The 1,153,433-nt window shown below is 34.0% G+C and overlaps 8 protein-coding genes, 2 long non-coding RNA genes and 1 other non-coding gene across 19 annotated transcripts; 4 read left to right on the top strand and 7 right to left on the bottom strand.

Moving 5' to 3' along the window:
- Positions 1-178,638: 178,638 nt before the first annotated feature.
- On the bottom strand, positions 178,639-179,202 carry LOC149421562 (uncharacterized). Its single transcript, XM_089635006.1, has one exon. It carries the CDS (start codon positions 179,200-179,202, stop codon positions 178,639-178,641), a length of 564 nt encoding a protein of 187 aa, XP_089491132.1.
- Positions 179,203-232,810: 53,608 nt separating this feature from the next.
- Positions 232,811-250,012, bottom strand: LOC149421561 (pre-rRNA 2'-O-ribose RNA methyltransferase FTSJ3). Its single transcript, XM_089634438.1, has 11 exons — positions 249,851-250,012; positions 248,997-249,754; positions 248,378-248,524; positions 247,305-247,427; positions 246,721-246,882; positions 246,411-246,618; positions 242,897-243,187; positions 241,578-241,865; positions 239,424-239,623; positions 237,640-237,827; positions 232,811-233,130 (listed from the first exon to the last, which is right to left on the bottom strand). The coding sequence occupies exons 1-11, from the start codon at positions 249,915-249,917 to the stop codon at positions 232,872-232,874; spliced, it is 2,691 nt and encodes an 896-aa protein (XP_089490564.1). The 5' UTR covers positions 249,918-250,012; the 3' UTR covers positions 232,811-232,871.
- A 195-nt stretch (positions 250,013-250,207) lies between these two features.
- On the top strand, positions 250,208-259,957 carry BI-1 (Bax Inhibitor-1). Its single transcript, XM_089634873.1, has 5 exons — positions 250,208-250,459; positions 250,557-250,783; positions 257,268-257,494; positions 258,533-258,703; positions 259,621-259,957. Exons 1-5 carry the CDS (start codon positions 250,413-250,415, stop codon positions 259,651-259,653), a joined length of 705 nt encoding a protein of 234 aa, XP_089490999.1. The 5' UTR covers positions 250,208-250,412; the 3' UTR covers positions 259,654-259,957.
- A 5,691-nt stretch (positions 259,958-265,648) lies between these two features.
- caz (FUS RNA binding protein cabeza) lies at positions 265,649-274,767 on the bottom strand. 4 transcript variants are annotated; one of them, XM_089634869.1, is made up of 7 exons: positions 274,640-274,767; positions 273,719-273,874; positions 271,027-271,510; positions 269,269-269,300; positions 267,250-267,395; positions 266,575-266,996; positions 265,649-266,315 (listed from the first exon to the last, which is right to left on the bottom strand). In XM_089634869.1, the coding sequence occupies exons 1-7, from the start codon at positions 274,647-274,649 to the stop codon at positions 266,030-266,032; spliced, it is 1,536 nt and encodes a 511-aa protein (XP_089490995.1). In that variant the 5' UTR covers positions 274,650-274,767; the 3' UTR covers positions 265,649-266,029. The 4 variants fall into 4 exon arrangements, with proteins under 4 accessions (XP_089490995.1, XP_089490996.1, XP_089490997.1 ...); XM_089634870.1 differs by lacking the exon at positions 269,269-269,300; XM_089634871.1 differs by lacking the exon at positions 273,719-273,874 and having other exon boundaries at positions 274,640-274,748.
- Positions 274,768-281,034: 6,267 nt separating this feature from the next.
- LOC149421558 (uncharacterized) lies at positions 281,035-284,482 on the top strand. Its single transcript, XM_089634993.1, has 7 exons — positions 281,035-281,084; positions 281,656-281,772; positions 281,855-282,016; positions 282,235-282,503; positions 283,064-283,132; positions 283,974-284,131; positions 284,477-284,482. Exons 1-7 carry the CDS (start codon positions 281,080-281,082, stop codon positions 284,480-284,482), a joined length of 786 nt encoding a protein of 261 aa, XP_089491119.1. The 5' UTR covers positions 281,035-281,079.
- A 2,085-nt stretch (positions 284,483-286,567) lies between these two features.
- Positions 286,568-492,624, bottom strand: MICAL-like (protein). Of its 4 annotated transcripts, none has more exons than XM_089634860.1 (12): positions 492,385-492,624; positions 433,212-433,372; positions 399,337-399,521; positions 312,307-312,398; positions 298,006-300,195; positions 297,640-297,890; positions 297,179-297,295; positions 294,551-294,800; positions 293,167-293,488; positions 292,049-292,376; positions 289,974-290,212; positions 286,568-289,533 (listed from the first exon to the last, which is right to left on the bottom strand). In XM_089634860.1, exons 2-12 carry the CDS (start codon positions 433,361-433,363, stop codon positions 289,337-289,339), a joined length of 4,323 nt encoding a protein of 1,440 aa, XP_089490986.1. In that variant the 5' UTR covers positions 433,364-433,372; positions 492,385-492,624; the 3' UTR covers positions 286,568-289,336. The 4 variants fall into 4 exon arrangements, with proteins under 4 accessions (XP_089490986.1, XP_089490985.1, XP_089490987.1 ...); XM_089634859.1 differs by lacking the exon at positions 492,385-492,624 and adding an exon at positions 436,051-436,213; XM_089634861.1 differs by lacking the exons at positions 297,179-297,295; positions 492,385-492,624 and adding an exon at positions 436,051-436,213.
- Positions 492,625-556,781: 64,157 nt separating this feature from the next.
- Positions 556,782-556,944, top strand: LOC149421556 (U1 spliceosomal RNA). Its single transcript, XR_016302568.1, has one exon. It is a non-coding gene; the product is annotated as a U1 spliceosomal RNA (small nuclear RNA).
- Positions 556,945-577,752: 20,808 nt separating this feature from the next.
- LOC149421555 (protein-lysine N-methyltransferase EEF2KMT) lies at positions 577,753-585,889 on the bottom strand. Its single transcript, XM_089634864.1, has 5 exons — positions 585,618-585,889; positions 583,551-583,868; positions 583,202-583,475; positions 581,860-582,084; positions 577,753-580,470 (listed from the first exon to the last, which is right to left on the bottom strand). The coding sequence occupies exons 1-5, from the start codon at positions 585,690-585,692 to the stop codon at positions 580,367-580,369; spliced, it is 996 nt and encodes a 331-aa protein (XP_089490990.1). The 5' UTR covers positions 585,693-585,889; the 3' UTR covers positions 577,753-580,366.
- A 12,986-nt stretch (positions 585,890-598,875) lies between these two features.
- On the bottom strand, positions 598,876-1,118,386 carry LOC149421553 (uncharacterized). Its single transcript, XM_089634868.1, has 14 exons — positions 1,118,085-1,118,386; positions 993,028-993,195; positions 711,912-712,008; positions 706,878-706,928; positions 706,108-706,214; positions 705,160-705,423; positions 655,494-655,679; positions 622,696-622,871; positions 621,974-622,177; positions 618,657-618,878; positions 614,902-615,150; positions 610,384-610,437; positions 605,994-607,013; positions 598,876-603,394 (listed from the first exon to the last, which is right to left on the bottom strand). The coding sequence occupies exons 2-14, from the start codon at positions 993,073-993,075 to the stop codon at positions 603,334-603,336; spliced, it is 2,739 nt and encodes a 912-aa protein (XP_089490994.1). The 5' UTR covers positions 993,076-993,195; positions 1,118,085-1,118,386; the 3' UTR covers positions 598,876-603,333.
- On the bottom strand, positions 970,917-971,557 carry LOC149421554 (uncharacterized). Its single transcript, XR_016302505.1, has 3 exons — positions 971,526-971,557; positions 971,106-971,196; positions 970,917-971,002 (listed from the first exon to the last, which is right to left on the bottom strand). It is a non-coding gene; the product is annotated as an uncharacterized LOC149421554 (long non-coding RNA).
- A 414-nt stretch (positions 1,118,387-1,118,800) lies between the features above and the next one.
- LOC149421552 (uncharacterized) lies at positions 1,118,801-1,119,967 on the top strand. 3 transcript variants are annotated; one of them, XR_016302502.1, is made up of 4 exons: positions 1,118,801-1,119,203; positions 1,119,342-1,119,422; positions 1,119,683-1,119,790; positions 1,119,871-1,119,967. It is a non-coding gene; the product is annotated as an uncharacterized LOC149421552 (long non-coding RNA). The 3 variants fall into 3 exon arrangements; XR_016302503.1 differs by having other exon boundaries at positions 1,119,515-1,119,790; XR_016302504.1 differs by lacking the exon at positions 1,119,871-1,119,967 and having other exon boundaries at positions 1,119,515-1,119,862.
- The last annotated feature ends 33,466 nt before the right edge of the window (positions 1,119,968-1,153,433 follow it).

Here is a 1,153,433-nt window from a genome sequence, read left to right as displayed (position 1 = left end):
CCAAAGTTTCTCCAAATATTTTAGATTAAATAAACAAAACTATTTTAATTTCCATTTCAATTTGTTTAATTTATGTTATTTTATTAACGGTGCTTATTGATATCTCATTACATTCAGTTGATTTTGAAGTTTTTTAAGGACGGGTTGTTTCACCGAATTTGAACAATTCATCAATTTTCAAAGTTAAAATTCAAGTTTTGTGAAAGTTCTACTCAAGTTTTGTTATTATTTCATCATCGTTCGATTGTTTCATAGAGCTTGCATACTAACAGAACTTGAATATTAACTTCTGATTAATAATTAATATTCTAATTAATAATTCTGTGTAACAATACGTCATGTAAGGGTGATTTCGATTAAAATGACGTCAAAAGCTTCCATGGGGAATTTTTTCTTCGTTAATACAAAATGGATTTTCGGAAAGTAGTGAAAAAACAATCATCAAAGGAAGATGAAAATTAACCAAAAATCAACTCTGTGAAGAATAAATATGAATTTAAGAGTGGTCGGTGATATAATAGAAACTTTGCTTGAAATGACTTTAGCAATGTTTGACGGCCATGTCTGAATAGCCAGATTTAAACCTTCCTCCTCCGATCTCTTTCCCTTCCCTACTCCCTCCATTCTCACCACATACCCCATTTGGAGAAACCACCGCATGGCTCCGGTGTATCAAAACCAAAACCTACGTATCATAAGTCAGGTTATGGATACCACCACCCTATAAAAAAAGTATTGGATGACCAACACTTAGCCATAGGTAACGACAAATGGTCCGCTACATTTAGCAACTTAGCAGGGGTGCTCGAATTGTTGGGGTAATGTTCGTCCGGGTCTTGGTGGCGGATGCGTTCGTCCACCTTCTGCGTGGCGGGCCGGATTGGGTTATGCTTGTTGAGGAAGACCCTTTACAACCAGTTTCATCTCTCCGCGCCGCTCGATGTTGTAATATTATTGAAATATTTTCGTATTATTACTTTATATGTTTTATGGGATGTGTGGGATTGCACAAACCCCACACATTCCGGAATAAACTGTTTATTATTATTAATATTTTAAATGTCCCTAACGTCTGGCTCTTTATCCTCTGGTTGGAAAAAAGATGGTCATCATACCATAGCGATCACATCTATTCTAAACAAGGTGATAGAACGTGTGATCAACGATAAACTGCTCATATACCTCAAGAAGAACAAAATTATAAACGACCGTCAAGACAGATTCCGGCGTAACCGCTCGTGCGGTGATATTCTCGCGTATATGACGCATGTTTCGAGAGAGTGTCTGGAACGTTACGGTGAGACCCAAATAGTTGCACTGGATATTTCCATGGCCTTTGACCGGGTTTGATATTTAGGACTTGTCAACAAACTGCCTTTTTACGGACTTCCCGCATCCTTGCATACGTGCAATACGTGCATTGCCAACTTTTTGACGGAAAGGTCGATTCAGAAGGTTTCTGACGGTTTCACCTTTTTCTCACATTCAATAAATGCTGCCATCCCACAGGGATCGGTTGTGTCTCCGACTTTGTTTTTGTTGCACATCAATGACCTTTTGTCGTGTGCACCATTTCGTTGCTACGCGGATGATAATAGAGTCAATGAAAGATCCAAAATGATACACAAACTCCAACAGCTCGGATAGCTTTGTTGACATTTGTCACGTAAGAACGGGTCGCTTGCCGACCTTTGTGTTTACTCTCTCCTTCAACATTGGTCTCTTTAAGACACATGTTCTCTCCCTCCTTTCCTCCACACAGCATCCCCAAAGATGAAATAGGATCTCAAGGAAATTATTTTCCTCAGGGCCTTCTGTGTGGAGTTAATATAAAATATACAATAAATCAAGGTTTACCAAACGTAGGCAGGTATTCCACTCTACATAAATCTATTCATTGGAAAACCAATTTGCTTAAATTATTTAAAAATTAATTTACAGAAGATTCTAATGGGACGATATTCATTTTGCGATATTAACTGTAAACTTTCAAAGGTTTTAGCGAATAATAACTCTCTAGGCTGGTGGATTGGAAATTTTCAAATTAACTTTGCCAGGTAAGCGCCCCGGGTTATTGAGGAACTTTTTAAAATAATTATCGGCAGTCGGTTTGGTTTACTTGGTTTTAAATACATTTTTCTCATATTTAAAATTTTGGTGACAGGCGACATGTTTGTTTAGGAAGAAACATTTAACTATTAAATAGCTGACGTTTACACGGCGTTGCTGGTATTTCTCCAATTTTGATACATATAATATATGCATGTGTTTTATGTACAAACTTGCCGGAAGAAATTTTATAAATAATATGATACAATTAAATTATGATACAATTAAAAATACATTTGATATAATGAGAGAGCAAAGGAGATATAACAATAAAATATGTACCAAATATAGAAATATTAACTTAAAGGAACAAACAAAGTAAACTATAGGATGCACATTCTATTAATTTGGATACATTGAAAATTTATAAACATTACAAAGCTATCAAGACAGACATCCAGATTTAATAACAATGTTTTTATAGGCTGATAGACATTCAGTACCGTTGGTGTTCATGTGATATTTATTCCCTGCACTGTGCAGTCGGTTCATTACTGAATTTATTTCTGCTTTGGTACCTGCAATGTTATAATGGTAATGTACCTTCTGACGAACCGTTCTACTAGGCACATGAAAGTCAATCAACCTAAGGAGTTCAGGGGAGTCAAACATGTTATTAACAAATTTATAAAGAAAAAATAGATCAGAATATATTCTTCTATCTTTTAATGTGGCAAGGCCCATGACTTTCAACAGTGAGGTGTAGTTAATGTTTTCTATAGGAATTCTTAATCTATAATTTATGTTTCGTAAAAATTTATGTTGGATTCGCTCGATAGATTTTTCATGAATATTGTAAAATGGATTCCAAATGGTTGAGTTGAATTCTTAATGGCTTCTGACAATGGATGAATACAATATAAGTTTTTAAATTTTTGAAATCTTTTGAAGTTCTTTATATGAAACCCAACATTTGCATCGCTTTGGTGGTTATATTGTTAATGTGGGAGACAAATGTTAATTTGGTGTCAAATATTATCCCCAGGTCTTTTATTTCGGGTACAGATACTAAAACTTGATTGTTCATACAGTATGTGAAAATCAATGGGTTCTTCTTCCTATAAAATCTCATTACTTGATACTTTTTTGATTAAGCGTTAATCTATTTAGGATTAATTCTATTACTAGCTGACGTGTACACGGGGCACACGTCAGCTAGTTGCTGGGAGTTATTCTCAAGAGATAAACATACATTGCTGATTTTTTTGTAGGCCTTTTAAAGATGTACAATTCCGTAGTACATTATTTTTAGGTGTCTCAAAAGTTTAGGCAGTGTTAGCAATGAGAGCGTAAATATTTTTTTACGACTTGATTACAAAACATCAAATTTTCTCTACTTTCTATAAATATAATATAGCTTTATTATATATTATTAACCACCCGGAAGAAATTCTCTAAATGATAGTTTAAACCCTATCAAAATTTGTTGCGTAGTTTATAACTAGTTTAGAAGTAGTTTTTTAGTTGCGTAGTTAACATACGGACGCGGATAGCGACTTTATTTTATACTATTTAGAGATAGAGAACAGATTATTGTGGTTTAAACAGAATTCTACTCGTAAAGAGGTATTGAAAATTAATTATTTCTTATTTTTCAATTTTCTTTTTGGGGAAAATCTGGCAATTTTAATATTATTTCCACTTCCGGACCCTTCCACAACCGATTCCTCAACAATTATTTTAGAATTTGTTTTCATTGTAATTATTTTATTTTATTTGGTTTTACGCACAGTTGGGCTTTTACATGGATTATTAGAACAGAATATACCTAGTGAGCTATAGAAAATTAAACACAAAGTTTTTAAAGCATGAAAAAGCGTTGAATTGATAAACTAAATATGAAACAATATTAGTAAAACATGTAACAGTAACATAAAATAAAATAGAAACCTAAACAGTTCTTCATATAAGACAAATCACTAAATAATAATAATAATAACAAGAATTTATTCAAGAATGTATGCAGGGGTAGTGCAATGCAATACATTCCATATTTGAAATAATATACATAATAAGTAATAAAAATAATAATAAGGTTGGTAATAACATAGGTGATTCCGATAGGCACAAAAAAGCGGAATTTAAGTGAAAAAAGATATTATGTAAACACAAAAATGATCGTGAACAGCCATTGATGTATTATACTAGATTAGCCCTGTCTAGTTAAATTCATTTTAAAAATAACGCCACGTAGCGTACGTCACAAATATGGAGAAAAACTTAACAACCCAACACTGTTTAAACTCCTTGTACAAGCGTTCAAACTCGTAAGCAAAACCACGGAGAATTTGTTGTCAGAGGTGTTGTAATATGGACATAATTCAAATTTAAATATTTGGAACTCGGTTATTTTTGTGATTGAAAAAATGAACTTGCCCAGCATAGCTGAGAAGCAAAATAAACCAACAAAAGGTAAAACGCAATGCACAGTACCCATTTCGCATTGCGTCATAATGCGTGGGCCTTTTCATAAATGTGCATGTGAACCAAACCAAAATTGTGTTGGGGTTATTTTTAAATGAATATGCCGTGTCTAGTCTAATTTAGTCTATGTGAACAGCCGTTTATGGGGGATATTTGCACATCTCCCGTCTCCAGAGGGCCATCAGAGGGGACTCCATCCAGACAACCATGGCAGCGATGATTTTGTTACTAGATTGGCGTAGTCTGCGCCATAAGCTTCCCATGTGATGGCGGAGAAGCGCTCTGAAAGAGTGTACTCGTCCCTCCAGGAACATTTCCGTGGCGCTGCAGTATCTCGGTAGGCAGAATAGTTGGCGATATGCATTATTGTAAGCAACTTTTATCTTATGCCATTGGGATGAAGTGTAATCCACCCACAGCTCTGCTGACGTATACAGCGAAGTGCAAAAGGCATTGAAAAGTATCTTTTTCACATTTGTACTGCAGAGATAAAAACGCTAAAATTAAAAATACATTAACAATGCTATTATAATTTATGGAAATATACAAAGTGCTGGTAAAGATTATTAAGAGGAAGCTACAAGCCAAAAATGTGTATATTTTTCGTATACTTTATATTGTAGGTAATAGGAATTAAAATCGCTTGACAAACGGAGTCTTGAAACGTTCGATTTTAAGCACAAAACTGGTTTTTATTTATTTTATAAATAATTTTATAAGAAAGCAAAAAAGTTTATCAAGTGAAACTGTCACAGATAATCTTAGCTATAATACTGTATTTTTTAAAGTTATTTCCTTTACGCGTTCATTCATTTATATGGAAAAAATATTTTTTAGTAGTTTACATTTATATTTTTTACTGAGTAATTTTTTTTTATTTGTATTCTACTCAAGCAAAACGATGGGAAAACCTTCAATTTACGTAAAGCATATTTTTTGGTATCCATAATGTACACCAATTCGTTATAAAGATTAATCAAAATAGAGATTTAGCATTAAGCTTCGCGGTAATTCTATAAATGGAATCAGTAAATATTTCAATATTACCCCGAAACTTGTTGCCCAGAGTGTGTAACAAGTAGTGAGTGTGTCTGGAAGATGATCGTGTATGTATTTCAGAAGAATGTTACATTTTGTCTTGTGTTCCTAGTCGGTACATGAAATTTAATAGTGGTGAAGATGGCAGGGCTGTCAATTAAATTTTTAATGACTATGTGTGATACAATCAGGTCTAACATAATTCTCCTGTCAGACAGTGGTATTAGATTCAATTGATTCATCAAATGAAAATTTCATAAAATTTTGAACTTAAAATTTGTGTACGTAAGGGTGCGTATAAACAGGAAAAAAATTGTCCTCTTAATACGTAGCATAAGAAATGTGTGCTGAACTCGTTCTATGTTGTTGAGTGAACTTAATGCAAATGGAACCAAATAGATGAATTATATGAGTTTAACTAATGAAGAATAGAGCGTCCTCATAGAATCTAAGGATATAAAATCAATTGAAGTTCTGCAAATGAAACAAAGCATTTTTAAAGCCTTATTAGTAATGTTAGTGAGTACAATGAATTTCAAGTGTTCATCGAATATTACACCGAATTTGATATTACTTTTTTGTTCATGTAAGATACCGTAATGAATTTTAGAAAATCGTATTTTTTTATTTATTCTTAAATATATTTGTATTACAAAGGTATAGTATATTGTCCTCCACGCTGGGAGTTCACCTGTGTTGTGGAGGACCTTTTCAATTGTAAAGTTATATAATACTAAAACAATACATTGGAGTTAGTTACGCAGAGTAACAATAAATATTAAAATATAAAATCGATTTTTCCATAATTATAACAAAAAAAAGTGTGAAATATAAAAAAATAAATATTAAAAGGATTGTAGCCAGTTCCATATGTGTTTTTTTGTATTCTGTAAGATTAGATGTTTTATATTGTGTTGGAAGTGAATTTTATAGTTTTATAGCCTGGAATCTGTAGTGTTTTTGTCCAAAGGATGTGTTGGTTTTTGGTATTAGTAGTTGGTGTGAATGTCTTGTTCTAGTATTTCGGGAAATTTGTGAAGTTTTAAATGTGTTTAGGTTGTTGTAAAGGAAAGTAAGTATTTGTTTTGAATATAATTTTTGAATCTTCAACACTGGAAATTTTTTGAATATGGTTGAAGTGGGTGTTAGTATTGGTACTTTAAGTATTACTTTTATTAAGGTTTTCTGAGCTTTATACAGTGTGTCTATGTATTTTTTACTGGCATAGCCCCAGGCAATAATGCCGTATTCCATTATGGATTGTACTATTGCGAGGTATATATTCTCTATATCAAATATGTTTAATATATTTCTCACGTTTTTGAAAAAGTAGATCAACTTGTTTAGCTTTTATTTCATTCATTTTTTGACATTATTATTATACTCGCATATGCCCATGGCGAGTGCAACAGTTAACTTTTACGGTAAAAATTTCGTACGAACCGAAGGGGGTTTCTAGGGTCCCCCATAAAGTTGAAATTTCCTTTCCGATAACATTCAGATATTGGTTTTAACCGGATTGACTGATGGGCGTTGTTCAGTTAAAACGATAGGTTCAGATTAATGTTTTAACCGGACATCATCCGTCAGTCAATCATTAAGTAATGAAAACGGTAAAAGATATGATTCCAAATGAAGTGTAACTCAAAAATATCATATTATTGTAGCCCAATCCAGTAAAATCACACCCTTTACGACCGCACTCATGGCTAGGACATTTTTAAAATAAATAATATAGATCACGAGCGGAGGGTGGGGGGGGGGAGTAATTGGAATTATAATTAATAAATAACTAATAATTCACAATTCACAAGTAACGGCCTCAATCCGAAGGTCGCGGGTTCAAATCCCGGCGTTGCTAAGTAAATTTTATTTAACGAATTTATGATATTTCACGATTTACTCATTTTAATTAATATATGGTTTACTTTCGGTGTGTTTCGGAGTGGAAAATAATCTCAGTATCACCATGGTGTAATACCATCATTCAGAATTGAAACGTTGCTTGATATGGCTTTACCGTGTTTGGTGTCCAGATCTGAATAGCCGGGTACTCACCCACATTCCTCTTCCCCCATCTCCTTTCCCTCCAACATACCCCAATTGCGTATGCCATAGTACCACTATCTCCAGATGGTTAGGAGCAGTTGGGACATGCAGTATTCAATTTTTTATAAATATATTTTTAAATGCATGCGGTCTGATTAGAGCTGGAAAGAAAGATTTAGTTAATTTAATGAGTTTTTTCTCATATGTTGTATAATAAAAAAACTAATGTTTACACAATGTAGAAACACCGTAGGCTGTAAAACAATTCAGATTGATGCGAATTGTATGTAAATGATTCTACACATCGAGATTAGAAAAAATGAAGTGAATTTAGAAATGATAAATAAGAAAATACGAAATTAAATATTATATCGGACAACACAACACTCAACATGCTGAACAAAATTATAAAAGTGACAGCGAAGATAAATTTTTTTTCTAAAAAGACATTTTTTTCAGATTAATTAGGCTAGCTAATATTATGTTGTATTATTTTCTAGAACATTATATTTTATTTCATATTTTCTAGCCCTTCTCTCCTCCGTAATCCATGGCAATCGAAATGTTAATGGAAACACATTAAAAAAGTAATTAAAATAAACTATTTCACTAATGCCCCATAGCAGAGTGCAGTATGAAAGTAGACCAGCTATAAACAGTATCAATATCAGAGTTTCCCGCTTTTATCAATCTAGTGCCATCTAACGGCGCTTTGCCCCCATCTGTCCGCCGAACCGTAAACCCGCAGCGCGATACAACAAAGAGTTATCGCCTATCTCCGCAGAGAAAGGAAAATGACCCTACATCCATCGTGACCTCGATAACAGCTGGTCACTTCCACGCCGGAGACAAATCGACGCTTCGGTGTGAACAAACCACCACGTCAGTATGCCCGACGAATTGTTGCTGGTATAGCTCTCGCATGACAAATAATGGAGCATTTTTAAACATAACGTGATATTTTTCACTCCACTGAGTACCATGTGAAAGTAATTTCACTTTCTGACTTTTGGCGACAGATGATTGGAGATGTTTTTAATAATTATTATTATTTCGAGTTTATATGGTGAGTTCAACACGTTGCGCCCGCCATGGTCATTAAGGTTCCATGTTTCATCATAAAATATTTGGAAAAATAAACAATTGCTTTTGTTAATATCGCGTAGTCTGTTCATCTGTTGTAAGTTGTAATAAGTCTTGGTCACATAGTTAACTGTCTTTGAAAGGAAACGAAGGCAGAATAAGCAACTTGATTGAAAAATATTCTTAAAGATCAACAAACGCTCATTTGGTTAGCGGGTTCTGACAGCACTTAAACCGCTACCTCACCTGTTGGTTACAAATAATTGTTTCAAAAGAATTCATGTTTTTTTTTAAACCTAGCTAAATTTTTTTTTTTTCATACCGATCCGAGTGGGATTTAGCTTATAGTTAAACGACAAAACCGAAGCAAGTATGACGTCACGCGTATCCCATTGATCGTTTTGGTGGGGTTTGGAAATTGTGAACTTTCAATTAATTATTGTAATGATGAAATCGATATGTTATGTAAAATAAAATTTAAAATACTGGTAGTAGTAGTTAAGTTAGAGGGTCAAAACATTCATAGTAAAAAATATAAAAATTGACTGGAATTCCTTATTGGAACGGAAGCGAGTGTTTACTTGGGCTGCCTTTAAAAGGTTGGTTATATTTTCCTTAACCATCTAATGTTCAACGATCCTAATTGGAAATTTTTTGGTGGTATCTTCTTGTCTGCGCTTGCTTGTGATTTTAACGCCACTGCATTAAGAGCAATAAAAATAAGGCTACGAAATAAGCATATTATTTAATAGATTTGTGTGATGACGAGATGTAAAGATGACAAAACTGAAGAACACCATGGCTTGCAGTTGATCTAGAACAGGTTAAAACACGGATTAAAACTGCCAAGAAAAGTTTTTAAAGAATCCGAACTGTCCTCAAAGAAGTGTAAGACCCAGAACATTAGGGAATATACATATATGTACCAAAGTGACCGGATAAATCATCACAATGATAATTCATCACATCTTTAAAAAGTTATATAAAGTCATGGAAAGTGATGAAACAAAAACTTTATTAACTGGGTTAAGTAGGTTAGGTTAGGTTAGGTTACGTTAGGTTAATTTAAAATTTATCATCGTTTCTAATGACATTATATTAGTTTTTAAAAATGTGTTGAGTTATCATGGAACCATGTACCTAGATGCAACACGACAGCTGCACAGCACCATTAGGAATACCAAGTCCAATGCTATTTAACGATTTACCTGATGTGCAAAAGTGAAAAAGCTATTCCAATTTTTTTTAAACGTACAATATATTTTTATCCAAAACCAACAGACTTGTAGCAAATAATTATAAGCAATAATTAGTCTCCTGAAATATTAATACAAATTGAAAAAATCACCCGAGAAAAAATAAATGCCGCCAACGGGAATTGAACCCGTGCCTTCTGATGTCCGGTCAGGTGCTCTGTAACCACTGAGCTATATAGGCTTATTTGCAACCCGCCAAATGATTCAATAAGTACTAGTACTTCAATATGCTTATTATATTTGTTCACCTGTAAACAACCAATTTTATTATTTTTTACTCGGGAGATACAACATTAATTTTTACTCGGGAGATATTTTTAATTTGTATTAATATTTCAGCAGACTAATTATTTCTTATAATTATTTGTTATCCTTTATGCCATGCATAAAACCTTGTCTAATAAACATTATTTTATCATTAAAAAATAAGACTTGCAGCAATTATATTATATTGTAATATTTATTTATTTAAATATTGTGTAAGTATATAGACTAGTTCCCATGTTAGACCAGAGAATATTTTTCTGCTGACTGGGAATTAAATTAGTTAATTAAGAATGCAAAGTCACATATTTCTACCTTTTCTTTATAATTTCATTAAAAAAACTGCAAATAATTGGAAGGACTGGCGAGTTGACATTGACTACCGAGAATGTGTGAATTAATTGCTTAGCATTTTTTTACTTAAATATTTCTTTTTTAACATTATATTTATTTATTAGATATTAAAAAATACAATTACAGTATAATGAAACTTTGTCTGTCCAACTGGGAAGGTTTCCCGTCGAGGAAAATCAAATTGATGGGTTTAGTTCATATGAAGGTAATTTAACACAAATACATAACAATAAATTCATATCATTGGAGAAATTATTTTTTACATAACATTAAAATACACAATACAATATAATACAGGTATCATTTTCCTAAGAAACCTTCCACTCTAAAGGCACAAAGAAATTTTCTTACGCTTGAAACATGTGAAAGACACCCACATGTATTACTATCAGGACTACATAATATTATAATGTTAGAAAGTCGTGTAAAAGTCAGAACAAATCGTATTAATTCTACCATAACTGTTACCTTACTGTCATCCGCTCTGATACCATCAATTATTGGCAACAATACCCGGGGAAAGCTGTTGTGACATGATCAAATCACTTCCGCTATTTTGACTTCAACCATGTGCATTACATCCATTGTGTTGACCTACCGTTATTATTCACCACAATCGAGAAGCGTTTTCCGTTTTAAATTGACTAATACACAAAAGGGCAAAACATAAAGCAAACTTTTAAAATTGTGACCTAATTTGATACAGTGCCTTTTTCATGAAGAGCCTAATTACTTGCAAACAAAATAGGTTAGTTCTGTTTAGGACCTGTGGGTACAAATGATAGCGCTGATTATGGACGGTCTAATTGGCTTCAATGAAAGTAGAACGGAGAAAATAACAATAGAGTTAGATAAATAATTGGAGAAATGGACCAATTGAGCGGCTGGCCAGTTTTTAAAGCATTAATGAGAATGTATTTCCTACATAACTGTGGAATAGGATGTCCGTGGTTTATAATGGTCAACTAATAAACGTTTAACTTGTGCTTCCATGCATCTGTACTTGATGTTGAGCATGCGATATCACGAGTATATTTAAGAGTGGAATATAACCCTCCCAAAAATATTTTCAGAACAACAGGCATCAATTTTAATCATATTTCATAGGAAGTTGCTTCAGCCAAATGTCGGACATTCAAATGAAACATTTCCTAGCCAACGGTTTTTCTTTAAAGTTTTGTTCTAAAAAAATAATTTTGTTTTTTTTTCTTTACTTGTAGAAGTTTTTTTTTATTCTTTCCCAGTTTTAGAAACAGAAGACATCTCCAAACATTCAACAATAGTCCTGATGAACTTTAAAGGTCCTGGCTTACTGTAAAAGGTATTAGGGAAATCATGTGAGATAAAACAATAGGCCTATGGTATGAGTGCTTGTGGGAGCGATGTACACTATCTCCGAATAAATAATCGTATCCAATGAATTAATTAATGAATTTATGAATCCAATTCACACATATAGGAAATGTTAACTTTTTTTCTAACAAAGTAGGTATTACAGGCATGAATATTTCTAAGTTCCACGCAGATCATGATAAAAATTATGTTTAGGTATTAGTTTCACTTTATTTTATGTGAGTCCCAACTGCTCCCGACCGTCTGGAGCCAGTAAGACTTCGGCAACCTTAATAGGGTTGGTATGTTATGTTGGGTATGTTGAAGGTGACAGAAGAAGGAAGGTGGATGAAGGTCACCAAATACGGCCAAAGTCGTTTCAAGCAATGTTGATGGCAAACTAAATAAATTTAAAAAAACTAAATGTTAATAAGACAAAATACAAATTTTTATTTTTTCACCAGGGCTCTAATGAAAGTATCTAAGAATTTGTAACGTGCCACAAATATACTATGCATTACTTTAAAAAATATATATTATTATGTAAAATAATTTAATGCGCTACTAATATATGGTTTATATTAAACCCAACAGGTGTAAATAACTAAATAAATTGTGAAATAACACAAATTTATAAAATAAAATTTTCTTCCACAAGCCGGGATTTGAACCCGAGGCCTCCGCATTTGTAGCCAACGATCATAACCACTCAACCATAGAAGCCTTCAAATTTCCTACTAATAAAGGATTATGGATATCTGAAATTTTCTTGAATAATAACCTAACATTTTTATTATTTTACTTCAAGTGCGATTCTTTGTATTATTGCCTATCATTAAACATTATATATGGGTATCCAATAGAATAAGCTTTTACTGGCAATCATCTCTCTTTACGTTGATCTTGTGACCTCTAAAAATAATTAAATAAACCTTTTACAAGATCTGATTTCGATTAATCCTGCTTACTCAGACGTTCGAGTTTGAAGATATAATAGATATTATTTTGTTGGATATATCTGCTTATACTTCTGTGAATATAAATTTCGATACAATAAACGTTATTTATCTATATTTCAATTGCGACGCAGAGGCGCCATGTTATTCTCAGGAGAATTTATAAAATAATATAAGGCTTTAAAAAATTATTTTACGATTTAACCAAGCAGTAATTCTGCTCCGTAAGCTTCACAAAAACATGTAATATCTACATTTAATATTTATTCTCAAAAGTTCCTTTGAATTCTTAGAAATCTTCACATTATTAATAATTCTTAGCTAACGTAAGCTGTATGAATATTCCAAAGTTCTCCAGTATTTGAGTTGATTTAATTTTGAGCTTACGAAACCACTGAGGCATCTGAAAGTTCGTTTTATAAGGACGGGATCTCTGGGATGACTCTTGGTATGAGTGAAGTACCAAGGGTGACAAAATTAACTTGAGGATGGACGTATTTTTTTACAAACGCTGTAGGACAGACCACGCCTTACTGTAACCCCTTAACCCTTTGGGGTGATAAATATTCTACACGTTTTGTTAGTTTGGTAGTAATACACGTTTACGCATTTTGCATTTGCTGTAATATATTTTTGTTCACTGTGTAGGTCACTTAGCTTTTGGGGTGACCTCTTTTTATTTTTTGAAAATTATTGGTCAAATTGAAATTAAATAAGTTCATTTGCAAGAACAACACTAGTAAAAAAACGATCAGTATGCATATGGTAACCTTCTGGTATGGTTTCCACCAAGTCATATCGATAGTACAATCTTGAAAGTAAATAGCGATTTTAGTCGTGACCAAACACCGAAAATTAATTTTCCGTAATACGTAATAAATTAATTTATATCAACAGTCAGAATCAGCCAAAACTAATCAACAGTCAGCCAAAATTTGTATCAAGATTTATCCAAGACGGTCACCGATACTTGTGTACTAATCCCTCGAGTAGGTAGATAAACGTACCGGGTTGACAGCTAAGTACATACTGCTTAATCACTCTATTACGACTGAGTAATAGACAAACTTAGAGATTTAAATAATAAAAACAGTTATTTTTTAATGCATTCTTTATTAAAATTGGGTAATTTGTATTTCCGAGGATATTACACACCTGGAATAGTGATAGCTAAGGATGTTTTAACTCCCGATTTCTCGGAAAATTTATTTGAACAGGCAGGACACTGTCCCGCGCAGTGTGCGGGGTTACGGCCATTCTGACTACATATATTTTCCGCGTAATGCGCGGCATTTGTCTGGAAAGGGTTAACCTAATACTGTGCGTGGGCGGATAAATCTTTGCGATTTTCTATTTTAGATTATTAACAATTATTATTTGAACAAGCAGTGATTGGGTATTTCATGCTTATAGAATGCTTAAAGAGACCGATATTTCAACGTTGCAAAGCTCATATCTTAAAGTAAACGTTGAGTTAAAGCTTGAAAATTTCAGAACAAATAAATTTCAGGATTTTTTATTGTAATTACGAGAGTTAAAAAAAATATTGGATCGTATTTCATATTTTTCACTGGCAACTATCTTGCAAACACCACCATTCCTCGTTTTCATCCGTTTATGTTAGTTCAATCTACGGAGTTCTTGCACTTGTTGAGTTTCTTCTCGTGACCTCATGTGGATGATGTCTCATCATTGATGTTGCAATTACCATCAGTGCGCTGCAATAGCGTAGAATCCCAAATAATCCCAACACAAAAAAATATATAAAACACGCAACACGCACAAACACATAAATCATTATAAATGCCGATTTCCATTCTCTTTTAATATTTTTCTTTTAGTGTGATAATTATATTTTAATTTTTAATCTTTATTTTTAGTTTAAATTTATCTTTATTTTAATGTTGTTTTTTTTTTTTAAATGTATAAATTCTTATATTATAAAATGGGGGCCTCAGCACGGGTAAACAACCCAGTCAACATTACTGAATTAGAATATGAAATATTTTAAAATAATGTAACAACAATAAAAAAAGCTCTGTGGTTATTTTATTGTAGTAGGCTCCATGCGGACTTTGATACGAATTCACCATTACAATACTTTTCCTATTTCCTACTAGCTATGATTTTTTTTTTAATTTCAGGGAACTTTCTTAAAACATTCAACACTTACAAATAATAATACGTGGTTAACCTGTATAAAAACCAACTTTATCGGAGAGATTTAAAGTGTATCGTATAAAAAGCACATTTATATGCATAATATTTATAAGCTTTTTGTTTTCGGCCTATCTCATTTTCTTTGTGCTTAGCGGTTTGAACAAAAGTTTTTATAAGCTTTACTGAAAATAGCCCAATAGATCAAATGAAGTGGTGATTCTCGCGGAAAATGGTAGAAAACATTTATTTAAACAACGAACACGGCAACTAAACCTGAAAGCTTTTTAACAAAAATTGTTGGCCATTAATCTTCCTGAAATATTTTTTTAAAGTAAAATAGCTTATATACATATTTTAAATGTTTTTTAGCAATAATACTAGTTTTTTCAGTTTATAAACTCAATTCTTTCAAGAAAGGCATATAAATACAATATTTGATTGAATCATCTATACATTATGTAATTGTATGCCTTTCTTCAAGGAATTGAGCTTTTATACGGACTATCTATTTATACCTAATCATCAAACTTATGTACGGGCGCAAACAAATAATTCTTCTTAATTATTCTAAAGCATAACTCGCAAAAAGTGATTTTTAATATAATAATTGAAATAACACCATCTATGAATGTGTAGATTATAACGTGCGTTATGTTGACTATTAAGATTAATAAATAAATAAAAGTGTACTATTTTAAATCCATACCCTTGACCATATAATTAAATTATCGTTTTTCTTCGAAACACTTAATAAATCTTCTTCTAGTTCCCTTTCTTATCTAAAGAGCTATTTCCACCCTGAAGGCTACATCAGCCTGAAACTACCTCGCCCCGGAAATTTTTCCTAGATTATTATTTACTTTTTATCTAAGAGATCCTCCGTTCGTTAGTCGAGTGATTTAGCGTTACTCTGTCGCTTTAATATAAGTTTTGTTGCAACTACGCATTACTTTGACGACTTTGTAAGCCATAATTGTAAACAACCGTACAAACACGATTCAACGTAAGATAGTTTAAGAAAGGGTGTTTTAACACGAGTAATCAATAATTCATCTCAATCCTTGCGTAACGAAAAGCAATTCAATGTTGTACATAGCTGTGTAGATGTTTGTTGAACCACGCCATAGTCCCGGTGAACTTGAACTCGCCTGGCCTCCTCTAGCGGGTGGCCGCCCTCCCCTTCCCGCCCGCCACGCCACCCTGCCGCCCCCCGCCCACACGCCACCCTGTCCGCCCACAGCCTCCCGCCCTAGCCGGTACCGCTGCTGCCCACCCCTCGGTACATATTGCATCTCTCTCGGTTCCCTAGTAAAGCTTTTATTTGTACTGTTACCCCACTAGCTCCGTTGCCTCTTCACAGTGAGCCAATGCGACTAAAACAAAATTTTATTTTCCCTCGTACCAAACTACACATTTATGAGATTTATTTCAAACAGATATAATATATTGTTTAAATAACAATAAGTGAAACTGCATTCGATGTATAATATTGTCAGCAATTAGAACATGCTCACTGGACAATGTTTTAAAACCTGGCATATGTGAATAAGACGTTTAAGTCTAACACTATAGCTCAGAAGGTTTAATTGGAACCCCTTAGTTTGACTACTAGTCGCGGCATAAACTTTTTTGTTCAAATTTTTTTCAAGAACATAGGTTTTGTGATTTAATTTTAAGAAAATCAGCAATTGAAGTCTTACAATTAAACAAAATGATTGATGTTTTTTATTTAAATTCCCTTAGGCTGGCCGCATACATACGTTTTCCGTATTCGATTTCCGAATTCGTTTTCCGTATTCGGAATTCCGTGAGACTAGCGCAAACGTTCGTTTTTCTTCATTCGGAATGTATAAACGTCAGAACCAGTGTTGCCAACAAGGGCGATATATCGCCATTTAGGCTACTCAGAGCGAGAATCGGCGCCGAAAAAATCTAAAAGGCGACTGGTCGCCAATTAAGCTACTTCAAAAACATCAATTTCAAACATGTCCCGAAATTCTCTAGCCACCCCCCCCCCCATGAAATTTATTTTTCTGGGGACAAATTTTATATTTTCTTGAAATTCTCTAGCAACGGCGATATTAGGTCAAGATCCGTTGGCAACACTGAATTACTGAACGTAAATTTCCGAACGTTTTCGTCGGCACAAACAAAGTGTATGCAAGAGCTGCGTTCCACATGACGTCATTAGGTTTTTTCCATTCGGTTTCTCCGAACGCGCCGGCTCGCATTCGGAACGTGCGTAAGGCGAACGTGTGCGGCAGTTAATGTATTTTCTACTGATTCCGTGCATTCGGATGTCCGAATACGGAAAACGAATTCGGAAATCGAATACGGAAAACGTATGTATGCGGCCAGTCTTATTCAAACGACTATATTATCATTTTCAACAATTTGAGTAATGAAAACTTAATATTTTTTGTACGTAGGAACTTACATATTATTTTTCTTACTGATTGTGTAGAATGATATTACATTTAAATTTTCTTTGAAGCATACAACAAGCCTATGTTTAATATTAGTAACATTACTTAGGAATCGTTTTCTCCGTATCGGCTTTAAAAAGATTGTTTAAGGTAAAAATTAATCAAAGTGTTTTCATTAAAAAAAAATTGTGTGAGAATTCCAACAAAATACAAAAAAAAAACAAATATTGAAAATACCCTTGAATGCTGACTTTGGGTATTAATTTGAAAGATTAAACAGACATTACTGAATAAAACTAGACGCCAAACGTCAAAACTTAAAATTGGTGTTTTAATTTTAGCATTTTGATAATCTTTTAATTAATCTTAGATTCATACCAAATGAGAAAGCTTATATAAATGCGTATCGAAACATTTGACTACTCTATGATTATAAAATATGAGTGGCTCATAAAATAGGCGGTTATTGATTAGTAACAACAAATTGTTGCGCAGTTGTGTGAACTATCGGGTGGCGGGTGTGGGTGGGTGTGGGTGGGCGTGGGAGTCTCCCTTTATGTTATAATCGAGTACAGCAAGCGACTGGGTGGGGTGGGGGGCATAATGCAACACGGGTTAAACTATATACAGAGTTCGATTGCACTGGAAAGGTCACGGTCTGGCGGGGGTCGCAGTGGGTGTAGGAGATGGGGAGAGGTAATGCACTTCTTAATCAAAATGGCTGACGGTAGTTTCCATGGCGACGCGCGCCAGCCTTCCGCTAGTGGAAAATTTCAGGATCCATGGTGCAGCGGGAGGCTGTGTCGGGTTTCCAGCGAGTGGGTGGGCTGTGGGTGGCGCAAGGTGGATTGTTCCATCTATGCACGAGGGATGCTGCCACTTAAAATACAATAGTCAAGAACTATCTCGGTTTAATTCGAAATGACATTGTTGCCTTTGTTCAGTGCCACTATCAAATACATATTATCTTTTCTTCAATAATTGAAAAATCACTTATTATCCACTGATATACATAACACAAGTATTTTATCCTCCCTATCCATTTGAGAGGCTAAAAAAGTATGATACAAAATTTCAAACAATGTTATATAAGAAAAAAAATCATGATTTTTCGTGTGGGTGGAAACCAGATTTTTCAACCCTCGAAAGAAAGGGTTAATTCGTCAAAAAACGACTGTCGACGACCGCATAAAAAACTAATACTTTTTATTAAAGTTCATGTTCGGCACTGATAAAAATGAAGTATTTAAAAACAATGACATGACTAAACAAGTTATTTTTTGTGGGTTAGATAAGTCTGGTTTTCACCAACATATTTCAGTAACAACTATCATCGTGGGACACCTTACATTTTAAAAATTGTGCATAAAAATCTTTTTTCTTAAGATCTTAATTATAATTTTGCTAATTTAATCATAAATTATGAATTTAACTACATTCAAACATCATAATAATATTTCTTCACTATACCAATTGCATATTGATTAATAAATCACGATACAAACACTTTATCATATTTCCGCATAATTTATCAAAAAAAACTTGTGTTATCTAGTTTCCAGCATATATTTCCATATCAAATTTCTCATTAATAATGTGACACTATGTGTGATCAAAAAAGGTTTACATCTTTGAATGACCTTAAGATTTGCTCAGATTCGAAGAAACCGAAAAACCAAGGACAAGAATTCGTTTTCTCAGAATGAATTATTTATAATTTCTGTCACTCCTTCGGATAATCTTTGACAAACAAATTAGCTTGGTATTCTATATCTTCCATTCTTTTTTTACATAAGCAAAACATGTGTAAATAAAACACGTTGTAAAATATTCATGACTAAAATCTCAATCATAAATCAGGTACTCATATTTACTACTCATTTTTCTGTATATTTTGTCAAGATTATCTAAGTAGAAATTGTTTGCGTTTGAGCTGCCAAAATAATTGTCTTATAGTAAGTTTGGCGTTTTGAAATTTGCACAAGTCTTTAAGTCGAAAATTTATAGGTCAACACAATTATTATCAGTTTTTTTAGCTGGTAATGTCATATCTGGCGGGTAGGGGGGGTAAAAATAAGAAGATCCAAAATTGATTGATGCATAATTTTCAATGCTTCCAAAATAATAGTTACAATAAATGTATATTGGATCTCGGCAAAATCGGGTAGTACAACAAGTTTAATAATTAAAAGTTTTGATTAAATGATATTATAATGTTTCTTTCGACAGTTGACCATTTTTATAAGATTAACTATATGTATATAAATGAAAATTAAAGAGATATTATTTTAAAAACACAGCCTAATAAATATTGTAAAAAGTCACCAATCGCCAATCAAATTAATCGTAATTTATATTTATTTATAAATTACGATTAATTTGATTAATTTGAGATCCTTGATAACTAAAATCCAATATTAGACTTAAATTTTATAGCCATATCAGATGTAGCATAACGTATATACTAAATCGTGATACTTACGTTCGATATGTAAAGTTATGAATGGTTAAGCCTTCAATTCGTAATAAAAGGCTGGGCCTATGGCATTGACGTCATAATAATCGATAACATAACGTTAATCGGAAAGATTGGAAGGAAACGAAGAAAGTAGATGTTGACTTTTTATAAACAAAAAAATAAATATACAAGTACTCGTTTCTTGAATAAACTTAAATAAATATATATTTATACATAAATTAATATAACATTTAATATTGGATATGAAATAAACAAGTTATGTTTCGTTTACATTATGATTTTATTATGGTTAAAGATTAGGAAGCAAGTAGATGTTAAAATTTATTATAGTAAACAGTATGAGCCAAAAATTAATAAACAGTAAAGAAATAATGGTTTGCAATTATGTATATTGTAAGGTAAATTTGATTTTAAACTTTTTTTAAGGGAATAGCGGAAAATATTTCTTAGCCACTCGAGAAATTGATTTCATAAAGTACACCCTTGTATTTACCATATTATTTAATTAATACCGTTCATCAAAATTATAGAAATATATGAAACTGCTTAACGCAGATTACAGCCAATAAAACCACTTAAAATCACCGTTTTTCCCATATTTTTATGTTATATAAATTTGGCACATTATGGCGAGCGATCGTTCAAACGTGTTTGCAAACTTGGCATAATATGCCAAAAATCAGATATTGTAAGATTTGATTTGATTGTAAGATTTGTAGATCCGAGCAAAAAAATGTTGTATTTAAATTATGATATTCGGTCTGGTGTTGCGTTCAGGGCAACGAAATGAAAAAACCTTTCTTCTAGAGCTGGTGAGTCAATATGACTCACCAGCTGAGTCTTATTGACTCACCAGCTGAGTCTTATGGACTCACCAGCTCAGTTCACAATCTTACAGAAACACTACGTAAAATTTTGTTATATATTTTTCTTTAAATGCCATATATAGTAGTTCAAAAGGTTTATTGTATGGTTTTGTGATGCGTAGAATGAAGTCGTTGAATTATTGTGTCATGTTATTTATTCCCTAAAACAATATATATTATTATTCATAGTGTATCCAGCGGCGTAGCTACCTAGGGGCTACGCGGGGCAGTGCCCCGGGGCCCTCAAGCTCAGGGGGCCCTCGAATCCTTACCAGAAATCTCGACCAAACTGAACTTTTGGAAATTTCTCCCATTTTCAAAATAAGTATGACAGGTTGCAACTTGCAACCCCACTTTAATCATGACAACTCAGTTGAGAGAAATTCAAAAGTTATAGGAATTCCCCTAAATTTTTCTGTAGGTTGGCAGTGTTGTCAATTTGACGGATAGGGATATGTGGAGTATTATATTTATGGATATGTGCGTCATTCCCCAACGACACTTGTAGCGTATTAAAATATGGATAAAAAGACGAAACCCAGTGGTGCATTTAAACGCAAACAACGCCAAGAAAGAGAAGATAGTAAACAAAAATTGCCCAAAATTGCCAAGTTTTTTAGTCAGCCTTCTGCAAATACATCTGGCCAAAATATTTTTATTGATAGTGACTCAAATAATGTGGTAACTGCAGTGTTGGTTGAGAAGCCTACTGAAGAAGATTCGACAATTATTGCAGTTGGAGATATCTCCGCCGCCGATCATGTGAACGTGGATGATGTTTGCATGACACACATAAGAGCGGAGGGTTTGGAGGAACCACAGACCTCAAATCTTCTTATGACTTGGGAAAATTCACGAACAAAATATTAAGTGATAACGAAAAACGTCAAATTCTTGATATGGGGCCTTTACAGCCTTCAGGACCTTTTCCAACAGACATCAACCAGAACAAAAGGTGTTTTTCAAAATCGTACTACTTTTCGTGTTCTAAATATGGGCCAGTTAATCGTTTTTGGTTGTGTTATTCCAAAATACTAGATGCTGCCTAAAGTAGAGTACGTACATTGTGCCACTCATTATTTAAATTTGGTGATAAATTATGCCGTTAGCAGTTGTGTGGAAATACAGATTTTTTTCGCAACGTTGCAAGATTTGTATAACTTTTTCGGAAACAGCATCTTGACAGCAGCATTTTGACGGCCGGCATAGTCCAGTGGTAACGCATTGGACTGCCATTCCGAAGGTCGCGGGTTCGAACCCGGCGTGCGCAAATAAATTTTATTTGATTATTTGTGTTATTTCACAATTAATTAATTAAAATAATATATAGTATATTTGCGGCACGTTCCAGAGTGGAAGATACTACCAGTATCGCCCTGGTGTAAGACCACCATTCAGAATTGAAACGTTGCTCCAAATGGCTTTAGCCGTGTTTAGTTACTAGATCTGAATAGCCAGGTACTTCCCCACCTTCCTCTTTCCCTTCCCCACTTACCTTCAGCCTCACAACATCCCCCAATTGGGGATGCCATAGTCTCACTGGCTCCAGACGGGAGCAGTTGGGACTCTTGTGAGGTATTCAATATAAAATAAAAAAAAATCAAACGTTGGGATCTCCTGTCAAAATTCACTGGCGAATCGGACACCACTCTAAAAAAACTAAATCCGACTAGATGGTCCAGTAGGGTCAATACGATATCTGCTATAAAACTTCGTTATTTTGATATTATCAAAGCATTATCAGAAATAGTTCTAAAGAGTCCTAATAAAGATGAGCGTAGTGAAGCAGAGAGAAAAATGAAAAAAAAAATTAAAACAAAAATGCTAAATTTCGAGTTCGTGTTGCTTTGCGAATTCATGCACAGTGTATTGAACGACATCAATTTACAAAACGAAACGAAAACTTTACAAAAATGCGACATTAATTTGGGCGAGGCGAGTAAAGTTTTAGCAGAGACCAAAGCAAAGTTGCAAATTTATAGAAATGATTTCGAATTATTCAAGTGCAAAGCCAGCGAAACTGCAAGAAAATATGGTATTGATACCCATTTTCAAGAAAAAAGGCATTTTCAAAGAAAAAACATTTTGATGAATCAGCTTCTGATCACCGATTTCCAAACCGAGAAAAAAATTGAGATTTTCAATAATGTACTAAACACAGTAATATCTCAATTAGATACACGTTTTATTGGTATGAGTGCAGTCTGTCATTTATTCGATTTTCTAACACCAACATTTTTATTACATGATGATGAAGCAACTTTATAACCAAAGTGTGACGAATTCCAAAGAAGATATTCAGATATAATAGGCCCTAGTTTTTCACTTCAATTTATTAATATTTACCATCTAGTTTTATCTCAACTAACTCAAGTATGGACTGTTCACCAATTATGTAAGGAAATAATGAGCAAATATGGAGTGCTAGAATGCGACCTAACGGAAGTATTTACAGCAATGTTATTATTCTTTACAATTCCTGTCACTTCTGCAGCAGCTGAAAGGTCATTAAGCAAATTAAAAATAATAAAAAAATATTTAAGAGCAATAATTATTAGCCTGAAACACTCATCCACATTGAAAAATCTCCTGATAAAAGATATATGACGCCAACGGGACTTCCCGTCAAGTCCCGTTGGCGTCATGTATCTTTTCTCAGGAGATTTTTCAATGTGGATGAGTGTTTCAAGCTAATAAAAAATCTTGTCTTAAACATTAGTTTACCAAAAAAATAATAATTAATTATTTAAGAAATAAGATGAGCCAAACTCGACTCCGACATTTATCGCTAATAGCAATTGAAAACAAAACCGCATCAAGCCTGGATTTAAACGAAGTCATTGATACTTTTGCGAAAACTAAAGCTAGGAAAAAATTGTAAATATAATTGTTATATAGTCAGTTGGTAGGCCCGACCTTTATATAATAAACCTTTGAATCTTCTCTATTTCGTTTTACTAGCCAAACCTACACCAAGTATTAATTGTTATTTATGTTGTTACTGTTTAATATTTTTATTACCTGCCCTGCAGTCTGCAGTGCACAAAAAAGAGCTTAAGTAGCTTAGCATTTTTAAAGTGTTTGTATATTTCATATTTTTATTTGATAAACCCTAATCAGTTTACATAGCAGTGGGGCCCCATTTTTTAATTTGCCCCAGGGCCCTTGGTTACCTAGCTACGCCACTGGATTGACATAGTAAATTTAATTCAAACCCTTACATACAATGTGAGCATAACATAACAAAACTAAATTCGTAAAAAAGTAAAATTCTTCTAGTTTTCAGTTATTTTGTTCAAAAATTTATTTTTGAATTCAGTGGCGGCTCGTGACTCTTAGTAGTAATATAGTGCTAATATTAAAATTATATTGCATTTTTTTATTTTTTATATAATTATTCAATAATATTGTTATTGGGTTTATAGAAACAGTTTGTTTTTAAACAAGTTCTGCTGTGTAATTATTATTACGCGTGACAGCTGTTTCGCCCTCTGAAGGCATTATCAAACTGTTTGATAATGTATGTAATAATTCAAGGTATTTAATGTATTTAATGTATTTAATAATTCAAGGTATTACCTTCAGAGAGCGAAACAGCTGTCACGCGTAATAGTAATTACACAGCAGAACTTGTTGAAAAATAAACTGTTTTTATAAACCCTGTTCGAATTTGCTCCGAGTTTCACACCAATTATAATTTATATAGAGTAACTGATTTAGAATACTTCCACAAAGTGTTTTATTTAAAGAGGAATCTACCCTTTTGTTCTTAAGCCTAATTTAAACATTTGGTCCTTCGAGCCGGATGGCAAAATACAATCGGAGCAAATTCGAACAAACCCAATAACAATATTATTGTGCATATAAAAAAAAAATTAAAATGGAGTTCTACAAATTAAACTTAATAACAGTAAATAAAAATTGCATTATTGATGTTGTTGTAACCGAAAACGTTATTTTTTAATTCGATTTTTTGTATGAAGATTTTCAGGAAATAGGTCAAGTGCACTGCCAAACTGAAAATCTTCATAAAAAAATCGAATTTTCCTAAAAACTAAAAAATATTTGAGGCTACAACATCAATAATACTATTGTATTTAATATTATTGTTCATTATTAATATTAATATTAGTGTTCAATTTCCTTGCCATCTTTTCTCATTAGCCATTAGTTATTAGTTGTTGCTATAAGTCTGTGGTGGCAGTTTGTCGTATGCGCGAGGCACTCTATACATGTGGTGAATTTGAGCAATGATAAATACATAAATGCGTAAGTTCGTTTACTGATATTCTGGTAAGGTCTTCTCAATGTTAATCAGACCAATCACGACAGTGCCAATCAACAAACTCATGAAACGTGATGAAAAAACTATGTTAAATAGGTTACGTTAGGGTATGTTTAAAGGCATTTTTTCTTTTTATGACTATATTAACTTTGAAAAGTGCGTTGAAAAACCATGGCCTTATTGGCGGTTTTAAGATGATATTTGGAGGTTTAAAATGGCCCCATATATGAAAACGCATGCTATAATTTTTTGGAATAGATTTGGCGATTGACTATAATTATTAGATCCTTGGATTTGTTCATGTTATTCTTATGTGGCGACTAAACAGGATCAGTACAAAGGATCAAAAATCAGTGCTGTACCGGTAATACTTAAAGTCACCTTACCCATAGTCCCATACTTCGGGTCAATGAGGCATCAGCCAATTAAGAACATTGTGTGTATCACAATGGAAACAGATATGAACAGAAATATACACATAAATACCTAAAGAACAGATAGTGGAAAAACCAGCACTGAAAACATGTGCATACAAGTGCTTTCCGTCCTTACTATGCCCTACGCTTGACATTTGTGTCTCACCCACTGAAGAAATAACCATTAGAAATGTGTTTTGGGGGTGTCCGTGTGCCAGATGTTTAATTTTTGAGAACGAATTTTCCATATTTCTATTAAAATTGTTAAAAAATTATCAAGTAGCGAAGTTTTTTTCTGATCAGCCTATCTAAGGCATAGGAGTGGAAAGGTCTCATGTAAATTGGCGATATCAGTTATTCCTTCCAATCTGTATAGAACACTTCTAGCCTTTTTTTATCTTTTATTTCTAGAAAGATGTTTCATCAGTAGATATATTAATTATTAATCCCTCATTAAAACTGAGTATTCTTTAATGTCATTATATATATTTTATGTTAATACCGCACAGGAGTCTGAACTGCTAATCTATCGAACTATCTGGAGCCAGTGAGGCTATGGCATCTCCAATTTGGGTATGTTGTGACAGAATGTGGCGGGGAGGGGAAAGAAGGAAAAGAAGGTGAGGAAGTACCTGGCCATTCAGATCTGATCACCAAACACGGCTAAAATCATTTCAAGTAAGTGCCAATTCTGCATGATTGTCTTACTCCACGGCGATGCTGGAAGTAGCTTCCATTCTGGAACGTGCCGCAAATACATTATGTATTTTTTTTAATTAATAAATTGTAACACAAATAATCAAATAAAATTTATTTGCGCATTCCGGGATTTGAACCAGTGACTTTCAGATTGCCAGTACAGAGCCGTATCCCTCGACCACGAAGACCGTCACAATGTTAATTATTTTCCTTCAAATCTATACGATTACACTTCTTCACTGAACAGCGAATCCATCTGTTTAGTATCCTGACCGTATTCGACATTGGGTTGACTAATTTATTGATAAGGGTTTATCTAAATTCCGTTGTAGACAGGTCTAAAAACGTGTGTGGTGACGTCATAGTGATGTGGGCGGGGGCAGGGGGGGTAATCTGAGAGAGAGGGGAAATGAGAGGGAGGGGAGTTGGGTGAAGCAAGGGGAGGGGGGATCGGAGTTGGGGGCGGCTGGAGGGCGATTGGGGTGACATTGTGTCAAATCAAATAACAGACAATGTGACGTCACCCCAATGTTTAAGGTCACACGAGAGACCGATTCTTTTAGACGGGGACAGGCGTGATCACAAAGTGGACAAGAATTTAAAGGTCTAGAGGAGAAAGGCATATTTGCAAAAGTGCATTTTTTAAATGCATTCTACCAGTACATACACATTTTGATTAGATGTTCATATTCTTAGCGTGTGATAAAGAAAAATTCTGTCTTGTTGAGGTAGGCAGGTTACTACGCAAGTAGCATGCTATTTCTTCATGTTTAATCTGCAGTGTTATTGTTATGTGTAATTTTTCTGTATTGCGATGTTTATACAATATTTAAGAAATGATTGAGCGTGGATTGTATGTGCCGTATAATTTCATTATATAAAAAGTATTTTAAATTGAGCCTAACTAACGATGTAATTTACACGGATTCCCAGTCATGGTAAAAGTGTGGCTAAAGGAATAAAATGTAGAAGATAACGAGATACCTAGCTGTCCATATCTAGTTACATAACACTGCTAAAGCTATCTCAAACAAAGTGTTGATTCTGTCTCAGAAAGAGATTGGTTTTTTAGCTACTTAGTTTTGAAGCAAACAAACTTGTATAGACATACAATTGCTTGGGACATACTGAATCTCCAGTAAGGATATGTTTTGAGGATGAAGAGAGTGTGGAGGAGAAGGATATGAGTAAGGAGATGGTTGGTTTAGTACCTGGCTATTCAGATCTAGTCACTCAACAGCCATTTTAAGCAACTTTTCGATTCTCAACGGAGTATCTAATAATAATATTTGGCTAATTTATGTAGCACCGTTTTCGTGAGAAATCACCTCAAAGGCGCTGTACTGAACCGCCAATCTACCACATACTAAATAGATAGCACACACTAAAAATGTCCTCCATGTAGATTTGAATGGAAACCAAAGCCGCTACTTTAATTTAGGTTCTAGCACATTTGCCTGACATTGTATGCATCACCATCCACTAAATAGACAGGCAGTATAGAAATGCATCGAAACCTGAAAAATGAATGTCGCCACTTACTTCATACTTTTTGGTTCTAGTTCATTTAGCACGATAGCTGTCTCTCTTATACTTGCCTGACACCATCCAACAACTATATCTTGTTTTCTTCTGTATTTTATTCCCTTTGATCCAGTCAAATATAATGTAAATAAATGCAGACATTCTCTCATTATTCAAATAAATGTACAAATTGGGAACATAATTATATTTTCCTTATAAAGCAATATTTCTTATACCCAGCTATCTGACAACATAAACTTCCGTTTTTTTTGCACCGAGAAAGATCGTTATGATTTTTTGTACGTTTGGATGACATCCAAGATTCTAGATGTCATCCAAAACAAGATGAAATTCCCATTCCAAAAGACGATTTTAAGGTGACATTTGAATTTTTTAACTTTATTTATTAAATAGAATTTCCAACTCAAAGCAAAAATTAATTCTAGCAAGAATAAATTTTCCGCTGTAATTTTTTTGGTTGTCTCTCGTTAACATAATAAACTAGCAAAACTTTCTCTAATTGGGGACTTTAATTAAAAACTAAGATTTATTTTTTAAATTCAAGGTAAACTAGAATTAATAATAATAAAAATAAATTTTGCTTCAGTAAATTTTAATTATGCCAACGACAAAAAATCCATTAATAAGTTGTCATCTTGCTTTGGACGGACATTATTTCATTTTGTATAACAAATCCGGAAGTCGCGAATTTAAATCACGACATGCGCACATACATTTTATTACATTAATTTGTATTAATTCAAAATAAAATAAATATGGTAAATGATATACAGATAAATGCTTTTAGTAACGCCCTGGTGAAGGATCACCGTTCAGAATTTAACAAATGGCTTGGAGACCAGATCTGAATAGCCAGATTTTCCCACCTTCCTCTTACCATCTACTAATTGACCCCTAGCGTTACCCATTAATTTATCTTATGAAATAAATTTGGCGTTTTTTAAATTCGTTTATTAAAAATTCGTTTTCTATTTCCATGACTGCGCAGAACTCTCCAAAAGGCGCACCGGCAGACCAACTTATTTAAGGCTTACTAAACGTCCATTTTCAAAACGATGTAGTTTCATCTGTGTATGACGTAAGGTTAGTTGTAGGGGGATCTCAGTCTAAAAAGCTTATGGCCATTTTACACGATGCTTTTTTTCGTCCAGTTTTCATATGGGTCTACTTTTCATACTACGAATTCGGGGAAAAAATGACGTGTTTTGTTGTGGTACATTTTAAGATCGCGGACATTATTTGACTGTCGTCTGTCATGTTTTGTATCAATAACTATGATATGTGGAAATGTTGCTTTCATTTTACATTCATTTGAAATATTGATGAAAATAGTAAAATTATGTGTTATTTATTTATTTTATCTACGTTACGAATATATTATGATAAATAATTACATGTAGCAGTATACAAGCTTAAGCAAAAAAAATATTTTTTTATTATTTTAATATAGATCATAGTTACATTAATACATACATATTTTACAAAATATAATATTTAGGTTCATAATTGGTCATGTATACCTTATCAGAAAAGAGGAGCTCTTGTGCCTGATAAGGGAGCCGTATATAAATGTATATATATATATATATATATATATATATATATATATATATATATATATATATATATATATATATATATATATATACTATATATATATTATAAATATATATATTTTTTTTTTTTAAGTTTTTTGGGAAAAAGTTTGATTTTATTTATTTGTTCTTGTTGGTTCGTAATACAGCGCAAATCGGAAGGGAGAAATAATATTTTTAATAACAGTTAACTGTGATATTCGATCGTAAAATGCCGACCGAAAACACAAAACGAATACAAATTCAAGATGAATGTAAAAGTAGGAGGTATAAGTACATGCAAAATATGATATATTAGTAGACTTTATTAGGTAGTAGGTTAAATTAATATTGATTGAAATGTACTATAGTGTAGCCGTCTTGTACTTACCTTCCATGCAGTTAAATAGATCGCCATATCTGCGTATCGATTACTAACTTTATGTATCCTATGTACAAGTGAGTGTTTGAAATGTTCAGTCTTGGTATTAATATATTACACAGTCTTTTTGAACGAGTAGCTCTCGTAGATATATGAAATTCATTGAGGTTAATTAAATCAAGGCGTCTATACTACCATTTACCATTTTGAACATAAACATTAAGTCGGATATATTTCTTCGATTTAAGAGTTTTAATAAATTTAATTCATCAAGTACCTAATTAAAGTTTATGATTTCAATGGGAATATTGAGTTTAAAATTAAGGTGTCTTGGGAATTTATGTTGATATTTTTTTAATTGAATCGGAATGGATTTTAAAATGGGGGGACCAGATCGAGCTTAATATATATACATACTTTTCAAGGTTTTAATATTCATAAAGCTTCTGGAATTTAAAAAATTATGCCAAGCATTTTCGTTCCCTTATTATTAGTTGAGTATAAATGGGATTTAGAGTTTAATTGTGATTACTTATTTACTGATTATGTACGTGTAGTTAGTTTTATTATATATTTTAAATTTAACATTTATGACAGATGCAATCATTTGATTTATGATTCTGTTTAAGGTGTTGCCATTTTTTGACTTTTTATTACCATCCCAAACTATTATTTCTTGTCTAGTAGACCTAGTGGCATATCTCTATGAAATTTTTAGTATGAAAATAATGATCGTGTAGAGACTGTAGAGCAAAGATTTTCCATATAGTCCCGATATAGTTTCCTTATCGGGTATCGTTAAAAAAAGTGTAGTGTAAAACGCCCTTTAGGTTGGGGTGTTTCAAATGCCATTGCATGTGTCATCTAAAGCGATGACTCCCACATGAATGGATTCTCAACTTACTGTGGTGATTTATTTCTTGGAACGAACTGTATTGATCCTTGAGCCGGGGTTATGACTTTTGACATCAGTAATTTGTCTTCAATTGCAGTTGCACGCATTTGACTCCCTCGATACATTAGTCATTCATCCTTGGTTAGAATTAATGTGGGCATTTATTGTTATCAAGTCTAATTTGTAGAAATTAATTTTAATTTTTAATTTTTCTTTTATATATTCAATAATAGTATTATTTCATTTATAGCGAATTTTGACATATTATGGCAAGTTTGCATAATTTAACATTTATACATGGAATTTTAAACACTAACATCAACTGTACCGAACTTTTGTGCCTTATTTATTTTAACATAGCTTTGAGACGTACACGACATACAGTACTATTCCACACACTTAATTATAAAACAAATGCAGTATCTAATTCGCCAATTAACAGAGCTCTAAATAATATTTTTCTAAACTCAAAAATTGACATTTATTCGGATTCACTGCCCAAATTCAAACGTGGCATTATGTCAATAATATATAGATACTGTTCAATGCGCATACATATACACACACAAACATACACACCCTTATACATACACACACCTATATACCAGTAGCGGCTCGCTACTTTTGGGTGTTCTAGAGTTCTTGTGTTACAAAAATGGTATTGTTGATGTTGTTGTAGCTGAAAACTATTTTTTATTTTTATTCAAAAATGCGATATTTCATTTTGGCCGTGCATACGTCACATTGTAATTAAGGAATATACATGCCACAAACCAAATATTACAAGGAAACATATCATAGGTACCCAACATTGAATATCTAATTCTTGTAAATTGTTTCATCACTGTAACTCATGTACTGTTTTTTTTTCTATAATATAAAATTAATAAGTAAATAAACTATTTGAGCGATCGCTTGCCATAATGTGCCAAATTTATAGATCCTGAGAATATGTGCATTTATTGGCTTTAAACCGCAGTTCATATGTTACCATATTAATTCTTAAAAGAATGATATTAATAAATAATATTTAAACAATAAAAAAACTTCTGTTGTCACTGTATTATAATAATAATAATATTTGGATGATTTGTTTACCGCCGTTTTTGTGCAAAATCACCTCAAGAGCGCTGTAAATCATGTAAAAGCCCATCAGGGCATTCATAATTTAAAAATAAATAAATGTTCACATATACAACCAATCGCTCGAGTGCTTATTTATTTATTTAAATACAAACGACACGACATGTGCCATTAACATAAATATAGTTAAAAAGTTGTATGCATTTCTATAGTCCATCAATGAGGATACTTTTTTTAACTTTTTGACACCAACAGTACATAAATCAAATGAGTGATTATAATAATTCATAAAGTCTTATAAGACAATTTTTTTTGTGATATATCTGTAAAGTGATTCTTCATATGTTGTGTCTGTATGTAGCCTCTGTGAAATGTTTTGTAAATGTTTTCTTCATACATTGTGTCTGTACATTGGGTTGGGTTGGGTCTAATTTTTCTGTACAAAACTCTTTTTTTATTTTTTTACTCTTCTATTTCAAAACTACCAATTGGCGATCTCATGGGAGTGCAACATCGTTTGTTGTATGTTCAAAAAAAAAAAAGGACATGGTATGAAGTATGCAGCATAAAGTTTAAAGTATAATATGCGGTATAAAGTGTAAAAGTTAAATATTAAGTTAAGTATAAAGTATAAAGTTGTAGAGCAATTGGTAGAGCACTGTCCCGGAAAGACAAGGGTCCTGGCTTCGAGTCCCAGATGTGACCGTTTCCTTTTCTGATTTTTCTGTTTCAGATTTTCGTTTGGAAATCAATAATATTGTCTTCAATATTATAAAATATAATTTACAGTGTAAAGTGAGGTTAAATATAAAGTGAGGTTAATAAAAAGTTAAGTTAATTATAAAAAAAACAGTACAATTGGTAAGAAAAAAAAAATTGTTAATAATGACTTAGAAGTACAATACAATACCAAACATAAATGATAATCAATTATCAAAGTAACGATAATGTAAACAATAATACATGCTTAATTACTTATCTTTTGATTCTTGAGTACCTAAATAATATGTTTTAAACATCTTTTATATGATAACAGACTTCCTTCATATATGTAAATATAAAATAAGTTTATTTATAAACAAGAACTGCTGCGTAATTGGTTAATAAGATAGTTTGATAATGCTATCCGAAGGCAAAACAGCTATCGTAATAATAATAATTACACGACAGATCTTGTCTATAAATGATGTGTTTTTTATAAATTAAAAAATACTTTTATTCAATATATATAAGAAAAACACATAATAAATGAATGTGGGTTTTTTTTCTGCAACGTCTAAATTGTAAATAACTTCCCATAAAAATCTGTCTAATTTTTGCATACATTTTTTAAAAAATGTACATAGTTTACGGACTTACTTACCATACATACAGTGTGGACCACACTTGGGACCAAAATCTATTTTAAGGCGATGCCATACGTAGTAATGCAAAATCATGTGTTTTTGGTTTGAAAATTTGGTCGCCTAGAAATAATTCAGATGCTTTAATTAAATACTGCGAGTAGAATATATCTTGGCCTTTGAAATAATCGAGTATTTTTTAGACAAGTCTTTTTATAAGCCCAGAAAAAATAATGTATAAGGCCTATGAAAACTGCTTTAAAGTAAAAAAGTAAATATTTATGCCTGAACATCCACAAAATAAAATAAAAGGCACTTTTTGGCCATGTTTTTTTCTTGCATAAATCAAAACAGGCGGATGGTGTTAAGCGGGAATTTAAACCTTATCGCCATCTACATAAGGTTTGTTGTTGATAGCGGTTCAATTTAAAATATTACACGACGTAGTGCATCGCCTTAAAAGTAGTCATAATTTTAAATGGAGTTTCTTTCAACCAATGAACAAATAATTATAAATTACATATTTGATCTATTCCTATTTGATAGAAAGAGTTATCGAAAAAACTCAATAAATAATTCATACACGTATTTGAAGACGTTTTAATTGTCATTTGAAATCAGAAATCAAGGAAAAAATTCATGTACACGCCCAAACTATATATCTATTAATCTATTTGGTGCTTATGAAAAACAAATTTATTTTTTGATCACATTTTCTTTAACATAAAAATTTACATATGCCAAAAATATGAGCAAGTCTAGCGACATGTCCAGAGTGCAGAACCAGTTAGTCGGGGGTGTCGTCCCGCGCGACCCGACCGACACCTGCCCGCGAGCCGAGCGCACAGCACGCAAGCCGGCAGACGGGCGGGCGTGGCGGGCGGGCCTAGGTCGCGCGACCCGCCGTGGGGCAGGTCAGGTCGGGCCGCCTCTGAGCTATGTTAGCCCAGTCCCCAATGCCCGGTACCCGATACCGCAGAGCGCAGACACGACCAACGACCATTCAACTCGGCGACGAATGTTGAATCTACACATGGCGTGACTTCGCTCTGCATATTGCTCTTTCTATGAAGTGTGCAGCATTTTACTGTTTGTGTCTATAATCTCTGGTTTTTTTAATCTGTCTTGTATCGTGTTTTGCCGATTAAGTTAGTATTTTTTTTTTATAGTTGATTGTTTGTGTCTGATAAATAAAATCTGGTAAATTTATGTAAAACTTCATTCATCATTTGAATTCTGTGCTTGGTGCAATTTGAAAACCAATTAAATCATTTTTAAACGTTTTATTAAAAATCTAGTTAGTAACTATTTCATGATGTATATAGATAGAGTCAACATTGGCGTTCGAAGTATCGGTTCATTGTCCGCTGTGAGATACCACAGGCTTCAGTCGGTTTCAAGTGCTCGCCGGGGAAAGGTCTCCTGTGATAACTTCAAAATGCCGATAAGCTCACTTATATATTGTACAAGTCGTACTGGTAAAGATAAACTTTCATCGGTAAATAGGGTCTTACCGAAATCAGAACTCGTGTATATTGGCTTTTAATGTTAAAACAAACTCAAGGAGCGCTTGAAGTTGGCGGTGCTATGGGCGGCCACCGACGACTCCGTTCGTTGAGTTCGTTCGCGGTCGGAAGGATTCGGGCGACATCGACAGCCGCCACACCACCCCTTCCTACCTCCCGCACAGGAACAACATTTTACACTTTTTTAAGGAATATAGACTATCTATATACCTAGATGATTTCATGTAGAATTTAAAAGATAACAGTTGAAAATTTTGTTCATTGGAAACCTAAGATATATTCCAAAGTACCGTAACTGACTAAAAAAACATTATTTTTTAACAGATTCCAATCAGTGATGAGTAATTAACTAAAAAACAACGTTTTTCGAAATAGGTTTATAAGAATATCAGTTTACGGCTGTGGGTTTCGCTACCTAACTTTATACGTAAACCTACCTTACTTTATTTAGATGTTTTTGTTTTATCTAAAACCTTCTAACGGTGTGCTCTCAAATAAACTAAGCTCAGAAAGTAATAACACATTCAGGCAAAATGTCATTAATCAACTTCGTCATTAAATATATTCTCTTATTTTATAACAACGCAATAAAATGTCCAAGAATTTATTACGAAACGCGAAATGTCAAATTAATTAAAAAAATTAAAGCACTTGAAAGTGATAAATATTTTTTTTAATTGTTAGATAGGTCCTTTTGTATTTCAGAGTATTTTGCATTCAGCAAGTTATTTATTCACATGTTAAAAAATGTCCTTCAACATGTTCAAAATTATTTGCATTCTTAAAAAAAACAAAACACGAATGCCAAAAGAATGGATATGTTTTCAGATCGTCACTCGACCTTGGAACAAAATGTTCGGGTGGTCAAATCTATTGGCTCTGTTATAATTAGGATGCATATTAGATATTTCACAAAGAAAAATAACACAAAAGACTGGAATTTTCAGACGAGACGATAAAACAAACTCTGCATTTTTTATAGATACACAGAACCTAGGAAACTTAATCATAATTCCGTTTATATATTATGTTTTAAATTGATCTAAGGATAGGAGTGTCAAGACCTAAAGCCTGGGATGGACTGCCACGTGATTTAAGAATGATCAGAGACTCGACAGAATTTGGAGCTAAACTTAAATGTCACCTTCTCAGACAGTCATATTCATAAAGTCAGAAACCTTTCACCTTCACAGACCGCGACATTTTTGATAAGTGAATGTGTAAATAGTGTAAACAGCTAAGAATTGGTAATCTTTTTAAAGTCAACCCATAAAAATTCTCCAGTCCTAAAGAGTGTTAAATTTTTCATTCTTTAAATATAAATATCAACCCAACTTTTGCCACCAATCTACCCTCTGCTTACAAAATCACATCTTCTCCAAGCTTAATCTTTCTTAAAAGCAATAATTAGTCGCCTGTAATATAAATACAAATTGAAAATATCTCCCGAGTAAAAATAAATGCCGCCGACGGGAATTGAACCCGCGCCTTCTGATGCCCGGTCAGACGCTCTGAGATGACTAATTATTGCTTATAATAATTTATTATCCTTTGTACTATGCATAAAAACCTTGTCTTACAAACATTAGTTTATCATTAAAAAATAACTTAAACTTTCTAATAAAAGGGTGTTCATCTGAAGTGACCTGAAAGTTAAGTATATTTTCTGCATCTGTGTGTAAATAATAAAATTAGATAGAGCGTATGAATAGAGCCCTTGAGATGATTTTTTTCCCAAAAAGGCGCTATACAAATTATACAATTTATTAATATTGATCCAACATTATACGAGCATGTAAATTTATTTATTTTAAAGTGAAATTCGAAATTGCCACTCTGGCTGATTTTTTAACAAAACCATGAAACCATACCATCAAATAATTTCCCCGTGGAGGTAGGCAGAAAGAGTGACTCACCACACGACTCTTATTTTAATCCAACATTGTAATTTCATTCGTTTTTTTGTACCATGTCTTAACGCGCTTTAAATATTCTCCTTACACAGTTTCTTCATTAATCCCGAAATAACATTCGAATTCTGTGACATGTTATTTGAAAGTGATGGAAGTGATATGACAATTCATTTACTTTATCTACATTTGACAACAAATTTGACAATAAAACGTCATAATTTAACTATTCATCGCGTCGACAGGACCATCCGTTTAATAAAATCAATTGTTTAAACCTTTTGCTTTAAAAAAGGTTAGGGTATGAATGCATTTATTCAGTATAAAACTTGGAACAAAAGGAAGACTTTCATACGTAGAATTTATAAATCGTAATTTAAAATGGAAAAAACACCATGTCATTAAAACACACCGTTTGGTTGGTATGACTAATCTGCTGATTAATAACAACCGGTCATTAAAAATCTATGATCTAAATCAGAGGTTCCCAAATTTTTTTGCCCCGTAGACCGCCTTCCGAATATTGAATTTTTCTAAAACTATTAACGTCCCATATGATAATCATTTATTTTTTAGTAAAAATATTCCCTTCCCTTGCCTGCCCAACAACCGGGTGGCGGTATAGTTGCTCTGTCTTTGCAGACAGGGGCACCCTTGTGAGGTATTATACCAAGTGAAAATGAAGCAGGATAAGCAACGGGAATTTCTTTCTGTAGCTGGCCCTACAGAACTGCCCCTTAAGTTCTTTGTCAGTGCTTATTCCGGTCAGTTCTTCTTGTCACGTGATATCCGATTCTTCAACGTTGCATTTCCATAGTCAAAATGTCCTCAAACTTAGTTTTGAAGTCTGTGTGAAGTGCATTTAAATGTTGAATGTCATTATTACCCTGGACGTTTTTCAAAAACAAGTTGGGGAACTAGGACAATTCGCGGCTTCCAATGTGCAATATTTTGCTAGAATATATTAATTCGTAGAATTAAAACGTAGACTCTATTTATATACCTCAATTAACAACTTTACGAAATATAAAAATACAAATATCAAAAAAGTAATTTCTCAGTCTATTATATTTGTGTTAGATCTATTCTGTCATTTACGGAATTCCTAAATGTTGACATGAGGTAAATGGGGGTCCGCTCGTGTGTACCCCCATTTAAATCTCGTGGACCCCCAAATTTTTTTCTCGCTGACATAGATCCCCATCATGCCATTATAGACCATTTTGGGAACCTCTGATCTAAATCATGTACATCAAGTTTGCCAATTCGTGGAGAATATTTTTGTGGGGAAAATGCGGGTATTCTGGGCATTTCTTGAATCCAACCATATTGAAAACTAATATTTGGAATAATTGAGAGAACGCACTATATTTCGTTTTCGTTCGCAGTTCGAAAAAAATGTCTATTTGAAAAAATTTTAACGAAAGAGGAAATCCAAAATTGACTAGATAATAAAAAATAATTAATTTCAATAAATTATGTAAAGGAACTTATGGGAATAAGATGAATAATATATTTCTGTCCCCGTAAGACAAGGTATCCTGGGTACGATTCCTAGTTGTGACAGTTATTTTTTTTATTTTCTGTGTCTTGTTCTGTTTTATGTTTCTTTAAGATTTATTAGTATTATCTTACTCTTCAATGATATATTACATTGATGGGTATAACCTTCAAAATAAGATAATGGAAAAAATTGTTCCTGAATAATCAAATGGACGTTTTTTAAAAGACACCCATATAAATAAAAATCGGATATGCTTATCTGAGACGCTATCTAGGTTACAAACCAATTTCATTAGAAATTTTGTGATCATTTAAAAAAGTAGCTGCCAAAAATATGAGAAAAAATAGTTGCAAGCTGATATTTTTCTTTCTGAATTTGAAACATTAGATCGACAAATATGATATTTAATAAATAGGTCTCAATGGTCGAGTATTTGAGACGCCTGTCCCGGTAAGATAAAATATCCTAGGTTCGATTCGTAGTTGTGACCTTAATTTATTAGTATTATCTTCTTCTTCAATGATATTTTGTTGCGAATTTGAAAATCTCTTCATCTCTTTAAGGGATTTTATAACATATGCATTGGCAATTCTGGTCCACATTCATATATGAAACAATGAAAATATTTTGATGCAGGTTTTTAAACACCGCTAAATTGTTTATTAGGTGGTGTCACGGATGCATGTTTGCACTTTCATTCCATACGGCAACATTAGTGACGAGATGCTAATATTTTACATAGTATTCTTCGATGTTTAAAGCGAGTAATCTTAAGAATAAAAAACGTATCGACTCCCATACAAAATACCACACCGGTTGAAAAAAAATAGGCTTTTTGACTGGTGACGTCACGGGTCACTTCCACAGATTTGATCCCTTTTTGGGAGACCCAAAAAATGAAGACTTGGTAAATTACTTTAACTATTAAAACTAAATACATTAATTTAAAAAATATACAGGTATTTAATTTAGAAGATCATTATTAATAATGACAATATCGAGAGCAGTTTCTCATTATGCTGTTTTTTTTTTTTTAATTATGTGCAATAATAATAATACTAAATAAATATTACCATTCGTTATTTATTTTATTTCGACTACTGGCATTATACCTAGCTCTCTCATTAAAAATTTAGGCGTATTAGATCTACCAAAAAAATTATATATAAAGATGCAAAAGTCGGTCATTTTGAATTCATGTAGGATAACGAAAGATTTTTTGAATATTTATGTTGAGGGATCAGTAGGATTTATAGGCCCTGTTAGAAGTTCTACCGAGCCGAACCCTCTGATATGAAAATATCTGGAGTCGTTGAATTTTTTTTCCCATTTGATCTCTGGTGAGTTGACGTGTTGTAGTTCTTGTATTGTTTTGTATTTATTTTACTTATATAATGCACTTACATAGTGTTGATTGACTAGCTGATCATTTGTGGAAAAGTGAGTGGAAGGGTTTAGTTTTTCCTATGGGGAAGATTTAACCCGGACAACAAAATCGGAAGTATAAAAAATAAAAAATAATTCAACTGAAAATTTATATTATTTGTATATTTTCACTATACATATTATGGCTTACATTCATCGAACAACTACATCAATGCTTGCCAATCTTGATTGAATAGCCTTAAACCTAATGGAAAATCCATGTTTATGTAAAAATGATCAATAATCTCACTCAAAATCTTAGAATATACGTTGCTAGGTAGCCGGGCTACCGAGCTACCAGGCGAGCAGACTCAGAAGAAGATGCGAGAGGATGTAAAGAAATAAAGCGGGAATTGTGTGTCAGTAGGACAAGGTCGGCAGACAGAATCTCACGACCTGACCGGAAAAGATCTCAGAAAGTTTCCTTGCTACGGAGGCGACGAACTGAAACCTACCGAATTTGTATGTTTATATTACAATGCGAATTACTGACTCAGATTTTATGTAAAATTTACGTACATATATCCGGTATATAAATAATTTTATGTTGACATACTCTTGGCTTGTCGACACTTTCTTTTACTATATTTACGTTTATTTTTGGTGGGTCACATATTTGATTTGTAGAGCTCTTCATTTTCCTTTTTTTTTAACAAACTAAATTCCATTTTGTAACGGTAGTTACGACAGGTATCAAGTATTTCGTTGTTTTTAAGCTTGTCGGCCAGTTCGCCTCTTGATTGAGTTATTATTTTGTTTCTTGGTCATATAAATTTGAAATCTATCCCTGAAACACAACTTAAATATATATTCAGAAGAAAATTGCATCGGCGGCATCTGTTATAGTATGTTTGAAAAACCACGATTACTAAGGAGGGGTTGTTTCAAAGAATTTGAACAATTCATCAAATTTAATATTCAAGTTCTGCGAAAGTTCTGTTATTATTTAATCGTCGGTCGTTCAATAATAACAGAGCTTGAGTAAGACTTCCAAATAAGTTCGATATTAAATTTGATCAGTTGTTCAAATTCTGTGAAACAACCTGTCCTAAGAATAGCAACAAAGAGTTGTAATAATACCCAGATCCGCTATATTCTTGTAAATTATTCAAGAAATGTGATTTATTTAATTAGTTTAACTACCTAAAATAAACGATTTCTTAAACTTGCTCATATCAATAGCAAGTCAGTAATATATATAGAATACTAGTAAATTATTAATACGTTATACAATAATAATTAATTAAGTTTTAGTATAGTAGTAATCGATCAAATTAGATAGAGCCCAAGAACTAGTAATAAATTTTACAGCGCCCTTGAGGTGATTTTTCACAAAAAATAAATTATCGAATACGAATAATAAATTATATTATCAAATTATTATTATATCGTGGTTTGTGATTGGTTCATAGTGTGACAAAAAACGAGAAGACACTGATGATCCGAAATTCAGAAATTTTCAAAATATTTAAATATATTTTATTTCTACATATTCGTATACTCCACCTTACTCTGAAACATGACTCTTTATTTGATTAAGCAAAAAATTATGTGTGAGAGTTTGTAAGGATCAATATACTCATATTATGAATGATGAGTGTGTTCGTAAGAATCAATACACTCATATTTATTTATTTATTTCACATATACGGCACAACATGTGCCATTCACATACTAATTTACAGAGAATAGTACAGCAACATAAGGAATGCAACAATATAAATGTAAGTATAATGGTATAATCAGTAAATAGTAAGTAAGGTTAAAAGTATGAAAAAAAGAGATATAAATATAATATAAGTAGCAATCTGTAGTATAGTAATAAGTCAAAGTAAGAAATTATATGTAATAATATATAAAAAAAGTAGTATAAGGAATAATGAAGTGCTTATAAAATGTCTAAAAGGCATTAAGAGTATGTAAAAAATAAAATAAAAGATATTAGAAAGGTATATACTATTAGAAAATGAAAGGAATAAAATATATACTATTATAATATGAAAAGGAAACAAAAGTAACAAATTACGTCAATCTACCGGGAGAATCGCGTGTATAATAATAATGTGCGACACTGCTTGACAGTCCGATAAAATTTTACATAGTACCTATGATGGCTATGATATAATATAATGCACTGATATCAGCTTCTACCTATCGAGTACTAGTAGTTTTTAATCATATTATTAATGATGAGTGTGAGTTTGTAAGAATCAATACACTCATATTATTAATGATATTTGTGAGTTAGCATCAATACAGTCATATTAGTAATCAAACTACCTACTAGTTTTACAAAATTTTACAAATGATTGTGTGGTTTATTACAATAACAAATAATTAATCCTCGTGCACATATTGGGTTTCGCGTAAAATAAAACGAACACAAAAGTAAACGTCGTCGTGTCACCAAAATGACTTGGCCTTTCCTAGAAGCTGTCTATTGTCTTAGGGTCCCGTCTGGCCTTCGCTTGTCCTTGCCAGAACTTTGAGGTTATCTCGGCGGCAGGATACGCAGAGGGCAAAGGTTTGGGGAATTATTATTTAAAAGGTTTCTGATATAAAGGCCTTTCACAAAAATTGATTATTGCCTTCTGAGGATCGACAAATCATTCCATAGATAAACTTTTTTTTTCGTTAAATTAAATTAAATTTGTTGACGAAAACTGTTAAAAAGATTTTAGAAATGTGTTCATGTAGATAAATTTATGATGTAATTTTTTAAGTAGGTTTCGCTTGATATAAAAAAATATCAGGTGTATATTATGTAATTTCAAATTTTTATTATTTTCAGAACGTTTAGTTTCGCTCCACCACTACAATAAATTGACGTTTGAATTTGGATGATTTTTATTTTTCACTATTGTCAACATTTACATAAAATATATTTTATAAGGATAGGTTTTATCATAGAATTTGAAAAATTCATCAAATTTTAACGTTAATTTTCCCGATTCCGTGAATGTCCTTTTCAAGTTCTGTTATTATGTCATTATAGGTCACTTACTTGACAGAACTCAAATAATAACAGAACTTGAAAAGAACTTGAAAATTTACTTTGAAATTTTAAGAACTGTTCAAATTCTGCGAAACAACCCGTCCTCAATATCTCCTGAAGTTATTGAAACCTGTTTCAAGTTCATTCAATTAATTTTAATTAATTCCTTCATTCAACAAATCTCAAGGTTAAAATTATTATCAATACATTTTTTGTTATATTATGATATTTAGTTATTTTTTACTTACAAGAACTTGCTCTCCTTCCTTTCTTTATAAAGACCCTCCACACAGAATCCCCGAAAACGAAAGGCGAAACGAAAGGATACAAAAAAATTGTTGTCTTCAAAATTTCGGATTGATCGAAAAGTTTATCATATAGTTTACCTGCTCGTAATTACGTACTTTTCTTAAAGAGGCCAGACATATTATTACTATCCATTGTTGGTCAATTTTATGTTACGCTGTTTAGTAATAAAATTACCTCAAGGGCATTTTACACATTCAACTTGTTGTTAATGTACGTAATAAAATTATCCTCTTTAATCGCATGGCAACACTTTACGAGAACATTGGCCCATTTTGATAAATCATTAATGTATTCTCAATTCTTGAACTACCTACCTACATTATATTTATTTAATTGACAACATACAAGATTGTGGTAGAACTGTAAGACTATCACAGAAGAGGTCAATTATACTATATATATTATATCGTGACCAGATTGGATGATTTTATAACGTGGATTAAGGAAGAAGCACAAAAGCGACGCACGCAGTACCTGTTTTAAACAAAACTAGATGACTTTTTTTTCTAAAACCTAGGAGACGTTTGGCGTAAGGTTCCATAAAACCATTGTGCTATCTCCCATTTTACCTTTTTTTTAACAGTTATCCGGTCCCTTTTATAAAGTTCCCCAGGGTTGTCATTGGATATGAGGCTATGTCTTCTGGTTTTACAATGTGTCTTCCCAGGTATCTGAGCCAGGGTGTAAACAAGGCACACCTCGCTCTGCGCCATCTACGAACGAAAATCTCTACGACTTTTGTCATAAGTTCTATATTTATACATTCTTGAGTGTCGCACGGTTGAAGAGATGACTGTGTTGGCAACCCTGTGAATATTGTCTATGTTTCTGATGTGTTTGAGGTTTCTATGGAGTTAATTTGAAATGACAAAAACAAACCGTTGCTGCATCGTTCTGTCAACGTTTTTATTTGCTACCGCACTTTTTTTAAATGAATGGCGGTGGTGGATACATATCGAAATGCCAGAAAAATGGTTAAAACAACTTTGCAGAACTAAACGAATCCGAAACCAACTTCGAAAAGCGCGCAGGAAACGTGCGCTTATTTTTTTGTATAAGGCAATTCACCAGGATTCAATGAGATTTTGACAGTTTTGCCGAGCTCTACTGCTTCGACCCACTCGTTGTTTAAGTCGAATGAATTTTGACGTATGGCGTGTAGTATGTACTTTCGGTGAGACTCAAGAATAACAAACTCTACCAGTGTATGTACTTTCGGCGGAAATTGCGAGCGATCGAGACTGGGGAATAGATACCCAGAGCGGAACATTGGCACCAAAGGTGAATTGGAGTCTCTTCATCCTCTTCACATTTCCTGCATATATTAGTATTTTCCACTCCCAACAACTGCATGTGCCTCCTGAGATGGTAGTGTCCCGTTAGTAGTCCTACCAGATCCCTCAGTGAGTTTCTGTCCATATTGAGTAGTTGTCTGGTTCGCCTTGGGTCTGGTCCGTTTGTGAGTAGGTACTTTGGATTGCCTCATTCCTGGTGCCCTTTCCCATTCCTCCCAGTGCCGGGATTTTACCCACCTTTCGCTTGACTTACTTAAATATTTTTTTTAAATAAATAAATTTTAAAATATTATTACAAAAAATGTCGTTTTAGCATGCTTTTTCAGAAAAAAATATTCGTGACAAAATGGTAGTTTATTTAATAGCATGCCCAGTTGCCAGATCTGAATTGACAGGTGCTTCTCAACTTTTTTCTTTCGAATCTTCTTCCATTCCCCACCCCCTCCAGTTTCACAACATACCTCAATAGGGGATTCCATTCCATTCGTACTGGCTTCGGGCAGTTCTTACTATCATATTTTTATTTGGTTAGCGAATAATTTGAAGAGATTTTTAATAAATTGGTTGCAACACGATATTTTATAAAAAAATCCTTGTCCAATGTTAAGTACATTTAAACAAAAAATTTTCAGGTATTTTATGTTACATCATCATCATCGACTATTTATGTGATAGTGGTACCGGGTTGCCATGTGCAGTTAAACCATACTGACACGTGATCTCATGTGAGGTTAGGTCACAAAAAGACTAAGTGCTCCCAATGCTACAAGTAGGTCGTACAACTGAATAAAATATCCAAGTATCATATTAATATTATTTGTGCTCAATTCTCAATTTTTATTACTCAAAACGGAGGTTACAGCATGCAATAAAACACGACGTAAAACTCACCGCGGTGAAGCGGGAACCGAGCACCGCGCGCCGCTCAAAGTCGTTGTTCGACTCCGTTTTCTAAATTACGGAATCCTCGAGGCTGACAGTGACCTAAATTTCGGAAAGAGGTCACACAGCGCTTGACAGTGACCTGGATACGCCCAGGTCCACGCAACATGCGCCAAGGACCTCAACCACTAGCGCTTACAATCGTACGAATCGGCGCTTATCATAAATCTATGAATAGCAAATATTGTTTAATTCTGTGTTTGCTCAATTCCGTGAATAAAAAAGCGGTGTTTATTTTGTTGTGAAGGTTTATTTAAAGAATAGAATAGGAATGTTGGTGTGGTATAGGTTATACGTGTTGTATACTTATGAAAACACAATTTAATATTGATTGAATTTAGAATTTAAAGAGTCGAGATTGCACTGTTTTCATATTAAAGACTGATCGATACCCACTCATTATTTTCACAATTAACTATTTTGATAAAACATCACAAAAGTAAACCAGTGTGTCTGAACTGTGTTGTTTTGTTGTACAGTTGGTTCTGATGGAGATTCTAGGTTCGTTTGATACATAATAGTGTCCGTGTTCTATCGGCATTTCAATAGAACTCATGGGAATCAATAATCTTACTACCTTTAAAACTTACCTTTTTAGGCTGTCGTACCCTTAAATTAAATATACCATTCCTAAGAGAAACTCCAGTTATATTCAATTTTTCAATTAAGTCCTAAATCCTGTATCTAAATTTCGCCAATAAACAATTAGATAATGTTAATTAAGTGTTAATCTCAAGTGACCTACCAGGTAAGTATTGTACTGTATATTTTCTCCATAAATAGTTAAGTAATAACATAGATCACTGTAGAAATGTATTATAAGTTTGTACAGCGCCCTTGAGGTGATTTTGCACAAAAACAGCGCTATACAAGTCATCCAATTATTATTATTTATTATTATTAATCCCTTCGGCACCGGTGCGTAGTCGGGATACACACCAAATACGGTTGATATATATGTGTTATGATAACAGCTCATTTTCAAGGCTCGTTTTTGAATTCAAAAGCTCGGCTGAATAACAATTTGCCGGCCTCTATGTTTCCTCCCTCCTTCAATATGGAAGATCCATGTTCCTTCCTACCTAACTTCGAAAATACCCATCGCATAGCATTTACAAGGTGACGCAGGCACTAATGGAAAATATTTTCCTCGGGGCATCCTATTTAGAGTTAACATAAAAAAATTATTTAAAATTTTTGACTGCTTTGTGCGACGGGTGAAGGAAAAGGTTGATACCATTTACGGTGTTTTTCTGGTGCTGGCGAATTTTTTAAGACTAAAGGAGTTATGGAGAGAATGGCTATAGGAAAGATGTTGGGAAGTAGGTACCTGTCTATTCAGTTCTGATCACTTGACATGTCTAAATCTAAACGTGGTGGTGTTTCGTAAGCGCAAAACTGAGATTTCTAGCACTCCAATTTGTGCCTACAGCATTATCCAGCATCATAAAAAAACCAGTGCGAGCAAACAAAATGTAAAGAAAAAATATGTATCTGTTTTATATTTACCACGCATCCTTACAAAATTAATAAGATCACCATCCAAGTAATCTAGCTTTATCATTTGAACCTTGGTTCTTACTTTCGGCCTTATCAAATTGTCTTCTTAGACCTAGACAAGGCCTTAAGCAATTTGTTTTTTTTTTCATCGTTTTTATTTATAATCTCTCAGAAAAAACTATTTCCACAATGATAGTTCATAAAAATTGTGAAAAAATACACATCTGATTGACAATGACCTAAATATTACGGAGACAGGTGAGTTATTCACAATTCACCAGTTTAGAGGACGTGATCTTCAATTTGTGAATTATCATTTATTAAATATTTAATCCTCTCGACTCTTCGTCAATTAAGGCAGCTAAGGTAAGGCCGTTGGTACGTATTTAAAGTGTTGGCATAAATGCATTAATAAATAAACGATCGAGGCTGATTTGTGAGAGAGATATTCATCGCTTCCTAAAATGTAGCAAATTATGAATTGATTTACGACTATATCTTAATAGTTTTTGCATTCACTGCTATGCATTTGCATTCAATGGTAATAATAACTGAGATATGAATAATGTGACGGGAGGTCTTATTAGATTATACTTAAACTAACCAAAAAATATTTTGTTTAATACGAAAAAATATTAATGAAACACAGTAGCCCTTACCAATTAACCTGTTTTAAATTTTACACAACTTATAAACCACCTACGATACATTAAGGCGATGCACTACTTCGTGTAATATTTTGAATCGAGCCGCTATCAATAACACACCTTACGTAGATGGCGATAAGGCTTAAATTCCCGCTTAACACCATCCACCTGTTTTGATTTATGCAAGAAAAAAACATGGCCAAAAAGTGCCTTTTATTTTATTTTGTGGATGTTCAGGCATAAATATTAAAATGTTTTTCGATCATTTTATAAATAACTTAATTCGCCACATTATACAATAAAACCATTACCGAAAATAGGTTCGTAAGTAGGAGATTTTGAACACTAAAGACGTTTTAATAGGCATTATACATTATTTTTTCTGGGCTTATAAAAAGACTTATCTAAAAATACTCGATTATTTTAAAGGCCAAGATATATTCTACTCGCCGTATTTAATTAAAGCATCTGAAATATTTCTAGGCGACAAAATTTTCAATCATGATTTTGCATTACTACGTAGTGCATTGCCTTAATGGTTGTTTATTGGTTATGTAAAATTTAAGACACGTTTTAAACGTCTAAATAGTATTAAAAATTCGTTATCCGCGTATGTCTGTTTGCGCGTTTAGTAAAACTATGCAACAGAGTTTGATAGGGTTTTCACTATCATTTAGAAAATTTCAATCATAAAGTAGAGAAAAGTCGAACAACGTCTGGTAGTTCTGGTACACGTCAGCTAGTAATTTATAAGAACATGACCACCGGTTAGGCATAACCATGTCTTCGTCATGGCATATACATATAGATACTTTTTTTTTCTTTTAAATGCTAAAACTCTGGCGGAGCCGGGAATCAACTTCTAACTGTAAGTATGATTATAGGAGATCAATAGTTTCCCTTGAAATGTTAATAAACGGAGAAGCAATAATAATTTTGCTTCATTGTTGAGAAACATATTTAACTTAAGTGCGTGAACCAGCCTTGGGAAAATCGTTTGTTTTATGATTTACGACACTTGTATCTGTGAAATAAATCAAATATATCGCTTGAACCGACCTTAGCCGTAAAGGGGACTTTATTGTTTAAAAGTGTTTGAACAACGACGATTTTCTATTTGCGCTGTGGAAGGTTAGAACGAGGCGACGGACTTTAGTACTGCTATGACCAACAAGATGTTTAAATATGATGTATCGCTTCAAATGCACAGAAATCTACATGCGACAAACATGTTAGAAATGATTTCATTACAGTGTTTATTGGCATTTGGAATTTAGCCATCGTCAAATATGCAATTTGATCATTATTTTGCATGGGTGATGATTGTTGGAAAAATAGTCAAATCTTTACTGTGAGGTGAAAAATCTTTATGTTTTAACCGGTGGCCGGATAAATCATCAAAATGATAATTCATCACATCTTTAAAGTCATGGAAAGTGATGAAACAAAAACTTTATTAACTGGGTTAAGTAGGTTAGGTTAGGTTTAAATTTTATTTTTTTTCATCGTTTTTAATGACTTTACATTACTTTTTAAAGGTGTGTTGAATTGTCACTGTGTTGAGTTATCATGGAACCGTTTTAACCGGTTGTCTCGTGAGTTGGGAAGATTATAGGCTCAAATCCTGGCCATGAAAGTTTTTATGCAACTTTTCGTTTCTCTGGTCGTTAAGATAATGGATCCTTTTAAAGTAACTGTAAGCGCTATATGTAACATAATATCTCTTGATATGTTATGTATGTTAGTTGTTAGTCTGTAACTTTATGCTACAGTTGTAAATGTGTATATCATTAAGTCACTAGTTTTAAACCAATTGTAATAAGCTTCAATCGCAAGTCACTGGATATAGGTCGTAGATGTAAGTTAGTAGTAGTTATGTCTTAGTCGAAAGTCACTAGTTTTAGATGTAGGCCACTAGTTTTAAGTCAGTATTTATAAGCCTTTCTCATGAGTCACTAGATCTGAGTCTTCTGTGTAAGTCACTTGTTATTATTATGAATCTTAGTTGTAAGCCAGTAATATTTATTTTTGTACAGCGCCCATGAGGTGTTTTTTTACGAAAACAGCGCTATATAAATCAGCCAAATATTTGAGCTAACTAACTAACATCACACCGTTTCCTCGCAGGAGTAGGCCGAAAGGACGGACCGCCAAATAACTAATTCTTAACACACTCCTTGCCTCATTCACATTCATATATCGTCACATACATACTCTGCTATTACTCTGACTCTTGACATGGTCCGACTCAAGTATCTAATTCACTTGATCGTGCCATGTCTTCCTCTGGCATCTCCAACTTCTGCTTATTATTATAAACGCAACTACTTCAACCGGTAACTCAACATTCTATGGAATTGTGATTAATTAATTTAAAAATGGTACAATACGTTATATTGTTCGTTCTGAATTTGAGGCAAGGGAGGGTTTGAATTGAATAGGTAGGAATATAAAAGAAGGTAAGCATTTATATATACGTTCGGACCACAACCGCCTAAAAAAAGCTATTAAATAGATTTTGCAATGTAGAGAATACATATTTTGCAAGGAAAGTATTTCAATACTTATCGTATCTGTAAAGAATGTTATGTAACGTAAACAATAATGATAAGTCACGATCAAAAATAAATTCCTTGTTTTATTTCCTGATAACAGAAAAACTCGTTGAATCTCAAACAAGTGGCCTACGTGCCAAAATTGGCACCTTATTATTGGATTTTAAAGTATCTCAGATATTATTATATTTGGTCGTATTATATGGAAACTAAAAAGCCTTCAGTCGAAATGGAGGAAAAAAAATTAACACAAAATAGAAATTACGTGATTTTGCACAAGAATTTTTTTGATGAGAGTATTTATTAATCTATATTAAATAAACATTTTTAACACCAGCTAAAAATGTCTTTTGTTAGTTTTCCTTTTTTTGGGTAGCTGCATGAAAATATGTGAGCATTTCGCCACGTAAATCATCCCGCGCGCTGCTTCATAAGCTCAAACCCTTACTTAAACACTCTTCTGAAATGTTCTTCCATATTATGGCAGGTTTATTATATACGTGTGGCCTATCCATATTTTTTTACCTACTTGTTGCTCTATGTAAAGTGAACATTCATAAGTTAATCAATCCCTTTATTCAAACGGCAAGAAAAACATTAATCAGTTAATATGTGTGTATGTCTGATAAGGAAAACAGTGTTATGTAGAATCTACCGTATAATAGTGTGTATATTGAATTATGTTTGTAGTTAATTTGATGATTGAATTATGTTAATTTGTATGTTGAATTACGTTTGTAATTATTTAATAAGACTTTGAATGTTGTTTAAACATCTCCTTTTGAGCATTATTTTATTTTCGTAAATACTCACTACTCCCATAAAAACGAACTCCTGTAGCTCACCTTATTATGAATAGTAGAATAAATAGGAAAAAAATTATAGTTATAGTTTGAAATTATTTTGTAATAAAATAGCAAAAACAAAATAAACGCTATTTGTAAATATAGTTTTAATAGGAAGAGGTGATTACAATGACCGTTACCTACTGCTTAGGCAACTTATTTTATCAAAGTGATCAATCGTGTTTACCAACCCTTAAAAGGTACTTTATCAATAAGCCATGACGTTAAAACAATTATCATTTACATTATGAATTCCTACTTTCCCACAAGTAAGATAAAATTAATTGTGTCTTCATAGAATAAAGCCGATGAAGAATGTGATGTAATCAAAAGCCATAAATACCAATGATGAAAAGTTATTTCAAAATACATATATAAAACTTACTTCCTGTTGAAGAAAAGTTCCAGTGGCAATGTGGTAAGCGTGACGCAATAATTTTCCTTCCACGCGATACAATAATATTATTTTAATCATAGCTTGAACCAAAGGTCAAGTTGGTTTTTTCTGTTCGAGTTAAAGTTTTCTCATGTGGCACCCAGCCGCCCTAGGAAACCTTGACCCAAATAGCTAAAGGTTTGGCCCATATTATGGTACCTTGCCTTAGGTAGGCTCAAATAGCTGTGTACATATAGGCGGTGTAAGTTATACTTCTTTATATTAGTAAACTGGGTTATTAATGGAACACTTAGCGCACACAGGACTAAGCGCCCAGGCTTCAAATAAAGAATTTCAAGGTTTATTTTGTATTTGAAAAGCCTAGGTCCTTGCAAAGCTTTCATTTTTGACAAATTAAAATACACAATAGAGTCAATAGAGTAACTTTATTATGTAACGAACGCTTTTTGTAATTTCGTTTTCCTAATTTTTATATTATCTATAAATTAAATTACCGTTTAGTGGCTGAATGATGCAGAGCATCGGATTTCCACCGAGAGGTGGGGAATTCAATCCTTTGCTGGTTAAGTCCTCCATCATTGCACAAGCATTTATCTGCTTTTAATGATGGTGGTGGGGATAAATACAATATAGAAACCCGGGAATGTTGGTTTTTCTTTTACTTTTTCTTTTTCTTTTAATGAACGATTTATTGCACCATTTAAGCGAGAATTACATTCAAGATCATTGTAAAAAAGCTTTTTTACAAATACGTACCCACAGTATGGCAAGTTTGCTAAAAGAATTTCAAACTATTAGGGCTGTGAACTCATTGATGTGTTATTTTTAGATGAGACATGAAGCATAGAAACAGGTTCCACTTTTTTACCTTCATTTGACCTCCACTTGACCTCCAACGCTCCCGACGCTATAACAAAAACTACCGAATCCAGTCTCCGCGCACCGCGTTCTAATAGTGGAACATGTTTCGACGAGATATTAGTATGCAATGGCTCCTATGTCTGGTGAAATAAATAAAAGGTAATATCAAAGACGGCTACCATCTTGACAGGATTGACCGGACACGAAACAAAAACAAATTTACAGACAGACGAAATACATAGTGGTCAAGTCAAAATGGGACTTCGCTACACTTGGTCAATACAATGATAAAATGTGTAATAATATGGTATTATGTTGTGTGTAGTTATTATTGGTTTAGTTGTGTAAATTGATGTAGGTTTGCATGATAATAATGTGTATGACGCAGGTACTACGTACTGCATTTTTAGATTTTTAATAATAAAAACCTAACCTAACCTAACCAAAAAAACGCCATGGTAACTAGTCAAGTTTTTCTCTGATCTTTACATCAAGCGAAGCGTAATATTTACACTACGTTTATAAGTAAGGGGGTACAGCCTTATTAAAAAAGGTAGTGTAAATATTACGCGGCTAGATCTGAATAGCCAAGTACTACTAAATCATCCTCTACTCCATCTCATTCCATTCCTGACTCCCTCATTCCTTTACAACATACCGTGCAGTATTTATATATAAACATATTAGTAATAAACTTGGTGTAAATATTACGCGGCGCGTAAGGTCAGAAGAGTTAAAAACTTGACTTATTTCCATGGCGTGTGTTTGGTTAAAAAGGTTTTAAATCAAGCTCCAGACTGGCATGACCCAAAACCTCCTAGACCACCACCTGTGATCTAGGAGGCTTTGCTTTACAACAACGACGTTGAAAGGGTGTGTAAAAATCTAGTAAGTAAGACGGTTAGTGTATCACGTTTGTATAAATTTATGGGATACCCCAAAATCTTACAAAAATCGGTGTCCGAATTGCCACGTGGCCATAAAAAATACCACAATTCCAAATTCAAATTCGATAAAGTCATATTCAGATCCGCGTTCGAATTGGGAAAAACAAACATGGCGGCCTTGACAGTCGAAACACGGAAGACTACTTGACTTTGCCATGTTTTTCTCCCATTCACAAGGCTTTGTAAAATCGTAGAATTTCGCAAGTTTGACATTTGTGGGACCTTGGCCACTGACCTTGGCGTGGGCAACGGTAAAAGGCTTTATTGTCTATATAATATCGACTGGGTTTAGGAAAAAGGCGCTAACTCTCGTGTTTTGTCTAAATATATTTTTTACTTACATATTACCTAGCCCACATATAAACATCTTGGGTAAATAAATTACTACTGTTCCGCGAAAATCTAGGTAATATTCAGTTTCAGTTGCAAATTGTTCTTTATTAGTTTCTATCTACGATCTACGAGATATCAAAGAAATTTTGAAGTTACATTGATGCAGATTAGTGTTAATGATTAATGTTTTGATAGTGACCGGATAAATCATCACATCTTTAAAAAGTTATATAAAGTCATGGAAGGTGATGAAACAAAAACTTTATTAACTGGGTTAAGTAGGTTAGGTTAGGTTGGGTTAAGTTAGGTTTAAATTTTTTTTTCATCGTTTCTAATGACTTTATATCACTTTTTAAAAGTGTGTTGAATTTTCACTGTGTTGAGTTATCATGGAACCGTTTTAAAATATAATAAAAGAGTGTTCCGAATATGCAGCGTGGAAAAACGACTTAACCCACAATTATTAAATCACGTGTCATTTCCAAAATATCATTCATTCATTAATATAACTCCAAAATCTAAACCATCAGCCTTTCATTGTTCTAAAATAAATTATGTATAGTTATTATGAAAAAAAATAATGTATATATTTGTTCACGCCTTGAAGGCTTTTACATGTACAGTATTTAAATACTTACTTACTTATTTTAGTACTTTATGTACTATGAAAGTATTTACAGAGCATTGTATAGTAACTTTGTTAATATTGTTTATATTTAACAATTTTTAATTACGTCAGATTGTGTGTTTTACGTAATTAATACTAAATTAACACAGCAATAAAAAGGTGCACATGAAGAAGTATGAAAGAAATAATGAAATATCAAAAGTTGTACAATGTGGTTTGATAAGTGTATTATAGTGATATAATAACGAAGTCAAAGTAAGTTTGTTAACTAATTATAAAAAATAAACATGAACAGTTTGTTGTAAATCACGTTTGTAATGTACGATTGTAAACCATTATTATAAAATTATCGAAGAAAGCAAACACTTTGTGGCTTGACATCATACAAAATGAAACAAACACTTAGTTTTCAACCACTTTATTATGAGGTATATTCGTCGACCGGTTTTGATTGGACTCAATCTTTTTCAAGACAATAAAATATAATACTATAGATATAAAATATAATAGTATTATATTTTATTGTCCTGAAGAAGATTGAGTCCAATCGAAACCGGTCGACGAATATACCTCATAATAAAGTGGTTTAAAACTAAGTGTTTGTTTTATTTTGCATTATTATAAAATTCAAGCTTAGTAACGTTGTAACATAGCTAATAAGTTCTCCAAGTATTTTAGTTTTTGGTTATTGTAAAAGCTGTTTCGGTGTTCAAAGCTGTGGTTAAGTTACATTATTTACATTTCAATGTGTAAATATTTTGAAAACCTCACTCCTCTTTTTGACCTGACAATATTTTAAAATCTCTTACCACCATCACAGTAATTTGGTGTTGTGATAGAGGACTTAGCCAGTCGAAGAATCGAACACACGACGCCTAGATCAAAACACGACTGGTTTTGTTTTGCTGTAAAAAATTGCTTTTGTTTTTACTGCCTTTTTCCTAAACACAGTCGATAATAATACAATGAATTCGGCCCATTGGCTAACTTGGAACATTAAGTTCTTTAGTATTATATTGATTTAATGTCGACCCCCCATAAAATCCGCTATAAACCAATATCAATTCTTCTCACATTACAGCATCGTCATGGTTTAAATCTCTGTGAATTAATAAATCAAATAAGTTTACTACTATCAGACAGTTTTATTGTCAATTTGTGTCTTTTTATTGGGAATGGTAGCAGTGAGTTACATCGATTAAATACACAAAGGTTAATGTTAGAATTTTATGACTGGTTTGAACCACTAAAATAAAAATATATAAATGTTTTTTAGTAAAATAAAACAATTATTTTGTTCAAAACCACGATTTTTTATTAATTCATTGACCACCGGTTTCGTTTAGCTCAAACATCATCAGGGTGCAAATTCGGTCACTCAATAAATTTTAAAAAATCTTTTTATTTTTTTAAATATGTAAAACCACAATGTGATTGTTTTCTACAATAATGAAAATAAATGATTTTATTTATTTATTAATTTCGAGATAGCTCACCTCATAGTGTAACAGATTACATCAAAAATATAACAGACATTAAAAATTGGCAACCATATTTTCACAATTTAAGTACATTTATTTAATTACGAAATTGACACTAATGATCGTGGCAGATGTTTTTTATAAAATTATTTTAATTTCATAAATTAATATATGTCAGTAAATATGTAGGTACGTACTTATTTCCTTTTTTTATTCTGCAGTACCTCCAATAAGATTAAATTATCTGCCCAAATTTGCGAAATCAATAATTAAGCTCCTCAATTTCCTTATGTATAAGCAACAAATTATTTAAATTATATTTCAAGGATAACAGACGATATTCGGTGATTTAATCAAGCTATTCAAATTGTGAATCTGTGCCATCTTCATAAGTGCGTACAAAATTCGTAACGTTTACAAAGTTCGTCAAATCTTAGCGAATTAATAAAATCTTTGTGAAAAAAGCAGTTAAAACTCTCAAATCAAAATATTCGTTTTCCTGTTACAAACAGGACTGCAGGCCTTCAACGAATGAATTGACAGAGTTTTTAACAAAGTATCATTTAAAAGCAAGTGTTTTATGAGGACTGCGAAACACGTCTTCATACAAATACTGATATTGACATACTGATTTTGAAGCATTCTGTTATAATATTTATTAGAAAAATAACACGTGTTCTCGATATATTCTGAATGACTAATATTTTATCAGGAAATTGGAAAACTTTTTTAAAAGGATCTTTTTCTTCGTGTTTCTACATTTTCCAAATGTTACAACGAAGCAGATATTTCTTGGACATGTGCTGTACAGTATTAAAACATTTATTTACATAGTAATAAGTTAGGCAAGTCGCAATATTTTTCAGTTCAGACCAGGGCTCTTTTCAATTGCTTTATTTTCCAGGCTATCCAACTATCTTTAGCCCTCGGCATCGTTACATCTTGAGCTTTGGAGCTTTGAAATATCAATTTAACTGTCACAAAGTGACTCAAGAAGCTACGCACAAAAGAATGAACTGTTTTTTTATTTAATTATTGAAGACAATATTAGCGATTTCTTAACGAAAATATGAAACAGAAAAATCAGAAAAGGATACGGTCACATCAAGGACTCGAACCCAGGACCCTTGCCTTGCCGGGGCACGCTCTACCACTGAGCTAAATAGCTCAGTGGTAGAGCGGTGCCCCGGCAAGGCAAGGGTCCTGGGTTCGAGTCCTAGATGTGACCTTATCCTTTTCTGATTTTTGTGTTTCAGATTTTCGTTTAGAAATCGCTAATATTGTCTTCAATAATTAAATATTACAATTTGAGGTTTTACTCAATTAAGTTATTCCAAAATTTAATGTTTTTTATTTGTTTTTTGCTTATTTCAAAATAAAAAAATGTGTTGTATCTCGTGCGAAACCGGGCAAGCTGAAGCAATCAGATAATAAAATAAACAAGATCACTTACAAGAAACGGACCAATAATAATTCACGACTGGCTGACCTTAGTATTATTCATGTTTACGAGATGGCTGGCGTGTTGCGCGACCTCGGGTCCGGATGACGTCACAGCCGCCGCTCGGCTTCCGGCCTGCCTCTCGTGACGTCACGCGAGGTGCGACGAGGGAGACCGGCCCGACGCGCGACGCGCGACGCCTCGCCAGGTGACATTGTCTGCTGTCACGTGGCATAAACTACTTATAGTCGCATTATCTAATTGCAACGAACACTGCTACTTGCTGACTATTACTTCATTAGGTAACCGCAATGGACACTACAACTTGCTACTTATAATTCATTAGGTAACTGCAATGGACCGTGCTAGTTAGTTTACCTTTTTTTTTTTTTTTTTTTATTTATTTATTAAATTTAATATAGTTACATTTTATACAATATAAGATATGGGTAGTCCCACAAAGCTGTGACAATCAGCTTGTCTGTAGGTTCTACCATTTAATGTTATAACATAATACACATTAGCTTAAGTTTAAATATAAATACCAAATATAATGTTTAGGATAGATAAACGTTTTGTTCATTTTCACCTCATTTGTTCACCTCTTTAGATAACTGCAATGGACACTGCTATTTGCTACTTATAATTCATTAGGTTACTGCAATGACACTGCTACTTGCTATTAGTTACTTATAACTGCATTGGATACTTCCACCTGTTATTTTTATTTATTTATTTTTTATTAACACTACCTTCATCATCTGCCATGATGATGAACACTGTAATGCTTTCCGAAACATTGGCTAAAGAAGAAAAAAGCGCAACACGGCATAGCACCCCAAAAATAAAGCAATTTTAATGTTTGACCTGTTTTTAAGCAATTTTTTGACCTGATCTTGCATTAAATTGCTTATTTAGTAATTACAGCCAACATTTTACCAACCAAACACCGGTGTGCTAAATTTCAGCACGAAATCCTGAAAGTAGATTGGACTCTTGAACAGCCTGTTTAATTTTAAACTTGCATATTTTGATATTTGTAATTATTAAAACTGTGAAATATTACAAATTTTCTGAAAATTATTCCAAAAAGTTTTCACAATAATTATAATATAAATAACAGTAAATGCTAACAAAAATGAAGGCTCTTCCAGATGTTACTGTCCACTAAATCTGGCCAGTTAAACTTATGTATGATTCACCTATATTTAAAATAACATTAAACAAGACTGACCGTTATAATTGTATTAATATCACTACAGCTAAAAGTTATGACAAGGGTCACGAATTAATACAGGAAACGTTTAGCAAAATAACAAATCTATCCCATTCTAAATTCAAGTTTAAAAAAGGACGAAGGAACACTATCAAAAATATTCGGTATGTATTTTTATTGGTCGCCCGACCTTCGAATCCAATCATAGGCCACTAAATGTTCCGCAGCTTCCGCCTCCTTAACCGAATATACGCGCCACTTGTAAAAATGGCATTTGGAAATCCTTGAAAGCTGCGCGCATAAATTATGCGCAAACGTACACTAAAATAATGTGACCTTTCAAATAATTATTTTAGTATATACTGTTAACAAATAGGGGGCATGAGATTACCTACTGATTTTAGTAAATACTGTTAACAATTAGGGGGCATGAGATTGCCTACTGGTTTTAAAAAATACTGTTAACAAGTTGGGGGTATGAGATTACCTGCTGGTTTTAATAAATACTGTTAACAACTTAATAAGGAGTAGGGGGGATGAGATTGCCTGCTGGTTTTAAAAAATACTGTTAACAAGTTGGGGGGATGAGATTGCCTACTGGTTTTAAAAAAAATTCTGTTAACAAGTTTGGTGCATGAGATTGTCTAATGGTTTTCTACGATGAGATTTTGGTAAGTACTATTTTAACAGACTATATGTTATTTTTTAAGCAATTTATGATTTTCTTATTTGGGTTACAGTTGTTCGGTAATACAACCTCTTAGATTTTTCTTTAAAAATTATTGATAATTTGTTATTCACATTTTTGTATGGGTAACAAAAATTGGTTGAGAGGATTTATTTATTTGGAATGCTTTCGAATTAGACGTTTTTTCAGTTGTCGCCGATAAATTATTAAATATCGATCGCTGACTGTAACAGCCGTCTGCTCAAAAATCATATAATCATTTTGTTGTTTTCTAAACTAGCCAAGGTAAAGTAAATAAACTAAGGCATTCGGTGATATATAAAATAAAGTTATGATTGCCCTACGTTCTATATACTTAACTACCCGATTTTAATATATCGAAATCAGAGAATAAAAATCAATAAAAAATCACAATGATAATTCATCACATCTTTAAAAAGTTATATAAAGTCATGGAAAGTGATGAAACAAAAACTTTATTAACTGGGTTAAGCAGATTAGGTTAGGTTAGGTTAGGTTAAAAAAAAAATTTTCATCGTTTCTATTTTCTATAATTTTTTTAAATGTGTTGAATTGTCACTGTGTTGAGTTATCATGGAACCGAAACAACATAATAATTCAAATGATAAAAGAAAAACAAAATCACAGCTTTTTAACTGAAAATCGTACTCGTCGAAAACATCATTACATCTATCTAGGGAAAAATACTTCAACAGCCTACCCGAAAACGGTTCCATGCTAACTCAACACAGTGACTATTCAACACACTTTTAAAAAGTGATATAAAGTTATTAGAAGCGATGAAAAAAAAAATTTTTAACCTAACCTACTTAACCCAGTTAATAAAGTTTCTGTTTAATCACTTTTCATGACTTTATATAACTTTTTAAAGATGTGATGAATTATCATTTTGATGATTTATTCGGTCAACCCCGAAAACATCAGATCAATCGAAAACGTTAAACACCTACTAAAAGCGATTAAAGAGAAGTTCATTGTAAAAATACCTCAACGATGAAACTATCTTCTTAATTAATTAAAAATTTTAATTAAAAAATTTTCATTTACATATATAATATTTAATATTCATATTTCCTTGAATCATAATAATAAACATTAAATTTTCTTCATCCTGATACTCAACACTCTTGTAAACGCAAGTGCTAGATTCTATAGAAGAGAAACACAAAAAAAGAAGCAGTTAATATGATTAAACATATTGTAAAACCCCACACTTTACACCTCAGATTACCTTATAACAAACATCCTTACCATACCCACATAATATTTATATAAAGATTCAGATATTGATATTCGCATCGACCATGAAGTATTTAAAACTTAATCCGCAAAGAACAACATAATGTAAACATTATAAATTCAAATTAAAGTGGAATAGAAATACCTAAATAACTGAAAATAATATATTGAAAATACAGCCAAAGAACATATTATTTAGTAATATGCCAATTTCAACCACCCGCACATCCACTCAGCAAAGAAACGGAGATAACATTTCCTTAAAAATATTTTATGAATCTCTGTAATAAACTTTTTTTTGTAATTTTATATCTGGGCCTTGAGTTGCTGTGACACTGAGTTTTTTTGTAATCTTATCAAGGCTTCTATCTCTCGTGTTGCAATTTTATCATATTATATTATCGAATTAATATTTTAATTTTTTGTTTGTCATTTGTAAAATCTTTTATTTGAAATATTTTACTTTAAAAAAAGTTACTTGAAGTTGATTGTTGGTTGAATATTAATGACGGTAATATTTTTTATGTTAGGAGTACTTACTCAGGAACGGAAATAGTATTATTTTTTATATGTATTTCATTCCTTATAAATTTATTCCTTTTAATTTCCTAGGAAGCAAAAAACTCGGTATCACTTAATTGATAATGCCATTTTTTTGGGGGTTTCCCCGACTTTTTCCACACTTGCGAGTGGTGAATCATATGCATATGTTCTTATAATACTTAGATACTCCACACATCATCTCTGCATCTCCAAATAACTTAGTGAACAAGGTTCAATTGAACAGAACTACGCGCACGTTTTGTTATAATTTAAGTACCTTCAAATACTTACTTTACCTAACCTTTAGACATTTATAAAAAATCTTTTCGACTTTTATATATAATATGTATTTACCTCTATTGTGCCAAGAAATTCACCGTTGATTTCTGACGTTTGTACCCATCCTGTGACAGCGAATCCGTCATGGATTTGCTGTTGGCTCACCACACTTGCCTCGATTTTATGATATTTTAAATCTTAAAAAATGCATCTAGCACACTAAAAGATATTTTATTCGCTTGAAAGGGAAAAATGTATCTTTAAATTACTCTAACTAGGCGTTTCCGTGAAAAAATGGGTCGCAAAATTCCATGTCATAATTTTGCTTTACTAAAGTTATAGAAATAGTATTTAGGTACAGGAAAGTCGTAAAAAATTATAGATAGAAATTGTAGTGAAAATAAATGTATCTAAATTTACCAACAAAATGATGATGTGTAAGGTGCATTAAACATTAAAAAATTGTAGAACCTTCGGGCAAGCTGACTTGTGGCAGTTACTACGCAGTTGCGTTACTACTTTTTTGTTATTATTAAAATTTAATATCAATGTTTTGCAAAAATAAATATTTATTTAGGTACAATATTATTACCAAAATATTACAATAATTGTTGAATAAACTCAGTCAAATGTAATTGCTCTAACTATATATATATATATATAATTTTTTTATATTAACTCCACACAGGAGACCCTGAAGAAAATAATTTCCCTCAGGGCCTATGTCATCTTTGGGGATGCTGTGTGGAGGGTTTTTTTGTGGAGAGGAAGGAGTGAACATGGGTCTTGAAGAGTCCCATGTTGTAGGAGGGAGGAAACACAGAGGCCGGCAGTTCGTTCCACAGCCGAGCTGTTGAACTTAAGAACGAATCGTAGAAGCGACCCGTTCTCATGTGACAAATGTCAACTGTGTACAAATGTTGGGCATATGACCACAATGTATCAAATTTTCTTTATTGGCAGTAAGTACAACAATATATTGCAATAAATAATCTGTAATCTACACAAGTGTGTTAGTATGAGTGACTTCACTCTGTGACAATACCCACAAAACGGGACAAAGTACAACACATGCATTCAATTAATGAACATTATCATTTATCATGCATAATTCACTTGTAAATGCAAGGTCAGGACAATATTGTTTAGTTTGATGGTCGATGCAAAAACTTGACCTTGGCTATATCAGGATTCCAATTCAAAAGCGCATACCAATAAAGCGTAAGGAAATAATTTGTACAATATCGTTTTATTCTTTTATTAGAGATTTTATTACTCGATCCATTTAAAAAATTTTAACGACATTTTTTTAAATGTTTCGTGTTTTCATAGAGCTACAACTATATTGATGAGTATTTTATAGAATCGAATTTCAACGTCCTTGATTTTTTTTATTTTTAGATCTGTATATGATATGATCCAATAGAACGTGTTTGAATTAAATCACTAAACACGATTAAAGCCATGTCAAGAAAACTTTTCAATACTGAATGGCGGTCTTACACCAGGGCGATACTGAGAGTATCTTCCACTCTGAAACATGCCGCAAATTTAAAAAAATCACCTCATTTTAAAATCCACTCTGATTTCACTGAAAAAAATCAGCATAAATTTTGAATATTTTTATTTTTATTAACAGAGTGACAAGAAATAATACATATTGACAGAAGCAAGTAAGAACATCAGTAAGTGTACAGCAGATGGAAGGTTAATATTTAGAAAATTACAAAGTAATCAGAATACTACCATAACATACGTGTACGGAATATCTATACAATAAATATTGCAAAAATAGAAAAAAATATTTTAGAGAAAATAAATTATTGAAAAAAATTCCTGTGTAGGTATATCAGTAATAAAATATATTTTAATACTGATTTTTTATACAATAATATACCTCACAACCAAATTAGTTTGAGGTAAAGAGTATATTAAGTTTATTTTTCAAATTTCATAATTTTTATAGCTTGTATTTCTTTAGGGAATTTGTATTTTCTGAGTAAGTGTAATGGTTTTTTTCCGTTATTGTATTGAGTTTAGGGATTATTATTTGTCCCTTGGTTCTCGGTCTGGTGCTCAATGACTCTATTATTAGTTTTTATATTAACTATAAACCCGGTCTACAAATAGAAACTATAAATTACAACCACTTTATTAAACTTCTCAGATAGAAGAATTGTTTCCGACTTGACATTTAATTTTAAAATTATTTATGGAATTATAGACAGCCCTGCTTTATTGAGTCTAATCACCTTCAATATACCAACTAAAACTTTACGATGGAAAATTCGTTTTCATAGCAACAATAATATCAGAACTGGGTCATTTAGATACTAGCTTGAACTTAGATTGCATGCAGTTAGCAACACTCTCACAGATGTGTTAAACTGCACGGAATATAGTTACAAGAAGGCTATAATAACACATCTCGGTAATAATTACAATTGAGGTTGGCACAGTATTTGTCTTCTGTATATGTTTTATATGATATAAAGTAATCTTAAAGTATCTTCCGCTCTGGAACGGACTACAAGTATTCTATATAGTATTTTTTAATTAAATAATTTTTTAAATAAAAAAAAAGTTATTTGCGCACGTTGGGATTTGTTCCGCGACCCCCAGATTGCTAGTCAGTGGTAATTAAGGCGATGCACTACGTAGCAATGCAAAATCATGTGTTTTTGGTTTGAAAATTTGATCTCCTAGAAATGTTTCAGATGCTTTAAATAAATACCGCGAGTATAATTCATCTTGGCCTTTGAAATAATCGAGTATTTTTTACATAAGTCTTTTTATAAGCCCATAAAAAAATAATTTATAAGGCCTAAGAAAACTGCTTTAAAATTCAAAATTTCCTACTTACGAACCCATTTTCGGTTATGGTTTTATTGTATAATGTGGCAAATTAAGTTATTAATAAAATTATGAAAACATTTAAATATTTATGCCTGAACATCCACCAAATAAAATAAAAGGCACTTTTTGGCCATGTTTTTTTCTCGCCTAAATCAAAACAGCTAGATGGTGTTAAGCGGGAATTAAACCTTATCGCCATCTACGTAAGGAGTGTTATTGATGGCGGCTCGATTCAAAATATTACACGACGTAGTGCATCGCCTTAAACTTATTTTCTGAATTATTAAAAAAAAAATAACAATTGACTTGCACCATATTTGTCCTGTACCATTCAAATCACTAGCTATGGCCTTGTCCACCAGCGGTCGCCAGTTGTTTCTATCATTTACAAAACCGGTATCTCATATTAATTATTGGAAATCCATTATTCGGTGTCATCTTCTGAATGCACTCTAAAGGTGACACTGACACTGACTCTGGCAGGTCACACTGATAATGAACCACTATTGTGCAGTGTCCTCTAGATTCATTTGAGCATTAAACTTTTTTTGTGGCAGATAACAGATGTTTTTTTGGTTTTCCCGTTTTAAATGCAACAAATTTAGTTTTAAATTATTTATTCTGTTATAATTATTAAATTGATCTATAAAAACACTACATACGGCACAACATATGTCATTAAAGGTAAACGTAACGTACGTTATAATCTTCATAGATGGCTTTAATTTAATTGTTTTTTTGTGTTATGCTTTAAACTTCAAAGTATGAGTATGTTGACTGTTTTATATCTATATGTCTGTGTATTGTATGTCTTTGTATTGTAGTCCCTTAAAATGTTATTCTTATTCATCTATTTGATTGTGGTTTCTCGTTATATGTGTCTCGTTATATAATTAATATTGAGAACGTGACCTGCTAACAAACTGCTTTAGCAGTTAAGGGGGGTAAGTAAGAAAAAAAAATAACAATAAAACAAAACGAATTATTAGTTTGCGCCCGTACATACGCAGTGAACGTATACACAAAAAAATACAAAAACTCGAAGCAATTTAAAGGTAACAAGATATAAAAGTACAAACAATTGCAATTTTGTAATGAACGCTTTCAAACCTGAATCAAAAATGGCAACGAGAGTTACTTTAAAAAATTGATATTTTTAATAATTTAATTTAATAAGTTATTGATACTTTCAACATTAGTTCTTGGAGGGCGTATTTCACATAAATTGAGAAATGTACAGTATATACCTAATATACAACAATATTCTATTCAATTCAAGAACATACATACAAATTAAACCTTGGAAAAATACCTTCAGTTATGTAAGCATTAAATAAACATCCGGAGAAAAAAAATCAGTGGAGATTGAATGCGAAAATTAACTTTCGAAATATAAAAATGGCTACCGCCCGTAATACTAGCTGAGATCCAATAAAAGATATAGCGCACAAAGCCAGTTAAACCAGAAATCTAAAAATGAAAACTAATTTTTTTTTTAGCTCTAGACAGTGAGGAAAAAATTTAGAAATTGATCTATTTTCAAATATGCATACGGTCTAAAAGGGTTAACAAAGAAACCGTAGTACATGTTATGCTACGTATAAACAGGACAAAATCTCCGTGAGCCGAGCTGCGATTTAAGGCTCGCGGAAATTTTGTCCTGTTTATACGGACCCTTAGATTCTTTCAGTAACCCTAGTGGTAGATACTGGAGAAAGACCATCATTCAGAATCAAAACGTTGCTTAAAATGGCTTTAGCGGTTTGGCGACCAGGTCTGAATAGCCAGATATTTCCCATCTGCCACACCTTCTTCTCATCCCCACTATCTTCAGCCTCACAACATACCTCTCTTTTTTTAAAATTTCCGTTTTCGATAGCTCAAAAACGACTCCATGTGTGATATAAATTTACAGTTTCCGGACACCAGATATTCCAGCATTTCAGGGTATTTTTAGGCAAAAATGAGAATTATTTGTAAGCAGAAATAAAAATCTGTGGAAAAATGTTTTTGCATCGAGAAAAATGGAATTTAAAAAAAAAATCCTCCCGAAGAAGTGCACTTTACTCTCGGACACCCTGTACACTATTCGAATCATATTTGTTATTCGAATCATATTTGTTATTCGAATCATATTTGTGACGCATTCAGTGACTCTCCACGACCCAGGTTCAGAACCCAACATAATGTAAAAAATAAAATAAAGTTTGCTGGAACTTTTCTTTCAGGAAAAAAAAAACATTCCTGGGATACAAACAAACTGATACTATTCTTAGGCCTCCCACAACCTCACCTACAAAACGATAAAAATTAAACATGTACATTTACTCATAGGGAGACAGGTACTTTCAGTATAATCTGGCGAGAAATCTAACGGTGTTTGATATAGTTCTTGGCTTTTAATAGACCGAAGATCGTTGATTAGATTCCTGTTATTTTTTAAGTAATTTAACATGTCCAATGCTCATTGTCCATATTATTTTCGAATCGTATGAGTTGTTACAAAAATGAATGTCATTGAAATGATATTATGTTTATTTTAGTATATTACGAGTACCAGAAGAGATACTTGTGTGGGTTTTTTAAACATCCTTTGATACCAAAGTGACGTATTACCTAAATCATGTCAAATAATTTTATTTATAGTTTTTTTTACCACATCCTCGCCGCATTACCAATTTGGACATACCAAAGTAAATACAAATACACGCATTGTTCACAAATAAAGTCATGTTTAGTTTTGGGATCCCAGACGTCTTTATTTTGTCCAGACTTTCCAGAATTTTTAATATTTGTCACCCCTATTCCCAATAAAAGTGACTGTGAAAATCTTTAATTTTTGGTTAATACCTCGCATTCCGAATTTTTACCGATTGATAACATTTATTCGTTAAGCACTTAAAGTTTTTAAGATAATTTTTATTTACACGGATAAAAAAACACATTTTTTAGGGATAAATCAATGCTTGGCATTGAACTTTTGAACAAGATAACTGTAGGGGAAAAGAAACCAAAAAACATTCGTCGATTGAACAAGGTCAAATCTGTTTATAAATAATTAAAAACAATTATTTTTAGACAAATTAACTTTTCCTGTTTGTTAAACAAAATGAATGATAGAAACGTATTAAATACTTAATAATTTTTTTAGTATTTTGCAATATAAACTATTAATATCTATTATAATTAGAAATCACGGTGTTATGTCGCTGTGTACTCAGAAAAACTTGGTTTTTGTGTCAGGTAAACAAAAAAATTACGACTTTTGTAAGTACAAAGTGATTGTTAATTTATTTTTTTGTAAATTAATGGCGATACCCCCCAATACAAAGCGTATTACAAGGAAATGGTTTGTTCTCCTGAACTGTCTAAACACCAGCCGAGGTCATTTTAATAAATTCTCTTATTTACGAGTCCTTCAAACATACTTTAACACTTGTATTAGCATAATAATGTTTAAAAATGTCGGCTTTATTAATCCTTTGTATACACAATTATTGTTGTTTATTTTTTATGGTTTTTCTAGCTATTTTAATATTATATTATGTTGTTAAAAATATAGCTCTGTTTTGTCTTTGACCTTCTCAGAGTAACGTCACTTACAGTAGGTCTTCAAAAAAACAACGCGACTGCAAATGTTTGGTTTAAGTATTTGGATCAGAACTGGCGTAATCTTCAGCATAACTAAAAGATTATCGTGACGTTAAATGAAAAGTGAATAAAACCATTTAAAACTTGTTGAATACTAATAGTAGATTCCTCTAAAGTACCTGCCTCTAATGGAAACCATTCACCTTCTATGAATTATCAACAAGCGAAACATATGCCCTACATTTTTACACTTTTGTCATTTGTCATTTGGGAAAGGGTTCTACGACTGGTTCTTCAATTTATCTGCTTGGCAGTGGAACGATTTGTCAGCCTCTCTATTTCCTCTCTCCTACAACATGAGTCTCTTCAAAACACATGTTCACTCCATCAAAAATACAATCCACACAGAATCACCAAAGACGAGGAAAGTGATTACTATTCGTCCATGTAGAAGGTATGGAGTTAATGTTAAACAAAAGTTAATATTTCCCTTTCTAATAAACGTGTTTTAAATTTTACCCAACTGATAAACAAGCATTTTCCATAAGTTAATGGTTGTTTATTTATTTTGTATAATTTACAACACGTTTATTAGTAATGCTCTAAATATAAAAATAGTTAAAAAAAATTAGGTCGTTAGACAGTTGCGACTACGGCTTCACAATTAAGATAATGCTGTGAGACTGGCTGAAATGAGTGGGAAAAGTGAAAGAGGAAGGTTAAATTACCAAATCGTACTTCGCTAAGTTAAAAAAATATAGGTTTTCAATTAAGTCTATCAAAATTTTGAAAAGAGTGCCTTTAAGAATATTTTGCTATCAAAACATAATTTAAATCAATTAATTACCAGTATTTTTTGTGAATCAGCTACCTACCATAAAAACAATCTAAAAATATTGCACTATCCATTGGCTCGATCATCAAGCTATTAAAAGTGTATTTTTCAAATTCTTTTAATAACCATTTTTTTAAATAAATTATGCAGTAGTTTAGACAGCGAAAAAATATTCCAGACATAAATAAACATTGCTCAATGAAATGGTACGCGACTATCAGAAATAGTTTTTCAGCTTGTATTTTTACAGGCATGACCTTGATGCAGTCAAACATTGCGTCAGACGGTGAACCTTGACTTTTCTTCTAAAAATTGCAAAACGTTTGATAAAACCCTATATCTTTATTTATATTGATAATGCTCAGATCGTGAATATCCAATCAATGATTTGAATGTCAATGACAAGGTGAACTCCAGGTACTGCTTGATACACCTGAGTTCAACTTTCCCCAGGAAATATTTTCAAATTACAACAATATTGGCCTTGCGACTGTAATGTGTTCTTACGGAATATTTATTAATAACTCTGAGATGTGATCGTTAACAGTATCATTGACTCACGACTGCATTAAATTTATTGTTTTGGAATGACCAGTTTTTAAAAGTTCAGAAGTGACGAATGAATTTCGAAACAAAAAATAATTAAAGGAATGATATGGTAATAAAACATTTATTTTTAAATCATGAGGTAGATCAGATCATTGTGTGTCCATACATATAATGTGGAAGTTATATTACTGTTACCTGGTTTACATTGTTCAATATTACTAACTTATCTCATACACTGTAAATCCTTATATATTATATGTTACCAGGTTAATTCGGTAAATTCCGAATATAATTCATGCTACCAGGTTACTTTTTCTACATTGTCACAACTACAAACAAAAAAAACTCCATTTCTACTTTTGATTACTACCAAATACCTAACTTATCTCTTTTATACTGAATGCAATATATGTTACCATGTTAATCTTTACAAGGCCACTACTGTAAAAAAATAAAACTTATTTAAATATATTTTTTTACACAACTTAGTCGCAGAGAAAAATAATAATTAATACATTTCATAAGGAATAATGTGAACTCACCTCTCAATTTGTCTGTCCTGGAACGGGAAACTTTCCTAGTTGGAAAGGCAAAGCTTCCTAATATGTAATTTTTACTTTCTTTTGTATCTATCTTCAAATAAAATAAAATTAATTTAATTTTTTTTTAAAAAGCATGTGTACTTCTTACCGCAGTTTTTAAATGGGCGATTATTCGACAACAAATCGACGGATAGGTTGTTTTACATAATTTGAACAATTCATAAAATTTCAAAGCTAATATTCAAGTTTCATGAAAGTCCTATTCAAGATCTGTTATTTTGCTGTGAAACAACTAGCCCACGATTATATTTTTTTTATAAAATAAATTGATTAGAACTTTAACTGAATTGGAAATTAGATAAATAGGATTTTCGCAAAATATGAATGCCGTTCAAAATATGTGGAAAATTTAGTTTTATATTCTGATTCTATCATTATTTGTACTTAAAATGTGTAATTTTCATTTAAAATTATAGATTTGAAAAACCGCCCACTCTGAAACGGTTCCAACTAGCTAAAACGTCATGAGATATAAACTGCCAATATCTCGTAAGATGGCTGTCACTAACGTTGCCCGGTGTGACGTCAATGCCGCCGAGTTCACGAATAAAAAAGAACATGTCTTTTTGGCGGCTAATCGATATAAAATTATTCGTCAACATAAAAATAAAATAAAAATACCAGCCTAATGGCTTTATGCATGTTGCTTAGTTATAGAGTTTAATTTATATTGATAATAGTTAGACTAGCTAGTAATAAGATAGATAATTGTAGAAATGTATCATTTTATGAGGTGATTTTACACAAAAACGGCGCTATACAAATCATTTAAAAAATATTATTATTATATGTTTGTACTGCGCCCTTGATGTGATTTTGCACAAAAACGGCGCTTAAATTATAACCACTATTATTATCATCGTATTTTTTAGAGAGTAAAAATATCTTATTGTTATAATTCTTTGAAACAAACCATCTTTAGATTCAGCTTTTGCTGGTAAATCATCATTTTACAATTTATAATCCATATTGGTGCTTCGGTATTATTTGTTTTTTATCATGTAAACTTACAGCTTTAGTGGAACTAACATATGAACGGACTAACAGATTCAATAAATATTTGTCATCTCATATAAGTTTCTGTATTAATTTTTAAAATTTTTTTTAAAAAGAATGACTAACATTCCCAGGTTACGAATAACCTGACAATATTTGAAAATCTCCTACAGTAAGTGTAAAATGTTGGTTGTGTTGTGATGGAGGACTTAGCCAGCCGAGGAATTGAACACACTACGCCTGGGTGGGACCCAAACGCGATGTCAACTCGGCCACCGACCGGTCAATCATTACTTACATCAAGATAGTGGTTCAGTTCAGTATCCTGATGAAACTGATGGTGAAGAGATAGAGGTCACTATACTGACCCCTTATAAGAGAGTGATTGCTACGGGTATCTCATACATATTAAAGATCCTGCATATATGTACACATCAAATGATTTTAACCATGCAATACCATACTGGAATCTAGCGACCATTCCAGACAAGTTGAAAATAGTAATACTTTACTAATTACATGGCGCAATCAACGGTGCTCTACAAAACTATAAAATAATTTAAACGCTTTATATTCATAAGTATTGTGATTTATCATAAATGTACGAGTAATAACTGCATTAAGTATTTGAAATGAGTGCTGAGAGAATTAACGACGCGCGAGTGGATGAAAGAGGATATTACGCAAATGATTTATAACAAGATGCGTAGCTCCTTTACTTATTTTATATCTATGGTTCCTGTGTGTGTCACCTCCAATATTCACACATTATTCATCGTGCATTGGTTAGATTGCCAAACCTGAATTTTTTTGGGACATGGTTGCCACACCTGCGATCGAAGCATAAAACCTAACGAGTTCAAATCGAAGCAGCATTCGTTCCTTGTTCTACAGTCCAGAGCAGTGGGCATCCTTTAGGCTGGTGACCGACGGATCCGCTCGATTTCGTCAACATTCATTTTAAACAACTTCATCCTCTATCTCCTCAGTCTTCATCCTTGGAGGATGAGTAATCGAAAAAAATCTTGGAACAAGATTCACAAGTCGATTCTAGAACTGACAAGAAGATTATTCGTTCGTTTTCAATTCCAGATGAAACTAAACAACTCGGTCTAGGCACACGCTCTTATCTTCTTTGACATTCTTATATCGTGTCATGCATACCCTTCGATTATTCTGACTCTTGACATGGCCCTACTCAAGTATTTTCTTCACTTGATTGTGCCATATCTTCATTGGGCGTTCCCGAATTCTTCTACCATCAGGTTTGGATAAGCGAATCAACTGCCCGAGTTTGAGCAAACTTGTGGTTTGCGAAAGAATTAAAATATATGAATATGGATTATACAAGTAATGTTGAATAGGGAAAGGTTGTATGGCGTTCCATCCTCTCAATACGATTAACCACCACACTTGTTTACAACGAAAGTTTTAGGATTTTGTTTTACTAAATATTTCGCTCTAAAATTCACAGGTGGGTTAAAAGTATGCCTCTCAAAGGATTCATCTGCTTCTTCAATCTCATCTGTTATAGTGTTATAGATTCCTGGTTCTCATTTGCAATTAGCTATTGTGTTGTTTATTTCTAGCTCATTTGTCCGTAAACAAGTCGGAAAAAAGAAACTCATGTTTATGGGAAAATTAAGTAAATACAAAAAAGAAAATACTGCTTTAAATGCAATGTGTAAACAATATTCAAAGTCTTATTAAATAACTGCAAACGTAATTCAAGATACAAATTAACATAATTCGATCCTCAAATTAACTACAACAGTAATTCAATCTTCAAATATAATTCAATATACACAATTTTATACAATTAGTAATATAACAATAGCCAACGCTTTTATTAATTATTCGTTAATGTAATCATGATCGTACTTCCATAAACCATAGTTATATAAAATAATAATGTTCATGCTCATTAGATAAAAAAACGGATACTGAAATTACTTTTTGAATTCCCTGGAATTTCTCGAAGCATGTTTTAGTTTGTGTATCATAAACAGGAGAAGAAGATTCTTTGGGTAGGACATAGAATTTTCACCACAATATTTACTCTCCTCGGGCAATTTGTTTAACACTATTAAACAAACAAGAAACAATAAATATCTGTTACAAGCCCTATTAACGTTGAAAACAATATTAATTTTTCAACCCGTGACGAAACCTCACGAAGCGTGGCCTTTGAGGATGAAATATATAACCTTTTTGAAAGGACGTAAACTTGACCTTTGAGACACGTGGCAGCTTTCAATCAGGAACCTGTGTACGGAAGTTCAATATTATTCTCAAGTTTATGATTATGAGTTCCTAGAAATTCTCGCGCGATGGGTGGGTGGTGGTAGTGGAGAGCAGTATATAATGGAATTCTACTGATGACACCGTTCTCCCTCTTCCTCGTGAAGATTGCATGGAGGTGATAGAAAGAGACACAACTGAGCTGTCAGCGGCAATCCTATACTATAAAGTAATACTAGTGATAAAATTGCGTAGGAGTAATATAATGAGAGACAACTGAGCTATCAGTGGCAGGACCATACTAACGGATTCATCTAGGTGAATCGTAGGTACCTGTTCTAGTGCCTGGAAAAAATGACTACAGCCAAATAAAAGAATTTAAACATGTTCATTACATGAAAAAATCTATATCCCTCTTTGAAATAAAAAATTTCAATTATTGATGTATTTGTACTAGCGCCATTTCACCTTCAGTGGCGATAAATGAATGAATTTTTCAGGTAATTTTTCATAAATAAATACGCACACTTTTTGGATTTGTTTTTTTAAGTGATTACTACACTCAAGCTGACCGTAGCCAGTGAGATTGCATAGTTGCGTTGAGAAGGCGATGGACTGAGCTAGTCAAATCTAATCGGAAAACACGGCAAAAGCATCGCCATCGTTTTGTTTCTGAATGCTTACTTCGTTTTAATCGTAAATTAATTTTATAGTGGTTGATGTTCACTTAAATGATATAGTGGTTGATGTTCACTCAACTAAATGTAAGCAAAGCTAATATTGTACCCTTGTGACCACACGCCGAAGGTTGAATTCAGGTATAAAATTGAAGTAAAAATCGTCTCTTTACTTCCATATATTATTATTAATTACATATTAAGCGTTATTTTTTTTCAAAAGGCTCAGGGAAGTGGAAAATTGAAAATATTTTTCCCGTATTCTCATTTTCTGTTTGAAATAAAAAAAGCCGTGTTTTTTTATGTTGCCATTGCTTCTAGTTAATTGTGTTAAATATATTTGACAACTTTGAAAACATAAACAGAAAAATATTGTATTGAAATTACATCATAATGAAATGCTTAAATATTTGGATTTCATGAACACGTATTCCGACATTGTGATAATTTATTTTTAATATACCCAATTTTTTTCAGGAACCCTGTTAATTCATTCGCTATGGCCTGCAATCCTGTTTTTACCGTATTACCAATAATTTGAAGAGATTCGTAATAAATTAGCAAAACTAATTTTTATCTGTGTTCAGTGAACTGAAAAACAGTTGTGATATAAAAGAAAAACGTATTGAATTACCTGTATATAGTTACTGTATTTATTTCCATCACGTTAACTCCAGCACCATCAATATTTCAATCCCAACAACCTCTCAAAGAGACCTTCGAGCATTAGCGTCCCCGCCCACTTCCAGCGTCCGCCCATACCTCCAACGATCCGGAAGTGATGTGAGAAAGGGGGTGCGTGGGGGTTCCCCGGGGATTCGTGAAACCCGGAAGTACTGCGCGTGTCAAAATCCCCTCCCCCTCCGCCTCCTCAACCTACCACTAAAGCCTTTGCGGCGAACACTAGCATGAAAGTAGACAAATTATGGTTGGACGTTACCAATGCAAAATATATGTAATTATACCAATTTTTGCCAAAAAAGTATTAACTACTTTACTGACTCAAAAAACTGTTCCGCTAAAGAGATGCCCTTTTAGATTTCGAGTGTTGTATAGTTACTTTCTTATTAATATTGGATTTGTGTATCCATAATGTTGACGAACCTTGAATTTATTGCTGAAAACCTCATTTATCGTGCATACCCCTTTTACTTATTTCTTTATCATTTCTTACATTTAGCCTTTACTCAATTTAATTATTACAAGCATTCCTAAAATAGAGTAAATATTTTATCAAAGGTTTTAAAAAATTAGGTAGGTATTTAAATAAGCGGTCGCTCGCTTAATTTCTAGTGTTGTCAGCGCGGTTGAGCTTAAAATTAAGCCCAACTCCCACTCAGTTTTTGTTAGTTTTACTCATTTACCTAGTAACGATAGCGAGCGAGGTTCATTATTTGTATAGTCGTTTTAAAAATCTTTATTTTAAATTAAAATTAAACTATAAATTTCACAGATTCGACATTTAATACGTGGCAAGATAATAATATTTAGACTGAAATATTAACTCTTCACTTTTTGACATTAATAGCTTTTTAGTTCGTTATATTATTATTTGAGTTTAGATACTCGAGCTGCGTTTCTGACAAATATTAATCCTTGCGCCGAATTAATTATTGCTTGCGTATTTGCAAAAAGGTAAAACGAATATGCTGTCGGTCACAACTCACTAATGCATTTCTTTGACCCTTTGCCGCAAACGTGTGCAGCTGTTTTTAAACACGATGATGCTAGGCCCTTTCGTAGCGAAGCTTTCGGCGGGGCGACGCCGACGTTTTGGTTTCATCAAGAGTAGCTGCATGTTTTACAGCGTTTGGGGCAAATGGTCGAGGGAATGAATGAGGTGCTTTGTGATCGAGGGTATATTAGTTTTAAGTGCACAAGTAATTGTTTGACATCGATAATAAATAAAAAAAGAGAAAGAGAAAAGAGAAACAAAGAGAAATAATACTAATGATATCATAATACAAAACTGGTTGATGCTGTCAAAGGGTCATAGTCACAATTGGTTTCAAACACTTTATTTGACTCTTTTGACTGCTTAATTTAATTCTTTATTTGCAACTTTGTGGCGATTCGGTGCATTGTGCGGGCGTCGAGGACTTAGACAACCTCAGTTAGTGAATTATGTGAAAATGCGACAAACTTTATGATTTTTACAAGAGATCCCTTTAGAGATAAATATCTGAACCGTGGGTCTCCACATGTTACCAGAATTGTTGTATCATACAAGAAAAACTCAATTCATTTATCCTCCCACAAAAGGAAAGGAAACAGTTATCCGTTACTGCTTAGCCCTTTTCCATCACTCCTACCCAAAGATATTAGAAGAACTCTAATATCTTTGCTCCTACCATTCACTCAGCGTTGTTTACACTTCAGTGGTGTTGGGAGTCTTGTTTCTCCATTAGGAGTCATTAAGTCGCGATACGAACAGATTTTTTTTAAATAATTGCACGTCCTTTATAAAAAATGAAAGTTTTGCTGTCTTTTAACACTTGGCTTAAAAACGCATTGATTATTTTGATTAAAACTTCCCCCAGTGTTACGAAAATCACAAGATTTAGTTTCCTTTGTAATTTTCTCGTTAATTAATTAAAGTACGATTGACGTATTGACGTAAATTGGACCAACTCCCAACCAGATATCAAATGTCAACGATCTTTATTATAAACAATTTTTGACAACATTAATAATGAACTCCCGGTAATTGTTAAGGAAGCTAAAAGTCTTGCAGTTTTTCGTGGATTATGTCTCAATGTTGTGAGGTCCAAATTTTAGTATGTAAGTAGTAAATAATATTATAGTAGTCCTAGAAAATAATATATTAAGTATAAGATGAAAAATTCTATAACTAAATAAAATAAATACTAAAAAAAAAAACTATCATTAATTTCACCCCACATACCGAATGAACTTAAAACTCTGCATTACTACTTAAAGTAGGTAAATAAGTAAGTTATATACAGATATAAGGCGCCAGTAATAGCTAACAACTAAAAAAAAACATTAACGGTGTTTACCCTATATCATATTTCGCGTAAACGTTACGCTAAACTACGCGAGTTCAAAGGACTGAGTATGTTTGCTTTTCTGATTTTGTGATAATGATTAGTATTTTTCAGTAACCTTCGATTTATTTTGTTTTTTGACCCTCACTCTCAATACTCCTGTCTTTGATTCGATAACCAAACACGACGGCATTGAAAATCCACGTTTTGAGTTAAATTTTCTTCGATGATAATTGCTGTTAAAAAGCGTGATATGTGAAAAAACATTTTTTTACAAGTTGTCGATTGCAAAATAAAAATGGGCTCCCGGATAATATATTAATGTGATGCCATAATCTCAGCAAAATCGGGCATATCTGTTAAAAAAACGGCGTAACTGGGGTCAGCACGGGTTATTGAAAAGGTTATAGGTTTCTGAGATGAGAAGTATTTTGCGGAATTAACTTTTTAGTAACGAGTCGAATATTATTGCCTAAAGGGCACCGAATAACGTTTCGAAGAAATATTTTGCTTAGTTAAATTAAAAAAACAATCTGAAAAATCCAATCCTTGTCAACATTCATCTGGGTACCTACATAAAAAGGTTACGAAGATAAACATTACTATTGTAATTAAAATAATGCACCAATTTACCATATTATACGCACAAGAAAAAAATTGTCGTATTTTTAAACCGATTGTTTTACTGAACAATTTTTTAATATTTTTTTTATTTTTATTTTATAGTTTTTGATTTCAAATGTCGCATCACGCATATAAGAAAGCATAGACATGATATAAAAACGTATCGGTGTTTTCATAAATCTGAAAAAAGAATTCAACAGTATATCTCACACAAAACTTATAGAAAAATTAGGTAATATAAACATTAAAAAGAATGCAGCAAATTAGGTAAAAAACAACTTAAAAAATCGCACTCAATATGTCAAAATAAGCAATGTATATAGCGATGAAGATACTTCTGATTATGGAATCCCACAAGGTACGGGATTGGGTCCAATATTCTTAAATACTGGTTTGATATAAACTTACCATCTCTAAATAGCGAAAAAACTCATTTAAACCATTTGCAATAAAATCAAATGATGTTCCACAAAATTTTGACATATTTACATGAAAATTTCAGAGAACATAATAAAAATAACAGTACAATAAACTGTGCCACATCAAAAATTTCAAATTAAATTGAATATGGAATAATAATAGTTAATCTACCACGCTATAGTACAATTAAATATGAAATACGCTGTAGTCAGCTGGGGAGCTTTATACAAAACAAATCTACTCCCTGTTGATATTGTACAACATCTATGTATTGAAAAAACCAAGATTATTATAATTTAATGATTTTGTTAGAAAAAATATAATAATTCAATTAATAAAAAGAAGGTTGTACTCGTCAAAATCATATATTTCCAACACAGAAATGTAACACCTCATTTACACAACATCATTACATATATCTAGGGAAAAAATACTTCAACAGCCTTCCCGTAAATATCAGAACAATTGAAAACGATAAACACCTAATAAAAGCGTTTAAAAAGCAATTCAATGTAAAAATATCAAAATAAAGAAAATTACTTTTTAATTCATATCACTTTTTAATTTGTTTATTTTCATTTATATTTTTTTTAATAATCATATTTCTGTAACTCATAATTAATTACAGACACAAAATATTTTGAATCTTGATGCTGGCCACTATAAACATTAAAAGATCAAAAAGGTGTGAAAAATAATTTAACGATTCATTTTAGTTAACAAAAATCATCATAAACTTAAAATTATAATGATGATAATTATCAAATCAAATGCCTAAATAATATTTCACGTCTGGAACAGATAGAGCGTAGTTTCAAAATCCCAATTTTTTAATCAGAAATTATTAAATCTTACGTGAACTTAAGAGTGCCAAGAGAAAATTCATTTAAGTAAATAATATCATGACAAAAGAATTATTGTTTACCATTTATATTATAGTCTTCATTTTGGATTTTATTGTGTATATTTTATATACCCATTTTTCAACGATACGTATTTATACGGAAATCACATTAAAGGGTGCAATGGCCTCTAAAGATCAAGGTTCAGGGTTCAGGTTAAGGATTTAAGCCAATCTATTTATTTATTTAAGAATTCTGACTGGTCACCCAGGTGGAAAGAGAAAAGTGGGAAGACCCAGACTGAGGTGGGAAGATGAGGTAAGAGGGGATGCAGCACAGCTTCTCCAGGTGACAAACTGGAAGTCAGCCGCTGAGGACAGGAGGAGTTGGAGGCGACTGTTGCAGGAGGCCAAAGCTCGATATGGGCTGTAGCGCCATCGAAGAAGAAGAATTTATTTATTTATTTATTGCATCTCACTATACATAAAACACTTTTTTTCACATAAAAATCAACCTCACTAGGACTAAGCCTGTATCGAGGTTAACAATTTACATTTGAGTGAAGCAAACATAAGAGTATCACAAACACAAAGTAATTCTACATACAAAACACAAAATATTTCAAAATTAAAGAAAAAATGAGTATTAAATGCAATGAGTATGGTAATTTGACAGAATATTGTAACAATATTTGAACCATAGCTAATCATTAATCATTATTCAAAAGAAGAAGCAAAGTAGATAATAAAGACAGATAGGGTGACATTCAATGTTAGCAAATTGCAGTAGATAAATGGAGATAGGGAAACGCAGGGGATATTAAATATTAAAAGTTTTCTGATTGAAACTTTCCTATAAAACGTTTTTTGTCATTTAGAAACTCACATCGCAGAGCGGGTTTCAAACACAATCACATTTATCGTGATTTATTTTCAGAGAAATATGCCGTGTTTCACTCCCTCATACTTTAACTAAGTTTCGGACAGCGTTCATCATCAGAGCAGATGTGATTAAGCACACTATAACTCTGTCGTTGGCTGAAGAAGAAGGAAGCGCAACATAAAATAAATTATGATAATACTTTTAGTATTGAAAATCTCAAATCACATTTTTGATAACATTTATCAAATCGACGATCAGCGGCGTTTTGAAAAGTCTCCGTTAAATGCCATCAATTTGATCAATTTTACAAGCAAAGGAAGAAGAAGCGCAATACGGCATAATATCCAAAAAATCATAATGTAACGTTTGGCTGTGAAAATCTCAAATAACATCATAATCACATTTTTTGATAACCATCAAAGCAACAATCAGCGCCTTTAAACGCCGAATGTCGGCCAAGCATAACGATCATACTGTCTTACAAGTAGTTACCAATATATATTATGCGCCTTTTAAAATGCAAATTCAATCACTATACACTGTAAGAAAGTCGATAAAGTGTATGGAAACATATACTATGTATCCATATTAATATTATCCTGTTCAATCAGATATTACATGTAAAGATATTGAGACTAAACTACCAATTTTTAGGCATCTTATCTAATTAAGCAATTAATTCTGCAAATATATTTTGTTAAATTGTCCTACTGAAGGTTAAAGAAAAAAATGATAATTTATTAATTCTGTGATACAATAAATTATTTTCGCATCAATCAAAAGATCAGAATATATTCTAATTGAATAATAAATTCCTTACGGTATCTATTAAGATGAAACATAAAAGGAGTGACACACGTGTACACCTAAAACAATGATACGATCAATAAACATTTAACGTCAATTCAACATTTTATTAATTAAAAAAAATTATTTATCATGCCATTATTTAAGGTGAATACAATAGAGGTAAGCGCAGTGGCATGCACTGAGTTTGTAATCAGGGTATTCAGTGAGAAAAATGTCGAATTAATTGATATTTCCATTATGCATACTTAGCTACTGCATTTGACACGTTTTGGAGAGCGGCTGCATTTGTGATTGATTTGCCTTATTTTCGAAAGTGAATATTGTACTCTTGCAATTATTTCATTCATCTCTAAATATGTAGTGTAAAACAAAGTCTATTTATGCGCTTAATTCAATCGGATTGTGATATGGTTTTCAGAGATTTTTTTTCCGTTGAAGGTTTATATATATATATAATACATACTTATTATATTTAGTATACAAAAGCCTCCCAGCTACGCCGGGTAGGCAATGCTCGGTGCCTATAAAATGACGGCACGCCTCAGTGTATACAAGATGTTTGTTTGATAGATTGCCCTAATTTAACGAATCGATTGCAATCTTTGGAAGACAGACTGCAGTTAAGAAAGGAACATCGTATAATTGATCCCTTCGACACCACGAAAATGCACGTCCAAGAACGAGAACGAATCGGTTTTATGTTTATGCTTATGCTTGTTCTGTGTTAAACTCCTTGAGAAGTCAAATATATTGATTTAAATGAGTAATTTGTTAAATAACACAAATTAATGAAATAAAATTTACTTGCGCACGCCAGGATTTTAACCCGTAACCTTCGGCTTAGTCGAGAGCCTTACTCCTTGAACACGGAGGCTGTCGAAAATCTGAGAATTAATTTCCAGTGATTAGCCTAAAAATATTTTTCGACGGGCTTTTAAGGCGTTGAAATCGCGCATTCCTGTTATGAATTGTAATTCCATATATCAGGGATGAAGTGGTAGATACATATTCCGCCACTCGCGATGATAGCCAACCTCTGATATAAGTGAACACTGGAAGAAAAATATGATACCATCGTCTTTCATTAAGCTATGAAAAACCATTTTATTCTAAGTAGCACGTATTCATTACATAAGGGTAGAAAGCTTCCTTTTGCCAGTCACTTCGATCGAACTAAAGTAGTGTCAATGAACCTCGGTGCCAAACTACTTGTTGAGGCTTGGAGTGCAGCCTGGTTCAGCTGAGATATTCAGGTCGTACAGCCGCTTTGCGCAACTGTTGCATCACCACACCCCCTCCCTACCGCCCCCCTTCACTCGATAAACCTACCCTCACAGGAGGGGTGAAGAAACAGGGTACTAGGGGTGAGATCTTTTATCAAACCTGTGGAGTTGTGACATTAGCAGCTGAGCTGAAAAATAGAGACTACATTTTTTTTTATTTACTAGCATCCCTTTTGTCATTTGTGAATAACGCACAAGAGTCCGAACTGCTCGGAGCCAGAGGAACTATCTGGAAGTATCTGGTCACCGAATACGGCAAACCATTTGGAGTCGGTTAGATTACAGCAGCCCCAATTGGGGTATGGTGTAAGACTGCAGGTAGTAGGGAAGAGGAACAGATGGGGAACAGGAAAGTGGAGAAGTATCTGGTCACCGAATACGGCAAACCATTTGAAGTCTGTTAGATTACAGCAGCCCCAATTGGGGTATGGTGTTAGACTGCAGGTAGTAGGGAAGAGGAACAGATGGTGAACAGAAAAAGTGGAGAAGTATCTGGTCACCGAATAAGGCAAACCGTTTGGAGTCAGGGAGATTACAGCAGCCCCAATTGGGGTATGTTGTAAGACTGCAGGTAGTGGAGAAGAAGAAAGAATGGGGAACAGAAAAGTGGAGAAGTATCTGGTCACCGAATAAGGCAAACCATTTGGAGTCAGGGAGATTACAGCAGCCCCAATTGGGGTATGGTGTTAGACTGCAGGTAGTAGGGAAGAGGAACAGATGGTGAACAGAAAAAGTGGAGAAGTATCTGGTCACCGAATACGGCAAACCATTTGAAGTCTGTTAGATTACAGCAGCCCCAATTGGGGTATGGTGTTAGACTGCAGGTAGTAGGGAAGAGGAACAGATGGTGAACAGAAGAAGTGGAGAAGTATCTGGTCACCGAATACGGCAAACCATTTGAAGTCTGTTAGATTACAGCAGCCCCAATTGGGGTATGGTGTTAGACTGCAGGTAGTAGGGAAGAGGAACAGATGGTGAACAGAAAAAGTGGAGAAGTATCTGGTCACCGAATAAGGCAAACCGTTTGGAGTCAGGGAGATTACAGCAGCCCCAATTGGGGTATGTTGTAAGACTGCAGGTAGTGGAGTAGAAGAAAGAATGGGGAACAGAAAAGTGGAGAAGTATCTGGTCACCGAATAAGGCAAACCATTTGGAGTCAGGGAGATTACAGCAGCCCCAATTGGGGTATGTTGTAAGACTGCAGGTAGTAGGGAAGAGGAACAAATGGTGAACAGGAAAGTGGAGAAGTTTCTGGTCACCGAATAAGGCAAACCATTTGGAGTCAGGGAGATTACAGCAGCCCCAATTGGGGTATGTTGTAAGACTGCAGGTAGTGGAGAAGAGGAAAGAATGGGGAACAGAAAAGTGGAGAAGTATCTGGTCACCGAATACGGAAAACCATTTTAAGCAACGTTTCAATTCTGAGTGGTACTTCTTTCACCAGGGCGACATTGAGAGAAATGTAATTAAATTTTATTTAATTACATTGTGAAACAACACAAAGTAATTAAATAAAATTTGCTTTGTTGACGCCGAAATTCGAACACGCTACCTCCGAATTACTATTTGAGATCCTTAACCCTCGACCACGGAGGCCGTGATATGTATTTTTAAAGTTTGAGAACCGCAGCCAATAACCAATTATGTTTGGCCTTAATATTGCCGGATACCTAAAAACGTATTATATTATTTTTGATTACCAACTCTAAACATAATGAGAAATAACAGCTTCTTTGTCATAAACGCCGGGCGCCGCCATCTGAAAGTAATCCAGAAGAAATATTTAGATTCGGGGAATTTTTCGTTTATTAAAATTGAAAAATATTTAAATGTGAGCCACGCAGCAAATTTGTACAAGTTTTCCGGCGCGCATTAATAATGTAATAATGTATAATTTGGTTGGTTGGCACTTTTATGTATCAGTTTTTCAGGGCGGCAGATTGTGTCATTGTGTGCTTATCTGGAACAAAAAATAACGAGTTTGAGGCAACATTTTATTTTGATTTTAATCCCAAAAGATCCGGAAGAAGTTAATCTTTTTCTTTTCGTATTTTGTTGAAATCTGATTTTGTAATTTTACATATTTTTTTTCAACCTGTTCTATACCAATGTAGAATTGTAATTTTCATAATCTTAATTTAAATACTCAAACGGTGAGCTTTGGCTTCATGAAAATTATATCGAATTTCTAGGTCAACGTAACTATTTTAAATTTGAAATTAATTTTCATTATGAGCTATGGAACTTAGAAATATCGATTTTACTTGACAAATTGATCGTTAGGTTTTAACACAAAGTTGATAGTAACATAATGTGGGCTTGTCAAAATGTACGTGGTTAGCTCAATTTTTGATCAAACTTTTCTAATGTTGAAATTCTTTCTTGAACATTTATTTAACGCCCAGAGAGCTTTACATGTAAATGGTACAATTTTGATGACAGACAATTTTGAAACATGAGAAATAATAAAAATAAAATTACATTAATAAATAATATATGCAAGAAACAAAATTAACAAATACAGATATTTAACTGATTTACAAAAATACAACTTCCATTTAGGAATAGTGTTAAAATAAGTCTTTTACGTCTTCCACAAGTTAATATTAAATATATCTATTTAAATATATCTATTTAAATATATATTAAAAATATTTAATTTAATTCTATATATATATTTTTTATTTTTTATTTATTTATCTATCAATATAAAGTTTTTTACGTGTATTTATCGACATCTGTCTCACTAGGGTACACCTGTGTCGAGACAGACGTATATATAACATGTAATAAATTTGATTATCCTGTCTGAGGCCTAGGAGTCAAAAATATTTTCTTTCGAGTCAATGTATAGGGTTTTCCAATAAGGGTTGTTATTCAAAGAAAATGTGCCATTTTGCCATTTTTTATGCCTTTTTTTATATAAATGATCGAATGTTTATTTCATTATAAAGATGAAGGTGTCAAATGACCACCACGACCACGCCTACAGGACCATATCCTTTTCATGAAATTTTCCATAACCAAATCGCAAAGTGGCTGCCTTATGTCCTCTATAGCCTCACGAATTCCATCTTTGAGGTCTTGAATCGATGCTGGGCTGTTGGCGTAGACCTTCTCTTTCACGTGGCCCCAAAGGAAGAAGTCGCAAGGTTTTAAATCACAAGATCTCGGTGGCCAATTGTGATCACCTCTTCGAGAGATAACACGTTCCGGAAACTTTTCCCGTAAAAGATCAATGGTTTCGTTGCTTGTGCGGCACGTAGCGCCGTCTTTTTTTTTTTTTTTTTTATTTATTGCAGAAACAAACAGTACATAATTACATAGATGACAATAGTTACAAAATTATAAAAGTTAGTACAATAATTGGTACCAATGACATGTCGCTGACATATATATCGTCTTGTTGAAAGTAAACGTTGTCCAGATCAATACCATCCAATTCCGGCCATAAAAAATCATTCAAATACACATAAAAATCAAATACACATAACACCTCTTATGGAAAACCCTATATATGATATATCTAAATATTACCTGATCGGTGAATTTTCATACAATGTTCAAAAAGAGTGGAAGATTTTCTAAAATTATTTTTTTACGAATCGTTGGTGCGCTATTTAATTACTATTTGTGTTTAGGAAAATTGACAGTTTTCATAAAAGATTCCGTAGGCAAAAGACAATACTTTAACGCTCCCCTTACTCCTTCTTCCTGGATAAATTAAGCAAACTGAAACTTCTCTTCTGAAACCCCTTGGGTGGGAAACACGCTAAATCTAAAAACCCTATTAGGGAGAAACAAAGGAAACTTTGCCAATTGTCTTTTTATACTACTGAGCACCTAGATTTATTTGAGAGCTTTTTATGTAAATTCGTTTTGGTACTTGTTTGTAACATTATTTTAACTACGATTCTTTTTTTACAATAAGACAACGAGATAGATACTATTTTCTTTATTATATTACTTTATATTTTTGACTTTAAAAAAATTCTTTAAAAATACTTTTTTCACAGGGAAAGTAATTGTTTGCGTTTTTTACAAAAAGTACATATATTCAATTTCGCTATAGTAAACGAAGACGAGCTGTAGAAACCTCAAAGTGGCAAGCAAAAAGTAAGTCAATTGTAGTGTTTTAATAAAGTGTCACGCATAGCGTAAGGTCGTTTGCTACCTCTAAGTACATTGCCTTTAAAAGGTGACAAAATGCTCTCGTGTGAGAACATCGAAAGCCAAGGGATAACATTTAATTTGTAAATCAACGCAAATTACTTATTACTATAAATAATACAATTTCACGCCTGAAAATTTACTGCGTCGTTAGAGAAAATGCAAGGCCGACTAGAGCACAGGTCTGGGTGTGCAACTAACAAATTTCGAAGTCACTGCTGTTTCTTCGCTGTTTAAAATAATCTAACCATGTTTATGCATATCATGTAATATGCTTGCAGTAAAAACAACATATTTATCAGCAGTAACAACGAGTGTCAAGAAAAATTGCCGCCATTTTCAAACTGTCGTTGCTCTATTATGACACAGCACTGAGTTGATCATTTGACACCTCAAAATCCGTCAGGCACCGAAGTCTGTAGTCTAATTGGCCTTGATGCAGTATTCGACGCATATTTTAAAACGAAAACGCCGCCCAGTCTTACGTTTATTTCGTTCATACACATAAATATTTTTAATGTCTATCTACGTCATACATGAATAACATTTGAATTAAGAATTTACTGGAAACACAAGAGTATTTCTTACTTGCCACATTTTATCTTAATTTTGTTAGACAATAACAAGTCTAGATTACAAGCATTAGAAAGTATTGTAACGCCATTCCTTGTATAGCTGTGAATAAAACGCTGGAGAAGCTGGGAACAATGCTAGAAAATTTTCTTTTGGGACTGCTTACATTAGTTCCATTATATAAGAAAATGTATGAGGCAAGAGATAACCTTGAAGTAAAATTAAATAATAGTAAAATAGCAGGATAATATTATTTCAGATACAAACTGAGACATTCGGGACCCCACACCGCGTCATGTGTCGACTTTCCGTACTAACGATCTTTCCCTATGTTTATGTGTGTAACGTGTATTCCCCAGCAAACACGACTTACTCCGAATAATTTATGTATGCAAATACACGCCTGGAAAAACATTTAAAAAACTACCAAATAAAATAAATATAAAGCTTTATTTATCTGTACGAATGCCAAAACTGTTAAACAATGTAAAATAATACAACGAATTCACTGGTTACGCGTAAAGTACAATTTACTTCCTATCTCATCCCACATTTTACTACCGATCCGCCCACCTTCCCTTCCTGGCTGAGGGAAGTTCGGGGGATACACGGGCAGAAAGAAGGAAGTGGGTTGGGTGGGGAGAGAGGTAGGTAGCGCTGGGAGGGATGATGGGCGGGAGATAGGAGAAGGTCACACGAGTCCTGCCACCCGCCATTCAGGCCGCCCACCGCCATTGAACTTGCCCGCCTACCCTAAGGGTATTTCCGTTCATTTCCATTAGTAACATAACAAGAAACAGAAGGATGTGTTGTTTTAGTGAAGTCGAATTGTTCGCTGTTTTGATAGTATTCTAGCTTTTACTAGCGTTTACACTTCAACTTCAAACTACTCCTCGTGAGCTTTTAATTACTAAGTCAAATGCATCGAATTATGATTATTTATTACATTCATACATTGTTGGTTTTCATGTATATCCACCTCTATGGAGACGCACATATTATTAATATATTTACTACTTCTCGTCGAATTTGCAAAATAATTACTACGAAATTGGAAAAAAAATGTAAAGTATGAAATATGAAAGTATTAAGACAGAGATGAACATAAGGAAATAGAATTGACAAGTCAAATCAAGTCATCGCTAGATCATAATAATAATAATATTTCTTCACTTGTTTAGGCCCAGTATATCAGTTGATTTTATTCTCGGCTTGTTTGGAATGTCGAGCTTAGCACGGCTTGTGAGTTAATCCGTATATAGGTCGTAAGCCTAGATTTCAGAAATATTACAGTGGTATATCAATGCTCCCTTATGTTAACGCGAGATCGCGAACTTTTAAAATGTCAACGACAGCGTTTTTTTGTAATTTACGAATTGATTTTTGATAAAGTTTCCCACTTTAATCAGCATGATGCATTATGCGAGGATACTAATTTTAAATAGTATTAGTTTTGCTGGAGTGGTGCACTCTTCGTGAAATTATTAACTAACCCCTGAAATCAAACTTTGTTGACGTTGAAACTTTTATAATCATTATTATAATACCTTTCCAGACTATTTTAGATTGATGATAATTAATAACATCAATATTCTTCATTGCTTGATGAATATATTAGTCAATACTGATAAAATTGGGCAATTTACGTAAATTTCTGTGAAACGCAAATATCAGATTTGACATGTGTTACTGTTAGCGCCTCTAAAAAGGTACTATTATACCACTTATCAAGTCTTGAGCGGCATTTTTAGCCCGCTTGAATTTGAGAGAGGAATGACGTACATAGCGAGGATACGGACTGACTGATGTTCCGGGCATTAGTGACAGCAAAAATCACTGAGTTGACTAGTCTACATATCCTGACAATGCTAAATAGTATCCATAATTAGTTGATCACGAAGAGCAGTTCATTATATTCGAGTCTACGGGTGGGGAAAATGAAAAAGATTTATTAAAGTAGGTGAATCAATATACAATTATTAAAAATTTTGAAGAAACAGTTAGATGAAATGAATTCAAGTGAGATCAAAAATATAATATGTACTGGTTTGTAAAATAAGTTCAGCTATCTTACTTATTTGTTGATAACGCTACTTTTCATCGTCCGTGTTATAAGAATATCTCATCGGAGGTTGGCTTTCACGAGGCAATCTGTAGACTGTAACCCAGAGCAAGTCTCTCGGCTTAGCTTACTTAAATGTACCCATAGGAAGAACTAAAAACCCGGTGAAATATAGTTATTATAAATATATAGAAATATAATATTATAATTCCAACATTGACTAAGAAAAATAAAATAATTTTCTGTTAAAATATTATATTAAGGCACGTAGCTACTGAATCTTTCAAACGATCAGTTCCAATTTTGAAAATGACACTTCACACACATAATTCAAAGCAAATTTTAGTTCACTGAACCAGATTTCACGGGGAAACGGAGACAACCGAAATTAGAATATTCTTGATTACACATGGAATTTATAATTTTTTTAAATAAGTATTTTAGAAAAATATTTCCACGTAGACAACGTGAGTATTTGAACACACCCGAGAGCCGTAAGGGCCTTGACCTTGATAAAACGGCGCAGGGGGGTCAGAGGGTGGGGAGTATCCAGGGGTCGGAAAGGTAGGGCTTACTCAGGAATTCCCGCTAGCTCCCTTAAGGGAAGGTTAAGGTGGACGGGGTGGATGATGGCGGGGAAGTGAGTCGAGTTATTTGCTCTAAATAGCTGCCGACCTGAGCCGCGGTGCCATGGGAAGGGTTCCAGTAATGACGCTTTGATTGTCTCAATTTGCAAGTCCATTTTGATATCGATTATACCGTGAGTTAACTGCGTTTGATGGTATTAATAAGCCGATCTTTATTACTCTGCTAGGAAATTCCTATCGTGTATTTAATTATACATGTGTTGTTACATTTTGCGCAGAATATGGGAGAATTTAATATTTAACGGTTCCATTAACTGAGATAATCATAACTCGGGATTGTACATAATTATATGCTACCTAACGACCGTTGTTCCCAACTTTTCGACATTGGGAACAACAATGAGAAACAACGATCGTTGGGAACAACGATCAGGCTCCGATCAGCCAAGTGATTTATACAGTACCGTTCAATTCGGCCGTTTCCAAACATCTTTACGGTTGATTATCTTGTAAGTGGCTCTGCCCACTTTCATAGACAATAAAATGACATCAAAGTATAAACTTTAAACTCTAAATTAATATTGACGAATTAATTATTGTGTTTATTGTTAATGCATATTTTTTTTAATACTGTAATACATTAACCGACATTTTATATTTTTTAAACAAACGTATTTAATATGTTAAAAATAAAGTGTTAGCTTGCCTTTAATGCCATCGCGTCTTGGCGTCATGAATATTTTTCACTCCACACTTCGACACTTCTTATAACTATTTATTTACTGAGGCAGGCTTAATCCAGTAGTTTTGCTTCCTTAAATTGGTTGATCACGCAGTCGTCACTTTTCCGTTGGAAAGAGCGTAGTTGTGCGTTTGAGCAGTGTTGAGCCAAAATTTCGGCTCTACTATTAATCAGTAGGATTGGGAACAACGACCGTAAGTATCATCCGAGTCGTTCTTAGAAATAACACGGTCGGCACGGGGCCGTTTGGCTCGCTTGCTCTGCCGTGTGTGTCAAGTTTAAGGGAGCCAATACAATGTAACATCCATAAATTTAACACACCAAAAATATAATGCAGGACAAATGGATGAGAAACGCTATTCATTCGGTGTCAACGAGAGTAATTTGCTGGATAAAATGGAGAAATTCACAAAAAATATAATACAACCTATATTCTTTTTGAGATTCAAAACAAGATTAGTTTAAGAGAAACTTTTTTTTCCGTGCAGAGCCGATAATTTGACCATTATTGAAATATAATTTTAACAGTTTCCTACAAAAAACAATAATATCAGTTACCATTATTAATCTTCTCTATAATTTAATTGTATGCTTTACATTGTCAACCTAGGTGTATTTTGTTCTGGGGTGGGTTACTGGATAGGTTTATAACAGGAAACGCACGAGTTGGCAGAGAAACAACTTTCAGTTTACCTCTGGACATTCATAATATATCATTGAAACATTGCAATTAAATAAAAATCTTTTTGAAAACCAATAAAAAACAAGCTTGATGTTATATTTTTGTTTAATTTCATACTAAACTATTTGACATGGGTTGACAATAACTATAGAATGCACAGAGTAACGAATTAGCGTAGGTGGCTGGCATATGCTTCGTGCGTAGCGCCGTATGATCGTAGCGGTTGTCGCCTTATATTTCATCGAGAATAACGTTTATTAACGTATCATTAATATTCTTTTCATGTTAAATAAAGAATAAAAATTCACTCAAGTAAATAATAATAACACAATAAAAATAATAAACTTTGTTTAAACCACTATTTTAATACTATTTATCTACATTTTCGAGGAGTGTAATTATTAATTTAAATAGGTTGTTGGCTGAATGATTTAGTGGTTCTCCAATCCGCAAAATCCAACGTTACGTGATTACTCTCGGTGTGCAAAAATGAGAATTGGGATATCTTCAATTTTGTTTTTATATTAACAAAACTCACGTTACAATAATTTTATGAACAAAACAGATCGCGTACATTAGAGGAGATTTTAGGGCTAAACCGGCGTCTAGACCACTGGAGATAGAATGAATTATTTGCCGCGCGAGGTATCGCGCGCAGGTTCACAGTGATACCAGCCTCACAAGAATGTGTGTAAAAGTAATGTTTTCATTATTTTCGGGAGATGTAAACTCTCTATAATTTACTCTACAACATGTTTCAGAACCAAAGATTCCTTCATCAGGATGCAAAGTGTATTTAAAAAAAAAAGCTATAATTGTTGAATATGTATAAATTATGTAAGTCTGTTAATATTAAACTGGAATGATACATTATTGCGAAACAAGGAGTTTTACGAACCAAACATATCTTTTTGTGTATAATAAAATTTTACTATTTTTATAATGAAATTTTTATAGCTCAATCTGCACAAAAAAGTTGAATCCTGTCTCGATTGAAAATTTATTTTTCTATGCATTGTGATATCTACGCCTTTAACTTAGTAAAATTTTGTGAGAAACAAAGATAATCTTATTAGACTTTTCATACTTACGAATTTAAATATTTAAAACCCTGTTTTATTCACATATGTTTTCTTTTGTGCCCTCAAAATGTATACTTAATGTATTTAGATGCGTGTAGCTCTCAAATAAAAGCCTATAACCTTTGTCACAGTGAAAAATTTGTAGGCTTTTTTTGTTTGAAGGTCGTTCCCGCTTTTACTCAAATTCGATTACTGTCTTCGGGTTCATTGAGACACAACGTAAAAGATGAGCCTGTAGGGGAACAAATAGGCTACCTTATCAATAATTCTGGTTAAAATAAAAATAAAATCAAACTATTGGGTTTTGATTAACTTATTACCAACAAAAAATAATAAACACTGCTGCGTTCGATGTAGAGGAGTGAATTTATTTCGTTTTAATAAACGAAAGCAATGTTTTTTTCTGAAGCGATTCTGATAGAAGCTTCCTTTTTCAGTACTAAATAAAGGTTCATCTAGGAATTTCTATAGCAACGGCCTCGCTCAAGGCTTTATTTCATTTCTATAACATTTCCTATCGCGCGTATTCAGTTATTAAACTTTAACAAAGCTTTCATAAAAAACTACGTCGCGTAAATTTGCCTCGAAAGTATCAAATTACTACGGAGTCGTTTCGCGAGCATTTAAAGTCTGCGTGTTTCTAATAAATGATGATACGGAACAAATATTTCCTTTTATATTTCACGCCTGCCTCCATTTTTATTAAAAGGGGTGAGAAAATTAAAAATATATACATATATATAGGAAAACACAGTTTCCATGCCAAAAAAAAATCATAAATAATAATAATAACTAGATTGGGTTCTTCTTTAATTTATCAGCCGGTGAATACCAGAACATCCTTTGGACAAGGGAGTTTTTCTTATAAAGCTCCGTTGTTTTATAATATGCTCAGTGAAAATATAAAAACTATAGTTTCGTTGAATCCATTCAAGAAAATGGTAAAAATTCCATACTGGCTGAGAGGGGTGATGTTTGTTGGATTGCCCATACCGTGGCTTCTGTCTTGAATCACCTTAGGAGCCCCATATTCCATATGATCCCTGTGTGTATGTGTTATGTGATTTACTTATTTGATCGAATATAATCGTAAATCTGGTCATCTCGACACAGGAATTCCCTATTAAGATGATCAGCCGAGGAAAAAAAATTTTAATCTTTTTTGAAATCGTAACAAAAGTGGAAGAATTTAAAAAAATAGGTTTTATAATTTTTTTAAATTTAGATAAACAAATAATATGGACTCGCCCAAGTGTTTAATATAAATTTGAGATACAAAATTCAATGATCCGCAAGAGAAATAGTGGAAGACATGATAAAGGAAGGAGCTGCACTTCGTGGCATGCAAACTTGTGCAGTTCTAATTAATTTTCAGATCTTTAAATAATAGAACCTACAGACAATCTGCTGTAGGACAACTTTACATGACTACTTTTTGGCATTGCAAAAAAAATTGTAATATCTGTTTTTTCTGTAGGTCTCAATTTGGACGATGCTTTTAAAAAAACGCCAGTCTCTAGGATACCAAATAAAACTAAGTAGGTCAGCGGAAACGGCTGTACATATATTTTAATGGCGGTACATGAGTGCAGATTCCAGAACGCACACTTGAAGTTAAATATGATATTTCATTCAACATAAATTCTGTTTCAATGGTGTTGGTACATGTCTCAGAGCCAAAATTCGTATTTTGGGTGACATATAGATAGGGTTGCCATCCGTCCGGGTTTCCCCGGATTTGTCCTAGTTTAGAAGGCGTCCGGGGAGCGTCCGGGCGGGGTTTCATTTGTAGTCCGGGTTTAAAATTTTAAAGTCTTGGGCCGCCCGCCACACACGGACTGTGGATATTTTATGTTTTAAAAAATTAATAATGTAACTTACATTCCAGTAAGTCTAAACTTGAAAAAATTGTCAGTTTTGTTGCTTAAGATTTAAGAAGACTGAATTTAGTTCATATTATATTAAGAGGTATTTTGTTGTGTAAATGGCTGCTGATACAAATTTAAAGATAATAATTATTATTCAGTTTAAAGAGTTACCTCAAAAATTGTAAGACTGAATACTAAAATGGTCCCAGTATTTTTAAAATTTTTGTAAAAATTTAATTGAATTTTGTTAAGTTTAATACTTTAATAAGGTTTAGTTTTCATAACAGAGTATATTAATAATTTATGTTTTATTTTAAGGCTAGCGACTTGTAAGTTTTTTCGTAAATTTACGACTTCTAGCCAATGGGCATATTGGATTTTCAAAATGCAATATGCCCATTGGCTAGAAGTCGTAAATTTACGAAAAAGCTTACAAGTCTAAAGCTAGCCTAAGAATGAAAAAATTCTAACTGATTATGAAAACAATGTGTAACAAACTGTAATAAGATTCTGTTTTGTTGGGTACATTTAAAATGATGATAAAAGATGACACAATTTAATTTTAAGGTCTGAAAATAAATAAAAAGTTGATTTATGACATTTTAAACTGTTTTTATTACACTGACTGTGTTTAAAAAAACCTGTTGACATGTCCGGGTTATGGGCTCTAAAATCCGGGGTTTTCACGCCTCTTGTCCTGGTTGCCAAATTTTAGAGATGACAACCCTACATATAGAGGACCTACTGCGTAGAAGAAGGGCGGATAAGGATGGACAGATACGGAAACTGGAGACGAATGGCTTGGAACATGAGCCTGTGCAGTGCCAGAGAGAATGACAGATAAACCTTGTTGTCCCAATGGAACGATCTATTAGCGACTTGTTTCTTTTTCCAACGAGAGAACTCATCGGATGACTTTGGAACTAAAAGAGTAGTCTGTACTGTGTGGTCCAACTTGAGTATTTAAAGAGAATGCGCCTCTATGAAATATAGCCGAAAACATGTGTTTAGTGATTCTTATCACCTATGTATGAAAAAACCAAATTGACAGGAGAGACGGTGGAATTTATTATTTTGTAGCAGAAATGTAATTGCTCATCAACCAGTAAAGTATTGCCTATTCGAACAACTCTAAAATATTACGGCTTCCATACTTTGAAAATTTCATGTATAGGTATTTAGTTAACAAATTTAATATCTGTTTATAGTAACTAGTTCTAAGTTTGAGGACGCCGGAAGGTGAAGCCAGTCAAATAAAGTATTAAGACCCAAAACTTTTGCAATTATTCATAAAGTAAAATATTTTCTCTGATTTATATTATTTCTTAGTGAAGCGAATCTTAGTCAAGGTCAAAAAATACTAGAGAGAAAAAAGACCTTCCAAACGAAGATAAAAGTTTTAATGGTATGTTACATTGAAATAGAATAAATAAGGCATGCCTCACACAGAAAAAATTGTTGTTATGTAGATACTATTATTCAAGTAACCCATTGCTTCCCTTAAGTAACTCTTCTATTTAGCTATTTCCAGATGGAAATTTCTTCCTACCAACCTAATTAAGGCGATGCACCACATCGTGTTACATTTGGAATCGGTCCACCAACAATAACATTCCTTATATAGATGACGATAAGTTTTGAATTCCCGCTTAACACCAGCCGCCTGTTTTGATATATACAAAAAACATTACCAAAAAGTGTGTTATATTTTATTTTGTCATTACCATGGATACATATTTAAATATTTAAAATGATTTAATTTGCCACATGACACAATTAAATTATAACCAAAAAGGGGTTCTTAAGTAGAAGATTTTGAACTTTTAAACAGTTTTTATAGACCTGATACTTTATTTATATACACAGTATTTAATTAAAACAAAACAATATTTTTAAGCAATCAAATTTTTAAACCTAAAACACACGTTTTTGGACTACTTAAAAGGACTTCGTAGTACGTAGATGTCGTTGGTAGGACATTGTACAAGAGTTGCTCATTTATGTATTTATTATTTTCATTATAAAACATTGATATTATGTTTTTTAATCACTCACTAAGGAGGGTCGCTAGAATACCTACCGATTTGCGGTACACTAGAAAAAAATACTATAATACAATGAAACTAATCAGACAAAAATACTTACAATCAATCTGGTAGTGTAGTCGCTATTAAGTGGGTAATACATTATTTTTATGTTGAAGGAAATGGCATATTCTGATTCCTTAAGGGTATTTTTATAATTGACGCTTACCTACAATACAAAATTTGAATTGGGTTAGTTATTGCACATCTATTCACTTCCATTGGCATGTCCTTGCCAAACGTTACTTATAAACAGTATTTTGGTTTTCGTCTGTTTAGAGTATAAGCGAGAAAGGGACAACAAGTGTAGGCATTCAAAAAGATCTCACATCATTTATTAGAAAAGTTTTTCAATGTCTGATTTTTATTTTAGGTTAAATAACAATTTAGAAACGTACTGTGTATACTTTTCATGTGAAAACGCAGAGTCCCAACTGCTACCAACAGTATGGAGCCAGTGAGACTATGGAATCCCCGATTGAAGTATGTTGTGAAGCTGAAGGTAATAGGGAGGGGAAATAGATGTGGAAGAGGAAAGTGGGGAAGTACCTGGCTATTCAGATCTTGTCTACAAACACGGCCAAAGCCATATCAAGCAACATTTCAATAATGAATGATTTTCTTACACCAGGGCGATACTAATAGAATCTTCCACTCTGGAACGTGCCGAAAACAGTATATATTATTTTAAGTGAAAATTTTGAAATAATACAAATTTATCAAATTAAATTAATTACGCCGGGATTTGAACCCGCGGCTTCTGACCTGCTAATTGAAAGCCTTACATCTCGACTACGGAGGCCGTCATAGTTTTTGGATCAACTCTGCTTTGGAAAACTGTAAGAAAATTAAGTTAATTCACAAATGTCGATTAATTTAATTTTAATTTTTTTTTAATAATTACAGTTTCAAAGTGGGGAGACTGACTTGTGTATTTCACAGCAACGCTATGTTCTAAGTTCGTTACTTTTAACGAAAGTTTACAGAAAGATAATTATTGCTTCTCCTTTTAATTTTAAAAATTTAAACCATTTTTCGTTCGTGGCTTATGGTCCTTATCGGATTTAGATTAAGATTTAAAGTTGGATATTTAAAATGTAGTGGACAATTCACAACACTCAACTAATTTTAGTATCCTAACCTTGCACGGAATATTAATATGAATATTAGGTAGGTACCATGTTTTAGATTCCTATCTGTATACGAATATTAAGTAGGTACTATGTATTTAGATTCCTGGAGATATGCTGGATTTTCCTACGGAAAAAAAAACAGGAAAAGGTTCTAGGAGACTGTCGGTGGTTTTCTCATTTCAAAGAGAAAATATTCCTACCCGCCAATAATATTTAATTTTTAACTTATGTTGAAGTGTTTTAAGCTCATGTCACATTAGTACATCTCTTTTTCAAACTATAGACACAAATGGTACATTTCATGATGATCGGCATAATTTTAATTTTGTATCATTAAACCCAGAATCTTGGTCTGAATCATATTTTGATTTAATTTAAAGCTGTCAAGCATAACGGTCATGTTATTTCTCAACTAATCATTATTAGATCAAAAGCTGAAACGGACCGATTATCGGCGCTTAACGGGGATATGTCAAAATTCAAATTGCCGATTTGGTGACTATCGAATGTTGTTAGTTGCTAGTCACAAATTCTCTTAATCAATAAAACTCCGGCATTAACAAAACACTTTATCGTGATAGATTGACAATGGCTCTGATAAGCGGTGGGAATAATATGTACCCCAACCTGAGGTTCTCACCTTATTTTTTGACCTATTATTCTCGACTGCTAACGCCATCTATGGGTAACCTAATAGTGCTATCTACGGGTGAGCTCATATACTAATATCAAATACAGTAATGTTATACAGATGCTCCAAAGAGTTAAAAATATTTAACTGCTTTTTGAAGTAATGTAATCCTGATATACTCGTACGTAATTTTTTCTTGAACATTTTGTTTTGCGAAACTATTCCCCCGTGGCCAGAGTTACACATCTTCTAATTATGATTGTTTCATCATTGGATTTAAATCTTTTGCCTTTAGATTTCCCTGGCGTCTCTGAAACAATCAAGAGATAAAATAATCAAACTAGGATCGCTTTCATCTTGGAAATGAGATTTGGATATCGAAACTGATTTATTAATGGATCCTTTGTACTTCGAAATTTTTTTTCAGAATGATTTCAGCAGTTTTCGTGGATAAACTTAAGAAAAATAAATTGACTTTCACGAAAACTGTTATAATATCCACTATGCGGGTTTAAGGATACACGATTTTTTAATGCGATTTTGCCGTTGGTGTAGGTCAATTTTATGCTGCGCCGATTAGTGATTTAACACCGCAATTCCTGATTTTTTTTAATAATATTAAACAATGTATTTTATTGTTTAATGCAATTAATTCAAATACAAATAAATTTATTATGTATTTTGGGGTTTGTCTTCATTTGAAAATAAACCTACTTTTTTCAAATATTTCTTGCTTTAATCCTTTACAAGGTGAATGTTTATATTCATTAAGGCTTGATAGAAGAGAAAATTTTTGTTTAAAGAGGGTCAACCAAAAATATGTGATCTAAAGTTCCCACAGAATGTACAATCTGAGGAGTCAAGCACGTGAATTTTAAAAAGGTGAGAAGGAACCGAACAATTTCCAATTCTCATTCGAACAAGTGAGGGAATTTTTTTCTTGGAAAAATGGGAGAATCGTTGAAACCACGGTTTTGACGGGATAGTCCTTTGAATTGAGGAATATGAAGCTCCCTTTGATAGACAAGCAATGTGCCAATACTCTGCCCAAACATTGCGGGATCTATCTTTGAGGATGGGAAAAAATGTCAATTGTAAATTGCTCCCAAAATGAGTAACTCTTTGGTATTGCTCTAGCAAGAAATAAAAATAAGAAAAATTCTAACTTTAGTAGAAGACTTTTCCGAGAAAAATAAAATACACTTTCTTTTACTTTCCTAGAATTCTGTCTTTCAGTTGGCATATTAAAAGAAAAATTTAAATTCTCGGGTGTTTACGTGTAATAAAACACTTTTCAAATCATTGTTTGGAATGATCCTTCTCGACGGGAACACTTATGAACTCATTTGGGAAATATGTGTATCTTACTGATAGAAATTTTATTTTCTTATTCATCGCTTGCTTGAATTTTTTTTATTTTCAAATCCGTACTCTTTCATTTTTGTTCAACTTTTCTTAGAACTACTCTCAAGAATTCTCTACAAAGGAAATACTTAAATTTATTTTAAAAGCTTCTAGCATTTAAGTTTTATAATGTATAACTCCTTGCTTAGCAAACACAGTTTGATAGGTTTTTTGCTGAGAGTTCTTCCACAAAATATTTATGGTTTGAAATTCACATTTCTCAAACGTTTCACATTTTAAGATTTTCCTGTGTTTATTATTTATGCCCATATGAACAAATGTTTATGTAATGATCTTATAGGTACGTCAGTGGAATCTGACACACGTCACCGATTATCCAATTATCCAGAGTGTTAGATACTATTAGTGTTACACTAGTGAAAAACCGCCATTCAGAATCGAAATATTTCTTAGTCATGTTTGGTAACCTTATCTGAATAAAAGGTTCTTCCTAAGCTTTCTCTTCCCAATCTACTACCCCTGCCCACTACCTTCAGCCTTACAAAGTACCCCAATAAGGGATGCCAAAGTCCCACTTGCTCGCATTGATACTTAAGCTGTATACACAAAAAAATCTAATGAACCAAATGGAATGAATTTTGAGAAAGCTTACCATAAAGCCATTTCAAGTAAGGTATCAACAATGGCAAATTTTACTTGCTATCTTGGTAACGATTTCTATCAAAACGAACCAAATAACATTATTTTGAAACTAACCATCGTAATATATGTATTTAACAATGTTCCTTATAACAGCCGTAGAATGAATTATCTTTTAAATACGATCAAACTAAAAACATACATCACTAGAAAACAAGGGCGCATGGCGGTTGGAACTTAGCGATTAATAAGTTAAAAAAATACTAACGCTTTTTCGATAACGTTTGATGCGATGCACGAGGTACAACAACCACATTTATCTGATATATGAATGAAATAATTTGTAAAATTCTTTGAGATTAATAACCTAATTACTTGGAACAATTGTTTTGCCATCACTGCATAAACTTATTTTGGGAGGCGGGTATGGGTCCCGGGAACCATTTATTGGATAACCAATACCTATGCCATGGGTAGCCCCAAGTGGGTCGCTACGTTTGGTGACTTAGCAGGGGAGCTCCGGTTCATGGGGTGAGGTTCTTCTATGATGTGTGATGCGTGTGTCGCTTACTGCGTGGCAGGCCGGTTCATGGGGAGGCCATTTGACCTCTCCAGCAGGACTCTCGTCCCAATCGCCTTGCACTGCAGTGGGAGGGATGGATTCAAACTTCCGCCACTCCTGGACCCACTGAACCCCAGATTCCTACAAAGACATCATATTATTTCCTTCCCTGAACTTCTACTTCTTATTTTCCTTGAAAATACCCTCAACACAGAATATCCAAATTTGATACAGGCACTGAGGGAATTTACTTTCCTCCGGGCCTCCTGTGTAGAGAAACAAAATATTTTACTTAATTACGTTTTTACAAGGGGACACGTTCAACCGTCTTAAAAATACAGTTCATTATGCATCGGAAAGTGGCATAATTCAAAGAAAAAATTGATATTTTCATTATATTTTTTGACCGTCGAAATAAGGCTTTCTAAAACAGATTTGTATGTATTAATTGTATACACATTAACTACCTAGGTTAATTATTTGAACGCTCGCGACTAGTTAGAACATACAACTCCAATGTTTAATTTCTTTTATCACAAGCCGTGTTGTACATAATCTAGGTAATCCTAAATTCAAGCAGATCGCTTGCTCTTAAAATAAATAAAAAAGGTACTTTAGACCCTTTTTCAGATCGTCCTGGTGATAGACCACCATTGAGAATCAATACATTGCTTGAAATGGCTTTACCCGCGCTAAACGTACCGCTAAGCATGAATCACGCTTGGTTACACCGAGATGGTGTATTTTAGCCAAATGTTAACGTTCGATTAGTCTGATTGGTGAACTAAAGTAAGCAACATGAAAATATTATATTTCACTCATCTTACACTACGTGTTGCTGATAAAAACCAAATATCAGATTCAAAGACGGCAAAAATAATAGAATATATTTTAAGGAGGTCACAAATGTGCAAGATGACATTTGCGTGACCTAATAAGTACATGGCTTTCAATTACAAAGGCGGCAGCCGATTTTATATCAAAGCAAAAGATTCAGCGTGATACACGAGTAATCAGTAAAAAAATAAACAAAATATTTTCTCTATTAAACATACACAACGTTGGAGACACGTACGTCTATAAAGGTATCAAGGCGTGCAACTTTTGAACCTTAACAATCTGCACACATCTGATTACGAACCGAAGATGAATCATTATGCATCAAATAAGCCGATTTGATTGTTATATTATGGACAATGACACGTGTGGTAATACAATGATCGAAGTCAAACGATACCGACAGTCACCAAAATACCTGCAAATTGCTTCGGGGAAGATTCACAATTCTGCACGTTGCATCGGTGAACTTTTAATGAACCCGTCATACGAATGATTCACAAAAAATATATCCCGGTAAGGATATAAGATAATTCCAATGAGTGTTTTATAAAAATATCGTGAGTGAGGAAATGAGATAATTGCTATGAATTTTTTTATAAATATAAAGGTATAATTCCTTTCATAGGTTTCATGATTTGTTAAAATTTAGCATCTTATCATCAAAAGTCCAAAGTAGCAAATATCATTAACCCTGGTCTCATTAAATTTGCACTAATTTCTTTATCTTGAATTTCTATATCATCAACGCAAATATTTTACAAATGTCACTATTATAATTTAATTTCAATCATGAGCTATAAAGCTTTAAAATATGAACAGTTCATTTCATATTTTACAAATATTTATCAATCACACAAGCAATCAAATGCTTTCCAATATCATTAGTGCTTCTTAGAACCAAACTGCAATTGTCCTGCCTTTGTTTTTGAAGTGATTAAAACCAAGTGCAGTCTTATCGCCAGTAATACAATTGAATGCACCATCGTTAATGATCTGTTTGTTCGGACTACGGTGAAAACGTAATCGGAAGCTTTGGTATTTGATTTCATGGAATGCTTCAAATGAATTTATTCAAATTATAGCTGCCATTGACCTCATTATATAGGTACAAAATAGCACGAACTTTACTAAACACTGCAATATTATTCTGTAAAGAACTGAATAACTGACCATTACCCTGTTCCCAGAAGCCCTGGTTCAAAATTCCTTGCTTCATCAGCCATGTCCAGACTAATTAGACACACCGAGCCGTGGAACTAGTAAATGTATTAATAAACAGCCAAAATAGCAAAATAAGTTAGTGTGTGAAGTCAATTGTGCCTATGATCGTTTATTCGGGCCTTCCTATCAAAGGATTATCCCTTTTGACGACTTTACTTACTTTCCCATAGTTATATTATTTCCGTTTGAAATACCGCAGCAGCGTTAACATAAAAAATATTTCACGTGCTAAACATTTATAAAAAATCAAAACGATTTAGTTTCGTTAACTCGGTCTTTTGACCTTTTGCTGCAAAGCATGTAGGTATTTTGAAGATACTAATATTTCGCCCTTTCCTGGATACTCGTGTATCTGATCTCATGTATCGTCAGAAACATACTTTGTATAAAATAGCTACATACAAAAGGTTAAAAGAATGTATGAAATGATTTCTGACCGATAGTAGGTACAGGTACTCGTTTTGGTTCAAACATCTTCCAAAACGATCTTCTGATTTGTCGAAACGTTCTCGATCGGGTCTAGTCCATATCCATTAACCTCCGGTCTACGAGCTTTCAAGGATCCATTCTGCTTCAATCCACTTGATCAGGTCCGGTTCCTATCCATTAACCTCTGGACCACAACCTTCCAAGGTCCCACTCTGATTCAATCGTCTCGATCGGGTCTAATCCCTATCCATTTACCTACAGTCCACAAGCTCCCAAGATCCCATTCTGCTTTAATCGTCTCGATTAGGTCTGGTCCCTATCGATTAACCTCCGGTCCACAAGCTTCCAAGATCCCATTCTGCTTTAATCGTCTCGATTGGGTCTGGTCCCTATCGATTAACCTCCGGTCCACAAGCTTCCAAGATCCCATTCTGCTTTAATCGTCTCGATTGGGTCTGGTCCCTATCGATTAACCTCCAGTCCACAAGCTTCCAAGATCCCATTCTGCTTCAATCGTATTGATCAGGTCCGGTTCCTATCCATTAACCTCTGGACCACAACCTTCCAAGGTCCCACTCTGCTTCAATCGTCTCGATCGGTTCTAATCCCTACCCATTAACCTCCAGTCCACAAGCTTCCAAGATCCCACTCTGCTTCAATCGTCTCGATCAGGTCTGGTCCCTATCCATTAACCTCCGGTCCACAAGCTTCCAAAGTCGCATTCTGCTTCAATCGTCTTCCACACGATCAATCCATCTCATCATCAGTCTGCTTCTAAGGTTGATTCTACTCATTAAGTCTTGACTTTTGTTGGGTTCATGCTCAATTAGAATCTCGAGTTTATTGTTCATGTTAACCCCTCGGGTTTTTATAGATTTTTGTCAGCTTAAAATATTCTCGTCGACATTAATTTTCAAACAAATCCACTGTTTTTGAGCATATCTCAAAATGAAACACGGTTTTGAAAGACAGATGAAAGAATCTTTCAGATTTTAATATTACAAACATATTGTAAACACATAAGTAATTGAAATTTCGATTGAAAACAGAAACTTTATCAGGAATGTTTTATAGTTTACTGATTCCTAGTTTTTTTGTAAACTGTAAAAATATCTCATCATACGAAATTAAAAACATATTTAACTACACAAACAATTAATAAAAAAATAAGGTCACTTTTTTGGTTCATACAAAAATAATTCACAAACTTCAACAAAATTTTCAACGGCGATCGCTGACTTTTTGAACGAGGCGTATCCAGAAAGTAAGTGTACTGAATTTTTGTAGCTCTCAATTTTTTTTATTGAAACATAAAAATTACATGGTTACCGTAGTACATATGTAAGCCATTTTTCGACATAGTCGCCATTCCTCTCAATGCAGGTGGTGAAGCGGGGTTACAACTTTTTGATGCCTTCCTCGGAGTAGTTTCCCGCCAACCCTTTCGTCCACTTCTCCACCTCCCCCTTTACCTCCTCGTCGGTTGAAAACCTTTTTCCACCCATGTACAGCTTCAGGGAGGTAAAGAGATAAAAATCTGAAGGTGCTAGGTCAGGGGAATGCGCGGGTGGTTTAGGACATCCCATTTAAACGAAGTAAGCAGTTCCTTCGTTGCGTTGGCCGTGTGTGGTCTGGCATTGTCGTGCAGCAGGCTTACTCCGTTTGTCAGAATGCCTCTCCTCTTGTTTTGAATCGCCTTCCGCAATTTTTTTAGGGTCTCACAGTATCTTGCAGAGTTGATGGTCTCCCCTTAAGGCAGATATTCAATCAAAATTATGCCTTGACAGTCCCAAAACACGGATGCCATAATTTTCTTGGCTGAAATTGTAGTTTTGAACTTTTTGGCGGAGGGTGAAGAGGTGAGAACCATTTTTAAACTCGCGATACCACTTGTACATACTCGTACAATTCGTAGCTTTATCACCATATGCAGTTTTCACCAAATTATAAACCTCAAACGGAGGTTTTCCCTTCCAAACGAGATAACGGATGACGCCGCGTATTTCGCACTTGGCGGGAGATTGGATTGACATTTTTCACGAAACGTGTTGTCGCGTCGACACTTCTCAACGTACTGACCTTGAACCGGTCTCGTTGCGAAGGGGAAGAGTCAGACTACACGTAAGTGTAGCCAACATGTCGAAAATAATATTCATTCGGTCGTGAGAGCCTCAGTACACTTACTTTCTGGATACGCCTCGTATATCAAAATGGTATCGGAAGTGTCCATGGTAAACTTTTATATTCAAATACAGAGCGTGGTTTTGCTTCTTTCTATAACTGCTTAGATCGTATGACTTTTTTTACAACTTTTATAAGTCCACCTCAGTTCGTGCCGTAAAGGACACAAAAAGACTCTACTGCTATCGATTTACTATGCACCGTGTAATCAAATGCACACAATTACTCGAAGGAAAATCAATGTATAATTTTTTATAGTTTATTTCCGAAAACTTTTTTTTATTGTTATATAATAATAAATTGATTTCAGTTTATAAAATTATTGGTTATTTTTTTCTTTGAACATTTTTATAATGGAAGCTTGCTTAAATGTCGTTGACATTTGGTACTGAAAAAAATTTTAATGGTGATTCTGTTGAGAAGGTGGAATTTTTATTGTATTATTTTTTTATTAATTACGACTATTACGAAAATTTTTGAAGGGATCCACCCCAAGTGATTGATTCATTTGACCCTATTATGTCTTCATGAGAAATTAAATCTACTCCACATCCTCTACATCATCGACTCCATGTGCACGACTCCACCAACTTCGGTGTCTCATATTATATTCCTGAACTTTCTTTTTCGTTCATCCGCAGTACGTGTCCAAAGCATCTAAGCTTCCCTTTTAAGAAGGCCCTGCATTGCCTTATGAATTTTAATTTGGCAATGCATGCTTCTCCCAAAATATACGAAATATGATATCATTCAATTGCATTCAGTCTAATTTTGTCCTTCCTGTGACAAATCACTCTAGAGAATTTCAATTGGAAGGGATAAAATTCTGCCAAAGAATAAAATGTTAATTTATACATCAAGCTCTCTTGATTATTTATTAGTATTAATTATTATTATTAATTAATGAATTAATTCATCCAATTATTATTAATTTATGAATTAATTTATTCAATTATTATTAAATATTATTTTATTTTGTTCCGACTTTATGTCCGGGTTCAATCTTCCCCACAGGAAAAACTAAACCATTCCACACACTTTTCCACAAATGATCGCCTAGTCAATACATATATTGCAAGTGCCTAATATAAGCATAATAAACACAAAACAATACAAGAACAACACGTCAACTCCCCAGAGATCAAATGGGAAAATAATTCACCGACTCCCGATATTTTCATATCAGAGGGTTCGGCTCGGTAGAACTCCTAACTGGACCGATAAATCCTACTGATCCCTCAATAAATATTTAAAAAATCTTTCGTAATCCTACATGTATTTAAAATGATTGATTTTTGCATTTTTATAGATAAATTTTTTGACAGATCTAATACGCCTAAATTTTATATGAGAGAGCTAGGTATAATATCAGTAGCCGAAATAACAAATGGCAAAATTTTTATTGTCTGAGAATGCCAAATTCTTTTAATCTCATTTCCTTAATCTTATACAGTATTTTCTTATTTTTTCAAAAACTTCTTGTTTTTCTAATATTACAGGAATTTGGAATAGCGGCATCAATGATATAAGTTTTTTTTAAATTTTGTCATGTAAAACTATATCAGGTCTATTATGACTAATCGTTTGGTCTGTTAGTATAGTTTTATCATAATATTTTTTTTTTTTAATTTCTAAAAATGAATTTGGTTCGAATTTATAATATGGTACTACAATTACGGCAGTCAATCAAATTATGTTTAGTTACCAAACTTTGGTGAATTATTTTGAAAACTTGATCGTGCCTAAATGTATATTCGAACGGCAATAATATCGAACATCCCGATATAATATGTTCTATAGTCTCCGGAAAAGCCAAACATTTTCTACATAAACCATCAATTTGATTTGTATCTTTAATTATATGCTTCCTATAATTTTTCGTATTAATGACTCTTTCCGGAATGGCAAGCATAAATCCTTCTATTGCGGTCAATTCTCCAATACTCAACCATTTGTTTGACGAAAGTTTGTCAACATACGTTTGGTTGAGATAATTGAAGTGTTTTGCCTGAATAATTTTATTTGACCAGGATCTGATAGTATTATTGTCCCAGCGTCTGGACGGTGTAGGCCCTCTGATTGGTCAAATTTAAATTGTCTGTATCGGGTAACTTGAATATTAAGACACAATTCCATACTAAAATAGGATCGCGTCATAATAATACGAGATTTCTTCATAAGCATCGTTTCTGCTCATATAATTTTTGGATAATATCGAAGAAAATATGTTTTAGAAAGTTCATAATCCATTGGATTAATTACATTACAATGAAAATTCTCCACAGTTACGTGATTATGTTTGACGTTTATAAAAATTCACGCGTTTCTTCAAGATGGCCGACAGAGCGCACCTCTGGCGGTTTAAAAACGAACCAAATGCCTGGCGCGAATATTTAAATATGCAGCTAACAATACTTGACTACTTACCATTAACAAGCGTTTTATAAGAAGATTTCTTCTGGAAGCTTATCACTTTGTAATGGCATTTATCATTATTTTTTATATTTTTTTTCTTATTAATTATATCTGATTTTATATTGGCATGTTTTCTAATTTCTAAAATTGCAAAATTATTTATTTGCGATGCTTTATATCCTGAGTGAAGTATTTTAAGACCTGAATTTTTATCGAAAGTGTGATCATTATTTAAAAGATTATTTGCAAACTCAGATTCACTATTTCCATTTATAGCCCTGCGATATTCTTTAGTTCTGACTTCAAAGTTTCTATTGGTTCTACCTTTGTAAAAGAAATTACAATCATCTCAATTGAGTTTTTAAACTCCTGTTTTTTTTGTTTGAATTTTGCTATCATTATTATTAAGAATATATTTCTTCATTGTTATTAGTGTAAAACGCCAGTTGAATGGTACCAGGATTGTTTATATATATATAATTTTAGAAGTATCGTTATCCACATACAGAATTCTACGCCATTGTTTATTTCTATCTTTAGAAAGACCGTTTGAAGAGAATGTGTTTAATTTTTTTATTTAGTATTTCAACTATCAATTTATTAGAATAACCGTTATTAAATGCTATTTGTCTTATGAATATATTGTTTTATGGTTGTATGCTATTTGTTTTTTTCAGGTCTTAAAATACTTCACTATAAATAATTTTGAAATTTTAGAAATGAGGAAACATATTAATATAAAAGCAGATATAATTAACAAGAATTTTTTTATAAACTCTCTTTTAAATATTTTCCCACTCAACTGGTCTTTCCCGTCTAACGATATTGTAATTCCTAATTATTATAAACCCAGCCTACTCTTACTCCTCCCCCCTCCTTCCACTTCTTCTTTCCCAATTGCAATCTATATTTAATTTTTGACTTCGGTGTACACACAATAAAATGTAAACATTATATTTATTTATTTATTGGACAATTTGCATAGCGCCGCTTTTGTGAGATATCACCTCAGGGGCGCTATATTGTAATAATCTACCTTTATATATAGATTTTTACTCTCCTGATGAAGGTGTATATATAATCTAGCTTTAAACTTTATTAGATACAGTAACAGTTGTAGGTAAAGAATTACCACCAGTTGGAGTAAAATTAACACCTTTTAATTAAACCGACTGCTAATGTCATCGCACAATTACCCTCCTTTTATTCATAAACACGGGTACAATTAATCAATATGTAATAATCTATTATTTAAGTCAACTTTGTTAAAACTATCTTTAATTGTGACAAACTAAACGATATTGATTCAACTTATAGACATTGACGGTTGTAACACATATTTAAGCACTGCAAGTCTCCTATGAGCTAATTATATTAGGTACGATAACAGTTAATATCAGTTGTAGACATGTAGTCAATAATAGTGTTTCATTTGAAATAATCCATTACAAATACGTAAAATTTCATTTATTCAAACAACTGTCATTCTTATTATGCGTAAATTTAGAATGTTATTATTAATTAACTCCTTCCTGTTCCGTGTTTTAACAATATATATACTCACCCTCTCTCTGTGAATGTTCTAATATCTATCTATTAAATGTAACTGTTGTTAATATCACTTAAAATGGGCGAAGCCCAAGCAAGAGCCGCCCGCAGGGCCTAGCAGAAAAAAACCCGCGGAGCGGGTTTTTAACTGCTAGTTCTAATAATTCCTTGTTGGGATTTATAAAAATTTTGGCATTCTCGTTGTATAAATTCAAAGGTGTATTGTTTCTATCTGCCTTGCAAATTATTTTGTTCATTGCTGAGCTATTAGCTTTCCTGTGGAAAAATTTTTCTTAGCATTTCTACCTGATCGTGTTTCAAAGAAGTTATTTTGACTATACCTCTACCTCCTTAATTTCTAGGTAAATTAAATCGTTCTATTATTAATTTACCTATTAATTTATGAGGTAGGTAAATTAATAATATGACGAATTAATTTTTATTATTAGTTTTTATTAATTATTATTTATTATTATTATTATTATTATTTATTGTTATCAATTGTTCAAAAACTTTTTTTAGCCATGATGAGATCGTCGTAATTAAAATAAATAGAAATGATTTTGATCATAGGTACATTTATTAATTTGTGACTTATGTATTCCACTATAATACCTTACTTTGAACGATATGAAAACAATAAGTAATATATTCCAACTGTTCAGAATTTGTTATTGAAGTTTTTAATAACATCGATCACCATTAATATTTGCCGAGATATTTGATATTCTCGTAACTAAGTAAAAACAAACATTATCAGTTCTACTAAAAAACTTGGTTTAAATATTACGCGGCGTGTAAGGTCAGAACAGTGGAAAACTTGAATAATGATATTTATAAAAATTACCAAATTATTATTATAGAAATCATAACCTACAGGCCGTACTTGTGTGTACCGATTGATTACGTGAGACAGTGGCAGCCCTATTGAATGGATTAGATGAATAAACAACCTTGGTTAACCCCTCGCCCACCCCCCAGTCTCCCCACACCTCTTCTAGACATATCCTTCGTTTGATCTCTATTCGTCCTCTCAAAGAAAGTTTTTAATGTTCACCGTCAGACGATAGGGATACCCAAGCATTTAGATAGTAATTAGAACAAATATAATTTTTATTAGAAGATCCCGGGCAAAAAGGTAAACTTACATAAACTACTCGTTCATGGATGGCGCTAATCGAATTATTTTATGAAAAAAGTTAAATATTTAAAGTTATGCTTTAAAATGTTATGATCAATAAATATTTGTTTGCGTCTGTAGGTACATAAGGAACGGAATGAATATGAATTAATAGTTATCGGTGTATAATAGTTATAGTGTATCGGTGTTTAAATCCAATTAATTGTATTACTATTCCTTTCTTGAAAAATTGAGTTTGTTTACGGAAAAAAATATTTATTAACAATCATATACAGGCGCAAACAAACAATTAATCTTAATGTTTTAAAGCATAACTTTCGACATATGTTTTTTCGTGAAATGAGCGCCATATATAAAGTGGCAGATTATGAATTCTAAAGTATACGCTTAATCTTGAAAACACAACTCCAGCATTCAATTTTAGCTATTCGTAAAAACGTATTCATTAATTATAAATTTTATAACAGGTTAATGAATTACTTTTGCGCTTAAGCAATAAGAATATGAATCGTCCTTGGTTGGAAAAGAGAAGCAGATCTAGCCGACAGATAAATTGGGCTGACGATTTGAAGAGAACTCCAGAAATTCGAAATGTCAATTTTTTTTTGAGAGACTTGTGTCTAAGGTTAAACGCCAAAGACTCTTGCAGAAGAAGAACAGATATGAACTCATCGTATTCTATCGTAAAATATCTGTTATAACGATGTAATATAATTGCCAACAATCCAGAAAAATGTTGAACGTATTATGTTTTTGGTTTTAATCAAATGATAATGATGCAATGTTTTCCAAACTATCCTAATAATTATTTGAATAAATGCATTATAAATTTTAAACCTTTAAATGCCATATAATTAAAAGATTTCGAAGCCCTGCCTTATTTATTCCCTGAAATAGGTTCTGTAGCAGAATCGCCGAGGGAATCCCGCCCTAAGCACCAACTATACAGGGATCTAATTCGCCCGAATAACCCCAGTGACCTCACCTAAGGGCGAGGAGAGGACAACACGAAAAAAACTCAAACGACTATGTAAATCCACTCAGCGATTGATTGATCTGCCTAACCTGTGCGGCCTTTATGGCCTTTATGCGGTCAATTGCGTGAGCTACCTAGTACCTACTCCACTTCCCGGGGGCTGAAAAGGTGAACTTTTGGCCACTCGTGAGCTTATCTTGTGATGCATGCCTTTATGCGGCCAGTCATGTGTTATGAAACGCTCGACTCAACCGTTGGAGCTGATGTAGTCGGATATCATGCCATCCATCATTAGTTTGCAATTACCAAATTTTTTAAATACAAAAATTTAATAATAGCAGTAATTAAAATGTCTTAATGTTGTATTGTGTCATTATTTTCCTGGAAACAGTCTGGACCTAAGTTTCCAAGTGATGATCAGTTAAGAAAACGTGAATTGTGCTTTAAAAATACATATATACGAGTGTGTATCAATAAATGAAAGTCTCGTATTTGCAATAAACATGTTGTTCTATCAGATGCATCTATGTGATGTCTCTGGGATCAAATATAATCGTAGCATAGGTATAGTCTAATTTGAGCAAAGGGCAATTGTAATAATAATGTAAATGAACACTATTTCAAAACTTGTTTTAACCTCACTTTTCAACACTTCGACTCATAAAATGGTATGAAAATTGTGATTTCAAACTAAAATTAAACAGCAAACTCATGACTTTGACATTTTGACCTTATTATTTAAAAAAAAAAACGTGTGGATACATACTTTTATTGGAAAATAATTTGAAATAGGTTGCGATTTTAAACAAACCATTCATCATTTTTCCCAATTGCTTTTGCAATAAAATTTCTCAAATTTACACTCCAACCTCCAACCACTGTGTTTATCAACCATTTTTAAAAACGATCCTCAAAACTATATATTTTGAACCAAATCACATTTGTGGCTGACATATTACGCAAATTAAATCCAACTTCACCAGCGCCATCTGCTTCGAGCTTTTCAGATTACTGCGTGAAATACCTAGTAAGTACTTACTTCCCGAGGGTTGAGCTCTTGGCCACTCGTACGTTTATTCTGTGATTCGGGCTATTTTCGGAAGATTGGATTGTTGGCAGAACTGACATGTAAGCAGTTTTTGATCTATTTTCATTTTTTTTACACTCTGCTACTTTATCACTTTTAAGCTTCTTCTGTGATTCGGGCTATTTGTAATGACTCGATTGCTGGCGAACGTGATATGAATGGAGTTTAAACCTATTTTGCAAAATACACGTTTTTTCGAATTTCAACTAATTTAAACCACATTTAATTACGAGTTGGAACATTTTTCATTCAAGAAGTCCAAAACAACCTTTCTGTAATCAAATTTTATGAATGTTCTAGAAATAAGAGTAGTATTATTAGAATCCTAATATTATTATGTATTGAAACAACCCTTCAAACGGTTTTCTCGTAACCACATCTTGTTCGCCAAACACATACTTTATTTTAATTATGAATTAACCATTTTTTTCTGATTTCGAAGAGTTTTCTCATTTCGAGTTTATCCTATTTGGGGAGCGGGTGTAGATACCGCCGCCCTGGAACCATTTACTGGATAACCAACACCCCTGCCATAGGTCACTCCAGGGTTTGCTACTTTTGGTGAGGTAGCAGGGGTGCCCGGGTTCATGGGGTGAGGTTTGTCTTGGTCTTGGCGAGAGTGCGCTTGCCCACCTACTGCGTGGAGGTCGAATTAGGAAAGACTGTTTGAGGGAAACCTTTTGACTTCTCCATTCAGACTCTCTGGTCCCATCGTCTTGCTCCACAATTGGAGGGTTGGATTCACATGTCCGTCACTCCTGTACACATTAACCCCCAGATTCCTACCCACCCCTCATACATTTTTCCGTCCCAGAACTTCATCTACTTTCTTTCCATAAAGAGACCCTCCACATGTTGAAATAGGCCCTGAGGAAAAAAAATCCTCAGGGCCACCAATAATATTGCCTGCATATTGCATAACCCCTTTAAAAGAAGATAGTGTCGAAATCAAATATAATTACATTTAACTACTATTATAAAACGAGCTTAGTTTGTAATGACTTTCGTAACGATTTTAATATTTTTCACTGTGAGGTTATATAAATTCGGAAGGGAAAGGAGACAGAGGGTCAAGCACGGTCAAATCGATACGATTTTATATGGATATCGCGAGCACTTTTGAGCTTTCGATACCAAACCGATATTGACACGAAATACATAAAAAAACGTTTTTCGATGGCAAAACTCCCGAGTATGTCTGTGAAACCACATTCCTAAACGTCAACGGCTACATAAAAATATGGGTTAATTGACAATGTCGACTAGAAATACTAACTTCAATTAGCATCGGCAGTTCACATGTACTTTTTTACAATAAAAAGAAGGGTATTTGGTTAAATAAGTCTTTAGCCTTAACTTGTGATATTTGAACAACTTTTATAACTCTAACTTTTAAATGAGGTCCTCTTTGATGATATAGTTTAAATAATAATATTTTTACCAAAACGTTCATAAAGGATTAGTTCCTTCAAGAAAGTGTATAATATATTTGCGGTCGTAATAATAATATTAATGTATAAAATGATTTGTGATTTTGATAATGAATCAAAGATTGATAAATGTATATTCATTTTCCTAAACTAATAAATTCCCAACTGTTCCAAAAACAACTGTTCCATTTCAAAAGGAAATAATAATGTAACTTCATATCGGAAACTGAATTTAGTAGCGAGTAAAACAAATTGCAGTCAAGATGGTTAAATAAAGTGCATGAAATCAAGAGTGACTTATAATTTATAACATTTTTTGATAGTGCAATTATACCTTGATACGCCACTTGGTTATTTTCACATAGTGACATACTAAAACTGGATGGAGCTAGTGTTTTGCGGGTGTGTGCATGCGCGCAAGTCTTTACCCAGTTGTTTATATATTTCAAGCGGAACAAAACAATTCCAGATGAAAATTTAGCACGTGAAAAAATCGCGTGGGTTTCCTGCTTGCGTAATGATTTTTTTATCAAACAAGCAGTAAAATATTTTCGTAGTTTTGAAACGTAAACCTGCGGAAACTTAATTCGGAATTCAAATGGAACAAGTTAATGTGATTTTCATAATTTTGTTTAACGTTTTATTGTAAAACTAGTAGATTCAACTGTGCAATATATAATCCTTTTTTATTTATTTTGTTTTTACGTGGAGTCAGTGAGACTATGGCATCCCTAGATGGGTTATGTTGTGGGCTGAAGGTAGTGGGGAGGATTGGAGATGAGAAAGCTAATTATAATATCCCGTGATTTTTTAATATAATAAAATATCACGTTCCTACGAAAAATATTTTAATAGTGATGAAAAAAAAATATTTTCCCTTAGTCAAATAAATCCAAGATTTTTCACATAATAGAAATATTTCCTCTCAGTAATGGTCGTTTTTCTCTGTAATGTCTAGAAAATCTTTTCCTTTTCAATAAGACACACTATCCTGAAAGGCACACACACAAATGAAAGCCTTAAATACGGTTCTTTTCGCCATTTTTGGCCTTGACAGATGGAACCAGATGGGGCACGTTTAAATATAGTACCTACCCTTGCTGGAAAATAAATACTTTCAAAGGGAAAATATCTTCTTATTTCAGATGAAAAAATACAACATGTCAGTTTGGCTGTTCGATTTTCAAATTAATAAATTTCGTAAATTTTTGTATTTATTTGACAGGTGACAGCATGAAGCACGTTATAATTTAGGAAAGCATTGTTTATATATCGTAACGTCATTGGTTGAAATACATTATCTATAATGAAAAAAACTTTATTGGTTTCGTTAACTCTTGGAAGATTAAAATTTGAAACTGAAAGGTTTAAAAAAAAACACTCTAGTATACAATGTGTTTAACATATTTTCTGTATTATCATTTGCTCAATTGCTGTAATTTTTTTTGTATTCTTTTTAACAGTTACAAAATTATTGTTAACACCTCACTAGGAGAACCTGTGCTGAGGTGTTCGCATGTATTGGGGAAGTTTATTATGCCGTCATAAGTACAAACACATCATCGTCCTTGAGGTACTCAACAAGGTTACTGTGGTTTCATCTATAGCGGTGGTAATGTATACATAATAGGTTAATAGTTGTAACATCATAATGTTACATATTATATATACATAGTTTCGTGAAATGAAATGGGTAGTACACGAAGTGTGCTTAAAGATACAGTTAAGACGAAAGAGAATAAAACAAAACAGAAATAGATGATAACCAATGCAAGTATTTAAAATGCAAATATTTAAAACATTACCAAATAATAATACAACAATAATCTATTTAGTAGAACAAAAACCATTATATACACGATAATTAAAATATGTTATATTTTGTTTGGGGTGAGTATGGTTTGGAAAATTTTATACCTTTAGTTTTTATCCATTCTTTTGTTTTGTTTGTGTATTGGTGAATTATCAGCAAGTTTTTTCAGATTGGGTGGCAAGCATTTATACAATTCAATGGAATAATTGTAATTAAAGGTATGTTAAAGTATGTTGTTTGTGTTTGAGGGGGTAGAGAATTGACGCTCTGCTATAAAGTTGTTTAATTGACTCAGAGAGAAATTTTCTTTGACCATGTGTTATTGAAAATAATTTATGAGATATTTTTTAATTTTATCGTCATTAATTTTTGAGTATTAGTACTTTCTATTAAGTACTGACCCTACACTTTTGGGTTCGTAGATGGATTCTATTAGTTTGTTTTTAAGTGTAGCACTTTTGATTTACGTATCAATTGACTGCATATATTTCTGTATCTTTTATAGAATAAAAATAGGAATTATTTAACATTACAAATTATAACAATATGTATACTTACATTTTTTTTCGTTATTATTCTACTACTCCATAAGTGGAGCACCAGGAGCTCGTGTTTATGGGAGGAGAATTTACCTTTAGAGTAAAAATAATGTTCTAATGATTTTTGTTAAACAATAATCAAATATTTATGATTTAAAAACAAACATAATATTAACATAGGTACACAAATTAGAAAAGTGTTTTTTTTAGAGACAATTAAAATAATATATCTTTTTACAGATTAAGTAAGCGTAAGGAAATTAACAATATATCAGGTACACAAATTTAAAAAAAATGCTTTTTAAAGGCAATTAAAATAATATATCTTATTACAGATTAAGTAAGCGTAGGAAAATTAAGGTTACAATATATCGGGTACACAAATTGAAAAAATAATTTCTTAAAGACAATTAAAAAATATTTATTGTTTTACCGATTGAGTAAGCGTAAGAAAATTAGGGGTACAATAAATCATTATCCAATTTTAGGAACTTAATTAACTTTTTGATAATTTAATTGTTCATAATTCACAGTTTCGGTTACACTAATTTTATTTTTGGACAATAATATATTGTACCATCTTACACCGAAATACGAATAGTGGTGCAGAGCCGTGGTCGTTCTAAGCATAGGGATGGCTATTGAGCCATTTGTTTTGAATCTATTGATTATGCTATCTGAGGGGCGATTTTTATATGTGAAATATTCTTTATAAATTTGATGTAAGGCGATTCTCTTATACAATTCTACATACCCGAAATATCTCTAAAGTAGGGAAGTCATATGGTTTCCTAAGGACGATTTTTATAATTACTCTTTGAATTGTAATTATTGATTTAATTATTACATCATTAGATCATTACTTTGTGTTTAACGCTTTCTATGCAGTACATACTCGTAATACAAAATCTAAACTGTTAGTTAAGTACATAATATTAGAGCGAAGTGTAAAAAACATTCGGTATTAGAAAGATCTAGGGCAGTCATTAAAATTACGGGATAGTCTTAAAATATCAGAAGAAAAAAACAAAAATATTTTAAGAAGTCAAAAATATTATACAAAAGGTAGGTATTTTATCACTTATTTGAATTCTCCAATCAGTTCCATTTTTGAAAAAGACACTTAAATTGAATGCAAATTTGATTTAATTGAACCAGAAACACGCAAAAAACCGAAATGAGTATTTTCAATTTGAAATAGGTTTTACATAATCTTTGAAATAATAAAACGTACTAAAAGGTACTATTCTTATCATTATTTCTTATTCATTCCATATTTATTTGTTTCCTTTTAACATACTTACTCAATATAGATTACATCTAATTACTGCACTTCAGGTAATGTTAAATAGTTCAAGATTATTAGCGAAAATAGATAAAAACACAATGTATCTTTCTTTTACTTTAACTATTATTAACATATTTATAAATCCACGCACACTTAAATAAATAAGTAGCAACCTGGCAACAACTGGCAAGACATAACTCAGTGGCTTAGTTTGGCCTTGACACTGACATTGAGCTGGCATTGGCCGAGCCGGATCGCCGCCGCGCCGCTGCGAATGAAGTCACACCCGCTAGAACCGCTACGCCAAGAGCACCTGGGATATTCTGCTAAAAAACATAACACTATTAATACGCCTTTTTTTGACTTGGAAATACGCGTGATGTAATTTTTAATGTTTTTTACAAAAAAAATTGTTTATTTTGTTTTATATCGAGAGAGTCTTTTTTGTTGATGGTGTAGTATCATCTACGCTTGCAGTCAGTCTTTTTTGTTGATGGTGTAGTATCATCTATGCTTGCCATAGACTAATAGTATAATACATCAATAACGCTTGCAATTTAATTTTTATGCCAGCAACGTTGTGTTTTTTCAAGTTAATCCTTTTTTACTAACTCTAAACAATAAGTTTCAACAATTTTCAGCAGTTTTCGCTATGACTTTTATCAATGGAACTTTTTTTTGGTTCTAAATACGTTTATTGTGGAACTTTTTGTTTTTGTTCAACCTCGATTAATGCAGTAAATTGAGTGACTTAATTGGTCTCAAAATATTTTACACGAGGTGTACAATGCAGTAAATTGGGTGACGTTATTCGGCTCAGAATATTTTACACGGGGTGTACAGTGAATGTGTATGAAGAATGTTATTTTTCACCAGGCATACCGAATTATGGATAAATAAATTTTACACAAGGCACGTTCATCCATGTTATTTTACCAGATGGTATGCAATACATTTTTTATATTATTTATTATGGCATTTCATATTATTTTTTTTATTGGATTGTATCACACATTATTAATTATCTTCATATGAGTAGGTATACACTTGATTTTATTAGGTCATGTAAATATTAGGTATAATAATAATATTATATAATATCATAATACGTAGTCTGCACCAATTGATAGATTCAAGCTGGATTGTAGCAGCCAAATTAATCAAAATAAAATGTTATAAATAATAAAATATAATACTGTATGTATGTAAATAATAATAAACTAGACGTTTGTGGGCTTGGATGTACAAATGGCTAAAATAAAATTTATAAGTATAATAAAATTAGTTTGTTTCATTTACATATTGCCTTGTTTGGTCTCATTGTTTAAATGCAACGTTAATCACAGCATTAGTATTGTGCTAATTAGTTTTATAGGCACCTATAGCTATAGCTGTTATGATTTGTGTAGTACTACTATATTAATTCTGTTATTTATTAAAATCATGTTAAAAACGGTTCAACAGGCCATTTCCAAATAAAATATTGGTACTTTCCGAATATATCGTAACACATGGTCATGCACCTGCATTTGCCCTAAATATATAATGACGAAATGCAAAAATATAATAATTTTTGTAAACAAGTGTTCCGACGTCGCGTTAATGAATTCCTATTTTACTAAAATTTTAACACAAAACCTATCAGTTCATGCATTAAGGTCCTGCAGTCCCGTCTTTAAGAGGATTACGAATAATTTCAAGAGATGTTTTAATACATTAGCAATTTTATCCGTAAGTTTTCTCTGTGTATAATACTGTAACTAAATGTTAAATTCCTTGTAAAAGCCTGATATGGCCTTAAAAAATAAATATTCATGACGAAAAACCTTTTTTGTTTGTTCTACTTAACTTCCTTTTTTTATTTTTGTACTGTTTCGTATGTGAAACTTATAATTTTGAGATCAAAATACCAATGTAACATTGTACCTATTACCTCATCGGGATTACTCTAGCAAAAAATAAAAATAATTTAAAAAAAGATTATTTTTCACTGGGTATCTATATAATGCATGGATAAGGCTGATCATGTCCAGTGTTTCTGGTACGAATCAGCCTTATCCATGCATTATGTAGATACCCAGTGAAAAATAATCTTTTTTTAAATTATTTTTATATACTATTAATAATAATATAAAATACTGTTTTTCACCAGGTACACAAATGCATCTATATGGAGAAAGCAAATCCCCAATAGACAAATTATATTATAGTACGAGGTCGTGGTATCGGAAAAAATACGCGTTTATAATTTAAGTTTTATTATTTCTACACAATGGTTGTGCATTACAAGTGTTGCAATGCATTATGGAATCGACCGTGGAACACGAGAAGTCATGTATATATTTTTTTAAGTAATATGGAAAATACGATAATATTTACTATTTTAGTTCGCGTATGATTGATTATATCTGATGAAATTAATTTATTCTCGAAAGTTGACTTTGATTGACAAACTGGCGTTTAAAGTTAACATAAATTTTTCAACTTCGGACAGTCGTGTTAGCAGAGTATCAACGTGTTTGCATACAAAAAAAATACATAAACAAGTGCAATTAGCATTCATCAATAAATGAATAATAAGAAATTAACACATACGAGTTTGACATTCAGAGTGCAAAGTGTGTTCATACATTTTATAGAAAATTTATCTACAATGCAAAATTATATATCGAAGAGTAGTGGCGTACGTGCCTTTTCCAGGCAATTTCAATTCTGGAAAACCAAAAATAACAACAAAAAAAACAACTCATAAAAACTTTTTTTTCTATAATAACTACATCTTTTTTATTAAATGTATTTAGAAATACATAAGTATTATTTTTAGTTTGACTGAGGATTGAACTTTCCTCCCAAGGGACTGTATTCAACCGCGCTATCACTTAGCCGATTAAGAAAGTTGGCAAATTTCTACTTTCAAGATTCATTCATTTATTTATTCATTAATTCAAGAACAAAAGTGAAATTCAAATGGATGTATTTACTACACTTGTCAGACAATAAATCGACAAAGATATAAATAGTAAAAATAACATAGCATTTTTGTAAATCACAGTGTAGTGATCAGCAACATCATCAGCTGTAGGCAGACTGATAGAGCGTAGCTAAGCGCAAGCCAAATACTAAGTTTGGTGATCGCGCTTTCGGAGTATCTGGGCCGAAGGCTTGGAATAAACTCTCTCCGGAACTAAGATCCATAACAAGTCCAACAGAATTCAGGTCTAAACTAAAAACTTACATTTTTAAGCTGTCATACTCTTAAATTAAATATACCATTCCTAAGAGAAAGTCCAGTTATATTCAATTTTCCAATAATGTCCTAAATCCTGTATCTAAATTTCGCTAATAAACAATTAGATAATTTTAATTAAGTGTTAATCTCAAGTGACCTACCAGGTAATTATAATTATAAGTTTGTACAGCGCCCTTGAGGTGATTTTGCACAAAAACGGCGTTATACAAGTCATCCAATTATTATTTTTTCACTTCAAGTGCGTTTACCTAGTCTAGGAGTATAAACAGTAATTATAACTAAGACTTACACTTATATTTAAACAAATGGTAACGATGTATAGTTTTTCCCCACACAATATTTATGCTTGCATTTAGTAATTTTTTTTAATTACGAGGTTTTCTGGAAAAAATCCTTACCGTAAAAATCAATGCACGCCTTTGGTAAGCAGGTGTGCATATATACCAACTAACCTATGCTGATGTTTCATAAAATACCGCGCCATGTCAATTTACGATGAAATCATATTTCCCCTACTCCCCTAAGACGGAAGGGTGGCTTACTGTGGAATAGCTGTCATACCTATTCTAGGTGTATGATGGTTGGCTTAAGCTAAACGGGTAGGGTGGGTGGTATAGGCGGAATGGGTGGAGTGAGTGGCACGAGTTTTCAACGGTGGAAAATAGAACCTCCGAGGCCAGAATTAACCGGAAAGTTGGTCTATAAAAGCTTTTAACAAAAACGTGACTTTTCAAGTCTCGATATCAGTAAATAAAATATGTATTGTTGGATACGATTGAAGAAGACGTTTTATGTCATAAAGTATGTGGCAAGAATCTAAAGGAGGTGGAGAATAGTGAAGATTTCGAAATTCTATGAATTTAAATCAGTCAATTTGCATAGCGTTCGTATAGATCTTTCCGTTGGCGGTAATTTAAAGAAAAAAGTTTATTGTACATTTTATATGCAAACACATTACTGGATATCCTAACAAGCATCTAACAAAAAATATAAATTAAACATATTCCGCTTGAAAAATCATAGATATTTCGTATATCTTTAACACCAACAATGATTTTTTGAAATCGAAATTATTTACCCAAGAAAGCGTACCATACTGCCACCTAGGCGAATTACGTCAAAGCTTCCGAACTATTAGATACTTAGGTATGTATTATTAATATTTATGACCGTGTCCTCTAACCACTGTTCGCATTATGAATCATTAGGATGGTCAGGTGAAACATAAACAATGTAAGAATTCTCTGAGAAGGAAAACATACATTTTACCATTTGTGTGCGATAATAGTGTTCACTAGTGTTGAGTACCTCATACAAGAGGCACTACAAATGTCCCATACAAACACGCAAAATGTCTCGCCACCGCACTAAATGTATTTGTCACACCTATTTGTATTATTACAAATGAGGTGGCTGATGTGTTGGCACTACATTTCGTGCATGGGACATTTTTGTTCCAGAGCTGTGAGGTGTGAGGTGGTTGGTGTGTTGGCACTGCATCACTACATTTCGTGCATGGGACATTTTTGTACCAGAACCGTGAGGTGTGGTTGGCGAGGTGGTTGGTGTATTGGCACTGCATAATTACATTTCGAGTACGGGATTTTTCACCTCATACAAATATATTACTGTCGTAGTACAAGTACCTAACGTAAACAATACAAATCCACAGTGGCGTAGCAATACGATGGGATGGGGCATGGTTTGACGAGGAAGGGGTGGGGGTGAAATGAGGAGGAGAAGGAAGAGGAGAGGGGGTTGAAAGGGGGAAAATTTTTGTTTTGTTTTTATTATTATTATTTGAATATCGCACAAGAGTCCCAACTGCTTCCAAGGAGGGGTTTGAGGGAGGATTAAGGGCTGAGGGGGGTTGTTGTGGTGGGGAGTGGGCAGGGGGAGATAGCGGATTAGGAGGACGCTGGAGGGAAGGAAGGGGTGGAGAGTAGGTAAGGGAGTGGGAGGGAAGGGGAGGGAGGATTTTTTTTATTATTGAATACCGCACAATAGTCCCAACTGCTCCCAACCGCCTGGAGCCAGTTGAAGGACTCGGCACAACTCATACAACAGTAATCTCTGAAATTCTCTAGCCCCACCGGGATACGAAATTTTTTTTTACACCTCACCTCATTTGAGGTGGGAAACCTCAACACCTCATTTCAGTATTTGAGTGCCTCATACAAACTCATTCTCATATCGTGTCGTACCCAACACTAGTGTTGACTGTTCACCAATAATGAACTGTTCAAAACAATACTATAGATTGTTTTTTTCGTAAATGTGTCAACAGTGGCGACGAAATGATTTCTTCTTCTTCTTTCATTTGGTGGGGGGTCAGAGGGGGACATTTTGGTCTGCGAGCCATTCTAGGGCCTCAGGCGTCGCCATGTGAACCTCATCAATCCCGCCGGGGAATGAATGAAGCGGGCATTCGTTGACCACATGACCTTTCGGTCTTCGGACAAGAGACCTACTTATTAAGCGTCATATTTGTCAATATAATATACAAATTCAGAATTAAAATTATCATCTTGCATCTAATTTTTCTCTAAAAGTCATCTACCTTTTTAAATCGAAAGAAAGTTTCTAATGAAATTGATTTATAACCTAGACAGTGTCTCGGATAAACATATCCGATTTTTATTTATATGGGATACCTAGACTTTTTAAAAATCAAAATGAATATTCAGGAACAACATTTTCTTTTTTACTTACTGTGTCTTGTTATTAGTATTATCGTCTTCTTCGATGAAGGTTATAAAGTTTATTAATACAAAGATTTCGTTTCACTGTTTATTGAAATAAAATTGATTCGAAATTGAATGTAGTTGTAATTCGTGCACTTACTATTAAGTTCGTGTCAAGAATTTTTTAAACATTTACAATGAGCTGACTAATTTTACGCCGGGAGATCATGACACGTCTAGGGGTCTAGACTGTCCAGCTAAGGAACAACACTATATATACAACACTATATAAATACAATAGTGTATATACACATTCAACACCAACACATATATGTAATATACAGCGCACATTTGATATTGCCACACTGAGAGAATATTCCCTAGAAGTGTATTGTAATGTCGAATATTTCAAAGAAAAACGTTGATAGCATATTAAATTTGATATTATTTTTTAATAGAAAGAATTTTCACCAGAATTTCACCAGTAAAATGGCAGTCCCTATTAGGTGACTTTGTGTGGTTGAATTTAATGTGGAAGGGACGGAGATGGCAGGATTAAGGTTAGAAAATGCCTGGCTCTTAGATCTGGTCACTAAACATGACTAAAGTCATCTCAAGCAAGCTGAATGGTGCACGGGAAAAAATGAGTATTGCTAATTTATTATGAATCTCTTCAAATTTTAGATCCTGTTGAAAACGGGATTGTAGGCCTCGACGAACGAATTAATTCTCGTGCATTTGCCTTGATAATATATAACGACAAAACACGAAAAAATTCTGATTTTTATGAACACGTGTTCCGACATCGTGATAATTTATTCGTAATTTACCAAAAGTTTATCAGGAAACCTGTTAATATGTAATATATAATAATGTAACCGGATTACCAATATTTTGAAGAATTTTTTAATAAATTAGCAATACTAATTTTTTTCCGTGTGGTCTTTCACTAGGACGATACTGAGAGTATCTTTCACTCTGAAACGTGCTGCAAACATAATGAAGGTATGTTAAGTTATACTTGAAATAACTCAATACTTACATGAAACTTGTTTGCGCACTTTTATCTTACTTCACCGTACCGACACACCCACAGCGCACTTCTATCGGCTTATTTCTTCAGTGGTTTTAGCACATATTAGACGTAGCAGGTCACTTTTAAGTAAACTGTGGGTAAATGTCGCAGAGGTCAGATTCCCGGAAAGTCGCGTCCTTGGGTAATCAAATTACTGGGGAAAAGTCACCGCGTGAACTTCAAAATGAAACTTATTGACGTTTCGGAGATAATCCATTTTAGACCGTATTATATTTTTTATCGTGGTTTTGCGAGCTATTTATTAAACATCGGGGGTTTTCCTGCCGTCATATGAACTGACAACCCAAAGGTTAAATGTCAATTTAATAAAGTCAAGTCAGGAGAGTCAAGATTAATATTGTATTTTAATATGAATACTTATTTAATAAGCTCGACACCGTAGATTTGTTAAGCGTTCGTAAATTTTTTAGGTTCGGTTTCCTCCATTGCTTTATTTTTTTAACATTTTCCTCATGCTTGTTGGTACTAACTATGAAACATTATATATATATATATATGACATTTTAAATAGAAATTTCGAACGATAAAAAAGGTTGATTTCTTATCAGTGGCGGGTTATGGTCTTTTATAATAATAATAATAATAATAATAACATGGCATTTATATAGCGCAGTTTAGTGTCATTTCACTTCAAGTGAGCTTAACTACTCGTATAACAAACTTAAAAAATAGTAATTCAGTATTAGTGGCTCTTAAAATTATTCCTACAGTGTGCCTTACCCAATACAGATCTAATATTATAACACTAAATATACTGTTTATACAAAGTGATGACAAAACTTAGAATAACAATAACAACAGGACAGGACAAAACAAGAATATTAAAACAGGAGGCATTTTGTGTCCAGAATTGAGAATCACTGGAGGCTCAAAATATTAAGAGAAAGTTTATATCTTTGGTTATTTTTGAATACCTATTTCATCAACAATACGGATTTTCCTCATTTTTAATTTCAAGTCCTTTTCCCATCAATTTTTTTTTATGTAAACTACACTGTATTTCGTCATTATTAGATCAATTGTTAAACGTAACTGATTTATTGTCTAAAGCCGAAACCAAAAACAAGCAACATAAGATAATTAAGACAAAATAGTATTTACAAAAGTATTAATAGTATATTCGACAACCATAATACGGACATGTGTGTAGTGTGGTAGACGAAAAGCATGTAAAAAACGGTATACAAATATATTTTACGAATAAAGGAAAGAAAAAAAAATGCCATTAAAATCAAACGGTTGGAGAAACGCAGTTACTTCACCCAAAAGTCACGAGCCGCCACTGCACGTGTGGATTCATTATCCCATATTCCTACCCCAACATGGGCATGTGCCTAGCTTGGTAGTTTTAACATACCCAATAATCGTAATAACCAAAAAAAAAACACTGAATATAATTTTTTTTTTTCAAGGTTGAGATAATTGTAAATGGTAGTATGAACAGCCCTGATATACTTAACCTCATTGAATTTCATACATCTACGAGAGTATACTTATACATGTACTTCAATGTAAACATGTACCCCTTCAATAAGTAACTTTGTAATTAATAAGCTATTAGTATCAGTTGATAAGTCCCTACTTTCTTAATTCTTATAATAATTTCTCAAATGTAAACATGTATCATTTCAAAAAGCAAATATAATCCCATCATAAATAATGATTTGACAATTAAATTAGGTCATTAATAATGCATATTACCTGTGAGGTTTTTTCCCTAATAAATATTGAAAAGAGCTACAAACCCAAGGTAATTAGCTTACTGGAATTACCAAATATTAAGAAATTCCACAATCTTAAACGACTTAGTAACAAATAAAATTGATTAAAACCCTATAAACTACCCCTCTCCCTCCTCCCCCATATGTTGTGTATATAAACCGTAGACTAAGAATTTTGTGTACCAGTCTGAAGATGGCTTTGACGAGCTGAAACCGGTTACGGTCAAAATAAAATTAAGTGGAATAAAGTTTTTTATTTGTTTTATTATAATATATTATACATGTATCATTTACTTTATATCCTTCAAGAACTCGTACTCATTTTAAACTTCCTGATGTCATTGTCTAACGCCACATTTAATCGCTATTTAAAAAAAACAATTTTTATGATTTTCTTATCCCTGTGTTTATGGTATATTTATACCAGTTGTATTAAATAAAAAAAATAACATTATGACAGACATTAATATAAAAATAATTAAAACAAAACGTCCTCTAAGTTTAAAACAATGAAGAATATAATTGCCTTATATTTGTTTGGTATGTTATGAAAGTACGAGTCTGCAAAAAATTATAATGCGAATAAGAAATTATTTAAGAAAAATCTCGAGCATCTGCCGATATAAATATTGTTTATAATACACGTATGATTTATTTACAGAATGACGTTTCATTTATTCGACATTGAAAATATGCGCACGTTTTAGTAGACAAATAAAAATGAAGATTATTATTTTTAAATTGTAAAGGTGACATTTGCTGAAGGTACAGACAGACGTCTGCTGTATTTCAAATTGGTGTCGTATCATAATATCGTGTTCCGTTAATAATACTAACAATCTGTGTAATTAATGGGCTATACTATTGAAAATAATGATATTAAAACGGATTAAAAATGTCATTAGACACTATAGATTGTACAGGATGGTTCAAAGATATCACTGGCAAAATATAAATTGTAGGTAGTTGGTATCAATTCCAATATAAAACTTTCTTCGCCAAGATTACTAAATTCAAATTAGCGTACGCAAATACCCTAAAATATTAATAATACGCCCAGTGGCGTAGCTAGGTAACCAAGGGCCCTGGGGCAAATTAAAAAATGGGGCCCCACTGCTATGTAAACTGATTAGGTTTTATCAAATAAAAATATGAAATATACAAACACTTTAAAAATGCTAAGCTACTTAAGCTGTTTTTTGTGCACTGCAGACTGCAGGGCAGGTAATAAAAATATTAAACAGTAACAACATAAATTACAATTAATACTTGGTGTAGGTTTGGCTTATAAAACAAAATAGAGAAGATTAAAGGGTTTATTATATAAAGGTCGGGCCTACCAACTGACTAGATAACAGCAAAAGTATCAATGACTTCGTTTAAATCCAAGCTTGATGCGGTTTTGTTTTCAATTGCTATTAGCAATAAATGTCGGAGTCGAGTTTGGCCCATCTTATTTCTTAAATATTTTTTTTTTTTTTTGATAAACTAATGTTTAAGACAAGATTTTTTATGCATAGCACAAAGGGTAACAATTATTTTTTATAAGCAATAATTACTAGCCTGAAACACTCATCCACATTGAAAAATCTCCTGATAAAAGATCCATGACGCCAACGGGACTTGAACCCGTTGAGTGTTTCAGGCTAATAATTATTGCTCTTAAATATTTATTTATTATTTTTAATTTGCTAAATGACCTTTCAGCTGCTGCAGAAGTGACAGGAATTGTAAAGAATAATAACATTGCTGTAAATACTTCCGTTAGGTCGCATTCTAGCACTCCATATTTGCTCATTATTTCCTTACATAATTGGTGAACAGTCCATGTCCATGCTTGAGTTAGTTGAGGTAAAACTAGATGGTAAATATTAATAAATTGAAGTAAAAAACTAGGGCCTATTATATCTGAATATTTTCTTTGGAATTCGTCACACTTTTGTAATAAAGTTGCTTCATCAACATGTAATTTTATTTTATTTTTATTTTTTTATTTTTATTTATTTCACGCCTATTAAGGCTTTTACATACATATATATAAAAAATATTTACGAAATTATACATGAAAATAGTGCAGGAAACGACTATTAAAACAATTGCAGAAAAATAAATATAAAGTCAAAATATCACTCAACTTGATTTGATCTACACAGAATGCAGGCACAACATATAAAAAATCCAAAATATTTTTTTCTATTTCAGTTGACAAAATTATTATATGTTAGTCAAATCAAATTAAATACCTTTATTCAAATATTCCACTACTCGATGAAAAAAAAAACTTCAATAGGGTATGCTTATATATTGAAATTGATGTACTAAATATATCAACAACATCTGAGTATTAAAAATAAAATAAAAATGTAGAAAATCGAATATATGACAGACTGCGCTCATACCAATAAAACGTGTATCTAATTGAGATATTACTGTGTCTAGTACATTATTGAAAACCTCAATTTTAAATATTTTTCTCGGTTTGGAAATCGGTGATCAGCAGCTAATTCATCAAAATGTTTTTTCTTTGAAAATGCCTTTTTTCTTGAAAATGGGTATCAATACCATATTTTCTTGCAGTTTCACTGGCTTTGCACTTGAATAATTCGAAATCATTTCTATAAATTTGCAACTTTGCTTTGGTCTCTGCTAAAACTTTACTCGCCTCGCCCAAATTGATGTCGCATTTTTGTAAAGTTTTGGATGTATAATTGATGTCGTTCAATACACTGTGCATGAATTTGCAAAGCAACACGAACTCGAAATTTAGCATTTTTGTTTTAATACTCTCTGCTTCACTACGCTCATCTTTATTAGGACTCTTTAGAACTATTTCTGATAATGCTTTGATAATATCAAAATAACGAAGTTTTATTGCAGATATCGTATTGACCCTACTGGACCATCTAGTCGGATTTAGTTTTTTTAGAGTGGTGTCCGATTCGCCAGTGAATTTTGACAGTAGATCCCAACGTTTGATGCTGTTTCCGAAAAAGTTATACAAATCTTGCAACGTTGCGAAAAATATCTGTATTTCCACACAACTGCTAACGGCATCATTTATCACCAAATTTAAATAATGAGTGGCACGTACTCTGCGTTAGGCATCGTCTAGTATTTTGGAATAACACAACCAAAAACGACTAACTGGCCTATATTTAGAACACGAAAAATTACGATTTTGAAAAACACCTATTGTTCTGGTTGATGTCTGTTGGAAAAGGTCCTGAAGGCTGTAAAGGCCCCATATCAAGAATTTGACGTTTTTCGTTATCATTAATATTTTGTTCGTGAAGTTTCCCAAGCCATAAGAAGATTTATCGTACACATTTTCGAAAAATGTAGAGGTCTGTGGTTCCTCCAAACTGCTCCAAACCCTCCGCTCTTATGTGTGTCATGCACGTTCACATTATTGGCGGCGGAGGTATCTCCACCTGCAATAATTGTCGAATCTTCTTCAGTAGGCTTCTCAACCAACACTGCAGTTACCACATTATTTGAGTCACTATCAATAGAAATATTTTGGCCAGATGTATTTGCAGAAGGCTGACTAAAAAACTTGGCAATTTTTGTTTACTATCTTCTCTTTCTTGGCGTCGTTTGCGTTTAAATGCACCACTGGGTTTCTTCTTTTTATCCATATTTTAATACGCTACAAGTGTCGTTGGGGAATGACGCACATATCACTATCACTGCCAACCTACAGAAAGAATTTAGGGGAATTCCCTAGGCATAACTTTTGAATTTCTCTCAACTGAGTTGTCATGATTAACGTGGGGTTGCAAGTTTCAACCTGTCATATTTATTTTGAAAATGGGAGAAATTTCCAAAAGTTCAGTTCGATCGAGATTTCTGGTAAGGATTCGAGGGCCCCCTGAGCTTGAGGGCCCCGGGGCACTGCCCCGCGTAGCGCCTAGGTAGCTACGCCGCTGAATACGTCCAACTCCAGTGATATTGTGGCAATTTCAACAACTCTAGCCGCTAGAGGGAGCTAGAGTAGCTTGTTGATGGCTTGTTGACTTTGACATTTCTTTCAATGGCGGTAAATTTTATAGATTTTTAATTTAATTTTATAAATTTATTTAGTATTTGGCTGTTTAGCCTTGAAAATTTTTGATTTTTTATGTTTAAAATAGTGGGTTTCGTGGCTCAGTTTACGAATAAACAGCAAAAAGACTCCAAAGTCGTTTTTCAAAATGCCAAAAAACGTTGATAGGTTATATATATATGATGAAATGCTTTCGTTAAATCCTAGCAAATAGCTAAACTACGCAACAGATTTCGATAGGGTTTTCACTGTCATTTATAGAATTTCTTCCAGAAGAATTATACATATTATATTTATAGAAAGTAGATAAAAGTCTCCTAGCAACGCCGGGTACACGTCATCTAGTATAGTTATAAAAAATGTAAGGTTAATTCATCATAGCTGTGTTAGTTCTATGTAGCATCATGTGCTGAAGTTGATGTTATAATCATCATCAAGTTTGGTGTTCAAAACACATTTTTTATGTGACACCTCACAAGAGCAATGTCGCCACCCAGTTGGGCAGTATTGTGAGGCAGGTTAAGGTAGAGGCTATAGGAAAGGCTTTCAACAGGCTCGGATTAGATGAAGGAGGAAAAACAGAATTTTATGTGTTTCGTATTATGTAATGAATTAAATATATCTATATGTAACATAAATAAATGACATTACATTTAAATTTATACATTCATATGTCTAGATCTAGATCATTGTTCATATGTCTTGATTAAAAATTAATATGTGTAGATTATTGTTCATGTGTCTTGATTATACATTCATTTATCTACATTATTGTTTATTTGCTTAGATTATACATTCATATGAGTAGATTATTCTTCATATGTCTTAATTATACATTAATATATCTAAATTAGTGTTCATATATCTAGATTATACATTCATTTGTCTAGATTATTGTTCGAATGTCTAGATAATACATTTATATGTCTAGATTATTGTGCATATGTCTAGATAATACATTTATATGTCTCTATCTGGTATTTTCCAATTCTTCTTCTGAAAAGTATCCGCATTTGTTGAAACTATTGTCCCAATCGACAAGTATCATCCCCCACTAACTACTGGAAGCTATAGTTATACTGAAATAATAACAGAACTTAAAAAATCTTTCATGGAACTAGAAAATCGACTTTGAAATGTGAAGAATTGTTCAAATTCTCCGAAAGAACCCATACTAAATTAAAATCCCTCGATATGAACAAATCCGCTGGTCCTGATAACTTTCCAAAATCTGTTAATAATTGTTTCGAAAATTTGCCAATTCAGAAGCTACACAGACTAGACAATAAGTACAGTTCAATCGATGTTTACCGCCACCTCTAAGTGTCCAAGCTAAAATTCAGTCTATTAGAATATTTATAATAGATCTACAATTTGTTTTCATACACAATATATCTTTATATAAATTTTTCCACGTTCTATAAAACAGCCAATCGGGAATAATAAATTTTTGTTAATTGTACTTCAAAAGCAACTATCAATGTTTATTTTTATAATTATGTTACATACTTACTTTTACTATATTTATCAAACTTACCTATGTTCTGTAAAACACTCAATCTGGCGTAATAAATGTTTGCTAAATACAAACATCATGCTTTACAAAACAAACTTTTCATAATAATAATAATAATTGGATAATTTGTCGAGCGCCGTTTTTGTGAAAAATCACCTCAAGGGCGCTGTACAATTTATTTCCTAGGATCTACATTTGTTATTTAGAGAAGATACCAAAACATACTTACCTGGCAAGTCACTTCCAACAAACATACTTATATTAAAAAGTTTATGCTTATAAAAGATAGAACTGCACGCAGAGGACACTATATCAAAAAACACTGGTCGTCGCATGATCTTAAGTCTGCTATAGTTTTTATTTTAATTTAAATGTATTTTAACTGTCTTAAAAGCCTACAAATTGTTAGTTGTTATCATTTTTATTTATTTATTTTTAATTATTATTTTTATTTATTTTATTTTATTTTTAGTATTTTTTACATTTTGTTAATTTAAATTGCCGTCAACTGTGAAAGTGGAGGTTTCTGAAATTATGGATACGACTGTCTGAAAAGGTGCGTTTTAAGTTTAGACCTAAATTCTGTCGAGTCTGCGATCATTCTCAAATCATGTGGCAGTCCATTCCAGGCTTTAGGTCCTGACACGGCAAAAGCACGCTCACCGAACTTAGTATCTGGTGTGCGCTTTGGTTCCTTCAACCTTCCGATAGCTGATGACGTTGCTGACCTAAGGGTTGACTGTCGGGAATTGGAATCTTCTGGAATACACAATTCTGATAAATAAGCCGGAGCCATTCCGTTAAGTGACTTAAATACCATCCAGCATACCTTGAACTGGATTCTTTCAGGACATTTGAGCCAGTGCAGATTTTTGAGATGCTCTGAAATGTTGGAGTATTTAGATACTCCGGTGATAAACCTTGCCGCGGCGTTGAAAACGGATTGTAATTTGTTGATTTGACATTTAGGGAGACTTGCATATATTCCGTTGCAATAATCTAGACGTGAAACAACATAGGAATTGACTAGAAATTTAGTCGCCTCTGTTGGCAGGTTTCTCCGCACTGCTTTAATTTGCCTTAATTGAAAGAACCCCGTGCTTACAGTTCTGTTCACCTGAGTTTTAAGGGAAAAATTAGCCTCCAGATTGACACCCAGTAATTTGATGCACGTTTTTGGAGTGATGTCACTTCCGGAAATGGTTATTGGGGAGTTTTCAATGTTATGCTGACGTCTGCTTGTAGCAGTCCACAGAAACTCAGTCTTTGTGGGATTCAGTTTCAATCTATTTGAGGTTATCCAGCGAGTAATTGCTTCTATACACTCAGTTATACGAATTTTTAGACTGTTTATTTCTTCTGGTAAGCAGTAAAAATAAACTTGCTGGTCATCAGCGTAGCAGTGAGATAGAAGGCCGAATGATTCTATTATTTTAGCGACATCATTTGTGAAGAGGATGAAGAGTAGTGGGCCCAGAACGGACCCTTGGGGTACTCCAGATGAAAGGGTTGCATAATTTGATTGGTTTTTTCCCACTTTTACGGCTTGTAAATGGTTGGCCAGGTACGATGTCAGCCAGGTCTTAACATCACAGTTTAAACCAAATGATTCATCTAATCGTTTAATAAGAAAGTCATGGTCAATCGTGTCAAATGCAGCACTCATGTCCAAGACTGAAAGAAGTGCCAGTTTACCCGACTCAATGGCAGTAGTTATGTCCGACAAAACACGTAGTAACCCGGTTTCTGTGGAGTGGAACCGTCTATATGCAGATTGTTTTTTAGTTAATAATTCATTTGAATTTAAGTGACATATGACCTGTGAGGCAGCGATTTTTTCTAATATTTTTGATATAAAAGGCAGATTTGAAACGGGTCGGTAATTTGAAAGATCTTCAGCGTCCAGTTGTGGTTTTTTTAATAATGGAGTTACGATAGCTAATTTAAGGGATTATGGAAAGTCACCCGTGCTAAGTGACTTATTGAAAAGATGAACTAAAAAGGGAACAATTTCATTGCAACACTTTTTCAGTAGCCACGTTGGAATAGGGTCGAGCGAACACTGCTTGTTCGGTGAAGTAAGAATTAATTTCCTTACTTCTTCTAGGGATGTAGGTTTGAAGGCAGAAAGGTTTTCTCTATTGCATTTAGTAAAATACGGTGGTGGAGCATAGGTTGTTAGGGCTCGTATTGACTCAATTTTGTCAAGGAAAAACTTGGAGAAGATTTCCGGAGCTATGTCGATTGTATTTGGTGCATGGACATCAGCAATGACTGTCTTAACCGAGTTCCAAAGACTACGTGGATTTTGACGCTCTGAAGTGATCCTATTTGTCCAATATTCAGACCTTTTTGAACGGATTAAGATCATGTACTCTTTTTGAGCCTGTATCCAATCGTTCCGTGATGTAACCCCCGAGTGTCTGTAGGACCTCTCCAATTTACGCATCAATCTCTTCTGGCTCCGACATTCTTCGTCAAACCAGGCATCAGATTTTCGTAGACGCCGAGTTTTTGTAGAAATTGGAGCATATGTATTTAAAAGGGTTGAAAGGATGGTGTTATAATCTGCTGCTAGTTTGGTTAGCGACTCTGTTTCCCATGCGCTATGTGTACAGAGCGGAGAAGCTTTTAGCTCTGACAGGAAGTCGTCAAGGTTAAAACCACGCCATGCTCTTGATGTGATAGTAACGTAAGGAATTTTCGGTGGGTTAAAATCGATTTCTGCGCGAATAAGTCGATGGTCTGATAGTCCTACATCCACACTATCCGCTTCCAGAAACGGACCGCTTGACTTTGAGATAAAAATGTCCAAAGTTCCGCCAGCATCGTGAGTTGGGGAATTAACCCATTGACGGTATCCGAAGCAGTCTAATAAATCAGTGAATTTAAGAGTATTTGGTGATTCTAGACGCTCTAAGTGAATGTTAATGTCGCCTGTTATGAAAATATTATCGGAAAGTCCCACAACCCGCTCGAGAAAACACGAAAATTCATTAAAAAAGTCCAAAGTGATTTGTTTTGAACCAGGCCGGTATAGGGTACATAAAATGAATGATGCTCCTGCAGACGAAACTCGGCATCCCAAGTGCTCAAAGGTTCGGTATGCACCAATTGACACCCTTGTTAAACGCAAGCCCTGGCGACCTAAAATCACGATACCCCCGTGATTTACGCTAGCGATGTTGTCATCCCGAGAAATTGTTGCTTTAGGTCGGGCTTCTTCTAGCACGACATAACCTAAAGCTCGGAGTCTCTTTATTGAAAAAGAGTCACTATTTTCGTGCCAAGTCTCAGTTATGGCCAGGACATGAAGATTCTGTTCGTTGAAAACCTCCCCTACCTCCTCTATCTTGTTATTGAGAGATCTAACATTCCAGGATCCTATACCTAGTTGACGGCTCTTAAAGTTGGCATGCCGTTGTATACAAGCATTAACTGTGTTATATTCTCTCTCCGGATTCGGGAGAATTTGAGTTGCTACTTTTCCACATATTGCTCTGTAACTACTTTCATACTACCTTAATGAATAAAAAAATTGAATGCATAAATAAATATGATTAATTGTATTGATAACTTTTTTGTTAAATTATATAAGAATTTTATTATATTTCTAAAACAGAGTTAATAGCCGCTTTTTATATATGAGCAAAAAATCATTAAGGTCGTATGTTACCACATATTATTATCTATTTTTTTTTAAATTCAACTTTTATAATTTATTAAAGTAAAATAAAGAATATGATTTCACATAAAATCCAATAATGTATGACAGAAAACCAAGGCGCACAACTCATACCGCTAGTAGGCGCTAGTGTAGGAGATTTCCATCAGAATGTATGGAAAACGTGAGAAGTTGGAGGTATTATTAATATAATAGGGTATTTGGTGTAAGTGTGAATGGGCAAAATGGAACATTTTTTCCATTCAAATTTGTAAAGAAGGCACTCGTAGTTTGTATCTCTATTTTATGATAGATATACATTTTTTAATTATTATTTTTTTTTTTTTTTATTTAATATTTGTATGTTTTTTACAATAAATATACAATTTATACATATTATACAGTGTTATAAAGGTAAATAATAATAGCTTTTCCTCACCATAAAGAGACGAGGCTCTTGTGTTTGGTGAGTGAATCCTAGCTCAATTATATGGAATTATGTAAGTAAGTAAATAATATATTTGCAAAACCAAAGGGATAAGTAAGAAATTGGCAAGATTTATCAATAATACAGTTTCGAGATTTGAAGGAAATAATAATAAGAGTAAGATATGGACTTTTATAGTAGTTTTAGGTTTTTTTTAATTTTACTTTAAATTCCTGAATATCTTCAATATTTTTTAGATATAATGGAAGGATGTTAAAATATATTATACCTAGATAGAGATAGGTATTTTGTGTGTGCTTTGTATTAAGTTTTGGGATTTTGATAGTTTTTTGATATATTGCTGATGAATTGAATTGTAAGTTATTTAACTGTATTTCTTTTTAAATTTGTAGAATTGAATATTTTTTATATATCTTGTCTATTGTGGGTACATTGAATATTGAAAAGAGAATCTCAGTAGAAAATTTGGATGTTTTTTTCAATATTACTTTAATTATCAATCTTTGAACTATTTTAAGTGTATTTAATATATTGTTATAAGTTCCTCCCCAGCCAATAATACCATATTGTAATATAGATTGTACAATTAAATAATGCAAATATTATTTTTATAAGCAATAATTGTTCGCCTGAAACACTCATCCACATTGAAAAAATCTCCTGATAAAAAATACATGACGCCAACGGGACGTATTTATGATGTATTTTTTATCAGGAGATTTTTTCAATGTGGATGAGTGTTTCAGGCGAACAATTATTGCTTATAAAAATAATTTTTATCCTTTGTGCTATGCATAAATAAAATCTTGTCTTAAAAACATTAATTTATCAAAAAAATAATAATTAATGCAAATATTGTTTAAAACGATATAACGAGGACAGAAATTTTTTGGAACTAACATGTTGACAATTTAATCTCTTCTTATTTTTTCTGTCGATTTTTGATGTCAGAGAAAATATTATTTTAGTATGAAGGGAGGCGCTTTCAACACAAAAATAATATAAATATCAAATAATTATTATCAAAGGTTAAAGAGAATTGATAAAAACCGTTTCTTTTATAAATTCGAACTGAATAAAACGATTTGATGCCTTCAGTAGTCCTATTCATGAACGAAAATGTATAAAATCACGTAAATTTTGTCAGAACCACAATTTATGTTGTTTTAACCAATTTTTCGTAATAAACATGTCGATCATATTTGATTTCCACTGTACTTTATGTTACTGACTTCATTTACTATATAAGAGTTATTTATGAACTCTGGAATTGCTTCTAATTTTTTTTATACCTGTATATTCTTCCACTTCTGGTGACCTCCGTTATCAGAGGATGGAAAAACTTTATATATTTAATATGGTTGAAATAACTTGCGGCTATAATATTGGTCACCCTGTACCACCAGTTAAAAAAAATAACTACCAAGTTATAGGTAGGTAAGCATGTTTTAAAGTACGTGGGATCTGATAACAAGAATTTGATGAATAATAAAAATATTTTAATCGGTTTGAGTGCGACCTTATGATGCCCTTATTATTTATTTGACGATGAGGATTTTATTTTCACTTTATCGCCGTTGGTAGGTACTTACTTAATGCGCAGAAGTACCTATTTGCATTCGTATTTATTACCATGTACGCCGAGAGAGTGATTTGATTAATCAGAGTGTGTGGAGGACTAGTATGATATTGTGCATACATAATTACTTTGAAAAATTCAACGTCGTCGCCGGTTAATACCGGCGTTTTTGTAAACTCCAATGCAATTTTTTGTTAGAGCGGTTAAAAGGGATAGAACTTATTTAACTAGGGACTCGCTTACAGATCAAATTACAGTTATGGATTAATCTTCACCTGCCATGGAAAGGATGTTACGAAATTCATTGGCGATATTTTCACATTGTCTTTACGTATGCAGTATTAAGTTTCTTCTTCCTTTCCCATACTCAAATTGTCAGACAGAAGAATTTTCACTGACTTGGTATTTATATGTTTTTCCTGACAAAAAATTAATTCTGGCAATGTTTTTATTGTTATTTAACCAAATGAAAACTAGAGCAAAAATCTCTCTTTTTTGTTGGAAATATGTGGTGGGGCTTCCTCTTTGTGGCTTTTGGACTGCTATAACGTATATTGATATGAAAAATGAATATATCAGCTCTTCAAAAATCTTCTGCATTGGACCATCTAGTCAATCCACATTATGCAAGTGCATTACATAAGCATAATAAATACAAAATAATACAAGAACAACACGTCAAATCATCAGAAATCAAATGGGAAAATAATTCACCGACTCCAGATATTTTCATACATGTATTTAAAATGACTGATTTTTGCATTTTTAAATATAAATTCTTTGACAGATTTAATACGCCTAAATTTTGAATGAGAGAGCTAGGACGTGCTTTTAAAAAGTTTCATTTTTGCAAAAATGATATTTCATCACTTATAGACCGCTCCGTTCCCTCTCACGTTTTTAAAATGCACGTACTTGACTCCCCAGATTGAACTGTTGGTGGTCTAGAAGTGGGAACTTTAGATCTCATATTTTTTCGATGCCCCAAACAAATATACTCTCTTATATCAAGCGATAGCGACAATACGGATATGATTTACTTATATAAAGTCTTGAATGGTCATATTGACTGTATAACTCTTTTGTCATCAACTAATATTAGTGTACCAGGTAATACAACTAGAGATAAGTCGTTTCGTATCGAATTTGCCTCAACGAGTTTTAAATGTATTCATAGTAATATTTTGTCACGTTCTTTAGGATCTTAGGATAATAGTGCCACAATAATTAAACTCTTTACGTAATTATTAAAATTTCCCATTTATATTAAATAAATACATGGATGAAATGATGGCCTAGAACAGAATTGGAAAAATAAAAGTCAACAAAACCGATTAAAATAGTGGATACAGTCATTCATGTTTTTTTAAATGGCCATCACGGGACGCCTTACACATGTGACATAATTTTTATTGATGGAAGTGAAAATTAAAGCAAACGAGGATTTTCTTTAAGTATTTAAGAAAGACAAAGAAAAGTGATATCCGTTAGATATACGTTAACAGGTATGCTTTCAAAGCTTTTTCACTTTTACATTACAAACGTCAAAAGGATACTTTTCAACGCATTTTGCACTTCGCTGTACACGTCAGAACTGTAGGAAGATTACACTGCATTCCAATGACATAAGCTAAAAGTCACTTACGATAATGCGTATCGCCAACTATTCTGCCTACTGAGATACTACAGCGCTACGAAAATGTTCCTGGGGGAATCTTTCGGAGCCCGTCTCGGCGAAGCTTAATGCCAAATCACTATTTCGATTAATTTTTATTACAAATTGGTGTACATTATGAATACCAAAAAATACGCTTTAGATAAATTGAGGGTTTTTTATCGTTTCGCTTGAGTAGAATACAAATAAAAAAATAAATTACTCAATAAAAAATATAAATGTAAACTACAAAAAAAAAATTTTTTCAACAGAAATGTATGAAAGCATAAAGGAAACAACTTTTAAAAAATACAGTGTTATAGTTAAAAATATCTGTGACAGTTTCACTTGATTAACTTTTTTGCTTTCTTATAAAATTACTTACAAAATAAATAAAAGCCAGTTTTGTGCTTGAAATCGAACGTTTCTAGACTCCGTTTGTCAAGCAATTTTAATGCCTATTACCTACAATATATTAAGGTATACCAAGCATATACAAATTTTTGGCTTGTAGCTTCCTCTTAATGGTGCTCCTCAAGTTTATGGTGCAGACTACGCCAATCAAATAATACAATCATCACAGCCATTGTTGCCTGGATGGAGTCCCCCTGATAGCCCGCTAGAGACGGGAGACGGTTAAATATCCTCCATAAACGGCTGCTTTCGTACATTTTTTTGTTTAACTTTTTTTTTCACATTATTTTTTACATATTCTTTTTATATCTGTTTTCATTTTATCTGCCTATTCTTGTTTAGTTATTTTATTTTTCTTATTTGTCTGGTTTTTTATGGTATTTCAAAATATGGAATGTATTGCATTGCATTGCACTACCCCTGCCTACATTCAAGAATAAACTATCGATATTAAAATACTAGTTGAGGTGTACCCGGCGTTGCTCAGGGCTATGAATGGTTTGGAGTAAAGTTTTGAGGTTGTGAATTCTGATGTACCTGAAAACTGGGTATATTTTTAATGTGGAAATAACTTTATTGTAAAGAATTGAAAATTTTCCTTTTCGTAATTTTTTGTTTGACTTGATCGTACCATGTCTTCCTCGGGCGATCCCGACTTCCAAAATTCACGTATCACGTTCTTACAATTAAAATACTACATTACATCGACATATATTCGACTCCATATCTCATTCAAGTGCAGAGATAATGTGTAAGTCTTTTGTACTATTCTAACCACTCTCCAAACATTCCTGGCAGTGATAACTTTGAAATTTTTCTGATAAACAAACAAACAAACATTCAAACATCTTCTATTTTTATATATATAAATAGAAAACATGCACAAAGAAACATTTTTACTTCGTTTATATTTTAAATGTTAACAAAATAAAAATGAAACATTTCCAAATAATAAAGGTATGTAAAACAACGACAGAAATTAGATAATGTCCGCCATCTTAAACTGTACGAAAATATGTACAATAAAACATGTATTTTTTTCATCCCGAATCCCAATGGTAATGTGGACCCGTGTGGAAACTGGGCGAAAAAAAACATCGTGTAAAACGCCCAATCCGGCTCTTGTTATTTTTTTAACTCCAGTGTTTATGTGATTTTTCCTCCTTAATTCCACCAATGACTGATTAAGCTGTGAAGCTATTGGTAGCAAATCATTCTCTCTATTTAGGCCGTAAATGAATTCAGAGGGTGACTAATCATTTTAGCGGTCATGGTCCATTTTAATGACGTCACGATAAAACCAAACGATCGCTTTGCATGGGAACGGTTCCAAGAAACAGTTTAGCGGCGATTCCTGGTACTATTGAAATAAACGAGCGGCAATATTTTTAAGAAGCAAGGGTCACCCTCATCGAGATTATTTATTTATTTTCGATATTTTACATGTGGCGTTTGATATATCGTCCACTTAATCTGGTAGCATACCTTTTCATAAAGTGGGCTTGATGATCCACATAATAATAATAATAATTGGATAACTTTAAATATCGGCATTTTGTAAAAAATCACATCAAAGGCGCTGCACAATTAATTATGAGTTTCTAGGCTATATCTAATTTTATTATTTTCAAACAAAAAACATACTTACCTAGTAGGTCACTTCAGATAAACATACTTTTATTAAAAAGTTTAAATGTATAAATGGACGCAAAGAGACAGTATATTAAAATCACTTTACATGTGCTATTTTACTCTCCATTACTTTTAATATTACATTCATTAGAAGATTAGTAAAAAAGTAGAGTTGATATTTATTTTAAAAGACTGAGGAATTCAGGGCTCTTTAGGACTGGAACATTTTTTATGAATGACTTAAAAAAACTTTAGTTGTTTCACACATTTTCACAGCATTTGAACAATTTACCAAATTTCAAAGTTGATTTACAAGTTCTGCGGAGGCCCTATTTAAGTTCTATAATTATTGATAATACAAATAAAAATGGAATTAAATATTTGGGTGTAATAATAGATAGTAACCTTAAGTGGAAAACTCACATAAATTATATCATAAATATATTAAGAAAACTCATTTACATATTTATTAGTCTAAGAAATATACTTAACTTAAATATTCTTAAAAATATTTACTACGCTCTATCCCATTCAATAATACAGTATGGTATCGTTCCATGGGGGAGCTTACAAATCATCACTTTTACCGCTGGAAATCAGTCAACGGCTGTTAATAAAAATTTTAATAAAAAAAAAACCATCAGACTACCCAACCTCACAACTTTTCCAAGACTTTCAAGTCCCACCACTAAAAAATACATGTACAAAAAATACGCTGCTTCAAATCCACAAAGATCTGTATAAGAAGTCACACCATGCCATGGTTCGTGTTGAGAGCAATAGGCAAAATACAATGGGTCGCTTATGCACTTCATTAATGTACACCAGTTTTGCACAACACTATTACAAGTACACTGGAGTGGTGTGGTTTAATCAACTAACGACAGAGATGAGGTTAGAACAGGACTATAATAAATTCCAAAATAAAATAAACTTCACTAACTTAAATAATTTAGCGAATTAGAATAACGATGACATCTCACTATATTACTTTATATATTATTTTATAAAAAAACAAAAATCTCTTCACTATATATGTTTTTATGATTTTTTTTTCTTCTATTTACATATGTATGTTAAGTATTTTTTATTTTTTCCCTTTACACACGAGTTTTTGACTCTTATAAAGGAAAACATGTTGACTTTTATTTGAAATATGTTCTTACTATGTAAATTTAAATATAAAAAATATATCGTTATTGGCCAGTTGCTTCATAAAACTGTGAAATAATAACAGAACTTGAATAGAAACTTCACAGAACTTGAAAATCAACTTTGAAATTTGATGAATTGTTCAAATTCTGTGAAACGACCCGTTCTTAGTTAATTATCGGTGAAGATGAAAAGTTTCTTACTTTTTAGAAATAACTGTCTGAAATTGTGAGCTTTAAGTTTGACTCAAAATTCTGTCGATTCTGTAATCATTCTTAAATCATGTGACAGTCCATTCCAAGCTTTAGGTCCTGGCATTCTGAAAGCACGCTCACCGAACTTAGTATCTGGTGTAATAAAGGTTGACGGTCGTGAATTGGCATTGTCTGGAATACACATTTTTGATAAGTAAGCCGGAGTCATTCCGTTAAGTGACTTAAATACCATCCAGCAGATCTTGAAGTGGATTCTTTTAGGACATTTGAGCCAGTTAGGATTATTGAGATGTCCTGAAATGTGGGCATATTTAGATACGCCGGCCTTAAGTCTTGTAGCAGCACAAAATGAAAATGATTGCATTTTTTATTTGATATTTGAATACATGGCAAGTTAAAAGGGTGTTTCGACTTATATTTAGAAAACACCGAAATATTATTATTATTTTTAGAAAACACGAAAAATATTTCAGACTAATATTCCATTGATGAGGAAGAACGTGTCATTAGGAAATAAACTTGCACTTTTGCAATCTGCCAATACAAAATATTAAAATTCATATTTTGGAACTTATTATTTATCTTCATCTTAGAAACAATAGCGTAAAAGAGGCCCATTTCATAAAACAAAATAATTTCTTCATTAAAGATACACATAACAACTCTCATTGAAAAAGATTGAAACCAGAACCTCGGGCTTATCAGGGCTTTTCCTTACCACTGAGCTAATTCGACCTTATCAACTTCGGCCAAATTTAACTGTATCATAATTCGAATTAGAACTACAAACATCTTCATTTTCTTAACGCATATATTGTGGCCACTCTCTTTATATGTGATTGCAAGATTCTACCCGAATCTAATTGCAGTCTAGAAGTTTGAGAAGACAGTGTATTCTATTTACTTTGTTACAAGTCTAGAATAATTATTTTAAAAAATTGTAGACCTCAAATTGTAATATTTGATCATTAAAGGTATTATACAGGGTGTATCGGCACGTACCCGACAAACTTTAACCAGCTATTCCTTAGCACATTTGGAGTAAAAAATGTTATGGGCACTTTGCTGTCCGGTAACATTGTTTTTCAATTAAAAACAAAAAATAAATAAAAAAATCCACACTCCGTCACTGTCATGAGAGCTGTTATTAGCAAGTGTGTCAAAAAGTGTCCTCGCTCTTTCGTACACACTAAATAATAATAGTTAAAATTGAGACGAATGGTGCCGTGCCATTTCGTTGTGATTGTAAAAGCGCGCCAACGTAGGTACATACGTACATTATTCAACAAAACTCGAACACAATATTGCCAGACGGGTTTTAAAACTTTGACAAAGGATAAAACATTGGTGACATGTGGTGAAAATATGAATAGTAAATTTTTATTAAAAAAAAATGTTACCGGACAGCAAAGTGCCCATAACATTTTTTACTCCAAATGTGCTAAGGAATAGCTGGTTAAAGTTTGTCGGGTACGTGCCGATACACCTGTATATTTATTTACTCGGATATACATATTAACTAAAAATGTGGATCAGAAAAGTTTCGGTCATATCCAGGAAAAAACATACATTTCATTTAAAATCTAGTTGAATCCTAATGCATATGTTTGTAAAAACAAAACTGATGAATCACAGATGATGCGTGACGTTTTTTTACTATGTACGAGGCATGTATGGAAGTTCAAAAATTGTTTTGCGCATTTATTAAAGAAATTTTATGTTCGAATCTCTGTATTTGTTATAGATTAGATAAGCGAGTAGGGTACTTCATAAAAGTGAAGCCCTGAATCTTCGAGAATATAGTACGTTGCTTTAAAAGAGTACCACTGTTGCCACTTTACTGAAGGCAACAAATCACTCTAATCACGGGGTTTGCTCTAACCTCACACTTTAATTAATTGTGACGAATCCGTAACGATAATACGTATTTTTTAGTGCAATCCATATGGATGTAAGTTATATACTTTTTTAGAATAGTAAAAAACATTACCTTACCATTAAAATGTTTTATGTAAAACGGTTTGAAAATTTAATGAAACTTTTTTCTACTGTAAAATTGGCGGTAAGCACCAGATTTGATTTTTTTTAAAGATGGATTCCTCTAGCAACATATGAGATTTTAGTAATGCGTTCATCAGAAATAATTAATAATAAACCCCACGGAAAGATCGTTTTTCTAGGCCTGCTAGGGCAAATTCAACCGCAGGTCCGTCCAATATATCAGGGCCGCGCGTCGCATTTTTCGTGCATGGCTTTTTCACTTACGTCGTTAATATTCCGACTATAGGGTATTGTCTCGTCATAAAACTTGTGTTTGTAGATCAATACAATGTTCTTATTGAATTTCTTTCATGGTTCTGATTTACTTTACCCTTTGCTTCCACTGGTATATAACGCATCTCCACCATATGTTTATTTATTGCTCGATTAAATAATAGTGATGTGCAAAACCTTCCATGCTTCATGGTGTAAATTGATTAGGTACTTACTTCAGTAGTCAATAAAATTTATAATCGAATATTTTGCCATTAGGTAAGTAAGGTAATTTGCTAGCACGTGCCGCTTTAATAACATTACTGTTTTATTGAATAACTATAAATATGCCAAGTCGTAGTAGCCTTATCGACTATTACGGCGACTGTAAATATAAAATTAAAAATAAATAAAGTAAGTATGTTTTTAGAAATATGTTACTCACAGAAATAATAATAAAAATATCTTTTATAATAATAATATATTCCAGGCACTGTCAATAAACCACAACTGTCATGGCGACCTCCGCTGCACATATTTACATATAAAAAAAAGTGTTCACTTAAATAATAGAACTGCGATTTTTTTCTTTTGAAGGTGGGTTGTGTTGCCGTTTTTCATGAAGTATTTTTTTAACCTGCATTAATTTACAATTAATTAATCAATTACTTGACATTTTTGTTTAAAATATTTACGAATTTCAATCACGATGTGAGATCGAAACGCGACCAGCGAACGAAAATTCGTGAGTTAGAATCTGTAAACAAATTGCTCATTCAGAAACCAAGCAAAAATATCTCACTTCAGACTATTATCCCTGATCTTCTTTATCTTCTATGTACTTTGTGAACCTTCTGGGGTCTGGCTTTGGATAAACCGCCCATCTAAATCCACTTTTTTTCTAAATTTCGCTATTTTCTGTTCATAAATTCAGAACATGATCCAAGTTTACATAGCTTAAGAACTAAACCCAAGTATTCACGGTATCATAACCTTGACCCATGTATATACAGTTTAGAACTAACGCATAGTTTCTAAACTTGACTCAAGGTTACATAGTTTCAGAACTCGATCCAAGTATACACTGTTTCAGAGCTTGACCCAAGTATACACAATTTTACAACTTGACTCAATTATCCATAGTTTCAGAACTTTGGCCTGTAAGTACATACAGGGTTTTCCAATAAGAGGTGTTATTTTGAATAAACAAGTTTGAATGACAAGTATAAACTACGCCATTAATAAAAATGGAACGATACACGCTTCAACAACGCATTGAAATTATTAAAATTCACTTGAGTGAATCAAATGCAAATCATCTTGAGTGATGAGGCCCATTTCCACCTCGGTGGTTTCGTCAACAAGCAAAATGGTCGCATCTGGGGCTCGGAAAACCCAAGAGTTATTGTTGAAAAGCCTCTCTATCCTCAACGTGTGACTGTTTGGTGCGGTTTATGGTCCGGCAGAGTCATTGGACCTTACTTTTTCGAAAATGAGGCTGGAGCAACTGTTGCGGTGAATGGATTGCGCTATCGAGAGATGATTAATGAATTTATGGTCGAAATTGGATGGTATTGATCAAAACAACGTTTACTTTCAACAAAATGGCGCTACATGCCACACAAGCAACGAAACCATTGATCTTTTGCGATTTAATATCAAAATAACACCTCTTATTGGAAAACCTTGTATTTTAATTTGGGAGGTGGTCAATGGGTACCGCCGCCCCGGGAACCATACTCTGGGTTACCAACACCTCTGCCACAGGTCACCTGAAGTGGTTCGCTACGTTTGGTGACTTAGCAGGGGTGCCCGGGCTCATGGAGGGTTGTGCGTTCTGGATCACACTGATGAATGGGTCAGCCTACTCACTGCGGGGCGGGCCGGGCTGGGAGAGGCCGGTTGAGGGAGATCCAGTAAACCGGTTATCCCTGTCCGGGCCGCTGGATAGTACAGGGGCCCGACCCTTGGGCTCACGACCAAGGGTGGGCTGCCCCATCAGCCAGCGAAAAAACCCTGCCGCTGATGTTGTGCCGGTTCGTGACCGGTGAGGACCCAGCATCTAGCGTTTGGGGCGCACTGGGCGACCTCCACAGCCGGACTCTCCTGCCCATTGCCTAGAACCGCAGTCAGAAGAACATACCTTACATTTGGTGTATCCAGTTGCTCCACTCTCCAACTCCCCACCCAACCTTCTTAACCTAATCCTTCCCAACCCATCCTAAATCCCACAAACAAATAAAACAAACTTAAAAACTATGAACTCACAACAAATTAATATAAACTCAGCGACAGCGAACAGTAGGAGTCCTCAGTGTGGACCGAGGATGAAGGTGAATTTCGCTAACATTCGCGGTCTGCACACCAACCTAACTCCCATCCACCACCACCTTCTCTCACAAAATCCCCATCTCCTCTTCCTTACGGAAACACAGATTGCCGAGCCCCCAGATACCTCCTATCTGAACTGCCCAGGATATCATCTGGAAAGCCTTTTCAGGCCCAAAGGAGGTGTCTGCCTTTACAGCCGTGCTGACATCAGCTGCGCTCGTCTCGCAAATATCGAGAGCGCAAAACACGAAGTGTTATGGGTACGTGTGGATCTCACCGGTATAATGAGAATTTATGCGTGCCTATATCGCTCACCAAACCTTGCCGAATCAGACACTGTTGAGTTGTTTAAATACTTGAGTGACACTGTAGATATTCTCTTGCCCCGTTACCCATCGGCCGAGTTTGTAATCCTGGGGGACTTCAATGTTCATAATGAACAATGGCTGAAGTTCTCGGGCCCAACAAACTCTGCCGGTAGATCTGCGGAATCCTTTGCCCTTATCCATGGACTAAGCCAACTCGTAGAATCTCCGACCAGAATACCAGACATCCCATCACATCGAGCCAACCTACTCGATTTGTTTCTCACTAGTGAGCCACTCGGGTACAGAGTGGAGGTGACAGCGCCCTTAGGATCCTCTGACCACTGCCTGATTACCACCTCTGTCCCATCCTCCATGAACCGTCAACCCGACAAACATTTAAAGAGGAAGGTATGGCACTACAGGGCAGCAAAATGGGATGGCATGCGGTCTTTCTTCGGCGCCTTTCCTTGGAGTACTGTATGCTTTAGCTCCGAGGACCCATCAATTTGTGCACGCGAGGTAGAAGAAGTAATCACATCAGCAATGGATTGCTACATTCCCTTCTCCGTCAAATCCTCTGGAGCGGGCACAAAACCGTGGTTTGACCATCGCTGTGCTGAAGCTGTCAGACTCAAAAATACGGCTTTTAATGCACTCCGGAAGATTAGCTCCATGAATAACCTTTCGGAATACCGAAAACGGGCAAGGGATTGTAAGAGAGTTCTAAATAGAGCTAAGAGCGATCACGACCAGAGAATTGCGAAAAAGCTGGCTGACTGCCCCACTGGTAGCCGTGCTTTCTGGTCACTCGCTAGCTCGATCGGAAGAAATTTCTGCAGAACCACTTTCCCACCTCTGACCAAGCCTGACGGTCGGCTGGCTAACTCGGCCCGCGAGAAAGCTGAATTATTAGGCAAAATTTTCGCGGAAAACTCAACTCTTCAAGATAACGGAGAGACTCCCCCTTGCATTCCGCACTGCGGTTTTCAAATGGAGGAACCAAAGATCCGGAACAGAGAGGTTCTCCGAGTCTTGAACGAGCTGAAAGTCGACAAAGCCAGTGGGCCGGACGGAATACCTGCCTTGGTCCTCAAGAGGTGTTCTGCAGAAATGACTCCAGTGCTCGCGAAATTATTTAGGCTCTCTCTCAAAGGTGAAAAGGTGCCAGATCTTTGGAAAAAGGCAATCGTCCACCCAATCCCAAAAAAGGGGGACCGTTCCGACCCTTCTAACTACCGCCCCATAGCCATCACTTCCATACTCTCGAAGGTATTAGAAAGGGTGGTTAACAACAAATTGCTCACATATCTCGAGAATAACAATATCCTAAGCGATCGGCAATATGGATTTCGTCGAAACCGATCGTGTAGCGATCTACTCGGATATGTAACGCATATTTGGGGGCGGTACATGGAACGTTTTAGTGAAACCCAAACCGTTGGGTTGGATATCTCCAAAGCCTTTGTCAGAGTCTGGCACCGGGCGCTTATCGGGAAATTACCATCGTATGGGATCCACCCAACCCTGCATAGTTGGATTGCGGACTTTCTGAGGGGAAGAACAATTCAAACCGTGGTTGACGGCTCTTCTTCCTCACCACACCTAATCAATGCGGGGGTGCCACAAGGATCTGTGCTGTCTCCGACGCTGTTTTTATTGCACATCAACGATCTCGTTGAATGTGCACCAATTCACTGCTACGCTGATGACAGCACCGTTCACGAGAGTTATCTTTTTGACAGGCCCCCTTCCACCTATGATGTCCGAACAGCTTGGGAAGTTTTGAAGCGAAAAATTGACCACCACCTAGAGATGGTTCGTGCCTGGGGTAAGGCCAACTTGGTCAGTTTCAACGTCTCAAAAACCCAAGCGTGTCTGATTTCGGCAAAGAGGGAGATCAATGACTGTCTGGTGCAATTTGATGGAAGCACTCTCCCCAATAAAGACTCCAATGAAATGCTTGGGGTTACTATATCAGACCAGCTCAAGTATCGGGGATCCATAGAAGCCCGAGTAAATCAGGCCTCCAAAAAGTTGGGCGTCTTGTACAGGGCTAGGAGATTCTTCAACAGTGACCAGCTGCTGACCCTGTACAAGTCTCAAGTCCACCCAACTATTGAATTTGGGAGCCACCTTTGGGCTGGTGCCCCAAAATACTTGATAAACCTGCTTGAGTCTGTGCAAAGGAGAGCGATCCGTCTGATTGACAATCCGTTGTTAACAGACCGATTGCCTTCTCTGATGCATAGACGCAATGTAGGCATGCTGTGTCTGTTCTACAGGTATTTCAATGGAGCCTGCTCCAAGGAGCTAGCAGCATTGACTCCTGATGCACCAGTGCACGTGCGCGAAACTCGACGGACACGAACTGAACACCCGTTCACGGTTGACGTTGGCTTCATGAGAACGGGCCGTTTTTACGACTCGTTTTTGTGTAAGTCGGCTCGTATGTGGAACGAGCTACCGGCATCTGTTTTTCCTCCCTCCTATAATCCGAGCCTCTTCAAGGCCCGCATTAACAAATCCCTTCCTACAGCCCCTACCTTACTCCGCCTCACAACGCCGCCCAACCGGGTGGTGACATAGTTCCCCTGTCTGTGCACTGCACAGGCAGGGACACTCTTGTGAGGTGTCACATAAAAAAAAAAAAAAAAAGATCCTCCGATTATGGTTATGTGTTGCATCTCATAATGCAACTTACATATTTATATATTACTTCATTCTAAGTTATAGAATGCCAGAAATGAAGACAGGTAATAGTGATATGATTGTAGCAAAGTATAATTTCTAATACAAAATATTATGTAACAAACTAATTTACCATTAGTAATTCCTATCCGGAAAACTAAAAGTAAACATTCTTAAAAAAATAGAACTTTAAACGTTATATTTTGCAATGCAAAACGTTCATTTCTTTGCATTTGCACTATTATGCAGGTTGTATTTGAAGTGTCACGAGTTATTATCATTTGTGTATATATATTTTTTTTAAATTGTAGATAAGTATTAATGTTCACAACTCATTTTCGATAATCAATTAGAAAACTGCATAAAAAATTACGTATGCGTTAGGTGTAGTGAAATAAATAAAATTACGTGCTGAGGTTGTAGAAAAATAAAAATAAAATAAATTCAGTAATTAAAATTTTAATCGACATGGTCTTTAAAATTATACAAAAAGTTGTATTAGAACTGAAGGTATTAGAAATTATATTCTTTAACTTGCGCATAAAAAGCGCCATAAAATTTTTTTTAAACATTCATTACTTTCATCAATTTCGTTCAGTTTGCAATATTTTCCGTAAGTTTTTAATGCGCTACATACATTTAACATTTTTTTTATTTTTTGTAAAAACAAATACTGTTTTAGAAACTAGATGAAATTATCTTTGCGATGTATGCATTTAAAGTATACGTAGCTATTTCAAAATATTGTTTTTATGCTGTCAGAAATGCAAATCATATTTTTACTTAATTTTTTGCTCCAATCAGAGAAAAATTGAGACAACTCGATGTTTCTGAAACACGTTTGTTTTGTTTGTGAGAAAACTGTGACTTCAATTTTATCTCGTTAATATAATAAAAAATAATTTTAACTGATTGTTACAATAGCGGCGCGAAATATGAATTATTTATTTTGGCTATTTTTATGATTTTATTAATGGATTCCAGAATAAATATGTGTAGCAAGCTTGAAATAATTAATTTTTTTTTCTAGCTTCAAAAAATTAAGTATTTCCACATCATGGAAAAAAGATGAAAATAGTCATGTATTACCCTAAAGCGCTCGATCAAGCATTGTCTTGCTGTGTTCCGATTAGTATTCCAGTTTTAAATATTTCTTCTTTCTGTCTGAATTTCATTTATAATTGTGTAGTTTTTCGTTAATATACTAAAGAAAGTCTTATGACAAATGACATTGAGAAAAACCCAGTTTTTACCTGGGATTGTTGTAACAGGTCCATTGTATTAACTAATGCTAAGAATAGCTTACTAGGAAAAGTGACTATCAGATCATTGTTGAATGAACACTTCCTGTGTTATTGTGTCAACGTAAACACGGTGCACACCCATAATATCACTTGACTTATTTTAACGAATCACGTCACCGAGAGTTCCCCTCGATTAGATAAATATTTCTAGCAATTTGCTTGGTTTATCAAATATAGCGTGGCCGGTTTTCTTGGAACTCAAAATCATAATAAGTAAAGGAAAGATAACACATTTAAACAAAAAAAACTCTTGACATAAAGATTACAAGGGCGACTGAAATTCAAAAACATGCAATTAATACTTCCTGGTACTTGGCCCGAATGGTACCTTTTTTAATGTGAAGGTCCCTTTATTTATTTATTAATCTTAAAGAGAATAAAAACACAGTTATTCGCCATTACAATTATGAGATTGTGATAGCTATTTTGTCTAATTGTTTTTTTAATTATTAAATACACCATTAACGAATATTATGATTTTAAGTTGAACTTTGAAAACTTTTGTGAGTTAATGGTAATTATTAAAAAAAATAATCTTTCCAAACTGCTATTTTAATATAATGAAATTAAAAAAAAAATTGTAAAACTTTTTTCTGGCCAACATTAGAATGCTATTGATTTTTTTGATACAAAAACGTATTCTGATTATTTAAAAATCATTTCCGCACCCCATACACACAAAAATCATTTCCCCACCCCATTCACACAAAAATCATTTCCCCACCCCATACACACAAAAATCATTATCCCACCCCATTCCCAAAAAAATCATTTCCCAACCCCATACACATAAAAATCATTTCCCCACCCCATACACACAAAAATCAATTCCCCACCCCATTCACACAAAAATCATATTCCCACCCCATACACATAAAAATCATTTCCCCACCCCATACACACAAAAATCAATTCCCCACCCTATTCACACAAAAATCATATTCCCACCCCAAATACATAAAAATCATTTCCCCACCCCATACTTTCGAAAATCATTTCCCCACCTCATACACACAAAAATCATTTTCCCACCACATTCACACCAAAATCATTTCCCCACCCCATACACATAAAAATCATTTCCCCAACCCACACACACAAAAATCATTTCCCCACGCCATACATACAAAAATCATTTCCCCACCCCATACACACAAAAATCATTTCCCCACCCCATACTTACAAAAATCATTCCAAATTCATTTCTCCATCTCATATACACAAAAATAATTTTCCCATCCCATTCACACAAAAATCATTTTCCTACCCCATACACACAATAATCATTTCCCTACACAATAACACTAAAATCATTTCCCTATCCCATACACTGGGGTGGGGATTGTGGGGAAATATATATACATACCCCTCTGGGCGTTAAATAAATAAATAAAATAAAATAAATAAACACAAAAATCATTTCTCCACCCCATACACATAAAAATCATTTCCCCACCCCATACAAACAAAAATCATTTCCCCACCCAATACACACCAACATCACCTTCAATGAAATATACTGCTCCAACTTTGTGCCCTTTATCAGCATCAAGACCTTTTTGACGAAAAAGACCCTTAAAGAAAATAATTATGGCCTATGTCATCCTTGGGAATGCAGTGTGGGGTGTCTTTTTGGGGAATGTCGTATAAACGACCCATTCTTCTGTGACAAATGCTAACTATTTACAAATGTTGGGCGCGCGTTTGATGTGTTTCCCGACCGTGCACAGGAGTCGAAAGTATCAATGACGATAGTTCCTTGGAGCATCTTCCATTTAAATATCAGTATAACAAGGACAGCATTCCCACCTAAGGACCATAACGACTTAGCTCTAAAGCACGGGTTCCCAACCTGTGTGTCCCAACCGAAGGCCTTTCTATTGGGTAAACAATAACAAAAAATAAGTCTATATTAATAATATGTATATGAGACAAATTAAACCATGTGTTGTTCTGAAATACAAAGTTTTATTTTTAATTTCACATTTAGTAAAATACTTATTTAATTGTCGTTACGTTACAAACATTACCTGAAATACAAAAAAAACGGGAAAAAATTCGGTTTATGGGTGAAATTCCTAAAAATTAAAACTAGTTATTTTTATACTAACTTTGGGCCGGGGAATCCGAATCTGGAAGAATTAGGTTGCGGCAAGCAATATTAACTGAATTACACGACTTTAAAATTTCGACGCACAAACAATTTAACTGGCCATTTTGAACGCTTTCTGACAATAAAACTAGTTATCATAAACCGAAGCTTACCCAAAAAACGAAATTTAAAGTTTATTTGTCGATCATTTTATATTAAACAAATTAAATATTTTAATCACTCAAATGTCACCCACATAGCGAGTAAACAATAATGCTGTTTAATGTGTAACCAAGACAACACATCAATGACATTTGAAAAGCGTATAAAATAAAATAAAAATTCATAATTCAAACACAAAGGAATCCTAGAATTCTGAATTAGATTTTATCATAAAACAGAAATAAATAAACTAATCTGACAGACATGATTAACTCTAATCAGCCTCAGCACAGTTTACACTAATGAGGAGGACTAAGAAATACAATTTATTGTACATACTTTTTTTTAAATAAATTTAAAATAAATTAAATTTAATAATGTTATAGTAATTATTAAGTTCTGCAAGTATTTCTGTTATTTTTACAGTTTTTTTAATGTGACAGCTGTTTCGGCTTTTGAGGCCACTATCAAACTGTGGATATGTCCATACGGCGACGACTTATTTATATGATTTTATTTATCCCCACCCATTTCAATTTCTATAATGTTCAAAAATGAGTCATTAAGAATTGGAATAACCAGCAGTGTTTGCACACCTGTTAAAATTAATGACCTAAGGGTTTTCTTAATTGTTAGTACGTGGGTGATTATGTTAAGGAATTATATTTTTTGGGTTTTTCGAAAATATTAAGCAGGGAAGAATTGATCATTTTTGTTTGATTATTAATTAGGGTTATGTTTGGATCATTAGTTCTTTTATTTATCTCTAATTGTTCTAGTAAATTTAATCTAAACCCCTTTCTTTCTATGTGTAAAGGTTTAGGCTCGTTGTTGTCAAGCGGGACGTGGTTTTTCTCCAAGAGGTGAGCTGCGAATTTTAAATCAATTTTATTATTGCTTAAAAAAAATTAAATGGAGTTCTACGAATTAAACACCAAAACAATAAATATTGTACATATAAATATCCAACGTTACCCGAAAAAAGTAAACCTTTGATTTTATAATTTACGTGATAGGTGGAGGATATCATTTTTGAAAATCATAATAATTAAGTAGCAATACGGGCATGATCCTTGTATGGTAGTCTAGAGACCACAAAGAAATTGTAATACGTAAAACAGTTAATATATTGAATAAAAATAAATGAAAAGTCACACAGAGATGCCTTTAAAATCATGAAAAATCTAATTCTGTAAAGGCCTTTATCATATAATTTAAAACACAAATAAATTCTGTAAAGGCCTTTATCACATAGTTTAAAACACAAATAAGTTCTGTAAGGGCCTTTATCATATAATTTAAAACAAAAATAAAAATTCAATTGTAAGACGGGTTTAGGTACCGCCGCTCCGGTAACTAGTTATTGGATAACCAACACCTCTATCATAGGTCATCTCAAGTGGTTCGCTACGTTTGGTGACTGAGCAGGGTGCACGGGTTCATCAGGTGAGGTGTGTTCAGGATGCGACTGGCCAGGAGAGGCTTGAGACCCTTTGAACTCTCCAACTGGTCTCTCGACCCATCGCCTTGCTCCGCAATGGGAGGAATATGTTCATATGTCCAACCATCATATCCTTTACTTACCCAGAACTTTCTCTCTTTCCTTTCCTTAAAAAAGACCCTCCATACTGCATCCCAAAAGATGGCATAGGCCCTGATTATTTTATTTTATTTTAATTTTAAAATAAAATAAAATATTTCATGTCCGTGCTGGATATTATTATTATATTGCATATTCATCATTATTTAGTTTAGTTTCTAACTCAAAATTATGTTTTAATGAAAAAGGCCGCTCAGCCAAACCTATTTTGCAACATTTCAACATGTTTCATAGCAAAACCTTATAAACAAATATATGATTAAAATCCGGTGTTTACGTGTGGTCAGGTACTTATATTTTCATTACGTCATTTCGTTATCTAAAAGAATTTTGTGCGCATTTTATTTAACAATATTCATATTACCTCCTAAAAAATGTTTACTCGTATCAAAATACAATACAAATCGTTTGACTTTTATTACAATTAACATTGATCAATGTTCCTTCAATAAACTTAGAAATTAATTGATGCACTTATAAATTCTGGAAATCTTTATTGCAATTTTAGATTCAAACATTCAAAGTTCTTGCGTGGGTCATATCTGCAATGCTAATAGGAAAGTTCTCCGAATTTATCGTATATTTTCAAAGTCAAGACATTACTTATTATATCGCCTTTCTCCATTTTTAATAACTTATGGTACATTTCTAATAAATTAAAGAACGACCATAAGTTTTCAATAACGAAGATCTGTAACAGAATGGAGGTTTTTTTTGTATAGTATACGGTTAGTGGTCGAGTAGTTCAATGCAACTGGTTCCCACCCAGGAGTAGGGGGTCAGTCTTCAGTCAAGCCATAGTTTCCACTTTATATGATAAAATACATACGGTAGGAGAAACGAAAATATTCTTAGGTTATTTGTTTTATTCTTTCTCTTATTTTTATAACTAAATAGGGGGAGGGGGGGCACATTGATTCACGGGGCACATTGGTACAGTATCTATATCTCAAAACCGATAAACGCTACACAGTCCGGCACATCACTAGAATGCTCAAGGACATTCACAAGAATGACAGTTGTGACACCGCTCGCCGCTAGTTTGCCGTTGGGCATAAATGAACCACTCACTAGATCAATATCTTCGGGTTTTTCGTACTGAGCCCATGGGTCCTAAAGTTTGCCATAGATAAAAGTCTGTAACTGAAAAATTTACGTCACTACACGACATACTCACCATCGACTAGGATAGAAACTATAAAAAAGGCGTAACCATAGACAATATAATTCTCATTCGGAGCCAACCCCATTGGCTAGCCTAAAATCGGCCAATGACAGCGGCCTATAAACATGCATGAAGTGCGCACTGGTTTGTGGAAAATATACGTCACAAGTCAGCTATAGAGATTACCGTGTCCTTTTTTTTACCCACTTTTTCTCGGAGTTATACCCCCCTGCCGTTGGGCCTCAACGGTCACTGACGTGTTGGAAGTGGCGTGCGCCGCTGCCTACAAAAAAAAATACGTGAAATGTAATTGTGTCTCAGGAGGATACTCTTTGTTACTAAAGGTAAGTAAATTTAGTTATTATTGTATTTTAAAATGTTTTTGATTGCAAGATTATTATATATTTGATACAATTAATTGTTTGTGGAAAAAGTCCTTTGGGGCACTTTGATACGGTAATGTTCGGGGTACAATGATACGTATCAATCTGCCCCTTTTTTGTTTTAAAGTGCCCCGTCAAAAATAATAGTTTATTTTATTGTTTTTTTTCTTTTTTTCAGAAAATGGTGCGCACGTACAAACCCAAAACTGATCACCCAAAAACAAAAAATAAACCCAAAAAATATCAATGAAGAAAACATTGAAGATGCAATACGTGAAGTATTGTCAAAGACTTTATCTATACGCAAAGCAGCCGACAAATATGGCATCAAAACTGCAACCCTACAACATCGCATAGAAAAAGCCAGAAAATCATTTGAAGCTACCAGAACATTATCTACAAATGAAGCATCCTCTTCATTACAAGCAGAATCTTCTTTATCGCAAGCAGGTCCATTTTCACCACAAATAGCACCATCTATGGAGATGGCACCAATAGCATCATCTTCAGCGCACACTACTACTGCAGCTTTATCATCACACACTGCTACAGCTACTTCATCAAACATCTATGGTTCCAAGTATACCGTTGCACAAGTTTTTTTCAACTGAACAAGAAAAGGCATTGACTCAATATTTATTGAATTGCAATAAAATGCACTACGGCCTTACATTGAAACAGCTTTTGACTTTGGCATACGAGTACGCAGAATCTTCAGGGTGTAATTATCCAAAATACTGGAAAGAAAACAAATGCGCTGGAAAAGATTGGGCAGCTTGCTTCAGGAAGAGAAACCCAGAATTGAGTCTACGAAAACCAGAAAACACAAGCGCAGCAAGAAGCTTTGCTTTCAATAAAGCTGCTGTAGCTCAATTTCATGATAATTACGAACGCATAGTGAGACAATACAATTTTACACCCGATCGAATAATAAACTAAGACGAAATAGGCATACGCACAGTCCTTTCCACACCAGAAAAAATAGATTAGAAAGCTTACTTAATGAAAAGATCAGGAAAAGAGAATTACAAAAAGCAAAACAGCATGCAAAAGAATTGAAAACAGCGAAAAATCTGTTGGGATTAACTGAGCCAAAAAAGAAAAAGAGAGTGACTTCTTTGCCTGCAAAAATAGATTTCGATTCTAGTCAAGATGAAGTCGTGATGACGAGTGATAGTGAAGACATTGAAATGCCGTCGGAATCGGAAGAAGAGGTAATTAATGAAGAACCAGTTAATCCTGAACACATAAATATTGGAGATTTCCTGCTAATTAAGTTTGAGAAGAAGATAACTGTGATTCACTAATTTGTCAAAGTTGTATTTAAGTATAATGTGACAGAATATGAAGTATTATATCTCAGAAAAAAAGCAGGATCTTCTAAGTTTATATTTCCAATTGTGGAAGACAAAGCAAGTGTGGATGTTAGAGATGTAGTTTTGCAATTACCAAAACCAACTTTCTCCAAAGGCACATCTCGAACATCGTCGCTTTATTCATTTTCGGTAGGTTTAACTCGATATAATATCCAGTAGATTGTTTTGTAATTTATATGAGAGTTTTTATGATTATTTTTGTTAAATTTTTGATGTTTGTTAAATTTTTTAAGAAAAACATTGTTCATTTTGATAGGAGATTCTAATATTATATTTTCATTAACAATATTCAATGTTAAAGTCTGATTACTTAGTAAGTATATAACCGATTATGTAATTAAGAAAATAAGAGAGAATTAGTCTTGTTCTATGATGACAATATTGTTTTTTTGTGATTATATTCCTTAAGACGGCCGGCATAGTCCAGTGGTAACGCATTGGACTGCCATTCCGAAGGTCGCGGGTTCGAACCCGGCGTGGGCAAATAAATTTTATTTGATTAATTTGTGTTATTTCACAATTAATTAATTAAAATAATATATATAGTATATTTGCGGCACGTTCCAGAGTGGAAGATACTACCAGTATCGCCCTGGTGTAAGACCACCATTCAGAATTGAAACGTTGCTCCAAATGGCTTTAGCCGTGTTTAGTGACTAGATCTGAATAGCCAGGTACTTCCCCACCTTCCTCTTTCCCTTCCCCACTTACCTTCAGCCTCACAACATCCCCTAATTGGGAATGCCATAGTCTCACTGGCTCCAGACGGGAGCAGTTGGGACTCTTGTGAGGTATTCACTATAAAAAAAAAGTAACTTAAGAGACTGATTATGGCTAATGTGCACTCTTAATAAAAAGTATTTTGCGATCTCAATCAATAAAATTGTTTTATTTCTTAATTTTAAGTAATAATACAGTTTATATTAGGTTTTTAGTCAGTTTAAATTTGCATTTCATATGAATCTAAAATACCTATCAAACTGCCCCACCCCATGTATCAAAGTGCCCCACTGGTGGGGCAGAATGATACAAATATGATTTTTTCTTAAAATCAGTTTATCTCTATACGTTGCCAGTTTTTGCGGTTTTTGCGTAGCCAAAATATAAGCTGACATATCAGCCAATGCACACAACAAAACAAATATTTAAATATAATGCTTTATGGTCCTCAGAAATGAGATGAATTTTTGTGTATCAAAGTGCCCCCCCTCCCCCTAAGTAACCATAACGCTGTATCTCTGCAGGGGTAGGCAGATACGATGTACCGTTATGTTAATCCTTTACTTCATTCACATTCATAGATCTTCCCGTACATACTCTTCTGTTATTCTTAGTATTTATTCACTGAAAATTGCCTTATCTACCTCTAGACTTCTTCTAACATTCACTTACATTAGCGTCAAATATTCTCCAGGACTTTCTCTATTCACCTACGATCTAAGTGTCCATTTCTTTATCTTGTTCACTATGCACTTGAATTATTTCTGGATTTCCAGATATGTGACATGGTCATACACGAAGAAAAATGAGTAGGGTAGACCGAGGCTATTCGGATCAGGTGAGTTATTCGGATCAAGCTAAGCAATATGGATATATCTCGGCTATTGTAACCAAATGACAATGAAAGAATTTAGACATAGCTTCCCCATCTACCGGATGCCATAATAGTAAAATTACCGATATTACAGATTGCGTGGGTTGACTGCTCAAAATCGATATGTGTGAAGATCGTACAAGTTACGTCTCAAATAAATGCCTGATGTAATATTGTTCTCTGCGTTCTTAGTGTTTTTTTTTAAAAGGTAAGCTATTTAGTCATGTTCATATATTATATATTTAACAATCAAATGCACAGTAAACAGAATTAAAGCGCAATAAATTGCATTTTGTATGATTTTGTACTTTATTTTGAGTAAATATCATATTAATAAATGTGAGGTTAAACGGACCGACGGTGGGGGGGCTATTTGGATCATATTTTAATGCTTTTAAAATTCGATGCGTTAATTGTTTTATATTTTTATTTGAAATAGACGGTGCGCAATTATGTGAAAAAGACAACTAATCAATCATGGTCGAAAATTGCAATGGATGAAGCCGTTAGGAAAGTAAAATCCGGTGAAATGGGATTACGCAGTGCTGCTGTGAGCTACGGAATCCCATACATGACATTACAAAGGCATACGACTTCAATCACCGGGATCATCTCTAATCCAGGAGCAAGACCTGCAATAGATATTGAATCTGAAAAACAGTTTGCGGAAAGGTTGGTTTATTTATTTAAACGTGGATTCGGCATTACTCCAAAAATGCTCAGGAAATACGCTTTTGATTATTGTAATCGTCTTGTTAATCAAGCTCAACGAATATTTAATTCAGAAGTTGGAATGGCAGGTCAAGATTGGTTTCATCGCTACGCGTCATCCATACCTCTCCATAAGAAAACCAGAAGGACTATCTCGAGCAAAGATTAACGAAATGGATCCAGACAAAATTTCAAAATTTTATGACACACTGGAAAAGGTAATAAGAGACTGTCAATTACAAGGAAGGCCAGAATGAATTTATAATATGAACGAAACCGGCATGCCCCTAAATAATCAATGACATCAATCACCCGTATCAATGACAAGTGTCGAGCGAGGTCAAAATGTAACTGTTTTGGCCTATATGAATGCAGTTGGATCATTTATACCTCCATTTGTCCTGTATAAGGGTAAACGTAAGAAGGATGAATTTATGATTGGAATGCCACCAAAAACCGACCAAAATTAGAGTTCAAAGGAAAAGGTACCCCGGGACTTTAAGATAAAAAATCTTCCATAACAGCTTCTTCATCGGCTTCAAGAAAGTGGTTTTGCATTTATTGCAATGAAGCTTTTGTACATCCTCCAAAGGAAGATTGGATTCAATGTTCTTCTTGCAAAGAATGGTGCCACAAAAAATGTTACATCAAGAAAGTGTTTAATAAAGTTTTTATTTGTGCGGTGTGTAAGCCAATAAGAGTGTAATAAGTGTCATAATACTTTCATATAAGTTATGGGTTATAAAACCTATTTTTGGTTTTTGTTTTTTTTTCATACTTAACTATCTTTTCGGGTTTGATCCGAGTAGCCCCAACACTGATCCGAATCACCACATATATATGGGGTGATTCGGATCGGTGGAGAGGTCTACAGTAATAGTCATATGTTTTTTTAAAGTTACTTCATGTTATGATCATTAAAGTTAAAACATACAAAAATGAAAAATGCTTATTATTAAATAAAAAAATTTTTCGAAAATGTATTAGATTTAATTTTTTTCAAGAAAACATAAAAACTGATCCGAATAGCCTCGGTCTACCCTACAGCTAATTTATTAAGAATCTCTTTAAATTAATGGTAATCCGATTAAAAACGAAATTGCAGGAAGTTTCCTGATAATCTTGTAGTAAATTTCTAAAATATTGGAAACACGTGTTCATACTCTTTCAACGGAAGCAATCTTCCGAACAGGCCTTCCATTGATATGCTTGGTGTAACTATAAGTGACCAGCTCAGGTACGGGGGCTCCATCGAAGCCAGAGTAAAGCTGGCCTCTCAGAAGCTGGGCGTACTGTACAGGGCCCACAGATACTTTAATAGTACACAACTGCTGACCCTGTACAAATCGCAAGTGCGCCCTACTGTCGAATTTGGCAGCCATCTCTGGTCTGGAGCCCCTAAATACCTGAAAAAAACCCTTGACTCTGTGCAAAAACGGGCGGTTAGTTTGATAGATTCCCGACACTTGATAATATATTATGACGAAATGTGAAAATATTAGGATTTTTTTGAACACGTGTTCCGACATCGTGGCAATACATTCGTATATTTCTAAAAGTCTAACAGGAAACCTGTTAATACATTCGTCAATGGCTTGTAATAATGTTTATAACCGGATTACCAATAATTTAAAGAGATTCTTAATAAATTAGCAACTCATTATTCTTCGTGTACATGTTTTATCGTGCATGCGCCTCAGGTAACGAAACAAATGCAATTGTTACATATGAATAAAAGCAGTTAAAACCACCCGTGTAAAGATACGAGTTATCGATGATTCATTTGGTAAGATTCCACGTGCAATGTTTAAGTCGGGCGCGTGTTCTTCTATGAGTCCCGCGCACCTATGGGCTATGCAGTAATTAAACTATAACGTACGTATTTACGGAGCACATGCAAGTCAAACACTCTGCCTGTGCCCTTGAGGCCGGCACAATGCCAAGGTACATGTGGCGCAGATGCTATTGCAAATTGCGACCGATAAGTAATTACTAATAACGAAGTCATTAAATATGCACCTGGGTTTCAATCAAATAATATCAGTTGCACGGAGAAATCTTCCCAGAAAATATATAGCTAGTTTATTAAGGATATCTTTAAATTATTTGAATTCCTGTTAATAACGGGATTTTAGGCCATTAACGAATGAATTAACAGGTTTCCTGATAAACTTATCAAGAATATATTATCACGATTTCATAATCCGGTTATAAACGGGACTGCAGGCCCTTAACGAATGAATTGATGGAATTCCTGATAAACCTTAAGTAAAATACCAATGTTTTGTCACGATATCCGAACACGTGTTCATACAAAATCTAAAAATTTTGCATTTCGTCATGATATATAAATAAGACAAACTCATGTGCATGTACACGTGTTCCGATATTATTATGAATTTACTAACACTTTATCAGGAAGCGGGTTGCAGTCTCGTTTTTAAAAGGATTACTAATAATTTGAAGAGATTTTTAATAAATCAGTATTACTCATTTTTATCCATGCGGTAGGCTAATAATAATAGTAAAGTAGTTATTTTTATTAGTTAGTATAAAATTTAGTTATAAAGGTTAGTTATAAAGATAGTTATATTTATTAGTAAAATTTCTAAATCGTTATCCGCGATCGCTGCATGTTGTATACTTATGTACCTCATAGGATTTTGTAGATAAAAGTGATTTGAATAGATTCAGTGGTAAAATCTACACTATTCACATCATCAACAGAACTTTATCAATTTCAGAATAAATACGTCAAGTCTGTCGCAAATAGAGGAAAATAGATGCAGAAGTTGTACGACAAAATAATGGACCTTAAATAATGATATTTGTACGTAGGTATTTTTTAGAATAATCATACAGGATCTGACTAGGAAAAGAGGAGTAAATAAATATATTGGTAAGGATAATTAATATATGAGATTAGATTGTTATATAATAATGATAACGGTAATTCGTTCCAAAATGTGTGTAGGGATGGTGCAATGCAATCACTTCCATTAATCATTCTAGTTAAATAAGTGAAAATTTAATTTTCTTTTATCTAGAATAAAAAAAAAAATTTAAAAAATCATTCAATAGTTTTTGTATTATAATCCAAAACATGTACTATCATAATACGGGCATGAGCCCAGTGTTGTAGTTAAAATCACAAAAACAATAATTTGTAAAACTTATAATTTTAAAAAGAATGATTTATGAAATTGAAATGATTTTTAAGTAATAATTATCTACTAAGGGACCTGAAAATTTTCTGTTTTGCGATATTGCAATTTTATTTGCGAAATTTTCGATTTTCACAAGAACAAAATGAAATTCCCAATTTTCGCAGTACTTACACAGCTACTTTACGTCGAAAATTTCGTCATATTTATTTTTCGATTTTATAAAAAAAAAAACATCTCACCCCCTCCTCTGTTGCAAAATAACTAAAAGGTTACGTAACATCACATTTATTGCAATATGCAACCACTTTTGTTAAAAAAATACTCGAATTTCACCATAGGTAAAAAAAAAAATTAAAAATTCAGTGCCTTAGTAAGACATTAATAAACGAATTAGTACCGAATATTTCGTTGGCTTCAATATCCAGACGGTCTAATGGGAAGATAATAATGATGTAGTCAGTAGCCATGATATTGAGAATATATAGTATTGTTAGACCATGTATAAACGCATCCATTCCATGAGTCCACTCATCAACCAAAAATTAAGCTGACTCACTGTAAACTTCCCAAGAATTATGATAATTCTTTAGAACACCACATTTTCCTCGTACATATCTCAAATTACAGTCAAATTAACACGAGAATGTCAAAAAATTGCGTTAAAAATAATCAAAATAACTGGGCAATTTCGACAGAACTGACGCTCAAACGCACGGTAATAATTTCTGGATTAAGTGGATACTTACAAAAAAATAAAAATAATATTAAAAATGTTTGGGTCCGCGGAATTAAATAGGTATAAAGTCATGTCCCCTAAACGCTAATAAAGCGAGGAATGTTATGACTAAGGGATAGTGTCCTCATGATGGGTATATTCTCGTATGTGGAGACCAAAGAACCGGGTCCAACGTCCCGGGGGTACAGAAGTGCAGAGCGGTCGAAACGGTCGACACAAATCGCCGATGAAGGGCAAATTATTTCAAACGTAGCAATGTGTTTGTTATTTGTTTAGACTACTTGCGTTGAATATTGCTTCTTTGTAGATTCAAAGCACGCTCAGAGACTTTAACTGGACCACCCATCGCCGGAGAATGAATTGAACAATGTTGGTCTCTTCGTACGATATCATTATATTGATTGAAAAAGAATACCGCCAAAGTTGCGCACAACCCAGATAGTGGAAATTAAAAAAGTAATATTAGAATATTAAGAACTTCAGTTGATTTTTATTATGATGAAGAAATTATACCCAAAAATTATGGAAAAAACATGATAATGCGACTTACTATACTGAAATACCAAAGTACGTCTCGAAAAAAAAAGTTAATTCGAAGCTTAGAGCTAAATCTTTATGAAGAAATGGTGTACATTATGAATACAAAAAAATATGCTTTAGATAAATTGAAGGTTTTCCCATCGTTTCGCTTGAGTTGAATACAAATAAAAAAATAAATTACTCAATAAAAAATATAAATTTAAACTACTAAAAAAAAATTTTTTTTTCAATAGAAATGTGTGAACGCGTAAAGGAAACAACTTTTATAAAATGCATTATTATAGCTAAGATTATCTAGTTTCACTTGATCAACTTTTTTTCTTTCTTATAAAATTTTTTACAAAATAAATAAAAACCATTTTTATGCTTGAAATCGAACGTTTGTCAAGCGATTTTAATGCTTATTACTTACAATATAAGGTATACCAAGAATATACACATTTTTGGCTTGTAGACTCCGCTTAAAATAACAAAATAAATCCTTTTATGTCTTTTAATTCTCACAAAAATATGTTGTAAAATAAATTTAACAAATAATTTTGTAGTATCTATTATCAATCTGCAAAATACATATTGCTATTAGTATGTGATCGTAATCATACTGGGTATTATTATGAAAATATTTTTAGGTTATTTGCTGGAAATGGTTCAAGGTTCAAGTGCACTAACGACCAGCGGAAGGGCAAAAGATCAACGGGGCTTATTATCAGCAAGTTTAAGGTCACATATTACGTATTTTCACTTCCGGGAATTCGTGTGGTCGTTAAACTGGGTGACCCAAAATAATTAAACACTGTCATTTTTTTTGTAAATATAGGATTAATTAGTCAATAAATTTACTTTTATCGGATTTATTTATGCTGCCTGAGAAGAAAATAGAAGGGAAAAGAAGAAGCCAGAAGAGGCAAGAAGAAGCAAAAAGTTAGAAGAGCCAAAAAGGGCAATATTAGTCATAAGAACATAGCGACAATGCGTTATCCATCTTTGTCCAATATACCCATTATGACTCAGGATTGCCTGTTTACTGGCTGATTAAACTTCAACTACCTTGTCATCCTCAGTTCCAAATCCTAAAAAAACTTGCCCGCTTCTGTACTAGTCATCCCTAGACAGGAGTACTCCTGACTGTGGTGGTACACTGGCACCGCATTCGTTGTGCCCGCTGCTGTCGCCCATAGACAGGAGTACCCCTGACCTGGATGCGGTGGAACATTGGCACCGCATTCAATGTGCCCGCGGCTGCACTAGTCGCCCCTAGACAGTACTCCAGGAGTACTTCCTGACTGTGGTGGTACACTGGCACCGCATTCGTTGTGCCCGCTGCTGTCGCCCATAGACAGGAGTACTCCTGACCTGGATGCGGTGGAACATTGGCACCGCATTCAATGTGCCCGCGGCTGCACTAATCGCCCCTAGACAGGAGTACTCCTTACTGCAGTGGTACATTTGCCACCGCATTCATTGTTCCCGCTGCTGTACTAGTCGCCCCTAGACAGGAGTACTCCTGACTGTGGTGGTACATTGGCACCGCATTCATTTTTAATACAATCACAGAATTAATCCATTCGACCCATTTTATTTTTCTTTTCTACTGTTAGTTTTTCACAGTTTGATATATTGATTCTTTCAACTGTATCACTCCGTTCGGTTCTTCGGCCAGGACGCCATTCTAAGACCTTAACTTTAATTTAATTCTCATTCATTTTTCCTTAATTTAACAGTACTTGAAAACATATCTTTATCCCTACCTTACAAAACTCAGCGTCCATTGTTTTTTCCTTGCCGTTGCTTTTCGCGTTTCGCTTTTGTTTTGTTTCCTTCTTTTCGCGTAAATGTTCAAATATAATTGATTTCTATCTCTATAGACATTTGTTATATTATTTGAAATGCATTGTTTTGTTATCTTTAATAAGTTCTTACATCAAATGCGTTAAGTTGTAATAAGCAGATAATATGTTTTAATCGTAATCATTTTTTGCGTCCTTATTTTAATATTTAACAGTGCATGATTTCCATTGTTATTTTGTTGTAAGCAAAATATCAAAATATTTTGTCACAAGCCTTCACAGGGTTTTTATTGTAATAAGTAGGTAATAATTTATTAAAAAGTAGCAATTTATTATTCATTCTTGCCAAATAAAATAGACAACTTTCATTTTTCATTTAGCTTTGGTAGAGTTTTTTTATGTACAAATTGTTACATATATTTTAATACAGGATGTATCATCTGTAAGAAACAAATGTACATTACAAAATATCTCAAAGTCGTTACTTAGCTAATGCCGGAGAAATGTAAAACATTTATTTTTCATTTAAGTAAAATGATGCCACAAAGCGAATATGCAATTATTGCTGAAAATATTTATGTAAAAACACACAATTATTTTTAATGTTTGAGCCCTTTTTGTTAGATTTTTTAACCTTCACGGCTCAAAAATTTGCATCATATGTTTTTTGTGGTCCTTCTTCTTCCTCTTCTTCCCTTCGATGTAAATATTATTGACGACCACTGAGCCATTTTTTCCAGGTCCTCAGCCAACATCAGAAGAACTCCTCGACATATTAAGCACCTGTCCACTGACATTTAATAAAACAGTCTACGTTTACGCTCTTTCAGCCTTCCATGTTATTACCAATTTTGCTGTGAAGCATTTTTCCTTCATATGTCAAACAAGAAATACCTTCTTTAAAATATTAATGCTTTTCAAGAGCTTCCACTCCATTGGCACCTGCTCGTTTATGATTGTGGTGTCTTCATGTGCAATCACACGTTAAAAAATTATTAATCTTATTTTTTTGACTTGTTTTCCTTGTTCAAGTCATTAAATTCATACCGGAAAATTAGTACCACTTCACCTCTCATTCGTCCTCACAGGACAAATTTTTATTGGTTTTTCATAAATGTGTTCAAAGTACCTACGTATGTCTTATTCTTTTTCTTTGGCTACCTATTCTTTTAGTAACTTTCCAAGCATCTTTTTTCATCCTTTGTTTGTGACAATAATGGTGACCCGTTTTATGTATGGAACTTCAGTAATCTCAAAAATTGCCCCTTTGTATTCTTAGCATCCACCATTTATTTACCCGGCACGTTCTATAATACTGATAGAAGTACCATCCAACTGCCAACGTTCAAATGATTATTGTTTTCTATGCAATATTGATCATGTATATATATACGTTATACAAAGTTGCAGTACTTGTTCTATTTCAAAAATATTACTCTTTGCCAAGTATTGCACATGCGTGACTTTTAGGAAGTGACTTTAATATGACCCGACTCTAAAGTTTAATTTAATTAATGTAATCCGTGTCCTCCTAAAACTCATATATTTATCAATTTTCATTAAATCCTTGGGTGAATTGCATAATATACTATATCGGAGCTTTTTTTATTGTTAGCTTTTTAGGGTGTTTGTTGTTAGCTGGTTAGGGTTTTTGTTTTTAGCTTGTTAGGGTTTTTGTTGTTACCTTTTTAGGGTTTTTATTGTTAGCGTTTTTATTGTTAGCTTGTTAGGGTTTCAAAATAATTTGTTTGGAGAGCAAAACATAATCTGAATACGTATCTTTCTACTTTCGCTCTTATCGTAATCTGTATTTCAAATTCTTTCTAATATTATTTATTTAACAGTTTTACAGAAGATCTCACTTTCGTCAGAACAATCCAGCTATAAAAACTCAATTAATACACAAATAGGTACTTCAAATTACAAAATACATTAATTTACAAGCATCTAAGTAAAGATTCAAAAACCAAAACCAAAAAACACTAAATTCTATCAAAGCTCACTCAAATGACAAATAGTACAAAGAGAGGCAAGAGACGCAAGAAACACAAATAGAGACACAAGTAAAAGTAATATAATTAGCATAACATATTTTTGGGGGCAACACAACATTTTTTCTGAAACCGTATAAATTATCGAAGAAAATGTCTACTTCAGCACAGTCTATTTTATTATATATTCGGCGATATTATTTTTAATGTATTTAGGTGAAACACTTTTAGCATCTTAAAAAATAAGAATTGTGAACATTTATTTCAATATACCTTTTGCTAAGTAGTGTCAAGATGGCTGTTTACACAAAATTATTTCGTGCAAACATATCTTATTCCAATAGCTGTCAACACTTACTGTTATTAATATTTAAATAGTTTTATTTGATTCCATTTTAATAAATCTTTGTAAGTTAGCTTGCATAATATCATTTCCACAACAGTTTTAATCATTAACAAACAATGTATTATTATTTTTATCAATTGATAAATACAAATTGTTATTACCGCAGGTGGACGTTGTGTCAACCTGTATACAATGACCTTTACGTATATCGTTATCAGGACTTATCAGTATTTGCATGTATTTTGCGATAAATATATATTGTGTTTGAACAATAAATAAGGTACACACGATACACTTGACCTCTAACTATACAAACACAACTCAACCGTATGAAACATTTTCAGTTGATATGTATCAGTACCTACATATGTCAATATGTGTTGCGTATAGTGATACATGAGTAAATAATTATTGCGCAATATAAAAAAGTCTAAATACAGCTGTGAAAAAATATGAAATATCCATAATTGACGTTGTTATGTTTGAAGAACTCTCAACAAAGTCACATTTTAAGTTTTACAACCATAATATAAATAATTTTTTATTAAAACAACTTTGCTTTAACTTTTTACCATCAATGGAATATATCATTGAAGAAGAAAACTAAATGAAACATGAAACAGAACAAGACACAAAAAATAAAAGATAAATGTCACAACTAGGAATCGAACCCAGATCTCTTTTCTTACCACTGAACAATTGGGACCTAGTTAGTAAACGTCATATTTGTCGATCTAATATTTCAAATTCAGAATTAACAATATTATTTTGCAACAATTTTTGTACATATTTTTGGAAGCTACCTTTTTGAATGATTTCAAACTTTTAATGAATTGGTGATATGAATTTAAAATAAAAAAATCTGACGTTTAATAACTAGGTCCTAATGGTCAAGAGATCCTGGGTTTGATTCTGTTGTTGTTCTTTTCTTGTTTCGTTTAAATTTGTTTGTATTATCTTCTTCTTCAATGGTAATATAAATATTTAAGTTCTGATTATTGTATAATATAATTTTGAAAATATTCAATAGAATCTATTCGAAATTGTTAGTACTAGCGTGTCATAGTCAATTCTCTTTAACGTGGGCTATCTATACCCGTAACTTCTTTGAAATTCATTCAAAACCAAATAAATGCCAAGAAGTGTTGATTGTTAACCCGTCTTCCCCGTAGGAATTAAAATTAAACAAGGAGGAGCGAGAACAAGCTAGAAAAGGTGGGACGTTCTATTTTTATACACCCACTTCAATGCATCCAGGTTACAGACAACTACAGGATAAAATATTGGGGAGCGGCCGAGAATCGACCTCGAAGCCTTCCGATTGAGCTACTGAACCCCTCATTAACAATTAAAAAAAAAAAATGAATAACTTTTCTTAATACTTGCCATAAAATCTATTTTTAACCTATTTCTTAATACTCGCCATAAAATCTATTTGTAACCTATTTCTTAATACTTGCCATAAAATCGATTTTAAAATATTTTCTTCATACTTGCAATAAAATCGATTTTTAAAAATTCTTAATACTTGCCATAAAATCGATTTTAAAAAATTCTTAAAACTTGCCATGAAATCGATTTAAAAAAATTCTTAATTTATTTTTTTATTTTTTTATTTATTGTTAAGACATACACAGTACAATTAGATACAATTATATATTTTTAGTTATTACATAGTTGTAGTACCTATTACGTATGTCCATAAAATATCATTACGTAATTTCGCCTGAGATTGTTATAAAAGGAAGGAAGTGTGTGGATAATAATAAAATAATAACTATAAAAAAAATTAAAAAATTAAACTTGCCATAAAACGATTTTTCAATATTTTCTTAGTACTTGCCAAAATCGATTTTAAAAATGTTTCTTTTACTGCCATAAAATCGATTTTAAAACATTTATTTTTAAAGAAAGACGAACATTCCCGGTTACGAATAACCTGACAATATTTGAAAATCTCCTACTAACACCACAGGAAGCGGAAAATGTTGCTTGTGTTGTGATGGAGGACTTAAGCAGCCGAGGAATCGAACACACTACGACTGGCTGGGACCCAAACTCGATGTCAACTCAGCCACTGGCCGGTCTTCTTAATACTTACCATGAAATCGAAAAACCAGTGCCGTCTTCTGATATGTATTTACCGAACAATATTAGTGTTTCCATTATGTAACTACAATGTTATTTAAGGTAGGTACCTATTATACATGTATTTCTTAGTAGGTACTCAAGTGTAATGCCACTCTGGGCGCCTGGATAAATGCGTAATTTCAAAAATGTTATGGTAATTGCGAATGGATTACAAAATCTGATTAAGAACCTTTATTGCACATGCTGTCTAGTACAGTACTTATAAATTATTCGACATTTTTCAAAAAAAAAATGGCGGCTCCAGAGCTCGCCAAAGGAAGCCTCCTCTTACAATCAGGAGTCAGCGGCTAGAAAGATTCCTGCTCTAATTGTTCAGTGACACAAAAAATACATGTTTTGTAATAAAGGCAAAAGTTTGAATAAAAAGGTAAGTTTTTAGCACAAATTTTCATAAAAAATAATTCTTTACTAAAAAAGCTACAGCGAAACGTAAAATCCGTGTATATTTCTACAGATAATGTTATTTAAAAACCCCAGTTGAAATATCAAGTAAATTGATTAGTATCACTGTAGATGTTAAAAATGTAGTTTCGAGTTATACCTACCTACCTACATATTTATAGTTTTACATATAATTTTTCGATAATATTTATGTATTTCGAACATTTAACACGGTGTACATATTGATAGAAATACAATTAAAATAAGGTCTTTAATTCATTAACAAAATATTTTAATCGTGGGTTGAGTATTAAACCGATTTTTTTATATATATTAGCTCCGGCCCTGTGCAGTCGCAATCCGAGCAGTCTACATTGGGCTCTGACTTGCCAAGGAGCCAAGGCGGTGATAATACCTGACACCTACCGCCCTACTCTATATACCGCCCTTGAGGTTTTTAGTAGCTCCAGGGGTCGTTTGGCTCAGGGCTAGTCTTGATTATATTAATCTATAAAGACAGTAGAGAAAAGAAGAGAAATGATAGTAACAAGTGCAAATTTAAGAATAACATTTTTATGTATTGAATTATACCTCTAAATGCCTGCACCAAACGATAAAATGTCTTTGAAATGAGATGACGTTTCCCTGATTTTCTGGCTTTCTGGGTGATTTAAGGATTTCCTATCATCTTTTGCAGCGTTATTCTAATTAGGGATGGGTCATAAAGCCGTACGCAGCACTCAACAGCCTCCATGCAGATATATTTTAATCGGTTCCATGATATTTCATCAAAATGAAAATTCAACACACCTACGTGATATAGAGTCATGAAAAGTGATGAAACAAAAACTACGTTTAATAATTACCTATGGAACCTATTTATCCTAGTCTTTGTTTCATCACTTTTTATGACTTCATATCACTTTTTGGAAGTGTGTTGAATTGTCATTTTGATGACATGCCCGGTCATCATTTTAATCTCTAAAAAACACTTAAAACCTTTCTCCTTTTGTAAATCTTGTTGTACTTTATTTGTAAAACTTTCTGAAGAACCATTCAAGCAAAAAAAATCTCTGACTTCCCAGAGTGGCATTACTCCTTAAAACATAATATAAGCCACTCGCTAGCGTGCTTGCACCGGCCATATTATGCTGCGATTCTCAAGTTCAATGTCAGACAGATTTAAATTAAGAATGAAACGCGATTGCTTACGAGCGCTTCACCTTGTGTATCAACCGACCACAAATATTATTATATAGATACAGAGCGCAATATTGTAGTATATATAATTATGTACATGTATTGAATGGCAGGGCCGGTCGGGAAAGGTTAAATTATTCATGAAAATTAGCATCTTTCGCATGAAAATGTGCCCATTGATAAAATCAATATGACTTTACAAAAGGTAATTTAAAAAAATAAATGTTAATTATAACAAACGACACAAAAGCGACCTTCAAAACGCGGCGCGCGCAATTTTTTGTTCTTTATTGTTATTTTTCAGTCTTAATTTCAGTTATATAATTTATTGTAGATAGCTGACATGTATCTGGCGATGTTGGCGGTTATCGTTAGAAGATAGACATATACCATTTCAATTTTTTCTGTAGGTCTTTATAAGGTAAACAATTCCATAATACATTATTTTGATGTATCTCATAAGGTTTAGCCAGCGTTGGCAATATAAGCGCCCGAAAATATAGTTTTCAAGACTTTATTACAAAACATCGACTTGTCTACCTTCTATAATTATAATATGTATTTGTTTTATATATAAACCTTCCGGAAAAAAATTCTAAATGATGGCGAAAACCCTATCAAAATCCGTTGCGTAGTTTAGAAGAACTAACCGCACAAACAGACAGACGCGGATAGCGACTATATTTTATACTATTTTTTTTTTTTTGTATTAGGCAATTCACCCTAAAAAGAGTGCTATGTGTTTTATACTATTTAATAAATATATATGTCGCGGTACGTTTCAAAGTGGAAGATATTGATTTATACTTTCGGTTAAGTGCACTAATGGCCGCATCCGCTCCTGAATATATTGAATCGTTTGTGGTCAAGATGGCGGACAATTATAAATGAACGTGAGTAGATACTGACGTGATAATAAACGGGGACGTCTAGCGTTCAAGATCAAGGTTAGGTCGCTACATTTTCTGCATTCTGATCTGATCGCTCCAATAATAATTTTCTGATTGTTTATCAAGTCTATTATAAACAGCGTAACGTATAATCGCCAGATAAAAAAACGACATTGATTAGAAGGTAATGAATTATTGCGGAAGCTCCTCGACATCGAGATGATTGAATTGCGTATCTATTCGATTTAATGGGAGGTGTGATACTTATTATATATAAATATACATTAACTATTAATGGTCGAGCCCGCCTAGTGGGTACGTTATAATGCAGGCTTCTTTACTGCCACTTGCTAGTTTAAACTCGTGTGTGGTCACATTATATAATAAAATCTATTATTAATATGAACGATTAACATGAACGAGTATGTGAACACTTAATAGAATTTTAAAACAATAACGGAGGTTGGCGACTACTGACTTTGAGACAAGTTAATTTGAAGGTGAGTTGAAAACAGCGTAACTTTTTTTCGTCTTTAAACGATTTTGGAAAGGCGTATTTTTTTAAATAAATATAAATATTAAAAAATACTATAATACCTAATGTTTTCATGTTAACTGACAGTGCAAAAAATGATTAAATGCGTTCTTTATCGTGCGTATGCCACTTTATAAATTTGATTGCAGAGTCACCTATCTCCGTATCTACATTGTCTGCGCATAATATTATTATCTATGCAGCAAGCTTGCAGCGGTCAATATGGAACGGAAACTATATCTAGGGCGGGAAAACGCGGCGCTGCAGTCAAGTTCAAGGTCGCCATTTTGTATAACGTGTTCCAATTTTAAATCAGATAACACGCCAAGATCAACCTCTACTGTCATTGCGATCGGATACTAACTTGTCTATGGTCTATAAATATGTGAAAATCAATCACATACCACATAACTACCTGTTGTTATGGATGTGGATATTTTTATTAATGAATTTAGCGATACGTTTTTCTTTATCTTGATGGATGGAAGTAATATCTATTTAAAAGTTGTTTACTGGATTGTTTGACAGATGATTTCACCTCTCAAATGTTTACGTGATTCTACGAAACGCGAATGGATGATTATAACTGTTATAAGACGCCATTCTGTTTATTCGTGATGATTATTTCTATTATACAGGTTGTTAAGTGACGTATTTGACTTATTTTATCTAGCGATTCATTTATTATTATTATTTTTTTAAGAATCTAAATTACAGGTTAATTCAAATCCAGATTACAAATTGAGGTACACGTAAGTATAAAAGGTCATTGAGGCAATTTTACTTTTTTTGTGACTTACGTCAAAATATAGTTGCTAAACTGTCTGTAAGTGACGTTAAAATGTCGTTGGTTGATGAAGAATCGTTAAGCACTTGAATCTCTGTGTTAATTTTCGATTTCTGGTATAGATAACTTTATATAAAAGTTTTCAGGTTATTGGCGATGATTGGTTGATAACAGGTTAATTTTATACACTGTAGAGTACGATGACAACAGTACAGTATAACCCTTATTATTAATCACACGAAATGCGCATCTCATCAAGGTTAAGAGATTACCAAAGCGATACGTTACATTGTAACTTTCCGATATCCGTAACGACTCCAGTCGTGAAATAGCGCAGTTCCAAGGGAGCGAGCCCACACTAGATTCAAGTTCAATGTCGGTGATCAACCGTGGGGTGGTTGTGGGTGGAATGGAAGAGGGTGGGTGGGACTATGTCAAGGCCATTTCTAGGCCATATCCAATATCGTGCAACCGACGCCGATACCAACCAAATGGCGAATGACAAATAAACGACTGTATTCACAATAATAGCCTTTCATGTCGAGGGCTATAAAGTATTGTGAATTCAAGGACTTAATTCTTGGCATAGGAAATGCTGTGTTTTATACCGATTTTATTACAATAACACACATTTTTATATCAAGTATTTCGGAGAGTTACTTAGTCGGATTACTTAGATCCAAATTTATTGTTTTTTTTTAATGTCTCGTTGTACAAGATATCCAAACTGTTCAGACCCAGTTACATTGTGGAGTATCCATAGATAAGGGAATTTTATAAATCTGATGAAAGTGGAGATGAAAAATAAGTGGGGTAGACGGAGATTAATAAGTTTCTAGCTTTTCGAATCTGTTCATCAACATTGCTAAAACCTTTTGTCCAACAGGCAACTTCAGATACAACATTTGGACAAAAAAAGCTTCTTATATTATGGAACCAAATTCTTTTACAAAATCCCACTCTCATTCAAAAATCACAACGATATTATAAATTTTATATTTCAAATAAAAAGCTGGATTCAAAAATAGGGAGATCAAAAATAAAATAAAATATATATATTTACATATACTGAACACCAAACACCGACTGAATCAAAACCAAAAAACTTCACTAAAAAACACTATGTAATGTTTATATAATTACTTCGTATTAATCATACGATTCAATTTAAAAAGTAAATTACATCATCAGCACGGGAGATCCCAGCAAGGATATCATTAAATCTTTTTGTTATATGTATTTATTATTATTATTTTTAAAAAACACTCGGTTTTTAATAGTGGCTTCATACAAAATATTGACAAATTAATGTCAATATTTTTTTCATAGTTAAGTTATTTTAAATCTAAGCCTTCGAGTATGAAAAATGACAACTTTAACATATCTTGATTAGGATTGTTTTTATTTTTTGGTTTTATTTAACATTTTTAGTTATGACTTATATAAATCCATGAATTTTACAAATGTTTCAGTTATCGGAAGTACCTTAGAAGTGTTTTTGTAAAAAAATATGAAAAATTCATTTACGCCATAAATCTACTTTGTTAAGCACATCAAAAGCCCCCGCAATCCCAATTTCTAACGATTAATAACAAGTTTCCCTTTTACCCTTTAAGTTTTTTAGATGCACCAATAATAAAAAAAAAATTAAGATAATTTCTATACTTTGTTATACCGAAACGTTAATTATATTAAATTCCCTCGATAGAAAAAAGTCGCAAAGTAATCTACGAAAATTATTAAAAACACGTTTTGTTCTGTATATTTTAATTTAATATGCTACATGCATAAAAAAATCAGTGTACCTTTAAACGAAACCAAAGCATTTGTCGAGAGATTTTTGCTATATTAAAATATTCGAGTCGTGTTTTATTTATTTATTTTATTTATTTATTTATTTATTTGGAAAAGTTGACAGCAAATCTTTAATTATATAATGATACATTAATAATATTATTAATTATGCCAATTATGAACTTTCCACTGATGAATAGTTAATGGTAACGTGTACAATGTCATAGAGATGTTCTCTTAAATTAATTTCTTGTTTAGTTAGAAAATATTAAAATAAAGGAGGGTGGGGGGGGAGGAGGGGGAAATATAGGATAAGGATTAAGAGGCAAAGGACGGGAATATATAGGAATTGTACTTCTAGTTTGCGTTTTGTTGATTATTGAGTTTTTGTTTTATGTCTCGTAAAGTCGAGTTAAATATGTCAATATGGTAATAATTTAAGTTAAATGAGTGTGTGGATCTGTAGATAAATGAGTTTTGTTTGGAATTGGTCTTACAATGAGGGAGATTAAAAGTAAGCGACTGTCTGCTGTTGCGATTGGGAACATGGAATAATAGGCGTTGAAGAAGATCAGGACTATCGATTAAATTGTGTGTAATTTTGAATAACATTACCGAATCTGCTATATTTCTTCGGAAAGTTAACGTCTGTATATTGAAGAACTTTGCAGAGTCTTCATTACTAATATGAGATCGAAAAGAGCGGAAATTAAGGTACCTTAAAAATCTATTTTTAACACTTTCAATTCTATTTTTATGTATTGCATAGCCTGGGTTCCACACTTGTGATGCGTATTCAAGGATACTACGAACGTATGAGAAATACAGTGTTTTGAAAGTAGCAATATCTTTGAATTGTTTACAGGAACAGATTATGAAACCCAGTATAGAAGATGCGTTAGTGACTACGTGGTCAATATGTTTATTGAAATTCAGTTTACTATCAAGTATAACCCCAAGGTCCTTAATTTCTGATTTGGTAGATAAAGGTTGATGATTAATTGAGTATTCGTGTATAAAAATGTTTTTATTTCTTTTAAAGCGTACGATGAAGCATTTGGATATATTTAATTCCAGACAATGGGCATTAACATACGCGTTTAAACGTTGTAAATCCTTTTGCAGCTTGTGACAGTCTTCGATTGATTTTATAGGTGAGAAGATTTTCATGTCATCTGCATATAGGATGGTCTGCGAGTATAAAAAGCAGTGACCAATATCATTGATATAGATATTAAATAGTAACGGTCCTAACAGGCTGCCTTGAGGAACTCCCGATGTAACAGCAACAGAGTCGGATTTAAATCCAGCAACCACTACTATTTGACTACGGTTGGAGATATAAGAAGAGAGCCAACGATAAAGATTGCCGTGAATACCAATCTTTAAAAGCTTGTTCAACAAAGTTGAGTGATCGACCTTGTCAAACGCCTTACTATAGTCGGTATAGACAGTGTCCACTTGTATTCTGTTATCCAAATTATCCTGCAGGTACTCTGTGAAGGTTAAAAGATTTGTGGTTGTAGATTTACCACTAATGAAACCGTGTTGGGTCGTATTCAGGCTGGGCTTAAGAGCAGAATATAGTTGGTCATAGACTATTTTTTCAAAAATTTTGTTAAATATACTAAGTTTGGAGATTGGCCTGTAGTTTTTAACGTCTGTTTTTTTGCCATTTTTGAAGATAGGAGACACATAAGCAGATTTCCATATAACAGGGACAGTGCAATCGGTTAGGGAACGATTGAAAATTAAAGAAAGGGGTAAGGCTAGATGGTGTGCACATTGTTTGATAAAGATCGAAGGTATTTCGTCAGGACCGGCACCTTTGCGAGTATCAATTTCCTTAAGGTATTTTAAGACAATTTCTCGTGTCACCTCAATATTGCTTATTATGGATGTATGGTTCCCGACGTCAGTTGGATCAAGGGTAAGTGGATCGGAGGGCTTACTGAAAACTGAACTGAAATATTTTGAAAATAAATTTGCAATTTCCGTTCCATTATTGGCTTTCAGCTCTCCAAAATACATACATTTTGGGACACCTTGGGATGCGTTAGAAGATTTGACGTGGCTCCAGAAGTTTTTAGGGTTTGAGGATATATTGTATTCGATATTACTCAAAAAACGGGATTTGCTTTTCCGACATAAGTCTTTGTGCCGTTTACGAAGCAGAGAAAATGCGTCATAGTTATCCTGGTTCTTGTGTTTTTTATATTTGCTAAAATATTTTTATTTTTCCTTAGTTACCTTAATAAGGGCAGCATTGTACCAAGGAGGATATTTCGAATTCCACGAAAGTTTATGAGGAATATGAAGGTTTATGAGGTATTTCAAAAACGTATAGAAACCGTCAAGCGCTGGTTCTATTTGAGAGGTAGAGAAAATGGAAGCCCAGTCAGCTTGTTCAAGGGCGAAATTAATTGAATCGTAGTCTCCACGATTATAAAGAAAAACTTTTCTTTTCGCATTCGTCAGTGAAGGGGTTTCCTGAAATGGCACACTAATGGACAGAGATTTATGGTGTTCATCTTTGGGAACTAACGGGTCGTCATTAGATTCGACGGAGATTAGTAGATTTGACAGAATCAGATCTAGGATATGGCCGCTTGAGTTTAGTTCACCGTTATATTGAGAGAGGTTCAGAAAATGCATACAGTCTACGAAGTGATTACTAACGTGAGTAGAATAATTACTAGCTGCATAGTGAGCAGATGGCGTAGTTTGGATCCATGAAATTTCAGGAAGATTAAAGTCACCTAAGATAATAAAATAATCATTGGGGTTATTTGATACTACTTCTGATAACATATTCAGGAAATTTTCGATTAAATATTGATGTTGAGTCCCTCCGGGGATGTACACGCAACAAATATGGACCAAACTGTGAGTTTTAGTATTAGTGCGAATGGTGACCCAAATATCTTCAGCACAAGAAATCCATTCAGGTCTGGCGACGTTGATCAGCTCCTGTTTAATAGCTATCACTACACCACCGCCAAGACGCTGACCGGTGGAAGCGTAATCGCGGTCTCTACGATATACATAGTATCGAGGATCGAAAAGTTCTTCGTCTCTGATGCCTTTGGTGAGCCATGATTCTGTGAGGGCAATTAAATCGTAATCGTTTGAAAAGGTATTTTGAAGGATCGTCGTTGTCTTGGTACGAAGACCTCTAGAGTTCTGGTGATATATGGCTAAAGACATGGGGAGTATTCGAATAAATATTAGTGAGTAAGCGGTAAGTTATACATATAAATGGTAACTTCAATAAATGAGTTCGGTTATGAGAAGTGTTGACTGATTTAGAAAGTTTGTGGGAGAGGGTGAAATGGTAGAGGGAGGGTGAGTGTAATAGGAGTGGATAAAAGGAGGGGGGAAATGTATAGGGAGACACATGAGTGTATGAAAAATCCATTATACGACGCGAAGAGAATGCCGATCTTCTCAGGCTATTTTCTTTAGGTCCTCTTCCTTGAAAATTGGTATGGGAGGCGAAGTGGGATTTTTTCTTACAAATATCCTGGTGTTTTTTAGCCACGTGAACTGGAATCCCTTCTCCTTGGCAATCTCCTTGGCCCGAAAAAGGAGGTTTTTGTTTTGGTTTGTCAGATGGTCGTTGACATAGATTTTTCTATCGTCACCAGGGTAATTCAGGTCCTTCGTGCTTATTCCTTTCCTTCGTCGAATTTCCGTGATGAATTCATTTTTACGCGAGCGGATGGTGAATTTAACAATTATTGGTTTGATTAATTTGGAATGAAGTGGGTCTTTCGCCGAGACTCTGGTGGCGAACTCAATTTCATTAGTTTTAAAGTTGTGTATGCCAATTTTGTTTGCTATCTCTGATAGGATGTTTGGAATGTTTTCATTGTTATCTTGAGGTATTCCTTTTATTTCGATATTCTGTAGTCTCATCCATTGCTCCCTTTTGTTGGAATCTTCTTGCATTTGTTTGATGGTCGATTGAAGGGAGGAAACTTCTTGTTCCAAAGAGTCTACTTTGCTCATTGACTGTTCGAAAGCTTAGAATCTATTAGAAATGTCATCCAATTTTGAGTTGTTGAAGTCGACGGATTTTTTAAGTTCAGACATGTCTTCCTTGACTTGCTTATTAAGTGTTTTGAGACAGGCAAGTTCAGAAAATATTTTTTTTATTTTGACCATTACATCTTCTATGGGGTTAGTTGACGTAGGGGATGATTGGAGTGAAGTTTTGCATGTAGTGCAGCGCCAGGTTCTTCTTTTCTCATTATTAAATATGTTCATCATTTTTGCTTAATTGTTATCCTTTTTAATACTAGCGCGCTCCCTCTAACATTTGTATTTACATATCTTCCTTTCAAACCAGCTTTGAACGATTACTACGAGGCCTTAAATGAAGAAATTAGACTAGAATCAAATTTCATCTACCAAGATTTTAGATGAGCAGATCAATACCCGTATATTATACTTTAAATATATTTTTTAAATAATTAATCAATTCAGAGGAGTATAATCAATAATGTTAACAAAGATAAGTCATACAATTAGTACAATTAGTTTTCACTACTTTTGATTTTTTAATGTTCCTCTTCTATAGATGCTGGCGCTTGTATCTAGAATAATGGTGAGTATCAAGATTAAGAATATTTAGTGTTTGTAATTATATTAAATTTATAATTAATTACAAAGATAGTTTCATCATTTTGGTATTTTTGCATTGAACTTTTCTTTAATTGATTTTAGTAGGTGTTTGTCGTTTTCTATTCGTGTAGGTACTATTATACACAATAATAGTACATACAGAGTAAGAACATATAAAACAATATTCTTATGATTTTTTTAGAGAAACTTTCATCTATGTTAATTACATCAAACCATAGAGTTTTTGCTAAGAAAACTCACGAAGGGCAAAAGGTGTTAGAAAGGTTATTTAGTGCAGACATGATGAAATTACCCAACTTTTATCTGACCTCCGTTCTGTGGCTATACAAGAATAATAATACTATCACAAAAAAGCCCACCGTTACCACGTGGCCAGGCTTCATTAATCCTTCAAGAAAAATTACCCTTGAAAACTGCGGGGAGCAACCCCTAAAACTCCGAATTGGTTTCATCACTTTATATTTATGCTATTAACCCTCAAAGTCACTCAAATCAAACTCAAATCCCTGAGGCATATGTAGGTTAAAGACATGTAATAATAATTATAATATATTGTAATTATACGGCACCAAGCTTGTTAAATATCACAACAAGGACGTTTTACAATAATTAGTCAAACTACCACAATCATACTTAAAAGGAACACCTCACGTCTATGATTAAGCAATTATACTTTGAGAACGTATAACTAGTTAATTAATCAATTACCAAAACCCATGTAACTACTTATAATAACTATCCATTTAATCAACTCCGTTACATTGGTTAACACTTTATTTTGTATGTACTTATCAATCAAAAGCTAAAATCAAAGTAAATATAATATTTTTTATTTATTTTAGGAATAACCTAATGAGTAAAACCTCAAATATTAATATTTAATTATTGGTTTCTTAAACGAAAATTTTAAACAGAAAACATAAAAAATACGGTCGCATCTAGGACATGAACCAATGACCCTCGCTTTGCCGGTTGCATACTAGATGCGACAGTATCTTTTTTCTGTATCAAATTTAATTAATTAATAATTAAATAATTTCGATCCCTTATCAACTTTATGTACAAAAAAAATTCTTTAAATCTTCTTATTAAATTTCAAAAAATTCTGCTTAGTTACTAAAAATAATAATCAATAACGTAGTTACCACCGAATAAGGAATAAAGATCAGAAAATGAATTCAGAGCTAATATAATTAAAACAATATTGCAAATATGACGCACACGGTGTTAGATTGTGTTTTATGTATTCAGTAGTAAGTATCGGAGAATGATTTTCAAAAATCTTGTAACTAAAAACCGTTGAAATTTCCCCAATCATAAATAAATCAATTCCTAATTTAAATCTAGTATGATAATTTATTCTTGTTATTCTCCTTGCAAAATCCTTATTAATTACTGCACACTCTTATTTTGTACCCTAGGCCAACGATCACGATCTCAATAGAACTCTCAAAAACTTACGCTGTTCAGCTAAGAAAATTTATTTCGTCAACTTTTAGGTTCAGAAAACTTAGAGTTTTTTAAGTCAAACTAATTTCGTAGAAAGCTTTCACCCAGAATATTCTTCGTAACAAATCGTGCAATTCTTGTATTGATATTTCCGAATTTTATTTCAAATGTGCACTGTACATTTTTGTCATTTAGCAACAAAAATCACATTAACTTGTATACCTTGAAAATGATTGTAGCAGTGTAATTGTGGAACGTATTTGTATAAGTATGAATAAAACTTTTTTTAATATTTGAAACTGTTATTTCGTGGTGGAATTCCATTATAAATATATATAAAGAACACAATTTTAAACTTTTATCCACTTGTTTTTTATTTGACCGTGACCGGTTTCAGCCTGTTAGGGCCATCTTCAGACTGGTACAATTTTTATCTTAAACTAGGGTTTATATACATAGGCAAAATTACATTGAGGGGAGGGGTTAACATAGTAGGTTGATTTGAATTATGAGGGGTTTTTCGTGAAATATGATATTTCCCAAATAAGTATTGTTATTAAAATCAAATGAATTTATCTGTAGAACTATGATAATTATGCCTATTAGGACTATCAATTTAAGGATTTACCCAACATAAAGCTATCGGTAATCTATTTTGTGGTTAGGAAACATATTTTAATGGATTTTATATAATTCAAATACATATTTAGGATAGGTGACACACTGATTATAATGGGTATAGCAACGGAGATTTAGCAACTGATTCTAATTTTGTGTTCATAACATTGTTGGAGTTTACTTTTTTAGTTAGGCGGGTTATCTCTAATGACTCTAGCCTATCTAATTTATGACCTTTTTCGCAGGTATGTAAAAATTTATGTAAAAGACTTATTTGGGAAATATCATATTTCACGAAAAACCCCTCATAATTCAAATCAACCTACTATGTTAACCCCTCCCCTCAATGTAATTTTGCCTATGTATATAAACCCTAGTTTAAGATAAAAATTGTACCAGTCTGAAGATGGCCCTAACAGGCTGAAACCGGTCACGGTCAAATAAAAAACAAGTGGATAAAAGTTTAAAATTGTGTTCTTTATATATATTTATGAATAAAACATATTAATTCAATGATTTTCATTGCCACCTGAAGGTAAAGCCTCTAATAAATCCATTAGTAAGGTAAAACATGCACATATGTTATCTGAGGCGCTTTCAGGATTTATCGGGAGAGGCCGGATGCGATTAGCAGCGAGGACCTTTATATGTTTTAGAATTCATTATATTCAAGTTCACCTTTATAACTTTCGGGATGATAATGCATTTTCTCAGAGTTCAATATAGATTAAGAATACATTAAGGCATATATTTACTTTCCTTAAATTAGGAATACATTATGTAACACACAATTTTATACACAAGTACATCCCTAGCATGACGAGCGAAAAAAACATGCTAGGTACCTCTACTTTTTATCACTCTCAGCGTCAAAATGCATTTAATTGTGATTATTTGTAATCAGGTTAGTGTAATAAAACTTTTTTAAAGTTCTTCGTCATCACTTTTAACACAGTGACAATTCAACACACTTTTATAAAGTGACATAAAGTCATTAGAAACGATGAAAAAAAATTTTTTTTAACCTAACCTTACCTACTTAACCCAGTTAATAAAGTTTTTGTTTCATCACTTTCCATGACTTTATATAACTTTTTAAAGAAGTGATTATCATTGTGATGATTATGATGATCCGGTCACCGTTTTATTAGAGTAACAAAGGGGTCATATTTAGATAAAATTTCAGAATAAATTTGATAAACATTTACTTCTTGTGAGAAAAGGGTATTATTTTTGGAATTTATTTGACTAACGTAAACATAAATATATAGGTATAATATTTTAATACAAAATAAGGTGTCAAATTTGGATGAATACTTACCCATTTTGTATTTAAAATGTATATTTTTGGATGTAAGTTTTTACTCCATTTGGTAAGCAGTTAAACAAAACCCTACCATCATTTTTACATTAGTATTTACTTATGTTGGTAAAACTTTATAAAATCATATTATGATAAATAAATTTTGACCGTAATTGAGAAAGTTTTATTTTGTTTGTTCCCCGAGTAGAATCTGAATCCTCGATAATTTCAAGACATCTTGTACATTTATCTACCCTTCAAATTTTCTAACATGAAAAAAGTCAATATCTAAGCCCCTGAGGATAAAAGCTAATACGAAAATAAGTCAACGGAACGTGATGTTAGTTCAGGGGGGAGTCGAAGTGGGGGCTGTCAACCCCTTGGGACCTCCCCCAGTACCTACCTTCCCCCTTCTACCCCCCTCCCACACTCCCTGACCGGCAAGGTCCCAGGGGTAAGGTCAAGTGCCCGCACGGTAATGACGCTTCAGCTATTTCAGAAATAGAAGCACCACCCATTAAAACTGCGTTGAAAAGAATTTTATGTATAAAATTACTTATGTTTTTTTTAACGTTTACAAAATGTAATTTTATTACTAGTTTTTTTTTGAAAAATTACGGAATGTAACTTGTCTTGCCAAGATGAAAACTGATAATTTTTGAATAAAATTTTCATTTCAAATCTATTTAAAGAAAAATATTCGGTTGTTCAAAATCTAAAATCTCTTTAAATATTGCCTTGAAATTTTGACCCAACGTTGCATTCGAATAGGTGTGTGTTTAAAAAAAATGTTTTTTTTAAACAGCACCATCTGTTGGACGTAAAAGCAACACGCGATATTGTTTTTCTAACTGCACAGACAGACGGAGCCACAGCAACGTGTGGCGGGGTAGAGCTAGTGTACAATTAAAATAATCGTCAGATAAAATACACCTACTTTTTACAGGTAGGTACTTGAATAAGATGCTTTTCATAAAATTCAAACAAATACATGAAATTATTAATGTTCAATTAACTCAAATTTGATTTTAATTTAAAAATTGGAACTGATTTTGTGAGGAATAATTCAAACAAGTGATAAAGTAGGTACCTACCTTTAGTCTATATTAATTATTTTATACATTCCAAAGGCAAGTTTCTGATAGTCGTTTTAATTTGTCAACAACAACAAAAACATAATCATATCATTGTCTTCCGTGATCGTGGGGTAAGGCTCTCGACTTGCAAGCTGGACGTCGCGGGTTCAAATACTGGCGCGCGCAAGTTAATTTTATTTGATCCATTTGTGTATTTCACAATTGCGGCACGTTCCAGAGTGGAAGATACTCTCAGTATCGCCCTGGGATAAAACCACTATTTAGAATTGAAACTATGGTTGAAATTGCTTTTGGCCGTGTTTGATGACCAGATCTGAATAGCCAGCTCGTACTTTCACACCTTCTACTTCCTCGTCTCTTTCTCCTCCCTGCACCCTGCATTCCCTGCACTGGCTAATTTTTTTTTTTAATCTGAAGGAGCTAGATCAAGAGAACGGGGTGGGTGTGAAATACACCGATCTCAAAAGATTTTCAAGAATAGCAACTTTCGTAATGTTAGCAGTCAAATGACGTTCTGCCCTTATACGTATAATACACAAATAGTTCTAGCACCCTCCGATACCTGCAATGTGAAATCTGCATTTCTTTTATAGATTTTATTCCTAATACGCAATAAGATATATTATTTATGATATATTTTCGTAAAGGTAGCTTAGGTACCTACCATCGAATCACACACTTCCTAGAAAATTGATAAGTCGTACACGAAAACAGATTAAATTAATTGCAGATTTATAAATAGCTCGCATTTATGCGCGTATCTTTCTGATATTTGCATGGAGTCTTAACCTTGAAAAGATATGACTTACTCCAACAATAATATTTTGTTGAGTAGGATTTCCACAATCTTAACCATTCAGGCTAATTTGTTCGGTTTTGGGAACAACTCATGTGAGTCACTCAACTTTGTATTCAAATCTAGAAATTAACCACAGAAGAATTAAAATGTGCATCTTTATGAAACCAAAAATTATGAATTTTAATTCATTATTTTCATATGAAACGACAAAAAAGTGGGATGGTTTTTTTATTTTTTTAATTGGTACAATATTTTTTACATTTTAAGTTTTCCAGTAATGTTGGCCTCACTGGGTGGCTTGCCCGTGCTGAGGCCTTCATTTTATAATATGAAAATATAATCTACATAATACATTTAAAGAGAAAATAGTACATTTAAAATTAAAAATACATTACAATATATTGAAAATTAAAAAATAATACATTGAAAATAATCTTGTGTGTTTGTGAGTGATGTGTGTTTATATTGGTTTTGTGTGTTACGTGTAGGTTTTATTTTTATTTTATGCTATGACATTTTGGTAATATTGTCTTATTATTGGTTTATTTGGTGGGTGCTTTGTAATACAATTTTCTAATAAAATAAGTGTGTGTTTTTAATATTTTTTCGTTATCAGTAATTTTAGTTACAAGTTGAATTATTTTTTTATGTTCCAAACGTTATGTTTAAAATTTGATCTTTTCTAAAATATCTCTTATTTTAAAAACCAAAATTAAAAAGCGTATTTTATCGCCTTTTTAATACAGTTTTTAGATACGTTAAGAAATATTCCATTTACTTTGATTTTATTTCAAAGCGGAAATACTTCAAACTTCTGACAGAATATCCCTGAGGAGTTAATAGAAGGTTTCGAAGGACCCTCGAATTTTATTGACTAATCAAACTTGACGAATCACAATATATGTTTTATAATAACAATGTATTTTGTGTTTCTGGTCTTGCAACAATAGTCATATTTTAGAATGTGTATGAAAAATTCATGTCATGCACACAAAATACGGATACGTTAAGTAAAACAGGAATGTTGGCATTTTGTAAAAAGTATTCTTGGTGTACAGGCGTAATACAGCACAATGTATAGTCTTTTTTGTGAGTGAGTAAGAACTGCCTGTTAAAGGATTTGAATTTTTTTTCTAAAGGGATCCACCTTTTTAAATACTTTAATTTGAATATCGATTATGTTTTGAATGAAAAAATAAATTAAGAATTAATGAAATGGAACCTTGGAAGTGAAAATTAACCCACTTCCGATATCGAGCTGAAATACGGCAGATAGACTCGAAGTCGATGAAAAAGCATTTTTTTCAATTTTTGGTGGCACTCATGCACACACACGCGTGTACATGCGTATTTTTTCTGAAATTGGATGACATCATATTTAAAAATTTACAGCAGTTATCATATGCAACAAATTTCGGTACTATCCAATTATGATTTGGCTTAGGTGTTAGCGGTGGTGATTCCAGTCCCTGGGAGAGTGGTACAATCCTCAGTCAATCCAAATAAATAAATTAAATTGAGTTTTAAAAGTCATTTTAAAAATTAACAGCACTTTGAGATCCAGTCCCTGGGGATGAAGGTTCAATCCTCAGTCAAACAAAAAAAACTGTGAAATTGACTACAAGAGATGGTGTAACTAGGTCGAAAATTGAAAGTAGTTGTATTATGGTAAAAAAAACTTAAGAAAATAGAATTTCAACATTTTTAAAGAAAAAAAAATTAATATGAATAAACCGAAAATATTATGACTCTCAACTATCATGACTGATTTATAAATGGAAAATTTTGTTTGTTCAGTGACTAAGGAATTACTAGCAAAGATTCTAATCGCAACGCCTGGATGAGAACCCGGCACTAACCAGACAGTATTCATATTCAAGGTAAAAACTAGAGGATAGGTCAGTAATTTAAAATACAAAACATGCCACTTTTGGCACAAGATCGAGACCGCTGTGAATGCAACAGAATGTATATTTATAATAAGAAGGATTGAATGATTGTTCATATACATATGTTGAGTAGTGTTTCTCAACCTGTCTTGTACCATAAATACTTCAACGTTTCAAAAATATCCAAACCGCCCCGTAACGATAGGAGATATTGAAATACGTAAAAAAATGTCCTGTTCCAATAATATTTTACTGCCAAATTTTTCTTTGTATTTTAAAATTAAATTCATAAATGCATTAAATTAAACCCATCAAAATGCGCCGCAGGCCTTTTGAGGTCGAATAACAAAATATTAATGTCGGTATCTTTTTTTTGGAAACTCAGTGTTGCAATATTCGAAAAATGTGGCAAATTATAAATTACCCATTGCCTCCAAATCATTCGAATTGCCGCCTGTGTGGCGTGTGCCCCACATTGAGAAACACTGATGTAGAGTAATAAAAAATAATACAAACTAAATTTAGGCTTCGAGTGCAAGATTTGAGTTGAGCACAGTATGTACTCACACAGATACATTATTGCATAAGTCATAGAGCTACAATTAGAGACGCTACAGCATACTAATATCTCTTCACAAATTATTCCACTCTTAGAACGCGATAAGTTGTGCGCGTAGAACGGATTTGGTAGTTTTAGTTAGAGCGTTGTGAGAGTTGGAGGTCAGTTGGAGGTAAAAAGGCGGGACATTTTTTTCCGCTTCATGCCTCATATAATACATTAATGCATACAGTATGTTTCGAAATTACTGTTCGACGTCAGATAAGAGAATTTCAGTGAAAATGATGAGCAAAAGAAACGTTTTTAAAATAGTAAAGTCTCAGTTTTCTCATCTGCAAAAAATGTTGATTTGTATAGATATATTGCCGAAGCCCACAGCCAATTTATTAGACGTTTTTCTCACTAAAATAATATTAGATTTTCTTTATGAATAATAAATAGACCATATTGAAGAATAGTTTAACCTTATACAACCTTCAAAACGTGTAGATGTCATCTTGGAACGTTCAAATTTGAATTTTCCAGTTCAATATTTATGGCTTCTTCTAACCTAGAAATGACTTTATATAATAAGGTCGTTTTGTTTCTTAGAATTTATAAATGTAGAGCAAGCAGATTTTTTCCAGACGGGTTTAGGATTTTTAGTTTTTGGATAATTTATTCCAGCGTTTAATTTTTAACGCCGTTAATCAAAAAGTCCTAGGAATATGAAACTTACTATGGATTTATGTACACTGATGACTATTAGAAGATAAGCAATTATATGTTTTGTAATCAAACCTCTTTGATTTAATTATTTGGTGTTTCCTAGCATCTATAAGGTGGGGCAAAAATAGTGTCATAATGTGAATGTGCCATAATTTTGTGAATGGCTTCAAATGATATTGTGCTTTGATATTTATGTTGTAGACAGAAATAAAATTAGTTGACAACAAGCAATTGAGTAATACACACCAGAAGAAGAATGCGGAATTATTGTTACTGCTTATTTGACCAATTTCCGATCTGTTGTTTTAACACAGCGCCGTCGTCGTCCTGCACCATGTGCGCAAACAATTAAGCATTTGGCTGAACTTCGTGTTAATCTTCAAAAAAACTTTCCAATTCATATTATGACATTACTTTTGCCCCACCTGCGTTAAAACAACAGACTGGAAATTGGTCTAATAAGCAGTAACAATAATTCCGCGTTCTTCAGGTGTGTATCGCTTTATTGCTTGTTGTAAAATAATTCTCTATCTGTCTATAATACAATCGGCAAAGCACAAATGACTATTGACACCATTTGTAAAAATTATTTTTTCCCCACCTTTTGCAACTTAAATTGGTGTTCCAAGCAAAATAAAACTAGAACTTTTAGAGAACTTCATAATAATAACTTTTAGAACTAGAAAGAGGTGACGCGACACTAGGGAGACTTTTTGTTTGAGTATAAATTTCCATCCACGATATAGGATCTTGCTTCTTGCAATCTTGTTGAATCAAAGATGCATCTTGTTTCAGAATGAGACATGTACATACTCCCAGCTACCCTTGAGAGATCGCGATAGGCTGTCATGCAACATAGAAATGATCAGATCTGACTAGCCAGGTACCAGCTATGAGAATAACCTAACCTGACCTAGCCTAACTGAAAATAAGTTAACCTTACCAAGCTTATAACAATCCCTTATGCGTCATGGTTTTTTGAATACCGACTGAAAAGGATATTGATTTATTTTAACGATAAAAGCAGAGCGTATCCAATTAGTAACGAAAAACAAATTTTCAGATACCTAATGTGACTAATAAAAATGTGCATTTTGAATAAGTCCCTAATAACGTTGAGTCAGGTTCACCTCCCGCCGTGGTCAAACGATGACCAATGATAAACAGTTCGCCCTGTCCGTTAGTCCGTCCCAAGGCTAAAAATACATCTCGCCTATCGCCTAACTGACCTTCCTCCGTCCAGACGCCCCCGCCTCCTCCCCCGCCCCCGCCCCCGCCCTCCCTGTTCTCCCCCTCCCCGCCGCATAGTAATATAATCAAAAATAGCGAGTGACCTTGGGCGGAGAAAAACTACACACACTAGCACCGTAAGGCGCAATTATTCACCAGGTGTGTTTCTATTCGTCAAAGGTGACGGAAAGATGCATTTTTATGTAGGTGTTTTTAAATCCTAGATATTAATGGTTTTTATACGAGATCTTATATTCTATACACCAAACTATTTTTGTTGTATAGAATATAAAATATACGTGGCAGAATGATTATTTTATATCCACAATGGGATAATACCAACTGATTACATTTATTGGATCTATTCATAGACATATGAATATTAGTAGACCTGCCCTAAGTGATTAAAAGCGTATTATTCCCCACTCCCCATACCGGTTCCATTGGAGCCGGCTGGGCTAGCGTATGGCCTCCCATGAATTTAGAAAACGTGACATTCAAAAGTCATCATTATTGTGCGAACTATGGTCGAGGCATCATCGGTTCATTTTACGAAATAACACGGCAAAATAGTGGCTTGCGCTATGAAAACTTGTAAAAATAGAAGTGAAAAAGAGAATAAACCCAATTGTCGTATTACTTTCCATAGGTAAGCATTATTTTAATTTGTTGTAAGCTGATTCACATCGTATAATATGGATCAGTTTTAGAAACATATACTATCAAATATACTGTCAAGTGTGCTTGTCGCTGTTTACTGGGGTAAGTAAATTATGAACATTCGTAAAAGTGTCTTGACTCAATAAGTAAACAAAATATTCGACTCTGAAAATAGAAGAAATTTTTTTTGCCGAATTTGGACTTAGCAAATTTGTTCATAACGTGGCGAGTAATTTGCGCTCCCATGTAAAAATGTCTATTCATTCAAAAGCAGATTTTACTTTTAAGAACTAAATGGTGGTATCATAATGCGAGATGCCTATTTACTATCAGATTGATTTATTGACGAATCACAGTCAGCTTTACCCCCTTCGTTCTTCAACAGTTGATTTTACCCCTCGCCATTATCTTCTATTAATATTCATATGTCTGTGGATCTATTTGATATTTCCACATATTAGCACTACGTAGTAATGCAAAATCATGTGTTTTGGTTTGAAATTTTGGTCGCCTAGAAATGTTTCAGATACTTTAATTAAATACTGCGAGTAGAATACATCTTGGCCTTTGAAATAATCGAGTTTTTTTAGATAAGTCTTTTTATAAGCCCAGAAAAAAATAATGTAAAGGCCTATGAAAACCGCTTTAAAGTTCATAATCTCCTACTTACGAAGTTGTGTGTGTTTGTCCTGTTTCCAAGTAAATCTCATTAATATCGTTAAACGATGTGTCAACCCGAACCTTGTCTTTGTGATTTAACGTCTTCAGAATGTAAGTAATATAAATGTTTCTTTATGCCATAGAGCTAGAGGTGTTACTGCGTACTTTGTACTGCGTACTGCGTACTGCGAAATTTGTTCCACTATTAGAACACCTTAAGTGGCGCGCATAGACCGGAATTGGTAGTTTTAGTTGGAGAGTTGGTAGAGTTGGAGGTCACTTGAAGGTCAAAAAACGCAACCTACTTTTTCACTTCATGTCTCATCTAAATATAATACGTCAATGCTTTATGCTCTCTTCTCTGTTAGTATTCTGCTCAAAATTGATGTGCAATTTGTCAATTTCTCCTTTGGTAGGTTGTAGAACATGGAGAAAAAAGAGTATGGCTGGTTTATTAAAATACTGTTAAAAATGTGATTGCAATCCACTTCCTAGTAAAATATTAGTCCATCCAGAATATATCGGAACACGTGTTCGTTCAGATAAATTATTTTCGTTCCTGATAAATTTAAAGGCGAGATGCGACAAAATTAGATTTTTTATGAACATACGTTCTGACATCATTATAACATATTCGTGTTTTGGAAACCCTGTCAATTCACTCGTTAAAGGCCTGCAGGCCCGTTTTTAACAGGAATTGGAATAATTTGACCAGATTTTTAATAAATTCGCTATATTTTATATCAATATGTTTTCTCTTCGTATCCATCAATAAGTGAAATGATTTGTAAGCTTTTATTGACATCAAATGTTGTTAAAATGTACCTGCTGACAAACTAGAAAAGTGGGTGATTTAGTAGATTTTAAATGTCAATAAAAAAAATAATAAATCTACAAATCATTTTCCGTTAAAGATTTCATCAAATTATGAATTATTTTAAATTGATCGGATTTTGATCGTTTATTACGAATTATATATCTGGAAAATACCGTGAAGATAATAACATTAGTATTATGGTTATGTGTTTATGTAAGCCGAAGCGTTATTAGATATTTTATTATCAATCGATACTCTGGAACCCTATCATTCTGTAAACATGCCAGAAGTTTCTGATATCAACAGGTGGCTATGACTCATGATTCCAGGTCACAGATATTAACAATAACCCCAGTAGGCAATAGTTGTGAATCAGATCAGGGGATTGAACAGCAGATTCACTCCATGGGAAGGAGTACAGGTAAAGCAGGGTTTCATAAATGACAAAATTCGTATATTCATGAAACTTTAGTCATACATTCATCTTAGCAGTACAAATGAAGACCTGCAGAGTTCGCCCAGAAAAAAAGATGACGGAACACCCTTATAGAGGGTAAACCCTTGTTATTTTCATGTTTTTTCTCATCGAATATGAATACTATCGACTTGGGAGTGGTCTCAATCGATTCAGTAAGAATGAAAACATAGGTTCCACAAAGTCAACTTACGCCACTGTTTTTTTCCATATCTCTTTTGAGTCTCAGAGTACTTTCAAATTAATATCACCTCAAAAACATTCATTTGTAACCTACCTATTTTTTAAAGAAAATTGGTGTTGCCCCAGAGAGGCCAGTGAATATGTTTTATATGTTTCACCAAAAGTACGAAAAAATTGAGCATATTTTATTCAAATACACACGCCCACTGTACATTTCTATCAATTTATCCCCTCAGTGCCCACAATATTAAGACTGGCCTCGTTAAACTTTCAAAGATGTAACAAACTATGATATTACAAGAATTTCTCCATAGTTTAAGCGCATTTTTGATGAATTTTCCTTTCCTTTCCTCAAAATTCCGTGAAAAGGGCTAACTTTGAGAGATTTCGCATATTACGTATCAAAATTCTTTCTAAGATTTTCAATGGCATGGAAATGTTGACGCTTGATTTAAAACGCGCGTTTTCTTTTACTGCTACGACCTTCGCAAATAACAAGCGGACGAACAACAGAATAACAGCATGGTGCTATAACTTGTTATAGCTGTTATTATGTCAACAGTTGTGCTTGTATAACACCCTACCCCTCCTCTAGTTTACACTACTCCAACACTTCTACCACATATTGTTTTATTGAAGCATATATAACAATTTCTCTCTGGGTATTCCGTTTTTAAGTAATCGTTTTCGTTTATTGAAGACAATATTAGCGATTTCTAAACGAAAATCTGAAACAGTAAAATCAGAAAAGGATACGGTCACATCTAGGACTCGAACCCAGGACCCTTGTCTTTCCGGGACCTATGTCTGTGCGGTGAAAAAACGAAGACAATGTTGTTAGTTCTTATTCGAAGTATGATACAGTTAAAAGTGACCGAGGAGGATAAGGTCCCATTAGCTCAGTGGTAGAGCGGTGTCCCGGAAAGACAAGGGTCCTGGGTTCGAGTCCTAGATGTGACCGTATCCTTTTCTGATTTTTCTGTTTAAGATTTTCGTTTAGAAATCGCTAATATTGTCTTCAATAATTAAATATTACAATTTTAGGTTTTACTCAATAAAGTTATTCCGAAAAATAAAAATCGTTTTTGTAGTGAAAAGTGTTTGATGTATTAAATCAATGACCATTGGTTTTTATATCTAAAATAAGGTAATCTATTTATCCACAGACTGAATTAAAAAATAAGAATAAACTTCGTTATTTCGTCTTTCGTACGTGAGAAAATGAAAACCAGTAAGGAAGTCCAGTGAAATTATTGTGGATTTTAAAAAATATATATTCATAAAGATCGACAACCACTGATTGTAAATGTATATGAGTTTTATTATAAATAATTATACGTAGAATAAATAAATCGTTATCATTTCGTTTTAAAATGGAAATTAATAAAACACCATCACATTAAAACGTCCTGTTTTGTTGACATCACTAGATCGGCATCTTCTGACGTCGAATCCAACTAGATATTACATTCGTTACTAGTTTTACTATGTGAGACTATGGCATCCACAATTGGGGTATGTTGTGAGGCTGAACGTAGTGGGGAGGGGAAGGAGATGAGCAAGAAGAAGTACCTGGCTATTTAGATCTAGTGAACAAATGAGATCCATATCAATTTCAACACTCACATTGAACTAACAATATTGGACCTTTCCAATATATTTAACATGTTAACGAACATTTCAAAGCTCCACAGCTAATAATTAAAATAACGTTGCAAGTTAAAAATACTTGAAATATTGATTTAAGGCGATGCCATACATAGAATACATCTTGACCTTTGAAATAATCGAGTATTTTTTAGATAAGTCTTTTTATAAGCCCAGAAAAAATAATGTAAAGGCCTATGAAAACTGCTTTAAAGTTCATAATCTCCTACTTACGAACCTATTTTCGGTTATGATTTTATTGTATAATGTGACAAATTAAGTTATTTATAAAATGATCGAAAAAAAATAAATATTTATGCCTGAACATCCACAAAATAAAATAAAAGGCACTTTTTGGCCATGTTTTTTTCTTGCATAAATCAAAACAGGCGGATGGTGTTAAGCGGGAATTTAAACCTTATTGCCATCTACGTAAGGTTTGTTATTGATAGCGGCTCAGTTAAAAATATTACACGACGTAGTGCATCGCCTTAATTGTACATTTTATGTTCAGTAATTCACATTAGTACAAAATGTAGGTATTTAAAAGAAATAATTTTTTACTAATATTTTCTATCAATTAATGAACATAATATCTATTATAAAACATTTCTTGCTTTTGTGTAGGTAGTTTAAACGGGACAACATGTGTTTATACATCAACATGAAAGTCGTGGCATTGAATTTAATAAATGGCCGTAAACAAATGTGTTTGTTTGGCGCTATTTAAATATCATTATCTGTTTAGAGTACGTAATACGTAATAATATATATATATATATATACGGTAAATGCAGAAATGTATTATCCCTCTTGTTTACTACTGCTATTTATAATCTCCTGCGTATTTGCCTAAAACCTCCTCATTATTATTGGGAAATTAGTACGCAATAGTGGACTAATAAGATATAAGTTGTTTACAGTGAACAACAGATCTGTACTTGATTAATCTTTGTTTGACCTTCAGGTACACGAAGAAAAATGAGTATTTACTGATTGTTTAAAAATCCGGTTAAAAACGGGATTGCAGGCTGTTTCCTGTTTAACTTTTAGTATATTCCTAATAAATCGGAACACGTGTACCAGTATTTACCCTGATAATATACGAAATTCGAAAAAATAATGCTTTTTATGAACATTTGTTTTGACATCGCGATGATACATTTTTTACAAATTTTAACAGGAAACCTATTAATTCATCCATTAAGGGCCTGCAGTGCCACCATTGACAACGAGTGTATCCGCCGAGTTTAAGCTCGATCGGATCTCGGGAACTGGATTAATTTCCATTTCTAAGATTTCATTTATTCATTCAATCTTTAAAAGGAATTCGAAATTCAAATAAATGTATTTAATAAAAAAAGATTTCGTTCATTTTCAATTTAACTGATAACTGTTATAAAATCCTAGCCAAAGCGTTTATAATCTTAACTGAATCATCTAACTGCGTCAAACATGTACATACCTACCTACTATCAATGTATATAATTTTAATGTGAGTTTGAACCAGGAAGCGATCGTTCATGCGTCTGTACCGACCTTGTATCCTTGTTTTCATGGTCAACGCGATGACATGTCAACTACTATGTAACCAGCACTATACTTATATAATTACTTAGCAAGGTAGGTACTAAAACAATAGCTCACCAGCACTATACTTAAATAATTACTAGCATAGGTAGGTACTAAAACATTAATAGTGCGTTTATGCGTACGATTGAATCCAGACCCTAAATATTGCGACTGTACCGGACGTACCTCCACCGACTTAAATTAATTTGCATAAATCTGAATTTACGCAGAGGCAGTTCCTTTACAAACTCACCTCTGCGCATATTCGAATTTATGCAACAAAACTCTCTCTAAAAACTTGTATAAAATCTGTAATCTTATCTGCACCTGTATAAAAATCTGTAATCTTATCTACAAAATTGACTAATAAATAAAACCACGGGGTCAAGCAGTCATCATTATAGACAAAAAACAAAGGCTTGACCCCCCAACACCCTCTTATAAATTAAAATACCTATCATAATAAATTTGTACAAAACATGGAAGATTTGCATGAAATTTGAAATTGTGCAGACGCAGTTTCCTTTACAAAACTTGCCGTTTGCACAAAATTGAATATTGTGCAAAGCTTCCCTTTTAAATACCAAACTCCCTTTAATATGTAAATTTGCACAAAATTGAATATTGTGCAAAGCTGCCTTTTTAATATGTAAATTTGTGCACAATCACAAAATGTCTGAAAATAAAAATGTCCCGGGCAGGCGGAAGAGACAGTCAGGGACCAAGTCAAATTCGTCCCCTTCCGAGTTGCGCGACAACGGCGCTCTGTCCTATGAAAATTCCGGGAACCCAAAAATAATTCTCGGAATTTATCGCTAACAAAGGGAGAGCTAAGCCCGTTGGTCCTTTAAAAGGCAGAAAACTTGCGCAATTCGGCAGAGATCCAGCAACCATCGAACCATCAACATCTCTCCTGGACTGCCCCTGACTGCCTCTTCAAGCCTCTTCTGCCTTGGGATCTTCACTTCAACCTGGCCTTCTTCTTTCTCCCGGATCCCTGGTGCTCACCAAGAAGAAACATTTGGCAATAGTCGAAAACGTCCTTGTCAGGGCGCAGGTTCCCCCTACCTTCCTCCCCCCTGCCTTATACCTTTCTCCCATAATCTCCCACATTTTCCCCATTTCTCCCATTCCCTATATTTTTATTCCCTATTTTCTCCACTTTTCCCTTTCCCCATATTTTTCCCCATTTTTCCATTTTTTTCAACATTCTCCCTCCTTTTTCCCGATTTTCCTTCCAAGGCGTCGAAGCGGCCAGCCGGCCACTCCCGCTATATCGTCTGTGCGGCCGGCGACTACAGTGCCGTCCCGTACAGCGACATAGTGTCATAATATATTATATATATTTTAAATTGGATTAAACTGTAAAATTAAACTTAAATTTAAAACTCTTCATGTGTTTACATTTTAAATATGTATTTATTTTCTCTTAATCTTCATTTCCTTTACAATAAAAAAGCATAGATATACGATATTTTTTCAAACTCGTCAGAAAATATCATGGAACTTTTTTTTTAAATTATAGCGATATAGTGTTTCATAAAACATATATTATATCCATAGTACCTACGTTAAAACTGTTTTGTTAAAATGAATTGCTAAATAACTTACCTACCCGACGCTTCAATTCCATTTTTGTTTATATTTCTGTTTTTTAAATAGGGAAGAAATTACGAGCGAAGCCACCCCGAGAATGAATCAGTAACTAAGCAACATTGTCAAACAAAAATAACTCAACTTTGTGGAGAATATTGAGTTGCGTTCATGATTTTTTTTTTATATTTCAAAGCATAGACATATGAATATTAGTAGACCTGCCCTAAGTGATTAAAAGCGTATTATCCCCACTCCCCATACCGGTTCCATTGAAGCCGGCTGTGCTCGCGTATGGCCTCAAGTGAAATTTGAAAACGTGACGTCATCATTCTTGTTCGAACTATGGTCGAGGCATCATCGGTTCATTTTACGAAATAACACGGCAAAATGTTGACTTGTACTATGAAAACTTGTAAAAATAGATGTGAAAAAGAGAATAAACCCAATTGTCGTATTACATTCCATATATAAGCATTATTTTACTTTCTTTTAAGCATATTCACATCGTATAATATGAATCAGTTGTTACTATCACATCGAGAAACGTCTGGACGCGAAACACAAAGCTGGTTGGTTGCTGGGAAGTAAATTATGAATTATGAAATATTTATAAAAGTGTCTTAACTAAATACTTAAACGAAATATTCGACTCTGAAAATGAACCGAATTTTTTTGCCGAATTTGGACTTCGCAAATTTGTTCATAACGTGGCGAGTAATTTGCGCTCCCATGTAAAAATGTCTATTCATTCCAAAGCAGATTTTACTTTAAGAAGTAAATGGTGATATTATAATGCGAGATGCCTATTTACTGTCAGATTGATTTATTGACGAATCACAGTCAGCTTCACTCCCTTCGTTCTTCAACAGTTGATTTTACCCCTCGCCATTATCTTCTCGTCTATTAATTCCTATGTCTGTGGGTTGCGTCCATGATTTTTTTTTTTAAGTTTCAAAGGTATTTATGATTTGTTGGAAAACAATGCTTTTACCTATTTCTAGGGCCGTAATTTCCTTTAGCTGTTCTTTTGTACGCCGACGGGATTTCAACCAGCACGTTTCTGACTGCCGGCCAGGTGCACTAAGCCACTGTGCTACGTCGGCTTATTTTTAACCACCAAATAATTCAATAAATACTAGTATTTCTTGAACAATTTAAATTGTAGATAACTAATCGTAATTACAAATGAATTTACCTAGCGTCTAAGGCCAGCAGACGAGACTCTTTATTTGTGGCGACAGTTGGAAACTATTCCAAAATTCATTCAAATTCAAAAAAGGACCGTTGATGGATTTTTTATATCCGCAAATGTTGCATGTCACCACAACGAAAGTCTCTCGTTTGCGGTCTACCTAAATTCAATATACATTTTTTTTTAAATATCTGCTTTGCACATTTAAAATTTCTGTTTCTCATTAATATTTTAAAATATTTACTTAGGAACCTCTTGTGTGGAATTAAAGTAATAATTATGTACCTATTGTATTTATTTATTTTTTCATGTTCTCCATAAAACGGTTATACACCAATGGAGAAGATTACAAATTAAAAGGTTTACACAGGCAGTTTTACTATTTTGTGACATGTGTTATAAGATAGTTACTGAATTGTCTGTAGGTGACGTTGAAAATGTCGATGGCTAATGCAGAATCGTTAAGCAGTTGAGTCGCTCTGTTTATTGGCGCGTTCTGATAGGCAGAAGTCCTCGCTTTCGGAGCATATAAGAGTGCATGGGATCTCCCTCGAGTATAATTGTTAGGGACATAAAAGTTAACCTCTTGCAACATAGGCGGATTGTGTTTTGTACCAGAGATTAACTTTAAAAAGTGTTTAATACCCCAATGTTTAATTTCCCAATGCTTTTATAAATAAATAAACACGAGTCATAAATGCATGCATACATGCATGCCTACTTTATAGCGCATTAAATAATATTATTTATATTAAATGTAAATAATGTATGAGAAATCATTTTATTTTATTTCGATTTTCTATTGTTTGTTTTATACTGTTGTTAAAAATGAAATTTGTAATTTTTATGTACTTAAAAGCCCAATAGGGCGTCAATAAATAAATAAATAATTTATGTAGGTATATACCTATATTATGTGTTTTCCCTCCATTGGTTGAATAAATCTACCGCCAAACCTTTACGGATGGAATATGCAATATGTACGACCACTGAATTAATGCATAAATGCCCCTATGTTGCCCCATTAATAATTCTTATAGATTGAGGAATAATTCTAACCATCGTGATTTAGGAAATCAAGCAGAATTGGGGCGTATTCAATTATTCAACACCAATCTATGGCGAGTCGGGGCACTGTTTGATTATAAAGCTTACTGGAAAATTATGTGTGGTGTAGTAGGTATTAGGTAGTAGGTAAGTGATCACAGTAATCAATAATATTTCAGTCTTTCGTGGATTATGTCTCAATGTTGTGAAGTCCAAATTTTAGAATGTAAGTAGTAAATAATATTATAATAGTCCTAGAAAAGAATATATTAGTTATAAGATGTAAAATTTTATAACTAAATAAAATAAACTTTGAAAAAATATTTGGATGATTTGTATTTTTGTGAGCGCGATTATTATGACAAATAATCTTGAGGGTGATGTGTTAGGTTCGGTATTATCAGCGCCTTGGAAATTCGGCGCATGGAGCGGACTGCTCCATATTAGCCCACATAAGATCGGTCCTAGTTTTCAGTGTCCTGTCTTTCGATCTATATGACTAGCCCATCGTAGTCTTTGGGATCTAGACATTTTGTTAATGATTTTATGCTAAAATTAGATTCTCGAGTTACTTGCTTGTTTTAATTCTATGAAAAAAAATTCTAGAGTGGATTCTATAATATTCTATGTTTCGTACTTACCTACTGATAATTCTGCAAGGGTCCATTACGAATATACACTTGAAATTGATTGATATCCCTAATATATGAATGTAACTTTTTTTTTGTTTCTTTATAGTTACTCTAATGAGTTAGATCACCTCATGTGCGCTTTAGTCCGATAGTAAAAGATTTCGAAATATGTACCTTTAGGTGCATCTTCAAAATAGCCTGGACCTGTAGATTGAGTGATAATTGATACAAAATAATAAAAATTTCGGAGAGTGAATAACACAAAAGCACCTATTTTTTTTCATGCAAAAAATCAGTTTGACCGTCTTATCGAAAAAGACGTGTTAAAGATTTTACATGACTAAATACAGTATTAAATATGTGGCCTAAGCTTTTTTCACCACGAAACAGATAAATTTTATGGAATTAGATATGGATCTATGCTTTTCCGTGATTAAATTATTATTCGAAGCAGCCTCTTTCAGCCATGATGATGGGGGTGGGATAAAGAAAACGTTGTCCTCCATTATGCAGAAGGTTTATCCAATCAAAATTATTAATCCGGACATGATTGAACCATATTTCATAGAAAAATTGGATTACATTTACGAAAATATTTTTTATAAAATAATATTAATATTATTTTCAATAAATAATATTATTATTTCTTGTGTATTTTGAAGCATTCATTAATTTATTAAATTTCTATCAAGACGAGCAAGTGTCGGTGAGTTTATACCATAAAGATTGATATGAAATCTATATATGTATCATAATCATAGAAGAAGTCCGGTTTTCAAGAGAATTTAATGATTGAGTCGGGTCATGTCCTGAGTCCATCCTCTCTATCAACTCCTGCGGGGAAACTGCTCCATGGTTAGTTAATTTACCGGCTGCGCCAATGTTTATCCATTGGTCCGGTTACAATATTGATACTGATTGTGACCAATGAAAGAGAGATACTTTCATAAGTATTTTTTTTTTATCCTGGAATAAAGAATTTATTATTATTATATTAACTCCACACAGGAAGCCCTGAAGAAAATAATTTCCCTCAGGGCCTATGTCATCTTTGGGGATGCTGTGTGGAGGGTCTTTTTGTGGAGAGGAAGGAGTGAACATGAGTCTTGAAGAGTCCCATGTTGTAGGAGGGAGGAAACACAGAGGCCGGCAGTTCGTTCCACAGCCGAGCTGTTGAACTTAAGAACGAATCGTAGAAGCGACCCGTTCTCATGTGACAAGTGTCAACTGTGTACAAATGTTGGGCGCGCGTTTGGCGTGTATCCCGACTACGCACCGGTGCCGAAGGGATCAATGACGCTAGTTCCTCAGAGCATCTTCCATTGTAATACCGATAGAACAAGGACAGCATACCTACCTGACGCCTGTGCTCTAAAGATTGCAGTCCGTCCGTTAAGATTGGGGAATCTATCAAACGGACCGCCCGTTTTTGCACAGAGTCTAGGGTTTTTTTCAGGTATTTAGGGGCTCCGGACCAGAGATGGCTGCCAAATTCGACAGTAGGGCGCACTTGCGATTTGTACAGGGTCAGCAGTTGTGTATTATTAAAGTATCTGCGGGCCCTGTACAGTACGCCCAGCTTCTGAGAGGCCAACTTTACTCTGGCTTCGATGGAGCCCCCGTACCTGAGCTGGTCACTTATAGTTACACCAAGCATATCAATGGAAGGCCTGTTCGGAAGATTGCTTCCGTTGAAGGAGACTAGATTATCATTTGGATCCCTTTTAGACGTAATCAGACAGGATTGGGTCTTTGAAACATTAAATTCGACGAGATTATTTTAATGTGCTATATTATTAATCTTCTTCTTTCTCTCCCCATGGTCATGCTCTGGAGATGCTTTCCCCAATTCGCGATACCAAAAATATGTTTCTGTAATTTGTTTTCGTCGTCATCAGATTTTCTCCTCATGCCTACACGAGTATATAAAATGATGCAAGTAATTTAATAGTATTTCCAACCAATTAAGATGAACCCATAACTTAACAGAGCCACAAATCTAACATACACATACAATTATTTTATATAACTACACAAATAGATAATATTAGGTATATAATATCATGTCATTTTATATAAGCAGTCGTAAACAGATACCCATCTAATGAAGTCAATAAGGCGAAACACAGGACAAGGTCACCGACACATTTGGGCCGATGTTGTTGTGACCACTGACCATAATAGTTACATGTTACGTCTTATTATAATATTACAGCATGTAACACCTATCATATAATACCTAGTGACTATTGACTGGCTCGCACCGTTATTGATTTGTATTTTTACAGAGGCAGATCGAAATTATAATAATTCCTCATTTTAAAATAAGCAAATTCTATCGCGCATACCTTATGTTATTTTCTAGTATCTACTAGGTCCTTATAAATGAATATTTTATAATATCTTTTATGTACATAACAAACGTCAGAAAATATGTTTAAATTTTTAACAAGTTTGTATGCAACAATCAATTGGAAATCGACAAAATCAAAAACAAAAAGGGAGTATGGCTACTACCCGTGGCTCTATCCCACTGACTTTCTTTTGGGTATGCTCGGAATGAAATATCTACGGGTCAGGAGAGATGTGCGCATTGCTACACATTTCTTTAGACTGATTCGTGGATGGCTTGAAAACTCGGTCATCATGGAGAGCATTCATTTCTATGTTCCCGATGGTTACCTACGTCACCGACAACATAGACTATTTTATCTCCCGGCCTGCAGAACTAACTTGCCAATGGTCATGCCTGTGGGGAGAGCAATCTTGCTGTTGAACAGAATCAATTCGGATATCGACATTTTTTGCATCAATGAAGCTTCCTTTAAAAGGCAAGCTCTATTATCACTGGTATAGTTGATATACACACTGTTAATATTAATCTAAGAATTCTTATTATAAAAATATTTTAAAAACGCATTGAAATTAATAATTTCGTAATGTTTTTGAAATGAATAAACAAATTGAATTGAATTGAAACCGACCGGTGCCGAGTAGTCTGTAGGAAAGAAACCTTCACAGGGTTGAGCCGAGTTGCACCCGGCATTTAAATAATTCTTACGGTTTATCGCACACTTATTGACTTATTATAGTGGAACACTTACATTAAGATTACCATTGTAAAATAGCGTAAATGTTAATAATCCACTAAAAAATGTTTTCAGATTGCACAGTTAACATTTGTTTTTCATAATGTGAGATGTTAACAATATATTTAAATAACAAGAACTTATCACTCTTTATATTTTTGTTTATAAGAAAAATTAATAAAGATTAAATATGATATATAAAGAGAATAACATATGGAGTAAATAACAATTAAAGTGAAAGAAATATAAATATTTTACTTTTTAACTAACCACATAAAAGCTATGTAATATTTAAACACATAACAATAATATAATTGTACACAAATAACAATGGTACAGTAAAAATATGACCAAATATATCATTGATGTCACTATTCCAAATTCCTGTAATATTCTAAAATCTGTTTCTGAAAAAATAAGAAAATTCACACATTAAGGAAATGAGATTAAAATAATTTGGCATTCTCAGACTAAAAAAAAATTACCATCCGTTGTTTCGTCTATTGGCATTATACCTAGCTCTCTCATTCAAAATTAAGGCGTATTAGAGAGGTCAAAGAATTTATACATAAAAATGCAAAAATCAGTTATCTTAAATACATGTAGGATTACGAAAGATTTTTTAAATATTTATACTGAGGGATCAGTAATATTTATAGGTCCAGTTAGAAGTTCTACCGAGCCAATGATATGAAAATATCTGGAGTCGGTGAATTATTTTCCCAATTGATCTCTGGTGAGTTGACGTGTTGTTCTTGTATTGTTTTGTGTTTATTATGCTTATATAATGCACTTGCATATTGTGGATTGTGTGGAAGGGTTTAGTTTTTCCTGTGGGGAAGATTTAACACGGACATAAAGTCGGAAAATAACATATAAAACATATCATCTTAACAATCGAACTTGAAGATCGGACAGTATTTTTCTTAAATTTATTTATTTGTTTCTCCATTTTCAGGCTATCGGAAAGTAGATTATATATGTTTACATCCTCGTGGTTTATCTCTTACCATTTTCAGTCTTTACTGTATTAGTGTACAATTTATTTTGTTGACTTGTGTAGTGTTCGTGTACTCGTCACATTTTTATAAATGTTGTTTTCGTGTGTATAAGTACTTTTTTTTTATTTTTTAGATTGAAAGGCATATGTTATAATCATACAATTTTCTAAGTTAAGTTCATTTCACGGTGTCGTTTTTTTTCATGGGGGAATCGGGGTTGTAGTTGAAGATTTTTATAACTTTATTCTTTATTACATATTTATTTGAGATATTAACACTTAGTTTGTTTAGAATGTATTTTATCTTAATCCTTTAATGTAAATTTTTTGTTTTTATTTATAATAAACAATTTTTTTAAATGATGCAGAAATGACACTTGACGTGTGAAGTCCACGCAACTCAACACCCTATAGCCGGCATCCGCCCGGCACCGGCCGGCTTCGTCCGGCACATGTGAAATTACCCTAATAGTTGTGTTGGCATACTAAGTCAAATTTGACCTGGAGAGTTTCCAGTAAAAAATAAAAATAATCGTATTACTGAATGAACTATAACTAACGAATCATTTAAATGTGTCTAACGATAGAACAAGTCACTTATCAGACAACTCCCCAATTCAAATTTATCGTCTCTCACTAGGGCAATGCTAACGGCCGTTCTTCCCAATCCTACTGATCAACTACTGAGCCGAAATTTTGGCTCAACACTGCTCAAACGCACAATTATGCTCTTTCCAACGGAAAAGTGACAACTGAGTGATCAACCAATTTAAGGAAGCCAAACTACTGGATTAAGCTTGCCTCAGTAAATGACTACTTATAAAAAGTGTCAACAGAGTGAAACATATTTGCGAGGCCAAGGCACGGTGGCATTAAAGTCAAGCTAATACTTTATTTTTAACATATTTCATACGCTTAAATATTAAATATCGGTTTACGCATTACAGTACTTAAAAAATATATGCATTAATAATAAATACAATAATTAATTCTTCAATGTTACTTTAGCATTGAAAGTTTTAACTTTGATGTCATTTTATTGTCTATGAAAGTGGGCATGGCCACTTAAGATAATCAACAGTAAAGATGTTTGGAAACAGGCGAATCGAATGTTACTGAATAAATCACTTGGCTGATCGGACCCTGAGATTGATCGTTCGAAATGTTGGGAACAACGGCCGTAGTATCTTCTATTTGAGATGTGAAAATATACTTTGTCATATTTTAACAAATAACCAGTATAAAACACAAAAATTTTACTTGCTGATAAAATAATAACTCCGTTGGGTCTGCAACGGAGGTCCTTATTTTTTTCATGGGTTTTATATATTAAATTTTTTACTGATAAAATAATAACTCCGTTGGGTCTGCAACGGAGGTCCTTATTTTTTTCATGGGTTTTATATATTAAATTTTTTACTGAATTATTCATTCATCCGCCCCTCGTCGTCCAAGCAGTGGGCAATAGATACCAGCTCAAGGGCGCTGACTATGTGCGCGCCAAATCAAGCGACGTGGGTTCAAGGTGGCGGCCGTCAAATTGTGGGAAATATTTTCCGGTAGCGTCACCGGCCGCGGCCCATAGGTGACAAACAACTGACAATATGTCAACTGGAAACCACTGTCAACTGTTAACACCACTGAACAGATTATTCCTAGAAGTGTGATCTATATATTGTCACAACCAGAATTGAGACGAAAATGTAAATAATTTTATTTTTTTAAATTCAAATTCGATGAATGCGCTTTTTGTTGCTTTAGGAAAAAACTTTTTTTTTTAATTTTTCACTTCACTTCTTCATTTTTCACCGGCTTGGAAAATGATCTTTTTTCAAGCACACTAGGAGGTCTAGCAGAGTCAAATCGATAACTTAACTATATGGGAATTATATGCTTAACTGACGACGATTTTACATCGATTTCCCGAACACGATTTCGCGTATCGATATCCAAGCCAGTTCTTTTCAATTTGTCTATTCAGTTCTTTTCAATTCGGCAGTTGTCAAGACAGTCAATGTAATCCGGTTACCATGTCAATTGTCAATTATTGGAGAGTTCATGTTATCGCTAAATGAAAACTGATATGATTTAATGATGAAAATATAAGGATACTTAATTTTTCGGTAACCTTTAGAAAAGCTTGGGTTAGGTTATATTAGGTTAGGTTAGGAAGAACTTGAATATTTCCAGTTTTAAAAGTATATTTGAACACTAACGCTTGTCTTTTCAACTAACCTATGAAACTACGTATCAATGGGTAATTTTTATTTAATTTATAAATCCACATACTGAAATTAAAACAGCGTATTGCAGAAATCAATGAAATGTGTTTATTTATGGTTTCGTTCAATTTGATTTATTGTTATTATTTAAAAAATATTAAACAATACCAATAATAATGTCAACCTGCTTTTAAATTGAAAAAGTAGATGCCTTCAGTACAAGAGATGAAATCATAAAAATAAAATTATGGTTTCAATTTTCAATAGGTACATCCGCATCGTGTTTTTTATACCTATTAACACGGTGACAGACGTGCAGGTTTTCTTCGGCTGGTGCTAATTATTTTTAGAGCAACATACCCAAGTTGGCACAATTACATCGTCACCGGCACCGGCACCGGCACCGACCCGGAATCGTTACAGAAGCACAGCCGGCGCCAGCCTTATAAAAATCAATTGTCATGCGCTGGCGAAATAGCAATTACTTTGAAAGCAATTGCTCAAAGACACAAAAAAAATCCTGTGATAAGGTAGTATTCATTTCATCAATAATATTGTTTTAAAAAATATATTATTATTATTTTTTACTGGTTTCTCATCGGGAGGGATCGATATTCGCGAGCATGTATTTTGTAAGTATTTCTGAAATTTCACAAAACATTCGAACAACCGACTCGTGGACTCGTATAGAAAATACTGCGGAAAGCTGCCGGCAGTTGGTGCATGTGTCACCTGGTTGAAATAACCGGCCGGTTGCCGCCCGACAAAACCGGTGCGTTTGTCTGCGTGCTTATAGAAACCATTTTGCGGTTAGAACTGTTAGAGGTTAGACTTCGACTACGGGAATTCCCGTCCAGGGGGAATATGGAAATCTATTTTTGGTTAGCGCTTTAGATGAGATCAGAAACTTTGACTTTGATAAAACTAAAATAAATTTTAGATCATCGTATTAAAGATATCATAGATAATCGGCGATTGAGGTGACCTTAAGATTCTTACGATAGTTACGATGCATCAGGTAATGAATTTTCTGCACGCCCTTTTTGCACGGAAAAAAACCGTTTCCTGATAAACTTTTAAACATGATGATGATATTGATGATATATTCGTATTTTAAAAAAATCGGGAAACCTGTTAATTCATTCGTTAAGAGACTGCAATCCCGCTGTTAAAAGGAGTACCAATAATTTATAATAGCACGAAGAAAAATTAGTATTGTTAATTTTTTTTTGGAGGCATAAAATCTCATAACAAAAAGTGTCATCAATAGTTGTCATTGTTGCCATGTTGGTAATTGGGTAGAAAGAGACACCTGGAGTTTTTTTCATCAAAAATTAATAATGCATCTAACCAAATAATATTATTTTGTTATTTACCTTATTAATTTTTGATGAAAAAATCTCCTGGTGTCTCTTTTATTTTCATCAAAAATTAATAAGGTATCTAACTAAATAACATATAAAAAAATACATATTATTATATAAAGCGTAATGGTCCCGTAATGATCTAGACAGATTTCTACTAGAACTAAAATCTTCTCCGAACGAAGAAATCTACGAAATATATATATTTATTTTTTAACTTTTTTTATTGGGGAAACAAACTGTTTTACAATTTTATATAAAGTTCATGTCACATACAGAAGAAAAAAACATTAATAAACAAAAAACATAAAAACGCTTTATTGAAAATAACTGAGATATCTTAGATATCTTACATTAATGAAAATATCATAGTGAAATTCGATTCCCCAATTTATTTTGGACAATTCGTCTATGATTTGACTGTAATCATCTCGTTGAAACATTTTTATTGTCCTTTACGAGCCAGGAAGAGACGATATAGTAACAGGGAATATATGAGATATATGAGACTATGGAATAAAAAAGAACACAAGAAATGCGATGCAGGCTCATTTCGTGATCTAAAAGTCTGGCAAATCGGGCCCTAAATTTCAAATACAAAACTGTGTTTCATCATCATTATGAAATTCAAATGGGATGGCGATAATATACGATGTAAGGAAGTATAAGAGAAACAGCTAATTGGCTAGAACCAAAGATATTAGAAGAACGAGATGTGCTATGCGCAGTTCGTACTGAGTGGAATTGTTTTGCCGAGTGTCGCCGGTTTTGTTCACCAATACTACTGCACACCTTCGCTTGCGCTAAGGTATCCGCACTAATACATAGAACAGATTTCTGTGCGTACACGTCCCGATACCGTTCAAAGTACCCTAATTAGGTAGTACTCTGGCTACGGTCCGGCGGCCAACATAGCATATCTCGTTCTTCTAATATCTTTGGCTAGAACCAATAGGTATCAGGGCGGTATTAAGTCATTTTCCATTAAGTTTCCAGTCAAATCTATACACGGAAAACATTTCTAATATGTAGTATCTATTCAGTGCCTTTAACTAAATAGCCATTTCAAATATTTTATTGGTTTCCATTAAAATCGACGTGAAAATTCTATAATCTATTCAGTGTACCAGACTCAAAACAAACAAAGGTATGTTCTAGGTTCTAGGAGAACCAATCAAAGTATACCTACAATAAATAAATAACACAGCATAAAAAATCAAACTCGAAAATTCCTATTATAAAAATTTATCCAAAACATTGTTTTTACATAAATAACACATCACATAACCAAAAATGTACAGATGATGTCGTATTATCGTCGTCGTTTTATGTTGAGATTGTTCTGTGATTTTACTTGAACGTTTTTTCAACATTTCATATTAATTCCATTTTCTTTGTTTGAGGTTACGAATATCGGGAGACACCCATTCATAGCTTTGATTTTTAAGAAATGTAGCACTAATTATTGAAAAAAATGCTTTTATAGCTTTAATTTTGCATTTTCTTAGCGTTTATAGCTAAATAGGATAAATTCAAGGAATGCGTGGGAGTCGACAAGAGGGGGAATACAATTAAATTATAAAAATCACTTGAAACATGTTTTTGTATTATTGATTGAAACTCACCATGGCACATTTTTCTACAGTATAGTGTGTCATGTTCGTTCTACGATCTGTCAATACAAGACTATGGCGAATAAAAAATCTTTTTTACTATCGCTAAAAACTAATTCGCGAAAATATCATTAATGCTATGAATGGGTGTCTCTACGAATATCCAATGAGGTATTTATTCCTATTATTATTATATATTTTTTTTAAGAATTATAAAATTCTGCCACGCCTGCAAAAAAATATTTTTGCCATCTGTTCATGAAGAAATTATCTTTCCCCGTCACAACAGTGCGCTATCTACAAAAATAGCGCCAGTACAACATTATAATGCTAGCTATCTCTGCCGCTGAGAAAGTTCTTCGTGAAAAATTATTCGCATAGCTCTCAGTGCAAACCGTACCTATTTTTATGACTGTTGTTCATTTTCGTAATACGTTTGACCTTGCTCGTGAAAATGGAAAACAAAAAACACTTGCGCTCAAGTTCAAATGTGACGTATGCCTATTCGAACGGTCTAGAATCTAGAATAACATCAGCAAGCAAACTAAATATATATTTTTTTAAATACTGATATTGTTGGCTTTACTAATTGTAGAAACTATTTACCGTCTTACTAATTACATTATTACACGCCCGTTTAACGTTGGTGTAGTAAAGCCTACATTGAGCCTGGTTTAAAACCGTTTTAACCAATACAAACGGCATGGTAATAAGTCAAGTTTTACACCACGTTTTTAGTAAGGTTATAAGTGTTTTACTTACTTATAAATGCGGTGCAGTTATAACGCGGCAATAAGGTTGAAACAGTGACAACTTAACATTCTTCTCCACATTCGTATCTGTATTATTTTGGTTTAAACTACAGGGTTTTCCAATAAGAGATGTTATTTTGATATTCAATCGTAAAAGATCAATGGTTTCGTTGCTTGAAAATAAACGTTGTTCAGATCAATACCATCCAATTCCGGCCATAAAAAATCATTAATCATCTCTCGATAGCGCAATCCATTCACCGTAACTGTTGCTCCCGCCTCATTTTCGAAAAAGTAAGGTCTAATGACTCCGCCGGACCATAAACTGCACCAAACAGTCACACGTTTAGGATAAAAAGGCTTTTCAACAATAACTCTTGGGTTTTCCGAGACTCAGATGCGACAATTTTGCTTGTTGACGAAGCCACCGAGGTGGAAATGGGCCTCATCACTCAAGATGATTTGCATTTGATTCACTCAAGTGAATTTTAATAATTTCAATGCGTTGTTGAAGCGTGTATCGTTCCATTTTTTTAATGGAATAGTTTCTACTTGTCAAATGTCAAAAAATTACAGCTTCAAAAGTAACATCTACCGAAATAGCGGGCTATTCAAAATAACACCTCTTATTGGAAAACCCTGTATATACAAATAGCTTACTTTGTAGTATATATTTCGGAATTCCAAAAAAGTTTTATTAATAATTGTTTTCCTTGCAAAGCGTTAAATAATAAAAAATTAAACATTAAATTGTCTTAGAATGTGATGTGGAATCATCTTGAATCATCGGAAATTGCTACTAATTCTGAACACCATTAGGTCAAAGTCAAAAATATGCTCCCGAACCTTTGTGCCAACATTAATTTTCTAATGACCTTGGTGTTTTCATTTAAAACCTTTTGAACGATCGCAGTGCCATAAATTTTTGTCTACTATTAATGTTAGACTGTAGCTGGTAATGTTCTTATTCGAATAATAAATTTCAAATTCTCCAAAATAGGGCAATGAGAACAATACTCCGACGAAATAGATATTCAAAAGTAAATAAAATGTTAAACGAACTAAATTGGCTAACGGTGAAACAGATGTTGATCTTGAATACGATGATATTTGTACACAAAATAGTAAACAACCTGCTACCCAAATATTATTCAAATAAAATTGTATACAACAAGAACATAAAACTAGGACGTGCAATGAAATCAGTCTACCAAAAAAGGACAAGGCGAATACTCAGAACAGTATATTATATAAAGGGATGAATAATACTATAATGCGCTGCCGGAAACCCTAAAGTCTGCCCCAATCGAAAAGTTCAAGATGTTGTGTAGAAGCCACATAAAGCAAGAAAAAACATAGAATATTAATATGTAACAAATTAATTAGTCATTTGTAAACTTAAATAAACAAATTACTAAAATAAAATAAATAAATAAAAAAAAACTCATAATTATTTATAACTTATTTATTTATTTATTTTACTTTTACCATGAATAACATCCACAAACACTTTTTCTTGTCTTTTTTTTCTTCAAACGATTTGGTGTCTGCCTACCTATTCATGTTTATAGTGCCATTAGTACTAGCTGATGAAGCATCCGGCGTTGTCCGGGCTTTAGTCAGAGTTTTCAGAAATCAGATATAGGTATAGAAATTTTCACATTATTTTGAACGTCAACTGTGCAAAAAATCTGCTTTAAGGGGGTTTTAAATGGGGATGTGGTGGTTCTTCTTAAAGCTCACACCTAGATAGTCACCTTCCTCTTGTTTTGAAGGTAAAGTGTGCAAAATTCCATCAATCTCGTATTAAAAATGTAGATTTTATATGAAACAAAGCTACGCCGCCAGAGATAGGTACTCTTCTTTTTTATAATCATCATATTTATGGCTTAATTTTCGTAATACCTACTACAAAACCTACCTACCTACATTCTACAATCTATAATAAGATCGACAGATATGCATATCGTTAACTTTTCAATTTCCAGAAAGTGTTATTTTTGTCTCTTTTTAAAGAATAACTAATCATTATTTTAAATGTTAATTTTTGGTGATGTCTATATCGTGTAGAATGACATCTTCTAATACTTAGAAAATATTGGAATTGTTTTATATTTGCTAATTCCACATAGATACTGTTTGTTTTTGGAAGTGTTCTCGTTTAAAGAACTCACATTGAGGGTGATGCCTGTAGGTATAATTCAGAATAACATTCACACTGAAAATACTTTTAAATTGTTTTAAATCACTCTAACCCTAAATATTTAAATACATTGTTGGTATTGTTGCCTTTGCGTTTACAAATACTATGATTGTTCACTCTAGTAACCCTAAATAATTAAGTAAATTATCTTATATCGTAGTTATCATTATATTAATGAAACAAATGATAATACCACAAAATATATCAATGAGAATTATAGTGACGAAAAATAGATAGAAATCAAGGAAATGTTGAAGAAGTTAAATATCCTATCACTTAAATAAATTATTTACTCCAAAACATTTTTTTTATCTACAAAGTAATTAATGACCATTGAATTTCTAAGAAAAAAAACCAGAGTCAAAAGTCGTTGATTACAGAGCAAATTAGAAGAAAACTTTAACAAATTTAAACTGAAATTACGAAAATATGTGATTCATTTATTCTAAAAAATGTTTTATTTTAAATAATACATGAACAAGGATTTTATTTGGTACATCGATAGCTATGTACCTATTTAAAATACCACAATTCGATAAACATGCTGTATGCAAGCAATGTATCTTAGTGATTACTGTGTTCGTGTCTCTGGCTGCTATATCTATATGACACGACATTCTTGTTGACAACAACGATGTTCTAAACACCTCACTCTCTGATCGTATGATATAAGAATAGAGTCGCACTTACCAACTACGGAAGTGTCTAACTTGTACGTCTTTCCTCACACGTTACGTGAGATACCATTCAAGCTTCAAGCACCAAACGGTGGAACCATTAATCAATTGAAGTCACATCAAATAAAAACGAATTGATATCAGCCGGAGTCGTTTGCTTTGCACCCACAAAACCTAGAATACCTAACACTACTAGCACAGCATGGACTGGAGCCAACGATAAATGTTCCAACACGAGTCACACAAAACACAAAAAGTTGTATAGGTCATATAATGATCAAAACAAAACTAAAGACCAAAACCGTAGTACTTGAAAGTACTATCACAGATCACTACATGAATATGATAGCAATAGACACCGAAAACACAAACAAAACCCAACCAACATTAAATATTCACAAAAAAAAGAATTAACTACTCAAACTTGAAAGAAAAAATCAAAAAAATAGTTATTCTGAAAAATCTTATTATGCGGCATTTATTAATGTTAAGATAAAGTTTGTTAAGTTTGCACCAATCTTGTAATTTGTTTAAATTTATTTGAATGTGAATACAGTCAATAATTGTTTTTTTTATATTTTTAAATAATTTTAAATCGTCGGCGAAAAGCAACACTTATTATCGAAAACAGTGACAATATCGTTTATAAAAATTTTAAAAAAAGTATTGGGCCTTAATGCGACCCTTGGGGTACACCGCTAGTAGCCATGAATTTGTGTGATAAGTTAGAGTTGTTTTTTACTTGTAGAATTCTATTAGTTAAGTAGCAGTAGCAGTAGTAGTTTATTGAGGAGAATTTTGTGGTTAACTTTGTCAAAAGCTTTTATTTTATTTTATTTATTTTATTTTTGTTTATTGCAGAAACAAACAGTACATAATTACATAGATGACAATAGTTACAAAGTTATAAAAGTTAGTATAATAATTGGTACCAATGACATGTCGCTGACATATATACATAGGAGGTATATTATACATTTACGGTTAAGTTACATTTTTAAGTTAAGTTAATTAGTGTGCTGGGGAAGGAGAGAGGTGTGTGTGTTTTACGAAGTCTGTGTATATTTTCAAGCGAACTAGCTATAAATTGTTCATACAAAGAGAGATTTGATAGAGTGGATCTGCCCGGCATGAAGCCATGTTGATTTGGTACGATGATTTTATTGATATGTAAGTAGATTTTATCAAGGATTAGTTTTTCAAATAATTTAGGGATAGTTGAGAGCATGCAAATGGGTCGATAGTTTGTGACATCATGTATATCTCGTTTTTTGAATACAGTTATTAGGTAAATTTTTTTCCATAGATCAGGGAAGCAGCCAGAGTTTAGTGATTGGTTAAATAATTGACATAATAGCTTGGCAAGTATTGATACACAGTTAATTAGAAAAGCTAGATTATTTTCATCAGGACTCGCTTTTTTCTTTATATCGAGTGATTTTATTTTGTTTATAACATCAGGAACATTAATATCTAAAGCGGGAATGTGGATCGATACATTTGTATGAAAGGGTGGAATTTGACCATTTGGGATGTCTGTATCGTATACACTTTTGAAGAAATCGGCAAAGAAATTAACAATGTATTTAGTATCACTACTATTTTTCCCCTCGAAATACATGTAAGTGGGTAGGCTGGGTTTGTTTTTTCTTAGTGAGTTTTTGTATTTAAAGAAGTTTTTTTGTTTATGAAGAAATAGACTTTTCTGTATTAAGTATGTATGTTTGATATAATTTATTGGCGAGTATTTTACAGTCAGTTCTGTATTTATGAAATATTTTGTAGTCAGAGATTGAGTTGTTCTCTTTGAAATGTGGCATATTTTTTTTGTTTTTATTAAGTGTTTTAAGTCATTATTAAACCATTTAAGAATTTTTGGTGTCTTTATTTGAGTTGAGGGTACGTGTTTTTTGACAGCCGTGTTGATGATGGAGTAAAAATATTCTAGATTATGATTGACATTTGTGTTATTGTCTAAAAAATACCAGTCTGCACTTTCTAAGTATTTTATTATCAGTGGATAATCTGCTTTTGCAAAATGATATGAACAATTAGGAACAGTGTTACAGTAAGCTTTAAAAAAGTTGTTCATAATGGTGATGTTTAATGGAGGATGGTAGGAATCTGTGGGGAGAAGGGGGTTTATTGATTTACTTAATTTTACTGAATGATCGCTACTAAATGAGAGGTCTAGCAGGTGGTGATTCGAATTAAATATTTATAATTTCACGAGCATTAGCTGAAGTATTTAAAAGGACTGTTTGGTTACATATGGTAGTCCAGTCTACATCACCGATTAGCAGCACAAAAGATTTGGCATGTAAAATAGATCATATACATAGATTTAGAGAAAAAATAGGCACAAAAGAATCTTTGACATGTACAATAGATTATATACATAGTAACTTAGATCAAGGGTACAAACGCATAGTGATATTTAGATTAAACTAAAGCCTTTACAACCATACTAGTAAACCACTGCCGAATACATATGGATTTCTACAAGGAAGCACACTAGGGCCCGTTCTTTTTTTTTACACAAATGAACTTTGCATCATGAAAATAGACGGTGAAATAGTGGGTTATGCTGACGACACAGTTTTACTCTTTAAATCTAAAGATTGGAATAATGTATATATCATGGCGAATTTGGGAATCTCGCAAGTGAAAACATGGCTAGACTCAAACATACAGTATAAATATCACGGGACTGCCAAAAAATCAACACAAACACCGTGAAAATACACGAATGTTTAAACACCAACATCTGCGATTGCCCTTCTATAGAAAAAACAGAACAAATAAAGTATCTAGGAATCGCAATTGACCATAACCTTAGATGTATACCTCACATCAAACAAATCACAAATAAACTCCTCAAAACAATACACATTTTCCTAAACATAAGAGACATATTTAATATAAAACAATTGAAAAAAATATATTTTGCACTTTGCCAATCAATAATAGATTAAGTAATTATTGCTTGGGGAGGAGCAACAAACTCGGCTATCAATTATATAGAAATCGCACAGAAAACGATCTTAAAGGTTATACTAAAAAAACATAGACTGACTGATGTAGACCAAATATTGTGATGTACCAAACAGCTGTGACGTTCCAAATATACGCCAATTATACGTAAAAACACTACTTAACTACATTTTTGACAAAAAAATCAAATTTCAACATACACAAAATATCAATATAACAGACCAGCGTTAGATAAGCTAACAAAGAAAACACAAAAACTCCGACAGTAAATTCAAGCTTTGGACATAGACACTACCAATACCATGCTATAAAAGCATTCAACAGTCTAACACTTTAACAAATAAAATTGAGGAAAACAAAAATAAATTCAGACACAAAATTACAAAATAGATTAAAGAACAAAAAGACAATATTACCAAAATTTCATAACATACAATAAAAAAAAACCTACACGTAACACACAAAAGCAATATAAAACACACATCACTCACAAACACACAAGATTATATTTTAAATGTATTATTTTCTCTTTAAATGTATTATGTACATTATATGTTTATATTATAAAATGAAGACATCAGCACTGGTAAGCTATCCAGTGAGATCAACATTACTGAATAACTCTGAAATGTAAAAAATATTGTACCAAAATAAAAAAATTTAACAAATGGAAAAGGGACACGTCGGCAAAATGTAACAGTAACCTGCCATTACCCAAGCCATTAATCCGTATACCTTGGCTATCGAAGTAAACTAACTGGGTACATGGGGTTATAATTTTCGACCCCAAGACCAGCATTTTCCAATAAATTTATTGATTTCTAAGTGTGATATTTGTTTCATTAGTCGTCATTAGACCATCATTCTTATAACAATATCCAAAGCTTTTCTAAAAAATCCAACGTTTAAATTCTGAATGGTAGCATCTCTAAAACTGGAAATGAAATTTATTTTAGGTGAAATACCCATAGGTCCATTTTCTTTATTATTTTCTCAAACCGGGTTTTAAACCCGCGACCTCTCGGGGCCGACGGACAGACCTGGTTTTTCTCGGCCAATCGTCGACTAAACAAATAATGTTGATATTATTCGTTCCGGAATAAAACGAAAGCAAATACATCCAAAATATATTTTAAGTTCGCCACAGAGGAGTTTTACCGAAGCTAATAATATTGTACAGGCAAATCATTTTAAATAGGATACGTTTGCATGGATTTGTGCATATCGAAATTTTCAAAAAAGTTTTTCGAACTCATTTGAAACACCCGCCCTCAGTCTTACCACACAAACGCACAAATATACTGAATGCCTAGCGACGTTCACCAATGTGATTCAAATCGACAATGTTCTTTTAATATTCCATTCAATGTACCTGCGCGTTCAACACGCTCTTGTGTCCTGTTCAGGGTTGATCAAAGCAAAACGAACTTTAAGCAGAATTCTTGCCTGAAATGACTATGCAATAATTACAATAGCGTATTATCCAAGGTTGATATTTTCAGTTGCGAACTTACCAAATACAAGAGGTCCATAAAAGAATATTTCTCTGATGGTTTGTGAATAATGTTTGTGTCTCTATTTTTGATTTATACCTACAACCTCTCTCCATGGCTATAAATGTATTTTTTTGTAAATTTTTCGTTTTATAATAATCTTTTGTTTTGTATAAATTTTTTAATTCATATTACTTTCTCACAAATTTAAATAACTTATTCCATATTATGCTGTCTCGGTTAAATTCACAAGGAGGAAATCCATAATTGGTTTTATTTTACTATATAATACTTATGTACAAACAGATTAAATGTAAACTGTCGATTTCCCGAAAATGAATAAATAAATAAATATTTATTTTTGATCCATTATTCAGTTTCCTAACAAAACCAAAATTGTTATTATTTTTTTTCTATCCAGTACCTACACACTCAAGCAAAGGATCTCTTTTAAAAAAATGCGTTTATTAAATAATGTTAAAGCATTTAAAAAATATACGTTAAAATGTAATAATAATTTTATTTAAGATAATATATAAAATTTACGGTAATCTTCTCTGTAATATATTGGTGGATAACCGTTTTATGGAGTACATGAATAAATAAATAAATGATCCCATAATTAACTTTTATTCCTCATATAAATGAAATAACTAACAAGGCCGTGAAATGTTCGGGGTTTATTTTGAGGAAGTGAAATATGGTAGAGCAGTCTATCGTTTAATTCGATAGTCTTGGCTACACTTTAAAGACTCACTTACTAAAAATTGAGAGATTTCATCATATATTCCTGAGATTTATTAATTATAAAATATCAATTTCAATAAAAGTATAAAAATTACACCTTTTTAATTAACTTACTAAACGTAACCGACTTATCATCAAGGCGCACAGTGAGCAATATAGTCTGTCCTTTCAAAATAGCGAATGGCAAATTGGACGCCCTGGATTCAACTAGCCTTATTACTATTACCTTTCGTGTATCTACGCGTGACACACGACTAACTGCTCTGTATAATATTCCAAAGTCTGCTAATAATTATTTAGAAAATACGCCAATTCTAAGACTACACAGACTTGGTAATAAGTATAGTTCAATCGATGTTTACCGCCACTACTCACTTTACTCAGTGGCCAAACTAAAATTCAGTCTATTAAAATATTTGTAACAGATCTATAAATTTACCTCTATTTATACTTTATCCCATATGATTCGTGAACGGAAACGATTTTGTGTACTAATTCAGATTTTATGATGTGTGTTGGAAAAGTGCGTGTTATGTACAATAGTATGTGTCCCCTATCGACTCCAGATCAAATAAAGATGATAAAAAAACGTATTTACGTCTTGACTTTTGTAATTTAGCAATCTAATAAAGGAGTCCTTGAAAAGTGTTTTTGCAGTAATTCTGATCCAAAACATGACACCGAGGTCCAATCAACAAATATTATTATTAGCGTTGGAAAATCACCACACAACTCACGTCTGAGGTTCGACTTACATATTTTATTTGTCGCAGATAAGGCATTAATTTAACCTTTTGAAAAATAATGTAGGGTCATAATTCATAACTGTGACTAACGTAGGTATTGAATCTGGGACAGCTCCCTTGGACGGCATAAGTAGATAATACATCCATGGGATATATATTATTAATAATCCAAACTAAGAATCTAATTACCTGTTTGAATGTTTTTTTTTTCAATCTCCCCGACGTAAATAGTCGTTTCTAGTGGTAATTAAGTTGAAACAAATTGTTTTGTTTTTTTTTTTGTGCGTAGTAGAGGGTTGCTGGTCAATACGGAGACAAGCATTACAAATATTTTCTAAATCCATAAAAAATCTAAAAATAAACCTTACCATCATCAATATCAAAACAGAAAACTATGATAATCGAACACAATTTTTTTCTAAATCCATTGAAAATTGAATATCAAAAACTTTCAAAATCAAACATCAAAATATTTTTGAATATATTATAATTAAACAAATATACCTACACAGTCAAGTTCTGCTGCAGTACCTGTGCCGTCTACTTTGACAAGCTCGGTAACTTCGCAGCCAATATCTGTTGTAGAATCTGAAACAGTTGTTCCGTCTACTTAAAGAGGCTCAATGACTCCAGAACCAAAGGTTAAAAATTGTTCTTAAAGTTAGGATCTAACTCATTACATATTACTTATATTATAGGGTACACAAAAATGTTATAATATCTGAGCAAGTACTTAGAAGAAGTAATGTAATAATAACATTTAATTGAGACAATATTAGAGATTCTTAAACTAAAATTTGAAACTGAAAAAGATACGGTCGCATCTAGGACTTAAACCCAGGAACCTCGCCTTGCCGGGGCACCGCTCTACCACCTGAACTAATGGGATCCTATTCTCTTCGGTCATATTTAACTGTGTCATATTTCGAATAAGAACTACCAACATTATCGTCACTTTCTCACCGCTATCTGTATAGAACTCGAACCAAAAGCAATCTAGACAGTGTCTTGGATAAGTATATATTATTTTTATTTTTATGTGCGACACACATTGACTTTTCTGCAAACCTAAGATCAATATTTATTTTTTGGAATAACTTTATGCGTAGACTCTCAACTAGTAATATTTAATTATTGAATGCAATATTAGCGATTGTTAAACGAAAATTTGAAACAGAAAAATACGGTCACATCTAGAACTTCACAGTAAGTAGTGTGTCTTGAATGTTTGTGTGGGAGCCTTATGTCTTAGTTACATAAATAATAACGAAAAAACATAGTGTGTATTATTTTCCTCATTTTTGACAATGACCTCGGAGTTTCTGAGTGACCTTGCCCCTCGAGTTGGCAAACACGCTTGTCATTTGTTTTTTAAACAAAATACCCATTGGCGTCGAAGTACATACCTAATCGATGTTATTGCTCAAATTGTGTTTTGCCAATTCATTTGGCGATACGTGACGCGGATGTTGTAAAAAGATTAAAAATGTGTTATATCAGAGCGAAAGTAGGTGTATCTTCTACGCACTTTAGTTACGGTTTAGACATTTTGAAATCAAGAGAATGATGAAAATACAACACTATAAATATTATTTATTACGGTGTTCATTCAGAAGACAAATTTCTGATCGTCTTTAAAAATTAAAATGTTTTTTTATGGCAGGCAATGATCCAGAGACAAATATATTCTTTATAAATAAACAAATCCTGCAATTATAATATCCCGTGATTTTTCACGGTTCTGTCTGCGCTAGTATTACCTACAAGATTATCGAAGGCTCTACTCCGTATTATGAGGATCTACGTAGCCTGTTTGACATCTTACACGGAGAAAACATAAAACTATTAATTTATTAAAAAAAAAAAATCCTGTTAATTGGACTGCGGGTCTATGACGAATGAATTGAAAGTGTTCCTAACAAAGTATCAGTCAAAAGCAAATGTTTTGTGAGGACAGCGGAACACGTGTTACGTTATTAACATACTTATATTTTAGCAACACGTGTTCTAGATATTTTCTGAATGACTAATATTTTTTCAGGAAGTTCGCATGCTGTCGCTTTTTTTAACAGGATCATTTTAGTGTTAAAGTATTTTATGATCGTGACAAACTTTGGCATCACCATTAAAAATACTACAGAATCTTTTGGACATAATATTATGTATTATTTCAAGGTGAATTAATAATTACGTGACACTTTTGACGTACTAAAGTTTCGTTAATTGTAATTAAGTCATTACGCAAGTATGTACATTACATAATATTTTATTCATTAATCCATTGAATTTCTAAGTAAGATTGAAAATCTGCAGCACAAACACACACATAAAACAAGGAAAAGAAATTAATTGAGACTCCCGTTCAGAAAACTCAAAAGTCGTTGATGTACGGAGCAATGAAGATATTTGGCGAATTACCAGAAGAAATAAAATTAAAAGAAAACATAAACAAATTTAAACTTCAATTACGAAAATTTGCGATTGTATTAGGACATAAATAACTGGGTACCACAATAAAATACCAAAAAAAATAGTTTTTTACTTTTTAATAAATTCTTAACATGTAAATGAATATAAAAATAGAGCATTAATAAACGCAAAATTATGCCTATGTACAATGTACATTATACCAAACATTTTCTAAGGCCCGGCATATAAGTCAGTTATCCTCGCTATGTACAAAATTCCTCACTCAATCGGCCGCTCTGAAATCATAATTGAACTCACAATTCCTTGATAAGCCGCAGAATGGTCCCTTTTTTAGAACGTAAATAATTGCATACTTCCATCTCACAGAAATGTACGTAAATTGCCTGATTTTATCACTATGGACAATTGTATTCGTCGAGCGATGAACAATTTTGATGTTATTAATTGATAATCAATCTAAAATAGTCTGGCAAGATATTATAAGAGGATTTTTTAAAGTTTGAACGTCAGGATACTTTTTCAGCGGTTAGTTCGTCATAATTTCATGAAGAGTGCATTGACTCCAGCTAAACAAAGAGTTTTTAAAATTATTATCCTTGCGTATAACACCATGCTGATTGAAGTAGGGAACTTTATAAAAAATCAACTTGTAAATTAAGCCTTCCTAAAAATATACTGCTGTTGTTGAAATTTTGTTAAATCGCGATCTCACGAGGACAGTAGAAAGCATAGATAAACCACTTTCGTCGGTAGTAGTTTGGTTTCACAAAGAAATTAAAATCATAGACAAATACGTGTAATATTGGCGATTTACAGACTTACGACCTATACACGGATTATGTTCCAAGCTGCGCTAAGCTCGACGTGCCAGCCAAGCCGAGCTTAAAACTGTCTGAAATCCGTGCTTATATGTAGGTTAAAATTAAATGTGCTTTTGATTAAGAATTTAATAAGTTTTCTGGATAGGATGTACTGTAAAGGTAAAAATTAAATTTATTGTTGGTTTAGATTAGATTAGGTTGGTTAGCTAGTTGGGATGTCGATAGAGCCATGAAAAAACTTGCAGATTTGTAAATCTAAAAGTATGTACGTATATTTCCGATTGTATTTTGGGACGATATATTATGTTTAATAGTCGTGTATCGTTTCAAAATCACTAAGTACTTAGTAGAAATAAGTACTTTAGATTGAATTTACCTAATGCTTCGAGACCGCTAGATAAAAAATATTTAAACAAAATGTAACAGGAGCGCAGAAGAGAGGAAAAGGAATCTACCTAAAGAGCTAGACACAAAGATTTGTGTTAGTAGTAGAAAGAGTAACAGATGTAGATTTACATATTGTAAATAGGTACGGTAAGTAGGTATCTACTCCGAAAATCCGCGTATTCCTGTCTAGAGCGCAAGCGGCGTCCTCGCCCTTGGCAGCGGGTAGGGGGAAGTGGGGTTGGGGGATGAGGGGACGAGCGCGGGAAAACATACGTCACTAGAATGTTACGAGTTTTCACCGGATGGCTCGTCAGCCCCCATTTTGTATTTTTTAAATTCGAAAACAGTTCCCACTTTAAGTGTTCTAGGCAAATATTATGCCAAAACTTCTAACACCAAAAACAGAAACCCAAGAAAAAAAAAACACCAAGGACGGGTTGTTTCACAGAATTTGAACAATTCATAAATTTCAAGTTCCGTAAACGTAAAGGTTCTGTTATTATTTCAGTTGTGAGAAACAACTGGCCAATAACGGTATAATAACAAAACTTTTACGGAACTTTAAAAGTAACTGTGATTTTTTATGAGTTGTTCAAATGCTGTGAAACAACTCTTCCTAAATAATATATTTAATTATTTCAGTAACTTCATATTATTCGAATAATTTAATTGATTTTATTTTTTAATTGACAAATCCTAATGAGGATATCAGTATCTCTACTTGTAACAAAAAATGAAGATAATGAAATATTTATATTAAGTACTTAGTAAAAATAAGTACTTTAGATTGAATTTACCTAAGGCTTCTAGACCGCTAGATAAAAAATATTTAAACAAAATGTAACAGGAGCGCAGAAGAGAGGAAGAGGAATCTACCTAAAGAACTAGACACAAAGATTCGTGTTAGTCGTAGAAAGAATAACAGAGGTAGATTCACATATTGTAAATAGGTACGGTAAGTAAGTATCTACTCCGAAAATCCGCGTATTCCTGTCTAGAGCGCAAGCGGCGTCCTCGCCCTTGGCAGCGGGTAGGGGGAAGTGGGGTTGGGGGATAAGGTGACGGGCGCGGGAAAACATACGTCACTAGAATGTTACGAGTTTTCACCGGATGGCTCGTCAGCCCCCATTTTGTATTTTTTTAATTCGAAAATAATTCCTACTTTAAGTGTTCTAGGCAAATATTATGCCAAAATTTCTAACACCAAAAACAGAATCCCAAGAAAAAAAAACACCAAGGACGGGTTGTTTCACAGAATTTGAACAATTCATAAATTTCAAGTTCCGTAAAGGTTCTGTTATTATTTCAGTTGTGAGAAACAACTGGCCAATAACGGTATAATAACAGAACTTTTACGGAACTTTAAAAGTAACTGTCATTTTTTATGAGTTGTTCAATGAAATATTTATAATTATTATTTATTGCGAATTCCTGTGCAAATTATTGTGAACTTATGAGTATAATTAATTATTGCGTACGCAATAAATACAACACTAGACTCCATGCTCCATTTAATGTAGTTGCTTCTTACTATTAATTGTCTGTACAATTTCTTCTTATTCACAGAGATTGCATCTTGTGGGGGATGGAACTTGCTCTCTCGACATAATATTTAATTGCAATAATAATACTCTGCCATATAAAAGCATACATTTACACAAACCAAAGAAAATTTAAAAAAATGGTTAGCATATTTAGCAGTTGTACTAGTGATGGGCTGGATAGAAACATTTACATGAACGAAATATGTTATTTGAAGCATCAAAAGTATCGAATGATAATTCGATTTAATTGCTCGGGGTTCAGGGGAGCAGTAGTTGCTGACAGAGGCAGTGTTTTCTTTCTCGGGGTGGGGGGGGGGATTGGCTGCACACATAGACTAAATACATCAATGGCTGCACATGAACAAAATATGGAACTTTGGTATGGCAACATTTTTGAAGGTAAGTACTTAATTTGCAATAAATGTGCAAACCCAATGTTTTCATACCGGAAATGACTTGCGTATCGATCGATATTTGATATGCCCGTTTTCTTTGACTACTAATTTTGTGCCCATCGCCAACTTGTCCTACGGTGGCTTGAGGGAAATTCTCCATCTATGGTGTAGGGGCGCGCCTTGCCACTGGACGACGCGATGGACTACTCTGTGGCGCCTCAAAGCTGCGAACCTACGCACCCTTCCCTCTGCGAAAATCTGTGACGCGCTGCATCACCAAGGAAGGCCGAATAGCGCCCTGTGTGCGTGGTTATACTGTACTCGAATTGTGTTCATGACGCCTTGTGTGTACTTTGTCCATGGTTCGCTAGTCTAAAAGCTCATTCAGTATGTTTGGAATAATTGCTTCTTCACCGGAGGACTGACTTATAATAACGTTGCTTCCTTTAAAAAGCAAATATATACTCAGATATGCAATAATCATTAACTTTAGCGGTTTTTTATTGTGATTATAAGATTACTATGACTATTGTGTACTTATATTCTTTACATTTTTTTTATGATGTAAAAGCCCAATGGGCGTTTAAACTACTGAGAGGCACACCCAATTGGGGAATTTCGTGAGGGTGAAGGTAGTGGGGAGGGAAAGGATATGGGGAGGAGGAAGGTTGGGAAGTAGTATCTATTCAGATCTAGTCACCAAACACGGCTAAAGCCATTACAAGCAACGTTTCATTTCTGAATGGTGGTCTTACACCAGGGCGATACTGAGAGTATCTTCCACTCTGGAAGGTGCCACAAATATAATTTACAATATTTTATATCAGTAAATTGTGAAATAACACGAATTAATCAAATAAAATTTACTTGCGCACTCTGGGATTTGAAGCCGCGATCTTCAGCTTGCTAGTCGAGAGCCTTGCCCTTCGACCACGGAGACCTTCAAGTAAACGGAATTGAAATAATATCAAGGGAACCGCATCATTAATAATCAGTATTTTACGTATATAGTTTTTTTTCTTCTTTTTGTCGAAATGTATCAACGAACTTTTTTTCAAATTAATGGATTGGTTTGTACATTCAACAGCGACGCCACGACTGCACATATAAGATTGTATTTTCTGTACCTACGTTTGGATTCCATAATCATAAATATAATATGTAAGACTAATAAACAGGTGGTTATGATTTGAAAAATTTGTATGAGTTACTAACAACAATAGTTTATTCTTCAATGTAATTCCTATAATTAAGTGCGATAAAAAAAATATGTGACCAAAAGGAAGGGTTAGAAGAAATGGTGCAAAAATAATAGCAATTAGCCGAACTGCCGAGCTTAACAACGACTTATGGGAAAGGAACGAAGCAACCGCAAACCGTGGTTTCGTTCCTTTCCCGTAATTCGTGGCTCGGCTTCCGCGTTTTGTCTCGTGTCTATACGTAGCATAAGAAACAACTATTTACGTCGGGGGAAAACGGTTAAAAATGCATTACTTATTTTCTTTTTTAATCAACGTTAAAATTTTCACTTGTCTGAACATCTTTTGCCGCCATGTTGAATTTTGTAAAGTGGCGTATAGGTACTGAAAGGTTCCGCTTCAATCTAAATACGCACAAATTATTTAAATAACCCAAACATTGAACCAAATAACCTATTTTGTGCAGTAAACGGAGTAAGGAAACTTTAGTTTAAAATGTCAATGTAACAGCCTGTTGAATGAATGTCGCAAGGCATCTCGCCCCATACCCCCCTCCCAAACCCCATCAAATCCCCCCCCCCCCTCCCCAGAGGAACTGAACTGACCTCTCGGGGCAATGGAGGGTATTATTATTCACATTCTGTTGCCGAGTTCACGGCGAAGGATAAATTTTCCGATTGTGTTCGAACATGGAACGGAGAGTGGTATATTTATGATGGAACGTTTTTGATGAGTAGTCACTACGCCTCTATCCTCTCGATTCTCGATAACCACTATTCGTAGCATAACGTATTATTTATTTACGAGTTTACTCGAATCTATGAATAGTGGCTTTATATAATTAAGTTAGCCGAGTTTTCTATCTATTATTGCGAATATATATTTATTTATGTGTTATAATGGATACGCGGTGAAATACGGTGAAATACCCCCAATGTAATAAAAAATTGAAGAAGTAACATTGTGTAGTATGTAATCGAATAAAAAAACAGCTTTGACAAATATTCGATTGAATTAATGTTTATAAGTCGACAAAAGCTACTGTTTTTTTAGTTTTAAGCGTAATGTTGCTGTACGAAACGACACGCTTCATCGCTATTAGACAATTTATAGCCCAATAAAAACTCTTTGAAAATATACTACACGTGTTTTTTGGTATTAATGATTTTTATACCTCTTAAAAATAAATAATAAATTAATTCAAATGTAATCGAATTAAACAATTTTGTTTTCAACAAACGTCTAACAATTACATAACAACAATAAATTGATGAAATTAAAGGCGGGAACACATTATTAAAACCCGACGCGACCCGATGAAACACGATGCGTGTTGAGTCGAATCAAATGTATTGTTTTCTTATGACCAGAATCACACTATGAACATCCGACGCGACGCCATGCGCGCACACGCCGCCCGATCTAGACGTGCCAGGTCGGCGTGTTGCCCATGGTGGGGGTAAACACGCCACCCGACGCGGCCTGCGCAGTATGTTTCTAGACAACACCCGACGCCACGCGTCAGTCGTTCGAGAACTGTCACCGAGCATATACGGAATTTTGGCCAATTTAATATTATTTTTGCATTTATTTAGCGAAATGACCGACGAACAATTAATTGAGTTGGTAAAACGATATCCTGTTCTATATGACATGAGTTTAGCTATATACAGGGATCATACTGTGAGAATATCCTGTTCTATATGACATGAGTTTAGCTATATACAGGGATCATACTGTGACAAATAATCTTGTGTATGTCACTTTGAATAAATTCGTGTATTTCTTCAAATTGTGTTTTAGTAACCCGAAAATACATATGAAATCTTTCAATATCTTAAAGTAAGTCTGGATACAGAGTATGATATTCACCACACATACTCCTCTTTTGATTTATTTCATGAACCCAGTAACGCCTAGTTATTCTCTTTTTCTTGAGTCGTTAAAGTATCATATATGTACCCATAATTTGCATCAAATCTTCTTCAAAATCTTCATCTGACTCGTTATTTATTAAATCCATAGTACAAAACCATTCACTTCCACTGCTGTTAGCTAACTGTATTCAGAAATTGCTAGTATGTCGTGGCGTCGCATGTTGGTAATGTGCACGGTGCACATCGGGTGTCGAGACGTGGCGTCGCGTCGCGTTTTAATAATGTGTTTCCTCCATAATGCTCAGAAAAGTATCTTATTATCCGAAAAAAACATTATTCACTTTCCATTTATTTACGCCATCTATCGATTCGATCTTGAAACCAAACTTTTTAATGTCGTAAAGCTAGTAAAATTATTATGATATCTGTTTTGAACCACAGGTGGCACCAATGGTAGCTAATAAGGATGCAATAAATCTCCAAAATAAAAACCTGCAAAGTAGGTACCTCCTAATTAATAGCATTATTTTTTTGCATAATATTATATTATCATTTATTCGACTATGAAATCATATTATGTAGCTTAGATCATGAATACTTCACACGAAATTTCAAAAACAAAATTATTACGTCTGCTATTATTGTAATATATAGATATTTATATATAATTCCCCACCCCAAGTTCTACTTGCCCAATTTTTGGTACCGTCCCCCCCATTCTCTGAAGCTCGTTGTTCCCAATGTAAGGTCGCGAGCTCCCCATCCCTAGCGCTCTAGTTCACGGGAGCGGTAAAGGTCGAACCTTGACCGGGCGCGCACAAGGGTAAACAGTCAGAGCGAGGTCGACCTTAAACTCTCCCAGCGACCCCCTACAGTCGCCGCGACTGCGCACCAAACGAATCACGCTAACCCCGGACAGGGCGCCAAATGTAGCGGGCATTGTTTTCTGCGCAGGCAACACTATCCCCAATGGTGGGAAATTCAAATTTTGACAGATTATTTTCGGTTCCATGATAACTCAATACACCTTTAAAAGGTGATTGAAAAGTGACGAGTCATTAGAGTAGAACATATAAACCTAACATGTTTAACCTAGTTGTTCTTGCATCACTTTTTATGACTTTATATCACTTTTTAAAGGTGTGTTGAATTGTCATTCTCATAAGTTATCTGGCCACCATTATTTTTATGGCGCTTTTTCTCGTTTTGATGAAGTTTCATAATAAATTACGGTTATTTCCCTTGGTTGGTGGATGTCAAGGTGGGATTTTTTAAATTTGAATACCGCACGAGAGTCCCAAGGACATAATAATAGTTTTGGGTTCAAATCTCCATCCATCTCTGCCTTTACAAATCACTGTATTTTCATCAGCCGAAGTAGGTTTTGCGGCTCATTGCTCCTCATCCTCAAGCCGTCATACCTGAAGATTACTTCTTCTCCCATCCAACGAAAGGCGCCACTGTACTCTGTGGTAGCTCTATCTGTTGTCAGTGACTACCTACATTTCCTCGCTGCAAGCTTTTCTACATGCAGAATAATATGAATAATAATGCAAATATAGACATACATGCTGACATATATATTCACTGCTAGTTACTATCGTTACAGAAGTTCATTATATTACATTTTAGGTATGAATAGCACAAAATCATGATGATTAAATTAATTGTACCTTATTTTATCTTTAAATTGCTAATTTATTATTTTAATTTCAGTTGCGCGGCAACATTCCCTCATGCCTTTCTTAGCCCATCCCGCTACAACGCCAAAACCTGTCTCCCACTCTATCCATCCTATATACTTATAAACACACACATTCTTGTATAATGCATTATGTAGGTTTATTACATTTGTTCTACTACCATTTTTATGTTCTTTTATACTTGTTACTTGGTTCGGCTTTTAAATTTGTTACTTAGTCCTGCTTTTTATATTTTAGTCTACATTTACTAAATACTTAGTTGTATATTACCAATTCAACCATCTGTGAACATTTATAATTAGTCTGTTTCTTTTCCATCCTCTGCTGTATATTAAATTAATATTAAGACTGTTTATGCAACCACAAGCTAATGCTTCTCTGGAAGAGTAGTATTAAATATTGCAATTGTAAATTGTAAACCTTATTACTTATATGTACTTTTTCTTAATAAATAAATAAAATTAAAATTATGTTCCTTAAAATAAATAAATACTTTTTCTTAATAAATAAATAAAATAAAAATTATGTTCCTTAAAATAAAGTTTGATAGATTCCCCAATCTTAACAAACGGACTGCAATCTTTAGAGCACTGGCGTCAGGTAGGTATGCTGTCCTTGTTCTATCGGTATTACAATGGAAGATGCTCTGAGGAACTAGCGTCATTAATCCCTTCGGCATTGGTGCGTAGTCGGGATACACGCCAAACGCGCGCCCAACATTTGTACACGGTTGACATTTGTCACATGAGAACAGGTCGCTTCTACGATTCGTTCTTAAGTTCAACAGCTCGGTTGTGGAACGAACTGCCGGCCTCTGTGTTTCCTCCCTCCTACAACATGGGACTCTTCAAGACCCATGTTCACTCCTTCCTCTCCACAAAAAGACCCTCCACACAGCATCTCCAAAGATGACATAGGCCCTGAGGGAAATTATTTTCTTCAGGGCCTCCTGTGTGGAGTTAATATAAAAAATAAAAATCTCTTTTGTATGTGTACCGCACCAGAGTCCCAATTGCTCCCACCTGTCAGTGATACTATGGCATCCCCAAGGATTAGGATATGTTGTGAGGCTGAAGGTAGTGGGGAGAGGAATAAAACGAAAAAAAAGGTAGGGAAGTATCTGGCTATTCAGATCTGGTCACCAAACACGGCCAAAGCCATTTCAAGCAACGTTTCGGTCCTAAATGGTAGTCTTTCACCAATATGTTACTGAATCTTTCAGTATTTTCTTAAATGGAAATCTTTTAAGATTGTTTAAAAAGGAAGCCTTTAAAATGTATCAGCTTAACCAGCTGGTAGCAGAGTGGACAAATATGTTGAATTCCTACCCAGGCGTTGCGAGTTCAATCTAATGCTAGCTAAGTCCTCCATCAATGCACAAGCAACATTTTCAGCTCAAATGAAAATGTCTGGAAACAGTCAGCATTTGCTGCCCGCCTTCTTTACTTCTTCCAACCTTGTAACATCCTCCTACAACGCCGTAAGTGCCAACGATTTCAGACAAGTGAGTTTTAACGTATTATAGAATAATGGATGTGGGGCACTTTTTGCAACATTCATATATTGTCTAAACCAGGGCTTCCCTAACTGTGAGTCGCGACGCCCCGGGGCGCCGCGGGATCATCCCAGGGGCGTCGTGAGGCAATCTTTATAGCGTCTTCTACACGCACACTTCGGAGAAAAATTAAATGATCTCAATAAGTCCTTGCAGGGAAATAATACTCACTTATTACAACTGGCAGATAAAATCACTTGGTTTCAGAAGAAGTTGCTCTTATGGAAAAGAAAATTAGAAGAAGATCAAGTAAGTTCCGAATGTTTCCCTGCTTTACAAGGCATTCTACAAGAAAAATCGACAGAAATTCTCGATCCTTCTTTAAAAATAATATTTACACAGCACTTGTCATCTTTGAGCGAACATTTTGAAAAATGTTTTCCCGAAAATCTGGAGCAATATGACTGGGTTAGAAACCCTTTCCAGTCGACCTCACCATCAAAACTTTCAACGGCAGAAGAACAGTTAATAGAATTGTCCTGTGACTCCAGCCTTAAGCTGCAATATAATAAGGATAAGCTACTTGAATTTTGGAGCTCAGTTTATCAAGAATATCGTTCCATCAGCACTGCAGCGTTAAGGGTTTTATTACCGTTTGCGACATCATTCTTGTGTGAGACAGGTTTCTCTGCAGTTGCAGTCATTAAGAATAAGTACAGATCAAAAATAAATTTAGAGGCAGAGACGAGAGTGGCGATTTCGAAACTTCAACCTCGTTTTGAGAAACTATGCTCAGAAAAGCAAGCACATCCTTCTCATTAATACCAAAGAAAAAAATTGCTTTATCATTTTTGTTTGCTTCCATTTTTGTTTTTATGTTGTGTTCTTTATTTTCTAATAAAAAATTTAGATACTATTTGGAGTTTTTCTGACAAATTGTTATTAGGTAACGTACCCATACTACGTGACCCGTTCAGGGGGGGGGCTTCAAAATACTACGCTTGGTGCAAATGAGCAGCGGGGGGGGGGGGGGCGTCGCATAAATATGGCAACTTCCCAAGGGCGTCACAGTTGAAAAAAGTTTGGGAAGCCATATATATTTAAGACAAAATTAACATATTGACGGACTCCGTTTATAGAATTAAGGATAATCTATAATCTTTCTGTCGAATCCTACAAATTATAGTAGCATAGGTAATGTAGTTTTAGCAATTTGTCATATATAATACTGCTGTAATTTTTTTTTTGTTACAGTTTAAAAATATTTAGTTTATCAGTTTCAAATTACTTCATGGTTTAAAATTATTTTGTGCAATTTTCAATAGCCCATTAGATTAGGTATATTCTCTTCTTATAATAATAATAATTTGGATGATTTTTATAGTGCCGTTTTTGTGCAAAATCACCTCACTTATAATCTATGTTAGCCCAGTATGGGTGTAAAATCTATATATATTTTAGATTTAATACACCAATGCAGATTTGCAATTTTTGATACAAAATTATTTCAGTGGTGAGGGCAAACTTTTTAGCTTTAATTATGTGACTAACTAACTAACTAACTAACTAACCATCACGCCGTTTCTCCGCAGGGGTAGGCAGAGAGGACGGACCGCCAAACAACTCGGTCTTGGCACACACTCCTTGCCTCATTCACATTCATACATCGTCTCATACATACTCTTCTATTATTCTGACTCTTGACATGGCCCGACTCGAGTATATGATTCACTTGATCGTGCCATGTCTTCCTCGGGCGTCCCCGACTTCTGCTACCATTCGCATTTGCATCATATATCCTCCTTACACTCCTATCTTCGCTCATTCGCTCTACATGCCCAAACCATATAAGCGTCCCTTTCTTAATCTTACTCATTACGCTTACATCAACCTTGCACTCTTTGCAGATCTCCACATTCCTCACACGATCAAACATGGTTTTACCACACATACGCCTCAGGGATCTCATTTCAACAGCATTCAAATTATGTGACCAATGGGTTAGAACACTTGTGCTGTTGCAGGATTTTATTTGATTCCCCAAACAAATTAAAATAAAATACATGTTTATAAATATTATTTGATAATAATGTATATTTATTTTCAAATAAAATAATATTTTGTACAGTCTTATAGATAAATTGTATGATCATTTCCGTCCCTTGGCACGGGCTCCCGGCTTGGCCCCCTTGTTGAACTGCTTGCCCGCCTTGTTGGCGCCCTTCTTGCGGCCCTGCGTCTTCTCCTTGGCCTTCTGCGCCCTCAGATCCTTCTTCATGCGCGGATCGACGATCTTGTACTGACCCTTGACACCCTTGGGCCGGGAGAGCTTGCGGCCCGTGTTGTGCTTCTTGGCCACCACATAGGTTACTTCTTTCTTGCCAGTCGCCTTGGCTTTCTTGTATAGTCTGGAAGAACAAGTTGAATATATTAGGTTATAGTTCCACCAAAAACAAAAGATGGAATGGAGAGCGGTGCGGGAGGCGGGGGCAGCGTGGTAAGCCACCAATAAAATACCTAAATCCCAATATTTCATACCCTCTGTGCGATGACAACAAACATCTGTCTGCGCTCATTCTTATGGAACTATGAATTTTGAGTCATTAATTATAAGTTTAGGTACTTAGTTGCTGGCTATAATTCTTATTAATGTTGGTAAGTCACTAGCTATAAATCTTGGTAGTAAATCACTAGTATTAAATCTTAGCTGTAAGTTATTACTTATAGTCTAAGGGACTTACTTACAAATGTGTTATAAATTTTACACAACTCATAACGTTTAATTAACGCATTAATGTGTCTTGAATGTATCAGTTATGTAAAATTTAAAACATGTTTGTTAGTCGTGGTAAGTTATATAAACTAATTTGAAAGGCGCCCTTCAGGTGATTTTCCCACTAAAACGGCTCTGTATAAATAATCCAACCATTGGTTTGGGTTATCCTCGGTCTTGGCACACACTCCTTGCCTCATTCACATTCATACATACTCTTCTATTATTCTGACTTTTGACATGGCCCGACTTAACACACTTTAATCGGGAAGGGTAGTTCTACCCGTTTGGTCGATTGATGCTTAACGTCGGGAAGGGTATTTCTACCTTCTGCGTCCGCCTCATTTCAATGGCAGAAAAGACGAAATTATCCGATGTTTTTATATGAATATTATATACCAATCTCTTTGTAAAGGTCCCAACTATATGTACATAATTATCAAATTGCAATGGAAGTCTTTTTTTTGTATTTATCTTGGAGACTTTTGTGTACATCGATATTTCAACTAAAATAACCTATATTATTGAACATCTGAAACTTGAGTTTGAAGATCAACGAAATAAGTAATTAAATAGATAACATATTCTGTTATTCTAATAATTCAATTCCTGGAATGAGGGTTTTTATGACCATGAAACCCGAAACAAATCTCTGTTCCGCACCCACTCAACTCCCAGGTGAGAGCGAGCGGAGAGGCAAACACAGTTAGGCGGACCATAATAAATATTTACAAGTGCGTGCCAGTTTTTAAAAAGCAAATTGTCCTACGGTTGTGTTCCGAGGAGATAATATTTATATTTGCTTTTTCAAAATTTTCTAAATGGATTCTGAAAATTACGAAAGTGATGACGAAATCGTCGCAGATAATTTATCTGCCTGTTCTAGTAATTATTTGCCTGAATTCCATAGTGAAAGTGAAGAATCTAGTGGAAGTGAAGAAATTCCTTGTAGGAGAAAAATGTCAGTGATGCCATTACAGTTCAGTGATTCTGAAGAAAGTGATATGGAGGAAGAACAATGAAATATTAGATGAACAATTTTTAGACGTGAACTATAACTGATTATATAAAGGTGATTAGAAACTTAAACCTAATAATGTATGGTGAAAAACAATAAAGAATATTACGTGAGCAATACGAGAAGCATTCTACGCTAAGTGATTATTTTAAATTTCATTTTGAAAAATAACCAATATTATTAGCACGTTCCGATGGTTTTGGTCCGCTGTACCGTGCGAGGGGCAATTGCACATGTGGTATTTGAATGGGTAATAATGTGTTACTCTGACGATACTAGAGATGTGGCAATTGTTTTTGTTTTTATAATGATTTGGACTTGGCGAAAATATAATAATTTGTAATTTTATAAAATTGAAACCTAGTTTATACTTAAAAAATTGAACCCTAATGACCCAACAATGACTTTTTTTTCGATTTATTAAGTTGCATTAGAAATAATACTTGGTTTTCGGCTAGAAATTTTATAGCTTGGGTATGCTGAGTTAGCATGTAGAAAATTTTATTAAAATATTTCCATTATTTTCGAAGATATAGCGATTTAAAACAAATTAAAGAAATTCGCACGGGACCTTTATTTTCGCCCGTTTTCAGCGGTCTGCCGGCGAAAAAATAACCCGATCAAAATTTGTTAAGTATCTGATTCACTTGGTCGTGCCATGTCTTCCTCGGGCGTCGACTTCTAGTAATAAATTATGAACACTAATTTTTACATGAATCCATCAACACCTTAACCCCTATGAGACAGGTGAAATTTTAATACAAATAATAGACAAACTTCTACAATGTCATCGTCAACTATTTTATAAACTAATGTTTATAAGACAAGGTTTTTACGCATAGCACAAAGGATAACAAATTATTATAAGCATCAATTACTCACCTGAAATATCCATACAAATTGAAAATATCTCCCAAGTAAAAATAAATCCCGTCGGCGACATTTATTTTTACTCTGGACGACTTACTTTTTCAATTTGTATGGATATTTCAGGCGCGTAATTGATGCTTATAATAAATAATTTGTCAACTATTTTAGGTTGGAATTTTCAATGACAGTAACAAAATACATCCAAAACATTTAAAAGTTAGCTTTACGCACTGACTTTACTGAGTGAAAATGTGACCAGTTGCATTACAGGGGATAAGCAGACGTTAAATGCCCAGCAAAATTTCTCAATTGTCAAAATGTATTAATTTTTTGTCACTAGAGGGTGGTAATTGTGCATTAATGAACTTGTGAAAATACAACATAAAACGTGCGTTCATCATGTGTCACTACGAAATCGGAAATATTAAGTAAAACAAACATGGAAAAAAGTATGACTTATTTGCAGAACCTACTATTTTGGTCAGGTACACATTTAGTTTGACCTTTTGTATAAATGTTTCATCCTTTGCTTGCTATTGTCAAACTAATTAGATTTGAACGGCTATTGGCTTTACAAATCACCTTGGAAGAACATTTCCGATAAAAGGAAAGTTTGTTATACATGGTGTCCAGAAACTTGTGGTATAAACGGTATAACTAGTGAATCTACCTCCAATTGGAGTCGATTTTAGGGTATGACTTTTTTATTTCAGCTTTTGTTTTCGAAAAATAATTTTAAAGATGTAGAAAAAAAATTGTTCAAATGTTCAAATGAAATTTTTTTTATTATTTATTTTGGTTCTCCATCTGCAGCAGATAATTACATTTTTCTGCTGCACCACCACCACCAGTTTTCTGACACCATATTTAAGTGTTTTGGTTTGATTTGCAAAGTAAAGCCTGGATTGTAAAATATTTAAAGAATATAAATATGTATCATGTATTGTGTAAAATATTAATTAAAAAAAAATTCCATTTCTCTGTTTCCCAAACTTCAAGTACGTGAATTTAAAGCTTTATTTACATAACAAAATTCCGCTTATAACTTTCATGGCTCTTTTCCCAAACACCATGTAGTCAAATGAAGATTTATTATTGTCAAGATGATGCGGTGTTATTATTTGGATGCATTCATAGAGATTGGTTTGTAAAGTCGCTTTATACGTCTACACTTACGGCTATTTAGTTCTTGCGTAGTCTTAATTGATTTACTAAATTATTGATAGATTTTAAAATATCAAAATAACACTCCAGTAAATTAATTAATATTACAGCGCGGAAAAATTCAACAGCATTGTTACAACAAATCATTTAGATAACGATATAGTCTATTGGAATAAATGTTAAATACATTATTGTGTCATAACTTTGCGTATTTATAGATGTTTTGCTAAACTATTTATTTTCTAGCCTTGTTAGACGGTTGCAAAGATTTTAGTCGGTCGGTACGCTCCTTTCTCGATCTATTACCTAGGCTTTACATGATTTTACATTTATAGAGGCTAAAACAACAAGTCCAGCTGCTAAAACCTCCAGCTTCCACAGTGGACTGTAGAGATCAAATAAATGGCTCCGCGATCGTTGAAATTTTGATACCAAACGAAGTATTTATTTGATTGTTGATATTTACAGAAATCAGAATGATAATAATGAGGCCGTGATTCTACAGATATTATCTACAAATTTTAAATGAAAAAATGTTAAAAAATTAATAATGTTATGAACGGTTCCATGATATTTCATCAAAATGACAATCAAACACACCTTTAAAAAGTTAATGTTACCTATTTAACCTAGTTTTTGTTTCATCACTTTTCATGACTTTATATCCCTTTTTGTAGGTGTGTTGAACTGTCATTTTGATGAGATACCCGGTCACCGTTATGAACCGTGGATCGAAGTTGTAAATGTTGGTTGTTATTGTGTATCAATGTTTTATTTATTACGGTCGAAATGTAGGCACATTAATTACGAAAAAAATCAGGAGAGAGAAAAACAATAGTCCATTATTTGGTGATAAACTCGAATGGACAAGTGAAAGGAAAAAGTCGGGGACACCCAAAAAGATCAAAGAATATTTAATTCGGGGCATATGAGTAAAATAGAAGACTATGCTGTATGAGACGCCTAAACGTAAACGAAGCAAAGAGCATGTGTAGCATTCCATCCTCTCTGCTAGCTTTCAAAGGGGTTTTTCCAGAAGTTGTTATCAAAAAAATGATTTGAGAAAATAAGCATATGGGAGAATAAACTTACTCTTTAATCTGCTTGGCCTTCTCCCTGTCAGATACGTCCACATTATCCATGAGTGCCTCAATCTTCTTCTTGGCCTTCTCCATCTTCTTGACGGCCCTCTTCTTCTTCCTGGCCTTGGCCTCCATGACCTTCTTGATGGGGCGGACGTTGATCTCTTGCAGACTCTTCTTGTACTCGTCCACAAGTTCCTGGAAATACAGATATGTTACAACTCCACGTAAATTAGGCAAAAATAAAAACCACGACGTCCCTTGGGCAGCGACAATTCTCGTACTTAGGACCTAAATTATTTAATATCATTCCTAATGCTTGGAAAACGAAAAGTACAAATGTTTTGCGCAAATTGGTCAACGACTGGCTCCTTGATTTAGGGAGGGTAAAAAGTGAAGATATGTTAATCAATAGATAATCTCATTATAAAAAATAAAATGTACATTATTGTCAAAACACTGATACATAATTTTTTAAAGTCCATACAATACAAAAACACATATTTATCACCTCTGAACACAATTGTCTATTCTGTATTTATCTATACATTATTTATTAATGCCATCGATTATTTTCTAATCACCCAACTATATTATAAACTTATAATCTACCCTTCCCATTTTTTCTACCTTACAACTCCTGTGGTGATCTGTCTTTTTATTACTACTATCTGGCTGTTATTTACTTTACCGGTTTTGTTTTATATTAAGTGCTAAATTATGATATGAACTAAACTTGTCAATTTGACTGGCCTAAAACAGGATCCATTCCTAGTTGGCTAGTCAAAGTTTACGCATGTTTTATTGTATGATTTTAATGTGAAATAAATTATTATTATATATCCTGCCAAATATCAGAAGAGAGATGGCAACATGCACGAAATACATGGCGCAACAACTAGTTCAACATCTTCCACATGGTGTCAATTCTTATTCTGCGTGTCACTTGAAAACCCGAAAGCCCTTTTCTTTTGTGAAAGTTCACTTTTGTAGGAATAACAATAATTTACGTGGAATATTCCTTTTTGCGCTAGCAATATTTAGAGAATTGCCACACTGCCTCGAGCTGCCGGGCGCTGGCCATTTTAATATTATTCTGGATCTAACCGCCTTCGTTAACAGTTCGTTCTTATTCCCTAATCCTTCTGATGAATTTAAGTTTGATTGATGATTTGAATGAACAATAAAGTTCAATTTATTTCAATCGGAGTTCTCATTTATGCTTTGGAGTCAGATAAACTATCGGCACCGATCGCTGAAGGTAAGCCAGCGATCCACATACCAGCCATACTTTTATTGTTCAGAAATATTAGTCCTCGGTCTATGAAATTTGATGCTAGAACAACCGATTTAGTTCAATTCAATTGCTTTATTTATTTTAAGAACAATTAAATTTCAATTAGTTTTTAAAAGATACATAAGGAAAACAATAAGTGCACGACCGATAAACATGCTCCTAGTCATACACAACTGACAGACAAATATTAAATGGCCGCTATCAGCCGTGCAAAATCTAAAACATGCCCATCAGCAAGGGAATAAATACATAAATGCAAATTTTATACAAGCAGCAACAAAGCTTGGCGTCAAATTCTGCTTCGTTGATGTTAAATATATCAATATCCGATATAAGTGATTCTATTTAACAAGATAGCTCTCCTTACCGGCACGACTATTGGCAAGTTAGTCTTGCAGGCCGGGAGATGCTAGTCTATGCTATCGGTAACGGAGATAACCATTGGGAACATAGAAATTAATGCTCTCCATGATAGTCGAGTTGATTGTAACCCTTACCTGTGGAACCGGAATATCCTTCTTCATGTGTTTCTTCTCGTCGTCGGCAAACCAGTCGGGAAGGTTGGTGTCGTTGAATGTGTAACGATTCCAACCAGCGTCTGTGAGGTCCCTCTTTCGTTTCCTAGAAGTGGCCAGCAGGGTTCCCAGAGCCAGGCCTTCTTCGTCCATCTTAACTAACCTCTTCAGCCGCCTTATTTCTACAAAAACCAATAACATTGATTAATTTTAACCTCTTGAACTTCGGAGTAGGAAAATCATCAAAATACTGTTGGGTGAGAATTTGTAAAACAGCACGATAATTACCGTAATAAGTTTTGTTCAAATATCAAGATTAAATCTACTTTTCATTTGCAGTTGTTTTCTGTTTACTAGATAATATATCGTATTGTTCATATTTATTTCATGTTCACATTGTAAAATATTTCCTCAGAATATCTAAAAAAAATCTCCCATTTGTGAGATTTGAATATTTACACGAATATATAAATTGATTTTATTATTTCTATATATGTAAACCTAAATAAAAACCCTACACTTTCATTTTTTGGGACGCCATTGAACGAAAATGAATTTCGACATGAACAGATAAAATGTTTTCTAGACAGTCAGAGAGGCTACATCTCAGAAATAAAAAAAAAGTAGCAACTACATTACCGCAAGCGATTCTCATTTTGTCCTCTTAACAGTTTTCAAAGCATAAAGGTTAAAATCGCATTGCAAAAAATTTCAACATGGGTGGTATTAAAAGACCGAGCATGGGAGCATGATCGTAAAAATTATCACACACATATGCGTGAAAACCAGTTTACTGGTTAAGAAATGAAAATTACATACATATTCTATTACATGTGTAATTCTTTTTTTTTGTTAATCACAATTGTATAATATTCATGGATCTATTTTGTTCCTACTTTATAATAGATTACATCTACATATATTATTTCTTATATGATACAGATATTCTCCTATGCACACTGTATCGTCTATCACTTTTATGTAAAAAGCCTTTTTAGGCATATAAACAAATAACATTTTTTTATGTCAGTGTTTTACAAAAAAGGATTTTTTTAAATATTAGCTGTGAAGCGAATGAGATAATCTAATATCAGTAAGGAGAATTATCAATTTTTGCAAGAAAATAATCTCTAACCACAGACATAGGAATTAATAGACGAGAAGATAATGGCGAGGGGTAAAATCAACTGTTGAAGAACGAAGGGAGTAAGGCTGACTGTGATTCGTCAATAAATCAATCTGACAGTAAATAGGCATCTCGCATTATAATATCACCATTTACTTCTTAAAAGTAAAACCTGCTTTTGAATGAATAGACATTTTTACATGGGAGCGCAAATTACTCGCCACGTTATGAACAAATTTGCCAAGTCCAAATTCGCCAAAAAAATTCGGTTCTATTTTCAGAGTCGAATATTTCGTTTAAGTATTTAGTTAAGACACTTTTATAAATGTTCATAATTTACTTCCCAGCAACCAACCAGCTTTGTGTTTCGCGTCCAGACGTTTCTCGATGTGATAGTATATGTTTCTAAAACTGATCTATATTATACGATGTGAATATGCTTAAAATAAAGTAAAATAATGCTTATATATGGAATGTAATACGACAATTGGGTTTATTCTCTTTTTCACATCTATTTTTACAAGTTTTCATAGTACAAGTCAACATTTTGCCGTGTTATTTCGTAAAATGAACCGATGATGCCTCGACCATAGTTCGCACAAGAATGATGACGTCACGTTTTCAAATTTCACTTGAGGCCATACGCGAGCACAGCCGGCTCCAATGGAACCGGTATGGGGAGTGGGGATAATACGCTTTTAATCACTTAGGGCAGGTCTACTAATATTCATATGTCTATGTCTCTAACGAATGAGAAGACATTAAAGTATTAAAATACCTACCGAATAGTTTTGTTCTGAAATATTATTAAAAAAATCACAACATGCTACAAAAAAAACATTACGACTTACCTTTGAAATGCAATATTTTTAAATTATTGCTATAATATGTCACAGCAATATATTTTATAATAATATTAATTTATTTTAATAAAGTCGTAGTAATGGTTTTCCAATATTTTCAAAAACATTATACAGTAAGTAAAATAATATGTATATGTAATTTCTTACCTTCATCCGGTTTGACCACTTCAAAGGTATTCTTTCCTTTTCCCACTTTAGGATCAGCCCTGCTGGTCTCTGCCTCCTTGGGCTGTTTGGGCGGTCTCTCCATGTCGTATTCGCTGTCGGTGGAGTCCCCATCGAGGTCGCTGTCTCCCTCCAGCTCGGAGAGGGCGCTGTCGGAGTCTTCTCCCCCCTTCTTGGCGAGGGCAGCCTTCTTCTTCTGCTGCTCCTTCTTGGTGAGCTTCTTCTCCACTGGCGCATCCTCATCACTATCCTCACCTATGATCTTGCCACCTAAAACACAAAAAATTATAAATTCAATAATTTTGTCAAAAATGTTTTTTTTATTCTACGCCCTGTTTTTAGAATTATCTGGAGGCAACGATCTGATAGTATTAGTATTGTAATAATATGTAATACAACGAAGGCTTAAAGTGAAACATTATCTACAAAAATGATATATCTAGGCCATAGGCTTGAAAAAGTACCACGCGTACCGTTGGTGGACCGTCAACTTGTGCTGATGAGTTAGTAAGCGCTAGTTAAAGACCCCATGGTTTACGTACGCAGCATGTAGTAAATCGCGTGACACTACAGGTTTTCATTCAATCACCTACATATTACCACAAGTGACCGACGTACACGACCGATGTACGCGTGGCACTATTTTCTGGCTTAAAGTCAAATAAAATCATTCAAAAAACATCAAAACTATTGGAGGGTTTAAAGTCAAACAACGCTATCTACAAAAGGTTCCAGAACAACTCAATACAATGACAATCAAAACACCAAAAGTGATATGAAGTCATTAACCTGTTAACCGGGGAATTCCATTTTGAATTACACAGTATATTACGGGCGCAAACTCTTTCACTAGGAGTGTCAGTACGTCACGCCCATAGGACGTAATTACATATAATTATTTATGCATTATCAAAATGTAAACATCGAATTAGGAGTCATATTCAATGGATTGTTTACACTGATGGTTGTATGTTGTGAATTATGAGAGTCATATTCAATACGTACCTCTCATGTTGCTAAACAAAGGCGAATATGTTCTTATAAGGAGTTTCTACTTTTATTAGATATTGTCAGCAGGCATAAATCCATATCAAACAATATTATGTACTTTTAAAGGTGAAAAAATCTGTCCTATTCATATTGAAGTGAAAAGAGTTCCCGGGGTCATTTGTAATTAGCATTGAACCACATACCTGTATTTTGAAAAGTATTATAATATTTATGTACAATAAAAAAGACCTCTGGGAGTATAAATATTCTAATGTAAAACTTAAGTCAAAATAAATATCATAAACAATAACCTTTCTTCTTATAAACATCCATAATCCTGTCCAGTTCCAGTTCCTCGTCTTCATCCTGCTCCAGGTCCTTGAAGGCGTCCTTCTGGAACCAGAGTTCGGCCTTGTGCATGCGTTTGGTCTTGGCGTCCCGGAGGTCCAGGTCCACTAACAGCGGGTTGGTTGGCTTCACGGCTTTAGCCGGTTTGCCGTTGATTGCGGATTTGCCTTTGTTAGCGTCCTCGCCTTCTGGAATCTTCTTGCTCTGCTTCCATTTCTTCTTGTCTTTGCCGTCGTCCTCTGATTCCGAGAATCCTGGAATAGTACCAAAGAAGTAAGTATTAATGAAAAGGAGCAAACAAAGGCTGCATGGAATAACAACCAAGCCATGATTGGAGCTATTTTAAGTAGACATGTTTTTCTAATAATTCTAAGGACGGGTTGTTTCGGAGAATTTGAACAATTCATCAAATTTCTACGTTCATTTCCGGGTTCTGTGAAAGTCCTATTCAAGTTCTGTTAACATATTTTTATAGGCTATTTACTTGTGAGAACTGAAATAAAAACAGAACTTGAAATTTTTTTTCGCATAACTGGAAAATGAACGTTGAAATTTGATGAATTGTTCAAATTCTTCGAAACAACCCGTCCTAAGTGACATCTTTTATCACCAACAGATATGTTAACACACTTCGGCCGGGAAAGGTTGTTCTACCCATTCGGTCGATTGATGCTTAACGTTTCCGGGAGTAAGTTACGTAATGCTGGCCGTGCTCTGGGGAGTGAGTTTTTTTACATAAATAAAAAAATATATTTTTTGATTAAATTTTATGATAGTATGCAAAATAAATAACAGCCGATATCTCTGTCGATAATGATGTAAAATGTTTAAAATTGGTGTAAAGTTACAGGAATATAGATGGCAATACGATGCATATTTACAGAATATGCAACGAATATGAATATGCAACCCCTGTCGTTCATAGCCGTCCATACTCCTTTGGCAAAAGTGTGTCCCGTCGTTCATTAGCATCCATACTCCCGGAAAGGTTAATGCCGGGAAGGGTAGTTCTACCTTTTGCATCGGCCTCATTTCAATGGCAGAAAAGATGGAATTATCCAATGTTTTTATATTAATATTATATACTAATCTCTTTTTAAAGGTTCAACTATATGTACATAATTATCGAACCATAATGCAAGACTTCTTTTTATATTTATCTTCGTACCTTTCGATTACATCGGTATTTCAAGAAAAGGATAGTATATTATTTGTTATTGTAATTCTGGTAATTCAATTCCTGGAAGGAGTTTTTTTATGACCGTGAAAAATCTCTATTCCAACCCACTCAACTCCTAAGTGCAAGCGAGCGAGCGAGAGATGTCGGGCGTATTTAAAGAAAGCAGGTATGGGCAAATACCGATAGGGGGACCGTAGTAAACATATTACAAGGTTAAATTTGAGGTGCATTTCAAATATTATTCGATTTTCGTTTAGTACTTTTATAGCTTGAGTACGCTGAGTTATTAAGTAGAAATTTTTACTAAAATATCTTGACTATTTTCGAAGAAATATCGATTTAAAACAAATTAAAGAAATTGTTCATTTAATAATTAGATTATTTGGAAGATTAATGGAAATTTATATTTTGTTTTGCTGCCGCTCTCTACTCCCTGTTACAAGTATGTAATAAGAGTTAACCTCTCAGACAAAGACATTTATATACTATGTGTTCCTTTGAAAACTGTCAAAACGTGATAATTTTTGTGTTATTTACGAATTTTGCTAAAAGCATCATAACTCACGTCTTGGGAAACGTAGCCTCATTCTAAAAAATGTTTTGGAAAGATTATGAAATTCACTATTGCATTGTGTTGTTATAAGTAAATATTTGCGTTTCTAAATATATATTTTTTGAAAACGTCAAAAATATGTAAGAATCGATAACCATTATTTCAAAGCCGTGAAAAATGTACTTTTTTCTGAGTATCATAAAGAAATAACACTTTATATATTGAAGAAATATAATTAAAAACTATTAGTCACCTCAAAATATTAACCGTCCAAACTAAAATATTTTTAATTAATTATTTAGAAACGCAATAAATTATGAACGAACAAGATGACAGATTCAATCGGCTTCGATAATGAAGTTGTACGTTCCATAGATATTGTTGAATACAGACGCGTAGCGTTATTAATTATCGACACTCTGTTTTTTAAATCATGGCAATCCGTATACTAGTGATGGAAATAAATCGATTTTTGTAAAATCTTTAAAGATTTTTGAAAAGACGTTCTAATGTCTTGACCGCTATTATCATATTTACGTCTTTTGACGTTCTAATGTTCTGAGTGGTTAAGAGCTTTATTCAGTTGGAAGAAAAAGATTCCTTTGTGATTTTTTAACTCCAGCTTTAGTACAGCTTGTAAAATTAAAAATTAAAGCTTTGGTTTCATTTGAACTACACTACATATTTCTACTTCTGCACAATTTTTAATTCAGAAAATTAAAAAAAAAAAATGTGCATATCGTAAGTGTAAGAGTCCATCAAAAAAGTAATCACAAATTCTTAATAGTTTTAGCTGATTTTTGATTCGCTTATTCTTATAAAAACTTAATTTACTGTCATTCGACGGATTGTTTCACAGAATTTTAACAATTAATCAGATGTTTATGTTGATTTTCAAGTTCTGTAAAAGTCCTATTCAAGTTTTGTTAACCTTTCCCTTACTGTGCTAAAAAAAAACCCACGCATTCCGGTGCTGTGCAGTCAATACACATCTCAAAATAAGCAATTTAATATCGGAATAATATGAATATTCATAGCTAATCGCTTATGTTTATTATATTTTTAAACAATATAATAAACATAAGCGTAAATTTTATTGTCGTAGGTATCGATGGTCTAAATCAAAATACAACTGGGGACGTGTGAATTTCTCATGTTTCCGCATAGCGAACTAACTAACTAGCGGGACATCAATAGCGCGTCATTTCCTCGCACACTCTTCGCGTAGCAGTGTCACACGGTTGATTGTATTGGTGTGTATTTGTTTCCGATTTTTAACAAAAATCTCTGATTTTTAACAAAAATCTCTGATTTTTAACTAAATTTGAAAACTATGTAAAATTTTATTCAGTGTATAAATGTATAACGGAGGAATACCTTAAATCTGAACCCAGAATTTATTATATTTATAGAGTTATTAAAGTTATTAGAAGCAATATGTAGTAAATACAACCACAGATAAGGAAAGGTTAATATCCAAGTACATACCGTAAAACAACAGGCCCACGATGAAATAATAACAGAACTTGAATAGAACTTAAATTTTGACATCGAAATTTGATGAATTGTTCAAATTCTGTGAAACAACCTATTAATGTTGTTATAAAGAAACTTGACTATGTATATGTAGTTTTTATGATTTTATCGGTATACAATATCTTGTTTCAACTATGTCAACAGCAAGTTTTTCACAACAACACAATCTTAATCTCGAAGTCACAAGCATCAAAGCATCAAATCTTACCTAGCCCCTCCTTTCTATTCTCGTCCTCGGATCCCGATTCCATCTCCACTTCACTGTCAGTATCCTTGTAGAATAGTCCGGAACTGTCCAGCCGGGTGGTGTCCTCGCTGTAGCGTGCATACTTCTTCCTGACCTTTAGGTCCTCGTCCGACTCATTGTCGGAGACTGCCAGGAAGTCGGGAGTTTGCTCAGAGAGTTTGGATAAATCCTGAAATGTAATAACACGTTATTAACTTTTTTACCTCCGCAATAAAGTTATATATTACTTTGATCATTAAAAATAACAATATTATTAAATTGAGCATCTTACGGTTGTGCTCTTGATCTGGTCTAGTTTGAAGAGATCATCAGCCTCTTCTGTGGGCCCAGCGTCTCCCTTCAGCACCATCTTAAGGTTCATCTTCTCATTTAACTTCTGCCTCTCCTTGCCAGCCCTCTTCTTCTTGCGTCTCGCTTCACGACTTTCTTCTTCCTATAGACAAATAACATAAATAATAATTTATAATATATATAAAAAATGTGTAAACAAATTATTTCATTTATATTTAATCAAAATGACGCCACAGAGTAATTTTACAACTACTGAAGAAGAAATAATATTATGTAAATATGAATCATTTTTAAATTAAATTAATTAATTAAGTTAAATCAAATTCCCTGATAAATCCTGATTCCCTGATTTTTTCAAAGCTGTGGTCACTCCTCAGATATAAGTGCAAAAGTTATAGCTGATGAGGTAAGTCCACTATACGTAACGTAATCATCGTGACACTACAACTACAGCCGTCACGCATTTTTAACTGCTGTTGTGTGATACGTTTGTGATTGTGTAAACACAAAAAGCTACAGGGCACCACCTGTGAACAAGTTATCGGGAAAAAACTAACAACTTACTTGCAAGTCTAAGATCTGTTTGGAGACAGCTTCATCATCAAGATCTTCCTGCTCCTCGAGGGTGAGCACCTTCTCTCCAGCATCACCCGTCTCTCCTCCCGCTATACTTCCCACTTCATCATCCTGAAAAATTAACACAAAATAAAGATAATTAAAAATTGATCATCATAATGATTCTGTGCCATAAACACATTCACGCACTCTTCGTTGCAGTGTACGGCAGGCCGGCCATACAAGATTAGTGCGTTTACTCGCTCTTCTTTATGACTCTGTTGCTTGGTTATATCTTGTATAGGAAAAATTTAAAATATGGAACACATAGATAAATCTATTTGGATGATCAAGAAACACTTGAAAATTACCAACATTACAGTGATCTTCAAAGTAATCTAATTTTTTGCTGAAAAAATCACGGCCAGCCGTGCACAGCAACACTAAAACCTTTTGGCATTAAAAAGGTAAAGAATGGTAAAAAGATGAATGCTACTTAATCTTAGAAACATCGCAAAAATTCAGTTTAATCGTTTTTTTTTTTCATTCTCCACACAAAAAGCTATGGGTCAAATAATTTTCCTCAGGGAGTGTCATCTTTGAGGATGCTGTGCGGTGGGTCTTTTTAAAGGAAGGAGGGAGAGGAATTTCTGGGAAGGAAAAAGGTACAAGGGACGGGTAGGAATCTGGGAGTGTGTCCGAGAGATGTATGAATCCATCACTCCCACTGCGATATAAAGTGTTGGGATCAAGAGTCCGGCTAGAGAGGTCAAAGAGTCTCCCCAATCCGGCCTCTTCTGATCTGTCGCACCACTCAGTTGGTGGGCAGACCAATTTGTACCACCAACCAACCAAGATACGTATAAACACAACAAAATTTCCGCAAGCAGTGGTGAATTATGGGAAAGGAACGAAGCAACCGCAAGCGGCATTGCGCGCCGTTTTCAGTTGCTTCGTTCCTTTCACATAATTCGCAACTCAGAACGCAGAAATTTTGTAGTGTTTATAAGGACGCTTAGATGGATAAAGCATGTAATTGGTAATGACAAGCAATTTGCAGATGTAATGATTATTTTACATACCGGTTTTTTGAATTCCTTCATGGCTTTGTACCACGCAATGAGGGACTTCAAATCTTTCCTTCCTAATACTTTTATGTCTAGACAGCATTCTTTTATTTCTGGTGTTGTTTTGGGATGTTCTAATATTTCTTTGTCATCTAAAAGAATCTGAAAACGAAATTATTTACATATTTATTGAATTACACAAATTAAACACAAAAACAATAAATAAATAAAATTATAAATAAGAACAGACTGTAAGAGATAAAATCAATGACAAACGGGCTAGTAATTAATTTAGACTAGAGGTGATCGATCACATTTAGAAAAGACAGTGGGCGAGTCAATTCGTTGAGATTAGATTAAAGTGCCGTTAACACGGTTTCACAGTGGAGGAAAAAGAGAAAAATTAAAAGAGTTTTACAACAACGTTACACGCCTAAAAAATCTAACTCGGCTGATCGCACTGACCGAGTGGAATGCCGAGTTAGTATGACGGTGGAGTGTACTTACTCGACCAAGTCATTGGGCCTTGCTTCTATTCACTGTCTCGCCCGAATCACTCGCCCCCTACTAGGACGAGTTCTGACTGTACTGATCACATGCATAAATAAATGAACCTTGAAAATATCAAATTTACCTGTGAACAGGACTGTAGTGCTTCTATAACATTTTCCTTCTCAATAAATGCATTAACAGAAATGGCAGTGTGTAATGTGTGATCATTTTCTGGGTATCCTAGGGCTTTAGCTTTCTTCTGTTTGTCAGGGTGCAATATGTTCATCTTCTTCCCGGGTTCGATGTCCAACTCCTCGAATACATATTTAGCATCCAGGAACTTGGGGTCAATGCTGTCAGGCGCAATATAATACTGGCACACAACGAAGATTTCAGCAGATTCATTACGAGAGGCTTGAGGTTTAGTAGCGTGGACCTTCTTGAAGAGCTGCTTAAATACCCAAATCAGCGGGTGATAATCTTTTGATCTGAACACTTTAGTAATAAACCAACCTCCTTCTCTCAAAAAGTTCGTGGCCAGTTTTAAAGCACTAAGTGTTAAGCACACCTGTTGGTAAGCATCGTGAAGCCAGTTCTTTCCTACGTTTGGCGCTCCATCGTGCAACACCACATCAGCTTTCCATGTTTTCAACTCCTTTGACAGGGAACTTTTACATTTATCTGTTGTGATGTCTTCCAAGAGACCAATGCACCCGGGCACAGATCTGATGGGGAATAAATCCACGCCAATGACAATGCTGGACATTGGCATGTTCTGCTGAGCCACCTGCATCCATCCTCCTGGAGCTGCGCACAAGTCTATACATACTCGAGACTTTTGTAGAAACCCAAACTTTCTGTTCAACTGTATTAATTTGAAAGCAGCACGAGATCTATAACCTAAAAAAAATAACAAAACACGTAATGACAAAGTTTTCACTGTTTGGCATATTAAAGGCGATTATTTAATAAGTAAATAATATATCGACAGCTTACCTGTTTCCTTGGCCAATTGGTAGTATTTATCTTTCCGCTGTTTTCCTACTTTGGTCTTTTTACCCATTTTGTTTACAGCGCGCGCCGCATGTGCGCGTTGTATATTTAGAGGTTATTTTCAGCTGTCAACTCTCTGTCAATTTATTTATCTGAATGTTGGCTACTCTCCAGTCCAGTCGATGTAATTAATAGCAATATGATAGCAATGATACCAACACTACAAAATAAACTGAACGCAACCACTCCCATCTCTAATGCGTTTCTTGACAAGCTTTAAATGAAAATTAGTTACGTTTCATGACAATAGTTCCTACAACTATTGAGAGACTAGATTTTTTTTACGTTAGTAGACAACGTATTTCATACTTTGGCGAACGTGACGAAATTTAACGAAATCGAACGATGTGACGCTCGGCCTTGTCCCCCTCTATTATCCAATCAAAACTTCTGGAATCATCGCTCTTGTGCATGACGTGTATCAAGTTATAAATTTTACATCTACATAATATCGGTGTTGTCAATTCTGTTTCCAGATTCAAAGTGAAAACTCACGGTGTACGCGATGGCGCCTACCATAAATACGTTTATCAATTCGTTCAGCAATAGGCTGTGAGTAATAATTAGAAATTGACACCTGTGTACATACAAAGCAGTTATCATATTGACATGTTTATATTTATTGTGATGTGGTTTTACTTATTTGTAGTGAGGAGCCCGTTCGCTTACATCTCAAGAATGTTTATGCCTCCCTGACCATGACCACGGTATCTGCTGCGGCAGGAGCCTATGTTGACGTCGCAGACTGGTTCAAGGGTGGACTCCTGTCAACCTTCGGGGCCCTGGGAATCATCTTCCTGCTGATGGCTACCCCCGACAATGGCAAAAACACATCCCAGAGACTAGCTTACCTCCTAGGCTTTGGATTCCTCTCAGGTTTGTTATTCCGCTAATTCCTTCATGCAAATCGTTTTGTGCTAATAAGACTTTGACCTCTCTCGTGATTATTTATTATCCTTGGGTGTTTTTTTGCAAGTGTAACTTTGTCAAAACAACACGTAAGACTATTATGCAAATTTATCACCCAAATTAAAACGTAGTCTTAAATGCTATATGAAAAAAAAACCTTGTCAATATATTTTAGTATTATCATTGAAAAGTGGTTTTTCGCCTTTGTTGTTCAGAAAAACGTTATTTACTAAGATAAGGAATTCAAATGCAATTTTTCATCTGTAACAGCGGTCATGATAAATTGATCGTCCCACATAAACCGTTACATTGTTTAGAAAACTGTGACGAGGCATAAATTTACATTATTTCAACAAGAAAACAACTTTATGACCAATGAAGACTTTGCACACCAGTAATTTTACTAATAAACATTAGAAAAAATTAAATCCTATTGTGCAACTATCATGTTGTGATTTTTAAGCCATTTGTTCGAAGCCTATATGTATTATCAACTGGATTGTTTGCCCTTATAATAATATAAACGTACTACACGCCGCACATAACAATATGGATATCGTAATCTTCAAGTCGACCTTATCTGATTTATGTGAATTTAAAAATTGTTTTGATAACTGAATGGTAGGTGCTTATTCAATTGTTATAACAATTTCTTGAATTCCAAACTGATGTTTGGAATTTGGAATATTTTTCATTTGGAATCCCAAATGTTTCAAATTCTTGTGTTGACCTACGATAACTACTGTTTTCTGTAACATTCACAGAAGTGGGTTAGCAATTTATTGTAGCCATTCATGAGACCTATAAATCTATCATGCTAGGTATAAAGAATATAACTCAAAAAAATGTAATTTTATATTACGGGACAATATTTTCAAGTGATATCAAAATAAAAAAATATATTTTAATTAAAGATAGTAATTCTTTACTTAATCACCCAAAAAAGTAATCACAGTTTATAAATTTGAAATAGCTCGGAATATATTCGGTTTATGGGTGAAATTCCTAAAAATTAAAACTAGTTATTTTTATACTAACTTTGGGCCGGGGAATCTGAATCTGGAAGAATTAGGTGGCGGCAAGCAATATTAACTGAATTACACGACTTTAAAATTTCGACGCACAAAAAATTTAACTGGCCATTTTGAACGCTTTCTGACAATAAAACTAGTTATCTTTATACTAACTTTGGGACGGGGAATCCGAATCCGAAAGAATTAGGTTGGGGCAAGCAATATAAACTGAAATATACGACTTAAAAATTTTAGATGCAAACAATATACAACGGCATTGCCGATGCGTTTTTTTGACAGTAAATCCATAGAAAAATAACCAAAGATATATAAAATTAAGTGTTGCTAGTAAGCAATAATATCAATAACGTAAAATAACATGTTTATAATTTCAGTAATATTTCATATTCAAACAGTTAGATTTAGGTTTATTATCACGAAAGGTGAGTTTTTATGTCGGGGGAGACGAAAAAATATGCATTTTATATTTTAATTTTGCTAACATTATTTCAATTACGTAAGTATTTACGTATTTCAGTTTTCAAGTAGTTTAGCGGCTACGCTAGGTTTGTGTAACATGGTTTGTGATAGAAAAGAAAGTGCCCCCTTCGTAGCGCCTACTCGCGTCAAGGCAAGAAAACATCCCAGTTTTCAAGTAGTTTAGCGGCTACGCTAGGTTTGTGTAACATGGTTTGTGATAGAAAAGAAAGTGCCCCCTTCGTAGCGCCTACTCGCGTCAAGGCAGGAAAACATCCCAGTTTTCAAGTAGTTTAGCGGCTACGCTAGGTTTGTGTAACATGGTTTGTGATAGAAAAGAAAGTGCCCCCTTCTTAGCGCCTACTCGCGTCAAGGCAAGAAAACATCCCAGTTTTCAAGTAGTTTAGCGGCTACGCTAGGTTTGTGTAACATGGTTTGTGATAGAAAGGAAAGTGCCCCTTTCGTAGCGCCTACTCGCGTCAAGGCAGGAAAACATCCCAGTTTTCAAGTAGTTTAGCGGCTACGCTAGGTTTGTGTAACATGGTTTGTGATAGAAAAGAAAGTGCCCCCTTCGTAGCGCCTACTCGCGTCAAGGCAAGAAAACATCCCAGTTTTCAAGTAGTTTAGCGGCTACGCTAGGTTTGTGTAACATGGTTTGTGATACAAAAGTGAATAAAATGTATCTGAATACTTTACGTAAATGAAATAATGTTAGCAAAATTAAAATATAAAATGCATATATTTTCGTCTCCCCCGACATAAAAACTCACCTTTCGTGATAATAAACCTAAATCTAACTGTTTGAATATGAAATATTACTGAAATTATAAACATGTTATTTTACGTTATTGATATTATTGCTTACTAGCAACACTTAATTTTATATATCTTTGGTTATTTTTCTATGGATTTACTGTCAAAAAAACGCATCGGCAATGCCGTTGTATATTGTTTGCATCTAAAATTTTTAAGTCGTATATTTCAGTTTATATTGCTTGCCCCAACCTAATTCTTTCGGATTCGGATTCCCCGTCCCAAAGTTAGTATAAAGATAACTAGTTTTATTGTCAGAAAGCGTTCAAAATGGCCAGTTAAATTTTTTGTGCGTCGAAATTTTAAAGTCGTGTAATTCAGTTAATATTGCTTGCCGCCACCTAATTCTTCCAGATTCGGATTCCCCGGCCCAAAGTTAGTATAAAAATAACTAGTTTTAATTTTTAGGAATTTCACCCATAAACCGAAGCTTACCCAATAGCTCTCCTGAAAAGTTGTTATTTTGACTTGTACTTTTTATGCTTGGCATGATAGAATTATCACATTTAACTACAATATGGTCTCTGTAGTCCAAACCTCTAGTAATCCAAACCACCAGATGACGGGGGTAGGTGGGTGGACGTTAACCATTGAAGAATAAAGTTTGTTTTCGGCGGTTAGTTAGTTGTAATTTTATGAATAGTGCATCTACTCAGCAAAACAAAAAAATTTTTACAATTAGTATCCTCGCATACAGCATCATGCTGATTGAAGTGGGGAAATATATCAGAAACCAACTAATAGAATTTAATTATTGTATTCATATTGAACAAAATTAATGAATCTGTCAAAGCTTGTAGAGCTCATGATGGAAATGACATTATGAAAAATGTATAAATTCCAGCTAGTAAAAGCGGTGCAAAAAAGGTCAAACGCTTGATAGTTTTTGCTGCTTTATGGCAGTAAAAATAATAATGTTGCCATGTTCATGAACTTAAATGCAATCTAATAATTTAATTCAGTTCCTACTCGCTTTATACTCAATGCTGGCCTCTGTTTACATACATTATCATTCTGCCTACGCGCTCAACTCCTTATGTGACTTTATGACAATGTAACCTCACTGACTTTGATTGCTGAGCTATTTTAAGACTTTTTATTGACTCCTCTCAGTGCTAATCATTTTGCATGATGCTGTGTAAAAAAGATGTATTGTTTTACTCATGTCATTGTAGGGTAATTACTACAACTAGGTAACTCCGAAATTAGATTTTTCAAGTTACAACCAAACCAGAGCTTTATTTCCTCACCCATGTAAGCGTCAACATATGTGTTAATGGGCATATATGAGAGTACATGTGTGCCGCAAATACTCAATATTTGAGTTAGTGCCATAATGGACATAACCTATTTTGATAGTAATTCAATTTGTCGGTAAATTATAATTATTTTTTGTTTACATCAGTAAAATTTGCAAATATGAAAAAGATTCCTCTGTCTTTTATTTCCATTTAATAATGATAAGCATGTCATTATTTGTCATGATGACTCGCCACAAGTAATAGTAATCAATAACATGGCAAGTACCTACATTAGTTCTTTATCTAAACATTACATTATACTTTTAATTAATTAATAACCATTACTTTATAATATGTGCGTACCTCACGAACACTAAGGGCTTCTTAAATTAATGTAATTTTTTAAATACAAATATAAATAGTAACTCCTATAATCAGTGGAGACTCGTGACTTTTGAGTGTGATAGAGTGCTAAGTTTGAAAAATTCAACATGATGTTGTTTAGTCCAAAACAATTTTTTTTTTTTAGAAAATTCGATTTTGGTATGAAGATTTTCAGGAAATTTCAGTTTGGCCGTGCGCCGCACGCATTTCCTGAAAATCTTCTTACAATAATGCCATTTTTTGTAATATTAGCACTCTAGTACACCCAAAAGTCACGATCCGTCACTGCCTATAATACTTTCAGTTAATTTATCATCTATGTAGGTATACCATCAAATGAAAACCCTGACTTTATTTAATTCAATTCTTTTATGGAATTCAATTGAAAATCGAATTTTGATTATATCTACATTTAAAAGTTGCTTTTTTTTCATTTGATGTGGCTCACAGCACCAAATGAGCAATACGTTTGCATGAAATGTCACCCATCTCCGTCAATATTATCCAAGTTCATTTGCCTTTGGGTTATGCCGGGTTCGCATCCAGACTTCCCTGGTTCATTGCTCTGCCAGCTAAGTCCTTAGTCTTAGCACCAAGCAACCTTTTTTCATCCTCGTGGTTTTGTATAAATTTTGCAAACCAGTAACATGCACTCAACTTGTTGGGAAAACTTTCTCTTTGTAGAAAGTGTACACAGTTGGAGATTTTTTACATTTGTAGAATGTTTAACTTGAGTATATTTCATATTCCAGTTTACATTTCATTTACATAATATCATGCAGAGAGTGTGTGTTTGCATTGCACTCTAGTCAAGCAAGGTTCAGATCCCTTCTGCCAAATGGCAGGTATAATGATTCAATCCAATTTCCCAATATTTATTTCTCCGATGTTTTTATTAATTTCATAAGAGACAATAAATATCATTGTTATTCATAACATATTTTTAAAATGAACAAAATTTCACTTATTCATTGCCAACCTTCAATTGTGTATGTTTGGATCAATGTATCCAATTTGATATTGATGGTGGAAAGTGGTTGAATGTGACACATTTACTTGACAACAACAACAAAAAAACCTACACAAGAGTAGTATACTAAACATAAATAACATGTCATAATCTGATTAGGCCAAGACACTTAATTAATGATGTTTTAATGGCATTACAAAATAGTATACAAGGTGTCCGGGGCAATGCAGTATAAAATAAGATTAATAACATTTCAAAATTCCAACATTTTAAGGTGGTAATTTAAAAGAAATTTAAAGGAGATCTACAATGGCTGGTGAGTGTAAGCGAAGCTGAGCACTGAACTATTGAGCTAAATGGAACATTTGTCTTCTTTCAAATATGTACGAAAGGCCCTTCTAGTGTTATTCTTTATTCTATGTACGTATGGAATAAAATTTATTCTTCTGGCAAAATATTTTTGTATGGAATAAAACTTATTCTTGTGACAAAATATTTTTGTGTGGAAAAAAGTTATTTATCTTTTTTACTTCTACCATCATGAAGAATCACCTCCCGAAATTAGTGAACTTTACCCCCGAACTTACTTCTACACTACAATGAGGAGGACTGGCTCTCGTGTTTGGTGTAGGAGTTACATAATATAAAATACAAATAAAATATCGTACTAGGACGAGGTAACATAAATAAATACAAATATAACAATTATTTTACAAGCAATAATTATTCGCCTGAAACACTCATCCACATTGAAAAATCTCCTGATAAAAGATACATGACGCCAACGGGACTCGAACCCGTGTCCCTTCGATTTCCGGTCGACAGCTCTGACCACTGAGCTATGGCGGCTTATCTCTTACCCGCGAAATGATTCAAAATATACCAGTGTTTCATTCAACAATTACTGCTTGTTACATTTTTTCACCTGAAAACAACCAACTTTATTTTATATGAGAAAGGCATTGTAAGTGCTAACTCTCTCACTAGATGGCGTCGAGACAAATTGTCTACATTTTTAGGTGAAATACTTGAACTTGTCAAATATTAATTAATTAATTAATACAAATATGATTTGAATTAAAAAATAATACTGCTTTTTGTTGATAATGTTAAGTGTGCTCTGTTTTTAATAAGGGTTAAAGTAAAATTGTCAGTAAATCAATTTTTTTTTTTTTTACTTTTGGAAGATTGAAATACTTAATCCCTTTGTAAATACAGTTAATTTTTACATGTGAAGAGACTAGTAGATAAAAATATAGTAGGAAATCTGAGTAAATAACACCATAATAGTTGTTTGCCTTTAGCACCATGTGGGTTTATTTTTATATTTTTTTAAGAGATACAATCATTCCTGAGTTACGAATAACCTGACAATAATTTAAAAATCTACTACCACCACAGTAAGCGAAAAATGTTGCTTTTGTAGTGATGGAGGACTTAGCCAGCTGAGGAATTAAACTCACGACTCCCGGGTGGGAGCCAAATGCGATGCCAACTCAGTCACTGACTGGTTAAACTTGAAATACTAATAACAGTGTGGTTGTTTCACCCAGGCATGGGACTCGGCCCGCTGCTCAGCTACACCATCATGCTGAACCCCGCCATCATTGTGACGGCCCTGGCCGGCACCTCTCTGATCTTCGTCTCCTTCACCATCGCGGCGATGCTAGCCGAGCGCGGGCGCTGGCTGTTCATCGGCGGCACCCTCATGACCCTTCTTAGTACAGTCACCATCCTGTCTCTCGCCAACCTGTTCTTCAGGTCGCAGCTGCTTTACCAGGTGAGATAACCTTACTTTAGGACCTTATATCTCCTTCTATGACGAACATCAACAATTGGGCCAACAGTCGGTTTTGTAATATTATGTACTCTCTCTACTCTCTCTCTAACCTACCATGTAGCAGAAGTCGGGGACGCTCGAGGAAGACATGGCACAACCATGTGAAACAGATACTTGAGTCGGGCCATGCCAAGAGTCAGAATAATAGAAGAGTATGAATGAATGAGAATGGGGCAAGGAGTGTGTGCCAAGACCGAGTTGTTTGGCAGTCCGTCCTCTCTGCCTACAACTGCGGGGAAATGGCGTGATGGTTAGTTAGTCAGTTAGTTACAGTATATTCTAAAAACTAAACCAGACGTTTCGTAAAAACAAGAAACGCACCTGTTAATCTTTCGTAAAATTTCCACATATTCTTGAAAATTAAGGTGCGAGAAGACTCCATTTTGTAAACTTATTCAAACAAAAAATATGACTGAATGAAACGAACAGAAACACATGCGACAGTTGCTAGAAAATACAGAGGACTAACTGAAATGTCAGATCTAGCAAGCTGTTTGCGTAAGATTGAGATAACCCAACCCGTCGGTGTACAAAACCTGGCGCTAGAGTCTGGGACCGTGGCTGACTACTGAATTTAACATAGGAATGAATACCAGCAAAATATTGAGTTTAATTTTGTGCTTTCAACTAAAGTTATATTATTATAGAGAAGACAGCTCCATACAAAAACTTACCAGGTTCGGTACCTACATCTTTTCCAAACCTCCGCACGCTCTTTGATCAGTTATATATTTATATGTGATCACACATTTGTGTATATTAGTGTGTTGTGAACATTTCAGCTCTGAACTTCATAATAATATACACAGCTAAAAAAGCAATACTAGAAAATTTTACATAATAGAAATTTTGTCAGTTTTTCCACATGTTCTGATGTTTAATTTAATATCTAGTACGCAATCAGGCATTTTATTCAGTTATTTGCAGCTACTAATGCATGATTTATTAAAGTGTTAATAATATGATTGTATTCCCCAGACCCACCTGTACCTCGGGCTCGTGCTGATGTGTGGATTCATCCTGTACGACACGCAGCTGATCATTGAGAAGCGCCGCGCCGGCAACAAGGACTTTGTCACTCACTCCCTGGACCTGTTCATTGACTTCATCGGTGTCTTCAGGCGCCTGGTCATCATCCTGACTCAGAAGGTTCCAATCATCTTTTATTTTGATGCAAATTTTACAATTTCGGAGGAGGGTATGGGTACTGCCACCCTGGAAACCATTCATCGGATAACCAACACCTCTGCCATAGGTCACCCCCCAAGTGGCTTACTACGTTTGGCCACTTAGCGGGGATCGTGGGGTTGAGATTTGTTCAGGTCTTGGCGGCGAATGCGTTTGCCCACCAAATGCACTCCTGGACACACTGACCGACTGACCCCCAGATTACTACCCACCCCTCCTACCTTTTTCCTTCCCAGAACTTTCTCTCCTTCATTTCCTAAAAAAGATCATCCACACAGCTTCCCCAAAGATGGCATAGGCCCTGGGGGGAATTATTCTCCTGATGGCCTCCTGTATGGAGCTAATGTAAAAAAAACCCTTTTCAAAACTCGAAAGGCTTTGAGAGCCCTGCAATTTTAGATAAATATGAGAATATTTACCAACAATTTTAATGCAATTTACATTAAAAATTGTGAAGAAGATAATTGTTTCATTTTAACCGGTTTAACAGGTACATATTTTTAAAGTGTTTTTGTTGAAAGTGGCACGGTTACAGCAGATGTGACTATGACCACGTTATATTGTTATTAATTTATTTTGAAAAGATACGCTACACATTATATGGAAGGAAGCTTTTGACTGTCCAACTAGGAAGGTTTCCCGTTTTAGAACAATCACAAATAATACAAATGCTGTTGTTTTAATCAATAATAACTATGTCAACAGCGGGTGTAAGTTCTCATGTTATTTTCAATATTGCCCTTAAAACCGTTTATGTGCCTTACCATCAGCAATCAATACCTCTGATTGTTAAATTTCCTAATGGTGTATTATTTATATTGCATTAATATTGTTTGGCTAACCAAGATGAATAATTCTGAAATGTTTCTATATTGCAGGAGGAGAATGAGCGTCGCCGCAAGCGGGAATAGGCTTTTATTCCATTTGGTGATTAAATTATTTGTTAGATGGCAACATTTAATATTTCAAAGACTGCCAAATTTTTCTGTTACTTTTTATTTATGAAATTTTTTATTGAATTCAATTCATTTTGCAAAATATATGAACACTATTAGAAGGTTATAATTAGGATGTGACTGTTTTATACATTATTATAATAATTAAAGAGTTGCACCCAACAGGATAAATATATTGTTGGTTTGTGGTATGATTATTCAAGTGTGTAAATTAAGATGTGTAATACAAACAATAAACAATAAAATAACCCAAACCGTTTTTTAATCTACTTGGATATGATTGTTTTTAAAACTGTTGACATCTTACTGCAGATAATAATGCACCAAGGATTGAGTTTATAGATTGTGCAATCAGAGTTGAGGGGAACAACACAAAGTTAGGATTGTGTGTATTGGTACATATATGTTATAAGCCAGTGGGACTATGGCATCCCCATTGGGTTATGTTGTGAGGCTGGATGTAGTGGGGAAATAACTGGCTATTCAGATCTAGTCACCAAACACGAATCGAACCATGTCGAGCGTTTCGATTTTGAATGGTGGTCTTTCACCCGAGTGATACTGAAAGTATTTACTACTCTGAAATGTGCCGCACACTTATTATATTGGGTATGCGGCACTGCGTCTGGATTCGTAGTTGAGGCTCTTTGAGTTAACCATTCGCTTAACTCAACTTGAAAAAAATCACTTCTTCTAACTCAACTTATTTTGACTTATTAAACTTATTTTGTGGCACCATTTTAATTAAAAATTAATAAAATACTTAGTTTGAACCACTTTTATTGTTTATTACCAACATGTTTCATGAGCAACGCTCACTTCTTCAGGGTTTTTTAATAAAACTAGTTTTATTAAAAACCCTGAAGAAGTGAGCGTTGCTCATGAAACATGTTGGTAATAAACAATAAAAGTGGTTCAAACTAAGTATTTTATTAATTTTTAATTGAAAAAAATCTTTCACAGAACATGAAAATTAACGTTGAAATTTGATGAATTGTTCAAATTCTCCGAAACAACCCATCCTTAATAAACATTAAACTTATATTTGTTATTGCTATTGGTAAGCAAAACGTCACTTTTTAACATATTTGGTACTAGATGCTACTGCTTTTAATAATCGTTTATTGCCTGAAATTGTATCTTTAAATTCAGTGCATCTGTCATTCAGATTGAAGAAAACACATAATTTGTTTTTACGGTACTCACACCTAGTCGATTTCTTTAGTCAGTCCATACATTACCCATTACACTATAAACTCTTTCTATAAAGGCATTGGAGATTGGCACACTGCACACATATTGTACCATTTTCAATAGATTTGGTGCTGATTCTTAATTGAAAAACCTACACCACATTTCAATGAATTTTCCTTCAAGTGAAAGAAAAATACTTTGAAGTGCAGCCAGATCCTCATAAAGGTTTTCAGGAGGAGTTTGCTGCTTCCATAGGACTGTGACCATATTTCAATTAGGTTCATCTAGCGTAGGTAATCTTCCGTGTTCATTATCCAAGCAACTGAAAGTTTTGTAGGTATTGTTTTCAAAAGGGTACCACTTTTCAATATAGGCCAGTGCTCTTTGGTAAACGTTGAGAGCGTTTTTGGTAAATTCTCTTACTTGATCATCTGAAAGATGACCTTTTCTTAATGCCATATGCACTTTAATTCCGAAATGTTCGTCTTCTATTTTCTTTGAAAGTGCATCTCGAAATTTCACCATTATAAATGGAGATTATATGCTACTGTGGTATGTTTTTCCAGCATGAACAGTGTTTCTTGATAAGAGGTCATAAAATTATGAGTAAAATATAGATACATATAACTCATAGTAAGTAGGATTGGCTTCGTTTGCTATTTGTTCTTCTTGATCAGCCAAGATAACCCAAAGAGCTGGACTACAATCATTAGAACCTTGTTCAATAAAGTACTTTTTAATGGTCCCCATGATGAAAGCACCCTATCAAGAGCTTTGAATATACTTAACCATCATGTAGGTACATGTCTTCTTCTTTATATTCTTACTTTCTTTATATTCACTCTCGAAGAAATTAAAGCATTCTTTCAACTCTACGCGTTTCTTTGCAGAACAAGAAAACTCTGCAAATACTTTCATAACTATAATTTCAACATCCACATCCACTTTCAAAGCATTTTTAGCGTAGTTATGTATGATGTATGGTAATAAGGTTAAGTACCTAATCGATAGATGGCGGTAGTTATAAAGCTTACGCCAGAGTCCGTCAGATGTCGCTAGAGTGTAACAGGTACTTGCGAGATTATATTATCAGAGAGCAAGCTCCTGGGTAGCAGAGTTTTACCTACCCTCGGGTAACGATCAGTTCTAGCTAGCCAGACAGGTTATTGCAACGTAAATAAACACATAAAGAACCTTTTAATAATTTAAAGAGTTCCCAACACCCGAAGTCTGCATAAGTAAACGCAGACATAACATTATGTTTTTGAAAAACCGAATTATTTACTACCTAGTTCACAGATGCATTGTCTGCTCCATAAGCAGTTACCCTGTTCCTTGGGAGTTAACTTTTCCTTAATAGATCTGGAATCTTCAAAGGACTCTTCATAAAAGTCCTAAACTTTACGACAAATACCGCTTTTCAGTGAGAAATTATTAAATATTGATAACAAATTATTATAAGCATTAATTACTCGCCCGAAGTATCCATACAAATTAAAAATATCTCCTGAGTAAAAATAAATGCCGCCGACGGGAATTGAACCCGCACCTTCTGATGTCCGGTCAGGTGCTCTGGACTACTAAGCTACTTCGGCTTATTCCCGACCCGCCAAATAATTCAATATGTACAAGTACTTCAATCGACAATTACTGCCCATTTTATTTTTTTCACCTGTGGATATTTCGGGGCGAGTAATTAATGCTTATAATAATTTGTTATCCTGTGTGCTATGCACAAAAACCTTGTTGTATCTTCCAGAATGCGACTATTACATATTGCTCAGTAAAATTTAACCTTCAGGCCAGTTCTCACAGTTCGTATTTTTAAAGATAGTGTAGCTTCCCACATTTGCAGATTCGACCCTACAATAAAACAATTCATTGGCCTGGTATTTTTATAAACATATTGCCTTGTTTGTATCATTTATGATTTAAGAATTGGTGACATTTTACTGCAAGCGGCGGCAGCTTTCAAATAGAGCTGTTCGCCTTCGATTTTATGATGACCCTAGTTAAACCATTATGCCTAAAAATATTTGCCAATACCTTTCCCACCCCTGTCCCATAGTAATAAAAACCCCAAATAAAGTTTCATCTCCCTCAAAATAATTCCTTTAAAATATTTCTATTGTTTAAGTCACGTTTGTATCATTAAGAATAGTTTAGTGCATTTTATTTTATGTTAAGAATGTTGTTTGCCAACGAGCGGGTGGAACATCTTTATTTTGGTAAAATGTCCTTCAGAATTTAGTTTAAATACAGATACCTCCCAGAAAAAGGACAGTATTAGAGTGTTGCTATAACTGGTAGGTACATGCGTACCTAGGCAGTCAGTCGTGAGATAATTACTAGGTTTATGTAAACCTAGGGAAAACTGAAGAATAAAGGAAACTAGACCTTTATTTCTTTCAGTTTAAGTTTTAGCAGAGGAAAATAAGATCCTCTGCAATTATATTGTGAATTAATAAATTTATATGTCAAGAAGAAGAAGTGTTTTCCTGCATTCCATCTGACGGCGTGTTCTCGTACCACGATAGCAGAAACACTTGTCTTATAAACATTAGTTTATCATTAAAAAAATATTGAATCACAACAGGAAAGTATTTTCGGTTTCCTTTATTAGAAGCATCGGTGGCGATGGAAAAAGGTAATTCATTCTACCAAGTCCTCTATAATTTCCATTGAATATAAAACTTGGTTTACTACAACAGTACATTTAGTGCGCCCTCCTACCATTTGTTTCACGATTTCTGAGTCCGTAATTGTTATTATGTTATAATTATTGTTATTTTTATTATGTTATAATTACACTTACTTAGCCACAAAAATTGAAACTCCCACTCAACATTAAAATAGCACATTTGTCGTCTTGGTTTCTTTGGCGGTGTTTTTACATCATTGGTGGTAGATCCTTCGTCTCCTTACATTGTGATATTTTATCACTTTTCGCAATCACAAACACAACACAGTACTACTAGTTTCATAAGCAGAACTTCCAGAGACAAACACGTGTAACGCGGCTGATAGAAACGCCGAAGGCGTTGCGACTGAGCGAGGGGTCGAGGCCGTGGGTTGGCGAAACACAGCTACTGTGGAGCGGGGAGCGCCCCCCTACCCCCACAACTCTTCCTACCACCTGCCAGAATTGCTCATGGCCTTTGTTCTGTACATTCTCTCGTGAGTAAGGTATATATATCGAGTATTTTCAAATAAACCGGACATTCTATTGTCCGGTTTTCAAAATTTTCTAGACCGGACAGCCATTCAAAAAACCGTACTGTCCGGTCCAAAACCGGCAATCTGGCAATCCTACTGGTCTCTGATGGAGTGAGAATATTTATTACCCATTAAAAAATATTCAAATAAAATGAATGCGTAGTTATTGTTATGTATGAAAAACAGAGCAAAACACAAAACCAATCATAAATGGGCATCGTATACAACTGAATAGAAGAATCATGTGTATGTATACCTGTAAAAGGACCCTTTTTAAAGGAATTTTTTAAACAATAAAATGTATACCGATTGTTTGTCACCGCTGTGACGCCATCAGACTTGTTAGAATGTTTCCTATGTCTCCACGGCGGCAACAATAGAGTACACAGAGTTAAAAGCTTTAAAAGATCCAATGCATTTTACTCTGAATACGTGGATCATTTATGTTAAAATAAGTAGAAAAAAGTTAGAATAAAAAATTATTCAATAAAGATCCATGCTGAATGGATTTCGTTTGAAAAACTAATAAAATGACAATCATTCGATACATTCCAGGGTTAAAAGGATCCATTTTGAAAAATCAAACAAGTTATTTGTACCTTCATTTTAAATAACGCAACAGCAATCCACATGCTTTGGACCCCACTTGAATTTTTAAATTATTTTTGCAAACTAGATTCATACTTCTTAAATCTTTTTGCAAATTATAAAAACTCGTTAACAGACCTTGGTAATATTTTACACAAGCATAAGTTTGTACCGAGACACTATATATAATAGCCTGGATCTAATTTGTAGAAAATGGAGAAAAATAATCTCTTCGCAGTCACTATAGTTAACTCATTTTCCAGTCTGCAGATCCAGTTTGCAGAACTACGTCCATTTGGAGTCAAAAATATAGAGGTCATTTTGCTTGCCTATAATTTTATCAATTGAACAAAAAAATTTCCCATCACACGCGCGTGAGAAATGTGAAAAAAATCGAATGTCAGTTCACCAAAACATTTCATTTGTCCTTTGCAGAGTAGACAATATTGTCTGCTTTTCTTCTAATTTCTCAAAATTCAGCATGAATGAACAACAAATTTCTCACAAGTTATTATTTTAAGTTCAGACGTTTCATTCCAAAGCACAATTACTCTTTTAGTCGTGGAGTTTAGTGAGGTTTTTTAGGATTTATTTACTTGCCCATTATTACTCCCTTACTCTAGTAAAAATATTATAATAAAACTTGTTTTATTATAATATATAATAATGGAATTCCACCATGAATTGTCAGTTTCAAAAAATATTAAAAAGTGCAATTTATAAACACAAAGCGTGCCAGCTTCCTTGGTACTGGAGCGCAAGCGCATTGCAGAATATAGCGGAGCATATTTCAGACAGACAAGTGTGAATAACTCCATACAAGCCCGAGACCCTGCGCTGGCAATCCATCTGACAAAGTGTCGGATAAGATATTTGTGTTGGATAAATGTTGATAAAAAAGTTGCCTAAGTACGCTATGCTATGGAGATTAGGTTTTTTACAGAATAAAAAATTGTTTACAAATAATTTCTTTATTAGTTTTACTCAACATAGCTGAGCTTTTGTCGTTCATATCAACATACATACCTTATAACTAATGAGACATACAATCAAGGTGAGTCACTCACTCCGTGAAACACTGTTCAAATCAGCAGTATTAATTTACTTCACACAAAAGAAATCAGCCCTGCTTCAAATACTTATTTAGAAAAAATTGTTAAAAATAAATATCACTAGCCGGCACTATGAAATGAAATTATATAAAAAATATTTAATCAATAATATTCGCTATTAAACAAACACAGACACTAATTTCTTTTATGTAAAAGGTATGTTAATCTTAATGACTATTCCTTAGATTAGGTTGAATTAGTCCTTAGGTTTGAGGATAGCTCTAGTATGGCCTCTGGCGATCTCCCCCACCCCTGTGCATAGGTCCTCCAGACCCTCGGCCCCCGCCGCCCCCTCGGCCTCCTTCCCCGCCCCTAAAGCCCCCACCGCCGCCTCCCCTCCTGTCCCCGCCACGGTCCCCCCCGTCACGATCGCGGCTGCCTCCCCAGCTGCCGCCCCCTCGGTCTCCACCGCGACCACCTCCTCGCCCGCCTCCCCGCCCACCGCCGCGTCCACCACCACCGCCGCCGCCGCCGCCGCCCCCACCACCTGGCTTGTCTACGTTACACCTGGGAACAAATAATTACTGCATTATTTCAATGTTCACTTCCAATGAGATATTTCAACATGACAATGAGTAAGTTGTCTAACACCTAGGTACACACAAGTCAATCAATTTGATCATGCATGTGTTTTAAATGCCATTTTCTATATACCCCATTATTAAATAATACAGAATTTTCATGTAGGAATTTTTTCTGTAGCGTTGATGGGGAAAAATGAATGGCAATGAGATATGAAAAGAAAACAGTATTATTTATAACTAACCTATTGCAGGTATTTCTCCACGCGAAGTTGGTGTTGCCGCAGTCGGGATTGGGGCACCTCCAGTCTCCCTCACGTCCCTCTCCCCCGGAGCCCCCGCCTCCTCGGCCGCCACCGTCACTGTCCCGGCCGCCACCCCCACCTCGCCCGCCCCTACCCCTGAAGCCACCACCCCCTCGGTCACTTCCTCCACGTCCACCGCCGCCTCCAGAGCCTCCGCGCCCGCCACCTCCGCTCCAGTTATTCTGGCGCTGGGCGAGGGACACCTTAATGGTGTTACCGCTGAACTCCTTGCCATCAAACCACTGGATGGCAGATGTCGCAGCATTGGCATCTTCGTAGGTCACCGTAGCTTCTCCTTTGGGACGACCGCTGGCTTTGTCTTTGTAGATCCAGATCTTAGGCTTCTGGGTGCGTTTATCGGTCTGCAAGGTAAAGAAAAGTTTTAGTGCGGGAATAATTATTGACAGTGAAAAAAAAAAGAGCATAAAACAAAAATTGTATATCCTTAACTGGAAACTACCATATGAAACAGTAATCATGGTACAGTCGAGAACATGAGTTTTATCTTGCGAGTGAACAAATTGAATCCTTCAAGAGTGAGAATGGACACAGAGTGCACTCGCGTACCGAGGCATAAGAAGGGGAAACCATTATTTATTAATTGATAATTCTCACCTTGATGACGCCGATAGCTCCAAAGTGTTGCGCAATGTCTTCCTCGGTGGATTCTGAGTCCATTCCAGCAATGAAGATGGTGTCTTCTTGGGTGATCATGTCACTGTTGCTTCCGCCACTGCTGCCCCTATCTCCGCCGAATCCACCTTCATAGATTAAAAACAACATTAATTCATCTGTCAGCTGAAAACCTACTTATCGGAATAAAATTTTATATTATGAGACACAGATATGGAAAAATAAATAATTTCAATAAACATAGAAGCCAGTATTCGAAGGCTTTGTCCGCTTTAATTCAATCTACAACCAGTCGGAAATGAACCACTCTCAAAATAGTGTTCTCAATTAGTTACCGTTGTCAGAAACGTACTCTGGACACAATCTTATTTGAAGAACCAATTATATCATTGGGAGAATGCCTTTTTCCACACTGGGTTTTCCAACCCCTCAGCAGTTTTGTACTAAAACACCTAATAAACATTAGCAGATGATAGTAGGTATCTGTTTTGCATGGATGCCTTTCTACTTTCCTCCCAATGTGAGATTGAACCTGAGAAACTACCAACAAGTAACCACTAACAAAATCCAGACATCAAATCAAATGTATTCTGTTGATAAAAAACCTGTTTGTGTCAAGAAATATATCAGTTTCACCGAGATGTTTCAATGCGGTACCTTTAAGATATTTGTCATGTATGATATAAAATAATTCACCTATCGCTACCTAATATCTCTTACTCTAGTAGTACCAAACATGTCGATTCAAAATGTCCAAATTGTTTGATGATATGGACAATAAAACCATATTAATTTACTATTTTCGACAGGCTTGACATTAAATTCGAAGACGGGTGCACCATGATTCACTCGACGTTTGTAATTTTCGTTTTGACTTTTATAACAATTTATAAAAGATATTCTGCACCGAGGATTGTTTTTTGAACAAAGCATTTGTTTGATTTACGTTTCCTTTTAGTGAAAGATGCTTAAAATGTAACACTTTTTATCGTTGCTGATAACTTGAAACCTTTGTATGTTAATTCACACCAGAGTCGTAAACCTCTCTTTGGCACTAATCCATAAATACACATTTTGCGTGCTTGAATTCTTCAGTCAGATTAATATCTTCATCAGATTATTGCATTCCATTCTTAAATTTAAGTAAACCGTATTGGATATTTCGCCTTTCGATAATTCTTGATGAATGTATTTCTATTGATAACAACATTCTAACAGAAGTACACATAATGAAAACTACAAATCACCACAATCAAAAAATACTACAACAGCGTTTCTCACAAATCAAGTTTATAAAAGATAAGAATAAACAAATAATTGACATTTGTTGCCAATGGTTTTTTTAATTAATAAAGAGAAAAAAATGGTATTACATTTATAACGGTATTACTTCTAGTATTATGAAGTATTTACCTAATTATCTTGAGTGGAACATATTGCTGTATATGGTATAAAGAGTTGTGATACTAAAATGATTGAGAATGACTGAATGTTTCTATTCAATGATCCAACTTCTACAAACGAAGGCAAAATCATTTTGCACAATAATAAATTTAGTAAGTGTCCCAAAAGAGCTGCATTTCATATTTACGAGGAATACGGCCGTAGTTCAAGCAATTTAGAAGAATACTGGAGTAACATGTATTAAATAAAAGAAATTAACGAATTGAAGTACTAGTGATGTTAAAACAGAACTTAAAATGAGTTTCCACAATTAATTTACTTGACTTCATTATGCACATCTCTCTTTAGCTGACCAGCACTAAGTAACCTGTCTGTCGGAAGATGTACGTACTAACTGTGGTCAACTCTATTGTTGAGCACTCGACAGGTCACAATATACTGGTACTCTTTGAGATGAGGCACGTGAAAGTGGGGACCAAAGCAAGTAGTGGAATTGTTGGTTGGTTGATTGAAGGAATGCAGCTCTTGTGGGAGAAAAATAAGAGACAATTTCATGATAAAAGAATGAGCTCCAGGCACAAGGGCACTGGGCTTTACCTTTGTTAAAACCTCCCCCCCGGGCTCCGCCGCTATAACAAACAAGATGGGCTCATTACTCCCGGGCCGTCACACACCAACACTGTATTGCTTCATCTCTTGTTTGTGGTATTGTGGAGAGTGCTGGTCGGTCTGTGTCAGTCAGGTTCAGTCACACTATGTACTCGGTCATATCCCCCCCCCACCCCACCCTAACAAACACCTCTGGGAGCTTAGTTCTTTAGTCTATCCCGTGTTTCACACTTGATTAGATTAACCATAAACCTTCACTTAAACATTAACAGGGCTTCTGCCTGGCTATAACCAGATTTACGATAAACGTTGCAGATTTAAATGCTATAGTATGTACCATATTTATTTATGAACTTAATCACAAACATTGCAAAAGACTAAAAGACCAATACCATCTGTGGTTGAGGTGAAACCGTGTACTTTTCTTAGCAAACTGGTTGTACAACTTTAAATTGCTGTGCGCTAACAGTTTAATCCCTTTAGTATAACAAAAGTATTGTAGTCATTTTAATAGGTGGGTGTGATACCTCTAGAAAAGAGTTTGATGAAACCTTCTTAAAATAAGCCTAATTTTTTAAAACCTTTTACGTAGATAGATGTTGACCCATTATTTTATTGAAAACTGTATCACATTTTACACACTTTTCATTTGTTGCAATTTACAGTAAAGACCTGTTAGCAAATATATTATTAATCACTCGCTGATTCATTTAGAAATGAATTAAATCTCTCGTGTTTGGGGTGACAAGGATTGCCACTGCACCCTACAAAGGTAAATTAATTCACCTATTTCCACCACACTCCTAACTTTGTGTGTAAAAATGAATCAGTAGCTTTAAAACCAAATAGAATAGCCCCACATCGATTGGTAGGAGTGTTCAAATTGTCGGTCAATATAAAAATATCCCTGTAGACAGAAGAGAAGCAGCATACAATCAATAACATGATACAAACTCCCAAACATCGTCCAATTACAATATTGAAAAAAAAATAATCCTGTTCTCATATTCAATTGAATTTAGTGTGCGTTGTTAAACAGACACTCGGTCGAAGTGAAACAATTCAGTATTATCTCGGAGCCTTAGAAATAATGTTCTCGTCGTGACTTTTGGAAAGACTGCACCATACGTCAACCAAGAAATCCATCAATCCTAGGATTTACCATATTGCACCATTATAATATAGTAATTATAACCGTAGATAAATATATGTTTTGAACCTGATCTAAATTAATATTTAACAAAAAACATTTATTTTATTTATTTCTGCAGGACAGAAACAAAACATTTCCATTTAATCAATATTTCCACATTCAGCAGAATTCACTTTGTGTAGGGAAATAAGGTTTGTCTCGTAGATACAGTATGGGGATTGAACCCTTGCCAACCACCTTTCCACTAGTGTGCCAGTATATCTAAACTAAATCACCAAGACACTGTTTACACTTTGTTGGAAACCATTTACATAAACACTCGACATGCTACTTACTAACCATAGTAACATTATTTCTGATGCAAATTATTGCATTTGCATTCTTCCATTTCATTTTGCTTATCAGATGGATCTATATATCTTTCTTCTGGACCCACCTTCAGAAGAAACCTTGTGTATACCCTAAACCACTGACAGACCAATGTACGGTCTTGAGAATTCGTCATAATAATATTTTGGACCAGGGTGTGACAATGATTTGACTAGTATAAATAATGTTAATGAAATAATTGTAAAACAAGGAAGTGTTCTTACCCAAAGCTTCCGCTGTCACGGTTGCCATAGCCGCCGCCCCCACCACCGTTATCACGGTTGCCATAGCCTCCTCCGCTGCTTCCTCGGTCAGCACGGTCCCCTCCATAGCCGCCGCCACCTCCGCTTTCACCTCCACGGTAGCCCCCACCGCCGCCCCTCTCAGCGCCCCCGTAGCCACCTCCTCCACCTCCCCTCTCATTCCCACCCCCGTAACCACCGCCCCTGTCTCCAGAGCCACCGTAGCCACCGCCTCCGCGGGCACCACCCCCCTGGTAGCCGCGGTCACCGCCGCCCCCGTATCCCCCGCTCTGGCGGTCTCCGCCTGCCGTGCCTCCGTAGGCAGTGGCGGTGCGGTCTCCGGCGGTGCCCCCGAATCCGGGCCCAGAGGAAGCTCCTCCGTACGCTGGAGCGGCTCCCGCACTGGCTGTGCTATACCCGCCCGCTGCAGCTCCATTATTGTAGCCACCTCCTCCACCAGCAGCAGCTTTAAAAACAAAAAGGCAATAGTCAATATAACAGTTGTTGCAGAGGCATATAGTTTAATTATTAATACAAGTCTTTTGTTCGATCAATGTGTGAACCCTGCCAAATATTTTGAACAAAGCAGGAAGAATCAAAGATCGGTTCGTTTAGGATTTAGTAGGAGGAAAGCTGAACTTTATTTATGCAGCCACCAAGCCTAAATCCATATGTTCTAAAAGCCACTTTTATTATATAATTAAGTAATATTATCATACACATAAGTGGATTCTTGATCAACTTTTCAGACAATTTTTTTTAAATTATCAATGTCGAAATTTCATCAAATATATCATATTAATTAGAGCATGCTAATACTACACTAAGATATAAGTTGTCAAAATATATTTGACTATCAAATACAAAGGATAACCAAAAATTAAAAAAAAGAAAAAGAATGTGTGAACTATTATAGTCAATATCTCAATACTTTTCTCTCCGAATATTCTTATTTGGTAAGAAGAGCGTATTTTGAATTCAAAACAACTCAATTACTGTTAAATTATTGTGAAATCAGACATAATAATAATAATAATAAAAACGTTTATTTGACAATAATTTTTTACATGTTTGCATATAGTTTGTACACATACATTTAGATGATTATATTGTCAAAAGGGCAACTGCTCAGCTGTACATTCCGGATTTCTCCGGGAATGTAGCTGGTTTTCGCATCAGCAGAATGCTGCCTGCTCATTAAATAAAAATAATAGTAATATTTTTGCAAATGGCCGAAAAAAGGGTGGCATCACAGGAGATGTGCATCACTACAGCACTGCCATTCGAATTATGAATTGTCCTATCGCAAACATTTTACTGTATACTTTAAAATCTTTAAATATATACAGGGTGTCCGGAAACTCGTAGTACAAGCGGGAAACTGGTGAATCTACATCACATTTGGAGTCGATTTTGTAGTATATATTTTTTTTTTTTTGAGCTTTCGTTATCGAGTAAATCGAGTTTGAAGTTGATTTTTTTTTTTTTTTTTTTTTTTAATCAAATTCTTATAAATTATTACTGAAGATCAAAGTACCCAACTAATTAAAACTATTTGAAAGTAAGACAAATGAAGAAACTCGGATTTGAAGCATTATTTTGAAATCACCCTTCATTTAACCCGGTGTAATCATAAAATATTTCTGCTCTGCAGGGTTAAAACATCTGTTATTCAACCCTAAACACCAGAAAAAACTTTAACCCTAAAATAGCCGAAAAATTTTTTTTTTTGGTTTTTTTTTTTTTTTTGAAAATGCTCAAATCAAAAAATGTTATGTTTTTTTGGGTTCCCCATGTGGTGTAGATTCTCCAGTTTCTCGCTTGTACTACGAGTTTCCGGACACCGTGTATATAATCTTTATTTCATCAAAATGAAAACAATTGGGAGACGACCTCACAACATTAATGGGCAACACAGGATTATTTACTATCATGAAACAACAACAAAAAAATTGCAAACTTCATAAATTATTAGGGGTTTTACGAAATGCAATGGAGCTCTAAGGATTTTGCGACAAAATGGGAAATTTGTATTGGCCATTGTGGGACCTACTAAATATTATTAGCTTCTCAAGCCTATGATACAAGTTTGGGTAAGGCAGAGATGATGACCATGTGTGTGTTGAATTTCATGACTTTAATGGTAAATCGATGAGAATTACAAAATGTATCCACAAAAATGCAAATGTTCAGGAGCAGAGAACAAACTCAAATATTTTTTGAGTTACGTTTTTTGTTTTAATAACCCATTGAAATGCTGCCAAACTTTAAGTTTTTATATCATGACTGAATGAATATGAATGCTGTTTTTTTTATAAGAACGGGCAGGCTGCAGTCAGTACCCATCATACATTTAATGTGTAAATTATACCAGTTCAGATTCTTAAACTCATTGCCGATATCTCTTTATATTGGCAAGAAATCTGCGAATCAGCTTTGTGGTCTAGGATTTCTGCATGTGAATTTAATTAAAACCTTCACGCACTGCGCGTGTAACACCACAATTACCTGATTAGAAACTAGTCAATTTTATTATAAAATAGCATTCCATGCAGTGAATCACTCTTCATCACTCAACAGTGTTTCATTCTTCAAGAACACATTATATGTTAAAAACATAAACCATAACGGCTCGAGTTCAAGGGAAATTAAATAAGAAGTGTTTAGTACACACCTTGACCCCACTGGGCATACTGGCTCTGGTCGTAGGCCGCTGCGGGGGCAGTGTAGCCCCCGGCAGGAGGGGCTCCGCTGGCCGGGGGAGGAACGGAATAGGACTGCGCCCCATAACCTCCTCCACCACCTCCGCCGCCACCATAACCTCCGTACTCTGCAAAATAGAGAGGGGTTAGAAAATAATCAGAGTAACCTAACCTCAATGACCCATGTACAATAAATACCATGGAAAATACAACTCACCCTTGCAGCACAAGGGTGGTCAACGACATTGACTAGGAATCTGCTCAACTAATCGATAGATAAGGTTAATAAAGACAGTTAACAGATTAGCTATACCTTTCACGGTAATGTTCGTATTTTTGTTTGTCCTTTTTCTTTAACATCATAGGTACTATCTCATCTAAAGAAAGCTGGCTAGTCGGTTTTAATGGACACACCCGAATTAGTTTTGGCCCGGACTAACATGACGATTGTTTCGATTCGATATCAAAATCCCGTTTTAATTTCAAAAAAGATAATACACAAGGACATGGCGTAAATATTCCCACCGCCTGGCATTGAGCTGTCGAGTTACAAGGGACACAAAATTAAAAATACGTACTCCTAAAATAAATAACAAAAATAACGCTGTTCGGCGGAAACACTATGTAGGAACGGCGGGGTTTCGAAATTGTGCCGGTATCATCAATAATTAGAAGCGCAACCGCAAAGCTAAAATATTGTTTTATTTTTGGCGACGCAAAAAAATAGCATTCATGCAACTGTTTGCAAATCATTTGAAATTTGTGAATATAGTCTAAAGAAGCGAGATGAAATAATGGGAACAATCGGCATAACAAACATTCACAAAAGCTACACATATTGTATGAAACGCCGATGGCGGTAAAAATAGAAAATAAAAACGGATTTCACTTACGATCGCCCATTTTTATGATACGCTGTCTTCTCTGGGCGAAATCAACACGGAAAATGCGACTCTAAAATACCGGCAACGGTGATAAATGACGCTGGAGCGCGCGCAACCAATACATCCGGTTCCCTCATTTTTCGTTTTCCGGTTTTGAACGTAACCACAAACATTGCCAACATACGGGAAACATTCTGCGCGAGTACTTACCTGAAAACGTTAACTTTTTTGTCATTTATTTATTTTTAATAGTGTTTACAATGAGAACTTTGGTTGTTACTCGTTATGCTCGTTAAGAATCACAGGACGTAACTTATCTTCCATAGTGCCATTTAAAAATGACCTGCAATAGTAAACAGTATGTATTCACATTTTAAATATAAAATAGATGTTTAGCTGTGTACCTACTGTAATAGCTAATCTGAATTTCATTCGTTTTTTTTTCAACTAATCCCTCAGTTCCAATTTTGAAAAGCTCACACTCATACAAAATAAATTAAACTAAAATAAGGTTCTCTACGATCGAAAACTATATTTATATCAACTAACTAACTAAGCATTACGATACAAGTCTGTATTATATTTTTCACGTCAATATCAAATGGTGTTAAAAGCAAAAATTACCTATGTGGAAGAAGTGCGCAACTGTAAAATTAAAAAAATAGGTTAAAAAAATGTGATATTTGGTAGTCGAAAATAACCCTAAATAATCAGAAATTCATTTTGTTTTTAAATCGGTGTTGTCATGGATTTAAAAAAAAAAATTATATCCATTTTATTAAATTTCTGGATTGTTTTGACACAGTGTAATGCTGTATATATTTTAATCACGGTGTAAATTTATGCTTTTTGCCTATTGACTGAATGAACCCCGTCTCATATTTACAACAGAATGCGTGTTTTTCGTTTATATAAAACAGCTGTTTATTTATACATTGAATAATAATATTATTAAATATAAAAGAAAAAATTAAAATGGAGTTCTACAAATTAAACATGATAACAATAAATAAAAACATTTGGTTGCTAAGCTATTTCTAATGTTGCTCTTTCGAGTAATTTTTTAATCAGATGTTCCCAAATGAATTCAGTGCATTACCGTGAAAAACACAAGTTTCTGCAATTGTTGCTAACTAACTAACTAACTAACCATCACGCCGTTTCCCGCAGGGGTAGGCAGAGAGGACGGACCGCCAAACAACTCGGTCTTGGCACACACTTCTTGCCTCATTCACATTCATACATCGTCTCATACATACTCTTCTATTATTCTGACTCTTGACATGGCCCGACTCGAGTATCTGATTCACTTGATCGTGCCATGTCTTCCTCGGGCCTCCCCGACTTCTGCTACCATTCACATTTGCATCATATATCCTCCTTACACTCCTATCTTCGCTCTACATGCCCAAACCATCTAAGCGTCCCTTTCTTAATCTTACTCATTACGCTTACATCAGCCTTGCACTCTTTGCGGATCTCCACATTCCTCACACGATCAAACATGGTTTTACCACACATACGCCTCAGGGATCTCATTTCAACAGCATTTAATCTACTTTCATCCTTTCTTTGCCAGTTCCATGCCTCACTTCCATACATCAGGGTAGGTACCAACACTCCGTTGTGGACTGCTAACTTTGCTTCTTTGGACAATTTTTTGTTAGCGCCAACGGCGTTCAGTCCTCCATTAACGGAATTACCTGCATTTACCCTTCTTTCAATATCTCTGTCAGCCTTCCCATCTCTCGTAAACATACTTCCTAAATACACAAACTCATCCACCTGCTCCAAGTATTCCTCATTCACAATTATGTTGCACACTGTTTTCGTACTCTCTCTTTCAAACACCATTACTTTAGACATTAGACTGCAATTGTTGCACTATAATAATAGACAAGGCCTTTTTAACGTCTAATGGGATAACGTTTTTAATGGGATAATAATTAGTATTTTTTACTATTTTAGTGAAAAATATTTATGTCACTTTATTTGAAAAATTTATAGCCGCCATCGGCTGTTGGTCAGGCTGCCGCATACATAAACAAATCACGGCTCCCGGCTATAAATAAACCACTCACTGTCTGCCATCTGTCGGCTTTCACTTGAAGTTGAAAATCGTTGTCACGTCAATCGTTTTCACTTGAAGTTGAAACACTCACCATAGATTGTAAAAATCGATGACTAAATAAATACGAACAAATTATATTTAACAGTATGGCCAAAATAAATAATAATAAAAAAAACTTTGAGGAACATCAGTCAATTTAAAAAAAAAACATTTCAAATTCTATGTTATAAGTGCTTACGCAAGTGCGCCCCACTGTTGAAGTTGGCATCCACCTCTGGTCTGGAGCCCCAAAATACTTGAAAAAAACCCTTGACTCTGTGCAGAAACGGGCAGTCCGTTTGATAGATTCTCATAACAAATGGATTGCAGTCTTTAGAGCATATGAGCGTAGAACATGCTCTCCCTGTTCTACCGATATTACAATGGACGATGCTCCGAGGAACTAGCATCATTGATCCCTTCGGCACCGGTGCATAGTTGGGAAACACGCCAAACGCGCGCCGAGCATATGAACACGGTTGACATTTGTCACATGAGAACGGGTCGCTTCTACGACTCGTTCTTGAGTTCAACAGCTCGGCTGTGGAACGATTTGCCAGCTTCTGTGTTTCCTCCCTCTTACAACTTGGGTCTCTTCAAGATCCATGTTCACTCCTTCCTCTCGTCAAAAATACCCACCACACAGCATCCCCAAAGATGACATAGGCCCTGAGGGAAAATATTTTCTTCAACGTCCTGTGGGGAGTTAATGTAAAAAAAATATATCGTTTTTAGATGACAATTCATTGATTCTATGTATATAAATTTTATTAATTCTGTCCATGGGGTGATTTTTCACAAGAACAGCGCCATACAAATTATCCAATTATTATTATAACTGTATATAATAAAACTTATATTCAGATTCAGTGTTGGGTTGATATTTATTAAAGACATCCAAATTGATAGAGTCGCCCTAACATAAAATCTGGGTATCATTTCGATGCCCTGGATGCAAACCACAAAATCTGCTAAATGCAGATCAAAAATCGTTGTTGGAAAGCTCCGACGCTGGAGTCGGGGACCCGATGAGTCAGTGTTATAATGTAAGGCTATCATCAGAACCAGAGATGTGCTTTATTTCAAATAAATCCATTTCAAATGGAAATGCAAAATGGGTATTTCCCATTTTGCATTTTAAATGCTTTTCTCAATGCATTTTCCATTTTAAATGCTTTTTTGCAACATTCTTCCTACTATCTCCACTCATCTTTATTTCATAAGCCCCAAATATCAGTCGGTCCTCAACCTCGCTATGAGAGATAATTTACAAGTTGCTCCCTGGTAGGAGCCCTGGCAATTGAGTGATACCATTACAAACAATACTGATTCAAATACTGAACATGGGGCCATGACGCTGTAATATTAAATGTTAGATAGCAGTTTCTATGTTTTTACGTTGGCAACATTAGTCCCGCGCAAATTTTTTGTGGTTTCATAATCTGTAGTCGTGGTGTTTTTGGATTTAACATCATGTAATATGTTTGTTCTACATTGATGATAAATAACAAAATTGTTTAAAAATTCAATAATTATTTTAATTGTTTGACCTGAGAAACCATTTTGCATTTTGAAAATAGGTATTTTGCATTTGAAATGGTTTTCTAAAAACCATTTTGCATTTTGCATTTTCAAATGGAAAAGTTTTGACCAATTTCCATTTTGCATTTCAAATGGTTTTGGGTACCCATTTTGCACATCTCTGATCAGGACATACCATCAAAATAAAATATACTGCCGGAATAAAAACTTTTTCATTGACCCTTCACTTCTATTCGCCTAAAGCCTATGAATATTGAATATGTCAGACAAATGTTTGGGACATGTTTGCATCATGCTTGACCAGCCAGTTCAAGAAACAAAATATGGAAATGCAAAATACAGACTCCAACCCTCAACAAGAGCACCCAAATACTTGTCATTATTATTGTAAAATTATTAATTGTTAAACAAGAGTGGTTGATACTTTCAGTATAGCCCTGGTGAAAGACCACCATTTAGAATCGAAACGTTGCTTGAAATGGCTTTAGCCGTGCTTGGCGACCGGATCTGAATAGCCAGGTACTTCCCAACCTTCCTCTCCCCATCTCCTTTCCCTCCCTATCACCTTCAGTCTCACAACATACCCCAATTGAGGATGTCATAGTTTCACTGGCTCCAGATGGTTGTGATTAGATGGCACTCTTGTGCGGATTCAAATACAAAATAAATTAAAATAAGATAACAATAAAAAAATCTGATTTCACAGATTTTTACATCAACAAAAACTCATATTACGTGTGTTATTGTGATTAACATTATCGGACAAAACAAAAAAACTGTACCGACGAAATTTAGTTATCTAATTATATGTATGAAACAATCGATATTGGTTGTTACAAATGGGACACGCTAAACGCGCCTGGAGTCCAGATTATACTTATTCCGTTCTGAGAATAAGAACTTTTTTTCAAATGAGAGTGAACTTGAATAATTTCATTGAATATCGATTTTTATACCGATTTGTGTTCTTTCAATCCGTATCCATGGTCATCTGTGTGTATCGCTAATGACGAACGATGTCGAGATGTGTGATGATTTGTTCTAGTATTAGTGCCAACGAAATCGACACCTTTCATGTGTAAGTTTGGAAGGGGCGGACACTTTAGCGTAAGCGAAGGCATACAGTAGTATTGGTTAACAATTTAAGCGACACTAGGTCATATAGTGAAAACACTAGACCGCATATCTCTTTGTATTCTATTATCTTTGGTTGGCACACAAGATGTTAAGCGTTAAAATTTCTTATGTGGTTTTCACTGTATATGTACATTGAATAAAGAAAAACTCCAGAATGTCTTTTGGGATTGTTTCGTGATCCAAAAGTCTGACCATTCTTTGCAACTCATATGCAGAACTGTGTATCATCATCATTATGAAATTCAAATAGGATGGTGATATACAATAGCAGGCAAGTGTAAGAGAGACAGAGCGCATACTAAATGGACTAGAACCAAAAGGTACTAAGTTAGTAGTGACATTTTATTTATTTTGTATTACAAAAACTAACAGAATTTTGGATAGTGATGAAACAATCTACAGATATTACATATTTCAGGGTGGGTACCTTTGATATGTTTCCTTGTAACATCTTCATAGACCACTGTACAAATGTATTATCAGTTTGTACAGCGCCCTTGAGGTGTTTTTGCACAAAAACGGCGCTATACAAGTCATCCAAGTATTATTATTATTACCGGGTGAAGTGTACAGTGTATAGGTGTGTGTTTATATGCATGCGAATTAAACAGTTTATATCACTGATGTGTTGCTCCTTTTAAATAAGGGCAGTGAATCCAAAAAAATGTCAGAGTTTAGACCAGTCATACTCAACCTGCGGGCCGCATGCGGCCCGCCAAGCTATTTTGTGTGGCCCTCAATACATTTAATATCAGGAACATGATTTACAAAATCTGGCATTCTATATCACGTTAATTTGAGATTAATTGCGACTTTGACTTACAGACATTGAAACCCAAAGAGGATAGCCGTTGTCGTGTCAACATCAGATCTGGTATAAGAGTGTTGCTACCGCACACGCTAGATCTATCTCCAAAAAACAAAGATTTGACAGACAAATATGCACGCAAATAATTTTGCTCGTGGCAACACATACATTTTTGACAGCTCCAAAGTTAAATGGTGCCAACCGAAGGCGATTTATCGCCATTTAGGCTACTCCTAACGAGAATCGGCGAAACGAAAAAATCTAAAAGGCGATATAATATTTATTGTGACCGGAAAAATGTGAGGAATTTTTCGAAATGAAATTCCGTAGCTACCCTCCCCCCCATGGATTTCAAATATTTTGTGGGGAGCACTCATTTTGAATTTTTTAAAACGGGGGTGGTGGGTTTCATGATATATTTTGTCATAGCAGTATAGTGTTGCGGCCCGCGTAGCTTTACAAATATATGAATGTGGCCCGCAGAAGAAAAAGGTTGAGAAATCATTGGTTTAGACAAATATTATTGAATGTACAAAGAGCATGGTTAACCACTGGAACGATTTCGGTCGAAAAATCGACCACTTTTATTTTTCTGCGATTGATATCGGTCCAAAAATGGACCGATTTTTCTACCATTCGTAAAATATTTATTGTAATTATTTAAAACGTTTCCATGGCCAGCTACTTGTTTTATCGAATAGCTGATAATATATTCTCTTTGTCTATGAACTTATCCGTTGTCTTTGAAGTTTGAAGTGTTATTTAACGAGTTTTCGCGGTTTTTTTATGGCGTCCTGTCAAAAACAAAATTATAAATTTTCAACATTCACGAAATTTTGGACTCTTCCTAAAATGCCGTAAGTAATTAATTTATTGGGTTTTTAACGCATAATTATATATCTGTGTAATCATGATTGACTTATCTATCTTTGAAATGCGTTTTTAATTCGTTTGTTTGTATTATATTGTTTTGGTTGAAGTTTTTGTGTAAGATTACGTCAACTGAAGACGTCATCTGTTTTTGATTTACAATAATGTCTTAAATACTGCACTCGCGCATTTGAAATATAGATATTCCATCACAGTGATTCAAAACAAAGAGATATATATAAGTTTTATTTGAATTGGTTCATTATTAATACAGATATTTGCTAACCAATTATTTTAAGTCATATGTCAAAAAGTTGACTCTTTTTCACATGTAAAATGGTGTAAAGCCTTCGTCACACAATAAAAATTTAGTAATTTAGTTGTATAATTAATTAATTTGTTTACTTTTACCAAATTTGTGCAGAAACAGCTGTCGTCCAGGGAAAGGGATCACTCCACAACCCAATAATTATTTTCAAATTTTATATTAGTGCAATATTTAACAAAATTTAAACATTTAAGTACTTACATTAAGTGTTTTCAATTTAAAATTTATAGAGCGGTGCTGACTGCAAGAGGAGGCAGAGGAAAAGGGAGACGTGGGGTACGAGCTGGTGCCGGACTACCTGCACGTGGACGTCAACGCAGAGCTGCAATTGCAGCCTCGTCTGGAGTGTTAGTATTTTTTAATGTTTTTTTATGAAAGTACTTTGCTGTGGCCGTTGAACTCATCATATATTTGTATTTATTTAAACAGCGACCCTGCTTTGCTACTGGTGCGAGAGGATCGCGTCAAGGCCCTAAAGGCTGTTAGGGCCCTGCCTGCTTCCATCCGGCTAGAGCTGGAAAGCCGAAAATTCAAGAAGCAGGCGGCGCGCATTTTGCTCCCTACCGCACCTCCAAGAAAAACTAAACAAAAGTAAGTAATCGTATTTAGATGCTTGGTACAATATTATTGTTTTTTCCTGACAGCGTTCCACTCTTACAGTGAGAGTTGGTAAGTTCAGCGCTCTGTGCATTTGGCACATTCAGTGCATATTTTACAGAGTTCTTATTTTATTGTTTATTTACATACTGTACTTACTGTTTCACACGTGAATGAGAACAATTTTCTATGATTTATGTAAATGTTTTCAGAATTCCATCTCCGGAGAGAACAACGTGTCCCTTTTCACAAGGGACGCCTTCACCGTTGCCACGACCCGTACCACCACCGTGGATGTCCACTCCCGCACAGACCCAATCAACGGCTCCCAATGCACCAATTATGCCTATCCGTGCAGCATCTCCCGAGCCGTTACCTGGGACATCGCGGAGTGGGGAACTCTTCTCTCCGGAAGCCGGCTATCACAGCGAGCTGTGGGTGGACGTACCATTCTACGAAGAATTGTCGGCGTTTGGGAACGGTGAGTTTATTTTTTGAAATGTCATACCAGGGGCTCAATATAAAATCAATTATCTATATTTTATATTGATATCCCTAGCACAGTTTCACTGTTGGTATATTGGCAGGAAATAAGCATAGTACTTAAAAATTCCACATAACAAACATACAAAATGTATTGTTGTTATGTCGTGGATGCATCATTACACATCTTTTTTCTGTAACGGGTATTGCAGAGTGAGAAATAAGACATGCCGAACTTCTTTGCGAGGATTACATTTGATTCACCGGCTTCTAAACGGTGTAATACAGCATTTTTTTCTTAAATTGAAAAAACACTTTCGCTTCACGGGACTCATTGTGTTGCGAGGCTGTATTGGTAGGTGGGTTTTGTAACCGGACAAATTATCATTAAAATAGGTCGCTTTACGTAGTTGGTCACTTTAAACGGATACGTTTTCCTACTAAAAGCTATGAAACCTTACTAGAGTTTACATTATCGTCACTTAAAACAGTAGACCGTTAAATGCAAAGTCATTATATCCAAATTCTACTGTAAATTTGTGTTTTCTTTTATTTCAGAGTCAGACATGGGCAGAAAAAGTAACGTGGACGAGGCAGCTGTACTAGAAGAGTCTGTACTTGGAAACCGTGAGTTATAAAACTAACTAACTTACCTTCACGCCATTTCGGTAGGCAGAGAGGATGAACCACCATGCAACTCGATCTTGGCACACACACTCTTTTCTTCATTCCATACCTACCTGACTGTGCTATTCTGACTCCTGACATTGCCCGCCTCAAGTATTTGATTAACTTTTTATATTTTTTTTTATATGAATACCTCACAAGAGCCTCAGCTGGAGCCAGTGAGACTATGGCATCCCCAATTGGGGGATGTTGTGAGGCTGAAGGTAAGTGGGGAAGGGAAAGAGGAAGATGGGGAAGTACCTGGCTATTCAGATCTAGTCACTAAACACGGCTAAAGCCATTTGGAGCAACGTTTCAATTCTGAATGGTGGTCTTACACCAGGGCGATACTGGTAGTATCTTCCACTCTGGAACGTGCCGCAAATATACTATATATTATTTTAATTATTATTTTAATTAATTAATTGTGAAATAACACAAATCAATCAAATAAAATTTATTTGCGCACGCCGGGTTCGAACCGGCGACCTTCGGAATGGCAGTCCAATGCGTTACCACTGGACTATGCCGGCCGTCAAAAGCCATTTCAAGCAACGTTTCAATTCTGAATGGGGTCTTACACCAGGGCGATACTATGGGTATCTTCCACTCTGGAACGTGCCGCAAATATAATATATATTATTTTAAATAAATTTTGTGTGAAAATAACACTAATTATTCAAATATAATTTATTTGATTTGATCCCGCGACCATCGTATTGCGAGTCATAAGCCGTACCAGAGGCAGTGGGTTATCGTAATATAGACACATTAAATTAATTTGGGTTTTCTGTTGTTTCAGAAATGGACAGATCGAGCGACGAGGATGACGAAGCGAGTGACGTCGACCACGAAGAGAGCGATGAGGATACCTTCTGCATGCCGCCAATACCTTATCATAATATTATCAACGTTTCACCTAACTCCGCTATGGCCATAGACTTTAGTAGACAAGACCAGGTAGATAGTGAGGCAATGCGTTTGATTCTGCCGCCTGAAGGTTACTCTTTCGATTGGTCTAATGATATCTTACGTTTTACTGGGATAAGGGAGACTTTCACAGGCACGCCGGGACCAACTTTCAATACCGACGAAATGGGCAAACCTGTGGATGCCTTTCTTAAAATCTTTGATGCAGATTTCGTTGAACTGATCGCGAGAGAGACCAACAGGTATGCAGATCAATGGATTGCGAAAAAACAATTTAAGCGTCATGCGCGTACCAATAAATGGGCTCCCACGAATAAAGAGGAAATGTATGTATTCTTGGCAATTTTAATGTATCAAGGTATTAGTCTTTTCCAGATCTAGTCACTAAACATAACTAAGCCAATTCAAGCAATGTTCAATTCTGAATGGTGGTCCCTCACCAGAGCGATACTCAGAATCTCACTCTATAGCGAGGCACAATGATATTATTATGTATTGATTTTCTTAAATTATGAATAAACCAATAAACTGAATACATTTTTATTATGACAAAGTGTGTAAACAATGTTTAAATCAAAATACTGCTCTTTCATTGTAACCATACAACTGTAATATTGATTTAAAAGGATATTAGGGCTTAATAAATAAATCAATTATTGGTTCCATCAATTATTTTCCCCTCATCCATTTTTTTTCGATACCTTTGCGTTTAGATATAAAATTATCACTATGATTTTATTTGCCATTCTACGGTCATACAAAGGTTTGATATATATATACAAATTTATCATCATTTTACATATTCCGATATACCCTATGTAGATTGACCTTAAGATAGCTGTCAGTAGTGATTTTTCGTCAAATATTGGTGAATTTCATCAACTTTCAAAGTATCCCCCTGAAATATTGGCAATGTTTATATCTATGATGTATATCTCATTTTAAGCCTTATTTCCTCGTTTTGCACGTTATATAAAAACATGGTTACAAATCTCCAGTTCTAATTTACAATTATTTAAAAAGTAGCACCATGATTTTGACATCGTGAAATAGGCTCTCTGTATAATTCATCAAATGAATAAAATAAAGCCAACACGGCGACTATGCTTATTAATAATTGTAGACAGTTAATGTATCTTCCTAACGTAATACCAGTTTTTGTGGTAAATTTATTATATAGTATAATACAGTGATTTCAATTTTGACACGTCACGCACTCAAATTTTAAAAAATTATTTTCTAACCAAACTTTTGAAGAGAGCATAACGTACAAAAAATTATTTTCCCATTATATTCTTGCATCTGTGGTTATCAAACAGGCCATAGAGAACATAAAAACGTAGAAAATATTCTATAAAGATATTTAAAACTGCCACTGGCGGCAATTTCAAATCACAAAAACGCTAATTTCGCGCATTCATAAAGTTTAAGATTTTTTAATAATTTATCTATCAATTCTAAAAATATAGAATAATTATAAAAATATAGGTGAATTCATTGGCTGTATAGCACTACAATCAGTTTTATGTCTCCGTATTAAAATTCGGAGGTTTGATTTTTTTAATGTTGGCGGAAAATATTCAAATTCGTCGCCAAAAAACCGCGAGCAATCGGAGAAAAAAGTTTTTTGACGCGCGATCGTTCGAGTGGTTAATTGGTGAATTAGATGATGCCTTTCTTTAGTAAATAAGCGTTTGGGATAGTGCTGCATGTTGTGTACTTCTCAAAGATATGTTAAAGTTAATAAGGGACAAGATTTCTGTACGGTCAATGTTATTGTTTAAAAGTCTATGTATAAATGTTACATCAGTTACTGCTTGAATTTCTTGCAAAGATTGAAATGTACATTTAAAAGTTATTGTTGAATTAGTTATTATTATTAGTTATTGGCAGTTGTACATAATACCGGCTCTCTGTAAATTTTTCATCAACATTGATACTGCAAAATGACCACAAGTGCTCAACACTAGATTGGGTTATTCTTTAATGTATCAGCCGGTGAATACCAGAACATCCTTTGAACAAAGGAGTTTTTCTTATAAAGCTCCGCTACTTTGTAATATGCTGGGTGAAAATATAAAAACTATAGGTTCGTTTAATCTATTCAAGAAAATGGTAAAAAATTCCATACTGGCTGAGAGTGGTGATTTTGGACTGCCCATGTCGTAGATTCTGTCATGAATCACCTTAGGAGCCCCATATTCCACGTAATCCATGTATGTATGTGTTATTGTGATTTACTTATTTGATTGAATATAATTGTAAAGCTGCTCATTTTGAAACACAGGAATTCCCTAGTGAGATGAGCAGCAGAGGAAAAATAAACAAATTTGGAGATATTTTATAAATTTGTTTTGAATACATTCTATGCAATCAATGAACAGTTTTTTGGTTTCAATTCAAATCGACATGGAAGGCATTTCTAGTGTGTATTATCTATTTAGTGACTATATAAAAAAAGTCAAATTTCATTCTTATCAGATCTTTTATTTTTATGAAATAATACAACTTAATACAAAACACATACAATAAATCATCTTATCAACTTAGTCAGCCAAAAAAATACTACGGTAAGATACTATAAAAACTTGACACGCGTCAATGCCAATGTTGTGCCTCGGTACTTCTTACATCTTAAACGCTAACATACGTACAAACTCATAGTGACAAACTATTCCCCGAGATCAATTTTATTAATTTTAACTTTAATAAAATTACACCTCTTATTCGCGCTTTAAACTAGGAGTACGATTTAACTTAAATGTGGCTGAAAATATATGTGCCTTGAATTTTTAGCCTTAAAAATGCTTTAAAAAAATTTACTCCCAACAATATAAAACATACAGTTTGGTCAATTTTTCTTCAAATATGAATTGCTCAGTTTTTTTTAATAAAACCGGTTGAATATTAATATTTTTCTTTCAAAAACTTTACAAAGATAAACAAAAAAATATGACAAAAGGATTATTATTTGATAATTATGATATTATAAAAAAATAAAAACAAAATTATTTACAGTGTGAAAAACTACAAAATATCAATATATATATATAACCATTTTTAATTTGTGATTAAATTATATTGCTCTATAAATGTGTTTCTAGTTATTTTATGGAATTAAATCTTAAAAAGGTGAAAAATATCAAAAAAATATTCTAATATCTCTAGGACACTATTATAATAATTTACACAACTTAGAATCAACTAAAAGAAGAAAACATTATTTATATTACGTACGTGACAATTCCTAAAATATTAGGAGAGTTGATGTATTTATGCTTTTCAATCCATCATTTGAGGTCATAAATTGTTTATGGTGTAACAATAAACCTCACGAAACCCAATACAAACATGGATACATTTAAATTAATTTTATTAATCATAAAATACACATATTTTTTACTGATAAAATAAAATTTGTGCTATCCATAAATGCATGTGTCAAATCACTAAGTAAGGCGAGGTGATAAGATCAATCAAACATTAATAATAATTGACAATTAACTTAACCTCAAATTCAGCACCGTGATAATAAATATAAGCTGTTTGACCTGCAGAATTTGTGCAAAGGTTTGCAAATATATTAGGCTAATTATGCTTCTACGGCAGTTCCATCATGGGCCGGTAAGGAAATGTCACAAACCGAGTGCTGTAAGAACCTATGCAGACAAGTTCCACAACGGATTGCGCAGCAAACCGTTACCTTACTTTTACTTTTCCTTGCAGTACGAGATTTATGTCGATTCCTTACCGGCCTATCCCGCCTGAGACATAATAAATATAAAAGGGTCAACGAAAAGATTGAGAAATGAGAAAAAAAATCTCAAAACATCTTTGCACTATGGCAGCTGTACAGCCTACAACTTGGCAACTCAGTCTAAATGGTAAGACCATAATGTTACCACAGAGGGCAATGACGTATTAATATCATAAAAAATCTTTTAAATATTATGATTACTAAGGTCCTTAACCCGTAGGAGCCGGGAAGAATATTTAATAAATAAAAAAAAAACATTTTTGTTATGGCCAACGTATAGACATTTTGATTGCCATGTTACCATACTGACATATTGATTTTTGTGATTAACCACTCAGAACATTAGAACGTCAAAAGACGTAAATATGATAATAGCGGTCAAGACATTAGAACGTCTTTTCACGTAAACGCGCAAGATTTTACAAAAATTGATTTATTTCCATCACTAGTATACGGATTCCCATGATTTAAAAAACAGAGTATCGATAATTAATAACGCTACGCGTCTGTATTCAAGAATATCTATGGAACGTAGAGGTGCATTATCTAAGCCGATTGAAACTGTCAAGATGTTCGTTAATAATTTATTGCGTTTCTAAATAATTTATTAAAAATATTTTAGTTTGGACGGTTAATATTTTGAGGTGACTAATAGTTTTTAAATATATTTCTTCAATATATAAAGTGTTATTTCTTTATACTACTCAGAAAAAGTACATTTTTAAAGGCTTTGAAATAATGGTAAGCGATTTTTACATATTTTTGACGTTTTCATAAAATGTATATTTAGAAACGCAAATATTTACGTATAACAACACAATGCGATAGTGGATTTCATAATCTTTCCAAAACATTTTTTAGAATGAGGCTACGTTTCCCAAAACGTGAGTTATGAAGCTCTTAGTAAAACTCGTAAATAACACAAAAATTATCACGTTCTGACAGTTCTCAAAGGGACACATTATAAATAAAATTCTATGTCTGAGAGGTTAACAAACCCAGTAAAAGTAAAATCCAAAGGCAAAATGAATGCATAAGGCGACACTGCAATTGCAGTGCTTCGTGACGTGCGTGATCACAATTCTTCAACACTGCAAATGCAGGGCTCTGGCTCCTAGGGGTTAAAAGATAGCGATGATCAGTTGCCCCACTCAAATTGCACACAATTTTCTACATGAATAAAAACTGTCAGTATACAAAAATTTTGTGTAAAAAGAAAAGATTTAATAATGGCACATAAATAACCATTCTAAAGAAATATACAATAATTATTCTTCTTGATTTTGAATGCATTTTGATATGTATTTAGTTCAAGCTCAGATAATGAAGCCATTACAAAAGGCAAATGCTACAATATTCAATAACGTCGAGTAAATTGCAATTAATTGATAGATTTCAACAAAATAATTACTTAATCAACAAGAATATAAATATATTATTTCATCTAAAATTGCTATATTGGTTGGAAGTTTTTAGAGCTAAAACCATTTCTTTATTTTCTTTTCCTTTTTAATGACGGAAGTTTCAGTTTCTTCGCTTATATTTGTATCATCGGTTTTCTTCTGCTTGTCTTTGTCTCGTTTAATCCATTTCTTCTTCTCCTTCTTCTTTTCTTTCTTAGCCATGCTTGCCTGGGATTCGGCAGATGACAGAGAAGAGTTTTCGTCAAGTTTCGCTGGAAGAGGAAAAAAGTTGTTATAAGTCAAGGAAGCAATATTCTGAAAGAGTGACTGTCAATTGAGTATTTTCAGGAACTTATACAAATGCAAAGTTGCAACTGTTGTTATTACAAGGGACCTACTTTCCATAGGGCCCCCGAATCACTGTCAAAAGCGTAAGGGTTTTTTGGGTTCTCCGTCTAATGTAGATTTACCAGTTTCCTACTTGTAATAAGAGTATCCGGACCTCATGTATAATGAACTTTTCTTTTAACTTTTAACGTGATATTGGGATGGCGGAACAATAGTCAATAGACTGTAATTAGCATAATGTATCTAGGGTGACAGGTGATATGAAAACCAGGAGGAAATTCAACTATACATGTAAGTATGTCTTAATCTTCTGATAAGCCACTTGCTTTATTTCGGTATGCTTCAATTGGTTATAAGTCCTCACCTCTGTGAGCAATCATCTGCTCGCGTATGGCCTGGTCTTCACGGCGCTCGCGCAACCTCTCGGCCTCCAGTGCACCGACCACCTCGTCACGCCGCGCCACCACGGCCAGAAGGCGCTGCAGCAGCTGCTCCTCGCGCGCCTTGTCCGCGTCCGTCTTGTTGGCCTCGGGCCTTGCCATCATGCAGCGCAGTTGGTGCTCCAGGTCGCAGTGCTCTTCTTCCAGGCGCTGCTGGCGGCGACTGGAATTAAAGAATAAAGTTGGTAAACAATACAATCAAACAAAGGAGAATGGGAAGTTTTGGGCTCACCTCTTAATACAAATAATATAACAAAATATAGGTATATTTAAGCAGATCTATAAATATGCTATCATTCGAGTGGACAAGTTACTACTACGACTTATCTCAAATGTCTGTCTGTTCAGTCTTGTTTATATACTTTTGAAAGTAGCTTTTTAAAGTGAACTAAATTTAAGATAACTATAGTATAGTAACTGATGTTTTACTTTTAAACCTTCCAGTGGTATATTAACTATTACTAGTGACTCAATGGTATGGAGCAGTGGAACAGGTTCTACACATTTTCGCCCATCCTCCTTTCCTGCTTTAAGACCTTTGCTTTATACCAATGCATTTTTCATTACTTTAAAAAAATGTGAACTTTGACTACTTCAGTCTTCAAAACACTAGCCAGTTGTTTCACAGAATTTGAACAATTCATCAATTTTTTATTTTCAAGTTTTGTGTAAGTTCTATTCAAGTTCTGTTGTTATTTCAGTTTTCTAAGGCAACTGTTCCATAATCTTACACATAAGAACTTTCAGATCTTGTAAATTAACTTAACGAATTGTTCAAATTCTGTGAAACAAGCCGTCCTTAGACCAATTTCTGTGACTAGGGAATGCAATCCCGGTATACCGGGATCCCGAAATACCGAGATCCCGCAGACATTTTGCGGGACTAATCTCGGTCGAAAATTTTGCGGGATCCCGCTGGACTGGCGGGATTACAGAGAAGCTTCTACAACTGCATCGTCGTCCAGTTCTTCCACATCGGCTCATTGTGAACCTCAACCATCAAAAAATAAAATCATTGACCATTTTTCAAGCGAAAACAATACCGTCGAAAAGAGGGTATCACGAATGGTGTCTAAAGATGGTTTACCATTCCGAGTTTTCTGTACCTCGTCGGATTTGCGAGATTTTTTTAAAGCCGGGGGTTTTAACTTACCAACATCGTCTAATTCAATCAAATTAATGGTTATGAATTACGGCAAGACACTAAAAATGATGGTTATTCAAGATCTTTTAAAGCTGAAAGAGAGCAACTACAGATTTACCCTCACTTACTCTGAATTACTTCGAGTCCGGTGGATTAAAAGGCACATACCTTCAATTCACTTACAATGCGCTAATGACTATTGTGCCAACCAGCGTGGAAGCTGAACGAGCTTTTTCAGCCGCTGGCTACCTTGTGTGCAATATCAGAAGCCGTTTATCAGATGACACTATTAATACTTTAAATTTTTTACGAAGCTATTTCCAAAATAATATTTAATTAAACTTATGATGCTCATTGTACAAGAATATTGTTTATCGTGTGAACGTTATTATTTAAATTTAAGTTTTAGTTCATTAGTTATTTTAATTTGCATACATAGATTTCTTTTACCCACCTCACTAGACAAAGTCTGTTCCGAGGCGGATATGTTATGTACCTAATTTTTTTTCTTATCTTATTCTTTGCCAATTTATGACTTACATTTTACCTATGTCTAACTAAAGGTATACCTATTAATAAATCATTTAAAATGTCCCAAAGAACTTGTTTTATTATAGGTATAAATTTAAAACTCTAAAAACAAGGTTGGTAGATCGAGGTATTAGATCTTTATTATACGATTGATTAGATATCTAAGTCCACTCTGCTGGATCCCGCAAATACCTGGATCCAGCGGGACTAAGATTGTTCAGTCCCGCAAATACCTGGATTGACATTTTCTTGCGGGATTGCATTCCCTATCTGTGACCAATCACTATGGTTGAACGACATTTTGAATAAAACTAAACTACTTACATGTACATGAGCTCGGCCTGCCTGCGGAATAGTTCATTCTTCTCGTTGACCAGCTCAAACAGCTGCAGCACCAGCTCGTCAGTCTCGGCGTCGGGGACCCCCTCGGCCAACCCCTCCCCCCGTTCCCGGATGATCTCCTCCAGCCGCACGCCTTGGCGCTCGAGCCCCCGCTGCTGCTCCTCCAGCAGGGCGAGTTCGCGGCGGATGGCGGCTGCCGACAGGGGCTGCACAGGGGCGCGGCGTTGCAACAGCGGTACCGCGGGCGCGGGGCCCTTGCGCCGCTTCCACACACCCGATGTGCTCTTGTTTTCATAAGATGCTGATTTTCCTGAAAAAATTGGAAAGTTGAAAAAGAAAATATTTTAAACTAGTCTCCAGAACAGGGTGTCCTATATAAACTGTAAGACTGTATTATGACAGATTTCTGAAAATCATGATATTTTGTACAGTTGAATTATTAAAATTAATCTTTATTAATAAACTAGCTATACCCCGTCACGCGTTGCTCTGGCTCAGTCTGTCTTTACAGATAGAGAAACAATAGCGCGTGTTGCTTTTACGTCCAAGAGGATTTTTTTACCTGTCACAGGTGACAAAAAGTATGTTTTTACCGGTCACCGAATGCAACATTGTTTCAAAATTTCAAAGCAATCTGTAAAGAACTTTCAGAGATTTAATATTTTGAACAAACTAACATTTACATTTTTATTTATATAGATAGTCTTCGGCTGACTGTGATATTATGTAGTTTGACAGATTTGATGTTAAATGGGTTTATTTGAATAAATTTGTGAGAATCAACATATTTCTAATCCAATTCTAAATCTGCCAATCCTCCTTTCAACAATATTGTATTAACTTCTCAAGTGCCAAAAGTACCCATTGGATATGAAAAATTTATATGGTAATCTGACATTTTGTTCAGGAGATTTTTACCCTCGAAACACTATGGAGGTATCAGGTAGCGGTAGCTTGGCGTTCCAAAGGTTAAAATTTAAATTCACCTTCTCCTTATTCTATCTCTTTGAATCTTTGGTCAAGAACATATAAAGGTGAGAACTGGGTGACGAATTTGGGTTTTAAGTGCAATAATGAATATGCACAACATTTAAACATACCTTTACTATCATTAGTATCATCCTTCAACTTGTCGCTATCCCACTCGCCTGAGGTGATCATCTCCGGGTCGGGTTCGTCAAACTCGACGGCGGAGATGATGCGGCGAGAGGAGCTGTTGACGCTGGTCAGCGAGCGCGCATCTAACTCCCGGTCCGCAGTGGAGGAGGACACGGCCGAGGATAGGTGCGGGGGCGGGGGTAAGGATGGTGAAGCCGGCAGGCTGGCAAAGTCAAGGGACTCGATGAAGGTGGAGCAGGCAGTGGGCGGTGCCGGGGCCGGGCGGCGCTTGCGGCTGCGCGGAGACAGCTGCGGCGATGTCAGCTGGAAATTTAACAAAAGATTGAGTTCAGTTTGCCAAAGACTGACAATGTATAATATTTTGGAGAGCATAAGCAAAAATAATAATTACAGATGAAAAGAATCTCTAGGTACATTTTATATCACAAATTGTGAGCATTCTATATGTGTGAAGCACTAGTATGTACTGTATTGTGATTTTGATAATAAAATTGAATACAAAAAGATTCTAAATAGTCATTAATTCATTAATTTATTTACAGTATTTAACTAAACATTACACCGTTTCCCCGCCGGGGTAGGCAGACAGGACGGACCGCCAAACAACTCGGTCTTGGCACACTCTCCGTGCCTCATTCACATTCATACGTACTCTTTGTTTATTCTGACTCTTGACATGGCCTGACTCAAGAATCTGATTCACTTGATCGTGCCATGTCTACCTCGGGCGTCCTGCTTCTGCCACCATTCGCTTTCGCTTTATATATTCTCTTTACACTCCTTTCTTCGTTCATCTCTCCCTCTCTTCATCGCTCTACATGCCCAAACCATCTAAGCATCCCTTTCTTAATCTTAATCATTACGCTTACGTCAGCCTTGCATACTTTGCGGATCTCCACATTTCTCAAGCGATCATACGTGGTTTTACCACACATATGCCCCAGGGATCTCATTTTTACAGCATGCAAATACTTCATTTTTGTTGCATGATTTCATTCATATTTAACAATGGGTCCTGAAATATTTCGACATTATTTATATAAATTTATTTCTATTATTGTACATATAATAGTTATCATAGCTGATAAATAAAATAAAAAAATTTAAACATTCAAAATAATATTAAATCTTTACAAATATCCTTATTTTTTTCATTTCCAGCTAAAACGGAGTGAATTATTTATTACAAAATACTCAATGGTACTTATATTGCTTAAGTTTTATGCAAACAAAAAATATTATAACAAATTTAACAAACATTGTTTCTGTAAATGTCGATGTATATAAAGTCAGTAATACATACACAGTACAGTAATACATACACAGTACATAGAATTTCAAAATAATAATAAAAAATTGACTGACCATGCTAGAGTTCGGAGTCGACAGTGTGGAAACGATTGATAGGTCATTGTCTTCCAACTTCAGATTGGTAGTCCGGGGTGCAGCCACTGGTGAGTCAAAGACGCTGGCAGCCGGTGGCTTGGGAGCCGGGGCCTTCTTCCGGCGCGAGATGGTGCTCGTCAGCGAGGATGTGGATCCGTGGAAGGAAGGAGGCCCGGTCGAGCCCAGGGAAGTCCGCGGCACCGGGAGAGGCTCCTGGCCATCGCCAATCCTGGTGGAGCGGTACTTATACTTTAGCATGGTTGTTTAATTTGTATACAACGCAATGTGCAATACGAGTGCAGTCCAGGATGAGTATTGTCTACAGGGTGAGTATTTTCCTGATGAAAGACCAACTCCAAAAAGAAGATACAAATGATTCAAATATTATGGAAAAAATTATGCACTTTACGAATATTAACTTGCGTTGAGAACACGTTAAATGTGCTTTTTTTACTCAACCACTCGACAAGATTCTCAGAAGTGAAATATTATGTGACAATATTCACAAAATACTGATGTTGCAATTTGCAATGTAGACTGACTTTAATTCGAGATAAAGAGGTTATAAATCAATAAATTGTTAAAGAATTATTTTTTATTCCACAGCGACTGAATGTTACGTGCGTTGTGAATTTAAAAACAAATTAATCAATACGACTTGGTATCAGCGGCAGCCGGTGGGGGAAAGTAATAATATTCTCAGTGGCAACAAACAATGCAGGTAGGAATATTATCAGACACTGTGTCGTTTATGACTGCTAACAATGTGCCGTTCCACGACACAGTTAGAATAATTACTTATTCACTGCTCACACTGTAATCTTCAATTCGTGACATGTGCTTCCTTTGCAATATTTTAATATTATTATGATGTTCAATGTATTAGTAATAATTCAGAAGATGTTACAAAGGCATTTTAACCTGTTGAAGGCCGGAGCGTAAAACAGAAAAATATTAGTGGAACCTAACGTTTTATTAGCCCAAACAATGCTGATTTTGTTTTCACACATTTTTCGAAGCATTAAGGTCAAACTTTCATCACAAATTATTCTAATAAAAATCATATCAAAATCACGTGATTTTGCACAAAAACGGCGCTATACAAATCATCCAAATATTATTATAATTATTATTAATGTTCGAAAATTCTCCAGAGACCCATCAGCGTTCTACAGGTCAATAAATTCATTTTGCAAATCACATACAAATAAATCGTTGCCTTGTAACTCTACAAATCTTTAAAGTTATTTTCATAAAATTTTCGAACCCCTTTAAAAAATTTAATAGATATAATTTGTAGGTATTTTTAGAATTTGATGACTTTTGGGTAATACAATAAATAGTGTGGTTAACCGCGTCCCGGGCGAATTATTTTTTTATTAAATTATTTATTTTAGGTTATTAATTTAAATCATAACAATAATCACAAACAACAAAACATCCAAGGTGGATGTTTCATTTTTTATTTTATTTCTTATGATGATTGTTTAAATTAATTAATTTAAATAAATTGAATTAGTTCATGATTTAATTTTTTTCATGCGTATTTGTGTGACCGCCTGGGAAGCAGTTAGTCTAAAAACATAAATTATTTTTTCAATTCCTTATTCAAGATAATATCTAAAATTATCCAAGTAAGATTACATAATTGTTTCAAACTGAAACTTGTTTTGAGAAAGAGTTTTATCTTGGGTGGAAAATTAATATACCTTTGAACATCATTGAATCTACCATGAAAGAACAACAAATAAGGTTAAGGGTCATTTTCTCTTAGTTATCATATTTCAAAACAATAATAAAATTATACAGGGTGTCCGGGGGTAAAGTGCACTAACTTCGGGACGTGATTCTACATGATGGCAGAAGTAAAAACGATAAATAACTTTTTTAGAAATTTCAATGTTTATTTTCAAACGTTTTTTTTTCTTTATTTTTGCGTTTTTTTTAAATCACGTAGTATCTCCCCCCTCCAAAGTTAGCGCAATTTACCCCCGGATACCCTGTATAAGAACTGACATAATGTTGTACAGTCCCACACAATACACAGTGTAGAAGGGCCACTGTTTCCATTCTCATGCTAGACAATACAACAATGTAAGCAGTGCTTGGGGAAATATGTAGTAGTTTTGATAAAAAGTATTTCTACTTGGCAAACATTTAAAGAAATAAAGTACTATTGCAAAGTGTCCGAGTTACCGCCATATGTATTTAAGATTCTCACTGCCAATAGTATTATTTATGTTTGTTCTTAAGTGAGCGCCCTTGAGGTGATTTTTCACAAAAACGGCGCTCTACAAATTATCCAATTATTATTATTATTGAGCCATTTTGTTCTTCCTCCTCTGAGCCAACTTTTTGGACAACAGATTGTGCCAGTCAGATTTCAACTGCTGATGAATACTGCAAGGCTATCCAAAACTTTAAAGCAAAAAGAATGCAGCATGGTTCTACAATCAAGTCAACCAAAATAACATGAAATGGATAGAAATTAATATTTCTAAATTTTGTCTTCTTTTTTGACTTTTTTTATTTTTTTTGCTTAGCGTAGTTGCCATTTTGATGGATTATTAGTGAATTTACACTTCCAACAATAAATAAATAATTTACCTTTGTCTAGGGGTTGGAACAGGAGTCGGCATCTGCTTATCATCTTCAGACACCTCATCATCATCGGAATCAAATGGATTCAGATTGGGGGCGGGAATGAGCTTCTTTGGTTCCGACCTAAGGAGTTAGCACACAATGAGGGAATTGCAGGGATGCATAGGGTTAGTAATAAATTGGAATTAAAGCTTACAGGCACCAAGACAAATCATTAAAAAATTAGTTAGCATTACAAAACATTAAGCCAAAAACAACGAGAACAAAAGTACAAACATATTTGACTGTTGATTTGATAGAACCATTCATAAAGCATACACTCCAAAAATATGAAGTGTTTTATGTACCGGGTTTGACATATAATATTGAACTAGGACAGGCAATCCAAGCAAAGATTAGGACTGACATTCGTAGGTATGTATGCAAAAAAGGTAATCAAATCTAATTCCACGGTTACGTGAACTTACGTAGTATTAAGGCTGTGTCTCATAGAGCTGATGAGAATGGCCGGAGGAGGGGGCCTGGGGGGTTTCTCCCCGCTCTTCCTCTTGACCGGTGGTTTGGGTTCCTCCTCCTCATCTTCGCTGCAGCTGCCGAAGGGGTTGGTGCTGACTTTCTGTGGAGGGGATGCAATCACCTCGATAGTGGACTCAATGTGGCTGAGCATTGAGTAACGGTTTGTTGCGGCAATCAATTTTCTGGCAGGAGCCTTTGGTATCTAAATAAAATTGAATACCAACATTAAAAATATGCCAACCAAATTGAATTTATGTTGATCTTCCAGTGTATAAGCTAGAGTACATAGAAGCTATAAAAACAGAATGAATATTTACCTGTTCATCATCATCTTCACTGCCAAATGGATTTAGGTCATCGGGATACTCTTCGTTGTCACTTGGCATGGATGTTTCAATCTCAGCGATTTCAATAGAAGATACATTTGTCAAATCTTCTTCAATGCTTTTAACATCAGTGGATTCATCTTTGGGAACCAAATCCTTTTCTTCAACATCATTTTTAACATCTTCCTTGTATGCTTCTATTATTTTATCTTCTTCTGAGATTGTTTCCTTTTTAGTCAACTGTACAGTTTCTTTTTCAGTCAACTCTACAGTTTCCTTTTCAATGATGTCTTTGTGACTTTCTGTACTGATTATAACATTTACAGTTTCCTTTTCAGAGATGTCTTCGTGACTTTCTGTATAGTTTATAACATCTAAAGTTTCTTTTTCTGTTATGTCTGATATATCATTAATGGTACTAGGTATTATAACCTCAGTGTCCAATTGCTCATCTTTAATATCAACATTTACGTCTTTGCTTATTTCCATATTCTCATCTATCATAACATCACTTTTATCCTCTGTAATATCTTCTAACTTATCAGTAATCTCACCACAAATAATGTTTTCTTCTTTTAATTCTATCACTGCTACTGGTATGTCAGTTAAACAGACTTCAACTACTTCTAGGTTGTCCTTATCTTCTGATATTGAGTCAATGTCATTTGATTTCGTGCTATCACTAAAAGGCATAATATCTTCAATACAAGGCACATTCATTTCAGAAATATGAGATTCTTCCCTGAAGCCACTTTCCACTTCAACATGGCTCAGCGTAATTTCTCGAATACTGGAAGCGGGAATTTCTACTTCAACACGAACAACGTCTATAGTTGGAACTTGAATAGTACTATCGCCAGTTACATTCTCACTTAAAGCTAACTTATCTTTAGTTAATACTAACTTATCCTGATCAAGGGCACTCTTGCGCGAGCCAACGGGACTGGCTGTAATGCCGGAGAGCCTATTTGTTTCGGGGCTCGTTGTCTCAAATAGCTTCATCCTCATTTTGACCAGTGACGGGCTTGATGAACCCTGTGACATCTCGCCATCTATATTTTTTTTATCATCAAAAGTATCAGATTTTACGTTTCTCTGATTTTCTTTGGCAATTACATCATCAAATTCAGCTCTGACATCAATATCATCTCGAGCATTGTTCTGATTGTTGTCATTCTCCTTCTTCAAATCACTGGCAGTTTTAAGTTGGTTAACATGGACTTTTTCGTTATTTACATTTTGCAACCTTATCTCTCTACTGCTTGAATCTACTTTCTTGGGGCTTGCAACTTCCTTTTTAACAATGCTGTCAAATTTTATCTGTAACTCGTTTTTCTCTTCAGTTGGAGGAGCGCTACTTGCTTCAGATTTATGAACTAATTTATCCTTAGACGGGGATATTTCAAGAAGCTTTTTATCAACACTTTCATCACTTATTTTTTTAGAGTTAGAATGTTTCAAATTAACACTGTCTGTAGCTTCACACACAGAAACGGACGGGCTCAATTCACTTTCAAAACCAGAACTTTTATTTTTTTCAATAACCGGACACACTGTGTTTGGAGATTCTTCAGTGGGTGAAGAAATTTCAAAGTCCATCAAAGAAGAAATCTGATGGAGATTCTGCGACCGCACTTTCTCAGGTGACATTGGGGGAAGGGTGCTCGGCAAAGCCGGGGCTTCCTCATCATCACTTAGTTGGAATTGAGTATTTAAAAAACCCGACAAAGCCTTCGACGAAGGGGTAGAAGATTTCATGGAACTTCCCCTCATGCTTCGATTGAAAGCTGAATCTTCGGCGTCCAAAACATCTTTGAACTGCTGAACATTCCGCACCTTCTCCTCGTCACTGAGCAGTCTGTCGTAATTCTTGCCAGAACCTCTCGTAGTATCAGATTTAAGATCTTCGCCTTTTGAAGTATTGGTGTCTCCTGTTTTGATAGAGTCTGTTGCGCTGTCGTCTTCGATGGAGTCAGTCTCTTCATCGGGGCATGTTTCGCAGCAGAATTGTCCATCCGTTTCGGTCTGGTAGCAGGAGGCGAGGCTGAGCTGCGCGCCGCAGCGGGCGCACGTGAAGCAGGTACGGTGATAGAGCCGGCGCTCCACCAGCAGACGTTGCGCAAGGAACACCGGCTGGCCGCACGACACGCACGGCTCGCGTCTCCCGAGACCCGTCGACATCTGTACGCAACACAGCAAACACATACTCATTAGTCATTACTTCATTAGCCACAAGACAGAACAAACTAGCCAGTGATAAGATAAAATGGCTATTATTAGTCTAAACAAATAGATTCCAATGTTTAACTAACTGGATGCACACAAATTACTAACTTTCTTTGGAAGTACTGTTTACTTACTTACAACGCGTTGAAACAATTAGGTATATAAATCCATTGGTAAAGAATTGACAAAAAAACACAGGAAACGAATTCGTAAGGCGGGAAAAGTGTTATGTTTACAATAAGAAAAAGGAATGACATCCAAAATATTAGAAAAGTTTTTAGTCAATCAAAATGTTTTACGAAAGAGGAGTCTTTTATTTTCAAAAAAATAAATACATGGAGAATATTATGCCGAGATATCATAAGTAATTCATACTATCTAGGAGATAATTCCATAATAAACCGTGTCAGTAGAAAAGGGACAAAATACAAAATACTGATGCACAAATAAACAAAATAGAAAGCAAAAAGCAAACTAAAAACAACAACAACAAAAAACGAATAAAAATATGAAATATGAGTGATAGCGAATATACTGCAGAAAATATAAACTAAAATACAAGAAGCACATAAATCAATTACCTTTTAGCAGAAAATTTCTGGTTTATACTGGCCCATAATGTCCAAGCTTTCCTCCTGGAGCGAACAAAAAGAAAAAATGATACACAGTGTGGGTGGTGAATGTAGCAATGGAATTTGGCGAACAGTTGTTATGGGAATTAAAAAAATATATATTAAGTTAAACCCCATGCGCAGATACGTGCGGCAGATGATGATGATGATATAATAATATTATGCACTATACAAGCTGAGTCAGTCACTGGAAGATAAGAGATAGTAACAGGTAACAGCAACAATACAAGGAAGAGTTAAAGATACTCGGAGCAAACAATTATGGGCATAGTGGATTGTGCAACTATGTAACGTGTTATTCAAGCGTTTCCCCGACACTAATGAACACATTTTCCATTCAGGGTCGGCTAATCCCCGATCGAGTTGATGTTCAATCTCTCCGTGCAAGTCACGAAATATGCTAAATTCAATGCACAAGTGGGTCAAACAAAATGTCGAAGCCGATCGAAAACAAACAGGGTCGCCAATGGCTAACTATATCATGCTTTATGTAACGCGTTCGATCTTGATTATCGTAATAATTCTAATTCGCATTTGAGAACAATGTGATCATTTGTGATGCAATAAGCATCTGAGAAAACACTGCCGAAATGTGAAACGTAATCTGCGCAGATTGTCGTAGCTTTGTTGGGCGTACGGGTCAATGATAGTTTCGAGCATGACGAGATTGCTGAGCTTGTAAAGCAGGCATTAGATCTTGTAATAGTTGCGAAATCATTTTTTAATTTCCGCAAACAATGGCTTATGATGTTATGATAGATAATATTGAGAGGTTTCTGCAGCCCCGAGGGATTACGATCGATTACCAAGGTGATGAGCGGGCGTGACTTGAATTCAGCTGTTGTTTGATGGACCGACGGACATGGACAGATTGGATGGCGTGCAGAAGAACCGCGGGAAGAGGTAACACGTAACATCTATAATCTAGAGAGAAGCGAGGAATGGACTAGATACGCGACAGTAGATTCTAACTTACATACGTGATCAATAAATGCGGTATTTATTTTAAATAAACATTTGAACAACAACAAAAAACTGCATTTTAAAACGCAGCAAAAACATTTGGCAGAGAAAGAGGACAAGCAACTTCTACGCAAATAGTCTTACATCGGTTGTTTTTTTGGGATTTTAAACCTTACTGTGTTTCTCCTCTCGAGTCTTGAATCTCATTGGGTTTCCGACAACCTTGCAGTGTTCATTATCAAGGCAGATCACTTGCCAGGCTGATTCTAATTATCTGATAGAAACGGCAAGACTTTCTGAAACGTTGGTGAACAACAAGTAGGAAGCTGAACACGACATAAGAAATAATAAAAATAAATACAGAATATCATCATGATACGTGCATGCGACTAGTCATTTCAGTATTCGATTCGAGTACTATAAATTATTATTAAATCATTATTATTCGTCTAGCAATGAGACAAAAGTAGTTGATCTTGACATTGGTCAAAGCCATGACACAATCAAAACAAAAAAATCTATTCATATTTTACATGTGTTTCTACATAAAAACATTGATATTCATATTGGATATCACATAAATATGAGTACCACTGTTACTGAATCCATTCGGGTAAATTAAATACGCGATAACAAAATGAATTGTACGAAATAAATTCAAAGTTCATTGATGGATAAGTCAACATCAATAATATATTGAAAACCATACAGAAATTATTGTATGTCCATCACTCATTGAAATTCAACAATTCTTACACAAATTGTGTCCAGCATACACTGACATTTGTAGATAATGTTCGTGAGCTTTTTTGTGAATATACAGAAAACTTTGGTCACAAAAAATCAAAACATGAATATGTACATACTTTCAATTCACAAAGGCGCTGATAAATGCAGAAAAAAATAACAGTTGTGTCATGGAACGAAAATCTCAAGTCGAGAAAATAAACACGAATTGTCCAAAAAAATGTGTATTGTGGATGATTGGTACACGCATCTTGCAAATAATTGGCGAGCGTGTCTTAGCCGCATAGGAAACAAGTTAATATGTTGCGGGATTTTATTATATCTACCTTGGTGCTTGGATACCGCATGAGACACGATATTACATTAAAAAAAGTATAATATAATCGCTGAATTTTATAATAGAATCACGGAGCTGTGATATTCCACTACTGGAATTATTGACATCTTTACCAACGGTTCAGCTTTCTTCACTGTTAAAACTTCTCAGTAAGATTGTTGGACGTGGTTAGCATAATATAGTCCGTGCAAGAAGAAATAAGAAGTTTTGAGTAAACTATCACCACCGAGCAGAAATGAAGAAATGTGCAGACATCACTGTCGTAAATTTCAAAGAAACGTTTGTACAGATGTGGTTCAACGCCGTTCTTAAAAAACGTCAACGTCGTTTTTCGTATGCGTTGAAAAATATCGCCAATTTCCACTGATTTACCTACTTCCGACAGAATATAAACCATTATCCTTACTGCACAATGAGCTTAAAAAGTTATTTTTGACGTGTGTGTTATTACATAACATTGGCAGCTCAATTGAAATTTAATTGTACATTTAATGTTACTATATTCCTCTTTTCTATCTCCTTATCCTCGCCATAGTCTTACTCGCTTCAGTGATTAAGAAGCAGTTGAGATTCTTGTGTGGTATTCGCATTAACGAAAAAACCTAAAATAAAACACAGAACACGGGCATGTGCCTACCTTGGTGGTCTAAACATACATGATAATTGTAATAACAATGTCACTCTGAATAAAGAAAAAATAAAAAAGAAAAGAAAATACTGTTAAACCAAAATCTTTTTTTTTTCATAGAGCTAATAATTCAACTTTAGCGTCAACTGAAAGTTAATAACTATTCATCAACTGCGTTGTGCGTTGGCGGCATTTGGCGTTTATTTCCAACGGCTATCGGCTATAGTTGTTTTTTGATGCAGTACCAGATTCGACTAGGTGCCTTCTAGGGAAAATAGATTCAGGAAGGTTCTGGAAGTCGACCAAGTGACGGCTGTCACAGTTTGACGTGTACACGAGTAGCGGAGTCTCCGTATTCTGCCGACCAGCGACTGCGGACTGCGGACTGCGGACTGCGGACTGCAGGGCGGGAAGTCAACAGTCGGGAATACCTGATGAGAGCGGATCGGGACCGTTGGCTGTATTGGTTATCGCCATAGACATATGAATATTAGTAGACCTGCCCTAAGTGATTAAAAGATTATTCCCCACTCCCCATACCGGTTCCATTGGAGCCGGCTGGGCTCGCGTATGGCTTCCCGTGAATCTTGAGAATGTGACGTCATCATTCTTGTTCGAACTAGCGTCGAGCTATGGTCGAGGCATTTTATGAAATAACACGGCAAAATAGTGGCTTGTGATATGAAAACTTGTAAAAATAGATGTGAAAAAGAGAATAAAACCAATTGTCGTATTACATTCCATATGTAAGCATCATTTTAAGCTTATTCACGTCGTATAATATGAATCAGTTGTAGAAACATATACTATCACATCGAGCCAACATTGGTCGAATGTAGCGATTCTCAAGTGTGCGCATCGTTGTTACTGGGAAGTAAACTATGAACACTTATAAAAGTGTCTTAACTAAATACGTAAACAAAATATTCGACTCTGAAAAAAGAAGATTTTTTTTTCCGAATTTGGACTTCGCAAATTTGTTCATAACGTGGCGAGTAATTTGCGCTCCCATGTAAAAATGTATATTCATTCAAAAGCAGATTTTATTTTTAAGAACTAAATGGTGATATTATAATGCGAGATACCTATATACTGTCAGATTGATTTATTGACGAATCACAGTCAGCTTTACCCCCTTCGTTCTTCAACAGTTGATTTTACCCCTCACCTTTAATTTCTAGTCTATATATTCATATGTCTGTGGTTATCGCTAACAAGAACCGGGAGGGCACCACGGTAGAACTAACAGCTAACATCGGGCTCGTGACCGGAATGAAGGAACAATATTATCCGTCCTTTGAGCAGGGACGCAATTAGCAGCCGGCTAAACGTCTAGCTAAGCCAGGGGTCGAGGAACTTTTTCGTGTTACTACCCATTGATGTATTTATTGTATGCAGGTGAAACATGAAGCGAAAAAATAGGCTCCACTTTTGTACGTCCAATTAGTCCGATTTGGCCTCCAACGCTCCAAAGGCTCTAACGCCGAACGACCGGAAATTGCGCAGTGCGCACCGATTACGCTAGTGAAACACGTTTCGACGAGGTATTAGTACGAAATAGCGCCTCTAATCGTATAGCACTATGTACTACCCAGATAAAATACTTTTGTTGGATGATAGTTTTACCTCCTGTAGGTACTTGAAAGCGAAAAAATTTAATTTAAAATTGAGGTTAATGAGGTATAACGCACAAAACTAATGATTATAGTATATTATTTTCACTATAAAGTAGAAATCAATTGTCTGAAGCAGTGACACTCTCAAACGGCGAGTTCTGGCGTTAGGAAATTGCACAAATTTATCGGTCTGACACTTTCAAAATTAACGCAACTATTTCCTGGTGGCGATATCATTTCCATAACGAGCTGTAGAGCTTTAGAAAACTTCAATTAAAATTATAAAACAAGACTTCATTTTTGAATTCCTATTAATCCATACTTTTAAAAGAAAGTCGGGCGAAGCCGGGTACCTAAGCCTAGTTACTCTATAAGCATAATTATGCTAATTTGTCTTTTTGGTTACATATATAACTAATCAGTTATTATTCTGTTTCAGAACACAAGGAGAGAACTTACTGATACGCAATACTGTTAATTAATTAAAAATCTGGTCAAATTATTCGTTTTCTGTTAAAAATGGGACTGCAGGCCTATAACGAATGAATTAAGAGAGTTCCTAACAAAGTATCAGTCAAAAGCAAATGTTTGTACGGCGGAACAGGTGTTCATACAAATACTGATATTGATATACTTCGTATATTGTGGCATTCCGTCATTTTTTTTAAAATTTTTATATTAACTCCACACAGGAGGCCCTGAAGAATAAATAATTTCCCTCAGGGCCTATGTCATCTTTGGGGATGCTGTGTGGAGGGCATTCTTGTGGAGAGGAAGGAGTGAACATGGGTCTTGAAGAGTCCCAAGTTGTAGGAGGGAGGAAACACAGAGGCCGGCAATTCGTTCCACAGCCGAGCTGTTGAACTTAAGAACGAATCGTAGAAGCGACCCGTTCTCATGTGACAAATTTCAACCGTGTACAAATGTTGGGCGCGCGTTTGGCGTGTATCCCGACTACGCACCGGTGCCGAAGGGATCAATGACGCTAGTTCCTCAGAGCATCTTCCATTGTAATACCGATAGAACAAGGACAGCATACCTACCTGACGCCTGTGCTCTAAAGATTGCAGTCCGTTTGTTAAGATTGGGGAATCTATCAAACGGACCGCCCGTTTTTGCACAGAGTCAAGGGTTTTTTTCAGGTATTTAGGGGCTCGGGACCAGAGATGGCTGCCAAATTCGACAGTAGGGCGCACTTGCGATTTGTACAGGGTCAGCAGTTGTGTATTATTAAAGTATCTGCGGGCTCTGTACACTGTACAGTACGCCCAGCTTGTGAGAGGCCAACTTTACTCTGGCTTCGATGGAGCCCCCGTACCTGAGCTGGTCACTTATAGTTACACCAAGCATATTAATGGAAGGCCTGTTCGGAAGATTGCTTCCGTTGAAGGAGACTAGATGATAGATGAACACGTTTTCTCGATATATTCTGACCCCCTTACTAATAAATATGTTTTTAATTTTACACAACTGATAAACAACCATTTACCACATATTAATCTTCGTTTATCATTTGCGTAAAATTCACGAATAACTTTATTAGTAATGTCCTTTATGACTAATATTTTATCAGGAAGTTAGCATTCTGTCACTTTTTTAATAGGATCGTTTATCTTCGTACAGGTTCATTTACGTACCTAAGTTCTCTTTCGGATATCTTGTAATATATCATAATACTATAGACTATTAAGTAGGTACCAACGTAATGTAAGTGTACACGATATCGTGTACGTAGATTGATTAGCCTAACAAACCGTTACATCGATTCCTGAAAATCGTGACTTCGCCTTATAATTTACTCATCAATTTATTATTTGCGTAGGTGTCTCTAATGAGGCACGTTCCACTTTGACATGCAAAGCACAAGATGTGTCCTTTTTTATTGCTGCCATTAAATCATACTTATTTGCATGGTTGAATTTTAATTTAAACTTAGCCTGATGAAATTTATCAATTTTAAGGTTGACTAAATTAACCGCCAAAACGACATTTTTGTGTGGAAGACGGCTGTGACGTCATGTCCGCCAACGTTTCTAATTATACTAATATAACAATTACCAATAAAGAAGCTAAAATTATAAGTATTTATGTACCTATTCCTCATGTGCGAAAATATCCTCTTATTTCTGTTGAGACCTCAAATTGACCTCAACAGCATACGCCGAAAACATCGATATCTACTTGAAGTGAAATGACATTAAACTGCGCTATATAAATGGCATGTTATTATTATTATTATAGACAAAACGGAGAACAAAAATGTGAACAAAATTTTATGACACCAGTGCACATCATTCGATAGATTTAACTGCTTTAGATGTCACACAAACAGATTTTTTAGTTTATAGTTATAATTATTATGTTGTTATTTACAAATTACACAACTTTTCCGAGATGGTCGAATATGCGTAAAACGGTGTACATAATTTAAACCCACACTGTGTTATTAAAATGATTCAGGTTAAACGCGACGATCGTTGTAATCTACGTGTCCATAGATGGCGTTAATTTAATAATTTAATTTAAATATGACTCTTCAAGTTATGCTCTACAATATTAAGAAGATTTTTTTGACTGCGCAATATGAATATAAATAAATAGTTTGGTTCGTATAAAATCTCAATTATTTGAAGAGAGGCATACAAATACAATATTCGATTGAATAACCGATACGAAAGAATTGAGTTATTACATGTACAGAATTATTTATTCGTATTCATATTCCGTATGTACATGCGCAAAGAAATATTTGAAAGCAAAATTTGCAAAGTGTTTTTTCGTAAAATAATTAAATTAGCGCCATCCACGAACGCATAGATTATAACGTATGTTCCGTTTACCCCTAAATGAGATTTTCGTATTTTTTGCGATGCTGTTGTGCACGGGACGGACTGACGTTTCGATTGAATCATGTCAGACTTCTTCGGGAATAGTACGGGCAGAGCCGACCTAAAAAGGGAGTGAGTCGGTACCCAATTTGGGAGTCGAGTTAGCGTCATCCAACCGCCAGTCGGGCATCCTACCCACCGGGTTATCGACCACCTCAAATAATTAGTCAGTGCATTCATAAACTTTGAAGCGGTAAGTCAGCATGCAAATAGATGATAATTATTACTAAGCGAGATCAATAAATAAAATGTGAACATGCTGACATGGAACACAACAATATGATGGTTGGTTAGTGGGTGAATAGCGAGGCATGGCATCAATAATCTGTCATTTCACAGTAACTTTAAATGTTTCAGTTCCAATCCACTTAGATTTTGAAATAAAAAGGATAGAATACGTGGAATGTTCAATCGAAAACGATTGCTTTCTCTGAGAGATCAGTACAAATGTGTTTCAACCACTGAAAACGATTTGGAATTAGAATAAAAGAATTTAGCAATGGCGTGCGGATTCATATAAATAATTGATCCCTGATTAGTATTGGCCCAAACAAATAATAACAAAATATCATTGAAGAAAAGGGTAATAATTTTAAATCTAAACGACACATTAAAAAAACAAGACACAGAAAAATAAAAAAGGTAAGTGTGCCATATAAATAAAAAAAAACAAGACACAGAAAAATAAAAAAAGGTAAGTGTGCCATATAAATAATAAAAAACAAGACACAGAAAAATAAAAAAAGGTAAGTGTGTCATATAAATAAAAAAAAAACAAGACACAGAAAAATAAAAAGAGGTAAGTGTGCCATATAAATAATACAAAACAAGAAACAGAAAAATAAAAAAGGTAAGTGTGCCATATAAATAAAAAAAACAAGACACAGAAAAATAAAAAAGGTAAGTGTGCCATATAAATAATAAAAAAACAAGACACAGAAAAATAAAAAAAAGGTAAGTGTGCCATATAAATAAAAATCCGATATGTTTATCCAAGACACTATCTAGGTTATAAACCAATACTTTAGAACTTTGTAATCATTCAAAAAGATAGGTGCCAAAAATATGCGAAAAACTAGTTACTAGATAATATTGTTAATTCTGAATTTGAAATATGAGACCGATAAAAATGACGCATAATAATTAGTTCCCATTGACTGAGTGGTTAGAGGCGTGGTCCCGTTAAGACAGATATCCTGGGTTCGATTCCCAGTTGGGACCGTTATCTTTTTTATTTATTTTTCTGTGTCTTGTTCTGTTTCATGTTTCGTTTAGATTTATTAGTATTATCTTCAATGATATATTTCATTGATTATTAATTATAAAAAAAATCTATTTGAGGCAAATAATAACGAACTATTAAAATTGGTCAGCTTTGGACACTAGCGCCATTCACTGTTAAGTGACAATACTTAGAACTAGTGATTTTAGACAATTTTGCATAGAAAAATAGTGAGATTTAAATTTAAATTTAAAAAAAAGGATAATTTAAACAGCGAAATTTTTATAAAAAACCACCTCAAGGGCGATATACAAATTTGACTTCATGTCCTCTATCTAAACAGGCATGATCTTTTATTTTTGTTTCCAGAACCGACAAGTCAATCACAATACACGGAATTTCATTAACAAAAATCGTTTTGAAGCTACAATAATTGAACCACTACTAAAGGCACAGAAAACATTAATCAGAGTCATCACTAGGAAACATTTCAGGTATCCTAGTGAATTGCTCTATAAATTTAATGTTAGGGACGTTCGACAACTTTTCTTTAAAAATGAACTAATTCTTTTATGTCCGAATGGTTGATTAATTTATCCTAATGATCTTACGCCATAGATAATAAAATTATTAATCGGATTTCGTTTGCGTTTAGATAACGAATATCATGTATATATTTCGAAAAATGATTTCTTTTTTGTGTATTACAAAAACATAAATAATTTAAAACGCATGCCGTATGATCAATAATGAATATGACCGCACGTCACTGCCGTATGCCTTTACTCGTAGTAAAGCCGTCAAAAAAACTAATTATCATAAATACGACCACGCGCTTACACTGAAAAAAAGACAATAACGGACGCGTAAGTAATACTAATGAACTATTTACTTCCAAGAGTCGGTGGATTAATTCGATGGCCGGAAAAATAACAATGGACTGAGTGTGTCTAGTGTCTATTGTCTATTGTCCCCCCTATTGTCAGCCTCTCGTAACAAAACATAAAAGATCACCGAGCACTTAAGAGGAATTGTTGTCATTACGTACGTTACGTATTTACGCTATTAGCACTCGCCTAACAAACACCACAAGAAAACTGGAAACAGTAGTTGTATCGATCACAAAACTGACACGACCAGACTCTTCGTACAGAATAATTGATACTAAAGTCGCTGAGGACACATTTTTACGTCCACTCGCGTGTAATGTGTAATGTAGAAAAATACCGTCATAAGCTATTAATAATTGACCGGAGAGCAAGACTCCGTAAAGATGCTGCGCGTGGGACGAAGATATTCATCTTACTGACTGCAATCGATTCTGTTTAGGAATGATTCTGATATTTGCGATGACTATTATTCAATGGAAATCTACCGTGTCTTACGCTTCACACGGAGAATTGCCAACGACTCTAGTAGAGTCCTTGAGATCCAAAGCGGAGCAATTTTATATGAAAAGTGAAAGCAATTTACGATCACAATTTTAGATGTGGAAGTGCATATTTTTAAATCTTAGTAAAATAACGAGACAATACAAAAAATATCGAAGACTAACAAATACAACTACATAATTAGTTTGACAGTATTTTGACTAGGATGAAAACTAAATAGAGAGCGAGATCTGAGTAGAACCGTATTCGATTCATTTCTATTTAAAGCTGGGTTAGAAGTTATGAGAGAAAGAAACATGTTGTCATTCTGTAACACATATTGTTACTTCTAGCTTCTCTACAGATTTTGTAACATTACACCAAATATTACGTCAAGATGAGATATTTAAAAATGAGGACTTTCACAAAAAAACAATGGAATTATTATTAATGATGCTCACAACACAACATCAACAGGACGCCACAAAAAGCCTCAACTGTTAGTGACATGATAATTATATCCCACAAATAAGCACCTGCCAGTAAATATACACAAACAACACATCTTTTTTTATACTTTGTTTTTCAAGCCTTAAACAAAATTACTAATATTTTTTTAACAACGGACATGATAATAAAAATTAAAGATTTAATTTCAGCTTAAAATGTAGACAATTAATATTTAGCCTTGGTTGTAAGCTCAAAATTATGAAAACTATAATTGAGTGCACTATTTACAGCAACACTGGGTTGAATAAAAAACAAAGTTCACAGGATGAAAAAAATCTATTTTTAAAATTAAAATCACTCGAAACGATATAATCATATCATTTAATCAAGCCAAAATTAACGACTCTCAAACGTAAAACAAACAGAAAAATCAGAAAAAGATTCGGTCGCTCTAGGAATTAAAAAATGAAGATAATGTTGGTTTTTTTTTCTTTTTTAGAAACTCTCAGAAGAAAATTTCTTCTGAGAGTTTATCACTTTGTGATGTCATTATTTATTATATTAAAACACAAATAACTTTGTTTACATCACTTTAATATATATAACCTCTACATGTTTCTTGAACAATTTTCACCTCATCAGGAGCAAGTATATACGCAAGTATGATGAGGTGAACATTGTTCATGAAACATGTAGAGGTTATTATATTAAAGTGATGTAAACAAATTTATTTTTGTTTTAATATAAATATAATATTGTTAATTCTTAGTCGAAGTATACTATACAGAATGAAGTTGATAGTATGACCGCAGGGGTCAGTGGCAGAGCAAAGCCCCAGGGTTCAATTCCTGGATGCGATCAAATCTTTTTTACGATTTTTCGGTCTCACCTTTGTCGTCAATATTGTCTTCAATAATATTTGGCTGATTTGTACAGCGCCGTTTTAGTGAAAGGTCACCTCAATGGCACTTCCAATGATTAAATATTACAATTTGAGTTTTTACTGATTAAGTTATTCCAAAAACAAAACTATTGTTATTATAGAGAAATACCCAAAGCAATGCTTTTCATGAGCCTTTATTAATTGGGCTTCTCTACGTTTTTGCGCAGCATTTAAACCAGCAGAAGTTATTTAATTAAAAACTTAGTATAAACGTACTTTGAAGTTTGCATGGCGAGATGAGGTAAGAATATGGTTGGTTTGATGACGTACCTTTGTGGGAGGACTTGAAGAAGAGGGGGACGAGGGGAGGGGGTTCACGGAGGCGGAGGACCTCTTGCCAGCCAACCTGGAGGGGGAAGATCCTGGAACAAACAAAACACAACAATTAGCAACCACAAAATACGAATTAGTAAATATAAAAAACGAATTAGTAAACATAATCGACACATTAGTCCATATAATAGGCGAATCAGTACACATGGAAGAGATGGATTAGTAAATATAATAGACGGATTAGTTAACATAAGAGACAAATTGGTAAACATAATAAATAAATTAGTAAATAACGGTAAATATACAGAAAATAGGGACATGGTTAATACGCAGAATTTATTTTGAAAACATTTGCATCGGTTAGATAAGAATGAGAAGTAAGTATTTCAGCTTCCCAGTAAATACATTATTTTCCATTTCCTGAAACAGAAATACGTTTTTTGTTCATTATCAACAATTACAACGTTTTTTTTAAAATAAAAAGTACGTACTAAGCGTGTCCCCATATTATGTATATTAACAACAAAAAACGTTAAAATAAATTAAATTAAATCTCTTTTAGGCGAAAACGTAATGAACTGGAAATAATATGTTATTTTGATTTCCTGGCCCGGGTGATGCCTTCATGCGGAAGAGGTTAAACTAGGTCCCTAGCTAAACTAAAAATACCCCTCTAGTATTTTATTGTTTCATTTAGACATCTTCTATGATTCCTTCCTAACATACAAAAGTAACTTATTAAATTTCTTAGCGTGACATATTTCAAAAATATTTTCAATTCATTTTTCAAAACTTCTATGTATTAACAGTCAATTACAATTCGTGAGTATATTATCATTCTTGATTTTAATTTATTTTTTCTCTCCACACACTTTCTTCCTTTTATCACAATCTCAGGCGAAATTACGTAATGATATTTTATGGACATACGTAATAGGTACCTACTATAACTATGTAATAACGAAAATGTCCTTAACTGTATCTTATTGTACTGTGTATGTCTTAATAAATAAATTGAATTTAGTATCCGTAAATCTAAACTTAAACTTTATGGTGCACAGTTTAAACCCGCGCTGTGCAAGAGGGTTCCCTACAGAGCATCGGACCATCCCTAAAATAAATAAATAAATTGTATTTCATAAAAAAGCGCGATACACATATACATATTTTTTAAATTCATTTAAGTTTTTATACAAAGTGTTAATTTTAAAATTACTGTTTCAGCAGTACCTACATTTCGTGCAGGATTAAACACCAAACCCCGATAGCAATGCTGGGATCTGACAAAAGGAACGAGATAGGTAGAGGCATAAATGCTGTACAGTACTGAATCAGATCTGGTCACTAAATACGGCTAATGTCGTTTCCAGCAAGCCTTAGATTTAGAAAATCTGCCATTGTTTTAAATGATTACAGGATCTAACTACAACATCAATGATGGGTCAAGAGGGACAAGAAGGCGCAAAAAGCCAAGTCAAGAGAACAAAACGTGTAAAACATTTTTATCCGTAGCGTGTTGGAACAAAAGGAAAAGGACATAATAGACCTGAGAGAATACCAAGTTATGAAGTAACTACCGTTCAAACCATTTGATCCATGCAAAAACGAAAATGGCGTACCCATGGAGCCTGGATTCCTTATCTTCTACACTTGATCATGGCTGAACGGGAAACAATGCGGAATGAGGCTCGGACCTCACGTTCTTGACTTATCCTACGGTGTAATTGTAGGGCAGAGAGTTTTGCGATGTTTAACTCCCGGAAAACGATCCCTGGAATAATACCTGGGTATTACTTCACTGCCCCGAGTTAAAATAAATCATGTGTTTCTGCCTGCTAGTTTACGGAATCTATAGCAATTGGAACAAGTTCATCGTTCCATTGAAGATTTCCTAGAACTCTTAAGTTATTTGCTACCCTAGGAATGGATAGGCATTGAAGAATGTCAAGTGTTAAAAAAGATCCCCAAAAATCTGTCGAGAGATTCACTTCGTAGAATAGACCACCATGTTGGAACATTGAAAAAAGATTGGAATTCGAGTCCACAAAAAAGGTGAGAGTTTTTTCAAGGATGTTCATAATTTATTATAGATAAGAATAATTTAGCAATCTTTGTTTCAATGGATGCAAAATGATTCAATGAATGTTAGTAAGTAACATGAAAAGAGGAGAGGTGAAGAGAAGATCTGATGAGAAACAAGACAAAATAGTGAGAATATGAGTGGCGCCCACCAAGTCGGCAAGTCATTATACGAAGCGTGTAATCTTCAGCGCCGCGGTACGGGGGCTGGTCGGATCGGCCAGGGAACTATCATCAGGGAATAACCTATCAACGGCGAAGAGCCGAGGCTTATGAGGCGGCATTACGCAATTTAATTCTAATTCGAAATGTAGGTACTATAGGTACCGATACTTGGAACTGGAATTAACCCTTAAATGCATGATTTATTTATTTTTCTGGAAAAAAAAATATTTTGTAGATATTTACATGCATATGCAAGGAAATATAAAGAATTTTATTTTTTTGTAATTTTTTAATGATATTTGATTAAAAAAAAATTGTTGCAGGTTTACAACACCATGTATTTAATAAAAATTAATATGAATAATTTACGTATGAAAAAAAAATAAAAAACCTAAAAAAATTTCTCAAAACTAATAAGTGTACCAAAAAAATAGGAGTTATTACATATAAGTATTGTATTATTGTATCTACTTACCTAAGAAAATCAAAATAATAACAGCAAAACAAAACTGTAATTCTAACCTCCAACCAATTTTCGAGAATCTTCACTTTGTTAAAGAAAAAGTGACATTTGACATTCGCGAAAGAAAAAAAAGGTGATGCCACTCGATAAAATATATTACCGTGAACTTGATAATTCTAAAACGGCATGCATTAAGTATACACCAAAGAGATAAAGGTGGTTTGAACGGTATGTTGCAGTTTTGCAACAGTATGCATTTAAGGGTTAATTCTCTTTTTTTCTGGAAGGAAAAAAGCAGAATCTAAGACAAGAAAATATGGTGAGCATTTATAATTCCAATGCAGTTTAGATGGGTTTTCTGTCCCGTGAATAACTGGTCAGTCTGGTCACAGGCGGTCACAGACGATCGCGAAAACGGTAATTATCAATAAAGTTCCCCGTGTGACAGAACAATGGGTGGAAGTGCTGCTAAAACTGTGCCCTGAACTCTCAATGGCCACATTCTACAGTCTTTGGCCCTTTTCTTAAATAATCGTTTTAAGATAAGCCGCTCCGCTGGACATAATAATGTAAGGTGGAGATTTAGGAACACAGCTGCGTTTGATATAATATATCATGCATAAAATGAAACACGTACGAATGAAAATGAAAGTTGGCAATGAATTTATGAATCTGTTTTCTATTCATAGCCAGATCTGCATTGCGATAAACATTGAAATATCCATAATGGCTACCCTATGATTAGATTATAATATTACTATCATCGTCTTCACGAAGTTCCCTTTCATTGATAACTCTCACGAGAATCCAGTTCAATTATTCCTCCGATTAGCTCCACTATCTGATCAACAAATAACAGAATGACGAGGAATGCCAGTCAACTTACAAATTGCCCCGTTTACCACCTGCACGATCCGATGTTCATCATCCAGAGAAGCTCTGAATAGTTTTCACCTTTGCCGAAGGAATCTCTTTTTTCCTCGATCTAATGGAATACCACGATTACGACTGCATACCCTTGAAGTATACAGCCGTCAGGCCTAGCCGGAGATAAGTGCTTCAACTATTATTATCCACTATAAATACTGGTGCGAAGGCTCATTGCTGCTGCGTGCAATATAGTCGATAATTACCGCGACACTGATACATCCGCTTATCCATTCATTCCACGTCTCCAGGACCAAACGAGTTCTAGAGGTTGTGACGAGAAGTGACTCACCTAAGTCGAGATAATCAAACGGCTGCTAATCTGCATACAGTGTCTTGTTATTGCGCTTGTCACGTGGCGTTAAGTGCAAATTTTAGAAAATAAACTGTAACAAGTTATGAAGAATACATTAAAAGACAATAACAGCTACTTTGTTAGGCAATATAGGATTTGCAGATCTGTTATAAGGAGTTATAATGATCGTTCGTTGTGCTACCCCATCCTTCTTGAGTCAATGATTTGAACAGCATTACAATGTCATCATCAGGGTAGATGTTTCTATACACTGTAGAAAGTTGTAGGTTTTATGTTGCATCAGTGATACAGTCTCATAGTCAATTCTCTGGGCTATAATAACTGATATTGTTATTGGTAATGATATTATATAACCATGGGAAGATTATGAATTAATTCAAAGCACATTAAACGTAAAAAAGAAACCATCAGGGACACAAAAGCCCGAAGGGTACATTAACATGATCACACAATGGAAGATGTAACCAAGCGACGTCCCACGACTCCGAAACCGTCGCACCGAGACGCAGGGCTACAATGGAGCAAGATGCATTATTCATCAAAAAGTGTTTTAGTATCGATTAATAAATATTAAGTGTTCGGCCCAAGAAGGAAAGTGCGGCATGCGAAGAGAAAATAAGATGACTCTGCTAGGTTCCTGGATGGGACCAACAATCATATAATAATTAACCCTTCAGTACTTTCATCACTGGCTATAAATGTATTGTTTTGTAAATTTTTCGTTTTATATAATCTTTTGTTTTGTATAAATTGTTTAATTCATATTCCTTTCTCACAAATTTAAATAACTTATTCTATATTATGCTGTCTCAGTTAAAGTCACAAGGAGAAAATCCATAATTGGTTTTATTTTACTATATAATACTTATGTACAAACTGATTAAATGTAAACTGTCGATATCCCGAAAATGAATAAATCACTTATTTACAATTTGCAATGTTTTCTGTGTGTTTCAAATGCGCTATAAACATCTTATTTTTTATTTTTTTCGTAAAAACAAATACTGTTTTGGAAACTAGATAAAATTATCTTTACGGTGTATGCATTTAAAATAAACATTACTTTTTCAAAATAAGAAAATTTTAATATCATAGTGAAAAATGTTGTTAAAAACGCTAATCACACTTTTACTCCAATCATAGAAAAATTGAGAGAACTCGATATTTCGAAAATACGTTACTTTTGTTTGGGGATTTTTAAGAAAACTGTACCTTCATATTTATCTATTTCACATAATAAAAACAAAAAAAATATTTTTTCTCAATAAGTTAAACCGATTGTTACGAAAGCGGCGCGAAATATGAATTATTCATTTAGGATAACAAATTATTTAAATGTATTTCTTTAAAATGAGTAGAAGCGTAAATCCGGCTCCAAAAGTTTTTAATCCTTTGGTTGCAAAAAAGTAAAACGTTAATAAATCGAAATGCTTTTTTTTGTTAATTTTTGGGTTCTCGGTGTGATGTTCGACTATTTTCTGCACACTGTGGATATATTAAAGTCATTGGCTTTTACTAACTCAAATTAATGAATTGCATTAAGATGAATTCCAGCTTATTATATAAATATTAATTTATCTGATTGATTGAGATTGGATTAAGTATGATTGCGTACATTTCCGATTCTCTATATGGCTTCGGTAAATTAAACTGGAATTTGATTTATATCCAGTTGACAGAACCGTATAAACATTACATAGACAAGATTTCGCTTTCGATTCGAATGTCAACGACAAGTCAGTGGCCTTTTGATTCTAGTTTTATAAAATTTAAGTAAATCATAAGACTAAAAAAGAGATCGCTTAGCGAAGAGAAGAGGGGCAGTGGTAACTTTAATAACTAACTGTGTACCTAGTTGAAAATATTAATCTAATGAAAAACAGAGGTAAGTAAGTCGAGATTTTTACACTTCCTGTAAAATGTGGTTTCGTTTCCCTTCTGGATTTTCCTTTCTGAATTAATATAGGAAAAGTTTAAATCTTTCACAGTTGATCAACGCGCAATTATCATAATGTACAAGAAAGCTATAAACTTAAGCTCATGTATAGAAGAAGAAACCGCGGTAATGGCCACAAATTCAAAGGCTTACACATTAATAACTTGTATCCAATCAAAATTCGTGTAGCTTTAATTTGAAAAAAGATTTATGCCTGTGCTTGAGAATGGTTGTTGCGCGCGGGGTGAAAGATCAAACGCCGCAGACCCGGAGAGTTCCATTCTAAACGCCTATGATATTTAACACAACCATGCATTACATAGGCCGGCACGTTCTTATTGTTAGAGAAATTACCTTTATTCTATAGCAATCTCGCTTCACCTTGTTCTCAATTTTAGCGAATATTTCCAATTACTTATCACTGTTGAAAATTTAAACGAAAGAGGCGTATTTGAGGTGTCCGACCTCAGAGGTCTAAAAATGTTATTGTCAAGAATTTAAAAAAAATGGACAACCGTCTAGCCTTCGTAAGAAACGCTGCGTCAATGGTATCCCAGATTATTTATTTATCAATGATGGTTACAGGTTTCGAGGCATTATTGGAAAGTATATCAAACATAACATTTAATATTCAGACCATATTAATAAAATTGTTAAAACGAACCAGCAATCTCCAAAGTCAAGTCCGAGGATTACTAGACTATTGAGATAGTTGTCACTTTGAACTTCGGAATCTATACCCAACAGCTCTGAGCACATAGCCATTAATTGGAGCTTTTTGCCTCCGATGCGGGTAGTTAAAATAATGAAATTGCTATGCGAAATCATGCAGCCAGCATCCAACAAAAAAGCTACGGAGTTTTTTTAAATGTATTTTCAATGAACAAACGAGGAAGTTAAAAGCAATCATTACTAATTAGATTTGATTAACTTACGGAAGTTATCATAGAGGATGGATAGGCGAAAGGTTCAAATTAGCAGGCAAAACATCATGAACACTGAAGGTATGTGTAATGATTGATTAGCTTTCTGCGAGAAGAATCTCTTAACCCGTTTCAAGATGTTGCATTGACGCTGCAGTGCAGTTTGCATGGGCATCTTTAAGAATAACACCTTACTAGGTTCAGTATTACAATACAGTCTAGAGATCTAGAAAACGCCTCCACCATTGTCTGCGCCAAATGCAATAGGAGTGTGGGAAGAAAAACGTGGCGTCACCACGGGATGCACTCATAAAACAACGTACGCAAGAAAAGTAATGAAATTGTACCTTTATGTTAATGAAAGTAAAAGTGTTACAGTTTGTATCGGAGCACGATAACAATCAAGAGTTAAAGGTATTGTTGGCATAGGGAATATGAGAAAAATAACACTTTCGTAAGAATGGTTTTGTAAATGCTATAATTCCTGCAACATAATATAGAGTGAACTGAATCAGGAAAATAATGGGTATTCAACAATTTCGTCACACTATTTCTAAAATTTTGTAGTCAACAGAGCTATCGCAACTTCTCTAAACTGAGAGATAATATAATAATCCACAAAAAACAGTAGCAAACACCAACAGATTTTCGTAATTAAGACAGGCATGTTTCTTATCACCGACTTATGGTGTTTTATTATCACGAAATATTACACATTTACATGCTTCCGAGGATCAACAATAAAATTTTGTAATATGTATGCGTGATGATCTCTATTAAAAATTATTTTGTTGGTTGTTTTTTGGGATGCTGAGATTGCTGAGCCGTTCTGGACATTCCTTCTTGAGCCAATATTCGGTATTCGGTTCATCAACAAACAACGTATGACCGTCGTGAATTGTAAATTGTATAAAGGCAAAGAACAATATTAGTTTGTCCTGAAGCGTCCTTTAATAATTTAGGACCACCATGCGAATAAATAAACATGACATAAAAGAAAACTCGGTTACGTCAACTATTCTGTTCTATTATTCCGAACATTCAGATTTGTTTCCACGTTAGTCTATTATTTAAAGAGTTGGAGACCTTGGGGATTACGTATTCTCGTTATATTCGTGAAAAACACTCGATAACTGCACGCGACTTAATGGAAATACGCGTAAAAAATATATTGATGGGGGTTTTCCCTCATCCCGTTGCAGTAAAAATTTCGCTACGCTACGATTGCCTTTATACCATGAAGATTGTGTAATAACTTGAAAGGGAATAGTCCCAAATCCAAATCCCACGATTCAGCAGCAAACGACTTGGAAGACCCGCGGGGGTTACTCACGAGTGCCGCATTACACCGCCTCTCGATCTTAATGTCCCCGCGACGTTAGGGGAGAACTTTCACCCGACCTCTCCTCGGCACGAAGCCGCGCCGAGAGCATCTGCTATTCTGCTAATCTCTCCGGTAGCCGATAAATCAGCCTACTGTGACACTCGTATGATTTGTCTCAAACAGCCAATTAAACGGACGGGATCGCGGCCATCGATCTTACGGGACAAGGGCCGACACCATACAAGCTGGAAACAAGCTAGAAATGCTTCATTACTACGGAGACAGATGCTGGGACACTTGGGAGATGGATGGCTGCACAGGTGGAATATAATGCACACAGCGTAATAATGATAATCAAGTATTTTATTTACCCAAAATAAATTCTTATGTTTTCCAAGTCTTAAAATGGACATTTCATAAATTTTGTTGAACTAAAAAAACATTTTAAACGATTCGAATATGCATAAGTTAATAATAATATTTGGATAATTTATATAGCGCCGTTTTCGTTAAAAATCACCTCAAGGGCGCTGTACAAATATATTTATTAAATAATTAATACTAGAACTACTGACTTAAAACTAGTGCTTACATCTAAGGCTTATATCTAGTGATTTACGACTAAGGCCTATAACTACTGTTATAACGACATGTAGAAACTTACAATTAACAATCTAATTTTACTAGCGCCAGAAGAAAAAGGAAGTTCTACAACATAGGGGTGTTTTTATAATTAATTTTAGAACACGGGTGCAAAATGCGCCGGATATACTCGTATATCTTAAATGATAGAATGAAATTAATCGTCGATCTTCACCGCATTTAGATGATTCATCTGTCAACAAAGTTTATTTAATTATTACACGCCCTAATGGGCTTTTACACACTACAAAGTTTAATAGTTGAGTATCACAGTTATTATAAATTCTACAAAATGAAAACAATAAAGGAAACATAATACAACGAATAAAAGAAAAAATATTAAATTTTACAACAAAAGCATATAATAATATCAGATACATTAGTAAAAATGATAAGAAGTCTCACATAAATAGATATTCAAAATAAAAAATAAAAATATATATATTGCGGAAATTATAGATGTCTATTTGTGTCTCGATATATAAAAGAATTGAAATAAACAATATTTATATTGATTATTTTTAAGATGAAATATATCTCCCAGATCCATAGACATATGAATATTAGTAGACCTGCCCTAAGTGATTAAAAGCGTATTATCCCCACTCCCCATACCGGTTCCATTGAGCCGGCTGGGCTCGCGTATGGCCTCAAGTGAAATTTGAAAACGTGACGTCATCATTCTTGTGCGAACTATGGTCGAGGCATCATCGGTTCATTTTACGAAATAACACGGCAAAATGTTGACTTGTACTATGAAAACTTGTAAAAATAGATGTGAAAAAGAGAATAAACCCAATTGTCGTATTACATTCCATATATAAGCATTATTTTACTTTATTTTAAGCATATTCACATCGTATAATATGAATCAGTTGTTACTATCACATCGAGAAACGTCTGGACGCGAAACACAAAGCTGGTTGGTTGCTGGGAAGTAAATTATGAACTTTTATAAAAGTGTCTTAACTAAATACTCTGAAACTAACTACGACTCTGCAAACAGAAGAAATTTACTTTGCCGAATTTGGACTTCGCAAATTAGTTCATAACGTGGCGAGTAATTTGCGCTCCCATGTAAAAATGTCTATTCATTCAAAGCAGATTTTACTTTTAAGAACTAAATGGTGATATTATAATGCGAGATGCCTATTTACTGTCAGATTGATTTATTGACGAATCACAGTCAGCTTAACCCCCTTCGTTCTTCAACAGTTGATTTTACCCCTCGCCATTATCTTCTCGTCTATTAATTCTTATGTCTGTGCCCAGATCAGAATATTTATTTCCGAGACTGTGAAGTCTTGGGATCGGGGAATTTTGATAAGACAGTGTCCTGGTGTTGTAAAAATAAAAGGGTAGTAAATTTCGGCAAGATCTTTTGGGTATGTGGATGCTGATTAATTGGAGTAACTCAAGACAGTCAATTTTGTAATGAAGTATTTTATGTAATACTATTAAATCTGTGTTTATTCTTCTTTCAGAAAGTTTTAATAGGGACAATTTATCTAGTAAGTAGTTATAATTTATTTAACAATTTATCTAATAAGTTGTCGGACAGAAGAATTTTCACTTTCAATTTCTATATAAAATTCTAAATGATAATTTTGATAGTCCAGCTATCAATTCTGGGACTAACTACCAATAAGTACTCAACATTGCCCAGAAAATGAAGGGAATTAATTTTGTGACTAAGTGGACATCTTCAATGTATCACTAAATAAATACAAAGATTATTGCTGAGGCAGTTCAGTTAAGGCGAAGCTTAATGCCAAATCACTATTTTGATTAATCTTTATAACGAATTGGTGTACATTATGAATACCAAAAAATATGCTTTAGATAAATTGAAGGTTTTTCTATCGCATCGCTTGAGTAGAATACTAATAAAAAATTAAATTACTCAATAAAAAATATAAATGCAAACTACTAAAAAAATATGTTTTCAATAGAAATGTATGAACGCGTAAAGGAAACAACTTTAAAACAATACAGTATTATAGCCAAGATTATCTGTGACAGTTTCACTTGATTAACTTTTTTGCTTTCTTATAAAATTATTTACAAAATAAATAAAAACCAATTTTTTGCTTGAAATCGAACTCCTTTTGTCAAGCTATTTTAATGCTTATTACCTACGATATAAGGTATACCAATAATATACACATTTTTGGCTTGTAGAGGTTTTGCACTATTCGTATGTAAAAGCCAATAGAAAGGACGTTAATAAGAGTTCCGGAGTAACGAACAGCCAAGTGAATCAATCGCATCATTGGGACATGTTGTGAGGTATCTGGCTATTAAGATTTACACAATACATGTAGAAAATTTCTCGCCAGCGTGATACTGAGAGTATCTTCCACTGATTATGTTTTGAAACTGAATTATTCGTCATGGCTTGCGCCGGGACTCGTGGCAAAGATGATAATCAACTTTCCACCGACCCTGGAGAAGAAAGTGGTCGTTCTAATGTTGAGTTAACCCCCCTTCCTCCCTCTGCCACCTGCAGGGCTGGTATATTGAAGGCTCAGGGACAAGTAGTACTTGAACATAGGACACCGCCATTTTTATAGCGGCGATGATAATTCGTGCGCGATGAAATTGAAAGCGTGACCGCCGAGTCGTCCCAGGAACCAACCGATTCAGCCTCAAAGCCGCGCTGGCAACAGTACCAACTGATAACAATAGTCGTGCTTATCACCGCTCTGCACCTATCGCGCGGTCCATTCACAATCATAATAATGTAATTTATGAGAGGAAAAGGTCCGTCGATTGGAGTTTCCCTTTCAAAATGGATTCAATTCAAAACTACTCTTAAAAGTGTTCACTATATCAATTTAATATCTATGTATGCGACTGGAAAGCATGTGTTTTGCTGTCATTAATTATACAGGCGTGAATTTTACGTATCACCAAAATTATACACTGACGGAATTACGCATGGACGAAATTACAAATCGCTGAGGTGGCATCGCGCCTGGGTCTAACCCAAGCGACGTTGAGTTCAATTCGATTGACAAGTCGTCCATCACAACACAGGCAACATTTTCCGTTTAATTTGGTGGAAGTAGGGGATTTTAAATAATTATCAGGTTTTTCGTAATTTGGGAATGACACGAAATTCTTTGTACAAAAATTACGACAACTGAAGTAATTGCACCCGTCAAAAATCAAAAATTTGACGTTTGTAATTCCAGCACATGTACTTCTTTACACGTGTAATTTCGTCCATGTGTAATTCCGTTCGTGTGTAATTCTGTCAGAGTAAATAATGGTACGTTCAATTCACGTCATGTTACTAGCTCGTGCTCTTCGTTCTGGGAGCTACACTTATTTTTTTGTCTGATCTACACAATCTGTGAGACCTTTTCCCGAGGCGAGGGAGTCCGAATTCCGAATGCTACCTCTTCACTCTCGTATCGCGCAGTTGTTGCTTGAATTATTATTAGTTGTAAGTGGCTGCGTTGGCGATGGTTCATTATTCCATCCTTTGCAAACGGAACAGAAAACCACCGCGAGGAAAGATGAGACGAGGCGAGAATGTCAACTATAATCTCGTACTCAGGTTAGTCAGGAAGTCTGGCCGAGAGTGTAGAGCAGGCGCCATACTTGCAAGTTTCCTTTCAATGATTTCAATAAGACTTGAGACATCCGCCTCCTTGAGGTGATTTTGCACAAAAACGGCGCTGTACAAATCATCCAAATATTATTATTCTTATTAAAATGATAATCACAAATTGTCTACAGCCTTTTAAACAACAGCAAAAAAACGTACAAAACGAAACGACACGATATTATTATGATAGAGAATAGTTTTTGGTCTAAAGAGAATGGAGAAAGTTCACCGGTGTATGGAAATATTATATGGAATAGCACACCCTCGCAGGTGTATGTTTTCGGACGTACACATTATAATTTGTCTGTCAAAGTCATAAGTCTTAATATTGAACATGCTGGCTGAAAAGGACAAAAGACTATGATTAACACTTACGACATGATTAATCAAAATTCAACATTAAAAAATAGGTAATTATATTGTAAATACAGTGGAATCTGGTTGTAACGTACACACTTATAAGGAAATCACGTCTATAACGCGCAGAAAGCACAATATACATTTTTTGCTTTTTTACAAAAATTTGCATATGGTAACAATGGGTGTGTTTCACGGATACACTGAACAACATTTGGTGCCCAGTGCAGTGTACAAACAATAAAATCAATAAGATATCTACGCCTTGTCAGAGCAATCAACCATGGTCAAAATCATGACTACACAACTGGAGGGAGAATTCATTTCAGATCTGTCATTTGTTGAGAACATAAATATTGTTCTATGTTGCGTCGTAAATACGCCGGCCGACAGAAATGAAACTTCAACATTGTATTGAAATGTGGAAGAAAATCAATTGCGGTTTTAAAAACAGAAGAATCTTCAGAGGCGTTTTCCATACAGCGAACAACAATGGCCATTTCTTCAACCGCAGCGACGTTCAATGTCAGGAATTAACCTGCCACTGAGAGCTACGTTATAGTCTCTCTTTCTGTTGCATTCGTCGTTTATGAGAAAAGGGGAGAGGATTATAATGGAGTTATCACTGGTAAGCCTTATAGCGTGCCGGTTATCATACGTCTACCAGATTTCTATGGCCGCTGCGAGCCATCAATCATAAAGTGGGTTGGTAGACGATATGAAATCTGACGATTCAATGTTTAGAAGCGAAAAGCGGAAACGCTCATTAGCCAAAGTAAACAGAAAGCAACAAAAAATACCGAACTCTAATTGCAGATGGAGGACGATGTCTCTATTCTACTCATATTCAGTCTACATGACTTCCTCAAGCGAGAAAAGAATGACTCAGATGCTGTGAAGTTGCTAATGACTGATTAATTGATAATTGATTATATCTGGGAAGGTATGAACTACGAAAATACGAACAGGTTAGAGATTAAGAAATCATTTGAAAACATGGTGGAAATGACACTGCAAGCACTGCAAACAGGTTATTTCAGTCAGAAAAAAACGATGCAAATTTCATGACACCGGAGCTTATAGTTAGAGTAATATTTTCAGTTAGAGATTGAAAGTGAATGGTAGATTGGTGGACGATGCAAATTAAGATAATTGACCTTATTAAACTACGAAAAAATGTTATATGTGTTTTAATTCAGGTGATTTCACTTGGGGTGATGAAAGAATGAGGAAGACGCCACACTGTTTAATGGACAAACATACTTCAACTCGCTCGAGCTGAATAGACGGACACCAGAGCGAGAAGCAGTTGGACAAACACGTGCTAATGGAAGAAGGTTCTCGAGTTACCAGAAGGTTTTGTTAGGTTCACACACCTCACGTATGTCTCTGCCTGACACGCATGTCCGTGGACCGCAGTTCTGCTGCGGTTTAGTTCAAACTAACTCCCAAGTAATCGATAACCTCTCCGAATAGCGGTGAAACTAACGACAGACAACACACAGCGTACAAATAAAGGCTTTCTTTGTTCAAAGAAATAAACCGAAAGGTTTATGTGCCTACACAATAGGTAAAGTAACGGACAAAAAATAGAAACAAGAAACAACTAAACCAAAACAAAAACCTACAGTACACGATTCGTATTTTCACTCAAGCAACAAAAACAGGCCGATCACATAAAAACAAAATATCTTGCTGTCAAGTCCCTTCTAAAACGTTATTTTAACCTAGACAACTTTGACTAAATTTCCGACGGAGATACTTTCATAACCAAAGTATATCATTATGTCAAATCATAGGAGATGGCACAGCAGAGTCTATTGAAAGTGATAGTCAATTGTATGTTTGGTCACTGATTGATATCGTGAATCCATTCGTGAAACACAATTGGGCACGCCTCTCTGGATCCAGCATAATAATTGGCATTACGCACCCACATTGATTTGATTACCATTGACACTCAGGCTCATTTTCAAATCTAGCCAAGTGTGAAGCACAAGATAGTACTAATTGGATTATCCAAGGCACAAAGCATCTGTCAAGCACTTTTTACTGCCGCTGATACGCTATGGTATTACTTTCTAACCGTAAAAACACTTTCATTGACAGAGATACCAGTATTTTTGGTGTAGGACAAGTTTTTTTTTTGTTTTTGTTTAGGCTTTGTGACATTGTTGTGTTGACTAATCTAACAGGTTAATAACCTGAGGTTATTAGAAAATTCCTGTCATTTGACAATATAAACAATGAAACATAAATAATAACGTTCATAAATAGTAAGTTGATCAATAACGTTGCGATGCGACAATACCGGTACAATACTTGTTGAATAGCCGTAAATTAATTGAGGGGAGTATTAATATTAAAAATTCTATATTTTATGTTAACTTCCGCAAGAAATTCTTTATTTCGATCAATCTAGATTCACAAGGAAAGTAATACAGTATATTTCACATGCATGAATTAATATTCAAAAAAATTTCTAAGTAGGGAAGGGAAGTACAAATATGGAGGGTGGAAATTAAACATTATACTGGTTGGAATAGAACAAAAACACACAATTTTTTTTAAGAAATGATCCTACAATCAGTAAAATATAATACAAATTAAAATTGAAATTGATTAAAACAAATCTTCATGACTCAGGTATGTTGTGATTAAATTTGATTAAAATCTCAACAAACAATAACAAAAAACCGCGAATCAACGAGCCGGGGTCGTTACCCTATGAAGCTTAATTAATTATTACATTGAAGGTTCAATGAACATGAACTTTCCAGACATTATGCCGCCGACAATTGAGAAGCAAATCATTTTGTAACAACCATTAGCAGAGCCGACGTAAAACAAAAGATTGATAGAAATGATCGCGGAAAGAATTTGTTATACACATTTGAAAGATTTGTCCATATATTATTTTCACATTAAATATTATTACAGCCAATAAACAAATCATGTCTTGGTTCGCGGGAAAAGATTGCAGATGGTGAATTAAATAATGAGTAGGATAAGGCCGTGAATATAAGTTAAGATGTCCAGTATCGTAGGCCCAAACTGCCACCTTATAGGGTTAGAGGAACCCGGGGGTCGAGCAAGATGTTGGGTAGGTTCTAGTTCGCAATAATACAGCAATATTCGAGGAGCAGCGAGTTACGAGTTAGTTAGTAACATCAGATAAGAGTTAAAATATCTACTTTCTAAAATACTACATAACACTAGTATCACCACCGGGTTGAGGTGGTGATGTTTTCAGCCCACACCACGAAACTTTATACAGGGGTGATAGATAATTCAAGAATATTTTAAGAGGAAGCTACAAGCCAAAAATGTGTATATTCTTGGTATGCCTTATAACGTCACGAATATAGGTAATAGACATTAAAATCACTTGGCAAACGGAGTATAGAAATGATCGATTTCAAGTACAAAAGTGGTTTTTATTTATTTTGTAAATAATTTTATAAGAAAGCAAAAAAGTTAATCAAGGGAAACTTTCACAGATAATCTAAGCTGTAATATTGAATTTTAAGTTATTTATTTTATGTCTTAATACAGATCTATTGAAAAAAAAAAGAGTAGTTTACATTTATATATTTTTTTTGAGTAATTAAAAAAATATTTGTATTCTACTCAAGGGAAACGATAGGAAAAGCTTCAATTTATCCAAAGCTTATTTTTGGTACTATTAATGTAAACCAATTTGTTATTAAGATTAATCGAATAAAGTGATTTAGCATTAAGCTTCGCCTTAACAAGTTTTTCGAAGGGATCAATGTAAATTTGATTGAAATGCCTATTGGTTCAATCACTGCGTGCAATCAATCTTACGAACTTATGTTCGCATAATATCTGAAATGTAAAGGTAGATAGATACATGAAGATAAGAATAATCTATTTATATAAAGAAGATTACATTTTTATACAAATCAACAGTTTTATTGCGAGATTCAAAAAACTTTCCCCATCCCCTTATCTCACCCCATGGCAGAATTTTGATACTTCTTGCACACTTGACATTTAAAAAAGGGGAAAATTACAGTCTATTATATTATATTTCTAAAAACTGTGCGTAAAGCCCGGGCGAGGCCGGTAATTATAATAAAGAAGAGCGTCTGTGTGCGGGTGGCTTTGATTTTTATACGAATCTACAGTTCCTAGATTGATGAAATTTTGCACACTTGACATTGAAAATAAGAGGAAATGTCTATACGAGATTTTACAAGCAATAATTATTCGCCTGAAACACTCATCCACATTGAATAATCTCCTGATAAAAGATACATGACGCCAACGGGACTCGAACCCGTGTCCCTTCGATTTCCGGTCGACAGCTCTGACCACTGAGCTATGGCGGCTTATCTCTTACCCGCGAAATTATTCAATATATACTTGTATATATATATATATAGTGTTTCAGGCGAATAATTATTGCTTGTAAAATAATTGTTACCCTTTGTGCTGTGCATAAAAAACCTTGTCTTAAAACATTAGTTTACCAAAAAAATAATAATCTATACGAGATTCCTAAAAACCATCCCCAGTTCTCACACCCCTTAAATCAGAATAAAGCCCGGGCAACGCTGGGTGCTTCAGCTCGTAATAATTCTAACGGTACGTTTACACGAGCCGTTTCTTAACTGGATGCAAAAAATCATAGCTTTTGCTGTTTGGGGTCTAATAGAAAGAAAGAACACTGATAATACAGAAATTATCACCCATCCAGTTTCGCGATATGAGCTCTAATTATAAAATACAGATGTTATTTCATGGGAATCTCAAGATCATTTGGTAATGATAATAATACACTTGTATAAAAAAACGTAGATTCTTTGTTTGGTTCAAGTCAATCTCCTTCTAGAGGACAAAGAGGCAGTAGGTAGTAGTCAGCAGCGGTGCATCCCTGAGCGGGCCAGGCGGCCTTGCGGCCCGCTACTCGGCCCGGCTGACTGCCAGCCCTATATGGCGAAGGTCGCCCGCGCGCCGTCAGACCGCCAAACCGGTTTCTCTCACGCAGCGGGAGGACTGGAGCGCAGGAGATAACGCCTACACCCCCCGACCAGCTCTGGGAAGAAGGTAGGAGATTACTAGTAAATAGGGTATGTCATCGCTATTGATACACTGCTCTGAGGCAGTCAACTCTTAGATCAGCAACATCATCAGCTGTAGGCAGACTGATAGAACCTAAGCGCAAGCCAAATACTAAGTTTGGTGATCGCGCTTTCGGAGTATCTGGGCCGAAGGCTTGGAATAAACTCCCTCCGGAATTAAGATCCATAACAAGTCAAACAGAATTCAGGTCTAAACTAAAAACTTACCTTTTTAAGCTGTCATACCCTTAGATTAAATATACGATTCCTAAGAGAAAGTCCAGTTATATTCCATTTTTCAAGTCCTAAATCCTGTATCTAAATTTCGCCAATAAACAATTAGAAAATGTTAATTAAGTGTTAATCTCAAGTGACCTACCAGGTAAGTATTGTACTGTATATTTTCTCCATAAATAGTTGAGTAATAACATAGATCACTGTAGAAATTTATTATAAGTTTGTACAGCGCCTTTGAGGTGTTTTTGCACAAAAACGGCGCAATACAAGTCATCCAAGTATTATTATTATTATTATAGGGACGGTAGGTTGTCATTAATGTTTTCTCTGGTAAACGCACCCAACAACTCTTCAGATTTACCCGAGGGATTTCAACCAGCGATTCCTGATCATATTTAGAGTGAAAAACTTAGATGTCATTTTGCTGTCCAATGAAAAAAAAAAATTTCAATTAAAAACAAAACAAAAAAATTCATCACACGTCGCCACATGGTAAAGTCTAGCGGGTTACTTGATCGGTTGCGACACACGTGTGGCAGCGTGATCAGTGGTGACGATGACAGAAAATAAAAATTATTTTATAAAAATATTATCGGACAGCAAAATGACATTTACACTTTTATACGTATGTACAGGAATCGATGATTAAAATCCTTCAGGTTAGAGCTGATACACTCTGTATATACGCGATGTAAGAGAAATACACAATTCAAAAATGTGTATATTCTTAGTGTGTCTTATATCACCACAAATATAAGTAACAGACATGAAAAAAAGAGTACAGAAACGCTCGATTCTCGTCTGTGACTAACTTACACCAGCATCAGGCCATCGGTCAAATAATCATTAAGTCACAACAAATGTGCGTACAATGGAGATAGCGACGACGCACTGAACTGCCAGCGAAGTCTCATTAAACATAATGTCTAATGGGTATTTTCACCTTTCTGGTTTTGTCCGGGGCTTGCATTTCACAAGCAGGTGTCAAGAACGAATGCTAAAAGTTGATTAGCACTAAGACACCTGGACAATTAGAAACTCTCCATTCACGGGAGCCGCCCACAACTAAGCAAGCTCCGTTGTTTGGGTTATTGTTTAGGTTATATATGGAAGGAACAAAACATTACAATTAAGAAATAGGTGTGAGGCTTGTGTAATCAAGCCTTTGACGAATACATTAACTTTTAAACTCTGCAAATTTTGAGAAAATGGTATAAATAAAATGATGTAGGTGTTTAAAATTGATTGTTTAAAAATAATAATTTACTGAATGGGCAAACTTATGAATGATAGAACTATATGATACGGTGTAAATTAAATATATTGTATGGACCTGATGTTTTTGTTATTGCGTTTGTGTTTTTTAGGCCTGCTCATTTAATGCCATCACGCCCTATTCATATTGAGACAAAAAAGCTTGCGATAGCCAATTTCCCATGGCAATAGTATTGAGACACTTTTGAGTTTTTCAGTGGATTTCAACACCGGGAGCTTTTTTATTCCTAATATGAACAGGACATTACAAAACTGATGCTGTCGAATTATGGTAATAATTTGGTGAAAAGTTCGTAGGAATTTCACTTAAACTAAGGACGGGTTGTTTCGGAGAATTTAAACAATTCATCAAATTTCATCGTTCATTTTCAAGTTCTGTGAAAGGTTTTTTAAAGTTCTGTTTTAATTTCAGTTTTGTCAAGCAACTGGCCTATAATAATACAGGGTGTATCGGCACGTACCCGACAAACTTTAACCAGCTATTCCTTAGCATATTTGGAGTAAAAAATCTTATGTGCACTTTGCTGTCCGGTAACGTTTTTTTTTAATAAAAATTTTATTATTCATATTTTCACCACATGTCACCACTGTTTTATCCTTTGATAAAGTTTGAAAACCCATCTGGCAAATATTTTATTCGAATTCCGTTGAATAATGCACGTGTGTACCTATATTGGCGCACGTTTACAGTCACAACGAAATAGCACGGCACCATTCGTCTCATTTTTAACTATTATTATTTAGTGTGTGCGAAAGAGCGAAGACGCTTTTTGACACACTTGCTTATAACAGCTGTTTAACACGAAACGCAATGCCAATGACAGTGATGTAGTGTGGAAATTTTAATTTTTTTTGTTTTTAATTGAAAAAAAAATGCTACCGGACAGCAAAGTGCCCATAACATTTTTTACTCCAAATGTGCTAAGGAATAGCTGGTTAAAGTTTGTCGGGTTAGTGCCGATACACCCTGTATAATAACAGAACTTGAAAAAGACTTTCACAGAACCCGGAAATGAACGTTGAAATTTGATGAATTGTTCAAATTCTCCGAAACAACCCGTCCTAAGACAATTTATTATTATAAGCATGAAAAAAATATATTAAGAATTTCTTCATATTATTGGTTTTCCGGTTAAAAACGGGATTGCAGGCCTTACGAACGAATTAACATGTTTCCTGATAAAGTTTTAGTAAAATACGAATACGTTATCTATCATGATGTCGAAACACGTGTTCATGAAAATCCGAATATTTTTGCATTTCGTCATGATATACTATCAAGTAAATGCACGCGCATTTGCCTTATAAAAAAAATATTCGTAATTTACTTAAAGTTTATCAGGAAACCTGTTAATTCGTTCGTAAGGCCTGTAATCCTGTTTTTAACCGGATTACCAATAACATGAAGAGATTCTTAATAAATTAAAAATAATCATTTCAGCGGAGATAAAATCTACGATGCACAAATTTTCTTTTGTATGTTGGAATGCAAACTTTCCTGGAGAGTAAGAATTTAAATTGAATTAGCGTTAAATTTAATTGATATTTATTTTATATTTCAGCAAGGTATATTAGGAATTCATCATAGTCAGCACTAAAAGCTCGTTCCATTACTTCTCATGGGTGGTCCAGTTTCTTCACCACCTAGGATTCTTGCTGCAGAGTCTCCATCTTCTATCTTCGTCGAACGTCACAGCGGTTCTGCCAAGGTCTGTTATCTATGTGAGGATATTGTGTCAGCGCTTTATTAGCAGCAGACACATACCTGGATGGATGACAAACCTCTTGCTGGCACTGTTGGTGGACTCTCTCGCTGTAGCAGCTGGTCCAGTTTCTTCACCACCTAGGATTCTTGCTGCAGTTGAGTCTCCATCTTCTATCTTCATGTCACCTGTTCCTGTTCTTCATTTTACTTAACTTAACTTCACTTTATTTTTGTAATTTTTATATTTTTTGTAATACCTACATTAACTGTAAAGCGCCCCTGAGGTGATATCTTACAAAAGCAGCGCTATACGAATTGTCCAATAAATAAATTAATTAATTAATGCCGGGTAATCAGGATAAGGTGCATTGTCCCCAAGGTTACGAGAAAACTAGAGATGGACATAATAAGTCCCGCGGGAACCGACTGAGCTAACGCAATAATACAAGACATTCCTTGGAGAGATGACAAATGTGACAAGGCGAGATGACTGGTTGCTTGCTTCTTGCTTTTCACCGCTACTGACAACAGACGGCGCACAGAATCGTATTTGCACGATCTACGCGGCCAAAACTATGTTTATACTGAATTGGTATCTAAACAATGTAAATAAATTAAAAAACAATTTTTCACAATAATTATATATATATTCAAGATTATATACATTATATATTTACAAAAAATCAAAAAAGTACAATTTTCGGTCTGTACAAAGGGAAATAACAATAAAAATGCTAGTTTATTGGCATTCTTCATCACTCTCTTTCTGATATATTGGGGTCTGCAGGTGCAAACATGGCCAAAGTTTCAGGTAAAAATGTTCCAGATTTCCTTTTTTTACAGTCCGCACTTTTTACATGCTACCTAGCATAGGATCAGAAGTAAGTAGAAGGCGATTAAAAATATCCTGATTACAGCTTTCCCTTGAAAATTTCCTCGCATAATCTTGGCGGTAACATCAAAAATGTTTGTTGCGAGCCTCAACTGCTTCCTCGGAAAGCTGTCCGATTGGTAATAATGCCTTTTCGATGATGACTGCGCGATGGACTAAAAGCTTTGCATTGTTGGCGTCATAGGGTGCCAATCATATAGGTCCACATAAACGCGAGCAGTTTCTGAAGCATATTTTTCATACTTTACGGGATCAATTTTGAATCCGCTTGAAATTGCTTCCAATATGACTTTTAGTCTGTAAATTAGCTCATAGCTGATGCCAGTTATTTTCGCAGCTAATTTGGGGTCCTCAAAGAACCTTCTGCTGGTATTTCCATCATTGGTATTGCCGAAATTGGACTTAGGCATATCTATTAATAGCCCTGTTTCATTGCGAAACCTTCTTTGTATCTCTTTTATGGTTTGCTCTTCTAGGTCTTTCTCCTCCTTTGATTTCCTTTCCCTGTATTTTTGTATTTGGAGTTTATAGGATACATTCAAAAATTCGAATTCTGGCGTGCAACACCGATATGCCGAATTCAAGGGCTGCAAAACTCACTCCTCTTGTGTAGTCCAATTTATTGAAATCTTTCGAGGTTGCTCCACATATATAGCACCTACTTGTGGACTTTGTACCTGTGGCGGCATTGCAAACCTTTCCGTCTACCATGGTCAGTACAAATGTGTGCTTTATTAAGAATTTTTTCTCCGCTATATTGACCTCTGTTGGGACTACTAACTCAACATGTCTTATTTTCTCTTCAGTAACATGTGTTGTTTCCTTGACAAAACGGAATCTTATTGGTCGACAAAATCGCGGTAAAGAGGGCGTCGGATTGTTCCATAAAACTTTATTATCTCCACAAACCAATTGGACAGGTACAAAGCAGCTTTGAAATATATTTGCATCCGAATCGGTATCATTTTGTAGTTTTTGCTTAAATTGTGATTGCTAGGACCCATCGCAACCCCATTTACTTATGAGAGTTAGACATTCACGCTCTTGATCCTTTAAAGTCTCCAATAGCTCTTCTAGGTACTCCGTTAAACGCCTAGCGGTAACATCCATTAGAAGCTGCAATTGAGCTTCGACACTAGTACTTGTCACCGTAATCGATTCTTGAGGTGGGTAAATTGTCTGCTTGGCTTTTGGTAAGCGGCTATAGCATGGAAAAAACTTTTTATTTGTCTTTCTTACAATTTCGTACTGTCCGAGTGTCAAATCGGCATCTACTAACATTTGCAAAGCTTGCATTGGTGTTAAGGAGGAGGCTTGCTTTTTACTTGATTTTGTACAGTAAAATGCCTTTTTATATTTAGTTGCTCGTGTCGGAGTACTGGTGATATCTTTTAAGACATTTGATGCATATTTTTTACCAAATTTTCCCTATTCCACTGTCGCAGCATGGATTATGATATCCTTTTCAAAATTCGCCTTTTGCTCCTCTCGCTTAAGTCTTCGAACGACTTGGATGGCCGACCTGGCCGTTTTTGTGTCTCAACTACAGGTATTTTAAAAGTACTTTCTAGCCAAGATTGGTTGTATTTTAGAAAATTAGCTTCTTTATAATAAGCTTTGACCCACCTTTGTTTCAGTTCTGATTTGAAAAAGGCAAAACCATGTTTCAATTTAATAATTTGGTCTTCATTATAATTTTCACATGACAAAAGTTGATCTTTTAGATAGTTTAGATTTGCATCTAAACTAGGCAAATTTTTCTTCTTTATGCGGTCGAATAAGTATTGTCGAGTCACAATCTTTACTTCTGATGCACCCTCTGAACCTAAAACAAACATACATTAAGTTAAAAGACACTAACAAACATTTCCAATTTTATACGAAATTTCGCTACATATCTTTAACGCCTCAAAACTATACTTATCCGGAAGTTTCCGGACACGATTTTGATACTAGTTATAAGGAAAAGGATCAAATAACAACCTGTAATAATAACCATATCCCGATCTACCCCTATACATGAACAAAAACACTAGTAAAGAAAAATATTGAAGGAAATCAGTGTACGAAAAAGACATTTTTTATAAGTTGAAATAATAATCTTGTTTTGTAGTTTACCATGACTTTTATAATGTAATTTGTAAGTTTCTTACCTTCTTCATTAGAATCCATCACTTTCAATTTGTAACAATAACTTGTTAACATAAAAAATAACTTGGGAAGTTCGTATAATAAAGCGCGTCGCCGAGAACAGATACGTGTACTAGGTGAAACGGTTCAATTCCGACTGACGCCACGGGTGCGCGGTGCGCATTACAAGGTAGAACAGGGACGGGTTCTGTTCACGGGTTAGTCCTTTGTTCGGGGAACCGGTTTTTATGAATAGTATTGTTATTTTGAGATTGGGACTTTTGGCCGCGTAGATCGTGCAAATACGACTGTGTGCGGCGTAGTGTAAAGGCTGTGGACTAAAATATGCATTACAGTTGCTATAATTTATCGAGGAACAAATCGCGCGCAACACAGACTGCGAGGCGATGAAAATTCTTAAGGCGATGCCATACGTAGTAATGCAAAATCATGTGTTTTTGGTTTGAAAATTTGGTCGCCTAGAAATGTTTCAGATGCTTTAATTAAATACTGCGAGTAGAATACATCTTGACCTTTGAAATAATGTAGTTTATATAAATCTTTTTATAAGCCCAGAAAAAAATAATGTATAGGCCTATGAAAACTGCTTTAAAGTTCAAAATCTCCTACTTACGAACCCATTTTCGGTTATGATTTTATAATGTATATAATGAATATTTATGCCTGAACATCCACAAAATAAAATAAAAGGCGCATTTTGGCCTTGTTTTTTTCTTGCATAAATCAAAACAGGCGGATGGTGTTAAGCGGGAATTTAAACCTTATCGCCACCTACGTAGGGGTTGTTATTGATAGCGACTCAATTTAAAATATTACACGACGTAGTGCATCGCCTTAAACGAGCGGGGATGATCATAACAATTTCACAGTCGTACGGAATAAACAAAATAAAAACTATAAATAAATTACCCCCAAACAAATAAGAGCGCCTCATTTTACATTATTCGAAATCTGTATTATACCGAGGGACGAATGGTGATGCTGAAGGTGTTCAGGAAAGTGGATTCTGATCAAAACCTTTTACTGTAGTACCGCCCAATATAAAATTTGCTTTTCCTTTCCTAAACTCGCTCATTAAAGAACATAAATATATATTATTAAAATAAATACTGGGATAATATGATTTAAGATTTTCACGGCCAAAAGTATTTTTGTTATTTGTTTTTGGGGTGTTATGCCGTGTTGCGCTAACTCCTTCTCTAGCCCACGTTTCGGACAACATTGCAGTGTCCATCATCATCACACCACACATCTGCCCTGATGGTGGACACTGCAACGTTGTCCGAAACATTGGCTAAAGAAGGAGTTGTCGCAACACGGCATAACACCCCAAAAACAAATAACAAAAATACCGGAATGTCCAATTTTCTAATTATGTCCAAAATCCTGCATCTAAATTTCGCTAATAAACCATTAGTTAATGTTAATTAAGTGTTAATCTCAAGTGACCTACCTACCAGGTAAGTATGGTACTGTATATTATCTCCGTATTGACGGCCGGCATAGTCCAGTGGTAACGCATTGGACTGCCATTCCGAAGGTCGCGGGTTCGAACCCGGCGTGCGCAAATAAATTTTATTTGATTAATTTGTGTTATTTCACAATTAATTAATTAAAATAATATATAGTATATTTGCGGCACGTTCCAGAGTGGTAGATACTACCAGTATCGCCCTGGTGTAAGACTACCATTCAGAATTGAAACGTTGCTCCAAATGGCTTTAGCCGTGTTTAGTGACTAGATCTGAATAGCCAGGTACTTCCCCACCTTCCTCTTTCCCTTCCCCACTTACCTTCAGCCTCACAACATCCCCCAATTGGGGATGCCATAGTCTCACTGGCTCCAGACGGGAGCAGTTGGGACTCTTGTGAGGTATTCACTATAAAAAAATAAAAAAATGTGGGAATGTATTATATATTTGTACAGCGCCCTTGAGGTGATTTTGCACAAAAACGGCGCTATACAAATCATCGAAATATTATTATTATTAGAGGTAGCCCAAAGAACCTACCAACATCTACCTAATTAAAATAAAAAAAAACTAAAAATAAATTACAGTATAAAATATACCCAATTAAATATTAATTTGTTAAGTAGGTAGGCATTTAAGTACCTACTTATAAATCTTATGATTTCAGAGGAAATTTTGGGGTTCTGATTTATTAAATAAGAAAAAATAGAAGCATAGATATTAAATTCGAGATTTACTGTTCGCGGAACTACTAGTATCCTAGATTGGTGAAATACCCTTGAGGTGATATTCACAAAAACTATGCCATACGAATCAACTAATTATTATTATTAAATAAAGCTACCCACATGTTTTTAGCGAATAATTACAAATTTCAACATCGTAACACCATACCCCATACCACAAGATATAAACAAACATAAATGCATCGAATAAAACGAGGCCAGTGATAATTGAACAGAGGCTCGCTAAGAAAACATGGAAACACTACAATCTTTGAGGGAGATAAGAAAAGTTCCAGCAGCAAACCCACCTAAATTCGTGATGATACGGAGCTGTAGGAATGCACACATTGCACACCCGGACAGCACCATAGCATTTATAGCAGCACCTAAACCGCAAACATATGTTTTAGGACAGGTGATGAAACCTAACAGCAAGCCAACCAACAAAGTAAACACGGGAATCAGCTGCAGCATACGTTATACAGTCAAGAGTCATTGCACAATCCACTTAGTACCAACAGTTCACTCTTCAATGAGCCACTTGTATTTTTTCCGCTTTAAGACTTTAAATATTTTTATCTAAATACTTCATATAATTGGATCCCTCTAGAGACCTTTGAGATTTAAGTAATATGTTCATCAGAAATAATAAAAGTGGGAGCGTCGAGCAAACCACCGTTATTAGAGTATTATGTCGCCTTAAAACAAATATTAACCCTTTAATAAACTATAATAAAATATAAACCCTTTAAATGCCGGAAGGTATTTTGATTGGATGTACCGACAGGCCGCAAATTTTTTAGCAAAAAAAAAATAATAAAATAATCCTTTTTTGAAATATAAATTGAAGACTTACCAAATATGTACACTGTTTGTCGTTTGTGTCGCCATTCACCAAGAAAAACACCACAAAATTTTCACAAAATTTCCAGGATTGTCACAAATTTTTAATTTTACTCGAATAAAAAAATATTTAAAAAAAAACAGAAAATTAATAATTATATTAATGAAAGTTATTTACTTTTCAAATCACAAAAAAATTAATAGGCTTCTGCCGTGTGGTACTCCTCAAAACAAGGTTCAATGCAGAGAGCTACTTTGCACTGTTTACACCGATACCTGGAAGCTTCATTTAGATCACTCTAAAATCGATATAATCTGTGAACTGCTATATTATAATTATTTCTTCATCATCCCAATAGATGTCACCGTGGGTTCCATATTTTAGATTTGTAAAATTATTAGAGTTTGACAAGCAAAATCGTCATATAGAACAGCGTGTTAACGCGCTCATTTTGTATGGCCGGCCTTGTGAGCACGGCTACCTAGAACGCGTAAACGCGCACACAAACCGGTTAAGGGCGGAGTTTTACAAACATAAATAAAGAGCATAAGAAATCAGATCATTTCCACATAAAAAATACCTATAGTGACGCTAAGATCGAATTTTCATAATAATGCATTGATTTGTTTAGTTAATATAGTTAAATTTTGAAATTTTCATAATAATTTCGAAATTAAAATATGTATATAGTTTATATAATGACCATTCCTACTACAACGTTAACATGTATCCCTTCAAAAAACAATAAAAAATTCCATACATCATAAAATTAATAACAATTTGACAATAAAATTAGGTCATTAGTAATTCATATTACTTGTAAGGTTGTTCCCTGAATAATATTGAAGTGAGCTACAAACCCAAGGTAATTAGCATACTGGAATTACCAAAATAATTAGAAATTCGACAGTCTAAAACGACTTAGTAACAGATGTAATTAATATAATTGTTAAAAACCCTTGTAGACCACCCCTCTCCCCCTACCCCTTATGTTATGTATATAAACCGTAGACTAAGAATAATTTGTACCAGTCTGAAGATGGCTTAAACGAGCTGAAACCGGTTACGGTCAATAAAATTAAAGTGGAAAAAAGTTTCATATTTGTTTTACTATAAAAAAGTATAGTGGAATTCCACCATGAATTGTCAGATTCAAAAATAGTAACATTGCGTTGTTACCATTAATCTAAAGGTACTGATATACCAAACGTTTAAAAGTGATCAGATCAACCTGCGAATGCCAATTATTACGCTACTAAAATCGCTGTACGAATCGTTAGTAAAATAAAATAATATTTACGAGTCCCGCCCCCTGGGCTGGGTAAGCGATAATTGTTCATTTTTTTGTATAAGTCAACTTTCAAAAAATCAAGTTGGATTTATTTAATCCTTACCAATAGAATGACAACGGTTATTAAAATCACTTGTGATTTAGAAGAAAAGACGCAAAGGAGAGAATTTATTTATGGATACGTTTTCTTAAATATTTTATTGCCTTGTATTTTAAGGGGTTATTGCACCACATCCTGAGTAAACCCTCAATTAGCGCTAGTCGTTGACTACCTATTGTATTTTATCTGTTTCACTGTCGAAATCACCTGTTTTTCCCTCAATTTTAATCCTACGATTCAACTTACATGACGAGTACAACAGTTTATTCAGAGGTGGTGAAATATCCCCTAAATCATAAAACACTGTTCTAAAAACATGCAATTAGATACCTACATAGTGGAGAATTTTACGTATTTTGATTAACCGGGAAATCCATCTATCCCGGAAATCGAGAGCTTACTGTTCTACCGAAGATATCAAGAGATCACACGGAGATAGGCGATTATTCGGCGGTGGTCGCCGCTTGAAACAACGCCATGTCGCGATCTCGCAGGCCAATTAAAAAGAACTTTCTAATTGAAGCTTTGACTTATTCACTCATTTTAATGGCGATCTATCAAAATCGAAAGGTCCCAGCAGAGTATAGCAGGCATTCATAAAAATGTCAATCGATTTCTCTTTACTTTGATCGGGGTAATGTCCACACGATGGAACGGTACTTATAGTGAATTTCTAATCCGCACAGTACGTTAAAACGTTAATAGTGTTTGGTGTTGGACTTATTGTACAAAATAACGAACAGATCGATATAAAATTTAGATTCTAATAGATGCATTTAAAAAAATATTGTACATATATAATATTTTTTTACTGAGGATTGAACCTTCTTCCCCAGAGACCGGAGTCAACCGCGCTAACAGCTGAGCCAAATCTCAATTGGGTAGAACCAACATTTATTTCGAATACTGCTGTAATATTATCCAATTTCAGAGAAATACGCATATGTTCGCGTGCGAATGCGTGATTGCCACCATTTTTTTTAATATAATGTCATTCAATTTCAGAAAAAAGCGTATGTGCGCGCGAGTGCATAGGTACCACCAAAATATGATAGAATGCATTGTCATTGACAACGAGTCAATCTGCCGAGTTTCAGCTCGATCGAATGTAGGCAAATTGGTTAATTTCCACTTCCAAGATTTGCATTAATTAACGGAAACAAAATAGAAATTCAAATAGATGTCCTTGAAGAAGAATATAATACTCGTTTAGTATTGAAACAGTTTTTGGATAATACCTCATATACTATCATACCTACTATCCATTTCCTTCCCTAAAAACAGCCTTACCCACACTTGGAAAGAAGAAGATGATTTGTTGCATTGTAAATTGTCGCAAGTACAGCATTCGAATTCGTGTCGTGTAGCAAGAAGGTGCAATCGCCGTGTCCTCGTCGTATTATTCACATGCTTTGTGCTCTGTTTGCAAATATCAAAATCATATTAAAGATTATCTCGTTTTGGAGGAAATTTCACCCCGTGAACAGTGCAAGTTCGTCGAAAGCCCTATTGTCGGGATTCTTGGGAATTCAAGGTAGGCTGTTCCTTCATTCCACTTTTCCCGTGATTTTTCAAAAACCAATTGAACGAGTTTTACATTGTCGTTTTTTGTGGATTTGATTTAAAGTTCATTTCCGTGTAATAGAAAACGTTACAATACTAATAAGTCTAAACGAAACATGAAACAGTACAAAACACAAAAATAAAAAGATAAAGGTCACAACTAGGAATCGAACCCAGGATCTCTTGTCTTGCCGGGACAGGCGTCTTAACCAACTTGGGACATATTTATTAAACGTTATATTTGTCGATTAAGAATTGACAATATCATCTTGCAACTAATTGTTCCGATATAAACGTATTTAACAATAACCGAATTTAATAAGGTCAATGGCTCAATTGGAAAATTGACGCCAACTCCGATAAGACTATATAAGACGATCAGGTTCGCGTCCCAATTGCGACTGTTACCTTTTTATTTTCTGTGTCTATCTGATTCATATTTGCAATGATTAAATCATTTCAGTTTTATTACATACATTTTAAATTAAGATTATTAAAATTACCAAAAAACAGTAGTACCTAGTCACAAAGAACATTATATAAAATTACTTTAAAAATTGCATCATAATAACTTGGAAAAGTACGTAACTCACTAACGAGATAATCATTAAACTAACTGTGAGAAATTCGTAACACTTTAAGGTTTAAGCGGCCGTGATAAAAAATATATTACAATAGTTTATTGTAGAAAAAATAATTCGTACTCCCAATATTTTTAAATGTTAATGTCCGTATAACAAGGCATTGTGTGTTCTGAGAAGAAAGGATGTCGAGGTTAAAATAATTTATAACTAGTGATAAGCTATTAAATTTAAGGATCCTAAAGAACCTTTGACATTTTGCGTTTTAAAACCATAACAATTATAAATATTAATTATTATTTTTTTGATAAATTAATGTTTTTAAGACAAGATTTTATTTATGCATAGCACAAAGGATAACAATTATTTTTATAAGCAATAATTGTTCGCCAGAAACACTCATCCACATTGAAAAAATCTCCTGATAAAAAATACATGACGCCAACGGGCGTTAATTAATTTATCAAAAAAATTATAATTAATATTTGACAAGTTCAAGTATTTCACCTAAAAATGTAGACAATTTGTCTCAACGCCATCTAGTGAGAGAGTTAGCACTTACAATGCCTTTCTCATATAAAATAAAGTTGGTTGTTCTCAGGTGAAAAAAAATGTAACAAGCAGTAATTGTTGAATGAAACACTAGCATATATTGAATAATTTCGCGGGTAAGAGATAAGCCTCCATAGCTCAGTGGTCAGAGCTTTCGACCGGAAATCGAATGGACACGGGTTCGAGTCCCGTTGGCGTCATGTATTTTTTATCAGGAGATTTTTTCAATGTGGATGAGTGTTTCAGGCGAACAATTATTGCTTATAAAAATAATTATAAATATATTATTACTTTAGCAACATTTAGTAAAATTACTCATTAAATAAATCTGTGTGCTGAAGGCCTGAGTGAACAACATGGGTAGGTACACCACGATTTAAAAAATGGGTTAAATTTGTCTTATTACTAGAAAATAAGGTCAATAATAAGTTTATAAAATAGCACATTTAATATAATAGTGAAACACCATAATGGTAAAATTGAGTGTTTACAGTGCCCATGAGGTGATTTTTCACGAAAATAACGCTACACAAGTTTTCCAATTATTATTATTATTATTATTAAAGGTTTTTGAAAAAGCCACATATGTGACAAAATTTCTAGCAAGAAAAAAAATTTTAAAACCTTCAGTGGCTTGTCGGAAATTAAAACTTCAAAATATATATTTATCCGAAAAATACGAAATAATAACGGGTGCACGGAGAAAAAATCTCTTCAAATTATTGGTAATTCCGGTTAAAAACGGGATTGCAGGCCATACGAATGAATTAACAGATTTTCTGAACTTTTAGTAAATTACAAATATATTATTATGATGTCGGAACCCGTGTTCACGAAAATTCAAAAAAATTTAATATCGTCATGTTCCCTCCCACCTCCTTTCAGCCTAATAACACACCCCAATTGGGTATACCATAGTTTCACTGGCTCTGGACGATTGGGATTCTTGCACGGCATTCACATTAAAAAAGCTGTTTCGCTCAATCTCACTCAAAGCAACACAAACGAATGAAACACGTGTGCCCGTTTTAAAACGATGATTCACATCCATGAATAGACCGATTTAAATTTTTTTAAACGAAGGTTATAGTTTTCAACAATAGATAGAATTGCCTAACACAACACATGGGGTGCCCTAGTCCCGCTTGCTCCGGGCAGTCAGAACTAATGTGGTCATCACATAAAAAAATTGGTTCATACACAGCTTACGACATGTATGGTGGTCCGGGCAATCAATAACCGACTGGTGTCGCAAATTCTATTGGCAGTTGATTGGTATGTATTTATTGGGTACCGAACTCCATTGCGCAAAACGACTAACAAACTAAATGATTATACACACGATCATATTATCATTGGCCAGCTTTGACCGAATGAAAGATATGATGGATTTCCTAACCAATAATCCCGTATTGATGTCAATGATATCCAAAGTAGCGTTGGTAAATTGTTTCCGTTGATTTAATCTCGGGTTATTAGTGTAGACAAGCTACTGAGAATGGAAAATTCAATTAAAAAAAATGAACGAATTACTTTTAAATGGCGCAATGTGCAATTTATTGCTTTTTAACTGTCCATTTCAAAATAAGGTGCGGGGTTTACTCAGGCCTTAGTTAGAACCCCTCGTACTCTTGATACGACAGTACTGTACAGAGTATGTAACTAATTAGTTGTACTAATTCTAAGATGGATATTTACAATTTATGTCCAATATTATTTTCGATGTCCAAATAAATATTGATTAACCATGGCCATCATTGCGTAGATGTATTAGGGTAGTTAACTCAGGTTTTTTTTTCGTAATCCTTTAATTTTTTTTAATGTTTGTGGCTTTCACCTTTCAAATTTGACTACGTTGATGGACAAAATATGAGGTTTTAAGTAGTACCAACTAAGCTATACATTTTTTCTTGGCACAAATTGCTTTTGTTCTACAATTGAGACGTAATAATTGTGGAGAGGAATGAGATTAACTCTGGCTTCGAAGGCCATGGAAGTATGATTCCGTTCATATGCAAAAAGTGATTATATGTAAGTAGTAACTACGTAGTTATCTGTCTCGTTATGTTGAGAAAATAGGTGTGAATTACATTTCAGATTGAAAGTTGTTTTTAATTTCTAAATCACATGGTTTAACTACGGCCATCATCGAGGATTGAAGGGATTCATCAAGATATAAAGACCATCGAGATCAATCCCGTTGATCTGCAAAAAATAGTTAATTTAAGTACTATCTACTGGACTATCCGTCACGTTCTGCGTAAAAAAATGGGTTTGTTTTACAAATTAGACGTATACTTGTTTTAAGACAGAACAGACGCTGGTAATTCAACACGTTTGTATCGCATTACACAATGCTTTAACACCTTCGGCCAATCAAACGGCCATTTTAATGACGGGGAGTAGATACAGGTAGGTAGTTCTCTCGGGGCAGCGGCCAATAAAATCTCCCGACAGATAAGAGTCCCGTTAGAGTTTCGAGAAACAGTTTAATTATTTTATTGTCCGTTCGAGAATTCGAGTGACCGGGCGTAAAATAATCGATCTGGTTTAGTACACAGTGGTATTGTACTGTAGATTGCACCGTTAGGCACACTCGTAATAACACCTAAACGCTACATAGCTGCGATGGCCAAATATTTGTACAGGAAATCAATTGATTGAAGCTTTTTGTTGAATGGATCAATTCAAACGCTGCTCTGAATTGATCTGTGCTAACTGCATATTCTCAATTGAGCAGGAAATCTGATTGATCCACCGAAAAATAAATAAAAAGATCCTCAGCATTTTAGAGAGCAAATAATTAATTCAATTGATGAAGTTGTGTAACACTACTGATAGTAAATAAACGAAAAATTTTAGTACAATTACAACTTTTTACTGGAATAAACTGTTGGTAGAAAAACGTCTATTGTCAGTATCACTGCGAGTAAATGGTTGCGATACATAATACTGTTTTACGTAACACTGTGTTTTGTTAATATTTTATATAAAAAATGAGTGAACAAATAACTCGTCTTAATATTGTAAACCATAGCTTGCAAAAAGCATATTTTAACACTAATTATGAACACGTAGATTATAACGAGGGTCGCGTTTAACCTTAGGGGTATTTTTAACATTTGGCACATTGGCTTATTTTTCCTTATTTAGAGTCACAGATGCTACATGTATTGCACGTAAATAATGAAATAATGTAATATTACTATTCACAGTGGATATTTACTGTACAGAGCGCAGTTTCCGTTGTGAAGTGGGACACATTAAAACGAAGGACGCGTCCAAACCGATCACGCACAGGATGTACTTCTGGTTGATGCGACAATCAAAATCTAATCATTTAAACATTGTCGGTTTAAATAGCAGTAAGAATATTTAATTAATATTGAAAAGAAACACTAACATTCAACAACAGCATCAATTATTGTGATGATAACATAAGATGAGAAGATTTTAAAATTAAGCCAATAGTCTTTGAAACTACAGAAGACACTTTTTTATTCTACTTTTGAAACATTGTATGTTAACAATTGCTTTAGATGAAGCATTTGTTCATAAAATCAGCTCATTAATGTGAAAGATTAAGGAAGGGACACTCAGATGGTTTGGGCATGTAGAGCGAATGAACGAAGACAGGTCGCAAATGTGAATGGTAGAAGTCCGGGATGCCCGAGGAAGGAACGATCAAGTCAACCAGATACTTGAGTCGGGCCATATCAAGTGTCGGATTATGTATGAGACGATATATGAATGCGAATGATGCGAAGAGTGTGTGCGAAGAGTTTGGTGGTCCGTCCTCTCTGCCTTCCCTTGCGGAGAAATTGCGTGACGGTTAATTAGTTAACATCAGCTAGTTTGTTGGGTAATAATGAATAATATGAGGAATCTGTTAGACTTTGACGTTTTTAAACCCACGTTGTGGATACATTTAAAGTTTAATAAATTTTAAGTACGTCATAAAATATTTTTTTGCGATGGATGCTGCAAACGTTGATTATACATAAATAATTATCACCACATTACCCTACACCTGTGGAATTTTATACTCACAGGATGACTAAAAGTTGGTGTGGAATTTCAAACGATGATAATATGAATAATGGTAGGTATAAATTAAAATGGAAATAATTCTGTTTAATCTTCACGGAGACAGAAAATTTTGATGAATATTGTATAAAATTTATTGCTGAAGGGGTTGTTTTTACTAAAAATGTTAATGTCAACGTTATTAGCCCGGTCCAGTCCACACACTGCGCTCTTTCGACGTATTTCCAAACCAACAAAAAAAAAGTTTGTTGCCAAAAGGGCAAACGAAATTATTATTGACAATAATGATATTTCGGGCCTTTGGATCAATGTTCAAATACAGGTTTTTCCAATAAGAGGTGTTATTTTGATATTCAATCGTAAAAGATCAATGGTTTTGTTGCTTGTGTGGCACGTAGCGCCGTCTTGTTGAAAGAAAACGTTTTCCAGATCAATACGATCCTTCTGGCCATAAAAAATCATTAATCATCTCTCGATAGCGCAATCCATTCACCGTAACTGTTGCTCCAGCCTCATTTTCGAAAAAGGAGGGTCCAATGACTCCGCCGGACCATAAACAACACCAAACAGCCACACGTTGAGGATAGAGAGGCTTTTCAATAATAACTCTTGGGATTTCCGAGCCCCAGATGCGACAATTTTGCTTGTTGACAAAGCCACCGAGGTGGAAATGGGCACCGTCACTCAAGATAATAATAATATTTGGATGACTTGTATAGCGCTGTTTTTGTGCAAAAACACCTCAAGGGCGCTGTACAAACTTATAATACATTTCTACAGTGATCTATGTTATTAACTATTTATGGAGAAAATATACAGTACAATACTTACCTGACGATTTGCATTTGATTCGCTCAAGTGAGTTTTAATAATTTCAATGCGTTGTTGAAGCGTGTATCGTATTTTTACTAATGGCGTAGTTTATACTTGCCAAATGTCAAAAAAATGACAGCTTCAAAAGTAACATCTACCGAAATAGCGGGCTATTCAAAATAACACCTCTTATTGGAAAACCCTGTATTACTCGATACTTGCTAGCACTTCTAGGTAATGCGTCGCCCGCTTCTGTACGTCAGGACGAAGCTATTGGCGAATATTTTTATTACGTACCGTCTGAATGCGGCTATACTTTCCAGAGCCTTATCATTTTCAGCCAATTTAATGAAGGGTGGTTTATTGATTTAGCTTAGTGAAGTCCTGTTTCACTCGACCACTTAATATTTGGTTTATCTGTAAATTTGGTTGTGTATACAGGTTCCAGTCAACCCTACAAAGATCGTCGCCGTGTTTGACAGTACCTTTATATTCCGCTAGAGCGCGATCGTGCACTTTCGTACTGTCAAATAATCACATTACGCGAAAACTGAACAGTTAGCAGATTTCAGATCTATTGTTGTTCAGAAATATTTTCGTATAGTATTGAATCTGTAAGTATAATTTATTTAGACACGTCGTTTGGATGTAAACGTCATATATATTAGATCTTTCAATAATTTGCAACAAGCAGTAGTCGCTCTGCGTTTGTATTAGTATTATTAGATCTTCAGTGATGTCGAAGATTTCATTAGCAAAGCAAGTAAGCAAAACCACACTGCTGGGGTATGAACTGCGACTATTATAAGTGGACAACATAAAATCCAAGGAGAAAGAAATAAAGCATTCACTGTTGGCGACCATGGTATCGCCGTCGAAAGTAATTGGTCGACGTTATTATTCTCGACTCTCGTCAAAGATACCTACATACTTACATACGCCAAACGTCATATCGGAACAAATGTTCATGTATCTGCATTAGACTTAATAATATATAATGACGAAATGCGAAAATATTAGGATTTTTATGAACACGTGTTCCGAGATCGTGATAATACATTAAACTAAAAGCTCACCAGGAAACCTAACAATTCATTCGTTAAGGGCCTGCAATCCCGTTTTTAACAGGATTACGAATAATTTGAAGAGATTCTTAATAAATTAGCAATATTAATTTTTCTCCGTGTGGGTGGGAACCTGGCGCGATGTCAACTCAGCCACTATTTGACCGGTCAAATAAGTAATTTTCAATAAATGATTGTACTATAGGAGTATACACGGTGTCCGGAAACTCGTAGTACAAGCGGGAAACTGGAGAATCTACACCACATGGGGAACCCAAAAAAACATAAAGTTTTTTGATTTGAGCATTTTCAAAAAAAAAAAAAACCAAAAAATATATTTTTCGGCTATTTTAGGGTTAAAGTTTTATCTGGTGTTTAGGGTTGAATAACAGATGTTTTAACCCTGCAGAGCAGAAATATTTTATGATTGCACCGGGTTAAATGAAGGGTGATTTCAAAATAATGCTTCAAATCCGAGTTTCTTCATTTGTTTTACTTTCAAATAGTTTTAATTAGTTGGGTACTTTGATCTTCAGTAATAATTTATAAGAATTTGATTAAAAAAAAAAAAAAAAAAAAAAATCAACTTCAAACTCGATTTACTCGATAACGAAAGCTCAAATAAAAAAAAAATAGAATTACAAAATCGACTCCAAATGTGATGTAGATTCACCAGTTTCCCGCTTGTACTACGAGTTTCCGGACACCCTGTATATACATATTATATTCAATATGTACAATTGTAATATTTACACAACCAGGACTATGACTATCTCGGTTGGATTTCGTAAATTTACAATTTATTTTAAAATATTAAGTACTTAAAAACTTGACAAAAAAGTGATTTGTTGGCGATTGGCATAAAGCTGATAAATTTATCGTAACTTCTCCATCTATCTCATAAACGACGTAGGAACGGCTACAACGGAGCTTTCAGTGGCAGACCCATATTATATCAAAACAACATAATATTTTAACATGTGTTGGAATGCATTCACAAAGCTATACAATATAATCATCGAATGAAGTAAACAAGAAGGTAGGAAGAGCGGGAACAGGACAGGAACAGTAGGGCAGGAACCTTAAAACGTTTTACAGCTAATAGCACAATCAGGTACACAATACCACGTATACCAAACGTTACCAACTGCAGTTAATTATTATCAACGGTAACAGGAAGCGAAACCACTCGACCGCGGCCACCGAGGGGTACCTAACCCAGTACCTACCGAGGTTCACATCCAAATTATCGTGCACTTCCGGCACGGATAGGAAGGAACAAACATTCATATAAAGGTACTCACACTATATGAAGATAGTGAGGTTATGTTGACATATCGCTGATCCGTTGTAACCTCTCCCGTTTTCTCATGGACAATGTATTTTTTTAGGAGTCAATATTTATTTATTTATTAACGGACATCGTCCAAATTACAAAATAATAACACGAATAAAGTAAAATGAAAAATACAGGAGTAGACAAAGGTACATGAAAGCAAAGACATATGGTAGATATAATATAAGAAAATAAAGTGACAAGTCGAATAAAGTCAAGAATACGCCGTGGGTCAGGACCACAGGACACTTATAATATTCCGTCACTTGTTTAGCGACTGGCAAAAATCATTCAGACTTATTCCAAAAAAGTTAAGGTTTTGACTTGAGTTGACCAGTCTACACATTCTGGACAATTGTGAATAATATCCATAATTTGTCGAATGATGGTTGAGGAAGAGCAGTTCATTATTTCTGAGTCTTTGCGAGGGGATATTGAAGGGAATGAGTTGCAGTAGAGTAGGTGAATCAATAATACCATTTATAATATTGAAGAAGCAAATGAGGTCATTTCTTTCCCGACGGACTTCCAAAGGAGAGAGGTTTAAAGTTAGTTCAATTTCATCATATGAGTATTTGCCTTTTTCTTATCCTAGCCTCCTAGCAATATTTGAGGTTATGACTACAAAATACAGGGTATCCGGAGATAAAGTGCGCTAACTTCGGGGGGTGATTCTACATGATTTTAAAAGTAAAAAAGAAAAATAACTTTTTTCGTAATACCAATGTTTTAAGGTAGTTTTGAGATAAAAATAATTGAACTGTTAGTATGGGACGATAAACATTGGAATTTCAAGTTATTTATCTTTTTTACTTCTACCATAATTTCGAATCACCTCGCGAAGTTAGCACGCTGTATAAGAAAGATGTGAATCTCTGGAAAGCGTAAATATTTTAATAATTTCAAGCGAACTTTCGAGAAACATCTACTCGAGGGTGACCGAGTATGTCAACAAAATGACAATTCAACACACCTCCAAATAGGTTACACAGGTAACTATTAAATCTAGTTAATCTTTCATCACTTTTAATGACTCATAGATCACTTCTTAAAGGTGTGTTGAATTTTCATTTTGATGAAATATCATGGAACCCTGCTCGAGAACTGTGTCAAAATATCGTAAATTTGTGAAATCTCAAATTCATTTACGGATTTCAACAATAAAATCGAAAATGAGTACACTGTTATCATCAATGCAGCACTTACTATTATGGTGCTGCCACACGCAAAGCTCACATCAACAGATAATATAAAGCACAATAGCGCTCGCCATACAATCCCATACAGACCCGACACACGTAAAAAGATAACGCGCTATAAGTGTGGTTCTGAACTTCGCTAACCGAATTTATTTTACGTAACCGCTCCCGACGCGATATTTGAAAAGTTATGCGTCCCCCTCTCCGCCGTAAAAAGGAGAGGGGGTCATTTTAATTACGGAGCTACCAACTAAGTTCCGTGTTCCCTTTGACAGCCATGACATAAGCAGCCTAATAATGCATTTCTTATTTATTATGTTAGCTCATATCGTCATGTGTGCTAGTAAATTTAGAAACATAAAAAAAACTTTATTTGGCAAACATACTTAACATATATTTAAAATATAAATATAATCAATATTTGAATTTGAAGTAAACAAATTTTCGCCCTTTCAAAATTAATCATATTTTTAATCTCAGTATGTTTATATGGTAATATCTATATGATTCGACGGAGAGGTTATGTCAGGTTATGTGAAAATGCGCTATTTACGCACAGATTGTTTAAAATCTAAAAAGTTTATAAATAGCATTTATAATTATATAGTTGGCGGCATCATCATCTGAGGATGAGCTGTCCAACAGATCCAGCAATAGGCGACAAGTATCATCCATTTCGAAAACGTGCTCAAGCTGTCAGTAAGTAAAGTTGTCACTTTGACAGATGAAATTATGTTCCTCGGCCGCTCTCGAATTCAACTGACCCCCTCTCCTACCATAGGAAGAAATATTTGATAGCGTCGTGTGTCGGTAGAAAAGATGATGCGCTGTACATTAACTTTTGATGTGAGCTTTGCGTGTGACAGCAATATTACTCCATTGTCAGGGGAACGGCGAATCAATGCGCAGCCGCAGTGGATCGGAAGTTTTGAATAGAAGAAGCCTTAAGCAATAAACTGGTCGGTTATTGAATCAGAAAAGATTGCTTGAATAAGTCAATGGTATTATTTAATAAAATGCAGCTGGTAATGATTTTGACGATCCGATAATGGCACAAAGCTCAGTTTGAACAGACTTTACCAGTATCACAAATTAAACCGAAATAAAGACGTTAAAAATTATTAATATTAGTATTTTTAATGATAAACTAATGTTTACGAGACAAAGTTTTTTTATGCATAGCAACAAAGGATAACGAATTACTTTTAAGCAATAATTATTAGTCTGAATAAATTGACAAAACTAAACAGAAAAATAAGGAGGAATATAATGTGAAAAATGATGCTGTTAAAAAAGTGGTAGCATGCCAATTTCCTGATAAAATATTAGAAATTCAGAACATATCGAGAACACGTGTTTTTTTGCTAATAAATATCATGACGGAATGATATCATGACAATATCAGTATATCAATTCAATATTTGAATGAATACGTGTTTCGCAGTCCTCGTAAAACTTTCGCTTTCAAATGTTACTTTGTTAGGAACTCTGTCAAATTATTCTGAAAGGCCTGCAGTCCCGTTTTTAACAGGAAAACGAATAATTTGAACGTGCAAGTAATATTTGTAAAGCGCCTTTGGGGTGATTTTTCGCAAAAATTGCTTTATAAAAATAATTAAATTATTAATAATGTAAAAATTACAATAATTATAAAAAGACATATTTATGTTTTCTAGTTCGCAATAGTTATTTTCTATAAATTAATACAATCCTACAACTCGGTAGTTGTTTATATTTTCCGCCTTCATTATAGGTACGAGTACCCATGGTGGAACTAGAAAACTTTCGCTAAACGCTGAATGCACTCTACGTCTAAATTTGTCCACATAAAAATAATAACATAATATTAAACCGACGTCGTACTGTGGCGACAACGGTTGACTTTCTATTTGCCTCCGTTACGTAGCAAGAAAACGGAAAAAATAACAACAATCGACGTTGTATAATAATATGCCATAGGCTCGGTTGGTTCGCCATGCCTTCTGAACAATTTATTCAACACGAAGTGGTCTTCAAATAATGAGAAGCACGCAAAAAAGAACCTCGAGAAAATTGATGTGAGAACTCAAACTTGGACACCGTGATTTAATGATGCGTTTATAATCAGACGATACTTCAAGATCAGCTTTAATTTATATCATAAACAAGGCAGTTGGCGTAATTAGTTTAATGTAGGTATATAGCGACTTCCTCGTGAAACACTATATCAAGGTTTTCATTTTTCAATGCTTTACCTTATTGTTATTGTTATTAGTGACCGAGGCCAGACCCCGTCATAAAGACGTTTTAAGAATCAAAACCTGGCGCATCTTTTAAAATTTACAACCTCAAAACTTGGTTTATCAAAGTTCCAAACGAAATGGATGAATTCGTATTTTTTCTGAAGAAAAAACCACTTCTGTTTTAATTTTTAAATGAAAAAAAAAGAAAGCAAGTTAAGTTTCATTAGATAAGAAGCTAGGCAAGTTTATGCATTATTAAAGTATATGGGTCAGTTAGCAAAACATGACGCATAAATAAGGAAACTTCTCAGTAGATACAACTCGCAATACAAACGATCATTACATACTTTGCAAATTGATACGGTAGTTAAATAATGCTGCGAGACTTGATACTTAGATATACTCGAAACTGGCTGGAGTAACAAGGCTCTCAGACGATCTGACGAATGGCTGAGATGTAATACGGGTACAGTAGAACCAGAAGTCACCGTAGGAGCTCAACTGAGTACCACAGTGACTGATTATTACACAACTGGACACGGAACTGGACTTTATACGAGTCCCTGTGGGACGCCTGTAAGTACTATCAGAGTGATTTACGCAGTTCGATTAAATTCAGATGCTTGTCATGGCCCGAATGCAGTCGTGGATCTTATGCAAAGAATGAAGAATGTACTCAGAGTATTAAATAAATACGAATTAGGGTAGGATATCATCAATTTTGAGTTTCGTTCCTTACTAATTATCGAAAAAAAAACCCTCCGGGTATTCATATTACAAAGCGATGGAAATTGAATTAAGAAAACGGGTATTTATAGTGATATTTGTGTTAATTTAACATAATTTTATAATTGCGCAAATTCACCGGTGAATGAAGGATTTGCTTTAGTGTCTAACCTTTATTCGATTTGTGGTCTTATGCATCTAAGACAAAGAAACAATAAGACAGGTCTGAAAACAACGATAGCCATCAGAACCTAATACAATCATATCGGAGGTTCATAGCTTCTGGCGTTAACTGTAGTAAGCGGAAGGTGTAGCAGCGTGAGACGCACCTAGACCAGCAACAATCCAGGCACAGATGGCACAAGAAAGAATCTTAGAAGCTCACCAAACCTGTTCCATGCAATCAATTTTACTGTGGTTTAGTTACAACGAGGAAGTCCGCTTCTGATAAGTGCTAAACTGCTTCCCATAATGGAACATTAGTTTTTAAGTCTTCATTGACTCGGTTTTATTTGACTTGCCGTTTTTTTACCGGTTTGCATTTTGATTTTATTAAGGTCCGGTATATCGTAAGTACGAGAATCTTCGCTCAAACTTAATTGGGCTAAATAGGCCGGTTAATCCATTATAACCCGCAAAGTAGTTCCCTTTTCAGACGCCTAGACACATGTTGAATTCGATGTTTACGTAAATAATCGAATACTTTCGTCTCACCGAAATTTACGCAAGTAAAAATCAAAATGGACTTTTGTGAACAGTTTGTTTTCAACTGTTAATTAGTTCGTCATGATTTCATAAATAGTGCACTTACTCCAGCAAAATAAACAGTATTTACAGATAGTATATTAGCATCCACGCATGTAGCACACAACGCTGATTGAAGTGGCGGACTTTATCAAAAATCAACACGTAAATAAAACCCGAGTAAAAATAAACTGCGGTCGTTAACATTTTGAACCATCGCGATGACAGTAGTTAGGTTTTGCAAAGAAAAATAAAATGTTACTCTATTAAAATCATACACAAAACGTTTAATTTAGGGGATATCTCTGCTTACTACGTTTATACGGATTTGTGCTAAGCCACGCTAAGCTCGTCGTAACAACCAAGCCGAGCTTAAAAGCAACTGATAAATAAGGCCTTTGTAATACTATCATGATATTTTTGTTTCTTGGTTAAGCTTCTCATCACCATTGAAGTGATCACTTGATATTCACAGATATTGAAGTTTTCTTAGTTATACTCAAATTCACAATTTTTAATCATTCAAGGACTTCTACATTTTTTATCTAATCTGTCCAGGGTATTTTGTGCCTATATTAGATATCCGCATTTCAAAGGCTTAAAAATCTTAATAATATCTTAGTAAAATCAACAGTATCCGAATTAAACATTGTGATTTCGTATGTATAATGAATTACGCCTCAGTTTTACTTTGCATAAGAAAGGCGACCAGCGAAGCGCCAAGAAGTATGAGAAATTGCAATGCGTAAGAATTCTTTTAAAAAGTGTGAAGAATTGTTAAAATGCCTAGGAATGCATTGCATAATATCGAGGGCAAATTATAATTAACACGCGCGTTACCAATTACACGATTGCGTAGGAAAAAAGTGCAACACTTTGCAACCAGAAATGATTACTCTTCCATTCATAAAATCAATGTAGTAAATGGAAAGTTGAATGACTGATTTCTAGGAAATTAAATGAAAAGTGTGCAATCTATTATAAATATAAATAAATGTAGATATTGCTGAGTTAGATAAATTCACATATTCCCTACTTCCGATGGGAAGTTCCTCTGGTGAAAGTTTAACTTCCATATTTCGGAAAATTGTAGACCATTCAGAATTGAAAGGTTACTTAAAATGGTATTACCTGCAGTAATGACCAGTGAAAAACTAGGTACCTCAAAAAATTACTCTTTTCCGTTTCTCTCCCCTCTCCAAGTCTGACAATAAACTTCAATTTAGAATGCAATAGTCCCCATGGCTCCGGCAGTTGGGATTAAAATCACATTAAAAGCTATTTTGGTTATACTGACAGATTAGATAGAGTCCGAATCTAGATCGGGAAAGGACATTTGAAAATGATGATTATATGGATTTTGTGCTAAGCCACGCTAAGCTCGTCGTAACAACCAAGCCAAGCTTAAAAGCAACTGATAAATATGGCCTTAGTAATACTATCAAACTGTTGGAATTAGCTGAAGTAGGCATTTAAAAAAATAATCGTTTCCTTTTGGTGCAATCACCTTAGGGAACCCTGTAATCTAATGTGTCCAGGGTATTTTGAGGATGTGCCTATATTATGTCCACATTTAAAAGGCTTTGGTCTTAAACATATTCAAAATGGATTACCAAGATAACACCATAATATAAAAAGGTTACCTGTTAATTGTTGAAAATCCGCTGATATTGTTGGGCTATCTGAATCTGGTAGGATCTTTTGCAGACGTTTTTTAACTAACGGAAATCGTTTGAAGATGTATCACAAAGTAATTGGATTGAATAGCCACAGTTGTGTTCTTGTGACATGGTATTATTAGAAGTTAGTTCGTACTTAGTTGAACGGGTAAAGCAGTTAGCAGATAAGGCTTGCATTGCCTTTTTTAAAGCTGGCTTCAGTTCATTCATTGATCCGATCAACCACAAGTGTAAGGCGATTATGGAAACCGGATTCACGTTTCGTGTCAGCATATCCCTTGGCGGCATAGATAAAGTCTACACAAGGCGGGCCCTCGCCGTTCAGCAATAAAGACGCAATTAATTTATTAATTAAGTAATTTAAAATAAAAAAGCTAACTGTGAGGAAGCTACTTCAAAATTAATAATAAATAGTTTTACTACCTGATACAAGAATCAAAGAGCAATTTTAAGAGTAAATGGATATTTTAAACCTCGAAAGCTGATGATGAAAATTAACGTTACGAACTGAAAAGTATGTTTGATCAATTTCTAACGGGAAAAAGTATAATTTTCACGACGCTGGAGCTATCTGTTTAAAAGTTTTTACTGCTTTACATAAACATATTTTCTGCTTTCTAGTATTGAGCAGATTTGAGAAAACAACAGACCATGGCTCGTTTATCTATAACTTTTACTAAATTGTGCTACAAAAACTAATTGTCATAATTATTATCATAAACAACCCACAGTTTCTACTCAATAGAAAATTATGAACGATTTGGGTTCACTTTCGGTTCATCTAGTGGAAACAATTTGTCGATTTCTGCGGTTTTGGTACGTACAAAGTTAAAACATCGGCCACGATATAACTTTAACAGATTCATAACCGCTGCACTGCAATTATTATTTAATAAAGTCGTGTGGCAACACTGGCAACATGGGAACTGACCGGGATTTAATATCAGTAGTAATATAGTGGCGATGAATATAATATATTGTGTGATAACGCACTACAAACTAAAAAAAAATATCTTTAGAGTGAGAATATTTTTATATCGACCAAAATGGTCACAACACGAAGACTCGTAGAAAGAGACGATACGTTGATCAGGAGCAAAACAAAGCTTGCACGAGACTCAAGTGGGATTGTGCTGGGCACGTAGCACAAACAACAGATGACAGGTGGAGTGCAAATAGCATCGGATGTCGTCCTTGATCAGGAAAAATATATAAGTAAAAATAGTTGGGCTGATAACCTAAAAAGAATGAAAGAAAGGCAATAATTCTGCAAAAGTGGACATATTTGAGGAAAGCCTATGCTTAAATCTGAAGTTAGATTCTTCGAAAAGCCAATTGTAATGGTTTTGTATAATTTTTTATAAATTTTAATGCCAATTTTGGATTTGACACGTTGTTTACCAAACACGTGAATTTTTGGTAAAAAAATTTCAGATTTTTCTTTTGAAGCATTCACGAAGCATATTTCGACTTCAAAATTCTTTCACCATGCGTAATCCGTAGTCTTTGAGAATCAAGTGAACAGGTCTAATATTTTCCCGAATTGACTATCTGCTGGTCGGAAACCAAATATGTGTGCTTAATCGAAGACAATTCGCCATATTTAATTAATCTTTGCCGTCCATATTCGACCCAATATGGACGGCAAAGATTAATTCAAAGAGATTGTCTTTCATTAACGGAAAGGACCGGAACCGGTATCTGTAAATTCGTATTTAATTTGGTAAATTACTTAAACAATCCGCCGTCATATATTATAGCACATAAAACGCCATATAATTTTCGTATTATTGTTTCCCATGACTTCTAGCTGGCCTGAGCAATAAATTTATAATGATGGGTTCAAAGCTGGTTTCTTACCTTGTGAATCACGTGATATAGAATGCTTATTTGTATTTTTTTGTGAAAAGTCTCTTACCTGCAACAAAAGAAAAAACAATAGATTTAGTAAAGGAAAGAGGACGAATCAACAAACAAAGCCATAATATACATATATGCAAACCAATCAAAATATTGTGGGTGTAGACTGAAATGAAATGATTAATAAATAAAAAAAGGGTGAATTCATTATCTAAAATTGATGATTCGTGTGATCTGAGATCTGGACGCCATCAAATACATTCACTAAAAAAAGTTACAACTTAAGTACAAACAGCCACGTAAGGAGCTTTTATGGTTATGATCAAAAGACGCAATATAAAATCGACCAAAAAGTATTTTAAAATAACAAGAGATGCACGAAAGAGGGCATTTATCGGGTTGATAACCCTCAGTGAAATGTCAAGCATTGTCTGTTGGCCAATGCAGACGTAAGGCGAAAGACCAAGTGGAATAAATCCAGGTGACGTATTGTCTGGAGGATTTGTGGTATTGCCCAATCCAACGGTTCAGCGATCCGCATCAGCTCCCTCGTCGGTTTCGAAAGTAAAACCGCGAAAGCAAACTAGTTTTTCGGCGGTCCGCGGGCTATTTCTCATTGTTTTACATCTGTGGGTGCCCGTTGCCTTTGGCCGCAGTGTCGGCTTTATAATTGGACCGGATCAGGGCGCATGTACACTACAGTGCATTATGTCGGCTGTACCCTGTACGCAGGGACCAGGGAGCCATTGTGCAATGGCATGTACATGTACGTGGGCTATCTCCGGCCGATATCACCGATAAAAATATCAGGAATGGGCTGGTGTCTGCCTCTGAACTGCATCTCTGATAAGTTTGAGAAAAGCTTGCGGAGATTAAATCGATTCTCGGGATGCCGAACCGCGTGAGAAACCCTATTTCAAGAAATAAAAGCTCGCTTTGATACTTTACAAAACATTGGAAGAGAATGAAACGTTGAAACATTTGTTTATTGTTTTTGTGTCAATTTTGTAGAAAACCATTTAATTTGTTATAATTTAACATAAAACCAAAATTTATTGTAATTTTAGTTCCGCTAATTTGGTATTAGCATTATCTGCATCTTAACAGCCATTTCGGCCTTCGAAGTCAAACCCATATTTGATAATGCCAAAGATAGATTTAAAAAAAACTTTTGAGTTTATCAAGACTTATACATAGCAAAGAATTGACCTATTTCTTTTGACACTCGTCAAATTTGATTCAGCACTTGGATAACGCCTCTTTAAACATCCTTGAACTCAAATCAGCCATCAATCAGAAGATAAAAGAAGCGCATTCGAGGTCGAGCGATCAGTCTCTCTTGGAAACTATAATATTGATCTCTATAGTCGACAGGAACGACGAGCCAGAAAGGCTGCCAAGGAAAAAGCGAAACGAATCACATCGATCACCGTGCCGTAGAAACGCGCGCAATCAATCTCAGACTTACGACTACGCATTAAAAGTGAATTGCATTCGTATGCGGCGGTTACTGTCGGGGTTAGTCGTATATTATTTATTTGTATCGATTAACGTCCTGCCTTGTGCAAACATTTCATCACGCGGCCTTGCGGGTGAGGCATTCAAATATACAACAGCCTTTAGCAGCGGCGGATGCAGGGGATAAAAAGCCTACACGATGGAAACAAATTTGGGTCCTTTCCAAAACTTTGCTGTGCTTCTAGAAAGCCTATATTAGTTAAAATTATGTAGGTAAGTTGTCGCGAAGATCACACCCGATTAAAATTAAATGTATTCTCTTAATTAAATGTGTTCTCACTTTCTGTACACATCATATTATTATGTACTTCATATTTCAAATGTCACTCGATAATTTAACTCGGAATTCTGTAATACTGATGTGCGAATGGCTCATTAAGCGTTCATTTCCAAGTGCACATGTTACTCACAATGTATTATGCTTCTATAGGATCCACTCCTTTTCGTAACGAACAATTACTTAGAGATATTACTATTATTTTATTTTCTGCAGATAATACTATATTGTACCTCACATTCTATTCACGCATTCTCTGTTATTGACACTCAACTGAAAAAGAGTCACTGCCTTTAAGTATTTTTCATCAGAACGTACGCGGTCTGAGGACTAAAACTGACACATTTCTTCGTAGTGTTACGAGCGGTGATTATGACGTTATCGGCATAACAGAGACTTGGCTTACAGATACTATTTCAGATGGTGAGCTTTTTGACTCAAGATACAACGTATTCCGACGCGACAGAAGTATCGAAGGTGTAACCATGGGTGGTGGTGTGCTCCTGGCTGTCAAAAAGGAACTCAATGCAATTTGTAATTACTCATGGTGTTCTACGGATGAGGACATATGGGTTACTCTTCGCATCCCACGTGCAACTGGATTCACTAACGTTCATCTCTGTTGTACATACCTGTCAAAAAGTTTCAACTTCAATGCTCGAATCACCGCCTTCTCGAATGATCTAGGTATTAAGCTTTTGAATCAACCAGACGGCAAGTTTCTTATCATGGGAGACTTTAACCTACCCGATATTACCTGGACTCTTCCTGTGGGTGAGGTTAACCTGATTCCTAGCAACTACACTTCTACAATAAGCTCAACATTTATCGACAATATTAATTACTGTAACCTCCACCAATATAATGGTATTCAAAATACATTAGGAAGAATTCTTGATCTCGTTCTCTGTAATTTTTTGGTACGCGTAGCTCCCGCGAACGATCCGTTGGTTCCTGAGGATGCTCATCATAAATCCATCATTATCACTGCTGAGTTCGTTGAACCCCCGGTCATAAAGGAAAACTCAATTAAACGGCCCTCATTCCACAAGGCTAATTATGATGACATAAGAGATAGCCTGGCACAAGAAGATTGGAACGCACTTAACCTTACCGATTCCGTCAATCCTGCAGTATCGCATTTTTACAATATTATTAATAATTTGATCGCTGATAAGGTTCCATTGAGGCGTACTGGTAAATATTCCTACCCCCCGTGGTATAGCTCATCATTAATAAAACTTATTCGTGAAAAGCAGAAATTTCACAGACTATATACAACCTACAAGAACCCTTCCGATTACATTACTTTTTCAAGGCTACGCACCAGACAGAAAAAAATGGCAAAAAAGTGTCACGAAGACTTTATTAATAATGCTGAAGAGAATATCGCCAAAGATCCCAAGGCATTCTGGTCATATGTTAAATCAAAAAAACTATCAGCATCTATTCCTAGCGTATTAAATCTTAAGGATGTAACAGCCGAGGGTGGACAGGCAGTCTGTGATTTATTTGCTGATTACTTTCATTCTGTCTACGAACCGGCTGACCCTCTGGGGATTTCCTGCGATGACTCTGTAGTTAAGCAGGTTTGTGCGATGGGATCAGTTTTTATCGATGCTGACCTCGTGTCCAAATATTTAAAACGGCTCGATTCTAGCAAGGGAGCTGGGCCGGATGGTATCCCACCACTGTTCATTACCGAGTGCGCAAATCATTTGTCACTCCCGCTATCAATACTGTTTAATATATCGATCAAGACTGGTACATTTCCAGATATATGGAAAAGAGCCTACATCACACCAATTCATAAATCGGGAACTAAGTGTGAAGCAGATAATTATAGACCCATTTCCAAGCTTTGCATTTTTTCAAAGGTGTTCGAAAACATAGTCTATGACCAGTTATTCCCTGTGGTAAAGAATTCGATCAACGAATTTCAGCATGGATTCTTTGCAGGTCGCTCTGTTGCTACTAATCTTATAACTTTTACAAACTTCTTGTCTGCCTCCATGGATAAACGTGTGCAAGTTGATACAATCTATACCGACTATAGCAAGGCTTTTGACAAGATCAACCACAACATTCTGCTTAGAAAACTTGCTAATCATGGTATTCATGGAGATCTCCTTCGTTGGTTATCCTCATACGTAACAAACAGATCCCAGGCTGTGACAGTGGGTGGATTTTCCTCGGTCTGGAAAATCATTACTTCCGGTGTGCCTCAGGGGTCCATTTTGGGTCCTTTGCTTTTCTCTATCTATATTAATGATATTACGACATGTTTTCACAACGCTCAAATTTTACTATTTGCTGACGATATGAAGATATACCTTCCTATAAGCTCCCCGGACTGTTCTGCGCGTTTACAAGCAGATCTTGATCGACTGACGGATTACTGTCTCAGAAATAAGCTTTTTATCAATATTTCTAAATGTTGCAAAGTCACATTCACACGTAACCGTGTGAAAATACTGCATGATTACACCATTTCTGGATCGATTTTAACAAATAAAGACTATGTGCGTGATCTCGGGGTTTTCTTGGACTCTAAACTTACCTTTGATAAACACGTTGATAACATTGTCACCAAAGCATCAAAAAGTCTAGGTTTTGTACTGAGAACATGCAAATTTTTCAAAAATACTAAGACATATCTGACTCTCTACAATTCACATGTTCGTCCCCACCTGGAGTACTGTTCACCGGTTTGGAACCCGCGCTATATTGTTTATGTTAACAGGTTAGAAAGAGTTCAGGAACGATTTCTCAAATTCCTCAATTTTAAATCATTTAACATATACAACTCTTACGACGAAATCGAGAAACATTTTCGAATCACGAAACTACTCAACAGGAGGATTGTCGCTGATCAGATGCTCTTGTATAAAATTATTAACTCTAAAGTTGACTGCCCGGAGTTGCTGAACAAAATAAATTTCCATGCGCCAATTCGATACAGCAGACAAAATACCCTTTTCTACATTGATAGATGCAATACCAATTCCAACCAAAATGAATTTATGCAAAGGACATGTAACTACTATAATAATAAATTTGCAAATATAGACACTCGTGCTGACATATTCACTGCTAGTTACTATCACTACAGAATTTCATTGTATCACATTCTAACTCATATTAACCACTGTTAAAATGATTGTACCTAATATTTTAATATTACCTGCGTGGCAACTTTTCCTCATCCCTCTCCTCCCCTTTCCCGTTCCAACCCAAGTCTATTTAAGTATAGTTAAAATCACTTTTATTTATTGCTGTTTATGGTAGGCATATTATAGGTTTATCGTTTGCAGGTTAGTTTTATGTTTCTATATATATCTGTGAACATTAATAATTGGTCTGTTTTTTGTTATTCTCTTATGTATATTATATTACTAAGACTGTTAATGTTCCTAAAATAAATAAATAAATAAATAAAATAAGTATTATAATAGGTTTGGTATATGATAGGATGGTTTAATAGGATGTTATAAAGTAATAGGTCAATACACAAGGAAAAATTACACATCTCCGTTAATAATGTAGTAATCACATTAGATTTGAAATGTTCACGGCAAAAGTACAATATTGATTTATTTTTTGGTATTATGCCGTGTTGCGCTACCTCCTTCTTTCCTTCTCTTCCTCCTTCTTTAGGACAACATGATGATGAATACTGTAATGCTGTCCGAAACGTTGGCTAAAGAAGGAAGTAGGGCAACTTCGCATAACACCCCAAAAAGAAATGTACTAATCAGTTCAATATAATATACTAAATCTAAGTAAAATTACAGAGTTCTTCTCATAGTGTACGGAAGGCGTAACAGGGCAATACATAATTGCAAATTTTTTTCGTGAAATATTCAATTGTCTCCATAAATTTAATAATAAGTTTTGCAAAGTTGTTTAAAAAAATATATATATAAAAAAACAATTTAAAACTTTTTTCCACTTGTTTTTATTTGACCGTGACCGGTTTCAGCCTGTTAGGGCCATCTTCAGAAGTCTGTTGTTTTCTTTATATATATTTATAATGGAATTCCACCACGAAATAACAGTTTCAAATATTAAAATATTACAAAGTTGTTTAGTTTGGTGAACGTTTGGTAACAATTTGTCATAGTTATAATATCAAACAGGATAAAAACTAATGAAATTACACAATGTTGGCACTCATAATACATTAGAATTAGACAAATAACTTTTTGGTATCTATTGAACTGATCACAGAATTTTAGTCCAGCACTGGACCGAATTAACGATAAAATGCCAACAATCGGCGCCGCTGCAGTGGTCAGGTCAGCCACCACAAAAAACTGGACCATTTCGACACACAAGTGTAATAGGCAATAAATTATAACAGTATTGTTGTAATATTGAAAGCTTACCAGATAAGACAACGCTATACTGACAACAATAACTTGTATTGATAATATTGGAACACGTTTTGGTCTGAACCCTGGGTACGGGATAATAACTCTGCACTCTTGAGATAGGCGAGAAACCTGAATTAATTGCATTCGGAATTAAAAACAAAATCTGTTGGCCTCTTTCAAAAGAAACAGATAACTGCATTCCATAGAAGTAAAGTGTGAATTTCCTATGAAAAGTGGCTAATTTATAAAGGTGCTTCCTGACATTATTTGGAGTTAAAAATGTTATCGAAATTTTGGTCTCCGGTGACATACGTATATATTTTTTTTCAAAAATAAACAAAAAAATCTTTGACATGTTGTCACCGGTCACTCAACCAAGTAACAGCCCAAACCCCACCCCGACCCTAACTGTCCGATACCTACTGATTTTTTAATGTCACCGGAGAGAAAAACACATCAAAAAACCCAATAATCAATGGTATGATTTGAGATTTTCACGGCCAAAGCTCAGTACGGCTAAGCTCAGTAGTTCTTGGTATCCGGTAATTGACGGCTACACCAGAATTAAAGAAGAACAGAAACGCAGAAAACCACTTTAAAATTATACGTTACTGTCAGCTTTTAGAGGGTTGGAGCTGGCAACACGGTATCACATCTTCATACATAAGCACATATTTCACCACAACCACGACCCTAGCTGTACAATTCCGATTGATTTTCTGTTTTAGTAAAAACATCAAAAAAGTCACCGGAGATCAAAAGATCATTTGCATTTTTTAATCCAAATATCGTCAGGAATCACTGGTTAAAGTAAGTCAAGCACGTCCCTTAATACCCTGCATAATAACAGGATAAGCGCAGCTGCGTGAACACGTATTCCGATATATTATGAAAGTACTGACAGTTTTTTTTGTGAAATGGCATGTTGTCACATTATTAACGGGATTTTAATCAATCAGCAGTACTCATTTTTCTCCGTGTAGATCTAACTACCTAGTAATTGTTCAATGTTCAATGGTGATCGCAGTAAAAAAAAATTCTTTCGACAATGTTCATAAATAAGTATGATTTTCCAAACGTGTTGCATTTAGTAACTACGTGTGAATCGAGGGCTGAAATAACAGTTATTTTTATCGCGTCTACAAATGCTAAGCTTCTCCGAAGAAAGCTTTCGGCTGCGTGAAAAACGACGAAAACATAATCATTACGTACCCGATTGATTTATTTTTACTATGAATTATAGTGATCATGTATTTAATATTTTAGAAGCTGTGTGATTTTAAAGCCGAAATAAACAAAATTGAGTTATAGTAAATACGAGACAACTTAAATAAGTTTTTGAAGTACCGTAACTACCTACCGAGTGACCTGCGAGAACAAGGGCGAGGACACAAAAAATCTGTGCAATTTAGAACAAAGAATAAATAAGTTTATAAATATATAAATATGCTAGGTCAAAAACATCATTTTGTTCAGATCATAGTATAATATTGACTTTTATTACAGGGAGAAAACATACTGATATAAAATATTGCTAATTTATTAAAAATCTTTTTTTCTAGGTGAAACCGCAGTGTCCGTGTGTCACTATGGAATCCGCAATTGGGGTATGTTGCGGGGCTGAAGGTGGGGTGAGGAGAAGGAAATGAGGAAGAGGAAGGTGGGGAAATACCTGGCTAGTCAGATCTCGTCACCAAACACGGCCAAAGCCATTTCAAGCAACGTTTCAATTCTGAATGGTGGTCTTACACCAGGGCGATACTGAGAGTATCTCCCACTCTGGAACGTGCCGCAAATATACTATATGTTATTTTAAATGAATAATTTGTGAAATAACACAAAAAATCAATAAAATAATAAACAAGCCGAGAGCCTACCCATCAACCACGGAGGCCGTCAAAATATTCGGTATTCCTATTAAAAACGGGACTGCAGTCTTTAACGAATGAATTGAAAGATTTCCTAATAAACTAACAGTAAAACATGAATGTGTTGAGGATGTCGGAACACGTGTTCATAAAAATTCTAATATTTTCGCATTGCGTCATTAAATATTTATCAAGATACGCCCAGCTTCATGAATACGTGTTCCAATATATTCTGAATGTACTAATATTTTATTAGGATATGGCCTGCCATAACGTCTTTAAAAGGATTTTAATAAATCAGCAATACTCAATTTATGTCCCAGAAGACTTATTTGCCCGGGACCCGCGAGTTCATCGTTTACACCATTGCCTAGCTTCACATAAAATTATAAAAGTGTGACTAACATGTAAAAAGTTAACCGTATATTATTTCACAAGGAACAAACACATCAGGCTTACCCAACCAAACACACATTACGCTAGGCCAATTCCCAGTATTCATCCTTTACAACAAATTCACGAGATCATGTAACTTCCATTGTATCATTTCGCGTACGCTCGTCACTGTTTCTTTTTTTTAATTCGCCGCTAAATATAAACTTTCAAAGTTCATGATACGCCCAAAACATGATACCATCTCGTTGACTAGACGCTTTTTTATATTTTCCATGGAGATATTCATTACAACCTCATTGTTGCACAACCATTTTTGGTATCTTTCCAAGGCCTTTAAACTTTAACACAACAATTTATGGTGCCTTTCCAAGCAAAAAAAAATACAAACGTAGGTCGTAGTGTTTATCCTGTAAAACTAATTTATCAACATGGTTTAATGAATTAGTAAACCAACATTAATCCTTGGATTATAAGAAATATAATTATTACCTGTCTTATCAGGTTCACGAATTCACAATTATTAATTACGAGGTAGGCACTCGTTTACATTGATTGATAATTTAATTAAATATTTAACCAAATTAATAATTAAAAAAGGTTTTATTGAAATAGCAATTATTAACCGGTGCTGATATTGCGTAATTTTTTCAGTGAGGTTTTATAACGGTGTCATTTATCAATAATGCGTAACGGATAGCAAATTGAAAACCATTACAAAATAATTCTTAACATACGAGTAGGTATTTTTTTCTGAGACACTCTTTTAAAGAATGTTTTCTGTGAACTTTAAAAATTAATTTAACTGATTCTAAATCAAATGATGCCTTATAAATTTATTTTAATCATATCAAATGCTAATCACCCTAATGAGGCCATAACCTGAGGGCCCCTTGCCTCTCATTATAATATACTTATTTATTCGGACTTTATGTCCAGGTTAAATCTTCCCAACAGGAAAAACTAAACTCTTCCACACACTTTTCCACAGATGAAATCATCTAGTCAAACCACATTATGCAAGTGCATTATATTTATAAGCATAATAAATACAAAACAATACAAGAACAACACGTCAACTCACGAGAGATCAAATGGGAAAATAATTCACCGACTCCAGATATTTTCAAATCAGAGGGTTCGGCTCGGTAGAACTTCTAACTGAACCTATAAATCCTACTGATCCCTTAATATAAATATTTAAAAAATCTTTCTTAATCCTACATGTATTTAAAATGACTGATTTTTGAATTTTTATATGTAAATTCTTTGACAGATCTAATATGCCTAAATTTTGAATGAGAGAGCTATGTATAATGCCAGTAGCCGAAATAACAAATGGTAATATTTTTTAACATTAACATTATTAATAACACTTGGAAAATAAGGAGGATAATGATTTATTTTTAAACAATCTAAGGGCGCCAGAAGTTGTTCAGGCGCCATTTGGCTAAGGGTGGGGTTGTCGACTACTCCCTTATCTTCCGCCTTCCCTAATTCTTCTAGCACCTCCAGTTGTGAAGTAAAGCGTACCGCTTAAGTCTCTTTTTACACACATTTAAATTGAATTTTTACTTTTGTTTTCGAATGAATGAATGCAAATGAATGCGAATGAGCTGAAACTCGACAGATAGACTCGTTATCGATGACAACGTATTCTATGAAATTTTGGTTGCCATCACACACACAAACGCGGACATATACGCATTTATCTGAAATTGGTTGATGACTTTACAGTAGTTAATATACGTAATAAATGTCGGTTCTACCCAATCTGGACTTGGTGTAGTTGTTAGCGCGGTTGACTCCTGTCCCTGGGGCGGAAGGTTTAGTCATCAGTAAAAAAAATCTTTGAAATATTATATAAAAAAACTTGGTTCTTTACGGGTTGATTTTTTCATAAATGAAATTAGGAAGCTGCACATTTCATAATATTATAATTATCATCACAAAGGCAAATTCGAGCGGACATTTCACAAGCATAAGCAAATAAATATCTCCCGTTGTAGATCTTCGGTTAGATATCGCCCAAACTCGTTGCTCGCATAAATCAAGCAAACAATAAAATTGGCAATGCATAAATCAATGTTTGTGAAGTTGCCGCTTGTGATATCGTATCAATGAGGCGAAGCTTACATGTTCATTAAATAATAGGAAGTGTTTTGGCGGTGTAGTAATGAACTGTGGTCTCGCCTCGACCAGAACTCGACGGCCGATGGCGCGTTTTATGCTAATTTCCATTCTTTGAACTGTTGAAAGTTGTGGCAAAGTTGCCAGAAAGCGACCAAACTACTTATTAATTTACTGTTTTATTATTAAGAGCACCGCTTTTATGAAAAATCACATCAAGTGCGCTGTATAAATAAACTTACTAGACTCTATCACAGACACAGAATACATATTTACCTGGCAGGTTACTTTAAATAATTAGTCGTCCGAAATATCCATAAAAATTGAAAATATCTCCCCAGTAAAAATAAATGCCGCAAACGGGAACTGAACCAACACCTTCTAATGTCCGGTCAGACGCTCTGGACCACTGAGCCACGTCGGCTTATTTCCAACCCGCCAAATAATTCAATATGTACTATGCTTACACAGACATAGGAATTAATAGACGAGAAGATAATGGCGAGGGGAACAATCAACTGTTGAAGAACGAAGGGGGTAAAGCTGACTGTGATTCGTCAATAAATCAATCTGACAGTAAATAGGCATCTCGCATTATAATATCACCATTTAGTTCTTAAAAGTAAAATCTGCTTCTGAATGAATAGACATTTTTACATGGGAGCGCAAATTACTCGCCACGTTATGAACAAATTTGCGAAGTCCAAATTCGGCAAAAAATTTCTTCTATTTTCAGAGTCGAATATTTCGTTTAAGTATTTAGTTAAGACACTTTTATAAATGTTCACAATTTACTTCCCAGCAACCAACCTGCTTTGTGTTTCGAGTCCAGACGTTTCTCGATGTGATAGTATATGTTTCTACAACTGATCCATATTATACGATGTGAATATGCTTAAAATAAAGTAAAATAATGCTTATATATGGAATGTAATACGACAATTGGGTTTATTCTCTTTTTCATATCTATTTTTAGAAGTTTTCATAGCACAAGTCAACATTTTGCCGTGTTATTTCGTAAAATGAACCGATGATGCCTCGACCATAGTTCGCACAAGAATGATGACGTCACGTTTTCAAATTTCACTTGAGGCCATACGCGAGCACAGCCGGCTCCAATGGAACCGGTATGGGGAGTGGGGAATAATACGCTTTTAATCACTTAGGGCAGGTCTACTAATATTCATATGTCTATGTATGCTTATTATATTTTTTCAGAGTAAAGTAACCCCATCCTACGGTATCTTAAAAAATAGCACAGAATTACGAAATATTAAATTTGGTTATTAAAAAAATACAATAATATGGGCTTTGTTGGAGTCCGACTCCGATTTCAATTCGTTTAAGGCTTTATTGATTGATGCAACACAACGAAGCAAGAAAATGTAAGGCCGTTTAGCATTGCATATAGCACGTAATAAAGCCCCAATATTACCAGGGCCGAAAGAAATTATGGTCAAATCATGTGTATGGTACGACGCCAATAATAAACGGTGTAATTTGTGAGAAACACAAAACAATACGTTCGCCTTGTTATTGATGCAAAGAAAACCTTCCAATTGGGCGAGCATAATATACTCAAATTTATCTCAAAGAATAAAGCTATAAAAAGAAACAAGCAATAACGAAAATTTTAAATTGGTGAATGTAATTTTTTTTATGGACGTATGGTAACAATTACTAGGTATCATTTATTCAACTTGCAGCGTGACTGGATTGCGCATTTTTCGACGCATAAATATTTATTTTGTCAGCGAAAAAGTACGCGACTATAAAATAATAAATTGCAAGGGCGAACAACATGTTTTTTGTCGCTGTAATCATAAAACTATAATAATATAATCGCGTGCGTTTCTATAAAGTATCTACGTATAATTTCGCTGTCAGCAATCTAGTACGTAAACAATGTTCGTTATCATTACTCTTTGAGGTATACATAAGTCATTATTAACATGCAAAACAAATGGATGTTAAAAGTCCTGAATGTTAAGAGAAGACCGTTTATTACGTTTATGTGAGTTCATTCATTAGAAGGCAGCTGCATTTTTGTAATTAGTTTTAATAATGAACAATGTAAACAGATATATTTATGTATCAGACATTTAATTAGTCATGTTCTTACTTATGCTAATAATAGGCGGAGGTTGTAAGATAAATGAAGTATAGATAAAATTTCTCAATTAACTTTCACTGGGTTACTTGATATTGATTGTTAAGCGAACTTGAAGTGATTTTTCACAAATTCGTAGCTATTATATACATTTTTAATTTATTATTACATAGTACGGGATAGTGGTCAAAAATGTAAACATAATGAACACGTGGAAAATTATTCCGGTGAAACTCCGGTGGTATTTGTGGTGTCTTGTCCAAAGCTTGTGTTTACCGTCGGAGTTTTATGTTTTTTTATACACTGGTATATTAATAATATTTATTTTTCGGAATAATTTTATTGAGTAAAACCTCAAATTGTGATATTTAATTATTGAAGACAATATTAGCGATTTCTAAACGAAAATCTGAAACAGAAAAATCAGAAAAGGATACAGTCACATCTAGGACTCGAACCCAGGACCCTTGTCTTTCCGGGACACCGCTCTACCACTGAGCTAATGGGACCATATCCCCCTCGGTCACTTTTAACTGTATCAACTTCGAATAAGAACTACCAACATTGTCTTCATTTTTTCACCGCACATTTTTATTGGCAACTATCTTTATGTATGATCGCAAGATTCAACCCGAATTAAATGCAATCTAGACAGCATCTTTTTAGATAAACCTATCTTATTTTTTATTTGTAATGTGCGACATCTATTGACTTTTCTGCAAGTCTAGAATGAATATTTATTTTTCGGAATAACTTTATTGAGTAAAACCTCAAATTGTAATATTTAATTATTGAAGACAATATTAGCGATTTCGAAACGAAAATCTGAAACAGAAAAATCAGAAAAGGATACGGTCACATCTAGGACTCGAACTCAGGACCCTTGTCTTTCCATGTGTCTTTCTCTACCATAGAGCGGTGTCCCGGAAAGACAAGGGTCCTGGGTTCGAGTCCTAGATGTGACCGTATCCTTTTCTGATTTTTCTGTTTCAGATTTTCATTTAGAAATTGCTAATATTGTCTTCAATAATTAAATATTAATAATAGTTTGTGTTTGTTTAAATAATGGTCTTTTAGTAAAAAAATGTTATTTAGTAGTGTTCTTATGTATAATAGGCTTAAATAACGTCAAACAAGTTGAATATTTGGTCTGTGTCAGTTATTGTTTTTTTTTATGACCGACAGCTGAGTTTGATGCTCCTCCCCAAAAAATGATTCCATAATCTATTATGGATTGACAAAGTGCAAAATATATTGTTTTCATTTGTTTTAGTTGAATTAAATGAACAATGTCCATTACGACGGGTAAATTATTTCCTACAAAGCGATTGCTAATAAATACTATAAAAGATGGAGTAGATAAATTATATGTGAGTTATGCGGGCACTTGTACGAATAATACAACATAAAAGAGCAACCTTTGAAAGTAATGTGACGTGAAAAAGAGCAAAAAAAACAGGTCTAACACTTTGCACTCCTATTGGATTCGCTAATGACCAGTAGTCTACTCTGGGGTTGAAAAAAATAAACATACTTTCCTTAGAAGATTAAAAAAACACATTATTTTACTAATTCTTTTTGGACAACCTGTTTCTCCTATATGGTGACCATTGCAGCGGGATAATATATTAGAACGACATTATTCGAAAAAAGTCACAAAACACAATTATTTAAAGTCAAGATAATTAGTAAACCATTTAAATTATGAGTAATATATTTCTTACAAAATTGAAGGTACTTATTTCGTAAAAGAGGTGTCTTTTTTGTTCGAAAGATTTGAAATATATTTGTAAGGATGTTTTCGTGAGCACCCTATTGCTTGTCCGGCTAAGGTTGTAAATCAATGGTTTACTAGGTCTTTGTATTCCGGGAATATCTACCCTCCTAAAGAATTCATTGGCTCTAGTTTTGGATTAGTTGGTGTTACTTACTTGAAAATGGCACCGAAAACAAAAGATAGATCGTCCCAGGAGGTGGAGCTGGTAAAATAAGAAGGCGGACCAGTAGGTAGAAGAATCTCAACAGATACACGGTGTTTTTGAAGAGACAAGTATAAACAGTTTTACACACATTTGAAAAAAATAATATATATATATAACTTAACACTATAAATGTCTATTTTCATATTAAAATTAATCACTTATAAATTTTTAAGGTATGATATTTTTCATAACACACTCCAACGCACATAGCAGGTTTATTGTCACAAGTTTTACAAAAATATATGGTCCTTTTTCGTTGTTTTTTATCCGAACACACTATACACTCACGACATTTTTTTTCATTTTGAGGCATTAGTATGTGTAATTTTCCATCCAACCTTTGTTCTGGATCGAGACAGTGTCTGCCTTTAGTACTATTTAATCCTCCTCTGTGATTTCAGACTAATTGAATGATAAGTTTGTCAACAAATTCAAGATGTGTCATAGCCTTAAGTTTCTTTTCATTTTGTTTTTCCTTATATAAAATATATGAGTTAACAACAGAAACTTCAAGACCCCAAAAAAATAATTTTCGCCACCATTTTAATGTTTTCCTCAAAAATGGGTAGGCTGCAGTATACTGGTCTGCAGTATCCACGCCTCCCATATATTTTGTATAATTTATTATCATATTCGGTTTCATTATGGTTTCTTCTTCGCCACCTCTCATTATTCTTCTTACAATTTTAAAATCGTTCGAATAATGATTGGTATATACTGTAACTATTCTCTTGTCCTTCCAAGCAAGAAGCAATTCATTGTTTTTGACACATGTTATCGTTTCACCTGACTTCAATTTAGCATTTTTTATTGGTAATGGAATATGCTTTCTAGTCGTCATTATTGTACCAGTTAGATGAGTTTTTAACTTTATCAATTCCTCTCCTAATTGCGGGCTTGTATATAGCCTGTCAGTAAACATGTGAAAGCCTTCAGCTTCAGGAATGGAAATTAATAAATTGTTGTATAGGTGTAAAACAATTCTTGAAGTAAATGGGAGATCAGGTCTAATTAACCTATTCGTGGTTACGGCACCATAATACGGAACAAATGAATAAATATAACCAGATCCCGAATCCGCCAAAATGTATATCCTGATGCCCCATTTATTTGGTTTGTTTGGATTATAAGTTTTAAAACAAATCCTTAAAATTTCCAAGTTTTTAAACAAATCCTTAAATTACTTAAAATTTCCCAGTTATCACTGTTTGATTCACTTTCACTTTCAGAAAAAACAACTCGCCTTCTTTTACTTGGTCGCGTTTCGATATCACTTCCACTATCTGATTCGTTACCGTGTAGCATAGAATTATTCACAATAGAGTCAACGTTATCAAATATCAAAAGGTCGTCATCACAGTCACGTTGGAAGTCTTCAATGTTTTCAAAAGCATTATTCAATGAAGATTCAATTTTATTTACACTTTGATTTATTATTTCACTTTGTTCGTTAATATTACTAAACACATCGTAATCATTACTTTCTTCGAAATATTCATTAAATTGATCCATGGCGATAAAAATATATTTAAAAATATTTAATTGTATTTCAGTTTTGAAACGTTCACAGAATAATGGTCACCACAGTAGGAGGAGCTCCGCCGCGAACAATGTACCGATACAGACTGACCAAATAAAACGGCACACAGAAAAATACAAAGTAGGTCAAAAAACCCAAAAATTCTAAGAAACACTATATAAGCTAATCCTTTAATGTATTTTGACTATGAATACATTTTAAGGAATATTTAATCCTTTGTGTACATCATTGTGAAATAAAATTCACATAATGTTATCGGTAAATGGGGAAAACAGAGCTTCAAAGTTACCGCCTGGGAAAGCCACTATTTTGGCTTTCGGAGCTAGCAACCAAATGCTCAGAAGCCAGAATATTGGCTATCGGAGTGCAATACGATAAAAGGGTCTCAAAAAGCAGCAGGTTTCAACTTGGGCAAAAGTTTCGTGTTAAGACATGTAGGATTGTTATTATTTCTTGACAACCCTCTAGCAGCGAGTTTAGTGTGAATAACATTCAATTTGTTTTCAATCGAATACAGATTAAAGCATTTAGCTAGCAGAACTTGAAGAAGAAAAATAATTAAATAATGAGGTTGCGTCGAGGTCACATTGGTTGAGAGTATTTCAGAAATTTCTTTTAGAATTGGCTTAATTTTAGATCTTCCCGTAGCCTAGATTTGTGGTGCATTCTTCTTGCTAGGACAAAACAAATCGAGTCTTACTTCATGATCTTTAAAGGTTAATCATAATCATCGTGATTTATAAGCACTTACAAAGCACGTAGAACAAGTAGTAGGAGATATTGTTGCATTCAAGAATTACACAAAGTACGACGCACTTGAATATTGGATACGACGCAGCATCATGATTGCAATAATGAGCCAGGAGGGTCTAATGCCTAATGCCTAATGCAAGGTGTTGGCGATGGTGATTGCATTAACTCTTGCGCCAGCGGGTGTTTGATGACCTACTTCTACAAGGAGAACAGATCGTCTTCTGCAATATGCCGAGAAGTCATTGTTTATTCATAATTTATAGATAGGGCCACTCCTGAAATTCTACACAGGCGTGTTTGTCTATTGAAACGTGCTGACATTTGCCTAGGCTTTGGATAAGTACATTGCAACTAACAGCAATCTTATAAGTCCATAACAACAATGCAAACATAAAATAAATAGGGACATAAAAAAATAATTATAACTGACGCAAAAAGTGCACAATTTCATAAAAATATAAAACAACAATATGTTCAACCAGGAAATGTGCTAGAATATAATTTTGTAGTTTATACAGATCGTGAGAATAATGGGGAGGTTGAAAGAAAGGGACGCTCAGGTGGTTCGGGCATATAGAGCGAATTAAAAATAAAAAACAAAAAAAGGAGTGCAAAGAGAATATTTGACGCAAAACTTGAATGGTGGAAGAAGTCGGGGACAAGGAAGACATGGCACGATCAAGTGAACCGGATACTTGAGTCGGGCTGTCAAGAGTCAGAATGATAGAAAAGTATGTATGAATGTGAATGAGGCAAAGAGTGTGTGCCGATACCGAGTTGTTTGGCGGTCCGTCCTCTCTGCCTACCCCTGGTGAAAGCGTCGTGATGGTTGGTTAATTAATTATTTATTTTATTGATACATGATTTAGAGAGTACATGTGATTTTTTGTGATATTTCACCATCCATGCTAGTGATGACCCTATGTTATGGCGAATATGGTGAATTTTACAGTTTGCGGACATAGAATCTAAACATTACTATAATATAAAATATAATAATTATTATTATACATTAAGGATGTTAATCGTCGTGTTATTGGATTGGTTAACTAGACATCACATTAATTAACGCAGGGGTAGGAAGAATGAATGAAGCAACATACAACTCGATTCTGATACACAATCTTTGCTGTATTGACACTTTATGGTTTAGTATTGGATTCATTTGTTTTTGTCAAGTCTTGCTGGAGCATCCAGAGAGAGTCATTATATTATATTGTTCATCAACACTGATTTTCTAAGAGCTTAAAAATGGATTTAAGACGCCCTGTAATTAATTTTAGAACTAGCACAATGTGCCTGCGTCAATCGGAGAAAGTGAGATGACTTTTTTGGTGAAGATTTGTGGGTCAAGTTGAGCTACGGACGGTACTGAGAAATTGTAATTACTCGGATATTTAGAAGAATAGATGGGCAGCAAGCCTTTGTGTTCAATCGATTGCCTCGGAAAGATGAACTCCGAAGAACGAATCAATTAATTCAGGTAAGACATGCTGAATCAATCTGGCTCAAGATGTTGGTGCGGAGTTGTCCTCTATTCAGATCGTGACTCGATGAGTAATGGACCAAAAAATTTAGATTAACACATCGTGTAATTTAGAACTATCTTTTAACTAGGCACTTTTTTGACAATATGTGATAATTTTTTACTTTGCTAATGAATGCGAAGATTCAATCGAGGATAATTATTTAAAATTACTATAATTAGATCGTGGTGAATCGAATTGATTTGGCGGTTTTCGCTGGAGGATGCAAAACAACCAAATCTTAGCAATCTTCCTAAACAATTAAATTAAAGGCGATTAAATACCTCGATGTTTGGGGCCAACAATGGGCAAGTTTGGTGTCAGAAAAAATTGTTTGCTGGGAAAAGAAAACAATGGTAGATTGTTGACAGGCTTGTTGGTAAATCCGACGAAAGGCAGAAAGCGGGACACGAACTTGCATCAACTTCGACAACAACTGTCACTTCCGATTGGACTTCGAATCGATGCCCAAAAACTTCCGATGACCTAAATAACAGATAACATGGCTGAATCTTATATGTAAGGTCTCTAGATGTATCACAGAAATGTATTTTTGTGACCGAAATAGTCACTCCAACTTGGATGATGTTCATTTTTTTAACATCAGTTTCAACCTCGGTAGGCTCTAAAGACTGCAGTGACTAAAAAACTCAAGTCCGTCCAGAAAGAGGGGTAATGAAAACGACGATGTCATGAAAGCTTGTCATTACGAAACAGATGCAGTGATCATTGCAACAAAATATCCGCAGTGGTTCTTCCAGCACAGCGTTTATTTTAATTATATCGGGCGTTAGCCGTCAGACCTGATACTCGTCCCCATTGGAAGTTCAGAAGTGTGTCAGTGTCAAGGCAACTGGTTGTCCTCATCATCTCACATTCAAAAGTGTATTAATCTCATAATTGCATGTTGTTGATCCTGTTATAATGAAGCATGCACAACATTTGACCTCAACTTAGAGAAAATATGTTCGCGATGTAACTGCTAAATCGTCATCAATAAATTTACATAAACTGGAATAATTATTATAGTTGCATTTGATCTGAATTTTAGAAAGTATAGAACTAATGGTGTATCTCATTTGATGGTGTATTCGGAACACAAAAAACCATCACCACACAATCGTTCAAAATAAAAATGTTGGTAGATGTATAGAAACAATTCACGTAAATACCACAAATAATAATAAAGTTAAGTTTCGATATTATCACAGAGGAATTCAAAAACCAAATGAAAGATCCTTGTTTCACAAGAGCTAACAGGATACACTGGATAGGCCGAATTGCTGAACATACCCCTGCAAGAAAACTAGTTGCATTAACCTATAAATCATTCAATAAGCAAGAGTTAAGTGCCAAAAACATTAAGCTCGTGATTGAGAAGGCTAAAACAAGACAAAGCCTATTAAATCACAATTTATGAAGTTGCGCAAGAGCCAGGTGGTGGTAGGCCAATTTCTCGCCACAACGCAGACGTGGAGGCGACGCCCAGCCATTGCCAGAGCAATCGGAGCAAAGCCGTCAAATGGAGAGGCCCAGATTGATTAAAGATCATTGCTTTATTTATGGCAATTAAACGATCGGGCTGGTCGAGCGAGAACGATTCTAAAAAGGGGGACAGGGAACTAACCGGTATCGGGAGCAATTCTCGAAATGCGGGGTAGGGAATAAGGGCAAACTTTAAACGTTTCTAACATGCGAAAATCACTGTCACGTTATGTAGGTATTTTTAATTTTAATATGTAATGGTAAATTGAAAACAAGTCCGGTAGAAGGCGTTAAATTATTTGAATAAATATTATTTTTATATATGCCAACTTTTCTTCTGCATCATCAAAAATTTAAAGTTTTTTATGATTTTAACTACTTTAACAAACTATTGCACCGATATATGTACCAAATTGCAACAACAACAAAAAATTGTCAATTTTTTTTTTCTCTTGATTTTAATTTTGTACGCTTCGTCCATTCGCGTCTTAATTCAATAATTCAAATATTATGAATTTTCAAGAATTGTTGCTAAAGGTTATTTAAAGAATGAAGATCTAATGGAGAAATTAATAAGACAGAAGTGTGATGAAATAGTAGTGTTCCCGAGAGCCCAGGAAGACCAGAAATTGAACAATTTGAGCACGCTTGAATGAGCCGATTGAGGCACTACAACGAATTGTTTGAAAAAGAAGAGCAATAATAAGAAACAAGATACACATTTGATATTGGAATAGAAAAACATCGGAGGATAAAATAATAAGGAGATATTGCAAAAACGGACAACTCTACAAACATCGCAGCTAGTACTTGTTTATCAGTTATCAATAATAATAATAACTAGCAGTTAAAAACCCGCTCCGCGAGTTTTTTCTGCTAGGCCCTGTGGCCGGCACTTGGTTGGGCTTCGCCCAGTTTAAGTGATACTAACAACAGTTAAATTCAATAGGTAGATATTAGGTCATTCACGGAGAGAGGGTGAGTATGTATTGAAAATAAATTATTACAATATAGCGTCCCTGAGGTGATATCTCACAAAAGCGGCGCAATACAAATTGTCCAATAAATAAATAAATATAATTTTTCCATTTTATTGAGTACATATGCATTGATATACAACGGAAATAGATAAAATAATGTATTCTTATTAAACTTTATTTTATTAAAACACAAATCACTTTGTTTACATCACTTTATTATATACAACCACTACATGCTTTTATTATTATTGATATATGTAATGGTAGATACTGCTACCCGGCTCAGAACAGATATTGTCTAGTGAGTCGGGTAGCGCACATAATATGTAAACAAATATTGATGTCAATAAACGCCCGGGTTACCGGCAAATTTAAAAAAAAAAAAAAAAAATGTTTCATGAACAAAGTTCACCACATCAGGAGTAAGTATACTCCGAAGTAAAAAATTAAATATAGATTACAATTGGAAAGAAGAAGTGGAAGGAGGGGGGAGGGGTTGGAGTGGGCGGGGTTTATCAGAATTAGGAATTACAATATCGTTAGACGGGAAAGACCAGTTGAGTGGGAAAATATTTAAAAGAGAACTTCGTTCATGAAACATGTAGAGGTTGTATGTAATTAAGTGATGTAAACAAAGTTATTTATGTTTAAATAAAATAAATAATGCCATCACAAAGTGATAAGCTTTCAGAAGAAATCTTCTTATTAAACGCTTGTTAATGGTCAAGTAATTTTGCTTAACTATGCGTATTGTTAGCTGCATATTTAAATATTCGCGCCAGTCATTTGGTTCGTTCTTATACCGCCAGAGGGGCAGAGTGGTCGAATTTTGCCTGCAGACCCCCTATTCGGGATTTACCCGAAACATACGATTTGAATTCGACCAATCAGAGGGCCTAGATCGTCCAGACGCTAGAGTAATAATACTATCAGATAATGGCAGCATTCAGTAGCACAAGGCCACTCCTTCAAGCTGCAGTGTCTTTCTCACACGGACATTAATTACACGGCCTCCGGTCACTCCGGGAGGCCGTATAATTAACCCTCGGCACATGTAGCTTGTTGCTAGTTGCTTCAGAGGAAGTAAATAAAGCTTCATTAAACTAAGAAAACTGCAGGCTTACCGACAATGTACTGAGAGCTTAGTCAATTAACAAAATCAGCACCGCCAATATTTTAAATTGGAATGTTTCGCAAATCGTATAACTGATCATTTATGGAAATCTTGAAGTGTTGTATTTGCTCATTTACCTGCTATATTACTATCATAAAATATTCGTCTGTAAATAGTCTTCACGAAGTATTGTGTTTTGAAAGAAGTTTGCATCAGATTTCACCATACTCGTACCCAGGAATTGAATAAGTTATATTAAAAATCGTATTATTCTCGTAATTGTATGTTATTAAACATGCACAACACTTGACCTTAAATATAAAGAAAATGTCTGTGTTTAAGATCTGACTGCTAAAGCCTTACCAACAACTTGAAATCAAGAAACTGGAACATACAACAGAGTTTGTGTTACTTGCGCGATCATATTGCCAATTCGGAAAGGCGAAAAAACAATTTACTATTTCTTGAAGTTTTAAATGTGTCAAAGTGATAAATAGTCACGAAAACCATAGATTGCAGGTTTCCGAGCTTGCACATTGATACTATACATACTTTAAAATATAAACAATATTGAGTGAAACAGTATATTATCGTATTTCCTTGTAACAACTGCCATGAAGGCGCGTTGTAAAACAGATGACAGCCTTCCACAGGTCATAAACAACGCGTTCTTTGAAGGGGTTGGTACTTGTCTGAATCTTGATCCTTGTATCAGGCTATCATTAGGATTTGTTTTGTATCTGAATTAACAGTCCCGGTCAGGTACCACGGAGGCTGCAGCGTGAGAATCGTGTCGAGATCTGGCGATAAGCAATATAAGCAATGACTAGAGCCGGGAGTAATGTCGCCCGTCCCCAGGGGGCATATTAACAACCGGGACACCATACACGTATTGATTTAATGGCAAATTAATTACAGGTGGCATTTGGTCGCTACTTGCCGTGTTGTCGCTTGCTTAGATTGCAGTTTCCCTTGGTCGATTAGACCAACGACAAAAAATGTACGCATTGAAATGTGACCCACTTAGTTTTATGGACTACTAGTCTTTAAATGATAATTATTGTTGATGGTCTTCGGAGTGACATGAATTATAGAAACCAGATATTGTTATTCATATTATATAAAAAAAATATATGAAGAAAAGTTTAATTGGAATCGGCGCAATCTCCACACTCAAATGAGGCTGCTGAGTAGGTAACACGACTGACAGAGATGTCCGTTGAAATTTAAATATAACATCGAAGAAAGAAATTTATCACATATAAAAAAGGTTTATCACAAATGAGGTGGACTGATGAACTGAAGAGACTTTCAGCTTCGGATGGGTGAGAGAGAGAGCCGCCAAGAATCAGCAAAACAAGGAGATATTTGAGGAAGACCTATGTCCAAACTGGACGATTGAAGGCTTGTGAAGAGAAAATTTAAGCTTCCAATAATTACGAGAAGAGTGACAAATAACAGCATTCAAGGACAATAAGTTTAGATGTTGGTTGACCTGAACAATCGACGATCGTGCAACTTTAAACAAAACCTAAAACGTTAATATTGCTTATACCAAACTTGTCCATTTTAAATGCGAGTTCCAAATAATCCAAGTTCCGACAAATTAACGGCACTGCCGAACGGAACAAGTCCGGCGTACCTATTCGCTGACGCTACACGTCCTATTTTCTGAAACACGCCCAACCCATAGCCATCCTAGAGTCGCGGAGATTTGAAGTTGACCTCTGAGGTCACCACCTGGCGACTAGGTGCACATCCAAGCCACGAGCTGCAATTAATTGGATTCTGCGTTGCGCACAGCACAAATGTCATTACTAACACAACATGCAACATGCAAGCAGAGTCGGCAGCCGGCACTCGGCACGACGCGAGCACATAATATTACTGGTAGTTGGTACGGAGTGTATTGCACGATTCGTGTACTTTTGCGCTGTTTCTTGTGGTTGCTGGGTATCTTTCTGATTTGTTTAATGTGTTGTGTCTTGTACTGGTTTTCATGTGGGTCTTGGACGAAACTAAAATAAGGTTTTAATATCTAACTTTGAACAGCTTAATTCATGTGAACTATAAGACGTTTTACAAAGTTATAAAATTAAAAAAAATACTAAGGATGGGTTGTTTCGCAAAATTAGAACAATTCATCAAATTTCAACGTTCATTTTTGGGTTCTGTGAAAGTCCTATTTCTGTTATTATACCACTATAGGCTAGTTGCTTGACAGAACTGAAATAATAACAGAACTTGAAAATTAACTTTGAAATTTGAAGAATTGTTCAAATTCTCTGAAACAACTCGTCCTAAGTCATTCTACCTTCATTACAAAAGTCATTGAGAAATAAACGAAATTGAATATTTACAGGTTTGAGGTAATTTCAGACTTGTGGGAGAAACTGAAAAGAATTGATAAGATAAATAGAAAGACAGATACAAATTTGCACAATAGTGCAAAACCAGTACCATTTAATTATTCTGGACTGCAGTCTTTCTCTATAGGATAAAGATAGCCCGATGGTAGTCAACCTAAGAAGAAGATATCAGAAGAAGACGAACAAATACAGCATGATGTTGTGGTGGCTGTATTATATGACAACGAAAGCAGACAACAAAAAACACAAACACACCAAAAAATTTCAACAAGACACTACATTTGCAGTGAATATTTCAGAACCGACCCTGTAGAAGAGCAGCAGAATAATACAATGATATTGCTCAACGATATTATTCAATAGCGAACATTTTTCATACCAACATTATTAGATACCGAGTGGTTACGCAATTTTTAGTTCTTAGGCAGGTGTTGGGTGATTTATCTGTTCGGCGCAACATTGTCTGCGTCAGATGAAATTGGGGCATCAGTGTTCGGAATAAAGCTCGTGTCAATCTTGAATGGCTGACATTTGGTCATGGTTAACTTATCTTATTACGAACCGGATGATGGAACAGTTATTAAATTATTATCTGGCCTTTTGAAAGTAAATACAAGCGCATTAGGAATAAGATACGCAAGTGGAACATACTCTCAGTAGTAGGACCACCATTCAGAATTGAAACGTTGCTTCAACTGGCTTTAGCAGTGTTTGGTGACTAGCTCTGAATAACCAGGTACTTCCCCACTATTCGCTTCCCGCATCATTCCTCTCCTCAGCCTCAGCCACGCAACATACCCTAATTAGAGATGACATAGTCCCACTTGCTCCAGACTCTTGTGCGGTATTCACATAAAAAAGGCATTTTTTCAACAGAGATAGCGCCCAAAAGCCCGGAGTCCGTAAACTACCAGAATATTCAGATATGACAGGGACCATATCTGCATATTGAATGAACATCGCTAAAAACAATTCAACCCACGTTTTTATTCTGAGTGAGATATTGAGGTTATGTTCCACTCTGAAACGAGGTATTAATACACTAAATATTTACTATCATACATAAATTCTATGTATGTGAAATACATTATATATGTGAATGGATCCAGAGTCAAGGAGCTTACAGCTGTGCCGCGTAGGTCTCCAACAACAATATAATTTGAAGATGGAATAAAAATTTATCGGATAACTAATGAAGTAAAGTCGTGAAGGGGAGTGCGTGAAGGTTGCATTTAATGTTATTAAGAAGATATTTAAATATATTCGATCACCAGAAAAGCATCCAAGGTAATCTGATAATATACACCACTGACACATTTAATAAATGCTTGAGGGAGTTTTAATATGAGACGTAAACAAAAACAATACGAGCAAAACGAAATACAATGTATCAACGTATAGTGTTCCTTGTTCTCAACGGAAAAATCATTCAATTTTAATCAATAACCCAACCGCGTTTGCCTCGTAGTATATCTCGATGGCCGCGTGACAACAACCGAAAATGGGCCCAAATAACATATTTGTTTAATGGTTTAAAAACAGAAATTAATATTCTCATCACATGATAATTTCCAGCCGTTGGAGATACGAATGAAGAGCCCGTGCGACTTTAAAACGAATAATTTATAATACGGATACTAAAAGAGAGACTTGGGTATGTGAAACGGCTTCTTGAATGAGGTAATTCTAAAAATGCTATATCGACTTTAGATGTACAAGCTTTACTACCCGACATCGCCTGACAACACGAAACCTATCTTCTTATACTGTAATTGAAAATATTGATCTAACTTTCATTAAGAGTTACGGAACTAATTCGAGATAACCTAAAACTGTTATGAAAAAACATGGAATAAACAAAAAGTTGTCTAGATTTCTTTAACAGTTAAATGTATATTTAAAAGCTCACCATTTAAATGACGTAGCGATCTGGCATTGACCTCTAAATTCCACTGAGAAAAAGCTGTGCAAAAGTCAGAGCTCACCGTCGAGCATTTTTGCTGCTTCCCGCACCTACACTAATTTCTGCTATTATCCAAAAAATCAATGAGGTTGTCTCCTATTTTTTAATGTAAATGCATTATATGTAAAGAGCAAAAACGATAGTAAAATTAGTTTATCAATGTCTCCATAAACGATGAAGTTATGAGTTTTCAATGTGAACATTGGTAAAATGGATGCAATTATGTCAGTGCAACTCTTCGAATGGCAGTGTGTTCATTGCCGCAGCACTACAGCGCATATGCGATGATACCACAAGCTTTGGGGCGACCGCAAATATCAACGATTTGAAGACTTATCTCTTCGGTTTTATTTTCCAAACAATCACAAACTTCTATCCCCAGTCCTGAGCATTCTCTAATTAATATGGAATTTAACTGGAAGAGACAACCTCATTGATACATCGACTCACCTAAGACCTATTCTTATACATAACACATTTGAGAGGAACTTGAGAAACTCATAATAAGAGGGATAACCGTTAAGGATGCATAAATTCCAACTGTAAATGGCGCGAATGTTCACACTGTAATCACTCAATAAAAATCAACCCGTCCGAATGGGAAGGCCCTACCGAAGGTTGGCCTTTTTGGATACTCCGACTCACGAGACGCACATAAATCCTCGGGCAGTTTCCATAAAAACCGGCGGGAAGTTAGATGATTTAAGGCTAATAAAAAATATTAATTCAAATATAATAATAAACATTCGGGTCGGCGGCGGCTTGGGGCACGACAAGGGAACCGATCAAAGGACCAGGTATACAAACGCCCCCGGGGCTTGAGAGCCAGGACTCACAAACTTCACCATAAAAACCTGTTTATTTATTCAATAATAAAAGTCCACGGCCAAAGATTACCGATAGTTAACGTCGCTTTAAAATATCATGCAGCTCATTGAAAGGCTGTCGATTACAAATTAATTACATAAAATTATATTCTTACATAATAGATGGCGATTATCGAACACAATGGATTCATTTATCATAGATATGTTTAACGTTTAAATTTGTATTATTATCCTTCCGGCTTTTTTCAATGTCGAATAAAATTCACAGAAAAAATGAGTACAAGTCTTATATTATTATCTAATAGAAACTATCTAAAAATATATACCAAGTAGGTGGGAGCCAAAAACGAGAAAGGATGAAACCTGATTTTAAAAAGGTTAAAAATCACTGCTGTTACAGAGGAGAGTGAAAGGAAATCTGTGTGAGAAGAATGGAGATAGCGACCCCGGACAAAAGCCGAAGAGATGAGAGAACAAAAAAACACAGAGGGCCGATGAAACAAAACGAGCGCCGTCCAAGAACACCGATATATAATACGAGATGAACACGCGAGGCGGAACCGTGTATAGAGGAGATCAAAGGAGGAGCCGGGGAGGATAGGGACGAAAGGGAGGAAGAAGAGGGAACAACGCTGGGAGCAACAATGAGCCTGGTCCTGACGTAACTAGCAACACACAAAGCAGAAAACAAAACCTATCCCACATCCAGAAAGGCATCCGTTACAGAGAATACACCAAAGGGGTGGAAGCGAGTGCTTTTAGGATAAGGCAACGTGCTGGAAAAAGTTCGGAGAAGTCAGGGCGAAATAAAGAGAGCAATAAGCGGCAGCTCCGAGGAAGGGTCATCACGCCGAATTACCCTTGCGGGGAGAAGCCGAACAATCCCACAATGGAAGCAAACACGAAAGCTTTTTCTACTGCGACCGAGATACCTGGGGATATCGGTCGGCCATAGATATCCTTATCTAAGATCATTCATTTGAAATGTCAGGAGACACAACAAAGATTGAGTGGAGGTAAAACAACAAGCGGGCGATAAAAGGAAATAGCCGTGGAGCAGGTTGTTGGACAATTTAATTATTATTGTTGCCCTGACATTGACAAATCAATTCAAAATAACGAATCATTTAAACATCTTGGAAGAGATATAAAAAAAATTGTAAGGTTTCGTTAGAAGAAGAGTTGAAGTGCGAATCCATAAATGACGAAATGGAAAAAGTAATAGTAAAAATTACATCGATTAGACTTTATAAGTTTGATAATAAAAATTACGCCAAAGGCACGCTCCCAATTAACATGTACATCGCGGGGGCTTAGAATCACAGGGGCCTAATTACAAAAACTGATGATTTGAGTTAAGCTTTGTTTCGGTAATGCCATACTCATATTTATTAGTGACACTAAGATGTATCTCGTACATACAACTTTTTAAGAGATGCAATTGGGCATTCCAATCTGTATTTGCGTTTATCTCAACACTGTGTTTTATAGATAAGCCATTGTGATCCTAAACCCCCGATCGTAAGTAGCTTATTCGATTAAAAACCTCTAACGCCATTCAAACAAAATATAGACAATGATCTAAACCTCTTCAAAAAAGCAAACAGACAAAATCTTATAATCTTCCGATGTAATTATCAAAAATAACTAGAATACCTTGCAATAATTGATCAAAATCTTTATTCTATGATAGGTTCCATTATTTCCAAGATTGTATGGACAGGGGCGATCGTTTGGAGAACTGTTATGAAAACAAATTCATAGTGGATAATAGCTTTTGTAATTATTTAATTGAAGTCAAATACAAAATTATACCTTTTTGCAATCTACGTCGATGTCGATAGCCATCAAACTTGAAAGCATTATTAAATATTTAACAGGAGGACAAATTTCTAAACATCCGAAGATCGTTAACAGAGCCGACAGCGGATATTACGAAATCAGCGGTCGATAAACAACACTGCAAGGGGACACTGAGTGGGGAGAATCACTCTGGCATAGGAGATAGAGACATTTGAAAGACTTTGCAAAGCTTTGTCAATTATTTTTTATTGTTGCAGAATTTTTTTAAACTCAACTGACCGATAAACTTCGGTTTATGCAATTTGAACAGTTTTTTTTCGTCTAGAATTATTCTCACCGCAACTCTCTATTTTCAGTTCACAGTGTAATTTTCATCAGAGATACGAAGCTTTTCAATATCCATAAACTATTAAAATTAAGACAAGTAGCCATATTGTTCGTTCCCAATTGACTTCTTTAATAACCAGACTGATCTGTGAGGAGTCAATTTCAGTAAGGAGAGATTACCTCGGATCTATCAGCGGCATGCTTTTATGATCCTGCCGCTGAGAGCTCCGTTTCAACCTCCCTTTCTGATGAATCGTTTATAAAGAGGAGAGAGAGATCGCATCGGATGTTTTAGCGGTAATAAATACCCAGCGAAATAGTCGTGCCACTGAGAGCTCCATTGTCGCCTTTCTTTCTTACACGCGTCATTTGAATGAAGAGATATAGATATATTGCAAAGGATCTATCAACGGTATGCCTTTAGTTGGCCAGGTCGGAGTGGGACCGACCCTGGGGGTGTGGGGAAGACGGGGTAATTGCACCAGGCAGGAGCGTCTCCGACAAACTGACGATCACGGAATCGCAAGATAATGTGATTCAAATCCATCCTGAATAAAGGAGGCAACGTATAAAGGCGATAAAGGAGATTATGGACATTTATAACTTATAACTTAGACTTTATCTAATATAATTACAGACGTTAAAAACAAAGAGCAAAACAATTATCTTTTAATAAAGTAGAGCGCCATTGGCAACATTAATCCATACAAGGCAATCTATCTGAGATATCGTGATTATCCGTCATATTATTTGTCGCAGGCAAATACCGAATATGGAAGCAATTATGAATTTGTAGGACATTAAGAAACTACAATTCATTTACGATCTTAACTATATACTAAAATATCTGCTGGTGGCAAACTGAAACAACATTGAAGCTTTGACATTATGAAATTTATATAAATACGATATTTAGATCAACGCAATGGTGTTAATTAAGCCCAGACGTTATTTCCATCATGAGTTTTGATAAATATAATGTTAAAAAATAATAACTGTCGAAGAAAAAATAGTAATAATTTTCAATTTTTCAATAAGAAAAAAATAAGAATTTTGAAAGTTCGGGCGAAACCTTATCGTAAAGGTAAGTAATTATGTGAATGGTAAATAATTATGTATATAATTTACCCATCCGGTATGACTCCAAGTGGTTAGTTCCATCCTTTGTTGATCGGGCAAGATTAAGTTGTCTCAAAACCATCGAAAAAAAGCGACGTAGAAATAATACAAATGGGCGTTTCGAATAAAAGAAGAGTTGTAAAGGTAGTAGGGGATAGATGACAAGAAAAACACGACACTACAACAACATAACAGATAGACGGCCATCGAGAGGTCCAGCGCCATGCGGGTGGCAACCCGATCCAGCGGACCGTGATGTATGCTATTTGGGAGGGTATGATGTTCCCAGCAAGCGATAATGGATTCTAAACTTCGACTACCGGGTAAAAAGAAATGGACCAATAACAAAACCTTACATTTCTTTATCAAGTGATGAAATTACCTTTTATAATCGGGATCCATTACCATCTTTTAATTATTTACCATTATACAACCATCGATATTTATTTGGTCGATGATTCATTCAACCAGTAGTATTTTGGAAGGTTGAGAACTGCGTGTGTTATACTACGGCCACCTAACTTAACCCCCCGAATTCCAAATTTCTACCGATTTATAACATCTTTCCCTTGAACACTTAAAGTTTCAACAATTATTTTTTTTATTTTTTATTTAGTTTTATTTGCTGAGCCGAAAGAGTAATGAAAGTATGTTCAGAAAACTACTAAAAACACATCTGGTTCTGTTATTTATCATGTCATAAGTATGAACAAATTCAGAGTGTTTCTTTAAATGCTACTTAAGACATTTGTCGAGAGATTTCTGTCATGCTTTATTAAATATTTTCGCTTACACCTATTAATTATAATCGTTTTTTTATATTAGCGCGCTCCCTCTAACATTTGTATTTACATATCTCCCTTTTAAACCATCTTCCTCTTCTTTTTGAACGCTTTCTAAACACAAGCTCTTACATTTTTTTGTCTAGTGATGAAATTACCTTTGACACTCGGGGTCCTTAACTATATCTTTAATTATACATTATTCAACCGGCAGTGTTTTTTGATTCAAGGGTGTTTTAAACTTCAGCCACCAGGTAAATTTAATGAACAAAAATAATCCATTACACTCCTTCAAGTGTGTAATTACTCTACACTCAGAATCCTACACCATCATCAATTATTATTCTTGGATTATGCAATTCACAGTATTGCGTAATCCAAGAATCAAAAAGACTACGTCAAATTTCGTCCACGGTAAAGCGAAACGCACCAAGCAGTTATATTTCTTCATCAACCGATGAAATAACCTTTTACAATCTGCGTTTCACTATCTTCAATGTTTAATTTTTCAATCCCTAGTATTTTTTTTAACACGAGGATCTTTAATGAGCATCCAATCGAATGGGATATTAAAAAGCGAGCACTTAATAAAAAAGGATCAATACATTTGTTACGAGGGGAGTTTTGGTGACTTGGCTTTTGACTAATTTCGTATGGTATTTTTCTGTTGTGGGTAGTTTAGTGAAGATGCGATATTTTAATATTGCCGTGTAGCTACGGGTCGGCCACACACGGTGTCCATTGTGATCATCTGATGATCCTCTCTCACGTTGTTTTGTGGTATCGTGGGGCGGCCAGATCGGACTCGAAATCCAACACGACCCGCGAAGTGATAAAAAAAACAAGAAGGAAAGGTAATCCAATCGTCATTCTGGACAAAAGTAATACAGGGCAAAGGAAGACCCCAATACAGATACACGTGGAGAGGAAACAAATCCTTGATTGAGTCACTAAATTGAACGTTATTGTCTGAGAAAAAAGATTTGACACAGATGAACATTTTAATTCGAGTTCTATTATGTTTGGAGGAGGTTAAAACTCTCGAATAGTGAGGTCTGGCGCCATGACATGTGTCCAGTTTTTTTTTTGTCTCAAGTTTCTAAATAAGCGAAACAATTTTCAGTTCAAGATATTTCAATAATTTGCTATTATGGAGCTTTGAAATAATTGTTAGAATATTCCATATTTTCACTAGGAAAAATATTGTTTAAACTCGGGCGAAGCCGGGCATTAACTAGGTACTTTTGAACAGATATTTTAAATAGAAACTGGTCGGTCCAACACTTAGTAGCTACAATGCAATCCGTAACGACTTACTATCTACCAACCAGCTCAATTTTGGTAAATCCGAACAAGAGATGCGCGTACACAATTGAACAGTTGTATCGAGAAGAAAGAAAGAGGAAAAGAAGCCATTGAAACGCGTATTAAAAGTACATCGGGGTCTTGTTGCCAATATTACCTGTGAATTTACGGTTAGAATGGAGGAAGTTGCACTACAATGGAATTGGTTTTTCGCTGAAGATGCAGGAAATCATACACATACCTAATGGTTAAGTGTGAAAGCATTGAACAAAATAATCACTGGGTACATGGTACACGGTACAAAACTTTCTCGGTTGACAGAATGCATACGGAATTCCGTTATAGTCGAACAAAGCAAAAAAAATAATTATACCATTCGACATTGGAATGTGCTACATAAGACATACTGTTGAATTTGCATCAAACTACAGGGTTTTCTAATAAGAGGTGTTATTTTGAATAGCCCGCTATTTCGGTAGATGTTACTTTTGAAGCCGTCATTTTTTGACATTTGACAAGTAGAAACTACGCCATTAATAAAAATGCAACGATACACGCTTCAAAAACGCATTGAAATTATTAAAATTCAGTTGAGTGAATCAAATGCAAATCATCTTGAGTGATAAGGCCCATTTCCACCTCGGTGGCTTCGTCAACAAGCAAAATTGTCGCATCTGGGGCTCGGAAAATCCAAGAGTTATTGTTGAAAAGCCTATCCTCAAGTGTGACTGTTTGGTGCGGTTTATGGTCCGGCGGTGTCATTGGACACTACTTTTTCGAAAATGAGGCTGGAGCAACAGTTATGGTGAATGGATTGCGCTATCGAAAGATGATTAATGATTTTTTATGGCCGGAATTGGATGGTATTGATCTGGACAACGTTTACTTTCAACAAGACGGCGCTACGTGCCACACAAGCAACGAAACCATTGATCTTTTACGATTGAATATCAAAATAACACCTCTTATTGGAAAACCCTGTACAAAGGAATTGCGGGAATACAAGAAATTTAAGTTCCAGTAATGGAGATAGATTCGAATCGCGAAATATGTGATATTTAAAGCATATGGTCATCTCCTGCCCTAAAAGGAACATTATAATTGACCGGTTAATAGCCATTGCTGATTCCCATTGTGGCGTCGCGGGTTCAATCATCTAATAGTCAAGACCTCCATCAATGGACAAGCAACATTTTCCGCATTTTATTTTAAAATATTATCCGGTTATTTATAAATTAATAGCTGACGTTGACACGGCGTTGCTGATGGTTATCCTTAGGAGTTAGACGTATTCCATCGCGGACTTTTCTGTAGGCCGTTTTTAAGATATACAATTCCGGAGTACATTATTTTGATGCATCTCCCTGCGCTAGCAATGTAAGAGCCCAAAAAAAAAATTAAGGCTTGATTTCAAAACACCGTTTTTTTTTTACTTTCTATAAATATAATATGCATGAATTATATATTATATAATTATATACCTTCCGGAAGAAATTCTCTAAATGATAGTGAAAACCATATAAAAATCCGTTGAGTAGTTTAGAAGAACTAAGCGCACCAACAGACATACGCGGATGGCGACTTAATTTTATAGTATTTAGAGATTAAAGAAAAGATAAAAAATTAAGCAAACGATTCCAGACTATCCAGAAATTATAAGTTTGTTGGTGGTTAAGAAAATTATTATTTTTTGAGTATTTTAGCAATATCTTAATTAAATTTAAATATGCATTTATTGCAGGTTTTAATTAATTATTAGTCTGAAGTACACTGGAATATGCTTCGCCAATTTGGAAGCCGCGTTAAATTGCAATCGAAAGCGTACACAAATTTCGAACCGAACTTCTAACCCTGATTAATTTTAACATACCTTTGAGACGTACACGCCATTAGCACTATTCCACATGCTTAATTACAAAACAAATGCAGAAGTTAATTCACCAATTAACCGTGCTTTTCATACCTTCAATAATATTTTACTAAACTCTACATCGACATTTTTTCGCATTCACTGCCCACATTTAAAAGGAGCATCATATCAATGATATAAACTGTTCAATGCGCATACATGTCCCGTCACACATCTCCACTTCTCATACCACACATAAGACATTACAAATCCATAGGTATACAGGTATGACATATGTAATATATGTAAATTGTTTCATCACTGTGATCAAAGACAAACATTCCCGGGTCACGAATAACCCAACAATGTTTGAAAATCTCCTACTACCACCACAGAAAGCCGAAAATATTTTTTTTTTTTTTTTTTTTTTTTTTTTTTTTATCTGCCTACCACTCAATGGTACATAGGCTTACTAATATCCCACTTGACAAGAAAGCATACGAGAAGGAAAAAAATACAATCCTAACTATTGCTAAAAATAATGGCTTCAAGGGTAGAGACATTGAAAAAATAATTAATAATAACAAACACAAAAATAACCTTAAATTAATTTACCCAACGACTAATAATAAGACGAATAATAAATTCGGGTGTTTAGAATTCATCGGACAGACATCTAATAAAATTGCCAAAGTCCTCAAAAAGTGTGGTTTAGATATTGCCTTCCGCACAAATAACAACTTAGGATCATCTCTTAAAAACTCAAAAAGTAAGGTACTCAAATTACAAAATAGTGGCATTTATAAACTCCAGTGTGACGAATGCAACGCTGTTTATGTTGGACAAACGGGCCGGTCCTTTAACACTAGGTTCAAAGAACATATAAGATCTTTTAAAAATAATAATAAAATACAATCTCAATTTGCCAAACATCTCCTAGATGAAAATCACTCACTTAATGATAATAATAAACCAACTCCGTTACACATACAAAATAAAGGCCGTAAACTGAATCTTTTAGAGCAGTTAGAAATTAACAAAAACTCTAATAATCCAAAAGCTATTCTAATTAATGAACAAACAAATATAATTCGTTCACCCCTACTAGATATCTTCAAACCTAATGCAAATATGAGTGCACTATGAAGTACTTAATTATGCTATTAAAATAACCCTATGAGTCATCGTTTGGGAATAACTAACATAAAGACATTCAGTCAAATTTAAACATTACACTAATTGGGGAAACTTTGCTGGGGTAATAACCATTAATAATTTTTGATATTTTACTTAGAAATCAATTAAGAAATCAGTAAATGAAATTAAAATACCTACCTAGAAATAATATAAATTTATCGTCTGTAAGTGGGCTACCCACAGTTTGATAATGCCTTCAGAGGGCGAAACAGATGTCACGCGTAATAATAATTACACAGCAGAACTTGTTTAAAAATAAACTGTTTTTATAAACCCAATAATAATATTATTGTATATATAAAAAATAAAAAAATAAAATGGAGTTCTACAAATTAAACTTAATAACAATAAATACCGAAAATATTGCTTGTGTTGTGATGGAGGACTTAGCCAGCCAAGGAATCGAACACGCGACGCTCGGGTGAGACCCAAGCGCTATGCCCACTCAACCACTGACCACTCAACTACTATATTGTTTAAACAATATATAATAAATAAATAAAACAATAGCATCTACATGCTAGGTGGTTCAAACTATGTAAGCAGCATTATGGCAGTAATTTCAAGAAATAAGAGAACCTTCAGAATAGGTTTTATAAATAAACATAAATAAGTTTTTAATATAAGTGTGTTTGTCGGAAGTGACTTGCCAGGTAAGTATGTTTTGGTATCTTTTCTAAATAACAAATGTAGATCCTAGGAAATAAATTGTACAGCGCCCTTGAGGTGATTTTTCACAAAAACGGCGCTCTACAAATTATCCAATTATTATTATTATTACTTTTATTAAGTAAACATATTGTTATAGGTTAACGTATTTAGAGCATAACGTACTTGGTACCAGTAAATTAAGCTATATATAAATATCTTATTAGTACCTAGTACTAACATAGGAAGTTTTAAATATTTCAATCAGAAAAATCGAAAGGTTAAGGTACAGTGAATACTATAACATGTATTACTTTGAACGGATCATCGGGTCCGCAGCGAGCGGAACGAAAAGTGACGCGACTTGTGTTATGTTTCCATCGAGTGACGCCTTTTTTCAGTAGGGCAGTTGTATGTCGCGAGTATCGCGTTGTGAGTTACAACTATAACAGTATTCATCGCTGTTCAACCAACTGTTCATGCTCCAATTCGTGGGAAAACGACGACAAGTTACAAGAGGTAGAATAACTTATGTCGTTTGACTCATTTTACCTATAGGTGTTGAGCCCTATTCGCGATTACACCTCCTTATAGAAAAATATACTTTTTAGTTTATTTGTGTAGCTGTGATATCAATAATTGAACCTTGAAAGTGGGCAGATCTGGAAATATCCTCAAAGCCGGACACCAAGAAGCATATAGTAATTATCCGTCGTCCCCTATAAAGTCGATGAGTTCATTCACTGTACAATTGTGTCCTGATAATAGACATTGCAAGGCTGTCCAAAACGTTCCCTAAAGAAGTAGAAGTAAGCGAAAAATCTCCAAAAGTCCAACAATATGAAGTGCAATAATTACAATAAAATAACTTTGTTTTAATGTCACTTTATTGTATAATATATTTTCAACACTATGGGACACAATACTTAGGTGATGTCGATATATTCAATATTAACTTTGCGAATTTTGTGGATCACGTAAAAGATTTATTTCAACACTATTCCTAAATGGAAGTTGTATTTTTGTAAACCAGTCAAATCGCTGTATTTTTTTAATTTATGTTCTTGTTCTTTTTATTTTTGTTCCTTGCATATATTATTTTTTGATGTAATTTTATTTTTATTATTTCTTTCTCATGTTTCAAAATTGTCTTTCATCAAAATTGTATCACCTACATGTAAAAGCCCTCTGGGGGTTAAATAAATAAATATATAAAACCAACCGATTTCGGTTCACCCTCAACCTTTATCAGGATTATATGATATTATTTAGTATTTTATAAGTTATTTTATTCCAATTATTATAATCATGCATATCCACAAAGTGTTTGCTAAATGTAAAAATTAAATATGAAATGGTTTTTCTCAACCAAAACACCATAAGAATGTTCAGGTTTTGATTTGACTTATCTTTCTAACATTAATTTTGTTGTCATATTTATTATTGCCGTAATTCATGTAACATCCTACCCCTTATTTTATAGCTTCCATTATTCTTGATTTCATGCAATCTATTTTGTAATAGGATCATAGTCCGTAAATAAATAAACATAATACTCTTGAATGTGAGAATCTTAAATTACAAGGGAGGATGATGTTGCTTCTTCTTCGTAATAAGGGTAAAAGGTTTCAGAAGGCGTTTGTAACATGTGTGGTCTCGCGGTAACCCCAACTTAATAGCTTCCTAGACACAAAGCCAGATCAATACGATCTGAACATAAATTTGAATAATAAAATAATAATGAGTTTCTTTTCAATCCTTCCAGAGATCCTCGAAACAAAAACGAATTCCGAGTTCAAGAAGAAGTTGCGCGCTTGTCTATTCGTTTAAGTATTTTGCGTGCAAACGAGTATTCCTAAAAAGAAAAATCTTTGAAATGGAGAAACCAGAAATAGATGATTTATTGCATGAAATAGCAGCCAGCGGAAATTCCATGATAATTGTTTAATAAAATGCATTATGCTAAGTTGTAAACATTAAATATCCGATGTGTGAGATGCCATCGGCATCGTGCAAGATTTTTTTTCCATATTTGCTCGGAGCCAAAAACCAAGTTTGGGTCAAAGGGCCGACAAAGTAAACTATCGAGCCCAAGCGTGCGTGCAAACAATTCCACACCTCTGAAGAAGGTTATGTTATTTACATGCAAACAAATGGGAGGAATAGAAGCTCAAATACATGAATGAAGAATACATCGAGAGTGAAATACGTATCTATCGACGTTGAAATTTCTACGAAAAAAAAATCACAGACTCGATAAAGAAGTTTTAAAATTTAAAATGACAACAACTATTGATTCTTGAAGACCCATTCACGGTAAAATATCGAGAAAATGTGATAACAAAGAGGCGAAGATGATTTTTTCAACAAACACTGAAATTTTTTTTAAGACTGTTGTCGGTCTTACATAAAGGCTATAATACTCGTATGGCATAGGTTTGGGTTTAGTAACATAATACTTTAAAACTGAGCAAGATTCTCCCACTGTCCAACGAGTTACTGGTTTCGACATGAGCTACCACAACATTGATTTTAGTTAGTTGGCTTTAACGTTTAAATCTAACCCACGCCTTCACAAACATGCAGTTGAAGTTAAACAGGTGTCAATTCCAGGAAAGGAAAATAAACGCCATTAAAATGTGTACAGAACTCAGAACAAAACAGCCACGCTTCGAATAATAATTAAGGCTTCTACAAAGTAAAACGCAATATTGATTGAGTGGGCTTGCTAAAGCCAATAAAAACATTAAATATTACTACACAATGCAGGTAAGTTATCGGATAAGATTGATGAAAGGCTTTATAAATAAAGACGCCACATCTTTGAAACTTAGGTGACTGTTACAAGTGTAGTTCCAGACTGTAGAGTGCAGAATGAAGATTGCCCTGATGTCAACCAAATACCTGAAGAAGAATAACAGTACTCAATTGCTTTCAGATTACTTTTGCATCAATATCCTCGAATATATTGAATATATAATGGTCATTCAGTTCAAGCGCCAAATTCGGAACTAGGGTTAAATTTTATTACTACTTTTGAAACTTAAGGTTTTAAACAATTATTGTAATGAATAGAAAATATATTAGATTTTAACTACCGCTTTAGCAATACCACGCTGATACGACCCGGCCTAATTCAATGAGGTATAATAAATATGATATTCATAAATAGAGTATAAATCCCATACAGACAGTAACTTAACCCGTCATGGACGGATCGTTAACACGTGAACTTTTTTTCGATGCTATTTTAACCGTTATGCTCTGAAAACTGAATAGAGGACAAAATCATGCTAATAACACTTTTTGCTCAATTTTATTTTACGAATAATGTCTCTCCGGGGGTATTATGACGATTTTATGCTGGCTTTTCATAGTTTAAAACCCTGTTCCATTCAGTTGTCGTACACCATGAGGGAGGGGTCTATCCCGTTCAGCAGCGCTCTGTTCTTATGAACTATGCCGAATTACCAAAATCGGTCGAACAATGGTTCGCATGAGCTTTAATAAAGTGGAGCCATCTTATGCTACGTATACATACAAAAGGAAAGGCTTGCAGTTGCTTCGTTTCTTTCCCCTAGTTCGTGGCTCGGTTCGCGTTTAAGTTCACAAATGTATACGTACCATAAGAGCACGTAGTGTCATAAGAGCACGTAGCATCTAATTACGTAGGGTAGTGAAACAATCCTTGCCTCGACAGGATACGGAGTACATATTGTGTAGGAGTCAGTGTGTGAGCATGGCTCCGCACTAAATTAAAGAATATATTCTGCTACTGAGGGCATTACGCTGACGTCAGTAGCCGGCTGGCTACCACTTGAAGTGTAGAGATGTAGATAATGACACACATGTAAGATTAAAGGGAAGACTGACCAGTAGAAGCGAAGTGCTGATAATACTGCGACAGGTAAGTCAGGATGGAAAGTCTGTCAGGGACGGCGTACTGTGCCATGTCCTCGGCATCGAGTAGGGCCGGGATGCCCAGGAAGGACTCGGCGGTGCGGAAGGCCAGCTCGTTGTTGTGGTACACATCCTCTTTCTTTAGGCTCTGGAAGTCACTGCAACAAAGGAAAGTACACAAATTAGATAACTGTAAAAAAACATACACCAACCGGTCGGAAAGAAACTTCAGCGTAAAAGGCTGAAACCAATGTAAACAAAATTATCACTAGAAAACGCACTTTTCTACGGTAGGTACTACCTGCTAATTATCGGTTGAAACATGTGTTTCGATGAGTTCTTTTAACAAAATGAAACACTGTAACTTTGTATACATCATTTTAACTATACGAACATGTTAATCGGTTGCGGCACAACCGTGATATTTTTATTTGGTACAATATTTTTCACATTTCAAAGTTTTCCAGTAATGTTGGCCTCACTGGGTGGCTAGCCCGTGCTGAGGCCTTCATTTTATAATATGAAAATATAATCTACATAATACATTTAAAGAGAAAATAATACATTTAATATATAATCTTGTGTGTTTGTGAGTGATGTGTGTTTATATTGGTTTTGTGTGTTACGTGTAGGTTTTATTTTTATTTTATGACATTTTGGTAATATTGTCTTTTTTGTTTTTTAATCCATTTTGTAATTTTGTGTGTGAATTTATTTTTATTTTCTTCAATTTTAATTTCATGTTTTACACTGTTGAAAGCTTTTATAGCATGGTATTGGTAGTGTCTTTGTCCAAAGCTTGAATTTACTGTCGGAGTTTTTATGTTTTCTTTGTACGCTTGTCTAACTGGTCTGTTAGTGTTAGTGTTATTGTGTGTACGTTGAAATTTTTTTTTTGTCAGAAATGTAGTTTAGTAGTGTTTTAACGTATAATTGGCGTATATCTAGTACGTCACAGCTGTTGAATATTTGGTCTGTATCAGTCAGTCTATGTTTTTTTTAGTATTACCTTTAAGATCGTTTTGAACTGAACGCGTCCTTATATAGTTTATTTCTGGCCTGACGAAGGCACGATTGTGTCGAAACCGGTTGGTGTGTTCACATGGATACGAGGACCATCGAAAAAGTAAGGTTACAAGAGACCTTTTTTTTTCGAAGTCTCGAAAAATCATTTTACTGCAATTATTATTTAAAAAACCACCTCAGGGATGCTGTGCAATTTATCACGAATAAGAAGAGCTATTCAGAACCGCAGAAGGGCAATGGTGACCCCGGGAGTCAGCTTCCTGAATGACAACGCCAGGTCCCACACCACGCGAGCTACACAGGAGCTGCTGACATCGTTTGGATGAGATATTATCACCAAAGATATTAGAAGAACGAGATGTGCTATAAGCAGTTCATACTGTGTGGAATTGTTTTGCCCAGTGTCGCCGGTTTTGTTCACCAATATTACTGCACACCTTCGCTTACGCTAAGGTATCCGCACTAATACATAGAACAGATTTCTGTGCGTACACGTCCCGATAGTATTCAAAGTACCCTAATTAGGTAGTACTCCGCCTACGGTTCGGCGGCCAACATAGCATATCTCGTTCTTCTAATATCTTGATCATTTTATCACCAACCCCACATCACTAAACTGAAGAAGTTTTTGGGTGGGAAACGCTTTTACAACGATCAGGAGGTCGAAGAAGCTGCGAAGAAGAGGAAGAAGAGGCCGAAAGAGCTGGCGGCGGAGGTCTTTGACACTGGCTTACAAAATATGGTAACTCGATTACAGAAATGTACCGAAAATAATTTAATATATTTTTTGAAGTATTCTGTGAATTTCAATTAAATACAAGCATTTTTTCGATCCTACATAAATGTTGTAACCTTACTTTCTGGATGACCCTCGTAAATAAAATTTATATACTTACAACGTTACTGAAAAATTCTCAGTTAAAAGTGAATGTTTTATGAGGATGGCGGAACACGTGTTATTGATATTGACATACCGATACTGTCGCATTCCGTCATGACATTTATTAGGAAAAGAACACGTGTTCTCCGTATATTCTGAATGACTAATATTTTAACAGGAAATTGGCATGCTATCACTTTTTAATATGATCATTTTTCTCCGTGTAGGTATAGATCTCGTTAATAACCCAACATTAATTAACCAGTAAATAAAGCGCATCAAACCGAAGCTCATGATTAATGCCACATCAGGACATAATCATTTTTCGAGGTAATTAAGCTACCCGTAACTCGCAGAGCGGCTAGGTCACACTCAAGCAGCCTTGCTCAGTATTCTCTCACAACGATTCTTCCTTCCTGTCACAATCTTCCACACAGGACCTCGCACAAAAGGCAGTATTAATCGGCAAAAAATAACATTAATCGGCGGCCATAAATCACAGGTAACCATGGACCAGAATGGGGCCCCGGCGACCTCTGGACACTTAATCAATTTGGAGCCGACACGACGTAAATAAGATGGCATTAATCCATTCAATGCAGTTTACTTAATTAAGGCACGGGGATTTATTGACGTCGTTTAGCATAACGCAATAACAAAGGGGAGAGTTTTAGTGCAAATGGCGCAATGGGAAGAGTTGAGGAACGATGGAAAATTGCACATTGCAGATCATCAGCGAAATGCTGAAAATTTGATCATATTCATAAAACGCCACGTTTACAAAATATCGATCAAATTTTTTATCATGGTGCTTGCGTTTAGTCTGCAGTAAAACGTTTTGTCCCGCTTTGGGGTCGTCGAGCGTAGTTTTAAGTTTTGTCCACTGAGCGCGCAGTGCAAAATAAAAGAAATTGTTGACTACTTGTGACGTTCTTCAAGGGACTTAGTAATAAAAATATTATTTTAGTTTGAATTTGCGACTGCGGTGAATAAAATTATCCATTCTGGCAAGTATAAATTTAAATGTAATGAAAGTTTTCGTTCAAGCGGATGATACTCTCAGTATCACAACCATAGAATTCAAAGGAAATATTTGTTTAAAATGGCGTTAATAAGATAGTTAGATCAGATCTGAAGGACGTGGAACTTCCCAACCTATTCCCCTTTGCCTCTAGCATTACAAAATTTCTCAGAAATAAAAATGCCATAGTTGCAACGTGTGCAGCACCGTACGACATATAAAAATTTATTGCGAAAGAACCTGGAATTTTGATAGAAAAATAAAAACGCAAACATGAAAGGAATAAAAGGTTTCATCATCTTAAAAGGCCGTAATTTCATGAAACTTTTCAGCGAAATTAATACTTTCGTAATAAAGATTTAACTATTATTGCAGTTGTAAAAGGGAACCAAAGTTTTATTGGCCGCTTAAGGCTTGCTCTGCGTACCCACGCCTAAAATTAACGTGATGAGGCAATTTCAATCAAAAATAATTGATTCGAAAGGCGAATATGTGATAGCTAAACATGCAAAGACTAAAATAATATTAAATAATATATTATTTAGATAAAGAAGTGTTTCTTTCACGTAACGGGGGGCCGAATAGTCTACCTTGTGGAACTCTTTGTTTTTTAAATGTATAACAAGCTATGTACATGAATCGCGAGAGATTATTATTATTATGTCAGGATAATAAAACCGCAACGTATTTGACGTGGACACACAATAAAAAAGATTACTGACCGAAACGATGAATGCAAAAGCATACTCATCATGACTCGTGGTAGATTCGGCTGGAATATCTCCATAAAAGATTAAAGGTGCGATGCCACGAGTAGAACAAGGCCGCAGCTTGTACCCTCGCGCTGTGGTATGAGTTATAACTGTACACACTCGCTTAGTTGGAGATGAACTCCTTGGTCTCGACCGATAATATTCGCGAATTAATGTTGCATATTCCCAAACTGGTTTGGGGCTTGAGTAATTTGATGCAATCGGCACCTAAAAAGTCGGTCATCCGAGACGATTCTCATACTATTCTACAACGGTTCGGACGATTGGGTTTTGTAGATATTGTAAGCATCAGATTTTGATTTAGTATTTTTGCAATAAAAATATATCTGCAAAGGATTTCATTTTCATATAATTGACGCCACAAGGTAATATTGCAACTATTGAAGAAATATATATAAATATATGAGTATTAACGTTAGTACATAATTGATTCAATTGATCGTACCATGTCTTCCTGAACATCAGTCTTTCGCTCTTAATTATTTTGATAGCACCGTGTAAGGTAAATGACAGCTAAAAAAATCTCAAACTTAACTCTAACGAAATAACCATCTCGATATTTTCTCACCAGGGGTAGGCAGAGAAGATATAGAATAAAACACACCTCTGTATTGACACACACTTCTTGTCATTCTCTTTCACTGTTATTTCGAATCTTTGCATGAGCTGATTTTATTGTTTAGATTCACTTTGATCATGCTATGTCTTCGTGGGGGTCCGTAACTTCTTCTTACATCAAATAGGGCGTATTTTTATTATCCTGGCATTTTGCAAAGAAGTGGACAACCGATCTTGGACTCAACCCACACAATTATACAAAAGGATTATTGTAAGGTGTATTCCTTCACAGTAACGTGCGGGTCGTGAAGTGTCTGCCATACAACAAATGGGTAGGTAACAATTAAAGACTATTATTTAATACGTGCATAATAATATCATATCTTGTAATACAACGCATTAGTCATGCACCTGCTTTCTTACAGCCGTAAAACGAGAAAGTTTTTAAAATTTAAAAAAATACGTACAACGTGTCTTAATGATAATTACCTTAAAATTCATAGAAGCCATTTTCACAAAGCTGACGACACTTTTTTTTAATTCCAAGCGTCAAAACGCTGTCACTAACCAGCGGGAGTTAATTTCTTCGTCAAAATGTCAAATATGAAGAAAAAAACTGTCAGGTGTCTAATTAATAGGATGGCCAACGTAAAATCTTTGGATCGCCGCGTTAATTACTCGTGTGGCGGGTCATTAACACTTAACACCGCGATGGACCTACTTGAGATGCCAATGAGAAGTCGCGCGTTGGCAAATTCTGTTTGAAGTTTCGGCTCGGTGGTCAAGAAGAGATGGTCGAACTCGTTTGATGCAGCGAGTTTAATCGACACCTTCTCGTATAAATAATGCCTAGACACTTAAAGACAACAAAGGTCGCCGATCTTGTTTAAAAATGATTTCTTGGATACTGGATTTTTTTATTTATTTATTCAACATTATATTATTATTTATTAACATATTCATTCAATTCGTTTTTCTAATAACATCGTCAAAGTCGAATATTCTGAAAAATAATAACGTGGACTAGTGCTAAAAGTACCTACCTAATATGATTTCATCCAGAATTGATTCTAAAAATTATGAACCATCCCTAAACAAGTTTTTTTTTGCTATTTGTTTTTGGGGTGTTATGCCGTGTTGCGCTAACTCCTTCTTTAGCCAACGTTTCGGACAGCATTGCAGTGTCCATCATCAGGGCAGATGTGTTATTGTCATAATATGGCCTGATGATAAACACTGCAATGCTGTCCGAAACGTTGGCTAAAGAAGGAGTTAGCGCAACACGGCATAAAACCCCAAAAACAAATAACAAAAATACTTTTGGCCTTGAAAATCTTAAATCATATTTGAAGCTTTTTTTACGTAAGTCGATTAAAAGAAATGCAAGACGACCACGCCAATGTTGAGACATTATTACTTATGTTAATAAGTTGAAGTGAGTAACTTTCTCTTCCTAAAACTAATTATTTTTTAATACATATCTATTTTTGAATTACTATTTTGTTTCCTTGATGATATGGAATTTCGGAAGTGGAAATCAATTACCTGACTTCCGATCGAGCTGAAACTCGGCATATAGACTAATATTACAAAAAATGGCACTATTGATGTTGTTGTAGCTGAAAACGAGTTTTAATTTTATTTCGAAAATTTGATTTTTTGTATGAAGATTTTCAGGAAATTTCTATTGTTCGGATTACAAACAACATCAATAATACCATTTTTGTAATATTAGCACTCTAGAACACCCAAAAGTGACGAGCCGCCACTACTGGAAACGCCGTTAGATTGTGTAGATTTAATAAATATGTAATTGAATTCGAAAACAGGATTTCCTGGCATGACAATAAATAGAATAAAAACTTATTTTATAGTCGGAATAATTTAGTTGTGGCCGTATTTATTTTAATATATGGTATGACACCGATCGAGACCACATCATTATAAACAGCGTGCAAGTGTGTGACAGGCATATAAACTAAAGTTACCATTTTGAAACATTGCAATAATTTAACGTTTCGAATTAATCGCTTGAACATAGATGGCGTCTTAAACGCTTCTTTCCTAAAAAGGGGGTAAAGAGAATTGTTTTAAAAAAAACTGTTTTGGCAGAATCCAAATATTTTCGCTCTTGTGACTTGTGACCACAATTCAAAATCAAAACGATGTAGTGATCAATTCTGAATATCCAGGCACTTCGCAACCTTCCTCTCTCTTATCTACTTCCCCTCTCCACCTCTAGCCCCCTGGCACCGGCCGGTTGACACTCTTGTACGGTAATTACATTTTAAACAAAACTAATCTGTCCTTTTGTCCAGAATGGTTCGAGAATTCACGTGGAATGCAGTGAAATTCAAATACGCACATATAGCGACTGCTTTTGAAAGCAGAGTTTAGTTTGAGAAAATGCCTTATACGTATCAGTACTAATTGGCGGTACAGTAGAAATCTTTAATACTCCAGCAATATTAATTTTGAACGTAAAACATTAGAATGTATAACATTCGTTCGCGTGAGTGTTGCCATTTTATCAGAGTAGCTTACAAACTTGCATTCTGACAAGCACGTGAATGCACGCATGGCAATTAACATTTTATCTCATTACGGAGTAGGTACAGCACACTTGTTCACTTGCAGAAGTAGTTAGTTATTGGGGCTGGCACACTTTAGACAGGACGATATTGAAAAAGGAAAGTAAATCTTAGTTTTGCTCGCGCTTAATTATCTCGCTTCCAAGTGCGCATGCACGTAGATTAAGTAATTAATTTAACTCGATCCGCTAGTTTGTGTTAAAGAGAGGGGTCGTGGTTATAATATTAATTAGGTGCAGTAATAATGAGACCTTATCACAGTAATTGCGGCAAGTCACGGTGCCGTTTTAAGTTGCACAATTAACTGGGTAATGTAGAACTTAGTACGGTGATGATTCATACAAATAATTACTGATTGGAAGTTCATCAACTTTTTTCAAACCGAATAAATTTATGTTAATTTTCAACAGGTAAGTTCTCAGATTACTAAAAATACTATCCACCGGTACAGGTATCGCAATTATAGTTGACGCGAACACAGTACTCACATAGATGGAATGTTTGCACCGTTAAAAGTGTTTCTTTCTGGCTAACAACAAGTAGGCGTAAGTGAGACAGAATCTTGTTTCTCAGTGACGATTGGCAAGGACGTGCATACAAGGACAAGTGCACACAATCCTAAGTTCGTGTTGTTCGGGTCAGATCTAATTATTGCGCGACCTATAAATGAAAAAAATAATACTAGTAAATTTGACTTATAGCACGAATGGGACGACTTTCTTTTTAGTAAATACACTAAACATATGCCATTTTGCCTAAACTCACTCAAATCAACAATGACAGAATATACATTTACTAGTGTGCTCATTTCAGTGATGGCTTGCTGTCATGCATCAAGTCGTAAAATTCTACATGTCGACTACGTCATAATGTTTTGTGGTCAGTTCGTATTGACTGTTTTCTCAAAAACAACAAAAGAATGGACGAAAGCATTGTTACCAACGTATCTCAGACAATTAAACCAATTCATAAACCGTTGGACCATGGACCGGGTAGTCACCCCTCCAATCATTAAAAAGAAGAAATAAAACCGGAGCAAACAACCGAAGACAATTTGAGCAGATTTCACGTTAGCGTTCCTCATTAGGCGGCCGCAATGTTGCCAGTGCAAAAAAAAAACAATCCAGAATAATTTTCCACGGCGGTACCTACCCGGTGCAGCAGACCTAATGATGTCCGTCGCGATGCATTAACTCTATTAGAAATCGAAAGCCGATGCACAAATGGGTGACCTGGATTTCTAGCCGCTAGATATAATAATATATGGCAACGAATTTATGATAAATTTGATAGCAATCTGAACAGGACGTTATGGTCTGCCACCGGATCTTGTCAACCAGCACAGATCTGCGATAAGATGACCAGCAGACTTCACGCGATGGAAGATGGGTCTGACTGATAGTAGCATTAAAAATATGAAAAGTTTTTCCGCAGATGTATTAAAAGATTACATTTTTAACAAAGTAAACCCAACTTTGACAAGAAAGGCCACTGAAAAAGCCCCGAAACAATGATTTCACTCTTAATATGATGAAAACGTTACCTATAGATGTCACCTGTGACAGGTAAAAACAGGCTTACTTTGAAAAACAGCGCCATATGTTGAACGTAGAAGAAACACGCCATATTGTTTCTCTATCTACACATACAGACTGAGCCACAGCAACACATGGCGAGATACAGCTAGTTAATAATAAAAATGGACCATTGTGATAGTGGAGTTTCCTATTTTCTGCATGGTAAGAAAATTTGGACACTAAACCAAAAAGTGACAGGTAATACGGTTACATTTGCGAACCGACACGAGATCCGAGCCACGAATTACGGGAAAGGAACGAAATAACTGCAAGAGGCATTTCGCGCCATTTACGGTTGCTTCCAAATACAAGATTAAGGTGACACAATACCCTGATAGCGGGGATTTGCCCCGACGTTCACATTTTAATTATTTCTGATGAGCTTATTACTAAAATGTTAAATGTTTCTAGAGGGATTCGAAGGGATGCAAGTTATTTATATATAAGATTAATAAAAACAGGACCTTATCATTAAATATATTATGGAAAAAGGTATGTACATTTTATTAATTGTAAAATGTTATAAGATAAGCGGCAAGCACCAGATTTTATTTTTGTAGACGATGAATTAGTAACTTCCCGACGAATCCCTCTAGAAACTTTAGAGATTTTATTAATGTATTCATAAGAATTAATCAAAATATAACACTCTGAAATTTCAAATTTCTATACCGCTAAAGGAAACACAACCGTAAGTACTTTAATACTGTAACGCACGCAACTGTATTCGTGTGCAGGTGCTGAAGTACTTAGACCGTTCCAGGTCAGTGTCGGCCAGAGCTCAAGCCGGAAAGGTCGTCTTTGTTCCGGCCCGAATGTACGGTGATTTCTTTTACGTATTTATTTATTTAATCAAACGATTACTTTTAATTCTATTAGTGAAATTGTCTGTTTTTTTATAATTTAACTCCTTCCTCAAGTGAGTAAAGGTTTTTTGTATGTTTCACCAATATAAAAGAAAACATTACTTTTTTTCAATTGTTTATACTTAAAATGTGCACAGTGGTCACATGTTTCAGATAAATTTGGACATTGTTAAAAAAATTTGAAAACAGTTTATTTGGTAGAAGTTTTTTTAATTCTTAAGTTTCTTTATTTTAATAGTTAAATATTACCTTAAATATTTTTTTGAATAAAAAGTTCCGCTGTTATGTGCGATTTTTATTTGTAATTGTCACACCTAAAAATGATTATCAAGTAAAACTTATTTAATATAAAAAGTATTTCAAATATAATAATTATAAACAATGTAGTTTCTTTTTACATATAAATTATATTATTTGGGTTTCAGTCACACCAATTTTTGGGCACAGAAAAATTGGAACTGATTGTGAAGAACTCAGACATGCCATAAATACCTTATATAATATTTTAACCAAAAATTGCTTTACTTTAAAATGCAAACAGATTTTTCAAAAATTAACTGGGTCTGCCCTAGTATAAGGTATTATACAAAGTGACCGGTATAAAATTTTGGAAATTCGAAAGTTTTTTTTCCATAAACCAATACTCTACATCGAAAGTTTTTCTCCATACAGACAATTAGACATACGTTACCTATAAAGTACCTAAAGTCATTCGAATATTAAAAAGAGTTATCCATCTTTTAAGTTTAGATTGTTAGATCATTTGTTGTAGATAGAATTGTACAATTATCTCCCCAAGTTACTGCACTTACTTACGTTGAAATGATTTTCAAATTTAAGGTAAAATTTAACCAATTTATAATAAATCTCTTGGCTAATATATACGTACGTTTCAGTTAAATATGGGAAAACAGAAGACAAAATGAGTTTTATCCCGAACAAAATGACGGCACCAAGGAAAATGCTTAACGGAATTGAGACGGTACTACATAAATAAACACTTAAAAGTAAATTGTTGGGCTAAATTTTCTACAGAACATAATTGTAAAATGACAGCTTAATTAATTTTATATATCTATAAATATGTAGGTATATACATGTATACGCACTCGATAAACTTCCAGCGATTCCTGAGCTTATTCAATTTGGAGTATAAGAAGTACATTCATTTTGGTTTCCGATGACATATTTTATCCATTTCAAAAGAAAAACAAAGCATTGGACGGTGAAGGTTTTTTGATATCGAAATACTGACACAAAATTTTACCCATTAAATCCCACCTATGTATTCTAAATTCCTCTCGTCCTACAATGAGTTCTGTAACTCATCGGGATTGCTCTAGCAAGAAATAAAATCTAAAATCTGATATGTAAAAAAACTGTAATGTACGAACTATTTTCTATGTCAAAGTTTTATTAGTAAAAATATTTTATTTTTCTATTTTTGTACTGTTTCGTATGTGAAACTTATAATTTTGATATCAAAATACCAATGTAAAATTGTACCTAATTACTCCCACCTATGTATTGTAAGTTCCTCCCGTCCTACAGTGAGTTTTTTAACTCATCGGGATTGTTCTATCAAGAAAAAAAATAATAACAAAAAAGTATTTGTGATTTATGATTATTTGGGATGCCTTGCATACTGCAGATGATTATATACTGTATGTAGATACCACGATTTTCAAAACACCATGCAAATTATGCAATTCATTAACTAATGCCAACAATAATGAAAATTATTACTATCATTTTAAATTTATAATTATAAAACTTGTCCGTGTGAAATCAAACTATGTCACACTGTGCGAAATTTTGACCAACGCGGGGCGTAAACGAAATGTTTTGGGCTATAGTATTACTCTAAGGGCTATAGCCGCGCCCACTAAAAACGCCCATAACTGATATTATTTTGACGTCTTATGTCCTCTTAAACCGCAGCAATTACAAAATCAGGCGAATATTAATCCAGGAGTATAATACATGGTTTTCCAATAATTTCTACTTGTCAAATGTCATTTTTTGACATTTGACAAGTAGAAACTACGCCATTAATAAAAATGGAACGATACACGCTTCAACAACGCATTGAAATTATTGAAATTCACTTGAGTGAATCAAATGCAAATCATCTTGAGTGATGAGGCCCATTTCCACCTCGGTGGCTTCGTCAACAAACAAAATTGTCGCATCTGGGGCTCGGAAAACCCAAGAGTTGTTGCTTAAAAGCCTCTCTATCCTCAACGTGTGACTGTTTGTGGTCCGGCGGAGTCATTGGACCTTACTTTTTAGAAAATGAGGCTGGAGCAACAGTTACGGTGAATGGATTGCGCTATCGAGAGATGATTAATGATTTTTTATGGCCGGAATTAGATGGTATTGATCTGGACAACGTTTACTTTCAAAAAGACGTGCCACCCAAGCAACGAAACCATTGATCTTTTACGATTGAATATCAAAATAACACCTCTTATTGGAAAACTCTGTAGTTTATAGTCGAGATACATGAAGCCTCCTGACCTCAAGGTTAATAAAGTAGTCAAGAGATGAAGATTTTTTTGCTAATGGTCAAACTTCCGATAAAAAAAAACACGAAAAGGGAATAAAATAAGCGATTTATGAAGCCTTTTCAACCTAACAATACTACCATTTTCTTAAAGGGTGCCTACCAGGAGAACAAGACGCGTTAGGAGATGAACCGGATGAGGTCCATTTAGTCAGAGATAAACTCGTACACGTACGTGTGCAGTGTGTTCTCGTGGGACCAGTGATGATCACGATGAGAGGGACATAAAACAAATGATTTCCTTATGTGACACGCAGCCCCACGGAACACTTTAAGTGTTGACCGAGGCTCGGGTAGATGCATTACCACTCTTATCAGGCGTAATGACTGGTATCTGGCTTTATAGTCTGAACTGTGAGTAATGTTAGGTGATGCAGGATGCGGGCCCATCTGCATTATTGTGTTTAATGCGTTCACGATACTTAGTCTGCATATGTCCCGCGCTACCAGCAGATATGCCTAAGTGAAACCCTTTGCGTTTTATAACTTTCATTGCGGGCGTAAGTCAGGTGGCAATCTTAGTAGCATAAAAAAAACTGAATAAAAAGTACACGAATTATTCTTAGTTGAACAACACAGAATTATTTGATGTAAGTTTTTCCTTATTTCCAGCCTACTTCCCAGATGCATCATTTGTAGAGCTGTCTTCCGGTTTTCAGAGCGCAAATTATGGTGATAAGTGCCTAAAATCTTGCAATTTTGCAATTTTCTAATGTAGTAGCAGATTATATGATGGGGCCAAAGATCGAGAGTAATTTATTTTTGGGGTATTATGCCGTGTTGCGCTACACAAAAGCCCTGATGATGGACACTGTAATGCTGTCCGAAACGTTGGCTAAAGAAGGAGGTAGCGCAACACGGAATAATACCCCAAAATAAATCACTATAACGATAATCAGATGTTTATTCTTGCTAACCATTTAATTAATTCTCTATTAAATTAGCCGACACGATACGAATGTACCAACCCTCAAGGAATACTGTTGTCCGGGTGCGACTTGTAAACCGAGAGACACTGATTTGTTAGGACACGTACTCTCATGAGAAGGAGGTTGGAGTTTAACCAACTGATATACACGGCCAGATAACAAATAAGCCAAATATAATAAATTAGAAAACTAACAAGACGTATGTACAAGAGCGTACCGTCAAAACACTAATACAAAAATTGAGGAGCAACTGGTACTATTTTCACCGACGCGTTTAGTACGCCTCGACTAGCACAGTAAAGAACGCTCATTCGTGTGCATGTTAGTAGGCTGCCTCGCACGCGGACCGCCTGCTAATAGCCGCGATAATGTCCCACGGGTCCCGTTAACCATTATGGACAAGGGCTGAGGACGAAGTGAAGAATGCGAAAGGAAATGTGGTGCGGACACCCGACGCGCATATCTAAATAAAATACGCACCTTGCAGTTTGTATGCAATCAGAGAGTAAGGTTCAATATAATATACAGCCGTATGTAAAACTGACAGTGTCCGGAAACTCGTAGTAACACCACCTTCAAGCGGGAAACTGGTGAATCTTTTGGGTCCTCTGAGAGTTTCTGAACATCGTATGGCTCTGTTGTAGCCTCTCATAAACGACGCATTAGATATTTATTGTGGAAATCAAATCAATGTAGCAGATAGTGAGGATACAACGCAACTCTCGGTGACAGGACTTTAGCAGTGAGATGAGAGATGAATGTTTCGATCGAAATATCGTTCGGTTATAACAGAACCATTAATTAAAATAAATGGCTCAAATTTTTCAACCGATAAAACATGACACTACGACGTATTATTTTTAAAGGAAAAGAAATTTTTATGTTGAAATAGTAAAACTAAACTACTAGATTCATATAAAAGTAGACACCTAAAGGACAATTAGAAACCACTGAGAAAGAGGTGCAATCAAAACATACAATCTTTCACTTTCAACTAAAACTAATATTTATCTTAGACCGGTCAGTGGTTGAGTGGGCATAGCGCTTGGGTCTCACCCGAGCGTCGCGTGTTCGATTCCTCCATCACAACACAAGCAACATTTTCGGCTTTCTGTGGTGGTAGTAGGAGATTTTCAAACATTGTTGGGTTATTCGTAACCCGGGAATGTTTGTCTTTCTTTTAAAAAAAAAAAAGTAAAAAATTAAATCTACTTCAAACATGAGCCTAAAGGGTTCGAAGCTATTCTAGAACAAATTGAAGCTGCGGGGTGAGACGGAAGACGTATGAAAAATGCATGTACATACAATTTTATCATGACATGTCCCTTTCCCGGTCTCATCAAATACCAACAAAAATCATAAGCCGTTTACAACAATATAAATTATAAGAGTTAATTCCATACCACTTTGCACACATGAAGAAAACTTACTGATATAAAATACTGAATTGATTAAAGATCTGGTCAAAATATTAGTTTTCCTTTTAAAAACGGGACTGCAGGCTTTTAACGAATGAATTGACAAAGTATCAGTTAAAAGCGAACGTTGACAGCTTAACACGTGTCTATACAAATATTGATATTGCCATACTGATATTGTCGCATTCCGTCGTGATATTTATTAGGAAGAGAACACCTATCTCGATATGTTCTGAATGACTAATATTTTACCAGGAAATCATCTTTCAATCAATGAAATGAGAGTCACGGAAAAGAGAGATCTTGGAATTATTTTGGACGAAAAACTAAGTTTCACCAATCATATCCATCAAATTGTGAACAAAGGTATGAAAACACTAGGCTTCGTATTAAGAACAACTAAAAACTTTAATTCTTTACAAGCCATTAAACTATTATATGTATCTCTAGTAAGAAGTCTAATTGAATATAACTCAGTAGTTTGGTCTCCATCTTACAAAATTCACATTAACAACATTGAGCGAATACAAAAAAAAATTCTACGTTTTATAAATTTTAAATTAAATATCCCTGTCGAAGACTTAAAATACAATTTCTTATTAAATACTCTAAAAATACATACATTAGAAGATAGACGTAAAATAAACGATTTAGCGTTCTTATTCAAGATACTTAACTCTAAATTCGACTGTTGTGAACTCCTGCAACTTATAAACATACATACACCTACAGTAACAACACGACAAAATACAATATTCTACAGCAGCACACATAAGCGTAACTACATTGCCCTCCTAACACATCATGTAAACCTACAAATAGCTGTAATTTTCTGTTTTTGTTTCTCGTGTTTGTATGACTTGTTGCATAGCTTTTATCAAATGTAATTTTATTCTTATTTTTTATGTTTCAAAGTATCTGTCAAATTAAAATTATACTACCAACCATGTAAAAGCCCTATGGGCGTTAAAATAAATAAATAAATCAATTTTTCATCATCCATCCACAAATTATCCAAAAGTTAGTCATACAAGTAGGCTGCCAGGCAATTTCCCCTCACCCTAGATTTTGGCTTCAATATCATTCATACAAAATCGTACTAATGCTTTGTCCAGAGTATTCAGTGCCTTTTATTTTCAAGCGTTCAAACGCCTTCTGCTTTTGCTCATAAACAATTCCCAAGGTATTAGAGTTCACGGTGTTGCAGTACCTACTTGCTGGTCCGAGCAGAAATGATCCAGTTTACGTGTCATACAATAATAAAAAGACCAGGTTGGTAGTACTTATTTAACGTGGGGGTCATTACGCAAACAGCGGTTGGGTCGTGTCGTGTCGTGCCGGTTAGGAAGCTGCCGCCGTAACGAGTGCATAAAATGAGGAGCAATCTATCGATGAAGTAATGTTACTTGTTTAGAGCAGACAGTTTATTAGCAGGTAGGCGGGATGATATATAAAAATACGAACGAATAAAATTTAAACAGGTAAACAGTAAAACTATTTTTTAAACGCTAATAAATAATAGATTTGTGGTGAGATTAGCTGTCAAGTGTTAGACGATCTACGTGTCGGGGCGGAAAGACTTAATATATTAATTAATTGAATCTGGATCCAGTTATTGGTTCGGAAAAAGGCATAGGCTAATAAAAATGCATTTAATTTATATGGAAAAGTCTCCGGCGTTGAGCGAGCTTTATGAATAGTTTTTCGAAATCAGATGAAGACAGTAATTTTCCTCTTATTTTGAACGTCAAGTGTGCAAAATTTCATCAAAAATAAACAAAATTCGGCTTTAAGTGGTGCGAAAAGCGGATGGGGTGTTTTTTTCGCATTAAAACTCTAGTTTTGTCTAAAAACAAACCCACACGCCTCACCGGAAAAATCTTCTCTTTAAAGATGTCACGAGACACAGTTTTTGCGATGCCTACTCTATGGCTTATGTTAAGGCGAAGCTAAATGCTAAATCACAATTTTGATTAATCTTTATAACGAATTGGTGTACATTATGAATATCAAAAAATTTGCTTAAGATAAATTGAAGGTTTTCCTATCGTTACGCTTGAGTAGAATACAAATAAAAAGAAAATTACTCAATAAAAAATATAAATGTAAACTACTAAAAAAAAATTTTTTTCAATAGAAATTTATGAACGCGAAAACAACTTTAAAAAATACAGTATTATAGCTAAGATTATCTGTGACAGTTTCACTTGATTAACTTTTTTGCTTTCTTATAAAATTATTTACAAAGTAAATAAAAAACCGTTTTGGTGTGGAAATCGAACGTTTCTAGACTCAAATATGATTTAAGATTTTCACGGCCAAAAGTATTTTTGTTATTTGTTTTTGGGGTATTATGCCGTGTTGCGCTAACTCCTTCTTTAGCCAACGTTTCGGACAGCATTGCAGTGTCCATCATCAGGGCAGATGTGTTATTTGGCGAAACGTTGGCTAAAGAAGGAGTTAGCGCAACACGGCATAATACCCCAAAAACAAATAACAAAAATTTCTAGACTCAGTTTGTCAAGCGATTTTAAAGCCTATTACCTACAATATATGGTATACCAAGAATATACATATTTTTGGCTTGTAGCTTCCTCTTAAGTGGCCAGATCTAAACAGTCAATGCCAACCTTACACTTTCCTTCACCCACTTCCATCAGCATTACAACATTTATCAAAATAGTTTCGGACTATTAGAACTCTTATGCGATACCACAGAAAAAATACAAAAAAGTCTTTCTTGATTCTGGGACGACAATTTCTTGTTCAAGAGATAATATAAAATTCACAAGACTACCTTATTGTTTACAACAAGTATAATATATTATTTGTAGCAACATACACGAGCGTTTCCGATGACAATCACCCACCGCCAGCCCTGAGGTCTGTATGTACTACCAGTATTGTTTCCTAGTCTCGTCTGAACCACTGGCGTCGGTGTCCAGTACTCAAGTATTCCAGTGTGCCCTATATGGTAATCCTCAACCGTACATTATAATAATACCACCTGATTTACTTGCTTCCATTGGTGTTAATTGCTCAAGAGTTGCTCTTACGGTTCTAGCATTAACCTATATCAATTGGTCTAGTTACCTTCCGACGATCTATGTGGTGCAGTGACTAAATCTCTCTGTAATGTAATGTAATGTCTCAATAATCTCATGTAATGTAGGGTTCGATAAGCGTCGGATTGAGAATAAAAACATCCAGGACGGGTTGTTTGACAGAATTTGAACAATTCACCAAAATTCAAAGTTAATATTCAAGTTCTGTGAAATTCCTATTCAATTTCTGTTACTATCCAAGTAGTGTGAAACAACCGGCCCATGATGAAATGATAACCGAACTTGAATTATAACTTCGAAATTTGATGAATTATTCAAGGGCTATGAAACAATCTGTAAGTATAGAAATGTGTAAAAAGTAAAAAAAAAGTCTTTATAAAATAAGATAATATAGGTACTGAATATCAATGTATTTGCAGGTCAGAGTTACAGAATGGAAGATGCCTACTCTAAATACCTATCGCAAAAAAATACTTTAGTTATGTTTAGTAGCTATATTTAAATACGCTCAATGAACATAATATATATCTAGAAGCCCAAATCTTCCTATATTGTCTTTCACGTCTTTCGTTCCTGAATCGTTTATCAACGATCATTATATTTTTTAAATATGTTCAATTTTGTGGACCCAGAATGACCTGTTCAGAAGTTTGATTCAGCATGGATCACAAGAATGTTTGAAAAAAAACTGCTCTGCCTGAACAAAACTGAATTTGCATTTTACGAGTATGACTCAATCTCGCTTAGCAACAGAAGTTTGGTGCGGACCACAGGCGCAGGTACGTTTATTTAGGTTCTATTGATCTACGAACAATAGTGTTTTCTCTGCGCGTTGACAGTCGACCGATTGTCAACTTGTATTATTTCACCTCGATAGGCCTTCCTGGCCGTGGGTCGTCTTCAAGCAACTCCCTGCCTTGTTTAAAGACGGTATGCCACTTGTAAAGCATAGTTTTACTTGGACAAGAGTCCCCGTAAACGGATGATATCTCTTCTAGTATGATCTGAACTGATTTTCCTTGCTTGGTAAGGAATTTTATAACAGCGCGAAACTCGATTTTCTCCATATTCACAATTCTCCCCTTGATTGACTTGTTTGGTCGACGATAGCTGAAAGACTAATGACCTAATTACGATAAAACCCGGTATTTATACTAACAATGAGTTGCTCAATTAGTACCTAATTCAGCGACACCCCCACTAATCACCTTCCTACCTATTCCGCGAACTTAATTACGCCCCCTCGTATAACAAATTGGAAGGAACACCACCGTCAAATCAAAGCTAAAAAAATAATTAAATTATATATTAAAGGAGTTTATAAACGAATTGGTATTGACATTATTGTTGCAGTGAAATATATTTATAGTTCGTGCGACTCTATTAGGGACACGAAATGAAATATATTGTAATAATGCAGGGCTGTCAATAAGTGAATTAATGATTTAAGGCGATGCACTACGTCGTGTAATATTTTAAATTGAGCCGCTATCAATAACAACCCTTACATAGATGGCGATAAGGTTTAAATTCCCGCTTAACACCATCCGCCTGTTTTGATTTACGCAAGAAAAAAACATGGCCAAAAAGTGCCTTTTATTTTATTTTGTGGATGTTCACGCATAAATATTTAATTTTTTTTCGATCATTTTATAAATAACTTAATTTGCCACACTATACAATAAAATCATAACCGAAAATGGGTTCGTAAGTAGGACATTTTGAACTTTAAAGCAGTTTTCATAGGCCTTTACATTATTTTTTTTCTGGGCTTATAAAAAGACTTATCTAAAAAATACTCGATTAATTCAAAGGCCAAGATGTATTCTTCTCGCAGTATTTAATTAAAGCATCTGAAACATTTCTAGGCGACCAAATTTTCAAACCAAAAACACATGATTTTGCATTAATACGTATGGCATCGCCTTAGTAGGAGAATTTATAAGATTTTATTTATTTATTTTTTTTGGGGGTATTTTATATAAATTTAAAAACTCCTCATAATATTAATGTTTTTAAACATTCACAGGTAGCAATCACTTTGTGGTTAGAAAAATTATAATTTGAAACAAAAAAAAACTTTGTTCAAAATAACATTTTTTTATACTCGGTGAAGTGATGGTCAAACATTTTTTTCTCAATTATATTATTAATGATTTTATTGATAAAACAGGATTTTTTTATTTACAGAAACCCCACACAGAAGGCCTCGAGGAAAATAAATTCCCTCAGGGCCTATGTCATCTTTGGGGATGCTGTGTGGAGGGTATTTTTAAGGAAAAGAAGGAGAGGACGTTCTGGAAAGGAAAAAATTATGAGGGGAGTGACGGACGTATGAATCCATCCCTCCCGCTGCAGTGCAAGACGATGGGTCGAGAGAAACTAGCTGGAGAGGTCAAAGGGTCTCCCCGAACTGGCTTCTTCCGATCCGGCCCGCCATGCAGCTAATGTGCAGGCGCATCCGCTGCCAAGATCTGAACACAACTCACCCTATGAATCCGGGCACCACTGCTAAGTCACTAAACAGTAGCAACCCACTTGGGGTGATAGACGGCAAAGGTGTTGTTTATCAAAAAAAAATGGTTTCCGGGGCGGCGGTACCCATACCCGCCTCCCAAATTAAAAAGCATGCGTCTAAGGCAATATTAATAAAAAAAATTGGTTATTTTAATCTATTTGCCATGTCTACACACCAGCATGGAAAAAAATATTTCATGCGAAAAATAATAAAAAAACGTGTGTCATGTCTAAAATATGCAGATTTTTCAAATATACTTAGGTCCGATTCTCAGAATAGGCGCTAATCTCTTGGCAAATCTAAATCGACAGCCGATAAGTAGCGATTACCTCTGAAATATTCACACAAGTATGCAGTCGGATTTCACGGAAGGATCGAATCACTTTTATGTTTGCGTTCAAGGTATTTATTCCACCATAACAATCGCGAAATTAATCATTCGTTTGCTTTTGATCGGTCGAATGAGAATGAAACATGTATTTCAAATAGAATTGGAAGTTTTATTGTTCTGCTGGAATTTGTAAATTAGTTATTGTTGAGAATATTCATTTAATCGATATGGCTTTGGAAGCAATTATTTGCAATTGTATCACTGCGATCTTATTGTCTAACGTAATTATTTAGATAAAAAATATATAATTAATCCAAATCTAAACGGTTCCTGTGTATCATTCTCAAATTGTGGGGTTTCTCAGCATGTTTTTCGTTCCGATCGATATTGCCATATGATCCGGACTTTTTTGGTTTCAGTAATGCAGAATCAGATTGGCACTCAAAAACACCTTTATAACACTATTTTCATAACTTATTATTTTTAACCTTTGACTAACTTTTAACTGCTTACACATATGATGACCATCAAATCGACGATCAGCGCCACTTTGGATATTTTTACGGTTGATTTTAAAAGCCGAATCTCGGCCGGTTTTAGCTTTTGATCAAATGTTGTTATAGTTGTCAGGTGATCATAATCTGATCAAAAGCTGAAACTGAAGAAGAATGGGCGATAAGACGATTCAAATGTCAAAAATATAAAATGGGTGTTTATCTAATGTTTAAACAACCCAACCTTAATCTGTTTTCCCCATTAACCTAACAGACCTTACATATAGCTATTCGAGAATAATTCGAAGCAGCAGGGTGAACGGAAAGATGCCTTTTGATTTTTGTAATGACATTTCATTCCCTATCTCATCAAATACCCAAAAATAATCGCAGACAATATGCCGTTAGAATTGATGTAACAAAATAAAAATAAAATTTAATTAGTTAATTTTATACCACTTGGCATACACATAATTTCAAAAGTTTGTCACACAAGATGGCTGCCATGCGATTTCCCCTCATAATAGATTTGGCTTCAATGTCATTCATACAAAATCGCGCTAATGCTCTGTCCAGGGCTTTATAAGTTTATATTTTTCCTGATATAATTTGACCAGAAAAAAAAGAAAAATTAAGTTACACTAATGATTCAAACATTCGAAATATTGATAATTTTTAAATTATAAGTAAAGTTAATATTAAAAAAAAAACTAATTATGTACCTACTGACGAAAATGCAGAGTATCATTGGCATCAGCAGTTACAGAGGACGGGTGTGATTGATCGATCATCTTGTCAAGATCAGCGGGAGGTAAGTGGGAGGGACTTACGAGGCTCGAGCCTGTTAACACGCTGCTTTATTAGTGGTTAACGTTCTCTACATGCACTGAACACAAAATCCCTAGAAATGTGATTAAGCATTAAGCATTGGAAAGAAAACGGACGTCGCCAATCCACATCAATACAGGCTTGTGATTCTTTCCAGGTGCAAAACTTCCTAACGTACCAATGCTGATGCCTATGGGAAGACTTAACTAGGTTAACTAACTGCTTCGTAGGAAATGTGGATATTTTTCACATATTCTTCAATAAGCACGAGGTATTAGTTAAATTTTAACTGACTATATATTTAGTGATTTTCTTTATCGCTTTTATAATATAGTGGTTTTTAAAACTGTTTTTGCAACAACAACAAAAATGAGACAGAGTCCTTGACCCCAGAGGCGATCAGATAGTAAAATGAAACTGATAATATTCTGTGCACTGATACTCTCGGCACACCTGGTGAAAGATCACCATTTTGAATCAAAACGATGCTTGAAATGGTTTTATCCTTGTTTATAGCCAAGTAGTTCCGAACCTTCCCCATTCCACTACCCCTTCCTTCTGCTGCACAAGATACCCTAATTGGGGATGCAATAGTTGTTTTTTTGGCAGTTGGGACTTTTGTGCGCTTATCACATAAAAAAATTTAAAAACCGATATTTAAAACAATTTCAGTATGAAAAAATCAACCCGTAAAATAACAACCTTTTTTTGGTTTGACTGAGGATTGAACCTTCCTCCCCAGGGACTGGCGTCAACCGCGCTAACAACTGAGCCAAAACCCGATAGGGTAGAACGGACGTTTATTTAGTATATTAACTGCTGTAATGTCATCCCATTTCCGAGAAATATATACGCATTTCCCCGCATGTGTATGCGTGATTGCCACTAAAAGAATGTAATAAATATATAGAATGCATTGTCATCGACAACGAGTCAATTTGCCAAGTTTCAGCTTGATTGGATGTCGGGAGTGGATTAATTTCCACCAAGATCGGCATTCATTCATTGACGAAAACAAAAGTGCAATTCGAATAGATGTATTTAAAAAATGAGCTCACTTCGGGAACACGGACACGCCCACAACACACTTCTACAGATGTATCTCTTCAGTTTGTTCACCTGTACATGTACGGGACCGCTTGCCTGATTTAACGAATGACAATATTATAATTAGCTCCGGAGAGATAATGTCCAATATTAAGCGTTTAACTAATGGCACTTTTACAGTTATTACTTCCGTGGCTGATTCTCACGCAGGTGCCCGTTAACTTTTACTGCATCGGATTTATGGGGAAACGTGGTCAGTGGATGGTAATTTAAGCGACACCAAAAGCCGAATTAATGACAAATTTGTTATTGACATTGTTCTGTTGAACCTTGGTGTTGTAGCGGTCGTGAGATCATTATTAGGCGGAATGATCGAGTAGGTAAACATTAGGGGCTAGCTAATAAACGAATTTTAAATTTTACACGACTGTCAAAGTGACAGATCCCATACAAAGAAATGAGATTCGGCTGCAGTTCCCCAATTGATCTGACCCCCTGTCCTGAGGAAGATTATAGCGTAGTAGTCACTACAACATGTAATGCGTATATGCCACGCCCAAATTATCATCATCATCATCACTTTTGGCTCTACAACCCCTGGTGGGTCTTGGCCTCCTCAAGAGTCTTCCTCCACTCATCTCGGTCCCGCGCCAGCTCTCTCCAGTTTCGAATCTCCAAGGCAGACAAATCTTTGAGGACGTTGTCGCTCCATCTTAACCTTGGCCTTCCCAGGCTCCTTCTCCCTATCGGTCTTGCCTATACGCCCAAATTATACGCGCATAATATAGTGTAATGTGCATAAGGCTTATTTTTAAAAGATATTGATTGAAGTCTCACCTATCACATTAGATAATAATAGATTTTAATATTCAAAAGACGTTAAAATACGATACGAATGCACCATTCCAGTAAGGAGTACGTACTCCTGTCCTGGTGCGACCGGTAAGATAACTGATTTAGTAGGACGTGGAACACGTGCTTTCAGGGTGGGAGGAGCAGGAAACCATGAGCCATAATGGGAATGTAGTTTCTTCGTGCTATGGCAACGTTGGTAAGAAAGAATAAATAAACATTTTGGCACTCCGATTCTTCGACTGCACGACAATTATTTATGTTTAATTAAGATATTAATTAATTTAATATACACGGTGTCCGGAAACTCGTAGTACAAGCGGGAAACTGGAGAATCTACACCACATGGGGAACCCAAAAAAACATCAAGTTTTTTGATTTGAGCATTTTCAAAAAAAAAAAAAACAAAAAAAAATATTTTTCGGCTATTTTAGGGTTAAAGTTTTTTCTGGTGTTTAGGGTTGAATAACAGATGTTTTAACCCTGCAGAGCAGAAATATTTTATGATTACACCGGGTTAAATGAAGGGTGATTTCAAAATAATGCTTCAAATCCGAGTTTCTTCATTTGTTTTACTTTCAAACAGTTTTAATTAGTTGGGTACTTTGATCTTCAGTAATAATTTATAAGAATTTGATTAAAAAAAATTAAAAATCAACTTCAAACTCGATTTACTCGATAACGAAAGCTCAAAAAAAAAATATACTACAAAATCGACTCCAAATGTGATGTAGATTCACCAGTTTCCCGCTTGTACTACGAGTTTCCGGACACCCTGTATAAGATGTGTATTAAATGGGACTTTCCTTAAGGGTAAACGCAGTTTTGCATTTAAAATTTAAAAGTTATAATCTACGCGTTTATAAATGGCGTTAATTTGGTTACTTTATTAAAATACACTTTTTACAAGCTATGCTTAAATATATTAAGACGATTTATTTATTTGCGCACGTACATACTAAATATGAATAAGAAAATTCAAGTCAATTCTTTCAAGAAAGAATTGAGTTTACAAATATAATATTGTATCGGTGATTTAATCCAACAAATAGTTTATTGGCTTTAAACAGTACAGAAGCCCTATATTTTAGGAACTTACACCACAAAGCAAAGGACCAAAATTCGTTACACAAAATGGAATAAAAAGATGGTAATCAATTGGAAGTCGCAAAGTTTAGAAATAAGGTCGAGAAGCCCTACAAATCCAAAACACGACAGGGCCATCACCGAACCCTGATTTCACCCCCCTTCGGACATTGAGGGCTTCGTGACCAACTGAAATATATCACAATGGATTTAATTAGCGACGGTGTTGAATTACTATTTTAAGGTTTAAGTAACCCCGCCTGCGACCGGTACATAAAACTCATTCACCGAAAAAAATCAATCAATTTTTATGCGAGCGCTCGCAGTCGTATATAACGCGTTGAAATATGACTACACGCTTATGCAACCTTATTTATGAAATGTAATAATCCTGCAAGCATGACATGTATATAATGTGATGCAGAGCGCTCGATTCCTTGGCTCTCAGCCCAGAGGTCATAGGTTTAGGACCCTTGAGGTGATTTTTCACAAAAACGGCGATATACAATTACTATTATTTAATACCCGGAGAACCGCAAAAATGTTAGTTATTTTTTTAAAGACTCTCCTATCAAATTAAACAGGGCTTAGGTGCCAAAAGATCTCAGGGACTAATACTAAATAACATACAATAATATTGGTTATATCACAATCCGTTTCCGTTTATTAGAAAAACGAAGCATGGAATAGTAGACCTAGTAGACCTAGTAGACCAGTACTGCCGTAGCGCAGTGGCTTGCGTTGCTCTTTGACCAAGGGTAAATTGTAACGTTTCGGTGGGTGGCTGATTCGATGCCAAGATATTTCATATTTTCACTAATTATAAAGCTAGTTAATTAGTTGTTAACACAAAAATTTATCATTATTCAAGACATATATTAAGCAGCCATAAATTTCCAATATACAGGGTTTTCCAATAAGAGGTGTTATTTTGATATTCAATCGTAAAAAATCAATGGTTTCGTTGCTTGTGTGGCACGTAGCGCCATCTTGTTGAAAGTAAACGTTGTCCAGATCAATACCATCCAATTCCGGCTATGAAAAATCATTAATCATCCCTCGATAAAAATAAACAATCCATTCACCGTAACTGTTGATCCAACCTCATTTTCGAAAAAGTAATGTCCAATGACTCCGCCGGACCATAAAGCGCACCAAACAGTCACATGTTGAGGATAGAGAGGCTTTTCAACAATAACTCTTGGGTTTTCCGAGCCCCAGATGCGACAATTTTGCTTGTTGACGAAGCCACCGAGGTGGAAACGGGCCTCATCACTAAAGATGATTTGCTTTTGATTCACTCAAGTGAATTTTAATAATTTCAATGCGTTGTTGAAGCGTGTATTGTTCCATTTTTATTAATGGCGTAGTTTATACTTGTCAAATGTCAAAAAATCCTCGCAAGAGAGATTAATGATAGCATTTCTAAAAATTACTGATATACCTGCCCGTTAGTTAAAGGCTTCACACGTGATGTAAAACCCTGAACTAACATTATCCATTCTGTAACGTGGTACCATAAGATAATTAAAATAACATTGTAGTATAAAGGCGTGTTGTCATTTTTATAGAATTAGGCATCTTTACCACTTACAAAACCCTCCTACACGGAGAGAAATCAATGTTTGCCCTCACGAGTAATTAATAAGAGTAAATAAAAATAAGAATGTTTTATCGATTTGTCTTGACAATATATCATGACCAAATAGAGAAATTTCGTTATAATGCAATTTTCGTGAACACGTGTCCTGACATCAGGAAACCTGTTAGTTCATTCGTAAGGCCTGCAATCCCGTTTTTAACCGGAATTACCAATAATTTGAAGAGATTCTTAATAAATTAACAATATTAATTTTTCTCCGTGTGCACGCACACCTTTCCATAGAATCAAAACCAAATATTGTAGTAAATGAAGCGTCAAAAGAAGTTTTAAAAAATCCAACAATACTGCCAAATTTTGTCTAAATATACTAATGTTTATATTAATTATAAGGTTTTTTTTCAAGCACGCATTTTCAGAATATATTTATTGACTAGACTTATAATATTATAACCTATTATACCTACTGGTGTAAGTACTGCCACGTAATAATAACCTTATACAATATTTGATAATTGGAAACGAGGCTCCGGGAATTGAGCGTTTTGCGGCCGCAGACCTCCCACCCGAACCTGATCAAGATTGATGAGACAGTTAAAGTAAAATACCTACATTTGTATATATAAATAAATTGTAAGCTCTGAAACGTGCAAATCTGTTATTAGATTTTGCGCGGGGGCGGGCGGTAATATCCTTACGCCCACGTCCCTTGTTTAGGAATACCAAACGGATGCGGGCGGAACTTAGAAACTTTCTTACTGTTTAAATTAATCATCCGTTACAAAACAAAGCAATTTTCATAAAAATATTTTAAGAATTATCGTTATTTATTTTGGGGCACAATTCTGTGTTGCGCTTTCTCTTTCTTTAGTCAACGTTTCTGACAGCTTTACAATGTGCACCATCAGGGCAGATGTGTGTAACGCTGTCCGAAACATTGGTTAAATAAGGAGGAAGCTCAACACGGAACCATACCCTAAAAATGAATCACGATAATACTTCTTCTGGCCGCGAAAATCACAAAGAATTTAAAAAAAAAAACAGAAATATGCGTGTCCTAGAAATTCCTGACAGGAAAAATGTTCAAACTCAAAGAATGACTTTTCAGATAAGATTACTGTGCCTTCAATGTTCATAGAAGTCGCAGAAAACCCTCTATCCAAAACCCAGTTCGCTTCAGCCCAGGATCTCTTAGAGAGGACGACTAAGAAAAAAAGGTAGCAAACCATCTGGTTACTAAGCTAATTCTGAATGTATATTGATTAGTTCTTCGATCAAATACTTTCTGATTCCCGCATCGCTTCGTCTCTTACTAAAATCAGGACGAGGGATGGTATTGGTTAGTTGTTCACCCCGTCGCTCTGGCTTACAGATGTGATCACTGAAAGGGATGTCACAGCTGTAATGAACGATATAAGGTCATGTTTTGCTCTAGAAAATTAAGTTACCTAACTGGAAGGACTGACTGCAGCGACGGAGATCAGCTAACGATAGTGAAAATGAACCATATTACGTTACTTTGGGAGGAACAAACTTCCCAAAGACCATACAGGTGTAACCTGTTTCCTCAGTGAAGCCATATTGTGGTTGTTAAAGTTAATTACACTGTCTTACTATTGTTGAACTGTTATAAATACGTGTCATATTTCCAAATTGATTGTACCTTTTTAATATTATACTTTATAATTTTATAATAAGCCATATTCTAAAACTTCCGATAGTTGTTTGGTTTCGGTTGCCTCCTGATTGTACCTTTTTAAAATGTCTGTTCAGAAGATTCTCATTTCTTAGCACTAACTGCCTGCTGTTTTACATTATGTTTTAGTTTTAATATTCTTGTTTTGTTCTGTCCTGCCGTTATTGTTATTCTAAGTTTTGCCATCACTTTATATAAACAGTATATTTAGTGTTATAATTTTAAGAACATGACCACTAATACTGAAGTTGTTTGTTTAAGTTTGTTGTAGTTAAGCGCACTTGAAGTGAAATGGCACTAAACTGCGCTATATAAAATGCCATGTTATTATTATTATCATTACCCAAAATAAAGATTCAATTGTGTTCACCGTTAAAATTGTGCATTTTATTTAATAAACCCCTTACAATATGTTTTTAAAATGTCAACATTATTTGGAAATAAAATTTACACCACTATAATAAATGAAACTAGACACTACGCAAACACTTTACAAGGGTGTATCGTGAATTATATTGGGGCCAAATAATGTATTCTTGGCGTTACTAGCGCTGTCGAGGTAGGTAAAACAAAATAACGCCAGGCGAGGCTGTCGTAAATCTCGAAACGTCCAGCGAACATGTCGGGAATTACGTGGCCCGCGACCGCGAAAGTTGAAAATCTTTAACAATACATTTTCCATGCACAATTCCAACCGAAGCGATAGGACGGACAAAAAATAAACGCGAACGAAAGTGCTCCAGATTCAATAACAACAAAGCGCACATTTTTTGTGATAATCTTAGAAATAATAGATTCAAGAGAAAATACCATGTTACTTTCCACAAGAATACAACCAATTGCTCGTAGTTTACGTGCTATAATGTTGTTTCTGCCGATATGCCTATGATCTGATTCTTCTTCTACTTTTGTATGGAAGACTGGGTGTATCCTGACACCGGAGATATTCCATTTCTTATCTATCACACCGTTTTTGTTCTAAAATGTTCGATAAGAATATTTCTATGGAACGATGTTGAAAAGAAGGCAACCGTGAAAATAATTGCCTTTTTTAAACCATTTTATCACGGAATAGTCTGAATCGTTGACAAATCAGTTACAATTTTAAAATTGTCAATTAAAATAATTTTCGATTAAAAATAATATATATTATAGGTACTTTATCGCTTGTCTGAATTATTTACACCAGTTCCAATTTTAAAAATGACATTTAAATTTAAAGCAATTTTGAGTTCATTGAACCAGAGTTACCCGGAATGTACAGATAACCGAGATTATTATTGAAAAATGAATGAATGAATGTCTGTAGCGGACGGGCGGCAACGCCGGAGACTTCAGCTAGCCCTATATAAATAAAGACGTTTAACTTTTTCATACTTCAAAACATAACACCTAATTGTTCATTATCCATTCTGTTGATACTACTTGTTCGCGCAATATATAGGGGATTGTTAGGTATTGTTAGGTAGGATTGTGTGGATGCCCACAGGCTTAATGGACAAGTGTAATGTCAATATAAAATCCTGCAAATGTCCTACCTACCCTTTTACCCATCCCAAAATGTCACCATAATAAAAGGATTGTTGCGACACATGTAAAATCGGACAAGTGGCGTCAGTTGCTCATCAGAGTTCGTAGTGATAACTAATATCAGACAGGGCGATTATACATATATTTGTGAAGTGAAATCAACTAAAACTCCTGGAGACGTGTGATAATCATCAACGGGTGAGTCCATCTTTCCTGCATTCCAATCTGGGCTTATCTTGTGCTCCAGAAGCCCAGATTTATACCTTTTTGATTATTGCACTGTCCATCGGGTTTGTCGGATGCATAAATCGTCCCATAACCTATCATTCGGTGTAGTTTGGGACTGGTCCTTTGGGCGTGTGGCATAGGGCTTTGCTCTGCACCACCTCTAAAAATATAGTGGAGTCGCATCTTCGCGACACCACTACTAATATCAACGGTGTTATTATCCAGTTGCGAAATGGGCCCAGTTTGAAGCCCTGCGGTAACCCGGACAGCCAAACGGATAAATGAATCATAGGCGGATCTCGGCCGACTCCTATCCTTTAAACTTACATTGTCATATTTCCATATAAAACTCCTAAATTCATTACCTTTTCTTCTGCATTAAATATCAATATCAACGATGTAATTAAATTCAGTTTGCGAAATGGACCCAGTTTTGAGCCCTGCGGTAACCCGGTCCGGGCCGCCAAACGGACAAATGAATCATAGGCGGAGCTCTGCCGACTAATTTGTTGATCGCCTGATCGCGGAGGAGATACTGCGATCTACGACGCCCCCAGTCTAAATGGGCAGCGAATATCATTACTACCTGGCGCCTGTTACCTGTTAGCTGTTAGCAGTTTCGGGCCGACCTGTGATAACAAGGGAACGAGAATCTTTTTTTTGGAGCAACAACGATAATAACACTTATTATAATGTGTGAGAGAGTAACATTGAAACTGATTTAAAGGCTTTTTTCATAATAATATATACTATACTAATGTTTCCAATTTCTCCCGGTTTATTAATAATAATAATAAAAACCAATGTTTTGATGATTTATAAAGCGCCATTTTTGGTGAAAAATCACCTCGAGGGCGCTGTACAAATATATAATATTTTTCTACAATGATCTATCATATTACTAATCTGTTGTAACCAAAACTTTACTACCCGGTTTTACTTGAGTTCACACTCTTTTTTCGAAATGTTTTTCGTTTTATCTATGCGTATTTCACAACTTCGTAGTTCATGATGTAAGTGATATTGCTAGCAAATAGTTGTGTTGGCCTAGAAAATCCCGACAAAAACTTGTGAAAATTTCACTGAGTCAGAGCTCGCCGTTCAACTGTTTTAGTGATACAGAGTTCCTGCTTGGCAGTTCAAATAAATAATCAATTTCAAACATGGATTATAACAATCAAGTGTCCATAAATGTATGATTCACATTATTTTTAGGTAATCCCCATAACGCATTGTAAATCTCGATTTGATATCTCCTGATAACAGGTCTAAGCCAGAATGATAATCGTAATATATAATAACACGCCATCTTTGGAATTAATGGAGAGAAATTTAAGGCAATTAAAACTGAAGTTATGCACCGCCTTTAATGCAGGTGTCAGTCAAACCAGATAGAGGAGATACCAACGTGTAGACATTGGATAGAAATCCGAGCAATTCCAGAACACAGCCTGAAATTCCACTTTATATAATACTGCATAGACTACGCATGCACCTAAATGTAACTCATCGCCTTGCTGAATTTTGCCGAAACACTGTGATCAAAATTTCCTGATACAACTACCAACTATTGTTTTATGACTTTATGACTAAGTCTTTTCAACCTCATAAAAATACAAACAAGAGAAAAAATGCATTGTGCCCATTAACCTTGTTATCTTTAGGACATTTTTATCGTATTTATTCATATTCATGTCAAGGATGTCAAGGCATAAACAAATGAAACAAATACTAAAGGCAGAATATGAATGGTTGAAGAAAGAAGTAATGTGAGCGAGGAGAGAATTTTGTGGGGTTCCCTAATCTCACCCTCTCTCTGTCTGTGTGTTTTTGTGTTTTTAAATATCTCTAAAACGTAGGTAGAGATCAATACTAATAGAGATGTTTATGATAGATTCAACAGCATTTTATATTGAATGTTAACCGAAGAGAACACACAATCTACGTTCAACATCTCCAACTCACCGACCACTAAGCATAAAAACAGGTCACCCTTAAAAATAAACAAACAAAACGAAAGAGATTTGAATTTCAAACAACCAAAAATAAACACAAAGCTGTGGGTTACAGCTTACAGCAGAACAAACCAACAAACCCATCTCGACGTGAAGAGTGTTCAGAATTACAGGCTTATGAGACGAGCCTGAGGTTTAGGAGATTTTTTTTCTATTCGATTCATTATTATTATTTATAGCAGCCGATTATGTTTTAAGTCGGCCACGGCGAAGAGGGACGTGATAACGGAGAGCGGGACGGAAGCATAACAAGTTCGCTAGACTCGAAGCAAAAAATCATCGGTGACCTATATTCGTGGACGACCATATTGGCATTTTGCGGTTTTTGGCGCTTGTGGGATGGCTTCGGTTCTCATAATATTTACACTGGTAAAAGAAACACGCTCACCTATATAATGAGATTGGATACAATTAAATTTGGTTCCTGCATGAGGTTTGATTAAAACTAAACCTGAATATTGGGTTGCTTCTGGAAAGCAACAAATTTTTTGCATAGTGATTGATAAAACGGTCTATTAATGTATATAGTATCACGAGAAGAGCATTTTCAAATACAAAAATAAAAGAAATCTATTAAACCATAAATAACATAGCCTAAAAGGCCTTTGAATTTTAAATAACACTAGATATATTCTACGTTTCTGGCAATGCATACTAAAAAACATGTTTTTATTATGATGTGCCTATAAAACAAACTATTAAGCTAGAAAAATTTCACTATTCCGTTCTCCGTTAGCTTGCTTTGTATTCCAATGTCTAAAACAACATTATAATAATTCGTTGTATTTACACGACATTACCAACGGTAAACGATTTGATACCAAATAGAAATCAATTCACGGATTATAAAATCTTGTCATAGGTTGGAGATGGACTGGATTCAAACAACGTGCTTAGGATGCTCTAAAACCCGAATGAAAAAAAACCATGTTATGAATACGGTGTCACATTAGCATCACTAACCAGAGCCTCTGACAATCGTTATTCTGTGACAATGGTTGTGCTGTGACACTCGGCCTAACGAATAATGGTATTATGTGTTATTATTTATGTGGTATTAAGAACAACGTTATGTTTTATGCTCCTATCAAAACACCTATCAAACCTGTTGCTGCCAAGTACGACCTAAAAGCACTTAATGCGAGAAACGAGAAGGCCACGAGAATGACAAACAAGAAACTGGCCTTTTCGTTTTAATTTTATAGGTGTACGCGTTACGTTTATATACGATAGATTTCATGGACTATTCATTTATAAGAACTTCAAACATGGGCATAAATTTATTTACTGGTTTTGGTTGACAGGTGGGTTTGCAAGGTCAATAACATTTATTAGCTCAGAAATTAAAGAGCCAATATTGAATCCTAACTTAAACAATGCTTTGTTGCAAAAGATTTTAATATTGTGATGTTAATTTTATCGATGATTCACAGCTATCACGCAAACTGGTAGACTACTATGTTATTCTTGTTAGGTCATCACATACATCTGTCTTGTCTACGAAATATAACGTATATGTAACGCGGTGTTAGCACGCCTCTGGGTAAAATCAAAACACTCGAGAGTAGGGCGGATTTAGTTGCGATCGAATTTCACAGCAGCTACCGACTTACTCTTTTTTCAGAACAATGTTATAATGCTCAGTGAAAATGTCTGAGCTATAAATAACTTTTAACTCTTTTGTATTGATTACAGAAAACAACATAATAATATGTGTATTGCAGTTGTTTGATTTGTAACAAATAAATGAAAATTCCTCAAATAATCTTCAGACAACGCTTACTCAAAACATGATAAATACAGATACGTTTCTTTTACATTACATGGGCGATATTATATTTTCTTCTGATGGTGTTTTGGTCGATTTTTTACTTGTATTCTTACTATGGCTATACAAATTAACAAATTATTACTATAATGATCTTGCCACTGAGAGATCAGTTTCTGTTACATGCACCGCTAACGAGAAGGATGAGGAAGATGTTAGACAGGAACTATCAAGGCCAATTTGACCGGTCGGTGGCTGAGTTGACATCGTATCCCACCCAAGCGTAGTGTGTTCAATTCCTCGGCTGGCTATGTCCTCCATCACAACACAAGCAACATTTTAAGCCGAAAACCGAAGGCCGAAACAAATTACTAATAATTACAAAGTCAGCGCTGTCGCTAAGTAAACTTCACGGTTGAAATTAGTCCAATCACTGTGTTAATTTAATAAATATGCTTGCGGTAAAATAACACAGATCAACAGTCAACAACAATCGCCGCCGTTTGTAAACTACAATTGGTCGATGGCACTGACTTGATCACGTGACACTTCATCGTCCTTAGATATGATGAAGAGAGAACTTACATGAGATCAGGTCTGAAGTGGTGGATGAGCGCGCAGAAGGCCAGCCCGTCTCTCCACGACGTGGTCATGTTGTCCACCTTCACGCCAGGATACCCGTCCGTGATGCGACGGCACCACAGCTCCAGCGCCTTGGTTCCCTTGCGCTCGCTCATTGCACTTTCCTGAAGAAATACAACAAAACATGGTCAGAAAGGTGCCGGAATTAACGTGTACGTGGCACTATTTAAACATTAAAAACGATCAAAAGTCTTTCATGAATTTAGTTAATCAAGCTTTCTTGGTAAATATTTACAATTCCGCCGTGCATAATTAATTACTAATACCGTAAGAAAAAAAAATACCGGAATTGGAATGTAATTCATTTCAAATTATAACTAGCGCAGTTCTGTGAACAGTAGACTTCGTGTCATGTTGATTACTCCGGCTCGACAGCTCGCTACAGTATCAACATTCATGCAACGCTAAAGCGCCCTGGCGAAATAAAAAGTTATTATCAAATGCGGCTACCACCTTGACAGGATTGACCGGACACGGAACACACAAACAATTTTCAGACAAACGAAATGCAAAGTGGTCGAGACAAAACAGGATTTGGTTGTGCGTAGCGACGCACAACCAAATAATATTTTACGTATTTTGTATGGCGGCCATCTATCAAGAACCATTATTTTTTAATAACTGAAATAAAGAACCTAAGAACCAACATATTTATTATTTTATCCAAAGTTTTGATACGTATGTACACAATGAACAGTTATAGAAATAAAATTACAGTGTAGTGTGTAGCAAAAAATCCCACAAAGGCAATTAATTATATCACAATTGTAATTATTATCACAATCCTATGGTAAGAATAAAACAAAAAATAAGCTTCAAGTAAGTTTTGAATATAAATATGAGTTTTAAAAGAGAATGAAAAAAATAACCTAAAATTTGTCATTATCAGTTGAAGTATTAAACCAGACATAAAAATAAGGTGCCTACAGTCTATGGATATATTTTTAAAATAGGTTTTATATTATAAAACAATATACAGTCAACTCGACAACAATTCAAAGCAGCGGGGTAAGGTGAAAGGTGTATGGAAGTGACAAAATCTACTTAATTATTTAATGACGTATCCCATTCCCTGTGTCAAATACTCTAAAAAATCATAAGCCGTCATAACTGCATTAACAACAAAAAAATAATAATAGTTCATTATGCACCACTTTGCACGCAAATCAGTTCAAAAGTAGTCATACAAGATGGCTGCCAGGCAATTTCCTCTCACCATAGATTTGGCTTCAATTCCATTCATACAAAATCGCACTAACCCTCTGTCCAGGGCTTTTTAGGTCCATATTAGTATGACATAAATACTGTGCATTTGTTACAATCAAAAACAAAAACTGATATAAGTAAATACTACTACAGATGACTATTGACTTATAAGATAAATATATCTATTTGGAAGTATTTCGTTAAACAGGTATTTATGTTCTTAATTTGAGTTTCTAAGAAGAAATATTGTATTTTGGTAGTTTTCTAAAGTTAGTTTATTCTTCATCCAGAAAGTGTTGTGATGTGAAAGGTCTGCGTTTTCCTGTGGTTGAAAAACGTAATATTATATACGTAATGAAGGATTAAAATAGCTTACATAACCCTTTGCATGTTCATAGGTTAACAGTTGTGTGAAAGTTTATAGGGAGACTGACAATGTGTGCATGTCTACGGCAACCGGTAGGTTTATTCATCTAAATAGCGCGTTTTTTATGTTTACTGTGATAAAAGTTAAGTAATTCCAGTACCCCTTCGAAAATAGTTGCTCGAAAAATATGGTACCTTGTATATTTTTCTCCCTGCAATTTAACATTTTTCACAAAAACGTGCATGACAAGCACAATTCAAAATGTAACTCTGGACACCGTAGTAGCAAGCACAGCTGAAAAATGGCCCCATTTCTAAATATATAAAATAGAAGTCATTTAATTATAGCTGGATGATGGTATTCCGGTTACACCAATTCGATTACGTAATAAGTTACGGCATACAATAAGGTTATCAAGATTTTCATAATAGGGTCATTTTTCGAAAATCTTCCAAGGCTAATTTAGGAATATTTAGGCAGGGTTTTAGACTTGTATTTTGTATAGAAGTATCATATCATATATAATTAATACGAATTGAGCACAACAACATTAAACAAAATAAATACATAAAAGAGCAGGTACCAAGTCAGGTACCTAGATACTAGCTTTGTGAAAAAATAAATAAAGATGACTAAATATAAATAAAGGTTTTTATGGTGTGTGATTATAATATTACATAGCGTTATTGTATTTATCACATTATAATAATCAAGAAAGGAATTATGAAATCATAATGATTACTCAAGGCGATTAAACCGAACTAATTAATCAACTAGATATAAGATACCAGTGTAAGTGATGTTTTACAGTTTATAATATTTTTGTGCATATCTCGTTATTTAAGTTATTGGTATTTCTGAATGTTATTGGTATTTCTGAATTATTGGTATTTCTAATATTTATAAAAAAAACTGTAAAAATCAACAATCAGTGTATGCAAAGATAAATGATATGTATGACACACTTTTTTATTATCATATAGTAAAAAAATAAACCTCCGGTACTATGACCATACGGGAACTTTCTGAATAAAATTTTGAGTAAATAGCGTTCACCAAAACGCTCAACCCATAGCAAATTATAAGCATTTGAATGTTTTGATTTATATAAAACTAAAAAAATCACTTCACAACATAGTAACGTCAACCGATTTTGAACAAATTCGTGTTAGTACTTTTACGCGTGCGCAAGAAATGACAAATCACAACCTATATTATGTTTCCAGAGATAACTGAAGTTTGCAGGTAAATCCAACAGAAGGCCACACCATTATTGTTGTAATTTAACACTTTAATCGATGTATCCGCGACATTTTATACATAAAAACGATATAAAATCAGCTCGGACTACCGACGTGACACCGAGCTCCCGAACGCTAACGTCAGACTAATGTGAAGCAGATTCCTGCCTTACCGACCGAGTTGAGTGAACGTCGAATGACCGTGAATACGGCTAGGTATAACAAAACATAACCATTCTCGATGTGTGCATTTTTAGTCCTTACTTACCTACCACCTTTTCGTCGGATCGATGAGCTTGATTATTTTCTTAATATTTATTTTTAGAGGAACGAATCTAATCTTTATTTAGAATTGGTGGAAAGTTTTAGAGAAAAGGGAATTACACTCTTGTTGTATTTCATTATTATCTGCCATTTTCCATAAACGTTATAAATAAGTAACTTACCGCAATTCTGTAAATACGTAGATAAATACATAGTTTGAGTTATTATTTTTATCTGGTGTACGAATATTAAGTAGATACCTACCAACTTACTTCAATTTTTAAAAAATCAAATAGCAAAAAGGTTAGGTAGGTACTGACTCGAAATAAATATACATATTAGCAATATTCATTGTCAATATACTCATAATTATAGGTAAGCTATACGGCGTACGCTATGTAAAAATTGGGCAAATGTATTTAAATATTTTAAAAAAATAAATGCTAAACGAAATAATAACAATAAACCTGCTTCTACCAAAGCATTTTGCAAATTAAAACTGCTATTTTGAAGTAGGTAGTCTGTCACCGGCCCCACCCCTTTTGGTAATATTCTCTTACCGGTGGACATTATTACTATAATTAATAATTTTATGTAGGTAACTAGAATATGTAACTACATAATATGATCCATAAATAAACCACTCACATAATCAAAGACGCCAATATTATAGGCCATTCAGGTTTTACGTTTGTAGCCAATAGACCGATAAAAAATTACATAAGTACGTACCTACTTATTATGAGTTTTATGTATTTTGTTTTGTGATTTATAAATTTAAATTGAAAATGTATTCTATTTTTAGAACGAGGTAGGTAGAGGTAGGCACTACATTCATGCCTGTGAAGGTACCTGATATTTTATATAATACATTATCAGTATCACTTAGAATAGTATAATAATATACATATATCACTCAGTTCTTATTATTAATTTCGGTTGTGACTAAATAAAAATAAAAATACTAATTTCGGTCGTAACTCCGTCGGTTCAATGAAATCTGTAACTTGGATTTGATTTGAAATTAAGTTATTAAAATTTTTATTATATTTCGTTTTTTACTTCATGCAAGAGCAATCTCGTTGAGTTTCAAAACCCATTTTAGAACGGGAAGAATTTAGAGTACAGTACATAAGTGGGAAATAGGTACAATTCTACACAGGTATTTTTAAATCCAAAATATTAGTTTCACACACAATACAGAACAAAAAAAAAAAATAGGGATTAAGTAGAAAAAAAAAAACAAGAGAAAAGCAAAAAAAATCATAAGCAAATTGGTAAACAACCATTGATGTAGTTGTATTTAGTCTATGTAAACAACATAAACGCATTGTGAGAACAATTGAGAAAAGCGATAAAGTAGGCACCTACCAAAATTAGTATATTTTTCTTAATCAATTAATAACTACAAATTTTAAATTTGTATTTCTTTTGTTTAAATTTTCACATATGTGGTAGTTTTTCATGTTTACTAACGGTAAATTTCTGACGGTCTCTAAAATTGACAATGTTTGTCTTGGAAAGACAGTGATTCTGAGGATTTTTTTTTTTTATAAATACTTTCTCAAATCCTACTTCAAAAATTATAATATCCCGTGATTTTTCACTGATCCGAGCTAGTATATTATAAATTATCTATAGTGTATTCAAAGACAGAGAAAGAATAAGAACCTAACCTAACCTAACAATGTAAAACTTTCCACATAATTGTAGATATTTGTATACAGCATTGTATATAATATATGAGTGAAACTGCCTTATTTTAAAATGAATGTTTTAGATGGAACGTCAATATAGCATGTAATATTGTTGAGCAAATTGAAAAGTGCATTATTTATTGTATTTATAAGATTTGAAAGCTAAGCTAACAATTACAAATAATAAACACAATAATAACTGATATAATTTCTCTAAATGTAATGCTACAAATAACTGGCGATTAGTTCCGCTCGGGAATAATAGATAAAATTATAGCATTACCATTGAAAACTATCGATCTTACAATCAACGGCAATTGACGGTAAAACTTTCATTTTTATTGTCAGCTGCGGCTTTGAGCAAAAGCCTAAAGTTGGACACACACGGCAGAGCCAACAAACCAAATGGCCCCGCGCCGAGCCGAAAATCATCCACGTGTTGAGAAAACTCAGATGGTTCGGCGTGGATTGACACGCTCCGCTTGATATTCGGAGAGTCCAAAATCCACCGAGCCGAGCCAAAAAACTGTGAAAAATTTCCGCGCCGATGACTTACAGGCTCTGCCGTTCGTTTAATCGCCGAGCCAAAATCCGTTCGGTATGAATTCAGACCTCCAGTCGCAACTTCAAACGGACGTTATTTTGTCAAAAAATAGATGATAGAAAAATATATTCCTATTTTATGTATCTACCAATATTATTTCTTGCTACTAAACGCTTTTAAAGTGATTTTCAAACGAAAACGGTGCTATAGAAATGATCGCGCTATTAAATAAACCCATTTTATTATGTGAATACCCTAAAAGAGTCGCAACTGCTGCCAACCAATTGGGGTTTGTTGTGAGGCTGAAGATAATGGGGATGGCTATTTAGATCTGGTCACCAAATACGACTAAAGCCATTTCAAGCAAAGTTTCAATTCTGAATGGTGTTCTTACACCAGGGCGATACGGAGAGTATCTTCTACTCTGGAACGTGCTATTATACTATTTTAAATGATTAAATTGTGAAACAAATAAAATTTACTTGAGCACGCCGGGATTTGACCCGCGATTTGTGTATTGATCCTGTGTTAATATTTGTAAAATATTATCTTCATCAATTAAACTGGCGTGACTTGGCTCGGTTGCGTGTGTCCCCCTAATTTAGACCTCGTCCAAATGGACGCATTCAAATAGCTCTGTCGTGTGTGTCCAGCTCAAGACTCGACACCAACCGATCAACCAACAGTACTCTAAGGTTTACAGGAAAGGTTTTAGTCTTTGTATCGATATTGGTACACATTTGATCACAGAGTGGTTTTCGAGTCAACACTTTCTTTAAAAAATGCAGAGTTTTTGTCTATTTAAAAATCGACTTCCTGTCGGTAAATACAAAACGAAGAAAACTTTCTTGTGTGTCACAGAATGTTATAGACTTATATACGAACTTTAAAATAGATAGCTTCAACATCTTTGTTTGCAGCTCAATTTGCATATTTAATATGTTAACTTTCAAAAGTCATTTTACTTTTATATCTATGGGTATCTTTATTACATGATCAAAGCTTTTCAATTATTAACATTCAAGTTGTGGTTTATTATCTGGTATAATATGACTTCTAATGTCACCGGCCATTTCTTCCATGTTTATAAAACCAATCCCAAACACATTTATGGTCAGTTAAATCTTTCTCTCAATCATTATTTGATTGAATTGGATTTAATATCGTGAGAACATTTTCTATCTGGTGAAGGCGATCTTTGATAAGACAGTAAAAGAAATCTTTCTCCTTTGAAATTAGATTCTAATTCTAGAAATTAACATACAAGATAGGAGCTTGGATGCAAAATGAGAAGCGCGGTTTTGCATTTCTATAAAAACTTGTTCATCTTGTGTAGGAAATTTCTTGAAATATGAATATCTGTGCCTTCAACCGCATCAGCGCTTTATTTAGAAGATGAATTAGTAAACAATAATATCTACTACATGATACTATAATTTGTTTGTAATATTAATTGAATAGTGTTTTATTTGTTCAATTGTTTAAACTTATCAAGATAAATACTTATTAAGATAAATTCTAATCATGTAGTGTTATTCCGCTCTATACAAAATATGATTTTCTTCTTCTAGACACGCTCATTAAAGAACACAAATATATATTATTAAAATAAAAAAACCAGAATTAATGATGGCATTTCCAATTTGATGTGTTTCAATAATGTCTCCTGCGTGCGAACTGTATTAAAAATTCTCTAATGAACAGTAAACAGTGTTAATCTAAAGTGACCTCCCTTTCTGTATATTATCTGCTTGTGTAGAGTATATATAAATAATGATGCATTCTAAAGCAGCATGACGTTCATTGGTCAAATGCAGTGTAAATATTATAGTTTTGTATTAGTGATCGACGAACCGGTGGATGCAATCTGTTGAACATAAGTTGATAATAGTTTGACTAGTCTATAGTATACATTCATGAAAAACGGCGATATACGAATAATTCAAATATTATAATTGTTATTATTATTATTATTACACGCCAAAAATAGATAGTTTATAGTAGGCATCCCAAATGGGAGTATGTTGTGAGGCTGGAGGGAGTGAGGAAATAAAGGAGATCAAACAATGCTAAACTGAAGTCAAATATGTACAAAAAATAATGCATTATTTGAGGTGTTGAAAGGTTCAGACTTGTACCAACTAACAAGAGAGGACGAACCGCCAAACAACTCGGTCTTGGCACACACTTCTTGCCTCATACACATTCATACATCGTCTCTTTATTCAGACTTGTAAATAAAGGAAATATGTACTGTAAAATTTGATGAGCACTGTATGGGGATTTTTTCATTTGCCAGAGCTAGTGAAGCGAAGTGAAGTGGGCCAGCTCTGAAATAAACTCTGCTTTAGTGTCTATATGAATTGTGTTGATAGAGTTGGATGGGATGGAATCATAATGATCTAGTTTTAAAGTATTGACAGTGAGCATTCCTACTCTGTTGCCATGGTAATTGATTGAATCAGATTCATCGAATCGACATTCGATAAAGCAATGTAAGCAAGTCCAGCCCAACACCCAAAGACGGCAAGATACCAGATACCAGATTCCATATCACGCATTGTTGGTAATAGAATCAATTGCTCTTGCGATACAATGGATAATTTAAATTGATCAAAATTCAATGTGCCACATTACGTACGTTCGATTGTCCGGTATTAATCAGTCAGCATCGCCACACTGCCACCAGCTTTTCCATACAGCCGATTTCTGTAGCGGGCCATTCGAATTAAAAAAACTAAAAACCCAGCCATTGTTGCCCCGAAATGTATTCAAATTTAGCAAGCTGAAATATTATATTATGACAAAGAACGCGATGTTTCGTTGCAATATTTTTCTATCTTTACAGGAAGTAAAACTCAACGTTGTTTATTCTGGTTAGTCATACTCATAAATGACTCTTCTGACTATTCTGCTTTACTGCAGAATGTGTATAAAAGTCAATGAACTATTATCGTCATTAGCATTTTACAGGGTAATAAAGATTTATTGAAACTACGATTGGAATCATAGGTTCACATAAGTTTTACTAAAAGTGCCAGAGTCGCTTTATGAAGGAAAACATACTTGAAATACATTTAAAATATTGCTAATTTATTAAAAATCTATTTTTAAGTAATAATTACAAATTTTTCACTTTTAGCAAACACTTTGTGGGTATACATAATTAAAATAAAATAATTTTGTTTGAATACCACTTTATTATATATATTTCTAACCAACCGGTTTCAGTTCAACCCTGATGAAGGTTCGGGTTGAACTGAAAACGGTTGGTTATAACCTATATATAATAAAGTGGTATTCAAAAAAAGTTATTTTATTTTAATTATTACAATAATTACTGGCTTGAAACAGCTATAAAATGAAAAAATCTTTCGGGAAAAAATACATGCCGCCGACGGGGATAAAACCAATACCTCCTAGATCCCCAAGGCCAGGACACTGAACCGAGATGGCCGCCGCTAAAGGCTGATGAGTATGGAATAAATAATGTAATTTCTTGCCAATTATGGCAAAATATGAGATAATATTATACTAAATACAGACTGAAGTGAAAAAAACATAGGTAATTGCACATTGGGGAAATTTTTTTGACGGGTAATTAAATAAGAGAAAATTTCCTAGTTAAAAATCATTCCATGGTGTCACGGGGGTAACGATTGAACCCGCAGTTTTCTGATTGCTGGTCAGGTGCTCTACCAATTGTGCTACGTCGGCTTATTAAAAAACTCGCCAAATTATTCAATATGTACAGATTTTTTATCATTCAACAATTATTACTTAATAGATTTTTCAATTTATAATTATTATAATAATTATTGCTTAAAAAGAATACGTTATTCTTTGTGCTGTGCAAAATAACATTTTCTCTTAAACATTAAACATTAAACATAGTTTAACATTAAAAATAATATTAAAAATCTCTTCAAAATTATTCCTATTCCTGTTAAAAACGGGATTGCAGGCTTTTAACGACTGAATTGATAGATTTCCTAATAAACTTTCAGTAAAACACGAATATGTTATAGCGATCTCGGAACACATGTTCATAAAAATTCTGATATTTTCGCATATCTTCATTATATAAACGCAGGATGGCCTACTGTCACCTTTTTAACAGGATTTTAATAAATCAGCAGTACTCATATTTCTTTGTGTAGGAAAACACTAGGAGCTCACTTGTGTTATTAAGATATAGATATAGATTGCGGTACTAAAAAGATTAATAAAGTATCTTACAGTGAAATAATAATAGTGCAAAGTTATAAGAACGTTTAATTGAGAATAATAACTTTAATTCCTAAAAGGACTTAACTCCAATCAACGAAATAAAAGATTGCAACCCAATGTTGAGATTCATTGTGTTATATTATTATTAATGTTAAAAAGACAAGTTCATCTGATCCAATCGATGATCCAACAACTTTACGTAACATGTCGCACAACTCTACAATTGGTTTCGTTTAATTTGGCATTGAACTCAATGTTATGAATAGCAAACGCAGCAAAGCTCATCTGTCAAGACGCGTGGATTATGTCACACCACGTAACCGACTTAATCAATTGATTCCGTAATGAGTATAGCAACGTGTTTGCCAAATAGCATCCCGAGTATCGAACCCGAGTCCTTGATCTTTGAGTTGAAGTTTAGATCAACTGTAAAGTCTGCTCCGCCAGAAGATCTGGGAACTGTATAGTGTATGGAACACACGTTTTTAGATTTCATGATGTCACCATAGATGTGTATACACTGAATGGATGTCACCAGGATTTGCAATGGCGTACGATGGCAATCTGGCATGATGTCACTGCAAACGTGGATTATTTTTTGTTTTCCTCACTGGAGAGGCAGAGTTCAGAACGCATTTAGATAAAGATCCACGATCATAAACAGACGCGGTTAGAGTGACGATTGAGATCAAATCGTAAATGTGGAATATCCCTGAGTCAGCAGGAAAACTTCAACGTTCAAAACCAGAACCTGTGAACAACATCTGAATAATATCAAGTTCCATGTCCCCGATTGTTGCATGAGGATATTCATATAATTTGATTTGAGTGATGAGGTTGTTAATATTTCCGACGTCTCTACAAACGGCCCAGGTGAATCACGCAAAATATTACTAACACGAGGAAAACGCGCAGCAAATGTCCTATTGAGTTTAAATGGGGGAAAATTATAAAAGTACCTATTCGACAGGCATCTTTTTATAATAATAATAATTGACCAATTTTCGTAACGCCAATATTGTCAACCATTACAACGGTAACTGAGCTATAAAAATAACTTGTTTATTTAAATATACTATTTATCGTCATACAAGCATTTTATTCAAAGATATCGCAAATTGTCATGCTGTGAAAAGATTCAGATTGTGGGATAAAGATGTACGAATAATATACCTGTAAATAAGTAGATTATTTGTCAAATGTGACATGTCCATGTTTATGTTCAGTTGAGTCAGAAAGACAAAGCCATAAAACCAGCAATAAACATCAAAATACTAAACGATTGAAAACATCAATCAATATTACAGTAAATGGTTAAATTTGCTTTCGCAAGAGCCTACGGAGAAACGTGTTTCACGTCTGCTGGAGAGATTGACTGTTGACTATAGGGTCTAGGTACTGTCAACCTGATCCGACACCAAACAAGTGCGACTCATTAAATTAGACCCGTGATTTTTTAGAAATTTGATACCTAACATTAGCAGAAAATTGTCTGTTTCAACTGCACCTTTCCCTTCAACTTCAAGGCAGACAAAACCTACCTAGAATGTTTAATTACTAGATATTCTGATAGCAGAACTTTATCGAGCCTTTCTTTTCTTCTGCATCTCTGGTACTTTGATATGTTTTATATAATTTATTGCTAGGTACTTTTATTGGCTTACATTTGGTATTGTAAATAGCCGCTTTGAGAGTCTACCGTAATAACTACTTTTACGTGATTTCATTTATCTGAATGCACATACCTACAATCTGTAATACGGTAGTTTAAACTGGTACCTACTTTGGTAGTTTAATAAATAAATATCCAAAAACTTTCTCTTTTATATATTATTTGAATCATTCGAAGTCATATCAAATTAATGATTATATCAAATAATGTTAGCATAGAATTATCACCAAAAAGAGGTACGTACACGGCGAAAAATGAGTACCATTTCCTAATAAAATATTAGTAATTCTAAATATATCTGAACACGTGTACACGCAGATGGCCTTTGTCCGAATAAATATAATGGAAAGCGAAAATATTATTATTTTGAAGAACACGTGTTCCGACTTCCTCAAAAAAATTCATGCTTTATTGAAAGTTTGTCAAATAATTCCTGTTTTTAACAGGAAAACGAGTAATTGACCTGATTTTTAATAAATTAACACTATTTCATATCAATAAGTGTACTGTTATTCTCTTCCCATAAAGTAAAACGTAAGCTTATAATCATGAAATCAACATATTATTTTGGAATTATTTTGACTGCGTAACTCTAAATAGTATCAATAATAAATACAATTGATGGTCACGTTAACCATCAGAAAACCATTAATTATTGATATGCATGTAATTAACTACCATTAATATGACTTTAGGTTGGTACTTTGTTAGTACTTGCATGTGATCAAGTAGGTTGCCAGATCATATTAAAATAATTCCCAATGGCCGTCGTGAAATGAAATAAAAAAGGAAAGTACATACCGTTAGACAATAATTAATAAGACATTTAAATTCCGGAACAGAGGAAAGTGCTTAATGACACATTTCTAATTAAATACAGTAATTGAGAATGTGTCATTCTACGCATGAGTGAGTTCAAGCAACATGTCAAAATGAAACATGAATAAATTTAATATTGAAAATACGAACACTGTTATCAGAATATTGTAAATCAATGGTATGTTGTTGAATAACAGAAGGAACTAAACAAATAGTCATTAATTTAGAGAAATTTCGTAATGCAGAAGACTTTTCTCATAAAATTCGGTAAAAATAATGTACAAAAATAGCGAATGCTGTAAAGAATAATTTATTTAATTAAGAGAAAAATTGATAAATCCACATTACATTTTTAAAATTAAAATACATACTTATTATTTTTAGATAACGAACGAAAATCCGTGATTTTCCGGATATACAAGGACAAAAATGAGTATTACTAATCTCTTCCTGAAATACAAATATATTATCACGATATCGGAATACGAGTTCATAAAAATCATATTTTTTTCGCATTCATCATTATAAATATATTACCTGGACAAACGTAGATGCATGGACATATTAGAATTAGTTATTCCAATATAATAAAAACTTACCAAAAGTTTATCAGGAACTTGCCGTAATTTTCTCAGTGCGAGTCACATGGTATCTACATATCTACCGAGTATGTAGGTAAGGTAGCAATAATTAGAATAAAAAATGTACCTTTTTGACACGAAGTTAGTATAACTTATCCTTACTCATTTCAGTAAATATCTCCCAAATTTTTATCGTGAATACTCTCGTTGTGGATTCCGAATTATTATTACAATGAATTGCATGAAATTATAACTTTCAATCTCTGCAAAGAATGGCTATCGCCATTGTTGCTACATTTGTCATTGTTTTTGTTATCTGCAAGTTCGTTTGTGATACTTTTTGGTGGTGGTGGTACTTATGTTGGCTATGAAAAAATTACAGGAGAAATAAATTTCTTGCGGAATAAAAATAATATTGTTTTGATTTTTTAATATAAAAGCAGTACGTATGTCTATTCTACAGGTATTTTAATGGAGCCTGCTCTAAGGATCTAGCAGCATTTATCCCCGGTGCATCGGTGCACGTGAAACTCGCCGTATATGAACGGAACACTCGTTAACAGTTGGTGTTGAATCAGGTTAAAAACGGGATAGCAGACCGTTCCCTGATAAAATTTTGGTCTTGATAGTATATAATAACGAAATGCGGAAATATTAGGATTTTTAGTGTTAACATATTCGTTTTTTTCTCTAAAATTTTATGAGGAAACCCTTAAATGGCCTGCAATCCCGTTTTTAACCGGATTAACAAGTATTTGAAGATATTCTTAATAAATTAGCAAAACGTATTTTTCTCCGTACAGTTAATTAAGTTATCAAAACAACATACTAACGTCCACAATGATAGCGTGATGTTTCTTAGGAGGTTATTTTTTTGGTTTGGCTGTTGTTGAATGCCACAGATTTATACTCTGAGGATTGTGGTTACTATCGAGAATATCTCTCATTTAGCGAGCTGAATCTCGGCGGTGATTGTCCCTATTCTCTCTCCTCCAGTTCAGAGCAAAGTATCAACCAACGTAGGAACCTACCATGTAACTTCCTACATCTACATGTTAATCTTCTCGCGTTTTCACTCTTATTCGCCGACATAAAATTGGAAAGTAGACGGAAATTATAACCTCGATAGTGCTACAAACGTGTGTAATTAAGTATTTTTAACTGATAACATAGTTCAAGTGAGAATAAATGGCTTTACATATTTGAAGAGATGACAAGCGAGATAAAAGTGAAAAGAATTGCGTGAAATTTTATGTGACTTCGTAATTCGTATTTATTTGGAATTACACAAAAATTGTGACTAACTGAAGCTTTCATTTTGTAGTCAATAATATTTTTCGATTCATACGATAGAAAGAAAACACAAGTTGATAAAAGCACGATAAGCCTAGAGTTAATGGCCTGTCTGTGTCAAACTTTTTCATGCGCTTTTTCATCTAATGGTTCAAAAGTTTTGATCGGGTGTACAGTGTACAGCGTACAAGTTCACATGGTTTGCAGTGTCGACGAACTCGGGAGGTTGCAGGCTACAATGTGTATTGTTAATGGGATAATGCCTGTATTTATTCACGTGGGAATATAGTAATTGTAAACATACGGAACTTTGTCAAACGCACGCTAAACTTTTACAGATGGGATACATCCAGGTTTGTAAGCGTTTGTTTGTAGGCTGTACCTAACCACTACAAAGGCATTGTCATCAACTTTTAGTAACAAAGTTACAACATTTGACACGACAACAGTCACTGAGAAGAAATTGTCGGACAAGAGTCTTCATTATTCTCGGTGCCTAGTTTCTACATCTGACAACAATCTCAACACGTGATGATGTGTTCAGCTTTGTACGGCTGTTGTCACACGGATACTCCCGCTTTGTTTAGGAGAAGTTTTACTCTTTGGTAATCTGAATCAACGTCCCAATCACATTATGAATAAAAGATTTTCGTTGAACTCTCATTAACGATGTTAAACGTGTAAAGTTTATAAACTAGCAAAGTATCTCCGAGCTCAGCGTGTAAATTAGAAACATTCCAAGACCAGGGTAACTAGCACGGTCGATTGATAAAGGTTTTATCGATAATATCGGTAACTTGTCTTCTTTCCCGAGCTTGACTGCAGGTTACCAATGAACAAACAACACTTCACAACGACTAAGTGGTCTTAATTCATTCGACGTGTACTGTTGTTTGTGTGTTAGCCATCTGCAGTTGGGCTCGGGAACGATGACAAGTTATCGAATATTATGGATAAATTCTTTATAGATCAACCGTGCTAGATACCCTGGATTGGTTTATGAAAATTATTGGGGTGTTAAAGGGTCAGAAGGAAAATAACACTTAAGCCGGAAATACGTCGGTCACATACGTCGCAGTCGGCTTCGTACGGTAATAGGTAGGATAACGAATGAAGGGCTACGCAATTCGCATCGCGTTGCGTACGTAGAGAATATAATACATCAATCGCTGTGTACGAGGACCACCGGCCCAGCTTACTTCAAGCAAAAGCTACTGGTTCGTTTTAAAATCGATTAGGCATATATGATCACTGCAAAAGAATGTGAGCAGTAGAAAATGTAGTTTTATTTGTAGTGAATTTACAAGATTACGTTTCGAATAACTTGGGTTATAATGTGTCTTATTTACCGCGCGCTGCGAATCGCAATGTGTAATGCGTAAATAATAATAATAGTTTAATAGTATTAACACAGTTTCCTTCCCGTGTTACAAAGTAACAGAAATCATTAACATTAGTCAGTGGTGTAACGAACAGGTCTAAAAATGCCATTTTTAAACTTTCAACACTGCACATTCAATTCATGCTCACGCTCGAATGTATAATATATTACACGTCGTGTAATATTCGGAATCTGGTCACTAACAAAAATCCTCCTTATGTAGATGACGATAAGGTTGAAATTCCTGCTAAGTACGTTTTTATTTTAAAAAAAAATTCGGAAAAAAGTTTGTTTTATTTTATTTTGTGAAGTTCAAGCACAAATAATACAATGTTTTCCATTTATAATGATAAATTTGGAAAGAATTTTTTTTTCTTCATATTATACAATAACACCATAACAGATACAAGGGGTTCGCGAGTAGAAGGTTTTTGCAGTTAAAAACAGTTTGTATAGGTCTAATACTTTATTTTTTTTTGACCTTATAAAACGTCTCACTGTTTCAAAGACCAATTGTGTTCTACTCGCAGTAAATAATTAAGGCATTTATAATATTTTTAAGCGGAAAAAATTTCAAAACAAAAACACGTGATATTTGATTATTTCGCAGTGCATCGCCTTTAGCAACCCATTTTTTGTACTGCGGTGCTAATAATTCTCAGTTTTGATTTAAATTAGGATTTTACACTATATATTATTTGGACAGATAATAGAGAACGTTCCCTTTGGCGCAATGGTAGCTTGTGTGAAATCGATATTTATATTTTTATAATTAACATAAAATATTTAAATATTATTTACCTATTTGGTTTTTAAGCTGACCAAAACAGCGCTTTATGGAATCGTGCTTGTCGACTTGTAAAACTGGGAGAGAATAATGTTGAAAAAACAACGAATTGCGGAAAGTTAAATGGCACCATCAATACTAAAGCTCTACAAAAGCTGTTTGACTATCAGAAACACAATATTCGCTTAAAAGGGATGTGGCACGAGTTAACTCACCAGGGGGGCGGGTAGTTGGTCTCTACGCCACTGCCATTGGGAATATTAATGTCAACTTCTACACTGGTTTCATTTAATGTTTCAATGTGGAACTTTACAATGTTGCAACCAAATTTAAAAATCTGCATATTATTAAGAGCGAAATATGCTAAGAGCCACAACTTCTACACTGGTTTCATTTAATGTTACAATGTGGAAAATTACAATGTTGCAACCAAATTTAAAAATCTGCATATTATTAAGAGCGAAATATGCTAAGAGCCATGGTCGTGTCTCGGCCAGAGCAGATTGCCGCCGCTAATGTACGATTACGAAAATGTAAAAGCTCATAAAGGCATTCCGTTTGTATCTCATCGCAAGCTCTCCCTCTTTCTCGCAAACGACGCAGGAATCAGAAAGGGAGTTTATAATGAAGCTCTCAGTGGCAGAACAATAAAAGTAACTCCTACATATAATATGACTTAAATGTGGAAATATATTATGCTTTTAACGGACTATGCCAAAAAGATCGTTGTTGATAATATCACTGAAACCGTACCCAGATTTAATATTTGTGCTTTACCTTCATTTATTTTTTTTATTTTTTTTTTTAAATTTATTTCTATATATAATTTACAGTTTCACATAATTATTTATATTTATATATGATACATTTCAAACTTATAACTATAATATGTTGTGTGTAAGGTAGGTTTGAGAAGGTGATACTGTATGTGAGTAATATTGTATTTATTTATTATTTATTAACGCCCTATTGGGCTTTTACATAGTAAGTTGACAGTATATGTATAAAAGTGTAACATGTACATGGATAAAATAGCTAGATATAATTTACTCATAAGGTAATTAGAAAATAATATGGTAAAGTAAATCAAAGTAAGAAGGCTAGACCTTTTTTTAAAGCTAATAAATACTACAAGTTAATAACTAGCAAAAAGTTCTAAAATTAGTTGCCTTTTGAAACTCTCAAAGTTATTAACACCAAATATGTCGATAAGTTTACAATATTTGTTTGCAAGGTGATGGATTCTTGGAATTGGTGAGTACAAAGAGTAGTTAGTATTGAGGTTATTGTTACATTTAAAAGTGTCTATGCTTCGAGTTTGTCTGGCAGGTACATTCATATAAATTAATTCCAATAATTCAGGGCTGTCAATGAGAGATTTGATAATTTTGAATAAAAATAATATATCAGTTAGAACTCTTCTATCCGATAGTTTGAGAAGTCTGGTTTCGGTACGTAAGTTATTATAATTTATAAATTCGATGGGAATATTAATTTTAAAATTGATGTACCGAAGAAATTTATTTTGTACCTTTTCTAAGGCTTGAGAATGGACTTTGTAGAACGGTGACCATACTGTTGAATTATATTCTATTTTACTTCGTACTAATGAGCAATATAAATGTTTTAAAGTTAACACATTTTTAAACTTTGCCCCCATTCTCAAAATAAAACCGAGCATTCTCATTGCATCGCTAGTAGTTTCATCGATGTGTAAGTTAAACTGTAGACTTTCGTGGAATAAGATACCGAGATCTATAATCTGTGAAACTCGAAGAAGATTAGCGCCATTAATGAAATAAGAAAAATTAAGAGGATTTTTACCTTTGTAAAAACTAATAATCTGGCATTTACTAATATTTAGTTGCAAATCATTTTCTGAACACCAAGCAAATAGTTTATTCAGATTCGACTGCAAAATAGCGCGATCATTATCATCTTTAATTATTCTGTAGATCTTCAAATCATCAGCAAATAACAGAACTTTGACTTTGCTAAAAATATTTACTATGTCATTGATGAACAAACAAAATAATATTGGGCCCAGATGAGATCCCTGCGGTACTCCACTTGATGCCGCAAATTTGTAAGAAGTGAATGAATCAACCTTTACCGCTAAGTACCTTCCCAACAGATAACTCTTAAACCATTCAAACGTGCTCCCTCTCACTCCCAACAATTTTAATTTACGTATTAAGATTCTGTGGTTTACTTTATCAAATGCTTTACTGAAGTCAGTATATATGGAGTCAGTTTGATATGATGTGATAAAGCCATTAACGATATCATTAGTGTATAATATTAAATTGGAGAGCGTTGATCTTCCTTTAATAAATCCATGTTGAATTGGTGAGATTACTCGTTTAAATTGAGATATCAACTTGTCTAGTACTAGGCTTTCGAAAAGTTTGGGTAAAGAAGACATTATGCATATTGGCCTATAATTTGTTACTTCGCTCTTATTTCCTTTAATTTCCTCTTATTTCCTTTGTTTCGTGAACACCTCACTAGGAGAACCTGTGCTGAGGTGTTTACGTGGTTATGTATAGGTGTGACAAGTATTTATGTGTTGTTGAAGTTTTTATTTTTTATAAGTTTTAATTTTAATTTTTTTTATTTTTTGGTTTTTTGTAAATTGAATATTCATAATAAATATGTAAAAAAAAATAATTAATATATATTAACATATATGTAAGTGCATATATTTGTATTGTAAGTGTGAGTATAGTTGGTAAAATCTCGAAAAACGTGTTTATTTATGTTACATTTTTTATGGTTTAGTTATGTTTGGTTTGGAGTTATTATGTTGAGAAAAAATAAAATATCTTGGTTTTTGATCCAGGCTGTGATATGTTTTTTGTGAATGTTTGCGGATGTATTTGCAGTTAGTAGTTGCTTCAGAGTAATGGGCATACAATTAAACAGTTTTGTAGCGTAGTATTGAAAGTGTCTTTGTCCGTGTGTGGTGTGTGTTATCGGTATGTTTAGTGTTTTATTTGTTAAGGATCTGGTTTTTAACGAGGTTTTTGGTTGAATTGGAATATGGAGTTTGTGTTGGAGGAGGTGTAGTAATGCAGATTTGGCGTAAAGTTGTCTTATTGACAAGACTTCTAATGTTTTGTAAATTTCGCTTGATTCTGTGTCGAATGGTACTTTTAGGATTATTTCAATTATCGCCTTTTGAATTTTTTGAATTGGGTCAATTGTCATTCTTGTAGCACTTCCCCAAGCTAGTATTCCATATGTGGCAATGGATTGACACAGTGCAAAATATATGGATCTGAGTATTGTTAGAGGGAAAATGTTTTTAATGGACTTCATTAGGTACATGACTCGTTTTAGTTTGTTAGTGATGAAAGTAATGTGGTCAGTCCAGCGTAAGTGTGTATCAATAATAACCCCTAGGTATTTTATTTGTTTTACCCTTTCTAAACGTTCGCATTGGCAATTAAATGAAGTTTGTTCACAGTCATGTAGTAATAGGTCTATGTTAGTTGGAGGTTGGCCTCTTTGTGTTATACTGTGTGTGATGTATTTTGTTTTAATTGTATTAATGGTAAGAGGATTACTGTTTAGCCATTTTTTGACAATTGATAAACTTTTTTCAGCTATTATAAATACATCTTTCCATGTGGCTGCTTGACACAGAAGAACTGTATCGTCAGCGAAGGTCACGATTTTACCTTCAATTTTAATGTCACACAGTTCATTTATGTAGATGAGGAATAATAAAGGGCCAAGTACACTCCCCTGTGGGACTCCGTATGTAATTAAAAGTGGTTCACTTGTTTTATTGTCAATTTTAACTTGTTGCGTTCTGTCAGACATAAAGCTTTTAATTAAATCGAATTCTACACCATCAATGCCAATGTTTTTTAATTTCTTAAAAAGTTTTTCGTGTGAAATTGTGTCGAAGGCCTTACATAGATCTAAGTAAATAGAAATAACTTTTTTCTTAGCGTCAAGATTATGTGTTATAAAGTCCGTTACATCAGCTATTGCATGTTCTGTGCTCCTATTTTTCCTAAAGCCATGTTGGTTCATCGATAGTATTTGTTTTGTTTCCAGATAGTGTTGAAGTTGTTTTTTTATAGTTTTTTCAAGAATTTTCGAAATGGTATTTAGTAGCGTAATAGGTCTGTAGTTGTTTACGTTATTTTTTGTCCTGATTTAAAAATTGGAATAACAAGACCTTTTTTTAGTAAACTAGGAAAAATTCCTTCTTTAAGACTACGATTAATTAATACATCTATAGTTTTAAGGCCCCGTAGTAAGCGTTCAAAGATAGTTCGAAAGGGAGATATGTAAATACGAATGTTAGAGGGAGCGCGCTAATATTAAAAAAACGATAACAAACAAGCAAAAATGGTGAAAATATTTAATAAAAACGATTCGTTTGAAATAGAGCAAAAATCTCCCGAAAAATGCTTTAGTTGCATTTAAATATACACTGTGAATGTTTTCGTGCCCTTAACATACTAAATAACTGTACAAAGAGTATTTTTAATAAATTTTCGGAGCTTACTTAACAATATTTTTCTATCGAGAGAATTTCATATAATTAACGTTTCAGCATAACAAATCTATGGATATTATCTTCAAAAATAACACATGTTTTATTTGGAACTTAAAAACTCAAAGAGTTAACGAGAGATAACTCTTTAAGTTTTTAAGTTATAGTATATCGGTAGATTGAATCGGTAATTGGGTATGCGGGGGCACAATATTTAAAAACGCATAGCGCTTCATCCACTAGAACAAAAGATTAAAAACTTTTTATATCTCATTAAGGTTGTATAACTTTAGATACAGTTACAAGTACTAATATGTTATGCATTTCTTAAGTCTAGACCATAGACTACATAGACTTAAGGTAACATAATTTCCAAAGAATTGATAGAATTTTCTTTTTTTTTCTTTTTAAAAATACATCTATTTGAACTTCACTTTTGTTTTCGGGTATGAATGAATGCAAATCTTGGAAGCGGAAAACCCACTTCCCAACATCCAATCGAGCTGAAACGTGCATTGTCGGTGACGATGCATTCTGTTAACTTTTGGTGGCACTCACGCACACACAAGTTTTTATCTTAAATTGGATGACATGAAATCAGTTAATCAATATACGAAATAAATGTGTGTCCTAATCGATTAGCATTTGATGAAGTTATTGGCACGTTTCACTCCAGTTCCTGGAAAGGAAGGTACAATTCTCAATCAAACCACTAATTATTTTTTTAAGTTTTAAAAGTTTCACATCAGTTTAAGAGCCAGTCTCTGGGGAGGAAGGTTAAATCCTCAGAACAAAAACTAAATAAATATTTGAAATTGACTACTTGCCGGCCCAAGAGATGGCACAACTCACGAGTATTCTAATAAAAAAAGGTTTTTTTTAATGTTTAAAAAATTCCAGATGTTTTTTTTTAACAATTGCATTTTCCTCCCCTACCCCTTACTTATTCATTATATATTTATTCTACATGACTGGATGCCCTAAATGTCTTACAACACTGAGTATTATTTAGTTTGATTGTTAGATAAGAGATTTCTAATTTTTTTTAAAAATATTTATTTGTTTACAATATAGGTATTATCAGTAGGTAAGTTTTATTTCTAATACTTAACATAAACATTTGACTAATAACATCAATTTAATAATAATCCTTTTACACATCTGTTAGACTCAAGGATATATAATTCAAGTGCCAGAGTGAATTAAAGAAGCTCTTATAGAAACGAGGGCTTTGGCCTCATTAATGTTGAAGCATTAACTTATCCCGAGTCGTAACTAAACTTGTGTAATGTTTTGTATATATAGCCCAGCCACAACTTAGCCATGGCCCCGTACAAAAAACTAAAAAAAACTTTATTAAATGACATCAAGAGAAATAAAAATGGTTGAGCATGATGGTGAGATTGTCTTTGCGAAGATTTTTAAGCCGAAGTAAAATAATTCATAATAATACTTGGATGATTTGTACAGCGTCGTTTTTTTGTGAAATATCACCTCAAGGGCTTATAATATACATATATGTACCTACTGTTAAATTATAATTAGTCATGCTTTATTGTATGCAAGGTATTAACCGCGTGTCGAAGTTAATACAGGATAAGACAGCTAATGGGTAAATAAGACAGGTATCACGATGTTAAAGTTTTGGCATATCTTCAAGCGTAATTTTTGAAACGATGTGTAAATCAAAACATACCAATTTAAATAAGATTTGAATCACGACAAAATTACCTAGCTAAGAATTAAAAGTTATATCTTCATAAGAGTTTCAAATGGCAAGATGACATTATAAGTTACCTGCTTCATTGGAGACTATCTTTAAACATTAACAAATAATATCTGCCTGTATTACCGCCATGTAAATTGAATAGAATCAACAAGTATCGTATTTATCAAAATAATTGCGTGCATGCGTTAAAATGGCTACATTAATATTTGGTATTGACCTCATGCTTGACCTGCATACGGTAAACAGGTAAAAAGCTAAATGTTTTCATGTTTTATTATTGATCGGAGTCGAGGTAGTTTATTCCGCACTTCTTCTCTCTGCTCTCGGGCTTTGCGTGTCTCGGAATACTTCACCTGCAGCTGATCTGAACTACACGGTTAAATATTTATAATTATTCACAACAGCAACATTGGCTCGTGACATTTGGAATGGGAAGGTATGTGAATTATTGGAAATTTATTTGATTCATTGGTAGATAAATAAGAGAGACTTACGGATTTTCGATTCGATTAGATATTGAACAGTTATGAGGATTTAGAATCGGAGAATGATTTGGATCTCTCACAAGTAAAGTCAAAAACAATCCTAGCTGTCCTTACCAGTAATCATTAATGCATCAATTGATGATAAATGTGTCTATACTACCAATGAAATCTACAAATCTTAAAATTGAAACGGCAGGTACAAGGCCAAATTTAACAGCAGTCTAATCCAATCGAATTTTTCAAAGAGTTTCGTAGAGAGGATAAAAAGACAATGATCAATTATTGATAGTTGGTTTTTCATTGTTTGAGTTCAAATACGTTTTATTTTTCAATTAAAAACTGCATTAAAAGACCTTCTATTACTTCGTTACAGGCGGTTTAAATCTTTGATTGATCTTGGCAGTAAAAAAAACACCGCCTTTTAAAACAAAGAAAGAAGTTTTATGAACCGTTTAATCAGATTGTATCAGGCTGCCAGAAGGTGTATGGAGATGGATACATCACTGTGTTCTTTAATCGTGTATGGCACGTTGTAAAACAACCATTACTGTTGACCCGGGTCGTGGGAAGGGCACTGAACGCTCTGGCTCTTGCCAGGAGGTGACAGCATATTGATTGCTTTATTTAGTCTGGACCGGACCAGCGCGGCTCCTACGGTGGTAACGGTGATCATTACGTGAGGCGGATATTTTTTTGTTGTTTTTCGGTGATACCACACAAGAGAGCCATAAGGCATCGCCAGTGGTGGAATTCACCCCCCGTGGAGGAGGAGCATGAAGGAATAAAATGAAATAATGCACGATCTTGAACCAAAACTGAAAAATCTAAAAGATCTTCTCTGTTTACAAAATATCATGTCACAACTCGAGAAATTATCAAAGCTTCGATCATAACGTAGCACTTAATTTACAGGGGTCTGTACGATTGCAAAGACGGAGACCTACTGAGTAATTCCGGCACCATCGATGGGTATTAATTTACAGGGGTGCTGCACGTTTGCAAAGACGGAGACCTACTGAGTAATTCCAGCACCATCGATGGGTATTAATTTACAGGGGTGCTGCACGTTTGCAAAGACGGAGACCTACTGAGTAATTCCGGCACCATCGATGGGTATTAATTTACAGGGGTGCTGCACGTTTGCAAAGACGGAGACCTACTGAGTAATTCCGGCACCATCGATGGTATTAATTTACAGGGGTGCTGCACGTTTGCAAAGACGGAGACCTACTGAGTAATTCCGGCACCATCGATGGGTATTAATTTACAGGGGTGCTGCACGTTTGCAAAGACGGAGACCTACTGAGTAATTCCGGCACCATCGATGGGTATTAATTTACAGGGGTGCTGCACGTTTGCAAAGACGGAGACCTACTGAGTAATTCCGGCACCATCGATGGTATTAATTTACAGGGGTGCTGCACGTTTGCAAAGACGGCGACCTACTGAGTAATTCCGTCACCATCGATGGGTATTAATTATAATTCACTTTCATTGACGGTATATATTTTAAAGTAGTTTATTTTTAAAAGTCCGCTTGAAACGATGATAAAAACATAAGCGCTGTACATAAAATAAAATAAAAAAACGTAAAACTGACAGTGAGCAAAAAAGTGTCTAGCACCCGGTGTTGAATGTTTAGTAATGTTCTTAGGCTTTAACTATACTTAAGAGTATGAAAAAAAATTATTAATCGCCAGAGTTTCGACTGTAATAACCTATAAACCCTTAGGCAAGCCTGTCCCATTTACAAACTACCAGATAGCGCCATGTCTTCCTAAAACATCCTCAACATACAAAATAATGTAACCAGTTCTTCTTGTATCTGCCTATCCACCCTCAACATTCCTGGAGAGCATGATGTATCTTAAGTTTGCCGATAAGACTGCCGGTGCTGAGTTCATCATCAATGTTCAGTGTTTTCAGTGTTCAGTATTTCATGTTCAGTATTCTGTGTGTTCAGTGTTCAGTGAACAGGTCGTGGTCAGGCGGCGGTCCGGCAAGGCCGCTTCATTATCTGTCAATCAGGACTGAGACGGCAAGGGTCATCTGCCGGGGCTGTCTGACTGTCTGTCTCTGCTTCAAGCTATAGTATGTCTGGACCATAGACATATGACTATTAGTAGACCTGCCCTAAGTGATTAAAAGCGTATTATTCCCCACTCCCCATACAGTCATCATTCTTGTGCGAACTATGGTCGAGGCATCATCGGTTCATTTTACGAAATAACACGGCAAAATGGTGGCTTGTGGTATGAAAACTTGTAAAAATAGATGTGAAAAAGAGAATAAACCCAATTGTCGTATTACATTCCATATATAAGCATTATTTTACTTTATTTTAAGCATATTCACATCGTATAATATGGATCAGTTGTAGAAACATATACTATCACATCGAGATACGTCTGGACGCGAAACACAAAGCTGGTTGGTTGCTGGGAAGTAAATTATGAACATTTATAAAAGTGTCTTAACTAAATACGTAAACGAAATATTCGACTCTGAAAATAGAAGAAATTTATTTTGCCGAATTTGGACTTCGCAAATTTGCTCATAACGTGGCGAGTAATTTGCGCTCCCATGTAAAAATGTCTATTCATTCAAAAGCAGATTTTACTTTTAAGAACTAAATGGTGATATTATAATGCGAGATGCCTATATACTGTCAGATTGATTTATTGACGAATCACAGTCAGCTTTACCCCCTTCGTTCTTCAACAGTTGATTTTACCCCTCATCTTTAATTTCTAGTCTATATATTCATATGTCTGTGGTCTGGACTCTAGACTGCGTGTTGTGTAATGGCTAGTACGATAGTAGTCGAACAAATAACAGTTAAAGTATTTTTATAATAAGTTACTATTTCCTACCCGGTGTCGCCCGAGATTTGGAAAACATCTTATTATACTAATAAATAAAATAAAGAAACAGCTTGGGAATCCTTAATTATTTTGGCAAGTAACTTTCTAACTATAAAAGGACTACCTAGTGAGGCAATAAATCAAAAGAGAAGGAATTATTTTACAACAAAAATAATTAGTTTTAACTCCTGATAAATAAATGATTGCTTTTAAAAGTCGTAATATAATCAGATTAAAAACCTATAAAACCTACAAACATTATTGAAGGTAATAGATATGTGTGGTTTAACCCATTGGCCTCAAACGACGCCGTCCCGGCGGGTCTGGTGTCGTCGGCTTAAAAACGAAAAAGTGATACATTATTGACATCTGTGTTTAAAATTTTAAATGCCAATCGCTCTGTAGATAATTAAGCATTCATTTCGTAGTAATTGGCAGGACTCCGTTGGTACAGTTTTTTCCTGATATTTACGATTGAAATTTTGTTATATTTCAGCGTCATTGAATTTTTTTTAAAATAGCGTGTGGTTCAGGAATTGACAAGCTTGTTCGTAAAATGCGTGGTGGGCGACTAACATCAGCCCAAATTGAAATAAAATATATTATGGTCATAAGTATGATTAATGTAAAACTTTTCTTAATCCAATTATAAAAAAACGAAAAAAAAAGGTTTTTGTAAAAAGAATATTTTTATATCCTCGTTTAATCATATTATTATTAGTTTTTAAAAAAACTGCATATATTTTTTGCATACCTTAATTCAATGAATGAGTAAATTTAAAAAAATTGTTTCGTTTGCATGTTTAGTTTAAAAGTTATGTAAGATTTAGTACACCACTGCAGATTTAAAACTTCGGTACAAAACAATTCGGAGGCCAATGGGTTAATGGTGAATTAGGTGGTGTTACATTGAAGAAACAGCTTCTAAAATCCATCTCAAACACCATCTTCCTAAGGTGAATATAAATAAATTGTACGTCGACCAATAAAAAACCAACCTCAACTCAATTCGTTAAGTACCGAACTTATAGCGTGTCCAATCGAGCACACGCATTTTGAAGTAATTTAAATACAGCACATGATAAAAAGGTTACAAACATAACTGTGTTACATGAATTTAAAGCGTGTATGGAACAGACCTTTTGTATGAAGTGTCGTACTTCCACTTGTCGACATAAGTAATAGGTTACGAATGATGACGGATTAAAATATTTTCAATGAGTTGTCTGGGGTAACCGGCCTCTGGGTCAAATGGGAGCTTTGTACTCGAACTATAAGACCAAGCTCTGGGATCTAATCGATGTCATAACTGAAATCTGGTATAAAAACGAATCTACTGATTATAACAAAATTGGTCGTGTAGTTTGGCACTGGGTCAGAAAATAATAAGCTCTAGAATATACGAACTTTGAATGGTAAAATTAATTTTAGCTTTAGGTGGGTACATTCGTCGTTTAGTCACTTTGATCTATGAACTTTCCTCTCGAAATGTGGTTTGGTAAAAGCGATCTTACTGCGCTGGCCGCATAAAGGTGCAAATTGCGTCTCTGCACCGACCACCTGTTACGATTTACACAAATAAAAATGACCATAATGGGCTAATGTATTGTATCTTGATATACTTTCAATTCTTTTCAATTTTACTTTTTTATCTTTATCAATTGTTTGTTTATTTCGTGTTGGTTTTTTAGTGTATTTTTGGAAACAGCAATTTTATTCTATTTCAGGAGTAGGCATTGTTCGTAAAGAATTTTATTCAAATATTTAAGAAGACGCAAGAAGAAACTAAAATAGTCGAGAAATATCCAAGAAGAGCCAAGACGAGGCAAGAACAGGCAAGAAGAGATCAGAAGAGACAAGAAAATGACAGAAGCGAGAATCTTGAAGCAAGAAAAAGCCGAAAGCGAAAGGAAGCGGGAAAAGAGAAACGAAAACCAATACATTAATCCTGCCAATCCTTACACATTCCACAAAGCACGTGTTCCAAGTCTTAACAAATTAGTTTCCACAGGTGTATCGGTAGCACCGTGGCAGGAGTTCTTCTGGCTGGGGTATGATATACTGTCTAAATAAGATTTAGAAGTAGGTACTTAATAAGCCACATCATACAATAAAACAGGTTTGTAGGTTCCAAGCATTTTATTTTATTACATTACATTACTATATTTTATTTTTATTTTAAAAATCAATAAAAAAATCAACCACTTTAAGTATGAACTACGAAACTATTATTTCCTTCTTTATATTGCTGTATCGCCAAAACAGACAATAATTCGAATACACGAAGCAGAACTGTGCAATTTTATAAAAAGCTCAAAAGATTGATATTAATCTTTCCAAGTGACATTTAGTCGGATCACTGAACCACGGTGAACCAAACAACAACAGGTGGAGATTCGTGCTTATAAAATTAGTCCACAAATTTATTATAAACACACTTAAACAATTCACAGTAAAAAACGGTGCATAATTTATGGAATTTTAAAGACAATCTGGCTATATTCAGATATTTCCCGACAAGATTATGAATCTACCTGCTTGTATGTACCGAGGATAGGAACGGAATTTATTGCTATTGACGTGTGCCAATTTGATTCCAGAATTTTAGCGTGTGGGCGAAACAACCAGCACAGACACGACTATCGATAGTATTTATTTGATGATAATTGATGATTAGCTGTTTTAGAACAAGGTACCATGCTGCTAGCAAACACGAACCTATAAATAATAGTAATAATAAATGACGATTTAAATTATAATGCAGTATATTCTTATGGGTAGAATCACCAAAGAAATAAACCGAGTGTGAATTGTAAAATTCAATGTGATCAATTCTTAGCTTATATGTCTTGAACAGATAATCCGTTCCAACGGCTGTCTCGTGCCTAGCAGCGGAAAGGTCCTTGTGTTAACCGTTTTTCTTACAGATCGGTATCGATCGATTATAAAATCATACACCCCCATCCCATACATGCAAGCTCAGCTTAATTTTGGAATACATCTTATATCATTACAAAAATACTAATTTCGCTTGTGGGTCTGTCTATCTGTGTAACTCTGGTTCGATGAACTCAGATTTGCTCTGAATTCAGGTGTCTTTTTCAAAATTGGTACAGATTGTGTAAAGAATACAAATACATATAATAATATATATTTCTAGAATGATCAGTCTCATTACTAACTATAGACTAGACAAACTATTATCAACTTATGGCTAACAGATTGCATCCACCGATTTGTCGATCGCTAATACAAAACTATATGTACAATGCATTTGATCAACGAACGTGATGCTGCTAATGGACATATATTATAATTTATTTGCATTCTGTACAGGCGGATAAGATAGATACTGGACCATACTTACCTGGGAGGTAACTTAAGATTATCACTGTTCATTGTCTATTAGAAAAATTTATATATAGTTCGCACGCAGAGTAAAAAGGTAAGTTTTTAGCTTGGACCTGAATTCTGTTGGGTTTGATATGCATCTAAGTTCCGGAGGGAGTTTTTACTATACTCCAATATACTCCGATACTCCAAAAGCGCGATCTCCAAACTTAGTATTTGGTTTGCGCTTAGGTTCCATCAGTGTGCCTGTAGATAATGATGTTGAAGATCTAAGAGTTGACTGCCTCAGACCAGTGTCTATTTTAAGTTATAAATAAAATAAAATAAAAGAAGCATGGATAATTTTTGTAACGCAATTTTGTTAAATATTTTCTCAAGGGCGCAATAAATTTTTTTTTGTAAAAATTGGCCTTAAAAATCAACGAGTTACTGATTAAAACAAGGTAAATGTATTAAAAATGTTTTAAAAGGGAATATGCAATATATCTATTTATTTACAGATGTTGTTAACTGTGAAAAAATCTGGTTTGTGTGACAAAATGTTAACAATGAAAACAATGAACACAGATTCAAATTTACAAAAGATTTTTTTGGAGCAATGCAATTTTCGCCAACCTGATTTTGTATGGTCTGTGAATGGCGAAAATTGCTTCGCGCTTTAAAAAAATCCTTTTGTGAATAAGGCTATGAAGACTATTAAAATTTGCACATATAATAAACAGAAAATGTTGTATCATGGCAGACAAAAAGTTTAAATACCTATCTATTGGTAGAATATACAGATTTTAAAAAAAACAGAAATACGATCTGAAATCTTAATCTACCTCACATTGACCATGTACATACGAGTAGGTACTTAGCTTGGGGTGTTTCAAACTCTTTTTACGGTCAAGCTGATCGAAATTTGATCAAAAGCTGAAACGGGCCGAGAATCTTCGTTTAACAGCGACCGCTAAATTGCCAAAAATCAAAACAGCGCTGATCGTCTATTTGATGGGTCACCAAATAATATGTTGGAGTTAATCACTTCAACCTAAAATTGTGTGGATTTAATGAATTTTATGAATACTACTACTGAGTGGTTCGTTGTGAAATTACCCTCTGCTGCATACGACGTTTATGAGAAAGAGAGAGAGGTTACAACGGATCTATCAAAGAATGGCCTAAATTGACACCTAATAAATATAACATTAATTTGTGGTACTAAAACACTAACATAATAATTAGGTGCACAAAACAATAATATAACTCGTGGTACCTGCAACAAACGGTAACACACATTAAAAAAAATGTGTCGAAGTTTACGCACGACTAACTCACTCACCGCAGACATTGTGCATATTTCTGGCTCAATTTCGCTTCGGTTAAAATTTCAGAAACAGACTAACACAGTCTACTGGACAAATCTCTCAAAATACTCGGTATAGTACAGTATATTTTGTTGTGTTGTTTCGGATAACCAGAAATTGTCCTTTTGTTTTATTTTGTTCTTTTATGTGTGTTTTCAATATTGGTAGCCAGAAAATTACACAATGCAATAAGAATAAGCAATAATTTTTTTTTTCAGTAAGTACTTCAGAAAACGAGAAATGCGAAATTTGGTTTATCGGTGTTAGTAAGATATTTTATTGCGATATATTTATTGATGCAAGGCCGGCTTGTTCCTCATTTCTTATATTTTTAATGATTGTTGCAAAGGAAAAACAATAAAAGTATATTTGCGTTAAAGGTGAGGTAATAAATTGTTTGAAACGAGACCAGAGAATATTTGTATTGAAAAGCTCGTATTTATCACATTATTGGTACAGCAGTTTGTCATTGGCAAATATTTAATAATTGTTTCAATATTATTACAGATTTCATGGTTTTCTTAGTTCATATTGTTTTCCAACCACTATAGAAAATTTAACAGGAGGCAATAAATCATACAAACAAAGAAAAGTGTATCATTAAGATTAATGTATTGTGTGGGTATGAGGTTTTCGTTATTGCTTTGCGGTTTTCTTTTACCAAACCAAGTATATAGTTTACAATGTTGTCTTCAAATAAGATATGGACTCTAAATCGCAAGACTCTCTTCTCTACCATCTCTCTCTCTCTCTCTCTCTATCAAAATAGTTTCAAAACTTTTATCAAGAAAGAAGATGAACAACCACTAAAGGGTTACAGGGAAGGGAAATAAGTCGCTTGCCAGGAATCTAGAAGCGGGGTTATGGCTCTGGTCTACTAAGTAGAAAGTTGTGGAGATCGTCTCAATTATGATGAAGAGAATTTCACAGAGAGGAACCCTCAACTTATCTCGAAAGAAAATTTCTGATTGTATGAAGCAACAAAAATACTAGATGTCTTGAAACTCGGGTAAAGCGGGGTAGTAAATACGCTTATAATAGATTTTGCATTCTTGCAATTCGATTAAAATAGTGAGGAAAATGCTAACCATGGATGATTCGGCATTGAATTGAATCGGCAAAAGGGATTTATTGTGATTGAATGCTCCAAGATGTCCTTTTACAACGATGTTCATTCAAGGCCAGCAATCATATTAAATGCAATTTACTTTATTACTTTTTGAAAGAGCGTAAATCATCGTAATAGATATTTGCAGTCAGTCATCGCACAATTTATTGCGGCCCCGCGTGTAATAAAGGCGATCTTGACTGGCTGTGACTCAAGTACAAAATAAAATAAATCAATGCTACGAACGATTTTCATCCAACTTTAAAATGAAATTTTTAATTTCCCTCAGGAAAAAAATGTGAATGTCTTAGTAAATTACTTCTTCTTTCTATTTCCTTTTCCGAAGTTTCATTTATATCACAATATTACTCAAAATTAAGGGTGTTACGACTATAAATAGTGCCACTAACTCAGACAGTTTGGACTCTTGACTAGTCTTCACATTATCAATATTTAATTACATTTAGAAGTCTATAGACCAGGCTTTGACAAGAATAAGCAATGAGAAATAAAACCGGACGAATGAATTATTCATGAATCAATGTACAAATAATTAGATTATGATTTCTATTCTATTGTTATCCCATCCTACATCCTGTAGGATGATTCTTCAAACTTCACATCGTAAGATAGGCCACAGCTAAGATTGGTCAATCATTGTTTTCTATTTGGTATTCAATCGCAGTTATTATTTCAATCATGCCCCATTCTCCAACATCTTAAAAAAACAACGTTGGAATTCAACGATAATTTCTAAGGAATAACTTATTGTTTGGTAAATCGAGCTATTTTTCTTTTGATTGCGACAGCATTCAGTAATAATATTTGTTGTTGTTTTTAATTCGCGTGTTTATTGAGTGCGATAATGTCACGTTGCATGTAAACGATCAAATTGACAATGGCGCTAGCGCTGCATGTTTTAAGTGACATTGTTAGTCGCAGTAGCAAGTGACATTGTGTAATATTGCGCAACTGACTGCTGCTGTCAATAAGTCTGCTTTTTCCGTTGCGGAAACTGAGCAAAATGGAAAATCAAATGTTGCACAAGCATTAGTTAAATAATATCGATTTTTGCTCTAAATAATACAGCCGATATTGTTACATTTAGCTTTATATTATCGGAGCAGCTGATTTAGAAATATTGCAGTTGCATGCCTTATTAAAAAAAGTTAAGTACGATGGTATCTCGTGCCTTCGCTGCTAGTTTACTATGCCAAAATTTGTAAAATGTGAATTAGGTTATTTTCTGTAATAATTCTAGAAAACATTACTGATACTTCTTCTAACTGAATTCACACGAGAAGCGAGAAAACCCATCAATATATGTTCATAAAACGGTAATAATGTCTAATCGTCTAAACCTGATTTATTACTTCCACAAGATTACAAATCCGGATAAGATAATCGGTTTAACTGCGCTTGTTTATCCACCTTTTTGCTCATTGGTCAGATCCGAAGTTGATGCAATTTCTTGACCAGAGATTTAATTTCACCTATAGGCCAAAATAACTAAATTGCACAAACCGTTATTTAGCACAGGTACGGGAGTTTCCAGTTACCGTACGGCTGCATTGTCCAAAAGTAAATGGCCATTAATTCGAAGAGATTTAGAAATATTATAATTTATAATGAATCGGTTTGTCTTTTGGACCCGGTGAACTTATTGAGCCCGGTGTTTGCAGCAAGTAATTCGGTGTCAGAAGCAAGCGAGCACGTACCAAATTACGCTAGGCGAGCTGCATTCATTAATAAAGGAACGGCAGTCGGGGTGTCACGTTTCATATTCCCATAACGGTTTGCCTGCAACTCTGTTCCTTGGCCGTTTTAATAATGTTTGCCAAATGAGGTTACGGCACTTTGCTTAGGATGACCAAACCAAGAGTAGAGACTAGAGAGAGTGGAGAGTGAACAGACTACGCATGGGCAGAAGGAACAGGATATTATCATAAAGCAAAGCGTTCAGCAGAGCATGGAGGGACCTTTACAGAAAGCATCCGGTCTTCTAGATTTGGCTTTTGCAGGAATCGGGACATAAATAAGTAATGGTATTGTCAAACCTAAATAGCGACAAGAAACTTTAAAAAAATTAGAATAGGCCAGGATGGAACAGGATACATACTATAAAGCAGGTCGTGTAAATACAAAACACGGAGAAACCTTTACAGAATGCATCCGGTTTTCTAGAGCTGGCCTTTGCTAAAATCGGGACTTAAATAAGGAAGGTCATTTTAATTCCTAAATGGCGACTAGTAACCAAGTTAATAAATTAAAATCAATCACGATGATGATGAGTTATTTTCTGAAGCCGCCTACAGTACCTACGCTCAAAACGGGTAATGTTTTTTTTATAGTAGTGTACCACGAAGGCAAAATGCCTTCTTAGATTGAATATGTTTATGGTGACCGACCGCCCAACAAGTGACGAATCGTTAAAACAATACCATATATACAAACGTAAAAAGTATGCATTTGGTTTATTATCGTCAATAAAAAATTATACTGTCTTTGTCATCGGTGTTCAATAAAATTAGGTAAATGTGTCTAATTTAAAGTGAGTTGGTATGTCAAGGTCTGCTGTATATAATTATCAAAATGTCAGATAATTTAGGGCAGATTGTGTCACTGTACTCATTAATCTTATTGTCTATGCTAATGGACACCGAATTTTTTTCAATGTCGCCAAAACTATATACCATGTTCCACTTTGGAGTGAAAACCTTTCATCTTCCAAATTGTTCAGATTATCTCAATTTATTTTCCGTTCCATACTCCACTGATCACAAATCATACGCCAAACATTATCTGACAATATAATTTAGTTTTCAGATCCCTGGCCTGAGGGAGCACAGCTTCATTGTTACGAATGGGTCCGTCGCGTGTGGCATTTGTAGTATGAGCAAACGAAAAAAGACGTGTTAAATAATAAAACGATTCAATTTAATAAGAACACGTATACGAGTACTGAAAATATTATAGCACTCAACTCTGAAGTATGTTAATATATAATTAAGTGCCAAATGTTTGAACAATCGCAAAACCTACACACCGTAAACGTCTTGACCTCTCATAAATTACACTTTGACCGAGGACAAGAATTCAAGTCCTGGTCATAATAAATACCGCGACCTTTGAACTGTCCACGTCGTTAAGTGTTGGTTGACAGATCTTATCTACAAACTTCTGAGAATCATTCTAAAATCTTAATTTCACAAATAATTGCAGTTCACGGACGATGCTTTAGCTTTTGATGAACGCCTGCGCGCAATTTGAGACGGTTAAATTCTTGAATTGCGGACGAACAGGTTTATTTGGAACAATGAATTCAGATGTGAGATCATTGTTCTCTCGGATTAATCAGACTGGGCACTCATTCACACCGGCTGACAACAGCATAAGATTAAAAAAATGGTTTGTCCGTGAGGCGGACGAGACGTTTCACCTGATCTGTTATGTTTATGACTGTCACAGAATTTATACTAAAGTCTGATGACGTATTTCTTCTGTGGATGGAAAATACTAGAAAATACTTATCCTATCTTAGCCTTTGTTTCGAAACGGCTAGATTGATGTTCAAGCAGCGTACTTAGCAAACATTTTCAACATGTTTGGAAATCACTTCGGTAAGTGTGTTCATTATTTAATGATTTGCGTAGGTCCCCGGTTCGTTGTAACATCAGATTCGCCTACTCATGCTTGTTATTGTAACTTTTTTATTGATGACAGCAGACAGACCAATTTACAGCACACATAATAATGGAGGTGTGTCTGTCAATAGCAATACTTCCGATCTGAAAGTAACGGGAGATTTAATCTGTACACCGTTTATAATGTGCAGTACATGTTCTAGGCATGATTTAGAGAAAACTATTTATAAAAAAATATAGAATTTCCATGTTCTGCTCTTTGTTTACAAAAACAAGTTAAAAGCTAAATCGTTGTATTAATTAATGTCAACTTGGAACGTGGTCGTTTTACGTTTCAGCTACCCACTCATTTACTTTTCAATGTTAGTCAACGTTGTAATAATAACTGGTAATAAATTTCAATGTCGTAACAATAACTGATAACAATTATCCAATAATTGTTATCCAAACGTGTCATATCTCGGATAGAGCTTTCAACTAATCTACTTGCACATTGTCCAAACGTGTCAACTAATTTCCGTGACAACGGTTTTGCATAAAATACATAGGTACATACATATTCGCAGTTATGAAAAAACATTTTTCAATTTTTTATTTTTTATAATTGAAAATCTGCTTTTATCGACGTAGGTATGCACTAGTGAGATGAGCGGCTTATGTTTGTTGTTGTAGTATACAATTGTTTGAATAAATAAATAAACCACGCAGCTAATGCTATCTTAAATATGAACAATCATCGATTACATTTCACGTATGAAGACCTTAACCACAGGTTTCCGGTGCAATAAAAACTATCTAACCTGTTTTCTACATTATTCTTTCAAAGAACCAAGAACTTTCATAAAAGCACTCAACCATCTATGTACAAAACCAATATGTACAAAATGGCCTAAACGAGACAATAAGTACCGTCTGGAACATCATCCTAACAAGAGGTTTTGCTTTAAACTTTAAAATTCATTTAGTTTTTTGCAATGCACCTAGATCGTATAAAGTGTCCTTGTTTTCTTGGACAGGTTCACACTAATCCACGTTGGTGGCATTGGTAGTTAGACGAATGTCCACCAATGAATTAGATGAAGTAGTATTATACCTCTTCACTCCTTATGTACGCCTGGCGTTATGAATTGCTTCGCCCTAAGCTATAAATAATATACCGAAGTCGGCTAACCATGTATTATGATGGGATGAAATAATAATGAACGATTGCCCGTAACAATAGAATCGTTCATGCAGCACTTGGTTATTGGTTATTGCACTGATTGAGTCGATACTAAATTACTGTGGTAGTTTTATTGCAACGAATACAATCATAACTGTCATTCGGTGTGGTCGCGAGTTATTCTAATTCAATAAGTTGGTTTATAGTTTATACCTTGGAGTTGAATCTCAAATAAACATAGTAAAGGGTGAGGATATTTAATCAGATCTTTTATGATTAATTGATGAACCACTATATAAGCATGTTTGATCTAGAGAAGTGATTAACCATTTGGGCGGTACTGCTCCTTAGGGATCTAGGTCTCTGGTGCTGGAAGCATAATACTCATAGGTTCCACGAAGAGACATTTGGGGTGATAACTGCTTCTAAAAGCGATGCGGAAGTTAATTTTTTGAATTTGTGCCTGTAAACACTTTTGATTTAGGATTTTACGAATTGCGCAGCGTTATTAAATTATCGATTTTTAAATATATCATAGAAACGTTATTTGAACAAAATGGGGTGAGGGAATTCGAAAATTGAAAGGATGGAAACAAAAATGTGTTAAGGAAACACTTGTTTGTAATGTTTAATCTAGGATATTATACATATATTGATGAATGATGATGACGCATAAGCAACGTAGTACCTGAGAAGGTACGTTTGATTACCAAAGAACCCCATAATGCAATAATGATGGATTACGTGAAAATTGTCTCGTTTTAAGTCCTTATCACCTGTTTGTTAAATAGAGAAAAATACATTAATCATATTTTTACTGTTTGTATATATACCGTTATGATTACGTTAGCAAACCATAACGTAATAGCATTTTACGAACATGTTATGATTGTAAAAAATATTCCTAGTTTGAAATGCAAAAGTGACTTCATGCGAGCATTGTGTAGTGTACGGAAAGTTACAATGATTTATTTGTATTTGGGTACCTATCTCATTTATTAATTTACTTCATTATCACTAATACGCTGCTGGAATTTTGACAGCAATATAACTGGCGTCATTACACATACAATCAATTGTGATTTCAGTGATAAATGACAAGTTAGTATTGAATAAGTAAATACTGTAACTCGCTAAGAGGTTTTTTACGGTGGCTTGCTAATTTGAAGAATTTGAGAGGCTGAAAGAAGTGGGAGGGGAAGCAAATTGGAAAGAGGAATGTAGGGAAGTACCAGCACTTTTCAGATCTGATCACGAAACAGGACTAAAGCCAATTCAAGCAACTTTATGATTCTGAATGGTTGTCTCTCACCAAGGCGATACTGAGCATATCTACTACTATCAAACAATCACTTCTGATCAACCATAAAAACCACAAAACAAAATAACAGAGTAGGTTCAACCAAAATGGTACAATCCAAAATCAAACAATTCACTAAATATTAACATCCGTGTCAAAGAGCACATAAATAATAACGGTTTCTCCGAATTTTCCAACCATCTCATTGAAACAGACCACACGTTTAATAAAAATACAGGGGTCAGTTTACAACATAAAAACGGAATAGGGACCAGACTGGATAACTTAGAGGCACTAAAGTTACGGAAAGCCAAAAACATTAATAGCAAAGTCATCAACTGCAGAGTCTCCATCTTCTATCTTCGTCGAACGTCACAGAGGTGCTGCCAAGGTCGGGTACTCATCTATGTGAGGATATGGTGTCAGCGCTTCATTAGCAGCAGACCTGGACGGATGACGAACCTCGTGCTGGCACTGTTGGTGGACTCTCTCGCTGCAGCAGCTGGTCCAGTTTCTTCACCACCTAGGATTCTTGCTGCAGAGTCTCCATCTTCTACCTTCATGTCACATGTTCCTGTTCTTCATTTTATTTAACTTAACTTAAAACTATTTTTGTAATATTTATATTTTTTGTAATACCTGCATCAACTGTAAAGCGCCCCTGAGGTGATATCTCACAAAAGTGGCGCTATACAAATTGTCAAATATTATAATTGTAAAATCAACCTAAATAAAAGTCCAATCTTCCCATTCCTAATACCTCCTCCACTGGAGGTGAGGAGGTATTAGGACCACTTGTAGATTTTAGATTTTAGAAGAGTATTTACTACCCTGAAGAAGCTAAGGTTGTAGCGAAGCCCAGTCGGCATTAGAAATGAAAGTAGTGTTTATTAAGTTATTGTTTTAGTTTAAATAAAACAGTTAATTTTGCATAACAAAGAGCTTTTTCCGTTTATTTCATTGAGTTGCTGGCGCCGATTTCCTCACGAAAATGCGCAATGCCACGCCGCGCATAATTCGCGTGCAAAATGGCCACGAATCTGTCAAAAAATGCATAAACAAAACGGCATTTTGGCGGGGCGACAGTCCGGCATGTTGTCTGATGGCCGAGTCGGGACTTGACCCAGTAAGCCCAAATCATATTTAATACAACAGGTTCTGTTCTGTTCACGTCTTAAATAACATCGCCTTGCGAAACTGATGTTTAGTCAACGCAAGAGATCGATGTAATATCTCAAATTTATTTCGTTTACTGACGAGAATGCATCACGGTTCAGCATAAAGCAGACATTTTTTAATACTTTTTGGTTAAAATCATACAAAGTAATTACATATTTGCTGGTGAAGGGTAGGAAGTTCGCATCACCAACTCCTATTAAGACCAATTCATGCAATTCGATGAACGAGGGTGAAAAGTAAAAATGTCTTTTCTGAACCAACAAACAATTTCAAACGATAAGCTTTTTCGTCAAGAAATTTGCACAGCTTTTTATGGATGTTAAGTTAACTGTCAAAAATATGTCAAGGAGACACATTTTCCGAAGATTCAAAATAAGTAGTGCTGAATTTTGTTTTTTCGTCGTGCTTTTTTTGTGATTATAAGGGAATATGAAATTAATCGGCGAAACCGGGTAATTAAACCAGTCTAGAAACTGAAAATGATGGAAGGACATGCCAAGGCAAATATTTAAAAAAATGGTTCCATAATGATCTCTGATGACTAAAGCCAGTATTTTTCTTATTTCTTGAGGTAAAAAACTTATTTTTGTGGCTGTCCTCACCGGTAATTAATAAATTCAGTCATGGGTGTATTCTATTGACATTGAACAGTAAATTGAAAAAAAAATACAAATAATCATTTCCTCTTGCTAGATATTAATAAGAGAATTAAATATCATCAACTATTATGATGAGTTATTAACAAACAACAGAAAACACCCAGTTTATCAACGCTTTCACAAAATTACCTTGAATAATCGCATGTTAAATAAATTCACGTAAAAAAACATTTTCACGAATAATTAGTTACCGCAAAGAGTGCTCACGAATCTTGAAATATTATATGAAATATCAGAAGACTCCAGGTGATGTAAACTTCGCTCACTGTGGTAAGCGAAGTTTACATGAAGTTTAAGTTTAAGTTAGTTTACACGAAGTTGGTAAAAGGTAGGTTTCGCCCATGTTTGAACACCATTATTCTGCTTGAAAGTTGAAAAAAATATTACGGTGTCTTATTATCTGATATTTGTAATCTGCATATGATGGTCAGAGTTAAAACGCACATAGACAAATCACACAGAAAAAACTATACAATTTTCATGATGCCAGAGCTCACCGTACATGAGTTTTTGCTACTTTAGCAAATAGATTTCTTCTTTGGAGCTAACAGTAAAATCTCGAAATTAGGTGACATAAACGCGATTACAATAAAGCAAGATAAAGATTAGTACAAAAGCACGATGACTCCGGAAGGTAAACGGCACTCACCCAACCTATTATAATATTGTATCCAACAGCCACTAAAAAAATAATCCCTATATGTATCTTTACCGATTTGAAGGCAAGTGATCGACTACCAGATCCCAGACAGGTAAATAAACTTAAGGCGATGCCATACGTAGTAATGCAAAATCATGTGTTTTTGGTTTGAAAATTTGGTCGCCTAGAAATGTTTCAGATGCTTTAAATAAATACCGCGAGTATAATACATCTTGGCTTTTGAAATAATCGAATATTTTTAAGATAAGTCTTTTTATAAGCCCAGAAAAAAATAATGTATAAGGCCTATGAAAACTGCTTTAAAGTTCAAAATCTCCTACTTTTTTTTTATTAATTTTTAAAAGAAAGACAAACATTCCCGGGTTACGAATAACCCAACAATGTTTGAAAATCTCCTACTACCACCACAGAAAGCCGAAAATGTTGCTTGTGTTGTGATGGAGGACTTAGCCAGCCGAGGAATCGAACACGCGACGCTCGGGTGAGACCCAAGCGCTATGCCCACTCAACCACTGACCGGTCATACGAACCCATTTTCGGTTATGATTTTATTGTATAATGTGGAAAATTAAGTTATTTATAAAATGATCGAAAAAAAAATATATTTATGCCTGAACATCCACAAAATAAAATAAAAGGCACTTTTTGGTCATGTTTTTTTCTTGCATAAATCAAAACAGGCGGATGGTGTTAAGCGGGAATTTAAACCTTATCGCCATCTACGTAAGGGTTGTTATTAATAGCGGCTCAATTTAAAATATTACACGACGTAGTGCATCGCCTTAATTATTTGTTTAAGAAAGAATTTCGATATTTAAAAATGTTTGAAACATTTCACCTCAAGTAGGGTAAAAAATATCTTATTTCGGGCACACAACACGACCGCAACATCTCTAGGTCTCTAGACACTGTCATAGTTGGCTTTGAAGGTTTCAAGAGCCATATTATAGACAATTATCCATTGATGTATTATACTAGATTAGCCCTGTCTAGTTAAATTCATTTTAAAAATAACGCCACGTAGCGTACGTCACAAATATGGAGACGAACTTAACAACCCAACTCTGTTTAAAAACTCCTTGTACAAGCGTTCAAACTCATAAGCAAAATCACGGAGAATTTGTTGTCAGAGGTGTTGTAATATGGACATAATTCAAATTTAAATATTTGGAACTCGGTTATTTTTGTGATTGAAAAAATGAACTTGCCCAGCATAGCTGAGAAGCAAAATAGACCAACAAAAGGTAAAACGCATTGCACAGTGCCCATTTCGCATTGCGTCATAATGCGTGGGCCTTTTCATAAATGTGCATGTGAACCAAACCAAAATTGTGTTGGGGTTATTTTTAAATGAATATGCCGTGTCTAGTCTAATTTAGTCTACGCAATTATCTCATAATAGGGTGTCTTCAAAAGATGTGAATGCCGTTACAAATGTGTGGAAGATTTAAGGTTGCAACTTCTAACTGGCTACAACATATGACATAGAAACCGACACTGGTAAAACGGCTGTCATCAGCGTTGCCCGGCGTGACGTCAACGCAGCCGAATTCACGTATAAAAACGAACACGACGTTTTGGCGGCAAACTGAAAATAGCAAATTTTAAATCATTTAATTTCTTCGTCAACATAAGAATATAATGAAAATACTTTCATTGTCGTAATTTTTGTTCTTAACTTTTAAATAATAATTTTAATAAAAAAAAAATTAAAAAAGTGAAAATGCTCTTCCCACGGGTGAATTCACAGATAACAACAATTCAATCAACAATATAAAAAGCGACGCCCCCGACTGTGAAATAACATAATTAAGAGGAAGCTACAAGCCAAAAATGTGTATTTTCTTGGTGTACCTTATATCGTAGGTGATAGGCATTAAAATCGCTTGACAAACGGATTTCAAGCAAAAAACTGGTTTTTATTTATTTTGTAAATAATTTTATAAGAAAGCAAAAAAGTTTATCTAGTGAAGTTGTCACAGATAATTTTAGCTATAATACTGTATTTTTTTAAAGTTATTTCCTCTATGCGTTCATACATTTCTATTGAAAAAAAATTTTTTTAGTAGTTTGCATTTATATTTTTTATTGAGTAATTTAATTTTTTATTTGTATTGAACTCAAGCGAAGCGATAGGAAATCTTTCAATTTACCTAAAGCATATTTTTTGGTATTCATAATGTACACCGATTCGTTATAAAGATTAATCAAAATATTGATTTGGCACTAAGCTTCGCCTTAATGTTATTTGTAATAAGATTGATAAATCTGTAAAACACATACTTAAAAATAGAAATGTAATAATAATCTGCAGAAGAAAAAAATCGACATTTGAAAATGTTCGATCAATTCCACCAGCAGTGAGGAAAGATTGAGCTTAATTCGGGCACACGGACACACCCAAACACATTTCTAGCGATTTATCTCATCGGTGATTATAATCGTACAGCTATCTATCAGCCATCAGTCCATCATCCGGCGAATCCAAACCACAAACCAGTTAATCTGGACGTATTTGGTGACCCACTGGAGAGTGTATATAATCATCCAATGATTTGTGGATGAATTTTTAATGATGGACGACCTTCGCAATGTAACGGCCGGATATTTAGGATTATTTACTGCCCAGCCTTTGAGCATTTATGGCCCTTCGGAACAGGTCTGTGACGAGTGAGATCAAAAAATGAACGGTAAATACATATTTTAATCTGTAACATATGTAAATACCAGAATATTTATTTATTTATTCATTTTTGGGAAATCGACAGTTTACATTTAATCTGTTTGTACATAAGTGTTATTTAGTAAAAATAAAACCAATTATGGATTTCCTCCTTGTGATTTTAACTGAGACAGCATAATTTAAATTTCTGAGAAAGGAAGATGAATTAAAAAAATTATACAAAACAAAAGATTATATAAAACGAAAAATTTACAAAACAATACATTTATAGCCACGGAGAGAGGTTGAAGATATAAATCAAATCATAATAGAGATATTAACAATATAGACATAAACATTATTCACAAACCATCAGAGAAATATTCTATTATGGACCTCTTGTATTTGGTAAGTTCGCAACTGAAAATATCAACCTTAGATAATACGCTATTGTAATTATTGCATAGTCTGTTCAGGCAATAATTCTGCTTAGAATATGATGTGAAAAGTTTGCTTGGTGTGAAAGATGATGACTGATAACAATAGATAAAATATTTAAGATCATCAAAGTTTTTTTGTTCACATATATCTGGCTTTCACCCTACAAGGGTGTTCTGGGCGATTATTTCAAATTATGGAGAGACGGAAAGAAAATTTATTCAGGAATAACCCGGTACTTCCCACCCCGGTATTTCCTGTCTCCTTCTCCTCCACACTACCTTCAGCCTAACAACGCACCCTAATTGAAGATGCCATAGTCTCACTGGTTCCAGACGGGCTGCAGTTGGAACTCTTGTGCGGTATTCAAATGACAATATTTGTATCAAGTGAAATGGGCAATACAATTAAAAACATGTAATTCGTATGTTTGTGCTAGCAAAACTCGAAAAGTAGTCCAACGATATCATTGAAAATTTCAAAGTTTGTTCTTATTATTGCAAGGAGTGTTTATAGTTTGAATGGCAGAAGTCGGGGACCTCCGAAGAATACTAAACGCAACATCTTTGCACCAGAAGGAGACGAATAAAAGTCGATGCAATGTCGTTTTTTAACACTAAAATTGTGGTATACGATATTGAATGGTGGAACGGAAAGACATTAGCAATAGTAAAGCAAGGGATCCACTAGTAATTTATAAATTATCATTACTGTTTTCAGTTCTGAATAATTGAAGAGTCGCTTCCGTTGATGACTTTATTTAAGCCTAGTTTTGTCACGTTGATTATCAACAGACAACTGGTTATTGGAAGTAGGACGAAGAGATTTGTCTGAGGAGGAACTGCGATACATATTATTTGTTTCACTGTAGATCCATCGATGATTGCGTCTCATCTTTCTGATTAGCGGTCACCAATCGGCTAACTGAACTAGTTTAGCGTTTATCTGTCAGTTTGACTCTTCTTCCGTTTGCGTGATCTGAGAATGACGAGTATTATAAGTATACGGTGCCAGTAACCAAACGTTTTATGAAATCGGAGAAATTAGTAGTAATATAAATTTTTTGCATGGAGATAAGGCTAGAGATGAAGGTGTTTTATGTAAAAAAGGCAAATAAATTATTCAAAAGGCAAAAGCTTTGTTCTGTACATACTAAATTCAACACTCTTTTGTTCGAAATCTTAATTCATCAAAAATACTATTTTCCTTTGTGAGTCTGTCCTGCATAATTCTGGTTCAATGAACTAAAATTTGCCTTGTGTAATTTTCAAAATTGGAACTGATTGTGTAAAGAACCCCGACAAGCGATATAGTAGGTGGGTAACTGGGTGAACGGATAAATCATCACAATGATAATTCATCACATCTTTAAAAAGTTATTTAAAGTCATGGAAAGTGATGAAACAAAAACTTTATTAACTGGGTTAAGTGGGTTAGGTTAGGTTAAAAAAATTTTTTTTTTTCATCGTTTCTAATGACTTTATATCACTTTTTAAAAGTGTGTTGAATTGTCACTGTTTTGAGTTATCAAGGAACCGGGTAACTGATATTCGATTATCCCGCGATTTTTTTTAGATTTGCGTTGGTATTAAATAATAATGATGGCTTGGAACAAACTATTTTGGTTTTGTATAATTTTTCAATGGTATAAAGGATATTTTTAAAAGCTTTATTGCTCAAGATTGACATGACGTAGTAAGCTGAAAGTAATTTCATTGGACCAAAAATTACTAATGCTAATTTCATTTCGCTAAAGCTCACCGTTCAAGAAGTTATTCAAAAAGCAGTTTATATTTAGTGCGCGTACTAAACATATCATCAACATTGAGAAATTTGCTTTTCGTTTCCTAAACACGCTCATTAAAGAATATAAATATATATTATTAAAATAAATACCGGAATGTACAATTTTCTAATTATGTTCTAAATCCTGCATCTAAATTTAAACAAATAGTTAATGTTAATTAAGTATTAATCTCAAGTAACCTACCATTTAAGTATGGTCTGTATACATTATCTCCATATATAATTAGTAATAACATAGATCATTGTAGAAATATATTATAAATTTGTACAGTTCTCTTGAGGTGATTTTGCACAAAAACAGCACTATACGAATCATCCGAGTATTATTCTTATTAAAGAAATTTTGTATGAATAAGAATCGTTATATCAATATTACACTTGTAAAGGAACTGTCAGCCTCAGCAACTATACCAATCTGTCGAACAAGACGAAAATTGCATCGTCGGTGGATAGGTGTACCGAGCAACGTGTAATTTCAGTGAGCACCAAATCGTTGCAGGGCGGCCAATCTCTTTGTGGGCGAACGCGAATAAGTAATTGGTCCAACTCTGTAATTTCGTGGAGAGTTTTTCGTGTCGGCTGGATGCAAATTGACCGGACTGGTCACGTCTCAGCCAAGTACCAGGTAACCATGTACTATGTGTGATCTTCGCTCAGTGCTATCGGATACAGATGCTGCGGAGTAGAGAAGATACGAAGGTCCAATTACCAAATATAAAGTCTAGGATGTTTACTGTAATGAAGATATTATTATTCACCTTTGTGTATACCGCGCTGTTTGGCATTGGGTTTATAGGTTTAAAATAGGCGAATGAAATCACAGTTCATATCATATTATGTACATAATAAATAAATAAATATTGTACATTTTTATAGCGCCGCTTTTGTGAGTTATCACCTCAGGGGCGCTTTACAGTTGATGCAGGTATTAAAAATATATAAATATTACCAAAATAAAGTGAAGTTAAGCAAAGTAAAATGAAGAACAGGAACAGGTAACATGAAGATAGAAGATGGAGACTATGCAGCAAGAATCCTAGGTGGTGAAGAAACTGGACCAGCTGCTGCTAGAGTTCACCAGCAGTGCCAGCACGAGGTTCGTCATCCATCCAGGTATGTGTCTGCTGCTAATAAAGCTCTGACACAATATCCTCACATAGATAACAGACCTTATTACAAAAAAAACGAGGCATCTCGTGTTACGCGTTTTATCATAAAAAAAAAAAAAAAAAATTTCAAAATATGTGACATATAACGGCGCTATAAAAACGAAGAAATTCTAAGAGCTACTAAAAGTATGTAGGTACTTTAATAATAAAGTTAATAACAAAGAATACAGTAAATAAAGTAATTCACTTAGGAAAATAATTTCCCTCGGGGATTTTTTTTTCTCCTTTTGAGGAGAGGAAGGAGTGAATACGAGTCTTGAAGAGATCCATGTTGCAGGAGGGAGGAAACAAGGACATCAGAACTAGTCCTAGAAGCGACCCGTTCTCATGTGATAAATGTCAACCGTGAACATATGTTTGGGCACGCGTTAGGTGTGTTTCCCGATTAAGCACCGGTGCGAAGGGATCAATGACGTTAGTTCCTCGGAGCATCTTACATTGTAAAACCAGTAGAAAAAGGATAGCATACTTAACTGACGTAATTTAATAATTATTGCGAATATCTTTTAAATCACACAGCCATAAAATGTAATTAAGTAATTTTAAAATTGAAGTACGAGACCGAAAAAAATGATCGGATGTAATTAGGTCTCAATAGATCAATTGGTAGAGTGTTTTCCCTGTAAGAGTAGAGGATCTGGGTTCAATCTCAGTTGCGACCGTTATATTTTTTATTTTCTGTGACATTAATTCTTTCATATTGCAATTGAAATGTGTTAATTTTATCGTCTTCAAAGATTACAGACGAAAAGATAACATATCTCATACCTAAGATAATTATCAAAACTTTCACTAAGAAATTTATATTTCGTTTCGTTAATTAGAATATTTTTATAAAACATAGATACTTACATCTCTTTTGAAATGGGTTAATTTCAATTACTTCTGTAGCTAAGCCACCAGTTTATACACGAGTTTATGCTTACTGGATAAAAGTAATTAATAATTATGTTGTTATATAACATAGAAATGAATGTTTATTTTCTTGTTTGCCGGAAATAAATTATGAGAATCATTTTGTAATTGCATGCTGTTACAATAAACAAATTACCATTTTGAATTTACGATGTGCAATGCAGGAAACATACATTGAAGCATTGGGATGCGATTTATTAGCTGGTTTATTGACCGGTGCTCGTAATGGACAAACACGCAATACTCCTAAAATAATTCAAACATGAAACTAAATTAATTAAAATTAAATACGCGTCAATAATGTTTCGTATTATCTTGGCAGATTTCAAAATAGGTTTTTAGAGATATTGAGATAAAACTCTCGGACAGTAAGCTCTGGCATCATGATATTTTTAAGCCTATCTGAGATTCTGAGGTTAACAGATATTTTTCAGCTCGCTAAGTGATTTTAATCCAGAGTAATGAAATTTTCGTAAGAATAACGTAAAATTCTCGTATTTTTCACGCAATGTATGCAAAAAAATACATATTTAATTGGTTTTGAGCATCCTGAATATCAAAAAAATAGAACGCAGTGAACTTTGTGTGGAAACTATTCAATTTTTGCGATTAATATAAAAAGTAATAATAACAATACAAAATAAAAATGAAAACCATAAGCCACTTTTTTATGAAATTTATTTTTTATGGAATATTACATGTCTTTTGTTTCAAAATCACTTTTCCCAAATTAACGTGAAATTCGTAAAAAATATCACTAATTTCACTAAAATGACACCACTTTTGCTAAAAATAGCGGAAAAAAAGCGAATTTTCAAGGAAAATATCAGACATTTTCTCAAATATATAGTGATTATTGTAAAAATAAAGTAAATTTAAAAAAAAAATACTTTTCACAACAACTAAAAAGCGAGAAATTAACCCTATAAATACCTCTCAGCAGAGATTCTGAGAAGAGATGCTGCAGAACTACTGCACAATTATCGACCAACGGTAAATATGATAGCTTTTCGAGATTGACTAAACTTGCTGTTCAAAATCATTGGTATTATGAACACGCCAATCCTAAGCAAAATCACATCATGCAGTATCGGAAAAACCCCTTTATGTCGATACCAAATTGAATGCAAGAAAACTGATGCTTGAATTTACATTAAAATATATATTTTTTAATTGCATATACTTATAAGTACTTTTTGGTCCATGCAGGATTGCACTAACCTCCCACATTCAGGAATAATTAAAAAATTGTAATCAATTAACAGGTCAAATAATACGCGAATAATTTATATAGCGCTGAATGTTACTAAAAATTAATACCTCAATCATGGACGATGATCTCTATATATCGAATGACAACAATTTAAACTATAAAGCAGACAATCACTTTGTATGTATTTCTAGGTTAGATCCGTGAGCTCTGAAATTATAAGTAAAAAAATCATTTCCACCATGAGCTACGGAGATCTGAAATATTAAACTGTGAAAAACATACAATTTCCAGGTTAATTCATTATTTTTCAATTGCAACGACTCGGGAGATATCGGGCAGTAACTACTAGTGAACGTACAGTTTGACGTAATAACATAGGCGGATAAACCTGCAGCACCTCGCCACCATTTTCCATTCACGTCAAGTTAATGTGATTTTTTTGTAAGCAATCATGAAGAATGCTTAAGTTTTCAAGTTCACAACAGCGGTAAAGTGATTGGCTGTTTTGTGTCTCTTATATCATTTCTGTATTCATGCCAGCAGCCGATCTTTCTAAAGAGGCAAACTATATCGTAATGATAATTAAATTATGCTGAAATTTATACTATTTAACTAAATTATAATGTATGCTAGTGTAGGGTAAATTATAGGGAGTTTACATCTCCCGAAAATAATAACAACATTACTTTTACCCACATTCATGTGAGACTGGTATCACTGTGAACCTGCGCGCGATCCCTCGCGCGGCAAATATTTCATTCTCTCTCCAGTGGTCTAGCCGCCGGTTTAGCCCTAAATCTTCTCTAACGTACGCGATCTGTTTTGTTCGTAAAATTATTGTAACGTGAGTTTTGTTAAAATAAAAACTAAATTTAAAACATTAGAATTCTAATTTTTACACACCGAGAGTAATCACGCAACCTTGGATTCTGCGGATTGGAGAACCACAAAATCATTTAACCAACAACCCATTAAAATTGGCGATAATCACAATCCACCAAACTAGTTACAGAACCCTCCTGCATAAAACCGGCACGCTGACAGCGCCTCTGCAACAACTCCATCAATTTGTCCGAATTCATACATTTGATTTTTGTAAGAATTTATATATTTGGCTGCTGATTCTGCTTCGCTATCAGGGATAAGTATATCAATACTCATAACTTTGCAGTCGAAGGCGACGCCACTGTAGACTGTTTGAATACAAACTTCAACTTTTTTTAAAAATAGACAGCTTATTCGAAAAAAGAAAGAAATGTCAAACTGCAAGAAATTGGCTTTGTGGCCAGTATCAAGGCATTGATTTTAAGAAGGTTTTGGATAAATAGAATTGGCTAATAAAAAAAATAGCATGTAGAATTTAATATAATTTATGTCTAGGAAGGGACCATAGTGACTGCTTGTCATGATTGCCAATAGAGTTACCTAGATATTATTCGTTTATTATGTCTGCTTCCAGAACAAAGGCTCGATAAATAGGCAATCATAGTTCCATAACAACCTACGTAACATCGGCAAGAAAGCCTTACTCATTTCTAATTAATGAGATATGAATTTATTCTCGGAAGGAGCTCGCAAATCGAAACTGCCAATAATAACTAACAACAAAGAGAGGATGATTATTATAGCCGCCGTTTGGTGAGTCAGTCACCCGAAGGAGATTTTGCAAAACATCACTCAAACATGACATGTGTCATTTTAGAAATGCCTTCACTTCATCGGAAATCAATTCATAAACACAAAGCAATATATCTTTAAAAGGATCTTAGTGACCTCGAGCGACCTCTTTGGCTTTGGATACAGAGGTCATGGTTTCATATCCCGTCAGGGGAAAATAATAAATATTCAATTTATATGGACGATAGTAAAAAATTGCATATTCGCACCTTGTTCCAGAGAGTAAAATAATCACAATTTCGCCCACCAAAGACAAGCATTCAGAATAAAAATATATTGTTGGATATAGCTTTAGCCTAGCTTAAGAGACCAGGTCTTAACGCTAGATACTTAATTTGTCTGTTTTCCTTCTTCCTTCTAGAGTTCCTTCAGAAACAGAAAATTGTTGATGAAAAATAAATATTAAATAATGAAGAAAAACATGATTCAAATGGCACCTTGCCAATTATAGTTGTTTCAAGACATTTAGAGGAATGAAAACAATTATTTGCAACAACCAGCAAAGCGGCAGACGCGGATGTATCCACAATCCACAAAGTCATGAGAACAGAACAGAATGGGTATTGCAGATCATAATGGAAGAGATGCATCGGGCATCACGATTTGTTACGAGTCTTCTTGAACTTTCACACCGCACGGGTTACGTAACCAAATAATACTAGATAATAATATGAGGATAGGTATTTAAAATCACGTAAGTAATGATATCACAATGCTGGCGAATTATTTCTCACATTCGCCTGAACTTCGTGTTCCAATTAATCAGATTTTTTACCGCCAGTCGGTGACCCAGCGGAGCCTTGAAGACTTTACTAGTTTTTTACGTGCGCAGATTGTACGCGGATACATCAGGTTTTAAATGTATTTATTTTACAATGCATATCATACCATTATAGACGGTCCTAGAATTGTTTTCTGTTTTTGGCACCAATACCAGACTACCTTTTAAATGGCGACCCTATTTTATCATAGTTACACTCAACTCCTTCGACTCCGGAGGTACTGCAGCGCTTCGAAAGTGTGAGAGGAACGGGTGCTCTTTAAGATTACTTTTCTGACGCTGCATGGAAGCCTTTAATGCAGACTATGCCATTCCAAAACAACAATATTATTAAGGCGATGCACTACGTCGTGTAATATTTTGAATCGAGCCGCTATCAATAACACACCTTACGTAATAATAATAATTGGATAATTTGTAGAGCGCCGTTATTGTGAAAAATCACCTCAAGGGCGCTGATGGCGATAAGGCTTAAATTCCCGCTTAACACCATCCACCTGTTTTGATTTATGCAAGAAAAAAACATGTAAAAAGTGTCTTTTATTTTATTTTGTGGATGTTCAGGCACAAATATTTAAATGTTTTTCGATCATTTTATAAGTAACTCTATTTGCCACATTATACAATAAACCATAAACAAAAATGGGTTCGTAAGAGGAGATTTTGAGAACATTAAAGCAGTTTTCATAGGCCTTATCCATTATTTTTTTCTGGGCTTATAAAAGACTTATCTAAAAAATACTCGATTATTTCAAAGGCCAAGATGTATTCTACTTGCAGTATTTAATTACAGCATCTGAAACATTTCTAGGCGACCAAATTTTCAAACTAAAAAAATATGATTTTGCATTACTACCTAGTGCATCGCCTTAAATACCTTAGCTGACTAGATGAATTCCCCGTTGATGATCCTCTGGAGGCCATAAAATATCCTCTATAAATATGTGTTTTTTTATGACTTTTATTATATGTTTTTCCCAATTGTAAGGCATTACACTGCACTAAGTGTGCATACATTGTGGAATAAATTATTATTATTAAAGCAGGTTTAAGGGACCCCTATTAACGAACGCCTTTACAATGAGGCAATCTACAACTCCCTGTGAACATCTACGAATACCATCAAGATGACATTTCAAAGGATACATGGATACAAAGCATTGTGCAATAACATTAGTTCACGTTTATATCGACTATTGCCTCTGTTAGTTACCAGTCTCGTAAACAGCTGTACAATGTGAGAACATTGTTTTGAGATTTAACCGATTTAACAAATACATACGTACGAATACGGTAGAAGCTTTTCGAGATTTAGAATTTAGACTCATTGGTCCGTATAGGAGACCCTGGGGTTCTTTTTTTAATCACGTAATTTTGGGAAAACTCTTTTTAACGAGAATAATAAAGGCCACACAATTGTCCCTTTGATAAAGGATTGACCTATGTATGCAGATGGGTCCGCTTATCGTGTTTTGTATGTGTGGTCGTTAGGTTTAATTATCATAGCTTCCCGTAGTGCATAAACGTCGTACAATATTCTTTTTTCTTTTTTTATGATTGCATACAGTGTACTGCTACATGCTTTGGGTAGTTATAATCCGCTTACATTTTTACTCACTTCTTACGAAGGTTCAAATAATTATTGTACTCCAGTAAATATAATTTGTTAAAGGGTGGCTGCGTGCGTCAAGATAAAAGCGATTACGGTTTGAGAACAAAAAGATAAATGGATTTACAAATGAAGCCGAAATTGCAGGTTTAATTACTGAAATAACCTGCAGGATCACACCTCAATCAAGGAATCAAGTTGTACCTTATAGATTGTATGCGTGCAGTTCACAGATTGTGTAAAGCCGAGAGGTAAAATTTATCGATATGTAATCCTGATGTGATTGGTGATTGATGATCTATAAATTCATTATTTCAGACAGTTTTTACACGAGGGTGGAGGCACCATTAAAAAAAAACTATGCCTGATTTAGACATCTAATGAAGTAACAGAAACGTTGTAATAAAGATGCTTAGATTCATAGAGAGAGCTCAATACAACTTCAGATTTTAGATCTCATCGATCTGGATATTTAATTGGGTTTGGAGCGGTTGTTATAAAAATCTGCATTAAAGCTTAAGATCACGCGGATGCTGATAAACGTGACAAGTGAAGCAATCAATCATCCAATCAATAATAATTGAATCTACGGGAAACATCAGCCCTGTTTGCCTTAAAACAATTCAATGGCAGCCGATTTTCCCATCAGACTGAATCACGATATAATCGAAATCGTGGATTCGCTTCCTACGTTTTGTGTATGTCCATCTTTTTATATCCAACGGCGTGTCTTTTATATCCAACGGCGGAAAAGAAGATGATACATAGCAGGAGATTAAACAATTACACATTAGGATGTGATTGATGGTAAATTTAAATGTGTGGTTAGGAAGCTATAGCACATTTCATGAAAACAAAGGAGCATTAAATTGTGCGTTACTAACCTGTAGTTGTCCTTCGATTATAATTTTTAAAATATTTACAGATCAAGATAAGGAAAATATTGAAATGAATAACACAAACACTGCGATTGCTGAAGCACTCATTTGTACGTGTATAAGACGCGGAAATCCTCAATAGATAGTTACGTGATAGATAGCCCTAGTATAAAACATACCTTTGACTGCAAAGAATGAAAAAGGCGATGTTCTCGTTATGTTCTGTTATTTTGTTATCTCGTTACGTAATTATTGGGAAAAGTGGTGGTATTTTGCAACAAAGGTGATTTTATATTATCTATTTAGTATTGTGCAGCAAATGAAGTGTCAAAACATCGTTTTTTGTATCAAAAAATGAAATAAGTTACGGCGTTATGAAGTCAGCTGCGTTACATTTTATGGCTATTGATCCAAAATTGCGAGATTTGTCGTTGTTCACTTGAAAGTGGCAAAAATTGCGTTTTCCGCGTAAAAATTACCAATTTGAATTTTCAGGAATTATAAAATTATAATGTTAATATTTTCTATTATTGTAGAAAGCAATCACTTTGCGGTTTTACATACTTAATTAAATAAAACAATTATTTTGTTTAAAACAACGATTTTTTATTAATTTTTTGACCGACGAAATTAATAAAAAATCATGGTTTTAAACAAAATAATTGTTTTAATATATTCATATTTTCTTTCTATTCTATCTTTTTAATTTACAGAAAATAATTGCAAGTTTTAAATTACCTTAATTAATAATTGGGAAACAGAGAAAGAACATGGCAATCTCCACAGGGGTATAATGGTAAATGAAAAATAGTTTTATTTAAATCTTAAAATCCTGTTGCCACGAGGAGGTCCATCGAACAAGCTATTAATTATTCATTCGTTACATGATTATTAATCGAATCTTCCCGTGAATTTATTACGGTTATCTGTCGCTTTTTTGCAAACTACCTCTACCGATAGACAAATCAATTGTTATGTCCGTAGATGTATACCTAACTACTCTGAATAATTGTGACGATGTTACGTCTTGTTGTCTTTTTTTTATTTTTAAATCGTGGTCGAAAAGACCTCGTACGTTTCGATGGTACGTGTTGTACGCCGTAACAGGTAGGGCACCTCTCCATAACCCTTGATTTATGTAATGTCTGAAAACAATTATCTATCCAAATAAATATAAATTTATTCTTAATGTTTGCGCTGAGCCTACCTCTATAATTATAACAGACCGGGTAATCTGCTCACAGGCAAAGGCCTATTAATCACATGCTTTTTTTATTATTTTAATAACATCCAACCGAAGAAGATTCATCACGAATTACCCATTGAATTCATGCAAATAAGTGAATTTGGATACGCTGTATCATTGACAGGAAGTAGAACGCCTTTTAGGCGTAGATCGGCGTGTTAGTTTGATGTATTGCATTCGTGTTATTACTGAGATATTATTTGCATAATTTTAGACAATAACGTATTAATTGCTTATCTCCTCTTTTTTGCAAACAATCAATTCTATAGGAACTATAATATAATTTGTAATAATTGCCGTACGATTAGCAGATCATACTTTTACAAAATTGTTTATCACTCATCGTAAATTGTTTGTCGAAAACACTGTTCATGTTTTCAAGAAAATATTTTGAGGGGTAAATAGTTTTATGGGTCCTCGGTTGGGTCAAGACAGAGTTCAAGATCGAGTTCGTCAGTAGGTAAACCTATGAAATTGTGTGTATAAACTCGTGCAATTGTGACGGTCATGGGCATGCTTTTGTCATTCCATCCAGAACGGTTTGCTACAACACTCATCGTAACTTAGTCATTCGGAGTCAAATTCGGAGAAAGTTGTATCAAATTCAGTCAAATTATTTCAAACTCAGTTGAAATAATAAAGCGAAGACTTGAGTCAAATTAGGAATCGATCTAATACTATAGTAATTATATCAATTCAATATTTTTCAAATTGAGTCGAACATAACATAATTAATCATATTATAATATAATATGATGTGGTTTCTATCAAATCTATTAAACCTAGTAAAAATTTGACTACTTTGCTCAAACCCTATAAAATCCACAAAAACCATCCCAAATGTGTCAAATTTACCAAAAACCAGCAAAATACGTTCAAATTCAGAAGTCGGTTCACACCATGTGCAAGTTCTTCACCTGTCTGTCTTCTTGCACGATGCCCCCTTGTGTGACGTTGTATGTTGTATCTACTCCAAATTATTCGGGTAACTGTACAATGTACTTGAATACTGGCTAATGTACCTACCACCTGATCAGTGATCGGTGATCGCTCACCTGTCTTTATTCCGCACATTGTTCAGGACGGGGACCACTCAACGTGCGTTCATAAATTTATTCATAAAGCGACAATTTGGTGCTATCCGCGAGGGTGCCGCTTTCGTAACCAACTCGGTTAACGTTTTATAATAGTATTTGGTACCCTTTTCGCAAGGCTCATTAAAATTGACGATTTTAAAATGGTTTACTAAATACCATTGCCACAGATTTTATATACTAGTATCTAGTTACTAGTACCTATTTACTACCTGGTTTCGGTATATGTTTCAATATATTTTTATAAATGTTTTGCGATGTGAAAAACTCGCTTAATTATTACATTTTTCTTTGCAGAAAAATGTAAATTTAATATATTCATAGCACATGATGTAAATGACCATGCGAACTGAATGCATATTTTAGGACACCTGCACTCACAGCTTGCGAGTTTTTGCAGTTTCAGCAGATATCACAATGAAATTTTCTGCTGCCTGATCAATTAATATAACATGATCATTATAATTATTTTTATAAGCAATAATTGTTCGCCTGAAACACTCATCCACATTGAAAAAATCTCCTGATAAAAAATACATGACGCCAACGGGACTCGAACCCGTGTCCATTCGATTTCCGGTCGAAAGCTCTGACCACTGAGCTTGAATAATTGTTATCCTTTGTGCTATGCATAAATAAAATCTTGATCCTTTGTGTTATGCATAAATAAAATCTTGTCTTTAAAAATATTAATTTATCAAAAAAATAATAATTATGATAATCAAAGATACAAATCAAATTGATGATTTGTGTAGAAAATGTTTGGCTTTTCCGGAAACTATAGAACATATTATATCGGGATGTTCTATATTAGCACCGTCCGAGTATACATTTAGGCACAATCAAGTTTTAAAAATAATTCACCAAAATTTGGTAATTAAACATAACTTGATTGACTGCCGTAATGTAGTACCATATTATGAATACGAACCAAATTCATTTTTAGAAAACGAATTTTATAAAATATATTATGATAAAACTATACTAACAGACCGAGCGATTAGTCATAATAGACCCGATATAGTTTTACATGACAAAATTAAAAAAATAACTTATATCATTGATGTTGCTATTCCAAATTCCTGTAATATTCAAAAATCTGTTAGTGAAAAAATAAGAAAATACACAGATTTAGGAAATGAAATAAAAAGAATTTGGCATTCTCAGACTATAAAAATATTACCATTCGTTATTTCGGCTACTGGCATTATACCTAGCTCTCTAATTAAAAATTTAGGCGTATTAGATCTATCAAAAAATTTATATATAAAGATGCAAAAGTCGGTCATTTTGAATACATGTAGGATAACAAAAGATTTTTTAAATATTTATGTTGAGGGATCAGTAGGATTTATAGGCCCTGTTAGAAGTTCTACCGAGCCGAACCCTCTGATATGAAAATATCTGGAGACGGTGAATTTTTTTTCCCATTTGATATCTGGTGATTTGACGTGTTGTTGTTCTTGTATTGTTTTGTATTTATTTTACTTATATAATGCACTTACATAGTGTTGATTGACTAGCTGATCATTTGTGGAAAAGTGAGTGGAAGGGTTAAGTTTTTCCTTTGGGGAAGACTTAACCCGGACAACTAAATCGGAAGTTTAAAAAAAAATAATCATGCAACAAACTGAATTTGATCGATTTGCTGACAAAATCATTCTCAAAAAAAATATATGTTTGGATTGGATTATTATGATTAAACATCAATTTACTAGCATATTGTTGCTCAAAATTATAAACCAATCTTATTGAAGACACTCAAAGTAGTGTAATAATGGCCATAAAAATCAGCATTGAAGACCATATTTTCGTTAGATCATCATTAAAATGGGAGGTTTCTGGTTTCTTTTCAAGAATAAAAAGGTAGTTGCTTACTCGACGAGTAAGTATTTGCACTATTGTGAATCAACACAAAGCATAATATTGAAAGGGCTTGCGGCAGTAAACTGCAATGTTAAAAATGGTGCAAGTGTTAATATGTGAATATCTGTTTATCTCTTTTGTGTTGGTGCCAATTCCCCGCTGTGGGTCGCACGGAGTTAGGTTAGACTGGTCATTAATAAAACTGACACGTTATATTAAAAAAAACCCGACTCAGGTTCTTTGTACTTATACAACTTGAAATGTGAAATAATCTTTCTGTGGTCCTAGGACACTTTTCTGAGAATTTTGACAAAAAATGGGAAAGATTAAATAATTCTCTCACCAAAGGAAGCATCATAAATAAAGGAATTAGAATGATTTATGTGTATGCTATATTATTATAAAATAATGCATCTCTTCACAACAAAATCAAATCCATTACTAAATATGAATAAAGTAGAAAAACTTACACGAGTGTAAATTCTAAAATTATGATTTTTTGCACTATTGTGCAATTGGGATTTCGGTGTCTTAATATTTTTTAACTTACGACAGTTTATCTATTTGAGTTTTTTACCATAACTTTGAATAATATTAATAACACATCATTAATATAGCGCAGTTTTGTGTCATTTCACTTCAAGTGGCTCTCGTAGCCCAGGATATATTCTGTGAAAGTTTTAAAGTTTGTGGCAATAAAAATAAATGGCAATAAAAAATATTCGTTTTGAAATGAGTTGTGGCTGTTGGCTGTAAAAGGATCAGATTTGTGGGGTAAACAGTTGAATAAGGACATAAAGAATAAATCAGTACTTAATCTTTGTTTTCGGGTTTTATCCAATATTACAACTATTTAGAAAAATTGGCTTAAAAAATGTGGGGAGCAAAATAGGCCCGCCAGGGTGAAATGCCTAAAACCAAAAAAAAATAAAATATATAAGTGTTGCGTTTTCATTAACTTTTGATATTGACACGGTTTTACTTTGGACAACTAGTTAAAAATATACATGTCCTAACTAAGATATGTAGCACTTGTCCCTGTTTGGAATATGAACCAGTTTACTCTGTTGGTCGGTTAAAAAGTTGTTTATTTTTTTACACAAAATATTACAACGAATGGATGCCTTCTTGGAAGTGGAGTGCATATTTTGATAGTGATTTGATATTTGTTTACTTTTAAGTGGCTGATTCTCTCCGAGCTTGTCACACGACAGATAAGGATGATTATGTGGGAATGATAAGAATATTTTAATAAACCTTTTTTTTTTGCTTTTGAAGTCTGTTTTTATAAAGCAGCAAAATCTCTGTCTTTTCAGATTTGGAAAAAGCTGTGTTTTATGCAATGGTGTAAGTATAATGGCGTTGGTTTTACGAGTAATATTTTTTAAATAGCTAATATGAACACATAAAAAACACATGATTTTTTTGTTTTCCCGAATTACATAGAAATTTTTAATTTTCTCATTGTATTAAACAATATTTAATACAATGAGAAAAATCATTTTTTACACCACCGGCAGAATTTAAAACCAATAAACTTATTAATAGTGAATTTAAAAATGTGCATATTATTTTCATTGAATAAAAAACTACAAATACTAGAAAGCCAACAACATATTTTTAAATTTCCAATTTAAATAAATAATAATTTCTCAGTTAAATCTAAAATTACTTACGTTTGTTTTCTGTTTCTCACAAAAATAACACTCCAAATTCTGCAAAGTTGCAGAATCGTTGACACGCAAATATAAAAATCACAATAAAAATTTCACAAAATAATATCCACAAAATTTAATATTTTATGAAACACTGGATAGCAATCACTAGTAAATTTTCAAATGAAAAAATATTTTCATTCAATGAAAAATACACTCGTAGAAAATAACAGCGGTTTTTTGATATAAAGGACGTGCGCTTTGCTCGGCGGACGAAGCTAGAATGACATTTGTAAACAAACGATGCACAGACAGAACACTTGCCGCGTTCGTAAACGGTACGTTAGAACAGCGGTGGGTGCGGGGAAAGTGTGAGGGAGACGCGGGATGACTGAAGGCTTCGCGTTATGTGAGGGGGAAAGAGCAAATGCAATGCAAGCCGGAGGAAAATTACGAACGCCGCCAGTGCATTTCATAAAAAAATGATTATTCGCACTAATTTTAAATTTGTGTTCTATTTTTTGAAAGCAAACTATTGTTACCTGTGATTCGCATAGTCCCTGAAAATTTTTCCCGAAATTAGATTTTTTATTCTTTCAAATAATCCTTCAATGAAGGTCCTACGTATTTTGATGATTATTTATTGTATTTTTAAAAATCTTTACATTTCACGGTTTTATTAAAAAAACATTCATTTTATTGTCTACACCTACACGGATATTTTTCAAGCTTTATTAAATATTATAAAACTTACCTTTTTAAGCTGTCGTACCCTTAAATTAAATATACCATTCCTAAGAGAAAGTCCAGTTATATTCAATTTTCCAATTATGTCAAAAGTTTCGCTAATAAACAATTATATTATAATGTTAATTAAGTGTTAATCTCAAGTGTTGACCTACCAGGTAAGTATTGTACTGTATATTTTCTCCATAAATAGTTAAGTAATAACACTGTAGAAATGTATTATAAGTTTGTACAGCGCCCTTGAGGTGTTTTTGCACAAAAACGGCGCTATAAAAGTCATCCAGGTATTATTATTATTATTATTAAGTGACCTACCAGGTAAGTATTGTACTGTATATTATCTCCATAAATAGTTAAGTAATAACATAGATCACTGTAGAGATGTATTATAAGTTTGTACAGCGCCCTTGAGGTGATTTTGCACAAAAACGGCGCTATACAAGTCATCCAATTATTATTATTATTATTTTATTATATTTAAAAAAATTACACTTTTCCCTCATTGAACAATGAAATTATAATAGAAAAAACAAGTTAATAGATATTTCAAAGCTCTACAGCTTATGATGGAAATGACATTCTGACTATATAACAGTGACTTTGCCCAAGAAAGTTCAGATATAAAAAATCTGAACAAATTTATTGACGTCAAAGCTCAGATCACGCCGGTTTATTTTTATGATGCAAGTAAACACATTTACTGTTTTTCCTCATACTCTTATATAATATAGTTAAAATGATTCTAAGCAATATTCATTTAGAATATATATTTATAAAAGTAGCGCTACACAAATGATAAAAATACATAATATTATTATGAAAGCACGTTTTTGCTGTCTTCGATAACGAAACAAACTTCCTATGCCTGTTATAACAACTTATTCAATTGAAATGATACATAACATTGTAATATTCTTGCAAAGGGACTAAAGTTACAATCATGTTAAATATTTGTTCGGGTTGAAGGGCCTCTCAACGCAGTATGATATGATACAAACTGCATTGGGTTTTTTTCTAGTCTGAACATTTTGGGAAGTGCAGTCAAGTGCATCGCAGCTGTTGCAACAAAACGTCTTGAGGCAGAACGATGCGTATATAGTGGTCTCTACCTTCGAGAAATGGTAATGCTATGGTGATATGGAGCAAGCCGGAAAAGTTGTGTCATCCTTGTTAGTGGAAAACAGGAAATAATCATATTAAAACAATTAAAACGCAATGTATGATTAAATCTTATTATTGCGTAACTATTTACTTACTTATGCACCTTTTTATAGCACATTACAAAAAGTGAAAGTATTTTTATGAACTTATTTAATATTATTTTATTAAATAAGTAAATATATAATATTTATTTGACAAAATCGAAATAACTAACTATAGACCAATCACTCTGTTAAACTCGCTTTCAAAGATTTTCGAAAGAGTATTAAAAAACCAAATTATAAAATACCTAGAAGAAAACAAATTAATCTCGGATAGCCAATATGGATTTAGAGACAAAATAGGCACAAAAGAAGCCTTGGCATGTACAATAGATTATATACATAGCAACTTAGATCAAGGGTACAAATGCATAGCGATATATTTAGATTTAGCTAAAGCCTTTGACTCAATCTGCCACATTTCACTTTTTAAAAAATTAGCAAACATGGGTATCAAAGGCAAGGAACTTCAACTATTAAAAAGTTATATGAGTAACAGAACTCAACAAGTCAAAAGTAACAACCATACTAGTAAACCACTGCTGATTACATATGGAGTTCCACAAGGAAGCATACTAGGGCCCGTTCTTTTTACTATTTACATAAATAAACTTTGCAGCATGAAAATAAGCGGTGAAATAGTTAGCTATGCTGATGACACAGTTTTACTTTTCAAATGTAAGGATTGGAATAATGTATATAACATAGCGAATTTGGGAATCTCGCAAGTGAAAACATGGCTAGGCACTTAACATATCAAAGACAAAATTCACAACATACAGTATAAATAGCACGGGACAGTCAAAAAACAACACAAACACCATAAAAATACATGATCTAGAAAAAACAGAACAAATAAAGTATCTAGGAATCGTAATTGACCATAACCTTAGATGGATACCTCACATCAAACAAATCACAAATAAACTTCTCAAAACAATACACATTTTCCTAAACATATATGAAATAAAACAATTGAAAACAATATATTTTGCACTTTGCCAATCAATAATAGAATATGGAATTATTGCTTGGGGAGGAGCAACAAACTCGGCTATCAATTACATAGAAACCGCACAGAAAACGATCTTAAAGATAATACTAAAAAAACATAGACTGACTGATACAGACCAAATATTCAACAGCTGTGACGTACTAGATATACGCCAATTATACGTTAAAACACTACTAAACTACATTTTTGACAAAAAAATAAATTTCAACATACACAAAATAGCACTAAAAGACCAGTTAGACAAGCGTACAAAGAATACATAAAAACTCCGACAGTAAATTCAAGCTTTGGACAAAGACACTACCAATACCATGCTATAAAAGCTTTCAACAGTGTAAAACTTGAAATTAAAATTGAGGAAAGTAAAAATAAATGCACACACAAAATTACAAAATGGATTAAAGAACAAAAAAGACAATATTACCAAAATGTCATAGCATAAAATAAAAATAAAACCTACACGTAACACACAAAACCAATATAAACACACATCACTCACAAACACACAAGATTGTTTTCATTGTATTATTTTTTAATTTTAAATGTATTTCGTATTTTTAATTTTAAATTTATTATTTTCTTTTCAAATTTATTATTTTCTATTTAAATGTAATATGTAGATTAGATTTTCATATTATAAAATGAAGGCCTCAGCACGGGCAAGCCACCCAGTGAGGCCTACATTACTGAAAAACATAAATTGTAAAAAATAATGTACCAAATAAAAAAATAAAAATACTCTTACATAAACGGCTACATATCTAACAATAAGATTCTGACTCAAATAAAATTATAATATTTCTACCAGAATCTTACTCTGGAGGACGTCGCCATAACCTCATTTATTGTAGAGCGAGCCGCGCCAATTTGTTCGTGAACTCACCCGTGGGGAGAGCCACGTACGTCCTAAATGAAGTTAATCAAAAGATCGATATGTTTTTCATTTCCTACAAGGTTTTTGTCACTGCAAATACATTGTGTAAACGGTACAAATACAACGATCTAGACCCCAATCTATAATGTTATAAATAATTGGACAAATTAGATAAAATAAATAAATAACTAACTTTGAAGAGTTGTAGAAAAGTAGTAAAATTGTAGTTAACATGCAGTATGTTGAAAAAAAAGTTTGTATTGTGAAAGTAATTTATTACGTAATCATATTTTTTAGCGTTTTTATTTCTACACGGAGGAAGGTTTTCTTTTATGACACACTCTTTTTTGGAAGAGGATTTTTATATGAGAGCCAAACAAAATATTGATTAAAGAATCTCATAAGACACACCTGTAAATAAATCTGACACCCAAATCTAATTTTAAAACTACATACCTAGAAGTAATAAAAAAAATTACTAGCTAAAATATAGTAGATACCAAAGATATTAGAAGAACGAGATATGCTATGTTGGCCGCCGGACCGTAGCCGGAGTACTACCTAATTAGGGTACTTTGAACGGTATCGGGACGTGTACGCACAGAAATCTGTTCTATGTATTAGTGCGGATACCTTAGCGCAAGCGAAGGTGTGCAGTAGTATTGGTGAACAAAACCGGCGACACTCGGCAAAACAATTCCACTCAGTACGAACTGCGCATAGCACATCTCGTTCTTCTAATATCTTTGGTAGATACCTATCTACTCACGTATTTACTAGCTAAAATATAGTAAATACCTATCTACTCACGTATTTACTGGCTAAAATATAGTAAATACCTATCTACTCACGTATTTACTGGCTAAAATATAGTAAATACCTATCTACTCAAGTATTTACTGGCTAAAATATAGTAAATACCTATCTACTCACGTATTTACTGGCTAAAATATAGTAAATACCTATCTACTCACGTATTTACTGGCTAAAATATAGTAGATACCTATCTACTCACGTATTTACAGGCTAAAATATAGTAAATACCTATCTACTCACGTATTTACTGGCTAAAATATAGTAAATACCTATCTACTCACGTATTTACTGGCTAATATAGTAGATACGTATCTACTCGCGTATTTCTATTAAATGCATGTCATGATAGAACTAAAATATATTATAATATCGTTACACACATAGAGCTACAATTACAGGCGCTACTTCGTACATCTTGTCGATACTTGTTCCACCATTAGAACGCGATAAGCGTATACCAGATTCGGTAGTTTTAGTTAGAGCGTTGGTAGTGTTGGAGGTCAGTTGGAGGTAAACAGCGGAACCTATGTTTTCTCATCTAAATATAATACATCAATGTCTGCACATTTGCTTAGATTCAAAATATCTATGATGCCGAAAAATATTATATATTATAATTATAATGTATTTAAAAAAAAATTATAACCCTCTTCTGTGATTTGTCGAATGTCACACATTATAGAAGTTTCTAAACATTTGTTGAAGTTGTTTTTTTTTAATTTAAAACTTTTCCTAATTTCCTAAATTTAAATATTTTCTATTTGTAAATCCGCTGTATTTATATTATTTTGATTAAATAGTGGTGTAAACAAAGTTATTTATTTTTATTCAAGGAAACTAAGTATCAATTACACTGGTCAACACATTTTTTGTCCCTTTAACGAAAGTAGCCAAATCTGACACGTTGACCAAATTTCACGTTGATTTCAGATGTGTGATTAGTTTTTTTCTATCACGTCAGGTTTTTATGGGTTTTAAGTTTTACTAAAATGTGTATTAATTCATATTTATTCGTGAGTTATCATTGATTTTGTTTATTTTTTGACCATCCATTCCACTTGGTCATGCTGCAAACATGAAAGAGTATATAAGCATTGTGTCTGAAATGCTCATGGCCTATAAAAATATGAGATGTAACACGTCACTAAAAATACACTTCCTTCACTCTCATTTGAATTTTTTCCCCGAAAATATTGGAGATGTCAGTGGGGAGCACGGCGAACGATTTCCTCAGGACATTGCGGCTATGGAAAAGTGATACCAAGGAAAGTGGAGTCGACCTATGCTAGCATACTATTGCTGGACCCTGCAGAGAGACTTTCAAGATACTCACAAGCGCAAATCAGGAGCAAAAAAAATAAATTGAATTAGTTTTGAAATTTTTTAAAGTAAGTACCCGTCACACTATGGAAGAATAATGTAAAAAAACTTTGTTAAATAATAAAAAAACCTGACCTATCAAATTTTTTTTTGATTAATTTCGTGTTTATGGATACTAAATACATATAAAAAAATTAGCTATGCTTAACAGACTGCACTTAAAAAAATAAATGTCGACCAGTGTATCTAATCGTTTCAGTTCGTCGTAATCCTAAATTGAGTTATTTTTGTTATTCTTTCGATCGCTGCACAATTATTGTATTTTTACTATGGCGACTTGGTAAGAATAATGATTCCCTTTGAATCTCTTCCCTTATGTTTAAGGTTTCCTCAGAAGGCCGTCACTGACCACCACCACGACATCAATCATCTAAAAACATTATTATACTATATACAACCCAAAAATCAGTCGACGTGTCAGCGGGCACGAGGTCCCAGAACAATGATTATTCACTTGCCCCAATCAGATGATAGTCTGGCATCTGGTTCACAGACTATAGCCATAATGTACGGTTCCAGTCGGTCTGGCAGCGATGTCAATGATCATTGTGTATAGTGTATAATATAAACCAAAGGCCTCGCGACGAATTAGATACACCGATAATATTATGGCCTTACACAGTAGCCGTGTCGTTAACTGCCTTTTCACAGCGTCCATTAATCAGAGGTCTGCATTTTTTTTTGATTGGCGAGGCTGTCTGATTTTCGGAGGATTACTGTTGGTTGGGTCAGTTCTTGTGAGATACAATAAAAGAAGAAGAAGACCAACGTGCTTTTGTTTGTTATATAAATATAAAAGAATAGAAATTGTATCGAAATGATTTAAGGCGATCCACTACGTCGTGTAATATTTTAAATTGAGCCGCTATCAATAACAACCCTTACGTAGATGGTGATAAGGTTTAAATTCCCGCTTAACACCATCCGCCTGTTTGGATTTATGTAAGAAAAAAACATGGCCAAAAAGTGCCTTTAATTTTAATTTGTGGATGTTCAGGCATAAATGTTTAATTTTTTTTCGATCATTTTATAAATAACTTAATTTGCCACATTATACAATAAAATCATAAACGAAAATGAGTTAGTAAGTAGGAGATTTTGAACTTTAAAGCAGTTTTCATAGGCCTTTACACTATTTTTTTCTGGGCTTATAAAAAGACCTATCTAAAAAATACTCGATTATTTCAAAGGCCAAGATGTATTCTACTCGCAGTATTTAATTAAAGCATCTGAAACATTTCTAGGCGACTAAATTTTCAAACCAAAACACATGATTTTGCATTACTACGTATGGCATCGCCTTAATGCGACAATCATTGCTACGTACATTGATTGACCATAATTATTATTTTATTATCGCAACAACGTGAAAAATCCTGGGATAGTTAGTTATACAGCCGCTATTTCGTACTAATATGTAGTCAAAACGTATTCCGTACGACCGGATTACGTAGTTTCCGGTCGTTCGGCGTTAGAGCGTAGGGACTAACTAGAGGTAAACAAGTGGAAGCATTTTTATCACTTCGTGTCTTATCTAACTAAATAGGATTAATACATCAATGGCAGTCCCGATTTAAAAAAATGGGAATCAAAAAAAAATTGTGTTAAAAAGATTTTAGTAGGTGGTAAGTACTTTACTATTTGTCTGAATTCTTCAAACATAAACTACCAATTTAGAAAATGAAATTTAAATTCAAAGCAAAAGTTCTTGAGTTCATTGAACCGGAGTTACAGACAGAGTCACAACCGGAATCAGTATTTTAATTGTAGGTTATATGGACATTTATATATTTGGTATAATATATGATGACCATGACCTTCATGGTAAGTATAGCAGTAAGGTCTCTGGGCCCGGATGACCAAGACTTATAAACCAGTGAAGTGTAAATATAAAGTTATTAATTGTTGGTTTTTCAAAAAATATTATAAATTAAAAATAATAGACCATTCCTTTGTCGGGGTAAAAGTTACCAGATTGAGGAAGAGGGGGGTCTTCCGTAAAAACCGGTCAGTTGTAAAAACGGTTTACAACAAATAATTTGTTTAATTTTGGCAAAAGTAACCAGTTTGACTGGTACTAACAAACGAAGGGTTCTTCCTCAACCGGTCACCAATGAATAGTGTTGTGGCTGAAAACATTAATTTATTCTATGTATCGTATATATGTATGTTTATGGATCAAGAATATCAACACAAAATACGTATTACCTCGGAACCAATAAAAAAATGTTTATTTATTTTTATAATTAAAATAATAGCGAAAACCCGTCAAAATGACGGAATTGTCTATAAGTAGGAAGTCGTCTTGTGATGTATTATGTTCATAGTTAATAATGACGGTAAAATTATATTTTCGATATACCTATATAGAAATGACTTTGAAAGTGAAAATGGGAAATGTATGAAATGGTTCAGCACAATTCCTAATTCGAACATTGAGTCTTGAGGTACTCGTATATAGATAGAGCCACGAAGTATAGGCCACGCATATCGGTTCATTGTCCAATGTGAGATATCACGGGCATCAGTCGGTTACGAGCACTCGCCGCGCCCAGGTCTCCGGCGATAACTTCAAAATGCCTACATGTACACTGAGATATTGTACTGAAAAATATAGGGAAAGCGATGGTATAACCTTTCATCGGTAAGTAGTGTTTTATCATGATCTGTAGTCGTGTAAATTGACTAATTGATGTTAAAAACTCAAGGAGCAGTTACGAGGCCGGTCAACTTCAACTCTATTCCTTGAGTTCGTTCGCGGTCGGGAGGATTCGGGCGACATCAACAGCCGCCACACCTTCCTTCCTACTTCCCGTACGGAAACGATATTTTAAACTAATATTGCCAGGAATGTAGACTCTATTTATTGCAGTGCCGCCGCATATATTCCGTTATGTGACAAGCCTTTTGATGAAACATGAAATTTCGTTGTAGGAGACGTCCTCATTCTCAGCAAATCAGTTCCAATGTTGAAATTAAGGTTAAGTTTTAATTCAAAGCAAAAGTTTTACAAATTCTAGTTGAACGGAAGTTACAGACAGGCATATTTTTATTAATAATAGTTTAAAGACAAGATTCCAATGAGGCGGACTGAAGTTTTTTTTGCTGACGTGGTCAAAAAAAACGTGGCGCGAATGAAACTTTATTCATAGACTTTTTGGGAAGACGAATACCGGTTGGTGATCTCTCCATCCGGTGATTGTGATTTGCGATCAATGCCAATGACGACATCAGCTATAGTCATTTTTGAGGATTGCGTGGTGAAGCAAGGAACAGCAAACGGACTGAGTAAGAGATACGAAATGTTTTTCCTTTTACAGTGCAGATTGCTGTTTGCAGATCGTGCGGTGTCAGGTATCAATGCCCTTATTCCTAATCGAAAGGTCGAGATCCCTCCAAACAGAGTCGGAGAATCTGCGTGGGAGATTGTTAAGGAACGACCTAATGGTAAAAGGAGGAAAATGAAGAATAATATTATTTCTTGGCAACTCACTTAAATAATAATATTTGTATAATTTGTAAAGCGCCGTTTTTGTGCAAAATCACCTCAGGTGCGCTGTACAAATATATAATTAATTTCCACAAATGTACATAATGTTATTATTCTTATTTTGTAAAGGCAGATAATATAGAGTACCATACTTACCTGGTAGGTTAACTAACTAACTAACATTAGGCAGAGAGGACGGACCGCCAAATAACTTTGGCTTGGCACACACTCCTTGCCTCATTCACATTCATACATCGTCTCATACATACTCTTCTATTATTCTGACTCTTGACATGGCCCGACTCAAGTATCTGATTCACTTGGTCGTGCCATGTCTTCCTCGGGCGTCCCCGACTTCTGCTACCATTCACATTTGCATCGTATATTCTCCTTACACTACTTTCTTCGCGTCCCTTTCTTGATCTTACTCATTAAACTTACTTACTTAAGATTGACAGTGTTTATTGTTTATAAGAGAAATTTAGATACGGTTCGCCGGCACAGGACATAATGGAACTTTCCGGTATTTATTTTAATTATATGCATTTATGTTCTTTAATGAGCGTGTTTAGGAGAGGAAAGGCAAATTTTATGCTAGGCGGTTCTACAGTACAAGGTTTTGATCAGAATTCATCTTCTTAAGACAAATTTCTAATAATGTAAATCCAATAAGAAAAGTGTGATTAGGATGTGTTACAGATAAAACAAGAATGATACTCTCAGACAGGTATATTTAATTTAAGGTTACGACAGCTTAAAAAGGTAAATTTTTAGTTTAGACCTGAATTCTGTTGGACTTGTTATGGATCTTAGTTCCGGAGGGAGTTTATTCCAAGCCTTCGGCCCAGATACTCCGAAAGCGCGATCACCAAACTTAGTATTTGGCTTGCGCTTAGGTTCTATCAGTCTGCCTACAGCTGATGATGTTGCTGATCTAAGAGTTGAGTTATACATATTTTGTTGATAAATAAGTTCAGGTGCGCTGTAAGAAGCCAAAAAATAAATTATAGCTTCAGTTTAACACAAAATGCTTTTTACCTGATATATATTATACAGATAAGGTTAACTGTGAAAGGGTTCAGAAATGTAGGACATACCACTATGAAAAACTAAATTCAAAAGATGTGGGAGTTCTGAATTTGCATAGTTGTGCAAACAAAAGGTTCCTACCTACACCTAACATGGGCTAGCTCGGAGAATGAATGTGGAGATTATTCGGTTTAGGTCCTGACGCCCCGAAAGCGCCACTTCCTAACTTGGTACCTTCTTATGTGAACTGAACTATATTTTCTTAAACCATTCGATAGCTGAGGACGTTGGGGTACTAACAAAGATATTAGAAGAACGAGATGTGCTATGCGCAGTTCGTACTGAGTGGAATTGTTTTGCCGAGTGTCGCCGGTTTTGTTCACCAATACTACTGCACACCTTCGCTTGCGCTAAGGTATCCGCACTAATACATAGAACAGATTTCTGTGCGTACACGTCCCGATACCGTTCAAAGTACCCTAATTAGGTAGTACTCCGGCTACGGTCCGGCGGCCAACATAGCATATCTCGTTCTTCTAATATCTTTGGGTACTAAGAATTGATCTTAGTGAATTGTGGTTTCAGGAATATACAATTCTGATCATTAAAGTGGAATTATTCAGTTACTTATTTTTTCTTCTTTCAGGATAATATGAGGTTATTCAGCATTAACTCGGAATATATTGTAAATCTGATCCTATTGCCAAGCAGATTTTTCTATATTCGAATTTGAAAATTCAATCACCCGGAGAAAACTTACTGATAAAATGCTGTTAATTTATTACAAATTATTCATTTTCCTGTAAAAAAAAACAGGATTGCAGGCCTTAAACAAATGAGTTGACAGAGTTTCTAACAAAGTTTCTTACAATATAACATTGTAGTTAAAAGCGAATGCTTCATGAGGACGGAGGAACACAATATGTTCATGCTTCATGAGAACGGAGGAACACAATATGTTCATACAAAATTGATATTGAAATTGACAAACTAATATTGTCGCATTCCATCATGATATTTATTAGGAAAAGAACACGTGTTCTCGATATACTCTGAATAACTAATATACTATCGGGAAATTGGCATTCTATCACTTTTTAATAGGATCATTTTTCTCCATGCAGAATCCAAAAACCACTGAACCTCAGATCAAAGGATAGAGTTGAACCATGAACCAGAGCTAATTTTTCGACCCATTATACGCGGTGGCAGCTGCTTGCAAATTAATTGATGTCAAGTAGGCATTTGAATTTAAAATAAAATTGCTAGTTTAAAGCAATTTTCACTCAGGGGTACATTCATTATTTATACCGATCTGTTTATATTAACCTCCTCTATAAATGGGACGAAAGCGTAGGTAGTGCTTTGCAGGTCAACGTGTGATAAAAAAGAAAACATGTATTTAGTATGTTCAAGCACTCAAGGATGTAAAATAAAACACGCGTTCTCGATAATAACAATAGTATTTAAGTACTTTAGTACACAATTTAAGCACATTAACAAATGAATAAGATAATATGGGGACGCAACAGGGAGACATGGACAATCAAATGCATCAAATACACGATTCACATCTAGTCGGAATTACGGAAGAATGTGTATAAGGCTGTATCAATGTGGATGAAGCAAATGGACCAATAAAGAGTGTTCCTGCGGAAGAGTGGCGTGATTGATTGTTATTTAGTAAACTTATTTATATGTCTTTCGAAAATCTGCAAAAGCTCAATCAAACATGCTTGTGGAAATGAAACTAAGTAATCCTTTTTTCAGAGTTTCGATTTGTACAAACTGTCCTAGATCTTTATCTACTTGTTAAGGATTATAAAGCTTTTTATGGTCATTTGATAAAAAAAATCCACTCCTAAATAAACATGAATTCTACTTTTGCCACTAATATTCTAATAAATCTAAAATATCAATAGTATAATGTAGGGTAAAATAACAAATATAGTGCTTTTAACATAGCCAAGCTTATTGAACCTTTCTACGTAAACTTTCTAATAAAAGTGTGTTTATTTGAAGTGACCTGTCAGTGCATTTTTTCTTCATCTGTTTGTAAATACTAAAATTAAATAGAGCCTAGGAAATCATAATTGTACACCGCCCTTTGGGTGATTTTTCACAATACAACATTGGAATACAATTGGAAAATTTGTATTATGCAACATTTTGCGCTGTACAAATTATCCAATTATTATTATTAATAGTTTATATATAAATCAAAACTCAATAAAAATAACTAATAAATCTTCGTTTCCAGTCGTATTGGCTAACATTGTTACATTTGGCGCATCATTAACAGATTCCCATCGTTAATATGATATCGGGTTGTTTTTTTCACGCAAGATGATCATTTGAGACGATCCAATATCAGCTCGCAGTGGGTGTCCGGACTCCGGACTGTCTAATGCGACTTGTCACTTTTTGTTGGCTCGCCCGAAACGTGGTAGAAATTTGTTTCGCTTCGTATTCCAACAAAAATATCCGAAAGGCAAATAACGAGTCGAGTTGTTGATTTCAGATCTGAAATTATTGTTTGTTTTTGTAAACGACGAAAATGGGACGGATGTTTTTTTTAATAAATATAATAATTATCGTTATTAGCACTTTTATTGGTTTGCCATTTTTGCATGTGTGACGAAATTATTAAATAAATATCTAAAGGAATCTATATAATTTAGTAAAAGCAGGTTTTTTGTATACAATATGTAGACGATACCAATAAAAGTAATTTGGGTAAATCACAAAACTTACACACATTTCAAAATTATATGTGCGAGTTATTCCTGAGAGGAAGATACCCTATTTATATACATATTTCCCCTGGTGAAAGACCACCATCCAGAATCAAAACTTTGCCTGAAATGGCTTTAAATATGTCGAGGGATCAGAACTTTCACCTCCACCTCCACACTTCCTTCAGTCAATTGATGTGGGCCATAGTTCAACTGACTTCAGGAGTTCGAAATTGGGATAGAAATCAAACATTATAGTAAACATCTTTTAATGGAGAACTTTTGCAAATGTTTTTGATTAAAAACAAATTCTAACAATAACAATACAAGATATAAATGAAGATTATCGCATTAAAGTTGACAGAAAAATAGCACATTAATTGAAAATGGTAATAAATTAATGTGGGAGAGTGGCAGCATTCCCAATTCCCAGTCGCATCTCACATATCCAAATAAACGAATAAATTCGTTAAGCACCCAGTAATTAGCCTGGAAGACCAGAGACACGAAGTCAATTGTAACAAGCGCTGAACATATATAATACACAGAAGTATGATTATACCGATTTGAAAGAAAACAGATGTCTGTCGACAATTTGACGAGACCTTTGGACTCTTTAGTACCCAACAGATCAATGAAATTTCAATATTTTATACATTTCACGAGAAATAAGGAAAAGTTGAGCTTACTTCGAGCTTATCGCTTGTGTCTTCAGTGGTAGCGAGGTAGGTATATTGTTGAATTTGCAGAGGAAGAGTTTGATTGTTATTTCGTTACTGTACTTTATTTAGAAGTCATTAAAAGCATCACACGATCTTTTTTTCTCCTTTGTGTGACACTGTGCTAAATACTTTTAACTTCATCGAGGGAGTATTTTCAATAGTAAGTAACGGTTATTATATCGATGGAATCCTTCAAATAAAGTAAAATAAAAGCAGATTATCGTGCAAGGAATTGACATTTTTGTGGTGGGATGCGTTCTTTTACAATAAGTACTTTAATTTAATTTTTAATTATAGGTACCCATGGAGAAGACACGCCAGAAATCTTTGAAGATACTGTGCGAAGGGTCAAATGAATCTGGGACTTGTTGGACCCATGTTGTCAGAGGGAGAAAACACTAAGGCCGACAATCTTTACTCAAAATTTTTGTAGTTTTTTCATAAATATTGCCCTTTTTAATGAATGCAATATAAAATATGATTTAATATCTTCACGGCCAAAAGTAATATTTTGATTAATGTTTGGGTTGTTAGGCCGTATTGTACTTCGTCCTACTATCCCTATCTTAATAAACGGATTGCAATCTTTGGAACAGAGGTGTAAGGTAGGTATCCTGTGCATGTTTCTAAGGGTATTACAATGGAAGATGCTCCGAAGAACTAGCGTCAACATATGTACACGGTTGACATTTTTCGCATGAGAACGGGTCGCTACTACGATTTGTTCTTGAGTTCAACCGCTCGACTAAGGAACGATTTTCCGGTCTCTATGTTTCCTCATTCCTACAACATGGGTCTCTTGAAGATCAATGTTCACTCTTTCCTCACCCCAAAAAGACCCCTGATGGAAATTACTTTCCTCAGGGCCTTCCGTGTGGAGCAAATGTAAAAAAAAAATCCAACGTTTCGGACAGCGTTCCTTTGGGTATTAGACGGCTACACCAAAACTAAACGCAGAAAAGCACATTAGGTTATGCTACACGTACATTTAGGAGCGGCGGTACCACGCACCGCTCCAGGCCGCCGCGCAGAAATGTCTCACAATGGACTGCGCTGTAAACCGTTATTTTACTTTCGGACACTTTCTGCGCGGCGGCCTAGAGTGGCGCGTGGTACCGCCGCGCCGCTCAGAAGTGTACGTGTGGCAGAGCACACATCTGCACAGATGATGAACACTATTTTATCAATTATATTAAAAAGAAGGATTAATAACAAAAGTTGCAAAAATGGAAAAATAGATTTCAATAGTAAGTGCCTACGTTACGTAGAATAGAATGATCACAGACTCGACAGAATTTAGAGCTAAACTTAAAACTCACCTTTTGAGATAGTCATATCCATAAAGTCAGAAACCTTTCACTTTTACTGTCCACGACATTGTACATAACTAAATGTGTAAAAAAAATTAAACAACTAAGAACTTGTAAGTTTTTTAATGTAATTTCATTAAAATTTTCCATTCCTAAATAGTCCTAAATTCTCCAGTCTTTTAAAATAAATATCGACTCCATATCGCAGCCCCTTTGATGTGATTTTTCAATAACGGCTCTATACAAATTATCCAATAACATATTATAATAGTTATATATTTTTTTAGTTGATTTTTTCTCACATTGAATGATTGGAAATTAAGGAACATCAAGCGGAATTTTGGCATCGGCAGCATCAGATCTGATATCTGTGTGCTGTGCTTTGGGCACTGGAGGGCCGTGTCGCCTTGTTTGGTGTTTGGGAACCACTAAAGGAAATGGTTACAAGTCCAGTTTTTGGAGGAGAGGGGCACTTGGGATAAGTAAATTTAAAAAATAATGTTTTGATGATTTGTGAAAAGAAGTGACGATTATTGTGATCGACCAAGTTGGATAATCGAATATTATAACTTTTTTTTAAATTATGTAAATTTATCATAAATTGAAGATTAAAAGAAAGGTAAATGTAGGTAAATCCATGAAACTCCAATGGAGGACTGGAATCGGTTGGCCCTAACGAAAAATAGACCAAAGAAGCGAAGCTAGCTGTCCACAATGGTGAGGTATGGAACTGGCAGAGAATTCGATCCATCAGTAGGGGCAAAATTATTTTGTATGAAGTTTGACTGAGATCTGGTAAGAATTATTATCATAAGAATTAAAAAGCTACTTTTAGAAGGTTTGGACTTGAACAGCGAATGGATGAAGAGAAGAGTGTCAATTTTTTTATGTTTAAGTTGATGGAAGGATTCGGGAACGCCCCTTTTTGAAAACTTGAGTTCAGTCATATCATGAGATTATGTTTGTTATATTATTTATACATGTGAATGAGGACTCAAGAGTGAGTGCAACGACAGTGGCTAGCTTACTCGTGGTATACAAACAACTACCTGTTATTTTTCAGTTAGATATATCCAATTGTAATGGAATTCCATTTGCCATCAATGTGTAGTAAAAATATACCAGTCAGCGGCAGGATGAAAACAATTATTGTTTCCAGGATTTTACATTCTCAATTACATGACGAGGCCAATTGCCCCAACATCCCCGATTTTCTTCGAATTTCGTCGAACACCGCGGAATTCGGTTACCGAACTTGGGAAGATTTGGAAAAAAGGTTAGGCATCGAAAGTATTTTAAATACGTGGGAAATACTTTATATTCCACGTAATAAACGGGCAGAGGTCCTTGTATTGTTGAACCAAAACAGCTCACTGCACACACGAGGGTCAATTCAACGAGCTTCGCAGGATATCTTCATACGGAGACATTATTTTCGTTACATCGAAAATCAATAACAAAACAATTTTTAACTAAGCCACTAGAGTGGGATTCCATTACATCTGTCGTGGCACACTTCTCTGGTTTCATTTAAAATCTACATGTTTCCTCTAATACACAAAAAATGTTGATTTGATCCTATAATGTCTTCTGGATACCTCATCAATTTTTTGCTATCTACTTCCGCAATATTATAACTTTACACTTATTTTTTTGCCGAAAATTTGGTGTGAAAAAAGTGCGTTTAACAGGGCCCTACTGTTGAACAAGTGTTTATAATGAATGCCATTAAATGATAAGTTATCATAATGTGATATACTCGTATTATATTATCATCATCACTAGGTATAGGTACTGTTGGCTCGTAGAACTGTCTCCCATCTCTCAATATAGACTTTTAGAGATCAGATTGTAATTGATCGCATTCTTACATTTCAATTTAGCGTATTTGGTAAGTTACTTTTCTAACTTAAGGCAAATCTACAATTTAATTAGAAAAGCAAAAAGATCATCAGTCACACGGTTGCTCTACGGAAAGTTTTAATTCAATTTACTATGAATTAAGTTGGTCATTAGAAAACCATGAATCGTCTGGTTTGATAAATAATCATTTGTCCGTATTATGGTTACAACGATTTTCTTCAATTCATTTAATCGTTGAAGTAAATTCACAGAATTGGATAAGTACAAGTGGTTCTAATCTACTTCTCCATCAGCGCGTCAATTGTGGTCAGTTTTTTGCTGATAACATATTCCAGTATTCAGTGTAAATGTAATTAAGAGTTGATTTTCATCTCCCCTCGTGGCAGAATATTTATTTGAAGGCTGGACCCGAAATTCAGGCAGAATATTGCCATCCGAATTTGGTTTGCTGTAGGTCCCAAGCAAGTGATTTGCGGCAACCCGGTAGTAAATTAAAATAAATAAATGATCAGGTACAGTCAGTACAGTGCCGGGCTGAGCCGCAAAGGAATCTGGAATCTTCCCAGGACTCGTTTCGGGGAAGACAGGAGCCATAAAACAATGAACCGATACATTTACCATCCTCCTTTGTTCGTCATTTGCGCCATGAAGTTTGGAATCTTGCGTCAATTATGGTTGCAAAACTAAGGATAATGTACTTTGTAAAATACAAATGTACCATACATTTATAAAAATATACATATATTATGAATATTAGTAAAATAATTATTAATTTGCGTATTAAGGCGTTGCCATCAGAGATGTGCAAAATGGGTACCAAAAACCATTTGAAATGCAAAATGGAAATGGGTCAAAACTTTTCCATTTGAAAATGCAAAATGCAAAATGGTTTTTAGAAAAGCATTTCAAATGCAAAATGCAAAATACCTATTTTCAAAATGCATTGAAAATGCAAAATGGTTTCTCAGGTCAAACAATCAAAATAATTATAGAATTTTTAAACAATTTTGTCATTTAATAATGGACATCAATTTAGAACAAACATATTACATGATGTTAAATCCAAAAACACCACGACTACGGATTATGAAACCACAAAAAATTTGCGCGGGACTAATGTTGCCAACGTAAAAACATAGAAACTGCTATCTAACATTTAATATTACAGCGTCATGGCCCCATGTTCAGTATTTTTTGTAATGGTATCACTTAATTGCCAGGGCTCCTACCAGGGAGCAACTTGACAAACGTAAATTATCTCTCATAGCGAGGTTGAGGACCGACTGATATTTGGGGCTTATGAAAAAAAGATGAGTGGAGATAGTAGGAAGAATGTTGCAAAAAAGCATTTAAAATGGAAAATGCATTGAGAAAAGCATTTAAAATGCAAAATGCAAAATCGTTTTTAGAAAAACATTTAAAATGCAAAATGGAAAATACCCATTTTGCATTTCCATTTGAAATGGATTTATTTGAAATAAAGCACATCTCTGGTTGCCATGCGTAGTAATGCAAAATCATGTGTTTTTGGTTTGAAAATATGGTCGCCTAGAAATGTTTTAGATGCTTTAAATAAATACCGCGAGTATAATACATCTTGGCCTTTGAAATAAACGAGTATTTTTTAGATAAGTCTTTTTATAAGCCCAAAAAAAATAATGTAAAGGCCTATGAAAACTGCTTTAAGTTCAAAATCTCCTACTTACGAACCCATTTTCGGTTGTGATTTTATTGTATAATGTAGTAAATTAAGTTATTTATAAAATGATCGGAAAACATTTAAATATTTATGCCTGAACATCCACAAAATAAAATAAAAGGCACTTTTTGGCCATATTTTTTTCTTGCCTAAATCAAAACAGCTGGATGGTGTGTAGCGGGAATTTAAGCCTTATCGCCATCTACGTAAGGAGTGTTATTGATGGCTGCTCGATTCAAAATATTACATACGATGAATATTTTTGTATTATAGTCCTTAATTATTGTAATAATGTCATATTCATTATTTTAACTTTAAACCACCGAGCATGCCAAGGTCAATTTTAAAAAAAAAACAATTGGTTTATTACAGCATTTTGCTCATTCTCAATAAACCCTCAGTCAATAAATCATCACAAAATATTCGCACGTACAGTGATTGTCTTGAATATTAATACTTCAGCTTTCAGCAAATATGTACCGAGGAACGTACCGGCGATAAATCCTGTTACTTTTGTCGATATTTCTTTATCTCCTGACAGATTTGGATGGTTTACGATTCGTCCGGTCCCAGCCTCTGGTCCATCCATAATCCTTTCATCTCGTCTGGCTGCCGGAGTTATGGACCCTTCCCGGAACTGGGAAGCTAATCAGCCCCAAATCTGTCTGGCCACAATGCTTATTTGTTGTCTTTGGGATGTATTATATAAATCTGTTCTGTAAAGTGCAAAGAACAGCGGTCGAACGTATTTATTAGGCGTATTTAAGTACCTATTTTAAGAGCTCTTGATTTAGAAGTCTCACGTTAGATTTTATCATTATTTTTCTGGAAAAGGTAAAATCTAGAAATTAAACAATTTTTTTAGGATCTGTGACTTTTCAAAAAAATAAATCGAACATCTTTCTTATGATTAAAAGTAGTACTCCATACTAAACTTATAACATAAGCACTCAATTTTAAAACTAATAATTTCGGTTGTCGATGCATGGGTGCGTACGTGATTTTAAATTGTATTTTTTGAACTTTTTCCAAATTGGAACTGATAAGTATAAATCATATCAGACAACCGAAAAAAGGTACAAAAATTGTTTCATTAATTAACAATAATTTATTCGCACTGTGTATTTCTTTTGTTCAAATGTTTGACAGATCTAGAAAATTATTTTTATAGTTTACTAATGGTGTTCATTCAAAGGGTTATTCTGGTCGTCTCTGTAATTATATTTCAACGACAAAATATAATTACATTAAAGAAAATTGACAATATTTATAGTGATTTATTTTTGTGATATTATGCCGTGTTGCGCTACCTCGTCTGGGACTACACATCTGCCCTGAAGATGGACACTGTGATGCTGTCCGAAACGTTGGTTGAAGGATGAGGTGGCGCAACACGGCATAATACTCCAAAAATAAATCACTATTATACTTTCTGTGAAAATCTCGAATCATACTTGAAATTTTTTTGAATGCTGAGGCAAATATTTTATAAATACATATATAATTTAAGCACTACAATTCTACAATTATGACATCCTCCAATCCTACAATTATGACATCCTTAAATCCTACAATTATGACATCCTTAAATCCTACAATTATGACATCCTCCAATCCTACAATTATGACATCCTTAAATCCTACAATTATGACATCCATCAATCCTACAGTTATGACATAATAATAATAATATTTGGATGATTGTACAGCGCCGTTTTTGTGCAAAATCACCACAAGGACACTGTACAAATATAAAATACATTTCTACAATGATCTATGTTATTACTAACTATATATGGAGATAATAAACAGTACAACACTTACCTGGTAGGTCACTTAAGATTAACTCTTAATTATCATTAACTAATTGTTTATTAGCGTAATTTAGATACATGATTTAGAACATAATTGGATATAACTGGACTTTCTCTCTGGAATATTTAATTTAAGGGTATGACAGTTTAAAAGGGTAAGTTTTTAGTTTAGACCTGAATTCTGCTGGACTTGTTATGGATCTTAGTTCCGGAGGGAGTTTATTCCAAGCGTTCGGCCCAAGATACTTCGAAAGCGCGATCACCAAACTTAGTATTTGGCTTGCGATTAGGTTCCATCAGTCTACCTACAGTTGCTGATGTTGCTGATCTAAGAGTTGACTGCTTCAGACCTATAATCCTTCAATCCTACAATTATGACATCCCGTGATTTTCACGGGTTTGTGCCAGTTGGTCTGTCATTATACATGAAAAACGCAGAATAATTTTATTTGCACTGCAAATCTTCCACGTTTCATTCGTCGCGCATAATTCAAATTCGTACATCCCTTCATGAATACTCTTCGGTTCTTGACGTATCTAAACGGAAACGTAAGTAAGTATTTGATTGAATCAACTGTGAAAGTTTTCCTGGAGCATTCCCGACATCTTCTGCCATCCGCGCAATGCATTATCCTGACACTGATTATTTGATTCCTGTCCATTCTCTCCACATGTTGAATCCATCGAAGCGTCGTTTTTCATCTCGTTCATTTTAATGTTTACCGCAGTTACCATACTAATAGTCTAGTTTGCTATAATACTAATTTCAACTTCAACACGTCGTTTTCACGATATTGGGTTCCGTTATCTTCACAGAACAGTGCTATATAGGTAAATTATCTGTTATTATTACAAAAAAAGAATATTTATAAATTTCTGTTATTTAATAAAACAAAACAAAAATTTCCTCTGAAATCATAAAATTTGTAAGCGGGTACTTAAATACTTACCGACTTTATTTCAAACCATATATTTTATATGACATATATAAAAAAATTCAAATAAGGAATTATACAATTTGTCAAAGAAATTAAATAACAAATGACAATTTTATTTTCACACATTCTTCAAGCAGATAATGCGAATAAGTACGTTGATTTTAAATTTGAACAAATATTGTTTACTGAACTATTAAAACGGAAACAGAACGTACAAACAAATTTACAGACAGACGATGAGCACAACGGTCGAGTTGAAACAATATGCTACGCTCTGTCGATTATTATGAAAAGTTGCGAGTTCTACATCCGTATCCATACCTACTGATTAATTAGGTATAAATAATTAATATTAATTTTTTGTATATCCATGCACATTTAGATTAATTTAGAAAGTTATAAAAGCATGTAAAAATGAATAATTAAGCAAACATTGCAGTTCTAGTGCGCCCACCTGCAACCGAAAGAAAAAGTTTTTTTATGACTAACAAAAAATTATATATTAATAAAATTATTTCAGAGAATTTCTATTAGTGTAATTACAACCAACTTATTGCTTTACTGTTCGTAGCAGGTAAAGCACACAAGAACCGACGAAATAATCAATTAGACTACTAATAGACCTTTTACTTTTGGTAGAAGGAAAGTAAGAGAGTGTCGCGTTTATGATAATTTTGTTAGCAAACCTTGAAAAATGGACAATTGAAAGTGTACCGAGTCGAAACTAGAATGCTAACAGCAAATGGATAATATATAATGGAAACAATTTAGATCAGCAGGGCGAAGAGATTGCCGAAGATTTGCAATTCAGATGATTTGAAAAGAAAATTGGGACACGAGGATGACGCTTTTGAAGTATTGCCATGTCGGGCAAAGGCCTGGCAATCTGCCAGTAACTGATTTATACTGTGTGCCTAATTAGTCCAACCAAAAGATTACACTTTTTAATGAGCAAATTAGCATCTAGTGCCATTATTGAGCCAATAGGTAGCAATTAAAATAAGATCATTTATCTAAAATTGGGTCGAATGTGCTACTTGTTAAAGTGCATATTTGTATTTAATTTTTCATGTTATTGTACCTACATAGTAGATTTATATTTATAATATCTCTTTTAAAAAGGCACGGTGGATGGTGATTTTTGTTCGTGCAACAGGGCTAAAGTTTAGCAGAATAATCGTTTTTTTCTGCCTTTGTATGATATGAACATTCATGATTTGTGTTTTAAAAAAGGATGGAAAGATGGATCTTTTCGGCTGGATCGTTTTTTATTATTATTTTGTCTTGTGTTACCTGGGGATCATGTTAATCTCAAGTGATCTCCCAGGTAAGGATGGTCCTGTATATTATCTGCCTGTACAAAATATAAATAAATAATAATAATATAATATGTACATTATAACGCTAAATCAAATAATGCACCTTACATATAGTTTTTTTATAATTGATCAACGAACCGGTGGATGCAATAAGTTGATAATAGTTTGACTGTCTATAGTTAGTAATAAGAAAGATCATTGTAGACATATACTATATATTTGTACAGTGACCTTGAGGTGATTTTGCAAAAAATGGCGCTATACAAATTATCCAAATATTATTATTCTATTATCTAATTCTAAGTATATTATGTTAATTACTGTTCATAGAATTTGTGGGATGATTATCGTCGGTCAGCTACAGATTTAAGTATTTATTTTATTTTACGATGTTGTTGTACATAATGTCACATTGTACAGAAGCAAAATTTGGCAATGCAGTGTAAGCCACCTTCAGGGTCTCACAACCATTCTGGTGGAGTTAACGTGCTTTGTATAAATATATATTTGAATATTGGTCCCATTCCATTCTGAGTGAACTATTTCATCATTTTACTGTTCATTTTCCTGTTGAACTACGCTTTCGAAAAACGATAAATATGTTATGATAGAGTTATCCACGTTTCACGAGCATTGTGTATGAGATAATGAACATTTTGCGACCACTGCAAGTAATGCATAATTAAGTATACTGCAAAACACGTCTACAATATAATCAACTTTCCCGCAAAAACCGGTTTTACGAATAAAAAAAACATAATCTGTAATGTGATGCCGATAATGCATCTCCAGAGCAATTTTTCTTCCCATAAATAATAATCGTTTTAACCTTATACAGCTCATATATTATTACAGTACTTGCCTTCATGTTGACTCACTTGTCTAGTTAGAGGTTGGAAGTTGGTTGTTTTTCTCGACATGGAGTTGTTTTGATTTCTGTTTTCATTTTCATCTCTCCGAGCCAAAGCGAAACTACTCTCCAATGGACCAGTTGCAGTTGGTTGGAATCCCCTTTTTGTAAACCTGATCGATCGCACAAGAAATAAGAAATAGTAATACCAGGCGATATCGCAAAGACGTTGATTATCTTCTCACAACCGCAGTCAATCAGAGCAACCACCTATGCAGTCGTTTTTTATCATCAGAGATTAATTATTGGATTACTTGAACTTGTACAAATGAGTGCAATGCCATTGAAATGGCACTAGAAAGTGTTTACGTTTCTTTGAGGACAAATCCTGAATCCTGATGATTAGTATAGGTACATTTCAGAGACGTGAGACTCGTGTATGAATTATTCATCCATCATTTTGGAGGCTCTCGGGCCTTTCTCCGAAGATGTAAACATTTGATAAATTGTTCTGAGGTGGAGACTTGAGTTCAATAGCTTTGATTAAATGTAAATTAGTTGAATTAAGATGTATTTAGTACATTTTTTGCTAATTTGTTACGATGCAATGCTTATTAAAATTCGTGAAAGCGCTTTAAATATTAAAACACAATACAACTCATTAGACGGAGATTAGAATTCGCATTATTTCTACATCAAAATATATAATTTATTGATGATTGAAGATAATATTTTTTAATAATTCTCTAACGAAAAATGTGAAACAGAAAATTAAGAAAAATGATTCGGTTGCATATAGGATTTGAACCAAGAACAACAGCCTTGCCGGGGCTTTTCTCTAATACTGAGCTAATTCCATTCCCTTAAAAAAATATGCGTTAAGAAAATGATTACATGATTGATGGTACAGTTAAATGTGACCGGAGGGGGTAGGATCGAATCAGCTCAGTGGTAGAGTAAAGCCCCTGCAAGGCTGAGGACCTGGGTTCAATTCCTAGATGCGACGGAATTTTTAATGATTTTTCAATGATTAAGTATTACAATTTTGAGGTTTTAATCAATAAGTTATTCAACTATAAATATATTGAATATAATAAACGTATGAATATGGTTTGTTGCATAAATAGCAAATCAGATAAAAACTTACATGTACAAGATGCCACCTATACAATACGTTGTTGATATCCCGTCCAATTAACATTATTGTTTGTACGCGCCTTTACTGTCTCCATAGAATTTTCGTAAAAGCATTTTAGACGAGCGATTTTGAGTTCTATTATCGATCCAGAGCAAGAATATATTTTATTTATTTATTTAGTGATAATACATTACAAAATAATAACAGTAATTTAATAAATTTTCTCATTCACATTCATACATATTCTTCTATTATTCTGACTCTTCACATGGCCCGACTCAAGAATAAGATTCACTTGATCGTGCCATGTCCTCCTCGGGCGTCCTCGACTTCTGCTACCATTCATATTTGCGTCATATATTCTCCTTACACTCCTTTCTTCGCTCATTCGCTCTACATGCCCAAACCATCTAAGCGTCCCTTTCTTAATCTTACCCACAGCGCCCTTTAGGTGATTTTGCTTAAATCATCTCGCTATACAAATCATCCAATTATTATTAAATATTACGTTTACATCAGCCTTGCGCTTGCGGATCTCCACATTTCTCAGACGATCATACATGGTTTTACCACACACACGCCTCGGGATCTCATTTCTACAGCATTCAGTCTACTTTCATCCTTTCTCTGCCAGTTCCATGCCTCACTTCCATACGTCGGGGTAGGTACCAGCACTCCATTGTGGACTGCTAGTTTCGCTTCTTTGGACATTTTTTTGTTATCGCCAACTGCGTTCAGTCCTCCATTAATGTGAGTTAATGAGTTACCTGCATTTACCCTTCTTTCAATATCTCCGTAAGTTTTCCGAAAATATTTCATAAATACATTAAAAGAACTTAACACAGAAGTTCTTTTGTAGTTCCAAAGAAAGAATGTGTCACTCATTAATAAAACTGCTGAGGAAATAGCTTTTGCCAATGTTTTTTTGTTCGTTGCCGGAAGTTTTAGGTTACTAGGTAATGCATTGTATTGCTTATATGCGATGTATTGTAGGAAGTTAATTCCAAATTTAGTCGTCTAAGTACATGACGATAAGTGTATTGATTTTGCTGGTGTATGTCCGAATTAAAGACTGGTTTAGTCTTGGTGTGTGTGTGTGAGGAGTATGGAATTATTTGTAGAATGTCAGTTGTAATGTTATATTTGATTGATTATAATATCTTATACACACAACACAACACATAAAACAATAGAGTAAGTCTGCGTTGTGATTTGTGACATTTATTAAAAAATCAACCAAAATCTATTTGCTATGAAAATTGAAAAAAATAGCTCAATTAACGTTATCAACCTGCCACATTTTCTACCCTTGCCCATAATGGAGGCGAAATTAAAGTACCTTTCCAAATGACCGACCGAATAAGCCAGACTTTCTCATCTCGAGCCGCCAAGATTAATGGCTTGATTTTGCTTTACCTTTACCTTCAGCAGATTAACTTTTTGCCGTGAGAAAGTGTCGCTTATCATAATGTTATGGCTTCTCTTTTCTCTCGATTAAAAGCCGTTTATATCTGCTTTAATGTTGATGGCCGATCGTCGAGAACGTGACGACTTGTGAATGTCAATCGGGCGACCTTCTTTACTGAAAGAAATCATCTGGATCTAGATCAACCCAAATATGCGAAGGTTTCTCAGATTACTTTCTTTTCATTAGGATAAGCCTTTGTTTTGTGTAAAATGAAATAATTCTAAATAAAACTTATTACCTCAGGGTGATTTTATAAATATATCTTATTTGATTGCGTACATTACAGCGTCCTTAAGGTGATTTTCTAAATATTTCTTATGTGATTACCTACATTACAGCGTCCTTGAGGTGATTTTCTAAATATATCTTATTGGATTGCGTACATTACAGCGTCCTTAAGGTGATTTTCTAAATATATCTTATTTGATTGCGTACATTACAGCGTCCTTGAGGTGATTTTTTTAAATATATCTTATTTGATTGCCTACATTACAGCGTCCTTGAGGTGATTTTCTAAATATATCTTATTTGATTGCGTACATTACAGCGCCCTTAAGGTGATTTTCGAAATAGATCTTATGTGATTGCGTACATTAGAGCGTCCTTAAGGTGAGTTTCTAAATATATCTTATTTGATCGCGTAAATTACAGCGTCCTTAAGGTAATTTTCTAAATATATCTTATGCGATATGATTGGGATACCGTCTCAATTTCAATCTTTCGTTTTTATCACTCTTGATGTATCCTAATCCAAGTAATTGATTCACTTTTTAATTTTTTTTTAATGTGAAATGGCACAAGAGCTCAACTGCTCCGAACTGTCTGGAGCCAGTGAGACTATGACATCCCTAATTGGGGTATGTTGTAAGGCTGAAGGTAGTAGGAAGGGGAAATAGTTGGGGAAGAGGAAAGTGGGGAAGTACCTGGCTATTCAGATCTGGTCACCAAACACGGCTAAAGTTATTTTAAGAAACGTTTAAATTCTGAATGGCGGTCTTACACCTAAACGATACTGAGAGTATCTTCCACTCTGGAACGTGTCGCAAATATATCTAAAGTTTTTTGGGTTTTTTTTTTTTTTAAAGCCTTTTTAGGCGTATGAATAAATAAATAATTTAATTAATTTTATATATTTGCAATAAAATTAAACGACCGCTTGAGTTTCATAATCAAAATGATGGATCATTATTTCATTTAAATAGCGTTTAACAGCCGCAAAAGGCAATCACCTTCAAATGGTCCTAATAAAAATATGGAGTGCCAATCACTGTCACGGGTCTTTCTTCCCAAATTTCAGCGAGACCTTCAGCGATCCGAGCGGACTTGACCTGTCATGGGTAGAGGTCAGCTTTGACCTTTCCGTCGCTGGGTGAATGCTCCAGGTTCGAGGTCACTTTAAAAGACTTTATTACCTATAAATAATAGGATAATATCTATAAAGGATAAATCTTGTAGTGTGACTGTGACAAGTGAAATTATCGGCATTATTTTGGATTTGGAAGTTGGTGTACAAATTAAATTTGTTAAATTTTTGGGAGCTTAATATAATAATCATAATAACTAGAGCAGACACGTGAATTCACGGGATTATATAATTATTGCAGTATTTGTGAAGCTGAGAGCATATAATATAAAAAGAAAAATTGCTTCAAGATCATTGCATTTCAAAAGAAGAAACTTACTTATCGAATTTTAGTAAACTTGAAAAATTACAAGAACTTGAACGGGACATTATTATAGTTATTAATTCATAAAATGATTTTGGTACCTACGTTATTGCTTGTCTGATATGATGAGTAGTTATAATTTTGAAAATTATAAATAATAATGTAATGACATAGAAAACAAATAGAATAAACAACAGTAACAGTTTGAAAATGGCCTTGAAAGCCGATACAGCTGTAACAATAACAAAAATTAAATATAATAAAATTGAATTACTTTAGTCCGCCTCAGCACACGTCACCCTAGTAAGGAGGACTAACGGCCGTTGTTCCCAACTTTCGGAACGATCAATCTCGGGCTCCGATCAGCCAATTGATTTGTACAGTAACGTTCAATTCGCCTCTTTCCAAACATCTTTACGGTTGATTATCTTAAGTGGCCCTGCCCACTTTCATAGACAAAAAATGACATCAAAGTAAAAACTTTGAATTTTAAATTAATATTGACGAATTAATTATTGTATTTATTATTAATGAAAAATTTTTTAAAATACTGTAACACATTAACCAATATTTTTTTTAAACAAACTTATGTAATATGTTAAAAATAAAGTGTTAGTTTGACTTTAATGCCACTGTGTCTTGGCGTCACGAATATTTTTCACTCTGTCGACAATTTTTATGACTATTCATTTACTGAGGCAGGCTTAATCCAGTAGTTTGGCTTCCTTAAATTGGTTGATCGCTCAGTCGTCACGTTTCTGTTGGAAAGAGAGTAGTTGTGCATATGAGTAGTGTTGAGCCAAAATTTTGGCTCAACTGTTGATCAGTAGGATTGGGAACAACGGTTGTAAGAAATACTAGCCAAGATCACCCAAGAGTAAAAGCCAAAATTACTATACATATATTCATTATATCTCATATTTTGTATGTAAAATGTTTAAATAGTCGCTATAATGAAAAAAAAAATAATTTCCCTCAGGGCCTATGTCATCTTTTGGAATGCTAAGTGGAGGGTCTTTATAAAGAAATGATTGAGATGAAGTTCTGGGAAGGTAAAATGTATTTGGGTTGGGTAGGAATCTAGGGATCAGGGAGTCCAGGAGTGACGGACATAAGCATATATTCCTCATACTGGGGCGCAAGGTCATGGGCCGAGAGACATTATTATTTTTAGTTACCATTACGCAGGAATATTTTTCATTAAGTACTTACCTACTCATGCAACAACAACCGAAATTTAGCTTTTTATTGACTAATTTGTTTAGTGCCATTTTAGTGAAAAATCGTCTCAAGGTGGTGCTTTAGGAATATGTAATTAAAATTAACAAAGTACAACCTTCATGTAGATATAAGTAATGAGATATTTTTTAAATAGCCATATTTTTAATCAGAGCTGTAAGATAAATGGTTCTTGTCTTTAAAACCAGATGCCATTACAACTTGGGAATAGAAAATGATAAACCTAAATCTTCAAATTGAATAAAAGTTTTTTGTAACTATATCTGATTAGACAGTTAATTCTAAAAACTTCCCCCTACGCTTCGTAGTATTTTCTCTATTTGCATTAAACTGCCATAGACTCTTGAGTGGCCTAATGTAACATTTTTAATAAAATGGGTTTAATTTGCTCTGAAAGTAAAAAGAAATCCCATTTAAATCAATTTATTTATAATAATAGTGCAAAATTAAACGCTTGAAGTTTCACCATGACTGGTTGCTCCATTGACAGCGCCACAAATCTCATTAAAATGCCAACACTTTGCTCAAACGTCGAGTTCTCTTCAATTCAATTTTCTATAGAATAATGATTATTCTGAATACTTTTCCAGCATTAACAAATTCCTTCTCTTCTTGTGAAACCGAAGCACACACCTCGTGCAATGCAATGTGCACTGTGCAGTGTCTATTGAATTCCTGCCAGCGCGGCTATATGTGTCTAAAGAAGCAGAGAAGATTGCAATAATATCATCATTTGTTTGATGCAGAATGCAGTTTGCATCTTTCACATCATGATGTATCCTGTATACATTATTTATGCGTTCAATGCAGAGTCAGACCTAAACGTAAATCAGTAGAATCAAGCTTTTGACATATCCTTTAAATGTGAAAAATATTGTAGAGCTTAGCAAACTAAAGAATGCGCTTCGCCTTTCATGTTGCTTTGTCATTCGCAATGTACGGAAATCTAGAATGGTGATTTCTGCCAAAATCAATTTTTCTCATTGACAATCAAGCGCATTCTCTTGTGTGCCAATCTCTACATATTCAAATATTCCTTGCTTGGAATGGCATAAGCCATGTTTGCTGGCCAGATCTGAATATCTAGGTACTTCCAAACCTTCTTCTTCCCGTTTACTTCCCTCTCTCAACGCCCTTCAGCCTCCCAGAGTAGTTGTGACTTTTGTGCAGTTATCACGCTGTATTTTTCTTCTTATATATGTCCTGAATTAACGCATGTCGACTCAATAATCACATTAATATGTAGTTATATGCAAATTTACGCATGTTACAGTATTTCAAACTTGTCCCGTTACTTTTACAAATGTCTGAGAATAATATTTTTTGAAACAACGAAAGTTACCAACCAAAGAAATAATCAGGTAGTAGTTCGAAGTGTCACATTTTTACACACATACCTACATAGTTTTGTACCAAGTTTTTTGATTCAATATTATTCTTACTCGTATAATATCACCTAAAATTGTCAATAAATCCATCTAAGCCTATAACGATGTTTTCCATCTAGGTAATCTAAACAGAGATTATTTGTTTCCAGTAGACAATTATTAAAAGGGTTTTATATTATAATTCACTGCAGAATTCTTCACATTGCAAAACCTTTACAGATATAGGCCCTATTCTACAAAAACGTGGAGGTGTGACTTGGGAGTTAATGAATACCTACGCTTTACCCATTAGCAGACCTCATGAATATAGGCATTACGGAGTCACTTTTGTTTTTTTACAAAGGCGATTTGACACCACGCGCGCGTGATAATTGTCTCGCCGTACAAATGAGTGAATGATCTATAATAAGATGCCAGGCAAGGGAAATCAAGGTTTTCCTTGTCCAGTGTCAAATATGCAAATGTACTAGTGTGCTTTTCTTGAGGATATAGAAAAACAAGTAAAGTGTGTACCTACACGCTACCTTCCTAAATCTATATAGGGTATTATGGTATTAGAACAGGTGTTATTTGACCTCGATTCTGAATCTTCGTGAGTCAGTTTTGATATGGAAAGACCATGTAAGAAAAACATTGGTGATGTTTCAAGTTTATCGTCATACATGTTCATTTGTCGAAAATTGAACTTGTGTCCAGGATTTAAAAACGTATTTCTGAATGCTTGCAGTTTCCTAAATTCCGGAAGTTCTTCCTAAAACATACCTACGAGCTACTGGCCAAACTTTACACCTTTACTGAAAAGGTATCAAGCATAATGTGTAAGAGGCAAGAGTTCGAACGGGCACATCTTGACACGTTTCTTGAAATGATTTGGGCTTTTTTTAATGACCTGATTCACCAGAACCGAATAAGAACAGCCATTTCCCATTTATTTTGCCCACAAAGCAATGTCTCGTGATGCAACTGTCATAAACGGGCAAGCATCGATCGGGCTAGCTAAGATCAGACGGGAACCTTGGAAAAGTAGTTCGGCGGAAGTAAAATGTTCATTATTTAGGTGTGAAAAGGGTTGCCTATAACCATGTTTACTAAGTAAATCAGAATTGTGATTTCTCTATAACATTCTATTATTTCCCCCTATCTCATTCCTATCGCTCTCTAAATATGTTTGTGCCATATTATAACTCGCTCCGCGCAGTAGTGTCTTGCCTTAATAGAAAGCGTGAATGAAATAATGGAACATCTTTAGAGAGATATCTGTAAAAATGGAATTGAGAACTTGAGTAATGATTACCGTATTAGCGATGAGGAGGAATACGCCACCATATTAGTATGAATGACTGGTTCCTGCTCCATAAGATGCGGGCATTCTTCTTATTGTCTCAACAAAACGGGACATCCGGTACAACCAAATTAATAAAAATCATAATGGCTTTGTTCTATCTTTTTCACTGCGATTGGGCTGTTGTGCATTTTGTGGTAGGTTGAGGATAGTGGATAGCACCCAATTTGGTAATAAGATTTGCGCATCTACACGTCAAAGACGTACAATTCGTAGTACAGGGACAATCAGCCAATGTTAATAATCGTATCTTGGAAAAAAATTTAGGTAAGCAGCAACACTTCACGTTTAGCGGTCCCAAAATATGTACTTATAAGTAATGCTTTAAAAAATATATCAATACCGCGCAAGTGTCCCAACCGCTCTTTACTGCCCGGAGCCAGTGGGAATATGGCATCCCCAATTGAAGGGAGTAGGGAGAAGAAGGAGATGGTTGAGAAGCGCCTGATATTTAGATCTGGTAACCAAACACGGCTAAAGCCATTTGAAACAAGTTTCTGTTCCGAATTTGGTGTTTTTAGAGTCCCAAATGCTCCCAACCGTCTGGAACCAGTGAGACAATAGCATCCCCAATTGGGGTATGTTGTTAGGCTTAATTAGGGAGGGGAAGGTGGTGTGCTGTGTCTTTCAACAGGGTGAAACTGAGAGAATCTTCCAATGTTAAGCTCGGTTAGAAATCTTGTCGAGGTAATCGACGTTCTTGTCTGTGGTTGCGAGCAAGGTTCTATTCTCTTCACTTCGGCCGTCTTTGATTTGATTAGTCTTATTAGATTAACTATGAATAGTAATGGTCGTGTAGTGGCTGTGCCCTCGGGCCTCATCCCCTTTTATCTTGGACACAAAATACCGACATTTTACCGAAGGCAGGCGAGGAAACGCAGGCACGACGAGGCGAGGCGAACACGTCTTCTACATTCTCGTCTTACAGTCTCGTTTCAAAGCAGGCTCAATATTTATCGCTGTGAAAAATGACTGATCAATTTTACATCATATTTATTATACATTTGTTTGAGGAGTCCATGGTGATCAAAGTCAGTTTCGATGACGACTTTCATATGCCTTTGATATAAGCTTATTACAATAATACACCGACCCCGAAAAATATATTTTTTTAAATGCGAGTTCGAATATTTAAGCACTTAGTTAAATATTATATCGAAAAAACAGTGATATACTTTGTAACATAAATATCACGAAACTATTACAATCGTTGAGAAGTTTATAGAATATATTTACAAAATATCTATAAAACAGCTTCACAATTCAACCGAAAATAAGCTTGAATATAACTAGAAACCAACTAGAATCTAACTGGAAGATTCAGAATAGAAACATTGCTTGACACATTGATGTATATAAATAGAGTCTATATTCCTTGCGAAATCAGTGTGAAATGTTTTTCTTGTGCGGGAAGTAGGAAGGGGGGCGTGGCGGCTGTCGATGTCGCCTGAATCCTTCCGACCGCGAACGAACTTAACAAACGGAATGACCGCCCGCTACACCACCGCACGGAATATTTGGGAAATTTGGGTTACCGGCGCGCTAACTTCAACCGCTCCTTGAGTTTTAAAAAGCCAATTTACACGACTGCTGATTATGGTAAAACCCTTTTTACCGATGAAAGGTTATACCATTGGTTCTCTATATTTTCCATTGGACGACTAGTACAATATCTCAGCGTGCTTGTCGGCATTTAAGTTATTGCCGGAGACCTTTGCTCGGCGAGCGCTTGTAACCGACGTAACCGACTGAAGCCCATGGTATCTCACAACGGACAATTAACCGATGTCAGTGGCCCATACTTCAAACACCAATATTGGCTCTATCTATATACCTCAATGGCTTGACACTTATTTTTGAAGCGTTATTGCATCCACGCTGACCAAAATAAACATGAAAAAACATCAAGGAAGCGTGTAATTTCTGAGAGTAACGGGAATTATGCAGATATCTGCGATGATCAAAATCGCCACCTGATTCCAAAGTTACCCCGTATTACGGAAGGTACTCAATTATAACGAATAATTGTCCGTTTTATTAAATAGGCCACATAGCCAAGATCCAAGCACTGTCTTATACAAATGTCGCTTTGCTGTCCTTCGTGATATCTTTGAGAGACGTGTAGTTTACAACCGCCTTGATCGGCAAGGTCGAGGCCAAAAGACGTAAAATAATCACCAATATCAATTATAATTATAACAGAAGTTGTAAATATGTCAGTATCTACCTATATTAGTCAGATTAACTTCTTCACAGGTCTCAAGGTCACCAGATGGAGCCAGCTTCGGAAGTGTTTGCGCTGAATGGTGTCCTTATTGGGAGAGTTGTTCGTAGACTTACGACTATAATAATTGACTTTTGTGCTGGCGAGGTTAAATGAATTATTTTTATATGGGTAAAACGAGACGCACTGAAAAATACATTATCTCTCTCGTATTCTTACTGTGTACGGTGTCTGTGTGTTAAATTAATCTTTAACGTTGGGTAATTCCTTATGAAATTTAGTGTGGGGTTACTGCCGAATGTTGGTTACTACATTTTTTGTTTTTTTTTGGGATACCGATGATTTCAATGTTAATGTATTATAATCGATGTCTGGAATAAAGTTGCCCCCCCCCCTCTCAGTCGTTAAGTAGATTTGTTGCTACTGCTTTTTAAAAATACTTTGTAATCTCAACTTTTTATAATTTATAGACAAAATAAATTTATAGATAAAAATGTAAAAAAAACACGATCATAAAATCAAATACATTTATCGTCATCTACTTACACAACTAAATTTGGAATTAACTCCTTACAATACATTGTACATGAGCAATATAACGCATGCCTGGCTGAGATGACACTCATAAACTTCACTTTGACTTTGGTTCAAGATTTTGCTTATGATAGCCTGCGATAAGCGAGCCCTAAGGGTCTGAGACAGAGGTGTGAAATCGTCGGATCACGACAATAGAAAGAATGTATTGGAGCCAGGAAGGAGTCTGAAAGGGTCGAGAGGATGCACTAGGTGGCATGAAAGGCTGGGAGGTGACTGGAGAGACTAAGGTAAACTAGGATGAGGTGATTTTGCACAGCGGTGCTGCCAAGGTCTGTTATCTATGTGAGGATATTGTGTCGGCGCTCTTTATTGGCAGCAGACACATGTCAGCGCTATATTAGCGGCGGACACATGCCTGAACGGATGACGAGCCTCGTGCTGGCACAGTTGGTGGACGGGGTAGTCTCTCTCCCTGCAGCAGCTGGTACAGTTCCTTCGCTACCTAGGACTCTTGCAGCAGAGTCTCCATCTTCTGTCTTCGTCGAGCGTCACAGCGGTGCTGCCAAGGTTTGTTGTCTATGTGAGGATGTTGTGTCAGCGCTCTTTATTGGCAGCAGACACATGTCAGCGCTATATTGGCGGCAGACACATGCCTGAACGGATGACGAACCTCGTGCTGGCACAGTTGGTCTAAATAACAAATGTAGATCCTAGGAAATAAATTGTACAGCGCCCTTGAGGTGATTTTTCACAAAAACGGCGCTATACAAATTATCCAATTATTATTATTACATAGTAATTTAAAACTTTTGGCAACGAACGAAAAAACATTGGCAAAAGCTCTTAAAAGCTATTTTCTCAGCAGTTTCGACTAACACACTCTTTCTCTGGAACTCCATAATAACATCTGCGTTTATTTATTTTAATGTATTTATGTTGTCCTGTCCTTAATCTAATGTTGTCTCTAAACTCACTGGGAATAGTACATTATAACTTTGTTATCATTTTTTAATGTATTATCTTGTAATAAAAAAGCAATTACAAAAATTTGTATGTTTGTTAACACCACACAAAGACAATAACAAAACACACACAACGATTTAAAAAAAAAATTAACATTAAAATTATTTCCCAAAACCCCATTGAAGAACAAACATTCAAAATGAGTTTACTCATTTTTATAGGTTACCAACTTTTGCAGTAATCCCACGAAATAGTCTATTTTAAACAGTAATCGCACTTAATCTATCCAACCTACTTACACATAATTAAAGTTTTGTATTTGATTATTTTTGTTTTTTTTTTCAAATAATCACCTCAAGGGCGCTGTACAAATTATAGACTTGACAGACTATTTAATTATCAACTTATGGCCAACAGATTGCATCCACCGGTTCGTCGATCACTTATACAAAAATATATGTACAATACATTTGACCGGTGAAACAGACCATTAACGAAGTTGAAATCGACTGGGGGTCATGACTGATCTACACGGAGAAAACTTATTGACATTGAATGTTGCTAATTCATTAAGAATCTCAAATCATTCATAATTCGGTTAAAACGGGATTACAGGCTCTTAACGAATGAATTGATAGGTTTTCTAATAAACTTTTAATAAGATACGAATGTATTATCACGAATCCGAACACGTTAGTAAAAATCTTAATATTTCATTGCATATTATCAAGTCAAATGCAGGTGCATGAACACGTGTTCAGATATAATAAGAATTGACTAAACGTCAGGAAACGGCCTGCAATCCCTTTTTTAAACGCATTACCAATAATTTGAATAGATTATTAATAAATTAGCAATACTCACCACTCTGGAAAGGTTATTTAGTATTAAAGAACGTGTAGTCATGGTCCGAATTTCCGAAGTGTTGTAAAACAATTAAAAAAGACACTCCACACAGCATCCCAAAAGATGACATAGGCCCTGAGTGAAAATATTTAAAGGTTTATTGTGACAAAAAGGCGTGGGAAAGATATATTTTTTTGTTGTTGTATTATTTTGCACTATAAACTACACTCGAACCGAATTTTGCACTATAAACTACACTCACTGACAGGCAGGCGTAAACTTTCTGATGTATTGCTTTTACACAAAATTATACAAGCATTAGTTGATACACCAAACATTTTATCCCTAATAAACATCAACATACCATCAAGAAAATCAACAAGGAGGATGAACGACATTTTCCATATTAAAGCCTACCACACAAATACAGGATATTTCTCCCCTGTACCGCGAACATTAAGAAATTATAACACTATACATGGGTCTAATAATGAAATTGGCATTTTTAATGACCAATTGAAACACTTAAAGAAACGTTTTACCATTAATCAAATCAACCTCATATTTTTATGAAGCCTTTTATTTAAAGAGAGGCAATATTGTACCTACCTAATCAGTGTCTCACTAGTAAAGGTGTGACAATAACAAATCGTTTATGAACAAATTTGTATTTACCTTTTACCCATTCTTATTTGTCTTTTACTTCTACATATTTAGCTTTATTTATTCATTCATTTTGTTACTATTTTTGTTATTATTATAATTTGTGTTACTATTTTTGTTATTATCATTTTGTTATTACTATGTACTTAAACATCCATGTAAATAAATTTTGGGGAACCATGCCTGTTTTATGTACCTACTTAAATAAAAAAATACCTAGCTTGACAGATATGTACGAGTAGTGTAGTCCTTCATAAACCTTTCACTCAAGTACCTGTATATCGTGTGTAAGTACAGTGTACGCTGTTTTATTTATTTTAGTACAATTATTTTTAATAACTCCACCACCCATAACACCGGGCACGTTTTTATTTTTACGTGCCCGGACGCACTGTCATAATACCTAATGTTCCCCATATTGTATCTACGGTAAATCTAAATGTTCAACTATGAAAGTTTAATGTTCACACTCATTACCTCCTGCGCCAGTCTGTTAGTCTGTTAGTCTGTTAGTCCCCATGGACAAGCACCGGACACCCATTGGACACCGAGAAATGGAATATTAGATGTTCCTCATAGCCAGGTAACAACCAACTAATGTAAATAATGCGTGGACAATAGGAGGAGTGGACACAGGAAATACAAATACAGGATTAATTCACCTCTGTAAACTTACGTTCTAGCTAACATCTATAGATTACCTCTTCGGTTATAGCAGTGATTCTCAAAGTGGGCGATATCATCCCCGTGCCCTTCTCCATACTTGCACAAAGTGAAAAATGAGTATTGCTGATTTATTAATATCCTGCTAAAACGGGACAATAGGCCATATCGGAACACGTTTTCAAGCACCTGCGTTCGCCCTGTTCATAATATATAATGACGAAATGCGAAAACATAATAATTTTTGTGAACGCGTGTTCCGACATCGCATAATACATTTCTTTTTTACTAAAAGTTTAACATGAAACCTATCAATTCTTTCGGTAAGAGCCTGCAGTCCCGTTTTTAATAGGAATACGAATAAGTTGAAGATATTTAAATTATTTTATATCAGCAAGTTTTCTCTGTGCAGCTGTAACAAGGGGGAGGAGGTTTTTGAAGGGCGGTGAGGGCATATAAATATAAACAATAAGGTCTCATAGTAATATATTTTGGGGTATTATGCCGTGTTAGGCTACCTCCTTCTTTAGCCAACGTTTCGGACAGCATTACAGTGTTCATCATCAGGCCATAATGAGGTCATCTCTTATTTTATTTCAATGAAAATGTATCAGGTATTCAAAGAGTTTGACAGTGAAATTACTTTTTCGTTATCTCCAAATATGAATACTTATATTATGATATATCAAAGCGAACTTTTATAAAACGTATACATATATATTCTCGTGACGTCACACGCGACACGATTCAGTACAATTCCTAATTTGAATGTTTCAATATCAACATTTTGACTAAAAACTTCGTACTATTTTCAAAAAAAAAATATCTAAGAGTTATGTCTTTTGTATGCTCTAATTAATGTGATACATTTTCAATTCATTGTACCGATGGTATAAGTCTTTTGAATACATAATTTACAACTGTATTATTTCAAAAAGCTTTACTTTCGAAAGGAAATGTACAAAATGAATTGGTAAGTACTATTTATTTATTGTTTTTGTGTTTAATCCGTAGAACTCCATTTTTTTATTTATTTTTAATTTAATTAAAATTAAATTAGTATAATTATTAAGTTCTGCAAGTATTTTTTGGTTTTCGTTATTGTTACAGCTGTTTCGGCTTTCAAGGCCATTTTAAAACTGTGGTATAGCCACGTTCAGACGACTTATAATATAATTCTATTTTACCCCCTCCCAAATTTAAAATGATTTATTACCGGTTAAACCAATTTACTGATAATTGTCACAATTATTTTTATCAGTAAATTGGTTTAACCGGTAATAAATCATTTTAAATTTGGGAGGGGGTAAAATAGAATCATATTAATAAGTCGTCTGAACGTGGCTAAACCTCAGTTTGAAAATGGCCTTGAAAGCCGAAACAGCTGTAACAATAACAAAATCCAAAAAATACTTGCAGAACTTAATAATTATATTATTAAATTTGATTTTAATTAAATTAGAAAAAAAAGGTAAGTACTAGCTTTCGCATAGTTTTTTCGGCTTTACACAAACAACAAACAGTCTTAATAAATAATATGCAATTATATTTCAAATGTGCGGCTATGTTAATATTTATTACTAGCTGGTAACTGTGATCTTCCCCTTGTTTTGAAGGTCAAGTGCGGAAAATTTCTTCAATCTTAGAATAAAACTATGTTCAAAAATCTGGCGAATCTACTTCCCGGTATCCACCTAGCGGCTACCCGCCGCCACAGACACTTATATAAATATGTAGATTAATGGGGGGGGGGGTGCTGAAGAAAAAATATATTTGAAAAAGGGGACGGTATTTACCAGCCGTTTCCGGAAAGAAAGAATGAACCACCAGACAAATCCTAAGATTTATTTATAAATTTCACAAATTACAATTAGTGTTTTTTACTTCTATATAATCATTTTACTCGACTTATTCCTAATTTGTAGAAACAAATAATAAAACTAATGGAAAAGGACACATGAAAAAAAAAACAAAATACATATTATTATATAAACCACAAAAAAACTGAATTATAAAAAGAAATATTAAGAAAAAAAAATCAAAATAAAAATGTTAAAAGTAAGATTAAAATACATGCAAAATTATACCAATTATTTATATTAAAAAAATTTACACAGGTTAATTATGCTCAAAGAGTAGGTACATGTTTATGGTCACATTTGAATTTAGAATTTTAAAAAAAAATCATCCGTAAAATAGGTAGTAACCTACTCTTAGAACGGGTTGTTTTGGAGAATTTGGAGAACAATTGGAGAACAATTCATAAAATTTCAACGTCCATTTTCGGGTTCTGTTGAAAGTCATATTCAACTTCTGTTATTATATAATTATAGGCTAGTTACTTGACAAAACTGAAATAATAACAGAACTTGAAAAAATATTTCATAGAACTTTAAAAAATTAACTTTGAAATTCGAAGAATTGTTCAAATTTCAACGTTCATTTTCGGGTTCTGTGAATGTCTTTTTCAAGTTCTGTTATTATAACATTATAGGCTAGTTGCTTAACAGAACTAAAATAATAACAGAACTTGAAAAATCTTTGAAATTTGAAGAATTGTTCAAATTCTCCGAAACAACCCGTCCTTAAGCCAACTCAAATATTTGATTCGCTTGATCATACCATAGAAGTTAGTGACCCAAATATATTGAGAAACTCTGATCTATTAGTTTTCGAGTCTCTTCTCACGACCATTGCGTTTTAAGAGTCCATTATTATTTGTTTGAGTCATGGAGTTGTAGTCGTTGTATGAGTTGATTTTTAATGTCTGTTCTAAGTCAAATAAACCGCCGCTTGAGTGGTTTATCTAATATCTAAAGTGATCGTTTGACCATACAGCGTACAACATCCAGGTCTAGCACACAACCTCGGCGCATATATACATCACTATTAATTGACTAGCAAATCACAACTTAATTACTAACGGCCAACTTCTTTTACATTAAGCAAGTAAAAATTGACATCTTAATCATACAAACTTCTGACATTTATATAATTATTTTAATATAATGCTTAGATATAATATCCAAGCAAGTAGATATGAACTAATAAAATTTTATACCATACCATAGGTACAGTGGAACCTTGATTAAATGGGGGAATTAAAAAAAATGGTCCTGATTACAAAAAAATTCAGACAATTGAGTGAAGGAAAACATTTAATTAACATGAAATATTATATTGCTTCAATTATATAATCGTCAAAATAATAATTAAAGTTGTGTGTCTGTCTGTAACTCTGGTTCATTGAATTGTAGAAATCGAATATGATTTGAATTTAAGTATCATTTTCAGAATTGGTTCTGATTGTAATAAAACGATAAATCGATAAAGTAACTACCCACAACATATTGTTTTTTTTTATTCTTTTGCACTCATAAATTTATTTTGTAGTTTTTTAGTACCTGCCTATAGTAAAATAATATCACCAGAAAATTATTTTAATAATAAAGTCAATTTTCATTTCAAATCTGTATTTATTTTGTTTCAATTTCATAGGGTTAATGTTGAAAAGTAAAGTAGGATTTCGTGATTTTTCAAAGGTCTGCGTTTTTTCCATTTTCAAGAAAGCGTTATTTACAAATATTTTTGTTTATCAAATATTGATTTTTGTTAAAATATAGCGATTATTTTTGAATTTTATGCCAAATCAAGAATAGGTATGTAGGTACTATTCACTTGATTTTGTAGATATAGATTGGCAATCAGTGGCGGTTCGAACACTTCCTCCATGGTGGGGACCGACATTTTTTAAGTCTCCTGAAATCTCACTACCCAAAGAACATATAAAATCAGATATCTAAACACAAAATAATTTAACATTTATGTAGGTATAATATACTATCAGCCTTACTAATGAAAAAACATACTTCCCAACCGTTAAACGGTGTTTTAGCTATACATAAAATAAAGACTATACCTACGAGCTCGATTTGGTACTAATAAAAAATGTCTCCAATGTGCTACAGCTGATTTCCGTCTTAAAAAGTGAGGTTATTTCGGTGATATTATTTTTTAATTGACTGTTACCTCGTGAATTTAATAATAATTGTATGATGATGTTTTTTAATAACATCTTACGCACGTGTAGAAAAATATGAATCCTGAAAAACAATCAAATCAATCCAATGGTTGTTTGTATTGTACAAACAACGAATCCAAATGTATTTTTTAATTATTTTTTATATAAGACAAGGTTTTATGCATAGCATAAAGGATAACAAGCTATTCTTTAGGAATTTATAATTTTTGTAAAAACGATATAAAAAGTGAAGGGACAGTTTTTTTGCAGATTCCCTAAATAAAAACACGTGTTTTCTAAATTTCGTATGTTCTAATATTTTTTATACATTTGTAGTAAGGGGCCGTTCAAGTATTACGTAAGCAGATTTATTACAATTATTTACCCCCTCTTCCCCCTTGTCACCAAAAGTAAGCAAACTCTTACCCCCCCCTCCTCCCATGCTTTCGTAAAAATTGGTACCTATATGCATTTTTCTTTGTGTGGGTTGCCAATGTGTAAAAAAAAACTACTGCTGAGCAGTGCTGACGTAATCACTATCTCGACCCCCCCTCCCACCCATGTCATCAAAAATAAGCAAAGCAAAGACCCCCCTGCCCCCCTATAGTGCTTCCATAATACTTGAACGACCCCTAAAAACAAAATAAGACAAACTTTCCCGGGTTAAGAATAACCTGACAATATTTGAAAATCTCCTACTACTACCACAGTAAGTGGAAAATGATGCTTGTGTTGTTATGAAGTACTTAGCCAGCCGAGGAATTGAACACATTACGCCTGGGTGGGTACCAAACGCGAAGTCAACTCAGCCACCGACCGTATATATATATTTATTTAGTAAATTTAAAATACTTTGAAAATATTCTGAAATTCGATGAAATTAAAATTTTATATTACAGACAATCCTCTTTGGCTACATAAACAACATCTTTCTATTAACTATTTTAAGTCAGTTTCTATTTTACGTTTCAATTATTAAGGTTTTCACATGCACGGTTGTTTATCAATTGTATACAATTTTCAACGCGTTTATGTAAGGCTGTATATAATATCTTACTTTTATATTATTATTGTCTTCGCTCCTCATTTATATATGCTCTCCTTTCACTGTCATCTCTGTTTATAAAACTTATTCGTGTAATTAATATGTTGTTAATGGACTATTTGTCCGTAAATAAATAAATAAATAAATTATTTTTATAAGCAATAATTGTTCGCCTGAAACACTCATCCACATTGAAAAAATCTCCTGATAAAAAATACATGACGCCAACGGGATTCGAACCCGTGTCCATTCGATTTCCGGTCGAAAGCTCTGACGACTGAGCTATGGGGGCTTAAAGCCCCCATAGCTCAGTCGTCAGAGCTTTCGACCGGAAATCGAATGGACACGGGTTCGAATCCCGTTGGCGTCATGTATTTTTTATCAGGAGATTTTTTCAATGTGGATGAGTGTTTCAGGCGAACAATTATTGCTTATAAAAATAATTGTTATCCTTTGTGCTATGCATAAATAAAATCTTGTCTTTAAAACATTAATTTATCAAAAAAATAATAATTAAATAAATAAATAAATAAATGTATACCAATTGATGATGTATGATAAAAAAATGTCTTGCAATATTATCATCGAACTTCAATCGAACTCTAAAAGCACTCGGTATCTTGGTACGCATCTACAAAATACATGATAACATTAAGATTATAACATAATTACGAAAATAAGAAGTTTAATCCAATTAAATAAACATAGATGATAAATTTTTGTAAGTTAAGTGGACTACCAACCATTGAATCCAATTTAGAAGACAGGCTGGCGGTTAGTTGGCAATGTCACTAAGCACAAAGTACCGAGGTTATTACATGTCGTGGGAGGTTTAGGGAAACCGTCGGCCATGTCTGCCGGTAATTACAGGGTACTTAGTGCAATGGCAGTTAACTCAATTTAGCGTAATCATCAGAAGTCATCATCAGCACTCGCTCCTTTGTGGCCAACTACTGTCTGGACAGTAATCAAAGAGTCTTCTTGTCGATTTACTGTGGACGGTGAATCATCAACGTTTGGAAGAGTCACAATATTTTCGTCTCGTGGCGTAATGCGATATCCAGGGAGGGACTGACTCTGTATTGAATGTATATGTATGCATAGGATCTACATCAAATCGGTTCATAAAATACGACAAGTTGACTTCTTTTTCATAGGCCTTCAGGACAAAGGAGTGCTGTTAGTCCTAAATTTTGAGCACAAAAAACTGGAGGGAAGCAGCAGGAAATTGTGGGTGTTTCATAGAATTGAAGAGGACTCTCCGAGGGTTGCAATGGTAGGCCTAAAAATAAAGATAGCAACATTTAAAAAGGAATCGAGGTACGGTAGGTAGCTATTTGATTTTAAGATAAAATTACAAATGGTTGCAGTGGAGTTTAAAGAGATCAAATATTGATTATATTTATTTATTAATAAACAGGTTAAACGCATCGTGGAAACGTCAACAGTTGTATAAAAAATGAAAAAGAATGATCCACATTCTGTTAAAATCTTTTGGAACCAATATAGGATCTCACATATAAATTTATACCCGAGTACAATCTTGGTAAATGTTGACGGAAGTTATCTTGGCCAACATTGGCTCATAATATGTAAAGTTCATAAAATTTCACAAGAACTAGATTGGCTGCATCTATATTTCTCAGAAAAATGCATGCAAATATAACAGCGGCGCCAATGCATTTTTGCTGGAATCAAAAGCGCCATCTCTTGACTTATCAATCCAAAATCCAAATTCCATATGAAACCGAGTAGAAAAAACCGTGATACAAGTAAGGCATGAAAACAGCACAAAAAAGAAAATTACACATAATATTTACAGCAAATTTATTATCATGACCAGAACAAGTTATAGAAGCAGTAAAGGCATTCACTGGAAACTGGAAGGTTTCTCTCTAACGTCTAAAATAATCTCGTTTCAATTCATTTGATCTTATCTACATTTCCAAGAGACCGCCTCATAACACTGACGTAAAGGGATAATACAGTAAATAATAGCTAAATAAAAAAAGATGGATACCTTTAAAAAAACAACACTACCATGGCAGGATAGAAGAGGTGCTCGATGGGGTTTTCTTTTGATTGTTATTTATTCATGGTTTTTTATTCTCTTTTCGGGTTCTCTTGGTGTGCCGGCTTTATCGTTCATATTACTCTCGGTACTACCCCTGATCTTCCCGTTGTGATAAACAACTAAACAGGTACCTACTGATGTTTTATTAATGGCTCCTCCACGTATACTGAATGCTCTTCCTTGATCAAATGGTTTATTGTAATCGAGTGGGCATCCTGCTTCAGGGGCTATTAAAAACAATAATTGATTATATTACATCTCTTCATGATTTAACCCTGAGAAAATTACAATAGAACTCAGTGGATTATAATTCATTTGCGTTGAATTCAAAGCAAATTGACATTCAATATCGAATAAGGTTCACTATCGACCTTCTGTGGTGGACAGACGTTGATACAACTTTTTATGAATTCTGTGCAAACAGCTATTCTTTGATTTCATTAATGTTCTGTTTACATTATTATACACGCAAGAATTCCCAACATTTGTGATGTTGGGGGCTAATTAAATATACATACTTATTATTCAGGTGTTAAGGAACGTACTTGACTTACATTAACCAGTGATTCCTGACATTATTTATCATCTAACTAACTAACTAACCATCACGCCGTTTCCCCGCAGGGGTAGGCAGAGAGGACGGACCGCCAAACAACTCGGTCTTGGCACACACTCCTTGCCTCATTCACATTCATACATCGTCTCATACATACTCTTCTATTGTTCTGACTCTTGACATGGCCCGACTCAAGTATCTGATTCACTTGGTCATACCATGTCTTCCTCGGGCGTCCCCGACTTCTGCTACCATTCACATTTGCATCGTATATTCTCCTTACACTCCTTTCTTCGCTCATTCGCTCTACATGCCCAAACCATCTAAGCGTCCCTTTCTTGATCTTACTCATTACGCTTACATCAGCCTTGCACTCTTTGCGTCCACACATACGCCTCGGGGATCTCATTTCAACAGCATTCAATCTACTTTCATCCTTTCTTTGCCAGTTCCATGCCTCACTTCCATACATCAGGGTAGGTACCAGCACTCCATTGTGGACTGCTAACTTCGCTTCTTTGGACAATTTTTTGTTAGCGCCAACTGCGTTCAGTCCTCCATTAATGGAGTTACCTGCATTTACTCTTCTTTCAATATCTCTGTCAGCCTTCCCATCTCTCGTAAACATGCTTCCTAAATACACAAATTCATATCATCTAGTTATTGTCATATCTATTTACATACCTACACGGTGTCCAGAAACTCGTAGCATATGCGGGAAACTGATGAATCTGCATTACACAAAGAACCTATGAAAACTTTTTTTTTTATATGTTTATTTTATTTTTTTGTTTTTCGGCATCTTCACTAACTAAATAAATAACCATCACGCCGTTTCTACGCAGGGGTAGACAGAGACCCTGCTTCATTCACATTCATACATAGGCTCATGTATGACATGGCTCAATTCAAGTATTTAGTTAAGTTGATCGTAATTTAGTTCACTTGATCGTACCATATCTTCCTCTGGCGTCTCTGAATTTTTCTACCATTCAACTAAAGGGTTAAATTTAAATGGCTTTAACCGTGTTTAGTGACCCGATCTGAATATCGAGGTACTTCCCCACCTTTCTGTTCCCGGTCTCCTTCCCCTCCCCACCACCTTCAGCCTCACAACATACTCCAATTAGAGATGCCATAGTCTCACTGGCTCTAGATGGTTTGGAGCACTTAGGACTCTTGTGCGGAGTCCACATAAAAAAATGTTTAAAAAACTTTTGACCTAATAATTTTGATATAGTTTCACCAGTTTCCCGTTTGTACGACGAGTCTCCGAACACTGTGTATATTACACTATCTATTATAATGATATCTACTTATGGAGTTATGAGTATCTTGGCGTGGGAATCATTTGGTAGTAAAGATGACCATACATTTTGTATGCGAAAGGGATGCTCAGGTTCAGTTCCCATCAGCCCGCAATTGCACACATCTCACATGGTCACTGTTCACTTCCCGTACCAAGAAACTGATTGCAATCATCACCAAGAAATTGAATTAATCAAATCTCTACAAAGTACGGCACGTGGAAAGTGGGGATTTATCCAATCAAATTGATAAATTGTACATCCTATGTAATATGGTACAAATCTTAGCAGCGAACGGTACAATCGGTAGAACATATGTGTCAGTAGAATATATATCAGGACATTTCTTCATCGATATATAATAAGTATCAGTAGAATATATATCAGGACATTTCTCCATCGACATATAATAAGTATCAGTAGAATGTATATCAGGACATTTCTCCATTGACATACAATAAGTATCAGGAAATTTCTCCATCGACATATAATAAGTATCAGTAGAATATATATCAGGAAATTTCTCCATCGATATATAATAAGTATAAGTAGAATATACAGGGTTTTCCAATAAGAGGTGTTATTTTGAATAGCCCGCTATTTCGGTAGATGTTACTTTTAAAGCTGTCATTTTTTGACATTTGACAAGTAAAAACTACGCCATTAATTAATGGAACGATACACGCTTCAACAACGCATTGAAATTATTAAAATTCACTTGAGTGAATCAAAGGCAAATCATCTTGAGTAATGAGGCCCATTTCCACCTCGGTGTCGCATTGTCGACAAAATAGTCGCATCTGGGGCACGGAAAACCCAAGAGTTATTGTTGAAAACCTCTTTATCCTCAACGTGTGACTGTTTGGTGCGGTTTATGGTCCGGCGGAGTCATTGGACCTTACTTTTTCGAAAGTGAGGCTGGAGCAACAGTTACGGTGAATGGATTGCGCTATCGAGAGATGATTAATGATTTTTTATGGCCGAAATTGGATGGTATTGATCTGGACAACGTTTACTTTCAACAAGACGGCTCTACGTGCCACACAAGCAATGAAACCATTGATCTTTTACGATTGAATATCAAAATAACACCTCTTATTGGAAAACCCTGTATATCAGGACATTTCTCCATCGACATATAATAAGTAACAGTAGAATATACCTACATATATCCAGGACATTTCTCCATCGAAATATAATAAGCATCAGTAGAATATATATCAGGACATTTCTCCATCGATATATAATAAGTATCAGTACAATACATCAGGACATTTCTCCGTAGATATATAATAAGAGGATGGAACGCCGTACACGTAGAAAACTCACTGATATAAAATACTGTTCATTTATTAAAAATCTGTTTATATTATTCGTAAGGAATGAATTGAGTTGTTAATAAAGTATCTGTTAAAAGCGAATGTTTTATGAGGACGGCGGAACACGTGTTCATACAAATACTGATATTGATATTGACCTACTTATATTGTCGCAATCCGTCATGATATTTATTAGGAAAGACACGTGTTTTAGATATATTCCGAATGACTAATATTTTATCAGGAAATTTTAACAGTGTTTTAACAGGATCATTATTCTCCGTATACAACATTGCAAATATATATTAAGCTAGTGTTATTCATTGATTAGTATAATTGTATTATACAGGGTGTATCAGCACGTACCCGAAAGGACCGAACGGCAAGGACCTATAACAATTATTTTATAAGCAATAATTACTAGCCTGAAACACTCATCCACATTGAAAAAATCTCCTGATAAAAGATACATGACGCCAACGGGACTTGAACCCGTGTCCTTTCGATTTCCGGTCGACAGCTCTGACCACTGAGCTATGGCGGCTTATCTCTTATCCGCGAAATAATTCAATATATACTAGTGCTTCATTCAACAATTACTGCTTGTTACATTTTTTCACCTGAAACAACCAACTTTATTTTATATGAGAAAGGCATTGTAAGTGCTAACTCTCTCACTAGATGGCGTCGAGATAAATTGTCTACATTTTTTGGTGAGAATATTAGAACTTCTCAAATATTAATTATTATTATTTTTTTGGTAAACTAATGTTTAAGACAAGATTTTTTATGCATAGCACAAAGGGTAACAATTATTTTATAAGCGATAATTACTAGCCTGAAACACTCATCCACATTGAAAAAATCTCCTGGTAAAAGATACATGACGCCAACGGGACTTGAACCCGTGTCCTTTCGATTTCCGGTCGACAGCTCTGACCACTGAGCTATAACAGCTGTCACCAATCTGCTTAACTTTTCAACTCACATCTACAAATAGATATTTACAGATCCAAATTAATTGTTGAACATTTGAATTCGTTGCTGATAATTTCCCATAGTAAACATGATCCACAACTGCAAACAATAAATTGTCAGTGGAAAGTTACAGCTACATAAATCTCATTAATCATAATTATAGTGTTAATTTATATGGTAGTAGAAGTCGGGGACACCCGAGGAAGACATGGTACATGTCAAAACGGGTCGGGACATGTCAAAAGTCAAAAGAATAAAAGAGTATGTATTAGACGTGGGTCCTATGAGTACTTTTCGTTACTGGGTACAATGAGTACAGGTACAGAAAAATACCGGTGACAAAATACTCAAAAGTATTTAATTCCGACATGAGGATTGATAGATCGTATAAATTCTGCCCTCATATTCCCCACAAATATTCTACGTGAGCTTGATTCCCCCTTTTATTATTCCACAAAAACATCATATGTGATTCCCCACAATAATTTTTCGAAATCCATTGGGGGGGGGGGTAGCTACGGAATTTCCTCACATTTTTCCGGTCGCAAAATCATATCACGCAAAATCGTATCAAATACCAGTCACAAATACACACCAAAAATACCTACTAAAAATACCCATCAAAAATACCCATCAAAAATACCCATCAAAAATACCTGGTAAAAGAACCTATTAAAAATATTTAGTCCCGGTATAAAATACTCATGAGTATTTTGGAGATCTGTCACAAGTACAAAGTATCGCATGGAAATGAAGTTAGTAATAGATACGCAGATGTGGCAGATCTATTTAACTGCACGCAAGGTAGGTACAAGAGGGCTATGCTATCAAATCTTTTCAATCAATATTAATTTAATCTAATTCTACCTTATTTGCACTATAGAAACTTATGTACTTGTATCTCTTGTTTACTTACTTACTTACTCTCTAATGTCATTTCACAATCAAATGCCACATATATTTGTAATTCTTTTTTAAAAATATTTCTACGATTTTAACTGTGACATGTTATCATTGTTTATGGTATATTTATACCGTTGATATTAAATAAATAAATACCCGGTACTTTTACTGGGTACGATAAATACGTCTCACCTCTAGTATGTATGAGCGAATATATAATTTGAATGAGGAAAGGAGTGTGTGCCAAGACCAAGTTGTTTAGCGGTCCATCATCTCTGCCTACCCGTTCGGGGAAACGGCGTAATGGTTAGTTAATTATTTATAGTGTTTGATTTCATTATGTGAATTACCTATGTATGTCACTTATTGTAAGTTTTGTAGGATAAATCTCACATAGTTAATTACAATTAAAATGTTCAATTTATGTGAATTACCTTTGTAAGTAACATAAGTTTTCATGATAAATCTCATATCATTCATTACAGTTAAAATGTTCAATTTCATTATTCATGTTAGTTATTGTGTTTCTTAAATGATCGTTAAATACAAACATCTGATTATTATTTTTCATGTTTACTTACCTTGTAAATTTAACAATGTAATCAAAATAAACTATGGCGGGCTGGATTGGTCGTACTCTCGGACCAGTGCTGGCCCGTGGGCCGTAGCTTGGAGACCCCTGATCTACCCCAACCTCTACAGAAACAAAGCGTGATCATTTTTTAGTTATCTACATAGGTGCAGTGAAGTGATATTAGTCAAAATGGCGCTATATAAAGAAGCCGCGTATTACCTGCTTATTACTTACAAGTCATAAGTATATTAAAATTTTGTACAGACAAATAGGCATACATGAATACATCTGATAAGCTCCGTCGTAAAATCTCTCTCTTTCTCATAAACGATGCTTCTAAGAGAAAGAGAGGTTACAACGGAGTTCTAGGTGGCACGACCATCCTATCTACTAGTATTACGGGATTGTGGATCCGGCCTTGCGATCAAAAAGGCAAAATCCTTATACGACAAGTCTAGCGCGAGAATTTATTGGTCAGGTTTTTTTCACAAAATTACTTTCTTTTAGGTACAAACGAAAAATGACCGTGAAACTAATGACTCCCAACTCAAACAAATCAGCAAGAATGATTATAAACACGTCATAAACCGTTTTAGCCAGACACCTTTGATGTATCTCCTATTTTAATTTGTGTCCTGTTTTCCCTCAATGATTGGTAACTATCAGTGCATTGATATATCTATAGATGTACCAGAGGCGTGTTGTAAAAAAATTCTCGTATTTTATTTTTTTTGTTGTTGAATTTGTTCATTTCCAAAATTGTTTGCAAGGAAAGGTTAATCGCCTTTCAGCATGTTTCCATTTTTAGAAGGGGAGGACTTTTTCAGTTTATCCACCATGAATGGAACAACAAAGGGTATGGAATACATATAAAAAACAAAAATATCACAGTGTAAAATTTACCCCAATACACGATAGGACATAAAGTAATTAGGAAAGCCGTTGACCTCTTAAAAAAGAGAATGTTAAAATAAAGAGCAATAACTGATTTAAAAATAAGTATTTTCATTTATTAATCCAATATAATTGATTTGTAATGCGCATGAAGGAGGTAAGAAATAAGTCAGTGTAAATGTCTACCACCGTGGTAAAATAATTATGGTGAGTCACGTTCTGATTTTTGAAAATGAGCCATTTTAATTGTATTAATCTGAGGGAATTGACGAACTGTAGTCATTAGCAATTAACAATTAGTCATTAGAGAACAACAACTTTGAAACTCTGCCAAAAGAGTTAAGAGTCTTCTTTCATCAGCTTCAAAGCTTTAGTGACGTATTTCGAAATAACGGATTCTTCAGGTCCAGCTATCTTCTTCAATTGTTCAATTGCTCCAATCTCCTTCAGTACTCCGATGGAATCGTCCAGCGTCTTGAACTCAGCCTCCATACAGAAATGGAAAGCAGCCAATGTTCTTACCTCCTCCCGACTAAAAATTAACAACGGAACCAGTCTCTCCAACCAATTCTTACTTTTTTCATGAGTATAAGATACATCGGACCCAGAAAATGTAGACGGGTAGTGCGATGAGACGAAGGGATTCACCAAATCCAATACTCCAGATTTCAAAATTTCATCTTGAGTCACCGTGTCAGCATTAAAATAAATAACACACACTGCTAAGAAAGCGTAGTATTTGATGAGATCGTCGACGTGGAATGCTAATGGGAAAATCCACATGTTAAGTTTTCTATCAGTTATAATTTCTTCGTAATTGTCCGGCCCACAAAACAAGGATACGTTCAGAAGGGCTGTAACGCAGTGTCTTAATGTTTTAATGTCGCTAGACCTGCACCCAAAAAGAACCACATCTAATCCTCCAAGATTTGCAACATAACTACAAGTAGCTTCATCGTGATTGAACAAGTTTTCAAGAATAGCTACTTGCACGCCATAATTCTCTTCTTTCATATGAAGGCAAGCAACTTCAACAACTTTTTCTAACCAATTATCAATAACATAAGTCTTGGAATCAGTTTTAAGGCAGTGTTCAAGAAACCGTGCAAATGGTAGTTGTAGTTCTTCAGTTACATTCAAAGTCATTATCAGGTCTATTCCTTCGCTCTTTTCCAAAGATTTGAAAAGAGAATTTACGATAAAACGGCCATGTTTGGGCACTATCCAGGCCCGGCTAATTATATCGGAAACTTTTGCGACATCGTTAGAGCCTTTGACGATATCATCAAGAAGTGAGGACAACTTGGCAATAACCGCATCCACTTCTTCTTCAGACGATTGAGCGTCTAGGCTGCTGAGGACTTCGAAAGTTTCAGCTGCATCCCGTTCATTGGTTTGGTTTTCGTTATTTTGCTGCTCCATCTGAAATTTAACAAAACGAAAATTTGTTAAAAAATGTTGAAAAGCGAAAAAAATATGAAATTTCTTGTTGTGTTACATTGGTACGATGTGATTGCATGATTGCGTTATTATAAGCCAAAATTTTTGAGAATGTTATTGTCACAGTAACAATTTGAGGTAAACAATTATTAGGTAATAAAATGAAAAAGTTATTTTTTAATCCCCTTTTTTATACCGGTTTCGATTGTTCCCAACCTTCTTCAGGACAATAAATATATAAAATGAATAAATATATTGTCCAGAAGAAGGAACTTCAAGCCACAAAGTGTTTGCTTTCTTCGATAATTATTAGGTTGTCAGGATCGAGAGGTTCCCTCAATATTCAGGGACAATATTTTCACCATACGGAAGAAGAAGGTGGTCATGATGAAATTACCGGGTCAGATAAAGCCAACCACCCAAAAACGAAAGATGAATGAAAACTGACAACTGAGTCAATGGCAGGGACATTGTTCTCTTGTATTGTGTGTAAAGATAATGAGTTAATTGGATTACTGTCTTGCTAATATTTGTATAGACCCACTAGTAAAAGCACAACAAACAAATGTCAACAGAGAATTTAAATTGCTCATCAAGTACCATACTATACAGACTCTACTGAACTTTTTAAGCTTTTAGAAGTTCTTCTTCTTCTTTATGTGCCGTATCAGGTCCCCCCGACGTTGGCGATCACTCTAGAAAATGTCTCTTTGTCTTGCGCTGCCCGGAATAGCTCGTCCACACTTCTAATGCCGGTCCACTCTCGTATATTTCGCAGCCAAGACATTTGTCTCCTACCAGGCCCTCTGCGACCCTCTATCTTGCCTTTCAATATTAACTGGAGCAAGTGATACTTTTAGACGTTATGAAAATTATTTAAAATTTTTCGCTAAATCCCCAATCATCACCTCTTCAAATCCAATATCCATATTACCTTACAGTTCCAATCAATAACAATAACCAGATCTTCGACAAACTATACCCTTAATTCCTTAATATCTTATTAAAATATATCACCCACGGACAAAGACATTTTGACTACTACAAATTAAACTCTATAATCCACAGAATATTTTAAGAATATTATAAAAAAGACAAAAGTACTGATAATTATAGTTAAAATTAAAGTTAATAATATTTATGATATAAGAAAGCAGGGTACAAAATTAAACTAATAACAGTTAAATTGTCTAATTTGTGGTTACTTATTATGTTGTTTGTATTTCATTAATATGTCAAACCACAAAGTGACTGCTATCTACAAACAAATATTATTGAGTTATATTTGATTCCGTGATTCCGATTCATACCGAAACATTATTTTAATGTATTGGTGTATTCGGTTCCATCACAATTAAAAAACCAACATAAATAATGTTTTAGTAACTCTGAATCAAAAATAACCCAAAAATATTAAGTTATAATAATTGTTATCTGTATTGTTTATATTTTTAATATTCTTAACATAACATTCACAACAAAAAAACAGGTGAACACCCCAGCACACCTGTGCATTGTTCCCAATGATTAGGGTTGCCATATTCGGCCAGGGTCTCGTCGGGACGTTTCAGGATAGAGCAAATAAACATTTTGTAATACTTAAACAATTTCTTTATTTTATAATAAGTAAGTAAATATGTTTGTTTTATAGGTTACTTTAATTGGTACTAGCAGAAGTACTTGGCTGGCCATACTTTTCAGAAGATTTCGCTTTTCTCAACAATTCTGGGTACCTTTTAACATAATTGTAGAACTCTGTACAAGTCATGTTATAATTGACTTGAGACTGTAAAATCGACTCCACAGTCTCTGGGCTATGGGACGTACGGAAAATTAAAATTTGCATTGCATAATTTCAATCGGGACATTTAAGGCTTTTGTCGGGACGTCGGGACAGATAGCTCAATAAAGGTGACAGTCCCGATATATCGGGACGGATGGCAACCCTACCAATGATGTATTCACCAAACGCTAAAATGATTATAAATAAATCACTAGGTGGCAGCACTTCTGTTTGCAGCTGTGCGTGGAGCGAGTGCTTACAGCAGACGTTAGCGTAATAATAATATAAACTTACTTGACACTCATAGACTAAATTATATCAATGTTGACACTACATAAAATTAACTACATTATAAGCATTAATATACAAACAATATGAATTGAACTTATATTATAATTGCATTAATTTAACCGTAGACGTAAATATAAATATATAAATAAATAATAGCTAGGGTTCAGAGCGGTATGAGATGGTAAAAATAATTTTCGTGAACAAAAATCAACTTTTTTTTTAACTGAAAGTCGGTCAACCTATTATGTTGTGGGATATAATATAATATGGTTTGAATAAAATTGACAACTATAAAGAATAGTCCGTACCCGTACCAGTTTAATTGCGTAGTACCCAAATGATGTAATGGATTTGCTAGTCGCAAAACAAAATGCTGATGACAAAATCAAACAGGGGCGCGCCCGTGTATTGGCAATATGCTAAATCTCCAAACAGCTAGTTTTGAGATAAATTACTTTAAATTTTTTGGCATTACATCTAAAAAAAATCCTTTTAAACATTGCAAATAAATTCTCCAAATTTTAAATTGTTACCACTATTCGTTTTCGAGGAAACAAAAAATGAAAATCTTTCATATCGAATTTTTTTTTGTAGAGATACAACATATTGACACATCACGCACGTGGCACGGATAGCTGCCGATAAGTGAGGCCAATACCCTGTAACTAAAAAAATCTGTCTTCCGCACATTATAATGGTAAAACAGCGTATTTGTGGGGTTGTCCTGGCAGAATGCTGCATTTTAAGTTAAAGTGTTCTGCCATAGCTTTAGTGTTATTTTTTGCAGTTATAATATTGTTTCACTGTCAATTCCTTGAGAAGCAACCACAGTAAGTAAATAAAAGCAAGTTCATATGATGTAACTCTACAAATGGAATTGATGGAGCGCTGTATACAGCATATTGACACATCACGCACGTGGCACGGATAGCTGCCGATACGTGAGGCCAATACGCTGTGACTAAGAAAATCTGTCTCCCGCACGTTGTGATAGTAAAACAGCGTATTTGTGGGGTTGTCCTGGCAGAATGCTGCATTTTAAGTTGCAGTGTTCTGCAATAACTTAAGTGTTCTTTTTGCAGTTATAATATTGTCCTACTGTAATTTCCTTGACAGTAAGCAAATAAAAGCATATTTGTTAATATGACGTAACTCTACAAATGGAATTGATGGGGCGCTGTTAATCCTAAATGCTATATCTGTAGATACGGCGTATTGCCATAATACGGGCGGTCGGTGCGAGACTTTTAAAGGTAAAAATGAAGAAAAAAATCGGGCAACTTTTTCTATGAGAATACTCATTCGGATGTATGGAACCAGAGTCCTGAGTCCTGACCATCATGACATCACCGCGTAGAGGGGACACCGCTATAATATTATTCAAATAACGTCACCGTTACCTGCATAGTTCGAATAATTCTCTATCACAGATTTAGTGGTGATATGTTTACTGCGTCTGAGATTTATTAGACTGATTATTTTTAAAAATTGAACTGAAAGGAAAAAAGATTCATCAAAAAGGTTATAAATGGGCTGCTGATTTCAAAAAATGGCTTCAAATATTCTTCATCAGCACCAGTCAAATTCTGATACCATTTTTGGAATTAGGGTCCGGCCCGGAAAGTTCCACATTGATGGCTTTAGAGCACCAATTTTTGTTGACTAGTGTAATGTGTAGGTAGGTACCTAATACTGTAATTATTATCAAGATCCTGTACAGGTCTTGTATAGAGTCTTGCATCTACAGGATGTCCCGGGGTAAAGTGCACAAACTTCGGGAGGTGATTCTACATTAATAACTTTTATCAAAAATCCGTTGTTTTTTCCCATTCAAAAACATTTTTTATAAAAGAATATTATTTTCTCCACATAACCAATGCAACCTTTGTACCAGAAAAATACATTAAAACATTTAAATTTCGAAAAAAGTTATTTATCATTTTTACTTTTGTAGAATCACCTCTCGTTTAAGCACTATAAACCCGGACATCCTGTATAGAGCTAGCAGATTCTTCAATAGTGACCAACCTAAACTCTTCAAATCTGAAGTACGTCCAACAATTGAATATGGGAGCCACCTCTGGACTGGAGCCTCAAAATACTTGATAAACCTCTATGCAAAGGAGGGCGGCCCGTCTCTAATGCACAGACGCAACGTACTCGTAGGCATGCTGCGTCTGTTCCACTGTTATTTCAATGGAGCCTGCTCGAAAGATCTAGCAGCATTGATCCCTGTGCACCGGTGCACGTAAGCGAGACTCGACGGACACAAGGAGAACACCTGTTTACAGTAGTAAATATTAATGATATTGGCTTCATGAGAACGGGTCGTTTCTTTAGCTCGTTTTGTGAAAGCTCGCACGTGGAAAGAGCTACCGGCATTTGTTTTTACTCCCCTGTTTTTACAGCCCCTACCTTAACCCACCTCACATCGCCGCCCAGCCGGGTGGCGACACAATTCCCTGTTTTAATACTGTAAAGACAGGGGCGCACTTGTAAGGTGTACATAAATGTAAAAAAATTATTTAAATATTGAAGACAATATTAGTGATTTTTAAACGCAAATCTGAAACAGAAAAATCAGAAAAGGAAACGGTCACATCTGGGACTCGAACCCAGATTCTGTTTCAGATTTGCGTTTAAAAATCACTAATATTGTCTTCAATATTTAAATATTATAATTTGAGGTTTTACTCAATAAGTTATTCCGAAAAATAATAATTCATTTCTAGACTTGCAGAAAAAGTCAATAGATGTCGCACATTAAAAATAAAAACAATAAGATAGGTTTATCTATAAGACGCTGTCTAGGATTGCATTTAGTTCGGGTTGAATCTTGCGATCATACATAAAGATAGTTGCCAATAAAAATGTGCGGTGAAAAAATGAAGACAACGTTGGTAGTTCTTATTCGAAGTATGATACAGTTAAAAGTGACCGATGAGGATAGGGTCCCATTAGCGCAGTTGGTAGAGCATTGTCCCGGAAAGACAAGGGTCCTGGGTTCGAGTCCCAGATGTGACCGTTTCCTTTTCTGATTTTTCTGTTTCAGATTTGCGTTTAAAAATCACTAATATTGTCTTCAATATTTAAATATTATAATTTGAGGTTTTACTCAATAAGTTATTCCGAAAAATAATAAAAAAATTATATTAAAAAGATCACAAGTTAACCACCAATTAATAACAGAAATATAGTGGAGTTAGGCAATTGATTAGTTCAAAATATATCATAGAACAATCTTTACCGCGCCTATTATTTTATTGGTATAACAAAATATTGACTCACCGTAGATATGAGTCGTGTAATTTCTATACCCGCTATATCAACTTTCATTGATTTGGAGAAAACCGCAAAAAACTGTCACATCTCTAGCGTACATAAGTAAATGCATTAAATTTTTTTATAAAATGAATTGGAGTAATAAAATTTCGAAAAGCATTTATTTTTCTATACAGGGTGTATCGGCACTAACCCGACAAACTTTAACCAGCTATTCCTTAGCACATTTGGAGTAAAAAATGTTATGTGCACTTTGCTGTCCGGTAACGTTTTTTTTTAATAAAAAATTAATTAAACATATTTTCACCACATGTCACCACTGTTTTATCCTTTGTCAAAATTTGAAAGCAACATCGCAACTCTCGCGTGTTGCTGCGAACGAAGCCCGTATTACATAATCCAGTACCAGAAAAGAAATATTTTATTTAACAATAATGATTATTCACATTTTTCGTATGCGAATCACTGATTGTCTTCTTGTATTGTACACATCAGTTTTATTTTTGTATCTAAATTGTTTCACCTCTGGAATGCTTTGGTTTCACCTCTTACGCGTTTCACGTATTAAATAGTCTAATTTTGAAACTAAGAAACTAATTAGTAGATTTCCTGAATTTATAATCGAAGTCCAATAATTCTGAGCACTTTTAAAAACAATTTTCCTCACTTAGGTACTTATCAATAATAATAATTGGATTATTTGAACAGCGCCGTTGTTTTTTAAATCACCGTAAGTGCTCTGTCAAAATGTTACTTGCTAGGCTATCCTACAACGTATATTTTTTAATAAATTTAGTTATTTACAACTTCGCGGAATGTGATTTATGAATATTATTGCTTATGTTAAAAGCCTTCCAGAATTACCGGAATATAACGAGCAGCTTGACACACTTAAGTTTATTTCCACTAATTTGAAGGTACAAAGAATGTATAGTTTTAAAAACAATCCCGATGAATCAAAAAACGGTTCATATAAAACTGCTGCGCAACACACTGAGACAAAGGAAAGCACTCACACAAACGTCATGACTGCATTGGATTGACCACCTGCAAATGAATGCTGCCAGATTGCTAATTTATTTAAACAATAATTATTAAATTTTATTTAAAATATCGCAATTTTTTTAAAAAATCGACAATAAATTACAACTATAATTTAAAAAAAATATTCTTAACCCCACGCTTTTTCGTAATTGATTAATTAATTCAGAATTTAAACGTTGCTTGAAATGACTAGCCGTATTTGGTGACCAGATCTGAATATCCAGGTTCAGAATTTAAACGTTGCTTGAAATGACTAGCCGTATTTGGTGACCAGATCTGAATATCCAGGTTTAGAATTTAAACGTTGCTTGAAATGACTAGCCGTATTTGGTGACCAGATCTGAATATCCAGGTTCAGAATTTAAACGTTGCTTGAAATGACTAGCCGTATTTGGTGACCAGATCTGAATATCCAGGTTTAGAATTTAAACGTTGCTTGAAATGACTAGCCGTATTTGGTGACCAGATCTGAATATCCAGGTTCAGAATTTAAACGTTGCTTGAAATGACTAGCCGTATTTGGTGACCAGATCTGAATATCCAGGTTTAGAATTTAAACGTTACTTGAAATGACTAGCCGTATTTGGTGACCAGATCTGAATATCCAGGTTCAGAATTTAAACGTTGCTTGAAATGACTAGCCGTATTTGGTGACCAGATCTGAATATCCAGGTTTAGAATTTAAACGTTGCTTGAAATGACTAGCCGTATTTGGTGACCAGATCTGAATATCCAGGTACTTCCTCACCTTCCACTCCTTCCCTTAGCCATAAAACTTACCCCAATTCAACATAAAAATTGTTTAAATTATCGGATGTAATGAAATGCATAATAATTAGACCCCAAAATACTTAATTATTCAGGGAAATAAACCCCTGAGTCATCAGTTGGAAATACCAACGACATTAAGTGAAATTAACAATGCAATAATCCTATTATTGCATTGTTTAAAATTTCACTTAATTATTAGCATTAGCAAATAATATTGGGATTAGCAAATAATAATTTACGACAATTTACTCGGAAATCAATAAAGCCAGAATAATAAAAAAAGAAAGTTATCACTTACGTCGTCTGTAAGTGGCTTTACCAAAGTTTGATAATGCCGTCAGAAGGTGAAACAGCTGTCACGCGTAATAATAATTACAACTAGCAGAACTTGTTTATAAACACACTGTTTTTATAAATTTTTTAATAAGACTGTTAAAATAAAAAAAATCTCTAAATTGAAATGGAGTTCTACAAACTAAACTTAAAATCAAATAAATTTATTGCGAAGGTTCAAAGTACTGTACTGTAATATTATATTAAATAATTTTTACGTGTTTAATTATTGTTTAAAGTCAGATTAAAGCGATTAAAAAACCCACCTGGCAATTCTTATTCGAGTTTCGTTGTTTTTACGTATTGGCGCGCTTACAAGCATCAGTCGTCTCATTTTTAACCATTAATATTTAGTGTGTAGGAAAGAGAGAAGACGCTTTTCGACACACTTGTCGAAAAACTTGTTGAATGCCGACGGGCATACTCTTCTACAGATTTTATTAAATATTGATATGTAGGTAATATTGATGTGTAAATGAATGACATTGTGAGAATTTTACCAATAAATAATAAATGAAAATGCGGACATGTAGTTTATGTTAATTTTTTTATTGGAGCATTTGTTCGAAGTGACTACCATTATTTTCGATGCAAGCGTGTAGTCTTGTTATATTTTGATTATTTAAGTTTGCAGGATTTGCTTTAATTTCTGCAGCGGCTTCCATCACTCGTTCGAGCAGTTGCTCTCTTGAGGCTATTGGCTTAGCATACACTTTTTCCTTGAGAGCCCCCCACAGGTAGTAATCCAGGGGGGTCAGGTCGGGTGATCTTGGTGGCCAAGCAATGGCCGGACTTCCACGGCCTATCCAACGACCAGGAAACTCGACATCCAAGTAGTTCCGCACGGCAATCGAATAGTGTGGTGGGGCTCCATCGTGCTGGAACCACATTCTCCGTAGTAATTCGAGGTTCACATCTTCCAGAATCTCGCCCAGTTGCACTTGTAAGAACTCCAAATACATCGGTCCATTTAGTCTGGGAGGCAACTCGATTGGACCGAGTATTTGATTTCCCAGGATTCCTGCCCACATGTTGATGGAAAATCTGTCCTGGCTCGACGACTCCCGAACAAGCTTGGGGTTTTGTTCAGCCCAATGGTGCAAGTTGTGCACATTTAGCACTCCTGTTTTAGTGAACTGTGCTTCGTCGGTAAACAATATGTTTTTCATGAAGTCTGCATCTCTTATGACATTATGCAGCATTCTTCTGCAGTACACGACTCTGGAAAAGTGGTCATTCTCCATGAGGCCTTGGCAGCGCCTATAGTGAAAAGGTTTGAGCCCGTGCTTCTTCAGAACTCTCCATACCGCCATGTGTTCCCTGTGTCCTATCATCAGAGCGACCCGACGCACGGACAGCGTGGGGTCTTCGGTAATTAAGTTCAGGATTCTCTCCTCAACTGCCACAGGAACGATGTTGTGTCCTCCGCCGGCGCCTTCAATCCGTCCGATGCCACAGTCACGCAATTGTTGATACATCTGAAACAAAACAACAAATAACAACTGCTTTTATTATTCAGCTCAGTAATAATGTCAAATAAACAATCGCGGGCTTTTTCACTCATTTTATTTTTAAAGAACACTTATTTTAGGCACATATCAGAAAACTTACGTTTTCTCTTCATTTATTTCATTTTTTTATAGTAAAATGTATAACAAAGTGTTTTAAATTATAATTTTCTTAACTAGGTACGGTTGATATCTTGGATTCACAGGGGTGAAATTGAATTCAAGTAATTTAAATAATCCCATGGTGAGAAAGGGAGTGAATTCAATTGCAGTGAATGATGCATTTATTAGAGATTAAAATTAATTAACTTTTTAAAACGCCGTTTAGTGACCACTGAACACAAATCACCTAAAGTACAATTTACATTTTTAAAGTTGGTGGCCCCTTGTTATGTTTTTAATGTTCCCAGTTTAAATTTCAAAAGCGCTTTTTGGCATTATCAATGAATGTAAATAGTTTCAATAAACAATTGATAGGGTACAAACCTGGACAAAGGTAGCATGGTGTGGGACGCGTCTTCCAGGAAACCTCATGCGATACTCCCTTACGGCTGCTCGTGAATTTCCATTGCAAAATCCATAAACAAAAACAATATCTGCTTGCTCGGCAGGTGGATAATTGAGGGGCATATTTCAACAGTAAAAACTTAGATAACAAAACAAAAACGAAACTAGAAACTTGATGACATGCGAACTCCCAAAACAGCACTGACCACTGATACGAGACGGGGTGGCGGGAACCACACGGGACTTGAGACAGAATATGTGTGAAAGAGATGACAGTAGCGCGGCGTTGCCAATTATTTTACCCCTATACTGTGGGCAGTAGCGGAGTGTGGAAATTTTATTTATTTTTTGTTTTTAAAAGAAAAAAAATGTTACCGGACAGCAAAGTGTACATAACATTTTTTACTCCAAATGTGCTAAGGAATAGCTGGTTAAAGTTTGTCGGGTTAGTGCCGATACACCCTGTATATGTCTAGCAATAATTAAGTAATTTCGATAAATAAAATGGATATAGCGGATTTTGATACTCACTTCGTGATTTTGCAAGTCAACTGAGGCGACATGGCGGGTTTAGAAACTCACGCGTAGATCATTTTGACACACGACGTGGCGTCAGAGCGGCGGCCATATTGTATTTTGGCAAAATAACTGCTTGTGATTCGTTGAATCCGATATAGCGGGTTTTGATAGTGACTTTCTGTATGATATAGCGGATTTGGTTTCTCACTCGCAGTTTTAACATGGTTTTTGGTCATGATAAGGAGGGTTTTGAAACTCAATTTTAGGCTCCTCTTGTTGCTCGCAAAAATGTGAACAAGATGTCATACTCAGATCATTTTGTCAAAAAATCGGATATAGCGGGTATAGAAATTATAGGATTCATATGATGTCACGTTGCAGATATTAGCTGCAGGTTGAACACAATAAGAACCCGCGCAATGCCAAATCCTGTACTCGACTGAAGACTGAACACAGTACCTAACCAACTCCACAACTAGAAGTTGTTTTGCTGAGAACAGTTTGCTCACGAAATTGCTCATACAGGTGACTCATATTATCCAGTCAGAATCGAAATTATAACCACGAATCTTTATTTGATTCAAATAACATTTTGCGCTATTTTGAGAACATTTTATAAATGGATTGACGAACTTAATTTTATTTTGCTTTTATCAATTATTGTCTCTCTGACCAATTTTCCTAATAAACAAGAATTAAAAACGAAAAAGATTGCGAAATATAAAGTTCTGCAAATATTTCAAAGGAAACTGTCAGTTGATTTCTCACTAAAAACTGCAATAATTTAGGTACCATAGTGACCCCCTGAAAAATCACGGAAAAGTCCAAGAGTTTCTACTGCATATTAATATCTCGTCTTTTCCTCTATTATCACACGAGTAGCAGTGCGCGGAGACCGGATCGGGTAGTTTCTGGTCGTCCTGCGTAAGAGCGTTGATGGTCTAATTGGACTAATTGGAGGTCAAAAAGTGAAATTCTGAACAAATCCGTTCTAATTTTAAGAAACTGCAATGAATATAATTTTCTGTTCAAAATATTAAATGACGGTTAGGTAATTTATCATGTGTCTGAATTCTCCAAACAAACACTTGAAATTTTGAAAATGAAACGAAATTCTAATAAAATGTTCTAGAGTTCATTGAACTGGAGTTAAAGACAGCACCGAAATAGATACTTTTATAAATATGAGAGACACAATATTTTTTGAAATTTTCACATCACAATAATTATTTGGTTTTACGGTGCACAGATGGCACCACTTTAGTTCGCAGCTAAAATACGGCAAATTCCCGAAGCTTAATATAATGACCGGGATTTGAAGTTTCGGTATACTTACCTGGCGTAGGGGACACCGTGATCACTAAGGCGGTACCCCCAGGGCGAGGCTCTTCCATTGCACTCCGGTTGGGCTGACCCTTGCGATTATCCCTAATGCGGATAACTCGGGCGCGTAATTTTTGGTAGTCGGGACTGCGTACGCGCTGCTCCCGCCCCTGATGTTGTATTGTTTCGAAAGTAAGGTAAGGGACGGCTGATTAGAGGTGAGTCGTACTAGCTCTTCTTGGTACTCGGAACAATTGGTACAAGTATGAATAAATACCTAACCTAGTCCAAATACCTGTTCCCTAGTATTTCACTTGCTCATTACATGGGGGGGGGGTTGCTAGAGAATTTCAATGGAGCAAAATAAAATAAATTTTTAAAACTTTATTTATTTCTCTCCGAACGAACCGGTTTCGGAGATTCTCATCTTACCTAACCTAATTAATTTGATAAATGAGTCTTAGCACTAGAGGTGAGTCGTACTAGCTCTTCTTGGTACTCGGAACAATTGGTACAAGTATGAATAAATACCTAGTCCAAATACCTGTTCCCTAGTATTTCACTTGCTCATTACATGGGGGGGGGGGGGTTGCTAGAGAATTTCAATGGAGCAAAATAAAATAAATTTTTAAAACTTTATTTATTTCTATCCGAACGAACCGGTTTCGGAGATTCTCATCTTACCTAACCTAATTAATTTGATAAATGAGTCTTGGCACGGAAAACTTGCTACCTAAATAAGAGGCCCCAAGAAGTTAAATTATTAAATGACTGTCATCCCATACAACGAAAGCGAATTTTCATTTTATAATGAAAATTAGAATGTTAAAATTTAAATTTCCCAGATGCAGATTGCCTTTTATAGTAATTAAGGTGAAACAAAAGGACGACTCAGTGCTACTAATAAACATGGACGGAAATAAACAACATGGCCAACACAGATACATCAATGAACTAAAAGAAGTGGTTTGACATAAATTTACTACTTAACACTATGTTTAAAAAAAATTATTATATACAATTCTGCATAAAAAACAAGGAACACTAAAGAAAAATAAATTATAATCTACTCTAAGCAAATACACAACAACATATCTGCAATATCTTGTGTTTAGTGATAGAAAGCCAAACAGAAATAAAATACCTATACATTACAGTAGACAAATTAATGGATAAAATCGTCCACACACATTAACGTACTCAAAGACAGAGTGAGGAAACTAAGATACATCATAGATTCATAAAAATAATAATTCAAAAATAATTCCACTTAAATCATATAGGTACATATTCATCAGAACTTCTGTTTAAAGAATTTAAAGTCAGAAAACTAAATGCATTATTTTTATATCACGTAATTTTACAAATTAACAAAGAAAATAGTCTAAATAAAACTGCACCTTTTAAAATAATAGAAAACCCAGATAAACATCAACAACTCGAAAAAGTAATTAAAAAAACAGTGCAATTCAACTATAAATATCTTGGAGTGAATTTTTTTTAATACATTATCAGAAAGTATTAGAAATAACAATAAACATTTTAAATACCACCTGAAAAATACACTGAAAATATAAACAGAATACTCATAGTAAAAATAACGAACATAATATTACACCCCCACATACACAAGCCAAGCTTTATTATGGTGGTGCATCTCAACAACAAAGATTTTAAATGCCAACAAAGAACACAGTGAAAATATTTTTTTATAAAGCTCTAATATTTTATTTCTAGATGGCGCCACTTTCGTTCACAGTTCGCACAAGATAGCTTCCAATTTTCGAAAGCGAGAAATAATACATTAGCCGTGCACTAATTATGTGCACTAGGTAGGAAGCGCCCGGCCGGACTTCGTCTCCGGCGATGCTTTTGTACTCTTGCTAAAACCTTTTTTAACTGGTGGACGCATACTGTCGGAATTTATTGACAATACCAGTCGAGATCGCGCTGATCGCGATCTACTAAATTCAGTATCATATCCTTTCTCGCTTACTCACCTACATAAGAAGAGTGTTTCCCTAATATTCAAAGATTAGGGAAACACTCTTCTTATATAAGCGAGTAACGAGATGCCTATACATATGCCCCGCCCTCGGTATGAATACGCGAGACGCGAGACGCGAGACGCGCAAGACTAGCAAGACGCGTAAGACGTCCAATACTCGCAAGACGTGCAATACTCGCAAGACTCGCAAGACGTCCAATACTCGCAAGACGTGCAATACTCGCAAGACGTACAATACTCGCAAGACTCGCAAGACGTGCAATACTCGCAAGACGCGCAATACTCGCAAGACGCGCAATACTTAAGAACAAATACTAAGTACGAAAGTCTCTTTGAAATATCTGTTCCAAACATCTGTTCTAGTAAATACGCTTCACCTCTACTTAGCACGGAAAACTTGCTACCTAAATAAGAGGCCCCAAGATGTTAAATTATTAAATGACTGTCATCCCGTACAACGAAAGCGAATTTTCATTTTATAATGAAAATTAGAATGTTAAAATTTAAATTTCCTTGATATCTAATGGATTTTTTTTCCGAGGTGCAAAGTCTCTTGTTATGATGCAGATTGCCTTTTATAGTAATTGAGGTGAAACAAAAGGACGACACAGTGGTACTAATAAACATGGACGGAAATAAACAACATGGCCAACACAGATACATCAATGAACTAAAAGAAGTGGTTTGACATAAATTTACTTCTTAACGCTATGTTTAAAAAAAAATATTATATACAATTCTGCATAAAAAACAAGGAACACTAAAGAAAAAAAAATTATAATCTACTCTAAGCAAATACACAACAACATATCTGCAATATCTTGTGTTTAGTGATAGAAAGCCAAACAGAAATAAAATACCTATACATTACAGTAAACAAATTAATGGATAAAATCGTCCACACACATTAACGTACTCAAAGACAGAGTGAGGAAACTAAGATACATCATAGATTCAAAAAAATAATAATTAAAAAAATATTCATCAGAACTTCTGTTTAAAGAATTTAAAGTCAGAAAACTAAATGCATTATTTTTATATCACGTAATTTTACAAATTAACAAAGAAAATAGTCTAAATAAAACTGCACCTTTTAAAATAATAGAAAACCCAGATAAACATCAACAACTCGAAAAAGTAATTAAAAAACAGTGCAATTCAACTATAAATATCTTGGAGTGATTTTTTTTAATACACTATCAGAAAGTATTAGAAATAACAATAAAAATTTTAAATACCACCTTAAAAATACACTGAAAATATAAACAGAATACTCATAGTAAAAATAACGAACATAATATTACACCCCCACATACACAAGCCAAGCTTTATTATGGTGGTGCATCTCAACAACAAAGATTAAATGCCAACAAAGAACACAGTGAAAATATTTTTTTATAAAGCTCTAATATTTTATTTCTAGATGGCGCCACTTTCGTTCACAGTTCGCACAAGATAGCTTCCAATTTTCGAAAGCGAGAAATAATACATTAGCCGTGCACTAATTATGTGCACTAGGTAGGAAGCGCCCGGCCGGACCTCGTCTCCGGCGATGCTTTTGTACTCTTGCTAAAACCTTTTTTAACTGGTGGACGCATACTGTCGGAATTTATTGACAATACCAGTCGAGATCGCGCTGATCGCGATCTACTAAATTCAGTATCATATCCTTTCTCGCTTACTCACCTACATAAGAAGAGTGTTTCCCTAATATTCAAAGATTAGGGAAACACTCTTCTTATATAAGCGAGTAACGAGATGCCTATACATATGCCCCGCCCTCGGTATGAATACGCGAGACGCGAGACGCGAGACGCGCAAGACTAGCAAGACGCGTAAGACGTCCAATACTCGCAAGACGTGCAATACTCGCAAGACTCGCAAGACGTCCAATACTCGCAAGACGTGCAATACTCGCAAGACGTACAATACTCGCAAGACTCGCAAGACGTGCAATACTCGCAAGACGCGCAATACTCGCAAGACGCGCAATACTTAAGAACAAATACTAAGTACGAAAGTCTCTTTGAAATATCTGTTCCAAACATCTGTTCTAGTAAATACGCTTCACCTCTACTTAGCACGGAAAACTTGCTACCTAAATAAGAGGCCCCAAGATGTTAAATTATTAAATGACTGTCATCCCGTACAACGAAAGCGAATTTTCATTTTATAATGAAAATTAGAATGTTAAAATTTAAATTTCCTTGATATCTAATGGATTTTTTTTCCGAGGTGCAAAGTCTCTTGTTATGATGCAGATTGCCTTTTATAGTAATTGAGGTGAAACAAAAGGACGACACAGTGGTACTAATAAACATGGACGGAAATAAACAACATGGCCAACACAGATACATCAATGAACTAAAAGAAGTGGTTTGACATAAATTTACTTCTTAACGCTATGTTTAAAAAAAAATATTATATACAATTCTGCATAAAAAACAAGGAACACTAAAGAAAAAAAAATTATAATCTACTCTAAGCAAATACACAACAACATATCTGCAATATCTTGTGTTTAGTGATAGAAAGCCAAACAGAAATAAAATACCTATACATTACAGTAAACAAATTAATGGATAAAATCGTCCACACACATTAACGTACTCAAAGACAGAGTGAGGAAACTAAGATACATCATAGATTCAAAAAAATAATAATTAAAAAAATATTCATCAGAACTTCTGTTTAAAGAATTTAAAGTCAGAAAACTAAATGCATTATTTTTATATCACGTAATTTTACAAATTAACAAAGAAAATAGTCTAAATAAAACTGCACCTTTTAAAATAATAGAAAACCCAGATAAACATCAACAACTCGAAAAAGTAATTAAAAAACAGTGCAATTCAACTATAAATATCTTGGAGTGATTTTTTTTAATACACTATCAGAAAGTATTAGAAATAACAATAAAAATTTTAAATACCACCTTAAAAATACACTGAAAATATAAACAGAATACTCATAGTAAAAATAACGAACATAATATTACACCCCCACATACACAAGCCAAGCTTTATTATGGTGGTGCATCTCAACAACAAAGATTAAATGCCAACAAAGAACACAGTGAAAATATTTTTTTATAAAGCTCTAATATTTTATTTCTAGATGGCGCCACTTTCGTTCACAGTTCGCACAAGATAGCTTCCAATTTTCGAAAGCGAGAAATAATACATTAGCCGTGCACTAATTATGTGCACTAGGTAGGAAGCGCCCGGCCGGACCTCGTCTCCGGCGATGCTTTTGTACTCTTGCTAAAACCTTTTTTAACTGGTGGACGCATACTGTCGGAATTTATTGACAATACCAGTCGAGATCGCGCTGATCGCGATCTACTAAATTCAGTATCATATCCTTTCTCGCTTACTCACCTACATAAGAAGAGTGTTTCCCTAATATTCAAAGATTAGGGAAACACTCTTCTTATATAAGCGAGTAACGAGATGCCTATACATATGCCCCGCCCTCGGTATGAATACGCGAGACGCGAGACGCGAGACGCGCAAGACTAGCAAGACGCGTAAGACGTCCAATACTCGCAAGACGTGCAATACTCGCAAGACTCGCAAGACGTCCAATACTCGCAAGACGTGCAATACTCGCAAGACGTACAATACTCGCAAGACTCGCAAGACGTGCAATACTCGCAAGACGCGCAATACTCGCAAGACGCGCAATACTTAAGAACAAATACTAAGTACGAAAGTCTCTTTGAAATATCTGTTCCAAACATCTGTTCTAGTAAATACGCTTCACCTCTACGGCTGATGAAGGTAACTAATTACGGCAATGCGGTTCCGGGTGTTACGTTCCGGCCCGGAAAAGTCCAACATTAATCATTGATGGCTTTTGCCTTTTAGACTAAAAGCCCAGCTACACTACTCGCGAAGTTGATCGAAGTTGACCGAATACGATAGTGTGGGCACCCGGCACGAACTTCACTTCGCTTCGGGCAACTTCGCTTCGCTTCGCCCGACTTCCGATTGTTGTCGGTAAATGCGCCCGAGTCTCCGAGGACTCGAAGCGTTACTCGCGAAGTTGCACGAGTGTGTGGGCACGCACTTCAAACTTCGGCTAACTTCGTCGAGGACTTCGTCGAAGCGAGTAGTGTAGCTGACACTTTAGACTGTTAAATTAACATTTAGAGGTGGGTCCTATGAGTACTTTTCGTTACTGGGTACAATGAGTACAGGTGCAGAAAAATACCGGTGACCAAATACTCAAAAGTATTTAATACCGACCTGAGGATTGATTCAGAATAATGAACTCGCATAAATACTGTTATTCGAAATCCATGGGGGGGGGGGGTTGTTACAGAACTTCGCTGAGCCAAAAACATCGTATGTGATTCCCCGCAATAATTTTTCGAAATCCATGGGGGGGTTGTTACAGAACTTCGCTGAGCCAAAAACATCGTATGTGATTCCCCGCAATAATTTTACGAAATCCATGGGGGGGGGGGGGGGGGGGTAGCTACGGAATTCCATTTCAAAAAATTCATATCAAAACCAGTCACAAATACCTATCAAAAATACCTGGTAAAAGTACGTATTAAAAATATTTAGTCGCGGTATAAAATACTCATGAGTATTTTGGAACCAGGTATTTTGGAGATCTGTCACAAGTACAAAATATCGCATGAAAATACCCGGTACTTTTACTGGGTACGATAAATACGCCTCACCGCTACTGTTAATGTTGCATCTCCTATTTCCTTAACCTCTAGATTCTCTTTTCAAATGTGAAAATCGTGCTTTCCTGGAGTTCGTACTTTATTATTCGATGTTTTCAATTAGTATCTAATGTCTATCTGCCAGATTTGCCTGAGCCTGAAGAAAGTTTGGATATATGTGATTAGAGGTGGGTCCTATGAGTACTTTTCGTTACTGGGTACAATGAGTAGAGGTACAAAAAAATACCGGTGACAAAATACTCAAAAGTATTTAATACCGACCTGAGGATTGATTCAGAATAAGTCCTAAATTCTGCCCACATATTCCCCACAAATAATTCTACGAAAGCTTGATGATTCCCCCCAAAAAGTTTCAAATGTGGTACTTCCCCACAGGAAAAATTCAGATATGTACTTCCCGACAAAATATTTAAAATCCATGAGGGGGAGGGGGAGGGTTGTTAGAGAACTTCGGTGAAAAATTTTTCCCACGAACAAAAATTCATATGTGATTTCCCACAATAATTTTTCCAAATCCATGGGGGAGGGGGGGGGGGGACGTAGTTACATTTTTCGATCACAAAAAATAATCATGAAAAGTATCTACCAGTAAAAAATGCCCATCAGGAATACTCGTCAAAAAAAAAACTAAAAATAACCATCAAAAAATACCCATAAAAAATTACTTAACAATAATATTCATCAAAAATACCTACTAAAAATACCCATGAAAAATAACCATCAAAAATACCTAGTGAAAATACCCATCAAAAATGCTTACTCAAAATACCCATCAAAAATACCTACTAAAAATACCCATTAAAAATACCTACTAAAAATACCTATCAAAAATACCTATCAAAAATACCTGGTTAAAGTACCTGATTAAAAATATTTAGTACCGGTATAAAATAAAAAGTATTTTATATTTATTATTTTGTATTTTCACAAGTACAAAGTATCGCATGAAAATACGCGGTACTTTTACTGGGTACGATAAATACGTCTCACCTCTATTGTGATAGTGACGTATCTTTGGACAAATATTATAATTCTTTATTTTAAATTTTATAAATGTTACATAGCATATATTACGATTTATAATTCAGATAACTCAATGAATTTCAAAAGAAATTTTAGTTTTGAATGAAAAAAAATAGAAACATTAATTTTTGAACGCAAGGTTTGATCGGTATCTGATGTAAATACTCCAGAAACTGTTTTTTAATACAAAAATATGTTTTTTAATACATTCCTAATGTAACAATTAGCTTCCGGCAAAAAAATTAATAAATCGCAGTCAAAAGTAAACAAATTAAAATATAAAAGTGATCAAACGGTACAGACTACTGTTACTGTTATGAAATGTATATGTAAGTGTATCTTTACTTACAGCGTTCTTGTTGTAATATACTGTGAAGCATATTATGTCATCAATGTTGTGTTTGTGTGTAATTAGTGATAGTATCAACCATATTTAATTAATGTAATTGTATTTACGAGAGCTTTGATATGATTCACTGTTGACAAACCTAAGAAAAAAAAATCCAATTTTCCAAAGTTAGCAAACCAGTTTTCTCAATGTTAATATTTATGGAGATACCGTATTTTAACTCTTAGCCGTTACAAAGCTCAATAGGAACATTATCAGGTGAAAACAGTATGTTGTGACATCAGAGGTGATAAATGATAAGGTAAATGCCAAACCGAAAAGTCTGCATATTACTTGACGCCAGAGCTCACCGTTACAGTTGTTGCTTTTCGGAAAAAAACAGATTTTTCCAATTCGTAGGTAGAACAATATAAGATAAATCATAGATAAAGAATAACAACTTTATCATTGTATCCGCTTACGGTTTTATTTCGTCTATTCGCTTATTGGCATATACATTTGCAACAGCTGATCATTTTTGGAAGGTCATCGAACTTGACAACAACATCGCATCCAGACTCCAGACTAAACCAACTAAAAAAGACAACTAAAAAAAGCACTGCGGGTAAATCAATGTGGTAGGTTGCTACGTATATGCCAGGGATACTCAACCTTTTAAGTAAGTGGGCCAATTTATCATTTTGCAATATGTCCGCGGGCCGCAGGGAGTAGGGTACCGCAGGTTAACTAAATGGTTGACTTTGCAGCCGATTTCGTCGCCAGTGTAGATTTAAAATTAATGTGAATACCGTACAAACGTTCCTACTCTTCGAAGCCAGTAGGTATAATATATCTATCTATTATTAATAAATAAAAATCATCCAGGTAGGTACCTTAGTAGTTATGTGAAAAGTAGACCTATCGTCGAAAAGGTTATAATTTTCTCATATTTAATAAATTAAATTAATTATTATAATTAATTCTACGCGATTTTTTTTTCTACGCGGTCGGTGGCCGAGTTGACATCGCGCTTGGGTCTCACTCGGGCGTAGTGTGTTCAATTCCTCGGCTGGCTAAGTCCTCCATCACAACACAAGCAACACTTTCAGCTTACTGTGGTGGTAGTAGGAGATTTTCAAATATTGTCAGGTTATTCGTAACCCGGGAATGTTTGTCTTTCTTTTAATTTAATTAAAAAATTAATTAAATCAAAATTTCCTCTGAAGTCAATATTTGTAAGTAGGAGCTTAAATACCCACATAATAAACCATAAATATTTTGCGTAACATTTTTATTTTATTTTAAGAAAAAATTTACAATTTGTCCAAAAAAATGTCAGCATCTCAATGATGATTCTTTTTTCGAACGTTCTTCAGGTCGGTAGGTGGGCACCATAATATAATTTATGACAGCTTGTAGTAGGAACCACGATCATGCGAACTCTGGCGGGATAGAAATGTAGTATCCAGCATGACCACCATCTTGAACCAGAACCGACAGATGAAATGGCAAATGGTCGAGTTGAAACAGGACTTCGCTACGCTCAGTCATAAATAACTTATTTTGATAAATAATAATGAAACTACATTAAATTTGGTGGCGTATTCCCATAAAATGGAACCGATTTAAAAATAAAATTACAACACGCACAACGAAAGCGCCGCAGGCGAACATCCTTCTTAGCACGAGGAAAAACCACTAAATTAATGGTGTCGAATCTTATTTATTCTATTTCGCCAAAACGAGTACCTCTTCGTCTTTCTCAAAAACGATGCCACTTTATATCACTATCTGCAAACATCTGTACTTTACGTGGTCTGTTTGAAAGGTTGCGTATCACTTTTGTAGAGAATAGGTCCCGGGTCGGCGTTATCTCGGGAGATCGTGTTTGGGCGCCGCGTGGTTGTTAGTTCACACGTGGTTATTGGGTCCCAGGGAGTAAGTCCAGTCCACTAGAACTACTCCAGGCTCCAAGGCCCACTAGTCCAGTCCAGTCAGTGAGGTCGGTGGGGGAATTGGTGGAAGAACGCCTCAGGCGGTCAGCGGCCGGCGCGAGGCGGGACATTTCACAAAAGGAACAAAAAAATGTCTGCTTGTCACAGGGTGCAGTCCGAAATTTTGTTTCGAATTGTAACCATGATTATAACTATCTTTGAGTAGGTACTTCTGTTACTTTACTGTTACTGTTACTTCTTGGTACTAAACCAAAGAAATCTATTTTTGATGGTTGACAGGAAAAAATAACTTTAAAACACTACTGTCAAAATGCATATTTTTCACATCAATTTCAAATAAAAACGGGGAAAAAGAAATTAGTGGTATCTATATTTAGAAAGGAGAAAATCAGACACCACATTCTAAGGAAATTTTACTTTGCAAACTAAAAAATACAACAATTTGACTAAATAATAAAAATACTTGGCTGGCTTCAGAGATGTGCTTTATTTCAAATAAATCCATTTCAAATGGAAATGCAAAATGGGTATTTTCCATTTTGCATTTTAAATGCTTTTCTAAAAACCATTTTGCATTTTGCATTTTAAATGCTTTTCTCAATGCATTTTCCATTTTAAATGCTTTTTTGGAACATTCTTCCTACTATCTCCTCTCATCTTTTTTTCATAAGCCCCAAATATCAGTCGGTCCTCAACCTCGCTATGAGAGACAATTTACATTTGTCAAGTTGCTCCCTGGTAGGAGCCCTGGCAATTGAGTGATACCATTACAAAAAATACTGATTCAAACACTGAACATGGGTCCATGACGCTGTAATATTAAATGTTAGATAGCAGTTTCTATGTTTTTACGTTAGCAACATTAGTCCCGCGAAAATTTTTTGTGGTTTCATAATCTGTAGTCGTGGTGTTTTTGGATTTACCATCATGTAATATGTTTGTTCTACATTGATGTTTATTATTAAATGACAAAATTGTTTAAACATTCTATAATTATTTTGATTGTTTGACCTGAGAAACCATTTTGCATTTTCAATGCATTTTGAAAATAGGTATTTTGCATTTTGCATTTGAAATGCTTTTCTAAAAACCATTTTGCATTTTGCATTTTCAAATGGAAAAGTTTTGACCCATTTCCATTTTGCATTTCAAATTTCCATTTTGCACATCTCTGGCTGGCTTTTATGAATAGAAAATGTGTTTTCAAAAACTAAAACATTTTAAAACCACCCATGACTGGTTACATAATAACAAAAAAAAAACTAATACCTATATTATATTTATAACCGAAACCGTACAGAACGAATTGAATAATTTTAAAATTCTAAAACTCGATTTGAAATAAGTAAATAGAATTTTAAATAATAAAATTCACAGTTAAGCAATTTCGAACTGCACCTTCCTCCCATTCCTTTGGCGGGAATTTGTGGCGCCATGTCCCGATGGCGGCAAAACCCCAATTCTAAAAGGATGCACTTTTTAAAACCACTCACCGAGTCAAAAAAGGAGCAAATCATTAACACTGCCTCAAAAAAAATGAACTCATTATGAAAATACCTTTTGATATATGCGGTTACAATTACTTGACGTTACCTGGATTTTTAACACTGCGAATAAACGCCTCAAAACTGAACCCTTTGGGATAAAACCAATATAATTTAAGTAAAATAGAAAGAATTTGTCAAAAGGGTCAACGTATTCAAGAGCCGTGAAAAACAATCTATTATTTGGATGTTTCCTTTTGATTTAAATTCGGGAGATTGGATAGATTTTGGTTACACCCGGCGGCTGCCCCGGGCATTAAATTTTCGGAACGATATTACGTATTTGAAAAGGAAAAAATCGAAGAAAATAACACGAGTGAGGTTATTATTCAACAAGCCCCGAAATCACAATTCGGTAATACTGAAAGACGTGAGAAGATACGAGTGAACGAAGCGAGGAAATAAGAATCACCCACCTCCCACGTTTGTTATAAATATTTATGTAGATATGTTTAGTTGGTAGGCACCCTTCTATGTTATGATATAAGTTTATTTTTTTATGTGGGTTCCATAATATTCATATGGCTATGGTGGGTACGTATTGTGAGTCCCAGCTGTTCCTAACCGTGTGGAGCCAGTCGGACTACGGCATCCTCAATTATTGGGGTAAGTTGTGAGGTTAAAGCTAGTGGGAAGGGGAAGAGGATAGAGGAGAGAACGGTTGGAACCAAACACATCTAAAGCCACTTCAAGCCAGGTTTTGATTTTGTATGTTAGTCTTTCACTTTCAGGCGTTCCTAAAAGAATCTACTACTCTGGAACGAAATATTATCATGTATGTTTGATGATCATTGATAACATATATTATTATAATTAATTCTACGCTATTTTTTTACAATAGCTCCACACATGGGACCCTGTAGATAAAAAGTTGCCTCAGGGTCTATGTCATCTTTGGGGATGCTGTGTGGAGTGTCTTTTTAGGGAAAGGAAGGAGTTCTGGAAGGAAAAGGTATGAGGGTGGGTAGGAATCTGGAGGATTTATGTGTCCAGGAGTGAAGTATGAAACCATCCCTCCCATTGCGGAGTAAGGCGATGGGCCGAGAGAGTCCGGCTAGAGAGGTCAAAAGGTCTCTGTACTGGACACCTACGCCAGTGACATTGACTGTAAATGCCGGTTTCCTCTGGGGGTACCTTGGGTAAGGATTTGAAAAGAAACACAACTTGCGAATGTCGTCGGACAACTGACTGGTTGGGCCAGTTGTTTGCGTATTTATTGGGTTCAAATTCAACAATTTCTACACGCGTTAATGTGGAGTAATTATTCTTAAATCTAAACATATATTAAGGTCCCACGGTTTGTTGTGCGAGTAATTCATCCTTGAACTGGCGATATGACACGTGTGCGGTGGTTAAAAATCTTATCATCGTACGAGACAAGCCTCAAAGGAGTCGGCATCGTAAAATGTGTGACATCAGACAAATATTCATTCAGTCTCTCCCGATCCGACCCGGCGCGCAGTAGGTGGGTAAACGCATCCGCCGCCAAGAACTACACAAACCTCACCACATGAACCCGGGCATCCCTGCAAAGTCACCAAACGTAGCGAACCATTTGGGGTGACCTATGACAGGGGTGTTTGTTATCCAATAAATGGTTTTAAAATTACTCCAAATAGAATCTGACGATATTCTAATAGATGTACAACTTTTCTTGACGGTCCCTATACATATAATTATCTCTCTCTAAATTGAAAAAAATAATTTAATTTTCGTTATATTCTAGTTGGATATCGAAAAAAAAATTATACTTAGAACACGGAGAAAAATGAGTATTGGTAATTCATTAAATATGTAATAAAATATTGGTAATCCGGTTAAATTGGGATTGCAGGTCGTGTTCTGATAAACTTTTAGTAAATTCCTAATATATCGGAACGCCTGTTCATGCGCCTGTACTTGCCATGATAATATATAATGACAAAATGCGAATATATTAGGATTTTTATGAACACGGGTTCCGACATCGCGATTATACATTTGTGTTTTACTAAAAGTTTAACAGGAAACATATCAATTCATTCGTTAAGAGCCTTCAATCCCGATTTTAACCTGATTACGAATAATTTGAAGAGATTCTTAATAAATTAGCAATATTCATATTTCTTTAGTAACTTACCTTATTGAACTAGATGAATTATTATTATCTCAGGATACGTAGGTACCTAGCTAATGATTAACGCAGGGCCCAATTTAAAATGGTACATAGACAAGTACTTTATAGACAAATCTGATAATAACAATAACTAATAGATAGGTTTAACCACAAAGTAGAAACCGACAGCATCAAGTAGTATGAAGTGGGGCTAGGTTGGGCAACATAAAAAGATTATTAAATAATACCTAAATAGGGACCTCCGTCGACCCTTCTTAGGTAGCCGAACAGAAGATTTTAATTGATTAATTTATCACAATTTTTTAAAAAGTTATTTGTCTTAAATCACGCGCCTAGAACCTTAGCTGAGCAAATGAAGTTTTATGAACCCAAGACAGCTTTCTTGGTGTGGGGACAGCTGGAAAAGCCCTCAATTTTCAACAAAAAATGGTTCAGATGCAGAGATGTGCAAAATGGGTACCCAAAACCATTTGAAATGCAAAATGGAAATGGGTCAAAACTTTTCCATTTGAAAATGCAAAATGCAAAATGGGTTTTAGAAAAGCATTTCAAATGCAAAATGCAAAATACCTATTTTCAAAATGCATTGAAAATGTAAAATGGTTTCTCAGGTCAAACAATTAAAATAATTATAGAATTTTTAAACAATTTTGTCATTTAATAATGGACATCAATTTAGAACAAACATATTACATGATGGTAAATCCAAAAACACCACGACTACAGATTATGAAACCACAAAAAAATTGCGCGGGACTAAAGTTGCCAACGTAAAAACATAGAAACTGCTATCTAACATTTAATATTACAGCGTCATGGCCCCATGTTCAGTACCTATTTGAATCAGTATTTTTTTGCAATGGTATCACTCAATTGCCAGGGCTCCTACCAGGGAGCAACTTGACAAATGTAAATTATCTCTCATAGCGAGGTTGAGGACCGACTGATATTTGGGGCTTATGAAAAAAAGATGAGTGGAGATAGTAGGAAGAATGTTGCAAAAAGGCATTTAAAATGGAAAATGCATCGAGAAAAGTATTTAAAATGCAAAATGCAAAATGGTTTTTAAAAAAGCATTTAAAATGCAAAATGGAAACTACCCATTTTGCATTTCGCATTTCCATTTCAAATGGATTTATTTGAAATAAAGCACATCTCTGTTCAGATGTAAATGTTGTGTGTTACCTATTTTATAAGTGATACGTTAGTGGAAGAAATCGTTCAGAAGTGGGTAAATACAAAGTGATAATAGGTAATAGAGTAGGATATTAGGTAAATAGATTACAAATGAAAATAGGGGAAGGAATCGTCCTAGTGGAAAAGTACGATTCAGGTTTGAAAACGACATTATTTGAATAGACAGGTTAATTTACCTAACTCATGCGCGGCACAAACTTCCTAAATATCCTGAGTACAATTATTATAGACACACTGACCTCATCTTCAGGAACATTGTATTTGAGAAAATCAGGCCAAGTAGCTAATTTATTTATTAATTTTCGGGAAATCGACAGTTTACATTTATTTCGGTTTGTACATATATAGCCAAAATAAAACCAATTATAGATTTCCTCCTTGTGACTTTACCTCTACTGAGACAGCAAAATAAGGAATAAGTAAATTAAATTTGTAAGAAAGGAATATGAAATCAAAAATTTATACAAAACAGAAGATTATACATATAAGACGAAAAATTTAGAAAAACAAACATTTATCAATACATTTATAGCCATGGAGAGAGGTTGTAGATATAAATCAAATCATAACAGAAATATAAACAATAGAGACATAACATTATACACAAACCATTAGAGAAATATTCTTTTATGGACCTCTTGCATTTGGTGAGTTCGCAACTGAAAATATCAACCTTGGATAATACGCTATTGTAATTATTGCATAGTAATATAATTAATATCGGTCACCAAATAACAGGTCCTCAAATAACTCGTTCTATCTCCTAATCCATTATGGTCAGACATACAATATAAATAGATTTAGAAAGATTTGAAGTTAAGTTTACGCTAACCATTTACGCCATTTCCTGTAGAACTTGAAAAATTCTGTAAAACGAAAGAAAGTTAAGTGACTATTTAATACCTACGTTTGTATAATAAAATGTGTTTAGTAGTTTAGTAATGTATATACCGTTTACAGTTTACAAAAAAAACTTCGATGAGTGATTTTACAAACTTTAGCTGTGTTTGCTTCGGACGCCAAATTGGCAATACGCTGGTGGTAAATATAATATCTAACATCCTAACACATCGCCATTGAGATTATTTCATGAAAACGGCATTATACAAAAATACAAATCATTCTAATATTATTGATAACAGTGATCACCTACCTGGTTTTGACAAGGGGCGCTAAAATTTGAATAGCGCCGTGCGACGTATGGCAGTTAGATAACGACTAATTTGATGTTTTTAAAACATATTTTTTGTTCAGCAGGTAGGTAGGTGCCGGCATGATGTAGTAAATATTACGACCGTCACGGGTTCAATCTTCCGCAAATTATGCGCAAAGTAATTATCATCCTTATTGTTTAACAACATTTAGTATTAGCAACTCTAGCCAACCGATTTTTTTTTGTTACTGAAAATTATGAAAATCGATAGTCACGGAAAGACGTTTATAACCAGTGAAAAGTGAATATTGTTTTTCATACATTTTTAAAACGATTTTTTTAATTCCTCGACCTTTAGAAAGACTTACTCATAAATAACATTGTAAAAAAGTAAAACTTATGACAATATATTTACTTACGAGACAATGTTAGATCTTTAATAGTTAAAGGTAAAATTATGAATTTTGGTAATTTTCTTTTATTATTGAATTTTTTTTTCACATAAAAGTTAACATGTTTATTTTTGAGAAAAAAAACAATAGAATAGGTGAGTATATAGAACAAAGATAGGTATCTAGTTTGTGGCTATACCCTACCAAAAAAGAGACAGGCTCTTGGCCGCAGTGGCGGCTCTTCTATGAGGGTCATTTGGTCAATGACTTCCCAAAATATGCTGCAATAGTATTAATTAATTATAAGATTTCAATTATATTATTATAAATATGAGGAAGAAATTTATAAAACGCTAATGGATAGTGATTCAAACTAAATAATTGTATGTTATTAAATTTTTAATAGTTTAAACAGTGCCTGTCCTTTAATTTCTTAAGATTTGTTGAATATAGTGTTAGGTACTTCAATTTGGGAGCTGATAATTTGATTAAAAAACATTTATTTATACTCCCTTGTTTTTTTTAAACCCCTTACAACGGGTATAACAAAATACAAGTATTTGGGTCGTGAGGTTATGTATGTTTGTAATATGTACAAAAAATAAAAAAAAGTAAAGGATACCTAATTACTTACATTTAAAAAAGACGACAAATAATTAAATTTAATAAATAATAAAAAAAAGTAAAATAAAATTTGCCATTCTGTAAACAAGCCTCATGTTTACTATTTAGTTACGTCTTATGACTATTTCGTAACACCATTTCGTAACTAAATTTTCGTTACGTACATTTATTTTGAGAAATACTCTAATATAAAAAAGGATTTAACAAACTATCTGATTATTAATTTAGTTTTAATATTCATATGGTAATAGCGAGTTACAGTGCCATCTAGCGTCCAAATGAGTAGCTATTGTATGTACCTACAGTGGGTCACTTTAAATTTTGTCCCTAAACTTAGATTTGCAGGTGAAACAAAATGAATGTGTGGATACATCTCTTGATAAACAATGGACTGAGATTGGAGTTAGTGATTAAAAACTTTTAAGGTTAAACGCAACGCTCGTTGTATTCTACGTGTTCACAGATGGCGTTAATTAATTAATTTATTAATTAATTAGGGCGCAAAAAAATGATTTGTCTTAATATTGTAAAGCAATACCTTGCAAAAGCGTATTTAAACAAAATTAATTAATTAACGCCATCTGTGAACACGTAGAATACAACGAGCGTTTGCGTGCCCATAACATTTTTTACTCCAAATGTGCTAAGGAATAGCTGGTTAAAGTTTGTCGGGTTAGTGCCGATACACCCTGTATGTGTAAATAATTAGATAAATAATCTTAAATTAAACAATATTGCACTGCCGGCTTCAGAATAGGTGGGTACCGGCAAATTAATTACGTACAATGGCGTTTTTATTATATTCACTACATATTAGCAATATGATTTAACATTTCATATTCATTTTTTCAATTTAACTTCAACTTATGGACCTCTGCTGCCGCCCCTGCTCTTGGGTTCAAGTATCGGACAAAAACAAACATTGGGTCGGGGCCACGTTTTTTGTTTTCCATCAGCCACGGAAAAAAAATATAACCTTGCCTCAATGTTTCATGTTTGCACAAACATTTGGTTCCATGTTTGCAGTAAAATTGTCGCCGGAGACGTGGTAAATATGGTAATAGTATTATTTTAAAAATTAATAAGTGAGTGACATTTAGATAATAGCCCAAAATTTTAATGGTAATATTTTTAATGTGATATCGCACAAGAGCATCAACCACAGACATATGAATATATAGACTAGAAATTAAAGGTGAGGGGTAAAATCAACTGTTGAAGAACGAAGGGGGTAAAGCTGACTGTGATTCGTCAATAAATCAATCTGACAGTATATAGGCATCTCGCATTATAATATCACCATTTAGTTCTTAAAAGTAAAATCTGCTTTTGAATGAATAGACATTTTTACATGAGAGCGCAAATTACTCGCCACTTTATGAACAAATTTGCGAAGTCCAAATTCGGCAAAAAAAATTTCTTCTATTTTCAGAGTCGAATATTTTGTTTACGTATTTAGTTAAGACACTTTTATAAGTGTTCATAATTTACTTCCCAGTAACAACGATGCGCACACTTGAGAATCGCTACATTCGACCAATGTTGGCTCGATGTGATAGTATATGTTTCTACAACTGATTCATATATTATACGACGCGAATAAGCTTAAAATGATGCTTACATATGGAATGTAATACGACAATTGGGTTTATTCTCTTTTTCACATCTATTTTTACAAGTTTTCATATCACAAGCCACTATTTTGCCGTGTTATTTCATAAAATGCCTCGACCATAGCTCGACGCTAGTTCGAACAAGAATGATGACGTCACATTCTCAAGATTCACGGGAAGCCATACGCGAGCCCAGCCGGCTCCAATGGAACCGGTATGGGGAGTGGGGAATAATACGCTTTTAATCACTTAGGGCAGGTCTACTAATATTCATATGTCTATGGTATCAACCAATACCAACTGCCTGGGACCAGTGGACAATGACGTGGCACCCTTAATTTGGAGTATGTTGTGAGGTGGAAGGAAGTGGAGAGGGGAAGGTTGAGAAGTACCTTGTAATCCAGATCTGATCACTGAACACAGTTAATACCCTTTCAAGCTTTTTGATTCTGAATTGAGACCTTTCACCAGGGTGATACTGAGAGTATCTAGCACTCAACATTTTTACAAATAAATTAATATAAACTCCACAAAGAATGAAAACATATTAATATTTATAAAATGCATTTATTATAAAAAATATAAAATGTTGACAATGTACCTACTTTATGTAAAAAATTACAATGTACACAAGCATCTCATACAATAAATAATAATAATGATTGGACTATTTGTATAGCGCCATTTTCGTGAGAAAATGAAGTCAAGGGTGCTTAACAAGTTTATACATTTAATATATTCCTATGGCTTAGACTTATAACTTATTACTTGTGGTTTTAAATAAGTTTGTTCAATGTTCACAAGCATCTCATATAATATATTTGTTTGTTTTGTATTCACATGCTACAAAAACTAAGATTTGTAACCAATAAACACAGTACTAAAACGACTACACCTGTTGATGTTATATTCCCCTTTCAGCATAGAAAGATACAGATTAGATGCACAGTACCGATGATACAGTGTTCAGATTTAAAACTTATGTGTGCGTGTAATCAAAAGACAAAATTTGGAACGAGAGATAAAAAGAAGAAGAAAAACTGAAATAGAGATACCCCCAACTGGATGGATAAGTTTGTAGATCTGTAAATGGTGACAAGTTATAAATATGGACACCTTTCTCAGTAGAGTTCATAACCAAAATTATTCAGAATATCAAAATAAAAAAATGATAACTTTTACATAAACAAACCAATTCTAAGCATCACAAATCGGAACCGAATAGATGACAAGACTGCTTTGTTTCGCTGATAAGGGGCCAGTGCTCAGGCAAATGTGGAAAATGTCCAAAAAGTCCATAGCTGATCATCCTAGTAGTATACATACAAAGACAAGTTGCAAAACAAAACGTACACCTATTTAAATGTTTATAATCTTTGTGATTAATAAGTGTTGGGAAGTAAGAGCTTCAAAGATGCACTCATAGAGGGCAGTGCATAGAGCTTGCGTGGAAGTCCGCAAAATGGCAGCCAGTGCCAGTAGTCGCCAGGGCCAGTGGGAATGCTCCCAGACAAACTTACTGTTCCAGATCTCAATTAGCCAGCTTCTAGTTAGATCGACTATCGAGTCACCATTGTAATACGTGAAGTATTAATAAATCCCTGATTTATCACAAAGAACCAATTATTTATGATCTCCTTCCACGACGAGTTGGAGAACTGTTTGTGGGAACACAACAATAAGCACGGCTAAAAGAAGATATATTATAATAAATCCTTTAAAAAATGAATATATATACAGTATAAAATATATTTATTTATATATATATATGTACAGTACTCTATCAGTGATCCACGGCTCGATTATCCGACAACCACTATAATCCGCCATTATCCTTACGAGTTGAAAGCATAAAACCAAGCTTTATAATTCGCCTGTTAAATTCAGTAGTACCAGTAATGCCTAGACTAGAGTGTTATTTGTGGTGCTAGCAAGAGCGTCTGTGGGATACAGCGATTACTGGTGACATTGTACGCCAAAAGGCACTTTTCTTTAAGGCGATGCACTACGTCCTGTAATATTTTAAATTGAGCCCCTATCATTAACAACCCTTACGTAGATGGCGATAAGGTTTAAATTCCCGCTTAACACCATCCGCCTGTTTTGATTTATGCAAGAAAAAAACATGGCCAAAAAGTGCCTTTTATTTTATTTTGTGGATGTTCAGTCATAAATATTTAATTTTTTTTCGATCATTTTATAAATAACTTAATTTGCCACATTATACAATAAAATCATAACCGAAAATGGGTTCGTAAGTAGGAGATTTTGAACTTTAAAGCAGTTTTCATAGGCCTTATACATTATTTTTTTCTGCTTATAAAAAGACTTATCTTAAAAATACTCGATTATTTCAAAGGCCAAGATGTATTCTACTCGCAGTATTTAATTAAAGCATCTGAAACATTTCTAGGTGACCAAATTTTCAAACCAAAAACACATGATTTTGCATTACTACGTATGGCATCGCCTTAATGAGAAAATTTATAAAAAAAACTATTTCTATGTAATAAAAATAAATTTCACTTTAAAATTATTTAAATTAATTTGTTATTATGAAATGTATGTTTTAATTTTTAGCTTATTTTGCACGTATGCACTATAATCCACCGCTTTCACTAATTGGACACTTGGCCGATTTTCGGGGTGGCGGATTAGTAAGAGAGCATTACACTTTTTAAAATTATAATGGAGTGCACTATGCCTATTCCACTAGGTGATTTCCTGTGTTGAAGATGCAATTAACTAAGTATTAGAATTAATTAAGTATTATCAAATATTTCAACATAAACATACAGAATGCAAATATTTCAGGTACAATGTTTACATACTTAACATACTGAATTAACGGTAAAAAAATGCACAATGCCATTGATTGCATGTAATGTAAAATGTTAATGAACTCACAATAATATAATATACAGGATGCGAGTTGCGCAACATACAATGTTGCGCAAAGTACTGACAGTTGGTATATTTTTTATTTTTATGGAATTTAACCTCTCAGACAAAGACAATTATGTACTGTGTTCCTTTGAAAACTGTCAAAACGTGATAATTTTTGTGTTATTTACGAGTTTTGCTAAAAGCATCATAACTCACGTCTTGGGAAACGTAGCCTCATTCTAAAAAATGTTTTGGAAAGATTATGAAATCCAATATCGCATTGTGTTGTTATAAGTAAATATTTGCGTTTCTAAATATATATTTTATGAAAACGTCAAAAATATGTAAGAATCGATAACCATTATTTCAAAGCCGTGAAAAATGTACTTTTTTCTGAGTATCACAAAGAAATAACACTTTATATATTGAAGAAATATAATTAAAAACTATTAGTCACCTCAAAATATTAACGGTCCAAACTAAAATATTTTTAATAAATTATTTAGAAACACAATAAATTATGAACGAACAAGATGACAGATTCAATCGGCTTAGATAATGCAGTTCTACGTTCCATAGATATTGTTGAATACAGACGCGTAACGTTATTCATTATCGATACTCTGTTTTTTAAATCATGGCAATCCGTATACTAGTGATGGAAATAAATCGATTTTTGTAAAATCTCGCGCGTTTACGTGAAAAGACGTTCTAATGTCTTGACCGCTATTATCATATTTACGTCTTTTGACGTTCTAATGTTCTGAGTGGTTAAACCCATAGTAAAGAATAAATAAATTAAATAACCAAAATTGATTCAAAACAATACTATCTTGTAATCAATCATCTATCGATTTAGTATATATAAAAATAAATCATAGGTTTAATACCGCGGAAGAATCATTTGTAAAAATAAAGTAATAAAAAAACTATTTAGGGATATACGCGCTCTTGCTTGCTTATGTATGTTCATTCGAGATATTGTCTTTAACCGAATACAAGCAATACAACCGAATACAAGGTGAATTTCAAAATTTTAAAGTACCAATGAATGCGGCTCGTGCTGTTAAACTGAAAGTGCCAAAAAAAATTTTTTTGAAATTATTGGCTCGTACGTGAACTGACATAGACGAAATATGATTTTACTCATTGAAACAATATTATTAACACACTTCAGGCGTGTATCTTTTGCTCCCGAGGACCGCTGGCGAGGGGTGAAAATAAAGGTCCCGCGCGAGTAATTTTAATTTTTTTTAAATCGCTATGTCTTCGAAAATAATGAAAATATTTTAATAAAAATTTCTACATACTAACTCAGCATACCCAAGCTATAAAATGACTGACTGAAAAATAACTTATTTCGTTAATCTTCAAACGCATTGCCTATCAAGTGTCAGGTATTAAATAATAAAATGCCCTATTGTTGAAATACCGATGTGCACGAAAGACTCAAATATAAATATAAAAAAGAAGAATTGAATTGCGATTTGATAATTATGTACATATAGTTGGGGACATTTAGAAAGAGATCGGCATAAAATATTCATACAAAAACATTGGATAATTTATTCTTTTCTGCCATTTAAATAAAGCCGGCGCAAAAGGTAAAAATACCCTTCCCGCCCTTAAGTAACAATCGACCGAACGGGTAGAAATACCTTTCCCGTCCGAAGTGTGTTAACATCTTATTGATATATAAAAATTCAGCCTGCGTATGTTTGCGTTCGCAAAACTTGAAAACAAGTCTACCAATATCGCTGAAAATTTATAATGTCTGTTCTTATTAGTGCCAGGAGAGTTTAGATTAGAGAGTGTTTTGAATAGTAGAAGAAGTCGGGGACGCCCGAGAGATACTAAACGCAATATATCTGCACCGGAATGAGATACAGAGTCGAATTAAAGTAGATGTAATGTAGTTTTTTAACAGTTATATTGTGGTATACATTAGTGAATGGTGGAAGAAGTTAGAGACAGCCGAGAAAGACATTAGCAATAGTGAAGCATTGCAGGGTCAATTAATTTTAAATAATGCTGACACTGCTAGCTAACTCAATGTCTATTTATGGCAAACATCCGAGCTTCGATAGTCTGCGGCCAATAAAGGTGAATCGGAGAAGGAATTGCAATTTGTGTTACATCCAATGAGTGTGATTCTGAAAACAAAAAGTTGAGGTTTTACTCTTCAATAAGGACAGAATAGTGGAAGAATATGGCAAGGAATTCATCCAGCAGTGAACTCGGGAACATTTCTCAAATCATCTTTATACTATAAATAATTATTAGTAGTTCTATGAATAGTGGACTTTCTTGATTACTCTGACTTGAAAGGTCGCAACAGTCACAATGCTCATGCAGAATAAAATGGTACTATCAAGCACAGCTACACTCTTGACAGAATAGACTGGACACGGAACACAAACAAATGTAGTCGACTCAAAACAGAACACTCAAAAATGATGCAAGCCTAACTAATCTGATGGTAAATTTATAGGTGCGACTTTTGCTTGGCACTGCAAAAATATCAAATTGTTGATTATCGCACCACTCTGTGCTGTGATTTAAAATTTACCATACAAAAAATGTTGTTAGATTCATAACACAAAATTTTGATTTTATTACGGGATCCATATCAAGAAGTTAGCATGGACAGGAGCCCTTTCATTAAGTAAAGACCTAAAATTAAAATCAAGAATCATGGCTTGCTATGTTTTCTTTATTCTTCTGAGCGGCATGGTGACCTGGACATTAATCGAAACATAAATACGAAAATAGAAATGTTAATAAACTTAAATATTTTTCACATTAACTTCACACTAAGGGAAGCATCTAAAGCCATATTATCGCGTTTGCCTCTCACGCGGGAGCTGTCTTAAGTCATTTCTAGGTTTGAGTCCGCTCTTTTGCGTACGAGCATGATACAGAACCCAAATCCATTTGTAAAAATTCCCCATTGGTATCTCTAGTGAGTCAGGTCGTTTCAAAATTGCCGCGCCGGTACAAATGGTCTTGTTCGGCGCACGGGCATAATAGATGATTAGTACGATATCAGTAGAACCGTGCGCTGCTTTTCATTTAAGGTTGATTTTTAAAGCGATTTTTTTTGTAATTGTGAATTAAAAATTTAATTTGACAATCTAATTTTGCTAGAATAAAAATAAGTATTTAGTAAAAATGTTTAGTATAAATATGATTGGAGCTGAATACACTTCTCTTTTGAGATTTGCGTCCAGTGTATGTTACGCAGCATCTTCTTTTATGTTGTATAATATAATATTTTAACTAAGATAGTGCCCATAAAACTGAATTTTAAGATGATTATTATAAAAAAAAGAATATTGTTCAATGGGAAAAAATGTAATCTTTATTATCGAAGTTTAAATAAAAAATATTTGATTCATAAGATTGCATACCGTGTAAATAAGTTCATAGACAAATCCTATTTTGAATTTAAAAAAACTCTCATATGGGCCTGTTATAATTTTTGATTATAACAAATAATATAATTTTGATATGATGATAATAAAGCTGAGTATAACATTTACCTAATAATTGTAAAAACTCGATTAGCGTGTCGACATTCCTCACAGTGCATACGAAGATGATCTGGCAATTGGTGTTGGTGCGGAGGAAGTAGAGGAAAGCCGAGCAGAGGGCCGGGAACAGGGAGGAGTCGTACACTACATCGGCAGCTACCACGAGATCGGGAACAACCAGCTGCTTCAGGAATACTTCCTCCTGCAGGTTTTCCCAGGGTAAGTTGAGAATTCCTGGAATAAAACAAAAATACAATAAGTTTACAAATTTTCCGAAAGGAGTTAGTGTTAACTTCACTTTAGATCGGTCAGTGGCTGAGTTGGCAAATGCATCGGGTTCCAACCCAGGCTTCGGTTGGCTAAGTCCTCCGTCACCACATAAGCAACATTTCTGCTTAGTATGATGGTAGTAGGAGTTTTACAAATATTGTGTTTGTGTTTTTTGGATAAAAAAATGTTTACAAAATATTGTAATTATTTCTAACAAAGTTTCTTTTTACTGAGAATAATATATATATGTGAATAATAATAATCTTTTTGAAATATAAAAAACTATTATGCAGAAAATCCTTGGGCTGGAACAATAAAAGCTTTTGAACGGAGAGCTCTGATATATCCTGAATTTCTCACAGCATTTTGTCTGGAATTTCTAGATTAATGCAACAATTTTTCGTGCCATTTACACCATAAGCTATCGAGCTTCACAATTGCAAGAGAATAATACTGTATTTTTCAATTATACTAAGAAAAAAAGCATAATATAATAAATCATCTATTATCACTAATTAATCACTAATTCTCGCATCACTTCGTCTCTTACTAATTAGAGCGAGGGATGCTATTGGTTAGTTTTTCACCCCGCCGCTCTGGCTTACAGATGTCATCCCAGGAAGGGATGTCACAGCTGTGATGACCGATAAAAGGTCATGTTTTGCTCTAGAAAGTTAAGTTACCTAAATTCGGTTACCTCTGGCAGGACTGACACAAGCGACGCTTTGTAAATCGTTGGCTTTGGAGATCAGCTAACCCAACAAAAACAAAAGGTTAAGCGAAGGGAACATATTACGTTCCGTTGGGAACGATACGGGTGTAACCTGTTTCCTGAGTGAACCCATAAAGTGGTAGTGAATGTTTATTAAATTGTATTACTGTTATTGAACTTCTATGAATATGTGTCATATTTGCAAATTGATTGTACCCAAAATAAAGACTAATTGTGTTCACCGTTAAACTTGTGCATGTATTTAATAAACCCGTTACCATAATGTGTAAAAATAATATTTTATGAAACATTTTAACTACAAAAACTAGTAACTATGTTAACTACTTTGACACTCAACTTTACACTTACCAATTTCTGAATTAGAATTAACTGCCCCATGGAAATGTACCCGATCGACATCTTTAATCTTTTTACATTGAGCATCGCCAAAATTCAGAATAACATTTTCCTTGAGTAACTGAAGTACACTGGGGTGACAGTCTGTGAGCCACGTTTGCTTTGGCTGGCAACATTTGGCCACTATGAGGCCCGTCAGTCCGGTTCCTGAACCCAGTTCCAAAATATACTTGTCTTTCAGTGCATCTTTGTTCTGAAGACACCATTCTGAAAGGATAAACGATGCCTGGAATGAAGATTTATAGGTTAGATTTACATTGTAATGGTTCATAGAAAGTTTTTATAATAATGTTATAATTACCTCCCAAATATGAAGACCTGTGGTTCCATCTGAAATAAGTTTAGAACTGACCCTTAAACTAACAGCATTTTCTTCAGAAATGATGTAATGTTTATAGCAAAAGTCTTCGCCATGTTTGCTGTGGGCCAACAAATCGCAGTAAATTGAATAGATGTCATCGTGTATTTCTACGTTCTCTTTCTCCATATAATCGATGATCTCCTTCAGAAAGGAAAGCTGGTAGGAATATTTGATGGGAAGACTCAATGCTAGGGGATGCTTTACACATTCTGAAAGGAATGTTCCCTGATCTTCCCAGGAAAGACACTTTAAAAACGGCTGAAAAAAGACAATAATTAGTTTTTAATAATTTTAACATTTCCGGAAAAAATTCCTTTTCCATGTATTTTACTTTTATCACTATCACTTTTGTATGTTCAACTTACATTGATCTACTTTTGTATGTTCAACTTACATTGATCTACTTTTGTACGTTCAACTTACGCCATGGACCTAACAAGCCCTGGACAGAGTATTAGTGCGATTTTGTATGAATGGTATTGAAGCCAAATCTAAGGCGAGGGGAAACTGCCTGGCAGCCATCTTGTATGACAAACTTTTGAAATGATTTGTATGCAAAGTGGCGCATAGTGAACTATTAAAATTGTATTTTTGTGTTGATGCGGCTTATGATTTGTTTTGGGTATTTGATGAAACATGGAATGGGATATGTAAATATAAATTTTTAGTAGGTTTTGACTTTTTTCATACATCTTCCCTCTCACCCCGCGGCTTCAAATTGTTCTCGAATAGCTTCTTCCAGCGCTTTTTAGGTTCATGACTTACATATATATTTTACTATAAATTATGTATGAAAGTCAAGGAATTATTGCATACTTATTTATTTTGGTAAATATTTACCTATCCAGCACACTTTTAGTAATAGGTTATGGAACTTAAAATTCGGTTCAACTTAATTACTACAAGAAAAAACAAAATAGGTTATTGGGTTCTTATTTTGGGTTATTTAAATAATTTGTGCGTATTTAGATTGATACGAAACTTTCGCAAATGTCACTATTGAGTCTTAGTCGTATGTCTTTTAGTATTGACTAAAAGACAAACAAAATGGAAGTTTAATGCATCTTTTACACTCTCCACCGACGTAAATAGTTGTTTCTTGTCGTAATTAAGTTAAAATGAAGAGTTATTTAAAAAAAAATTTGCGTATTAACACATTTCCGGTAAGAGGGGTAGTTCTATCGTTTACGTCGGTTCCACTAGAATAGCTGTAAAGGCATTGCTGCCCGATAAATCTATATATAACTATCCCAACTATAAATATGTATAAACAATGTGATAGAAGTGTCCCATTTTCTTATATTCTTGTCACTTGTGTGGAAAGATATTTAATCAAAAGGAAACTATACTAAAACAGTAAAATCCCTTGCACTTATGGCACTGGAGATGTTGAAATCGGTATTTTTTTTGTAATGATTTGTGAGAAAGTGAAAACAAATTTTTTTGTAGTGTAATAAAATACATTCATTTTTTTACACATAAAACATCACTAAATGGCTCAAAGCTGACTCCATAAACTGAAGATGTATTACAAAGTAGGCTTTAATTTCAGACAGTACTTTTATACTCGGTGTGTGGTGATTACTATGTAAAAAAAAGTCATTCAAATATATATATATATTTTTTTTTTTTTAAAAAGAAAGACAAACATTCCCAGGTTACGAATAACCCAACAATGTTTGAAAATCTCCTACTACCACCACAGAAAGCCGAAAATGTTGCTTGTGTTGTGATGGAGGACTTAGCCAGCCGAGGAATCGAACACGCGACGCTCGGGTGAGACCCAAGCGCTATGCCCACTCAACCACTGACCGGTGGTGTTTATATTACTTTCAAAGATATAGCGGCTTAAAGCAAAATCCATTTTCTCGAATGGGGACCCTATTTTCGCCCCCTTGGAGTGTGTTGAGAAGTAAGCGGAGAAATGAAAATTTACCAAATTAGCTTCCAGAAATGAAGATAACGATCAAAACAAGTTCATATAATGCAGATAATAATAGAACTAACCTTCCAGTTATATCCCTTTAAACTTGAACAAGAAAGGAATTGGCGTATTACAAACTCTTTTGATTCAATATGCATTTTGTGAATTTTCTTCAGTGTCCTAGTTCACTTTTGTTAGCGTTTTGTATATCTACGATACGATTAACCTAGTAATTATGTAACCCTAACGATTACACATAAGTTTGCTGTTTTCTTTCATTAATTTAGCTGGGTTTTGCTAATTTTTTGTTGGTTAGAATTTAGAAGAACTGTTTGATACACGATGAAATAAGGTATTTCTGAAACAAACATATAAGGTACACTACGCTGACTTATTCCATGAAAAGATAGGAAGCATTAACAATTTTAAATACAATATAAACTTATGTACACATCGAACACGTGAACTGAAGAACTCCTCGCCAACCTGCCAAAAGCGTCAACCGAGTTAATCGCGGTTAATCGTGCCAATGACAGAATGACAGCAACAATCAGGGTTACCTATGCATATATTCTAAAATACCCACAACAAATCGAATTCCCCACAAGTTCATTTTCCTACAAAATGAAACATAATTCTTTGGAAATTAGCATTCTTTATTATCTAGTCTTTATCGGATTATCCTATTCATTCCGAATTAAAAAAAAAAACAATTTTTTTGAAATTGTTCAATTGAAGAAAACGAAATATAGTGCGTTCGAAGAATTATTGAAATAATATTTTTCAATTTGGTTGAATAATCAAGAAATGCCTTAAATCCCCGCATTTTCCTCGCACAAAAGGTTCTCCCCGTAAAATACCCAATTCTTGAAAAATCTTAAAAATTACCCGCAATTTGAGGAATCTCCCACAATTTGGCAACCCTAGCAACAAAGTCAAATACTATTGTCAAACGTCAAACTAACATGAAACATTTTTTCACGTTGATAACCATAGAGCGAAAACTTAATTTTGCTTTAGCAATAGACAGCAGTAGAGATGTAAAGTTATGTAGATTCCACTGTCGGAAATTTTTGTCGTTGTGTGTTATCTTCTTCTTTTTTTTAAATGGCTTTTCACCCCAGTGGAGTGTTCTGGCCAGTGTCAAGTAGAGAGTGTGCGGAGTATTTGTATTTGTGTATGTGTAGGTTAATATTTATTTACCAAAGAATTACAAATACACAACATAAATATATAATATACAGTTCACTAAACACACTAAATATAAATAAATAATAATAATAAAAAGATATATATATATATATTATATATACACACATATAATGAATATATGTGTGTATATATATATACATTATATATACACACATATATTCATACAAATATACGCACATACATACACACATACATACATATACATATATATATATACACGTATGAATAATTCGGTAAGTAAATTTACAAGTTGATGCCATTAACTTTAATAAAATAAGAAATGATTTTATATACTCGTTTGTCAATGGAAGATAACAAAAATGCAATGTCGTAGGGGGGCAATATACCTGTATTGATCAGATCAGGTATGAAATTTTTATAATTATTATTTAAAGGGCAACTGAAAAAAATATGGTTGAGGTCCTCCTCTTCAAGACGACACTCACACATGGCAGAATTCTTAACCTGAATTCTTGTCAGGTGAACATTGTGGCAGCAATGTCCTATTCGCATACGGCAAATGGAAGAAGTTGAAAATTTGTTCAAAGAGAGCCCAGAAAACCACGGTTTTGAAGGAATCGTAGGCTGTAATTTGTAAAAATGATTACCCTTTGTTTTACTCGACTCATTCCAATGATTCTGCCATGTGGAGATCATGTTTTCTTTCAGTTTGACTAGAAGGTCGTCGGGGTTTAAGAAATTATACAAAAACTCTCCGGTGTCGATGGCATCTTTCGCCAATAAATCTGCCTTTTCATTACCAGGGATACCGCAGTGGCTAGGAATCCAAGCCAACGCGATCTCTCTGCCAGAGATAGCTAACGTATGTAATAAGGAGCGGATTCCAATACACAAATCATCTTCCGGGTAGTGGAAAGGGGAGGAGTTTAGTTTTTGAAGAGCACTCAGGGAATCGGAGAGAATTAAAAAATTTTCAATTTGAATACTTTCAATGTATTTTAAGGATTCTAAAATTGCTATGCATTCAGCTGTGAAAATTGAGGCTTCTTTATGAAGTTTTATTTTTTTACTAATTTGGTCTCTTGGGCAGTGGAACGCCGCTCCCACATGGTTAGATAAGGAAGATTTAGAACCATCTGTATAAATAGTTTTCCAGCCGGTCCATTTCGAGTTTAAAATATGGATAAATTTACTTGGGGCTTCGTGGTTGCCAGGAAAGCCAAGTGAAAAAATAATATTAGGTTTGCGCGAATGAATTTGAAAGGAATTTAAATATAATGGAAGTCTGTCATGGGGATTTAAAATAGGTTTATAAGCATTGTAAGTATGGAGGCTTTTGACGAGAAGTGGGATTGTTTTGTTCCTCCAATATGAAAGTGATCTAACTTGAGCAGAGAGAGAAGCAATTTTGTCCATCAGTGGGTGATTAGACAGTCTGAAACATTTGAATAAGAACTTGTCTGCCAAGAACTGTCTTCTGAAATGGAGAGGAGGGTCAACAGCCTCCACCTGCAAAGCGTTAATTGGGGAAGATCGCATGGCTCCGATAATTAATCTTAGGCTTTGAGATTGGATACGGTCTAACCTTGAAAGGTTTTTTTTAGAAGTGGGCTCAATAAGGAATGACGCGTAATCCAAATGGCTTCTAACATAAGCATTATAAAACAATTTTTGCGAGCATGGATGGCTTCCCCACCAGACCCTTGACACGGCGCGCAGGGCGTTAAGGCCAGCTTGACTTTTGTTAATAATGAGATTTACGTAAGAGTTCCACGTTAGCTTAGAGTCTAGAATGACCCCCAGAAATTTTATCTGAACCTGGACGGGGAGGATTATGTTATCGATTCGGATTGAAATGCACGGGGCAACACGTTTCCTAGAGAAAACGATGACATTGCTTTTGGTTGGAGAAATTTCCAGGCCGTGATTTCTTAGAAAAATGCAAAGATTTTTCATGCTAAGGTTGATCATTTCCTCCAGAAAAGCAATAATTCGTCCCGATATATAGATAAAAAAATCATCTGCATACTGAAGAATTTTACATGATGGGAGTATACTCTGATGCAGGTCAGAGGTGTAAATATTAAAAAGGATAGGACTAAGGACGGAACCCTGAGGCAAACCCTTGTTTACCGTTCTCAACAGAGAAGGGGAGTTCAGAACCTGGATTTGAATTTTTCTGGTAAGAAGAAGGTTGATTATGAAACTGGCAAGCTTACGGGGGATGCCGATTTGTAATAATTTTCTCTGTAGAACGTTTAATAAAACATTGTCAAAAGCTCCGGTAATATCTACGCAGACACCGACAAGAATATTTTTTTCAGCTAGGACCATCTGTATATCAGAAGTGAGAATTGAAATGCTTTCAGTTGTACTTTTTGATTTTCGAAATCCAAACTGTGAGCTGGGAAGAATTTTCTCACTTTCAACATACCAGTCTAGTCGTCTTTTTATCAAATGTTCTGCAATTTTAACTAAAGTAGAAGAAAGAGCAATGGGTCTGTACGAAAGACCAGAACTGGGGTCCTTTTGGGGTTTCAGAATAGGGATAATTAATTGGGTTTTCCAGGAGGTTGGAATTTTACCTGTGTCAAACATCAAATTTAAAAGTGTAAGAAAATAATTATGTAGGGCAACATCACAGTTTTTAATGAGGCTATACGGAATACCGTCTTCGCCGGGAGCTGAGTCTCTAAGGTCGTTTAAAACCTCTCTAAGTTCAAATATATTGAAGTGTGAGTCTATCCACCCTTGCGTACGAAACGAGTATGTGAATTCCGTTTCATTCCAGTTACTCGCAGTGGGAGGAGCTAATTTATCGGCAAATTCCTTCACCCATTCTGAAGAGAGTGGATGAGGAACGGGTGGGACGTAAGAACCTCTGAATCGGCGGATTGAATTCCAAACAGCTGAGAGTGGGGTATCGGGAGATAAGGAAGAACAAAAGTTTTTCCATCCTTGCCTTTTTTTATTTTTGAGCAATCGCTTGGTCTTAGCTTCAATCTTTTTGAAGTTCAGGAAATTATCAAGGGTCATGTTCAAAGAATATATTTTAGCATACCTCTTCCTGGAATCTATTGCGTCTGCACATTCATTATCCCACCACGGGGCTGGGGGAGGTTTTCCTTTATTGCCAGGTAATTTGATAGGAATGCATGTCTCTGCAGCCGCGATGATTGATGAAACTAGCAACTCGTAACATTCCGTGACATTATCTTTAGTCGGAGAGGGCAGACTAAGCATGGAGAGCTTTATGAGCTTTGAAAAATCAGTCCAGTTGGCCTTCGAGGTTACAAATCTCGGTTTACGATTACGAAACGTGAAAGCCTTGTTGGTATGGAGCATGTTGGAGGATTCTATGAGGATTGGATAGTGATCACTCCCGTGCGGGTCCTCCAGAACTTTCCAGAACAAGGATCCGGCTATGTTTGAGTTGCAAATGGTAAGGTCGACCACGCTGGGTCGTTGACCTGGTACCTGAACACGGGTAGGGGAACCGTCATTCATAATGCAAAGATCAAGATCGTCAAGAAGGTCAACAATGTCTCTGCCCAATCTGTCGCAAGACACAGAGCCCCATAATCCGTGGTGAGCATTAAAGTCACCCAGAACAAGGAAAGGTGGTTCTATCTTAGAAAGCATTGCTTGAAGAAATGATTTAGAGGGTTTATTAGAAGGGGATATATACAGGGAAAGGATTGTAGTGCCAAAAACCTTAGCGGCCGTCACCTGAAAAGGGCAACCGGCTGGCTTAACATCTACTGGGGAAAAGGGTAAGGATGTTTTAATGAGAAGAGCGGAGCCACCCTTCCCATCTTGGCGGTCGTCACGAAGACAGTGGAATCCTCGAACTCTGAAATGAGAATCCGGTTCAAGCCACGTCTCAGAGACGGCAGCTACTGCAATGGAGAGTGAGTTTAATGTGTGTAAGATGTCTACTGATTTGTTTCGGAGACTATGGCAATTCCACTGAAGAATCCTCGTCAGAGGGGCCATTTCTAGAGGTATTTATAATCTGTACAATCTGTTTGGCAACGTGGGACGGTATTTGTATATTGTTTTTATTTAAAGTCTGAAGGATGTGTAAAAATGACGTGATAAGTGTAGAATTAAGATCGTTAATGTTATGTGGGTCTGCGTTGACAGGTGACTTGGGTATTGTTCTATCAGAGTTGGGAGGGAGTTGTCCATTGGGGAACCATAACAAGGATTCGTGACTAGTGGCATTCTTTTTTGGGAGAACTCGGGGTTTACTGAACTTTAAAACTGTTTTCTTCGTTGATGAAGAAGAAGATTGATGAGGGGAGGAAATATTTTTGGATGCAGTTTCAGAATAAGAAATGACAGCCTTATTGAACATTTTGGATGCTTCCGCATACGAAATGTTCTTTACAGCCATTGTATGTTTGATGTTGCGTTGCCTTGACATTTCAGGGCAAATTTTGCTGGTCGACAAGTGGTTTCCTGAGCAGTTTAAGCACTTATAATTTTCCTCCGTTGAATTACAGCTATCGCCACTATGAGACAAAGTGCACTTATAGCATCGAGGTTCTGATCTGCAGAGGGTCTTCGTGTGTCCAAACCTACAGCACTTGTAGCACTGCACAGTTGGAAACACGTAGAGATCCACTGGTAGGGATACGTGGAACATGGTGACATTTTGAGGGAGATCTTTGGAGTCGAATGTGAGGACAACAGACTGAGAGGGTCTCCATTCTATGGCGTTTCCAGTGTTAAAACGATAATTTAGTCTGCGAGCTTTAATGACCTTTCCGTAACCCTGGGGAACCTTAATGTTCTCCAAGATGTCCTCTGTCGTCCAGTGTGGAGGAATCCCCTTAGTGACTCCAAGTTTAGTAACCTGGTAAGAAGGAATGAATACGTTATAGGAGTTTTCCTTGGCAACCGCTGATTTAACAAAATTATTGGCTTCAGCCGCTGTCTTAAACTCGACGGAAAGACGGTTACGACCAACCGACTTAACTCCATTCCAGACAGGACTGATTTTATTTTTGTGGAGAAAGTGACCAAAGTCAATGTCATACAATGTTGTTGGACCTCCTTCCTTTGAAATTTTAGTGACATGTGTGATGTATGGAGGCCTGTCTAAATTGTTGTAAATTCGTGAGGGTGTAGGGGCTGGTGTCGGTATGGGGACAGGAGTAGTTGGACTAGCAATTGGCGTTGTGATCGACGAGTTGAGTGGCTGGATAGATGGGGTCTGCTGATTGGACGGAAGAATACCATTGTCTACAAAGCTTCTATTTTTATCAAGGGTAGGAATTTTGTGGGGTACTTTTTCGGAATCTGTACTGGAATTTCGCACAAGCTTTAAATTTTTCCTTTTTTTAGTCGTTACTGTGATGAAGTCTGAGGGTTCTGGAATATCGGTGGCAACCGTTTCCATTGAGCCCACCGAGGAGTCTGAAAAAGAGCCATCGTTGATTTCGTCCGGGGGATCAGGAGGTTTAGCCCGTTCCATCTCTATACTAATATTTTTAACCTACCTACATCAAGTATTTAACAAGACTTACCGACAAACAGATAAAAACAACACAATATTTAACAATTAACACAAATATAGTTACACAAACTAAATTACAAAAGAATAAATTACTAAATGGGTTAAAATAACTAATATGTTTGATTTGGTTTGATTTATGTGGTGATGAGACACTCCGACCTAGCTGTCACTTCAAACGTCAAATCTAAAACCCGTTGTGTGTTATGAGGAACTAAATTGAACAAATAAATTAGCCGGTAGCACAGACATAGGAATTAATAGACGAGAAGATAATGGCGAGGGGTAAAATCAACTGTTGAAGAACGAAGGGAGTAAGGCTGACTGTGATTCGTCAATAAATCAATCTGACAGTAAATAGGCATCTCGCATTATAATATCACCATTTACTTCTTAAAAGTAAAACCTGCTTTTGAATGAATAGACATTTTTACATGGGAGCGCAAATTACTCGCCACGTTATGAACAAATTTGTGAAGTCCAAATTCGGCAAAAAAATTCGGTTCTATTTTCAGAGTCGAATATTTCGTTTAAGTATTTAGTTAAGACACTTTTATAAATGTTCATAATTTACTTCCCAGCAACCAACCAGCTTTGTGTTTCGCGTCCAGACGTTTCTCGATGTGATAGTATATGTTTCTAAAACTGATCTATATTATACAATGTGAATATGCTTAAAATAAAGTAAAATAATGCTTACATATGGAATGTAATACGACAATTGGGTTTATTCTCTTTTTCACATCTATTTTTACAAGTTTTCATAGTACAAGTCAACATTTTGCCGTGTTATTTCGTTAAATGAACCGATGATGCCTCGACCATAGTTCGCACAAGAATGATGACGTCACGTTTTCAAATTTCACTTGAGGCCATACGCGAACACAGCCGGCTCCAATGGAACCGGTATGGGGAGTGGGGATAATACGCTTTTAATCACTTAGGGCAGGTCTACTAATATTCATTATGTCTATGGCCGGTAGTCTTTTTGGGAGATATTTTTCCTAGCCCTGACTCGAATTTCTGACCTAGTTTTTTTTATGCTACGGTGAGATTATATGATTAGAGATGATATGATTTAAACAGTGTTAAAAAGAGAGAACACCATGCTTTGTATTTATTTTATAATAGACGGTTCCGAAAATTTTAATATAATTCTATGAAATAACATTTAGGACGGGTTGTTTCACAGAATTTGAACAATTCATCAAATTTCAAAGTTGATTTTCAAGTTCTGTGAAGATTCTATTAAAGTTCTGTCATGATTTCAATTTTGTGAACCAACTAGCCAATAATGATATAATAATAGAACTTGATTAAAACCTTTACAGAACTTGCAAATCAACTTTGAAATTTGATGAATTGTTCAAGTTCCGTCCTAGCATTTGAAAAATGTTTGTCAAATTTGAAAATTTTATAATAAATATTTTTTATATAAAGCAATGAAAAACTTCAGAATAATAATGTGCATTAGTGAATTGACTACAAGTTATGTGTATTAGACAGTCAAACAAAAGCTACGCATATTAAGGCGCCCTTGTGAAGTATTACACCAAATGAAAATGAAGCAGGATAAGCAACAGGAATTTCTTTCTGTAGCTAGCCCTACAGAACTGCCCCTTAAGTTCTTTGTCAGTGCTTATTCCGGTCATTTTTTCTTGTCACATGATTTTCGATTCTTTGACATTCCATTTCCATAGTCAAAATGTCCTCAAACTTAGTTTTTAAGTCTGTGTGAAGTACATTTAAATGTTGATAAACTTTCCCTTGGACAATTTATCAAAAACAATTTGGGGAGCTAGGAAAATTCACGGCTTCCGATGTGCAATGTTTTGCTTCATTATATTAATTCTGACGAGAAAAAGAACGTATATCTCTGTTTATATACCTCAATAAACAACTTTACTAAATATAAAAATACAAATATCAAATAAGTAATTTCTCAGTCTGTTATTAGTATTACGTAAACTGTGTTATTTGTGTTAGGTGTATTGTTCATTTACGGAACTCCTAAATGTTGACTTGAGGTAAATGGGGGTCAGCTCTTTTTTCCCCCTATTTGAATCTTGTGGACCCCTAAATTTTTTTCTCGCTGATATGGACCCCCAGCAAGCTGATATCGACCCCTGGGGGACCATATAGACCACTTTGGGAACCTCTGGTCTAGAGCAATGGCTGCCTCAATTTAGGTAGACAATGTTTTTCGAATTTATATCAACAGTTCACTTATAAAACCTAAAAATGAACGATGGAAAATAGGTGAACTCATTGGCTAAACCACAGTAAGCAGTTAATATTCAGAGGTATGATTTTTTTTTGAATGAGCGCTTCAAAATCCAAAACTGATTGACCGGAAATCTCCATTGTTCAAGGCATTTATTTTGTAAATACTCCATTAGCTCGAGTTGTTATAGCCCTCTTACCACTTTGCCTTTTCTTTATTGCTGGTTTAGTGGGATAAAAATGAAATAAAACGAACATATTTTTTATAATCATTTCTATTTCCTATCATAGTTTTAACTTGAACAAACACTATTATATTAACAATATTCTTAAGAACATATTATTATGATGTTTATATAATGACATCTATAAAGAAGAGTTGTTAGTAAATGATTTCAAATGACGATCCAAAAGTATAACATTATAAAATTATTTTTTGGAAACAATGTATTTAAAATGCTCTACAATGTTCAATACATAAGCATGATTGGATGTCTATACTCAACTAAATAATACACGTGGTATGCTGCTTATACAACCTATGGTTATTAAATTAACTGAGCATTTGCCAACATATTATATTTCATTAGTTTCTAGGAATTATTGTTAAGTTAACAAATATATTGTAAAGTAAATGAAACAATTTCAGCAGCATAGAAGCTTTACATAATATTGTATTATAGAAGGGAAACACATGCTTTCGACAATCAATGCAAATAGGATTAGGTATTATGGTATTTATTGAGGACATTGAAATAAATTGAAGTAGTAAAAATGAAAAAAGGAAAGGAACATTTAAACTCTAATTCTGGATTTATGTTCCTGCTGTGCCATTTCTATTTTATCGAGAGATTGTTGAATGAATTTTATTGGTTAATATTTAATAAGAAAATTAACGTCTCCCAATAAAATGCTTAACAGCGTTAATTTGTTTCTGTGTTTTGACTCAACTAATAATGTTTTCAAAGTAGCCTTACAATAGTTCGCAAGGGTTTCCATAGCACTCAGCATTGGTCTTCACACATTTCATATTTTTAGTATTCTCTCTTGCTCATTTCAGAAATGCTCGTTTTCTCTCTTGACTCAAACATAGCTCACATTAATCACAATACTTTCCCTCTACATATTATAAAACATGCATTCTCTCTTCTTATAATATATTATAACGTTACACTAGTACACAATTTAATGGTCAACTTTCAAACCCTTTTTTTACATTTTTAACTCAACTTCATTTTCAGCAATAAGTGGTATCCATCTAAACTGGTCTGTTCCATTCTGTCTAGTTTTAAATTTAACTCAACTTCATTTTCAGCAATAAGGTATCCATCCAAATTGGATTGTTCCATTCTGTCTAGTTTTAAATTTAACTCATCTTCATTTTCAGCAATAAGGTATCCATCTAAATTAGATTGATCCATTCTGTCTAGTTTTAAATTTAACTCAACTTCATTTTCAGCAATAAGGTATCCATCTAAATTAGATTGATCCATTCTGTCTAGTTTTAAATTTAACTCAACTTCATTTTCAGCAATAAGGTATCCATCTAAATTGGATTTTTCCATTCTGACTAGTTTTAAATTTAACTCAACTTTATTTTCAACAATAAGTGGTATCCATATAAACTGGCCTGTTCCATTCTGTCTAGTTTTAAATTTAACTCAAATTTATTTTCAGCAATAAGTGGTATCCATCTAAACTGGATTGTTCCATTCTGTCTAGTTTTAAATTTAACTCAACTTTATTTTCAGCAATAAGTGGTATCCATATAAACTGGTTTATTCCGTTCTGACCTTAAGTTTTAAATTTATAACAAACAAAAAAAAAACAGTACACACATAAAAATAATGCCTTGCTTAAAATTACATTGAATGTATTAATTTGTTGTTCTTTCAGAACAAAGCGATGAAAAACTCTTTTGAATCTATGAATAAGCATGAACTTAAGTATACCTTTCTTGTGAAATTTTTCAATGATAAAATAAAATTGTCTTAGCTTATTTTTTTAATTAAGCCACAACACATTATTGTTAAAGCTTGACTATGAATAACAACCCTCGGAAGAATCTTTAATTAAAACGATAACATCTTTAATCTCATTCCTGGTGGTCTTGACTCTTGATAGGTGAAAATAATTAACAGTTAGCATTGTGAGGAAAGTTAAGTGTCATTTGTGTGAAATATGATGAGAACAAGGTACTTAAACTCAACCAATGATTTATATGTATAATCCTGTTAACTTTCTACCTCTTTAAAATCATGCCATTTGACTCTTGATATAAGCGTTAAGTATGTTCAGAGCGTCAGAAATCCTTAATTTGTTGACTTCACATGGTGATTCTGCATGTTTAATTGATTGGCTTTTAGTGCCTTTTTCTCATCATTTAACATTTTAAATAATTTAGTACAAAGGAATATGAATTATAAATTACAATCCCGACTGAATTCATGCCAGGACTTCTTTCTCTTTACAATTTGTAAACATTTTTTAGAACACAGTATAATTTAGCTTGAAGGAAAGCCATTGGTATTTTTTTTTAAATGGTGCAGTGATGTTGATTCATTCTAGTCGTATTGTGAACTTAAAAGTAATGGGAGATGCACATGGTATTATTTGGTAGATGGAAGGAAATTATTAATTGTGGGTGATTTAATTATCGGTACTTTTTAATAATGTTGATAAAAACCACATTTAGGTCTGATTTAACGCTCTGTTCACAAAGAGTAACAATTAAGTAGGTACTGAATAAGACCACCATTCCTTTCTCAATAATAAAGTAGGAACACACCTCAGATTATATTTCTAACTAATCGCGTATTTGTCTATGGGATTGCAATAATGCATACAATATTATGTACCTATCATTATTTACAAACACAGTTCCTTCTATTTCACGGTAATATGTTTACCGTATCGATTACAGTAGAACCCCGTTAATTCGAACCCCGATAATTCGAAAAAACGCGTAATTCGAAATTTTCGCAAAAAAAATTTCCGCTGAAAAATTTTTTCATACAAAATTTTTTTTAATTCGAAATTCGTTAATTCGTAATTCGAAATTTATTTTTGTCCGCGCACGAAAATTTGTTCGTGTAATTCGAAAAAATTTAATTTTTGCGAAAATAAATCATAATATTTCGTAAATCTGAATCTAAAAGTCAGCCGTGGCGGTAAAACGCCGAAAAATGTATTTTTACGTGGTTATACATCGTCCTAATTAGTATTATTATTTTGTAAATCTGAATCGATTTACACTGGAATGTCGTATTTTTTCAAATTTATTTCGAATATCCGAGTTTAAAGGGCCGAGAAAATACATTTTAAGCGGATATATGTCGTAGTTTTACGAGTTTGCGCCAAATATCTGCATTTAAAGGGTCGGCCGCGACGAAACTTGGCCGCGTAATTTCGATTTACGCGTAAATATATCGTATTTTTACTAACTTTACTTCGAATATTCGCGTTGAAAAAATACGGCGTGACGGAAATCGGCCGAAAAATTTCGATCCATGCCGAAATATGACATATTTTTACGAATTTACTTCAAATATCTGAACTTAAAAGGCCGGCCGCGACGAAAAACTGCCGACAAAATTCGATTTACGCGGAAATATATCATATTTTTACGAATTTATTTCGAATATCTGAATTTGAAGAGCCGGCCGCGACGGAATACGGCCGCGAATTCTCGTTTTACGCGGAAATATATCGTATTTTTACGAATTCAAATTCAGATATTTGAAATAAAGGGCCGGCTGCGACAGAAAATTACCGCGAAATCTCGATTTACGCGGAAATATATCGTATTTTTACGAATATCTCAATTTAAAGGGTAGGCCGCGACCGAAATCGGCAGCGAAATCTCGATTTACGCGTAAATATATAGCATTTTTATGAATTTATTTCGAATATCTGAATTTGAAGAGCCGGCCGCGACGGAATACGGCCGCGAATCCTCGTTTTCCGCGGAAATATATCGTATTTTTAGGAATTCAAATTCAGATATTTGAAATAAAGGGCCGTCCGCCACGGAAAATTACCGCGAAATCTCGATTTACGCGGAAATATATTGTATTTTTACGAATATCTCAATTTAAAGGGTAGGGCGCGACCGAAATCGGCAGCAAAATCTCGATTTACGCGTAAATATATAGCATTTTTACGAATTTATTGCGAATATCTGAATTTACAGGGCCGGCCGCTACGGTAATCGACCGCGAAAATAAAGAAATAATTGGTATTAATACGAATTTACAACTAAAATACCACCCGGATTTGAAGAGGCGGCCGAGAAATTCGATTTTCGGCGTTTTTTTTTTTTTTTTTTTTTTCATAAAATTTCGAATTACGTGGGAATTCGTTAATTCGAAATTTGATTTTTGATGTCCGCTGGATTTCGAATTAACGAGGTTCTACTGTATACGCCATTTTATAAGAAACATGAATGCACTTAATATTTATTCAATACGCTATAACACTTGACTATGTAACGCACTACCCGTCCAGTGTAGTAGTTATTAAGTTATAGTATCGTGCTGATTTATCTGCAGACAGACGTCAGTAAAACATGATGAATGATTTGTTAAGTTAATATACATTAAGTAAACATTTACTCAAATAGGAGTAGGCAAAGATTAATAAATAGGAGTGAATATCAAGAAATTACATAAGTTTGATGCTTCTGTGCTATGCACAACACATATTGTGTACGTAACACTTCTTTCTCTATATTGTATATGAAGTGACTTTAATAATTCTTTATAACTACACATATAAATATCAGACGAAGGAAGCCAGATATTTGGTAAGTTCGTTGGCGACTTCTATTACTACTGCGGAAATTTCAGGTGTTTATTTTCATAGACTTAATGTATCACAATAATTTCCAAAGCCTTTAAGATGTATTGTATTCTTTAAAAGATTTATATTTAATCTGGGCTCGTTTATCACTAGGCATAAGCTCTGCTGACTTGATACTGCAATTAATCAATAAGGTGATTCGCAATACAACTTGGTGGCTCCTGTAACTCTCGGCAGTTTAACCAGATACAATAATAATACAGGAAACTCAGCCTCAAAACCAATTAAAAGAAATGTTAGAGTTGCTTTTCGCATAGAACTTTCATAATAATCAATATAATATTATTGATTTATCAATGTTCCTTATAAAAGATGATTTTGTGCCATTTTTTCAAGGAACATCAAACTTAACATTCAACATCACAACTTCTAGACCTACAGCTCCAATAATATATGAACTGATAATATCATTTCATATTTTTGAACTGCGGCGGGAATCAAACCCGCAACCTTCCGACTCAGAGTCAATTACGGGTACCGTTATGCTACAGAGGCCATCATGTCAGTGTTATCTAGTCCGTAATCATTATTTGCTAAAGGTTATGCAGTTCTGATAAAGAATTTGTCTACTTACATGTAAAGGAATTGAGGAAAGATTCTTGTATCATCATGTGAGAATGTATATTCTCGAAATTATGTATTTACAAAATGAGTTCTTGGGTTATGCTCAAAGTAAACTTGTTTGAGATTTTACATTGTTATTGGAATGTCAAAGAAAACTAATATTTTTGTACTTTTAAGTATTTTTGACGGCTACAACCCTTTCTAATTAATTCTCATAAAGCGGAGGCTACCAGAATGCATATTTTAATAAAAGTAATAACAACAGTAAAAATAAATACATTATTAGTTAATTAATACTGCAATTGATTTAATATAATGTCTTACTGTTTTTATGCCTTATAGGTGGATATTTCACAATGGCATTATAGAAGCCAAGTAGTAATAATGACTACATATTATTAAATAAAGAAATGTGTGAAACAGTCACAAAATTCAGTAACATAATATAATACTAAAATTATTATTAAAAAACACAAATAACATAAAAAATACCTTTAAAATTTATGATATCAGAATGCATATAAATGTACTTAATATTTGTATTGTAAATAACACCAATTTAGGTTACGTTGGCGTCGTGGTTTGGGAAAGACAAACAGATGTCACTCACAGACAGGTTTGTCTGGAAAACTTGACGAGATCTGCTGGTTTTAGACGGGTGAAAGCCGTCAAGAATCAGCAAAAACTAGAGTAATTTGCGTGATACCTCTCCGTGTGTCCGCAGCTGGACACCAAAAGGCTCTTGAAGGAATTGGCTATTTTCTCGGATCCAATTTAACTGTTATATTCATATTTTCATAGATTGAGGTATCCCATCAATTTTTGTCAGTAAATATCAATAATTTAGTAACATCTTTTCCATACTTAGTAGAATATTGCAGTAATGTGCTTTCTCATAAGAAATTCTGAAATGTTTCTTTATCTATCTTATTGAATCTTATAGGTCACGCAACACTTACTTGTTTCTTACAAAAGAACAATTGAATGAACCGTAGACAATCATTCAGTGGCTGTCAGTGTTTGTTAAAATATAATTAATTTTCCTATAAAATACACTTTAACTCCACTTTTCTATACCACAATAATGCAATGCTAGATTTTCCAAAATATATTTAAGTTTAATTAAATTTATATGTTTTAAATATCTTATTTCAATATAAATGGTTACCTACATTTTTTGGAACACCAATTTATTTATTTTTATCTATAACACGATTACAATATAACAACACGTTTACATAAAGAAACATATATGTATTTTTTTGGGTTTTTTTTAAGTTTTTAAATTTTTTATGTGCACATAAATATCTTATATTCAAATATATGGAATAAAATTTACCCTTTAATGAAAGGGTGTAAAGTGTAAATGGTGCATAACTTTAAATACAATTTATTCAATAATTCAAAGAAGGAAATGTAAATATAAAATCCGCAACTCTCTAAAACCAGTAAACCATTTTCAGATGTAAAGCTGTTTTTCTTTAGTTAAATAAGTATATTCAAATCTCCTTTTCCTAGACCTCCATCAGATACTAACCAGAAACCATATAAATAAGTATATTTAAATCTCATTTTCGTAGACCTCCATCAGATCCTAACCAGAAACCATATAAATAAGTATATTAAAATCTCCTTTTCCTAGACCTCCATCAGATAATAACCAGACACCATATAAATAAGTATATTAAAATCTCCTTTTCCTAGACCTCCATCAGATACTAACCAGAAACCATATAAATAAGTATATTCAAATCTCCTTTTCCTAGACCTCCGTCAGATACTAATCAGAAACCATATAAATAAGTATATTCAAATCTCCTTTTCCTAGACCTCCATCAGATACTAACCAGAAACCATATACCGTGAATATTCTAATGTTTCTATTTATTATAAAATTATTTCTAACAATACAGATTACAAGCACAAACAAATAAGCAGTTTATGTTTAGGTAACACTCATAGACTCTGACATTGAAAATCTTAATAAGGTAATTTCCTTAAACATATAACGTTAGTATATTGGGCAAAATTATGCCTTTAGTTGTAATTTAAGCTAATTTAACACATATTTTAGTACAGTAAGCATATTTAAGATACGGAAAATCCCTTCAATGCTCGGTGTTTTAACATTCAACATCTTCACGTGTCTTTCTAATTATCGTGTTTTGTAACTACAATAGTGTTATTGTGGTAGATATTTAATACGTCGGCACTTTTGACCTCGTAAATCAAAAAGTTATCTTATTTGAATTTAGTCTGGCTAAATAAAATACTTGAAACAGATATCATTATTTAATGATGTTAAGTATACTAAAACTTGTGATAATTGAAAAATAAACTAAATTAAAAAACCTGCATGATAACGACTAAATCTAATAGAATCTTTACCAATTAAATCTCATTCTCAACCTTTATTCCTTTCATGAAAAACAGGCCACAATAAATAAATATTGGGCCAAGCATTGAAGGGAATACAAAAAAGTGGCATTTGCATGATTGTGGTTCTCGCCTAAGTGCTAGTGAGGTTAGGACGGAGCCAAGGACTGTCGACTGAGTGAGGGGAAGGTGAAGGGCTCAGTTCACGGCCTCAAACTCTCGAGGACAAGTCGTCGGCAGCCATCATCCGCACAAGGCTCTCATTTACCTGCATAACTCACCGACCAACCACTAATCTCAATCATATGTGACATAACTAACGCTGACAGCAAGGGAAATAATGTTACACCAATCTTTGGCTAACACTAATAAAAAGAGAAATTTGATACACCAATCTCTGTCTAAAACTGTCAAAAAGAGAATAAAATTGATCTCTGACATAATCGTAATCCATTGACTGCTGTAAATGTTCTCCCCTCTCCTTGGTTTTCTCATATTTTTAGTTATGGCATTAATTTTGCACCATCAGTAACAGTCAATATTATTATGTGACACAACTTAACCAACAGAAAGGGTTTAGGCACCTGATAATCTGGTTCAGGTGCTTTGATATACAGATAATATATCATAAATCATGATTATTCCCTATTCAACGTTGGATTATTATTGAATACCATGATGGGAACACTCGATTTGGACTTTATTTTCTATTATTAATTCGAATTGTTCTTTTGAAGAATTACTTTATACTGTCATTCAATCAGCATTATTATCATATAGGTATAGTGAATACAGTAATCGTAAAAAATGATGTGCACTTTTAAAAAAACTCATAGTTTATTTTGCCGTTGAGAATATCGTGTTATTTCGTTGAAGGATACCGAATAATGTGTTTCCGAATCAGGAATAAACTGTTAGTACATTTATATGCTTTCTAATGACATAAAGGATATCTTGCAACAAGCAATGAGTTTGAATTTCTATTATTGTACTTACTTTTATATTACATCAACAGCTGCTGTAGTAGTACTTATAACATTAGATAATATATTATTTATTTATTACATGAAAATGGCTGAAAATTATAAATATCCAAGTGTAGCATAGGTCTTCACAAACGGCGTATCCATTTTACATGTTTCTCTGAAAATAGATTAAATATAAAGCATTAGATTCGTCATATTACGTAATATATAGGATATGAAACTGCAAAATTATTGGGAAAAGAACATTGCATTAGTTAACGACCGTTTCCACAAACAATACCCCAAACATTTTTGTTTATGTCCACATTTCGTCTCCTCTCTTTGTTGAAATATTGGGGCGTGGCCCTAGACATTATGTTATAACATCATTACGTTTTGTAGATGTCTGATGAGGAAGACGTGTGTGCTCTCAGTTTTTCGCTGTCAACTGTCAAGATGAGTTTTGAAGAGGAAGACAGAAAGTAATGCATCAGGAAGGAAACACAGATCTTGGGTTCGATCGTATCTTCGACCATGAAATTTTTATATTTATATCAGGAATTGAAAATGTAAGACAGATTTTTGTTTTGACTTAATTTCACCAGAAATGCTTTTTTTATGTGAATACCGCATAAGAGTCGCAACTGCTACAACCGTATGGAGCCTATGACACTATGGCATCCCTAATTGGGGTATATTGTGAGACTGAAGGTAGTAGAGAGGGGAAGGAGATGTGGAGGAGGAATGTGAGGAAGTAACTGGCAATTCAGATCTGGTCACCAAACACGGCCAAAGCCATTTCAAGCAACGTTTCAATTCTGAATGGTGGTATTATATCAGGGCGATACTGAGAGTATCTTCCACTCTGGAACGGGCCGAAAATAAAAAAAATATTATTTTAAGTGAAGAAATTGTGAAACAACACAAATTGATCAAATAAAATTTACTTGCGCACGCCAGGAATTTAACCCGTGACCTCCGGCTTGCTAGCTAGTCGAGAGTCTTACCCCTCTACCACGGAGGCTGTCAAAGATCACGGAGGCCATGGTGTCACATTACGATTTCTCGTAACTGGGAATTCTTATATATACAATCCTGATGTACCACTTGAGAATCTCGAAACAGCAGCTGTCAAAAATTGTTCCAGAGGTTTCTTGGGCCCTCTACAATAGACTTAAAAGACTTTATTGAAAAGTGAGTTGAGACAAAGTGAGAGATGCCACACATAGAAATGATATTCGGCGGCAGTTCTCCAATTTATCTGACCCCCTCTCCTGAGGAAGATTATAGCGTAGTGTGTGACCCCAACAAATAATACGCATATGCCACGCTCAAATTATGTGCGCATAATATAGCGTAATGTGTTCTAAGTCTTCACTCATAATTATTATGCTCTCTCAGTGCAGATAACATCAAAAACAATTTATACTCCGTGACAGTCCGTCCGCGCTATGGCTGTCAAAAAAATAAATAATCCCCCCCTGGCTTCCCATTTCGAATGCGGCCAATTCCATTGGCCACGGAAAACACGAACATTGCGTTTTCGAACAAATATTGGAATGCCCCCTTTTTTGTTTGAGGCAATGTTTGAAGTAATGTTGTGGAAACGATCTTATGAAAACCACATTGATATATAGGGTGTCTGGGGGTAAAGTGCACTAACTTCGGGGGGTAATGCTACATGATAGTCCAAGTAAAAAAGACAAATAACCTTTGTAGAAATTTCATCTTTTAGTGGTACTTTTCTGGTAAAAACGTAAAATTGGTCCGCCGTATGGGTCTTGCATAATTTTTGCGCTGTTGCTAAATGTAAGGTCCCCCGCCCAAGCGCTGTCATTCTTTGTGTCAATAACTTTTATTTTTTTGCAAAGGATCTGATAATTTAATGTATCTAGCCGTGACCTTAAAAACTTGATTGTTTCAATCCAAACTTAATAATGTAGTGCGTCTTTATCTTAGTGTGGATTTAAAGACTGAAGATAGAACATTTTTAAGGACGGGTTGTTTCGGAGAATCTGAACAATTCATCAAATTTCAACGTTCATTTTCAAGTTCTGTGAAAGATTTTTTCAAGTTCTGTTTTTATTTCAGTTTTGTCAAGCAACTGGCCTACAATGATATAAAAACAGAACTTGAATAAGTCTTTCACAGAACCCGTAAATGAACGTTGAAATTTGATGAATTGTTCAAATTCTCCGAAACAACCCGTCCTATGACTTCTTATTTTTAACATTGTGTTTATTTGTGTGTAATTTTAATTACTGTGACAATGTCCAACTCCACCCACGTAGAGTCCTCAACTGTTGGAATTTCGGAAAAAGTTATTTATCTTTTTTACTCCTACCATCATGTAGAATCACCTCCCCAAGTTATCGCACTTAACCCCCAGACACCCTGTATGTATATCCTTAAGGTATTCAAAATTGAATAAACCTATTCAGTAGCTAAAACAGGTCAAACTACAGGTAATAGTGTTTTCACCACGAAACATCTATAGCTGTTGAGTCACCTTGTGCCATTATAGGCCAACAAATAAATTGCATATGTCCGCTTGTAATGTTAAAATCTGAAAGAGTATTTCATCTGCTTTCAAAAAAGTATTTCATTTTGGAATAGGTACATTCAAAAACAGCGAATCGATTTGAAACAGGATTATTTCTAAATAAATGTCTAATCTGATAGATTTTGTAACTTATAATGTATGTAACATGATACTATGTTATCTTGCCATGAGGGAAATGCTTGAAATATTGATTATCTTTAGTTTGAATACTTACTCATCTTCCCAAGGACAAATGTCGTTCCCTTTCTCATCCTTATTAGGTAAAGTCAGTGGTTTGTCGGTGGGCTGGGTGGGGGTCGGGGGGGCCGGGGGGGTGGTGCTCGGGGCGGGAGCACACAAGGCCCTTTCCTCCCCCTTCTCCACCTTTTCCACACTTTCCGCTGTCTCTCCACTCTCCTTAGTGGCCTCATCCTCATCGTCTTCTTCTGCACCGTCTTCCGACTCTGCCAGGGGAGCGATGGCCACGGAGAAAGTTTTTGGGGCTTCTCCGCTCGTCTCTCCAGCGGTGCCTGTCACGCTCTGCACTATGGTTAACTCTTCTACGTCTTCCTTGAAAGATCTTTCTTCCACATTGGGCAAGGAGGGGATGGAGGCGGTGGGCAAAGGCGTAGAGGGGGTTAGAGGAGAAGAGTTTAACGACAGAGTGGACATCAGCCCGACGGTGGACGGCGAGTCCGTCATCTCTTCCGAAGGGTTGGCGTCCTCGGGGAAGGGTGATCGGGAGTCGTATTCACTTTCCGAAGGAATGTCATCGGACACGGAGCTAACGCTGATGACAGGGGCTATGGTGGTAGTGGTGGCCGCCGACGATACTGAGTATGACTTCAGTAGGCCGGGGGCTTTCTTGGAGAATTTGGCATCATCGGTGCTATTGTCGTCATGCGGAAACGGAGAAGGAGTGGTGGAGGAGTCGAAGGAGCGGTGGGGGAATTCGTCCCGCAGGCCGAGGACAGCCATGACTCCTCGACGGGGCTCGAAGGCCGACAGGCGGCGAGCGGGAGGAGCCATGGGGAGCACGGGGGGCCCGCACCGCCGCAGCCGCTCCGAAACATCTGTCACCGCCACACTGATGTCTGAGGAGGAAGAGCACGAGTCTATGGCGGAGTTGTTCCTGGAGCGGGGCGTGGGCTCCAGGCGTTCTGGGCCTCCCTCCCAGGGGCACACCACTGCCCCCCCACCCGCTGCGGTTCCACTGCTGGTGCCCTCCTCACCACCACTGCCAATTACTTCCACCCTGAATTACAAAACATTTATCATTATATTCAAACCAAATCAAGCTTGAAACCAAATATACGATAATTAGGGAGAATGATGGAGTTTATTGTCAGTTGATTTATTTTTTGTTAAATTATGCCTGTTACATTAAAAGTATAAGTTCAATAAATTTGAGTTCATATTGCATGGGTGTATACTAAAGGTTGCATAATATTAGCAGCGTTAGGTTGGAGCGCTCTCTCTCTCTCTCTCTTTAATTCCATTTTTTTTAAAGTATAAAATTTTTATAATAATTGATCATTTTTAATGTATTTACACACTTAAATGACTTAAAATAAAAACAAATTTCAACGCGAAACTTACATTTTTAACATAATTGGCATAATATTTTATTTTAATTGGTAAATTTAAAAAATCTTTTAATCTGCCAGAACCGAACTGTTATCGATTGACATTTTTAAGCATTGAACAAAAATATAAATCAAATAAGGAATGTTTATAAAAATGTATTTTAATGAAAATATAGTTTAATTTGAATAGAGATGAATGATGCATTAGGTAGAAATTATGTTTTTTCATTAATTTAAAGAAACAAAAATGAGAATATTAAAAATTATTTAACAAATGTTTTTAAACGCATGCACAAGCAAAACAAACAAAGAAAACAGTTACATAATTAAAAGGTGCTTTACACATGAATATTAAAAAAAAGTATTTTATATAAATGAATATTCTATTTATTATTAAAATATGTTTGGAAATAAATAAAGCATAAAATAATATATTTTGAAATACTGGGTGATTTGATTTATAACCTTTAGGTAATGTTTTTTTTTTTAATTTATGAAAAGCATTATTTCTTCTTATTCTGTTTGTGTGAGTCATTGATAAAGAATTCTATAATAGGCTTTTGGTCGCATTGTGAAAAAGATGTGTTATGTAATTGTTTGATTCAGTTAAATCTCTGACACTGACAGCAAGAGATAACTGGTATCTACTTATACTAATATCTGACTAACACTGACAGCAAGAGATAACTGGTACCTACTTATACTAATATCTGACTAACACTGATAGCAAGAGATAACTGGTATACCAATCTCTGACTCGCACTGACAGCAAGTGATGTCTGGTACACCAATCTCTGGACTAACTGACAGCAAGTGATAAATAGTAAACTAATCTCTGATTAAAACTGACAGCAAGAGATAATTGATACAAAAATCTCGGACTAACGCTGACAGTAATATATAACTGGTACACCAATCTCTGAGTAATGCTGACAGTAAGACATAACTGGTGTATCCATCGATGACTAACACTTACAGCAAGAGATAACTGGTATACCGATCTCTGACTAACACTGCATTGATCTCTGACATAACAATAATTTAAAAAAAATTATCTTTGCCAATATTCTAAATGAATTTGCGTATCCCACGTTGTTTGTGTAAAATTGTTTTTAAAGTTTAAACCTTTAAAATGTGTATTCCCAGAGAAATCAACAACGAAATATATGTATGTGCATTTCACAAATAGCAATAACATATAAGATAAAATCTAAACAGCGCTTTTTGGGGGCACCCAATCAGGAGGACATAAAATACAGGACTCTAAGAGTTCATAAAAAAACAATACAGTAAGTTTCAACATCAAAATTGGAAAACATCAAACTTGAAATTAATTATTATTGGTGGATACAACATCAAGTTATCATTGCACACTTGGTGAAACACTTGAGTCTTATTTCACATTGCTTGTAAATATACAAAAACACATAAAAGTTATAAAATGTTAAAAATATACTTAGGATTCAGATAAAACTATTAGGTTATATGAAATACAAATCAGCATAGAAGTATTTGTCATATTCCAGAGACATGCTTGTAAATAATATTAATTGTCAAAAAAAAAAACTAAAAGATTTTGCTGGAATAATTAGAAAATAATTTTTAGCATATTTATGAACAATGTTTAAAAGATCAATGTACATTAAATTAGCTCACTCATGAAGGAAAAGTTTAAATCACTCGTGGAAAGGAAGATATCGGGTTATTTTCGATAATAGCTATCGGCAACTAAAGAGCATCCTAGATCACAGGATATATTGATAAGAAAACCAAAAATTATAACTTTGACCCCATCTCTATCTGGTACTTGTCCATTTTGGTTTTACAAAAATTATAGTGTAATCCTTGAGATTTCAGACAAACAAAATAAACTTTACTGTTAAAATAACTACTTACTGTTTTCGGCAGTCTTCTCTTTGAAACTAATTCTAATATTAAATTGATAGGTATCTCTTGAGATTGGCCACAGTTCTTCATCAATCAGCCTACTTCTAAAACGAATATTTTCCTGCTGCATATTGAAAATCACTGACATTGATTTATTATATTTATATGAGACATGAAGCGAAAAAATAGGTTCTAGGTGGTCTACGCATACTGCTTATCGCGTTCTATTGGAATACGTTTCGACCACATATTAGTATGCCTCTCAGGGCCGGCCCTGAGCCAGACGGCGCCTGGCATGATCACCGTAATCTATAATATTCGGATGATTTGTATTTTTTTGCAGCGCCGTGAAAAATAATCTCAATCACTATATGTTAGGACTGTTAGGTGTTAGGTATTATCAGTGCCTTGGCAATTCGGCGCCCAGAGCAGACTGCTCCAGTTGCGCCTGTATAGGGCCGGCCCTGGTGCCTCTAATTGTATAGCTCTGTGATTACCAATAATAATGGCCTGTAAAACTTAATTGAAAATATTTGTCTGTGTGGTACCTATTTAGTATAATTTTAGTTAATTGAGTTGTGTTATAAAATAAAGAGTAAATGATAGAAACAGTTTTTGAAAGGCATTTGTTGTAAATTGACCCGATGGATGCCAGCAGTATCGTATACGATAATATGATTCGTGAGGTGTCTTTAAAATCTACTTAATTTTGTCTTTTGAAAAACTTTTTTAATGAAATTAGAATTTTTAACACTCATACTAATACACCCCATTCCTTGATTTATTGTAAAAACGCTGCTGACATTTAAGTATCTATCTACACCAAAATTTGCCACATTGAAAATAATAAGCACGACAAACATTTTATTTTCAGGTTATGTTGAACTTTAATGAATAAACTAGTCAGTAGGTATAAAGAAAATGAAACAATAGAAATAGGCTGGAATTAGAAGAAAAGGGACGTTAAATGAGAATGTTCTCTGGAATAGGACACACTTAGTGCTGTACTAGAAACAGAAATAAGAGTCAAAGTTTTCAAGCTCATTTACAAGGGAACAAAACAAATAGGTGTCGGAGGAAAATATCATATGCTATGTAGTTGAAGGTACAAGGTGTCTTGCAATCAATTATCAGCACAGCGGGTGAACTTACAAACTCTGCTCAGCTGCGACAAGATTCACTTTGGATTGGCACGGAAGATCACCCCTGAAAAGTGTAATGTCACTAACATAACTACATACTACTTGCAGATTGCGGAGTGGCATTACTATCATTGCATTTGTGTCAGCTTTAACTCAATCGCCTCGGTCCAGATGCATTCCCGCTATCTACAAATAGAATCCTACGCCGGACAAAGCTCTCGAGCACTTTCTGGTGCTCTTCTGCAGGCCAGAATTCGATTGGGAAAAGTATTTTTACTTAGCTGACTGATTTGAAGAACCATAAAGTATGTAAGTACTATAAATCAGCTTTTCTGTTGAATTCCAGAGCTAGTCATGATTATAACTAACAAAACAATGTTAATTTGTCTGCACATACAACTTTTACATTGTTCTGAATTGTACATGTAGATAGCAGGTTTTGCACTAAAATGTGGCCCCGTATGAAAAAAAAATGAGCAAGCCACCTACGCTTTTCTACACTTTTCACTGTGTTTTATTGTTTTAATATAGCAGTTTGAAAATAAGTAAATGTGGTATAATTTTTTACAAGTTAGAAGTTAAAAATTCAATTTGTGTACTTAATACATATGCATTATGTTATGTATGTATTATATACATATAAAGAAATTTGTTTGTAATCAATGCAAAATTAATAACTTACAAGCACTTGAAAAAATACTTCATTGATATTGATGCAATGTATTGTCATTAAGTTGTTAGCTAAAATTAATGCAGTTCAGAAGACAGAAATGATCTGCAATGACATACATACCATCAATATGAATCCGGTCATTATAGGCACGGTATATTGTCGGTATAAATATTCTGTATTTTCATTTTCTGTTTACAACTTACAATACATACCTATTGTAAAACATGATCCCAGTAATAGTTATTGGGTACGGTGTAGAGTGGTGGTAGTTAAAAAGCTGTTTTAGCACTAGGTCTATAAAATACTGTGTGTTTATGCTTTTGGACCTTAGTGCAAAATTATACGTCTATAAGGGTGACCGGGTATGTCATCAAAATGACAATTCAACACACCTCCAAAAAGTGATATAAGGAGATGAAACAAAAACTAGGTTAAATAGGTTACATAGGTAACTATAAACAAAAACTAGATTTAATAGTTACCCATGTAACCTAGTTTTTGTTTCATCACTTTTAATGACTCTATATCACTTTTTAAAGGTGTGTTGAATTTTCGTTTTGATGAAATATCATGGAACCGTCTAAAAGTACATGAGTTTTGAGCAAGTTTGCTTGTAAATCAATAAATTAAGGAATCTAATTAATCTATCTACCGAGTGTAAGCTGTAAAAATAGTGTGACAAGATTGATAAGTAATTATTAAAACAGTGTATTTATTTTTTTATTATTCAGAGGTCCTTTTATAAGGAACTGATTAACTAGGCGAAAAGATGGACAATGTGATAAAATGAAACATTGTATAAGAGCTGAGCATTGTATAAGTGTCAGTGTCGATAAGCAGCCATGTGGTACCATTCTCACTCATAATGCAAAAAATACATATTTTTTCCACAGTACCTATTAAATGTTTCATTATAAATGTCAAATTGCTTGTGAGTGACACCCATAATGTCTAGTACGATTTCCAGACTTCCTGTGGTAAGCGCCAAGCTAATAAGAACAACTTGCTTTGTATTTTATAAACACAAGAATAACATGATAAGCATGATTTATGAATTATTAGTAATCATGTTGAGGCAATAATAAGTTGAATCAAATTATTATGTTTTGGATTTCACTCTGAATTTAAATGCTCAATTTCAAGGGGCTGCAGGTCTAGCACGGACAATCGATAAAGCCATATTGACAAAATCCGTCATCTATGGTTAGTTAGCGATATTTGCGAGCACAGTCAGAATGTGATTCCAAAAGTCAGTAAACAAAAGCCGCTGCTTTTAACTCGGCTTTCAAGGTGTCGGATAAGCTGTCAAAATGCATATCTTTTTGGATAATATAAGCCAGTTATGCAAATGGCTTACATTAATGGAGGTGAACGAACTAAGTTCTTAGAATTTATAGAAATCATTTACACAATTCATGGATTTAATTAATTTATCTAAGTCGCGATCAATTGATTATTTTTCAAATATGAGAAACAATAGTTGTTGGTCATAAATAAATACCTCATGATCTAATTAACTCACTTTTTAGTGTCAAAAAGTACACGCGGACTGCCAATTTATATTAAAGTTATTATTTAAATTTGACATTGTCAATTTATAAGTATTGTTAACTTTTACTTAGCCGTCTGATAATTAGGAATGTTAATTCATAGACAGATGCACCAGTGTTGCCAGCGCTTATCGATTTGCATTATCAATATCGGTCTGGGTATCAACAGCGCGACCATGTTCGGGAAATAGGTTTAAAATCATCGGTAGTTACGCCGATCGATCCAATATTGTAAACTTTTATGTAAAAAATGTCTGACCTTAGACCTACATAATCATTTTTCAAACCATTTTTTTAGGTAGGCAGGCACTACTTTATGCAAAGAAAGTAGTAGCATGTCTTTTAAACAATTTTCATTGACACTAGCAATCAAGATTCAATATTTCTGATTCTGAACGGTATACTGGCAATAAATCAAACATTAGACGTACATTTTTTTCACTCAATTTGAAGTAGTTTTGGTTAGCTGGTCCCATATAGGTTACATATATACACATCACTCATGGTGTGGTATGAATTTAGGAAAATTAATCTAATTTTCTACGCTCATAAGCAGTTTTAATTGTTCGTATTTAAACTAGGCGGCTAGGTTAGACAAAATTACTTCTCAATTTAATTAGAATTTATTGTAATCAGAGAATAATGTACCTACATATGTAATTAGTCAGTAAGCTTATAAAAAAATCTAAAAGTAGTCAATGAACTTCAGTTTTTTATAATCAGTCGAAACTGAAAAGCTTTTAACATATCTTAAAGGTTGGGTCATATTGCTTACATAATCAACTATTTTTAGAGTGTTATTGATATGCAAAAGATGTTGGGCAAAACCAAATTTCTAGTTTCTAGTGTGTTCAGTCATGCCCACTAATGTTCGGTGATAGATTCCAATTAGGTAGACAATTATATCGCCAATGGTAAAAAAAAAAAAACAAAAGCGAGGTGTGACTAACAATATTTGGAGACTGCTGGATTTACTTTGTAGGTAAGTCAGTATTTTTATATTGCTAAATAAATACTCTAGGCTCGATTATTAACTATTATTAACCCACTTCCCGACTTCCGATCCAGCTGAAACTCGGCAGATTCGTTATCGGTGACAATGCATTTTATCATTTGGTGGCATTTACGAACACACACACATACACATTTTTCTGAAATTGGATGAAATGATGGCACAACTAGGTTGTGCTTTTTCTAGATGCACCATCTGACGCTGCTGGTCAGTGACAGTGGCGGAAGTCGAAACTGTTTCAGTACATAATAAAAATCGATGTACATATTTTAGTAAAAAACTTTTTTACAAGATTTTTTTTCAAGTTCATTTTGTTTGAGACTCAGTTTTATTTTAATGTTTTCCTTCCAATTTTAGAAATTCTTTTTGAAATTAAATCAAAATACATTCAACTTATTTTTACATACAGAGTGTCTGGTAAAGTGCAATAATTTCAGGGGTAATTCTACATGATAATAGAAATAAAAAGTTGAATAACCTCTTTCGAATTTCATTATTTTTTTCCCATACAAAAATATTTTTCCATAATCTATCTATCCAAAATTTAACTATCTTAAAAGTTTGGAATTTCGAAAAAGGTTATTTATTTTTTACACATGTACTACTAGAATCACCTCCCGAAGTTACTTCACTTTATCCCCTGACACCTTGTATAATAATGTATAAATCTTCAATAAAGAGCAATTTTGTAATATACTGAGTTAAGGTGTACCAGAGGTATCGGTATTACCCATAATATTAACTACAATAGTCTGAATTGACCGGCAAAATGAGTATTGTTACATCCTTATTAAAACCTTGTTAATTGAATCATAAATCTTCTCTATAAAGTCTCGATAGGTTGGTTAGTAGGTACATCATTGAATGCTAATAAAAGTGCCTTACTAACTGTGAGTAGGGTTAGAGAGCACATTACTAATTGCTAGATAAGTCTTCGTTCACAAGATTTTATTAGCTTTTATGGTATGTGAGTCATAGATGTATTCACTCCATGATATCAGTCACATTTCTAATATCGCTAAATATATAGTAATGTGAGCATATTACTATTTGCTAGGTAAGTCTTCGCCTACACGTAGATACAAATCTTTGTTGGTTACATTACTATTTATTTATAGCACATTACTAATAGCTAGGTAAGTCTTCGCTATAAGGTAGATTATTTACTAACCTTTGTGGTAGATTAGTTACATTGGTAAATGGTAATATACAAGTGCCGTACTAACCTGTAAGTAAGATTAGACAGCACATAGCTAATAGGTAGTCAGGTGTTGGCTCTAACGCCATACTAACCTGTAAGGTATGTCGCTGAGGTTGGACTGGCTGTGCGAGTGGGGAACCTTCTGGTGATGGGCATCCCTGACTCCGGAGACGGCGAGTTCGTGGGCAGAGCCCGATAGGGAACGGTCGCTGCCGCGACGGCGTCCCATGGGGGGAGCCCCGGCGCCCACACCGCCCGCTGAACCCTGCTGGAGGAGGGCGGCTACGGGGGGTGCGGTTGTGGAGGACTTCTTCTTGGCGGGGCCGCCGAAGCCGAAGAATCTGCAATCATGGTGAAAACTCATGTCAAACCGTACTGATTATAATAAAAGACATAGTATCCTAACGGCTGCGCTAATGTTATTTAACTCTAGGTGTGCCGCCGCAAAATTTTCACCGTGGGCCATCTGATTCTGTTTTCGTCATAACTTACTTATTTTTTAAAATACTAGTTGTACCGTCTTACTAGATAATGTGTTTATATACAATTAATAAAATAGTATATAATCTACTAGTGTCCCTAGAATAGCAAGTTATATTCAGATAAATGGTTTTTTTCAGGTATGGTTACGCTGACGTTCAAGAGGTTCAAGGATAAATTAAAGGATTATAGAAATATCCTTCAGTACAAATTAAGATTTTTTTAATTGCTCGATATAAGTAACAATGGATATTGAGAGAACTAACGTCTAATGGAGTTCAGAGTTCAAAAGAGAGCGAATGAGCACGCACTACTGTAGATAAACCTTTGTTTAAAAGACGACAGTAGTCTCACTCTAACACTTTTTTTATTTATTTTTTATTTATTTATCAATCAACATAAAGATTTTTACTTGTATTTATCGACATCTGTCTCACTAGGGTACACCTGTGTCGAGACACGAGTACACTGCAGAAGTCAAACTGATAACTTTATTATCCCACACCGATGTAGGGTAATATCTAGAGACCGGATTATATGCAACAAAAATAGCCCAAAATATGCATGCAAATATGCAATAAAAATAGCTAAAATATGCACGAAAATCCATAAAAAGGGTCAAAATATGCAACATGAAATAATACAGGAAGTCGTATTTTTACATATTTTTTTTTATTTTAGTAAGCTATTAGTTCTCAAGGATAACAATTATATTTTCGAAAATATCAATTATAAAATGTATTTAACAATAAAATTTAGAATTTACCTTTAAAAACGTATATGACTAAGTACTGTTCTAAATGTTCTGTAGACAAATTGTCTCTACGATCGCTTAATATATTTTTGTAAGCGGAAAAGGAACGTTCTACGTCTACTGATGTGGCTGGACAGAATTTAAATTTCGGTGCGATTTTTGAACTTATTGTTCCGGGCAAAATTTCACCTGCCCCGTTGATGAAGTTATCAATTTGGCACAAAGGTTCAAACCCTGGGTTATTATTCAGTATGTTTTCAAATTTTTCTTAGAGTTTACTCGGGAATAGCTTTGGCAACGAGGAATTCATAAGGCGAATTTCCTTCATAACCTGAATAGATGCATTCAACGCCAATCCATGAGTTTCAAGCGTTTTTATATTTGCAGGTATGTAGGCGAAATGAGTGGTAATCATAGCTAGGTTTTTTTTTAATACTGGCGTCGTCAAACGATTCTTTGCACTGGAAAACTGCCAAAGCCTCTGCACTATCGAAGTCATTGATAACACCCTTGATGGCTTCAAAATGTTCATGGTAAAACATCGCAGCTTCGATCCATGTACCCCAACGTGTTATTACTGGCTCAGGAGGTAAAGGGATATTTGGCAGTTTTTCTTTGTAGGCCTTTATACGAGCAGGCGCCTTAAGAAACACTTTCTTTGCTGATGAAATCAGGTTATTTACATTCGCAAACTTGGATCTCACTTCTTCGGCGAGTCTGTGAATTCCGTGAGCAAAACACGTCACATGAATCAAATTGGGATAAAATACTTGGAGGGCTTTGCCTGCTTTGATCATATAGGGGGCAGCATCTGAGAGCAACACATACACATTTTCATCCGCAGAAGATTCAGGAAATATTTTTTTTATACCCTCATTCACAAATCTGGCGATCGTAGAATGATTTGCCTTTTCAAGTTCTCTGCAGGCCACCAAATAGGAAGGTGAAGGTTCAAGTTTTAATGCACCAACAATCAAATTTTGCAATGTAACGGCTGCAAGTGTCGATGGTTTCGTCAGCTGAAATCTATATGATGTTATCCTTGAGTTCATTGCGTATTTCTTCCAGCACATGTAGATAAATTGATGGTATGTAATTTTTACGTAAAGTAGATTCATCCGGTATATTTTGATTTATGCAATATTTTCTGAGAAAATCCTCCAAGGCAGGATTTGTCAGTTTGTATAGAGGGATATTGCTTGCAAGAAATGCTTCACATAGATCCATGCTAAAGTGATTTTGTTGTTTACCTTTGGAGGTTACTTCACTGTTACTGCTACTTGCCACTGTAAAAACTTGTTTTCGTGGGCACTTCTTCTGCACTCCTGAGATATGAACACTGGTTTTGACATGCTGGTCTATTTGGAACTTTTTTGTGCTAGAAATGTTTTTCTCGCAAACTCGGCAGTATAAAACTTTTCCGTCGTATGTAAATATTCCAGGATATTCAGCTATCCACGTATGGGCACTTTTTTATCAGGGGGCATGGTTCACTTTCACAATGTACAAATTCGTGCAAACAAACAAAACACTAGACGAAACTCTAAAGAACAGCGCGTGCGACCAGTCAAAAACAAAATTCGCAATTCACTGAATTACCATAAAAATATACCAAATCACTCCTCATACGAATGAATGAATTGTTTTCGGCGATTAGCCGAATTAAGCCGAGTAGGCGCGAGCGCAGGCGAAGATGAGAGAGGTTCCCCCCCGCTCCGGCCGCCGGCCGTAGCGATCAGTAAGATCAGTTATCAGTTCTTCGCTCAGCTTCGCTGGCCGCGCGCCTTGCTATCTGACGTCTATAGTGTCGCTATGTGAGGCATCTGAACGATATCAAGCGTAAATATGCAAGATCTCAAATTATTTGCTAAAATATGCAACTACCGCTGAAAAGGGTCTAAATATGCATTTGCATATGCAAATATGCAAATGCATATAATCCGGTCTCTAGTAATATCTATACATTTGCATTCGTTGGAGCAAATACGACAGGCAGAAAGGCTATGTTTGCCTAATCAGAATTTAAATTCTTTGATGGGCGGACATAAGAGTATAACTGCAAAAGTGTAACTTTTCAGGAGAGCAAAAAAACATAATTATGAACCCAATTATCTCAAGTATTTTAAGTTAGTTTAAAAGGCACAAAGTTGTTTATTTATGTTTTGAGTACTGGTGTAACTATACTGTTAATACCATTGATGCCGGCATACACAAGACACATTTTCTCATATAAATCGTTAAATGGTCAAAAATTCAGTTATACTGTTATGTCCGCCCATCAAAGAATTGAAGGCGAACTGAATATGACTTTCTTTAGCAACAGTGGTCGGTCGGAAGACACGGTCAATAGCACCTTTACACAGCAGCTTGCAGTGATAGCAAACACTGCAAGACCGCCTTAACACCTCAAAAGAGAACCAGCTTTAGTACAATTGGAAGCGAGAATATTGTAAATAAGCATCATCCACTGAAAGGCAGATATATGGTACCATCCAAATGAATGAAACCATGTCAGACAGTGCCTTTCTTTTTCATAATGCAAAATAATACTATACATGGATCACAGGTATATATGTACCTACATAGTATAGTATATCTATAGATGGATCTTACCGCTTCTTGTGGAGTGGCTGCTTGCCGGCCGCAATGAGCGCTTTGTAGTGCTCGGAGCGGATGAAGCGCGGGTAGCAGTCCTTCTTCAGCAGCAGCGCGTACACGTGGTCAGCGGCTGCGTCGAATGTGAAGCGAGACGGAGTTTTCAGCTCTTGCTGCACGCGCTCTTGCGTCTTGCCGTCAATGTTGATCTCGCACGGTGCGCCCGCCGCCAGGAACTCCCTGGAACCACAAACAATAACGCGTCAACACAACTATATAGAATTACCTCAGTACTCGGGGCTCTGCTGGGGGTGGACCTTCTATTTCCCTAGATATAGATATTCATGAAACCAAAAAATGTACAATTCAAACAAAAAAACAAGGGGAACCTAAGGTGGGAGAGGAGAGGAGAGCTGATGCTACTTGGGTGTACTTTTCCTTCTTGGGGCCTTTGGGGAACCAAGGGTCAGTGAAGAGGAGAGCTGATACCACTTCACTGGACTCTTCCCTAGCAGGGCTTTCAGGGAACCCAAGCAAAGAGGGAATTCCGATGGGAAAACCCTTACCACTATAGGATACTCCAGGGGATCCATACCCGGGAAAATAGGGACCCTCAAGGGACCTGGAAACAAACTCAATGGAATGAGGTGAAATGGGAGATAGGACAATAAGCCCTAGACCTAAGTGCTCACGGGAACTATCCGTATACAGTATCCACTTTGTTAAATAAATAAACAGAATATTCAATCAGGTTATTAATTACTTCTTCTAACTCAGCAAACTTATTTTGTGGCACCATTTTAATTAAAAATTAATAAAATACTTCGTTTTAACCACTTTTATTGTTTATTACCAACATGTTTCATGAGCAACGCTCACTTCTTCAGGGTTTTTGATAAAACTTTTATCAAAAACCCTGAAGAAGTGAGCGTTGCTCATGAAACATGTTGGTAATAAACAATAAAAGTGGTTAAAACGAAGTATTTTATTAATTTTTAAGGTTATTAATTCATTATTGCTAACTAAATGTTGCTACGCTAATCTATCTGAGAGTATTCACAAATAGATATTACATAAAATGACTGTTTAAAAAATCTGGAGAAATTATGACCAGACCCGAAGCCAGGAGATAAGATTTTATTACCCTGAGACTCCGGGTGAGAAAGTGATTTTTTTCATTTATTGTTATTAAGTTTAATTTGTAGAACTCCATTTTATTTTTTTATTTTTTATATATACAATAATATTATTATTGGGTTTATAAAAACAGTTTATTTTTAAACAAGTTCTGCTGTGTAATTATTATTACGCGTGACAGCTGTTTCGCCCTCTGAAGGCATTATCAAACTGTGGGTAGCCCACTTACAGACGATAAATTTATATTATTTCTAGGTAGGTATTTTAATTTCATTTACTGATTTCTTAATTGATTTCTAAGTAAAATATCAAAAATTATTAATGGTTATTACCCCAGCAAAGTTTCCCCAATTAGTGTAATGTTTAAATTTGACTGAATGTCTTTATGTTAGTTATTCCCAAACGATGACTCATAGGGTTATTTTAATAGCATAATTAAGTACTTCATAGTGCATTCATATTTGCATTAGGTTTGAAGATATCTAGTAGGGGTGAACGAATTATATTTGTTTGTTCATTAATTAGAATAGCTTTTGGATTATTAGAGTTTTTGTTAATTTCTAACTGCTCTAAAAGATTCAGTTTACGGCCTTTATTTTGTATGTGTAACGGAGTTGGTTTATTATTATCATTAAGTGAGTGATTTTCATCTAGGAGATGTTTGGCAAATTGAGATTGTATTTTATTATTATTTTTAAAAGATCTTATATGTTCTTTAAACCTAGTGTTAAAGGACCGGCCCGTTTGTCCAACATAAACAGCGTTGCATTCGTCACACTGGAGTTTATAAATGCCACTATTTTGTAATTTGAGTACCTTACTTTTTGAGTTTTTAAGAGATGATCCTAAGTTGTTATTTGTGCGGAAGGCAATATCTAAACCACACTTTTTGAGGACTTTGCCAAATAAAATTGCCAAAGTCCTCAAAAAGTGTGGTTTAGATATTACCTTCCGCACAAATAACAACTTAGGATCATCTCTTAAAAACTCAAAAAGTAAGGTACTCAAATTACAAAATAGTGGCATTTATAAACTCCAGTGTGACGAATGCAACGCTGTTTATGTTGGACAAACGGGCCGGTCCTTTAACACTAGGTTTAAAGAACATATAAGATCTTTTAAAAATAATAATAAAATACAATCTCAATTTGCCAAACATCTCCTAGATGAAAATCACTCACTTAATGATAATAATAAACCAACTCCGTTACACATACAAAATAAAGGCCGTAAACTGAATCTTTTAGAGCAGTTAGAAATTAACAAAAACTCTAATAATCCAAAAGCTATTCTAATTAATGAACAAACAAATATAATTCGTTCACCCCTACTAGATATCTTCAAACCTAATGCAAATATGAATGCACTATGAAGTACTTAATTATGCTATTAAAATAACCCTATGAGTCATCGTTTGGGAATAACTAACATAAAGACATTCAGTCAAATTTAAACATTACACTAATTGGGGAAACTTTGCTGGGGTAATAACCATTAATAATTTTTGATATTTTACTTAGAAATCAATTAAGAAATCAGTAAATGAAATTAAAATACCTACCTAGAAATAATATAAATTTATCGTCTGTAAGTGGGCTACCCACAGTTTGATAATGCCTTCAGAGGGCGAAACAGCTGTCACGCGTAATAATAATTACACAGCAGAACTTGTTTAAAAATAAACTGTTTTTATAAACCCAATAATGATTTTTTTCAGTTGATTCAGGTTCAAAGTTTTTCTGTCGATTTCTATTGGAACAACCTTTCATAACTTTTGCTGGAACGATAGGCCATTTTGTGCTTTATTTGTTCCGCGTGTGAGAATAAAAAGATTCATGTTAATATATAGTCATCATTGCACAATGCTGTACGACAATAGATGTATGATTGTCTACGTATTTCCTTTATTACCAACCAACATTATAAGGAAAGGGGGATGAAGTGAAGATGGTTTCCGGTTAGGTTAGGTTAAGTAAGATAATAGAAGGTTATGTATGGTGAGATGACGTAAAGACTAAGATAATAATTATATACTATTGAAGAAGAAGATAATACTAATAAATCCAAACGAAACATGTAACAGAACAAGACATAGAAAAATAAAAAAAGATAACGGTCACAACTAGGAATCGAACTCAGTATCTCTTGTGTTACTGGGACAGGCATCTTAAACTATGTATATATAGTTATGTACTCACTCGTATATCTCGCTAACTTTGCGCTGTATCTGTGACTGAGCACTCCTCCTCAGGTCGTTGGCCGCCATCCAGAAGCGGATGTTCTCGTGCGAGTACTCCTTACGCAGGTAGGCCGTGAACTCATGCAGGCCTGTGGCATCCGACACCAGTTCCTCCATGGACACGGCCCAACGCCGCACCCGCTTTTCTGTCGGCACCTCCACCCTGGAAAGAGAGGCATATTACACACCAAACGATCCGATAACTGCTTATAAATTGTGCAGGCACGTGACATACGACACCAGTTCGTCCATTACACACCAAACTATCTAATAACAGTTGTTACCAAGTGTAATGTGACAATATGCATGTATGTGTGATCGAATCATACCAGTGTCCATTTCGTTGTTATTGTTTTTTTTTTTTAATAATGTGTGTTACAGTATTATTAGGTATTTATTTTAGAGTTCTTGTCTAAAATAATAGTAAAATTTTGAAGAAGATGACAATGCACAGTTGCATGGAGCTATTGATCTGCCAGTAGGTGAGGTCATCTGTAACCAGGGGTTGGAGGGCTGCGTGGGGCAGATGGGGGCTTAGGTTAGGTTAGGTGAGGTAAAGTTAAGTTATATTGAGATGTTGATCTGCCAGAAGACGAGGTCTTTGTGACTCAGGGGTTGGAAGGCTGCGCGGGGCTGACGGGGTTGGGTTAGGTTAGGTTGGGTAAGGAATAGTTAAGTTACATGGAGCTGTTGATCTGCCAGTAGGTGAGGTCGTCCGTGACCCAAGGGTTGGAAGGTTGCGCGGGGCTGACGAGAGGGTCGTACTCGGCGAAGGTCTCCGCGTGCAGCACCAGCCCGTCCAGCGCCACGGACACCTTCACGCGCGTGCGGCTCAGGCAGCTCTTCAGGAATTCCACCTGTAATAGAAACAGACGTCATTAGAATTTCTGAAAACATCTGACATCCATGAGGTAAGTTCTTAATCAAAGGAAAGAGGCAAGGGGAGGAAAATGGATTGAAAAAGGTTGTGAGAATGGAGAATCAGATATGAAAACTCTCAAACTAATTCAAACCACCTGATATACAAAAATGACAGGAGTTTTTTTACTCCCAATGGGAACATAAGATAATTTCTGTTAATCACTTAAAGGAAATATATACATATAAATATAACATCCACTTGACCAGTGACGTAGGATATTACTTACGGTCCCTAAAATAAGCTGTCGGGTTTTGGTACTCGGTACGTAGCTTTTCAACGATCGTGAATACGTATAAATTTAAGGACGGGTTGTTTCGGAGAATTTGAACAATTCGTCAAATTTCAACGTTCATTTCCGGGTTCTGTGAAAGTCCTATTCAAGTTCTGTTAGTATATCATTATAGGCTAGTTGCTTGACAAAACTGAAATTAAAACAGAACTTGAAAAAATCTTTCACAGAACTTGAAAATGAACGTTGAAATTTTATGAATTGTTCAAATTCGCCGAAACAACCCGTCCTAATAGTACGAAAGACATTCTTTATTTTCATATCATTGCTGCATTAAATGTGAAGTTTATTAAAAGTGCCACTTAGTGAAAAAAAATAGGGATCGCTCCATCGCCAGAGAAAATTTCAGATTTAGTTAATATGTACTCTCACGTCCATTCGACAGCCCTACAATCAGTGATGCCATAGAGCGAAAATTAAAATCGGTAGATTTGAGTGAAAAAAATTGGTAGGTCGTCGGAGGGGGTGGCTAGAGATTCCAGGAAAGACGAATTAACATAATATTCCAGTACTCAACAATATTCCAGTTTAGTTAAAAAACTTCGGTGCATTTTCTGTGGATATTAACTGCATTCGGTAGATTTTCAAGAATTTCCTGTCGCTGCCTACAGTAGAAAATGGGTATTTTCCACGAGATATTAGGTAATACGATTATAGTGTGTTTGAATGTCTGTTTGCGCCTAATGTTTATTTAAAAAATGAAAAGCCAGCAATAAAACTAAGTCTTTTTAACTTAAACAATACGTTAAAATAAACTACAGTGGAACATCTACTACTTACAGCTCTAGGACATCTGCTACGACACTTAAGTAGATATATTTGTTTCATGTTTTTTTTTTTTAATTCTAGATTCCTGAAATTCGTGTCCGTGAGTTCCTGAAAGATATATCCTTGCTTGTCCCTTTTACATGGTTTGTTTAGTAATTCCAGCACGTCAAGTCGCGAACGGCCATTACTGCGTGTTAAGTTTCCAGTTTCATATTTTACGAATACGTCCGATGGGCAGGAGGTTTAACTTCCGCTTTTATATACCTCCGCCTATCTAAAAAAACCTCTACCTTAGCCCCTAGCCAACAGAAACTATGAACAAGGCTTTCACAGAAGAAAAACGGTAAACAGGGACACAAAATAAATATTGCATTCTGAGTGTTAAAAAAATTAAAAGTAAAAAATACATTTTATTTTATAACTACTTTAATTTCATTACATTATTTTATTTCTTTTAATTTATTTATTTCTTAATATTTCATTTAAATTTGTTTAATTTAACATAATTTCAATAAAATTAATTTTATCTCTAAATAGTATAAAATAAATTCGCCATATGTTTGTGCGCTTAGTTCTTCTTTTTGATATGGTTTTCACTATCTTTAGCAAATTTCTTCTGAAAGGTTTATATATATAATACACGCATATTACATTTACAAAAAGTAGAGAAAAGTCGAGTTTATGAAAAAAAGTAGTAAAAAAATATTTTCGGCTGCTTATATTGTCAACGCTGCCTAAACCTTATGAGATACATCAAAATAATGTACAACAAAATTGTATATCTTTAAAAGGCCTACAGGAAAGTCCGCGATAGTATAAGTCTATCTTTTAAGGATAACTCCCAGTAACGCCGGGTACACGTCAGCTAGTTTACATATAATTTGTCACATAAAATTGAAAAATTGGGGCGTCAGCAGAGGCGGATTTGCAGTCTTGGCCGCCCTAGGCCCCAGACCATGTAGCCGCCCCTTTCTCAGTACCCATCATATTGACCAGGAGTATCCAAACTTTTCAGTAAGTTCCTAGGGTCAAAACCGTTTTAATTTTCCTGCCATTATCATTCATGGTTCATGGGGTGAGATTTGTCCAGGTCTTGGCGGCGGATACGTCTGCCCACCTGCTGCGTGGCGGGCCGGATCGAGAGAGACTGGGCGAGGGATGCCTTATGACCTTTCCAGCCGGACTATCTTGACCCATCGCCTTGCACCGCAGTTGGAGGGATGTATTCATACGTATGTCACTCCTGGACACACTAATCCCCAGATTCCTACCCACCCCTCATACATTTTCCTTTTCAGAACTTCCTATCCTTCCCTTCCTTAAAAAGACCCTCCACACAGCATCACCTAAGATGACATAGGTCGTGAGGGAAAATATTTTCCTCAAAGCCTCCTGTGTGGAATTAATGTAAAAAAATACGCTTGCTAAATTCGCTAGTTCAATTACTGTATAATTGTCGATTGTCGCAGGCCGGATTGATGACATTGGCGGGCCGTTGTTTGGAGACCCCTGATATAGACTATAGACTACATAATGAATTTACTTTATTGACAACTTTTATCGAAATCGATTCAGAAATTTAGTTAACTATAATAGCTGCTAGTTTGTAATACTTTCTAAGGTTTCAAGGATTTGAATAAAACATTTAAAACAGTTTTAGGTTTAATTTATTTAACTAGTTTCAGGTTTATTCTCATACAATAATATATAAGTGTTTCACAGTTACAATTAGGGTTGCCAGATACGGGCTGGATAAAAAGTTATTATTAAGTCTCCAATCAAATAAAAGAAATCAGCACCTCTTTTAAATAAAAATCAACTTAAGGTACATATTCGAATATAATAACTAAACTTAAAATACAAATTAAAACGTTGGTAAAAAAATTTACGTAAAGCATTATCTAACATAAAAAAAACTGAACACAAAACAAAATTCTGGCAGTTACAATTCTCGTCTGCACTTAAGTGCAGCAAAATCATTAATTAGATCTTCGCAATCCAATTTCCTTAAAAAATCTGCTTCTATGTTAAGCAAAGCAAGATTGTTCAGCCTTTGCTCCGCCATTGTTATGCGTAAATAATTTTTTACACGTCGGAAACAAGAAAATGATCGTTCTCCAGAACAGTTACTGGCAGGAGTACACACACACATTCGAAGAGCAATATCCACGTTTGGATAAATGGCCTTTATAATGTCACACTTTATTATTCACTATCATCAGTGGAAAGTTCATAATTGGCATAAATAACATCTTATTATTGTATTATTTTATAATCTCTGATTTATTTATTTATTATAGCTTTTGTAAGGTGATTAAGAGCGTGTTCACACAGAGCTATAATATGCGTGGGATGGCAAATTTCGGCATATCGCTCGCCGTACATTCCAAATTGGAAAGTATGGCGAGCGATATGCTGAAATACGCCATTCCACGCATATTATAGCTCTGTGTGTGAACACGCTATAATGCATAACAATACCTAACGCGGTTCAGTCACTAGCGCAACTGAATGGATTGGAAATACGCGAGCGGGCGAGCGACGGAGCATGATAGGTGTGGCGAGGGCGGCTGCGGGGCGTGGGGGCGCGCTGTGTGCTGTGTGTGAACACGCTCTTGCATATCGCTATTTCGTACGTAGAATATTTAGGTACTTAGGAAGTAATTTCTTGTTATCATCTGTGACTTTTTTGTCACGATTGGCCGCCCCTAATATCTGGCCGCCCTAGGCCCGGGCCTACATAGGCCTAAGGGCAAATCCGCCTCTGGGCGTCAGCACGGGTAAGCACCCAGTGAGGCTCACATTACCAAATTATATTTTAGTAAAAAAACACTTCTAATGCATCAATAATAAAATTGTTCAACGCATGTTTTTGGCATTTTATTTGTGGTTAAGAAAAATGTAGATACCACAGACATATGAATATATGGACTAGAAATTAAAGGTGAGGGGTAAAATCAACTGTTGAAGAACGAAGGGGGTAAAGCTGACTGTGATTCGTCAATAAATCAATCTGACAGTATATAGGCATCTCGCATTATAATATCACCATTTAGTTCTTAAAAGTAAAATCTGCTTTTGAATGAATAGACATTTTTACATGGGAGCGCAAATTACTCGCCACGTTATGAACAAATTTGCGAAGTCCAAATTCGGCAAAATAAAATTCTTCTATTTTCAGAGTCGAATATTTCGTTTACGTATTTAGTTAAGACACTTTTATAAATGTTCATAATTTACTTCCCAGCAACCAACCAGCTTTGTGTTTCGCGTCCAGACGTATCTCGATGTGATAGTATATGTTTCTACAACTGATCCATATTATACGATGTGAATATGCTTAAAATAAAGTAAAATAATGCTTATATATGGAATGTAATACGACAATTGGGTTTATTCTCTTTTTCACATCTATTTTTACAAGTTTTCAATTTTGTAAAATGAACCGATGATGCCTCGACCATAGTTCGCACAAGAATGATGACGTCACGTTTTCTAAATTCACTTGAGGCCATACGCGAGCCCAGCCGGCTCCAATGGAACCGGTATGGGGAGTGGGGAATAATACGCTTTTAATCACTTAGGGCAGGTCTACTAATATTCATATGTCTATGGTAGATACATATTTTATGCTTTATTATCACTTTTAGGTATTAGGTAATCTAACAGAAAGTTTTATCTGATTTCTCCATAATAATGCGTACTTATGGGGAACATAGAAAAGTTAAATTTGGATTTGAGATCAAAACACCCAACTAGAGAAAAATTATTTTTTAATCAAAAGGTATAGTGAATATCTAGTACGGATATGTGATATTTATTTATTTGTGTTTTAAATTGTGATGCATAGGGCATTAAGTAATTCAATTACGCGAGATTTTCGAAGGAATTCTGTCATTTTTTTTGAGTTAGTTATAATTATTAAACAAATAATCTTCCCCTACCTAGCACATTATAAGAAAAGATTTTTTGGGTGAAAATTATAATTTATTTTCCAACGTAAATCAGTCTTTTGGAATATCAGTTTTGGCCCATAATTTTTTTTAATCATATTAATTTTTTGTTTTATATATCATCATATTTAATAGTAAATAAAGCAAAATATAAATATTTTTAATAATTATCATTAATTCACAAATAATTGACAAAATTGCCTCTAAAATCAGAATTCTCTAATGGCCTATATTTTATCATTTACAACAAAAATAAATAAATCAGCACATATCTGTACTAGACATTTGCAATACCTTTTAATTAAAATATTTTAGTTTGGATAAGTGTTTTATTCAAATTTAAGTTTTGTATGAAAAAGTGATGATAAATCATGTGTTTTTGATTTGATAATATCGTTGTTTAAGGTTTACCAAAATACATTTGGTTTTGTTTAAGACTAAAAATAAACATCGGAAAACTGAACATAAGTGGCGCTCAACAAGTTTACCCAAAAGTTTAACCGTAATGAGTATTTGAAATTTCTCATTTCAAAAAGAACCCTCAAATTTATAGAGCAATAAGCATATCTTCGTTTTAATATAGTTTTTAATATACAGAAATTCTTGTTTTGAAGTAGCAAATATTCATGGACAGTGAGCTCTGGCGTTGTGAAATTTGCACAGACATGACTATCTGAAATATCTGGATCGTTTAAAGTGTTAAAAAATAAGACAAATTGAGAAGATTTTTCACAAAAACGGCGCTATACAAATTATTCGTGCGCTATAATTTTCTTTTAAAAAAAGTATTGAAAGTCGAGCGAAACCGGGTAGTAAGAATCTACTAGTATTTTTTGATAGCGGTGGAAAAAAGAAAAATCCGTTTTTTTATTAGGTTAGGTTATGTTAGTTTAAATGCAAGTAGGTACTTAATTGATTTTCGATCGGAAAAAAAATATAACTATTTTTTTAAAACATGTTTAGCAAAATCATTTTTTTATCGACGCCCAGCTAAAGTAGTTGAATATGCAAACTGCGCAAATTCTCGCAATTTTCTTCAGAGCGCCAATAAAAACTAATGGAATAACGAAAAATCCTTTGCTTTTATGGGGTTGTGCCTATGTCTGTGGGTTGTGCAAAAATAACGCTATTCGTAGCCTACAATATTTTTTTTGTTTATCAATTGGTTTTGAAACGTAGAACCTACCTACGGAAAGTAATTTGATAAATCACTTTGATAAAAGCGAAATGTTTTTACAATTGTGTGTAGGTACTGTCGTATAATTTTAGGATTAAACCATAGAATAAAGAAAACTTAAGAAATGCTTTGTGGAAGTATTTAGTGATCCAAATATTTGGCCAATCTGGCCTTAAATTCGAATTCAAATGGGATGGAGATCTACGATGTCAGGCGACTGTAAGTGAGACAGAGCGCGTGCTAAATGGATAATTTGTTTCCATTCAAATTTGTATGGAAGGAAGTTTTCTTTTCCTATTGATAAAATCGAATGAGGAATAATTCCGTTGTGAATTAAATTGAAGACATGACGTTCAATTTTGTAGAATAAAAATTCTTTAGTTTTATTTGGTTCACGTTTTGTTCCAGTTATATCACATCTCTCAATAAATATTTTGTAGCGTTTTTTAAGAAAATAATTTCCCTCAGGGCCTATGTCATCTTTTGGGATGCCGTGTGGAGGGTCTTTGTGAGGAAATGAATTAGAGGAAGTTCTGGGAAGGTAAAATGTATGAGGGTTGGGTAGGATTCTGTGGACCAGTGTGTACAGGAGTGACGGACATACGAATATATCCCTCACACTGCGGTGCAAGGCGATGGGTCGAGATACCAGTTGGAGAGGTCAAAGGGTCTCCCCAAACCAGCCTCTCCCGATCTGGCATGCATGAAAATCACCAAACATAGTGAACCAATGGCAGTGATGTTGGTTATCCAATAAATGGTACTCGGGGCGGCGGTACCCAAATCTAAAATTGAGAGGTAGGTTTGGTTTGATATGATTTAAGATTTTCACGGCCAAAATATTATAGTGATTTATTTTTGGGGTTAAATTATTAGTATAAGGTTTCGAGAAATAGAATAGTGGTTAATTTGATTTATTTGTCCACTTTTAGGATATATACTGGTTCAATGTTAATGTTGGGAAGCACGTGATGATTTATCATGCGTCTTTACTATTATAGAGTGCCCAATAAATAATCCCTCGCGACAAAAAAATGGCTACGGCGTCGACGGCGAAGATTAACGAGAAACAATTACTGAGATTTTAAAAATAATGTACGCAGTACTAACCCCTATTTGTTACTTGTTACCCCTAATCTAACCCAACCTGACTCCTCCCTTCTCATCCACGATGGTGTAAAAGCCACATAAATTGTCGCAGTTTTTTCTGAGATGCGATGCACTACGTCGTGTAATATTTTAAATTGAGCCGCTATCAATAACAACCCTTACGTAGATGGCGATAAGGTTTAAATTCCCGCTTAACACCATCCGACTGTTTTGATTTATGCAAGAAAAAAACAGGGCCAAAAAGTGCCTTTTATTTTATTTTGTGGATGTTCAGGCATAAATATTTAAATTTTTTTCGATCATTTTATAAATAACTTAATTTGCCACATTATACAATAAAATCATAACTGAAAATGTGTTCGTAAGTAGAAAATTTTGAACTTTAAAGCAGTTTTCATAGGCCTTATACATTATTTTTTTTCTGGGCTTATAAAAAAACTTATCTAAAAAATACTCGATTGTTTCAAAGGCCAAGATGTATTCTACTCGCAGTATTTAATTAAAGCATCTGAAACATTTCTAGGTGACCATATTTTCAAACCAAAAACACATGATTTTGCATTACTACGTATGGCATCACCTTGTGCAATAATTTGTCAAATTTGTCATAGGCAAAGAAAACGACGCAGAGTTTAAAACTTAATTTTAACAGCTGTTTTTATAGTTATCGTTGGTTTTATTTTTTTAACTTGAATCGATAACGCAATAATTCAACTTGAGGGGAAATGAAATGATACAGCGATTAAAAAAAAATACGTCTTAATTCTACTCCCCAGAGTGGAAGATACTCTCAGTATCGCCCTGGAGTAAGACCACCATTCAGAATTGTAACGTTGCTTGAAATGGCTTTGGCCGTGTTTTGTGACCAGATCTGAATAGCCAGGTACTTCCTTACCTTCCTCTTCCCATAAATTTCCCTCCCCACTACCTTCAGTCTCACAACATACCCCAATTGGGGATGCCATAGTGTCACTGCTTCTAGACGGAAGGGAGCAGTTGGGAATCTTGTGCGGTTTCACATAAAAAAAATAATATGTAGTTTACTTTGTGACAAGTTACATGGTGGTAGATTCTTTCAGTACAACCCTGGTTAAAGACAACCGATCAGAATCGAAACGTTACTTGAAATGGCTTTAGCCGTATTTGGTGACGAGATATGAATTGCCAAATAATTCCCACCTTCCACACCTCCCCACCTCTTTCCCCTCATCACTAAATTCAATCCCACAGCATGCCACAGAGGGGCATTTTCGCAAACCTACAGATACTATTAAAAATATATGGAAATTTCAAAAAGAATTTTTGTAATTATGTTGATCGTTCAAAATATGTGTAATTAATTTTTTTTAAAAATTATCATTATTGATTTTGAAAACAATCTAAAACCACACATTCATAAATGATTCAAATTGGCTACAATGTCATTATGACGTAGAAAGCTGGGAAGACGTCTGTCACCGACGTCGACTGGCATGACGTCAACAACGCCATATTCACAAACAATAACGTTTTTATGGCGTTTTGACGGCAAATCAGAAATGTTACATATTAATTTATTCGTCAACAGAAAAAGGTAGGTACTGTGATTTCCGTATTATTTTTCAAAAATTTTTCGACAGCAAAAAAATATCCAAATAAAATAAAATGTCGTATTTACGTCTAAAATGCCCATAACTAGTCCTCAGAAAATAGAAGTTTGTACTTGTTTGCGTCAATGTTTTAATACAATTTACATTGTCAACGAACGTAGGAATATACGTATTTCTGCTATTATAAGAGTTATCTGATAAGTTGCAATAGTACTCGGGGTTTCTGCGTCAGACTGGGACCAGGTAGACTTAGGTATCTTTCCACTGCGCAGAATTCGTTTTCAAAATGGAGTCGATGGCCGCTGTCGCCCCATGGATAGACCGCCACAAAACTCTGTCTTGGTACACACTCCTTACTTCTATTTTTTATTTTATTTTATATTTTTAATTTTTTTTATTTTTTTTTATTATTTATACCCGCTAAACTGCCAAAGCAGTTTGTCAGCACATAAATGCATTGTCTCATGCATACTCTTTTGTTATTCAGACCCTTGAAATGAACCGAGTCAAGTATTTGATTATTTTGGTCTTGCTATGTTTTCCTCGGGCGTCCCCGACCTCTTCTACCATCCACTTTCACCTCATATATTCTCCTAGCATCCCTGTGTTCGTTAGTCTACTCCACATGTACAAATTGTCTAAGCATCTATTTCGTAATCTTGCTCTAATACTTGCAATATTTACAGAAATTCAAATCTAATATTGTTATCAAACGGCCAATTAGCGAGATTTAGTTTTTTTTTACACTTGAAAGGTCCTCGTTAAATGCCGATAATAAGTACGTTTCAGATTTTAAACAAATTGTGATCAACAGAAGAGGACAACTATCGTTTTGTTAAGCTTGTCAGCTTATTGATTTTGAAAACTTTAAACTGAAATGCACCTGGAATCGGCGTTTATTAGGCACCTTTCAAAATGTAAAAAAAAAATGGCGCTGAATGGTTATTTGATGACTGTGTCAGACGAGAAATTATGCGAAACGTCCCGATGTAAATGGAAATGTTTTCATAACTAGACCATGGAGATAGAATACGTTATTGTATTTTCGAATTTAAAGCATATTATTATTAAAGTCTTCTCCTGCCAAGATGGATTGTCTCTCGTCTCCCGTCCGGGGCGGACCTTTCTCTTTTATATTCCTCGACCATTTTTGTACAAAACGTGAGTATTTTAATAAGCGCGTGTATTGACGTATTGTTCGCTTGTTCTCTCGAACACTTGGTCTGATTCTGAATAAAGTAGGTTCCTTCTCGCGGCCCTTGAATGTAGGTACGTACTTACAACAAATATTGGAGAGAATTGTTGGAAATATTCAGTAACCAGTAGGCATTGTTTCACGGGCTAATATATTTAAAGACTTAAAGGCTCCCTTACTCCTATAATTCGTAAGATGTATGTTTTGGTGCTTAGTAATGACTAAGGGTTGAAATCATGATGAACGTCTTGGAACCTTGTAGAAAACAGTAAACCCATCAGTATCCTTGGTAATAAGTAATAATCAACAAAATATTACATACTACGTCAGTACTAAGACAAGTCTTCCTAAAATCTTCAACTTTCTCTCTGATAACATAGAAACTGAAAACAAACTCCATACTTGAAATTTGAAATACATTTCAATCATAATATCCAAACATTCTCCTTTTTAACCACTTAAACGCTCTTCAGACATAGCTCAAATTACCTACATAATTCACTTCATTTAATCATATTATAAAATATAATTAAATCAAACCGAATTGTATAATTTAAAAATTATTATTATCAATCATATTATGGATAAATTCAACCAGTAAACTTCACCCGCCATAACATAGGGACAGGAAATAATACTAAAAAAGTGTTTTACTATCCATTTTTTTGTAAAATATAAGAATTTAGAGAAGTTAAAAGTTTTAGTTTATCTATGAAATACAATTTAATCTTTGAAACATTCTTTCTATCAAGCTCAGAAAAACAAATGAACGATATTTATTTTTGTACTTCTTTCAAAATGTATCTTCTATCTATTGAATTATACGTCTATATTATGTATATCTTTCATCTATCTATCTTCTATCTATTTAAGATCTATTTGCATCTACCCTCTATCTATTTTCCATCTATATAATATCTTCTATTTATCTATCTTCTATCTACCTATCTATCTATTTATCTTCTATCTACCTATCGACATATTTATCTTCTAACTACCTTCTATCTATCTTTTAGCTATCTTCTACCTATCTTCCATATTTATGAAGAAGAGTGTCCCGATGTGGCGTGTGGGTTTGTTTTTTATTCAAATCTACAGTTTTATTTAGGGATTGATTAAATTTTGTGCAATTGACCTTCAAAATAAGTAGAAGGTCACTGTCAACATGATATTTTGAAAAACTACCCATTTTCCCTTCCCCTTGATGCAAAAATTTGATACTTCTTATAACGCCCAAAACAGAAGAAGAATTACTGCCTACATTTGATTTCAAAAAGACTCTGTGTAAAGCCATTTTATAAATAATATTCTCGATATTAAATTTTCATCTCTTGGGTGGGAACTATCCCATCCAGGCTTCCATTGTCCCTGACAACCCGGATTAAAAACTTCTCTAATCTTCCCCTAATCCCGTGTGATCTGAAACTTCTCGTTTCCCATGGAGCACTGTAGTGGGTATATCCGCCCCACAGAGATGAAAACTTTACTTGCCTTGTTTAATGTATTTTAAGGCATATAAAAATTTCTCCCATTATCCTGCATTCTGCTGAAACTAAGCCAAATGCTTAGAACACTACGCCACAGATGAATTTGTAATATAGCATTAATTTATTTTAAAATATACATAGATCAAAATGATTATACAGCCACTTTATTTTTATTGTCCGAACGGTTCCCAACTGTCTCCAGTAGGACTATGGCATCCCTAATTGGGGTATGTTGTGAGGCTAAGTTATACCAATACAAGTGTGTTTTGAAGGTTTCTGTCTACCCGAAGTAAGGTCAATTTTTGCTTACTTCTTGTGAAATTGATAACACATTTTCGATCGTCAAAATTCTTTTTAAAAGAAGTAGGTCTATTATATAACAATATAATATGTCTATTTATATAACAATATACGTATTTTGTACACTTTAGTTTTTAACGGGTTGCCAATGCAAATGAAAAAAAATCAGAATCCAGCAGAAAACTGTTGCAAATAAATTGGTTATTAAGTCTATTAGAGAAGGCAAAATAAAATTACTACCCAGTTATGTCCAATTATGATTTTATGTTTATTGTTAGGTATGAGAAAATAATTTACTTGTAACTGTTGCATAATTTATTTTGTTCCAAGTATTTTGTTTTTTTAAAAGAAAGATAAACAATTTAGTTTAGTTAATAACTAAACTAAAATGTTTATCTTAAATAATTAAAATAGTTAATAACTAAACTAAAATGTTTATCTTAAATTTAAATAATTTTTGAAAATCTCATAATACCATCACATTAAGCAGAAAAGTTATTTGTGTCATGATGGAGGACTAAGCTAGCCGAAATTGAACTCACGACGCCTGGGAAGGATTCAGAAGCGATGCCAACTCGGCCAACTCAGGTCTCTATCTTTTTTATTTATATTTGTTTGAGTATTATTCTAAAAAAGTACACGGAGAAAACTTAGTGACATGAAATACTGTTAATTTATTAAAAATCTGGTCAAATTATTCGTTTTACTGTTAAAAATGGGACTGCAGGCCTATAACGAATCAATTGAAAGAGTTCCTAACAAAGTATCAGTCAAAAGCGAATGTTTTATGAGGACGGCGGAATACGTGATATTGCTTTTCGTCATGATATGTATTAGGAAAATAATACGTGTTCCCGATATATTCTGAATGACTAATATATCAGGAAGTTGGCATGCTGTCATTTTTTAACAGGATCATTTTTCTCCGTGTACCTGCTTACTCTATGAGTTTACCTCTATATTAAATAGGTACTTGATAAATTGAATAAATTATGTAATACTAGGAAATTTTTATATGCCAATGAAATACCAGGTATTAATATTTCTTTTTTGAGTATATTTGTTCATATGCACTTCAAGTTAATCTTCTGTATTCACTACCTATGCATGTAATATTACATAAAATTATTTATATTAACCTATGTTAAATTAACATGCTGACAAAGTATTTGAGCAGTTTGGCGGGTTCGTTTTATAATGAAGAATAAAAAAATATATAATCAATTTCATTGGCTTGTATTGGGTTTAAGGGTCGAAAGGTCTTACGTAAATTGGCGACATCGGTTTGCTTTCAAATCTGTGTAGACAACTTTTATTTTTTTTCATTTTGACGCTGACAAGACACACTGATTCCTAATACCTAAACAACACGTTGCAATAAAGTAAAATATAATTAAATATAATATATAAAATATATTAAACATTACAATTATAAACTGGTGATTTTCCAAACTGAATCAAAGTATGATGCTTCCTCAAAGTATGAGGTCCTCCGTTCTTTACCTGTTCCGCGAAACGCCTGTCGGTATCGAACACATTGCTTTTCAATTTGCATACAATCACAATACCTCGGGGATACGAGAAGCTGTCACTTCACTGAGCGCGAAGCGACAGCTGTCAGTTTTCCGAGCTTTTAGGAGAATCGCGGTGTGGGCGAGCTTCCCTTCATTCGTCACCCCTCACTGCGGTGGAGCCTTTTGGATTCTATCGTATTCAAAATTAAGTGTTTTGTTTTGAAAACTTTGGAATCACGATTGTCAATTATTAGTTGATGAACTACGTCACTATGTTCATACTTGAAACACAAAAAAATTTATTGTTATTGAGTCGATTTGTAAATTTTAAAAATTGTCATTTATGCAACGAAAAATCTGCAAGGTATTTTATTTATTTTTATTTTATATTATAGAAAAAACAGTACATGATTTACAGAGATGAAACAATATACAGGAATAAGATACTTCATGTTGTGATATGTTAAGTGGTATGTTTATTCCTTAATTACCAGGTGACTTGTGTAGTTTATAGGTGTGTGTGTGTGACGTGTGTAATGTATGTGTGAGTGTTTGTGTGTGTGTGTATGTGTGTGTCTGTATGTATGCGCATTGAATACTTTAAATTATTGACATGATGCCACGTTTGAATTTGGGCAATGAATCCGAAAAAATGTCAATGTTAGAGTTAAGACAAATATTATTTAGAGTAGAAAGAGCTCGGTCCAATAATAATAATTGTACAATAAAGATTTTAAAGGATTATTATCATGATTACATACGTATTTTATGCTACGTATAAACAGGAAAAAATTTCGCGAGCCGAGCCGCGAATTATGCGATAGCAACCAAGTAACCTCGTACCCATACTTCAATATTCTATTATTATCCTATATTAGATTTGAAAGAATAGCAGCTTTCTAAGGAAAATGGCTCTTCACATAAGGTATTTTTTAATAGTTTCAAGTTTAAATATTTCACTATTGGCTTGAGTCATAATTATATTTTTAAATACAATTTTAATTTCTATTTTGCTATCGAGCACACACAAGCGTTTCTCTGAAATTGGACGACAATTTAAAAATTTACAGCAGATAATATTCGAAATAAATCTCGGTCCTATCCAATTTTGATTTGGCTAAGGTGTAAGCGCCGTTAACGGTGTTCACTTATGTCAAACCCTGGGGAGAAAGGTTCAATCCTCAGTCGAACGAATTAACAAAAAAATGAAATTGGCTACTAGCCGGTCCAAGAGGTGGCGCAATTAGTTCGAATATTGAAAAGAGATATATAATGGAAAAATATGGTTTTAACGGATTGATTTCTTCTTCTTATTGCAAAATTGTGTATCTTACACAACATTATGAAAAATACACAATATTATTTGTTCATAATTTTCTTTTTTAATAAACAAGTTTTTTTTTTTTATTTTTTTTTATTTTATTTTAATATAGATCATAGTTACATTAAATCATACATATTTTGCAATATATCATATTTAGGTACATAGTTGGTCATGTATACCTTATCAGAAAAGAGGAGCTCTTGTGCCTGATAAGGGAGCCACGATTCTTACTTAGATTCAATGTTATGTGTAAAATATAAATATTATATATATATATACATATATATACATATTTTTTTTAATATAAGTTTTTTTGGAAAAAAAGTTTGATTTTATTTATTTGTTCTTGTTGGTTCGTAATACAGCGCAATTCGGAAGGGAGATTATTGTAGTTTTTTATGGCTTGGTAAATATAATGGTTTTGCATTTGAGTTGTTTTAAAGATTGGCGTAATAAATTGATTTCCATTTCTCATCAGTTTGTAAAATTCTTGATATTCTGTGTTATTTTTTTCTTTACACATTTTTATAATTGAAGTTTGCTTAAATATATCATCAATATTTGGTACTGGAAACAATTTAAAAAGCAATTTTGTTGGGAAAGTAGAGTTTTTTTTAAGTATTACCTTTATAATAATTTTTTGTGAGACTTTTACTGAGTGTAGGTTGTTTTTATAAGATCCTCCCCAACCTATGATTCCGTAAATAAGCAGGGAGTGGACAAGAGCATAATATAAATTTTTTAGTATTTTCACATTTAAAATATTTCTTAACCTAACAAATATATATATACATTTCCTTATTCTCTTTAATAACTCCGTAATATGGCTTTTCCATTTCAAATTTTCATCGATGATCACACCAAGATATTTAATTTCAGAAGAAGAGTTGATTACAGTACAAATAGGATTAAGTAGTTTACAGTTGACATTGTCACAATTTTCATTATGGATTATGATATTTACTTTGTGTTTAGGTATTTTTTGTAGTGAAAATAATACATATGTTGTTTTTTTGGCATTAAGTGTGAGTAGGTTATTATCAAACCATGATTTTAAGATATTAATACATTCATTTGCAAGTTTGTTAACTAGTTCCCATGTTTGACCTTTTATTAATAAGACAGTATCATCAGCATAAGAGATTAATTCACCTTTGATTTTCTGTTGGAAAATGTCATTTACATACATTAGAAATAGTAATGGTCCGAGGACCGTGCCTTGAGGAATGCCAAATGTACTTGTTAGTGGTGTACTAAAGGTTTGGTTTAATTTTACAATTTGAGGTCTCTCTGTTAAGTAGCTTTCTATCCATTTAAGAGCTAAGTGGTCAATGCCATTTTCTTTTAATTTTAATATAAGTCTTTCATGGGAAATGCTGTCAAATGCTTTCTTTAAATCAATAAAAATTCCTATACATTTATTTGATTTGTCCAGGGCACTCTGAATACTAGATGAAATTTTTGCAATGGCATCTTGGGTACTTTTTCCCTCTGTGAAACCGAATTGATTTTCATTTATAATCGAGTTTTTTTTTAAGAATGCAGTTAGTCTTTTTTTAACAATTTTTTCAAAAATTTTCGATATATTAGATAAGAGTGAAATGGGTCTATAATTAGAAATGTCCTCCGGGCTACCGGACTTAAATATTGGAGAGATTATGGTTTTCTTATACGTGCTCGGGAAAACTCCTGTCTTAAAGCTATTGTTTATAATATGAGAGATTGGTGTAGAAATATAATTTTTAATGATTTTTAGTGTTTTTACAGCGAGACCGTCAAATCCCGGAGCAGAACCACCTCGCATTTTTGATATAATTTGTACAATTTCAGACGGATTGGTTGGTTCGAAGAGTTCAAGTTTAGTTTCTATATTCGGAATATTTTCAATATACATCTTATTTATTTTTTTCACGGTAATTTTTTCTGCTAGACTCTTTCCGATATTTGCAAAGAAATCGTTAAAAGCGTTTGCTCCTTTTTTAGGTTCTTCAATACAGTTAATTATGTTATTGTTTTGTATTACACTCTTAATAGTATTACTTTTGGTTTTTTGTTTATTTTCCATGATTTCATTGATTATATTCCAAACTTTCTTACTGTCATTTTCAGAATCATCAAGTTTATTTTTATAATAATTTTCTTTCGTGTTTTTTATGAGCGTGGTTAATTTATTTTTGTATTCTCTAAAATGAACATTTAATTTAATGTCTAGTGGTTTTTTTTTGTTTCTTTATAAAGCCATTCTTTGTGTCTTATGGACACAACAAGCCCATGTGTTATCCACGGTTTGATTTTACGAAATTTTGCCGAATTTCCTTTTGGAATAATTTTTTTTGAATCATTTATAAAGTTCGTTAATCTATTTTCAAATATTTTACAGCACTCGTTGACGTTATCACTTTGGAGAATATCTAACCATAATTCAGATGACAATTTATTTTTCAAAGATTCGATATTAACAACAGATATTTCGTTCTTATTATTAGCAGTTTGTCCGCAATGTTGGTTTATCGCCTGAGGTATTATTGAATTGTAATGTAGCAAAGTCATGTAATGGTCGGTAATTGAGGTTTTTATAATTCCCGAGTTTAAATTATTTATATCCTTGATATTTGTGAAAATGTGATCAATGCATGATGGACGTTGCCCATTGACGTTTCTGGTGTAAGAGTTAATACACGACACATAATTCAATTCCGCCATCATATTTAAGTAATTATCTTTATCGTTCGATGTATAATCGTGCGATATGTTTAAATTAATGTCACCTAAAACTATTGTATTCGCGTTTCTGTAGTTTAATAACACATGTCTTAATTCTTCAATAAACAAACAGACAGTAGACGAGTGCGTTCTGTATAGAGAGATAATATCAATTTTTTTGTTATAACACTTCATTTGTACATGTAAGCAGTTTGTTCCATTCACATTAATTTCTTCCTCGCACAATATGTCACAATTATTTTCTACGAACATAACGATTCCACTGTTTTTGTTAATTCGGTTTGTAGTAGATACATAGGTATATCCCGGTATATAGTACGCCACTTCGCCACTTGAATGTGTTTCCGTTAACACAATGCAAGCGGGCTTCCTGAGATCATTATTTACTGTTGTCAAAAATTCATCCATGTTTCGTTCTAAACTTCTTATGTTCATGTGTAGAATTAATGGGCTGCGATTGAGGTCGTTTTGGTGGGTACGGTATTCTTGATAGCTGTCATATGTTTTTTCGTCAATATTATTTTTTTCGTCTAGTGCGTTATATAAAAATTCTGTCATTTTTCTTCGAAGTCTATTCTGTCTCTTGCTACTTTGAGCATTTTATTTTTGTAGGGACATAAGTTGCTGAAAGCTGCGTGGTCTGTTTTATTTTTCTCGCCATATTTCTTATTTTGCGATGTGCAATTTGCACAAACCGGTGTTTTTTCTCTTTCAGGGCATTTAGCAAAAGTATGGTCACCCGTGCAATGCGGGCACACTGATGGATTCGTTCGATTTAGGCATCTGGAGGCTGTGTGCATGAATTTGCAGCAGTGGTAGCACTGAGTTAAAGGATCACAATCCACTATGTTAACCCTTTGGTACTGGATATTTATCTTTTCTAATGATAGCAAATTTTTTCGTGTTGTACCGCTGGTTTCCACGATATAGTTCGAGAATTTGTTTTGTTCTTCATTTTCTTGATCCCGAGTACCACGTTGGTATTTATTAGAATGTTTGTATTTTATTTCAGTAATCAAATTTATTTTATTTTCTTCGTTTTTCGTTACAATGTCTTGAATCCCTTCGTTTTGTGTGAGTATCCCATTTACTATTTCCTCTTCCGTCAAGTTCGATTTGAGTCCTTTCAAAATTAATTTGGGTTTTTTCTTTTTTATTTCATTTATTTCCAGGTTATAATTGAGTTTTTTAATTTCCTCCGTAAGAGTGTTGGTATATTCTTTTTTTGGGCATGATATGATTACTTGCTCTTTATTTGTTTTTCTTAATCCATTTATTCCAATTTTAAGTTGGTCTAGTTTGATGTCTTTCTGTATCTTGTCACATATTTCTGCAGCTTTTGTTGTTTTTTTAGTTGATGATATTATTATAGAGAACCTCTCTTCTTTTGAAATTTCTTTTTTATTTGCTGCTAGAACTTGCGCGTAAGATAGTATTTTACTGTTTTTTTCCACGACTTTTTCTATTTTCTTCGTAAGTTCTTCGTAATTTTCGATAATTTTTTTTTGTAGTTTGATTATTTCTTTTTGGTGTTTAATTTTTTCAGTTTTCCAAATCTCTTCTAATATATAAACATTTTGTTCTAGGTTCGTTTTTGCTTTCGAATCTTTCACTGTTGTAATTTTTTGTATTTCAGTTTTTATATTATCAATGGCCGTGTCCATAATGTGTTAACTCGCTGCGCTCGCTGCGCAAGTTGCTCGGCGCTCGGCAGCGCTTGCAATTTTTGCGACAATAATTTACTTCGCTGCGCGCGACCGTTCACGTTGATTATAGAACTGATACTGAATTAATACTGAATAACTGATTTTGTTTAATAACTTTGTTTTAGATCAAAACCACTTATGTTAGCGACTTTGTAATTTCCATCCCCAATGGATAAACTCTAATATTAATTGCAAAGCCATATAAAATTACATTAACACCACTCTGGGAGAAATTTTAAGAGCACCCCTGAATTAATGATTAGAGTAAATAAATGTATTTATAGAAAAGGCTTTTAGAATAAAGTGCATAAGTTATTGGTGTTAAATATCACAACATACGGGTCAAATTTGTATACGTATGGAACTAAAGACTAATTTTCGATCAATACATTCATTATGATTATGCAAAAATAATAAGTTTGTTTGTTTCACTGAGTTTAATAAGTTTTTTTGTTTAATATACCTAACACTTAACTCTGACGACTATCCATCATAAAGGGTTTATCACACCAAACAAACCTTTGAATCGGTAAATTTATTTGTTAAAATAATAGTATATTGCAATAAAATAATAAGTTCATGTCACTAGGGATTTCCTGTGTTGAAATGTGCAGCTTTACAATTATAGTGAATAAAAAATTCAAACTTACAAAATAATTACAAAAATAACAATACAGTTAAACAACATTAAATAATAAAAACCTACAAAATAATTACAAAAGTAACAATACAGTTAAACAACACTAAGAAAAATACAAACCTACAAAATAACTATGGAGTTAAATAACCTAATTACAAAAATAACACTACAGTTATTCAAACTAAAATTAAAGGTAGCGTTTATAGTTGGCAACAAAAAGTTTCTACTTACTAAATAAGTATTACAAAGTACCTGTGTTGGCTTATCAGCCATAATCATAGGGTGACCATACTGACATAATGCGGTTAGTGTGAACAATTAAAAACAAAAATTGGAGTAAATAAACGAAAATAAAAACTGGTAAATACTAACAGGTAAATAATTAAAATAACAAAATAATAATACGTAAATAAATATTATAGGTAATTTAAGTAAATAAAAATAAGAAAATAATTATCAGTAAATAATAATACATAAACTAAGTAGATAATAATACATAAGCAAAATTTATTTATATATTTATTATTTATAAAATAAGTAGATAATAATCAGAGATGTGATTTATTTCAAATAAATCCATTTTAAATGGAAATGCAAAATGGGTATTTTCCATTTTGCATTTTAAATGCTTTTCTAAAAACCATTTTGCATTTTAAATGCTTTTCTCAATGCATTTTCCATTTTAAATGCTTTTTTGCAACATTCTTCCTACTATCTCCACTCATCTTTTTTTCATATGCCCCAAATATCAGTCGGTCCTCAACCTCGCTATGAGAGATAATTAAATTTGTCAAGTTACTCCCTGGTAAGAGCCTTGGCAATTGAGTGATACCATTACAAAAAATACTGATTCAAATACTGAACGTGGGGCCATGACGCTGTAATATTAAATATTAGATAGCAGTTTCTATGTTTTTACGTTGGCAACATTAGTCCCGCGCAATTTTTTTGTGGTTTCATAAACTGTAGTATGGTGTTTTTGGATTTACCATCATGTAATATGTTTGTTCTACATTGATGTCCATTATTAAATGACAAAATTGTTTAAAAATTTTATAATTATTTTAATTGTTTGACCTGAGAAATATTTTTGCATTTTCAATGCATTTTAAAATTAGGTATTTTGCATTTTGCATTTGAAATGCTTTTTTAAAAACCATTTTGCATTTTACATTTTCAAATGGAAAAGTTTTGACCCATATCCATTTTGCATTTCAAATGGTTTTGGGTACCCATTTTGCACATCTCTGATACTAATACATAAACTAAGTAGATAATAATAAGATTATTAAGTAGTACGTAAATAATGGTAATAAGTAAATTAATTGCGTAACACTAAGTAAAGTATGTATGTTATGTACGTAAGTAAATATGGATTATATCGAATATCCATATATTTTCCACAAGGAAACCATTTTCCACACTGATTTATTACATAAGCGACAACATGGGTAATCCAAAATCACCACTCTCAGCTAGTATAGAATATTCGACCATTTTCTTGAATACATTTAACCCTTCAGGTATCGGGCATTTTCTGTCAGAAGGTACGAGTATTTCCGCTTTGCAAAAAAAAACAGAAAAATTGAATATTTGTGAACGTATCCAAAAAATTGCTTTTAAAATGCAAGGAAATAAGCTTTCAAATTTTATTATTAGAAATAGTAAAAATATTTTTTTAGACTAATGTATTATAAATAGTCACATCACTTTTTGTTATTTCATATAAAATAATTAAGTAAAAAAAAATCGTTAAATTTCATATTTTTTTCTCAAATGTTCCGTTTGGTTTTATAGAGGTATACATTTTAACACCGTTTAGTTTATATGTCTCCCCATGAAAGAGAGGGAGGCACAATGATTTCTATGAGACCATTTGAGCTGTTTCCAAAAGCGAACAAATTAGCCAGAGGGGTAAAGTACCTACAGTTTTTATATTTTCAATTAAGAAAAACAATTATTCATATTATAAAGCAACGGACTTTTATAAGAAAAAATAAGATTGTTAAGATAATTAAGATATACATTTCAAAATGTTCTTCTGCAAAATGTAATAGGTATATGCTTATATGCACTTATCATATTTTGACCAAGTACTTACATTTTTTCTTAATATTACTATCCTTGTATACGATAAATATAGTTTCAAGCATTGGCTACAGTTAAGAGAGATGTTCAATAAATTTCCCTTGACTTTTGCCCGACGTAGATGTCTTGGCAGCAGGTTCCTCCTGCGCTAGATTTCTCACACTTCTTGTGACAGCATCGCGACAAACAGCAAGGGAAATAGAACTGTTTCACCTCTTCTATCTTATACACCCCTGGCCCCCAGTTGCAATAAAATCGATGTCGTTCGCGCCAAACGTTTTGCTTTAGGTTACACAACAATATTTGAATAAGGATTAACCAATAAAGTAAATAACTATATGGGCGTTTCCAAAGTTTGTATCTCCGACGATCAAATATGATGTTAACAAATATTTATAAATTGAAAGAAATTCGTAGGCACAAGTTGTTGTTTCAGTAAAGTTTTGGATTGTTTTGTTTTCTCTATTCTTCAGTTATGAAACGGAAAAATTGAAGATAGTTATGCTACGGAAGATACAATTTTCCCAAATATTGATATATAAGAGCATCCATGAATTATGAAAGGGGTGACTATGACAGGGTAATTAATGTAGAGGCTCTACATTAAGCTCTACACCACATGAAAAGCCGTTAGTTAGTTTGTGGAAAAAAATTAGATATACATATTTGTAAAAAGCATATCTTTGTGGCCCGCCATAATTTACAATATAAACACAAATTTGTTTTTGACCACTTGATTTTAATTTAAATTTTATTTATTTATCAATATAAAGTTTACACTCAACCGGTTTCAGAAGTACCCTTCCTTCATCAGGAGAATATTAATAAAACCATTTTTAAAATTCTCGGGTACCTCTGAAACCGGTTGAGTGTAATTAAGATCAAGTGACCAAATTTATGTGTAAAATGATTTATTGTAATATTGGAAATATTAAAAAAGTGAATTGTCCTATCTTCGATATTAAATTCATCAAGAGGTGCATAAAAGTTCACCCATCTGATAACCAGAGCGAGATTGTTGAAGAAAGAGGAAGTGAAATTTCAGTTGAGATTCCATCTTTCCTGAACCTCCGGTTCAATGAACTCTAGAAATTTTGCATTGATTCGAGTGTCACCATTTTCCGAAATTGGAAGTGTTTGTTTGGAGAAGCGATAAAGTACCTTTAAGTTATTTAATCGCGATTTTCAAAATTGGAACTGATTTGTGAATCAGGTCGTCTCTTACAAAGAAATTTCACATTTTTTAGAAATAATGTATCATAATAATAAGAGCATGCTGAGGATAGGAGTTTTTGAATTTTTGGAAAGTACAGAAGAAATAAGCCGTCATAATGTTAAATTATGCGGTGGGCCGAAAAGCTTGTGACATTACGGTAATTCAAATTATGAATAATTGTACTGAAACGTGTCTCGTATGCTGTCACTGAGACATCACTGCATACGTTTTACGTAAGTTCACATCACAACAAAAGCTCATAACTATGGTATTTTTTAGATATAAACTCTGTATAATACATTTTATAATATGTATAATACATTCTATAATACATTTTCAGGAGCGAAATTCATTTAGAGTATCCCATGATTTTTCACGGGTCTGCGCTAGTATATTAATAATGAATATGGTAGTAAAACATGCATCCCAAGATCTCTAGAACATTGCACAGTAAAAAACATGCTGCCAATTAAAAAAGATATTCCCACGGTTGAAACCAGGTCGTAAAACCAACAAATATCCTGTGATCCCGGCAGTAAGATAAGCGCAGCGCCGGGATTACGGTGCCGACAAAGGTCCGGGATTCCCGCGATCCCAGTTTTCGATCCGAGATTGAAAGCTCTAAAAAGTACCCACAGAAAGGTAAAATAAATAGTAAACCACGTTTCTCACGAATCAATTAAATTCAACCTATTAGCGATGAAATAGAAATGTGTGTGAACACTCGTCGATTGATTTTGCGAACGTTTGATCAAATGCCGGCTTTACATATTTATTATTCAAACACTTTTCACGGAACTGTAACTCTTGACGAAATTCCGGAACGGAGAACAGTATAAATTACACTAGTTGTATTAGGTAGGTATAGGTTTCACATGTAAATAACTGTACCTATAGGTATATCGTTTTCACTGAGAAAATAAACTCCCGGTGGATTTCAATTTACGTGAGAGACTGGCAGGCTGTTTTTGCATCTCGGGCCAACAATAGAAGGCGAATGTATGTAAAATGAACAGAGGTGTTCTGGGAATAGAAAGCGCGGAGCAAATAGTGAAGCCAGGGGAACGCTGGGAAATGGAGGCATGGTGATAGCAGGTGTATAATGAATGCCAAGGAGGGAGTCAATTCAACTTCTAATTTGTTAAAGCTTTTGTTTGGTTTCACGTGTGAGTGGCCATTACATGTTATACTAACGTGAAAATATCGTTTTACGTTACCCCGATCAGCTGTTTGCAAGGCATGATTGCCGTTAAAATAATATACATAATAATGTAAAAATACCATTTAAGGTATGTTAGGCCTTAGGCGTTAACGTGTTAGGATATTTACCATTATGGATGTTAGACCATTACAAGTTATACTAATGTAAAAATACCGTTTGGAAAGCAATTAATAAGTTAGTATAACACGTAATGCTGACCATTACATGTTTTGATAACGTGAAAATACCATTTTAGACGTGTTAGGCGATAAGCGTTAACATGTTAGGATGTTACAGACCATTACATGTTATATTAACGTAACAATACCGTTTTACGTTACCCCATAAATCCCATAACAGCTGGTTGGAAGGCAATTATGCTGACCATTACACCACCAAATTTTATATGAACGGCGGCATAAAATGAAGTATTAATAAATTTCAAAATAAAACTGAAGTTTTGTAGAAAATCTAATCAGCCTTACAAATAAAACGTGGTGTAAATATTACGCGGCGCGTAAGCTCAGAACAGTGAAATACTTGACTTATTACCATGGCGTTTGTTTTGTTTGGATGCCGGCTTTACTACACCAACGTTGTAAGAATCTAGTTAAGGAATATATGCAGTTAAATATTCTGTCTATATTTTACACACTTCTTTAAATTTCATAAAACGGATCATTGATAATATTTACAGTTGATAAAAAATAATTAAAAATGCAATTGAGGGAAAAAATCGGATCTCCGATTAATAAATGACGAACACGTGTTCGCCAATAAATGTAATTATAAGTCCACCCGCCGAGCGCGATGGTAGCATAAATAAAATTTATCCCAATAAAAGATATCAATTTGTTTTAGACCACTCTAATTTTAATTACCTACCGGTTTCGGAAGCACCCTTCCTTCGTCAGGAGAATATAAAAACTAGTTTTAAAACCAGTTTTAATATTCTCCTGAAGAAGGAAGGGTGCTTCCGAAACCAGTAGAGTGCAATTAAAATTAAAGTGGTGTAAAAAAAATGATATCTTTCATTGTAAATTATGACGAGCCACAAAGTAAATGCTTATTACAAATATGTAATAATTATCCCGTTCCGTGTAGCTAATGATGTATCGGCCGAGGTTGAGGCAAAGTCCTGAAAATTAATTAACAGGATTACGTGCGGTACAGCTATGTTTCAAATTTCTACTTAAGCTGAACATAAATATTTGTGATTGAAAAAAAAACTATTCCCCAGGCACAACTGCGCCGAATGAAGTTTTAGCAACCCTCTATAACCTTCGCTAACTCTCCTCTACTATACGAAGAATAAGAAGATTTAAAAAAAATAGATACACGTTACATATAAACAAACATCTTGTAGTGGCGGAAATTTTTTTTTGATAAAAATCAATTCTTTACACTAATTTTCACACTCCATTCCGGCATGAAGACACAATAAAAGAAAATTCAATGAATTAAAAAAAAAAGCTTTTCGTATAGGTATTTCTTGGAATTAATTCGGAAACAACACATTTCAATAAGTGTTTTTTCCCCATTTGTATAAAGATTTTAATAAAATTTTCGCGGTTAACAATATATTTTCGGTTCCATGATATTTCATCAAAATGACAATTAACACACCTTTAAAAAGTGAACAAAAACTAGGTAAAACAGGTATGTACATGACTTGACTGATTTCACAAATATGTTATTCATGTATTTGTGAAGCGCCCTTGAGGTGATTTTCACAAAAACGGCGCTATACAAAACATCCCAATATTATTATCTGATAGTATTAATGTCCTAGCGTCTGGACGATGTAGGCCCTCTGATTGGTCAAATTAAAATTGTCTGTTTCGGGTAAATTCAGCTAACTTGAAAATTAAGACACGATTTCATACTAAAATAGGATCGCCTCATAATAATACGAGATTTCTTCAAAAGCATCGTTTCTGCTCATATAATTTTTGGATAATATCGAAGAAAATATGTTTTAGAAAGTTCATAATCTATTGGATTAATTACATTACAATGAAAATTATCCACAGTTACGTGATTATGTTTGACGTTTATAAAAAATCACGCGTTCCTTCAATGGCCGATGCGCACAGCTATAGATGGCCGACAGAGCGCACCTCTGGCGCTTTAAAAACGAACCAAAGGAATGGCGCGAATATTTAAAAATGCAGCTCACAATATTTGACTACTTACGATTAACAAGCGTTTAATATTAAGATTTCTTCTGGAAGCTTATCACTTTGTAATGGCATTTTTCATTATTATTTATATTTTTTTGTTTATTAATTATATTTGATTTTATATTGACATGTTTTCTAATTTCTAAAATTTCAAAATTATTTATTTGCGATGCTTTATATCCTGAGTGAAGTATTTTAAGACCTGATTTTTTTTATCGAAAGTGTGATCATTATTCAAAAGATGATTTGCAAACTCAGATTCACTATTTCCATTTAGAGCCCTGCGATATTCTTTAGTTCTGACTTCAAAGTTTCTATTGGTTCTACCTTTGTAAAAGAAATTACAGTCATCCCAATTGAGTTTTTAAACTCCTGATTTTTTTGTTTGAATTTTGCTGTCTTTATTATTAAGAATATATTTCTTCATTGTTATTAGTGTAAAACGCCAGTTGAATACTACCAGGATTGTTTTAATTTATAATTTTAGAAGTATCGTTAACCACAAACAGAATTCTACGCCATTGTTTATTTTCTATCTTTAGAAAGACCGTTTGAAGAGAATATGTTTAAATTTTTTTATTTAGTATTTCAACTATAAATGTATTAGAATAACCGTTATTAAATGCTATTTGTCTTATGAATATATTGTTTTATGGTTATATGCTATTTTTTTTTCAGGTCTTAAAATACTTCACTATAAATAATTTTGAAATTTTAGAAATTAGGAAACATGTTAATATGAAAGCAGATATAATTAACAAGATTTTTTTTATAAACTCTCTTTTAAATATTTTCCCACTCAACTGGTCTTTCCCGTCTAACGATATTGTAATTCCTAATTATTATAAACCCAGCCTACTCTTACCCCTCCCCCCTCCTTCCACTTTTTCTTTCTCAATTGCAATCTATATTTAATTTTTGACTTCGGTGTATACACAATAAAATGTAAACATTAAATTTATTTATTTATTGGACAATTTGCATAGCGCCGCTTTTGTGAGATATCACCTCAGGCGCGCTATATTGTTATAATCTTCCTTTATATATAGATTTTTACTCTCCTGATGATGTTGTATATATAATCTAACTTTAAATTTTATTAGATACAGTAACAGTTGTAGGTAAAGAACTACCACCAGTTGAAGTAAAATTAACACCTTTTAATTAAACCGACTGCTAATCTCATCGCACAATTACCCTCCTTTTATTCATAAACACGGGTACAATTAATCAATATGTAATAATCTATTATTTAATCAACTTTGTTATAACTATCTTTAATTGTGACAAACTAAACGATATTGATTCAACTTATAGACATTGATGGTTGTAACACATATTTAAGCACTGCAAGTCTCCTATGAGCTAATTATATTAGGTACGATAACAGTTAATATCAGTTGTAGACATGTAGTCAATAATAGTGTTTCATTTGAAATAATCCATCACAAATACGTAAAATTTCATTTATTCAAACAACTGTCATTCTTATTATGCGTAAATTTAGAATGTTATTATTAATTAACTCCTTCCTGTTCCGTGTTTTAACAATATATTATATACTAACCCTCTCTCTGTGAATGTCCTAATATCTATCTATTAAATGTAACTGTTGTTAATATCACTTAAAATGGGCGAAGCCCAACTAAGAGCCGCCCGCAGGGCCTAGCAGAAAAAAACCCGAGAGCGGGTTTTTAACCGCTAGTTATTATCATTATTATCTAGACGGCCTCCGTGATTAAGGGGTAAGGATCTCGACTAGCGTGCTGGATGTCGCGGGTTTAAGTACCGGCATGCGAAAGTAAATTTTATTTGAACAATTTGTGTTATTTCACAAATTACTCTAAAATTAACTTTAAAATAATGTACAAAAGTATAATTGCGGCACATTCCAGAATGGAATATACTCTCAGTATCGACCTGATCTAAGACCACCATTCAGAATTGAAAGGTTGCTTGAAATGGCTTTGGCCGTGTTTTGTGACCAGATCTGAATAGCCAGGTACTTCCCAACCTCACAAAATACTACAATTGGGGGTGCTTTAGTCTCACTGGCTCCAGACGGTTGGGAGCAGATGTGCAGTTTCACTTTAAAAAAATGTTGAACTTCAGAACATACGTATTTCCGTAGAAAATTTTTCTCACCACTTAAAAAAGGTTATAAAAATTTATCACACCACTTAAATAAGGTTATAAAAATTTATCACACCACTTAAACAAGGTTACAAAAAATTATCACACCATTTAAATAAGGTTATTAAAATTTATCATACCACTTAAATAAGGTTATAAAAATTCATCACCCCAACAAAACAATGTTATAAAAATTTATCATACAACTTAAAAAAGGTTATAAACGCAAGGGATTGTTTTCGATGCAAAAAAATGCAATGAGGAACGGTAAGGGTGAAGGGTTATTTAAAAAAAAATAATAATGATTATTGTCATATTTAATTACCACTCTAGCTTCTATCAACAAAATTTTTTGATTTTAACGAAATTTCGACATTTGCTATTTTTGTCCAGCTAAAGTTGCAGTTCTGACCTTTGTGTATCGGTCATCATCCACCAGTCACCTGCCAGCAAAGGTGCGTGGGTAGGTAGAGGGTGGAAGTAGGGGGGTGGGCACTAATTGATGTAGGTCGCCATGTTGAATAGCAGCACGTGACCTGGCAGGTCTGAGCGCCTGGCAATGCGCGCCATTCTTTTCCTTAAATTGCTCCTTTACTCTGATTAATTCACTTTAACCGAAGTAATAGGGATTCCATTGCCAACTACCTGCGACGAAATGCACCTTATTTGGTTTAATTTTGCTATTATACCTTACCTCATACTTTTAATTTATGTATGGTTATTGTGTTTAACGATAAATTTTAAATTATTCATAAACAGCTCGTTTATAGATGGCATTAACTTAATTATTTTGGGAAATTTTTTTGCAAGTTATGCCATAAATATTAAGATGAATTATTATTTGTGTTTGCGAATGTATATACGGAACATGAATATGACTATCCTTCCCACTGCGGTGCAAGGCAATACGCTGTCGACCTCAACTAGCTTCTCCCAATCTAGCCCGCCACGCACTTCATGGGAAGGCGCATCTGTTACCAAGACCTTGAAAAACCTCACTTCATGAATCTGAAATTATGATATGACCAAGAGTAGTGAACCACTTGGGGTAACCTATGGCAGAGACATATGGCGGTACCCATACCCAAATTATGACATGAACAAGAGTAGCGAACCACTTGGGGTGACCTATGGCAGAGACCTATGGCAGAGACCTATGGCGGTACCGATACCCAAAATTAAGACATGACCTGACCAAGAGTAGCGAACCACTTGGGGTGACCTATGGCGATACCCATACCCCAAAATAAGAAGACAATTTATTATATCCGCGGTGGAAAAATATTGGACAAAGCCAAATGTCTGATCCTTTACTTTGGATGTCACGTTTAACGTTTAACTTAACTTAGCTGTCGCTATTGGAATATTGACAGTAACGATCGTAAGAATCGTAGTTCAGACATTTTCACTAAGCACATACATCATGTTGAAACGGGAGTCCGATTGCTAGCCGAGCATCCTACCTAACAGACTATCAAAACTCTGTTACTAGATTTCAGATATTTTACAAACAAAATGGAGGGTTATATGTAATTTTATTAATAATAAGATATTTTATAAACAAATATGGATAAAACAAAATAATTAAATTTGATATCAGAATAATTTTAAAACCGGGACGTCTACAAAGGAGTCCACTTGGAGTCGATTTTGTGGTTTTAATTTTTTTAAACAAGTTTTCGTTTTCAAGTAAATAGAGTTCGATGTTGAAATTTTTCCGACAGATTTGAAAAAAAGAATCGGTCCCTAGGGGGTTAATATCAGCTGTTTAATATATGATATGATTTTTAATCAAGTTTTTTTTAGATAGCCCACGGAATACTATAAGTTGATCGTACCCATAGACATATGAATGTTAGTAGACCTGCCCTAAGTGATTAAAAGCGTATTATCCCCACTCCCCATACCGGTTCCATTGGAGCCGGCTGTGCTCGCGTATGGCCTCAAGTGAAATTTGAAAACGTGACGTCATCATTCTTGTGCGAACTATGGTCGAGGCATCATCGGTTCATTTTACGAAATAACACGGCAAAATGTTGACTTGTACTATGAAAACTTGTAAAAATAGATTTGAAAAAGAGAATAAACCCAATTGTCGTATTACATTCCATATATAAGCATTATTTTACTTTATTTTAAGCATATTCACATCGTATAATATAGATCAGTTTTAGAAACATATACTATCACATCGAGAAACGTCTGGACGCAAAACACAAAGCTGGTTGGTTGCTGGGAAGTAAATTATGAACATTTATAAAAGTGTCTTAACTAAATACTTAAACGAAATATTCGACTCTGAAAATAGAACCGAATTTTTTTGCCGAATTTGGACTTCGCAAATTTGTTCATAACGTGGCGAGTAATTTGCGCTCCCATGTAAAAATGTCTATTCATTCAAAAGCAGATTTTACTTTTAAGAAGTAAATGGTGATATTATAATGCGAGATGCCTATTTACTGTCAGATTGATTTATTGACGAATCACAGTCAGCTTCACTCCCTTCGTTCTTCAACAGTTGATTTTACCCCTCGCCATTATCTTCTCGTCCATTAATTCCTATGTCTGTGATCGTACCGAACAACTGCATCAAGGTACGGCATCACGCTACTTATCCCACGCTGGGTACAAAACGGAGGAAGCTTTTAAATAACGTTTCCAAGACTGTTGACATTTTTAACAGTAGCCTTGAAGGATTCAAGGAGCATGTAAATGCCACACATTACCCGTTATAATGTGTAATGTAATAATGTTATGTTTCTTTTTTTCCTTTTTTAAAGAATGTATCTAAAAATATGTAGTTATTATTATTATTTTGGTACAATATTTTTTACATTTCAGAGTTATCCAGTAATGTTGGCCTCACTGGGTGGCTTACCCGTGCTGAGGCCTTCATTTTATAATATAAAAATATGATGTACATAATTTAAAGAGAAAATAATACATTTAAAAAAAAATCTTGTGTGTTTGTGAGCGATGTGTGTTTTATATTGGTTTTTTTGTGTTACGTGTAGGTTTTTTTAAATTATTTTATGTTATGAAATTTTGGTAATATTGTCTTTTTTGTTCTTTAATCAATTTTGTAATTTTGTGACAGAAATTATTTTTGTTTTCCTCAATTTTATTTTCATGTGTTAGACTGTTGAATGCTTTTATAGCATTGTATTTATTGGAAGTGTCTTTGTCCAAAGCTTGCATTTACAGTAGAAGTTTTTATGTTTTCTTTGTACGCTTGTCTAACTGGTCTGTTAGTGATATTTTGTGTATGTTGAAATTTGTTTTTTTTTTGTCAAAAATGTAATTTTTCACATCTAGTACGTGACAGCTGTTGAATATTTGGTCTGTATGAGTCAGTCTATGTTGTTTTAGTATTACCTTTAAGATCGTTTTCTGTGCGATTTTTATGTAATTCCATATTCTATTATCGATTGGCAAAGTGCCAAATATACTGTTTTCAATTGATTTATTTAATATATGTATGTTACACGTATATTGAAAATGGACACACAGCCTATAAATATAATATATATAAATTATTATGTTTTTTTGGTAAACTAATTTTTAAGACAAGATTTATGCATAGCAAAGGGTAACAATTATTTTTGTAAGCAATAATTATTAGTCTGAAACACTAATCCACATTGAAAAATCTCCTGATAAAAGATACATGACGCCAACGGGACTAGAATTACCCGTGTCCTTTCGATTTCCGGTCGACAGCTCTGACCACTGAGCTATGGCGGCTTATCTCTTATTCGCGAAATAATTCAATATATACTAGTGATTCATTAAAAAATGACTGCTTATTACATTTTTTCACCTGAAAACAACCAACTTTATTTTATATGAGAAAGGCATTGTAAGTGCTAACTCTCTCATTAGATGGCGTCGAGAGAAATTGTCTACATTTTTTGGTGAAGATACTTGAACTAAACTAATATATATATTTAGGGTAAGTACCTCTTTCTTGCTCTGGTCCAGGTCCCTCCGGCGGGAGCGCGGCCCGTTGCGGCAACGGCTGGGGATGGGGCAGGGCTCGAGCGCACTGGGCACGCCGGGCGGGGGGCGGTACACGCGCCAGTACGCTCTCTCCTGGCTGTCGCTCACTATCTTGTCTCCCTTCTTGCGCTCCTTGGCCAGCTTCACCTAAACAAACATTTCAAAAATTAAATTATCACCTTCAAACACACTAATTTTTTCGAGAGTCTGTCTGTGAGCAAACTTGAATTGTTTTGAATATGTCATTTCCAAAATTGATATGATACAACACAATCATACTACCAGAAACATAACCAAACGATACTAAAATGTACATACCTAAACCTCAAACTACATCAGCACAAAGACAATTCATCTATCTAGCTCCAAAAACGTTTAACCTTCTCCCTGATATCCTAAAAAAGAAACTCCGCTCTATACTTTCAAAATACAAATAACTCTATGGATCCTAACATCTGCAATACATTTCAACTACAACACCCATACATTATACACTTTAACCCCCTAATCCCTACACACATCTCTCACATTCCTTAATTGATTTAATTCATATAAAAAATAGCATTTGTCTAAAACTAAATATAAACTGAATCGGAATTGTATAATTTAATTTATAACTATTGTGAATATTATTAAATTCTTCAAAATGCAATCTTCATCCGCCATAACACACGGGCATCCCTAGCATGGCGGTTGAATTAACATTCAAAATGTATCATACAATGTAAATTTTCTTTGAAATAAATAAATATGTCAAGAATTCAGGCTAGCGATAAAGTACCTACAAAAAAGATATAAAGTCATGAAAAGTGATGAAACAGAAACTAGATTAAATAGGTTAGGTTTATAGATTTTTTTCATCACTTTTTAAAGGTGTGTTGAGTTATCATGGAGCCCTATCTACAATACTTATAATATATTTTTTCTTTCAGAAAAGTATTTTAATTCTATATTTGTTTGTGGTTTTTTGTTTAAATTTCTTGCGGTTAGTCTTGACAATATCAAAATTCGTGATTTCTCAAGGTTCTGCGTTTTATCCACTTTCAAGAAAGCGTTATTTACCAACGAACTAGACTTAGCAATAAAATATCCCGTAATTTTTCATGGGTCTGCGCTACGTTAGTTTTTTGCCGTTTTTTGATAAAATCACCTACCTTACATTTTGTTAAGTTTGGTAGCATTTTGAAAATACGTGTGTTGGTGTTATCGTGGTTACGCTTCCTCCTTCTTTCAATAAGAAATTATACAATTCAAAAAACGCCACCACCTCAATGACATTTTTTTTTTAAATTTTCTTCAGGCAGGTAGGTAACATAATATTGTAAAAAAGCAAATGAGAAGATCCAAATAAAAAAAAACTATGATTTCACGCTTGCAGAAATGATTTTCACAGAACCATTAAAAAGGCCACCATCTTTAACCGGAAACGGAACGTACAAACAATTTTACAGACAGATGAAATGGAAAACGGTGGAGTTAAAATCGGACTTAACACCGCTCAGTCAACAAACATATTACATACTATACTTCCGTCTACACATTTTATTATAACAAGAAATTTTTGAAATTTTGAGTATAGAATTCCCAGAGAGAGGTCGCACGTGACGTCATCATTCTAGCATATCTAAATAGTATAAAATAAAGTTGCTATCCGCGTCTGTATGTTTATGTTATTTGTTCTTCTAAACTACGTAACGGATTTTGATAGGGTTTTCACTATCATTTAGAAAATTTATTCTGAAAGTTTATGTATATCATACATGCATATTATATTTGTAAAAAGTCGATGTTTTTTAATCGAGTCGTAAAAAATATATTTTCGGGCGCTTACATTGCTAACGCTGGCTAAACCTTATGAGATATATCAAAACAATGTACTACGGAATTGTGGTTTCATGATAACTCAACACAGTGACAATTCAAAACAATTTTAAAAAGTGATATAAAGTCATTAGATACGAAGAAAAAAAATTTAAACCTAACCTAACCCACTTAACCCAGTTAATAAAGTTTTTGTTTCATCACTTTCCATGACTTTATATAACTTTTTAAAGATGTGATGAATTATCATTGTGATGATTTATCCGGTCACCCGGATTTTTATATCTTAAAAAGGTCAACAGAAAAGTTTGCAATGGTATATGTACGGGACGTGTCGCCTGCACAAGAAAAAACTGTAAAAATATAAGCACCGGCACACATTTACCTTTGTCCTGTGTAATGATTCAAATAAAGCACTTGAGGTATTTCATTTGAACCATTACAGAGTTATTTAAAATATCATAAAAATGCAGGGAATATCGACTCTTGTAATATGTTTGCCTCAATGAATGCGTCTTGAGAAAGACGATATATTCGAAATTTGTATTTTGCTTTTGAAAAGAACGCCTTTATAAAGGCGGTTGTTTTTATTGCGGATAAAACTCCTTGTATTCGTCCAAGGTCAGTCAGTAACGGCTCTGTGACATCGGGGCCAGTGAGCAGGACCGCACGCTGGAGGGAAGGCTCTCCGGGACTGGCTGGCAGGCGGGCTGGCAGGCGGGCTGGCTCAGTCGGCAACGTTCAGTCCCCTCAATCCAGGGAATATCGACTCTTGTATGTTTGCATAAATGAATGCGTCTTGAGAAAGACGATATATTCGACATTTGTAATTTGCATATTGAAAAGAACGCCTTTATAAAAGCGGTTGGTTTTTATTGCGGGTGCAACTTCTTGTATCCCTCCAGGCTCAGTCGGTAACGGCTCTGCGGGGCGCTGGCTGGTTCAGTAGGCAATGGCAGATCCCCTCTCCGAGGCTGGCAGTTGGGAAGGCTCAGTGAAGCCCGAGGCAGGGGCGCCGCGACGTCAGGGCGTCGTTGGCTTGTCGGTGAGCAGCGAGCTCAGCAGCAGGCAGTTGCAGTAGACAACGGATGTGGAGCGGGGGGGGGGGAACCGGGTTGAAATCAAACACAGTGTGTTGGTCCCAAGTAGCGAAGCGGGTCAGGCAGAGCGGACAGCAGGTGTTGACGGTTCCAGGGTCTGAAGCGAAAGAGGCCGGTACAAATGTGAGCGCTCTATTTATAACGCGCTACAAGACCGCGTGGCCGGCGAGGTTTGTCGCTGGCTCGTTTTGTGTTTTAGGAATTTATTTTTCTGGCGTGAGTTTAGCCGTGTTATTACATGGACCAAGTTTATCTCAAAAACAAATTAATATTTTACAATATTATGCCTTATCTGCCTCTGTCGCCCTGCCAAAACCACGTCGTCGCAATATTCTTTATTTGGTTATAATAAGACATATTCTACAAGATAAGTGGCCAAATCTCTGTTACATTTTCAGAGTTTCGCTGAGTACATAATTATCTTACGTGTAACATATTTTATTTCTATTCGAGCTTATTTAATTAACATGCAAGTATCTTTGTACAAAACTATTTAGTTAACATTGTTTCCTATTATTACAGGAAAGGCTTGCGAATTTGTATTTTTTACAAATCTTTTGGATACACGTGGGCCGCTCAAGCAGGTTTTGTGCTTAGCCAATCAGCGGCTGCCTAGCCAGAGTAAGATGGTTGCTTGAGTTGAAGCGAGACAACTGCTTTTTAGGTCTGAGCGATAAAATTTACCGTTAAACGGCAGGGCAGGTTTTTAAACATGAGTTACCTTTATGTAAGGCAGGTTTATCAACATTAGTTTTGTGGAAGGTTTTACATAGTTTTCGACAGTGGTAAATATGATGACATTTTGTTGTGTTTTTTTATAATTGATGTACATTTTATATTGATGATGCTGATGACGTTCGATACAGTATATGTCTATCTCCTAAGGTTAACCCCCAATAACGCTTGGTACACGTAAGCTAGTTTGAGAAAAATGAGTATTGATAATTTATTCTCTTCAAATTATTGTTATTCCGGTTAAAAACGGGATTACAAGCCTTTATCGAACGAACGAGTTTCCAGATAAACTTTCAGTGAATTTCGAATATATATATATATATTTTTTATAGTGAATACCTCACAAGAGTCCCAACTGCTCCCGTCTGGAGCCAGTGAGACTATGGCATCCCCAATTGGGGGATGTTGTGAGGCTGAAGGTAAGTGGGGAAGGGAAAGAGGAAGGTGGGGAAGTACCTGGCTATTCAGATCTAGTCACTAAACACGGCTAAAGCCATTTGGAGCAACGTTTCAATTCTGAATGGTGGTCTTACACCAGGGCGATACTGGTAGTATCTTCCACTCTGGAACGTGCCGCAAATATACTATATATTATTTTAATTAATTAATTGTGAAATAACACAAATTAATCAAATAAAATTTATTTGCGCACGCCGGGTTCGAACCCGCGACCTTCGGAATGGCAGTCCAATGCGTTACCACTGGACTATGCCGGCCGTCAATGTCGGAACATGTATGTTATGGTGAAATGAAGAATTGTTTGGATTTTATATTCCAAGAGTAATCTTATGCTACGTATAGGTACGCAAGCTGAACTGGCGAACTGAACCTCAACTTATGGGAAAGGAATAAAGCAACCTCAAAGGGCGCAAAACGCCGCTTGCAGTTGCTTCGTTCCTTTCCCGTAATTCGTGGCTCAGTTCACATTAAGGTTCGCAAATGTACACGTACCATTAGCCATTAGGCGAAATTGAATTTTAATATTTCTCAAATAATAATAATAATAATTTGATGTCGCTATTCCAAATTCCTGTAATATTCAAAAATCTGTTAATGAAAAAATAAGAAAATAAACAGATCTAAGAAATGAGATAAAAAGAATTTGGCATTCTGAAACTATAAAAATATTACCATTTGTTATTTCGGCTACTGGCATTATACCTAGCTCTCTCATTAAAAATTTAGGCGTATTAGATCTATCAAAAAATTTATATATAAAGATGCAAAAGTCGGTCATTTTGAATACATGTAGGATAACGAAAGATTTTTTAAATAATTATGTTCAGGGATCAGTAGGATTTATAGGCCCTGTTAGAAGTTCTACCGAGCCAAACCCTCTGATATGAAAATATCTGGAGTCGGTCAATTATTTTCCCATTTGATCTCTGGTGAGTTGACCTGTTGTTCTTGTATTGTTTTGTATTTATTTTGCTTATATAATGCACTTGCATAATGTTGATTGACTAGATGATCATTTGTGGCAAAGTGTGTGGAAGGGTTTAGTTTTTCCTATGGGGAAGATTTAACCCGGACATAAAATCGGAAATTTTAAAATTAATTTAATTTATAAAAATTTGGCGTATAGTTGAGACTAAGGAGAAATGTATTGTGAAAAAGAAATAAAGCAATTGTTACAAAGATGAGGAAAACTATACAGCCAATAATTAACAAAGTATAACAAATATAAAGCCACTAAAGAAAAATTCATGTTTTTGGGTTTCTATTCACAAATTTTGGAAGTTTAGTTCCTTTTGAAAGTTAGTTCCGAGGCATAACAAAATGTTAATGAAAAAGTAGTTCTGTGAACATCAGACCATTCGTCGAACAATGAACAATTCACTATAATACCAACATATTTAATTATAAACCATACATATTTCACGTAACATTTTTTAAATGTCAAATAAGGTATTACACAATTTTTCCAAACAAATTTCACCATAATATTGTAGGTACCATAATATTGGTTAATCTGATTTGACAGCTCGTAGTAGAAACCACAATCACGCGAACTTTGGCGGGATTTAAAGGTTGTTTCCAACACGGTCGCCATTTCGAACCGGAATAGGAACGTAACAAGTGAATTTACAGAAAGATGAAAGCCCAAATTTCAGTCAAGTTAAAACAGGACATCGCTACGTTCAGTCAACAAAGCGCTGAAAACTTGACGAATACACTTGCTTTCCTGCCTCCACAAAAATAATATTAGTCCTCGTGCAGCAACGTATCCTCTGTGCAGCCTTATTATTTGCACCTTGTTTTAAAATGGTCGTCGTAGATTGGGATGGTTGGGTAATATTTCGTTTCTATTTGCGGGAAAGAAAAGAAAAGAAAATGAGAAAAACTTGACCAAAAAAAACAACATTTTGCATAATTTTCATTAAAAGTCATAAGTCATAAGAAGCAGTCACGGGTATGTAATTTGACCAAGAATCTCGCGTTGTAAAATGACTAAAGGACTTGAGTGTTCCTTAAGAGCAGAGTGCCCTCGCAGTAACAGAATAAAGGGTGAAATACGAAGGCTAAATAAAAATGGCCCTTTTAAGGGAGGCCTTTAAGTGTGGGGGACTCCCTGACTAACAAAAGGATTTATGACAAAAATATGCCTCTCCAAGCTATAAGGAAGGTTTTGCTGACTCACGTGGAAGTTGACGCACAGGAATAAAAAGCGACATTGGAACCTCATGCGGTCATTTTTTGTTACTCACCAATTGACACACATTCTCCTAAGGCTCAGGATTTTATAAATTACCAAACACATTGTACTTTTTGAAAAACTGATCAAAATTAAACGTCCAGAAGCAGACGATGGATAGAATTTTTTTCTAACCTAGGGGCGAGTCTAGTCTTTAATATTTTATAGATTTATTTGTGTGCATAGAATAAAGGGTTAACAAAAAGTGCTTTCCGTATAAATTTTAATGAAAACAAATATGCCACTGACTTATTACATTTTGGTTCTAGATCATTTAGCACTCGGTCTGTCTCTCTTACTCTTGCCTGAAATTGTATATCGCTATCCCATTGGAATTTCGTAATCGTGGTGAAACACAGTTTTGTGTGGAAATATTGGCTCAAATTGAGCTTATATGTGGATCATGGAACCACGGACGTATACAGGGTGTATCGGCACTAACCCGACAAACTTTAACCAGCTATTCCTTAGCACATTTGGAGTAAAAAATGTTATGTACACTTTGCTGTCCGGTAACATTTTTTTTCTTTTAAAAACAAAAAATAAATAAAATTTCCACACTCCGCTACTGCCCACAGTATAGGGGTAAAATAATTGGCAACGCCGCGCTACTGTCATCTCTTTCACACATATTCTGTCTCAAGTCCCGTGTGGTTCCCGCCACCCCGTCTCGTATCAGTGGTCAGTGCTGTTTTGGGAGTTCGCATGTCATCAAGTTTCTAGTTTCGTTTTTGTTTTGTTATCTAAGTTTTTACTGTTGAAATATGCCCCTCAATTATCCACCTGCCGAGCAAGCAGATATTGTTTTTGTTTATGGATTTTGCAATGGAAATTCACGAGCAGCCGTAAGGGAGTATCGCATGAGGTTTCCTGGAAGACGCGTCCCACACCATGCTACCTTTGTCCAGGTTTGTACCCTATCAATTGTTTATTGAAACTATTTACATTCATTGATAATGCCAAAAAGCGCTTTTGAAATTTAAACTGGGAACATTAAAAACATAACAAGGGGCCACCAACTTTAAAAATGTAAATTGTACTTTAGGTGATTTGTGTTCAGTGGTCACTAAACGGCGTTTTAAAAAGTTAATTAATTTTAATCTCTAATAAATGCATCATTCACTGCAATTGAATTCACTCCCTTTCTCACCATGGGATTATTTAAATTACTTGAATTCAATTTCACCCCTGTGAATCCAAGATATCAACCGTACCTAGTTAAGAAAATTATAATTTAAAACACTTTGTTATACATTTTACTATAAAAAAATGAAATAAATGAAGAGAAAACGTAAGTTTTCTGATATGTGCCTAAAATAAGTGTTCTTTAAAAATAAAATGAGTGAAAAAGCCCGCGATTGTTTATTTGACATTATTACTGAGCTGAATAATAAAAGCAGTTGTTATTTGTTGTTTTGTTTCAGATGTATCAACAATTGCGTGACTGTGGCATCGGACGGATTGAAGGCGCCGGCGGAGGACACAACATCGTTCCTGTGGCAGTTGAGGAGAGAATCCTGAACTTAATTACCGAAGACCCCACGCTGTCCGTGCGTCGGGTCGCTCTGATGATAGGACACAGGGAACACATGGCGGTATGGAGAGTTCTGAAGAAGCACGGGCTCAAACCTTTTCACTATAGGCGCTGCCAAGGCCTCATGGAGAATGACCACTTTTCCAGAGTCGTGTACTGCAGAAGAATGCTGCATAATGTCATAAGAGATGCAGACTTCATGAAAAACATATTGTTTACCGACGAAGCACAGTTCACTAAAACAGGAGTGCTAAATGTGCACAACTTGCACCATTGGGCTGAACAAAACCCCAAGCTTGTTCGGGAGTCGTCGAGCCAGGACAGATTTTCCATCAACATGTGGGCAGGAATCCTGGGAAATCAAATACTCGGTCCAATCGAGTTGCCTCCCAGACTAAATGGACCGATGTATTTGGAGTTCTTACAAGTGCAACTGGGCGAGATTCTGGAAGATGTGAACCTCGAATTACTACGGAGAATGTGGTTCCAGCACGATGGAGCCCCACCACACTATTCGATTGCCGTGCGGAACTACTTGGATGTCGAGTTTCCTGGTCGTTGGATAGGCCGTGGAAGTCCGGCCATTGCTTGGCCACCAAGATCACCCGACCTGACCCCCCTGGATTACTACCTGTGGGGGGCTCTCAAGGAAAAAGTGTATGCTAAGCCAATAGCCTCAAGAGAGCAACTGCTCGAACGAGTGATGGAAGCCGCTGCAGAAATTAAAGCAAATCCTGCAAACTTAAATAATCAAAATATAACAAGACTACACGCTTGCATCGAAAATAATGGTAGTCACTTCGAACAAATGCTCCAATAAAAAAATTAACATAAACTACATGTCCGCATTTTCATTTATTATTTATTGGTAAAATTCTCACAATGTCATTCATTTACACATCAATATTACCTACATATCAATATTTAATAAAATCTGTAGAAGAGTATGCCCGTCGGCATTCAACAAGTTTTTCGACAAGTGTGTCGAAAAGCGTCTTCTCTCTTTCCTACACACTAAATATTAATGGTTAAAAATGAGACGACTGATGCTTGTAAGCGCGCCAATACGTAAAAACAACGAAACTCGAATAAGAATTGCCAGGTGGGTTTTTTAATCGCTTTAATCTGACTTTAAACAATAATTAAACACGTAAAAATTATTTAATATAATATTACAGTACAGTACTTTGAACCTTCGCAATAAATTTATTTGATTTTAAGTTTATTTTGTAGAACTCCATTTCAATTTAGAGATTTTTTTTATTTTAACAGTCTTATTAAAAAATTTATAAAAACAGTGTGTTTATAAACAAGTTCTGCTAGTTGTAATTATTATTACGCGTGACAGCTGTTTCACCTTCTGACGGCATTATCAAACTTTGGTAAAGCCACTTACAGACGACGTAAGTGATAACTTTCTTTTTTTATTATTCTGGCTTTATTGATTTCCGAGTAAATTGTCGTAAATTATTATTTGCTAATCCCAATATTATTTGCTAATGCTAATAATTAAGTGAAATTTTAAACAATGCAATAATAGGATTATTGCATTGTTAATTTCACTTAATGTCGTTGGTATTTCCAACTGATGACTCAGGGGTTTATTTCCCTGAATAATTAAGTATTTTGGGGTCTAATTATTATGCATTTCATTACATCCGATAATTTAAACAATTTTTATGTTGAATTGGGGTAAGTTTTATGGCTAAGGGAAGGAGTGGAAGGTGAGGAAGTACCTGGATATTCAGATCTGGTCACCAAATACGGCTAGTCATTTCAAGCAACGTTTAAATTCTAAACCTGGATATTCAGATCTGGTCACCAAATACGGCTAGTCATTTCAAGCAACGTTTAAATTCTGAACCTGGATATTCAGATCTGGTCACCAAATACGGCTAGTCATTTCAAGTAACGTTTAAATTCTAAACCTGGATATTCAGATCTGGTCACCAAATACGGCTAGTCATTTCAAGCAACGTTTAAATTCTGAACCTGGATATTCAGATCTGGTCACCAAATACGGCTAGTCATTTCAAGCAACGTTTAAATTCTAAACCTGGATATTCAGATCTGGTCACCAAATACGGCTAGTCATTTCAAGCAACGTTTAAATTCTGAACCTGGATATTCAGATCTGGTCACCAAATACGGCTAGTCATTTCAAGCAACGTTTAAATTCTAAACCTGGATATTCAGATCTGGTCACCAAATACGGCTAGTCATTTCAAGCAACGTTTAAATTCTGAACCTGGATATTCAGATCTGGTCACCAAATACGGCTAGTCATTTCAAGCAACGTTTAAATTCTGAATTAATTAATCAATTACGAAAAAGCGTGGGGTTAAGAATATTTTTTTTAAATTATAGTTGTAATTTATTGTCGATTTTTTAAAAAAATTGCGATATTTTAAATAAAATTTAATAATTATTGTTTAAATAAATTAGCAATCTGGCAGCATTCATTTGCAGGTGGTCAATCCAATGCAGTCATGACGTTTGTGTGAGTGCTTTCCTTTGTCTCAGTGTGTTGCGCAGCAGTTTTATATGAACCGTTTTTTGATTCATCGGGATTGTTTTTAAAACTATACATTCTTTGTACCTTCAAATTAGTGGAAATAAACTTAAGTGTGTCAAGCTGCTCGTTATATTCCGGTAATTCTGGAAGGCTTTTAACATAAGCAATAATATTCATAAATCACATTCCGCGAAGTTGTAAATAACTAAATTTATTAAAAAATATACGTTGTAGGATAGCCTAGCAAGTAACATTTTGACAGAGCACTTACGGTGATTTAAAAAACAACGGCGCTGTTCAAATAATCCAATTATTATTATTGATAAGTACCTAAGTGAGGAAAATTGTTTTTAAAAGTGCTCAGAATTATTGGACTTCGATTATAAATTCAGGAAATCTACTAATTAGTTTCTTAGTTTCAAAATTAGACTATTTAATACGTGAAACGCGTAAGAGGTGAAACCAAAGCATTCCAGAGGTGAAACAATTTAGATACAAAAATAAAACTGATGTGTACAATACAAGAAGACAATCAGTGATTCGCATACGAAAAATGTGAATAATCATTATTGTTAAATAAAATATTTCTTTTCTGGTACTGGATTATGTAATACGGGCTTCGTTCGCAGCAACACGCGAGAGTTGCGATGTTGCTTTCAAATTTTGACAAAGGATAAAACAGTGGTGACATGTGGTGAAAATATGTTTAATTAATTTTTTATTAAAAAAAAACGTTACCGGACAGCAAAGTGCACATAACATTTTTTACTCCAAATGTGCTAAGGAATAGCTGGTTAAAGTTTGTCGGGTTAGTGCCGATACACCCTGTATATAGCTTTGATAAGGGGGGGGTCCGCAAATTAAAAAAAAATATATAAGGTCATGTTTTCGTGAAAAAAATAGTCAGTCTTAATCAATCAGCCTTTATTTTTAAATATTATATATATAAATCATTCAGTCTCTGATATTTGAACTAAAAATAAACATAACATAATTATCGCTCCTTATTTAAATAAAATCGCTTCGTTTATAACATAAAAAAAGAAATAACATAAAATAAAAGGTGGAAAACAAAATAACTTTTTTTTATACCTAATTTGTTAAGGTACACTAAACAAAAATACTCTTTCATCTTAAGAACAAATAATTTGTTTTAAAATTGAAACACCTTTTATTTAATCACATAACCAAATAATTTATTCTAAACTTTGGTCATATTGTAAGGCACTCTTTTTAATGAACTACAATTATAAAATTAAAATCAAAAAGTATCATCCTACCTACAATAACAAAATATTTTTAATGCAAATAATACTTAATGTATGAAAAAAATAAGCGTTTTCTCTCAAGCTAAATGAAGAGCTTTCATCTTAAGAACAAAATAATTTCTTTTAAACTTTGGTCGTATTATTAGGACACTCTTTTTAATGAACTACAATATAATTAAAATTAAAAATTACCTACCTACCTACAGTAACACTAACAAAATATTGTAAATTCAAGTTATACATGAAAATAAATGTAGTTTTCTCTCAAACAAAAAAAACTGACACGAGATTCATTGTTTTACAACTACTATTAATTAAAAATTATCATTCCTTATTTCAAATAAATGGTTGTGCTTTTTTAAATAAGTTATAACTTCTTCGTAAATAATATAAAAAAATAAACAGTATCTAGGTATTACCTGTGTGAACATTATTAACGAATAACATAAAATAAAAGGTAGAAAACAAAATTACTTTTTTAGGTGCACTAATTTCTTTAGGTACCTACCTACACTAAACAAAAAATACTCTTTCATTTTAAGAACAAAATAATTTCCTCTAAACTCTGGTCATTTTGTATGGCACTCTTTTTAATGAACTACAATATAATTAAAATTAAAAAGTACCATCCTACCTACAATGACAAAATATTTTTAATGCAATAATACTTATTTGAATATAATGAAAATAAAAAGTGTTTTCGTGGCTCGCAGTTCAGTGCACCGAACATGTCCGACCGCAGGACGAAATCTCCCGAATTCAGTTTCGGTTTCGGCCGTAGTTTCGGCTGGATGGCGGCCGAAACCGAAACTAAGCCGAAACTCGTTTTTTGGCCGAAACTAGGCCGAAACCGAAACCGAAAGTTCGGTCGGACACTACTTTAAAGTAATACATTTAGTCTTTTACGTTTAATTGCTAACTGATTAATAATTTCTTCGGAATCAAGTTGCACCGCCAGATCTCGGTGTACGCTCATTAAAGCCAGACCAGTAAGTCTTTCGTCGCCCATTTTATTTCTTAGGTAAGTTTTTAACCTCTTTAATGTAGAGAAAGATCTTTCAGGGGTTGCAGTGGACACTGGGAGTGTGGCTAAAATAATTAGAAGCTTTTTTATTAAAGGGAAAAACTGATCATCGCAGTTATCGATGGTGTCGATCACAGTTGCAGGTTTTTGTGCTACAGATTTCCAGTGATTGTGCCATATCTCATATTCACTCAGAAATATTGTGCCTTTATTTTCCCCACCCAGAAATGTTTGTGTAATCTTGTTAAGATTTTCTTTTATCCTGGAGTCATTACTAGTTTTTTCAGGTAGCAGCATTTGAATTCCTTCGATCGTCGATTCATGTGGTTTAAAACGAGCGTCGAGTTCTGTAATAACATGATCAATGAAAGGGTAAAACACATTTCGTCGGTAGTATATTTCGGCAGTTTCTGCTGCAATATTATTGCGCAGGGTTTGCCTTCCAGTTATTCTTGGCATTACTATATCGCTTGAACTCATCTGCTGTGCTTGCTCAAAAAGAATTGCGAACTGACTTTCGTTTCGAACATTTAGTAAAGTCGTTTTTACATTTTTTGTATATTCGCAAATGTTGGTCAAATTGACATTGACTTTCTGCATTGCTTTGTTAAGGTTTGCTGTATATGAAAAAACTTTTCTCAGTATAACTAAAGAAACAATAAACTGGCTGTTATCCATAGCGATTTGAAGATGGTATGCTTGAGTAGCGACGTCGCTACTAGCAGCATCTTGAAGTGCCCCAAGTGTTTCGCATATAACGGGAACCATTTCTGCAAATCTTTCGACAGCCACGTGTTTCTCGGTCCATCGTGTCTCACAAAGAGAGATAAGCGTTGAATGAGATGAATTAATTTGATCCGCAATTTTCTTCAAAAGTCCGTCGCGAAGCGGTGATAGGCGAAAAAAGTTTATTACGCTCTTAATGGTTCCGATACAGTTACGTATTATTGGTATCTCACATGAATGCGCTAAAACTAAGTTGAGAACATGAGCAACACAGTGTACGAATTGCGCTCTCGGGTATTGCTCTGCGATTATTGTTCTTACGCCCCGTAACCGGCCGCTCATCACTGCAGCGCCATCATAGCCTTGACCAATCCATTTATCCATATCCAAATTATATGATAAGAGATGTGATATAATAGTCGTTGCCAAAGCTTGAGCTGAAACATCTTCTACGTGGATGAATTCTAAAAAATCTTCCCGTATAACCGATTTCCCAGATGAGCAGTGTACGTATCGTAAACATAACGCTAATTGTTCTCGCCGTGATATGTCTTGTGTTTCATCAGCAAGTACAGTAAAAAAACCAGCCTCTTTGACCCTATTAAGTACTTGCGCTTGAATAGCATTACCACATAGTTCAATCACTTGATTTTGAATTCCTGGTGACGTATACATGGCTCTACTGTGAATGTTTTGTGTTAGTAAATGATTTTTAAGTGCTTCATCGCCAGATCGCGCACGAAAACGAAGAAGTGCTCTAAAACTACCATCATTATGTTCGGGTTCATTTATCCCAATTTCTCCAAAATCACGACTTCCTCTTAGTGCTATTTCTTGCCTTCCACAAAGAATAATTGTTTCAACAATGGCTTTCAATCTTTTTCTGTTCTCTTCGGCAATTTTACTGTTTTCTGCATTCATGCACTCTATAACATCAAACGTTTTTCCTTCCATGATCCTTGAGAAATTTGCTGCCTGCTCAACAGCAAATTTATGATACTTAGTATCTGCATGGTGATCAAAGCTCTCTAAAGCTTTCTTCCAGTAAGTAAATGGCTTACTAACCAAGGCTCCAAGTTCTTGCTGACCACGACCGCCATGCTTTTTTCCAAATAAAACACATACTTTGCAAAGTGCTCCCTGCATGACGTTTGAATATACAAGCCATGAGTACCTGGTAGTCCAATGGCGTTGAAAAGAAAGTTTCTTTTTACCAGTGATAGTGACTGGAAATTTAAATGTATCCGGAGGGGTCCAAAGCTCTTTTAATGCTCTCAGCTTTTCCTCGTCATTGCTTGGAGGATGACATACGTAGAGCGCAATATCATAACCCGTCCTGGCTGCGGCTGCGGACGTAGCCGAACACAAATCCATCCTGGCTGTAACAAAGACATATTTGACTAAAACAAAACAACATCACATACCCATCTTCAAACAGCTTTTTGGTCATATTTAATTGTAAGAATAATAATAATAATTTGTGACTCTAATACTCTAATCCATACTATAATTAAATCGTAAGCGTTCCGTTTCTGTAAGTACATAAATATTTACAAAAAAAAAACAATTCATACGCACTATAATTATGTTATTGAGGTCAATAAAATAGTTATTAAAATTTTTGTCTGTTTGTCTGTGCGTTTGACCACGCTAATCTCAGAAACGGCTTAATCGATTTGTATGCGGTTTTGTTTAACATTTTAGTCTATGTTTCATTCCAATCGGTTCATAAACTAAAAAGTTATGTTAAGAATAAGAATTTTCAACTAAAAATTAAGTCTACGCGAACAATGTCGCGGGCACCAGTTAGTTGTTAGTTAAATATAATTGTATTTCTTTCTGTTAAAAGGCGAAATGATTTTATAACACTTAGGTACACGTCGCATATACACTGAAATTACCATTTGTCAAATATTTTATGCTCACGGCAAAACATTTGTTTACAGAAATTCTCTGGGAATAAAAATAAGAGCAGGATAAAAGTTTTTAAAATTCTAGTAACTGGGTTCCTTCCTAATAAAATAAACAAGAGACTTACCTTTCTTCACTTCATCGTCATCAGTATCTGTGGATGGCCCCGCTCTATTTATTCCTACTTCTTCAATATGACAGGATTCCACATTGTCTTTTGATAAAAGTTCATTGGGATTTGGTCTCTCTTTCTTAGAAAAAAAACTCAAAAGAGATACCTGATTTGATCGTTTCATACTTTTTAAATGCGACACTTCTTTCTGTATTAAAACAACTGACAACTGCGCAACGCGAAGAGACAAAATAGACTAAACTAGATTCTAGCTTGGTATGGTGCGCGCGGCCGAAACGCGGGCGGCGGCGGCGCGCCGCGGCGGGGGCACTGCCTATTCCCCCGCTCCCCGCACTGTGGCGGACTTAAGAAACTATCGTATTCTACAATCGGCGCGGTGCAATGGGGGGGGGGTCCGGACCCCCAAGACCCCCCCCTTATATACGTCCGTGCATGGAACACAGGCGTTTTTGTGTTATTCTTTATTCTGTGTTTGTTTATTTGAACTGATTCCGTAATTAACAATTTTTAAATTACCCGAGGCTTTAAAAGGTTGTAGCTGCAAAAACTTTCGTATTACGTGATAATTTTTTTCTTGAAAGCCAATATTCACGTATTTAGAAAAAAACTTGTGGTTTTATGTCTAATTTATGTTTTATGTGAGATTGGTTTGTTTTAAAATACTTAATAAACATAAACACACATTTGTAAGCCATATAAAAGTAAAATTATTACCTAGTGAGTATTTATTCCAACCAACTGTAGATTGGATTCAGTGGAAATAAAATTATGTTCTCAGAAGGCGAATGTAAAAAATAAAATAAATTAAGTCTAAGTGGAAAGGGTTGGGTAAGGAAAAGAGAAATAAAATAAATTTTCCTGGTTAGAAGCGGAGCTTTGCTGGTGGGAAAAGAAAGAACCTCTTTAATTTTGCTTTGAAGATGGCATTTAAGAGGTGCCATGTCATTTATTTACACGCGGTTAGCCATTTAACAAGAAGCTAAAAGCCAGAAATGTGTATATTCTTGGTATACCTTATATTGTAGGTAATAGGCATTAAAATCGCTTGACAAACGGAGTCTAGAAACGTTCGATTTCAAGCACAAAAATGGTTTTTATTTATTTTATAAATAATTTTATAAGAAAGCAAAAAAGTTAATCAAGTGAAACTCTCACAGATAATCTTAGTTATAATACTGTATTTTTTAAAAGTTGTTTGCTTTTTGTGTTCATACATTTCTATTTAATATATTTTTTTTGTATTTTTGTTATTTGTTTTTGGGGTGTTATGCCGTGTTGCGCTAACTCCTTCTTTAGCCAAAGTTTCGGACAACGTTACCGTGTCCATCATCAGGGCCCTGCCCTGCCATCTGCCATCTGCCCTGATGATGGACACTGTAACGTTGTCCGAAACGTTTGCTAAAGAATGAGTTAGCGCAGCACCCCAAAAACAAACAACAAAAATACTTTTGGCCGTGAAAATCTTCAATTATATTAATTTTTTAGTAATTTACATTTATATTTTTTATTGAGAATTTTTTTATTTATTTGTATTCTACTAAGCGAAACGATAGGAAAACTTTCAATTTATCTAAAGCATATTTTTTGGTATTAATAATGTACACCAATTCGTTATAAAGATTAATCAAAATAGTGATTTCTCTGATGATGGTGATGCTGTTTGTGATACATTTTGAAAGTTTAGAATAAGTGTAAATTACAAACCAAGGTAATTTTTACTTTTTTTTTATTTTCATTATGATTTCATCTCCAGGATAATCTTACTTCCGTACAAACATGAATTCTGGGAATTGTCAAGACAATTATATTTTAATTGGTGGATCATGCCTCTTTACACAAACCTTCTTTTTACTGTTTCATTTTTAGAATCTCCTTCTCCCTGATTTACGCGCAGAGTTAAGTGATTCTCCTCTTCTTTACAAGGCGAGAAGAAAAGAATTTAGGAACGGAATGAATAGAGGCGGTTGAACTCGAGGGAACGCACTTGAAACATTCATTTTGAAATATTTATAGCATTAGCTTAATTAAATTAGAACATTAAGGTGAAGCTTAGTGCTAAATTACTATTTTGATTAATCTTTATAACGAATTGGTGTACATTACGAATACTAAAAAAATATGCTTTAGATAAATTGAAGGTTTTCCTATCGTTTCGCCTGAGTAGAATACAAATAAAAACATAAATTACTCAAAAAAATATAAATGTAACATACTAAAAAAAATATTTTTCCAATAGAAATGTATGAACGCGTAAAGGAAACAACTTAAAAAAAACATTATTATAGCTAAGATTATGTGTGACAGTTTTACATGATTAACTTTGTTGCTTTGTTATAAAATTATTTACAAAATAAATAAAAACTAGTTTTGTGCTTGATATTGAACGTTTCTAGACTCCGTTTGTCAAGCGATTTTAATGCCTATTACCTACAATATAAGGTATACCCAGAATATACACATTTTCGGCTTGTAGCTTCCTCTTAAGGCCTATTGATAAACAAATTAACCTAGATTCTTTTTTTTTTACTTAATATTAATTGTTCAAAGTAAAACTAGACCGTGGAGTTCTATCTTACCGGGATACGAACATTTTCATTCTTTTAGTCTTCAAGTTTCTTAACATCTAGAATATCACTAATGGGATTTTTTAAACAATATACTTATTTGATTTTAAATACAAAATACCGTTAAATTCCGTATGTGAAACGAAGAAAAGAATTAGTGAAAATAAGCCGAAAGGAATTGAGTACCTGCACTAAACCTCTTGTTCTTGTAATTGGTGTTTTTCAAAAATTACTAAAGACGTTATATTCTATTTGCTTCAATACTTTATTGTTTACGATTTTGTGTTTTTTTTGTCTAGATATTTTTTAAACCATAAATCGAATATACCGAGACACTATCTAGCTTTCAAACCAAATCGTCAGAACTTTGTGATCAATCAAAAATATAGCTGCCAAAAATATGGGGAAAAATAGTTGAAAGATAATATTATTAACTCTACAAATATGACCTATAATAATTAGGTCCCAATGGTTGAGTGGATAAAGACGATCCTGAGTTCGATTTCCAGTTGAGACTGTTATCTTGTTATCAATACTGTACGTATTAAATAGTTTTATGCATGGATTAAGGCCAAACAGAGGAAAATAAAGGTATTTTTCTGGAAATCTATTGTTTTTTACCATTAGAGCAAATTAAAAGGTTTTACACTATAATATTTTTTTTATAATTATTAGCTTTATTTTTTTTAACATACAGTCGGACAAATAAGTTCAGTAAATATTTATTTATTGAATATCAACGGTATAAATATACCACACACCATAATTCATGTCACAGAATAACAATTAACTGTGGCATTTGATGATAAAATGACGACAGAAAGTATAAAATTAATACTAGAAGGAGATACAAGTACATACAAAATATTATCAAAAAGTATGAGTAGATTTACATTATATTAGTAATGATTTAGAAGATATGATAGTTTTAAAGTGTCTGCTCAGAAAATTCTCATTTCTGAGCACAAACTGCCTCCTGTTTTATATTATGTTTTAGTTTTAATATTCGAGTTTTGTCCTGTCCCGCTGTTATTGTTATTCTAAGTTTTGTCATCACTTTGTATAAACAGTGTATTTAGTGTTATAATATTAGATCTGTATTGGGTAAGGCACACAGTAGGAATAATTTTAAGAACCATAAATACTGAATTACCATTTTTTAATTTTTTTTATAAGAGTAGTTAAGCGCACTTGAAGTGAAATGACACTAAACTGCGCTATATAAATGCCATGTTATTATTATTATTATTATTATAGCCTTCTTGAACCTAGCTTCTGTGCATTTAAACATATCCGCTACATCTGCGTACCTATTACTAACTTCATGTAATCTATGTACAAGCGAGTGTTTGAAATGCTCAGTCTTGGAATTGTTACAATTAAACAGGGTTTTAGAACGAGTAGCTCTAATGGGTACATGAAATTCAATGAGGTTAATTAAATCAAGGCTGTCTACACTACCATTTACAATTTTGAACATAAACATTATGTCGGATATAATTCTTCGATCTGAGAGTTTTAATTAAGGGGATGCACTACGTCGCGTAATATTTCAAACTGAGCCGCAATCAATAACAACCCTTACGTAGATGGCGATAAGGTTTAAATTCCCGCTTAACACCATCCGCCTGTTTTGATTTATGCAAGAAAAAAACATAGCCAAAAAATGCCTTTTATTTTATTTTGTGGATGTTCATGCATAAATATTTAATTTTTTTTTCGATCATTTTATAAATAACTTAATTTGCCACATTATACAATAAAATCATAACCGAAAATGGGTTCATAAGTAGGAGATTTTGAACTTTAAAGCAGTTATTATAGGCCTATACATTATTTTTTACTGGGCTTATAAAAAGACTTATCGAAAAAATACTCGATCATTTTTCAAAGTCCAAGATGTATTCTACTCGCAGTATTTAATTAAAGCATCTGAAACATTTCTAGGCGACCAAATTTTCAAACCAAAAACACATGATTTTGAATTACTACGTATGGCATCGCCTTAATTTAATTTTTTCATTTAGTAATTATAGTTTATTCTTTCAATGGGAATACCGAGTTTAAAATTAATGTGTCTTAAGGTGAAACAGATGTGACAATTCCCATACAATCTATTTTTCAGCCACATTTGAAAACTACAGATAATATTTTATTTATTTTAGTACCGAAAAATAATACTCGTAATGAGTTTATCGCGAACGAAAATTTCACTGTTCTATCACTTATAATAACCAAGTAATTAAATTAACAAAAGTAATTATTTTATGCGGGCACCGCCAGCCGAAATGTCCGAATCCGTGTTAGAAGGAGACAAACATATGTGCGAGCCATATGTTTCACGTGCACGCTATTAGCCCATTCCTACGGTGTTAAAGTGGTCAGTAAAAATGTCAATTTGCGCGGCTTGATTTGTTATTCTGATAGAATGTTCGTTTTGCTTTTTTACGAATGTTCCAGTATTACTCGTCGCAAGGAACATTTGCGGTTTTGGCACGCAGTAAAAAAGGCAAAATTAACTGTATAATAATTATAGTGAGAGCGGTTGTAATTATTTAGAACTTTCTTAAATCTGTAACTATCACTAGCTAGACGCCCGCCAATTCACATTCTCTCATTCATTCATTCAACAGTCGATTGTCTGCCGCGGTTTGAAGTGACTTTTTTCGATTTTGTACAGCATTGTTATTCCATAAAAATGAGGCGTGCCCTTTATAAGAATCATCAGTATTCCGGGAAAAGAGTGAATCCAAGACTAAGTGCGAACGGGATGAAACGTCAGCACGGCGAATCGGAATACAGGTAAGTATTATGAAATTATTTCAAAATATTTTATTATTTTTTAAATATTTTCTCGGTACCTACCTAACTAACTAACCATCACGCTTGTTATTTTATGACCCATGTCGCTCGTTTGGTATAGGGTGATTCATATTTAATGTTGCTCAAAAATTATACTCCTTTAATGCCTTTATATTATATCTTTTAGTTCCCACAAACACTGTCGCGGAAATAAAGAAAACAAGTGTTCGAATGACGAGACCCAGGAGGATAAATCCAGGACTGCTTCTCTGTGAGAAAGATGATGAATTAATTGGACAAAGTAGACCAATTCAAGCTATCGGACAAAATATTAAAACAAACATTGAAAGAAAAAGGATCTTACAGAAAAAAGAAATATGGACAGAATATGTGAAAAGAATAAAAAATAAATAAATAAGTAAATAAAAAATCTTTTACTATCGTCGTTCCCGCCAGGCATCGTGAGTTCAATTCCACAGCTGGCTAATTCCTCCATCACGACCCAGGCAACGCTTTCCGCTTACTGTGATGGCAGTTTTACAACTAGTTTATGGACACCGTGTATAAGATATTTGTACAAAAAGTTTTTTTTTTTCAATCACCTTTCTGCCCTATAAAGGATTTACTATTATTAACATGACATGTTTGTCATTTGTGAACATAAAATATACCCATTTACAAAATACAAAAAGTTTTTTAATGTGAAAAGGCGACTTCATATTATGCACACTGTAGGCATCGTCTTTGTGGACACTCATATATTACGACGCACGTGGCGAGCTGATTTCAAAACAATGCCTATATTATTTATATGCGAGATGATGTTATGATGTTCGAGAGCCCTTTCTGACTTGTGCATATGACAAATTTGTTTCTCCGTCTGGCAATTCTAACCACTTCGTTGGTTTGATGAATGCGCCCCATAGAAATGTAAGAAAAAGTGTAACCTTTTGACTTATTCGCGAAATATTTGTAAGCAAGCAACCGCGCGAATACATGGTTACTATGTAGGTATATACCTACATCGCTTGGTATGATTATGTCCATTTAGCAAAAGCGGCCTTTAAAAAAGAGGTCCAGTTAACGCCAGCTCCCGGCACACATACCGTTGTTCCTAGCCGGCTCCTTTTATAAATTATTTAATCTTCCCAGGCATTGATTTAGTTTAGTGAATTGAACAAACCTCTATCTCGTGTCTCTTTCATACTCATGCGAAACATCGTAAATTTTTTGAAATGGAGTCTTTTTCGCAAATGGTTTTGGTTGGGTAAATAAAAATTTCCTGTACCAACGCGCGCGGAGCTGCGTGAAATGTCATTTGTACGTATTTTTTGCAATGAAATTGTGTATTTTTCAGCCGTTTTCTACGATTATGTAATTATAGGTACCATAAAAAATTTATACAGATTAATATTACTTATATACGTTCGCAAACCAATAATTCATCTCAATATTATAAAGCATAACGTGTTAAAAGTGTTTTATTAGACGATATTGAAAATAACACCATCTATCGGCATAAAGTTTCGAAAAATGTTTTGAGATGGCCCTTAAGAATTTTTGTTGAATTTTTTCTATTGAATCTGATTTCGTCTTCTTATAAATCATTCATTAAGCCGACATAAAACATGATTTTAACATTAAATGATACTGAAACAGTATAATCACAAGACTCTTAAGAGAGCATGTTATCCAAAGATGGCCTCGACCCTAATGGAAATTTCAGAGTCTTCATTATAAAAAAAGGGCGCCATTACTAATTTGTCAATTGTCTTTGCATGAGTCATGAATCATTTTCTGTCGTGTAGTGCCATTTGTACTGTAATGCCAGTTTCTGTCTTGTAGTGCCATTTGTTTTGTAATGCCAGTTTCTGTCTTGTAGTGCCAGTTTCTGTCTTGTGGTGTCAGTTTCTGTCTTGTAGTGCCATTTGTTTTGAAGTGCCATTTTTTTCGTAGTGCCAGTTTCTGTCTTGTAGTGTCAGTTTCTGTCTTGTAGTGCCAGTTTCTGTCTTGTAGTGCCATTTGTTTTGTAGTGCCAGTTTCTGCCTTGTAGTGCCAGTTTTTGTCTTATAGTGCCAGTTTCTGTCTTGTAATGTCAGTTTCTGTCTTGTAGTACCACCTTCTGTCTTGTAGTGCTAATTTCTAGCAGAGGTCGGCGACAATCATGTGAGTATCACACGATGTCGGTCCAATTCCCGAAGTTCTCATGAAAATTACCGTCTTTTGATTCATCACTTTTCCTCAATCTTCCTGTTCAAAATTAGTTAAGAATTGAGAGTGTGAAAATGAATATTGCTGATTTACTAAAATTCTGTAAAAATTTCCATTTCGTAGTAAATTATTAGTACTTTCATCATATAACAGAATAAGCGTTCATGCAGCTGCGTTTATCCTGTAATTATATAATGACGAAATTTGGAAATATGATAATTTTTATGGACAGGTGTTCCGACATCGCTCTAATACATTCCAGTTTTACTGATAGTTTTTTATAAAATCTGTCGATTCAATGAAGGCTTGCAGTTTCATTTTAACAGGAACAAGAATAATTTGAAGAGATTTTTAAAAAGCAATCTTTCACATCAATAAGTTTTCTCTGTATGAAAAAGTTGAGCTAAGTAACGGTATTTTTCATCTGCAAGGATGTGACTAATATGCGGTTTTTCTATTCTGGATGGTGAAATAGTTTTTTTTGTGCATGATGTAATATCTTTTTCTTGACTTTTTGCCTCATTTATTTTTATTTTTAATTTTTCACATATGAATGTATTAAACTAGCTTTAAGAAGTTTTTAATATTTTATGTGACTTTTCACGACCATTCTCTATATGCCTAAATGGTTTTCGAGCGTTCGACGATTTCTCTGTCCGCCAATACGCCAACATATTTAATAAAAAAAGGAATGAGACCCTAAAAGATTCCTTTGTATTCCTTAAACTTATATTATGTAGGTTACATTATAAAATAACACGAAGTAATACATAAGAAGATATTCTGTACAGTGTATAAATGTAATATTGCGCTGCAAAAGGCCGATGAATAAAGAAATGTTTATGGCGCGTGAAAAGGAGCGGAATATTGGAAAAGTCCTTTTATTATGCTCATTCAAGCTCGAAAAGGAGATCCCGCATCCTACCGCATCCTGCCGCATTTCAAATTCCAATATTGCAACGGGAATATATTATATTATTATTTTGTAGTTTGAAAGGCAAAACAATTTTGAATTTTTAACAAAGGAAATTGGGTTTTCAGAAGGAACTTTGAAAGTTCCGCTGTGAAGTGTGTGTACAGGGTTTTCCAATAAGAGGTGTTATTTTGATATTCAATCGTAAAATATCAATGGTTTCGTTGCTTGTGTGGCACGTAGCGCCGTTTTGTTGAAAGTAAACGTTGTCCAGATTAATACCATCCAATTCCGACCATAACGATTCATTAATCACCTCTTGATAGCGCAATCCATTCACCGTAACTGTTGCTCCAGCCTCATTTTCAAAAAAGTAAGGTCCAATGACTCCGCCGGACCATAAACCGCACCAAACAGTCACACGTTGAGGATAGAGAGGCTTTTCAACAATAAATCTTGGGTTTTTCGAGCCCCAGATGCGACAATTTTGCTTGTTGACGAAGCCACCGAGGTGGAAATGGGCCTCATCACCCAAGATGATTTGTATTTGATTCACTCAAGTGAATTTTAATAATTTCAATGCGTTGTTGAAGCATGTATCGTTCCATTTTTATTAATGACGTAGTTTCTACTTGTCAAATGTCAAAAAACTACAGCTTCAAAAGTAACATCTACCGAAATAGCGGGCTATTCAAAATTACACCTCTTATTGGAAAAAGGCACAAGTAATTATAATCACTTTCCAGACATTACGAGACTTCTGCGCATTCACAATGTAAACAGCGTGTGAATTGATAAATTTACACGATGAACTCTAAGAACGGGTTGTTTCGGAGAATTTGAACAATTCATCAAATTTAAACGTTCATTTTCGGGTTCTGTGAAAGTCCTATTTAAGTTATGTTATTATATCATTATAGTCTAGCTGCTTGACAGAACTGAGATAACAAGAAAACAGAACTTGTGAAAATCTTTCACATAACTTGAAAATTAACTTTGAAATTTGAAGAATTGTTCAAATTCTCCGAAACAACCTGTCCTTAGTGTGAAGGATATCGCACACAATTTTGTGTAATGAATTAAATATAATAGTACCAGTGTTTTGATTACTTACTTGAATGAGCATCGCAATTAATTGATAAAACAATATATAATATTCAAAAACCAGATGGCTTACGTTACGAAGTGATTGTTTAAGGAGATATAACATACATCTGGAATGTTTGAAAATTAAAACGATTACTGAACATAAATATTCCCTCAACATCATATGCTTACTCCCTCAGTGAATCGCAATAAGTAACTACACACCTTACAGATATAACCTGTTGGCGTATCCTAATTAGTTTAAGAGATAACAAAAAAATAGAAATTAACACATAAAGATCCTGGAAGATCATTTCCATTGCTAAGCCAATTTAATAGGAACATACTTCTTTTGATCTAAAGCATTTCATATCAAAGTTAAAAGATTACCCTTTAACAATTTTGTTCCTTAGAAATCGAACCACATTACAAAAATACACATAAATATTTTTAGTACCAGAAGCATACATTCTATATACGCACGTAAGCACTGCCTGCCCTACCTTTAGGGTTGCCAGCTCCTGTTTTATGAATTAGAGGATTTGATACGATTAAATAAAGGAAATATGATGAAAATAAAGGACATCAATATTTTTTTATTAAAATGCTGTTATGGTATCAGTTAGTTACATTTATTAATAAAAAAACATTGTTAATACACAATGTTAATCGAAGCCAAGTAAGTAGTACGACCTTAATTAGTCATTTTGTATTTAAGGTAATAAATAAAGTTAATACAAACTTGGTATTACTTTTGGCTGCTCTAAGAGCTTCTTCGTTTTCTATAATGAAATTATAAAATTGTTTGCATTTCATGTTGAAGTTCGACTTTATTTGTAGTTCTGCTTTTACATTATCAATATTTAACTTATTTCGGTTTTTGGTCCACGTATTCGTACACAAGGAAAAAATCCTTTCGGCTTGGGCATTAGAAACGGGGATGGAAAATACGAATTGTATTATTTATAGCAGATTTTTGTTTTCATCCGTAGATTTGAGAATCTGAATCCAAATATCAAGAACATTTTCACACTTCTTATCGTCTATAATTTTCGTCAGGAGAGGCATTAATATACAGAACTCTTCATACAATGCATCAAGGTTAATATTAGGTATCAAAGTATTGTGCTCTATTGAAGTTTTTAAATTAGAGGACAAGATCAATTTTTGGGTCTGAAATAGAGGATGTCCTTTAAAATAAAGGACGTCTGGCAACCCTACCTACCTTACTAACAAAAAATATAAAATATTATTAAATTTGAAAAATTGTTGCAAGAAATCAATCTACACTTTAAAAATACACCCTAGGATCCACCTATAAATAGCACCGCCGCGAGCGCCTCCACGACCGCCCTACTATTTATAACCTGTCATAAACAGGAATTAAATATGCAAAATGACGCAAATGACATATTCAAATGATTATATGATTATATTCTACAAAAAAATATATTGATGTGTTCGCAATGCGCATTTAAGGGAAGACTCGTTTATACTTGTGTCGAAAAAGGCAGTGCCTTCGCTATAAATATGTGCTAAAAATATAAATATGTAAATATAAATATAAAAATATAAATATGTGCTATAAATATGTGCTCGGTAACTCTCATAATTATTACAACTTTACGAAATGAAAAAAAATGTCTTTCTTCCATTCAATTTTTGTGGTAGAAAAAAATGGAAGTTTTATTTATCCAATATTTTACTTGTAGTATGAATAAATCAATCGGTTGTTTGTATATTTGTTTGTAATCCTAACCAATATCGGCTTAAGCCTGCAGCTTATCCATGCTTAGCAAAAACTTGCCACGTCTGCAGTAAGATAGTAAATTAATATCAATTAATTCGCCTACTACCTGCCATGATTAAAAGCTGTGTGAACGCCACTGTGTAGTACATATTGTTGTATAAAAAATTACAAAGTGTTCATTTTGGTGCTGATTCTAAAGTTTTGACGAAATTTTTAACATTACTGAAATAAATTTCATAAAATTCTAACAAGGCCAGACATCAGGTATTTTACACCGTGAAAAAGCAAAGTGTTTTAAATGCCTTGGTTTTGGTCTGAAAAAACAAAGTTTTCTTCTACCTCCAATTTTCATTATTGAAAAGAAAATGTCAAATAGAGGTTAAACCTCAGTTAAATGTAAATTTTATACCAAAAAGGCGGAAAATAATATTATTCGAGTTTAAAAGGTCTATAGAACAGGATATAACTACAAATAAATAAGGTGTTTCCATTCTATAGTTGAATAAAATTACGAATATTTATTTTTAAACGATGCATGGAGTTTTAGAGTGCCTTGACATAATGATAATATTTGCATGATTTGAATAGCGCCGTTATTGTGAAAAATCAATCAATAAAATAATATTTTTTTATAAATTTAATTTAGATTAAATTTGATAATATTATTATTAAGTTCTGCAAGTGTTTTAGTTTTTTATTATTGTGACAGCTGTTTCGGCTTACAAGGCCATTTTCAAACTGTGGTTAGTCCACATTGAGACGACGTTTTTATACTATTTCAAATGTAAATTTTGAAGGTGCATACATTGATTTATTACTGGTTACACCGATGACATGATCTATTGTTGGTTAAACCAATCTATGTTTTCCCCTCAGTAAATGGTAATGGGTTCTTAATTATTTACTAATGACTTTATTGCTATGAATTATTTGGGTGCATTATACTGCTTGGGTTTTGTGAAAATACTAAGAAGTGGTGAGTAAATTATTTTCCGTACTTTATTAATTAGTGTTAAATTTGGGTCATTCGTTCGTTTATTGATTTCTAATTGTTCAAGTAAATTTAATCTAATGCCCTTTTTTTTCTATATGCAATGGTTTAGGACCCTTGTTGTTAAGTGGGGTATGATTATTCACCAAGAGATGTTCTGCGAATTTTGAGGATGTGTTTTTATTATTATAACATCGTATATGTTCCTTGTACTAGATTCAAGGAACATATACGATGTTATAATAATAAAAACACATCCTCAAAATTCGCAGAACATCTCTTGGTGAATAATCATACCCCACTTAACAACAAGGGTCCTAAACCATTGCATATAGAAAAAAAGGGCATTAGATTAAATTTACTTGAACAATTAGAAATCAATAAACGAACGAATGACCCAAATTTAACACTAATTAATAAAGTACGGAAAATAATTTACTCACCACTTCTTAGTATTTTCACAAAACCCAAGCAGTATAATGCACCCAAATAATTCATAGCAATAAAGTCATTAGTAAATAATTAAGAACCCATTACCATTTACTGAGGGGAAAACATAGATTGGTTTAACCAACAATAGATCATGTCATCGGTGTAACCAGTAATAAATCAATGTATGCACCTTCAAAATTTACATTTGAAATAGTATAAAAACGTCGTCTCAATGTGGACTAACCACAGTTTGAAAATGGCCTTGTAAGCCGAAACAGCTGTCACAATAATAAAAAACTAAAACACTTACAGAACTTAATAATAATATTATCAAATTTAATCTAAATTAAATTTATAAGAAAATTAAATGGAGTTCTACGAATTAAACACAAAAACAATATATAAATAAAATAATATATATATATGTACAATGAGTTTAACCAGTGATGCTGCGTTAGAATGTGCTTATACAATTTATTCTGTACAGGCAGCTAATATACATGACTTTTTTTACCTGGAGGTCCCAGGAGATTAATATTGTTTATGGTTTATTAAAGATATTTAGATACAGTTCGCACGCAAAGGACAAAATTATGTATATAATAATATATTTATGTTATTTAATGAACGTGTTTAGGAAAAGAACAATACATTTTATATTGTGTCAGTGACAGTACAAGGATTTGATTAGAATTTATCTTCCTAAATGTAATTCGTCCCTCGGTAAACACAGATTGAGGTGTAAAGCAAAAAATGTAAATTCAATAAGAAAAGATAACAGTTTGATAATGCCTTCAGAAAGCGAAACAGCTGTAACGCTTAGTAATAATTACACAGGAGAACAATTAAAGAAAAACAACAAAAAAATGAATGCGTTTAGAAAAGTAAATTATTTTGTTCAAAAGTGTTTTTTTAGTACATAAGTATATATATATATATATATATATATATTTAACAGTTCTCAATTTAATTCAAATAGAAGGATCTTGCGTATCACTGCTACGCTGACGATCAGCAAGTTTATTTTTACTGCGCTCCAAACGAAATCAATAGTCTCAAGATCCGTATAACTGAATGTCTAGAAGCAATAACTCGTTGGATATCTTCAAACAAGCTGAAGCTGAACCCATCTAAGACTGAGTTTCTCTGGGCGGCCACAAACAAACGTCAACATTTCATAGACGATAGATAGATAGATTCCACGTATAACATCAAACAAATAACCGACATACTTAAATTTGAATCATCATTAAAAACATTTCTCTTAAACAAATGTCACTACACCTTAAATGAATACCTCACATAAATTAAATACCTTTGTTTTTTTATTTATTTTTTACTTACGTACATTTGTTAACATTTAATTGTTGGGTTATGTAATATAATGTGTATTTGTTAGGTAAGCTGGAAGAAATAAGATGTAACCTATAAGCTATACCCTTTGTACTCTGTATTTTTGTGCAATAAATATTTTTTTGAATTTGAATTTGATTCACCTATTTCTATTTCCGGCAGGGATATCATCCCAAAAACAACAGTCAAACTTCTCGGTTTCAATTTAGATTCAGACTTTTCGTTTAAAAGTTAAATAAATAGGACTGTAAGCACCGTTTTTTTTCACCTAAGACAAATCAAGTCTGTCTTCCAATCAAGAAATCTTCCTGCAGAAGCAACAAAACTACTTATCAACTCTTACGTAGTCTCACGTCTCGATTACTGTAACGACATTTATGCCAGCCTTCCAAAATATCAAATTGACAAACTTTAACCAGTGTTTAATAAATTTCAGAACACCTTCGTTACCTTCACTGGCTCAAGTGCCCTGAAAGATTCCAGTACAAATTGTGCTGGATGGTGTTTAAATCCATCAATGAAATAGCCCCACCCCACATCTCTGAGCTATGCATCCCGAAAAAAACTGGCCTGAGGCAGTCAACTCTTAGATCAGCAACATCAGCAGCTATAGGCAGACTGATAGGACCTAAGCGCAAGCCAAATACTAAGTTTGGTGATCGCGCTTTCGGAGTATCTGGGCCGAAGGCTTGGAATAAACTCCCTCCGGAACTAAGATCCATAACAAGTCCAACAGAATTCAGATCTAAACTAAAAACTTACCTTTTTAAGCTGTCACACCCTTAAATTAAAAATAACATTCCTGAGAGAAAATCCCGTTATATCCAATTATGTTCTAAATCCTGAATCTAAATTTCGCTAATAAACAATTCGTTAATGATAATAAGTGTTAATCTCAAGTGACATACAAGGTAAGTATTGTACTGTATATTTTCTCCATATATAGTTAGTAATAACATAGAACATTGTAAAAATGTATTATATATTTGTACAGCACCCTTGAGGTGATTTTGCACAAAAATACTAAGCAAATCATCCAACTGTTATTATTATTATTAGTAAAGCGGCCCTCCCAAGTAGCACGTACCCAGGATCGAGATGAAATTCGGTGTAAGTTGCTAAAATATCTTTGTTCCCAGCCTCGTTCCTTATCTTATCTCCTAATCTATTCTATATTTTAAGCACGGAGATGATCAAAGAAGCGCGCCAGATGAATGGGAATTTTCGCATTTGTCCCCTTTGATCCCAGAATGTCAATACTCGCTGCTGGCTGTTCTCTGTTCACAGTTTTATGTTCACATAGTTTAATCGCCGCCCAAAGAAGAAAATAACAAAACATTGGCACTGGCGCTGTTAGAAATACGATGACGTCATTTGCGTCAATGGTCACGAGCTGTGGTTATTTGTTTTAGTTTGATTTATTAGCGTGTTAGAAAAATATCACGAATTCCTTTGTCCTCTGTTGAACTGACATACTAGAAACTGGTAGTTCTTTGAACAGTAGACATCGAGTCTAAAAAAATATGTTTCTAATTTTACCATTTAATAAATCAAAACAATTTTTTCCAACTAGGGTAGGCAGAGAGAACAGACCGCCAAACAACTCGGTTTTGGCACACACTCCTTGCCTCATTCAAATTCATCCATACTTTTCTATTTTTCTGACATTTGACATGTCCCGACTCAAGTATCTGATTCACTTGATAGTACCATGTCTTCCTCGGGCGTCCCCGAATTCTGCAACCATTCACATTTACGTCATATATTCTCTTTAAACTCCTTTCTTCGCTCATTCGCTCTACATGCCCAAACCATCTGAGGGTCCCTTTCTTAATCTTACTCATTACGCTTACATCAGCCTTGCATTCTTTGCGGATCTCCACATTACTCTCACGAAAATTTTCTCATTTAATAAATAAAAAAAAGATCTGTAAGTAGGTACTTGAATACCTACCTACTTAATTATAAACCATGTGTTTTATGTAACATTTTTGACTAGACATGGCGAAGGTCTGTTTTATATATTTATTTATTCACATTTAACGGTACAGGTGAAAATTACATTAAAGTTATTAACAGTCTTATTACAATATGGAAAGATAGGAAAAATTATACGATTTTTTAAGTTAACAAGAAAAAATAATACCCATTAGTGCAAAGTTATTAAAAGAAATAAAGAAGAAACTATCTTTTATGCAGTGATTTCATTTTTTACCAGTGGTATGTAATCTATTTATAGCAAGATTGTAGCCTGAAGCCGTGGTATGATTGTTACAATAATACATACCTTGATCTAATGATAGGAATATGATAGTGAATCAACATTAATATATCAGAACTATCCAACTGATAATTTACAATTTATATAAATATATCAGCAAAAAAATATTCTGTTACTTAACTTCAACAAATATTTATTGTCTTGACCATTTGGCTTTTCTGGTCTGCAAAATTGTTTATTACGTTCCGGCTTCGGTTTAGGATGGTGGCCGTGTTGGATACAATTTTTTTAATCCATGAGTTAGCATAATCGTAATTCCTATACGAGCTGTCAAATCGAAATAATCAATATTATGGTACAGGGAGAAAAATGAACCTATAAAACGATATAAAGAAAGTTTGGAAAAATAATTGTCTTTGGAATAATTGGATAAGGATCCGGGTGAGGGGTTATTCGGTTACTCAATTGAGTGAAATGTGGAAGTCACCGAAAACCAAAATTTCGTCCATAAATTTTACTCCAAATAATGTCAGGAATCACTGGTTAACGTAAATCAAGTAAGCCCCTTATTACAAGTATTTTAAAACATAATATTTTTCAATCAAGTTCCTTATTAGTAACATGTATGTTTATGGATGATGGATTAATATACCAGTTGAAAAGAAGTAACTCTTCAGCAGACGAATAAAATATAAATTTGAATAAAGTTTCATTAATAGTTTTAATAATTCGGTACAAAACAAAAGCATCAATATTCTATAAATTAAAAAAAAAATACATAATGATGGTCAAAAAACGCCTGTATTGTAAGAGCAGGAACGAGGATCTAACGATGATAAAAAGATTAGAATCTTTATTATCATCGTTTGCATGCATTAATAAGACGTAAGTATTCAAATTAAAGAAATAATCAAAAATTTCCAACGATATACTTATTTTTTTTCATAAAAAGTACTTATTTAGACAATCGAATACGTACTTCGTTCGACTTAACATAAATTAAATAAAAGCTTTTCAAAATGTGCTGTGCCAAGAAGTTCTTGATTCTATTTTAATCTCCCCATTTTGCCATCCTCATAATGAAAGTAATAATGAAAGCATAGAACTTGTCTGAAAGATGAAAAACTCAAGCAATCGGATTGAAATTAACAAATAAACCAACGCAGTAGAAAGGCACTCACATTTCCGTAAGAACGAGCTTCAATATTACTAAAATCCGAGCTTTTCCGTAGAAGGCTCCGTTTTATCACAGATTTTTTGTCATTGACATGTTAGAGTCGTCGGGACAAATCCCAGCTTCCCCAAAAGCTCCCCCTCCTCCTTCTTATGAAATAGATTGAACATTTTTATGATTGTTTGCGAGGAGTTTATTCTAAGAATAGACGGTGATATAAATAAAATGACAATGCGGAATAAAATATTCGAAGAATCCCATATTACCGAGTGCTCAGGAGGTCGTAATAAATTTCCATCTACAAACAACACGAACATAAAATTATTTGCACACTTTCACAGACACACATTTCTAACATGAACTAATTGGGTGGAAGATACTTTAACTTATAAATAAACCGTTGTTAATGTCAGACATGTTGTGAAGAGACATTTTCTGCACAGCGCAAATTAAAACATTGTTTTCAATTTATTTATATTTGAATAGGTGCTAAGAGGTGCGAGTTATTAGTTAGTGGCTAGACACATATGGAGCCTTAACAAGGCTGTGTGAAATAATGTACGACCTTACACATAATAAGGACATAAAGAAAAATTATACAAGTTGGAGCAGGTGGATGAGTTTGTGTATTTAGGAAGTATGTTTACGAGAGATGGGAAGGCTGACAGAGATATTGAAAGAAGGGTAAATGCAGGTAATTCCGTTAATGGAGGACTGAACGCCGTTGGCGCTAACAAAAAATTGTCCAAAGAAGCGAAGTTAGCAGTCCACAACGGAGTGTTGGTACCTACCTTGATGTATGGAAGTGAGGCATGGAACTGGCAAAGAAAGGATGAAAGTAGATTGAATGCTGTTGAAATGAGATCCCTGAGGCGTATGTTTGGTAAAACCATGTTTGATCGTGTGAGGAATGTGGAGATCCGTAAAGAGTGCAAGGCTGATGTAAGCGTAATGAGTAAGATTAAGAAAGGGACACTTAGATGGTTTGGGCATGTAGAGCGAATGAGCGAAGATAGGAGTTTAAGGAGGATATATGATGCAAATGCGAATGGTAGCAGAAGTCGGGGACGCCCGAGGAAGACATGGCACGATCAACTGAATCAGATACTCGAGTCGGGCCATGTCAAGAGTCAGAATAATAGAAGAGTATGTATGAGACGATGTATGAATGTGAATGAGGCAAGAAGTGTGTGCCAAGACCGAGTTGTTTGGCGATCCGTCCTCTCTGCCTACCCCTGCGCGGAAACGGCGTGATGGTTAGTTAGTTAGTTAGTTAGTATGTTCCACTATATATGTCGCCATATATTGCTAGATAAAAGTTTCCGAGAATTAACGCTCCACGATCACAGTGCTGTATATAGTAAAAATCAACAATTCCACAGAAAAGGGTCACCGTCAAATTTCTGGGAAAGCGTTCGAAATGAATAAATATGGATAAAAACGTTCCCCTTTCAGCAACTTCAATAAAATATTTGTTTGCCTTTAAAAAAAAAGATTTTTTAAATGTCTAGAAGTCGTATTTATTTGCACGACTTAAATATTATCGTCTTTACTTTCCGCCCGAGTTTGTAGAACTACGACATCTCCATTAGGAGAATGACGTGAGGCCAAAGGAAGTAATAGAGGAAATGAGAGCGTAAAGAGAATACTGTTGAAGTGTAGGAACAAGCTAATATGATAATACGAATCATTCGCAGCGCAATCTAGAACCTTCGAGACTTGCAGTACGGTCCGCGCAGCATTTCTTTTCCGCTGGAAACTTTGACTCTTGACGAAAACGCGCCGGTCTATCTGCGACTTAGAAAATTCTCCGGGTGGCCCTGCAATTCAGAGCGCCGCACCACATTTTAGTCTAGTTTATAACACCCAATCAAGTACTCAACATTCAACGCGCCCGCCGTTGAGATCCAGATCTCAGGCCTTTCATCCAGCCTCCGTCCGCATGGCGTCGAAGACCGAACGACATCCCACTGGGGGACCAGGTAGATCTGCGATCTTCATCACCAGCGATCAAAATCATCATCAAGTCTCCGCCCGCCGCTCATCGAGCATGCATCCACATCCAGCCGTGATATGAACTACATGCATCCCATCGTGATGAATACCAAAATATACAGTCATCAGAAGCCTTCGCCTTCGCAAGCACATCTCCCCATGATGTGACCCACGTGTTGTGTGTCCCATCGTGATACATACACACAACTACGCTGCCTACATAATAAAAACAGAGTGATTTATCATAACCTCTTTCATTTCTTAACTTCATCACTATAACATCTTTCATTTAATAATTCATAACTGGTAATTAGAAATGGCTTAAGCCATTTTAAGTGATGTGTCGATTCTAAATGGTGGTCTCTTATAATGGAAATGTTTGTTGTATGTTTATTATAAACAGTGTGGTATATTTCAAACATGTGAAAATATACCACACGGTATTTTATTTTAATTATTTATCTGAAATAACCTCCCTTAGTCAAGGATCTTACCACTCCGTCACATAGATCATCAATGTATGGTTGCAACGCCAAAAGTATTTTAGCTTATTTAGTTATCTATGAAATATTTGCTCTTCAAATACAATGGGTTTTCGGAATATTTTTTTATTTATTTTATTTTTTATTTTTTTATTGATACATTACTATACAGTATTTCACATTTCAATTCAGCAACGTTGGCTTCACTAGGTTGTTCACCTTGAATAATGATTTTTGATAACTTAAGGCAGGCACTAAGTAAATAATAAAAAAAACATTTGGAATTTTGGACATCATGTCGCAACTGTGTATAAAGGTGCCCGCCTTAACACAGGGACATTTCCCAATGAAAAACCACCCATCATCTTAACCAATCCCAAACAATATTTTTTTTTGTGTCTTAAAGAATTCTTGTTCTAAATCACTTTTTTCGAATATTCAAACACATCTTTAAAATTGTATAAATCTTTTATCCAGAAAACATGTCTTTTTTAATAGTTAATTATTAGAGTTATATAGTTTCAACGGTGACCGGACTTTGAAATCGTCAAGTTGGGGATTGAGTGAAGAGGAAAAATAAAGGTTTTAGTTTGGTTTATTACGTGATTCTTCATCAGATCTGGTCACTAAACCAAAGAAAGATTAAGGGGGTATCCAGTAAGATCACATTCTTTTCGACAATTAATTTGAAAAAAATGGAACTTTCAAGCATCGTTTTATTCTGAATGGTTGTCAAACACCAGATTCTGAAATCATGTACTTCTCTGGAACGAGTTGGAAATAGTTAGTAATATCTATCATGCATAAAGTGTAAAACGTAAGTAATATCTGTCATCCATAATGTGTAAAAGGTAAGTAATATCTATCATTCATAAAGTGTAAAACGTAAGTAATATCTATCACCCATAAAGTGTAAAAGGTAAGTAATATCTATCATGCATAAAGTGTAAAAGGTAAGTAATATCTATCATGCATAAAGTGTAAAAGTCTAAGAAAACAAGATTATTTTTAATAATTTAGGCTTGTATTAATAAAAAAAGTAAAACACATCTTTCAGAAATATCTATAAAAAATAATGAAATTCTGACAAACTGCTTTTATCATTTTATTTTTTTAAACTTTTCTTACCTGATAATATACCACAACACGTACTTAAAAGAAATGCTCGAGACACAGAACGATTGAAAGCTTTACTTTTGTATCTATCTACCATCTATCTATGAAGAGCAAAATGTAAATATGCGATAGTGTACTTTGCCCACCAGATCAAATATTGTATGTTTCAGAACATATTTCAACACAAAGTATTCCAAGTAAATGCGAAGAATTGACATTGAACAAGTGAATAAATCAGCCTTTGAAAATGTCAAACACTTGACAGTATAGAGGCGCAAAAATATATTCAAGATAAAGTTGTGATAAAGGAGCATAAAAGCATAGCTTTGTTTTTCATACGCACGTCATAAGTCGCGTAGTATCGCAGTACACAACGGCGTGCCAAGTGGAGATAAAAAGGCCATCATTCTACGCAACTCCCGGTGTATTGTATGCAAAAAGTGTCCGTTGTGTATTAAATTCAATGAAAGAACTTGTTAAACGTTCAAAGGCGGCTACACAAAAGCCTCAATATTGCAACCCCGGATTTAAAAGTTTATGACAGTGGTTCACAAACTACACATACAAAAATGACTATTGCTAATTCATTAAGAATTGAAGAAAGAAAAAAACGGGAGAAAAAGAAGAAACAAAGAAGAGAAGAAAGAAACAACGGGATTGCAGGCTTAATGAATAAATTTACAGGGTTAATGATAAACTTTTAGTAAATTACGAATATATTATCATGATGTCGGAACACGTTTTCATGAAAATCTGAATATTTTTGCATTAAAACGAAAATTCTTTGCATCGTCATGATACGTATATAATCAAAGCAAATCGATGTTTTATCAATAAGGCCTGTTAATTTTTCTCGGTGTGGACGGTGGGAGGCAGAGGCGGATTTGCCCTTAGGCCTATGTAGGCCCGGGCCTAGGGCGGCCAGATATTAGGGGCGGCCAACCGTGACAAAAAAGTCACAGATGATAACAAGAAATTACTTCCTAAGTACCTAAATATTCTACGTACGAAATAGCGATATGCAAGAGCGTGTTCACACACAGCACACAGCGCGCCCCCACGCCCCGCAGCCGCCCTCGCCACACCTATCATTCACGCTCCGTCTGTGTGGAGGGTCTTTTTAAGGAAGGGAAGGATAGGAAGTTCTGAAAAGGAAAATGTATGAGGGGTGGGTAGGAATCTGGGGATTAGTGTGTCCAGGAGTGACATACTTATGAATACATCCCTCCAACCGCGGTGCAAGGCGATGGGTCAAGATAGTCCGGCTGGAAAGGTCAAAAGGCCTCCCTCACCCAGTCTCTCTCGATCCGGCCCGCCACGCAGCAGGTGGGCAGACGTATCCGCCGCCAAGACCTGGACAAATCTCACCCCATGAACCATGAATGATAATGGCAGGAAAGTTAAAACGGTTTTGACCCTAGGAACTCACTGAAAAGTTTGGATACTCCTGGTCAATATGATGGGTACTGAGAAAGGGGCGGCTACATGGTCTGGGGCCTAGGGCGGCCAAGACTGCAAATCCGCCTCTGGTGGGAGGGCCCTTTAGGTATAGAAAGGCACTGTAGTGACCATAAAGGCAGCATGGGGCATCGAATGTTAGTTAAGGTGCTGCGAGGGTAATAAGAAGGCGTTGAAAAAATTTACTTTTTAAATAATTCAAATAATCGATGAGGGATCGGTGCGGAGAGTAAGAGATGTTGAAAAATGTAAGGGCTACTAAAGGGACGTAAGGGAGCAGTGAGTTAAATAAGTAGGCGCTAAATATATGACTTGAAGATGAAAGCAATGAAAAGGCACCCATATTGTGTACAATTAATAACTTAAAAAAGATTTAAGTGTATTTTGTTTTGCTACAAAGTTTAACATATTATATCTAATGTAAATATATTCAATTCGTACATCTATTTATTGGCTTTTAAAATATACAGTTAAGATCTCCTTCACAACAATGACTGCTATCATACATATTTGCAAATGCGAATTATTTATTTGATGTGTTTTAATTCCAAAACGTTTTTGTTTGAGTAAAATTTGTGTTGTTTGTGTTCTTGTCTTCTACAAATAATAGTTCAGATTTAATATTCAATAATATGAAAGTTTTAATTTTCAAAAATGCGTAAAAATTAAGTTTGGAAAACCCTGATCTAAACACTACCTTCGCATTCTGTTTCTTCCATCCCTAATGGTGAAAGGGACAGGCGGCCCATAACTCTTTGCCCTAAATACCGACCCTTAGCGCGTTCAATTTCGCAGAAAATCTTGACGTTTTACAAAGGGATGTTTTAACGTGGGTCGCTAAAAGGGTTCCACGTGGCTCCTTAAGGATAAATGCACACAAACGTAATATTTATTGTACACATCATTACCGGCTGGCGTGATTCCAATCATGTTTTAAATCAATAACGACGCCAACAGCTGACAACAACTACAGTTTTTCTCGGCTTGACGAAACATACATCGCTGGTACCAATAAACAGAAAATCAGTAGGAGTGCGATTTAAACCAATATGAAAGAAAACAGATGTCACCAATTTATCTAAGAACTTCGGACTACTAGGTCTCTAGGACGGGTTTTGAACTTGATTATCTTTTGTTCAAGAAAGAATTTCGATATTTGAATATGTTTCAACAATTTTACTCAATGTAAGGTATAATCTACCCTACTACTAGCATACAAACGGTTCCATGATAAATCAACACAATGACAATTCAACACACTTTTAAAAAGTGAAATAAAAGCATTAGAAACAATGAAATTTTTTTTAAACCTAACCTAATCTAACGTAACCTAAACTACTTAACCCAGTTAATAAAATTGTTGTTTCATCACTTTTCATGATTTTATATAACTTTTTAAAGATGTGATGAATAATCATTTTGATGAGTTATCCGGTCACCCATACAAACACTCCCAAAATCTTTTCAGTGGTACAGAACTTATCCCTTACTTAAAATGTAACCCATTACTTAAAATAATCGTGACTTTAAGCGATAATTCCGCAATGTACTTATGTTCAAGGCACGATATTATAAATGTTTTAACAAGGAATGCTTTCAACACGATGATTAAAAGTTCAATATAACTCATATTACTCATACTCTAACCCCCATACTAATAAACGTGTTCTAAATTTTACACAACTGATTAACAACTATTTACCCAACATTAACCATTTGCCATGATTTGGATCACGAAACACGTCAACACGGTATTTCTTGGGTTCTTCTTTAAATAATAATAAATAAATATTGGACAATTTTTATAGCGCCGCTTTTGTGAGTTATCACCTCAGGGGCGCTATTCTACGGCTTTAGCTATGTTTGGTAACCAGCTGTGTTAAGACACTTACCTACATTTTCTCTTACTCACCCGAAAATTTGTGAAATAAAAATATAAAGTAAATCATTTTATAATAGTGTTATTGTTTATGTTTGTGTAGTGGATAGATAAAAAATATTTAAATTTAACAAAAATTTTGTTTTGTTAGGAAGCTGAAGAATGAAATAAAAAGGAATAATGTCAAATTAAATGTCGAATCTTTAAATTAAGACGGAGTTGAGTATTTTCTCAGTTGTTTTTTAATATCTTGAAAAAAAAACGGAGAAACCATTATTCCTTATAAAAAAGGGTTGAAAAAAATAACAAACCCTTATTATAGCTGGTACCCAAATGTCGTAATATTTTTTTGTACTTAGAAAATTTAAATCAATTTTGGTATATAATTTTTATCGTTTTTGAGAATTTCCAATAATATTGTTAAGCCGAAATTCAGTTTAAATAAGTTTCGAGATGCTAGTTCTCGTTTACATTAAAAACCATTTAATCTTAAAGTATTTAAGCTAATTTAACTGCAGCTAGAATTAAAATATCTTTATCTCCATCTATCTACAGTCTATCTTCGGTCCCTTCAGGACTCTTCCTACACAACTGTTGATTCCTAATTAAAGAAGAGAACACTCCTAACCACTAGAGCGATTGGCGTCATTTATATACATTTATCATATTATTTAATGAATACCTGTCCTCAAAATATTAAAATGGAAACACAAAACTGCTTAAAGAAGTTTAAAGCTAATGAATTCTCCTAGATTAAGGCAATGCACTACGTCGTGTAATATTTTAAATTGAGCCGCTATCAATAACAAACCTTACGTAGATGGGATAAGGTTTAAATTCCCGCTTAACACCATCCGCCTGTTTTGATTTATGCAAGAAAAAAACATGGCCAAAAAGTGTCTTTTATTTTATTTTGTGGATGTTCAGGCATAAATATTTAATTTTTTTTTGATCATTTTATAAATAACTTAATTTGTCACATTATACAATAAAATTATAACCGAAAATGGATTTGTAAGTAGGAGATTTTGAACTTTAAAGCAGTTTTCGTAGGCCTTTACATTATTTTTTTTCTGGGCTTATAAAAAGACTTATCTTAAAAATACTCGATTATTTCAAAGGCCAAGATGTATTTTACTCGCAGTATTTAATTAAAGCATCTGAAACATTTCTAGGCGACCAAATATTTAAACCAAAAATAAATGATTTTGCATTACTACGTATGGCATCACCTTAAACCGTTTATTTCATATTTTTAGGTTCCATAAATTTGGCGCATTATGGAAAACGATCAATGTAAAGATTTTTCAAAATTGGCATAATTTGCCAAAAATCGCTCCAGTGGTATAAAATAAAATAAAAAAAGAAATACTTTTTCCGGCACTCATCTAGTAACGAGAAAGGAATGAGCACTTGTTTGTATCCTTTGTAAAAAAATAACATTTATATCACCAAAGCGTATAATAATGAAAAAGAAAAAGAGAATTATAAATAGAGAACACATGGATGTTTTGACGGTCAAAAGTTATTCGCACACATCAAATTATATCCAAAAGAAGCCTTTGGAAGACTTCATTCCATTAAATCACAGTATTGTCTGCAAACTCTCAAATATGAGTGATGACATTAACATAATGATAATATCAAAAGGTGAGGACGTTTACATTGTTGTAGTAGTTAAAGGTCTCACAGAGCACTAACACCAAGCACCAAGCACCAAACACCAAGCACAAACACAAGCACCTAGCAGCAGAAAGGGCATATTGCGCTTAGCATTTGGCCGGCGTATTCATAAACGAAGAGATGGTATAAGTGATTAGCGCTTAGTGCTCACCTCATTCTTTGTTAACCTTTTCCACTGTGACCTTTCTGGGGAAACGGTAAATAAATGAGTGAAAAATTCAAAGACGAAAAAAATATATACAGGGCGTTGTTCATGTTTATTGTTAAATTCATAATTAATCTTTATGTAAAGTACTGTTGGACAAAAATAATAATATATTGTAAACTACATCAAGCGAATAATTATCATTTTTTACTAATAAAAAATAAAGGAGGTGTAGTTTGAAAACCGACGAAGCTATAATATTTTCAAAATAAGTAATGTTAATCGAATACGAGAGTTGCCACTGTTTTTGACGATAAAAAAATCATAATATTTAAATGTAGACTTTGTAGTTTCAGTCATGAAATATTACGTTAGGTGAAACTTTCAGAAATCCCGATAAACGTATGATTCAATCAATTTTAAATAAGTAATGAATTGTATAAACTATGATGTGGGAATGGTAAGTCCAAGATTTTCAAGCAATTTGCTTGTAGTAATTAAGTAATGAGATTTGTTGCACTCTACACAGTTCTATGATCCATTTTTTTCATATAAAAAACTGAGCAACTAAATCACAAGACTTTAAAAAATCTTTTGTATACAAATCTGTTCAGTTTCAAATATGCGCCGTTTCCAGCATTTTATTATCTTCCCAGGAGTAGTACGTGGAGGCTCTCAAGTAATACGTGGAAGAGGGGACGTGGTTTTGAGAGTCTATGGCCTAGAGCCTTCAAATTCCACATAAACGTGTTATTGAAATGTTTATACGATTGGCTTTCTACGAAATGTTAAGTTTGAAGGGTATTTTATATGCAAATAATAGTAGAGGGACTGATTAATGGTACGAAAACATGTCGGTTGGACCTAAAATTTGATCATTTGGTCGAAAATTTATGTCCAAATAATGCGTAGAGTTGATTAATGGTACAAAATATCGTTGGTAGGTGCCAAAAAGGTTATTTTTGTTGAATTTCGTAGATTTGTGTGAAGGGTACTTTATATTAAAATAACCTAGGTGTTCATTTATGATACGAAAGCTAATTCGAGCGCAACAAATTTAGATCTTTCGATGGAGAATTCATACGTAAGTATAGTGCTTACGTTATAATTAAATTACTAGTCGGTTACCGAGTTATGATCTTCCGTTAGCCAAGTCTTCCAACTTTACTCAAGCAACATTTCCGCTTTTATGATGGGATCAGAAAGAATTCAAACATTTTTAAGTTATTCGAAAACTTATCTTTAGTACGAAAACTCGTTGGTTATCATTAATAATTTCACTGTTTTAGGATTTATAATACGCGTTGGTGCATGGAAATGTAAAAAAATGTTGTATAGTATCTTTTATGTTCGATAAATACTTGGAACAGCAAATTGATTAATTGAACGAAAGTTCGTCGTTTGTTACACAGTGTATGGTTGAAAATAAAGAATAACAGAATTGTTTTAACTTCGTGAAGCTCAAATCATTTGAGCAAAAATTTTTGTTCACATATTTTGAAATTCGATTAAATTATTAATTTGTATCGGAATAAACTTGCGCAAATCAAACCGATTAAAAACAAAACTCCGCTTTTTTTAAATTTAAAAATGTAATTACCTTTATCAGACTGCAAACTACTATTATTGAATTTTTGATGCATTACAAACCGTTGGATAATATATTTACTACGTATTTTTGACGGTCTCCGTGGTCGAGGGATTAAGGCTCTCGACTAGCAAGCTGGAGGTCGCGGGTTCAAATCCAGGCGTGCGCAAGTAAATGTTATTTGATTAATTTATATTATTTCACGTTCCAAAGTGGAAGATACTATCAGTATCGTCCTGGTGTAAGACCACCATTCAGAATTGAAACTTTGATAGAAATGGTTTTGGGCGTGTTTGGTGACCAAATCTGAATAGCCAGGTTTAACCTTTTCTTTCCCATCTCCTTCCCCTCCCCAATACCTTGAAGCCGCACAACATACTTCGAATGGTTTCACATAATTAAAAAAAATTACAAAGAGAAGATTTTAAGTATGTATACGGAAGCCATATTTTGACAGCAATGGATCGAATGATACTTGAAAACCAATAATTCCTTAAAAAACAAAAATATTTAGAAATGTCAGAAAAGACTTCGTATTAAAATTAAATATAAATGTCATTTGGTGAATAAGGACAAAGACATGTATTAATAGAAATATTACAAAAAAACGCGGATCCACGATACAGTGCAAAACGGCAGTGTTAAGATATTAGAAAAAGAAAAGTTGCATTCGTTTAATTCACAACTATTTAAAAAAATTGAATGCGCCATTAGTGTAATCGTGTAAGATTTGAATATCCTTGAAAGTATCTTACCAGAAAATTTGTACAAGCTTTATGCCATTTGATTCTATGACAGATTGGTCGCATAGAGAAATGATATTTATTTTTCGTGATGTTGCGGTTAAGTGAAAAAGTTTTGTCGACATAGAATGAAACAACAGCAAAAGACCATTAATCACGGCAGGAATGTATCACTTTTTGGATTCAGACTAACCCTCTACTTTACAACCAAGTTGAGCCACGATCTGAACTTTTTTCTGATCACTGGTACTTAAAATCTTAGTACCTACGTAAAGTCGGAGAATTTGACGCTAGATCATTTTACAAGGACTTGATATCTCCAAAGACAGCGATAGAAAAAAATCTAGATTTGACTGCCCGGATTCACCTGCAGAAGCAAATTGAATGTGCAAACTGAAAAAGTTGCGTGGACTTCCAGAACTTTCACATACATTTTACATCTGTGCTAATCTTTTTTAGCTTAGTACTGTAGCTCTACAGCTTTGTAAGGTTCACCAAATTTTATAATTGGTTAAATCATATTTGACGGCCGGCATAGTCCAGTGGTAACGCATTGGACTGCCATTCCGAAGGTCGCAGGTTCGAACCCGGCGTGCGCAAATAAATTTTATTTGATTAATTTGTGTTATTTCACAATTAATTAATTAAAATAATATATAGTATATTTGCGGCACGTTCCAGAGTGGAAGATACTACCAGTATCGCCCTGGTGTAAGACCACCATTCAGAATCGAAACGTTGCTCCAAATGGCTTTAGCCGTGTTTAGTGACTAGATCTGAATAGCCAGGTACTTCCCCACCTTCCTCTTTCCCTTCCCCACTTACCTCCAGCCTCACAACATCCCCCAATTGGGGATGCCATAACCATAATTAGGTATTCACTATAAAAAAAAAAAAAGTCAAACATAATTTATTTTTTTAGAAAGACAAATTAACTAACTAACTAGGGTTATAAATAACCTGACAATATTTAAAAATCTCCTGCTACCAGCACATTAAGCGGAAAATGTTGCTTGTGTCAAGATAGAGGACTTAGCCAGCGGAAAAATTGAACTCACGACGCCTAGGAGGGACCCAAATGCTATGCAAATATTATTATATTTTTGCGGTGTGCCTAACCAAATCCGAAACACACAAAGATAAGTGCGTAACTTACAACGATCTGATGGTGTTGTATCAAAGAATACACTTTATAATCCAGGTTCTGGCAGTTTTATTCGAAAATTTTGCCAAAGGTTACATTTTCAAACTAAAAAATAATTAAGGTGCTGAATTAAATACAGTACGTTCTCATCAAACAATTCAAACACATAATGCTACGTAATGAATAGTTCATTCTGGACCAAAGAGAGAGGGCAAAAACAGTTACTGAACATGCCTAAATTTAATACAACTTTTGCCCAAAGAAGCTGAGATCTTCACAATACCATCACTTATTAGGAAACTGGAAAAGGAAAAAGAAAATGAATTCGAGCTATTCCCCTGTAAAACCTGTCTAAAAAATCTTTTAAAAGATATATTAAAACTAATACTAAAGGACCACACGACATAATTTGAAGCAACTTGACAATTAGAACCGTTGTCGTCTCGGCAAAGGATGTAGCAAATATGGAATCATTTCAATAACATTTCTACAACCTATGTGTCATTTCAATGACACATAGGTTGTAATAAATACATAACCTAGATATCTTTTTTTGGATAGTAAAATAAATTAAACATGATTAAAATATCTTTTATTTTTTGGTGGTATTTCCTCTAATTTTCATTCAATACAATTAGAGCAGTTACTAGTTACTAATTATTTATTGATTTCATGATTTTGTCTTTTGCGGAAAGCTTTTTTCTGCATACACACCATCCCACTTCACATTCACCATCCAATTTAAACATTAAACAAAAAACGTCCGGAAAAATACTTTAGTAACAGGTAAGTTTGTACAAAGGATCTTTGAAAGAGATACTGATCGTCTTTTTTATATGTGATTAGTAAATAAAAAAAAAACATAAAAACAATTTTATTTTTTTTCCATATATCCCATTTTTCACAAGTCTACTATGATTGCAAATTCACCGCCGTAAAAAGGCTCAGTGTTTCCGGGCATACAAACATAAAACCCTCGTAAAATACGTTTTTCATGAAAAGGACAATAGTGGTAATAAGCCGCATTAGGATGCTATCGCAGGAAGGTTTCCGCAGCACTGAACGTCCCAGTTATAGTACAGCCAGAGTTTTCGCACGACGAAAAAGTGAACTTTCACAGGGGGAAGGACGATTTCACTCTCAATCTTTCCCAACCTTTGTAATGTCATAAAAATGTATTCGGTTCTTCTCTTTGTCACGGATTTCAAAGATAGCAGACAAGGATGCCGGATTTCAGAATGCGACTTTTGAGAATGATAACATAGGGTTTTTATTTATGTATTTTTATTATTTATGTTTATATATTAATAAACCAGTTACACAAACTGACCAAAAATCTTTCAATATTTACGATTGACTCCCAACGTTTTGGGAATTTTTAGACGAAGAAGTCATCAAGAGATCATGTGGCTTACCACATAATCAAAGAGATTATGTGGCTTACCTTTGAATGCAAAATTCTCAAATATACCCTTGCCCAATAAAGTAACCAAATAAGAAGTTCTTCATCGATGACAACAATTATTGTAAAATCGTACTACCTAATAAAATAATAATAATAAAAAGAAGTAAACTTCAATCACTTGGTCATATACGAATAACACAAGATTTGGTAGGTAGTCAATTGATATTACAGGGGCAGGTTAATGGAAGAATAGAAGACAAGGCAGAGAAAGACGGCACTCCTCGTGGCTCTAGAATAGGCCACTTGCGTGCATTTTATAATAACATCGTTTTTTATCTTTCTGCTAAGATTTCCAAAACGTTTGTTTAAACCATAGACATATGAATATTAGTAGACCTGCCCTAAGTTATTAAGAGCGTATTATTCCCCACTCCCCATACCGGTTCCATTGGAGCCGGCTGTGCTCGCTTATGGCCTCCCGTGAATTTAGAAAACGTGACGTCAACATTCTTGTGCGAACTATGGTCGAGGCATCATCGGTTCATTTTAGGAAATAACACGGCAAAATGGTGGCTTGTGCTATGAAAACTTGTAAAAATAGATGTGAAAAAGAGAATAAACCCAATTGTCGTATTACATTCCATATATAAGCATTATTTTACTTTATTTTAAGCTTATTCACATCGTATAATATGGATCAGTTTTAGAAACATATACTATCACGCGATGGACGCGAAACACAAAGCCGTGCACAAGAATCAGGGATGTGCCTTCGCCTTTTGCGCTTTGATAAAATACATAATAGTATCATTTGGAGCTCCGTCGTATTAATAAAGGATAATAAACCAATCATTTTTAAATTTATTCCACTTTAATGGCGTTATTACTAATCGAGTTTTGAATTTTACACAACTCATAAACAACACTTAATATAGGATAATTGGTTGGTTATCAATTGTGAAAAATTGGTATGTTTGGAAGTAAAATGTAGATACTGTGAGCATGTTTGGAATGAAAAATGTATGTGTCATTTTCAAAATTAAAAATATTATATTTTTCCATCGCACGTCACCACCGATCATATATTATCTTTGGATTATACTATCACACGTCGCAACAGACCACGTGTTAGGTACGCGCTTGTTTCGTATTTACGGTACTGCTGGAACGAGAAGGAGTGCATATCACGTAATGCGCTAGGTTATACCGAGTGGCGATGTGTGATAGAAAAACATATTATTGTTTTCAATTGAAAAAGTGTCATCGGACGGCAAAATGATGTCCAAATTTTTACTCCAAATACTCTTAGGAATCGCTGGTAAAAGCTGTGTATATATAATTTCATTTGTTTTTTTAGTTGTTTTACATTTCTATTATCTTCTTAAAAGTGAAATGTTATATATTTTCTTAAAGATTTCATTATTTTATTATTAATAGGAACAGAGCGGTTGTGACAACCTTCCAACATTGGTCGAATGTAGCAATTCTCAAGTGTGCTCATGGTTGGTTACTGGGAAGTAAATTATGAACATTTATAAAAGTGTCTTAACTAAATACGTAAACAATATATTCGACTCTGAAAATAGAAGAAATTTATTTTGCCGAATGACTGGACTTCGCAAATTTGTTCATAACGTGGCGAGTAATTTGCGCTCCCATATAAAAATGTCTATTCATTCAAAAGCAGATTTTACTTTTAAGAACTAAATGGTGATATTATAATGCGAGATGCCTATTTACTGTCAGATTGATTTATTGACGAATCACAGTCAGCTTTCTTCTCTGCGTCCCGCAACTCATGGTTTAACCCCTCGCCTTTAACTTCTCGTCTATTAATATTCATATGTCTGTGGTTTAAACTGTTTTTTGCTCCCCGCCAATAACAGAGCTAGGACCCAACCTATAGCTTGAGTCTGTGCCTTATTGTACGAATCAGCAATGTGCGTTAGCCTTCTAACGAGAATAATTCTAACGTGAGAATTCGATGAGCATAGACCGCTTTTTAAATAATCTATATTATGTTTTGAAAATTCTTTCCGTCAGGGCTTATGTCACCTTTGGGGATGCTGTGTGGAGTGTTTTTTTAAGCAGTAGAAGTTTTGTGAAGGAAACATATATTATATATGAGAAGTGGGCAGGAATCTAGGAATCAGTGTGTCCAGGGGAGACGTATAAATATCTCTCTCCCAAGGCGATGGGTCGAAAGACCAGTTGGAGAGGTCAAAGGGTCTCCCCAAAATAGCCTCTCCCAATCTGGCACCCACGCAGGTGGTGAACTTACCTCACCCGATGAACCTGCGCACCCCTGCTAAACCACTAAATGTACCGAACAACTTGGGGTGATCTGTTTTCGGAGCGGCGGTACCCAAATCGGCCTCCCAGTGGCCTATTAACGTGACTGGCACAAATGCAGTTCCGCAGAATTGTTTCTAGCTGCCGCCTGCAGGGTAAAGATTACACTGTTGCCCAACGTAATGAGCGTGCATGAAGAATGTTAGAACAAGTTTGATATCACTATATACTTCAGTATTTTTTTCTCTCTATTCGGAGTTTCTCCCCTCTTCTGAAATTGAGATTTCTTCATACAAATTCTTGTTGAATTGATTTCAAACCAATTATAAAAGCATATTCACAATGGGACTGCCTTGTGATAGGAGGAGGAAGATGGCGAAGGAGGTAAAAATAAGTTTCCTTGTAGCGTCACTGTTTCCTGATTCCGGCTAAGGAATTGTCCTTAATCTTAAAATTACTGACGACTTTTATGTTAACTTCGATTCCAGTTCTTTCAGATGACAGCAGAAGTATCTTTAATTTTATAATTATTAACGACTTTTACGTTAACTGCGACTCCAGTCCAGATAGAGAAAACGTCGTTAAGGACAATTCCTTATTCTTAAGTAACACCGAAATCGCCTGTCAGAAGAAGAAGATAAGGTGGATGTGTTCACGACTGGATATATAGCAGATCACTAACATTGAAAACCTTTTGGAACCAATTTAATGAGATGTTTATCAAAAAGCGTTAGTTACCTGTTCGTTGGCTTGCATGGTGATGAACTCCCACTTGGCCTGCAAGTTACGACGCAACCCGGCCAGCGCCTCGGCCTCGTATTCCTCGAGCACGTGGCGCTGGCGGTTGCGCTTGCTCCGCTTGCACAGGTACACGGCATACTCCACGTTGTCGGGGTGCGTGGGCGGCGGGGAGGCCGCCCCGCCCGCCGCGCCGCCCGCCGCCCCGCCCGCCGCGCCGCCCGCCGCTCCGCCGCGATTCTGCCACGGCCAGTAGTACGGCGACTGCAAACCAATGGGATATAAACATATAATAAAGAAAAAGTGTGGAAGTGTATCGAGATCCAAATGTATAGCCTTAAAACTCTAATAAAAAAAACTGTGTTTACGAAATTCAAATGGTATGGAGATCTACGATCTCAGGCGTGTGTAATTGAAACAGCGCTGGGCTAGTGGGTTAAATGGAATATTTGTTTTCATTCAAATTTGCACGGAAGGCTATATCACGTGACGGCAAAACGGCGTATAATTTTTTTACTCTAAGTACGCTCAGGAAACGATGGTTTCTTTCGGTAGCATGATAACTGATACATCCTGCATATTACACACTAAATCCTGCGTATTAGACGGTATTTTGAATTTCAAAAGAGCGTTCCAAAACAAATTTTTCGAAGGTCCGGAAATTTAATTACAAAAGCGTACGTCGCTCTCCCGGAAGTCCATCACAAGAATTTATACTATGTAGAACTCGTGTCGCGTGAAATTTCACATAAATATATTAGAGTTTTATGTGTTCCTTTACAGAAAATATTTACTTGTATTTTCCAATGGTGCTATTATGTGAACTGATATGACCGATAGCCCAGTGGGCAGGACGCTCAGTTGGCAGTTGGACGGATCGAGTTATTGTTTATGTCACCGCAGATGTTGACTTACACTCTGTTCAGATCACTTTATAGTTTTAATTACCTGGAACCTGTAGAGCGAAGAGTCGTCCTTGATTACGAGGGTCTTGCTATCATTGACAGGGAAGAAGTAGCCGTATTGACAGAGCTGGTTACCAAGGTTGAGCGCCTCTGGAGTCAAAAAAACAACAAACTTGAAATTAGTTACTAAATATCTCAGATCACAAGGTCGGGACACTTGACTTTTTTTTTTTTAATTTATTCACATTTAAACCCGCTAAACTACTTATGTAGTTTGTCAGCATTAAATATTAAATTAACTAAAATGTTTTAGTTAATTTAATATTTTTTGACTTTCTCATACAAGTTAAGAGGCTGATTTGATTTTGTGTCCCAGCCTTGTGAACTAGGAGGTTTTGGTGCAAGGTGATGGGTCGATAGAGTCCTGTTAGAGAGTTCAAAGTGTCTTCCTCAACCAGTGTCTCCAAAGTGACTTTTGCTTATGCAAAATTAATTTTATATTGAAAATTTAGCGTTGTAAACATTAAAAAATAATATTTACGTTAAGAGTCGATAGTTTAACCATTCATAAAATTTAAATAGATAAAAGTTGAAGGGCCTCATGTTGGGCGCCAAATAAATTATTGAATGTCCAAATAAATGTAACGATGAAGAAAAAACATTCCGCAATTTAAATTTAATTTACTAGAGTCGATTGCTAAACGTTTAATTTTTATTAATCATAGCTGCTAAAAAGCACCACGTTGGGCGCCAAATAATTTGATGGCTAATCATTTATTGATAATACAAATAAATTTATCATCGAAAATTTACCTGACTCCTCGATGCCATACCGCTCCATTAACCACTCGATGAGATCGTAGCCTGAAACAAATTAATTACATTAAAAACGCGAACAAAACAGTCAAATTGAGGTTGAAAAGGGAATTTTGGCATGAATTATTGAAAAAAGCAAGAAGGTTTTGATAATATTTTCAATTATGTATAGTAAAATGGACTTGATGTGCTTATTTTTGCGTTCTTTCCTTAAAAATGTATATTTATGGTTATCATAAAGTCTTAATATGAGATAATGGATTTCAGTGGTCTGGTGTATATTTGATGTGATGTCTGTAAGCACTGGCTTATTCGAAAATATTATGCTTTAGTCATACTAGATATATCTGTAGGGAGTTGATATGACGGTTGTATGAATATTGTTGAACATTTGATTGTGAAAAAAATGTGTAAAAAAACAATACAAGAACAAGTTCTGAAAGTGATAAATAAATAAAGATTCAATTATTGAAGACAATATTAGCGATTCCTAAACAAAAATCTGAAACAGAAAAATCAGAAATAGATACAGTCACATCTAGGACTCGAACCCAGGACCCTTGCCTTGCCGGGGCACCGCTCTACCAACTGAGCTAATGGGACCCTATCTCCTTCGGTCATATTTAACTGTATCATACTTCGAATAAGAACTGCCGACATTGTCTTCATTTTTCTCACCGTACATTTTTATTGGCAACTATCTTTATGTATGATCGCAAGATTCAACCCGATCTAAATGCAATCTAGACAGCATCTTAAGATAAAAATATATTATTTTAATTTTAATGTGCGACATCTATTGACTTTTTTACAAGTCGAGGATGAATATTTATTTTTTTGGAATAACCTAGTGAGTAAAACCTCAAACTGTAATATTAAATTATTGAAGACAGTATTAGCGATTCCCAAACAAAAATCTGAAACAGAAAAATCAGAAAAAGATACGGTCACATCTAGGACTCACACCCAGGACCTTTGCCTCGCCGGGGCACCGCTCTACCTGGGTTCGAGTCACACTAAGTTAAAAAAAAAAATCGTTGTTTAGCACGTAATAATGACCCTGCCCCGAATATATCCACAGTTGGATTGCCCGGTGGTCTAGTCGACATTTTTACATTCACTGCATGCAATAAAGTCCAAAGCAAGGAAATAAAGACTCCTCTTTTAGAATCTTCTTTTTTAAAACATTAGGCAATAAAGAATCTCTATTGATACTACGCAGCCACAGATACTCTTCAAATTGGTGATACTATGCAGCCACAGATACTCTTCAAATTGGTGATACTATGCAGCCACAGATACTCTTCAAATTGGTGATACTATGCAGCCACAGATACTCTTCAAATTAGTGATACTATGCAGCCACAGATACTCTTCAAATTGGTGATACTATGCAGCCACAGATACTCTTCAAATTAGTGATACTATGCAGCCACAGATACTCTTCAAATTGGTGATACTATGCAGCCACAGATACTCTTCAAATTGATGATACTATGCAGCCACAGATACTCTTCAAATTGGTGATACTATGCAGCCACAGATACTCTTCAAATTGGTGATACTTTGCAGCCACAGATACTCTTCAAATTGGTGATACTATGCAGCCACAGATACTCTTCAAATTAGTGATACTATACAGCGACAGATACTCTTCAAGACGGTAATACTATGCAGCCACAGATATTCTTCAAGAATTTAAATAATATATAATATCCCCAGCGTGTATCTATCTATCAATATCAATAAAAATGTTAGTTTTTTCAAAATCTTTAACCCTCCAAAGGTTCTTAATCGATTGTTTTGAATTTTTGACACGAAGTTGCATTCAAATACGTGTGTTTTTTTATATACCTACATTATACAGATGTCACCTGAGACAAATAAAATTAAAAAAAAAAAAAAAACAGCGCCATCTGTGGACGAACATGTTTTTTGATAAACAGCGCCATCTATTGGACGTAAAAGCAACACGCGCTATTGTTTCATTTACTTCATAGACAGACTGAGCCACAGAATCGCATGGCGAGGAACAGTTAGTTAATTGTAATATGGAACCGAAATGTTTCTCAAACATAACAATTTTAATAATTCGTACTTTGTTTACACTAACCATTGTGCTTAAATATAAATAAAATTTGCTGGTATGTTTTACTAAATTTATTTAAATAAATTGTTAGTCTTAAGATAAGAATCTATTCTAAGATCTCTAAATAATATAAAATAAAGTGGCTATCCGCGTCTGTCTGTTTGTGCGCTTAGTTCTTCTAAAATACGCACCGGATTTTGATAGGGTTTTCATTAAAATTTAGAAAATTTCTTCTGAAAGGCTTACATATATAATGCGTGCATACTATATTTGTAGAAAGTAGAGAAAAGACGATGTTTTATTATAAAGTCATAAAAATATATTATCGGGAACTACATTTTTAACGCTGTCTAAACCTTATGAGATAAATCAAAATAATGGAGTACGGAGTTGTATATCTTAAAAATGCCTACAGAAAGGTCTGCAATCGTATATGTTTATTTCCTAAGGATAACTCCTAGCAACACCGGGTACACGTCAGCTAGTATTAATATATAAAAATCACTGTGACGAACACTCGCTAATCTCCGAAACCGCCCAACCAATTTCAATGAAATTTTGTGAATGTGTACGTCGAGATCTAAAAATTCTTTCAATGATTTTTTTCTTTTTATGTTTTAACATCCAAAAATACATATAACCACAAATTTTAACTTTCCTATATACATAGAAGGCGGTCTCTGGCAGGACAACGTCTGCCCAGGCCCACTGGTATATACGAGTATATAAAAAAAATGAGTGTACGACGTTTCACGTTTCATGGCACGCAAAGATATTAGAAGAACGAGCTGTGCTATGAGCAGTTCATACTGTGTGGAATTGTTTTGCCCAGTGTCGCCGGTTTTGTTCACCAATACTACTGCACACCTTCGCTTACGCTAAGGTATCCGCACTAATACATAGAACAGATTTCTGTGCGTACACGTCCCGACAGTATTCAAAGTACCCTAATTAGGTAGTACTCCGCCTACGGTCCGGCGGCCAACATAGCATATCTCGTTCTTCTAATATCTTTGATGGCACGGCAGGGTGAAACAAATACTTAGGGTTTTTTTTCCATTATTTCTGGCTTTCACCCTTCAAGGGTGTTCTTGGCCACCATTTAAAATTATTCAGAAATGATAGGTGAATTTAAATATTAATTTTATTTAAAAAGGAAAATTTCAAAATTATAATTAAAATTGGTGTCGAGTTCAGACTTAGAAGACATGAGATGTTGAATGGAGGGGAGGCAATTTTAGATAAGGCTTGATAGAAGAGAGGATATTTGTTTAGAGAGGGACAACCAAATAATATGTGATCTAAAGTTCCCACTTCTAGACGGCAGATCTGGGGAGTCAACGACGTGAATTTTAAAAAGATGGGAAGGAACGGAACAATGTCCGATCCTTAGGATTCGTTCGGTAAAATTTTTATGTTTGGTCAAAACTTCACACCAAAATATTCATGTCTCCGAGCGACGCCGGGTACATGTAAACTAGTTTTTTTTTAATAAAATAAGGTTACCGAGGATTTCGTTCGAAATTTTTTTCTAATTTTTTCGAGAAATAAAAAAAAAAGAAAATTAAATCTAATGCTAACAACAAACAAATTACATTAATTCGGATAAAAATATCATTTGTGTTTGTACTTTTTCTTTGTAAAACAAGAAAGCTATTATTTGTGGTATTCAATATGAAGGCATGTAGTTCCCCCATTACCCATTCCTTAACTGCCAAAAGCCCAAGCTAGAAAAATAAATGTAGGTCTAACGTCGAGAGGATCATCAATCAACGTTTCCTGGACCACGGGGTAAAGATAATACAGCCTTAACTAAAACCACCCATGAAACACCGAACTAAATATTAAACAGGGAATTGATGGCCGAAATAATTATTTTACAAGTGGAGGAAGAGGTTATATATATATATAGATGAAATCCAATCATTTGTACACTTATACAGGATGTTAAAGGACGTACCTGATAAACTTAAACCATTTTCCTCACAATATTATGTAAAAAAAATATTGGTAAAATTTTGGTCTCCCGTGACAATTATTGGTGGTTTTTTTTTTTTTCAAATAAAAAAACCCCACCCCGAGTCTAACTGTCCAATACCTTAATTTGTTTTAAATGTTAGGTAAATAAATAAAATCATTAAAAAAATTTAACTCACCGAGACCAGAGACCAAAATACATACTACATTTTTTTTCTCCATATAATTCTAATTTCTCTTAATTCTAATTTCTCTTAATTTTTCTCCATATATTCTAATTTCTATCTTCTACTTTTTATTACAATTTTTCCAAAATTTTAGCTTCATCTATAGTTACTAATTTCATATGTTTACACTAGATTTCATATTTCATACAAATTAATTACACTCAATTGGTCACCATGAAACAGGCAGCCGCCTAGTATGGTGATTCATTATATCTACTTTATGTAAATTTCATAATAATGTAACATGTATTAAATAAATAAAAAAAAAAATAAATAAATAAATAAATAAGCTCAGGAATCATTGTTTGAAGTCAGGTGCGTCTCTTAGCACCCTGTATTATATAGACATCATGTTGTACATTTGATGAATGATAAATGATGAATGAGGAATGAGCAATGTGGAACGAAGAGCGAGGAATGAGACATGAGGATTGGGGAATGAGGAATGATGTACGAGGAATGAGAAATTAGGAATGAGGAATAAAGAGCGTGGAATGAGACATGAGGATTAGAGAATGAGGAATGATGTACTCGGAATGAGAAATTAGGAATGAGGAATCAAGAGCGAGGAATGTGACATGAGAATTGGGGAATGAGGAATGATGTACGAGCAATGATAAATTAAGAATGAAGAATGAGACATGAGGATTGGGGAATGTGGAATGATGTACGAGGAATGAGGAATTAGGAATGAGGAATGTGGAATGCGGAATGAGGAATGAGGGTTGGTTAACTCACCCATGAAAGCGGCTGGCACGTGCGTGAGGAAGACCTTTTGGCTGCCCACAGGCACGCCCGCCTCCGGGTCCTGCATCTCCCGGACCAGCGCCTCCATCTGCAATAATCAAACAAACAACACTGTTAATAATCACATTTTTAAATTGTCATCGTCTTATTATTAAATTTATCAAAAATACCCTTAAGTCGAAAATGCACTTCTAATAATATTATTAACTTTTCATTATTAATTACAACAGTTTAAGAGTCATTTTGGGCGAGCTCATTATTTTGATCAAAACATACATTTATTTTATTTTTTTTATTTTTTTATATATACAATAATATTATTATTGGGTTTATAAAAACAGTTTATTTTTAAACAAGTTCTGCTGTGTAATTATTATTACGCGTGACAGCTTTTTCGCCCTCTAAAGGCATTATCAAACTGTGGGTAGCCCACTTACAGACGATACATTTATATTATTTCTAGGTAGGTATTTTAATTTCAATTACTGATTTCTTAATTGATTTCTGTGTGAAAATGTTAGAAATTATTGATGGTTATTACCCTAGTAAAGTTTCCCCAATTAGTGTAATGTTTAAATTTGACTGAATGTCTTAATGTTAGTTATTCCCAAACGATGACTCATAGGGTTAATTTAAATAGTATAATTAAGTACTTCAATGTGCACTCGTATTTGCACTAGGTTTGAAGATATCTAGTAGGGGTGAACGAATTATATTGGTTTGTTCATTAATTAGAATAGCTTTTGGATTATTAATTTTTGTTAATTTCTAACTGCTCTAAAAGATTAAGTTTACGGCCTTTATTTTGTACGTGTAACGGAGTTGGTTTATTATTATCATTAAGTGAGTGATTTTCATCTAGGAGATGTTTGGCAAATTGAGATTGTATTTTATTATTATTTTTAAAAGATCTTATATGTTCTTTGAACCTAGTGTTAAAGGACCGACCCGTTTGTCCAACATAAACAGCGTTGCATTCGTCACACTGGAGTTTATAAATGCCACTATTTTGTAATTTGAGTACCTTACTTTTTGAGTTTTTAAGAGATGATCCTAAGTTGTTTTTTGTGCGGAAGGCAATATCTAAGCCACATTTTTTGAGGACTTTGGCAATTTTATTAGATGTCTGTCCGATGAATTCTTAACACCCGAATTTATTATTCGTCTTATTATTAGTCGTTGGGTAAATTAATTTAAGGTTATTTTTGTGTTTATTATTATTAATTATTTTTTCGATGTCTCTACCCTTGAAGCCATTATTTTTAGCAATAGTTAGGATTGTATTTTTTTCCTTCTCGTATGCTTTCTTGTCGAGTGGGATGTTAGTAAGCCTATGCACCATTGAGTGGTAGGCAGATAATTTATGTGACCATGGATGTAAAGATTTATAATTAATGGTCGTATCTGTAAACGTAGGCTTACGGAAAATTTCGAACGTATGTTTATTATTTTCTCTACCGATTGTTAGGTCTAAAAAATTAATTTTCTTATTACACTCTCTTTCAACCGTAAAGCAGATTTTACGGTTGATGGAGTTAGCAAATGTGACAAAAAGATCTAATTGTCTGTTGGTGCCTTTCCAACAGACCAAAATGTCGTCAACATAACGAACATAGTAAATGATGTGTTTGCTAAAGATTGAATTTAAAATTTGTTTTTCAATGTAATCCATGAATATTTCTGCAAGAAGTGGACTGAGGGGCGATCCCAATGGTCATCCGTCGTTTTGTTGATAGAATTTATTGTTAAACTCAAAGTAGTTGGTTTCCACACAAATTTTAAATAGATCGAATAAGTCTTTTTTAGTAACTGGGTTAATATTAGATTCGTCTAAAATATCTGCAATGATTTTAAGGCATTCTTGAATAGGTATATTGCTAAAGAGGCTTACTACGTCTAAAGATATGAACTGGCAATTGTGCGGTAGATTTATGTTTTTTTTATTTTATTTACAAGTTCGAGAGAATTTAAAACCTAGTGCAAATACGAGTGCACATTGAAGTACTTAATTATACTATTTAAATTAACCCTATGAGTCATCGTTTGGGAATAACTAACATTAAGACATTCAGTCAAATTTAAACATTACACTAATTGGGGAAACTTTACTAGGGTAATAACCATCAATAATTTCTAACATTTTTACACAGAAATCAATTAAGAAATCAGTAATTGAAATTAAAATACCTACCTAGAAATAATATAAATGTATCGTCTGTAAGTGGGCTACCCACAGTTTGATAATGCCTTTAGAGGGCGAAACAGCTGTCACGCGTAATAATAATTACACAGCAGAACTTGTTTAAAAATAAACTGTTTTTATAAACCCAATAATAATATTATTGTATATATAAAAAAAAAATAAAAAAATAAAATGGAGTTCTACAAATTAAACTTAATAACAATAAATACATACATTTATTTATTATTGCTTCTCATAAATAATAACTATAAATGATAACTTTTCATAGAAGAATCAACCTCTTTAGAAGTAATAAAAAGCCTGTATCGAGGTTAACAATTTGAGTAAAGCAACGTACATTAATCCCTATTTTCATAAACATATCACAAGGAGAATGAAAACATGAGTGGCCAGATGGGTATCTTATTATTTAAGGAAAGACAAGAATGAAAAAATACTGACTGAGGATGATAAATACTTGACTGTAAATATACTCATTTATCATTCCCATAGGAGTTCATTTGACGAGGGAAGTGGAGTCTAGATTGTTGAATGTCCCCCGTGTAAAAGCATTCCTTGCAGACCCTAACCTGAGCTGAATAATTAGATTCTCATGATTCTACCACTGACAATGCCAAAGCCGGCACTAGCTCTCTACGTGATTCTCAACTCTGGCGCATAACGTGGGGAGCTCCAAACTCAACACTGGCGCCCTACGTAATTCTCAACAATGTGTAAACAACTTGTACACAAACCATAAGTACCATTTATTATTTAGATCACGAGATGTAGATATTAGATACCTGCCATGTTTATTAGTCAAATTGAAATTTCAAATAGAAATATTTCCTCCATTCTATTCTCCATTCCATTTCCTTCAAGGATATACTACTTATGGAAGGTGTAGTTATCTTTAACAGATCCTGTTATGTAATGCAATATGAATTGTTCTTGTATTTTCAGATATTTATTTTTGTTCTTTTCAATACATGCTTTTCTGTTTACTGAAGAAGCTATGATAATAAACACTTGATAAATAAATAAAATGCTAGATAAAAATTTGTAACTTAGTATCCGTCCATTATCTTCTCTGATCTTCGTAATATAGTATCCTTCTCTTATCTTGTATCTCCTCCAATCTTTTTAATATAACATCAGTCTCTTGACTTGTATCTCTTGTAATCTTTGTAATATAGTATCCGTCCCTAGTACCCGTCTCCTCTAATATAATCTTTTCTAGCTGCATAATGACAAATCAATTTATCTCCAAAGGGGTCTCTCAGACGCCCTAAAGCCTTAGAAGATACAAAGTAGCAAATAACTAATAACCTCATTAAGATAAATATGAAAGGATTCAAGTGAAGGTGAAGCAGGAATTTTAGGAGACAGCGGTAGTTAAGAAAATTTAAGGAACAATTTCATAGCCTTCTGTGTTTAAGAATTGTATCGGTGTTAGTCCACGTGAAACGCTGCTGTGGATGAATCAAGTTCGGCTAAAGATGGCCTTTATCCGAATTTATGAAAGTTTTATTGTCCTCGAAAGAGTTGTTATTCTGTCGCAAATCTTAAAACTGAATTAGACACAGCATCGCATAACGAGGGACAAATTAAAAGTCCACTTCAACATTTTAACAAGGAAGAAAAACATAATTATGGACGAAAAAGTTCGATTGTATTTTGCAACACGTTAATCTTGGAATGATTGGAAGTTTTCATCAATATAACGGACACTGGGTGAAGTAGTGAATCTGGCATTGATTTAATATTGGAATGATTGGAAGTTTTCATCCATGTATAACGGACACTGGGTGAAGTAGTGAATCTGGAATTGATTTAATGTTGGAATGATTGGAAGTTTTCATCAATGTAACGGACACTGGGTGAAGTAGTGAATCTGGCATTATTTAATATTGGAATGATTGGAAGTTTTCATCAATATAACGGACACTGGGTGAAGTAGTGCATCTGGCATTGATTTGATAGTAAAAACCATGATCACGAACATCATGATCTTAATGTTATTGATTTACATCACGATCAAGTCATGACTTGCATCGTTTTGAGATTTTTCAATTGTAGAAAAAATCACTATATAAATTTCTTTAAAAATACTCTATAGGCCAATGTTAATGTCAATAAAATTTATCTGCAACTAAAACTCACCACGTTTTATACTTACAGATGTTTTCACTTACGTGAGAAAAATAGTTTTAAAATTACAAATACCTGTATATTACGAACTATTATAATGTTAAAATGAACGCATTATATGTTTTACCAAGTTCGGTTTTCTTGGCGGGGCTGTAAGTTCTTATTATAAAACCATTCTATAAATACGTGATAAATTCACTAGTTCAATTTAAGAAGAAAAACAGAATGAAAAATGCAGCGGCAAAAATTTCAGCTGACATTAAAATAAATGGTCCTCCATAAATTTTCTTCGACGCTGTCTATGTTAATTTCCCCAGCGGTAGAGACGATCCGGTTTTATCTATGATAAACTGGGAACGAAATCTATTTAAATTCTGGAAAATTCCACGGTTTGGAAAAAAATGAGTTTCTTTTCTGATAAACCCTTCAACAAGAAAATTTACAATGGTTTTCAACCTGCCTCGAGTATTTAGTCTTTCAAATATACGTACCAAAAATAATATTAGGTTTATTATTCCCTACAGAGGTGACAGTTTTGAAGTTTTTTTTAGTTTATTATTTCTCCAAATCAAACAATTTCCGCAAGTAATGATGGGGGTAGATTTTCAAATATTATCAGGTTATTCGTAGTCCAAGAATATTTGTTTTCTTAATAAAAGGTAAAAAAATTAAATTCCCATAGTAAAACACTTAGCAAAATTGTTTTTAAAACCAAATACCTTAGATCAGAGACAATACCTTCAACTGCTGTTTCCCATACATTGATCAATACACAGATTATTAAGCGCCAAACAATGCTTGTAAGTACCACATAAATTCAATTATTTACCGTTATTTTATTTTTATTTATTTTATTTTATTAATACAAGACTTAGAGGGTACATATGGTTTTTGTGATATTTCACCCTCCATGCTAGGGATGAGCCATTGTAATGGCGGGTGAATTTTACAGTTTGTACAGAATCTATACATTACTATAATATGAAAAAGAAAAATAAGAAAAATGATGTAAAGCTAGTTCGGGTTGCAAGAAGAGAATGGAGAAGTTAGAGAATTATAAGAAAAATGAAAAATTTGAGAAATTATTAAGTAAATATATTTTTTTTTTTTTTGGTTTTTTTTATTAGTAAAAAAAAGATACACGAATTACATAATATAACAATTACATAATATAATTACACAATATAGTAGGTTATTAATTACATAATATAAGTATTCGATGTACCCCCATAAATAAGCAGGGCTTGTGTGTATGGGGGTGTTGTTATATTTGTTTATATTTGGTACGATTCAGTTCAACTGTTCGAAATACTTTTTAAGGTGGCTTTTATATCACACTAATTAATTATGTACATTCTTTACCGCTAAGTTAGGGAATAAGGATATATTATGTTTTGTCTGAAAGGTGATTAAATTGATACACAAGCAAATGCTTTCAATGGAAGAGTAGTAAACAGACCCAAGATGTAAAATGAATTATGTACCATGTAAACATATTATTAAAAAAAAAAAAAAAAAAAAAAGAGTGTAGAATGAATGGGTATTGTAGTTGTAATGTATTCCGTGTGTAAGAATCCATTTCGTAATTTGTTTTTTTAAAGGAATGGGGTTGACTCACGGTTTTTAGGTTTTCAGGGATAAGGTTAAAGATTTTAGGAGCTAGGAAGAAAAAATGTCTTTGAACTGACGTGGTATGTAGTGAAGGTACTTTGTAGTGACCGTTGGTTATTGTTCTGGGGGTGTAGTTGTGTTGTAAAAGAGTTTTGTTTTTATATTTGAACAGGAAATGTATTAGCATAAATTTTAGGTGGAGTTGTCGTATGTTTAAGACCTTATACTCTATGAGGAGTCGAGTGGAGGGGCATCTTTTCGGTCGCTTGTTAATGACACTGCTTGTTAATGACATGTCCAGGAAGGAATGTCAACATGCTATACTAGCGTCTCTAGCAGCCAGCGTTCGTTAAATACTGCCAATATTTTACTGAAGTAGGGTATTTGATTAAACTAAACTTATCTTCCATCACATCATCAGCAGGTTTCGCTTTTTTACCTCCAACTGACCTCCAACTCTCCCGACGCTTTAACTAAAACTATCGAATCCGGTTTACGCGGACCGCTTGTCGCGTTCTAATAATGGACCAAGTTTCGTCGAGATATTAGAACGCAGTAGCGTCTACAATTGAAGCGTTATGCCATATCATAGTTTTACTGCAGAGGAAGGAACGATGTTGTTCGAGTGGAATGACTTTTGACGTTTGGCGTATGTAAGTGTGTACCTTCGACAAGATTCAAGAATTAAAATGTCGACTAGTGCATGTAATTTCAACAGCGATTGTGAGCGGCCTGGATTGGAGAATCGATACCTTGATATATATACTTCTTCCTACATTTAGATTAATTACTCAGTATTTGCCTTTATTTCGAAATGAACCATCTCAAGTATTTAATTAAATGGATTGTGTCTTTCTAGAAGGTCCCAGACTATATAGTACGGCTTCTTCCGTGTCTTAAGTCGAACAGCAAGTACCAGAAGGATTTTAACCAGCAATTCCAGAACAAATTTAGAAAAAAATATTAAGATATAATGATGTGTACGATGATATTTTATTTTAATTAAAAACAATATGAAAATATTTTCTATCACACATCGCCACTGATTACACTGTCTCGCTTGTTACCGTACTGCTGGAATGAGACGGAGTGCAGATCACGTGCTCTAGGCTGTACCTAACTATCGAGTGGCAAGGTCTGGCTGAAAAATATATTTTATGTTTTTAATTTAAAAAAAAATCATCGAACAGCAAAATGATATCTACTTTTTTTACTCCATACATGCTGATTAAAATCCTTCGGGTACGTGCTAATACGCCCTGTATAATATGTATATATATATATATATTGTAGTAGGAGATTTTCAAACATTGTTGGGTTATTCGTAACCTGGGAATGTTTGTCTTTCTTTAAAAATAATTTTAAAAAAAAAATATATGTATATATATATATATATATATATATTTCTCTGACCCCCATTTCCTTGCTCATTCGCCATTCTTTAGTTTTAATCTAAATATAACGAAACAGCGTAAAATTTCGAAAGGTTAGCATTGTGACATTAAACTTACAATGTTTCCTGTCCGGTTTTCTCGTTCACAGCGACTAGCCCTAAGTCATTTATATCATCAGTTATTTACAGATTTGATATTTTAGAATTCACTATAAAATATAGGACATGACGCCAACACGATACTATATAAGTTATATTTTCATATTTGCTTTTTTTTTCAGAATATATTATATTTTAATGTTGAAGAATTTTGAAATATTTTGACAAATCATGGCAAAGATAATATTTCTAGCGAGAGAGCTGTGTCTAGAATGTTCTCTTAACTATATTGCCTACACACTCTATAACTCTCTTCCAGATATGTATAAAATCAGCTTAAAAGCTTAAAAACTTGTAAAAATGAAAATCTCCTGTATTTGTAATCGAGCATATTCTATTTTACCAATGTATTCGTGGGAAAGTAACTTCTTCTAAATTCCTACCTTGGCTCTGTGCTTATGTGATATGCCTGTCTGTTTCCTTTTTTGTTTGTTCTTCTTAACTTCAAATAAAAATAATAATAGTACGTGAAATATAATACTAGAATTACTGATCAAGAATTGATAGGAAAAATAAATAGTCATTTCCTTTGTGGTGTGGTTCCATTCAACATTATTTATACGAAGCGAAAGCTTCCCGTAATAACGCTTTTATTGCGGTTTACTTGTAAGTATAGCGGATAAAGTTGAAAGAAGAAAATGGAATTATTGGAGGGTTTTTGACTCGGTGTCAGTTGAAATACCTTTGATTCTGATCTTTATACAGTTTTCGTCCAAGTATTATGTTTTATAAAATTTTCCTTATATATTATGTAAAAGGTAAGATAAGTGCTTGTACTGATCCTATTCAGATCATAAAAAATGAATGTTTTCTCGTATTTGTAATCCTTTACAAATATTTATTTTCACAAAACATTTATTTTTGAGTCAAACAGTTAAGACAGATAATACTGGTTTACACATAAAGGATGCTTGGTATATTTCTGGATTTTGAGAATTGAATTTAATAACATAATAAAATACTGGCCAACCAAAAACCATCCCAACAATAAATTCTCAACACGTGTTTTCAGAGAGGATATAAAGCCACACTTTTCATTGATACACACTCTTCGCTTTGCTTCGACATTTGAAGGAGTTGTTGAAAAGAAATTTTGTGAAGTGGTAAATATACATTTTCATCGCCCTGTATGCAAACATTCTCTTATCAGCAGTTTACGTATCGGGGTCCCGATATTTCAATTGATGTTTCGTAAATCTGATTGTTAATTCAGCTTTTTTACTGGCGTGGTCAGGTTATGATATGATGACCCTAGGAGCGGTGACGTAACCGCTACAGTTTTTGATACCTCGTCAATCTGTCAAAAAAACCAGGACAGTGAGCATGTTCCTTTATTGTGTTTAACATCAAATGCATTTACGGAAATCTTGTACAGTGACTAAGTCTATCAGACATATATAGCCAGAATATCGATTGGCAACAAGACGCGTTTCAGAAAAAAACTAGGGGTAAGTGAGAATTCTTTCCCAATTCTGTTAACCAGCTATTCCTAGTAGTTGTGTCAATTTGAAATGTTAAAAATATTCAATGGTACGCCAGAAACTGATTCACGCACACAATTTGCAACCACACTTTACCTCGCTGGAAAACTGTTTGAAAAAACAGTAGCAAGAAAATTGTCTCACACCACCACACTCAAAAAGTTTAAGAAAGATAATTCTGACTATCTTGGAAGTACGTAATATCTTTTTTCGTTTGGATATCACGGTGGAACTATATAATAAGTGCGATTTTCAAACGAAAATTTTTAACAGTACTAATACAATATATTTGCCAACATTGTCTTCAGTAATTAAAAGTTAAAATTTGAGGTTAAATCATTAAGTTATTCCAAAAATATTAAAGTGATTGTGTTATGTGCTCCTTTGCAGAGAAAGTAGTAAGTGATTACTCATCCCGTTATCCTAACTAACTAACTAACTAACCATCACGCCGTTTCCCCACAGGGGTAGGCAGAGAGGACGGACCGCCAAACAACTCGGTCTTGGCACACACTCATTGCCTCATTCACATTCATACATCGTCTCATACATACTCTTCTATTATTCTGACTCTTGACATGGCTCGACTCAAGTATCTGATTCACTTGGTTGTGCCATGTCTTCCTCGGGCGCCCCCGGCTTCTGCTACCATTCATATTTGCATCGTATATTCTCCTTACACTCCCTTCTTCGCTCTACATACCCAAACCATCTAAGCATCCCTTTCTTGATCTTACTCACTAAACTTACATCAGCCTTGCACTCTTTGCGGATCTCCACATTTCTCATACGATCATACATGGTTTTACCACACATACGCCTCAGGGATCTCATTTCTACAGCATTCAGTCTACTTTCATCCTTTCTCTGTCAGTTCCATGCCTTACTTCCCTACATCAGGGTAGGTACCAGCACTCCATTGTGGACTGCTAGCTTCTCTTCTTTGGACAATTTTTTGCGCCAACTGCGTTCAGTCCTCAATTAATGGAGTTACCGTTTACCCGTTATCCTTTTATACCTTATTCATTCCTACACATACTATCACCTAAATCCAGTAAATCCTTTTGTCTAAATTATTTAAAGTCCTCTTCCAAGTGTATTCGTATGCAGTTTCAGATACAACAACATATTAAAGTGTTTTATTTTTAATAATTTGTGGGTATTTTTAAAATTTATTATTTAATAAATGTTCACATGTTACATTTTTTGACATTTTTTTAACAACCATACTAGGCTAATGCCGGTGTTGTTGATGCCCGTGTTGGATGAAGTGCGCCTCTGCGTATTTACCATGATTGAATTATTAGAAAAAAGGAAAAGCTAACATTACTATTACTGTTTGTAGTTACCTTGTAACAAAGTTCTTTGCTTTCCTTATTTCCTTTTAAAGTCACATTCTATCTCTTCTCACCTGGGTATAGATTCTCTAATCCAGACCACTCGTAATCGCCATCGAATGTACATACTCTTACATTGGTCGAAATTCTTATTCTCGAGGCTCGTCGAAAGCACACACTTACATACGCCAACCGTCAAAAGTCAATCCACTAGAACAACGAGTGTGGGTTGAACCATTTGTTTTTCTTGTCAAGAATAGAGGCCCAATACAAAGAACGCAATTTTTTAAATTTATTTTTTTATTGAATAAATAGTTAATACATATCAACAAACAAGTCCTGCTAAGCCAATTGAATTGGCTTGTCAACAGGTGCTTAAAGTTTAGTTACATATACATCTTACTATCTTATAATAGATTCTGCCATTGACATATAAATTATTTTAAGTGTTTCAATTGATAGGAAAAAATTTAATGTGTAAATTCTGCCAGCAATTGATCTGAGTCTTTTACAGGTTTTTTAATATGTTTGTCCCATTTGAAAAAGTAATCTACTGTAACACCAAGAATTATAAATATATTCCATAACTAATTCTAAGCTTTCACATTTACAATTAGTCGGGATATTCTCCACGTATCCAACAGAAACACTATTTACAGATTTCGGGGTGCCCCGAGTAGAAGATATATTCAAGAAAAATGCAATTATCCAAATTTATAAAGATAATATAATCAAAAAATTTGAATCAATATAATATCGAAATTCCAAAATGTAATACCAAACAAATGCAAAATAACTATAAATATTTAGGAATAAAGTATTTCAACAACCTTCCGATTGAAATAAAGAAATTAAAGGATATTAACTTACTTAAACTAAAACTGAAGTTACTCTTTCAGAAATAATTAACTAAATAATTGCCTGTTTTTCCCATCATTGATATTTATTATGAGTCTATACTCATCTCCACTGTATTTAGATTTTGTCTCTTTATATATTGTTCCTATCATATATATACTTACTTATAGCATAATGATTCTAGTTTTCTTATAATTAGTGTAACTCGAACATAAATATATTTTGTAATGTAAATATATTTTTTATGTACTCATATTATATCCTGTACCCACTTTATATATATTAAATAAAATAAAAATTACAGATGCAATTAGCTTAGAACAAGTACTAAACTTGGCGTCTGTTATAATGTGTACATCAAGGAATAAGTTAAAGAAAGTAACAAGTACAGCAAATAATATAATAATATGAATATGCAAGGTTTTTACACGATATTTAAAGCGAAACGTGTATTACTCTGCATTTACACAGAAACTGCGAAACCTTCTAAAAGGAAAATATGTTATTCGGAATAATGTATTAAATACGGTAAGCACGCCATGTTTAATGTATGACTGCTTTTAATATTTCATCAAGGGAAGAATTTTATGATTTATGATCCTTTTAATGTGTTCTTTGAACCCCTTTGTTCAATAACATTTCTACCAAATAAAAACATAACCTTACATGAAAATTTGATAATTTATAATGGTACATTATTATCATAATTATCAAGAATAACAGGACTTCATAATATTAAAATGGATTATTTATGATAATTTAATATAATACATAACTTAAAAATAAAGTAAATAATCTATTTTCTGAAACGGTAAATTTCTGTGTCATGTAGTCTGCAAATTTGGGCTATCGAGAATAATGACTAATGATATATGTAATAAGAAAAATGTACTGTTTTTGTTACATTTTTTTACATTCATATGTTTTCTTTCAGAGTTGAAAATACTTTTTGTATCTATGATACTATTGACTGAAATGAATTAAGCTATGTTTAGCATTCAAATCTTAATAGACACACAATTTGAAACCTTTGACTTGTCCTTTTTCTTAATCGGGTTTTCATGCTCTTTCAAAACTACAAGGCATTTTCAGAGTTACAGGTTAATTGTATTCATCAAATGCTTATATGCATAGAAAATATCATTGATTTTGTGATAGTTAAGCTGGTTTACGCAAATCAGTATTAATCAAAGTCAACAGGAATTAACACCGCAAACAGAGGTGATCTGCAATACCAATTCAGTTGTTTAACTTGCTAAACCGGCAAGCTTTCCCGTCATCAAACTGTTTTACAAATTTCGTGTGGAAATGCGAGCATTTCAAATGATACCTGCCAAAAGGTATACTGAATTAGGTGATAATTAGTCTGTAAAAATAAAACGATTTAAACAGCAAAAAAGAAAGACGAAAAAACCTATTAAACTTTTGTGGGTGTTTTACACGACACTTTTTTTCGTCCGCTTTCAAAATGGGTCATCTTTTATTTGGAATGAAAAAAGGACGTGTTCCCGATCGTACCGATTTTCGCACAGCTTAAGATGGCGGTCAATATTAGACATATGTCGTCTGCTAGTGTTTTACATATATTATGTAGAAATTTTCATGGTTATTTCGTTTTAAATATTAAAATATTGTTAAAATACAACAATATGAGTTTATTACTGATCGTGAATTTGTATTTACGCTTAAGTATTGCGAATTTCGCGTGTATTTTTAAGGATTTGTTGACGGCAATGGCAAACGAAATATGCTTCATGTGATCTACGATTATGTTCGAAGTGTGGCCATATTTTTACGATTTAGTACATATCGATACAGACAAAATTATTTATTTATCAGGCGCACTACAATAATACTAATCTGATAAATTATAAAAACAATTTGGGAGGCGGGTACGGGAACCGCCGCCCCGGGAACCATTTATTGAATAACCAACACCCCTGCCATAGGTCAACCCATGTGGATCGCTACGTTTGTTGATTTAGCAGGAGTTCCCGGTGTTCATTGGGTGAGGTTTGTCTAGGTCTTGGCGGGGGTTGCGTTTACCCATCTACTCCGTGGCGGGTTGGATCAGGAAATTCTGGTTGAGGGAGACATTTTGACCCCTCAAACCGGACTTTCTCCTGACCCATCGCATCGCATCGTAGTTGGAGGGATGGATTTATACGTCCGTCACTCCTGTAACATTGATCCCCAGATTTCTAAACTAACTAACTAACTAACTAACCATCACGCCGTTTCCCCGCAGGGGTAGGCAGAGAGGACGGACCGCCAAACAACTCGGTCTTTGCACACACTCATTGCCTCCTTCACATTCATACATCGTCTCATACATACTCTTCTATTGTTCTGACTCTTGACATGGCCGTCCCCGACTTCTGCTACCATTCACATTAGCATCGTATATTCTTCTTACACTCCTTTCTTCGCTCATTCGCTCTACATGCCCAAACCATCTAAGCGTTCCTTTTCTTGATCTTACTCATTACGCTTACATCAGCCTTGCACTCTTTGCGGATCTCCACATTCCTCACACGATCATACATGGTTTTACCACACATACGCCTTAGGGATCTCATTTCAACAGCATTTAATCTACTTTCATCCTTTCTTTGCCAGTTCCATGCCTCACTTCCATACATCAGGGTAGGTACAAGCACTCCATTGTGGACTGCTAACTTCGCTTCTTTGGACAATTTTTTTGTTAGCGCCAACTGCGTTCAGTCCTCCATTAATGGAGTTACCTGCATTTACCCTTATTTCAATATCTCTGTCAGCCTTCTCATCTCTCGTAAACATGCTTCCTAAATACACAAACTCATCCACCTGCTCCAAGTATTCCCCATTCACAGCTATATTGCACACTGTTTTCGTACTCTCTCTTTCAAACACCATTACTTTAGACTTACTTACATTCATCATTAACTCATTCTTCATGCATACTTCGTTCATTCTAGACACGAGAGACTGCAGATCATCCATACTATTAGCAATCAGCACCGCATCATCAGCATACAACAGGCAACATACTTTCAGATTACTCAAATTCGCGCCCAATCCCACCTCACCTCTTTCTTTTTTTTTTTTTTTTTTATAGTGAATAATACCTCACAAGAGTCCCAACTGCTCCCGTCTGGAGCCAGTGAGACTATGGCATCCCCAATTGGGGGATGTTGTGAGGCTGAAGGTAAGTGGGGAAGGGAAAGAGGAAGGTGGGGAAGTACCTGGCTATTCAGATCTAGTCACTAAACACGGCTAAAGCCATTTTTTTATTTTTTATTTTTATTTTATTTTTTTTATTTAATATTTGTATGTTTTTTACAATAAATATACAATTTATACATATTATACAGTGTTATAAAGGTAAATAATAATAGCTTTTCCTCACCATAAAGAGACGAGGCTCTTGTGTTTGGTGAGTGAATCCTAGCTCAATTATATGGAATCATGTAAGTAAGTAAATAATAAATTTGCAAAACCACAGGGATAAGTAAGAAATAGGCAAGATTTATCAATAATACAGTTTCAAGATTTGAAGGAAATAATAATAAGAGTAAGATATGGACTTTTATAGTAGTTTTAGGTAATTATTTAATTTTATTTTAAATTCCTGAATATCTTCAATATTTTTTAGATATAATGGAAGGATGTTAAAATATGTTACACCTAGATAGAGATAGGTATTTTGTGTGTGCTTTGTATTGAGTTTTGGGATTTTGATAGTTTTTTGATATCTTGCTGATGAATTTAATTGTAAGTTATTTAACTGTATCTCTTTATAAATTTGTAGAATTGAATATTTTTTATAAATATTGTCTATTGTGGGTACATTGAATATTGAAAAGAGAATCTCAGTAGAAAATTTGGATGGTTTTTTCAATATTACTTTAATTATCAATCTTTGAACTACTTTAAGTGGATTTAATATACTGTTATAAGTTCCACCCCAGCCAATAATACCATATTGTAATATAGATTGTACAATTGCATAGTACACACTTTTTAGGTTATCTAGTCTAAGAATATTTCTAAGTCTTATAAATATATAAATACATAATTTTAACATTTCTAATTCTTTTGACAAGTTCGCAAATTTGTTTTTTTCATTTAAAATGTTGATCTATATATATACCAAGATATTTAATTTCAGAAGTTAGACTAAGTATAGAACATTCTTGATTGAAATTAGTTCTGTTACATTTAAGTTGATGTATTATAATTTTTAATTATGGTATTAATTTAAATTTGTTGATAGAGAATGGGATACATTTTGTTTTTTCAGTATTTAATGAGAGGAGGTTTTTATCGAACCAATTTTTCAGTATATTAATATCAGTATTTGCTAAGTTATTAACATTATTCCAATCAGTACCTTCAATTATTATGACAGTGTCATCAGCATAAGATATTATTTTTCCATTTAATCTTTGATTGAATATGTCATTTACATAAATGATAAACAGTAACGGTCCCAGGACTGTACCTTGAGGTATGCCGAAGTGACTTGTTTCTTGTTGACTAAGTACATCGTTGATTTTTACGACTTGAGGGCGTTTGAAAAGGTAGCTTTTTATCCATTCTATAGCTGTACCACTTAATCCAATGTTTCTTAATTTACTTATAAGTTTGTCGTGTGATATGCTATCAAAAGCTTTTTTTAGATCTATGAAAATTCCAATGCATTTTAATGATTTATCTAATGAATTATGAACAAGACTAGTTAATTTTGCAATTGCATCCTGAGTGCTTCTACCTTCCATAAAACCGAACTGATTTTCATTAATTAATTTATTACATTTTACAAATTGGTTTATCCTTTTTTTAACTATCTTTTCAAAAATTTTTGCTATGTTCGAGATTACTGATATGGGTCGGTAATTGCTAACTTCTTCTGGGTTACCAGATTTAAATATTGGAGTAATGGTAGTTTGTTTGTAGATTGATGGAAACACTCCGCTTTGGAAACTTACATTTATTATGTGTTTTAACGGTGTAGAAATTTGATTTTTAATATTTTTTAAAATATTAACTGTTATTCCATCAAAACCCGGGGCAGAACCTCCTTGCATACCGTTTATAATTGATATTATTTCGTTCTCTGTGGTGACTTGGAATGTTGCTATATTACTGTCAGTATCAATACTACAGTCTGGAAATGTTATATTTGGGTCAGTATGAATGAGATTGGCAAGATTTTCCCCTACGTTCGCAAAGAAGGTGTTAAATATGTTTGCAGCTTTTGAGGGATTTTCTTTACAACATGTTTTCATGTTGTCATGAAATATAGTGGTGATGTCGTTATTCTTGTTTTTTTTTCTTGTCAATTATTTCATTTATAACTGTCCACACTCTTTTACTATCATTTTCAGCCTGATTCAACTTTTGTTTATAGTACTTTTGTTTTGTATTTTTCATAATGTATGAAAATTTGTTTTTATATGCTTTAAAATGATTTAGTAAATTTTTATTATTTGGTTGTTGAGTAGTTAATTTGTAAAGAGCTTGCTTATGTCGTACAGATACTACTAAACCATGAGTAATCCATGGTTTTATAGGTTTCAAGTTCGACACTTTGGATTTGGTTATTATATTATTATTTGTCGAGTCATTTATGCATTTAGATATTTTTTCTTCAAACATTTTACAGCATATATTGACATCATTACATTGTAATAACTTATTCCAATTTTCTGATTCTAATTGGTGTTTTAATGTATCCATATTAAGTACTTTTTTTGAGTAATTATTTTGTTTAAATAATGGCAAAGTTGGATGGCTTAATTTATAGTTAAAAATACATGAATAATGATCAGTGATACTTGTATGAATGACAGCTGATTTTATATTTTGGATATCAGGAATATTTGTAAAATGTGATCTAAGCATGAGGGGCGTTGACCTTTAACATTTCTAGTATAAGAATTTATGCACGATAAATAATTGAGTTCTGCTAACATATTTAGATATGTGTCTTTATCTTTACTAGAATAGTCGTTTGCAATATTTAAATTCATATCTCCAACAATAATAGTATTTTTATTTCTAAAATTTAACAGAATATTTTTTAATTCATCTATAAATTGAGGTATTATCGATGTGTGCGTACGATAAATAGCAAAAATGTTATAATATTTATTTACGTCTTTAAATTCTATATTTAATATGTTAACATTACTAACATTAATTATTTCTTTAATATTGAGAACATTATACTGGTTAGAAATAAATAATCCGATACCTGAGTTTTTGTTTATTTTGTTTATTGTCGCATGGTATGTGTAGCCTGGAATAGTGTAATTGATTTCGCCTGCAGAGTGTGTCTCTGTTAACACAATCAGGCCCGGGAAAAAATTTAATTCTTTTAATGTTATAACTAATTCATCCATGTTTCGTTCTAAACTTCTAATATTTACATGAAATAGAGTAAATCCTTTTTCAGAGCAAATTAAGTTAAAATCTTTCATGGATTGACATAAATTTTCTTCAATATACATTTTTTTATCTAATGCGTTACATAAAAAATCATTCATTTTTAAGTTTTAGATAAGAGTTAAAAGAAATGAAATTTACCGTATCATTCATAGTCGATGCGCTCTCTAGCTAGTTGAAGCATTTTTTGCCGATAGAGACATTTCATGCTATCAACTCTGTGTTCTGTAGAATAATTCATATTAAATCTTTTGTTTTGAACACAGCAATTGTTGCATGTTGGAGGTTGTTCTTTATTTTCACATTTAGACAGAATGTGCTCCTTTGTGCAATGAGGGCAAATGGGGGGCTGCGTCCTGGCGAGACATCTTTGCGCTGTGTGGCCGAACTTAAGGCAGTGGTAGCATTGAGTAAGCGGGTTACAGTCTTCTATGTATACTCTTTGGAATTTGATGTTTATGTTGTTTTTTTCTAGTAGTGTTTTTCTTAATTTACCGGTTGTTTCAATAATGTAGTTAGTGGTGTCGTTTTCTTTTCCTTCATTGTATTTGTTTTTTAGTTCCTTGATAAGCTTGATGTTGTTTTTGTCTTCCAGGGTTAATCCTTCATTTTGTTGTACAATCCCATCTATAATTTCCTCTTCAGTCAATTGGCATTGCAGCCTTTTCAACATTAAACACGGTTTCTTTTTTTTTATTTCTTCGGCCAATATTTCTTTTCCAATTACCTTATTAATTTCTTCGGTTAACTTTTCTGCATCTTCTTTTTTTTTTGACATGAAATCAGTAATTTTTGCTCTCCGATTTTTTTTACTCCATTTACTCCAACTTTTATTTTAGTTAAATTAATGTTTTTTTGAATTTTTATTTTTATATCTTCGGCCTTCAAGGTGTTTCTAGATGTAATTATGATGGCGTGCTTCTGTTCTGGGATGTGTGCACCTGTATTCACGAAGTTTTTATTGTCACCTAATACATTTGCATATGTCCTTTTGTTATTATTATGAATTTCTTCTAGTTTCTGTGCGTAGTGATGATTGTTTTTAATATTAGTTTCTTGTAATTCTATAATCTTTTTTTGTAGGTTTATCAGTTCATGTTGAATTTTTTCTTCCAGTGATATAATGTTTTGTTCCAGTGTTAATTTTATTTTTGAGTCCTTCACTGAAGTGATCTTGTTTATTAAATCTTTAATGTTTTTAATAATTTCTTGAGTTTCCATATTGGATGGAATGTATCGCCCAGGTGGGCGAGTTATTAATGTAAACTATATTACTTGATTTACTTGTCACAAAATTACGCGACTGTACTCCTTCGATGTGGAGCGAGTAATGAATAATTTGGAGCAACGTTTCAATTCTGAATGGTGGTCTTACACCAGGGCGATACTGGTAGTATCTTCCACTCTTTCAATTCTTGCACACAATTATCCATGTATAGATTGAATAACCACGGTGACATTACGCAGCCTTGTTTAACACCTTTTGTGATATCAAACCACCCCGTAAAACCACCGTTCACCCTAACACATGCAACGCTTCCCTCATATACAGACGCAATTGCCTGAGTCAGATTTGTATTCACTCCATACTTGGACAACACCTTACATAGCTTTTTCCTGTCAACTCGGTCGTATGCTAGATTTTTACTCACCCCTTATACCTTAGTTCTTTCCAGATGTTCCGTATCATCTTCCTTTCGTCTTGTAATAAAGTATGTGAAATAAATATGACTAAAAAAACATATATTTGAAAAAAAAAATATTCATAATAATTTTAGTCTTAGAAAACATCGTTGTATGGATAGAATCGACCCCACCCTGTGATAGTTTTTGAATAAATGTGAGAAAATGTATTGAAAGTAAATTTCGCCATTTAAAATGTAAAAATCAATATCTTTATCACAACATGAGGGACGACAAATACAATATCACGAAACTGATAATTAAAAAAATACTGTACACCATGGTGGCGGAATGGCTTGGGTATGGCTTGGCAATGGCTTCTTAATTTACGTGACTGGTTCGAGTGTAGTTCCGGGCTATTTTATGCAGGGTGAAGAAGAACGGTATAATGTAGTAAAGCGATAAGTTGTTGTTATTTTACTTTCGGTATTTTCACAATCGATTTGATTTCAGCAAAGTGATTTTGTTTTTTTGTGGTGCGATTTAAGGCGATGCACTACGTCGTGTAATATTTTAAATTGAGCCGCTATCAATAACAACCCTTACGTAGATGGCGATAAGGTGTAAATTCCCGCTTAACACCATCCGCCTGTTTTGATTTATGCAAGAAAAAAACATGGCCAAAAAGTGCTTTTTATTTTATTTTGTGGATGTTCAGGCATAAATATTTAATTTTTTTTCGATCATTTTATAAATAACTTAATTTGCCACATTATACAATAAAATCATAACCGAAAATGGGTTCGTAAGTAGGAGATTTTGAACTTTAAAGCAATTTTCATAGGCCTTTACACTATTTTTTTCTGGGCTTATAAAAAGATTTATCGAAAAAATACTCGATTATTTCAAAGGCCAAGATGTATTCTACTCGTAGTATTTGATTAAAGCATCTGAAACATTTCTAGGCGACCAAAATTTCAAAACAAAAACACATGATTTTGAATTACTACGTATGGCATCGCCTTAAAGCAACATTGTAAAATTTCTTTTTTATTTTGTATCATCATCGTCTAATATTAAAGGCTTTGTTAACCGAAAGATTGTTTCAACCCTTAACTCAGTGGTTTCCAAAGTTTGCGCCGCGGCGCCTTGTAGCTGCCTCCAAGGGGCGCCGCAGAAAAATTAATTAATATAAGGTAATGAATTTGAAATTTTTCATTCAGTTTAACACTTAACTTTTGGTGACATTAAAGTTTTTCTGATCTAAAATGTGCTGATCTAAAATTTATTTTAACTAATGGGCCCTGGATTTTGCCTGCTTTTAAAAACTGTCGCTAAATATATATAATATAGTTTGAAATCTGAATTTATCAAGGGCGTAGCGAATCAAAAAAAAAAGTTTGGGTACTGCTGGCTTAACTACTATTTAATTACGCTGACTGGACCGGAGTGGTTTAACCTCTAGAAAATCCCCGGGGATATTCTGATCTGGAGAAATTGCAGAAACATCCCCCGTTAGACAAGGGTAAAAGGGGGGAGGTTAGAAGGGGGAGGTGGAGGGAAAGGGGGTTACAGAGTTGTCTGTGGTTTCTATGTGGCCGGGCACACCATAATCTATACCTAACCTCAATAGGATATCGCTGAGAGCTCTGGTGTAACTTCTGCTTGTTTCTCATGAACAACACACGTAACAGAAATAGAGGTCACAACGGAAGAATGACAGGATTACAACATCCTTTTAATGTTTAGCGTATATTTATGCGTGTTAGAGCAAGTTCATAAAAATAACAACCGACGTGAAATAATCCAATTAAGAATTTTGTTTTTTGGGGATCAGGTGGTGGCACGAAATAAAAGGCGTGTCGTGAAGGTCACAGTGTTTATTGGTGAGTCAGTTTGAGCCGTGACGAGGGGATGATGTAGGACAGATGTTGAATACTTCGGTTGCTGCGTTGATGTGGTCTAGGCGGTAGTTGGCGACGGCGCGTTGAGACCGGACTCGATGACTGTCAGGCACTGGCGATCTGGGGAATCAATACTGCAGTGCTGACGGGAAGGCCGAAGGTGCGGCGGACCTTGTAGGCAGTTGAGCGGGAGCGGCATAGACCAGTGAGGATGCTGCTTGTCCTCGTGGTGGTCATGGTGGCGTGGAAGAAGCGCTGGTCAGAGACGCTGGAACCAGGGCGCTTGTAATCCGAGTAGCGCTGGCCAGGGACGGCGATCTGGGCCAAGGCGCTAAGATGATGTCCCGATGGAGTCCATGATTGTACGGGCGAAGCCGGGTAAATTGTCCTTTGCGCTAGTAAGAGGAGCGCGGGTTATCACTCGTTGATTCATGTTCAATGACGGCGGACTGATGACTGACTGACTGACTGGCTGCGTCGGGCTTATTTATACTGTTCGGCCGGTGACAACAGTAGGTAGTGAATTGCAACTAAATTCAAGGTACTCGCTCAGTCTGGGCCTTTCGAAAAATTTTGGCGGCGCGGCAATTATGCCTAGGCGGTAGACTCGAACCTTCTGGCGAGTTCTCGTAATGTCCCAGACGGCCTGCGAGGTATTGTCGCCGGTAGATACTTGAAGCAGGTAGGTTACTTTGTTTTGATTTCGGCTGCAAGTACGTACCTAAGTAGCAAGTATCAAGTACGTATCTAGTAGTCGAGCTGCTTATTATTAATTATTCAATGGATTCTTCTCGATGCTACAGTTTTAAATACCATTTTGTAACACGGTAATATTTAACACTTTTCATAGGTTTCCATAGTAAGGTGACAGGTTACAATCTAACTTAACTTAATCACTCTTGGTCAAATGATGTACCTAAAATATCTTTCGCAAACGTTGTTGCCTGTTGTAGTAAAAATTGCTGGAAAAATATACCACACATTCAAATGATTATAATTTTAATTAATTTTTGGATTTGGGCACTAAAAGCATTCAAGATACTTCCCTGAGAGATTCGTGACTGAGAAAGAAATAAAAGAATAAAATAATAATAGCCAATAACGAATCTATATTCAGAAGAGTGTCTGTGGCGGGCGGCATGGATTTGAAATCTACAGTTTTTACGCTCCTCTCCTACCCAGTCCTGAATTATGTTTATCGCGTGACTCTTCATTAAAATTAGGTACATAGTTTTGATAATATTTATTCTGTTAATTTTTCACATTTGTTTAATACTGATGTTATGTGATATTTAATTATAATTATTTTATGGCATGTAAAATTTTTAATGTAAAAATTGGCTCATAATTCTATTTTAGTGCGATAAATAGAGACCTTAATATTAAAAACATGTAAGTTAATTTTTAGGATAAATTATTTGAGAAATATGCGAGATTTGAATTAATATTTAGTCCAAAAACTGATTACCTATAATCTTTATCAGAAAACTTTGAATAAATCATTTGACTTTGAATCAATAATTATACTTTGTTTTCATTCGTGTTCATAAAACTCCTAACATTTTTGCACGTGTTCTGATATTGTTACGAATTTAATAAAAATATGTAAGAGATTCTTAATAAATAAACAATACTCATTCTTCTCCGTGTATTTTCTGAGAAGTTGTGTAAGATTGAGAAGAAAGTTTGGGATTAATAAGTGAAGATGAGGGTTGAAAATTAATTACCTATTCTGGTCTTGTCAGAAAACATCCTGGATAAAACCACTCAGCAACGATATTATTCTAAATAGTAAAAATGTAAAATTATAAATTTGGATTCATCTATTTCTCCGCACTAATTTTCGATATTGTAAAGTTTTGAGGTCAGCTCAGAGGAAGTATTTTTAAATTCTGATTGTGAAAAAATGCCCACTCATCGGAATAAGGCCACATCCGCTGGGTTTACAGTCAAACATCTTACCAATTATTATCATGGGTCAGCAAAGAGGATTATTCTGATAAATTTTTAAGTAGGGCTCCGTAACACGCTTCGTAGCGAGTATGTTTTAATAATTTAAAGCACACTTTTTCATTCCTTCCCACGTACTTTCTCACTTATCACTCAGACTGATCTTTTGTCCGCTACAAATTATAAAAGTCCATTAAGCAAGTCGGGGACGTCGTCAAGTTGTTTTGTCCTTTGTAAATAAGGCTTCTTTGTACGGAGCGAGCTTTATTTCCCAAGCAACGTAGCATTCAACAACACGTGTGGCGGCGTAGCGTGCGCCCGGAGGGTCGCGTGTCAGGACCCAGGCGAGGACCCTCCCTGATTCCGGGGCAGATTTGCCGGCTTAATCTGCGTCGCAACTAACCCTCGTACCCACCCGGTGGGGAAGCAAATGATGCGATAACGGAATTGTTATAACTCGGTAAATTTGATGGGGCAAATTTGGCATTGTTATTTGCAATTTATAGACGTAACACATGGAACTTTGCGATTTTTATTACGTTGTTAACGCGGGTTGATAAATAATTGTTTTAAATAGTCCTATTTGTAACCTGCTTAGTGATGGTAATTCAAACGTCTATCGACGTAGTAGAAAACTAACTAACTAAAAGACAAACAAACTATATCACTACCCGACTGGGGAACTTTATGAGGACCAAGGAAGGGGCTGTAGACAAACAAGTCCCCATAGACGAAAATATTAAATTGAGCGGTGTAATTATTATCATAAAAAAACAAAATTATTGCATTTTTGTACACATTAAAACCTTTCACAAATTAACATAATAGAATCAAGAAGTATAAATAAATTATTTTCAATATTAGAATTAATGGGAAAATAAATTGAAAAGATAAATGATAATGGTTATCATTTATAGTTAGTGACTGGGTTGGCATCGCGTTTGGGCGTCGTACGTTCAGTTCCTCGGCTGGCTAAGTCCTCCATTACGACACAAGCAACATTTTCCGCTTACTGTGGTGGTCGAGCGGTGGTAGTAGAAGATTTTAAAATATTGTCAGGTTATTAGTAACCCGGGATTTTTTGTCTTTTAAAATAATATTAAAATGTTAAAGTATTAATTCAATATTTATAATTTATAAAACTTCAAAGTTATCTAATTTTAAACCCATCGTATTTGAATGTAATTTTTTGTCTCTTTATTTATATTAAAATATTAATTTGTTTCCAAAATGTGGTTGGCAGAGTAATCATTATTAGTAATCATTATTAGTAATAATTATTAGTAATCATTGTAACAAATCAACTTCTACAAATACATAAAGATTTCTTTAGTAAAAATAATTTACCACAATTGAATATTAGCAAAATAATAATATCTGTTGGAGGACTAACCGTGCCACTAGCACGAACCACAACAGCACAGCATCACTATATATTCAAGGGTGTAAAATTATTTAATAAATTACCCCTTGATATACGATCGGAAGAAATCTACGTAAAATATAAAAAAATAAATAAATTAAAATACTCTTGTACCACCTCATAACTTTACTTATTGTTTAGAAATATGTTTTTGCCTTTTCAATTCTTTGAATCATCTATTAACTAACCAATATTTTTATTACTTTTATTGTTATTTTTTGTTAAGTTACAAATATTTTTAGTTTAATTTAAACAAATGTAAAAATATTTTGTTGTCCTCTCCTAAACACAAGCAGCTGCTTTATTAGGAGAGTGATTGAAATATTGGTGTTTATATTGTCATAAAATTGTAACCTTGTTTATATGTTTCAATAAAAAAAAAATTGTTAGTAATCATTGTTAGTAATAATTGTTAGTAATAATTATAAGTAATCATTATTAGTAATCATTATTAGTAATCATTGTTAGTAATAATCATTGTTAGTAATCATTATTAGTTTGGGGATCTGGTGAGGAGGCACGAAATGAAAGATGTCGTGAAGGTCACAGTGTTTTATTGAGTCAGGTTGCCATATATGAGATGACTTGAGGACTGATGTTGAAGACTCCGGATGCAGGCGGTAAAGTGTTGGTCAATGTGCGGGTCAGTGAGTCGACGCCGCTGCTGGTGACCGGACTCGTGGACATGTCAGGAACTGATGAAGAGCGTGGGTCTTGTGGGGTGGTCCAGTATTGAACAGGGAAGCCGAAGGTGCGGCGGACCTGGTCGGCGGTTGTGCGGGAGATGCATAGACCAGTGAGGAAGCCGCGTGGTCTATGTGCGTGGAGGTAGCGCTGGTCAGATGTGCAAGAACCAGGGCGCTGTGATCCGGTGTAGCGCTGGCCAGGAACGATGGTCGGGGCCAGGGCGCTGCAATGATCCCGATGGAGTCCATGAATGAACCGTGCAAAGCCGGGTGTTATCGTTTCGCGCGCAGCGGAGGGGCGCGGGTTGTCACTCGTGAAGTATTGTAAATTGTCGAACGACTAATGACTGACTGACTGATTGCTCGCTGCGTCGGGCCTATTTATATAGCCCGGCCGATGGCATTAGTAGATGTGCGCGATCGCGGGTAAAATGGAGACAACTCGCTCAGTCTGGGTACTTCTGGTACTTTCGTTGGTGCGAGAATTATGCCTAGGCAATATGCTAGATCCTTCTAGCGAATGCGCGTAATGTGCTAGTCCAACTTGCAACGTATTGTCGTAGGTAGCTCTAGACGTCGCGAGTGGGTAGTTCACTTGCAAGTAGGTACTCGTAGACAGGTAGGTACGTAGGACCGCTTCGCATTATGTTTGGCGTGTTCCGGTTACGATGCTTTTTGTATTGACGAGTCATTCTAGATGAATCTCGTAGCGTCGCTACATTAGTAATCATTATAAGTAATCATTATTAATAATCATGAGTGCTCCTTAAATCTATTATTAAAATTTATAGAAGTGTTGCATACTATATTCTCCCGACTCCCGATTTGCTTAAAATTTCATCTTTTTCATATATTAACTGTATACAAGAACAAAGTTTAATTATTTATCGGTATAAAAACTAGTAGGATAGTACGTGGGATGTTTTAAAATTATTCTAATTTTTGTTCATTTTCGTTATATATTTATCCTGACGAAGAAACCATTGGTTTTAAAAAAGTCGATTACTTTGATTAAATATTGGCATATACAAAGTTATTTTTTTCATTAAATTAAAATGACGCCACAAAGTGAATTAGCGATTATTAAAGAAATAAAATGTGTCATTAAAGAAATGTTCCAACATCCGGAATGTTTCAAATCCATCGAAATTAATTCGTATGGGAAAGGATTAAGAACAAAGCCGAATAAGCTATGCAGATTTTTGCGTGATGATAAATAGTCCGATAACCAAATTACGTCTGCTCGAATCCGTATACATTTACAAATATAAGATTACGTATACATATGAGAGCAGAACTGAAGAGATGAACCTGAACTTATGAGGAAGGAACGAAGAAACCGCAGATGGTGCGAAACGCTGCTTGCAGTTGCATAGTTCCTCTCCCGTAATTCGTGGCTCGGTTCACAAAGGTATACGTACTATTTAAATTGCACAAACTTGTACGGAACGGGAATATCATTAATGTTCCCCGTATGAAATATCGGCTGCACCATCCCCGCCTGTAAAGCGCTCTATTCAGCCAGGAAGCGCCAATGGTCGGGGATTTATGGGCATAATAAAGGGAATAGGCGATGTCCAATTTTCCAGCGAATGCAATAATTAGATTGGTAATGTAAATGCGATCGAATAGGTAACAATTACTTGTTTAAATATTCATAGTCTGCAGCAATGCATATATTACATTTAGGATCGTATTACAATGTATAGGTATTTGGATGTTTTTCAAAGAAAGACAAACGTCCTCAGGTTGAATTCACTGATAATATTTTAATACCACCTTCTACCATAATTGTAAGCGGATAAAATTGACCGTCAATGATGAAGGTCTGGAAGGTAGAATAGTTCAAATATGTTTTTTTGATAGGTTGGTTAGATTACTTGATTTTACTTAAAAATCATTCAAAGGCTTTCTCGTCTAAATCATTTGGTATTTACCTTAATTGTAAATCATAAGTTTTTGTTCATACGTCTAACTACAAACTCGCAAACGGTCAGCTCAAGCGGCTATGAAATTTATTAATATTTTCATCCCCATCATTATTTCCATAAGCGTAAGATAAATTAAAGATTTAAGGGGCCCAGAAAAAATATTAATGGTTAAATAATTATTTTGTGGCATCATTTTAATATAAATATAAAAGTATACCCAATGAGTGCGTAGGTACTTTATATCTTGATGAATGAACTATTGCTCCTGAAACATTTCGATAATTTTTATTAATATAGTGGTATAAATAAGAAAGTAAATTAATGAAAATAAATCACGATGTAACAACCAAAATTTAATTAAAATAATCGTTGATTCGTAATCAATGGCCTAACGTATAGTGAAAATGATATAATGAATGTTTTTATGCATAGAACAAAGGATAATTTATTATTTTCAAGAAATAATTTTTAGCCTGAAACACCTATACACATTGAAAAAATCTTCCGAGAAAAAATACAAAAAAAGGAAATACCAGGCAAAAATAATTTTTAATGATAAATACCAGTAGCGCAATTGGTAGAGCACCTGAGCGGCAGTCAGAAGTCTGAGGGTTAAATTCCCGTCGGCGGGATGCATTTATATGATGTTTCAGACCAATAATTGTTACTTAAAAATAATTAGGTATTTTTTTACAAAGTGCTTTTTCTACGTAACATCTTGTTGCTTTGAACCGTTTTCGTAGATGGCATAGAATGGATGCATTTTCTTTCAGACACATAAAGGAAATTGAGTGTATCATTTAATCTAGTATATATACCCTCCGGCGTTCGATTGGTTCCAATGTGATACCTACAAAGAAAATTGTTCGATTATTTTGAGACGAAACCTTTTCTATGCTCGGCAGTCAAAAGCTTTGGAAAACTAGTCTTTGTTCGAAATATACTCTTTATAATTGAAGTAAATTGCACTAGAAGATCCATTAAATCCATATAAACGTAAAAAAAAAGAAGAGTTTCACAATCTTTAACGGTCGAATTGGATGATGTTATCGAGTTGTTACTTTTTTTTCATAAAGGTAGAGTTTATACATATTGCAGACTTTCTTATTCGTCCCATTAAGCCTTGTCTCTATACTAAATATGTAAATATACTCGTATATATATATTTAGTAAGTACCTATTTACTTTATAATACATACTGGAAGTTCTGTGAATAGGAAACCTGTCCTTCAAAAAAATTATTTCCAATTTTTCTTATTTAATAAAGTGAAACAAAATTTCGTCTGAAATCATAAGATTTGAATGTATGTAGTTACTTAAATACCCGCTTTGTTAATAAATTGTAAACCATACATTAATGTAACATTTTATTTTATTTCAACTAAGAATTTATTAGAGTTTGTCGAAAAATTTCACCATCACAATAATGTTTCCTTATAAATTTGAATTTTGATGACGTTTTCTTGAGTAAATAAATGAACGGATGAATACGCTTCCCGACATCCGATCGACCTGAAACTCGGAAGATAAAACTCTTGTCGATGACAATGCGTTCTACCAAATTTTGGTGGCACTCACGCACACACACACATTTCTCTGAAATTGGACGACATTATAAAAAATTAAAGCAGTTAATATACGAAATAAATCTGTGTACTGGATTTTAGTTATTTCAGTTCGGTTTGGGGAGGATAGTTCAATCCTTAGACAAACCATTTTTTTAAATGTAATTTTGAAAAATTTGAATAAGGAAGTCAAAATAAACACAAATATTTCACGTTTAAAAAAATAATCTTTACTGAACCTTTAAAACGGCAACAATCAAATTTAAAGATAGACCAAATACAAAACGGTTTAGTTAACAGGACTTCACTGCGATCAGACAATAAGCTTTTTTAAAAATATTAAATACCAATTTATTGGGTTACTCAATAAAACAGAACCACATGTGTGTCAGTTCTCTTTAAAAAAGCTGTTTCGTGGATTTGAATGAAATTCAATACTTCTTACTGATATAAAAGCAATTTCATTAGAAAGTGCGAAACTGAAGGAACGAAAGAAATTGCTAGCAAGAAAAACAAATCACTTGAGTATCTGGCTTTGGAGAAATAAATTCATCAGTGGAAACCATTTTATTTACTTTAGGTATATTTAATTTGGGTATATTTACTTTGGGTATGTTTTAATTTGGAAAAGAGGATAAATAAGAGGGATTTTAATAAACATCTTTCTAAAGATCCAGCTTCATACATATATTTAAAATCACAGTCTGAATGTCAGTCGCGTGATTAGAATTTTAAAATATTGTCGGGAAACGAGAACCCTTTTAACTTCTTACAATTTCTGAAGGATTATAAAATTCATTTTTAATATTCGATTTATTTATTCAGCATTCAAAATTAAGAAAATTTTGTTAGTTCTTATTTGAAGTATGATACATTTAAATATGACCGAAGGAAATAGGGTCTGATTAGCGCAGTTAGTAGTGCAGCGCTCTGGCAAGGCGAAGGTCTTGGGCTCAGTTCAGACGCGACTGTTTCTTTTCCGATTTTTCTGTTTCAAATTTTCAATTGAGAATCGCTAATATTACTTTTAATAACCAATTAATTTTAATTTAACATTTTCTGCCATATAAATTAACAACATTTATTACAATACCTTCAGAAGGCAAAACAACTGGTGCGCAAAAAAATACACAAATTATGATACAAATATATGACGATTAAAATTCATAAGGAAAACAAAATTAAACCGCTTAATTTTTTTGAAATTCTTTAGTTTTTTATGTCACGATGGGTTTTCAAAAAATATTAAAATTTAATTTATAAACCGTTAGATTAGACAATGCCTCTAAGGCGGGTGAAAATAAATGGTTAAACGTAACTATAATGCAAAAAAAATATTGGTTGTACACATAGACATATGAATATTAGTAGACCTGCCCTAAGTGATTAAAAGCGTATTATTCCCCACTCCCCATACCGGTTCCATTGGAGCCGGCTGGGCTCGCGTATGGCTTCCCGTGAATCTTGAGAATGTGACGTCATCATTCTTGTTCGAACTAGCGTCGAGCTATGGTCGAGGCCACAGACATATGAATATATAGACTAGAAATTAAAGGTGAGGGGTAAAATCAACTGTTGAAGAACGAAGGGGGTAAAGCTGACTGTGATTCGTCGATAAATCAATCTGACAGTATATAGGCATCTCGCATTATAATATCACCATTTAGTTCTTAAAAGTAAAATCTGCTTTTGAATGAATAGACATTTTTACATGGGAGCGCAAATTACTCGCCACGTTATGAACAAATTTGCGAAGTCCAAATTCGGCAAAAAAAAATTTCTTCTATTTTCAGAGTCGAATATTTTGTTTACGTATTTAGTTAATACACTTTTATAAGTGTTCATAATTTACTTCCCAGTAACAACGATGCGCACACTTGAGAATCGCTACATTCGACCAATGTTGGCTCGATGTGATAGTATATGTTTCTACAACTGATTCATATTATACGACGTGAATAAACTTAAAATGATGCTTACATATTTTCAGTTTCAGTGCCGGCAACCCGGGCGTTTATTTAAGGTTGGTTCTGTACAGATGTTTTTTTTTCATTACCCTCCTCACTAGACAAAGTCTGTTCTGAGGCTGGTAATTAACAATTTATATATAAACCAAATAATTAGTAAAAAATAGGAAAATAAAAATAATAAGAAAAATAGTAGTAAAAAAATGAGTAGTATAAAAATAAGTGTAGTAAAAATTATGTATAAAAATATGAAATGAGTATTTCGTATTATAATTAATTGTAAAATTTTGTAATTTTGTTAGAATTTGTGTGCAGTATGGTTTGTAAAATGCATTAGATGCTTAGAATATTTTTAATATCTGTTCTTTCTTTTACAATCAACCAGTTTACAAATCTTTTGAACACCCAATTCAAATTATTTGGTAAGACGTAAGTTTTAGTTTGGGTTAGGAAAATGTTGAATATGTGAGGAGCCAGGTAAGATTCATGTCTTTTAGCGAAATTTGATTGGAATGTAATACGACAATTGGGTTTATTCTCCTTTTCACATCTATTTTTACAAGTTTTCATATCACAAGCCACTATTTTGCCGTGTTATTTCATAAAATGCCTCGACCATAGCTCGACGCTAGTTCGAACAAGAATGATGACGTCACATTCTCAAGATTCACGGGAAGCCATACGCGAGCCCAGCCGGCTCCAATGGAACCAGTATGGGGAGTGGGGAATAATACGCTTTTAATCACTTAGGGCAGGTCTACTAATATTCATATGACTTAAATTTGTTAATAACGTGGCGAGTAATTTGCGCTCCCATGTAAAAATGTCTATTCATTCAAAAGCAGATTTTAATTTTAAGAACTAAATGGTGATATTATAATGCGAGATGCCTATATACTGTCAGATTGATTTATCGACGAATCACAGTCAGCTTTACCCCCTTCGTTCTTCAACAGTTGATTTTACCCCTCACCTTTAATTTCTAGTCTATATATTCATATGTCTGTGGTTGTAAAGAACAAAAACTCTCGAACGGTGAGGTCCGGCTTAGTGTAAGTTACACAGCTTTTTCACAAACAAAATTTATTGAATAATAATTTATGCGAAATGTTTTAAATTTCCTGGGAACAAAAGTTGAAAATTCAATTGGAGTTAAACAGAGGTAACGCCATTTCCGACGGAGTGTTTGATTACTTTGCGCAGAAAGGGAAAGTTTTAACATTCTATGAGATCGGAAAACAAAATTGATTTTCCGACTGTCGACTCGCAGCACCGCTGTGATGTAAAATTAACACTTTCCCGATACTTTTATCCGGCTGGTCTCCTGATACTCGTAATCGATTTAAAGCAGGGAGATGTATTTTACGCGTGAATGCTTCGTTATAACTCGGAATGTTAACTAGCGAAGTGGATTTAGCCACAACATTGAATGAAAAAACTAACTTTGTTTGATTTTTTTAAATTTCTATGGCGTCTTTTACACGCACATGGAGAAAATTGAGTTTTGCCAATTTATTAAGAATCTCTTTAAATGATTTGAATACTGGATTTTAGACTTTTAATTGAATTAACAGATTTACTGACACACTTCGTAAATTTCGAATAGATGCTCACGTGTTCCGACATCGTGATAATGTATTCTAAAGTTACTAAAATTTTATCAGGAAACCTGTTAATTTTACTAACCGGATCACCAAAAATCTGATGAAATTCTCAATGCGTTGGCAATACTCATTTTTCTTTGTGCAAGGGAGGGTATAACATCTTACAGAAGTCTCAATCGCGTAAGTACACTCTAATACACACTCATCATTTATTATGCGGCTATATTTAGTATGCGAAGTGGTTAGTAATGAACTATCATTATTTTATTTTTGTGTTGTTAATGCAGTTATATTGGCTTATGATTTTCTTGGAGAATTTGATGACACAACGAATGGGATACGCCAATAAATTTTTAAACGTAAAATAAACGATTTAACGTTCTTATTCAAAATACTTAACTCTAAATTCGACTGTCGTGAACTCCTTCAACTTATAAACATACATACACCCACAGTAACAACACGACAAAATACAATATTCTACAGCAGCACACATAAGCGTAACTACATTGCACACTCTCCGATACAACGACTTCACACTATGGGAAATCATTACTTGGGTGATGTTGACATATTCAATACCAACTTGGCAAGTTTTGTGGATCATTTAAAACATTTATTTCAACAATACTCCTAAACACATCATGTAAACCTACAAATAGCTGTAATTTTCTGTTTTTGTTTCTTGTGTTTGTGTGACTTGTTGCATAGCTTTTATCAAATGTAATTTTATTCTTATTTTTATGTTTCAAAGTATCTGTCAAATTAAAATTATACTACCAACCATGTAAAAGCCCTCTGGGCGTTAAATAAATAAATAAAGTAGATTCTGGCATTTCCATAATATCCCCCTTTACCCCGCGGCTTCAAATTGTTTTCTCGAATTGCTATGTTTAGGGCTTTTTAGTTCCATGTTACGCGCTCTGTCAACATGCTGCTGGAACAAGACGAGTGCTATCACGTGATGTGCTCGGTTGTACCTAGTTGCGACATGTGATGGAAAACATATATTTAAGTTTTAATTGAAAAAAAAATAATCGGACGGCAAAACGACGTGTCCTTTTTAATACAAATATGCTCACCAAATGCTGGTTAAAGTCTTTCAGGTACGTGTTGATTCGTCCTGTGTTCATAAATGTTGTATGTAAGACCGGAGGCGCAGAATACTATAATGTGAAATATAACGCAGATTACAAAACTGAAAGGTCTTTCTGGGATGTCGTAACATGGCAACTCATCGTTTTATTACACATACATTTAAATTCCCTATTATACATTATTACCTTCAATTTGATCTATGATTTGTTGTAAATAATCTCAATTAAACTGTTTTAATATACCATTGAAACTTGGACATTCTGTATAATGTAATTCATTTTCTCTATAATCAAAGAAATTTTTACAGGGCATAAAACAAAAACTGATATATTATTTATGTAGAATGTTTTGATTACACAACCATATATACGCGTTATATGATATGTAGTCGCTATGTAGATAGTAAATATGTTTGTAACTTGCTATTTTGGCCACCTTAACATTATATATCTTTTGTAAACTAAGCGAAAAACGTTGTAAAAAGGTATGAAATAAAGAATAAAAACTGTTATTAAAAATGCTTTATTATACCTATTTCTACAGACACTCAGAAGAGAAAAAATCACGTCACGCGCCTAGACTTAAAATGCATTCAAAATTTTATTTTAAGCTACAAGGAAAGCTCTTATTTCTCCCGGAAGTAGAAACTTACTTATCTGCAGCCTCGAACGTGTCCCATACATCACCAGACTTTGTAGGGTGGATCTGCATAGTCGAGCGCCTAACTACAACTTGCGAGCTTTAATGGAAAACTCTAGTTTTAGCTCTGCTCGAACTTGCTTCCTACTTACTTACTCTACTAGACTACTATATCTTGTTTAGTTGGAAAGGCGGCGGAGTTGATGCAATCTGTACTCGGAATGATGAACTCACTTTGGGTGCTTGAAAATCTAATGACACATTAAAACTACTTCAGGGAGAATGTTTTACACAGATGTTGTTTGAAAGCAGTTAAACAGTTGTTAGATTTTGATACAATAAAGTTTATTACCACAGTGGTAGAACGGAGAAAATCTGGAAGGAGTAGGTATGTTTAAAATATTTGAGGACGGAAAAATATGTCGGGAATGCCCCAGAAAGACATGGCGCCAAAAATACTTCTAATTGTAATGCGAAGAGACCGAATACAAAATACAGTTTTGTGTCTTTGCAAATAATGAGAAAACGACTTCAGTCAATTATTTAAGGCATTATAAGGGAGTATTATTATGATGACATAACTTACTTTACTATTTACAGTTGGGACTGGGAGTCTTGTAACTTGCAACATTAAAAACTTTATCTCAAAAGCATCAATAACCTACGCAAGTTTTCTCGGTTATCTCTAAATTAAACGTGGATAGCTAGAAAGGGATTCGGAGAAAAAATTAACCTTCAACCATTTAAGTAAACTGGTTTTGTAAGCTAATGTAGACCCGATGAATTTTCAACAAATTGAATTATAAAGAAAATGGCAAACTCGATCAAATTCAAGCGACTTTGTTCAGGTAAAAAAAATAGAGATTCTAATTGAATTCCAAACTTTTCCCTCACCCTTCAAACTATTTGAACCAAAAATAATCCAATTATAGATTTCCGAAGAGAAAAAATGCGTTATCCGTTTGATCCAAATTAGATAATCAGCGATTGAGTAGCATTTTAAGCTGGAAGTTACATTGAAATGGATGCCAGGGATACGTTTTATTGTAGGAACCAAACACTGAATAGACAATACACACTAGAAACGTCTCGAATGGAAACCACATCGCCACTGACTGAATATCTTAGGTTCTAGGTTCTACCTCATTTAGCACGCGTTCTGTCTCTCTTTCACTTTACTGAAATCTTATATGACGATTCCATTTGAATTTCATAATGTTTTACATATTTTTTCTGTATTCGAATTTGATATAGGGTTTTCCAATAAGAGGTGTTATTTTATAACGTATATAAATTTAATTTTTATTTATTTTATATACATAAACACACACTTGCCATAAACTACACATCACTTCTTATCACTTTCTTATCACTTCTTCTATTTTATTATGTATATGTGACGGCCGGCGTGGTCTAGTGGTATACGCTTTTGACTACAGATCCGAAGGTCGCGGGTTCGAACCCGGCGTGCGCAAATAAATTTTATTTGATTAATTTGTGTTATTTCACAATTAATTAATTTAAAATAATATATAGTATATTTGCGGCACGTTCCAGAGTGGAAGATACTCTCAGTATCGCCCTGGTGTAAGACCACCATTCAGAATTGAAACGTTGCTTGAAATGGCTTTAGCCGTGTTTGGTGACCAGATCTGAATAGCCAGGTACTTCCCCACCTTCCTCTTCCCCATCTCCCTCCCCTCCCCAATACCCTCAGCCTCACATCATACCCCAATTGGGGATGCCATAGTCTCACTGGCTCCAGACGGGAGCAGTTGGGACTCTTGTGCGGTAATACTGTAAAAAAAAAAAAAAAAAAAAAAAAAAAAAAAAAAAAAAAATATATATATATATATATATAAATTAAAAATGACAGCTTCAAAAGTAACATCTACCGAAATAGCGGGCTATTCAAAATAACACCTCTTATTGGAAAACCCTTATATCTAGTTAAAAGAGCACAGAACAAGCCATTGTCAACCTCTTACTGAATAAATCATTCGAAAGCGCTGATCAGATTCGAATGAATTGAAAAAATTTCGAATTTGTATCAAGTTTTAATTTAGAAAATATAAGATTGCGAACAATCAACATATTTATAAATAAAAAAATCTACTACATTCTGTGCAGAAATCGTATTGGTTTTCGGATTGAGATATTATTTTAGTACATATTAAAAAAGCATTGAACATGTAAGAAAATACTCATGAAAAATTAATTGTTAGGATGAAAAGACATCTTTTTTTTTTGAAAACAAGTAATTTTAATTAAATTATAAGAGAAATTTAATTGTCTACAAGATAAATACCATAGTCGGGTGATAATTAATTTAATTATTATTTATTTTCCAAGACAAATTATAATTTGAAACGATTTTTCAATTCCTGTCTTATCTGTTAATTCCTAGGTCGACGTATGAAACGTAAACAATAGGTCTGCTAAGATTAAATACACTAGTTTTTATATATTTGTGGTTAACAGAAGATTTTTGAAAATAAATAAGCAAAGTGGGTTAATCCTATAAATGGAAAAAACGTAAAAAATGTAGAAAGAAAATAAAAAATGAAATATAATCGATTATATGGAAGTGATTTATTTTCGGGGTATTTTGCCGTGTTTCGCCACCTCCTTCTTTGACCAACGTTTCGGATAGCATTACAGTGTCCATCATCAGGGCAGGTGTGGACATTTTATAGTTGCATAGCTGTTATAGAGATTAGGTTGTATCTATGCAACTAATGTTGGTGTATCCATATAGAAATGATCGATTAATTCTACAAATTCTACAAATCAAAAATCTGTGAATCTACAAATCTAATTCGTTAAATAACTAAGCTTTCCAGGTCTCATAGATTAACATACATTTACCTCCTTATTAGTAAATATGTTTTAAATTTTACACAACTGATAAACAAATATTTATGTATGGTAAACAATTTTACACAACTGATAAACAAATATTTATGCATGGTAAACAATTTTACACAACTGATAAACAAATATTTATGCATGGTAAACAATTTTACACAACTGATAAAACAATATTTATGTATGGTAAACAACCATTTATCTGTGGTAAACAGTTGTTTATCTGTTGTGTAAAATTTAATACACGTTTATTAGTAAGGAAATACTACTCAAAGTTTTTTTAAATTCTAATAGCACCCTTGAATTAAATGTATAAAACGCAATTGAGGAGAAATATCATGAAAAGCATGATTTAAAAATGTCTTTTCAGTATATTTAATCATTTTATATTATTCTAAAACTTATTTCATTTCATTACTAGAAGATAAAAAATAAATTACCCTTTATTTTGATAAAGAAATGTTATTTACTTGGGTTATATATCACACTGTATTTCCAAGAAGCAACAGGAAATGAAAAATTGGCAATAAACACCATCAGCAGCCTACCCCTATCACGTATATTACAATATTCCCTGATATAATAGTAAAGATCCATATGAGGGGTGGCAGTCAAATGCTATTTTGGTATAACTCCCTCGTCCCTTCGTCCTATACTCCACCTACTTGGCACACCATCCAGTCAGGCACATCACAGTCCCTACGAAGGTACGTGACCAAAGTTCCTAAGAAGTCTCTTTGCCCGTAGCTGTGAAATAATAAAGACACTATAAAACTAGTGAGAACATCTCTATACAATGTTACGCAGTTGTAACTATAATGTCTTTTCTGATTTATTTTATTTTTACCAAAACATTGGGAGGCGTTTGGAATAGTGATTACCTTATAATGCCTGGATTGTAGATTACTAACAGTAAATTGCCAAACTACGTGGGAGTTTCGGACGGTAAATTAATTGGTTAGTTTCTAATCAGAAAGAAATGCTGGTTCAAAAATAATTTGAACGATTAAAAAACGTATTTTCTAATAATATGACTATTATAGTGACTACTAGCAAAGACCCTAATAACTAATTAGTTAGTAAAGAAATAAAAATTGAAAAGGCGCAGACCTTTGAAAAATCACGAAATCTGACTTTTCCTGTTATTAACCTTAAGAAATTTAAACAAAAGAAATACATATTTGTAAAAATAAAATAATTTTCCTTAAAAATATATATATTTTTGTTATAGGTTATTACACAAAAGTTCAAATTTTGAAAATGACAATTCAAATAATACTCGTATATTATAGCTTACAATTCGAATAATTCTATCAATAATCTTTTGTGTTTTTTATAAAATTACCAGTGTACCCCGCGATGCTTCGCTGTTGCTAACGTCTTTCTCGGGCGTATCCGACTTCTTTCATCATTCACTTTTGTATACCACAATGTTACTGTTAAAAACACTACATTATATCGACATTAATTTGACTCTGTATCTCATTCCGGCGCCGAGATATGGCGTTAAGGCGATGCACTACGTCGTGTAATATTTTAAATTGAGTCGCTATCAATAACAACCCTTACGTAGATGGCGACAAGGTTTAAATTCCCGCTTAACACCATCCGCCTGTTTTGATTTATGCAAGAAAAAAAACATGGCCAAAAAGTGCCCTTTATTTTATTTTGGGGATGTTCAGGCATAAATATTTTTTTTTTTTTCGATCATTTATAAATAATTTAATTTTCCACATTATACAATAAAATCATAACCGAAAATGGGTTCGTAAGTAGGAGATTTTGAACATTAAAGCAGTTTTCATAGGCCTTTACATTATTTTTTTCTGGGCTTATAAAAAGACTTATCTAAAAAATTCTCGATTATTTCAAAGGCCAAGATGTATTCATATGTATATATATGTATACATATGGCATCGCCTTAAAATACAATGTAATTCCACCACGAATAAAGTGAAAAAAATAAAGAAGAGAACTATTTTAATTAGTTAAACTCCATGCAATGCCTTCGGTGATGTTAAACAAAACACTATTTAATAATATTTTTGATCATACAGGCAAGATGATTCTTGCATTCTTACAAAAATAGTATCATTAATAAAAATTAACAAACAATCTTCCCAACCAATGAATATATTTATAGTTTATTGGTCGATGTTCCCAGCCCAAGCCTTGCATTGGAAATACACTCGATTTAACTAGCACAAGCGTGCGGGTTACAGTGAGGTCAGAGTTAGGTTAACCTTAAGGAAGCTGAGCGTACTTTACAGATTCAATATATTGGTTATGTAATTTTACATAAGTGTTAACTTTGTACAAATTGCCAGTGCCCTCCGGGCGTAGCGCAGTACCCACTGTTTAGTTTGGCAGTCACTCCGAAATAGAGCTTCTAAATTGTTAGGATAATTAATCCCCAAATGCAGACATCGAAAATACGTAACTTATAAATAGCCCATTCAATAATACAATATGGTAACGATGCATGGGGGAGAAGCCAACAGCCAAATGAAATCCGAAAGATTATCGATGCAAGCAATTTTATATATAAATACTAAGTCAGTGAAAATTCTTCTGTCCCTCAATTTAAACATATTCTGCCGCTGAAAATTACTCCAAGACTAATAATCAAATTAGTAAATTTAAAAAGAAACATCAGGATTATTCAACGTGACAACTTTTTCAAGACTTTTAACAAGTTCCACCGCTAAAAACATCGCTACTTTAAATACACAAAGATATTTCAAACAAATCGCACCATGCCATTGTTTGAAGTTTGAAGACAAAACACAATGGGTTACTTGTGCACTCCATTAATGCATACAAGTTTTGCACAGCACAACACTGGAGTTGTGTGGTTCAATCAACTAGCGATATAAGTCAGATTAGAACCGGATTATAATAAATTTAAAAATAAAAAAAAAAAACATGAAAGAGTGGAAGATGCTCTCAGTATCGCCCAGGTGTAAGACCACCATTCGGAATTGAAATTTGCTTGAAATGGCTTTAGCCGTTTTGGTGACCAGATCTAAATAACTAGATACTCCTTCACCTTCCTCTTCCCCATCTCCTTCCTTACCCAGCATCATCCGCCGTCGGTTCCTCACTGCGGCTTCTATATGAAAAAGCTGAGGATCCGGCATCGGGATGTACTCCACGTCATACGGGGGCTCGATGTTAACAAAGCTAGTGGACCTGATGGAATACCTGCCCTGGTATTGCAGAGGTGTGCTGCGGAAATAGTTCCAGTTTTGACAAAGCTCTTCAAAATGTCCCTGAAGTGTGGCACTGTGCCCTCTGGTTGGGAAAAAGCGGTAATTCACCCTATTCCCAAGAAAGGTGACCGCTCCAACCCGGCCAACTACCGCCCCATAGCGATCACATCAGTTCTGTCCAAAGTGATGGAACGTGTGATCAACGACAAACTGCTCACATACCTCGAGAAGAACAAAATTATCAACGACCGTCAATACGGATTCCGGCGGAACCGCTCGTGCGGTGATCTTCTCGCGTATGTGACGCATGTTTGGGGGCGGTGCCTGGAACGTCACGGTGAGACCCAAACGGTCGCACTAGACATATCCAAGGCCTTTGACCGGGTCTGGCACCGAGGACTTGTCAACAAATTGCATTCTTACGGACTTCCCGCATCCCTGTGTACGTGGATTGCTGACTTTTTAAGGGATAGGTCGATTCAGGCGGTTGCTGACGGTTTCACCTCTTCCTCGCACTCCATAAATGCTGGCGTCCCACAGGGATCGGTTCTGTCTCCGACTTTGTTTTTGTTGCACATCAATGACCTTTTGACATGTGCACCGATTCATTGTTACGCGGATGACAGTACAGTTCATGATAGCTTTTTGTTTGACAAGCCCCCAAAGGGCACACAAACTCCAACGGCTCGGAGGGCTTTGAAGCAGAGAATGGACGGTTATCTCGAGAGTATTTCCTCCTGGGGTAAAAATAATCTCGTCGAATTTAATGTTTCAAAGACCCAATCCTGTCTGATTACGTCTAAAAGGGATCCAAATGATAATCTAGTCTCCTTCAACGGAAGCAATCTTCCGAACAGGCCTTCCATTGATATGCTTGGTGTAACTATAAGTGACCAGCTCAGGTACGGGGGCTCCATCGAAGCTAGAGTAAAGTTGGCCTCTCAGAAGCTGGGCGTACTGTACAGGGCCCGCAGATACTTTAATAGTACACAACTGCTCACCCTGTACAAATCGCAAGTGCGCCCTACTGTCGAATTTGGCAGCCATCTCTGGTCTGGAGCCCCAAAATACCTGAAAAAAACCCTTGACTCTGTGCAGAAACGGGCGGTCCGTTTGATAGATTCCCCAATCTTAACAAACGGACTGCAATCTTTAGAGCACAGGCGTCAGGTAGGTATGCTGTCCTTGTTCTATCGGTATTACAATGGAAGATGCTCTGAGGAACTAGCGTCATTGATCCCTTCGGCACCGGTGCGTAGTCGGGATACACGCCAAACGCGCGCCCAACATTTGTACACAGTTGACACTTGTCACATGAGAACGGGTCGCTTCTATGATTCGTTCTTAAGTTCGACAGCTCGGCTGTGGAACGAACTGCCGGCCTCTGTGTTTCCTCCCTCCTACAACATGGGACTCTTCAAGACCCATGTTCACTCCTTCCTCTCCACAAAAAGACCCTCCACACAGCATCCCCAAAGATGACATAGGCCCTGAGGGAAATTATTTTCTTCAGGGCCTCCTGTGTGGAGTAAATATAAAAAAAAAAAAATCACAACATACCCCAATCGGGGATGACATAGTATCACTGGTTCCAAACGGTTTGGAGCAGTTAGGACCCTTGTGCAGTTTTCACACAAAAAAACAATATCTCCCTAAAAACTCTAAACAAGCATTAGCATCAAACATATATATTACCTATATTAACTTTATATTAGCATATTTTTCTGGTTCAATTCGCTTTAAGGCGATGCACTACGTCGTGTAATATTTTAAATTGAGCCGCTATCAATAACATCCCTTACGTAGATAGCGATAAGGTTTAAATTTCCGCTTAACCCCATCCGCCTGTTTAAATTTATGCAAGAAAAAAACATGGCCAAAAAGTGCCTTTTATTTTATTTTGTGGATGTTCAGGCATAAATATTTTTTTTTCGATTATTTTATAAATAACTTAATTTGCCACATTATACAATAAAATCATAACCGAAAATGGGTTTGTAAGTAGGAGATTTTGAACTTTAAATCAGTTTTCATAGGCCTTACACATTATTTTTTTCTGGGCTTATAAAAAGATTTATCTAAAAAATACTCGATTATTTTAAAGGCCCTACTCGCAGTATTTAATTAAAGCATCTGAAACATTTCTAGGCGACCAAATTTTCAAACCAAAAACACATGATTTTAAATTACTACATATGGCATCGCCTTAAATGTATAACTTATTATATTTTTTTTTCAAATTCGTATGTTAAGTTATAATTTAAATGCGACGCGCGGTCCTAGTGTATTGGACAGACTTGCCGTTGAATTTCCCCTAGAAAATTACTAAAATAAAGTGGGAATCTTAACGACATAAGTGATGTAGTCGTATACGAACAATATTCAGCGCGCGGGCCCGTTGTAATGGAGGGAGCTACGGTCGTATTTGCCCTGGCAGGCCTAAAAAAATTGTTATTTTCGTGGGGTTTATTTTAATTATTTTAGTTGAAAAACGTTATATAAATTATTCAAACCATTTTACATTAAATAGTGTAATGTCCTGTTTTTATTAATCTTAAATATAAATAACTTACATCCGCAGAGATCCCTCTAGAAACATTTGAAATTTTTGTAATACGTTCATCAGAAATAATAAAATAATACCTAAATAAAATATGAGCATCGAGCAAACCCACGTTTTAAGAGCCTTATGCCGCCTCAAAGGTCTGCCATGGTTGTCTAGGTTGTCGTCAATTATTAATCATTCCAGTTAATATTTTAGCATATAGTTTTTCGATATTAATTACTTCAACATTACGTCACCCTATTTGCTAAAATGTTTCTAGAGTGTTTAGGAACTTTCTACAGCCTATTTTATGCTACCAACTAAACCATGAAAGTGAACATTATTATAATATTTTCCCAAGGTGGTTGTCAATGTGAAATACAAGTCTGAAAACAAATGTGTAAAGGTTCCTAGTTTCGGAACTTCGGAGCCTGGCTGGCAAGAACGGGTTCTTTGGAAGCTCCATTCACGAACTTGCAAAATTTATATTATAATCAAAGCAGACTTAGAGGATGAATAGAACTGGCCTAGTGCCCAGTAACTAGGGTCCTATTTTTCAAGTAAATTATATTTTCCAACAATTATACCATGATGTAATATTTATAATAAAAAAGGAAATTTTATTTGATTAATTTGTGTGTTTCGCAATTTATTGATTAAAAAAAAAATAGACAAACATTCCCGGGTTACGAATAACTGATCATATTTAAAAATCTCCTACTACCACCACAGTAAGCGGAAATTTTTGCTCGTGTTATGATGGAGGCCTTAGTCAGCCGAGGATTTTAACACACTATGCCTGGGTGGGACCCAAACGCGATGTCAACTCAGCCACCGACCGGTCAAACTAATATATAGTATACTTAAATAATATATGATATACTTGCTACAAGTTCCAGAGTGGAAGATACTTCCAGTATCGCCCTGGTGTAAGACCACCATTCAGAATTGAAACGTTGCTTGAAATGGCTTTAGCCGTGTTTGATGACCAGAATTCAATAGCCAGGCCCTTCCCCACCTTCTTTTTTCCCATCTCATTTCCCTCTCACACTACCTTCAGCCTCACAACATACCCCGATTGGGGGGTACCTTAGTCTCCCCGGTGCCAGACGGTTGGGAGCAATTGGGAATTTTAAGCGGTAATCACATAAAAAACAGTGCTTGTCAGTTATATAGGTATTGTGGAGTATTAAAATTTTGTTTAAATGCAACAATATCAGGACTGAGTATTCCAAACACTCGCTTGTACCTAGGTTGCATGAAGTTAGTAATAGATACGCAGATGTGGCAGATCTATTTAACTGCACGCAAGGTAGGTACAAGAGGGCTATGCTATCAAATCTTTTCAATCAATATTAATTTAATCTAATTCTACCTTATTTGCACTATAGAAACTTATGTACTTATATCTCTTGTTTACTTACTTACTTACTCTCTAATGTCATTTCACAATCAAATGCCACATATATTTGTAATTCTTTTTTTTAAATATTTCTACGATTTTAACTGTGACATGTTATCATTGTTTATGGTATATTTATACCGTTGATATTAAATAAATTACCGCAGACCTGTGAAAAATCACCGGATAGTCTAAATTCTCTACAAATCAGTTTATACATTTTTCGCTTAATGTGATGGTAGTTCGAGATTTAAAAATATTATCAGGTTATTCGTAACTTGGGAATATTTATCTTTCTTAATGTATATATTTAATTCTGGTAAAATTGTAATAGATTCTTGAATTAAATGTAAAAAAAATATATGGTTGCAACCTTGGTAAAGGCAGGAAGGGTGAATCTGAAGGGGAGTAGGGCGATAGCATTATTTGTCTCGTCTTATCTTGTCTCGTCGAGTATAGAGGGAAATTTGGAATAGTTGGCATATAAAAAAAATGCATGTTAATACCGGTAGGGGTGGAAGTGGGTAGTCAATGCGATAGGAAAATTGTCTGTAGTGTGAATATATTTTCTTCTGTTTTCGTAGAGTGTAAGAATAACAATGGGTCGTTTGGACAACTTTTTTTCCTTTTCCTAGCTCATAAGGCATATAATGGATTGAAACTGCAATGCAGTAAGCATAAAAAAACATTCTTAAAAAGCGAATTACAGTATGACTGATAGAAAGTGGCAGATCAGAATCTGAAAGCTTCCTGAAAATCATTATCTGACTGAAGAAAGTTACACTTTAACGAATCGCTGTGGAAATCGGGGAAAGGATAATATAATGATCCATCATTCCGTTTTATCCCTATTACCGACATTTAGACAACCCTGTTTTGGTGAACTGAAAGATATAAGTATACGAAGAGGACTGAGCTTGGGAACTGCACTGGATAGGACTGCACCTGGGAACTGGACTCGATAGGACTGAACTTGGGAACTGAACTGGATAGGATTGAACATGTTAATTGGACTGGATAGGACTGAACTTGGAAACTGGACTGGACAGGACTGAACTTGTGAACTGAACTGGATAGGATAAACTTGAGGACTGGAGAAGCAGATATCTTACAGTCTGCTTATTATCCAATATGACTTCTCCGGATTTGTCTACCAACACCGAGGCACCCAAATCCCTCAGTCACCAATAAATGGGAGATGCCGAATAATAATATTTAAAAAATATATTATTATTGTTTAAATATATTAATGTCATTGTTTTATATTATTCTTTTTGTTACCACCATAATACGGAAGTTTGCCTAGTTTGAAGCATTTTAATAAATAAAGTTAATAAAAAAACTCTAAAGGCATATTATAATCTAAAACTGATAAAAACACATTTTAAGTGAAAATGGGAATACTTATTATGTGAAAAAGTATTTATTATTCCGGTTAACTTAACATAATAATTACAAAACTATGTAAATATCCGACACAGAAACCGAAAATTCTGTTTGAAAATAGATTCTGACGCACTCAATAATAATGGCGCGCATTAAAATTTAAATTTATATGAAATCAAAGCAAAGATCAAATAATTTCATACTCGTTACTGCGGCGTTACCTTGATTATTCGTCAACTAATTGGTCTAAATTACATGGTTCAATGCCAGCAACGTTTATTTCAGCATAATGGAAACTTCATTTGAAAATTAACATTTTTGAGTTGGAAATTCGCGATAATCAGCTGTGTTTTGATTTAGAATGTTTGCGCCGTTGCATGTGTAGAAAATTTATGAGCAAGCATGCGGCTTTATGCAATTAAATTATTATTTGGGTTGCCACACAAAGGGGCGAATTAATGGACAAAGTTCAGAGTTAAAACTCAGCATTCGGGGACTAATTAGCATCACTGGGAGTATTTGTTGAAATAGTCGATTATCTTCCTTATTAAATCAAATTTTGCGTGTACTTTCCTGCTCCTAAGTGACTTGTGATATGAGTTGAGCTAACATTGATATTTATTACGTAAAGCAAAATGTTAGGTGGAAGATTATTTTAGTAATCTGTAACAATAAACATATTTTTTTGCAAAGTAAAATCTCTGAGAAATATTATCTTCAAAGAACCTTTTAAACTTTACAGTACCTTAGTACTAATAAATAGACTATTTTTATTTATTTTCTAAACTTATAAATAAAAAAAGTACAAAATAATAAAAATATAGGTATAAAAATGCAAAAATCAGTCATTTTAAATACATGTAGGATTACGAAAGATTTTTTAAATATTTATATTGAGGGATCAGTAGGATTTGTAAGCCCTGTTAGGAGTTCTACTAAGGTTAGGAATTCTACTTTAGGAAATATCTGGAAACGATGAATTATTTTCCCATTTGATATCTGGTGAGTTGACGTGTTATTCTTGTACTGTTTTGTATTTATTTTGCTTATATAATGCACTTGCATAATGTGGATTGACTAGATGAACATTTGTGAAAAAGTGTGTGGAAGGGCTTAGTTTTTCCTATGGGGAAGATTTAACCCGGACATAAAGTCGGAAAATATATCTGGAGTCGGTGAATTATTTTCCCATTTCATCTCTGGTGAGTTGACGTGTTGTTTTGTATTGTTTTGTTTGCCTAATGTGGATTGACTAGATGATCATTTGTGGAAAATGTGTGGAAGGGTTTAGTTTTTCCTGTGGGGAAGATTTAACCCAGATATGAAGTCCGAAATAATAATAAGTTACGTAAAATTCTTTAATATTCAAATATTCTTTGGTTTACCCGGGTAGCATTAACTTATGCTTATACATAATAAAGATGTATGTACAAAATAGTAGATATATCTATTACAACATTTTTCTGAACTTATTATTTTCCGCTATTACAAATATTGGACAGTAAATGAGTCAGAACATTCACACAAAATAGCAACAGAATAGCAAATGAAATAGCAAAATAATGTCTGATAATCATCGGGAAAATATCAATCAGTCTGTTGGTTTTGGATAAAAATGCGCAATTAGTTTGTTTTTAAATTTAGAATAGTTTTTTTCACTTTTCATTGCAACCGATACATTTTTAAATAGCTTTGGGCCTAGGAGTTCGTATTTGTCATGTCAGGTTGTATTCAAGTACATATATATTTCCTGATGTTCTCAGACCTTACACTTCGCGTTGTGAACAGTTCAGATTCTTTAAAAAAAATTGAATGGCATTTTTTTCAAAAAGTTTTACAACCAGTAGGACCTTAGATTTATCATACTCCCAGGTTCCTGGTACCATTAGACCTTCTGGGATATTATAAGAACCTAACAAAGCTGTATTTGCAAGATACACAATATAATATGTAGTTTATTTGCGCCCGTTAAAAAGACTTTAAAAATGAATCTTTTACATAATTTATGTAAAATATTGTATACATAGGGTAAATAATAGGAAGTAATATAAAATAAATACAATTTTTCACCTTCAGCCTTAAAACCAATGTTCTTTTGCTTATCCTGAGTTAAACAGTTTCACCAACAAATCAACTGTCGAACGGGGAGCACTGGCGTTATGAAAATAGTCCATCGTTTTTATCTGTAATTTGTAGGTTAACGTAACCAGCTTCAACTTAAATTCCATAAAAATAGAGCTAATAGAGCTTTGAAATCCTCATCAAAATGAAAAAAAGTATACATGAAAAAAGTATTCGATCCGTGTGATTGACAATCCGTTGTTAACAGACCGATTGCCTTCTCTAATGCATAGACGCAATGTAGGCATGCTGTGTCTGTTCTACAGGTATTTCAATGGAGCTTGCTCCAAGGAGCTAGCAGCATTGATTCCTGATGCACCGGTGCACGTGCGACAGAACTCGACGGACACGAACTGAACACCCGTTCACGGTCGACGTTGGCTTCATGGGAACGGGCCGTTTTTACGACTCGTTTTTGTGTAAGTCGGCTCGTATGTGGAATGAGCTACGGGCAATATGTTTTTCCTCCCTCCTATAATCCGAGCCTCTTCAAGGCCCGCATTAACAAATCCCTTCCTACAGCCCCTACCTTATTCCGCCTCACAACGCCGCCCAACCGGGTGGTGACATAGTTCCCCTATCTGTACACTGCACAGGCAGGGACACTCTTGTGAGGTGTCACATAAAAATAAAAATAAAAATGTGGTTTTATTCATATTTTCAAAAGATATCGTAAAAATAGTGTCTAAGTGGCAGAAGGTATTTAAGTTAGCAGAATATAAAAGTTCTAAAATGTTTTGCAACATTCATTTTTCACGCTACATTAAACAATGAAATATCATCCGTGTTATTTGTCCTCAACAAAGAATTGAGGGAGAGCAGAACGACTCCGAACTTTGCGGGCAACAAAAAAAGTAGTTTTGTTCGTTTGTCGGCTGGTAATTGAAACTAATGTCGACGCTGGAGGATTCGATCGAAACCCTTGGAATCGCGCAAATGGAAGATCGATTTCCTTCTACTCTGCAAATTTCCGGCAAACAAATCGAAAACTGTTTATGGGAAAATAATTTGTCTCGTACGTAGACGGTTATTCCACTCACATAAAAAAATTAGCGCTGAATGGTAAAATTTTTAAATTAATTTATGGGATAATTGTTGTTTTGGATTATGATGTAACTAGCAGATGTGTACCTGGCTTTGCTGGGAGTTATCCGTAAGAGTTAGATATATATCATTTTAGACTTTTTTGTAGGTCTTTTTAACGCATACAATTACGTAGTACATTATTTAAATGTATCACATAAGGTTTAGCCAGCGTTAGCAAAGTAACGCCCGAAAAAAAATTTATCACTTGATCAAAAAATATCGATTTTTCTCTATATTCTATAAATATAATATGCATGTTTTATATATATAAACATTTCGGAAGAAATTCTTTAAATGAAAGTTAAAACCATACCAAAATCCGTTGCGTAGTTTAGAAGAACTGAGCGCACAAACAGACAGACGCTACACATATTATTGACGGTGACCGGATAAATCATCAAAATGATAATTCATCACATCTTTAAAAAGTTATATTAAGTCACGAAAAGTGATGAAACAAAAACTTTATTAACTGGGTTAAAGCGTTGCCATGCATAGTAATGCAAAATCATGTGTTTTTGGTTTGAAAATTTGGTCGCCTAGAAATGTTTCAAATGCTTTAATTTAATACTGCGAGTAGAATACATCTTGGCTTTTGACATAATCGAGTATTTTTTAGATAAGTCTTTTTATAAGCCCAGAAAAAAATAGTGTAAAGGCTTATGAAAACTGCTTTAAAGTTCAAAATCTCCTACTTAAGAAACCCATTTTCGGTTATGATTTTATTGTATAATGTGGCAAATTAAGTTATTTATAAAATGATGAATTAAATATTTATGCCTGAACATCCACAAAATAGAATGAAAGGAAGTTTTTGGCCATGTTTTTTTCTTGCATAAATTAAAACAGGCGGATGGTGTTAATCGGGAATTTAAACCTTATCGCCATCTACGTAAGGGTTGTTATTGATAGCGGCTCAATTTAAAATATTACACAAAGTAGTGCATCGCCTTAAGTAAGGTTAGGTTAAAAAAAAATTTTCATCGTTTTTAATGACTTTATATCACTTTTTAAAAGTATGTTGAATAGTCACTGTGTTGAGTTAGCATGGAACCAGTATTGACATACATTAAAACTAGATACGGTTTTGTGGAAAAATGAAAAATTATTTTATAAGTTCTTTATTATCTTTTTTTAAATCAAAAGCATCTTTCGTTCATTTAATTATTAATAATGGTATTACTCTAAGTGGAATCGATCTCTTGTACAGTAAAAAAACGTTTCATTTAATTCTTACGTACTCGTACTTCAACGCGAGAGAACATTTTTGTGAAGTCGACTTTTTAAGATACTCGTATTTGCGTTTTTTTCTATCTCAAGTTTATCAGAAGTATACAAAATCATTTTTTCGAATCCCTCGCATACTTTCAACGTTATTTTTGGATTTTAAGAACGTAATTTGGAAATTCTTTTGCCGTTTGAATTCTTTGTTAACATTAATCTGGGCTGAAAGGCAATTTATATTAAAAGTGATTGAATTATGAATGCGTCTATGATTTTATATTAGAAAGGTTGCTTTTTTTTCCTCAGAGGATGGTTATCAATGAGGCTACCTTCAACCTGCATTCTGTAATTTGCAACAATTCAGTGGAACGGCATAATAGAGAATTTCCAATCTTTTTTTTTATTATCGAAAAAAAGAAAAAAAAAATTACGATAGCGAAGTTATTTTAATGTTGAAGAAAATAATTTCTATAATGATTTAAAATATGCCATTTTCGATTTGCCTCCAAAATGACATGTTTGTTTTTATTTAGGAATTCGGCGGTCATGCATAACACATACAAATCGTAAACTATTTAAAAATCAAGAAAAAATAACAAAACTTATTTAAATTTTTGAAGCTGTTTTAAAAAACGTCTGAAAGCGAGGAAATCTTAAGGAAGGTAAAGGGTCTCATTTATTTCGGGTATCCAGTGCACGTAAAACTCATACACAAGATAAACGAGAATTTTAGAAAATTTCTGAAAAAAAAATGCGGCTGCAGATATGTTTAGTGTATAGCCAATCACATTTTTACCAAACTTCTTGCTATCACAACTTCCATCAGCTTCACAATAAAACCCAATTTGTGGTGCCAGGGTTACACTTGCTCCGGCTAGTTGGACTCAACTGCGGTAAAGAGAATTTATTTATCAAATAATCTTTATTTCCTCTTTTCCTGGTTCGAAACATTAGCAATGGCGTGACTAACATTCCCTGACTGCAGGGAGTCTGCCCCTCTGTGATTATTATTTCTTTGGCGCCACTTGGTCTGGTTCCTTGCGAAATGTGCATTCAGCGTGATATTATTTAATGATTCCTTTCCGCGAGCCATGAGAATATTATTTTAAACTCAGTAATTGTATTTGTAGCCAAGTGCCGCTACAAATACGGTACTAAGATTTCATTGTAAGTTAACGAAATACCATGGATACGAGATAGTACACAGGAGAGCGATTAATGTGGTATTTTACAGTTTAGTAGACAAAGTTAAAGTAGTCATTAAAAAATTAAATGACAGCCCTGTCATGGTCGCCACTATTAAATTCCATGTACCGACTAGGAATACATGACAAAATGTAACATTCTTCTGCAATACACACACAACCAACTATCAGACACATTCACTAACCAATACGATGCACGATGTAGGCAACAAATTTAGGAGTACCATTGATATATTTAATTACATCATTTGTAGAAATGAGCGTAATCTATACCAGCCAAATCTATTAGAATACAAGAATATCTTTGATACCAGCACTTCGTTGAATCCTACACATTATAGTAGCGTTGGTAATATGTAGTATTGTTCGAGTTTCTATTTTGTGTTACTGTTACATGTTTTACCAATAAAACAAGTCTTACCAGGTCATTACCATTTAAAAAAAATTAAAAATGTCAATTTGTAAAGCTGTGTAATGTTTCATATTTAGTTCATCATTTCAATGTTATTTCATGCTTTAAAAACTTTGCGTATAATTTTCGATAGCTCACTAGGTGTATTCTGTTCTTATAATCCACGTAAAACTCCAGCTGGGCGTAAAATCAAATAAAAAACAAAAAAATGAATTAAATGAAATTCATTCTTTAATAAACAGTATTTTTTTCTCTCCAATGAAATTTCATAAGGCTTTGTAGTTCAAAAAGAAGAAGATGATGGTTTGGAAGGGAGATATGTACGAGTAAATACAAATGTTAGAGGAAGCGCGCTAATATTAACAAAAAATATAGTTATTAGGCTTTAGCAAAAATATTTTCTATAGCATGGTTTATTCTAAATAGAACAAATTTTTTTCGATAAATAACATTTAAAGAAACCTTGTTAATTTTGTTCATGCCTACAACATGATCAGATATGTTTTGAATAATTTTCGGTGCATATTTTTTGATTACTTTCTATCGGGAAAATTTCAAATAATTTCATTTTCACAAAATTATTATTTTTTTTTGCTTATGTTGCATATCAAAAGAGGGTAAAAATTTACATTAAAAAATATACATTTTCAACCCAAAATGGGAAAATTTTCACCAAAATTTGACACCCTGTTTTATACTAAAACGTTACCTATACATTTAAGTTTACGGTAGTCAAATAAAGTATCTGACACCAAAAATAATATCGTTTTCTTAGAAGAAGTAAACGTTTAACAAAATTTGAATTTTTATTTCCTCATAAAAAGTTAAGTTTGTCAACATTTTGAATAAGATTTTATTCTTAAATTTCTTGAATTAAATTGCGTAAATTGGGGGTATCGAATTTTGTGAACATTTACTCAATTTGGTATCATTGTTATTTGTTTTTGGGGTGTTATGCCGTGTTGCGCTAACTCCTTCTTTAGCCAACGTTTCGGACAGCATTGCAGTGTCCATCATCAGGGCAGATGTGTTATTTGAGTTTGTGTTAAAATGTGAGCTTAAGTATGAGGTTGTGATACCGTGTTGCCAGCTCCAACCCTCTGAGCTAACATTAACGTATCATTTTTATTTTTTATTTAAAGTGGTTTTTCTTCGTTTAGCTCTGGTGTAGCCGTCAATTACCGGATACCAAGAACTATTGAGCTTAGCTCCATCGTCTCTATTAATGTTTACGGGATTTTTATGAATTTCAATGGCTTCCGTAATCAGCCGTGCTCTATAAGTTTTGGGTCTCCCCAAGATTTCAGGAACAAATCCAAAGTAATGCCCGGTGTCAATCAGATGCTCGGCAATTGCCGATTTGTCAGGGTGGCCGAGTTTACAAGCTCTGAAGTGTTCTGAAATCCTTTTGGAGATAGTCCGCTCTGTCTGGCCTATATAGACTTTGTCACATCCGGAACAGCTGAGTTTATACACTCCATCTGTTTCCAGAGGAAACTTAGTCTTTGCAGACCTCAGTAAGTCCTGTATCTTTGTTGTTGTTCCGAAGACAGTCTTGATATTTTCCTTTCTCAATAGCCTGGCAATTCTGTCTGTCACATTGTGCACATAAGGCAGGAAGGCACAGCCTTTCGACTCTTGTTCAATTCTGTCTTCGTTTGGTGCTTGTTGTTTGGTACTGTCTTCGGAACAACAACAAAGATACAGGACTTACTGAGGTCTGCAAAGACTAAGTTTCCTCTGGAAACAGATGGAGTGTATAAACTCAGCTGTTCCGGATGTGACAAAGTCTATATAGGCCAGACAGAGCGGACTATCTCCAAAAGGATTTCAGAACACTTCAGAGCTTGTAAACTCGGCCACCCTGACAAATCGGCAATTGCCGAGCATCTGATTGACACCGGGCATTACTTTGGATTTGTTCCTGAAATCTTGGGGAGACCCAAAACTTATAGAGCACGGCTGATTACGGAAGCCATTGAAATTCATAAAAATCCCGTAAACATTAATAGAGACGATGGAGCTAAGCTCAATAGTTCTTGGTATCCGGTAATTGACGGCTACACCAGAGCTAAACGAAGAAAAACCACTTTAAATAAAAAATAAAAATGATACGTTAATGTTAGCTCAGAGGGTTGGAGCTGGCAACACGGTATCACAACCTCATACTTAAGCTCACATTTTAACACAAACTCAAATAACACATCTGCCCTGATGATGGACACTGCAATGCTGTCCGAAACGTTGGCTAAAGAAGGAGTTAGCGCAACACGGCATAACACCCCAAAAACAAAAAAAAAAAATACTTTTGGCCGTGAAAATCTTAAATCATATTTAATTTGGTATCAGTTTACATTTTAAAGTTCAAGCATAAATTTTTCAGTTTTTTTAAAAAAATTTTTATTTAAAAATATATTTCTTTTATATAAAAACATAAATATGTTAAACTAAAAAAAAAATTAAATACAATAAAAAATGTTTTCTTTTTAACTACCCAATTCAAAGTTTAAAATACTTCTTTATTTGCGATGCGGATTTACGTTTTTATAAATTCGCTTTTTGGTACATATGTTCTTTGTCGTTTAGGGAGTCAAAACATGTATAGTTAGAAATGTTTTAAGAGTTTAAAAACTTAGTGTTCAAGGAAAATCTTTTATAAACCGGTAAAAATTTGGAATGTGAAGTGTTTAATCATTATAGCGTAAATCTTGAACCGCAAGAGTATAAAACGCTGCATAACTTTATCTATGTAGTTTATCTGTAAGCTGATCTGGATGCACTATCTGAATGGTCGTTGATAAACAAATAAGATTTCAATACAAAAAAATGTGTCACTTTGTCTTACACTTGTTCTCTAAACACAATACTTTACGATTATAAGATAAAGGGGGAAACACTATCACGTGTAAATTCCGTAAAGGATCTCGGTGTCGTCTTTGATCCCGAACTGAAATTCTCTGGCCATATATCGCAGCTCACTCAGTCTTGCTACAAACTTCTTGGGTTCGTCATTAGGACATGCAAGCAGTTCAATAACCAAGATGCTATGTTAGCATTGTTCGATGGCATACTGAGAAGCAAGCTGGAGTATGCGAGCGATGTTTGGGCACCGTACCACCAGAAGTACATTGAAATGATAGAGTAAATCCAGAAGAAATTCCTCAGGTATGTCTATATGCGGACACATGGAACCTATCCCAGGTTCATGCACCATATCGACTTACTTGAGGAAACTAATTCTGTGAGTCTGGAAACTAGGCGGAAAGCAAGCCTAGCCATTATATCTTTCAAAATTTGGAACAATTTTATTGATAGCCCATTCCTCTTGGGATGCTATGATTTATATGTACCAGACCACTACAGCCAAAGTCGATACCATGACTTATTCAGAGTACCAAAAGGCAAAACCGACGTCATGGCAAAGCATAGCATGACGAGGGGAGTGGTGCTGTTGAACGAACTAGCAAAGAATTTGGATGTAAATGACTGTTCTCTAAAATGACCTAAAACAATTATTGAAGAGTCACTTACACAAATGCTGATATGATGTAAAATTGTACTGTAACTGGAATAAATGTTCTGTTGTACAATAAAAAATAAAAAAATAAATAAAAAAATGTGTAGTTTTCTGTTATTCAAATGTTTTCTATAGTTAACCGCAAATATTTGATTCGCTTGATGCACGTTGTCTTGAGAGGCCGTGACATAATTTCTTAAAGTGTACTTTCAGTAATAGTCATGTGGATTTCAATGTGTGATCATTTTAAGATTATAAAATTTAATAAAATAAATTCATTGCCTACTTCTATATGGAGACAAGACAAAAACGCTGATTTTGAGTTAGCGGTGAAATTTCGTTGCGAATAATTGTGCTCTGCTCCTATTTCAATAGAGAAACAATTAAAATATTGTAAAGTTTAGCAAGGAAAGCACAAAATGCACAAAAACATAAATTTCTGGAAATAAATAATAAAACAGTGTTAATTTTGTATTTTTATTAAAATATAATAGAATCACAAGTACGCCATGATTAAACGATTCCTTTGAGATTTCGTATTGAAATAGGCATCGAAATGTTCCAGAACCTATCCTTGACTGGCTAAGTCCTCCATCATAGCACAAGCAATATTTCCAGCTTATAATAATGATTATAGGAGTAATTCTAATAGTTTATGGTTATTTTTAATGTTAAAAATTCCACTAGGGACTATTTATATCAATTTATAAAAGGAAAATAATTATTTCTAAATGGAAATTCAAAATTAAACTTCTTTTTACGAACATGGTCTGAAGTATTTTCATAAATAATAGATCACGATGGACAAGCATCGAAACTCTCTTGTCTAGAAAGCATTGGCAATTCCTGAATAACTAATGATTGAGTGATTAAATTTTCACAGGCCCGAACCACTAAAAATTATGTTCATCATTTACAGTCTAATAAATATATGTCACATTAAGTCGTTCGCAAAGGTACTCTAATCATTTTTTTAGGATTCTTTATTATTATTTTTAAAGGCTGTTACCATGTTAATATCTGAGAAATAGTTAGGATGCAGGCGAATTATCCAATTAATGTTCTTTTACTGCCACGTTTATTACTGTCTGTATCTGTGCTTTCTCCAATAAATTTAAAAGAAAACCTTGATGTTTTAGAGTCAAGCAAACACATACAAACATTGTTTTTTTATTTGTACAGATAATTGCAACCGTAAAACGATAGATATCTTCTTTAAAAATATATTAAAAATATTTTTTAATAAATTTATACTCTACTCTCAAACTCTCAATACTCTCAAACAGATCAAAGATCTCGTTACTCTGTCACGAGACAGTCACCACTTTAAAAGCAGAGGTATGAATTATACGACAGCAGTCGTAAATAATTATTATCTTATAAACCGAATACTGTTGCGATCGTAACTCTGGTATCTCCAAAATTTCATGGCGAACATAACTTGTAAGAAGCGGTTAGTAATAACTTGAATGATAAAAATGGGACCAACCTTAATGGGGAAGTTGGGTAATAAAACATAACGCTATCAGAAACAGGAGTTATTATTTCCTTTCATACTTTGTCCGATAGTTTTCCAATGAGCTAGAATCCTCTGAATTCTGAATATAGATATCGTTTATTAACATTACGTCCAATTTTCTTCTGGTGCTTAATTTTCCCTTATCAATAAAGCAAGGAGAAAAGCAGACTGACAGCTTATATAAATTATTACCGACGGCACGAGTTTACGGAAAGAATTGAGTTCTTTTGTAAATACGTTATAATATGTCGAGTGGAAAGACGTTATTATTTTTCTTCAGTGGTACCTACGCCCTACCAATCCAATTTAGAGATGCGAAGACTCAAAAATGTTTGGAATATTACTGTCGACGGTACGATCAATTTTTATGAGTTTCCGAGTAATTTTACATTGTCTAGGTATTAAGCACTTATTTATTGATATATTCGTCGCCCACCCTTTTTCCTTGCATCAAAAATTCCTAAAGGTAGTACACATTTTTTGTTGATTATCTCAATATCATTCAGGGCCCATGTCATATTTGAGACTGTCGTGTGGAGGGTCTTTTAAGGAAATGAAGGAGAGGAGGTTCTGAAAAGGAAAAATTTTGAGTGTGTAGTGGAGTGACAGACACATAAATCCATCCTCCCACTGCGGTGCAAGGCAATGGATCGAGAGTCCGGCTGGAGAGGTGAAAGGGTCCGCTACGCAGATTTCGGGCAGACCACAGATATCTTATTGATTGTCTATGGGGTTGACGCATCCCCCACCAAGCCATGGGTAAATCTCACCCCATGAACCCAGGGACCGCTTCTGATCCATAAAACGTAGCTTGACCTTTAGCAGAGATGTAGGTTATTCAATGAATGAATCCATATTAACCTTATGTTTTGAGATTATTTTTTATACGTAATAGGTACGTCTACATAACATACATTTTTAAAGTCAGTATGATTTTATATTTCATGTTTGAAATAATATAAAATATTCGTTTACCCCTTTAAATACGTGTACCCGTTAGAGTTTATAAACAAAACCACGCATAAATCATTTATTTTGTTTTTAATAAATGTGTTTATTTACTTGCGTTGAATATAATTAAAATGTTACGTTAAACCCATAATATCATAAATCGTTGTGCTTTGTTTGTTCATAAATCATTCTCCTTTATTATCAGTCGTATTTTGTTTATTTGAGGAGCCACGGCTAAGAATTACGACAGCCAATAAAACTATCGACCAATATTCAAGTAATCTTCAGAAAGCATTATTGGAAGTGTAAATTTCGGTCTTTGTTATAATACACCATTTGGTTTTATTCGACGATCAAATATTCGGTTTGAATGTTTCGATCGAGATAATATTGTAATGTAATCAGACCGGTCAGTGGCTGAGTTAGCATTGCGTTTGGGTCCCACCCAGGCGTAGTGTGTTCAATTCCTCGGCTGGCTAAGTCCTCCATCACAACACAAGCAACATTTTCAGCTTACTGTGGTGGTAGTAGGAGATTTTAAAATATTGTCAGGTTATTCGTAACCTGGGAACGTTTGACTTTCTTTTATTAATTAAAAAAAAAAAGTTTATGGCGTGTTTATAAAAAAAATGTATTTAATTAACAACGCGTGAAAAAAATCAGATGCTTACATAACTTATCTCTTATATTGTAAAAAGTAATTTTTTCAATGATATAAATTATTTTTTTATGTATTTGTGGGTGACTGGATAACTCATCAAAATGAAAATTTAACACGCCTATAAAAAGTGTTATAAAGTGATGAAACAAAAGTTTCTGTTTCATCAGGTTAAATAGGTTACATATGTAACTATTTAACCTAGTTTTTGTAACATCGCTTTTAATGAATTTATTGAATTGTCATTTTGAAACATACCTTTGATCTTCACTGCGAAACAATTTCTAATAAGGCTATGCAAGTTTTTGGTTTCATAATACGTAACACAAAATTTTTTCATGACATTAGTCAAAAAAACAACTTTACTGCTCCCTTGAGAGATTGTAGCTAGAATACGCATTTTTTTCCTGTGTGGTCTTCTATTTTTTTTTGTTTTTTTAATAAAGACAAACATTCTTGAGTTACGAATAACCTGACAATATTTATTTATACTTGTAACTTACACCGCTTGGAGAAAATACAAGGGAAGTTTCTTAGATGTGTTCAATATAAGTTAAGACAACCTGTAATTGATATCTGTTATCAAACATTGACGTCTAATCTAAAACTACGGCTACTTTCACCCGGATTACTAAAGTGATATTCTTAAACTTTTTAAATGACTGAAAAACTTGATAGACAGCCCTCAAATGTTAAGTGTTTTAAATATCTGCATAACTGTTGAATCTACTCGGCTGAACCACCCTTTCCAAAGTGAAAAGAAAGCAAAAATATATTTTTAAAAATAGATTACCATGTAAAGCAATTTGATGTTCGTTTTAAATTTATCACAATATCGTACGTTAGTAATAATCCCCTAGTATAATAATCCCACTAGCATAATTGTATCTTCCAGAATGCGACTATTATTGCTCAGTAAAATTTAACCTTCAAGCCAGTTCCCACAGATCGTATTTTCAAGTTTAGTGTAGTTTCCCACATTTGCAGATTCGACCCTACAATAAAACAATTCATTGGCCTGGTATTTTTATAAACATATTGCCTTGTTTGTATCATTTATGATTTAAGAATTAGTGACATTTTACTGCAAGCAGCGGCAGCTTTCAAATAGAGCTGTTCGCTTTCTATTTTATGATGACCCTAGTTAAACCATTATGCCTAAAAATATTTGCCAATACCTTTCCCACCCCTGTCCCATAGTAATAAAAACCCCAAATAAAGTTTCATCTCCCTTAAAATAATTCCTTTAAAATATTTGTATTGTTTAAATCACGTCTGTATCATTAAGAATAGTTAAGTGCATTTTATTTTATGTTAAGAATGTTGTTTGCCAACGAGCGGGTGGAACATCTTTATTTTGGTAAAATGTCCTTCAGAATTTAGTTTAAATACAGATACCTCCCAGAAAAAGAACAGTATTGCAGTGTTGCTATAACGAGTAGGTACAGACGTACCTACGCAGTCAGTCGTGAGATAATTACTAGGTTTATGTAAACCTAGGAAAAACTGAAGAATAAAGGAAACTAGACCTTTATTTCTTTCAGTTTAAGTTTTAGCAGAGGAAAATAAGATCCTCTGCAATTATATTGTGAATTAATAAATTTATATGTCAAGAAGAAGAAGTGTTTTCCTGCATTCCATCTGACGGCGTGTTCTCGTACCACGATAGCAGAAACAATAATAATCCTACCAGTATAATAATCCCACTTGTATAATAATAATCCTACTAGTATAATAACCCTACTATTATAATAATCCTACTAGTATAATAATCCCACTAATATAATAATCCTAACTAACTAACTAACCATCATGCCGTTTCCTGGCAGGGGTAGGCAGAAAGGACGGACCGCCAAACAACTCGGTCTTGGCACACACTTCTTGCCTCAATCACATTCATACATCGTCTTATACATACTCTTCTATTATTCTGACTCTTGACATGGCCCAACTCGTGTATCTGATTCACTTGATCGTGCCATGTATTCCTCGGGCATCCCCGACTTCTGCTACTATTCGCATTTGCATCGTATATCCTCCTTACACTCCTTCTTCGCTCATTTGCTCTACATGCCCAAACCATCTAAGCGTCCCTTTCTTGATCTTATAATCCCACTAGTATAATAATCCTACTAGTATAATAATCCTACTACTATAATAATCCTACTAGAATAATAATCCTATTAGTATAATAATCCTACTACTATAATAATCCTACTAGTATAATAATCCTACTAGTATATAAATCCTACTAGTATAACAATCCTACTAATATATTAATTCTACTAGTATAATAATCCTACTAGTATAATAATCCTATTAGTATAATAATCCTACTAGTAATCGTAGGCATTTAAACATTAACGTCAGTGTATTAAGTACTTTATCTACAGAGTTAAAAAAATATGGCGACCATTGCATCAAATCTACAATTTCAACAACATAAAGCCATAGTTTGACTGAGCGGACAATCGTAAATTAAAGCACAGAAAGCTCAAACAAAAGCTCGCTAGTGCGAATTGAGTAAGTAAATGTAAGCAAAATAGAATTTAATTCTATTTTGCTTACACATTTTTACACTACAATGTTACCATGACGTGCACTGTTGAGAGATTCGTTGGTGATTTACGGTTTATAGTGCAACCGGTTAAAATATACTAGAATATCAACTTTATGGTGCATGAATTATTTTTTAAAAACATTTGTACCATAACTCATTTCACACGCAGATTTCATACACGAAAATGAATGCACGTTGTAAATAATTTACCCACGATGATTGCCAGTGGGACTAAAATTGTGAATGTTTTTCTCGAGTTACCTTGAGAAGTAGAAGATCTTTGAACTATGAGAACTTTTCTAATTATATCGAATGATACTAGTTGAAGAGTTGTTAAAAGCCTGTATAGTAAAAAAGTTAATATTTTATTTACAGTATAGAAAAAATATCATGATCTCATCATAACCTTTTATTGCTTTTTAATGATAAATAAACATTTACTTCAATAGTTGCCAATTCACTTTGTGGCGTCATTTAATATAAATAAAACAAATAACTTTGTAAACACCACTATTTAATCAAAATAATCGATGCATTTAAAACCAATGTAATAATAATAATTTTCACACTTAATTTCAAAACAAATTTCATCCTTATTTATTGTTTTCACTCAAAGTTAAAAAAAACAATTAATAATAATTTTCATATTTAAATATTATATTCATCCGAAAATTTACATATATATGATAATAAATTTCATCATTATTTATTATTTTCACTCAAAGTTAAAAAAAACATGTAATAATAATTTTTATATTTAAATATTATTTTCATCCAAAATTAACAAATAGGTAATAATAATTTTCATCCAAATTAAAAAAAATATGTAGTATTAATTTTCATACAAATTTAACAAATATGTAATAATAATTTTCATACAAATTTAACAAATATGTAATAATAATTTTCATCCAAATTTAACAAATATGTAATAATAATTTTCATCCAAATTTAACAAATATGTAATAATAATTTTCATCCAAATTTAACAAATATGTAATAATAATTTTCATCCAAATTTAACAAATATGTAATAATAATTTTCGTCCTGACGAAGAAACCATTGATTTTGAATCATGTCGATTATTTTAATTAAATAGTGGTGTTTATAAATAAAAATATAAAAATCATACAAATTAAATGTGTTCATTTTTTTCCGCTAAAGCATGGCGTTAAAGATTTATTTAGTTCAAGCAATCTGATTTCTGCTTCGTGGTTATGATCACACGTAAAGTTTTTTCCTGTAACAATAAAAGTTTTTCCTTCATATTTCACGTCTACCGCAAGTATAATTATTGGAACAAACCCTTTCATATTTTAATACCTACCAACGCAACGTAACCAGAATTCAATTCTACTTTGCTGAAAAAAAAATGAAAAAGTTAATTCCGTGATTTTCCAAAGGTACGTATTATTAAAAGAATTTAAATATTTGTAAACCTTCCGAAGAAACTTAAATTTCTTTCTACTCGAATTAATTAGTCATTTGAATATTTCAAACTCGTTTTAAGGCTTTGCTATGTAATCATTTGACATCTTTGCAATATCGGGGCAATCAATATCAGTTATCGTAATTCTTGAAGATTTGTAAATTTTTTCGATTCCCAAATTTGTATTATATTACAATATAGACAGCATAAAAAAGACATGATAATGCTGGTAAAGAAACTTTTCCGCTACTATTTCACTTATGCAATCATATAAATCACTGAGAGAATAAGCCAAGTCTATCTTTACAGCTTTCTGACACGAACGAATTGGCTAAGCTAGAAGGAATGAAAATGAGAAACCGGAAATTAACTCTACCTAACATTGTATAAAAGGTGTTTTCGAGTTTAATTTTTCAATGCCATTATTATATATGTTTTTAACTGACCTGCAAAAGTATTATATGAATAATGCACGAATCTTGCTGTAAACATAAAAAGTGAATAAATGAAAATGGTTTTGCAATTTACACCATAATATAAAGAGAAAACAACAAAGTTGTGTTGAAATTTACATCATAACATAGAGTGAATAAAACTAAATGGTTTTGAAATTTACATCACAATATGAAGTGAATAAAATAAAATAGTTTTGTAATTTACATCATAATATACAGTGAATAAAGTATAATGGTTTTGTAATTTACATCACAATATTAAGTGAAAAAAATAAAATAGTTTTGTAATTTATATTAAAAATATATTATTACAGACGTAGACCGGTCAGCGGCATCGCGTCGTAAATTTAATTCATCGGTTGGTTGTAAATGTAAACTTAATTGAAAACATAACAACTTTAAAAACATATCAACATTAAAAATGTTATCTTCTTTTGTTCGAAATCGAGTCGAATATAATTCTTCTATATGGTCCCCTCACTTATAATCCACTCCAATTCCATTGAAAAAATGCAGAATTAATTACTGAGATATAATAACTATTAACTCGGTCTATCAATAGAAACTATAGATTACAACCACTTGATGAAAGAACCAAAATTATTAAAACTGATTTTTTATTTATCAAATTGTTAATGGAAAAATAGACAGCCCTGATTTACTTAGCCTAATCACCTTCAGCATACCAAATTGAACTACTCGATCGAAAATATTTTTTAATTGCAACAACAATATAAGGACTGTGTCATTTAGATTGTACCTAGACTGCATGTAGTTGGCAATACTTTCACAGAAATAGTACATTATGTTCACTCGAGCTATTGGCGTCATATACAGGATGTCTGGGGGTAAACTGCACTTACTTCGGGGAGTCTTTCTATATGTAGATTGTATCACATGTATCATAGACGTAATCATAGACGTAGAAAAGATGAACAACTTTTTTCTAAATTCCAACGTTAAAAGGTGAAAATAGTTTTATGGGAAAATAAATATTTTTCTATGGAAAAATATTTTAGTATGGGAAAAAAGTTTGAATTTCGAAAAAAGTTATTATCCATTACGTAGTTTAGAAAAAACCAAGCGCACAAACGGACAGCGGCTTTATGTTATACCATTTAGAGATTTTTAGGTTCTATAAATTTGGCGCATAATATCAAGCGATCGTTCAAAACGTATTTGCAAACATAGCATAATATGCCGAAAATCACTCGAGTGGATAGTTTATATATGTAAAAGCCCGTATGAGCGATAATATAAATAAATTCGTATTTTAAAAGAAATTTACGCATAATAGTGTCTACTAAGTTTGTTGGATTCTGCGTGATGTTTTATCACCGGGCCTAACTGTGTGTATTATTCTGGAAAGAATACACTGTATATTAAATGAATACAATTATTTACACATGCAAATATGTGCGGTTATTAAATATGTTATCACCGTTTATTTGCACCTGGTCGCCGTATATATTCAAATGATATTGTTAAGTTTGTCAGACTGAACCGGAAATAAACTTAAAATAAACTTAAACTTCAATTCCCGTTGGCGGCATTTATTTTTACTCGGGAGATATGAGTATTTTCAATTTGTATTGATATTTCAGGCGACTAATTATTTGTTATCCTTTATTCTATGCATAAAACCTTGTCTTATATACATTAGTTTATCATTAACTGACAAGTCAAAAAATATTTTACCAATAAATGAAGATATTATATGTCTCGACGCCATCTAGACGAAATTTAGCACTAACAAAGCCTTTTCTACAAAAATAAAGTAGGTTGTTTACAGGTGGAAAACATAAAATAGGCAGTAATTGTTGATTGAGGTACTAGTACAAATTGAATCATTTCAAATAATATTTGAAATAAGCCGACATAGCTCGGTGGTTTCAGAGCACCTAACCGGACATCAGAAGGCACGGGTTCGATTCCCGTTAACGGCATTTATTTTTACTCAGGAGATATTTTCATTTTGTATTGATATTTCAGGCGACTAATTATTGCTTATAATTATTTGTTATCCTTTATGCTATGCATAAAACCTTGTCTTATAAACATTAGTTTATCATTAAAAAATCATAAGAACTAAACTCTTTTAAACGATTGCAAATGAATTTCTAAGATATAGTATATATAATTTAGGATTATCCCTAAATTATGTTATTACAAACGATTAACTGAGAAAATTTGGGGTAAAAATAACGCTTCTGTGGTTTCAGGGTTGGCGTTCAGCGTTCGGGGTTCACAAATAAGTAATGTTCGATAATGACCTGCCATTTTCACTGAGCGTAGGTAATCTAGCGATTCAATCTCGTGAGAAATACGGCTGACGATCTCAAAATTGCTATTTTACAGTTTATAATACTATGACCTTAAAGCTGGAAATAGTGCCAAGCGTACAGTCGGTTGACCGACGACGTTGCACTGACGAGCTGGATCGATGGTCCACGTAAGCAGTGGGAAGTGAATTGCATGGCACTACATAACAGTTTTGCATTCACTTGCCTACTTATTACCCTACGCAACCAACTTACGCGACTGACGAACACATGACGCAATTTCCAGCCTAACACCGAGTTTGAAGGTGATCCGCCATGCATTAGCGATATTATTTTTTACTAAAAACTTTTAATATGTATTTCAGAATGCGCTTTCATGTTATTCGGTGATTTAAAAAAATAAACGAATTGGAGCCAGGATTCCTTACGTGAGCAGGTACTGCTATGCTGTTGATGGATATACGGTGTTTTGCGTTGATGTATGTTTTCAACTGTTTGCAATATCAAAAAATGACAACGAGAAAACCGATTCCTATTATATTGAATGGCTGTCATTATTATTACAACCATGTGATTTATTTTTATTATTACTCTCCTCAATTTTTTCCTTCAGCAAATGATAAACTTTTTTTAGCTCCACACAGATTGCCCTGCGAATAATAATTTCATCTTTGGTGAGAGTGAGTGGAGGTTCTTCTTAATGAGAGTTCAGGGAAGGAAAAATATACGAAGGGTTGGTAAGAATTTTGGGGGACAGTATGACGAGGAGTGACGGGCGTATGAATCCACCCTTACCACTGCGGTACAAGGCGATGAGTCGAGAGAGTCCGGCTAGAGAGATCAAAGAGTTTTTTTCAACCGGTCTCTCTCGATGCGGCCAGCCATACAGCTGATATTTTAGTTATTGCCTGCTATATTACAGATACACACGCTACAAGGTTCACAGAAAACTTATTAATCCCAAAAGAAAACAAAACTATATTTCAAAAAGGACCACACTACATGGCCATTAAAGTATATAACAACCTTCCACGTAGCATCAAACAAATAACCGACATACTTAAATTTAAATCATCACTAAAAATATTTCTTCTAAACAAATGTCATTACTCCTTAAATGAATACCTTATATAATATAATGTGTATTTGTTGGGTTAGCTGGAAAAAATAGGATGTAACCTATAAGCTATACCCTTTGTACTGTGTATTTTTGTGCAATAAATATTTTTTTGAATTTTGAATTTTGATAGGCAGAAGCATCCGACGCCACGACCCGGACAAACCTCTCACTATGAATCAAGGATCTTCTGTTGAGTCACCAAGCACAATGACCCATTTGGGGGTAAACTTTATCAGAGGTGTTGGTTATCCATCCAATAAATAGTTCCCTGGGCGGTGATACCCATACCCTTACTTATGCGTAGTATAACAAAGGAAAGTTATAATGAATTAGGAGATACGTACAAATAAATGAAAAAAGACTATGGGACGTCCTAGGTAGACCGAAGAAGAGAGCGGTTGTATACCTATTGTTTCATTTTTCGAAACCACCCTTGAATAGAGATAGCATGATTTTTAGGTTTTGAACTCTTTTTTTAAATTATCTTGGATTTCGTTATTGTTTTCGTGAAAGAATTAATGCAAATGTTGGAAGTGGAAATTAATCCACTTCTCGACATCCGATGTAACTGAAACTCCGCATATAGACTCCTTGCTGATGACAATGATTATATAAACGATTGCCGACAAAAGTTTATACAATCATTGTCATCAGCATAAAGACTCCTTGCTGATGACAATGATTATATAAACGATTGCCGACAAAAGTTAATACAATCATTGTCATCAGCCTCCTTATTGTTTGAAAATACTGTATAATCATTGTCCATGACAATGATTATACAGTATTTTAGCCCGCTATTTCGGTAGATGTTACTTTTGAAGCTGTTATTTTTTGACATTTGACAAGTAGAAACTACGCCATTGATAAAAATGGAACGATACATTGAAATTATCAAAATTCACTTGAGTGAATCAAATGCAAATCATCTTGAGTGATGAGGCCCATTTCCACCTCGGTGGCTTCGTCAACAAGCGAAATTGTCGCATCTGGGGCTCGGAAAACGCAAGAGTTATTGTTGAAAAGCCTCTCTATTCTCAACGTATAACTGTTTGGTGTGGTTTATGGTCCGGTGGAGTCATTGGACCTTACTTTTTCGAATATGAGGCTGGAGCAATAGTTACGGTGAATGGATTGCGCTATCGAGAGATGATTAATGATTTTTTTATGGCCGGAATTGGATGGTTTTGATCTGGACAACGTTTACTTTCAACAAGACGGCTCTACGTGCCACACAAGCAACGAAACCATTGATATTTTACGATTGAATATCAAAATAACACCTCTTATTGGAAAACCTGTATATATAAACTTTTGTCGGCAATCGCGTCTACTCACGCGGACGCATTCGCATTTCTCTGAAATGGGATGAAATTAGTTACTATATGAAATAAATATGGGTCCTATCCAATCAGGATTTGGCGCAGTTTTTAGCGCGGTCGACCCCAGTCCCTGGGTGGGAAGGTTCAATTGTCAGTCAAACCAAAAAAATCTTTGAAATTGGCTCTAGCCGGCCTAAGGATGGCGTAACTAGGTAAAATATTGAAAATAAATGTATTATGGTAACAAAACGTTGTTTATTGTGGGTTGATTTTTTTAAATGACTGTTTCCTTTTTTATTTTCTGTGTCTTGTTCTGTTTTGTGTTTTGTTTTGATTTGTGGGAATTATTTTTTTATTCAGTGATATATATTTGAATTCCAATTTAGTTTTCGTGAATGTTCAACCAAATGTAAATCTTGAAAGTGGACATTAATCTACTTCTCGTCATCCGATCGAGCTGAAACTTAGAAGATTGACTCGTTGTCACTAATAATACGTTCTATCAATCACACATAGAAAAGTGGACCTTCACGCATTTGTCTGAAATTGGATGACATCACAGCAGTTAATATGCGAAATAAATGTCGTCCCCACCCAATCGGGATTTATCTATGTTGTTGACTCCAGTTCCTGGGGATGAAGATTCAATCCTCAATCAAACCAAAAAAATTATATTTTTAAGTACATCTAACAAGATGATGTATTATAGTAAAAAAACTTTACATGTTATGGGTTGATTTTTTTAAAGGACTTGTAATTCATATTTTTAACATATGAAGTATGAAACATTAATACGAATAAAGCAAAACACCAATTCCCCGTGGATAATCCAGAAGAAAATATTGTACCAACATAATAGGAATTTTAACGACAAAAGCTTCCCAGACGCGCGGCACATGGCGTGTTCATAATAATTTTCTTAGATTTATATCAGAAACCGACTACGTAAATTTAACAAGCGAAATTACTCCGACATTAAATTTGATTGGTCACTTATAAAAAAGCTCGCCATAGTTCGTGAAATTATGCGAAGGAAGATATTTATATAAAATATGATAATATTCATGCAAGATTTTTTGAGATAAGACTGGAAACACTTTGTTCTAATCCCCAAAAATAAAGTTATTTTCGTATTTCGCGTTTAGTTGCTAACTTCACGTTTCATCAGGTGACATTTGCGATGTCATTGACCCGATCTGCATTGAATTGCTTCGAAATTTGATCAATTCGATTATGCGTTCCGTATTTGATTTGGTAAATCGATATTTAGATTTAATATATCCCCTTGATAATGCTGCCAATGGGAATTACTGTTTTTTTTACATTTGCGCGACCGATCGATATTTGTCAAATCAACCAAAAAGTCCGCGATCTCCATCTTAATACGATAGTAACACATCCCTAATCCTGGGGGTCCGTCGGTTTAAAAATCTGTCAGCTACTAATACTGCGGTATAGCGGCCGATATACGCGGCGATTATGAGTAACATTTTCTAGTAACCTATACTTATCCCTCCGCATTATCTATTATGTGATACAAGATTACAAACATTTGAATTTTCGGTATGTATGTAATGTGAAGAATTAATTTATTTTCGAATCAAAATATAGAGAATGATATATGGACCCTTTCACTTTCACAATTCGCTTTTCATTCCGATAGCAAAGAAAAAGGCTTTATTTGTTCCAGCCGCAATGATTTATGACGTGGAAAGTAGAGCTTTATATTATTTATTGGTGACAGATTCGTAGAAACCTTTTCTAAAACTTGTTCCAAATATGTTATAATATGAAACTCAAATCATAAGTGTCAGATACAGATAATAAACCATTGTTAGAATAAACAACGTAGAAGTGCGCAACATTAAAATATGAGCCATAATCATTCAATGTCTAACTATTGATAAATATAGACCTTATAGTCCATTCTGACCTTTTTTAATCCTAAAGCCCGTCACAGATATTTGCGCACGGTGCTGTACGGCCACGATTGACAAGAGGTTCGATACAGCGATGCAGCCACACATTGCTAGCTGACCTAAGCCAAGACAACTCACATATGTCGTATGGGCAGTCTTAGGGGGCACACGTGTTTCTGCGCAAGAATATTCAAGTCAATATTTCTGCTTGATAGTTCATCAGATGACGTGGAAAATTGTTTCAGAATCGCCTTGGTGAAAGAGCATAAATCAGAATTAAAACGTCGCTAGAAATGGCTTAACAGGTTCACAGCCATCTCCGCCATTTGGCGGAGTTGGCTGTGTTGTATCTCGATAAATTGCGCACCCGCCAATTGGCGTGTGGATCAATGCAACTTTCAATGCTCAGTGTAAAACCGGCAACTGTCGCTGTTTTTTTTTATGCTGGCTCAGTGCTTGAAAGAACAAAAAATTGTGCGAACGCGGTTTTTGACTACCTACTCTCTAGTTTTAAAATTATGGAGTGTTAAATATGGGTGACAGAGCTTTCCAAGTTTATATTACGTAGTTTTCATTAAGCCATTGTCCAAGGCTGGTAGTAAACGTGTTAAGCTGTGTTTGGTGACCAGATTTGAATAGTCAGGTACTTCTCAACCTTTTTCTTCTCCATCTCCTTCCCTTCCCTCTATCTCGAGGCTCGCAACATTCCCCAATTGGGGATGCCATGGTCTCACCGACTCCCGACGATTAGGAGCAGTTGAAACTCTCATGCAAAATTCACAATACAAAAAAAATTGCGAGTGAGCGGTAGAAGAAACATGGCATTCGTGGAAGCGTTCCTACAGCTTCGCTTGGTGGATCCGCTGAAACCCACGCTTTTGCCTCTGACGTCACACACCCACACAGCCATGAGTAGCGTGCGCTTAGCCCTCTATGTGTTATGTGTGGCAGTTCATAGTGAATAAAGCTAAAACCACGTATGAAACATAGTCGTGCGCAGCTATCTGTGGCGGGCTTCACTTGGTTTATGCTACGCTATGCGTTTCCACAGCGTTTTTTGAGCTATCGGAGATTGAGGCCTTATTCTCGTAGATATCTAGTAGAAATAAATTCAACTGCATTGAGTAAATTTGATAACTTTGTTCAAACAAAATAAACTGGAACTCTACGGTTCTTGGGAGAACTTTTCGCAAGATTACACAAAAATCATTTAAGAAAACGCCATTCATATGCCGAATTCACAGTTCTTATAATAAAACGATCAGTTTACTGTCACTAAAAAAACGATTGTTGTACTAGTGCCAAATTGTAAAGGAATTCCAATGAAATACTAGCTTTTACATAAAATTTATTTTATAATGTCAATATCAAACCGGTAGGCCGAATCGAATCGAATTCATCGAGGCCAAATACAGACTTTCTCCCATTTTAATACAAGTGACATTTAGTAAAATGGGGTGATTATATAAAATTTAATGAATTTTAGTAAAGATTTTTCAAAATTTTATTTGAATTTTTAATTGAACATTGATTACCTTAAACCAACAACCTCGCGATAAAGGGTAAAGGTTGAAAAACATAATACCAGAATCGTTGTTATATCGATTGCAAATCTGTTAAAAGGGGAAAACATTTTCGTTATTTCATTAATTATTATTATACGCCCATATGGGCTTTAACAAACATGTGATAATATATACATAATCATTCAGTGGAACGAATTCCAATTTAAACCCGTGCAGAAGAATAGTATTATGCTAACCTCAAGTGTTATTATTTCGAAGGTATGTTATTATAGCCTTCTTGTAACTATATTCGGCGCAGATTGCGTATAATCGATATGGTTAATAATTTAGAGGTTTTGTATAAAATGTATCATTAATATTAAAGTTTTTCTTGACATGTTCATAAAACATATATACCTAATTTTGGCAGGATATTTTCAGCTTGTGAACTTTCGTTCGCAAGTAATACGTTTTTTGCGTGGGTAGACGGATCGAGACATTTTGGGTAAAATATTTGTAGACATCCCGATTCTAAAATTCTAAAATCATGTTTCATTTGTACAGGGTGGAGCAAAAGTAATCACCCTATTGAAAAACGCTATAACTTTTGCAAATGGCGTCAAATGTCAATTCGGTTTTGACATTTGTAAAGTAAACAAACGCAGAATATAAATGAACAAGGTATAACTCGGTTTACATTCATTAAAACAAATGTCAAAAGCAGTACCAAAGTTTATCATAAAAAAATCACAGCAAAAGAACATCGGGTGATTACTTTCATAACCATCCATGTTTGTTCATAAAATATCTGAAACTAAGAAACAGAAGTTGAATTGACATTGATCCTTAGGCTGGCAGAAAGAAACCGGAGAAACCGAATGGAAAAAACCTAATGACGTCATGTGGAACGCAGCTATTGCATACAGTTTGTTTGTGCCGACGCAAACGTACGGAAATTTCCGTTCGTAATTCAGTGTTGCCAACGGATCTTGACCTAATATCGCCGTTTCTCATACATAAGGTAGCGTAAAGTAGCCGAATTTGCTGTTAGGTGGGACATGTTGAAAATTGATGTTTTTACGTGAAAATAAAAAATTCAAAAATTTCATGGGGGGGGGGGGGGTGACTAGAGAATTTCGGGACATGTAAAATTGATGTTTTTGAAGTAGCTTAATTGGCGACCAGTCGCCTTTTAGATTCTCGCTCTGAGTAGCCTAAATGGCGATATATCGCCCTTGTTGGCAACACTGGTACTGACGTTTATACATTTCGAATGAAGAAAAACGAACGTTTGCGTTAGTCTCACGGAGTTCCGAATACGGAAAACGAATTCGGAAATCGAATACGGAAAACGTATGTATGCGGCCAGCCTTACAGTAGACACTGACTAACCTCCTTTTCAACATGAGTTATGCTCAGCGAAAAGGTTTGAACTACATTATTAAGGTCGTTTTTTTCACGGATGCATTGCTGGTAAAGAGTGAGATTGGGTCATTGAACAGAGGGTATTTTCTTTAGTAATTGTATTGGATACTAGACCAGGTAATGATTTATTTTACACCGCTTCGAGTTTTAAACTTAAGATTAGATTAACTAACTAACTAACCATCACGCCGTTTCCCCCAGAGAGGACGGACCGCCAAACAACTCAGTCTTAGCACACACTCCTTGCCTCATTCACATTCATACATTCTCTTCTGTTATTCCTACTTATTCCCACTAGTATCTGGTTCACTTGATCGTGCCATGTCTTCCTCAGGCGTCTACAACTCCTGCCATTCACAAACTTAAACTTTAGAGCGCACAGTTTACACTCGCGCTGTGCAAGCGGGTTCCCCATCGGACCATCCCATTAAGGCGTGTAAGGTGATTTTTATTTAGAGAAATGGGCAAATCAAATTATTTAAATAAATTAAAATTCAAAAACATCTATAATATATTAAGATTTCCTTAAACTATTAATATTGTTGCCACTGTCATCATGGAAGTTTGCAAATGTGTTTTTAGGATAGGTACCAAAATTATTATCTAAACAATTTTCATTGGAACCACTTTACATTAAATTTTGAAGATTATACACATAAATGTAATATATCATTGAGGAAGAAGATAATACTAACAAATCTAAAGGAAAAATGAAAGTCAAAGAAAAGTGGTTTCAATAAAAATTAAGTCAATACAATCCAATATAAATTAATATGTGTTTCTTTAACTTTTAAAGGTTATATCCGAGACACTATCTAGATGTGATCATTAAAATATATAAATATAGGAAAAACAGTTAATTCTGATTTTGAAATATGTGATCGACAAATATGACATATAATAATTAGGTCCCAATGGTCGAGTGGATAAAGAGGTTGTCCCAGATTCTGTGTCCCAGTTGAGACCATTAACTTTTTTTCTGTGTCTTGTTTGGTTTCATGTTTCATTTACATTTGTTATTTTTGATGCTATCTGTTATCTGTCGATGTTATCTTCGAGCGATGACACTGGAATTGCGTCACCGTAATTTGGGGCAGAGAGAGGCGTTATCCTTTCTCTGTTTCAGGAGACTTGTAATTCGAAATGGAGATTGCGCTTCCTCAACCAACACACAAAGTAATCGCCAGATTTCTGCACTTATCACTAGCTTGGTGATTCTTTAGTTTGATGTCCGTTTGAAGAACGTTTGATTAATCACAAGTCACCATTTTTCACATGAACATCGGCGAGCATGTACTAAGAATATTGAGATTAAATGGCGGTTTTTCTATCTGGTCTTTAGTCGATGACGATTGAATTGTTACTTGCCACACTTTTCCTAGGTGCATGCCGCTCAACGTACAAAATCAAGCGCAGAGTTTGAATTCCTGGGGCTCTATTCCTGAATCGAGGGCGCTCGTAATCGCCGTCGAAAGTACGTACGTTGGTCGTCGTTGCTATTCCCGAAAATGGTCGAAGGTACATACTTCGACGCCAAACGTCAAAAGTCATTCCACAAAACAACTACTGGGTATAACCAGTAGAAACAGGGCAGCGAGTGGGTTGTTGGCGTTTCTATGGAATTGGCTGTCAAAATCTAGTCTAGCTGTCAATTTTTGTTTTACCGCGCGGATTCCGCAAATGTAAAAATGGGTGAAAATTTCCCACTTACTAAGTCTTTATCGGAGCTTACAAGCTCAATTAAGAGTTGCTTTTGGCAATTTGTAATATGTCCCGCAGCCATTTCTGTTTTGACTAACGAATAACTGTTGTCTGTTTGACAGTCACACCTTAGAAATCCCAAAAACATCAGGAACATAGACAATATTCACAGGGGTGCCAATATAATCATCTCTTCTACCAACTTCGACCGTTCGACGCTCAAGAATACGTAAAATTGAAACATTCGAAAAAGTTAGTCGCGACGACTAGTAGTTTTTCACTCGAAGACGGCGCATACGAAAACGATTGATCGTTTAACTCCAGAATCGCAGGCCTGCTCTATTGTTGGTGGGAGCAGAACAAAACTGACAATGCCAGAATAAAGACAAACGTTATAACAAAACAACGACATATTTTAGTCGATGACGGTTGAATTGTTACTTGCCACACTTTTCCTAGGTGCATGCCGCTCAACGTACAAAATCAAGCGCGGAGTTTGAATTCCTGCTCTATGGTTGGTGGGAGCAGAACAAAACTGAGAATGCCAGAATAATGACAAATGTTCTAACAAAACAACAACATATTATTTGAACGTCGGTTTGATTTAAAGTCTGTTCAAATTGAAAATTATTTTTTAAACCGGAGAGAAAAAATAAAATAAAAAAGGAACTAATGAACGATCTTTTTTTAGCGTCGAAAATTTCATGGCTAGGATTAGTTTATACATCAATATTGATTACATATCTACAAATCGTACATTTGAACCAATCAAAGATAACAGATAATTCCTCCAGAATTTTTTTCAGTTCGTTCAATATCAGCTTAGTGAAAAAAACTTTTTATCTCTCAAAACGAGAAATTTGATAAAAAGAAAGATCTTTTTCTTATCAGGGTTCCTTAGCCCCTTATGCGGGTTCCATTCTATGAGAAAGTTGCATGAGGCATTTTCCTTTGTCAATCACAGACCCTTGACACAGACGGGCTCGCCTCCAGCGGGAGGGATGACAACCCTTTGATGGAGCGATTTTTCCAAATCATAATTTCAGCACTCGGCCGCCGGAACATCGAGTGGCGCTGGAACGATTGGATGATGACCTACATTTGTAGAGTTCTAAGGACCTACTTAACGATTGATTCTAATCAGAGGGTGTTGGACTATATAACGACTTTAGGCACGCTCAATAAAAGTTTTGCTTCGTTTCCCCTTCGCATGTACCTGTACATTTTTATTATTATTTATTTTGGAAAATAAAATATTTTATGAAGTTAAAAAATCCTCAAAAACACGCCGCTTTTTCTGTTTGAAATTTCTGAAATGACTTCATAAGGCAAAACCATGCGAAAATTTCAATTTAATGATTTCGATAAACAATTACTTCATGCCCGGCTTCGCCATACTCTAAAAAACTAATTACGGAAATATTTTCTCTCATTGAACTGTTGAAAAGTAAGAAGAAATCAATACGAAATTTTATAAAATCCACTTGGAGCGTGCTGTAAAATAGTGGCGTCAATCTTGTGATGAAAGGCTTTAAATCACAGTGAAAGAAAAAACAGATAAACCATAGCTGCAAGAAAATATGCAAATTATTTATGAAAACGGACATGCTAACGACATCTGGCGGAGAAAGAATTGATCCAGCTTGCTTGCAGTAGACTCCTGTAATAGTTGAAATTAAATCAAGGTTCCGGGACGAAAGCAGAGAGGTCGTAAAATCGTCTAGGACGACTGGTACTTCCCCTTTTCCTAGGCCTATAAATAAATATTGAATTTTGTCAACCAATAGATCTGAACAAAGAGCTATAAAATTTTGAGTAACCAATCAGTGAGCGGAGGGAGGTGTGTCTACGACGGACAAAGGAATAAACTTTGGATCGGGCAATAAAAAAAGATAATTAATGGCTTCTTCTTTCCCACAGAAATTAGAGGTGAACGCACTTTAGGGTCAACGTCGACTTTCAAGGTGACAAACTCCTGAAAATGTTTACAATAACTGAGGCATTTAGGTGATGGCGAACCATTGAAATCGAGTGCTTTGAAGATTTTACAAGTTGAAAAACACACACACGAAAATGCAATGGAAAAACTATAAACGTGATAGTATAAAAAAGGACGGGAAAAGCGAAGGAAAATCACTGGCAGAATTTTCAACTGTAGTACAATTATTTATGATAGAAGGAGGGTATCATGTTCGATAAAAATCGTACTAAAGAGAGGTGAGAGTTTTGGAAACAATGGAAATTAATCGTTATCAATTTAAGATGAAACGGACATATTGGTAAATCAATTTTGAATGAAAAATCTCGCAAAAAAAATACACTTTTAGAAAAGTGCGGCGATCGAATGGAAGGATAGTACAGGGATTTTGGACTGCTACGAAGGTCCTAGGGACGTGAAAATCGAGTAGCAGAAGAAGACAGTAAAACTAAACATAATAGCGATAGATTAGATTCAGGAAAAGTAGACATTTTACATAATTATTAGGTTAGATATATATTAGAGTTACCCAATATTACGGAGGGATCGAAACAAGATAAAAGGTTGGCGGTCTCATGTATATTTTGAAGGATAAACAATCAAAATCCGAACATGATTTTTATTTACGTTAAGGTAATAAACGATTAGAAAAGCGATTAACTTTAACGTGGACCTTATGGAAGTATTTAGATTAGTCAAAAGAGATTAAAATTAATGGGTTTGAAATTAAACTAAATTTACGAGTCTGGTACCAAAATTTTAAACGTAAACAGGTGTCCAGACATATAATTTATGTGAAATCTTGTAAGTGAGGGATGGAGGATGGGGCGGAGATTGGATCAGGCAATAAAAGTGACAGATATCCCAGAGTCAAATTAGGTATATCTCCCATAGAAGTGTGGAAAACTATATATTAATTAATAATAAATGAAGTATGAAATTTCCCAGGAGACCACACACATCGGGAAAAGTGAAGAAAAGATAAAAGGAAGGGTAAAGAACGGAGATAGGAAATGATCCATGTGGAGAAAAGCGATACAATTCGAATTTATCCGTGAAATTAATAAATACGACTTGGAAAATGAGTAATTATAAGAGTTATGAGAAATGACATAAGAATCAAGAAGAAATTGTGCAAGAAAACGTCGCGGATAAAAGAAAATCCAAGAAGATAAGGAAAAATTCAAATCTGCGGCATTAAGAGAGAAAGTACTGGTGAAAATGGAAAAGCCCATATAAGGGACAATAAAATTGAGTAGAATTCAGACGAATCGAAATTCAAAAATGCGTAGTAAAGATTTCAGCATGGATTTAAACAATTTCGCACGAGATGCATAAAATTGAGATCTATATATATGTTATTGAGGACGGACCTATCGCGAATTGAGAAAAAAAAGGAACGCAAAATCATGAGATTTTAACTACATTTTTGTATGAACAGAGGACAAAGGGAGCTTGGGCGATTAACACAGACTTACCCGATTCGGACCCTATCGATTTAGAATTGTGAGATGGAAACTGAACACCGCCTTGAGCCGGAAAACAGAAGATCGTATGTAGGAACGATCGATATTGATGGAAGGGGTGTTTGGATTTACGAGTTGATAGGAGATAGAATTAAGCATCAAGAGAAATTCAGATACGTCTTTTGGAACCTGAGAGGGGTATAAAGTGACGGTACACACCAGTTTTGGGGCAGTCGCGCCGAGGGTTTGAAAAGTTGTTACGTGGCAGTACTACGTCTATTGGTAAAATTCTAGTGAAATAATCTAAGTGTTAAATTCTGAACAAGTCCCCGGACTTTGTAAAAGTTTTGTAAAAAGTCTTAAATTCAGTTTCTAAATTCTGAAAACCCCACCAGTGAAGTTTTGTTAAATCAGTTTAATTTGGTTAAACAGTGAAAATAAATATAATTTAAACTCAGTGCTTAAAAGTGTTAAGTGAAGTGCAAAAAGTGAATTGTGAATTAATTAAAAATTTAAAAATAATTATTTCATTCAAAGTGAAAACATTCAAATTAAATTTAAGAGTTTGTTATCGTTAATCTAAAGTGAACGTGATCGCGTATTGATATTTAAAAATAGATTATAATTTAACGTCAATTTGGTTAAAAAATAATAATAATAGTAATAAATACTTCATCTTAGGTTAAAAGAAACACAAAAACAAAAAAAAAGGATTCGATAATAATAAACGTTTAAATCTTTGTTCTAAAATTAACAGTTAGAAAAAATTTAATTTATTAATAGTCGAGTAAATTAAAAGTTTGCACAATTTGGAATAAATTTTCTTATAAAAATATATAAAAAGAAATTTAGAATTAATAAATTGTTCAATTAAAATCCATCGTGCGTATAGCGACAGTGTTAAAAGTGTTTGTCGTTTTAACCGGAATTTTAATCATCAGTCTATCATTTCGAAAAAGAATTTGAAACAGCTATCATTCAAAAGCCTAAACTAGAAAGGTGTTATTAAATCAACGGGTTTTCTGAATTAGGATTTCGTTCGGAAGAAAAATTAAATATCAGCTAATTTATACGATTCAAGCGAGAATAAAATATTAAATAGGAATAAATAGTCGAAAAGATTTATTTTGAAATTAGTTGAAAAATACAATTAATTAGGTAGGATTTCTTCATCAAGGTTGTTGTGTACTACCCGACCGGAAATACCTTGACGTGGGTGAGTTTTCCTTTTATAAATAATTTTCAGGTCCCAGGAGACACAGAAGGGCTGTGAAGTGGAAGTATATCAATTGAATATTAAATTAAAACAACAAAACAAAGAATTATACATTAATATATGTATATTGTATATTTGTATATATATTTATAAATATAAAATAAAATATTGTATATAAAGAATATATATATGAGTAATGTAATTATATATATGTATTTTATTTATTAATCGAAACATCGAAATGGTAGCGATTTTTAATACCTACCCGAGAACATATCTATATTATTGAAAAAGAAAATATGTATTTATTAATATTCCAGACTATGTAGAATCATATATTTTATATTTATTTATTAATATATGTACTCTTTTTTTAACATATTTTGACAATAGAGATATGTGTACTTAAATATATATTTATATTTATTCTTCATTTAACCTAGTAAATTTACTAAATTCGGAAAATGAAATAAATAGTTTAACTTCAATAAAGGAATTAAAAATATTTAAATTAACTATGCACAATAAACGGTATCATAACTGAATCAGTAAAGAGGCACAAATGACTTCTAAGGAATTTTAAAATAAACAAATCTCACATTTAGGTTAGTGTGTCAGGAGATGTTTATATTATTTGTTTACAAAACAAAGGATCACTGGAGAATTGGGTCAACCGCATAGTTTGAAAACGACCTTGGCCATAATTAGTTAGTCACAAAGGATTTTATTAATTACCCGAAACAGCTGGAAGATGCGTGTTCTCAAATACTTATCAATCACAAACGACAATTGAAAAATCACGGGTTAACCAGATTTATATCAAAAAATTACATGAAACATTTGAATACCATTGATTAGATAATCGCACAGTTTTTATTGGTTACCTGAAACAGCTGGAAGCTGCGTGCGCTCAAATACCTATCAATCACAAACGACAATTGAAAAATCACGGGTTAGCCAGATTTATATCGAATAATTATACGAAACATTTGAATTTTATTGATTGGGTGCTCATACAAAACCCCATCAGTTGCCTGAGATATTTGAGGGTCGAGTACTCTCTAATGTGGCAATCAACCACTTGAAACAATTGGAAAATCACGGGATAGGATGAACAAAAATTAATGTTGAACCCTGGAGGTAAAATTTAAAACAAATACAGTTCATCAATAGGAGGCAGTGGTCGCTCCTATAACAAGACCATTAACCAAATCCAATAGAGATGGCGATTCTCTTAAATAAAAACGTCAAAACCAAACAAACAAAAGCCTGGAGTTCGATAGCTCTCCAAAACAAACTATCAAATATGACCTTATTCTACTAGTATTTATTAGTATCACCTTATTAGTACGTATATATTCGGTTACCAGACCTAGAGCTTCGCAGAGTTCTTGGCGCGAGATCCGAGCTCGGGATGCGAGGTAGATAGCCTCGTATTGCGAGTTATAAACCTTTCCCAAACTGTATGTATACATATATTTATTCGTATGTACTGTTTACTGGAGAATGCGGACCTGCATACAGCTTGCATTTTAGGTCTTATAGACCACCCTCGCATTTTCTCTTAAACGTGGAATGAGGATTCACGACCCGTAAGTCCACACCAACCGTGAGTATATGATTGTATATAGGACGAAACCGGTTCGCCCTAAGTAAATTGTAGTCCAAGGAGGGGTCGGAATTTGGGGGTATCGGGACCCGGGGGGAAACTTGAATGCAGTACATGATGACGTGGAAGGCTTCTTGGGACACGATAACTTAGGTATCAATCAAGGAGCCGTGTCAAAGGATTGTGCAAATTTCTAGTCCACTCCCGATCATCTCGTTTACTTGATGGAGGATTGGAGCCAAATTATGCCAGCAAATGGGCTATTCCGAGTTCGTCAAATATGCAATTAACTAATTACATTAACCTACTAAATCAATCTTTACATGTACCTTATAGCAGCAGAATCATAAAGGAGTGGTGCCACACAGACACAAAAGTTCACCAAAATCAAATTTACTAACAATTAACCATTTGAGTTATATTAAATTACCTGTCCAAATAAACATGTATAATATCTTTTATCAGCGTTTAACTACGATTTTGTTAGGGTGCAGGGAATCAGAATAATTACAATAGGAAAGTTAGCTCATTCAGAAAATTCATTTAAGTCTAGGTTTGCAATAGAAAGACTAATTCAACTTTGAACTCAACACCTCGATCAGAACCAAGAGGGTTACCACAAAAATGAAAGTAATTAAAATCCTATATCATAAATCAAAAAAATTACACAACGTTTGATGGAATTTAATTACAATATAAATACGGGTATATTTGCGTTCAAGATCGTAAATAACGTATTAATTAGTTAAGTACATATGTCTATAAAGATATATAGTACAAGAGAGCTTTAAGTAGCTTTCTGTAGATATCAAAGAAGAGGGCCCAATTTTCATGGAGGCTTATGTGTTGTAGGGGAGGAATTTTCCATCCCTGCGAACACATATGCAAAGCCTTAGAGAAAAAAAAATTAAACATCGGTCATAGCCAAGAGAGAAGAAAATTCTATATTGTTTGAAACAAAATAAAAGAATGGCGAAAAGGCGAAAACAATACAACTGAATAGCCGTGTCCAGGAGGTTCAGGTTTTATAAGTCTTTGAGAGAAAAAAAAAAAAACAAAGTTATTGGTCAACCTATTGCAAAAACGGAGAAAATAATAATAATAAATAGGACGAAATTAATTAAAGAGTTAACAAAAAGAAAAAAATTTTATCAGAAAAGTGCGACATTACATAAATATACAGTAAAATTTAAAAATAATAATAGATTAACGTAAACAAACAATAAATCCAAAAAGAAAGTGTTAACGAATAAATCTTATAATACAAAAAGTGTCCTTATAAATAAAAATGTGTTAATTCAAATGACCGTGAACTTTAGAGTCAATAAAAATTCTTTTCATACGATAATATAAACAATAAGAAAGGATATGTGGGTTAATGATGTCATTCACTCGAGAGGAATGCGTTCCGTAAACAAAAACATTGTTTATGTTTTGGATTCACCGAACAAATCGGAATGTTGATATGAAGCAAGTTTAATAAACAAGACTAACACGAAAAACATCGAACGTATTGTGACAGCAAAGAACATCGAAAAATTGATAAGATAAACATCGGGCGTAAACACATCGATGTTTTTAAAAAAAGGTCGGAAACATCGTTAAATAATACGTATCACTCTGAAGAACAAAAATTAAATAACAAACGTCGAGATTAAATAAACAATGACCCAAAAACGAGATAACATAAACATTGCATTCGGATATCGTGGAATATTGACGTAAACAATTATTGTTTATCTTATATCCGAAAATACAGACCAGCGGCGGTCTGTGGTAATTTAACAAATTATTCACAAAGTCAGGAAAAGAAATTATTATTTCATCGTTAGACATTCGACAGATTTATTAGAAGAATAGAAAGGTTTAGACAAATTAAATTGATTTAATGTTTTGCAATATCCAATGTACCTTACTAGATATCATTGGTTTTGCAAAAATAATAATTACGAAAAATATAAAATTGATTAATATCAATTGATTAACAAAAAAAATATATATATATTTTTTTGATTAACATCAATATCATTATAAAACAAAAGAAAAACAATTATTTTGATATGTTGGGGTGTAATCTATTATGATCATGTTGTAACATAATAAATAGCGGAAATATTACACCCATATCATGTGATAGATAGATCTATAATAACAATAATATCAAAATAGAAAAGTGTAATTGTATTACATCATAGTTACTCATTAGGACCACGTGTTAGATTCAAATGGTCGCGCTACGTGCCGCCAATGTAGATACTTGTTGTCAGGATCACAAATCTCGATAATCGGCAGAGACATTAATGAGGGTGAAACATTTGATGTTTTGTTTTGTGAGGTAAGATTAATCTTACATAATATAATTTACCATATAAAAGGGTAAGTTGAAATAACGTAAGATTTACTCATGATAATTTTGTTGACATTCGGATCAGGTTGTTGACTAATAAAACATATTTTAAGACACAGAGAACCCAGTCAATGGATTCGATAAAGAATTCAAGTATAGGCCAAACAAATAAACGTTGTTTTGAAAAGACAAAGTGTTAGTTGAGAATTCGAGTTTCAATTTCAAAGAAAAAAAAAACAATTCAGAGTTGGCTCGAGATTTTAATGTCGTTGACGAATGTTTATGATGGGATATATATATATGTGTATATATATACCTATTGAAAAGAAATTCATGTTAGGTATTGAAAAAAATCATGTTAGGTATTTCAAAAAAAAAAATCATAATAGAATTTGCAAATTTTGCAAATTGAATATAGATTTGAACTCAACAATAAATCAATATGGCGGAGAAAAGAAAAATCGATGACGCGAAGGTAAGCACCGAGACAGTTCCTATAGGTGATGAACTGAGAGAAATATTCAAACGATCGCGAAAAAGTTCGTTACAAGTCGAGAATTTGAAGGCACCTGAAAATATGGGTCAGTCAGAGGGGGAGGCTAGAACATATTCGGATATCAAACAAGACGAGGGTATACAAGAGAGTGATGTGAAAATCATAAACGAACTTGAAATTTTACAGGAACAGTCAGGTGATGAAATACAAGAAAAATCTAGAAAAACAAAAAAAAAAATAAGAAAAACGAGAAAATTTGAAAAAAAATATAGAATAAGAAAGGCAACATATATATAAATAATTAAGAAAATTAAAATAGGAATATTAAGGTTGTCGCTTAGTAAGAAAAAAATATAGATACATAAGCCGGTAACACTCGGAAGAGCTAAGAAAATGGTGGGAAAACGTGGAATGGGGAGGCAAACAGAAGCTTTAGTGACGGCAATCGAGGAAAATGCTACAGCTGGGACGTCAGCAGTGAACATCGGAGATATTACTACAATAATTCAAGCAGCTTTAGCACCGCTTGTTGATAAAATGCAGGAACTTGAGAAACAATTAGGAAGACCAACAACAGTGGCGGTGACAGGAGAGGATAGTGCGCCGAAAAACGTTCTCCAAGTAGTGGAAATGCTACCGCAGCAAGAACGACCTTCATTTTCCGGTGGAAATCAAAACCCCATAAGTTTCTTAGAAGATATAAAAGAATACACTAGAAAAGTGAAACGTACAGATCCATTAATTGTCGTGCGGGAGAATTTGAAAGGGGAAGCAAAAACGTGGGCCAAACTATACAACAAGCGATGGGAAACAATGTTGGATTTCGAAAGAGATTTTTTAGCTACCTATTGGGGAGACATAAAGAAGAATGAGGTTCGCCGTCGTCTTGCAGAAGGGGTATATGATGCCAAGAGAGATATATCCATGCTCACTCATTTCGCGAATTATTGGGATTTAGCGAAAGCATTAAAAATCACAGAGGCACCGTTAAGCGTAGTTGACGAAATTATGAGACATTACCCTAAAGAAGTTCAATCGCTATGGTTTTCAGGGCAGTCAGGAGATGAGATTGTCGCTGCTGAGTTTCTTCGAAAACTAGATACAATGGTTTGCACACCGGAAGAACGGAATACAAAGAAAAGGAGTGGGGAGGAGTTCGCCAAGAAGGACAAATACCGTGACCGTTACCACGCTATAAAGAAGAGAATTCACGCAATAGAGAGTGTGGAAGGAGGCGCTAGCTGCAGCAAGTGTGCCGAAACTACGACATCTTCAAAGGGAGGTTCTACAATAACTACAAGCGGCAAGGAGCTAGTCATCGCAAACAATTCGGGAAACGGCCGAGGGTTGATTCATTAGCCCTCATGAATACGACTCACACAGGGAGAGGGACGCCGGCACCAAAACACAACACTGCATTGAAGATTATGATGAAATGGGGGTGGAATCCAATGAAAGGACTGGGAAAAAATGAACAAGGTATGATTGCCCCAATAAAAGCAGAAAGGAATGTGAGAAGACGAAAGGATGGAGCGGAAGAAACGAGAACGGAAGCGGAAATAGATGTGGAAGTATGTGTCAATTCTTTACAACAAATAACGGATGAATGGAATCAATTGAAAGTGAACGAAGAGAAAACAAGCAGGGAAATTAGTGGGTTCAACAACATTTTCGAAGACAGAGATTATGAGGAAGTAGAAAAGGGTAGCACTTTACCGTTATTACCGGAAGCCAAAGCACAGATAGATAACACGGAAGTTCACTGTTTAATAGATACCGGAAGTCAAATCACGTGCGTTTCTCAAGAGTTTTATGAAAATTATTTAAATGATCAAACAATTTATCCTATTATGCCTGTAACGACTATACAGATTAAAGTAGCGATAGGACACAAAAGTCAGAGAATATCTAGGTTGGTTCTAGTACCATTGCGATTTGGAGATGTTATAATAAATACGCCGTGTTTAATAATACCAAAGTTAATTAGGCCAATTATATTGGGTATCAACTGGTTAGACGAATATACAGCTGAATTTAAATGTGGAGAAAACAGAAAGTTAAAAATAAAAACAGGAAATGGGAAGAAGGAAATAGAGTTAGTAAATTCAACCGTAATTCATAGGAAACCTAAACAGGAGGTTAGAAATCAAAATTTCACAAGTGGAAAAATAATTAGTATTGAATTAAACCCTGAAATAAATAATACGGCGTGCCTCGAGCGTAGAATAACGACCTTTGTGTCCGAGTTAAATTTAGATTCAAAAGGAAAAGAAGGGTTAGAAAAGATTTTAATTAAACATAAGAATGTATTTATAGACAAACCGGGCCTAACTACTTTGTACACTCACGAAATAAGAATGACGGACGAGACGCCTTTCGTTAAGCGATCCTACCCAGTACCATTTGCTTACAGAGATAAGATTGATGAAAAAATTAGAGAATTGGAGTCATTAGGAATCATCAGTAGAGAGGCCACGCAGTTTTCTAGTCCTCTAACATTTACCTTGAAAAAAGATGGGACGGTTAGGATACTCTTAGATGCTAGATTCTTAAACACCAGAATGCAGGCGGAAGTAGAAAAACCACCATTAACTTCAGAAATTATACAGCGTTTTCATGGTGTAAAATTCATAACCACAATAGATCTAAATTCAGCTTACTTTCAAATACCTATCAGTCCAGAAAGTCGCAAGTATACTGGGTTTGTATACAATGGAAAATCTTACGTATACAAGGTATTACCGCAGGGGTTAAAAACATCAGTAGGGAGTTTTTCAAGAGGAATGGACAAAATTCTAGGACCAGGGGTGAGGGAATTCTGCGCTAATTACTTAGATGATTTAATAATATATACGTGTGGTAGTCAAGAAGATCATTTTGAACATGTAAACGCAGTGCTTGAGAGGTTAAAGGAAGCAAACATGACTTGTAAACTCGAAAAATGTCAATTTTTATTCACAGAAGTACGTATGTTAGGACATATTATAACGCCTTTGGGAGTACAAATGGATCCGGAAAAGATTGACGCCATAAAAAATTTTCCGGTACCCAAGAAAATAAAACAAGTTAGAGCCTTTCTTGGACTTTGTAATTATTACCGTAGATTCGCGAATAAATATGGGGAAACAACACGGGTTTTGTGCGATTTACTTCAGAAAAATAGAACCTGGCGATGGGGTGACTCAGAACAGCGCGCATTTGAGAGAGTGAAAACATTATTTTTAGAGACAGTTATTTTACATCATCATGACCCAAATAGTACTTATTATTTACAGACAGATAGTTCGGGGTTCGCCATAGGAGGAGAATTATATCAGTTGGATGAGGAAGGGAATCACCACGTTATTGGATTTATTAGCAAAGCTTTAAGAGGACCGGAGTTGAAATGGACCACGTCAGAACAAGAGTTATGGGCGATAATATATGCTTTACATAAATTTGAGACATATTTAAGAGGAGTACAGTTAATAATTAGGACGGATCATCAAGCATTGACATTTTTAAAGAGCTGGAAGATGTACAGTGGCCGACTAACACGGTGGATTTTATATTTAAATCAATTTAACTTCACTGTAGAGTACGTCAAAGGGAAGGAAAATATAGGGCCTGATATTTTATCTCGTTATTCTTGTGATGCAAAAAATGTACAGGAGGAGAAAAACACGTGCCCAGAGATAGCAGCTTTTGCAGTGAAAGGTAGACAACAGATTCGAAAACACTTAGGAAATATAACTGAACTACAAAAACAAGACACATTTTTGGGAGAAATTTCCGGATATTTGCGCAAGGGAAAATTTGGGCCGCCGACAAAAGATGTTAATAGGTATTTGAAAAATTACAAAAAAATAGGCAAGACTTTATATTACACAACAGGACTAAACAAAACGGTGTTAGCAGTACCACAAGAGTTGACTGAAGAACTAATAAAAATGATACATTTAGAAATTGGACACGGAGGAGTTTTTAAAACAGGGACAGCTTTGGGAGATAGGTATTATTGGCCAGGCATGCACCGAGATATAAAACGCATAGTGAGAGGGTGTCACCTATGTCAGCTGGCGAAGCGCGAAATTCGACCAACTGTAGGGCCGAGTAAATCCATAATTACCAAAGAAGTAGGACAATTAGCTATGGCAGATTTATACGGACCTTTACCGAGAGGAATAGGAGGGGTTAAATTCATTTTCGTGATCCAAGATTCATTCAGTAGATTTGTAAAATTATATAAATTGAGGATAGCAAGTACTAAGACCGTGTTAAATTGTGTAGAGGATTTTAATAAAACAATACAAATAGATGCTTTGTTAACTGACAACGGATCTCAATTTACATCGAAGAAATGGGAAAACAACTTAAATAGGATGGGCATACGAATCGTACATACTTCAATACGAAATCCCGGACCGAACATAACAGAGCGCGTGAATAAAGAATTAGGTAGAATTTTCCGTATTTATTGTCACGAAAAACATACCAAGTGGGCGGCTTTCCTTAAAGAAATAGAACAAACCTACAATAATTCGATACACTGTTCAACAGGATTCTCACCTAATGAAATAGCTTTTGGGAAATCACCAACTTATAGTTTAGACAGGTATACTCAAGGCTGCGGAAAATCTACGAAAACAATAAATGAAATAAGATTAGCAGCACGGAAAAATTTAGAGAAAAGCGCTGCAAATCGACAGAAATACTATAATCTCAATAAAAGATTAATAACTTATGAGATTGGGACTCTGGTCAAGTTGAAAAAATTTACACAATCAAACCTACTCAAAAAAGAAATAAAAAAATTCAATCTGCTTTACGATGGACCTTATGTAATTGGGTCAGAAGTTTATAGTAACACGTATACGCTAATTGATCCGGTAACTCGGGAAATAAAAGGAGATTATAGCGCAATTCATTTAGCGAAATACTATACATGTAATAAGGAACAAAAACCGAGTTTAGAGATAGTGGAAATCAACGAATAAAATGCGAAATTTACAAAGATTTGAAACTTTAAATAAACAAACGATTGAGAAATACAAATAAAAATATGTTAGGATACGATATAATTTAAGGAGGGAGGGAGAAAGAAAATTACTAAAATATTAGACTATCAGTTTGTTTGCGAGGGGCGGGTCGTCCTTAAGTCTTTAAGGTTGAGTGAACAAATTTCTTAATAAGCGACAATCATATTCTAATTTACTAATAGAGTAAGAGAAAATTTTTTCGATAATATTGATTTTCTAGTTTAGAAAAATTTTTGTGTGTTAGTGTGTAGGGAAATTTTGTTAGAAAAGTAAGAACACAGAAGGAAAACGTATAGGAGCTATATACCCACAAAAGGAACAAAAAAATATATATATTATAAATAGGATAGGGTACGTTTTATAAAACAAGATTTTAAATTGACAATGCATAGAGTTAGAATTTTTTTTGAAAACTTGAATTAAGGTTATCTATAGATTTAGAGTAGACATTAGGTAAAGATAAAAAGGGAACATTAGAAATTACGATATGGTTAGGAAAAATTTTCAAAAAAAAAAAAAAATTTAAAAGGAAACAGGAACGATGAGAAAATTGGAGGTTAGTTAAGAACATTTATGAAATAAAAAAAAAATTAGGATGGACAACACCTAGGCTAGAACAACTTGTTTGAATGATCTATGAAAAGACAATTAGAAATTACACAAAAAAAATTTTTAGCGAATAAGAAAAAAAAAAAAAAAAAACAAAATGCTGGAAAAGGTTAAATGAAACATGTATACCACTGATTGTCGGATTGGGTGAGGTCGTGCAAAGATATACATTTCACAAAAATATAATACTTACAAAACCAAAACAAACGATTATTTGCACACCAAGAGACCACCCGCCCTTCAGTTGGTCAATAGACCGCGAGATTGCAAACAATCTTTATATGAATCATTGTGAGGGAGGTCTTAGTCCAACCAGGTTGAGGACCACCTAAACACGCGAGTCGAGGGGCGTGTTTTTTCCCAGAAAAAAAAAGAGATTAATTTTGAGTTTATCAAAATTAGAGAAAATTCCATAAAATAAAATCTACGCGAAAAAAAAAATAGAAAATACAATGTGATTCAAAGTCAAGGTTGTTAACAATCCAAACAGAATGAAAAGAGAGATAGGGAATGACAGAATGGAAGGAGAGATAGGGAATAACAGAATGAGGGGGGGGAGAAAGGAAATAACAGAATGGAAAGAGAGATAGGGAATAACAGAATGAGGGGGGGGAGAAAGGAAATAACAGAATGGAGAGAGAGATAGGGAATGATAGAGTGAGGTAGAGAAAGGAAATAACAGAATGGAAAGAGAGATAGGGAATAACAGAACGAAGGGGGGAGAAAAGCTAGACTACATTTTGAACACAATTTCGATGTCTAAAGTAGTATACAACGTTAGCCACAGCAAATTGAGTTCAGAGGGGGGAACTGTGATGAAAGGCTTTAAATCACAGTGAAAGAAAAAACAGATAAACCATAGCTGCAAGAAAATATGCAAATTATTTATGAAAACGGACATGCTAACGACATCTGGCGGAGAAAGAATTGATCCAGCTTGCTTGCAGTAGACTCCTGTAATAGTTGAAATTAAATCAAGGTTCCGGGACGAAAGCAGAGAGGTCGTAAAATCGTCTAGGACGACTGGTACTTCCCCTTTTCCTAGGCCTATAAATAAATATTGAATTTTGTCAACCAATAGATCTGAACAAAGAGCTATAAAATTTTGAGTAACCAATCAGTGAGCGGAGGGAGGTGTGTCTACGACGGACAAAGGAATAAACTTTGGATCGGGCAATAAAAAAAGATAATTAATGGCTTCTTCTTTCCCACAGAAATTAGAGGTGAACGCACTTTAGGGTCAACGTCGACTTTCAAGGTGACAAACTCCTGGAAATGTTTACAATAACTGAGGCATTTAGGTGATGGCGAACCATTGAAATCGAGTGCTTTGAAGATTTTACAAGTTGAAAAACACACACACGAAAATGCAATGGAAAAACTATAAACGTGATAGTATAAAAAAGGACGGGAAAAGCGAAGGAAAATCATTGGCAGAATTTTCAACTGTAGTACAATTATTTATGATAGAAGGAGGGTATCATGTTCGATAAAAATCGTACTAAAGAGAGGTGAGAGTTTTGGAAACAATGGAAATTAATCGTTATCAATTTAAGATGAAACGGACATATTGGTAAATCAATTTTGAATGAAAAATCTCGCAAAAAAAATACACTTTTAGAAAAGTGCGGCGATCGAATGGAAGGATAGTACAGGGATTTTGGACTGCTACGAAGGTCCTAGGGACGTGAAAATCGAGTAGCAGAAGAAGACAGTAAAACTAAACATAATAGCGATAGATTAGATTCAGGAAAAGTAGACATTTTACATAATTATTAGGTTAGATATATATTAGAGTTACCCAATATTACGGAGGGATCGAAACAAGATAAAAGGTTGGCGGTCTCATGTATATTTTGAAGGATAAACAATCAAAATCCGAACATGATTTTTATTTACGTTAAGGTAATAAACGATTAGAAAAGCGATTAACTTTAACGTGGACCTTATGGAAGTATTTAGATTAGTCAAAAGAGATTAAAATTAATGGGTTTGAAATTAAACTAAATTTACGAGTCTGGTACCAAAATTTTAAACGTAAACAGGTGTCCAGACATATAATTTATGTGAAATCTTGTAAGTGAGGGATGGAGGATGGGGCGGAGATTGGATCAGGCAATAAAAGTGACAGATATCCCAGAGTCAAATTAGGTATATCTCCCATAGAAGTGTGGAAAACTATATATTAATTAATAATAAATGAAGTATGAAATTTCCCAGGAGACCACACACATCGGGAAAAGTGAAGAAAAGATAAAAGGAAGGGTAAAGAACGGAGATAGGAAATGATCCATGTGGAGAAAAGCGATACAATTCGAATTTATCCGTGAAATTAATAAATACGACTTGGAAAATGAGTAATTATAAGAGTTATGAGAAATGACATAAGAATCAAGAAGAAATTGTGCAAGAAAACGTCGCGGATAAAAGAAAATCCAAGAAGATAAGGAAAAATTCAAATCTGCGGCATTAAGAGAGAAAGTACTGGTGAAAATGGAAAAGCCCATATAAGGGACAATAAAATTGAGTAGAATTCAGACGAATCGAAATTCAAAAATGCGTAGTAAAGATTTCAGCATGGATTTAAACAATTTCGCACGAGATGCATAAAATTGAGATCTATATATATGTTATTGAGGACGGACCTATCGCGAATTGAGAAAAAAAAGGAACGCAAAATCATGAGATTTTAACTACATTTTTGTATGAACAGAGGACAAAGGGAGCTTGGGCGATTAACACAGACTTACCCGATTCGGACCCTATCGATTTAGAATTGTGAGATGGAAACTGAACACCGCCTTGAGCCGGAAAACAGAAGATCGTATGTAGGAACGATCGATATTGATGGAAGGGGTGTTTGGATTTACGAGTTGATAGGAGATAGAATTAAGCATCAAGAGAAATTCAGATACGTCTTTTGGAACCTGAGAGGGGTATAAAGTGACGGTACACACCAGTTTTGGGGCAGTCGCGCCGAGGGTTTGAAAAGTTGTTACGTGGCAGTACTACGTCTATTGGTAAAATTCTAGTGAAATAATCTAAGTGTTAAATTCTGAACAAGTCCCCGGACTTTGTAAAAGTTTTGTAAAAAGTCTTAAATTCAGTTTCTAAATTCTGAAAACCCCACCAGTGAAGTTTTGTTAAATCAGTTTAATTTGGTTAAACAGTGAAAATAAATATAATTTAAACTCAGTGCTTAAAAGTGTTAAGTGAAGTGCAAAAAGTGAATTGTGAATTAATTAAAAATTTAAAAATAATTATTTCATTCAAAGTGAAAACATTCAAATTAAATTTAAGAGTTTGTTATCGTTAATCTAAAGTGAACGTGATCGCGTATTGATATTTAAAAATAGATTATAATTTAACGTCAATTTGGTTAAAAAATAATAATAATAGTAATAAATACTTCATCTTAGGTTAAAAGAAACACAAAAACAAAAAAAAAAGGATTCGATAATAATAAACGTTTAAATCTTTGTTCTAAAATTAACAGTTAGAAAAAATTTAATTTATTAATAGTCGAGTAAATTAAAAGTTTGCACAATTTGGAATAAATTTTCTTATAAAAATATATAAAAAGAAATTTAGAATTAATAAATTGTTCAATTAAAATCCATCGTGCGTATAGCGACAGTGTTAAAAGTGTTTGTCGTTTTAACCGGAATTTTAATCATCAGTCTATCATTTCGAAAAAGAATTTGAAACAGCTATCATTCAAAAGCCTAAACTAGAAAGGTGTTATTAAATCAACGGGTTTTCTGAATTAGGATTTCGTTCGGAAGAAAAATTAAATATCAGCTAATTTATACGATTCAAGCGAGAATAAAATATTAAATAGGAATAAATAGTCGAAAAGATTTATTTTGAAATTAGTTGAAAAATACAATTAATTAGGTAGGATTTCTTCATCAAGGTTGTTGTGTACTACCCGACCGGAAATACCTTGACGTGGGTGAGTTTTCCTTTTATAAATAATTTTCAGGTCCCAGGAGACACAGAAGGGCTGTGAAGTGGAAGTATATCAATTGAATATTAAATTAAAACAACAAAACAAAGAATTATACATTAATATATGTATATTGTATATTTGTATATATATTTATAAATATAAAATAAAATATTGTATATAAAGAATATATATATGAGTAATGTAATTATATATATGTATTTTATTTATTAATCGAAACATCGAAATGGTAGCGATTTTTAATACCTACCCGAGAACATATCTATATTATTGAAAAAGAAAATATGTATTTATTAATATTCCAGACTATGTAGAATCATATATTTTATATTTATTTATTAATATATGTACTCTTTTTTTAACATATTTTGACAATAGAGATATGTGTACTTAAATATATATTTATATTTATTCTTCATTTAACCTAGTAAATTTACTAAATTCGGAAAATGAAATAAATAGTTTAACTTCAATAAAGGAATTAAAAATATTTAAATTAACTATGCACAATAAACGGTATCATAACTGAATCAGTAAAGAGGCACAAATGACTTCTAAGGAATTTTAAAATAAACAAATCTCACATTTAGGTTAGTGTGTCAGGAGATGTTTATATTATTTGTTTACAAAACAAAGGATCACTGGAGAATTGGGTCAACCGCATAGTTTGAAAACGACCTTGGCCATAATTAGTTAGTCACAAAGGATTTTATTAATTACCCGAAACAGCTGGAAGATGCGTGTTCTCAAATACTTATCAATCACAAACGACAATTGAAAAATCACGGGTTAACCAGATTTATATCAAAAAATTACATGAAACATTTGAATACCATTGATTAGATAATCGCACAGTTTTTATTGGTTACCTGAAACAGCTGGAAGCTGCGTGCGCTCAAATACCTATCAATCACAAACGACAATTGAAAAATCACGGGTTAGCCAGATTTATATCGAATAATTATACGAAACATTTGAATTTTATTGATTGGGTGCTCATACAAAACCCCATCAGTTGCCTGAGATATTTGAGGGTCGAGTACTCTCTAATGTGGCAATCAACCACTTGAAACAATTGGAAAATCACGGGATAGGATGAACAAAAATTAATGTTGAACCCTGGAGGTAAAATTTAAAACAAATACAGTTCATCAATAGGAGGCAGTGGTCGCTCCTATAACAAGACCATTAACCAAATCCAATAGAGATGGCGATTCTCTTAAATAAAAACGTCAAAACCAAACAAACAAAAGCCTGGAGTTCGATAGCTCTCCAAAACAAACTATCAAATATGACCTTATTCTACTAGTATTTATTAGTATCACCTTATTAGTACGTATATATTCGGTTACCAGACCTAGAGCTTCGCAGAGTTCTTGGCGCGAGATCCGAGCTCGGGATGCGAGGTAGATAGCCTCGTATTGCGAGTTATAAACCTTTCCCAAACTGTATGTATACATATATTTATTCGTATGTACTGTTTACTGGAGAATGCGGACCTGCATACAGCTTGCATTTTAGGTCTTATAGACCACCCTCGCATTTTCTCTTAAACGTGGAATGAGGATTCACGACCCGTAAGTCCACACCAACCGTGAGTATATGATTGTATATAGGACGAAACCGGTTCGCCCTAAGTAAATTGTAGTCCAAGGAGGGGTCGGAATTTGGGGGTATCGGGACCCGGGGGGAAACTTGAATGCAGTACATGATGACGTGGAAGGCTTCTTGGGACACGATAACTTAGGTATCAATCAAGGAGCCGTGTCAAAGGATTGTGCAAATTTCTAGTCCACTCCCGATCATCTCGTTTACTTGATGGAGGATTGGAGCCAAATTATGCCAGCAAATGGGCTATTCCGAGTTCGTCAAATATGCAATTAACTAATTACATTAACCTACTAAATCAATCTTTACATGTACCTTATAGCAGCAGAATCATAAAGGAGTGGTGCCACACAGACACAAAAGTTCACCAAAATCAAATTTACTAACAATTAACCATTTGAGTTATATTAAATTACCTGTCCAAATAAACATGTATAATATCTTTTATCAGCGTTTAACTACGATTTTGTTAGGGTGCAGGGAATCAGAATAATTACAATAGGAAAGTTAGCTCATTCAGAAAATTCATTTAAGTCTAGGTTTGCAATAGAAAGACTAATTCAACTTTGAACTCAACACCTCGATCAGAACCAAGAGGGTTACCACAAAAATGAAAGTAATTAAAATCCTATATCATAAATCAAAAAAATTACACAACGTTTGATGGAATTTAATTACAATATAAATACGGGTATATTTGCGTTCAAGATCGTAAATAACGTATTAATTAGTTAAGTACATATGTCTATAAAGATATATAGTACAAGAGAGCTTTAAGTAGCTTTCTGTAGATATCAAAGAAGAGGGCCCAATTTTCATGGAGGCTTATGTGTTGTAGGGGAGGAATTTTCCATCCCTGCGAACACATATGCAAAGCCTTAGAGAAAAAAAAATTAAACATCGGTCATAGCCAAGAGAGAAGAAAATTCTATATTGTTTGAAACAAAATAAAAGAATGGCGAAAAGGCGAAAACATTACAATCTATACATTGAAAGAAAAGTTTGTGCCAATTTCAAGACGCCAGAACTTACTTTTCTAGAGTTTTTTTCTGCTTCTAATAAATAGAGTATCTATTATTAGTTATTGTTAATACGTAATAATTCATTATGGTAGTAGATTTTTACAAAGAAACAGTTGTCTATACTAATAATAGATGCATTTTACCCCAAAATTTTAAAACAACCCTAATTTGTTTTACTTACATCCTTTAAAGATACATCCTCCTCACTCACATTATATTAACTAAATGTTCCCTCTCAAATCTTTGCTTCTACTTCCATTAAACTTTCTACGATGTTTGAAGACAATACATTACAAATATTGATTTTATTCTTATTCCATTCCAAGACTATCTAAATAAATACCTCACAAGTTTAACCTTGATTCTCGTTTTCTCAAGCGATACCTCAAGACTCCCGATATTCTTCAAATTGATCGGAAACATTCTCAGTTCTGTGTCGTAAACTGCCGTAGCCGAGTCTGACGCGCGTTGTTCCCTGCCGCCACTTGTCGCCCTCTGTCGCCACTTGTCACGTCGTGTCGCCAGTGTAATGTGGTGTTATCGCAAATACGGTTAACTGACGCGGAACGCGGCCAATAAATTACATCTCAAAAACAAATATATTAATAGCTTTTAAGGTTAACAGGAAGACTGTGATTATTGCTCAAAATCAATTTTGAAGATAGTAATTAATATTTATTGGCGTTTCAAAGGTTTTAGAGTCTTTAATAAAGTTTGAGAGAAAATAACGTAGGCGTGATTAAATAAATCTTATCTTGAAATTCCTTTTCGGAGGTAAGTTTGAATACAAAACGTCATGGTAATTTAAATCTGTATTTGAACTAAAACATAGTTCACTAACCATATTTATTTAAATTATAAATAATTTAATAAATTTTATTTATCCATTAAATTTTGGAATGAATTAATCGACTCAAAAGATTTTTTCGAAATTGATGCATACATATTTTTTTTAAACTTTTTTTCACTGTGTTCAACTTAACATCAATTTTTTGTGTTTTATTTTTAGTGTTTATATATTTTTCTTTAATTATATTAAGTACGTAGATATTACAGGATTTAGAAACAAACTAAAAAAGTAAACTTAAAGACTGTTACTACGTTATTATAAACACTGTCTAAACAATGAATAAGGGGAATAATTTTAAATCAACTTTACATATTACCAAAACCTCCTAGATCACAAGGCCGGGACACTCATTCAAAGCAGCCTCTTAATTTGTATAGGATTTTACAAAACATTTCGTTTTAATTTTAATTTAAAATTTATTCTTATTTATTAGAAGAACTTAAAATTTTTTCATTAACTTGTAAAAAAAACCACTTTTTTGAGGTTCCATATAAGTTAGTAGGCTGATTTGATTCATTTTCCCGGCCTTGTGATCTAGGAGGTTTCGATATTACGCACAAGGGTTTTCGGGATTTTGATTTCATAAATGTTAGTAATTTTGGATAGTTTCCAGAACTCCTTATAATTTTTAAAATCTTTGTCAATGAAAGCAATTATCACGGTAGGGAATAAACTCCGTGAGTTGAAGCAGGATAAAACTAACCAAAACCGACGTTCGATTTGATTGAAAATGATGTAATTAATTATTGTGGAAGCCGTTTGATTTTCACAATTATTAATTGCTCGCAAAGCGGCGGTTCGTTAATTAATAATAATAATTGGCTGTGAGCTTTTTGTAAAATTCCAGTCTCCCGTGTCTGACTGCCAGCAGCTAAACTGGTAGAACTTTAATATTCCATATATAATTCTGCAAAGTGATAGTTGAACGCGCAAGTTAGAGAAAACGTCACAAAACGATTATACCGCTTTGACACTTTCAGCACCAGTCAAATGTTCGGTTTTCCAATATAATACAGGGTTTTCTAATAAGAGGTATTATTTTGATAATCAATCGTATCAACGGTTTCGTTGCTTATGTCGCGCGTAGCGCCGTCTTGTTTAAAAGTAAACGTTGTCCAGATCAATACCATCCAATTCCGACCATAAAAAACACTAACCATCTCTCGATAGCGCAATCCATTCACCGTAACTGTTGCTCCAGCATCATTTTCGAAAAAGTAAGGTCCAATGACTCCGCCGGACCATAAACCGCACCAAACAGTCACACGTTGAAGATAAACAGGCTTTTCAACAATAACTCTTGGGTTTTCCGAGCCCCAGATGCGACAATTTTGCTTGTTGACGAAGCCACCGAGGTGGAAATGGGCCTCATCACTCAAGATGATTTGAATTTGATTCACTCAAGTGAATTTTAATAATGTCACCAAAAACTGAGGAGTGTGCTTTATTTAACTTTATTGATAGGCATGTGTGGCATAAAAGTTTTTTTTTCTAAAATCGCTATGCAAAACGATAGACGACATTAGTCATAGTTTACATGTGCATTAGTTATACTGTTTACAAGTGTGGCCATTGTGATTTATAAAGGAACAAATTTTACCATTATTTTTTGTTTTGTTTGTTTTGTTGTTCAGGCTCGTTTGGCTCTTTGCCACTCAAAAATCGTAAATGTATCGCACAGAAGCGATACAGTATTCAAACAGATATATTGCTTGCATACAGTATGTTTAAAACATCTATTTCGAGATCATAAAAGAAAATTCAAGTGAAATTGAAAAAAAAAACACCAGTGACATTCTCAGTGCTCAATATGCACAAATACAAACAAACCATTGTAAATACGTATTGTTTGAATCAATATAAATTTAAAAAATCATCCGATATGAAATAAATAACTTTGTGAAAATTGGTTAGCGGCTCCGTTTTTTTTAAATCCAAATTAGATCAATATCGAAACAAACAGAAAAACTTGGCAGCAAGAAAACCCAAGCCCAGAGGGTTTTCAATAATGAAAATGAACGAAAAAAAATGGAAACTTCTCCTATGATTTCAAATAATTCTGTACATATTATAGTAGCCATAAAATAACATTGCCGATAAGTTGAAGATCACTGATGAAAAATAAACATTAGGAATCGAAAGGTTGCGCGGCTTGAATTGCCTTCGGCAATGTTTTGATAAATAGATTTGAATTTTAAGATAATGCTATTCCTTCATCTGTCGTTATAAGAAACGGTCTCCACGGGGACTTACTTCAAATATCAACCACTCTGAAACGAAACTTAAATAAATATTATTAATTAATTTATATAAAAAACTTTGTGAATAAACCACAATTTTTTGTCACGCCATAGAATTCTTCGAAATCAATAGTTCGAAGGACATATTTTTCGAATGACAGTTCTTCGAAATACACATTTTTCGAAGTCTCATTTCTGAATGGTATTTCTTCAAAGTCTTGAAATTTTGCTTGCAAAGGCGCTTTAAAAAAAACAACACTTGATTTCAACTCAAATGTCTAACGCAGACAACTATTTAAGTCGGGGTTTAGGTAGACATGCACAAAGCGGGTTTTTATGGTGTTATTTTGGGTTATTTAAAATTCGAAAAATTAAGATGTTCGAAGAATACTTAGTTGAAGAAATAATTTGTTTATTTATTGTTTATTTATTGTTTATTTATTGTTTGTTTGTAAATATTACATAATACAATTAATGAACTTAAAATGTCCAACTAGGCGATTGCCCGTTTTAGGACATTCCAATATGATAATGTTTTTACATGTAAATTATGGTACATTATAGTGTTGACTATTCTGTTGTTAAAAAAAAATACATATGTATATTTATATTCTAGAATACTTCCAGTTATATCACGACATATTTTACTATTGTTTAGCTGACATAATAACTGAATTAACATAACATATGCTGAATTAATAGATAAAAACAAGAAAATGAATTTGAAAATGAAACTGAATTGAAGAAATTCTGTTGGTAAAGTAATACAAATGTATATTCATTTTTTTTTTACTATTGTTTAGCTGATATAATAAACTAAAGAAATATTAATATATAAAACAAGGAAATGAAAAATATCAAAAAATAAAAAATGAAAGTAAAGAAGGAACTTTTCCTTTAAGGAAAAATATCACGAAGAATTGAACAATTTTCGAACTTTCTTTATGTAAAAATACAGTTCCTGTAATGCTAATATAATACCAATATAAGTTAAAATGTAAAGAAGAATGTAAAGAAAAACAAAATTTACAATTTAATTACTGTTTTTTAGCATATTCTCGCATTCAACTCTCCCCAAGACCAGAAGCAATAGTATCGAAGAATTGATTTTGGAAGAATTGATTTCCAAGAATACGTTAGATACCATTAAGAACCACAGTTTCCTATCAGAGTACTGGCTTCTTCAAACTCATTGCCAAACTTCTTGGGTGACGGAGGAAATAGCCAATACTCCTCAGCAGCTGGAAAACAACGATTTCCTACGAACGTGTTAACGGACGGCAACTCCTAGCCCCCTGGCGAGTAATTCTCCCACCCCCTCCTCCAACCACCCACTGCAACTCTGGCGTCACTTTTTGCCACTCGGCGCTACTCGCGGCGCGCTAGTGCCATTCTTTTATAATGCAAACTGCACTTGAGTCCCTTCTTCGACTTTCCCCTTTCTCCCCAGTTTCCCCCACTTCCTTCAATCTCCCCAGTTTCCCCATTTCCCCAATGTGCCTCTTTTACCCGCATAATGTCTCCAGGAGACAGGATAGGGAACTCGGGCGCCTCCATGGCGTGAAATAAACGCTCCAGCGGTAATGAGCAACGTTACTTTTTTCACTCATTATAAGGGGTACAATCTCGGGAAGATAATGAAAAAGGGAAATGCTCGCCGTTAATGACTAACAACTGGCAACCCGTGCCAGAGCATTAATACTTTTACATCACAGTTTTACAAATACTATTAAATTGATAAGTTTGAATCGGAAGCGGAACGGCTGAGCGGCCTTTTTCGCACAAAACTTAATTTTGTAATAAAATAACCTAAACTTACCAAGAATAATTTCTTTATTTATTTTGGATTTGCAGGAGTATTTAGTTTAACCTTTTTACAAGTGTTTCATAATTTAATTGCCTTATGGATAACAACATCAGTAAATCGGAAACGGTTGAAATGAGTAGGAAATTATTTAAATAAAGAAGCATAGAAAATATTTTATTCACGGTCGATCGATAAAGCACTACGTTAATACAATAGTGAAAAAAATCGTTATATATGGTCAGTTCAATGATATTTGCTAGCACGGTCAACAAATAATCGATAATGTTTCGACGGATTTTATCGCGGCCTCCAAAGCATTAGATAAGCTCTAATATACACATATTTTTGAATAATGTCGTTCGTTATGCAATATTACTGGCTTATTAACGAACAAAGACGAACTAGCGAAGCTCTTAAAATTGAAAGAAGTCATATACGTGGTGAGTTGAATCCGTTCGGGCCAATGACGCTGCGGACTTTGTGAAACCGAAGTTGTTTATGTGACCAGTTGTAAGACTTCAATAACTCTAATTAACTCCGCTTTCGCGATCGGTTCCTATAATAAATTTAGAGAACCTAAAAATATGGTATGAACACTGAAATGTAGGTGGATTCATTGGCTTTAATCCGTAGTAAGCAATATCATATGTTTCCATATAAATATTTTGACGAATGGTATTAATTAAATAATATGGTAAATGTGTATATAGAAATGTAAATATATGACACTAATCGTTTGAATTTAGTTAACTAATTAACTCCCTTTTAGTGTCAAAAAATAAATGCGGAGTGCTAGTGTATATTTAAACAAGTATTTCAATTAAAAATTGACAATTTATCAATATTTTTACAAAGCTGTTTGACGTTTCGGAATGTCCATTCAATGAGAATAGCTCAAATGTTGCCAGCGTTTATCGATTTCGTATTTATTGCGTTATCAATTTCGGTCTGGCTATAGACAGCGTAACCGTGCTCCGAAAATCAGACTATAAAATCATCGGTAGTTACCATTTTTGTGTGCTAGACCCTTAGAAACATTTGTAGTATTAACCAAATTTTGTTTTGAACTGCAAATGCGGTTTGGTGTGAACGCACAACATTTGCCTTGGTATGTAATCCACAAAGTAGGCAAAGGACAATTTTTCAATATGCAATATTATGCAACCAACCCTGGCAATATCACAAGCATCGTTTTATAAGGTACTTGGCCGATAGCCAGGATAAGCTGGCGCTACCACATTATCTGATATTGCGTTGTCTTTGTTGTAAAATTCTACTTTGAAATCTAAGCTAACAATCACTAGTTATCATGTTTATGTGATACGATATAAGTATTTCAATTCCCGGACGCAGGGAACAATGGCACATCAACATTGTGAATTTTTTTGTTATCAAACGAAGTCGGGAAATAAAAAGTGAAGTTTAAAAAAATCTATGGGGGCCAAGAAATATTGAAAATGAGGCAAAGCCGAAAATAGTATTTTTTTATCTCCGGTTCAATAAACTCAAGAAAAATCTTCATTTTTTAAATTGAAAGGGATTCTTTGGAGTATCTAGAGAAGTTATAAAGTATCTACCAGTAATATCTTTTTATCAACAGAAAATTATTTTAACTGGCATTTTCAAAATTGGAACTGATTTGTCGGAAAGTTGATGTATCATATTTAGATGAGACACGAAGTGAAAAAGAAGATTCCTCAATTTAAACTCCAATTATTCTAATTCGACCACCAACGCTCTCACGCCAAACGATCGGAAACTACGGAATCCGGTCCCACGCACTGCTACTCACGTGATAATAATGGAATGAGAAATTACTTGGCAATGGCGCCAAAATCACTGACATAAAATACTGTTGATTTATTAAAAATCTGGTCAAATTATTCGTTTTCCTTTTAAAAACGGGACTGCAGGCCTTTAACGAATGAGTTGATAGAGTTTTTAACAAAGTATCAGTTAAAAACGAGTGTTTTATGAGGACGGCGGAACACGTGTTCATACAGATACTGATGTTGTCGCATTCCGTGATGATACTCGTAGTTATTGGGAAAAGAACATGCGTTTTTAACAGGATTGTATGACTATCCTTTAATTTTTCACGGATCTGCGTTAGTTATTTCGTAATGATTGTGTAATTCTGCAGTTATTTTTGTATTCCAAAATATTACCCGAGCTTTGGTTCATATTTGAATTGATATCCTAATCTCATTATATGGTGGAAGATAAGTCAAAAGGTTGCATGCACCAGTTTTATCTGTGTTTCGTGACTAGATCTGTATAGCCAAATGACCGCTTACCTTTTCCCTATCTCCTTCCCTATTCAGTCTCACAACATACCCTAATTGAGAGGTATTGAATTGTAGTAGTTATTCTAAGATAATTAATATGCAGAAATAATTAGGTACGTCAAATGTGAGACAGCGAATAATTTACAATACCTTAATATTTATATTCAAGCTCAAAAATAAGATTCTTCCAAAATACATGTTTAAGAATGTAAATTTTAGGTTTGAAATACATGGCCATCCCATGAGAAGCAGTGGAGATTTTAGACTGTGTTTGACTGAAGTGTGCCTAAATGTCATAAAAAATATGTTGTAAATGAACTAAGTATTTCTAAAGGTTTATACTAGAACTATACAAACTACGTAGCTCTGTTATTATGTTTATATTAATGATAAATTATAAAAATAATAATTATTTGTTACGTAGCTCTGTTTATCTTATCAATGTTTTGTAATTTTCCTAGTGTTATATTTTTCCATCTTGCATGGCGGAGTGTCTAGTTTCGATTTTATTTCGTTTTTGACTTTGTTTTTATTTTGGTTTTAGTTGTTGTTTTTCATTTTGTCTTCTATTATTTTATGATATTTTCCTTTGATTTTGTTGTGCTTATTTAGGTGATCTTTGTAATAAATAAATAAAAAATTAAATATGATTTAAGATTTTCACGGCCAAAAGTATTTTTGTTATTTGTTTTTGGGGTGTTATGCCGTGTTTACGCCTTCTTTAGCCAACGTTTCGGACAGCATTGCAGTGTCCATCATCAGGGCAGATATGTTATTTGAGGTTGTGGTGAAATGTGAGCTTATGTATGAGGTTGTGATACCGTGTTGCCAGCTCCAACCCTCTGAGCTAACATTAACGTATCATTTTTTTTATTTAAAGTGGTTTTCTTCGTTTAGCTTTGGTGTAGCCGTCAATTACCTGATACCAAGAACTATTGAGCTTAGCTCCATCGACAATAGAGACGTATAACTGATAGATAAATATAACTGAATAAAACTGGGGAAACCACAGTCCCGCTGGCTCCGAATACATTTGTGAGCGGTTAACCCTTTCAGTACCGCGATTTTGTTTTATTGAGCATACGATCTGCAAAACACCTTATACAATTATTTGAATTATTGTATTGCTAAATGATTTTAATTTTTCTAATTTGATTTTTAGTGTTTTCAATTTAATTTCACATTTGTTTTCGGTAATGAATGAATGAAAAATTTTGGGAGCGGGAATCAACCAACTTCTTGAAATAATATATAAAAACGAAATGTAAAATATTAGATTTTTTATGAACACGTGTTTTGACATCGCAGTAACACATTTGTGTTTTACTGGAAGTTTATTAGAAAACCTATCAATTCAATCCCGCTGTTTTTTCAATTTTTCTCCGTGTATATTGAACAGCTATCAAGAAGGATATCGACTAATCGATTCTTTTAAATTAATAAATTTTCTGTATTGTATAAATTGAAAGAATAATTTGGCGCGTGGTTTGTGTTGGTAGAAAATCGTTAACCTCTGTAATAATTATGGGGTGAAAATTGGACTGACATTAGTTGGTGACTAGTCGATGACTAATAATTTATGGAAATGCTTTCATCAATCAAACAATCAAAATGTCGTGTAATTTCTATACCCGCCATATCAACTTTCATTGATTTGGAGAAAACCGCAAAAAACTGTCACATCTCTAGCGTACATAAGTAAATGCATTACAATTTTTTATATAATGAATTGGAGTAATAAAATTTCGAAAAGCATTTATTTTTCTATATATGTCTGGCAATAATTAAGTAATTTCGATAAATAAAATGGATATAGCGGATTTTGATACTCACTTCGTGATTTTGAAAGTCAACTGAGCCGACATGGCGGGTTTAGAAACTCACGCGTAGATCATTTTGACACACGAGCGTGGCGTCAGAGCGGCGGCCATATTGTATTTTGGCAAAATAACTGCTTGTGATTGGTTGAATCCGATATAGCGGGTTTTGATAGTAACTTTCTGTATGATATAGCGGATTTGGTTTCTCACTCGCAGTTTTAACATGGTTTTTGGTCGTGATAAGGAGGGTTTTGAAACTCAATTTTAGGCTCCTCTTGTTGCTCGCAAAAATGTGAACAAGATGTCATACTCAGATCATTTTGTCAAAAAATCGGATATAGCGGGTATAGAAATTATAGGATTCAAATAATGGCTGGCGTGGTAGGGAATAATCACCATCGATAAAAAGAGAATAAATTCAGTATTACGATTGGAGGATTTCCGCTTAGCAATAAAATCCAAATAAATTGAATATTTATGAACGTTTCCAAAAACTAAAATCTGCTTTTTAAAGGCGATAAAATACTAAATATAAAATTTTGAATGCAAACATAAAAAATGCCTCATAACAAAAAAAAAACTAAAATTACTGATATCAAAAATATATTTAAAAATACACCTTTTTTATTAGACAAATGTATTACAAACGTTATTGTGACCTTACTTTTTGTCATTTCATATAAAAATATTTAATAAAAAAGTCACGAAGTCTCATAATTTTTTTTCAAATATCGGTCGGTACCTTTAATTTAGTAAAGGTGTACATTTTAATTCTACTGTGGTAAAATTTTTATAGTATAGTGGTATAGATCATATTTTTCACCACAACAGTAATGGAGACACAATGTGAGACGTTATGAGTTGTTCCCAAATACAAACAAATTAGTCTGAAGGGTTTTGATAACACCGAATATATTTGGGCCTTTATTAGTTTATTAAATAATTTTTAGTTTATTAAATAATCTTTCGTTTATTTAATTATCTTTTTAGTTTATTTAATAATCTTTTTAGTTTATTTAATTATCTTTTTAGTTTATTTAATAATCTTTTTAGTTTATTTAATAATCTTTAGTTTATTTAATTATCTTTTTAGTTTATTTAATAATCTTTTTAGTTTATTTAATAATCTTTAGTTTATTTAATTATCTTTTTAGTTTATTTAATAATTTTTTAGTTTATTTAATAATCTTTAGTTTATTTAATTATCTTTTTAGTTAATTTAATAATCTTTTTAGTTTATTTAATAAACTTTAGTTTATTTATTTATTTCACATAAACGGCACAACATGTGCCATTCACATACTAATTTACAGAGAATAGTACAGCAACATAAGGAATGCAACAATATAAATGTAAGTAAAATGATATAATCAGTAAATAGCAAATAAGGTTAAAAGTATGAAAAAACAAAGAGAAATAAATATAACATAAGTAGCAATCTGTAGTATAGTAATAAGTCGAAGTAAGAAATTATACGTAATAATATACAATAAAGTAGTATAAGGAATAATGAAGCGCTTATAAAATGTGTAAAAGGCATTAAGAGTTTGTAAAAAATAAAATAAAAGATATATAGTATTAGAAAATGAAAGGAATAAAATATATACTATTATAATATGAAAAGAAAACAAAAGTAATAAATTACGTAAACCTACCGGGAGAATCGCGTGTATAATAATAATGTGCGACACTGCTTGACAGTCCGATAAAGCTTTACATAGTTAATTTAATTATCTTTTTAGTTAATTTAATAATCTTTAGTTTATTTAATTATCTTTTTAGTTAATTTTATAATCTTTAGTTAGATCACATACAATGTGATCTACACATGTTATTTTTTTTTTAAAATTAAAAAAAAATCTAAATACAAGAAAAATTACTGTTGCCCGGGTTAATGGGGTGAGGTTTTTCCAGGTTTTGGTGGTGGATGAGTTTGCGATGTAATATATTCCTGGGGTATTCCCAGATTAGGGTCTACGATAATTAATCAAAAGCTCAATAGAATACAATTTTTAAACTTGCTTACCCGTAAAGATTTGGACAAAAATGAAATTAGAGTGAAACTTTTCAGAAAAACGGCACTCATTTTTTATACTTCTTTGAAGCGTTGTGCCTGCCAAATCCATGCACTTTGAAAGGACCAAAAGATTAAATTTTATCCAAATATTCGGAATGTGCACTGTAAATTTGTTTGGACTTCAGCCAAAAGAATAAGGGCGCGTCCCCATTTAAATGGCATTTTAAATGGGGTAAGCGACCGGGTAGCTTTTAAAAAATAAATTCTCGCGATTAAACCATCGCCATCGGTTGCATCGCTTATAGATTTAAAGGACAATATGTTGAATGGAAATTGATTGAAATGGAAGATAGTGAAAAAATAAAATGGTTTCAAAGAATAAAATTCTGGAACTAACGCAATTGGGGAATTTTGGGGATTTTGCAAAGAGAGAGTGGGAAAGGAGCAAAAAAAGAGATTGTGGTATGTTTTGGAAAGATTTTTTAATGAGAGACAGATAAATATAATTTATCCATTTAGATGGATAAGTTATATTTAATTTTACCGGTCGGTGGCCGAGTTGACATCGCGCTTGGGTCCCACTCGGGCGAAGTGTGTTCAATTCCTCGGCTGGCTAAGTCCTCCATCACAACACAAGCAACATTTTCAGCTTACTGTGGTGGTAGTAGGAGATTTTCAAATATTGTCAGGTTATTCGTAACTCGGGAATATTTGTCTTTCTTTTTTAAAAAAAAAAAAGATATAATTTCTAAGAACATGAACTACACTATTTATAGTGAATATCCCCTTGGGTATATTTGTAAAGTATATAAGTTAACGTAGTGATTTAAAATGAGATAATTAACGTTACAAGGATCTGGTCATTTAATATTGCTATATCCATTTCAAGAAATGTTTCATTTCTAAAATAGGGTAAATTCCATCCCGAACGAGGGAGAAAAATTGGACACTTTTTTTTATATTTAATTTCTGAAATACGATATTTAAAAAAAGATTAAAACCACTTTGAAATTCAAACGAATTTCGTCATCAAATTAATAACAAAAAATTTTAGCAATTGAAAAATACAAATTTAAAACAACGCACGTTTCTATATTCAAAAGTATATAAACGGGATTCTGTGAAAGTTTAAAAGGTTGTCTAAAATAAAAGTTTTCATTTATGGCTTGTCTTCTATGTATCCTGAAAATGTCACGACGTTGACGAAACTACTTGGCAATTATTATTATTATTTTTAAAATAAAGTGTTTTAATAATAAAATATATATTTATATATTAGTACCTATTCAAAAAGAAAATAATTGTGCTAACCGGCTTTTGAAGCCGCGTCATTTACGTCCGGTGCTTACTTAAAGCTGGTTTCGAGAAGGTTATATTTAGCCATCTCAGCTAGCTGTTCAGCGAAGTTTGACTCGGATATCCTGTTGTACTCGTACATGTCCAACTAAATCTCCTCCACGCGATAACACTAACTTGGATACATCCGAAGCATCTCAGATGTAAAGTACAAATCACCCAACAAATCTCTACCAAATTAAATCAGAACACTACCTACGTATAACTTACCAAATATATTATACACTGCACAATCCCAGATAGTCAAGTTTTACTGCCTTCGAAGTCGGGTTCTGCTGCACGCGGGCTTTTAATAGATTAGGTTGAGTCACTAAGGGAAATGACTGTCGTAGCAATCCAAAGGGGAATGTTATTGGATGCAATTGACTTTTATTTGTGTTGTCATAACATTTTACTCTCTTTTTACTGTACTGCCCACTGATTGCGTTTGACGGATTTGAGCAGGAAAATATTAAATAAAACATTGAGCAAACCTTCATCACATAGGAAAACTATTCACTTTTATATTAAAGATAAAGTAGTTCTCTTTTATCTCTCGTTCTGCAGGACCAACTGGCTAATGGTCTGAATGGGAGAGCAATCAAGCGATTCGGATGTGTATATCTACCGCATTAATGAGGTTGTATTCACATAATGAGCATTATAACAGATGTCAAAATATCATCAATGAATGTCACAATTTTAAACCCTTTTCCTTGCAAATTACTATGTGGAAAAACAAAACATTTATAAATAAAACATAGATATATAATTGATTGTTACTGGTAGCTTCTTGCAAACGTTAAATTTTTCCACCTTCCGGGAGGGATCCCAACTACCATTTGCTCACAATTTTTCCTAAATCGAGGACGCCATAGTCCTGCTGGCTCTGTGAATTAGGAATTTTTGTGCAATATCTTACATAAAATTAGCAATAAAAGTCTGGGAAGAGTGTTTTAAAATGAAGATAAGAAAGGCATGAAATACGGTCCTCTTAGTACCCTACATTAGATGCCGGAGACCATTATAAAACCGTAAAGGATGGTGACCATAGTTGATGGTGACCAACCGCCAACTCGACACCCATCACACACATGGAGCAAAATGTACTGTACGCATATTGCATAGTGGTGGGTGCCGGATCAAGTGTCCTGCTTGAATAAATGTCATCACAAACCTAAATATATGTGTGAGAGAGGCCGCAAATTGGCCTACAACGGAAAATATGGCTTTGTGGTACTTTCTCTCTATTGTACTCTACAATCTACTTCAAAAGTGTCCTGCGTATATTTTCCAGCAAACTATATTAAATAATATGTCATAATGTCACCAGGAGAATATATTTTACAGATTTACTTAGGCAAGTTTGGTTAAGGTTTCTATTTGCACATAGTCTTAAATAATTCAGGAATATAATTTATAGTTTATTCGTCTTTCATTAGTGCTATCCGGCATGTAATTGACATAGTGTCTAATAATAGACATTCTTGAATCTAATACAATGGTTTAGCTAATCGGTGTTTATGACAGTCATTCAGGCAAACCCCATGTCAAAGCTTTTGACAGCTGGAGAAATGTCACTATTATTAACTCAATCCTGCAATTTTTAATATATGGTTCGATTAATTTTGAGACTATTTTGTAACAGTATGGTCAAATTGTAATATTATACATAAATTCCTTAAAGATCTTTCCGTGATTTAATATTAGAAGAGATGTTTTTGCGAAAGAACGAAAGAAGAAAAGAAGTAAATCCGTTGCATCGAATTTTAAAATTATGCGATAATAAGCAAAATATTAAAGTTACCAAAAAAAAAAAAAATTTGGTAAAGACAGGTAATGTGATCAATTTACAGTTTTTGAAATTATTGAGTTATTATTTCTTCATTTAAAAATCACTTTAAATGACTAAAGCAAAATATTTTTTCTATCTGTTACCCGAGTGCAATATAGAGTAAAGAGTAACACAAGAAGTGCCTTGTGGGCGTGTTTCTTGATCCAAATATCAGCCAAATTTCTTTACAAAACTGTGTTTCTCCATGATGACGAAATTTAAATGGGATGGCGACATTTCAGGACAATTTCAGGCAAGTGTAAAAGAGACAAGTAGCGTGCTAAATTGTCTCTAACAGTGGCACACTTGTTTCCATTCAAAATTGTATTGAAGGAACTTGTAGTTTTTTCCTTTATTATATAGAATACACGAAGAAAAAATCTTTAAAAATACTTAAAAATATATACAATACCTACCCATGGCTGCATTTGGTTTTTCTACGCCTAACATTCTTTCCTTTGACATCTTACCTGAAATAAACAAAAAAAAACATTAATAAATTTTCGTGATTTTGGGGTAATTGTTTTATCAAGGGAATAAATTGTAAAACAGAAAATTAATGTTAAACAAAAGAATGAAATTAATTCAAACCAAAGTGATTCTGCTTAAATATATTATTCCGAATCGGAGTATATACGATAAATAAACTTCCTTAACATTTTTTTATGATAAAATAACTAAATATATATACGTTTTTTGAATATATTTTTAAAGTGAATTTTCTTCATAATTTTTCTGCCCCTAACCGTCTGGAGCCGGTGAGACTACGGCATCCCAAATTGGAGTATGTTGTGAGGCTGAAGGTATTGAGGAGGGGAAGGAGATGAGGAGAGGAAGGTGGGGAAATACTTGGCTATTCAGATGAAGTCCCCAAACCATTTCTTTAATCGTGGCCAGGAGGCGCCACTTGCTAACGGCAGTTCTCAGAATAACTTAGACAATCTCCATAACAGGACGTCAGTCCTTCAACAGTACGTTAGTATTTCAAAAATAAGTATTTCAAATTAAATAAACTTGTTATCTTGACGAAATGTTATAATATCATTTAAGACTTCCACGATTCATTACATAAAGAAATCGGATTATTTAGTCGTAAATTACATTTTACATTGTAAATAAATATATTTCGCATTCCATTCTCACATGAAAGAAAAAGTTTATAGTAAGGTGACGATATCATGTTTTTGAAATGTACTTGAATGTATCTGGTATATCTGAAAACCTTTTTCATTAAAAGTAAGATTTTATTAAAACGACCCTCCGAACAATGCAATTTCAATAGATCAATCAAAAATGTCAGTCATAAAATTTCCGTAAAAAGTTCCTTACAAAATTTATCTTCTAAACTTTCAAAAGAATGGGTTTCCTTAAGGCATAGATAACAAGTCTTGTCAAATTCAGAGAATGATATTCATTATAATTGTATGAGTGTATAAATTTTGAACTTAGTTCAGTCCACTGAGATTAAAGAAAGGCTAGTAAATGAAAAAAATCCTGTATCAAGATGTTGAAATATTAAGACCTCCCCTACAAAAAATTATTTTAACACAGGTATAAGGATTTCAACGAAATGTGCAGTTTCCTCAGCATCATAGAAAAATCAATGAATTTATTTAAATGTGATTACGTATTTAATTCGCTCATAAACTAATTATTGTAATTACACCAATATTTTTAAAACATGGGTTAAATGATATATCATTTTTAATCGTTAATTGAAGTGGCGAACAAAACTTTATTCAAAACTACTTGAAGTAAAAGTTAAAGGTTTTTTTTTTTAGTTAAGAAAGGCAAACATTCCCGGGGTTATATGTACGTTTTCTTTTTAAATTGTATGCAGCACAATTATTTCAAATTTAAATTCTACAAAAAACAAGGAGGCTACTCTGTATCTTTCGGGTTAACAAACCAGTAAGTTCATAATAATAATATTAATTTTTTTTTTTTTTATGAATTATTTTTAATTTTTAATAATATGTTTACATGGTACACAATTCATTTTACATCTTGGGTCTTTTTACTACTCTTCCATTGAAAGCATTTGCTTGTGTATAGAAGGGGAAAATAATAATAATGATTTATTGTCTTCTTTTCTTAGTAAAATATAGAGATAATGATATGCTCACTGGGATCTCCCGTGCTGAGGATTTCATTTACAAATTATAATTTAATTATAAGAAATTAAAATTACAAAGTAACATATGAATTTAATTATAAACATATTTCATCGCGTATAATTTTTTTTTTTTAAATAATTTTAAAATAAGTAAAATAGTGTTTTTTGTATAGTTCAGTTTAGTAGATTCGGTTTTAGTCTGTGTTTGATATCAGTATATTTTTTATTTCAAATCTCCCTATATTAAGTTTCCAGCTTTTTATTTCAGAATAATATAATAATAGAAGAGTATGTATGAGACGATGTATGAATGTGAATGAGGCAAAAAGTGTGTGCCAAGACCGAGTTGTTTGGTGGTCCGTCCTCTCTGCCTACCCCTGCGGGGAAACGGCGTGATGGTTAGTTAGTTAGCTTTTTATTTGAGTTTTAATGTTATAATGTTGAGGTTTTTGAGTGAGAGTGGTATTTTATTGTAGAGTTTAATACTATGATATAAGAAGCTTTTTTGCCCAAAAGTTGTATTAGTAGTTATTTGTTGGATAAGTTTTTGACCATGAGATCTAGTGTTTCTACTGTACGTGTTTCTTGTTATTTCTTGGATTTTGTACTTATGAATGTAAATGAGTATAGTTTTAGAACATAGTTGTTTAATTGACATGATGTTAAGATTGGTGAAGATTTCGTCAGTGCTAGTTCTTACAGGAACTTTCAGTATAATTTTCATCATGGCTTTTTGAGTTTTAATTAGTGGATTTAGTATATTTTTATTTGCACTGCCCCATCCGATAATACCGTATTCTAACAGTGATTGGCAGAGAGCCATGTAGATTTTGATTAAGTAAATTTAATGAGCACATTCCGATAGTTTTGAAAATGAAAATGGTTTAACCTTTCCTTGCCGGTGCTGTCAACTCAGGAACATCGTCTCTAAATGTTAAAATATTTCTGTAAATATACTTCACATATATCAAAGTACAATTTTTTCGGCATTCCTCCGCAATACATTTAAGTCTTGCATTAAGTAATTACAATATATAAATATTTATTTACTGTATAGCACCGGAGGACGTGGAATTATTTAACACCGTAAGGAAAGTTTAATACGGGTTTGTGACGTGGTTAAAACGGCGGCAGGAATGTTTAAAAAGGATACTGATACAGAGTAGGCCCCCAGGACTTTCGTTACAAAATAATGATGTTTCTGTATAAAAAAAGACAAACTTTTAAAACTTGTGTACAAGAAACCATGATATCTTTGAAGATAAATATAAAGACAATTAATAGGTAAAGTTACTCTATTTTTTCACTAAATGCAACACATCTCGCTCGACAGTTTTTAAAGTTAAATATTTTGTAGCTACATTTCTCACACTTAATAATTGAAAATATTATATCAAGACAAAATGGGTTATAAAATTAAATTCCCATTCAGCTTAAAGAGCTTCTGAAAAAGAACTATACAAATTTTAAGCAAAATTAGTAAGGTTTGCAAATTTGAAAACATCACTGCCTGAAAGACGCGTAATTTTAGTTAATTTGGACAGTTTTATATTTTGCACAATAACCATTCTCAGTCCATTAGAGTGAACACCTAGCGTAATGTCCTCAATCAAATGAGGAGTGTTTCCACAGAGGGAAATTTCAACAATTTTTGTTTTGTTGGACACTTTTAAGTGAATAATCGGGGTTAATAATGATAATAATAATTGGATGACTTGTATAGCGCCGTTTTTGTGCAAAATCACCTCAATATTATATGATAAGTTTTAAATGCACATTCAATTATCTGTTAGATATGAGGAATAATAGGAAAACATAATTCATTTGTGAAAAATCCATCTCTATTTAAATGACGTACAAATTTCGAATTTTGAAAAGAGAAATATCTACATTTTTGGAAAAAAAAGTTTTCACGAAGCGAAAAATCCCTTTTATTTTAGTTTTCAATTGAAATTAATGTTTTTAATAAATATAAATGTTTTCAATTTATTTTCCCAAATACCTACCCATACATAAAAACTAATTATAAATAATCGAAAAATATTATACAAAAAAAAACGTCCACATAAATGCAATAGTAATACCTAAGCAAAAAAATTGGTAGGGTACCAGAAACAAGTTTATTTTGTATAACTAGTGGCCTACTCAAGCAACTTTGAAATAAAAGATCTTTTAAATTGGTTAGCCACCTGGTCATTTCACTTTTATATAGCTGTAGATATTTCACATTTACATTGGTTAGCCACCTGGTCATTTCACTTTTATATAGCTGTAGATATTTCACATTTACATTGGTTAGCCACCTGGTCATTTCACTTTTATATAGATATAGATATTTCACATTTACATTGGTTAGCCACCTGGTCATTTCACTTTTATATGGAAGTAGATATTTCACTTTTACATTGGTTAGCCACCTGGTCATTTCACTTTTATATAGATGTAGATATTTCACATTTACATTGGTTAGCCACCTGGTCATTTCACATTTATATAGATGTAGATATTTCACATTTACATTGGTTAGCCACCTGGTCATTTCACTTTTATATAGCTGTAGATATTTCACATTTACATTGGTTAGCCACCTGGTCATTTCACTTTTATATAGATATAGATATTTCACATTTACATTGGTTAGCCACCTGGTCATTTCACTTTTATATGGAAGTAGATATTTCACTTTTACATTGGTTAGCCACCTGGTCATTTCACTTTTATATAGATGTAGATATTTCACTTTTACATTGGTTACCCGCCTGGTCATTTCACTTTTATACAGATGTATATATTTCACTTTACGAAAATTTATCATTTTCTATTACCTACACATAAAGCAGGTTAATGCATTGATTTTTGAAAATCCGAATTATCTGTTTCGTAGACACCCACATAGAATAAGATAAAAAAACTTTTTCCGTTTCATGTATCTCTTTGTGAAAAAGCTACTCAATTGCTCGATCGATTCACAATACTCGACAGAGACCAAAGGTATTGAGGATTACATCGTAATAAAAAAATGTTAATGGCACTCCTGCATGAAAACACTTAAAATTATTGCCCCGTTATATCATAACTGTAACGGCCGTTAGTGGCGGCGTTATATTGTTCGGGCGTCGTTAGCGTCAGCATGTAACGGATTGCGCGTAATACGGTCTTGAATGCAGTACATAATATTTCGATGTCGCATATGTTATTTATCGATTTTCCTCAATCCTCAATTGAACCCGAAAAATGTTATTGGTCTAGTGAAAAGCACAAACCATTTTTTTCAGTCCTGTTAATTACTTTTCAATTTGCTTTGACGGCTGATATGGCCACAAATATGACACCGCATAATAAAGTATGCCTTGATTATAGCAATGCGTTAAATTACATGTTATTACTGTAGATACGTTTTTATGAGTGGTAAACACGACCATATAAATAATGGGCATAAGAAATAAACTTATTTGAGTTGTTAAATCAGATATCATTTCTAATATTTTCCCTTTCTCGGTGAAACACGACGTGTCACACAAAAGTGTCAACGATGGCTGACAGATTGCTTTTCTCACATTTATTACGATCCATGTCTTTGCAAAAAGTATCATATTTCATAGATGCTATCATTTCTTTCTAATAACAAGCTTTATAGAGTTTTACTAAGCATTATTCTCGACCTGATCTAGATTTATACTTAAAAGTAGTTGCGGAAACTTAGTTCAGCCTTCTACCTAAATAGAAAATAAATCTGAGAAATTTTAAACCACAATTTAGATTACTCAGTCATTTTGTTTAGGGTATAATTAAATATTTATATACAGAATAAAATACAAACATTTGGTGAGTCATTCGCCAATCTACACGGCTGCATTTGAAATATCCAAAATGCCGAAACAGAGATGGCCGTAAATGTTTTGATTGCAGTATTTTCATACGTTTAATGGACGATTAAACTCAAACGTGATGCCAAGTCACAAAAATAATACTGTAAACTCTGAAGAAACTCAGGAGATAAACATTATATATTATCCTGCTTTTGAAGATCTGACGTAATACATAATGCTGAAGTAGGGTATTAAAAATAAGTCAGCTTTAAACGTACGAATTATTAATAGTTCTGAAATTAATCATCTAATTATTCATTATTATTTTTTTAACACTGACTATTGCAGCGTATGCCCCTTTAAAAATATTTTTGTTTCAGGCCAAGACCTGCCATTGAAGTTCTCAACCAAATGAGAATGAACTTCAAAATTTGGAAATTTGGAGGTAAGTCCTCAAAGTCCCCCCAACAGAAGATATTATTAATCCAGAACTTTCATACAATTTATAAAAATTACTCAATTTTGTTAGAAGTTGTTGGTTTGATTCATCCGAATCCGAATAGTGTACGATGTTCGTTGTTTGAATTGTTAATGAACAACTCTTAATAATCGCATCTTTAATTTTAAGAGAAGATCTCTGAAAACACTACAAAGACCGCAGCCATCGTTTTGAGGGCCGTCCGATGTAATGCAACAATATTTTGCTTAAAGTTTATTGTGTTCAATTGATTTTTTTACTTTTCATGATTCTTGATTTAACGACTATGGTGAAAAAAAAACAGAAACGTATTCTTAAACGTACGTTCGTCCAAGTTTATATCATACCCATTCCACCTCACAAAATGATAATGAAAGTACTAATCTGTCTGTCTCTTTCTTTCGGTATCGCATATCATTCGAACTCAATCTGTACGTTAATTTGTCACTGTTTTTTGGTATCACTTATTAGTATTCTATCTCATGTTGATCTCTGCGCACGTATTTCGAGTAGCAGAATATTCGTTTAGGTTGTGTTTTTGTAAATTATATTTTACCAAATGTGTACCTAATTAAATAAAATAAGCAATTTCATTAATTATTGTTTTATTTAATTTATATTATACCAAAAAATTACACTGACAGCCGTCAGGAAGACGGTCGTGGACTTTATAGAAATGGAGCAGTGCCCGATCGTTCTGGTGTCAATTACCATGAAAAAATGAATAGTGTAAGGATGGTTCTACGTGTATCGTAATGAACGGCACTTGCTAGACAGAGAAGATATTAATTCTGTCCGCTGCACGTATTAGAGGAAGCTCGCAATACACTCGTGACAAGAGTCCACGGGAAATCAGAGTTTTTTTCTGGTTGTTCACTATAATTGTAGTTGGCACGTGAATTCAAATGAAAATTAAACCTGACTACAAAGGGAAAACCAATTTGCAATAGATAGAATTTGAACCGGATTTTTTTAAATTTACGACTCCCAGCAATAAAATTGTTTAAATAGAAATTTATGTCTTGTGTCATTGTTCGTGTGTGTATAGTGGCAAGACATTCTGTTTATGTGTGTGTACTTTGTGAACACTACACAGTCAAGCTGGCTTCGAGCAGGAAACAAAAGCACCCCAAATTCAAGAATTTTTGAGGGAGAAAGGAGAGATGAAGGTTTGGAAATGCTTGATTGTTGAGATCTAGTTACTAAATATAAATATTATTTGAAATGAATTGAGAGAATGGTGGTCAAGGAGATATTATGCTTCACTCTCCCAATCCTACCCCCAGAGCAAATGTTACAGTAATCGTGATTTGTTTTTGAGTTACTATGCCGTGTTGCGCTTTCGGCTTCTTTGACCAACCCTTTTATGTTTGATATTTCCGTGAAAAAAAAAGTTATATTAATGTGATTTTCGGTGTTTAGTTTTGGTGTAGCCATTAAGTACAGAATATAATAAACTTAAGGGTAAATGTAATGTATGTTATAATCTAAGCTACGAGTTAATTAAATTATGCAAGTTAATTGAAAAAAGTTATGCTTTAAAATATGAAGACGAATTATTACGCGTACATAGATATTTCTTTATTCCTTTAGATTTACACACAGTACAATATGATACAAGATATAATTAAAATATTTTTAGTGATTATAGATTATTGTACCTTATCAGGTCGAAATTATTGGTTCCTAACTAGGCAAATTGACGGTTCCAAGGAACCAAAAAATATGTGAAAATAAGTGTGAGATTTGTCTATGAATATAAATAAATAGGTTTGACGGTGTAAAAACTCATCTTCAAAAAAAGGCATATAAATTAGGGCGGAGTGAAAAAACTTTTTTTCAAATTTCGTGTTTCCTATATTACCAATGGGTGCCTTGGTAGTACCCTATAAAGTACACAAAATATCATCAAATTCCAACTTCATCTTCAGGTGGCGCACTGACCCTAAAGTTCTACAAAAAATTGTGTTTTTTCAGATTTTGTTAGTTAACAAGCACATCATCTAATCCAGCTTAAACGTCACAAAATGTATTTTAGTTTTAGCCATCTTATACCCCTCTTCCCCCCACCTTTTGACACTATTTTGCGTAACAACAGCTGCAGTCAATCAGTAATTAACAGACATTAGCACGTTCGTTGGAACAGCTGCGAAAACTTGATTGTGATTTCTTTGTAATATGCCTAAAACAAGAAAAAATTCAATGTGTTCTATGTTTGGTGGCCCGGAAAAATTAAAAGACAACGTGTTGCCAACTTATTCGGATGTAATAAAGTATTATTTGTGGATTAAAAATGACTTGCAGTGGTTATCAAATGGAAAAGATCCTTCTGTGCAAGATATATGTGAAATAATTGCAATTGATCTAATTACGTTGTGGAATAAACGGTATATTCCTATTGTAACTGAACGTCAAATTGTTACTAAACTAACCCGGTATTATCACAAGTACAAATGCTTAAAGAAATGTCGAGTACCTAAAAAGAAAACTGAATTTTATGAAGATGCAAGAAAAAAACTCTTTGATATTGCTGTTTGCAAGTGCATTTGTGTCGATTTTTGTAAATGTTTAGTGAAAATACCCAAGAAGGAGCTAGAATTCCTGCAAGATCAGAGAAGTAGCCGCAAAATGTATATCGGCTCAAAAGATATAGTGGAAACCAAGGCTTTGGAGCGTAGGCAATTACAACTGATGAGGCAAAATAAATTACTTCAAAAACAGACTGTTGAGAAACCTCTGAGCCCCTCACCAGAGACTTCAGAGACCTCAGATGATAGTGTAAGATTATCAGACAGCAATCAAGATCCAGACTTTATACACTTTTTCCGGCATACTCCACGTCATCCACATCAAAATCACAAACAAATCAGATGAGGCATCGATTAAAAAATCTAGCCATTGCCTGTGACAGGACTGGTGTCTCCGACAGATCAGCATCAACCATCGCCAGTGCAGTTTTTCAAGATATTGGTTTTATTTCTAAACAAGATTTCTCAAAAGTAATAGATAGAAGTAAATTACGACGCGAGTGCCGAAAAGTTCGAGAAGAGTTGCAAAGAAGGGAGATTTTGAGCTTCGGGAGTTCTGACGGTAAAATAAGTGAGTTATATTTTGATGATCGGAAAGACAAGACCATTGTGCAGGAAAAACGTGATAACAAGTACCACAGGAGACCATTACTGAAGAACATATTGTTTTGCTCTCCGAGCCAGATTCTCAGTACATTGGCCACGTCGCGCCTCCTTCTGGAACCGCTAATTCTATTAAGGATTCAATTGTAGAATTTTTAAATTTGCACTTCGGAGATTTATCAACCATTGTAGCTATTGGATGCGATGGAATGGCTGTAAACACGGGCTTCAAAAATGGAGCAATCGCATTGATTGAAAGACATTTAAATAGACCATTACATTGGTTTATATGTTTGTTGCACGACCAACGAATTACCACTGCGTCATTTTTTTAATACTTTGGATGGCAGTACTTCAGGTCCCAATACGTTCGCAGGAGTCATTGGCAAGATGTTACAGCACTGTGAAGACCTCCCTGTGGTGAAATTTGATAAAATTACGACAATCTTACCCGATATCGACGTGAAAATTCTAAGCAATGATCAAAAATATCTGTATGAAATTTGTCAAGCTGTAACACAAGGCAGCGTAAAAACTGATTTGGCTAATAAGCAACCAGGAAAGCAGGCACACTCTCGTTGGCTAACCTGTGCAAATAGAATATTGAGACTATATGTATCAACAAAGTTTCCAACTCATAGTCTGGTTGAGATTGCTACGTTTGTGATAAAAGTCTATGCGCCAATATGGTTCACGATAAAAACAAAACCTTCATGTAAAGATGGTCCGAAACATGTCCGTAGTATGATAAAAAGATGCTCTTATTTAAAATAAGAGCTGAAAACAATTGTTTTTCGAATAATCGAGCGGAACTCTTTCTTCGCTCATTCTGAAAATATTTTATTAGCGATGCTACAAGACGAAAGGCAGCATATAAAATAATTAGCAGTAAGAAGAATTCTTAAAGCCCGACAAAATGCAAAGGAGAAAAAAGTAAGGACATTCTTGACTCCAAAACTAAACTTCGAAGCCAACGATTATTATGATTTGATAAACTGGAAGACAGAAAAAATATTCGAGCCACCATTCACAAAAAAATACAGTGACAGTGAATTATGGGACAAAATTATGAGCGAAGATATAAATATCCGGATTGAAAATTTTCCATCAAACACAGGCTGTGGAGAGAGGTTTGAAGCTGGTCACTGAAGCTAGCTTGGCTGTTTGCGGAAGTACAGCACGCGATGGATATATTCGAGCAAGAATAAAATCGAGAAAAGAAATGCCGAAATTCGAAACAAAATTACACTTTTCCTCTGGAATTCAGGGAGCTACCCCATACGCATTTGACACGACTGAAGGCTGAAATGATTAAAAAATATATAATTTCTTAATGTTCCTTATATTTCAATGCAAATAATAAAGTTAAATGTGATAATAAATTTGTTTTTAATTTTTTTTAAATTTCTAGAATCGATCATTTTTTTTAAATTTCAGGTCCTCTGCGCCACCTGAAGATCATATGTCAAAAAAAAATAAAAAATATTTTTCAACAGCTATTTATCTACAGCAACATTAAATGATATAGGGTTTTTGAAATTCGAAGAAAATTTTTTTTCGACCTCTTTCACTCCGGGCTAATATAAATACAATATTGTATCAGTGATTCAATCCAATATTGTATTTGTACGCCTCTCTTGAAAGAGTTGAGTTTTTATAAAAAAAACCTATTTATTCATATTCAAATGTACAGGCGCTAGCAAAAATATCGTCTTAACATTGTAAAGCATTACTTGCAAAAAGCGTATTTTAATAAAATAATTGAATTAGCGCCATCTACGAACGCGTACATTATAACGAATGTCGCGTTTAACCTTAAGCCTAATTATAGGGTTTGAAAAATAAATTATAATAATACTTATGCCCGTGATCATGTTATTGTTGTTTATTTATTTAGATTTTTTGCTGCTCTTCTAGGCATTTGAACCTGGTTCTCTGGGTCCATATACAATGTTTATCTCTAAATAGTATAATATAATAAGTCGCTATCCGCGTATGTCTGTTTGTGCGCTTAGTTCTTCTAAACCATGCAACGATTTTTGATAATATTTTCATCATCATTTAGAGAATTTTATCCGTAAGGTTTATGTTTATAATACATGCATATTTTATTTGTAGAAAGTAGAGAAAAGTTAATGTTAATAGTAGAATTTAAAACCTCAAAAATTTACTCCCAATCATTCACAACCCCGAGCAATTCCGGGTACACGTCAGCCAGTTATTTATAAAAAAGAAAAATATCTCGTTATTACGAGGCCTACGTATCTATGCAACAGTTTATAAAATACGTCTATGAAGTATTTACTGAAACATCCTTTTCTAATTCCAGTACCCAATGCGAAAATCATAGAAAAAAGGAAATGCCCGAATCGTGTGTGCGGCAAAACCACGTATGTTTCAATTACACATGAATCGATCCAAAAGAAAGCACGATGAAAGCGTAATGAATGAGATAAAGAAAGGGATTAACTTAGATGATTTGGACACGTAGAGAGGATGGATGAAGAAAGGAGTGTCAGGATAATATATAAATCGAAGAAAACTTTATTGGTGGATGTTTTGGGAAATCACGTATCGTCCATCTAATGTAAAACTATCCTAAAAGACATCTGACATCGAAAATTTTTTCTTTATATTCGAGTTCAGCATTATCGTATCAATATTTCCCGACACTCGAAATATGTATTTCATATATATTTTCTTTAGAGGTGGGAATGAAATGGGATTGAAGTGGTATTTGAATGGATGAAGCTTCGATCGAAAGACAATATACACCAGTGTATAGTCAGGATAAACACATACTGTCACATGAGAACGGGTCTTTTCAACGACTTGGTCTTGAGGTTACCAGCTCGGCTATGGAACAATTTGCCGAACTCCGTGTTTCCTCCTTACTTTATCATGGGTCTCTTTTCCTCTCCTCATAAAGACCCTCCATGCAGCATAACCAAAGGTGACATTAGCCCTGAGTGAAATTATTTTCATGTGGAGTTAATGCAAAAAAGTCCTAAATGACAAGTGCAAAAAATTGTTAAGCACGTAGCACAGTTTTAAAGTCAAATCAATATTACATTTCTACCTTTTTTTAGTGTAAAGCGATCCAATATACGTAATTTGTACAGTTTTACCATCAAAATTGTCTTTGGTTCACGCTTAATTAAAGACACCAATATATTTTATTTTGAAGTTGTTGAAAATGCGCTTGTAAGTTAAGTCAGGTTAGGCATGCAGCTATACAATTAGAGGTGCTATTGCTTACTAATATGTCGTAAAATGCGACAAGCAGTGCGCTTAGGCCAAATTCGTCAGTTCCTAAAGTTCCCCGGTCGTTCAGTGTTCCTAAAAATGTAGAACTAATTTTTTCGCTTCATGTCTCATCTAAATATAGTACAGGGTTTTCCAATAAGAGGTGTCATTTTGAATAGCCCGGTATTTCGGTAAATGTTACTTTTAAAGCTGTCATTTTTTGACATTTGACATTTAAAAACTACGCCATTAATAAAAATGGAACGATACACGCTTCAACAAAGCATTGAAATTATTAAAATTCACTTGAGTGAATCAAATGCAAATCATCTTGAGTGATGAGGCCCACATCCACCTCGGTGGCTTCGTCAGCAAGCAAAATTGTCGCATCTGGGGCTAGGAAAACCCAAGAGTTATTGTTGAAATCTATCCTCAACGTGTGACTGTTTGGTGCGGTTTATGGTCCGGCGGAGTCATTAAACCTTACTTTTTCGAAAATGAGGCTGGAGCAACAGTTACGGTGAATGGATTGCGCTATCGAGAGATGATTAAAGATTTTTTGTAGCCAGAATTAGATGGTATTGATTTGGACAACGTTTACTTTCAACAAGACGGCGCTACGTGCCACACAAGCAACGAAACCATTGATCTTTTACGATTGAATATCCAAATAACACCTCTTATTGGAAAACCTGTAAATCAGTGAGGTTAGGTAAGTTAAGGCTAGGTTAGTCAACATAATTTTTCTTCCTCGTTCACCATTACCACATTACAGAAATATTATTATCATCCCGAAAAGACCTTAAATTTCATTACAACCGTAGTGATACCGTGATACCAAGAAAAAGTTCCGCAAACGAACACATCTGCCCTATCCCGTCGTACTGGATATCTATAAATAAGCCTAAAATGTACCTACTCCAATACAAATAAAGGTCCGTTCTGCAAAATAAACAACCATTAACGTGCGTTATAAATCTTTTGTCCACACAGGACGCAGGGCGACGACATGTGTGTTTGCAGAGTTCAGTCAGAGATTGCGTATTTGTTGGCGTCGCGTCGCGCCGTTACACCTAGCAGGTGATTACGCCGTTAATTCCGTTTAACGGCGCCGGACGACCCTACTTCCGCTTCCGGAACGGAGTCGTTACAGCCAGCTTGGGTTGTAGAGTATCGCAAGGGGATGCTGAATGGATATGAAGGTTCATTACAAGAAACATCCCAATAGATTTGATAATCTAATTTTTTTCTCACATTTTTACATATGTGATAATTATGCAGGTTTGTGGGGAACTTGTTTCAGACATTTAAAATGTTGTTTTGAATTGAACTAGCGATTCAAATTACTAATAAATACCGAAACTCCTCCTAATGAGATATCTTATAAAAAACATTGAAATAATAAAATTATATAAAACGAGATTAAAAGAATTTGGCACTCTCAGATTATAAAAATGTTACGATTTGTTATTTCGGCTACTGGTATTTTACCTAGCTCTCTCATTCTAAATTTAGGCGTATTAGATCTGTTAAAGAATTTATTTATAAAAATGCAAAAATCAATCATTTTAAATACATGTCAACAAGGAGCGTCCAACCCTGTTGTTACCCTCGTAAACCACATTCCCTTATCTGACATTTTTTCCATCATCAAAGAAAGATCCCGCAATGTTTGGTCAGAGTATTGGCACATTGCTAGTCAATCCAAGGGAGCCTGCTATGCCTCAATACAAAGGACTATACCATCAAAACCGTGGTTTCAGCAATTCCCTCATTTTTCCAAAAAAGAAATTTCTTCACTCATTCGAATGAGGATCGGTCATTGTTCCGTTCCTTCCCATCTTTTTAAAATTCACGTCCTTGACTCCCCAGATTGTACATTCTGTGGTCTAGAAGTGGGAACTTTAGATCACATATTTTTTGGTTGTCCCTCTCTAAACAAATATCCTCTCTTCTATCAAGCCTTAAATAAAATTGCCTCCCCTCCATTCAACATTTCATCTCTTTTAAGTCTGAACTCGACTCCAATTTTCATTATAATTTTGAAATTTGCCTATTTAAATAAAATTAATATTTAAATTCACCTTTCAATACACCTTTCTCAATAATTTTAAATGATGGCCAAGAACACCCTTGAAGGGTGAAAGCCAGAAATAATGGAAAAAAAAAAAAAAATACATGTCGGATTACGAATTTAAAAAAAAATATTTATATTAAGGGATCAACAAAGGAAACAACAGAAGATTATGTTGTCGGCTGAGAGTTTTAGTGGGATATCTCAAAAACCCAGTTTTGATACGATATGATACCATGCGATTGTACAACCCCAGCCAAGAGCAATCCTGTCACGGTACGACCGGTACACCAGGGGTCACTGATTTGTTAGGAATTGGAAGACGTGCTCTGAGGATGGGAAGGAGATTGGAGTTTAATCGACTGGTATACAGGCAACCTAATAAGCCAATATTGGAATTTAAGATGGGCAGGAATAAAGAAATTGATTGAGCGTTGTTTTTTCTTTCTTCGTGTGTAACTTCTTCTTGCCTCTTCTCGGCTCTTCTTAAATCTTTTTGTCTATTTTTGGCTCTTCTTGGCTAGTCTTGTCTTGTCTTATTTTTTAATGGCTCTTCTTACCCCTTCTTATCTTTACTTAGCTTCTCTTGTCTCTTCTTATCTCTTCTTAGCTCTTCTTGCTTCTTATTTCGACCGGTAAGCATGGCAACCTAATAAGCCAATGCTGGAACATAGGGTGGGCAGGAATAAAGAGATTGATTGAGCGTTGGTTTCTCGCTTCCCGAATATTTTTTGCATCCCACTTCTTGTTTCCAGTTTCTCGCTTTTGTAATTTTATTGCCTGTTCTGATCTTTTCTTGCCTATTTTTACTTCGACTTAGCTCTTCTTGGCTTTTTCTTAACTAATTCAGTATTTACTAGTCTCTGCCTGTATCTTATTGCTTCTAGTAGTCTCTTCTTGTATCGTTTTGGTTCCCCTTTCTTCACTTGCTTTTTATGTATTCTTTTTTTTCTCAGTTCTTGCTTCTTCTTAGTTCTTCTTGGCTCTTCTAGCCTCTGTTTACATCATCTTTCATCTGCTGGACTCTTCTTGGTTTTTCTGGCTTCGAGTTGCCTTTTCTTTATCATCTTGCTTCTTTTTGCTTTTTCTTTTCTCCTTACCTATTTTCTCTTCTTGGCTTTTATTTTATCTTATTGTTTCTTCTTTTTTTTCTTGAATATTCAAAACAATTAATCAAATGAAGAACAAAGGACACTTCTTCTAAGTGTAATTGGAAAAAAACCGACTAAAATAAACATATTTTTTTGGTAATTTAATGTGTGCGCTTAAAAGTTCTTTAAAATTCCTACCCTTGGCTCTGAGCCTTATTAAACCTTTGTTTCCTACGTTGTGTTTAGCCGTAAAACTCGTTTGTTACTGGTGTTCTTCTTTTTATCTTCACCACTATATTATTTTGAACGAAAATTCAGAGCGAAAGTTCTAGATTTCATCGAACCGGAGTTACAGATAGAGTCGCAAGAAATTAGTATTTTTAATTAGGCGAGGGTAGAAGGAGTATAACCACGTTTGTTCCTTAAAAAAACACATTATATCCTTATTAACAAAACAAAGTTTTTTTGTTTCTTTTTATTTTCAAGGGATAGAAATAAATTTAAGGGTAAGTTACCCAAATGCTTAAAAGGCAAAATAGTAATGAGATTATCCTGCTTAAATTACTGCCCCTTATATTAAGCCGGGTTTAAGGTAGCGAGCGGAATATTTTCACTTCGTATTAATTTATGGCTGCTGAACGTGCAGAGCCACGTGATAAATTTTGTTTATGGCCATATTTTCAGGTGAGAATGCAGGAAATGTTTGTTTTAAGTACGAAGGCAACTGATCTTATTTATGGATGCAGGGCCCATTTAAAAGAAATATTTTGTTTTACACAGTTATTATATTCACTGCCAAATATTTGGATATATTACAACAGCAAAAAAAACATAAGCTGATACGATACATATATATATTTGAAGAAACTCTTTTAAAACTTTTTTTTTTTTCGGTTTCTCTGTGGATTAAATTACATATTATTAAAAAACATTAATAAAAAAACAGGAGTCAACAACGCTAACGACTGAGCAAAATCCCGATTGGATAAGACGAAATTTATTGCTTGCAGTTATGTCATCGAATTTCAGAGAAAAGTTGATAGATCGCATTGTCATCGACAACTAGTATATTGGCCGAGTTTCAGCTGGATCGGCTGTCGGGAAGTGTGTTAATTTCCACATTTAAGAATTGCATTTATTCACAAAAACAAAAGTGAAATTTAAATAGATGTATTTATGAAAATCCGGTTAAGTGAGAAATATATTGAACTATTTATTGACAAAAACTTTTTTAAACAGCACCTACAATGAATTAAAAAAACAAACATTTTCATTAACAAAAAAAATTAAAAAAAGATTTCATTATTATACCCTAATATAACCACATCTAAACTATTTAATTGAAATCTAAAAAAAACACACAAGTAACACACTTTTTTATTTTTCTTTTTAAAAAGAAAGATAAACATTCCTGGGTTACAAATAATGTTACAATATTTGAAAATCTCCTACTACCACCACAGTAGGCGGAATATGTCACTTGTGTCGTGATGGAGGACTTAACCAGCCGAGGAATTTAACGCACGACGCTTATGTGGAACCCAAACGCGATACTAACTCAGCCACTGACCGGTCGGCTATATAAATGAAGTACAGGTTGTAAAAATCAAAATAATAAAAAAATATTTCCAAAACATTCACAAAAAATTATACCTGGAAAAATAAGAAAACAGTAAGAATATATCACATGTCCCCTAATATATAATGTTAACAATAAACCCATACATATAAAAACCGCAAGAACTCACACACTTTACACAACAACATGTTACGTACATTTAAACACCCTACATAGGTACGTACAAGGACAGATTATATTAGGTTTGCTATTTAAATAATCCGATCATTATTATGGCAAGCAATCCATTAGCTACGAAAGGGGCAATTTATGTAATTGCTACCAGACGACATTAAAAATGAAAAAGTCAAGGTATATTTAAAAAAACAAATTCCATCTGAAATTAACTAAACAAAATAAATAGTTATTTTAGGTACAAAATCATTCTTGTTAAATCAGTAAAAATGTAATCTTATTTTTGTTGTTGTTGATTATTTTGATTGAATAGTGGGGTAAACAAATTGATTTATTTCTATTAAAAAACATGTTGTTCAGATCCTTCTTTTTCTTTATGACCTTTACAAAAAGTAAGTACATTTTTATTACATATTTAAGTATTTCAAGAATTCAGACGAATTGAGAAAAATGAACTTCATATTATGCTAGTGCCTATGTGTGTGTATGTTCTTTGTCAATCTAACCCAATGCTTAAAAATTCTAGGGAATATTTAAACTAAAAATTACTGCGAAATTAACCAAATTAAATCCCCCACGAAACGATTATTTTTTGGCTTTTAGATTTCAGCATAAGTAGATTTAAAAAAAACATATGTGGTGGTAAAAAAATATTGTTATTATTTATTTTTATTACATTAGAAAACAAGGAATTTTTTCAAGGATTAAGATTAGAAATTGTGAAATTCTCTAACGATAATAATTATCACGAAGCAAACGAGATACACTCATTATATACTTGAATTCCGGATTATTTCTTCCATTTACCCTGTATAATAACCCTTACCTATTAGTTTATCTTGAACTACATCCCATTCTATGTTTAATATTTTTTTCGTCATTACAGCTAGATAGACTTTTTGTCCAGACGAAGGAAGGGTTCTTCCAAACCCCGTCAACGACTTTAATACATTTTGTCGCTAAAACAAAGTTTGTTAAATGTTTATAAAAAGTTCAAACTTCACTGCAATAACTCCAAAATTTTATGGGAAAGTTTATTCTGACAGTTATCGTATAAAATACGTAACTTCTTCGTCACTCGAAATAACCCTTAAACCTTCGCAGTGACCCCTAAATCATAAATCCACTAAAACTTAGCACTCACGCAATGCGAAGGAACATACCGCCATCAGCGATTTATGCTTAGTTTTTACTACCGAAAGTTTAAGGTTTACGAGGAAATTTACATCAGGGTATTATAGTCGAAGGAACAACGCAGACGGCCGCTACTATTGCAAATCAGATAAAAAATGTTTAATCATCAAAATAAGCATTTAAATCTGGAAATGTTTAAACTCCTTAAGGCGAAGAAAATTAATGCTTATTTGAGGGGCTGCTATAAATATTATTTTGGCTGGGTTACCTAATGAGATGTGAATCACACCTAACAATTAAACAAAACCATAAGCTAGTCTCCAAAGAGATTCGGCTTTGTTGCTCTACTCCTGCACTGCAATTATAGCTTTTGTGTGTTGGATAGACAGAATAAAAATACAATTCTTTTGAACAGGTCTGAGGGGTTGTTCATTATTCACTAGTTTATCAAAGAATTCCGCTTATATAATATTATTTATAGTGCCAACAGATATTAGTAAATCACTCACATTTTTGGGAAAGAATTTAATTTAACGTATTATAATACTGGTCAATTTTATACATAGAGGCTTAGTGATTAAACCAACTCAAAGGTTTATTGTTCAATTCACGTAAATTTGTAACACCGCCCCAGGAACCATTTATTTGATAACCAACACCGCCAAATGTCACACCAAAGTGGTTCGCTATATTTGGTGACTTTAGCAGGGTACCCGGGTTTATCTAGGACTCATTCGTCCGTCACTCCTGGACCCACAGATACCCGTTTCCTTTCCAGAACTTCCTCCCCTTTATTCCTTTAAAAACCCCTCTACACAGCATCCCCAAAGATGGCAGGGACTACGAGAGCAATTATTTAACTCAGGACCTCCTGTGTGGAGCTAATGTTAAAAAAGGTCAAATTAGGCCTCCACTCTACATAAATAAACTGCCATGTCTAATAATTTGAGCAACTAGCATTAACGAATTCTTAATAATAAATAATGTCTGTAACTTATAATGCAAGATTTACGTTCTTAAAATACAGATCTCGAGGATTCTATTGGATACGATCTAATAGAAGTTGGAAAGAAGACGACCATAATATACCTGTCACCTGTCGGAAGAACCGTAGATCTTAATCCAAGTTCTGATAAATTAGGTAGGCGGCAGATTTACTATCTATTTAGCATAAGATAATTCCGCGGTTCAATTTATATTTTAACAAAATTATAGCCATAAATATGAATGAAACCTTCCGCTGAGCCACGAGAAGCAAATTTATACCATTTTGTGGGCAATTAATCACATCTTTTCTGTAAAGCGAGGTATATATGAATACATAATACAAGATTATGGTTATTTTCCAGGAAGAAATATCAGTACAGCTCCGGCTGTCGAGAAATTCCCTAAACATAAACTTTATGATTGATCGAAATTATCGTATACGATATGCTCATGGGAAATTCGAGAATATCGCACTTAGAATATTTTATTGAATTTAGACAAAACCTTGTGATTAATTTTTCAATAATCTCCGGAATATTCCGATGCTAATATTGAGACAAAAGGATTTTTTATCAGATACTCACACCTAAATTAAACTACTTTTTGAAAGTGTTTCAAAAAGTAGTTCAAATTTAATTTGAAATACATTGATAATATTTTTGCAATCAAGCACTCATACACGTATATCATTGATCGCATTTTCAAAAGCCATTAGGTACTTTAACATATAACACGAACGTAATAAAATATACATATATATTGAACTGATCGCACTAAAGACGATGAGCGAAAAAATATTGTTTGTTCGTCGGTTTAAATTTTAAGCAGTAAATTGTAAAAAAAGTTGAGACAAATAAGATAAATTTTAAGTTAACTCACTCACAGCCAATACAGAAAGGTATTGTGTAAAAAATGACCAATGTTTTCAGATTGGAGATTTGTTAAAATTGAGATCTGATATGTTCTTTAGGCATCATTCCCATTCGAAACTCTTCAGAGTAGTCGCCTTGTACCATGGCAAAAAGTGCTTGATAAATTATTTGTGTATTTTAGGAAAGGTTGTGTATATTTTTATTGCGATAAATGATCCTAATGCTATGATCATAACATTTTATGATGGTAGGAAACAAATTGCCAAGTAAGCATTTTTATTCAATTTATTTATAAGACCTCTTAAGCAATTTTCACTTTAGAAGCAAATAAGACCATCTCCCCCTACCGATGAGAACATGGCGAGACGAAAAGAAATAAATACTATTTGTAGCGTCAAGAGAACATCCAGAATGTCTCATTAATAATAGACAGCTCGACGCTACTTAGGTACGTACTTGCAGGTACGTACTTGCAGCCGAAATCAAAACAAAGCAACCTACCTACGTCGCAGTCGGTCTGGCACACTACAAAAACTCGCCAGAAGGTTCGAGTCTACCGCCTGTGCATAATTGCCGCGCCGCCGAAACTTCTCGAAAGGCCCAGACTGAGCGAGTGGCTTCGATTTAGTTGCCATTCATCTACCTACTGTTGCCACCGGCCGAACAGTATAAATAAGCCCGACGCAGCGAGTCAGGCAGTCAGTCATCAATCTGCCGCCAGTGGATAAATCTCACGAGTGATAATCCGCGCGCCTTTGCGCGAAGGACAATATACCCGGCTTCGCACGTACACATCACGGACTCCATTGGGACATCATCATAGCGCTTTGGCCCAGATCGCCGTCCCTGGCCAGCGCTATACGGATTACAGCGCCCTGGTTCCAGCGTCTCTGACCAGCGCTTCATCCACGCATCATGACCACCACGAGGACATGCAGCATCCTCACTGGTCTACGCAGCTCCCGCTCAACCGCCTACAAGGTCCGCCGCACCTTCGGCCTTCTCGTCAGCAGTGGAGTATTGATTCCCCAGATCGCCAGTGCCTGACAGTCATCGAGTCCCGGTCACCAGCGCCCGGCGTCGACTCACTGACCCGCGCCTGACCAGCACATCACCGCAGCAACCGGAGTATTCAACATCTGTCCTACATCAACTCTCATCACGGCAAACTGACTCAAATAAACACAGTGACCTTATACTATACTTATACTTTTTGAAATTAATTTACTATTTAAAATTAATTAATGTATATGTTTTAAGGGACAGTCATTTTGAATGTAACTCGTCGTTCTAACTCTTCAAGCCTTGGAAGGACATTACTAGCCAAAAATATCATATTCCAATATAGCCTCTGAAGGACAGATCTGACCGTACATACATTATGAACGTATTTTGATATTTTTTCCAATATGGTATAGATATGCGATTTGTTCGTTATTGAAAAGTTGAATAATCATTCTTTTCAGTTTGTCTCAAATATTTATACATAATTACATAGATAAAATAAAAAAAAGTGTATGATTACAAATTGGCAGAATTTTTTGATTGACAGTTGAAATTAAATGGCATAAAAAGGGAAGTGACAGTTTTCATATTCATTTCCTACACAAAAAGGAATGTGTTTTCTAAATACCGAATTCTTTCAAAATTATGGACGTTTCCAGTCAAAATGTCCCGGTAATTTTTTTTGTTCATGTTTGATATTAAAATATTATTTTGTAAAACAAAAATTTCAAAGATAATTTTATCTCGTTTCTAAATTGATACTTTTTTTACAACATCAAAAATATGAAATATGTGCCACAATTTAGATACCTCGTGAGCATTCCGAAATTCCATGAAATTTCACCGTGTCGTTGGGACTTCAACCACTCTGTTCATGTGCACAATGTTGAAATATCACTTTATTTCGTGTTATTTCTCACCATACATTTACATGCTTATGTAAGACTCGTCACAGCTAATCTGTGGCGCATCAAGGCAGCGAACCCATCCACCCTTCTCTCTGCAAACACCTGCGAGGCGCTGCATCACCAAAGGAGGCCGAATAGTGCCCTATATGCGTGGTTAATTCTGAACTTGGAGTGTGGTCATGACGCCTTGTGTGTACCTTGTTCATAGTTTGCTAGTGTAAAAACTCAAATGTATTGTACTTTCTTATTATTAATTTTATTAAATTAAAAAATTCTTAGGTAACGAACCTGAAAATATTGATAGTCCCCAAAAACAGAATTAGAGTATAATTATAGGTTAACACATTTTTGAAAATACATCTATATGAATTTCGCTTATGTTTTTATGAATAAATGAAAATCTTCAATGTGGAAGTTAATCCATGAAACTCCATGAAATTATACATTACAGCAGTATAGGAAATAAATGTCAGTCATACCCGATCGGCATTTGGCGAGGTTGTTAGTGCGGTTGATTCCAATCCCTGAGAAGGAAAGTACATTCCTTTTTCAATTTTTTTTTTTTTTTAAATTTTTTTAAAGACATCTTAAAATAGATTTATTGTAATTAAAAAAATTCTTTATCAGGTTATTTTTTTTACATTTTAAGCCAATCAAAAACAGATATGTTTGTGAAAAGATATGTTTTCATTTGATAAGTGAATAACGAAATATTGAAAAAACCCAACCGTTGTAACCGGAAAATTTAACTAGTTCGCAGGTTTTCTGAAAAATGCTCCGCGTTTTTTCCTTTCTTTCTATTTTCACCAGCACACAAAAAATATCCCTTCAACCGTCATTGTGAGTTGGTTTGTTACGGCGTATTTTCCAAATTAATTCTCGATAAAATGTTTTTATTTATTGATATTTCGCCTCGCGTACAAATATTAGTTGTGGAATCAAGACAAAGAGAAAAAAACAGTTTGTCTAACGGAAACACGAGCCTACTTTTTCGAAACGAAAAGTAAATTTACGTTTGTTCATAGGTGATTTATGATATACGGAGGTAGCTAAAGAAATATTCTCAAGGGTGGACAAATATTCAAGTAGACTGGCGTAAAAAACACTGTGCAAAGAAAAATAAAATGAAAAATCGTTTTGTCAAATCATTGTACGTTAGCACTGTATCGCAACGCACAATACGGAATTTACAATAGCTTGAGAAGGAATAAATAAAAATGAATAATTTTGTAGCTTTACTTATTTGGTAGGTGAAGGGCTAGTGATAAATAAATACACTTTATATATTTCTGAATTTTGTTACCATATTCTTGCGGATTGTTCGATTGATTATGTTTCGTATAGACTTATCTACATAATTCATCACTGTCTTTGCCATTAAATTAGCCAGTGAGGCCGGTAAATTCTTGCAGTGGCTTTCATTAAACTCTCTTGAATTAGGTAAAGGACCGCTCGCTGAAAATGCTATAAAAATAATTGGCTGATGCTTCATAACCGTGATAATTTCTACACAAATAGGTAATAAAGTATCGGATAATTATTTTTAGAATATTTTCTTTTCCATTTATGGTATGTTAAAATAATTGTCCGATATTTTATTACCGCACATATATAATTATCGTTTATGTGTCGACACGACGAAATAATTTTTAGAGAACTAAGTATGGGTAATTATTTAGAAAGGTTTTTTTATTTAATAGGTTACTCCTTATGGTAGCAGAAGTCGGGGACGCTCGAAGAAGACATGGTACGGTCAAGTAAATCAAATACTTGAGTCAGGGCAAGAGTCGGGATAATAGAAAAGTATGTATGATATGATGTATGAATATGAATAAGGCAAGGAGTGTGTGCCAAGACCGAGTTGTTTGGTGGTCCGTTCTCTCTGCCTACCCCTGATGAGAAACAGCGTGATGGTTAGTTAGTTAGTTACCCCTGAAAAATGTCTGCACGTTAACGAATGTGCCCGATGCACAAATCTTGGCCAAGATATTGATCAAGAACGTCCATACATGAAAAAGAAAATTTACCCTTGTGTAATCTCGAGCAACGTTGGCCCATGTGCTTGGAGAGGGCCTCGTGAAATTTAGTCACGCTAATTGTATGCTGTTGACGACAAATCTTCTTACGACATGCATTATTGTTATGCTGTTGACTACAGAATTGATCCAGCCATCGGTCAACGTGGTTAACGGTTAACGTGGACAAAAATACGTTTTCCAAACGCCTCACAGTTCTGCGGTCAATAAAAGAATTGCAACAACAGAAAAAAAAAAATTGTGAACATTTTTAAAGAAAAATGTGTACGTCACAATCGTGACGTATTTGGCGATGATGTCATAACGTCCACCCCACTCCTGCCCACAAGCTGCGTAGTATGTCGGATCGGGACAGACTGTTTTGGGAAGACCCTTTGACCTCTCTAACTGTTCTCTTGAACCACCGCGTTTCACCGCAGTGGGGGGGAGATATTTATATATCCGTCACTCCTTGATTCCTACCTAACCCTCATACCTTTTATCTTTCCAAAAATTCCTCTCCTTCGTTTCCTTAAAAAAAAACCTCCAAAAATTATTTTCCTCAGTGCCTTCTGGGTTAATGTAATATTTTTTGGAATATTATGTTAATATTTATTAGAATATTATTTCATATTTACTTACCAAATTGATAAAAAATGTACACTATGCACCCTTAACAAGTATTTATAGTTATAGTAGCAAATTTTTTACAATAAAGATGCATAGTTAAATTATTTTTGCACGATAATTTTTGTCATGACTTTCTGTGGCTGCTAATAACAAAATACCCCTGACGAAATTCCTTGTCCTAATTTTTTCCTTCTACTAGGGTCCAATAGATGAATTAAAAGCCTAATAAAAAAAAGATTGCAAACACATAATTTTGTTGTATTACGAAAATCTTTAATTAACAACAGTCAAATCATTGTGCCCAATTAATATACACAATATCTTGGCAAGGATTCAGTACCCATTTTTTTCTTTTAATGTTGAGTAGACCTTTTATGAGAAGATTTTTATAATACTGAAAACTCTAAAGTTTTTATTATTACTTATTGGTATGTGAAATAAAACACTATTTTCTTAGATTTTTTTATTTACTAAAATATGTTTCATTTGCTATCAAAAATTTCGAGATCCATAATTCGAATACCTTTCCTCCAAATAAGAAGAAAAGAAATTTATGGATACAGTAATAAGTCTCGTGTTTAAGAATAGAAGACATAAACCCTATTTCTTTTCATTGCGTATTATTTGTTGATACAATACGTAGTTAATGGCATAAAATATGGGATAGATTGGTGTTCTCACCCCGGAGTTGGGATAAAAGAAAATTCTTTGTTTGCCTCTTTGTTGGTTAATTAATAGCATTTTTGGTTTGGCTGCCAAAAAGGAAGATTACACAATCTATATTGTTGAGGATATAATATTTGGTTTCGTGTAACATTCAAGGAAGGAATATCTGAAGTATTACCTACAAAGAATTTTAATTTTTAATTATTGAAGCAATATTAGCTATTCCTAAACGAAATTTTTAAACAGAAAAAAGATACGGTCACATATAGGACTTGAACCCAGCACCATTGCCTTGCCGAGGCACCATTCTACCAACTGAGCTAATGGGACCCTATCTCCTTCTATCATATTTAACTGAATCATCATACTTCAAATAAGAACTACCAACATTGTGTTCATTTTCTCACCGCACATTTTTTATTTTTTATTATCAATATAAAGTTTTTTTACAGGGATATTTTTTTCGAAGTTTGTCTCACTAGGATAAACCTGTGTCGAGACAGACGTATTTGATACATGAATTAATGTTTACATATTTTTTGATACATAAAATATTTCATTACATTAAATGACATTGTGAAAAAGATACAAAAAAATAAATAATAATAATAAATGATAAATTTGTTAATCAGCATCTAGTTGGAGTACATACTTATGTAGGGATTTTTATAAAATTTTTGATCATGGATCTGTCTTGGCTGATGATCCAAGACTTGATGTCTGTTTTATATTTCAAAAAAAATTCATTCAGTCTAATGGCTAGTGGGAGAGCATTATATAGCCTTGTTGCAAAATATCTAAAATTTCTCTGGCCAAAAGTTGTTTTAGCGAAAGGGATTTGTAAGAAATTATGTCCTTTGGTTCTATTGGCTGCTATCTTTATGTATGATCGCAAAATTCAACACGAACTAAATGCAATCTAGACAATGTCTGAGATAAATATATCTTATTTTTATTTTAATGTGCGATATCTATTGACTTTTTTCTAAGTCTAGGATGATTTTTTTAATGTATTTTTGGAATAACCTAATGAGTGAATCGCTAATATTGCCTTCAATAATTAAATATTACAATTTGAGGTTTTATTCATTAAGTTATTCCAAAAATAAAATAATTATTTTATTCTATTAGAAATGAATCGCCTTACCCTTAAATGCATACTGTTGCAAAACTGCAACATACCGTTCAAACGCCTTTAACTCTTTGGTGTATACTTAATGCATGCCGTTTTAGAATTATTAAGTTCACGGTAATATATTTTATCGAGTGGCATCACCTTTTTTTTCTTTCACGAATGTCAAATGTCACTTTTTCTTTAACAAAGTGAAGATTCTCGAAAATTGGTTGGAGGTTAGAATTACAGTTTGGTTTTGCTGTTATTATTTTGATTTTCTTAGGTAAGTAGATACAATAATACAATACTTATATGTAATAACTCGTATTTTTACGGTACACTTATTAGTTTTGAGAAATTTTTTTAGGTTTTTTATTTTTTTTTCATACGTAAATTGTTCATATTATTTTTTATTAAATACATGGTGTTGTAAATCTGCAACAATTTTTTTTTTATCAAATATCATTAAGAAATTACAAAAAAAATAAATTCTTTATATTTCCTTGCATATGCATGTAAATATCTACAAAATATATTTTTTTCCAGAAAAATTAATAAATCATGCATTTAAGGGTTAAATATTGTGAGAAGCCGTGCATAAACTGTACGATGATGTTTTTTTTTAGTTGGTTTACTGTGGGACAATAAAGTTCGGTGTTTGACTCCGTCAGTGTTGAACTAGTCAAATATATTATAGTAAATAGTATAAAAGCCCATGTATAAGTTTGATCTCCCTCTCACATCCCAGCTCGCAATTAGTAAACACGCATTGGTACTATTTTCTCGGTACTTGGTTATCAATAAACTCAGTAATCAATCTCGGAGTATCATTGTATGAATAATCCCATAACCTTATAATTCTAGTGGTACAGCCTACAACCTACAACCCATATTGAAACATAAAAAATTTGACTAATTTTTTTCGGAAAATTTTTAAAAATTATTATATTCACAAAAAAGCTGTCTCTGAGTTGCTCATATTTAATTCGACTTATTCATTTGTTTATATCTCAGTGTTAAATGTTTACATTAAGAATCGTTAAAGAGTCAAGCACAAATTAAATACATGGAGCCTACACTGAGTAGGAGTCTACAAGACCTACAGTGCCTTCATAGGAAGCAAGACAGCAGTGTTAGTCGGAATCATGACGAGCTAGAAATGCCAGGAGCCAACGGCCAACGGCCTGTCAGAAAGCAAATACAGTAAAAAAGTTACAAATACCTCCAACTTCTTAAATTTCCCATATACCGATTGCAGTACGCCAAACGAGCGTCTTCTAGAGTCATGAGTTGTGCGATTTGGTTTCCTTTAAAAACAATTTTAATGGATTTTATGTGAAATATTTTCCTAATTTTGCGTAAATTAATTATGTAAACAGAAAAATAAATATCAGGTATTTTACTGCCTTTTTGCTGACACATAAAAGTATATAAAAATGACCATTTGTTTTGTAAACAGTTTTAAAAGTGACCTATCACCAAAGTAACCACCAACGACTACATAAAATTAATTACTTTCAATTATTTTGTCTTGAAGGAATGTAGCATGCTACACAATATTTGACAGTATTTGGGAGTATTATTAATATTCTAGAGTATTTGCAGAAAGTAGATCGGCTCTGAGCATTGCCATTAGTTAGATAATAATTTGGTGAGCTGATGAAAATTGATGGATGCTACAACTTCTTTAAGTTGTAAGGTATTTTTTTCTGTTGAAAAAAAATCCTTATGCCACTTCATCGATTTTCGAGACTTTAAAACATTGAGTGTGTGCAAATGGGTCACGGCCGCCTCCAATTCATAGCTGCTTCCCACCCTCCCTCCCCTCCCAGCATCATACATTTTATAGAGTAGCTTGAAAAGATCGCCGTAATGCGCTCGCCCCATCTGAGAACTCGCATTTACCGCCATAATTACAGAACTACCCGCATGCCTTTCTAAATGTTCGTTTTTACTTTCCCCCTGCGAACTCCTTAAAATTCCTAATAGATCCTGGATCTAGGGCGCCGGGGTCGTTTCGTTGTTATATGAACATTTAACGCTTTCAGACCTGAATTAAAACCGGCAGTGGTAGAAAATACGCAATGCTTGCTGACACATTGAGGAACTATTTGATTATCTTACGTTTATTTGAAAGATCTCAGTCTACCGCCTGAACGATTTGCTAAAATCCAAAGAAAAAACATGGTTGCAATCACTTAGGGGCCGTTCAAGTATTATGTAAGCACTATAGGGGGGCAGGGGGGTCTTTGCTTTGCTTATTTTTGATGACATGGGGGGGTGGGGGGGGGTCGAGATAGTGATTACGTCAGCACTGCTCAGCAGTAGTTATTTTTTTTCACACATTGGCAACCCACACATTGTCTATGTTTGAAAATCGAATACATATTCGGGGATTCCCACAAATAATTAATATGTTTAGGTACTCGCTTAAAAAACAGAATACATTAACAGAAAAATGCATATAGGTACCAATTTTTACGTAAGCATGGGAGGGGGGGGGGGGGGTAAGAGCTTTGCTTACTTTTGGTGACAAGGGGGAAGAGGGGGTAAATAATTGTAATAAATCTGCGTACGTAATACTTGAACGGCCCTTACACAAACGCGGAAATATACGCATTTCGCTGAAATCGGGTGACATTAAATCAGTTAATATACGAAATAAAATTCGGTCCTACCCGATCAGTATTTGGCAAAGTTAGTAGAGTTGTCGATTCTAGTTCCTGGATTGGAAAATTTAATCAATATTTGGTTTATAATAATGTGTCCTCTACCTCCTTTTTAGCCAACGTTTGGGACAGCATTACAGTGTCCATCATCAGGGCAGATGGATACTGTAATGTTATCTGAAGAAGGAGGTAGCGCGACCCGGCATAATACCTCAAAAATAAATCACTGCAATACTTCACTGGCCGTAAAAATCTCAAATCTTGTCAAATAATAATATTTTTCAAATTCATTTTATTTAAACGCCCTAAGGACTTTTACATACAATGCAGTACATCTTATTTGAAAAAACACAACAAAAATATATGTGACATATATGCTACTATAAATCTTATTTAAAAAAAAACTTTTTTTTATTCGGGTTGATTTTTTATTTACTCCAAATAAATAGAAAAAACTTAACGTATTTTCAAATATACGTTTGGTCCGAAAGGGTTAAGTGTTTTAGAGTAGTTCGGTGAGAACGCCGCAAGGGAACAGGAATGTTTAGTTCAACGGTCTATTACTCTCTCGGAATTATGATCCGTCTCCTCGACAATCTCGAGAATATATTCCAAATTTGCGTAGAATTTAAAGCAGCCGTCAAAGTTAATCGAGTGGTGTAAATTAAAAATGCTACATTATGCATGAGGGAACACGTGTGTCGAGTGTCGGCTAAATTGCCTGGAGAACAAGCGTTTAGAATATGCCTGATGAATTTCAGGAATTGCTGAATGTTGAAGCACAGGATAACGATATAATATTAGTAAGATTGACGTTTTAATCCTATCCCTACACACATTCAAGGCATAGGGGTTGTTTGTTTCTCAGTAAAATGCATTTAAAAAAATTTAAATATATTTTTTTAAATATATAACCTAACCTATATATAAGGATACAAGGTGGGGCAAAGGTAATGTAATAAAGTGAATGTGTCATAATTTTTGCAAATGGTGTCAAATGTCATTGTGCTTTCACATTTATGTTGTATACACATAGAGAATTAGTTGACAACAAGCAATAGAGCGCCACAGACCTGAAGAACTCGAAATAATTGTTAATGCTTATTTGACCAATTTCCGGTTTGTTGTTTTAACGCAGCATGAATTTCGTCATCTTTTTCCTCGCTATCCTGCATCATGTGCGAGCGTCTCGTGTAAACCAAATACTAGATATAAGCTATTCATGTAATTATGCCTTATTAGTATACTTATGTGTACGTGATTGCCACTAAAAATTGATAGAATGTATGATCGATAACGAGTCTATCTGGTGAGTTTCAGTTTGATCAGATATCGGCAAGTGGTTTAATTTACAGTTCCAAGATTATCGAAAACAAAAGTAAAATTCAAATGCGTGTATTTAAAATCATAAATAATATTTAAATTGACAGTTCACTGCCGAACAAAATTTTTATTTATGGTTTAGGATGGCGAAACTGCTGTCACGCATCAAGCTAAGCAAGTAGTATAGCGGTACAAGAAAATAAAAAAATATATATCTTTTGGTTTTTTTTTACAAAAAAATCTTTTTAACCTTTCTGGGAACACAGACACCGAAAAAAGTTATGTCCATAAAATAAACAATTAAGCGTCTAGCAAGCGGGGAAAGATTCACGCTCTATTTTTAAATTATGGTAGCCATTTGGTTGGCCCCAGGTAAATAAATCACCTTTACCCTCCGCCCCCTACGCGGACAGATCAACCCCTGTCTAGGAGATAAATCCTAATTATGAAATGTTTTGGGCAAATAAAGTCAAGCAGATATTTCATCTCTTTGCGATGTCTGCAATTCTGATTGTTTTTGTTCAAATTAAATGTTTTTGGAGCAACCGTGAAGAATCAAACTAATTGACCATTTTGGCAATGATATTTCACATTTGAAATAAGAATACGATTCACATGTTTAACTTTTGGTGCAAAGCTCATAAATGACAATCATTATTTCAATCTTATTTTAAATCAATTGTAGAAAAGGTTCTCCATAAAAGGATGTAATAATTGCTACTTTTTTGGACACCTTTGGTAATGCATCATTTTGTGAGACGTAGATGAGTACCATAGCTCCGGGAACCAGTGATATGAACAAACCTGTTATAAGTCACCCGTAATAGGGGTGTTGTGGTTCATGGGGTGAGATTTGTCCAGCTCTTGACAACGGATGGCCTGCTAACTGCTTGGTGGACCGGATTAGGAGAAGCCGGTTAAGGTAGACACTTTCATCTCTTGAGCCAGCCTCTATGGACCCATCGCCTTGTATTGCAGTGGGAGGGATGGAGTCATACGTCTGTCACTCCAGGAGACACTGAACCCCAGATTCCCATCTACCGCTCATACATTTTCCCATCTCAGAACCTCATCTTCTTAATTTCAATAAAATACCCTCTACACAGCATCAAGATATACTCGGGCTTAGCCAGGGGGCACTTAATAGCCATAATAATAACGTAAAATACATTATTATTTTCTTGGATTGAAAACTGCGTTAACCAAATATTCTTGGAATACTATTTATTGCAAACTAGTGCCTAAATTAGAATTACATTAATTTGTGCGAGATATCAAATTCCATTTTCCTACACACAACAGCAAAATTTCTTTAAATGGAAAACAACGTAATGAAAGTTCTCTATTTACTGCCAATTTTCTTCCAACTCAGGTTATTTAAATGAATACAATTTCCAGTAAATAAACAACGTCAAGTGTTTGTTAGCAAGACAGTAAATTTCTGTTGAAATTGATTTAGTAAATGGATTAAATCGGTGTCGGTTTTGAAAAGTCGGAAATTTGAAATCCAAGAGGAAACAAATTTGTAGACCGCCTACTAAACCAATTAATCAGCTTTTAGGCGTAAATGAGCATAAATGGTTGATTAATCTAATGTAAAAGAATCTGTCGTGTAATTGAAGGGCTTAACCAAAATCTGATAGCCGAGTTAAGTACTGAAGTTGCATAAGATTTTATTTATCTTGTTCTCATTTTGATTTTAAGACAATAACGACAAAAGTAGGTTTCAGGATCCAGAGTATTGATTCTTTATTTTCCATTAGCTCCACACAGGAAGTACTTAGGAAAATTAATATCCTCAGGGCCTATGTCATCTTGAATTCGTCACTCCCACTGTGGTGTAAAGGAGATTTTCTGAGAAAGATTTGTTGGAGAGGTCAAAAGATTCCTCAACCAGTCTATCCCGATCTAGTCCGCCACGCAATTGGTGGGCAGAAGTATCCGCAGCCACGACCAAGACAAACCTCACCACATGAAGCCGGGCACCTCTGCTAAGTAATCAAACGTAGCGAACCACTTGGGTTGAACTATGGCAGAGATGTTGGTTATCCAATAAATGGTACCCTGTTCCATACCCGCCTCCAAAATTGAATCACCACAAATTAACGTATATTTATGTAATAGAAAATGTGTTATTTTCGTCTTCAAAATTGATTACTTTAAGTGGCAGTAGTATGAAATTATGATATTCCATGTGTTATGGTATATCTGTCCTATGTGTTAGTCTATACGTTAGGTGTATATCTGTCCACAGTATGTTTGAATCATTTCATTGAAGATCTATTACTATAAAATTACTTACATCCGTTAATACATACAATAAATCCCGCGTTGATATAAAATAACAATACGGAAGACGAGAAGAGAAACTAAGAAATAATAGCATTTTACAAAATAGAACTGAAATATTGTATCGTAAATTTAAGAAACTACAAAAAATCTTCTTTGCAGTGCTCGACAAAGTTTATCCGAAATGTGTTGAAAGTTTCCCGGATTTGGAACTTCTTATTTTCCTAAAAAACTTTCATTTCCAGTCACGAGAAGTTTCGTCGCGAACATTTGCCATTCACTCTCCGGATGTGGATTTTTCCTAGTGCACCCGACGATTATTCACAGAACTTGCAGTGCAACTTTGAAAAGAGAAAATAACAACAAAAAAATCTCCCACTGCGTTGGAGGTAGGTACCTACTGCAAACGAAGAAGAAGACGTCAAGTGAGAGTTCTTATTTAAAACCAAGTTTTGATTTGAAAAGAAATATTCAAGTAACGTTTGGTAATTGCTGGAATCAAAGTTCCCGCGTGATATTTTATAAAACCAAATGAAAAATAAGACAAAATTATGAAATTCATAAATAGAAATTTGAAGCCTCAAGCCATCTCTCCACGAATCACAAATATAGTGAAATTTTGCAAATAGATTCAGATAGTTAATTAACTCACTAACATCTTCCCCCGCAAGGATAGGTAGAGATGATGGACCGTCACACAATTCTGACTCGGTACACATACCTTGTTTGCACTGGTGCAAGAGCGGTTGTGTCACAACCGCACAACCGTACAACCGTACAACTCACCGTTCGTACCGTCAGGAGTCGCTTGCATGCACGGTGCTGTGTAGTCGTTCAAGTGTGCGCAGAAGGTTTTCGGGCGAAACAAATTGCCGCTGGTCGGGGCAAGTCTCCCAGTTTGTACGTTTTTATAAGCACACAAAGTTAGGTTAAGAAAAATGTGATAGGATGCTATAGATTAATTTTCCGAGCACTAATTTATGTCTTCTTTATATGCCTACTAGTATAAGACGCGCTTAGTTTGAAGTTACCACTGTTCCGAATTTCCCAATGGCCTCCGTGGTCGAAATTACGAATCAGAGAAGTCGCGGTAGGTAAATCTTATTGAATTAAATTGTGTTATTTTACATTTAATGGCACGTTCCAGAGAGGTAGATACATTCAGTATCGCCCTGGTGAAACTCCACCATTCAGAATCGAAACGTTGGCGTTGTTTTAGATGCTTTTTTACTTAAAAGGACATCCACCAAATCAAGTTAGATATCTTTTCGACTAACTTTACAAAAGATTCAAAATTAGAACTTGATAAACAGTTAAGAAAAACAAAAGATGGTAAGTACCTAGAGCCTAAGCAATTTAAACTAGATTAAAAATTGATAAAATTAAAATATTTTAAAGTCCTTGCGTCCTTACCGGTAGCTGATTACGAATATTATGGTTGGGACAATGCGAGATATTCTTTATAGACCAATTAATTAACCCCTTTTATAATTTTGCAAAAATTAAAGACTAGTTCCACCGTTAATAAAGTACGTTGGAAAATGAATTGTGCTTCGGCGCCTGTAAACAAAGCAGTGGTGGGATCTCATGAATATTTCAAGAGGGGGAGAGTAGAAGGGTGGGGGGAAGGGGCGAACCCACTTCTTTGCAAAACTATGAGGGGGAAAAAGCACCACCTTCTACTTATCCTCACCCCCTGGTATGATTTCCTCGGGCCAACATTCCCACCGAGCACTTGGAACCGGGGATGAATGTGAATTTTCCACATATGACGGGGATCAAAAACTTTTGAACCCTTTTATAAGAAATGGCAAATTGAGCACGCTGCAATATTCGTAGGGAGGACTCGTGATTTAGATTTGAAACATCTAATAAATATGGAAATAAACAAGAATATGAACATGGGTTTCCCGCATTGGAAAGTTTGTTTTTTGAAGGGTAGGTAAAATGATTTCATTGAGCTGTAGGAATATTCGCAGAAATAAGAATGGCTTTGTCTGACAGTGAAATAACATATTCTCAATGATAAAAGCAGATTTTATTTTTACATGTTTATATTCCAGCGATGAAAAGAACCCTATTCTGATACAAATAATGCTAAATTGGACTAATGAAAACAATTTGAAATTTTCAAACTTTTGCTTTGAAACATTATTATGAATTCTAGTTTTATCAATCTGCATTGTAGCCTATTGTCATTGAAAGTGGAATGTTATCTTCACAGAGGAAAAAATTCTAATACCTGAATAATAACCATCCATCGTGTAACATCGTATGTTATGGTTAAACGCGACGCTTGTTATAATCTAAGTGTCGTACATAATTTTTTTGAAATACGTTTTTTGCAAGGTATTGCTTTACAATATATACAAGTTATTTTTTTGCATCTGTATATACGCAATATGAATATGTATAAATAGAAATACAAATCAATATTGGATTGAAACATCGGAACCGATAACCGTTTTTTTTTTGGTTTTTTGGTCTTTTTATTTTTGTATTTGTTTATTATTTTTATTTCTTACTTGCACTTAACCTTACCGATTCCGTCAATCCTGCAGTATCGCATTTTTACAATATTATTAATAATTTGATCGCTGATAAGGTTCCATTGAGGCGTACTGGTAAATATTCCTACCCCCCGTGGTATAGCTCATCATTAATTAAACTTATTCGTGAAAAGCAGAAATTTCACAGACTATATACAACCTACAAGAACCCTTCCGATTACATAACTTTTTCAAGGCTACGCACCAGACAGAAAAAAATGGCAAAGAAGTGTCACGAAGACTTTATTAATAATGCTGAAGAGAATATCGCCAAAGATCCCAAGGCATTCTGGTCATATGTTAAATCAAAAAAACTATCAGCATCTATTCCTAGCGTATTAAATCTTAAGGATGTAACAGCCGAGGGTGGACAGGCAGTCTGTGATTTATTTGCTGATTACTTTCATTCTGTCTACGAACCGGCTGACCCTCTGGGGATTTCCTGCGATGACTGTGTAGTTAAGCAGGTTTGTGCGATGGGATCAGTTTTTATCGATGCTGACCTCGTGTCTAAATATTTAAAACGGCTCGATTCTAGCAAGGGAGCTGGGCCGGATGGTATCCCACCACTGTTCATTACCGAGTGCGCAAATCATTTGTCACTCCCGCTATCAATACTGTTTAATATATCGATCAAGACTGGTACATTTCCAGATATATGGAAAAGAGCCTACATCACACCAATTCATAAATCGGGAACTAAGTGTGAAGCAGATAATTATAGACCCATTTCCAAGCTTTGCATTTTTTCAAAGGTGTTCGAAAACATAGTCTATGACCAGTTATTCCCTGTGGTAATGAATTCGATCAACGAATTTCAGCATGGATTCTTTGCAGGTCGCTCTGTTGCTACTAATCTTATAACTTTTACAAACTTCTTGTCTGCCTCCAAGGATAAACGTGTGCAAGTTGATACAATCTATACCGACTATAGCAAGGCTTTTGACAAGATCAACCACAACATTCTGCTTAGAAAACTTGCTAATCATGGTATTCATGGAGATCTCCTTCGTTGGTTATCCTCATACGTAACAAACAGGTCCCAGGCTGTGACAGTGGGTGGATTTTCCTCGGTCTGGAAAATCATTACTTTCGGTGTGCCTCAGGGGTCCATTTTGGGTCCTTTGCTTTTCTCTATCTATATTAATGATATTACGACATGTTTTCACAACGCTCAAATTTTACTATTTGCTGACGATATGAAGATATACCTTCCTATAAGCTCCCCGGACTGTTCTGCGCGTTTACAAGCAGATCTTGATCGACTGACGGATTACTGTCTCAGAAATAAGCTTTTTATCAATATTTCTAAATGTTGCAAAGTCACATTCACACGTAACCGTGTGAAAATACTGCATGATTACACCATTTCTGGATCGATTTTAACAAATAAAGACTATGTGCGTGATCTCGGGGTTTTCTTGGACTCTAAACTTACCTTTGATAAACACGTTGATAACATTGTCACCAAAGCATCAAAAAGTCTAGGTTTTGTACTGAGAACATGCAAATTTTTCAAAAATACTAAGACATATCTGACTCTCTACAATTCACATGTTCGTCCTCACCTGGAGTACTGTTCACCGGTTTGGAACCCGCGCTATATTGTTTATGTTAACAGGTTAGAAAGAGTTCAGGAACGATTTCTCAAATTCCTCAATTTTAAATCATTTAACATATACAACTCTTACGACGAAATCTAGAAACATTTTCGAATCACAAAACTACTCAACAGGAGGATTGTCGCTGATCAGATGCTCTTGTATAAAATTATTAACTCTAAAGTTGACTGCCCGGAGTTGCTGAACAAAATAAATTTCCATGCGCCAATTCGATACAGCAGACAAAATACCCTTTTCTACATTGATAGATGCAATACCAATTCCAACCAAAATGAATTTATGCAAAGGACATGTAACTACTATAATAATAAATTTGCAAATATAGACACTCGTGCTGACATATTCACTGCTAGTTACTATCACTACAGAATTTCATTGTATCACATTCTAACTCATATTAACCACTGTTAAAATGATTGTACCTAATATTTTAATATTACTTGCGTGGCAACTTTTCCTCATCCCTCTCCTCCCCTTTCCCGTTCCAACCCAAGTCTATTTAAGTATAGTTAAAATCACTTTTATATATTACTGTTTATGGTAGGCATATTATAGGTTTATCGTTTACAGGTTAGTTTTATGTTTCTATATATAAGAAATTAACAAGTGAATTGTTCGTGAAGGACGTGTTCTTATCAGTGCTCTGAATATTAACTGTATAACAGTGTTGATATGGCGACAAGATCGACCCAAGCCTGGGAAACGGTCACCGCTGCCATTAAGGACCTCACGGACCAGATTAGTGGCCTAAAAAACATCATAACAGAGCTACATAACAAGGTTAGTGATCAATCGAACCTTATTGTTGCACAAAATACTACCGTCGCCAAACTGTCGGCGAAGATAGTTGCACTGGAAGCCGCCAGCACCTACGGCACGAGGGAGCACGCAACCAGTGGGCCGTCTACCTCGGGTAATTCTACGGAAGGATCAATCCCGATCAAGTCTTCATCTAGCGGGCCATCGGCCTTGGACGAATCGGCAGAAGGTACAAACTCATCAGCATCTCCGACAAATGAGGAATATCTCGGGAAATCTAACCCGGACGAAAAAATAAAGAAAAGGAAACCAAGAAAAAATAAAGCTAAGCCACTGAATGAACCAATCAATTCTAAACACGTTGATTATCAGAGTGAGTGGCAGGTGCAAGCACAAAAGCCGCGACATCGTACATCCCTCATAATAACGGGCACTAAAAAAGAAACGGCGTTGCGAGCAATAGAGCGAAAGCATTATATCCACGCTTGGCGCTTTAGCCTAGATACCGATAGCACACACGTGCACGCATTTCTCAAAACCATTGAACCGGACTCCGAATTTGATATTGTCTCATTGAAGGCAAAAGGGAACTACACCTCCTTCAAAATAGGTGTCCCGGAAGAAAAGAAAGATACATTCCTAGATGCCGCCAACTGGCCGGCAGGTATCGCTGTGTCTAAATTTAAATTCTTATCACCATCAAATAAAGAAGGTGGCACACAATCAGGTAAATCTTTACCTACCTAAAAATGGCAAAACTAGCGTTGAAATACCAAAATGTGCGTGGTCTAAATACGAAAATAGGTGAATTTTCGAACAACGTTATTTCACAAAATTCTGAAGTTATTGCTCTAACTGAAACATGGTTGCAAACCTCTGTATTCGACGCAGAACTGTTGTCCACCAGCCAGTACACAGTACATCGCCGGGACCGAGAGGGGCAACGAGGGGGAGGGGTACTGCTCGCAGTACGTAAACCGTTAAATTCAATAAGAGTAAGGGAGCTAGAAACAGATGGCGAACACCTCTGGGTAAAAGTCTGTAAAGATAACTTCACTGTGTTTATATGTGTAGTGTACTTCTACTGCACAGATGACAGCGAAAATAGACGTATTTTCTATGAACATTTAGACAATAAAGCCAATATATTATTAAATAAGAACATAATAATTTTGGGTGATTTTAACTTAAATAATAAACCCGAAGACGTCTTAACTGATTTTTCGTATTTCACAAACTCGAATGGACTGACGCAGTACAATAAAGTGAAGAACAGTAGCGATAACATTCTCGATCTTATCCTTAGTAATATAAATGTGTGTGACGTGATGAGAAGCGAGGAACCACTGGTGAATGAAGACCAGCATCACCCGACGCTGGACATTTCCGCGCGCCTATCAAGAGCGGTTCGGTGCAGACGAAGACCCCGCCAAAACGATCGCCGCGCCCCCCGCGGGCCCCCGCCTTCGCTCCACAATTATAATTTCCACCAATTTAATTATAAGCGAGCAAACATAGAACTGTGCAATAATATTCTTTCGCATTTTGATTGGACATTTTTGTACACCATAAAATCTGTAGACGAAGCAGTGAAATATTTAAACAATGTACTGTTTAGTATTTTTGAATTATGTATACCAAATAACAAACCCAACATCACAAACGATGTATATCCGATATGGTTCAATAAGAGCATTATAGATAAACTGAAAAGAAAGGAATCGCTCAGAAAAAGATATCTATTGCACAAAAAGCAATCCGATTATCTGATATTTTCAGCGAGTAGATCCGAGCTAAAATCTGAAATAAAATTTGCTAAAAAACAATACATGGAAAATGTTCAGAATGGGATCAAAGACGACATAAAATTTTTCTGGAACTATATTAGGTCACAAAAAGTTAACCCAACCTCACCAACATGCTTGATTGAGGAAGGCGTAACTTTTACTAACCCTAACACAATTGTAAATAAGTTTGCTGACTATTTTCATTCCGTCTATAGTCAAGTAACCCCTAAACTTGAAACCAATTTCCCAACAGCATCACCCTGGAACGTTGGAGATATCTCACTCGGATTGACCAACATCCAGGAAATAGAAACTTGTATCCGGAATCTCCGACCTGATAAGGCTACTGGTCCGGACGGTATTCCTCCTTCAATAATTATAAAAATCTCTCCAAATATCTGTGTTCCCCTTGCGTACATATTTAATCTCTGCATCATGTCTTCCACATTTCCACAGTGTTGGAAACTAACGAGGGTCAGCCCCATTCACAAAGCTGATGAAAAGACTGACGTCAGAAATTATAGACCAGTTGCAGTACTGTCAACAATTCCAAAAATTTTTGAAATGATTATCTGTGATAAAATCAGTCCACAAATCACGCCTTTCTTAAGAGGTAATCAACATGGCTTCTTACCGAAGAAATCAACGGTAACCAACTTACTCTCTTTCTCTCGACGGGTAGCACAAAGCCTAGACTGTAGGCATCAGACGGACGTAATTTACACGGACTTCGCAAAGGCATTTGACCGAGTAGATCACGATATTCTAATAAAAAAGATGCATAAAATAGGTTTTAATCAACCCTTACTGACATTTTTTGCGTCATATTTAAAAGATAGAAGTCAGTATGTAAATATAAATGGATACGACTCCCATAAGTTCGCAGCTCTGTCAGGAATTCCTCAAGGATCGAATCTCGGTCCCATGTTATTCCTCATTCTGATTGATGACATTCAGGATTGCATACGTCACAGCTCATGTCTACTATTCGCAGATGACATGAAACTGATGAAGGAAATCGAATCAGATTATGATTATTCGAAACTGCAGGCCGACCTCGATTCAATCATGATATGGTCGGTAGAAAATAAACTTAACTTCAATATTAAAAAATGCGTTGTTATGACTTATAGTCGTTCACAAAATCCGGTATTCTGCCAGTATAGAATGAATGGTGAAGTACTTACACGCGTAAACATCATCAAGGACCTTGGGGTGATCTTTGATCCTAAGCTGACATTTTCAAACCACATAGTCCAGCTTACCTCGGCTTGCTCCAAAACTCTTGGTTTTGTAATTAGAACTTGCAAACAATTCAATAACAAAGAAGCAATGACCTCCATGTTCAACGGAGTGGTCAGAAGCAAGCTGGAGTACGCCAGTACTGTCTGGATACCTTATCAACTTAAATACATAAATATGATTGAACAAATTCAAAAAAAATTCCTAAGGTATGTTTACATGCGATCATACGGAATATATCCGAAATTCATGCATCACGTGGAACTGCTAAAGGAGACAAATTACCAAAGCCTGGAGACTAGGCGTAATGCCGGACTCATGGTATTTGAATTAAAGTTACTAAAAAACCTTATCGATTGCCCATATCTCCTGTCATGCTGTGGATTATTCGTTCCTGATAAATACTGTCGAAATCGTAGCCACGACCTATTCTGTATACCGCAGGGTCGGACAGATGTCATTGCCCGACATAGCATGACAAGAGGTATGACCTTACTAAATGCCCTACCAGCGGATATAGATGTGTTTAATATCACTATACCATGTTTTAAAAAATATATGTACATGTATTGTTAGTTTTTATAAAATTGTACCATAATTGGACTTACCTGTCTGTCGTACAATAATAATAAAAAAAAAAAAAAAAAAAAAAAAAAAAAAATATCTGTGAACATTAATAATTGGTCTATTTTTTTGTTATTCTCTTATGTACATTATATTACTAAGACTGTTTATGTTCCTAAAATAAATAAATAAATAAATTTCTTGCTAGAGCAATCGCGATGAGTTACAAAACTCATTGTAGGACGGGAGGAACTTAAAATACATAGGTAAGAGTTACATTATAAGTTTCACATACAAAACAGCGCAAAAATATAAAAATGAAAAAGTGATCAAAATTACAAGTTTAACATACAATACAGTACAAAAAAAAAGAAAAACTAATCAAAATTATAAGTTTCACACATAAAAACAAAAACAAACAAGAAATAATAAAAATGAAACAAACAGGGATATACCCATAAGCACAAAGCCAAGGTAGGAATTTAAAAAAAGGTACTAACTCACTAATACATTGGTAAAAATAGGTTATGCTCGATTAAAAATATAGGGTATAGAAAGAGAGAAAAAGAAACAAGACAAAATACAACACGACAAGAATAAAGTTTATTTTTTAAGCTTTAAAAGATAAGGTTGAATCCTTAGTCAAACTAAAAAAAAAGTGTAATTTTTTTTACGGGTTGTCTTCACCATCGTGTTTTAAATCAATTACATCATTTTTAATTTCGACAAAATAATAACAATACAGTTTGGATTGATTTACTTTATTCGAAAACAATATTTTTTCTAGCGTATTTTAAAATAAAACTTTAAAATTATATAAATGTTTTACTATAATTCAAATCCTTAATAATTTTGATCAAAGAGCTGTATTGAAAGCACTGAAAAACAATGCTAAAAACAGCCCGTAAATGGAACCGACGCGACGGAGGTTTTACGGTCCTGGCGAAGGGTCTGCGCCAAAAAAGACCGTGACGTTTTCATCAAACGTAAAAAACGCCGCTTCGCTGAAGATTAAAGCCCGTGTCACGTTTGTAGGCGTATAAAAGTGGGCACAGTACATCGTATATCAAGTATATCCACTACGTACTTGTACTTCACTAGCAGAAGTGAAATGATGTTTTTCTCTTTTTTTGTGAACTTTGCGACGCCATCACTTTGCGCCCGTCTCTGAATCCTCGTAAGGGATTGTTAGGGTTTATCGTCAGAATATTGATGCTTGGCTAGGGTTTATAGTTTAACATCAAAGTTTTACCATTAGAATTTTAAATATTGTTGTTAATAGTTTGGTTCTCACTGTACTCATTCCCACTGCTATAGACCATCAACACATGGGTGAGGTTATAATTAGAATAATCTCAGCAGGTGTGTGCCGATGTGAATTAACGCTTATATCGCACACCAAAAAGAAAGGTACTCGCAATGTAAACTTACGGTTTTCAGTGAGCGCTTGGTGTGTAGGAATTCACATGCACATGGAGAGGATTGTACACATCGGTCCTGTACACTCTGAATGAGATGCTCTTGGCAATACATATATATTATACATACAGTTTATTAATACTTATGTAACTGAATATTAAGTGTGTCCTTGTGATAAATACTAGTTAAAAATATATATTTTTACCTCGCATTGTTGTTTACATCTGTAGTTAACTATCTTCGCTATGGATGCTATTATCATTGACTCACCCAATTGTTTTATTTGAATTTGAGATACAAAATTTGCCAACTGACTCGGGGGAATTTAAAAATTCATAAAAATGGTCTTACCAAAATGTGCTTAAATTTGAGATGTTTAAAAAATTTTCCAAATTAAAATTCAGGGGAGGAATATTGGAAACATGATAAAGGAAGCAGCTACAATCAGAAGAAGAGACCTTTGTATTATGAATAGACAATGCCGTGAAATTAAAATTAACTAAATTTATCGATAAAATGATTTTATTGTTTATTTCTTTTCTATTCTAAAATATTCTATGAAATATTTTCCATTTAACTGTATTAACTTAAGTCTGTTGAGTCTGTTTAAAAGTCTATGCACACTGTTCATCAAACTCCCTTTTCTTATGTAAAAATTATTTAATTTTAATTTTAATGGTGTTAATTAATGATGTCTTTCCCAAAATGACTTTTTTTAAACTACCAAAGAATAATATATTATAAATAGTATTCTTACTTTTTTGTTATTTGTTTTTGGGGTGTTATGCCGTGTTGCGCTAACTCCTTCTTTAGCCAACGTTTCGGACAGTATTGCAGTGTCCATCATCAGGGCAGATGTGTTATTAACAATAATGTGTGTAAGAAGGAGTTACAACACGGCATAACGCCGCAAAAACAAATAACAAAAATACTTTTGGCCGTGAAAATCTTTAGTATTCTTACTATTTTGTAATTTATAAATAAATAAAATAAAATTCTAAAACAAAGCCATAGAATCACGAATCCAAGTTCAACGAGAATTTCAAGAATTTACATACAAAAACATATTTTAAAGAAACGCAGATCCAGTGGAATGTCCATGACGATCACACGAACTGAAAGGACAAAAAACGAAACGATAAGTGATTACTGACATGAACAAAGAAAATTTATTGGATAAACTAAAAACTTTTCCATAGATCATCTCAAGTGGTTCTCTACGTTTTGTTACTTAGCAGGCGTGCCCAGTTCATGGGGTGAGGTCTTTATAGGTCTTGGTGGCGGATGCATTTGACGACCTACTGCGTGTCGGGTCGGATCGGCAGAGACTGGTTGAGACTCCGAGACTCCCCGAAAAGACTCCCCGAACAGCATCCCCAACACTGAGGGATTTTTTTCCCTCAGGGCTGCCTGTGTGGAACTAATTTAAAAAAATAATATAATGTCATTTCATTACTTGGAAACAAATAATATAACGTCATTTCTTTACTTGGAAACAAATTTCGTAATTAGAATGAATAATTGTTAAACAAACAGTAAAAAACATTCCAAATAACTCATTTTACATGTCATAATGACAAAATAATAATTCTCAAAGCGCGTAAACACATTCCTGGAAATTAGAGTTATTACTTCTGCGAATGCGGGGTTCTTGATTTAATATAGTCCCACTAGTTTTTGGATAATTTCTTTTCGGAGAAAAAGAAGAAGAACTGTGAAGAGTAAGAAATATCGTTGGGTAAAAAGGGGACATTTTTTTGAAGTTTTCCGTTCATCCTTATTGTATTAAAGTTGGCAGGAGATTTTCTAACGCGACATTTTAAAGCCTTCTCTGTCTCAATACAACGCAACAAACTTAGCCCCGTTTCTTGTGCTTTTAAGCACAGCTTACGTCTGCTATTCATATGATATTCAAATGATGAAAACGCAATTTAAATAAATTCATTAAGATGTCCTTGTTTCTGATATGTTTGTAAGTAAAAACGTTCAAATCGATGTTTGAAATTATACCATAACGTAAGTTATAATATATCAGGAGAGTGAAAAACATATTTTGCGATCGGAAAAACTCGTTCATGCGGCAGTTTAAATTTACTAATATTATAAGTGTATTTATATGTAATATTATAAATTGCTTTCATAAAAACTATTGATGTAAAATTTATCAGACTTGTAAGAGGTTTTGCATGAAAAAGTAATTGAGAAGTATTAGTGATATTATTTCAAAGCATAGTGTAGAGCGGTTTCGCATGTATACGGCCCCAAATTATCAAAATTTTATGTTTTTTTTCTGCAACATTTTCAGGTGGAATTTTCATCACAAGCAGAAAGTATAAAAGTACGCCTCAACGTGAGGTGGAATGGAATGAAAAGGAAAAACAGAAAGAGAAGAAAAAGGTTACTGGAATCAGATATATTTATAAGATATGATAATGTAGAAAAATCACGCATAAATTTGCTTCTGAAGGTGAACATTACTTACTTACTGATAGCATCTTATAACTATTCTTATAGAACGAAAAGAAAATCTGCTGAAAATTGTTTAAAAAAATCATTCCTTCGGTTAACTTTCAGCGTATATCAGATTTAATCGGATGTAACCGTTATACCACAGGGTAGACTAAATTCCAATTTAGCATTTTGATACGCTGCCCAAATGGTCTACGTACGATGTACGATAACTAGTAGTGTATAATTCATAAAATATTCATGAATTCATGACTAGATAATAATATGGAAAGTAATTGGAGCTAGTGTTCACCGTAGTTTTCCAAGAACGGCGGAACCTCGGCGGCCGATGCCGGTTCCGGCGGTACTCGGTGATTTCATACTGCGACCCACGGAACAAATTCCGCCGACTTCTGCCGCGCCGAGACATTATTCACGGGAAATCGATAGTCCCGCGGGGAGCTTGGACGTAAACCAACTGAAAAATGTAGTCGCCGTGTCGGCATAAATTATTCTTAACGACCATTGCAAAACTGTAATCATTATCGGGTGTGTATCGGACAAATTCAGCGATGAATTATTGTAAGTCGATAAAAGCGGCTAGAAAAGGTGGGGTTATTGAAAGCTCATAATTTTAAAGCTCTACTTAAATAGAGTGGTGGAAAATTGATTCGATAAATCTTAAGCACTACAACACGAATTGTTATTTTGCGTAGTATTTTATCTCTTAAGAAATTATATCGATCAAGAATGGGTCATTAAAACAAGTTTTACGGCTGATTTCGCTGGTGATATAAATTCCTCAGAAACTTGTAACATTTTTCTGGATGAAAGAATTAATGTTATTTTGGTAATACTTTAATTCGTGTACTTTGGTCAAACACAGATAAAAATTTCAAATATTTCAAAACAGAGGCATGCGAGCAGTATTGAATTGTAGTAGGTATTCTAAACAAATTAATATGCAGAAATAACTAGGTATGTTAAGTGTGAGCGTATAATTTACAATACCTTAATATTTATATTTGAGCTCAAAAATAGATGTTTAAGAATGTAAATTTTATTTTTGAAATACATGGCTACCCCACGAGACGCAGTGGAGATTTTAAACTTTCGAAAATAAATTTGTCGGGAATACAAAAGAAACTGTATTTTAAAGGATTAAAGATATTTAATAAACTACCTAATGGATGTTACGGCCCCGTAGTAAGCATTCAAAAATGGTTTGAAAGGGATATATGTAAATACGAACGAGGGAGCGTGCTAATATTTAAAAAAAACAAGTAATAATTAAGCTGAAATTTATTTATTTATGTATATATACACGCCTAAAAAGGCTTTTACATAGAAGTGATACATGATGCAGTGTACATAGGAGAATATCTGTATTATACAGGAGATACTGACAGTAAATAGATGTATCTAATCCATTTTAAAGAAGGTACAAAATACACAATTATGATTACAAGTATAATGAGAAAATATTAATAAATAATTAAAAAGCAATATGAAGCAATATTAGGAAAACGTAAGAGTAACATAAAGTAAATAAGAAATTACAGCAACACTACATAAAAGACAAATCATTAAAACTAATTTACCAACGATACTCTAATTTGTAGGATTCGACAAAGTGTTCACCACTCTGGCTTTTTCTGGCATTGAAGTAATAATCATGTATTGTTTCATAGTGCTTTCACACAAACGAAGTATTGAAAAGTGTTGGTGTAGATTATGCTTAATTATTTATATGGAGTCAATAAATAAATCAATTTAACCCCCATACTTGTTGCCCAGATCATGTATCCTATTGGTCAGTGAGTGTGTCTGATAGTTGGTCGAGTATGTATTACAGAAGAATGTTATATTTTGTCTTGTATTCCTAGTCGGCACATGTAGTTTAATAGTGGGAAAGGATGGCAGGACTATCAATTAAGTTGTTAATGACTCTGTGTAACACAACCAGGTTTGAAATAATTCTCCTGTCAGACAGTGTTATTAGATGCAATTGATTCATCAACTGACATAATTAATGTAATCAATAAAAATTCCGAGCTTAAAATTTACGTACTTAAGAAATTTGTGCTGAACTCTTTCTATATTATTGGAGTGAACTTTATATAAAGGGGACCAAATAGGTGAATTATACTCCAATTGACTTCTGACTTATGAAATATAGAGGGTTCTCATACAATCTATGGACTTAAAATCAGTTAAATTTCTGCAAAGGAAGCCAAGCATCTTTAAAGCCTTATTAGTTATAGGCTGGCCGCATACATACGTTTTTCGTATTCGATTTCCGAATTCGTTTTCCGTATTCGGACATCCGAATGCACGGAATCAGTAGAAAATACATTAACTGCCGCACACGTTCGTTTTAGTTCCGAACGGAACAAATTCCTTACGCACGTTCCGAATGCGAGCCGGCGCGTTCGGAGAAAACGAATGGAAAAAACCTAATGACGTCATGTGGAACGCAGCTATTGCATACAGTTTGTTTGTGCCGACGCAAACGTACGGAAATTTCCATTCGTAATTCAGTGTTGCCAACGGATCTTGACCTAATATCGCCGTTTCTCATACATAAGGTAGCGTAAAGTAGCCGAATTTGCTGTTAGGTGGGACATGTTTAAAATTGATGTTTTTACGTGAAAATAAAAAAATTTCGTGGGGGGGGGGGGGTGGCTAGAGAATTTCAAAAAAATAAAATTTGTCCCCAGAAAATAAAAAAAAATTCATGGGGAGGGTGGCTAGAGAATTTCAGGAAAATATAAATTTGTCCCCAGAAAAATAAATTTCATGGGGGGGGGGGGTGGCTAGAGAATTTCGGGACATGTTTAAAATTGATGTTTTTGAAGTAGCTTAATTGGTGACCAGTCGCCTTTTAGATTTTTTCGGCGCCGATTTTCGCTCTGAGTAGCCTAAATGGCGATATATCGCCCTTGTTGGCAACACTGGTACTGACGTTTATACATTCCGAATGAAGAAAAACGAACGTTTGCGCTAGTCTCACGGAATTCCGAATACGGAAAACGAATTCGGAAATCGAATACGGAAAACGTATGTATACGGCCAGCCATATAGTTGATGTGTGCAATGAATAACAAGTTTTCATCAAATATTACACCCAAGTAACGAATTTGTGACACTGGTATTAATTTAATATCATTTAATGTATATTCATGTAAGATATTACAACGAGTTTTGGAAAATCGTATTACTTGACATTTCTGAATGTTCAAAAATAAAGCATTTTGTTCACACCATTGATGAAGCTGTTCTAAGTTAGTCTGTAAAATTTGACAATCGTATAAATTTCGTGAAAATGTTTGATAAAACACGACTCATTTGAAATAGAGCAAAAATCTCTCGAAAAATGCTTTAGTTGCACTTAAAGATACACTTTTTTCATGCCTATAACATATTAAATAACAGAACAAAACGTGTTTTAACTAATTTTCGGAGCTTACTTTGCGATTTTTTTCTATCGAGGGAATTTAAATTTTCTTCAAAACAAATGTTTAGATATTATCTTCAAAATTAACTTCTTTTTGGAACTTAAATAGTTAAAGGGAAACTTGTTATAAATCGCTAAAAATCGGGTATGCGGGGGCTTAAAGAAGCTAAAAGCTTTGCAGCTTTTCGTGTGTTATGAAATACGTTATACATCCAAGTAATTCTAAAAGTTTATACTAGATACAAAATGTGTGTTATGAAATACGTTATACATCCAAGTAATTCTAAAAGTTTATACTAGATACAAAAACGTATTTTTTTTTTTTTTTTTTTTTTTTTTTTTTTTAAACTTAATAAAAACATACAGCAAAAATATATTGAGGTAAGCAATTTAATTTGTCAAACAATTAAACGAGATGTTTTGATAATTTCTTATTGAAGAATCTAAAAATGTAGAACATACAATACAATGTTTTATCTATAGAGGGGTAGTGAATAATTCAAAGCTCTATAGCTCTTGATGGAAAAGTTTCTTTAAAATTTGTTTTCAAGACGGAAAAGCTTTTACGCAAATTCTAGCTTACCTTTCACGAGTTTGTAGTGATACATTCATAATACATCATTCAATCACGATAGAAAGAATTGGGAAGAACACAAAGAATAATTTTGACAAGAATATTCTTGTCAAAATTATTCCTTGTGTTCTCGGGCGTTCCACAGGGCTCTAATTTAGGACCGCTCCTCTTCTGATTTTTACTAACGATATTACAGAAAATATTCTGCATTCCAAGTTACTTCTTTTTGCTGATGACCTAAAACTATTCTTGGAAATCAAAACTTTAGAAGACTGCATTCGACTCCAATCGGACATTAATAGAATTGTTGACTGGAGTAAACGGAATCGGATCGAATTCAATGTTTCTAAATGTTTCATTCTTTCTTTCACACGGGCACGTCATACTTGGTTTTACCGGTATACCATGAATGCCCGAAGTTTAAAACGTGTCTCCACTATGAAAGATCTTGGCATCATGTTTGATAGTAGGCTGACATTTCATACTCATATCGAAATGACGTGTAGTGCTTCACTGAAAATGCTGGGCTTCGTCCTACGCACTGCGAGGAATTTTAGAGACACCCGGGTTCTCCAAGTGCTATACATAGCGTTGGTTAGGAGTAGGAGAGTGGGTCGGTGGTTTGGAGCCCACATCAGGTGAAGTATTCCCTCCTGTTGGAGAGAGTGCAGAAGAAATTTCTGAGATTTCTCTACCTGAGGGAATATGGCTACTACCCGTGGCTCTATCCTACTGACTTTCTCTTGGGCATGCTCAGTATGAACCATCTACGGGTCAGAAGAGATGTGCATATTGTATCACACTTCTTCAAACTGATTCGTGAATGGTTTGAAAATTCAACTATCATGGAGAGTATTAATCTTTATGTTCCTGATGGTTATCTCCGTCACCGACAACATAGACTGTTTTATCTCCCGGCCTGCAGGACTAACTTGCCTGCAGGTCATGCTGGTGGGGAGAGCAGTCTTGCTGTTGAACAGAATCAATTCGGATATCGACATATTTAGCATCGGTGAAGCTGCCTTTAAAAGGCAAGCTCTCAAGCTGGTATAGTTGATACTTATTTATTATGTAATACCATTTTACAAATGTACTTAAAAACGAAATAAAATGTAATTTTGTAATGTTTTTAAAGGAATAAACTAATTGAATTGAATTGAATTGAAATAAATTCTTAAGCTGTATTACCTTCAGAATGGATGTTACAAGGGAATGTGTCAATTTTTATTTTCTATTGTGTCAACTGTCTTATTTAAATTATCCGAACGTAGAGTTAATGACTTAACTTCTTGAAAAACAGCCTCAAACTGTTTGATATCGTACCTCACAAACAAACACCGAGGCAATATATATCGTAGGTTTCCACTCCAACACTGAATAACAATTATATACTCCCGTTCTCCGAATACAGGATTTGAGAAATTATTATAAGGATGTTGTTGACGTGTTTGACGCATCAATCATTTATAAACAGGACTTGGTAGAATTTATATCGGCAAGTAGAACAACAAATCTAAGCAACACTTAAATTGTAAGCAAATTTGAGTTAATTAAACCAGATTTCACGCAGGACTATCGAACTCAGAGCGCATACAACCATTTATTCGTTTTATCTCTCATGGTTCATTATTTAATAATTTAAAACACATATGTAAACAGTTTGTAATTACAGTTATGCAAAAATGGTGTAAGTAAAATCTATCATGTAAAAATGATGTTTCTTTGTCCCCTATAGACTCATAAATGACTGGACCGATTTCGTAAAAAATTTCAAAGTTTTTTCTTATTAGTCCCAGGAGTGTTGGAGAGTAGTTTGAATTGTTCTTATTAGTCCCAGGAGTGTTGGAGAGTAGTTTGAATTGTTCTTATTAGTCCCAGGAGTGTTGGAGAGTAGTTTGAATTGTTCTTATTAGTCCCAGGAGTGTTGGAGAGTAGTTTGAATTGTTCTTATTAGTCCCAGGAGTGTTGGAGAGTAGTTTGAATTGTTCTTATTAGTCCTAGGAGTGTTGGAGAGTAGTTTGAATTGTTCTTATTAGTACCAGGAGTGTTGGAGAGTAGTTTGAATTGTTCTTATTAGTCCCAGGAGTGTTGGAGAGTAGTTTGAATTGTAAGTCGGGGACGTTCGAGAAAATCTTAACGCATTATCTTTGCACTGGAATGAGATACGGAGTCGAATTGAAGTCGACATGTAATTTTAGTCATCAGTAACAATGTAGATTTCAAGAATGCGAATGTTAGAAAAGTCGGGGATGTCCGAGGAAGACAAGAATCAAATAATTATTTTCGGTAAAATGAGAAATAAGTGATGAACGAAGATATATGTGTAAGGAGCATGCATGACTTGGAAGTTAATGTTTTAAGAGGTCAAGGAAGACATGGCACGATCAAGTGAAACAAGCACTTATTACAATACAATAATATTATTTCCATCTTAAAAATGCACCCAGTTGTCAGGTACTCTAGAATACACCAAAATTAATATTTGACAAGTTCTAGTATTTTCACCAAAAAATGTAGACAATTTGTCTCGACGCCATCTAGTGAATGAGTTAGCACTTACAATGCCTTTCTCATATAAAATAAAGTTGGCTGTTTCAGGTGAAAAAATGTAACAAGCAGAAATTGTTGAATGAAACACTAGTATATATTGAATTATTTCGCGGATAAGAGATAAGCCGCCATAGCTCAGTGGTTAGAGCTGTCGACCGGAAATTGAAAGGACACGGGTTCAAGTCCCGTTGGCGTCATGTATCTTTTATCAGGAGATTTTTCAATGTGGATGAGTGTTTCAGGCTAATAATTATTGCTTATAAAATAATTGTTACAAAAAATTATTCCAAACCATTTATAAGTCCCCGAGCAACGCCGGGTAAACGTCAGCTAGTGGTTTATAAATGTAACTTATTTTTTCATACAGTGAGAAAGAAGAATTTCAACAAATTCAAAAAATAATATTTCTAAGGATTCTCCGAATATTCAGACAGTGTACTGTTCTGCTCAAAATAGATTAGTAGATACGATATACGAAATATGAGAAAAACTTTAAAAAATCCTTCACTAAAATTTAAAAATTTCTTTATGAAACTGGAAAATTCTTGGGATGGCGGATCGAAAAAAAATGCAGCAAACGATACGTAATGTTATTTTACTACAAGTCTGAACAATTCTGTCTCAATTTCCCGCTTCGTAAGTTTGCGTGAGGAATCGCTTCCCAAGACGATAAATACAGATGCCACCATTGGCTGTATACATTTCTTTCGAGGCTTAGTATATTCCAAAGAGATAATTCTCAGGTAACAGATGGCAGGTGTTTGCGCCGGTTATTACGCCATTGGAAGGTATCGATCGAGGCTGGAAACTTAAAGAATTTATTGCTGGAAAAATTGGTACAACCGCTTGGTGAAATAATCAAAAATATTAAACCCTCCGATAGAAAACTTGTTTCCAACTTGACTTTTATTTTAATTTTTTTAATGGAATTATAGACATCCCCGATTTACTGAGTCTAATCATGTTCAACATATCAACTTGAACTACTCGATCATTGGCAATACTTTCACAACTGCACGGAATATAGTTACGAGAATGCTATAATAACATATCTCAGTAATAATTATAATCAAGGTTATTATAATACTATTCATCTGCACGACTTCTATATAATTTTAAATTCATGTATTACTTTGGATTAATCTTTCGCTATTTATCACATGTTTATAAAATTAATAAATAGATACCATATGTTAAAAAACCACATTCTAACGCAATTTTTTACTGGAGATATGCCGATAATTTTCAAATAAGTAACATTTTTACATTTCCATTCCTTGTAGGTATACATAATATGACTTAAAGTATGTTCATGGTACTTAAAATTTACGGCGTTATTTTTATAAGGAAGTATTTATGGTCTACTGGATACGTAATAAATTCAAAAGTAGATGGTTTTATTTTTATTTAACACATTGATGTATTATATTTAGATGAGACATGAAGCGAAAAACTAGGTACCTCTAACTATCCCAGCGCTCTGACTAAAATTACCAATTCCAGACTACGCGCACCGCTTATCACGTTATAATAGTGGAACAAGTTTCGACGTGATATTAGTGTGCAGTAGCGCCCCTAATTGTAGCTCTATGGAGACCCCTCGTAAGGGTTCCTTTGACTTTAAAGAGTAGAGCTGGGTAACGTTGTCTTTATAAATATTATCGCGATTTATTTTTGTTACGCTACTTCTTTCTTCGTTTCGGACAACGTTACAGAGTCTGTAATCAGAGCAGATGTGTAATTTAATACCTATAATATTAATAATCCCATTACACAATATAACGCTGTCTGAAATGTTGGAGAAAGACGGAGGTAGCGTAACTTGGCATAATACCCGAATATATGTATGGCGACAGGTCAGAATTAAATCAAGGAGAAAAGATTATTATCTACTGACCAATCGCTACACATAAAACCACCTCTCCAGCCGGATTCTCTGGACCCATCGCCTTGTACCACAGTGGGAGGGATGGATTCATACGTCCGTCACTCCTGGATACATAGATCCCCAGATTCCTACCCACTTATACCTTTTTCCTTCTCAGAAGTTTCTTTCCTTCCTTCCCCTAAAAAGACCCTCCACAGAGCATCCCCATAGACGACATAGGCCCTGAGGGATTTTCATCCTCAGGGCCTTCCTGTAAAAAAAAACGTGAACGGGTTTTCCGAGTTTTTCACAGGTTGTCATAGGGAGCAATCATGATCAACCTAAATTAACTTACAAAGCATAGTTTTCAATCTCAAATGAGTGTCCTTGAGACATCAATGTATTTTATTAGAGAAAAAAATTAAGAATACTATTGTTCAGGTATATTTATTTGCAATAAAATATCGTTACCACAGTAATACAAAAATATGTTTTGTCTTTCCCTTTTCAACATTTTAAAGGCAACTAATTTTAAATTTTCCACGCACTTAAGTGTTCTTGAATGTCAAGTACATCTTTGGCAGTCTAAAGGTAAGGGATTGCGACACTAGATGCACACTTTTCCATAAGATTTTCCTGACGGGAATTTCAGGGTATTTGACAACAAGAATTAGATTTTTAGTTTTCTTTTTAATATTTTCAATAATATTATTATATAATTTTCAAAAAACAGTTTATTTTTCAACTGAGTAATTATTATTACGCGTGACAGCTGTTTCGACCTCTGAAGGCATTATCAAACTGTGTTGAAGCCTTTTACAGATAGAATATTTATATTCTTTTCTTATGGGTACGTATAATGCAGACAAATTGATTTCATTTTTATTACATGTGCCAGTATTGATTTCCGATTAAAATATTAATGGTTAGTATTCTTTTAAATTTCTCGCAATTATTGTATTGTTTAAATTTGAATAAACGTCGCTAAAGTAAGGTTTTATTAATAATTAGGTGACTAAAGGGTTTCATGTATTATTTCATATTATTATTTTTAAGTTCTATAATAATTGAACTTCGTTTGAACATATGTATATTAAATATTTACGAATAATTCAATAATTTTAATATTTAATAAACAGTATTTTTTATATGATTACTAGCGCAAACCTGTTAAAAATCACAGTATATTATAATTGTAGAAATCGAAGAGCTGAAATTTTGAATAATTTAAAAAAAATTGAGAATGCCGAGAATCGCATACAGACCAGATGCTAAGAAGGCAACTGTGCTGATCATTAATCCACCAAACTATCGTAAAAACGGTGACGTAAATTCATTGTGTATGCTGAAAATTATATAATTATTTTTAAATTTTAGAATGTTACGTACCTACGTCACATCCGAAATTATATTGTTATATAATAAAATACTACATACGTTGAAGAGTTTTAAAAATATATATGTTAAAGCCCCGACAGCAATAAAGAACTCTTTATTTTTTTTATTAATAATCTTCTAACATTTTTTTACTGATGTAGTATTTTAATGATGTAGTTCATTTTAATATATATATTTTTTTTTTTTAAAAGAAAGACAAACATTCCCAGGTTACGAATAACCCAACAATGTTTGAAAATCTCCTACTACCACCACAGAAAGCCGAAAATGTTGCTTGTGTTGTGATGGAGGACTTAGCCAGCCGAGGAATCGAACACGCGACGCTCGGGTGAGACCCAAGCGCTATGCCCACTCAACCACTGACCGGTCTAATATGTAAAATATTTTCAAATATTTTATTTTTCGCATTTCCCTAAATCTTTGTTGCGTGTCTGTTTAACGCCACCAATCACAAGGAGCTTAAATTTTATTTAAACTGACACCGTATTTTGTATGGAAGCGTCTAGAGTCGAGACGTTTTTTATTCATAAGTTTAACCGCTTTTTTAATATTAAAGAACAGTCGGTAAAATGTCAGTATATCGTCACTACTATTATTGTATTGTACAAAAGTGCAAAAATACTTCTGTGACCGATTTATGAATGTTCCAAAACATGTGTTACTACGACAAATGGAGTGATGCCATCAAACTAACCAATAAGAATCTTGTTTATCACTTATATTTTGTTGCGGGTATCATTATTATGCAAGTACAATAGTTTAATTTAGGTGATCTAATAAACGTTTGCTATAAATTTAACCTATATTGTATTAAAAGTTTGTTTACAATTTGGTGCATATTTTCGTTTTAAATTACATGATTAGATTATTAAATTAGAAGTATTACATAAATATGCTCTCGAGTTATAACGTCTCAACTCTATCTAACCAGCGAACATACCTTGATCTCATGACTCTGTATAAAATCTGTAACAACGTTATTGACTGTCCCGACTTACTGAAATTAATAAACTTCAAAGTACCATCCAGAGTAACAAGGCTTAACGACTTATTCCACATTAGCAGGACGCGTACAAATGCTGGTGTCAGGGATCCAATCAGAAGAATGTGCGAATCACTTAATCAGAATCAAAACCACAAGGACTCTGACTTACTTTTTGATACACGCACTACTTTTAGTAGAAAAATGAAGACTGTTTTCCTATAAAGTTCAAAGTAAACAACTTAGACATACTTCGTTTAAATATATATATATATATATATATATATTATTTTTTTTAATTTCTGTTTAACATTGTTTATCTATTTATATATATATTTTTTTTTGTTTTACCCTCTAAATTTTTTCAAAAATAATTTGTAAATTCTTATAAGGATATTGCGCATTTCTGTCAAATCTCTATTTGTAAAATAATATTCTTATGTAAATATTTTTCCCCTATTTATAAGTCAAAATATTTGTAAATGTTTTTAACTGCTGTTTAAGTAAATTCGTGAGAAATAGTTTGGATGCAGGTGAATTCTCTAGTTGATGTTTTGTATATTCTTGTCAATTGATATCTGTATCTGTTTTTTCTCCTAAAAAAAAAAATATATATATATAATAATTAATGATAGGTAACATCATATACATAATGATGTGGGCAGATTACCATATAAATATACTTGGGTTATGATACCGCTAGACTAATTAAAAACTATGGGTAGATTATTGAACTGTCCTCGAATATAACTGAGTTCAATAATTTTCCGTCCGGGTTCTAATTATTAAGGGCCTATATAAAGTTTCGATTCAACAATATGATACAACAACGATAAAATCTTTTAAATACAAACAAAGCCTGAGTTTCATTGGTTCAATATCTATGCAAAACCAGATTGTAGTGTAGACGTTATGAACTGGTTCCGTGACCCGTGACGTCAGAATCAACAGATTCAGTAGTGCTAACCAAGATTAATTTTAAGTGACGATTTAAAAATTCTACGAACAACAAAACTTACACATTCAAAACCAGTATTTCTTTATCTTTGAGAATATATTTTTTAAGCCATATTTTTTTTTTTTGAGTCGGTTATTGAACAATATAAAAAAGCAGTAATCGAAAATTTGATGGTTGATTCAACCACGTAGAAATTGGTTGAGAGAAAATTGTAGATTTGCCTCTACATATTACTCGTACGTTTACACAAGGAGCCAAGTACATAGGTACAGCGGCTGTACAAACAGCTGTTAGCGTAGCCACCCACAGTATGCGACTCATACACGTAGCGTTTGAATGCGAAGCTCGTGGTACGAGAAGCATCTTCTTTATTTGAGATATTTCAGAGCTTGGCAGCATTTTTGATTTTAGAACACTTTTCCAGATAGTGAAATTTCAGCAATATATTTTTAGAAATTTTTACAATTGAGTTTCAAATGTAATTGAGTTGGTAGAATTTTTAACATTTTCAATAATCGAAACAATTGTCTATAAGCGTTGTTGTATTAAACTGTTAATTCTTTGCATTCTGTTATATCTATGCTTTTATTTGCAGATTTAGTTTGTTGGGAACTCTTGATAAAGTAAATGGTTCTTTATAATAATTGCGTTTATTTACGTACAATAAATAAGTCTGAATTTAGCTACACTGTTCATTACCCGAGGGTTGGTAATTCTCTGTTTCTAGAAGCTTGAAATCTGACAGTGATACCCCACAGGCAATTGCTACACTCTAGCGACATCTGTCGGACTCTGGAGTAGGCTTTCTGACTAGTGCCATCTATCGTTTGAATACCCAACCCATACATCACACATTCCATTGTACAAAATGAATTGAATAGAATTAAACCATTATAACTTCTTTCATTTGAATCCTCAAATCGTTCTGTGAGTATGGAAATTCAAGTATAAAAATATTGTAGAAATGGAATAGAAAAATCATTTTATCTAAATCTGTCTCGCAAATATCCAGCGTATGTGTGCATATTGGACGCCTTAAATCTCCCTTATCTGCAATCTGCCATTGCCGCGCCGGTTCCAGTTTCCCTGCTACAAGAGGAGTTCGGAGGCTGATTTTGGAGGTGGCTGCACCCGCTTCGGGTTTCCTGCATATTTCATAAGGCGATTTACGTGCGGAAAATCCGAAAGTTTCATCATTGCTCTTGCCATCGGGTGCAGTCGGCGATGAAAGAACTGCATCATGATGATATAAGCGAAATAGCCATGTTGTTAACAGGCTTCGTCTCCTGTGTATCAATGCACCAACGAAACGCTCCACGGAGAAGAGTTTACAGTTATTGTTGATGTCGGTAAAATTGCACGCATCCGAAATGAACTACCGGCAATCGATTTCCTGATTTGTCTTATCCGGTTCTTCAAACTGCTCGTGATAGCTAACTACTAGATAAATAATTAAATCCTGTGTGTTAATGATCCAAAAATCAGCAATATAGCAGTTGATACTCTCTATATGGCCCAGGAGGTCTAGCATGGAGATCAATAAAGCCCTACGTCAATACGATATTGACTAAATTCGTAACCTATGATCAGTTAGCAACATTCCCTAACACGGTAAATGATTGGTAAGAAATTCCGACAAAGAAAACCCGCAAAATCTCCTTGGCTGTCAGTTCGATTCGGGTGACTGTTTTTTAATGATATCGCTTTTTTATTGATGAACGGAGGCAGATTAACGAAGATCCTAGCTTTGAAAGACGTCATTTATGCGACGTAATCCAGACACTTTTAAAACTATCAGATACATAGAAGTGTTCTAACTGATATATTATTTCTATTCAAAACAATCAAATCCCTCTTTGACAGCCCTGAATTATTGGAATTAATTTATATGAATGTACTTGCCAGACAAACTCGAAGCAAAGACACTTTTGAATGTAACAATAACCTCAATACTAACTACTCTAGTATTCACCAATTCCAAGAATTCATCACCTTGCAAACAAATACTGTGAACTAATTGATATATTTGGTGTTAATAACTTTGTGATTTTCAAAAGGCAACTAATTTCAGATCTATTTGCTAGTTAACTTGTATTATATATGAGCTTTAAAAAAAAAGTCTTGTCTGTATACCTTCCAACGTTTAACTCACATACTCCTTAGTTTATTTGTTATTTATTTTTTTAGACGCATATTAATTACTGTATGCATGTACGGTCACACTTGATATTTTTTTTATTGTTTAACTTATAACATTGTTACATTGTACATAAAATTAGGTAATAAATAGGTAATAGTGAAAAACATATGTTATTGAATTTCTACTCCAATGAAGAGTACTAGCTCTTGAGCTTGACGTAGGAGTTATTTCACAATTATTTCATGTTTATATCAGTAATTAACATAAATACAGTACAATAAATATAAACTTAAAAGAGGATTGTGACGTTAAAAATTTGGTTGTAACATGAATTGAAGTTATAACATTTGAAAGGTGATATTAATTTTTTTTAAAGATAAATTTGACCTTTTTTTAATAAAATAAAATCTGGTATTTTTTTTCACTTCTTCGGGAAGACTAAATTAAAATATCTTATGCCTTTGTAAATGTAATTATTGTGCATTTGTTGAGTTGAAAATAGAGGAATTTGGATATTAAAATTATGCCTTAAGGATGAGTTAAATTTAAGTTTTTTTGTTACATTTTCTTTATATATTTGTAATATTGCATCTTTTTTATAGAGGTCTTCAATTTTTGGTACTTCTAAAATTTTGAACAAAGATGCTGAAGAGAATGTTGGTTGTTTTTTCAAAATTACGTTAGTAATTAGTTTTTGTACCACTTTTACAGAGCTTAACATTTTTTCATATGCACTTGTATATTATACTTTGATTTACTTTACCATTTCAAGTACTATTATATAAATTCAATATTAGTTACGGCGTTGGTATTTTGCCATTACTAATAAGTTTTTTCTCTAAAGATACAACAGACATTATTTTTATTCTTTTTTTAAACATTTGTTTTATAATACATATCAGTATATTACATAAAATTATTTTCTTATTACCTTATGAGTCAATTATATTTAGCTATTTTATCCATGTATTATGTTACACTTACATACATATACTGTCAATTTACTATGTAAAAGCCCGATAGGGCGTTAATAAATAATAAATAATAATATCTCGTATTATGACTAAAGATCTCATTGACCAATTAACTAACTTGAATAAAGACCTCATTGACTAATTAACTCAATTTTTAATGGCAAAATGTAAAGTTAGTTCACCTCTATTAATTAACTAGCCAGTTATTTTGCATAAAGAACGACATTTTCCAAAAAGTCGTGCATATTGACAAATTATCCGACACCTTGGAGGCCTAGCTAAAAGCAGCGGCTTTTGTCTACCGACTGTCGGAATCATATTTTGATCGTGCTCGCGAACATCCCTAACTGACCATAAATGACAAATTTCACCAACATTGCATTGACATAGGGCTTTATGGATCGGTATAAGATCATCGGTAGTTACGCCTATTTATCCGGCATAGTAAATTTTTCGATTTCACTGTGCTAGACCCTCTGATGAAATACCACCATTCAGTTTAGTAAAATTGTGACCAGAAATGATTAGCCTGGTACCTTCCTTCCGCAATGCCTTCAGTCTCACAACATGCCCCGATCGGGGATGCCAGTTGGCTTCTAGCTCCATACAGTTGGTATTCTTATAGGTTGTACACATAACAAAATCACTTCAATGGTATTAGTCATACATTCTACTCATTATCCACCTGTTATACACCTTTATAGATCTTTGTGTTCCGAAGATATTATCAATTAGAATGTTGATGTCATCAGACTAGCAGGTTATCAATGGATACAGAACAACTTTTTTTGCAATGTTTCTGGCTTTCGCTCAAGGATGTTTGTTCTAGGCCATCATTTAAAATTATGGGGAAAGCGAAAGCTAATTTTTATATATAAAAATTGAATTTAAATTGACCAATTTCATCATTACTTGGATGATTGGAATCGAATTCAGACACACGTAGACGACATGAGATTTTGAACGAAGAGATGCAATTTTAGATACGGCTTGATCGAAGATTAGGAAATTTATTTAGAGAAGTAAAAAAACAAATCTAATGTTGTTCATGGAAAAATGTAATCTGGAGAGTCAACTAAGTGAATTTAAAAAATGTAAAAGAGTACCGAGTAATGTCAAATTCTCATATGAATAAATAAGGTAACTTCTTTTTTGCAAAAATGGGGGAATTGCTGAAACCACAGTTTTGATGGGATAGCCCTTTGTATTGAGGCTTAGTAGGCTTTCTTGGATTGAATAGCAATGTATAAAAAATCCCCTCTCAGCTGAAACTGTGTGAATTGTCATCCTTGGGTCCAAGAGTGACAAAATGGTTGCTGGATCTAGGCAGGACTGATTCCGAAATGATACTAAAAAATGTAATTTGAAATCACGGACGCCTCTATGTATCTTTTTTATTATGTATCTTCGTTTTAACATACTTATTTTAGCTAGTCTTAAATCCTGTATTCGTCTAAGATAACTTGAAACTTGTAAATTTGACTGTCCTGAAACGGGAATCCTTCTTAGTTGGACAGTCAAAATCATAAAATGTAATCAATATTATATTATAAAAAAATAAATAAATATATTTTTCGCAACGCTTATTACAAAGCGTATTTTCATCGTTACGATCCATCCCACAGTTCCACAATCCACGGTTGCACACCTTAAACCGCGCATTTATCAAGGTGCATGCAGGACCGCGGCTCGTGGGCTGAAAGGGGTGGGTAACTCTGGGTGGGGTGGCAGTTAGGAAGAAGGGGGGATGATATTAAAATGTTCAACAAGGGAAGACGTAGTGTCGTATATCAACCCTGGTGAGACGGATTAATGTGTGTTAGCGGAATTTCAGTTACGAAGTTTTTTTTATCAGCCACACATATTTTGTGTTTGAAGATGCTCCCTCCAGGAACATTTCTGTGTAAACAATATTGCACGATCCTGAAAACTGACGTTATTTTCACTGTTGCCATCCTAAAAGATGTCGTATATTATTAGTTATTTCATCGATAAAAATGTGCCTGTCTTTGAAACAATCAACCTCCTTTCATCGGGGCCTGTGCCGATGTCAAAAAATGTATGTTTAAAAAAAACATTAAATTAAGACAATATTAGCGATTTCTAAACGAAAATCTGAAACAGAAAAATCAGAAAAGGATACGGTCACATTTAGGACTCGAACCCAGGACCCTTGTCTTTCCGGGACACCGCTCTACCAACTGAGCTAATGGGACCCTATCCCCCATGAAGACAATGTTGGTAGTTCTTATTCGAAGTATGATACAGTTAAAAGTGACCGAGGGGGATAGGGTCCCGTTGGCTCAGTTGGTAGAGCGGTGTCCCGGAAAGACAAGGGTCCTGGGTTCGAGTCCTAGATGTGACCGTTTCCTTTTCTGATTTTTCTGTTTCAGATTTTCGTTTAGAAATCGCTAATATTGTCTTCAATAATTAAATATTACAATTTGAGGTTTTACTCAATGAAGTTATTCCAAAAATTAAAAATTAAATTAAGACCTAATAATAGATAATTTCAGACGAAATTACTCATGAAGAAGTTTACTCCTACTTAAATTAAACCTACTGGAATTACACACGTCAGCAAATGTGAATTAAAATAAATAAATAAAATAGATCACAAGTACTGTATCTGTCCTTCCAGGAATGAGTCTATTTCAGTTCGTCGGGGTATCGTATTATTATATTTCATGAACTGTTTTTCCGTTAAATAAATTACCCCGTAGGGAATTGTAAGTATTAATATTGGTAGAAAAAATCGGGAACGTACAAGGAAGACTTAACGCTTTATCACTACACTAGAATGAGATACGGAGTCAAATAAATTTCGAAGTAATATAGTTTTTTTAAATTTTAACAATGTGGTACATTAGTGAATGGTGGGAAATAAAATAAAATAAAAAATAATACGTCCGAGGAAGACATGGCATGATCAAGTGAAACAAAAACTTATGAAAACCAAACTTTTCAATTCTCATTCCAATTATTTCCACCTTAAAACTACAACCAGTTTTCAGTACACTACACTATAATTTACAACCTCAAAACTTTACGCCAAATCATTCATATCCCCGAGCAAATCCGGGTATATGTCAGCCACCAATATATATATATATATATATATATTAAAATAAACGTAAAATAAATATAATCACATCTCCTCGTGCTAATCACAATAACACATGATCAGGATTAATTATGTATGAGAATATTTCGGAATCTACGATTTAACTCAATAATCTAACCTAGGAACTGTAATACAAATTCGAAAAGTTACCCGTGAGTGAGGTACGTCTTTGAAAATTACAATATAGGTAACGGTTCATCAATAGTTATACCTTTTAGTAATAATATCGTGAAACCATCATTTTCAAACCCCACTGACAGAAAATCAACATACAAAAGGTTTATAAATACACACATTGTTCCACAAACAAAAATGTACTGACTATGAAAAAAAAATTACAAAAATAAGTATTAATGTTCCCACATAACCTGCTCATTCCGCTCAATATTAAAATAGAAAGTCCTAAATTATTTCTGTCCGTTATTGGTTTTAATCACCCAATATGGTGAAAAAGTTGACAAAACAAAAGGCGCAAGAATTAGTAAGCTTCTTGCGCAATCACAGCATAGGAGATTTTATTTCGTATTATTTACCCAACAACAGCTTGTGCTTCAGAACCGCTTAAACCGTATTTTCTACACACACAAGTGCGATGAAAATAAATATTGAAATACTTTCGTAGATTATAATATTTTTTTATACTAACTGTATAAAGCGGGAGAATAATCTAGCATCTATCGCTTTTAGCAGTAAATATTATATTTTTTTATTTTTGACTTAGTGAGTAAAATAAATAATATTTAATTGTTTAAGACAATATTATCGATTCTTACACGACAATTTGAAACAGAAAAATAAGAAAAAGGTAGGTCACATCTAGGAGTTCAACCCAAAACCCTCGCCTTGCCGGGGTGCCCCTCTACCTACTGAGCTAATGGGAACCTATATGTATCATACTTTGAATAATCATTCAGTAATTACCGGCTGATGTGATAATGGTAGATCATCCAATGACCTAACAATATCGAAATCTACTCCATGACGTTTTGAATGTTCTACGAATATCGAAATCTAATCCATGATGTTTTTGATGATCTGCCAATATCAAAATCTACTCCACGACGTTTTGAATGTTCTACACAAATACGAGACATGTACTTACATACAGAAGAAGTTAAACAATGGTTAAACCAAATAAATATACGTTCACAAATACGAGACACGTACAGAGGAAGTTAAACCAAATAAATACACGTACAAAAATAAAAGACACGTACTTACATACAGAGGAAGTTAAACAATAGTTAAACCAAATAAAATTCTTATGCTTAAATTGGTTAAATACGGAAAATTACAGTTGAAGTTTGAAATGTTGTAATATCGTAGCTCATTTCGTGCAAAAATGTTACGGAAAACAACTGTTTGCGGGTTTAGGATATAGAAAAACTCTGCCCGGCCGTGCCACGCCATCACGATAACAAAAAACACATAACAAAGGTCAATTTATTGTTCTCGACGGCTTTTCAAATCAAAACACAAATTGTGAGCGATGCGTTATGCAAAAATAAAAGCCCTTTAAACCGTCGAACAATCCAGATTTGTTTAGCAATTCACAAAATGTAAACCAGCGCCATTCATCGAAACGTATTTTACATGATCGCTTTTTCACGGTGTTACGTTTACGGGTTTAATTCAATTTGAATTGAAACTCGTTTACCGTTTTTGGCGTTGGAAAATTTATTTTGTAACTGATCATTTTTACGCACCGAGCAAAATGGATAAATAATCTTTTTTAGCTATACCTAGGGGAAATGTATGTTACTGAATCATCTAACACTCTAGGATGGTGAGCTCTGGCGTCATATAATTTGCACATCGTTTTTTTGTCTGAGATTTACAGGTGATTTCAATTTTCTTTGCTCGCAGTCTCTATGTATGCTGTAATGTTCCAAATATTTATTTAACTTTTAATATTTGCTAAAATCTAGAAAATGAAACTCTAGTGAAGCCGGGTAATATATCATTTGATTCCACAAACATATTGTGAAAATAAATGTTGTGAACTCCTACAACTTATAGATTTCCTACTGGAGCAACTAGGCAAAATATATTATTCTGCAACAACTACTTCAGTTACATGCCAACTTTTGTACACGGTTGACATTTGTCACATGAGAACGGGTCGCTTCTACGATTCGTTCATAAGTTCAACAGCTCGGCTGTGGAACGAACTGCCGGCCTCTGTGTTTCCTCCCTCCTACAACATGGGACTCTTCAAGAGCCATGTTCACTCCTTCCTCTCCACAAAAAGACCCTCCACACAGCATCCCCAAAGATGACATAGGCCCTGAGGGAAGTTATTTTCTTCAGGGCCTCCTGTGTGGAGTTAATATAAAAAAATTTAAAAAAACTACCACATTCATGCACCTATATCTCACTTTCACACACTTGGGAAAAAATTCACATCCAATATCGTCATATTTAATATAAGTTTGCCTGTGTTCAAGAGATGCCTGAATTACATTTTCATGTAGCAAAGAGCGATTGCGTATATTTGTTGTTTTCTTGTAGATATGTTGTGAACCTAAATTTTTTTTATTTTTTGTTGATTTTTTAAAAATAAAACCTTCTGTTGTCACTGTATTATTCAGTAAATGATGTAAAATATAAAATAATTCCTAGATGCAAACATTGCGACAAATGCGAACAATAATTAAACTAAGATAAGTCCTTATGTGATGAATTGTCTTTCCTTATACTAAAAACATACATTAAAACATTTCTATGCTTTCAAAAAAATAAGAATATTAAAAACACTGCAAGAATGTACGAATAAAAATAATATTTAGCTGTAAGCAATCACTGAATCTATTTTAAAACTTTTTAACAATTGAAAAAATACACGAGTATTTATAGACTACCTTTTAAAGGTTAAAAGCTTATACTTGATTTTTTACGAAAGCAGACATTTGGAAATGTTGGTTTAGCTTTAAAAAACGTCTTATTACTAGACCAGTAACGTTAAACAAACAGCCCCGTTACACAATGATACACACATAAACTACTGTGATACTTCTTTGAAAATTATTCAGCTGTATGTAGTATTACGTATTATTAACCATTTATTTGTTTTTTTGTTTACCCCCGAACGTAACTGTTATTTAAAAGCAGATAAGTTCGCTAACAGTGTTTGAAACAACAACCCTTAAATAAACCAAAGAAATTCTCTAACTTCGCATTTAGATTATGTTCACAAAGTCATTAAGGGTGGGTTGCTTGTAAGAAACATTTGAAAAAATCGTCCGAACATAATTTACAAGAATTTATCGATTACCGCTTAACGAACCTCTATTAATTTTCGATTAAGAGGAAGCTACAAGCCAAAAATGTGTACATTCTTGGTATACCTTATATCGTATGTAATAGTCATTAAAATTGCTTGACAAACGGAGTCTAGAAACGTTCGATTTCAAGCAAAAAAAATGGTTTTTATTTATTTTGTGAATAATTTTATAAGAAAGCAAAAAAGTTTATCAAGTGAAACTGTCACAGATAATCTTAGCTATAATACTGTATTTTTAAAAAGTTGTTTTCTTTATGCGTTCATACATTTCTATTGAAAAAATATTTTTTTTTGTAGCTTGCATTTATAATTTTTATTGAGTAATTTATTTTTTTATTTGTATCCTTCAATGTATCTAATTTATAGTTATATAATTCATATTTTTTTTGTATTCATAATGTACACCATTTTTTTAATAAAGATTAATCAAAATAGTGATTTGGCATTAAACTTCGCCTTAAGTACAAGAGCGGGACTTTCACAGGTTTGTTGAATTAATTTCTTAGCTTTGACAATAAATGAAACCAAATTTATTTATTTTATTTATTTATTTATTAATCTTAAGTTAGCTCACATCTTCGTGTGTGCTAATAGTTTTATAAACATATAAACATGTACATTGTTTGGCAAACATAATCTTTCTTTAAATATTTCAATAAAGTCACAAAAAAAGAAACATTAATAATTGAGATAGACATATTTTCTTAATTCATTTTTGAACTTATTAATATTTTCTATCACAGCAATTTCCTTCGGGATTTTTTTATAGAGTTGAACGGCCTGGTACATCAGAGATTTTTGGGTGCTTGTTTTTTTTCTTGTTGGCAATCTAATTTGCTTAGAATTTCTCGTCCCGTGTCCGTGTATCTCGTTATTGTAATTTATTTTTCTTTTCAGTTCCTTAGACATCATCCCTTAGTTAATTTTATGTATAAAAATAAGTACATTCAAATACACAGTTTGCTTCACCGTCAAAATATTCAGCTCCTTTAACATGTCTCTTATCCGTGTGTATATGTTGCGCTTAAGTATTATTCGCATTGCTTTATTTTGCAGTGTTTGCATTTTTTTCATTTTCTCTTTATTGCAGAGAAAAAGAATACTTGAACAGTAATTAAAGTGTGGTGATATAATTGTATTGTATATTATCTGGCATGTTTCTTTATTTACTTTGTTTCTGATTCTACCAAGAAATGATATTTTTTTTGCATTTTTTTTATTTGTATAGTTTTTAATTTAATTAATATTTTTATAATTAAATTACTTGTCTTATGGTATTCTTTAAAAAAACTACGTCAAAATAAATTATTTTAGTTAACCCATATTGAAGCAATATTACATAAAATAATTGACTTCCATATAGATTTGAATGGAAAGCGATGTGACCACACCTTTTGACTATTATATCGAGACAGCATAATCAAATATTAATTCTAACTAGCTGATATCATATTTCGCCATTTAATTTGACTTACGGCAGAAAGATTAGGTCCTCAACTACTCAAGAATTGAATAAATTAATATAATTATATATTCAAATATGTAAATTCAGTAAATTTAGGAAACGTAGCAAAACCTTCGACGAAAAACAGCGATTTTTTTTAATAATTGAAGACAATATTAACGACACTCAGACGAAACACACGAACACAGGAAAAATTGTGTGAAAGCACTATGAATCAATACTTCGACTGAGAGCTACTAACATTATCTTCATTTTTTAACGCATATTTTTATTGGCTGCTATCTTTATGTATGATTCTAGGAAGTTGTGTGATGTATAAATATATCCATTTAAAGGCTTATGTTCTTAACCTCTTAACAATCTTAACCTCTATGGTCTCTGAGGTCCTGCTATAATTTTTGCAACTAGGAACTTAGCTGGCATTAAAAAAATATATGGGGACCGTAACAACAGGCCTCTATGGTCGAGGGGAAAGGGTGATCCAGGAGTCACAGGTTCAAATCCCGGTGTGCAAGAATAAATTTCATTTAAGTAATTTGTGTTATTTCATAAATAATACATAGCATATTTGCGGTACGTTGCAGAGTGGAAGATACTCTTAGTATCGCCTTTGTGAAAGAACATCATAAAGTATCGAAAATTTGCCAGAAATGGCTAAGCCCTTTTTTAGTGACCAGATTTGAATAGTCAGATATTTCCTAACCCTCCTCTTCCCATCTCCTTCTTCTCCCCAATACCTTCAGCTTCACAACATTGACCCCAATCGCCATAGTCTAACTGACTCCAGATGGTTGGAACACTTGTTCCGTATTCACATAAAAAAGGTCAGCCGTTGAATGTCTATTGACAGACTGAATTTCCGTATTTGAAAATTAAAGGCATCTCATTATGTATGACATTCGAAGGAATAATTGATATGTCATATCATAGTCAAGCCATGCACTTGTGTAGTCCATTTTACGGAAAGCCACTTAATGAATAAATTATTGATAGCATGGCGCATGGAAAAATGTAATTTTCAGTGCATTATTTTCACCGGATGTATGAAGACAGGTAATTTATTGATACGCATTGGATATTCTACAAGGAAAAAGAGTTTTCATTTTACCTTCAAGACAAAGGGGGAAAAATACGGTTTTGTTTTGATGACAATGTATTCTATCATCTTTTAGTGGCAATCACGCATACACATGTGGACATGTAAGCATTTCTCTGAAATTGGATGACATTATTGCAGTTATTATACGAATTACATTTCGGTCCTACCCAATCAGGATTTGCTTCAGTTGTTATCGCGGTTGACTCTAGTCCCCAAGGACGAAGGTTCAATCCTCAAACAACTTTTTTTGTTTAAGTTTTAAAAAACATTTTAAAAATTCACACTGTTAATAGTCAGTCCCTGAGAAGACGGTTCGACCCTCAATCAAAACAAAAAATTAATAGTTTATTAATAAAAATAGAACTATCCGGCTTGACTATATTTTTTTGAATTGACAGGTGTCTTAAAAGTACACCATAATAATACAGGAACTCGCTTTATACTAATTTACGCCCGACTTACAGCCTAATTTTATCATCTAAGGATAGTTATTATTGTATAGAGTTCACCTCGGGTTGGATGTTGCGGATAACAGTGGCGGCCTGTCGGGCTGGAAGCTCATTTAGGGGTGGTATTTTAGCGTAATGCCCGCATAACATGAACAGATGTCTGTTCTGTGTCTATTTCGGAAATAAGGCCCTGTGGGATTACTGGGAATCCGAACTGAGGATTGTCAAGCTGCGAGGGTTACTTAAAAACTATGAATCAAATTATGTAAGAAAAAGAATCAATATTTTACGCGAAGGAGAGAGATTGCTGGATTAATGACAAAATGCCCCCCACCCATCTTATTATCAAAAAAAAAATATTATTACTTTTTTTTTACATCTATTTTTCTTAATATATATTTTTTAAATTGTTTAACTGAGGATTGAACCTTCCTCTCCAGGGACTGGAGTCGAACTCGCTAACAGCAGCGGCAATTCTCGATTGGATGGGACTGACATTTATTTGGTATCTTAACTGCTGTAATGACATCCAATTTCATAAAAATCCTTATATATCCGCGTGTGTATGCGTGATTGCCACCAAAAGTTGTTAGAATGTATTGTCATCGACAATGAGTCTATCTGCCGAGTTTCAGCTCGATCGAATGTCGGGAAGTGGGTTAATTTCCACTTCCAAGATTCCACTTCATTCATTCACAAAAATAAAATCGAAATTCAAATAGATGTTATTAAAAAAGTGCATTGTTTCTTCAATAATTGCAAAATCACTTTGTGATGTCATGTTAATTTAAATAAAATAAATAACTTTGTAAACACCATTGTTTAAAACACCTCGACTCCGGTGATGGGTCTGATTTGACCCAGTGTTTTTTAAATAAAAGATTTTGCCGCAAATATCTCGTTTAGGCTAATTCCCTTTTGTCTATTCTTTCATCAAATATTTATCCACATTTCGACTTAAAAATGATTAAAATCGGACACGTTTTAAAAAAGTTATTAGAATAATTGTGTATAAAAACATGCAAAAATTCCATTTGTTCTCAGTCGAATTCGAGCAGCCGACGAAACATCATATCTCTTGCTCTGTCCTTCCGTCTTTGTCTCTCACAGTCCCGCGCAGATGTTGTCAACCATTCGGGCACATTTCTAGTATTGACATTTTTGTTTGTGACTTTGTTTAAAAAGCCTTTTAATTTCATCATTTCAGCCGGGTCAATCTGGACCCACCATCGCCGCATGTGTTTTATTTTGAACCTCCGGGTATTACGTGTTAAAAAAGGTTCGACGTGCTTCAATAACAATGCTTTCTTCTTCAGGATAAACGTACTATATATGGTGTTGACAAAGTTATTCATTTCATTAAAGTTTATTTTTCTGTAATAAATTATTTCATTTTAATTTACGTGTATTTTTTCTCTTCAATGGGGAATCCACTTGATTCTACGGAAGATGAAGAACAATTTTTTAGTTAGTTAGAATATGTTCGATTTCATAACCACCCCTTCATTTCTTGAAAATCAATTAAATTTTGTAAGTGAGGCAGCTTTTAGGATTAAAAAAAATTGGTAACACATCCTCGCAAGTAGTTCATATGTTAAAATTCAGACCCACGAACTGAAACAAAAGCGATTCTGCTACATTGAGTTGATGACGAGTTGAAAACGAGAATTTTTCCAAAATACTTATTTTGTAATATTTAAATAAACTCTCGGAATGCACCTGCGATATTGGCGTATTTTTATCGTTTTTACGGAAAAACTAATGAAACTTATAAACTGTTCGGGCATAAAGCCGATTATTATTTACGATTTAGTTTAATCCTTACCTCCTTACATACCCGTCCGATCCTTTGTCAGCAGGAGACGGAAAGTACCGGGCAGTACCCTTTCTACCGTGCAACTGATAACCGATTACAATTTTAAGTCTGTGTTCCGTGCAATTAGAGTTTTTTTTGTGCTTCCGGGAACATAAAGGATACCAAATACAAGGTAGGACTTTTCAATATTCGGATGGCATCCTCTCGCAGTAAGTACCATTTTCGTTCTCTTTTATCATTCATTAGTCAGCAAAAAACTTGCGGCCCTAGACAAAATTTTCAAAAGCTATCGAAACTCTGTTTTTTACTGCTAACAAGTCCTTTTCACAGCACGAAAATAGCACAAGAATAATTATTTTTGAATTTTTAAAATGCTGACATAACTGTATGTGTCAACCTAAACATGTAATTTTGCGTATCACAACATATTACAGAAAGAAATCATAACAGTTCAAATAGATGTTGATGAACTGAATGGCAGAGCGAAATACGCTGATCAAATGATTTATTGTGAAAAAAAAATCATGAAAAAGAGTAGCGAAAATTTGTAATGATTGATAATAGATAATATTATAATACACATTATATTTTGTGACAGACTCAGTGAATGCATATATCTCGTACTTAACGCTATTGAAAAAATAATATATTTGAAATGTTGAGAATGTACCATTTGAGATAATAATTCTACAGTAAATTTTGAACGATGTTATTAAAATCTTCAATACATTACTTGGTGTTAGATTGAGATACGCTGTGAATCCTCAATGAAATAAAGGAGCAATCCACTGAGATAAAAAAGACAAAAAAGCGAAGAGGATGAACGGGTGATTTTAGTTTGTATTGACAGTTGCAGAAAACATACTTACACGACAAGTCACTTCGGATAAACATACTTACATGACAAGTCACTTCAGATAAATATACTTACATGACATTACTAAACTGAAGTGTACTAAACTCAAAGATCTAAACTATTAGAAATCAAAGACCGCGCTTCAAATCAGTGCATTTATATCTTGTGAAGTGCTATTTTTTCATGTTTTTTTGTCTTCACAAAGAAATTGCATGTTTACTATCAAAAAAAAAACCAAATAATAAAAATAAATCTGTCATTCTGTACTAAAACGAGTCAGCTGTTAAAAAATACAAAAGTGCCTAAACTGTGTTGAAACTATCAATATTAAACATCATTCAATCAATTTTATTCACAGCGAAATCACTTTTTATAAATTTATTTCAACATGAATACACTATGCATCGTTTGCGACAAAAATATTGACAGTCCAGCCGAATTCATATCTTGTGTTGTCTGTGATAATGGCTATCATCTTGTGCAGAGATTGGTGAAAACATACGTGGTGCTCGTAATTCTCAGTGGAAATGTAAAAAATGCTCTAAAGCTTTTACTAAAAAAAAGACCAGGAATATGAATTATTGTGATGAAAAAATCGATCAAGAACCATCTACCGGCAAACCTACCAAACATCTAACTCAACAGTCAACAGACGCAGAGAAATTTCCTTCATCAACCGCAGATGGCGCAAGCGGTATACTTACGTCGGATAAGTTTATTTTAGAATTAAACAATTTCAAAAAAACAATAATGGATTTTTGGAACAAAAATATGATTCGATTATCGCACAAAACAAAGAAATCCTTGATTCATTTAAATTTTTAGCGGATCAGCAAGACCTTCTAAAAAAACGAATAACTGACATCGAATCCTCGCAAGAAAGGGTCATTACTGATATGCTAGAAATAAAAAAACAAAACGCTGTATTAGAAAATACTACTTCTCATCAGGACGACAAAATTGACCGGCTGGAGTACATTACACAGATGTGCAATATCGACATCAGAGGCATCCCTGAAGCAAACAATGAAAATATTATGGAAACTCTTTAAAAAATATCAAAAATCATAAATTACGGAGATACCACGATACCTTTACAATCTGAAATCAATAAAATGTACAGACTAGGACCAAAACTGTCCGATAAAAATCCCAGATCTGTAATAGTGTCGTTCAATAGTATTAAATCTCGAGATGACTTCCTACTCAAAATCAAAGACTATAAAAAATCCTCTACCTCCAGTTCAAGCAAACTCAATACAGCAGATCTAGGGCTATCTCAAGAAGCAAAACGGATTTACGTGTCAGATCATCTAACGCAAAAAGGAAAATTCTTACTCTCCCAAACTAAAAAATTCGCCAGAGAAAATAACTACAAATACTCTTGGTCATCATCGGGGCGCATTCTGCTAAGACATACGGATACATCCAAAATTATTACGATTAAAAACATCACTGATCTTGATCGAGAAAAACGCCAACAACTGTGACAGATGATAAAAAGTACCTCAACATTTACTGCACTGCTAAACAAAAATAATCCGGATAATATCATATTCATCGCAAGTTTTCTCATGAGTTTTTTCTTTGTCTTTAAAAATAATAATGTTTTAATTGAAAATAATGCATTCTTACTCTTTTTAGGAGTTCTTTCATGTAGCAACAATATCAGTGTGAAAATTGTTTATATCAGTATTCACTATTTTTATTATAATTTACCTCCTTTGACTGTAACTCACGTTTCTTTAGCTCTCTCTAAAAAAAATATATATATATCTCCATAAATAATACTTTCACTACAAGTTTTTATTTGAATATTACCGCTATATACTTTTCACACACCCTAAGCATAATACCTAATATTTATCAAAATAATTCATTCTTACTTTCATTAGTAGCTTTCCCTAGTAACATCAAAATTATTATAAAAATTGCGAATCTTACAATTAAAAATTCTAACCATACTCTTCCTCTAAGCAACAAAAACCACGCTGTTTTAGTATTCTTTAAAATATCTGTTTACTGTGTAAATATTATTCTTCCTGCATGTTCTCGTAGGAATCAGAGTAGTAATATCTTATTTACTCACTATATGATGCTCTTATTTTCTTCAATAATCTTTTTATTTTGGCTAACTTTTATTATATTCACTTGTATTTACAGAATTTACATTAACTACAAATGCTCGAGCTCGGTCAAAATAATGTTTTTGTATTTCTCAAAAACCTTTACTACTGTTTTATTTACATATTTTATTTGCACATTTTTAATCATACTTTTGCATTTTTCACATGTTACTAAATTTAATTATTGTCCTTTATCACACCTAACAATTACAATCAGAAGCATTATACACTATAGTATGCACTTTACGGTTAAAATATATTTTAAGTTGGAATACTATGTATCAACATTATCATTCATGTTATATAATGTTCTCTCATTATCTCATAATATTGCACTCTCTCTATTCTCTCTCTCTGTGCTTCAATCAAACTCATATGTACGTATCACAAGCAGCGAGAATCTTTGTAAGATTATGTTCCCAACAAATCTATGTAAATCTGGAAAAAATCTTAATTTACATAAATATGTCCTAGTATTGGTTCTTCTTTGCATTTTTCGCATGTTATGGTATTTAATTATTGTTTTTTGGCATTTTTTTTCGCATCAACTCCTCTACAGAATCAGCACATACTTTACATTTGGCCATTTTATTGATTTTATTGTTTTCATATTTATTGTATTTGCAGCCTTCATGACAGATATCTACATAATCATCAACTGCTTAGATTGCTCTATACGAAACATACCAACACCATCATCTTTTATAACATCTTTTATATCTAATATAATTAGTGGAATCAACTTTCATCTCGAAGTAAAATACGCATCATACTCGAATTATCAGAACTCACAATTTACTATACAATATATTAATAAAACACTGATTAACAACACAGTAATTTACACTTTCGTTTTTAACTTTTTGTTTGCAGACTTTTCGCAAAAGAACTACGGGTTCACCACCACACATCATAGTAAATTTAATCATAATTATGTTTCAGTTACCTTCGGATAATTACAATGATTCTGTAATTAGCATTAATATGAATATAATTCGAGATCTGGAGAATTTAAACAACTATAACTGGGACTCATATAGTCTAAAAATCATACACCAGAATATTAGAAGCATATCAAATCTCGATGACTTTACAATTTTTCTGGATCAATTTAATTCATCTTTCGATGTTATAATATTAACCGAATGCTGGTTAAATAAATACTACACCGTAAAATCAATCCACAATTACTCTGAATATCACACCACAACCAACCTCAACAAATCCAGTGGAATTGTCATCTACATCAAGGACGGAATTAAAGCTCATGTAGAGGAAATTACTTTAGCACAATCAAACTGTATGAAAATAGTATTGAATAATAACATATGCATATTTGCCATTTACAGATCTCCTTCCTTCATCAATATTGACCCCTTCCTTTCTTCATTGCAAGCAATTTTAAACAATGCGAAAAAATTTGAACAGCAAATTATAATGGGAGATTTAAACATTAACACTATCCCTGACTACCACCGTCAATCAATCGATTATCTATGTCTACTCACGGAAAATGGTTTCACACAGACTATTAACAGCTTTACTCGTGAACAGGGCTCGAGTAAATCCTGTCTTGATCACATCAATGTAAAAAATATTAACTTTATTGACACTTTTGTTATACACTCAACTATTTCAGACCACTATACAACATCTCTTTGTCTTAAAAACAAACCTCCCACTTCTTCGAAAATTAAATACGTTGCTAAAACTAATTTCAACAAGTTAATTGAGGACTTGAGCGCAGAAAACTGGCTAAATGTTCTAGATAAATCAGACACTGACTTAGCAATGAAAGAATTTATTATCAAACTACACGAGTATATATCAAAACACACAAGTAATATAACCGTATCTAATAAACAAATTAAATTCACACCATGGATCACCCTGGGGCTAGTTAAATCGATTCACAGAAGAAATCATCTTCATGAAAAGGCAAAAACATATCCTGAGAATTTGATATTACAATGTTATTATAAAAAATATAGGAATTTGTGTAAGAAATTAATTACATCGGCGAAAGAAAATTATTATAAAAAACTCATTTACGAAAACAACTGCAATCCAAAACGTTTTTGGGATACCTTTCGCAACATAACCAAATCCAAAATCAATAAATCTTCTGAAATAAAATCGCTATACATTAACACATCAAACTCTGAAGTCCCCAAAGATATGGCAAACTTTGCAAACAGTTACTTTTCATCTGTGGGTGACACACTTGCGAAAAAAATTCTCGATAAGTGCAAGAAATCAGAAACCGCTCTCGCCAATTTAACTATCCCTAGGATCGGTCACAAAATAGACTCAATCACAACTTCAACTAACGAAGTCATGAAGATAATTGACGACCTTAAGTTATCAAATGCATGTGGTCCCGATAAGATTTCATCAAATCTTCTAAAAATCATTAAAGTATACATAGCCATACCGATTGCGTTCATTGCGAATCTAAGCTTTAAATCAGGGAAATTCCCTAACCATTTAAAGCAGTCAATCGTCATTTTACTGCATAAAAGTGGGGACAAATCACTGATACATAATTACCGGCCTGTTTCCTTGCTCAACTCTGTCTCTAAAATTATGGAGAAAATTGTAAAGAACCGTCTCATCCTCTATCTCGAAAATAACAACATCCTTTCTAGTAGACAATTCGGCTTTCGCAAAGGTTTAAGCACTGAAAACGCCATCGCTAATTTGACAAAAATCATCTCTAATAATCTAGATAAAGGTAATAAATGCATTGCACTTTTTTTAGATCTAGCTAAAGCGTTCGACACTATCTCGCACAAAATTCTGCTGAATAAACTACAGCGAATTGGGATACAGGGTCAAATTTTAAAGTGGTTTGTTAGTTACCTAGAAAACAGGAGCCAAAGAGTGGATATTAACGGTACTCTAAGTGATCCAGCCAATATGAAATATGGCGTACCGCAAGGAAGTACACTAGGTCCCATATTGTTTAATGTTTATATAAATGACTTATGTAATACTTCATTTGCAGACCACATTATTACATTTGCTGACGATACAGTACTTTTATTCGAAGGCAAAACCTGGAATGAGTCTTGCATTAAAGCTGAATTTGGCATAAACAAAGTTAAACAGTGGCTAGATAGTAATTTCCTCACTCTAAACTCGGATAAAACGAAATTCATCTGCTTCAGTTCAACTCAAGCGGGTCAACCACAAGAAATTATTAACATTAGAATACACCATTGTTACGACACTATTACATGTAAATGCAATACCTTAGAATGTGTGGACAATATAAGATACCTAGGAATTATCATTGATAAATTTCTGAGATGGGACAAACACATAGCCTTTACTTCCACAAAGGTCAGGAAACTTACACATCTGTTTATAGCAATAAGAAATATTCTATGTCTAAATGATTTGAAACGAATTTACTTTGCAATGTGCAATTCCATACTAGACTATGCTTCCTTAGGTTGGGGAGGTTGTGCTAAAACCATACTCGATCCCTTAGCTAAATCCCAGAAATCGCTTATAAGAGTCATACTGAAAAAACCTTTCAGGTACCCCAGCGATTCATTGTTCGCAGAGTTTCGTGTTCTTGATGTAAGACAATTATATATGAGGAAAATCATATTACATACTCAAAAACAGAGGCACTACTTAGCTTCCGTAAACCACTGTCATAATACAAGACATGCAAAAAAAAACCCAACAGTTCCGCCCACCACTTCCTCATCTTTAGCACAGAGACAATTCTCATACTTAGGCCCTAAACTGCTCAATCTCATACCTGATGCATGGAAGGCAAAGAGTACTAATATTCTGCGTATGCAGGTAAACAATTGGCTTCTGGTCTTGGGGAGAGCTGAATGCGAGAATATGCTAAAAAACAGTAATTAAATTGTAAATTTTGTTTTCTTTACATTCTTATTTACATTTTAACTTATATTGGTATTATATTAGCATTACAGGAACTGTATTTTTACATAAAGAAAGTTCGAAAATTGTTCAATTCTTCGTGATATTTTTCCTTAAAGGAAAAGTTCCTTATTATTTTTCGGAATAACTTATTGAGTAAAACCTCAAATTATAATATTTAAATACTGAAGACAATATTAGTGATTTTTTCAAACGAAAATCTGAAACAGAAAAATCAGAAAAGGAAACGGTCACATCTGGGACTCGAACCCAGGACCCTTGTCTTTCCGGGACAATGCTCTACCAACTGCGCTAATGGGACCCTATCCAATTCGGTCACTTTTAACTGTATCATACTTCGAATAAGAACTACCAACGTTGTCTTCATTTTTTCACCGCACATTTTTATTGGCAACTATCTTTATGTATGATCGCAAGATTCAACCCGAACTAAATGCAATCCTAAACAGCGTCTTATAGATAAACCTATCTTATTGTTTTTATTTTTAATGTGCGACATCTATTGACTTTTTCTGCAAGTCTAGAAAATGAATTATTATTTTTCGGAATAACTTATTGAGTAAAACCTCAAATTATAATATTTAAATACTGAAGACAATATTAGTGATTTTTTCAAACGAAAATCTGAAACAGAAAAATCAGAAAAGGAAACGGTCACATCTGGGACTCGAACCCAGGACCCTTGTCTTTCCGGGACAATGCTCTACCAACTGCGCTAATGGGACCCTATCCAATTCTTTCACTTTTAACTGTATCATACTTCGAATAAGAACTACCAACGTTGTCTTCATTTTTTCACCGCCAGTTAGCGCAGTTGGTAGAGCATTGTCCCGGAAAGACAAGGGTCCTGGGTTCGAGTCCCAGATGTGACCGTTTCCTTTTCTGATTTTTCTGTTTCAGATTTTCGTTTGAAAAAATCACTAATATTGTCTTCAGTATTTAAATATTATAATTTGAGGTTTTACTCAATAAGTTATTCCGAAAAATAATAATTCATTTTCTAGACTTGCAGAAAAAGTCAATAGATGTCGCACATTAAAAATAAAAACAATAAGATAGGTTTATCTATAAGACGCTGTCTAGGATTGCATTTAGTTCGGGTTGAATCTTGCGATCATACATAAAGATAGTTGCCAATAAAAATGTGCGGTGAAAAAATGAAGACAACGTTGGTAGTTCTTATTCGAAGTATGATACAGTTAAAAGTGACCGAATTGGATAGGGTCCCATTAGCGCAGTTGGTAGAGCATTGTCCCGGAAAGACAAGGGTCCTGGGTTCGAGTCCCAGATGTGACCGTTTCCTTTTCTGATTTTTCTGTTTCAGATTTTCGTTTGAAAAAATCACTAATATTGTCTTCAGTATAGAAAAGTTCCTTCTTTACTTTCATTTTTTATTTTTTGTTATTTTTCATTTCCTTGTTTTATCTTTTAATATTTCTTTAGTTTATTATATCAGCTAAACAATAGTAAAAAAAAAAAAAAATGTCGTGGTATAACTGAAAGTATACTAGATTATGAATATACATTTGTATTACTTTACCAACAGAATTTCTTCAATTCAGTTTCATTTTCAAATTCATTTTCTTGTTTTTATCTATTAATATTTCTTTAGTTTATTATGTCAGCTAAACAATAGTAAAATATGTCGTGATATAACTGAAAGTATTCTAGAATATGAATATACATATGTATTTTTTTTAACAACAGAATAGTCAACACTATAATTTACTATAATTTTACATGTAAAAACATTATCATATTGGAATGTCCTAAAACGGGCAATCGCCTAGTTGGACATTTTAAGTTCATTAATTGTATTATGTAATATTTACAAACAAACAATAAATAAATAAATAAAATAAATAAATAAATAAATGACAAGTCACTTCAGATAAACATACTTACAAGACAAGTCACTTAAGATAAACATACTTACATGACAAATCACTTTAAATAAACATAGTTGGAGAAGATAAGACTTTGCACGCGGCCAACACTATATTAAAAACACTGCACATTGCAAGATTTACAGTTGCTATTTTATCCTCCATTACTATCGATATTACTTTTATTAGATCTCTCTAATTTATCAAAAAATATATATTAAATTCTTGAAGAGCAATTGAAGATCCTCAAATATTTATAAACGCTTTCTTCTCAAATTTTACAATTATATTATCCCGTTATTTTCATGGGTCAGCGCTAGTACATAATAATAAGAAGGCATTAATTCATCTTTTCTCTCTTACAGACAGAAATGCATAGAAATTTTGGAAGAGTTATTTGCGCTTCTTTATCCCAAAAATGTGTAGTTTATTTGGCTAATAATTAAAATGTAATATACCTAGTTGAGGCCTCACTTTAGCTATTGGTGGAAACTATAATGGAAACCTTATAATGGCTTCCGAACTAAAATGTGTGCTTATGTATGTAATGTAAACTCGGCCATCCTGACAAATCGGCAATTGCCGAACATTTAATTGAAGATGGCCATTACTTTGATGTGTTCCTGAAGTTCTGTGAAGACCCAAAACACATTTAGCACGCTTTCCGAGGTGATTGAAATTCATAAAAATCCAATTGAATCCGGTAAACGTTTACACCAAAACTATACGCAGAAAATAATTTTAAATTGTATTTTAATATCATTACTTTAGAGGATTAGAGTTGGCGTCACGGTATCACATCTACATACATAATCTTTACACATCTGCCCTGATGATGGTCACTGTAATGCTGTCCAAAACGGTGGCAAAAGAAGGAGGTAGCGCAATACGGTATAATACCACAAAAATATATCAGTATAATAATTTTTTACCGTGAAAATCTCAAACGTTTAAAAATAGCTTAATTCTTGTTGGCGATGAGCTTTTCTAGTACATAAACAGACAGTGTATTTACCCTTTAGCCATGTATTTAACTTGCTTTTACAGCTTTTTGTTACGAGTCGAGAATACAAATTATATCAGCCCCGCCATCAAGCTTCGAGTTTCATGTATATCTGCCATTTAATTTATATTATTTCATTTAGTTCTTTAACTAACTAATGCGATCGTTAAGAAGTAATATAAAACGGTACTGAGAAAGCCCTTTGAATTCTAAATTAAAAACACAGACATAATATAAGACTCGTCGTTTACATTTGTGGCAGAAGAGAAATTAAATATGCTCTCTTGAGCCAAACTTTTCATTCCGCACCCTGACCGACTTTGATTCAGATGTGGATTTTTGAAAGAAACAACGTAGATCAAAGGAGGCCTCGGTATTTAAAAAAAAATCTAAAAACCTTTTATTTCGACCGTGAATAGGCAGAAGCGACCATCTCTTAATTCTTGGAGAAATCTCACTTTGACTTTCTAATACATTATCTATGACAAAAAACGTAAACAGACAAAAGGAAAAAAGAGCGACAAATTTTATTCTCTCTACTTTATTATTCCGACTCTTTATTGGACAAGCTTTTGCATTTATTTCAATAGGTCAGACAATGTTTTCCTGAGACATCCGTAACTTCTTTCATCATACATACGTACAGTAAAATTAGTAAAATCTTCAAAAAACGAAAAAGCAGTTTTGTGGGTTATTTTTTGTCAAGGAGCAAGCTCTGGAAATTTTACAGTCAAAGTTGCCACGTTTTATATGATTAAAAAATAACACAATATAAAAAAATATACCAAATAATCGAGATTCATCACCGTAAAACCTATAACTAGTAGTTCTGTGAACAGTAACACGTCCAAAAAATAAGTATCTAATTTTTTCTTCTTTCATCACTTTTGTACAGTTTGCAATGTTTTTTTGTGTGTTTCAAATGCGCTTTATGCATCTTATTTTTTTTTAATTTTCCCTTAAAACAAACACTGTTTTAGAAACTAGATACAATTATCTTTCCGGTGTATGCATTTAAAATAAACATTACTATTTCTAAATAATAAAGTTTTAATATCAAACGTTAAAAACATTGTCAAAAACGCTAATCACATTTTTATTTAAAAATTGGGAGAGTTCGATATTTCGAAAAAACGTTCGTTTTGTTTGGGGAATTTGTAAGAAAACAGTACCTTCACTTTTATCTCGTTGATATAATAAAATATAAGAAATATTTTTTAAAGTTAAGCCGATTGTTATTATAGCGGCGCGAAATATGAATTATTCATCTTGTCTATTTTTAGGATTTTATTAATGGATTCCAGTATAAATAATAATTTATTCATTATATTTATATAAATTTTATTAATTGAATGAAATATTCTGTCATTGTGAATTATTCATTCTGTCTATTTTTAGGATTTTATTAATGGATTCCAGTATAAATATTTGAGGCAAATTGGAAATAATTATTATTTTTCTTTCTAACATCAAAAAATGACATATTTTCGCATGATAGAAAAAAAGTAATTTTATAAAATATGGACTCGGTCATATATGACCCTCAAACGCTAGAGGGGTTAAATCAAAACCACTCCTCTGAATTCATTGGTTTGTGAGTAGGTACTCAAATACTTACCTATTTAATTGTAAATCATAAATAGTTTGTGTTTAAATATCTTTATTTCGTATTCGAAAATACCTTATTATATATTATATTACCCAACTTGTCCCAAGAAATATCACCATCCAATGATAATTCTTTTTTCAAACTTTTTTCAGGCAAGTAGGTACTCTAATATTGATCGAGATTAGAGGGCTCCTAGTAGGAACCATAATCGTGCGAATTCAGGCGGGAGAAAAATGTTGTATCCAACAAAGCCACCATCTTATTCCGAAACAGATTTACATTCAGATGAAATGCCAAATAGTTGAGTAAAAACAGCATTTCGATACGCTCAGTAAAACAAAAATTAAGCTTTCTTTCTAATACTCTAACAATGGGTTACTCCATTCTACCGTTTCACGGTCGATGTACCAAGGAATGGAAGTGATATTTAGAAAGGCCCAGAGGGTATAATTGGACTTCAGCGCCACAGGTCAGTGATCTTACAATAAGAGAGATGTTTAATTTTTAATGAAAAAATATTAATCTAAAAGAAGAGTTTTAAACTTATTCCAAATTAAAAAATATATTTTTTTGTTATTCAGAATTTTCTAAAACTTTTCACTTGCAGATTTTTTCTGACATCCTCAGGCCTGGATAATGGCCATATGCTCTCATCTTCTGATATACAAGCCTGGATAATGGGTATATACTCTCATCTTCTGACATCCAGGCCTGGCTAATGGCCATATGCTCTCATATTCTAACATCCAGGCCTGGCTAATAACCATATGGCTCTCATCTTCTGACATAAAAGCCTGGATAATGGCTTTATAGTCTCATCTTCTTTTAAATGATTGAAACAACAGTATCGTGTCCTCTAATCCCGGTACGTAGCATTATATCTCACTACTTTGCATTCTGGGATAAGGTACAAAAACCACCTTCAAATACGCCTCCTTCAGTTGCAAGATTATCGCGATTCGGGCTTCATAAAGCGAAAGCGTGGTCTCTGATAGAATTGGTACACGTAATAAGTAAAAACCTATATCCACCGTACCACCCTTATTTAATTAATGCTACAACACAATAACTTTTTTTTCATCCTCCGATTTTTTCACCCTGAAGATTGCTTCGTTGCACTGTACACATAACCCGAGGACAATAAAGTAACCTCTCACCAACACCTTACTTAGAACGAACGTAGTCATTTAAAGCTTACGCAAAATAGTCCCAGAATTTTATATTTTTTATTTTAAAAAAAATATATTTTTTGATATAATACATGTATTTTCAATTTTCTAGTTGCGCCATCTCTAGGGCCGGCTAGTATAGCCGATTTCTATGATTTTATCGTTGTTGTTTGATTCGATTGCGGATCGAACCTTCCTTTCCAGGTACTGGATCTTAAACTACTGTTAAATTTTAAAATATTTTAAAACTTCAATTCTTTTTGGTTTTTCTGAGGATTGAATCTTCCTAACCAGGGACAGGAGTCAACACCTAAGCCAAATTCTAATTGGATAGTATCGATATTTATGTGATATATTAACTGCTGTAAATTTTATATTATAATGTCATCCAATTTCATAAAACTGAGTGTGCGGGCGCGCGTGTGTACATAAGTGCCATATCAAAATGTGATATAATGCATTGTCATTGGCAATGAGAATGCTGCAGAGTTTCAACTCGATAGGATGTCAGGAAGTAGGTTAATTTCACTTCCAAGATTCTTATTCATAATTCATTAGTAAATTAATTAAAAAATTAGTTGGCTATTTATTTAATTAATTAATAAAATAAATTCATTATTTTTTTGTTCTATTATATCTATTTAAAATTATGGAGAAATGAAAGGTGAATTTAAATATTAATTTTATTTAAATAGGCAAATTTCAAAATTATAATGAAAATTGGAGTCGAGTTCAGACTTAGAAGAGATGAGATGTTGAATGGACGGGAGGCAATTTTAGTTAATTCTTGATAGAAGAGAGGATATTTGTTTAGATCTGGGTAGTCAAGGACGTGAATTTTAAAAAGGTGGGAACGAACGGAACAATGTCCGATCCTCATTCGAATAAGTGAAGAAATTTATTTTTTGTAAAAATGGGGTAATTTTTGAAACCACGGTTTTGATGGGATAGTCCTTTTTATTGAGGCATAGCAGGCTCCCTTGGATTGGCTAGCAATGTGCCAATACTCTGCCCTGACGTTGGAAAAAATGTCATATTGGGGAATGTGGTTTACGAGGGTAACAACAGGGTTGGAGGTTCCTTGTTTTGCCAAGGCATCCGCAATATCATTACCCATAATACCAACATGTCCAAGAATCCAAATCAGAGTTACAGTTTTCCATAGCTTTGAATGGAGGCTATCATCTCTCGAATAAGGCATACAAAGTGATCATCAGGATGAAGAAGGGGACTGGATTTAAGTTTTTGGAGGAAACTGAGAGAGTCAGAGAGAACGGGGGAATGTTTAAAATTATTTTTGATTATATATTTGAGAGATTCTATTATTGCATTGCACTCCGCTGAGAATATTGAAAATTAATTTGAAATTGAATGAAATATTCTGTCATTAGAATTATTGTGGTATACGTTAATATCTATACTACAGTTATGAGAGTCGGGAGATTTGGATCTATCAGTAAATAAAAAAAGAGTTGGGCCATTTAGATGAAATAATGTCATTGAACATATTATTTAATTAAAAAATTAACTCACTATTTATTGAATTAATTAATAATCAATTCATTCATTCATTCATTCATTGATTGATGCATTAATTCAATTTTTTTAAATTATTTATAGGGAAAAAACACAGATACAGACAGTAATTAAAAGGTATTTTTATAAAACATTATTTCTCCTGCATCCTAACTATTTCTCACGAATTGATTCAGTATTTCACTGATTCATTCAATTAACAATTATTATTATTTTTCTAATTCTATAATTAATTATGTTCTTGATTCATTCATTATTTTATTCATTAATTCAATGATTAATTCATTTATCATTGATTCATTAATTCATTCAAAAGTATTTAAAACGTATACATTGTACAGCATATTATTAATTATAAGCGAGGATACTTTTAGAAATGATGAAAACAATTTTGGATTGTTTAGAATGCCCAGGCATATTCTCTAAGAGGTCCCTCGAATCAAAAGCGGCAGTGTCCACTTTCTTAAATTGGATCTTAAACGATCAACGAGATTTGGGTGGTCACTGTCGCTTTTGATTCTAGGAGCCTCAAGTACAGTGTACGAGGTACCCTAGCTACCGCAGAAAGACGAGGGAGGAGGTTTTACTATCAGAATAAGTTATTTAGTAAATTCACATTAAATTTGACCCGTTCCTTATAACCTGCTCCGGAAAGATCGATATCAATATTCTTAGACGACAAAGCATCACGTATTGTAATTTTTTTATCGACATTAATTAAATTTAGCTGTTACTGAAAAAAATAATAAAATGAAACTTACCGATTACCTTTGCAGGATATGATTTGAAACAAGGTTGAGATGAGTTGAATGAAATCATTATTTACCTGAAACAAAACAAAAAAAAAAATAAAAACAATTAATTTTTTTAAATGTTGTAATATACTGAGGAAAATGAAATAAGGAGAGAATTGCAGAAAAGGCAAAATAAGGCTTGAGAAGTACATGGTAAAATAATTCTAGTACCTACCTAAAAATTGCTAGTCATTGCCGAACGTGGTTGAATAATTTATTAAAGAAAAAAATCAAACTTTCACAAAGAATTTCTATCCTTCAAACTTATGTATACATTTTGCAATATTTTTGTACGTATTTATAATGACTATTCAATTCAACGAAATCTTAAACAATAATAAATAAAGGACAATAAAAACAAGACACAATTTGACTATCTTTAGCAGTTAAGTAAAGGCAAATTGTCTGACGTATAAAATCGAGGGCGGTCGTTTCAAAATAAACCCTTATACGCCTCCCTTAACGTTACACGTGTTTAGGTAAGATGCACTAAAACCGGGATAGTTTATTAAATTAAATGTCTCATTTTATGAGAAAACTTACATTACTTCCCAGGGAAGTGCCATACATTATGTTTTAATGTTATGCATGATGTTAAATGTTTTATTTGTATGTTATGTAGCAGTCTGTTAAAGAAATATTCTAAATGACCTGATAATGTTGAAAGGCATAATTTTTTACAAATATAAAAAAAAAAATATAATTTTTTTATCTCTTAACTGTAACAAAGTTGGGTAGTAAAATACTACCTAACTTTGCCAGAGTTTCGTTTTTTTTTTAAATTCAATATTCAAAAAATATTTATTGCACAAAAAGAGTACAAAGGGTATATCTTATATGTTACATTCTATTTCTTCAGCTAACCCAACAAATACACATTATATTACATAACCCAACAATTACATGTTAACAAATAAATAAAAATAAATAACAGTAAATAAAAATAAAAATAAAACAGAGGTATTTAATTCATGTAAGGTATTCATTTAAGGTGTAGTGACATTTGTTTAAAAGAAATGTTTTTAGTGTTGATTTAAATTTAAGTGTGTCGGTTATTTGTTTTACATACATCCATTTGTTTGACACGCTGTCGATGACAATACATTCTATAAACTTTTAGTGGCAATTAACTACATACACGCGGATATATAAAATCGGATGACGTTACAGCAGTTAAGGCGACATAATACTGTAATAACGGAGGTTTTGCTGTACACTCACATTTCAATTATTTCTTATGAACTTATTACTAAATTCTCAAATGTTTTTAGGGGGATCTCTGCGGATGCAAGATATTTATATTTAAGATTAAACAGCAACTTAAAAGTAAAATATTTAACGTAAAACGGTTATAAATTTTATAAAACGTTTTTCAACTATTAAATAAGCGTACCTACTAAATTTTATTTTTCTAGACCATGAACTAGTAATTTCCCAAAGGATCCCTCTTGCAATATTTGAGATTTTAGTAATACGTTCATCAGAAATAATTAAAATACACCCCACAAAAAATTGTCTAGGCCTGCCAGGGCAAAGTCGACCGTAGGTCCATTCATTACGCCGGGCCGTGCGCTGAAAATTGTTTTTAACGACTTCATCACTTATGTCGTTAAGATTCCCACTTTATTTTAGAGATTTGATGGGTCAAATTCAACCGCAGGTCTGTCCAATACACCAGAGCCGCGCATCACATATTTTTGTGCACGGCTGCTTCACTTACGTCTTTAAAATTCTGGCGTTAATTTGGGGTTTATCTCGTTGATAGAGTAGTCGACTACATTTCCTGGGTAGAAAGAATCAATCCTCAGTTAAACTAATTTTTTTTTTTTGAAGTTATGAAAACAGAAGTATTATCGTAAAAAGCTTTGTTATTACGGTTTTTTCCTTCTTATAAAAATTGCAAGAAACGAATTAGGAACGATTCCGAAAATGCTACATAACTCATGATATAATTCAGGTTCCAACCGAAAATAGTAACAATGCCCTACTTGAGAAATGTGGTTCTTTCTATTTGCCGCGTGGTAAATATTTAAAGGAATATGTATGTGACCCGTTTGACGGGCCAAACCCCGTTGCTTATTTCCTCTCGCAACGGTTTGAACTACGCCATAGAAAATGTTAAAAAGCAGATGTATGATTTTTCTCAAAACACCAATTTATTATCGTCAGCGTCAGTCAGTTGATATAAATATTTTCGAACATTTATGTTTTTTTATTTGCTTGCATATAGGAGCGATTTTTGTAGATCTAATAAAAACAGCCTGTCAGAGTGTAATGTTCGTTATTTACATTATTACACTTATTAGTTGTAGATACATTTTATTAAGATCACTTACATATCATCGACAATTTATGTCACAGACATACACAACCCTACCCCGCAAACGTTTCTTCCACAGCGATTTGGTTGGATTATTACGTAAAATAGTCTGATTTGGGTGAAAACTTTTTTTTTTCATTTTTAACCATTTCCATAACGAATTAGAATTGACAATATATTTACAAGAGTTTTTGTTTTCATATTAGTATATCTTTCTAACAAGTTTAATATTATATTTAAAAAAGTGCCGGTCATTTGTAGACATAAAAATGTGACATTGTTGATTTTTTCTTTAATACATTTACAATTTTAATTTTACAATAATTTTATGTTTCTTCGCTCACTAAACTAAGCACTTTCCATATTACGGTATATACAGGATGTTCGGAGGTAAAGCGCGCTAACTTTGGAGGGAAAATCTACATGACAGTACAAGTAAAAAAGATTAATAACTTTTTTTCAAAATTCTAACATTTTAAGGTAGTTTATAGGTAAAAGAAAGATGAATTGTTTTTATGGGAAAGTAAATATTCTTCTATAGAAAAATACAGAATGGAATTTTGAAAAAAGTTATTTATCTAAATATTGAAGACAATATTAGTGATTTCTAAACGAAAATCTAAAACAGAAAAATCAGAAAAGGAAACGGTCACATCTGGGACTCGAACCCAGGACCCTTGTCTTTCCGTGACAGTGCTCTACCAACTGAGCTAATGGGACCCTATTCCCCTCGGTCACTTTTAACTGTATCATACTTCGAATAAGAACCACTAACATTGTCTTCATTTTTTTCACCGCACATTTTTATTGGCAACTATCTTTATGTATTCCCAGATGTGACCGTTTCCTTTTCTGATTTTTCTGTTTCAGATTTTTGTTTAGAAATCACTAATATTGTCTTCAATATTTAAATATTACAATTTGAGGTTTTACTCAATAAAGTTATTCCGAAAAATAAATAAGTTATTTATCTTTTATACTTCTACCATAATGATGAATTACCTCCCGAATTTAGTGCACTTTACCCCGGGGCACCCTGTATGAAACATAAAATATTTTACGCGCAATATTGTACTAAAATGGCAGAATTATGTAAGTTGTTTGTAACTATAAATAAAAACACGTGCCGATAGCTTCATTTATCCCAACTTAGTACGAATGTTTATATGAACAAAGTTTTACATAATGTAAATAAGGTCACGTGCAGCTCTTGGGTCACATTGTCTTATTATATCCAATATTGGAGGAAGCAATGGAGAAAAGTTTTGTCAAGCAGAACAGCTGTTTTCTCCGCTGATGTTTGTGAATTTATAATTGAAGCTGTTTCGTTATTTTATCTCCATAATCCCTGAATCAAATTGGAGGAAAGTTTTTAATTGGGTTGACTTTAGCCTAGAGGAAATAAGATAATATCTTCTCCGCTACTTCAAATAAAATAAAATATTCAGCTTTGTTAAATTAGTCGTTACATTTGTTAAATTAGTCGTTAAATTTGTTAAATTAGTCGTTAGATTTGTTGAATTAGTCGTTAGATTTGTTAAATTAGTCGTTAGATTTGTAAATTAATATCGTAAATTTTAATAAATATTACTTGGTTTAAAAAGCTTTGGAACTTTTCTGTCACTTGTTTACTACTTGACATGCTATTATTTGCATAACCATTTAACAAAATATATTTCATTAAATGGACAGTCATTTTTCGCTCGTATTTATTTTCCACAGAAGACTGTCGATAGCTTTTATCAGTGTCTTTTACGATAATGTGCATTAAACTCAATTTGATGGCATCCGTGGTTGAGGTGTAAGCTGGAGATTGCGGGTTTAAATCCCGGTGTGCGCAAGTGAATTTAATTTGTGTTATTTCATAAATTACTCATTTGAAATTATATTTCGCATATTTGCGGAATGTTCTACAGTGGGAGATACTTTCATTATCGCCCTGGTGTAAGACCACCATTCATGGTGTAATACCACTCTTCTCCATTACCTCAACCTCCCCGCTACCTTCAGCCTCACAATGTACCCCAATTGGTGATGCCATAGTCTCATTGACTCAATCAATCTGATGGTTTGGGGCAGTTTGAAAAAAAAATTAAAAAACAAACAAGATTGAGAGCGTATGAAATGACAAAATCGAAGTCAAAAAGAAAGGAACGTTTCTAGCCCGTTTATCACGCGCTCTGTCTCATGCTCTTCCATTCATAATGATGATGAAACACTGTTTTGTGTTAGAAAATTATGGTCCGTTTTGCCAGGTCCGTTTTGGATCTAGAATCACCCCTACGTTGCATTTCTTGTGTTCTTGTGATTAGTACTCAATTTTTATGGTTTGCCATATTCACCCACATAATACATAAAAATGACACAAACATTACTCAATGATTTACTACCTAAAAAAAAAACACATCAAGGAATGTTGTTCAATATTGCATCCTCACATATATAAAATCAAATCAGCACTTTCCACAAATATTCCCAGGAAAAATATATGGGTAGTATGTACGTGGTATTCAAATAAATAGAAGTTCATGCCCCTTTCGCAATCGGCCAAGTTTCCGAGCGTTACCGCTATTGTTGTGCTTGGTAGAACCACCCACATTTCACCCCTGTGCTGGCTACCCCCACCCACAAACTGCCACCACCCATATTCCACCCCCACACCACCCAGAAATCCAATCGATACCGCATAGCCCAATGTGGAGCGGGAACTTCGTAAACGTTCTCCTAATTAGCAAATTTTATCAAACTTTGCATCCGGGATACCAAAGCTATGCGGTTAAATACACCACCAAGAAAGTGAGATTCTATCAGCCGTTAAGGCTTAGACTTTAAAGTTTTCGACAGATGATAATAATTTATTTAGTTTGAAGTTAAGAATTATATAAACTGCGAAGGTAGACCACATATACGCTTATATCGAATAAATATATTATTAATAATAAAGGACAACGCCTAGATAACTTATAAGCCTTTAACATTAAGAAATCTCGTAATAATATTGCGTCTATTAAAACAGAAAGTACTACAGGGTTTTCCAATAAGAGGTGTTATTTTGATATTCAATCGTAAAAGATCAATGGATTCGTTGCTTGTGTGGCACGTAGCACCGTCTTATTGAAAGTAAACTTTGTCCAAATCAATAATATTTAATTTCAGCCATAAAAAATCATTAATCATCTCTCGATAGCGCAATCCATTCACCGTAACTGTTGCTCCAGCCTCATTTTCGAAAAAGTGAGGTCCAATGACTTCGCCGAAAATAAACCGCACCAAACAGTCACACGTTGCAGATAAAAAGGCTTTTCAACAATAAATCTTGGGTTTTCCGAGCCTTAGATGCGACAATTTTGCTTGTTGACGAAGCCACCGAGGTGGAAATGGGCCTCATCACTCAAGATGATTTGCATTTGATTCACTCAAGTGAATTTTAATAATTTCCATGCGTTGTTGAAGCGTGTATCGTTCCATTTTTATTAATGGCCTAGTGTCGAATTTGGCAGCCATCTCTGGTCCGGAGCCCCTAAATACCTGAAAAAAACCCTTGACTCTGTGCGAAAACGGGCGGTCCGTTTGATAGATTCCCCAATCTTAACAAACGGACTGCAATCTTTAGAGCACAGGCGTCAGGTAGGTATGCTGTCCTTGTTCTATCGGTATTACAATGGAAGATGCTCTGAGGAACTAGCGTCATTGATCCCTTCGGCACCGGTGCGTAGTCGGGATATACGCCAAACGCGCGCGCCCAACATTTGTACACGGTTGACATTTGTCACATGAGAACGGGTCGCTTCTACGATTCGTTCTTAAGTTCAACAGCTCGGCTGTGGAACGAACTGCCGGCCTCTGTGTTTCCTCCCTCCTACAACATGGGACTCATCAAGACCCATGTTCACTCTTTCCTCTCCACAAAAGACCCTCTACACAGCATCCCAAAAGATGACATAGGCCCTGAGGGAAATTATTTTCTTCAGGGCCTCCTGTGTGGAGTTAATATATAAAAAAAAAAATACCATCTAATTCCGGCCATGAAAAATCATTAATCATCTCTCGATAGCGCAATCCATTCACCGTAACTGTTGCTCCAGCCTCATTTTCGAAAAATTAAGGTCCAATGACTCCGCCAGACCATAAACCGCACCAAACAGTCACACGTTGCGGATAAAGAGGTTTTTCAACAATAACTCTTGAGTTTTCCGACAATTTTGCTTGTTGACAAAGCCACCGGGGTGGAAATGGGCCTCATCACTCAAGATGATTTGCATTTGATTCACTCAAGTGAATTTTAATAATTTCAATGCGTTGTTGAAGCGTGTATCGTTCCATTTTTATTAATAACCTAGTTTCTACTTGTCAACTGTCAAAAATGACAGCTTCAAAGTAACATCTACCGAAATAGCGGGCTATTCAAAATAACACCTCTTATTGGTAAACCCTGTATTTTACAGTCCCATCTTAGATGTTGTGTTCCCATTCACCCCTATCGTTCGATATCTGCCCCTCACTCTTTCTAATCCCTGGTCACGCTTTACAATTCAATACCTAATGTATTTTCACCCATAATTTTGTAATATTATCCATGTTAAGAGTGTAGGTAAAAGGGCTAACGATATAATCCAGATTGAAGACAGTTTCGCCAAAAAATATTTTAAATCATTGCTTAAAATTATTTGCATCCTTGTATCTTCAAGAAATTCCCGAAAAAATTAAAAATGGTATATTAAAAATATCGTTGACCCTTTTCGTGGATTGCTAAGTCAGGCGAATGTTGATCTTCCCTATAATTTTGGGAATTCCCATAAACATATGAATATTAGTAGACCTGCCCTAAGTGATTAAAAGCGTATTATTCCCCACTCCCCATACCGGTTCCATTGGAGCCGGCTGGGCTCGCGTTTGGCCTCAAGTGAATTTAGAAAACGTGACGTCATCATTCTTGTGCGAACTATGGTCGAGGCATCATCGGTTCATTTTACGAAATAACGCGGCAAAATGGTGGCTTGTGGTATGAAAACTTGTAAAAATAGATGTGAAAAGAGAATAAACCCAAATGTCGTATTGCATTCCATATATAAGCATTATTTTACTTTATTTTAAGCATATTCACATCGTATAATATGGATCAGTTGTAGAAACATATACTATCACATCGAGATACGTCTGGACGCGAAACACAAAGCTGGTTGGTTGCTGGGAAGTAAATTATGAACATTTATAAAAGTGTCTTAACTAAATACGTAAACGAAATATTCGACTCTGAAAATAGAACCGAATTTTTTTGCCGAATTTGGACTTCGCAAATTTGTTCATAACGTGGCGAGTAATTTGCGCTCCCATGTAAAAATGTCTATTCATTCAAAAGCAGATTTTACTTTTAAGAACTAAATGCTGATATTATAATGCGAGATGCCTATATACTGTCAGATTGATTTATTGACGAATCACAGTCAGCTTTACCCCCTTCGTTCTTCAACAGTTGATTTTACCCCTCATCTTTAATTTCTAGTCTATATATTCATATGTCTGTGGGAATTCCCTATTTTGTTGAACAACAAATGGTGAGTATATGAACAGTTTTAGAAAACACGGATTTATTATCTATTTATGTAGAGCAGTTTTAAAATAATGGATGAAAGTGAAGTCCACAATGGAGTGCTGGTACCTACTTTGATGAATGGCAGTGAGGCATGGAACTGGCATAAGAAGGATGAAAGTAGACCGAATGTTGTAGAAATGAAATCTCTGAGGCGTACGTGTAAAACCATGATGATTGCGTGAGAAATGTGGAGATCCGCAAATAATGAAAGGTTGATAAAAACGTAATGGGTAAGAGTAAGAAAGTGGCGTTTCGATGGTTTCGGCTTGTAGAGCGAATAAGCGATGAAAGGAGGGTAAGGAGAATATATGACGCAAATGTGAATGGTGGCTGAAGTCGGGGACGCCCGAGGAAGATAAAAGTCAGAATAATATAAGAGTATTTATAATACGATCTATGAACGTGTATGAGGCAATGAGTGTTTGTCAAGACCGAGTTGTTTGGCGTTCCGTCCTCTCTGCCTACCCCTACGGGGAAACGGAGTGATGGTTAGTTAGTTTTAATATAAATTGCGTCTTTTATAGGTGCTATTATAATAATAATATTTGGCTAATTTATATAGCGCCGTTTTCGTGAAAAATCACCTCAAAATATATATGTCGGTATAAAAATATATTTTTATACCGACATATATATTTTTAAGTAAGTAAAACGGTTGTTCCGAAACCGGTCGGAGTCAATAAATAATATAGTGATTTAATGAAGTTATATTGTTTCATTTAAAAAATAAAAATGGCCAATATTATACTTTGTTACAGGATGTGGAAAAATTGTGTTTTTTTATTGTATTGCTCCTCTCGAAACGTGAACCTTAGTCGAGCAAAGTTTTATTTTTATTTTTAAAAGGAACAAACAACATTGAAGTCTCACGGTTGGAAGTTGAGTTTCAAGAAGTCAAATTTGTTTGGTTATTAAAATACACGAAGGGCATGAGAATACTCATAAGTTGCCATTTTCTGGAAACAAATTTGAAGTACTTGATTTACTTTCTAAAATATTAATTTCCTATGATTACCAAGTTTGTTACGTTGGTAAATTATTATCTATTCTTGGTTTCATGTTTTAGTTTTATGTGCATATTTTGTCTAGTAAATTGTTAGTTTCGTTTTTGAATCTCTTTTTAGGTGTATGCAAAATTTTTTTTTGTTCATACATCTAGTAAATAAAATATATACAAATATATATTTGTATACAAATCATACATTTATTTAACGCACATATCTCACGAAAAGTGTGGCTTCAACGACCGTCGAGAATCTCAGTGCAATCGTTTTAGTGCGTTTCTCGAGCGTGTCGAAGTGTATGGAGGGTTATGTGTGTATTCAGTCACCGCGTGTTTCGGGGATCTAGGAGGTATTGGTGTTTCCCGAACGGCTTGGAGCGCCATGAACATGTACGATTGTACGGATTTGTTTATTGACGAAGTGTAAAAAAGACCAAGGATATGGAATATAGGAAATGAAGACTATTCAAATAAAATATTGAAGAAAGGAGCGTGGAAGGAATTGGGAGAAATATATTTGGACAACGGAGACTTTAAAGACGAGAAGAATTATTTCGTTTCATATTGTCTCAATTTGGGATAAAGGGCAACAAAATATCCATGCGTAAGTCTGTCTTTTAATATGGTACGCACCCAATATTGTATTTTCGACGCCTTATTCCTTGGAAGAGAAGCCGCAGACATGTTGCGTCCTCTACATCCATTATTAAAATAAAATCGAGGAACATCGTACACAGCCACAACGCTAAAAACGAACGTTTCCCACCGTCATGTTTAAGCTTATGTCAAACTGTTCGTTTCCGAAACCAGTTTCAAACGCCCTGTCTGAAACTGCTTTTGGTAGGTTATTTTAAAGTGTTTGTCCTTTACACGCTGTTTCGTGCACTTAAGTTTTGTTTTGGGAAGCTTAAAATCTCGGCTACTTCTCGTAGAATTAATCATGGTACACAACATTACTTTGCAGATAATTAGGGACGATGTTATTTTTAAGCTCGTAGATCTTTGTTAAAATTTTATATGTTCTTATGTTGTCAAATAATGTTTTTTAATATTTGAATTTTTTTACATAATTTAAACTATTGCATTTTAAAGTCATTCTCATTCATTAAAAACGGTTGAATTTTTAACATGCTACATGCAAGGCAGACGGAGTTTTTAAGAGAGATTTTGAGAGTTAATTACTTCAACTTATTTATAATTATTACATCATCGTTTTATGTTTCCAATACGATCTGTAACTGAATTGTCTCATTTATTGCATACTAAAAGCCTCATCAATAAACATATTTTAAATTTTACACAACTGATAAACAACCGCTCACGATATACAAAAAGTTTTTATTAGTTGCGTAAAATTTAAAACGTTTTTTTTGTTATCTGTTGAAGTTTACACGGGCGCGTTAAGTAAAAACTAAGTAATGCGTTTAGAGTCATTTAACAGTTAACAGTTATTTAACATTTAAGAGTTTTTGAAAATTATTTGACTGGGCACCATAATACATTGCAAATGTTACCTATATTTTAGTCTCAGTGTGACATGGCAGGTTAGTTTCTAACAGGACGCCTTGAGAATGCCAAGTAGAATCGTAAAAGTATAAACCAGGAGGGAATTAACAGCAGAACACACTTAGGATAATGAAGGGAGGGTTGAGGAACAACAGGTGAAATTGGGTAAAGGCCCGACTCTCAGGACTCCAAAATAAACAGCGAAATATTAACATAATTTATGTAAGATTAAGCCTTTGTACGAGATGTTTCAAATTTTCATCCAGATTTATAGCGAAATAGTTGCTTTAATGTATAACTTTTAGCAGTTGATGTTTTTTTTATGATTGCATAAAGGATTCCATTACTGTTAGGGTTTGCAATCCCACAATCCCACATCCCGAAAACCCGCATCCCGCAATCCCGCAATCCCGCATCCCACAATCCCGAATCCCACATCCAGCATCCCGCAATCCCGAATCCCGCACCCCGCAATCCCGCGAAATTTCAGCAATATTTGATCCCGCGGATTTGGAGTGAAAAAAATGCTGAATTTACACCAAAAACATGATGATTATATAAAATAAACGGTTTTAAATCTTTGACAATGAAAGAGGAACTAAACTTGACATTAGAAAGCGAGGATAGAGCCGCATCTCAAACTCGGTAACTTCAAAACATGGAATTGAATTTGAAGAAAGTGATTGAGAATGGAGGTATCAGAGAAAGATACTTTCAGTTAGCACACACCTTTTTCTATGAAAGTTCCACCAACTGGTGTGGAAGCAGAGATAGTATGAGCTTTTGTGCACAAACGGGTGACAAGACTCTCCATTGTTTTCACGGTATTTTTTTTATTTTTATAAAGTCTTCTTAAAATACTTATTACGTAACGTTTTCAATGTATTTTTTAATAATATTACAAGTACCAAAGACGATTGATCTCAAATGACTAAATGACTGTGGGGAGTCCTGTCAGCGAGTCTTAGTAGTCTAAGTAACACGTTGTTTTTGTTACATATTGTATAAAGACTGTAAAAGTTTAGATTCAAGTTAGTACTAATAAAAAAATATCTTTAACTCGGCTCCGAAAGAACTGGTAACGTCGCATTTCAGATGACTGACACGTGAAATTCCCGTCTTGAAAACAAAAGGTTATTTAAGACATTTTTATTTTTAAATTGATTGTTTCGTGAATTTAATAAGAATTCCATGAAAGTGATATTTTTGGATAACATAAATAATTTTTTTTACGTATGTGTAAATAAATGTAAATCTTAAAACTGTGTTGCGCTAACAAAGCGTACAAAATCTTTTTGTTGTTGTTGTTATTCTCTGGAAATTCTTAAAATGTTTTTTTTTTGTTTGAATGAGATGAAATCAGATAATACAGTTTTCTTGCAGATTCCCTAAATAAAAGAAATATGTTTTCGAGATTTGAAGTTAAAATAAGTTTTTTTTTTCAAAATTTTTCGTGTTTGAAATTGAAATATTGCATTTTTCAAACATCGTAGTATATTTGAAATGTGAACATTTAAAAGTTATTTTATGTGGTTTTCAAAACATAAAAAAATCATATTATGATGCGGTGCTGATTGCTAACAGTATGGATGACCTAGGATTAACGAAGTATGCATGAAGAATGAGTTAATGATGAATGTAAGTAGGTCTAAAGTAATGGTGTTTGAAAGAGAGAGTACGAAAACAGTGTGCAATATAGTTGTGAATGAGGAATAATTGGAGCAGGTGGATAAGTTTGTGTATTTAGGAAGTATGTTCTAGAGAGATGGGAAGGCTGACAGAGATATTGAAAGAAGGGTAAATGCAGGTTACTCCATTAATGAAGGACTGAACGCAGTTGGCGCTAACAAAAAAATGTCCAAAGAAACGAAGTTAGCTGTCCACAATGGAGTGCTAGTACCTACCCTGATGTTTGGAAGTGAGGCATGGAACTGGCAGAGAAAGGATTAAAGTAGATTGAATGCCGTTGAAATGAGATCCTTGAGGCGTATGCGTGGTAAAACCATGTATGATCGTTCGATGAATGTAGAGATAAACAAAGAATGCAAGTCCGATGTATGCGTAATGAGTAAGATTAAGAAACGAATAAAAAAAACGACGCTTAGATGGTTTGGGCATGTAGAGCGAATGAGCGAAGAAAGGAGTGAAAGGAGGATATATGATGCAAATGCGAATGGTAGCAGAAGTCGGGGACGCCCGAGGAAGACATGACACGATCAAATGATTCATATACTTGAGTCGGGCCATGTCAAGAGTCAGAATAATAGAAGAGTATGTATGAGACGATGTATGAATGTGAATGAGGCAAGGAGTGTGTGCTAAGACCGAGTTGTTTAGCGGTCCGTCCTCTCTGCCTACCCCTACGGCGTGATAGTTAGTTAGTTAATTCATTGGTCGCTCCCAAGCTTATTCGCTCGTATACCATAAAATTATAAAGTTCGCGATGAGGATTTCATTTTTAAGCTATCTTTTTGGAAATACTTCCGAAATATTTTACCCAGATTCAAGTAGTATAAGCCTTCCACTAATAAATAATTAATTCGCAAACTTTTCCAGAATTTCAAAAATTCGCGCTAAGGTAAAGTACAGATTTTCAAATGAAAGCAGAATAATAATTCGGAATTCCGGAAACCGGACTGTACCAAAAATTTTAATATTATTTGAATTTTGATTTATAAATTATACCGACTTCCTGTTGTACTTCCTTGATGTTGAATAATTAATGTTTCCTAAATGAATTCACATTGTACGTAACTCACTGCTCACTCTTTATGGATAACAAACCCGTGAAGATCCAACACATAAGAATAAGAACTTTTTCTTTTATTGATTTAAGTTAAAAAAAAAATTGAGCTTTGACTGCCCAACTAGGATGATACCGTTTTAGGACAGTCAAATTGAAAATATTACTTTAAAATGTTACAAATTAATTAATTAGAAAAATAATATATTAAAATAAAATTATAAGCTGCCCATCTCACTAGGAAATTCCTGTATCGAGCAATTTTATTAAAAATAATAAAAAAAAACACGGTAATTTAATATGATATTGAAATATAACCCTAAAAAATTATTACAAAAATAAACACCACAAGTATTTAAACTAAAATTACAGCCAGGTATTGCGTTTAATGTTGGCAACAATAAAATTCTACTGAATAAATAAGTATTAAAATATTACAAAGTACCTGTGTCGGCTTATCAGAAACAATCATAGGATGATCATGCTAACATTGACAACGGATAGTGTGAATATTTTTTTACAGATAAGTAATAACAAATAAATAATTGTAAGTAAATGAATACAAGTAAATAAATATAAGTAAATTAAATATGTAGAAGGACTGCTTTAATTTGGCAATATTTTATACCACTGGTATCACTGCTAGACCAGTAGCGGATAACCGTGACTGGCATAATTCATTTTGTATCTAGCGTCCTAACCCGCGGTTGACTACTGCCCCCGTCGTTACACCGCGAGTTCCGTGCAAATTCTCTGTAAAAAATATTCTCGCAATAAATTCACCGTCAGCAAATTCGAGAGTTTTAATCAACATCTCAATAGCAACAACTGAACACCAATTTACAGATTAGTAAGTTCTGTAAATCGTGAGGTTATATTTCAACCTCTATGATAATAGTAAACCCTTCTACAAGTATATAAAAGTAAGAAAATGATAAAAAAATAATAACAAAACATACATAAAAAAAGTGTTAATAAGAAAATCGACGTGTTGTTCCTGTACTGTTTTGTATTTATTGTGCTTATATAATTCACTTGCATAATGTGGATTCACTAGTTGATCATTTGTAGAAAAGTGAGTGGAAGGGCTTAGTTTTTCCTGTGGGGAAGATTTAACCGGGACATAAAGTCGTAAAAGTAAATTAAGTACATAATAATAAATACGTTGTGTACATAATAGTAATTTAATATTGAAAATATATAATATTCAGTTTCCACACCGATATATGAATATGAAGAACAAAAATAAGTGTGGAATTTAATATGTATAAGGCAACACTAATTGCAAATACAAAAGGTAACGAAATTTATTTATGGCCATGTTGCAAAGGCAGATAAAAATTTTTAGAGGATTTTATCGGTTACACATAATAAATATTTATTTAAATAAATGTAAGTACATTATTTATAACAAAAGTAACTTTTTATGGTAAAAAAAAAAAATAATTAAAAAAAAAAAAATAATTCAAAAAAAATTAATTGACAATAATTTTATATTTTATCGGTATCCAAACTAGGCACAACCCGTATTATGGCGTCAGCGAATTGTTACGTAAGTACATAGGTAAAGAAAAATATGAATTAACTCATGTCATAAGATACGATAATCATCTCAAAAAGCGCTTTATTTGCTTTAATGTATCAGATGTTTAAATAAATATTTTCCTTAGTTAAAACCTTCTACATCCACTCAAAATATAGATTTTGTTGTAAAATCTACTATTACGTAGGTAGTGCTGAATATCTCCGCTAATCTCATTAAATCGTATTTAGTGCAATCAAAGCCAGAGTGCATAACACGGCGCACACAGCCGGCATAAATGATTCAGAATCGATCGATGAAACGGACATTGTTGAGAAATAATGTCCATTCCACCAGTTTCCCCGGGGAACAACTGCACTCATTCAGAATATATCTGAACACATGTTCACGCAGGTGCCCTTGTCCAAATAAATATAATGGACGAGATGCGAAACTATTATTATCTTGAAGAACACGTGTTCCGACTTCTCATAAAATATATGTGATTTTGTGATCGCTTGTTATGAAATTTTTCAAATCATTCGTTATAGGCCTTCAGTTCCATTTAAACAGGAGTACGAATAATTTGACCAGATTTTTAATAAATTAAAATTATTTCATATCGGAAAGTTTTCTCCGTGGGCACGATACGAAACGACCTCCGATGTCGATAGGTAAAAAACCTCAGCATCCCAATATTTGGAGTTTGCAGTGCCTCTAAACATTCGACAAATTTTAAGAAATATAATTAATCATTGAAGACAATATTAATGACCCTTAATCGAAAGAAACAAAAAAAGAAAAAAATTCAATCGCATCTAGGAATTGAACCCAGTGTCTCTTACTTGCCGGGGAAGTCGTCCGACCACTAAGCTGTCACAGTTTATTCAAAGCATTCTCTATCCCTCCAGGTGCCAAAATATGGTCACGTGGTTTGTCAACGGCTTGTCAAAATGATACCCAGATTTCGTGTAAGGGCTAGTCTATTAATTTGGATATATTATGTTAGTGAAATATTATTTTTTAACTATCTCCATCGTCAAGTCGTCGCATTTTTCATTTACAATAGCCATCAGAAATACAAGGGAAGAAATATATTTTTATAAATTTACCCGCTTGTTCAAAATTATATAAAAATGAAAAGGTTACTTTATTGTTCGCCGTTTTATTGAATTTTTTCTGTTATTTTCCACTCCAGACTCACAATAAAAAAGTATAAATTGATTAAAAATTCACGCACGAGTGAACGCAATAATTATTCATTTGGAAAGTTTGTACAAACACTCAGTTTTATCGTGAAATGTAATTTTAATGGGTTGTAAAAAAAGTTTTTTCTGACGAAAAGCAATTTTATTCAAATTTAAAAAAATATTTACTGCACAAAAATACAGAGTACAAAGGGTAAAGCTTATAGGTTACATCCTATTTCTTCCAGCTAACCCAACAAATATACATTCTATTACATAATATAACCCAACAATTACATGTTTACGAATGTATGTAAATAATAAATAAAAAAAAACAGAGGTATTTAATTTATGTAAGGTATTCATTTAAGGTATAGCGACATTTGTTTAAAAGTGATGATTTAAATTTAAGAATGTCGGTTATTTGTTTGATGCTACGTGAAAGGTTGTTATATACTTTAATGGCCATGCAGTGTGCTCCTTTTTGAAATATAGTTTTGTTTGCTTTTGGGATTAATATGTTTTCTGTGAACCTTGTAGCGTGTTTACGTGTTGAGTTTTTTTGTGGTAAGTTTTCTGGAGATGATTGAACTAACAGGCATAACTCCATTATATTATATATGTCCGTCACTGTCAGAAGTTTGAGATTTTTAAAAATTGGTCTACATGAATCCCGGTAATCAGAGTTTGTAATTTTTCGTAAATACCTCTTTTGGTAGATAAAAAAATGTTTGGCGTTTACTGTATTTCCCCAAAAAACTATTCCGTATTTTATCATTGAGTATACGTATCCATAGTATGCGGTGATTACTGACTATTTAATGTATTTTATTACTAACTGTTTATTTATCGAAAGCACACACAGGAGGCCTTGAGAAAAATAATTTGCCTTGTGCTATTTATCTTTTGGGATGCTGTGTGGAGGGTTTTTTTAAGGAAAAGGAAGAAGAGGAAGTTCTGGGAAGGAAAAAAAGTTTGAGAATGGGTAGGAATCTAGGGATCTGGCGTGTCCAAACGTGATGGGGAATGATCTATTCGTCCCGCTGCGGTGCAAGGCGATGGGTCAAGAGAGACCAGTTAAAAAGGTCAAAGGGTCTCCTTAAACAAGCCTCTCCTGATCCGGCAGCTGGTGGGCAGGCGCATCATTAACACACCCCACCCAACGAACCCGGGCACCCCTGATAAGAAAAAAAACGTAGCGAACCACTTGGGGTGAACTACGGCAGAGGTGTTGGTTATCCAACAAATGATTCCCGGGGCGGCGGTACCTTAACCCACCTACCAAATTGCAAAATTAACTTATGGCGGAAATAATATTTATTATCGTTTTTTCAGTGTTATCAGTGACCTTTTTTACTTCGTTTTTTCACGTGAGACATACAGGGTGTGGCAGAGAGGACGGACGTTTTTGAGATGGGTAGTACTCTCCCCCTCCGTCTACGAGAGAGGTGGGGGGGGGGTGCCGCTTGACTCGTTAGTTCCTAAAATTGTTTTACCAGTTGTCGTCATGGAGCCGTGGACGGTGGAGCACCGCGTTTTCGCCTATGATTGTTTCGTCCGAAATAATGAGTCAGTCACCGTCGTACAGCGTGAGTTTCGTCGCCACTTCAACATTCATCGGAATAGAGCTGTTCCTTCTCGAAACACCATCCTTCGTTGGGTTGAATCACTTCACAGGCGTGGTGAAATGACCAACAGAAGACCAAGAAGAAGACCGAGCTCCGCGAATAGTTCGAACTCCTGAAAATGTTGACAAGCCTTTCTTAGCAGTCCGACTCGATCTGCCCGGAAACATGCTGCTGCACTTCGCCTCAGTGATCGTTCGGTAAGGCGAGTTTTGCATATGGATCTCCGCTTTCACCTCTATGATATAGAGCGATGTTGGAGAGAGTCTACGCGAACTTCCAAGAACGCCTCCAGCACTGCATCAACGATTTCGGCCACCACATGCCTGATGTGATTTTCCACACTTGACTGTCTCAAATGCTATTTTCTCGCAAACCTGATTCCATCAATAAATTTGTTTTTCAGTAAAAATTAACTATTTTATGATTTTTTAAAAACCGTCCGTCCTCTCTGCCGCACCCTGTAATTTAAAAATCAAATTAATTCGGGCCTAGATAAAAATAACTGTGAAAAACCTAGTACGAATTAGAGTCGTGTTGAAATAATACGTGTCTTGTCATGAAGGAATCGGATTATATATTACTGTAATTTTTAACTAAATATTGACTTTGTACAGTATATGGAAAGGGTAAGTCCGATAACATTATTTGATTGACCTTGATTTTATTATGAGGTTTATTACTTTTCATTCAAGTAATAGAGGTAGCAATGCCACAGCACGATAAAATAAAAATTATTAACGGTGTAGTAAAAAAACAAGGAAGCTTTTTCGAGATGGAACCTGCACGTGACAAGTGACGCGTGACGGTTTTTACTTTTTGTGGTTTATAAAATCCCTATGAATCCACACTGCAAAAGAGAAAATTAAAAATGGTGAGGTCAGATTAAGTTTAACCTGATTTAAGATGTAGGTACTCAAACTAACATAACCTCTTGAGACCCGAGACTAAACCGTAACCAGAAAATAGCGTTTTATTGTTATTTTCTGGTTACGGTCGATGTGGGTACTCAAACTAACATCCTCTTGAGACCAGAGACTAAACCGTAACCGTGACATCTCAGTATTCATGGAGCTTTTTGAATGATTATATACAGGTGTTAAGGGACATGCTTGACTTACTTTATTGACCAGTGATTCCTGAAATTGTTTGGAGTAAAATATGGAAATAGTATTTTTGTCTCCGGTGAAATTATGTTTTTTTTTTCAATAATGAACATAAAAAATCAGTAGAATAAAATTTGAACAATTCATAAAATTTCAGAGTTGATTTTCACGATCTGTGAAGGTTCTATTCAAGTTCTGTTCTTATATCGTCAATGGCCAGTTGTTTCACAAAACTGAAATGATAACAGAACTTGAATAGAACCTTTACAGAACTTGAAACAACCCGTCCTTAGTGTCGATGTGAAGGGTTGGGCTATTACTCAGCTTAGTGACTAGTGATGACGTGTGGAAGATTTTTTTTTCATCATAACATCATCAAATATTCTACTTCCGGTTGCCTGTGCGTTTGTCCTGTGTGAAATTTAGTTAATTAAACTCAATTTCTCAAATTCGAAAAGTGCTAAAGTACATATTATAAAGTTACCGATAAATAAATGATTTGCCAAGAATTCACACTATCCCGTGATTTTCACCAGTTCTGCGTTAGTAAATAATAAAAACCAAACGTTCAATAACGGTCTCGAATAACAAATATACAAGAGATAATAAAGCGTGAGTGCAAGTGAAAAGAATTGGCTGCGCTGCACTTTTTATACCGAACATGACTTTAGATTTTAAGCCAAAACTCGCAACCAAACTGATTAAAATGTATTTTATTAACAGGTATAGCAAATATATAATACGATGTGATCTTTTTTTTATTTATTTTTATTATAAATTGCGAATGTAATTAGTTGTGAGTTAATGAATTATTTTTTTAAAAAATCTCTACCTTCTATGAAAAACTATACAAATAAAAATGTTAATTTTTGTTTGTTCTCAAAGTGTTAAATCTCCTTAAGTTCTTCACCGACTGCTTTGTATTTAACACAACGTTGCATTAGAATACGCGTGTGTTTATATATACCTATGTTATATATATATGTCACCTGTGACAGGTAAAAATTAGAATACGCGTGTGTTTATATATACCTATGTTATATATATGTCACCTGTGACAGGTAAAAATTAGAATACGCGTGTGTTTATATATACCTATTTTATATATATGTCACCTGTGACAGGTAAAAATTAGAATACGCGTGTGTTTATATATACCTATGTTATATATATGTCACCTGTGACAGGTAAAAATTGGAATACGCGGATGTTTATATATACCTATGTTATATATATGTCACCTGTGACAGGTAAAAATTAGAATACGCGTGTGTTTATATATACCTATGTTATATATATGTCACCTGTGACAGGTAAAAATTAGAATACGCGTGTGTTTATATATACCTATGTTATATATATGTCACCTGTGACAGGTAAAAATTAGAATACGCGTGTGTTTATATATACCTATGTTATATATATGTCACCTGTGACAGGTAAAAATTGGAATACGCGGATGTTTATATATACCTATGTTATATATATGTCACCTGTGACAGGTAAAAATTAGAATACGCGTGTGTTTATATATACCTATGTTATATATATGTCACCTGTGACAGGTAAAAATTAGAATACGCCTGTGTTTATATATACCTATGTTATATATATGTCACCTGTGACAGGTAAAAATTAGAATACGCGTGTGTTTATATATACCTATGTTATATATATGTCACCTGTGACAGGTAAAAATATGCTTTAAAAAACCGCGCCATCTGTTGGACGTAAAAGCAACACGCGCTGTTTTTTCTGTATCTGCACAGACAGATTTAACCACAACAACGCGTGGCCAGGAACAACTAGTATAAAATAAAATAATATATCATAATATGATTTGGTGCCCTTAAATTTAAATTACAAATGACTAATTTAAATTCTACCCAAAAAACACAACTTTTAAGATTTTTATTTTAAATTTCATTAAATTATAAACTATAGGGTTTTCCAATAAGAGGTGTTATTTTGATATTCAAAGAAAAATGTCATTTTTTAATATAAATGATCGAATGTTTATTTCCTTATAAAGAGGAAGGTATGCCATTAATAGTGAAAAATAACATCAGTCAAATGACCACCACGACCACGCCTACAGGACCATATCATTTTCATGAAATTTTCCATAACCAAATTGCAAAGTGGCTGCCTTATGTCCTCGACAGCCTCACGAATTCCATCTTTGAGGTCTTGAATCGACGCTGGGCTGTTGGCGTAGACCTTCTCTTTCACGTGGCCCCAAAGGAAGAAGTCGCAAGGTGTTAAATCACAAGATCTCGGTGGCCAATTGTGATCACCTCTTCGGGGGATAACACGGTCCGGAAACTTTTCCCGTAAAAGATCAATGGTTTCGTTGCTTGTGTGGCACGTAGCGCCGGCTTGTTGAAAGTAAACGTTGTCCAGATCAATACCATCCAATTCCGGCCATAAAAAATCATTTAGTGGCCGGAATTAAATACACATAACACCTTTTATTCGAAAACCATATATATAACTATCAACTCATAAAAAATGCCAAAGTTACATGTAAAATTGTGAAAAATCTATTTCTTTAACTGTCCATATTTTAAACATATAAATAAAATTGTTGCCAAAAATATGGGAGAAGTAACAATTAAATATTTGGTTCAAGTCACATTAAGAACGCGTCGTGTTTGCGGTGTAATTATACGCACCCTCTGTTCTAAATAATTAACTAAACAAATATCACAGCGAGTCAAAGTATTAACTTGTAAACGGCACAGCATAATAAAAGCTGAGCCTTGGACTAATATGATTATTTCACTTAGTCCTTCTGGAATAATACTTTATGGTCTATCACGTGCGAACACGCGTTATACTCCTGCGCAAATAACGTAACTCATAACTGTTGATTTAGTAACGTGAGATCGGTTAAGGGAGAAGAGATTAATATTGCACGGTTGAACGATAAAAATACTAAACAAACAACATTATGTTTTAATGTCCAAGGATATCGTTTTATCTATGAATGTATGAAATAATGAACGGAAAAAAATGAGTATTGCTTATTTATTAAAAATCTCTTCGAATTATTGTTAATCCGGTTAAAACAAGATTACAGACCGTTTCCTGATACACTTTTAGTAAATTCATAATATATCATAGAAACACGTTTTCATGCACCTTGATAATCCAGGGTTTTCCAATAAGAGGTGTTATTTTGATATTCAATCGTAAAACATCAATGGTTTCGTTGCTTGTGTAGCACGTAGCGCCACCTCGTTGAAAGTAAACGTTGTCCAGATCAATACCATCCAATTCCGGCCATAAAAAATCATTAATCATCTCTCGATAGCGCAATCCATTCACCGTAACTGTTGCTCCAGCCTCATTTTCGAAAAAGTAAGGTCCAATGACTCCGCCGGACCATAAACCGCACCAAATAATCATACGTTGAGGATGTAGAGGCTTTTCAACAATAACTCTTGGGTTTTCCGAGCCCCAGATGAGACAATTTTGCTTGTTGACGAAGCCACCGAGGTGGAAATGGGCCTCATCACTCAAGATGATTTGCATTTGATTCACTCAAGTGAATTTTAATAATTTAAATGCGTTGTTAAAGCGTGTATTGTTCCATTTTTATTAATGGCGTAGTTTTTACTTGTTAAATTTTAAAAAATGACAGCTTCAAAAGTAACATCTACCGAAATAGCGGGCTATTCAAAATAACACCTCTTATTGGAAAACCCTGTACGTAATCTTATAATTTCTAGAAGAGTTTTGTTAATGATATTGTAATGATATTAATGACATATATTATTTGTGGCTAACGAATATATTTTTTCAAAAAAAATCTCACTTTAGATACTCTTGAATTTCCGATAGTAGATATTAAAGTATTATTTTGCTACATCGAAATATTTTTTTTGAAATCACTCTTAAACACTTCTTGTTCATGGATTATAGTATTTTAATCACACTCCTCAAGTTCAGTCAGACGAACTAATAATATATTAGAGCACAGTATTAAATTGGGTGTTACACGCAGAAGATTAAATTTAATTAATTCGAAAGCAATTAAGCAAAGTTTGCGATATTGCTGACATTCCTGCGTATTGTAATTGATTTACAATTCACAGAACGTCTTCGAGAAGGCTCTTTGAGTTTGATAATTGATAATAATGTTCCGACATAATTAAATGACACACAATTTTTTTCCAGTTCATTCACCGTTACATCATGTATAGCACAGTAGGGTGTAGCCGAATATTTTTTTGGTAGTTCTATCTGGACAGCGTTTACTTTCAACAAGACGACGCTTCGTGCCACACACGCAACAAAACCATTGATCTCTAACGATTGAATATCAAAATAACACCTCTTATTGGAAAACCCTGTACGTCTTATACAAAATTATTCAAATTAGAGATGCATTTTAGCAAATTATTTTTTTTTTAAATTGCATGAATCAGTCCCCTCAGTAGTATCCCTTTAATGACCCTCTCCTAATAAAAAACGCATTAAATGGAGCAAAAACCAATTAATTCAAATCGAAAAATTTATTTGTACATGGTTCATTGTTTTGATTTTTATTTCAAATAAATTTACAACGATACTTTTATTAATAAAAACATTATTTTCCTGCTTTAGTAGTCTTATTGTACTAGTTTAGCTATTTTAAATTTAAATCCATGTACACTTAACATAGTTCGAACTATAATTGTACGTATACATTTGCGAACCGAAACGTGAGCCGAGCAACGAATTACGGGAAAGGAACGAAGCAATTGCAAGCAGCGTTCATTTTTCCAGAAGTTGAGGTTTAGACTCGCGCATTTATACGTAGCATTTGACTCTCAAATTTATGTATGTTACGTTATTTAATCAAATGCATTAAGACTCAATTCATACTGATAGATTTTCAAATTCTATGCAATGGTAAAAGACAGTGACTTACGACACAGCGTCAACTTTGCTTAAAGAGCTTTTTGCATGTACAATTTGGTGACACATTCATATTTATACTTGTGCAAATATTTGCCTGAAACGTTACAGGAATGTTCCTTTAACGTGAGTTCTCGTGCGCTCCATTAGCAGACAAGTTTAGACAAGACAAGTTGTTAGACTGGGGAAGAGGGGAAGAATGTAGGACCAGGAACAAGACACCTTCCCCACTACTTAGGGATGTGGGAGGTAAACAGCTGGAGAGTGTTGATAAAAGTAAGCCTGATGATGTCAAAACACCTGTTTTAAATCGTACAAGGAGTTAATATTTTCAACTCTGTTTACAAAGATGATTTTGATTTCCAATTCCTTTTTCGACAGTTTTTGCAGGTTACGGTGGAGATTATGTTAACCCTAAAACTTTGCGTTTACCTAGAATTTTTACACTGAATTACAGAGCTCACCGTTTGAGTAAATTCAACCGACTGACGACACAATGTTTTATTTTTTACAAAAACCCAAATTTTATGTGCAAATTATAAAGTTTGTAGGGCGTAATAACCCCAGTTGTTTCTCTATAAAAAAGAGTTTTCGTTCTAAAATTGCGGCAGAAATAATATAAAGTTATTTACTTGCATTAATTTTAAGAGAATTGATTTCAGTGAATTTAACGAGACCCTTTTAAATTTATTTATTTATTTCATTACGCTAAATTTACGATATCATAGTGAAGGCACTAAAACAGTTTGTTTTTACTGTCAGTTAAATACACACCAGAAATTCGCTGAGCTTCTCAAATGCCCTACATTTTCTACTAAATCTCGTCAAACAATAAACCAGCATGCTGTTAAATCATTTAGTGCTCCGTTTTATCGTTCCTAGAACAGTAAGCACGAGTTCGTAAGTAAAATGTACTGTTAGCCCATAACATATGGCGATTGTATAAAGCTTTCAGTGTATTTCTGGACTAAACAATTAACTACTTTGGAAACACCTTATCACTCTTCGTTTTATATGAGACTTAAAAGCCAAAATATTTCAAAAATATTCCGAAAATTTTAAATGAACGTAACCTTTTATTTTAAACTAGCCTTAAATAACATAATTCACCATTGAAGTCATAATCACGTATTGTTTCAAAGTGCTTTCACACAAACGAAGTATTGAATTCCGCATTCATTACACCCGCGCTGTGCAAGCGAGTTCCCTACAGAGCATCGGACCATCCGAAAATTCAATTCAACCAAACTTAACTATTACGGACCTTTATACAACCTTTCCCATCCCAAGATTTACATTTTTTAGAAAAAGAAAAACAAACATGCCCTGATTATAACCTCACAACATTTGAAAATCTCCTACTACCACCACAGTATGCCGAAAATATTGCTTGTGTTGTGATGGAGGACTTGGTCTAGACAGTTTTTTTCAGAGAACTTCTTAAACGTTACAACAATTTCGATGTATTTTAGCAACCTGAATCTGTTGATTAATCGTTTTAAGTTGAAAAGCAATACGTTTAATGTTATGGAGCAAGAATTTTCAAAAAATATTTAATTCATTCATAAACACAGGTAGTTTTGTTGTAATAATAATAATAATAATACCTGGATGACTTTTATAGCGCCGTTTTTGTGCAAAAACACCTCAAGGGCGCTGTACAAACTTATAATACATTTCTACAGTGTTATTACTTAACTATTTATGGAGAAAATATACAGTATAATACTTACCTGGTAGGTCACTTGAGATTAACACTTAATTAAAATTATCTAATTGTTTATTGGCGAAATTTAGATACAGGGTTTAGGACTTAATTGAAAAATTGAATATAACTGGACTTTCTCTTAGGATTGGTATATTTAATTTAAGGGTACGACAACTTAAAAAGGTAAGTTTTTAGTTTAGACCTGAATTCTGTTGGACTTGTTATGGATCTTAGTTCCGGAGGGAGTTTATTCCAAGCCTTCGGCCCAGATACTCCGAAAGCGCGATCACCAAACTTAGTATTTGGCTTGCGCATAGGTTCTATCAGTCTGCCTACAGCTGCTGATGTTGCTGATCTAAGCGTTGACTGCCTCAGACCAGTGTTTTCCGGGAAGCATAGTTCAGAGATGTAGGGTGGGGCCATTTCATTGATGGATTTAAACACCATCCAGCACAGTTTATACTGGATTCTTTCAGGGCACTTGAGCCAGTGAAGGTTACGAAGGTGTTCTGAAATGTGCGAATATTTTGAAACCCCGGTTATGAGCCGTGCTGCTGCATTAAACACTGATTGAAGTTTGTCAATTTGATATTTTGGAAGGCTGGCATAAATGCCGTTGCAGTAATCGAGACGTGAGACTACGTAAGAGTTGATAAGTAGTTTTGTTGCTTCTGAAGGAAGGTTTCTTCGGACAGACTTGAGTTGTCTTAGGTGAAAAAAACCGGTGCTTACAGTCCTATTTATTTGACTTTTAAACGAAAAGTCTGAATCTAAATTGACACCGAGAAGTTTGACTGTTGTTTTTGGGATGATATCGCTGCCGGAAATAGTAATAGGTGAATTGTTTATGAAATGTTGACGTTTGTTTGTGGCTACCCAGAGGAACTCAGTCTTAGATGGATTGAGCTTCAGCTTGTTTGAAGACATCCAACGAGTTATTGCTTCTAGACATTCAGTTATACGGATCTTGAGACTATTGATTTCATTTGGAGCGCAGTAAAAATAAACTTGCTGATCGTCAGCGTAGCAGTGAGACAAGAGATCAAATGACTCGATTATTTTGGCGACATCATTTGTAAAAAGGATGAAGAGAAGTGGACCCAAAACGTATCCCTGGGGTACCCCTGAAGAAAGTGTTGCGAAGTTGGACAATTTATTTCCAACCCTCACGGCTTGTAAGCGATTGGATAAATAGGATACCAGCCAATTTTTTATGTCGGAATTCAAACCAAATGTTTCCTCTAATCTCCTAATGAGGAATTCATGATCAATCGTGTCAAACGCTGCACTCATGTCTAGGAGTGAGATAAGTGATAACTTACCTGACTCTACGGCCAGCGTTATGTCTGATAGCATACGAAGTAGTCCGGTTTCAGTTGAGTGGAACTTTCTGTACGCAGATTGACGTTTTGCGAATAATTTATTTGAATTCAAGTGACTGGTTATTTGTGCGGCAGCAATTTTCTCCAGGATTTTTGAAATAAATGGTAACTTTGAAACGGACCGATAATTACCTAAGTTATCGGCGTCTAGATGTGAATTTTTCAGGATTGGTGTAACTACAGCTGACTTGAGTGGTTCAGGAAAGTCACCCGTGCTAAGTGATTTATTAAAAACATGAACTAGGAATGGAGCTAAAACAGTAAAACATTGTTTTAATAACCATGTCGGTATGGGATCAAGACTGCACTGTTTATTAGGCGAGCTTGAAATAATTTTTATTACTTCTTCCAGCGTTGTGGGTTTGAAGGAAGACAAAATTCCTTTAGAATTTAAAGTGAATATTGGCGGAGGGCGTGAGATGCGGAAGCACGAATGGATTCAATTTTTTCCCGAAAAAAAATTGAGAAAGTTTCCGGGGTAGTATCTATTTTCGTTGGAACAGTGACTTCCGAAATTACTGTCTTTATTGAGTTCCAAAGACGTCGCGGGTCGGTTCGCTCAGAGTTAATCTTTTCTTTCCAATAGTCTGATCTTTTGGAATTAATTTTACACATATACTGTTTTTGAGCAAGGATCCACTCGTCTCTTGTAGTTACAGAAGAGTTTTTCCTATAGGTCCTCTCTAATTTCCGCATAAGTCTCTTCTAGTTTCGACATTCATCGTCAAACCAGCCGTCAGACTTTCGAACTTTCCGTGTTTTTGATGATGTCGGGGCATATTTATTTAACAGACATGAAAGTATTTTATTATATATCTTGACAAGTTCGGTAGGGGTCTTTGTTTCCCAAACATTGGGTGTACATAAGAGAGAGGTCTGTAACTCTTCCAGAAAATCGCTAAAGCAAAATTTACGCCATTCCCTTGATACAATCGTTTTATATGGTACTTTAAGCGGGTTAAAATCAATATCAGTGCAAACGAGCCGATGGTCTGACAGTCCTATATCACGAATATCTGCTGAAAGCGGTGGATCACTGTTCTTTGAAATTAGTACATCTAATGTACCACCAGCATCATGAGTTGGGACGTCGATCCATTGGTGGCATAAAAGGTTTGAGGTTTAAATACACATAGTAATTATCATGATCAAAATTGTTAAACATGGTCTTAGACCATTTACAAGTCACTTACAAGTGCCAATAATTAAATCCACTCTTGCTAAAAAACATGAATCTTACCTCGCACCTTCCATATTCAATATTTTCTTAAAAGAATCACAACATACAACTCAAATCAACAGAAAATGTACATATAAATACTTTAATACGTGGCTAATGAACAAAAAAGAAATTGCATTAACAAGTTACTCGCAAACCTTCCATGCTAATTTTTATATGACATATCAAAATGTTCAATTACTGTTACATATGAATGTAATAATTTATATTTAGATTATTTTATCTAGGTAATCTTTTATTTTTTAATTACGTTTCTTTTTCCTGTATTTTGTATTTTTATTTATTTACCTTGTATTTTTATTCACTTTTATTATTATTGATATATGTAATAGTAGATACTGCTACCCGGCTCAGAACAGAAATTGTCTAGTGAGTCGGGTAGCGCACATAATTTGTAAACAAATATTGATGTCAATAAACGCCCGGGTTACCGGCAATAAAAAAAAAAAAAAAAAAAAAAAGACCAATAGGATGCCAGTTAAAAAACAGGCGAAGTGTTTGAAATAAATAATTTGATTGACAGGGTGGAAGAATATTGAAGCACAATAAAGTAGGATGAGAATTTACAAAGAAAACATCGTGTTCCTATTTGAGGTGATTGACAGACTCCTAATAATGAAATTGTAATGTGATTATTGCACAATAAAAAACACAAATCCCTCAATAATTTTACACACAATTTGTAGTTATATTAGAACAAAGCAAGAAGTTAAACTAAAAACTTTTCTTTCAGCGTTCAATATAAAACTTGCTGTATACTAACTAGAATGATTCGGTTTTAAAATTCTAACAGCAAAAGTAATTTATGATTATTGCCCTTTCCAGTTGTTGGCCACCCTCCCCGTCATTGTGACAAATGAATATGGAAAAGATAATTAAACATTCGGCCTGAATAATTCCAGCTTTTTAGTATTTGTAATTTGGCAATAAATAATCCACCCTCCGACTGCTGCTCAAATAGTTTTCAAAATAATATGTAAAAGCTGTCGACTGTAATGAAATTCGAGCACATTCGTCACCGGGCGCAACGCACTTTCCTTATACATAGAACGAGTCCGTTATTTTCCCAGCCATCATTTTCCCGCTGGCTGACAAGTTTTAATTAGTGGAGTGAAAAGTACCCATTTTAAACTGTCGCGATAAATAACATGTTCAGCACTTGATGAAGATTCGTTCAGGGATCGATAAAGACTCGTTCAGAAGTCGATGAAGATTCGTTCATCGTTCATTGAAGATTCGTTTAGGGATGAGGGTTTGCCCCAGGCTTTTTAATGAGCGCAAAAACACCCCACGCTCATTTCCAGAATCTTAAGCGAGGGAAATCTATGAGGGAGAGTGTTTATTCAGTCAGGTGTTTACATCTTGCTGAAGTGTGAGCTAGCCTCTTCAATTTGTTGAAGCTTTTAAGCGGATACGCACCGGACTTAATCCCGCTTAACTTAATAAGAAATTATGACTTATCTCACTTACCCCTTTTCGAAAATTGCTCTGGTAATAGAGTGTTTGCTGCGGAGCATAAATAAGTCAGATTTTTTTTTTATCGCTGGTGTCATATTAAGTATTGACTCGCTGAATGTGTGTACGTGCGTAGTTCTTGCCGCATAATCTTGAAACGAATTACTTTCTCTCTGAACTCTGTCGTACGTACCACCTACGCATACTGTAAATATAAATCTAAATCGTAATTCTGACATTAAAAGTCTTCTTCAATATTAGAAGTTTATATTTGCAATACTATTAATCAAAATGGTGGAAGTCTTGAATCGTATAATTAATTAACAAGTCTAAATCTACTTACAGCGGATAATGAGGTCACTGCCCTTAGAACAAGATGGGAAATATAATTTTAAATTAAACCAGAATAATTTAATTTGATTTCCGACCGATACAATTTTAACGAGAATATCATTATTTTCTTTCCGCAAACTGCTAACATAATTAAAAAAAAACTCTTTAAAACAGACTACAGACTCTAATTAAAACCGGTATTTTTATGCGGGAACTTATTATTTCAGCTTAGAAATGGAAAATACTGAAATGTGAAATTACCGAATGAATTTAGAATAATCAAAAAAAGAACCTTTCCGCTCCCGTGTAAATATTTAAACCGACAAACCCGGTGTTTATCATCCGGCTTTACCGGAAAATGTAACGATCCGGTAAAAAGTGGAGATATTCGGAACACAGGAGCAGCGGATAATCACAATAAGGATGAGCGTAAAAAGTTCCTAGATAATGGCGGATTTATTATCTGAATCTCTCCCCCCCTAGCGCACCACTCAGGCAACAAACAACCCTCCACCCCAAACTCCCCACTGCCCGGGTCGAGAGGACTATGGACGAGACTGATGGCAATATTTCTGAAGAGTAATATTTCGTATTTGAGGATGACAATTTATTCTTATTTTAGGTTTATTTATTTTGGGGTAATCATTCATATTTTAAGACGTAAATCATGAAAACCGAAATCGATTTGGGAGTGTTGGTTTTTATTGAATAATTGAATACAAAATACATAAAATGGTTTCGTAAAATGTCGCAGAAAAAGAATTTATAAAACAACTCGAAATAGCTAATTGAAGCAGCGCTAGGGTATTGACTTTTATAACATCTGTTTAAACAAATATACTGTTAAAGTCAATTAATTGCATAAATATTTAGGAAAAACTTTTTCTTTTAACTAATTTTGAAGTTTATAACCTTCAATGTAATATATCATTGAAGAAAAAAATAATACCATTAAATCTAAACAAAACGTGAAATAGAACAAGACGCGGAAAATAAAAAGATAACGGCAAAAAATAAGAATCAAACCCAGGATCTCTTATCTTATCGGGATATCGTCTTAACCGTAGACCGACAAATATGACGTTTAATAAATAGGCACCAATGGTCGAGTGATTAAAACGATGTCTCGTTAAGATAAGAGATACTTGATTCGATTCCTAGTTGTGATTTTATTTTTTCCATATCTTGTTATGTTTCATAGTTCGTCTAGATTTACTAGTTTCATCTTCTTCTTCAATTGCATAAATATTTATTTATTTTTATAAACATAAATATTTTTTATGTGAATACCACACAAGCTGCTCCCAACCGTCTGGAGCCAGTGAGACTATGGCATGACGTGTCGTGATGCTGAAAGTAGTGGGGAAGAAGATGGGAAAGAGAAAGGTGGGGAAGTACCTCACTATTCAGATCTGGTTACCAAACACGGATAATGCAATTTCGAAGAACGCTTCAATTCTGAATGGTGGTTTTACACCAGAGCAATACTGAGAGTACCTTCCACTTTGGAACGTGCCACAAATATACTACCTCTAATGTTAAACTTACGTGTATTATTGTTTCTTGTTAATTTATATATTCTTGAAATGCTTGAGACACAAATCAAATCTTATTAAATTAATTCACGAACACAAATAACTCATCCCTTCATAGAAGAATTCCGAACCCCACGCAATCAGACAATATCTTAACGGGATAGAAGTAAACCCATTCGATGTACAAACAAGTTTTTTTGCTTTGAGCTTGTGCCAAGTTTAGTTTGTTGCTTTTTTACAAAGTTTAGAAACAAGAAAATAACATCGTTTTAGAAAACAACAACAATGTTTTTAACAGATAATTTTGAGTAGGGATCTTAACGATAACATTGTCATTGATATTTCCGTGAAGTAACACGTAAAAAAACATACGACGACAAAATCTACTGAACTGTATAGTGGAAATCTGTTAAAATGTAATTTGTGGATAAGTTGAATATTTGATAGGTAATTATTTTAATAACGACTTTAATTATTACAAAATCACTCTGTGGCGACATTTTCATTAAAATAAATAAATAACTTTGTACACACTTTGTAAGGATCGACATGTTTCAAAACCAATCGTTGCAATATAACGTTTGTCCTAACTCATCAGTGTAATATAAAATCATAGAGGAAGGTACTATTAATAAATTTAAATGAAACATGATTCAGAACAAAACACGGAAATTGAAAAGGTAAAGCGTTTTTAGATTATTAGTATTTAAAAACAAAATCAAAAAAGTTTTTCTAATAAAATTAAATATTCATTTCAGATTCGTAGAAAAAGCCAAAAGTTGTCGTAAAATAAAAATCGGTTAGGTTTATCGAAGAATCTATCCAGGTTATAAATAAATTTTATTCGAATTTTTTGTTAATACAAAAAAGATTGCAGACAGAAAAATACGGGAATAGTAGTGAAGGATAATGTTGTCTGATATCCATAATAATTCTGAGATTGAAATATGAACTTGAAAATAACGTAAAAACACCAAGTTACAATGGCCGAATAGTTAGAGGCGTTGTCCCGATAAGAGAGAGATCTTCGTTTGATTTCCAGTTGCGAACGTCACCGTTTTATTTTCTATTTTAGTCTTGTTCTGTTTCACGTTTTGTTTAGACTTTGCTTTAGTTTAGTATTTATACGTGTTGCTGTAGGCCAAAAGATTTCTGGAATGTCGATAGTTTAGGGTTCCTTTCCCGATAGTAAAATATAAATCAAATCACGAGCGTTTCGGTAAATGTTTTTAATTATGTTTGAACTTTCATACACAATCTTTCAATTATTAAGTGTCCAACTACCGGTTGTAACAGTTTTAATTATTATGAATTAATAAAATAATATTTCTTTTTATTTCTGTTTTTTAGTACTAACCGATCGGTATCTAACAAATGTGAAGTATGATTCAAAATGCGGACATCCTGAAGTGCTTTTAAATAACACCAATAATTAATAATGAAGCGTACGTTAGCACCGGAAAGTTACCAGCAAAACGAAAACGGTGATTTATGTTGTTGTATAAAATTCTCGAAATCCCTCTTAACTTTATGTACTTTAGTACCACTCCACTTTGTGAAAATTTTCCCTTATTTAAATTCAAATGGAATAAAATCCTTTGCTACCCTCGCCTCGCTACGCTGGCGGCCAAAAACTATTTCATTACTGTTACTTTTGCATTTTGCATGGCTTTAACTTTACTCTGCTTTACAGTGCCATTTTAATCTTGAATATTGTAGCCTCCTGAATATTGTATCCGTACGACGTAAATCTGGATATTGTAGCCTTTTTCCGTACGACGTAAATCTGGGAATCAATGAGGTTTCCTGGATTACATTTGCCAATTTAAATTGTGGAATGATTCTGTTAATGTTTTTCGGGCTTTTGAATACCTGCCGGTTCGGCCATCGTTTTTATCGCAAAGAACACCAATAAAAGTGTCACCATTGACAATTAATCGAATCGTTTAGCTACGCAAGTCATTACTCCGCGAAATATCAATAAAATTCTAACCACATAGCTTTGTCTCCGCATCTTCTTTACTTCACGCGAATCGTTACAGAAATTCTTCACTTTGTAATAAATACGGTGGGTGATTCAACAATAGCATAGAAATTCACTGGATAGTAATGATGTTATCCAGTGGATCTGGATCTGGGTCTGAATCTAGAACGCATCAAGAAGTAAGCTTATTTCGATTACACGGTGACATCCTGTCTACCCTCGTTTCTTTTATCTTTGTTGTATTATTTTACAGTTCACGTCCCGTAAAGCACCCACCGTAGAGATATTGTTGTCAAAATATTTACAAACACCATCCTTCTGGAAAATTACAAAAAAAGAGGAAAAATGCGACACGCCACTAATATTTAAATAAAAAAGTATCTCTAATAGTATAAAACAAAGTCGCTATACGCATCTTTCTGTTTGTGCCCTTAGTTCTTCTAAACTAGGCAACGAATTTTGGTAAAGATTTCACTATCATTAAGAGAATTTCTTCTGAAAGGTTAATATATATAAAACACGCAAAGTATATTTATAGAAAGAAGAGAAAAGTCGAGAAACGCCGGGTACACGGAAGCTAATATTTATACGAATTATTATTGATACTGATTTTCACATTATGGATGCTAGCACTTTCCAAGGCGCCAACGTTGAAATCTGTAAAAAAATAGTTATAGGTATGTCCTCACAAATCGTAAAATTGACTTCAACTTAATTTTTAAATTCATCGCCGATGTGATGCGTATTTTAAGATGGATTTATGAAGAGAAAAAGACGCTAAAATGATCCAAAGATATTTTTTTGTTATCTTTACCCAATGCTTTGATTTTAAAATTGTTGTGACATTAAATTGCTATAAATGTAGATAAACAAAAATGAAATAATAAAAATAACAAATACAATGTTAAATGTATTTTTAACGACATTAGTTAAAAGAGGATTCCGTTTACTACCATTCTTTAAAAATCATTTTTTTTTATATTTTATCCACTGTCGATTCCAAATTTACTCAAGTGTATTTAGATCGGGAGTGCTTTTCAATAGTTTGGAATATTACCATGACATTTGACCTTTGATTGAAATTGAAACAGACAAGAAAGATGTAGAGGCTTTTAAAACATATGTGATTGGTGTACTACGGGATGAGGAAGAACCCAAGAATCGGACGATTATGTAGAAAACTTTTGACATATTTGCAATATTAGATACTCAATACAATACATGACCATAATAATTTAATAGTAAAATATCAACAATAATAATAATACTGTTAAAAATATCAAAAGTAATCAACTTTGAAAGTACATGTACATTCAAATATCAAAGTTTTTCAGAAATGCACATTGATTATTTTACATTAGTTCTACGCAGGAGGTCAGTTCCCTCAGAGCCTATGTCGTTTTTAGGGATGCTGTGAAGAGGGTAGTTTAAAAGAAAGGAGGTAGAGGATGTTCTTGGAAGGAAAAAGGTAAGCGGGTGGGTAGGAATCTGGCGGTCGGCGTGTCCAGAAGCATGAATCCATCCCTCCCAGGCGATGGGCCGAGAGAGTCCTGCTGAACTAACTAACTAACTAACCATCACGCCGTCGCCCCGAAGGGGTAGGCAGAGAGGACGGACCGCCAAACAACTCGGTCTTTGCACACACTCCTTGCCTCATTCACATTCAAACATCGTCTCATACATACTCTTCTATTGTTCTGACTCTTGACATGGCCCGACTCAAGTATCTGATTCACTTGGTCATGCCATGTCTTCCTCGGGCGTCCCCGACTTCTGCTACCATTTACATTTGCATCGTATATTCTCCTTACACTCCTATCTTCGCTCATTCGATCTACATGCCCAAACCATCTAAGCGTCCCTTTCTTGATCTTACTCATTACGCTTACATCAGCCTTGCACTCTTTGCGGATATCCACATTCCTCACACGATCATACATGGTTTTACCACACATACGCCTCAGGGATCTCATTTCAATAGCATTCAATCTACTTTCATCCTTTCTTTGCCAGTTCCATGCCTCACTTCCATACATCAGGGTAGGTACCAGCACTCCATTGTGGACTGCTAACTTCGCTTCTTTGGACAATTTTTTGTTAGCGCCAACTGCGTTCAGTCCTCCATTAATGGAGTTACCTGCATTTACTCTTCTTTCAATATCTCTGTCAGCCTTCCCATCTCTCGTAAACATGCTTCCTAAATACACAAATTCATCCACCTGCTCCAAGTATTCCTCATTCACAGCTATATTGCACACTGTTTTCGTACTTTCTCTTTCAAACACCATTACTTTAGACTTACTTAAATTCATCATTAACTCATTCTTCACGCATACTTCGTTCATCCTAGACACGAGAGACTGCAGATCATCCATACTATTAGCAATCAGCACCGCATCATCAGCATACAACAGGCAACATACTTTCAGATTACTCAAATTCGCGCCCAATCCCACCTCTCTCAATTCTTGCATACAATTATCCATGTATAGATTGAATAACCACGGTGACATTACGCAGCCTTGTTTAACACCTTTTGTGATATCAAACCACCCCGTAAAACCACCGTTCACCCTAACACATGCAACGCTTCCCTCATATAGAGACGCAATTGCCTGAGTCAGATTCGCATTCACTCCATACTTGGACAACACCTTCCATAGCTTTTTCCTGTCGACTCGGTCCTGCTGGAGAAGTAAAAACGTCTCTCTAGGTGTAGGTAGGTAGGTGAGCATACACATCAGCCGCCAAGCCTTAGACAAAACTCATACCATGAATCCTATGTTAGTAACCAAACCTAGCGAACAATTTTGGTTAATTTATGGCAGAAGTTTCAGAAGAAGATTATCCAATGAATAGTTCCCGGAGCGGCGGTTCCCATACCCGCCTTCCAAATCATAATTCTTACCAATAACTTTTTAATTAACAACTTGTATTTATTACCTTCTATCTTTTATCAAATGTCTACAGATAAAAAAAAAACATCTCTACAATTTCCGATACAAATCACAATCACATTCAATAGCATTTTGTCCATTCAATTCGTTTAAGGAATGTCCAAAATTTTCTCGTCAAATCTTGTAACTTATTTGCTGAAGATTAAAAAAGTTCCGAGCAACATATAGTCGGCGGTACATAAACTAAGCTCTATCTGGGAAAATGTTATTCTCCTGTGAATGTGTCACGGCTTGCCGGCGGAAATGAGTGACTGAAACGTACAGCATTTCTATGGTTACAGATTCTAAAGGGATGTTGGCTGGACCCTTTCCCTCGCCTCCTTGCCCTTGCTGTGAATGACATTGTAATTACATTTCAGCTGGTAAAAAAACTACCTAATACGAATTATGAAAAAAACTAATGTGAATCTATAAAATTACAGAGTGAAAAAGTTAGATTATTTGTTCAATATTAATAAATTATCAAAAAAAATATGTATTAATGTAATAATATATTATGTATTTATATTTATGAAGGATTTTACATGTATACAACTTTTAAGGTTAGCTGATCAGGAGTACAATAATGAGTGTATATTACATAGCATAATAGGCCCAGTACAGACAATATAAGCAGGTACAAAACTAGTTGTCGTTGGGAATTGTTGTACATTGAAGTACAATTAGATTCTTATTACGTTACATTCATATAGGATTGTTATACAGAAGATTGTTATACACCCAAATGCCTGCAGCTAATTCAAAGGGACTTTGTCATCCCTATTGTGAGCCATTGGAATACAGAACGCGGTAGAGATAAGACCCCTGAGACGTATGTGAATGATGTTAAAGAAAGAAATGTTCTGTTGTGCGTGAGAAGAAAAGTCTAAAGGAGTGCAAGAAAGAATATACGACTTGTTATAAGGAACTTGTGTGAAAAATGTTATGGCTTAAAAAACATACGAGGTCCCCAAACGTTTTGGTCCGTAGGGCGTAGACGTGCCATTTTTTCTCGTTTCGAGTACATCCCCTGCTGTCCTAATACTCTGATTTTTTACAAATTCATCATCTTAAATGTGTTTTTAAAGCTGTCAAATTTATAGAGTATTCTTTAGAGTGGAAAATGTTTAAATAAAAAAATATATGTTGTTTTATCTAGTAACATTATATTAAATACACAAATCCATCTCATTAAAAGTAAATATTTTAATGAGATGGATGAGTATGATTTGATATTCAAAATTGAATGTAATCAGCAAAAAATACTTTACCAAGTTGTGTTTTAAAAACTATTCCACGTAAAACCACTTAAAAGTGACGTTTCCAAAAATTGTGTCTTGAAGGGTTTTACCAAAACGAAAGAAGCCGATATAATAATTGGGAAATGTGTTAGACTAGTGTGATCGTCAAAAGAAAATGTACTACATCATCGTAATATTTATTAACTAAAAAATTTAAAAAAAAAATATTTTACAAGGAAGTATTACACGAAGTATCTACACAGGTAATACTTTTAATTGTCTTTGAAATAGATTTACGCGAAGCCATTTTTTTGTGACTGCCTGTCTAGCTGTAAATAGTGGTCCACTCTTGTGGTCTCTCTTCATGTACCTCAATTGTTTTTTGTCATTTGGTCGAGGTCGATTCCCGGGGGTCGATATAGACCACTTTGGGAATGACTAATATCGATCAACAAATGGCGGATCTGAATATGTAAGTTTTATGTATAAACATAGAATAAATAAATCGTCATTTAATAACGATAAAAACCGTGAGATATTTAAACGCCCTATGATTGGTGTGCAGTTTCAGATAGCACTTTAACCACTACCTCACGGGAATGCGAACATTTTTTGTCAAATTAATTAATGAATTAATGTCTTTTGGAAATCTTGCTTAATATTGAAATTGGGCTTTTTTGTTTTCACCCCGATCCGAGTGGGATTGAACTTACTGTTAACCGACAAAACCGAGGTACGTATGACTTCATGCGTATCCAATAAGAAAATGAAAATTGTAAAAAAATTCAAGTACAGGCATTTAAGTCGAATTGAAGTTGCATTGAAGGTTTAAAAAATATATGTATTTTTTTAAATTGACAAAATTGAAATTGAGATAAATTCTTTATTGCATTATGTTGCGTCAGAAAAATGCGTGGTAATTTCAAGTTAATCAAGTGCTTAAAAAGATCCATGTCAGTATAGAAGGCAGAGAAACGCATGGTAATGTCAAGTTAATCAAATGTTCGAGAAGAGCCATGTCAAAAGTGGGATTAACAGAATATTACGAATGAAATGATTTTTGTGAGTCAAGACGTTCCCCTTTAGGGTAAATAAACTATCATTAAGCATATTTGATGTAATATGATTGTCACACGAATAAAATTAGTTCACCACTTATTTCTCGAAAGATTTATCTGAATAAGTCTCTAGTGTAGTTGTCAAAGGAGTCCGCTTATGTGAATTGAACGTATCACTACCCAAAATCTCCTCTTGAAGCTAAGTAGAGCCACCCTGCTTTGTTTCCTCCTACCGAGCAGTCAAGTGAAAGATTCGATTTGATTAATCAAGCATGGATCCCCAATGACCTGTGACCTTTTGACCTTTTAACCCTTTGACTTTGCTGGTGTCTAGGAACTAGAAATATTATCTGGATATGCCTATATGCTGTACATAGTTGTACTTACGATGGGAATCCATAGAAAGATATATATTTGAGATAAGTCACTTCACTTTGGCTGACAGTGATCAGAATTCAATTATTGCTAAAAAAAAATTATAATTTGACCCATTTTGTAATTTCAATGATAAATGGTTAATATTAATATATTTTAAAATGATCAATATGACAAATAAATATGTTGGGAAATTTTAATGCTTCTTAAAACGTTTTTATTATAGTTTTAAAGTTCATGGTGACTTTTCATAACAAATCCTCTTCACAACCTCAAACATTTATAAGTCACAGAAAAAGCTATGTGTCCGTTTTTGCACAATTATTTTCATCAAATTGATTTTGAATTCCTTTTAAAAGCGTCCAAAGTAGACCTTTCTATTTTCACAAATGTTATAGATCCAGTCACGTATTAATAAAATCTTTTACGAGGCGATAATGCCTGACATTTCAACCGCACAAATAAAGATAAAATTAAATGATGTCTATCAAGCACATTTCAAGCGAAAAGGTACGTCAATTCAAGTAATAATATTTTTTGCCACACTATTGGTAAACAATATTCAATATGTTACCTAACTGGACTGAAGTTAGCTAAATGACGCATTAAATAGTCGATGAAATTAAGTCAAATATCTCTTATCATAATAGTGGATTCATGTCCAGTATAGATATACTCGTATGTAACCTTTCGGAAAGCCTCTTATAAATAAATATAAGTAAAATCGTTAGGACAACCGTTCAGTCGCCTTCAGAATATCAAGTGTATTGAAAACCTTTTTTCCATGGGATAACTATTATTGAACTTCAAATGCCCCAGCCAATAACGAAGGTGAATAAAATTAAACTGAACCCACCCAGGGTCTAGGGGAGAATTCTTTAAGGGTTTGGAATTTTCATTCATATTGAAAATAAATAAAATGTTATGAATTCCAACTTTTACGTAAGTAAGGTAATTTTTTCCTCTGTTTTAGAAACTACTTACGAATTCCTGATTGAATTTCATCGAAATAAAATAATATTATTCATATTTTCGATTATAGCCAAAAATTTGTGGTTCTTCTTCTTCTTCTTCAATGGCGCTACAGTCCATTTCGAGCCTTGGCCTCCTTTAACATGAGCCTCCACCGCCCTCTGTCCTCGGCCGTCGTGTGGTTATCCGTTATAAATAGATGAAATAATATCATTTTGTTTGAACCAATGTATTCTTTTTGGTTTTAGCGTTATAGGTGATGTGATTGTAATCAAATGATCGTAATCAAATGATCGTAATCAAATGATCGGAATTGAATGGATCGGAAACAAATTATCATAACGCTCAAAATATCGTTAGTAAAATGATCTTAACTCTCAAATGAACGTAACTCTCAAATGATCGTAAACAAAATGATCTCAAGCAAAATGATCGTAGGGAAAAATTTCAAATGATTGTAAGCGATGGTATTTGGTACGATCATTAACGAACAAAACCTTTTTTAACGAAACCTTTCCGCAACCTTAAGACTCTATATTCCCTTTATACAGCGTTCATCCGTCCCCACCTAGAACACTGCACACCGATCTGGACTCCTTTTTACCAAGCTCGCATTGAAAGAATCGAAAGAATTCAAAAAAAAATTTTAAACACATTAATTATAAACAAAACTTACATTTCTCAAATTACGCCGATTCTATTAATTACCACAACTTCAACTCACTTCATACACGACGTTTGATTTTTGACCAAATCTTATTATTTAAAATTCTTAACAATGGCCTCGACTCACCAGAGCTAATGAATTTGATAAATATTCATATTCCAACAAGATCAACACGGCAATCCCATTTGTTTCATTTACCTACATATAGAACTAACTTTAGAAAAAATTCACCAATTCCACGTATATGTGCCCAATATAATACTAAATTTCAAAACATAGACATTTTTAGCAATACACTTCACAAATATCGATTAGAAGTAACACGTACGATCGAAAATTAATACAATAGTATGGAATGTATCCAGAGCATCTCCTATCCTCATCCTAAATTCCTATTCCTCCCCTCCGCACCTAAAATATATATATATACATTTTTTTTTATGCAGTAAAACTCCATCTCCAATCAATATTAATATAGAAGACTTTTTTGGCTTGACTGTATTTAACATGTATATATTTTTTTTTTTTTTTTAAAGAAAGACAAACATTCCCAGGTTACGAATAACCCAAATATATTTATATATTATGTATAAGCTGTTTGTCTCTTACCTTTACCAATAAATAAATAAAATGCGCTTAAGATCAAATGATAATCTCGATTTTTTACATCCCATTTTTTGCTTACGATCAAAACGTCGATTACTATTTTTTATATCAAACTGACCGATTTCGGAACAACTGTTCTTTCCTCAAGGCAAAATATTTACTAACATAACACAATAAAATAATGGGTGAGAATATATTATTAAGTGTTGAAGTGACCAGGGACTAGAGAAGAGAGGGGGAGGGGATATATATAAAAATATAGAAATTCAAACAAAGTAATATCGTTTGTATTATAATAAAACAAATAAAAAACTTTATTCCACTTAATTTTATTTTGACCGTAACCGGTTTCAGCTCGTCAAAGCCATCTTCAGACTGGTACACAAAATTCTTAGTCTACGGTTTATATACACAACATATGGGGGAGGGGGAGAGGGGTAGTTTATAGGGTTTTAATCAATTTTATTTGTTACTAAGTCGTTTAAGATTGTCGAATTTCTAAATATTTGGTAAATCCAGTGAGCTAATTACCTTGGGTTTGTAGCTCATTTCAATATTTATTAGGGAAAAAACCTCACAGGTAATATGCATTATTAATGGCCTAATTTTATTGTCAAATAAAATTAGGCCATTAATAATGCAGGTTTATACCTGTGAGGTTTTTTCCCTAATAAATATTGAAATGAGCTACAAACCCAAGGTAATTAGCTCACTGGATTTACCAAATATTTAGAAATTCGACAATCTTAAACGACTTAGTAACAAATAAAATTGATTAAAACCCTATAAACTACCCCTCTCCCCCTCCCCCATATGTTGTGTATATAAACCGTAGACTAAGAATTTTGTGTACCAGTCTGAAGATGGCTTTGACGAGCTGAAACCGGTTACGGTCAAAATAAAATTAAGTGGAATAAAGTTTTTTATTTGTTTTATTATAATATATTATAATGGAATTCCACCACGAATTATCGGTCTCAAAAATAGAAATATTAATATCGTTTGATTTATTAACATTATTTAACTCTTTATCAACCTCTGTGAGCGAGGAGCAACTAAAACCTTCCGAAGTTGAACGCTCTACTGAAGCCATAGCCGTAAAAACATGAAGTGAAAAATTATGCTTGTAATAATAACATTCGAATCGTTCGTACAGCGCCATTTGAGTGAAAAATCACAAAAAGGGGGCTTACAATGAATGGATAGTCCCTAATTAGTAAAGTAGAGACTTAACTTCATATTTAGTTATTAAATATTCAAAAATAGAATTTATTAAAAGCAAAGTTTCCAACTTTAGGTTTCTATGTACAGGGTTTTCCAACAAGAGGTGTTATTTTGAAAAGTCCGCTATTTCGGTAGATGTTACTTTTGAAGCTGTCATTTTTGACATTTGATAAGTAGAAACTACGCCATTAATAAAAATGGAACTATACACGCTTCAACAACGCATTGAAATTATTAAAATTCACTTGAGTGAATCAAATGCAAATCATCTTGAGTGATGAGGCCCATTTCCACCTCGGTGGCTTCGTCAACAAGCAAAATTGTCGCATCTGGGGCTCGGAAAACCCAAGAGTTATTGTTGAAAAGCTTCTATATCCTCAACGTGTGATTTTTTGGTGCAGTTTATGGTCCGGCGGAGTCATTGGACCTTACTTTTTCGAAAATGAGGCTGGAGCAACAGTTACGGTGAATGGATTGCGCTATCGAGAGATGATTAATGTTTTTTTATGGCCAGAATTTTTATGATATTGATTTGGACAACGTTTACTTTCAATAAGACGGCACTACGTGCCACGCAAGCAACGAAACCATTGATCTTTTACGAATGAATATCAAAATAACACCTCTTATTGGAAAACCCTGTATTAACGATTTGGGAGGCGGTATGGGTGCGGCCACCCCGGGAATCATACATGGGATAACCAACACAATCATCTGTCTGTAACGCCAAGTGGTTCGCTACGTTTGGTGAATTAGCGCGACACCCAGGACCAGGATCGCGAAAGGTCGGTTTGAGGAAGACCCTTTGACCTCTCCAGCAGGACCCTCCCTAACCAACTTAATGGCTTGCACCGCAGTAGGAGGGATTTTTTTAACATCAACCACACACAGGAGGCTTTGATGAAAAATCGATTCACATACGTCATATCTGGACAAACTGACCCCTGTATTCCTACCCATACCTCATACCATATCGTTTTCAGAACTTCCTCCCCTTCCTTTTCTAAAATTCCTCCAAACAGCATATTCAGATAAGATTAAATAGGTCCTAAACTGTGTGGAGTTACTGTGAAAATTATTTTTTTCTTATCATTACCTTTAGTCAATTTCTCTTGGGTTACTTTTTCCGATTGAATTCTACTCTTGCACCTGTGGGCAGCCAAAATATTTTCACGCACCTGCCAACCGCTTTCAGGGGTTAAACCTTCTCAGGTTCATGCAATCCATCAATCCCGTAATAGGTATATACTCATTCCTCTGTAGCTGTAAATCCTATCGTGAATTAGTTATTTTTCCACAGAGGCAGGTGAGTAAGTCAGTAGATACCGGCATAAGTTATTATTGATGTAGTTTGTTGCAACACCGAATAAGATTCTTAATGTTTGTAAGCTCTTAAATGTATTACTTTATAGATTTTCATTTTATTATTATTAAATTATCGAAGAAAGAAATATTTTTGTGGCGTGACATAATAATGTAAATGAAAAATTACTTTTGTAGCGGCAGCTACTAGAATGTTATGAAACGTTGATATATGCAACCCGCATCGCATTAAAACCTACTAGTAAAACAGAGAATGTACGCTGCATCTATCTCCTCGCGACTGCGAGAATAATCTCAAACAACAGGTTGTATCGGCACGTATCCGACAAACTTTAACCAGCTATTCCTTGGCACATTAGGAGTAAAAAATGTTATGGGCACTTTGCTGTCCGGTAACATTTTTTTTTAATAAAAAAATATTATTCATATTTTCACCACATGTCACCAATGTTTTATCCTTTGTCAAAGTTTGAAAACCCGTCTGGCAATATTTTGTTCGAGTTTCGTTGAATAATGTACGTACGTACCTACGTTGGCGCGCTTTTACAATCACAACGAAATGGCATGGCACCATTTGTCTAATTTTTAACTATTATTATTTATCGTGTACGAAAGAGCTAGGACACTTTTTGACACACTTGCTAATAACACCTGTTGAACACGAGAAACAATGCAAATGACAGTGACGGAGTGTGGATTTTTTATTTATTTTTTGTTTTTACTGGAAAAAAAATGTTACCGGACAGCAAAGCGCCCATAACATTTTTTACTCCAAATTTGCTAAGGAATAGCTGGTTAAAGTTTGTCGGGTACTTGCCGATACACCCTGTATAGCCGAGCCATCGAGGTACCTAAGTCAGTCGGTTTTAACCTTAGAGTAATAATGTATAGTATATAATATATAATTGTTTTAACTTTTGACAACCCTGCATCAGTTTGTAGACGATATGCCTTTTGGTCATCTTTGGTCCAAAACCACTTACAACATTTCGCATAGCACGGTCTCTTGTACATTATTACTCTAAGGTTTTAACAGCTACAGAGAATTCAGCGAGTCCTGGGCAGGCGGAAGTCGCCTACTGAGTGGCCGGTCCTGCGCGTCGCCTCCCCGCGCCGTGTCCTGCTCTTACCTCACCGTCACCATGGGCCACAGACCTACTACGCCTGGCGTTGCACCACCTTAAAGGAGAGGCTACAAATAATCATCGACTCCGTGGGATTACAACATCGCCCTGGCTTTGTGACATCTTCCTTGGCTACCCCACATACTTCACAGTGAAGCGCCAGGAAGACCCAACGTCTTTACCAGTGATGAACACTACCTACATGCATCCTATTCTTATCTCACAGTTATGTTAGGTACTAAAATCTTCAAAATTACTTCACATTACAGTAGGTACAGATAATTTCTTATGTTCTACATAATTGATTTACCTACTAATGGTTTTGTTCACTTATGAGATTCAACAGTTTTTATTTTATTTTATTAGATTACCCGTTTCCAGGCTATCGGGAAGGAGATTTTTAATGTGTCTACCCTCAGGGCCAATGCTTCTTTTACCACTTTCAGTTGTTGTATTTTTTTTTATTCAGTCTAGTATTATTTTGAATCCAAACAAATTCGTATACCATATAATGATATGTAGTTTGATTCACTTCAGGGATAGGTTAGATTAGGTTAATTTCCCTGGCGCCGTGAATCCTTCACAACTCGCAACGTTGTATATATCGTAGTCAATGGAATCTATAAATATCCATGCAACTATCAGAATAATATCAGAAATAATAAAAGCATTATATTGCTCATTTTATATTTTTTACATTCCAAGTTCGCAAGTAGTCGCGTGAGAAAGTCAGTTCCATAGTACTTACCTACAAAAAACATATTAAAGTTTATACAATACATGTTAAATGCTGCATCAGCGATATTACTGCTCATTTTGCCTACATCAGGAACAAATTGGTGTTTTAAATTTAAAAAGGTACACTATTGAAGAAAAATGGCCCATGTATCAGGTATCCCTAATGGTACCTACTTTATTTCAAATAGGGCTCCATAAAATCAAATCACTAAGGTAGGTACTAACTTTACTCAAAAAGCTTTTTATTTATTTATTTAACCATATAATTCTGGTATACCTCCAGCCAGTTTATTTGTTGATAAACCAAGTAAAAGAGTAGTGACGTCATGAAAAGGGGATACAAATACATTTTCGGATACTAATTTAACGGTCCTGAGTAAAAAGGATTAATTCAAACCAACGTTAAATTACGTTTCATATTGCGTTGCTTAGAAATAATATACCCCTGTTATTGGGATCGAGCGAAAAACCCAGTAAGATTGATGATGTAAATGTGTTTGTGTCAGTTACATCGAACCCTTAATTGTATTTCCAGCATGGTTCCAACCTTTTTTCACCGTTATATATTTTCATGTGTAACATTTTAATATGTCAATGTAACATTCGACTTTATTGTACGCAGTAAAAAAGGTTATACAACTTTTATTTCTCATTTTGCGGATTTAAATTTACAATGGATAGGCATGTGTAATACATCCAAATGTATAAAACAATTAGCTGTATTTTTTAGAGAAAATACACCGTAATAAAAATTATCATTAAAAATACAGTGTTTCAAAGTTTTGTAAATTATTGAATGGAGAGTTATTATCTTGCTCACAAAAGCTTATGTAACGTCGGTTAGCGGTTTGTTGAATCTCGTTAGCGTTGTATTACCATTAAATTAATTGAAATAATAATTACAAACATTGTTCGTATCCAATACCCAACGCGAATTACTGGTACACTGTGCCAGAACCAGGGTACAGACTTAACTCCTCGGGTCTCGGCCAAATTTTGACAGAAGGTCGGAGTTTTTTAGCTTATAATGGAATATTTCTACATATCCGAAAAAACTGTTTTTGAAGGTGATGAAGTAGGCTTTCAAATATTATTATTAGAAATAAACATATTTTTTTAGTGTAAACATTAAAAATAAATTTAAAAAATTACACACTTTACGTTTACGTAGCTAAAATTACTGATAACAAGAATATATAAAAAAACACGTGCATTTTATTAGATTTATGTGTAACAAACGTTTCTGTCATCTCATTTTTTTTACGTTTCATTTTTTTTTTCAAATTCGGAATCATTGGTTTCATTGTGGTGTACTTTTTAATTCTTCTCTGATTAACTTCTATTTGAATGAAAAGCGTGGTGTTTTATCTTTCTAATGCCGTTTGGATTATATTTCTGACCATGACAATAAGGCATTTATACAATGATTTCTGTGAGAGTATTCTGTGAGTTGTTCCCAAAAGCGAACAAATTAGCCTGAAGGGTTAAGGCGATGCACTACGTCGTGTAATATTTTAAATTGAGCCGCTATCAACAACAACAACCCTTACGTAGATGGCCATAAGGTTTAAATTCCCGCTTAACACCATCCGCCTGTTTTGATTTATGCAAGAAAAAAACATTGCAAAAAAGTACCTTTTATTTTATTTTGTGAATGTTCAGGCATAAATATTTAATTTTTTTTCGATCATTTTATAAATAACTTAATTTTCCACATTATTTAATAAAATCATAACCAAAAATGGGTTCGTAAGTAGGAGATTTTGAACTTTAAAGCAGTTTTCATAGGCCTTGTACATTATTTTTTTCTGGGCTTATAAAAAGACTTATCTAAAAAATACTCGATTATTTCAAAGGCCAAGATGTATTCTACTCGCAGTATTTAATTAAAGCATCTGAAACATTTCAAACCAAAAACACATGATTTTGCATTACTACGTATGTCATCGCCTTAATGATAACTCTAATGTTTAATTGGATTAAATCCGTATAACATCGAGTCAAATTAGTCAGATTTGTTTAACTTTAAAGCATAAAAAAATAATTCATGCGAAAGAGGTTGATGAAATGATGTTATCTTCAGCAATCAAATTTTTAAAGTAGTGCTGCTAAGATAAACAAGGTTTTTAATAAATGTCAAGACTTCGTCATCACCGCATATGACATAGTACGTACCTACTACTAAAAACAGAAAATCCCAAAACCTGCAAACTATAATCTTGCAAATAAACTATGCGCCTTTCAGAGTTGGGCCACAAATTACTACAATAAAAGTAACGACGAACAGCTCAATTTAAAACAGCACCGTTATTAAAGTATACAAAGTTGACGGTAAGGGATTTCAGTCAAATTTGAAAATAAAATTATGAACCTTTTAACATAAGTAACAGTATTAATTTTTTTTTAATAAAATAAAATAATTTGCATTTTTCAAACCCCGCCAAAAAGATCGAAATCTGTCGAGGTATGGGTGACGTCATGCGTACCTTGGTTTTAATTAAGGTCAATCCCACTCTGGTCAGTATGAAATCAAAAAATTCAATTGAAACATTTAGCAAAATTTCAAAAACATGAATTTCTTTGGAATATCTGTTTTTTTAAAACTTCCACTTTGCATAAAATTGTCCGCATTCTTAATGTACGCGGCTGGCTGAACCGCGAGGTAGCAGTTTAAGTTCTGTCAGAACCCCCCGACCAATCACTGATGTAAAATTGACATAGTGAAAAAACTGATTTGGCAATTTAATTTATGTTTGAATGAAGAGTAAAAAAATATTTTTTTAAATTTATAAAATATAAAACTTTACAAATTATAAAAATCTATTATTAATGATCATGTACTTCAACGCAGAAATCTTGTGTTATGGGAAGGACAAATATTTAAAGATGTCGACAAAATACAATATTATTTATATCAATAATAAGAATTAATTAATAAGGGTAATCCTTTAGATTCGACAAAACATCTAACCGCTTACATCGATATTAAAATGTTGATAAACTAAGTATCCATTGCTTTAATTAATAAGAACCATTATTTTATCCATTTCAAATGATACAGCACAAAACTACCTGGAACAAGTGAAGAAGTACCCACCTTGTCTAAACCTAAACGGAAAATGACACATATTTTACAATTTCCTCTTTGACGAGAAACTGAGATGCTTAAGTTACAGAATGTAATATAAATAAATTATGTCATGAGTTCATGTAATTTTATTTCCAATTTTCCAGGAAATTGATTTTTTCATTGAAGATTCTTACATAAGGCAGGGGTAATTAGAAAATTCCTTCAAATACTGAAATTCTCGGGCGGTTGTCATTATATTATCGACCTTGGTAACATCAAGGTCGATCCATATCAAAATAATGTTTCCGACTCCCTGCGGCAATACACTTTTCCTAAGGCATGGATCTGAACACATGTCAAAATCCATGTCAAAATCTTAGCTCTGCCATCAGTGCAAAACATCTCAAACTCCACCGGAAACCAATAATCAATCGTAGGTAATCACGAAACCGATGTTTCTGATCATTAAAAGAATAAACCACTGAAGCATATATGGATAACCGGCGGCCCGCGGGCCGGATCAGGCCCGCTGAGCTATTTTGTCCGGCCCTGATTCATCTCGGTGAAGTAATAGAGAAATAAATCAATAGTTCCAGGAAGAGATTAAATAATGGAGATTTTATGATGGAATTTTCCTAATCTGTCAACTCATACAAACATCACATATAACTCAAATGGAGATGAACTGAAGGCAATAATAGAGCAATTTGATACGAGGTTTGCCGACTTCCAAAACAAAGACTCCAAATTCTCTATACTTTCTCGCCCGATTTTTACAGATTGAACTTCACGGGTATTTAGTGCTAAAATCACAATTTAACAACATTACTTTGACAAATTTTTATAAATTATATTTGGTGGAAGAAAAACAAAAATAAAAATACAAATTTACGCACATTTGCAAGAAACAGTTTTTTTCGAGGATGAAAGACACCAAATTAAAAATTCGAACGAGGATACCAGATAAAAATATCGAAAAATGATAGTCTTTCAATTTAAGTACAAGGCCAATCATCACACTAAATTTTGTAATCAGTAAATAATAATAATATTATGGCGTTCACTATGTAAATAAAAAATAAATATGAAGTAGCAACGTGTTTTATTTAGGTAAGTTTTTAGATTTTCACGGCCAAAAGCATTTTTGTTGTTTGTTTTTGGGGTGTTATGCCGTGTTGCGCTAACTCCTTCTTTAGGCTAGAGGAGGAGTTAGCGCAACACGGCATAACACCCCAAAAACAAACAACAAAAAAGTGTTTTATTTAATTTAATTTTTAATAATTTGGTCTGGCCCTTGACTCGGAGACAGAATGATAATTTGGCCCCAGACCTCGGAAAGGTTGCTCATTCCTGCTCTAAAGTATTCGGACTCTTCTGATTTTATCAGAACCCGCACAGTTAATGACAATGCCATATGAAAAAGGTGTTCGAGAGATGGTAATGTCAGAATTATGTGTGGAACATCCAGGCCCTCGAGACAGAATAATAATCTTACGGAACTTGCCAAAGACGAGTACACAGGCTGGTTTGCTGGTACGCGCTTGCGTCTCGGTGTTGCAATCCTAGAAATTGCCAATGTTGAAAATTCATAGTTCCTATTTATTGACCAACAATTCGGTTGATAGAAAGAAAGAGAGCAAAACTGTTCATGCTACTGCGTCATTGAACCATTCGTGAGTAGTACTTTTGTATATTTATACACAGCATCTCCTCTACACTTATTCGATCATCGAATCCAGTTTGGTCACGGGCGAGATCGATTCCCTCCGTGCGGGAATGGAATTCGGTATGTCCGTACCGTCCCGATATTGAATTCCTTGCCAATACCAATACCGGTCGAGTAAAAACGGGATGCGGGAGCTGGAATGGCTTTTCAGCCGAGGGCCGAAGGATGATTGCAGTGGACTCTTATCGCTTCCTTGATTCACACCGCCCAGTGGATTTTGTGGCTTTTAGTCTAAGTTAAAATATTTAAAAGTTACGTGAACAATAGACCCTGCGTCCAAACAAGTACGAATATGTTTCTATTTTGTCTCGTATTTATTATAACTACTTACTTAAATACCTACCTTCTTGATTATAATCAATTTTAAAAAAATTCTTTCGGCAGATAAATCCAAATATTGAATAGCTCAGTCTAGCCACCAAGTCAAAGTTAGCTATCTAGTCAAAGTAAGGCTTACGGAGCAGATTTTGGAAACTGGAAAAGGAAGATACAGGTACATTTACAGTCAGATAAAATACCAAACGGTAGAGTTAAATGAAGACTTCAAAATACACTCGTATTTTTTATTATATTACTGTAAATTGGCTAGGCATGACTAAAATCTGATGTCGCTTGAGAATTTTTCGGCGGAGGACTGATTGCACTCTTTTGCATTGATTCTTCTCGCTTGCTCGGCGCACACTACTCAGTGTAAGACTCATGGCTTATGGCTGGTAATAACCCATTTGCTTATATATATATTTGTATGTTAGCTAGGCACGTTGTTACAATCTGTAGCAAACTACTCGAGGTTTTTGAGGACGAGGCTAGGTTTATGGTTGAGCTGATTCAAGATTTATACTACCAATCGAAGTTCACTTTTCGAAGCACACGTGGCTTATGGCTCTTAGCTGCTAGGGATCCTGAATAAAATACAATTGTATGCTTGCATTTTACTGTGTCGTATGTTTGTACACTGCTTTACGAGTAGGTATGCTGTTGAAACGACTGGAGGTCTTTGAAGACCAACTTTGTGGTTGTGTTGATACCAGATTTAGTCTACCCGAAAATTCTGGAGTTTGCAAATAATTTTTCAGCAAATGTTGTTTACCAGTACTTACGAATCTGTCTATATGAAGCAGAAATAACACTGAATTTAAGAATCGTTTTCCGTAAAGTCATGAAACTTTAAGAGAAATTTCTATACATATTTTATTGTAAAAAAAAAGTTTATTTGCAGACTTATAAATGGACTATCTAAATACTATCATAGACTTATCTAATTTCATGTGAGCTTTCATACAGCAGTATAATAGAATTTCCTTTATATACAAACTCGAGGTACAAAAATATAAATAAACCCCTAGGTTTGTAGTTAGTTTTTTCAGGTGAGCTTCCATACAACAGTATAATTTAATTTCCTATTTATACAAACTCGAGGTACAAAAATATAAATAAACCCCTAGGTTTGTATCAAAGGCTATCTTCGTAAATAAATTCTAAAAAGGTCTATGTTTCATTTTATGGTGCAAAGAGTAAATTTTCTTTGATACACGAGATAAATAGATATGTAAGCCTTTGTTTTTGATTTTAAAAGAGATTTTATTTAGACTTTTCTTTCCAAGCACACCTAGCTTAACGAGACGCTTTCTCAGAGAGAACATTTGGGGAGGAACAGATAACTGAGTGTCGATTTCCTTTGAAATACGATTTTATTTGATTCAAATGTAGTCTTTTGGTTCTGACAACGTCTTAGGATGGCTAACCCCTCGGTTATGGATATTTTGTATCTAAACATAATATGTTTTCAAAACAATATTCTATACGAATTTCTTGAAAAAATTCGTGCAAAATGTTAGTTACGCTAATAGAGTTGAATCAAACAATTGAGGATTGAGTAACATGTGTAATAGCATGTTATCTTGCTTAAGCTTACTTAGTGTCAACCACGATCATATAACGTACTCAGTGTCAACACACGATCATTTAACTTACTCAATGACAACCAGAGATGTGCTTTATTTCAAATAAATCCATTTCAAATGGAAATGCAAAATGCAAAATGGGTATTTTCCATTTTGCATTTTAAATGCTTTTCTCAATGCATTTTCCATTTTAAATGCTTTTTTGCAACATTCTTCCTACTATCTCCACTCATCTTTTTTTCATAAGCCCCAAATATCAGTCGGACCTCAACCTCGCTATGAGAGATAATTTACATTTGTCAAGTTGCTCCCTGGTAGGAGCTCTGGCAATTAAGTGATACTATTACAAAAAATACTGATTCAAATACTGAACATGGGGCAATGACGCTGTAATATTAAATGTTAGATAGCAGTTTCTATGTTTATTACGTTGGCAACATTAGTCCCGCGCAAAAATTTTGTGGTTTCATAATCTGTAGTCGTGGTGTTTTTGGATTTATCATCATGTTATATATTTGTTCTACATTGATGTCCATTATTAAATGACAAAATTGTTTAAAAATTCTATAATTATTTTAATTTTTTGACCTGAGAAACCATTGAACCTGTGAAAAGTTTTGACCCATTTCCATTTTGCATTTCAAATGGTTTCGGGTACCCATTTTGCACATCTCTGATGACAACACATGATCATATAACTTACTCAGTGTCAAAAAACGATCATATAACTTACTTAATGTCAACACACGATCATTGAATTTCAATATTTCAAGTTTACTGCATAAATTGTATTATTTTTAAAATTAAAATGAACCTGTTTTCCATTTGCTATTGATTTTTCTCTTCTAAAGTCGAAAAACAAGTTTTAACACGGCGTACGCTAGCAATGCATCTGTGTGAGTTTCTGTGACCGACCAAATTTTACAATACCTATAATTTGAATCAAGATAGAATAAAGAAGAAAACTAAAAGTGCCTTCCATATAAATTTGAATGGAAACAAATGTCACTGACTTAGTACCTTTTGGTTCCATATCAAATATCTATCTATCTTACTTGCACTTGCCTGAAATTGTATATTGTCATCCCATTTGAATTTCGTTCATGGTGAAACACAGGTTTGTATGGAAATTCAGGATGTCCGGAGGAAAAGAGCACTAACTTCGAAAGGTGATTCTAAATGATAGTACAAGTAAAAAATTGTTTTTTTTCCAACCTTTTTTTTCCAATTACCAATATTATTTTTCCATACAAACAATTAAACTATTGTACCTGAAAACTAGCATAAAACAATGAAATTTCCCGTATTTTTATGTGCACTTTACCCCCGGACACCCTGTATAGACCCAAATCTTCCCAAATTCTACATGATGGTACAAGTAAAAAAGATAGTTTTTTTCAATACAATTTTTTTACCAATCAGGAATATTATTTTTCCATACAAACAATTCAACTATTGTACTTGAAAACTATCTTAAAACAATGAAATCTCCTTATCTCTCTTACACCCGGACACCCTGTATAGGCCCAAATTGGGTTTATATTTGGATCATGAAACACGCCCTCAAGGCATTTCATGTGTTATTCTTAATTCTATGAGTTAAAACTTTACCACACATATTTACAAAAATATCTTTTTGGCAATTCTATGAAGAAAATCTACATTTGTTACCCTGTCTGTAAAGGGTATTTTGAGAATGCTCAAATATAATAAATATATCTACATTTCAAAGGCTTGTATGATAATGTTAGCAGTGTTAAAGTTAATGTATACATAAAACATATTACTTCTAATGTTATTCCCAGTCAGGCTTCAGAAGACTCAGCATTTTCTTTCAGCAACTTAATACACATTTTGGATAAGTTTCAGCAGTTCTAGCTCTTCAAATTAGCTTTTAGTTCACACAACTTTCAGGAAAGTTAGACTATACTCCTTAATATATTAAACAAACCTCGAAAGGTATCCTTACATATTACATGGCTCTTTTCTTGTGAAAAGTTGTAGCACTTCGGTCTTTTCAGTACAATGTGCTCGTAGGTAGTTTGTGGTTGTAAAAACAAAGGCTCTAGCTGAGTTAAGCCTTCATTTCTGAGAGGTTTTTTGTTCCTTATCGGTCCATTTATCAACGGTCAGATTTATAAGGGTAGGTAGGCCGCAAGGGTAGATTGATTCAAAATCCATCAATCTTTGTTTCTCGGCGGGGGGTACTTTCGCGTTTATGTTGGTGGCTCGATATTATCCGAACTACACGCAATGTGCATATATATATATAATAATATATGGGTACAGAACATATATGAAGTTGGTACCAAATTGAATTGGCATCCATACTTCGAAGTATGGTTCGCGATTAGTTAAGTATCACAATGATTTGTGGACCCGTAACGGAAATATTGGTTACCTGTCTGGGATTCTTTCTGGGATTACTTAATTTAATAGAGAAAGTACGATAGTTTATCAAAATTTAGTCGATAAAAATGTTACGGAACTTTTTATAAATGGCCAACGCATTCGCGAGAGAAGTGTTTCAATATATATACCACAAAAACCAGCAAAATGTTTTTTTTTTCTGTGATTATTTATTCAATCAATTTCACATAAGCCCGACATACATCCCCGGATTCCGAATTTCTTGAGTATATAACAAATTTTCCTTCAATACACTTCAATTTTTAAGCTTCTGAAAAAATGTGTGTTATTTTTTAAGATAATATCTATACATTTGCCAGGCCAAAACGGTAATTATATGAAATTCTCTCGATAAAAAAATCGCAGAGTATGCCGACAAAATTATTAAAACCATGTTTTATTCGGTTATTTAATAAATTATATGTGGGAAAAAAAATCACAGTGTTTCTTTAAATTCTATAGTAGACATTTGTCGAGAAATTTTTGATATATTTTAAATAAGTACGACTATTAATTATTACCGTTTTCTTAAATATTAGCGCAATCCATGTAACATTCTTATTTACATATCTCCTTTTCAAATCATCTTCTTCTTCTTTTTGAACGATTTTCACGGAGCCTTAATGTAACCTAACCTAAAATACCTATCATTATTTCCGTACTTCTAACATAGAAATAGTATCACGAATAACTTGAATAATGACACCTATTTTCTTTGCTATATTTCCTTTCACACATAAAAGAACTATCTAATTTGATTACATATATGCAAATAAATCAACGTTATCATTTTTTTCATTTTAAAAAATATACACTATACCGTCATATTGTATTGCGTTGCATTCACGATACGAAATTATGATGTGTTTTCTCGTTTCAAAAAGATACACATATTTTTTTTTTAAATGTTAAACCACACACTACGGTACGGTACGGTACGGTACGGTACGGTACGGTACGGTACGGTACGGTACGGTACGGTACGGTACGGTACGGTACGGTACGGTACGGTACGCTACGCTACGGTATACCCAATGCTGGAGTTTAAATACGCGATCTCCAGCTTGCTAGTCGAGATCCTTACCCCTCGACCACGAATGCCGTTTTTTCAGGATTTAAACAGTACAGATATGACTATTTGTAAAATGGTGAATTTATCCGTGTATAATGTCTTAATGGTCAGTAGTTAGTTATATTTGTATAATGTCTTAATGGTCAGTAGTTATATTTGTATAATGTCTTAATGGTCAGTAGTTATATTTATATAGTGTCTTAATGGTCAGTAGTTATATTTGCATTGAGAATATAAGCACTATATAGCCTGGTATCAATTATTATTCCTGTTTAGTTTGATGACGGAGCCAGTTCCGGAATTCCGCTGTTGCGGAAACGCATTTCCGCATCAAATGTAGCGGTAATCCGTTAAAATCACTAATGCAACTATTAGAGCACCCGCGGGAACAATACACACTTTATTGGCGAAATGCTTTGAATGTTTTCCCGCTGGTGTTTTAGCGCTGAACGAATTATTACTACTTCGCAGTTTTAATAGGATTTGTATCGACATCTACGTAGGGACTAATTTGTTTAATTACACAAATTCAACAATTTACAAATGGTGTAAAAGGCGATAAGCAGGTATAGTATTATTACGTGCTAATGCAATTATCAAAATTAAGATACTTCTGGCAAGATACCCGACCCAGAATATAACTAATAAGATGTAAATTTGCTTAAATGTGATTGAATCAATTTGACTTAATCTGAACTACAAACAAGAAAAACTGTTTGTGTAAAGCAGCATTACTTTATCTCTTAAATCAACTGACAATGCTAATAATACATAATATAATATGCCAATATTTTATATATTTTTTATTTATCCCTTATCAGGCACAATAGTTCCACTTTTCCGTTAAGGTATACATAGCCTTAAATATAATATTTTTTTAAATATGCATGTATAGTGTAATTCATATTCTTTATATTACAATAAAAAAAATGTCGGCCACAATCATGAATGTAAAATTTTTATTGAATTAACGTAAATATTGTAAAATATGTTTATCAGATGTCAACGTCTGTTAGGTATGCACACCGTGTTTCACGTTCATTCAGCTAACTTTGGGGAATAGAGTTATTCATAAAAATATTAAAAAAACCTTAAAAATATTTTTTAAGCAAATCTTCTGAAAACTGTTTTGTTTATAGTTTATTGTTTCTTTACATTGCCAAGCCTGTGTTGAAGTTTTATAGGTTTTGTAAAAAATTTTCCAATATGATCAATAATTTAATAATCAGGCCAATCTTATCTGATCTATTATATCGTCTTATCAGGTGGGAAGTTTATGCGGTTCCACTATAATATCAGTCCTCATAGTACAAAAAGCAATTTTGAAAATATCACCTAATAGCCACCATCAAAACTCATACAAACTATGTTTTGAATGACCATATCCTGAATTTAATGTCCCTAGAAAAAATTATATTTTAATTTACGCATCTATAAACCAGGATAACAAACACATACAAACTCGGGGCGATTCACAAGATCCTCATTACAACATACATTCCACCGACCTACAACTAACACGACTTTTAGATCCTCATTAAAACATATATTCCACCAACGTACAACTAACACGACTTTTGGATCCCCATTACAACATACATTCCACCAACCTACAACTAACACGTCTGTTAGATCCTCATTACAACATACATTCAACCAACCCACAACTAACGCGGCTTTTAGGCAAAGAATTATGTAATATTTCTCTATAAAATTATTTAATATCCTCCCTCTTGAAATAAAAACCATAAAAAAATAACCTTCTTCAAAAATAGTATTAAGAAATGGATTATGGACATGGAAAGGAGGAATATAGATAAATGTTGCAACCTAACAAAGATTAAGGCGAAGCTTAATGCTAAATCACTATTTTCGAGTAATCTTTATTAGGAATCGGTTTTCATTATGAATACCAAAAAATATGCTTTAGATAAATTGAAGCTTTTGTCATCGTTTCTCTTGACTAAAATTAAAAGAAAATTATTAATTACGTAATATAAAATATAAATGTAAGCAACTAAAAAAAATTTTTTTTAATAGAAATGTATGAACGCATAAAAGAAAAAACTTTTAAAAAATACTATATTGTGGCTAAGATTATTTGTGACGGTTTCCCTTGCATTTTTTTTTTGTTTCTTTAAAAAATGTTCACAAAATAATCAAAACCACTTTGGCACTTGAAATCGAACGTTTCTAGACTCCGTTTGTCAAGCGATTTAAATTCCAAAGTTCGTGACGATATAAGGCATATCAAGAATATACTCATTTTTGACTTGCAGCTTCCTCTTAACGGTTATGCTGTGTTTTTAAACTTATTTAAAAAAATTAAGACGAAATAAGATCCTAAAAAAATATCAGTTATGGGCGTGAACGCGATTTAAGTGGGCGAAGCAAATTAGTTTCACACGCGCTCCGCTCGAATTAAATATTATAATATTTCGGGGTGCAGGGGAATGAAGTACGTTGCAATGGGGAACACCCGACACAACGAACAGTTCGAAGTCAGAGCAGCGATGAAATCCACTAGATGGTACCCATGAGTAAGGTTTGAACATGAAATGCTTAATAATGGGCGTCTTTCAAACTATGTGAATAGTAATATTAAGTTGAATGTGCATGTTTTAGGCAAATTTCGATAGAAACGTTACCTATTGCAGAAGGAGCTCATGATTTTATGATTCTTATCAGATTTCTGTAACCATACTGCTAGACGGTAGGCAGTAACTTATGACTCGTAACCGACGTGTTCTTCATTGACAGATGTCAAAGCAATACGGTATTCAATCACGAATCATTTTCATAATATCTGATCATAATTATATCTGAATATATTGACAAGATAAATAAAATATCAGTCATTTTCAATATTTATTATTATCGTTTACAAAAAGTTACATAAAACAAATAATTATGTAATGTAAAAAGCATAAGATGCAACTTTTTTTGTATAAAGGCCATCATTTATTATAATATAAGTTAGAAATAGTAAAAATAATTTTATATAAAAAACGAAAATAATTATTCAATAAATAGCATTTCGTCGAAATCTAAACGACGATTTCCAAATTGACGTTCTTTACATACAATATCTAAGATATGTGGAGGATCACGAACATTCATAGACCTTGTGACTCCAGGATCGATAAGCTCGACAAGAATGCAATCCATTTAAAAATTAGTTAATTTAATAAGCATTTTTTCTTCCCAGAACTTGTCATCTCGAAGTATACGCTCAACTATCTCTAAGTTAGATAATTACAATCATAAAAAGAGTCGTGCTGCGAAATTCTATTTAATACAGTTAAAGAAAAAATATGTCTTCTATTCTCCTTCCTTCCAGAATAACGGGTTTCTTCTCGTCCTGTGTAAACAAAACTTTTACTTTATTTACGTCAATTTTTTTTTTTTTTTTAATTTTTTTTATTAAAAGTATACAATACAGAATATAGTATATTATATAAAGCATTGTACTCCCAGGAGTTAATAAACTCATTGCGGGAATGATACGCATTACATGAAACATATAGCTGTATGTATTAAATGGACACATGATGGGACATACACAACATTATTATTTCAGATAGTCATTAATAAGATGAAGTTTGAGCATGTTAGTTTGGGTCTTTTTACATTGACTTGCACATTTGATCTCGTTGGGTAGTTGACTATATTTTGTGTGAGCTATGTATTCCAGGGATCTTAGTCCATATTTTGTTGATTTGATTTTTGGTATATGTAGTTTGTTGTGATTTCTTGTGTTGTGTTGGTGTACGTCGTAATTGTAATAGAGTGTAGTGTTGGAATGTGCCGAGTGTTGAATTACTTTTAATATAGTTTTCGTTATTTCAAAAGTGGGAATGGTATTAAAATGAAGTATTTGGGTGTTTCTGTAGATGTCTTTGACATGTGTGTCCCAAGGTAAACTGAAAATATTTCGCAGGGCTCTATTTTGGACGACTTGGACTTCTGAAATCATTTTTTTTGTAGCAAATCCCCAGATTCCGGCGAGATATATTAGATGTGAGTGAATCATAGCATGGTAAATCGATTTTAATAGAGAGGGAGGAAGTAACCCGCGAAGTCTATATAAAACACCACTTATATGAGTAATTTTGGATAGAACATGTTTAAATTGGTGATTCCATGTGAGTTGTGAATCAATGAAAAGGCCAAGATATTTTGTAACATCAGCCCTTTCAAGGCGGTTATTATCAAGACTTATATTAAGACATACATTTTTTTATTTGCAAACAGTATGTAATGTGTTTTTTTTATGTTTAGGCTAAGTTTGTTTAATCGCAGCCAGTTTGCCAGGCAAGCTACATCACTTTCCATTTCCTTTTCAAGTTCGTTTAAATCATTATTGTGATAAAGAATCACTGTATCATCTGCATAGAGTTGTATTGTACCCTTAAGTCCCCATTTAGCAATATCATTTATATATATTAAAAATAGTAATGGTCCAAGTACGGAGCCCTGAGGCACGCCACATTTCATCGTTCCCATGCTGCTTGTCCCCTTTCCAACAAAGGTCTGACAGTGTCGGTTAGAGAGGTAGCTACACAGTAACTTCAGGGGAGTGCCTACTATGCCTAGGTGTTCTAGCTTCTTTAGTAGTATCCCATGGTCAACCGTATCGAAAGCCTTTTTTAAATCTATAAACAAGCCTGCAGCATGCTTACCCTGGTCTATATGCTTTTGGAGGGCGTATACAAAATCGAAGGCAGCACATTTTGTGTTAGATTGGTTTCTGAATCCATACTGTTGGGATGCGAGTAAATTGTTTGATAGGAGATATTTAGTGAGCCTAAGCTTAATAACCTTTTCAAAAACTTTAGAGACGACAAAGAGGATGGATATAGGACGGTAATTAGAAGGATTTTTTTTGCAATCATCTTTGTAAATCGGAATTATTTTTGCTATCTTTAGTTGATCTGGGAAGATTCCACTATTCAGGGATTGATTAATAAGAAAAACAAGGTGGTCAGCTAATATATCTTTGCAAAAGTTCAGGTACACTGGTGTAATTCCATCTAAACCTGGAGATGCATTAGACTTTAGTTGAGAGATGATACTGAGAACTTCTGTTTTATTTGTTTTGGCCATGTATAAGGACTGGATTGCTTTTTGATCCGTGTTTATAGTGATAGAATCATCTGGATATGATGCAATTGTAGCTGCTAAGTTTTCCCCAACTGATATAAAGAAGTTGTTAAAAGTTGAAGCTATCTGTGTTGGGCATGTTATTTCTTCATTCTTAATGAGAAGACATTCAATTTCATCTTTCTGGGGTGTCGAGCTATTTGTTAGAATTGCATTTATTATTTTCCATGTCTGTCGCGGATAACGCAGGTTTTCTTTAAATATAGTCGTGTAGTATTTGGTTTTAGCATATCTTCTATAGTTGGTAACTTGATTTCTTGTTTTATTTCTCAGTGCTGTGAATATATCACTTTGCTGATTTTTTTTCCAGATTTTAAACGCATTGTTGCGCTGTTTGATAAGTGCATTTAATTTTGCATCAAACCATGGAGTATTACCCCTCCGTTGGTCTCCTATGCGTAACTCAGATTTATGTTGGGATGATTTTATTGCTGTTTTGATGTATTCATTAAAATTATTATAGATTTCATTGGCATTACTGGTGGTTTCGTGTGGAAAGTTGTGGGATTCTACATATGTTTTTAACATGTTTTTATCGGTTTTGGTGTTGTTTGAAAAAGAATGTATTCTATTATTAGTGTGATGTTTCAAGCTGTTTTGGTAATCTAATATCAAAATGTTATGATCACTTAGGTAGGCATCTATATTTGCAGTAGTTGAGGAAATATTTTGTCTGTTTGAGATGATATGGTCTATTAGAGAAGTAGAGGTATCTGTTACTCGTGTAGGATAGGATGTGTTACATATGAAACAGTTGTATGAGTCTAGCGTGTTGATGTATTTAAGAGATGTATTATTTTTTTGAAGAATGTCAATGTTGAAATCACCAAAGATAAGGGTATCATCTATACAGTTATTTAAAATAGATTCATGATACATTAAGAATTCGTTAATGTTTGAGGTAGGCTTTCTGTTTATAACATAAATATTTAACGGTTTAAAATTTCTATTACGGATATATAATTGAAAACAATATGTATGGGAAATATGTATTTGAAAATTTTTTACGACTTCAATACGTTCATAATAAAATTATATGTTTAAATCAGAATTTTTCTCCGGTGAAATCGGTCCTTTCGGCATCGGATTATTGATATATTAAGTATTTTCGTGATTAAATAAAAACAATATTAGAAACATTATGTTAATTCACTTTTCAATCAAATTTTGGAATTATACACACGAGCGTATAAGTACGTATAGACGGGTATATACAAGTGTATAAATTACCTGCTGTAATATAGATAGAGGTGGTATATTGCTGAGTCTAGAAGCAAGCATTAATTGCACATTTTTCTGTGTTCTTTATTCTGCCTTTGATTTTTTTCACCCTGCTTACTAGCGGATACCTGTTCTTTTTTTCTTTGTTGCCATATGCCTTTGCCTTTGTTGTTATATGATATTGGTCGGTTTTTGTATTGATTTGTTGATTATAAACGTACCTACATGTTATCTGGGTTATAAATGTGAGAATGTTGTCGATATATTTGGGGATTCCGTATTATAGGCCAGTACACATAGCGCCAAAAAGGGGGTTGCGATCGTAATTATTCCGGTAGTCCCAATTTTTTTATATGTTTTATAAACTGATCCCATGATGTATAATCTGAATTTCCGACCATGGCGCACCTATGCTCGCGCCACCATTTAAAAAAAAACCGGCTGTAATCGCGCCAAAATCTAGTTTTTCCAAAATATCTCATTCTCAATGCAAATTTTGGCTAAATTAGCTAGATAATTAAAGTAAAACATAAAATTACCTACAACTTTTGTGAAAACAATTTTCTTCAATCTCTAATAGGTACCGAGGTAGAAAGTCGTAAAGGTGCGTATATTTTTGAAAAAAACAAGTTTTTTGCGCGACTAGCTTTGATTTTTTGTAAATATCTCGTTTCCAGTACAATTTTGTGTAAAAATTATTGATACTAATTTTGTAGAAAATAAAATTTCATAAAATAAATAGGTATATAATTTATGTGTTTTAATTCTAATACGTATCCAAGCTCTAATCCACCAAAACCAGGCCAAAAATTGAAACAGAGGTAAAGTGTTTTAAATTTCATTCCTTAATTTTATTTTTCTTCAACAATTATTGTTGTGAGAACATATCAGTTGACAACAATCGTCATGCCTGCGTCAGACCTAGCTATAAGGGGCTGGAAACGGCATGCACGTTAGTGTCATAAGAACTAGAGCCAGCAAATAGTGAAAACTTTTCAGGTTCATTCATCTCTGGTCCGTGCTGAAAAATAATGTCAGTTTTTGTTAATTTTTTTAGAGCGCTTATTTAATCATATAAAATTAATATTATTTACTTTATATTTACGAAATTGTGAAAAAATTACCATGTTGAGTGTCGGTATAGTGTTTAACACAATACTCGTATTTTCTTTATTATTTGCAATATTATCTGGATGAAGTGTTGCGGAATTTTTCCTAAAATGAGAAATATTGTTAATTATTTATACTGTCTCTATTCCCTAATTATTTAGAGATGTATTAAGACATGCCCGACAAACTTTCACCAACAATTCCTGAACTTATTTGGTGTAAAAAATGCATTTCGGTAAAAATAAAAATATGTCACCGGAAATCAAAATTAATTTACTTCTTATATTCCAAATTCAATATGCTCAGAAGTTTATCGACTGCGTATATATGTATATATCTACATATATAAAATTATTTAAGCTGACATTGTACAATTATGTTCTGTAAAAAACGTATCCCAAAGATCTATTTTTATGTGTGTATTTAAGTAGTACCTTCTCCATTCCGTTAAACATTTTCCTTGGTGCCGTAATTTTGTTCGGGATAAAACTCCTTTTGTCTTCTGTTTTCCCATATTTAACTGAAACGTAAGTATATATTAGCCAAGAGATTTATTATAAATTGGTTCAATTTTACCTTAAATTTGAAAATCATTTCAACGTAAGTAAGTGCAGTAACTTGGGGAGATAATTGCACAATTCTATCTACAACAAATGATCTAACAATCTAAACTTAAAAGATTAATGACTCTTTTTAATATTCGAATGACTTTAGGTACTTTATAGGTGACATATGTCTAATTGTCTGTATGGAGAAAAACTTTCGATGTAGAGTTTTTGTTTTATGGAAAAAAACTTTCGAATTTCAAAAATTTGTTGTTGGGTAATTTAACTGGTTTTGGTGGATAAGAGCTTGGATACATATTAGAGTTAAAACACATAAATTAAATACCTATTTATTTTATGAAATTTTATTTTCTACAAAATTAGTATCAATAATTTTTTCACAAAATTGTACTGGAAACGAGATATTTACAAAAAACAAAAGCTAGTCGCGCAAAAAACTTGTTTTTTTTCAAAAATATACGCACCTTTACGACTTTCTACCTCGGTACCTATTAGAGATTGAAGAAAATTGTTTACACAAAAGTAGTAAGTAATTTTATGTTCTACTTTAATTGTTTAGCTAATTTAGCCGAAATTTGCATTGGGAATGAGATATTTTGGAAAAACTAGATTTTGGAGCGATTTCGGCCGGTTTTTTTCAAAATGGCGGCGCGAGCACAGGTGTGCCAAGGTCGGAAACTCAGATTTTACATCAGGGGACCAGTTTATAAAACATATAAAAAAATTGGGACTACCGGAATAATTACGATCGCGAATCGGTAATTGCCCTGGAGTATTAGTAATGAAACGAACTCTTCACAAACACTTTATTGAAATATAAGAGAATACCACTCCTTAGTAAAAAAACTCCTTTTATTTTACCATAATTTATTAGATATTCCATTGTTACAACTAACATGACTGTATAATTAGAAATTAATGTAAAAGCCCAGTAGGGCGTAAATAAATAAAACTAGGAAAACGATTCTAGTGAAGGGGCACTCTATAACATTCTGTGCCGCTGGTTGTGACAACCGGACAGACAGCCGCGTCGCGTGAAAAAAAAGATTAATAGTAAAAAAGTCTACTTGGGCTAGAAATGATATATAATAACATAACGACAATACTTTAGTGTCACCTTTTTTCTCAAGTGCCTACACATTTACGCATTTAACAATGTATTCTTTTGTATTGGTTATTATTTATATTTATATTTATTATTTATATAAAAAACCTTTACTCACTTGAGGAAGAAGTTAAATTATAAAAAACAGAAAATTTCACTAATAGATTTCAAAGTATCGTTTGATTAAATAAAAAAATACGTAAAAGAAATGACCGGAGCGACCGGCCGGGTGACACAACCTTACAGGCCGGAACTTTCGCGGCGTCTGAATCAATACGTAGTAACTGCTTGTCAACCCGCACACAAATATACTACGCACAATAGAGAGTTTTGAAGTACTGGCGGTCGTTTTTCGTGTATCTGGCCAGAAATTGGATTTTCGCGAGTGTTTTTATTTTAATTAATTCTTATGAATACATTAATAAAATCTCTAATCTTTTGTGAGGGAGTCGTCGGGAAGTTACTAATTCATCGTCTAGAAAAATAAAATCTGGTACTTGCCGCTTATCTTACAACATTTTACATTTAATAAAATGTACTTATCGTTTTACATAATATATTTAATTGTAAGGTCCTGTTTTTATTAATCTTAAATATAAATAACTTGCATCCCTTCGAATCCCTCTAGAAACATTTAAGATTTTAGTAATAAGCTCATCAGAAATAATTAAAATGTGAGCGTCGGGGCAAATCCCCGTTATCAGGGTATTGTGTCGCCTTAACATACAAAAAGACATTATTATTATGAATAGGAACGCTTTGAAAACCACACAAAAATAAGATTGACAGCAAAAAAATTATTTGGGAAAAAAAATGTGTACTTTTTTGGGTTAGTTTTCATGTACACCATAACCACCTCCCCTCCCTGAAGTAAATTATTAGCCCCCACCGTGATCTGAGCTAACTAGACATTAATAAATACATAGGTTGGCATATTATATTTGTTACATATTTCTCAAATGTTCAACGAAATCATATCCCAGCATAAAATTAAAGTACAAGAAAGTTACATTGCAAGATATGAAAAAGCGTACTCCAAGTCATATTAGGTACTTTAATTCAAATAATTAAATAACTTTTTATATGCCACTCTTTACAATTTAGGAGGCGGGGTTGGGTACCGCCGCCCCGAGAACCATTTATTGGATAACACCTCTGCCATAGATCACCCCATGTGGTTCGCTCCGTTTGGTGATTTAGAAGGGGTGCCCGGGTTCATCAGATGAGGTGTGTTCAGGATGTGCCTGCCCACCAGTTGCGTGGCGTGCCGAATCGTGAGAAGTTAGTTTGGGCAGACCCTTTGTCCTTTCCACCTGGTCTCGCCTTAGCGGGAGGGATACATTCGTCCTTCACTCCTGGACATACTGATCCCTAGATTCCTACCTACCCCTCATTCCTTTTTCATCCCTAGATCTTCATCTCCTTCCTTAAGTTAAATGGACTCTCCACACAGCATCAAAAAAACAAGAATAGAAAATTGTTTAATTTTGTAAAAGATAAGTTTTAATAATTCTGGATACAGTCGCCATCTATGGATTGTTTGAATAGTTGATTATTAGAAATGGTGTGAATCTGTGCTAACATTTTTAGAGCTCTAATATGTCGATATGCAGTTGCCTTTTTTTTCATTGTCTATATCAACATCTGTCAATGGATTAGTATTTTTAATCTATAAAGGGCCTGTTCCCAGTAAAAAAAGTGTTCTTTCCTTCAGAAATTTATTACAGTAAACAGTGTTTAGCTGTACAAGGGTCGGGCCCGTTATCAATAAATTGTTATTTTCAACGTAGATATTATAAAAAGCATGTTTTGTGATACGAAATAAAAAAAGTTAAAATAGGCTCCAAGTGTTTCCAGTAAAGTCCAAAAACCAGAAAAATATACAACAATCAAATAAGTACACGTAGAACAAAATATTACAGAGAGCGGTTAGTTATGATTATTAAAAAAATAATTGCGTAAAATATTTATAAAATAATTGTTTCATGTAATTCAAATCACGATTATGAAAGCCACAATATTATCGTAAATACTCTTCTCGGTATTGTATCTTTGAACACAAATCAATCATTACACAAAATTTTGTTGTTATTAGTTTCCAACAGTTCTGCCAATCACGCCACTATAATCCAATATTATTTTCTACGACTTTCGCTGCTGATCTTGTGGTTACAGACAGGACACAAATCGATTTTTCTATTCGCTCGGTCTTCTAGCTTTGGCCATGTAAACAAACACGAGACACATCAAAGTAAATGAGGAAGTTACTAAATCCTGCAAGAGCAACAGAGAAGACAAGTGAAACCGCAGCATGGAGCAGTGTTTACTCTGGTCGGGCTAAAGAGATGTACGTGTGAAGAAAATGAAAACAGATATTAAAGGACGTTTTAGAAAGTGTTTTCTGCGAAATCGTGCCATTTTCGAACTATTGCGGGGTCATTTTTTTTGTTTAAACTATTTTCTAAGCCCAAAGCAATTACATCGATGTTCAACAGCACTTAAAATAATAACCTATTTTATTGACAGCCCATACGTTTTGAAAAGTAGGAAAGTTTCCAATCTAGGAGGAAAAGAGCCCTTACAGTAACAGCATTTAAAATAATAAACTATTTTATTGATAGCCAATACCTTCTGGAAAGTAAGAGTCTCCAATCTAAGAGGAATCGGGCCCTTATTGTAACAGCATTTGAAATAATAACCTATTTTATTGACAGCCCATACGTTTTGGAAAGTCTCTAATCTAGGAGGAATGAGGCCCTTACAGTAACAGAATTTGAAATAATAACCTATTTTATTGACAGCCGATACGTTTTGGAAAGTCTCCAATCTAGGAGGAATGAGGCCCTTACAGTAACAGCACTTAAAATAATAAACTATTTTATTGACAGCCCATACGTTTTGGAAAGTCTCCAATCTAGGAGGAATGAGGCCCTTACAGTAACAGCACTTAAAATAATAAACTATTTTATTGACAGCCCATACGTTTTGGAAAGTCTCCAATCTAGGAGGAATGAGGCCCTTACAGTAACAGCACTTAAAATAATAAACTATTTTATTGACAGCCCATACGTTTTGGAAAGTCTCCAATCTAGGAGGAATGAGGCCCTTACAGTAACAGCACTTAAAATAATAACCTATTTTATTGACAGCCCATACGTTTTGAAAAGTAGGAAAGTTTCCAATCTAGGAGGAAAAGAGCCCTTACAGTAACAGAATTTAAAATAATAAACTATTTTATTGATAGCCCCTATCTTCAGGAAATAAGAAAGTCTCCAATCTAGGACGAATGGGGCCCTTACAGTAACAGCACTTAAAATAATAACCTATTTAATTGACAGCCCATACATTCTGGAAAGTAAGAGTCTCCAATCTAGGAAGAATGGGGCCCTTCCAGTAACAGCATTCAAAATAATAACCTATTTTATTGACAGTCCATACGTTCTGGAAAGTAGGAAAGTCTCCAATCTAAGACGAATGGGGCCTTTACAGTAACAGCATTTAAAATAATAAACTATTTTACTGACAGCCTATACCTTCTGGAAAGTAAGAGTCTCCAATCTAGGAGGAATGGGGCCTTTATTGTAACAGCATTTAAAATAATGAACCATTTTATTTACAATCCATACCTTTTGGAACGCTATAAATTTTTGGTTCCGAACTACTACCGCCAGGGTTGACATCACAACTGACTTCCAAATTAATATATATTCCAAACACCAGAACCCTCATTCTGGCTCAGCATAGCATGACAAGAGGTATGGTGCTGCGAAGAGAAATCTTTAGGACTCTGGACATCATCCACATGATCTTGAAGGTTTCAGAAGTCACTTTAGGAAAGGACTCGAAAATAAATTATTGTTAAATATTTAAATTTGTGTAAATTATTTCATGTTTATTGTAACAGAATTATATAAATCTGTAATAAACATTATTTAAAAAATGTAATAATAAACAAATAAAAATAGTCAGAGATTATAATATGAATAACTGACTGACGTGTACCCGGCATAGCTTGGGGATATTCTTAGGAGATTAGTCACATACCATGTCGGAGTTTTCTGCATCCATAAATCCATCCCATTTGATTTTTTTAATCATGGTGAAACACCTATGTGTATAGAAATATAGGTCAAAATTATGCTTAAATTTGGATCATCATGAAAAGCCTCCTTCAAGGCACTTTTGATTTTTTGTTATTCTTTATTCTATGTTAGTGCCCCTCAGTACTTCTGTATTCTGTATGAAATTGCGAGAGAAATTCCTAATCTTATCAATTGCTGGAAACATCAATAGCCTCAAATACAAACAACATAATCCCTTACAATCTCAGTCCTCAATAACAACTAGGTCTTTAACACACCTAACCCTTAATATCCCAATAAAACACACCACCCACGGACAAAAATCCTTTAAGTACTATTCCATCAAACTACGAGCTGCTTGCCACCTAATCTGAAACAACCTGCTGATAATTCACCAACACACAAACAGAAACTACAGATACAGATCACAGGATTTTTTTCCAAATCCTACTCACCCCAAACCAAACATAACTTGTAAACAAACTCAACACATTTTAATTAGCATGTTTATTATGTTTTTAGTTCTACTAAAAAGATTATTGTGTAATTATTTGGTAATGTTTTAAATGCCCTGCGTTTTAAAAACTTGCATTGATTATCATCTACTACTGTTTTGTTTTTTATTTATTTAGGAAACAGTAATTGATACATTTAGCATAAACAGTAATTATTCACATGTTCTAGGCAATCTAGGCCAATAAAGTTCCATTAAGTTTAGTTGTTGATTTAGTATTTATACCAAAACAATATATTTATAAATGACAATGAAATATAAAAATAAATAAAAATTATTAGGAATTACAAAATGTAATAAAACAAGTAAAAACAGTTAGTAGTAATACAGTTTTCACATGATTATACTAAAAACAGTAAAATAAACTAAGATGATAGAATTATTTCACAAAATAAAAAATAATAAAATTATCAGTTTAGTAAGTTGCATTTTATATATTTTCAAATTACAGTTGAAAATGTGTACATCTCTAGAGGCATTGTATGTTTATATTACAGATACGTCCTATTGAAGAGTTTTGCGCATATTTGGATTTCCAGTGTGGTGTTCTAAATAAGTTGTTCTATCTGGTGTTGCGTACAGGGGAACGAAATACAATATTTTCTTACAGATATTTTATTTATTTAATTTATGAACGTTATAAACAGTCTTTATACAAGCATATATGACAGTGATCAGAGTATTTATGTCATTGACCAATAAAATAAGACAAAACAAACCATAACAGAAAAATACATAACAACATACCTAATACAAACAATTCTGATAAAGTACATCAATTATCAAAAATTATTGATCAATTAAAATATTTTAAAAAAATCAATGAAATATTTAGTTTTTTGGTTAAACATATGGCATAAGATGCAGTATCACTTTTTTACGAATGCTGTGAATTTAGCTAGGTTCGTGTTAAACACGTCGATGTTTGGGCATCATCTATTAAATGTGCTACAGCTTCTTCTTATAAATACATTTTCTAGGTAATTTGTATTGCTTTTAGGAATATAAAATGTATCCAGAGATCGAGTAAATCTTTTTGGACATTTGAAATGAATACTTGTAGTAAGTGTGGGCTATCAATATAGTTATAAAGTATCTTATTGGGCATTAATAGGTGTCTGATATCACGGCGTTGTTCAAGAGATTTAAGGTTTATGGGGACATAGTATTCATCATTTCGCACGCGATAAGAGATATATTTGATAAACTTTTTCTGAACTCTTTCTAGATTTGCTGTATAAGTAGAACAATGAGAGTTTCACACAGTTGAAGCGTACTCCAGGTGGCTTCTGACGTAAGATATGTAAAGAATCTTAAAAGTTTGTGGATTTTTGAAAAATGAAATTATTATTAAGTATAAATCTCAAGATTTTCAAAGCCTTCGACGTGATATGCTCGACGTGAGATTGAAAAATAAGCTTACTGTCTAATAGAACTCCAAGATCTCTTATTACATTTACCCTGTTTAAAATATTGTTCTTAATTAAGTATGGATATAATATTGTGTTTTTTTCCGAGAAAAGGAGATGACGCTACATTTATCTGCATTCAGAAGAAGGCGATTTTCTAGACAATATAAATTTACTCCATACAATCCATCTCAGACTTAATTATTTTGACAATCTTTTTGTCATCCACATATAGATACAGCTGAGAGTTATGGATATTTTTTTTGACATCATTTATAAAAATATTAAATAAAAGGGGACCAAGTTGAGAACCTTGGGGAACTCCTGAAGTTACGGGGACGAAACTAGAGCAGAACCCTTATACCGTTACAGCTTGAGAACGATTGTCGAGATAAAAGGCTAACCAACGTAGCAGGTCACCGTGAAAACCCATTGGTTCGACATTCTCGATTAAGATGCTGTGTGGTATTTTATCAAAGGCTTTGGAGTAATCTGTGTAGGCTACATCAACTTGATATCCGTTATCCATAGCAACAAGAACTGGGTCAACAAACTCACATAGATTAGTTTCTGTTGATGTTTTGGTGACATAGCCGTGTTGATTCGAAATTATATGTGGTCGTATACAAGGGAAGATGATATCAAAAACTATTTTTTCAAAAAGTTGACCTATTACATTTAACTTAGAGATTGGTCTGTAATTTTCAATATTGTGCTTGTCTCCATTTTTAAATATAGGCACAATGTATGAACTTTTCCATTCCTGTGGGAAAATGCCAGAAGACAATGAAGTTTTGAATATTTGACTTAGTGGATAACATAGAACACTAGCACAATTCTCTAAAAGTACAGGGTGTATACCATTAGGCCCACTGCCTTTGGTAGGGCATAATGAATTAAGATATTTAAAAACTAATTCCGCGTCTATAATAACATTATTAAGGTTCATAACGGAGAAGTTTGGATTATATGTTCGAGTTGTTGATGATAAGCAACGGGGCGGGAGATTCGAAGGAGGATTGAAAATCCACGTTAAATAAGTTACTTATACCTTCCCCACCCGATACATGCTGAGAACTAAGAAACATATTGTTAGGAATTTCAGAGTTTTTTTGCTTAGATTTAAGAAAGGTCCAAAAGTGTTTGGGATCGGTATTAATATTAATTTCAGCCATATTAATGAAATTATCATAGCACCCTTTCTCCATACACTTATGTCGTTCTCGGAGAAGAGAGAAAGTTTTATAGTCACAGTTACAGTTATAAATTTTGTATTTTTTGTGATATTTAAGTTTTTTTTAATTACTTTTTTTAATGCGGGGCTGTACCATGGAGGATACCTGGAGTCTATGTTAATTGATCTAAATAGTACATGCGTGACAATTACCTTGTTTAACTCTGAAGAGAAACGCGCCGTAATTGAGTCTACATTGCGGCTGTTTAGAGTCGTTGTCCAGTCGACGGCTGCCAAGGCGCTATTAATCTGGACGTAGTCAGCGATGTAATAATGTAATAAACCGGCACTAGTGGTATGTCACACCCAATTACAGTGCACGTGCAACTCGATATAACCAGGTCCAGAACACGCTCGTTTACATTAAGCTGGTTGTTGATTTGACGGAAGCCGGTATAGTCTAAAAAATCAGAAAGAGTTGAAGTCAGTGCGTCGATTGAGAATCAATTGAGTACCAGGGAACCATCCACGTTCAAGGAAAAAAGCCACGGGGCATGTCGTATGTTGAAATATCCTAATAGAAGAAATTCATCATTGGGGAAATTGGTATGGAACGTAGATATAAATTCAAAAAATTCACTTAATGATTTAATCTGCTCCGTGCCTTGAACGAAATATGAGCAGAATATACGTAGTTTAAAAGCACGGCCTCCATAACCTAGTGCAAGAGTAGCTGTGGCTGTCTTTATACGCTTAATGGAAAGAAAGGAGGGTGAGGGGCACGCTGGTAGTTTGCGGCGCACTGCAATAAGTGAACCGCCGCCGGCGGCGCGCCGCCGAATGCCTGGTCCAACAGCTCATAGTCACGATCAGAACGGTACACTTCATATCGTTCATCAAATAATTCTGAGTTAAATATACTTGGCAAGAGCCAAGTCTCAGTCAGGCATATCACGTCATAATTGGCATTTAAAACACCGGAAAGGAAGACATGGGATTTCGTTCGGAGACCTCTAACATTTTGATAGTAAATATTCAAATCACCGATCAAATATATTTGTATATAACATATAGGTTAAACATAGATACAGATATTAAGAGCACATACTTATAACAAGAATTGGTAAATAAAATTAATACCATGATGTTGTTATAATACCCTTAACTTGAACCTAGAATTATTAAGTTATTATAATACCTGTAACATGTACTTAGAATAATGAAGCAATTACGCATTAAGAACATAAGATTAAAAATTATCCATAAAAATAATGATTTGCAGTTTTTATAATACCCGTACCTTGCATTTGGAATTAAGAAGCAATTATACACTGAAAGTACATACATGAGAAGATAAAATGTAAACGATAAAAATAATACAGTGTTATTGTAAAATCCATAACTTGTGTCTAGGATTATAAAGCATTTACATGTTAAAAGAACAAACATAAGAAGATAAAAAATAAACAATAAAAATAGTCATATTTTGGTGGCGCATTTAAGTGGAAGTTTCATATAATTTTAAATAGTTTTATATAATATGATGAATCAACAAGACTGTTCACGATTTTGTATAAGAATAGGGCATCAGAAATTTTTCTGCGTTTGAATAAAGCGGTATGGAAAAACCGATGATCACTAAAGCGATACGATAGGTGTTAAATAAATTTGTATTAGATATTTTCAATAGATCAATATATATTTGATATTGAGGATTCCAAATGACTGAGTCAAACTCGAGTTGTGACCTTACATATGACATATTTTGCAAAATTAGTGTGTGTGCTACAGTGAAAGGCTTAAGTTGCTGTAAGTTTTGAATACATTTTTATTCTCTTTCGTCTTAACTGTATCTGTAGACTTCGTGGAATATCCTTTTTTCGCGAAATTATGTCTACATATGTAACATTTTTATATTACAACTATTAACCTATTAAGTATACATTACTGCCGCCATGCGTGAAACCACAGTATTCTCCTGGAGTACGTTAAAGACGATAGTGTGTTTTTACTAATAACGGAATATTCACACTTTCCTAATACATGCGAACACCTCAGCACAGTTTCTCCTAGTGAGGTGTTAACAAAACTTATGTGAACTGTATATAAAAAATATTAGAAATAATATCAAATAAACTTTAAATTCTGTGGTCCTGCTTTAAAGATATGATCTCAAAGCATATAGTTATAATGATTCTTTGCATCTCTTTTTCTTACTCCATTTTGCTTACCCGTCCAAGAAGGCTATTGGATAATATTTGAATGCCTTATATAGTTCATTGTTAGTGTAATTTTTAAGAGTTGAGATTGTGACAGAAATGTCACTAATATTTGTGCGAATTTTATCATGCTTCGAATCCACTCGGAAGTTTTTTACATGTATTTCTTATCCAAAGAAGTGAAGCTAACATTACACAATAAAGTGCTGCAGCTGTATGGCAATGGGGCATGAAACTAGCAGAGGAATGAAGTGGACTGAAAACTGTATAAAAAAGACCCCTGAGGCATACATGTGATAAAACTATGTATGATCGAGTGAGACATTTGGAGAAAGGGACGCTTAGATAGTTTGGGCATGTAGAGCGAATGAATCGGGCCATGTCACACGGAGAGAAAGCCTATTTTCGCCGTCACGACAAATGATCAGGCATTTTTAATAAAATATCAATTTAAGAATACTTTATCGAAAACCTTGAAAATATATCATGACGATATAAAGAAGTTACGATTTAATGCAAAAAATTTCGATTTTTTTATAAACACGTGTCCATGATAATATATACGTAAAATACTATAAGTTTGTAAGGATACCTGTTAAATCATTCGTAAGGCCTGCAATCCTGTTTTAAACTGTAATTACCAATAATTTTAAAAGATTCTTAATAAATTAGCAATAGCTATTTTTCTCGGTTCAATAGTTAGAATAACGAAAGTATGTGTATAGGACGATGCATGAATGTGATGGAGACAAGAAGTGTTTGCCGAATATTTTAGCTGTCCGTCCTCTTTGTCCACCCCTACGGATAAACGGTCGGTTAAATAGTTAGTATTTCTTAAAATGAAACACCCCGCCCAGCTCTTTCCACGTCTCTATTTAGAATGACCAGTTTCGATCTGTTACCCGTATTTTAGCTGCTGCTTTGCTTCCATAAATGAATAAATTGATAATAAATAAATTATTTCGGTGGAATGCATCCCAGTTTTGGCTAACATAGATCGATTGCATTGAATACTGCAAGCGATAAATATCTCGCTTTGGACACGTCCCAGCATCCCATTAATCTGACACAGCCGGCGGGAGATAGAGACAGATTAACACAAATGCAGATGTGGAAAGGTGTTGTATATTTCAGCATGATTTACGGCGCCCGTTTCCGAAACGTTAATTACTTGGCAAGGGTAAAGTTATGTGCGGTAAATTAGATGGATGAAGCCCAAATTCCAGATGAAGTATCGCTTCAGAGGAATTAGACTAATTGACAACACATTTCATAACCACAAATTAATACTTTATTGCTATAAAAAAATCAAGGAATTAAAATTTCTGATTTAAGCTCTTCATGAAGATATTTGTAAAAAACGTCAGTAAAAACAAAACACATGTTGAAAAAGAACATTAAATTAATATACGATTACAAAAAAAGGTAATTGCAAATGTTAGTACTAATTTAACCAACAATATCGATCGATTGATTACAAATAATTGATCATTGAAGAACATATTAACGACTCTGAAACAGAAAAAACAGAAAAATATTGTTTTACATCTAGGAATTGAACCCAGGACCTTGCAAACATCGTACATAAAGAAAGCAGCCAAAACATGCGTTAAAAAAATTATGAAAGTATTGGTAGCTCTCAGTCGAAGTTTGATATAGTTATAAATCACGTAGCTTGAAATAGTCGAAAAAGCTCAGTGATCATACCACTTCTCCGGAAGCGAAGAAGTCCTGAATTCAATTCCTCGATTCGACTGAATCTTTTTCTGTCTTTTCTATTTCACTTTTTTTGTTTGAAAGTGGATAATATTGTCCTCAATGATTAAATATTACAATTTGAGGCTTCACTCATTAAGTTATTTTTTAATGAAAATATTCATCCCAGACATGTAGAAAAGTGAATAGATGTTGTACATTAAAATAAAAATGGATATATATATATCATGCTTCGACTAAGAGCTTCCAATATTATTTCCATTTTCGTAACGCATTTTATTGATGGCTGCTATTTTGTGTATGATTGCAAAGTTCTACCCGAATAAAATGCAATCTAGACAGTGCATTTTATTCGGGTAGAACTTTGCAATCATACACAAAATAGCAGCCATCAATAAAATGCGTTACGAAAATGGAAATAATATTGGAAGCTCTTAGTCGAAGCATGATAGAGTTAAATATGACCAAAGGTGATAGGGTCAAATTAGCTCAATGGCAGAGCAAAGCCACGGCAAGGCTGGCATCTTGGGTTCAATTCCTAGATATTTTTCTGTTTCACATTCTTCGTTTGAGAGTCGTTTATGGTTCAATGGTTAGACATAATAATAATTTTTCCTGTCTATTAAAGCTTTACAAATTACGATGTATCATTATCCTTTTACGATTATATTAAGAACCCAATCAAGTTTTATGGGAGTACTATTCGCAGTGATGACATCATTTATGATCCACTAGAGAAGGAATTCCATAATATCATTGTTACATCATGTACCCCTAAATGTACTCTGTCGTAAGTTGGCCGATAAAACCTTATAAAATCAATAATTTATTTCAAATTCCCCAAAGTTTAGTCTTTTCCTTAAAGGTCAATGAAACCCCCGATGAAATGGCGACACGACAAATCGTAACTAAGCAAGTGCAAAAAAAATCCCTCGAGAGAAAAAATCTGAAAACCTTTCAACAATTTTATCTTCCGAGAGATTGCTTGATTGTGAAGAAATGAGAGCCTCCTAAATGGCTTTTAAAAATATGATTTATTCGTTATGTGAATATTACACGAAAGTACCAAATGTTCCCAACCGTCCGGAGCCAGTAACACTACGGCTTCCTCAATAATTGGGGTACGTTGTGAGGCTGAAGGAGGGGCGGAGATCTGGAAGATAAAATTGGAGAAGTACCAGGCTATTGAGCCACTGCAGGCAAACGATGTTTCATTACCGAGTGGTGGTCTTTCACCGCGTCGATAATGAGTGTACGTCCACCCTGAAACGTGCAGCAAATATAATATAATATTATTTTAAATGGCTTAATTGTGAAACAACACAAATTACTCCTATTAAATTATAAATGTCTAAAGTTTCTAATTAATTTTACCAATTAGATTTTAGGCTAAACATAGAAGTGAATGGTAGAAGTCGAGGACGCTCGAGGCAGACATGAAACATTTAAATGAAGCAACTTGGGTCGGGCCACGTCAAGAGTAAAAAAAAATCAGAGTATGTATGATAAATTGCATAAATGTGAATAAAGCAAGGAGTGTCAAAACAAAGTTGTGTGGCGGTCCATCCCCTCTGCCTAACCATGCGAAAGCGGTATATAGTTAGTTAGCAAATATTCGTACATTTTCAATCGATTCTTTCAATAAAATTGCTATTATTATTTTGATAACCCCTGTAATTTTATTAATCAAATATAGCAACTGACTACCTTTTCAAATTAAAAATTAAGGTAAACTGTGATATTTGATAAACTATGATTTTAGGATTTATTGTTAGAATAACCAAACAATTTTGTAACATTGATACTATTCGCATTTTATACATAACGCTAGTGAGAAGCATTTTGGAATATAACTCTACGATTTGGGCTCCACATTACAGTATCCATATTCAAGCGATTGAAAAAGTCCAGCATAGATTCCTTAGGTATATTAATTTTAAATTAGGTATTCCAAGAGAATCTGTGGACTATAATTTGTTATTAAACTGGACTAATCTCGTTAATTTATCAGATCGCAGAAAAATCTGTGATCTACTAATATTATATAAAATAATTCACTCGGTCCTGGATACCCCTGATTTAATAGAACTAATACGATTTAATTGCCCTGGTCGCGCTAACAATAGACTGACTCTACCGTTCTACTATAACACACATACATTATCACATTATTACTCACCAATCATTCGATTACACATTTTGGAAAATGAACATGCTAACATCGGCGACATTTATTTCTTAAAATTAGCGCAATATAAACATGCACTCAAAAATTATTTTTCCATAATGTAACTTTATATACACAATATGGACATGTTGAAATGAAATGATGATATTTCTCATTGTTCTTTATTGTTATTTTTGGTTGTGATACAGAAAATAATTGTATATTATTTTTAAGTTTAAAACTACTATTATGTAATGATACTATTTTTTTTACTTTTGTACTCTATTATATGTTTATTTAAAAAAAAAAAAATTATTTGGAGTAGCAATGTAACGGCATTTACCGCAAATATGAAATCATCCAAATATGTAAAACATTCAAATATGTAAAACATTCAAATATGTAAAAAAATCACATATGTAAAACATTTTAATATGCAAAACATTCAAATATGCAAAACATTTAAATATGTAAAACATTCAATTATGTAAAACGTTCAAATATGTAAAACATTCAAATGAAATATCAAAAATGCTTTTTTGGATTGAGCACATTTTTTTAAACTTATCCCATGTGATGAATTTATTAGAAATAAGCCTATTTCAATTACTCGATTCGAACTCAATTATTATTAATCAATCCTACACAAAATTGCATCCCCTGCAATTGAAAGTCTCGGCAGGTTTGTTTTTTCAGTTCCAGTGATTCTAACGTGTAATGAGAAATTGATTTCTACAGCGTGACTGCCAATCGATTCGTGGGATTACCTGCCACATGAACTATACAGCCTGGGGCGAGCCACCCCTACTACCCTACTACCCCTGCCAACTACTTTTGCGCTACCCCTGGCCAATACCCCAGGAAAACTGAATGGATGCTTCCTATATATGAACACAATACTAGGTTCACAAAAAATGAAGGAATGCTTGTACCAAAATATAACAATAAATACGGACAGCGAACCCTGGAATACACCGTGCCCAAAATATTCAACATGTTACCAAGCAATATAAAAAATTTCGAATTTCCTCAGAGATTCAGATGCTGAAAACATGGCTACTAAGTATTCTGTATTAGTAATACTATTGATTTTGGCAGTGGTTAGTTATAAATATTATGTATAAGTTGTATTGTGATTTTTAATGATATTATGTACTTTTGTTATATTGTAATTGAACATGAACATGCCGTTGAGAAACTGCTTAATTGCGGTTTAATTTGATTGTACTTTGAAGAACAATTAAAAAAAATTTTTTAAAAAAACTTGCGACAGTTATTAGATCGCTCTCAGATGTATTGCGAGCTTTGTAAATAATCAACAAAGTCTGTGATGTGGGTTAGTTATTCCTATATATACCATAAATCTGGTTTAATGAAACTAAACATGTTTTGAATTTAAGTTGGAACTGATTGTTTGAATAATTCAGACAAGGGATGAGGTAGATACCTTTTTTAAATTAACTCCACAAAGGAGGACCTGAGGATAATAATTTCCGTCAGGACATGTCATCTCTAGTGATATTATGTGGAGGGTATTTTTAAGGAGAGGAAGGAGTGGTCGAAAAGACCCGTGTTGTAGGAGGGAGGAAACACAGAGGCCGGCAAATCGTTCCACAGCCGAGTTAGTTCCTAGGAGCATCTTCCATTGTAATACCAGTAGATCAAGGACGGCATACCTATCTGACGACTGTGCACTAAAGATGGCAATCTGCTTGTTAAGAGAGAAAATCAACCAACTGTTTCACAGTTGCCGCACATTCTTATTATTTTATTTTAAATTTTTTTTTTTTTTTTTTATAGTGAATACCTCACAAGAGTCCCAACTGCTCCCGTCTGGAGCCAGTAAGACTATGGCATCCCCAATTGGGGGATGTTGTGAGGCTGAAGGTAAGTGGGGAAGGGAAAGAGGAAGGTGGGGAAGTACCTGGCTATTCAGATCTAGTCACTAAACACGGCTAAAGCCATTTGGAGCAACGTTTCAATTCTGAATGGTGGTCTTACACCAGGGCGATACTGGTAGTATCTTCCACTCTGGAACGTGCCGCAAATATACTATATATTATTTTAATTAATTAATTGTGAAATAACACAAATTAATCAAATAAAATTTATTTGCGCACGCCGGGTTCGAACCCGCGACCTTCGGAATGGCAGTCCAATGCGTTACCACTGGACTATGAACAGTAATGAGTAAGATTAAGAAAGGGACGCTTATATTTTTTGGGCATGTAGAGCGAATGAACTAAAAAAGAAGTGCAAGGTGAATATATGACGCAAATTTTAATGGTATACGAAGTTGGGGACTCCTGAGGAAGACATGGCATGATCAGGTGAATCAAATACTTGAGTCGGGCCATGTCAAGAGTCAGAATAATAGAAGAGTATGTATTAGACAATGTATGAATATGAATGAGGCAAGAAGTGTGTGCCAAGACCGAGTTGTTTGGCGGTCCTTCATCTCTGCTACCAATGAGAGGAAACGGCGTGATGGTTAGTTAGTTAGGTCTTTAAATTTGACTAAATTAAATCTCTACTGTAGTTACCTGATTAGGTTCATAAACATTGTAAAGCATTATTAAAATACTAATGTCAACTCTAGAACTCGAATTTGCTTTGAATTAAAGTGGCATTTTCTCTTTGTTTGAACCAATTCAGACAAACGATAAAGTACCTCTAATATAATATTTTTGTACAAAATTATTTTTATTTATCTTTTTTAAAACTTTAAATATAATATATGGTGATTTTTCCTTAACACGATAGAACAATTCAAATCAGTACTCCTGTAATAAAATACAGGTTTTAATTTACTATTCATTTCACATGTCTATGACATTTCTAAGGAAATTCTCCATTAATTTTAACGATAACTACCACGCAAAGTTTCCCCAGGTAAGCCGTTAAAACAATGTTCTATTTTTGAGTTGATATTTCCAATATTGACGATGAATCATTTTAATTAGGGAACACACTGTAAATTCACAATTTGTACTATTATTGATGTATCAGGACAAGGCTAACTTGTACCAGGTGGTACACACGGGGATTGGGCGGTTACTTGGCTGTGCGACCAGTGACGACATTTGATAAATGCAAAGAAATGTAACCGTAAAACAAAATGACAATCAATCTAATGTATATATTACTCCAAATAAGCTCATTTAGTAGGTTAGGTTCGTTATGTACGCTAATACACCCTGTATAATGTTTTGTTTACACTGAAAATGAGTATTGCCAATCTCTTCAAAGTATTGGTATTACGGTTAAAACGGGATTGCAGGCTGTAACCTGATAAAAATTTAGTAAATTGCTAATATATCGGAACACGTGTTCATTTACCTGCATAATATATAATGACAAAATGCGAAAATGTTAAGTTTTCACATCATGATAATATATAAATTATAATAATATAAATTTCACAATTCCTCGTATATGTGCACAATATAATAAAAAATTTTACAGCATTGATATTTTTGGTAATAACCTAAAGAAATATCGATATGAAGTAATGCGTACGATCGATTATTAATATGAGAGTATGGAATGTATCGGGAGCATCTCCTATCCTCTTCCTATTTTCCTCTTCGTCTCCCCTTCCTTTAACACCAAATTAATTTTAAGATATTAAAACTTCATTTCCAATGAACTTTAGCATAAGAAACTTCTGTGGCTTGACTTCAGTTAACTTGTAGATTTAAATATATCATTGTATATTATGTAAAAGCTGTTTGTTTCTTACAAATAAATAAATATTCGTATTTTACTAAGTGTTTTAGGAAACCTATTAGTTCATTATTTAAGGGCCTGCAATCCCGTTTTTAACCGGATTACAAATAATTTGAAGAGATAATTCTTAATAAATTAGCAATACTGATTTTTCTCCGTGCAGGAGGAGAACGTTATTCGGCTTAGGTTCTAAGGACCATTAATGGCAGTTTGGGATATTTCGTGTTGAGAACTATGTGCAAATTTGTTACTACTTGTGCGCGCCTTCCAAGGAAACTAGAAGCACATTTCCCAGAGGCATAATATACTCTAAATCTCTCTATGACTCTCCGCCTCGACCAAGTAGCAGTTTTCCCAAACAGAGCATTTCGCTATACCGGTACATCGTGCGGTACTTACTCTGTACGTTCAATGAATCCCTGGAGACATTTCTACTGTAGCAGCGAATAATAATAATTTGTTTGTTCCCCGGAATAAGGCATGGCGCCATAGTTAGGGTTTATGCCTAAAGATTATTTAAGCTGACAAAGGCGAATAGGAACGGTAAGTACGACATTGATCGTATCCATTGCAGAATTTGCCTGCGTAAGTAAGCTAAGATAAGATTTAAGTCAATTGGCATTATCGTTTTAGCTGAAATATAAAACAAACAATGTGAAGACCGAATAATTAATGTTCTGAGATTCATAGATATGAATATTATATTCAAATGTTTTCGCTTCACTTACAATAATACTTACTACTAGTCGAGTGAGCGTAATGATTTGCATAGTATTACTGTATTGAAATACTAGATCAATACATATTTATTCTGCAAATAGCTCTGAAGATTTGACATACACTGTTAAATGTAAAAAAGAGCGGAAACCATTTTGTTAAAAAAATTTTTAATCAATGACTAATCTCCTAGGAGAATATCTTTAATAAGACTAGGTTTTTTATGCATAGCACAAAGGATAACAAATTATTTAAAAAAAAATAATAATAATATTTGACTACTGAAAATATGTCACCAACAAATGTAGATATAATATGTCTCGACGCCATCTAGCGGGAAATTTAGCACTAACAAAGCCTTTCCTACAAAATAAAGTTGGTTGTTTACAGGTGAAAATATAATATGCAGTAATTGTTGATTGAAGTAATAGTGTACATATTTAATTATTTGGCGTATTGGAAATAAGCCGACGTAGCTCAGTGGTCTCAGAGCACCTGACCGGAAATCAGAAGGCGCGGTTTCAATTCCCGTTGGCGGCATTTATTTTTACTCGGGAGATATTTTCAATTTATATGGATATTTCAAGCGACTAATTATTGCTTATTAAAATTTTGTTCAAGTCTGTAAGTTTGAAATAATTAATAAGAATAAATAAACTATCCTTTTATAATAATAATATTTGAATGATTTGTAGAGCGCCGTTTTTGTGAAAAATCAACCCAAGTATAATAGTGACTTATCCAAGACTGAATAGTTAGTGACATAAATAAGACTTATAACAACTAGCTTAAAACTAGTGACTTAAAATGACATACATATTTACAACTTAATTCAACAATAAATATCCTAAATGTGGAAATTGGAAAAAAGTTTGATAATATCAGTTTCACAAGATTTTGAAAGTAACTGTCAAATTCTATTAGCTTCTAAAACTTATTTTCACAGTCAACAAATTTCACGCTGACTTTTCTTTGAAGCGTGACTTGTCGAATTTAATGAAATTCCTTCCCAGCTGTGAGCTTATTGGCAAGGTGCAAACAGTCACACAACGCCCAATTACACTGCAACTGTCTGGTTACACGTGAGGCTGCGTCAGACGAACAAGGAACGTTAAACAATGAACATTAAACATGGTCAAACAACGCATGATGTCGACATAGTCTTGCCTACACAAATGCGGACTCACCGTGAATAGAGGTCTTTACCTAATCGAACGCGTCCTTGTCCCGTGCCACAGAGAATTAATTCACTGTGCATAGTGTATAGCCGGTATTATTCCAAGCTTATTGTTCAAATAAGGCAGTTTGTGACTTACGGTGGATAAATCAACTTATTCATGAGAGCCGATGGCCTATTGTTGAATGGATGAAAAATTGGACTGACAGACAAAGGAAGATACTCTAAATAAATAATTGTGATTAAGTAAGTGGGTGAAGCGGTAACATGATAAAGATGAAGGGAAGACATTGCCGAAACTCTAAATTTAGGAAGAACATTTGTGGAGTGTTGGTTTGCACCATTTCTAAGCGATTTTTTCTAGTTTTTGAATTATTGGAAACTGTTGTCTTTTTACACAATTATGTTAGTGGCCAGTTATAGTGTTCCCAGTTAAAATGTTCCCTACCAAATTCTCCCCGATCAAAACGTTCCGTGCCAAAATGTTAAAAGTGGAACAGTCGAAATAACTCAAATAGATTAATTTATTAAATGTTTAAGTGACGTTAGAGACATTTTGGCAAGAAACATTTTTAGTTTTCACAGGGAACGTTATTAATGGAAACATTTTGACAAGAACATTATTACCTAGAATCAATGACTTAGTAAAATTTAAAAGACTAAATTATTCAACGCTTAGAGTAAATAATAATATATTTTTATTATTGCGTGGCAATGACAGCTGTGGAGTTAAATGATTATTCATGATATTTCAACACATTCAAGCCGAGAGTCGAAATAAAGAAGAGGATAGTATTACTTCTATTAATTTGATTTGTAAAAGGACAACTTTTGTAACTGTTTTATTTTATTTTTGAAATAACTTGATGAGAAAAACCTCAAATTGTAATATTTAATCATTTAAGACAATATTAGAGATCCTCAAACGAATATTAGAATCATAAAAATCAGAAAAAGATCTACACACATCCATACGTCATACGTCACATCTAGAACTGAGCTGAGGTTTACAATTGGATAAAATAAAAATAAAAATAAAGTTTTGAACTGAAATTGGAATTGGCGAGTTTGATACATATTGTTTGTGAATGGTGTTATCGAAATAGGTCCTTATGCCTAGTGTGTCGATTAGGTACTCTTAAATTGACCAGTCTCTGAAGTCCGCAACAGACGAGCTCAGAATTAATAATTTTGAAAAAGAAGTATAGCTCGCCGATCCTCAAGTGCATGTATTTTGGAAATATTTTTATTAGTTGATAATTATCATTAATTTTTAGATTGACCGAAATTTATTGAGTGCGTTTCTCTGACGCTCTTTGAAGATTTTTTTACTGTATATGAGGAATTTGTTGGTTGCTTACCTTGTCGAAAGCGAGCGGCCTGTGCCGTACTACGTCGTGGGGGTCCATGGCCGCGCGCGGGGGGCGGGGGGGGCGGGGCGGGCCGCGGGGGCGCGGGAGCCCTAGCCCAGCTCGCGCGGGCTTTGCCCGTGCCGCCCCATGTTGCCCGCTCTCACCCCCGCATGGAACCTGTAAACAACAAACAGAAAAACATTTTTTTACTACAAATACAAACAATATTCACGCACATTGGATTTGGGTTACATGCCAAGCAAAAAAATATTAAGGTAAACAATATTTATCATTCTAAGCATATGTATATATCGTGTTAAGTACACTTCAAAAACAACAATTTTTCAATAGAGCGATTTCAAATATATAAACTTAAGTAAATGCCTGTTTAATTGAAATATATTTATCAGATTTTATTTTGATACCAGCTAAAGATATTGTCACAGAGATTGAAAAAATGAAATAATCTAAAATTTCATTTTTTTCTTGTACTCGTTTTACCAAACATGACAGATACTTTGAAATAGATTTGGTTTATGTAGCCGCTAATAACTCCGATTAAACCTCTTATTGTAACATTTGTCGTTTATATCTTTCTGTAGTACGCCTTTACGTAAGGTTTTCGGTGTGAGTATGGGCTATTTTTTTTTTTGTGTTTTAAATTATTAAATATAGTCCACTGAGGAATTCGATTTTTTTTTCATGATTTTAGAGGGAAACTTAGGCAATTATTTGTGAGTTAATGATCATTATTATAAATATTAATTATAGCATAGTGTGAATAATAAGAAACATAAAAAATGTATGAAAAAGTAAATGATTTAAAAAAGCTTTTTGATGGGCTTAAATTAAAATTAATTAATTAGTAAAGTCGCATATAAATTAAAATTTCCACCCAAGAAACTACTTTGTAACGATGTTTTTATTATTTTAGTTTTTTTTAATTTTATATTTCATTATATTGACATAGTTGGGCAAGATTATTTTTTTAGTAATCATTATTAACTCACAAAAATGCCAAAAATATTTCTAAAATCGTGAAATATAATTTTTTATTGATTTTCCATGCTTTAAAACACAAATAAATAAAATATCACAGATATAATATAAAGATATTTGCCATACTAATTGATTGAAAAAAAAGTTTTTCAGAATGTTTAGGTATTTTGTTGGATTTTATAGTAAGGATTTCCAAAGTTTTAAAAATAATCACACATTTAAATTTTTGTTCACACTTCTCTCAAGAATATGACTACAATTTGGTCACCTGTCTTTAATTATCAAAATCATGAGCATCATTGAAAGAGTCCAAGGAAAGTTTTATACTTGGAATTCTTTAGAATCAATACATTATTCATTGAAGTTGTTGAAATTAAGTGACACAAAAAAAATCTCTAAATAGTATAAAATAAAGTCGCTATCCGTTTCTGTCTGTTTGTGCGCTTAGTTCTTCTAAACTACACAACAGAATTAAATAGGATTTTCACTTTCGTGTAGAGAATTTATTCCGAAAGGTTTATATATATAATCCATGTATGTATATTATATTTGTAGTGGTACGCCACTATTTGACTCGAACGTTATTCTAGAAGTTTTCAAACAAGCTTCTTAGATTTTCTTTTATTTTTTAAAAATTTGTTTCTGTAGCAACTGGAATATTCGAGAATGTTTTATTTTCCACCTAGAAAAGCGACAAGGTAAATTAAATGGTCAGTACAGTACCAGCAACCGCGACATCGAAATCGAATTATTTTGACTACGTGACGCGCTTCGGAACATTCTCGAACCTTCCTTTCGTAAATCATTTTGTTGTATTTTCTACGTTTATTTGTTTTTTTTCGGATGTATTATTAAAAACTGCTTCAGCCAAATTTCGTAGTTATTTATTAATAAAAATAATACCGAACATAACTACATATTTATGTAAAGTAGAGAAAAGTCGATGCTTTGTAATCAAGTCATAAAAAAATATTTCCGAACGCTTAAATTGCTAACGCTGGCTAAACCTTATTAGATAACTTAAAATAATGTAGTACGGAATTGTATATCTTAAAAAGGTCTACAGAAAAATCCACATTGGTATATGTCTATCATCTAAGGATGAACCCCAGTAACGCCGGGTACACGTCAGTAAGTATTTTTTTATAAAATCGTAAGTTATCAGGAGCCCCGATATATTAATGTTGATTCACTTTCATGTTCTTACCATTAGATCAAGGTTCACAAGAATGTATTAATAAAACAATTACACAACGGTTTAAGGCTAAAATTCTGTTATAAATAGATTAAACGCCATTGGTAACTCGTATGCTATGTTAGCTGATGTTTTTAAGATTCCTCTTTTGAAATATAAAGCTGCAGTATGTAAACATTTTAGCAGTGCACATTTTAACGAGGTCACTGCATAACAGGCTTGTTGTTTTTGTTTCTTCTTTATTTGTTTCACTAACTTACTCTTTTTTCTTGTTTACTTAAATAATCTTTTAATTTTTCCTTGACTCTCAATAACTATCATGTATGTAAATGACACTATGCCCAGAGGCAGATCCTTGATTCGTGCATTTGTGTATTGCAATGCTCATCTTTAGTCTTCACATAACAATTTACAACGACACCTGTGCTCCAGTCACCCTGTCGAAATTCCCGCCAGGTCATTACTTGAGCTATCTTCTGGTACAAGACTCCCGCGCCAGAGCAATCGGGCCGTGCATACCCCGATGTGTACAGAACCATGTTTTACCATACTACTGAAACAGTACTAGGCGGTATCGAGACAGCCCGACCTAGCCGAAACGGTGACATGAGCGAGACAGATTACAATCTTAACGTCAAATCACTTGTTAGAGCAGGGAAGATATATAACTCATTCCGTGCATTATCGAAGTATCTTGACGGCGAGTGAATTTTGCGTCACTTGGATCATGCGTAATCCGATGCGTCTTGAAATTATTTGCTTAAAAACACTAATTTACAATGTTAGAACTACAACATTCACACGTTGGAACTCGTACGCGGTAAATTCAAATAGTTTCGCTATATTTTTAACGATGAATTGCGTGTACTTTACTCTCGAGATGATTTTGGGAACGCAAACGTAGCATTATTATTTAATCAATTATTTTACAAATATAACTTATTAGATAGAATGAATTGCAGTAGGTACCCACATTCATTAAGTTGCTCCACCAAAATTATAAACGAGGTACATTTTAAAAGTGAAATGCAGCGCTGGCAATTTCAGTCAAGGGCCGCCTCTGCTTGTGACGCTAAATAAAGAAATATCTACTAAACAAAATATTTTTTTAATTTAGAGAGTCTACTTATTCTTAAGACCTTCCTTTCATTTTTCATCAAAGCTGTATGAAAAATTTAAAAAAAGATATTTTTTTCCATTTCTGATCTCTTAAAAATCTCATTTTTATTTTAAAATTGGTTTAGCTTTCATAGAATGAAGATGAGTACAATGTTTTCCGATGGAAAGCGTATCATCAAATGTTCTCTGAATTTTTATATCACCAAATAATAATTCAACTCCCGTTCCTTCTTTCGCATTCCGAGGATTTTTTTATACCCTTCGCAATTCACACCAAGGTAAAGAGAGTTTCAAAAAATCAATATGGACGACTTATATCAAAGAAGAATTTAATCGGGTGAGCTGGAAATAGAATGCTGCCGTCAAAGATAAGGGATACCCACCAAATATTTATGGTAATCGTAATTCTGTAGAGCAGTGTTTTTCAAACTTTTACATCTACGGATTAGTGAAGATTGACGATATATATATCGCGGAACGCTGATGCATAAATTAAAAAGAATATTTATAGAAACATTTTCATATTATCTTATCACTTTTGATTTAGTCTAGTGTATTACAACAAATACATACTACCAGTAACTAGTAGGTAGGTACCATAGAACAGTTGATAATCTTTAGAAATGTGATGTACATTTGTAAGAAAACTTATGTCCCCAATTTACTAATAAGATTTTTTGTTCTAATTGTTTTCGAACTGCGGGGTCCATCTTAAAGAAAAAAATGGGCCTACAAAAACAGAAAAAAATATGAATATGTTCTACGGGACAAAAAAGTTCGGGGATCTCTGGTCTAAACAAGGTCTAAACTATACAAAGTTTCATGCGCGGAGAAAAATGCTTTTCGCTAATTTATTAGGAATCTCTTCAAATTATTGGTAATCCGTTAAAAACGGAATTGCAAGCCGTTTCCTGATAAACTTTAAGTAAAATCATAATATATCGGAACACGTGTTCATGCACCTGCAATTACCTTGATAATATACAATAACGAAATGCAGATATATTAGAATTTTTATAAACACGTGTTCCGACATCGTGATAACACGTTCGTGTTTTATCATTTCATTCTTTAAGGGCCTACAATCCCATTTTTAACCGGATTACGAATGATTTGAAGAAATTCTTAATAAAGTAACAATATTTGTATCAGTAAATTTTCTTAGTGTAGACATTGTTAGAAGACTCTCATTTGATGAGGTGTGTATGGGAACCATCTATTGGATAATAAGTGGTTAGCTACATTTGGTGACTTAACATTCGTGCCCTGGTTCTTGGGGTGAGGAGTTTCCTAATATTGGACTGATTGATGCATCTGCGCACCAACTGCGTGGTGGGCCAGATTGGGAGAGGTTGGTTGAGGGAGACCCTTTCGCATCTCCAGCCGGACTTTCTGGACCCATCGCCTTGCACTGCAGTGGGAAGGATGTATTTTCACTTCTGTCACTCCCGGATACTCTGAGCCCAGATTTCTAACCACTCCTCAAATATTTTTCCTTCCCATAACCTCCCCTCCTTAATTTCCTTAAAGACCCTTCACACAGTATCCCGAAAAATGAAATAGGCTCTAAGGGAAACTACTAGCCCACTGTGCGGAGCACAATAAATAAATGAGACAAGCTAATGTGACATTTTAAATATTTGAAATCTTTTGATAGACTTATCCAAAAGTAAGGATAAATTTAGCTTAGTTTAATCATACGGACACACCCACAACACAGTTCTGTCGTATTATCTATTCAGTGACCAGTAATAACATTCAGAACAAATGTGAACTCTCACCAAGAATATTGTGAAGAAAATGACCACTACACAAAGAGCTATGGAAAGATATATGCTAGGTTTTTTTTTGCGATGAAATATGAGTGGATTAGGAGAAAACAAAAGGTGGCCACAATACCATTACAAGCTCTAAACTCGTCTGCGACAATGCTGGGGTTGTAATAAGGTTCCCAGTCAAAATATTCACAGTCAAAATGTTCACAGTCAAAATGTTCCCAGTCAAAATGTTCCCAGTCAAAATGGTATCAGTAAAAAACGTCCCCAGTTGTACCGCCCAGCTTAAAATTTGCTGTTCCTTTCCTAAACACGCTCATTAAAGATCATAAATACATATTTTTAAAATAAATAAATCTATCTAATAAACAATAAACAGTTTTAATATCACGTGACCTACCAGGCAATAAGTATGGTACTGTATATTATCTGCCTGTACAAAATATAAATAAATAAGAATAATAACATATGTACATTCTAGCATCACGTACATCAATAAAATGCATTGTACATTTAGATTTGTATTAGTGATCGATGAACCGGAGAATGCAATCTGTTACCAGCCTATAGTTAGTAATAACACAGATCATTGTCGGAATGTATTATATATTTGTACAGCGCCCTTGACGTGATTTTGCACGAAAAACGACGCTATACAAATCATCCAATTATTATTATTATTATTATTTATTCTTAAAAATATCCCCAGTTAAAATTTTCTCAGTAATAATGTTCCTTGCCAAAATGTTCCCAACCCAACCTAACCTTTTAATAAATTTATTTACTGTTGATGTGTTATCAATTTGAATTCTTTAGGAACATATTTTCAATGAAGGGATCGTCAATCCCTGCCTACCTCACCAAGATTCCCTTTTACGGGGTAATAAAGATTAGTTAAGTTGTAGTCGACCGATATAAAGTTGAAAACCACTGCTCAAGAAGACTAGAATGTCCAATAAAATCGATTTATATTTTACGACGAACTTTGTAGAAACGAGAAAGAATTCACTAGACACGCCTTAACTCGCCTTACAGCCATCGTCGGGCATCCTTAAATACTTATGATGTTTCAGTTATTTTGGTTTGTAGGTGCTTACACCAATTGAAACTGAACGAATTCAATAAAAATTAACCTTTTTGCAAAATGTTACAATGTCAGCATTTTTGGGAGGTGGGTATGGGTACCGTCGCTCCCGGAACTATTTATTGGATAACGAACACCCCTGCAATAGGTTACCCCAAATAGTTTGATACGCTTGGTGACTGAGCAGGGGTGCCCAGCTTCATCGGGTGATATGTGTTGAGATCTTGGCGGTGAATGCGCCTGCCCACCAACTGCGTGACGGGCCGGAAGAAAGATTTGGAGAGACCATTTGACCTCTTCAGCTGGTCTTTCTTCATCAATCGTCTTGCTCCGCAGCGGGAGGGATGAATTCATCTTTTAACACACTGATGCCTAGATTCCTACATCCTTTCCTCAAAAAGAACTTGCACACAGTACCTCCAAAGATAACGTAATGAAAATATTTTTTTCGGGGCCTCCTGTAAATAGTGTATAACATGCATTGGCCACGTGCAATCAGAAAGATCACCTTATATGGTGATCGAAGATAAACAGCAATAAGCGCTAACGCAATAATTATGCCCGTAAAAGGAATGATTAACTACGGACGAGAGGGAAATAAGAGGGGGAGAGCCGAAATTACAAGGGAAGGAGAACAAACGAAGAGACGAGAACTTGAGTTAGGAGAACTCGTAACTTCAGTTCAGAGAGGCGTGGACTTTTTAAAAGTGTGTTTAATTGTCACTATGTTGAGTTATCATGGAACCATAAATGGTATATCAGTATAACTTAATAAAGTGTTTTCATTTTGATGGTTCCTTAAGAGATGACCTAAACTAAAGATCCCTGTGATTGTTTTAAATAAATACAGATAAGTGTTATATTACTTATAACACTCAGATAGTGAAGATTGCTTCATGAAAGTAGACGGCACGATGTAAAGCATACGAAAATACCAAAGTATTTCCGACATTAACCATTTTTGCATAAGTATATATAATTATGTTAAATTCGAATCGGCTAACATTTAATATTGTATTTTCAACCGTTAAATAATATTCCGCTATCTACAACATAAATTAAACAACAGGGATCGTGAACTCTACAATATTAAAGCTGTCAAGTTCGTAAAGGGATGATCAACTATTGACCCAAATGATCTATTAACTTCTGGCGGGGACGAGAATTTCCCGGCCCGAAACAATTTGTGCCTTATCGTAGTATAATCTAGTTAGGCTGATGTTACCGATGGAAAATACTTTACGGTTGAATCAATCATTTTTGTGAGAAATATCAAATATTAACAGAACACGGGCGTCATCGATTCAATCAAAAATGGTTATTGTCTCATATTCAAATACAATTGTATTCCCATTCGGAACGTATTCAATACTTTTGAAATTCTCACATCTCGAATAAAAGATTACAGGTAAATCACTTTTAAAATACCCTTTACTACCCTTGTGTACTGGATGGATGAAAAAAACTTCCCTTTATCTCGTTAACGCTTGACGTTTGTATGCAAATTCGAATTTAAAAAATCCATACTGTACCAATAATACAAACCACAAAGGATGTTTGTAGCATACCAGTACACCCTATTTTTTACAGTTAACCCAATGAACAGTAGGTTAAAAAAATATTAAGGACACAACGAAGAGAAAATTTTCTTCCATAAATACTCGAGCGAGATCAAAATAATTATTTTTAATTTAAAAAATTTTTTAATTGTTAAATGAAATATTTTTGATAAAAATATAGTATCTTTAGGCATTTTCGGGGTAGAAGGGGACTGAGGGCGGGTGTTTCAAACTAGTTTAACGTTACTCATAAAAGAAGATACCGTAATCCTATCAGATTGGGGCATTTGGGCCAAAATAAAATGATAAATGGCACAGTTGCGTCCGAAGCTTGTCCATAATTACAAATATTATAAACAAAACATCGTTGAAACATTTTTAAATAAAGTCGCTATCCGCGTCTGTCTGTTTGTGCGCTTAATTATTCTAAGACACAAAACGGATTTTGATAAGGTTTTCATTATCGCTTAGAAAAATTTTCCGAAAGGCTTACATATATAATTCATGCATATTATATTTATAGAAAATAAAGAAAAGTCGATGTTTTATAATCAAGTCGTAAAAATATGTTTTCAGGCACTAAATTGTTAACGCTGGCTAAACCTTACGAGATACATAAAAATAATGTAGTACATAATTGTATATCTTAAAAGGGGCTTCAGAAAAGTGGTAGATGGTATATGTCTATCTCCTAAGGATAAACCCCAGAAACGCTTGGTACACGTCAGCTAGTTAAAAATAAATCTAACTCAATTAAACAAAATTGCAAGTGTATTTATAACATTATTAAAAACAGAGATAGCGTGTGAATTTCCACCTCTTTAATTTATTATGCCTGTTAATCCATACATGGTAAATTGTACGCCTAGTTTAGTCACTGTTGGGTTCTGAGGACAATGAAAGTGAATGTTTCATTAGCTGGGAAGTCAAGCCTCACTAGCAACACACACGTTAGTTGGAATCGACGGAGGAAAACGACTCAAGTGATGTAGAATCGCTTTTGCCAGGTTGTACGTGTGTTACGTGTTGGGAGAAGGCTTACAACGGCCAATTAAACACTGTTTATTTATTTATTTATTTATTTATTTTGTTTATTGCAGAAACAAACAGTACATAATTACATAGATGACAATAGTTACAAAATTATAAAAGTTAGTACAATAATTGGTACCAATGACATGTTGCTGACATATATGCATATGAGGTATATTATACATTTTACGGTTAAGTTACATTTTTAAGTTAAGTTAAATTAGTGTGCTGGGGAAGGAGAGAGGTGTGTGTGAGTGTTTGTGTGTGTGTACGTGTGCATGTGTGTCTGTGTGTGGTTGTATGTGTTATGTGGGCGAATTCAGTGTGCTAAAAAAGTTTTTCTTATATAGAGGGAGAGAATCAAAAAATATATCGGTGTTTGTGCTTGTTTGAATTGAGTTGAATGTATGAAGGATACGAGAAATAGGGGAATTGGCTGCAGCGTTTGTATTATTACTAGTTGTGTAAAAAAGGTTGGTGTGTCGAGTTCTTTTAAATGGGGTGTTAAAATTTATTTGGGATAGAAGTTCTGAGCAGTCTATTTCGTTGTGTATTATTTTATGGAGAAATGTCATGTCAGCTACCGTTCGCCTGGATTTCAGGGATTGGAGAGTGCAGATATAATTATTGTTGTATTTATAACCTAGGTACTTAATGAATTTATTTTGTATGCGCTCTATATTATTGACATAGTAAGTGTATTTGGGATTCCAGACAGGCGATGCATATTCCAGTGTACTTCTGACTAGTGAGGAATAAAGCATTACTAGCGTACGAGGATTTTTAAATAATTTACTCAGACGCAGTGATTTATGATTCTATTAGCAGTACGATAAAGACGTAGAAGTTTATATTTACTCAAGAAATGTTTACTTCTCTAGATAGAAGAGTTGGAATAGTTTTTCTGAAAAAAAAAATTACGAAAATTAATTTTTTGAACACAAAAAAATTACAAGGTTCTCAAGCAAGCGGTAATGTGAACCAAAGAGACTCGCAATTTTTTATTTTTTTTATTTTACTGTCTTACCAGAAAATGTTTTTATATATTAATAAAAGTAGTAATAAATGGTAACAAATCCAATTATACTATTTCCCCAATAAAAACCTCAATGGCACAAAGACAATTTGATTTTCTTGCTCCAAAAATATTCAATAATTTAACGTTAGAAATAAAATCAATAGCCAAATACGACAGTTTCAGGAAAGCGCTAGGGGATTTTTTGATGTGTGATTGTTATAGTGTTAGTAGCCTATTCCAAGTACTCAGATAGAGGTGTATATATTGTTTATATGCGTGAGGATGCGTCATATGGGTGTATGTATACATGTGTTGTTATATGTATATAGGTATGTCTGCTGCTATATACACATCTGTGCTTGCATGCACACATATTAAAAATTATATATATAATTATGTACATTTTTACAATCTAATGCTAATTTACTTCTTTCTCCTTTCTAATTTCTATCTTCTACTTTTTATTACAATTTTTCCAAAATTTTAGCTTCATCTATAGTTACTAATTTCATATGTTTACACTAGATTTCATATTTCATACGAAGTAATTACACTCAATTGGTCACCATGAAACAGGCAGCCGCCTAGTATGGTGATTCATTATATCTACTTTATGTAAATTTCAAAATAATGTGACATGTATTAAATAAAATAAAATAAAAAATAACAATTTAACGTAGGTAGTTTCCTCATAATAGTTTATTATATTCAGAAAAATGGTTTTTTTAACGTATCCACTTGGATACGCTGGCTTTTCAAAGGTTAATGGTGTTTTATAAGATTTATCTTCTCAGACAAAAAATATCCACATCTCAGCAATCACGCCTTAATCATGTCATCGTTTTTTGGCATCCCGTACGTTAAATTTGTGAGTAACGACTTTCACGATGTCATCTCACTGAGATTTGCTACCACTTTCGTCTAACCAGAAGTTATTTGCCAAAAACATGAAAAAAAGATTTTTCTTTTCCCACTAGAAAAGAATTATTTGAATGTATGTTTACGAAGTAGCGGCAAAGCAATTTTCATCTGGGAATAAGTATAAACACTAGAATGAACTTGCATGTAAACAAAATTTCGGTTAGATATTTGTATTCGACAACATCCCAAACTCCAACAGCAAAATAAACTTGACAGTACAATCTAGAACATTCGTCAACTGTTAAATATTAATCAATAACAAACAAATTAACTTATTTCCCAGTATTGGGTGGAAAATCGCACACATAATACAGGATTAATATCAAATCGAAGTCGTATTTGTGAGAAATTATTTACACAGAAATTCTGAAAACTTCCGAATTAGAAGATAAGGTGTCTAAAAGTATAAGAAATACCACTTAAGTCGGTATTTTTCAAGAATTTTAATACTTTCTTCGTAATATTTCTCTTCTCTCTTGTGGTGGGGAATTATATTATGACGCAGAAGTGCCACGAAGGGCGGGAGATCTTTCAACCGTCGAAGATTCAAATGGTGTAAGCTATTAGTCTGTCTAACTAGAGACTAAGAAGATTAACAGCTCACACTTTTGCACAAACGCATCACCCTTTTGCAAGAGCTGTCGTGAGATTTAACTGAACTTTAATGCAGTCGTCTGAAAGCATGCACTTATTTCGATCGCTGTAGCGCGCTGGGGAGATGAATTCAAAGAGTTACTGGATGTAAATCTTAGTTACAAATATAATATGAATCTTAGTTAAAAACGCATTTTAACCAAGCACAACATTGTTTTAATGTATCTTTTAGTAGCTTTATTAAAGCATTATACAAAATTTCTTAATGTATGTAACAATGTACAACTAGGAAAATTTGTGATTATCTTATTTTTAATGTGCTTGGGTACCTAAATACCGCTAAAGAATCACAAGACTAACCTGCTTAACTTCGGAGCCAGTCAGACTATAGCATTCCCAATTGGAGTCATTTATGAGGCTAATGGGATTGGGCTATTAAAATCTGGTCACAAAGCATGGCTATTTCTATTTCAAGCAACGTTTGATTCTGAAATTAAACGGTGGTTTAGAAGCTCAGATAATGATAATATTATTACATTGGTTATTCCGAATTACATACTTCGGTTGAGCAATCCAATGAAATCCATCTTATATTCTCCTTACAGTCCTTTCTTCGCTCATTCGCTCTACATGCCCGAACCATATAAGCGTCCCTTTCTTAATCTTACTCATTATGCTTACATCAGTTTTGGACTCTTTTTGGATCTCCACATTTCTCACACGATCATACGTGGTTTCATTCAGACTACTTGTATCCTTTCTCTGACAGTTCCATGCCTCACTTCCATACATGAGGGTATGTACCAGCACTCCATTGTGGACTGCTAACTTCGCTTCTTTGGACAATTTTTTGTTAGCGCCAACTGCGTTCAGTCCTCAATTAATGTAGCTATCTGCATTAACCATTCCTTCAATATCTCTGTCAGCCTTCCCATCTCTCGTTAACATACTTCCTAAATAAAAAAGTCGAAAATCAACACATGGTATTATGTTAATCACTGTGTATTCAGAAATGATTTATATTTTTGTAATACAACATTACAATGCAGCATGCGGAATAATATCTGCCACGCTTCTCGCATTTGATTGTGTATTTTATTTAGCGGCTTTAAGCTTTACATAAAAGGGCGGAAGCCGACAAGGTAAGCAACAACACAACTCGCCCTGAATACTAACTACCAACACGGACTTTGGATTTGGTACCGAAATCGTACTACTGAAAGAACTTTCAGGAAGTTCGCTCGACACGTTAAGGAACAATCAAAACTGGTTGCAATGTTGTGGTATTTTATCAATTAATTCATAAAAATGATTCTTAATTTTTAATCAAGACCGCTAATATTTCAATATTCACATATCCTCAAGTGAAGCTATACAAATCGCAAATGCGCCCCAGTGTTGAATTTGGCAGTCAACTCTAATTAATATCTTTCATTGCAGTGACGGTGGAACAAATTACAGCATGCCTACATAACGCGTGTGCTCAGGTAAATATTGAAATCCGTTTATTACGATTTTTCTTTTTAAGACGATGCCATACGTAGTAATGCAAAATCATGTGTTTTTGGTTTGAAAATTTGATCGCCTAGAAATGTTTCAGATGCTTTAATTAAATACTGCGAGTAGAATATATCTTGGCCTTTGAAATAATCGAGTATTTTTTAGATAAGTCTTTTTATAAGCCCAGAAAAAAATAATGTATAAGGCCTATGAAAACTGCTTTAAAGTTCAAAATCTCCTACTTACGAACACATTTTCGGTTATCATTTTATTGTATAATGTGGAAAATTAAAATATTTATAAAATGATCGAAAAAAAAATTAATATTTATGCCTGAATATCCACAAAATAAAATAAAAAGCACTTTTTGGACATGTTTTTTTCTTGCATAAATCAAAACAGGCGGATGGTGTTAAGCGGGAATTTAAACCTTATTGCCATCTACGTAAGGGTTATTATTGATAGCGGCTCAATTTAAAATATTACTGAACGTAGTGCATCGCCTTAACTTATTTTGAAGGTTATATTCATCGATGTAATATATGATTGAAGAAGAAGGTAATAATAATAAATCCATACGAAACATGAAACAGAACAAGACACAGAAAAAAAAAATGGTAACAACTAGGAATTGAATACAGGATATCCTGTCTTACCGGGATAGGTGTCTTAACCCACTCGACCATTGGGACCTATTTATTAAGCGTCATATTTTTCGATATTATATTTCAAATTCAGAATTAACAATATCACCTTGCAACTATTTTTTTCCATATTTTTGTCATCTACCTTTTTAAATTAAAAACAAAGTTTTTAATGAAATTGGTTTGTAACCTAGATAGTGTTTCGGATAAACATATCCGATTTTTATTGATACCTTGACGTTTTGAAAGTTTGAGTAAATATACAATAACAACACTTTCTCTTTAACTTATTTTTAAGGTTAGACGCATCAATGTAATATATCATTGAAGAAATAAATAGGTCCTAATGGTCGAGTGGTTTAAGACACCTGTCCCGGTAAGACAAGTGATCCTGTTCCTGTTACATTCCTAGATGTGACCGTTCTTTTATTTTATTTTTCTGTGTCTTATTCTGTTTCATGTTTCGTTTAGATTTATTACTTTTATCTTCTTCTCTAATTATATAAACATAAAATATTATTTTTTTTAAATTAAAATAATTTTAATTAAAAATAATATTCTGAAACAATATCATCATCATCAAAAATACTAATTTCGGTTTTCTGTGCGTCCTGCGTGAACTCCGGATCAATTAACTGAAATTAGTTTCGAATTTAAGTATCATTTTCGGAATTGGTACTGTTTGTGTAAAGAAATCAGACAAACGATAAAGTACCTACCCATAGTATAATATTTTATACAGAAAAGTATTTATATCGTTTTCAAAATTGGAAATGATTTATCAAGGACTATACCGTGATTTTTCACTGTGCTATTATTTCCCGTAATAAAAAAACTCACCAATTAATTTGATACTTGACCTCAAAAGTAGTGAAATAGTCAAAATTTTATCAATTTGGGTTACAGACTCTTTTCAGAATAGATACTTAATTAATAAATAAAAAATCAGTAGATAAATAAATAATAATATAAATGTGATATTCAAAAATGAATAAAGATGAAATTTTCAAAACTTTTTTGTGATTTTTTTATTCTCTTCTCCTATAGTATCTATCGTCACAGAAGAGTTTTCCTACAAAGGGTGTCATAAAAATGAATTACTCGAGAAAGAAAGCAATGCGTAGCGGCGGAGAGCCGATGAAATAGTTATTTCCAAGATTTTGTCTATCCCACAAAAGGAAATATATGAACTGTTTATACTCCCAGAGGAGAAATTTGATACAAAGTTATCTCCAGATCAGATACGCGCAGCATCCAATTAACCTACTTGACATCGACCAAAGCCGGGAAAATCATCGAAAATTTACCTTATCAATTTACAGGGTAAGGAAGGGATGCGAGGAATATATTGAATACGATTTTTGGTTCGAAATACTTTCCATTAAATATTTTTACTAACAAGTCCCAACCACATGGTGAATTTTGGGGTATCAAAAATGTGCTACATATTACTTATTCTTAAAGTTGTGGTTAAAAAAAATACTTTTTTAGAAACTAGATATAATTGTCTTTAAAATATTTGCATTTGAAAAAATATTGATCTTTCTAAACAATTAATTTTTAATATTAAACATGAAAATGTTAACAAAAAAACTTAACAGGATATTTTGACTCGGAACGTCTATAATTTTGAAAGAATTCGAAATTTATAAAACATATTCACATCATATGTAGGTAATTAGTAATTAAACTATCACTTCATTTTTTATGCCGTTTATACAATAAAAAATATATGAATAATTTCAACTGTCAATGAAAAAATGCCGCCAATTCGTAACATGCAATTTTGAATTTTTTTAAATTTTATACATAAAGTATAAATATTTGACACAAACTGTGAAGAATAATTATTTTTCTTTCAAGTGACAAACATATCTGATTTCTACGCATTATAGAAAAAAAGATAAACATACTTTTATAATGAATTAACGCCCCGGTCAGATCTGTCCTTCAGAGACTATAAGGGAATATGATGTTTGATCAAATAAATTTTACTGAAAGCTCAAATTAGTGAATTTTCATTATAATTTAAGTTCAGTGAATTGCTTTGAAATCCATAACCTGGGACTGAAACGAAGGCGTGAATGAAACGAGGTCAGAGGCTTCGGGGATTGGGGCATTTTGCTTTTCGCCCGGTCATGAAATTTTAGGCGCTTTGAGTGAGCGAGTATTTTTCATCTATGTATAAAACGGGCATTGTTACGGCTTTGTGACTAATTGGAATTTTCATAACACATGCCAGCTACATAAACGAGGAACCTCTGAGTTTTTTCCATATAGACCAGCACGAAAATAACTCGGAAGGAAAACGTATTTATATTATATGATGGATTATAATTTGAGGTTAGAATATAAGAATATCTGCTGGAAACGAATATTTTTTTGAACGAATATTGTTGTGATTTATGGTGTTTAAACTTTCTTTCGTTAAGAAAAAGTTTGAAATTAATAACTTGTCTCTACAATAATGTAACATTGAGTACGGGGAGGAGTTCCGACGTCAAGGACTTTAGATAGATTTGTAAAGCTTTAAAATGTAACGTTATTTCTAACATGAGTTAAAGACTTTTAAAATGTCCGTACAACTGTCAATAAATACGACCAGACGCCATATTAATAAAATGTAAGCTGTCGATTTCCCGAAAGTGAAAGAATATAAATCGTTTAAACATCGTGATTTATTTTGGGGGTATTATACCGTGATGGGCTACCTCATTCTTTAGCCAACGTTTCTGCATAATACCACAAACGAAAATAACGATAGTACTTTTTTGACCGTGAAAAACTAAAATCTTATCCAAATATTATTTACTCCAAAAATATCAAAATATATATTTTTTAAATAAACAAATTTCGTGTTAGTAAACAAAAAAAAACCTATATAATTACAAAGCATGTATAAAACCCATGAAATAGATTCAAATATTTTATAACGTTAAAACTACAGCTTTCCACTATTTTCAACAGAGTCTCCATTTAAATTCATAAAACTCGGCCGCCTGGGAACGTGGCCAACCTGTCACAGCATTTTGAAAATTTTCATATTTATCGAAGTGCTGGGCCCAAAGCCACTTCTTCATGTGAGTAAACAGATGTTAATCATCCCCCTATCCTGCATCCTCCATCATACGTACAGTCCGGACTTGGCTTCACCTGATTCCTATCTGTTCACCCACAAATGGAGAAAAATGAGTACGGATAATTTATCAAAATACTGTTAAAAATTTGACTGCATGCCCATTTCTTAATAAAACAGTAGTCATTAAGAATATATCTGATTAGGTGTTCACGCAGGTGGCCAAAATGCGAAAACATTATAATTTTTAAGAATATGTGTTCCGACTTCCTCATATTCGTGCTTTACTGATATGAAATCTATCAATTCATTCATTAAAGGCCTGCCGTCCCGTTTTTAACAGGAAAACGAATGATTTACAGATTTTTAACAAATTAACTATATTTTATATCAGAATTTGTAAATTGGTGAAACGCAATGGCGAGTGCTTTAATTTAAATGGGGGCTGTGTTGAAAATAGTGGATAGTTTTATGAGGCACGTAGTAAAATATTTGCATCCTTCCTGTTTTTTTTTGTTCTTGTTTCATTTGTAGCTAAACGGTGGTTACTTTCATACAAACGGTTAATACACATTGTAATATAGTGACATTTTTATAACTGAAACAAAGTGTGGGTATTTCTAATCAAATAAAGAACGATAGAAAATAAAGCGAGGTATTGGTCTTTTTCAAAACGAAATTTGGACCGTAATAAATTCTCAATCAGCGAACACCGACACCTACGGTCATGAATATTAACACTGGAGAGGTGATCCCACCCCCCTTTCACCCCTCCCACCGATAGAATACTTCCTCTCCTTCAGTAGGGGGTGCTGGTGTCGCTTGGACTGTAACCTCATGAAAAATTCACAACCCTAATAGGTAAGGCAATAAGCTTAAGCTTTGAATCTACGTAACAAGTAAATTCAACAGCGGGGTGCATCCTGGTGAAAGTAGTAATTCAAAATCACCCCTTTTCAATAAACAGCCTTTAAATAGTTTTGTCCTTTTGATTTGGGGCTTAAGAATCCTTGCTAGATTTTTGTTGGGATTGTTTGAAGGGGTGTAGAATAGTGTCAAGCTGTGCCAATTGGTCGCTAGGTCAGAACTCTTTTTATTGTAGGACTGTTGTTTCACTGAGGAAATTAGGTGAGAACTGCTGCTGGGATTCGATATTTTATGGTGTTGGGTTTTCTTAGCCGTATCCTTTCTACAGATATTTTTTCGTGGTAAGTTAAAAGCTAAGTATCCATCAACAAATACATGATATTTCAAGATAGAAGAGATTTAAACGATACGATAACTTATGAGTGTTTAATTTTCAAAATTGAATTGATATAAGCGTTATGTATTTTAAAAAATATCGAATTATAAAAACAATCTTAAAATTTAGATATGTTTATTGCTACAATGAAATATCGACACAAGTCAAGTTACATTCCATGGTATTTACAAGGGTACCTAACAAATAATTGGTTGCCTATGATGTTGTGAATGATATTAAATATTCCTTTTTTAATGAAAATTTTTTTGTTTGTAAAATTGGAAATGATGAACCTACCAATAAACAGATATTTTGTTGTTAATACATCCATGAAAATTGTATAAATTTTGTTTAAGTTTTTATGAAAGGTGTTCATTCGAAAGGTGACGTCTCTCTGATTTTTCAACAACTAAATTTAATTATATCAAAAATAAAATATTTGTTTTTGAAAGGCAATGTGATCCGAAGGCAAATATTTTATGAATACTTTCAGCTTCACAAATCCTAAAATTGTAATATCCCGTAATTTTCCACGGGTATGCGCTAGTATAGCATATTTTAAGACTTATTTCAGTCATAAATAGAGAACATCTTCCGTTTAATATTTTTCGTAATTTTATCGATTGGTGCTTCAAGGAAAAACTAATACAATGGCTTTACAATTCCGTTTAACGAGGTTGAAAAATAAAACCAACAAGGAGGAAAAACGTATTTAAAGAAAAGAATTTTCATCCTGTTGCGTCAATGTTTCGTTATCATGAAATCTTAAAAGAAACAGTTGAATTGAAATGATTTTGTATGTGTTTAAGAAAGAAATGCTACGTTTAAACCACTTCATTTAATTAAACTGTCGACACGTTTCGGAAGCACCCTTTCCTTCGTCAGGACAAAGGTTAAACTTTAATGGTTTAACTTTCGTCTTAATACAGAAAGGGTAATTCCGAAACCAGACAACAGGAATATATTTAGTAGTTTTAACAAAATACAAATTATTTATTTATCAAAAAAAAAGTATGCTATATTAAAATAATAAGCCTCATCACTACGGAATTCATGTGACGAAATGTGCAGCTTTACAATTATAGTAAATAATAAAAAAATAACTTTGATCTTATAACATTGAAAATATAAATCTAAACAAAAATTAACACAACAGTTATTCAAACTTAAATATTAACAGCTGGCAGTAAGTTTTAAGTTGGCAGCAATAACATTCTACTGACTATATAAGTATTAAAAAGTACCTGTGTTGACTTATCAGTCACAATCATATTATGGTGCTGACAATTAGAAGAGGGATAATAGTATAATTATAGACACATATTAACAATAAATAAATAAAATTAAAAATAGGTAAATACTTACAGGTGAGTAATAATAATAAGTAAATAAATTTAGGCAAATGGTAAGCTGTGATCTAAGTTCTTCCTACGGCCAAAACATTTTCGATGATTTGGAAGTAAAAACAGTCATAATAAAGGTGCTCTTGAAAAGGGAAAAGTGCTTACAAAACAGACAATAATTTAAATAAATGAGGCGGTTAGACATAATATTCAATAATAATCTAGTCACGGAACACCCGTTCACAGAACACGTTGGCTTCTTGAGAACGGGTCGTTTATTCGACTCATTTTTGTATAAATCAAATCGTTGTTACGAAACACGGTCCACTCTAAAAAACATTAACGCAATACAAATTCAAGCCATTCTAAATATTCAAAGCTTCACAAGACCCCCGTACACCTATACACCGGGAAGCAGGCGGCCGCTTCGCCAGTTGAAACCAAACACCGCGCTAGCGAACACGCTGGCATTCGCGCCGAAACCACAAACAACGCGGTTGAATCAGCGTCGCATATCTATCTTTTGGGAACGGTAATATTTCCGTGTCTCCTTAGACCATGGACCAGAACCGCCGTAATCGGGTCCTGGGAGTCAACCTAGTATTGAATCCGCGCGTGTATCGACTCAACTCCCGGCCGTGGACAGCAAACGCCTCTGCCTGCATCACGACTTGACGATTTCGTAAGCTATCTTCAACCTAAAACCCCCTTGTTTTGTGTTCACTTCGTAACTTCAGTAGTTTCAGTAGTTCCATACACCCAGTTGAGAGAGAGAGATTGATACCATTTTTATGGCTAGGATGTACATTTTACACCCCGTTGTAAACTTTTGATATAAACCCTTTTTTTACCGCACCCCTGACTTGTGATATATTAAACCTTATCTGTGCTGACCTTGGAGAGCTCGAGGAGAACAAAGAAGTCCCCCACTCCCTGCAGACAAGGATCTCATCGCCTCCGTTACTGAACTACACAAGTGCCCCTGGTTCGATACCAGTAGGAACGTGCCTTCCCTTGAGGGCCCCCATTTTATAACATAGCAACTGTCGCCCATGGTGGGGCCTTTTATAACTAGCATCGTATTTGGCACGAGTTACCGGTATCTGTATTTGCTCCTTCATATATCCGGGCCACTTTAAGAACCGCATTGATAAATCCTTTTCTAGGGTCCTTGCCCAACTTAGTGGCGATGCAGATTCACTATCTTTACATATAATTTGGGAGGCGGATAACCAACACCTCAGCCACAGGTCACCAGTAGTGGTTGTCTACATTTGGGGTTCTATCGGGAGTCCTCGCCCCCGGGTTCATCAGGTGAGCTGTGTTCAGGATGAGCCTGACAGCTGTGTAGCGTGCCGGATCGGGAAAGGCTGGTTTGGGGAGACCCTTTCACCTCCTCAACTGGCTTCGCGCCGCAGCGAGAGGGGTAAATCATTCTTCCGTTGGACGATACCTACCCACCTTTTTTTTCTTCCTTAATACTTACTTAAAAACAGCCAGAGTTGACTGTAAAATACATTGTAGGTGTTGTGTAGATTCGACAAATCTTATCTCAGTTTAAGTTTTTTTTATTGCTGGCTGCTTTCTTCATAACTTTCAACGTTCAATTATAAAAAACGACCTTGCATAAATAGCAGGCCAACTCGATCCAGTGTCCTGACCTTAATTCAGGTAGTTTTGATATTATGGACTAGCTTGCGGTATATTATGGACTAGTGTACTGAATATTATCAAAATCACCTCAATCCAGGCCAGGACATTGAAGCAAATTGGCCTGCTATTTATATAAGATCCTTATACACTCGTATATGTTATTTATGACCATGCATAAATAGCAGGCCAACTTGAGTCAGTGGCCTAACCTTTATTGAGGTAGTTTTTATATTATGGACTAGCTTGCGGTATATTATGGACTTGTTTGCTGAATATTATCAAAATCACCTCAATCCATTCTAATTTCTTTTAGTGCGATAGTAATATAATGTATTCTACCTTACATTACTGGGTGGGTACTTTAAATAGGTACAATATAGGTACTTATCGTCTCAGAGACTATAATTTTGTTGTACTTACCATCTGCAAAAACACGGTCACCATAATTATTTAGTACAATTTCATATAAATATACGGCTAACTTGATTCGGGTGACTGTTCCGCCCTTGTTTGAGGTGATTTTATTATTGTGTACCAGCTTGCTGTAGATATATTGTGAAGCGGTTTGCTGTATATTTTGGAATCGGCGGGTTTATTGAGCGCGTGAAATCCTGAACAGGGTGGCGCGTTGGGGGAGAGGTAGCCAGCCGAAGACCAAATAATTTATTTATAAATCACATATGACTACGTACAACTACGAAGTCCTAATATTTTGGCATTTCTCTACTTATTGTGGATTCACCGTTTTGGAAAGCAGATATTTTAGCATTTAAGTAAATATTATTTTGAAAAAATGTATGTATTAGAAGTAAATATTTATTTATGAATTTTGTTAATTTCTATACTTTTACAGAAAAATAGATGATAAGTTCAAGTAATATAAAATATATCCCTAAAATAAAACATGGTAGCAGAGTGTAAAATAATCAGTAACTGTATGTCAATGGTTAATTAGTAATGTTTGTGAACACCTCACTATGATAACCTGTTTATGATAAGTGTTTGCATGTTTTTGATAAATTGTTTTGTATGTTAAGTTAGTAGCAGTTATAGTAGTCCATAATATAGACAAGGTAACAGTGTAGCAACAATGTAGTAACTATAAAATAGAAATAAAATTACAAACCAATTTTAATTTAAATTACTTAAATATGTGATTAATTTATTTTTAAAGTTTTTAAAATATTTTTTTGTAATAGTATTGTATTAGGACACTGGTAAAAATATATCTATTTAAAAAACATAGATAAAAAATACTTATAAATAAATAAAAACAATGTTGTAATAATATAGTAACAATGTAATAAAAATGTATTAACAATGTAGTCACAATGCAGTAACTATGTAGCAACAGTGTAGTAACAATGTAGTAACAATGTATTAACTACGTAGTAACAATGTAGTAACAATATAACAACAATGTAGTAACAATTCAATAACTATGTAGTGAAAAGAAAATAAATCGATACTACAAGACATGAAGTAAACTCAGTCAAGCAATTAAGACAAAAGGAGAATAAAACAAAAAATATTTTAAAAAGTCAACATTTTTTTTAATAAAATAAAAATCTGTTTTTAATAAGAGTTTAAAGTTATTTTTACGCGTAGGAGCTGTTTCGCTCCGTTATTGCTTTCGGAAGGCGATAAAGCCATTCCTTTTTTCCTATTACTATTCCATTTCATTTTTCAAAATGTCATTTTATTGAAACACCAAAAACAATTAAAATGATTCTAAAGAAAATTAAATTAATAAATTTATGATAGAATCAGGCAGCGGTTATAGTTAAAGCAATGATGAGAGTTTCTTTCAAGGATCAAAAGGTTTCCCTCTTGTATCTCTCTTCACTGACATAATGTATATCATAAGGGATTCTATTCAGTATTCATATAAAATATCGAGTTTAACAGCTCGGATTCAGTATAACTGCAGAAACCCCATCGGAGTTAGATAAAATCTGGATTGCAACTGCAGAAACCCCATCGGAGTTAGATAAAACCTGCATTGCAACTGCAGAAACCCCATCGGAGTTAGGTAAAACCTGCATTGCAACTGCAGAAACCCCATCGGAGTTATATAAAACCTGCATTGCAACTGCAGAAACCCCACTGGAGTTAGATAAAATCTGCATTGCAACTGCAGAAACCCTACCAGAGTTAGATAAAATCTGCATTGCAACTGCAGAAACCAGTTCGTAGTTAGATAAATTCTGTATTGTCTAAAGTTCAAACTCATTGTTGCATCGACCAATATTATACCTAAGTATGGCTGTATTTTGATGAGTTAATTACATCACACATCCCTCAAATATTCACCCATGTGGCACACAAAACATTATTGCTAATAGGAAAACGGTATCGAAGAACACGCTTAAAAAAATTCTCAATTTGTCGCCGAAATTTGCCTTGCTATCTACGGCTTAATAAATTGAAATCGGATACCCAATTGGAAATTCATTATTAAAATCATGTTTTTATGATTCGTAGCTTGTTTTTATACTTTTACAAGGATATTGTGTTTTATATTCAATTTTACATTATTAGAGATCTGAAATCGGAATACATTATTAGACATCGGAGTATGCTTACACCCCCGGGGAAGGGTAGATTTATTATTAGAATTTGGAAAACCTCCTTCGCGACTCTCATGCGGTAAGTATGTGAAGATTTAAGGAGCAATTGATCCGAAATCAATGATGAGGTTTTGCTAGAAAACATATTATTATATCTATAAATAGCTTGAAGTTTTCATTTCGTATACACGAAAGTACGCGTGTGATAAATACGGTATTATTTTCACGATCGATTAACTGCTAAATTAAGAACCCTAATCAAATATACTATTTAAGGGGAACGGCTGTGCAGCTTTTTTCATACAAAACTTAAATTTGGATTTGAGGCTAAAATACGTAGCCAAAACGAAAAATTATTTTTTTAATCAAAAGGCCATTAAACATTTTAGAGGCATTTTTTAGGCATTTATTTGTGAGTTGAGAGGCTGATTTGGGGACCTTTGATCTTCGACCTCTTCAACTGGTGTCTCGACCAATTCGCCTTGCGCTGCAGTAGGAGTGATATACCAATTTATATATCCGTCACTCACATACTTATCCCTAGATTCCTACATAACCATCATACCTTTTACCTTGCCAGAACTTCCTCTACTTCATTTCCTTAAGGCGAAGCTTAATGCTATATCACTATTTTGATTAATCTTTATAACGTATTGGTAAATTATGAATACCAAAAAATATGCTTTAGATAAATTAAAGGTTTTCATATCGTTTCGCTTGAGTCGAATACAAATAAAAAATACAGTATTATAGCTAAGATTATCTGTGACAGTTTCACTTGATTAACTTTTTTGCTTTCTTATAAAATTATTTACAAAATAAATAAAAACCAGTTTTGTGCTTGAAATCGAACGTTTCTATACTCCGTTTGTCAAGCGATTTTAATGCCTATTACCTACAATATAAGCTTTACCAAAAATCTTTGGCTTGTAGTTTTCTCTTAAAAATACTTTCCATACGGCATCCCAAAAGATGACATAGGCCCGTAGGGAAATCATTTTCCTCAGGGCCTGTTGTGTGAGGCAAATGCAAGAAAAATCTTTGGGTAACGTTCATGTTCAACTTACAGCATACAAAAGCAGAAAAGGGGAAGATGGAACGTACAAAATAAAACAATCTTTTGCACAATTATTATAAAACGCGGAACAAACAATATCGCTCCCAAACTATTGAAAGCCCCAAGATGTGAGATTAAATGATGTTGCAAGGTTTGCTGAGCTAGAATATCCAGAGAAGTGTAAATTTTGTAACAGAAAAGTTCACTGTTTTGCGTAGCAGTCCCTTGTTAGTTTTTAGCATATTTAAACTACAGGGCTTTCCAATAAGAGGTGTTATTTTGAATAGCCCGCTATTTCGGTAGATGTTACTTCTAAAGGTGTCATTTTTTGACGTTTGACAAGTAGAAACTACGCCATTAATAAAAATGGAACGATACACGCTTCAAAAACGCATTGAAATTATTAAAATTCACTTGAGTGAATCAAATGCTAATCATCTTCAGTGATGAGGCCCATTTCCACATCAGTGGCTTCGTCAACAAGCAAAATTGTCGCATCTGGGGCTCGGAAAACCCAAGAGTTATTATTGAAAAGCCTCTGTATCCTCAACGTGTGACTGTTTGGTGCGGTTTATGGTCCGGCGGAGTCATTGGACCTTACTTTTTTGAAAATGAGGCTGGAGCAACAGTTACGGTGAATGGATTGCGCTATCGAGAGATGATTAATGATTTTTTATGGCCGGAATTGGATGGTATTAATCTGGACAACGTTTAATTTCAACAAGACGGCGCTACGTGCCACACAAGCAACAAAACCATTGATATTTTACGATTGTATATCAAAATACACCTCTTATTGAAAAACCCTGTATAGTAAGTATATTTATTTAAAATTAGCATTACTCTTGTTGAAAGGAAACAAGTTAGTGCCCGCTGAGGGATTTGAATTCGATGCATCCGACTATCAGCCGAGTTTGTAATTATCCACTGGCCTTCAGACCGCCTAGGGCGAGAAAAGAAAGTTTCAGTGAATAAATTCATTAAAATTATCCTTGGAAAGAAACTCGTCTATTAAAACTTTCGAGAAACTCGCAATTAAATTCGGGCAGCTGGTAATATTAAGGAAAATGACTAGTTTATAATCTTCTCGAACTGCTTTAGATTTGATATAAAAATGGAAGTTTCTACCCGGTTTCGCCCGAGTTTCAAACATCTTTTCCAAAAATCTTTAAAACTAAACATAATATTGAATCTTTTTTTTTTTAACAATTATGAAACTAGCTATCCAATATTGTTTAGTTTATGATTGTATTATGTCGCAAGGTATTTATATTCAGATTGACCTAGAAATTTTACACAAAAAAGTCGTACAAATTTTAGAAATGTTAGAGGGAAGTTGCATTTTTGCAGTCCCAACCCCTCTCAACCGTCTGGAGCCAGTGAGACTATGGCATCCCCAATTGGGGTAAATTGTGAGGCAGTATTGGGGAAGGGGAATGAGATAGTAGTGTGTTCAATTCCTCGGCTGGCTAAGTCCTCCATCACAACACAAGCAACATTTTCAGCTTACTGTGATGGTAGTAGGAGATTTTCAAATATCGTCAGGTTATTCGTAACCCGGGAATGTTTGTATTTCTTTAAAAAAAAAGATATGGAAGACGAAGGTTAATCTGGATATTTGGATCAGGTCATCAAACACAGTGGTGCTACACCATGGCGATACTGGGAGTATCTTCCACCCTGGAATGTGCCGCAAATATACTTTTAAGGAGGTCAAAAGGCCTCCCTTAACTTTTCTCTCCCGATCCGACCCACCAACCCCTTGGGATGACCATAAGTGTTGGTTATCCAATAAATGGTTCCCGGGACGGCGACGTCCATACCCGCCTCCCAATTTGAAATTGATTGAATTATAAAACTCAGTAGACATGGAATACCTAGGTACAATAAGTGGATAAAACTGGCTGTTTTCCCAAATAACCCAAGTTAACATTAACTTAGTTTGGTGACCAAATGTAAATAGCCAGGTACTTTCCAACCATTTTTTTACCTGTTTCGGAATTCATCAGCAAATGTAGGACGCGTGATATTCTTAAATCACTTCTATATCTACATAATTTTAGTTTAAAGGTTACTTACAAAAACCTTGGAACGTGGCTCTACATATAAACGATTCAAGTTTTAAACAATTTCAATAAAAAACGGACGCGCTCAGCTCGGTCGTAATTGGGAATGCTTTCAAAACTATTATGGCCTTGCCGAACGCTCTCCTTCGAACGATTTCTATAAAATCCGTGCTTGTTTAACATACAGATGTTAGCTGTAATTTATTTTATGGAAGTCACATTCAAATAAATATTTTATCAGCGGGTTCCAGCTAAAATAAGTAATCATCGTTGACGCAGTTTTAAATTGCAACCTATTAGGAAAAACGGATTACAATAGAGTTAATTCTGAATAACCTGAGCTTATTCTTAGAATCATGATCAAAAGATTAACTAATTTTGTTTTTTTTTTACTTTTTTTTACTTCTTCTTCTTCTTCAACAACATACATAAAAGCACAACACCAACTAAAATTAAGCATTTGGAATACTGTGTTGACTCCTGCTTTATTACAGGGCTTGTGAGGCATCGGATTGTTTGTCTCAAGCAACTAAAATGTCGTAGTAAAGTCCCAACTGCCCCCTACCACCTGTTTTTCACCAGGGCGATAATGAGTAAATATCACTACATTCAACCTTTAAAATTAAGCGTTTTTTTATTCAATCATAATAAATGCAAATATATTGCATTTAATATGATCGTTTATTTCACACTGCAATAATAGCGCAAACTCGTGAAAAATCACGGGATATTATAATGCACGAGTTGTAAAGCTGAATTTATAAAAAAAATATTTGCCTCAGGATCATCGCATTTCGAAAGACGATCAGAAATTCACATTTCGAATGAACAGCGCTAGTAAAATGAAAAATTACGACATATGTCAAAAATTTTTACAAATGAAATACGCCTTTTATAAACCGAAATATAAATTAATTAAACGGTTCCATGATAACTCAACACACTTTTAAAAAGTGATATAAAGTCATTAGAAAAAATGAAAAAAACAAATTTTTAACCTCACCTAACCTAACCTAACCTAAAATACTTAACCCAATAAATAAAGTTTTTGTTTCATCACTTTCCATGATTTTATATAACTTTTTAAAGATGTGAGGATTTATCATTGTGATGATTTATGCGGTCACCCGATTAAACATATTATTTGTACCTATTTCATCGATTGTCTGAATTGTTTTAAAATCAAAGCAAATCCCAGTTCTAGAGTTCATAAAACCCGAGTACACATAGAAATTTAACGTTTAATTACATTTCGAAACACCTGGAGCACATTGAACTTGTAATGGGAGGTAGACCAGGAAAATTCCATACAAGACACTTAGAAGAGCTTGCTTAAATCCTTGCGACCTTTTACAGGAAAAATGAGAATAAGAATGTCACAACATCCAAACTATACACTTCCGAGACCGGAAAAGAAACGTTCGTTGGATTTGCCGGAGGCACCCAGTCCAACTTATCAAATAATTTTAAAACTCGGTGGTTCAGGAAAAAACCCATTAAGTATTATACTCTTACATACAATCTCGTTACGAGCTCTGCTCCTTTAGGATTAATGCAAATTTGCAATTTCAGGTCAGACGATGGATACTATCTGGTTAAGGATAAACTAAAACAAATTAATAATTTGCTCTTTCTTAGATGGCGCTAATTTAATTATATTAAAATAAATTTTATTCATTTAAATACACGTTTTGCAAGTTATGCTTTCATATATTAAGACAAATTATTTGTTTGCCCCCGTATATATGCAATATTAATTTATTTATTTTGTAAGAAACACACAGCTTTTACATAATATACAATGGTAGATATAAATACACAAGTTAACTGAAGTCAAGCCACAGAAGTTTCTTATGCTAAAGTTCATTGGAAATGATGTTTTAATATCTTAAAATTAATTTGGTGTTTTTTTTTTTTTTTTTATAATTGTACAACAGAACATTCGTTCCAGTTACAGTACAATTTTACAAACAGTATAATTTTACATCATATCAGCATTTGGGTAAGTGACTCTTCAATAATTGTTTTAGGTCGTTTAAAGAACAGTCATTTACATCCAAATTCTTTGCTAGTTCGTTCAACAGCACCACTCCCCTCGTCATGCTATGCTTTGCCAGGACGTCGGTTTTGCCTTTTGGTACTCTAAATAAGTCATGGTATCGACTTCGGCTGTAGTGGTCTGGTACATATAAATCATAGCGTCCCAAGAGGAATGGGCTATCAATAAAATTGTTCCAAATTTTGAAAGATATAGTGGCTAGGCTTGCTTTCCGCCTAGTTTCCAGACTCACAGAATTGGTTTCCTCAAGTAAGTCGATATGGTGCATGAATCTGGGATAGGTTCCATGCGTCCGCATATAGACATACCTGAGGAATTTCTTCTGGATTTGCTCTATCATTTCAATGTACTTCTGGTGATACGGTGCCCAAACATCGCTCGCATACTCCAGCTTGCTTCTCAGTATGCCATCGAACAATGCTAACATAGCATCTTGGTTATTGAACTGCTTGCATGTCCTAATGACGAACCCAAGAAGTTTGTAGCAAGACTGAGTGAGCTGCGATATATGGCCAGAGAATTTCAGTTCGGGATCAAAGACGACACCGAGATCCTTTACGGAATTTACACGTGATAGTGTTTCGCCCTTTATCTTATAATCGTAAAGTATAGTGTTTAAAGAGCGAGTGTAAGACATAGTGACACATTTTTTTGTATTGAAATCTAATTTGTTTATCAACGACCATTCAGATAGTGCATCCAGATCAGCTTGCATTTTAAGACAGTCTTGTTGGGAGCTTATTTCCATTAGAATTTTAAGGTCATCTGCAAACAGTAGACATTTACTATTCTTAACATAGTTTTGGATGTCATTTATTAGTATTTATTTTAATTTTTATTTATTATTTTATTTATTATTTATTAACGCCCTATTGGGCTTTTACATAGTAAGTTGACAGTATATGTATAAAAGTGTAACATGTACATGGATAATATTAGAACGTATTAGAAACAACAGCGGTCCGAGGTTAGACCCTTGAGGAATTCCAGATTTCGCTGAGAATTTTTTTGAATTATGTCCATTTACCGAAACAAATTGTTTTCTGGATTTTAAATATGATGAGAAAAAGTTTAGTGTTGGTAGGTCGAAGCCTAGTTTAAACATTTTCCTCAGTAAGATATCATGGTTAACACGGTCAAATGCTTTGGCAAAGTCGGTGTAAACTACATCTGTTTGGTGCCTTGAGTCTAAACCGGTGGCTACCAATCTCGAGAAAGTAAGCAGATTTGTGACTGTTGATTTCTTTGGAAGGAAACCGTGTTGATTTTCTCCAATGAATGGCATAATCTGGAGACTTAATTTGTCACAAATCATTTTTTCAAATAGTTTTGGTAGCACTGATAATACGGCTACCGGTCTGTAGTTTTTGACGTCTGTCTTGTCACCAGCCTTGAAAATGGGACTGACTCGGGTCAGTTTCCATATCTGGGGGAAAGTAGAAGTCAAAATACTGGTATTAAATATATGACAAAGAGCTTCACTTATCATTGGCGCTATGCTAATGATAGTACTGGAAGGTATTCCATCCGGCCCTGTAGCCTTGTCAGTCTTCAGTTTACGGATATAAGCTTCTACCTCTGTCGGGCTCGTTAATCTTAGGGAAATGTTACCTACGTTCCATGGGACCTCTGTTCGCGTAAAATCTGTACTAAGATTAGGGGTTTCACTATCATACACAGATTGAAAGTAGTCTGCAAATTTCTGACAGATAGATTCTGAGTCCGTTATAAATTTGTCTCCACTATTCAGGCCGTTATGTGACCTGGAGTTAGCTTTCTGTGATTTTATAAAATCCCAGAAGCATTTGACATTGTCTTTAATCCCGTCCTGAATTCTGTTTAAATATTGTCGTTTAGTTATGACAATATCTTTTTTGAGCTCGGATCGCATCGCAGAAAACAATAAGTAGTCTGATTGCTTTTTGTGTACTCTATATTTTCTGCGATGCGCTTCCTTGATTTTTATTTTGTCAATAATTGATTTTGTGAACCATACCGGGTAGGTTGCACTCACATTTATTGACTTCTTAATTGGAACAAATAAATCAAAAACACTTGTTAAAACATTATAAAGGAAGGTTAAAACATTATGTTAAAGGAAGGGGAGAGGAAGAGGAAAATAGGAAGAGGATAGGAGATGCTCCCGATATATTCCATACTATCATATTAATAATCGATCGTACGCATTACTTCATATCGATATGTGTAAAATTTTGTATTATATTGCGCACATATTCGAGGAATTGGGGAATTTTTTCGAATGTTTGTTCTACACGAGGGTAGATAAAATAAATCAGATTGTCGGGTTGATCTAGACGGAATATGAAAATTTATTAAATTGGAAAGTTCTGGTGAGTCCAGGCCATTATTTAGGATTTTAAACAATAAGATTTGATCAAAAATAAGACGTCGTGTTTGGAGGGAGTTAAAATTATGAAATTTATATGAATATGAATACACTGTTTTATCCGCATGAATACTCAATTCTTTCAAGAAAGGCATGTAATTACATTAATGGATCGTATCACTGATACAATATTGTATTTGTATGCCTCCCTTGAAAGATTTGAGTTTTTATACGTATAAAACTATTCATTCATATTACGTATGTACGAGCGCAAAAAAATAATTCGTCTTAATATTGTGAAGCATAACTAACAAAACGCGCATTTTAGTAAAATAATTCAATTAATGCCATCTATGAACGCGTAGATTATAACGAACGTTGTGTTTAACCTGAACTTGTAATTTATATCGCATTTATTGGAAACTTTGAAACTTTTTTTTTCACATCAACACCACTCAGGAGGTCCTGAGGAAATCAATTTCCCTGAGAGCCTATGTCATCTGTGAGGGATTGAGGGATGCTGTGTAGAGTGTGTTTTTTAAATAAATAAAATATTTTAAGTATGAGGGTGTGTATGAATCTGGGAGTCGGTGTCGCTTATGTATCCATCCATCGCACTAGGTTGGGTCGAGAGATTCAGGCTTGAGCGAGCAAATGGTCTCCCTCGACCGGTCTCTCCTAATCCTGCCCGCCACACAGCTAGTGGGCAGACGCATTCGCCACTAAGACCTCAAACCTCACCCAATGGACCCGAGGACCTTTGCGAGGTCACCGGATCACTTGAGGTGACTTACGGCAGAAGTATTACCTATATTACATAATCTCCTAAATTGTTAAAATGAATGATAAAACAAAGTTTTTTCCATGACAGAATGAAGGTGGGCTTATTATGATTTTACTGTAAAAAGGCCATCACTGTGACTTAACAAAGGCGAGAAAATAAATTATTTATCGTATCAAAAACTGTCTAATTTTTGGCGATAAATAAGCGCTTAATTGATTTTCATGAAAAATAAAATCTGTTCTTGGAAAAAACGCATTTTTTCTTAATTTTGGTGATAATTCAATACCTTGAAGGCAAGGGCGGGAAATGTTTTTACGTTCGGTTGCTATTTTGATATTGCCTCACCGGCCGAGTGCGCGACTCGAATTTTATATTGCATTCAGAACTGTTATTTCTAGGCGATACCATACGTAATAATGCAAAATCATGTGTTTTTGGTTTGAAAATTTGGTCGCCTAGAAATGTTTCAGATGCTTTAATTAAATACTGCGAGTAGAATACATCTTGGCTTTTCAAATAATCGAGTATTTTTTAGATAAGTATTTTTTTTTTTGGTAAACTAATGTTTAAGACAAGATTTTTTATGCATAGCACAAAGGGTAACAATTATTTTTATAAGCAATAATTATTAGCCTGAAACACTCATCCACATTGAAAAATCTCCCGATAAAAGATACATGACGCCAACGGGACTTGAACCCCGTCATGTATCTTTTATCAGGAGATTTTTCAATGTGGATGAGTGTTTCAGGCTAATAATTATTGCTTATAAAAATAAGTATTTTTATAAGCCCAGAAAAAAATAATGTATAGGCCTATGACATCTGCTTTAATGTTCAAAATCTCCTACTTACGAACCCATTTTCGGTTATGATTTTATTGTATAATGTGGAAAATTAAGTTATTTATAAAATGATCGAAAAAAAATATATATTTACGCCTGAACATCCACAAAATAAAATAAAAAGCACTTTTTGGCCATGTTTTTTTCTTGCATAAATCAAAATAGGCGGATGGTGGTTAAGCGGGAATTTAAGCCTTATCGCCATTTACGTAAGGGTTGTTATTGATAGTGGCTCAATTTAAAATATTACACGACGTAGTGCATCTCCTTAAGATTAATTCTGCGCTGTGCATCCATAACTTTAAATAATTGTTACCCGTGAACGAGCAAATGGTTTTCCTTCAAATTTTGCAGCATATGTGAAAGCAAATAGAAGTTTATAACTGTACTTGGAACACGATAGTGGTTTCCTTCGAAATGCACAACTGGAATATTATTTTCCATTCTGAACACAAGATTGGTTTTAACTTACAGTACATTGAAATTTACCAGTCCTCCAGCATAAATTTTATTTTAAACATGAAGATAATTATATATTATGTATTTAACTAACTTCAAAAAATACCTTACATATCGCGAGAGAAATTTTTTTTTGCGAGCCGGACGCACCAAATGGTTTCGCGGGCTTTCCCCTCAACTGCTTTAAATCCCTGCATACCCAATTTATACCGATTTGTAACAAGTTTCTCGTTAACTCAAGTTTTTAAGTTCCAAAAGAATATATGTTATTTTTTAAGATAATATCTAAACGTTTGTTTAGCCGAAACGTTAATTATTTGAATTTCCCTCGAAAGAAAAAAATCGCAAAGTAAGCTCCGAAAATTATTAAAACACGTTTTGTTCTGTTATTTAATATGTTATATGCATGAAAAAAATCACAATGAATCTTTAAATGCAACCAAAAGCATTTGTCAAGAGATTTTCCCTCTATTTTATTTCAAAAGAATCTTTTATTATAAAATATTTTCACCATTTTCGTTTAATTATTGTCGTTTTTTTCAACATTAGCGCGCTCCCTCTAATAATCATATTTATATATCTCCCTTTCGGTTCCATGATAACTCAACACAGTGAAAATTCAACACACCTTTAAAAAGTGATATAAAGTCATTAGAAACGATGAAAAAATATAAATTTTTAACCTAACCTAACCTAAACTAACCTAACCTAACCCAGTTAGTAAAGTTTTTGTTTCATCACTTTCCATGACTTTATATAACTTTTTAAAGATGTGATGAATTATCATTGTGACGATTTATCCGGTTACCCTCCCTTTCAAACCATCTTTAAACGCCTACGAAGGGGCCTTAAGGAATAACCGTTTTATAGGGTGGAAGGACTTCTAAGAACTCTATGGAAGATATCTTTGAAAGGGGCTTTTGAAACATGTGTTGAAGTATATTTTGTCTTAAGTGTCAGATACACTAAGCAGATAATTCATTACTTGAAGTGCGATCTACACCGATTTAAGAGAAAACTGGTTGCGCAAAATTAGACAAGACATTTCGACTCCTAGGCCCCAGACAAGTCGAATTGACGACCCCGTGGTCGAGGGGTAAGGCTCTAGATTAGAAATCCGTATGTTTCGGGTTCAAATCCTGGCGTGCGCAAGAAATTTTTTTTTATTAATTCGTGATATTTCACAATTTTTTCGTTTAAAATAATATGTTGTATATTAACGGCACGTTCCAAATTGGGAGATACTTTCAGCATTGCCCTGGTATAAGACCACTATTCCGAACTAAAAAGTTTTCTGTAAATGGCTTTAGCCGTTTTGGTGATCAGATTTTAATCGTAAAGTATTTCCCCACCTTTCTCTTCCCCATCTCATTCAGTCTCACAATATACCTCGATTGGGGATGCCGTAGTATCACTGGCTCTTGACGGTTGTGAGTAGTTGGGACTCTTGTGCGGTATTCACAGAAAATAAAATAAATGAAATCGATTGTCTGATAACGAATGAATTTTGGTATTTGAAAATGATCGATCAGTTTCATCAGAAGTAAGGAATAAGTGAGCTTACTCTGGGTACACAGACACCCCCACAACATGCTTCAATTTATCGCTTCAATGATCAAACAACATAAAGCGTATAAGCGGTAAAGCCACAATCAAGAAGTCACGCCGCCAGAGTGGTCGGTCCCTAGTCCATAGATCAAAGGTGCAAGATAGTCTGCTCCACGCTATATTTGTAAGAAAGTTACTTAGATTAGTTCAGTAAGTCGCTTTGATGGAGTATTTGTGGTGTTTGACAAATAAACCTATATTAAGACTTGACCAACTGATTAAACGGACTTCCAACGCGGCAACAACGTTGATTCGAGACCCGATGGTAACGAGTCACTTCCTTAAGACAGGGATTGTCAAAAAATCTAAAGGAAGAACAAGGTTAAAAAACTGACTAAAAGTTGTTAAAAAGTCACGGGCAAGTACATATATTTTCACATTCTTCGCATCACATTCTTGAATCGTCTCGTACATTCTCTTCTGTTATTCTGACTATTGAATCTCTTAATATGACCCTCCTCATATATTATTTGTTTGACTTTGTTAGTTAGGGCTTTCCTCACTTGTTCTAGCATTCACTTCAGCGTCACTTATATTTCTGGAACTCCTTTCTCTGTTTATCTGCTCCACGTGTCCAAAACATCCAAGCGTCCTTTTTTTTATCTTATGCACTACGTTTTTTCATTTTTATATGGTTCCAGTGAGACATGGCATCCCCAATCTGGTATATTGCGAGTCTGGCGATAGTGGTGAATGGAAGGAGGGAAAGAATCTAGCTGTTTCGTTGCATTTCAAGCATTTCTTGCATTTTTTCCAAGACTCCTTATTTGTAACACGGTAAAACGTGATTTCTAATACGCGTACGCCTAAAGGATCTCTTTTCTACGGCATTCATTTCTAGCTATTTGGGTCTTTATATTGAAGTATATTCATAAAGGTATTCATGAAGTTCCTCTTATATAAGCCGAAAATAGAATTGGATGTCAAATGTAAACGAAAATACGATGGATGTGATGTAGGTAGTCAATAGTCAATACCAAAAGAAGACAAACTTATTTCGCTAGTATTGAAATACAGAGGATTCTTTATAAAACCTAGGATAAGTTTACAATTTCGGAATTCATGTAACCCTTCTAGTATAGATATTTGTTTGTTCGTTATTTGTTATGTTAAATTCAATACGACATTGGCATAGCGACAATACCGACTACCTACCTAATACGATATTGTAGCACATATTGGAGATATTGGTGCTCTTTGAAAAGTGTAGTAAGCATTTAGTTTTGTCTAAAGTAATTTATCTACAAGTTATTTATGATCGTTTTGTCCCTTCCTGCGTCATTATTATTATTTTTTTTTTATTAGGTACAATATTTTTTACAATTCAGGTTTTCCAGTAATGTAGGCCTCACTGGGTGGCTTGCCCGTGCTGAGGCCTTTATTTTATAATATGAAATATAAACTACATAATACATTTAATGAGAAAAATTATACATTTAAAATTAAAAATACATAATAATATATATAAAATTTAAAAAAATAGTACATTGAAAATAATCTTGTGTGTTTGTGAGTGATGTGTGTTTATATTGGTTTTGTGTGTTACGTGAAGGTTTTATTTGTATTTTATGCTATGAAATTTTGGTAATATTGTCTTTTTTGTTCTTCAATCCATTTTTTAATTTTGTGTGTGAATTTATTTTTATGTTCCTCAATTTTAATTTCAAGTTTTAAACTGTTGAAAGCTTTTATTGCATGGTATTGGTAGTGTCTTTGTCCAAAGCTTGAATTTACTGTCGGAGTTTTTATGTTTTCTTTGTACGCTTGTCTAACTGGTCTGTTATTGTTATTTTGTGTATGTTTAAATTTTTTTTGTCAAAAATGTAGTTTAGTAGTGTTTTAACGTATAATTGGCGTATATCTAGTACGTCACAGCTGTTGAATATTTGGTCTGTATCAGTCAGTCTATGTTTTTTTAGTATTACCTTTAAGATCGTTTTCTGTGCGGTTTCTATGTAATTGATAACCGAGTTTGTTGCTCCTCCCCAAGCAATAATTCCATATTCTATTATTGATTGGCAAAGTGCAAAATATATTGTTTTATTTTATATATGTTTCTTATGTTTAGGAAAATGTGTATTGTTTTGAGAAGTTTATTTGTGATTTGTTTTGTAATACAAGTATCTCTGCGGTCAAATATTTAAGTCATTCGAAAGTGTTAATCATTTAGATGAAGTTCTTTTCTCTATTGGATATGTTAATTGTTATCAAGTTTTGTGTTTTTAAATACCCTTTAGTCAACTTTACCATAATTTAATCCGCAACACAATAACCAAAGAAGTCACGTGATGATATTTATTTTAATTTTACCGGATATTTGGAAAAACAAATAAATATTCCGTGTGTAAAAATTAATAACTAAATACCCTTTTGGTGATCGTATTTGCTGGTATGAAGAGACCGCGTGCCTGAGTGAGACAGATGAATGGGAGTATAAATACAGTGGGTTGCCATATTAATAGGGACAGTTCCAACATTGCCTGATTTTCATGTTTACGTTGTTTCTACTTCTAAATAACTTGGATATGATGTCCATTCCTTCGTTATTTTTGTTGCTGGTATCAACACTGACACTTTTAAGAAGTGGCAACACTCGCAAAGTGCCACATCCCACGAAAATTTAAGGTTTTTTCAACGTGGCCAGCATTTTTGTGAAAATGCGTGATTGAGGTTCTGGTAAATAAATATACATAATAATTATATTTACGAGTTTTAACAGTTAAGCTGTATAAAAATGGAAGTAATCATTAATTATCTATAAATTATGTAATTTTTTTAATATCTTATTTTAGTGAATAGTTTTGCTATATTGAGTCAAGATTAAGGTCAAATACGGTATTTAAATTTTCAAAATTCAATGTCCTTGTTAATAAATAATAATAACCGCACCTAAAATCATAAACATCTGTGCTTTATGAACACAAAGTGTGAAAAACACATTTTCCATAAGTGTTCCTATTAATTTGGCAACCCACTGTAGTACGTAAGTTGTCCTTTGTATCTCTCTTGTCTCAGATTCTGCACAACAAACTTACATTAAACACCTTATAGAATTAAATAACGTAAAAGTACCTACGTGTCTTATTTATCACAAATAATAGAGTAATTCGTCGGCCACGACAAATAATTACTATAACCCTTGAAGGTGTTTTAAATGGTTACCGGATAACGTATCAAAAGACAACTCAACACATCTTTAAAAAGTAATATAAAGCCATGAAAAGTAATGAAACAAAAACTAGGTTAAATAGGTTACGTACACGGAGAAAACTTATTGATATAAAATATTGGTAATTTATTATAAAAAACTTTTCTAATTTTATGTATTCCTGCTTAAAACGGGACTGCAGGCCTTTAACAAATGAATTGACAGATTTCCTAATAAATTATCAGTAAAACACAAATGTGTTAAACACGTGTTCGTTAAATTTTAAATATTTTCGCATTTTGTCACTATTTACTTTTACCTTTTTAAAAAAAAGAATGTGACCTGACAATATTTTAAAATCTTCTACTACTACCACAGTAAGCGGAAATGTTGCTTGTATTGTGATGGATGACTTACGCCTGGGTGGGATACAAACGCGATGTCAACTCAGCCACCGACCGGTCATATAATAATCGAATTAACACGTGTTCCGATATATTATGAAACTAATAATACTTTATTAGGAAATGGCATGTTGTCACCTTTTTAACAGAATTTTAATATAAGTTAAAAATTAGTTAAATGTAATAATTAGTTTTTTTTCATCTCTTTTAATGACTTTATTTCACTATTTAAAGGTGTGTTGAATTGTCAATATTGTGTTAAGTTATCATATAACAATTTAAAAAAAGATGGGATGAAAAAATGATGGGTTGTTCCAAAGAATTTGAACAATTCATCAAATTTCAAAGTTCTGTGAAGGGTTCTATTGTTATATAATTATTGACATTAAAACAACAAAAAAGGTTCTATTGTTATATAATTATTGACCAGTTGCTTCACAAAACTAAAATATTAACAGAACTTAGATAGATTATTCAAATTTAATTGGTAACAGATGTCGGGGACGCCCGAGGAAGACATAGCACGACCAAGTGTATCAGATAGTAGAGTCAGAATAATAGAAGAGTATGTATGAGACGATGTATGAATGTGCATGAGGCAAATAGTGTGTGCCAAGACCGAGTCTGCCTACCCCTGCGGAGAAACGGCGTGATTGTTAGTTAGTTAGATAAAACCTTCATAGAACTTGAAAATAAACTTTGAAATTTGATGAATTTTTCAAATTCTGTGAAACAACCCGACCTAAGATCAATTTAATAAGTGCCTAACTACATATGCGGAATTAGTCGAGCTTGTTAATAAAAGGGGTTTTATTTAATTTGTATACTTCAGCCAAACGTAACGAGCGGAACACTGGCCAGTTTTCGCTAATTCATAACTTCATTTCACGACCATAAAATTCCCCTACATTAAACAAAACGTTCAACTTGAATAATATTATTGTTTGAACTTTCATTATTCCTTAATATTTCCCCATTGGATTAAATGATCCCCTCCCTCGTTAGTTTTATTTTTTGCCTTAAATACTTTAATTAAATTTGATTGCGAGTTCGTCGGCGGCAATCAACGGATCCTGTCCGGGATCTCATTATCTGAGGGACGAAGGTTTATGTAGCCTGAATTCCAAGATATTAGAATTAAACAAGTTATTGTTATCCCTTTCACTAACAGAGATAATTTGGACAGTGTAAAAAAAATTGAATTTTAAGTTTAAATGAGTTTTTCGTCATTTATTGTTATAGTCAAGCTTAATTTGTAGAACTCCATTTTTATAAAAAGATTATTATCCTGTAATATTATTATTATTACGCCTGACATCTATTTAGCCTTGCGAAGACATTATCAAATTATATTATTGACATTATCATTATTATATTCAAATTGTTGTATTTAAGAATATATCTGATAGTATTATTACGCTAGCGTCTGGACGATCTAGGCCCTCTGATTGGTCGAATTCAAATCGTATGTTTCGGGTAAATCCCGAATAGGGGGTCTGCAGGCAAAATTCGACCACTCTGCCCATCTGGCGGTACAAGAACGAACCAAATGACTGGCGCGAATATTTAAATATGCAGCTAACAATATGCAAAATTACTTTTGACCATTAACAAGCGTTCAATAAGAAGATTTCTTCTGGAAGCTTATCACTTTGTGATGGCACTATTTATTTTATTAAGACATAAATAACTTTGTTTACATCACTTAATTACTAACAACCTCTACATGTTACATGAACGAAGTTCACCTCATCAGGAGTAAGTATACATTAAAGCCAAAAATTAAATATAGATTACAATTGGAAAAAAGAAGTGGAAGGAGGGGGGAGGGGTAAGAGTGGGCGGAGTTTATCAGAATTAGGAATTACAATATCGTTAGACGGGAAAGACCAGTTGAGTGGGAAAAAAACTGCCACCCGCAGGGCCTAGCATCAAAAAAACCGTGGAGCGGGTTTTTAACTGCTAGTTAATTATCAGCAGGACTTGTTTGATATGTATTAACTATTTATTCAATAAAAAATAATAAAAAATAATAAAAAATAAAAAAAATAAAAATCCAACAATCAACTGATTACCCATTCATAAAATTGTGAGATAACGGTGTAACGAATGATAAAAAAAATGTGCTTGCATTTTCAACAAAAAAACCATCTATCTATGTATTAATTAAAAAAGAGTGTCCCTGTGTGGGTCTTTTTTTTATTCTGAAATTGAAAAAGTTTTTCACATTTGACCTTCAAACAAAAAAAAACTCCGAAGATTCACACAAGCTTTGGATGACGCAGCCATCGTTTGCCCCATCTATTTTTATGTATTTACTATTACCGTTTTGATTTTCTGTATTAAACACCTCATCAGAGCAGCCTCCGTCTGTACTTTTAAGACCCTCTTCCACAGGGATACAGTAAATATGTAAATTAAAGCGTAGCTTTGGGTGTACCCTTTCTTTGTTGGCAAATATTTAATTAAATTGTTAGCGTTGGCCTAAAGTTATAATTATTTCTATTAAAACTGAAACAATTGGGAAAAATCTTTCAGTTTTCACATCGTTATTGGAAATGTCAAAACTAAAAATTATAAAGTAATCCTAAACTAGCAAACTATATATTTAAATAAAAATGTATGTAAATGTTCGTTTGTTCAAAATCTTAAATCTCCGAAAGTTCTTCAACGATTGCTTTGAAATTTTGACACAACGTTTTATTCGAATTCCTATGTACCTATATTTTATATAGATGTACCTAACCTATTACAAGTAAAACATGTTTTTTTTACAGCGCCATCTGTTGGACGTAACAGCAACACGCGCTATTGATTCTCTATCTGCACAGACGGACTGAGCCACAGAAACGCGTTGCGGGGTACAGCTAGTTTTTAAATAAAATGTGTATCCGTATTCTGAATTTCAGCTGCATTTAGTGGGATTTTATTCATAAAACAAGATTTTTCCTACAATTATTTTTTTAAAATTAAACCCACACTAAAATAATTTCCCTCAGGGATTATGTCATCTATCGGGATACTGTGTGGAGGGTCTTTTTTAAGGAAAGGGAGGAAAGGAAGTTCTTGGAAGGTAAAAGGTATGACGATTGGGTAGGAATCTAGGGATCAGTGTGTCCAGGAGTGACGGACATATGAATATATCCATCCTTCTCCAGCGCAAGGTGATGGGTCCATAAAACACCTCACCCGATGAACCCGGGCACTCCTGCTAAATCACCAAACGTAGCGAGCCACATGGGGTGACCTAAGGTAAAAGTTTTAGTTATCCAATAAATGGTTCCCGGGGCGGCGGTAGTCAAACCCGTTTAGTGTCGATTTTTTTCTGGCAACGAAAAGAAAACCATAATTAATTTGAAAATAATGCGTTGTGTTTTCCCGTCAGATGATAACCGTTGGGTAAATAGAAGAAAAACTTGTACAAATATATTCGGCCCTCGGCCCGGCGTATTGGATCAACCTGCGGTCGAATTTGCCCTAGTGGGCCTAGAAAATTAATCTTTCCGCAGGGTTTATTTTAATTAATTCTGATAAACATATTACTAGAATCTCAGATGTTTCAAATCCTTAGCAAATTTACTAACTCATCGTCTAAAAAAATATAATGTAGTGCTTACCGCTAATTTTATAGTTGAAAAAACGTTATAAAATTTTTTCAAATCGTTTTTCTAATCTCAAAATAAACAAACTTCATTCGTGGGTATCGGTTTAAAAAATAAAATGTTTTAGTTACGAATTCTTCGGTATTAATTAAAAATGTGAGCATCGAGCAAACCCCCTTATCAGACTATTGTGTCTCCTTAAGGATTCCTCCCCATTTCTACTGTCTGATGGTAGCATGAAGAAGGAAGACTAATAAGTTCGCCTATCCCGAAGTTACACTGTTACGTTACGTCAATAGTTTAATGAAGTACGAAGACACCTAGCCAAGAATTTGAAGATTTCAGTCGATTCTATTCCAATTAAGAATATATTATGGATTGTTACCTTCGACGAATAATCTTTGCTTTGACTTTATCAATATCTGAGGTATTGAGGTAACCGCTTTTTAAAATCGTTGTTTTTTAAATAGAGGTTTTTTTATCTGAAATCATTATTCGTTAAAAATACATGTTTTTTTAAGTTTAGAAATAAATTTTAAAAAAGGCTTTCTTCGTTAACCCTTGGAATGCCAATCGAATGACGCTATTTTCGTTTTTTTAAATAATATTGTCTTACTAGATAATGTGTTCATATTTGTACAGTTTAATTATGTATATGTTTTATGTAGTTTCATAGTTTCAGAGAGTATTTTTTTGATGTTTTGAAAATTTAAAAATATATAATATGATATGTTCGAACCCAATGATGATTTTTCTAAAAACACAAATTTATGCAGATTTTGTGACTGATTTCGTTTTGGATTATGATTTCCATCACTATTCCAAAATTTCATCCCATTTGGTATCATAGAGCCTGAAAAAAAGGCTTCAAAAGTTCGAACCCAAGTCTGATAATTATTCTTTAGTTTTATTATATTTTTCAGCTAAATAACCGTTCTTTATAATAAAAATAAGTCTGATGAGGATTTCCTGTAAATGAATACAGAGCTATGACTTTCTAAAATCAGAATTATGACATTTAACATCGAATTTTGCGACGCGCTTTATCGCAGACAAAATACATATAAGTGACGAAACGACAAGCTATGATAATATTAAGATACATTATTTTATTGTCAAGCGAAATATATGCTAGTGTGCTAGGAGACTTTTTTAAAGTTCACAATACCATTAAATTGAGGCAAGTGCAGTAAGCTACTAGCAAACCAATGGTTGAATTCTTGGCATGCTAGGGGTTAAAGGCCATACCAAAATTTGGAAGAAATTTTTATGAGTTTGAAGAACATCATTAATTTTGAATAAAAAGCAATTATCCGTTGCTCTCTTTTGTGAAAGATTTTATAATTAATCCCGCCTTAATTTCCATTGATTCTGCTCGTGCGTATGAGGCATAACAGTCGACTTGAAGGTGTTTCGGATTGGGGATGGTGGATGGTGGATGGATGATGGGTAGTAGGGGATAGGGAGGGGTTTGGAAAAGGAAGATCCCCCTACCACTGAATCGATCAACACCCCACTCGGAGAAACCATAAGAACGGACTCAAGCAATAAAAAATAGATCGTATAACAGTTGAGGGTCAAGCTCAGAGATCGATATCAAGAAACAAATAAATTCATTATTATGTGCTCCAACCGACATCAAAAATATTAATAATTTAATGCTTACTAAAATAAATAATTTTAATCTAAACTACAAAGTAGAAATCAGATAGCTTTCAGCTCACAGCGACATGCCCATCACGAGCTATGGATCTTTGTCACATCATTATGATGGGATTTAATTAACATTGTGCGATATTCGCGTAAACTATCGACACATGGGTTAGATTATAATGTAAACATGTGCCTATGTAAATTAACGCTCTGTTCGCTGAACCAAAAAGATAAATATTCGCCAATGTGACTTACGGAAGAGTTGGTTCTGAAGTTCGATGAGATGGTTCTTTTGGTAGCGCTCGTATGGTGGATGAATTCTCAGGCACTCGTATAAGATTGAGCAAATTATAACACCGGATAAAAGTCGAATTGACACCTCGGTTGTTATATCGGTACGGTGTTTTGGTCAACTGTGTTTAGACGACGTTTTCGTCTAAACACAGTTGACCAAAACACAGTTGGGCGCCGCGGCGCCGGCGCGGGCGGCTAGATTCAACTCAAAGCAACACTGCGCAGATTCAAATCAGTAAAATTTGAATCCTAGCCTCCTTATTGGTTGGAGCGGAAAAAGCGTTAAAACAATTCAGCGTCACGAAACAAATTTATTATTAAAATTTTGTAGTACGGATGAAGTAATTATAAATACATTATGTAGTGTTTTTTCTGAAATAATTATAAATTTACTACCTGGTGTTTTAAGTGCAATGAGTGGTTTCGGTTTCAGTCCGTATTTAGTGTCATTTTTTCTATTTATGATTTGCCTATGTTTTGTATCCAGCTTTTTATTTGAGATTTAAATGTTATAATATTGTTGTGAGATTTGAACGAAAGTGAGATTTTGTTGTAGAGTTTATTACCGTAGTAGAGACAAATTTTTTGCCCAAATGTTTTATTTGTAGTTGCTTGTTCATATTTTTTTGACCCTGAGATCTGTGTGAATTTTTTTGTGTTATGCAGTTGTTATTTTTGTGTTTTGTATTTATGAATATAAAGAAGATTAGTTTTAGAATAGAGTTGTTTAATTAACATTATGTAAAGATTTCGTCAGTGCTAGTTCATTGTTATCATGTTTTTGGGGTTTTGATTGGTGATTTTAGGATATTGCTATTTGCACTGCCCCATCCGATAATTATGTATTTCATAGAATTAGAAGAAGGGTTGTTTCATAGAATTCGAACAATTCCTGAAAGTTCTATTCAAGTTTTGTTATTATATCATTATAGGACAGTTACAAATAATAACAGATTTTGAAAAGAACTTTCACAGAACTTGAAAATTAACTTTGAAATTTGAAGAATTGTTATGAGGACATTCCTGATGGTTTTAAATAGTCAAACTTTTTTATGTGAATATCACACAAGAGTTCCAACTGCTCTCAACCGTAAACCGGAGCCAGTGAGATTTTGGTATCCCCAATTGGGGTATGTTGTTTGGCTGAAGATAATGGGGAGGGGGAGGAGGTGGGGAAAAGAAAGGTGGTAAAATCTAGCTCTCCAGTCTGTTCACCAAACACGGCTAAAACCATTTGAAGCAATTTTTCAATTCTGAATGTTGGTCATATACCAGGGCGTTACTGAGAGTATCTTCGACTCTGGAACGTGCCGCAAATATACTAAACGCTATTTTAAATGAATAAATTTAGAAATAATACAAATTTACCTGCGCACGCCGGGATTTGAACCCACGACCTTCGGATTGCTAGTCGAGAACTTTCCCTCCGACCACGGAGGCCGTAAAACATTAATAATCGTAAAAAATGAGAAAAGGCTGTAGTTTTTTTAGTGTTTTTCAATTCTGCGATAAGAAACTATGCATTTGGAAAAGAGAGCTTTAATCATAAGATAAGCAATAAATCAATACGTTTGTTTCTAATTAAATTCAAAGCAATTTATATTTCGCCATGAGACGCCGCCGGTAAGAGGTAGTCCTGTGACATATTTAAACTAAGTGATACATCTTGTTACAAAGTCCTACCACTGCCACTACTGGCTTGAGACTGAATCTGAGTAAAAGCCGAAAAGTGGGTCAGCAATTGTATATAATGTGGCACACCCGGAGCCTTTGGAGATGGCGGGTCGATAGGGTGTCCACTGTCCACCAGGGTGGGTTATCAAAGGTTTCCTGATAAACTTTTAGTAAAATATGAATATATTACCACTACGTGTTCATAAAAATCATATTTTTTTGCATTTCGTCATTATCAAGGCAAATGAAGTTGAAAAATTACTGATATGAAATACTGTTAATTTATTAAATATCTCATGAAATTATTCGCTTTCATGTTGAAAATGCAACTGCAGACCTACAACGAATGAATTGCAAGAGTTTGTAACAAAGTATCAGCCATAAGGATGTTTTACGAGGATGGCGGAAAACGTGTAGTACACATACTGATATTTATATTGACATACTGATATTGTCGTATTCCATTCATATATTCATGAACGCGTGTTCCGGTATATTAGAAATTTACTAAAAGTTTATCCGAAGCCTGTCTGTAATCCCGTTTTTAACTGGATTACCAATAATTTGAAGACATTCTTAATAATATTTTAATTTTAATTTTTCTCCATGCAGGGTTGTCAAAAGATGTTGTGTTTTCGAATAATGATAAAATCTATCTTTCTGTATAAATAAAAATGTAAACTTTCGTTTGTTCAAAATTTTCTTTTTTCTTCACCGATTGTTTTGAAATTATGACACTACGTTGCATTCGAATACGGGTGTGATTTTTTTAAACTATATTTATAGATAAAAACATGCTTTAAAAAAAAAACAGCACTATCTATCAGAAATATAAGCAACACGCGCTAAATTTACATAAAATATTTTATTAAATTTGACTATCCAAAGTTCAAAAACTCTTTGCGGGTAAAACCAATTTATTTTTTTATATCATGTGTTAGTACACACATACCACCTTCCACAAATAGCACATAAGTAAAATGTATTTTTAGTAGGAAAATTTGTTTTATTTTTCTTTTATTTAACACGGTTTTTTATATACATGCTTCCTTTTCAAAACAGTCCTAATTTAACAGTAATTAGAGATTTTAAGATGAACCGCGAACATTATGTCAAAAACCTATTGTTTGTCACACTCGAGTTAAATAAAACTCGTGAAACGTGAATGTTGTTGTAATTTCTTCACCCATTCTTTTTCAAAATCATTCTACGATCCTTCTTCTATAAGAATATGCAAGTATCTGATACTCACGCACGCTGTGTACTAACGTCGCAAACAACTGTACAGTAAAGTAAAGTCCGTACATATTACTACTGAAACCGTGAGACCTACGTTGTCAACAATCGTTGTTGATTTCTCGAAACGCCAAAACTAGAATGCTTATTTCTTTGTTGACTACTTTATTCTTAGCGCTGAAGCATTACTTCAAAACGTCCGATTCAAGTGACGCAGTGTTAAAGTCTCGACAATGCATGTCTGAACAACTTCGGTAAGTGATCGCGAGAGACCAGCGTCGCCGACGTGTTTACAAAATGTCAGCAACGCGTGCCAGTGTACGAAATTCCGCGCAGATGCGTGGCGATAGTCGCCAAGATACTTAAATCGTTGAGTATCGGATACTTACCACTTATTACTTATTCCACCCTGTGGAAAAAGGGCCAAACTTTTCCATATTCAAGCCTAGGTATTGGGCTGAAGTGTAATTATTGAATGAATTGAATTATCTTTAGTCATTGACAGCCCACCCTAGTACATATCAGTTCGCCTTCCTGATTTCTTTTGGAAAGTTATGTAGGCTTTATCGTCCTTGGCATAACCCTGACTATCTTCTCGGAGGTTAAGAACCTTTCGAGGAATAGGGAGGTCCTTCTCTTATCTTATATTTATGTAGATTAGGGGAAGCAACCCTCTAAACGGGGTCTCGTAATAGATCTGTTGCTTATTTGGATGGTTTCAGGTGGTTTATGTTTTAACTTTGAGAAGATTTAACCATAAGACCCATCATTTTACATCTAAATTACAAACCAAATTGTAGTTATAACCCAACTTCAGTCGAGTTTCAAGTTTCAACACTCTCAGAAAAATATATTATCTCGAATTACAAAAATATGACGCCATGTTTTATGTTTTGGTATATTTTAACGTTCCATACCTCACGATGGAAATGATTTTGGGGATGAAAATTATTTGCATTGCCCTAGACCAAGGCTGCCCAACCTTTTTAACAGTTGGGCCAAATTGACGATTTTGAATCACTGGCGGGCCACTGAATACCTGACGGTTCCTATTTCCATGGGGTTGTTAGAGAATTTCTATAAAACATAATTCCTCACAAAAAAAAAATCAAAATGAGTGCTCCCCACCAAATATTTGAAATCCATGGGGGGGGGGTTGTTACGGAACTTCGCTGAGAAAAAATTCCGCGCACCCAAAACCATCATATGTGATTCCCCACAACAATTTTTCGAATTCCATGGGGGGGGGGGGTGGCTACAAGATTCCATTTCGGACGCAAAAGATACTATATCAAAACCGGTGTATTTTTGTTTAAAAAGTAAGTTCAACAGGTTAGATTTTTTCGTCGCTGATTCTCGGTCTGAGTAGCCCAAATAGCGATAAATCGCCTTCGTTGGCAACACTGGTGACCGCGCGCAAGCGGCATTGTTTGTTTTACCGCAGGCCCGCGACACTTTTTCAAATTGGCGGATTGGCGGGTTTTTTGAAAATGGTTCACGCAGGCTACTTATAATTCGTTCGCGGGCCACAATATGGCCCGCGGGCCTGAGGTTGGGCAGCCTTGCCCTAGACGAATAACAAAAGCTGTGTAAACTTTGCGACGCCAGAACTCATTGTATGAGAGTTGTTTTTCTGCTTCAGTATTGGCATAAAAGTGTGGCCAAGGAGAAGAAGTAATCAAGGTTAAATACAAGTTATAATCTACGCGTTCATAGATTATAACGTAAATTATGCTTTAAAATATTAAGACGAAGTATTAGTTTGCTTCCGTACATACGTAATTTGAATATGAATAAACAGTTTTGTCGTATGAAATCTCAATTCTTTCAAGAAAGCAATAATCAATCCAATACTGAATACAAATTTTATTACTTATATCTACTATGGTAAGGATGATTATTAAAATCGAAGCCATCTTCTTCTTAAGGCGATGCCATACGTAGTAATGAAAAATCATGTGTTTTTGGTTTGAAAATTGGGTCGCCTAGATATGTTTCAGATGCTTTAATTAAATACTGCGAGTAGAATACATCTTGACCTTTGAAATAATCGAGTATTTTTTTATATAAGTCTTTTTATAAGCCCAGAAAAAATAATGTATAAGGCCTATGAAAACTGCTTTAAAGTTCAAAATCTCCTACTTACGAACCCATTTTCGGTTATGATTTTATTGTATAATGTGGCAAATTAGGTTATTTATAAAATGATCGAAGAAAAATTAAATATTTATGCCTGAACATCCACAAAATAAAATAAAAGGCACTTTTTGGCCATGTTTTATTCTTGCATAAATCAAAACAGGCGGATGGTGTTAAGCGGGTATTTAAACCTTATCGCCATCTATTTAAGGGTTGTTATTGATAGCGGCTCAATTTAAAATATTACACGACGTAGTGCATCGCCTTAAAATCCATTAGAAATTCATACGTTCATCACGTCATAAATCGTTCTATATCATTTCATGACAGAATCACAGGAACACTTTAAAAGGGGCTATGCACCCACACCTGAAATGCCATTTTCCGATAGCAATGATCCTGCACGGTAGAAATGAAACGGGACTTTCCTGATTCATGGAATGGTGGTTCTACTAGGATAAAGACTTCACCGCAAATCTCCAGTGCGCTCTGAACAAGGATGTTTGCAATTGCCCCCTTACTCAGTAGAATTCGGCTGGTTTAAAATTTAATGGCAGAAAACAAATACATACCATAAGACCAGAAACCATCAGTATTATTAGAACCTCAGTGATGCTTTTTTATAATCTAAGAAAAAATCCATTAAAAAGTTTGCCGAGAAAGAAAATCAAATTGCTCAAGAAGCTGGTTTAGATCAATTTTAACCGAATTTGTAAACACTGTATGCAATGATCTCCAATGAGTCCGAAGACTTTACATGTTCGATTATACAGAATAATAATGAATCAAGAACTCTAAAATGTTACAGAGCATGAAGCTCTCGATAAATAAAGAATAGTGTGTGGGGGACACCGGGCGGGCGGCATGAATTTGATTTGTATACAAACCTACAGTTTTATTTAATCACAAGCAGTTCGGATGAAATCTTTAGGAAAATCTGTGTTATGGACATAAGGCAACTTTATGCCAAAAACATACTAACATACCTCTTCAAACACAAAACTACTTTTGACAATATCCAAACTGCTCGTGATACTAGAACCAAAGGACATAATTTCTTACAAATCCCTTTCGCTAAAACAACTTTTGGCCAGAGAAATTTTAGATATTTTGCAACAAGGCTATATAATGCTCTCCCACTAGCCATTAGACTGAACGATTTTTTTTTTAAATATAAAACAGACATCAAGTATTGGATCATCAGCCAAGACAGATCCAAGATCAAAAAATTTATAAAAATCCCTTCATAAGTATGTACTCCAACTAGATGCTGATTAACAAATTTATGATTTATTATTATTATTTATTATTTTTATCTTTTTCACAATGTCATTTAATGTAATTAAATATTTTATGTATCAAAAAATATGTCAACATTAATTTATGTATCAAATACGTCTGTCTCGACACAGGTTTATCCTAGTGAGACAGACATCGAAATATAAAACCTGTAAAAAAAATTTATATTGATAATAAAAATAAAAAAATTCTGAGATTGATGGAATTTCTCACACTCGACCTTCAAAATAAAGGAAAGTCACTGTTGACGTCAGTTTCGCAAAACTACCCCATCCTCTTTTTCCACCCATTATAGGTGAATTTTGATATTTAAAAATAAGGGGAAAATTACTATCTATATCTATTTCGAGTCTATGTAAAGCCCGGGTAACGCTGGGGAATTCAGTTACTACATTGTTAACTATAACTTAGTAATGTATAATAAGACGCAAAACGATGTATACTACTGAGCCTTCTTCATGGCAGATATCAATGTCATGGCGTTTCATTATATTCCAACATGAAGTAATTCAACATTTTACAGTTTCAAAAAAAAAATTATAATTTTATCAATTAATCTAACTATGTTAAGTCAAAATTCTATTTTACGATGTGGGAAAATGGGATGGAGGTAATTTTTCAAAATGACCTTCCTCTTATTTAAAGTTCAAGTGTGCTAAATTTCATCAATCTCGGAATAAAACTAAAGATTTGTATACAAATCAAGTCCACAACGCCCGCCATAAAAACTCTTCTTTGTTTGAATAGATAAAATTAGTAATGCAATATTTGGAACATCCGTCCATCTTAACAATATAAAATTTGCTTTTCCTTTCCTAAACACTCTCATTAAAGAAGTGATTCTTCCTTCCTTCTGATGTCTGGTCAGGTGCTCTGAACCACTGAGCTATGTCGGCTTATTTCTAACCCGCCAAATAATTCCATATGTTCTAGTACCTCAATCAAAAATTACTGCTTATTTTTTTTTTCACCTGTAAACAACAACTTTTATTTTTGTAGGAAAGGCTTTGTTAGTGCTAAATTTCCCACTAGATGGCGTCGAGACATATTATATCTACATTTGTTGGTGAAATATTTTGAATTTTCAAATATTATTATTATTTTTTTAATGATAAACTAATGATTATAAGACAAGGTTTTATACATAGCATAAAGGATAACAAATAATTATAAGCAATAATTAGAAGGTACGGGTTCAATTCCCGTTGGCGCCATTTATTTTTACTCGGGAGATATTTTCAATTTGTATTGATATTTCAGGCGACTAATTATTGCTTATGAAAAAAAATCTATTTAGTTTATAATTTTTATTAAAATAAAGAATCCATCCATGATAAAATTTATCGATGGTGTATAGTATCTACCTACCATACCTCCGTTTATAGGAACGACAGCACAGCTGGAGCGGGCAACGCCGGAATAAATATAGCCCGCCATTCCATAGACAACGGAACTCGCAAATAAAAAGGCGGGAGAATTATTGAGGAAGCGAGAAGATAAAACAATAAAAAAAGTCTATGGCCTGTACCTGGAAAAATGATTCAATTTCTCGAATATTCGAAATGTAGCGATGATTTTCAATGTATTGTTCCGATTTTCAATTCACTTTTCCCCGCTCATAAATTCTATCAATTTTATTTATGACTGATCAAATAATGTGAGACACTCAAATCTTCGATATATGCGGCAAATTGTGCAACTTTTAATAAAGAAATAAATAAAAAACACAATTTTTACTATCCAACGCTCTTTAAAAATCATTCATTTGTGGGGAAAACTCAGTCGCCAGAGCTCGAATGGGTATACGGGTATACATAATAGAATATTTTTTTATTTAAAAAATACGCTTACAATGGGGTTTGTACGGTGAGAACCTCACTAAGCCATTGATTAATTAAATAATATCAAAATTAAATGATACCATTAACTGGGCACTATTTTTAACAAAGGAAAGTCTTCATGAATTAAGGACTGAACTTTCCGACAAAACCAACCAAAGTCGTAAAACGCGTACTAAAGAGTACGTGCCAATTTGATGATCTTCTTAGTTCTAATTTCGCTAATTTAATTATTGCTTCGAGACTCGGCTCTATGAGTAGTGCGGTATAGTTCCCATTATCATTATGGTCGGGTATAAGATAGGCTGAATCCTTAATTCACCCTGCCTCAGTAACTTTACCTGTAAATATATTACCCCACCTACGCCATGTACGCCATAGTCCCATCGAGATAAGCCAATCCATAAACTAGTGCGATAGTAATTCATGCGCGTGCTGTTCATGGCAAGGGTTTACTTGAAATAATAAAGAAGAACATAAGAAATGCAATGTGGGCGTGTTTCTTTATCTAAAAGTCTGACCATTCATTGCTTAAATTTCAAAGACTCCAAGTAAAAATTCAAAATAGAATAGATTGACGATGTACGATGTCTGGCAGTGTAAGAGGAACAGAGTGCGAAATGTTGATTGACTGTCTCAATCTAATAGTCAAAAGGTACTAAGCCAGTGGTGACAATGGTTTCCACTCAATATACACTTTTTTTTTAAATACATCTCTTTAAATTTCGTTTTTTTTTCGTGAATTATTGAAAACCTTTTAGGTGGAAATTAACCCACTTCCCAACATCAGATCAAGCTGAAACTCGGCAGATATACTCGTTGCTGATGAAAATACATTCTGTCAACTTTTATTAGAAATCACGAACACACGCAGACATGTACGCATTTCTCTGAAATTTTATTCAATTTTTTTTAAAAAAAAAAAGGACATTCCACCAATCAATAGACGCAATAAATGTCGGTCTTATCTAATCGGAATTTGGGTCGGCTGATAGAGAAATCAACTCCAGTTCCTGGGTAGGAGGTTTCAATCCACACTCAAACAAAAAAAAATATTTTAAAATATGCGTACCATAGTAAAAAACATTGTTTTTTTACGGGATGATTTTTTTTAAATTTTCGAGTATAAATTCAAGCGTACTTTAGCATAACATTCAAGCGCACTTTGGCATAACATTTAAGCGCATTTTGGCATAACATTTAAATGCACTTTGGCATAACATTTAAGCGCACTTTGGCATAGCATAAGTTCAGCAATAAGTATCTACTCTAACCACTTCGATTTTTTTTGCACTTCCATGATCTTTCATAAATCTTTCTTTGATAAAGGATTATGTACTATTACCAACTACCATCACTCCAGGAGTAGAGTTATATCCAGATTAAGTCAGATTACAAATTATCAAATTCACAGCACGCCCCTCCCTGTCAGTACAGTATTAATATTCTAAGCAGTATCAATGATAAATACTTGTAATGTACCAACAATATAATACAACCAATTTGAATCACGGAAATTAATAGTAGTTATTTGTTTAGTTGATTGCGTATTGCTTCTGATATGCAAGGCCTGATACGCAAATTTTGTTCAGTTATGGCATCAGGTAATGCAAAGCTTCTATAACTGATATTTTAATTCAACTCAACTTTCAACTTTCGATTTTTATGTCGATGTTTCGATCATAATTAATTAATTCAAGCAGAACACTGGAATGATTAATTTATCTGTTAAATAAGATGTCATGTTTTGTTTTCGATATTTAATTTGTTTACTAAGAATAATGATAAGAAAAACCAGTAAAGATTTGTTCAATATCTTATAGTATAAACATACCCAAGTTAGATTTTTGCAGAAAAAAAATGTGCATATATAAGTTGAAATATTTATTTGAGGTTGTCAAATTTTTTTATGTGAAATCGCAAAACAGTCCCAACTGCTTCCAATTTTCAAGAGCCCTAATTGGGATATATTGTTAGTCTAAAGGCAGTGGAAAGAGGAAAAAGATGGAGAAGAGGAAGTTAGTGAAGTACCTGCCATTACAAAGTACAAAGCCATTTCAAGCAAAGTTTCAATTCTGAATAATGGTCTCACACCGGGGCGATAGTGATAGTATATTTTACTCTGGAACGTGCCACAAATATACAGAGTTTTCCAATAAGAGGTGTTATTTTGAATAGCCCGCTATTTCGCTTACTTACTTTTGAAGCTGTTATTTTTTGACATTTTACAAGTAGAAACTACGCCATCAATAAAAATGGAACGATACACGCTTCAACAACGCATTGAAATTATTAAAATTCACTTGAGTGAATCAAATGCAAATCATCTTGAGTGACGAGGCCCATTTCCACCTCGGTTGCTTCGTCAACAAGCAAAATTGTCGCATCTGGGGCTCGGAAAAACCAAGAGTTATTGTTGAAAAGCCTCTCTATCCTCAATGTGTGACTGTTTGGTGCGGTTTATGGTCCGGCGGAGTCATTGGACCTTACTTTTTCGAAAATGAGGCTGGAGCAACAGTTACGTTGAATGAATTGCGCTATCGAGAGATGATTAATAATTTTTATGGCCGGAATTAGATGATATTGATCTGAACAACGTTTACTTTCAACAAGACGGAGTTACGTGCCACACAAGCAACGAAAGCATTGATCTTTTACGATTGAATATCAAAATAACACCTCTTATTGGAAAACCCTGTACTATGTACGAGTATGTATTATTTTAAACGAGTACATTGTGAAATAACACAAATTAATTACATTAACAGTATTAATCTTACGCTCGTAACGGCAGCCCGCACGGTACTGTCTTCGCGCTCCCGTTACACCGCAACGTAACACTTTCATGACGGTAGAAGAGTTGTTAAATACGCTAAAAAATGAAGTTCAAAAAATACAAACCGTTAAAGACTCGAAAACTAAAACAAATATCGAAAAAATTATTATTGATCTTGACAATGAAGTGAAATCTGAAATATTAAAAATGCAACAACAAATAATTCAACTACAAGACAAACTTATCGAAAAAAACGACCAACTGGTGGGAAACTTTGAAAAAATAATGAAAAGCGCATCAACACCATCCTATGCACAGGTATTATCAACAACCAAAGTCACTCCTCGAGAAGAAGAGAGATTCTCAATCATCATTTCGTCGACCAAAAATAATGCTAAAGCAGAAGAAATTGAAAAGATAATAAAAAAAGAAATAAATTTAAGCAACATAAAGATAGGAATAAATGGTTTGAGAAAAACAAAAGAAGAAAAAATAATAATATCATGCCCAAAAAAGGAATATGCAAATACCTTAACCGCCGAAATAAAAAAACTGAATACCGATTTGGTGGTAAATGAAATTCAAAAGAAAAGACCAAAAATAATAATAAAAGGATTAAAATCCAATCTTACTGAAGACGAAATAGTTTGCGGAATAATTACCCAGAACGAAGGAATTGAAGATGTTTACAAGGAAAGTGAAGACAACAAAATCACACTTATAACGGAGATAAAAAACACAAACATAAACGAAAAGCAGCGCCAGTTCACTAGCTACATCATGGAAACTAGTGGAAAAATGCGAAAAAGTCTCCTTGCACTCGGTAAACTAAATATACAGTTTCAACGAGTAAAAATTGAAGATTGCGATCCACTGACTCAATGTTTTCATTGCTGTATGTTCATGCATACGGCTAAAAGATGCCTACACCGAACCAGCCCTCCAATTTGCCCACACTGCATGGGCGATCACATCCTTTCAAAATGTCCGGGAAGAGAAAAAACAGTACCAGCATGTGTAAACTGCACCAGACAAAATTCTAAATATGGAGAAAAAAACACCACGGACCACGCAGCCAACAGTATTAGGTGCAACTATAGAAACAAAATGCTGAAAATTGCGAGGGATCGCATCGATTACGACTAATGATGCATATTATTAATTACAAGTGTAACGAAAACCTAAATAATATGCACAATATTTCAAAAAAATATTACGAAAAGCCCGCCCGCAAAGTGTTAACACGCAGTGATAATGTACAAGCAAACACATATAATATTATAATTGCAAATGTGAAGTGTATTCCCAGCGCCAACATTATTGTTAATTTTATTACTACCTCAAAATGAACGACTTTATAATAAACGCAATAGATAATTCATATAAAATAGACAAAAGGATTTTTGACACGGTAAATAATACAAACGATTTTATAGATATAAAACCTACAGCCAGCCTAATAATAATACACATGAACGTTAGATCTTTGGAAAAAAATTTCGAAGAATTTCTAATAACTATTAAACAATTAAATAGACTTGACTGTATAATACTATCAGAAACGCATTCATCGAGTGAAATTAATTATAATATACCGGGTTACTCGTACTATGCAACAAAATATAAAATTAACAGAAATAGCGGCGTCGCCATATTTGTATCAAATATTTACGCTGTCACAAGTGTAAATGAAATAATGGTGAATAATGTCAATTTATTAAACTTGGAGATAAATTTTATGAATTATTCATTTAATATCATTGCTATTTATCGGACACACTCTTCTGCTATAACCACATACATAGAAGAATTAAAAAAAATATTACAACATCATAGAAACAAAAAAACAATACTCATCGGAGATATTAACTTAAATATCGCTAATGACTACTCCTCTAACGATAAAGATAACTATTTAAATATGTTAGCAGAATTAAATTACATATCATGTATAAATTCATACACCAGAAACATTATCGGACAACGACCATCTTGTATCGATCACATATTCACAAACACCAAAGATATACAAAATATATCATCTGCGGTAATTAAAACATCTGTAACGGATCATTTTGCATGTATATTTAAATATGACTACAAACATCAAAACCTCTCATTACCAACCACAACGGCCGTTAATAATACTGATAAATACAACTATAGTATTAATATAAATTCTCTCACTAAAATATTAAGTAACGAAAAAGAATGGCAAGAAATATATCAATGTAACGATGTAGAAGAATGCTGCAAAATATTTGATAAAAAACTGAGTTTTCACATAAATGCTTGTAGAAATATTAAATCTAACAAAACATCTTCAAAACTAAAGCCAATCAAACCATGGATAACTCACGGATTAATCATCTCAATTAGACACAAAGAAACACTCTACAAACAATATACAAAACAACCGGAAAATATAACATTACAAAAACATTTCAAAGCTTATAAAAAAAAACTTACATATCTAATAAAAAACACAAAGGATGACTACTACAAACAAAAACTTGAATTATCTGGAAATGACAGTAAAAGGATTTGGTCCATCATAAATGAAATTGTCGATAAAAAACATTTAAAAAATAAAACAATCAACAATGTAAATCATAATGATTCAAAAATCTGCTGTAAAGATAAACCTCTAGAAGCCGCAAATGTATTTAACAATTTTTTTGCTAATGTAGGAAAAAACCTCGCTAAAAAAATCCAACAAGGCCTTACCCCAAATGACCCAAATACTACAGTAAATAATGAGCATAAATTTGAATTATTTCAACCAACAACACCAGAAGAAATTGAACAAATTATTACAGGTATGAAAGGAGGTTCTGCCCCTGGTTTTGATGGGGTCACAATACAAACACTGAAATGTATAAAATCACAAGTATCAAAACCATTAACTCATATAATCAATACAAGTTTTCAAAGCGGAGTTTTTCCATCCATGTACAAACAATCTGTAATTATACCAATATTTAAAACCGGCAATCCGGAAGAACCAACCAATTACCGCCCTATTTCTTTACTATCAAACATTGCAAAAATATTCGAAAAAATTGCCAAAAAAAGAATAACTCAGTTCATAAAGATTAATAATATAATTCACGAAAATCAGTTTGGATTCATGGAAAACAAAAGCACAAAAGACGCCATTGCTAAATTATCTAGTACCATACAAGACGCTTTAGACAAATCATTAAAATGTGTTGGTATTTTTGTTGATCTCCAAAAAGCCTTCGACAGCATATCTCATGTCAAACTAATACAAAAATTAAAGATCGTAGGTTTTAATGACACAGCATTAAGTTGGCTAAAAAGTTATCTTCACCAAAGAACACAAGTTGTAAAAATTAATCACGCATCTAGTCTACCACTCACAAGTGATTTTGGGATACCACAAGGTACTGTTTTGGGTCCTTTACTTTTTATCATGTACGTAAACGATATTTTCAAACAAAACTTCAGTGGAACAGTTATATCTTACGCAGATGATACAATTATCATAATTAAGGGTAATGACTGGAAAATTGTAAATGAAAATGCAAATAATGACATCCAAATCCTAAAAAACTGGTTCGATACAAATCTACTTACAATTAACGCAAAAAAAACAGTTTATATACCATTCACAATAAATAAATTAAAAACTAACCCCAACATTCATATAATAATATACAACAAAAAATGTAACAAAGATGTTTGTAATGAATCATGTACCATACTAAACCAAACAACTGAAATAAAATACCTCGGTGTAATTGTAGACCAACATATGAAATGGAACAGACACATATGTGAACTTGTTAAACGCATTAGAAAATGTATCTATATATTCATTAGATTAAGAAATGTTCTCAAGATAAACAACATGAAAAAAGTCTATTACGCACTAGTCCAATCATTACTTCAGTATGGAATCATTGGGTGGGGAGGTGCATATGAAAAATTTTTAAGCTCTGTTAAAGTGGTACAAAAACTAATTATCAAAGTAATTTTGAAAAAAAAACCAACTTTCTCTTCAGCATCATTGTTCAAAATTTTCGAAGTACCAAAAATTGAAGACCTCTATAAAAAAGATGCAATATTACAAATATATAAAGAAACTGTAGTAAAAAAACTTAAATTTAACTCATCCTTAAGGCATAATTTTAACATCCAAATTCCTCTATTTTCAACACAACAAATGCACAATAACTACATTTACAAAGGCATAATATATTTTAATAGTCTTCCCGAAGAAGTGAAAAAAATACCAGATTTTATTTTATTCAAAAAGAAGGTCAAATTTATCTTTAAAAAAAATTAATATCACCTATCAAATGTTATAACTTCAATTCATGTTTCAACCAAAATTAACGTCACAATCCTCTTTTAAGTTTATATTTATTGTACTGTAATAATGTTAATTACTGATATAAACATGAAATAATTGTCAAATAACTCCTACGCCAAGCTCAAGAGCTAGCACTCTTCATTGGAGTAGAAATTCAACAACATATGTTTTACACTATTACTTATTTTTAACTTATTTTATGTACAATGTAACAATGTTATAAGTTAAACAATAAAAAATAAAAAATAAAAAAATAAAAAAAATCAAATAAAATTAACCGGGATTTGAACTCGCGACTTCCGGCTTGCTAGTCGAGAGCCTTACACCTCGACCACGGAGGCCATGATATTACTGTAATATTTTAACATTAATATAGGAACGTTTCGTGTAGATATTCTAAATTGCGTTGTAAAAGATGGATTCCCGCGTAATGCGTAATTTCTATGTTAAAATAGATTATTTTTTTATAAAATCCTGATGAAAAATTCTTCACATTAGCATATTATTTCTCCCAGTGAATTCGAAAAAGCAGTCGCTTGAATATAAAGTTTTCTCGGGAAGAATTTTTCCACTATTTTCCTTGTTCTTGTTTTCCTGAGGGATTACCTGACGTCTGAGTTTTGTTGTTGAAAAACTTTAAAAAAGAAAATGCTGATTCAAAGGGCTAAGGTATTTTTTGAACGAGCGCTTTTAATCAGATAAATATAGTTATATGTAACCTTCAAACTGGCAATCTAGATATTTCATGTTTCCGTAAAGTTTCAGTTGAATTGTGGCTTGAAATGATTAGAATTAATTTAACCGGTACTCTGTTTCAACAATTTCTATGTTTTATTTTATTAAATAACCGAGTTCGCATTTTCCGTTATTTTTTAACTTTTTTTTATTTGCAACAGTCCCAACTGCTCCTAATTTTCTGGAGCCAGTGATATGATTGCATACCAAATTGGGGTTTGTTTTGCGGCTGATGGGAGTAAGAAGCGGGGGAGATAGAAAATATGATGATTGTGAAGTACCTGTTTATTCAGATCTGTCAAAAACAAAACAAAGTTAATCATTTTTAGCAACGTTTCCATAACCTACGTGTTAGATATGATTTGAGATTTTATTACCGTGAATTGTTTTTGGGGTATCATGCCGTGTTGCGCTCTCAACTTCTTTAGTCGAAATTTCGGCAGCGTTACAGTGTTCATCATCAGGGCAGAAATGTAATTGAAAATTGAGATGTGTTCTTTTGTGTAGAGCTGGTATTTTAGTACTATCATTTTCGGCGTTTAGTTTTGGTGTAGCCATCAAGTTCCAGATACCACTGAAGACAAACAAACGTTTCAAAAAGGCGATTTTTACGATTTAGTCATGTAGTGTCGAAGTGGAAAGTAATATAAGGAAAATTAAATGGAACAGGTTAATACAATAGCTATATACATACCGTCTTGATAATTAGATTCTTACGCGCCCATCCTACCTTGCTGTTGTAAAGCCGGCCTTGAGCCTTGTTTAAGCCAGGGTCTTAAGACCGTTTTAATTTAACAAACGCCATGTAATAAGTCAAGTTCTTCACTGTTTAACAAGCCGCGTAATATTTACACAGCATTTATAAGTAAGGGGGTCAATATTGGTCTGTTCCATTAGATTTTTTCCAAATGATTGAATGGCTTTTTGTGTTATATGTATATTTTTTTTCTATAATATATATTTTTAAATGACATAGAATGTTTTTCTATAAGAAGGTTACAGTTAATAAAACTAGATTATAGAAAAACTTACTATGCCATTTAAAAATATATATTTAAAAAATATATATATTTATAAAACAAAAAGTTTTCTATAAGCTGGTTTTATTAACTGTAACCTTCTTCTAATTATTTGAATAATGGACTTTATTCTTAAGAATTCACGTTAAATATTTATAATCTCTAAAACAAAGAAGATAAAATATTCACGTTAGTTCTATAAATATACATAAATTATTATGAAATTTCGTGTTTCAAATTCAAAAATACGAAGAGAATATCCTGGAAATTAACCGAGAAACATTTCTTTTATATTCTGCAATCTACAAAGTTATCTTTAGGATAATATTTCATGGCACTTATTTAAACCTACGAGATGCATAAACTGTGAGAAACTCTGAACAATGTAATTAGCATATTAAATTTAAAACTACGAGATATAGAAACCATGAGAAACTATGAAGATTGTTATTATAATGTAAGTAACTGCAATTAATGATTTTTTTGTATATGTTAGGGCTTACGTTTTCACATACTGGCTGTACTGCTATTAACAAAAATATGATATTATTCCGGTATGTGGGGAGGTTGAGTGAGGTGAGGTTAGGTTAGGTTTGGTTGGGTTAGGTTAGGCTTATTTAACTATTAAGATATGGAATAATGAGTCTTATTTGTCCACACTTGGTGACCAACCCCCAATATTGTTGCAGGAAACCGATTAAAAATGTATTAAAGTCTGATACAACATACTCCTAAGTATTTACCACAATATCATCATTTTTCACATATTGGCCTACCAGGAAACGTGAAGTGTAAAGGAGTAAATAATATACAGACGTCAGGCCATAAACTGGCGTCGCGAGTCGCAATGCCCTCTCATAAAGCTTAATTTATGCATCCGCAGAATTTAAGAAGGCGCCGACACCGGACGCCGACTTGCGCGAAATTGATCATAAGGGACACTTAAAGCAAGATACGATCTAAAAAGACGCACTTGTAAAGGAAAATAAAACTTACGCAGCACGCAGAGTAACAAAGTGACAAATTTTCATGATGAAAGTTACAATTTAAGAATTTTTTTAATCAGCGTTCACTATATTGCTTCAGCTTATTTTAAAGCTTTAATAATTTACAGCTACCCCAAGAACTTTTATGATTGTTTAGAAAAAGAAACGGTGATCCTCCAAAGAAGAGATGGTCTTACGACATAAAGAGAACTGCGTGCTGAGATAATACAGGGTTTTCCAATAAGAGGTGTTATTTTGATATTCAATGGTAAAAGATCAATGGTTTCGTTGTTTGTGTGGCACGTAGCGCCGTCTTGTTGAACGAAAACCTTGTCAAGATCAATATCATTCAATTTTGGCCATAAAAAATCATTAATCATCTTTCGATAGCGCAATCCATTCACCGTAACTGTTGCTCCAGCCTCATTTTCGAAAAAGTAAGGTCCAATGACTCCGCTGGGCCATAAACCGCACTAAACAGTCACACATTGAAAATAAAGAGGCTTTTCAACAATAACTCTTGGGTTTTCCGAGCCCCAGATCCGACAATTTTGCTTGTTGGCGAAGCCACCGAGGTGGAAATGGGCCTCATCACTCAAGATGATTTACATTTGATTCACTCAAGTGAATTTTAATAATTTCAATGCGTTGTTGAAGCGTGTATCGTTGTTTTTAATTGTCAAATGTCAAAAAATAACAGCTTCAAAAGTAACATCTACCGAAATAGCGGGCTATTCAAAATAACACCTCTTATTGGAAAATCCTGTACAATACAGCTAGAAGGCTTACAATCAGGAAAAAACATAAAAGACACTATAATTAATGCATCAAATTAATACTTAATTATGAAAATTAAACCGACGAATGACTTTCAAGTAATAAGTGGTTTTCAAGTAATGACTTCATCTACATCAGTGACCTGGGGGCGTTCGTAAGATCCAGAGGGGCGGTAAAGGGCTGTTATATTAAAAAGTTTAAAAAAATCAAATAAGTCGTAGGTTCACCATTACGAGAATCTTGCGTTCTAACCGTTCAATTAGTGTTGGGTATTATTGATGGATTAATAGTTTTTTTTGATAAGATTGTAAAATTATTTTGATATTTTAAATTACGCTGTTTCCACTAAGAAAAATGTTGGCCTGCGTGACGCTGTTTGTTTTATTGGGGTTTGAAAGCAAAGTACTTGGACAGTAGGCGGTGAGCCCGATAAAGTTGAGAACCTCTGATCTATAGACTATCAATTAATAATAGTTTTTACTGTGAAAATTCTTATATCAGTTTCACAACTTTAGCCGCTCATTAAAGATAAAAAAGTATTATTTAATTTCGTATTTAATGATTCGGTTCGTCGGCTCGCAATTCGTTCAATTATTGAATTTTATTTAAGCATAAATTTCAAAGATAATAAAAGTGCCGTAAAATTGTCTGCGTGAGTAATAAATTTCCAAATTAAAACTTTCATGGATCCTGAATAATTGCGAAATGAAATGTTAAACATTATTCATCAGTTTTTTTTTATATAAGAAAACGTGCTTTCTGTTTAGATTACGACAAACTAAATGCCTTGAATAAAATAACTTTTGAATAATTTCATAAAATAAACTTGATATATTTTTTGCTTTCACCTTATCTAAATTAGTCGGTTTTCAAGGTTTATTTTAGTAAATAATAATGTTTGATACAAAATTATAAAATCAAATTCTTGATTGGTTTTTTTATCTGTCAGTTGAATTTAAAGATACAACAATATTGAAAACCTTACTCTTTCTTCGTTTTATAAATTTGTCAATTGAACACAAAATATAAACCCGTGAAATATCACGGGACATTAAATTACAACTACCAAAAATACTTACGTTTCTTTTATTTATATAATTGATTATCTTACAATAAAAATACATTTTTTACACGTTACACAGTATTTATTTATTAATTAACCATAATTAATAAGTCAGCTCAAATCGTTGTGTGTCCTTAAAATTAATTTTATTTGGCACACATAATATATCTTTAAATATTTTAATTAAAAAAAAAAGCATAAACAAAAATCAATATTCTATGTATAATATGTTATAAAGGAAAATAATAAAAGCCTTTCCTCGCCATAAAGAGTCAGGACTTTTGTGTTTGGTGAAGGAATTCTAGTTCAAAATAATAAAACCATACAAGTAAAAATAAAATATTGTGAATAAATAACAACAAAATAAATAAGAAAAATGCGTGATTAACGATAACATTTACTGTTAACGAATTAAATCTTCTATGTTTTGTTTTTTCAATGTTTAAGGAGATGAGGTTTTTATCGAACCAGTTTTCAATAAATTCCGATTCAGTTTTAAGTATAATTTACGATCCATAAGCGAACAACGATAAAGAAAAACAATGTTTGCTGGGTTATTAACAGTATTCAAGTTATTCAATTATTATGACAGTGCCACCAGCATAAGATAAATCCGTTTAGCTTTTGAATAAATATGTCATTTATATAAATGATAAACAGTAATAGACCCAGGACAGTACCTTGAGGTATGCCAAAATTACTTTTTTTTTGCTGTCTAAGCAAATCATTGATTTTTAGCACTAAATAAAGATTGAAAAAGTAGCTTGTACACATTTCATAGCTGAACCAATTATCCAATATTGTAATGTTATCGAAAGCTTTTTTAAGATCTTTGAAAATTCTAATGCAATAGAATGATTTATCTGATGAATTATAAACAAGGCTAGTCAATTTTAAATTGCACCCTGTGTGCAAATACTCGTGTTAGGTTTTTTATCCATTTATAGAAATAATGAAATGAATATACGATTGGTGCAGTAACTCATGTCTGGTTTTCCTGAATATCGATTGAAACTATCGCATGGATATCACTAAATACTCGAATAAAGGCTCGAACAAACCGTCGCGATCAAAGCGCGTCCGCGATCCCGTGCACGGTGGCGATCAGATGTTGTGTATGAACTTGTAGCAACGTGTTCACATCGAAGCGTTCTCTGATTGGCCGCGGCGTCCTGTGCAGCGTCTGGACGCGGCGATCGCTCGCGTCCACGATCAGTTTGCTGCTTGCAGGATCTGCACCAGGGGGGTATAACTCCGACACTTTTTTGGTTTTTTAATGACGTCAGTTCCAGACTATCCAATGAAAAGCCGTCCTGGTTTGATCTCTCACTCTCTCCCGTATAACAGAGAGAGAGAGGCTACGCTCCATTTCCCCCGGAAACAATGTGACCAATGTGACGCCATTATTGCATCATGGTTGCGTCCTTCTGACAGATTCAGATTGTTTGCGTGAGTGGTTTATTTATGTTGTTTGCTTTCGTGAATTCATGAGTTGTTGTTGTGTGAAAATGTCTAAAATTATGAAGCTGTGTTGTGTGAAGGTGTTGTGTGTACAGACAGACAGACCACTCGTCATAAATACCCAAAATACGGAAGTTACAAAAGTACAAAAGAAACAAAAATGCCAAATGGATCCCTTCAAAGATGCGCACATTTAAGCTTAATTTAATTTAAGTTATGCAGATTTAAGACAGTATCGGACCCGTTATGACGAAAATACAGGTGTGAATATCCCTTTGTTTGTCTTCAGTGTTCCATGTGATGTTTAACTTAATTTCACCTAAGAATTGAATTTACTTTTAGACCCCATCCGCGTTCCACCAGGACGGTGTGCTGTCATAAAAGACCATAATTACTTTCAATATGATATGTTTAGTTCACGAACTTTGGTTAACACGATAAATATGTTTATTTCAGAGCTTGATAACATCTTACCGGGTACCAGCGGTGTGTTCCTTCTGCCAAAAAGATCATGGAAGATTACAAAGGTAAACATCTGTTCTATGTTACTTGTTATCCAATATGCAGATCTTTTCTTCCTTTCCTTTGACCACTAAGATCATTTTGTTTTCAGACATCAGTGTTCCTGTTCCTGTGAGACCCAGCGGCAATAATTCAGCCGCTACACGGAAACACAATGCTCCCCTGCGTAAGAATATTTATAGTTTTTTGTACACATTTAAGATGTGTTTTGTGCTCATGAATTCTGTAAGCATATTATTTTTTGAATAACTTCATGACTAAATCCTCAAATTGAAATATTTAATAATTTAAAACAATATTAGCGAGTCAAATGAATATTTAAATCAGAAAAGATTTAGTCGCAGACTTGGTACAAATTTAAGATGTGTTTTGTGCTCATGTTTTCTGTATTCATATTATTTTTTTAATAACTTCATGACTAAATCCTCAAATTGAAATATTTAATAATTTAAAACAATATTAGCGACTCAAATGAATATTTAAACCAGAAAAAGCTTCAGTTTGTTTGTTTTCTGCTTATAAATTTATTTGTTTCTTTCTGTTATCTTACTGAAATAAAATAAAAAATACTTTACAACATGTAACAAAGTTTTTCATTTTTCTGATAAACAGAGAAATGTTAACATTCAATGCTGTCGTAGAAAAGCACAATCATTGTTTGAAAATGTTTTTCCTTAGTGGAATTCAAATTTCAAGTAATTTTGAGTTATTTTACGACGGCCTCGGGACGACAGATTTTCAACTTACAAAGCGCCGTCCTGAGAAAATGTGCCGTAAGGAAAGATACCTTATAGCTCATTATTTTCGCAGGACCGCACTTTGTGAGTTAGAGCCTTGTCGTCCTGAGAGAATCTGTTAACATTTCTAAAATTTATTTTTAAAATAATATTTTAGGCTGATTAATAGCACAATATTATCTACCCTAGGTGCCTACCTAGGGAAGATCATATTGTCTATGGCCGTGCTTTTTTTTTTGTTTCCTCTACTTTGCTGAGTGGTTTGTTTATGCCTCAATTCTGGATGTGACGTCATCAGTGGACAAAATTTCTCCCTACTAAAGGCCGAAGTTATCAATCTAGTGATTGGTTTATTTATGATCTGCACGCTGCACGCAACGTAATTATCTCTGAGTTTGTGGTATTTCTCATGATGTCGGATACAAATACAGAGAGAATGATCAACGAAATTAGCAAGCATCGTTTACTTTATGACACTTCACATCCAGAATATAAAAATAATAGAAAGAAGTATCAAGTTTGGAAAGAAATAGGAGAATTATTGGGATTAAGTGGTAAGTTTTAGAAAAAATATATTTATTTTTATAGGACATACATTTTTATGAATTAATATTTTCACGAATTAACATCTTCTGTTTTCACCTAGCGATATTTGTTTATACTTGAGTAAATATCAATATTATATCAGTAAACAAAACTACAAAAAACATTAAAAACACGCCTCTTTTAGAAATTATTTTAAAAATTATTTAACAATAGGATGAACGGTATGGCCGCGCATAACATACGAACAAACAAACATTAATTTTTAAATATTAGATTTAATTTACAGTTTTATTATACAAATACTGAAAAAAAAACCTATTTTTTTACGAATTAAAGTAATTAAAGTGTTCACGTACACTGAATGCATAGTTTATACTTCTACGATTATTATTTTCTATATTGAGAAAACCGTTTGCGCTCTCATCCAACGGTGGTAGTAAATTATCGTAATGCACATTTCTGCTATTCGACCTCAAAAAATTATGTAACACACATGAAGCTTTTACTATCGAAGTAATAGTAAATGGTTTTGCCTCCGAGGGTCTAAAAAAAATCGCCATTTTTGAGCCAATAAGCCGAAAGCATTTTCCACCACACGCCTTGCTTTACATAATCTATAATTGTAATTAGATAATCTCGGGTTATCTCTTGATTGCCTGTATGGAAATGGACGCATAAGACTTGAGCTTAATCCAAAAGCTTCATCTCCAATAAGTACACATGGTATACGTGTGTGACCTCCCGGCAGTGGCCTATTTTCTGGAACATTTATAGTTCCTTCTCCTCGTCGTCCGATAGCAGATTCCTCAAAAATACGACCGTCACTATTTTCACCATATGCTCCAACATCTATAGCAATAAATTTATAATTTGCATCCACAATGGCTAACAAAACAATTGAAAATTTTTTCAAATAACAAAAGTAATCTGATCCACTATTTTTCGGGCATTTTATCGTTACGTGTTTTCCATCAATAGCACCCATGCAATTTGGAAAATCCCATTGAGAATTAAAATTTTCCACAGATGCTTCCCAGCATTCTTTTGTTGGTTCAGGCATATATATGGGTTGAAGTTTTACCCATATCTCTTTTCAAACTTCTTTTATGATTGCACTAACGGTAGAATATCCTACTCTGTAGCTGTGCCCAATTGTTTTATAAGTATCTCCTGTAGCTAGATACCTGTAACAAGTTAATATATATATTTTGTTTTAGGCGATAATGTAAAAAGTAGGTGAAAGAGTCTCAAAGACTGCTACACTAAACATTTAAGGTCAGAAAAAACACATACAGGACAAAAAGCATCATCTGCAATAGCCGCTAGAAGTAATAATTCTTCTTCAGATTTGTCTCCAAACATTTATTTATTTTATTTATTTATTTTATTGTTTGTTTGTAAATATTACATAATACAATTAATGAACTCAAAATGTCCAACTAGGCGATTGCCCGTTTTAGGACATTCTAATATGATAATGTTTTTACATGTAAATTATAGTTAATTATAGTGTTGACTATTCTGTTGTTAAAATAATACATATGTATATTCATATTCTAGAATACTTTCAGTTATACCACGACATATTTTACTATTGTTTAGCTGACATAATAAACTAAAGAAATATTAATAGATAAAAACAAGAAAATGAATTTGAAAATGAAACTGAATTGAAGAAATTCTGTTGGTAAAGTAATACAAATGTATATTCATAATCTAGTATACTTTCAGTTATACCACGACATTTTTTTTTTTTTACTATTTTTTAGCTGATATAATAAACTCAAGAAATATTAATAGAATTAAATTAATTTACCCAACGACTAATAATAAGACGAATAATAAATTCGGGTGTTTAGAATTCATCGGACAGACATCTAATAAAATTGCCAAAGTCCTCAAAAAGTGTGGTTTAGATATTGCCTTCCGCACAAATAACAACTTAGGATCATCTCTTAAAAACTCAAAAAGTAAGGTACTCAAATTACAAAATAGTGGCATTTATAAACTCCAGTGTGACGAATGCAACGCTGTTTATGTTGGACAAACGGGCCGGTCCTTTAACACTAGGTTTAAAGAACATATAAGATCTTTTAAAAATAATAATAAAATACAATCTCAATTTGCCAAACATCTCCTAGATGAAAATCACTCACTTAATGATAATAATAAACCAACTCCGTTACACGTACAAAATAAAGGCCGTAAACTGAATCTTTTAGAGCAGTTAGAAATTAACAAAAACTCTAATAATCCGAAAGCTATTCTAATTAATGAACAAACAAATATAATTCGTTCACCCCTACTAGATATCTTCAAACCTAATGCAAATATGAGTGCACTATGAAGTACTTAATTATGCTATTAAAATAACCCTATGAGTCATCGTTTGGGAATAACTAACATAAAGACATTCAGTCAAATTTAAACATTACACTAATTGGGGAAACTTTGCTGGGGTAATAACCATTAATAATTTTTAATATTTTACTTAGAAATCAATTAAGAAATCAGTAAATGAAATTAAAATACCTAGCTAGAAATAATATAAATGTATCGTCTGTAAGTGGGCTACCCACAGTTTGATAATGCCTTCAGAGGGCGAAACAGCTGTCACGCGTAATAATAATTACACAGCAGAACTTGTTTAAAAATAAACTGTTTTTATAAACCCAATAATAATATTATTGTATATATAAAAAATAAAAAAATAAAATGGAGTTCTACAAATTAAACTTAATAACAGTAAATAAATTGAAGGTTGCTGATATAGCTACCCAAGTGATTTTTTACAGACGATTAAAATTAAAACATCGGAAAATAGTGCAAAACCTTTGGTTTAACCAAGAGTGTTTGAAGTTAAACGTGATCCCCAAGTACGTGCATATTTCTACCAAAAGCAAATCCTCGGCAGCCATAAAAACTGTGCATCGAGCGCAGAGGATATGGTTGAAGGAGGAGACTAAGGAATGTTGTCGGAAAAGGGACACAATACTTCACTACATCAAGGTATTGCATTCGGAATTAACTTTTAAACTGCATCCATGGGAATTTGATACCCTGGATTACGATACTCGTGAACACATCGGCGGAATCATATCTGATAAATTCAAAACTCAGGAAAATAAACTTAAAAAACTTGTCGAATCTAAAAATAAAAATGTAAAAGTCAATGAATATCAAAGTAATACAAATACGGAGTTTTATATAAAAACTATTAACCTATCAGGTGAAACTTTTGAAGAAGATGAAATAAATTTACTAGATAAAGGCTTCAAATATAAAATAAATTCAGATATCACTAAAAAACAAATTGAATGTTTGGCAATCGACACAGAAATTTCTCTGTCTAAAATAAAAAATAACGGCTTACCTAAACAAATAACAGCGGATATATTGAGAAAAACTTTGAAATCAACCAGTAAAAATAAAAATAAATTCAATATAAAAGAAACGGAAATTTTAAATGATATTAAAGCCAAAATTAAAAATAGCGACCTCACAATTACTAAAGCGGATAAGGGAAATTCCGTCGTTATATTAAACAAAATTGATTACTTAAATAAAGTAGAAGCATTCCTAAAACCAGAAGACTTTGAAATCTTAAAAAAGAACCCAACGGACAAAATTTCAGTAAACGTGCGCAACCTAATAAATAATTGCCAATCAATATTCCCAAATAAATTCGCTAGAAGAAGTGCAATGGTGATGAATCCAAGGGCTCCTGCATTATACGGACAACCTAAAATTCACAAGGATAATATCCCCATACGTCCCGTTGTTTCTTTTATAAACGCCCCAACGACAATACTCGCCAAAAAACTTAACTTTCTTTTCAAACAACATACTAAATTCTACCCAAAACATAGCGTTAAAAATTCTCTCGAACTTGTAAATAAAATAAAAAACATTGATCTACCGCACAATTGCCAGTTCATATCTTTAGACGTGGTCAGTCTCTTTAGCAATATCCCTATTCAAGAATGCCTTAAAATCATTGAAGATATTTTAGACGAATCTAATATAAACCCAGTTACTAAAAAAGACTTATTCGATCTATTTAAAATTTGTGTTGAAACTAACTACTTTGAGTTTAATGATAAATTCTATCAACAAAACGACGGATTACCAATGGGATCGCCCCTCAGTCCACTTCTTGCAGAAATATTCATGGATTACATTGAAAAACAAATTTTAAATTCAATCTTTAGCAAACACATAATATACTATGTTCGTTATGTTGACGACATTTTGGTCTGTTGGAAAGGTACCAACAGACAATTAGATCTTTTTGTCACATTTGCTAACTCCATCAACCGTAAAATCTGCTTTACGGTTGAAAGAGAGTGTAATAATAAAATTAATTTTTTAGACCTAACCATCGGTAGAGAAAATAATAAACATACGTTTGAAATTTTCCGTAAGCCTACGTTTACAGATACGACCATTAATTATAAATCTTTACACCCATGGTCACATAAATTATCTGCCTACCACTCAATGGTACATAGGCTTACGAATATCCCACTCGACAAGAAAGCATACGAGAAGGAAAAAAATACAATCCTAACTATTGCTAAAAATAATGGCTTCAAGGGTAGAGACATTGAAAAAATAATTAATAATAACAAACACAAAAATAACCTTAAATTAATTTACCCAACGACTAATAATAAGACGAATAATAAATTCGGGTGTTTAGAATTCATCGGACAGACATCTAATAAAATTGCCAAAGTCCTCAAAAAGTGTGGTTTAGATATTGCCTTCCGCACAAATAACAACTTAGGATCATCTCTTAAAAACTCAAAAAGTAAGGTACTCAAATTACAAAATAGTGACATTTATAAACTCCAGTGTGACGAATGCAACGCTGTTTATGTTGGACAAACGGGCCGGTCCTTTAACACTAGGTTTAAAGAACATATAAGATCTTTTAAAAATAATAATAAAATACAATCTCAATTTGCCAAACATCTCCTAGATGAAAATCACTCACTTAATGATAATAATAAACCAACTCCGTTACACGTACAAAATAAAGGCCGTAAACTGAATCTTTTAGAGCAGTTAGAAATTAACAAAAACTCTAATAATCCGAAAGCTATTCTAATTAATGAACAAACAAATATAATTCGTTCACCCCTACTAGATATCTTCAAACCTAATGCAAATATGAGTGCACTATGAAGTACTTAATTATGCTATTAAAATAACCCTATGAGTCATCGTTTGGGAATAACTAACATAAAGACATTCAGTCAAATTTAAACATTACACTAATTGGGGAAACTTTGCTGGGGTAATAACCATTAATAATTTTTAATATTTTACTTAGAAATCAATTAAGAAATCAGTAAATGAAATTAAAATACCTAGCTAGAAATAATATAAATGTATCGTCTGTAAGTGGGCTACCCACAGTTTGATAATGCCTTCAGAGGGCGAAACAGCTGTCACGCGTAATAATAATTACACAGCAGAACTTGTTTAAAAATAAACTGTTTTTATAAACCCAATAATAATATTATTGTATATATAAAAAAAAAAAAAAAAAAAAAAAAAAAAAAAAAAAAAAAGATAAAACAAGGAAATGAAAAATAAAAAAAATAAAAAATGAAAGTAAAAAAGGAACTTTTCCTTTAAGGAAAAATATCACGAAGAATTGAGCAATTTTCGAACTTTCTTTATGTAAAAATACAGTTCCTGTAATGCTAATATAATACCAATATAAATTAAAATGTAAAGAAGAATGTAAAGAAAAACAAAATTTACAATTCAATTACTGTTTTTTAGCATATTCTCGCATTCAGCTCTCCCCAAGACCAGAAGCCAATTGTTTACCTGCATACGCAGAATATTAGTACTCTTTGCCTTCCATGCATCAGGAATGAGATTGAGCAGTTTAGGGCCTAAGTATGAGAATTGTTTCTGTGCTAAAGATGAGGAAGTGGTGGGCGGAACTGTTGGGTTTTTTTTTGCATGTCTTGTATTATGACAGTGGTTTACGGAAGCTAAGTAGTGCCTCTGTTTTTGAGTATGTAATATGATTTTCCTCATGTATAATTGTCTTACATCAAGAACACGAAACTCTGCGAACAATGAATCGCTGGGGTACCTGAAAGGTTTTTTCAGTATGACTCTTATAAGCGATTTCTGGGATTTAGCTAAGGGATCGAGTATGGTTTTAGCACAACCTCCCCAACCTAAGGAAGCATAGTCTAATATGGAATTGCACATTGCAAAGTAAATTCGTTTCAAATCATTTAGACATAGAATATTTCTTATTGCTATAAACAGATGTGTAAGTTTCTTGACCTTTGTGGAAGTAAAGGCTATGTGTTTGTCCCATCTCAGAAATTTATCAATGATAATTTCTAGGTATCTTATATTGTCCACACATTCTAAGGTATTGCATTTACATGTAATAATGTCGTAACAATGGTGTATTCTAATGTTAATAATTTCTTGTGGTTGACCCGCATGAGTTGAACTGAAGCAGATGAATTTCGTTTTATCCGAGTTTAGAGTGAGGAGATTACTATCTAGCCACTGTTTAACTTTGTTTATGCCAAATTCAGCTTTACTGCAAGACTCATTCCAGGTTTTGCCTTCGAATAAAAGTACTGTATCGTCAGCAAATGTAATAATGTGGTCTGCAAATGAAGTATTACATAAGTCATTTATATAAACATTAAACAATATGGGACCTAGTGTACTTCCTTGCGGTACGCCATATTTAATATTGGCTGGATCACTTAGAGTACCGTTAATATCCATTCTTTGGCTCCTGTTTTCTAGGTAACTAACCAACCACTTGAAAATTGACCCTGTATCCCAATTCGCTGTAGTTTATTCAGCAGAATTTTGTGCGAGATAGTGTCGAACGCTTTAGCTAGATCGAAAAAGTGCAATGCATTTACTACCTTTATCTAGATTATTAGAGATGATTTTTGTCAAATTAGCGATGGCGTTTTCAGTGCTTAAACCTTTGCGAAAGCCGAATTGTCTACTAGAAAGGATGTTGTTATTTTCGAGATAATGGATGAGACGGTTCTTTACAATTTTCTCCATAATTTTAGAGACAGAGTTGAGCAAGGAAACAGGCCGGTAATTATGTTTCAGTGATTCGTCCCCACTTTTATGCAGTAAAATGACGATTGACTGCTTTAAATGGTTAGGGAATTTCCCTGATTTAAAGCTTAGATTCGCAATGAACGCAATCGGTATGGCTATGTATACTTTAATGATTTTTAGAAGATTTGATGAAATCTTATCGGGACCACATGCTTTTGATGACTTAAGGTCGTCAATTATCTTCATGACTTCGTTAGTTGAAGTTGTGATTGAGTCTATTTTGTGACCGATCCTATGGATAGTTAAATTGGCGAGAGCGGTTTCTGATTTCTTACACTTATCGAGAATTTTTTTCGCGAGTGTGTCACCCACAGATGAAAAGTAACTGTTTGCAAAGTTTGCCATATCTTTGGGGACTTCAGAGTTTGATGTGTTAATGTATAGCGATTTTATTTCAGAAGATTTATTGATTTTGGATTTGGTTATGTTGCGAAAGGTATCCCAAAAACGTTTTGGATTGCAGTTGTTTTCGTAAATGAGTTTTTTATAATAATTTTCTTTCGCCGATGTAATTAATTTCTTACACAAATTCCTATATTTTTTATAATAACATTGTAATATCAAATTCTCAGGATATGTTTTTGCCTTTTCATGAAGATGATTTCTTCTGTGAATCGATTTAACTAGCCCCAGGGTGATCCATGGTGTGAATTTAATTTGTTTATTAGATACGGTTATATTACTTGTGTGTTTTGATATATACTCGTGTAGTTTGATAATAAATTCTTTATTATTTTTCGGAATAACTTATTGAGTAAAACCTCAAATCATTGCTAAGTCAGTATCTGATTTATCCTGAACATTTAGCCAGTTTTCTGCGCTCAAGTCCTCAATTAAATTGTTGAAATTAGTTTTAGCAACGTATTTAATTTTCGAAGAAGTGGGAGGCTTGTTTTTAAGACAAAGAGATGTTGTATAGTGGTCAGAAATAGTTGAGTGTATAACAAAAGTGTCAATAAAGTTAATATTTTTTACATTGATGTGATCAAGACAGGATTTACTCGAGCCCTGTTTATGAGTAAAGCTGTTAATAGTCTGTGTGAAACCATTTTCCGCGAGTAGACATAGATAATCGATTGATTGACGGTGGTAGTCAGGGATAGTGTTAATGTTTAAATCTCCCATTATAATTTGCTGTTCAAATTTTTTCGCATTGTTTAAAATTGCTTGCAATGAAAAAAGGAAGGGGTCAATATTGATGAAGGAAGGAGATCTGTAAATGGCAAATATGCATATGTTATTATTCAATACTATTTTAATACAGTTTGATTGTGCTAAAGTAATTTCCTCTACATGAGCTTTAATTCCGTCCTTGATGTAGATAACAATTCCACTAGATTTGTTGAGGTTGGTTGTGGTGTGATATTCAGAGTAATTGTGGATTGATTTTACGGTGTAGTATTTATTTAACCAGCATTCGATTAATATTATAACATCGAAAGATGAATTAAATAGATCAAGAAAAATTGTAAAGTCATCGAGATTTGATATGCTTCTAATATTCTGGTGTATGATTTTTAGACTATATGAGTCCCAGTTATAGTTGTTTAAATTCTCCAGATCTCGAATTATATTCATATTAATGCTAATTACAGAATCATTGTAATTATCCGAAGGTAACTGAAACATAATTATGATTAAATTTACTATGATGTGTGGTGGTGAACCCGTAGTTCTTTTGCGAAAAGTCAGCAAACAAAAAGTTAAAAACGAAAGTGTAAATTACTGTGTTGTTAATCAGTGTTTTATTAATATATTGTATAGTAGATTGTGAGTTCTGATAATTCGAGTATGATGCGTATTTTACTTCGAGATGAAAGTTGATTCCACTAATTATATTAGATATAAAAGATGTTATAAAAGATGATGGTGTTGGTATGTTTCGTAAAGAGCAATCTAAGCAGTTGATGATTATGTAGATATCTGTCATGAAGGCTGCAAATACAATAAATATGAAAACAATAAAATCAATAAAATGGCCAAATGCAAAGTATGTGCTGATTCTGTAGAGGAGTTGATGCGAAAAAAAATGCCAAAAAACAATAATTAAATACCATACATGCGAAAAATGCAAAGAAGAACCAATACTAGGACATATTTATGTAAATTAAGATTTTTTCCAGATTTACATAGATTTGCTGGGAACATAATCTTACAAAGACTCTCGCTGCTTGTGATACGTACATATGAGTTTGATTGAAGCACAGAGAGAGAGAATAGAGAGAGTGCATTATTATGAGATAATGAGAGAACATTATATAACATGAATGATAATGTTGATACATAGTATTCCAACTTAAAATATATTTTAACCGTAAAGTGCATACTATAGTGTATAATGCTTCTGATTGTAATTGTTAGGTGTGATAAAGGACAATAATTAAATTTAGTAACATGTGAAAAATGCAAAAGTATGAATAAAAATGTGCGTGGGCATTTGTAGCGGGATTTTTTCCCTGATATATAAACATTATGTATACGTCTGTTGTATCCTAATGTTAAATACAATGTGCTAATCACGGATGTCGAAAACTGAATATAGAATATATTACCTTGAATATATAATATTCTGAAGAGAATTATGAACTGACTCCTAATTGCCCACGGATTGAATGTATTGCCGCACTTCAACGAGCGAATAATTAAATACAAGGTAGATGTACCACTCTCATTTCTAGCTTGTATAAGTAAATGGATCAGAACCCGGTAAGTAATAATGCGGAAAAAATATGTAAATAAAACAGTAGTAAAGGTTTTTGAGAAATACAAAAATATTATTTTGACAGAGCTCGAGCATTTGTAGTTAATGTAAATTCTGTAAATACAAGTGAATATAATAAAAGTTAACCAAAATAAAAAGATTATTGAAGAAAATAGGAGCATCATATAGTGAGTAAATAAGATATTACTACTCTGATTCCTACGAGAACATGCAGGAAGAATAATATTTACACAGTAAACAGATATTTTAAAGAATACTAAAACAGCGTGGTTTTTGTTGCTTAGAGGAAGAGTATGGTTAAAATTTTTAATTGTAAGATTCGCAATTTTTATAATAATTTTGATGTTACTAGGGAAAGCTACTAATGAAAGTAAGAATGAATTATTTTGATAAATATTAGGTATTATGCTTAGGGTGTGTGAATAGTATATAGCGGTAATATTCAAATAAAAACTTGTAGTGAAAGTATTATTTATGGAGATATATAATTTTTTTTAGAGAGAGTTAAAGAAACGTGAGTTACAGTCAAAGGAGGTAAAGTATAATAAAAATAGTGAATACTGATATAAACAATTTTCACACTGATATTGTTGCTACATGAAAGAACTCCTAAAAAGAGTAAGAATGCATTATTTTCAATTAAAACATTATTATTTTTAAAGACAAAGAAAAAACTCATAAGAAAACTTGCGATGAAGATGATATTATCCGGATTATTTTTGTTTAGCAGTGCAGTAAATGTTGAGGTACTTTTTATCATCTGTCACAGTTGTTGGCATTTTTCTCGATCAAGATCAGTGATGTTTTTAATCGTAATAATTTTGGATGTATCCGTTTTTCTTAGCAGAATGCGCCCCGAAGATGACCAAGAGTATTTGTAGTTATTTTCTCTGGCGAATTTTTTAGTTTGGGAGAGTAGGAATTTTCCTTTTTGCGTTAGATGATCGGACACGTAAATCCGTTTTGCTTCTTGAGATAGCCCTAGATCTGCCGTATTGAGTTTGCTTGAACTGGAGGTAGAGGATTTTTTATAGTCTTTGATTTTGAGTAGGAAGTCATCTCGAGATTTAATACTATTGAACGACACTATTACAGATCTGGGATTTTTTTTCGGACAGTTTTGGTCCTAGTCTGTACATTTTATTGATTTCAGATTGTAAAGGTATCGTGGTATCTCCGTAATTTATGATTTTTGATATTTTTTTAAGAGTTTCCATAATATTTTCATTGTTTGCTTCAGGGATGCCTCTGATGTCGATATTGCACATCTGTGTAATGTACTCCAGCCGGTCAATTTTGTCGTCCTGATGAGAAGTAGTATTTTCTAATACAGCGTTTTGTTTTTTTAATTCTAGCATATCAGTAATGACCCTTTCTTGCGAGGATTCAATGTCAGTTAATCGTTTTTTTAGAAGGTCTTGCTGATCCGCTAAAAATTTAAATGAATCAAGGATTTCTTTGTTTTGTGCTATAATCGAATCATATTTTTGTTCCACAAAATCCATTATTGTTTTTTTGAAATTGTTTAATTCTAAAATAAACTTATCTGACGTAAGTATACCGCTTGCGCCATCTACGGTTGAGGAAGGAAATTTCTCTGCGTCTGTTGACTGCTCGATTGCAGATTTAGAAGGTTGAGTTAGCTGTTTGGTAGGTTTGCCGGTAGATGATTCTTGATCGATTTTTTCATCACAATAATTCATATTCCTGGACTTTTTTTTAGTAAAAGCTTTAGTGCACTTTTTACATTTCCACTGAGAATTACGAGCACCACGTATGTTTTCACCAATCTCTGCACAAACAAGATGATAGCCATTATCACAGACTACACAAGATATGAATTCGGCTGGACTGTCAATATTTTTGTCACAAACGTTGCATAGTGTATTCATGTTGAAATAAATTTATAAAAAGTGATTTCGCTGTGAATAAAATTGATTGAATGATGTATAATATTAATACCCCAAAAACAAATAACAAAAAAACAAAAACAAAAAAATATAATATTGATAGTTTCAACACAGTTTAGGCACTTTTGTATTTTTTAACAGCTGGCTCGTTTTAGTACAGAATGACAGATTTATTTTAATTATTTGTTTTTTTTTTTGACAGTTAACATGCAATTTCTTTGTGAAGACAAAAAAACATGAAAAAATAGCACTTCACAAGATATAAATGCATTGATTTGAAGCGCGGTCTTTGATTTCTAATAGTTTACATCTTTGAGTTTAGTACACTTTAGTTTTATGTTGATTTTTATTAAATTATAGCAGACGTAAGAATATGTCAACACTAGACTCAGTAGGTAGGTGTGGATTGAATTGATTATGATTATGATTATTTAAATGGTTCCCGCTCCGAGCTATACCTACCACACAACCGACACGAACGTACGAGTGCCACGGACGCCAGCTGATCGCTAGTTGATCGCTAGTTTGGTGTGAACGGTTCTGCACGCACACAGGACGCTCACCGTGCACGCCATCGCGGACGCAAAATGATCGCGGCGGTTTGGTCTTGCCTTTACCGGCTCTTCAAGGTAAAAATGTACAATCTAGCAAAGAGTTACTCTAGAAGTCAAACCAGCTCAAGAAGAGATAAAGAGTGTATTTAGAGCGATCAACAATAATAAAGGACACAATGTCTGCTAGTGTTGCAATCAATAAAATAAATAAAAAGTTCGGAAAAAAATTGAAAAGCATTTTCGAAGATTGCTTTTAACGGAACTGAAATTTGCGTTAAAAACACATAGCTTTTCTTTACGGTCGCTCGCTTATGGCTCGTAAATTATACTTAAAACAGAATCGGGAACTCCTGTTGTCTAGTCTAAGCTAACTTAATCCGCCCACTTATTCATCCGCCCACCAAACCGCCTTTGGCAGTGTGGGCAGCAGATAAAATTTTATCTTCGAGACTAGGAGTTCCACTTTTATGCTTTATTGACTGTTATGGATGAAATGTTAGAAATACAAATAAATATCAGGTTTTAAACTTTACGGTATACATACATAGGAACAGTAAAAAAGGTAATTTTTAAATATATTCAACTTCCACCATTCAATAATATTTGCAAACGTGGCTCTTTACTGCATTTTTTTCGTTTTAAAAATATAGGTAGTTTGTCCCAGAATTCTGAATTGACCTCTAATTGTAGTTAAACTATTACTTAAAGATATTTTGTCCCCTAAAATAGGCAATAATTTATCGGTATCAATGTTAAATGCGAAAAACCTTCACTGGTTTAATTTAAGTTTAAAACTTTTCAAGCTAACTGAAATGCTGATAGATATCTATCTTCTAGATCTTTATCAAAATCACTAGGTACAACCCGGGTTAATATTATGTGAATTGTTGAAACGAATAAATATTTAGTTTTCACATAAATCAGAGTGAAAACATATCTTTTGGAATATAGTTAGAATACTTTGAAACAGGGCGTGGTGGATCCTTTAGTTTGGCTAATATCCCACCACAATGGGAAACGCTCAATGGAGAGTAAAATTCGCAGAAGTCGTAATAATTATGCATATCTTTAAACACTCGAGCTCTATTCTGGATCTTTGGAATATTCGTGGAAATGATCACATTCCGCATTATGTAGACATTCACCCCGGCAAAACTAATCACAGAAGAAAACCTTATGGGCACTATGAGTATAATCAAAAAGTATATCGTGCCATATTTACATATATACATATATTTATCACCCACATATATTTTTTACTCTTTATGATTATACAACAAGCATTTTGATTCGAATTCGAACACGAAAGCGTATGCCGCGTATGAGGTACTTTCAATTCGATTATATCTAATAATTGATGACATTCAGTAGATTTGTTGACGATTTATATAATAACATCTGCAAATTGTTTACAATCTTTGAAAGACACGATTGCAATAATATCATTATTACAAGATCGATTGTTCAATTTATGAGGAACGTATTTGGTTTTTTTTCTGAATCCATTCAATTTTTTTTAGTAAGAACGCGTATTCGACACAAACTCTAAATGGCTTCATGCATTGCAAAGTATAGTTGTTTGACATGACGATGTTTGTGAATTATTTTGTATTTCTTGTTATTGATCCAGGCATTTTGGCTTTTTTGTTTATCATTTTACCAGAAATGCCTTATTCTCGAAAGTTTTCACTGAAAATTGTCTACGCTATTTTCGACCATAGACCTGAATGGTCAAAGTTGCGGAATTGTTGGTGAAATTCATTAAACGAATGAATGCACGGTTGCGCTAGTTTGAAATTCCACAAATTATTTTCATGAAAAAGTTTTCTCTAAGCTCTCACCAAGTATTCAAGTACAGGATGCGTTCTGCGGATTAATTATTATGTTAGGACCTACTTGCGTTTCAGACTTCAGACGAAACTAATATAATGTTGAATTAATTCAATTTGTGCTGCTAGGATCAGTGTCGAAAATATCTTGATTTAATCGCATTTGATATAATCCATTAATCATATTAGAAGATCATTCAAATGAAATTACAGTCATATTCTTAATTGAATTATTGATACTTTCAATCTTCACTAAATAGTATAAAAAAAAGTAGTTCTCCGCTTCTGTCTGTTTGTGCGCTTAGTCCTTCTAAACTACGCAACCGATCTTTATAGGGTTTCCACCATCATTTAGAGAATCTCTTCCGGTCGGTTTAAATACATTTCTGACGGACTTTTCTCTACTTTCTATTTATTATACATAAAAATATATATAAGCCGCCCAAAAAATTCTATAAATGAAAATGAAAACCCTATACAAATACGTTGCATAGATGAACTAAGTGCACAAACAGACAGACATGGAAAGTTTGAACTTTGTTTTATACTGCAAGGTTTTCCAATAAGAGGTGTTATTTTGATATTCAATCGTAAAAGATCAATGGTTTCGTTGCTTGTGTGGCACGTAGCACCGTTTTGTTGAAAGTAAACGTTGTCTAGATCAATACCATAAAATTTCGGCCATAAAAAATCATTAATCATCTCTCAATAGCGCAATCCATTCACCGTAACTGTTGCTCCAGCCTCATTTTCGAAAAAGTAAGGTCCAATGACTCCGCCAGACCATAAACCGCACCAAACAGTCACACGTTGAGGATACAGAGGCTTTTCAACAATAATTCTTGGGTTTTCCGAGCCCCAGATGCGACAATTTTGCTTGTTGACGAAGCCACCGAGGTGTAAATGGGCCTCATCACTCAAGATGATTTATTTGATTCACTCAAGTGAATTTTAATAATTTCAATGCGTTTTTGAAGCGTGTATCGTTCCATTTTTATTAATAGCGTAGTTTTTACTTGTCAAATGTTAAAAAATGACAGCTTCAAAAGTAACATCTACCGAAATAGCGGGCTATTCAAAATAACACCTCTTATTGGAAAATCTTGTATTTAGAAAAGAGCGAATTTATATCCCGTGGTTTTCCACGGGTTTTTGCCGGAAAAACTAACTGATTTAAAATATTGCTAATTTATTGAAAATCAGGTAAAATATTCGAATTCCTGTTAAAAACGGGATTGCAGGCCTTTACCGAATGAATTGACAGATTTCCTAGAAAACTATCAGTAAAACACGAATGTGTTATGAGGATGCCGGAACACGTGTTCATAAAAACTCTAATATTGTCGCATTTCGTCATTATATTTATTAAGAAAAACTGCATGAACACATGTTCCAATATATTCTGAATGGATTAATATTTTATTAGATAATGTCTTGCCTTCACGTTTTTAACAGGTTTTTAATAAATCAACCGCAGTCATTTTTCTCACTGTGCGCTAGTAAATAATAATAACGTGGCGTTAATCATTTACCATTCTACCCGAGAGCGTTTGAAATATTAATTTCCATATTCAGTTAAAAACAATGAACATTTTCGATGGCAGAACACAATTCGGCCCGGTACTTTCTTCACAACATTAAACAATGAATTTCAACAGAATATTTACGGGCAAATAGTCAATTTTGAATAATCAAATTTCTCGTGATGCACACAGACTTCGTAGTACCAATAGAAATACTCTCGATTTTAACAATTTTCAACCAATAATAATATTATGGTCAAATCTTCTTTTTTTCTTTCTTTTTGAAATATTTTGTATTTGTAAGTAGTATTACTTTATGTTTGTGTTTACTTTATGTTTGCTTCACTCAAATTTAAATTTTTAACCTCGATAGAGGCTTAGTCCTAGTGAGGTTGATTTTTATGAGAATAAACTTGATTTATGTATAGTACAAGTATTAAATATAATTAAATACGATCAAATTTGATTGCTACCGTGACCGCCAAACCGGCCGCATTTGACTCCCACCGTGACCGCCACACCGGCCACATTTGACTCTCCGTGACAGCCACACCGGCCACATTTGACTCACCGTCACAGCCACACCGGTCACATTTGACTCACCGTGACAGCCATACCGGCCACATTTGACTGCCACCGTGACAGCCACACCTGCCACATTTGACTGCCACCGTGACCGCAACACTAACCGCATTTTGAGAGCCTACATGGTCAAGGGGTAAAGCTTTCGACTAGCAACCTGAAGTTCCTTCCTCCACCCCATCTCCTTTCCCCACTCACTACCTTCAGCCTCACAACATACCTCAATTGGGGCTACAGTCACAGTTGGGAGCAATTGGGATTTCACATAAAAATAAAAATTAATTTAAAAAAGCGAAAGAAAATTTCACTTTGTTTTTGTCTTTCTGAAGAACGAACAAGTACATATCCCCATGCCATTACGAAATAACATTTTTTAATGACTTGAAGATATTTATCATAATTTCCTGGAAATGGCGGTATTCCTCTAATTATAATGAAGCTGACACGTTACATTTACGTTAAAATCAGGTAGAAACAGTGAGTTACAAAATAATAAATAAGCTCACCTTTTTCATTCGTCAATTTGCCAAAATGTTGCAACTTCTTTCCCAACACAATTACACATGAAATTTTATAATAGTAAGAATTCAGAATAGAGCTTGTAGAGTATTTATTCAATGTGTAACTTAAACACCGTTTAACGGTAAGGAAGTGTTTTTTATTAGTAAGGCTGTTGTTGATGTAAACCTCCTTGCATTAAATCATACCTTTTTTTCTATATTTATATTATGTATTCCGTGGTAATTCCTGGATCATGGGGTGAGGTTTGTCCATGTCTTAGTGGTGGATGCGTCTGCTCATCAATTGCGGGGCGGGCCGGATCGGGAGAGGTTGAATGAGGGAGACCGTTTAACCTCTCCAGCCGCACTTCTTCGACCCCAACGCATTGCACCGCAGTGGGATGGATGCATTCATAACCTAACCTAACCCAACCCTCATAACTTTTTTCTTCCCAGAACTTCCACTCCTTCATCCCCAAAGATGACAAAAAATAGGTTTTTCTCATAATATTATTACAAGTGTTCCTTTTGGATTTGGCTTGGATTAATTGCGTTCAAAGATAATAGGGTAAGCTCCCTTGTTTTGACACTTTTGCGGCCGACGCGCAGTCGCGTCGAGTCGGGCAGATTGAAACGCAAATGAATGCAGATTTGAGATTTGCATACGAGAGTGATGCGAATATGCAGATGGGGATCTTCAGACAAGAAGAGCCGTGTATGCCCGCAAATACATGCGACGTCATTTTGCTCGTTTGCCCAAAACACTAGAGAAACAACAAAGCTGATGTCGCATAATTAACTAATTGAGATCTCATCACATGAAATTTTAAAAATAAAATCCAAATATTCCATCTGCAGAGTTTTAGCTCGATCGAATTTCCGCTTTTGAGATTTCCATTATTGCAAACGAGTGGGATAATACAGGGTTTTCCAATAAGAGGTGTTATTTTGATATTCAAAGAAACTTTTCCCGTAAAAGATCAACGGTTTCGTTGCTTGTGTAACACGTAGCGCCGTCTTGCTAAAATTAATTCCTGGAATAAAGAAGTTATTTATTTATTTATTAAACGTTGTCCAGATTAAAACCATCCAATTCCGGCCATAAAAAATCATGAATCATCTCTCGATAGCGCAATCCATTCACCGTAACTGTTGCTCCAGCCTCATTTTCGAAAAAGTAAGGTCCAATGACTCCGCCGGACAATAAACCGCACCCAAAAGTTACACGTTGAGGATAGAGAGACTTTTCAACAATAACTCTTGGGTTTTCCGAGCCCCAGATGTGACAATTTTGCTTGTTTACGAAGCCACCGAGGTGGAAATGGGCCTCATGACTAAAGATGATTTTTCGATGGAATTCTAATAATTAATAATAGTGAATTTTAATAATTTCAATGCATTGTTGAAGCGTTTATCGTTCCATTTTTATTAATGGCGTAGTTTTTACTTGTCAAATGTCAAAAAATTACAGCTTCAAATGTAACATCTACTGAAATAGCAGGCTATTCAAAAAAATTTATTATTTTTCTTCTTGTTTGTAATTACTTACTTTTAAAAACAGAAGTATTCATTTTTTATCCGCAATTATTATGATATCAAAGAAAAGAAAATATTTTAGGTGCTATCTTGTAATCTTTTTGACAACGACTGCAATGACCAAATAACTTAACAAAAACCTACAATTAAATTAAGTAAATTTAGTGGCCAATGGGAGCTCAGACAAGTTATCGACATTATCGGTATTTTTTTAATCTAAATGCTAGTGTCGGGGGACCTCATCGTTAGTTTATCAGTAATTTGTCGAAGTGTTCATTTATTCGACGTAAATTCTTTAGCGATCAGCAATTGTCCTCAGGAACGATGGAAATTTACCGACTTGGTCGATAAAATCTTTATCAAAACGACCGTGCTAGATATCCTGGGCCAGAACACATTAATCCACAAATGCAAAATAGGAAAAAACTGAAATCTATAAGTTTGGAATTGAACATGTTGCTTTTCAATATGGTATTAGAACTATATTCTTGATTTTATTTATTTATTATCTTCGGAATTTCAGCTTTCAGGAACAAGGATTTAGGAAAGTCAGTTATCATTCGGAATTTTTGAGTGCCATAGAGTAGGCACTGTCTTTTTAAGAAATTGCTTTATTTTTTAATGCGTTTCATGTTTAAAAAGAGCTCATATCGTCATTACATCATTATATCGTCGGATTCCTTGTATAAGGAAAGAGTCTACCATAAACATAACACAAGATTCACTCAAAATGATGGATTAGTCGTTCCGAAAGGTACTAATAAGTACGGAGAAAGAACTCTAAACTACATTGTGCCCAAGATATATCTAATAATCTACCAATGTCAATCAAAAATAATACCGTATGTACCACTAAAGTCAAATATAATCTAAGAAAAAGGCTATTGGACACAGATGATATGTATTGATGCTTTACTGAGGCCCTTGTATAGCTAATTGGAATTCACAATGGAACTTAAAAATATATAGTAAATTGCATCTACCTATGTATGTTAAATATGGATATTCTTTCGATGTGACTGTTTCAATTGTACTTGTCTGATATATAACGCTTATACTGAAACTTTTTTTTATTTTTTATTTTTATTATTTTAATATAGATCATAGTTACATTAATACATACATATTTTGCATAATATAATATTTAGGTACATAATTGGTCATGTATACCTTATCAGAAAAGAGGAGCTCTTGTGCCTGATAAGGGAGTCACGATTCTTACTTTGATTCAATGTTATAATATTATGTTATGTGTATATATATTTTTTTAATATAAGTTTTTTTGGAAAAAAAGTTTGATTTTATTTATTTGTTCTTGTTGGTTCGTAATACAGCGCAATTCGGAAGGGAGATTATTGTAGTTTTTTATGGCTTGGTAAATATAATGGTTTTGCATTTGAGTTGTTTTAAAGATTGGCGTAATAAATTGATTTCCATTTCTCATCAGTTTGTAAAATTCTTGATATTCTGTGTTATTTTTTTCTTTACACATTTTTATAATTGAAGTTTGCTTAAATATATCATCAATATTTGGTACTGGAAACAATTTAAAAAGCAATTTTGTTGGGAAAGTAGAGTTTTTTTTAAGTATTACCTTTATAATATTTTTTTGCGAGACTTTTACTGAATTTAGGTTGTTTTTATAAGATCCTCCCCAACCTATGATTCCGTAAATAAGCAGGGAGTGGACAAGAGCATAATATACATTTTTTAGTATTTTCACATTTAAAATATTTCTTAACCTAACAAATATATATATACATTTCCTTATTCTCTTTACTAACTCCGTAATATGGCTTTTCCATTTCAAATTTTCATCGATGATTACACCAAGATATTTTATTTCAGAAGAAAAGTTTATTACAGTACAAATAGGATTAAGTAGTTTTTATTTTTTCTATTCTGTTATATTGACTTAACCGTGTCATTGTATGAAGTGTTGTCTGCATGTACCTGCTGACAAACTGCAAAAGCAGTTTAACAGGTTTAAATTGTAAAATATATAAAGCAAAAGCAATTGATTTTGGCTATGAAAAAGATTTAACAAGTATTATGTGCGATGAATTAACATGTTAAGAAAACAATACGCAGACATGTTATTTTAATATGAAGAACCATTTACTCTAATAACAATAAAGTACATTTTATTATTATTATAAATTTGCTGACTTATTACAAACATTATTACAAGAGAGAACCTCATTCCATTGTTTGCTTCATTGTGGAGGACGTTTTGATTATATATTATCTTGTTTTCTTGATATTAGCTTGTGGTAGTTACGTATTCATGACGCATCAATATTGAGCAAGATAATCATACATATTTATAGAACCAAGAAAAGTGTAAAATTTATCCGATGCTATATACTACATTTTTTTAGTGATTTATTATATTTATTGATCATGCGTAGGATGCCTAATTACCAGCCGAACGGGACAAATTCGATTCTCCCAAAGCGGGTACTGGCCTACTTTCTCTTCAACTTAAAAGCTTAGAAGCTAAAATGATCTATAAGTTCCATAAAACACTCAGGGTAGTCAAAATCGTATCGATACCGACGACTTTTAATGCAGACATAATTAATGAACAAAATAAAAATAAAATTACAATAGTTTCGCAAACAAATTATTTCAAAAGTTTGTCGTATAAAATGACTGTCAGGCAATTTCCCCACACTCTAGATTTAGTATGAATGACATTTCAATGTCAATCATACTAAATCGCACTAATGCTCTATCCAGGGGATCTAGCATAATGTAATCAATAACTTAGCATTAGCGGATTGACAGGCGTAAGTACCAATGGTTTTATTCTGATTTCCGAGTACGGTCGCGCTGTTGATAGCCAGGCCGATGCTTAAATTGTCTGACAGAAGGATTTTCACTGACTTGAGTATTTCGATATAAAATTCTAAATGATGCATTTGATAGTTCGGAATTGCTTGAATTGATAAATTTTCGGATTTCACTATGTAATACTAAAAGACGGGATTTATTTTAGTGCTGAAAATCTGGTACTAACTACCATGTGTATTCCTCATTACCCAGAATACTTATATGGAGGGAAATAATAATATCGAGTCAGTGGACATCTTTAATTTATCGCTTGACAAATAAAAAGGATCGTTTTTGAGACAGTTATGTTATGTATAATAAGTATATACTGTATTCATATATAATTTAAATACTAACCTAAATAAGCATTAGCAATCCACATTTACTTTTTTGACACTGAAAGGGAGTTAATTAGTTAGTGAACTCTTGATTGCAAATTCTCTTTTCGAGTTCATATAAATAACATCGTAAATAAATCACTTAAACTACTCGGGTTCATTCATAGAATTACCTCAGACTTTAAACATTTAAGAACACTTAGAACTCTATATTGTTCGTTGGTTCGCCCTCACCTTGAATATGCCAGTGTCATTTGGTCTCCTTTCTATGCTGTCCACATCGAACCTGTCCAACATCGCTTCCTACGGCGAATTGCTTGGAGGTTAGGACTAGAAAGAGGCGATTACTCATATGAGGAAATTGAACAAATTTTAAACCTATCTTCTTTAGAAAAACGTAGAAAAGACTCCGATCTAATTTGCATATTTAAAATAATCAACAGTATAACCGACTCACCTGAACTGTTACAACTTATTCAATTCAACATCCCATCACGTAGACTCCGAAATAATGAATTGTTGTTCCTCAATCACCATTCAACTAACTATGGGTACCATTCTTCTTTGTCCAGAATGTCGAGACTTGTAAACTCAAGTCAGAGCATTGAATTTTTTGGTGTAAGTCTAAATGACTTTCAAAAAGCGATACGTAATGTGTAATTTTTCACAACTTAATCGTTATTGATGTAGTTATTAGTTATTGACTTGTAGTTATTTTCTATATGTACTTTTTCTATTTTACATTGTCTTTGCCCTTCACATACATGTACTCTCCATTCACTGTCATCTATGTTTTCTTATTCGTGTCAATATTATGGTTTTAATGGACATATTGTCCGTAAATTAATAAATAAATAAATAAAGTCCTAATTCACAAATTGGCGTTGGCCCGACCGGATTCAATTTGCCCCGTATGCGACTTCTTTCAATTCTAAGAGCTTCGTTAATTCAACTCTGTTCGTTAATAAACCAATAATTTTGCATAACGAATGACATTATTAAAATAAATACATTGACAGCTAACCGAAGCTTATCTGACACTGCGGAGTTCGCGCTAAAATTTCTCTATCGGCCGTCGGAACATATCTTATCAATCGTGGGCCGTGCTCGCAAATATTGCTAACTGGGATTTTTAGGTTTCACTTTTGCTGTCGGAAATGAATGAATGCAAATCTTGAAAGTTAATTAATTAACTTCCCGACATCCGATCGAGCTGAAACTCGGTTGATCGACTTATTGTCAATAACAATGCATTTATTCAATAATTCTAGTCACAGTGCATTCTATGGTGGCAATCACGCATACAAACGCGCACATATACTCATATCTCTGAAATTGGATGACGTTACTGCAGTTGATATACAAAATATTAACAGTCGGTCTTTCTGAATCGGGATTTGGCTCAGTTGTTAGCGCGGTTGACTCCAGTCCCTGGGGAGGAGGGTTTAATCCTCAGTAAACCAAAAAAAAATTAAAACAATAAAATAAAAAAAGATGTATCGAGTATATTTTTTAAAGTAAAATCTTCTAATATAGGGTTATGAAAGCTTCATAAAATTGAATGTAAAAAAAAACTAAACTAATACGTAAAGTTAAAATTCAAATAACATTCCATGCGAAATCACAAAAAGATTTATTTGATTACGATTTTGCTCTTTTCGTAATGCTTTAATTAAATTCAAATTGAAAAACTTTCCGCAGGGCATTATCAAAACATAAGATTTATTGGAAACCTTTCACAGGATAATTGGTTGGCCGCTCAATGCTACGTAATTATTGCTACCTACCTAACTACCCACGTATTTGTGAACCGAGAAAGGACCTACTCCGACTCTACATTTTGTAATACCTTTACTTAGGTCTTTACAATGATTTCCCTGTGGATTTTTCTAGTAAAACTGAATACGTAAGTGAAATGGAAAGAACGTATCTGATCTGTAATGAAAAAATATCTGTGTGGGTGTTTTTTTATAAAATAATGATGTCTTTACCATATACATTTTTCACAAAAACAGCGCTATATAAATTAGCCAATTATAATTATTTACATGTTATAAAAACAAAAGTCTTATATGTGATAGACGAGGAGAACCTATACGAATATATAATTTTAAAACCAATATGAATACATAATATCTATGTTGGTAGCAGATACAAAAGTTTTACGAACCCAGGAACCTTGCCTTGCCGGGGCACTGCTCTATCAACTGAGCTAATGGGACCCTATCTCCTTCGGTCATATATTTCAGTAGATTGGCTTATGTTGTCTTCAATAATTAAATGTTACAATTTGAGGTTTTAGTCACTAATTTATTCCAAATAATAAATATTCATCCTAAACTTGCAGAAAAGTCAATAGATGTCGCACACTAAAATAAAAATAAGATATGTTTATCCAAAGACACTGTCTAGATTGCATTTAGTTCGGGTTGAATCTTGCGATCATACATAAAGATAGTTGCCAATAAAAATGTGCGGTGAGAAAAATGAAGACAATGTTGTTCTTATTCGAAGCATGATAGAGTTAAATTTGAGATAAGGTCCCATTAGCTCAGTTGGTAGAGCAGTGCCCCGGCAAGGCAAGGATCCTGGGTTCGAGTCCTAGATGTGACCGTATCTTTTTCTGATTTTTCTGTTTCATATTTTCGTTTAGGAATCGCTAATGTTGTATTCAATAATTAAATATTATTTTTAATAAGCTTACAAATATTTTCCAAGACGTTTTCAAACTGGATAAATAATTTAGAAAAGTTAAACTTTTGATTTTGTGAAACTCACTTTAAAAATATGTATATTTGAAACTGCTCGTAACTGCTCCAAGCCGTCTGGATCCTGTGATACTATGGTATCCTTAATTGGGGTATGCTGTAAGGCTGAAGGTAGCGGAGAGGGAAAGGGGATGAAGAGGAAGGTGAGGAAGTACCTGGATATTTAGATCTGATCACCAAATACGGCTAAAACTGTTTTAAGCAACATTTCGATTCTTAATGGAGGTCTTACACCAGGGTGATACTGAGATTATATGAGGAATTTGAACCCGCGACCTCCGGCTTGCTAGTCAAAAGCCTTACACTTAAAACCGCGGAGGCCACTCTTCAAAGACTGCAACCCATTTTCATTACCTAAATCCATCTCTCATATCCTTAATACATGGTTTTAAATATATTCCGGTAGTATACTGTTATATCTGCGTTACTATGCAGATCTCGGTGTTGGGAACTCTTTGTAAAAAGTAAAAGGTTCTTTATTAAAATTGTGTTTATTTACGTTACAATTAATAGGACTGGATTTAGCTACACTGTTCATTACCCGAGGGTTGGTAATTCTCTGGTTCGAGAAGCTTGTTCCCTGTCACTATAACCTCACAAGTACCTGTTACACTCTAGCGACATCTGACGGACTCTGGAGTAAGCTTTGTGACTAGCGCCATCTATTGCTTAGGTACTCAACCTTATTACCATACATCACATAAACTCAACATGTATTTATTAAGGTTAAACGCAACGCTCGTTGTATTCTACGTGTTCACAGATGGCGTTAATTAATTAATTTTGTTTAAATATGCTTTTGCAAGGTATTGCTTTACAATATTAAGACAAATCATTTGTTTGCGCCCATATATACGCAATATTTAAATTTTTTTTTTAAATTTTTTTTTTAAAAAGAAAGGCAAACATTCCCAGGTTACGAATAACCCAACAATGTTTGAAAATCTCCTACTACCACCACAGAAAGCCGAAAATGTTGCTTGTGTTGTGATGGAGGACTTAGCCAGCCGAGGAATCGAACACGCGACGCTCGGGTATGAATATGAATCAATAGTTTTGTTTGTTTAAAGACTTAATTCTTTCGAGAAAGGCACACAAATACAATATTTTACCGATGATTCAATCCAATATTGTATTTGTATGCCTTTCTAAATAGAATTGAGTTTTTATATGGACAAAACTATTTATTCATATTCATATTGCGTATATGAGGGCGCAAACAAATAATTTGTCTTTATGCTGTAAAGCAATACCTTGCAAAAGCGTATTTAAACAAAATTAATTAATTAACGCCATCTGTTAACACGTAGAATACAACGAGCGTTGCGTTTAACCTTAAAGAGTAATTTTTAATTTGAAACACTAATTGACAATAAATATAATACTAGCGCAGACCGGTTATAAATCACGGAAACTTTGAATTCTCGACAAATCAGTTGAAATTTTGCAAAAGGCAATTGTAAAATATATACCAAATTTTATTTAGGTACCTTTTCGCTTGTCTGAATCATAAAAAAAAATCATTTCCAATTTCAATAAATGCTAAAGTTAAAGATAGTATGACAACCAAAATTAGCATTTTTAATTAATAAAATATAATGAATTATTACACTATGGTGGTACACTTGCCTTTAACGCAAGAATGTGAATCTAGTATTAAAGGGAGATTTTTCACAAGTACAGCGTTAGTTTTTGTAATCTGCTTAAAAACGTCTGCCATTTTTCAGGCCGTAAAGAAACTCGTCAAAATGTAACGTAAAGACCAGTGCTCTTACTGTTTCAACCCTCCGAGCGCTAAGTGAAAAATACAATATTCACGACCAAAAGAGAATAGAAAAAATTATATAATGTTCATCTTTATTTTCAAAATTAATGCCGACGAATAGCCGTTTTTCAAACAGATCTCTTACAAATTCTTACGATTGTAAAAAGCAGAAAATCTGTTTTATAAAATGGCAAAAAGTCAATGACGGCACTCCTTTAAATCAAGAAATTTGTACAGATTTCTCTTTGTTAACTTTCTAGATACACGCTACGATTATCAAATCTCATTTTCAATATGAGCTATGGAGCCACAGTAATCTGAACGTTTTAAAGTCAATACCTCAAATTATTCGTATTCCGGTTGAGTAAATTGACAGATTTCCTAACAAACTATCGGTAGGAAATGAATGGGGTGTCGAAGCACGTGTTAATAAAAATTATAATATTTCCGCATTTCGTCATAATTAGGATAAACGCAGCTGCATGAACACGTTTTCCGATATATTCTGAATGTACTAAAAATTGTACGAAACGATTTGCCATCATGTTGTTAACAGGATTTTAATAAATCAGCAATACTCAACTTTCTCCGTCTAAGGAGATATAACAAATTATGAGTTCGAAAAAGGCGTTGATGTAATGTAAATAATGTTTGATTCGTATAAATCAATCAAAACTTTGACACCAGTTTTTAAGTCGATACGATTTCCTCTCACAGTTTTGGAAGTTCAATCAATATTTGTACAAGAATTTGAGGAAAAACAACATAATAAAGAGCCTCATAGAAATCTGATTGTATGAAGCAAAATTGACTTTAGAACGGTGAGTTATGGCGATAAGAAGTTTGCACCTTTTTTTGTTCAACGAGAAAAAATTGTGTCGATCGCGATGCCGGTTTGTTATAATTAGCAAATTAACCCCTTTGTGCAATTTTGTGAGACATTCTTCACAAACAACACACAAGCTTAGGGTCCAGTTGTTTCACAGAATTTCAAAGTAAATTTATAATTTCCTTGGAAATTTTATTCAAGTTGTTTTGTTTTATCATTATGGGCCAGTCGCTCCACATAACTGAAATAATAACAGGACTTGACTTGAACTTACACAAAACTTGACAATTGATTTTGAAATTAGATGAATTGTTCAAATTCTGTGAAACAATTCATCCTTAGTCTTTTTGGAAGAAATATATCCCAGCCTGACAGGGTCTCATAAAATTTATGCTATTTCATTTTGTATTACGGTATTATATGATTTAAAATAAATTATAAAAATAGGTCACTTCACCTTTGTTTCGTTTAATACGAAAATATTGTAAAATTGTAAAAAATTGCAAGCCTTGACAAACATTTTTCAAATACTAAATGTTGTTTATGTTAAAAGGTTGAAATATTGTTGTTGTTCTGAAGTGACAAATATTTTTATAATACTTTAGTATAATTTAATGTGTTTTTTAGTTTCGTGTAAAGTGTAAAGAGTAATAACAGTTTACACAATAAAAAACATCGGTAAGCGACTTTAAAAACTTAATCAGTGTTTGCGTTCAAAATTTTAATATTTTTAATTTTATTTATCTGTAATAGATCACAATTCTAAGGGTTATTTATTAATTTTTGAGAAATCAACAGTTTACCTTTATTTCAGTTTGAACATAAGTATTATATAGCCAAAATAAAACCAATTACGGATTCCTCCTTGTGAATTTACTTTTATTGAGACAGCATAATAAGGAATAAGTAAATTAAATTTTTAAGATAGGAATATGAATTTAAAAATTTATACAAAACAAAAGATTATATAAAACGAAAAATTACAAAACTATACATTTATCATTTCATTTATAGCCATGGAGAGAGATTGTAGATATAAATCAAATCATAATAGAAATATAAACAACAGAGACATAACATTATTCAGAAACCATCAGAGAAGTATTCTTTCATGGATCTCTTGTATTTGGTAAGTTCGCAATTGAAAATATCCACCTTGGATAATACGCTATTGTTATTATGGCATAGTCTATTCAGGCAATAATTCTGCTTAGAGTTCGTTTTGCATTGATCCACCCTGAACAGGACAGAAGACTGACATTTATCTGTAACAGATTCATATTTATAAATAGAAGTTATTAAATCTGGAGCAATACGTAGCTACTAGGTGATTTGTAGGTTTTATTAATAATATTTGTACTTCATATCAGGATGGCAAGTGTTACAATAGATATATTTCATCAGTTTTCAGGCGTCAGACTTTCAGTGGAAAATACGTTGCGCCCCATTTTCCGCCACCTTTCAAGAAGAACTTCTCAGAACAACCGCCGCCACCATAATGATGGTTAAATATCTCAAAAACTTCAAGAAAATGCTGAATATTTTTACGCGAGTCTCGAGAACAATCGCATTTTCACGACTTTACGACAAACGAGAAACATTTATTTGTCGCACAATGGGAAGATATTGTCATCGTTGTTTTATTCCGTAAACGAAAAGACAAAAACAATGTTATTTAACTGTGGAACTCGCAATATTTTTACTAACATTATTTATTTATTTATTATACCGGGTTTTTACAGATTGCTCACATCTAAGCGAGAACAATCCAGTTATAAAGTTAAACGATTATTTGACTAACCACGTGTCATATTTACAGATAAATTAAAATTTAAACTTTTTTTCTTAAAAACTGCTTCAACAATGTACAGTACCCATTTTATCTATTGTTAATCAATACCAATTAATTTATGCTAAAAAACCATTATTTTATCCTGCAAACAATCGTATACTATGGATAACTACAAAAATAAAATTGAAATTATAAAGTCATATATAATGAAATATAAAGTCATTCTATTTTATGTCACCAAATTTACAATTTGGCAGCCATATCCAGTTTGGAACCCCTTGATTTCTCTATCACAACATACGGATTGCAGTTATTGGAGCACGGACGTAATATGGGAAAGCTGTCATTGTTCTACTATTATTTCAATGGCCTATACGAAGAATAATGTTAATTTTTGAAATAAAGGAAAATTTTTTAAGCCGAAGTAAACGAAGAAATTATGTTCCGATTCAAAATGGCTCATCTCAAAATTAATAATTTCCTAAACATAATAAATTGTAACTCATTTCAAGTGGATTATCCAAATACATCATGACCCTGTAGTTGTATTTGCGTGCAAATTTTTTTCCCCTGTAGGCAACCTGAAGCAACTTGTACTTCTCATTCATTTCTTGTTCGTGAATTTGATTGCTAAATTCAAAACATTCATTACGGTTTTTATAAAGCCAGTGTTTTGGTTAAAATGAATTATAATTTTAAATACTTAGTTTGTAGCACTTATCCAAATAAGATGTTGTCAAAATTTTGTAGAGAAACTAAAATAATACGTGTTAAATAATATTATACCCATTTGGTTTAAAACAATTTACAGGCGGCAGATTAGATAGACTACTTAATTAATTTGAAAGCTCCCAGGCTCAGCTAAAAGTTATGGAAGAATGTTTTAAGTTGCCTAACCTGTAAACCAATTACATCAACGAGTTATTAATAAGTTAGAATATTTAATATGCCACGGTCTCCCAACTCTCTCCGTGGTAAAGGGATAACAGATTAGATTATTTATAATTACACCCAGAAACAGACATTGGCGCAGCCAGATATAATGCTAAAAAAAATCTTTTCGATTTCGTGGCAATATTTTTCCATATTCAACTTAATTGAGCTAGTTAATTAACACTTCTTATTTTCCATAACTTTTAAAGCAATTCTATATTTAAATAAATATATTCATTTTGCGTAGAGAATTGTAAGAAAACTGTCACTTCACTTGTCATGCTGCTTATACGATGAAAATTTACAAATAATTTTTCAACTTTCAACGAAAAAAATCTTGTCGATTGTAATCACACACTTTGAAAGTTTTTATGATTTTATTCATGGAATCAAGCTTAATTATTTCTCTTTCTAACGATGAACAAATTACATATATATCCTCATTATAGAAAAAACTTTAAGTATGGACGCTCCGGTCAGATATGACCATCATATGTTCTACTAATGGAATACCATGTTTATGGCTATTATTGTCCTTCCAAGGCTTGAAGTGTTAAATAATTTCAATATGTTAATGATTTCATTACACGACTTGTTCCATGCCCACTAGCAAGTAAATCCTTATGCTGTCTCGTCCCAAGCATCCCCGCTTTCAAATTACTCCTAAACTTTCTAAATAGATCTTCATGAAATTAATTAATATACCCTTTAACCGCTTTACGTAATCTTCTCAACTTTATTGTCAAAACAAATTAAATAGGCATCTTCAAAATAATTTTCACTTTCGTACAAGAACATGTAAATTAGGTGACACCTCAAATAAAACGCATTTAAAAGCCGTACAAGTATGTGAACCTAAATTAAACTACCCACTTTCAGTACCTTCGCAATTCTCAAGAGCCTACCCACCCTTAAGAACTAATTTTATTTTTCTTTTTAAAGACTGTGGGGTTTATGCTGATGTCCTCAAAAACTTTATATTGTCATTTTCTAAATTGCTCTCGCAAACACTATCTCCCCTTTTTGATTTCCCAGTTGCGGTTTTAAATTTCGCCCAGTCTAATAAGTATAAAACTTATATACCGGCATAGTATAAACCGCATGATGCTAACTTTACCCGAATTTCTCAGAAAAATCTTTTACAGAACTTCGTCACACATTTGCGGTGAATACTATAATTTCAGACCACTATACATCGTGGAAACTGTCTCGGAAAATACTCGCTAAGCATTCCCCGCAAGTTAAATTAAATCAAGATTAAACTTGTTTGCGTTTGCTATGAAGCACATAGTTATGTACGTATTAAGTGCTTATATTATTTTCATTTTATTTTAACTAGTTACTTCATAAATTATTCTAAGAATCTTTTCTTCTTTAAGCTATGATAACAAGTATGAAACTGTGGTAGGTTGTTGTCCTTGGAATACCAAATTGGGCGCCAGCATTATAGACAAGATGGCCGCGAGGGTCGGTAAGGTAGGGTTCCACATTACCCACCTACACGGAAAATGAGCAATCCGTATTCTGTGACCATCGATCTAGATTATTTGTCTCCGGAATATTTGAATCCTCACATTGCCACGTCCCGTTTCTTTGTCGAGTTAAGTCAGAAAGGGGAAATGACGAGAAAGTTACAATTTACGATGGAACATTCGCAAACCTAGGCTCAGGCCGTTCCGCAAATGTATGCCAAGGAATGGATGAACTTAGTGGAGTAGTTTAAATACGATACTGATGAAAACTTTTGATTCAGACATAGTTTTACCATACACAGTTAAATAGTCTGACTTGAAAAGTTATAATTTTTTTATTTTATATTATAGAAACAAACAATACATGATTTACAGAGATGAAACAATATACAGGAATAAGATACTTCATGTTGAGTACCTATGATATATTTCCTTGTAAATGCGTGTGTAGTATATACGAGTGTGTGTAATGTATGTATGAGTGTTTGTGTGTGTGTCTGTATGTATGCGCATTCAACAGTTTAAATTATTGACATTATGCCACGTTTGAAATTGGGCAGTGAATCCGAAAAAATGTCAATGTTAGAGTTTAGACAAATATTATTTAGAGTACGAAGAGCTCGGTTAATTGTCAAATTAGATGCTGCATTTGTTTTATAATTAAACATGTGGAATAGCACTGTATGTTGTGTACGTCTCAAAGGTATACTGAAGTTAATAAAGGACAGAAGTTCGGTACAGTCGATGTCATTGTTTAAAATTCTATGTATAAAAATTGAGTCGGCTACTGCTCGTCTTTGCTGCAAAGTTTAAAATGTACACTCAAAGTTATTGTTGAATTTGTAGGTAATATATTTTATAAATTTGTTTTGGATACGTTCTATACTATCTTTGCAAAGTTTATATTGTGGATTCCAAATTGGCGAAGCATATTCCAGTGTACTTCTGAATAATAGTTTTTTAGTTTTATTTTAATCTGAAATTTTACAGGGGTGGTGAAGCCTTTTAAGAAATGGAAAAACTATTTATTTTATTTTATTTACACTGTGAACATTAAAATTGTATTTCAATCATAGTAATGATTATTAACGGTATTAATGTTCTTCTAATATCTTTGGTATTAATAAAGATATGATTTCAGATTTTCATAGCCAAATGTATAAGTGTGGTTTATTTTTCAAGTGTTATACTGTGTTGCGCCACATCCTTTTTTAGCCAACGTTTCGGACCGATTTACAGTATCCATCAACAACGGCTGCAACTGCTCCCTACCATCTGGAACCAGTGAGACTATAGCATCCCCAATTGAGGCAAGTTGTGAGGTAGTGGGAGATAGTGAGATGGGGAAGAGGAAAGTAGGAAAGTACCTGGCTATTCAGGTCTGGTCACCAAACACGGCCAAAGCTATTTCAAGCAACGTTTCAATTCTATTCTAAATTATGGCCTTAACACGAGAGCGATACTGAGAGTATCATCTATTCTGGAACGTGCCGCAAATGTACTATATATATTTATTTTTATTTTTTGAAGTGAAACTTCTGTACGCGCGTTATGCAATTTCGAGGACCGGAGCAAAACCAACTCATGACCGTCATCAAAAACCGTGATCATTTCGTTATAGGAGCCTAGCCAATATTATATACCTACTTTCGGTCGCTCTCCAAACTCAGCTTCACGGTCTAGAGGCAAAGCGCCCGATTGTCGTCGTGAAGAACCGAGGTTCGATCCCCGCTTTAACTATTTTTTTCTTCTTTTTGTGTTTTTTTTAATAATAATTTTTTTTAAAGTGATAAAATGCTCTCGTGCTGTGACTTTTAGATATTTTGACTATATGATATTTTGATCGAATTCGTAATAACCGCGGTCTAGAGGCAAAGCGTTCGACACTCGTTATGCAGGACCCGGGTTCGAATCCCATATTTTTATAACTTTTATTTTTTTTATCAACGATTTGTAATAATGTAGTAAAAAATTAGATAAATTTGTTAATTTAAATTTAATTTACTTTACGGTACCTATATGATACTTTCGTAGAAATATAGCTTACAAATCGTGCCGGTAGAGTCGCTCGGTATTTTGATTAATTATTTTTATTTTGAAATTTATATTTTGAGAAATGTAAAGAGAGAGAAGAATACTAAAAGTTTTACTTCCGTCGTGCGTAGGCTTGCCACACACTGTATTTTTTTTTTTATTAATTTATTTAGTAAAAGATTATACATTTATATACATTATTTAAGAAATGTTTTGACTGCCCAACTAGGAGGATTCCCGTTTTAGGACAGTCAAATTAGGATGAGTATTAACATTTTGATAAGTTGTTTGATAAGTATAGTATTAAAATAATAATGAAATAATATGTATATGTACTTTTAACTGGTGCCTTAGCCTACTAACATATTTTTTATAAATATGAATAACAAAGAGAAGAAATAGAATAAAATAAAATATCCAATTAAACATAAGATTAACTGCTGCTTGGGTAGCATTCTAATTTAAAAGTACTAGGTAGGTACATATATACACATAATGATAAAGATTAGAACATAAAGGTATCTTTTACGTGTTTTTTTTTTTGTTAGAGTTTTGTTGTTGTTTTTGGTTTGTGTTTGATTTCATTTTTTGTGTAGTAAAAGTTTACTCTCCTTTCTACCTAATTGATGAAACCAATTAATGGTCAATTTATGGAGAATAGTTGTGTTTTCCTTTTTCCAAGCATCAGGCATGAAGTTGTATAGTTTTGGACCTAAGAATGAGAAGTGTCTTTGAGCGAGAGATGTTTTAGTTGTGAGTGGTACAATTGGATTTCTCCGTGAGTGGCGGGTGTCGTGAGAGTGGTTAATAGATGGGTAGAGGTGGCGTTGTTGATGGGTGTTTAAAATTAATTTTCTCATGTATAGTTCTCTAACATCCAGAACTCGGAACTCTTCAAATAGTGCATCGCTATGATATCTAAATGGTTTTTTGAGGATTACCCTTAGTAGTGATTTTTGAGCTTTTGCTAATTTGTCCAAAACAGTTTTTGCACACCCACCCCAACCTAAGGATGCATAGTCTAGAAGTGACCCACACATAGCATCATAGATGAGTTTCAATTCTTTTTTACGTAAGATATTTATGACTGTCATAAACATGCACGTGAGCTTTCCAACCTTTATGGCAACTAGATCTATGTGTCCGTCCCATCTAAGATATTTGTCTAATATAACACCAAGGTATTTTATACTGTCTACGCATTCCAATTTATAGCAATTACAGGCAGTGGAGTCAATGCATTTATGTATAAAAATATTATATGCTTCCTCGGGTTGGCCCGCTTCTGTCATTAAATGAGTTAATTGAAAAATAACACAAACTAATAAAAAAAAATTACTTGCGCACGTCAGGATTTGAGCCCGCTGCCTCTATCTTGCTAGTCGAGAGCCTTACCCTTCGTCCACGGAGGCCGTCATCATCATGGCATCTACCCCAATGGCAATGAACAATACCCCAAAAATAACGTGTCTCACTAATCTACATGTTTAACTATAAAACATGAAATCTGTAATAACACTGTGAATTATGGCGTTGTAAAATTTACACCATTTTCTCGTCGAGTATATTTCATATTTTTCAGTTATTCAATAAGAATAATATTTTATGAAAAGCATTTTAACGCTTTGGCAAAGTAATGATAAATACTAATAGTGTTGAATCCATTTAATTAAATAATGATTCTATTACATATCATATATGCCATTTTTAAATTCCCGTTATCTTTTTGTTACATTGTGCGTGTTCCGTTTTTGTAATTTATTCTAAACCGAGCAATTGAATAGAAATGACAGGCGCTAAAGAAAATTAAGGGAAATGAATTGGCTACGGAGAGAAAGTGTGGGAAAAATTGTTTTACGTAACTTGACGTTTGAGAATTACCTACATAGGTAATAATGAAGAAAATTAAGACTGGGAGATACATTTTCTTAACCGAGTTTTACTAATTTACTTCTCAGCTAAGTTACGTGTAACATTATAACAAAATATAATATTCCCAATAAAACACGTTTTAACATATCAGTAGTGTCAAACTGTCAACTCTCAATTATTTCCACATTTTCAATATCTGTATTGGTTGTAAAATTAGAGTTTAGTTCAACGCATACTTAGGATTGTTGGTGCATATCGTGCAGGTATACGGAGAAAAATGAGTACTTCTAATTTATTAAAAATCTCTACAAATTATTGGTAATCCGGTTAAAAATGGGATTGCAGGCCTGATAAACTTTTAGCAAATACCCTATAGCCAGTAAAATATTGGACATATCAACAACTCTGGCCGCCAGAGGCGCTAGTGTAAAATGTTGGCGCTGACATTTATTTCAATGGCGGCAAATTGAATTTATGTTTTACATAGTGGCGGTGTTTTGCTCTTTCTAATTTGTATTTTGATCAAAAAAATGTCCCTAGGTTATGTGTGTGCAGTTAACGGATATAAAAATTACAAAAAAAAACACTCCAGGTCGTTTTTCAGGACGCCATAAAACGTTGACAGGTTTATTGGTAAAATGTAATATGAATTCGTTAAAGCCTTTGAAATAAAACGTTCTTTATTACATAAAAAGTGGATTACACCAAGAAAAAATAAATTAAATTTGAAGTTTTTTAATACTCGTGATATCTAGTAAACCGCGCTAAGCTCGACATTCCAATCAAACTGAGCTTAAAATAATTTTTATATACCGGGCCTTAATGTTACTAACGAAAAAGGGACAGCAAGTGTACCTGCCTACACTTTGGATCATATTTGAATATTTTTTAGCTTATTTTGGAAAGATTTACTGAGTGTTCTTTTTATTATATTAAAAAAAAATACTGGAATTTTCTTTTTTGAAATCGAATAATATATTTGAAACATGCTGAATACATAATAAATCTTCTGTGTTGGTAGGTAGGTACTGTGTCCGAATTTGACTCGTCTCTCGTTGCGTTACCTAAAACGGTGCCTGTAAAAAAGAACCCTAGGGATCTACAAACTTATCTGTGTAGTCAGAGGCAACTTTACTACTGTACAAATTTTCGATTCAAAAGAAACAAATCTTTTTTTTAAACACGTATGTAAATGTTAATTTTATTATGTTTAATTATTTAAAAAATATCTCTGCAGGCGGCCAAAAGAAAAACTAACGAATTAACAATATTTTTTATCAATTCTTGTATATATAGTTAACTTCTCGCGGCGCTGTTTTGTAACAAAATCACCTCAATGACACTTATCAAAATTATCTTACCATATAAAAATAAAGGATTAAATGTTTGGCTTCGTTGTAGGTAACGGCAGAGATTTTAAAAACATAACAACATTAAAAAAACTTGTATTTTTCTTTAGTTCGAAGTCAAATAGAATATAATTCGTCCATCTACTCCCCTCACTTTAAAATCCACTACAATTGCAATGAAAAAAATTCAACATAAGTTTATAAAATAAATCAACTTTAAACACGGTCTACCAATCGAAACAATAAATTACAACCACTTGATTAAATAAACTTGATTTTATTTTTTGTTTAAATTATTATTGGTATTATATACAACCCTGATTTACTGAGTCCAATCACTTTCAACTAGAACTATTCGATAGAAAATTCTTTTTAATTGCAACAATAATATCACGACTGAGTCATTTAGACACTCGCTTGAACCTAGATTTCATGCAGTTGACAATACTTTTACAGAAATTGTAGATGTATTAAACTGCATGGAATATAGGTACAAGAAGGCTCTAATAACATACCTCATTAATAATAAAAATAAAGGTTAGCATAATACTATTCTTTTGCATAGGTTCTATTTAATTTTAAATCCAAATTTTATTTTTATTACTGTTCCACTCAATGTATACATATTGTCACATGTTTGTAAAAGTCCATAATATATCTACTGTAGCGATACTTCCGACTAAATAGATAAGTTTATAGATCCTATCTACATAGTGATTTCTCAGTAAGTCGCAATTCTGTCGCGTTTGTTATAAATAATACCTTGTATTTTAGCGACAGTGACAAAGCGAATGCATAAATTACAAGTCACAGGCCGCCGCAAGTTTCATCATCTCGGAGTTCCCATTTACTACCCTGACTCTAGTCTATCTGGTACTTGTACCCGACTATTTGATCAATCAGTTGGGCAAAGGAAGCTGACTGATTGGAATAGTTCATTATTTCTGCTCGCAATCGCTACTTGCCAAGTTGTTTCGCAGAAATTCACGTGTGACAAAGTCACTATTCATTCCATTCGCCATTCCAGGCCATTCGGCATAGACATATGAATATTAGTAGACCTGCCCTAAGTGATTAAAAGCGTATTATCCCCACTCCCCATACCGGTTCCATTGGAGCCGGCTGGGCTCGCGTATGGCCTCAAGTGAAATTTGAAAACGTGACGTCATCATTCTTGTGCGAACTATGGTCGAGGCATTATCGGTTCATTTTACGAAATAACACGGCAAAATGTTGACTTGTGATATGAAAACTTGTAAAAATAGATGTGAAAAGGAGAATAAACCCAATTGTCGTATTACATTCCATAAGTAAGCATTATTTTACTTTATTTTAAGCTTATTCACACCGTATTATATGGATCAGTTTTAGAAACATATACTATCACATCACAATGTAGCGATTCTCAAGTGTGCTCATCGTTGTTTACTGGGGTAAGTAAATTATGAAACATTTGTAAAAGTGTCTTAACTAAATACTCTGAAACTAACTACGACTCTGCAAACAGAAGAAATTTACTTTGCCGAATTTGGACTTCGCAAATTAGTTCATAACGTGGCGAGTAATTTGCGCTCCCATGTAAAAATGTATATTCATTCAAAAGCAGATTTTACTTTTAAGAAGTAAATGGTGATATTATAATGCGAGATGCCTATTTACTGTCAGATTGATTTATTGACGAATCACAGTCAGCCTTACTACGCCCTTCGTTCTTCAACAGTTGATTTTACCCCTCGCCATTATCTTCTCGTCTATTAATTCCTATGTCTGTGCCATTCGGGGATTTTTTTTTACAATTGAAAGTTTCCCGTTAAATGCTGATTCTAACTCCGTTTCAGCTTTTAAACAAATTGTGATCAGCAGATGAGAACAACTGTCATATTGTCAAGCTTATCAGCTTATTACGATCAGTTTTTATGTGAAACTAGCTGATATATACCTGGCGTTGCTGGGGGTTTTCCTTAGGAGATAGACATATACCATCTCGGACTTTTCTGTAGGCCTTTTTAAGATATACAATTACGTAGCATATTATTTTGAGATTTCTCATAAGATTTAGCCAGCGTTAGCAATGTAGTTTAAAAAAATATTTTTCGACTTGATTATAAAACATCGACTTTTCTCTACTTTTTATAAGTATAATATGCATGTTGATAATAAATATGTAAACCTTCCAGAAAAATTTTTCTAAATGATAGTGAAAATTTGATAACAATCCGTTGAGTAGTTTAGAAGAATTCAGCGCACAAACAGACAAACGCGGATAGCAACTTTATTTTATACTATTTAGAGATAATGTTGATAGCCTTTTTTAATTACGAAAATATTCCTAAAATAAATTTAGTTTAATTTCGCGAGAGCATCTTGAGTGCTTGTGTTTTTTTAAGCCAAACTTTTGTTCATTAAAAAATGCCAAGATTACTATTTTTTTTACTATATATTTGATATTGGGCCATATTTTGTTGGTCTTTTATTTAATGTTAATGTATGTTACATTTGAATTTTTGCGAAACAACTGGGTCTAAGTACGAGAACCTAGAGCAATGTTTCTCAACATTTTTGTCTCATTCCCCAATTCAATGCTTCAAAAATCTCCACGCTCCCTTCCCTCCCCTCGAAATTTTATAGTTAATACATTTAAAAAGAAGCTTACTTCAAATAAAAAATAAAAATAGTCTAATCCTGCGGTTTTTTGAACGTACACTAAATGTGAAAGAATATTAATTAATATATAATTAAATGTAAATCCATTAATATCGCGGAAAATTTGTTGAATTTCTTTTCAAAAATTTTCCTTTTGAGAATGCCCCAATTTTCCGGATTCAGTGTGTTTTTAGACTAAAATCATTTTTTATTTCGAAAATTTGTCATGATAATTTTATTTTTCTGTATTTTCGAAAATTCCAAAATTATCAGGAACTACAGCAATTTTTTTACAATTGAGGTTAAATCACAATTTTCTAACAAAAATATGTAAATTGGCAAATTTTACCTGTGAGTTCATGCAGAGTTTTATATTGTGACTATAATGACCCAACACGCATTTCAAGACCCCTGAGCTTGCGCCAGAGTTGTATTTTACTAATAGTAAACCAGGTGTGGTAAACTTAAGGGTTCTTCCAAGAGAATCTTAAGCTCGTGATAAGCACCAAGTTAATCGACTATTAAGACAAATGCCACCACATGAGGGACCGCATAAGTTTACGATTTCTTGTCCGCGGCTGAGTTTATCTTACTACCGAAATGTAATACGAGAAGAAGTTTATTAAGTCTATATAACGCATATGCATAATTTTTACAAGGTATAAAATTCAGAGGTCACGTGAGTACAACCAGTTAAAATGTGCATAAAAATAAATATTGGATATTCTTGTGTAACTATATATTCAATAAATGATTAAAATATTGTTTATTTGTGCTTCGTTTTATGAAAGACTACCGCCAACATTCACAAAGATTGTTGAAATGATTTTTGCTACGTTCTGTGACCAGATCTGAATAGCAAGGTACTTCACAACGTTCCCCTACTCTTCACCGTCTCCCCTCACACTTCATCAGTTTCAAAACATTCCTTACACACGGTGTCCGGGAACTCGTGGTACACGCGGGAAACTGGGGAATCTACAAACACATGGAGAACCCAAAGACATTTTTTAAAATCAGAATTTTTAAGCAGCGCGGACCAGTGAAAAATACGCAGAGTATGAATTCTCGATAAATCAGTTTCAATTTCAAAAATGGCAATAAATGGAAAATTCTGTTTTTTATATACAGGATTTTCTAATAAGAGGTGTTATTTTGATATTTAATCGTAAAAGATCAATGATTTCGTTGCTTGTGTGGCAAGCAACGCCGTTTTGTTGAACGTTTTGTTTTGTTTGGGTTTTGTTTTGTTTTGTTTGGGTTTTCCAATAAGAGGTGTATTTTGTATTTTGATATTCAAAGAAACTTTTCCCGTAAAAGATCAATGGTTTCGTTGCTTGTGTAACACGTAGCGTCGTCTTGCTAAAATTAATAAATAAATAAATTATTTATTTATTTATTTATTAAACGTTGTCCAGATCAATACCATCTAATTCCGGCCATAAAAAATCATTAACCATCCCTCGATAGCGCAATCCATTCACCGTAACTGTTGCTCCAGCCTCATTTTCAAAAAAGTAAGGTCCAATGACTCCGCCGGACCATAAACTGCATCAAACAGTCACACGTTGAAGATAGAGAAGCATTTCAACAATAACTCTTGGGTTTTTCGAGCCCCAGATGCGACAATTTTGCTTGGTGACGAAGCCACCGAGGTGGAAATGGGCCTCATCACTCAAGATGATTTGCATTTGATTCACTCAAGTGAATTTTAATAATTTCAATGCGTTGTTGAAGCGTGTGACGTTCCATTTTTATTAATGGCGTAGTTTCTACTTGTCAAATGTCAAAAAATGACAGCTTCAAAAGTAACATCTACCGAAATAGCGGGCTATTCAAAATAACACCTCTTATTGGAAAACTCTGTACTTTTCGAGTGCGAGCGCGAACAAACGCAGGCTGAATTTTTATATATTAAGATTAACCCAACTCCAATCAGTTTAGTCCTAGTGAGGTTAAAAATTGAAATGTAATTAATAATATCGTAAGATGAAACAATAAACAAATGAGGTGGAAATGGGCCTCATCACTCAAGTGAATTTTAATCATTTCAATGCATTGTTAAAGCGTGTATCGTTCCATTTTTATTAATGACGTAGTTTTTACTTGTCAAATGTCAAAAAATGACAGCTTCAAAAGTAATATATACCGAAATAGCGGGCTATTCAAAATAACACTTCTTATTGGAGAACCCATATGTTTGTTCTTGTACGCTGCTGGAACGGTGGTTGAATTTGTTTCTCCTTACTATGTTCCTCTTCTATATTCTCTTGTATGTTTCTATTTATGATTGTTTTCTCTCCACCAGCTTCAAGAACTAGAACAAACATCTTATAACATAAATTTATGTTGTGCTCTGTAGGGACAGTCGGAGGCGTTTTATAGTCATATAATAATAGCATAATTTTAAAAAAGGATACATACCGTGATAGAAGGACCTCGATCCGTGCCATATCAGGTAAAGTTGGGTGGTAGGCATTTACAATAATTATCAATATTAATAATCTTTATAAAAACATAACCTAACCTAAGTTCTTCAAAACGTCTCCGTATAGTACTAAATTTACACAAAAAAGCTGCTATCACGCTTGGCAATCTTTCATTGCAATTTGACGCGAAGTTTTCTACATTTGATCAGTGATAAAACCCCCACGAGGCATGCAAAATGACTCCGTTTCTATTTCGAAACGGCGCCGTGCCGACTTGTTTGATCTTCTCATACATGTCTTGTTCGGTAGTTAACCACACGACACAAAGATGGTACCATATTTACATTTGCAATAAAGGATTTAACGACGCCTCTAGCAAGGTTAGACACACTGTTATGACTTGGGCAAACAAAATGTGCTTACAATAATTTATTTATCGTAACGCGAAGTGCCGAGAAAAGACACATGAGGACATTCTGCCACCCATTGGTGTGGAATTTGCAAGGTTAACCTTGATCAAGTGAAAAATTACAAAACTATCGGTTCATATTAGGTTAATTATTCGATCAATTTTCTTGTAGAAAAAATGTAAAAATTGCTTTTCGTGAAACTTGCACAGCTTTTCTATTTGCAATAAGTGCTTGTCATGAAACTTGCACAGCTTTTCTATTTGACATAATTGCGCTTGTCATGAAACTTGTACAGCTTTTCTATTTGCAATAATTGCTTGTCATGAAACTTGTACAGCTTTTCTGCTTGCCATAATTTATTGTCATGAAACTGCTTGTTTGCACTGCGCTTCTTTCCCGAGAGTAATCGCCAGAAACAGATTTTAGAGATGCAAAGTTCAAGATGCAAATAGCGATGCTGACTTAAGACAATTGTTTTTTTTTTTATTTAATAAAAATCAAATTTAATATAGTGATTAATAAGTTCTGCCAGTATTTTAGTTTTTAATTATTGTGACAGCTGTTTCGATATTCAAGTGCATTTTCAAACTGTGGTTAGGCCACGTTGAGACGAATTATTTATATGATTTCAATTTAAATTTTTCATAATAATAAGAAACTAAAAAACTTGCAGAACTTAATAATAGCATTATTAAATTTGTATTACACCAGATTAAAAAATGGACTTCTATGAATTAAACACAAAAAACTATTAATGATTTAATATGTTTAAATTAATTAATTCACGTTCATCTTGATACTACATTATATTTGAGCAAAATGGAAATAAATCTTCCCAATTCCTATCGTTTAAGATCTCATAACATGTTTCACCAGAGCACATTCAGAAATAATATCCCAATAATGAACTAATAGACCCAAACGTATAAAATAAGAATATAATGTGCTGAAATAGACATTTTCTTCTATAATTTATTACGGATTATATATTGAACTAACTGCAATATGTATCACTTGTGTATCTTTATGCCTTCTGTATCACTTATATGCATATCTTGCCTATCTTTGTATTATTTGTCATTTGAGTGATCTTTTATGTAATTTAATGTAATTTCATTTAATGCAAATCTTAATTATTCTGAAAGAGTAGGTTTTTGTAATTTTAAGTACCTATTTGTATATTAATCGAATTTTTATAACTGGATTGTTCATCTGTAAAACCCAATATAAATATATTTATTTTTTTTTTAATTATATATAAATTAACAATCCGCTCCTTTATTTCATGTTTGAATCTAGTCTGTATTTCCGTTTGATTAATTTGATAATTATACGGTGATGGCGAACCTTTGCATTATATTTCAATGGTAAAGATATATTTTACACGCCCGTGTTTCTATCAGCCATTGCGATATACAGTATTTGCTCCTTGTTTACGGCGTGACGGAAAGAAAAATGTTTTGTTATACTTGCTGGAAACATAAATTCTCCCAGCGGTACCATTCCAGTTATATTATAATTTATATTTTTCGGGAAAACTAACCGACGAAAACTTCAGGATTTGGTTTAGCATACCTATTTACTTTACGGAATTCGTTTACTAGAAACGAAAAATAAAGAGTTACAATGGAAAACTCCATTTTATTATTATAGGAAAATAATTACTGTGAATGTCAATGCTCCAGAAAAACAAAATTATCTTTGTTTCACTGAAAGGTTTATTTTTTAAATTAAAGTTTGATGCCTCAGTAGAATTACAACATCAGGAACCATAAATAGTATATACATATCCATATCCATATGGAGAATTTTGTGAGGATGGAGGAAGTTGATGAGGGAAAAAGAGGGGAGAAGCGGTACAGGAGATTGAGAAGTATCTGGATATTCACCTATGGTTACTTAACATAGATAAAGCCAATAAAATAAAAATTAAATCTCCCAAAACTCAAAAAATTGTAAGAAATCACTGACAATTTCAAAGTTTCTTCTTATTATTATGTAGTGTTTTAACAGTAACATTGTGGTATACAGTAGTGAATGGTGGAAAAACTCGGAGACGCCCGATAAAGACATAAGCAATAGCAAAGTATTGCGGGGTCCACTAGTATTTTACATTATATTAATCTACGTGTGAAAAAAAAAATTACTCACAAGGGACTTGGAACCGCGACCTACGGTCTAAATTCGGTGAACTTATGTGGAGCTCTGCCCTTGAGATTGTCTGCTTCTTGTTTTCATTATCAACGATATGCAATATTTATCTGCGTATACTATACGCCGTACAGGATAAACTGTTTACAGAACATGTTGAAAGCGTAGCTAAGATGAGGTGGAAAATGTCTGCTGATTTCGCGGAGGAACGGAGATCGATTTCGCTAAAACTCATTAGCTGGCGACCGTGGGACCAAACTGGAAGCAGAATGAGACCTGAAATAAGAAAAACTAACCAGCTAAAACAGCTGGGTATATTTCTAGGTGGCTAACCGCGATGAAAGGCAACAAATATTGTAACAAGCTTTAGGAGATTCCTACACAAGAACAAAAATATAGTAAAAATAAAAGTGATATGGAAGGATAGATGTAGCATCAAACGGGGTCTCCTTTACTTTGGGTTGAATGTATATTAGGCTAATGTGTTTTTTTATAACTAAGTAGTTCTGTGAACAATATAATAGACCTCGGATCCAAAAAAGCATATTTCTAATTTTCTCGTATTTAATGAATTCAAATCTTCTCTGAAATCTAGGATTTGTTAGTAGGTACTTACATACCTAATAAACACGACGAATCGTCTATCGATCGCATTGGAAAAATAATATTTGCTGTACCATTATCCCGTCACGTGCCGACACAGAATTTTCAACATGCGTCAGCTGTTTTTTTTCCTAATAACTTACTTGTCTTTTTGCAAATCGAGTTTTTGTAAATTGTACTGTTGGTACAATATCGGAAAATATCTGTTTTCAAGATGGAATACTGTTCGAGGATCTCAGGAGAATCGATTCGATTTCTGATAACAGCTATTTGTGTTGACAACGTGAAATTACATCGAATAATAAAAACGCCCGTACGTATATATCTACCTCATGTACCTATTTATTTTATCTATGCAGACGAGATTCTGCGCAAAAAGCGACATATTTTAATCAAAGGAATGTCTAATTTTGCATTGTGTACCGGGCCCACATTTCGGCGTTCGAGCCTCGTTCTATCAAAAAGGGATATTTTTTACATTGATGAAAGAAGCAGAAACACCATTTTATGTGTCAAAAGCAAACAATCGTCTGTATTCATGACCAAGTTCGGAGTTTTACGAGCCGTAAGAGGCGGGAATTTTTCGAGTCAGTTTCCGAAAAACATTGATTTAATTTTTTTCTCATAGATATCTCTGTACATTAAAGTTTTTTTTTGTATTTCTTCCGCATTGACTATGTAAAAAAAATCTAGATATTTTGTTTTATGAGATTTTATGTACTTAAATTTGTATCAAATATATTTAATATCTTGCTACTATTTTCGAATTGCACAGTGTATCAAACCGTTAGCGAAATATAAAAAATAAAAAAAACTTACGAAATTATTTTATTTTGTTTGAAAAATCATTTTACGATATTTTTATTAATTTATATAATTTACACCCATACGGGCTTTTACAAACATTCGACATACATAATAGTTTAGTGCAACAGTAATCAAGGACTAAAAATTGTAATTAGTTATATAGAAATTCAATGCAGAACAAAAGTATTAAGCTAAACTTAAGTATTAATATTATTGAGGTATGTTATTATAGCCTTCTTGTAACTATATTCCGTGTAGTTGAACATATTTCCTATTTCTGCGAAAGTATTGCCAACTGCATGTAATAATCTAGGTACGTGCGAGTACCTAAATGACTCAGTCCTGATAATATTGTTGCACTTAAAGAGAATTTTCGGTTCTGGTTGGTATGTTGAAAGTTATTAGGCTCAATAAATCAGGGCTGTTTATAATTCCATTAACAATTTCAAAAAGTCTTAAACGAGTCTTCTATCTGAGAGATTTAATAATTTTAAATCTTTCATCAAGTGGTTGTAATTTATAGTCTCTATTGTTAGATAAGGTTTGATAAAATGTGTATAATAATTTAGTCGATTTCGGTTTTTACCATTGTCGTTTGTTACCTACTTGTTATGTGAGCAAAGATTTTCAAAGTATCTATCTTAATCTAGAAATTCTTTTTGAAGGTTGAAATAGATGTATTAGTTCAGTATAAATAATACGCGTCTTCATTTACATAAAATATCAGGAGTCGTCGCTACGTATAATGAATATATTCTACTTGGAAATTCTGTAAAGGGATGATTATTGAAAATAAATAATGTCAACATTTAGAAGATTTAAGATAAATAAATATGCTTCAAACGCGAACAAATAATAGTAATATCAAAAGACATGTCATGAAATTAAAGTAATTATGTCTTATAAGCTAACTTCTCAGTATAAACAAACAGCTTTACTAAAAAAAACCTGGTGTATGTGAACACATTACTAATATAGAAACTGACATAAAATAGTTAATGGAAAGAAGAATGCACTGTTTACACTGCCAAAGAGGGTTGTTATCTGTTGTGCAAACTTGGAAATTTATTTAATTTACTTGGAAAGGTATTTTCAATATGCTGTATATTTCTTCTTTTTGAGTGTAAAAATAAATACCATTTTGAGAAACTAGATAAAATTACCTTTTGAATTTTTGTATTTGAAATATACTTATAAGTTGGAATATTTTAATTTCAAATATGAAAAATGTTGAAAAAATAACACACATATATTTTTACTCCAACCGTTGAAAATGTGAAAGAGAATACGAACTTTTTAAAACACATTCCTTTTAGAAAAATAATCTGCAAGAAAACTGTAACCTCACTTTCTATCTCGTTCATGTAATAACATTTTTTAAATATATTTAATTAGATTTTGAATTCAGTTGATTTCTATTATTCATATTTAAGTACACATACATAAAACATTTATGTAATCAAAAAACATCACTTTCATTGAAATATTTTTAAAATCACGCGGTAACAGTCAATTAAAAATTGTTTTGTTTCTCTATCAAGATGTGAATTTCACGTGTCAGTCTACTGAAAAGCGACGATGCCGGTTCATTCGGAGCCCAGTCAAAGATATTTTTATTAGTACCAACTCAAATCTAAACTTTTACAGTCTTTATAGAATGTGTAATAGAAATATAACGATTATATTAAAAATGATTTGCTCATTAACGTCTTATCCCATTTACATAAATATTTACGTAAATATGTGGATAAGCGACATAAGTAAGAAATACAATACTGTATGAAACGATATTCTCTTTTACGAACGTTCAAAAGGTGTGCTCATTAAATAATTAAATAGTAAATAGATGAAAAATAACAATGTTACAAATTCAGCGAGTTCCTTCAGAAATATTATGACCAAGCAGTCAGAAAGTACAGTTTGGAATTTTGAGGGTGAAAATTCAGAATTGTTTATGAAATGTTTTAATAAATACCTACCTACTGCCTCCGTTTTGCTACAATAGTTCATTTTTAAAATTGAAATTATGTTATTTACATAAATAAAATATTGAATATCTTCTATGATCTCTGTAAAAAATGCAGCACTCAAACACATATAAACTTTATCTTGACATCGGTACCTTGTGTTTTTTTTAAATGCATCCATTTGCATGTCACTTTTGTTCGCATTTCTTATGTTCTTCTCTACTCTTTTGAAAGAATCAAACCCTAGCAAATTCCACAAAACAAGAACCTGGCCTTTTAATTGAATCGTCCACTAAAGATACAATTCCATGTCAAATTGCCGCGCAAGAGAAATTCTGTAAATGGTAGGTGAAATCAAACCAGGATACCTGTAAACAAATACATGATTTCAGCTCATCGTAATTAGCTGGCATTTGAGAAAGGTTCTCGACAAATAATATAACACATTCGGCTATACAATCGTAATATACGTACTAAACGGTGAAAAAAGGTTGAATTTTTTAATTTAGATAAAGATCTTCCCAATCCGATCGCGTACAGTTGATCGTTAAAGTTCCTCACGAAAAAAATGATGTAACGAGGTCAAATCTGTGCGGTATCCCAAATTCTTCGGTTACATAAAAGCTTGGGTTTGAGGCCTTTCTAAACGTAAAACCCAATCGTCCTTCTTTTGTGAACAGTGTTTGCGAATGTGCCAATTGTTTCCTCCGCCAATTCAATTTAAAACATGTTTGACTCCACGCTATTCCGAGGAAGAGTCATTGTCTATACTAGATTTATTTTATTTTTTGAGCTGGTATGAGGGACATTTTTTAGTTTTTCAACTATACAGAAATTCTGTATGTGTGACGTCTGAAACACTTTCGAACAGCGAAAACTGGCACAATGAATTTAGCACAGCTTTTTCTGTGTATATTAATGGTCATATTGTCCGTAAATTAATAAATAAATAAATATAAAAATAAATAAATAAATTAATAAATATTATTATTGTAAATTAATTCGCAACATCACACGGTGAAAAACGAGTATTGCTAAGTTATTACGAATCTCTTCAAATTATTGGTAATCTGGTTAAAAGCGGGATTGCACGCCGTTTCCTATTAAACTTTTATTAAATTCCTAATATATTGGAACAGTTCATATTATGGCGAAATGCGAAACAAATTTATTGACATGACGTCGTGATAATATTAATAATATTGATAAGTTTAACAGGAAACAAATTCCATTTTTCACCTGACTATCAATAATTTGAAGAGATTCTTATAAAATTATTCTCCGTGGATTTCCATCGCGAAATATGGACCATATTTGGACCATATTTTTAACGGTTCAGTGTTGAAACTTATTAGAAAATATGGAAGTTATTTATTAAACACAAGATGTTATGTACAAGTATTTATCAATGTTTCTGATTCGGTTCCATGATAACTCAACGAAGTGACAATTCAACACACTTTGAAAAAGTGATATAAAGTCATTAGAAACGATGAAAAAAATTGTTTTTAACCTAACCTAACCTACATAACCCAGTTAATAAAGTTTTTGTTTCATCACTTTCCATGACTTTATATAACTTTTTAAAGATGTGATGAATTATCATTCTGATTATTTATCCGTTTAGCATACAGAAGTAGTAATACATTAATCAATCCAATTATTCAACCCAAAGCGACAATTTTTCTTCACCACACACGTCATGCCTCTATTTTTTTTTTGTTGAATAAAGTTACATTTATTTTGATCGACTGTAGAGCCTCCAAAGTCCGTGCAAACGGGGTTAGTAAGCAATATGCAAGTACTTAAGACAAGTTTAAACAGCATCCCATTGAAGAATTTAACTGAAATAGATAACATTATGGTACAAAAATTTTTGCAAGTAACGATAAACGTAAAACAAAAGCTGCAACCAATATCGTATACAAAGCGTTTTAAGTGGTAAAATATTTGGCCAATCAATAATTCCTTACATAAAACGCTGTACAAATTTCATGATACCAGAACACACCGTTCTTTATTTACGACTAGCTGACGTGTACCCGGCGTTGCTCAGGTTTGTGAATGATTTGGTATAAAGTATTAAGATTTTTAATTCTAGGATAAACATCGACTTTTTTTTACATTCATTAATATAATATGCATATACAGGGTGTATCGGCACGTACCCGACCAACTTTAACCAGCTATTCCTTAGCATATTTGGAGTAAAAAATCTTATGTGTACTTTGCTGTCCGGTAACGTTTTTTTTTAATAAAAAAATTACTATTCATATTTTCACCACATGTCACCCTTGTTTTATCCTGTGTCAAAGTTTGAAAACCCATCTGGCAAATATTTAATCGAATTCCGTTGAATAATGCACGTGTGTACCTATATTGGCGCACTTTCACAATCACAATGAAATGGCACGGCACCATTCGTCTCATTTTTAACTATTATTATTTAGTGTGTGCTAAAGAGCGATGACGCTTTTTGACATACTTGCTTATAACAGCTGTTGAACACGAAACGCAATGCCAATGACAGTGATGTAGTGTGGAAATTTTTTTTGTTTTTTTGTTTTTAATTGAAAAAAAAATGCTACCGGACAGCAAAGTGCCCATAACATTTTTTACTCCAAATGTTCTAAGGAATAGCTGGTTAAAGTTTGTCGGGTTAGTGCCGATACACCCTGTATATATTATATATATATATATATATATATATATATATATATATATATATAAATCTTCAGGAAGAAATTTTCTAAATGATTGTGAAAATCCTATCAAAATCCGTTGCGTGGTTTAGACGAACTAAGCGCACAAACAGAGAGACGCGGATTTTATTTTATACAGGATTTTCCAATAAGAGGTGTTATTTTGAATAGCCCGCTATTTCGGTAGATGTTACTTTTGAAGATGTCATTTTTTGACATTTGACAAGTAAAAACTACGTTATTAATAAAAATGGTACGATACACGCTTCAACAACGCATTGAAATTATTAAAATTCACTTGAGTGAATCAAATGCAAATCATCTTGAGTGATGAGGCCCATTTCCACCTCGGAGGGTTCGTCAACAAGCAAAATTATCGCATCTGGAGCTCGGAAAACCCATGAGTTATTGTTGAAAAGTCTCTCTTTCTTCAACGTGTGACTGTTTGGTGCGGTTTATGGTCCGGCGGAATCATTGGACCTTACTTTTTCGAAAATAAGGCTTGAGCAACAGTTACGGTGAATGGATTGCGCTATAGAGAGATGATTAATGATTTTTTATGGCCGAAATTGAATGGTATTGATCTGGACAACGTTTACTTTCAACAAGACGGTGCTACGTGCCACACAAGCTACAAAACCATTGATCTTTTACGATTGAATATCAAAATAACACCTCTTATTGGAAAACCCTGTGCTTTTCAGAGATTACATTGTTACTGTGCGCAAATTTAATTCAAAATAGTTATAGTCGGAAATGTAAACGGCTATTATAACACATTTATTATATTCAGCGGCGTGCGCCAATCCCGTTGAGTATTTGCTCAGTGTTGGTTAACAGCTTACTTACAGCTCAGCACACGATAAACGAAACACAAACACGGTGTTAGCATGTGAATCGATTAATACATTTTAAAAGAAATTCAGGGGCTATTGCGGTAATAAATCCATCTGATCTGAAGTCAATACGCCCAATAATGCTCGATGATTACTATTATTAACCTCCAGAGTACTTACGTATGAGTTTTGCGTGCAATTTATGCAAGTAATCCTTTTGTCATGGACGGTTGGTTACGCGATAAACATTACACGCGAAAACATTCACACAATGAAAAATTACGCATGGAATGAAATAAGTTCATGTATTTTATTTGATTGTTAATTTCAATATTTCGTGAAAAAATACCTCACATAATGCATTTTAAATTAATCTAGTTGGTACATAGACTAAATTAGACTAGACACGGCATATTCATTTAAAAATAACCCCAACACAATTTTGGTTTGATTCACATGCACATTTATGAAAAGGCCCACGCATTATGTCGCAATGCGAAATGGGCACTGTGCATTGCGTTTTACCTTTTGTTGGTCTATTTTGATTCTCAGCTATGCTGGGCAAGTTCATTTTTTCAATCACAAAAATAACGGAGTTCCAAATATTTAAATTTGAATTATGTCCATATTACAACACCTCTGACTACAAATTCTCCGTGGTTTCGCTTACGAGTTTGAACGCTTGTACAAGGAGTTTAAACAGAGTTGGGTTGTTAAGTTCATCTCCATATTTGTGACGTACGCTACGTGGCGTTATTTTTAAAATGAATTTAACTAGACAGGGCTAATCTAATATAATACATCAATGAGTTGGTAACATACAATTTGAATATTGAAAATATCATCGATCATTCTCAAACAGAAAAAGACGCATAAAATAAAAACTTATTACGGTGGCGACTGAGACCCACGCTTAGAACCTCTAGTATATCAGGGACTGACGTCTCTTCCAATTGAGTTACCAAGACATTGTAGAATTCCGTAATTTATATCAATTTAATAACTTCCCCTAGAAATTATAAATATTAATTTATAATTATTTCCGATTTTGGCTGCTAACTACAACTACCAACAAACAATAAATAAATTTAACTACTAATTCAATATAGATGTTAATTTCTAACAAACGCTCTTTTCAATGTATTCTAGTGTCCCTTTAAGCGAGGTGTTTCTAAAAGGGGCAGATTTTGTTTTTTTTTTAGAGCACTTATACTAAAGACGGGTTGTTTCACGAAATTTGAACAAATCATCAAATTTAAAAAAAGATTTTTCTTTTCTGTGAAGGTTCTATTCAAGTTCAGAAACAACTGGCCAATAATGATATAATAACAGAACTTTAATGGAATCTGCATAGAACTTGAAAATCAACTTTGAAATTTTGATGAATTTTTCCAATTTTTTCAAACAAAACAGAGCTGTTTTTTTTTCATTTACAGTTCTAATGGAATCTGCATAGAACTTGAAAATCAACTTTGAAATTTTGATGAATTTTTCCAATTTTTTCAAACAAAACAGAGCTGTTTTTTTTTCATTTACGTTTGATAGAAAAATTATGAAGGATAACAGAAAAAAATCCTTTCGTGAAAATTCTCTTCTAATTTAGCGTTCGTCTTGATTTGAAAAGATTATTTTTGTAACTTTTAATATACACCTGATATCATTTCTAATTTTTAAAATTTTTAAATATTGAAAAAGTTGCATTTTTTAATTTATTTTGAAAAGCAATAAATCATTTTTGGAAGTTGGAAAAACAATATTAATCATCGATTTTCAGCTTCTTAAATTTATGAACAGTAATTTATAGAACACCGTTATAGGCGTACCACGGATAGCTCCATTATAACCTTTCCACATATAGTATAATAAACGACGCATATGACAGAAATAGAGATTACAATGTAGCTAAAATCGGCTATTTTTTTTGTGGTGGAAATCAATTGATGTAGAAAGTTAACGTATTAGGTAACTGTACTGATTGTACTTAACTGATCTGATAGAATCTGTAAGTTTAAATTATCTCTAGTATTTTATTTTATTTATGTACTTGAAACAGGCATGATGTCCAATAATTTATTTACGTGGATGTTTTAATACATAGTTATAACAAAAATAATTTGCAAATAAAATAAAATGACACACAAGAATGGGTAAAAGTTAAATTATTATTATTACTGTTTTATTATTAAAGGACAAACATTCTTAGAATTCGAATAACGTGAGAGGATTTAAAAAACCCCCTCTTCATCACGAGTAGTTCTGAGAAAAATAGACCTTGCGTCCTAAAAAAATGTGTCTAATTTTCACTTACTTAGTAAGTGAAAATACCTACATGCTTAATAATAAACCATGAATATCTAATGCAACATTTTTCTAATTTCAAACGAGGAATTATACAATTTTTCCCAAGAAACGTCACTATAGTACTCATAAAAACATGTTTTTTTTTTCAAACTTTATCAGGCAGGCAGGTAACCGTGATGTGTTACCATCTTGAAACGGAACCGGAACTTACAAAAAAAATTACAGACATAAGACATGCAAAACGGTATAGTTTAAACAGGACTTTATTGGCTCAGTAAAAAAGCGTAAAATTTTGTTTGTGCAATGATGGAGGCCTTAACTAGCAGGGGATTGAACCCGTGAAGCCTAGGTGGGTATACTAATCGGTTTAAAACACGATATAGGCGTACTATTCGCCAGCATTATTTATATACCTCTGGGTTAGGATAAATATTCGGGTTTATGGTTACCATACACCATTATTTCACAGATATTCCGTGTTTTTTCCAACCCTTCCTACGATGGACACCATAAATCAGTCTCATTCCGATAATTTTGTGAAATAAAACCCTTATATTTTATAGCATTTATTATTTTCAAAATGATGTGTTCCTGTCAATGACGTTACAATACATCTAGGCTTGCTAAGGTCACAAAATTAAGATAAAATGTGGCAATAACGATTGGATTATTTGTAACAACTTAATATATTCATTGAATTTATTCCTATTAGACTTATAACTTATTACTTTTGGCTTATAACTAAGTTTCATAGCTAGTGACTTATAACTAGTGGCTTTTAACTAAGATTAATGTCGAGTGATTTACAACTAAGATTTTTAACTAATAACTTAAAACTATACATATTTTTTATGACCGAGTGGGTATTTACACAATACCGCTATAACATGACTCACAACTATGGCTTAAACTATAGATTTACGACCAACATACATATATAGATTGTTATGATTTATTCCCGTGGTATCAGTGGTAATGTATAAAATATTACAAAAATAGTTTAAGGTTAATAAATGGCTATTACATTAAAGTGGGTAGTCAAGGAGAAAAATCCCTAAACTGAGCAATGAAATACTACTGAGAAAAAAAGAACTGTCATTATTCTGGATACGACAAGTTGAAAAGGTGAGTTTTTAGTTTTGCTCAGTAAGTAAGTAACACTCTTATGTTTCCAATAAATTCTTAATTCAAACGTTGTTCATGCATGACAAAGATTGACATGAAAAATATGTTTGTTTGAACGGGATGAATTTTAGGACCGGGCGGCATTTTCGTATTCATAAGATGCATCGAATACTACCTCAAGGCCAACTAGAGTACAGGCCTGGCATGGACCTAAAAAGCCCTGGACGGAACAATTCGAGAACAATTTGATTTTGAGATTTCAAGTGATTAAGTCAGTGCCGTGCCATAATAGAACAATTTGCAAATGGCGGCGATTGTTGTTGAAACTCATTTTATCTAACGACGCATACAATCTTCGGAAGGGAAACAATTGCATTATTTACAATAATCGATAGTGATAAGTAATTTGTATGTATTTACAAATTAAATGTTATTCGTTGATATTTCTATTTTTTACCGAGTTATTTTACTAAGTGGTAGACGCGAAGCGTGACAGTTTAGTACTATAACTACGAAATCAAAAGCACCGCAATTGACGTACTTTTTGGTTGCCACTTCGAGATTTCTATAGCGCGTCTATATATATATTTTAAGATCATTAGTTCCTGATTTCACAGTCGTTCCCCGAATTAAATCATTACAGCAAACTGATCTACGACAATTTTTTTTCGTACCAGTTGACTTATTCATATAACGATCTGAATTCATAACTAACCATTATAAACTAACAGCTTGTAAGTAGATATAAAGGATATTACTAATAAAAAAAAGTAGATATAAAGATATTACTAACAAAAAAAAAGTATATAGAAAGATATTACTAACAAAAAAAAAAGTTGATATAAAGATATTACTAACAAATAAAAAGTAGAAATAAAGATATTACTAAAAAAAAGAAAAGTAGATATAAAGATATTACTAACAAAAAAAAATAGATACAAAGATATTACTAACAAAAAAAAGTAGATATAAAGATATTACTAACAAAAAAAAGTAGATATTACTAACAACAAAAAAAGTAGATATAAAGATATTAATAAAAAAAGCGTCCCTTAGACGCTATGATGGTTTGAGTATGTAGAGCGAATGAGCGAAGATAGGAGTGTAAGAAGGATTTATGATGCGAATGCGAATGGTAGCAGAAGTCGGGGACGCCCGAGGAAGACATGGCACGATCAAGTGAATCAGATACTCGAGTCGGGCCGTGTCAAGAGTCAGAATGATAGTCAGATGTATTTTTATAAAACATAGGCATTCTTGATATTATCAAAACTACGTAGGTAGCACTTTGTACGTATGCATGATCTATGTCAGTTTTAGTGGCATTTCTGTTTTTTTTATTCATACGTAACATAAATATTTACTTAAGATACTTTTCTTTTTTTGTATAGAAGATCTACAGTCTCTCGTGTCTAGGATGAACGAAGTATGCATGAAGAATGAGTTAATGATGAATGTAAGTAAGTCTAGAGTAATGGTGTTTGAAAGAGAGAGTACGAAAACAGTGTGCAATATAATTGTGAATGAGGAATACTTGGAGCAGGTGGATGAGTTTGTGTATTTAGGAAGTATGTTTACGAGAGATGGGAAGGCTGACAGAGATATTGAAAGAAGGGTAAATGCAGGTAATTCCGTTAATGGAGGACTGAACGCCGTTGGCGCTAACAAAAAACTGTCCAAAGAAGCGAAGTTAGCAGTCCACAACGGAGTGCTGGTACCTACCTTGATGTATGGAAGTGAGGCATGGAACTGGCAAAGAAAGGATGAAAGTAGATTGAATGCTGTTGAAATGAGATCTCTGAGGCGTATGTGTGGTAAAACCATGTTTGATCGTGTGAGGAATGTGGAGATCCGCAAAGAGTGCAAGGCTGATGTAAGCGTAATGAGTAAGATTAAGAAAGGGACGCTTAGATGGTTTGGGCATGTAGAGCGAATGAGCGAAGATAGGAGTGTAAGGAGGATATATGATGCAAATGCGAATGGTAGCAGAAGTCGGGGACGCCCGAGGAAGACATGGCACGATCAAGTGAATCAGATACTAGAGTCGGGCCATGTCAAGAGTCAGAATAATAGAAGAGTATGTATGAGACGATGTATGAATGTGAATGAGGCAAGAAGTGTGTGCCAAGACCGAGTTGTTTGGCGGTCCGTCCTCTCTGCCTACCCCTGCGGGGAAACGGCGTGATGGTTAGTTAGTTAGTTAGTTAGTTAAGAGATTGTCTCGAAGAGAAAATAGTGGAATTATAAATTTGTGAGATGTTTCGAATAATGAAACTATCAAATAGATCGCATGTGTTTTTCGCATTGGACTCCCAAAGTTTGTTTTCTTATCGGCCGCTAACACTTCCTTATGTTTTTATAGGTGGTTTGATTTTTCGTTATTGGACTTCAACTTAACTCGTTTAATTCGATTCTTGAAATTCTTCACAGTTGTTCTCTTCATGTTTTATTTTTGCAGACAATAGAAATTCACAAATTTATCCTACTAAATCGGGAGCGTCAATTTAAATCGCATCTCAAAAGTAAAATGAACAATTTTTTTCAGCTTCTTTTTAATTATATTTAATAAATTAACATAATACTATTTAATTTTTTTAAATAAAACCTTAAATTCAAAAGCTGTATATTATTTTGTTGTCTTTTTACAAGAGTGTAAACTGCTTCCATCCGTCTGGAGCCAGTGAGAATATGACATCCCCAATTAGGGTATGTTGTGAGGATGAAGGAGAAGGGAAAGGGGAAGTACCTGGCTATTCAGATCTGGTCACTAAACATGGCTTTAGCCATTTCAAGCAATGTTTCAATTCTGAATGGTGATCTTACATCAGGGCGATATTGGGAGTATTTTTTACTCTGGTACTTGCCGCAATTATACTATTTATTATTTTAAATGAATAAATTGTTAAAGACACAAATTATTATTAGTAATTCCTCAGCTTTATTTTACAAACATGCCTGCAAAGAAAATTGATGGGAATTTATTTTTTTATGTAACATAGTACAACTGTAAGATGTCCGCGGAACTATGGCATCCCAATTATCTAGGAACTAAAGCCATGTTGTGAGGAAGAAAATGTGGCGAGGGAAAAGAGAATTAAAGGAGGAGATACGTTTAGAAGTACCCAATATGATATACCCAATGACTAACAACAGCCATTTTAAATTTGAAGCAAACGTTTTTAGTAGTGGTTTTTTACTAGGGCCATACTAATAGTCTCTTCGAATCTAGAATTGGTAAGATTTTTTATCAATCTATTGGTTATATAAATATTAAGCTCGTCCCTTTGTACCTATTTAATAAAATAATACAATTTCATACTTGATAAACGAAGTTAAATTTTGAATACCTAAACACATTCTTTTGCGGAAAATGTATTGATATAAATAACCTTGGTGTTCATTAGTACAGGTAAATAGATACAGTTTCTCTCTGTATTTGTAACATGTGAAAAGTTCTAACGATTATGTTCCGAGAGATACACATCCTTATCAGCTTCCAGCGCCCCACTGTCAACACAAACTAGCTATTGTAGACACAAAAAATAATCAGAACGAGCATAAAAATACATTAATAAGTAGGTACCTACTTCATAACAGCCTGAACAAAGACATCACTTTAAGAGTAGTTGGAAATGTTAATTTCAGTTCTTGATAGGTAATGTTATTTCAAGGAGAACAAATAAACAGCCAAAATCCTTATCACGAAAACGTGGAAATGAGACGGAAAAACATTAATCAATGTATGAAAACCTTATCGGAATAACGTGAGCAAGGAAAAATATTGTTTATTTGTTTGCTGATAAAAAGATTACTAAGCTAATATTTACATAACATAAGTGTTTTGTAAGTGTATCTCTTTAATATCAGAAAGTTCTTGAAAAGCTAAGGAACAGCCCGGGAAAACGTAGGTGGTTGACAAGGAAAATTAAGCGCGACCTCGATTGACAGTCGGATGTTTAAAGCTCGGGGGAAAAGGCAACACTCTTCAGATAGTCCGGGATCGGGAGAAACTCACCAGTGACGATGTCGCTGCCGTCCACACGACAAGAGAGGGTACGTCGTTTCATCCGAGGCCACTGCAACTCAAACCATACACCACTCGGATACGAAACACTGGCACACAATATGTCCTGAATCGCGGCGCGGGCTCACGCGTTCTCGGCGGCTGTCGTCGCGCGTTGCTCGCGTGCAATCTGATCGCCTTCAAGGTGCGATCGATGGGGTAGATAATAATTAGCGCACTGGGTATCTCGTTGACAGGTGGTGTCGCGGTTATGGCGGCTGGTGCGGTTAGCCGCTTAACCAGCTGTCGCGGCGGACTCCCGCGACGGAATGGCTGGGCGCGGAGAGCGGGGCGCGGGCGACGGGGGTCAGATCGGGCGCGTGCGCGGTGTGCGCGATGTACGCGGGGTGCGCGCGACGGCTTCCGGCCTTACCGGGAAAGCGACCGCCTCACTCGAGGCAACCCATTTCTGTGGCACCCCAAATGAGCTGTTGAGGATGATCAAGCATCAAAATAAATACTGCCTTTTCAATCTTCAATTGATTTTACACAAGTGCGCTATTTTGAATACGGCAACTTCTTGTATATAATGTTTAAATTTAGTATTTTTCTATGTAACATATTTTATATAGTATCGTAAAATTGTGTTACCATGTGAAAAAAACGTTAAAACCATTTTTTCATTGGGTGAAACCAATAGAAGACCCCAAGGCAAGAAGTTGTTAACTTACATTTTCGTAAAAAATGAGTTAGAATGCTCTCTAAACTAATTCGCATACGCTCTTTCCAATGAACACCATGCCAGAGCTTAAAAACGGCAAGAACATGCTTAAATCAATGTGATGAACATGTTGACTACGTGTTTCTGTGACATTAAGTTGATAAAATCAGGGCAAGAACTTGTTAACTACTAAGTTAGCAAGTTCTTGCCGTAATTCTGTAATTAACAACTTCTTCCCATCTACATTGGTTTAGATTTTTATGGTTAACATGTTATTCACTCACTTTGACGTTTACCTTGGTGGTTTTAAAAAGTTTTGCAGTGCGTGTTTTTTATTTAAAAATCATCGAAAATGAGTTCCAGAGGTGAAAAAATGGTGAAGATGTGTCAAAAATTGATCAGGGAATCAGGTAAGCTGTATAAAACATTATCATTCATCTTAATTTATCCTTAAAGTAGTTTGAAAATGAGTGACTCATTTTTGTTTTGGTGTTTTTCTGTCTAAAAGTCAACAATTTTTTATTGTAATGCTTATTAATTTGTTTCAGGAAGTGTTCAAGAGTCCACTAATTTAGTACAACCTGAGAAGCATTTAGAAATACCTCAAAATAATGTAATTTTAATGGATGGTAAATGCAAAAAAAAAGTTTTACTCTGTGACTCTGAATATTCTTTTATGTTTTGAATTCCTTCATTAATGCTTTACAATATCGTGTTTCAGAAAGTGTTCAAGACTCTTTGACTGGTGTTGAGTTTGGGATATTATTAGGAATACCTCAACATGATGTCATGTTAATGGAAGTTAAACTTAAAAATACTTTATAGTGACACTAAATTCTTTTGAACATTGAACTAAAAATGATTATTTTACTGTACTTTGTATTTTCAGAAGATAATCAGAGTAGTCTAGAGTATATCGCTACTACCACTGGTACAGGAGATATAATTTTGGAATACGTACAACAAGATGAGATACTCAATACTTTAAATCAAACTGGTGAGGATAAGGCTTTATAACTTGAATTGAATTTTATTTTACTGATTTGCATGTAATGAAGATTAAATTATTATTTTCAGATGCAGCTCTTGCTGTGGAAAGCAGTGTAGGATAATATACTGAGGACGCTGAAAGCGAAATTGAAAACAATGTAAACGTTTCTGATGTAGAAAACAGTCATTTAGAAGGTAATTTGTCTTGCTGTACCTAGGTATATAATTTCAGATTAACTTTAAAAAAAATCATTTTTGACTGTTCGCTAACTTTTTTTTATTTTTTTATATTTGCTCCACACAGGAGGCCCAGAAGAAAATAATTTCCCTCGGGGCCTATGTCATCTTTGGGGATGCTGTGTGGAGGGTCTTTTTTTGGAGAGGAAGGAGTGAACATGGGTCTTGAAGAGTCCCATGTTGTAGGAGGGAGGAAACACAGAGGCCGGCAGTTCGTTCCACAGCCGAGCTGTTGAACTTAAGAACGAATCGTAGAAGCGACCCGTTCTCATGTGACAAGTGTCAACTGTGTACAAATTTTGGGCGCGCGTTTGGCGTGTATCCCGACTACGCACCGGTGCCGAAGGGATCAATGACGCTAGTTCCTCAGAGCATCTTCCATTGTAATACCGATAGAACAAGGACAGCATACCTACCTGACGCCTGTGCTCTAAAGATTGCAGTCCGTTTGTAAAGATTGGGGAATCTATCAAACGGACCGCCCGTTTCTGCACAGAGTCAAGGGTTTTTTTCAGGTATTTTGGGGCTCCAGACCAGAGATGGCTGCCAAATTCGACAGTAGGGCGCACTTGCGATTTGTACAGGGTGAGCAGTTGTGTACTATTAAAGTATCTGCGGGCCCTGTACAGTACGCCCAGCTTCTGAGAGGCCAACTTTACTCTGGCTTCGATGGAGCCCCCGTACCTGAGCTGGTCACTTATAGTTACACCAAGCATATCAATGGAAGGCCTGTTCGGAAGATTGCTTCCGTTGAAGGAGACTAGATTATCATTTGGATCCCTTTTAGACGTAATCAGACAGGATTGGGTCTTTGAAACATTAAATTCGACGAGATTATTTTTACCCCAGGAGGAAATACTCTGCTTCAAAGCCCTCCGAGCCGTTGGAGTTTGTGTGCCCTTTGGGGGCTTGTCAAACAAAAAGCTATCATGAACTGTACTGTCATCCGCGTAACAATGAATCGGTGCACATGTCAAAAGGTCATTGATGTGCAACAAAAACAAAGTCGGAGACAGAACCGATCCCTGTGGGACGCCAGCATTTATGGAGTGCGAGGAAGAGGTGAAACCGTCAGCAACCGCCTGAATCGACCTATCCCTTAAAAAGTCAGCAATCCACGTACACAGGGATGCGGGAAGTCCGTAAGAATGCAATTTGTTGACAAGTCCTCGGTGCCAGACCCGGTCAAAGGCCTTGGATATGTCTAGTGCGACCGTTTGGGTCTCACCGTGACGTTCCAGGCACCGCCCCCAAACATGCGTCACATACGCGAGAAGATCACCGCACGAGCGGTTCCGCCGGAATCCGTATTGACGGTCGTTGATAATTTTGTTCTTCTCGAGGTATGTGTCTCGAACTGATATGAATGTGTGTATTATTTTCAGGCACTAAAAAGATTAGGAAGAGGCCCAAGGTAGGGCGAGCAAGAGAAATAGCGCGGGACGCTAGGATGAGAGGTGATTCTTATGTTAATTATAAAAAAAGCCTTAAACCTGCTAAAACACCAAACCTGGAAGAAAATCTTTGTGTTAGCAACTGCAGATTGAAATGTAATTCAAGATTTAATGCCGAAGTTAGGCAAAAACTCTTTCTAGAGTTTTATTCACTACATTCAGAAGCCCAATCAACTTTGTTATTGAGATCGATGAATATTAAAAAGATAACCAGGATCACTTCGACCAAACGATCCTGCAATATTACGTACTCTGTTTCAATACAAGGAAATAATGAACAAGTTTGCAAACCAGCCTTAATCCATTTGCCAAATAGGTAGAGGCAGATTAGATATATCGAGGAGAAAAGTAGCTGCAGGAGTTTCATCACCAGCAGTAAGTCACAGAGGTCGCCACTGCACGAGGCCTAACAAAACACCAGATAACCAGCTTAAAGAAGTAAGAGAACACATCAATATGTTCCCCGCAGTAGCTTCACATTATTCCAGGAACAAAAATCCCCATAAATTGTACCTCGCATCCGATTTGTCAATCCCAAAACTGTATGAGCTCTATAATATGTTTTGTGGAGAAAAAGAGTATGCCCCTGTTTCGTTGAATCGTTACGTTAATCGTTTACACGTTTAACTTGTCGTTTGGTGTGCCTAAGACAGACACTTGTGGGACTTGCGATAGCAAAAAATCTGACCAAATTCATGTAAATATGCATAAAGCTGCATTTGAAATGCAAAAACATGATAAGAAAAAGGCATCTGAACTTTATACACAATACAAAAAACACTATCGGAAAAAAGGTTAACTTTCAAAAAGGAATTCGCTGGATAAGAGTGGAGGAATTCGGGATTTATAAATATCGAAAATCACTCTCCGAAGAAGAGCCTTGGAAAGAAGTGGATCTTAAAAAAAAAGGTGTGAAACATTATCTTCCCTGCCAATGCTGTCATCAAAAGTGAGAGATAACAAAGAAATCGATGCGGCCAAATGGAATGATATCCAAAAATTGTTACCATACCTGGATGAGTTTTTTCGTGGATTTTTTAAGTCTCAAAAAAATTTACACATGCTCTGCTACCTTTTCTTTTCAATAATAATTATTATTTAGCTACTTTATATCAAAAAAAAGTTTAATTTGTTTGATTAAATAAAACAACAAGAATTTAACATGTTCTTGCCTTTCAATTCTGTATCTTCCTCACCTATCCCTGAAGATGGCATGAACATGTTAACTACATTTTTTTGTAGAAAACATGTTTATTTTAACTTTTAGACTGCAAAACTACTTAATATTACTAGATGTAATGTAAATTTGGTTTGTTTACTACACCATGAAGGATCAGTACATTGTATATGACATTCAAATAAAAAATTATAAGGCAAAACGCAAAAGTCTAAATATCTCAGAATGCCTTCAATGTAAGTTAACAACTTCTTGCCTTGGGGTCTTCTATTATAATTGAATGAGCGTAGCGAAGTTCTGTTTTAGGTCGACTGTGTTGTATTCCATCTGCCTTTAAATTTGTATGGACAACTGGCAACTGAAAACGCGTTGGCAATTAGCACGGTTACGGAGTTGCGAGTGACTGGTTGCGTCGATGTTGATAACTGGTTTTTGATAAGTTGCGCCGTGTGTGGACCACCATTGAAATAGGATAGCAACATGAGTTGCCAACTGTTTTTTTTTAGTTGCCTCGTGAGCGGATGGACCAAGTCTACGTACTTATAAATCTTATGATTTTAAAGGAAATTTTCAATTTATTTATTAAATAAGAGAAAATTAAAAATATTTCTTTCTTACGCAAGGTTTACACTGTTCACAAAACTACTAATTTAGTAGGTGAACAAAATCTACATTTCAATCTACTTACATCTTGCACTCGCTTGCGTGAAGTTTCTTCGATTTACTATGACAATAATCTATGTGTATGTGGATACGTATTTTAAAGCTAATTTAACCGTTTGAGTGCCAAAAAAATTCATACAGTTGCTTGTAAAATGCCACCAAAAAAACATTATTTTTTATGAAACTATATATTTTTTTAAAACCCCATAAATTCTTTGAATTTTCAAGGATTTCGATGATTTTTTCGGTGTTTTATTAAAGAATATTGGTTTAAAATCACGCGGAGGAGGATCCCGAAGTCCAGGCGTTTCGAAAAAATGAGAATTTTACGTACAGACGTACGCGCGAATCAGAACACGACTGACGCAATCGACGGAAATCGAAGATCGGCAATCTTCTTTAAACACGAATCGACGAAAATCGACGATTGGCACCCAAACGGTTAACTATTATTTCATAGCTTTGTGAAGCGCCCTTCAAGTAATGTTTCGCGAAAATTGCGCAAAAATAAAAATAAATTCTTCAATAATCTAAAATAAATTCTTCAATAATAAACTATAATCACTTTTCGGCATCATTTTAATTAAATATAAAATATTGTCTCTGTTTAAATAACTACTTAATTTTTTTACATGTTCAACATTTTATTTTTAAACCTGCAGATATTTGTTAAGTTAAAATGGCGGCTTAAATGTGGCATTTATTCTCGAAACTTCCTATTCTTCCTTTCCCTAAAAGGACCCTTCACACAGCATCCCTGAAATATCCCTAAAGAGCTCTTGTGTGGAGCTAATGCTAAAAATTATATGTATACATTTTTTTAATGACTAACGAGTAAAACTCCAAATTGTAATAGATATTTAATTATTGAAGACAATATTAGCGACTCTTAAACGATAATTTGAAACAGATAATTCAGAAAAAGATACTGTCACATCTAGCTAATAACTAATAGCTAATGAGCTAATAACTGAGCAAGTAATCTTGCGATCATTCATAAAGATAGCAGCCAATAAAAATGTGCGGTGCGTAAATGAAAATAATGTTTGTAGTTCTTATTCGAATTATGATACAGTTAAATATGACCGAAGGAGATAGGGTCCCATTAGCCTAGTTGATAGAGCGGCGCACCGGCAAGGCAAGGATCCTGGTTTCAGGTCCTTGATGTGACAGTATCTTTTTCTGATGTTTCGGTTTCAAACAATCCTTTCAGGATCGCTAAGATCGTCTTCAATAATTATGTTATTATTTTTAAATTGTTTTCCAAGGTAATTTGTTCATTTGTAATTTCAATTCAAACCCATCAAAAAGTTTTTTGATCGTTTTTATTACAAATTTCATTATATTTATAGTACGACAAAATCATTATTTTAGGAATTATCGTTAACTCCAAATAATTGCCAAGGTTGTCTCTAACTAAAATCATGAATAATCAAATTAATTTTTTTTATTTAAATTATTTAAAAAGAAAGACAAACATTCCCAGGTTACGAATAACCCAACAATGTTTGAAAATCTCCTACTACCACCACAGAAAGCCGAAAATGTTGCTTGTGTTGTGATGGAGGACTTAGCCAGCCGAGGAATCGAACACGCGACGCTCGGGTGAGACCCAAGCGCTATGCCCACTCAACCACTGACCAGCGTATAATTTTATAATTTAATACATATTATGTGTACTAGATATTTTCTTTATTTTTTTCTTTTAATAAAGTAATTATTCAGTTTGGTTGGATATTTTGGTCTCAAATATAAATTAAAGTTATGTATTTGTTTTAAAATAACACATTGTTTCAGCTTATTACTACGAGAATACTATTTATATATGGAGATGATGGTAAAAGATGCTAAAGAAAGAAGTTATTTTTTCAATGAGAACTGGCGTTTCTACGACTCTTTTTTCAAGGGTTACACTCTTAGTTTATGAGCTCGGATGTGGAACGATTAGCTGGGCTCTATGTTTCTTCCCTCTAACAACGTCTTCACCCCTTCCTTTCCACAAAAAAACTCTACACACAGCATCCCCAAAGAGGACAGGACCTGAGGGAAATTATTTTCCTCAGGGTCTCCTGACAAATGAAAAATGGTAGATATTATCCAAAACTGTTTCAATACTAAACACATGCATTATTAAATAACCCAATCTAAGAGCCTAATAATCTACTCTAAGGATTGAAACCAAGTGGTATCCCATTTTTTGGAATGAATTAGGATTAACCGGTTTGGAACTAATCAATGTTAGATGTTAGAGCGCTACAAATCTAGATATAAATTTGACGTTATGAATTCGGTATCAGCACTCATCCGGTTTTCGCGAGTTTTTCTCTGCTAAAAACTAGTTTAAAAATGAATAGTAATCAAATTATTGCGATTAAATTGTTTTTGAAAAATAATGACCGGCCAAAACCATTGTTGAATATAAGTTTGTAATGTTACGGCAAAAACTGTGAACAGGATATTTAAATTTTTTATTCGACATTAGTTGATGTGATCTTTAGTTTACCGTGTACAATTTTCGAAGTCGATGTATCATGGCGCGGCGGATATGACTCCTTTTACTGAAAAATGTGGGAGTTACAGGTATGCATCTCCCGTTATTATTTAACCCTTAGGCATATTGTGTCAGAAGGTTGAAGTATTTCCACTATGCAGTAAAATAAAATAAAAAGAATATTTCATATATATTATAATAGAAACTGTTCTTGAAACACTTTTTTTTTAGTAATAAAAAAAATATTTTCCTGTTAGAAATAAATATATAATAATTGAAATATTCAAATTTGAAATAAAAACATTAACAAAAAGCTCGTTTTTTGTAACTGAAATTACTGATAACGAAAAAAAAAAACACTTCCATATTTTATCAGACAAATGTATTATAAACGTTATTATCACTTCACTTTTGTGTCGTTTCATATGATAATAATTAATAAAAAATTAGCTTAAATTAATTTGAATATATTATTTTCAAATCACGGTCGGAACCCAATGATGGTATCTCTATGTCGGAACCTTAGGTCTCATATAGGTGTACATTTAAATTATTCTGTTGTTAACTTATATACCATTGATATATTTCTTATACTCTAGTATTTATTACGAAAAATATTGTGACAATAATTCCACATTTGTGTACATATCCTTAGCCGTAGCTCAAACGTGGATTTACACAAAAATTGCCGATATATATCTATACACCTATGTTACCATAACACGCACATGCAAATCGCTCATCAAGATATAACTTATCCCTACTTTCTTACCAAATAGTACTTTCGTTGATTTTATATTGTATTTGTATTCTTTTTTTAGAAATACACTTGTACTTAATGTACTTGTATTTTTACTACACTTTTAATTCTATTTTAATTACACAAATGTACTTGTATTTTTTTCTTTTTTTGATACATGCTCCTTGTATTATTTTTAATTCAATAATACGTATTTTCTTTGATATACTTTTTATATTATTTTAAATTTTTCTGTTTTCCACACCTATTTTTTATATTCATATATCTTAAACTTATGTAGATATTTTGCATTATTTTTAATTCCTTTATACTTCATACTTGTTTTAGATGTATAAATTATTTTATTTTATTTTTATATTATTTTGTTTTCATTCAACTTATTTTTAATTTGTATTATTATACTTAACATAAAATTGACCACTACAACACGGGCATGTGCCTAGTGTGGTGGCCAAAAATTTACCCGTTTACTGTAATGTATAAACTTTACTGAATAAAGAACAATAAAAAAAAATGATACGGGCATTTGCCTAGACTGGGGTATTTAAAAAATATATCTGTAAATAGTATAAAATTAAGTCGCTGTCCGCGTCTGTCTGTTCTATTTATATTTTTTTCCGGAAGAAATATATGAAACATGCATATTATATTTATAAAAAGTAGAGAAAAGTCAATGTTTTATAATCAGGTCATAAAAATATGTTTACGGGCACTTCATTACTAACGCTGGCTAAACCTCAAGAGATATATCAAAATAATGTAGGTACTACGGAATGGTATATCTTAGAAAGGCTTACAGAAAAGTCCGCGATGGTATGTGTATGTATCTCCTGAGAATATTCCTCAGCAAAAAAGCCGGGTACACGGAAGCTAGTATAATAATAAAAATAAATATTTTAATGTAAAGCGTGAGGTTTTTCTCTTTCTAACACACCGTTTAGATCATATTTTTCACCATGACAGTGGGGGAGATAAACGATTTTCGTGAGGCCGTAAGAGCTGTTCCCAAAAGCGAACAAATTAACCTGAGGGGTTAATTTACCTGTATTACATGTTACCATTTTTAGTGCAATGCACTGCTGTCAAATTCAGTCACGGGCCGCCTACGATTGTGTATTATTCTAAACCTTTCTTCTAATTATTTTCTGTATCTAAAAAACGTGTCCATAAACATCAAATAATAAGTACCAGATTGGGCGATTTTTGTAAACTAATAAACAAATTTCACGTATTCTAATTTAATGTTTGTAATCAAACCTAGAAATACAGAGTAAACAATAAAATACAGGTTGATTTATTGGCATTAAACTACAGTACCAGTTTCCATATTAATATATGTTTCCATATTTATATTTATTTATTTATTTATTTTAGGAACATAAACAGTCTTAGTAATATAATGTACATAAGAGAATAACAAAAAATAGACCAATTATTAATGTTCACAGATATATATGGAAACATAAAACTAACCTGTAAACGATAAACCTATAATATGCGTACCATAAACAGCAATATATAAAAGTGATTTTAACTATACTTAAATAGACTTGGGTTGGAACGGGAAAGGGGAGGAGAGGGATGAGGAAAAGTTGCCACGCAAGTAATATTAAAATATTAGGTACAATCATTTTAACAGTGGTTAATATGAGTTAGAATGTGATACAATGAAATTCTGTAGTGATAGTAACTAGCAGTGAATATGTCAGCACGAGTGTCTATATTTGCAAATTTATTATTATAGTAGTTACATGTCCTTTGCATAAATTCATTTTGGTTGGAATTGGTATTGCATCTATCAATGTAGAAAAGGGTATTTTGTCTGCTGTATCGAATTGGCGCATGGAAATTTATTTTGTTCAGCAACTCCGGGCAGTCAACTTTAGAGTTAATAATTTTATACAAGAGCATCTGATCAGCGACAATCCTCCTGTTGAGTAGTTTCGTGATTCGAAAATGTTTCTCGATTTCGTCGTAAGAGTTGTATATGTTAAATGATTTAAAATTGAGGAATTTGAGAAATCGTTCCTGAACTCTTTCTAACCTGTTAACATAAACAATATAGCGCGGGTTCCAAACCGGTGAACAGTACTCCAGGTGAGGACGAACATGTGAATTGTAGAGAGTCAGATATGTCTTAGTATTTTTGAAAAATTTGCATGTTCTCAGTACAAAACCTAGACTTTTTGATGCTTTGGTGACAATGTTATCAACGTGTTTATCAAAGGTAAGTTTAGAGTCCAAGAAAACCCCGAGATCACGCACATAGTCTTTATTTGTTAAAATCGATCCAGAAATGGTGTAATCATGCAGTATTTTCACACGGTTACGTGTGAATGTGACTTTGCAACATTTAGAAATATTGATAAAAAGCTTATTTCTGAGAGAGTAATCCGTCAGTCGATCAAGATCTGCTTGTAAACGCGCAGAACAGTCCGGGGAGCTTATAGGAAGGTATATCTTCATATCGTCAGCAAATAGTAAAATTTGAGCGTTGTGAAAACATATCGTAATATCATTAATATAGATAGAGAAAAGCAAAGGACCCAAAATGGACCCCTGAGGCACACCGGAAGTAATGATTTTCCAGACCGAGGAAAATCCACCCACTGTCACAGCCTGGGACCTGTTTGTTACGTATGAGGATAACCAACGAAGGAGATCTCCATGAATACCATGATTAGCAAGTTTTCTAAGCAGAATGTTGTGGTTGATCTTGTCAAAAGCCTTGCTATAGTCGGTATAGATTGTATCAACTTGCACACGTTTATCCATGGAGGCAGACAAGAAGTTTGTAAAAGTTATAAGATTAGTAGCAACAGAGCGACCTGCAAAGAATCCATGCTGAAATTCGTTGATCGAATTCTTTACCACAGGGAATAACTGGTCATAGACTATGTTTTCGAACACCTTTGAAAAAATGCAAAGCTTGGAATTGGGTCTATAATTATCTGCTTCACACTTAGTTCCCGATTTATGAATTGGTGTGATGTAGGCTCTTTTCCATATATCTGGAAATGTACCAGTCTTGATCGATATATTAAACAGTATTGATAGCGGGAGTGACAAATGATTTGCGCACTCGGTAATGAACAGTGGTGGGATACCATCCGGCCCAGCTCCCTTGCTAGAATCGAGCCGTTTTAAATATTTAGACACGAGGTCAGCATCGATAAAAACTGATCCCATCGCACAAACCTGCTTAACTACAGAGTCATCGCAGGAAATCCCCAGAGGGTCAGCCGGTTCGTAGACAGAATGAAAGTAATCAGCAAATAAATCACAGACTGCCTGTCCACCCTCGGCTGTTACATCCTTAAGATTTAATACGCTAGGAATAGATGCTGATAGTTTTTTTGATTTAACATATGATCAGAATGCCTTGGGATCTTTGGCGATATTCTCTTCAGCATTATTAATAAAGTCTTCGTGACACTTCTTTGCCATTTTTTTCTGTCTGGTGCGTAGCCTTGAAAAAGTTATGTAATCGGAAGGGTTCATTATATCGGAGGTACGATGTTTTCAGAGATGTGCTTTATTTCAAATAAATCCATTTCAAATGGAAATGCACAATGCAAAATGGGTATTTTCCATTATGCATTTTAAATGCTTTTCTAAAAACCATTTTGCATTTTGAATTTTAAATGCTTTTCTCAATGCATTTTCCATTTTAAATGCTTTTTGCAACATTCTTCCTACTTTCTCCACTCATCTTTTTTTCATAAGCCCTAAATATCAGTCGTTCCTCAACCTCGCTATGAGAGATAATTTACATTTGTCAAGTTGCTCCCTGGTAGGAGCCCTGGCAATTGAGTGATACCATTACAAAAAATACTGATTCAAATACTGAACATGGGGCCATGACGCTGTAATATTAAATCTTAGATAGCAGTTTCTATGTTTTTACGTTGGCAACATTAGTCCCGCGCAAATTTTTTGTGGTTTAATAATCTGTAGTTGTGGTGTTTTTGGATTTACCATCATGTAATATGTTGATACATTGATGTCCATTGTTAATTGACAAAATTGTTTAAAAATTCTATAATTATTTTAATTGTTTGACCTGAGAAACCATTTTGCATTTTCAATGCATTTTGAAAAAAGGTATTTTGCATTTTGCATTTGAAATGCTTTTCTAAAAACCATTTTGCATTTTCAAATGGAAAAGTTTTGACCCATTTCCATTTTGCATTTCAAATGGTTTTGGGTACCCATTTTGCACATCTCTGGATGTTTTTGCGAATTCAAAACCTAATGCTCGGAAACCTCCATCGCTCACGACATTTTGTTGTAAATACGCCACTTCTCGAGTTGATAATGAATACCTATAAATAGCCCAAATAATTAAACTGCCCAGAAAAACACCCTAAATGAATATTATTGGACCGTTAAGTAATTTTACCGGTGTTTAATCCTAGAGAGGAAACTAGGGAGTTGGCTACAACAAAACCCAAAATTATTGGGTTTCCCGCTGCCCGATTTCCAGCTGCGAGCTTCACCTTGCCAATAAATAATATGGCTAGTAGGCATTTACCTTTCCATGAATATTTGATTTACTGGGGAAACGAGCAATACATGTAGGAATGAGTTATTTTGACCTACATTTAAGGTATCCGGAAGTAAAGTGCACAAACTTCGGGAGGTGATTCTACGTGATGGTAAAATATATGAAAAACTTTTTTCGAAATTTCATCGTTTTAAGGAACTTTTCAGGTACAAAATTTGAATTGTTTGTATGGAAATAATAATATACTTCAATGGAAAAATATTTTTGTATGGAAAAAAAGCAAATGATTTTCTAAAAAAAGTTTTTTTTTTCCTACCAATATGTAGAATCACCTCCTGAAGTTTGTACACTTTATTATTTGAATTGATTTTAAAATATTAAAAGATTGCGACTAAAAATGAATCATTTCGTTTCTGCAAGTTGATATTTTTATGTATTTCCAAAATTGAATATTTTAGAAATCTTTGAAATAAAAAATTGAAAATCCTTGTCAAAATGAGAATCGGATCGAGTGTGCTACAATATTGAATTCATTCATTTAATTATCGCCTATGTCTAATATTAATTGATCACAAGCAATATTTTTTTGTACTTATAAATTTATACTTTTATCACTAAACATCCCAAGAGTAGATTAACTCACTCAAAAAAAAAATAAGAGTGTTATTATTTGCTTACCCTATTATATGTAGAATAAAAACAGCATAATATCACATATTATTCACAGCAGTGAGTGATGTTCTCCGACCCATAAGAATCAAAGAAAATCGTGTATTCTTTGGGTATGTATGTACCTACTAACTACTGACATACCTACAAGAAATAATAATGCATTGTTTTCTCTGTCAACAACCATAAAATACAATCTCATTTCAGAAAAAAAAATCATATATTTCCTCTCAGTGCTTACTTGCCCCTTCAGGCCTGGCGATTTTAGTTTTGTTGTTCAACTATAAGTCATCGTTCGATTTTCTCGTGAACATATGTTTCAAGTCGCTTGTTAGTTCCCTGCGGTCTAAAGTAGACGCTAGACCTACCTAGTACCTACCATCATGTCATCTACTTCAATGAAAAAATGTATTAAGTGGTCGGGTGATATGATGTTTAGATTTATGGATCTATACCAAAGCCATCCCTGTCTTTGGGATCAGAAGTAAGAAGTTTACAAAAATAGGAATGCCCGTGACACTGCAATTAAAAATAACATTTTTTAAATGTTACTTTTTTTCAAGTGGGATATATATAAATAAACAAAGTCTGTGCACGACTAAGATCTATTTAAGATATCTAAGATTTATTTTATAAGCAGATTTTATAAAATAAAAATATTTGTTCCAATCTGCACACTTCGAATAATTTATTTATCTCTAGCTAAATCTGTTATAAGGTATGGAATAACAGCTTGGGGATTTTCCTGTAAAACTAATATCGACCATGTTCAATCCGTGCAAAATTCATTCGTAAAATTATTAGCTGAAAAAGAATTATACAAAGAAAGGCATAATATTACATACTTCTATCAGAGTCTCAAAATTCTTTCAGTGAGAGCAATAATTTCAATAATAATATCTGAGAATTTCACAGAATTGTGTGGTACAAAATTATATTTCAGCACATAAATAATCCCTTATTAGACCATACTAGTATTAAAAATGATATTAGGATTAAATTTCAAACTAGGATCAGGAAAATTTTAAAATGCAATCTATCTGCTAAAAATTTAGTAAAAGCAATAAATACTTGGGCAATACCTCTATTAACGTACTCATTTGGCATAATTAAATGGTCTAATACAGATTTAGAAAACTTAGAAAGATTAATTAGAACTACGCTGACAAGGTTTAATTGCCATCATCCAAATTCAGCTATAGAACGAGTTAATTTACCTAGAAATTTAGGAGGTAGAGGTATAGTCAAAATAACTTCTTTGAAACATAATCAGGTAGAAATGCTAAGAACTTTTTTCCATAGGAAAGCTCATAGCTCAGAAATGCACAAAATAATTTGCAAGGCAGATAGAAATATTACACCTTTAAATGTATACGATGAGAATGCCAACATTTTTATAAATCCCAACCAGGAATTATTAGATTCCTGGTCAAATAAAATTTTACACGCAAAACACTTAAATTATCTCAACCAAACGTATGTTGACAAATTTTCGTCAAACAAATGGTTGAGTATTGGAGAGTTGAGCGCAGAAATAGAAGGATTTATGCTTGCCATTCAGGATAGAGTCATTAATACTAAAAATTATAGAAAGCATATAATCAAAGATACAAATCAAATAGATGATTTGTGTAGAAAATGTTTGGCTTTTCCGGAAACTATAGAACATATTATATCGGGATGTTCTATATTAGCACCGTCCGAGTATACATTTAGGCACAATCAAGTTTTAAAAATAATTCACCAAAATTTGGTAATTAAACATAACTTGATTGACTGCCGTAATATAGTACCATATTATGAATAAGAACCAAATTCATTTTTAGAAAACGAATTTTATAAAATATATTATGATAAAACTATACTAACAGACCGAGCGATTAGTCATAATAGACCCGATATAGTTTTACATGACAAAATTAAAAAAAATAACTTATATCATTGATGTCGCTATACCAAATTCCTGTAATATTCAAAAATCTTTTAGCGAAAAAATAAGAAAATACACAGATTTAGGAAATGAAATAAAAAGAATTTGGCATTCTCAGACTATAAAAATATTACCATTCGTTATTTCGGCTACTGGCATTATACCTAGCTTGTAGCAGTCATTTCCTGCCCGCTACAGAGTTTTAGCATTATTCAGTGGCCATCTCTAATTTACAACGGCAACTATGGCAACTCTGCGACAACGAGGCTCACCCGGGGCTCGCCGTCAAGACGCGCACCTCGACAATTTAGTATTCAACTGGCTGGCCTTCCGGAACACCGCTTAGCAGAGAGGACACGAACCGCACGATGAGCTGACAAAATTTACGAACGGTGATGACGCCTCAGTTTAATAATTTACCTTTGGTCATCCTTCGTTCTACATATAAATAACAGCAATGCTTACCGCATCGCTTGGCGCCCATTATTACATTCATCAGGTTAGTTTATAATAAATGTCACCATCCAATTGTCGCTTTCAATGCAATTTTTAAATTTCCAATCGTGCTTTCATCCTTCGGTTGTAGCACACGCCTGAGTTATTTGTCATCAATTAAAAGAGTTCTCATGTTGATTAGATGTTGTAGTAATAAATGTTGTATTATGGAATTCATTTTCTCCTCTCTTTTATTTACTACACTTACTGCCCTCGTGGCAATAACCCCTCTTACAATGGCGCCAACGTGGTTGGATGGCCAATAATGCTCTTACAATGGCGCACCACGTGGTTTAACCCGATTGGCATTTAATTTAATTATTTCGTTCTTGTTGGCATTGAGAGTTGGCTTTAATTTTTTATTTGGTGGGTGACATTTTTAACTAACTTGATGAAGGTTTTTATTTTATGTCGGCTCATGGTGGTCTTCCTCTGTTTTGCGGCGTTCTCGTCCGTATTTAATTTAAGATAATTACTATAATTATTTTAAGTTATTTTTGGCCGTGAATACTCTGCGAGATGTGGTGGGTATCTCGTATATTTTTAATTTTGTGGTAATCTTGATCCAGATTCCCACATCCGTTTCATAGTATCGGTATATGTGATGATTCACCTGGCTGTGTTTCTTTTAAAAATTGTATTCAATTTTTAAGAAAATTTTAATATTGCTTTTAAAAAAAAATTTCGTACATAATTAATTTTATATATTAAATGCTATGCCAGTTGATACTCCGGGATTCGGTTAGCGGATTTCGTTATTTGTTTAATTTTATTATTTGTTCTGTTATAATGTTTCACCTTGATATAATTTTATTTAGAATGGTACTCCGTCCACGGACGTGACTAATCGCTGCACTTTGCTTACTTTTGTGTTTCTAGCTATACAGGTACACCTATTGACTATGCGTTTAGACGAGACCCAGTTCACAATACGCTGATTTATTGATGATAAATTGGGCAAAATTTCTTAGCGAGGGCCGCTCTAGTTTCTTGCTGCCGCACAAAACACGGCTCACAATAACATTTATTGCTTTCATAAGCGAGGTAAGTGAAATATTATGTTCACGGTTTATTATTGTTTTGTGACTCATCATTTTGCACGCAAAATGCGTTGTAATTTTATTTTGCTAATTACTTTCACCTTTATTACGTTTTGATCGCGTATATTTTTGAAAAAACTTTGTTAAATTCAAAGTAATTTAATCATAACTGCCATGTGGAATTTTTTTTTTGATTTGGGAGATTTTTTTCCTTTTTGTTGTAATAATATTATTTGACGGAAGGTTAGTTGTAATTCCGTTTTGTTCACTCTGACCGACGGGTTATGGTGACCACAATGGAATTGCTGACGTGTTTCGACACAATTAATAAATTATTTTTTGTAATATTCATTTTGGGAAGGGAACTTTCCTATCATTTATTAAATTTTGATTATTTATGTTGTGCTTTGATTACCATCTCTTCAAGAGGATATATTGGAATTAATCTCACGTAATTAATTATTTGCTATAATCTTTAATAATTATTTTTTGAAAATCTCTCCAAATTAAATTCTTCCATTTTCAAGTTAATCAAATGTTACAAACATAGTCTCGTAATAATTTCATATAAATTCATATGTTACATTTTTCGCCTTTTGTATCCAACTCCTTTTGGAGGATTTATTTGGTACATTTGATCGAAATTCTGTACGTTAATTTTGTTACATAATATAACTTCCTAATAATTTTACATAAAATTTAATTGTTACATTTCGTCGTTTGTGTCCAACTCTTTTTGGAGGATTTATTTGGCACATTTGCTCGAAATTTACATATTAATTTTTGTCACAAAATACTAACTTCATAATAATTTATTTAAAATTTTAATGTTACATTTTACAATCCCGATAATAATAATTCATAAGTTATTATTTTTAAATTTCACGATGTTTGCTGTTATTTAAATAATAATTATCCGCGGTAGAAATTTTTTTTCTCTCATCAAAATTTAGTGTTGAGAATTGTTAGTGTTAAACATTAATATTGTTGACTCCAATGTTGAACTGCATTGTATTGTCACGGGTTTTTGTAATCCAGCTTATAATGAGGGATCATGGTATTCCGATCGCAACTGAACGGCGAGTCTATAATAATGATCTATTTTAACTACGCAGTAGTAAATATTTTCAATAAATTTCTGATTTTATTTTGTAGTGAATATTAATAAATTATACACTTACATTTATTTTGAGTTCCTTCTTGGAAATTGTCTTCGTAATTTATATTTTAATAATTAATAATGAAATAATTATTTATTATTATTTTTCATAAAATATTTTTAAATTTAAATTTTTTTACATTTAATTTTTTTAAATTCTCGATTTTAAATTTTAAATTTCTCAATTTTCTGTACCGTTTAATTGGTGAGTTTTGTAATCTATCTCACATTGAGGATATATTAGATCTCAATTCACGCTTTTTGAATGTTATCGGATTTTGGAATTTTAATTTTTAAATTTAATTTTTTTCGTAAATTCTTGATTTTTAAATTTTTCATTTTGCGTTACTGTTTAATTGGTGAGTTTTGTCATCTATCTCACATTGAGGATTTATAAGATCTCAATTCACGCTTTTTGAATGTTATCGGACTTTGGAATTTTTATTAATTAATAATTTTTAATTTCTTTTCACGTCATTATCTACAACTTCGCTTAAGAGGATCTCATGGTTATATTTTAGGCCTCTTTTGTGGTTCTATACCGCGCTTTTGTTTAAATTCTTCGTTTTGGTAATAATTCTGCGAAATTATTTTTTTTGGCTTTTTATTAATTTTAATATTGCTACCGCCATCTTTGGTATTTCTGCGCTAACTTTTAACTTCGTGATATTTTCAACTTCTTGGGTTTGTGTTTTTGATGGATTTTTTCTTCAACTTTACTTTATTGTTCTTATGAACATTTTAAAAATTCTATTTATTGAATTATTATTTTTTTTTTTTTTGTAACATTACAATCAACTGATAGTCAGAGTTTCTATTACATTTCCGAAACGGATCAGTGGGCTCGTTTACAAGAATTCATATTTTAACAATATTCTTTTGTTCTGAATTCTTTTAATTTTTTTTTAGTAAGGTGAACATTATGACGTCCTGTCTTGTATTGTCGGTGTATGTACTTGTGATTGTTTATTTCGATTATTGAGGATTTGGTTCTCATCTATGGTTGAGTCGGCAAATAATGCGCTCTAATACACCATAACTGGGTTTCTTTTTGTGATAACACCCATGTTATAAGCTTTTAGCTTTAACATTTACCATGATAGCTTATTCAGCTCATAATAGATACAATACCATGATAGCTTATTCAGCTTACAATAGATACAATACCATGATAGCTTATTCAGCTCATAATAGATACAATACCATGATAGCTGATCGGCTGATAACAGACATATTTTATGTATTTATTATGTCATGTATATGTCTACATATTTCATGTTTTGTGTTTTGTTTCGTCGATTTCAACGGTATTCCTCAGTCTCTGACTGGTTCGCTCCGTGACGGAGGAATATGGGCATGAAAATGAAATTAATTAATAGATTAATTTCTATATTATTTCTATTTGCTTGTGGCATACTCCTCAATATTTCTTGCAAGAAGATTTATTGTTATTGATTTTCAATTTATATTCATTTCTACTCTACTGCCATCTATTGTCAAGTAGTGCAAAACTTTTTATTTACCATTGCTTTGGTTTGAACTGCCATCTGTCGACAAGATGAGCCGAATTTTAAAAACAAATTCTAATTTTCAGTTTGCACATTCATCTTCAACTTGCTGCCATCTATTGATAAGATGTGCGAAACCTTTTTAAATACAAAGGCGTATTTTGGTTTGTTTATTAACTTTTATTATCTACGGGTACACGGTACATATATTTGCATAATTAATTTTTCAATTTTAAATTTTTTTTCGTTTATGAAAATTCTTTTACTTATTTATTATCAGTCATCATGACATTTAACTATTATAGGTTTTTTGACCTTTTATTCATTTTTATATGATCATTGTCAAAGTACAATTCTGTGATAACTTTCGTGTTTTTACAACAAAGTTTGTTAAAATCTTTTACTCTGTTGCAAGTTTTGCTCAACTTTTTAAGCTTGTTTTATAAGCTATTACTATTAAATCTTTTGTGTTTAGAACAATGTTTCTTTTATATACACTATTTTTTCGATAAGGGCCTGCCATTTTACTCAATATTTCTTTTTATTTATTTCAACGGTGACCAAGGGTTGGTTAGGATTAGACTTCTTCAACCATCAAGGAAACATCTCCAGAATACATCAACCGAAGACATCTGGACTACACTCTTCTCTTGTCATCTCCAGAATACATCAACCGAAGACATCCGGACCGCTCTCTTCTCTTGTCATCTCCATGTTGGGTCAACGGAAGACTTTCGGACCTTTTTGCCTCTGCCTTTATATCTATGCTGCATTCTGCGGGGTTTCAACCGCTCCAGACCTTACCGAACTTCAGGGAATATTTGGATTCGGATCTCTTCAATGCCAAAGCCACTACAACCCGCCTAATCCGCACCATACATTTCTGCTGCTGGAGGGTGCATCAAACTTGTCAGGAGGTGTCAGGCGAACCTCAGACTTATAGTCCATAAGTCCTTTGGCTGAGGGGGCATTGTAGCAGTCATTTCCTGCCCGCTACAGAGTTTTAGCATTATTCAGTGGCCATCTCTAATTTACAACGGCAACTATGGCAACTCTGCGACAACGAGGCTCACCCGGGGCTCGCCGTCAAGACGCGCACCTCGACAATTTAGTATTCAACTGGCTGGCCTTCCGGAACACCGCTTAGCAGAGAGGACACGAACCGCACGATGAGCTGACAAAATTTACGAACGGTGATGACGCCTCAGTTTAATAATTTACCTTTGGTCATCCTTCGTTCTACATATAAATAACAGCAATGCTTACCGCATCGCTTGGCGCCCATTATTACATTCATCAGGTTAGTTTATAATAAATGTCACCATCCAATTGTCGCTTTCAATGCAATTTTTAAATTTCCAATCGTGCTTTCATCCTTCGGTTGTAGCACACGCCTGAGTTATTTGTCATCAATTAAAAGAGTTCTCATGTTGATTAGATGTTGTAGTAATAAATGTTGTATTATGGAATTCATTTTCTCCTCTCTTTTATTTACTACACTTACTGCCCTCGTGGCAATAACCCCTCTTACAATGGCGCCAACGTGGTTGGATGGCCAATAATGCTCTTACAAGCTCTCTAATTAAAAATTTAGGCGTATTAGATCTATCAAAAATTATATATAAAGATGCAAAAGTCGGTCATTTTGAATACATGTAGGATAACAAAAGATTTTTTAAATATTTATGTTGAGGGATCAGTAGGATTTATAGCCCTGTTAGAAGTTCTACCGAGCCGAACCCTCTGATATGAAAATATCTGGAGACGGTGAATTTTTTTTCCCATTTGATATCTGGTGAGTTGACGTGTTGTTGTTCTTGTATTGTTTTGTATTTATTTTACTTATATAATGCACTTACATAATGTTGATTGACTAGCTGATCATTTGTGGAAAAGTGAGTGGAAGGGTTTAGTTTTTCCTATGGGGAAGATTTAACCCGGACAACAAAATCGGAAGCATAAAAAAATAGGCCAGAACACAATCATAATACTCGTTTTAACTTTAATGAAGGACTTATTATACCTAAGCATACAAATAAATATGGACAAAGAACGTTAAACTATAATGATTCCTAGTTGTTTTAATGTTACCTGCTGAAATTAAAAACTGTGCCTAAAACAAACAATTGGTGAACTTACTGAAGACTTGGCTTACTGAAAGAATTAATTTGTATTAGCTTACAATGAAATTGTTTAAAAGAATACGAAATATATATGATTGCCTAATTTTACAAGCTAATTTAGATAAATTTTTTAAATGGTGCGAACAAAATATGTTATTTTTGAACATTGAGAAATGTCAAGTAATACGATTTTCCAGAACTCATTCTCATATCTTACATGAATATAATTTAAATAATGTTAAATTAACACCAGTATCACAAATTCGTGACTTGGGAGTTATATTCGAATCAAACTTAACATTCACAGCGCATATAGATGATATAACTAATAAGGCTTTAAAGATTCTTGGCTTCCTTTGTAGAACCCTAACTGATTTTAAGTCATTGGATTGCATGAAAACACTCTACATTTCACTAGTTAGAAGCCAAGTGGAATATAATTCACCTATTTGGTCTCCTTTCTATAAAGTACACTCTAACAAATTAGAACGGGTTCAACACAAATTTCTTAGGTACTTAAATTTCAAGCTTAAAATTCCAATAGAAAACATTAATTATGTAAATTTGATGAATGGACTTAATTTAATTACGCTGTCTGACAGAAGAACCATTTCAGACCTAATTTTATTATACAGAGTCATGAACAACCTTATTGACAGCCCTGCCATCGTTGCTGCTATTAAACTCTATGTACCGACAAGAAATACTAGACAAAATACAACATTCTTTTGCGACACATATAAAACCAACTATCAGTCAAACTCACTTACCAATAGGATGCATGATTTGGGCAACAAGTTTGGTGGTATTATAGATATATTCCATGATTCCCTTTATAATCTTAAATTCAAATTAAACCAACACTTTGTGGAATCATACAAATTATTGTAATAGATTTAACGATTAGATATGTTATTGTAATGTTTTATATTATATTTTGTTCTTTGTTATTGTTAAATATTATGTTGTTTAAAATGTTTCTTTACGCCATATTCTTCAAAAACTACTTGTATATTTTTTTAAAATTCTTCACTTTTATAACTCTTAGTATAAATTCTAACTCGATAACTTATGTAAAACTTATTTATAATCTATGTAAAAGCCCCTATGGGCGTATAACAACAACAATAAACAATATATTATTCTAAAGACTTTTAAAATTGTTATTTATGTTTTTCATAATTTTCTTTTGCTATATTTCTGAAAAAAAAATTTTTTGTTTAATACATAAAATTGTAAAAATGTAACTGTAAACTCACTATAGTAAGATTTATAATGTAAAGAACCCGTTAGACAAACTGCTAAAAAGCAGCTTATCGGGAAGTTTTTTGCCTTATATTTGCAAAGTGTGTAAAAATATAATTAAAAAAAACTTAGTAATTATTATTATTAAATAGCACGTCTCTAAATGTTTCTAAAAATAACTATGTTTTACCTTCAATACAAATTTTAGGGCATCAACTATTGCAACGAACATTTAAATATTTAAATATTTAAACGAACACTTCTTTTATAAAAATTATGTCGTATTTTTGGAAATGTGTACATATAAGCTAGACTTGAAAAGGACTCCCCCGTTGCGTTGCCAGGTATCTCAGCTTAATTTGTACCTTAGTTTTTGCCAGGACAGCCGCGTGCATAACTGTGTCCTGTTTTTTCTCTAATTTTAGATAACAGTAGCCTCACCGATAGAAGGAAAACTGCTTTGCTGACAACAGCATATAAACTTCTATACGGTAACATCTGTATTCCCGATATAATAGAAAAAAAATACAGTGTGTGGCAAGCCTACGCACGACGGAAGTGAAACTTTTAGTATTCTTCTCTCTCTCTCTTTTCATTTCATATTATTATTATTCAGAATGCTGTACATTATAGTTTTAAAAAGCATAAATTTATTTATAGGCGTGTTGTTAACAAATGAACGTTTAACTAGATTCCTAATATTGACATATTTATAAGTAGCATGTGATAAAATACAGTGTGTGGCAAGCCTACGCACGACGGAAGTGAAACTTTTAGTATTCTTCTCTCTCTCTTTTCATTTCATATTATTATTATTCAGAATGCTGTACATTATAGTTTTAAAAAGCATACATTTATTTATAGGCGTGTTGTTAACAAATGAACGTTTAACTAGATTCCTAATATTGACATATTTATAAGTAGCATGTGATAAAAAAAAATTAAAAGTTATAAAAATATGGGATTCGAACCCGGGTCCTGCATAACGAGTGTCGAACGCTCTGCCTCTAGACCACGAGGAGAGGTATCTCGCGCGACGAGAACCGCGTATAACGTGTACTCCTCAATTGACTTTTAACGTGTAAATTTTCGTTTTCAAACACGGCAAATGAATAATATCACATAACGTCTCGTTAACGCTTTATATAGGGTCGAATAGAAGATATATCGGCAGTGTGAAGTCATATCTGTCGTTTTTAAAAATATTTCCGTATATTTGTCCGTATATTAATTAATAATGGATGTGTTTTTTACCAAAAAAAACTTGTCACGCACGTCTGCGAGAATAATTAGTCGCGTTATCGGCCTTGATTAGTAATTTTAATGATTCAAAATAAAAATAATTAATCAAAATACCGAGCGACTCTACCGGCTCGATTTGTAAGCTATATTTCGACAAAAATATCATATAGGTACCGACCGTTAATTCTAGCCAATTACTTGAGTGAACACCTGCTGGTCTAGAGTCTCACTAAATGGATTTAGACATTTCGGGAGACTATCGGTTAAAATTAACAAATTTATGTAATTTTTTAAAAAATTCTTTAAAAAAATGTAGATATTTTCTTATATGTATGCCTGACAAAGTCGAAGTACGAGAGCATTTTATCACTTTTCCTCGTATTAAAAAAATCACAAAAAGAAAAAAAAAATTAGTTAAAGCGGGAATCGAACCTCGGTTCTTCACGACGACAATCGGGCACTCTGCCTCTAGACCGCAAAGCTGAGTTTGGGGAGTGACCTAAACTAGGTATATAATATTAGCTAGGCTCCTATAGCGAAATGATCCCCGTTTTTCGTGACGGTCATGAGTCGCTTTTACTCCGGTCCACGAAAATGCATAACGCGCGTAAAGAAGTTTCACTTCAAAATGAGTTTTATGTCCCCGACAATTACACCAGAGCGCGCAGACACAGAAACTTTGTCGTACCAAAATGCAGAACTAACTTACCATTAGTAATGCCGCTCGGAAAAATGATTCTGTTAATAAATTACCTGTCCCCTGATATAGATATTTTCCAATTAAATATTCAACAGTTCAAAAACGCGATTATTACTTAATATAAGAAAATTAAATTTATATTTATTATTGGTTATGTATAACTGTAAATGTGCATTTAAAATAAATAAATCAAATATTTCTTCCGAAATTCTCAAATGATTGCATACGCATAGCCTTCGGTATCTTCTAATGCCATTTCTCTCAATATAGTGGTAGAAGCACCCAATTTGTTTCTCCTTATAATCCTTTTTCTGGCCCACATACCATGTTTTTGCGCTTTTTCATATTCTCAAGTTCGTTCCGTAAAAGGTCCGAAATTATAGGAACGCACGCAGCGATAACTTCACTTGACGCCATCTTGATTAACAATATCGGTTCGAGTTAAACTGAAACGTCAAACAAAAATCGCTCTGTCTGAACGAGGCATTACTTGCCTACAAATATTCTATAAATTGCCGGCGGTACCGCGAACCACTCGTGAAGCGTAGATCCCTGCTTAGTCGACAGAGATGAAAATAACGCCTACGGCGACAAATCAGCGACCTACACTTAGGGGTGGCAGCTTTTGAAAATGCTGCAACAGTTTATTGTAATACTGGTAGATACTATATCACCACTACTATAATACTGTACTTATATCATTTGGGATATTTCAATAATGTAAGATATGGAAGTACCTACCCCCCCCAATAAAGACTCCATCGAAATGCTTGGAGAAAGTATATCAGACCTCAAGTATCGGGGATCTACAGAATCCCAAGTTAATCTGGATTCATAGAAACTGGGCCTCTTGTATAAGACTAGCAGATTCTTAAATAGTAACCAGTCCTATATAAATCTCAAGTACGCCTAACAATTGAATATGGGAGCCACCTCTGGGCTGGAACTCTACGATACTTGAAAAACCTACTTGATTCTTACAAAGAACGGCGGTCCGTCTGATTGACAATCCATTGTTAAAAGACCGATTGCCATCTCTAATGCACAGACGCACTGTGGACATACTGAGCCTGTTCTACAGGTATTTTAATGGAGCCGGCTCTAAAAAGCTTGCAAAATCGATCCCTAATGCACGAGCGGAACACCCATTCACAGTTGATGTTGACTTCATGAGAACGGGTAAATTCTTCGACTCGTTTTTGTGCAAAACGGCTCGTATGTGGAACGAGCTATCGGCATCTGTTTTTCCTCCTTCATATAATCCAGGCCTCTTGAAGACCCGCATTGATAAATCTCTTCCTACAGCCACTACCTTAACCCGCCTCAAAATGCTGCCCAACCGGGCATAGCACCCCCGCCTTTACACCGTACAGGCAGGGGCGCTCTTGTAAGGTGTCACATAAAAAGAAGCAAATAACGAAATAAAATACCTATTCTCTATTCAATGGTAAAAGCTCATTGTGGTGTATGTATTAATAAATTAATTTTAATCGATCTTTAGAGCTTATTCTACCGGTATTTCAATGAAAGTTGCTTCTAGGAACTAGCATAATTGATCATTTTTAACTGGTTGACAGTTGTCACATTAGTACCGTTCGTTTCTATGACTCGTTCTTGAGAACTTGAGCTCGGCTGTAGAACGATATACCAGCCTCTGTGTTTCCTCCGTCTTGCAACATGAGGGTCAAGACCCACGTTCACTCCTTCCTCTCCTCAAAAAGATTATTCACACAGCATCTCCAAAGATGACATAGGTCCTGAGGTAAATTATTTTGAATCAGGGCCATACAATATACATATATTTAATTTAAAAACTGTTTCTGATTTTTTCTAACTCTTTTCTTTTATATTATATACATTTAAATGCAACTTTCTTTTTATCTTGTTTTTTGAAAATAGAATATGGCAGTGTGACCTTTCCGTTTCATGCCCTCAACAATGCCCTCCATTGGTGGCAAAGTTGACCATGTATCGATGAACCATTTTCCAAATCTAGTATATTTAAGCCTGGATCTCTAGCTTTCGCCATCTCAGCCATGTTTGTTTGCCTGTGCTAAATATGTATTTCATAATTGTTTCTCAACACCGCTGTATAGAGTATTTTTCTTTCACTTGAAGGAAAATCCATTGATTTGTGGTGTAGGTTTTTCAACCATGAATCAGCACCAAATTTGTTGAAAATGGTACAATATGTGTGCAGTGTTCCCTTCTCCAATGCCTTCGTAAGAAGAGTTTTTAATGTAATGGGTAATGTATGGACCGACGAAAGAAATCCAGTAGGTGTGAATATCGTAAAAAGCCAATTATGTGGTTTCTTCAATTTAAATGTCAGTTGCACTGAATTTAAAGATACAATTTCAGGCAATAAACGATTATTAAAAGCAGTAGCATCTAGTGCCAAATATGTTAAAAGATGAATTTTAGCTTACCATATTTTTCCATTACTTTGCAATAAGAAATATAAGTTTTAATGTTTACTAACTGTTTCGCTGTGTTCACCCTCAGTAATTTTCGGTAATTTTATGATTTTTTTTTATTTATTTCATCAAAAAAATACAGAATATATAATATATCATTAGTAAGTTGCATAATTATATGTCAGTTAGAAAGAATGAAATTGTTGAAAGAATAATGTTTCAATAATACAGCAGTTTCTAATATAAGAAAAAAGTAAATATGAATGTAAGAGTGTTATATAGATATGGCATAAGATTATCAAAGGACTCTTTGATTTTTCGACAAATTGTACCAAAAAAAAACAAAGGGGTCCCCCCTTTGATAAAAAATGTTCGGTTTTTTTGTCTGGACCATCTGCCAACCCTATTGCTCAATGCACATATGAATCACATAACTGCACGTGCACATAACGCACATAACCTCAAAAACTCTCGTGATGCCTACACTTCTACACTACTTGTCAATGGGTTTATAGTAATAATTTACACACAGTACTGCTAGATAAATGATCGGAATAAAATCATTTTGAGAATAATATGACTTTATATAAATAAACAAAAATAATACTTAATTTTATTAGAATAACTTTTGAGGGTTATACCCATCAATGATAATTAATATTAATAGTTATCTTTCACACACAAAAACATATAACATCATTTAAAGAGTTATGGCTCTAAACATTAACTGCATAAAAGAGTGTGAGAATATTCATGACAATAATATAAACAGTCAATAGAGCTAGGGCACTGGGTGCTAGTCTGTTGGGAAGGCATCATATAATGGACTTGGAACAGGGAGATCAAAAACAGAAATATACTGAAACCACTCAACTGTAACGAAAAACACCATGTAATATTTTATTATTTCATAAAAAATATATTTATAATTACTTCATATTATCCATACTACTAAATTTTTAATGAATGTAAATTGAAATCCTCAGCACGGGATCCCTGTGAGGATATCATTATCTCTATTTGTCAAAAAAAAGAGAATATAATAAAACATTCATTATTATTTTGTAAAAGCAAACAAAAACCACTACATAACGAAACCACTATATATCAGAAAATATGATTTGGATTAGCAATAATCTAAATATCATGCTTCATGCAATAACTTAAAACATTCTCTACTCTCTACCCTCTACACCAAGGCTGCCCAACCTTTTTAACAGTTGGGCCAAATTGACGATTTTGAATCACTGGCGGGCCACTGAATACCTGACGGTTCCTATTTCCATGGGGGAGGGGGTTGTTAGAAAATTTCTATAAAACATATTTCCTCACAAAAAAAAATCAAAATGAGTGCTCCCCACCAAATATTTGAAATCCATGGGGGGGGGGGGTTGTTATGGAACTTCACTGAGAAAAAATTCCGAGCACCCAAAAACATCATATGTGATTCCCCACAACAATTTCTTTTTTCGAATTGGGGGGGGGGGGGGGGGTGGCTACAAGATTCCATTTCGGACGCAAAAGATACTATATCAAAACCGGTGTATTTTTGTTTAAAAAGTAAGTTCAACAGGTTAGATTTTTTCGTCGCTGATTCTCGGTCTGGGTAGCCCAAATAGCGATAAATCGCCTTCGTTGGCAACACTGGTGACCGCGCGCAAGCGGCATTGTTTGTTTTACTTTTTCAAATTGGCGGATTGGCGGGTTTTTTGAAAATGGTTCACGTGGGCCACTTATAATTCGTTCGCAGGCCATAATGTGGCCCGCGGGCCTGAGGTTAGGTAGCCTTGCTCTACACCAAGTTTTCAAGTCTTCTGATATGGTAACTCCTAGGTCTTGTTGTAACGTCACTGCTTTTATAGTTGTTCCATTAAGTTTGTATGCGTGCCTAGATCATGTAGAGATATCTCAGAAATTTCTTCTAAACTCTTTACCGAGGGAATACTTTACCTGGTGTGGACTTCAATTTACTAACCCACTTTCAAGAGAGTCAAGGATACCGACACATTTGACCACTCCAACGCATTGGTGATAGTCCTTTTCTCCCGCCAAACACTTTCCAGGTCATCACAAGTTAAACCAGATATCATTCATCATTAAAAACTGAGTTTTTTTGTGGTGTGTGGCCAAACCGAACCACCTGATAGTGCGAAACGGCTAGATAAACCACTTGTGTGCATGGGCAAGTCTCTGACAGGCATCAAGGAGTGGATCGTTGAGAAGGCGAACAAGCGCTGCCTTATGGACGCCACTGAGGGCCGCCTGCACACCTTCATCATCGAGCCCTTTGTGCTGCACATACAGGTAACCTAACTCTGCCTAACTTAGTCAACTTATCTTAACACACTTTCTTCGGAAGGGTAGTTCTAACTTTTACACTGATTCTACTCAAATGGCTGTAAAAGCAGTGCTGTCTGATAATTCTATATGAATATTGTACAGCAATCTTTTTGTGCAGGTCCAAACTATAAATAGTATAATGTATAAACAATGTGATAGAAGTCTCCCATGTTGTCTCTTGTGTGGAAGAATATTTAATCAAAAGGAAACTATGCTAAACCTGTAGAATGGGTAATAAATCCTTGCACTTATGGCACTAGAAATGAGGAAACCCTTTTTTGTAATGGCACGAAAGTGAAAACCAAATGTTTTGTGATGTACATTTTTTACAGATAAAATGGCACAAAACTGACTTTATCTTCAGTTTATGGAGTTTTATTACTAAGTAAGCTTTAGTTTCAGACAGTACTTTTATAATTTTTTGTATTTCTTTGGCATTACAAATGTAACAATTTCTCCGTCCCCCATCCCCATCCCCCTCCCTCAAATCCCTCCCACCCAAGAACCAAACTAAATAAAACCCCATATTTCTGCACTTAAAAATTTAGTTTTAAAATAGCTAGTTAATGACACGGACGTGTCGAAACCGGTCGCTAATTTTATAAAAAAATTTATACGTAACAAATGTACATTGTGAATAATAAAAACTCATTAAAAACAAAAAAAGTACTTTTATAGTTGGGGTGTGGTGACAACTATGTAAAAAAAATTCATTCAAAAATATGTATTATTTTCAAATATATAGCGGTTTAAAACAAATCCATTTTTTCTTAGATGGACCTGCTTAAACGCGTGTTAACATGACCCAAACCTAACCTTAACTAATGCTGTATTCCCTCCCAATCTATTCTATGAGAATCTAAACTAACTAACCATCACGACGTTATCCCCGCAGGTCTTGGCACACAATCCTTGCCTCATTCACATTCTAACATCGTCTCATACATACTCTTCTATTATCGTGACTCTTTACATGGCCCGACTCAAGTATCTGATTCACTTGATCGTGCCATGTCTTCCTCGGGCGTCCCCTACATCTTCTACCATTCACATTTGCGTCATATATTCTCCTTACACTCCTTTCTTCGTTCATTCGCTCTGAAAATAGCGCATGAGAATGTATAGTCAATTTATAGAACGAAAGTTGAAGTCAATTCAATTTTGGGTTTCCATTCTCACTGATCATCATCATTGAATGTGGGATCCGAATTTAGTCTAAAGTGACTCCCAACCTAACTTAAGCTAACTTGAGGTACCCCTACTTAACCTAATCTAACATGACCCCAATCTCTCATAACTTAATCTGACATGTTCCCAACCTAACCTAAAACATCCCCACCCAACCTAAAGCCCAACCAACCCTTGCCCTGGTGTAAGAACACTATTCAGAATTGAAACTTTGATTGCAACGGCTTTGCTGTTTGATGGCCAGACCTGAATAGCCAGATACCTTCCTCTTCTTCATCTCCTTCCCCTCCCCACTACCTTCAGCCTCACAACATACCACAATAGACTCACCGGCTCCAGACGGTAGGGAATAATTGTGGCTCTTGTGCGGTATTCAGCAACTAATCAATTTCGCATGCACTAAATGAAGTAGTAAATGCCCTAACTAATAATACATGTAACTACTATAATAATAAATTTGCAAATATAGACACTCATGCTGACATATTCACTGCTAGTTACTATCACTACAGAATTTCATTGTATCACATTCTAACTCATATTAACCACTGTTAAATTGATTGTACCTAATATTTTAATATTACTTGCGTGGCAACTTTTCCTCATCCCTCTCCTCCCCTTTTCCGTTCCAACCCAAGTCTATTTAAGTATAGTTATAATCACTTTTATTTATTGCTGTTTATGGTAGGCATATTATAGGTTTATCGTTTACAGGTTAGTTTTATGTTTCTGAATATATATCTGTGAACATTAATAATTGGTCTGTTTTTTTGTTATTCTCTTATGTATATTGTATTACTAAGACTGTTTATGTTCCTCAAATAAATAAATAAATAAGCCTGAAATATTTAATCAACGGGTAAAATTTCCCCCTAACATCCAGGCACTAAACCAGATAAGGACTAAGTAAGTTTTTATTAGAGGAAAATTATAATTTCATTATTTACTAATTTGAAGATTGGTTCTATCAATAATATTTGTTTATTTTTGGTTTTACAATAAATACAGATTCTCAGGAATAATTGGATGCATCGACTGCACACACATGGCTATTTTTTTTTATTTTTATATTAACTCCACAGGAGGCCCTGAAGAAAATAATTTCCCTCAGGGCCTATGTCATCTTTGGGGATGCTGTGTGGAGGGTCTTTTTGTGGAGAGGAAGGAGTGAACATGGGTCTTGAAGAGTCCCATGTTGTAGGAGGGAGGAAACACAGAGGCCGGCAGTTCGTTCCACAGCCGAGCTGTTGAACTTAAGAACGAATTGTAGAAGCGACCCGTTCTCATGTGACAAATGTCAACCGTGTACAAATTTTGGGCGCGCGTTTGACGTGTATCCCGACTATGCACCGGTGCCGAAGGGATCAATGACGCTAGTTCCTCAGAGCATCTTCCATTGTAATACCGATAGAACAAGGACAGCATACCTACCTGACGCCTGTGCTCTAAAGATTGCAGTCCGTTTGTTAAGATTGGGGAATCTATCAAACCGACCGACCGTTTTTGCACAGAGTCAAGGGTCATATTCCTGCCAAACACAAGAGATCCATCTACTCCAGAATACATTTATATTAACAAAAAAGCGTATCACTCTATTAACGTTCAATTCATTTGTGATTCGGATCTCGGAATCTTGCATGTAAATGCACATTTCCCTGGGAGCACTCATGATGCATTTATATGGAAGTCATGTTCTGTGGAACCCATGCTGAAGCAATTATACACAAGTGGTCAATCCAGATATGTACTATCTTCTGGGAGACTCTGGGTACCCTTCGATAGGGCTGAACCTGGGTCTCCTGAAGATAGATTCAATATAAGACTAAGGTCAATCAGGTCAACTGTTGAAAGATGTAACAGTGTTTTAAAAATGAGATTCTGTTGCCTTTGTAAACTCAGAGTTTTTCATTATATTCCTGAAAAGGCATCCAAAATTATCAATGCATGCATAGTGCTTCACAATATGTGTAGATGATAAATTTGATCTTCCAGAATACCTGATTGATCAACATTGACATTTTTTCAGATTCACTGACCAAATTCAAACGTGGAATCATATCAAAAATAATTTAAACTGTTCAATGCGCATACATAGAGGCACATACACAGACACATAGGCATTATACTCATACATACATTACACACACACACGTATATAATATGCACGTCACCTGGTAATGAAGGAATAAACATACCTCTTAGCAGACATTACAAGGAAACATATCATAGGTACCCAACATGAAGTATCTTATTCCTGTATATTGTTTCATATCTGTAAATCATGTACTGTTTGTTTCTATAATATAAAATTAAAAATTTAAAAAAAAAATAGCTGTTGATCGTGGGCCTGGGGCTGTTAACAGAATTAACCCAGATTTAGTCGATGGTTCAAAATAGGATTGTTCATTCATTATTTCCGTTAAATGTTTATACTTTACATTGTCATTTTTTCATTGTAAATACATTACATAACAATATTATTCACTTTCAGTGTTTTGTTGACTGAGCATAAAAGTGAACAATATTTTTTTTAAATGTACCTTCACTTTTTTTCATCTTTTATTTTGTCTTGAGGGCAATAATATATGTTGCCCCCCTCATAACCAATGTATTGCTTGCCATAGCAAGTATGCTGCCGTGTAAAGTGTGGGTGTACTTGAACGTATTAATGAGTTTTGTATCTGTATGTTTGAGTTTATTATTTATTTTGTTTATAACATGTATTATATTTATATAATTTTCTTAATGTTAACAGTTTTGTTTCCATACATAATTTTTTGTGGATGTTCTAGGTTTGAAGTGAAATAGCTTTTTGATTACTTTGTTTTGTGTTACCTGTAGTTCATTTATATATGTTTCATATGCATTTCCCCAAATTTCAATCAAGTAATAGTTTAAATGTGAATAAACGAGACTATAATACCAGACCTTTTTAATTTTATTTGGTAACAGATATGATAACCAGCTAAATATGCTAATTAAGAGGGTGATATTATCTTTAATATCTTGAATATGCTGTTTAAATGTTAGGTGTTTATCAATGCACAGCCCAAGATATTTCTCCTGTATCAGGATTTGCAGGTTGTTATATTCAACTTTTAAGGGTACATGAGGAGGAATGATTTTACAGGTTTAGCTTAAAATCATGTATACTTTTTTTAACTTTCATAGTGAGGATATTTGATTGGAGCCAACCATAGACATATGAATATTAGTAGACCTGCCCTAAGTGATTAAAAGCGTATTATCCCCACTCCCCATACCGGTTCCATTGAGCCGGCTGGGCTCGCATATGGCCTCAAGTGAAATTTGAAAACGTGACGTCATCATTCTTGTGCGAACTATGGTCGAGGCATCATCGGTTCATTTTACGAAATAACACGGCAAAATGTTGACTTGTACTATGAAAACTTGTAAAAATAGATGTGAAAAAGAGAATAAACCCAATTGTCGTATTACATTCCATAAGTAAGCATTATTTTACTTTATTTTAAGCTTATTCACACCGTATTATATGGATCAGTTTTAGAAACATATACTATCACATCACAATGTAGCGATTCTCAAGTGTGCTCATCGTTGTTTACTGGGGTAAGTAAATTATGAGACATTTGTAAAAGTGTCTTAACTAAATACTCTGAAACTAACTACGACTCTGAAAATAGAAGCTGCCTTACTTTGCCGAATTTGGACTTCGCAAATTAGTTCATAACGTGGCGAGTAATTTGCGCTCCCATGTAGAAATGTCTATTCATTCAAAAGCAGATTTTACTTTTAAGAACTAAATGGTGATATTATAATGCGAGATGCCTATTTACTGTCAGATTGATTTATTGACGAATCACAGTCAGCCTTACTCCCTTCGTTCTTCAACAGTTGATTTTACCCCTCGCCATTATCTTCTCGTCTATTAATTCCTATGTCTGTGGAGCCAACTGTTAATTTTTTCTATGTCTCTTACACCAGTATTCAGAGTCGATCCTTTAAAGTTGTCTAAGTTAGGTGAGGTCCTTACTGTTTATTTATTTTAAGGAACATAAACAGTCATAATATTAATTTAATATACAGCAGAGGATGGAAAAGAAACAGACCAATTATAAATGTTAACAGATGTTTGAATTAGTAATATACAACGAAGTATTTAGTGAATGTAGACTAAAATATAAAAAACAGGACTAAGTAACAAATTTAAAAGCCGAATTAAGTAACAAGTATAAAAATGGAAGTAGAACAAATGTAATAATATGTGTTTATAAGTATACAGGAGGGATAGAGTAGGAGACAGGTTTTGGCGTTGTAGTAGGA

Source organism: Hesperophylax consimilis, chromosome 8, assembly GCF_061612785.1.
Source record: "Hesperophylax consimilis isolate HC1 chromosome 8, BYU_Hcon_1.0, whole genome shotgun sequence".
NCBI lineage: Eukaryota > Metazoa > Arthropoda > Insecta > Trichoptera > Limnephilidae > Hesperophylax > Hesperophylax consimilis.
This window is presented reverse-complemented; position numbering and strand designations above follow the sequence as displayed.

What these genes read in the sequence shown, in the direction of transcription:
- LOC149421562 (XM_089635006.1), bottom strand. Translation starts at nt 179,202, where the DNA reads ATGAGCAAAGTAGACTCTTTGGAACAAGAAGTTTCCTCCCTTCAATCG.
- LOC149421561 (XM_089634438.1), bottom strand. Translation starts at nt 249,917, where the DNA reads ATGGGTAAAAAGACCAAAGTAGGAAAACAGCGGAAAGATAAATACTAC. An exon ending in AACAGATCTTAGACTTGCAA is followed by an intron (nt 246,883 to 247,304) that starts GTAAGTTGTTAG and finishes ATTTGTCTATAG; the next exon opens with GAAGAAGAAAGTCGTGAAGC. An exon ending in ACCAGATCAAGAGCACAACC is followed by an intron (nt 246,619 to 246,720) that starts GTAAGATGCTCA and finishes ATTACATTTCAG; the next exon opens with GATTTATCCAAACTCTCTGA.
- BI-1 (XM_089634873.1), top strand. Translation starts at nt 250,413, where the DNA reads ATGGCGCCTACCATAAATACGTTTATCAATTCGTTCAGCAATAGGCT. An exon ending in GGTCGCAGCTGCTTTACCAG is followed by an intron (nt 257,495 to 258,532) that starts GTGAGATAACCT and finishes TGTATTCCCCAG; the next exon opens with ACCCACCTGTACCTCGGGCT. An exon ending in TCATCATCCTGACTCAGAAG is followed by an intron (nt 258,704 to 259,620) that starts GTTCCAATCATC and finishes TCTATATTGCAG; the next exon opens with GAGGAGAATGAGCGTCGCCG.
- caz (XM_089634869.1), bottom strand. An exon ending in CGTGACAGCGGAAGCTTTGG is followed by an intron (nt 269,301 to 271,026) that starts GTAAGAACACTT and finishes TGTTTGTTATAG; the next exon opens with CGGCGGAGCCCGGGGGGGAG. An exon ending in GGGGGGAGGTTTTAACAAAG is followed by an intron (nt 267,396 to 269,268) that starts GTAAAGCCCAGT and finishes TAATCTATGAAG; the next exon opens with GTGGATTCGGCGGAGATAGG.
- LOC149421558 (XM_089634993.1), top strand. An exon ending in CCAAGAAAAACTAAACAAAA is followed by an intron (nt 282,017 to 282,234) that starts GTAAGTAATCGT and finishes AAATGTTTTCAG; the next exon opens with AATTCCATCTCCGGAGAGAA. An exon ending in AGAGTCTGTACTTGGAAACC is followed by an intron (nt 283,133 to 283,973) that starts GTGAGTTATAAA and finishes CTGTTGTTTCAG; the next exon opens with AAATGGACAGATCGAGCGAC.
- MICAL-like (XM_089634860.1), bottom strand. Translation starts at nt 433,363, where the DNA reads ATGAGCGAGCGCAAGGGAACCAAGGCGCTGGAGCTGTGGTGCCGTCGC. An exon ending in CACTTCAGACCTGATCTCAT is followed by an intron (nt 399,522 to 433,211) that starts GTAAGTTCTCTC and finishes CCTTTGTTGCAG; the next exon opens with TGACTTCCAGAGCCTAAAGA. An exon ending in AGACACAGCCTTAATACTAC is followed by an intron (nt 297,296 to 297,639) that starts GTAAGTTCACGT and finishes CTAACTCCTTAG; the next exon opens with GTCGGAACCAAAGAAGCTCA.
- LOC149421555 (XM_089634864.1), bottom strand. Translation starts at nt 585,692, where the DNA reads ATGCATATTGAATCAAAAGAGTTTGTAATACGCCAATTCCTTTCTTGT. An exon ending in TAAAGGGATATAACTGGAAG is followed by an intron (nt 583,869 to 585,617) that starts GTTAGTTCTATT and finishes GTCTTTTTTCAG; the next exon opens with CCGTTTTTAAAGTGTCTTTC. An exon ending in TAATTCTAATTCAGAAATTG is followed by an intron (nt 582,085 to 583,201) that starts GTAAGTGTAAAG and finishes GTTTTATTCCAG; the next exon opens with GAATTCTCAACTTACCCTGG.
- LOC149421553 (XM_089634868.1), bottom strand. Translation starts at nt 993,075, where the DNA reads ATGGACCCCCACGACGTAGTACGGCACAGGCCGCTCGCTTTCGACAAG. An exon ending in CGTGCCAGCCGCTTTCATGG is followed by an intron (nt 706,929 to 711,911) that starts GTGAGTTAACCA and finishes AATTTGTTTCAG; the next exon opens with GCTACGATCTCATCGAGTGG. An exon ending in GTCGCAGCTGAGCAGAGTTT is followed by an intron (nt 607,014 to 610,383) that starts GTAAGTTCACCC and finishes TTTGTAATTCAG; the next exon opens with GGTGGAAGTAATTGGCAGTG.